Source organism: Aptenodytes patagonicus, chromosome 3 (genome assembly GCF_965638725.1).
Source record: "Aptenodytes patagonicus chromosome 3, bAptPat1.pri.cur, whole genome shotgun sequence".
Taxonomy (NCBI): domain Eukaryota; kingdom Metazoa; phylum Chordata; class Aves; order Sphenisciformes; family Spheniscidae; genus Aptenodytes; species Aptenodytes patagonicus.
Genome location: NC_134951.1, coordinates 23,743,446 through 24,786,865, shown reverse-complemented (window position 1 = coordinate 24,786,865; position 1,043,420 = coordinate 23,743,446). Strand labels below are relative to the sequence as shown.

Genomic DNA, 1,043,420 nt, shown 5'->3' with positions numbered 1-1,043,420 from the left:
ACTGCAGTTTGGGTCCGGGTCCCATTTTGTCCTGCTCTTCAAAGCTGAGACTCATCAGGGTTCCCAGAATTAGACCCGTTTCCCAGTTTCTTGAAAAAAAACCCTGATGTTACATTAGTTGTAAGCTGGGTCTGCTCCTGATGCAGTCGGTGGTACTTACCCAGCTCACATCCCACTGCAGGCTGCAATCTGACTTATACCGAGACAGCAGGCACTGACACCGCACTATCCAAGCCTTTCTAAACCATTGCTGGTGCCTGGATATATCATATTGCCGTTGCAATGTATAGTTTTCCTATGATACTGCTGTCTCAAAACACTATTCATCTGCAGCTTTTCTCTTTCCACTGACTCCAGGGTCCCGTCAGACTGGTTTTCCTGCAGCCACACAGCAAGTGGCTCCCGGCCCTGCGAGACACTCCTGAGCAGACTTGCAAAGCTACTCCCGTCTCCTCTCTCAAATTAACCTGACAATTCATTTCTTCTGCACTGGCAGTGTAACCATTGCAGCTCTGTGTTCTTCCAGCTTCGTGGTTATGATGGTTAAGAGTGGTTGGGTGTCTTCTCATTCATCTTGTCCCATTGCTCCTACTTTTTGACTTTGGTTTTGCTAAAACTCTTATGTATTGAGTTAGCCCTTAATACACTAAAGTGCTTGCATGCAGTGCTGGGTAAGTGTAACCACTTGAAACCCTTGGCTCCGCTCATGTTGTGCACTTACTTAAGTGCAGCGCTTAACCGGAAGGCTGGTTTTCAAGCTGAGGTCATGTCTCATCTCTACTGAGAGAGGCCAGCATGCTTTTTGGTGCCATAAGATAAATAAGTAATAATCATACAGTGTCACAGGGGTCTTAGAATAATTGGTAACTACATGTGGCTTTGGCATAATTGCAAATTTCCCGCTGTCCCTTGATTTGGGTCCATTACATGATTGGACTGTTTGTTAGTCTCTGTATGTGGTTTTATTCATAGCTAGCTGGAAAAAGTTTCTGTGTGATACAGCAAATCCATTAAAGCCTGCCAGAAATAACTCTTCTCTCCTGACATCAGGAACTAATCTTCCCGCTGTTTCATGTTACTTTAAATATTATATATTTCAAGATGACACTGAAATTAGACAACTGATACAGGTCTGGGAAATTATTTTCACTTTTAAAATCCCCGTTATTCTATTCCTATGTGGAGGATCGTCTCCCCTTGAGGTGCCTGACTTCTCTTCACACTGATGGGAGTTATGTGGCTGTGCTAGTAGTATCATACCCGAGATCATTTAAGATCGTTCTGACTCATGCTTTCTGACTATATGACAATTTTAAGCACTACTGGATTTGCTTAGCTCCTCTTTGGATTTAACTGCCACATTGCATTCCAGTCTATGCGTACACAGAGGTGTCTGGAGACAATTGAAAATCAGTGGTGGGTAGGAAGTAGCATATTGTGTGTTTATGGGCCATACTTGCCCCTGTGGCTGGAGCCAGCAAAAGACCTATAGAAAATCCAAGCTCCACGGAGCTCATAGCCTGAGAAGTCAGGTAGCACTTGACTGTTTCAGACTTTATCCTCTGCCCTCACCGAACGTCGCCAGAAGCAGATCGGGTAAAATGACCTCAGTTCTGCTTTTCGAAAGTTTAGCTTTGGGCAGTGATTCCCTAACTTTCTGAGCCCCAGTCTACTGTCCTCCCTTCGAGTTTCTTACTGGTCCCCCATGTACCTTTGTGATCAAACCTTTAAGTGAAAACAGAAATAAAGGAGAGTTGCTGACCTCTTAGCACAACTTTTGTGAAATACTGCTGCTCTGTGGATCATAGGCTGGGAAACTTCCCGTGGAGAGTAAGGCTGGTCATCGACTAGCCTTTCCGTTTTCAGTAGAACTGGAGATGATGCTAAAAACTGGGACACTCATTGTAGAAATCATCTTAGTTCTAGTTGTTTGATTTCCCTACTTAACTCGAGTTCCCTGAGGCTCCATTTATAATTAATGTACAGGAATAACCATGTCTGGAGGGCAATTTTTCTCACCTATCTTAGACATCTTATCTTAGGAGGAGGTGAATCATCCTTTGGTATTCCTTGTTCCTCTCCATTAGCTGTAAAGTCAGACTGCTACAGCTGTAGACAATTAGTTCTTAAACACCTAAATTACATGAGATGAATCATTGTCCCAGTGTAGAGAAGGCCCTGTCCTAAAGAAATCAGGTATCACACAGCTCATATGGTACATCATTTGGTGCCTGTCATGCATTTCTTAAGCCCAGCCAACATGACAAATATTCAGGGGGACTGAGAGCTTGCAACTGCTGCTACTAGCCATCAGGACTCACTGAGATTACTGTGTTCTGCAAGGGGCAATTAGCCTGGAGCAACAACGGTAAAGTGGTGAGCACAGCGAGGTGAGTAAAGGCAGGAAGGGAAGAGCTAGGTGTTTGCTCTGCTCTTCCCCAGAAACCTGAGCTAGTTCCTGCCCGGTCACATACAGCGGACTTCCTTCTGGACATACAGTCCATCCTTTCTGTCTCTCACATACCAGCAATAGCGCTCAATAATAAAAAGGGAAAATGGTTTGGAACAGAAGAATTTTATCAGATGTTTCTCTGGTAAAAAAAATAATAAAATCCAGATGAGGAAATAGGAATTTCTTCATCTTATATACCTTTCTGTCTGTTTAGTCCACATCGGGCAAAACAAAAGATTCTCAATTTCTTCTTCTTAGAATGTGTCAGACTGTGATGTCTCCAGTGCAGAAATGGGCAATAGAGCTGAATGCCATTCTCATGACAGGGTCACCAAATGGCATCCCGATCCAGAGAGATTTACATCTGCTCAGAGCTTATCAGGGCCCTGCTCTTCCTGGGAGAGGTACTGCAATTCTTTTCTTTCTCCCACTGGCTGCAGTAGCGGCTGCAGTAGCAGCTGCATTGCTGCGATGCCCAGCTCTGAGGCTGTCGTGCAGGACTGGGCTACCTTGGTAGACGAGCAAATGCACTGTTCATCAGTAAAATTAGCCGCCAGATCACATCAAAAATTAATCAGCCCAATCTCAGGAGGTTTGATTCTTGGCCAGCGAAGCTACAGAATTTCTCATTTAAGGAGGTTGGGAACCATTTAACAAAATCATTATTTCACCCAGATGAAATACTCAATCCATATCCTATGGACCAAGAGGCTTTAAACCTTCCAAGATAACGGGGTCGGAGTGTAGCTCACACAGGCGTACGCAGGCTAGCTTTTACAAGTAAGCAAGGTAGAATCCTGCAGGCAGCGTACCCATGGCAGCACGGAGCTGAGCATGGGGCCATGCTCAATTATTTACCCAGCATATTAGGTGGGCTGTGCAGCCTTCACTCGCTGAGTCCATTACATTGTGGGCATGTGTCCAGCATGCTAGGTAGGATTGGCATGCCTACACAGTCTAGACTTGCTACATATACCGGCACCTGTGCAGATGCAAAGCTGTTGGTAGGCTATTCTTTTGTATTTTAGATTGGTACAAGGATGTCTTGGATAAATAAACATTGCAGCATCAAAATTCTGGAACTGGCATAGGTGAAACTCAGTAATACTCCTCCTGTGCATACCGGAGTAAGTATCAGATAGGTAGCGGCAGTAGCTGATGTTGGTGGTCCCTGCAGTACCCAGAGATCTGGTTCATGGCCAGAAGCCAAAAAGTAAAAACAAAACAAAACAAACAGAAACGATAATTTATCCTGTGTTTGACAGCTGAACACTCCTGTGTGAAATGCTTCTTCGTATTATAACACAACAGCCTCGAGGATCAGTTTGATGCTATTGCTGGCACAGACAAACAGCTTATTGTATTTCTGCTGAGCAGCCAAAGATGCCTAAAATATGTTCTGTATATTTGGAATAAAAACCCCATACATGCTGTAGGCATGTTACACAGGATGGGTTGTATACAACTGATGCCGACCCAAGCTGATCTGCCTTTGCGTGTTAGTTTTCACACATCCCTGTAATACACCCAAATAGCAGAATTGAAAGGAAAGGGCTGGTTGCATCAGAAGGGTTATCAGCTTGTAGCAGAGAGAGTGGTAGTAGTCTTGAGGAAAAATAAATCATACAGATTTCTTCAGCGTTGGCTTGCATACTTTTATGCACCAAAGACAGGTCAATATTGTTTTTAATTTAAGAAAAAAAAACACATCAGGGGAGCACAACAAAAGAGAGTGTATTAGTGCAGATTTTATCACCCAAAACAATGCTCTGAATAGGTAGAACAGCTTTTAATGAGGTTGAATGCATTTGATAAGGTTAGAAGATGGAGAACATACAGCACTTATTCAGATGAACAGTTGAGAAAACGTGCATATCGTCTCCTAATTCGCTAAAAAGATAATAAAAAACAGAGGATTTGAAAAAGAATGAAAGCCTACCCTTGCTCTTTACAGTGCTTTGAGATGATCCAGTCAACATTTCTTCCCAGTCATAATCAGCCATGGATTGTCCCACCACCTGTCTCTTCAACATGTGCTCTTTGGTTTGTGAGCAAAATACCTCGTGATCAGTACATTTCTTCCAAAATACTGCTCTGTCAATGAAGCATCATCATGTATAGGTATAGGCTAAAACCAGCTTTGCTTGCCTGGACAGGAGGGTACGTGCAGGGAAGGGCCTGGCACGTGGATCCCGCCTGACACAGCCTCGGGATGTGTGTCAGTGACGTTTGAAGTGCTCTCGAGTTCAGCAGTGTAAATGCAGCTTAAGTTAACTGATGGTGTCAGTTGCTTGTGATGGGGATTAAGAGCATCACAGACGGCTCTGAGCAACATGGCAGAAAACTTCTTGCACTTACAAATCTTGGCTGAACTAGAGGTAATCGTCCTCATTAATGCCCACAGTCTGTGCTACCCAACTCTCCAGAAAAGAAATCTCTTTAGAAAAGGAACATTAAAAAAGCATTTAGCATAGTCTGACAGGCACGTTCTGCAACTTGAAGTGCACACAGAAAGAACAAAACAGAAAAGCCCACAGGAAACAACTTTTACAATTTGCTTTGGATGGCGTGAATTAGTAATTTTTTTGTGCCAACGTTCAAGGTGACCCTGATGCTCAAGGTGAAACCCATAGAATTTCTCTCCAATGTGGAATAATAGAAAGCAAAAATGAAAATTCTGTAACTCTGTAGCTAAGCTGTATCTGCTTTCTTGAATTTAAAACCTTTCTTGTTATCTGCATTTGGGCATGTAAATATACAGATTTTAGTGGAAATTAGGTACTTCAGCGCTTGAGAAAACTCTGCTGGAGGCTCACCTGAATCTTTTGATGTCAAAATACTCCTTAAATTGGATTTCCAGTGAATTCTTACAATGATTTCATCTCTCCCAAGGTCTGTCATTGTAATCCTAGGTGTTCTGGCTCATCTTCCAGGTTGGGACACACGTTAATGATAACTGTGATTATCCCTGGAGTATAACAATATGCACAACGGGAGAACTTGCAGTTCTGCTGTCAAGGCCTGTTCTGCTGGAGGAAAAAAAATTCCCTTTGAACACCTTTGAAGGTCGTGCTGTGAAAGACTAACTGCCTTTATAGCGTGGTTTATGGAGCCTGGCCAAAGCACTTGAAGTGCTTTTGGTCATGCATTGACATTGTTGCATTTCAAATGGAGTCACACAGTAAATCTTCATTTGCCTAGGAAATTTTCAGATCCTTTCATCTGAAGCTGTTTCAGTGTTGCTATTTTGATTCTTTGTCTTAGGAGGCGAAGAGTGTTTCTGGCAGTTTGGTAGCTGGGCATGCCTTTAAGGAAAATGCTGTGATCAAGTAAGCACAAGTATGAAGGAGCAGCAGATCAACTAATTCTGAGAATCTTGAGTTAGATTTCTCAAATCAAATAGCAGATAGATCTAGCAGCGTGCATGCTGCATTTGTGAGGAAAATGGGATGTAGATTCAACATATAGCTATAAAACCCCTAAATCGGAAAGGGTGAAGGAAGTAAACCAGAATCTTGAGCTGTGGCGTGGTGCAAGCAGCTGATGAACCACCACAAACAGAGACTCCTCGTACCAACCACCGGTATCTGTATGGTAGGTGTCAAGTCTATGCTAATACATATTTCTGTCTCCTGACTGTAAGAGACTGGTCTCAAGTTCTAGACTGCTAGGCGTCCATCCCATATGAAGTAGGTCGTATAGATACATGTTAGGCTGCATCAGTATCAAGAAACCAGAGACAGAGAGCCTATTCTGCAAGTGGCAGCACAGTTTACGCTCATGTAGTTAATCAGTCCCCAGAATATCCCAGGTGAGTGGCACTGTCAGTGCCGTCTAGAGCCTTGCCATGGCCAGAACTACGATCACAGGTCAGCGCTTAAGTTGTCGCCCTAGTCCTGGCCAGTTTACTAGCACAGACAGTTTCAACAGCCGCACCTACAGGATGCCTGCAAGGAGGAGGCAGTTTAAAGAGCTAATCATGGGCTTAGAAAGCAGCAATGGCTTTAATCTGTGTGCTTTTACAGACTCATCATGTGGCTTCAAGTCAGGCAAACACTTTTCAACTCAGTTTCTTCCTAGCTACAGATGATATTAATCTGTCTTCTTAACGGGACTATTATTATGTGAAGTGTTGTTACTATGAAGATATGTAAAGCAATCTAAAAATACTGTATCAACTCCATGGTATCACTCGTTCCAACACGGATTAACTCTTACAGAACCCTCCGTTATAGTTGCACCTTTCAAACCACAGATTTTTCTCACCCCAAAATGCATTTCACAAAAACTAATTTGTCTTTATGCAGTCAGAAAATTAAATAGGACAGAAGAGGGAGGAACAGTGAAGTTTAAGCACCGAACCACGGTTCAGGAAACCCTTCCCAATATTCAGTCCTCTCTCAAAGGGGCAGTATGCAATTTTTAGCCCTCAGCCTCCCACCCAGAAATAATGAGTTGTGGACAGAATCTGTCTTCAGGTGTGTGAATGTACACTATCCTGCACTCATGCGATTTGATTCTGATGTTTTTCAGAACCATATATTAGAGAGATGTGGTATAAAAACAGGAACAAAAAGGCAGGTTTTATTAGCAACCAAACAGCTCTCAATAACTCTTCTTGTTTATTTTTAATAGTGCAGGTACACACATAAAGGCTATTACCCAGTCTGATGAATACAAGTCTCAGAATTTAAACACAATCATGGGATTCTGTATACATCCTTTAGGGCAGATTAATTAGAATGAATAGCCAGTTAGCAACTGAAAATTAATTTCCTCTGTTAATACTTTTGCTCTGCAATACTCATTTTGAATATTAATGCTTCTCATTTTTATGCATCATGCATGCTGCCCGAGTGCTGATGCATACTCCATGTAGACAGCATAGTATAAACTCTACTGCTTAGACACTATTTGGGTCCATTGATACAGGGGTCAAACTTATAAGAGACTGCATCATTTTCAGAAATTGCATTTGCTGGCGTTTAAATTGTAGAAACTATAAAACTCAAAAATATACATCTTCGTTGTCCTAATCACATATCCTATTTTCCCTTTCATGAGTCCATTAATATATATATTATTCATTAATGCATGCCACAAATTCTAGCCTTCTAGTTAAAATGACAACCCGAGAAATGTTCTTCTGAAGTTAATTTTTATCACATTTTTTATTAAACATTTTTCTCAGTTTATACTTTGAACATAAATACACAAGTTTTATGGCTCATGTTATAAAAGACACTACTATGTGTTAGAAAAGATATGTAGCATATATTGTAGTGGTTACACTTGCTCCCTTTTTTCCCTAATACGTTCCATAACTTCCATTAATCTAGAAAAGCAGTATCAGAAAGCAAAATCCAGCCTACCTAGCAGCACAGTCTACAACAGCTATAAAGACTCTTTGCCAGCTGTAAGAGAAACTTTGGTTCCTGCCTGTTTTCATAGTAAGGCCACAGCCAGTTAGCTGCATATGAAAAAACAAACATTGTACCTTGTGCTCAGTTACTAAAAATCTAGTTCCTGACAATGTGTATTTTTAAAGACAGACATACAGCTTCTCTTTTGCTTTATAGCTTAGTAAGATAAATAGATATATATTTTCAAAATAGTATAATGTAAATCAGGGACCCAGATCTGTTCTTACTGAAGTCACTGGCATAACTCTGATGTACTTTCAGAAGAGCAGATTTGTACTTTGTTTCTACTGTTTTATTGATAAAACTGAAGAAAATTACATTTCGTCTGGAAGATAGAATGAATTTCACTTTAAAACTCTCATGTATTATTGCTAGCAGATCCTGTAGTAACGCTATGCATGGATGTTGAATGTGTGGTGGGCTCTGCTTACTGCTCCTAGTGATCAAGATCTGTATTGGGTTTGCGTGGCAAGGTTTTGGTAGCAGGGGGGCTACAGGGGTGGCTTCTGTGAGAAGCTGCTAGAAGCTTCCTCCATGTCTGACAGAGCCAATGCCAGCCGGCTGCAAGACGGACCCGCCGCTGGCCAAGGCCGAGCCAGTCAGCGACGGTGGTAGCACCTCTGGGATAACATTTTTAAGAAAGGGAAAAAACTGCTGCACAACAGCAGTGGAGAGAGGAGTGAGAATATGTGAGAGAAACAACTCTGCAGACACCAAGGTCGGTGAAGGAGGAGGGGGAGGAGGTGCTCCAGGCACCAGAGCAGAGGCTCCCCTGCAGCCTGTGGTGAAGACCATGGTGAGGCAGGCTGTCTCCCTGCAGCCCATGGAGGTTAACGATAGAGCAGATGTCCACCTGCAGTCCGTGCAGGACCCCATGCCAGGTGGATGTGCCTGATGGAGGCTGCCGTGCTGTAGCAGGCTCCTGGCAGGACCTGTGGACCCATGGAGAGAGGAGCCCACGCTGGAGCAGGTTTGCTGGCCGGACTTTTGACCCCGTGGGGGACCCATGCTGGAGCAGTCTGCTCCTGAAGGACTGCACTCCGTGGAAGGGACCCACGCTGGAGCAGTTCATGAAGAACTGCAGCCTGTGGGAAGAACTCACGTTGGAGAAGTTCATGGAGGACTGTCTCCTGTGGGAGGGACCCCATACTGGAGCAGGGGAAGAGTGCGAGGAGTTCTCCCCCTGAGGAAGAAGGAGCGGCAGAGATAATCTGTGATGAACTGACCGCAACCCCCATTCTCCGTCTCCCTGCGCCACTGGGTGGGAGGAGGTAGAGAAAATCGGGAGTGAAGTTAAGCCCAGGAAGAAAGGAGGGGTGGGGAGAAGGTGTTTTTAAGATTCAGTTTTATTTGTCATTACCCTACTCTGATTTGATTGGTAATAAATTAAATTAGTTTCCCCGAGTTGAGTCTGTTTTGCCCGTGATGGTACTTGGTGAGTGATCTCCCTGTCCTTATCTCGACCCAGGAGCCTTTTGTTACATTTTCTCTCCCCTGTCCAGCTGAGGAGGGGGAGTGATAGAGCGGCTTGGTGGGCACCTGGTGTCCAGCCAGGGTCAACCCACCACATGAGAGAGTGGACATGATCCTCCAGTCCCGAAGGCATGGGTGTGGAATCCCACGCCCAAGGAACATGCAGAATAAAACCTGTGGTCTTTTTACTGCAGCGTAGCAAAGGGATACTAGATTATATACGCTTTATACACCGAATAATCTTTTAACATGTTTTTCAATATACATACATACAACTGTACAATGTAGTACTTCCACACAGTGGGCAAAGAGCAGCTCCCAGGGCCATAACTATGGGAGAGTGTAGAAAATGCAACTGGCCTTGATCCCTCAGGCCAGGCAAGCCCAGGCAGTAGCCAGGGAGAAGAGGAAAAGTTTGGGAAAACGTTGCCAGCTGCCTGGCTTAGAGGCACCCTGTTTTTTTTGGTTTTTTTTGCACCAGGACTCATGCCAACACTAAGCCCATGCCAACACTGACAACACCCAACTAAAGTTGCGAGATACACAGCGAAAGACACAGAATAAAGGCACAAAACAGTAATGAAGACCCTAAGCCTACAATCCCATCTGTAACAAGTGTCCTTCATGATTCACGAAGTCCGTGCTATTATGGCTCAAGAATCCTGTTCTGATCAGGATGTTGGATGTGGGCAAAACCTCCGAAAAGAAATCGGGGTGCATATCTGATTTTTGAAATGCCTATTTTGGTGCCACCTAGCAGGCAAAGGCTGACTGCATTGGCATTCCCTCTGTCCCGCGTACTTGATGTCAGGGAAGACCTGACATTACTCTGGTGCTCTGTCAGCCCACACACTGATTTTGGGGTCACCTTGATAGAGGCTTGCTTTTTAGAGCAGACAGACTGAAAATTTAAGAGATACACAAATTTGCTGCAAAATAAAGAAAACAAATTTCAGCAACATTTAAAAAAACCCCCAAACTACTGCTATTTTGAAAAAAAAACCCAAAAAAACCCTTATATCAAACAAAATAATTCAGTCTCTAGTACTATTTACCTTGAAATGTCATGTGCTGAGAAACACTGTAATTATGGTTGATGTTGATTTAAATTAGGCAGATTGAAACAAAACATGGTGGAATCAAGGAGTTTGTATCAGAAGTAGCAGAAATAATTTCAGGGCAAACCACCCCCTTACTGGGATAATAATGGTACCAAAGTAGCCAAAAGTTTTACTTGATTCTAGTCAATGCATACATCTGACAAACGTTCTGCTTCGGATATATTTAATTTGCATTTTACTGACCTGATGGACAGTATTAGACGACTTCACATATTCAACTGAAACTTAACTGTCCTCATTTCTCTGTATCTTTCAGTCTATTGACGAGGGAAAAGGATGTTCCCAGTGACTCCATTCAACATGTTATCTGTATTAAACATATGTTGACTGAAGGATGTGTCTCATCACCATTTTTGGCAATGCCTTTCTGAGCTGAAGGCTTTGTCTTATATTTCTCATGTGCAGAGACTAGCGCAAAAAGCAATTTCAGTAGGAATCCCAAATTCAAAGTTTCCTTTGGAAATACATCAATTCATTAAGAAACGATTAGGTCTCTATTTAGAATTCCGCCCTCTAACACTACCAAAGCCACCGCTTGCCCGAGTGAATGAAGCTGCACATGCTATTTTCACAATATCCATTTACAAGACCATGCTTTGCTGAAACTCGTGGGTGAAAAGAGGTGACCGCCACTCAGGTATGACTGTATCTCTGCTGTTGCTGTTTCGCTGTGACGTTATTTGATAGGTGTTTGCCTGAGGACACAGCACAAATCAATTGATGTGGGACCTATACCCACAGTGATTACCTGCACTTCCTATAGATATTCCAATATTAGTATATCTCTCCCCAATTAATGATTTAATTAATAATTTCATTATTAATTTACTGGATGTGCACGCCTCCTTAAAAACGGCATAGTCCATGTCTAGCTTTGATACTGAGTTGCCGGGGGAGAATGCGTTGGCAGCACTACAATGCACAGCTGTCCTGCATCTGTATTTTCTATTTGCCCTAAGCCATAGCATCCTTAGAACTTTCTCTGTGTAACGAAGGCGAGTCACAGACACATTGCACCTACCAAGAAAATTAATGCACTTTTTGTACTGCAAAATTTTAATAATACTGAGCATTAGAAATAATAATAATAAAAAAATCTATTTTCTATGTTGAAATAAACAAGTACCAATCAATTAATATAACTGCTTCTGTTCAGGCCAAACTCTGGCTTGTGGAATGATGTTACAAACTATGATAGTAATTACCAAATTAATATTAGCTTGCATTAGACTATTTATTGTTTAAAAATATTTGCTAATTTGTTAAAATCTACAGTCCATGCAATATGTCACTTTGGAAAAGGAAACAACAGCTGATTTACATAAGCAAAAACCAGCATGAAACATGGCATGTGTTCCTTGCCTTCCCTAAGTGCTATAGAACATAATTATGACATTTATAAATGTGAATATAAATAAGGCAGGGATTCTAAAACCATTTGAAAGTGTCTAACAGATCCTTTTTGTTCTAAGTATCAAGGACAGCATCAACGGCTAAACGTTTTCCAATACCCTAACGCTACAGAATGTTCTAAGTATGTGAAGACTGTCTTGCAACCCTTAATCCTGTGATCAAAGTCTACTGAAACTGCTCCCGGGTGTATAAAGTCTATCCATTTGGGTCCTAACCTGGCATTTGCTGTGAAAGGATATCAGACTTTTTTTAATAGCAGAAAGTATCTTCAATTTAGTTCAGTTAGATATTTAATAGTGGGATTTGCCAGACCATCACTGAAGACACTAGTTCATCTTGTCGCTGCTGCTTGGTCTTCTTGTTCACTCTTCTGTGTCCTTGGCCGCCAGAAATGACTAATACTGAACTTGCTTTCATTTTCTTGGATCTCTGTCTTTTACTTTTAAATGAGATATTTTGATCCTTCAAAAGCTCATAAATGTTACTGTCCTCTGGCCTATGTTCTAGGGAACTTGATCCGTGAGACAAAGTAAGGGATCCAGAAGATGACGACAAGTCACTTTTTTGTGCAATGGATCCTACTGAACCCCCCAGCCAAATTGCAGTGTCGTGGGTGTTACTAAGGGAAGAGCCTGGTCTTTCGTTGTGCAGAACATTCTTTTGGTCATCGTCTTTAGGTTCTGAGCCAGGAGGCAGGCTGTTCCTCAATTTGTTTCTGTTCTTCTTGTTTATAGATGTAGCCATTACAAGAAACTTGACTGGGCCATTGTGTGCATGATACGACACCATTCCTCTTCCTGAAGCCAAAAGAAAAAAAACAATTAAAGAACATTATTTATTTTACCACAGTGTTCCACCATAATGAGTTCATGAAATCTGCTCAGAAATGTGTAACTCTTAAAACCCTATTATATGCATCCAGTCTGTCTTTCGCCTTGTGTGTACACAGTTTACAGAAAAAAATGTACCAAAAAAAAAAAAAAAATCTATTGTACCACAAGTGTTTCAGGACTGTACTACTAAATCAGCTGAAACATGGCATTACGGATTTTAGTTGACTTACTTTTGTGCTCTGTTCTCACAACAGCATGAGCACAGAAATGCTGCTAACTTCTTTTTGTTGGCATCGACACAAATGTAATGCTGTGAGTTTTCTCCAGTAATCCACAAACAAAATATGCGGTTTTCAATTAATCCTATTGCACCTCTGTACCTCTGCAGAATAGCATAAGAACATCTGTTTCACTGTAACAGACCCTTCCACACTATACAGCAGGAACTAAAACTCATCCTTCTGAATGGGTGTCTAGTTACCACGGCAGATTCATAAGGAAATGACCGAACAATTATTATTTTTTCTTTTTTTAAAAGTATTTAAAACAGTGGGATGTTGGTGGTACAAGGAAGATTTACACTGTGCAAATCATTAGAATGTATGAAAAACAAATTGCAGACGGCCAAATTCAGAAGATATAACAATATCAATATATGTGGCTTTTACAGCAAAAATGAAGAAAAAAAAAAAGTAGCATTCTACAAAATCAGCTACGATATGGAAAAGAGCTAGGCTATCAAGGGGAAAAACACACAACCCTACAAATCACTCTGTCCATCCCTAACTCCCTAATGCATTCCACGTTATGATAGAACATATTCTGCTTTTACATAAAGTGCAATGATAGAAAGATTAATTATCACTATTGGAAGCACAACTGGAAAAAGTCACAATTTTTCAGTTCAAATACCAAATATGGTATCAAAGACTATAAAAATAGATCTCTAAATGTAGTGTTGCTAGATCTGTGAAATCTGACAAATCTTGACCCAAAATAAATGCAAGAATATACAGACGACATAAACCACAATAATCAAAATAGAAAATGGAAGAATAAAATGAGAGATTTTTTGATTCTGCAACTATGCATTTTCTTGTATTGCGTTTATTTTCACCTAACGTAGGTTCCATATTTTTGAAGAAGCATTTATCCTGTGTCATACTGGATTATTGCTGCGTATTTTGCTGAACACAGAGGATTTCGTTTTCATTTTGCGAAGTTACATAAGCTTTTTTTTCCCCCCGAAGGAAGTTGCAAACAGCTTGCCTCATAAAATCTGCCAGCTTCCCTCCACAGCACAGAAGCTCAAGCAGAATTCTGAACCCAAAACGTAGCATGGCAAAGCCCCTATTAAACACACTTCTAAAATCTTGCTTCTGCTAGTAGCTTAAACATTTGCAAAGTGATACAACAGCATTCATGCATTAGTATTTCAAATGGGGTAATATGAAAGTAACTCAATAAATAAATCTCTCCAAAATGCAAAAATCTTGATCATTGTCAAAAGAATGAAATATATACTCTCATATATTCCAAGTCTTCTGTTTTGGGGAGAAAGGGCACAAAACCAATATACTGAATAACCAGTCAGACAACATACTAAATTTTCAGTACCTATGTCTCTAAACCTAATCCATCTATTTACCCCAAATCTGGAAGAAAGATTGTTTGCATTCTCTTCTCATCCCCATATATTTGACCATACTCTGACAGGATTAATGCCTATGCTATTCTTACGCCCTAAAGAAAAACAGTTGTCCTGGCTCCAACAACTGAGACAAAACTAGACAAGTATCTGGATATACTGTAAAGCTCAGGAAGAACAAATATCATTTCATCACGAAGCTCTGATACATATCTAAACAATACATATAATTTGGCTGATTGCACTCAAACTACTGACAGAAGTGAAATCTGCAGTATAAAACCATTGTACTCTATCCGTTTGAGAAATTTCACTCACCAGTTACTTTGGGAATCCCCTGCAAGCGTGGCACTGGCAATGCTACTATTATACCCAGGTTTGTTCCAACCAGCAATAAACCATGGCACACCAGGAGGCTGGTCACAGAAACACGCTGCTGCCCTGTGAAGTTTAGAAAAGTGCTCCGTTACTTAAGAGTGATGACCTCTGCCTAGATCAAAGTAACTTCAGGCAAACACGATCAGCTGTACCCTCTCATTCAGCAAAGCACTCATCGCGAAGGCAAGTATTTTGCTGGCTTGTGGTATTAAACTTTACATACATGACAATTTAAATACCATTAAACTTCTGAAACATTCTGTCCTAAATCTCTGAACCACAGTATCTAAAAGTAGACATAGATTATCTTGACAAATATGCTTTTACAAATAGACTATGTTTGTACGTTCCCAATAATAAAATTGAAAGGTGTTTCATTTCACAATACTCAATAATATTTTGCCATAACACACTGTACTCAAGACTCAAACCTGTTCATGACTACTTTTTTCTCCTAGTTTTTATTCTGTGAAACTGTATCAGAAGTGCTGTGTCCCCCTGTTGGAGTTTGGGTCCCCCCGTACAAGAATGGCATTGGCATATTGGAACAAGTCCAATGGAAGGTGACCAAGATGATCAGGAGACTGGAGCACACAGTGTACAAAGAGAGGTTAGAAGTGCTGTCTGCTCCTGTCTGACGGGAGGGTGCACAGAAGACAGAGTCAGACTCTATTCAGATGTGCACAGTGATAGAGTAAGACACAACAGATCAAATCTGGAACATGGGAAATTTGGATTATAAGTAGAGAAAAGCTGCTTCATCATAAGGGTGGTCAAACACTGCAACGGGTTGCTCAGAGGGTTTGTGGAATCTCTACCCTATCCAAAGATATTAAAAATTTGGTTGGACAAGTCCTTGAACAACCAGGTCTGATCAGGCCTGCTTCAAGAATAATGGACAAGATGAATCATAGAATCATAGAATCATTGAGGTTGGAAAAGACCTCTAAGATCATCGAGTCCAACCGTCAACCCAACACCACCATGCCCACTAAACCATGTCCCTAAGCGCCTCATCTACACGTCTTTTAAATACCTCCAGGGATGGGGACTCAACCACTTCCCTGGGCAGCCTCTTCCAATGTTTCACCACTCTTTCAGTAAAGAAATTTTTCCTTACATCCAATCTAAACCTCCCCTGGCGCAACTTGAGGCCATTTCCTCTCGTCCTATCACTTGTTACTTCGGAGAAGAGACCGACACCCACCTCGCTACAACCTCCTTTCAGGTAGTTGTAGAGAGCGATGAGGTCTCCCCTCAGCCTCCTTTTCTCCAGGCTAAACAGTCCCAGTTCCCTCAGCCGCTCCTCATAAGACTTGTTCTCCAGACCCCTCACCAGCTTCGTTGCCCTTCTCTGGACACGCTCCAGCACCTCAACGTCCTTCTTGTAGTGAGGGGCCCAAAACTGAACACAGTATTCGAGGTGCGGCCTCACCAGTGCCGAGTACAGGGGCACGATCACTTCCCTACTCCTGCTGGCCACACTATTTCTGATACAGGCCAGGATGCCATTGGCCTTCTTGGCCGCCTGGGCACACTGCCGGCTCATGTTCAGCCGGCTGTCAACCAACACCCCCAGGTCCTTCTCTGCTGGGCAGCTTTCCAGCCACTCTTCCCCAAGCCTGTAGCGCTGCATGGGGTTGTTGTGGCCGAAGTGCAGGACCCGGCACTTGTCCTTGTTGAATCTCATACAGTTGGCCTCGGCCCATCGATCCAGCCTGTCCAGGTCCCTCTGCAGAGCCTTCCTACCCTTGAGCAGATCAACACTCCCGCCCAACTTGGTGTCGTCTGCAAACTTACTGAGGGTGCACTCGATCCCCTCATCCAGATCATCGATAAAGATATTAAACAAGACCGGCCCCAGTACTGAGCCCTGGGGAACACCGCTCGTGACCGGCCGCCAACTGGATTGAACTCCATTCACCACAACTCTCTGGGCCCGTCCAGCCAGTTTTTGACCCAGCGCAGAGTAACCTCCAATCTGACCTCCTGACCTCCAGAGTAACTTCCAATCAAAATTATTCTATGATTCTATGATTTTCTACCACATATTATTTATGGGACTGCTATTTTTCAGTAAATAGCAGTATTTAAACATAGCAGTAAAAACAAAGTAGTTTTTGCTTGCAATGCTTACTAAATATGTTTGATTCAGTTTAGATGGATTTTCAAAATGGCCTTGCCAAGTTTCAGAAATGGAAACTACTGCCTGCCCAAACTTCTGCCATGGCCCAAGTTTATGTGGAGGAGCATTTAAACTGCTGGAATCTCCCAGGTTCAAAACCTACATGTCCTTGGATTTATGATTAACCTTACATGCAAGACAGCAGTCATTCCTATCTTCATCATAGCTCTCAAGTTGTTAATCACTTCATCAGTAAGTAGGGAATTTGGATTCCTCATCTGGTATAACTTGGATGAACCTGCATGTTCCACACTTTGGAAAAGGACCTTAATTATGGTGTATCACAAATGAATGCATTTTCCATCTCGTCCCTTGAAGCTGAGCCAATTTACATCCAAGGATGTATGAATCACAGACCCACTGGGAAAGCAGGGAAGGAGCAGCTTGACTGTAGCCCAAAGCACTCAGCTGGAAAGCAGGAGGTGGACCACAGTTCAAGTCTTTCCTCACAGAACATTAAAAAACCAAAGTATTAACCCAGCAATGGTGTGTTGTAAAAGGCACACGTAGGCTGCAGGGACAGATCTGGAATCCCAGCTCTGTCTACCCAAAACCACATTCTAAAATACCCTAAAGGCACGATGATTAGGTCACCCTCGGCAGGTGTAACAAGAACGAGTAAGTTGAAGAGGCTCCGTCTACTCAGGCAGACCTTCAGAGACACCGATGTTGTTTTCCATAAACTGTAGGTGTTTATGCTGGTAGGACTGCGTCATCCCTCCTCAGCTAGATAAGCATGGGTGGTCTATGCCTATTGATAAATTACAAACCTTTTGAAGCTTGGAGTTTGCTTTTTTGATGGGGTTTTTTGTTTGGTTGGTTTGGTTTTGGTGGGGGGATTTTTTGTGTGGTTTTTTTTTGTTTTGTTTTGGTTTTTTTGAGATATTAATGGGATTAATTTAGTTTCCAAAACAAAGCACACAAAGGCGCTCCTTCAGCACAAAAGAAGTTCAAACAGTGATGCCCGAACACCTCTGTGTATTGGAGTTTTCGAAAATCAGTATTTGAATTCTGTGATTTAGAGCTCAGGCTTGCTCAGGTTATGTATGACATGCGAGTCCTCTCCCACAACTGGTGCCACAGCAAGTGCAAGGTAACTAACTGCAGGTTAGTTTAACCTCATTCCATTTCACTTAAAGCTCATTTTGCAAAGTACAAACATAAATACATAAGTACAATTTTTAAACTTTTAAAGTTATCAAAAACTCCAATTGTACTTTTTCCCTCTCAAACCCCTTGCAGAAGCAAGATGCTCACATTTTTAAACAATAGATCTTTAATGCCTTTCTAAGCATTTAAAATGTAAACTACTATGCATGATTTCACCTTGAAGCAACTTCTAACCGGTAATTTTTACCAGTGAAAACTGGTAATATGCATTACTATTTCCATAGGTGAAAACAGCAAATTATCAGCCAGCAACTTAGAATCTTAAACACTGAGCACAACCTTAAGCATGAACCATCCATATATAGTGAGGTCAAAAGGAAAACCGCTTGCTTTGAAATCTTGGAAAAGCAGGAAACGTCTGCATCTGAAAATACACTTTGAGATAGCACATAACAACTCAAAAAATATTATATATAAGTAAAAAACCTATTCAATTATTAACTTAAAATATTAATTTGTTATCTGCTAGCCACGGTTTGAAATAATACTTTTCTTTGTTATTTTGTTACTTTTTATTTTGATATATTTCAAATTCAGAGAAAAAAAAGGTAAAACCAATTCTCCAGAATGTTATGCAGTAAGCATAGAAATTAACAAGAAGTGAAAATGACAAACATAAATGCCAAAAACAATCAAATGCTCTTATCTTTTTAAATGACAACTTTTAGATCACACTGTCCCAATGCAATGACAGAACTGTTAAAACCTGTAAAATAACCTGACCAAGATCTTGACTTCACGAAGAACTGAAGCCAGCAATTAAGCTTATGCATGGACAAATGTTTTTATTGCCTATGTTCTGCTCTATGTTCCCCTTTCTCAGGTCTCAGTTACAACAACCACCAGACCCAGTTAAATCCTCAGGTGTTCCCACACAGATCTTCTGAAGTCAACCCTGGGTAGGTGCAAGGGCGTACTGGTGCATATCCTCTTACACATGCTGCTCTTACTATATAAAAAATAAGCCCACTGTACAGATCTATTGGGCTGACCTAAAATTTTCCCCAATCTTTTTATTGTTTCCCAGCAGTAAAATCATAAAACAACTGCATTTTATGGTCTGGAACCTGGTGGGGTGGCAACAAAAGAAAGCTGTAAGCGTCAAAGTATAGTTTGTTTTCCGCAGAGAGGAAATGATCCATTTTTTTACTTTGCTTTTCTCATCTGTTTCCAGGAAACACACATGCCATTAGAGGATATATGGATATAAACAGAATACAGCAACTTAAGCAGAAATCACCTCTTTGTTAAACAGGTAACGTGTCATCGTCCACATGAGCAATGAAATTACATGTATCAAGGTCACAAAAACCTCTTTAAAAGGACAAACTCTTTTACAGCTGAAAGGAAAAACATGTTTAAGGATGTTCTTGAATAATGAAACATTCAATGTGACTATGAAAAAACAAGTGGACTGTCTACTCATGTACAGTATTTTTTTTGTGTGAGCTGTGATAAAGGCTGGTGAAAAGCTGCTTTTGCTGAGATTTCAAATACAGCTCACAAACGCTAAGCATAAACTTGCTCTACAAATTAAGTACATTGAACTAGTGAAGTGTGTATATTTGTCTTCAAATCTTAATAGATATTTTTTCTGCTGCTCAGTATGCCCTCTGTTGAGCTAACAGAGCTGTGGTTGGGCCACTTAAAAGCAATCCAGCTGTACTGTGGTTTACTAGATAGTGAAATAAATAGTTACCTGGACCTATAGCAATAATGATGCTCTTCCCCTCAACCATTCTTTTCCTTTCTCATATGCATTTGTGCTTTTTCGGCGTTTTGTTATAGAACACAAGCTTGTTATATATTATTAGGAAGTATTTTTGATGATATATGAAACAAAGGTACTGTGGACCACTCTGAACTAAATGTCTATCCCACGGTTGCCTCTGTGACCCTAGTTTAATTTCCAGTCCTGCATTCCTACACACAAACTTCCCACAACTCCAGAAAGCAAGAGCCCTCCCAGCTCCATTCTTCGTAAGTAGACAGCCACAGATTTAAAATGTTACATCCAGCAGGGAAAAGATTCTGCCAGACACAGTCTGCTTTTTCACGTTACTGAACTTTGCCGAATCGTAAGGACAATCGCCTCCTGTGACATTTCCCTTACACTTCATTCCTCTGTGATCCTGTCCGGCCCACTGTGCTGCAGGGTTGTCTTCCTCAAAGCAAAGGAGGCACATCCTTTACAACAAGGAGAGTAGGCAGTGATATTTAAAGCCATCTTCTCCTAAGAACAAAATTGGGAAAATCTAATGCTATGAGAACTGGTTACTAAGGTTATGAAAACCCCCTACTCCTCTATCTTAATCAGTTACTACAGCTATCCTTTAAATACAGCACTGTAACTCACGGTAACCATTCCTGACAGTGACAGTAAATTTTTCTTTCACTTCTACTGTATAACAACAAAATAATTTCATTAATGGCATGGAGTGATGTTCCTCTCATCTACATTACTTTAAATGAAGACACAGATGACATCTCCAGGTAGCCTATCGGGCCAATATTATATATTGTTGTTCCTACTAAAATCTTGGCAAAAGAAGTCCAGCTTCTTTGAAGTTATATCGAGATCCTGCCTTTTTAATCTCTCAAGACTCTTAGAAATATTTTTACACCAATTTCTTCTCTTTCATTTCAATACAAGTTGAATTTTTACTTATCTGTTACTTTTGCATATTAAGGAACTTCTATTGGATTTCAGAAAACTAACAGGGCTGTTTCCTTTAAAACTAAAAGTCCTAAAATCCTCAGTAAAGGCAAATACATATTTTGTAAATATGCAGCTATTTCACTCCTTTTCTGTTTCACTTTGTTTTTTTCTTTTTTAATCTCAGTATATACTACACAGAGCTTGATTTATTCTTTGGCTGCTTTTAGTTCCAAAAGGTCCTTATTGCTGCTTTATTATGTAAACCTCCTACTCCTCTGTCTTTTAGCCTTTGTTGTGGCAGCATTATTGGGATCATATAAACAGGCCCAAGAGCTGCTGCTAAATAACTGAAATTAATTTCATTTTTAGAATAGATTCTCCCTTGGAACATTTGCTGTAATAATGTTCTACTCCTGAAATAAATTTCCATTTCATTCACTGGCGTGCTTTTTGTGAAGACACCAAGAAAAAAAAAAAGGAACTAAAATGGGTAAGAATGACACTGAGGAGATATAATTAGCTAAAACTCTTTTAAAAAAAAAATGGTATGTTACATCAGCAGTTTTATTACCATGGCAATGAACACGAAAGCTAAATTTTTGAAGATTTTTATATGCAGAAAATACATATAAGGGAGGCCCTACTTCCCTTTTTTCCCCCTGCTATAAACAGCAGAGCATATTAAAAGTTAATCTTTTTACGACTGATCTTGATGTCTTTGCATAATTGTGATGAATTCAACCAAATGACCTATTTAAAGGCAGGCAATTTGCTGCTGTTCAGTGTTGGAGCTACAGTCAAACACCACATGTAAAAACACCCTGTCTAGAACATGATATAAATGGACACAATTTAAAATAGAGCTTTACAGCAAAGCTAACGTCATCTGAAAGAAAACATGATAAGAAGACAGGGACCGAAGAAGTGAAATGTTTTTGATGCAAGATTTATACCTAACCTTTGTAAGAATACAATCTCAGTGCAGGAAGAACTGGCTTCTGCTAGAAACAAAGCAATAAAGCTGGCGCACACACTGCCTATAAAAACCGCAGAAGCTGGGTCTACTGCAGTCTATAAACAGGGAGAGACAGAAAGAACGGTTGTCTTCTCATGGACACCTCGTGCTCAGCTATGCCAGTATCACTTTTCTGTCTGTCTCTTCTCCTAGCACTGCCACAGCTCCCACATGATGTGCTTGCTGAACCTGAGGTCCTAGCCACTCACTTGCAAAACTGATACAGGCCAGTTCAACTGTCTGTGACACTGATGATTTGGGGATGATTGAACAGCTTCTGTCTTAAAACACTTCAAGATCTGTTAAACTTTATCCTAACAACCACAGGTTCCATCTTTACTTATAAGACTAACCTTTTAATTCAACAAATTAAAGCTCCAATCAGCAAAACACTGAGCACACTCTGAAATGGCAGCATGTGAGTTGTTCAGCTGAGTTCACTGGGACTACTGATGTAACTAAAATTAAGCCAGTGGTTTTTTGGTCTGGATCCTAGGCAAATTGACTCCATCATGTACTTTTATACTAAGTTCCAGAAGCAAATGCTAAACTCTGCAAAGCAAACACATTTCCATGGCAGACTGCATTGTCCTACTGCTTCACAGTCACAAAAAAAAAAAAAAAAAAAAAACTGAACAGAAGAATCCACCTGCTTATCTATATAATTACATTTATAGCCTCTGAGGAGGAGAGCTGCTACTCAACCAGCTCGCTGCACACATTGTTCTTCTGGGCAGGCGACAGACTGTGATTTACTAAAGCAAATAGTCACGAGACAGTTATCAGACTCAAAGTCCGAGATGGACCTTCTGATTCTGGCCTAATCTACAACGCTCTGGAGAACGACAGTGATAAAGACAAAACAAAAATGTTATCGCACAGCGTGACTCAGCTACCTGGCAACATATTGTGAACAGGTGTGGCAATATTAATATCCTGGAGGTGTTTCAGTGTCTCAGTGTGGAACAGGCGAAGCGTAGATCCAGATGTGAAGGCAATCCAGATCCCCACTCCAGCAACAGCCATGTGAGAGATTACCATCCCTTCCTCTTGATGGGCTTCAAAATGGCTCTGTAAGAAAAACAAGGACTCTGTGGGGAGATGCAACTGAACAACATCATTCAACCTTCCATATCAGCTCTTCAGTGTAGGCACTGTATTTTTGTCCTCCATGTCAAGGACAAAGCTAGCTTCCTCTGCTTTGCTCAGGATATGTTCTGACTGCTGCATATGATGTGCTAATTTTCCTGTTACTTTTTTTTGAAAATACATCACCATTAGTATGGAAGGATTCTCAGCTCTTGAGCCAAAGTTCTACCTAACGACAGAGTAACTTCACAGTAACTTAGACATTGTATTTATTTAAAATATTGCATGGTAGGGGCTGGCAAGCCCGTAACAGCTCAGACTTAAAAGGATTTTGTATTTCTTTAGTGATACTCCTTTGGGAAAACTACCACAGATGAGGTTCCTGGGAGTGGGCAGATTTTTTCCTAACGTTACTTTTATCTACAGCAGAACTCCTCTTTAAAAAACAAAAAATATTTTTCTTCTGTTCTGTTAGGGGGTCTTTTCAGAACAAGGATAACAGAATCAAGGAAAAAGTAATCTTTAGAAAGTGGAGTGTTTATGAATATAAATACACAATTATTTGCTCAACTACGTACATAACAATGTGAGCCTTAACACTGTGGCTTGCTTTTCGACTCATAGACACTTCTGAATTTCACAAGTATTAGCTATTTTGTTTTCCTGTCCTTCAAAATATTGATGCTTCTCATTAGAAATGCCAAAATCCTCCTTCTGAAGATAAGTAATAAAAGACTTTGAGGATAGACCTTTTTCCTTGATCTAGTGCCTTCACAGTTACAACTTCTGCATGGCTCCAGGAGGGCTGAAACCTCTCTATATGCCCCTGTTAACGTGCAAGATAAAGCTGTAGCAAAGTTCTTTAATCATTAACAAAAAGTAGGGGTTTTTTTTTCCAGTTTTGACTTGTAAGTACACTGTCTCTGAAGTTAACCACAGCCTTTTAATGTTGTGGCAGCTATTATCAAATAGAGAGAGCTGTTCTGATAAACATAAAACTTCCTTGGCTAAATAAATGACAAACTGTTCCTTGGATACAAATGTCTCTCTGAGGGATATGGAAGTAAATATCTGCTCTAATATTCACACTACATATTATATACTCTTAATTATATTTGCAGATAAAATGCAGAAGTACCCCCTTCCTCCTTGTAAATGTATACTTAAATTTTCCATGCATTACAATTAAGAGTTACATTTTGGTCATTTTGCATCAAAATCTAAATTACATGTTTCTCAGGATAAGCTCTCAGCCTAAGACAGTTATGTTTTGAATATATGAGGGTTATAGACATATTGTTCAAATTCTCCATCTAAATTCAACAAACAGGCTAAGATCAGAGATAAAAACCAGAAGTTTAAGCTTTCACAAAGTGTAACTTTTGATATTATACTTAGTAGGCACTTAATTTTCTTTTCATATTTTATTACTCCATAAATTAGTACTTTCCACTGAGAAACCGGCTGTTTAAAAATAAGGGGAATGATTTTTTTTTTCTTCTTTTCATTTGTTAACACTATTCTTCAAATGTTCAGTTTTTAGTAGATGAACAGAGAAGTTTCTCTTCAGCTATTAGGCAGTGGTTCAGTTTTTGAGTGTTACTGTATTATCTTTTGACTCGTCGAATAACAACACTGCAGAATGAAAGGTAAGCACCTCTGGCAGGCACATTTATATTCATTTATATTGTATTTCCTCAAGTAACCTCCATTCATTCTTTACCAAATGATATACACAATTTGAAAATCATATGATTTCTTCAACAGAAGAATTAATCCATGAACAACATCTTTCAAAGCCTAAAACAGCTCTTACGACTAAATTTCCTGATATTCTCATCATGCATGTTTCATTGCAAAAAGGATTTTAGAAGAGTGACTTCTGTTACAGACTCATACATCCCTACACTGACGACCAACTGACTTTTAAAACTTCTCAGGGACAGATCCAAGGCCGCTGAAGTGAACCTGACCGGCAACTTGCACTGTTTGAAATTAGAAGAAAAATGAAGCAGATCCTAAGAAATGAATTTTCTGTGGAGTGGTCTGACCGCAGCTGACAATTCTGTTGGTGCCACTGTAAACAACTTGCACATGCATTTTTGTCACATTCCATTTTTACCAGCCAACTCATTATACTCCCACTTAGTCTGTCCTGCCTTTCCTACAGCTGTCTGCTGAACACATAGACACATTTAAAGTAAACGGTAATACAGTCAACACCACAAGAAGCATGTAAAAAGAACTATTCTTTTCATTCAAAGGGTCTTCTAACATGGAGCAGGAACATACCCTAAACCTGTACATTCTTTTACGTGCGGTTTTGTATAGAGGATAGCTTTGACATCTGTTTCAATTACACGCCTATCTGAAAACCAATAGCTGGCTTTTTTCTTCAATTTTTTTTTTTCTTCTCATAACAAGAAATACAGATACAAAGGGACAAAAATGTCTTATTCCCTTTGTTATCAAAAAACTTGAACGCCATTTTACTTTTCTCTTTAGTTTTCATACCTACATTCCTCTGTATTCAGAGCCCAGTTTTTTTCCCCTCAGGCTCTCTCATTCAAACTCTATAGCAACACGAGAGCTGCAGAAGACATTCTGGATGCCACAGCCTGCCTGCCCAGCCCGACATAGCTCACTATTGTTTCAGCAGCGCAGGGCATAGCTGGAGTCTTTCTTTTGAGGGGGTGCTCGCTCGCACCAAACAGCTGTGCCAAGAACTGAACCACGATTTCTGAAGCTTCATGAGAGATGCATAATGGGCATCATTGTCCACGAGGTAAAACAAATGACTTTTACTACTTTAAGGAAGTTACAGTACTCGGGCAACATACACTCATGGATAGGGATTTTAATTTGTTTTGTTTATTCAGCTGAACATTTCAGAGTAACTGGTGTAAATTAGCCAAGTTTTAAAAACAAGACAAAACAAACCAGGATGGAATGCCATTAAATTGGTGACTTTATTCCGTTAAATACTCTGGCATTTTTTGTTGTTTTTAAGCAAACGCATACTGCCTTTACAGAGAGTAAGGGTCTACAGGCACAGCGACCACTATGGGATCAAGGTCTATACCCGACAGCAATACAACTGTCAGATCTAGGATCGAGACTAAGGACAAATGTTGTCTTCACTGAAAGAGTATCAGAGTATGTAATTAATATATAACAGCAATTGATGTGTTTCTCACATGTCCCTTGCCAAGGAGCTTGAGGCATTGTGCCAGTTTGGGGCTCTGTGCCAATAAAAGACATTTCCTAAAACATTCTATTACACTAACATATCATTAAAACAAGTAATTGAGAGTCTTATCCATATCAGAGGGGAAAAAAGCAGAAAAAGTGAACACCATCGAAACCCAATATATAGGATGCCAAACCTGCTCATTTACTAATAGTTGTTTAAAAAAACACTTAAATAAGAATCTTAGAAAAGCAAGGAGGCATGGAATGAGATTGTTTTCAAGTATAATGTACTTTGCACTTCGCAAATGCACAGTTAAATATGAGGTACCTATGAAGCAGGGAGTGCCTCACAAGGACAAAGTTTACAAAATGGTCTTGAATATGCTCATAGGCTTGCACAGATATGGCCTTAAAAACTAGTCAGGTGCCTTTATAGGTAACGTATATGACACAGAGCATATAATATGTATGCAAGATACTAGAAAGCAGTGAACAAACGCAGCTGTAATTTGAATTATATGGAGATATAAAGGAGTTCAGCAAAGAAGGAAGAATAACAGTTGAGCCTTGTGCAACACCTGGATTCCTGTTGATAGAGCAAAGATGAATATTATGCAAAAAATCTTGAGTCAAATCATTACTGCTAATTCTCAAGAAGACAGGGCACAGAGGGAGAACAAACATTTCCTTGCTGCTGTTTTCCCTCATACAGCAAAGCTTCTGCTCTGCACAGTAAGGAAGAGGTAGCTCAGATGTATTCAGCTGCTGATACTGTTAAAATATTCCCTATGGACAGAGTCTAAATTGCCTCATGTATAATATTGAAACAATATTGTCAATGAACATGGTATGCACATCATAGCAGATCCTGGGTTTACATTTCCCAAAGTGAAGTTATCAAAACAAGTCAGGTAACTCAGCAGGCAGCAATAGCGAAAACATTAGTGAGCTGTTTAGTCTGGTGAGATGATGAAAACAAGATCAGTACTTGCATATGTCTTAGGACCAGTAAAGAGGCAACAGAAAATCATTTGTTCACAATTCTATGAGGAAGATTACATGCTATGGTATGGATATTTGTGTGGAATAAAAAAGATGACCCTCAGGCAGTCATACAAAAAATAAACAAATTCTTGAATAAAATTATCTGTGTCGAGAAAAAATTATTCAACCCATACGCACCATTTCCAGTTGCACCATTTCTTATGTGTTGTTTGCTGCAGCAATCATTACCTGTACTTTAATTATAGCTATAAAAGTCAGTGGATCTATAATAATATTAGCTCTGAATACAATGGACAGGTTAGTTTACAAAGCGCTCTGGAAATGAAAAGAAACCTCCTGTGATGCTTTTGTAGGAAAACTTGTAGTAACAGCTGAAAAATGAAACTACTCTGTCTGAGAGATATTGATAGAATATTTGTTATTTTATCTCTCTGAACTTCTGTTTTCAATACTGCGATCCATTATGCTATACTGTATTTTGATAGAGTAAGCTTTATACATTCTTTAATCCTCAAAGCTTGTCCAACTCTGGTTTTGTTCTCCTGTGCCAAAACAGCACAGCATAGCCCAAGCTGCAGCCATACCACCTGATCTAGGAAGAGCTTTGTGACAGAACTAGGTCAAAATTGCCAAAGGTATTTACAGAGGTCTGGCTGTATGTAACCAACCTCACACAGGAACAATCTGGCTGTGATCTCTTACTGTTGCTATGTATTTCTTGGTGAGAATCAGAGATTCATCATCGAAGTCTGTAGGACAGTAACCAGGTGTCCCAGAGGCTACCCTGCCCCCCAGTGAAGCTAACAGAAGTCCATTTCAAGCACCTATCCAAATCACTCTTCCAAAATCTTTCCCTCATCATACCATTCAAACTATCAACAAAACAAGCCTTAAAGAAAAACAAAGTAGGAAAATATATGATCCAAGCATCTACTTGGACGAAACAAATCACCCAGAAAGCACAGATAAAGACAGAGGAAATCGGGATGTTAGCTGTTTCCCTGTAAACCCATGACAATGACTCACAGAATCAATTGTACCAAATAGACGATTGTTGGGAGACAACACGATCATCAATGAAACAAAAAAGCAGCAACAAAGCACACACAGAAGGAGGCTGTGAGCTCATCACCACTCCTGTTTGAAAGAACTTCATGGCTGTAAACATCATGCAACTCAGTGTAACTGTATTGTAGGTTGAAGGAGAGGCTTAATTCCTAACGTTTCATCACCTCTGAACTTCAGACCACTGAGACATTCTTTTGGTGGAGGCTGCAATTTTGACAGAAAAAGGGCTTAACACTTTCTGGGAAATGTGGTCACAAATATGAGCTTGAATCCTTAACACTCTTCTCTCCTTCCAGAAAAGCTGACTTTTGTATGATTATTCATTAGAAAATGTCCTTACACAAAGCAAATTTTTGTAGTCCACTGAGAAGCAAAACTCTGAAGAAATACACTATGAAATCATCACAAGGTGCAAATAACATCTAACTATGTAGAGGCAGTCTCTTAATTAAACCTTCTTCTGGAATTAACAGGCAATTCCTATAGGCACCCACTTCTTTGCTGCCTTTCCTCAGATCTCATTTTTAAGCAAACTCTTGCCCCGAATACTCCATGAGTTCCAAGCACCTTATGGAAACCTGGGGGAAAATGGAAGCAAACCTAGGTCTAATGAGACATCAGCAGAGAATGTCACGGCAGAATTTCAAACTGCAGGGAGTGGGATTTAACAGAACTGAAACTATATTTCATGAAAAGCTTCCTGAATGGTGAAAGGATTTGTGGCGTATCCAAAGCTTCACGGCTCCTTAAACAGATTTGAATGTTTAAAATTTCACCACTTATACCCTGTAGCATAGCAGGTGAGCAATGCTTTTAAAAGTGTTTACCTCTATGGAATGTGTCACAGTGCTGATTATAAAAATTTGTCCACCACATGCAGCCCAAATGGTGTCCTCCATCACAAGCAGACTTCTAACAGGCAGAACCCCCAGTTTAACTATCTTCTGAGGTTCCGTGTTCCACGTCCCATCTTCAATAAAAAAGAAGAAAGGTTATACACAACAAAATGGTAATCTTAATTTTAAAAGTTTTGAAAACACTATCTCTCAAGCCTACTGCTCGAATCTCTGCAAGTTGCCACTTCAAGCTACACTGTGATTTATGTATGTTTAATTTTAGCTTCCAGAGTAAATTTGTAAGGGTAATACAACATTAAGGGGAAAAACCAAAACCAAACACTCATATATTTGTTAACTGAACAAATTTTATCTGGATTAATTGATAAACAAGGAATCCCACATTGCTGTTCTGATACAGCTACTTTCCTTTCCAGAGGAAACACAGTCAGAAAGCCATGGCTGATATAATTTTCTCCAACTCAGAAGGAGCTCACAACAGACCTATTTCAAGATGAATCAACTTCCGGCTAGGACAGAATCTTTCATGTGAAAAGTAGTCAGCAAGATTTTTACTGTAGGTTCTAATGAGCTCAGATGACTCTCTAAAAGCACGTTGATGGAATGGACTTCCTGCTACTACATGCTTCATTTAAGAAGGACATTTTTTTAAAAAAAGAAATTAAAACTTAATTTTGTGACATATCTTCACTTTTCCTATTTTTTCCCCCAACTATAATCCACAGTGTTTTCTGTGGACTGCATTTAGCAGATCCAAATTACATTATGCATGTGTATGTGGCACAATGAATTATTCAGAGACCTTCTGATAAAAACTGCATGCCGCCACTTACCACTCTGGTTACTCTCACTTGCCATCTCTTTGAAACAAGGATTAGCAGATTATGTCTCTCCAAATTTAAGAGCTAGCAACATGGGCTTCTTGAAATAGTTGCAGCTGTGTCTTTTATATATACAATTTGACATACTAAATATGTCAATAATCATTTTAATACTTTTATATTAGTTTATTTCTATTGTAAGCACTCATTGAACATAAAGTCTCGAAGACCGCATTTCTATCCATTATGCCTTAGTAATAATATCAAAATCTGTTAAAGTATCTGTTTTTACATTGCGATAAAATATGTCAAAAAGGCCCCATTTCCTCACTGTAAAGCCTTCTTCCTGCAGAAGCTGCAGAAAAGTTGTCCACTTTACTGACACTGGTTTCAACTCAGTAACCACTTAAATTTTGATTGATGAGACCAAGGTAAACGCATCTTTAGGCAAGCACATAAGTACAACTTTTTTTCTTTTTCCCCTGATAACAAGTGCATCTTTTATTATCTGCTTAGGTAAAGGAGTACGATATTTCCTGCTTCACAGTAACAGCAGCAACAACAATAATGAGAAGCCTCAGCTCTGGAGTACTTCTCATTGCTTCTGCCATCTGCGTGATACAACCTTCGCTGAGTCATTCTCAGGATGTGTCTCTCTTCCGAAAGCATCTTTGTAAAAAGGACATGTAGTTTCAGGCCGTCAAAATAATCTTCATGATTTTAGTTTGCAAGTAAGAAGAGTGTTTCCAGTTATTAGCCTGTAAACTCTCCCAGCGATGTCAAAGTCACTCTGTGTTCTTCGTGACTCATACGTACCATTAGTAATAAAGAAACTTCTGGAAAAGTTTTCATTTGCTAGCAACCACATTATCCTCAAATTAAATTCTTAAGTGGAGGCTGCCCATACCCTGTGAGTGCTTTACCCACTGTAGGCAGTTCAGTGCAAAGCCTTCAGAGAGCGGAGCTGCATGCATGTGCGTATCCTGACTTCCGTTGCATAAGTTATGCTGACTGCAGAAGTCATAACAGCATCCAGTAATTAGCACCCTCGTGTTTCCTTTTTAGGGATAAAACCAGCATAATTCTAGTATATTCTTACTGTCTCTTCTGAAGGATAAAGACTGTGAATTTGAGCAAAGAGCAGATATGCTGAGCAAGAAGCTATCTTTCTTTCTGTAGTTATATTTTCACACTGAACAACACATTAATGTACAGACAAAACCATTCACTGAACTCATCAGCTCTTTCTCTTAAATACATTCAAGCTATACATTGATCTATATATAAAGCATAGCTGATACTGAAGTGACAGGTGAATAGGGATTTTCAGGATCTCAGCTGTGGACTCGGATTTAAATGTTGCTTAAATTTCATTTCAAGCATCTAAATTTTTTTTTAAAAATCTGGATCTTTATGCCCTCAACTTCCATGCAACTCCTCAGATGGCTAAGCATTAAGCCATATTATTAATTTTTATCAAGTCTCATTAAAATTATTATGTTGCATTTGTAATAGTTTTGAGTGAAAATTAGTACTGGTGTCAGGTGGATGTCGATTGCAAAATAAAAATTCTAAAACAACTTACTGCAAGGTAAGAAGGTGAGTTCAATATTACCAATGTTATGAATACTACCAGTGTTATGAATATCTGATTCAACAAATACGTGTATCAAAACTCAGTTCTCACAAACCCATTTTCTGTTGGTGCTGTTAGCACAGCACTTAACAAACCAGTTAGCTTTAAGAGTTCAGTGGGATTGGATATATGAAAAAGGTGAGATAGAGACCTGATATCTTTCATGTTACCGTAACTTCATGTAAAGAAACTGCAATCCCACTTCCTATATCGGCCTAGGAAAAATCCAACGCTATCACTCTACCCAGATACCTAGCCATGTGATATGGCTATTCTCCAGTACTTTTTTATTTCTTCCTGCAAACATTGCTGTCTTCCAGATCATACAGCATCTGAGACAGATGAGGGGAAAAAAAGGGCTGGAGGAGACTCTCTAGTCTGGTAGTTAGGGCAGTATTTAAACGATGGGTCAGCTGTGTTCTGCTCCCTGCCTCAGTGAATGCTTAATAATTATACAAAGTGGAATGGCACCAGGAGGAGGAATTAAGCACTGTGCAACTCTCTCCTCTTACTTTGTGGCAGCCAGGGAAATCTCTTGAGAGTTGAAAGCATGGGTACAAATCCTCTCAAGCAAGGCAAGGGATTAAGCCTGATAATCCAACATACTTGTGTGAATGCTTTAACCACAGGCTGCTGACTAAAAGCAAGATCACGACTTCATTTTGCTGACCAAGAATTTCATTGCTCATCGCCAAAATTACTTAGCAAGTCTGTGTCTAGTTCACAAGCTGTTTCAAGACTGTCAAAATCACAGTTTTAAGAAAATGTAATACTCTCTCTGCAGATCTCAACAGACCCTATTAAATACCTGCCTGCACAGACTTCATGTTTAACGTTGGCTATTTCATGTTATCTGCCTGATCCAAAGTTCATTGCTTCTAAAATCTACGTGAAAAGAAGTATTATCTCTATTCTACTTGTGTAAACACCTGCAGATTCAACACATACTTATGTAAGCAGGTCCAACAACTGGCACTATCCACGTATTTAAAATTAGGCACAGCACTTGCAAAAGGTATGGAATGGCTTCGTTTGGTGTTATAAATCCTTGGTTAGTTACTGATCTAATAAATTGACTTTTTCCTAAGAAAAAAGAAAATAAACAAGAAATATTAGCTGAGATAAAGCTTTTGCTAACAAAATCTCAAGGCATACAACAGGAAAAAGCCAGTCCAAGGAGCCCAGCAAACTATTTTCTGAAAAGCAGGAATTGAGCAAAAGAAAAATAAGCAATGGAGATGTATATAATGCAGCTCCCAGAGATCTGGCTGGAGAATACCTACAGGAGTGCCCACAGAAGTGAAGCTTGTCTTAAAATTGTGTTCAATCGATGCCTTGTTTCTGTTCTCTAAATAAGCATTGATTTAGTTTTAGGAAGGTTTTATGGTCATCGTTGTCTCTAGAATGCTGAAAAGCCACAGACAATAAACTCTTCTACCTATGAGGTAAGTATATAGATACCGAACGAGATGCAATATGCAGTACATATATCCTATAACCAGAGGCTAGTCTGTATGCGGAAAAATCAGTTATCTGCACCCTGAGCAAATACCAGATTGAAGCCTGACACCTGTGGAAACAGGAAGGAAACAGTGGGAGAAGAGATAGGGGTTTTCCTTCTGCTTTGGGAGAAAAGTCCATACAAGTATTAACAACACATAAAGATTACTGTATTGGCAAGTTTTAGCTGACTCGGGTCTTAAACTGACCACATCAAAGCAGGTACAGACTCTTACTATAGATACACCAAATGCCTAGTACACAAGACATGACAGTCTCTGGCAGTCTCTATAACATTACTGTAATAGAATATAGGCATCTATATGAATTGCAGGTACAGCTATTTGCAGGAATGAGATGCATCTACAAAATCTGAGAACAGTGTCAAATATAAAAACAAATCTAGGGGCTTCTAGAAATAAGATGTCATAACTTCTGATATTTGCATATTAGATGAATATTTAAAACATGAGAACACAGTTTTTAAGCACTACTGTGTCTATGCACTAATAGATCTGTGTTATGCCACTATTTGTAATACCCTCTGTAAGTTATATTTCTCCAATAGCTATGTGCCATAGTTTATACACCCATGCTTGTATCAGGCTGTTTAGCTGCATCAAAGTAAGATATCTTATGCTCATAAAATATTTCTAAGACTTTAATGTATAAGGACATTATTTCCACTAGTGCATTTTGTTATTAGTCTCATGATTTTTATGAATTTTAGAATATCAGTTATCCTTCTATTCAGCCAAATTTAATCACATCGGAAAAGTTTTAAAACAATGTTCATTTTATAGAACAGAATGTTGGCTAGTTTATCTTTCTGCGGTTTGTTTCCATAAAAACCAATGAAGGAAAGTAATATTATTTTACAATAATTTATAAAAATAAGTTTCTTATTATTCATTTATAAATAATTTATTAATATTTAGTATTTTATAATTATAATTTGTGGGTTCTCTCAAGTCTTCACATGAGAATATGAACGTAATAGAATATAGTTTATCTCTTCAGACAGTCTTTTTAAAGTTTGTAGTAGTTTTCCCTTCCTTTACGCTTTCAGTCGAGCTGAACTGAACATGCTTTTTGTTGGTAGCTTCCTCTCTTGCTTAGCAGCACTATTGATGATTTCAACAGAGCAGCCAACACAGCCCTGGGAACAGCAGTTGTTGGTCAATTTGTGCAATGGAGCACAAACATTTTTTCCATCACATGGTACATAAACCAGCACTGTTGAGGAGTAAAATGGTAGCTACAGAAGTAAAAAGTTTAGCACATTTCTTATCACCTGGAAATAAGCTGAGACACTCGGGTCTGCTCTTCTAAACAAGGTGTAACTAGGAAATGTCCTGTGCTACACATGTATATAGTCATTTTTTCCCACACATGCAACAAATTCTTCATGCTAAATAGCTGACAGAGCTCTACCTAAAATTGTAGAGAGGGGTGGTGCTGGAAGTCCCAGCATGAGATATGCAAATAAGACTTATAGAAATGTCAACATATTTCTGGTAACAAGTATTAGGTGATACTGCTAACAGTGATAACATAGTCAAGACAATAGGTTTCTTTTTCAATATCACTGCTCTAGTCGCCTCTGTAACAGCTTAATACCATTCCTTACTTTTCATAGCAATACCTCTCACCATGTCTACTTTAAGTGGCTATCACATGTCAGAACCGCACTCTTCAGACATGCTGGAGCAGTGCGTGGATCCACCCAAGCTCTGAAGTTCAACATCAGTGCTTTACATTCAACATATTCCTCCTTTCCTGCATTTGTCAAAGTAGACAATTGTCTTGCCAAATTGATCAAGATATCTTGCTAATGAGCTGACCTGCTACCCCTTCACTGTTATAACTGTTTCCCCTTACTCTTATATTTCCTTTCAGTTTTGGTCCTTTTCCTTGATATTAATCCTCTGAAAATGATCACTGATTAGTGTCATAAGGCCTCTTTGGACAGGTAAGTCATCAAAACTCCTGACCACCTTCAGAGCTGCCTAAGTTTTTACCAGAGAAGTCTCTCTGAAGAATGTAAACTTCTGTTCTGTACATGGCCAGAATTGCCTCAGCTGTTGTTCTTGTTTCACATTCAATTGCAATTCTCAAAGTTGATCTTTTCTTCCTTTCGTAAACCTCAGGGCCAGAACCTAGCAGCGTACACCTACAGGAACAGGCTCCGCAAAAATCTACTAGAAAATACAGCTTTCATTAAAACATGCAAGAGGCTTCCTCTTATGGGTGTGTGGGGTCAGTTTTCTCTATGGCAAAAGAAGATTCACATCAGTATCTTCAGGCTTCCAGAAGAGACCTCTAGCCACCAAGGTGAGGGCCACTCGGAGTGGCAATGGCAGCATTCCCAATCCTTTCTTCCTGTTAAAGCTGAGCCACTCTTGAAAAGAAGAGTTAAAAAATGGGTGAGAGGCAACAGAACAAAAGTTTATGTATTAAATAATCATTTGATAGAATAGAGATCTCTTCAGCTGAGAGCCTAGTGCCTTAGCTGTGAGGATACTATATGAGAAATTACATGTCCTGTTTCTCCTATCCTGTTTTTAAAAAAAAAAAAAAAAAAAAAAGAAAAAAGAGGCATGATTCATTCTCAGCTTAAGAAACTGATCATAGGTGCAAGCTCTGCGCTGTGAATCACAAGTGGCACTTCTCTAGCTCAGCGGCACCTGGAGGTAGGATGACATTAAGAAATGCCTTGTTTCAATTTCTTACTGGTTTGTTCGGACATTTCTCTACTCATAGTCACAGAATGGTTGAGGTTGGAAGGGACCTCTAGAGGTCATCTGGTCCAAGCCCTCTGCTCAAGCAGAGTCACCTAGTGCTGGCTGCCCAGGACCGTGTCCAGATAGCTTCTGAATATCTCCAAGGATGGAGACTCTACAACCGCTCTGGGCAACCTGTGCCAGTGCTCAGTCAGCCTCACTATAAAAAAGTGTTTCCTGACGTTCAGAGGGAACCTCCTGTGTTTCAGTTTGTGCCCATTGCCTCTGGTCCTGTCACTGGGCACCACTGAAAAGAGTCTGGCTCCATCCTCTTTCCACCCTCCCTTCAAGTACTTATAGACATATAAGTCTGTAAGTAGACTCCCCTGAGCCTTCTCTTCCCTAGGCTGAACAGTCCCAGCTCTCTCAGCCTATCCTCATAGGAGAGATGCTCCTGTCCCTTCATCATCTAACGGCCCTGTGCTGGACTCTGTCCAGTATGTCCGTGTTTCTCTTGTACTAGGGAGCCCAGAAACTGGACCCACCACTCCAAGTGTGGCCTCACCAGCACTGAGCAGAGAGGAAGGATTGCTGAGCATGCCGAGCACTGTGAATTTAATTCTAGGGGTGAGTGTGCAAGGGCTCGCTGTGGGTGCTGTACACACAGTGGGGGGCTATACATACCAAACGTGCTGAAAGGATAGCCACTGCAATCAAAGCAGCACGTCTTTTTTGTGCACCTATTCTCTCATCTTAACCAAACTCCTTCTGAAACTACTAATATATTAATTCTACTCTTTGCCACAACCATTCTGAGTTTTTATTTTCTTTTTCCTGTTTCTCTCCATACTCTTTACAGGACTTTATGGAAAGGAAATGTATATCAATGTCTAGAAGAAAGGAAGTAGCTGGAACTGACTACAGTATATCAGGAACAATACACCTGTATTATATAAAGATTGTGATTTCCCTTTCCTAAGACACTTTTGTGAATGGAAGTCAAACACGCGCTGACCTTTTTTGCTATTACATCACTCAGAAAACACATCTGCTGGGCTGTCTGCAATCATATCACAAAGGGGTTTTGTTATGTTTTTTAAACAAAGACAATACAATGTACTTTTTCCTTAACCTCATCTAGAAGTGTTTTGCCTGGAAATATTCCTAATAAGTCAGCCTGAGGCAAACACTAAATATACAATATTTCAGACTGATGACTGTGTAAAAGTTAATAGCGCTGTAAACAAGTTCCCAACACACAAGGTGTCAGAAACTTTACAATCTGCATCACTACCATACCATTCCTATACATAACAGCATTTAATGCATTAGCTGTTTCACAATTCCCCAAATTAGTCTTCTCACCCACATAAAATTATGGATTATTGAGGATAATTATCAGGGCTCCTATTTTTAGGATTAACATATTAGCTGACCTACATCCTAGTCTTTCTGTGACATTTTCACAGATCACCATGTTAGCTCACATTTAAGAACCGAGTAGATTTAATATGATATCAGTGTGTCATTGACTTTGCTTTTAATTTATGTTCTAATACATTCAGGCTTCAGTACTTTTTAACTCAGAAGTGAAAATACACAGATACAGAGGTGCCTCAGTAAAACATGACTAACCTCCATAAAGGAAGAAATCTCACTGTGTACCTTCAATTCTCTCACTAACACAGCACGTGTTCCTCGTTTTAGTATACATACTTCTTAGTTTCCATTTTAAATTACTTCAAGACAAGACTTTCTGCAACCAGAGAGCACTCTGGATGCTGTCAATCTGACAAAGTTCTCTTGTGAAGAAAGTCAGAACAGAGCACTTGCTGTTTGTAAACAAGCCTGGATATTTACACGCATTGAGCCATCTGAAAACAACAGGAGAAATTAGAGCTATTTGGGTACGGAAAACAGAATGACAGAAGTCGTGGGTCTTTCACTACATACATAAAGGCATCGAGCTTCAGTGACTGAACTGATCCACTACACTTTCTGCCCAGAGAGGAAGACACAAGGATCACAACTCTAATAGAGACTGTGAGGTGGATTTTCATCCTAGAAGATGAAAGATTACCCCTTTTCATTCATGGAGTCCCACAACAGGCTGCACAACCATTTTACCTGTGCATCCCATAGCATTTGTCCTTCTCAGGCTTCAAATCAAGATGCCTTGTAATGCAGTGACCATATTTCACATTCACTTTTAAATCTTTCCTTAACCTCCTTTATGCTGATAGACCAAAACCCAAATTGAAGTGCATGGCTGGAAAGTAACCCCCTCTGTAGAACAGAAGGTGACCCTGATGAATTGCACAAAGCTCTTCAGAGGCTGCATTCCCCCTCCCACCCGTTTCATCCCTTGGATTCCTTTGTTTGGTAAAATAGGTCAGTGCTCATAAAAACACCCCTTCAGGGCTGACTGCCTCACATGACCACAGCAGCCAACTATAAGGAATACGAACACTAACATGGGAGCAGCTGATTTGCACAACTTTCATGAGGCATGGAGAACTGAAATAACACACACAGACCAAACTGTAAGGAAAGGGACTACAAGATGAGTCAGAAAAATATGAATGCGTATTTCCCATCTCGGAGCTTCAGCGATCCTGAAATAGACTGCGACAGGCTCTATGAATATCTAGCTGCACAAAACTGGTGTCTTCAGAGGAAGATAAACAGGGAACGCTATGATCCTGGTCAATGCAACATAACCTCAAGCTCATAACGTAATTCAGTCTGGTTAACAGCTCTGCCCCATCCTTAACATCCTCTGTAGATATGCAACCCATGCATCCTTTCTTACCTATACTGCCAACGATGCCACTCGTGTTTTTGAAGTGGTCTTTTCTGGAAGAAGCTGAGTGACAGCAATTGCAGTCTTAAAACAGCTTAAATACACCAGTCCCTTTCAGAGAAGGCAACAGATTCACTTTACTACGCTACCCAGGTACATAAAGAAACTGAAACATCAAAAATGATGTTATGAGACTAGGATCGAGGCCTCACTCCTGTGACCCCAAAACAAAGAAAAATTTGCTATTCAGTGGTAAAAAAAAAAAGTTTTAAAGAGAACTGAAATCCAATGTCTGGCTTCAGATCAGAGATGACAGCTCAACAGGAAACCCACTGGGTTGAAGATTACAACGGGTGAAAGGAAATCTCTTTCCCAACACTTTTTTCAGATTCTTTGTTGCTTGAAAAAGAAAGAAAATATTGCATCCTGTACCTCTCCCAAACTAAGTCTTTATATGATCTAACACTGGACATATAATTTGTTCCAAGATTCAAGATACTGAGCTTGGCTCCTCAGTTAGAGACTGGCAGGATTTAGTAGCCGAGACATAGTGCCACACAAATGCAACTGCAGTGTTTACAGGGCCCACCTCATTAGAGAAGTATGACAACCATCGTTATGCAGCTCACACTAATAAGGCGCACCAGATCTCTGCCAGCTCTGCACTTTGCAAGGTTAGGTGTCTCTGTGCTAACACCTCACTTAAAAACTCAGGTTTCAACCTCTGAGTAAAGCCTCGCTGATTTTGAACTGAATTAACTATATATGTATGCAATACTGCAGGAAAGTTAGTGAGATGTACTGGAAGTACACAGACAAGCACCCGAACCAGCTCTGGAGAAGACAGTTCTGGTTCAGAAGTATTACCTGGGGTTCTCCTTTATACAAATTATTTTAGCCAATTACTTAGCTAGATACAAAACAACCAACTGTGATGCTAATGGAAAAAGGAGTCCTACTGTGAAATACATGAGCCGCACACATAGAAAAGGCTTCTCCTATCTGTACAGTAAAAATGGAGTTGTTATTTCAAATGAGATATACAGGAATCTCTACCAATAGGGAATTTTTGTCTTCCATAAACACCAGTACTAGGTAGTTGAGTGGAATTAACATTGTGCTATAAATACCGTATACTGCCTGTTACCACATAAATTTCTTGACTCTTGTAACACTGATGACCTGAGGGTTTAAGCTACGGGGCACAAATCAGTTTTCATATGTATCGTATGGTAAAATTGGGAACAGTATCAAAGTTTCTACTATCCTTCAAAGAGGGAAAACAAGTCTTTTCAGAAGTACTGAAAACTGCAGTAACCTTAGTTCAGCAGTTTTACAGAGAATTTCCGGAAAATATAATAGTGGAAAACTACTTCTGCCAAAATATACTGACATGCAAGTTCCTCAGGATGTTATCAAATCGTATCACTACATTACCTTCTGCTTTTGTGTAGACTGAGATGTTTCCATTTACCAAGCCAGCAAACAAGTATTGAGACATATATGTTAAACTCATAACAGTTGATTTTTCAGGAGTGAAAAAGTGTTGAAGTCGAATTTTCTTTGAGCCTTGGCAACTTTTGTAAATAGAAATGCTATAAAAAGAAGTAAGAAAAAAATAAACCTGTGAAATTATGTTTTATTTAGTTCTTATTAGAATATGCACAAAAGTGGTTTAGAATAAAATACTGGGGAAAGAAAAAGATTTTCTCCTTCCATTCATAGGAAGATGAGTATGGAAAGGAGTATCTTGACCCCCCAAAATATCTATGTAGACAATTTGCAATTACTTAACATTGACATATGACAACACTTTTCATATTATTTGTCTGGAGAAACATTTATTCAACAAAGACACATAATAAAAATTCTGCTCGAAGTCCTTATTTGAGTTTATCCAAAACTTTCTATTAGTTTAAAAAAAAAAAAAAAAGGATAAAGTGTTACCTGGAGAACTAGGGAAAAGAGAAGAAAAACCTCACTGCCAGACATCAATTACACTTAAAATTCCCACCATTCCTATAGATTATTATCATGGGTATGTTAGGAATATTGTATAGTTAAATCTGGAATTAATTGCACTTCACAAGCAAAGACAATCAGTACAATTAGATGTTGGAATTTCTGGAAACATGGCATCTTCCCTGGAGAATTTTGTTCTCCTTCATTTATAACGGTTAGAAACACCTTCAAAAATCACATGTAGTTACATACTTATGTTCTCACTAGCTATAACAGGATCTGTTTGCTTACTGACCTGTACGTTTAGAAAACGTAGCTTTGTTCTTCAATCTAAATCAAGTGATGACTCAGTAAGGTCATCAGTTCAAACAGAGGAAAATAATTCATGTCGATAGTAAACAGCAATATTATTTATTCGCATGACAAATCCTGCACAATATCACAGTGTAGAAGGTTAATGGGTTCCTCATTAACACTTTGTCATTCTGAAAATTTTCCAATACCTAAAGATTATGTTGTAACATTACAAAAGTAATATTTATATTTTGGTTACATTGTAACATTACAAAAACAATATTTGTATTTTTCAGACATGATGTATGATGAATTAATCCTCTGTCAAAGATACGCATTGTTTTAATTTCGAATACTACATAGTGTATTTTAAAATCACGTAGAGTGTATTTTTTCCTTGATTTAGGTGGAAAGGATAAGTTGAGGTCACTGGGATATCACATGGATACTTTTTTAAAAAGAGAACATTTTCTTGGAAGTATCTCACATAATTTTGCTATAGAATAGTAAACCTAATGAATAAATCATACACAATACACTAAAACTGAGAATCACCTTCCTTCTTCCATGCCAAGGCAAATAGTAGGCACATTAGACGCTTTTGCAAGAACGTTTTCAGAGTCGAGAGCCTTATTTTGCTCTTTCAGTTTCTCCTCCTCTGGTATGTAGACCATGCAGAGAATCCGTGATTCCACATTGAAGCACTCAATAACCTTGGGGCTGGAGCTTTGAAATGAGACTATTGCAATCTGGCCCATCTGATTAGTACAACTGCCAATCTGAATTGGAAAGAGGAAAGAAAAAAAAAAAAGACCGAGACTGATACCTGTCTCCAGGAAGATGAGCATTAACAAGAAGGAATGACTGGAATATTAATTAAAGAGTGCATCTCAAGTTATATGCATGAATATGAGTTTTCATGCATTAAGACATAAATGAGAAAATAATTCAGCACAAATACAAGAGATTTCAAAACATTATAGACACAAAATTGCCCTGTATACTCACAAAAACAGTCCTTTCTTTTCTGAAAGTAGGAATATTATGGCCTATTCTCACATCTGACTCATATGTATATACATAATGTAATGCAATTACAATAAGTACCTGTGTAATATATTATTTTAATAACTGGTGTTCCAAGTTATCTCAGATTCTCTTAAAACAGATAATATAGCTGAAGCCTGTCCTTTGCACAGTAACAGGTCTACAAATAAATGCTCTGACCCAACAGAAAGAGGGATTATTAATATAATCCCTTTCGTAAACTTGCTGATACAGGATCCTAAACTTCTCCCTGATCCAGAACTAAGTATCACCAATATATCCACAAATCTGTACATTTTAGGGATCTGGAAAGAGTAAAAAAAAAAGTCTGCCCAAGCAGCAGTGTTTTTATATAGTAATCTTTATGTTTATATGAAATGAAAAAACAGCAAAGTGAAAGAAAGAACATTTTGTGGCAGTAGAAAGATTTTATTGGTATATATCTGTGATGACTGTTTAGAAATAGCAAAGACAAAAAGAAATTGTACGGATCATCTTGAAAAAGACCACTGACAAAAGCTATTTCTAACTTCTACTTTTGATTCACAAGGGTTCCCTTAAAATTTCAGTATTGTAGTAACAAGAAAAGCTAGTGAAATCATTAGTGCTTTTTTTTTTTTTAAAAGTATTGGCTATCTCACTTTGTCTGCTGGAATATCTGCATATTTGAGGTCATAAAAACATGCCAGAATAGTTTTTTTTTTCCCCCTATGTACAGACTTAAACAGATTATTTATGGCTAAAACATTTTTAAAATATGGAAACAGACAATAGGACAGTGTGAGTTCATACAGGTTTTAGCAGCCCTCATTATAAATTAGCACATAAGTCACTTCTGAATGTGCTCAGCACTTTGGAATTCGTTCTGTGCCACACTAACAAACCACACACACATAAGCAACACCCTACAGAGAACAGCGAGATCACACGGACAAAATTATTAGCTATCCTTTATAGAAGTCCATCTCAAAACAAACAAACAAAAAAGAGAAGAAAACAACCCAAAATTTATTTCCATATGTTGCTCAGAGTCACAAAAAATAGTGCAGAGAAACAGGAAACAACCCACTTTTTAGCTTTTAAAGATTATGCTTACCCAAAGAAAACCATGTTCCACGGCACAGGAATCTGACTCTGTTTCACCAGAGAGGTACGGTTCAGGATTATAAGCAGCACATTCAACCTTCAAACAAAGGAAAGAGAACAGCTACCACATTAAAAAGATATGCCTGTTTCTGCCTAACGTAGTCTGTAATTAATTAAAGCATTTAAGGATATCAAAGAATCACAGAAGGCAAGAAGTCAGTTTAGTCCATCCAGCTTCCCACTGGCAGGGTCAGCTGCATGTCTGTTGTTCCCAACACATTCGTAATCTACTCTTACAGACATTAAAAGCCAAAGACTACAAATTCACTAGCTGATCTGCTCAAATGCTTCATGACCTTTATTAAGTTTTTCCAAATACCCAACCTAACGTCATCCTTGCTGTAATCGTTAGTCTGTTACTTCTTGTCTCAGCCACCAGGTACTTCCCTTTTGCAGTGTCCTTTTACGTATAAGGCTGATATACGTCATGACCCTGCCTGAGTCTCCTCTTCATTAGGCTAAATTAACATTATCACTTAATTACATTTAAAAATTGTAAAAATAATTGATTTTTTTAATTCTTGTTTTTAAAATTCTTGATTATTATCACTTTTCCAACTGGCACCTCTCCAGCAGATTGTCCTGGTTTTGGCTGGGATAGAGTTAATTTTCTTCCTAGTAGCTGGTACAGTGCTGTGGTTTGGATTTAGGATGAGAATAATGTTGATAACACACCGATGTTTTAGTTGTTGCTAGGTAGTGCTTACACTAGCCAAGGACTTTTCAGCTTCCCATGCTCTACCGACTGAGAAGGCTGCAGGTGCACAAGAAGCTGGGAGGGGGCACAGCCAAACTGGCCAAAGGGACATTCCATACCATGTGACGTCATGCTCAGGACATAAACTGGGGAAAGCTGGCCGGGGGGGCCGCTGCTCGGGGACTGGCTGGGCATCGGTCGGCGGGTGGTGAGCAATTGCACTGTGCATCACTTGCTTGGTGTATTCTTTTATCATTATTATTATTTTCCTTCCTTTTCTGTCCTACTAACCTGTCTTTATCTCAACCCGCGAATTTTACTTTTTTTTTTTTTCCCGATTCTCTCCCCCATCCCACGGGGTTGGGGGGCGTGAACGAATGGCTGTGTGGTGTTTAGCTGCCTGCCGGCTTAAACCATAACACAGATGTATCGGTTTCATATATTTGAGAGTGCAGAACTTTCTCACCTGAACACGCTATTCTAGCAGAGCTGTTAGCAGCACTACATCATGATTACCTCTTCTGAAGCCTGTTTGTACACATCCCATTTATTATTTGCTCTTTGTAACAGTATTACATTCTTAACCAATCCTTAGCTTGCTGGTCTATTAAAAATTACTTTTACAGACCTTCTACTCAACCACCTCCTCAATCTGTACTCGTGAAGCTCTTTACTTCTGCCTGAGCATACCATGTGTCTGTCCTACTGACTGTCATCCCTTTTTTTTCTTTTTTCCCCTCAAATTATTTCTCCAGGTGCTATATTCATTTTGAATGCTAATGCTGTCATCCATAATACTCCTACTCCCTCCTAATTTCATGTCATCATGTTAATGTCAGTAAATTAATAACCCTACTCATGATTTTATCATGCAGGCCATTTAAGAAAAACCTGAAAGCTACACCAGACTCAAGATCTATAATTAAGTCCATCCCAACTCTGAAAATCATTCAAGCGCCAAGGCTCTGAAAACAGGCATTTTTATGAACAGTCATGGATTTCTATTTTCCCTAATTTCCCTAATATCCATAGCAGAGCTCCGTAAAGCTTATGGAATAAGCTTTATATACTTAAAATATATACAAGCAATTCATAACCGTATAGAGAACAGAAATGTTTCTGATGAGGTGTGATACTACATTTTTAGACAAGTGTCCTGGTTTTGGCTGGGATAGAGTTAATTTTCTTCCTAGTAGCTGGCACGGTGCTGTGGTTTGGATTTAGGATGAGAATAATGTTGATAGCACACTGATGTTTTAGTTGTTGCTAAGCAGTGCTTACACTAGTCAAGGACTTTTCAGCTTCCCATGCTCTACCGACTGAGAAGGCTGCAGGTGCACAAGAAGCTGGGAGGGGGCACAGCCAAACTGGCCAAAGGGACATTCCATACCATGTGACGTCATGCTCAGTACATAAACTGGGGAAAGCTGGCCGGGGGGGCCGCTGCTCGGGGACTGGCTGGGCATCGGTCGGCGGGTGGTGAGCAATTGCACTGTGCATCACTTGCTTGGTGTATTATTATTATTATCATATTATTATTATTATCATTTTATTTCAATTATTAAACTGTTTTTATCTCAACCCACGAGTTTTTCTCACTTGTGCCCTTCCAGTTCTTTCCCCCATCCCAGCGGGGGGTGGGGTGGGGAGTGAGCAAGCGGCTGTGTGGTGCTTAGTTGCCGACTGAGGTTAAACCACGACAACAAGATTCTCTATAATTCACGCTAATGTTCTCGTCTCAGACATCAATGTCATTATGATTATATTGCAGTACTAGAGACCATTTGGTTAGTATTAACTTAGACAACTTCACCACAACCTGGAAACATCACCTCGCAACAGTGAATAATTAAATAAAAAAAAAATAGGAAACGAGCAGGCATTAAGTTAGAGTTCTAAATTCCCAGTTTACTTAATTTTCAAAAGTGCAAATTTCACAGATCTCCCTGAAGTCAGCAGGCATCACCAAGCAATTAGCAGTAGTAAAAATAATGTTGTGTATTCACCAAAGCAATTCACTATAAGGATAAAAGATGGAAACCGATAGATGAGAAGAAGAAAAAAGAAAAAAAAGAGCTATCCATGCCAGTCTTTGCATGTCTCATTTAACACATGCTGAAGCTATCTACTCATAGTGGTGATTTACAGTAGCTGTGACAGCTAAATACATCACTAGTGAAAGAAAAGACAGCCTGCATGCTGGATATTTCTCAGGCTGCTTTTTACATCTCTGTGTTACTTTGCATCTCGGTCAAAACCGATGATGACGTTTTTCCATAGTTAAACCCTGGTAGTTTAGCTCTCAATCCTGACAGAAGCCCTCTGCTTGGGGCGTATAGTTGCTCTGATGGAAGAAGTTGTTACAGGCTCCCTACACCACCGGGCAGCCTGAGGAGCACGCAGAGAGATAACAAGCAGGATCAGCCAAGCAAAGGGTCTCTTCCCACCCCAAGCTGTGGCCTGACACAAAAACTGCAGCTGAGGCTGCAGAAAACCACCAATAATACTTAGATGACCTTTTCCAGTAATATCGAGGACTTAGGAGCATCAGGCATGACAGCTGGGCTCACACCCACATTGTCTTTAGGAGCTGCAAAACTGGCAAAGTTGACCCGGAGCTCAAGCGAATACTACCACACACTGTATTCTCCTGAGGTGACCAAGGCAAAGACCATCACCCAACTGTATGAGCAACAGACTCTCCTTTCCTTTCAAAACAAGCAGATCCTCTTGTAACTTGATTACAGGAGTTGAGCCTGGGCCTTCAAGGCTCCTGGCATGGACCTACAGGACTTACAAACGCATAGGCTCTAAGGAAACATAAATACTTTAAGTTTCTGCAAAAAAATTAAATTAGCTTGGTTATTTCACCAGTGGTGACTTTAGAAAGCATTCAATACAGAAAAAGCTGACTGTTCAATAAGACAAGAATGACTATGGTTGTATGAGAGACCGGAGACTTTCAGTAGACTTTGGCTGCTGTAAACCGCAGCTCTGCTCTGAAAACCAGTATCATAGAATTGGCTTGATCTAACACTGTTACATATTTCAAACGCATTTCCAGCTAGCAGCTATTTCCCTCCAACATCCAGGCCTGTATATTCACACTTGAAGCGAAGCTGCCAGCTGATCTTCCCTCCTGTGTAGGCTGTCCTAGCAGTAAGGGTCTGCAGACTTACTGATTTAAGCAGTACCCGTGCGATGATGTTAACTTAACATTGCAATTCTGGCCATACATATACAATTTTATTTCCATTAGTGTTTTTGCACAAGCCTGACTGACGGTCAATAAGAAATCCTGTTGATGCACAGGAAAAAGTAGTATCCAGCACCCTTCCCTTCCATCTGTTGGTCTGGACATGCTGTACTTCTTTTCATCATTAAAGCCAGTGGTCAATATGACTCCAAACTGACATATTACCTTAGGAAATGAACCATTAAGACGATTTCTGTATCATTGTTCAGAACAGAACTACATTTTATATAAGACCCCATGAAACTGAATTTTTAAAATTATTTTAAAACTATTGCTCTCTGTGCACTAATGAAAATCAGAAATTTGAGGAGGATTCAACACAGTTACACCAGTACAGGACAGCTATCATGGAGATCAGATTCCTGCACTTTGTAAGCTGCAGGTTACTTTGGAGCCTCAAACAAACACTTGGAAACCTCAAGACCAATTCAAAATTCCAAGCAGTTCTGTTTTCATTGACTGATGAGCTTACATCTGAAAATGAATGTCATACTATATAAAAGTAAACACTATGTTCCTTAGTGCCTCAAAGATTGCAGTATTTTGCATTCCTGTGACCCTCTTGGACCTCCCACTGCTACTGGTCTTACACCAAGGTAGTAACTCAAGAGAACTAATAGATGTGAACTAACAGATGTATTTACAATATGGTATTCTTTAGCAGTTATATCACACAAGAAACGCAATTGTAATCTCATATAAAAATTCTGTTCACCTTAAACTCCTGTTGCTTGGCCATCATCACTGGCATATGTCTAACAAGGAGAGGATGTTTCTCCTTTTTGATTTGATTCCCATCATCTTCTACACAGAACCAGCCTAACAGGTTATCCTCCGCTGTAATGGAAAGAACAAACAACAAACATCCCACAATACTTTCACTGAGTAATCACTTACACCTCTCTACAGGAATAGAAAAGAATTCTGTTAGGATTGGTTAATACTGATCAGGCTGTTCTTATGCCATATGTGCATAAATAACAACATAAAACTATGAGCAAAAATTCAGTATAGTAGACTACATACATATTGATAATGCAAAAAAAGAACACCTTACACTAGCAAAATGTTACAGGTGTTCTCATAATGATCTTGTCAGTAGGTTATTAAAAGAGGAAAAGGCACATCAAACCTCTCCTCAGACTCTAGGAAATCTGTTTTGCGAATAGCATTTTTCTCTGCCTGTATAAGTGACATCACTACCAACTACTACTTATCTTAACTATAAGGATCCTCCTCCTGGAATGGTGGAGACATCCATTCTCTCTTCTTTTGTTTTTGTTATTTTGCCTGCCTTCAGTGAGATACCATAAAAGCACTGTATTTTGAGGATGTGCTGGTGAGACTTGCTTTCCAGTAAGTGCATATCCTCAATGTTTCTCAGCTTAGGCATTCAAAATCCCAGGTATCTTTGGAAACCTATACCCCCTGTGCAAACACAGGAGACTAATAACGTCACAGGACAGCACATTCTTTATTGCTCCCACTTAGATCAGGTTTGTTTGTGATAATCACTCCAGTGAAGACTACAGATTTACGTTAAAAAAACCCCCACAAACCTCCACCCAAAAAACTTCGAGTTTTACATATCCAGCTATAGAAATACTGCATTATATTAGAACTACACCCATAAGTTTATTTCATGCTCAGAAAGCTAAACAAATGAACCCAACAGCTTTACTGATATTTCCTAGCTAAAATCACTCTGAACTAAAATGGAGAAATTTGAACCTGAATTTCAAAGTTTAAAAAGTTCATAAGATCTGAAGAAATAAGTTTATAATGGAATAACTTCCTCACCTGTCTGTCCTGTAGTGTATCTCATTCTTGTTGATTTAGATATAACGATTAGTAACGTTTACCACAGATTTCATTAAAATACTGTAGAAATTATATTCCTTCACAATGAAACCCCCATCCTACCTATAACATCATTACTTTGTAGTGATACACAATCACTGCTATTTACTGTACTGCAATTTTAACATCCGCAGATAGATTTTCACCAAAAAAATCATTTTCTAGAAAATAAAAATTACACTGTACATGGAGAGCTATCTTAACATCATAGGAAATTTAAGTAACTAAGAATTACCAAGGGCCAGTTTAGCCATTTGTAAATTGTTGATCCAAGACTGTTTGATGGCAGGGGTAAATGTGTTGAACACGGCTGTAAAGAAAGTGGGCCGCCCAGACCTGCAAGACAAAAAAAAAGCCACTCTAAATGCACTGAGTATGAGATACAGTCAAGGCCAGAAATGTTGAGCAAGATGAAATTTCATTATTTTCTAATACTTAGACAAAGACACAGCTCCGATATAAGCATGCAGGCTACGATATGCCATATGCCCATCTTCCTACACTTTACATGAAATGGTATGAGAAGAACACCCTCCTTGGTGAAGGAATACAACAGTGGCTGTTCCCTATTAGCTGTCACTGCCACGGTTCCTCTCTTGCTTCTTGCATCTGGAACGCAGGGTTGAGGAATGGGAGAAAAACTACAATCCTGCCCTGGAACATGCAAGTTCCCAGCACTGTGGCATGAGAGCAGAAGTCAGAGGCTAGCTGCGGAGACAGAAGAGGGGGAAGAGCTACAGATTCCCAAATCCTCCCTGGTACATCTATACCTAATACATAAGCCCATTTAGAAAGTTTTGTAATCAAGATTACTACTGACTTGTCCTGTTTTCCTGGGAGTTGCAGCTGAATTCTACAGCGATCTGCCGCTCTGATTTCATCTTCTTTTTTCAAAATCAGTTTTTGTAAACCTGAGGTCCAGTCATGGGCTACAGATTGGTTTAAGTTCTGAAAAATTAAAAAAGCTAAGATTCAACGCCAGCCTACTGGCCTATTTCCAACAGGCTAACTAAGGTGATCTCTGCATATAACAAACAATTCCTGGCACCTGGGCCTCATTTAGTCCACATTTTAATCATGGATAATTTAGCCATATTTGTAAACACATTTCAAAAATATCTGTAAAAAATTTGCTAACATATTTTATCTGATGACTTAATCTCACATTGCTCAGAGTTTGATGATACACAAATGACACTCCCAAGCATGTGTCAGATTAAGAAATGTAAATTTGCATCAGGTGTACACACAACCCTTTTACTTCATTTCAATGGGTAGTTATACAGAACCCACAAATTCTGTTTCTAAAGAAAATCTCATGAAAACATCTACAAATCATACTGCCAATATGTTTTTGTTCAAATCTTTGAGTCAAAATGTTTACAGAGCCATCATGAAAGCTGTCTGTGTGGTTGGAATCTGTTTAAGTAGGATGCTGAACCAATAATCCTCTGCAAGCTGAGTGTTCAGTCACAGAGGATAAAAGCACACCTGAGTGACACTTAAAGCATCAACAGTAACAAGTATTCACACACAAAAGTACACAAATTTTCCACAGTCAAAATTTTATTGAAGTCTTTTTCAAAAATAGAGAAGCTGACCTCGTTCTTCAACTAAACTGTTCTAATTATCTTACACATCTTTACCTGGAAAACACTGACTGAATTTTAAGTTTTCAAAACATAGTTGGCTCTGACTGGCAGAACAGGCAGAAAGGTTTTGTACATGTTAATGGGTGAATGTCTTATGGTATCTGTGCTATACGTATTCCCAATAGTGCAGCTGAAATTCATCTTCAAATACTTGTGAAATTTTGTCCAAAAGTACTGTTTCCATAAACTTCCTTCACAGTACTATTTTCACAAAATGTTATGTTTTATTTAACGCTGTTGACTCTGAAGGCAAGATATCCCAAGAGAAACACAGCTTTCATATACATATTCACACACACACACATATATATATTTATAGCCTATGGTGGCAGGCAGGAGTTAAAAATTGTGCCTAAGCATACATAAAGCATATAAAACAAAAGGCAAAAAAGCAATTTTTTTAAGTTTTAAGACTGTGGAGAACTCATTCTGAAATTCGGTGTTAAAGTACTGTAGCTGTTTGCCAGAATATAGGCTAAATAAAAGGGATGTGAACAAAGCCAAAGCAAATTACTTTCAAAATTCCTCTGAAAATCCTTTTATGTGATTTGCACTGTTTTAAGTACAGATCCCCCCGAAAGCCAGGATTATGAGCTCGGACGGGCACCAAGAGCTTCCTCCAAACAACCATCCTCCTACTACCTTGTCTAACTGCAAGAATCCATTTTCTTAAGATCAAAATATAATTCTGTTTCCATATAAGCTTATCAGCTACTGAGCAAATGCAGACACTTGTAGTATCCACCTATGCTTAAAAACAATAAAGAAAAACAAGATTAATCTACTGTAATCTACTTACAATGCTAAACAGTTAACAGTAAATGAATTACTAGAGGTAAAAATTATTGCAGTCTTTACAGAGAGAACTAAAGGATGTCTTGCACAGATCCTAGGGAGAGACAATTATGCTACTTTGCAACAGGAATATATTTGAAACATAAATCCAGCTTTGTTTATTACCTGATAGTTTCCTTTAAGGCTGCCTATTAATTGACTAATTTGACCAACTACATTCAAGTCATGTAAAAGGTTCTGCAGATCATGGTACAGTTGCCCTGGTCCCATATAGAGCTTGTCTAAAATGAATAAAAACATAAGGTTATATATAATAAAAAGATGTAATTCTCAGTTGAAGGAGGAAAGCATGACAAAGATAATAATACTAACATATATTGCTATTTCTTAACACTATGAAAATTAAGCTTATCAAAATTGGCGACGCTCTCTCTAGATTGCAGAAACAACTAATGCACCGATGTGCAGCTAGGGTCTTCGTTACATCTGAAAATCAGAAATTTATTTATACGTATATCATTGATATTCCACTTTGCTGCTCCAGGTGCTTTTAATGTCCCTGCAGGCAGATAATTGTGAAATGCATCCCAGGAAATTATAGGTAGCAGTATGTTATCACATATTAGCTTTGCATGTCCAGGTGTTACCATAGGCACGTCTTTTTAGCTCACCTTATCATTGCCTTTCATAGTTACAATCAAGATTCAAGTTTGTTCATCTAGTATGACGGAGAGCATTATGTGTAGTTTTAAGAAGCACACACTAGAACTGTGACAAATGTCGAAGCTTCACTGGCCCCAAAATCTCTTGCTGACATGGAAGTTTTGCTTAGCACCAAGCAGCAGACTTGCTGTCACACCTTAGTTTAAAAATCCTTCCTGAAGGTTGCTTTTGGTCATGTGACAAAGCCAAAAAATGTACCTGTAGCCTTCACTATGGTGGTTTAAAACTCAGAATTTGTTTAATCGATCACAAGACAGTTCTGGATCACATATCCACATCCCAACTCTAACACGACCCTGCAATTTCACTGAACCACTTGAAGTTTTATTGCAATCATGGTTAAGTGAAAAAAGGATCTGCACTGAGATCAGCAACAAACCTTAACAGTAGCAGAAGTATTTTGCCCTAACCATCAATAAGTACATATGTTTATAAGATAACACTAACTCAGAAAAATAGTCGGATTAGTAGGATAAGCTGTCTATTTAAATACACAAAGCTTGCAGAACCCTGCTAATACACTCTGACTCCCAGACATGATGTTAGAAGCGGGATGGCTATGTAATTCTTGAAGAAACTCTCCCTCTCCCCTAAAAGACCCCACTCCGACTCATACAGAGTCAGCATGTTTCCCTGTGGCTGAATGACAGGAACCAGGCTGGATTATCTTTCCAGGAAACCCCTGCACATTATTTAGCTCACGCAGTGTAGTATCCAAACTACGGATCCTTCACCCTTACCACAACTCTGGAAGCTAGTCTGCAGGCAGCAAACTCCCCTGGAGCAGAAGGCTTTCAACCTTGTGTTGGCAAGAACACGATCTAAATATAATGCTGGCTACCCACTCTGCAGACAGATCAGGAGCACGGACACGAGCCATGCCACCTGGTCTGGCTGCCAGAGCAGATCGGTGCTGGACACAGCGCAGCTGCCAGCCAAGATACCTCTAGCACCTTCATTCCCTAAGTCTGCTACAGGGACCAGTGTATAAACCAAAACGCAACAAACCAAACACAAAGCTATCAAAATAGCATAAGCCAGAATAAACATGAAAAATGAACATGCATGAGACAACTCTTCTATCATTAGTATATTCTCAGTTATGTATCAAAATAACTGTATTTTCTAAAGACATTTTCCTATTTGGAGGCATCATACAGATCAAGGTCATCACTGGATGTTTTTCTTTAACGCAATTCACTATATTAAGCTAGCAGTCTGCCTTAAACCTTGAGGAGTATAAAATTTCAAGGCTCAAGGAAAATGTTAAGGGCTACTTAATCTCTGAATTCTCCACTTCACTGAAGGAAAATGCAACATAAACCTGAGATATTACACATTCCCATATAATTTCAAATTATTCTCTTGCCTTTAAATCTTCTGGTGAATTGAATCAATGAAAGGATTTCTGTGTATTGCCCTTGAGCACTAAACAGGGGAATGACTGCACTTACTCCTATTTACCCAGCCGGAGAAAAGATGCAACTTTCATCCACCCTTCTTTGCTTGTTCTAAATGTTAATTAAAAGAACAATCTAGCCTTTCTTACCCTTAAAAACAAATCAGCCCGTAAGAAAAGATGGTTACATTTATTGTACACAATGAAAAGAAATGACTGCAAAGTACACCTAAGAAGAAGAGTTTTGAGATTATGGTCAATAGAGTATGTTTGCAGATTTGTTTAAAAAAAAATTAAACACTTTTCCAGAACTGCAGACTACATACTTTCATTAAGCTACATTTTCACTTTCTTCAATCCAAATACTTGAAAAATCAACATCTGAAAGTTGTAAACACTTCTCTCCCTGTACCCCTCTTCTGCTAGCTTACACCTTTTTTCCTACTAACATCTACAATAAGTGTAATCTGTTAAGCACCAGAATTGCTAATTCCTAGACACATCAAATTGTTAATTTTGATGGGGCTACTTGCAAAGAAAGGGGTGGGTCAGTGTTAATAGAAGTCTGGTGAAATCTAGCCAAAAGCCACGATAATGTGTTTGGCACTGTAAAGGACACAAATGAAATCATTCTTGCCCCAAATTTCTGTAACAAAAAGATAACTTCTGCAAAACAAAATTTAGACTGATTAGAAGTAATTGGCAGTTTAGTTGAGTTTTTCACAGAAGTCCATTCACTTACCTGTCATTTAGAAACTCCGCTACTAAACAAATCAAACTGCTGCACTGAAAAACATACTACAAGTATTTCTGAAATTTATCCTTGTGGGTTTGAACCAAGAGAAAAATTTACAACTACCAGGCTGTGAAAAGCTGAAAGTTTGAGAGGATTCCCTTGTATAGGATGGATATTTTCACTCAAGCGAATTACATTATTTTTAAGTTTTAAAAGCCAAGATCACTCTTTGCAGTTCATAAAGACAGAGTTACCAGACATTTTATTTTATTATTGAAAGCAGATCAGAGAATGGACACTAACCTGCAACATATAACAGCAAGCATTCGGGCAACTCTTAGATGCTGCAGGACTTTATACCACAGTCTTCAACTGAGGCCATAAAGAAAACTTTAACTACTCACGCAAATGGACTTGCCCTGTGCAGTATATACATCCATTGTGCCTGAAAAGAGCTGTCCTCTACAATCCTCTTCCTGGAGCTTCAAATGCTCTTACAAATATCCTTGTCCCAGCCTTGGGAATAAGGCATAGATCTTGAATTTCATTCAGTAATTGTCACCTGAGTCTATTTTGTCTGCACCATGCATATTTTATAAGCTTTTAATAAGTCAAGATAAAAAGGATGCAGTAAGAGTGTCAAAGCAAGTAAACTAACTTGGCATCTGAAATTCTGTCACACAGAAAAAACAAATGGAAGTCATTTTAGGCTCATTCATTACAGACCACGTTCTTAGCACTGGAAAGGAAGCCAAAAAGCCAATCAATAAATAATTAAAGAGAGCCTGCTTCCACCCTCTGATGTTCTAGTAAAGACAAACGGCCAAATGAAGAAGAAATCTTAATAGTCAATCAAGGACTAGATCAATAGCCACGGCTAATCTTTCATGGAGGTCCTTAGTGGGCACAAGCTGGAACACAGAAAAATAACTGGGCTTCAGAGACCAGCAATGATGGACTCATCAGAAGAGAGTTCTCTGAGAACTGACCACTTGGCTTGTGTCTGGATAACGAGCTACAAGTTATAGCAACTTCACCTCTGAACTGGGTCCTGTAAGGGTTACTCACAATGTCTTTTAAAATAGGATTACCTTCTCGGTGGTTAACGAAATGTTGACTACCAGTTGATCTGGCTGAGAATTGTCTGACAGAGCGTTTTTCCTGGGTAAAGGAGGGACGGGGGGGGCACACTAGTCTGTTCATCAGATGCGTTTTTCAGTTCACAGCCAAAGACTGGCTGCTTCAGCCCACACATGTTCCCTGACCATTCAATTGCTGGCTACTTTGGGGTGGGTGTTCAATCTTTCTTTTTTCCATAGAAAGCACTGAAAACCTCTTGGCTTCACTCCAAAGCAGATATGTGGTTGGTTTCTTTTTGTACTTCGAAATGTTTCACAAATGATAAAGCCACTTCCTTCCTATTTCTAAGCCACTCTTGCTAATTATCAAGCTCCCGAACAACTTATTTTTCCAATGTGAAAAAAACCCTCCATGAGTTTAGAGAAGGTTCTCCCCGGCTCTACACATCCTACGTGTTACAGAGGATGCTGTGCCCAGGCAGGAGAGAAGGCAGCGTGCTGTAACCGATAACCACATACGTGGCTTCGGAGGCAACGGTTTTTGCATTCCACCTACAGATCAAGGGTGAAATCTTGGCCACGTGTAAGTTAGCAGGATTTTTTTTCATCAACTCCTTTGTTGCTAAGATTTTACCAGAGAAATTCATGCCTCCCTACAACAGGCAAGTTTACTGCCAACAACCAGTAATTCATGCAAAATACCTAATTCCTTGCTCAGCATTATTATGAAATATATTCAAGGTTAAAAAAGAAAACAAAACTGCCACTTGCTTTAGAGGGAGGAAAGGACCTTAAAGTTTAAATTGATTTTTGCTGCTATGTAAAATTGGGGTGGGAAGATTCTGCTTTTTATAACAATTGCTCCTTAGCCGAGATATATTTGAGTATAATACTAAACACTTATTTTACCTGCTCATTTCCCAGTGTTACTCTCAGCACCGCAGCTTTAAATTCACCAGTTTTACCTGGTTTGAAGTAATTCTTATAATTGAAACAGAAGCAATTTTAGCCCATTTACATTCAGGCATTTTCAAAGCCTGCAGGAAACTCCCTGGGTGTGGTTAAAGTCAGTTTAACTTGGCTTGGGCAAAATTAGGATTTGGAAGGTTGTACATAAATACACAGATGCAAGAGAAGTGTCTGTGTGCTAGTGCACGGGTGTGGGCAGAGGGGAGAATTCCCACCTCTGGCAGCAGGCTGCTTTGCTAGGCAGCACAGCCAGCAGCTGCAGCTCTTTCCCTGCACGGCCAGCACAGCGGCAGCTGCTTTAATGGGCGCTGGCAGAGCAGCCGCTCCCTTGGGATCACTGTCTATCCGGTTCCTCTAAATTTTCAATTCTTATGGGCACCACAAGAATATTGGATATTATAATCCTGAACTGATCACGCCCTATTCTTCCTTTCAAAGAATTACTAAGGGACACATTTATTTACCGTGCTGATTTGTCACTTGTACACATTTTCCACTAGCTTTTGCTGTGTGTTCTGATTCTCATTTGTGAATAACTAATTTATCACAGATTTATGCTACTAAAGGGGAAAAAGAAAGTGTTGCAATGCCTAGAGTAGATGCAGTCACCCATAATTTAAACATCTATTCCTAGGTAAGCAAACATAATGGCTCAGGTGGTCCCTTCCCACACTAAACTCCTGTTTATTCCCAGTTAGGAGGATTTTTTCAAGTAATAGTATTACATAAATTCAAATGGCACGCAAGTAAAATAAAAGCCTCATTCAGTATACTCTCAATATTGCAACTATTCTTGCAAACTTTTCTGTATTGTATATCACGTTAAAGCCGAAGACTGTTAATAGATACACTCCTGGGTATCTCTTTTACTGCAAAGTAACTAATCTTGACAAGATCTGCCTTGAGCATGATTATAGTAATGACCTTTTCCCCACATGGTTCAAAACCACAATATATCAATATAAATTGCTTTGAGAAAAGCCATATTGACATGAAGTGAGAACTGATGCGTCATGGAAATTCAAGGTCCTTAGAAAGATTACTTTGCTTCTGAGAGACACAGAGCCCTGAAGTCGGACTAAGTGTTACACGAAATGGAAGCTCACGAATGCTCACATATGAAAACCACAACCAAAACTGAGAAAGGCTATTTTCCTGACTATAGTTCCAGCATTACTGAGGGGTAACACGAAATTAATGATACGCTTGAAGAACATGCCAGATTTGAAGACTACTCTGAAAGGCTGGTAGATCCCAAATTTTATTTGCCATTTGCAATCTGGTCTTCGAGGCTGAGTGCATTTGTATTGCTTCCTCCCACTGAGCCATCTGTGTGCATCCAGGCAGCACACTGAAACGTCAAGTGTTATGAAGGGAAGAGATTTGGAAAAGATTCAATCCTCATCTTGAGCATAAAAATCACCTGGGATGGGAGGAGAAGTTATATATGTGGGAGGTAACTTTTAAAGTTGCTGTGTCTGAGGAAGGCATAACAAACTGATACTTGTATAGAATTATGCACTCAGAACAAATAATAAAAAAATAGGCCCCTTCCACAACATTTAAGTCTACATTTAAACATGAGAAGCTTGTACAGCATTCTGGAAAGCAAAGCATCATGATACCAGATGAATTCTTCATCAGTTCATAATAAACTGGACAGATTTAATGAGATTGTTAACATGTTTAGGTTAAACTATGATGATGTAGCAGTAATACATTTAAAACTACTTAAGTGCAGTCAGAACTGTTCAAATGTTTTGTTTACATGTGACTTTGTCCTGGAAATGTTTCACTGATTTTTTTCATCAAGTAACAGTAGGCTGACAGCATCCCACTGCTCAGGTTAAGATGCCCACCTTTAGGAAGCACAAGAATGGAGACCGCTTGAGAGACAACATTATACCTGAAGTAAAATAGTTTCCTGTTCTCTGAAGATTTTGAGAATTAATTTGAAGAAGGAAAACCAGAAACCATTAATAAGGCTGAAGAGTCAATTACTGCAATTGAGGAATTCTTCCCCTGTACTTGGTACTGGTTCCTGCTCCTACAGGTACACTGGTACGCAACACACACAAGGACAAACACCTTACAGCTGTTCTGGGGAAGAGATCTTGCCAAACAGAGGAAAAACATTCTCCCTAAGAAGGTCTAGTGGAAGCAATTTTCTCAGTGCAAGTAGAAAAGGAGACCTTTACATGACATTTTCATATACACGCGATCTATTTCAGCAACAGATAAACAGAGCTGGCAAACAGATTATGAATATTGGGAATACCAGGAACATTGTCATTCATTTAGCAGTCGATACTGATCCCCATTGTTAAGTATTATTCCCTTTCCCTTTACAAAACCCTTTGCATCAGAACACCTAGCTTTCGCTGGAAGGCTGGTGATGAGGATCCCCTGCTGCACTGAAACCTTCTCTTGCACAGAACTTGACAAATCCAAGCACCAGCTAATACACAAGGGAGGAGCATCCGTACCTCCAATACCTTCTGCCTGGAAATTCTGTATGAGTGTTAAAGCCAGTGACAAAGCAGATGAGATTTTACTTTCAGATGCTGAACAACAAGCTTCTTGCACACTGTGTTATGTAAGCAAAGCCCTTGACAGCTCCCCCAGCACCACCCTCCTCCTATTTGTGTCTTTCCACTTGCTCACTCATGCTGCTCCTGTTTCCATAGACACCTCAGAGAAGCATGTGGGTTTTGTCATTTCTCCTTTACAGAAGCATTTTAATAACCAATTGGAATTTCAGTAAAATTAAAAAAAAAACCAAAAAAGTAGTCTTGTGAATCCAAAATCCTGGTTTAAGACCTAAACAAGCCCACAGGTCAATTTAAAGTTCATAAGAGAAAAGCAGACTTTCTGCCTTACCCCTGTTTGTTCTTTCACGCCAAATCCAACCCATGATCTCCCCAGTTGCATGCTCCTGAAAAATCTGAGCCACTGTAGCTCAACTGTAGCTCACCTGAGATTAGATCATACTCTCAGGTCCAAACTACACAAATATTTAGAGAGGGGTATCAGTCTCCAGGTTTGGAAATTGAAGCAAATGGGAAGTCAGGAATGATCTCAGAAAACAAGAGCTTAGTTGGCAGCCATCAATGAAAAGCTGAGCAGCTACTCACGTGTAGCTTTACAGCATAACCCTAAATTAGGTTTAGTAACCTAGTGCAGAAAGAAGCAACACAAACATGTACATAGTATTAAGTGATAAGCAATAAACCCCTGAGATTACTAGAACACAAACTATTAAATTCAGACATGGGGTAAGCAAGTCTAATTACCAATACAGTCAGGACCTATCATCGTAATCAACTAAAATGAAGAGCATTATCATAAACATGAAATGACATTATTCAGTCTAATCATACTTTAATCATGTAAGCACCTAAAGGTAATCTTTATGAGCTTAAATTATTGAATCTGATAATCTGAGCCTCTAAAACTCTTTAATGTATTTATTCTCACTGCCATGCAAGACAGGGGAGTTCTGCAAGTCTTAATCACAGACAAAGAACCAAGTACCACATGCCACCCAGTACACACAGAGCACAGCTGGGAAACAAACCTCCCAAGTCTGAACTCTAACAAAGTATTTTTAACATGCTTCACCTCCCTGTCAGCTGTTAATACCTTGCTCTCGACTGGTAATTACATGAATGCTGAGACCTGTCTCGCTATATGCTTGTTGTATCAGATCTGAACACCAAAGAAACAAGTTGCACAAAAACTACAGTCCAACCACAAAACTGCTTATTCACACAGCTTGCGCAATGCGAAGATAAAATCAGCAGCTTGCAACTGCAAATACTGAGTAAGGTATTAAATTCATAATGCTATACCATTTGTGAGTAAAATTATGCAAGAACACCAAGGAAACGCAAAGCCTCTTGAGAGGGTGAGAAGTAGGTCATACATTGAGAACATGGCTTCAGGATTACATTAAACTCCAGCTAATCCAGACCGTGCAGGGAATTTCAGAGACAAAATGCCATAAATCTTTTTCCTGCTGACAGAAGCAGCTGTGCTGTCCCGGAGATGAGGAAGAAAGCGAAAGCAGTAGGGAACAGGAGAGATAAACACCGAAGCCCCGATACGCTGACAAGTGTGGACCCCACAGCCCGGCTCCTCAACAACACGCTAGCCAGGACAACGGTCAGGTGTCTTCCTGGACTACGTACTGACTGCAGGTAAGAATCAGAGAAACTCCAGTTCCTGGCTCTGTTCCCACGAGGAAGGAAAATCCTGGAAGCAAAGAGACTTTAGAATGAAAGAAAAAAGGTGCCATGGCCCTTTCCTCTCACAGATCCCAAAGGGGAAGGCTGAGGGCAGCATGGACCTGGAAGCCACTACCTTCCACAGAACCTCTTGTATGCGCCTGCATGGGCACAAAGGGTGAGAGAGGAACTGGATGTGAGAAGATAAACACTGACATAAACAGGCAGTGAAAGTACACGTGTGAAGGCGTTTAAACGATTAAAGTACTGCAGGGATCTCAAGATAGGTCTGCAGGTGATTGTAAACTGGCCAAGCTGCCAAAAGTTTACACTGAAGTTCCCACCAGACTATCTGTTACAACTCAAGTGGAAATTGTACTGTGAGGAGCTTACCTTCCTCTTTCATACTCACTTGCTTATAGCTAGGTTTCTACTCATTTTACTACTCTGTGTCAAGACATGGATGAGACCCCTGGCAACACAGAAAAAGGTTTATAGGAGGTAAATGTCAAGCCCTATAACCACTATAAAGAATAGGAAAGGCAAAGAGAAGAATCTCATCCTAAGTGAGTGAGACAAACATGTAACACCTAATTTATTCTATGCCTAATCCACCACCTAGAAACTTATATCCACTTAACAAGTGAACTATTTAATGTCACCCAGTTTGCTCAGCTGAACAGGCTCTTTGGAGTTAGATTTATTTAAAATCTCTGGTCTTTTGTTTGTATATATCAATGATAGTTTACATTTATGAACATATTACATCTCCTTTAGCATACAGTACTATTTTCAACAGTTTTAAAATAAAGATTTACATTATTACTCTACACATATTTCACAGAGATGAAAGTTAGTTAATCTAGCAATTCATGCCACATCATCCTTTTTAAAACCTTATCACCAATGCTAGAGTTGATACGCCACTTAATATTTAGTCTTGCTTACTCTGGACATTGTATTACGATTGTTCAGCCTTAAAAGTAATGATAAAACTGACTTTTTTCTTCCTTCCCCAATTCTGTATTTCTCATTAGACAAACCAGCAAAAAAACAGCTTTAATGGTAATGGCTATCACAGCAACACATTTCTGTTTTTGAGAAGAGCTGTCCTTCCACTGAGCGAGATGTTGACATAAACACAAGTGCACACTGTAGCCCATCAAACATCCCTACCTGTTTCCCTGGCAACACTCAGAGACCTACACGAAGTGACTGCATCAAGCAGAAGGAAACTCAGAAGAGAAGAATCATGCCTGCACTTCAGTGTCATCACTACTACATTTGACAATAAACAAACCCCACAGAGATCAAAACCACAGGTGAGTGGAAAGGGAGTACAAATGTATCCCTGGAAGTCTGACCAGGAAAGGAGAGAAGCCATGGTTTACCAGTGCTGAGGTTTGATCTCAGTCATATGAACTGTAAACCTGTGAAACAAAAAATAACACTAAAATGCAGCCATAGACATAAACGTGCTAACCTGTTTTTTCATTTTACTGTTATCTCCTACGCTCATCACTGCGTAATATATAGTACAGATGGGTCTTGCTCATTTTCTCTTTCAGCCTTTAGCCATATGGCTCAAATTAAATGGTTCTATGCTGTGTATGGCTCCTAATCAACAAGATCAGCAGCAGAACACTGCTGACAGGCACTGGTTTCCCACGCAGAAATGGCAGGATGCTTAGCTCTCTCCCTTTGCTTCTTCAGAATCTCTGTAGTGTGGTCGTCTTAAATAAAATCGCTATGAAAAACTTTTACAGCTCACCCTTTTTATTCTTGGGAACCAGAGAACTGACAACTCAGGGTGGTCACCGTCGCTGAGGCACCAAACAGGCATTTGTCTCGGCACAGAAACTGCATTTCATGACCCATCAACAGTTTGCGGAAAGTGCTGCAAACTCGTAATAACATGTGCCAGGAGTCTGAGAAACTGAAACTCTGGCCAGTATGTTTGATTTTTGCTCCTGTATTCCGCTTTAAAGGGCAGTGAAATACATGTATCTTCAGTGATTTTATGTATAGATGGATGACTTGCAAGTGAACGTTGACTTTTGATTCTTCTAGAGGGGAATACAGTACATTTTGATATGAAGTTACAAATTTGCCTTTGACTATACTTTTTATATTTTTTGGAAGGCGTATTTAAAATATGTCATATTAATATGACATATTAAAAATCAAGTTGTATTCATTGCTCTTTCACCCACAGAATCATAGAACGGTTTGGGTTGGAAGGGACCTTTAAAGGACATCTAGTCCAACTCCCCTGCAATGAGCAGGGACATCTTCAACTAGATCAGGTTGCTCAGAGCCCCGTCCAACCTGACCTTGAATGTTTCCAGGGATGGGGCATCCACCACCTCTCTGGGGAACCTGTGCCAGTGTTTCACCACTCTCAGCGTAAACAATTTCTTCCTTATATCTAGTCTAAATCTACCCCTTTAAGTTTAAAACTATTACCCCTCGTCCTATCACTACAGGCCCTACTAAAAAGTCTGTCCCATCTCACCGATCCTCTTTTTTATCAGAAGCGTACAGGTAATATTTAACTTTCTTGGTGCTCTCTTTCCATATATTCAGTCCAACTTCTCACCCTTTTTGATTGAATGAGTATCATTCACTAGGATATAGCTATGCAGTAAACTTCCTCAAAAGCCAACGAAAAAAAAAAATCTCCAGTAAACCAAAAACCAAGGAAATAGCCAGCAGATAAATTCTTTCAACCACTAAAGATCATTCAGGATGAAGCAGCATATATTAGCAAAAAAGATAACATCAGAACAAATGCATTAATTGCTTTAGATGTTTACAGCATCTAAAATAACAAATAAAGACAGAAAATTCACAAAAAAATAGTTAGCAATAACCTAGTACTTGAATAGTCCCTGATTACTCTTTCAATTCCTCTATGAGATAACATGATTATCAAAGATACCAATTACCTCTGGGCATGTTTAAGTGATCTGTGGCCTCCATTAGACTCCCTTCAGACACATTAGACGTCTGAGGTCTCAAAGGAGTGTTTAGGGCTCCCACCCAGAGCACAGCATATTTTATACGTGGGGAAACTGAGGTGCAGAAGTAGCAAGACTCACCCATGAACATACAAGCAAACCGGTGACAGAGCAAATACTAAAATTCAGGAGCCCTTAAACCTGATGTTCATTTCCCCAGGTCCATAATAAACGGGTTACCTATAGCTATCTTGGAAAAAAACAAGAGAAAAAGAAAGGAAAAACAAACCAATATCCGAGATGTGAATGCTGAATCCATTACTCTCAGTAGTACACGAACAGAGGAGGTGAAATCAATGCATGTATCAACACAACCGCGATGAAGAACAGAATTCACTAGTTAACATTCCTTAACTACATGTCTTCCTTATGTAAAGTGTCTCTTTTTGAGCTTTTCAACCATTTATAACCTAGGGTCGTCCCAGTATTACATAGCACTTTTGCTGAGTTCTTTTCAGGTCTTGAATCACAGTTCTTGTTTCTTCCATTTAGCAACCTCATCTACCATTATAGTAGTTTTCATATCTTACCATAAAAACAAGTCAAATGCTCCCGCAACCACCTAAAATATGCTTCAAATACCTCTTACTGAACTCCATTATACAATACAATTCTTCCAGCACAAGTAAATCAAAACCAAGAATATACAACTTCCTGTTCATGCCAAAAATATTCTTCTTTTCCTATATTAATTCAACTTTTCGGTACTATGAACGTGTCTGTGCTTCTGCATACCAGAAACAGTATGTGGATTTACTAGGGAAGAACTTTATCTTGCATCTTTCTGCAAATGTTTTTACAGAAGAAAATTAACACATCAGGCCTCTTGGCACACAGAGTTAAGATACCTACTTCCACAGGAACTGTCCAGTTGGGATGCCAGAGACTCATACTCACAGACTTTCTAGCAAGACTAACTCTAATACATGAAACAGGACTTTGCCTGATTTGCTCAGAGAAATGCAATCTGATAAACATTCTATTTTTTTCTGAAGACTGAGAATGTGAAATGTTTTCTGCTTTAAATATCGTTACAGGAAGCAAACAAGTTATAATTGCACTCCACTAGGAAACAATATTAGAATCATACAAATAAAGGACTCTGCCAAACAGCTGAGACTTCAATCCTTCTCCATGTTCATAGCTAAAAGAACTCATAGTCTACTTTTGGTGCTAGGGGAGAACAACAGGGATAAGGCAAAAGCACATCAAGGACAGGAGCAGCATAGCAGAATACATTCTGGGAAAGTTTTCCTGCTTTCCCCCCTCACACCCTCAGGCCACACAGTTTCTCCTGCCAAAAGACAAAGAGCTTAAAACAAAAAGACATGAACTTAACAACCCCTAAATGTGTTCTCCTCTAGAATTCAGAGACAAAAGACTGGTATGCAAAGCAGAACCGGGCAGAAAACTGCAAATTGATGACTTTGCCAAGTGAAAACCAAGTTCACACAGCCCTTGCTTTCCACCTTAGAACAGTACTAAAGCACACCCTTGATTTATATATACTCATAAAACCTTTCAACCTTTCAGCAGTTGCATATTACAGTCTATATGAGATTAATTCAAATTCAGCTATTAATTTCTCTGTAGCACCCAAAGTAAAGTTTGCATCTTTAAACTATACTATCCTTTCTTGCAGCGTCGTAGAAAGCTGAAAGCACCGATTACATTTAGCCAATAATAAATAGTGAGATACACTTATGACAGTTGCCTCCTCATAAAAAGGATTTTGGGAGAGAAAAAAGTGCCATGATAAGAGAAGTGTAACTAATAGCCAGTAATCCTCACAAGGACACAACCAGAATCCATCAAGAATCCTTGCTAATCACAGCAGTAATGTGAGAGTATCAACCTTACAGGGGTCAAGTACTTAACCTGGTGTGCTGCAGATACAAACCAACTTTTCTCAGTCCTCCAGAAATGGAAGAGGTGACCCCCCTACTACTTAATACTTTTACAAAGAATCATCATTATTCTGTATCTCTCCACTTCCCACAAACTGGAAATGAGAGCTGAAAATAAGGTCTGACACACGGTTCTACATCATGGAAGCAGGATTTTGCCTGCAGCATCCCAAATTGTTCTTGATAATTAGATGTTATTAAAACCACATTCTGTGAGGCCACTGGGATTTCACCACAGCAGTTCCTTGGTAGACTTTGAAAACAGAGCGAAACATAACATAACTTCGTGACGACTGCGAAGTCATGCAGTTGCAGGCACAGAATGACAATATTTTGCTGGTAGTGCTTTGTAATTTGTGGTAAATACCCAATAGTCTCACCAACGATGCAATACTACCATGATAAAGATTGTGTCATCATCAACTATAAAATGCAGCACCTTGATGGGTGCAAATAAACAAGCAACAGTGAACTATTACACAAAGTCTTACCAGTCCTTTCCCTTTGCAGGAAGGCTGTACTTTCTGAGCTTCTGTAACCTTTAGCAGCCAAGAAGACTGGAACTAAGGGGGCAACTCTACAGAATAACTAACACAATTAGGTGTATATTCAAACTTGTCTATACAGGCCAATTCGGACAAGTCTGCATTGAGTAACAGCTAGCGCAGATACAGCAGTACATGCAAATAGCAAGGCTACCCCCTTCCTCTTTCATGACTGATTATATTCAATTTAGTTGGATCACTTGGCAGAAACGTTTGATTAAAGCTGAGGGAAGATTTATTCATTTGTATAACCAGTATCCTTCATATTCTTTTTAATTCTTATATTTGATCCCTTTTATTAGAAGACTGAACTAATACAATGATCAGAGCTTACCAAGAGAACAATTAGTTCAGCTCATCTTTCACCTACTGAGTACCATTTAACCTGAAGGTTGAGACTACAAATGATGTACAAAGTAATTTCATTTTTCTGTGATACTGTCACCAAACATCATGAAACTGAGAAACCTCAAAGCCAAGAGGTTCAAGTAGGTTCTACAGGACTGTTTGGGAGAGGGTTTTTCTTTCTCCCCTCATGCTCCACTTCCCTATCTGACCTTGCTGACAGGCAAGGATTTGGTCTAATCAGCTGTGAAGCTGCTGCACAAAGTCACAGCAGGAATATTCAACAAGCTGTTCCTCCCACAATCACCTACAAGAGGGACCCCCAATTCTAAGTAATATGCTCCCTTATATACACTCCTCTCAGGATCATGCATACAGCAGCTGGTAAATGATAATATAAGAGCTTTAATCTCATTGCCTAAGAGGCCATTAAGGCTTAAAAGGAGTTACAAGAATGAAGTCATCCTGGAAATTGAGACATAAGTACCTATAAAAATTTTCTGTGGCTATTTACAAAGGGAGGAGCAAGACGACCTGACAATAACCATCCTGGAGAATATGGGGGATATTAAATGCTGCAGCTGCACCTCAGACCGTTCTGAAGGATAACATTTATGTCTCCTTACAGCACAACTGTGGGAAAATTCATGAGGCCAAGGGTGCAATATTAAATAAACGTAGTGTGAAATAATGCCCAGAGCTAGCACTGAAACCCATGTAAGTTATAGTCCATTAATAGGGATCACAATCTAGATATATTAAATGCACTTAAAAATACAGTATTTAGGCAAAATACAGGATATAAAAATAACTCATGATATATGAAAGGCTAGCTACTGAGTAAACTCTTGAAATTCATACATCTCTTGAGCATAGTTGGCAGGCCTGTAGGTGCGATTAACAAGCACAGAAAAAACTTGCGAACTTCAGAGCTTGAGGTAGTTTTTGGAGAGAGGCTAGGAGGAAATTACCTATTGGCACATTGTTTCAAAAACATTAATTAAAATTAAAATGGAAGATTTTTTCTGAAGCACTTGTTACAATGTTTGAAAGGTGGGATACTATGGGCTTGAGAGAAGTAACTTCTACCCTACAGTAACCACTTGTACCCAGACTCTTATTCCACAGTAATGGGGTGGCTGGTCATTTTTATTGAGAGAAACTTCCTTGCTTTAACTATGGGATGAAGAACATATGCACAACCAGCTACCATGGGACAGCTGGCACACCACACCAAAACCACCTTTTTGCATGCCCACACACATTCATGCTTTAAAACTCTTTATGCATTCATGCATAAACCTAAACCAGGACAATTACAAGTAATTCACATTGCAAGGCAGGAGACTGGCTATCACTTTATGGATTCCCAGTTTCCAAAGAAAGAGGTTATATTACTGTTCATGTTACAGAAGTCTGCATGCACAAAATGCTTGCCTTTGTTTTCAGTAGTCTATTGAAATTCAAATACGGATTTTAACAAAAAAGTCTGTAAAAGTCAATAACTCCTGTCACTTACTTGGCTTAGAGTTAATGACGACATTTTCAGCAGAGTGCTGGGGTGGAAACCTGCAGTTCTCTCCTTGGCCCTCGCTGCTGCCATACTCTATGACTTCCACTTGTCCCAGCGGTACACTCCACTTCAATAAATACCTCTGGCCAGTTGTCACAGTGCCACTGCTTTCGTAGGAAGAGCTGTAAGATGCACAAATTATTGCTGTGACAAGCAACTATGTTTCATGGCATCCTATTTATTATTTTAGCTTCTAAAATCTGCTGTTTATCAGTCTGAGTACCATGCACAACTTTAAACAAATACATGCATCAGGCTGACTTTTGTGACTGACCTTTCCTGTGAGTGCAAAGAGCAGCTATGCAGATAATCTTGTTTACGAACAGCAAAGGACTGCCAACAACAGTCCCTACATTTCCATAACAAAACATAAATTACCATCTTTTAAGATCAATGTGCATTTTGACATATTTATACAAGTGCTTAGGATGATACCGTGGCTCCATCTTTTCCTAATTCTTTCGGATTGTGCCATCTTTCAGGACAATACTTGAAACAGTGCTAAAAAGAAGTAACCGCTACGTTTAGGGAAATACAGATGATGGGACCTTTGAATGACTACTGGCAGCAGGAAGGGCAACACAACCTCCCAAGGGCTGACAAGCTAACATTTCTGCTGAGCCCCACAGCCCAGGATGTTCTTTACAGCAGACCTTTGCAACTGCTGTGGCTTCTGAGAGCAATCCCACAGGAGTTGCTGCTGCTAAAAGAAGTATGTATCACAACAGGCATTTCAGAGGAAACAGCACACTGAGGAAGCTCACTTGGAATAGAAATGGCATTAATATTCCTTTTCCTTTGTTTCCTTCATTCCCTTATTCACATTCAAGCACATATAACAAACACTTATTAAAAAGGACAGAAGAGATGTTAAAATGAACAGAAAAGGTTTACTTCACAGAAAGCATGTCTGAAATAGAGAAGTTAAATGCTTGGGAGAAATCAGCAAAGTGTATTTATTGTGAACAGTACCTTAATGCTGATGTTCAGCTACTCAGCTACCTATTCACAACACAGCCATACTTTCGTTGCATCAAAGAGGCAAGTATGAACAAAACCCACAAGTGCCACAGCTTAAGTAAATATTTATAAACTCTCGATCTAGTTCAGAAGAAAGGAAACAAGACAAGGCAGGGCACAACTGTTCAGTCACTAGGGATAACATCCACCCTGTCCAACTCCTGCTACTTAAAAGTTAAGTCTCCGGTTAGAGACAGTCATCTAGACTACGTGTGAAGAAGGACCTTCTGAGGGTCATGTACTCTGTAGAAATATGTGTCTTTTGACAGCTATACAAAATTGGTCTGGAACCAATGGTCCCCAGGTTCCTGGAATATCTGACTTTTTCTGTAAAGGCTGGACAAAAGGTGGTTAAGAAACGTGAGCTGATATATACTGCGCAGCTAAGTGTCAAGTTCCTGAAGAAGTCTACAGCTCCAGGGTAAATCTGCAGGCATGCACCTTGAAAACCATTGCTATAACAGAAACCTAGCTTAGGTAAGATGCCTAACTTCTATACTCGCCAAGCCACTCTCCATCATTTATCAGCCGTCCTGGTTAACGGGGGAGGTCCCGGACAACTGGAGGCTTGCCAATGTGACGCCCATCTACAAGAAGGGCCAGAAGGAGGATCCGGGGAACTACAGGCCTGTCAGCCTGACCTCGGTGCTGGGCAAGATTATGGAGCGGTTCATCTTGAGGGCGCTCACAAGGCATGAGCGGGACAACCAGGGGATCCGGCCTAGCCAGCACGGGTTCATGAGAGGCAGGTCCTGCTTGACCAACCTGATCTCCTTCTATGACCAGGTGACCCGCCTAGTGGATGAGGGAAAGGCTGGGGATGTGGTCTACCTGGACTTCAGCAAGGCCTTTGACACTGTCTCCCACAGCATTCTCCTCGAGAAGCTGGCGGCTCACGGCTTAGACAGGTGGACTCTGCGCTGGGTCAAAAACTGGCTGGACGGCCGGGCCCAGAGAGTTGTGGTGAATGGAGTTACATCCAGTTGGTGGCCGGTCACGAGTGGTGTTCTCCAGGGCTCAGTACTGGGGCCGGTCTTGTTCAATAGCTTTATCGATGATCTGGATGAGGGGATCAAGTGCACCCTCAGTAAGTTTGCAGACGACACCAAGTTGGGCGGGAGTGTTGATCTGCTCGAGGGTAGGAAGGCTCTGCAGAGGGACCTGGACAGGCTGGATCGATGGGCCCAGGCCAACTGTATGAGGTTCAACAAGGCCAAGTGCCGGGTCCTGCACTTCGGCCACAACAACCCCATGCAGTGCTACAGGCTTGGGGAAGAGTGGCTGGAAAGCTGCCTGGCAGAAAAGGACCTGGGGGTGCTGGTTGACAGCCAGCTGAACATGAGCCGGCAGTGTGCCCAGGCGGCCAAGAAGGCCAATGGCATCCTGGCCTGTATCAGAACTAGTGTGGCCAGCAGGAGTAGGGAAGTGATCGTGCCCCTGTACTCGGCACTGGTGAGGCCGCACCTCGAATACTGTGTTCAGTTTTGGGCCCCTCACTACAAGAAGGACATTGAGGTGCTGGAGCGTGTCCAGAGAAGGGCAACGAAGCTGGTGAGGGGTCTGGAGAACAAGTCTTCTGAGGAGCGGCTGAGGGAACTGCGGTTGTTTAGCCTGGAGAAAAGGAGGCTCAGGGGAGACCTCATCGCTCTCTACAACTACCTGAAAGGAGGTTGTAGCGAGGTGGGTGTCGGTCTCTTCTCCGAAGTAACAAGTGATAGGACGAGAGGAAATGGCGTCAACTTGTGCCAGGGGAGGTTTAGATTGGATGTAAGGAAAAATTTCTTTACTGAAAGAGTGGTTAAACATTGGAACAGGCTGCCCAGGGAAGTGGTTGAGTCCCCATCCCTGGAAGTATTTAACAGATGTGTAGATGAGGCACTTAGGGACATGGTTTAGTGGGCATGGTGGTGTTGGGTTGACGGTTGGACTCGATGATCTTAGAGGTCTTTTCCAACCTTAATGATTCTATTCTATTCTATTCAGCTAAAATGAAGAGAAATAAAGCTTATCCTATGTGAGCCCAACAGGCAAACAGTACATTCTATAGCATACACTTATTTTGAACCAAAAATTCTAGACTGGATACAGGTATCATACATGAAATTTGGCAGTTGATTTCGTTCAGTCCATAACTATATTTTGCATGACAAAGGTAGTTCCTTCTGCACTAAAAAATCTAAGAGCAGTCCATGAATTAATGAAGGAAACCTGAATCCACACACACAGCTCGCACGTGGACCCACCTGCAACTGAACACTCCAAGGAAGTCACAAACAGTTTTTCTGCTAGTAAATAAAGCCAGAAATGCATTCAACTATTCTAAAACCCCACTGTTATATAAATAAGCAGGTTGGAAAGCAAACCTTAACTGCTAGAGAAAACCATAATTAAACTTCTTCAGAGTTAGCAAACCCCCATGACACACGCATGCCCAATTACCATACCAAAGGAGGTTGCTCAGAACCAGTTAATGCCCTCGGGAACAACAGTGCTGTTAGCGATAACCAGAACTGTTGACTTAATAAGGAACCCAGAGACTTGGCATAATCATGAACTTTTCACATGGAAAATGAAAACAGACTGCATGTTGCCACTTCAGGGACAATTAAAAAAAAAAAATCCAAGACAATGATGTAATGGAAAAGGTAAAATTATTAAAAGCAATTTTCTCCCAAACAATCCTAAGAAAATATCCAGGTGTTACTATAGAAATGAATAAACTGTAAGAGAGTAAAAAGTCACAATTCCTACGATAATTGGACATAAGCTTGTGCATTTTCTGAAGCGCAGTGGCACTTCTCACTCACTAACATGAGACCAAGCATTCACACAATTATAAAAATATGTTCTGTATTCATACTTCAGTAATGAACTAAGATATCGACTCATGTTATGCTTCAGAAAAGCTGTTCTTGGAAGATTTTAATGGTTCACGTTTTCTCTGTCAGAATGTACCATCACATAAAGCAACTTATGACACAAGCAACATTTGAACGTGAGTGTAACCTTGGCATACACAGAGGTATAGTAACAGTAATAATGACAGCCAACTAAAACACAGAAGGCACCATGAAAAAATGCTTTCTTCAAAGCACCTCAGCTTTAATCCTTCAATGTTTGGTCTCAGAGATAAAAACCCTTCCCCAGCTGGAACTTTGTTAGTGAGTTCCAAGTTTTTTCTGGCTACATGCATTAGTTTTGTGGTTTTTGTTTTTTTTTAAATTTGCAACTTGTGTCAAGTTACAGATTTGTGCGTGTGACAGTATGAATTTAAGGAAGATGAGAAAAAAAAAAAATCCTACCTTGGCATGCCTGCACTCCGCTAAAGACTAATACACAGCAATAACTAGACACTAAAGAGCTTTTCTATCTGTAATCTCCAATTGATAGAATTTTCTTACAAATTTACTCTAGAACTTCCAAACGTCAGCAGGCCATTTAGAGGACTGTAAGAAAGCTAGTTATCCATTTATTATGACTGCTGCTAGAAATCATTAGCCATAGTAAAAACAAAAATAAAAAAAAATTTCAGTAAGTATCATTTATTCCAGTTGAAGCTTGAACGATCATTTAAAAGATATGAATCAAGTCTTACCGAATATTTACTGTTGCACACATCAGCACATCATTTAACATGAAAAGTCGTCGTTCTTTGGTTTTGATAATTTCTCCTTTGTCATTGTAAACTGTCTCAACCATATCATCAGTCCGTATCAGGTATCTGTTTCCACTGCTGAGTAGCTAGATTTTAAAACCAATCAACATTGTATATTATACACGGTACATCTAACATCCAGTCCAAAAAATAAAAGAAAATACGACAGGTTATCACTTGCCATCCTAGTACAAGTGTTCGCAGGTGGATTTGTCAAGTGAATTAAGCCTCTTTACTGATTTGCTTTTCATTTACAGAACAGTAACTTCTGCTGCCAGCAATATGGCCTGCAGCGGTTTTTGGTCTTAATATGGAACACAATTGCTCTGAAAATCTTCCACGTTGATAAAGGTCCCCTAGAGAAAAAAAATCATAGCTTCCACAATTTCTGTTATTTCCTTCCCTCATCCCTTCTTTCACAGCCCATTTAAGTGCTATGCATGGTCCCAGCCGTCCCAAAGGGGGAAGTCAGGGTGGGAGGAGGAAGAGTGGTCCCGCCTGCTCTGTCCACCTGGGCCCACAGAGCTAGCTGAGGAGTGCGGCTGGCAGGTTTCCACAGGCTGCCAGGAAGATAGCATGTACAAAAGATGTATGGCATGTAAATTGCTCCTGCCATTTGCCTTCAAGGGCTGAGGATCAGCACTGTGTGCAAGCACGAACTGATTCCTCACAGGTCAAATACACCTCCGTAGTGGCCAAGAGAACAAAATGGTCTGTAACTCACCCGTTTCCTATCCATCCACCTCCTTCACCACCTGTTTCACCCTGCCTGGCATTGTTCCAAAACTATTAAGCCACAAGGCACACAGGGCCCTACGTAATTTGGAGTGACTATCCAGGTGTATCTCAATTTGTCCCCCTGGTGCAGAACATAGAAGATTTTACAATTTATATAGACTAACAAAAGGAAACCTGTACCACCTCTTAAAACGCACGTTCTGTGTCTTGAATTCCTTCAACCATTTGTAGATGATTAGTAGCTGCTTCAAGAAGCAGGAGTATGAAAACTAGAAAGTAAAATGTCTGAATCCATCTTCTAATGCACTTAGAATGGAAATACTGTTCCAGTATGACAATAAATTCAATATCCCAATTTTTATAAATAGCCTAAAACAAGTGCGTTCTGTTTGACTACTTTCTTTCCTGAAAACTATGTTTTTATGCATCACAAACAAAAATACTCCTTGCACTCCTTCAGCATGTCCCCATTATTCCATCCCAGAATGAGTCCAGTATAATCATCTGTAACTTCATGAAAGCAGTAATTGAAGTATTTATGCCCCATCTCATGGGAAAGGAGGAAACGTGTATGATGCACGTAAGACAAGCATACATATATCCAACAGTACAGATGGCTACTGACAAACTCAAGTGAAGAAGATTGTTACTTCCTTCCTGTTGAACGTCTTCTACAGTTCTTTAAAGACATTTCTATTGAATGATCCGAAAACGTGAATGAAATAGACTGGGCTGTTCCTTGAAACAAGAAAGATGTTGGACACATTCAATAGCGTACCTTGAACTGCTCCATAGTCAGAAGCACTGCAGTATAAGGAACTGGTTCCTTCCTTTATACAGAAGTAATTCCTCAGTTCCAGGATAAATTCAAAATCTAATTTTGTAAAAATTTAATTTTTGTAAATTCAAAATTTAATTTTGAATTTATCAGAAGATGTGTATGAGACTTTACTACAGGATGAGGAAACAGCTTTATCTATACACTGCCAAAGAACACTAATACTGCTGCTATTTCAGCATGTTGCCCGCTGCAGCACACAGTGGTTTAACCAGCGAGCCTATTCAGTCCTGCAGGTAGCTCATATCTCACACCTACCACTAGAATGACCCTGCAGAAAAACCTCAGGTGTCTCTTTGATGTCTGTTCTAAAGATTGCTCAAGGCCCAGAAATTAATAATATGCTAACTCTTTCATCACACATTCTTACTTCCTAACCTTGTTCAGATAACGTTCGTTCATTGCTTTTGCTATTTGTTTTATTTCACAGCGCTGATCTGCATCCCTTTTCCTTTCATTTAACTTCTCTGCCAGTGTTTCGAGTTCTGTAAGAGCCATCTGTAGAGGTAATCTGTCGGCATGTCCTTTATTAGTGTTCTTCAACATATCCTGAGGGGAAGTGATTTAAAAAAAAAAAAAAAATAAAAATCAGATTTAATTTCAAAGTCAAGTTCAAAAGATTACAGGATGTAATGTTATTGTTACATTCTTTACCCAAGTACTACTAAAGGACAAGATGAACGAACACCTAATGAATATTCAGACAGCACATAACTTATTTTCCCAAATACCTTAATAGTTCTTTAAAAAGATACTGAATGGGGTCACATACTGCTTATTTACAAGAAGAAAGTACAGCAAAGGAACTTGAAAATAAGTGTAAAAAATGCAAATGTAAAAGTAAAAGAAAAAATGCAATAATATTAAGCACAATTTGAAAATCAATATTATAGTATAATATTTAGGTGTCTGTAAACAATTATTTAAAATTAAACTTTTCTGATATTTACTATCATAATAATATTTTATTATCTTTATTACTGTTATTATTCCTCACTAAGATGCTGACAGCACGCTCATCCCAAAGTAGGAGACATTACTTCATGGAGGTTGCAAAAGCCTCTAAAAATCTTCCCCTTCTGTAGGCATGCAGTGGAACAATTCGAATGAAAATTTTGCTTCTTTCCCACAGCACTTAAAAATCCCTACGTAATCACTACGGCCTCCTGCTGCAATTAACTCCATTTCTTCTGCTAACTCAAAAACTCTCGCCACAACTAGCTACCCACATGCTCCCCGCACGACTACCTCTGCTCCTTCTCCCACAGTAATTCCTGGACCTGCATCCCAAAGCCTGTCCTCCTCTGTGGCACCTGCAAAACACAGCTAACTCAGCACTCGCTGGGATAGACCTGCCGTGGTCTGGAAGGAGATACAAACAGCATAAGTTGGTCTGGAGCAGGTCTGCGCTGGGGAACTGTGCTCTTCCTACAGCTTGACTCCCTGTTAAGAAGAGACCCAAGGACTCCCTGTCAAATCCTCACTTTCCATGGGAAGGAAAACAAGACACTGCAGGTCAGAAGGAAGCTGCAACACACCCCAGCAGGTCCTGTGAGCCAAGTAGTCAGGGAGAGAGAGCACACTTTTGCTCCACATCCCACATGTATTCTGAACTATCCAAGGCATGAATTGCATCCTCTTGTATTTTTCTTAAATGGGAAGTAATGCCACAAAGTTCCTAGTGGTGTTTTGAAGTGTTATTAGCTAATGACCTGATATGAACAAGTAGCACATTTGAACTACAGCTTTACTGCAAAGTGACTTACAAGCTACATCTAACCTAGCAAGTAATCTAGAGTAAATCTAGTTTACTAAGATTTTCCTGCAGTGTATTTACTGCCTGTCCCTGCAATCAGACTACGAGATCAGCACGTTATGATGCACTGAAATTTTTTCTTTGTTATTTCGCCATGATCCAGTGGTCACTTCCACTGCAGCGTGCTCCTCCAGCAGAAGACAGCTATCACGCAATCCCACAAGCAAACCACATAGAATACAACAAGAGCATCCCTTTGGTAAACATTATTTACCTGCAATAGTAGAATGAACTGTGGAAAGCGCTGGATAGGTTTCATCATTAAACCATACAGTGTAATTCGATCGGGGCTTGACTCCTGGCACTGCTGCAATGCAAGAAAGCCACACTGTTTACTACCATGAGCATATTTCCATCAGCTACAGAATGAAAGGAAAACATTTCCTGAAAATTCTTCTACGTCATTTACGTTAAGTGTAACAGTGGTACTGTAAAGATTGCATTTACTATAAAGATTTAATTTAAAAATATTAAATCTTTAAAAAAAAAAATCACTATTAAAATGATGGCATGCCACTGAACTGAAATCTCCTCCTTAAATAAATACAGCTGGGATAAAGCCGCACCAGCAATGCAGCACCTATGTATGTATCGATACAGCACATTCATGCTTTTTACATAAGCAGTGCACTGAAACATCTGCTTAACTTCAAGCACAACAAAGGGAATGTGCTTGTTCAAGGTCTTAAATTTGAAAAAATGTTAAGTGATCTGTTGATTTATAATCTGTAATTTACTACTGCTGCTCTATTTCTTGGGGCTAAGAGACTATAAATCTTAACTACCTATGTGTTTTTAAGAGGAAATCTAAGGAAAACATCATAATCTCAGTGCTATGCAAACAAAAAGAGATTTTCATTTTCTTTATTAAAAGAAACTAAGGAAAAGAACATTGATTTATGTTTGGAAAGAAAAACATAAGAATCCATTATTTTCGTTATCAGAACTGGCAGATAAAACCAGACAAATTTCATTTGCATGTGCAAAAAAGCCCTGTTTGTACAAGACATCTCAGTATTTGGAGATATTCTGGGCAGAATCACAGCTAACCCAAAACAAGGAGAGTAGAGGAAATACTCAATATTAAAAACAAAGCAAACCCAAACAATATTAAACTGGTGTTGTGCTTAAACCGCTATTTATTGCTACAACTATCAGCTTCACAACAATTTGTTTCCATACTTATCTCCACAAACATTTTTTTTGCCCAAACAGCAGCAGTGAAGATTCTGGTCTTCGTTGCTGGTGGGCAAACAAAAAAAGGAAGGTACAGAAATGTCTTCTGTCCTCAGAGTTTGGCTGTGAGTCCCCAGCTCTGAGCAGTACCAGTGCCAGCAATGACAAGCAGTGATGAGAGGTGTAAGTTATGCCTCTGTTGGAACAACGGGCTTTTAACAGCATGAGAGGCATGAAGCAACTATACGCTCACTAGAGAGTTTGATCTTCGTGGTGCCTAAGGCTTCCAGAATATAATCCTATGTAGCGCTGGCCACACTGTAAAAAGTTGTTAGTTAATTTTAAGATCTGAAGACAGATTAGGAATCAGCCCCCCTGCCACCTTCCTCTAGGCAACCTAAGAGCTTCACTTTTTAGTTTGCCTAGGGCACCCAATTTCAGTGTTTGGTCGACCACTGCAACAGACCTGACAGGGTGACAGCTCTGAGAGGCACAACTCAATCCAGGACTCTCGGGGAATTGGACAAGCAGAGCTTCCAGGCTCTCAGCAGTGACACAGGCAGCCTAAAAGCCTTGCAATGGGTTTTGTGTACCCTCTGTAAGGTATCATCCCTAGGGATTTGCAGCACTTCTACTGCATGTACCAGACTCTCAATGCACATCATCAGAAGCATCATACTCATCAGGGTAGTATGCATTCTGCACAAAAATTTTCAATTTCAACCCCAAATTGGAAACCTGATTTTCAAAATACTGGGAAATTGTTGTGGAACAGAAATCTAGTTACGCTACTCTGCACAATACAATAAAGAAGTTAGAAGTAAAATAAATCCCAAATAAGAAGAGGCCTCAGATGGTGAACTATTATTTGAAGCTCACCTGCTATGAAAGAATCCCAGTGTTTTGCCACATACAGTCATGCAAACACCAGTAAACTGATCTGAACAACAACAAAACCACTCTACACTTCAAAATACATCCTAGGTCTACCATTATGTTATTATTCTGAAAATACAGTAGTGGAAGTGAATTCTCTGGGGATTTTTTGTGCTAAACCCATAAAACGTAAAACCAAAGTCCTTAAAACAGTCACACAATATACAGTATCAGCAGTCAAATTTCCTCCTAACTTATAATTTATACTGTCTTATTTATATCATATGCCCAGCTGTTTTAAGATTGAACGAACTCACCTTTAAGAAGTCTAAAAAGGCAGGTTTGGTGGCACATGTTTTCTTGAGAATCCCTACTGCTGTACTGAAGTTGTTTACATATTCGCTGTACGCATCCAATACCATAGATTTAGAAAACTGAAAACATAAAAGGGTAAACCTTAACCATAAACAAAAAAGATCCCTGAAGGCATAACTATCTAAACCTCTGACCATTAAGGACTCGCCTTGCTCGGAGCTAAGGGCTTTGCTTGGCCTTGTGCTGGATCTACAGAAATAAAGGTGATGCCCAAAATAACCTTTCTGCAGAAGAGAGTTTGGAAACCTAAAGATGCAACAGCTGTGAATTACAAAATGTAAATTTACAGAAATAGCTTTATCTTGGCTACAACACTAGGGCAGAGTCTGGTGACTACGGGCAATCAAAGAGCATCCACTGAGATTCAAAGCAGCTGCTGGGATCCCCTGATCAGATGATCACTGCTGCCTATCTTCCAGATTTGGTGAACCAGTGAAGTCCCAGAGCCTTCATGCCCCATCTTCCGCTGGTAAGGGTTTACCAGGAAAGCAGACATATTGTGTGGCCTGCAAACAGCCACATGAAGGGCAAGATTGCTGCCCATTGCCTCCTTAGTAATTTTATGCCTCTCTTCTACAGAGCTGGTCTCATCAACACTACCTAACTTGCTTCAGTCAAAACAAGACAGGTTTGCTTTAAACAGCAAATCTTTAGTAACCATTTCATTTTGACTGAAATGGGGTCAAAGCACTCAGAGAGCAGATCCCAGCTCTCTCACAGCAGGCATGAAAAGGTGGTAATTTCCAGCAGCTGCATGGCAACAAAACAAAGCATTCAAACCAGCAGGTAGGCAGCCTTTTCCATCCACGCACTTGCGGTGGGAACAATGTCTTTCTGTCAACCAAGGCCACTTCTTGTTTTCTCTAATTTAAAGCAGTGGCTAGTTCAGTCCTTTACCGGGTGGACTTCCATTAAGGGTGGGATAGCGTTTTACAAATACTCTTTACTTGTGCCTCAGGCTCAGTTCAAATCCAAGAATTCAGGACATCACCTACTGTAGTTTTTTTTCTATTCTCAACAAACATACTATGTATGACTACCTACTTTTTAAGAGATGCTGAACCTTAATCTCACCTTAATTTGGTGGGTTTGTGAATCTCTATCTCCTCAGAAAAAGAAACTGTTTACTTAAATGTCTGAAAGCTTGATCAAAGCCTGAAAATTTTGCCCACAATCCTTTCACATCTGCCAACCAACCCAAAGACATGTGTTGGTGTCAGTTTCCTTACCAGGATGATACATACATACTCTGACAGTTGCCACAGGCATTGGAGAATATGGGAATAAAGTAGCCAAGTTAGACAGAGAGATATGGAGATGGAATAACAAGCCTAAAAAAAAAAACAGATTATCTGTTCAGATGCATTTGCTTACTGAAGCAACAAAGACATCACCAATCATTTCAACAGAGTCCCACTCAGATACACGACTCGCCAGCGCAATCTGAAACATTGAATGGCACTGAAGAATTTCCTTAATTCGATAAAAGACCATTTTGAGTTTTCTTTCACTCAATAATTTTGGTTCCATATCTGAAAGGGGCTTCTCATATTGCTGTGGGGAAAAAAAATACATAAATAGATTTAAACAAACAAAAAAATGGGTCTTCTACAAGCAGAAAAAAACAACTTATGTAACAGTATACACACACAAAATCTCTAAACATTTGGCATGAAGCATCTGTAGCAAAATCTATGTGAGTCATACTACAGATTCTTTAAGGATCTGACTATTTTTCAAATTTCCAAATTGTAAAATGCAAAGATCTTAAGGTACCTCCAGGATTCTTTTGAGAGCATCCACATAATTCTTCTCACTGTCAACGACAGAGCCCAAAATATACCTTCTCACAACCTGTTAAGAAACAAAGTTTTGTCTGAAGCTCTAATCAGGTAACACATTCATCATAGTTGGGAATGCTGATGATAAAATTCTCACATTAATAAAACACAAGAAACACAAAGCAATTTCAATACTGGAACTGCAATAAAATAATACTGTACCTCTTCAAAAGTAATTAAATTTACTATTACTCTACAATTATTTATTTATTTTAAAGAACACAACAGTTATTTTATTTCTATCTATAATCTTTGCTGACTGTTGCAATTCCAAGCTTTAGTTTTGAAACTTGTCTTTTAATTTTAGATGTATAAATTTAGGCATTAATATAAAAAATAATAATAGGTATAGATGATGTTGGCTACTTCAGTGAATTGCTGCAACAAAATAGGTAACCAGTTTTCAAAATCAAGATTTTCTTTTTTTTTTTTTAATATGTTTTGTGAATTTATTAGGAGTAACCTGAAGGACAAACAAGCAAACATTAATTGCCTTTTTAAGGTAAGGCCATATAAACTGTACCACTGAGAAAGTATGTGAGTAAGTCAGCTTTCTTTTTTGGGCATTACCACGCGTAAGTGAAAACCCCATCTCATCTATATTCATACCAACTGATAAGAGTTGTAAGAGCTTCAGGAAATACTACCATATTTCATTTTACAAACTACCAGCTATTTATCACACCTCTTTCTCCACCTCCTGCTTCTGCAACTCAGCTGAAACGCACATTATATGCACGTGCAGGTGACGTGACAGGAAGGACTGGGGAACCTATTTGGTTTAAAATTTAAACTTCTTACTGTTATTGATTAGATTTCTTGCTGGTTTTAAGGATTTGTTTTCACCCAAATCCATTTCCTAATCCAGCTCATTCCAGGGCTTTCAAAAGCAGGACTCTGAGGGAGAAGACAGCACAAGGGCAGGATCAAACCACTCCCCGCGACTACAAGGGAAGGCAAAACTGCTTCTTTTGCTATTTTAAGCCAGCCTAAATGACCATGAAACTGAAATCTCAGACTTGCTTCTCCCTCTCCTGATCCCCACAGCCTCTTGCCTCCTCCACCACAGCTGCCTTTAATTCTCCATACTTTTATTTTGCATTATTAAGTGCAGGTCATGCAAGGATTTTCTTTCAAGTACTGGCATTTCAAAGGAAGACTCAAAATTACCTGAGGCCTTACTTAAAGATATATACGGTAAAATTAGTTGTGCCTAATTTGTGTTTAGAATGGATTTAGCAGTGTCTTACTTGGTATAATGTATCAGCTGCTCTGGTAAAGGATACTAACTCTACTTTTAGTCACAGTTCATTCTTCTGAAAAGAGTAAACATCTGTAGAAAATGTTTTTTTTTTCAGGCTCTATAATACACAAAATAGATACTTACTAGTGCCTACAGGTTATTGCAATAGATACGCACAACTTATGAGAGGCTTGCATGTAAGTCTTACATTTATATTCACATTTTTGCTAGTGTAGTAGTTGCTTTTGTAGCTAGTAGCATACAAACATAAACAACTCACCGTAAGAATTCAGGTCCCAGTATTAAAACGAAGCAAAAGCTATCACGACTGAGACCCAACGTGGGACATAGTATTTAAACAGGCACCAGGTTTTAAACAAAAGCTATCATGCCACCTGCTGTTTAAAACAAGCACATTCATAAGGTCAGCTCATTCGTGGCAGAGCACTCCAGGTTGGAAGGGGCTTCTGGCCTTCACCCTCCCCAGCTGGGATGCCCAGGGCTGCTGTGCAGTCGGCCGGTCCCCAGCCTGTGCCATGGCACAGGGTTACTCTGTCTCGGAGCCAGGACTTGCGTTGGCCTCTGTTGAGCTGCTCGAGTTTTTCTGTCAACCTCAGCCCATCAAAGCCACACTGACCAGCAGCCACACCCTCCCACACATGGCCTGCCGCACCCCTCCAATTTGGTATCGCCTCCGAATGTGCACTGCAGCTGGTATCCAGATGATTAATAAAGGCATTAAACACCACAGGCCCCGTATCCACTCCTGAGGGACACCACTAACACTGGCCACCCACTGTACTTTGTACCGTGGACTACAACCTTCTGAGCTTGGTGTTTTCCACCCACCTTCTAGTCCACCCACACAAATGGTATCTTACCTACATGGCTACAAGGGTACTTCAGGAGGCTGCTGAAAGCCTTGCTAAAGCAGAGGTAAATGACATCCTCTGCTCTCCTCTGTCCACAAGCCAGTCATCTCAAAGGGACTCGGGCTGCTCAGGCCCTTTGTCACTAGGTCCCTGCCCCATCAAGCAGCAGACCCGTATTTTTCTTAGCCGTCCTTTTGCTGCCAATGTACATATAAGAAACCTTTCATTGTTGCCCTTCACATCTCACTAGCTCCAGCTGAGCTTTGGCTTTCGTAACTCCATTCCTGCCCACTTGGGCAGCTCCTCCTGGGTCAGTAAGCAACATACATCATGACCTACACAACAATTACTAGTTTGCTCCAAACCAAGAGCACTCTGTTTTTCCAAAAGAGGATACATTTATTTTTAATTACCTACAAAAAACCCCCCGTGTCCTGGTTTCGGCAGGGATAGAGTTAATTTCCTTCCTAGTAGCTGGTACAGTGTTTTGGATTTAGGATGAGAACAAAGTTGATAACACACTGATGTTTTAGTTGTTGCTAAGTAGTGCTTACACTAGTCAAGGACTTTTTAGTTTCCCATGCTCTACTGACTGAGGAGGCTGGGGAGGTGCACAAGAAGCTGGGAGGGGGCACAGCCAAACTGGCCAAAGGGACATTCCATACCATGTGACGTCATGTGCAGTACATAAACTGGGGAAAGCTGGCCGGGGGGGCCGCTGCTCGGGGACTGGCTGGGCATCGGTCGGTGGGTGGTGAGCAATTGTACTGTGCATCACTTGTTCTGTGTATTATTATTATTATTATCATATTATTATTATTATCATTTTATTTCAATTATTAAACTGTTTTTTATCTCAACCCACGAGTTTTTTCTCACTTGTGCTCTTCCAATTCTCTCCCCCATCCCACCGGGGTGGGGGGGAGTGAGCGAGCGGCTGCATGGTGCTCAGTTGCCGACTGAGATTAAACCACAACAGTCCTTTTTGGCGCCCAACGTGGGGCTTGAAGGGTTTGAGATAATAACAGATTAACCGGAGTGTATTAAGGAACTTACATCTGTTAATAGTTGTGGGTCACAATGTTGGTTTCTCTGTTCTCGATATTGATTTGTATAATCTGCATCGTGCTCTTTTTCCTGCTGTACCCGTTAAAGATTGGTGTTGGTTTTTGCAGTGCATATTGCTGGGGTCGGAGTAGCTGCAGTGCATGTCGCCGGGGTCTGAGATCCCTTTCTAGGGAAGGGGGCATTGACAAAGTGATTGGAAAAGGGACACGAGTCCTCAGCCTTTGGAGGTGACTCTTGTCAAGCGTGAAGGAAAGGTATCCCTTCAAGGAAGATGTCATATGTCGCCCAAGCAAGTGGGCCACCATGGAGAAGGGTATCCAGTTTCTGAGAGAATTAGCTGTGCTGGAGGTGGTTTAATCTCAGTTTGTTCTCATCCTAAATCCAAAACACTGCACCAACTACTAGGAAGGAAATTAACTCTATCCCTGCCGAAACCAGGACACCCCATAAAACTCTCAAACCTCTATTGGGAAAGAAAGAAAAGAGAGCATTCAGATTGATGCTGAGATCTTACATTATAATGAAATCTTACAGTAACGTAACACAGTTTGGTAGTTGCATTGTTACAAGATCAGCACTGTGCTAAACACATTAGAAAAATAAACCTCACCAATCAAACCAAAAAACTTATACTATTCTCCTCAACTGCCCCTTAATTTTATTTTTGCTCATTTTCTGAAGGTACTGACCAACACATGACTTGACACCACAAGAAGCTAAAAATTCTCATACAGTTATTAATTGTCATAACAATACAGTAACATGAATCCACAGGATTTTTTTTCAGCCAAAATTTCTAACTGATGCTGATTTCAGTGGTTTTTTTAAGTGGTTTCCACAGTGACTATAGCGTTGGAGGTGGAGAACAGCAAAATACGCTCTTCTGTAGACTTGACTTTATTGGGGACAAGTTTTTTTTCATCAGGAGAAACCTTAAGATTCAGAGAGCATACAGGATATTCTCTAAATTTAAAATAGAAATCCTGGAGCACCTGGAGCAATGTCATCTGACTCAATAAAAATGTTTGAACTCTTTTTCTTTTTCACTCAAAACCATCACATTTAGTTTAAGTGTTCAGATAGTGAAACAATATAATTATTATAGATAATCTTATAATGCAAAACAGCATTTTGCATCTCTGGCTGAATTCAGGACTGATGCAGCTATATGCACACATACCAATTTTCAAAAAACTACTTATTCAGTTCTGAATTTGATGTCTACTTAATTTATGTTGAACGCCAATATGTTTGAAGAGCAAGGCACCTGGGAACCATTGATGTAGAGCAGAAGGGGAGGAAAAAGAGGCAGAAGACGATATTTCCAAAAGCCTACTACCTGCTGCTGTGATAATCCTTCAGGCATAGGAGTCATAATTGCTTCTGTATGCATACAGTCCACATCAATAAATAAATTTAGCTCCTCTTCTTCCAGACATGATGATCTATGATCTACAAATAATTGAATAACAACAATGTCAACTTTTACAACATGTAGATGGAAAGAAGAAAAAAAAAAAAGCAAAGATCCTATCATCCAAGTACAGGAATTACACAGCAGTCTTATTTTCACTTACCAAACACAGAAATTTCCCAGCACTTCCGTATCACCTGTGAAATCACATAAATACCACCACTGATAGGTGCTCTAATACAGAACATCTTTCAAAGTTATCTCAAAATCCTAAAATCCACACAGCAGGAGACAGCCTATGCATCTTTTGCTCAACCTCTACTCCCTCTTCACAGCCAAGAGAACAGGGTTGTCCAGAGTGTCAGACATGACAACTAGGGTTAAAACACTACGGCTCCAGGGCCGGCAGTTTTGAAATAAATTACTTTTGGGAAGAAATTAAACACACTCATAACATGATCCAGCTTAACACATTCCCTACACCCTTCCATAACTGAACTAAAATAAGTAGCCAAATGTACCAAAATGTTGGCTTTCATCAGCAATGAGAATAAGGGATTCTGCATTGCTCTCTACGTACTAATTCTATGCAAAAAGCACCACCAAAGTGCAGTGATAGCTGGCAGTACGCAGCCAGCCAAACAAGCAGACATGAGCAAAGGAGAGATAAAGGAAAGAATAGTATGAGAAACTGTGTCTTAGAACAAAAAGGGAAGTAAGGGAAGCAGATCTGTTCGCTGGGAGGAATTCATGAGTTTATTCGACAAATTTGTCGCCAGCTCCCTGCTGATTTGGTAAGTGGCTAAGGGATTAAACCGTCCACAGATATCCTGTGTCTGCTACCTAACCTCTAGAAATGTAAGGAGGCATGCCAGGTCCACTGTAACACCGCCCGGCTGAAGCAGACCATTTTCTCCTGTGCAACAGCAAGAAGTTGAGGATACATTTTTGATCACTAAAGTTTGTGCAAATAAATTTCTATTTTCTGTCTGTGAATTAGGTAAGTTCACAAGCAGTTAGAGGCCATGACAGGGATCTAAGATGTGTCCTGGTCCTTACAGATAGGATGCAGCTTTATGTTAGCTTGCTCACTAAAAATGTCTTGTTCCTGTCTTGTGGTTTTAGCTTCCTAAAATTATAGTTTTATAAGCTCTGAAGTTACAACCATTCAATTAGTTGGGCAGAAACTTGAGCAGAAAGACATACTACCCCTCAGACTTATCCTGAAGAAGAAATAAGTTTGTATTCCGTTACTACCCCCTGCCTCTGGCAAAAATTAACTGTGGACTGCTGCTGCTGAGACTCATGACAGAGGGCTGACGTTTGTTCTTAACTAGAGAAAGAACACAAATACGTTTAGCTTTTTGATTTTAGACCACTGTTTTCCCAATCCAAACTCAGCTTTCGTCAAAAATCACCAAACTGATAAAACAGAACAGTCTCTTCCCCTACTTCCACTCTTAAGCATGGAAAGCATTTGCTATCCCTTAGCCACGACAAACTTTTTAAATAGTCAGCTATCACTCCACTGAAAACCACGTCATATCAGCAGACTTTCCTGACATTCACGAGTTACTCAGTGGAGGGAACTGGACAGACTTAGTACCTTAACATAATTTCCATACTCCCATATACCAATACATAGATAGCGTCTATGACACTGGTGGGATTTTTTGTTGTTAAGTGGACCCTTCTCTGTGGTCCTCAGGTTTTTCAGGTCACTCAGGTTCTTGCCCTAAACTTAAAACCACTCAAGATGCATTGACCATACTGTCATCTGAATTGAATATTATACCATACTTCATTGATATAAAGCTGATTTCATGCATCCAGTACTCAGCTTCCAGTACAAAAACCTGCTAGGCCATTCACTTCCTTTCTCAGAAATGGCTAGAGAGACTAACAAACACAGTATAATTGGCACTGTGCTGGTTTTAGCTGGGATAGAGTTAATTTTCTTCATAGTAGCTAGTATGGGGCTACGTTTTGGATTTGTGCTGAAAACAGTGTTGATAAAACAGGGATGTTTTAGTTACTGCTGAGCAGCGCTTACACAGAGTCAAGGCCTTTTCTGCTCCTCACACCACCCCACCAGCGAGTAGGCTGGGGGTGCACAAGAAGCTGGGAGGGGACACAGCCAGGACAGCTGACCCCAGCTGAACAAAGGGATATTCCATACCATGTGACGTCATGCTCAGCATATAAAGCTGGGGGAAGAAGGAGGAAGGGGAGGACATTTGGAGTGATGGTGTTTGTCTTCCCAAGTAACCGTTACGTGTGATGGAGCCCTGCTTTCCTGGAGATGGCTGAACACCTGCCTGCCGATGGGAAGCAGTGAATAAATTCCTTGTTTTGCTTTGCTTGCATGCGCAGCTTTTGCTTTACCTATTAAACTATCTTTATCTCAACCCACGAGTTTTCTCACTTTTACTCTTCCGATTCTCTCTCCCATCCTACCAGGGGGAGGGGAGTGACTGAGCGGCTGTGTGGTGCTTAGTTGCCAGCTGGGGTTAAACCACAACAGTCCTTTTTGGCACCCAACATGGGGCACGAAGGGTTCAAGACAACAACAGATTTGATTGGAATGTGCTAGATCGAATTTATAGCTGTTATTGCTGTTTAGCTATTAATTGGCAGGCTCCCGTCCTTGCCATGGGGCTTGCTTGCCTTACTGTGTATTAGAGTCTAGTGCTTGTTAGTAGCTGCTTTTTGCTTTCAGGGCTTGCTGCACTGCTGTGCTGCTTATCATCTTACCCTGCTGTGCCTGGGAGGATTCTGATAACAGCAGTGGCGATGCGTCTGGGCTGGCAGATGGCCAGGGCATCGCTGCTGTTTCTGTGCTGCTGTACTGGACAGGCTGGAACTCCAGTGTGAACTCAAGTCGAAGGGACTGTGACCTGTGGATAAGCCCACGACAGAGCAGGTACACCCCTGGAGGGACTGCAGCCATGGGTAAGGCCATGTTGGAGCAGGCTTACTTCTGAAGGGACTGTGGCTGTGGGTAAGACTAAGGGAATGATATCTGTGTATTGTATTAAAGGATGGGGAGGGAGGGTGGTTAATGAGGCTGTATTGGATAGTGTGGGACCTGAGCATGACGTAAATGATATGGAATAAGGGGTGGAGAACATGCTGGTTTTGGCTGGAGTAGAGTTAATTTTCTTCATAGTAGCTAGTATGGGGCTATGTTTTGGATTTGTGCTGAAAACAGTGTTGATAAAACAGGGATGTTTTTGTTACTGCTGAGCAGTGCTTACACAGAGTCAAGGCCTGTCCTGTTTCTCACACCACCCCACCAGTGAGTAGCCTGGGGGTGCACAAGAAGCTGGGAGGGGACACAGCTGGGACAGCTGACCCCAACTGGCAAAAGGGATATTCCACACCATATGATGTCATGCTCAGCATGTAAAGCTGGGGGAAGAAGGAGGAAGGGGAGGACTTTTGGAGTGATGGTGTTTGTCTTCCCAAGTAACCGTTATGCATGATGGAGTCCTGCTTTCCTGGAGATGTGGTTGTGTAGTGCCTAGTTGCTATGGTTAAACCACGACAGGCACATACCTTGAGAAATAAAAGATTTTGTTCTAATGAAAGAACGACCCTTTTTCACAGCTGCTTTTGTCTTTTCAAGCCCATCTTTGGTACCTTCTTTAGCAGCTCTCATTAGCTTTTGCATCTGTAAGAGAAAAAATACAGTCTACATGTTCAGTGAATAATAGGAACACATTTGAGCATACCATGCAGAATACTTTTGATCAAAATATCTTTAAAAAGAACACTGTCAAGTAGTTTAGGCTGTAAATATAGCCCAAAGTCAAAGGAATATATAGTAACTACACAGATCCATCAAAGCTCAGATCTGAGCACCTGTACTCTTTCTTAATAAAATCAAACCTGGAGAAAGGGATTTACTTCATGTCAATATTGTATGCAAGCCTGAAATAGCAGAAATGCTTAAGAACCCTTCTGCATCAAACATCTGAACTCAAAAGAGTTTCAAATCCTCAGCTTTACGTTATATAACAAATAAATACTACAAACAGGTCATTAACGACCAGGGTTCTTGTCTGTCTTCCAATGTCCCACTAACTGTGTCAAAGTATTTCTAACCTAAAGATTATCCCCTAGACTTAGTTCTATATTAACTATATTCTTAAATAAACACTATTTTGCAGAAAACGTTACAACTAATAATTTTAGTAATTGAAGAAATAAGTTGATTTAATTAAGAATTGAATAATTTTATAGGACACTACTACAGCAAAAAGAAATTTCATGCAAAAAAAATAAAAATGAAGTGTTGTTTTGCTAGGAAATGTTTATTTAAAAAACTGCTTTGTACTTTTGCTTTCCCAAAATGCCACCATGGCAAAAAATCCCCACTACTGTCAGAGCTGTACTGACATCATCAGCGACATCAGAACACAAACAAAGCTGTCTTGCTGCATTCAGGCAATTTCTCGGTTTGAGCCAAAGCTTTTAGTAAAAACACAGCCTTTTCATACTGGCTCTATTCAGAACAGAGAGCACCAAGATTCTGACTCTCACAATTTGATCCCGTGTGGCCAGAGAGCCACGGTCAGGCTAGCCCTGCAGAGCCCACCCAGGTCTCAAGCAGGCGCCGGGGCTGTATGCCTGGCTCATACTCTGGGATAAGGGCACCAGTCAGCAGGGAAGGACAATGCCCTATCTCATCTTCTGAAACTGTTACCATTAAAAATAAGCATGAGAAAACGTCCTTGACAAAGTACTTTTAAGACAAATGGCATAATAATCCAGCACATTTAGAACTCACTTCATACAAATTATTGTCTGCCTTTTCAAGTTATTATTAAAAGAAAAAGACAACATTGTCTGTGTTGGAAAAAGCAATCATTTAAACATAGCTAGTTACAAAAATCAACTACACTACCTTCAGCTCATGTTTTTGCTTTAGTTGCTGAATCTCTACTGCTCCCACAGTGTTTGCCATCAAATCTTTCATCTTTTTTTCATAATGCTCCTTTAAACGCATTAGGTCATGAGAAAGCTACAGTGTATAAAAAGACATAATCTTTTCAAAAAGCCTGCAGTGAAAACTTCATGCTAAAGTACTCATGTATATCATGCATGTTGCCCAGTCTGCCTACTGATACACAGACAACTGAGGGAAAATTATCATTTAGGGAAGCTCTGACCCAACGAATAGACCATCATTCCTGCACATCGCTGTACTTTTTGAAACCCAGTCAGGTGCCTTTGCGCTACGCTGGCAACTATGTAGAGAGAGGGACAAAGTTGCTTGGTCTAAGCTAACTGCGCATTAATTATGTTGTGCGCATCTCTTACAAACTATGGAAACAACGCATCAACTTTACCCACGAGCATCACTCAGTGGAGCACAAACCCTAGCGAGTGTATTTCTGACTATCCTTCAAAACAGTGCATCGGAAGAATTCTCAAAGGCTGAAGAACCTGCAGAGGTCGCTGGCACCTAAGATGGAGTTCGACAGTGCCAGCGAGTTGGGCAAGGAGACACTAACAGGGGAGGATGCACAGTCTTGTAATTCCCAAGTGCATGGGAATCAGGAAGCACGTGTTTTTCCTCAGCTCTATCATAGCCTCATTGTATGACCATGGGTGTAACCATCTCGTACATGAATATATCCATTTGCAAGGTAAGGAAACTATCCCAGAGAAATGCTCTGGAATGCGAATTAACATTTGTTAAACATTTTGAGAAAGCCAGATAAAAGAGGTTAAAATGTAACTAGAAAAAAAAAAAAAGAAAATATTTAGTGTGCCCTGTAATAGAAGTCCAACAGAAAAACCCTCAGCTGTCAACAGAGTTATTTGGCAAGAGATGAAAGCATCAGGAAAGAGAAGGCCTACTGAGTTGAAAACAAAGGGACAGATCCAGCATTTAGCTCCACTAGGCTGGGTCAGGATGCGATTACCTCCAACATGATGATTCTGGCATTACAGCAGTGTAATTAAGAACAGCATCTGGTTCACAGACTAGAAATATTTAATAGCAGAAAAACTTCCCTGTCTTAAAATAAATAAATAAAAAATAATCAAAAGTCATAATGAAAAAGTTACTTTGAGGGAAGTCATACCAGCACTTACAATTGAAAATCCCACCTCCAACCTTCCCATGCTTTTCAATGGACAGAAAAAATAATAAGCAAGGCAAGTCCCTCATAGGCTCTGAAAGACTACAGAAGGAGATGTGCTGGGAAAATCCTGTATCATCCATCACAAGACCTGAGGAGAAGTGAGTGCAGGGAATGGATACAAAGAATAGGTATAAAGTGGAGTGGTTTCTCAGCAATCCTAAAGTTTCTGTCTTTCCTCATCCTCCGCCAAACCTCTTCTCTAGTTTCCTGACTTCTCCACCTCCTAGTTAACCCATGCAGGTGCAGCAGCCCCTCTGACTTCTCCATCCACCAGCTAATGTGTTCCTAGGCTCCTCATCCCCACCCTCACAAGGCAATCCTCAAAACCTTTTGTCACAGGCCTGGAAAAGCCAGCTGCAGGGCAGTATCCCAGAGCACACCTCACTCCTCCCACCATTCCTCGGTCTCTTGCTCAGACACTCTGTACCTGATCCTGGCACCATCACTCTCCACCCACTGCCAACAGTTTCCTGTGACAGATCAAACTATACTTATAAGCATTTAAAAAATGGCCTTAAACCTTTGCACATTCCTATGACTATGGCCAAAGCTGAAGCTACAGATAATAGGAAAAGATTTTAAAAAAAGAACAAACCAGCAGCCATGTTAAGACTTACACACTCACATGGAAAATTATTTCCCAGTCTCTTCCAAAGGTATTTAAAAAAAAAAAAAAATCAAATCAAACTCAGTTTTCTTCAGTCTAGTTAAAAAACTCCCCAGAAAGAAACAGCTGCAATAGCTTAAACTTGTTCTAGTCAGGACAAAACCAAAACAAAACCAGAAGATGAGCTCTCAGCTTACAAAGTGCTGATTTGGGTGGGCTCAAGTCTTGCAGTTAATTGCTCACTCCCTGATTTCCAAAGGGCAGGCAGCAAAGATGGAGGTGGGGGGAGAGGAGATAATGTCTACTGCAGGGAAACACAGACAGTGAGGCTTTTATTCTCGTCAAGGTAAGAAACCTGAAAAATGAAGATAAGGGTCCCACAGAAGAACAACCTGGCTACTAAGCCCTACATCCTCCAGCCACAGGGTGCTGGAGCAGCTAACAATATGCAGCTGTGAAGTGGCTCTTGGGTGTCTATCCCCAGCCAGCATACACCGAGGGGCCCTGAGGATTTTGCAGTGACTCTGGGCACTGAGCCCGGCCCTGCCTGCCGCCACTCTGCCCCACATCCCCGTCCTCCAAGTGCTCAGAGCAGGGAACCAGCAGCAGGAGGCTGCCCAGGTCCCAGGCAAGACTCCCCTCTCACAGAAAGGGCACGAGGTCAGAAGGAGAGGAGCCGAAGCATCGAGAGCATGGGAGTCTGAGGCTCCTCCTGACGTGCAATCAGAAAGATGCAGCGAGGGCACGTACCCATGCTGTCAGTGTCTTCCTGCCTCCCGCGGCACAGATGTACCCAAGATACTAGACCAGAGATGTGTCACAGATGCATCGTTTTAATCATGCCACATCTCTTCTCTCCTCAATAAATGGTACAGACTTCTCTTTGATCACAAAAACCTTTTATTTTCGGGGTTTTTTTAAGCTCAGTCACCTTCAGACAACCAAAGTGATACAGATCTAAGACAGAAAGGTAGGGAACACTGGCAAACAGTTTTGTGACTTTTGAGCACCTGAAGGATCCCAAAACTTCAAGTCTTGTCAGGCTTACCCCCATTTGTTCTTCACATTATTTTCCACGCTCATTTACCACTTACACTAATCCAGCAGCTGCAAAAGAAGAAAAGGTGAGGAACTGCCCACAAGCAAAGTTAATCTCATTTTTAATTTCACTTTTAACCAATTTGAGTTTTTTCTTTTTTTAAGGAGCTTCTGTTTAATATTTTCATCTTTTCTTTTCCCTGTTACATTCGTTGTGGACTGTCACTCCCACACTGATTCACACCTCCTTTAAAAAGATGCTGTTGGCATTTGAAACTGGATTGAGGAGAAGGGAAATACAGGTGAGAAAGGCAAGTGTTGGAAATCAGGATAACCTCAATGACTGAGCAGCACTGCAGGATACATACATGTCTTTTGTGGTTGCCTCGCAAAAAGGAGCTGGGAATTCCATTTTTACACTCAGAATCACTCTGTTCTTCATAGCTTTCAAACTCACTTGAACTCCACCCATATTCCAGCGAGCTGTTTCCACCATCATCACCATTTTCAACATCATCATAAATCATTTCCTCTGCAAGAATTAAGCCAAAATAAAAAAAGCTACACTGAAATTTCTGTTTGTTTATACACCAAAAAACTTGTTCAGGATGTACTATAAAGAACTATACAGACTTTTGTATGCACATTTTTAAATGTGAATTAAATCTAATATTCAAACAGCCAAACCGGGTAGTCTTTGTTGAAACAGAGTACTAAAAGAGGACAGTGTTATGGGTACACACCACAATCCTTTTAAAAACATGCCCTGCTCAAACTACATTGTTTTGTCCAAATCCCCAACTTGTTTTAGAAGAAATTCAAAGGAAGTTCGAACTGTAGCTGTGAACACATCTGCACTGAGAAGCACCATCCTTCCATTTGCAAGCTTGCCATTTGTCCCTAGGAACATATTCATCATCAGCTCAAATGACAAATGCTAAAACGCTGCAAGAATCAAACAAAAATGTCACTACTTCAAGCAGAACAAATCAGACCAAAGTGGCAAGAAACGTGTTACACAATATTTTATGACTTGTCATTCTTGCAACTCCACCAGTCACTAGGAGTCCCCCGTATCTGCAGGTTACCTTGCCCATAATCTAGTCTAAGAGCTTGAAGTATTAACCTTTTCAAGATATAGAAAGCTATATTGCAAAGGCTGACCAAAGTATCACCTGTTAAAGACATGCGTCTTTTCGCTGGCACAGATGTCAAGTATGACAAACTGACTCAAAACAAAATGGAAAATTTTTAGTGCCAATTACTTATCAGGAAACAGGCATGCACTCTACATGCAGCATTATTTGTCATTACAAGTAGAGAAGTGTGGACACTTCTGCCAGGGATCCCTACTGTCAGAGGTTATAACGCTTCATTTAAAACCGTCTCATATTAAATTCAGTAAATAAAAGTTGTGCTTTCATTTTAAGATTGAAGTTTTATTTAAATTGAGAAAAAATATGTACTCAAAAGAAAAGCTGACATACTTTACACATCCATCTAAACCCTGGATTCTGTGATTTAAAAAATAAATTTTGACCAATAATAAAATTTTAATACTAATGTTAATTAATTTCTTTAGAATTAACACAGAAGAATCTCCTCTAATTTGGAAGAATCAAATTTTAACAATTTTTTTTTGAAACCTCCATGCACGTCAAGATCATCCTTAAAATCCACTTACTGAAGGAGATATTTTAGTGGTAATCTAGCACAATGAATAATTTAAGAGAATCATCATAGTAAGTCAAAATAAGTCAAGACTTATAGAAGTCAAACTTTTGCAATGCCAGTATTGGGGCAAGCTATACCCAGTGATTTGGTGGACGTATCTTGTCCCTGTTTTAACGTAGACTGAGCTCTGACCGCGACTTTTTTGTAACAGTTGTGTCCCCCTGACAAAATATACAATTAATAAATATCAACATCATGAATGTACAAAGACGAAATTTCCCTCACTACCTATTTTCTCAGAAACTTTCAATGTCTTTGGGGACAAACAGAAAGCCAAAATTTTAATTAATACCTTCTAGGTTAAGCTGAAAATTCTGACCAAGATGCTCAGCAGAGCTTTGCTCCATGTCCCACATCCCTCCCCAGCTCAGCCTCCTGGCCTTGGTGTATGTGCTTCCTGACTGAGCAGCCACAGCACAAAGATGTCCCTGCCCAGAGCAGCACAGTCCACTGAGGGACCTTCCAGAAATAAAAACATTCAAGTCATGAATGTAACATAATACTTTCAAATACTAAATGAAACAAATTTCAGTAATAATTTGTAAAACACCTTCCCTGAACACCACTAAGAACAAGAAATGAAAATGAAAAGAAAGCTTAAGTGTTTTCTTGAATCATTAACTTCAGTATCAAACACCTATACCCTCTGAGAGCCATGACAAGTAGATGCCGAGTTCCTAATAAGCCGATCCACTCAAACACAAAATCAGTTAGTAGCAACCAAGCTTTAAGCACAATCTTCACTATAACCAAAAACTGCAAAGCAAATCTGAGCGAGAACTCATTGAAATAAGCTTCCTGAGCCCTAGCTCCACCATTCCCACTAAAGGTAAAATCTTGGCTCCAGCAACTACTATAAAATCTATTCTGCCCCCTCCAAACATGGTCACACCATCAGGAGCTGGACCACTCCAAAGCTGAAATAAAACATTTCTGTAGAGTCACAATCAGGATGGTAAATAGCCACTCTGAATCTCCTCTTCCATTTATCAGGTACTTTTATGTAGAATGGGGACTTTCAAGAATAGAGCAGCTCTCTGTATAACCATGACAATGATGCATTATCATATACCATTTAACTATTTAAAACACCCTTTTCCTACCTACCTTGCCCTGTTTAGGTCACTATAGCTACAACACCCAACACTGTAATTCTCTAATATGCAGAATACTCAAGCATTTGGGACAGTATCTATAGAATACAGCAGAATTCAGCTTCTGAGAAGAGTGGTGTAGGAGACCTGCTGAGATAAAGTTTTTCAAGAGGTAGTTTAATTCTGAACTTTGTAAGACCTACCAATTATTGACACAGTGTTAATTCCACTTACGTATATTTTAGGTACTTAATGAATGTATCTATTCAGTATACATGCACATAATTCCATATTACATTGCTTTCAACGTGGTCTGTATTACAAAGACCTCAAACCTGGTTCAGAGTCTGAATTTTCTCTTGGCACATCATCATAAATTACTTCATCTGGGTCTAAATGCAAAACAGAAAAAAAAACAAATGAGAAACCCCGTAAAATTTGAATGGGACCAACAAACAGTGTTTAAGAGGCATTTGGACAATACCGTTAATAACATGCTTTAGCTTTTGGTCAGCCCTGAATTGGTCAGGCAGTTGGATTAGACGATTGTTGTAGGTCCCTTCCAACTGAAATATTCTATTCTAAAGAATTTTGGTTATATTAGCACATATGAATAAAATGGAGATGCGACTCATTCTCCACTAGCATTTTGCTAGTGCATCTAATCATCATTCAAATAATGCAATAATGCACAAAAACAGTATAAGGTATTTGTGAAATTTCACAGAGTTTTATCCGCATTGTTTATGATGACCTTTGGTAGCCTGAGAACAGAAATCCACTTCAACAGCCAACATTTCTCCCTCCTTTTTACAGCACTATGGTATGTTCTGTACTTGTCGAGGGCTGCTCATTGCCTTACTAAATGTCTGTAAAGAAGCTGCAATAGACATTTTTTAAAAAGAACCAAAACTAAATAATGTAATGATCATTGTAGTACATTAAGAGGCAGGACAAGGATGCAAATTCTTCAGTCACTTCAAGTGACATGTAAGACGAACCTCCAGCCCAGTGGGAGCAGCTGAGAACCGGCAGGATAACCTGTCCTCAAACAACACAGTCTCTGTTCTGGTTTAAAATGCAGCTGCCAGTCAAGAGCACACACTAAGAAAAAGTGGCAATTCCTTCCCTTCCACCTTCTCCAAGAACTTATTTGCTAATTACTGCATGAGAAGAACAATTTCATATACAGCCACAGAGCAGACCCTGAACTTGAGCAAATTGCCACTGTACACGTATTGATGGAGCCAAATGATTTCCTTAAGACAGTGACGAATGATTCCATAGGCTCCAAAAAGCACTCCAGGGAAAACTGAACGTTAACTGTATTCTAAAATACACAATTTTATTACACTGCTGAATGTTTTAACTGGTAAAACTCCATTCTGGAACATATCGGAAAAAACACAGTAAAAGTGAACATGGACATTCCTGTAAAATATATATGTGCATATAGATACACACATACTGTTGATCACAACTTAAAACTGACCTTCTTCTATAGTTGTACTTCGGTGCTCACTGATACTTACTTTCCATCCATGCTGTATTTGCAGGGTCTGCAACCCACTTGGCCAGAGCATCATCCTCTCTCTTGGCCTGGTTATCTTCACTTGAAAAAAAGGCCATAAAATAAAAGCATTAAAAGCTACACCACAATGTTTTTAAACAACTGTGAAGACAAGACAATAAATATCTTGCTGCCTTCCAGTTCCCACTCCGAGGCTGCTGATTACTCAAAACTGCTGCTTCAGTATGTAATCAGGATATTAATAATCTATTTAACAGTCTGACAATTTTAGTCAAGAAATTGAAAACACTTCCCTTCAATTTCAAGAAATATTTTGCTTTTGAATTCTTCTACCAGAATACAGAAAACTCTCTCTTAGAAAGTAGCGAAGTGAGAGTGAGAGCTGCTCTTTCACTGTAAGTAAGACTAAAGACGTTCTGGGCTACATCAGGAGTCATCAGGCTTGGCGAGGCTGTTTTCCTCCTCTGGTTGGTGCTGGTGAGGCTGAACCTGCAGCAGCAGGTTTTGGCTTCCCAACACCCCCTCTTCTAAAGAGTTGTGGAGAAATTGAAGCCACCTCTAGAGAAGCCACCTCTAGAGAGACGTGGAGAAATTGAAGTCAGGGACTAAAGCACATGGCCTATAAGGAAAGAAGTGAAAGACATGGAGCTTATTTAGTCTGGTGAAAAGGATGCTACAGGGTGATCCAACAGCAGCTACAACTATCTGAAAGAGAGCTACAGAGGTGATGGAATTGGGTTGGGTTTTTTTTGGTTTGGGTTTGTTTTGAGGTTTTTGAGGCTGGTTTCTTTTCAGTGTCAGATGATACACAAGAGGGAATGGTCAACAAACTGCATATTGGAATATTTGGTTTGGACATTAGGGAAAAAAAAATTCAAAGGGTAGTACAGCAGGGAAGACAGCCCAGGAAAGCTGCAGCATCTCCTTTCAAGGCTCAGCTACCAAAGCCATGGCTGATCTAATGGCGTGTTGGCAGTGGTCCTGCTGAAAGCAGCAGGCTAGACTACAAGATCTCCCGCAGCCTGTTGCAGCTGACGTTGCTACGATTCTATAAAAATTAAACCTAGAAACCTAGTTCCTTCAAAAATGTCATGCACAGTTATACATACGAGACCTCAACCAGTGCTGATTTTGGCACACAACCAGAGTTATGGAGTTAAGAAAATTAAAATAAACAAACATGGAAGCATCACACAACAAAAATAAAATATTTGATTTATCAAATGTAAAGTTTCTTAGGAATTAAGGTTTTACAGATCATCAAAACATGCTGAACTGGCAATCACCTATTTTGAGGCTCCTCTGAGTTTACCGAATTACAATGACATTCTTCAGTTGCTGACTGTGTACCTGCTAAGTAGAAAAAAAAAATATAATCAGCAAAACGCTTGGAATAAAATGTCAGTGTGGTTCAAATGGTACGTTTTAGCACAAGAAACTGATTTTACTAGTTCACTGCTAATGAATAAACTACTTCTATACAACATTTTTATCCTTAAACACGTCTAAAAAAATTTAGAAGTTTCTTCACACTATCTATTTTTGCAAATGAAAGCATTCAGAGACACAGCAATTTGGTATAAGAGCTGTTAAGAGGAAATTACAATGTCTGATGCATTTAATTCTAATCTCAAACATAAATTCCTCTACAGGTAATAACAACCACACAAACACATTCGCTTTTACTTGCCAATATTCCTAATGGTGGCAGACAGCAAAGGCTGCAAAAAAAAAAGTATCACAGTACATGGAATTACAGTAGAATTGCTGCCTAGCTAAAGAATAGTATATTCAAAATACAGGAAAGAAATAAAAGGCAGGATATGGGGAGCTTTCTGTTCCTCCTGCTCTCTTGACATTAAGCTGTCAGCTTTGCCAATTCTAGTTACAAAATGGGGAATTGTTCCTGTTTCTGTAATAATCCATCATTATTTCCCTTTCAAGTTTCCTCTTCTGTCTTAAAATTGTACTAAAGGACAAACAGAATTCGTCAAATTGTCAAGGAAAACATTTCACAGCGACTCTAAATCCACAAGGTTTGGAAAACAAACAAACAAACAGAAGTGCATATAGAAAAGGTAAAAGGGACAGGAACTCTGCCAGAACATAGATAAAACATGATAAGGTATGAGAAGAAACCATTTGGCTTGAACACTGAACTGTGGCTCTGGAAATTATTTCATGACATTAAAAGGGAATTAGCATTAATCACTCTTGATGGCAAGATAAGACAGGAGTCCTCCCTTGTACTGTATGTTGCAATACGGTGCCAGGAAAACAAAGGTCAAGCATCACCAACTTAAATAAGGGTTGAAAAAGAACTGACTGTGTACATTTGTTTTTTCTTATGCATCTTTAGTTAGGTATCTCAATCCTATTACGGCAAGCAGAGTCCCGTAGGAACTTTTTTTTTTTTTAAATAAAAAATAAACTGACATTTTTCTTCCAAGTCTGACAAGAAATTTTAGTTCATACTGCAGGACAGAGTTCTTTTTCTACTTTGACGCAAAATCTCCCACAGACGTCCAGGCTGAGTGCTACACAAGCATTTACAAAACGGCACAGGTACCTGAAGTTAAACAAGGATTCCGCTTCAAATAAAGTAAGGTGCGTAAATACAGTACCTTCTTCATCTACAGAAACACTGCGTATTATGACAGGACTGGAGTACGCTGGCAGTATCAAAGGTAAATTAGATGGCACAGCATAGCCACAGGGGACAGGAACAGAATATCCACCGGACAAGTTTGGACTTGCACATTCGTCTTGAGGACTTGGTTCTGGTGATGAGGATGGATCCTTGTCTTGGATTGGTGAAATATTTATGACTGAGTAGGGATTTACTTTGGCTGGAGTGCCTTCTGCAGCAGGTTCTGATGTTCGTAGCTTCTCGCTGTTTTCTAAATTATCAGCCCCTTTAGTTGAAAAATTAAACAAACAAAAAAAAGTTTTATTTTTCACACCTGTTCAAGCTGCTTAATATTGCTCTTTGCAAATATCCTAAACACTGATATGATCCTTACTATACAAGTTGCTTACAATCTATGACTCATAAAATTCCCACACAGTAGTGCTATCCTCCCCATTTTACAGATGAGGAATGCAGCAGCAGCAAAACAAGCTGGGTTAATGACGATGTTATGGAAAAACAATAACTGGATTCTAAATCCTGAATAGGAGGATTTCTGACAAGTAGCCAGGGTCCTCTTTTGCTGTCATAAGTACATGGCTGGAAACAGCCTTAAACCCTGAAGGCTAAAATCTGGATTCTAGATTAATTTGGATCTTACAAACACAAGAAACATTTTAGAAATAGCCATGAGGAAAGAAAAAGTTCACTGGAGGGACACTACTGAAAGAACAGTCCTGAAAACGTTCTGTTAAGAAAAGGGGGAAGAAAATAACTTTCCAAGTTTTCCTCTTTGAAAATAGATTATTTTCTGTTACACAAAGTTCCTGGTACTTCTAGACAAAGCTGAGGTACAGCAGAATCAAAGGCCCCTCTGAAGCGAGCTGCCAAACTGCATCACAAGCAATCAAACGTTTTTGAGCTCTAAGTACAACTTCACAAAAGGGTTAGTGAGCAACAGATTTTCAGGGAAAGATGGTGTTTAAGTTCCAGGTTGTCAAACTGCATAGTCACCTGAAGAGTTATTCGTCTTTAATTGCCATGAGCACAATGACTCCACTTACAAAAGGAAATTGGATCAAAGTCAGCAAAATCAGCTGTTGTCTGTTTCAGCTGAATACAGTGATTTCCAGACTACACCTCAGCACTGGGAACATCTGCATGTGTTGTAACAAATGTTTTAATGTTTAATAAAATAAAACTTCTGTTTATCAACAAAATCCATACATTCAGACTCCATTTATTTTTATGCACGTCATCTCAAGATCAGCAACCAGCAAGCTTAGCTGTGAAAGCAGCTTATCTCAAGCCATCCACATGCCATTAGAGCTGCAAGGGCATAAAGTTTTCCTGTAGCATGGCACTGTGACTGAGACCAATCCATTGGTTTGGATGTCACACTTGGATGGGAAACCTCACAGGAATTACATGTGATGGTCACCTGCCTTGTCAAATCTACCACGAGTGTAACTAGCAGGAATATTGAAAGCATTTGTGTGGCATTCCCATGGAACCTCTTTTTACAAGTATTTTTACTGCATTGTCAAGAAAAGGCATCCTATAATCAGTTGACTATTTAGCCTCGTGGAGGCACAGCCCAACGGGCTGACTTACCTATGGTGTTAGCCTCTTGGTGCTCTATGCTACATCCAGGATCAGGAGGAGGTGGCACAAGGGCTTGCCTATCTGCTTCTGGTATCTCATCTCCACTGTCAAAGTCAAACTGTTCTCCCTCGTCCTCCTCTTCATCGTTCGTACCCGTGGCTTTTGGTTCATGCTCTAGAACTGTGCACAAAGACACGCTTTTGGTTGTTTGCTCTTAATAATGATTTCATGGGACCAGTAAATGTTCCACATTACAAATGAAGCTTATACAATGAACCCTTAGATTTTTAGGTTACTGGAACAGAACAAAAGCTCCTTGACATGTTGATAATCTCATGCAGTTTTCAATAAATCCTTTAGTGTAAACAACGAAATTACTTGGAAAGCAATTAAGAACTGATACTGCAAATACCCTTGCTTTTGTCATAATGAACCAAAACATTTTTAGGAAAACACTTAAGCAGCCGATTCTTTAAGCAAGAAAAGTAATCACAGATTAATTTATTTGTACAGGGACTTCGGGACTTTATAACTTTTAGTCATTTTTCCTTTCTAAAACTTCTAAGTCTATTCTTTCTTAAGAGTGTCAAAATGCCAGTGACGGTAACTTTCTTCACACACGTCATGAGAGACCAGCAAATTGGTTTTCCTACTCCAATCTGAGATAGTTTTAAACCAATGACCTTATGCAACATGCTATTAGCCCTATTACCACGCACAAGGTGCACTTTGGTGGAGGTGGGGCGGTTGACTTTTCAGTCCTTACCTTTGAAGAAGTAATGACTGAAATAATTACACCCTAATACAGCTAGGAAGTGGGAGTGTGGGGGGTATTTTTGTCTTTGCTTGTGAAGACCCTGCAGCACAGATTTGGCACTGTACATGGGGCTGGGGAGGGGGGGGCAGGGAGAAGTGCCAGGCAACTTCCCTCCATGCTATTTTTCTTACCCGCAGGAGTCTCGAGAACCCACAAAGATTTAAACCCCTCACTGCCCTATCTACCGCTGGTTTTGCTGTGCATTCACATCGCAAGAAGCCTGCCCACAGCACCCAAAGCTTCTGTCAGAGACACTGCACAGAGGAGGGATAGCCAGAGCAGCTGCAGGGAGGGATGCCCAAACCCACCAGCCTCCACCCTGCTTCCAGAAACCTTCACTGCAGTTCCCCGAAACAAAAGGGCTTCATCCCTCCCTCGACCTGCCTTAGCTGCTCTCCCACCTTCTGGAGGAGAAACTCTTATCAGAGGTCCCCTTGAGGCAGAAATGTCATCTGTGGAAATTTTTCAGCCCAGCTGACCTTCCTCCCAAGCTCTTCCTCAAACCCATGATTGATACCTAACTTTCACACAGGTGTTCAACAACATACTAAAAATGTTATAAAAAACCCACTTAACTATAGCATAAAAACATATACTAAAATAGATAAATATGTAAAGACACAAATATGTCATAAAAATACACATGAAGTTGGTAGGGTTCCCCCCGCCCCCTTTTCAGGTAACACAATATGAAAAACAAAGTCTTGCAAGGACGATTGGATCTCCTGAGTCACGATGATGCTATCAGCTTTTCTACCATCCAGGACACATTTTGTATCTTTATGATAAAACCCATACAAACCACAGCTCTAGACTGCTTAGATTGTCATGGTAATCAGCATTCCTGCCAAGACTTCTGTTTCTTCAGGCAGGCTGAGCCAGCATATTTTATCACAGCCACAAATAACAAGATCTTTCATGCAGCCTCTCTGTAGGAGAAAAAGTGAACTAATTGCAAAAATAGTAAGGAACAAAAGAGGGGTTATCCTGCATTTATTGCCATGGTTTATGGCTGAGGCAGCAGGACATTTAATTTAATTTTGATGCTTCTTTAAAATCCTTCGGTAAGAAGTCAGCCTTTGGATTAAGGCTTTTCATTTTTGCTTTTGTCCATTAGCAATATTTTTTTTTCCTGAAAGATGCAAAAATCCTGCAGAGCTCTTCCACATGATTCACGACAATCACAGCATTCTTCCCGATTCAGCATCTGCCTGACTAGATTTTGTACTACTTGCTGCCTGACAGTAAGGGGGAAAAGAAGGAAAAGACAGGTGGTGGTGGTGTTTTATTTCTGTTTTTTCAGTTTCTTTATGTTTTCAGTATATCTGTGTACTTCAAATTTGGAAAACGCAAACCTGTGAAATACTAAGTAGAGTGGGTTTTGTGATTACCAGTGTGTGAAGTGTTGGTTAGTGACGCAGGCTAGGCAGATAAATAAGTAGATGGCAGTCACAAGCAGGTAACAGCCACAAAACCACAACTTTTTGTGTACATGCACTGCTATCCACAACTCCTCTCACTGTACTACAGAAATGAACCACAGCAGCAACCACTTCAAATAACATAAAGTAGCTCTGTCTGCACTTCATATGGAGGGAGGAGGAGGAAGATGAGGTTACTGTAATGAGTTGATCATTTCTGCAGGATTAGGCCACTCAGGAAACTGGGGCATTGCTGGAGTAAGGCTCAGCTGAGAGCCATGAACCCACCTGCTCACTGGAGGTCAATTCTAGACATTGGCAAAAGAAAAAGCGTGTATGCTTATGAAACGTCTGAGCTGCGCAGGGAAACATCGCGGGAGCAGCAGGCACCTCTGAGGTTTTGTGGCTGCTAGGTTAGGGAACTTCTGGATCCAGATGCTCCCTTAGGGCATATAAAGTAACTCAGGTATCAGATGCCTGATGACTCTCTACTCCAGCACTTTTACACTGATGCAATTCCCCAGGCACTGAAGTCCAGCACAGCGCCATTTGTCAGAGACAGACAAGACCTGCCACTGGCAAAAAAAGGTAATTTGAGACACTAAAAGCAAAAGGAATGACTCAGGACCCCGGAGCAAAACGTGGTCAACCAATGCACAATTCCCCTTCAACATGCCTCCCCATTCCCCCTAACAAAGCAACCATCCCATATTTTATGATTTTGGGAAGAAATCCTAACATAGGAATTGATTTTCTCAACTAGGGTAAAAAAATTGAAGGTGCCACCTAATTTTTTTTCCTGTTATGGCTGTTAATGCTGCCCTGTTTCATTTATTCAAAAACATTTACTTTGCATCAGAAATAAACAAGGCGTAGAACCCTGTAATTGGGCACTACAGACTGGAAAGATCCCCTAAATCACATCACTGATGGGACAGTGGGTTAAGATTACAAAACAGAAAAAAAAGAGAGAAATTCCCTTCTCAGATTACATGTCCTTTAGAAAGGGCACACTGGAGACAAATATCCTCACTTCAGAAAGTTTTAAAACTGTATTTCAGCTTTGCATCACTTCTGCATTTGCTTAATTCTGCAGGTATAAACTTTAACTGTTTAAATTTCCCTTCAGTCTCATACTTAATAAAAATATTCTCCTTTAAGCTTTTAATCTCAACAGCATACTATTTCATTTGATGGAAAAAGTATTTTAATAACAAAAATAAAGAGAGGGTGAGGGGCTTTTTGCTTCAACTGAAGAGCTGCTCAGCACTGCAGATAAACACAGATTATGTCATAGAAAAAAGACATCTTGAATAACTAGTTTTAAAAATACGTACTTTTTCTACAGTTGTTTGTGTAACGTCAAAACAACACACACACACACAAAAGCACTTGGGAAGCGCTACAATAAATCAGGGAGACACACAGCACAGTTACACTTAGGCTGAATGGCTACAAAAAGCCACCATGCCATATTACAAAATCTCTTGCTCATGAAGAAAGCCCCAGTTCCTCCAACCCTTTAACTGTAAATCAAAAGGATCAAACCGAAAAGTGCATTTCCAGGCAACTGTACTTGCAGAGAAAAACTGGGGGGGCGAGGGGGGATTTCCAAAGGCCCCCTCCCCAATCACATAGAGGACAACTACTTCTTTTTTTTTTTTTTTTTTAACATAATTTTAAAATGCACTTTTTTTTTGCCAAAGTAGTAATCACAGACTGCTTAGCATTACAGAGTCTGCCTGGAATTACTTCAAATAATTAAATTAGTTACTAAAAATCCAATTTGCCTTTTCACCACTACTCACACCCTTAACTTTACGCGTGCCAACCAGAGCAATGAGAATACAATAACTGATTAAACTTTTTCATCTTATGCCAATGCCATTCTTCAGGGATATTCTTGCGTTTCTAAAAATTTCTATTTGGAGTTTTAAAGCATGAAAAAAAATAAATCTGATATAATGGAAGAATTGCCTTCAAGTCAAATTAAGTGTGAAAGTGTGAATTTAGGATTAGAAAAAGGAATATATACTCTCATAATTGTTAGCACAACACACGGATTTATGACTTTTTCTGTGGTATGTTATTCGGTGAAATGACTTTTTCTTAAGCTTACTTCAAAAACAAGCTAACTTAGACTGTGTTTCCAGAGACCTGCTGGGGCATAAGCAAATGTAAACAATTTTTGGTTGCTCTGCCAATTGCAAAGCATTCTTGGCACCATCTGCTTTCCCATTCAATTTCCTTAAACTATTTATAGTTCAATGTAATACAACTAAAGAGTTACAAGTTTAAGAGTGACATAAATTTTAAAGCCGAGATTAAGCTAGTGAAGCTTCATTAATAGTTTTCTTCAACAGTTTATTTTAGAGACACAGAACTAAAACAAAATAGCTCTGCACTTACTATCAAGTGCACTTTGAATACAGTGCAAACACACAGGAAAAAAAAGCACCCCTAAACTCTGTCCTCCCTTGCAGTCACGTAAATCAGAGATGATCCTGAAGAAGTCAACTGAGTTTCTTCCATGGAAAACCATGATAAAGGAAGAAGGAAACAGAACCCCAAGCAGGAAGAGTTCAGCAGTCTGGAGCACGGTAACAACAAACCTGGAATCCCTAGACGTAAACAGGTACACTGCCATCAAGAAATACCAATATTTTATGTTACGTTTTAAGGTTTGAGAAATATCTTTAGAAACCAAAGTAAGGCTTCTGTATAATTAGGAATGTCATCCTTGCAATCAGTTGTAGCCTTTTTTTTTTTTTTTATTAAAGTTAGCAGGGAACTATGGAACAAAACGAGGAAATGCATCTATTATATTTAAAAGACTCTGTGACAAAGAATTTTCTAAAGACTGCAGGACATGGTAAATATGCATGTTCTCAGAAAGGAAAACTGTTTTTCCTTTCTCCTTCTAACAGTCACTTTTCTTCCAACAGATTAATTTTTTAAAATTTTTTGGGGGAGGGAGGAGCCTCTAGAGTGTAATCTATCTTGTATATTCACTGAATGCCAAATTTTCCTTTTTTTTTAAATGACAAACACTTTTAGTCACTTTGAACATATTACACTGACTGTTTGAACCTTACACTGACTGATGAAGAAAATAAGTGTAAAATGCTTCAGATGTAAAGTATCTAATTATTATTTAGCGAAAAAAATATTAATAAAATTGAACCTAAAGCAGACTGGCAGGAGCTGCTTGTTCTTATTCCAATGTGCAGTTTTAAAACATTTATCTTTGTTACTCATGTATTTTGGATTGCAACAAGACACTTGGGACTACATAGACCCATCTTCCTTCAAACTGAATTCCGCAAATGCTTCAACTTTCTACAAATTCTTGAGTATCTTGAAATACGCAAAACTTTTCAGTAAAAAAAAAAAGTTTACTATCTCAGAATATTTGTAGGTATTATAAAATTTGATAACTTAAAGGTTACAAATCAAAGCAAACAGCCAGGCATAACAATCTGAGTGCTTATTATTTAACCTTGATACACTCCAGAGATTTCTCAGATGAGATACGCTTGCCTTTTCAGACCCTTATTTCTAAAGGTTTAAAATCTGCCCAGCTCCTCACGTCAGTGTACAAGGCACTAGACAGAAGTAAGAAATGGAAGTGTGCAGATACCAGGAAATAACTGAATTTTTGAAGTTACATTACTTTTGTAAAACTAACCATTTGGGCCCAAACATACCATGCTGACTGTGCTCCATGATGAAATGGCTCTCAAGCTGTTCACTTTTTATTTCAGGTGAAATTTCATAGCAGAGGCTTGGCGTTTGTCAGGAAGGTGAACCTTGTGCTAGGAAACACTTGTGCCTGCAAAAGTTCCCCGATTTGGCCAACTTGTAAACCTTTGGAAAATGACAGTTGATTCATATTCAGCAGGAACTTGCAAAAAGGTTTTAAGAGACTCGGTCACCACTGGATAGCCTCTAGTTTCTCCCAGCTTTTTAGCACCGATTAGACTGCATTCCTACAGCTAGAAAGCAATACGGTATGTTCTACCTGCTCGTCTCCCACTTGTGACCACGACTTCTTCAGTATCAGGAGAGAAAACTGAAGTTAAATATTCTTTTGCGCTGGTACCCGGCTTACGCATCTCTCTTCTGCCTTCCCCAGATGACACCTCTACTGGCACCTGCGCATGGAGAGGGGCGAGATGTGCAGAGTGACTGGGCAGGGCAGGAGGGACCCCATAAGAGGAAGGCTGGCATTAAGAGCAAGTCCTCTTGCAAACACTGCCCTTCACTGACACTTCCAACTCACAGCGTGACATTTGCCAGCACACCACTGGCATCCATAAATCAGCTCCTCATACGGTCACGCAGGTGGAAAGAGTCTATTTTGCTGGGGGAAAGAAAAGTCTAAAGCAAAACCATGTATGCAAAAACACATGGGTGAGCGCTTCTTCCCATGGGAAGCAGATCGCAGCCAAGGACTTTCATTCCCCTTTCACTTGCAGTTGCACTAAGCTGGCGCTGCAGGAAACCCAGGTCCCTGCAGTACAGGCATGATGCTAATTACATGCAGCTTGTGCACGTATCCAAAGCATGACCACGATGTCACCGTTACAAGTCTCTGTGGAAAACAGTTAAAAAAAAAAACCAACAAAACTAAACAGTACACATTAATGCAAAAAGCGTTTCTAGTGATGGAAACAAAAGCAAAACCACATGAATTAACAGGCTCTCCCTGCAAATAAACAACAAAGAAATAAGTAAGAATGCCTCTTTAGTATTTCATAAATACACACATTACACACTGATTATGTTGTCAAGCATGCACAACAGATATTATTCTTCTGGATAAAAAACAAACTTAAAATTAAAGTCAAAAGAACGATGAATCTGCCTGCTCAAGTTTCAGAGAGATACTGCTAACAACAGCAGGCTTGAATACTGAAGAATTTTATTTCTTGAAATAAAGCCCAGATCTGTGGATGTTAGGAAAGATTTACAAATACCAAACCCACTGAATCTTACAAACTACTCACAATGCTAAAAATTAAGTTTAAAGTTAGCTACAATTTAAAAGAATCGAGTTGCAAAAAAACAGAAGTCTAAAATAAAAACATTAGACATGAACCAGGCTGTCCAGAGAGTAGTAGCAGCAACACCAGGAAGACCTGTACTCCTTTGTAACTCCACAAGATGCTTTTCACAGTGCTGGCTACGGTATAATCAGAAAGGCTGCTATGTAAAATCAGCATTTTGTGACCATTTACTTTAACTGCCTTCATACTCAGCACGCTGGCGACACTGATATTGCCTGCCACGGCCAGAAACATAGACCAAGCCTGGTCCCTGGACGAGCAGGTCTTTTCCACGTCAGCACCATATTAGTAGATTCTGCCATTAAAATTTCACCAAGAAATGTTGCTGATGTGCAGCAAGTGAAGTCCTTAAAAGGAGATGCTGTAAGGAAAGTATGTACAGCCATTATTTGGAAAACTGCATAAATACATGATAATCCCTATCTATGCTGAAAAACATCTATCCATATTAAAGGCTATTAGCTTTCCATCAGTATTAAAGGAATACTAATACACTTCACACTTAATAGTACCAAGGTCAATGGTCTGAATTAGTATAAATGCCACCAGGCACCTAACATGAGGTATATCAGTCAAAACACAAAAGCTACCTTGCTGTCCGACATGTCTGTTGGTAGATAGGTGCTGATGATGGCTGCGTAGCCAAGCTCAGCCTCAGCTACTGTGCATACAAACCGCTGAACTTGCTTACAACATGCTGCCAAATGGACAGTCCACGCAGGGAATGGGAAAACCAGAGAACTTTAATAAAACAGAAATCAAACAGCAGAAGGACGACAAAGTCATTGGGAAAATGAAGTATCCAGCTCTGCAAGTGCAGGGATGGAGCATGTTTACTAACCATAGGATACAAGTGTCATGTGAAGAAAAAAGGAAAAGGAAAATTTTCTAGGAAATGCAGTTTTGACCACGTAGTTGATATATTTGTGAGAAAATAACCATTTGTCCTGGTTTAAACCTCAGTTGGCAACTGAGCACCACGCAGCCGCTTGCTCACTCCCCCCACCCCACCCCTGGTGGGATGTGGGAGAGAATTGGAAGAGTAAAGTGAGAAAAATCATGGGTTGAGATAAAAACAGTTTAATAACTGAAATAAAATAAAATAAAATCCTAATAGTAATAGTAATAATAAGAAGAAGAATATACAAAGCAAGTGATGCACAATGCAATTGCTCACCACCCACCAAACGATGCCCAGCCAATCCCCGAGCAGCAGCCCCCCCGGCCAGATTTCCCCAGTTTATGTACTGAGCATGACGTCACATGGTATGGAATGTCCCTTTGGCCAGTTTGGCTGTGCCCCCTCCCAGCTTCTTGTGCACCTCCAGCCTTCTCAGTCAGTAGAGCATGGGAAGCTGAAAAGTCCTTGGCTAGTGTAAGCATTACCTAGCAACAACTAAAACATGGGTGCGTTATCAACTTTGTTCTCATCCTAAATCCAAACCACAGCACTGTGCCAGCTACTAGGAAGAAAATTAACTCTATCCCAGCTGAAACCAGGACACCATTTTTAAGGAAATTTCCACCAGTGAGAGCAGTCTGGCTTGTTCTTTATTTCTTCACATTTTTTTCTAGCGGATATAATCTATTAATATCTAGTTTTCCAAATAATTACTTTTTACATTGAAGCAATTACTGTTTAATCATTTGAGGAATATGCATTCCTCTAATACAGTCTGTTTAATTCTAACTAGTAACATGAAACTGTTGTATTGTCTGATAATACCTTGGACTGAAAGGACTTTAAGAGTAATTGGGAGTCCAGTGAAGCAGAAAGCGGCAGAAAGAGACCTTGGAGGCCTAAAACAGGGAGCATGAGATCCCACTTCTGTAGAAAGAAAACATACAGTTCGGGTACATAAACTGTGTATCATACTAAAAAGAGCTGAAACCCACCAGAGCAAAAGCTTAAGTATCCTAGGTCTTGGATCACATCTAGCAACATATTTCTACCAGGCTGACGCATTTTGGATATGAAGTAGTAAGGGATTTGACTTCATTTTTGGATCACGTTTCTTTCTCTACCTTGCCAGCAACTGTACATACTTCCTAGATTGAACCTTCAGATGACTTTGGCAAAGGGATGCCTGAATCCTGGGTCACTGGTCCAGGCTGAACAACCCTTTATCTAGCAATGTCAAAACTGAAGCACTTGCTGGCACTCCCAAAAGCAGCACTTTGAACACCTAAACGCATCTGAGTTCCTTATCAGTATCGTAGGTGTTCATACGCTCAGCCTCCTCCCGTGGTAAGGGCCCACGTGGGGCTCAGAAGATGCACGTGGCTTCGGGGATCGATTTGTCTTTTTGTAACAGTCTCCATGTAACACTCCCAGAGCACTGCGTGCACCCTGTTCACACACTTAAAAATAACTTAGATTTAACTATTTGTGTTTTCTCCTCAATGTATTCTGAACAAGGAAACAATCTAGAAATAAACTTTTACAGCAATTTACAGCATCTTTTACTACAGAAAAATTTATAGACTAGAATAGAATGGTTATGTCCTGTAAATCCAGGACAATACTGGAAATATTTTGGATTTCAGCTGGCTTCTCACCTACTCATTTCTGTTGTTACCCCTTCGCCCAGCCTACAGAGCACTATACAGATAGACTGATTTGTAAACAAAGTTTAATATATGCAAAGTTTGACAAATCCATTATCCCAGCAGCTAATGGAGAGGGAGTTTTATAGCATCCCCTTTCTTAGCATTTGTTTTAATAATTGTTTTAATGTGTCTTGCTCTTCTTTGCCCTAACATACTACGGTCCTGTTATAGCTCAAAAAAAGTATACCTGTGGAATTCAAGCAAACTCATGAAAACAGTAATTCTTACATCAAGACTCACTAACTGAACTCTCCGAAATCCTGTTTTACAATACCCTTTTAACACAGCTTCTACCAGAAATTCTATCACCTCAGTGGACACTGGCTTAAGCTGGACAACGATGGTGTTTCCTTGGGACTTTTCAGTCCATCAGCCTCAGAGTCCTTCTCACCACCTCCTTTCGTTAGCCACTGAGGGGAAAGGAAGCCCTGCCTTGGCCCCAACATGGGCCGAAGACAACTGCCATAACCAAACTTCATGATTCAGAGCTTCAGCCCGTCCACACGGAAGTGAGGAAGGAATTTCTTCCAACATGAAGAGTCTTTTTAAGCATTTGGCTGGCAAGCATTCTTCATGTGCAAACATCACCCCACACCATCAGATACGCAAGTGGGAAAGAGCAATCCCAGCCAAAGTTAATTTTACTTCCAACTTCCTTTGCAATACAGGCGACTGCTAAGATCCTCCGGACGCATTACACTGAACCAATTCACTGCTCCCGGGGCAACATTTTGCGTCAGCACCTGGATTTCCCTTTGTCTCTCCCTGTGACATACAGAACTGGGAAATACAGAGACTGGGAAGTTGCCCATCAGTGTGGGCATCCCCATGGCACAGGAGCACACACGTCCTTCTTCCAGCCCCCGGAGAAACCTGTACCAGCATGACAAAAGATTTTTCAGGAACTATCATGCTTTCACCTAACCAAAGTTACTGAGCTCAACAACAGACTATTTAACAATGAGATGTATTCCTGCAACAACCTTTCTTTGACAGACTAAATAATCTTCTGTATTCATTTTAATGAAACTATGACAAGGTCGCATCTCCTGGAAAGATTAGTTCAATGAGGGGAAAAAAAGAATATAGAATCATAGAATCATAGAATCATTGAGGTTGGAAAAGACCTTTAAGATCATCGAGTCCAACCGTCAACCCAACACCACCAGGCCCACTAAACCATGTCCCTAAGCGCCTCATCTACACGTCTTTTAAATACCTCCAGGGATGGGGACTCCACCACTTCCCTGGGCAGCCTCTTCCAATGTTTCACCACTCTTTCAGTAAAGAAATTTTTCCTTACATCCAATCTAAACCTCCCCTGCCGCAACTTGAGGCCATTTCCTCTCGTCCTATCGCTTGTTACTTCGGAGAAAAGACCAACACCCACCTCGCTACAACCTCCTTTCAGGTAGTTGTAGAGAGCGATGAGGTCTCCCCTCAGCCTCCTTTTCTCCAGGCTGAACAGTCCCAGTTCCCTCAGCCGCTCCTCATAAGAGGAGGGTAACCCCTCATATATAGAGGGTTGGAGGGTTTTTCCCTAAAAAATGTTTATCAAGTATGTTTCCCTCAGATTGTTAGGCATAGTTTCAGTTCCTCTCTGCAGCAAAAGCAAGCAGCACCTAATAAATGTTTCATTCAATAATTCAGACACTTTATTTAACTTATCATAATGCAAACAAGCTTTTACCCGTGCTCATGCACAACATAAAAGAATTTTAACAATGTATAAAAAAAGTTAATCTCTGTAAACTCTAGAGTAGAATCATTACAGAGGCTTTAAGCATGGTTAGTAAATATTTACTGGGATCAGTGAAACGGAATTAAAAAAACCCAAAACCAAAAAAATCCCTCAGTTATTCAGCAGCAATTTATCCTGACCAGTTAATGCTAGATACAAGTGCGAAAAAGGCAAAAGCAGCAAAGAAAAAAATAATTCACACCTCTCCTTATATGTTGGCTCACTGTTTGAAATTAAAATTTCAGAACTTAGCTTACAGAAATATTCATTGCAAGAATACCCAAAAATTAGTACAAATTTCTTTACAATTTGGTTGTCTTTTAGGCAAACAGTACTAGTTTCCCCAAGCCAAAGATAAAGTTTTGCTGCCACCCCTTGGAAGCCCTTTATTTCATCATCAACGGCTCTTTTCAATAAACATGTCTGGGCCTTGTCCCTGCACACAGCTAGCAAGTTAAGTCCAGCAGTAAAGTCACCTTACAGAGCAGCTGAGTGAATAGAAAAAAACAACTATAATTTATTATTCAGAAAGAAAACATCAAATACTACCAAAATTAAGTCAACCTCTCCGAAATCTATGACAGTGAATCACATTTGACCATTTAACACATTATAAACATCTAGCAAAGCTTTTACTGGATTACTTCAAAACAAAATAAGATATAATTACATCTATGTAAACTGTGTTTTCTTTGTAGAAGCTAAAACCAAAGTTTTTAATTAATCTATTTTCTTTCTATTTCTTGTTTTTCCCAACGCTCAAATACACTTGGCTAGAAGAAAAACCACGTAATTAGGAGTGGCATGTGACACCGTAGCTGCATTTTTGCAAAGGGAATTTTCTTGTTACTCTTTGTTACACAGCTTGTCTGAATTGTCACACAAAATAATTGATCCTTACCTTAAACAATGCATTTTCCTTTATTTACTGAGAGAAATGTGATCTTTAGAAATAAATAAATTGTTCTGTAACAGATGGGATGTCAGACACCAGCAAGCTACTGCCAGCTTCAAAAACAAGGGACCATTCATAACTACAATTCATATTCTGTTCTCATTCTTCTGAAATCTTGGCTCCCCTTTTACCATCATTTGTAACTGTCTGTATGCTGAAAATAGATATCTAACAAACAATGCCGTTTAGCCCAAGACCAACTCCCTTTATAGCTGCAGTTTAATTTAAGCAGTGCTCTTATTTCAATCCCCCAATCATAGTAACGTCTTTTTATTTTACTTCAGTCCAAAATACAAGCTTATGTCCACCCAGTGTTCTTCACTTCTATAAACTAAATTGTAAAACGTACAAGTGCTTTTCTTGTCAATATTATAAAAGCCCCAATTTAATGGCTTCTTTTCTCAGTCACAAATTAGCTTATGAAAACAGTTAAAACCTAAATAAACTATGAAATCATTCACTAAACAGCACAAAAGGTAACTAAATAATCTGAAAGAAATATATGTAGCACACAGAATAAAAACCAGTTCCCCTAGCAGAGGAACACAGTCATCTCTACAGCGAAACACGGCAGCCGTCCAGCAGCTCCCTACTAGGGTTGATAAAAAATTTTTCTAAGTTTGTTTTGTTAGACTATGTAAAGACATCCCAATGGGAACTGTTATGAGAGTATAGTTGTTCCTACTTCACTCTTACCCTCAGACTCAAGCCAGACTTCCTTCTCAGGGACAGAGGAACTACAACTATTTTAGTGTTCCGGCGCTGGCGGGCAAATGACAAAAAATAACCGCGGAAAGACACAATCACAGCACTCGATCACATACAGGATATCCAGATTTAAGTCCTTGGCCTCCTTGCTCTATGTCTCTCCGTATCAGGAACAAAGACATATCCGACTCACAGCCCTAGAGAGCTAATCATTTGTATAAAAAGGTGTATAAAATGCTTTTACGATTGGTGTCTAGGATATATCCTCAGTCTGTTTTCAGTCTAAAAAAACAAGTTTCATCCCACTGAAGGACATCTTAGATCCTAAACTTCACCAGAACAAGGTTTCTCACCCAGCTTTACCCACGGTACTGGGGACAGTAGTGTAGATGAGTGAACATCCAGCTCTCCACTACACCTGGTCTTTAAGGGAACCTCACGCTTCCCAAATGAAGAGTTACAAGTGATTCTCTCTCAGGTAAAGAGAGTATTTGGCAGTAATAAGACGACTATGCTATCAAATTCTTTCTTGCAGTGTCCTTGTATGAACACCGAAATTTCAGTATTTCACTTTAAAATTTTAATATAAACAATATGTTAATTTCCTATAAATAGGAAACAAAATATATCATCTGTTCACGATTCAAGAACTGTATTGCAATGCAGCCATACTCCAAATCTCATCACTATATATTAACCTACCTTGATAGACTCAACTAATTATAAAACAGAACTTTAAGTTTATTTTAGGTCTTACAACTGTTGTAAAAGGCAACTCAGTGTAGGACAACTGGGATGAATTTTTGGCAAGTATACTCAGTATGAGGAAATACACCCAACGTTTTCTAATAGTTTTCACAGAGAAATCATGAGGTATAGTGCCATGTACCAGAAACAGAGAGAGAGAGAGACAGAGAGAGAGAGACGTATTCAGAGATGAAAATGCAAAGCCAGAAGCCTACACGCTGCCCCCAGCTTCCCCTGGGCAAGAAGCTCTTTGTCAGGTATCCATCCTGCCGAGCAATCAAAGCTGGTTTTCCTTTTGAAACAGGCCCCAATAAACACCTCTGAAGTCCTCACTTAAAGAAAAGGACTTCCACTTTGCAAGATCTTAAGATGTTTTTCAAGTAAAGAAATGAAAAACAGCCAGAGACCACATCTCCTAATAAAGTAGTAATAGCACAAGCACAGGTCATCACACACAAATACCACCCTAGCATTAAACATCCGATCTCCAGTCCTAGCTGGTCAGTGTGAAGGTGACTCCTCTACAGGAGAAGCATGATGTGATTCCTGATTCTCAGAATTACCAGCTTTTTAATTCCTCGCTGCGTAGTCTGCAGTCCACAGCATATCCTTTTCTTGTCTAAATGGGTTCGGTTAAGGACACTCCATTACAGCAACCAATTAAAAACATAATTATAACTTACAGCCATGAGAAAATTTGCCATTTTCACTTAGCTTTTAAAAAAGGATTTTTTTTGTTGATAGAACACGAATCATCCTCAATTTTATTTCACAAAATAGCCATGGAAATCTTTTATGTATGAAATCTTAAATACCAGCACTTTGTGCATAAATTCATATGCACGGACACACTAAAGAAGGGAACGTGAGCTAGTACTATCATCCCAAGTGTCAATTTTGGAAGGAGTTCTTTGGATTATGCTCTTAGCCAAGGAAGCCTTTGCATCTACCCCCCTCGAACTGCTCCCTGGCTGCTAACACAAACATTCATCCAAAATATACAGAGAAAAACACTAGGGAATTTTTAATCATGGCTAGAAGAAGAATCTTTTTTTAAAGCAGTCCGGAGGAGGAAGCATACAGGCATTAATTTTTCTAAAGTTCCTCAGTATTTGAATTTGCTCTGGGGTATGGGAATTAACTAGCACAGACTTGTCACTGCCTAATTAACAATGCATGAATGGAATGTCCAAACAGCTACGAGCAGGTATGTTGCATAAGCATAATAAATGAAATAAAGGTAAAGTATGTTATCTTCCAAAGTTCTACTATTGTGATCTTAACTGAACCTTAACTTAAACAAGGGAGAGATTCAGACAGTTATTGCTAATGAAAAGACATTATTTAACATGAATTTAATCTCATAGCTTTCATATACATTCTCACAACATCCCCATGACAAAGATGAAGGTTTACCATTATTTTCCCCTTTGTACACATTAGGATTGTCACAAATAAATTTGTGGAAGTTACTTGTTGAAACCATGGAAAACCTACTTGACAAGAATAAAATTGAGATTTATAGTGCAAGGTATACACCTGTAAATGGAAAGGAACCCATGCAACTTTCAACACTACAGCTATATTTGTTAGGACAACAAATAGGTAAAAGGAAAGATTCCCATGATGTCACAAGAACTTTTAAAAAAAAAAAAAAGCAAGTGATTTCAACTGTGGCCCCAGTTCAGGATTTTTGAATCATTATGCAAAAGCTAAAAATATTTTTTTTTATGATGTTTCAAAGGGTCCTGCACCCAGCACACAGCAGGAGCCTTATTCTCACTACGAGCCACAGTAACCCACCCATGCGCCCACTATCTGAAGGCACTGGCAAGTGCTGCTTATCTCTTCTGAGCAGACACCATGGGTGGCCAGTGTATATGCATGCCAAAAACCCCCTCAACCATTACAAAAAAAATCCTGTATGTTTCCTTCCTTTAATTGTTATGTGTATTTGCAGTTGTACTTGGCCCTAAAATTCTAACTTATTTTCCCCCTGCAAAATGGCTCATGAGGATTATCTAGAAAGTGAACTAAAGTGTATTTTAGTGTAATTATTAAAATTTATCTTCACTGATATTCCTTTTATTAATATGCTTTTTAAAGAGAGTTAGCAATGGTAAAGTAAAAAAATATACAAGTTCCAATAGTTTCAGACAAAGCTTTTTGAGATGACAGGGAAAGCATCCATTGACGCAAGATCAGGTAGAGCAGAATCTCAATTTATGTTAAGTAAGCCTAATCCCATCCTATTAAGGAGTGACATGTCTGAAAATAAGGACGTGATACACGTAGTTCTACATGTCACAAAGAGCTTTGCAGAGAAAGAACCTGAATTCTGAACTACGCCACCCTGAATTTTTGTCAGAGTATCCTACACACTGACATGCTGCACAAAGTTGGAGCTGTTGCCACAATTATTAGCTGTCTTTGAAAAATGGCAGCCCCTGCTCAGTGGAAATATTGATTCCTTAGGGATGACTCTTCCCCCACAGCACTACATTGCTTTGGAGATGGACTATCCAATAGAGACAGTTTCACAGTAACTGTCATTAAACAAAACAGAGCTAAATTCAGGGTCCTGACCACATGGATTAGGACAAGGACAGGAAAAGCTTTTTTGCCAACAACAACCTCAGTGATATCTCAGAGCATAAATAAAACTGTCAACAATGCTGGCCAGAAATCTAACCCATTAAAAGCTGATTTCACAACTTTCTGCTTCTTTCACATTCCCAATTTCCTAGGCAGTATCTAAGTAACAGACCTCTATCTGTGGCAGTGTCTAAGTTAGAGAGAAAGCAGTTTTGATCTAGGATGGCAATTCCCAAATTCCTAAAGAGTTACGGCTGAACAAAAATAAGACAAATCCTCTTTCATACTTAAATGGCTTCATACAGGTGTAAGTTCTGTGTGAACAGTAATTAAAATGTCCTATAAGCAATAATGTATATTATTAATATACATACATTAATATATACATATATCAATGTATATAAGAGAGCGTAATTCCATAAGTAATAATGTCCTATATGAGGGACAGATCAAAAATTTATGGGAAAGCCTCTATCTATACAAACTATACTAGCAACTTTACCAAAATAACAACAGCTGTACTGGGTTCAACCACAGGTCCATAGCCCACGTCTCCATAAACTTGTGCTTTGGGATGATTAGAACAGGCATATCATTCTTCTCCTAAGAAACCTCCCAGCATCCAACTGTCAAAAGCCAAATCCTTTTAAGATTTAAAATACATATCAAGCACTACACAAAGGTGCCAAACAGGAAAAAAAAAAAGCCATATTCTCTTACAGAGAACATAAATGCAGAAGGCAATGACACGGTGTCTTTGTACATCCTATCTTTATGCCCTCTGAAACCTGAGCTATACAAGCGGCCATACGGCTACCAGCATACAGCAGGCAAGGGGCACCAAGTGCTAACTTCACAGAACCAGCTCCATAGTTCAGCATACATAATACTCTTCCATAAATCTCTGTGCTCTGACCACACAGAGGTTCAGCTGTGCATGCTTCCCCTCTGCTTCCCATGGGAATGCATGTTGGCTAGAGAACTGCAGCATCAGAAGGTCCCAGAGCTACAGCCCTCAGCAGACATTGCCCAGATTAAGTATGCTTGGTGGAAGCAGCACATGCCCCAACAGAAAACAACTTACTCCTCTCTGTCCTCTCAATTCAGACTCCAAATCTGTCCAGGCATTTGAGACACTGGTCCAAATATCCTGCCCATGCCACAGGCTTCACTTGTTTTTTCTCTACAGGACACCACATGCATGAACACTTGAGGCTGCCAAAGCGTGATACGGTGATACGATCCACACAATGTTGCCTTAGAAAACACATATTTGCAGATTTGGACTGTAAGGACCAATCGCTCCCCAGGTTTCTTCCCATCATGCTCTCGCAACACCAGCAAGCAAGGTCTAAGAACAAGACAGGGTAGATGACAGGAGCTCATGTTTCAGGAAAATACCACTGGGACCAAGTCTTAAGGTGATATGGGGAAAGGGAGTGTTGGGGAGGTAAAAACACTTCTGGAAATATAATCAAATTGTTACAACAAAATTGTCTTTAAACCCCAAACTCTTTCAATTACCTTCTGGTGGTGGGGGAGGGAATTCCTCTGTGTCCATCCTAGTGTATCCACCACGCCTTTAGCAGACTGAAAAACCCTGCAAAAATGAAGGGAACATGTTTTGTAGATGAACATAGTTTCCAAATATTGAGACACTCCTTTTCAATTTGGCCAAGCTCATACCTATTAGCTAATACCATTATGGAAGAGAGGAAACGTGCCTGGCTTCTTGCTTCAAAATACATCTAGTCCAAATTTTTTATGTACACAGCCCTCAGTATTGGAGCCAATTCTTGCAATGATCTCAATAAGCGAGCTGAAGAAAGATGAAGTTTTCAAACTATTTGGTACTCCACAGCTCCCACTGTGACAATCACAAGCAGATTACTAAAACATGTTATTTCAATGCCTGTTTGGAGTATATATTCTGTTTCAAAATCTCATGAAGGGGAGAGGGAGAAAAATTCTAGGAAGCTCATCAGTTTTGGTGATGCTTTTCTCCATTTGGCAATCAGAAATCACAAGTTTTAACTATACAGTTTATACACAGCTGCTTCTTTTCTTTTCTTTTTTTTTGGCAACCTTAAAAGCTCCGCTTGAGTCCCTTTACTTTCACCTCTCCTGAGGAGAGTGAAGTACCAGTGAGCAGTCTCCTGAGCACCTTCTCTTTCCTCCTCCTCTTTTCTCAAATGCCATCAGTTTCATGTTTTAAGGAAAAGAATAAACCCACAAAGCATTCCCATACTTTGGTCCTGAATACACACTGGGAGAGAGCAAAGGCCAGAACCCGCAAGAGAAATTTTCCTTCCTTCCCCGTAACAGTACTTAATAGCGATATTCCAGTATCATCTGGAAGGACGAACTGGACCTGTTGTGCTGAGCAATGCACACACACTGCCCCAAACCCATTTTCATTCTAACTCAAAAGACAGCACATGAAAAAGAAAGATTTCAGAACAAGGCTGAGGAGGAAAAGTAACTTTCCAAAAGCCACAGAAGACAGTCGAAGAGCCAATGCTAAATTTTCTGTCCTACTCTTGAGTAGCCCATAGATGTTAATCTCAAGAAGCTACTGTTTCTGCTTGCAACAGCATACAAAACAGCTCAAGCCCTTGGAAACTCTCCATAGCTGAAGTATGAAAAGAGTAAGTTGAAGGAGATAGTGAAATTCAAGGTACAGTGGAGAAATAATAAACCGAATGAAACGGGATACAGAGGTCAAATCAGTTGCCACTTACAGAAGAGGTGGCAGTGAATGGGAGGGAGTGCCTCAGAAAAGGATCCAACCTTAGGAGGTACCAGGCAATTTACCTCCCTGACATCAGGTATGCAAGGGCAAATCATCAGGACAGACGTGCCAAGAAGGATAACAACTCTGGTAGCACAGGATCCTCATATGATGAGACAATTCATAACAACTTGCATTTTCTAAGCATACAAAATTCCCTTTTAAATTTTCTTAAGCTTTGGTAATTCTTAATGAAGTCCTAGACAAAACCAAGTAGCTTCAGAGCCAAGGCTCAGAAAGGATTCATACACATATACATCTGTCTATAACACACAAAATATTCCATTATGTGCTTTCACTGTACAGCGTCCCTTCTAAAGCCTCTCTCTACAATTTATATCTGCAGAGCTCAAAGGCGTGTTCCTGTTTACAAATGTCTGGAATGCATCTTGCCACACCAAAATTGTCAGCCAAAATGAGGAAAACATATGGTTTGAAGAAAAGGCTATTTTTCTTTATTCTTTTAAAGTTGAATCATCACTGTAACATAGATTTTCAAGTGAGAAACATACAATAACCAGCAAACCTCTGAAAGTTAGTCTCAGCTCCTCTTCCAAATACATCTTTGAGAGAGTAGCTAAAAGGCCTTCAGAATATTTTTTTAATTTAAACGTATGATGCAAGTTTTTAAACACCTGTGGAAGTTAACTTCAACAAGGATTTTAAAAATCAGTTTCTTCCTCACAAGCAAATACTAACAATTAACACGCAGAGCTGAGCTTGTTTTCTGGTTTGATCTAGCTCACAGTGACACGCTTCGAATTATACAAGAATTGTGTCGAAGAAGGACACAGACCCAGTGTTAAGAGTCCTAGCCACTGACCTGCTTGCTCCCGTCTGAACAGTGCAGTTATTCACAAGAAGAAAGATACACTTTCTCACTTAAGAATGCCTTAGGGGTTGACTTTTATATTGCGTTAATTCATCTTGAAGTTCCACAGATTTTTCTCTACTTTTTAGATGCTGAGAAAAACATTGCAGCAGCAAAGAGAGCTTGTGTATTGTACATTCCAGTAATACCCTCAATAAAAATAAAATATTTGCCATTTTATGTAGTAGACTGCATGTTCATGGAACGATCTCTAACAGCACCATATTTCAAAGAGAAGTTTTTCACTCTTCTATTGAGAGGCAGGGGAACTAACTCAAGTCAAAGATGTTTAAATCAAGATTAAGCCAGATGATTTAATTCAGCTAGCAGCATACAGCACAGTTTGCGTTTGTAGCTCAAGTGGTTTCCCCATTGATTCTGCTGCTAAAAATTACGCAACACACAACTATACAGGTGCATTCAAACAATAATCATGGAAATCACAGCTCAAATTAAGCTGAAAGAGACCTCTGAATGTTCTCTCATACACTCAGGACAGGTGTCTTCAAAATTAGATCAGGTTGCTACGGGCCTTTTCCACCCAAGTTCTGAACCCCCCCCCCCCCCCCCCCCCCCGGAAAGGTGAAGGTTTCACCACCTCCCAGGGCAGCCTGCTCCTGTGCTTAACCAGCCACACCAAGAAGAGTTTTTCCCTTATGTCCAACTGGAATTACCCTCGCAGCAGCTTGCGGTCATTGCCTCTCATTCTCCTGCTGTGCACCTCTGAAAAAAGCCTGGCTCCGTCTTCTTTCCAACCCCGCCTTAGGGAACAGAGGACTGCAATTCAATCCTCCTCAGTCCTTTCTTCTCAAAACGACACAAACCCAGTTCCCACCCCCAACCACGGCAGTGGCCTTCACTGGACTCGCTCCAGTTCGCCTGTCCCTCACTTGTACTGGGCCCCACACTGAACGCTGTATTCCAGATGCAACACCGTGACCACTAGGCATATGTTATTTAGTTTAACATAAAGTTATTTAAGAAACTGAACAACTATGTGCTTTTAAGACACAGAATACCAAAATTTCATTCCAAAGGTATTTAAAAATTCCAATTGGAAAAAAATAACCTATTAAATATGAAACACATGAGCTATTATATTCATGTGTATTGCATTATGAAATTATGAATCTGCATAATTGAACAACTGCCCTGACGTACTGGACATGACACAAAGGTTATCAAAATACGGATCTTTTTTTCCCTATAAAATTGATTTCTCAAACACAGTATAACCTCTAGTTAATGACTCAAACCACTCCTTTCCAGGCTCCACAGCAATCACAGAAACACAGGGACAGAAAGCAGCTCTCTAAGTTACCTACCCCAAAGGTTTAGATCTCCCATTGGCTTCCAGCTGCCCGACAATTCACCTGACTCAGTGCTCATCACCTTCTTTCCTTCAGGTGAGGGTAAACCTGAGGGTAAAGAGCAGCGGGTAGTGTGGACCACGGTGGTGGTCTACAGATTGCCTCCTTTCCATCTCTTCCCCCACATTTCCCATGTGTACCCAACATACAGCAGATGCTGGGAGAGAGGCCAAGGAGCACCCAGACACTTTGATGAAAGGCAGGTGACCCATTCTGGCCAAAAGACTGGTCCTCACTTCCCCTGTCTGCTTCCTGATGTTTTCACCTGGTCCCTTCCTGTCAAACTGTTAGGAGGAACAGGCAGCTCTTATTCATATTTACAGACTGGAAGAGGAAAGACAGCTTTCCAACTTTGCAAGTTCCCAGTTTAATTGTCTGCTTATAACGGGTTAGTCATTGAACCAATCTATCTGAGCAAACCCACGTGAAGAAAATATTCTGAGCCTAAGAGACTACTGCTGTTAAAAAAACTGATTTGTAGCAGGGCAGCATGTTTTTATTCCAGCAGTTTAGCTAGCAACTTTGTAAGTTTGTCTTTGAAAATCAGCAATAACCATGTTAAATGCATGTATTTTGAAAGAAAAAATTCAGATCCCTTAATATATTGCAATATATTTAGCCCTCACCAAGTCTGTAATGATTTACAATTTTTAAATTAATATTTAAGAAGAAGAAAATGTAATTAAAATACCACATCAAAATCAGATGTTCCTGAGCGATGTTTCTCAGACAGAGAAGTTCCACGCAGTGGAAGCAGTCAGATCTCAAATGGCACTTGCACCAGAAAACAGAACCGTCCGAGTGTGAAATGATCCCCAAATGCAGCTCCCAGCACTTATTCCCAGAGGGCTGGAAGGCATGTCCTATGAGGAGCGGCTAAGGACTCTGGGTTTGTCTAGTTTGGAGAGAAGGAGGCTGAGGGGCAACCTCATTGCTCTCTACAGCTTCCTGAGGAGGGGAAGCAGAGAGGGAGGTGCTGATCTCTTCTCCCTGGGATCCAGCGACCGGACGCATGGGAATGGTTCAAAGCTGCACCAGGGGAGGTTTAGACTGGACATGAGGAAGCATTTCTTTACCGAGAGGGTGGTCAAGCACTGGAACAGGCTTCCTAGAGAGGTGGTCGATGCCCCAAGCCTGTCAGTATTTAAGAGGCATTTGGACCATGCCCTTAATAACATGCTTCAACTTTTGGTAAGCCCCAAAGTGGTCAAGCAGTTGGACTAGATGATTGTTGTAGGTCCCTTCCAACTGAAATACTGTATTCTATTAGTTCAAATTTTCCACCAAGAGTGCTCACCTTCAACCGTGAAAGCTGGTACGGAAGGAAGTAGGAGTCTGCAGTGTCCCACAGCAGACCTTACAATCTCAGAGCACTAACACCTCTACAATAAAGGCCAGTGGCCTGGCATCCGTGAGACTGAAATTCTGACTCCACGGCAAATGGCAGTTTTAGCAAAGAAAACAAAAGCATCTTTCTACTTGTCCAAAGACTATAGAAGAAAGCTGGTGTTCCTCTCCGTGACTCAGTTTCCCCTCTCATTACCTCTGGTAACTCCTTCTGCCTCCAGGACTAGAAGGTCTCTCAGCTACAGCTGTGCATCAAATTTCATTCAATAGTTTCCTCTAATTGTGGGATGAGCAACAGACCACCAGTTGATCACTATTTGTATCCAGGTAGCTGAGAACATCTGCATTTCCACTTCATCAAAACTATTTTCCAAAAGTCATATACTTATACAATAGTCAGAAGGCAACAGAAACAGGACTGATGCAGACTCCACCAAAACTACGAGGCAGCACAGCGTTCATACCTGGTGGCACAGTATGTATACACTGAGCTCCCAAGAGGCACATGCAGCCAAGTTTTCCAGCTCTACCACCCTAAGAACTGTAAAGGCGACGTACCTTCTCTTTAAGAAGTAGTGTGCACTATAGCTGCAGTGACATCAGGATTCTTCATTCTTAACAGTATAGAAAGAATGAGCCAATGAGCATTTTTTAAGAGAAAACAGAAAAGATGAAACGAGGAGATTGATTTCCAAGGAACTGTGACTCACGGAGAAAGCATAGGCAGGCAAGCTGCAAAGCAACTTCTCTGAGAAAGCCTGAAAGCCTAAAAATTAAATTTAAAAAAACAAAACCCAAACAAAACCCACAAAAAAACCCCTGTGAAGAGAAAGCCCATGAATGTCTAAAACCCTCTTGTGTCCACATCACTTACTGAATATTGCTGTGTAATGCCCAATTGAGTCTTCTTCCACCTATAACTACAGAACTCCTGCTGGGAAGTAAATCTTGCTGAAATTTGATATATAGACTCTTTTGAGAGTGCAGAGAAGCAAGGAGAAAAAAAGAATGCAGAAGGAAAAAAAAAAGGAAATTAACGTTCCAAGTACCTCAAGATGGCTCTGTAACACAGAAAAAATAAAAACTGATAGCACAATTTTTTCTCCATACAAGACTATTCCTAAGAAACACAGACAGTAGACTTTTTTTTTTAAAGAGATGTTTTTATACTACAGTGGGTGTAAATGAAGCAGGCATTTATATTATGACAGCTTATCATCACATACTGTAAGCCCTAGAAGAAGGCTGTATCGACTCGATCATTATTTCTTTTAATGTATATTTGTTTTTATTAATAGCTAACAGTTCTGTACTGTACTAATTTTATTCTTAAATTTATCACCTAAATCATAAGCAATGGAATAATAAAGAACTGCATAGGTTCCAGTAGAAAATAAATATGAAGCCCAGTTCTTGGCTCAGTTAAATCAGGGGAAATTCTATTACCAGCTGCAATGCAAACAAGGTCAGATCCACACAGATGCACATTTTTCAGACTGCATGCAGAATCCACTTCCCCAAAAGCTACTTCGCTTCTTTTTCTGCCACCCTTTCTTGCACCAAGCAGCATCCTGCTAAAAGCTAGAGAACAACATGGCAGCAAGCCCTGAAGAAGCAGCAGTCTACAGGGACACCCTGAGAACGTGGCTGAAGATTGGTATTCTGATCCTCCTTTTTAAAGGGTATTATTTATATTTCTTCACCTAGAGCAGATTCCTGCCCAGTACATCATCTCCTGCAGGAGAGGAAAAGAGGAAGAAAGCAAAGACTGCATTTGCAGATTTGTCTGAGGGCTCCTATCCACAATGCAAACAGAAAGCACTATGGATTTTTTGATATTTATATTCTTCCCCTCTAAGGACAGATTATTATTGCAAGGCAAAATACAGAATCACTGATTCATAGACTCAGTCAGGTTGGCACGTACTTTAGGAAGTCATGTAGTCCAACCTGCTGCTCAAAGCTAGGTCAGCTATCAGGTGAGACCAGGCTGCTTTATCTACTGGGATCCTGAAAACCTCCAAAGACAGAGACCGCACAACCTTGCCAGACAACCTGTTCTCCTGCTTGGTTGTCCTCCTAGAGAAAAGCATTGCCCTTATATCTAGTTAGAACCACCCTTACTTCAGTTTATGACCATTGCCTGATGTCCTGCCATCTTCTTGATAACCTGATGGCAGGTGGGGGCAGGCTACCATTAGGCCCCCATAAAGCATCTCATCTCCAGGCTAAACAAGCCCAGCTCCCTCAGCCTCTCCTCCAGGGGAGTGCTACAGCTCCCTGACATCGTGGTGGCCTCGTGCTGAACTTGCTCCAGTTTATTCCACATCTTTCTTGTACTGGGCCGGAGTGGGGTGTGGACATAAAGCTGGATGCAATGCTCCAGGTGTAGTCTGCCAAGTGCTGAGTGAAGGGGAACCCTTCCCTTTGAAGGAGCTCTTCCTTCCCACATGTACAACCTTGCCCTCATCCTTGCTGAATTTCACAAAGTCCCTGCCAGCTAGGTCCTCCAACCTGCTCAGGTCCTTCTGAATGACAGCCCTGACCTCAAGCACATCCACTGCTCACCCCTTCCCCCAGTTTGGCATCATCTGCTAACTTCATGAGCAATGGCTGGTCACCTTCCAAGTCATGCATAACATTAAACAGGACACGTCCTACAACAGACAGCTGGGGCACTCCACTGGTTACCAGCCTCCAGGTAAGTTATAACCAACTAGCCACCTCTAAACCCAACCATCCCACCAGTTTTTCACCCATCTAGTAGTACACCCACTCAGATCATAATGACATTCTGCAAAAGACCTCGCTGAACCCAACACGAACATATGATTTTATTAAGCTCAGTAGTACTATACTTAATTTACAGATGGGAAAGCTGAGACCTACAAATATTTAAGGAATGAGAGAGAGCATCAGTAAAAAGTTACTGAAACCAAGGAAGGGAACAGGTTCCCAAACATGCACATAGGGCACCTGACTTCTAGTAAATAAGCCTTTGCTCCTGCCTTTTGTGCTGGCAACTGTTTGAATACCCAAAGGAAGAAGAGGGGCATAATCCCGGGTTTTGGAGGCCATCCTGGCGGTCGAGTGTACCATAACAATCACAAGCATCCGAAGAATTAAAAGTGACTGCTGGAATCACATACTTTTAGTCAGGACTGATTTTTTGTTGTTGTTGTTTTGTACCACACAAACTAGAGGACTGTGTTGCTGGTTCAAGATCATGGTCTTCCACGTTACACGCACAGGCAAAATAAAAAAATATGAATACTAAGCATTTTTCTTAATTTGCTCTAAATTTGATTGCAATCAAGTAATGTCATCTGGAAAAGTAATCTTATTTCTGAAATTTCCTCTTTTAAACTTAATCCAAATTAGTCCCTTCCAATATTGGAGATCAACTATTACCTTAATTGGAAACATCCTCAGGAAGATTTCTATTTTTAAGTCAGAGAAGATGCTTGCATACTGCATAACACTTCAGTTGTGATGTAAACCTATGTATGGTTTAGTTGCATACATATTATTTTAATACATATGTAATTACAATTATTATGCAGAGACTTTATAAATGTTTTTTATAAAAAAGTGCACCAAAATAGTCACTTACTCTAGTAATTCTGATCAGCCTCACATGTAAAATACAGTATTTTTGTCACAGGGAAGATGCCCACTCCTGAAAACTATTTTGATTCCCCAGCAAATAAAGTTCTTGGCTTCCAAAAAAAAAAAAAAAAAAAAAAAAAATTACACAAGAATCTTAGCTTCCAAAAAAAGAAAAAAAAGGGGGGGCGGGGGGAAATTTTTTACGGATGAAGTCAATAAAGCATTTTTTTCCCCTCCAACTATACTTAATCTGCACATCCATCCCAAAAGCAGAAAGTCCTGGTCAAACTTGCATTAAATCCATGAGTCCTAGTTTTACAAAGCATAGGTTGTCTTTCAAGATACTAATGACAATTGATGAAAATTTCCATCAGAAGCTCTTTCCAATTGTACAAGTGAAATGATACACTGAACTGAAGATTCAGTTCTTACCGCTTTCTGCAAACCTAGTCCTGACAGAGACCCTTTTCCTAAACATTTTCAGGTTTTGGGTACTACTGTCCTTGGAAACGTAACCATACTGTTTCCCATCAAGGACAACCCATTACAGACAATGAATCACATCTGATCATTACAAAAGTGTCCAAATGAACAAATTTATTTCACCTGATGAATAAAGTTATTAAGAATATAAATACAGACTCTTATTCCTGTGTTTCTAAAAAAACTATTTGGAGTACAATATGGAAATACATTTCTAATCATAAATTAGTCATAATGCATGCTCTAGAAAAATAACACAAACTTCATTGATTTGTTTTTTATAACACCAAAATATTATTCAAATAAATCAGAAATCAGGTAATGCAGCCGTTAAAATGTCAATTAAAGTAAGAAAGAAAAATAGCAATAGTGCCTGCACGGAACAGCCCTCATCTTCAAAATATGTATAATGGAAGGCAGTTTCCCGTGGACGTGTAAGTTCTGCATCTAGTCCTAACATCAGCAGTCTTCGCTCTTTCCTTGATTTGGAAATGATCAAGTAGACCTCTTCCTTCTCCAGCTTCTATAGTTCAAAAGTGACGTTTTTAAGGCTCAAATTAGTCAGTCCATGGTTTGCAACAACAATGAATATTATGTATAAAATTCTAAAAGAACACTGAGTATGTGACACCAAATGCTTTAAAATGGTGAAAAATATAAAGTCAAGAGCTGTAAGCTCAAGCCTCACTGTGGTCCTAGCAGGAGCTCTAGATATTGCTGTTTACTTCTCAATAACTTAGGATCCCATTTTACAGATGAGGAAATAATGTTTATCCCCTTTCTTGAAATTTATGAGATGTATATTCTGTATCTCTAAGGAAAAAACAAATATTCATATGATTTCTGCAATCTTTTTGAAAGCATTTCTAGAAGAGATTACAGAACAGAGATGAGAATGAGTGTTTGACCTTGAGCTTGGATCCCCATAGTTTGTATTCATGGTTCAGTCCCAAGTAACAAGTATTGTACAGTACAGTAAGTCACTGAAACAGATTTTCCCAAGATAATGCCCCTATTCAGCACCACGTAAGTAGAACAATTTATTTTGCTCTGGTTAACTGCTTCACCCACGCATTTGACATTAAGCTTCAGGCTTCCTGACTGAGCAGCGAACATGTAGGACATGAATCAATGTTGTGCAGTTATGCATCGCTTCCCACAGTCTTGCTGATTCAGGCAATTCAGAATAAAATATGAATCAAGTTTTTGATCTAAAAACACAAGTTTGAAAACATATTTTTCAAATCTTGTTTAGCATTACTTGTCATCATTCCCTTAAAAACAAGTTGTACTTCTACATATCCCTGGTTTCAAAATAATCTGAAGTATTTTGGTGCAACTAAAACTCAGATTCTTTACTGTAAGAAAATGTCCAAGTGATTTAAATCTCAAAAGATGCTAACAATGCAGCAATTCCCTTCCACGGATATGTGACAGACCTTGAGTCCTAAGATTCTGCTCTCTGCAAACCACATATGCACACAATGACATTACTGAGAAAGATGTGAAAACAGAAAGAGTATTAAGACACAGTTGTATAGGTCCATGATAAGAATTTTGGTTTATCTTGCTCACGTACCTCGCTTCCTCATCATAAAGAGCACCTCTCCCTCATAACATGCATGCAGTCTCCCTAAGTAATTCTCAGGCTTCGGTTTATGAATCCCTGATGATTTCCAAGCACCCAGGCTTTCAGCTTTTCCACTCTTCAGACTACTTGTAGATTCAGAAACGAATTTACCAATATTAATTTTCCACTAACAGATGTAGTAACAGGAAAGACTTTGTACGAACAGGAACAGGAGTGGAAAAAAATATCCGTAATGAATGCTGATTTTAACAAAAGAAGGTCTTGGATATGAAAATGCCTTACTCATTTTGTAGAATATATACAAAATGAAAGACTAATTCATACCACTATCAACTAAGCCTCATTTATTTTATTTATAACATACAAAATGTTCAGAAAGGAAGATGCACTTGACAATTGCATTCACAGCGTTTAATTTAACACTGTAACTCCAAAGGAAGTTTCTCTAAGGGACAACTGCTGCAACAGATATTCCACAAGAAGCATCCAAGGATAGTACAGAAATGCACTCATGGCTCAAAAAGCCATCAGGAAGCTGAACTTACAGAAAAACAGTTTCAAAAAACGCCTTTAAATTTAGAGGCCATAATACAATTCCCCATGAGATCCCTTCTACAGTTCTAAACTAAAACTGTAAAATGGAAAGACATAATTAAAGAAAAAGCAAAAAGTGAAACAGAAGTCACTTTACAGCAGCAGAAAGAAAATTACTATCCCACATATGTAAAGATGAGGAAAGTAAGTTCTACACACTGCTCATTTCTCCATCACATAAAAAACTGAAAGCAGTGTAGTATTACAGATGCACAAATAAACTGACTGCAGCTCTCAGTTGAGATATATAAATTTTAATCTGAAAGTCTGAATCAAAACTACTTCTCCTCCTCCTGGATTGCAGAATTTGTTTCCTGGCTTCTTCAGACATAGACTGAAGTTTATAAATTTTCTACAACAGATTCTAAAAATAATTTCTACTTTAAATAGAAGCAGTTAATAGACTTCCTGTTTTACAAATGAGTAAAGCACTATTCCCAGTTGCATTAAATTCCACTAACAATTATGAAGTTTGACAATAGCCCTTCAGGTTTCAGACAAGTTTGATGTCTTCCTTCAAATGTTTATAAACTATGCAAGGACTCCTAAACAGCTCAGAATCAACTTAAGAACAACTCTGGTGTTTTGATTTCTTCATATCGAATGTATTAATACTGAGACTAAATACGCTCAATTGTAAAAGAAATGGAAAACAAAAGACAACACCCCGCCCAGCAGTAAGTGGTAGTGTCCTGGCAAAAAGGGAAAAAAAAAACCCAACAAAACAGTACAAGACTTTATACATATAAAATGATAACCAAGAAAACAAAGAAAGAAAGAAAAAGCTTCATTAAAAAGAGCAACTGAAATAGACTGAAAGACATTAAAAAACTCCAAAAGCATTTTAAAAAAGCTGTGATGTCTAACAATAAAAATTCAGCCTACTCAAAACTAAGGCTGTAACTTACGAAGTTCGGATTCTGGAAATCTTGAAGACATGCTATACAGCTACTAGGTTTAGGAAAATCAGAACCTTTTATATTCGACATATGACTAAAGTAAGTGTTTAGACTTAGTATTTCAATCCGGTGTAAGTCAGCACACTTCCACTGAAGTTACTGGGCTAGAAGAAAAAAAAAACAAGATGCTGAGGTACCTAGACCCTTGATTTCAATCACAATAAAAATGAGAATCTGAATACTATTTATGTAATACTGTGGGTTTTTTAAGTTAATCTCAATAAACGTTAAAGCTTGTTTCACAGTATTCTACTCTGGGAAAGGACTGTCACAGTCTACTGATGAGCAAAACCATATCCTATCTGCTGAGAGTAACCACAGCTGCTGGTCAGAAGAGGGCTGCTGTACATGGGCATGGAGGGAGGCAACTGCCTCTTCAGTACTTTGGTGTGCTCACCACTGACCTGTCAAAGCGAATAGCACAAGACTTGCACATTTGGTCTCAATGTCTCAGAGCTGCGATGCCAACCTGCACACACCCATCACGCAGCATTATGACTTCTCTCCATATCTTGTGGTGTATGGACTCCCGAATCCCAAACCCAGAGGATCCTGCCAGGTCCTGGCACTCAGCAGGAGCTGATGGACAGCACGTTCCTCAAGCATCTATCTGCCTCCACGGTCCTTTCTCCCACCACATCCACCTGTGGGTATCAGCCACAAAAGCCCCACACACTGGACACCCAGTGCCTGTTCCATCACAAGACACCTGTCGCCACTCATGTAGTAGGTCACATCTCACATACAACACCACAGGTAAGCTAAGAAATCCGTAGACTATATTATGAAAGTCTTGAAATCTCACTGTAAAGCCTTCAGAAATATCAGATTTCAAGGTGGTGTCTAAAGAACTACTGTTCATAACCAGATAAACACATGTAACTACTTCATGGGCTACTGAGCCCGAGGGTGGAAAAAAAAAAAGACAAGATGGATTAAACAAAGCAAGTCAGACAGATTATCAAGATCAAACAGATCACCCAAGTGAAAAGAATGAAGGGCCCATTGAAGAAAACAGCTGAACAGCCAGAACCCCTGCCTGAATAATGGGCTTGCAATTGTAGGCGCCCAACATGTCCCATGTTCAGGCAATAAATCTGTCTCCTGAGCACCAACAGAAAATTTAAAAAATATAACATCATTTCTACTGCAGAACAGATTGCTCATTGGGGTCCATTAAGCACAGTAAAGGCTTTGGGAAAACATTTATTTTCTTTACAATAGTCACAAACTAACATACATTGGTATATCCTCACTGTATTTATTCAGCATGAGACAGTTTTTAAACAGTCAATCTTTCTTGTTTCCTGACTCATGCAAAAAAAAAAAATCTATACCTTTTTATGGTAACAGTTAAATTGCACAACTGAAAAAAAGAAGATACTTTTTACACTGCAATTAATCAACTTCAAACCTGCTAGCACAAGATAAAAGCCATGACCTTAGTAGCTTTGGGGAAAAAAAAGAAGGATTGAACAAATACTTGAATGAAAGAGGACAGAATTTAGGATGGATAAAATCTTTTTGGTCAAAAATACAAACACCACCTTAAAGGCCTTTAAAATAAGCCTTTGCTATGGGCAAATTATTAATAGCTGTCTTTCCAAACACCTGATATTGCCTACTGACAAAGCTCACTCTCTCGCCCAGGTGAATGACTGGCCCATCTTTTAAAGCTGTTCTTGCCTTACCCTGTAAGAACAGGGTATCTTTCAAAAGTAACTACATGGTCTGGGATCACCGCAAGCAACTATGTAACTCCTCCAATAATTAAAGTGTTAACTATAAAGAAACCAAAGACAATTTTAAAACCTCCTTTGGAAAAAAAAATACAGAAATGGACAGCTGTTATTGTGCCAAAGTATTTTTTCCCTGTTTCAAGAAAGCCAATTTAATTCCACGTGCCAACTACAAAGCTGGTGTTGAACACATTTTTGAAGAAGGGGGAAGGAAGGAAGGAAACTCAAGTCCCCCTAGGAGTTTGGATTTTCAATAGCCTTGGCTGTACCTGATTAAAAGGCGAGGGAAGCTGGAGCCGGGCAGCTCCCGATGCCGAAGAACACCAAGAGGTGCACACGCGAGCAAAAACCCCAGCGAAAACCTTGAGAAAGAAACTTCACCAAAGATCAAGAGCTCGAAGTTTGGAAAAGAACTAAATGCCTTTATTAACGATCCCCTGCACCCTCGCTTCAGTAACTCGCCAAGCCGCGTTACAGTGGCAAAACGTATTTAATAACACATTTAAAAGAAAATTGGGTTTTCGTCTCCCCCACCGAGGCGGGCTCAGATTCCCAGCTGCCACCCGCGGGCTCCCCGCAGCCCCAGCGAGGCACCCCCAGCGCCCCGGGGACGGCGGCGGGAAGCAGGGGGACAGCTGCCGGATGAGGAGCGGTGTCTCCACACGGAACACCGAGCCCTGCCTCGAAGGACGAAATTTTCCGTTACTAACACCTCAGCGAGACCCCGGCGCTCCCCGCCGGCCGCAGCCGCCCGCGGCCCCGCCAGCCGCGGAGGGAACACCCACCTCCTCCGCCGCGGCCAGCGCCGCCGCCAAGAGCTCTGAGGCCGCCGCCCGGCCCGCTCCGCTCCGCTCAGCCGGGGCTCTGGCGGCTGCCCCGCTCCCCGGACACGTCACTCAACTCCCTGCCCCCCGCAACACACACACACCCCGGCCCGGGAGCTGCCGCGGAGCGCGCACTCACCGCCGAGCGGAGCTCCCGAGCGCTGGCGGGAAGCCGCCCGCCCCGCTCCGGCCCCCGCTGCCGTTACCGCCTCCCCGGGGCCGCCGCCGCCGCTCCCGGCCCGCCGCGCCCCGCCCGCTGCCGGGCCTTTCGGGCAGCTCCCGCCGCCATTGGGGCAGCGCGAGGCCCCGCCGCCTCCCAGTTGGCGCAGCCGCCCGCCGGTCGCGACGGGGCGGGGCGGGTGGTGGCGGCGGGCAGTCGTCGTGTCCCCCCCCGCGGACCCCGCCGCATTCCTGCCGCCGCACGTGATACCGCCGGCGGGGCGGGAGGCCGGCCCGCTGCCCGCCCGCCCCCCCCCCCCAAGGGGCACCTGCTGGCGGTAGGCAGCGAGAGGGAGGCCGGGCGCTGCAGTTGCCGGTTGGGGGGGATGATGTGGGGGGTCGTCGGTGTAACGGGCGAAGAGCGGGGCTGCCCGGTGCAGGAGAGCGGGAGGCCAGCCAGTCCCAGGACTGGAGAACTGGGCCTACGCGTGAGGAACCGAACTTTTTTCCCCTCAGCCTCATTCTCAGGAATAGCCCGTGAGCATGCTAGGATGCACACTAGGCCACGGTAGCTATTTTGGGGTGTAATCTCATTGATCAGTTGGAACTCTGTAATAGTTTTAAAAATTAAAGGTTTTCTAAAGGTGCTGGCACCGCACCCCTAATCTTTAGATCTGCGCTCTTTTCTCAACCTTCTCATGTGACTTTCCGCGCAGCGAGCATCACTGCAGACCAAGTGCCGACCAAGTCAACCACACAGTCACTCAAAGCCGGTGTCACACAAGCCCGTAATGCTGATCCTGAAAGTAATGTCAGCCACTCGTACGTTCACGTGAATACGATTCGGATAAATGCTTTTAAGTACATTATAAGTCCTTGATATCAATTACAACTATGTAATATTGCTAAATATTATTTAAAATCTTTGGACCACTTTTAAGTATGAAAACGTCAAGCTAAATGCTGTTCAAAGACCCATACATCACCCAGCAGTGATCCTTGCCTATTTAAGTGCATTCATGCCACAGCCAGTAATGAAATACACCCAGATATAGTAAATTCATTATCATTACATGAAAATGTTAGTAGAAAATTGTGGCATTTCAAAAGACATTTGATTAAATCTACCTTTTTTTCCTACATTTTTCATTTGTCTATAGTTTAACAACTCACATTCACAGCCATCCCATGTCTTCGTGTGGGTTCATACAACCTGTATTACAAATTAAAGATTTAAGAGTATTACTTTCAAAAATGTTTCCGTTTTCACAAAGTTGTTTCTTTTTCAATGCAATTCATCACAGTGTAAGCTTAAAAATAGTTCTCACATAGCTCTACAGGGTCTACGTAAGAAAGAAAGCGGGAAGAGAAAATCGGGCCATATGTAAAGGTTACGGACAGGAATACCATTATGGCATTCAGTTCGGCTTCCAGCAGAGAGACCACTTTATCCTGTTGTTTCTGTAATTTTTTAAATATGTTGCACTTCACTCACATCCAGCTATCATTTCAGGAGCTGAAATGGCAGGGAATCAGTCTTTGGCAAACTGTTTAACAACTGCTTATCATTAGAGGCCACGTTAAAGAACAGACACGTATCTAGACTAAGTGCAACTAGCTCAATTCCATGATTAAAAATATCATTTACTAGCAATATCTTTCTCCTTTTGGCAGCCAACTCATTATCCATGTGCATTAATTTCAACTTAACTTCAAATCCTTCCTGTAGTCCTTTTCGGAACCCTTTTGATCTTTGAGAACCACTTCTTTGATTCCGGTGACCACACTTTAATATCCTTCTCTAATTCCAATAAGAAGTCACTGGGGAAACGTTGTTGGACAAATCCAGCTGTAGCAGATCAACTTACAAAAAAGCAAAACTAACTTCCAAAATAACTTCCACTCTTCCTACTGTTTTGTAAGGCAACATCTTATTAGCAGTCATAATCTTACCATTGCAATCACCAATTCATTATTTATCCATAATTAGTTGTCGATAATTAGAGTACAGATAATGGCTGTCTCCAGAGTTAACATGATGCTTTTCATAACCAGGTCCTAAGATGATGACATTCAAATTGGTTTTACTGGCGATTCATGTACAATGAGACCTCACCAGAATTTACTTACTCTCATTGCTGCTTACTGAGGCTTCAGCAAAGATACCTCTCACCTCCAAGCTACCCTAGATGACACATCTGCTCCAGTCCATGTAATGGGCATCTTAAGGACACTGTGGACACTGAGCAGTGTCCTGGCCCCATGCGACGCAGTGCTGTGGAGAAGGGATCCCCTTTTTTCTCTCCCTGGAAATTGGGGTGGTTCAGTGTAGACTTAAATTGTACGACACCTGAGGACATACAACGTCCTTCCTATGGCTTGCTTTCCAAGAAGTTGCATGAAATTTGAACAAGATAACTAAAACTTAGGTTATCAAATTATCCAGTAAAGCCTGATTTTCTCAGTTTCTTCTTTCTGCTTACCAGCTGATGTAGCTGGCACTTTCTCTTGGGGAGTTTTCATCCACTGGAAATTCAGAAATTGTTTCTCCTGTTGTTCTCTACTATGTCTCCCACAAAGACAGTATGTCATCGGCTTACTGTAATCCTTCAGAAACCACTCAAAGCCAGGACATCCAACGGCCTTGCTTAACTTGAGCATCTGCAGAACTCATGCTGGAGCCTTGTAAAGTTACAGGTGCCCTCTACTTCCCTTACCAAACAAGGTTGAGTGACAATACTTTTTTAAATTTTTACATATATAAAAAATATTTTTTTTAAAAAGGCAAACCACACAGCTTTCTTAAATTCAGACTATTACATCAAAATAACATTTGGTTTTATAAAAGCATTGCTCATTCGTGTTCTGATATGATGCCTACTGCTGGCCTGTCTTCCAGGTCTCCCTGAAGCACCAGCACCACTACTGGGAGACAGTCTGTCAATTTTGAGCATATCAGTACAGTTAACCTGACAACTGAGTTTTATAATACTGTGATGTTTTACCAGCACCAGAACTTGTCTTATGAACGCCTTTAAAAACTCTCTGCTTACAAAGAGTCTTTGCAAGTCAAATTCTCAGATTGCCAATTCAGACAGACTAGGTACAGATTTTCCTAAATTTTAGTATTCCTCAGCACCAGAGTCCTTGTGTTACATCAGCTCCTTGTTGTCATGGGTGGCACATGAACAATAGTACAGCCGATGCCATAACTTACTGTGGTGGGTTGACCTTGGCCAGCAGCCAGACCCCCACCCAGCCACTCTCTCACTCCCTCTCCTCAACAGGACAGGGGGAGAAAATAAGATGGAAAGCTCGTGGGTCAAAATGAAGACAGGGACATCACTTAGCAACTACTGTCAGGGGGCAAACAGACTCAACTTGGGGAAATTTCATTTATTGCAAATTAAAATTAGAGTAGGATGGTGAGAAACAAAGACAAAAGTAAAAAAAAAACTCCCCACACCCCCTTCTTCCCAGGCTCAACTTCATTCCTTCATTCCTAACTCCTCTGCCTCCCCCGCCCTGAGGGGCATGGTGGGATGAGGAATGGGGGTTGTGGTCAGTCCATAACAGCTCCTCTCCGCACTCCTTCCTCCTCAGATTTCTCCCCTGCTCCAGCGTGGGTCCTTCCCACAGGCTGCAGTCCTTCAGGATAAACCTGCTCCTTCATGGGATCCTCCAGTGGCTGCAGGGGAATCTCTGCTCCGGCACCTGGAGCACCTCCTCTCCCTCCCCTCACCTCAGTGTCTGCAGAGTTGATTCTCTCACTTTTTTCCTTACTCCTCATTTTGCCTGTGTCATGTTTTTGCCCTTTCTTACATATGCTTCCCCCAAGGCGCCACCACCTTGGCTGCTGGGCTCAGCCGTGCCCTGCAGTGGGTCAGTTGGAGCCGGCTGGAACCGGTTGTGTCCAGCACGGGGCAGCCCCGGCCTCTCCTCACAGAGGCCATCCTGCAGCCACCGCTGCCAGCACTTGGGCACCTGCACCCCGTACAGTAATACACAAGTTATTTTTATAACACAAAATTGCTACTTTTGGTTATTTCACCGCGCTCTGATGGCTCTGCTTCATTCTGAAGCTGAGGAAGGGAAAAACTTGAATGAATTCACTGTCACAGGAGGACCATGAAGCACTAAGGTCACAGAATCATAGAATCATTTAGGTTGGAAAAGACCCTTAAGATCATCAAGTCCAACCATTAACCTAGCACTGCCAAGTCCACCACTAAACCATGTCCCTAAGCACCACATCTACACGTCTTTAAATACCTCCAGGGATGGTGACTCCACCACTTCCCTGGGCAGCCTCTTCCAATGCTTGACAACCCTATCAGTAAAGAAATTTTTCCTAATATCCAATCTAAACCTTCCCTGGCGCAACTTGAAGCCATTTCCTCTCGTCCTATCGCTAGTTACTTGGGAGAAGAGACCGACACCCACCTCGCTACAACCTCCTGTCAGGTAGTTGTAGAGAGCGATGAGGTCTCCCCTCAGCCTCCTTTTCTCCAGGCTAAACAACCCCAGTTCCCTCAGCCGCTCCTCATCAGACTTGTGCTCCAGACCCCTCACCAGCCTCGTTGCCCTTCTCTGGACACGCTCAAACTCCTCAATGTCTTTCTTGTAGTGAGGGGCCCAAAACTGAACACAGTATTCGAGGTGCGGCCTCACCAGTGCCGAGGACAGGGGCACGATCACTTCCCTACTACTGCTGGCCACACTATTTCTGACACAGGCCAGGATGCCATTGGCCTTCTTGGCCGCCTGGGCACACTGCCGGCTCATGTTCAGCCGGCTGTCGACCAGCACCCCCAGGTCCTTTTCCGCCAGGCAGCTTTCCAGCCACTCTTCCCCAAGCCTGTAGCGTTGCAACTGTGAAAGACAAATGCAACCTTGGGCTGAAGCAGAGCTATTTCCAGTGGCAGAAAGGAATTACTATTGTAATACAAGGTACTGAGAAGGCTTTATATGAAATACTATGTACAGCTCTACACTGCCAACATTTAAGAAAAAGGAATTAAAGTGGGAAAAGTGGCAAATAAAAAGTATTAGGATGGCTAGGAAAATAAAAGAGCAGATTGATTTGTGCTCATGAATATGCAAAAGAGCCTCCAGGGGTAAAAAATAATTATGTAAGATAAAAAGGCAATGATAATACAAGAATAAATTACTACTAATTAGAACACACTGTAGGCTCCTTCAGCCTTGGGCAATACATTGCTTGGGAACTTTCATGTCCTAAAAAAAGGTCCTCAAACTTACCCTCAACCAGTGTCGCAGTGATACTTAAAACAATATGTTGCTGAGGAAAAAAAAAAAGAAGAGTTAAAGCATCAGACAATCTACATATCCAATGTCCAACTGCAACCCGGTCAGCACTGTACAATGTAACAACCAGTCTCAGCTACCTCATCCCAAAGCCTCCTCATTTTTTTCATATTTCCTATTACTCCAAAGCAAGGCTGCTGCTGCTTTTCCAGGATACACTTTCTTCCTGTAAATATGACCCACAAGACAAGATGATCAAGCTCTTGTTAAATGCTCCATGTCTACTCTACGCAAACCACTTCTCTGTAGTTTTGTGGTTTGCCTGCATGACTTTGTTTTTCAAGATATCGTAGTTATCACCTTGATTTACTCTTAAGATCCTGACAGTAGAACTAGCACGGTCCAGAAATGCAGGAAAGTCCACCCTCTTACCTTCTACAAAATTAGTCCTTTCTCAGGTATATTTTTTCCCCCCAGTCAGCGCAAGCCCCATGCTTAAACTTCAGTGAGCACAGCATTGGTGACGAAATGCAGTGTTCACACAGTAAAGCGCTTTTGGCAGCAGAAGTAGCAAAGCAGGAGAGGAAAGCTGCAGAGCTACATAGCAATAGCAACACAGAAGTCAGGCCGAGTGAGTACCTGGAGCTGCCACAATCAATTATCAGTACTAAAACAAGGCACATCCTCACAAGTCTTTACAGTAGATGTCAGAGAACATATTGGTTAGAACAGTGTCAGCTTATACAGCACTCTAATGTGAACTAAGCATTCAAAGGAGTAGAGGCAGCTAAAAAGAGAATCATATGAGGAAATAAATATTTCAGACCAGAAGTAATATGACCTTTATCTGATAAAGCTAGCATTAAATTTCCACTCTCTCGGCTCAGGTCATATCCTTAAGGACTCAGAAGCCACCCAACCTGACTCATCAGAGCATTCACACACACAGATAGCAGCAAGCAACGGCACAGCCGATTCCCTTGCTTCTTCGTTGTGGACATGTGCGCAGGCCCCACTCCTTTCCTTTCAAGCTAGGCCTGTCTGCCACCTTGAACACTGGTACGTCCCTGCACGTTTGCTGCATCATTACCTTTGTCATTCCACCTCCCTCAGCACTGTTTCACTTAGGGGAAACAGGAAGGCACAATGTGCTGCAAGAACACTTGTTTCTGCTCTGTGGCACTACCACTAGCAGAACACACTAACTAGTCAATCAGATCCAGAGCATGCAATGTCTCTTCCAACACTGGAAACCCATCTGGAGGCTGACAACTAGAGCAACAGGCATAATTTACTTAATTGATGACCATCACTTATTTTTTGTTCCGAATTATCAACTTAAATACCAGTGCCATGACACAAGATCAAAGATTGTAATTGCTGAATAACACTGTCAGCGTAAGTATGTTCTCATACTTTTCTGGGAATATGGTAAGAACTACTAAATAAAATATATTTACCTATTAGTTGAAAACATCTAAATAGCAAAACATTAATAACATTTTAATTCCTTTTACAGATTATTTACAAAAAAAAGGACTTTATTCATACAAATACTCTAATGTATTGTTTTTCTCATCCCAGTCTGTACCCACACACATTCCATAGTTAGTGGAGCTTTACACATGAACGTCTTACTTCTGCTTCAATTAATCTTGGGGACTTCACTGCAGAGGCAGCTAGCAAAATTACGCCAGCCAGTTGCTTACACAGTGCATTCTTACAAGAATAATTAAAATGCCAGTAATGATGCTATTTTCCTTTAACTCATTAATGCTAAAAACCATCAGGAATTAATTCCTGCAAAGCGCCATGCAAGACACATTCAATGCTTAGAATTGTATTTTGTTATTTAGCAACGAGACAAATTTAAAAAAAAAAAGTAAGGTGGCTCATACTAAACCATGAAGTGTCTTCACAGTTAGAGCCTAATGCAAAAATAGACCACACACTTCAAATACACAAGCCAGAAGGGTCATTTCCAAGTGATGCTTTTTAACACATACTTACATATAGCGCAGCTTCTAGTGTTTTTGTCATGTAACTAAACATGCTCATGTTAATAACGTGTTAAATGTTGGTGAAGGGACATTAGTTTACAAGGTTTTATAGCTATTTCCATGGATATGACATTACCTTTGTCAAGTTTAACACAGTATTTCAAAATAAACAAGTCACCTTTTTAGTGCATGCACTGCAAAAACTGTTTAAGCTACAAATAGCAAGTGAAAAATAACAGGCATTATTTTCATCAGTAAATGAAACTCACGGTAGACAATTATTCAATAAAATACTTTTATTTATGTACACAGTGTAAAGGTGCTGTACCATTCAACAACCGTTATATTGTACAAGAGCAGACTTGAATTTGCTTAACACTTTTAAATTCACTTTAAGTGGGAGTCTCCCTGAGGTTAAGAAAGGTGTCTTATAATTGTACATGACATCAATATTTAATCAGTGTTATCAGGAAAAAGCAAAAAAACCTGAAAGATTTGGACATGAGTATTTAGTGGAAGAAGGGCCCAACAGTACGTGCTGAAAACTATTAGACAAAGACATCACCGTCATCATGTGACTGCTGCAAGATCATGACCAGTACTGCAAGTAAGAGTAAATATTATAGAAAAATTGGTAGGTGGGAGGGGAAACGATGACAGGTTTTGGAAAAAACATAAAGACAGGACACAAATGGAGGCAAACACAAACTGTGATTTAGGAATGCTGTTTGAAGACAGTAAGAACCAGATGCCTGGCCAGGGTGTCTTAGATCAGACATTTTTCTTTTAAAAAAAAAAAAAAAACAAAACAAACTACCAAACACCCCCACGCCCATCATAGTTTGTTGTTTGTTTTGGGTTGTAGTTTTGTTTTTTTTTTTTTTTTTAAGAAAAGCTTCAGCCAGAAAGGTGACACAAACAGCACTCCTTGAATAAGCTTGTCCAACAAGAAAGCAGGATGAAGTCTCCAATAGTCACCTAGGCAAACAAAAAATTCACCCAAAAACATATTATGCAAGAGTTTTCCAAATCACAGCAGCAGCACACCCTGTGACCTAGACCCAGCCACTACTGAAGCTGACTGTGAACTTTTCTACATCGGACTGCGGTGAGGCCTTATAAGAGAGGCCCAACAGGACTGGGATTAGTTTCACATTAACAAAATTTATAAACAAGCTATGGCTAGTCTACCTTTGGGTTGAAAAGCAGCACTTAGTTGTAAAAGTAATTAGACACCAAACCCCACACTTAGAGAGCTTTTTAAGTCATTTTCAGAGCAATGAGACAGTCATCCACAATCATAAACCAGAAAATCCTCTTGAAGGGAGCAGCCAAAAGGCAGTGAAGAAAACACTCGAGTATTTAAAAAAAAAAGAGGCTCTGTGTAACAGAACTAGTAACTCCAACTCTAGGCCATCAAGATGAAGAAGAAAGGTTGTCTGTATTTTTATGTCCTGTTATATTTCTAGCTGGACTGTAAAATCCCCTTGCCCCTCAAAACAACAGAAATAAAATGAGTGCTGTTATTTGCTTTATTGCATAGCTCTCTTGTTCTAGCAGTATCCAGGTTAACAGGTGCTTTTAGGTATTATTAATTATATAGTTAAGACATGCAAAATATTTGAGATATGCCATAACAGTCTTTGCGTGAAAAAACTCACACTAAGATGCATACTAAAAAGATTGCCTTATTATGGTAAAAAATACTTTTAATGAAAGATTTAAAATCCACTTAATAACATTACACAATACAAAATATTAAACTTTGAAGTCTGGTGCCACTGACATAACTATCTACCTGTCTGCTTGTACCACACCTAATCTCTTTTTTCAGTCTCAAATTCACTACTAACCCCAACCCTCCAAATTCTTTTATTTTAGCACATAGAAACTTCACCTCCTTTAGCCAGCCACTGTAAGAATTACACACTTGGCCCAAACTTATTCTCTTCTGATGCTTCTGTTTTCTCTTAGGATTCTTCAGAATTCTGTAGCGGGGATTTTTTATAATTATTACCTTGTCTTATCGAATCCAAACCTTTAGGTTTTAAGCTGCATAGAGCACACCATCATTTTGATATCTGGTGACTTATCCTCTGCCTTCCCCCCTGGAACTCCTGCAAGTGAGGTTTGGATTCTGCATGATATACATTTGGATCACATATTTGGGTTCTGTTTCTGAGGAATTCATCCCTCTGCTTTCTTCTAAAATACTTTTAACATTACTCTCCCCCACACAGCCCCTCAGGAGAGGTACGCAATTTCAAGCTTTAGAGAACGCTTTTTTCTATAGGATGGCATCCAGAGAGGTGACACTGCCAAAACACTGCAACCTCATTCTGGCCTGCTTAGAAGTAGGAAGGTAGCACAAAATTTAGATTTTCTCTATTGAATATCAGCAGGATAATAGATAGGATTGCTGTGTAAAATTACTATGACCCTCTCAGCCTAGTAGTGAATGGGCAATTTCAGATATTCACCACTTCATCATTATCAACAAGATCTGGCTATACATTTGTGACCTCATAGTAAGAAGTTTCCTCTCCCTCATAGAGCAGCTCTTCAACTCTGTGCTCACACAAAGTGAGTTAGGGCACACAGCAACCTGAACACTAGCTTCCTCCCTTCGCTCAGAACAAAATCAGACACTCCCACCAAAAATTAATAAAATGGGCTTGTTTACAGCAAACAGAGCTTCCCTTACACATTTAAAACAATGTGCTCCACCACCGATCAGTACACAAAGCCTGTAACACATGCCTTGACCTAAAATTCTTCACAGCTTGGGCTTTCCCAGTCTTACTACTTTGGAAAATAAATCTTTGCAGCAGTCACGTCACAATATACGACAAAGTTTCAAACGGCAGGCTTTTTATCTCAGTAGTTCAGTGCACCAAAACTAATTAATATCTTTGTGGCTCTCCTGCCACTAGGCGTCACTGTCTTCTATCGTGATCTTTATACCTTCGTCCACTGTCCAACATCTCACCCAGGAACCGTCAGACCAAGACTATTACTGGGAGAACATCCACCACAATTTGCCAAGCCCCTATCTAAAAAGCAACCCTATTCCTTACGTCAAGGAAAGATTTAGTGATGTGGCAGATAAAGTGCAAAGGATTGTTAGCGTCACTTTGTATGTTATTCTAAGTAAAATAAAAATACTAAAAGAACAACTGAACTCCTAAAGGAGGTGATATGGGCTTTCCTCCACAGAGGAGTCACCTCAGATTCTAAAACTAAGAGAATTTCCAAAAATGAGAGGAACCATAACAGGAGGACTAGTGGAACTAATTGCATGACCACTCATGTGGGACCTACAAAGAAAATAATTTTATCAACCAACCAGCAATCTTTTCAAGGATGAAACAGAGCCAAACATTCTGTCGTTGCCTCTTACATTTCATTGATTTAAAGTCCAGAAAGGACCACTATGATTACCTAGCTAGACCACGTGTCTTAACGAATACCTGCATCCCCACATGAGTTTGTGGTGGATATGAACTCCTACCATACTGAGGGCAACCTGGAAACTACAGCTCACTTCGACAGTGAACACTCAAACAATTATCTTCCTCTTCCTCAAGTGCACTTAGAAGAAAAAAGAAAAAAAAAAGAACCAAAAAACCAACCCAAACCCCAGCCATGACTGCATTCTGCCACGTGACCAATTCAGCCACTTGGAATGATTTAATGGCACACAGGAACTAGGTACCCATGCATACCTAACTTGGGTCGTAATTGATCTTAATAAGTAACTTAACATAATTTCCAGTATCAGTATCTCCACCACATGAGAAATACGATTCAAGCTAAACTTGATTCAAGCTGAGCTTAATAGACAAATTAACTGTAAAGCCACTTTGAAGCATTAGGACAAAGGATACCATTAGAGAGCATGTCACTACTAAATCATGAAATACTGTCCTACCTGACAAAACTGTTAGGGTAATTCATTACTAAGAAGTTGAAGATCTTATGTGTATGCACATATGAAACACAAACAACGCTTTTAAATACTTTTGATGCATACAGAATACTACCAGCAAGGAATCACTGTGTTAATGAGCTTCTTGCAAAAGTTTCTAGTTCATGGGCAAAGAATTACTTCGCATTGTATTCTCCCACTATCTTACTAGGAAACAGCTGTTTCAGTGTTATATGCTCTTCTTTTGATGTGTTTCACCATTTAATGTTCCATTTTCCATGGCTTTATTTTCAAAGTTCCAGTCAGTTGGGCTGAGGAGTTGCTGAGTTTTTTTGTATGTCCAGTATGGGTTAAGTATTAGTGTAACAGCAAATAATCCTGAGAATAAAACAATAAAATGAAGAAGTCCCAGATTTTCCATCACAGAATTCCAATTGAAAATGCACACCCACCACATGTGGTAAGTAAGAATCATGCGGCAGTGAAACAGGTGGATCATCACCCACTGGTTTGCCTTCCAGAAGAAGGTATTGGCACAGCCAGCCTAGAAAAACAAGAACAGAAAGTATGCAGAAGTGAGATTGTTACTTCGAGATAAGGAACTGAGGAATCTGTAGAACTAATGCAAATATCCAGCTTTCACGTACACATGCTCCCAGGCATTTTTTCCATGTAAACCTATGATATTCCACATGCATATGGCATCCCAAACTCAGAATGAATCTATACCATCTCACTATCCACATGCACACAGCATCACACAGAAACCTATATGGAGGACTATAGAGATATCATCACGACAAAAGCAGGTTATCACATGGATATCATCAGCAGGTTATCATGGATATCATCAGTTAGATGAACGCAGTTTTGCTGAAAAGCTATCTAGACAAACCACACAAGATTACCTATGGACAAGCGAGATGCATGAAAACTGTTACAAACATAATTTGAGAATTACCACGTTCTTACCTTTAGAAGCATCCAGGAAATGCATGTTGAGGGAGTACTCATCTCCAGCAACATTCCCATCAAAGGCAGATAATGTCCAGATTTCACATTAATTACTAGACCAGCCAAGCCACCAAAAGCAAGCAAGTGATGAACTACCAAGAACACATCAAATGTTCTAAAAATAACGTTGGACATGTGAACAGCTGCATTTTCAAGCAAGAAAAATCCAGCCGCTATTAAACAGTTAAACCAACTCCACTTCTGCTGTGAATACACTTTGTCAGCATGAAAAACAGGATCTATGAGCAAAGCCCATAACCCAGCAACGCAACTCTGAAGTCCAAACACACCACGTGTGACCGCCATATTCCAAAACACCTTCTCCTTTGCATACAAGGCACGATAAGTGCTACTTATCCATGAAGACAACCAGTGAGACAGAAGAAATACTCCCAAGTAGATTAAAAAACCAGCAGCTAAAAATGTCAAACGAACTTCCCATAAGAGATAGTCCCAGTCAAAAATTGTCCCAAACACTTGATCATCGTTTGTAGGATTCATTTCTTCTTTTATACAGAGCAAAGCCTTGCAAGGGGCTTGACACTTCTCACCCGCACTATAGTCTCCTTTATGCGTATTCAGCCTCTGCTATTATGCAAACCAGAAACCATGAACTCTTCCATCTGGAACAAGGAGAAAAAAATTAAGTGAGTTTTTAAGTCATCCATACGCGCAGCTTCTAAACCATAGAGAACTCACTTCCACTGCAGTTACACCTTTGGTCCCGTTGCCATTAGGCACAGTCATCCCAAAGACAAGTAGACAGACAGACAAAAAAAGCTTAAGATTAACAATTGACCTGCAAAATCTGTACTAGTACAAAGTAATATACTGAAACAAAAGCTGAAGAGGGCAAAGTAGGAAGGTAAGAAAGAGGAAGAGAAAATACAAGAAGCAAACCCTGTTTTCTTACTTATGAAACTTCTATTTCAACAGCAGTGTGCAGTTATTCTCCTACTCCATTATTCTCTGACTCCCCTGCTCTTCCCTCACTGATTTTCCACCACTTCCTACGGCTTTGTGTGCAATTCAGAACCTCAAATACAGATCCAGGACATAAAACTACAAAAACTTAATCCAGTAAGTGGGACCACTTACACAGAAAAGGGGTTTCAGGATCATATCTCAAAACAAGACTTTGCAATCAGTTTCTGAATATTAAACCACTTTCCAAAAGAAAACATATTCCAAAAATGCAAGAAGAATATGGAATGCAGACAAGCAACATTAGTGTGTATTATTAACAACATCAGCATAATTAACTGAACAGCCCAGCAGTAAGTTCCTCAAGTTAGCTGAAACTTCCTGAACACACCATACTTCAAAAACAAAGATTTGCGGGGTGGGAAAAGCCAGATAATACTGAAATATTTGAATGGCAGCTCATTTTATGAACGATTTAGGCGATAACAACATGACCACTAGACCCACGGCAGCCTGTAAATGCTCAGAACCACAATGCGTTCGGGAGTTTGGTGAGAGCTAGATGAAAAAGCCGCAACGACCACCGAGTACAGAGCCCCTGGTGGGCTCCCGCCTTACTTCACCGTGCAGCAAATGCCACGACGACAAACCAGATCCTGCAGGGACCTGCTCACCCTGGCCTCTGCTCGCAGATGCCTCCCTCCAAAGCGGGGGGGGGTGGGGGTGCGGGGGGAGGGAGGGGGGCGGAACACGGACACACGGACTGTCAGATCCGGTCCGAGGGCCCTACGCTCGCCCCACGGCCCCACGCCTAACAAGACGGACTCGAAGGTGGAGTCCCAGCAGCGTCTCCCCCCCACCCCTCCCAATCTCCCAGGGGAAAAACGGAGTAAAACACACTAATCCGATGGCACGACCAGGCCCTGAACAGCTCGACCCACTGCGGCAAGCCCCGGCTCCAGCAGGGCCGCGACAGCTTCTCCGCCCCCACACAAACACCGGCAGCGACACCCCCCCGTCCCCGTCCGTGCCCTCCCGCCCCGTCCCCGCGGCCGCCGAGCCCCTCACGCAGATCTGGAGGGCCGGCCCCGGCGCACAGACCTCGCTCACACCCGCCGCTCCTCACCCACAGCGTTGCCCGCGATGCCGGGCCGGCCCTTCCTGGCCCCGGGACTGCCCCGGGCGGCAAGCCGCCCTCACTGGCCTCCCGGGAGCGCCCGGTCCGACCCGACCCGGGAGGCCCGACCCGGCCCGGTACCCACAACAACCGCCCTCAGCTGGGCAGCCGCCATACACCCCCCCTCCGCGCATGCGCCACACGCCGCCGCCACCCCCGCCCCCTGCGCGCTGGCCCGGCGGCACGAACCACCGGGCGCCTCCGGGGGAGGGCGCGGCTACACCACTTGGGCGGGGGGGGGGGGGGGGGGGGGTGCGGAAGCAGGCGCCCCGGGAGCTCGGTCCGAGGGGGCGGGAGGCAGCGGCAGGGCGGCAGGGCCCGGTCCGTCGGCATCGCGGCGCCTCTGCAGAAGGCAGCCTTGTTTACAAGGTGTTTTTCCTCACCTAACAGCAGGCTCATCACCACCACTGAAAAGTTAATAATATTTAACAGATGCCTGTTCAACAATTAAAAAAAAAAAAAGTAGCAGTGATGCCATAGCCAGTACCTTTACCTGTAATTATCCAATTTCATTAAAGACAGCAAATTGTTAAATGGATGTCACAGAGTTCTGCTACATGATTCTCTCCATACTTGTGAAAATTGATGCTGTCATCCCGGTGACTCAGCCTGGCTGGGTCTTGCGAGCATCACCGGCGGAGGTCCACGGAAACCACACTGGGCTGTGCTTCAGCCCTGCGCCCGGGATTTAGTTTGGCTTCGACACGCGTGGCTGGCAGTGACTGCAAGTTTCACCAGGGAGAAGCTCAGTCCCATAACGGACCAAGTGATTCCACCAAAAAATGACCAAAAAATAAAATACAATCAAGCCACAACTTCTCTTACATGAAGGATTGGCCTAGAACAGCCGAAATCCTAAGCTGGGTCTACTTGTAGGGAGAGACCTGAGCTGGTAAATCGGTCCTGGAAGTCTGACAGGTGCTCGGTTTCCAGCCGGGGAGAGGGAAGTGCCGCCATTCCCTGTGGAAAACTGCATCCTGCCATAGTAGGATAACTGGGCAGGAGGGGGTTTGTGCGTGCTTTTAATTGCTAATGTGATAACCCTGTCCCTGACGGACCCCATCCAAGCTCTGTGAAAAGTAAGATCTGTTCAGTAGTTTAGATACGGGCAGCCAGCCTCAGCTCTTTATGGGAAACCTGTGGGAACAAAATCTGCTTGTGTCTCCTTTTAACGTGCTGGGTGTGAGGCATTACACCTTCCCTCCGAGCTCCTCTTACAGACAGTCCCCAGGATTTGGCTGAAGCCTTGCCCACACACCCAGATGCTACTCACACTACTGAGGTGAGTCACATGCCGGAGCACACCTGCCACTTCACTACCGGTAACCTCATCTCTGCCCAGGAGGCCCAGGCTCAGCAGTAAATGCAGGGCAAGAAATTTCAGCCAAAATACTCATTTCATGCAAAGAGCACACTCATCATCAAGTGACAGAGATCCTAATGACATGGGCTAGTAAGTTGGTCTTGTAGTCAGAAGGATTCATCTTTGCACAAAAGCGAGAGTAAGTTGTTTGCAAAGCTTTGGGATACGCTCAGAGCCGTTTACGAGCTCTGAAGGGGAAAAAGGGCTATAGGGCCTGAGAGATGCCAAATAGAAGAATAAGAGGAGCTGTCACTTGAGAAGTGCTTCCTAGCCAGTGGTGGATATTCATTTAATAACCTCTGTTCCCTAACAGATGCCGGACCCGTCCTGGGTAACATGAAAAGGATGAGAAAGGTGAATAGGCAAAAGCTGGGTGAGCTACTGCTGGAAAAAATTGCTGTCCCAAGTAACATGATGGGGCCGATGCACCAAGGGCATGTGTTTTAGCTTCCCCTAATTTTATTTTTCCCATAGCTGTCTTTAAAGAATTCCTTTAAATTGTAACACCTTGAGGAAGGAAATTTTTTTACTTACACATAAGGAACTGTGATCGTACTGTAAAAAACAAGATCACAGATAGACTGTTGTCTTTCTTGGGGATTTTCCTTCTGTTCACTGCCTTTCATGCCTTCTCAAGCAAAATCTCATTTTTTAATTGCTACCAGCCATAGCTGTGATGTAATAGTTTAGTGTTACTTTCTGAATCTACTGATACTACAACCATACTTAGTGACAACTTTTTAATAGGTGCCTCATTATGGTAATTATGATCACTTCAAGTATTTCAAAATAGTTCTTCCTGCAGTGAGGCTCATCTTCCATATTATGTCATATTCAGTTCTCCCTTTTACAGCCATTCTGGATGCTACAGCATGCCCTGTCCAAAGCTAAATTTCCTGACTATATGCACTGTCTTGATTTTGGAAGACTTTTTCGGCATCTTCAGAATGCCACGGCTGGAAAAGCAAAGAGCACCTCCAGGCAGGGAGCCCTGCCTGCAGTCTAGATGATCCGCCCCTTGTAGCTAAGAGCCTCTTTGTACTGGTTTGGTAGTGCTTGCCTGCAGTCGAGAACTGAACATCATTTTTTTGCACTTTATAATATCTGTGTTTTGTTACCTCAATGGCTATACCTGTACAGCCCCCTATGTGGGGGCTGCCTTTTACTTTGAAACAGGGTGGATACCTCCCGGCTGCCCATTGAATAGGATTTTGGCACACACTATCTCCCAAAACAAAAGAAATGTTGGCTTCAGAAGGTCATTTTGACCGGACTCCTGCTTCAAATGGGACCCAGGAATTGTCTAGAAAAGTACTAATTGGCACAGGCCAAACTTCTTCCAGGTAGCATACTAATAATTAAATACTGCACGCAGTAATGAATCAGTAGCTCCTCTGTTGTATTTACTAATATACAGATAGCTGATGATAGTTAAATATGTCTTTAGTTTTATCACCTTTATTTTCTTCATTCCCCAAAACAGAGTGCTGCGATCCCAAGTCCTTCTCCTGCTCCCTGTACTTTCAGAGGCAGACTAGCACCCTCTCAGTGGTGTGAGAGCACCTTAAAGGCAGAGGCTTGGGAGATGTGTATGGAGGACACAAGGCCAACCAGTGAGACCTTCAGTGAGAGGGGAGCCTACAGTTTGTGCAGAGGTTGCAGGATGACTGTTATAGGACATGTATGAGTGCTTGTGTGTATGTGTGGTGGGAATACAGAATACAGCCAACTAGTGCTTCTGTTGCCATTGGCAGTGAATTGAGAAATGTGTTTTAGGGGTGGGTTAAGAAAGGAGTTTCAATCCCATTATCAAATTAATCCATCCATTGCAGGCAACTGTTTATCCTGTAAAGATTTGCCTTGGACATATAGGGGCAGAAAAGTCCAGAATAAGCCACCCTGAATTCTGCCTTTTGCTATGGCAAAAGAGGGGAGTTTTCTGTCTGCAGGAGACATGACCTGATGGCGAAGTGGCCAGAAATTATCTGTGGCAGCAGCAGAGGGATGGAGACTGGAAGGAATCCTGCCTTGATGAGGCTGTTCTCTGATCATTTTATAGCTCTGTCTCAACCTCTGAGTAGCATATGAAGGAACTGAAGTTACTGCCTTAGGTTATCTTCATTCATTTTTTAATTCCAGAGTACCAAAAACTTGTAGTCAGTGGTACTATATGTTGAACTAAGTCCTATGAGTATAAATAAAACCTGAGCTGGTAATCTTCCCAACAGAGGATGAAAAGTCTATTGCTACTTTAAAAGTCAAGACCTCGGTGACTTCTCAAAAGGTTTTAGCCCTCTCTTTCCAAAGTTTTAGAAAAGCTTGCACATTTACAGACACGGATCCATGCATATATGCACAGCTTGTGCTGACCTGTCACGTAATCGTATGTTTTCAGTAACATGCTTCTTGAATTCTTTTTTAAACTGAAATTTGCTCTTTTACCACCTACTAATCTGCAGTCTGCGTTCAAGTCTATGGGAGCTTTACTACTAATTGTGGGAGCTTTGCTTCAAGTCTGTGGGAGGTTACTACATGCCCGCCTCAAGGAACTCTGTGGCAATACCAAATGTGTAATCTTGCTTTGTTAATGTTTTACACATACTCTCAAAGGTCCCCTGATTCTTGTCCAACAAGTACTTATGCAGTATTCCTACATGCAAACTACAGTTATTCCAAGGAGCACTTTGAACATGCTTGTTTAAGGCATTTTTCCTCTCAGCTAATAGGAAGCATACTCAACTTCTTTCAGAAAACCTGTATTACAAGGCTTTCATGTGTGCCAAGGATTCAGAAAGTCTTTACATTGTATAACATACTCATCTACCCAGGCTGGTTTGCTTTCCTCAATACTTGAAGATCAGCACTAGTTTCTACAAACTCTTGTTCTATTTCACTTATGGTCAATTTTAAATGAGTTAATCAACTCCTTATGCTCCAGAACAGATAGTGATAATAGTTTCCTTGAAGAAACTTGATATTGTCAAAATTTTAAAAAATTCAGATTTGCTGAGCATCCAGACTCTGAGCTACTGGTTGTGGGAAAAATAGCAGCAATGAAACTGGCTGTTTCTGCCTGCTTGAATCTTTCCAGATAATTCAAATAATGTGGAAGAACCGTAGATTCTTTGCTCAGTCCCTCTCAAGATTATCCCCCATTTCTTTTTATTATATGAACATTTTAGGAAAATGCTGGAGGTATACAACCACTGTTGAGTAGTGCCATATATCCCAGTCTCACTAAAAAAGCTCTGTTGGGTGTAGACACAGTTCAGGATGTTTATCATACCCATGCTGACCCAGTGACGTCTGGCCATTCCCTGTCCGCTGCTTAATTGGACCTCACCAAGTACAGCCTTTGGGCAATTATTCCTTCAGTATTTCCTCCCTTCTCATTCTTTTACTTCCATTCAAGGCAAGATATCCTACCCTTTTTTCTTCTAATCCTATTTTGATATAAGATGCTCTCAAGCTCTCTCCTGCTTGGTCCAACCATTTCTCTCAGCGATTTCTCTAAATCTCAACTTCTCTCTCCCATTAGCCCTTCAATTAATCTGCAATGCATAAGATGTTGCTGCTCCACCTCTTGTCTCCTTAAGTCCACACCTCACTCCAAAGCCTTCTTATTCTCTTTCCATTTTGCAAGCTTCTCTTTATGTTCCATGTACCATAAACATGTCTCTTGAATCACTGCTTAAATACATGTCATCATATAGTTTTTTTCTCCCTCTTCTCCCTAACTCTGTTAGAGCGCTGGCCAGTCAATGCCTCTTTATGCTCCTCCCTGAGGATTTTCACCTCCTAGTGCCCAGCATCACTGGTGACACTATATCCACTTCTTTTACCCCATAGGAATAATAAATAAGAATAATACCGACTGTATCCAGTCCTGAATGCAAGTTCCTTGGTTGCTTCTGGTTGGCTTCAGGTAAGCAGCATGAGGTGATGATACAAGCTTGGGTTTGCAGTTGAACCTTTTTATTCCTCCCTCACCAAGCTACATGTCTTAACAACGTTCACTGGAACAAGTTATTCTGCCTCAGTAGTTAGGCTCTTGCTTCACAGCTGTAGTCATGAAGGTTAGTCTAACTGGTGTTTCAGGTTTACCCAGAATCTCTAGTCCTTCCTTCTCCTTTCTCACACAGGTACCTCCAGTGCCTCTTCAGGAATCAAAGGAAAATCCTGTGTCTGTCTTACGGAATATATGCTTATCATTTTAGAGTTTTATTTAGCTCCAGGTAGTCTCACGTGAATAGAAACTAGGGACTTTACCAGCAGGCAAAATGATGATTGTCAAGTTAGAAACAGAGCAGTCAGTGGCTGGCTTAGGTGTGGGTCTCTGCCAAGGGTTTGGTCCCAGATTACCACCTCAGACCATCTTTCAGTTGCATTTGTAGACAGTTTCAAACAGTTCCTATGGAAACTATCTGAGATGAAGTCAAGGACCTTACAATTGCTGCTTGACAATGGTGGGCAGAAACAGGGAACATTTTTGTGGCCTCAGTCAGTAATCTAATAAGTTTACTTTTGGGGATTTCAGTAAAATGACAGCAAATCTATCATATTGACAAGGTTCTCAACAGCTTAAATGACTTTGTGAACTACGCAGTCCACAAGCAGTAAATAGCACAGAAGGTGACAAGCTATTTTCCTGTTTTCAGCTTCATCCAAGTGGAGATATTCAGGTATTTCACAAGTTGCAGTACTGCGCAATAATGACAACAGTATAAGGTGACAATTAATATTAGAAATGGAGAACAAATTAAAATAAAAAATAAGTTTGTCAAAACATATTGCTAGGGGTGGTTGGGAGATGTTTAAAACAGCAGCTGAGAATGAGCTTCTTTCATGGCAGGTTATTCTAGACTTGCAAAAGATGGAAATCCTTTTTTACGTAGTCTATTTAAATTTATTTAGAATAAGAAGATTCTAACCATTTACTTCAGGTATTCCTAAAAACACATTCTACAAACCCGTTTTAATGTAAGTAAACAGCAGTTATCCAGTTTCTTTTAAAAGTTAATACAGTTTGTAATTTAACTAAGCCTCTGGTGCTGAAAAACCTTCCTAATACCTCCTTTCTCTCCAAAGCTTGGTTCATATGCAGTGGTCAAGAGTCAAGCATTTGATGTCTGCCACAAATCTGTCAGTGTTAAATGAGCCTAGAGTTTTCATCACAGTCTGCTACGTACTGCATTATGGCAACTCTGTGGTGTGCTGAAACAGAAGGCATCATCCAGCACATGACCACTGAACTGATGTATACCAATTCATGGTCAGGCCCTGTGTGGGCTTTTTCCATTTCTTTGTATTCCATCCTTCCTGAATATTCACTTTCAGTAAAATGTAAACTGGCCTTTACACTATTTCACTAGATTCTTGCATACTACAGTGGGTTCATCAGTTAAATGTGAAGGGTAAAACTTAAGGCCTTCCATTCACAAGAGTCATATCCACAGAGGGGAAAGAATATATTTCAAGGGTGAGAAGACAAGAAAGAGAAATGTGGCAGAGAATTCTCTGCCGAGTTATTCTCTCCTATTTCTTGCAAGCTTAATCAAAACGCCACTGAAATAAATCAAAACAGGTTATGGATATAACCCATTATAGTAGCCTTTAAAGTATTTGAAGGAGATTTAAAGGAATTTTTTTTATCAAAAAATGATAAAATTTAAAGGAAATAAGGTTTTATGTAATCTTACCCCTTGCACATCAGCCCGCAGGAGATTTTCATAGTACCTTTTGAACCAGTTGGCTGGTTTCATCCAAAGTAAATATGTTCTTAAAAGTTTCATAAAAATCAGTAGAAAGGAGCTCCCAGTTAGTACCCCATGAAAAGAAAGGCTGCGCCACAAAACAACAGTTCTCTATCCTGTTTGGCTACAGGCCCATCAGTTACCACAGATAGCCCAAAACCAACAGCACCTTGCCAGATGCAGCCACAGGGGCAGCTCACTCTGCAAGTTGCCAAGGACCATGCAAGACAGACGGGAGTAATATGTTTCGGAAGTATGAGAGAACTTTATGGCAGAAAAATCACAGGAAACAAGTTTCCTTTGCCTTGCTTCTCTCAAAACAATTTGATTTTGCGATTAGTAATGGCTACTCAGAAGCACGAACAGGCTTTTCAAGCCTAGTTCTCAGAAAAGTTCACACCGAACTTTATAGAGATTTCAGTGGGATTTCTTACAGTGAAAAACATGAGTAAGTCTTTGTGGACTGAGGCTGTAATCTATTAAATCTATGTGTAAATATTTCCTCACGTTCAAAGGGTTAGGCTGCAGCATAGCCCCACTGGTGACCAGCAGGCTATGGAAGGAGCCAGTTTTTAGTGGTCTGAAGGCTAAGCTGTGCTACAGTTACATACCCACCCTCCTTTCTTTGAAAATGGTGATGCTACAGCACAACGCTTTATCTGTTTACTAGGTGCGCACAGTATGTCAGAGATGGGCGTTGGTTATTGTTTGTTGCATCCTTTTCTTTCATAAGACTTAGGCATTTGAAAATACAGCACAAGGACAATTAGAATATATTCTGCATAATTTTGCAGTTTTACGCTGATGGAGACTCCTAAATAAAGCAGGCCTCAGTGTAATGATTAACTTCTTACTAGACACTATCTTCTCACTTGCATAGAACTTGACAACTTCTCTAACTGTGAAGTCAGCCTGGTTTTCTTGTTCTTGAAAAAAGGATCCCCATTCTATAAATATTTGTTTTAACTGATTCTTAGACTTCTTATATCTTCTAAGACATTATTTTGCATTCAATTATGTTAATAAGGCAAAAGCCCCACTGAGAGTTATAGTAGAGGTCTTCACTATAACCAGAGTACATTTTTTTCTACAAAGGTGACAGTCTGGACTGAACTTTGTACTGAAGTTGCTATTTTTGTGAATTGACAGAAAGGTGATACCTGCTTACACAAGCTACAGAAACCAATGGCCCTAATTCTTTGCCAGTTATTTGAAAAAGAAAACCAAAACCCCCACGCATCAGGAATATCTTACATATAAGGAATCCAAATGAAATAAATGTCTGAAAAAAAAGAGAACAAACTGAAGGCAGAAGCAGCCAATTAATTAGTAAACACCTGTGTTATAAGGAGACAGTTTTGACAGTGGCAAGGTGCAGAGTCTCTGCTGTTCCAGCATCTCCAACAGATAGGCTATTATCAGAAACTAGCTTTTAGCTGCCAAGTAATTCTAATTCTGATTTGGTCTGGAGGCAATTCCAGGTTTCCTAGGGGACAAGTAAGAGATCCCTCAGGAAACATTTTTCTAGCTCAGGAACAGAAAGGGGTGAAATGGCTGTGCAGAATGAAACCTCCCTTCAGGTCTTAAGTGAGTGAGCTCACTTTTCCCTATAAAATGAAACCTAAATTTACCTACACTACCAGAAATCAAACTGACTACCAAGGAGGTAGCAGGTGTGCTCGTGAAATCATTTTAGAAGAGTTTGCTGAGCATTCAATCCTTCAGCACATATGAAGGGACTCTGCACTGACAAGGCAATAGGTTTCCATTTGGTAAGGTTATAGTTTCATTCTGCTGAAGTCACTGGACTTAAAACTGCATGCCAAGAGAATCAGATTAATCATTACCACTGCTGAAGAGGATAAACTCAAAGACAAAAAAATACTGTGAGTACTTCAGAATGACAGATTTCTGAGGAAATCTGATCATCAACAACATATTGTAACAGCAATAAGTAATAAAATACTAACTTCGCCTGAAGCCCAAACATAAGGATCCAGATACACACTTCTTATTTTACCCCGTTTAAGTAGTTACACATTCCCCATTCTCCATGTTGTATTCAGTACAGAGCTGGCATTGGTAGCTGGAAGCAGCATGAAAGAAGTGAATACATTGGCCATAGCAACAAATCACTTAAATGCAATCTATTAAATGAAGTTTTTGTGACCTGAGTTACTGTCACTTGCAAACTCCTCGTCTATCACAGAAGGTGAATTTTTCATTAACAGACCTGAAAAATGGAAATGAAAAAATACCGCCAGCTTCTTCCAAAGTAACAGTCAGGAATGAGTTCAAGTACTAATTAGAGTGGTACTGCTGCATAACAGAAGTCACAATATGATCAAGGCCAGTGTCTTTAGAAGTGAGTGGGGAGTGAATAAGAACAAAGAAGGGAGCTTTTAGAGTGCTCAATGGGCAAATTAAAATTCAGCATTAATGGGGAGATATGCAGATGAGATTGGGATAGGTAGAAGCTGCCAGAGGAAAATCCTACTTCCTATGGTGCTCCTTATTTTAGAGAGATGAGAAATCAAGCAAAACTAAGGCTGGGACACATGTTCACTCCAAGATCTGGCTGTGCTAGCAGAAGCTGTTGTCTTCAGCTGAACACCTCTCCTCTCCCCCACCATCCATGTTGCAGCTTATTGCCCCTTCTAATCTGCTCCTGAGCTGCTTATATGCCCATCAAAGTGAGCTGGGTTACTTTGAACAGTAACCCTTTTCTGACCTGCCATATTTAGCTCCATGTGGGTAAGGAACAATTCCGCAAGCAGTTCAGCTAACAGCCGGCAGGGAACTATAGCGTCTGGCAGGAGAGCCATGATGGCCTTCTAGCTGACAAAGCCTGGAGCTGGAGAAGGAGCTGTGTCCATTGCCTGGCTCTCCACAATTAGTGGTGACTTCCATGACTGCCATTTGGCACAATTCCATATGCAAAAGATTCATAAAGCATCAGTCCTTAATGGTAGCAAAAACAGCGTAAGAGCTTTACAAAAGAGAACTCCTCGAGCAAATCTGTACACCGTAGACCTTAAGTTAGGCCAATGTGTGATGTGGCTATAATTGGCAGGAGAAAAAACCCAACATTGCACCAAATGCAAAATAGCATGTCGTTTGGCTAAAACTAGCAGCAAATTGAAACAGTCTTCTCCCTGAAAATACAATCCTTATTACCTATATGTGCCAGATGTGAGGCCAGTAGCTGCTAGCAAGTAACTAATGAAAGAGAAATAGCAAACTGTAATAAAAGTGTTGGGTGAAATCTTACTGCTGAGAGTAGTCCATATAAACATTATGGTATGGTGGCTTACCACATAAGTGTGGTGAGCCATGCCAATGCTTTTGTCCAATTCCCAGAGCTTCAGTGTACCATTTGGTGTATAAGAACGGGGCATACCTTCACTGCTAAGAAATGTTCCTTCCTCAGACTAAAGCCGAGTTGTCTTGGATGACACACAGTCATCACCTATACAGGTGAAAGACAGGTCACTATGCTGATCTCTCTGAAATGCTGAGATATAACTTCAAGTTACAGCGCACTACATAATGCTACCTAATGCTCTCAAGCCCCCAGAAAGCAGATTATTATTGTCATTTGACACACAGCCACAGAGAGGTTAAGTGAATCACCCCCAGCCAAAAATAAGGCAAAGTGATGATTAGGCTTCAGAAATGCCTGACTGTGAGCTTAACAGGAGACACACTTAGATGTATATTATCTTGACAAATGAGCACATTGTTCCCAGGCTGCGCTGTAATGCATTTTAAAAAGTGCAACAGTAATAAAACCATCATGGGACATGTCTCAGTAGGATATAGTTACAGCCCTAAATAATGTCACCTTCTTTGTAATCCTTTTGGACAACAGTGCTAGTGAAAATGTCCCTATCTGATTCCAGTGTGACCTCCGTGAGGGCTTGTTGACAAAGGTGGCAATATGATTTAGAGGACAGGATGTGTTCCAGTGGTCAGTTTTAGGGTTGTTGCTGGCTGTGAGAGGAAGGAGATATCCTGTGCAAAGGATATCTTGATATGGTGATTAGGCTAAACAAATCAAGACATAAGCCTTGCAACACATAACCAAGCTATGAGGTTGTTATTTGCAGTGGATAAATTAAAGAACTCAGTGATTAATATAGGCTTTACAATTATTTACTCCAGCCTTTTGAGTAACACAGGTCACTGGACATCCCTTAATTAATTTGCTTCAAGCCCAATAGATGTTGCCGAATTAAAGCATGTCTATCAAATAAAAATCCAATGTTGATTTAATTCTTTTTAATGATGGGCAATCTTTGATAGATTATTTCATCAGTTAGTATGCACACAGATAACTAATGAGAGCATTATTTATGGTCTGAATTAGTTTAGCTTTATGTCCCAACCACTGAATCTCATTATACCTTCAACAGCTAGGTTTGGCATTTATAAATTGTGATCAAGGGGCCTTTAATCTTTGATCACTTAAATAGATCATGCTTTTAGGATGATTAAGCAATCTATAACATGTAGTTTTCATCTGTGGTTTTTTTGAATCTTTATTCCTTTGTTGTTTTACCAGCAACGTATAGGAAAATACTATGAAAATGTTATTTCTGTTTTCTAGCTCCCTGTTTGCACACAAAGATTACCAGAATGATCTCCAAATTTCTTTCTACATTTCTGTTTCCTGAATGCTGTTGTGGAGGTATGTCCTATATTCTTTGTGCCTGGAGTCATAGTCATACTTCTGACGAGGGTAGCTGTGCAGACATTCCCTATGTGATCAAGCTGTTGATCTCCCACTAATTCACTGTGTGCCTGCTCATGTGTCCAGTTGGCATTCCCGTTGGACACATAAGTAGGTGTTAAGCCTCTTTACCTGAGTGCAGTTTTTAACTGAGATGCTGTAGCTGAGAATTGATAGATTTTTAAACAATTCTTCAGCTGTAATTGGCTTTGTGGGTTCTGATAGTCTATTCCTGAAAGACAAGACAGTGAACTTAAAACATCTTTGAAGGACCTTTGGTCTGACACAACACGGAGGGTCTTACTTACCTACATGCAAATAGGCAGTAGAAGGTATGTATTTGTAGAGAAAAGAGTCTTTATACGTGCACATATTTTTAAATAAAGCCATTAAACTACATTTTTAAGTACTGTCAACACTTCTGGACAAGAAAACATGGTATAGCTATTTTATTAAAAAGAAAACCTTATGTTTAAAAAAGCTCGCTCTCGTAAGATAGCATTAACTGAAATCTCTTTGTTTTCAGGAAAGTAGCTCATAGACAGACATCAGACTAATGAAGCCGAAGGAACCACAGAAACAAGTGTGACGTGATATGCCAGAACCATATCAAAACAGCTGAGCTGTGATGATGTGTGAACAGCTAGGGAGGGCAGAAAAAATGTGAGGCAGACTGGTCCAAGTGTGGTATAAGTCTTGCCCAGAAGACTCCAGGCAGTAGGAATGCAGGGACATTTAGACAGAAATTACAACTAAATTTACAGAAGGCAATTTAAATAACCAGGTGGCACATGAGGGTCTTCAGCTTACCAACACCAGGCTACCACCACTAGAGTCCCATGAACAGTTAGCCATCTACAGTGCAGCAGCCACTCAACAGAAAACATTCATCCTGGAATAAACCAGTTTTCGCTGTCACTGAACAGTAATTACTCAACAGAAAGGACAGCTGACCTGCTACTGCAAACATGTTAATGTGCACCATTGCACTGTCAGTAGCTGTTTGCCCAGGAAGAAGGCGTTGGGAGTGTGCTTGTGTGTGCATGGGGAGGGCATTGACAACGATCAGTGCCATCAGGCTTGTCTAATAAATACTCCTGTCATGTCTACTCCCTTCTTCCATTTTGCAATACCCTCAGGCCCAATTCTCAAATCCCTCTCACCTCACTTCAGTGTCCACCTCCCCTCTCTTCTGCTACTGCAAAGTAACACCCTCAACATCTTTTCTCTTCCCTACCACAACAACTTCATCCCTTCCCTGTGCCCCATCCCCAAACCTCTGCTGCCAAACTACCAACCTTTTCTCTTACAAGGCCCTTTATCCAAAGCCATGTGAGTGCTCCTGGTGTCCTTCTCCCAGCATCTCCATGCCATAGTATTTCAATCCTTCCCCCTGGTATTCCTTTCCTATGTTTTGGCCTGCTCACTCCTGACAGGTCAGGTTGCATAAGACTACTTTAAAAGATGGAAAGAGAGTGGCTTAAAGATTGACTTCTCAGAGCAGGCTATGACAGCTCAGTTGGTAGCATGTTTGTCTTCCTGCTGACAGGATAACAGCTTGAGATGGTCTGAAGGGAATCTTTTGCAGCTAAATCTTAAATCTTCTAAAATTAATGCTTAAAAGAGCTCCTTCTTCACATGAAGAACAAAATTTAAGCTACACAACAAGTGAGGCCTTACTTGTGTTTCTTATTTAGCATTTCTCAACAGCTGAGTGATGTTTCTCCAGGGGCTGACAACCCTGAAGGAAGAAGTGGCTCGACGCCCTATCTGCTTTTAGCCCAGACCTCTTGCCAGATGCACAATAGGATGGGAAAAGAGATCAGAAGCTAATTCAGCAGAAATGTACTAAATTCGGAAGAAATATGGAATTGAGCCCATACAAGTCCATAGCCATAAAAACATTTGTGTCCTGTTTTATGAGATGCTGTGCAATCATTAAGCACCATCTGAGGACTGTGAAGGCTGTGCCACAGATGATTTACATCATGCTTTTCACAACTGCCTGAAGTAGAGGACAGAAAAAACGCCCTGTAAAATCCAAGGACATTTTGCATTGGAGAGTATTTAAAATACAAATATTTCTGTGTATGAAGACCAGTGCCAATATTTGAGGAGAGTATAGCTGAGAGGACAGAGGTAGTGAGCAGAGCCCAGATAATGTGGTAGAGTAATCAAACTGTCAGGCAAATGTTTAATGTGTAGTGTTGAACATCTTCTCTGTTCAGTACATTACAAGCCTCTGCAGAGGGGAAAAAAAAAAGAGAGAGGAGACAAAATTGATAGTGAAAAAAAACCCTATAAATGTATTTTGGGCACAATAAATCAAATATCAATTTTAAATATGTGAACAATGTTTATTGTGGACTACTTCATTGCAGGGATTTGTGGTATTTAATAGTTTCTGTTTCTAGGGGGGAAGAAACGCTCTGGAAAAGAATCGGAAAAACAAAAGGAAGAGTAGAAATTTTATTTTTGAGTTTGGGAAGAATTTATATATATGAAACTTATTTGTCCATATTAAACCTGACAGCTGGTAGAAAACAGGTGCAAAATTACTTTAAAACAGAGATTTCACACCCTTGTCAGTGTTGCACTTTGATGCCTTATTACTCAATTTTGCTTTCATACTATAGTTATAAATTTAGATTATGTTCATTGCTATGTCTAAAGGAGCCTTGATTTTCAGTTTCTTTGTTGTGATTTAGTAAATGTGCAAAATAAGATAATATTACAAAATATTTATTTCTGAAGGTTGAAGGTCTGCTTAGACTCTGTGAAAGCGTTGTTTGCCAACCACTTGTTTTTCTACCACAGGTTTCCCTAATACCTCTCAGCTGTTTTGTTTACTGTATGTGTTAGTTCATTTTAATAAGTATATTCTAAATTAAGCATTGATGATGTATTAGAGGGTTGTTTTAATAAGAAGGCACGGTTTGTCTCAGGTAAATGAAAAATTGTATCAGTTCTTTTCAACATTGCAGCATTTTTGTCTCATGTATGTATGCGTTTATCAATTGATATTACGGAGTTTTCCTTAAGCTAAGCTGTGAGTGTACACCTAGCACGTGCAAAAACAAGTAGACATGTGCTTGTGATTTCTCTCATTTGAATGCATGCTTCAGGCAACTTATCTATAAAATAGAACATAGAGCAGCTTGAATATATACTTTATTTAGGAAAGATTGGTTGGAGGAAAAGTCACAAATGTTCATGGGTTGGCTCTGCCTTTAGACAGTTGGTGAGCGGAGGAGAAAAGAGGTGTAATCCTAGAATAGAACAGAACAGAACAGAACAGAATAGACTATTTCAGTTGAAAGGGACCTACAATGATCATGTAGTCCAACTGCCTGACCACTTCGGGGCTGACCAAAAGTTAAAGCACGTTATTAAGGGCATGGTCCAAATGCCTCTTAAACACTGACAGGCTTGGGGCATCGACCACCTCTCTAGGAAGCCTGTTCCAGTGTTTGACCACCTTCTCTGTAAAGAAATGCTTCCTAATGTCAAGTCTAAACCTCCCCAGCACAGCATTGAACCATTCCCATGTGTCCTGTCACTGAATACCAGGGAGAGGAATTCAGCACCTCCCTCTCTGCTTCCCCTCCTCAGGAAGCTGTAGGGAGCAATGAGGTTGCTCCTCAGCCTCCTTCTCTCCAAACTAGGCAAACATAGAGGTCTTCAGAAAGGAGTAAGAGATGGTAGAAAGGGCGTTCATGGTGTCTAACTCAGTCTGATGAATCGTATCTCCCCAGTTTCCCTCTCTTGTCAATGGGGAGAAAGTGTCTTCTCTAGAGAATATTTCTCAGCAGCTGAGCTCTGTGTGATCTGGGACCCAAAAGACATCAGGGCCTTGGTCACCATCGTCTAGGACCACACCTGTCCTGATGGCTCGGCTGTTGGAAACATGGACTCAGCAGTAAGAAGATACTATTGCAGTCAGCATAGGTCAGCTTCACACAAGGCAGCAAGCAATGCTGGCTGAAGGTCGAGGCTACATGCATCCCTGTGAAGGACAAGCATGCCTTTGAGAGCGATTTGGCTCCTTGGCAATTGCACAGTGAGCTGCACAAGATCTCAGGTGAGGCAGTACCAGTGGGGCTGTGAAGACAGGGCCAGGGATCCACGTGTGCCTGTGTTGTGGTTTAACCCCAGCCGGCAGCTAAGCACCACACAGCCATTTGCTCGTTCCCCCCTGGTAGGATGGGGGAGAGAATCGAAGAGTAAAAGTGAGAAAACTCATGGGTTGAGATAAAGACAGTTTAATAAGTAAAGCAAAAGCTAGCAGGTGTTCAGCCATCTCCAGGAAAGCAGGGCTCCATCACGCATAATGGTTACTTGGGAAGACAAACGCCATCACTCCAAATGTCCCCACCTTCCTTCTTCTTCCCCCAACTTTATATGCTGAGCATGACGTCATATGGTATGGGATATCACTTTGGTCGATTGGGGTCAGCTCTCCCAGCTGTGTCCCCTCCCAACTTCTTGTGCCCCCTCACCCTACTTGCTGGTGGGGTGGTGTGAAAAGCAGAAAAGGCCTTGACTCTGTGTAAGCACTGCTCAGCAGTAACTAAAATACCCCTGTATTATCAACACTGTTTCCAGCACAAATCCAAAACATAGCCCCACACTAGCTGCTGTGAAGAAAATCACCCCAGCCACAACCAGCACAGCCTGCCAAAGCCTGAGAGCCAGTCCTCTGCCTTGGTGTCTCTCCCCATTTAAGGCAGCTGAGGACCCTGGGTTGTTTCTTTCTGGGTTAGCAGCCCCATACTTCCCCATGTCCCTCAGAAGCAGCCCAAGAAGGATTGCTGACACAGAATAAATGTGATATTGGCAGGAAGGTACAACACAGGTCACAAAATAGCGAGCACATCAGTTTGCATAGGAAACATGCTGGCTAGTACTTTGGGTGAGCTCTGGCAGCCAGGCCATTACATCAGGAGTACAATAGTATTTGCAGAGGGGAGAACCCTCTATACACCCCCCACTTCCCTACAGTGCTGCCTAGTCAGAGAAGAGAAATGATGGCAGATGTGGTCTTCTGCTTTTCCCTCATGTGTTTTCACTAGCTCTGAGAGCCACACCAGACAAGGATTCACATCAGGCCCTGTCAACCCATCTCCATACCCTTAGGTCTGAGGGTGCATTTCTCAGGTGCAGACTATTCTGCAATTTTTTTTGCTCCTCTCCCCACAAATGATCTGGCATCACATTAGGGGAAGAGATGGCACTTCACATGGGTGTTGTAGGGTACAGAGCAACCTCTGTGACAAGATGGAAGCAGCTGGGGCAGATTCATGACGGCACAGGAGCAGGGCGACTTGGAAAGGTTGAGGAAGAGAGAGAGAGGTCCCTCTCACCACCCTCTCTCAGGACTTTGGGATTTCAGCCCTTTTCTGGAACAGTTGATTGACCACCTGCTGTACTGGGACCATTTGAAAGACAGAATGAAGACAAACATCTCTTGCATCAGGCACTCCAGATAGCTGTGGACCCAGTGGAGGCAGCCCACAGTGACTGAGCACCTCCAGTAGCCCACTATGCTTGTTCAGTCTGGCTGGGAGCATAGCAGGACACATCAGCTGCAGAGCTAATGGCGTTGGCACTTCATCAACTGCCTTGAATTTTCCATCTACTTGCCAGAGACGGCTTGAAGCAGCAGGAGGTTCTTAATCTACTCAGATCAGACAATTAGAGACAGAGCAAGGAAGTAGCACAGCATTGTATCTCTGATATAGGAGCTAATTCTCTCTCACTTTTTCTATCCACGCTCCATTTTGCCTTCAGACTAATCTGCAGACCGCTGCAGAGCTGTACAGGTCACTAGTGGTGATCCAGGAGCCCCACCAGCTGCCCCAGGCTCATGGGATCTGTAGCCAATATGCCATCCTGCATGGTGCTCTTCTGCAAGCATGGTCTGGTAGATGGTCTGCCTGGGACAGGATCTGCCAAAGGATGAGCACAGCCTGAGTTACACACACACACAGCTGCTGTGTTGGAGAAGAGCATGACTGAGGAGACTGCATCGAGACAGCAGTGCAGTGACAAGATCAATAGCTCCTTAGGTAGCTCACTTGTATGGTCTTAAATAACTACTTTGTTCAACTAGTTAAATATTTTTGTTTGGTTGATGTGCTTTTTTTGTCTCCTTAGGGATTTCTGAGGCCTTTGCTATCTCATTTTTGCCCCTCCCTGGCCTGGAGCATTGTAGAGGGTAGGTGTCTCCCCTCCTGTGAATAGAGGGGCAGAGGGTCCAGGATCCAGTGCGTAGCTAGTACCAAAGGATTATCTCTGTGGAGAAGGGAGCAATGGAAACGGATATCCACCATGGCTCCATCCTGCAGGGCTTCGGCTGGAGAAGGGAGCAATGGAAACGGATATCCACCGTGGCCCCATCCTGCAAGGCTTCGGCCTCGTGGCTGTCAGGGCCCCAGGAGACCTTAACCCACCAAGGAGGGGCTCAGCTACATAGGAGATGCAGGCAGGGCCACAGCACATGTGGATGCCTTCATAGTGCTTAACATTTGTGCCCCACAGTGGAACAGGGTCCAACGTCGGCAATGTGTCAGTCAGTCTTCTGGTCAGCTGGCTTTGTAATGTGAGGAGGCTTTATATTCCCATACTGCCCATTAGTACGCCCCGAGGCACCACCATACAGAGGCAGACTCAAAGCTTTGGAATTCAGACTCCACTGGGAAGGAAGCAGCTCCAGTTAACATTTGTTTTCCACATTTCTGTTCACTTTCTTTGATTAAAATAGGAGATTGCTCACAAAAACTACTGCAGTGGCCCCAAATAAAGCAAATTAGATTCTTTCAGAAATTAAGGTGTGCAGAAAGCCAACAGTCTGACTCGTCTTACATTCACAGACTGAACTCATCCGTGGATGTATCTCGCAACTCTTCCAAAGGCTCCTCTAACAAAGCAAAGTGGTGGGTAGCACCCAGCTCCTGGAGGCAGGAGTTACTTGGGGATGACAGGGGCTGTGGTCCCCAGGGAAGGCACTACCAGGCTGGGTCACTGCAGTTTTGGTTACACAGTTCTTCCTCCACCCTGTGGCTGCATTTGGCTTTACAGACTCTTCCTGAGCAGGCAGGGACCTGCTGCAGGGTGTTCACATCCCATTGCCAGAAGTTGTAGGGCCAAAGCCCTTTTAACATTGGCCATCTGGGGCAGGAGGTGGCGGGGCACAGGGATAGGTCAGGGAATACATTTGGGCTCTCTTCCTCAACTTCAACGTCTAAGTCCACATCTGGTTTGAGGCAGGTATGAGGGATGCAGTTTTGCCTGGTGGTTGGTTCTGAGGCACAACATCCAGTAAATGGGACGGGGTCTGTGGGGCCCTAGATGGACATGGGGACAAGCAGCCTTATGTCACTCAAAAGTGTAACGCAGCATTATCTGGGAGAGGCTGATTAAATTCCTGTACAAGAACTCTACAATTTCTTGCTGTAGTTCCCGAGTAGCCAATTGTACAACTTTATGCAGTCCAAAAGCAGCCTATAAGAAATATAATAGAAAAAATTTCATAGTTGCCCTACTATTCCTATCCACTAATGGGTTAAATGCATGATTTATAATTATTACAAATAAGGTCAAGCACAGTGCAGGAGTGAGCTCTATAATAAAAGCTTCATAACAAAACAACTGTCAAGAGCTTTAAAACAGAAGTGTTGTGGCTACCCTATAAAAGTAAATGTTTTGAGACTAAAACTCTCCTGAGTTTCAGTCCTCAGAAATTAATTGCTCAGAAAGCTTTTGGGTGCTGTTTCCAACAAGTATTTTGGCTACAAAAGACATTTCTTGCTGTGTCTCACTTAATAAAGTTTAAGACATCATTTTCAAAGTGACATTATAATACACCACAGCAACAGAGGTTAAAGGGTAAATAAATGTAATGAGATGTTGTCCTCTGGATGGGAACTCGGCTGTAGTTTTCTGTTCACAAAGATCTGACCCTTTTTGTACAACTCTTCACGGGATTTTCACTTTTTGGCAAATTCTCCTTATCTGAAATTCTCACGGTAGAAACAGCGTATGGCTGTGACTTCAGAGCTGCAGGTCCCCAGCCGAGAGGACCTGGGAAGAGGCTTGTGGTGCACCCGCCAGCGGATTCCCGCCAGCCCTGGCACCCAAAAGCCGGCAGGTCGGACCCCAGATCACTTTTTGAAGGACTCACCTGCGCTCCCAGTTTTCACTATTTTCCTTTTTGTTATTATTATTTTTTGCTTTGAAACTATGCAAACAAATATAAAAATAATCATCTCCCGGGAAAACAAACAAACAAACAAACAAACAAACAAACAACCTGCAACTCTTCCCTGCCGCTTCCCGGCGGCGCTGCCGGCCCTGCCTCAGGCCGGGGCGCTGCCGCCGAGCCGCCCTGCCCACGCCCTGCCCGCCGCCCCGCGGGCAGCGCCTGCGCCCGGGGCGGAGCGGCCGCCGCCGCCGCCCGTCGCTCCTTTGCTGCCACCTGTCGCGACAGGCGCGATGGTGCGGGGACAGGCTCTGCCCCGGGCGGGGCGGGGCCACGCTGTGCCCCGGGCGGGGCGGGACGGGGACAGGCCTTGCCCCGGGCGGGGACAGGCTGTCCCCCGGGCGCGGGCAGCGGTGCCGGGGACAAGGCCGCGGAGGGTCTCGCTCTGCGGCGGGAGGCGGCTGCCGCTGCAGCGAGGCTGGGCCGGGAAGGGCACAGTCTGCTGGGCCGCGGCAGAATTGGTCTCGCCTGTTTCCCTGTCTCAGCAGCATTTAGAGTCTGCCAACAAATTACGACGGTCTTATTAGAGGACCTTAAACTACTTGGTTTAAAGCTCATCAGTCCTAAAGCTTTCACAAAGTTTTCTGCACCGACTGCTTGTCGGTATGCAGAGGGTAGAGGGGGTTGGTGGTGTATGGAGATGGCACTCTCTCTGCGTGTTTGAACATTAATCCTGGCTTGTTACAAAGAAAGAGAACGGGACACTCTCTCCCGGCGTGGGAAAGCTATTTGTTACCTGTTTCAAAATGACAACAACCCCAAATGGTGAAGTAGGAACATATTTCTTAGTGGTACACTGACTCCTAACATGGTTCACAATCATCTTTCACAGCACTGCTGGCTAACCTTTTGGTGCCTAAGTCAAAGCTCCAGACCGTGATATTTTCAGCTGCTGCACCTCCCGTCTGTCTTTCTGCTCGCGTAACCCACCTCCTCCCCAGACTTCCCCTGTGTGGTCCCTGAGCCCAGCTGGGGACAGGCCGCTGCTGCCCAGTGCCCTGCTCTCTGCCAGCACCCTAAAACAGCGGTGCAGCTGTGGCTGCCTTCTCTTCCCCCAGGTAAGCAAGAACCCGGTGCTGAGAAGGATGCACGAATGTTATCTTCTGGAAAATAGACAGCAATGCTGCTAGGTAAGATCAGGACTTACTCAGAAAGCATGATGCCAGAGATGCATATTTAGAAAGAGCCTATTGAGAAGGGACACAGCTCCTCTCCTGCAGAATGACTCCCCAGAGTAAATGGTAGCAGTGGCACTGTTTCTTTGCATCACGTCAGCACTTCAAGAACATTACTGTTAACAAATCTGTTCTCCCATTTAAACTTAACTCTGTGCTAGAAATCATTCAGGAATGGAAGATGCAGTGAGAGCTTGCTTTGCAAATAGATATGGTAATACCAGTTAAGAAGATGTAGCAGGCAGAAGGCTGGTGTGGGACATGCATGACACAAATCTGCAGAACTTAAATTCCCCTACTGTTTCAGTTAAAAAAATAAGCTTTTTAAGCAAACAGTTACTTAAACATCTTCAGTGTTTATTTGTTGGTAGAACTGAAATGAGATCTGCAGCTCCCAAGGAGTCCCTAAAATCTTGTCATTTATCCCATATTGCTACAGCATGCACAATGAGCGTCTGCCATCTTTGTGGACTTTGCTGTGATAAATATAATGGCCCCAGCTCTTGTTTGTATGAATGCCATATTAGTGCCAAGGGGTCATAAAGTGAATTCTGTTTCTTATCAAGGTTTAGGAGCATAGAAAATAGCAAAGCAATTGTAGACAGGCACATGGTTATTGTCTCCCTGTTTTCTGAAGAAAAACGTGAAATGGAGAAGAAGAAAGAGGTGGATTTGCTGAATTCTGATCATTACACTGGAAACAAGTACAATGCTGTATTTACTCAGAGCATTTAAGGGTAGATGATATCACTAGAGCATGTAATCTAACCTCCTGCACATCACAAGCCGTTAACATTCACACAGTCGTTCCTTTATCAGGCTTCATCACCTGAGTTTGACTAATGCTTATTTTCAGAAAGCCAGTTATTGTGCTTTTGAAGGCCAAAAGAAATGAAGAATTTGCTGCTTTTACTAGCAGCTTGTTCCAGTGACTAATCTCAGCCTTAAAATGCATGCCTTTTCTGCAGTTTGAAGCAGTCTAGCCTCCCTTTTTGTGCTGCACTGTTACACTTTTCCTTGGTAGATTAAGAAGCCTATTAATTCCCAGTATTTCCTCCCTGGGAAAATACTGATATATTGTAATCAGATGACATGCCAGTTCTTTGAGTTTGGGGGAGGGTGGGTTGGGTGGGGTTTTTTTATGAACTAAACAGATTATTTTTATGCTCATTCGTGGGGCATTTTCTGAAGTTTAATATAACTTGCATGACTCTCTAAATTTGCCAGTGTCTTTTAAAGACTATGTATGGACTATAAATAGTTCATCAAAAATATCAAGGAAGTTTTTTTTAAGCCTAAGTATAGCTGAACTTACTTTCCTAGCTGTTTTACATGTAAATACTTGCTTAAAGTTGTTTTTTCTTTTCATCATTCTTTTCATTCCATCAGAATATTCTGATTCGTTGGTGCTGAGATGATTTGCAAAACCTGGCTATTTTAGGGAGAAATGAGTAATGGATTGGACAATTCATTGTGGAATGGCTTTTTTTTCTTTTTGGTTTCTTAACAATTTTTTTTTTCTTTCTGGTGCAGACAGCATTTATCCAAAGAGAGTAGTAGTAATATTAATACCAGTGGAGCTACATTAATCCAACATGGTGCAAGAGAAGCCTACTTCTAGAAGGAAACTGCTGTCAAGATTTTATGGAAGATAATGTCTACAGATGGTGAGGAATATCCTTTGTCCTCTCTACTCTCAACTAGAATGTCCACTAGTACCCTGGCTACTACATTTTGACCCTCTCTGACTAGCTGTGCTCTGCCAGTTAGCATCAGACTCCAGTAAATGATCCTTTATTAGTGCTTTGAAAATCCATTTGTAGTCCATTAAAGTAAATCTTGAACTGCCCTGTGTCTTTTCTCTAGGTGGATAAACACAACAGATAATTAACGTTTCAAGAATAGGAACAGCAGATTTTTCCTACCCCAAATGTACTAAATGATGTTACTGTCCTCATTAAAGAAAAGTTAATCAGCATAGACTGAAACCAGCCAGGAGCAAAGCTGCCTTCAATGATTTTTTTGCTTGGCCATTGCCTATGTTGGTGGGCTGAAGCAGGGAAGAAGGGCCTTGGAGATTATTTTCTCATGTCAGTTTTCATGTTGTGACAGTTCATCCTGATTTTTACCACAAATTTTTATTCTCAAATTGTACTTTTTTCTTCCCATATGAAACTAATAGTGTTTTTTCCCCTCTCGGTATTCAGAAATATGTCCCGAATGCTTATGCCACAAATCCTCATGCAGTCCTTGCAAATAAACAGCAATTTGTTCTCTAGAGCAAAGCCTAAGTGACCATGTACTTTCGTAAGATCTGGTATATCTGAGATTTATGTCTTGACTTATGATCAATGAATACACTGCTGACCCTCCCTGGCATACTATGACTGATTATGCATTATTGAAATTAAATTACATCTGCAATATTTTGTAGTGGGTTTGAGCTGTTGATTTTTTTTTAAAGCATTAACAAGATCTGTGTATTACCTACGACTCTGAGTTGGGTATTTTTTGTAATTTGAATGAAAAACAACAAATAAAATGAGAAAAATGTATTCTATGATTCAGCATTCTTGATGTTTTTATTTATTCATTTATGCCTCTTTGCCTGTCTTGTACCTTGTAATGTGTCTCCTGGCCATTAATTAAAATTATTGAAGTTCCTCTGTGTTCAGATAAGAACCTTGTTTAATCTCATTATTTCATTGGGAGAAACAAGTAGAGGGAAAATCCTGGTCTCCCATCCTCCCCCGTGCTGGGCCCTACACAGTTGCTGTGCCCTGGAGATCCCAAAATCCAGCCAGCTTGAGCTGCCCATGCACAAATGGCTTTTGTTTTGTTTTCCACACATGGCTCATGCAGAGCTGAGTTTACTCCAGACATACCATGGAGTTCCTCAGCGCTACGGCGCCGGTGAAATGATTCTCACATTTTTTTAAGTACAGACAAAATACTTTTTCTTCCTAGTCCCACTTATAGAAATGAATTCTTTTGCCTAAAAATGTCCTGCCAGATAATTTCACCAGATGCTGACAATTGGCATGGAAAATTTGAGCTGGAATTGGATTAATGATAAGCACTTGTGTAAAGGGAATTTATCATCTACACACACATGTGCATGTGTGTGTGTGTGTGTATTTGTGTCTGTGCACACAGGTGCAAGCCTGATGTGCGTAGCTGTTATAGCAGATGAAGCTGAAGGGAGGAAGTTAAATTAAAACTAGAGCAAAGTGCTTTGAATGGCACAAGCATGGTGCAAGGAAACATTTGCAAAATTATATGACACCCTGAAATCCCCCAAACTCTCTGAAAAAAAGTGAAATCAACATCATTGAAGAAAATTCTTGAATTTGGTGCTTTGTATTGCACCAGCTGCTGATATGTTTTTTTGATGTCTTTTCTGCAAGCTCTGTCTACAGGAAAACATAGATCCCTTTATTACAGCAATGTACGCTGATGGTCCAGATGTACCAATGCAGTCCCAAATGTAGTTTGCTTCTCACCTCATTTTACAGGAGTCGTAGCTCCCATTGCACCTGCCCTGCAGGTGCAGTTGCTTCCAATCATGTAGTGTAATGTATCTTCTTGTCAGGCAATGGATGCTCAGCCGCAGAGGTTATGAAGACCTGAATTTTCTCCTCTGCACAACTGCAACATGCTGATAACATCTGGAACAAACCCCCTGTGGCAAAGGGACAAAGCTGGGGCCAAAGTATTCTTGGCTGAGAAGAAGCAGGCACCAAAAACAGATCCAATGACTCCACAGTCTGATCACACTTTGCCTTTGAGAAAGCATCTCCCCCCTAAGCTGTGCAGACACACTTCAGAGCCCGTTATTCCCAAATATATCTGTTTGCTGTGGTGGAGAGCTGTGACTCCAGAAAGGGAAATGTGCTAATGTGAATTAAATCTGTTCAGGAGCTTGCTATGACTTTCAGGGAAAATGTGCTCTGATACACCAATGTGTGGCAGTATAAACTTCTGAAATAGCCATGTACAGAAGTGCTGTCTGAGCCTGTTCGACACAGCAGCTGCATTCTGCCACGTGCCAAGCAGCCCCGCAGCCCAGCTGCGCGGCAGGGCACAAGGTGAGGCTGCAGCATTTCCACTGCACGCCGCCTGCCTTTGGAAAGACACCCAGGAGGGCAAGCTGGGAATGAGATGTGATGTATTCCTGTCATTCCTCACATTTACCAGACCAGGAAAGTGGGACTGCTGAATACTTCTTCCCTCCCATTTGACATAGCCAAAAAGAACTGAAGAATTTAGCACCTCCCCAGGCTGTCCCTCCACACAGTATTCAAAGGCATCCTTCGATCTATCTGTTTCTGTGTTTCCTTCTTGACCAAGAAGGGTGGGAGAACCACGTTTATACTGGTTTATTATAGTGGTTCATTTAGTTAAATGTAAGAAACAGTGAGGTTCCTTCCAGAATAAGGTAAAATGAAGCAAGAAAGGTCAAAGAAGGTTTGCTTTTAACCAGAGCTGCACAGGGAGGGAACTCCCAGGACCTCGGTAGTGTCTGTCTGTTTAGGGCAAAAGGAAATAACAGTTATACCTTTTGAGAGCTTCAGAAAGAGGGGCAGATTAGCAGAGAGAGCACAGTGGTGTGATGGGGGGTGAAAGGGCTGCCAGCCCCTTTTATGCTTTCTGAAATCCAGATCTCCCTGGGGAACTGAAAGTTAATGCAAGGAGAATTACAGCAAGTTAGATCCTGTTTTGATTGTAATCATCTTTCATTTTTAGCTACTGGAAATAAGCTTGTGACTGAAAAGCAGCTATTGTTCCCTGCTATCCATCTCTGACATCTCCCACCCACTTCCCCAGGAACGATTTCCCCCATGTATTTTACCTTGCAAACTACACCCTTCCATGAATTGACTCAGAGTTATCACTCATCTTGTCCCTGAACTTACCTAACCTTTCTTGACAGGTGAAAATACAACAGCAGCTTCACCGGAAGCCTTTAATCTTTCTCCAAAAAAGTCAAGGGTCCTAATGTAGCGTCAGACACTAGATAACAAGACAGATCATCACAGAAGATATTTACAAATATTTCATTTATGACAATAAAGACAAATATTAAGCGGCTCATGGGCCAGCAATTCCATCTGCTTTCCAGAAGAGAGAAGTTCGGTACCAGAAAGAAGCCGAGGAAGGGTCATAATGCCATCGAAGTGAAACACGTCACAGATGGTAAACATGCCCCAGAGGTTTCCTACAACAAGTCTTTCCAGTGGCCATGAAGTGCTGCTGTCCGCTCCTCAGGTCCTCCTCTGCACAAACCCCATCCTTTCATTCAAGGGAGAAGTTTGTAACCCCTGACTTACAACCCCCTGAGCGTTTTGATTACACTTATTTTACTTTGATATTTGCAGACAAGCAAGCTGGGAAATGCCACACACGGGGAACCTCCCCTCTACATGTGCTGTCACAGCTGGGACACACGTGGTCGTAAATGACCCTTCTGACTGAAGGGATAGGTTCACATTTATCTCCGGGTATTATGCTTTGTTACTACATTCAGAATGTAAAATCCAATGGAATATTACAGCTTCTTACTAATTATTACAAATGAGGAGGCTCTAGTAAATTTTGTTTATTCCATGACATTAAATAAGTCAATTGATAAAATGTATTTCGGAAAGATTATCTGAGAAGAATGGAGTGAATCTGGGTGGAGGAATAAAACATCTTGAATTTGTTATATAGCAGTTAGTCTCAAAATGATACAACTACCTGTCCTAATTCGGGCTGGAAGGTGTCAAAATGCATGAATTAGCTTGTCTCATGTACAGACTGTTTGCTTTCTGGCACAATATGTATGTGTATATTTGATTTGGTATCTGGCTTTAGAGACAGATACGTAATGTGAATTAACTAAAAAATGCTTTTTCACCCTGAAGCTGAATTATGGTAAAATCCTGTTTCAAATCAGCTAAATTAATCATATATTCCTAATAAGCAAAGAATAAAAAATATCGCATTTATGTTTGTTTTGGTCTATAGGTTTTCCCTTTGCTCAGCCCTATTCTCTTCAGCCTTCTTTTCAGCTTCCTCTTTCCGTGACTTAGACAGGCAAATGGTTTTATCCTGAGATACAGACATGCACAAACCAAACCAAATATAATTTTTTGTCATTTAAAAAAAAGTAAATGTATATAAAATTTACAGTTGATCCTCTTTTATTTCTGTATGGACAAATATATACATACATATTATATATACACATATACATATGTGTATATATGTACATACACACATACAAAGCCACATAAACTCATACAAATATATAAATATAAACATTCATAAAATTCTAAATACAAGCTTTTTTCTAAGATGTTGTCAATGCTTCATAAATTTATAAATATTTTACAAAATTTGCTTTGACATATTCAAACCCCAAAGCATAACATTCATCTGCTTCCCTTACTGTTCACTCATGATTTATTTCCTATCTGGCATAACTGATTTATCACCTCTATTATGATTGGTTTTATGTCACTTTTTAATACTTAGAATCCTTGGTTTTTACCAAAGCTAATTTCCTTTTTTAAATTTGTTTGAAGCAGTCTATTATCATCTACTCCTCAAGGATCTGCATTTAAATTGAATTGTCATTATTTTCCATTCCATTGACCTAAGCCCTGTCCTCCTCAAATAATTCAGTGCCAAGCTCTGCAGCGAGTGTGATGAGGTTCAGTTGCAAGGCGGCGAACCAAGTATGGCAGCGATGGGTGCGCAGCCCTTCTGACAAGCAAGTTCCTCTGTGTTTTTATGTATTGTCTAAATAGCTCACACCTATGCAGGTGAGTTAATGTGGGGCATGAAGAGTACAACAACCACACAACAGCCACAAGGATTTTCTAGGTGATTTTGGTTGAGCACGTTAATTACTTCTACGCCTGGTCAGGATCTGAGCTTCCATTCAGCAGTAAAGGCTGAGGTGATGTTACTCCTCATGTGGAGCAGAAACTTCCTTTTGATTTTTCCCTTAATTGCAACATCTCAAGCAGCCCAGTGCCTGCTAATAATAAAAAGGGATATGAACCTCATACTGAGGAAAGAACATTGCTGACTCAGCCACTATCACCAATTTTCTACAATTTCTTTCTTTGGTATTAAGACCTTTTATTCAAGAACAGCCCAGCTTCATTCCTTTGCGATCTGACAGACCCCTAATACACAGGAGAAGAAGTGGAGATCCAGCCATGACCCTGAGCACTCACCTCCCCGAGTGCTGAGGCCGGCTGAGGTACGTGTGAGCGGGGCGATGCTGGGGGACCAGCCATGGCCGCGGGCCAGGCTAGCCTCTCACATCCACCCACCTGGTCGCCTTCTCCTTCTGGGAAGAGCTGGGGAACAGCTCTCTGAGCAGCACTTGCGGCTTTGGCAGGTGAATACCTCTTTTACACTTGCAAGTGGCCAGTTGCTTATAAATAGGATCGTGTGTCAAGTGAGAGGAGGGGACCGGTGATCTGGGCACATCCCTTTTGGAGCGTGCGTGCAGCCCGGACGCTAGGTGATGGTTCCTGTGGCTGTCCAGGGGATTCTGACATGTGGATCACATCTGCAAGGTTGTATAGGGTATGCTTGCTAACTTGTATTACTGAGTCCTTGAGCTAAATAGTTTTTTCCAGGATTCACTACCCTTATCTAAACAAACAAATAAAAGCTAGACTTTTATGCTAATTATGATAATAACCTCCTTCCAGGGAATGGGGAAACAATTGCATTAAAGTTCATAACAACTTCTTTGTGTTGAAACAAGTCATTCTTTTCTTGATCCATTTTCTGAACTCTGTTCACTTAGGTCATGCTTTCTAAATCTCTCATAATCCTTGTTGCTTCCTTCTGAATTTTCTCCACGTGCTTCTCAATTCCTCTAAAACAGGATTTAATACTCTAACCAAAACCTTACCAGTACTGAACAGAGTGAAGTAAGAACCTCTCTGTAGCATACAGGAGATGTCCCTACATCCCCAGAATCTGGCTTGCCACTTTCTCAGTGGCATGACTGAGGACTCAGTCATTCGGTGTCACTTTTAGATATTCTGAAACGCTTCTGCCTATCTATCTCTCATTCACATTTTGTGTTTGAGCATTTGCCTGAGATTCAGAGGGTAATTCCTGCCATCTCAGAGAGGACTTGGGTGGAAGTGGCTAAGTTGAAGACAGCGAGATTCAGAGAGTCTGTATCCCACCACTGCCCAAACATGACAGTCTGGTTCCTAAACGCAGGCAGCCAAGCACACCAAAAGCATCCTGCCCTCTGCCCCAGCCCTGCTGTGGTTCAAACCTAGGACGGAGACATGCACAAACTCCACCCGAGTCCTGAAAGGGGCTCAGCCTGTTAGAAGTCCTTAGACACTTGATGTACAGCAAAATGCAGTGGCCATGGAGATTGCTACTGAGCAGCCTGGATGGAAGAGGACAAGCCATGCCTCGGATACCCAAGTTTGATTTTTATGGATCTGAAGACTTCTGCCTTCTATGGGTAATTTGTTTTAGCTTGGCTTGCAATGTCAAGTCCAATAATGCGTATGCGCCACAATTTAAGATTGTGTATACATGGATGATTACACAGCACAATAATTTGTTAAGCCACAGTAATTTAATGATATGCTAATACATTCACTATTAGATTTCCCCTTTTCTTAAGAGCATGTGATTTAGCTTGTGTTGATTTAGCATCAGGTTGACTCTTATTTAGCTTGTGATCCATCATAGCCCACATCTTCTGTGCTCTACTTTTTCTTAAACGGATATTCTGTCACATCTGAGCTTGATCACATCTTTTCAGAATAGCATTTTGCATTTTTTCTTCACTGAATTTCATCACATTGGATTTAGAGAGTGTGTCCATTTTTTTTGATCACTTTGAATTTTGATCATATCCTCTGTAGAACCTGTAACCACTCCCAGGTCTGTATCACATGATCAATGAATGTTATTTTTTTTAGTAAATCATCAAAATTGTCAGTGAAATTACTGACTAGTACTGAGACCAGATTTTTGTAAGATTCTCCCACTTCAAAAGCCCTTCAGATTTCACAATGGGTCAAGGATATTTGTATATTTAAAATAATATTTTCAGCCGCATCAGATTTAATTTTACAAAAATTTTATTTAGACAATATTTTCCTAGTTTTATATAAAAATGTTACACTGGAACTGCATCAAAAGCCTTAATGAAGTGAAGATCTATCACAGCCTGCTGTTTTTACCTAATCCATTAGGCCATTCATCCTGTCAAAGGAGAAAATTAAATTGGTTAACACGATAGGATGTTGGCAAATCAGTGTTGCCTAGTTTTTATCACCGTATTATTCTCTAGCTACTTATAAATTGATTGTTTAAAAATTCACAGCAGAATCTGTCCAGGGATTATGTTAGGGCTGCAATAGATTATGTAAGGCATTTGTCTACATTTCAAAATTTTCACACTTCAGCTGTGCTGCTACGGTTAAAATAATAACAGCCTTCCACAAACCCACTGCCAGTGTCAGTGCAGTTCAACTGGAATAAATATGCTAATTCCAGAACATGTATTCTGCACCTGGTTATGTGGTTCAGCAACTGAAATAAAATATGCCACATCTATGCTCCAGCTTTACTGACCTTACGAGTTCATCAGCAACGACTGTCCTCATTTATATGGGTATGCCTATAATACTAAGGCTGACGTGCAACTATCTGTAATACTATTGTGCAGGAAACAGCTTGTTTAGTCCTGAGATCCCTTCCAGATTGCAGGAAGGATCACCCTGTTTTAGGGAACTCATGAAGGCTAAGACAGGCTAAATGGTTATTGGAATTTCAACTAGAAGTGATCAAGGTCTTTCTTAGTTGTAAAATATCAGTACAGAACTGCTATGAGTGACGCTCTAGGTCATAACATCTACTGTTAGGAGACAGACAAAAAGAAGCGCTAAGCTGTTTTAATGACCTCTCTCTTTAAATTTCATTTTTATTAGAACTGCTGACATAGAGCTGGAAAATTTTGAGCCTTCCACAACAGGTATTAAAGATGAAAATTCCTTTATACAAATAATGAGCCAGCAGAGTACTGAATCTTTAATTTTATTGGTCTTACTGCCAAGACCTTTCACAGCTTCTTTGTATACCACCTGTCCATGGTGTACCTAGCATCATTCATTAGTTACGGAGATATCAGCTTCCACATCCAGTTGACTCATGATGCCAAAATTCATCATCTCTGTGTTAAATTTTCAAACAAACATCTTTCTTGGACTCCCTCCCTGCTTGGAAAGAGATCCCTGAGGGTATCTTCCAACCCACTTCATTATCCTCTCTTTTTCTGATGGCTATGAAACAATTGACAATTGACGGGCTGCTGGGATGCTGCAACCACCGCTTTTCATTTTAATTAATAGCATCTTACTTTTTCCCTCGGTTTCTCTCCTGTATCTTCCTATCTGTTGTTTCTCACCTAATGGTTGGGTTGTAAAGTATTTTCATTTTGTAAATGTGCAGTGTTGTCTTGGTCAATAGCTAGGGCTCTGAAGTGTTACAATAGTATATATAATAAATGAACAATAACAATCCAATGATTCAAGCAACTAAGCACTTTTCTATGCCAAATAAATTCATATTTGTCATGGTACTTCTGGTACCTCCTTTATTTAGACTCAGAGACTCCACACGTCTTCGTTTCATGCCTACCATGGCTTCTGTCTTACCAAGAATTCTGGCCAATGCAAAGTATTAATCAAATTTTCTGCTGAGATGCTAAAGCCATTTCCAGAAGGAGACTTGTCTGCCCTGGAAGGAGCTGAAAAACATATAGTGGGCTAAAATTCCTTTTTGGCTATTCTGTTGCAAACAGCAAAAAACCACACAGAGAGATGCTCCAGGATTCACCTTTCCAAAACAAATTTTTTCAGTTACTTCTGCTCAATAACAACTCCTTACAAATAATTCAATTTTGGATGTTTTACATGCAAAAGAGGCTATTGTTCTTTCTGTTAATGACACACAATGGTCTGATTCAAAATCAGTGCATGATATTCTATAATGATAGTATTAATAACCACAAATCAAAACACATCGATAGCATTCCATAGCTGATTCCGTTATTTGCCAAATTCCTTCAGATTTTAGATGTGTCTTCCTTTGAATTCAGATAAAACCCTATCAAAATTATTTTCTTGAAAATGAATTTCCTGACACTCAGAAGGCTGCATGTCTAAAGTAATAATTTAGTGTGGTCTACAAATTTTCTGATTGGAAATGGCATATTTTAACTAATGCAAAATTTAAAATGTAATAAAGAGTGTACTCTATTTTTCTCAAAAAATTTAATTGCAGAATTATTTACAGTAGATGAACATAAACAATACATAAACCAATTGAAAGAGGCAGCTTCATAAAAGAGCCATGGGGCAAAATAGTGAATCACATTTTCTTACAATCAGCTGGAGGTGAGTAGAGAATCATGAAAAAAGAATAACTCAATAATAAAACGATTCTCAAATATGTCTTCAAAGTAACAAATAACATTCTGGTAAAGAAGATATTACTGAGAAGCAAGAAATTATTGTAGCAATGAAACAACATACTGTACATTCAATTTAGGTATCCTGCATGCTACTAAATAGAATTTATCAAAAGAACCATAAAAGCATGAGAAAGAGAATTACATAAAATAGTTTAATTCTAGTGAAGTGTAGCTTTATACACATGGTGAATATTTGGCACTCAGTTCATCCTCATTGTTGATATGATTTCTTATGTATATATATATTTATATATATTTATATATACTTTTAATGATAACTAAACAGCTAGTTTCCTGGTTCTAACATTCCTTGAAATTCTATAGGAGGCATTTAATTTAGTCCTTAGGCCACACTTGATTATTTTGGCATGTCACATGGTAAATGAAAGTATGAGTTTTGTCTCTGTACAGAAAATCCTGCACAGTCATAGTGGCTTTTCTTCAGGAAAGAACAGTTCTAGAGCAGTATAAGTCAGGCTACTTGAAAGGGAAATTTTCTTAATTCAGGAAATTAATATATAAAGTGGACTAAAGAATACATACATGCTGAGCCCTTTTAAAATGAGATGGCCACACTATTAAACCTCCGAAGGGTAAATCAAAGCATGGATATGAGCATGTGGATTCCATGGGTAATTATAAACAAAGCTAGTATTTCTTTGTGAGGACTATAATCAGAGACTTGAACCTACTACCAAGCCCTCTGCTTGATTGTGACCTACCTGAAAGGAAGAACTATATCCTAAAAAGTAATTACGCACTCGCTAACTTGAATGGTAAGTCCTTCCTACCGCAGCAGGACTTGCCGAGTCAGATATTGATCTGAATTATACTAATCTGAATCTGAAATTTCTTTCTGATTTCAGTTTCTTAGCATTGATTCTAATACAACTGAGATCAGAACTTAGCCCGAAGGTCTGCAGTAATTCATGTCACAAATAAGAAACTTGTATGACAGTTCAGCTTTAGGAATGGGAAATGCTGTGCTGAATGAAAGAAGAGTAAGGGAAAGAGAAGAAAAATCCTCACTAACGGGCTGTGTTGGTGAATAATGACCATATCTTCAAATAAACCTCCCCCTCGTTTAAGCTTAGGTGAAAATATTCATGGTTTTGTACTAGAGAAGTAAAAAATCCTGTCCAACAAAAGCAATTTAGACAGATAACAATTTGGCCTTAATAAAATAGAGAGTTAAATTGCCAGCTGATGAAAACTGTTCTGTGTTTGCTCAGTTAAAGAGCAAGCCGTGTAGACATACTAATTTACATTATCTATGATCTGACTTCAAAAGCCCAGTTCTGTTTCAGCAGTGAAGGGTAATGAGAGAAACACCCATGTGTGGAAAGGTGGGACCGTGAACATTCAGTCTTCTTCTGTGATCATCATTTACAAAATGCGATATGCATTTAATGAGAAGGGATCTGGAATATGGTTTTTAGATATAACGAGTGCCATGGCCTCTTGCAGCTATTAGGATTTTATTTTGTTAAGAGGAGCTGTATCAGCCTAAATATGCTGGCCAAATTCTCTTTTGGGCAAGTTTCCATTTCAATTTCGGTTTTATACGTGCTGTCCTGAACAGCCTATTATGTAGTTAAACAGCTGCAGCATTACACCATAGACGTAGCTGCATTTCAGAGATAAATTAAGCAATTTCTGTATATACAGAGGACTTAATTCCTACCAGGAATCTGTGTATGCATGAGAGTATGGAAACAGCTGTTCCCAAAAGATGGTCCCTGGAGGTGAACACAGTGAATAGTTGCAGATGGGCTGTGGGGCTGCACTAGGCAGGGAACCTGCCACAGCCGTCACTGCTGAGGCTGAGCTGCAAGAAAGTGCCACGGCCTGCAGGAACGTGAGAGTTGACTGTGGTTCCTGGTCCAACTGTCTGGGACCACGACACTGAAAAATTGTTTTTTATATATATATATATATATATATATGTATGTATACATCCTCTTTCTGTTATCTGCAGTATGAAATGGCTGCCTTTAGTCTGCCTCTCCTGCCAATGCGGAGGGAGGCGTCCCCATTACTTTGCCATACAAAGAACCCTTAGGGTTAGAGCTGAGTCTCAGTAAAGAGCAGCTGCCTGAACCAAAGCATAATCCTTATGCCTAAGTCCTGTGCCTCACGTTATCCTGCGTGTTCGCTTGGCCGGAGGGCAGACCCGGGGAGAGAACAGGGCGCTTGGCAGTTACGCCACAGGGGAAGGCTGCTTTTGCAGCACATGCCCCAGATCAGTCTCTCCCGCTAAGAAAGCTGTGGGCTAATGCACTTGTGAAGGAGAGACTTGCCGAGATGTCCGACCGAGAGGGCTCAGCTACAGGTGCCATCAGCTCCCGCACTGGGCACCGGCCAGGGCCCTCCTGCGGCGCCCTCCCAGGGGAGCTCCTCCACTGCAGGGACCCTCACTGAATGAACAGCAAACGCAGACATTGTTCTGGAACCTTAATTTGATGCTTTTCTTTCCCTGCCTACACCCTGGAGGGACGGTATGAGCATTGCCCTCACCTCTTCTTTGCTCAGGTCTTCCTCTTGGTTCAGCAAGTCTTTGCTTCTCCTTCGGCACAGGCTCAGACCGTAAGGGTCCTCCTGGGCGCTGGGAGGGTGGTGTGGAAGGAAACTCCCCAGCAGCGTGGGGACAGGCGGGAGAGCCCTCAGCATCCCGCCGTGCCGGCTCACCAGGCTATGGGCAGGGCAAACTGCCCCAGCTGCAGCCCAGCCTGGAGTTTGTGCATCGGCTAATAAAGTGCTTGGAGATCCTTCTGGATGAAAGGCACTATATAAATGTAAGTGTCAACCTGTCATACACCAGGAAGCACCTCTCTAGACATTAAGGGGTTTGCTGATACTCCTCACCTCTACTGCAGTTTGCGGGTGGTATCACTACATAGTGAGATGCTCTGGGAACAGTAACGGGAGTAACGCTGCTTCACGGTTTCATTTAAGCTCTCTGTCTAATGCTGAGGCTCCCACTACACAGGATTTCGGAGCTTTTCAGCACACACAGCTTGACACCTGGAGCTGCCAGACCAACTTCAGATCTCAAATTAACATGCACAAACCAGCACTTGATGGGTCAGCCTCCGGTGTGCCCCCTGCCACCGGCACCAACGCTGAAAAGCCAAGGAGGACATCAAACCCACCGACCAGGCAGGGCAGGCTCAAGGCTTTGAACGCAAAGGGCTGAGACGGGCTGATCTGGAGGCACGCCGCTCCGGGCGCAGGGGGGCCGGGATCAACCTGTGTGGGAAGGACCTGGCGGCAGCACTGCCCGAGGCTGCCATGGGGCCAGGAGCCTCTCAAGGGCATCGCTCCCAGCAGGGCATGAGGAGACTGCGGGTCACGTATGGCATGTCATCACGTAGCAGTTAATTTCTTTTCCTTGCAAAACCACCCAATGACCAAACATTCCCTCACTTTATACTAGATGCAGTGCTGAAGAAGATGAAACTAGAGTACTAATTTACTGATACAGCAGAACATAGGCTTATTTTAAAAGAAATAATTTCCATTATATGAAATGTATTTTATATATATCTCTATGAAATCCACACACCTTCCTATGCATGCTTTAATTCCTTCCTGATTCATCTCAAATCTAACATAGTGACAAGGTTTAAGCATGAATTAAAATGTCATTTTTTGGTATTAAACTGTACAACATTATTAGTCTTCGCACGTTGCCAAAGGCCATTCTGATCAGGTCAACAAGAAATAATAAAACACTTCATAATGTACTTCACCAATTTACAAATAATTTCAAATCTAAAAAAATATACAAAGCAAAAATAAGTATGGCAAATATCAACGATTTTACCAGTCAGGTCTTTTTCTTTATTTAACTTTTCAGAATTCTGTTTATTATACTTGTGTTTTACAGGCAAAGAAGAAACAAACAGAGACTTTCTATAATTTTCGTCTGTTAAAATAAATATTAGTCTAATTAGTATTCAATTAAACACTAGACTATTTTGCTATATCCAGCTGTTCTGTGTGGGTCTACGCCATGAGGTCTCTAAGTAGAAAGCGTTCCACTTTCTTTCTTTATGTTTATTTACATTCCTCCTACGTTGGTTTTGTAACTGAATTTTATTTTTATGATGCGGGGTCAGATTACAATTGATCTGTTTATATGTTTATTAAGATACCACATGCTGTGTTTCTCATGTCAGGGACTTTGATTTATTTGCAACACAAGTATGATAAGCATAATGTTATTTTTCTAAACTAACCAGATGTACAATATGTAAATAGAAATGGCTTATTTGCCTTTAATGATAGAATGTTACCTGTACAAGAATTTAATATATTGCACTTTGAAATGTAACATGCACAGATAACATATTATCAGATTTTTCAGTAGGCATCTAGTTTACTTTTGAATTTTTTTTTTTTTTGAACAGAGGTGGAACAAACAGAAATCATAGATATCCAAAGCTTATATTGAACATTTTCTTGTAATGGCATGGGAAATGTAAAATACAGGGTTGGCATCATTCACACAGGCCTATTTTTGCCTGAGAACATCCAATAAAATTTTAACATATCAAAAAACTATCAAAATATGATTCTAAAATTAAAGACTTATACGGACTGCTCCAAGTCAGCATTATTAGGTCAGCTGGGATCTAAGCTTACCTGTAATCTGTTGTTTTTACAATTTGTCTTTATAAAGTCTGATTACTGGCAGGATCAAATACAATTTGTCTTAATCACATGACCTGTTGCTGCAGGTGGGGGTTTTCAAGCAAGTAAGTCAAGTGTGATTTCTCCTTGAAGTGTACAGGAAAATTAGATAAAATGTATCAGCTGCCATATATATATGTATAGGGGTGTGTGTGTCTATTTTAAATTTCTTAAATCTAGGAAAGACACACTGGCGTTAGTTTTGTGTGGATATTTCTAATGAGCAGCTCCACTTTAAATAAGATATCATTTTTTGAGACTAAAGATGCCAATGTCTGCAGGTACATTTGTATTTAAAATAGTACAACAAATATAGGAAGTAGCATCAATATTGTACACTACCCAGGATTCAGCTCTTTCCTTAATAGAAAATGCCTTGAAAATACGAGGGATGGGAAATATAATGTTTTCATCTATAGAAGAGTATTTCAGGGATTTATTCTTTTTTTTTTTTTCCCTGCATTTTTGAAGGGTATACATTCGTCTTGGTTTTTGCTTCCAAATATAGTTTAAGGCTATTTGGTAAAGTATATACCAGATATCAGGCTCAATTTACAGGGTTTTCTCCTCACAGAAACTTCTCAAAACGTCATCTCTAAGGATTCATATCTTGAAGCTAAACGTGCTTTATCAGCTGTGCTCCAAAGACAGAACTCATGCTTAATACTACACACTGTAGGAAAAAGAGAAGGAAAAAGAAAAACAAAAAAAACAAAAGAAAACAGATTTGAAGCAATGTCAGATCTGCATAACCTACGATACTTCATGTTTTCAGTCATCTGTCAGGCTGCAGGGTGCGTGGGATTCATATTTAAAGTGCTCATCAGGTGAAGAACCAAAGTGCTCGAGTATAATTAAATAGCTGTTCTGCCTATGGCTAAATACATTGCATTTGTTAAAGCAGGTAAACAGGGGATGCGGTAGTTGGGGCTGTTTGTCTCACTGGGTTCAGACTGTTTTGACCTAAAGTAGTGTTCAGTAGGATTCAAACCTTGTGATCAGGGGCTGAGGGTTACTCATCTTATTGCGTCTTCACCTGAAGACTTCTAAGTGCTGGGTTGCTCGGTTGGCTCTGGAAGGTAGGTGAAGTGGAATAATTCTGTCTTAATTTGTTTTAAATTAAAGCCTCTTGACTGTGGTAGTTACCAACTCTCTTCTGACAATGTGAGGCTTGAAAATATATTATTTTCCTTACATTCCATGGCTGGAAATCACTTATCTCGAGTCATGTTTTTTTTATGTCTGAAGCAAGCAAGAAGCTTATTCTTGCCATAAATCATACTGCATAGAAAAATAGTTCTAAAAAAAATACAACTGTAAACCACAGTTCACCTTTACCTTAACATAACCATTTAAACTTAGATATACTTACCACTCACATTCATATTTCTTAAACTGTTTACAACATCACAACTGGCATTTTAAACAAGCAAGATTTTTTTTTTCTCAAGGATACCCTGGAAACTCAATTGATATAACATTTTGAGAGTTTGAAATATTACATGTAGCACAGCTCTTGAAATGAAAGAGAGAAGGTTTAGAAAATAAATGTTAACACGTAAAAGAACTGTTAAAAATGCAATGAGTGTTCCAAAGGAGCGAGTATAACTTTTTCTTTACACATCTTGCTACAGAAGATCTAACTTTTTAAGGCTTCCGTTTTCCTTTCACCCATCACTCAAGTCCTCTTGCATTATAATTTTGCTTAGGTTTCAGAGTGTCGTTATACTGCTAACAGCAAACGTTTCTCAGTGGGCATTCCCACCACCACCAGACTCGCATGCTTCTTGGTTTCTGATGAACTTTGGAGTTTTAGTGGCTGGATATCCCTGTTCATCTCCAGAAACTTGACATGACATGAGAGGCCTAATGTTATTTTGCAGTAACAAAGATGAGAAGAGTGGCAGAGCACATGGGTAAATATGTTAGCTGGGTTCTAGGAAAAGAAACTGGAGGTCAGAGAGATAAATGGGTTCTTTCTTTCCTGCTCTTTACATTTGTAGCACCTTCTACTTGGATTAGCTAATGCCTCTAGTGAATGGTGAGATGCACCCATTTATAGTTTGTTATTCTTATCCCTAATTATCACACATTTTATAAAAATATAAATAACAAAAAAGTAAGCTGGGTTCCATCTCAAGAGGTGTTTCTTGTTGTCCTCTGAGAATATATTGGATAAGTCAGGTCTCGACAAGCCCTATCCATTGTAGCTGATTGTAAGTCAGACAATAAATACAAAAAGAAGTTGTTCTTGCGGTGAGCTCAGCAAATTCTGAGGAAATCAAAAGCATTCCACTGTGCTTATGGCACAAAGAACACAACAGCAAGGGCATATTTAGTGGAGAGAATGAGACAAAAATTACCAGGTAAGTGACAAACTGTACAAGCATTTTGTTTAAAAAAGGAACTCTGCAGCATTCTGTCTTTAAAGCCGGGTTTGAGCCTCTGGGATATATATCTCGATGCTGTCTGCACGCTCTGTGGCTGAATTCTGCCGGAAAGAGGCTGCTCTCTTAGCAGCCATTAGCCGTCTTCTAGCTTCTTGTCGCTGTCTGTCGGGTAGGTCCAGAGATTTTTCTCTCGTGATAGGGAATTTTCCTTTTGGGGGCTTCTTTGGTACAGGAGGAGGAACCTTTCTTTCTTCCTGCAATAGGGCATTAAAACTGAGGGTGAACTGCGTGCGGAAGGTACCGTCAGCAGAGCATGCAAATCGAAGACATGAAATGCAAAATACTGGTTACATACATCAAGCATGCTCAATTTGTGCTCTCCAATCAGCTGACTAATGGATTACATGAATAGCTATCCACACTAGGGACACTGACAAAACCCTGCTGTTTCAGCAACCATTACAAATTCTGCAGTCCTGTGACTTAAAAAAGATTACACGTCCTTCTCCTGTCTTTGCAGGTATCCTGCACATGCAATCTGCGTACCTCACTTTCATATGAATTTGTTTAATTTTAGCTGACACATTGTTACATTCATTATAGACAGAAACACACACTGGCTCTCCAATAAGAATTCAGCGCATCTGTGTGGTTTGATCAAGTGAAAAGACTGTCTAAGATTAGCAGGACAGGATTTTTAATTAAATTAATCATAGTGAGTTTAGCCTCAGCTGGATATGAGATAGCCGCTGTGTATACATGTCTATTAGTTTAGTCTCCTCTATGAATTGCTAAATGGAAACAAACATGCAAGCACCAACCAGAGAGAGAACATAGGGCTAATTGTTCTGCTTGCCAGCCTGGACCATTTTAAAGAAAATTATATTGAAGAATTATCAAATTATAAAGTGAGAGTCAGTAGATTTTGGTACCAAAGTAGTTGTAAATTGCTCTGCAAGTTTTAAATCAAGAATTGTTTTTAAGTATGAAATGGATATTTTGCTCCATTTAGAGACTGTGTAATATCATATAAGGGCCTTAAGAAGATATTGTAGAATCACAGGATCATACAATAGTTTAGGTTGGAAGGGACCTCTGGAGGTGATCTGATACAACCCCCATGCAAAGCCCACTTGAAATTAGATGCAACTTTGAAGCAGGTTTTTCAACATCATAGTTAATACTGAACTGAATAGCCCCAAAGATGGAGATTCCACAACTTCATACGTATAGCATGGTTATTATGATCAATCTTTCTGCTATATCACTCTTAAAGTAATAGTAATAGTCCAGAGTATGGGCTGTTCCTTATGGAGAACACAGTTAACTTGATGCACAGCAGGATTCAAATAATAAAAAAATTGAACTGATGCTGCTATGGTTTACAGACTCTTCGTTGTTTGGTCTTTTTTTTAAAACTAGTTCTGAGTCTACTACCAAAATGCATTAGCCAAGACTAAGTAACTAAGGTTATTTAAGAACATAGTTCTACATTCTCAACTCAACAGGAACAGTGCAGCAGCCTAAGATGCTATTCCCCATGACAGCCAGCTCTTCCAGTCTTTATTTTCTCTATTTCCTGTTTTCAGCCAGGAACATAAGGGCTCCATTCCTGTTGTCCCATCTTTTTTTTTTTTTTTTTTTTCCACTTTTAGTTATTTCCCTCTTAGGAACATCACTGTTGCTATCACTATAATAATTTCTTACTTCCAGTTGTCACTAGTAAGCAAGAGTTGCAAACTCACCATCCACCAACCAGTTGGCTGAAAATTAAAATCCAAGAGGAGCATGAAGAAATGAAAGAGTTGTCAAAATGCCTCCTAATTCCTCCCAAACCAAACAAGTATTCACCTGAGGCCAACAGTACTGACTCAAACCAAATGCTGTCTTCATCTGACTGATACAATAATCAGCAAGGATAGTGGGATAATCAAGGTGAGGGGGATGGAGCTCTAGAAAGGGGAAAGGCAGTTTCAGAATTACATTGCTTTTGTGGGCAATTTGCCACCTTTAGTTTGTAAGCATCGTGGCTGGGGTGTCTCACAGGCGGTGGAGTAGCAGGGCAGACGTGCAGGCATTTTGCCAGAAGTACTCTTTGTCCCCCAAACTTTCATGGGCCGAGCTTTAGTTTGACCTACGCTATGTTTTGCCACATGCTTTTATCTCACTTCTGTTCTAGTATCAGTTGTGTCGTGCAGGCAGGATTAAACACTGTAGTGCTCAGGTTTGAGCTGCCCCACATGTAGCAGAGTGCTGAGTTTACCTTGATTGAATTCTCAGGCTATTGTCTTCAGTCTGAATTAATGAGAACATATCTCAGTTCTAGCCTTTAGAATGTGAATCCAAATAATTTGAACAAAAGTGTTATGGAGTGGACTAACTTAGCAAAATTCATTTTATTTGTTATACAATTTAGCTCAACATTGTTAAAAAGAAAAAAATCCTCACATCTGATGAAGGTTTCCGTGTATAAATTGGGCCATGCCAATTAGATATTTTCTAGGGTTAGAAACATATCGTGTTTTACTATTGTATTTAACACAAGGAGACTGCAGGACTACAAATGGGGAGCAAATGGTGTTGTCCATGGTCTACTTACCTTCCTTTCAGGTGATTCTATTATTTTCCATTCATTGAGTTTCAACTGGTGCAGTTCATCAAACTTCATGCTGACGTCTTCAATTGAGAGCTGCAATAAGTCCCAGAAACCTGCTAGGTCCTGGGAAGTTGGTCTTGGCATGGCACTCGGGTCCTGTCATGCACAAAGGAAAGAATACGGATAGACCAGGAGGCTTTAAACAACGTGCTTTGAGGCAGGAAAGGTGTCATGCCAGATGACATTGCTAGAGTGCTGCTCAGTGCTAAGGCTACACGTGCTTTACAGCTGGGAGCTGTGACTGGAAAGTTGTGCCTCCTACACAATCCAAACATGAATGAGTTGGATGTCATATGCGAGCCTTCCTGAATCTGTGCGGCACGGGAAGTTCCTTAGCACCATATGCTGTGCTGACCTGCATTTCTAAAAAGGGACAAGCTGACAGCCTCTGCCTGCTGATTATTAAAGGGAAAGTGGTTCATACTCTAGCCAGGCTGAAGTCTTTCTGGTTAAACATTACATTCACGATAGCTGATTAGAAGACAAAACAACACCATGAAGAAGTCAGCTTATGCTGAATTCAATGTTTACATTATCTTACATTTTCAAATGTATACGTAAGGTACAAAATTTTGATGGGGATGCTAGGATTTTGTTCTCCAGGGAGTCGAATCACGCTCAGGAACTGGGAAGGCACTATCCCCAAGTACTGCAATTAAGTGGTGCTATGTGCACAACACTTAATGGAGCAAACATTGGTGGTAACTATTAGCAAGGTGACCCTTCATTTGACTATCAACCTGATGTCCATGCTAGATAAAAATTACATAAAAAGGTAGTATACAGACTCTTAACCCTATGTTCTATGAGCATTGGTACTGGTTCAATAAGACTTCATTGCCACTTCAACGAAATAGAGTTTAATTAATAAACACCTCTGTGAAGATGATGGAGAAATGTCTCTTCCCTTCCAGGGCATGAGGAAGCGGTTAAGATGGTCTATGCAATGGAGCTCGGAGAGATGGAGTTGAAACCAGGCCAAAGGGACTCTGGATCTCCCCCTTCCTGGGCAAAAGCTGTAATGACTAGTTTACTATGTTAGAAACACTGGTGTTATTGCTGAAGCAAGGCTCTGTGCCCCATCTTTTACAAATCTAGTGGACAAAGGCATTTTATGTATTGAACACAACCCCACATAGTTGCCTAAAAACTGGGAGATAAGTCAGCATTTCTATTTAATTCCTCCCTTAAATTGCACATTTCTAGGGGTCTTACACCAGGAATTGCTACTCAGACTTGGGTTTGCAGATGCCAGTGTGGGACCCGAGTGCCTGGAGCTGGGCATGACAACACGCAGTGTCACTCCTTTCTAAACCCCTTTGGGAATCCCGGCCAAGAACCAGCCTAAAAGCCTATCCACCTCAAAGTCTTCTTGACTAGAAAAAAGTTGCCTTTTCATAGGGAGCTTCGGGAACTTAACAGAACTGGCCATGTAGATTATAACAGACTTCGGGGAAACATGATACAACTGCAGATTAGTGTTCATTGAAAACAACTTAATTGGGTAGATCCCAATTTACTCCAAAACCATTTAAAATTTATGTCAGTGGTATTACTTACTCTACAGAGGGCAATATCTCAGGCTTCAGGAACTGACTCCCTGTGTGAAATTCGTCAGGACAGTCCCACAGCAATGTATCTTATATTGCAATCTGTTCTCTCCAGCCTGGTCTCCTCAGTCCCTCTCCCCAGTTTCCTCTAAATAACCATAAAATGATGCCACTCGTTGAAATGCCATTGCCTTCTGAATCAGGCTAATTGCTCTTCTGTACCTTTGTGCGCCCCACTGCTCATCGTGTTTGAGAAGATTGCAGCCTCCAGCGCAGCTGCTTGCAGAGGAGTGTGCGGTGCATTGACTGGACACAAGAGGGCTGCCTCCTGCTGTTATCGCTTATGGATCCGCGGATAAATGCTGGCACAAATGATTACTATTACAGCTAACTAAGTTTTGAAAGGATTGGCTTAAACCTGTTTCTTCTCAGAAGCTGTTCATTTATTTGTATCTTATTTGGAATTCAGCTTTGCAGCCCTTCTTCTGAAGGAAGCCTAAAGCAAAAAGTACCTAGCCAGTGCTCGAGCCGCTCTGTTTTTGCCTGCAACCATGACATATTAAGCGATGATCTCACGAGCTGAGCAGGATCTATGTCAACTAGAGGGTATGGAGGAGGACACTTCAAAGAAAAAACTGGGTGTTACAAGAGGAAATGTGAATAATGCAGAAGGGAGTAGTTATTAATCAGTGATTTTTTTTTTCTAGCAGTTAGTGGGAACAGTATACTGTAGGAGATAGCCAGCCAGATTCCTAAAAAAAACTTCATTGAAGCTTGCATTTCTATGAATTTACCCTAAGTGAGAGTCTTTGGTAAGAGATCTTAACCCAGACCATAATCAAATGTGTCCCTTGAAGTTCCTGTGACCCTTTAGAAAAGTCCATAGGCAATGGGTGAGTTTCCTGGTTAAATTTTAGTTTGAGGAAGTATATTCCTCTTCCTAAACCCTTGCTGCATTTTGAATTGGCAGAAGTAAAGGCCGTTGTTCTTTGTCCTACATTTATGCTTCTTGTTGTTGAACACTGGTAGAGAAACTGCTGTGTGATAGCCCTGTAAGTGCTAGATGTTTTCAAGTGGGGGAATGCACTAACTGGCTGCTATCTGGCAGCGTTCCCTTGGGGCACTGAGATGCTGCCTTAGGAGCATATGGAAAGCCTGCTGTGGATACGCACTAAGTGACTATTTGACAACAAACTCTGTCATTAGGCATAGGAAGAAAAGCCTCAAAACATGAATGAGCTAGAAGTCCAGTTCTGCAGTTGCTGCTTTCTGCAGAGCCCACTGCTGATTTAATGAAGCTGAAGAATATTCAGAGCCTAAATCTTCAGAGTGGGATAAAGCTGCTGTTACAGAGTTCAAAGGTTTATTACCCAAATAAGAAGGAAAGAGTAAAATCTTGCCAGTTTTTTGGTCATGTTGTCTGCAAAGCTGTAGATTTCTCCTTGTGCTCCTATTGCTTTTGCAGCAATGAACTGTTCGCACTTCCAAACAGCTGACGGCTGTGCTGAGCAGGAGCTGCGCTTGTTATTACAGTAATGCTCTCGAGCACAAGTGCTGGACCCACTTGAAGATAAATGAAGTGGAGTGGAGGTTAGGCTCTCCAAATCTTAGTTTGCATAGCTTAATCAATCAGGTAATGGAGGGCACTTTGAAATTTGCAGTGAGAAACTTTTAGACATTGATGAAGATTTCCTTCTTTCGCTATGAAACAAATTACTAGATGGGGAGCACACATGATATATTTGATATTACAAATGTGGTCATCTCCTGCTTGCCTGACTTTGCATATTTCCTCTGTCATTCTGTAACAGCTATTAAAATTCTTGTTTTGACAGAGTCTTTGAAGTGGATAATTGGATCCTTTCCTAATGAGGACCATATATCTTACCATTTTCTATCAGAAGATAGGACATTTTTGGCATGACTTTCTCAGTAATATTTGATTGCAGTTTCAGGAATTCTGGATGTTTAACTTTATGGATCGAAAGTAGCAAGTAGGTCTCTGCAGAATGAATGTTTTGCCTTAAAAAGTTATGTGGCAAATGCTAACAAGTAAAGAAATGTACCTAACCAGACATGTAGGTCATGTCTGCTGTCATGCATGCAGCAGAATTCAGCACTTTTAATATATGAGGTGTAAGGGCAGTCAAAAGGTGAAAGTTACACTTGATTTTCAAGTGAGCCGAAGAAAGTAGGTGCTCTACCACCAGCCATAGCTAGAAGAATTACGTTCTTCTATTGATTAGTATCATCCTGCCACAACGTTTATATCACTGATCGCTGCTGTCATATTAATGAAGATAACATTTAGAATTGAATTAGTCTCTAATGAACTTCCTGAACAATAGCAGTAACTCTCACAAGTAATATACTGCATCTGTTCCTTTAGCCCTAGGACATCTTATATATAATTGGCAATGCAAATTATGAAACCCAATTTTATGAACATTATGTATATTCCCATTTCCAAGATCAGTCCTATTTTCAGGTAGGTAGAAAGCTGGATCATGTATTCTCCGCTATTCTGCTATTTTACTATTCTTCACTTACTGTAATGTGAAAAATTTCTCCTTTCTTACCAGAAATATAGTTACTATTTTAGGGTATTATAAAAATAAGCCATAATATTATGTCTCAAAAAACTTGCATTTGTTTCCTTCTCACTTTTTTTCTCTAATAAAGACAGCAAAAAAGGAAAAGACAAAACGCAGGTAGACTGAAATTACTGAAATTACATGTTTTCTTTGACAAAAAAATGTACTAACACCATGCTTAAGGATTAAGTTAAAAAAAAGAAAAAGAAAAAGAAGAGCAATAAGACAAAATGTGAGACGTGAAAATGACATTTCAGAATGCTGCTGTTTGGGTATGCTACATTTGGTTTTGTTGTGGCCTTTGAAGTAAAAATACTAAATTCTAAAAATTAAAGTTATGTTTTGTATGAATAGCCTTAAACTCTTCAAGAATGGCCAGACATGATGACTTACCAGATTTTGCTGACAAAGCCAATAAAATTGCTGGAATTTCTGAGACATGAGGAGCTGAGCGCTTCCAACAGCACTTCGGATCTTACCTAGGACTAAGCATACAGACAGGTTATTACCAATAGATGTCTTTTGGCAGTAAATGCAAAATCCAGTTCAAAAAATATGTAGCTGAAATTACTGTTTATTTTATTCAGGAAGTAAATATTTGGTTTTGCTGTTTGTGATTATATACATAAAATATTTTTGAAAAAGATGGAGATATAGGAAAGCTCTGTGGCACCTTACCCTTTGGCAATAACAAATGATATATTAATAACTCAGAACAAGTAAGACTGTATTTGCTTAAGGAGGTAGAAAAACCCAAGGGATTATAGACTGCTTCCTGAAGTGGGCATACATACATATGTTTTTGAGAACAATCTTAAATTTCAAAGTAAGTGACAACCCCCCCTACACATTTACATTTGCTCATGTAAATTGAAAACTGTTGAAACAGTCTTGCCTCAGGAACCAGTTAGATGCCTGTTCCCTCTATTGTCAAAGAGAGCTTTACATGTACCTTAGATAATATCTTCTGGTTCTGCAATCACTAATGACTTCACTCAGTTGTGTGGATGATCCCTTTATGCTGTCTGTTCTGGGGATAAGGTTAATACATTAAACTACAACATAAGATACTCCTACCATAAGGATGAGATCCTCAGAGGAATCATGTCTCTGAGACATGTCTTGGTACCCCCTATTAGGAGTTACAGGTTGTCTACCCAGGGAAATACACAAAGACCTACGCACGGGAGCTTCAGACAAAGTGGGACACAAGCGGGTGCTCCAAGGCTTTGATCAATCACAATCAGCCCCCATGGTTCGCTGGGCTTTCCCCACTGTCAGTGTACTTGCCATTTAGTGTGCATAAGCACTGCGGAAAGAGACCAAATTCATTTTATTTGACTTTGCTTCCAAGAGTCATGTGTCTGAATCAAAATTTCTGGATGCTCTGTGATCAGTAATCTGAGCTCATCAGCTCAGCCATGTTAGGCAGTTATTTTTAGATGAGCTGAATCTCTTCCTGGAGATGCCTGTTTCTTTCTATTGACTGGAGTGCCTAAGGGGACTGGCTTATCCCTAGAAAACTAACTCCTCCTGGACTCCCACATTTGCTGGGATAAATACCATACTTCGGTAGGTAGCAATATACTTTCCTACACCTCCTTCCTACACACCCTTTCCTGCACTTCCTTTTTCCACATCCGTCTCCATGTTGAAAAAGCACCACTTCAAAAAGCTTTATAAGCTGGGGTTTCAATGGAAGATTGATTTTATCTGGAGAATTTCCAGATCTTTAAATAATGTTTAGGGTGAAGATAGAGGTAGTGGTAGGGGTGAGACAGGCATTACTCTGACATATTTTAATTCAATTTGAGGAAACCAAATTGGTAATTCAAACAGGATGCAGAGGGTGGAATGAAGCTACAATAGTACAGCAGAACTGACCTGCAGCCTATGCTATAGAAAACATTAAACTCTGGCAAGGCTTAACATTCTGTTGTTATTTAGAATAAGTAGAGGAGGGGACTGAGTACCATGTGAAAACAGTATTTTGGTAGTAGGTATTACATTTTAATTCTGCTTTCTCTAGACCAGTGAAACATCTGCTTAACCACAAGTAGCAGCAAGAGATAATTTGGAAGTTTTAGGCTCCAGTTCTGTGGAAACATACAAACTCTGTAACTTTATACGCATGTGTTAATTTGTAGAGCTGTGGTTCTCAAACTCTATTCCATTTTCTGTTAGACAAACAGTACAGCTGTGCCACAACACTAAATTAAACAGCAATATGCATAATTCATCAGTCCCATGTGGCACCCATTTGTGAAAGGGTTAAGTGGTTCAGGGCTGCATGAATAATTCACTGGGGTTTTGTTTTTGTTTTGTTGTCCAAATGAAATAAAGCATTTTAATTGGTTTGGGGTGTTTGATCACCAAGCCCCTCACTTTCCTCTGTGGAGTTACTGGCACATGGAAAGCAATGTTTTGGGTGTTAAAACCTGAACAAACATACAAAAACCTAAATAAAAAAGAAATGTTTCATTTGATCTGAAACAAATTGCTTTGATTTTGTTTTCAGCATTTTTAATAAAGGCAAAGACTTAAATGACAACCAGCCTTGTATCCTCCTTTTCCCTCAGTGCTGTGTAGCTTAGGACATGAGACAAACTCCCGGTGTGGGGTCAGAGGAGTCCCTTCTTTGCCAGGATGGGGAACTGTGCTGTAGCAGGTCCCTAACATTGCCTATTCCGCACTATGTTCAACTATTCACTGGGCAGAAAGAGACTGAAGATGATTCTGTAGGCTGATGGTTGTAGTGCTTGTCTCGTAGTTGTCTCGTAGTGAGTAAAGTTCAGTTTTAGTTTCCTCTGCTGAATTTTATAGTTCATAGCTCAAATATGTAGCCTGAGTAAGGGACATTAGTTTCGCCCTACTGCAGAAATGTAGGTCTTGACAGAATCTATAGATGACTGATATTTTCAGTGAATCTCACAGTTACCCCAACCCCCATAATTAAATAAACATTTGTTTTATCTTCATTATCCTGAGAGATCATGTCACAAGGATTGGTGATTTAAAGCCCAGTCAAACCAGACGAGATTTAGGCACTGGCAATGCAGCATTTTGGTGTGATACACATCTGTTGGGGATGTAAGACAGTGGTTCTGGGCTACTTACATGTGTCACTGAATCACAGTGGTGATTACGCATGTATCATCACAGCCCTACCATTTACTAAAGATCTAACTCTATTTCCATTTCAATAAGTAAATCAGACATAATAAAACATAGAAGTTAGAATCTCTCATATTCATGCTACTCTGCTTTGCTGTAATTAAATTAAAGTATTAAAACACTTTAATTCATAATCTTTAGCGCAATATTAATAGAGAGCCAAAGCCTTGTTATTAATTTCATGCATTGGGGAATTATTTTGATGAGTGCAGATTGATTATCTCCATGAAAGAATGATGAATGTAAGAGACTGGAAAGATTGAGATGTTTGGTGATGCCTAGGAGATTTTGCCTGTAAATAAATGATGATAAAATCTATCAACATACATAAATATATATAATTTTCATATAATCTATATACCTCCCTCCATTAAGATAATGTTATATTTACTTGAACATCAAGAAAGAGTCACACAACCTTAATCCTTCTCCCTGAAGCGTATGAAGCACTTCATTTTTGTTGTGTGGTCTGGTGTGGCTTCTACTCTGAAGACATACAAAACCCTGAACAAGGCTTCAGTAGAAGCAGACTCAGGATTTATACCCTGGGTAGAGATTGTGTAAGTTGCCTGTATACAACATGCACAACTAACACAATGGTGTCTTTTCGCCTGCAATAAGCATATTACAAAATTGCAGGTAATATATATGTGTTGTATTGCTTGAGAAATGCTACAATATCTTGTAATTGAAAATGGGTTTATATCACAAAGGTAGAGGGGAAAAAGTTAGATCTATATTGATGAAACCAAGATTATAGTCTGATGCTGTAACTCTATTTTTGACAGGTTAAAAGCTTTGCTCAATTGTGTCACTGCTGCACCAGCAATGAGAAACTACTAACAATCAATATGCTTCTGGCATTCATTACTGTTTATTTAAATGACGTGTTTTAATTTAAATTTTCATTCCATTTGATTGTTCCATTTTTTTCTATACTTGTAAATAAATTGCTCCACACACAATCTGAGAAAATATGCCCAGAAAAAATATTCAAACTGGCATTTAGTTCATCCTCCTAACTCAAAGCAGGGCAAAATATTTGTCTAATCTCTAAACCTAAATTAGTAATCTTCAGAAATATATGTCTTTTTCACTATCAACACAGCAGGTAGGCGTAATAATAAATGTATAATGTTCAGAGTGAGATGACATTTTAGGACAGCACAGCTACCAGTTGGCAGTGCTCTGGAGGATAGGTAGGGCAATGGGATCCTTGTGCACCAAGTGGGACTCGGTGCAAATTCACTTCTTACCTAAATGGAGCTGAGTTCAAAGAGGAGAAAATTTGAACAGAACAAGACAAATGCTAGGAGAAATTCTCGGATTCCACACTATGGGACTCTCTTTTATTGAATTTAAAGGCTGTTTCAGGGCAATTAAGACATTCTATAGTCATTCGCAACACTCCAAATGTAAATTTCAATAGTTCCTGAAGGATAAGTCTGTGAAAAGCATTAGGAAATTATGTCAGTAATTTCTCTTTGGTTAAAGGATAACCCATATTTGGTCAAACACCTATGAAAGCTTTTATGGATGATTAATTGATGAATCTACTAAAATAAATTGGTTGTGAGGGTTTTTTTTGTTTGGGTTTTTTTTTCCAAAGTATGGGAGATGTAACTCTATGTTTTCTGTGTTACTAAAGCCCTTGCAGTACTGTGGAAATATTAGCCAGAAGATTAGCAAGGAAAAATCCAGCGTCCATGGAATGAAGGGGTAAGGGGAGAGAAGGGCTCACTCTCTCTAATGCCTTTTTTACACTAGAGATCACTTTACTATGTAGCTATGCCAGCAGAGCTCCTGACCACGATGCAGAAGATACCAGCCAAACAACCTTTCTGCTGGCATAGTTTATACCATAGTTAATTTCTTTTGCACCAATATCTTAGGATTTTTATATGAGAGTAAACTCTGTGTGGCTGTTCTCCACTTGACTTGCGTACTGAAATATTTCAGTGGCCAAGCATGTGGCGTTCAGAAGCCCAGGATGTCTTCTGCTTCTCTCTGCCAGACCTTGCCTACAAGCTGTGGGCAGGGACTGTGGCTCCCCGCCAGGCTTGCCTGCTCTCCCTCTCCCTGCGCCGGTCTCCCAGCTCCCATCACAGAGTTTGCAGGCGGCAGAGTCCTGGCCCTCTTTGTCTTCAATAGCTTTGCGACAACTGAGAGTGTTTTTCTTGTCATCACCTACACACCAGTAATAGCCAAACACAATTTTCAGGGTGTAAAACTGAAACTCCAGTCAGCACCCTTGAGAAACACATATCTTTGCTTGAAGGCACCCTCCTAGTGCAAACGATCAGATGACTTACCCTGGGAACGGTTACAGCCACATGTATATTTTATATATATATATATATATGTTATAATAAACACTGAGAACACAAATAAATGCCCCCACAAAAAATATATGAACTTTGCAGAGACTCCAAAATACAATTCATGGCAACTGACCAAATAAACACATTCTGTGAAAAGAAAGAGAGAGAGGTTATTTTTGCTGCAATGATTATCTTCTCCTTTTCTGAGACCTGATGAGTGAAGTTCTTAAAACAACATTATGGGAGAAAAGCTACAGTGAAAGAAAAAATCAATACAGCAATCAGACAGCTTTCTGTGATCTCAGAGCTATTGTGCTAACACGGAAAATGAATTTTTTTTTCTAAAATGCAGTTCTATTTTAACTCTTCCTGTGATTAAAACAAAACAGAAATGGTATCATAAAGATAGCCTTCTCCTATGAGATGCAAAGCTATATTTGGTCTTCAGGTACAATTAATATACCCAGGCCAAAAATAAATGATTCAGCATTAACAATGACAGTTTGAATGTGCAAACTTTGCTGTGAAGTGTTTTGGGAATAGTAGCTCCTGCTGGAAGATGGAAAAACAGATTTAGTTGCTTCTGGCTCCCCCATTTGCGTGTATTTTCTCCAGGGAACTGCCAAATGCTTAAATGTCAAGATGCATTTCATGCTGGGATATCATTAAACTTTAGGTCTTGTGGATACATACCTTTCAACCTCCATAGCTCAAACTGGGGATGCAAAATGTGTCAAAGACTCAACAAGAAAAAAAATATTCACACCGAAATTTTAAAATGCCGTGAAGCTCATTCTCTCAGTGAAAATAATTCTTTGAAAACTTCCTTTTACTTGATGTAAGCTATATTAGGTGAAGGGATGCCATTTCAAAGATAATGTAATTTGGAAAGTATTTGAGGAAGACCTCTTGAAATGAGTCACATAAAATGGAAAATCGGAAGACTGGGTGTCACTTTTGACAATCAGCTGAAGACAAACATCTGACTTTGCATAAGCTATATACACCTATAATAATTTCTCTAACCTATTAGGGAGGTCAAAATGTTCCCTCAAACACAAGGAATTAACCCATTTTGGTTAGTTTAAAAAGGGGATTTCAAGGGTCCATTTCAGTTGTGTTTTAGTAACTCTGTATCTAATACAAGAAATTGCTCTTTCTTTTTCTCTTACAGAGTCGAGTCACTCTGCAAATGGGGAAACACAAAATCCTGATATTCCGTTTTGCTTTCTGACTGAAACGTTCTAGGTTAAAAGGGTGTCACTAACTCCGAATATTAATAAAAATTACTGAAGCCCAATTTGTCTTCATGTCCTCTGTACAATTTACTGAAAACCATCTTCCTAATTGCCGTTTCCCCATGCAGCAAGGTGTTTCAGAGTATTTCTGGAGTGCAAGAGCATAGCTTCACATGGTGGGAGGGAGGGTGGTTCTGCACCTGGGAATGGGTGGTCAGCTAAAATCAGCCTCTCCAAGTTTTCATAACGTAGTACACGGGCAGCTTCATATCCCAGAGAATAACACCACTAAGTCCCTATCTGTGTCTCCGAGTGGGGAAGGAGTACTGACGTGAGAGTATTTCCACTGCTCATTTCCTGTGGTTGCAGATTTGATTAGGGCTGTGCATGAGAAAGAACTTGCAGAGAGAGGAGGTAGGAAAAGTCCACCCCGTGCCTGCAGACTTCTCACTGGCCTCCTAGGGAAAGAGAGGGGCTAACTGCCTGTGTGTTTCTCCCCTTGCTCCCTAATAATTTTACTCTTTCCAAGGAGATTAAAGTCTTGGTCTTTGAACTTCTGCTTCAGATTGTGAGCACTGGTGTCCCCACATCAGTAACAGGCAACTTTGGAAGCAGGTGCTTTGGGATACTTAATGATGGCAGAGAAATGTCAGTATTCAGCAGTGCAAAGATTTGGGGAATTGAAAAATAAGACATATACAGTAAAAAGAAGTATTAAAAAAACAACCATTATGAAAGAAGGCTTGAAAATCCTCACACAAGCTAAGCAAAGCAAAATATTTTATTATTCGTACTTTAACAGCCCCTAGGAGGGTATTAAAGTCTTCACAGTATCAACGCAAAGGGAAAATTCTCAGCTCGGCTCTGCCATGATGAAAATAAGGACAAAAACCTACGCTCCAGAAAGCACTGGAGGCTGAAGCCTTATGCTGTCCCCCACCCCAAATCCTATGTTGTTACTTGGCAGACTTGTGCACAATATAGTGGTGAAATGTGACTGTAAAATAAAAAACGGAGGTAAAAACATAGACATTCTTTATTTTGAAAAGGTCAGTGCAAGAAATAGAAATTGGCCTTTTAGTCACCATGCAGGCTTGGCTCAAGACCTGAGGGTAGATCATAGCAAGAACTCATTGATGGGGAAAGAAGACCCTCAGGAAAGAGTATTCCGAGGCAATGGTGAGGTTTGTGAGAGTGCAGGAAAAGATGCTAGTAAGAAAACTTAATATGAACTAATTTGTGATCTGAGAAAATCTCAGCTGAGACAATAATTCAGATTGGCAGGGATTGAAATATTTATAAAACTGAGCCTGAAGAACAAGGATAATTGACCTCAGAGGGAATCACAGGGAGCTGGCTACTGAGTGCTAGGACCACTTTGATATATTACTATCATTAGTGCTGGCTTGGATCTTGTTCCAAAATAGTCTACATTATTTTTCACTTTATCCCATCACTTCTTTCAAGGTGTCCACAGGACGTGAGAGAATAATAATGATTCTTGACAAAATTGTAATAAGAAAATGCAGCTGAACTATCTAATAGTGCATACGCCCATGTAACTGCAGAAGTGCTTTAACAGTTGTTCTTGCCTACTTCTTTCTGTTCTTCCAACAGACCCTTTATGATAGGCAGAAGTGCCTGTAAAGGAATGAAAACATTTAAAAAATGGCTGTTCATTAATAAGAGGCAAATTCTCAGGTTTCAGGAAAACAGCAAAAAAATGTTCACGTAGGACCACCTTGTGTGCTCTGGCAAAGCACTGGATCCGTACAAGGGAGTGGGAAAAATGTGTCAGATTTCGAGCTGTGGATGGAGCTATTGCACCATTTGAGCCATATCTGATACCAGACTTTGATACTGCATTTGACTCTACAGTTGGCTTCTCAACTAATTCTACAAAACCTTACTCTGGGAAACGCCAGCTTGCAGAGTCAGTTGCAGGGCAGGGGTCTTACATCTAATGGTTCTGTAGAGTGCCTTTGGTACTACAAAATGAGTAAGGAAAAACTACAGACAACTTTATCCTAACAGATTTCTTATTTTAGCAGACATCTATAAGAAAAGATACTGAAATGTTCTTACTTTCTTCAGAAAGATCATTTTCTTCTGCTTCTCTTTCCATTTCTTTACACCATCCTTCCATTCTCTTAGTTTCAGTATGTAGCAACTTCATAAACCAAGATCCGTCCCGTCGACAAGGAGACATTCGACCAGTCTCTACTGTCTCAATGGCTGGCTCTAGCCAGGGTTCTGGTGGTGGAAGGTTTGAGGTGTCAACCGGGGTCCTATAATCTTCTCTGTAACTGAACAGTCCCTGTGTCCGTACAGTTCTCACTGCGCTGTATTGGGTGGGCGTGCTGGGTTCTGAGTGCTGCTGGAACGACGAGCCAAACTGAAGTCCCTTGTCCTCCATGGTGATGTGTCCTGGAAAGCCCTCCAGTTCCAGGTCAGCCTGGACAGCTGCTGTTACACTGTTTGAGCGCTTGAATCGTCCGTGTCTTGGTGAAGAGGGAAGAAAGAAAAGCGATTAAGACTTATAAATACATATGTGATTATACAGAGGCACAGAATAATGTTTCAGTGAATGGATTCTGGTTTTCTCCTGGACTTTATGCTAAATATTTTTTCCTTGTGCATATCTCACTAAAATAAGACAGTGAGTAACAACAGAGAGGAAAACCAAAATGCATAGTGGCATAATTGATCTGAGCAAAGATACAAAAGAAAATAATTTAAATTATCTCTGGAAGCAAATATTGATTTATTCTCATACTACAAAATACCATGTATCATTACTAAATGAACTGGAAATAGCTAGCAGAACTGCAGGGTTACATCTCCTGATAGAAGTCTGTACTTCTCCTGATAGTCTGTAGTATCTCCTGATAGAAGTACATGTATAAAAAAATTTCAAATATTAAGAATTATAATTAGATAAAATCTGAAAATCTGCTAAGTTAGAACTGTTGAGAATCCTTTAATAAAAGGAAAATAGTAGCAGCAGGTTTAAGACTGTGGTATTTTTCACTTGCCTCATAGGATGGCCATTAAATGTTGATTTTCTATTGTGATATGCCACCGAATAATGACATTTTAGAAAAGGTTTATGTTAAAAAGTTAGATAGAGAAGCAAAAATTATTCATGAAATCTTTTCACATCTGAGTCTGTTGTTTCAAATTACTTCTAGTCAAGGATGGTAAAGGCAATTAGCAGCTAGATACTGTCTGACAGCTGCCGTGAAATGAGATAATGGTCCCAGTCCAGTACTTAACAGGCAGTGCCTGCCAGGGATAACCTCTGGGTTAGTACATTGGCCAGTAGTTTTAGAAAGCTAGAGAAGGACTGAACAAGTGTAAAAGCTGATTCTGGATTAGGATGAAGGTACCTTGGGTTACATCCTAACCATTATATACCCCTGTGTGGATTGGGAAAGCCTGGATCAGCATGAGGGGTCCTATTGAAGGAAGAGTATTTCAATATACAGCTCTTCGTATTTGTTCTGCCAATAATGAAATTGTATTAATCCACTACTTTAATTTAAAACTTTCACTTCCTTCCTTCCAATTAAAAACTTGAAAGTTAACTAAATATTAAGCAACTGCTGAGGAATCTCTACAAATTTTACCAAATGACCAGCGTGCATATAAGAAATTTGGCTTTGTGAATTATTTAGGGGCAGCACTTGCCAGACGTTTGTTATTAACTCTGTTTACAAATGTGCACTGTGTTATGAAAGACTACAGATTTTTGTACATGCTTGAATTACCGTTTTTCATCTTCCACTTGTACTCCAACAGAGTGGTATTCCCGTAGGCCTCTGCTTTCAGTATCTGAATCAGTTGCTGTTTCCACCTAATTCAACACAAAAGATACATCTGCAGAGTGAGCACCGACAACTCAGCACTATTTCTACCTGCACTCATTCAAAATTAATTATATATTTCCTCTTTTACTGCTCAGAAACACCTAGCACAGTAAAATAAATGAAATAGGTATTCAGCCTGGTATCATTGTTTTGGTGCTGTGTTTTATAAAGCTTGGCACAAGTACTTCTGTTCTGCTATGTAATTCCCTATTTCAAACCTAAGCCGATGCAATTACTCAGTTCAGTGGAAGCAGGGAGTAAGCTTGGTCTGGAAGAGCTGTTCTTAAAACGAGGAATCCACAGGATAGCCCCTTTTTATATTATTATAAACCAGTCTCGTTATAGTCCTTGATTTACAAAACAAAATAAAATCTCAAGTAGCCCGATAAACTTGCAAGTGATAAAAAGAAATGCTGCAATTAAATTTTATCGACAACTGCTTTGACAAATATAGAACCATTTAAATGATGTGAGGGATACAGCAGAATGCCATATCTCACCTTTTTTAATAACATGGTCCTGAAAATGCTATATCAAGCAAGTAATTTATGCACTTTTTATAGTATTCCCATCTGAAATACACTTACCGAAATATATTCACAGTAGAGTTTTCTTCATAACTGAGACCACATTGCTTTTGCAAGTTTCTGTGGGATTTTATATAACACTCCCCACCACCCCACTGCCCCCAAGTCTTTGACATAGACATAACGAGTGCTGCAGTATGCAAATTATACTGAATCAAGGGAGAGTCAGGAAAAAAGAGAGTAGAACTGACTTTTCCTTCTGAATGATATTTTCACTGTTAAATCAAAAAAATAATATCAGCAACCAGTTTTTCAATATGCACACTCCATGTGTGAATTCAGAGTATATCCTGTGATGAAGACAAGATAACTTTTCCCCTTGCAGCAGTCACAGGCACCTCTGGAAGGAGCCCAATGGCCTTTTGCAGCTGCCTCTCAGCTGCACAGTCCCAATTCCACCAGGTTTCTGGAAGGATGCAGAGAGAAGGGGGAGGGAAGGTGGGAAGTAAAGGTACATGTGGACTATACTTCTTGAAGAAGCCAGTTGCTGGTAACTTCTCTTTCCGTCTTCAAGCCGTAGCCCCATGTACATTTGCATGGAAGGGAATTTCAGCCAGCAATCAGTACACATTCATATTTACCTGGGTGCGGGTCTTGGAGATGTTCATGAAAACAGCTAGTGCAGGAACCCTTTAGTAAATGTTAACGGCATGCTTGAACTGTACAGTGTAGCATCAGGCACAGGTTTGCCAAAAGCTCCAGATATCAGTGTGGCAACCGTCAGGGAAAGACACGTTTCCCAGCAATTCCATTTATACTGCATGAGGTCTAGGGGAAAGTGTGTGCTGCCGTCTGTTTGCACCTCAGCAATTGCATGGAAGCTGGCTATATTCACTTGGTCGGGCAGTGCACTGAGAGAACTAAGATATCATACTTGGTAACAGTATCCAGGATTTGGTGATGTCAGTATAAAAAGAAAGATACCTCTTGACATTGGCAGTGAAAAAAAGCCTCAACCACAGAAGTAGGCAGCTTGGGGAAAAAAGCCCCACAACAACCAACCAAAAAACAGGCAAGTTGGTTTCCTAGTTAAGGTGGATCTTGGCTGCAACATGAGTGAGAAGCTTAAACTGTACTTGGAGGGTCACCCTCTCCTGAAAGAACATTGCTGTAAGTCGAACAGCCATAAGGCTGTTAGAACAGCTAAGGTCTTAGCACAAGCGATATCTATCAGGAAAGACACCCTTATTTATAGCACAGAAGGGTCCAAAAGAGTCTTGAATAATAAGTTTAAGTTTAAGTGAGGGACTAGGTACTCACCTAGCCCTTTCAGGGATGTGAGAAAAGCTGCATATAACACAGCTTCATTAGATACAGGTTGGGTTTTCATTAGAGCAGAAATGAATTAACTGGGCCAAGAATGAGATACTCATCTAGCCTGTTGGGCGGGAGCAGAGAGGCAAGTTACACTTGCAGCCTTGACTACAGTGATGAGAGCTCAGTCAAATATGCAGACACATTTTGAAGAGTGAAGTCAACTTATTCTCAAAGGGAGAGGACATGGTAGGTAGTGAATAAGAGCAGATAACACAAAATGCTTAGACTGTGGCTCTTGGGTGTTCCTGTATGAGTGCTAGCAGGAAGATGATGTCCAAGGTGGGGAAACATTTTCTGGAGGAAGCCTTTTGATGCTGAAATCTATAGCAACATCTGGAGTGGCCAGGAAGTCTAAACTGTTGCTAAGAGCTATGGTATTGGGCTTCATCCCCAAAGCAACCAGAGTCAGTCTGAGTTAAAACACATAATTTAGGAACTTGCTGAGTTTAAACTACAATAAATAATGCCATCAAAGGGCACGTCTTCAACCAGGGATTTTGTCTTCTTCTGGAGATAAGAAGACTGAAAGATTTTGTTAAAGTTGCAGAGACCATGGCCTTCCAAGCCATATCTGATGCATCATGTAACACCTGTGAGAAAGCCAGAGAAGTTATCTTGATCTCAGCTAGAGTCACTATAAAGCACTTATTGGAGGAGGAGAGTGACAAAGGAGACTGTAATTTCTGTTATTAAAGAACAGAAAGCACTTGGCAGTTTGGAAAGTGGCACTGGAGGGATGCTTAAGACCACGATCTCAAAATCAAGATTTCTTCCTATGTTCAGAAGATGCAGTGGTTATTAAAGTAGGTGATAGTGATATAGGAAATCTGATCTCCTGAGCATTTTCAGTCTATTGTCTTGGTAGTGAACAGGCAGGAGACAGGTGATTATCAGGGAATATTAGTGGATTTCATCGTGGCCTTACAGGCTTAGCAAAGATATTCAGATATCTGGTAGTGTTGATGTTAGGTTATGGGAACATTGTTTCATGCATTCTCCAAGAGGATGCATGAAGGTCTGAGCACTTTGTTTCCTAAGTCATGGAAACAAACTGCTGGCTGTGACAGAAGGCAGAGGATGAATCTTCTGCAGAGTATGTGTTCAAAGTGAACACAGTGGAAGGTAACTATGTTAGCAGGTTCTACCTTCACAGTGTTCCAGTGATGAGGGTAATACCTCTCAGGGCAGAAACACAGGAAACAGAGTTTTCCTTTTATATCTCCTGCCTCAGAAGTTTGAAGTATAATGGACAAAACTGCCAACCTGGACATTATGGACAATAGGAGAAAAAGTCAAAGTGCCATGACCAGTTAGTCAAAGGTTGGAGAAGAGACTGGGTCTTTGTGCACAGCCTCACATGCTGATGCTGATGGCATGACGAAGTCAGTACATCTGGATGCTCTGGACCACAGCTAGGACTGTGTTGGACAGCCAACATGGCTTCACCAGGGGAAATTGTGCCTGACAAATTTGGTGGCCTTCTATGATGGGGTTACAGCATTGGTGGATAAGGGTCCGTATTGTGACCAATATTATTTAAAATCTTTGTCAGGGACATGGACAGTGGGATTGAGTGCACCCTCAGCAAGTTTGCAGATGACACCAAGCTGAGTGATGTGGTTGATACTCTAGAGGGAAGGGATGCCATCCAGAGGGACCTTGACAGGCTGGAGAGGTGGGCCCGTGCGAACCTCATGAAGTTCAACAAGGCCAAATGCAATGTTCTGCACCTGAATCAGGGCAATCCCAAACATGGATACAGGCTGGGCAATGAGTGGATTGAGAGCAGCCCTGTGGAGAAGGACTTGGGGGTATTGGTGGATGAAAAACTGAGTATGAGCTGGCAATGTACACTGGCAGCCCAGAAAGCCAATTGCATCCTGGGCTGCATCAAAAGAAATGTGGCTAGCAGGTTGAGGGAGGTGATTCTCCCCCTCTACTCTGCTCTGGTGAGACCCCACCTGGAGTACTGTGTTCAGCTCTGGGGCCCCCAGCATAAGAAAGACAGGGACCTGCTCGAGAGGGTCCAGAGGAGGGCCATGAAAATGATCAGGGGGCTGGAGCACCTTCCCTATGAGGACAGGCTGAGAGAGTTGGGGTTGTCTAGCCCAGAGAAGAAAAGGCTCCAGGGAGACCTTATAGTAGACTTCCAGTACTTACAAGGGGCCTACAGGAAAGATGGGGAGGGACTCTTTAACAGGCAGTGTAGTGATAGGACACGGTTTGAAACTGCAAGAGGGTAGATTTAGGTTAGATATTAGGAAGAAATTCTTTACTGTGAGTAAATTCTTTACTGTGAGACACTGGAACAGGTTGCCCAGAGAAGTTGTGGATGCCCCCTCCCTGGAAGTGTTCAAGGCCAGGTTGGATGAGGCTTTGAGCAACTTGGTCTAGTGGAAGGTGTCCCTGCCCATGGCAGGGGGGTTGGAACTAGGTGATCTTTAAGGCACCTTCCAACCCAAACCATGCTATGACTCTACTCGATTCTATGATTCTATTGGACTGGGTCTGAAGGAAAGGACCAACATCATTACTTCCACTGGTGGGATTGTTGATCGAGATCCTTGAACTTGTTCAGATGAACTGCAACTCCAGATGATGGTGTCAGTGATGCAGGCACAGGCTCCACAGCATTACAAGCCTGAAGGTTTGACAAGGGAAAAGAAGTTTGTGGGTGTCCAGGCTGAAGAAGCTGAGCAGATGGGAACACAGGATTCATCAGGGCCTCCTGCTCACTCACATGGCTCAGCATGGAGGGACAGGACATTGTGTGCTAGACCAGACCTGAGCCAAAGCCAGACAAAACAAGCCAACCTGACATCTCCCCACGTGTCAGTCTTTGCCTTCAGTTCCTTGCGGGGCTAACATACAGCTAGTAACACTGTGGAGGTGAGCAATGGTCAATGGACAGAGAAGAGACTTTTCCCTTCCACGAGGATGTCTCAGCAGCTCAGACATAGTGCTGTTGGAAACATGATGGTCTAAAGATATAAACAAGGAAAGGTCCCTACAGAGAACATCAGTTTGGCCAATTGATGTTGCTGGAACAAAGCGGGCAGGCTGGCAACACGCACTTTTCTTCCGTATTGCATATCAAAAGCATACCTGATTTTGCCAACTACATTGTTTGGTTTAGTAACAGATAGCATGTCTTCTTTTGAACTCTGCTTCTGATGTGTGGAGGCGGATTTCCCTTTTATATTTTGGATGGGCTGGTATCTTTCCATAGATGCAACACATTGAGAAAAAGTCTTTTTCATCTACCTGTTTTCAAGTGCTTTCTTATTGGTATTTCACCTAGAAGTATATCCTGAATAATTTGCCCAATATGCAACTGACATCTAGAATTTACAGGCATAAATGAAGTAACCTGCTCTAAAATTTTATTAAAAAAAAAATTATCAGGAAAATGATGGCCCAGGTATCAAAATAAAAATGACATTAGTTACCTCTAAATATAAACTCTTGCCAAATTATCCTTCCCTCCAGATTGCCAAGGCTGACACTGACTAAATGACCTGATGATTTCCTTCATATTTTAATGCTTTCATTTCCTCACTGTGCCTTGTAAAAGCAGGAGAATGCCAAATTTTTGTGTGTGTGTGTGCAATCTAGGATTGCAAATATTGTAATAACCAACAAAAAAAAAATAGATCTGGAAAATGGAGGCAAATGCCAACACAAGTAAAAGTGGGAAATAAGAAAATAATTTGCACTCACAAAGGAAAAAAATGAACAAATAAATTGCATTTCTGAATGGCAGATATTATAAAGACTCCTGCTAGAAGACAGCAGGAAACTCTTTAGATTTAATCAGATTGGCCAGGCTAGATTCAAATGAGCAGAGGAGAAAAAGTAATACATTTGGTTTGATTGTGTGGCTCCTGAAACTCAAATAAGTCTTAATAAATCTGTTGTTATTCTCCATGATTCATTATAGCTTTAATACTTGCATGGGTTCTAAAAGCCTTAATATTTGCAAATTGGCCCACAATCTCAGTAAAGCAAAATAATGTGACAAATTATATGTCTATCTGGTTATGAGGGAGTCTCATACAGAAGAGGAAACAAAAAAATAGCCAGACACTGACCAAAAGCAGAAGAAACGAGTAGATCTAATACAGCAGGTCATCTTCCTCTCTCCTTGCAAACAAAGAACTAAAACTTCTTTAAAAATTTGGCACTTTATGCCATGAAAAATGTTGTTTTATGGGCTTATAGTATGCCCATAAGGCTTCTAATATTAATCGTAAACGTAATGGAGCATTTTGAGATTATTTCTATCTTATTTGTCTCACCTTTCACAAAGGCGTAACACTCCCCTCCACGTTTTTTGCTGCCAATACAAGGAGCAGACAATACTATGAATCCTCTGTGATCAGTCACTGCTGACCAATCCAGCTCAAAATTTGAAAACTAAGTATCAGATACTGGCACTGACTCGGTAATAAACGATCCACAAGTAAATTATACTAACACAAAATTATCTGAATAGATGCAAATCACTATTGCAAATAACTGGCTTGTTATAATCAATCTTGGCTTGTTTATAGGCACTCATTCTAGAAAAGGATGCATGAACTGACTAAATTATTCCTTCAAAGTATTTGCTAAGCTTTTGTAACTACTTAAAAGCAACCTTAATTTCTGTATTGAAGTATTATTCTGCTCTTAAACATGAGCACTGCAACATGACATTGTAATGTCCTAAAAATTCCAGTCTAAGCTTCTATACATACTGTCTCTAAGGGAGGCTTGAAGTTAATACATTCAGTGTGTACGAAAACAGATTTTAACCTGGTGTCTTTCGCTTCTCTCTCATAAGCATCAGTAATAAGAGTCCTTTGGGCCACATTATCTCTCCCCATGCAACTTCACTGCCCTCAATGGGTTTTCACTGCTGTAACTGATTTGTTCTATAATTAGAATTTAATAAACAATCTCTCTGATGATGCACAGGAAGGGAAATAATTCACCTTTCCTCTCTTGCATAGGCTTCTCAGTGATAAGAGTAAAAAAGGGAAGAAAACACTACATTTGACACTAGATCAAGTACATGTAATTGTGAATGCAGATGATAACCATTCTTAGGTACAGGGAGATCGCATTTGTGTGCAGTGACTTCAAAGTAGGAAATATACTTCAAATAAAACTACAGTACTAACTGCTACTGCTTTCCTTAACTGATGGAATACTTGTATCAGCCAAAAAACATATACTCTTTCAAAATAGTTTTCAGAAACCCACCAAAATAAACCTACACTTTCATGCTTCAGTGATTTTTTGTGCCTCACCACAGGGCTCCATTTTGCTACTCCACTACTTCCCAGCAGAACATCTGGAGTACTCACAGTAAGTGCTAATTACCACAAGAATATCCTACAATGGGTTGAAAACTTCCACTGGTCTTTTAAGAAAGCACTTTTTGCTAAAAATGCATGCCAGAGTTTAGAAACGGGATTCATGTCAAGCTAATATGAAATAGTAACAACAAAATAATGCACACAGCAGTGGTTGCTCATAACTTTTTTGGTGCATTTAATGCTAAGTGGCAAATTGTTCTGAACCAACAAATATTCTGCAGGGCAGCAATCTGGGTCTTCCCCACTTTGAATGTTTCATTATGGTAGATGGCAGTTAAGAAAATGAGCAACAGTAATTTGTGAAAAGAGTAAAAAATTAGATGGCTTTAAAATAACTATAGCTTTGTTTTAACTACAGCTCCAACTGCTAAGCTTTTTGGCAAGTGAGGAAGCCAAAATGCAACCACTGGATGGGAACTCTGCTAACTGGCTAACCCTGTGGATCCTGACTTAACTCTCTCTCTCTCTATGTATAGGTCAATGTTAACTCGAAAGGCCAGGTTATAGTCTCTGTACCACGGAGGTGTTATCAAAACTTTCACTGACTTCTGCAGGCCAAGGACTTCACGCACTTCTGTCACAAAAGCACAGTCTGACAGGGATTTTAGGAGCAGAATGAACAACGCTTACCTCTAAAACTTTGGATCATTTATGATCCAAAGACCAGTGTAATCAATGCGAATATTTCTTTTGATTGCTATGTGTACACTGAAGTAGAGCACTGACAAGGATGGTATAACCTAAACAGTACAAAGAAAATGTAGATGTTCATCCAAGTAAGTATGCCATGTGGGTACAAAATGCTTTGCCTTAAAGGGAAATTCCAGTTTGAGACTGCAGAGTTTCTTGAACAAAGTGTTTACCATACGATATTAATAATTTCATTAAATATATATATAAAAGATTATGCAGAAGATCTCCTTTTGACACAAAAAATCAGGCAGGCGAGTTATTGCACTAGTCCTCCTAGTGGAGGACTAGCTGAATGCAGCTTTTGATTTATAAGAACAATTTGTTTAATTAAGATTCTAGAGATTAAAAAAAAACCTAGGTATTTTGAAGCATGATCTCCTGACGATAAATGAAGATGACAGAGTCAATTCTCTACGTTACAATTCGTGCTCGTCTCCAAAAATATCATCATGAATCAGCCTCCACACTTACAACATTTGTTTCCATCTCATCTACTTCTGGGGTTTCTGTTCATTTTGAGAAGCTTCGATGTCTTTTAAATAGAGAAGAAACAAAGGACTGCATGTTTTGAAATACTTGAAATACTTGAAATAAATAAGGAGTAATTTCTTGACGTGTTTTCTCATATATTTTACAATCCAAATGCTTTTAATATGAAATATGCTCTGGTTTATAACTAGAGCAGTTTTTGAATGTTAATCATTAGCACATATACAAGGGTGTGCCAAAGAGCAAGGAAAATCCCTGAAAATATATTAGCAATAACCTTGTTCTTGACTTAGTGGTATTTTACTCTAGACAATCTCTACCCTCCATTTTAATTCAAATATTTTGATTAGTCTTCTGCTGTCATGATAGAAGACAGATATGAAGACTATAGCTACTAGTATTACTAGAGTTTTATTCTTTGTTCTATATATATATTCTTAAGAATGCTGACTAAATTTTTAATCCCAGAATCAGTATTTTGCAATTTGTTTGAATTTAGGAATCAACATTTTTTTCCAGTGCCTACTGACATGTCTGACAATATTCCTCTTGATTTAAATATGGCAGTGAAAAAAAACCACAAAAGGCAACAGCTGTTTTCTGGAAAAGCTTTGTCTCTGAAGCTTTTTTTGTTCAAAATTCCCACCTGCGATAGGGCTAACATACCATGAGATGGGTTACCATATCTGTGTCGTTCTCTGTCCTTGCAGACTGGGTGCTACTGATCTTCATAATAAGTCCAGTGCTTCCCTAGGAGCTTGGGCTCCCTGTGCATGTGAGTACCAATCCTATGGCACATGTCTAGTATGCCAGGACTTTTTAAAAGGACTTCTATTCATTACATGTACACTACATAAATCATGTATACGAAAGACGTGGGAGCCCTAGGCTGGGTCCATAGCAGTTCCACATGCAGAGGCATCACTGGTCATTCTTTATCTTTGTGCCTCTCTGCCCCTGTATGAAGCTCCGTTGGCAAGCATTCTCACACCAATGTGTTAAAGGAATTAAACATTAAAAAATGCACAAATTAACCAACCTGCTAGCAAATTAATTCATGCAAATAAATGCAAATTCAATGCATTACCCTGGCATGGCATGCTAATGAGAAAACAAATCATTTAGTCAATCAAGGAAATATGCAAATAAAAACATCCTTTTCTAAGGTGCTTTGATGCAGAAGTCTAAAAGAAATTAAATACTTCAACCGTATTTTGGGGGCATAAATTACTATTTATGTAGTTTGCAATAAAAGTATTCTATTCTGTGTTTTTATTCCTTACAAACCTGGCAACAGAAATACAACAAAATGCATTTTCTGCTTAGAAATGCTGCAGAAAGGTATTTTTCACACTCATGTGAAGTTTGAAACTTACTGCAGAAAAAAACCCAAACAACTAAAATGTGCTCTCAGGATACTGTGTTGGGGGTAATTTTGCAATTTTAACCTTATCTAATGCCAAATGGTACAACCAAGCAGTTTGTACTTCTCAAAAGATAACAAACAGCTCATCCTTCTAAGACCTGCTGTTGCAAACAATATTTGCCTTTTTCAGTGTGTGCACCTGAGGACCAGTATTATGGGCCAAGCGTCAGATGATAAGTTGCTACAGGAAGATCCGCTGCCTCCGTGGAAATCATTGCACAGATGTTTTTGCGGATTATAAGCACATACATTATTAAACACACCACATACCAAGAAGGGTCAGAGCCCAGTGAAAAGTACTGGTCATCACCTGCAATAAGAAACAGGATCAAGTGATGTAATCAAAGTTTCAGAATTAATTGCTGAAATACCAGGACCGACTGAAGCAAGACACCGACATTGTTAAATACCACTGCGCACAGCTGCTGTAAAGAAGAGATAAGAACAACACTAGGTAATATTCCTTTCTGAAGAGTAAGTTTCAGGTTAGGGGCTAAAAGGTACCAAAAATTACTTGCTGCTCCTTTGAGCTTTTCACTGTTATCTGCTAAGCCTCTTCTCTGAACAATTTAGAATACACCAATTACTTTGTAAAACATTTGAAAAGTAGCCATCTGAATATTTTATCATTGCTGTTAAATTGCATTCTAGTCTTCTGCATCTAAAGAAGCAGAAGCAAATACTTTTATGTCGAGAAACGGACAAGCAGCTTGCTGGCAAAGCCTATGCCTTCCCATTAGTCTAATACGTTGTGGAACAGCAAAATTATACCACACTGAATTAAATAGTGAAGTTCAATCAGTAGCTGTGACATGCTTAACTCAAATACTTTTCTCTGATTGTATTTTGAAATTAACAGAAATGGAATTATTACTTTTTGAAGAAAATAATATACTTCTTAGTAGATGAACAGTCACTCACTGGGCTTTGTTACATGAACTATTACCTTCCTAAGATCTATGTTGCTGTCTCCACAATACCTGTAACTATGCCAAAATACATGGCATTTTCTCTGTAGTTGATCTAGCAAAAGTAGAGATTTTTAAGCACAGAAGTGTACCTAGTGAAGTAAAAGGGAATATTCACATACTTAAAATTATATATGTGTCTAAGTAACAGCAGAACAGAAGCCTAAATTTTCCTCTACTCCTGTGTCTCAAAGGACTTTGCATTCTTTGCAAGTTCAACTTTCTGATTTTTATTACTACCTGGTATTTCCTAGAGATTTAAACAAATGACCATTGCTATCTATAGTGCTTTCCATTTAGTAGAAGGAATAGCATTCAGAATTTGCATTCGGAATTGTCTTATTTCATTCACCTGAAACAACACAACATAACTGAGGTTCCCACAGCCTGACAGATATTTTGTCAGGTGAAATAAATAATCAATTTTTTGGTGGACAAATGGAGGAATGCTCAAAGCCTGTGCTTATTAATGTTATTTCATTACTCGCCATCTATAATTATGCTGTACCTATACCAGCACATTTCTTTCTCTTCCTTGGTACCTTCTCCCCAGCACAACTAAAAGTAAGGGTGGGGGGCGCTCTTTTTAGGTAGAATAACTGGAAGATCCAGCAGCATTACACATTTTCCAAGGTCAAAAGAGAAAGATAATGGAAAAATACAGTCAAGTATTTTAAAGCTGGCGTAATTCTATAAAAAGGACTGTGAATTCATGGAGGGAAGGAGATGAACATGCTGTTCACCTGTAGCTCTGCAGTATAATTTTCATATCAAGTGTTAATGACAGGTAACCTCCCTAGAGATTTATTCATTCATTTTCTTCCAGGTACAGCATATTAGCCGAAGACTTTTCTGCACAGCCACATTGCCATGATGTGAATTACAATTAACGCTAAGCAGCCAGGGGTTGTTTGTTAGATTATTAGAGCCAGTGAAGCTGAATGACTCATTCTATGCTATTTACAGAAAGAAGGCAAGCAATTCATCACAGAACAGATGTTAATGATAGGCTACCTGGATCCCTATAGAGGAACGTCGACTCTTAAGAAACTCCTCTGCTTTTGTCACTAAAATGGCCTTGTCACTGGTTCGTATCGAGGTGCTCTGGCTCTCGGACGCGTGGCGCTGCGCAGCTGCAGTTTCCAAGGCGAGATTCATGGCCTTGTTACTGTCCAAACTGTCAGTGGAGTTGTACATCCCTCGCCCGTCCTGCGGCCACGGGGAAATCCTCTGAGTCCGGCTGTCGTGGTACGCGTCCTGGGTGGATTCTGTGCTGCTCTGTGCCGTGACTGAGATCAGTGGCTTGGAAGTGGTACGAGGGGGTACCGGTGGCGGTGTTTTTTTGTAACTTGTGTAAGTTACAGCTATGGAAAGAATAAAAAAAAAAAAAAAAAAAGAGAAATCAAGATTAATCTGATGGAAACTTCACAACAGACATCCCCTTAACATTAATATTATGCTAGTTAAAAATGAAGATGGTGCAACATAGCGCTCTTTGTGAACCTCGCTGTTATTTGAAAGCGTCTCTCAGAGTCAGATGGGTATCCACAGCAACATTTTATTTCAACCGGGAAGCAAGGGGTGGAAATTGGAGTCCCAGATTACGGTGAAGATGAAAGAGACTTAGTGAGGATTTGTGTGTGTTAAGACTTGTGCTGGGTAGGTACACACTGGGGCTTCTGGGGTTGTTTCCGCATAGGGTAAAGCTGATAAGAGAAATAAAGGAAGATTTTTTTTTTCCCTCTTGTTATCATCTGAACTGTGGGCTCTGTATTGATACAGTGTATTAAGAAAGTAGCATCAATATACTGGAAAAAAATATTATTCAGAAACTTCTACCTTACAGTATGCCACACTTTAACCTTTAAAAATATTTCCAGGTGTACTGGCTTGAATTAGGCAAGATTGGCTACTTACACAAGAAGCATATGTTTTAAAAATATCCACAATATGGTTAATAAAAGGAAATTCCAGGCATGCAAAAAAAGTTACAATATATACAGAGCTACTAGATACTTGGACAACAGGCAAAACTACAAGTAATACCAAAAGCAGTGACTTTTTATCTATTATCCTGAAGTAAGCCTTAAATCCTTAGAACATACATTGAAGGGAGGTATACTTAAATGCAGAGAATATGGAAATACAGATATAAAAATGGGTCTAAAATACTGGGAGAACTGGATATACATGAGCAGAACTAAGACTTTTAGTCTGATGAGCAGAGCAGGTCTGAGGCTGGTTTAACATAGATTCTGTCTTGCAGCAAAAGGCTCAGTAAAACATCGAAGAAAGCTCTACAGATGCAGAATTGTGCCAATAATGCTTCCTTGCAAAATTTTAGAGATTTCATAGATATAGATATTTAGTCATTACTGTCACACAGCTGAATTTTCTAATTGTCTAAGCCCGCTATACTTTTTTGGTACTAATAAGAGCATTTCTGTTATGGAAGTGTTTTTTTCCCCAAAGCACATATAATCATAATTCATAAAATTAGCAACTGATACAAAAATGCATCATGATATAGCTTTCCATATTCCTGTACAGGAAAATCAAGTCCAATTCATTTCTTGTATAATTGCAGGAAGATAAAGAAAATTATTATGTTTCCCCATATCCATAATGCTGAAATAGCATAATGTATACATGCAGAGACCAGGATTATGAATGACTTAAGGAAAAGGTTTGCCTTTTTCTGGTGTTGTTAAGTGCATTGGACATTGCAACAGTGACTCAGGAAACCTTGGAATTGGGGTTACTTGAGTCCAAAAGGGATTCTACAAGAGTTCCTCTTCCCATTATACAAATGTGGGCTGATGAGCAATGAAGTCAGAAGGAGCGCCTCTCCCGTCGTGCTTTTTGATGTGAGGCTATGTTGCAGCTCTCTGGAGAGGAGACCAGTTTAGGAATTTGCTAATACCTGGGACTTCTGAGCTTGTATCATGAGGCTAGCCTATGGGAAAAGTGAGCCTAAAGAAGACTACTCTTAAATTTTGATTCTTGAGAATCATAAATAAAAGGGTGATCATAAATAAAAGAAAGCGAGGCAGAGCTAGGAAGTGAAAACCTTCATTTGAAGCACATTTTGAATTACTACTGATTCCTCTCAATTCTGGTAGAGATTTAAAGAGACTCTTGCTCTGAGCTAAATTGCTCTAACAGAGCAAAACATGTGAAAACATGTTCTTCAGATTCTGAGACTGTATGCTTTTTTTGACGTGCCGTTTTGTTGTCCTATCACCAATCTTATCTCTTGTCAGTTTTGTAACCAGCAGTTAAGAAGACAGAAAACCCCAATATTTTTCAGATGCTTTAGGGAATACAGAAAGTTCATGAAAGAAGGGAGAGGCTGCAAAGCTTGGAAATTAAGACAGTGCCTTATGAGTGCAAGCAGTGGCTCTAAGGAATGTTTCCGCTAAGAGAATTGCCCTAATACTGCTTCCCCGCCTTCACCCTGCAAATGTAGATGCAAGTGATCAAAGTGCTGGGAAACATTAGAAATAGAGACAATGGGGTGAAATAGGGTGAGTGAAATCTGGAACAGGTAGCTATTTCTACCTCTAACATAAGACAGGTTATCACTTATAACTAATTTACTGGTTTTTACTGTCTGTCTTCATGCAACAGAATAGCAGTGAATAATGAAACATATGGTAAATGTGATAATGAAACATCACAAGCAAGTATATCCCTACTACTCGGGCAGCAGATCACTCCTCTGTCTAATGAATATAAATGTTAAACTTCTGTTGCAACCCTTCACAGCTAACTTAATCTTCATTTACATTTCTAAAAAAGAAAAACTTTCCTTGTGGCAAAACCAAAACAGTCACTTGCTTTATTTTTTCTTTTCTTTCCCCTAGGATTGAATATTTTATTCTGAAAATTTCTGGTTGTTTTGGTGGAGTGGCATGTCTTAAAGCCACCAAGTATTACAGTTACTGCAGTATTCTGACAAGCATTTGATCATGAGCACTAAACGGGAATTAAAAAACCCACAGATGTTCAACAAGGAGAAGAAACCAGGAGAAAGATTGAAAGTTTGTGAGAAACTGGCTACATATTTACAGTGAAATATGGCAGGAAGAAATCCGATTAGTTTCTAAGCTACAGTCACAGAGATAAATATTGAGCAGGGAATAAAAAAATCCATCTCTACACAGTTAATGACTTCATATCTAGAACAACAGTTTCAGAGCCACAGAAATCTGGGACTAATTGGAGACTGTAACAAAATCAGGTAAGAGGATGGAGGCATGAATTTGCAAGGCAAATCTTGTCACCAAATTCTATTTGCTTTAATCACTCAAGCGGTTCTAGTGAAGTAAATGGGATAACTTAGATGAATAATGTGACCAAGACTTGTCTTAGATAATCTTGGTATGTCTTGCTGACTTAAGAGATGACTACATAATAGATTAGGGGCTTGTTAAAGGAGACGAGTAACCCTGTAATCCACAGTTTATCATTCACTCTTGGTCTTAGGTCTCTAATAAATAAGTATTGGTTTAAGGTCTGAAGCATGAAATTTTATGTCACTTTCAAAATTTTTTTCCATTAATTATTACATCTGTGAATGTTCCTGTTATCAGCAGTAATGTCTTTTTTTATCATGTCCAATTCTTGGCCCTAGCTGTCGTACATACCATATATTATATATGGGAAGAAACGTTTCCTTTTCCTAACAGAAAATGAACTTCCTTTTCATTTATCATCCCCTTCTTATGCTGATGGACAGGAGCTCCTGTCAGCTTTGCACCATTCACTGCTTTACAAATTTTATTGGCCACTAGGTTATTAGTTCAAAGTAAGCACATAAAACCTCCTCAGCGCTGCTTCATGTCTTCCCCATTTTTTGGTCCATCATTCTACAAACTCCAGAGCTATAGTGGGTTTTGCCGTCCCCACAGGGAGGGCTGGTGCTGGGCAATGCAGCCCTGGGGTACCGAGCACTGGCCAAGGACAGTGTGCGAGTAACTCCATCCAGGGCACTGGTGCTGAAAGCTGAGCTGGGAAAAAGAAGACTGGGATGGAGGAGCCTTGTCTTCAGTCACAGCAGGACAAGCTGGGTGTCAGAGCCAGCACAACGGCCGGGGATGAAACACAGCGTGAGGAGAGGGGCATGCAAAAGCAGAGCACCCGGAGGGCCGAGCTGTCGCAGTACGACTTTAGACTGATTCAAATTGTGGACTTCAGCAGAAGCAGAGACACGCTTCACGTTTTGACATACAAAACATCAATCCTGGATAATCTTCTATTGTTTCCGTGGCTCACAGAAGATGACCAAAGATTTGTGATTTCTTTAGTTAGTTCTGAGTAGTTTTAGTGTGCATATGCTGGGCACTCTATATTTCTCTCACCAATCCTGCTGCTGAGCAATGAGACTCAAGCAAAGTAAAAGCAACAGCCTTCTGCCATGCTGTTAATCAATTTGTAAAATCTATAGCTGCTCTGAAATGCAAAGAAAAAGAAAGTAGATGGCACAAGGTACTTAAACTAAACACAGAAGGAATTATGAAAAAGAAACTAAAAATTTCCTTCCAGTTGTATTCAAAAGCTATCTTAATATAGAAAGCTGAATTTATTTTTTGCCTTTTTTAATAAAGCGGGAAAAATATTTTTTTGAAGCTCCTAAGATGCAGTCTATCTCCATCTGTTAGCTTATGATCATCAACGAAAAATGATAAAAATGTTAAAAAAAATTCTAATTCTAAACTATATGGGTGTTTCAGGCTTCCATTTGAATCAAAGTATTAACTGTTCAGGTACTTGCCCCTCTTCAACATAAACATGTGCAATCGGCTCCACTGGATTTTCCTTTAAGGAAGGACATTGTTAGAGAACTGGAGAGAAAACAAAATGGTTCTGTGCTGCTTCATAGTGGGCTAGACTAAATGATGATGAAAACCAGGTATAAATTGTTTAGGAGAAAGGAGCAGGTAGCAATGCAGCATAACATGCATTAATTTGTCACTCAGGCAGGAAAAAGTGTAACACATCCATTTGTTTTTGTAAGGATCATTGCCTTTATGTAAAGACTACAGTGCCCATTTATGCCAGCTCCAGTTATCTTCTCCTAGCACATGACTTACATTCGATACCTTAACTGCCAGGTGACCTTCACATATACAAGAATATATACATATATGTATATATATACACATATATACACACATATATATACATATATATACACATATGTATATATAATATATACATATACATCTTCAAGAAGGAAGTCTTAAAGGCGCAGGAGCAGGCTGTCCCTGTACGCCGTAAGAAGAACGGGCGAGGAAGACGACCGGCCTGGCTGAACGGGGAGCTCTTGCTGGGACTCAGGAAAAAAAGGAGAGTTTACTGCTTGTGGAAGAAGGGGCAGGCGACTCAAGAAGAGTACAGGGATCTCGTTAGGTCGTGCAGAGAGGAAATGAGAAAGGCAAAAGCCCAGCTAGAACGCAATCTGGCCGCTGTCGTTAAAGACAACAAAAAAAGTTTTCACAAATATATTAATGACAAGAAGAGAGCCAAGGAGAATCTCCACCCCTTATTGGATGCGGGGGGGAACATTGTCACTGAGGATGAGGAAAAGGCTGAGGTACTCAATGCCTTCTTTGCCTCAGTCTTTAACAGGCAGACCAGTTACCCTCAGGGTACTCGGCCCCCCGAGCTGGAAGACAGGGACGGCGAGCAGGATGAACCCCCCATAATCCAAGAGGAAGCAGTCAATGACCTGCTACGCCACCTGGACGCTCACAAGTCTATGGGGCCGGATGGCATCCACCCGAGAGTGCTGAGGGAGCTGGCGGAGGTGCTCGCCAAGCCACTCTCCATCACTTATCAGCCGTCCTGGTTAACGGGGGAGGTCCCGGACGACTGGAGGCTTGCCAATGTGATGCCCAGCTACAAGAAGGGCCAGAAGGAGGATCCGGGGAACTACAGGCCTGTCAGCCTGACCTCGGTGCCGGGGAAGATTATGGAGCGGTTCATCTTGAGGGCGCTCACAAGGCACGTGCGGGACAACCAGGGGATCAGGCCCAGCCAGCACGGGTTCATGAGAGGCAGGTCCTGCTTGACCAACCTGATCTCCTTCTATGACCAGGTGACCCGCCTAGTGGATGAGGGAAAGGCTGTGGATGTGGTCTACCTGGACTTCAGCAAGGCCTTTGACACTGTCTCCCACGGCATTCTCCTAGAGAAGCTGGCGGCTCACGGCTTAGACAGGTGGACTCTGCGCTGGGTCAAAAACTGGCTGGACGGCCGGGCCCAGAGAGTTGTGGTGAATGGAGTTACATCCAGTTGGCGGCCGGTCACGAGCGGTGTTCCCCAGGGCTCAGTACTGGGGCCGGTCTTGTTTAATAGCTTTATTGATGATCTGGATGAGGGGATTGAGTGCTCCCTCAGTAAGTTTGCAGACGACACCAAGTTGGGCGGGAGTGTTGATCTGCTCGAGGGTAGGAAGGCTCTGCAGAGGGACCTGGACAGGCTGGATCGATGGGCCCAGGCCAACTGTATGAGGTTCAACAAGGCCAAGTGCCGGGTCCTGCACTTCGGCCACAACAACCCCATGCAGCGCTACAGGCTTGGGGAAGAGTGGCTGGAAAGCTGCCCAGAGGAAAAGGACCTGGGGGTGTTGGTCGACAGCCGGCTGAACATGAGCCAGCAGTGTGCCTAGGCGGCCAAGAAGGCCAATGGCATCCTGGCCTGTATCAGAAACAGTGTGGCCAGCAGGAGTAGGGAAGTGATCGTGCCCCTGTACTCGGCACTGGTGAGGCCGCACCTCGAATACTGTGTTCAGTTTTGGGCCCCTCACTACAAGAAGGACGTTGAGGTGCTGGAGCGTGTCCAGAGAAGGGTAACGAAGCTGGTGAAGGGTCTGGAGAACAAGTCTTATGGGGAGCGGCTGAGGGAACTGCGGTTGTTTAGCCTGGAGAAAAGGAGGCTGAGGGGAGACCTCATGGCTCTCTACAACTACCTGAAAGGAGGTTGTAGCGAGGTGGGTGTCGGTCTCTTCTCCCAAGTAACTAGCGATAGGACGAGAGGAAATGGCCTCAAGTTGCGCCAGGGGAGGTTTGGATTGGATGTAAGGAAAAATGTCTTTACTGAAAGAGTGGTTAACCATTGGAAGAGGCTGCCCAGGGAAGTGGTGGAGTCCCCATCCCTGGAGGTATTTAAAAGACGTGTAGATGAGGCGCTTAGGGACATGGTTTAGTGGGTGGTGGTGTTGGGTCAATGGTTGGACTCGATGATCTTAAAGGTCTTTTCCAACCTCAATGATTCTATGATTCTATGATTCTAAGATTGCCTATCAGTGCTGAATTTGGCACGGAGATGGCTACAAGTGACCTGTTCTGTAAACCGCATTAATTTCTCTTATGTGCTTTGTGATCCCAGCCGGGAAGCACCGGTCAGAACCAGAGTATCAGGCATTATGGCAATACTGCAGAGTAACCAGGAAGACAATCCCAGCACTGGAGAACTGGCAATTTGATGGTTTGGACAAATACAATAGAAATCCAAGGAAAGTTTCCTGATAATTCATAAGTAACAGGATTTTTTTTTTTTTTATTTAATTGATAAACCTGGAAGCAGAATATCCCTCTTAATCTACACTGCATTTAACTAAACTTGCTTAAGGTTACTGTTGCTACAGCCATAGAAAAGTCAGTTACTCTGCCCATATTTCAGTGCCAACACAGTTCGTATTAGAAATAAAATGACTAAAATAATTCAATTTAGATATAACTTCAGGTTATCTATAGAGATTCACAGACAAAAGGCAGAAGGAGAGACGTGATATATTTGATGAAATATCAGTGGCCGTAGGTGACATTCAGAACACCTTTCAAAAGGCAGCCTTTTAATAAATCACTGCTGTTGGTCCATTTGCAAGATAGAGTCACCTGAGGGGTTTTTACAAATCAATATAACCACTAAGCACTTAGTCAAAATAACATTATTTAGGCTGAGATCACAAAGTTAACTGGATGATGAATTTACGTGAAAGCACCATCAATTAAAGGAAACGGTTGTCCCTTATGACACATGGCAGGAGTCAATTGGATTTTCTGTTTTGTTAGGAGGTTTATTCAGAAGGAGGATAATTACTCTGCAGGGAGCGTGGAGCTGCCCTGGAGGCAGAGCTCCCAGGGGCACGTTGCTGCAGGCAGACAGGGCTTCTCTGAGGAACCACAGCACCGAGAGAAACACAGTGCAGACTCCCAGGCTGACGCTAGATCTTCTGCTTTGCACAGGGAAGGTGAATGTTAACCCTGAAACCATTTCAGAAGAGGAAAAAGAGACCTTATCATAAGGAAAGGCCACAATTAAATCTAATCCTGTATGAAAAGAGTACTCAGTTATTGGTATAGTCTTTTGACCATCATGAATACTGTTCTAGCCAAAGGTTTTTACAGTCCCAGCTAACATGGCTGTCCTTGAAATGCCCTGAAATCTCTTCACTATGCTCCATCATGGTCATGGGGACCTCCGAGCTACTCTTAAAATAAAAATGTACATATGGATGCATAACAGTTACTTCTCAAAACAAAGAATGATGAACACTAAAAGACCATGTCGTGGTTTAATCTCAGTTGGCAACTAAGCACCACGCAGCCGCTCGCTCACTCCCCCCCGGTGGGATGGGGGAGAGAATCGGAAGGGTAAAAGTGAGAAAAACTCGTGGGTTGAGATAAAGACAGTTTAATAGGTAAAGCAAAAGCCACGCATGCAAGCAAAGCAAAACAAGGAATTCATTCACTCCTTCCCATGGGCAGGCAGGTGTTCAGCCATCTCCAGGAAAGCAGGGCTCCATCACGCGTAACGGTTACTTGGGAATACAAACGCCATCACTCCAAACGTCCCCCCCTTCCTTCTTCTTCCCCCAGCTTTATATGCTGAGCATGACGTCACATGGTATGGAATATCCCTTTGGCCAGTTGGGGTCAGCTGTCCTGGCTGTACCCCCTCCCAGCTTCTTGTGCACCTCCAGCCTTCTCAGTCGGTAGAGCATGGGAAGCTGAAAAGTCCTTGGCTAGTGTGAGCATTACCTAGCAACAACTAAAACGTCGGTGTATTATCAACATTATTCTCATCCTAGATCCAAAACACAGCACTGTACCAGCTACTAGGAAGGAAATTAACTCTATCCCTGCCAAAACCAGGACAACCATTAAGAAATCAAAGGGGACTTTTGAGAAAAAAAATCTCAGCCACTAAAAGAGTTTATTTCCCACAAAAAGAATGAACTCTTTGATGATTTTTCTACCAAGCCATGGATGTAAAAAATAAGAATACAAGTCCCTGTTTAAAAGAGAGGATGTTGGGACACACCTTTTTATATATGCCTCTTGTCAACTTCCATTATACACTGGTCTCCAATGCCAAACATAATTAAAAGGAGCCTGTAGTGTCAAACAGGCCAGTTTAATTTTTACAAAGCAAATCTGACTTTTCCTAAAGTCAAATTCTGAAATGTTAGAAAGGGGTTTCCTTCTTGGATCAGTAATACTTTTAAAGTTCAGTCATAACAAGATGATTTAGAAATGCTTAGTTTTGACATGTGTAGCCTCTGGCTGCTTAATTAGAAAAAGTGATCAGCTAGAATGAGGGGAAAAGGTTAAGGTAAATTAGTCTGTTTGGATCCAAGTCTGCCGTTTGCAATGTGTGCCATCAGTGGCCACCTCAAACACCTACACCGGTGATTTGGGGTCTACTTTCTCTTTTCAATGCTGGAGCAGCATGTGCTCAGGTTCTGCACAGAAAAAAATATTTTGCCCCATTACCTGACCCTAGGCAGTGCTAACTGAATGTAAATGCAAGTCCTTCAAAGTACTTCTCAAACACACCCACTTTGCACTTGAAACATCGGCTGTATGTGAGTGTAGGGCAGGTGAGGAAGACATGTCACATTCTCATACAGCCCGGGCTCCTCCAGCCCTTTTCGTTGCTGCTCCCTGGAAAGGTTTGCTTGCTGCTCTGCTAGTGAAAGATCCTGTCATTTCTGAGGGCTTTCCATGTTCAAGAGTTTCTCCATTTGTAAGGTAATGAGAGCGTTTTTTTGAACTGTAAGGATATTCGAACCTTGCAAAAAAAGTCATTAAAACTTAACAATGTCATACTGTGCTTGAAATTCAAGAGAGAATTTTGTTTTAAATTAATTCTTCTAATTGAATCTTGGATATATTTCCTTCAAACACAATCAGAGAGATACTTTAGTTATTAACCTATCTTCCTGCTTCTTCCCCTTTCTCATTCAGCCCTCCACAATGAATCCTAGCCAGTAAAGGGACCAGGTAGTTTCTCAGTAGAGAGAGAGTGTTTTTGAGCTTGGATATCCGTGAAAAGAACCCTGTTTCTTGCTTTCCAGATTAAGCAGTAAGAAACAGTGATATATTCACAGTGATATTTTTGTGAGATATTTTCTTGGAAAGACTGCTTACACCCAGATTAATTTTATCAGCACAGTTTATATGATGGGCTGCATTTTATTTAAACTACATAACCCAAAGCATTGTCTGGGTGGTAGGTATCTATAACTTCCTAACCTTTTTTCCTGATGGGTCATTTTGCATGTATTATGTTTAGGTAAACCTGGATATTTGTTACACCCTAAAGTCAGATGTTAATTGATGGTCTCATGTTGCCATAGTCCATGGGGGCAAAATGCTGCATTTATCTTGTGCTAGTTTTTTAAGTAGGGTCTTTTAGTAACAATGAATTATACCATATCTTCAAGACAGTATTTGAGAACTGTACATGGGAATCCATCTCACCTCACATTTGTCACTTCAAAAACAGTCATTCAAGTCTAAGTTAGTTGTCTGATCTCTTTTAGAATTACTGGGAGAAAAATAAACAATTACGGGGGCAATTCTCACCCGTCTTAGATGCTTATTTTAGCAGGAAATGAATCATCTTATGCAGGTGCCTACTTTTCTCTGTCAACCGTAAAGAGAATCAAGGACAACCAGCTCAGATCAGGACATCTAATTTTGAAATGCCTAAAGGGGTGAGATAAACTCCAGCCAAAAGCTCTGTCCCTGTGATAGCCCTGGTAGGATTCTGGTATGCGCTGGGACATAACCTCTCCTGTCTGCCGTGTTCACCTGTGTTCATTGGAAAGGTGGGAGCTTCATCTCCTCTGCTCCTAGTAATAGCTTGGCCCAAGGTCCCTTTGCAGCTCCACGGAGGTATTAAAAACAAACCCTCTGTATTTCTGTAGTTTTTAAATTGATCGCACAGTTTTAGGCACTGGACTAGACCATGCTGTTAATCCCACTGAAGTTGTTGATATTGCAGCATCTGTTTTTGACATCTCTCTGCTAAACAGAATCTATATAGCACTGGTGAAAAAAGACTGAAATCATTAACATGACACATAACCTCAATCAGAATTTACTGGGGTAAGGCGAAATTACTGGATGAGTTGGGTTTTTTTTTTAAATCTCTGTGTGCATCAGGTTAGACTCAATATTCAAAGTAGATCTTTTTAGGCTTAAGTTCTGTACATCTATCTGATTTTGTACAGGAAACTAACAATTAAGTGGAAATGTGACCACTAAATTTGGAAAAAGCTGGAGTCTAAGTACACACTACAATCTCCCAGGAGGAGAATAGTATAAAAGGAATTACTGTAATCAAGTCATTCAGTGCGTAAGTTGTTACCTCCATATTGAGGAAACTTAGGTCTGTAGGCAGCCCATGTTACGTAAACGATAAAATCTGTTTTGACAGTATAATTAATGTTAGTCTCAAAACAGAAATGCAAATCAAACAAGTCATCAAGATCAGAAACTGTAAGCCTTTGCCAAAGTTAAAAGAGATGTGGGCAACACAAACCTCATGGATTGCTGATGGACTAGTTAGAAAGGGTTCTATTTTAGATCAGTTAATTAGCGAGAAATTATAGCCTAACCAGCATCCTGTAGATGGCAAGGCAAAGTGCTGACAGCTGTTTTGCTCTTCTAAACAGTTCTTATGTGCCTCTAAAATACTGAAGTTGCATTAAAAAACACCATCTCAGTTTTTTTGGTTGCAGGAAGGAAAAATGTACCTTTAACTATACTCTATTTCATTTATAGAATGTATGTGTGGCTTTTCAGGAATACAGATTGCATTTGTCACATCATCAAAACAGTAGGAGACAAAGAGAAAAAAGAGCTCCAAAAGCTAAGAGTCACTCTTACTGGGCTACTCTTTTCACATTGAAATAAAATAGAAAATTTGAAAATGTTTTTCAGTAGAATCAAACCAATATTGCTGTAATTCTGTACTTAAAAAAAAAAAAATCTCTTCTTGACCTCCCACATACCCTTATCACTCAAGTCAAATAATTTCCATCAGCCTCCTAAACCCACTCATAGACGTATGATGTAGGCTTATCATTGGTTTTGTTTGTATATTTTCTATTCTCATTCTTACAGTAACTATGTGCAGCTTGTTAATTTTTTTTTAACTTACAGTAAGGAATTCCAAACTGAATAGGATGAGAAAAACAGTTTGCTCAGTTAATCTTAAGGAAGTGTTGCACAATGGAATAATTTGAACAGTGCGTTATGATAACGGTCCTACATTAAAGAACTTAAATGATTGCAAAATATTTGAATTAAAGATAATTTAATACCTTTAAATCATTCTTTTAATCCACAGAGAGATACAAGTCTGGACACAATCTTAGAGCGCACTTTTGAGATTGGTAACAATACAGGCAATATCATTTTACCCAAGATGCAGATGTCATAAACAGTGCTCAGAAAGCTACTTGCAGGCTCCCAGCCCTGTATTTTGGTGCAGCAAATGATGCTGCTGGGTTTGAGCTCTCAACCCTGTAAGTAAGAGCATGGCTTTCTCACTCATCCTTGTTTTCAGTGGGATCAGGATCTTTAGTTTCATCCTATAATGCAATTTGAATAGGTCTTTTACCTCAGATTTATAAAAGTTAGCTAGCTATACTATGCCATCATTGTAGACTGTTTTTATAGGCAACAGAGAGAAATAGGGATGTCCAGGGAACAACTTCTTTCATAACAGATACCAATCCTAAAGGAGATAAATCACATTTCATTGACTATAATAGGACATTAATGTGACTGCCTTTGACAGCTACATTTTAGATTAGGTGAGATGAATTTTTATGACTGAAATTTTATGGTTTTTTTTCATTGGGGGAAGGAGACAAAGAGTGGAATTATATGTATTTTTCTAGACACAGAACTATCCCAAAAGGTTCATCTGTATTTGATACAACAAAAAAGAAATGCATATAAAACTCATGACTCATTGATATGTCCTTGATATTCTGTCCTCAGTGTCAGAAAGCCAAGTGATAGGTTACTCACTTCAAACTCAGTATCTTCCCTAAACCTGTTCGGATGTCCTCTAGTTGCCCTTGAGGACTAGTAATGAGCTGCTTGGATTGCTCTGATATTCGTGGTTTCCAGTGTGTATATTTTAATGGACTATATATTGAGACTAAACCTTGGCTTTACAGTGAGTACAGAGTTTGTTGCTAAGTATCGGGGTGCTATTAAGTGAGCGTAAGACACCTCAGTGTAGGTAGGAGTTTGTTGACTCTCTGTTGGTGCACAATAGGATCCATACACTGTATTCAGTCTGAGTCCCACTCACCTAAACATAGGTATCTAATACCTTTTTAGAGGTCCTAGGCTCTCCTGCCTAGCCTAGAGCTGCTTGTCCAGGAGGATGCAATTCTTTTGTAGGTCCCATGTGGATGTCTCAAATGTCTCAGATGGTACCAGCCAATTATCTTTGAACTGAATTTTAACTTATTGTCATGGGAACTTAGTCAACTAGTTTGCACGAAAGCATCTATGTTTAGATGACTTGATCTGGAGGCAAATCCCACACCATTTAACTAACCTGTCTGGCCAAAGGCTAATTCTCTCTGGTTATGCTCTAGGAATGTCACCAATTTTAGTATCTTTATTTTCTCTGATCCTCTGGAAAAAGTCTTTCAAGTAATGTTTTACATATCAGGTTTACCAATTGCCCTTCTAGGGTAGATCCAAGTCTGAATAAAATTCCTCACAGAAATGGAGACTTAAGTACAAGCTTGTCTTGATGAAACTCCATTTCAGGGAAGTGAAAATAGAGGATGGGAGTTGCTGAGAGTCTGGCAGAGATGTGCAAGCATCCCAAGAGGTTTTTTATATTAACAAAACAGAGAATTTGCTGGGAGTAAAACTATAAAAGTTTTTCTCTTCCTTCTGTGCCTCTCCACTCAAACATAGATACAACTTTTTTTAAATAATGCAGAACTTGCTTTGCCTCTACCTTCAGATGACTCTGTTATTCGGAAAGATTTGGGTGGCAGCTGCCCACTAGCATTCTGTTCTCCTGGAAAAGGCAATTTTGCAAGTTAAAAATAATGTCCCTTAGGAGAAGTACATTTGTAAGTGACGAGCATTAATCAAAATGTCCTTGCCATGAGGCAGAACAGTAGCAAAAGCACCTGAACTTTCCTCCCTAAATGCCTGATAATACATTTTTGGAAATAGCTTTGCTATCCAATGTACATTCTAGAAGTGGAAGGGTCCCTGTGGAAGCAATACCTGACCTGCTGTAAAGGAGTTTTTTGTTAGTTTGAAGTGCAGCTCTCTTTCTTCACACATATGCTCTATTGGCCCCTGTGCCTTTGCTAGGACCCACAGGAGAGGAATTCTCCTGTGGCTGCACACACAGTTTTTTGGAAGAAATTTTTTTTATTGTAAAGCAGCTAGAGCAGAACACAGCTCGCACCCCTGTTCTACTGAAAGCGTAACAAAGCTAAGGGCCAGTTTGTCAGCAAGCAAAACTGGGTCAACTTCAAGAGAGTTATGCTTAGTTACATTAACTGGTGGACTGAGGCCCTGATGGATGAAATATTACATGTGTGCTAGCAAAAATTAGTGTCAGAAAGCAATCAAAATGATGTCTGTATACCCAGCACAGCAAGCATTGTAGTTCCAGTGCACATGTCATCATTATGGCTCTTGATATATATGCCTTCAACAAAAACCAGGACTGAATACATGCAGAGCTTCTGAGAAGCCTCCTTAGAGGTTTTTTTCATTCACGGAGGAACACAGGAAGAGAAGCACTGGCAGGAGAGGGGTCCTGCCTTCTTTTTTACTACAAGTACAAGGAAGCAAGATGAACTGGTGCTTCCAGGGTCCCCCACCCTGTGAGCTTCCCCCAGCTGCAAAGACTCACCTGAGGACAAAACCCTCTGGCAACCTCAAGCTAAACAGCTGGGCTGAGATTTACCTCTGCCACTGTTAGCGTCTATCACATCAGGAAGGCTTCAAACACCTGAGCAGTGAATCACCTTCCTTGCATGATTTTTTTTTTCTTTCTTACACATTCTTTTTTTTTTTCCCCCTGTATAATATCATACAGAAAATGAGTCTGAGAAAACTCTGTGAAAACTGCTCCCACAGAACAGCTTTGAAGCCAAATTCTGCCAGGGGAGGGAGCATGGGTGTCCTTTTTAATAAAAAAAGAACCAGCTGTCTGGCAAATCTAATAGGTTACAGAGGAATTATGTCAAGCACAGAACATCAGGAGCAAGGGAGAAACACTCATTACACATTTTTTAAACTAACCATAGATGGAAGGCAGCGACTTCATTTTTTATCTTTGCCTCTGCAGATCATCTGTACCAAGGAGAATGAAAATTATGAAAAGCTCCTGACTAGTGCTCCAACTGTTTTCATGCCTCATCAGCCTGAAGAGGCCAGGTGCCCGGCAGCCCCAATTGGCACAGCCTTCCTCCATCTCAGGGAATCCAAGAGTTACGAACAGTTGCGATGGCCCCTTGGCTATCCTCTGTGGAACTCCTCGAACCAAAAAGCTTGTGTCACCTTCGTCCCAGTGACTCCCTGGGCCACTTCCACCACGTAGAGCTGCTATTAAACAGCAGTGTCAGCATAGCAGCAGAACTTCAATGTATTTAAAAGAATTAAAGACTAATTATTCCCCCCAGATACACCCAAAGCAATGAAAATGATGTGTGCGTATCCAAGTGTAGAACTGGGCTCATCGTTTGTTAGTGTAAGATTTATTCTCACAGTATAGGCACACAAGTTGGCACAGCATCAAAGTATTAACTCAGGATCCCCAAGTGCTCCCACAGATATATGGTATGTTTCCTGCAGAGAATTAGAGTGCCAGATAATTCCATGGGGCTCCAATAGTAATTAAGCAAAGTCAATAGGCAAATTATAATTGAGAAAACAGCCTTGTGTATCTTATTTGGACTTAAGGTTTTATGGTTTTAAACATACCTGTTGTGGATACTACTACTAGCTATTATGTAGCAATGGATACCAGTAAAAACCTCTAAAACCCGGCATTTATTTCTATTCTCAGTATAAACGGAACAGAAATTGTGGAGACGTTACTTCATGCATAGGTTTTTCCCCATTTGTTTGGGTTTTCCTAGCCATGGTGCATTGGATTAAGAAGATCCAAGCAGCCACCTGGATGAAGTATCTAATTCTTGAGAAAATAAAAGAAAATCACACATTTGTTGATCATAAAAATCTTTCTTTTAGGAACTGAGGAGTGTGTTTTTCCAATTTTTATATTTATATACATTTATAAAATCCCCTCTGAGCCGCCTCTTCTCCAGGCTGAACAGTCCCAGCTCTCATATCCTTTCCTCATGGGAGAGATACTCAAGACCCTTTGTCTTCTTAGTGACCCTTCACTGAACTCCACTAGCTCCATATGTAGTAGCACCATGACTTAAACTTTTGCCTGCCCTTGGTATCCTCATATCTTTGGGAAAAAAAAAAAAACCAACCAAAAAGAATAACTACTGTCATTAGTGTTCAGATAGCAACCAGAGAATCAGTCCTTTTGGGGTCTGCAGGGGTAGCTGTGCTATGGAACAGTACAACTTCTCAATGAAATATCATATTCTCATGCCTTTATATTTGTAGGTACATGACCATGCAATCTATTTACTGTCAATGAGAGTTTCGTGGCTAAATATCAAACATGTGCTCTAAAAATTCACCCTACGTAGCCACTTATTTCAGAAATGGAAAGCTGAAAATAGCTTTAAGTCAGGAGAAAGGAAACCTGCAATTCCTCAGGCATTCTGGCTAATCGTATGAGCTGTAATTGAAAACTCCCTCATGCAATGTGACCTTGTTTGAATTAATTGGTTTTGGAATTAGTGCTCAATAGTTCAGTAAATGCTCGTTGCCAAGCAGAGTCCTACTGGCTAAGAAAAGTAAAATGGACAAAAGACAGTTCCCTACTTCTCATCTTTTTCAGTGTACTCTTTAGTAAGCACAAGTTTAGCAGAGCTACCTACTATGAATTAGATAAAAGGAGGTGCACATACATCTGATCTGACGGGTTTGCATTATGCTAAGTTTTCTAGAAAAATGAAGTCACTGTAATGCAGTGTACTGGTTACTTAAGGCTAGTAACTATATCCCCTGAAATCAGCAGTGCTTCATGCTAAGTTTCTCTCAAGATCGACTGGAAATCCCTGAAGTGGGAGAAGTGATCTTGGACTGATACTTAACATAGGACAGAAATCCAGGATGCCTTTAGGTACCATGACCCAATCCCCATTGTGCTGAAGTCTATAGCTAGGTGGATTTTTTCTGTCATTAATCCATTCATCAAAAAATGCAGTTGTAGCCAAAAAACTTGGGTTAGAGGAAAATGTGAAGTAGTTTTAAGAAACTGAAAATTATGCTCCCTTTTATTCATCAGCCTAAAAGCTGAAGAACTTAACCGAGGCCACTCAGTCAGTGCTTGTTGCTGGAGAAGGATTTTGTACCTCTGGCTGGAGTGCTTTAGTTCCTCCTTATAGGATATTTAGTCTTTTTTGCTTTAGCTGTTTCAATTTGCATATAAAAGTAATATTCACTGAGCAGATATCCCACCTGATGGGTGAGTGTCCTGAGCAGTGGGCTAGAGTGGCAGTCTCTCTCCATAAAGGTGAAAGTGTTTTATACAATGTATAACAATGCCATCAGGAGAAACTGAGTGTGCCCCCCACATCTGAACACATGATAACCTGGTGTTCAGGATATCCTGGATGGCCAAAGGTGCAAATACCAAATTACTCTCTGTCTCAGAGGAGGGATTTCAACACGTTCTTCTGTTTCACAACAGACCATCCTAACTGCTACCTCCAGTATCATAGAATCATAGAATCATTAAGGTTGGAAAAGATCTCTAAGATCATCAAGTTCAACCGTCAACCCAACACCACCATGTCCCTAAGCGCCTCATCTACACGTCTTTTAAATACCTCCAGGGATGGGGACTCAACCACTTCCCTGGGCAGCCTCTTCCAATGATTAACCACTCTTTCAGTAAAGAAATTTTTCCTTACATCCAATCTAAACCTCCCCTGGCGCAACTTGAGGCCATTTCCTCTCGTCCTATTGCTAGTTACTTGGGAGAAGAGACCGACACCCACCTCGCTACAACCTCCTGTCAGGGAGTTGTAGAGAGCGATGAGGTCTCCCCTCAGCCTCCTTTTCTCCAGGCTAAACAACCCCAGTTCCCTCAGCCGCTCCCCATAAGACTTGTTCTCCAGACCCCTCACCAGCCTCGTTGCCCTTCTCTGGACACGCTCCAGCACCTCAATGTCTTTCTTGTAGTGAGGGGCCCAAAACTGAACACAGTATTCGAGGTGCAGCCTCACCAGGGCCGAGGACAGGGGCACGATCACTTCCCTACTCCTGCTGGCCACACTATTTCTGACACAGGCCAGGATGCCATTGGCCTTCTTGGCCGCCTGGGCACACTGCCGGCTCATGTTCAGCCGGCTGTCGACCAACACCCCCAGGTCCTTTTCCGACAGGCAGCTTTCCAGCCACTCTTCCCCAAGCCTGTAGCGTTGCATGGGGTTGTTGTGGCCGAAGTGCAGGACCCGGCACTTGGCTGGGTCATTGCAACTCAGTAAGTATTTCTGCATTCATGGTAAAATTAAACAACATCAGCAGGAAAACCTGTGAGGAAACATCCTGAAATATTCTATAACATATGGAGTAAGTCATATACAGGATTCTCTCTACATATAGGACATGTAACAAAAATAAGTTGACCTTCTTGGCAAAGGGGAAACAACCGGAGACCGGTTAAGATCTTCCAGTCCTCCTCGTTGGTTATGTTTTCATAGTACAATCCAGTGTTGTACCAGGGTACTTGAACTACTTTTCAGTAAGACAGCCCAGGTATTGCAGGTGGGATAACGTGTTACTGCGGCGCTGCTCCCAGTCAAGTGCACTCTGTTTCCCAACAGGACTATGCAGCCAGGGCCCACTACGCACTGAGCTGGTGGTGACACAGCGCCGGTACCTCAGGTGGCTTGCGTACCTCCCCGCAGTATGCTGCTACACTAGCCAGAGGTTAGCAGGAAGGAGCCTTCCAAGCTGACAGCATAGCGTATATATGTGCAGATATACTTAGAAAATAGGGAACCGAGCTGCTACTATCTGGAAAAGTGACCCAGATTTTATGCACTCTTCCTGAAAAGTGAAGCATTGCTTGCAAGAGTAGCAAAGATGTACGGCAATAGTAGTTAGGATGACTACTGCACTCTGTGACTTCCCATTCAGGAAATTACATGTTGTCTGTGACGGAGGGACAAGGTGGGAGGCAGCAGCAGCTGGAGCTGTATTTTCTCAGCTGTGCACCTGACAGCTGCAACTGGATACAGTTTAGAGACAGAAAGCATATGCTGTCATTCAGGGTTTTTAACATGAAGTATTTTTTTACTGGGTTCATTATCTCTTTACAAAATGAAACGGAATGGCTAGAAATGCCCTAACCTCGATGAAATATGAGTCTTAGCAGGGGTCACGCAGAGTCCAGGTCTAGCTTAGAGTGTGCCAGCAATGCTGGCTGCCTCCTCTGCATTGTCACTTGTCTCATTCATCCACACCTGGAGCAACAGATAGTGCCCTATGTCTTGTCTCGTTAGAGTCTCCATCAGAGGTGGAGAAGCCTGGTTCCACAAATAAACTACATGGGTCTGTGCAAATGCTATGTGTTCATTAGTACCATAGATATTACCAATGAACCATCTGGCTTTCTCTGTAAAGTTGTGTACATTTAAGAAGAGCTAGTTACTGGTAGTTCTTTTTCCATCTATTAGAAAACCCTGTTAACAGAGTCCATTAATAATGTCCCACATAATATTCATTATAGTTGCAACCTTCCTACCTTCTGAAAGCTGTTAATGCATCTAGGAACATTTTAGGAAACTTCATGCTGTAAATATATATTCCATAATTTTGTAATTGAATTCATAGATCAAATATTACATTTTTTATTTTAGATTTACATTTTTAGTTACATGAATTAATTTTTAGCTAAGCCTGTGCGTTATGATTTAATTGCTTTACAACATCGATAAGAGGCAGTCATGACCTATATCACTAAAATTTCAAGTAATAATTAAATTGCAATGCCTGTTAATTTTCTAAGAAATTGCTTTAGTTTCTTTGCCAAGAAGAGTTTGTTACATCAGAAGCAAAAAAGGAATTAATGTAATGTAATTTCCTAAGAATTCAAAAGACTGAATTGGAACTGAAGGCTGATGTGAAACTTTGACCTTTTTGACATTTATTTGAATGAAGCCCGTGCAAACGTCAAATATCTGCCAACACCATTTTCACATTTCAGGCAACTGCTTCTTTTACAATTTTCATAGAGGGCTGGAGAAGTAAGATTTTTTTTTTTTGGATTATAGTAATGATACGAAATGAAGCATCTCCCTCCAAAGTGACAGGGGCTGAAGAGAGAAATATAGAAGAGTTACCCCTAGGGTTTTAAAAATGAGAACTTATTTGGCAACTGAAATTTTCAATTAATAGTGAATCACATAATCCTTACTCTTCTTGTAAATCAGATAAATATTTCTAATTTGAATATTTATCTTACATAGAAGCTGAGACAAACTTGCTCAGTGGTACAGAGATAATATTTTGAATACAGAACCACACTTAGAACTGTATACAGTCCATAGGCTTGGAAACAGTTTTGGCTCAGGAAAACATCTCACGTCATCTTTTTTCTCCACAATGTCAGTATCACCTCACCACAACAAAGCAGAAAGATCACATATTTGGGCAAGAAAATCTACCTGATAAATCATTTCTGAGATGAGGGAGAAGCCATGTGTGAAACGAAGATTAAATTTTTCAAAACCACATTATTTAGCCCGCAGACTGCTAATCAATGCAAAAAGTTTTTCATAAGTATGAAAACACTCGGATGCAAACATATTTACTGCCTAATCTGGTTATTTTCCCAAATATATTCTATTATTCAGCTTTGTTGCTCTAGAGAAAATAAAACAAATTCCTTTCAGTGAGAATTTTGGGCTTGTCTAGCATATAAACTCAAGACAGCTTAGGTTAAAACCAACCAACTTGGTAACCAAAGTAATGCTGAAAGTATTCCAATTCAGTACCTGGAGTCAGACACTAAAATAGATATTTAGTTGTGTCTTTTGCCATGGAAGGTTTCTTCATAATAATCACACAGTACTATATGACAAAGATGAAAATTAGTCTCTGGGGTAGCAATAAAATCTCATTTTATATCATGATAGCATCTCTATTAAAGAAAGGACAGAAACATCCCTAGAGGTGGCACTGTAAGCCACAACTTCTGGTTTCACACAAAGTTATATATAGCAATTAAAATACTATGCTTAAGATAAAAGAGCATTTTATGCTACTTCTGGAATGCAAATTTATGTTATTCAACCTCAGCTTACTTCCTTTCTAAGCTCCCACTATTCTGTTATACAACAGATGTGTCAAGCAAATAATTTAAAAAGTATTTTTGCATGATACATTTTGAGCTCTATTTTTAACTTTTGTAGATGGGTAGCCTGCACTGCAATTTAATAGTATGTGGCAAGGACAATATCATAATTACGAACTGACATTAACATATTTGAAAACATAAAAGTGAATTTGGATCACTTAACAAAGGATACGTATTTGTTATAGATTTCATTTTAATTATTTAACTGCTATCTGTGCAATCTTTTCTCTACCAATACTAAACGCTAATATTCTAAAATGAATAAAGCTATAATCTTTGCTAAGCAACTAGTAAGAGAAAAGAAAGTTGCCAGAAGAATGTTAAAAGATCCTAAAAGTGAATGGTATAACAATGAATGCTAATGGTTACTGATGAGTAATAGTAGATGTGTGAAGCTTGCCGTAATGTTTATGATTCCGTGTATTGATACAACTGGTTACACTTTTTCTAAAAGTAATTAATTAATTCCCTGTTAAGTTAATTGCCTGTAAGTGTTTAGACCAAATATTTAAAATCTTGCTTCTCTTTTTCTTTTGGTACTTTAAGGACCTAAATTAAAATCAGTGCAACTGATCTCATTTAGATCAATTACTTGATAGATAAAAATACCTAAATGTCTAACAACATCTAAATGATACCATTTGCACTTGCATTTTTCTATTGGCACCTGGATAACTGTATGGGAAATGGAGGTCAAATTAAGGCTATGCTGAAGTCCAGGTCCATTATATTATGCTTGCAGGATTCTCCTCAGAAGGAGCTTATTCCAAGCTGTAGCCACAATGGTACAGTATTACAAACCTAAGAACACTGGTATAAAATATTATGACTACACAGGGAAATTGTTGCAGTGTCAAACATCGTTTTACAAAACAAGACGACATGTTTTTACATGCAGAACAGTGGAAGAGTCATCGTAGATTTGCTTACCTGTGGTTGACCTGATAGTTGAGGTGATGTTGGAAGATGCCATCGCAGGTATACATTCATCATCTTGGGAATAGCCTGCCTGAATGGCACGCAAGTAACTGTGGCTTCTTGTTCGGAAACATCCAGGGAGGTCAAGGGCATCCATTGCCTGAGCTTCAACTTCACTAAACACTGATTCACACACCGATTCAAATTGCCCATTAACCTCTGCTTCACTCATCTGAATAAACAACAACAATGCATTTGATTTTTGACTTGCTTTTTTGTGATCATCACGGCCTCAACATCTCAAATGGACACCTGTACATTGATGAAGAACTGTTTTAGCAAATAGTTAAAATGTAGTAATCCCTTCTGATCACATTCACATTTTTTTAACTTACATCAGATGTTTATATGTATATAGTAAGTACATCACACATGCCATACAATTAATTTTACATTTAATATCTTTTGGCATATTCAGAGGATTATAAATACATGATTTAATGGTAACCAACAAGATCACTCTGTGCTGACAGAAATCCATGTTCTGCCAGGATAGGAGAACAGAAATCAGTTATTCTAATATTAGCCCTCAAAAGGTGAGGGTGGATTGCCTGGACTCCTCACTTATCAGCAAAGTTACTACTCATGTGGACATTTAGCCTGTGTGGCAGGTTGTTAGCTTCCTCTCACTATAAAAGGGCTCAAGGGAGTATCTCATATTTGAAGATGTGTAAGTGCAGAGGAGGCGATGCTTCTGAAAGGTTTGAGAAATATTGTACCAAGAGTTGTATCCAGTGAAGCATGTGAAAGAATAACCATTGTCTGAAATAGGGGGAAAAGTGGTCAGACTGAAAAGTAATGCTTGGACCACCTTTAGCTGAGAAGGTCCCCGAACCAAACTCATTCCTTGGTTAACTGGGTTATCCATTCAACTACCGTGGAAAAACGAGATGCAGCCACTACTGCTGCCTTTTCTTCAGCGGCATTATTTTAAGTCCGATACTTCTGCCACCAGGTGTGCTGAGGAACCCTGCCTGTCAGAGCACCCTAGATGTGCCTACCTGCATCACCTACCAGGTTGGCCCCTTAGGGGATTTCAGCACCAACCTCCAGCGCCCTGCAGGGCTTGGGCAGGAGCCAGCATCTACCTGCTGACCCTGTCCTGCAGGTTGGGCATGATGCAAAACTAGATTTTTAGGTAGCTTTCATGATAAACAGAGTTTAGGCAGGCTGGCCAGGCTTAGGGAACCTCTCGGTAGGGAACTGTGTATTGCAGTTTTGAAGATGAGTGCCTAAATTCTACTTAGATCATTTTTAACAGGTTCTCTGAAGTCAGGCCTAACTACCTGTAAATGTACCTGAATAATTCAAAATTATGTTTATTCAAAATCAGATAGGAAGTTAACACTGGACAGACAAATGGATGACCTCCTGATATATCCTCCTGATAATAATTTTTTTAAAAAGAGAGTGCTAGAAATCAGAATCAGTGTAACTACCAAGTTAAATTCGTAGCGTCACTAAACAGCACACCCAGTTGATATTACTTTTTCTATACAGCTGCTAAGTGCATTTTTCATTATTACTGTTCCTAGTACATTATTCATTATGGAAACAGAGCGAGTGCAAATGTTTCACATGTTTTAGGATTTTGATTAAGTAAATGGAAATTTCATACAGAACTTCTGATGATAATGAATAACCAATATTTTAATTTCATGTAAGACATTTTGGCTACTAAATCTCTTCTGAAAGGAATTACATTACCCTTCATAAAATTTGCTTCTAATAAAGTTAAGTAGACTAATGCAATATCGAAAAGATTAAAAAAATCTTACTCTGAAATATTTTGCATACATCATTGATCAGGAAATTTATGGTAATGTAGTCCATAAACACTTTAAGTCCTAACCACTTCTTTCAAACTAAGGTCATTGACGAAAGAAAAATAAAAGTTCTAAACCTTAAATTAAAAATATAAACCATGGAACCCAGCATCTTTCTTGGCTCTACCCTTGGCCAAGAGTGAAAAAGGAAGGATCTCACAAAAAGAAGGCATTAAAAATACCACAAATCATACAAACTGCTATTATGTAGATGGGACAAGAAGATGATGGTGTCATGGAAAAAGAACAGGAAATAGCAAAGGTTCAGAACTTGTTATTTTAATACATTTACTTTGTGTAATATCTATTAAATGCATTTATTACTGGTCTGGAAACAGCTGGACTGTGAGGTAGGAAGTATGTGGTTGACACAAAATTATGTAGATTAGTGAAAACTGAAAAAGAAAGTAAGGAACTATATCCAGCAGGTTTAGTTAATCTGGCCAATTGAGCAATCTACCTGCAAATGAAATCTATTGTGGACATCTTTCCAGGTAATGCACATTGGAATGAAGAATTTTAACCACTGCTGAAACCAATTAGTCATTGTGGACAGCTCAGTGAAAATCTCCGTGCATAGATGTGGTCGAAGAGGCAGAAGTTGTTAAAATAGTTCTATATTATAGCATTGTTAGGTGACAGCCAACAGCACTTGCTTTGAATGCAGGATCTAATTCTTGTGAAACTTTCTCAAAACCAGAGTGTAATAAAAATACAAAATAACCAAACCAGGGTAATGAAAACCAAAGCATGAAAATGATGGAGACAGGTTTCACAAGGGAGCTATGAAAAATAATGAAAGGTTTGGAAAATGACTGACTGTCTGTTTCTAATTCTGATGTGTGCTATACAAGATTATACTTAGATTTATCCCACATAAATTAAGGAATTTGACTGAAGGGCATTAGTCAGACGACTAGTCCCTCCCAACTCTCTACAGTCAGTGGAGACTGACAAGCATTTCCAGAGGGCTCTCAGCCCACTTGGGATGTGCATTGTCCTGGAAGAAACTCTTTCACTCCATTAACTACGGAGGAAGCTTTAGTTGTTGCCTCAGTTAAAAGCCTCGAGTTAGATGAGTTGAATCCAGGCCTGAATAGCCATGCAATACAAATTGAATGTGAATGAATATAAAATTGCTTAAAAATTTTTTTTTAACATAACCGTTGTGCATAATTAGCTACTATACCCTTAGGTGCCTCACTAAACGGTCAAAGAAAAATAAAGTAACACGTGACTGAGAAGAGGGCAGGGCCCAGCTGTCATGAAGCAACACAGGGAAGAAACGTCAGGACCAATGAACGTTAGAAACAATGGAAATTTTATGTAAAGTCCTCTGTTAAACAGAACATGCACATGCTTCATAAGGCTGCTTGCACTTCAGGCCCGATTCAGATCTCACTTCAATATGAATTAGTACTAACTAACCAAAATAAAACCAGCAGGGTGGAAAAATGTCTCTTTTTAGAAGTCCCCATACATAGAATAATTGATGGGACTTATTCTTTCACCCAAGAAGAGTGAGGGATTGAGTTTAGAGATGAATCACTGCTCCTTTGGAGCATAATTATTTCAATCTATATCTTAATCTGGCAACCCACATTTACTGAAATCAGAGTAGATATGTTCAGAGGGTGAGTGTTGTAGGAGTGTGCCCCTTATGCTCAGTCTGAATCTTCTTAACATTTAAATATTTAATGTAGACTGAAAATGAAAATACCAGTATTTATATTTTTAATGAAAATTAAATGGAAAATATTATGCGCGATAGTGTCCCTTTGCTTCTAGCATTCAGTATTTTTCTTGAAATTTTGAACAAGGGTTACATTCCTTAGAACTGAATTACTTTGACAATTCACATCCTCCGTTTGATATTAATTAAAAAAAAACAAAAAACAAAACTAAAACCATCCACTAATAACAACTCTCGCATCTGTGATTAACCTATAAGAAAAGTTATAACAAGAATTTCCCACCTGACTAACACAGCTGGCCTGACTGAGCGTGCTCACTGCTCTCATATAGCTCTGATTCCTTGAGCGAAACTTTGGGGAATTGTAGTTTGCAGAGGGATCCAGGTTGTGACCCCCAGGCACGTCACTTGCAGTTTGAAGGTAGCTCTGACTACAAAGGAAAGAGGAAGAAAAAAGGAAAGGGTGTAAAACTACAGATGGAATCAATTAGGACACTAAAGACAGTAATTTGTATGAGACTCACAAATCCATTTCCCAGGGTCAAAATCTCTCTCTCTATAAAGCATCATAGATCTGTTGTAGTCAAATGCCTTAGCACAAGCGGAGAATCTGTCTGCAGTTCTGCTACCTAGATGATATGAAATTTTAAGTCTTTGCTGTATTTAAACATCATCAGTCCTCCTGGCTATTAATGTTGAACTTTACTAAAAGAGAATGTCTAGGTCAACAGGAACAAGAACCAGAGCTGAAGCATAAACCAAAGTAACTAAAAATGTTTCTTCATAGATAAAATCTGTTACTTGTCATCTGTTTTTCATCAAGGTTTTAGGCATCAAGAGACCTTTTATCTTCAAAGGATTGATATATTTTTACAAAAGATCAAAATATCCCATGTTCAGCTAAAAAAAATAGATTAATAAGAGCAACCTCATGAAGCTCTAGAAATGATTTTCTTATGACACATCTCCCAGTTTGGAGCACTGGGACCCTAACACCACACCGAGCCCCTTTCAGTATGCTTTCACTGCAAGGGTATGTTAGTCTTCATGTTTTGAGTCAAATATATTCTTTATCTATCATTCCAGGAAAATAAAAGCAGCCTAAGAGAAGAACTTAGCTTTGAATACAAAATTAAAAAAAAAAAAAAGTTGTGAACAAGGTTTACCAGAGTTCTTAGAACCTCTGAAAATCAGATTTTAAGAGCCATGTGACACTTGTCCCTAAACAGCAGTGCACAAATCAATTCATGTTTCAGAAAATGTTGGGTTTCATGATATTAATTTAAAAAAATAATAAATTAGTAAATAGGCATTTTTTATATTTATTCCTTAAAGGTAGCTTTAACAAAAACACAGGTTCCTGGAACAATAGATTTGTGCCAGTTGAACGTCTGTCAGTACTGGCAATACAGCTATTTGATGTTGAGCTGGCAGAGTTACTCAGTGCAGCCGTGGCTGTGACATGTGCCTGGGCTGTCGGGAATTTCCCTGTGAAAGGGGAAGCTTCCTCTCTGAAAGGACCAGACCACTCAGTGAAAGAGAAAACCACAGGTTCCACTCCTGGTGCAAAATGAGGCACAAACCAGGACCTTGTTTCTTAGACCACTGAAACATTGAGTGTGACAATAGGCTGGTGCTTGAGGAAGGACTCAGCCTTCCTCACTAATTGTACACAACCTGAGTTTGGGCTGGAAGCAATCCCTGAGGAGCACTCAGGGAGGAATCTCAGACCCTTTATCACAGCTCTGACTACAGTAAAAGATAGTGTTGAGCTCCATCTCCGTATGTGGCCATGTCCTTTGATGTCAGACATGTGAGACGACCCAGGGTCCCTCACATCAACAGCTGCAAGAGCAGATGGGATTTATAGACCCCCCCCCGACCTTATACTTGTGAGATCTATTCTCAAGCACTTCCATGTGTTCTCCCTGGCTTGGCTACCTCAAGGTTAACATAGACATAGCCTTGATTCCTCAGTGCATCTGCCAATGGCTGGGCTATCTGCTTCTCTAAGATGGGCTGCCTTCTTCTTCAAAAAAAAGGACCAGTTTTGTTTTCATCTTGGTGCAAGGCAGGCATTTTTTTTAACTCTTAAGAAATTTCCCTGGAGGACAAACATTTTTTTCTTCCTGTCTTTATTCAGTGCCTTCTATGGAATACCTCTGTAACCTCAAGACAGAGGTAAACTATGTAGAAACTATGCTATAACTGCTAAAACCAAAATGAAAATGTATGAGATTGATGCAGGCATGTGATCAGAGGTTAATTAAGTCATTACAGTCAAAGTGATTTGCAGATTAAGATAGCTGTCTGATAGTGTGTCTAATTTGGTTTTAGATGATGAAAACAAGGACTGTAGCAGCATTTTTTTGTTCCCATAGGTATGAAGACAAATATAAAAGATTAGGCAAAGTGGTGTAGAGCCTCCCTATCTATATTTAGTTTTTGATGTAACTAAACCTCCTTTCCTCTATAAGAAGCAGGCTGATGACTGTCGCCTGCTTTGTGTCATTCTGATTCTTTGCATATGCTTTACTAAATCTGGCTGGTATTGTTAATTTAGTATTTTTCAAACCAGTTAGATGAGTCACCTCTGGACCTTTTGCTTGTCATCAGGTGGTAAGATCTGGGATTCTGAGTTCAGAAGCAGTTTGTGAAAGAGACATTTGAGGTTTCTTCGTTAAAACATGGGCCACATTAAGAAAAGATAGAGGCAACAGAATTAAATTATAAATTATCAATTATTATATAAACTACTTAAAAATTATTTCATTTAAACTGGCTCCTAATAACTGTCTCCTTTGCTAAGTAATGCTCAACAACCTAGTATTTCATTATCATTATGAGGTATTGCTATCACTAAATACAATCAACAATTTCTACAGTAATAATTTATTAGGGAAAGAAGCCTAGTATTCCGTGGTACTGCTAACCAGCTGAGTTTTGATGGATGAGTTTGGACATCACCTGATAGTTAAATAATTTTTCATTTATCAGAGGTGAGCAATTGATTCATAGGACTGTAGCAAAATAAAGGAAATATTACATATATTAGGCTGTAAAAGCAATTTCACATCCATTTGATTAATACTTTGACATTTTCCTGATAAAAAGAAAGATTAGTTTTCATTTCTAAGATATACACTCAAAGTTATCTTCTAGGATAAATGTCTCAATGCATGGTAAAAATTATGATCTTGCTATAAACATGATCCAGAACTAAAACGCCATAGACCGAAAAGTTACATCAGGAAGTTGCTCTCAAATGTCATTATCTGTTGCTCAAGGAACTTTCATGTTTGTCAACAAAGTTACAAAGCAGACACCACATGTTGGCACTGGTAAATGCTGGCTTTTTAATGACATCCACCCCATCTATAAGCTTAGGAATAAAATCATTGACCTTCATTTCCAAAACACCACAGCTCTATCACTTTGATAAAAGAAAATAATTTTCTTTTATGCTCTGTAGTAGATAATCTTGTATCTCAGCTGATCACTGAAGAAGGGCAAGACAAGCATGAGCACATGAGATGGTTTGACAGTTAATCACCACACAAAAATACACACATTAACATCAAAGAGGTGACTCTAAAGGTTGGTACTATGGAAAAGGAGGAAGAGGATGAGACTAATAGGAAAAATTAAATTGGTATGTCAGTCCTCTACCCATTTGCTTTTCCAACCAAACAAGATCTTAGGAATGGATTCCCTTTTAAAATCTTTTTTGCCCTCAAGGGTTGCTTTCCCCTTTCCATTGGCTAGGGCATGTCCAGGGCAGCTAGGAAGAGGTCTTAAATTTAATGAGAACTATCTTAGCTGCAAGCAAGGCTCAAAGCCTACAGAAACTTTTAGGAATAAGACAGTCCCGTGTAATGACCTTGCAGCTCTTGAGAACCTCTACTCTAAAAGCAAAGCTTTAGGACTCCCAGTGAAGATAGCTAAATTTGCAACAGCACTTTCAGTGCTCAGCAGATTGCCTGAGTGTACTTGGGGAGGACAAAATACTGTATTATAACCATATAAAGTGAACTACAGTATGGCATGCTTATCTGGGACAGTATATCTGATAGCATATCTGGGATAGTATGTCATCCTGATATAGAGTGAATGGGAAAGAGGTTAGGCTGCATATTCCAACAGCAAAACATAGATAAAGAATAAGGGAAGAGGCAGCAGTCCAAAAAAGAGTTTCTGCTTAGAAGTGTCTAGGAGTCTTGCATCACAGACTCCCTTTTCTTGCATTCCTCTAGTCTGCAAAGACTCAGGCCTCTCTATCCAAACCTCATATGCCCTGCTGCTCCTGTCTGAAAGCTGCCCCTTCCTCCAGCCCCAGAACTCGCATTTACCAAAACGCCCAAGTACAGCTCTCCTTCATTCCTGACCAACCCAGATCCTAATCCTTACTGCTCCCTAGAATCCTCTTAATTCCCAGCTCATAGTTGTCCTGCTCAAGATCTTCCAAAACACCATCACAGAAGCCACTTGTGGCTTTGGCCACTTGTCCTACTTCTGTCCTCTGCAGATTTCAAAAGTACCCTTAACACCCCTATCTGTCAGCAGAGTCCAGCTTAGCCTGTTATAGCCATCTAATCCTACTCCCTCACTGGGGACATTGGCTTCTACAAAAGTACAAATTCTTCTCCTTCTTGTAGAAACTAACTATTCTTGCCCACACCTCACCAAAACTGAAATTTAAGAGCTGAATGGGGGAAAATAATTGCTGGAAAATACCTGTTACTTTAGCCCTACAAGCAACAAGTTGCGCCAAAAAAAAGAAGAGACATTTTTTACTCTTTTGACTCCAGAAAACAAATTTCCTTCTGTGTTTTGCTATGTCTTGTAGCTGACCTTAACAGGACTCAGTACAGTAAAAATGTAGGAAGAAGTTTAAGTTTACTTATATTGTAATCAAAAAGAATTAGATAACGTTTGTCATCTACATCTCTGTATCTTTTCCCCACTTATGCCATTGTAATGGAAGACTTGTAAAACTAGAGAGCTATTTAGAACATGTTTTAATGGAAGGAACAATCATGGAAGCTAATCCAATAGCTGCAATCAAGCATTAACTAATGGTAAGGGAAGGACTCTTATTTCTTCATCTTTAGCCATCTATTATTTAGCCATCTATTTCCTCCTCTATTAACTGTGTATTTTTAAAAGGCGTAAGATGCTTACTTTACCTTATAGACAGTAAATAACTAACTTTGGGGTTTTCTTCCTGCATTGCATTGTTTTATATAACTTTTGGAAAGTTTATATGACCAAGGATAGTGTCTGAAGCAACCCAGTGACTTCAGCATATAGTGCTGGGGGATCTGAGGCATTCCAGCACCTTGCACCAGTCACTTGAAGTCTATCATTTTGTGCAGCACTCAGACCATGCTTTGTCATCACCGAGTTCAGATGCTGACGAACACCCAGGCTTGTTTCCTGAAATCTCGTCATTGCTGTATGACGAGTATTACTGTAAGCTAGAATTACAACACGCAGTACTGTACCGTGACTTATGCAACCACTGCATGTTTTGCAGAAGACAAATCTTTTTGTCATTTGGTGAAAAGGTTTGCATGGTAGTAAAACAACATGGTTTCACTTTTAGGACATCTTGAAATGCCAGATTTAGAGGCTGACATGATTTTACAGCTTACAGCTAAGCCAGGGTCAAAACAAAACAAAGAAACCCCCTAACTTCTCCCTACAAATTCAGATTCCTAAGCAGTAGCACCTGACAGTCAAGATGACCCTAGTGGGAACATGGGGTGTACGAGTCCTGAGAAAGGGATCTCTGTCACACTGCCTTTTTTTTTTTTTTTTACTGTCTGTATTTTATTTTCTAGTAAGTGATTGATATCATATACTTTGTCATAAACCTAATACCTTTGCTTAAAAAAGTATGGACATGATGCCAACAATGCAGCAAATGTTGTATACTTGCCAAGGTCATTCCTTGGTCTACTCACATTCAAAATAATGATCACTCCCCAGAGTACCTGTTCTCTGTCAAATGTTCAGCCACCAGTGCACCCTGCGTCAAGAAGGTACCAAAAGTGAACGAAAATATTCCCAGGCCTCTAAAAGTTGCAGCAAGAAAGTCACCTTCTGACTCTGAATGCATCTATCAGGTTTATTAAGGGAGCATCAGATACAAAGAAAGTCCATTTTCCATCAAATTAATTTTTGGAATTGTAATATTCTAAAATAATACCTCTATTTTCATGATCATGCCTGCATTTGTCCAAAAAATCTGAGAATGAATGGGAACATTAAAGAAAGTACAATCACCTCTGTTTAAATCAGTATCTGCAATTCAGAAGTATCATTCTGGGACAAAAAGATAAAATTTGTAAAAGAATTCATCTTGGGCACCTAAAACGGAGGTGCATTAGGATTAGCAAGGTAGCATAAGTTATCAAAACCTATTTTATGAGAGATTTGCATTTCAATGGATATTCATTTCTCTATCTGGATCTATCTTAACTATGTCTTTGTAGGTACGTGAAATAACTCATTGACCAGAATCTAATGATTAAGCTTAGCTGGCAGTGCCATTGTGTAGCAGCTGCAAGGCATACTGTGTCTCCATGGATCCCTGCTGAAGTCAATAGAGCTCTGCAAAGGGGCACAGATGTGCCTGCGTGCAGCCCATTGGAGAACTCAGAGTATAGACATTAAGTCCGATTCTCCCTTCAGAATAGCACAGTTAGTCCAGTTCTTTGAAAAAACTGAATGTACACATAAATCTGGTGAATTTATCTGCAGCGAAGAATTTATTTTCTAATCTTTGCCAGACTGGAGCTTCTCTTTGATCAGTGATAGATATGAGAATTTGGGCCAAATTAAATTTTTAAGATGCCTATATTTCATCATTAACCCAACATTTGATTTATTACAGGAATATGTTAGGAAAGAGGTGGAGACTGCTGTTTCTGTCCTTATGAAATGCCTACTGGTAGGAGAGAAACTTTCCCGTCAGTCAGTATTTAGGGATTTTGTACGACACGAACCAGAAGCGAATGAGAGGAAATCATCCGGAATAGTTAAACAGTCTGGTGGTTTGATCACTCCTTGCAAAGATACAGAGGATGTAGGCTCAATCAAGCCTGTACTCCAAATCACGCAGAATGTGCGTGTAATAAAAAAAGTCTGACGTGGGAAATCTAAACTCAGAGCTATTGTTTGTAAGAGGTGGCAGATGTGCACGTATAGCTAATCCTAAAAATCTTGTTCCAATATCCTATTTTGAGCTTGCCCTGGAGAGTAGGCAGCGAACTGGTCAGCAACAACAAAACTCAGGCAGACGTTATGGCAAAAACTTAGAGGCATTTAAAGCATCACGTAGCAGTACAGTAAATGGATCTGAGGATCTAAGCAGAACTCAAATATTGGATGTGCGTTCCTACATCCCTTTATGGAATTGAAATAGTCATAATTTTCTTCAGGAAGCTATCTCACTTTTTTTTCTTTTATTTGCTTTTGGTACATATACATATACACATGCAAAAAATCATAATTAGGCAGAACAAATGTAGACTACAGACCATCAGGACTCAGTAAAGCATCTGAGCATGAGTTTAATTTAAACATACATGTAAGTCCATTAAAGCCAATAGGTCTTAAGTAAATAAGTGACCTTCTCATGCCGAAGTTGAAGATATTAATGAGACTATGTAATTTCTGGGGAAAAAATAGAGTAGAATTGGGAGAAGTGAAAACATATACATGATTTCTGCTTTTTAACCAAAAGCATCTTAATTTTCAAATCCTTGCCTGAAGAAGTGTTTCTACATACTTACTTTATAGTATCATTTAGTTTTTATTAAAAACTAAACAAATGAGAAAAGCAGCTTTTGATCCATTTCAAATGAAAAGTAAAACTAACATATTTGTTGAATGCAGGAATGGATAAGCACCAGAAACCAGAAACATATTTTCTGTTGGAGCTAAGTATTTGTGCTTGTGAGGCTGGCCTGAATCTTACTGCATTTTCACCGCAATCCATCACATAATTGCATCTTTCTGACAAAAGCCTGTTTTATTCCTGAGAAGAGTCTGCACTTTGTTCAGAGCCTTAGGATCCCCTTTCCATCCCTAATCCAGGGTAATACATTTCAGCCCTACAACATAAAGCTGGTATTTGCTACAATGAGGCAGGAGATCTGGGCTCAATTACTGCCTGGGTTTCATACTCTGCTACTTCTAAGAGAACAAGGTGCCTAACACTGCTTAAGAGCATTTCCTATTATTCTGCAAAGGAAGAAAGGATGGGGACTGTCTTCCGACCCCATAAATGGTACTTCCTAGGTAGCCAGATGACTAGCTGCCCTTCATCAGCATTCCCTCTTAACCCTGCGGACTAATCTAACCCAGATCTTATTGACTGCAACAGAGAACACTATCACTGTGCCAGTGGCCCACTGATTGCATTATGGGTTGATAAGGCTTTGTAATTAGCCCTCAAACTCTCCTCAGTAAATCTCCAATTTCACCCCTCAGAGACTCTGAGTAGATGCTACTACACTACAGGGCCTCAGAAAGCTGCTAATGAAGTGTGTAATGAGGCTTTTTAGAGTCAGAAGATTGAGGAAAAAACAAAGATAAATAAAAAGCATATAAGAGATGAGGGTTACTTTTCTAGTGTTTTTCCCCATCTCTTCTATTGAAAAGATTTCTCAGGAACGGCTTCAAAACCATTTCTAGTTTAAAATGCAGAAGAAGAGTTAATGGTAAATTGAAGTTTACCCTTAAAAATTAAAAAAGACTTGCATCACTGGTGTGCAGCAATGGATAGGATTGAAATAGGACATTAATTTCTCTAGCAAGGGAGCGGTGCTTAAACTCTCAATCTGTGACATTTTGCAGCACGCCCACTCCTCCACATGTGCACACTTACCTACAGCCTGCAATATCAAGACTTCTCTCTGTGTACTTACCAAGTGGTATTTCTCTAGGAGAAATACCCACAAATTTGTCCATCACTAAACGATATGGCGTTGGCACTGTCATGGGTAAAGATGGATGAAAAGACAGAGGTTTGGTCTCATGCAGTGCTTCCAAACTTCTCATTTGTTTTTCACTTTCTCATATTGTAAGTGTGCTATGGTTAGCACAAATGGTTACAAATGGTAGGATTTTTTTTTTTTTTAATGGAGACTTCCCACATGTCTTAGAGGACCCCGTGCTGTTCCACGATTTCTGCTGAGCCAAGGGCTCTGGCAGTTAAGTGCTGTCAGATCTTCTTGTTGCAGTTCAACCCCCTTGATGTGTGCTTTGGCAATGTTTTTGTTGCCATAATAGTCTGCCGAAGAGAACATGTGGACATGCCTTGGATCATAGTCCAGATATTCTTTAAGTCAGCATAAGTTAGTATGGAGAGATGCAATCTCTCACTCTGAAAAGGGGAAGGTCAGGGAAAGGTTATTTTTAATTCAGCTCACTGCTTTGGTCTGGTTTACCATAAGCCCAGAAAACACTTGTGTCGCAACCATTTCAGGTCATTAAGCATATTAGCTTAAACTACTGAAAAAAGTGGTTTTGCGTTGAGATACCAGACTGTGAAGTAGAGTGGCTGAAATACAGACATGCATTGTGCTCTTCAAGTGTGCTGTGGGCTTTAATAACATCCAATGCAAAGGTGTTAAACATTTGAGGGGGGCACGGCTGCTTTCTCCGTAAACATGACTCAGAGTTTGAAACACTCACTTCCATAGAGGGGCCAAAACCTGGCAGAAGTTTAGATGAAGAATATAGCAAGACAAATCAAAGCAGCACTGCTACTATACTGTGGCAGTCCACCAAATAATTTGTGCTATGGCAGATTTCCTTCCTCACTGAAACCCTACATTTTTGTACTACCTATCTGCTCACATGCCTTTCTGTCTGCTCACCCATCAGCTTAAGGTATCTGGACTACCAGCTGCCACAGTAAGGTCTGCCATTCCACTAGAGGGTCACAAAACAAAAGTACACATTGCTGTCACTGATTTTATTTTATTGTAGCTTAACCTATTTCATTCTCACGTTTGCAGCATCTAGTTTCCTGTGAGTCACTTCAGAGCATAATGGAAAACTTCAGCACAGCATGACTATTCATTTGTGTGAATGATACCAGTATGATCTTCAAATAGAGTGTGTTAACTTTGGGCTAAATGATATTGTTATCCCTTTTGACTAAATGGTTAGACAGTTTTCAGAGTCTTTTGCAACACTTCAAAAAGGAGATACTGAAAATGGAACTTGCTACTTCTACAGTGCTATCCTGTTCATTTACATAATCGGTATATTAAGTACTCTTTTCCTGAAAACAAGAAGCACCAAATAACCGGAACATTATCTTCAGTCATAGAACTGTTTTTCCATCACATAGTCCCAAAATCTTGTTTTCTTTTCAGCTTTCCTTTCTGGATCCCAGTGTCTCTGATGCTTCCATCTCTCAGCTTTGCTTGTTTTTGTCACAAATACAGAGAACTGACATTTACTAGGTTGGAAGGATATGCTTACAAATCATGTGGGTCAGTCTCTCTTCCAGGATTGCACAAAACTTATTTAGGACAGACATTCCCTTTGTTTCAGCTATCAGTTCCATAAACTGTTCAGCTGTTTTGACCTTTACCGTAAATGAAAATACCTAGCAGCATGCTACCTACCTTCTACAAGCTACCATCTGTAAACTACCTTCCAACACAGTTTACTCCATCCCCAGTAGCATCACAGCACGGCAGAAAACAATGGACTGAATTGAAAGGGCTTGCATTTCACCTCCAGAAGACCTATATTTGTTCATAGGATACCAAAACTGACATCTGAAAGATTTTGTATGTCTAATCATAATGCAAAATTAAAAAAAAATTAAAAAAGTTTAATATTTTTTTCTCCTGGGACTGCTGGGAGTCAAGATCATTTCCACAATAAATGGGATTGCTGGCACCATCCCAAGAAAGCAAAAAGTTGGAAAGGAAGCAGATTCAAGTATGTGTCCTGTCTCCACCACAGCAAGCCTTATTGCATTATATTTCACTCAAATACAATTTGATAATAATAATAAATTACACTGGCCTTCGACTTAATGTTATAGGACTAAGTAGTGCAACATACTATTTAGTCTTTTGAAACAGCATTCACAAAGAAAGAATTGAAATGCATTTATCTTCGGTGAGTAATCTAGATATTTAGGTGCATTTAATTTTTGAAAAATCCAGCAAAATTTGCGTCACTTAGGCTACCACCATACTCAGAAATAAGCTAGGTCCATCGCTTGACCCTTCGGCCAACTGACCTGTATGGTTAAACTTTTTTATCCTATAGAGAGGGTGGCTGCATCCAACAGGGTTAGTCCCTGAAACATGCCTGGGCACTATCTAGAAGAGACGCAGGTGGCCTAGGCTGCAAGCAGGCTGGGGATTGTGCCGGCTGTGCTAGCAGTTTGACAGAGGTGGTGATCAGATGGCGGTGGCTGGGCATATGCCCTGCTTTTGCCATCTGCGTAAAACAGCAGTGATCAGACCCCGCACTTCTTTTTTATTCCCACTTGGAGTAAAATATACTCCTTTCCAAGAGTAATGTAAAAGAAATTATTTCAGAATTTTAATGCTTCTGTTAAATCAGTTACATTTACCTATTTGTATGTTGTTAACTAAAATTATTTCTTCAGATACAAATATGCATTTTTGTTTATGAATTTTTAATGTTCAATTGCTGAATCTTTGAGCAACACAAACCAACAAAATAGGGGCTTACTTTTGTCAAAGTAGAAACAGAATTTAAATGAGAAAAAGCTCCTTGCAAAGATGCCTGATAAAACTCAGGGGAGAAACATGCACACATGTCAAAGGTCTGTTGAAGTTTAAGTGAAGGCTTTTCTAATTTTTATTTTACCCTATTCAGGATAGTGATAGAAAACTAGGCTTATTCTTATGAAACCCACCTACATATGTTTTGCAGCCAATGCATGTTTTTATGCCGCTGAAACTATCAATATTCAGGTTTTATTACAGGTTTTATTACTGGTGCTCTGTCAGACCCCAGTTCTGAGCTATCCTGTCTACCCAAGCAGAGGACAAAGAGTATAAGCCCCATTTTATTTCTGTGCATTAGCTCCCTCCATCCTGGTAAACAAGCTAAAAAGCCAGCTAATGCAGCTGACATCTTGAATTATGTAATTTCTCATAATACATGCCAGAAATGCGATTCAGCCCTGCTATACATGCAGGAATGCTGTCCAAAACCTTGGCTTCTGGTTCAGCAGCGTGATCAGTGGTACAAAGGGTACTCGGCGTGCAACGGGGATTACTGAGCTGTGCTGGAGGAGGAAGGAAGGCTCCATAACCATCATCCCTTGCTACATCCTTCATAGAAATCTGCCAGACATAAAAGGTAACCACAGTGACAGGGAGACAAAGACGTGCTGGGAGGAGATGGCTTGTGGTGAAAATCAGGTTTAGGATCAGCACTTTGTATTCCCGTGAGACAAGAAATTTTCCGCCTGCTTAAGGGCTGCTGAAATTTGCAGATCTTTGCAAGAAAGACATACAAGAACAAGAATAGTTGTCACATTTCTGCCTGAAGTTCACTGGAAAAAACCATGTATGTTAGGCTGGCAGATTCAAGGTGCTGCCCCTCAGTTTAAGGGAAAATTGAGGATTAAAAATATAGCAGCAGCAGCCTGGCTGCCTAATTATTCCTAGTGCAGTTTGTGACAAATTCTCAACAGACCCCCTAATAATATTTCACAGTATTACAAAAAGCTTCCTCCTTTTCCGACTGTAGTTAGTGGTAACTATGCCATTAAATCCTTTGGCACCATGACCAGGCACAGCTGTCAACTCCAGTATACTGCATCAGCATCGCACTCGTGTTTTAATCAATTATATTTTGAGTGGTGTATTTGCAATACATGGAAAACTGACAGAAGACACACCATTTGGTATTGACCTACTAGTCAGATCAGAAAGACTTTTTTTCTTGAAACATATTCTTTGAATACATATGTCTAGATGCCGTCTGGATCTGTTCATAGGCTGTGGGGGTCTAGGGCAGGCACCGAGACCTGCCACTCACTGGAAAATTTGTGCTGTTATCTACATTCACTTGGGGAAGGCCCAACCATAGCCAAAACCAAAGAACAGAATAGAATATATTTTATTTGGTCTAAGTACTTGGAAAGTTAGAACTGTCTCTGAGAAAAGATTTTAGTTTGTGGTACTAGTATGGATATGACGTACCCTCCAAAACAGGATGGCTGCATCCAAACTGCCTTCTGGAATAATCCCTGGCCTACACCAATGGCCAGAACATGGCCAGGCAGTGGCTGGGACAGTACTAATAGACCCAGGCAACAAGTCTGCTGGGGACCACTCCAAAATCTTCTCAGTGTACCTGGTCAGGTTTGTGTACTCAGGTCTGTGTTCTGGAAATGTTTAATTTACCAGCAGGAAGACAGCCGGTCAACGTGTGGAAGTCTGAGAAAGCCTATTAATCTCCTCTTTCCCTGTTGCCTTCAGAAGGGTCACTCTTAACAAGCCACAGACGTTAGATCACTCTCTCTTAGCACATCTTATCCCACGAGGATAATTGCCCTTTTGCAGGACCCACAGCTTTCAGAGCCATTTATGAGAAAATCCAGGGCTGCAGGATTCACAACATATGTCTCCACCATGGCTGAGAAATTATGGGCTCCTCATCCTGAAAGACCTCTACTCCCACTGACAGGTACTTACAAGCTGAAAATTAACCACTTTTTTTGTTTTCCGGGGACTTTCACAAATTCAGACTGAACCAGTTGATGTAGCCAGCGTGCTTCAAACCCAAAATTCAGCCCAGATACAATGACTGAGGATATAAAAAATCCAAATGTTGCTTCCAACCATTGCCATTAAGAGCTCATCTTTTCATCTTTGGAAATCAGCCAGGTACAGGTCTGCCAGCAATACTTATGTTATAGGCCATGTTTTCATCTTTGGAACTAATATTGTAGAAAATCCTTCAGATTCACATTCAGAATTTGGCTTAGTTGCCTAAACATAGGTCCCTGGCACCCTTTGAGATGCCATAAGGTATCCTGCCTGGATTTTAGTTGCCAATCGAGAGCGGAGACCTGCCAGTCTTGTTCCATGGTATCTCAGAAATCTTACAGCAGCTCATGGTACAGACGCCTTTGTTTATGCATCTGAATTGAGCCTACAGAGATGCATGAACAAGCTACACAAAACAATATAGTTGTAAACTGTTCTCTTCAGTAATAGTGAAAGTTGATTTCCAGATTGCAAGCTAAATAATTCAGTTTAATTAAGCCAAAAGGATTTTTGCCTAAGGTTTTTGTTTTGTTTTATTTTATGAAAAGGTAAGTCACTATGGTATACTATACATGGTATTACCTACAGAACAATAAACAACCTTTGATCAAAGGTTCCACTCTTAATTTCTTCATTTTATGTATTCCTCCCAGGCAAAAAGATCAATTTTCTAAGCCGTGGGAAACACTCAAGTCACATTAATAGAAGCTGCAGATTTGGAATCAGGCTACAACTTTGAAACTGTCTCCAGAAGTATACTTACACTTTAGTTATAAAATGATATATTGAAAGGATAAAAAGGAGAGAAAAATAAAGATCTATTGGAAAACATATATAACTACATATTTTCCTATAGTTTTAAAATTTGCTTTAGTTATTTAATAGGCCATATTGTAGGTAGTATGAAAAAAAAACAAACAGTCAAACAAAACCCTCCACAATGTGTTTAAATGAGTATGATACAGTACAGCTGATACATAACACATTGTACTGATAAAAAGGATGTAAGATGCCAAATATATGATACAATTACGTATTTGTTATTATACCTAGTATACAGTGTATTTTCTATTTCAGAGAAAGCAATGAAATAACAAAGAATTATAATATAAAACAATCCTTCCAGAGAAGAAATATTCAGAATTTTAAACTTTTGATAAAAATATGGATATATTTCCTTTAGTAAGCATAATAAACTCTTTCTGAAGTAGCAGGTTTGTTACATGAATGGAGGAAAATGGCAGTTTTTCATACAGTAATCACAAGAAACTGTAGCTAATTTAAAACGAAGACACAAAAGTTATCTTTTTAACTACAGTATCATATTTTCTCATGGATACTGACCACTACCAGTAGGACACAAAGAAAAATTACCCAAGTCATGACAACTTTCAGAAAGGTGTATAACATGGTATAGTGAAACTTACTTTTGATGATCTCCCAGTGGTCTTTGTCCAATGGATTTTAATAATGACTCTGGTCGAACTGTTAATTTTGGTGATGTCTTGGGACTAGTATCAGAGTCTCCACTTTCTTCATCTCCCATGGCCTTAATATAGCTCCCACTTCTCATTCTTCTGCAGGGGATCTCTTCGTCTTTCCCACCAGCTGGGTATCCTCCCCATTCATCCTGAGGTACCTAATGGAGACCATAAAACACACAGACAAAATGTGCATTATTCTTTTCATATACTTAAATACTTCCTTCAGTTTTTCATTTTACAAAGACAAGTCATGATTTTTTTTATTCTTCAGAAACAGATCACTTTGAAAGAAATTTCTAAGGTCCCTGTCGTGGTTTAACCTCAGTTGGCAATTGAGCACCACGCAGCCGCTCGCTCACTCCCCCCCACCCCGGTGGGATGGGGAAGAGAATTGGAAGAGCACAAGTGAGAAAAACTCGTGGGTTGAGATAAAAACAGTTTAATAATTGAAATAAAATGATAATAACAATGTAATAATAATAATACTAATACTACACAAAGCAAGTTATGCACAGTGCAATTGCTCACCACCCACCGACCGATGCCCAGCCAGTCCCCGAGCAGCGGCCCCCCCGGCCAGATTTCCCCAGTTTATGTACTGAGCATGACGTCATGTGGTATGGAATGTCCCTTCGGCCAGTTTGGCTGTGCCCCCTCCCAGCTTCTTGTGCACCTCCAGCCTTCTCAGTCGGTAGAGCATGGGAAGCTGAAAAGTCCTTGGCTAGTGTAAGCATTACCTAGCAACAACTAAAACATGGGTGCATTATCAACTTTGTTCTCATCCTAAATCCAAACCACAGCACTGTACCAGCTACTAGGAAGGAAATTAACTCTATCCCTGCTGAAACCAGGACAGTCCCCAAATGATTTGGCAATTTAATTCCAACTTCAAGATTGGAAATTTTCAGTTTATAAATGTTGGAACCTAAGAAACAATCAAGTCATGGTTTGTGAGCTGAGCTGCAATATCTGTTTGTAGACATGCTCTAAATTGCAGGAAGTAGCTTACCTTAACCTCTTCAGAGTTTGCACACAGCTTCTCAGCTGATAAACAGTAAGTCGATCAGGTGTCTCAGACCTAAAACTCATTGAAAGCTAAGCACTTCAGAGTCTTTTACCAGCTCTCCTTATATGGGGCTTTGGCTGCTTTTCAGGAAGGTGAATGAAATATTTAAGTTAAACTAAGCTGTGATTTTGGCATAAATGGACAGGATTCTGATTTAGGGCAAACTTCTGTGAAAAAAAAGCAAATGTGGCAATTTGTCTTTCTTCTTATTTAGAAACTGCAAAATAGTTCATAGAGGCTGTAACATATCAGGAACATAGCCAGTTAATTATTAATACATTTGGTTGAGGCTGCTTTCATGCAGTTGAGGTGGTTTTTCAAATAGTAAGATCGGTAGTCAGATAATCCACAGCTGGTGGATGAGTATCTCCCTGCACCACAAATTGGCAGAGAATTGAGCAGAAGTAGATTTTCCAATCCAAAGTGAAATCAGCCTTGTTTTAAGACTTACGGATAAACTCAGCAAGCCTGTCTCTGCCAGTATTGCTGATTCTTTGCTTTTTGTTTAATCTTCCAAGGTGCTGAGTCCTCTGGTCCTAATCCAGAAACACACTTAAGCATTTACTTAACTTAACGGATATGAGCAACTCTCTGAAATCCATTATAATGACTCATGGTTAAAAAGAAGGATGTGACGGAATACATCAGTGGACCAGGGCTGATGCACTCGGCAGCATCAAATCCTTTATAAACATAATGACTTCATATATATCAAACAGTACAATGGCATTATTTACCAATATACTATAAATCTGAACTTCCAGTTAAACATATATTAAGGAGTTTCTGCAAAGCAGGATGTCTAATAAAGACTTTCAAGTCAAACATATTTGAGTCCTTCTACAGACAGAGTTCACTGCGGAGCTGAAGCAAATGCTCCCATTGGTTTCAGCAGTCTTGGAGATTGGATTTAAATAACTAACACGATCTGCTTGTTATCTTTACTGCCCTTTCAAGGTACATGAATTAGCCACACACCAGGTGAACAGACCTGGTGCTTTGAGTCCCAAAAAAGGATTAAGGGGGAAATGAAGTTTTAAAAGGGTGTGAATAAGTAAAGATAGAGATATTAAATTAAAGAAACAAGCTCAGGAGAGCAAAAAGAGAGACTGAAGATGAGGTCAGATAAGAAGAGATGAAACAGATCGCACAGATCAGAAAAATGTTAGAGACGACTATCAGAGAAAAAAATTATGAGTTATATTCTTATATGAAGTAATAGGACAGAGCATGAATCTAAATGAAATATGGGTTAGATCATGCAAAGAAACAAACTTTTCATATTATTCAGCTTTGGATCGTGATTGGAAAGGGAGCATGAAAAATCTTCCCAAACTTGAAGCCTGTAAATGTGATACATCGTCCTCATTTCTTTTCTAAGACCTAGTAACTATGAGATTAATATTGGAGGAAAGATTTTTGAGATTCTAGGAGACCTAAGAGGTATTTACATGTAGCGATAGTTGTAATAGCCAGACTCCTAAAATGTATAAAATAAATATATTTTCTTAAGCTTTTTTTTATCTACAGCTGGCAATACTAGTAACTGTAAAAATCTGAATGAGAGCTATATTAAGAAAAATTAATTGATATCATACAAACATACTCTCACTTTTAAATCTTCTTTATTACTTGTATGTCAGCATAGCTAAAAACAAAATCCAAATGCTGAAAAAGCATTTATTGGCATTTACATGGGCCCACTGCAAGTTATACTGTTCAATTTTCTGTACTAAAGCTGAATTATTATGTTCAGTCTTAATATTCTTTTTTCAAAGAACTCATAACTTTTTCATAGAATAATTATTTTGGCTTGAAACATCTTTCCTTCATTTTAGCTCGAAGATAATTAAATAGAAAGTTTAAAAAGACATTGATCAATAACCTTTTACTTACTCAAATGCAAAAAATGATTAGTTTCTCAACTTTCTTTTGTCTGAAATTCCATGTTCAAATAACTAGATAAGGACTGGATTTAAATGAGTAAACACAGGCTTATTTGTTGATTGAAGTTGAAATCTTACTTTAAAAGATAGGAATGACTGGTTTTTTACATTAAAGTGCCTAAAAAATTAAGTTTCTTCACTGCGATAAGGAGCTTCATGACGACAAATCTTACAGTTATGTGCATTACTATTTTTGTTGATTACATTTATTTCGCTTTCTGAATTCATAAGTTAAATGAATTCACATGAAAGCTAAACCTGAAGGAGCCCTGCTCCATTTGTGCTTGTGAGGTACTCACGGTATACACAAATGCACCAAGAATCCCTTTCTAAACAGAGTAACTTGTTGACTATCACAGAAGCCTTTATGACTGAAAAAACATTATTCACAATTAAAATATGTGTATTTTTTTACTCTTGAGCCATTCAAAGGAGCAGAATACAATGAACACAGCGAAAATGCTTCTGGAGCCTGGCAAGGAAGTTTGACAATGTGTTCTTTCAGAAAGTTTCATGCAGAGCCTAGGAAAACATCTGGAGTCCTTTTGCTGTCTTCAAAAGCCAACAAAAGGGCCCTTGACATTGTTTTTCCTCATGGACTGAGAATAAAAACAAAATTTTAGTCCCAGTTTGGCCTGGTTCATCATTTAATTTAGCCTATAGGTTAAATACTTGGAAAAATCTTTCCAAATCCAGGCCATTTCAGACGCCAACATAGCTTTAAAGAAAAAGCAGAAGTATTATACTAGTGCAGGAAAGATTTTTATTTTGAAATATTAACAAAAATATTTAACAGCATGTGTGAGGGTCATTAAATGTATATTTTCCAAACCATGAAAAGGGCTTTGCAGCTTGCAGAAAGGCTTTCTTGCGATAGTTACCAGCCCCTGAAATTCCCATCTGCAGGGCTTGCAGCTGCTAATTGGGAATAATTACCCTAATTATCTACTTGCATATAGTGATGAGTGCTGATATTTATAATGTCTAAAATGGCCTTCCTCCTGTTCTAGATGTTAACATGAGTCCTTGTATATACAGTTTCTATCCACAGAGGAGTTAGACTGCATATTACCATATGAATTTCCTTTTGTAAGAACGACGAGCTGACAAGGTCTGGATCTTTTCATTTAATTTTGTCACTGGCTGATGATTTCGTTATAACTATTACAGAAAATGGAGTCTCTCTCATAAATTTCATGCACTGTTGCTGTGAGGAGCACAACCAGGTTCAGGAAATTTGGGATTTTTAAATTGTTCTGCTACTGATTCAGTGTGATATCTTACATTAGTCACCTAGGGCCAATTTTATTAAAACACCTGGTACCTAAAACTTACCACATTTTATGGACCTGATCCTGAGAGTGAACTCCAGAACCTTAGGTAGGACCCTAAAATCCCCATGAAAGGCATTTAGGAGAGTTAGCTCCTTCAGAGTAGCATCCAAAAGGAACCAAAAGGTCCCTTTAGTTAGCAGCCAAAATGCAAAGCATGAAGAAAAATCTCAAATGTTTCTCCTTTCTTGGGTTTATTGTATCTGATTACAGGCAGCAGAAAGGCCCTTCTGTCGTGTCCCATTCACAGCCTAAAACCATCTTCTGAAGAACAAATTCAGATTTTTTTTTTCAAAGAACTGAGCAGCCTTATTCTTTCCTTCCATGACAGAACAGCCGTGGAAGTGGGAGACGTTACTGATTACCTTCTAATCAATAACGGTTGGAGTACTTGGGAAGGAGAAGACTTAGGGTTGATAAATAAACTGGCATGGTCTCCTCCTCTTTTTGTAACTCATGGCCTTTTCATGAAACACTCACAGATTGCCTGGGGAGAGCTGGTTCGAAGAGAAGGACATCATGTACAAGAAAGGGTGTGTTGCAGCCTCATCATCCAGGCACTTACCTGGAATGAGGGAGCTTAGTTATAGTCCCTGGGCCAAACACTCGCATGAATTTTATGTGAAAGGGTGTTTGGATAAAACTTGTGGAGCATTTTAACAAAGGAAGAAGTGCCTTCGCTCCAAACTGCCTTACAGCCTGCTGCTCAGAATGCAGTTTGGGGAACTGAGAAGATGGGGGTTTGACCTTGTACAGGCTAAGGAAGAAACTGAACTCACATCTTCACAGTGGGTATTCTAGAAACTTTGTTACTATGAAAACAAATTTCCTTGTTTTAGAAGAAAAGTCACTATCCTTGTGTTTTCTTAGAAGTCCTTCCTGTTGGGTGTCTTGGTTGTGCTCAGATTAGACCTGTGAGAAGAAAAGGATTTTGGACCCGACTGGACTTCGGCAGTAAGTCCGCCCCCTGATTCCCAGATTGCACAGATTCTGTGTGTAAGCAACAGCATGTTGTCAGGGAAAACAGGGATGAATTCACCAAACCTCTGGAACAAACTAGGAATCATGGAATTGCTGAGGTTGGAAGGGATTCTGGAGGTCTCTAGTCCAGCCTCCCGCTCAAAGCATGGTCAGGTACAGCAGGTTGCCCAGGACTGTGTCCAGCTGGGTTTTGAATGTTTCCAAAGATGGAGACTCTACAACCTCTCTAGGCAACCTGTTCCAACGTTTGGCCACAGTTGGGGGGGAAAAAGTTTTTCCTTATATCTAATCAGAGATAGGTAATCTAGGCTCCCATTCAGGAACCTGTGCTAGCAGTGTGAATACCCAACCTTGTATCTAAGAAATACTGATGTCAAAACTGGAAGAACCAATGAAATATTAATTCTTCTGGACTTTGACCACTGTTAATTCAAGTTTTTTTATTTCAGTTTAGGATTTAGCTAAAGAAGTCAAACTGGCAACAGCCACTGGCATTTCAAAACAGATCTGCTCCTGTTGTTCCACCCACTTCTATGGCATTTGCTCCCAGCTCCCAGAATTTTAAAGGTGCTCCACCACTAAACTGCTGATCTACTTAAAGTCTGGCATATCACTTTACTATCTCAAATGAAACACTTCTAAATATATGGCTTCAGCTGAGGGACCTGACTATAACTTCTTCATATTTCTCATTCTCAAAGGTTAAAATGACGATTACCTACCTCACAGGAATCCTGTGAAATTTAATTAGCATGCAGATGTAAAATGCACTGAAATATTCATTATGACCTAAATCTTATTTTAGTAATATAAATTTCACATTTTACTACAAGCAGAAGACTTCTGTGCGTGAAATTAGACTATAGGCGATATGAAGAAGGATAAGATATGAAACACTATGTAGTAGATATGTAATTTTTGTAATTTTATGCTTTCTCAGCCTGGTCAAGAAGATGACCCCCCCCCCAAAAAAAAAAAAAAAGAAGGATACAATCTGAAATGTAGGTAACAGATTTTCTCTTAAATCATGCCTTCTTTAAGGAGCCTCTGAAAAACAGCCTTTGTGCACAGCTGCAAGTAGATGAAAGTAGATGACAATCTTGCAAGGCAGACAGAAATGCTTTTTAGCATGGTAAAAAGTTTCCTTGATATTGTAATGGGAGGTGGGAGCTGGACCTCCTGTGTTTTCAAAAATGTTGCTGAAGAAGGAACACTGACCGATTAGTAGAATTTTCTTCCGAAGCAAATGACACTAATGACATTCCCCTATTTACTGGCTGCGGACTCTATATTGGTCTAGCTTTTGGCAGGAGGGAAGAGTGCAGTATCTGAAAATAAAACTTTGTTTCCTCAATAGCTAACCTTGTGTCTACACCTCAACACCATTCTCAGTGCACATTTTTAACTAGTTTTTTTTCTGTGGGTTTTTTTAATGTGCTATTTCATTGTTCAAAGACTATGAATTATACAATGAAGCCATTCAAAAATCTCTACAAAATATGCTAGGGATTCCTCCTCACCACTAACAATGCCAATCCTTGTAATTAGCTTTAATTTTCACATGCCACCCCCTACTCCCTGAACTCCTTGACAGCTCAGAAGCACAGAGGGTTCTTGCAGCATTCCCCGAAAGTCTGTTGACACCGTCCATCAAGGCAGGAGCTAATCAGAGAAAGCAAGAGGCATCTTTGTCTTGCCAGCCATTCTCTCCAAGCTTTGCTATGAATAGCCATAGTATCACAGGAAGAGGAAGAAAATCACATAGATCCCAAACAATGTATGCTTTACACTGGGTTGAAAACAACTTGACTTCAGGAATTTGGGAGTTGGGAATGGACTGGATGCCCATGCAGATCACAGAACACAAACATAATGTTCCAGCTGGGAGATGTTCGAATAGGCAAACCAGTACCAGCATTATTTACTGCCCGATTTTAGTTTTTCATGTGTAGTTCCAAGCAAAGCTGCACTGACTGATCCTTGATGGAAAGAAGACTTCCGTCTAGTGTACTCAGGATTGCTTACTCACCACTTCTTTATTTTCTACAGAGCAGTGCTCTTTTCATTGAAATAATACTTCATAACTTTTATCTCAACAGTGATGAACTAAAAAAAAAAGAACCAGCACTATGTATCCTAGCTGGTTCTCCAGCAACAATATGAATTGTAATCCGAGGACGGTTAAATACTGTAGTGTTGTGAGGACTCCATGGCTTTTTTTATACAGTTTGGATGAATGAGGGCCAAATGCCCACCTCATGACTCACTGTGCTCATACTGCTGGCAAAGACCCTTGCAGTTCAGCCACCTGCAAATCTTCTGCTATGTTGCTAGGCGCCTCTGGGACCCTCTGGACTCTGTGCTGCTTTGATACGGTGGAGTGAGGTGCAGTCAGACGGCAGTGGTGGGCTTGTCCACACGATAAGTGATTTTTGCTTGCTAATCCTGGAGCTCCCTGAGATCTTGTGCCAGAACTTTGATATGAGATGAGCTTGGACTGAAGGGAGGGCTTGGCCTGTACTTAACTGAGAACCTATATATATATAGCCTCTCAATCTAAGACACAAAAACTGTAGGGATTCAACCAAGAAACCTGGGTTCCAGTTGGCTGCATATTTCCTTTGGTAAGTGACCCAGGATGGTCTTTTGTGGTCAGCTTAAGCCGCTTTAAAATTGTATTACCATCAGCTTAAGTGGGGCAGGTTTTCCTTAAGCCATATTCAGCTTTTCAAGAAACGCTAGGAGTGGTAAAGTGACTTAAAGTGCTGCCTGGAAAATTACCCTCATAACAATAATAAAGATAAGTAAAGATAAGTTTTCAGCTGAACTGGTGAGTTGCTCCAACTTGCTGTGCTGCTGCACAAACATCAGTACTAGTGAGAGAGAAGGATGAAAATGGTATGGTGATTACCCTAGGGCTGTGCATACATTAGTAAATGAAGACCCACTGTCTTGCCTGGAGGTCAGCTGGCCTGCAGCACTCCACACCCATGCTATTGAGCAATCTTTGCCTCCAAACCAGGGTGACTACCAGGAACAGTCCCTGGCCTGTGCTAAGTCCTGAACTGAACCCAGGAACTGTTTAGGGAAATACCGTCCGGCTTGGATGAAAACAATGCCCAAGACAGGCTGAGCCACATAACAGTATAGAGGATCAGGATGCAGTGCCAAGAAACCTTTCCTGACACTATGCAGTTTAATAGCATAGATGTAGCATAAGGTAGCAATTATTTTAATAATGGGGGTCCACTGAAGCATCAAAGACCAAAACTTGGAACTTCTCATGCTTGCCACAAATGCAGCATTTCTGCCAATTAATTTGCCATAGTCATGCACCCAGAGTTTATTTTTCTATCTCTTTGCCTTTGGGCCATGTCATAGCTGCATTTTCCTTTACATTTTTCTCTATAAATTGAATTAATTTAATTACAATGCAAATTCTGCTAAAACAAAGCATCAAAAGGCTAAAGACCTAAACTGGATTGCAGCTTGTCACTCACTACAGGTGAAGGGGAGCCAGGAATATACCTGCCAGCTGGGCTGCCTGACTGACAGGGCAACAGACGAGGCCCAGGGGACAGCCGTATCAGCAACTGAAGCTAACTACAAGTTTTCCTGGCAGATATTTTTGGGAGAGGTAGACTGAATTGCCTGAACCACATTTGTAGGGTGGATGGAGCCCAGCTATCTGCACAGCACAGTGAAGGAAAACAGCCTGGTTTTTTGATTGATGAAGTTGCGGGAGACAAGACTCCCTGAGTGCGAGGCATGTGCTCCTGCTGACGTGGGGTCACCTGCACTCCTGTGGCCTCGCTGCATCACGTCCAGCGCTCCCGCAGGCAGCTAGGGCCCTGTGCGGCACAGCGCAGGCGTTGTGGTGCCTTATTATTCTGTCCTTTTCTAGCCTTTTTGGAAATGGGAAAATAAAATATCATCAGCCCCGTCAGCCCAGACTCTCAACACTGCATGACCTATCAGCCAAAATCACCTGTAGGTCCCCCTGGAAATATCTTTGCCTTTACCACTGCAGACACTAAGGGAAATTCAGAGTTGTCACCTTATCATTACCTGTGTGAGTGGGGCAAGACCCCACAGACCATTCATGGTCACAGAAGTATAGAGTAAGAGACGAAAATACCCTTAAAGGAAGAAGAAAAGCAGAGGTGGTCCCAACATACTTACGATGCACAGCACCTCCAAAACCACAGAGACTGCAGATGTAGCAAGGACTCCAATGCTGCAGAGCTGTTATATCGCTAGAGAGGGAAAAAGAACCTAAAAGGCAGCATACCCAGAGCTGACCCAAAAGGCCTGTAGTAAACAGTGTCTTATTTAATCTAAGCAGGAAATGATATCACTTTTTTTTCTGTTTGTTATAGGGCTACTACTGAAAAAGACAGTGCAAGTCTTTAGAACATAAATAATTTCAAGGCTATATAAAATAGATATATTTGCTGCTCATCCATTTTTCTCATTTTAACTAATGATTGACAGTTTTGAATAGTTCATCTGGAGTTCCAGATGACTCCAATTATTTAGCTTACAGAGTGAAATGAGTAGTTTTTTCCTGTCTAGCTACTAGGTAATGCTTAACTATCTGCACACTTTTGAAAAGATCAGTTCCCCTACCAGAAGTACCAGGGACCTTATCCATATAAACATTCAGCCATTTAAACATATGTGCAACTCCACTTTAAAAAACAACCTTTAAGCACAGCACTGTAAGATGGCCAAAACCAGCTGGGGGGGGGGGGGGGGGGGGGAGGATCAAAGCAACATCTATGAATGCTTCACCATTTTTTACAGTCACCTCCTTGCAGGAAAAATGGTATAGACTGCTCAGGAGAGGAGCCGGGTCTGCCCTAGGCAGCAAGCCTGCAGCGTGGGAAGGTGTGCAGTCATTACAGCCCCGAGTGCGTGTTCCTGGCAGTCTTGTTTGACAGATGCAAGTGGCCTGAGTGTATAAAACAATAAGTTACTCCTGGCTGAAAACTTCTTCAGACCCAGCGACACCTTTGGGTAACTACTGCAAAGGTCAGCCTTCAGCTTCAGTGAAGTGAACGTTGAAAAACAATTTGGCAACACACTGTACTAACGTTATAAAGGAGGACAATTCCCCCTGATTAAAGGGCAGTGGGATCACAGCCTCCCTTTTCTACTCCTAGCTTTGACATTTCTACAGTAATAGGGACTTGTTTTGGCAGCTTTAAGAAAATAATAACGCTGAAACCTTTCCACTCTTGTTTGGAAAAAAGCTTCAGCAATTCATTTCAGCCAATATGAGCGCCCTAGCACATGGGCATGGAAGCGGTGCGCTGTTGTATCACTGATTAACATAGTAATTCAAGAAACCAGTAATCTGAGACAACTGTTTGGTCAGAGCTTTACACCATCATTGACTGAATGTAGTTATTTTCTGGGGTTTTTTGTTTTGTTTTGTTTTGTTTTTTCCCCCCCTTGGAAAGGATATTTAAGAAGTATTCTGTTTTTTGTGACACATAAAACCATCAGCATTCTGTAAATACAGGGAAGTGTCAGCTTTATGAAATCCTTTTTATTTAATGTTCTTAAAATCGTAAGTGCAACAGTTCAGAGATATGATGGGTAGAGAGAACATCATAAGGACCAAGTACGAGTGGTTGAGCTTGCTGCTCTGTATGGGAGGACTACACCGTTACCGACCTGGGGAGTAACTCCACAGAGCGGCCCCAGGTGCTGCACCAAGATGTTGCAGGCTGACTTTAACACTGCGAACGGACTGTGGGGCATTAACTGTCCCATCATTTCCCTTATTGTCTGGGCATTACAGGTCTCTCTTGCACATCTCCACTCCTGACTGGGAGGGCACAGGGCTAGCTGAGACATCCTTGTGGGACTGTAATGGGCTGTAGAAATCAAAATGGTACAGCACGTGCCCATGCTGATTTAGGATGCAGACTACCCTGCTACCCTACTAGCTACACTAGCTTTTCCTGCTGTGGAAACAACCTAGTTAATTCTGGAGTGGTGGCTGGTGAAGGCAGCGTGGGTGATAGTGATTTGGATGCTGTTATCAAATCTCCACTAGCTCTGGCTAACTCCACAGTATGCATCAGTTGGTAAAGTACTGGATGTAGTTTCTGTAGTTCATATATGGGTTTATGCCAAGCAAACAGATACAATCTAGTTCCACAAAGATGAAGTGCTGAGAAAGGTGCATTGAGTTCAAGTCCATCCATCCTTGCAAACCAGAGGGACAGTGCAAAGCAGTAGCATGCCTCTCGAGGGCAACAGTCTCATTTGTGGGAATCTGTCCTGTCCCCAGAAGAGTTCCTGGAAAAATGTAACTGAGGGCTTCATGCCTATTTATCCATTAGCTTGTCCTCAAAGCTTTTCTCCATGTAGGCATAATTTAAACCAGCAGAGAGCCTTGTTGAAACTGCTGCTTTTTTCTTTTTCTTTTTTTAAGAGACCAACTCTTGTGCTTTTCTTTCATTCTGTAGAGAACACAGCTGACATTACTACCCACATGCTTAGCAGTGCCAGTGCTGTAACGGATGACGCTAGTACTTAAATGCACTAGGAAGACAGGAGTGGGCTGAAGCCATTTTTAGAACAACATGCTATTTTCTCTTTTAGTGCTGACTCATTCACTGTACCTTGTGGTATGTTTACCTTGATTGCTTGCCGCTTCGCAGGCTGTTGAATGGCTGAGGGAGGAATATTAATCACTGACATGTAGCATTGGGCTTCAGAACTTCAGTGATGGTGAGTGCTATGCTCTTGCCTGTCTTTTGGCTTTATTGTAGGAATTACTTTTCTTTAACTAGCATTCACAGGTATTTCAGTCCTGGAAACTGTAAGTGACACTTATATTCATCATTTTAGCACAGCTATCTAGTTCATATCCATTTTTTCTGTTGAAAATCTTTGCTCCCCACTAGTACTCATATCAGAGTAAAATTAATCAAAGTCATTGCACTGTATATGTGTTGAACCTAATTAGCCAAAACAGCTGATGAAGACAGACAAGATCTCACAACTCATTTATCTTTTTCTTAACATATCTTATATTAAAATTAAAATGACATGGAGAGCAGTAGCAGCCGCTATAGCTAAAGCTAGACAAAAGTGCGCTTTACTGCATGTGTGATCTACTTGGGCTATTCTGCCTGCAGAGTGAGATGACAGAAGTGTTTTGTGCCCAGAAATGCATTTGTAGCTCAATTTGTCTGCATTCAAAACAGAAATTAAAGACCCATACATAAAAACTGTTGCTAATCATTCACAAGAATCTGATAAATGCTATTAGTGTACAGTTACAAACGGCTGCTCTCTGCTCCTGTGGTGCTAGTTGACCGTCTGGTTCACATTACAGCTAAGTTGATTTAACAACAAGCTGGAGCCCAAAGGGGCTTCCCGCTCTTCCCCTCTCCCCTCTCTCCGCATGTTCCCACCACCTCCACTGTAGCAGGAGTGATGTAAATCCGATCCGAGCTTTAGATGAGAAGAATAATCACTATTTTAGACAGCTTTATTTCTACTAATTTAGTTCTCTGAAAGTGTCCACTTTAGGACTAGATGACCACCCATGCTGGAACAATGCACGTTGGCTGAATCACCTCTAACTTACAACAGCACACTCCCCGTGCAAGGAGATCCCCCAGCTGCAAGGACTGTCTGTGGAGGAGCAGGGAATGTGAAACCCTAAGAGAGGAGCCAGAGGCCAAGCTTGGAGATTTACCAGGTTAAAGAAAGACCTGCTTTCAACCCTAGGACATGACTTAAGCATATAATATGCAGACACCTTCAAAACGTCTTTTCTCACTTCCTGTTTTCAGGCATCTGTGAATTTGGTAGAAGCTCACTTCTTAGAAAGAAATTTCCATTGTTCACTCTTCAGAGTTTCAGTTTTAAGGAAAAAGCAGCTCAGAAATTACTGTGGAAGACAAAATGTAAGCCCAGAAAGAACACAGAAAACATGGTCTCAAGCACAGGCCTAAGACAATGCCATGGTCTTCCATGGGGACTCTGTATACCAAAACTCTTCACTGGAAAACAGAAGTAGCAATATTTTATACAGGTGTCGAAAGAAAAAGTAACAAGAAGGAGACCGGTAGATAGAAAAGTGAGTTGGGTACAGTGAATCTTCATATAACTAGGTAGCAGAGTAAAAGCCATATATATTTTATAAATTTATAATATTAATATATAAACATAGAAAATTATTTTTTATTATTCTGGGGTATGTTTATGTATTCATATGTAAAATCCCTGAAGGACTATAATTTCACAGCTTTGCTTTAAAAATAAGTTAAAAATATATAGCTGACCACTCAGGAGAAATGTCTTTTAATATCATGTGTTGTAATGCTATAAACACAGAGATCCTGTGAAGGGCCTGGGGGTTTTCGCTAATCTGTTCACTTGTACACCTCAGGGAAATCTGCTGCTGCATAATCAGCTTCATAATCCCTTGAATTCTCATTTCCAGGTATTGTGGAGCAAGGCAGTAAACTCTCCTGGCGAGGGATGCTGACATGTTTCTTTACCTTTCTCAGTTTCTGAAACTAATGATTATTTTTATCCAATCATTATTTAGTGATGCTTCTTACACTGCCCTACGAAAAGTTAAATATCATTCCTCAGTTTTGCAGAGTAATTGAAGTGTGCAGTGATTAACAAATTACATTTCCTGGGTCAGAGAGAAGGTTCATGGAAGAGCTAATAATGGGACTTACATCTCTGGTCTTAACGATTACAGTGTGACAGCACAGCATCCCTCAAAGTAGAATTTTCAGAACTAAGCATTTAGTTATGACATTGACAGAATGGGGTCCCTTCAATTTGTTTGCTGACCTTGGGCTAGTGAATAAGCCAGCCACTCAACCTGAAGGATATCTATGCTCTGAATGGCATATTCAGATTCTACAGAACATATATTTTATTTTAATATTTTGTAATGAGAATATTCCTGTTGTAGAATTCCTGGTATTATTGCTTTGGACACAACTATAGATTCTTTATTGCAGTAACTGAGCACTCAAGTCTTAACAAATTTCCGTTACAGGATCTCTGTGAATAGGGAATGGCTACTATCCCATTTTTAAAGGGGCTTAAAAACAAAGATCACAGAGAATGTCTCTGGTGCAGCAAAATTTTAAATTCATAGAATCATAGAATAGTTTGGGTTGGAAGGGACCTTTAAAGGTCATCTAGTCCAACCCCCCTGCCGTGGGCAGGGACATCTTCAAATACATCAGGTTGCTCAGAGCCCCGTCCAACCTGACCTGGAATGTTTCCAGGGATGGGGCATCCACCACCTCTCTGGGCAACCTCTGCCAGTGTTTCATCACCTTCATTGCAAAAAATGTCTTCCTTATATCTAGTCTGAATCTACCCTCTTTTAGTTTAAAACTGTAGCCCCTTGTCCTGTCGCAACAGGCCCTGCTCAAAAGTTTGCCGCCATCTTTCTTATAAGCCCCCTTTAAGTACTGAAAGGCTGCAATAAGGTCTCCCCGAAGCCTTCTCTTCTCTAGGCTGAACAACCCCAACTCTCTCAGCCTTTCTTCACAGGAGAGGTGTTCCATTCCCCTGATCATTTTCGTGACCCTCCCCTGGACCCGCTCCAACAGGTCCGTGTCTTTCTTATGCTGAGGGCTCCAGAGCTGGACGCAGTACTCCAGGTGGGGTCTCACCAGAGTGGAGCAGAGGGGCAGAATCACCTCCCTCGACCTGCTGGCCACGCTTCTTTTGATGCAGCCCAGGATGTGGTTGGCCTTCTGGGCTGTGAGCGCACATTGCTGACAGATTTTAATCTCCTAGATTTTAAGCTGGATGAACCTATTAGTGGATGAACCTTCCTAATTACTGGATGAAAATTCCTTTCCGTAGTCATCCCCAAATTCACAAAAAGTATAAAACAATGACTCTGCAAAAAATGTGCTTTCCCACTTCCTAGGCTTGCCACTGGGCTTGATCTAAAGCTTAGCAATAACCAAGTTAGTTTCTGAACTCAGTGTTTCACATTCACTTGAGGATGCTGACATAAATTGGGAGTAAGGAAAAGACCCATGAAAGGTAAAAACTGGTGGCTTCTGCAAAGAAAAATGAGATGTAAAGAGGGGGGAAGAAGAAACAATGAAACATGATGAGAAAGAAAGCACAAAACCCAGCAGAGATGTAGAGGAACCAGAGCTGTCTGTGTAGAAGCAGGAGTATGTCACCGTAAGGAAAAAGCTAGCCATACCTAAACTTCTCTGTAATGTCGGAGCTGTACACGTGGTTTTAGAACACAGACACAAGTGCAAGTCTCTGCACAGGACATGCTTCCAGTTCTGGCTTGTTGAGTTAGATTAAAAACTTCCAGGGAAGTGCAGGCTGTTTTACATACATGAGAACTGTACTTGGATATGATAAAATATCACAGCTGTCAGTCTAAATTGAAATCAATTTGCATGGTAATGCTATGAGGGTTGCAATTTCTTTATTTTCCTTTCTCTGCAATGAGGAACTTTCCCTGTTTCAGCAGGGAAAATTGATCCTGGATGTCTGCATACGCATTTGAAAAAATCTGTCTCTTCAAGTGTGACTCATTACTATCGGTCCCCGATTGTTCAGAGGGGAGAGAACTCTGCACAGAAGTACAATGGTTGCTAGTCTGTGTTTGTTGGCTTCTGCAGAGTCCACAGGAACTGAAAATCTCTAAATATATATGTCTGGAGTGGAGATTGGCCCATGTTAATGTGAGAATCAGTTAAGTTTTGAAGAAAGAAAAGTTCTTTAAAAAGAAATAAAAGAGAAGGTACTCAGAACAACGTTGGCTTTGTAGGTTGTACTTGGTAAAAATACCTAAGGGAATATTTGTATACTACGTTTTTTCCAGTGGCAAAGCTAGCTGAAGAAGTTATCCTCACAGCTACTCCTTCCTTTCTGCTCTAGTCCCACTGCAGTTCTCTGTACACCCTGATGTGCTAATGACACTTGTCATGGGACTGTGCTGGACCTAGGCCATGTAAATGATGTAAATGTCTAAAAACATTATTTTGGAAGCTAATTTTTAAACCCATATCACTTTAACATCCAGATCATCATGCAACATCATGGCTACACATCGTGCAGCAATGGCTACACTAGTGTGACTTTGGGGTGGCAAATGGCAGCAAGCAGCAGGTATAAAAGTTTAAATGTAGGAGAAAGTGGGAGCTTCTTGGTTGCTGCTAAAGAAAACAAGTGTGCAGAATACCACCACAAACAGTCTGAGTACCAGGCCTGAAATATTTCTCTCCCTGAGGTACCCATATAACTTTCAACAAGGATTGCTTGTAGTATGGTCTCAAAAGGTTCAGTTCATTATGATTTTGGGCAACCCAGTCACAAAAAGGAGGTTTGTGAGTAATCATCATCATGACAAAACAATTGAGTACACCAGTAAATCTATTCTCCTTTTACTTAGAAAGTAAACTCCTGGAGAAAAGGAGTAAAATAACACAAAAATAGAAATTCACACAGCCTGTTTTTAAAATTACTCATTTACAGATGTATTTGACACACTTTTTCTAGCCCCTACATGGCTGGGAGAACGGCCCCTTTTTTAGTCTGATGTATGGATTTTATTGAGATGTTCAGTGTGAAGTCCAAAGATGAAAACACATCCACTGACCTTAAACTAATTTATATCACACCAATTTTATTTAGTTTTTAATCTGTGCCCTATAAACCAAGACAAAAACTAGAGTTTTCTCACTTTCATGGAATATCTGCATTAGGTGAGCCATACAGATATTCTTTATGAGAGAGACACAGATTACCCTTGTATTTTTTACAATGACTTAATTGCATAAACTGTGATGCTTTTTCCATTACAAATATTAAGAAACTCTTCCTCTTACCTGAAGGTAATGGCACGGCCTCAAGGAAGGTTTGATTTCCTGATGAACCAGAGGCTTATCTAAGTTTAGTGATGATTTGCGATAAGCTTCTTTAGCCTGACTTACTGTAAGCGTGGACCAAGAACTCCTTTTCATATATTTACCATCAGGGGTCATTGCTAGCCCTTCACAAGCTGAACATTTCACGTCATTGTTACTTTTGGAAGTCTTCAATGAGAGATCCCCAAAATGCCCCTGGAGTGCCTCAGGGTAGCAATGGGATATATGATCTGCATGGTGCCTATTTACCACACTAGGGGTTCGGTAAGTGCTATCGCTGTCCAAATTGTCATCAGAGCTCCACCAGCTGCTCATTCCAGATTTATGCTTGCTTTCTGGTTTTCGCTCCTTACTTTTACTCCTTTTGCTATGCTTGGAATGGTGCCCATGATGATGGTCGTCCCCTCGACTGTCTCCCTTTGTTCCATTAACATTGCCCTTGGATGAGCCTTCCAGAGAATGAGATTTAGTAAAAAGTTTCTGGACTGAATGAACGAGATGGCGTATTCTTCCTGGGCTCTCACTGCGTTGTTCCGCAGCTGTTGAGGTCCTCTGGTACTGTAAAGTGTGAAACCCATCCCGGTGAAGAGGAAGTTGTTTCTCAAATTGGTCCAAAAGATTTGCAGGAATACGGTTAATCTTAGGGTTACCGTGAGACATGGCGCAGTCGTCTCTCGAGTCGTAGTGTGAGCTGTAGTGCATTCTGGGGAAAGTGCTACTTGACATGTGATCGCCCATTACCATGGGCATCATCATGCATTCAGAATGTATGGAGCTGCGTGGTGAGCAACGATGGTGGTCCATCGGGCAACTCTCCGTGGGGCTGAGAAGATACGATTGCCTTGGCTCCTGCCCATGGTGGATATGGTCGTGGGTGTGTTCACAATCTTCAGGGGATGCTAAGCCACAAGTATGAGCTGAACATAACTGTGGTTGGTTGCGACTACCAGATAATCCTTTCATATTCCTCGGAGCAGGAGAGTATCTTTCTTCATTGAAGTGCTGAGAAGGCGACCATGAGTACTGCTGGTCTGTCAGGAGAACACATAAAACCTATGTTATGTGTCTGATTAAAAGATTAATTTGCAAAATCCAAGTATATTGCAAAACTAAACATTTTTTCTCTATGACCTTGATGGAAAGTCTCACCATTCATGGAATTTCATTCACCATTTAAAAACTGGTTAAAATTGCTCACTATGAGCAAATTATGGGGTGAATGCAGCCTCCTTCCTGTTTGTAAAATTGTCTGTTAGCAGTTCTAAATTTTATGAAGCTATTCATTATGCAGATTTACTCAAATAGATTTAATGGATACATTCAAGTATTCAGTTTATTATTTGATATTTGGAATTCATATGTCAAGCTTTGTGCCTAGTCATTTAAGTTACATGGGTCTAGTTTCTATTTCTATGGTTTCTCAGATGGATATCTTAACCTAAATGTATCCTTTCTCCATGGAGCCATTTTTGTATCATAAACTGAACTTCATTTTCTTAACTGAATCTCAGCTTCAGGATACCAAGTTCACTGTTCATAAACATAAATAATAAACAGCAAAGAGAAAAAGAATATGGGCATGCTGAAATGAAGCTTAATTTTTATATCACTAAACAGTTTATGAATAAACATTTCATACTATTTGAACATCTGTTATCCTTAGTCCAGAAGTATTATCGCTATTCCCATGCATGTAAAGTCTTCTCTATTAGGCAGTTTTTCCCTTTTTATGTCCAAATTACAAAATACTTATTTAACAACTCTATATTATTCCTGATAAAACAAGTATCTTTAGGTACAATCTACAGGTTTTTATATACTCGATTATTTGTTCCTATGGATCATGTGCTCCAAGTTGTGGTTATTAAACAAGCATGATTACTAAGTAAGAGTAGCTTGTAAGCGAAGATTTTGATACTCAAGCCTTTGATTTTTTTTTCTCTCATGCAATTTCATGCAGCTGTCAAATGCTACAAACAGAAAATTAAAAAACCCAGAAATGCTTCAATTTGATTTTCGCATTCACTTTCCCTCTTCAATTTCAGCTTATTTAAGCAACATTTCAAAAGCAGACAAAGATATAGGATGCAAGACAATCCTTTAGAGGCTCAGACAGATGTGTAAGTGTTTATACAACCCACTTAGCACAGTCTTTCTGCAAATTTGCTCTAAAGAATCTAAATAATCTTGCACAGGTGCCCCATACAAGGAAGTTGAAGGCCTCAACCAGAAAGGAAGCCAGAGAATAGGTACTTGTTATGCATAACAACATAACTGGACACTGGAGACCAGCCTGTAGAGATAACACAGTAGCCAACAGCACTTTGAGGGGTTTCTAAGCATATGACTAAACTCTCCTAAATCATATTTCCAGTGCTGGTGAAAACTCAGTGCCTGGATATGGTCATGAAACAGATCAATACCCATATCTCTTTAATTTTCTTCAGCTAATAAGTGTTATGTCATGATACCTTCAGTACAGAATGCAATCTGTTGCAAGTCTTCAGCATCAGCAGTCTCATAACCTAAATGCTCTAAATTTCCTATAATGGAAGATGCTTAGATAATTTTATTACATCCTAATTTCAATGGAGCTCCACATAATGTTTTAAAATGAATGTAGCATTAAACTAATAAACAATAAAGTATTCTTCATCCTAGGCACAATCCTGCCACACTAAAGTCAAAGATGGATTTAAAGGTCCAGATGTCACCTCCAGACTTTATCATGGTGTGAAACTGATGTGTGTGTGTGCGCATATAACCTTTTCTGTTTCTATTTTGTTTTTATACCAGTTTCTCTTACTTAATTCTTGTCTATTTTCACATTAAAATAAAAACTTATTACTGTTGATTACTCAGTCTGTTGTACTATTTAGGTTATAATACCCTGCATAAATGTAGTTACAAAAAGGAAGTATAACTGTTTCTCTGAAATAACATAATTTTGATTATCCAATTAAAAGTACAGCTATATATAGACAAGGTAGTAAATTATAACAGTGCATTGGGATTCAGCCACGTAAGTAGCACTGTAATTAATGGTACTTAACTCAGTATATTACCAAACATTATCAGGGGAATAATAACGGTCCATGTGTTGAACTTAGTCTATGCTTCCCATAAAGGGTTCCCAAAGCACCTGACAGAGATCGCTGCATTAGTTCTTCCAATCCCGTGAGATGTGGAAGGCACTGTTCTCCTTTTACAGAAAAGGAGACTGGAATACAGGCAACAGTTTCCAAAGTGCTTGTGGATTTTCTAATTTTCGTTTTCACAGTGGTATGAGCCAGAGGGAGATGGAAGGAGGCTCTTCTGTCAAACTGACAGCATGATGAGAGTCAACCCTGAGCCTTTTCATCACAATCTTGCACATCTATGAATGAAGGTAACTCTTGCACTACGTCTCTGAATCGCCAATTCATTTAAAAAAAAAAAAAAAGGAAGGGCATGGCAGAGATCCAGAACAAAAGAAAGAGTTAGACAGGAATAAGAAACTCATTTAAACAAGTTCCCTAGCACAGAACTGCTAGTCCTTGGTGATTTCTTTAGGCCTCACGTAGCATCAAACATAGCCCAGAAGGCTTCAAACATTTTCATCCTGTTACATCCCCAGGAATATGAGACATTATGATTTGATTGCACTGCAATGGATAATTTAACAACAGCTTTTCCATCCCTCATGACTCCCTATGATTCTAACTCAGTGCAACTATAGAAAAATACAGTTTTCTGTATGTTGCTTTCACAGCCTTATAGCATTTTATGTGCCTCACGGAATGTCTGAATTTTTTTTTTGAAACACAGTAGCTAGAAACCACAATAGGCATTTAATAAGCATAATCAAAATAACTAAAAACTGAATTAAGAAGGGGGCATTTCCCAAAAGTAATTTTCTCCTCTTAAATCTGCCATAGAGAGTAACTGATACTAGATAAAGTCCCAAACTGCTTGCATGTGCATCATCTAAATTTATCACTCCAATTAGGTTTGGGCTCTGCTTGGGACATCAAACCTGTTCTATGTCCTAGGCACCGTTACTTCTTCTTACAAACCCTCTGAAAATCTTCAAAATTTTGCATTATAATATATAAATTTATCAAGTCATCTGTGCTTTGTACTGTTCAGTCAACTTTGTTCAGGAGGCCTGTTTCAGGGCTCGAAGAAACAGTTGAGCTATGGCTGAATGAATCACTGTATGGTACCAGACCAGTGTAATTGACCATGTGCTAGCTCTTAGCCTGCCAGAAATGCAAAGAAAAATGTGCTAGCTTAAAATTCAATTAAGCTAACATACTTTTCTAGCATTTGCAAGGGGCTAAAAGTGTGTTTATGGTCAATGTCCACAGCTCTGCTGATTCATAAAAATTCATAAAGGTACAGTATTAATGTTTTTTTCTTAATTCTTCAAAAAAGAAATTTAAGATTTTGGTATAACAAAATAATGCCAGATTTATCCAATAATGCCAGATTGAACTGGAATTTTAGTCTATGTCTTGAAGATAATGATACCTAGAATAAAATATAAGCTTTTTTTTTTTGTTTTTTACAGCAGCTCCTATGTTTTCTTATGATAATCACTCTAAAAATATAAAAGTAATTGAGGATACTAATGTCTAGTCCCTTAAAGAAAGTGCCACCATCAGAACCAAAGAACTGAAGGGAAACAGAAGAACAAATAAACGTAACCCAAAGCAGACAGAGGAATAGGAACAGAGAAAAAATATATTCTATCTGAGCACAGGAATGGCTTTTTTTCAGGTTTCATCAGAGCAATGGAATTCATCAGAAAATGGAATCTTTCCATTGACTTCAGTGGATAGTCAGATAATACATACAGACTGTGGGGGGGACCTAGACCAAGACATAGGCTATTATGTCAGAGAGAATCCAGTAATTCCAAAATCCTGAAAATCCCTTAAAGCTCTTCTTCTCAGAGACTACTGTAGAGATAAAAGCCAACCTTTAACCTTGACAGATGGAAGGATTTCTGCATCCCTTCCTGTCTATTTCAACTCTTTCCTTGTTATGCCATGTCCTTTCCTGCTTTTTCCCACTGTTTTTCCCTCTGGACTTTCTGATGCTGAAAGAGTTACTCTCTTACTCCAAGCAGATGACAGTTTGCCTGTCTTCAGGGACTGGTCACAATTTTTAGAGCATTCAAGCTTCTTCCTTGTGCCAGTCATTATCAAGGGAAAAAAGAGAAGTTCAAGGACCAAGAATATTTTTTGAAATAATGAATAAGAATTAGTATTAATGTTCTAGGGCAAAAGGGCTAAAAACATCTAAGCAATGAAAAATAAGGGCTGTGCATCTCTAGAGTTCCTGGAACACTGCCCTTTGCTAAAGAGAATCAATGTAAAAACACTGGAAACCTCTCTGACATTCAAAAGAACTGCATGTCTCCACAAATCTTTTTGTACAAATCTTTTTGTGTGTTACGTATTGAAAGCAAGCTTTTGGACCATAATAATAATTCCTGGAACTATTTATTTATTTATTTATTTTATTGCAGAGCACTTCTTTTTCTATTGAGAAATTAATTGAAATTGCTTTAACCTTATAAGCCCCTTGGTAAAGTGCTTACCCATCTGAAATATTTGTGCTATTTTCACTGGAGAAGAAAAAGCTCTTTTGCACAGTGTAACCAGTAAAATGCATTGCTGAAAAGAGATACCAAATCTAGCTTTCAAAAAGATGTGGTATAGAAAACCAGACTGCTGCCTTGTGCTGTTTTACTCAGTTCAATTAGTGCTGCAATGTATTATGAAAAAAATATATTCACAGCCTAATACAAATATTAAATAGTGTAAAAACAAGTATATTCATCAAATAAGTACATATTAAATATTATAATGCATAAATAAAATGTTTTAGCTGGAAGTTTATCTGCCCAAGGACTGCAGTAAGTAGCATTAGATGAGCACTGTTTCCTCATTAACTTCTCTGTTTTATTTTAACCTTGAAAATGAATATTTCCAGGGATTGAGAAGAGTGACTAACCTGCCAAGTGCAAGGAAGAAATTCTGGAAATGCCTTAAGCTGCTATTCTGGTCTCATGAGATTTCCAACCTATTTATGCAGCACAACACTTTGTATACAATTTACATAAAATTGCAAAGATTGGGTGACTACCTGACTTTAACCTCCAGCTTTAGAAGATGACTTGTCTTTTCTGTTACACTGAGTTGATGCATTTGCACTGCATGCAGTGCATTCACCTATCTGTGAATTCCTATCTAACCTCTCAGGCTGCTTACTTGAAATATTGAACTTTGAGGGGTAGCATCCCCTCAAAATTAAGTAATATCGGCTCTCTCAGGACTATTGCAACAAGGTAATTTATGCACCCAGTCTCCCTGCGCAAAGGAGAGAAGTAAGCAGTTCTGAGGACCTAAAGCCAAACACCAAAAAGCCCAAGGCTGTCAAACAAACACTAGCCATGGGCTGCACATGTATTTCTGACACTTAAGCCTGAAAATGAAATACCTCTCTATTCAGGATCCTGAGCGGTCCTTGTGGTAGACACGTATCGCTGTGTTTATACTAGTAGACTAAACAGAGCTAGAGGGTGTGATCAGTCCATACAGTTAAACTGTTGCCGTCATAGTTTCATACTATGTAAATAGGACTCTTCCAACCAATATATAGATACGATTTCAAGAATAACATGGGCCAAAGATTGTTACAAATACGCTGTCTGGATGTGGTTTTATTTTGGAGTGTGAGAAACTGGCATGATTCATCTCAGCCTGAAGTACATATCTAAAAAATGTCAGATGAATACCACCCTTCGTGTACATATTTATCTCTGCTGACTACAGCAAAAGCTGTTGATGACAAGTTCTGATGCAGAAAACTACATAATAAATATATAAATTTAGGTCTTCTGAGGCACATGTCTAATGCTAAAACATGGAAAATTATTTGACAGCCCAAGCTAATTCAGTGGAAGCACTGAATTAACTCCCGTGTTAGATAAAAATGGACATGCAGATTCTGTTCCTAAAAGAGCATCAGTGACCAGAACACACCAATTTGGAGCAAAGTCAGAACACCCAAAAGGAGAAGTAAGGAGCACGTGGAGTGCTGCCATTTATTCAGTGCAGTCACAGTTTCAAGCACTGACGCAGATGTCTGCAGGTGGAACAAATATTTGATGGCACCCAATCATAATGTTGAGCACAACAATTGTCTGACTTCAGCTCCATCCATCTTTCAAATAGATTAGTAGACTGGCAATCCAACATCCCAAGGGATTTATTACTGAGATAAATGAGCATGATCAAAGAAAAGGGTATATAGTAAAAGGAGTGCAGAATAACTGTTGATGAAGGAGAATGGGATCTTTGAGGTGGCGGGGTGGGAGGTGGGGGTGTTGAATTTCAGGGGACACATAGTACAATATACTGGGAGGAAGAAAAGCACAGAGAACTGTGATCACTGGGGAAAGCTGTGACCAGGGACATGTTAAAGCAGGGTCACAATACCAACTGCCTGGCATGGAGAACAGGGCGTGCCATATGTGAAAGAGGAGAAATGTGGAAACAGTATTTGAGGAATGATGGCATCCCACATCTTATGAGTGGAAGAACGGGCACTTGGACCGTATGGGGAGGATGAGAGGCACAATATTGTGCTCGTGCCATGACAAAGGACAGGAAAGAAATCCACGAGAGGCAATATGGGATTTGCAAGAAGCTCCAGGGTTTGGAGTGGAGGGATGCAGGGAGTCCTCAGGATAGTGCAAAATTAATTTCCATCGGCTTGAAGTGTATGATGTCCTAGTACTAATTGGTATGTAGCACACAGACCTTCACAGTGCTTTTGAAGTTTGAAGTACATTGCCACTATTCACCTTTTCAACAGTGCTGTGACAGAGGTAAGTCCACAAAATGATTTATGAGTAGCATTTTTTCACAGAATCTGTATGATCAGTGAAGCTTTTGAAAAAAATATAAAGTATCAGGATTAGATTGACCTAAACTAACTAACATGTAAGCTTTCTTCTGGAGAAATACAACTGTATGGAGTCAACCAGGGCTTCACTATGTGAATATCATTGAACAATTGGTTATAAGAAAATTTATTATAATGCTTCCAAATACAGATCAGAAAAACTAGCCCAACACCATTAAATTTCTTTTGTTCCTTATTGTGCCTGGCTTTATGGACTTCTTTTCCTAAAGGAGAAAATTTTGCTGCTTGCAGTTACTAGGTCAAATAAAGGAGACAATGTTTCCCTTGGTGTCATTAAAACTGCAACAATTTTCTCAGCAATTATAGAAAGTCAAAGTAATTGGGTAGTACAGCTCAAAGATATACACAGGAATCTACACACGACTAGAAGTAAAAGGGAAATCCTTGTCACATTGATGGCAATGACAAATCTCAAATCAACTTCACTGGGGTCAGGGTTAGTCCTAAACATTTGCTGAGAAAAGTTCTTGGTCAGTTTACTTATGAACCCTGGTGTCACTTGAGGAGGATCACCTCTAATCCGTGCTGTATTTTACAGAAAGCACAATTCATGCTGGACTGGAATAAATGTGTTAGAAGCCTGGAAGGGTCCCCAGTCAGGAAGACGATGGCATGGAAGGGTGAAACTGGTTCTGTTGAAATACTGCCAATGATAGCACAGGGGCCAAGATTTAATCCCGAGGATCCAAACCACTTGGACCAACTATTCAGCTGAATGGAACTACCAGATCTCCAAGGTTTCTTTTCTAATAAGAAATATTTATCATTGATTCTTAAATAAAAATCGAACAAAAGATATAATGCTGATATTTATGAATTTTTTTTTGCTTAGCGTTTCTAGAATTCTTCTGAATTTGTCCTGTATTTATGATGGTATATTACAGAGGAAGTTTACCATCCTCTGTAATACTGAGGGGACTGCAAGAACTAATGTTTCTGTATCCAAGCAAAAATATTTATCATACATTCCTTCCAAATTGCCTTTTATTATTTCTTTAAAACACGGATATATTTTAAAGATTTTGCTTATTTTATAGAGTTCTCTTCTGGGAAAGAAATCATCTAAGCATTAATTCTCAAAAGCATTGATTATTGCCACAGAGCATATGACTGTTCAATTTAAAATATCTTTCTATTTCAAAATCCCCTTTACTTTTCTTCTAAACATTCAATACAGCTTTTAAATTGTCAGAACTGAAGAAAATTATTTGATTTTCTGTTTGCTTCAGCATCAGTTCTTTGCAGCCTTTTGATTCACCAAAAATTTCAGGGTTTCAGCCTTGATCTGACCCAAAACAATTATTTCTTTTACTTTTTGGAGTTCATCATTATCTGCTCAGCTGTACACCCTTGGCGCTGCCTCTTGCTGCTTTGTCATTGTATTGTGAACTTTTCTGCTCAGCTCAACCCACTGAGATGGAGAAGGTCTCATCCTGATTTTCCTATGGGGTGCAGGAAGAAACAGCAGCCTGGTGACAAGTTCCCTTTTAAACCTGTTGCTATAGTAACAGGCAGAAAATCTCCCTCTTTCCATAACCTTCAGACTGGGAATTTTTCAAATCAGGGTGCCCATCTCTTTTCTGCCTGGCTGAGTTCTGTTTTGGGTCTGTGAGAAACATTGCAAATATTAATTGCCTTTTCCCGCAACCGTTAGCACCCAGATTTTCCATGTGGCAGTGAAGGGTCAAACTGTGAACCCTGCTTCTGGGATGAGGTGGTGGTGTAAGCACCCACACCCTTGGCAAGTTTGAGACAGGGCATCTTAATATGCTGCTGTCTGATTATTTATGAAGAGAAATGACTTTGTAAAAAGATGGAAAAAATAAACGGAATTGCACAAGAAATTCACGATGAAAGGTGACAACTGAACTCACCAGTGAAAACCTGGATTGTATTAGCCATATTTGCTGGTGTTTATCCTGCTGTACTAGTTACACTAGTGCAAATCCCCTTAGGAAGACAGACTGAATCAGTGACCTATGTGGTCAGCACTGTAAGAGACAGCCGTGGTCATGTACCTCCATGCTGGAAGGACCCCCACCACCATGGTTGTGCCAATACAAATTGTCTTGCCCTCAATAGAGCCTAAGCAGCCTATAATGAACGTGGAGGTAGAGCATGGTAACTTTTTTCTGGGGAAATGGAGAGCACGTCATTTAAGCTGCACGTCACGGGAATACATTTAAAAGGCTGCACATTTTATCCTTTTGAAAGGAGACAATACAGTGAAGATACTCAGTGAAGAAGGCAGGCATGGCAAAGCAGTCAGATGAGTCAGTCTCTCATCTCCATTGCAGCCGCTGCACTCTCTAGGGGAAAGTAAATGTTGCGGATCAGCTATGCAGCCAGGTGTTACAGAGGTCAGGAGGGCCTGAGGGAGAGAAAAACATCCCTCCTTTGCTAACATCCCATGTGTGAAACTTAACTCAAGCTGTTTCACCTTCTCCCCACTTCTTCTCTCTCTCTCTTTTCCTTGGAAAGGTCTTTCATTCGTTCCAGTGCAGACACTGGAATCAGTAGTCCAGATGTGGTCTAACAATGGGGTGAATCTTCCCAATTTGGAAGAAACGTATTTCCTCTGCAACTGAACTTAGGAGCCTCCTCAGCTGGACAGCCCTGTCAGAATGTACGCATCATTTAGAACAAAAATATTTGCATCTTGGCAAAGTAACGAATGAGTAAACTCCTTTGTATTCTGTAGTAGAAATGGATGAATAATTCATAACAAACAACCTATTTGATTAATCTTACATCCTTACAAATACCTCCTCGTGTTTGTGAATTGACCTTGGGCCTAATGGGATTTTTGCAGAGTTATCTGGCATTATGAGGTGTTTAATTTTTAGAAATAGCTTCTGGTCTGCAGATTGTTAGTAAGCATTTGTTGCCAACAGCCTATAATGAAAATGCAGGATAGTCAGCATGTTTATATATGATGCTCAGGCCATATGATATGATTTTGTTCTATGACTGAAAGTAATTCACACAATAAGCTCTCAAGCATAACTAAAAGAAATTTAAAGTTCAAAATTTATTTTCTGAAAAACATTCCCCATTATTTCATTAATATTTTCTGTGGTCTTGATCATCACATCAGTAAACTTCTACACTACAGTTTCTGGGTACAGGAAAAGGGAGGATTTGAAGTGGAATTATTTAGAGGTATGATGGAACCAGAAGAAAAAAGGCTATTTTTTGCAGTATCTGCTCAGCTAGTCACAATAAGCAAATAAGACAGTGACACAGAGACATAGTGGGGCATCTTGTATTTAAAACCTCTTCCAAGTTTAAAAGACTTTTATATCTCCATACCAAACCACCTGTCTACATATTTTTATTATACGGAAGAAAGATAGTCCTGTGGTTAGAGGATTAATTTGGGAAATCTGCAGTCAAGATTTCCTGTTGATCCATGAATTTTTCATATGGTCCAGGATAAGGCCATGGGAAGTGATGACAGTGGCCACCGAGAGTCTTGACCTTGCCTCACTGGGTTAAAGTTAACCTTTGTGGATATCTCTTGTAGACTCCCTACCTCAGTTCCCTGTAGCACAAGAATAAAAGTGACTTCTGTACCTCTAAGGGTTAGTGGCAGAAAGCAGGGAAACATTCAGTCGCTGGGATAATGCCCATCTAAGAATTTAAAATAAAGTATTTGTTACTGTGCCTGCCAATTACAGGGATAAGTGTCACTGCAGCAGTTTATTCTGTGTGGCCAAGCCCTGTGTCTGACTGAAGTCCCACCAGCTCCAGTCAAAGTCTACAGCTGTTTAACCATCCCTGGATGCTCTGGGGGAAGGTGGACCAAGGCTTGATCTGGCACAGAGGAGAGCCAAGCGCCCACTGCCAACTGCTTGTCTGTCCTTGGGAAAATTTCCTATCATGCCTGTTATACAAAGCTAAAATCCATAAAAAGTGCAAAGTGTTCAGACACTGGCTGCACTGAGGAAGGCTGGATAATTAGGTAGAAAGACAGACTGGAAAGTCAGGCCTTTATTTGGTTTTTTATTTCAAGAATGGCTATATCCTTTCTTCCTTTCAACACATAAGGTCATAAAGGCATGATCATGCAATCAACAGTGATTGAATAACCATGAGTTACTGTCTGACACTTGAACCGTACCAATTAATCAAAAGCAAGACTGCATCAACTGTGAAATAAAAATACATTTTCGTAACCTGCCCTTAAACTCCCTTACAGTTTACTTTGCAGTTGGAGCAGGTTAAGAGCATTATTAGTAACTGCAACCTGTTTTATAGGTTTTAACCTTTTTCTTAACATCCACTCAGTATCCTTTCCTGAAAAGAAAACAGTAATTTACTGAAACAAAAAGCCTTTAGTGTGAGTTCTCTTTCTTTGCTTAACATTAGAAGCTGCTAAGTGTTAAACTTGTGTAAAATAGTTTTCCTTACCTATAAAAAAGAGTTAAAATAATTTTTCAATAATCTATTTTTCCCTCTTTACTCTGTGCATGAACTACCTATTAAAGTCCATATTTAAAGAAAAGTTCATCCCATCTTCGGTGTTCACATGTTTCTTTTACTATTTGAATGCCATTTGAGCATGGCACATTTTCCATATGTCTCTTGTTAAGATTGCACTATTTGTTTTTGACACCCAAAGCAAATTGTTGCTTTACTCTATACATGCCTAAACTAAATAAGACTGTGAGAAGTTTCCAGTTTGCATAGAAAAGAGTAGTTTCATAAAATGTTTATTTTCTAATACATTAACATTCTTCAGATTTTATAACCACCAGCTAGAAGAAAGCTTGGAACTGGAAGAACTCCAGTTTCCATGAGACTTAGAGTGAGCTGCTTGAGATCACGCATGTCAGATCTTTTGCTCCTACCACCATGCCCTGCTACCTTTATCAGGTTGCTTATTTGAGATATTCCTAGTGAAAAGAATAGGAATTTTTGGTGTGAGTGTGAATCTTGTAACCATGACAATACTTATCAACCTGAACTCTGTTAACAACTAAATGGTAACAGAAAAGCTATGAAATACTGTCCTTGAGAACAGACTACGAATGCTTGGGTAAGCTTTTTTTGAAGGAATCCATTGCATTTCTGCCTGTTTTAACTAATGAGGTCTTTTATAGAATCAATAATGTAAAAGAGTTGAGATCAGTCCCATCCCTTGATACCTTTTCCCAATTAAGGCAGTGGGTCATTGTATTAATATTATTTAGTGACTATTCAGCGTTTTCACTCTGGTGAGATACTGTGCAAACATTAATTAATCCCCACCAAAGCCCTGAAACCTCACTAGGAAATATTAAACCCGTTTTGCAAATAAGGGCCTGGAGCCAGAGATTTTTCAGTACCAAAGATATCGCAACTTGAAGCTCCTTGTGACAGTGAGACTCTAGAAGAATGAATGGCCCTGCAGTTAGAGCTACCTTAAAGAATATCATCTCTATTCTGCCTTGACTTGGGGCAATTATTTTACTTCTCAAGGAAAGCCCTTGCTCTATTTTTTTCAGGAATGAATGTCTCTAGCAGTCCTTCAGACTGAGGCTATTCCTATAAAATAATTACATAGTCATTGGAGTATATATACATATTTATATAGAGAGAGCCCATTTCCATAGCCCAGTGATTAGAGTATCCACCCAGATTCAGATTTCACTCCAATGAATATTTAACTTTATACATGTACAACAGCAAGAAGAAGTGGAGACTGAGAAAAATCTAACAGTTTGTAGCTTTTTCACTAATGTTATGTTCAGTTCATGGATGTGAACTCAAATCTCCAAGTAACAGAACACAACACCGGGGGACAGACAGACAGATATGTCCCAGCTGTCTGTAGAGGTGTTAATCACTAGCACAGCTGTAACTACAGAGCTTGTCTACACTGAACTTAACTGACTATCCCAAAACGTTTATAAAAGTCTTCCCAATTTCCATCTTCCATAGTATGCTCCTTCTTGTTTTACAGTGATTCTCTCTAAGGGAGAATGGGACATCATATGTTTTTACATTACTGATGGTATCCAGTCCATTTATTCTGGCCATCTACAGTTTGGCAGCTAAGTCAGGAGGACAGGATTTCCTTCTGAAAATATTAAAGGCATCCACCTGCTCAATTCATTACCTAGCGATCTTTGGTACTTACTTTCAGAGGACTCCAATAGGGACCCAGAGTTTAGGAGCAAGGACAGATCTTTCCTTGCTTTTAGTATTTTTTTTTTCAGTCTTCTGGCCATAAATAGCTGAAGTTTTTGAAAGCAACTTAGTTTCTTTGTAGTCTGGTTGCAATTTTATTCTTGTTTTTTACTTTCTTGTTCCTCATTTCTGTTGACTAATCATCCGTCTTCTTCCTAACCAGGGTGCTGGATAATTGATCAGTTTAGTTCATTCTTTGTGTTAATCTTTGAGTACCTATTTCACATGAGAGTCCTTACTCCTGTAGACACCTGACATTTAATGATATTGACTTATACATCATTTACTCTGGCTTCAGAAATCCTGCAGTTCTTTCTCAACCAAATGGGAAGGAGAAAAATTTTGACATACATCTAGGGCATGATTCATCTCACCCTACGTTAAGCTTCTAAAGCAGGCTAAATCTGCTATGTTCTAGAAAAGTCTACCACTCGTCATTGACTCTAATGAAAGTCTAGATATCTACAGTTTAGACATCTACATCTACATTCGTCACTGAGGATGAGGAAAAGGCTGAGATACTTAATGCCTTCTTTGCCTCAGTCTTTAACAGGCAGACCAGTTATCCTCAGGGTACTCAGCCCCCTGAGCTGGAAGACAGGGACGATGAGCAGGATTAACCCCCCATAATCCAAGAGGAAGCAGTCAGCGACCTGCTACGCCACCTGGATGCTCACAAGTCTATGGGGCCGGATGGCATCCACCCGAGAGTGCTGAGGGAGCTGGCGGAGGAGCTCACCAAGCCACTCTCCATCATTTATCAGCAGCCCTGGTTAATGGGGGAGGTCCCCGATGACTGGAGGCTTGCCAATGTGACGCCCAGCTACAAGAAGGGCTGGAAGGAGGATCCGGGGAACTACAGGCCTGTCAGCCTGACCTCGGTGCCGGGGAAGATTATGGAGCGGTTCATCTTGAGGGCGCTCACAAGGCATGAGCGGGACAACCAGGGGATCAGGCCCAGCCAGCACGGATTCATGAGAGGCAGGTCCTGCTTGACCAACCTGATCTCCTTCTATGACCAGGTGACCTGCCTAGTGGATGAGGGAAAGGCTGTGGATGTGGTCTACCTGGACTTCAGCAAGGCCTTTGACACCGTCTCCCACAGCATTCTCCTAGAGAAGCTGGCGGCTCACGGCTTAGACAGGTGTACTCTGCGCTGGGTCAAAAACTGGCTGGACGGCCGGGCCCAGAGAGTTGTGGTGAATGGAGTTACATCCAGTTGGCGGCCGGTCACGAGCGGTGTTCCCCAGGGCTCAGTACTGGGGCCGGTCTTGTTCAATATCTTTATCGATGATCTGGACGAGGGGATCGAGTGCTCCCTCAGTAAGTTTGCAGACAACACCAAGTTGGGCAGGAGTGTTGATCTGCTCGAGGGTAGGAAGGCTCTGCAGAGGGACCTGGACAGGCTGGATCGATGGGCCGAGGCCAACTGGATGAGGTTCAACAAGGCCAAGTGCCGGGTCCTGCACTTCGGCCACAACAACCCCATGCAGCGCTACAGGCTTGGGGAAGAGTGGCTGGAAAGCTGCCTGGAGGAAAAGGACCTGGGGGTGCTGGTCAACAGCCGGCTGAACATGAGCCGGCAGTGTGCCCAGGCGGCCAAGAAGGCCAATGGCATCCTGGCCTGTGTCAGAAATAGTGTGGCCAGCAGGAGTAGGGAAGTGATCGTGCCCCTGTACTCGGCACTGGTGAGGCCGCACCTTGAATACTGTGTTCAGTTTTGGGCCCCTCACTACAAGAAGGATGTTGAGGTGCTGGAGCGTGTCCAGAGAAGGGCAACGAAGCTGGTGAAGGGTCTGGAGAACAAGTCTTCTGAGGAGCGGCTGAGGGAACTGGGGTTGTTTAGCCTGGAGAAAAGGAGGCTGAGGGGAGACCTCATCGCTCTCTACAACTACCTGCAAGGAGGTTGTAGCGAGGTGGGTGTTGGTCTTTTCTCCGAAGTAACAAGCGATAGGACGAGAGGAAATGGCCTCAAGTTGTACCAGGGGAGGTTTGGATTGGATGTAAGGAAAAATGTCTTTACTGAAAGAGTGGTTAAACATTGGAAGAGGCTGCCCAGGGAAGTGGTTGAGTCACCATCCCTGGAAGTATTTAAAAGACGTGTAGATGTGGCACTTAGGGACATGGTTTAGTGGGCATGGTGGTGTTGGGTTGACGGTTGGACTCGATGACCTTAGAGGTCTCTTCCAACCTTAATGATTCTATGATTCTATGATCTGAATTACTTTCCAGCTGTTAGATGAGATGAATTCTACCCCTGGGCACCTGACCTCCTTCCTGTGTGCTGTGAAATGGGGCAGCAGGGCAAAAAAACCCCAAATGTCCAAGACGGCTTAGAGATGTGCTCATTCCATGACTCCTCCATAGGATTAACTTGTGAGATTCCTAGGGAGCCTCATGTTTAACCGTATCTTCCCTCTTACACTATCTTAATTAAGGCAGAAACTGCCTGAAGGTTCTTCAGTCTCTTCCTTAACACATCCTTCTGTCCTATCTTTGGAACTTATCCTGTAGCTTTTTTTCACTTGTTTTTTAATATTAAGTAGACAAACAAGTCCCATACAGATATTTTTACACTGAACGTTTATGGAACTCTCTGACTTGACTGTAACTGAGTGGCAACACTGCTTGTCTTAGAAAATCCTGTTCTAAGAGATTATTTAAACATAATGATATCCCCTGCCTGAATTCATGCTCCTTGTTCAAACGGTTTGGTTTTTTTCCTTAATATGGCAACCATGATTTATCTTCCTATCAATGTGCAACAATAAGGTCAGGGTGAGAGTTTATAATCTTCTTGTCAAATACAAAAATGTCTTAATAACACAAAATAAACTGTTGCAATGTATTAACATGAGTATATTCATAGAAGGAGAAAAATTAGTTACACTGACTTCTGAAATGTAAGTACTCACTTTGAATAAAGGGAGCTTTAACTAGCAAACACACAAAAACCACTTTCCATATTTCTCTTCCAAAAATAACCACATAAAGTAATTGCATATAAATAAAAATTTTGATGGATTTCACATAAAACAGTGACAATCTGAGTATGAAATTCTGGGAACAGAAACTCAATTTTGCACAATCTAAAAGGTATAAATCTGGCTACACTGAAGCCAGTGGGATATTTTACTACTAGCTGTGTGAGACAGAGGTATCAAGATTTCACTCATGGACTCCATGAGTTTCTGATTTCTTCTCGCTTCTGTTAGTTTTTTAACTTTAAAAGGTAACATTGAAAACTTTTTCTGCAATTATTATGTTTTCTCAGGGGTAAGAAAAAAAGAAAAAGACAAAAGAAGGAAAGTTGATCATTTCCTTGAACACCTTCTTTTGAATTCTTGGTTGCCTGGGTGTTACCCAAACCTGATGTTTTTCTGCTTTCGATTCTCTAGCCTTATATAGCAGGTGAGAAATTCCCAGAAGGATTGGACTGAGAGGTTTTTGGCCACTCTCATTAACACCACCTGGTGCCGTGCCTGCTGTAGCCTTTGTGGCTGGAGAAAGGCTGTATCACAGAGCAGCCTCCTGCCTCCTCACCCCCACGGCTGCACCCAGCCTCTGGATGTACAAGCAGTACAAATTATCTGAGAGATGATATCTGTACCTAGCTCCTCCTCTGGCGTCCCTGGAAAACTGAAGCCCGACTTGAGCAGATCGCCACCCTCTTCTTCTGAAAAGACAGAAACAAAGTAGCTATTTAATAACTCTGATGTTTTAGTATATCCAGTCATAAACTCTCCACTAGTTTTTAAATCCATTCAGTGATACCTATTACCATTCAGTATCTCTGATACCATGAAGCTGCTGAGGTACTATTATCTGCAGCATCTAGTCCTCTTTGCCAGTTGTTCTAGTGTTCTTCTATTTTATTTTTTTTAATTTTGCCAGATGTTTTCACATCACTAGTGTCATAATACTCATAAATACCTTTTTTTTAACATCTTTTACATTGTTCTTTTCAGCTTTGCTTAGTCACATGGAATTCAACTAAATACTTAACGTATTTATTCCAGGAAGAATCATTATTGTCAGTCCTCCAGTTGTACCTTTAGCACTTCCCACCTCTGATGATAATAATGCCACTCATGATTCTCAGGCCACTTTCCTTACCTTTTATTCACAACCATTTCAATTCTGCAAGTCTGAACTCTGATAATGCTGTGATGGTGACTTTCTCCAATCAATAACATTTACTTTTTTGCCAGAGACAACTTCTGTAATTCTGGAAAAGTACTTAGGCTCAGATGATATGTCTATGCTGTATGAATGCAGTGAGGTAGGCAGAAGCCTGCTGAATGGCCTGAGTGCAGCTCATAGCTACCCTGCCTACATCACTTTCAGAATTCCAGTTTGTTGCTTCTGCATTGCACTCTTGTCATGCTGGCATACAAATTAATTTGGACCTGGCACCTAGCTCAGATATTTCTAACACAGAGCTGCATATGGAAAATTGGGTCAGTAACACTTCCTTAAGGTACAAGATTGGCTTGAGAATACAGTTTAGGATACAAAATATCACGGTGACCTGTTTCATGTAAGTACGCAATACTATCTTTTTTTTTTTTTTTAAAATGTTTTTGCCCTATTATCCATATTTGCTGGTGTCTCAGCTGACTAGAAGTTGTTTGAGCATATACAGCCTTCAGCTGTACTCTTTCTTACCATCTGTGTGTGTTACAAGCACCGATACCTCAAAAGAACAGCAAAAGAATGGAGTACTCCATAGCCTCTCACTATACATTCAGCCAGAGAAAGACAAAATCAGGTATTGCAGACCATGTTTCTGTAGTGCACAACGAAGGACTGATGGCTTCTAAATAACCCACATCAGCTGTGCTGGTTTCGGCTGGGACAGAGTTAATTTCCTTCCTAGTAGCTGGTACAGTGCTGTCTTCTGGATTTAGGGTGAGAACAAGGTTGATAGCACACTGATGTTTTAGTTGTTGCTAGGTAGCGTTTACACTAGCCAAGGACTTTTCAGCTTCCCATGCTTTACCGACTGAGAAGGCTGGAGGTGCACAAGAAGCTGGGAGGGGGCACAGCCAGGACAGCTGACCCAAACTGGCCACAGGGACATTCCATACCATGTGACGTCATGCTCAGTACATAAACTGGGGAAAGCTGGCCGGGGGGGCCGCTGCTCGGGGACTGACTGGGCATCGGTTGGCGGGTGGTGAGCAATTGTACTGTGCATCACTTGCTTTGTGTATTATTATTATTATTATTATTATTATTATTACATTATTATTATTTTATTTCAATTATTAAACTGTTTTTATCTCAACCCACGACTTTTTCTCACTTTTACTCTTCCGATTCTCTCCCCCATCCCACCGGGTGGGGGGGAGTGAGCGAGCGGCTGCGTGGTGCTCAGTTGCCAACTGAGGTTAAACCATGACAGTCCTTTTTGGCGCCCAACATGGGGCACAAAGGGTTTGAGATAATAACAGGTTAACCGGAGTGTATTAAGGAACTTATATCTGTTAATAGTTGTGGGTCACAATGTTGGTTTCTCTGTTCTCAATATTGATTTGTATAATCTGCATCGTGCTCTTTTTTTTGCTGTACATGTTAGAGATTGGTGGTGTTTTTTGCAGTTTGCTGTGGTCTGCAGTGAATAGTGATGTTTCGCTTGTGAGGTTTGTTTTTAGAACATTGACCTTGGCCTTAGTGTGGTATGTAAGTTTCGCAATGAAGCCATTACTGTACCACGGAGACCATTTCGTGGAGACAACTAGCAATTACAGTGACTTTTCTGAGAGTTTTTTATGGAGGAAATACAGAATGGCAGTGTCACTACCTCCTTCTATGATGTTTCCTCCTTCATTACAGTAACTTTTCAGTATTTTGAACATCCTTGGATAGTTAAGATACTTCTATTAATACTTCTTTGGAATATTGTTTCGGTTTTGTCTAAAGTTAGTAAGCAATTTAAGAATACCATCGAGAGATCTGCCCCAAGGCTGAATAGTTATGAGTGGCAGGGTGTGTGGGACAAGATGGGCAAGTACCTAGGCCAATGGGCACCCCCGGTGTTTTGGAACTTCACCCCTGAGCAAGTGCGGAATCCTGAAAAGTTAGTAGAATATTTGGACAAAGTATGCTGTCACCCTGGCAACTCCAGAGAGATGCAGATCATTGCAACGTGCTGGGGCCTGGCCCATGCCTACCGAGCCCTGTTCAACACCATTCAGTACCCTTAAAGGGAAGAGAAGGTCTCTGGATCTGACAGTAAAATGACAGGCCCTGCGGCCACTCAGACCCCAGCGACATGCACTGCGGTCACTCAGACCCCGGCGACATGCACTGCGGCCACTCCAACCCCGGCAACAGGCCCTGCGGCCACTCAGACTCCAGTGACATACACTGTGACCACTCCAACCCCGGCAACAGGCCCTGTGGCTGAACCAAAGAACCAGCCCGTGCCGGTATCAGTCGCCCCTGTACACAAGAAGAAATTTTGGAAGTGGAAGTCGGCTCATTTAGTAAGGGAGGAAGAAGCTTCTTCTAAAAGGGAGCCGGAGGAAGAGGTGTACGAGGCAGACTACCCTGGAGAAGCGCCATCACGAGAACAGCAGGAGGAGGACTGGCAACTGCTCAGGGAGGAAGAAGAGGAAGAACTCATAAACGAGGCAGTGACCACCCGATCTCTATCCCTGAGTGAGCTGCGAGATATACGAAAAGATTTCAGCCGTCGTCCAGGTAAGCACATTGTCACCTGGCTGCTCCGATGCTGGGATAATGGGGACAGTAGCCTAGAATTAGAGGGTTGGGAAGCCAAGCAGCTGGGATCCCTTTCTAGGGAAGGGGGCATTGATAAAGCGATTGGAAAGGGGACATGAGTCCTCAGCCTTTGGAGGCGACTCTTGTCAAGTGTGAAGGAAGGTATCCCTTCAAGGAAGATGTCATACGTCGCCCAAGCAAGTGGACCACCATGGAGAAGGGTATCCAGTTTCTGAGAGAATTAGCTGTGCTTGAGGTGATTTATGGTGACCTGAGCAATGAACAGCTATCCAAAGATCCAGACGAAGTCAAGTGCACACGACCCATGGGGCTGAAGTTTGTACGGAACACACGAGCATCATATGCCAACTCATTGGCAGTAATGACCTGGAAGGATGGAGAGGGACAAACAGTGGATGAATTGGCTGGCCAACTCTGGCAATATGGAGAAAGTCTGTCTTCCTCCCTCATCTCGGCTGTGGAGAAACTGTCCCAGGAGGTCCAGCAACTCAAGAGAGGATAGGTCCTACTCCCCACCTGTACAGACCAATATCTCGGCTATTAGGAGTTAGTGTTCTTTTGCTCAAGAGAGAGAATATAAAGGGTACACACCACGGGGCACCCTATGGTTTTACCTGCATGACCATGGAGAGGACATGAGGAAGTGGGATGGAAAATCCACCTCAACCCTAGGGGCATGGGTACGTGAGTTGCAAGGGAAAACAATCACAGAAAGAGGTTCTTCCAGGAAAATTGCTGCTCCAGATTCCAGAGGGCAGTTCCCCAGACAGAGTAGAAGGGCTGATCTTGCTTCTGATCTCAATGAAGAAACTTCTGACTCGTATGTACAAGAAATGAGAAATGAGTACTGTGATGAGGATTAGAGGGGCCCTGCCTCCAGCCAGGGGGAGGAAAGGGACAACCAGGTTTACTGGACTGTGTGGATTCGGTGGCCTGGCACATCAGACCCACAGAAGTATAAGGCTCTAGTAGACACCGGTGCACAGTGTACCCTAATGCCATCAAGCTATAAAGGGGCAGAACCCATCTGTATTTCTGGGGTGACGGGGGGATCCCAACAGCTGACTGTACTGGAGGCCGAAGTGAGTCTAACTGGGAATGGGTGGCAGAATCACCCCATTGTGACTGGCCCAGATGCTCCGTGCATCCTTGGCATAGACTACCTCAGGAGAGGGTATTTCAAGGACCCAAAAGGGTACCGGTCGGCTTTTGGTATAGCAGCCTTGGAGGCAGAAGAAATTAAACAGCTGTCCACCTTGCCTGGTCTCTCGGAGGACCCCTCTGTTGTGGGGTTGCTGAAGGTCGAAGACCAACAAGTGCCAATCGCTACCACCACGGTGCACCGGCGGCAATATCGCACCAACCGAGACTCCCTGATTCCCATCCCTGAGCTGATTCGTCGACTGGAGAGCCAAAGAGTGATCAGCAAGACTCGCTCACCCTTTAACAGTCCCATATGGCCAGTGCGGAAGTCTAATGGAGAGTGGAGACTAACAGTAGACTATCATGGCCTAAATGAAGTCACGCCACCGTTGAGTGCTGCTGTGCCAGACATGCTAGAACTTCAATACGAACTGGAGTCAAAGGCAGCCAAGTGATATGCCACAATTGATATCACTAATGCGTTTTTCTCAATCCCTTTGGCAACAGGGTGCAGGCCACAATTTTCTTTCACTTGGAGGGGCGTTCAGTACACCTGGAACCGACTGCCCCAGGGGTGGAAACACAGCCCCACCATTTGCCATGGACTGATCCAGACTGCACTGGAACAGGGTGAGGCTCCAGAATACCTGCAATACATTGATGACATCATCGTGTGGGGCAACACAGCAGGAGAATTTTTTGCGAAATGGAAGAAAATAGTCCAAATCCTGCTGAAGGCCGGTTTTGCCATAAAACAAAGTAAGGTCAAGGATCCTTGACAAGGTCATCTCCTGTCTGCACAGGAGATCCAGTTTTTAGGAATAAAATGGCAAGATGGACGTCGTCAGATCCCAATGGATGTGATCAACAAAATAACAGCCATGTCTCCACCAACTAGCAAAAAGGAAACACAAGCTTTCTTAGGCGTTGTGGGTTTTTGGAGAATGCATATTCCAAATTACAGTCTGATTGTAAACCCTCTCTATCAAGTGACCCAAAAGAACAACAATTTCAAATGGGGCCCTGAGCAACGACCAGCTTTTGAACAAATTAAAGAGGAGATGGTTCATGCAGCAGCCCTGGGGCCAGTCCGGGCAGGACAAGATGTAAAAAATGTGCTCTACACCGCAGCCAGGGAGAATGGCCCTACCTGGAGCCTCTGGCAGAAAGTACCAGGGGAGACTCGAGGTCGACCCCTAGGGTTTTGGAGTCGGGGATACAGAGGATCTGAGGCCCGCTATACTCCAGCTGAAAAAGAGATATTGGCAGCCTATAAAGGGGTTCGAGCTGCTTCGGAAGTGATCGGCACTGAAGCACAGCTCCTCCTGGCACCCTGACTACCGGTGCTGGGCTGGATGTTCAAAGGGAGGATCCCCTGTACACATCATGCAACTGATGCTACATGGAGTAAGTGGGTTGCACTGATCACACAACGGGCTCGAATAGGAAACCCCAGTCGCCCAGGAATTCTGGAAGTGATTATGGACTGGCCAGAGGGCAAAGATTTTGGAATATCGCCAGAGGAGGAGGTGACGCGTGCTGAGGAGGCCCCAATGTATAATGAACTACCAGAAAATGAGAAGCAATATGCCCTGTTCACTGCTGGGTCCTGTCGTCTTGTGGGAAAGCATCGGAGGTGGAAAGCTGCTGTATGGAGTCCTATGCGACAAGTTGTAGGAACTGCTGAAGGAGAAGGTGAATTGAGCCAATTTGCAGAAGTAAAGGCCATCCAGCTAGCTTTAGACATTGCTGACCGAGAAAAGTGGCCAGTGCTCTATCTCTATACTGACTCATGGATGGTGGCAAATGCCCTGTGGGGGTGGTTGCAGCAATGGAAGCGGAGCAATTGGCTGCGCAGAGGCAAACCCATCTGGGCTGCCGCATTGTGGCAAGATATTGCTGCCCAGGTGGAGAACCTGGTTGTAAAAGTCCGTCACGTAGATGCTCACGTACCCAAGAGTCGGGCCACTGAAGAACATCAAAACAACCAGCAGGTGGATCAGGCTGCTAAGATTGAAGTGGCTCAGGTGGGTCTGGACTGGCAACATAAGGGTGAATTATTTCTAGCTCGGTGGGCCCATGACACCTCGGGTCACCAAGGAAGAGATGCAACATACAGATGGGCCCATGATCGAGGGGTGGACTTGACCATGGACACTATTGCGCAGGTTATCCATGAATGTGAAACGTGCTGCGATCAAGCAAGCCAAGCGGTTAAAGCCCCTCTGGTACGGAGGACGATGGCTGAAATATAAATATGGGGAGGCCTGGCAGGTCGATTATGTCACACTCCCTCAAACCCGCCAAGGCAAGCGCCACGTGCTTACAATGGTGGAGGCAACCACTGGATGGCTGGACACATATCCCGTGCCCCATGCCACTGCCCGGAACACTATCCTGAACCTTGAAAAGCAAGTCCTATGGCGACATGGCACCCCAGAAAGAATTGAGTCAGACAATGGGACTCATTTCCGAAACAACCTGATAGACACCTGGGCCAAAGAGCACGGCATTGAGTGGGTGTATCACATCCCCTATCATGCACCAGCCCCTGGGAAAATTGAACGATACAATGGACTGTTAAAGACTACACTGAGAGCAATGGGTGGCGGGACATTCAAACATTGGGATACACATTTAGCAAAGGCCACCTGCTTAGTCAACACGAGGGGATCTGCCAATCGAGCAGGCCCTGCCCAGTCAGAACTTTTACGTACTGTAGATGGGAATGAAGTCCCTGTAGTGCACATAAAAAATATGCTGGGGAAGACAGTTTGGGTTATTCCTGCCTCGGGCAGAGGCAAACACATCCGTGGGATTGCTTTTGCTCAAGGACCTGGGTGCACTTGGTGGATAATGCGGAAGGATGGGGAAGTCCAATGTGTACCTCAAGGGGATTTGATTTTGGGTGAGAATAGCCAATGATCTGAATTATGTGATGTTAAGTGCTACATAATATTATATGCCATACTAATGATATTACAATAAGAATCACCTAGATTAATGAAGAATGAACTTTGATGAAACCAAGCAAAGCACAGTGATGATGGTACCAGAACTGACTTCAGCATGAAACAATCCAACACCACATACCATCTCCATCTTTCCTGCCCTGGAAGATTATTACGACAGATGGAGCCCGAAGTCATGGACTAAATGAACTCACCGAACATTTTAGAGGGATGGCCCATAGACTAAGGGAATATCATCTCTGTGTGTGTATATATATATATTAAAAGAAACTCAGGAAAAGAGGTGGTGATTAATGAAAATGTACTGGAAAATATGAGACTTGAGCATGACGTAGATGGTATAGAATAAGGGGTGGATATTGTCCTGGTTTCGGCAGGGATAGAGTTAATTTCCTTTCTAGTAGCTGGTACAGTGTTTTGGATTTAGGATGAGAACAAAGTTGATAACGCACCCATGTTTTAGTTGTTGCTAGGTAATGCTTACGCTAGCCAAGGACTTTTTAGTTTCCCATGCTCTACCGACTGAGAAGGCTGGAGGTGCACAAGAAGCTGGGAGGGGGCACAGCCAAACTGGCCAAAGGGACATTCCATACCATGTGACGTCATGCTCAGTACATAAACTGGGGAAATCTGGCCGGGGGGGCCGCTGCTCGGGGACTGGCTGGGCATCGGTCGGCGGGTGGTGAGCAATTGCACTGTGCATCACTTGCTTTGTGTTGTATTATTATTATTATTATTATTATTATTATTATTATTATTACATTATTATTATCATTTTATTTCAATTATTAAACTGTTTTTATCTCAACCCATGAGTTTTTCTCACTTGTGCTCTTCCGATTCTCTCCCCCATCCCACCGGGGTCGGGGGGTGGGGAAGTGAGTGAGTGGCTGTGTGGTGCTCAGTTGCCGACTGAGGTTAAACCACAACACAGCTCATGTTCCTCATATCCTCAGGCAGACATTCCTGTAAGTTTGAACCAACTTAGACTTTTCTTAAGAGTACCTGTGTCAGACAAGCTGTTTTTTGTGGTTCGGCTTACGACAGACACACTGTTTTGCCTGTTTCAATGTTCCATTTAACAAATACATGCATTTTGTATATTTCTTGGTCTTGGTTGCACTTTTTATTTGTACTATGGTTTTTTCCCAATTATCTCACAGCAAGCAAAATTAGTGAATATACTCATGTGGATACTCTCAAACAATTGTTCCTGGTTTTGACAATTTGTGAGGTTAAGAATATACAATTGATAACAATGGGTAGTATAGCACAGATGCTGCATAGAAAATAAGTCCCGAGGATGTTAAGAATGTTGCATAAGCTGAGCTGTCAAATAAACATCTTGTTTATAAACTCAATTGTTAAATAAACTCACTCTGCTAAAATACAGCCTACTAGAGATCTCGTTAAGTGACAGATAAAAAGTCATACACAATTTAAAAAAATGACTGGCATATGAATTTAAATTAAATTTCATTTGGAGCAGTAATGGACAGCTCTAATTAAATAAAAGCACAAATTAGGCAGTTTCCATGGAGACTCTGCTCACATGATCTGCCTATATTGTATAACTCATATGCCTGTCCTCTAATTTGGCTGCACAGGAGTAACGAATCAAATGAAAGTTAGAAAAAAAATATTCTGAAGGATCCATTACATTCATGTAAGTAACTAGGAGATCTTACTGTTAACTTCATAATAAAGAAGCTTTACATTAAACAGTAGTTCTCTATTTTTGAAAAAGAAGCTATTAATTTATTCCAAAGTTATATCATGCACATACATTCAGAAACACTTATAGAACGATCCAAAGAAAATAAAATGCATGACATTATTTCTCCCTTGCAAGAAGTCAGCATTATTCTCACAAGCTCTGCCCAAAACCAGACTAAAATTTTAGGGGCAGGCTAAACTGGACTACATGTTTATGGATTTGGCGTGTTCAAGAAAAAAAGAAGAAAATAAATTTCCTTTTCAAAATGAAAGGGAAAGATCATAAGATCCATGAGTCAGATTCTGACTTTGCCATAAGAATTCCTGTGCAAATTTTAATCTCTTTCTGCCTCAATTATCCAGTAGAATTAAGATTAGTATTCATTTCTTTACTGTAGCTATCCTATATGAATACATTTGTTAGTGTCAGTGAGCCTGTTGTCTAGAAGAGCCTATAGAGAGCACAAAAAAGTTAGAATTTCCATCCTGCAAAAAAGCTGTATTCTGTTTTGAATAGGGTCAATTGCAAATGTTTCAAAGGAACTTAGAATTCCTTTGTGATTCCCTTAGGTTCATAAATCTGCATGAGGGATATGAGTAGCTCTTAGTGATTAGTTTACTTCCTAAGCATGAGGACTTCTTATTTCTTTGTATTTTATGACTATACCTATTCACATTACTAATTCATTGTTTAGACTGTCTTTTCAAAAGGCTACGTCAGTACCTTCAGCCCTTGAAGAGATTCAATTTTTGTATTCTGCACTTATGAAGCATAAATTAATCTAAAGTCTCAGTGGCTTTTGCAGCATTACAAAGACAATCTTTGTGTGAGGTTGATCTGTACCGCAAAGTCATATTATTCCTTCAGCAACAGACATACATGCTCTTTGTTTATTCAGTTTACATTTTTCCTAGAAATTACTGGTTTTATTATTGACCATAGAAATGAAAAGCATATCCTTCATTCATGAGCACAGAAGCAACCTTCATATCTCACGGTAATGAAGTCAGGCAAGATTATCACAGAATTCTCGCGCATGCTGAAATTCAAGTGTCATAAAATGTGTGCATTTATTTTATGTAATTCACCTCCTCTATCTCATAGATGCATAGTATTTCAGTTTGCCCTTTGCTCAAGGTGGGCCTACTGGTAGAACTTTCTACACCAGTGGACATAGAGGAAAATGGTAGTCTTAGCATGGAATGTTTCAATGGGCAATGAATTGCAAACAAAGATGAGATTATGAAAATAGGACGATTTACAATTTAAGGTTTAAACAATGTATGGAACATACAGTCCATGGACAAGGGACACAATTACTAGTTAAAATCCCTTGTCAATATACAAAATACTGCATCACAGACTGGTCTAAATAGAAAGCAAAAACTGAAACCGAAACCAAAACTGAAACTAAAAAACAGTGGGAGAAGTCTTCACTTTCAAAAGGGCTCAAAATAGTGACAAAAAATGATAGGCTTTAAAAGCGCAGAGATGTCTGCTTCTGTGAAAGCTGAATGTATAGTAAAATGATGCTGTGATCTGCATAAATAGGAGACCACAAACTGTCATTTACATCTAGTATCTCATTTTCTTTTCTAAAAATGTGATGGATCTGTCATGCAATCCAGTGCAACACTGCACAGACAACACTAGGAACCTTTCACAGCTGAAGTTCTCCAGACTCAAGCTTGGAAAAGTCAGGAGACATTGCTGAGCTGGAACCAGCTTGACAGATCCAGACGGCTCATTCAACCCTGAGGCTACTGCATGTACAGTGGGAAATGAAATGGGCCAGCGCCCGAGATCAAGCTGGCATGGCACAGCTGTTGTCCTCAGAACAGGCTGGATGTCTGTCAGGAGTGCGCCCTGGCTTGTGCTGTTCCTTACCCTGCTAAGGAGACTTAACCTAGGGAAGCGCTGGTTGGCATGGGCCAAATCTGGGCAAGGGCGTGCGCTGTGGCAGGGATGATTGCTGCCATTGCTCAGGCGTGTGGTGTGTTCCTGATGAGTTACAAGTACAGAGGGAGCCTTAGCTTCTTCTACTCAAGTTTTCTGTGTCCAGAGAATAAGTTACAGTCCAATGTAAATCCAAACTAGAACTGCTGAAGGCCACAGAATTACATCCGTGTAAAGCTTGGGTGAAGGAGATGCAGCTAATCTCTTGGGGGTCAATTTTGAATTGTGCCTGAGCTGCACTTGGTACTGGATTGCGAGTCAGTAGTATGTTACTTTGTGTTCTGAGTCAGGGAAGTGAAGTTTCTGTATGAGCTAATGGACACACACTCTCTTCTATCCTGTTCCTGCCTGCCTGTGGTGTAAGTGAGCATTTTGACAGTCACTGCACAGAAACCATCTGATAACGCTGCTTTTCCTCAGTTCGATAATCACTTTACCCATCCTTCAAATTTTATCATCTCAGTTTTAATCTCTCAATCTACTCTCTGAGCCTGACCTATCAGTTTAAATTCTCTTTCTTCACCCGCAGTGTCTTGCACCAAGATATGCTTCTATGTTGGCCCTCATTTTTTATGCATTCATTCTGCCCTTAATAACCAGGCATGCTGTTTCCGTCTTCTCATCGTACCTCTTCCATAACCTATCCATCCACAAAATAGGCCCCAGTCTCTGTGGACTTGTTGCTCACATACTTTAAAAGGCTCAAATCAGCAAGACTTATAATCAATTAACTGCCTTCTCCATCACAATAAGAGAGTAAGGCTGAACTACAACTGATATTGAACTTCTCAGTTCATTGGATTTTAATTTATTTATTATCGGCCTGCTCTGGACCTCCCACCGATTTTTTTCTATGCGTGCTTTTCTTTCAGCCTGTAAGCTCCCTATGGTAGCTGTTGTTCTTTTAGTTCTGTCTTATATAGCACCTGGCATATTAACTCTGACAACAGATGGAAAGAAAACACAGGCCCTAAAATGTCTGGATTAAACAGCAGGTGCAACTTCATTTGATCACATAATTACAGAGCATGAAATGTGTCCAGAGTATGAAAACAAGACTCTCACCACATCACTCCATGATCTGAGAAAACCAAACCGCCTCTTCCAGACTAGCGATACTTAGAGATCTAGAAGAGATATCTCCTGTACCTCAAAGTCCACTAGCCTGCTGTCCAGTTAAAGCATTTCTTGCAGGTGACCTTTGACCCTAGCCAAAGATATCCCCAGTCTGCTACAGGGTATATATCACTGAGAACTGTCATTAGGCAGATCCTGACCTAAGGGAAATGACCAAATGCACGCACACCTGGGTGCCATTATGGCCCCCTCACCCCTCCTGGGAGACAGCAAATTGGCTTGGTTTAGACCTTCCCCAAGTGGCCAAAATCACTTGTGGCAAACCTATTCCTTTTCTTACCCAATCTCCAAGAACTTACATCCAATCAATATTACAGTATCTATCTAGTAAATTAGGCATGGGGAAGGCCCATTCTCTGGCCATGAGGCCAACTGATGTGGTCTAGCCGTATCTTCCAGAACAGGCTGACCCCATCCAAACTGTTACTGGGAATAGTCCCTTGCCCATGCTAACTCCCTAGTCAAGCCTGGGAATTTTTTGGGACAGTGAAAATTAGTTGGCCAAGACTAAAACTAAGACAGGGACCTCTCTAACCAACATTATAAATAATCAAATTCCTATTTGTTGGGCCTTTGTCCTGGAACTGTGTAATTTACTACTACAGATGTAGACCAGGTGGCAGTATTGTCAAATACAATATTCTTGTGCATTGTTTCGATAGCATGCTGGTAAGCAACAAATACACAGAAGCAGGGTTGGGTAAATTCTGATTGAAGTAAAAATTAAATACGATAGTAGGATATTTAAGGTTACTGAGGTTTCCTTTGCAAGAGGCCTGTGTGAGAAGTATTAACAGTAAGAGGAAGTCATTGTTTAATTAAGTTGCTTTTGTCTTTCTCATCACACCCTCTCTTTTTTTGTTCTTATTTTTTCTCACACACACACATAAAAGTGTTCCTGATGGATTCGGCAAAGATTTGTTCATCCCAGTATGCTGGCTCCAGCACTGACCCGAAGTGGATGCTGCTGGAAACAGGACAAATACGTAGATTGCCTAGAATACCTTTCCAGCTTCCCACAATCAGCACTTAAGGGACTTCCTGAGATGGAAGTTTAATCTAGAACATAATTTTTAATAGCCACCAATGGATCTATCCTCTATGCATTCATCTCCTCTTCTCTGAGCCCATTTATACTGATAGACTTTACCGCATCCTGTGCCAATGCACCTCACAATTTAATTATACTTTATTTGAAAAAGAATTTCCTTTTTGTTTGTTTATCAGGATGCCTGATAATTTAATTAGGTGCCCCTAGTTCTTTGGTTGTGAAAAATAATGGATCATCGATCCCTATTCACTCTGTCTGTATCATTTATAATTGTGTAGACATCTACCATATCCCTGCCTCAGTCCTTTCTTTTCCAAACTGAGGAATCAATCTGTTTAGTATTTCATTATGGCAAAGCCATTCTAAATCTTTCATCATCCTTCTCACTCTTCTCTGTACATTTCTGTTACTCTGCTACGCCATTTTCAGACACAGCAGCCAGAAATTCAAACGGCTTTATGGTATGGGTTTTTCCAGCGGCATGATGCGGTTCTCTGCTTTTTTTTCTATTTTTTTTTTAATATTTTCATCTGCCCATTTCATAACTCAGAGAATTCATTATTCATACTAAGTTGTGCCCAAGAGAGACAATTTGTTTGGCTTTCCAAACACAAACACATTTCTCTTCTATATTACTCTAATAAATATTGAAGAACTCCAGCATTTTACTTAGCTCAGGTTACTACCAAGACTGCTAAAACCAAACAATCACCCTCCCCACCCACAGAAGGTGTGGAATTCCTCGTCTCTTGCTTTCATCCAGTCTGTCCACTTTTATATAGCATAGTTTCAGATAGCAGGACTGTGAAACCAGGCTTCAGCTATCAGAGAGAGTAGCCAGGCACACAGCCTATTAAATCAAGGAGAGGAAGCTGGCTGCGTCCCTCAGGTCCTATCTTGGAAAAAGCATAAAATGAAATATATTGCAGGGGATCACAGAAGCTGTCAGGGGTCATCTTGGTCTTGGCAGCACCAACTCCTGCCTCCCAGCTTTTGGCAGCTGAAAATCATCCACAAAACACGTGTTGCCTTAGCATATTGTGGTGATCACCCTGAAAGGCTTTGGTTCCCCACAGCAGCCTTTTCTGAGCCAGCCAGGGTCATTTTGCTCCTTGGAAGCCTTTCTGAGCTGCCTTATCCCTTTTACCCCAGAAATCTGCAAGTTCCTCTTCCCTGCTCCTCTTCAAGCAATAAATGCAAAAAGGTGTTGCATAATGCTGTGGAGTGTTAAAGCAGATTCACTTTTCAGTCTGTCCTGGTTTCTAGAATTTAAATGACTAATTCAGTTAAATAACTCTATCTCTCCTTATCAAAATTAACAAATGACTGCAAGCAAAACGAGCGAGCCAGCGATAACACATTGTGTTCTGACACGGTTCCATGTGATTGTGCGCTTCAAACAGCCTAGGAAATTCCTAAAAAATGTTTATTCCTCAATTTTTCACAGCTGAATGACTGTCAAGCTCTGAATGAGCCATTTACCTTTTACTGCTTTTCAGGATCTGTGAGAGGAATCCCAAATCATCTATATTAAAATGTGGGAATATTAAAGAATATATTAGCTAATTATTGTGAATAATGACCCTTATCCTGTGAGCCCAAGACTTCTGGATACCCCAGAAAAACCTTTAACTCTTCTCTCCTACAGCTCTTCAGAATCCATACTTTTTCCTCCCCCCCAGGTAAAATGCAACAACTGCTTTTTGTATGCATTCATCTTCCACCTGCTGGGACAGCTCTTGGAAGGACTTGTGGCTGCTTCCACAGTGGACACCTGAGGAGGTCCAAGAAGTCTGTCTTGGGCCTTGGCAGAGAGTAAACAGAAAATGCAGGTCAGGAACACAGTTAGAATGATTTTGCACAGCTGCAAAGGCTGAACTGTGATGTCAGAGAAGTAAAATGCTTACTGAGTCTATTAAAATACCTGAAGAAATTATATGAAAACATATTTAAAAGAGACCAAAGTGAGGAAGAATGCCAGGACAAAGTGTAGGACAAAGTCCAGTAGTGAGAGAGGAGTATACAAGTCAGAAAACTTTGCTTACACCTCTTCTAGAAATACACAAAAAATGTCCCTGGATTTCCCTGGTTTTTGAAGAGAAAACACAGGATCTTTGTCTTACTGGATGGGTGTAGATATTTAATGATCTTCTTTCTATGTTCTGCATATGCATGGAAAATGGAACAGACATTTGGAAAAAATAAACTGTAAATGCAATTAGTCTTTTCAACATATTTCAAATGCACTTTGAGGAAAAGCATTTCTTTAAGACTCTCCTTAAAAATGACTGAGATCTCTAATGTTAAACTATGTTTGACAGAACATGAGTTTTGTAACCTTTCCATTTTCAGGTTAAAACTAGATATGTTCACTACATTTACTTTACTGTTTGGTAAAAACCATAACCAGATCTACAACAATTATTACTAGCAGGTCATGGCATTCTGTTTTTACAGCTTTGTTTCACTGTAGGGCAAAAGATCTGAGCACTGTTCCCATCTTTCAAATGTTCAATAGGTAAGATCTTTTAACATTGGAGGACAACTGCATTTGTTACACTGATCTGGGACATATGATGAGTCATAGTGGTCACTGGTTTACCAAGGTAGGAGAAATTTAGCATGAAAAACCTTTGACCCTGCTGGGATGTGAGGGCAAAGTCAGCAGTTCCACTGAAAACTGAAATTAGCTATTAGTAGGTGCAGCAGTGAAAACCCTCAATAAGGCCTTTTCACATTCAATGATAAAGCTCTATATTACCAGAGATGGGATGCGTATCGGTTTTTTTGTATGTGAAAAGTTGAAAGGAGTGCAGAGGGAGAACTCAAATATATCCATTCCTACACAAGCCAATTTTGGTGAGGATTTCTGTGAACACTTAAATGCTGGGGTGGTATGATTGACAGGTGATTTTTTTTTTTATTTAGTAAATATGATTACATAAAATATAATACATAGCTTCCTTTTGGCAATCTAAGCAGATATGAAATGCCAGTATTTTTAAATGAGCCATTTTTCCCTCTCAAAAATAGCAATAACCAAAACAAGGTTTCTTCCTAGAAAGAATCATGGCTCGAGCAGCTGTAGCAGGCAAAGACTGATGGATCAGGATGCCTCATTTCTTTGTCCTATGTTTTCATCATCCTGTGGATACTACTGAAGTTATGCTCAGCGGCTCAGATCCATCCCTCAGACTTAATGTATTTTCCAGTGATTGGTCATTAGTTCCTACACCCCCCTTCACCCCCCCCCCCCAATGCACTTGTAATGCAAGTCTTGCCCCATATCCGTCTTTTTTCTATCTCCTTCAGAGATCTGCTTTATTTTTTCTTCTTTTTCCTTTTAACCCTCCCCCAACATTCTTTCGTTTCTTTTCTTTCTCCTCTTCTTCCAGCCTCAGCCATAATACTATTGAGGTGCAAGTAATATGTCACAGGTTAAAGCTCACCTGAAGATTTTGTGCCTGCATGTGTAGTCCCAACTATATGCTCTGCTGAATTATTTATATCACAAGGTCTTTAATGAAGGACTGCAAGTAATTAGAAGCAGCAAAGAAACTGTTTTCCCCTCCCATAGCAATTTTCAACTACAAATTAAAAAATCCCAACTTAGAATTAACTTAAAACTAATAAAATTGTTAAGCGAGAGTCTAAAATGAAAGAAACGTCTGTATTTTCAAAATAATTCCATACAGTTTTGACCTTTTTCACAGGTTAAAAGCGATCTGAAGCAACACATGTTCAAGCTGGAAAAATGAAACTTCTAAAAATGTCAAAACGGGGTGCTTCAACAATTGAAAATCTCTTTTTTTTTTCGCCGCATTTTTGCTTAAAGAAGGAATTTGTTTGGAACTGACCCATAAGCAGTTTCACCTTCAGGAAGGTTGTGTTTTACAAACAAAAGGCTTCTGCCAGCTACCTCACCACAGAGAGCTTTCTCACTAATGTATTTGTTTAGCACTCTGCACAGTGGGTGCAACCCTCCTCGGGTCCTCTCTGGTTGCTCTAGAAACCGTTTAATATATTGCACATATTTCTGTGATTGCTTAGGATACACAGACTCACTGACATGTTACATTTTAATACCAATTACAGCAGGGCTGAGGTGGACCTTTCTGTTTGTTGGTTGTGACATTCGACTGCAACCTGTGCAGCTACTGGATTATTTGGACTTTCCCTATGACACAAACAGAAATGAAGGTGAAGGAGAATCAGTTCTGTGTGTGGCCAGTGAAACTGGAAAGCAAAATGATAAATTGTGTATTGCGGGCTGGGCAGAATCAATATTTTGGATGTTGCAAAAAGGTGTGCAGATGCTCAGCCAGTTCCTAATCCTAAAGTTCACTGGATTGATCTCACCAAAAGAGATGCATTTTTCATTTCATTTCCCAAGCATAGGCTTTTCACTGAAGCACCTTGGAGCCTGGGCACCCTTGTCTTCTACTGTTAATGGAGAGGAGTGGGCAGCTCTGGACTGATCACTGTCCAGCCCATCTCTCCAGGGACTAAGGGGAGTGCTGGGTGGCTGGGCTCTTCACCTCCATTCCTCAGTTGACGGCTTAAAGCAAAATGATGTCAAGCCAGATTGTCGTGATTAGTTAAAAAGGAATTGAGAAACTGAACACAAATATTTGCTCTCTCGGCAAAGATGCTATTTGTTCAGGTCACCTCCCTATCTGCATTTATGTTTGTAGCTGCTGCACTGAGAGGGGGATGACCTAAATTTCTTCCACATTTAATGGATAATCCTACTTGAGCTACACAAGTAAAATAGTTTCCAGACCTTGCGCACTAGAAGAATTTCTCATGGAGGTCTGTATGTGGGCAAATCCCTGTACTGATACAGAGCCAAAGTCACTGACATTATGCACATGGGCTCCTTCTACTCCTGTATCTGCAATACACTAAAGGTACTTTGGACAGATGTCAGCTCGGCCTTTTCCTGCCCTGGCAACAATGCGTGGTCAGGAATACATCCAGCTTGTTTGGAGGAACTCACACAGCTGACAAATTCAGCAAAAAACCTGTTTAATAATAACGGCTTTAGATACCTGATCAAATTTTGATGGTTTAATACGCTTAAGCATATCAGCTCTGCTGGTGTAACTATCTATTTGTCTGTAAGTTAAATTAGTTAAGACATAGCCTGCGGGGAAAAGTACCTGGAATTAGCTTGCATTTGCTAATAGTATAATGGTGTAAACAAGTTCAGTTACCAAGGCTCAGCAGACACATGATCACTTGCTAAGCTACAGCAACCCAATGGTGTGGCAGGGCCCTCATTTTGATCTGGTCATCGTGGACACAAAATATACAGGGAACTAACACATCATTGAATTTACAGTTACATTTTGGGCAGTATCATTACTTTGAAGGCAGTATCTTTCAATTGCAATCTGTTTTTTGCACAATCTTACTTTAATAACTGTTTAGGACATCCATAAACATTTGCTGTTTGCTGGGATGTTACATATAGTCGTGCCACGGCTGCATTTAAAGGACTCCTTTTCAGGGGAAGGAGGTGAAAGGCTTGTATAAGAGTCTTCAAGCTCACATTACAAATGGAAAAAAAAAAAGATTACTGTTGGGCCCATTTTGCTTCTCCATACCTTTGTTTATTCAAAGCCATAAATAGGGCCACCAGAAAGGTCAGGGAGCTGCAAATGGAATATTGAGATTTTCATTTCTGAGGCACTGATTCAAATCAAGCCCAGGCTGGTAGTGACAAACTCATTGGCTGAAAATGAATTAGTGAATTCTGTCAATTCCCACAGGAGAGGTGTCCATCACTACAAAACTTTCACCTCTCTTTCGTTGTCTCAGAATCAAAGGGCAAGGGGAATAAAATTAACCTGTCAGCTTCTCAGGTTCTCACCCCATCAGAGGCAAGTCACATCAGCAAGACAGTATGGGAATCTTGCCTCCACATACCCATTATTCACCCGTGCAATTGGATATGGTTCCTAGGCTGTCATTCTGATATCTCTTAAGGACATTTGTGAGTGTTTCAGAATGCAAAGCTGGTTTTGTTCTATAGAAATCCACGAGTAAGGCCTCCACATTTTTAGCAATTTGGTCTCCCAGTAATGGGATTTAAAATGAGTTTAAATCAGTGCTTAATTTATGCTCTTTCAGGACAATGGCAGTGATTAGTAGTCATGTTTGACTTCCAGTTCCATTTTTTAATGCAGCTGTAAAGCATAAAAATGCAGTCTGCATTTGACTGCTGCTTTAATGATTACTAATGACTTTATTTTGAAAGTAATATAACTTTTTGTATTCATTCTCCGGACTCTGAGCAAAAAGCTAATTTGAGTTGAATTATGCAGTCTGTTCATACAAGACCTTCAGTTGGTTAAACTTTATTTTGAGTCAGACCAAAGGAAAATGGCAAAGGCACTGAAAACACACCATGTATTTACACATGGCAGGAAGAACACGACTGTGTGAAAATGGCAGCTACAACTAAATACAACACAAAGACGCCACCCTGATAAGCAGCATATATCATATGCCTTTCCAGCCATCAGTGTCTAGCATTGAAAGCATTTAATGGGTTAAAGTTGACTGCCACACCCTCAGTTCTTATATGTGGAATCATCTCCCACAGGACATCAGTGTGGATGATCACCTATCGGAGCACTGATGGCTATGCTCTGTGCTGTACACACAACTGCAGTTTCTTATTCAAAACATAACTTCTGAGCATGCCTTATAGCATGCATCCCAACTTCTTGGATTTCCTGAGGAATTTTTACATGACTTACCCCTTGATGGATAAATAAAGCTGGGGTTTTTTGCTGTTGTTGGGGTGGTTTTTTTTCTTTTTTTTTCCCCCTGATCTTAGAAAATATCAACTCATTGAGAACTAAGTTTTTTTTGCAGGAACGTATCAATTTTGATGAAGGCTTCCTCTTCCAGTCAAAGAGAGAAGGAAACCTGCCTTAGAAGAACTTGCTAATTTTGACATTGATTCAGCCTAGGAGAAGCAGCTGTCAGCTGTTACTTTATCTGGGTCAGGTTTGGGGTTAGAAAGCAAGTCCCTCACACTCTGATCAAGCACTTAAAGTATCTTGATGTTCTCGCCTTGATCTTTCAAAGTTTCTTCTGTTGGAACTTTTTAAATTAATTTAAATAAGTAAATATTCGTTAAGACAGAGGGAGGCTGATTCAGCACGCCAAAAGTCAAGTAATGTCAAGTGAATTATAAAAAGCAGAAGAATGTGTTTGGGTTTCTCGTATTGCCACCATTGACCACATCCCTCTTCAGCCTTTCATTAAAAAAAGAAAAAAAGAAAACCAAAAGATGAAAAGTTTCAGTTTCTGCTGGGTCTGGCTGGGATGGAGCTAACTTTCTTCATGCCAGTCCATACAGTGCTGTGCTTTGCATTTGTGGCTAAAACAGTGTTGGTGACACACAGTGTGCTGGCTACTGCTGAGCAGTGCTTGCGTGGTCTCCAGGCTTTCTCTTTCCCCGCCCTTATGGAAGGGGACGCAGCCGGGACAGCTGACCCAAACTGACCAACGGGATATTCCCTACTATATGATGTCCTGCTTAGCAATAAAAGCTCAGGGAAAGATGGAGGAAGGAGGGATGTTTGTGGTTATGGCATTTGTCTTTGCAAGCAAACTTTACGAGTGCTGAGTCCCTGCTTTCCAGCGAGTATCTGGACACCTGCCTGCCAATGGGAAGTAGTGAATGAATTCCTCTTTTTTCTTTGCTTGCACGTGCAGCTCTTGCTTTGTCAGTTTAATAAACTGTCATTATCTTGGTCCACGAGTCTTCTCACCTTCCTTCTATTTTCTCCCTGTCCTGCGGGAGAGGGGAGTGAGCAAGCAGCTGTGTGGGTGTTTGGCTGCTGGCTGGGGTCAACACACCACACAGTTTTGTTGCAGTTCTGAAAACTTGCAATCCTGAAAATTCCTGTGATAGTGAAAAACTGTTTTCTGTTCAGTCCAGTACAAAGCAAATGTTCAGTCCTCCAAATAAGACCAGTACCTGTTTGCATATCCTCTGCACTTATTTTGCATTACCATCATTTGCACCACCCAAATGCACAAATATGAGGATATTATTTTACAGCTCATTCCATAAAATGTGGGGAGAAGGGGTCTTTTCTCCAAGGACTTTTATGTGAAGTTTTAAGGTTTATGGATAAAAGGGGAATTATCAGTGACTAAAACTTGCCACCTTTTAAAGAAATGGAACCGAACATATGGAATGCTTTCACAGAAAGACAGTAAATGTTATATTCAAATTCACTTTCCCCTCCCCCCCAAAGTTTACTGCATCATATAGGTAGTGAATGCAGGGCCTCCTATGCCATTAAGCTCATTTCTGTAGTTTTCCATCTCTCACATGTTGATTAACTGCTTATGTCCATCTTCAAGCCCTCTGTTCTCACACACACACTTGCTCAATATCATATGCCTTTCTATTATGAATGATTACAGTACGTGTAACTTTAATCTGGTTTGAAATGAACAGTTGCTAAGCAATGGCAACCGAGGCTTTAGCCACCAAGAATATACACAGGGTCCTGGCAAAACCTTCACTGAAGCCTAAACAGCAGCAGCTTTGTTGCCATCAGTACTGAGCTAACTACATCAAGTAATCTGCAGAACTAATAATGGAAATCACACTTGACGGCAGTATAAATACGTTCATGGATAATGTTGTCCAGGACAACACAATGGGGCTTTCTTTGCCATTCGGTAAGTTATGCTGCTGGTGTTCTAGACACATGGAACCAGCCCCGGGCAGACCCAAGAGCCTCTGAAACATCCCTACCTGTTTTCCTTTGTTTGGTTTCTCACTTGGCAATATCTCTCTTCTCAAAACTCTAATTAAAAGTTATAAATAATGAGCAAAACTCCATTAAAAGAACTGCCAAACACAGAACTAACATGATATCTGTTAATAGCTGCTCAGTCTACGTGCTGTAGTCATTTCTCCTGTTATTTGCTCATCTTGGGATTATGGATTATAAGTGCTAGTCTTCTAAAGTTACAGCATCTCTATATGTGTGCATTGATCAGCTCATGGTTTCTTCATGCTATAATGCTAGACTTAATAAATAAGTAATGAAAAAACTAATTCATACTAGACTTATTCTACTAGTAACTCCTAGTAGTATGATAGTGATAGTGTTTCTAATACTTTGTAGAAGAATTATTAGTATTGAAAATAGTTCGTGAAGAGAGTGCACCATCTGGGAGAGCAAGGCCCTCAAATGAAAGTCAGGACAGCCTGATGTAGCCTGGAAATGCTACAGCCATAGAATTTTTCATCCTGGTCTTTTTTAATGAAAAATAATAACTTCAAGGTTGAGCAATAGCATTAGAAAAGTTAATAAAAACAACAAACAAACATTTGGGTGCCATAAGTAGGAAGATACAGATTTCTCTTGTGTAGATAATGACTCTATTCATGTAACTGGCAAGTAAATATTGTGACAATATACACATAAGACTTCTGGAAACGAACTCACTAACCTACTGTTAATAGTAAATAAATGGACATGTAAATGGAGTAGCAATGTAGGGCTGCACTGTCAATATGTATTGAATCCAAAAGCATATTGGCATATTAATTGTCATATATATATTTATTTCCACTTACAGGGATCAGTCTTCCCTGGAGATGCTTCTAAGACTAAACAGAACATGTGAAAGTATGAATAAAAGTAATTTCAATGTTTTGGTCTGTATTTTATGAAAAATGCTGTAGATTTTTTATTTTGCTGTTTATATTATGTAGTATGTTATAAACTCTCTGAAAGAGTCTCTGGGACTCTTTCACAAGTAGCCACTGATGCTTGCCTTGGTTGTTTATACTCTTCTTGCCTTTCTTCTATCCATTTGACTATAATTAGGAGGAGTATGATACATCTATAGAAAGGAAAGCATCTGGCTGAAAAATAAAACTTCCTTACATCATTATTCATCAGATTATCAGACAAATTTTACAGGTATAGTGGTAGAAACCTACTGCCTGCTTGCCAAGCGCAAACTGGAAAAATCTCTAGCCAGCGTACTAAGCAGGAGCATCACATTTAGATTACTGCAACCCTTCCTGTCTGAAATGTTTAAGACATCCCACTATAGGAGTATATATGTGACACTGTTACAGTCTCCCTGATCCTAAGAGCCTTTCCCACAACTACCAAAATGTTTTCTTAGCCTTCCCACTTAGCCCAAACTTTTTTAGCCAAGAATATATTTCTTCTATTGTTGATAATTCACATTAAGAAATTATATATTTTGCTCAGTATCTTCTCTATTTTCCATGGCCACGAAATAAAAAATAGTGGGGTAACCTCTCAGAAGATAATTCGAAGGATCTTTCATCATCTTAATTACATGTCCGGCCTACTTTCATTGCTGGGATTTCACTGCATGTACCAGTTCGCTGACTTCCTTCTTAGCTTTTTTTTTTTAAAAAAAAAAAAAGGTATAATTTTTCTTGTGGCTCCAGATTCTTCCTGGTCGTTCCTTTATGAAGTTAACTTTCTTTTCAATATGTGCCCACAATTCACCTCTACATGAAGTAATAGGCCTTATAATAGCCTTGTATGTCTCAAGCTTGGCTTTTCTCAGTATTTCAAAGCTACTAATTATCTGTTGCGAAAAGCAACAGGCATTCTTACTTTGTACTTGTGCTGTGCCTTAATTAATTTCCTCATTAAACTGTAAATAATTAACATTCCCTGGTATTTAAACTGCATTTTTTATATCAGGGATTATTTATCTAAACATGTTCAAGATTTTCTCATCAGCTATCAACACTGCGTTGTTTCTCTCCATTAATCTTACAACTATTTCATCATAATGAGTCTCCTATAACACAATGTATCAATATACCCCCAAATTCAGTATGTTTATTACAACAGTTACTTATGCACATACCACTGGTGAGAAAAATGTTAATACCAGCAAAATTAAATGGAATATTATTTTGTCTGGGTTTGTTGAAATGGGTGAAAGGCCAACATTTGTTTGAAAAGTATTTAAAACCTATAGCATGTGAGGTAAAAGACAGTTCATGAGGAGATGAAAAAGAAATAGTTCACACCAATTAAGCACTTGCATAAAGCCAAGCCTTCATGGCAAAACCGAAAAGAAATCTTGCTAACACCAATGCTGCTCAGAAAAATATCCAGCATTTTCTGGCTCCTGTTCACTGGAGTCAAGATGTTTTATGAAGATGTTTTGATCCCAACAAAGCTTCACCAGAACCCAGCAGGGGAAACGAATTTATTTTCCCTTGGATCCCTCCTTCTGTTCCTTAGGAGCATGGCTGCAGCCTGGAGACCCAGCCAGGCAGCATTTGCAGTTCTGAGACAGGCTCGCCATAGGAACTACCCAATCTGGTAGAATTCTTCTGGCTGAAGAATTTAAAATTTTGGGGGTTTTATGTTGAATTAGAATTAAAAAGAATTTCAATATACTTCATAAAGTGGATTTTAATCCCTAGGTCCAGTTACAGCTTTTACTTGTCTAAAAAATGTATTGCGTTGGGAAAAAAAAGGAAGAAAAAGCCCCTCCTGAAAAAAAAAAAAAGCGGAGTTTTTCTGAAAGGAAATAGAAAAAAAATATTCCTAGAAAAAGAAGGTGGAGAATAATGCTGAATACAAGTGAGGCTGTCTTTTAAAAGGAACTGGTATAACTTTAAGAACCAAAGAAGCTTTAAACAATTCTTTAGATACTAATCAATGGAATCTGGTGACTGATAACTCAGTGCTTGAGTGAGACATCAGTTTACCTCTTTACTCTAAATAATAATATGCCCATACCACAGAATTATGCAATGGTGTCCATCTCCTTCCCCAGAGTCAAGAACTAAATGCAAATGGACTGTCAGATATCTAGGACATGAAAGAAGTATGTGTAACTGAATCTAGTCTGATCTAAGGAACAGAGGGTCTTATTTTTGTGTTCCATTTTATTTGTCTGTTTATTTCCATTTGTCTAGATGACTACTTAAAGACTAGATATTACCCTTCCCCCTTAATTATTAGAAGTCTAACTGAAGGCAATTGGAAAGACTTTCCAATGCATAATCAGTTAAAAATCTGAAGGTAAAAAAGTAACTTTTTAAAAACTTATAGAAAAGTGGAGGTTTTTTTTCCCATTATTATTAAGTTTCAGGTATCTTTTAGTATCCATATTCCACCTGGTATATAAAATAACACTTTTGGCCAAAATGAACCTGTCATTTTTTTCAATTGGCAAAGACTTCTGCTTGCTGAATTAATGTGAATTTTGGTGGCTCTGTGTGGGTTACAAAGTTGCAGTAGGTGGTGCTACCACCTGCTTTTTGTTTTTCTGGTTTTAATCATTAGCAATAAAAATAGAATTTAGTTTACTGCATGGCTGGAGTCCTGAGACTTCTGTCTTCAGATATGCCAACTGTCTTGTTTTGTCTAGGCAAAGCCAACTTTGTGAGAAAAACAAAACAAAACAAAGCCCAGAAGACAGCTTTTCAAAACTTAAAATTTTGCTTAAATTATTTTCCAAGTAACTAATTCAATGAAAAAATATACTATGGAGATAATATTCTGCATTAGAAATTACTCACCAGACAAATAATAGGTCTTTTCTATTGCTGCTTTCTTAGATCTCAGAGTATTTTTCAGACTATCCCTTAATCTGAGTCACTTATTGGGGCCTATTTCTGCTATAACAAAATGTTTACGTCCAACTTTTCATCACTGTGCATCAAAATTAAAACCTAAATGAGATGAAATGTGGTCAATTCACAAACCTTTTTTATTCATCTCCCTTTTTCCTTTCTTCATTTTAGTACTCTCTTTTCCCTACTATTCTGGTATTCCTACTGATAACTCCTCTTCATGATTCATACAGGCTGCACTATACAAAAAACCCTGTAACTTGTTTTTTGCTTTCTGAATATCACTCTGTTTGCAGTGCATACCATCTCCCTTCTCTCTCTGGGTCTTCTATTTGGAGAGTGATATGTTTGTAACTGGGAGCTCATTTTCTGCATTTGTAGAGTGTTTAGCGCCAAAGGGACAAGATGCCAGACTTGGGGTGTTACCTCTCTACAGATAACAGCAACAAGGCAAACTAGAAAGCCTTAAAGGCAAAATGAAAAAAGGTTAATCATGCTCTGTAAGGTATAGAAATATGCGAAGGGAAACCCAAGAGAAGGAGAACATTGCTTTAGTTACTAGAAGAGAACCACATGATAAAAGACCTCTTCCGTCATGGTGAGGGAAGGAAGTTCCTAAAAACAAATATGAGTTGATGACAATGACCAAAATGCAAGGAAAGGATGGACAGGAGTCAAACACAGCATTGACTGAAAGTCTGAAATGATTGAAAAATCTGAAGGCTTAAGTTATGTATGGCTTCGGGGAGACCTTATTGCAGCCTATCAGTACTTAAAGGGGGCTTATAGAAAAGATGGCGGCAAACTTTTGAGCAGGGCCTGTTGCAACAGGACAAGGGGGAATGGCTTTAAACTAAAGGGGGGTAGATATAGACTAGATGTAAGGAAGAAACTTTTTACGCTGAGGGTGGTGAACCACTGGCACAGGTTGCCCAGAGAGGTGGTGGATGCCCCATCCCTGGAAACATTCAAGGTCAGGCTGGACAGGGCTCTGAGCAACCTGATCTAGTTGAAGATGTCCCTGCTCATTGCAGGGGAGTTGGATTAGATGACCTTTAGAGGTCCCTTCCAACCCAAACTATTCTATGATTCTATGATAAAAAATATTTTTCAGGTTTTATCCAGACCACAGGCTGCAGATAGGGCACCTGGAAGTTGCAGAAAAGTTTTAACTCTTGTCAGGTAGTAATGAGTGGAAGATTCACACATTTTTTGAAAAGGAGATCACCTGTTTACAATGAAGCAGAGAGTGGAAAAAGCTACATACCAGTTCCTTTGGCAAAGATTTTACTTCCACAGAACTGCTTTTGAGCAGGCAAAAAAAGCACACCTACAAGTGTGGAAGAATTAATGAAAGGAAAAACAGTAAGTAGAAATTGTGAAGAATTGCTCTTATAGGTGAATGTCAATGGGGCGGAGGGGTCGAATAGCAATAGGACACAGTTTGCTGAAATAAATGAAGAGTCCACATGGCAAGGTTAAGAATAAAGTAATACTTTTACCTCAGCTATTCTCTGAAGATCTGTGCTGTCCTTTCTGCTGCTAGACCATAATGGAAAATTTGACCTTTCAGCATCCTTTTCCCTAAATTTCTTGTGATAAATATTTCATTTTAACACACAAAACTGAGTTCAATATCCTAGTCCCAATTTTCAAAAGACAGGTTAGTACCACTGGCCATGCTTTCCAGTGCATGTTGAGGCTCTCATGCCCTGGTCTTTCAAAAGGAGAGGAATTAAAATTCACAATTGCAGTTAACTTTCTGAAAAAAAGAAAGAAAAAAAGAAAAAAGAATTGTGAAGTGGCAGCATCTGGGCAAATGAGGGAAGGCTGTGAATCAGGAACTCGTGGGTCCTAATTACTGGTTTTGCTGCTGGTTTGATTTGAAACCTTAGGCAAGTGACAGTCTTTCTGCCGCAGCTACTCAATCTCTTGTAACGTGAAATACAGCTGTACTCTTCAAAGATAGCTCGTGAGTTTCTATTTCTGAGTTTATTCAGGCCTTCCTTGCCAAAGTGGCTGCAATGGACCCACTGAAAGCAGCGCTGAGATGGAGTGGAGTAGAGCAGGCAACACTTGTGGAAGGGCTGTGTGTCTGTCCACCTGTTCTTGTACCGCTGCTCGCCGCCTGCACTGCAACCAGGGCAGAAGCTGCTCCCACAGACCGAGACAGCTCATGCCCTTCCACCTCCCCTGATCTCTGCCTGCCCCTCTCCAGCTTGCAGGCTCATAAATATAATGATTGCAAATATGATGGTTATAAAATATAATACAAAGCAACTATTAGTTATGAACTGTTTTCATTTTCATGTCCGAGATCCTAAAACACACATTCTAGGCATCCTAGCATACTGTGACACCTCATTCAAAACCAGAAGGGACAGAAACTTAAATCCTGTTAAATTATTTCAGATATAGAATTTTATTTTACCCATATGATGCTATTTATAGATCAGAATAGCTAGATGGAGAATTTCAAACATAGAGGAAGAGATGCGCCCAGTAATAAAGACATTGCAATGTAAAGACTAGAATCAGCACGCAGACACCAAAATCTGTTGCTAGTTGCAACACTTCAGCAACACGTGGAGAGAAAGAAGTCGTGCAAAACAAACAAAAGAATGAAATAAGGGAAACAATCTGCTTTTCATTTAAATTGAAGTAATTTTAAGAGAAGGTGGTAACACAAGTATTAAAAAAATTGTTGCTATTCACGAAATCTGTATTTTACTATAAAAGCTAGTTGTTTACCTCTGACTAGGTTATCTGCATAGGATCAATTGAATTTAATTTTTTCTTTTATCTGCTGTCATAATTCCAGTTTGCACTGAAGTCGGCGATGAGAGAGATTTTCAGCACAATTAAAGCTAACTGTATTATTCCTACAGTAAAAATAATGGGAAGAAATCTGACTTGCGATTGTATTCAAATACAGTACAAAAATACATGTGTTACCTCTAAAAGACAGTAGGCACGGAGCTATAGAATAACAATCTCATATTTCACTGTCCTGTGAGATAGATCTTTTTTTGTCTGTGTGGGGGTGTTGGAAAATAGGGAAACATAAATTTATTGAGTTAGCTTCTATTTCCATGTAAGAATTGCTTACATTTAGACTATATTTAATATAATTATTATATATGCTTTTGTTAGTCCTACACTATGGTACCATCCTGCTCAAGGCAATGTCTAAATTCTGTTTCCATGGCACCATTTACCTTCCCATGCCACTTGTTCTTTGTGCATTACTAGAAAATCCCGAGAAATGTTGCATCATTTACCAGTACTGAGTTACCATCATAAGCTGTGGGAAGGTGGAAGCAAAGCAACATGAACCTTATTTCTTGATTTCTTGGATCAGTGTGTGTTTGTGGGGGTATTTTTCTTCATCTGTAACCAAATTGCTACATTTTATTCATAGCACCGTAAGACTCTTCCAATCCAGCTGAATCCAATCACCTGGATTCAAAGGAAAAGCCTGCAAGTTATATAGATGAGAAGTACTATCTACAAGCTATAAGTACACTAATAAATTAAACAATCTCCAGGAACATTCCCAGGCTCTGGTGTGTAGTCAGATATATGGATAAATTTTTTGGTCTGTGACCTGTTTTTTGCCTGTGCCACCTTGCAAAAAAAAAAAAAAAAGTCCTAAAGCGTTTCCAGCAGTGGTATGGGATCAGAATCTTGCAGGGAGATGATCTCTGCCATTCCCAATGGACACTTGGCATGCAAGCATCCCTGCGTACAGGCAAGTTTTGGAGGTTGACAGATTTACTAACAAAAGGTAGGTCAGACCATGTCAGCTGGCTTCACTGCCCAGCACCATTCCTGGGCATGTTTAGTTTACTTGCATAGATGTAGCTACAATATCCACCCCACGCTGGAATGTTAAGGGCAGCAAACGGCTCTTAACAGCCATCTGATCATGTTATATAAAGGCATAAAACTTCTAAACATCTGGCTATAATTTGTTATTCTTTTGGAAGATATTATGGGTGAGATTTAATTCCTTACTAACTACACAATTAATGAAGGCATCTGAGCTGCCATATACGCAAAGATTTATTGAATACAGTCAACAGAGTCTGTACTGTGAGCTAAGGCTCCACTGATGAGACCTTCACTGATTATAATGGGAACTTAGACATCTAATTTGCGTGTAGACACCTGTATTTGACATTTTAATCCTGAACTGAGTTCTGCCTGACACATTTGTGCTTGCCAGCATTACCTAAGGTCATTCTAAACATATGGACACTAGAAAAGCAGAGTAATTTTCTTGATTTCAAAAGTGTAAGTGAAGCTGAAGAACCCAAAGATAAATCAAGAAAGCACAGTTTTAATTTATACGTGAAATCTCATTCCTTCTTCTCTGCTCTAGCATCTTGGCTAACTTTAAGGCCAGGCAGCTTGGGGTGCATAGCTCAGCTGAGGTGTGTCTCTCATTTAAAACTGGGACTGGAGCATCTTCCAGCTCCCATCAATGTACAGGAACAAGAGCATGGGGAAAGCAGACCTCTCGAGTATGCAGATGGATGAAGCATCCGCAACAGGGAGCTGGGAAGTACTCAAACTATTCAGTGGATACCCTCTATGTGTCTCACTCTCCTCTCTCTCTTTTGGTGAGGATGGAAACCGTTGTTTCTCTTTTTCATCCTTTTCATTTCAAATTTCTTCCTGGTCGCTAGGAAGGTAACTTGAGTAACACAGAACTCATTCACTGACAGCAGCCAAGAAGAACTTGGAGTTCTTCCCTTTCCTCTTCTTTGCTTCCTCTCTCCTCCTTTCCATCTGATCCACATCTTCCCCAGACTTTCTATTGGGGGAAATTTATTTCTGATGCATCATTTTATTTACTACATGATAATTGCATCATGTTTTTTGTAAACAACCCTAAAATTGAGAAACAGTGGATTGGTTGACTATGTTTTAGTTCTTATGGTTAGGAAATATTCCTGCTAGAGATACCAAAACCCAAGTTATTCTTAGGATACAAGTGCTGTTTTTTAAAATACCTAAATTTAATGATTTTCATAATAAATAATTTTTTAAATTCAATGTGTGAAAGCTAGCTACTTGTTACTATTAAACTGCTAAAATGATCTTAGCCAGTATTTCTTTGATGACTATCACCCGAAGCATTTAAAAGATTTATATATGAGAAGCATGTGTTTCATCAGTAAAACTAGCTGACTTCATATTTTTAACAAAGGCCCAACTTACATCGACTGATTTTCATTTCCCTTGAATTGCAAGTTAATTTATTGCTCAAATGATTTTGTAATTCCTAAAATGATATTATTACAAGTGTCTGACTGCGACTGGGCAAATAGTGGCATCCTGACCTATTTATAATACTTTTCAAATATATTGTAATGTGTGATCTCTATAGGCTATATAGCAATAAAAAAAATGACAAAAAGAATAAAATATTCCCAGTGCCCACTCTTCCAGTTACTTTACCAGTAAATGGTCTAGATATTCATAAATACATATATTTTATGCAATTTAATGACAGGAGTGCACGATTATCACATTGACAGTTTCCCTCATAATATATTTGCCTTCAGAAATTTATGCTTTCTATAATGAGAATCCTGGCCATTTTATTACATTTGGCACAAAGCACTTAGATAATATTCAGAGCCTGGAGAACAACATAAGATAAATACTCTACCATTAATGGTGTAGCTTTTCCCCATGACACTTATAAGAACTCAGCTGTGCTACAGCTGTTACCAAACCTGGGACAAAGCCCTGGAGGGAAGAGGGGCCCAAGAAAGCTGGGTAATATCCAAGGATCACCTCCTTCAACCTCAGGAGCGATGCATCCCAACAAAGAGGAAGTCAGGCAAAAACGCCAGGAGGCCTGCAGGGATGAACAAGGAGCTCCTGGACAAACTCAAACACAAAAAGGAAGCCTACAGAGTGTGGAAGCAAGGACAGGTAGCCTGGGAGGAATACAGAGAAATTGTCCAAGCAGCCAGGGATCAGGTTAGGAAAGCTAAAGCCCTGATAGAATTAAATCTGGCCAGGGACATCAAGGGCAACAAGAAAAGATTCTATAGGTACATTGGGGATAAAAGGAAGATGAGGGAAAATGTGGGCCCTCTCCGGAATGAAATGGGAGACTTGGTTACCCAGGATACAGAAAAGGCGGAGGTACTCAATGACTTTTTTGCCTCGGTCCTCACTGGCAAGTGCTCGAGCGTCACTGCCCAAGCCGCAGAAGGCAAAGGTGGGGACTGGGAGAATGAAGAGCCACCCACTGTGGGAGAACACCAGGTTCGAGACCATCTAAGGCACCTGAAGGTGCACAAGTCCATGGGACTCGATGAGATCCATCTGCGGGTCCTGAGGGAACTGGCGGATGAAGTTGCTAAGCCACTCTCCATCGTATCTAAGAAGTCGTGGCAGTCCAGTGAAGTTCCCACTGACTGGAAAAGGGGAAACATCACCCCCATTTTTAAAAAGGGAAAAAAGGAAGACCTGGGGAACTACAGGCCAGTGAGTCTCACGTCTGTGCCTGGGAAGATCATGGAACAGATCCTCCGGGAAGCTATGCTAAGGCACATGGAGGACAGGGAGGTGATTCGAGACAGCCAGCATGGCTTCACCAAGGGCAAGTCCTGCCTGACTAACCTAGTGGCCTTCTATGGTGGAGTGACTACATCAGTGGACACGGGAAGGGCTACGGATGTCGTCTGTCTGGACCTCTGTAAGGCCTTTGACACGGTCCCCCACAACATCCTTCTCTCTCAACTGGAGAGGTATGGATTTGATGGGTGGACTGCCCAGTGGGTGAGGAATTGGTTAGATAGTCGCATCCAGAGGGTAGTGGTCAACGGCTCAATGTCCAGATGGAGGTTGGTGACAAGTGGCATCCCGCAGGGGTCCGTATTGGGACCGGTACTGTCTAATATCTTCATCAATGACATAGACAGTGGGATTGAGTGCACCCTCAGCAAGTTTGCAGATGACACCAAGCTGAGTGGTGTGGTTGACACGCCAGAGGGATGGGATGCCATCCAGAGGGACCTGGACAAGCTCGAGAAGTGGGCCTGTGTGAACCTCATGAGGTTTAACAAGGCCAAGTTCAAGGTCCTGCACCTGGGTCAGGGCAACCCCTGGTATCAATACAGGCTGGGGGATGAAGGGATTGAGAGCAGCCCTGCCGAGAAGGACTTGGGGGTACTGGTGGGTGAAAAGCTGGACATGACCCAGCAATGTGTGCTTGCAGCCCAGAAGGCCAACCGTATCCTGGGCTGCATCAAAAGAAGCGTGGCCAGCAGGTCGAGGGAGGTGATTCTGCCCCTCTACTCTCCTCTGGTGAGACCCCACCTGGAGTACTGTGTCCAGCTCTGGAGCCCTCAGCATAAGAAAGACACGGACCTGTTGGAGCGGGTCCAGAAGAGGGCCACAAAAATGATCAGGGGAATGGAACACCTGTCCTCTGAAGAAAGGCTGAGAGTTGGGGTTGTTCAGCCTAGAGAAGAGAAGGCTTCGGGGAGACCTTCTTGCAGCCTCTCAGTACTTAAAGGGGGCTTATAGAAAAGATGGCAGCAAACTTTTGAGCAGGGCCTGTTGCGACAGGACAAGGGGGAATGGCTTTAAACTAAAGGGGGGTAGATATAGACTAGATCTAAGGAAGAAATTGTTTACGCTGAGGGTGGTGAAACACTGGCAGAGGTTGCCCAGAGAGGTGGTGGATGTCCCATCCCTGGAAACATTCAAGGTCAGGTTGGAGGGGGCTCTGAGCAACCTGATCTAGTTGAAGATGTCCCTGCAGGGGGGTTGGACTAGACGACCTTTAAAGGTCCCTTCCAACCCAAACTATTCTATGATTCTGTGAAACTACTGCTGAAGAAATCCAGCAGTTCTCCCTCTCCGCTTCCAATCTTCATTTATTAGATTTTTGTTCTACTTTTCACCAAAAAATAATGTTTTGGCATGTGAAGAACATTATTAACATGAAGATAAAGGCAATCTGTACTAATTTACAATCTGTTTCAAAATGCATCCTCCAATTCTTTCTTTTGGTTTTCTTTCTTGCCTTTTGTTCCCTAATAGAAATGTAAGACTGAAAGCTGAGGAGATGAAAAGGGTGTCAGAAACTTTCTGTGTGATAGTCTCCTTTTCTACAGGCATTATTTACCATCTATCTGCTTCATCTCTGTGCACAACTGTATATACACTTGTATTACTCTCGTGAAGTTCACATGTGTGCTCATAACTGACAATGTTCTGAAAAGAAATACGGTTCACATCCTTGTTCTGGCACTAGCATAGATGCGAGATACCAGAATTTAAGCAATCATTTTGACAAAGACTTCCTATTTCAAACTTAGAGAACTCACTTTCAGGGCTAGATTTACAAGGGGATCTAGCTTCTCAAATCTGGTCTGACTACATACATATAAAATATAAATGCTGCCTATATATCTAAGCAGGATCTATCCATCTGTCCACCTAAGTAAGAGTCCAAAGATTTAGATCTCAGATCCACACTATGTTACTATCTCTAATGTTCCCTCAGAACCACATATTTTGTCACTAATTTTGTTCATCTCAAACATACTGTACTAGGTATTGAGTAGGAAGAACCTAAAGCCCCTCAGGAGACACAAGGTAGGCATTTTTTCACCTATTTAATCTATTCCCTCAAACTCTGATGTTCTGCACTGAGCAGCCCTCTCAAGATATCTATAAAATTTCCTATCTTAATACGTAAATGCACTGAATATTACCCAACATTTATTGTTCAGTGAACCAAGAAATAAATAATGATTATAATAATACCTCTCTCTAATATGCACCTCTCTCTTCATCAGTACATCAGTATAGCTCAGATTTCTTGATGGAATAGTCGGTGTCATTATTCACAGTTTATGAATTGGGAAACAGTAAAGTAAGTTCTTTTTGCCTGAAGTCATGCAACAGGCTACTTTAATAACCAGGTCTCCTGAATCCCTGGTTAATGCACTATTCATATAAGCTATGAACACAAAAGAACTGTTAAAGACAGAAGCAATGAGCCAGTTGCTCTTCATAGACTAATAAACAGTCTCTAGTTATTTCTCTGTTTCAACAGACAACTCACACAAAAGGATTTACTTTTGCTTTTTTATGCCAAGTGGAAATCTGAGATTTGGGATGTTTTGCATTGAGATGAAAAAGAAGCAGAGGGCAACTCTGTTAGGGTAAGTCGGTACCCCAAATCCCTTTCACATCCAATCTCAGACACACAGTATTCAGGCTTTTATAGGAAAACCAGAGAGACAGTTGGGCTCAAGAAGTGTCTGTGTCTCACTTGCATTTCCACCACAACAATTTGGCTCATTCAATGTCTGAATAGTTATTTATAACCAGACGTGTTCACTTGTCCATCCTGCATAGCTTACATTTGTAAGATATGAAAAGTGATTAGTGTGGTGATGAGTCTGAGCTAATAAGCCTATTGCGAGGGAAGGTATATTAGCTTAGGGTCAGCATGGTGTTAGACACATTCAATCAGCTTTCATTTGCCCTGGAGCAGGACAGAGTAATCTTGTGTCTGTCTAGAAAATAGTCTTTTAGATCCAGAACCAACAACTAGCTCCCTCAGCTTCACACAAATTTTCTGATGATATTGCAGTCAGCAACAGCTCCTCTAAGCTGGTGTTTCCAGATGTATTGCTGCAGCTGCAAAACACTGAGCACAGGGTACAAATAAACAGGTGTATTGAGTAAGCTACACAAAGCTGTAGTCTACAATGGCTGCTCTGCAACCAGTACTTACAAAACTAGTTTAAAGGTGGCTCAGGATGTGTACGTGATTTGCAGAGACATTAGAACAGTATAGACATACAAAGTAAGACTCATTCTGAACATTTATTATCTGGATACAGCATCCAAATTACTACTTCAATATGTCACATCGAATTTTGATAAGGTGATTAGTCTTGGCTGACTACTTCAAAGAGTAGCTATCCTTTGAAGTGATTTTGAGCTTTTGCACACATCTCTGTAAAACACCCATTACAGCCATTTCCAGGAACCGTATGAGGATAACACACATAAAATATGTCTTGAAGGCTCAAATCCACCTTTGGACATAAAAATACAGCTCTTGCTGAAGTCAATGAGTTGCATATGGTCCTCACGCTAATCAAAGGAAAAGATTCCACACCTTGAGCCTGCTATTGCACACATCTCTAAAGCTCCACCCTGATTATGTGTTATTTATTTTGTCCCCCCAAGACCTTACGTTAGAAAAATGTTTAAGAATTATGCTATAGCACAGAGCTGTCATAGCCAGCCTGTAAAATATACAGCCTAAATAAGCCTGAAATAGCACAGCTTTCTAAAATGTCTGTATTAAGAATGACATATGTACCTGATTACGTGTAGAAAAGTACCATACAGCTATGACCTGAAACTATGAAGATATATGTTTGAATAACCCTCAGTGATAACAGGAAGACATCCAAGTACTGCCTTCAGCTGCTTCCTCTGCTTTTCCAAGCAGGCTGCCGCTTTACCCGAGTCTGCAGGAGTCCCAGAAAGGAAGAAAAGACCTTGACTGACTCAAAGTGCAGCAGATCATCCAGCAGAGAGCATCTTCCACACAAGGCATGGTAGAACAGCAGAGGTGTTCAATGTTTGCCAATAGGTAATGGGCTATAGAAAATTTGCAGCTATAAGGACGTTCCTCTAAACTGAAAAAAGAAAAATTCCAAAGCAGCTGCTGGACAGTGGCATCAGTACAGTGATGTTTCTGACTACTCTCCTCATGACATCTTTTTTTTTCCCTTTTTCCCCCCCATTCTCACAATCATACATGCACATAATTATACTTCCTTAATAAATTCAATTGACTAAATCCACCAAAGTTTGCATGCTCAGTAGAAAAACAATTACCTAAAACTGTTTCTGAACAATTAATCAGGACGTCTAGCTAGCCAGCCTGTTCTTCCTCATAAATAATATTTTTAAAATGAGGCTTGGGTCTTAGTTTTAATCTTAATTGGAGCAAAATCAAGACATTTCAAAATTTTTCATGAGGAAGATGAGATGTAAAGACTGCTATTAAAGAACAGCCAAAAGGCAAACGGTCAGATGCCCTGCCTGGTGCCTATACGCTGCTTGCTTTGATGCAGGGACTTGACTCTACATCTTTCAATGACAGCTGAGTACCCTAACCACCAGGCTAATGTTATTTTCTCTCCAGTTGGAGCTGTTCCATCTTGTTTAAATAATTAAGTATCCAGTGACCCATGAAGAGTGTGTCTCTCTAATCCAGTGACTAGGGCATTCGCCTGGCAAATTGACCCGTTGATCTGATAAGAAAGCATTCTGCAAAGACATTTATAGTCAATTCACCCCTAACAAAAAAGGAGAAAGTTGTTTCGGTTTGTTTTTTTTCTTCATCCCTGCATTAATTCTCTCAATAGCCACCTATCTCGTGATTCAGCACTGGTTGCTGACTGCCACAGTGCTGGTAAGTTAGCAATTCTCTATGTAGCACGTTCGCAAAGTGTAACAAAATGTTTGCCTGATATAAAATGGGCTTAACATTTTATATATAACATAAAATGGATTTAAAGCAATTACTTCTGAAAATCTTGTTATGATTGGGTTTGGAAATGGGCTAAGGAAGAGTGCATATATATATACAGTTGCAAAGTGCACACTTTATATGCTTATATACACTTGCTCGGTGTACACTTATAAAGTCTGTATATAGAGTTTCCATCTCTCACATGGTACCAACTACCAAAAAATTAAGCTTGAGGAGTAGAGAAGCCCATTAGACCCAGAGGGGCTCCATATGGTGGAGTCGCGGGTCACGAAATTTGTTCTCTGCTCCTGCAGGAGGCACCACCGTATTTAATCCCTTTATGAACTTTATCAAGCAGGAAAAATATCAGAAACACTGTAAGAATCACATCTCTGCAGCAAGACAAGAAGTTTTCTAAAGGACTGCCAACCTGTTCCTAGCCAAATCAATGCGCTGAATGAAAAGCAAACCTGGCCCTTCCAGCTGCTCACTCTGCCAGCCCCACTTAAATGCCTCCGCTCAAAGTGCAAAACTGTGAAAAAAGCATAGCCCACATTTATGCCATCATGATGTCTACCTGTTTCCAACATTTTTATCTGAAAACTCGTAAAGAGGTTTGGGGCAGGCATGTAAATATTTTTCCAACTTCCTCCACGGGATTTAACTGTTAGCACACTTGTTGGGATGGGCTGAAGCCTTCCCAGCTGGCCTCTCACCAGGTAACACCTGGCCATGTTTTGGGGCCCTTTCTCCGGGGCATTTTGGATGAGATAACGCCATCTTGAGAGGGGACATTTTAGCCCCTTACTGTGCTCCATTTTACTTCCTAAAATGGATTCAGAGAAAGAGCTTAAGTAGGTACAACTGACAACTTTTGCAGGGCTGAATACAGTTCAGGGATTCGTGTCACTTGTTGCCAACAGCCTGCTTTATTACCTGGCTATTGTTGCTTGGTTTCAAGTGCAGCTACGTATGTCTTTGGGAAGAACCGCTGCAGTGACCTGATGCTGACAGCTCTGGAAAGACCCAGGGGCAGCCTGTCCTTCCTCCGGCCTTCCTGCCCACAAGACCTGCAGTGGGGCAAGGCTGTCGCATGAGGCCACTGCTGGGAAGAAGGGTCTGCGTCATCCAGGCTTTAGCTCTCCTATTAGTCACCCATCTCCCATGCTACAGCGAGGACAAACTAGAACATACTACAGAACGTACTGAAACAAAGTTAAAAAAATGCAGCCCTAAAAAGTCTATACAAAGTCCACGCCTGACAGCCTGGGCAGATTTTATAAACCTCTCCCTATTATTTTCCCCGTGCTGGCTGCTGGCTTATTTTCCTGTGTGCAGTTGTTTGGGAAGTGGCACGAGGCTCAAGCGATGCAGCGGTTGCCATGGAGAGAAGCTCGAGTTTGCACTTTATTTATTTAATTTATTTCTGAATGGCAGTGTGCTGCAGTATGTAAAATCTGCGTGACTTGCTAGCACACCGGATACCACGAACCTGGGGCTGTATTTAAGCATAGCCTGTCTTTTGAAAAGCACAGTAAAAAGCTCAGCCTCATTTGCAGCTGATTCTATTTCTTTTTTGTGGTTGGATTTCCCTGGAGATTCATGTCTGAAAGCACTGAAGCAGAAGTAGCACTTACCTCAATTAAATCACAATTTTTTTACCTGATACAAAGACACCTTATGTCAGTGCTGTTAAATATGCAATTTCAATGAGACTTTCAGGATTGAGTGGCGCATGGTCTTTTCATTCCTGTTTTATTTATTTATATAGCAACTAGAATCACGTGGAATCCTTCCTGACTCCGTGAAAAGGACAAAATTTGCAGAGCAACATTTACAATTAATTAGCAATGGAAGATGCTACTGAATTTTATCCTTCAGCATTACTGTAAATCTTGTCATGCTAAAGTGACACAGGAGAAACATATAAATATGTGAAGGTCACTTTCTTTTTAGACTCACTAAATGTAATGACACCAAAGCAGTGTGCAATTGTTAGTTAAAAAAACGTGTATGGGACAATGAATCCCTTTATCCCTCTTTCACCCCCTCCCCCCAAGTTTTTGAAACCTTTAAAATGGTCATTGTTTGAAACAGAAACCCTCTGGAAAAGCAAGTATTTATTTGTAGAACTGTCATTAAACAAAAAGGGTAGAAAGACAAAGTGATTTTTTTTTTAATTATATGGATTGTGAGCAAGCTGAGGATGTGGACATGGGAGGTAGACTTTGATCTGTCTGGATATCATAATTTACAGTCTTTTATATAGAAAACAAAGATAGCTTTTCTATATCTATTCCTTCATAAAAATAAGTTAAATTAAAACTTTTACAGGAATATAGTATACTGGGCATAAGTAGCGATCTTAAAACTCTGCTTCTGTCATTTGGCAGACTCAACTATTTTACTTTATCCAGTGCTTTGTGCATTCCCTGCTACCGGGGAAAACAGGCACACAAAACAGCCATAGAGGCTCTGCAGGCCGAGCACTATGTCTTTATTCTTATTTTCCACCCATTATATACTGCCAAGTTGCTTTGACAGTGTTAGCTATCTTTTAATTGGTTTGGTAGGTATTATACAGTTTAGTCATATGCACTGATGATTAATTAAGCCAGCTCATATCTGTATTTAAATTCAAATCTAAGAAACAATATTAAATTCTGTCATTCTCTACAAGATGAAATAAAGGGATAATCAAATGATAAAATAATAGAAGATCCTTTTCTTAGTTATAAAGGGATGGAAAATAATAGATTGGCTCTGATTGGCGTCTCTGCACTATGAGAGTTATTTAATGATCCACACACTTGAACTGCATTATAGAATTAATTTTGAAGTAATACTTTTCATTAGCACAATGTATGTGTTTGCATTATGTCAAAGAAGTAATATCAAGCCTTCACTGTTATGAGATCCTTACCTAAGAAAGTCATATGGCCTGTTGTCCTTGCGTGGGAGAGTAGGCCAATAATTCAGCACTAGAAAAGTTAACATTGAACTTTCCAGAAATTTGCATAGGAAAGAAACCCACTTAAAGCATATGAATGTTTTATTGTACTGTGTGTCACTTGGTGTGACCTAGATTTTAGAAATTAGATACAAGATTCAGGCAGCCTTAAATATGGACATCAGTAGAATCAGCTGCTAAGAGAGGTCTAGAAATTATCCAGCATCTTCTGCTCTTCACTGGTAGCTTCTTGGTTGGTCAGAAAATTCCCTTCATGGTAACGTGGTAATGTTTTTGAAAAGTTACTTCTGGAGAACTAGACTTCTGAATCCCTCCTGAGCTCTACTGCCATCTAAAAATCACAGGCCAGGCAGCTGATTTCTGTTTGAATTTCCACTAGGGCTTGATCTTTTAGAGACACTCATGATAACACACAGTGACAGCATGGGGTGCAGCACAAAGCCCTGTCATGCAACAGGCGGGAATCCTAATCCTCAGCAGCTGGGAGCTGGTTGGCAGCATCACGTGCTCTTTCCATTCCCGCTCCGAGTTGCCCAACACAGCCTCTGCTCCGGAGGCAGCCACGGAGAACTGGAAGGTGACACCCGCCACCTGCGGAGCAGAGGTGGCTGGTCTCCTGCCGGGGACTGCCATTTGAGACTCTGGCCCTACATTTAGTGGCATGGAGGATATTGACAGTAAAAATCACCACCCCATGAAACAGCCCTAGCTTCAGTTTTCATTATTTACTTTAACCTTTCAGAAGTAGAGCCTAACATTTGATTTCTCTAGGCTGTGCTTACAAAGCCCAGCAGTGTGCAACCACCTGCAAAACAGTCAGCTGGTTGAACTTGCAAACAGGAGGTTTCTAGGCTTTCCCTGTACAAGTTGCTACAGCAGGTGACATATCAGCTTAAAAGAACATCAGTAGACTTGAACAGATTTATTTTTTTAAGGGTTTTTTTTTTTCCTTCTCCCTGATACCAGAGTGTCATCCGTCTGGGCATTCAGAAGGAGACTGTCATGCTGAGGTCTGTGCTGTTACTAGCAACTTGAAAAGGGTTAAATACATTAGCCACTCTATTCAAGAAAGGAACAAGAGTGAAAAATGCAACTCCTTAGACTAACCTATCCTCCGGGCAAAACACTCATATCAATCATTAAGGAAAACAGGGTCTACTTCTTAGAGGATGACAGACAGAAAAAAAAAATCCCCAAATCCAACTAGTAGTTATTTGCCAAACAAATCCAAGTGAGTTCTTTGAAAGGGTGACCAAGGAAATAAATGATAGAAAGGTGATGAAAGCAATCTGTCTGTATTTCACCCAGGCATTTGATAAGCTGTCACATCAGAAATTGGTGGGGAAACGAGAAGACAGGAACAAGTACTATATTGACATCATTGATTAAAAGCTGGCTGTCAGCCCAAACCAGAAAATGTTAAGTATTTAAGGTAACTAGTTAAAAGGTGGAGAAGCAGAGGTCTTGACGCTGGCATGTCCCAACATCTAGGTTCATCCTGAGATTTCTTTACTATATTTTACATATGATTTCTTAGGATTTATTTCAAAGGAATAAAAAAATAGATAAAGGGAAAACTTAGAAAGGAGAACTTGTAACTTCTATGATCACTACTGCAATTGAGAAAACTATCTAGACTCCACACGTATTTATTTTCTCCTTGCATTTTTATTTAATAGCATTATTCTTCCTCACAGTGCAGAAGTAATTCTCTCTGAAGACTATACAAAGAGACTAGAAAAAGGGGGGGAAAAATCTATCTTTTGAATTCAGCAAAAATAAAAAATGGGTTACTGAAAATTATTTTTATGACTTAGGATCAGGACCACGCTGTACATGGTGCACAAAACACTCAGGAGGACAAACAGTAAACTCTCCTTCACTGAAGTAAATGGAAAACCCACACATTGGTTTTAATAAAACACACACAAACAGATATTTCTTCTCCCTACCCAAAGATGTCCTAAACTAAAGCCCAGGTAGTGGGGAACCTCTGGCATGTCTGGAGAGCCAGCAGAAATCCAAGACGCAACGTGAAGACAAACATAAAAAAAATCAGGACAAACTTGGGATTTGTTCCAACTTGAAGCAGAAAGAAATTAAGTGAAGAAGCATGAGGCTCTGTTGAGATCAAACTAAAGACATGTTTCTACAAAATCTCTTTCACTTCACTCTCTTCGGATATGATTCTCCATTTAATTCTGTGCAATTACAACATTTCAGTTTTTAAGAGATGTTCATAATCCAGGATCAGATCTTGTATGACCTGTCAGTTTTTTAATAACATATCTTCAGTTTACGTTCAGACTTCAAGTAAAATGGGAAATCTAAAAAGATTAAAGCAATCGTGACAGTCTAAAGCAAAGAAGTGCACTTGCTTAAAACAAATATCTTCACTTTTTCCCATCTTATTATTAATAATACATGTATAAAGCATATTAAGAACTACAAAACACAAACATGTCACACTTCTTTCTCTACTGCGGTATTCGAAGTAACTGATGGCTCATGAATAACAGCTTCAAAAGCTGTCTGAGGATACACTTCTCACTACCTCAGCAATACAAAGAATTTTAATCTAATCTCAAGATGATACATTTACAGAGATATTACTTAAACATAAAAATCTGATCAATATCCTAAAAGACCCATGTACAATGTAATTTTTTAATGTACCTTTGTACAACTGAAAAGACGGTGGACGTGAAAGTTATATATTTCATGTTCATGATATGGAAATTTCCAAATTTGGTCTAGCTCAATACACAGAAGTCATTAGACTATGAAAAATGTGATTTTTTTTCCCCTCCCTTACTTTTTCCCCCACTGAATATGAGGAATGGTTCTCTACCAGAGTCACATGGAGCTACTGCAATCTAAACAGGTATTATCAGCAGCAACACAAATGCTATTTCAGTTTAAAAACAAAGGAATAACTGTGATAACTCTCCCATAGTAAAACTGGCAATGTTGGGCAGGTAATGGTCCTGATTATATTCCTTGGGTGTTTTGTACTACTGTTACTCAGCTTGCCTTTTCTGCCTGGCAGCAGGGAGGAAGGAGAGGGGCAGCTCTTTCTCATGACCATATAGCGCCCTCATCATCAGTTCATGACAGTCCTGACTGTTAGCCAAGCTGCTGTGTGTACATGATCCTAAATTCCCTCAACTCAGTGCCGTTACAATGACCTACATTTAATGCAGAATTTCTCCAAGAAAGCAGTACCTTCCATCATCCCTCAGCCATGACAGTGTTTCTTAGTGGGAACAATTTCAAACAATGAAGAAAGAACAACTGCAACTTTTGAAAAATCAAGGTAATACCAGAAATAAAGTAGATTATATTATTGGCCTGATCTTTCTGTGTGTGCTTATAATACTTTAAGATAAGAATATAAAAGTGTACAAACAAGTAGCTTGTATGTAATAATAATATGAAACAGATCTGAGTTATTCAGCTTGCTTTCTGGTGCAGAAAGCTGGATGGAGTTGACCAAATGAATATGAGGATTCAGCTCAAATTATTACAAAAGCTCTTTCAGAGAAATTACTTTTTTGGCCTTTCATTCGGGTGCTTCACCTTCCTGTACAAAGTGCACTAGAATTCTCATTGTTAATGAAAGGCTTTATGAAAAACAATTAAAAGTAACAATGTAAAAAAAAGCCTAAACAAATATTAAACCTGAAAAACTTTGAGGTACTTTTATTTATTATTTACCACAAAAAGGTGGCTGAATCATTTTAGTTCCAGGGCCCTTTAAAATATTTATGTTTTTTAATTATTTTTTTAATGAAGTCATTCCATCCTTAGCTTCTATCTTGGGTTTATATATATTTTAGGGTGATTCCAGCTAGAACATCTCTTCTGAAATTTGAATGCTAACCCTAAAAGAATGAATAGAAATCCTTCTCCAAAATACAGCAGGGCTTTAGGAACAGAATTATATTGGCCTTAACACATAAAGGTTAAGTGCTCGTATGTGACTCAAAACTTCCAGAACCATCTCTAATCCTATGTTACTTGAAAAGCTTCAAATTTCTAGGTGAATGCATACAAGTACACATTTTTTAAAATGCAGATAACAATGTTTTTATAGATTCTTTATGAAAGAGATTATCCTATAGGACTGAAATTTGCTGTGAGCAAGTTTCCAATTTGATGAGAAAAGGAAGAATCATTCCCCAAAACAGCTAAGGTAGCCACAGGGCAAAACTGTTGTTCTTGAATATTTCTCAAAGCACCAGAGCTTATATTTGTGTGCATGTATTTATATTTCTTTGGTGTTTTTCACTATAATATCTCAATACTAATACAACATCTACTCTGTCTGCACTAAGAGTTGGGTGGGTGTTTCAGGACAAGGACCCAAATCTACCTTGATACTTTTTATAATGCATATTTTAAATATCCCATGTATTTCCAAAATTCTTTTGAGTGTTTTGCTTGGGATCATGGCCTAAAGCATTACTGCCTCACCCCCATCTGAATTCTCTATGTGAGGAGTAGTATCATGAATATTTGTAGTGAAATCTTGTAAATTTAATAAAATGTTACAGGTTAAGGTTTAAACTACAGTTATTCATACTTAAGATGCTTCCTTAATCCTCTGCTCTGCTGCTGTTCTCACCAGTGCCTCAGTAATGTAAGTGCATTTGTTTAACATCAACTTGGGAGTTCACTGAGTCTCCTTTAAAACCTAGAAACATTGATGGGACTGTTTTCATTGATTTCAGCATTCTTGGGATCAGGCCTGTAGAAATTTAGCCATATAATACAGCTTCTAGAAATAATCGCTTATCAGTCCATCTGGAACAGTACTCAAATGCAGAATAAGATAATATCTGTATCTGAAATATCCAATTCCAAAGACACTCTGAATTGAAGTGGAAACAGCTGCATAGCCAGAAACATCCTAGTATACTGACTAAATACTAATCATGTACTGGAAACATACTGTTTTCAGTGAGAATAACGCAAATGCAATGCATTAATATTCATGAATATAACATGTATTATTAGCATAATTAACCCTATTCATATATCCATAGCGACGGGTTTGGATAGGTGGACTACCCATTCTTATGGTGTATGGAAAATCATCTGGACACCTGGGTTTGCAGTGTTGTGATCACTAATAAAAGGTTCAGCCGGTGGCTGGATACTAGTGGCATCTCCAGAGGTTGAAACTGCAGTCAGTACTGTTTAACACATTCATTAATGTCTGGATGAGGGGACAGAGTCCACCATCAGCAATAGTATCAGTTTAGGGAGAAAGGTCAGTACATGGGAGATTAGGACTGCTATTCAGAAGGACCTGACAGGCTAGAGAAACAGGCTGATAATAAACTCATGATGTTCAAGACAAACGCCAAGTCCTGCACCTGGCATGTAATGACCTCTTGCCACAGCTGAGGTTGGTGGCCAATTGATTACAAGGCAGCTTTGCAGAAAAGGACTTGGGGTTCCTGGTGGATATCAAGTTGAATGTGACTTAACAGGGCACCCTTGAAGGCTGTCAAACATCGGAGCAGGTTTTCTAGAAAGGCTGCAGATATCTCCATCCTTGGAGATGTTCAGAACTTGACTCTACAAGGCCCTGAGCAACTCCAGATTGGCGTTGCTTTGAGCAGGACCTGGACCAGATGTTCTGCAGAGGTCCCTTACAATTTGTATTATTGTGTGATTCTAGATTTTAACAACCTGCGCATAAAAATATGGAATACTACACATTTATACTGAAGATCACAAAAGTATTAGCTCTGTTGCATACTCCATCAACCTTTCTCCATCTTTTATGAGTGAATAGAGTTGTACTTTAGTATTCTTGTGTAGCATCATACCCAGTTCAGTTTTCACTTCAGAAAAATAAGACGGCGTATTTGTCATTCTTAAAGCAAGAAGTAATTTTGTAAGTCTGACACTGCAACAATGAAAGTACAGCGTGCTCATAAGCCAGGTATTTTCTAGCTAACAAGATATTTGCTAGTGTCTGTTTTATATGATTTAGTGACTACCCTCTGCATAGAGATAGCACACCATTTGTAGCATATGCTCTTTGCTCGGTGTGTTTAATAAATAGATTGCCTTCTGTTCATTTGATAACACCAATTTACTTGTCTTAAAAAATGACTTTGTATACCCTAAGAAAATATAACCTTGTAGAATTGGGTTTAGTCTATAAAACATGGCATTTTTTTGACAGTATCATGCAATTAAAGGGCATATCTCCGAGTGTACACAGCTACCTGGAACATAAAAGTTTGCTCTACTCCTTTCCTTTGCTAACTGACCTGTTTTCCAGTGTACTTCTCCATGAAACTCTGCTTACCTTGTTTTCCTTAAAACTGCTTTTTAGCACCCCATGGATTTTTATTACTTGCAGACTAAATGTGTGGCTGTGCTTTAGTTAACCTGAAGCCTTTGAAGAGAAATTAGAGACTCTACTGTGCGGTAGCTTGGAGGCAGCAAAGTTCTTTGCTATGCAGATATAATGTGTGCTTGTGTTCGTGTCACAGCATCTGTATAAATATCAAGCTTGTTCTCTGCTGTATGTTGACAATTTTCTGGCTCTGCATGGTATTCCTTCTGTCTGTCACTATGTTCTAGGTGTCATCTTTCCTGCAACTTCCTATGGTTTCCCTTTACTTTGCCTTCTTTTGTCTTTTTGACTTGCAACAGAAAACAACAAATGAATGTAAACTATTATATGACACAATGAATGTGGCTTCATATGGTCTTCATTTTTGTTTATAGTTGCTGTTGTTGTTTTACAATTAGAATTACCCATTCTAATTGTCCTTCATGCAATAAGAATATATTTTAAAAGAGAGTGTCTTGATACCTACTAGGAAGTGATGATCTTTTAATACCAGTATCTACCAATTCAGTACAGTACCACCGCTCAGCAACTGAATTTCAGACATTACCTGTATCCAAATAAAACCAATAAAAATAAATACCAGTTTGTCTCTTAAGTCATAGGATTGAAAGCAGACATTCTCTGAAGCGCTGCTACTGAAGCTCTCTACTACTGAGCCATTCTCTGAAGCTCTTCATTCTCTGAGCTCTCCTACTTTGGATGACAGTTTTTCTTTAACAAAGCTTTATATTAAAAAGCCAAATAAAGTGAGCTTTAATTCAGCTGCAGTGGTGTTTTTCCTTGATTCTGAGGAATTATAATGTCTCTGCTGAGAAATAAAGTACCAACTGAGATTAAATTTCACACAGCCATATTGATAACCATCCTTCAATGGCCTTCCTTATTTCAATTAGATTTCAAAGGCACAACAGCAACAAAGTGCTGGCTCCAGATATTCTAAATAGGATATATTTCACTGTACAGATTTTGCAAGTTGATGGAACATTAGGGTTAGTTTATTTGCAATACAGAGTTCTGAATTTCTCTCTTTCCAGAGTTTATTTTTGCTACACCAGTCATTCAAAAACATCTCATTCACATGCTGATGGTACATAAGGCAACACAATTTAATTGAGATCACAGCTTTTCCCTCCGAGCACATGTCCAAATTCTGAGGCATAAAGACTCCAAAGACAAAAATAACTTAACACATTTGAACATTCAGTTTCTATGGAGACAAATAAAAGTAAAATGTCTAATGTGAGTTCTTATTCAGCCTGATGCCTTACAGATTAGAAGCACTTCACTAAGCCTTAGGGACAGATATTATTCCATAAATAAATAAATAAAATAATAAAAAAGAACCATCCCAAATCCCAAATCCTGTGTGTCTAATATGCACTGGTGTATTCTAGTTGTGTAAGAATTACCACTGGCAGTCAGTTCCTGTTCTTCTATTCCCACCCTACATTATGGCCTTATTGATATACTTGAAGTATAGTTTGTGTCATTTTCAATAGCAAAATCTTCTTGTTGAAACATGAGAAAACTCAAAGCTCAGGACTTGGAGGCTTCTAGCCCTCGCTCCAAGGGTTTAGAGAATAATAGCTACAGAGTTAACTGCTACAGATGCCTGATGCTGCTAGGTCAAAGTAATGAATGTTACATGAACTGTCTGACCTCTTAAGACAGGATCAACAAAAAAAGGCCTGAAAAGCACAGCATCATGATTAGAGCTGTAGAAGTACTTGTGAGACTTCTCTCAGGCAGCTAGATACAGAGCCCACTTTTTAAAAGTGCGTTTTAAGTGGCACTCTACTCAGTCTTAAAGAACATATTTGAAGAGGTACTGTTCACATCTATCATCAGCTTTAATGCTGTTTTCTGAATCCTGTGCTTCTGCAAGGCTTATTAGTTAGCCTAATGTCTGTCAGCTCTTCCTTCACACAAACTGCAGGTAAAATACAACATGAGATTATCAGTACTGAGGGTCTCTCTAAAGCTTTTTGCAAAAATGCAGGCTCCGATGATTATGTCTGAGCCAACTTCTATGCAATAGCCATGTACGTTGTCATTAGCACAGCATCGGGCTTCCTCTCAGTTAAGCCCTGGCAGGGCTTTATTAGCTCCATACTGTATCACACTAATTACGGCTACATGTTTTTTTGGCCTGAAACTTGCTCACGAGTGACCAGCTCAGAGCCTGAGCAGAATGAATTCATGCATGACTAAAAATATAGACATATAGAAGAAACATGAATTACAGTGTGGGAACCAGCCTCAGGCACCTTAAGTTGACCTAACTTACTTGATTTTAATACTGTTAAGCCTATTTATCCACCCGAGGATCTGCCAAACATTTTGTGTTAGAAAGGACCATATATCTGCTTAGCTAAAATTTATTATGTACAAAGATCACAAAAAGCATGAAACAGCAGGGTAAAGCTGGGTCCAATGGACAGAAGTCCTGCTGCCTGCTGAACTAACTAATCCCAGTACAGAGACTGGCAGGAGCCACGTCGTACGTGTTCCCAAGCGGAGGGTAACAGCGGCAAGGTCCCTCGCGCCTTGCTGTGGGCAGCCTGCAAGGTCTGCCCCTGCTCACTCCCAGCTTGCGCTGCTGTCGTGCAGCTCGGAACCAACGTGAACTGTTCCTCCTGAGAGTCCGCTTTCAGTTGTGTTTCCCGTGCTCACTATCAACACTGTGTGTGTCTCAGCCTCCTTTACTGGCAACGAGTGTCCATAATAACACTTCAGACACTGGATTCTCACTTAGCAAAGCCTGCATTTTTCCAGATGAGGATTTGCTATGCTGCAGACCCACCCAAGGAAGTTCTGTACAGACTGACCCATCTTTAAATAGTATAGATGCATACCCATGGCACTGTGTTATGAAGATTTACCACTCAAATAAATTCTACTCCCTATTCCACAGCATTATTGATATTAGTTGTCCGCAACTACAGTTTCACTACATATTCTGGTAGTCTTATTTATATATGTCTTATTTGCACTTTTAGCATAGAATGTTAAGAAGATCTGACTTGTGCAATCAGGCTGTCCATCGGTCTGGCAGTTGGCAGTTTCCCCACTGACTAACTCTGAACTCAAGGGCCGATTTAAAAGAGAAAAAGAATTCCTAGAGATAATTTGTGAAAATCAGAAAACGAGCAGAGAAAGACACAATAGCGTCTCCACTGAGGCAGAACCCAGCCATGACACTGGGGCTGGCAGAAGCCAAGTGCCCAGCTGGCACATGGGTATTAGCCGGGCAACGCTCACACAGTTGCAAGGTAGCAACAGCATTGCTGCTATATGGGCTGTTACGTGGGACCGTAAAGGAACACTGGGAAGGCGGGGGATGAAAAGTCAGACAATGAACGCAATTCATAGGAAATTAGACTTCAGCATTTCCATTTGCCTAAACAGGAACTCATTTTGTGCATGTTATCCTGCTCATCAATTATCCTGATTAATTAAGACTTGCCTGTATACTTAATACATTACCAATTCTCATGAACAGTAGCTGATAGAAAAATCATTTTACTTATCATTCACTAAGACCCCCCAAAAGAGATTTATGTTACTCGACTAGAACTCTACCAAAATACCAACATACTTCCAAGTACTTTAGAAGGGCTACCTCCTGAACTTTTCTTGCATGCTTATTTGACTCAACAGGAGCAAGATTCGACTGCCTAAATGAATCTTAGCAAATAGTGTTGAGTCCATATATAGTCAACGTGGAGATAAAGTGCTATTGGGTGAATAGGGTGCTATTCATCTAATCCTAAAACAGACATCTTAAATAGGTCAGATGAATCATATCCTGAAAGTACTTGCTTCTCTCCGTTTACTGTAAAGTGAGGCTGGGGTAACTAACTTTAACATAGACACCTACAGAGTAAATACTTAGAGTCAGGTAAAATTAATGTCACCTTAGAAATTCAAATGTAGAATCAGATACTTAATATACAACTGAATCATGTCAAAGTTCCTACAGTGAAATTCCTTAAAAATAAAAAAAAAACAAATAGGCAAATCTCATTAAATCCCAGCTGAATCTTTCTTTTTTTTCCCTAGAAGTAAAGCCAAAGATTAAATCAGTTTTGCAAAACTTCTTGTTGCTTATCTCAAATACAGAAGAACGCCCCCCTGAACAGTTAGGCTAACATGAGAGGCAGACACACTAGTCCCTACTTGGAAGCAGAGGTCTTCCCTTCTGTCTCCTCTTCCAAACTGAGTTCTTCTGTGAGCCCCAAATTTGGCAGCTGACAGCACAAACTTCCACACCAGTTTGTGGCATACTGGCAAGAAATAGCCAGCCCATAGCCCCTGCCTTCCCCAGTCCTTTGCATTTCCTGCACCGGAACCTTATCAGTTTTAACCCAGTTCATTTTGCCCCAATCAAACAAGATGAATAGTTGTTTAGGATTATTTAGCAAGACTTAAAATTATCTTTCAGGAAAAAAAAAGTGAAACTGTAAGCAAAACAAATATGACAATCAATTCTAGACTGTAGTTACTAACAATAGTCTTTAGTACCTGTGCTGACTATTTCTTACCCTGAACCCTTCCAGGAGGTGACTTGTACATGTAGGGACACTAACTCACAAAGGGAAGCCTTACACCACAATGCCTAATGAGTCTATGGACCCCAGCTTTGATTTGCCATCTGACACATGCCACTGCATGCCCCTGAGACCTGGCCCACAGATCATCCAGAGCAGTAGCTGCTCAGCGTGGGCTGAGCCTCCCATATTCAGCAATAGCTGAATAACTCGAAGCTTGGGCACAAAAGGGGGGAAGGCCATTGCCCTCCCATTTCTCACACCCACACACGTGCAGGTTGTGGTGAGGCTCACATCCAGATCCGCAAACTCAGAAGTCAGAGCTTCCAGCATCCACAGTCCTGCCGCAGGCTACACTTCTCCATCACCTAACATACGGAACTCAGCTTCCAGAGCTGACCTACTTGCTCCAAGGGAGGCCCTGTGAAGTCCCCCAGCTATGCTCATACTTACTTCCATGCCAAGGTCTGGTAATGAAAACATAGGCAAACCAGCAATGTAATTTTTAGGGATTTTGAACTTAGTATCCATGTTTGAGAACAACAAGAGTTGCCATAACAATCCAGAAGAAAGCTGTACCAAGGCTGGTCCGGAGTCTCTACAGATTCATAAAACTTCTATTTCTCATACTTTTTAGAAATATTAAGAATATACAGGCTACCATGAAAACAGTTTAAGGTGGCAATAGCTTATACTTCTATCTTGTCCTAACATACACAATAACCTTATCTAGCATTCTTTGCATATCCAGCACTGATGGGAAAATAGATTAGACTTCAGCTATGTAACTATAAAAAAATACCTCAAATCTTTTAACACACGTCTATTTCAAGAAAAAATAATTTGCTGTATTGTGCAAATGAACTAAGATTTTATTATCCATTTGAGAAAGCTCCTGTTTACAAAATGTACTTTCATCTCAATAAATAAAAAAGATGCCTTCAAAGACATAAAAAGCTTGAAACGTTCACATCATCATCTCCCTAATTCTTATTGCAGACATGCCTCCTATTGCATAACATATTGCATTGTTGAGGTCATGCAAATTGTATGCAAAAAAAATACAAAACTTATTTAATGGAAAGGAATCAGATCATGCAAGAAAAAGTTGTTTATGAGACCATGCAGGAGGGACTTTAAAGACTAAGCACTAAAATACAGAAGAAGAGGTCAAAACACAGACCAGCTGTGATCTTAAACAGTAAAATAAGAACACACTTTATGTAACCTTTTAGAGTTTATGAAAAGTGAATAGTGTAACACCTATTCAAAGCATAAAGTTCACTAACATCATTAATATGTGTGATAATCAACAAACACAACTATAATCCACCTTGGCAGAAAGTGCATCAAGCAAATCCTGACCCGTGAGTCCTGCCACTTTCTTAATTGGAACAATAACTGGGTTTGTTTTAGAGAGTGAAGTTTATTCCTCATCGTAAGTGATACCAGTGGATAACAGAAAAATCAGCCAGAGCACAAAGACTGCAGTAATGACTGGAAAATAGATGCAGTTGCAGAAAAGTTCCTGGTGACAAAACTTATTTAATGGAAATGAATCAGATCATGCAAGGAAAGTTGTTTATGACACCATGCAGAAAGGGCTTTAAAGCTTTTCTTTTAAAAATACGTCAGGGTATTCTGAGTTAGATCTTGCATATATCTCCAGAAAGCTCCATAGGTATTAGAGAGTGAGGATGAATAGGGTTATCCTCCTGGGGCACAGGGGAGAGAAACAGCAGAACAGTGTATCCATTCCTCAGTCACTGTGAAGTGTCATGGCTCAATTAACTTCAAAGGCGCTACAATGATGTGTACCAGAGGAAGAACTGCCCCACAGTTTTATGCAGGCCCTAACAGGGAAAACTTGGCTATCTGATGGCCGCAGAAGAAACAAATGTAATAGTCAGAATGAGAGAGTATCTCTGCAGAAGTACAGACTGTTGCTCAGGATTATCTGTACAGGCTCTGTTTACATGTTGTGCTTGTCTTGGCTGGGATAGAGTAAATTTTCTTCATGGTAGCTAGTATGGGGCTGTTTTGGATTTGTGCTGGAAACAGCGTTGATAACACAGGGATGTTTTCATTATTGCTGAGCAGCGCTTACACAGAGTCAAGGCCTTTTCTGCTTCTCACACCACCCCACCAGTGAGAAGGCTGGAGGTGCACAAGAAGCTGGGAGGGGACACAGCCAGGACAGCTGACCCCAACTGACCAAAGGGATATTCCATACCATGTGACGTCATGCTCAGCATACAAAGCTGGGGGAAGAAAAAGGAAGTTTGGGACATTTGGAGTGATGGCGTTTTGTCTTCCCAAGTAACCGTTACGCGTGATGGAGCCCTGCTTTCCTGGAGATGGCTGAACACCTGCCGGCTGATGGGAAGTAGTGAATGAATTCCTGGTTTTGCTTTGCTTGTGTGCGCAGCTTTTGCTTTACCTATTAAACTGTCTTTATCTCAACCCACCAGTTTTCTCACTTTAACTCTTCCGATTCTCTCCCTCATCCCACCGGAGGGGAGTGAGTGAGTGGCTGTGTGGGGCTTAGTTGCTGGCTGAGGTTAAACCACGACGTGTGTAAATAAAATGGGCCTGGGCCATCCCACTGGCCTTAAGGCAGGCTGACACTACACAGCTCTTGTTTGTACTGCTGAAATCACTTCATCCCCTCCTCCACTTCCACAAATAAGATGCCTGCATCAAAACTGTCTTTTGGGAAAGATGCATGGCCAACCTTAGTTCTTGAAACATGCCCGGGCACACGCACAAGGTGTGCGCTGGCACTTAACTATGTGGATGGCCACATGCCAGTGAGGGGACTTAGACCCTGGCCCGCTTAAGTTTATTATGGCAGATGCAGTCACAGGCACTGGACAGTATGGTTCACTGAACTGGTACATTTGGGATTCAGAGCAGATGTGTAAAAAAGGGATGACCCAGTCCTACAATAGGAGAGTCTTGTGTCAGAGGGTGCCTCGCTTGCCCAAGGAATGCACTTGTTCAGGGATTTCCTTGAGATTAAGACAATACAACTGAACGTAGAAGACAAATTATCAAGGCAAATGGAAGCTAAAGAGTTTAAAGAAGATAACCACTCTGTTTAATGAGGTTATTCCACATTATGAAATGACTGAAAAATAGTATCCTGTTCAAGGGGAAAATGTTTCCTATATTTGTATCTTAAATGTGTTAGTGAGTGCATCTCCATATTCATAAAGAATTGCTCTCTTCTCATAATATTTATCTATTTTACTTGGATCACATGCTTAACATAAATACAGTGTTCCAGGGAAAATATCTTTTGCTTGGCTTGTTTCTGGTCTCTTACAGATAGATAATCCTCTGTTTATTTAGCAACTACATAATTTGATAAAATAATATCATGGGGAAAATATGAGTTTCAAATTTCAATTTGTGATTTCAAGACAAATATAGCACTTTTTTATTGAGTAAGAAATTAACAGTTACAGTGGGTGCATCTTGCATGGCGTGGAAAGTGTGTTACGAGAATGCAGGTAATTCTCTGCAGGGAAAAAACAAATGTTTGGCGAGATTCAGTGAGAATGTTTTATAAGATATAATAGGAAATCAGGTTTTGGTTAAAACTCATGAAGGCTTGGACTACATTTCCGAAGCCCATTTTAATATTGATTATTTTTTGCTACATCTCAACTTACAACAAAAAATGATGTAAAGAGGATACTGAAAGGAGGCAGGCAGAGTCTTAATTGCAACATTCAGAATAAACAATGTTTGCTTAGACTGATTTGCATTTTCCCATAACTAAATGTATTTAAACCATTGGCAATGGGGATATAAATCAGATTTAAAGGTTGATAACTTCTTGATTATGTTGCAATTCGAAAATTGCTCAGTGAATGATTATGAAAGATATTTCTATGGAACGGTGTATTATTTCAGCGTTTGCTCCTGGGGATTCCTGCCCAATACTGTCATTAAAACAAAGCAAAAACCTGATGCTGGATGAAGTATAAACATTGCTCTATTAGAATAAGATGTCATAAGAATTGTAGCTCAAGCGCTTACATAAAAACTTGTGAGCTACTGTTCCCATAGCAACAGGCAATATAATTTAGCTAACATAGCTGCTTTCCATTCTAGGGACTTCATTGTCATCGCAGTTTACAAAATACAAAAGCACTTCTAAGACTCTGACACAGTAAACAGACAAAACATTGGAAACGTTGATGAAGGTATAGCTTTCATTTCAGATGCAGGCTAGTAAGATGCTTCTTTCTCTTCTCACCTGTGTTTCAAGGGATTCTCTACCATCCTCAACCCACCATGTACTAATTTAGTTCTCCTTATGGTGCAGGAGATCCAGTGAAAGGCATCTGAAGCTGGCCTGCCTCTGTTAGTCTGATTCTTTCTGGAATGTGCAGAAGCAGTTTCTTTGCTGGCAGATTCCCTCTTTCTCTCCTTCCTCCCCTCAGTTACCAGAATAAGATTCACTTCAATGCGGAGAGTCAGCACAACATATCTGGGGCACCTGTTAAATCTCATATTGAGCCTACACACAGTTACTAATTTAACACACTGCTGACACACTCCCATAGCTGTAAGTCTTTTGCTTCCCCAATGGTTCTGTGAATCTTGTTACTAATCCGAATCACTTTAAAGTGCTTTTTTAAAACTGGCTCCACAGTTTTCAATTTAAAAAAAAGTCTGTGAAAAAGTTTTAAAATAAGAACTTAAAGAGACAGCAGAAGTAACATTCTCACTAAAGGTACCTGAAATTTCACACTTGAGTAGCTGTGGTCTAAATGGAAAGATCAGGGGAGCACCATCAATTTCTATCATCTGCTTGAAGTTTGGCATTGCCAGCCTGCAATCCTTGCCTTGCAAAGAATAATGTCTCGCACTATTTTCTCAGTGAGGCTGGAAGAATTCCTTCTGGAGGAGAGATCTAATCGATGTCAGCAAGTGAATCACCATCTGTCCATGGGTAACGGATGCTTTTGAAAGCAAGCTGTATTGGCCACTGCATTTGATAGACTCTGTAATGAAGTGCTGGCTCTGTCTCCGACGTTCTCCTGTGCTGAGCCCCTGACAGGGACCCTAAGGCACTCACCTCTTCACAGGTCTTCCTTCCTGAACAAATATATGGAAGGTAAAAACACTAAGCTGTTAACTTCACAGCTGAGAATTAATTATGCATGACATTAGGACGCAGATAATTTATCTGACTTCAAAGGTATTTTCTCATTTTGGTGAGTTGAACAGTGCACCAGAGACAGGAACTGGCGTGGGTAGTTGGAAAAGCAGCTGTGGTGCTGGAGTACAATCACCTGTCCTGTGGGTAGGTAACATGAAAATTTGACAGCGGCAATTCAGGGATCAATGTGTGAGATGCAATATATGCCACTCATGAACTTCACCTAAAAAAGATGTAAAAAGTAACCATGGCATCTAGCTGTTTTTTTCCAACCACAATGCAACGCGTGCCTTTTTCCAGACAAAGATGCTACGACACAGAGGAATAATCCTCTACCTCTACATCCATCCAAACAAATACCCAGAACCTGCCTATCATTTCATTCATACCAACTAAGTATGTATGACCTAGCACTTTGATGAAGGCTTAAGTGTGCACCTGATATTAAAAAAAAAAAGCATTACACCTACCACTGTAATTATTACAAGTCTTTTAATCCTGCAGTTGAACATACACAATAAATGAGCATTGGATTATGCTACTTAAATAGTGCATTAGCCTTATTGCCCTACAGGACAAATTCTGCAATCCCCTCTCACAGACTTCATCACAGCGATTTCAAGTTCTTGACCTGAGAGGCAGGTTGAGTGTGCCTGCCAAACTAGAAAGAATAGTAAATATCCTGTTTCTGCAAAAATTGACTGAGTGTTAACCCCCAGGATTGTAAAAAGTCATCTCCATATTAACTAGCAGAGCCTAGTCCTGCATTAAAATCAAACACACATACACAAGTCACTGATCTTGATAGATTAGTCTCACAGTACCATATCCAAAATTTCTGGTTATAGGAATCACAACCTTATTTAGTCAGAGGTAGAGACAGCTATTGAAAACACTAGCTGCTATCATCTCTGATCCTTATGATCACTACCTGGGCTGAGATCTGAATCAGGAAACAGTTCTAGAACTACGTCAAAAATGAAAATTAAATTCGATCATCAAGTTTATTTTGAAATAGTAAAGACTACGTAAGGCATTTTAACTTTGAGTAGTGTCATATAAAATTTTCAGAAAAATACATTCATATAGCAGTATTATTTATTCTTGTTAAAAACCTTGTAACAGCAATTAACACCTGACTCGTGATCTATGCAATACATTAAACTTCTGTGCAGATTTTGTTGGCTTGTAGAGAGTTATCTGAACGTCTATTCTCCTTGGCATAGCTTTTGTAATTCACAACTGAGACTGTTCATTTCAAGAGAAGTAAAAACCTTAAGGTCTGAAATAAATACAAATTTAAAAAATATAATTACAAATTTAAACAATATTCTGAGGTGATATTGTTTTAGGGAAAAGAATCTTTGAGAAAGCAATATTTAAAAAATCATTTAGAACTACAATATAGAACTATTATTTTAAAATCTTCCTTGCTGCATACACAAACAACTAAAATTCATGAAGAAGTGCTGCTTGGTCACTTAATTGGCCATTGAGGATCATAATGGTCATGATTCATATTGTGTCCTGGAAAACAGATATATGTCATAGAAAAACATGTACTAATACGAACTACTTATTTTGTAAAATATTCTAGATATAACCTTCAGCTGCTACAAGCTGGCCTAAACATGTAACTAAGGAGCAGCATTGGACAGTACGTAATCATAGTAAATAGAAACCTCATCAATGCAGTGTTTCATATTTGTCTATTTAAGTAGCTGCCCCCTGAAAATTTAAAAACATTTTCAATATTTAGCTGTGAAAAAGGCTACATTTAATCCATGTTATGAAAACGAGGAAATTAAAGGAGACAGGTTTTAAGTGAGGAGGCAAAGTTTGCAAGAAGTCAAGCTTTAACTTGTGACTGTCAGACTTCTGTCTCAACCTTAAGACAATTCTTTTTACTTCCTGACAGCATTATAGAGGAAACAGTCAGCTTATTTCCAAAGAAATGTAGGATCTTTAGATTTTAGAAATGAGAACAAGACAGTTTTCAATAGTAACTACAATGGAAAGCTCAATAGCTATACACAATACTTCACAGATATGTCAGAATCTATGAGAACTCCACACTTTGGCAGATTAATGTCAAATTTATGCCTTGAGCCAACATGGTTGTCCTCTTTTCAATTCCAAATCTAAATTATCCTCCTTAAGGATTTGCCTTTGGCTATAATTCCAATTTAATATCTTTCTTCATATGAGTTCTTGTGGACTATAGAATTAGTTTAAAACATCTGAATATATTTCTTTTAGGAGACTAACATTTCAGAGTCTTCATTTGACCTGTTTCTCTTAACATTATGACGTGTTGGGGCTATTTAAGATGTTCTGCAGCATAATAGGTTCAAAACAATTTCAGTAGCATCACAGGCTAAACATAGAGCAAGAATAGTTGAATGACAGTTAAGAAAAATCGCTGCCTTAATAGAACGTTCAGGATAATTTGACAAACCCAATATCATAATTACTGTTGCCCTCGCAGCTCTCAAATAATTATGTTTCAGATTTTTCTAAAAAGAAATGTTTAAAGAAGAATCAAGCCATGAATTCATGTATTTGCAAATCAGAGATACATCATGTAGCTCTGCAGTATCTAGTAAAGTCCAATTTTTTTTTTTTTTTTTTTAGTTTTATTTTCTTTTAATTCTGTTTGGTGGTAATGAATGAGGTATATAATTACTCTGATTCATGCTGTACCCTTAACATGAAGTACCCTAGAGCACTTAAAAACAATAATTAATAAAATATCAAAAAAAGAAAAAGCACAACTAAAAATTAAATCCTTAACTTGATATTAAACAAGAATTGTGCAGAACTCAGTGACAGTTTGTAACTCATGTTATACAAATGGCTAAGACTAGTAGTACCTGTACCTCTATACCAATAGCTATTTATACAGTTCTTGTTGAACAACTATAAATCATAGTGAAGAACCAAAGAAATGAGACCAAGTAATCCTAAAGAGTAAAATAAACCCATGTGGCAAAGCACCAGCATCATATGTCTCTGTGAAATTCCTAATTTCAAAGGAGTTGAAATAGCTCCTTCTAATTCTGAAACTACCTCATTTTCAAGAAAAGTTTGTATCCCTTTCATTTTTCTTTTTTGCATATATGTAAGTGGAAAATAAATAGGTGAAATTGAGTATACAGAAATAAATATTTAAATACAGGAATGAAATTCACACAACTGTCAGTTCCTGCATGATTAGTCATTTTTGTCGGTTTTCCCGTCTTCGTTACTCCATGACTAAGTCTGCGCTCTGGAGCAGGGATACAACACCATGCTGTGCACGCCCACCTCAGCTTCCCCAGTGCACGTGCTGTCTGCATCCCGACCCCAGGAAAGGTTTGCTCAGTGCCGTGCAATCCTCATTGCTCAATCACCCATAAGAGGCAGGCTCCAGAGCAACCCAGATGGGAAACTCATGAGCTGTTTTGGACCGGGACCCTGAAAGAGCTCGGAAATAAAAGAATTCACAAAATAAATGTCAATCAATTTGAAATAATTTTTTAATCTCCCCCCCCCTCCATGCAAATTCACATATCAGACTTTTCACTTTGGTATGTAATGCTTGGTTTTCTACCTGCAGGTTCATCTGGCAGCCTGATATTTTGAACAGCAGGACTATGCACAGTTAAATCCTAATCAAGACTCTAAAAGCAACAGACGTACAGTGTACACGCAAGCTTTCTCCCCACAGTTTTCACTTGAGACAAAAAAAGTCAAAGGGGCAAACACAGAACTGCAAGAAATTAACAGAGCTCAAAAAGTTATGAAGCCAGATAAGACCTATACCAGATGAAGTGTAATACATGAAAGAAGGCTTATTTCTTTGTGATTCTGTCCATTGAATTTTATAGAACAGGAAGCACAAAGGAGCTCAACTGTGAGTGACTTTTTTGTTTTGTTTTGCTTACTAGCTCGTCATACTCCACCCCTCTATGGTTTGATGGCTTTCATTTTATGTTTTGTTTTTTAATCAAGCTTGTATTCAGCCTAAGCTGAAATGTCTTGCTCCTTTTGAACTTGGTGTAAATCAAAAATAATGTCACTAAAGTTCAGTAGAAAGGTTAGGAAAAAAAAAAATCATTTAGCCAGACTTCAATGCCTGGGCAGGCATTTCCCTGGATAAAATCAAGAGGATAGCTAGCCAAAAGCATCTGTGAAATAATAATTTGTCCAAATTTGTTCTGTAAAGATCTGTCAACTCTAATCAAATAACATTGAACTTTGATATTCTGTTGTTGATACTCTTGGACTAAATTCCACTCAGCGCTACTTGTTCTAAAGCATCCATTCTTCATTAATATTCTACCCAACCTTACACATGCTTTGAGCAAAGGCAGAGAAAAAGGGTAAAGATGAGACTTTCTGTGCTTCTGACTCAGTGCTACAGTAACTGCAAGTAATATGGCTGAGCAGACACTTTCAGATAAACTTTGATTTCAGCCACAAAGCCCCAGTACTGGTGTAACGAATGAAATGTCCATTTAACTTTTAGACCTAGCAGATCTGTGAATAGGAAAGTGCACAGTTCAGTAGGCTATTAACTAAGCTGTGAAACGATTATATGGACAGAGTGTTATTTCATCCGGAAAATGAGCAGGTCACCAAGCAACTACCTTGATCAGATACACCCAGGAATTAGAATGGATATTTTGTGTTCACATTTGATTAGCATTTGAGACCCTCTTTCTCTAAATACTTTCCACAGGACTGCACGTGCCAAATTCCTACCATAGCTTGAGCTATTATACAAAGACCTGAGAATGCTCATTCCACTTAGCTCTATCTTAGGTCTACCAACAGTGCTGAAGACAACAGTCTTTTCCCTAGACTGTTAAATGACTTTCAGAAACAAAACCCCAAACATTTTGAAGTTGAAATCTAGCATTACATTGCCTACAATGAAGAACTGTTAGAATAAATAACCAGCCACAGCTTTGTCCCTGAGGTATTTCGTAAAACCTCAAGCTGATTTAGATGAATTGCAACAAAACAGTGTTCATCATTAACACAATGAAAAACAAAGTCTGTGGATCTTACTGAAGAGTATGGATACTTTGGGGTGCTAGTAAGGAAAGGACAAAACACTCCACGCTAAAGCAGAATTAAAAGAAAATTCCACAGAGAGGCAGAAGGTGCATTTGGATTATCTACTGTGGATTCCTAACTCAGGTGGCACCTAATTAATACATACGTGATCCAGAACAGGAATTCACAGGCATGCTTCACAGCCATTGGAAAGCAAACCAGGCAACTGCTATTAACTACCTTCTCCATGGAGCTCCTATGCGTAAAGGTGCATTCTTAAACTTCTAAGTGAGTTAATACAAGATGTTAGGTATAGGGATGCGATCTGAGGGATGCATTTGAATGGGACATAACTCAGTGTAGCAATAAGTACCTTGGTGCCTTTGCAATTCCAAGGGCCTGAGTTCACATCTGAGTATGCAAAAGTAACAGAACTGAAACAAAGACTTTTTTTTTTTTTTTTTTTAATAACAACTATTACTGCCTCTGTCTACAAGGGGACCTGGGCTAGAGCCATTCTCCATCTCTGGGCTATTGCACGGAAAAGGAACACAAGGAATGCAAGAGCTATGCTGCTACAGACATAACTTGAGTGAGCAGTCCACTCCTAAGGACACTCCCCTGGGAGTCAGGGATCCCTCAGTTTGGCCTTTATATTCACTGTAGTTTTATGCATTTATCCAAAGACTGTAATACAAAATACATAACTTATCCTTCAAGTAAGAACTACAGTCCAAAACTCCATCTCTTCCTCACTACTCAGGAAAAAATGTTATAAGGAAAGCAAATAATTGCTTTGGACAAGCTACTGCATCAGTTTGGACAAGTTACTGCCACCAAAATGTGTTTTAAAGCAAACAAATAGAAGACTGGGAACATCTGGGAACAAAGGATTTCGGTTAGAACTACAGCATGGGAGACTGTTCTGTGAGGCAAAGACCCAAGGAATGGTTCAAATTCATTATAATCTGGCCAGTTTTGCGGCACACTTATCAGTCAGATAGAAAAACTTATCCTGGAACCCAGATCTCTCAAGGTTCTGCCATGAAGGCACGGGTGGGATTATGAAGGAATGTAATTACCTGAGTAAATAAGAATAGCTTGGTTAAGAACACTGAGAAAAAGCCTTTGGTTACAGGGACTGCCAGCACCACATTTCCTGTTTAGCAGGCTCCTGAAAGTTAGGAGGAAATTTCATATCCTTACATGCTTTGAAGTTTCTGTCCTTTTTTGCATCCGGGTCCCTAGAGACACATGCTGGCTAATTCTCCTTCCTCTTTGGAATAATGATCACCCAAAACTAGGTGCCCACCCAGGTACAAGCAGATTGGAAGAAGCTAGATTTCATGTGCTGCTGTAAGAGGCGTTCTCTTCCACCTCTAATCTCACGTTAGCCACGTCAAACTAGGGGGAAACCATTCATTCCTATTCTATCAGCTAAATTTTGGGATCACCACTTGGATTGCTTGACACAGACAATCACTGCAACCTGAGCTGGCAGTTCTGAACTGTAGCTAAATGCCTAAAAAAGGGGAGTGAGAAAGGAGGTGTTATGTACAAATAAGATATTACTTTGCTTCTATATACAGCATACACAAAATTTCTACAAGAAATATATTCTCCATAGTTCTCATAGTTTTTGAAAAAATGGAGAGAGTTCCTAGGACAGCCGTCAGAAAACCAGTCTTACCATGTGAGCCTTAAAGGGTACGACATATCCAATTTGCCAGAACAAAAGTTGAAAGGTGCCTTGACTAAATAATAAAATATATTAATTTTTAGTAGTCATAGGGGTGTGAAAATTGTGATAATCTAAAGATATGGAAGATACAAGGTTCGCAGATCAAGGCAATAACTTCATTAGGCCAGGTGGCACAGCCAGAAAAGGTGCACAAGCTTCTGTGTGCATAGGCTTTTCAACAGGTCACTGCAAATAACCAGTTTTTCATAGACACTTGTTCAGAAAACATATCTGAAAAAAGGAGACTTTTCAGTCTTACTGACAAAGGCATAGCAAAAGGAAGACTGGCAGCTGAAATTAGACAAATTCAACCTTTCCACAACATTGCAATTTCCTAGCACTAAGGGTAATTAAATATTGGAACGGCTTACCAGGGGAGCTGGTGGACTCGCCATTGCTTGGAGCTTTAGGACGAGATTAGATATCATTGTAAAAGAGATGCTTTAATCCAGCTTCTGGAAGTTCTCAACATGCCCATAATACTTGCAGCTCTGCATTAAGACAATGACTATAATCAAATCTCATACTTTAGGGTTTCAGCTGATCAACTGCAAGGGTTATAAAGAATTTATTTTTTCTTTCACATAAAAAACAGACAGATACTTTGGTGTGGTTTATATCCTGATCTGCCTCTGAAGTAGCAGAGATTGCCCACATCTACAAAAAACACAGGGGGAGCCGATGCAGTCACCAGTGGTGATAGGAAAGCACTTTTTCTGAGCCTGAAATTCACCAAGCAGTCATATCCTAATGTGAACTCACTTCGAATTTGAAACCATCTGGATGCAAACCACCTCTGACCTGGGAACTGTGTGATTAGGTCAGTGCGGAACCAGGTTTGATCTGTGTGCCCAGCTAAGGGCCTGGCATTAGCACCCACTCAGCTACGTGACTTTTGGAAAGGAGCCATTTCATGCTCTGCTGCTGCAGAGCACTGGCAAAGGGTCAAATGAAAAACTATTGCATCACCATACCCTTAGAGGTCTTGTTAATGAATCCTGCTGGATTGGCAGAAAGGGAGCACTTTTCCCAAAGTGAGATAAATAGAAATCTCATTTGAGTTTGTTTTGTGTTTGTTCGGTGTGAGATCCCAATCACCTCTTAATACACTAAGATCATCTGGACATATCTAATTAACTAATTGCTATTGAAGAAGCGTAAGTAACAGCTTGATCCTTTCTGTCTCCTGAAAATTAACATGCTTTAGCCTAACTAGAGTTATCATGTTTACACACAGGTATCAGGATGGATTTAGTGTCCTGTGTTTTCCAGTATAACTAGATACATAAGCATCCCTTTTGGTGTTTACTTTAGCTACATCTGTAACTATACAATCTGCACTATTTTAGCAGAATACTGTCATGACTTAATTATCAAATGCAAGTAAAGCTGAAGACAGGACATTCTACTGCTTTTATAGTTTTGTGTGAAAAGAGTGAAAAGAGTATGTCTCAACTCTTTCAAATAAAGCATAAAATGAGAAGTTGTTCCTCTAGCAATTTCTGTGAGCTGCACAGCAGCATGTCCATACCGCGAGTCTCCAGATACAGATCTATTTAAGTCAAGTCCACGTTTCCAGGCTTTTATTCTTCTCAGCTACCTACACTATTCTCCTACATCCCTTTGACAGTGAGTTAGATTCAAAGATACTTCTGTCTGTGCTAAATAATGGGCCACTTGATGGAGTTGTGCACCGCTACACCTGGATTGTAACGCAGGCATATAATTCACCTGTCCTGCAATTCAGCACATTTTCCATGCAGAATAAGAATGGTTTATCTTCACCATAATTCTGAAGCATACATATTAATATAAGGCTCTGTTGTCAGTATTGGTCATTATCATTATGTTAAGATTGTCATATTTCACAGTAAGAATGGGACACACCATGATAGCACTATCTAGTACACAAAATATTCATGTAAAAACAAAAGCAGATGCAATTTTTAAAAAGGAGGAAAAAAAAAAAAAGATACACCTATACTGCTTGTCTCAATGTCTATCTTGGTGATACATGCATATATTTGACAGCAATTGTGAAGATCATATTTACAAGATGGCCTTATTAAGGAGTACATTATTCCATAAGTATCCTTACTCAAACAAAACCAGACTACTCAGAATAAGAGTCTCCTCATCTGGGATGAAAATGGCGAAATCTGCACTTACAGTCTTCTGACTTCTCGAACAGACATCACTTGGTCTGCTGCTGTATTTGAGTACAAATAGCTCTGACAGACTCTGTACCCAGATCTGCTCCACACTGCAGACCAATTTCATGATAATGAACTTCTAATCTTTTTTTGATCATTTGTTCTACAGAGATTCTTATAGCATACCTAATGCCCACAATACAGGAACGCTTGGAAAATATCAATAAATCTACTGTCTCATGATTTTTAAAGAATACTCTTTTAAACAAAAACTGAAGGAGGAATATTATATTATGCAATAGACACATTAGAAGCCAATTACATAATAAAGACTAATATTGTTCTAATGATAAATATCATCACAAATTTTGACTAAATCTCTTTGGGATACAAAAATTATGCCTTAGTTTTCACAACCTGTTCATTTGAAGGATTATTGAAGACAATTTTGAGTGCAGGAAGCGCCTGCACATTTGCAGCAAAGATATTTACCTTGTCTCACAGAGTGCTCATTTATATTCCTCCTGTGCCAAAATTTTCACCCGAGAAACACAGAAGTTCACATGATCACTGAGCATCAAATTCTCTTCTCTTGTATTTCTGCTAAAAAATTCCCAACTCAAAATGTTTGAATTGTTAAGTAATTATAGTTGTAAGATTCTAAAATTTTTAATTGAGTGGACTATTTTTAAAGTTAATTTCCACGCAGCATAAAAAATGGATGTGTGCAGTAGAATTCAGAAAATTAACATAATTGTGTTCTCATCCTTTCTTAATTCTCTACTGAAAATGATGTCTTACTGTTCAAAATCGGTTTCCTATACATTTCTAGTAAGAGAAATGGAAACCCAGTCTTGTATTTCTTGAATCTTAGCTTTCCTTAAACCACTCCCAGGTGGTTTTCTTTCTTCCTTACAGAATCACGTGCAAGTTTGAATTAACTTAAAATCTTTTCATTAGGATTTGGTATTTTGGATTAATGCTTCTTCGCCCTCGGTTTGTTTAATATTAAAGATACTACAGTTAACATTTAAAGGAGATTTTCAATTCTAGTCTTTTAGTGCATGTAATAGCTACCTCTTTTTCATTTATCTGAAATTTAAAAAAACCCTAACAGTACAATTTTGACATGTAACAAAATGCTGTCAGAAGCACACCAATTAAATTTTACCCCCCCCCCAAGAAAACTCAATAAACTCAATGTAAAACAAACAAATAATCTAATCTAACTGTCCACTTTACCTGGAAATGCATGCCCTGTTAGAGAATCCAAATCTGAAATTAAAACAGTGAAAAAAAATCTTTAACACTAATTTAATATTAAAAAAAACCCAAAAAACAAAAACAAACCTGGCATCAAATATCACATTATCACCAACATCAAATTTTAATCATTTATATATGAAAAGCAAAAATAGAACACTTAGCATTACATTATGGAGTTTTTCCTCTCCATAAAGATGTAAAATAGGATCTAAAGATGAAAGTCTTGAACACTATGAGAAGCTAATTTCCTTTACTGTTTAAGACAGACATACCACAATTAAATAGGAGTTTTACAATATTTTTTAATGAACGTCTGCCTTCAGAAGTTTACATCTTGAGTATAAGCATTTGTTCTGAGGTTGTACATAAGAACAATAATTAGAAATCTGCAGAATGCTTTTTAGGTTATACCATTTTAAAAAGATTTTCTTTCTTGATCATAACAAATAACAGATCTAATTTTGTCTATCCTAGTGTTCATTCTTTCTTTTTCTTTTTTTTTTTTTTTTCCCCAAAAGTTAGCTGTTTTAAAAAAGAGAAGAGAGCTGGAATTATTCCTACTGACACGAAAAAGCATAAATTAAGGCTTCACTGGTCAACTCCCATCTGAAGAGAGAGAAGGAAGGCGCACCAGTGGTGGCACCGGTATGACCCCTCCCCAGCTTGCACTGGGACCAGAATTCAGAATTTCATCTTTGAAGTGCTTTGCCCCACCTTTGGAAATTCCATGTTCTTAACAGAGACATATTTATTAACTTTGAGGAGTTATACTCAGAGATTCACTTGTAAATCTAAAGACAGAACTAAAAGAGTATTTAGCTCTGATAAAGTACGGCCACCATATCAGCTAGGATTGCTATTGCATTACCAAGGCGTAAGGGTTAATTCTCAGACATACATAGCCAAAAAAACCCCTTCGTAGGTAGTGTTCTGTCATGCAAACAGTGATGTAAGCACATCTGGAAAACGAGTCCCGTTGCTAGGAGCAGTCCACCAGTTCCCAATTAGCTCACTAAGATAGCACATGCAACCCTCAGACTGTCATCATCTCACAAGTGGGCTGGCAGAAGGATGCAGTAGCTACGTTCTCTTGGAAAAGCACAACAGGCAGATTGTGGCTGACCAATTTACCCTAATACATGTACACGAGTTCACTTGGCATTTATAGGAATTGAATGTATTTATTAGCAGTGCCTGGAAAAAGGTAGTTGGGCAATCTAGGCACTTTAGTAGAAACTTCTAGGACCATTTTTAAACTACTTCATCTTAAAAAAAGATTTTGTTTCCTGATTGCAACAATCAACAGATACAAGATTCTAGGTTAATGGTTTAGGCCACAGAAATCCTGAACTTCCTGTAATAGAGTAACTGATTCTAAAAATTATTGGGAAAATATTTACCAGTGAACTCCTGGATATACAACTTCTCCTACTGGAAGACAGAAGGAAAGCGTGCTTGGCTTTAATAATTTATAACTGTTTAAATGAGATAAGTTTCCTGAGGACTGAAAACATGCTTAATGTTGTAAATGAACACAGGAGGAAAACAACCCAAGATGTGATAAATGTACCAGAGAGAATTGCTTTCTGAAATCCAAGCTAGTGAACACAATGCATTACCTAACACTTCCAAGTATGTGGGGTCTCAAGCTTTATCATACCAAACTTTATCATAAACTACAGCAGAAAGAAAAACTAATCTCAGCATTTTTCCTTCCAGAGCCTGAGAGACTAAAGAATGTTGTTGCCCCCTACGATCCCATAAAAACCCCACCAAAAACAGATTATGCATAAATGTATATCTAGCTATGCAGTGATTGCTCTCTGAAAGCACAGAGACTGGATGCAGCCACCATGCAAATCTGGATCATCCCAAAAAGACGTGTAATATTTGAATTGCCCAAACTGTTGTCACTGTGCACGTGCTGTGGCTGCACATCCTGCCACAGCATTAATGTGTTTGAAAACATCTGTTCTATGTCATTTTATTGATGAAAGTATCCTGATGCAAATCAAGGATACTTAAAATCCAAGAAAAAGAATGGGGCGGGGGGAGGGAAGTCTTCTTCCTATAGCAGTGGAACAATATCTACTCAGACACTGGGATTTAAAAAAAACCCAACCAAACAACAACCCAAACCAAAAAAAAATGAGACTTGTTTCTGAAAAGTGCATGTACATATTGTGACTTGCAGCAGAAATCACTGTAAAATTGCTATTCTGAAAATAATGCAGATAATGCAAATTAATTAGGCACTTGTCCCAGCATAAAACAGCACTACTTTGTAATACTCCATGTTAAGCTAATGATGTAAATTGTGGATGTGTTTATTTTCTTACAAGTCGACCTACACTAACTGAAAACAAGGTAGTTTGTCACCTGAGCACATGTGTCCTGTGTGAACTGTTAAATAAAATCAGACCTACTTTGCTAGCTGAAACTAGAAGAGTTTATGGCATATTGAACCCACAAATCATGATCCACATGCCCCAATTCCATCATTACATTTCACAAAGAATGATATGAGCTGACACCACATAGGCAGGCAATGTAAAGTTTCCCATATAAAGATAAATACAGTGTGCAGCATTTCCCTGCTAGACTTCAATACATGCAATTACTGCAGTTATAATGGAACGAAACCTTTGCTGTGACTGAAACAACCAGGGTATTCAGTCTCTGCCATAAGATTTCTTCTACTCTTCTACGGACTCCAAGGGCAGGAGAAAAATCAGCATTTGCTGTTATTGTTCAGAAGACTTTGCAGTTTCTTGGACTGATTTTCAATTAAGTAAGCCTGGTCAGGTGGAATCCAATTTTCCTCCATTCCATTTGTTTAATGAATTGCCCTGATTCGGCACCATTCACTTTTATTTTCATACATAAGACTTTCTAAGCAAAGAGCAGGAATATGAGATGCAAGTGGAGTACATACAAACGAAACACATTTCCATCCCCTTTTTGAGGCAAAATAGCTAGCATGTCCACAGCAGCAATTAGCAATTAATTATATTCATGCAATCTATACCCGATTCGTACTATAAGTCATGGATTTAAGTAGAAAAACTAGTGATTTGATGATAAAGCTGACTTCCAGTTATATCCCATAGCATGATTTTTAAAAAGGGAAAGAGGATGTACTTCTCAGCAGGCAGTATCTTTGGTACGCCACATTCATTTCATTAGCTCAGTGCAAAACAGACGTTGGAGACGGTACAAGCTTTTCACGCCAATAAGCTATTTGGTTTTTCCTAGGGCTGATTAGCAAAGATGGAGTTCTGTCTGTATCTTGCCTCCAGGGCCCTGTTCCTTTTATTTCAAAAACAGTGTACACTGCCCAATCCAGTACGCAACCTTTGACTTCCACTCGCATGGTACTCCTAGTGCTGTGCGTACAGTAAAATATCAAAGCATGGTATAGCTGCCACTGACATGCGTTGACAGAGGACCAGTGCCAAACGAATGGAAGGGATGATTTTTACAGTGCACGGGAAAACATATTTAAGGTGCAGATCACATTTAAGTCATTTAACATTAAGGGCTCTCCATGGCATTGTCAGTGAGATGATGAAATACCAAACCATCTCTGGGAGCTGATACCTGCTTAGAAAGGTTAGGAGAAGCTAAATGAATGCTAAATCATGCTCTTTTGAAAACACAAGATTTCTTCCTGCTTCTAAGTGTTTAATAGATATTGCCAGCAGGAAATTAGTGTCTCTGCTTTGCTAAATTTCCACAGTTCGACACAATCTTATTTCACTAAAAGCCCATAACTGGGCAGCAGACCTCAAGAGCCATTGTGGATGTGCACAACACCTGGACCATGAATTCTGCAAAGCTCATGTCTTCTTTAAACAAGAAGAGAGGAGCGAGGTTCAGCCCCTCATAAAATTGGGAATACGAAAGGAGAGAAATAAAAAGGCTGGTCACAAAGAAGAAAGTAAAGGCTGACATATAGCTGCAGCGGCTGAAGATGTGAGATGGCTTGCATTAACCAGAAGTTACAACTGTAGCTTTGACAATCAGGTCAGTGAAAACTATTGGCATGTAACTCCTAGGAACGGATTTGGATTGTGAGTTTGGCTGTACCCAGATTTGGGGTTTAATTTGGTACCATCCAAAACTAAAGCCAGAGGCTAAGCTAGAAGTAGGTAAGCAGTTCTTTGTACTAGCCTCTTTGCCCTCTAAGGGGCAAAGTTTCCTTCAGCTTTGGAAATGATGTGCATTAGTCACTAAAAAGCTGTTTTTGCAGTAGAGGCAATTCTTACACAGTCCTGTTGCCTAGACTTGGGTCTGCACTATTTATCATTATCCTGCCACTGTGCCCCTGACCTACTGCAATAAGTCTGTTTTCAGGCTCTTTCTTATTTTCATTGATATATTGTTACATTCATTTGTTGCCAATCCTGTTAACAGCACAATTATCATTTTAATGGGAACGTAAACCTTTTCTGTGAGAATTTCCCTGATGAGAAGAAAAAAAGAGTTAGCGTAAAGGTTGCACTCAGGAATTCATAATAGTACAATCACCATCTTACAAACTCACTGCTCGCTTGCACTGGTTGTTGGAACTTATTTTTACTCTTGGTGATAATTCAAAGAAAAAAAAAAGCTGAACAGTTAGTTATGAAGACTTAACACTATGACATTACCATGCCTGTTTATTTCCCTGATTCAACTCGATACCATCAATCTATTGATAAAAAATTGCATCATATTGAGACAGGTAGATCACATCTACAGTGTTAATCAGGGTTTCATTTTGCCAGCTTTCTTTTCAGTGATATCATTAAAAACGGGATTCAAATTTACTTTTCTTCAGTAGAGGTGAGCAAGGTGTCTGAGCTTCCATTAGCTTCAATGAAGAAGTAGTTGAAATTGAGTCAATTAATTACATCAAAAAGCAGAAATCAAACTTGGTCAGATGAATAGCTAGAACAGCCCTTTCCATTGACAAGATCTCTAATAACTACAGTGGGAGCTTCGACAGCTACCTACATAACCTATAGTGTAGGTATTTGGAGCTGAATCTCACCACGAGAATATCTTTAAGGAAAATAATCTACATATATGGATGCGGATCTGAGGCAGCTGCAAGAATAATATGGGAATGATTTAGGCAAGGAATATTAGCTGTTTTGCAGTTGGTAAATCTGATAGGCTCAGATCTCTGAAATGGCTAGTTAAAATAAGTCCTGGACAAAAATAAACTTTGTCCTGTCAGCTTCATGCAATAACTCGCTAGTCATTTTCTCTACTCTTTTAAAAATTGTAGGACAATTATACAGGATGATGCTTGCAGCCTTATATTTTGTCTTCTGATTTAACGTTATTCCAGCAAGAAGTTGGACAACGGGCACAAACTGAAACACTGAAGGTTCCATTTGAACACCAGGAAACACTTTTTTTTTTACTGTGAGAGTGATTGAGCTCTGGCACAGGTTGCTGAGGGAGGTTGTGGAGTCTCCTTCCCTGGAGATAGTCAAAAGTCATCTGGACTTGGTCCTGGAGCACCCTGCTCTGAGTGGCCTTGCTTGAGCAGGGGGGTTGGACCAGATGACCTCCAGAGGTCCTTTCCAACCTCAACCATTCTGTGATTCTGTGAGATAATATCAATTGTTGAAACAACCCAAGGGCTGCATATGGCTGCAGTGTTGACAGACCAGGAGAAAGAAATGCATTTTTCCTGATGAGGGGATTAAATTGAGGGAGACAGATCACAAAAAAATATTGATTAGGAGAGCTTTTATTAATACGGCTGCTCTTATTAATAGAATCCATCTGTTACTACTAATAGCTGGTAACCATTCACACTGCCCATGCATGTCTTTGCTCACACAGCTCACTCTTGCTCTTGCACACTCACTCACAGTTACCCACTAGTGCACGGCTGGGAGGCCAACCCCAGCTGTTTGCGCAGAGGCGCAGGGTCGTAACAGCACACAGGGGCTCTTAGGTGGGTGTCCAGAAAGTCCCTCAAAGGGTCTTTCATTTCATCAGGTGTATATGTAATCCTGCAGCCTGGCCGCATGTAGCAGCAGATGTGATGTGGTCCCATTTACACAACTGGCTGTTAATGCCAGTGGGCAGGTGGCCAGGTGCAGCCAAATTTTGGTGCCCCAAGTTTATCAGCTCTTGCAGAGCCAGCCAGACTGCCAATCTCAGGAGCTTATCAGTACCTGGGAGACTGCTACACGCTGCTCTCCGCAGCCTGCTGTATCCTCATAACTTTCTCCATCCATACACCTATAGAAATTGCTCACACAGAAGGCACTTTTCTGCAATGCAGCCTCTCCCCTGCTACACGATATGCTTTAGCAGAAGCAGCTAATGGGAGACCTAAAATCCTGTATTCCAGATGCAAATTTATGCTTACATAGTAGTTGTGATAATCACAAGAGCTGGTAATACTACCAAATGTACATTATCCTTGAAAGATTCTATTCAAAACAACGTGATAAAGAAAGAAAATACACTTGCAGATTTACTAAAGCATCTTATTAAAACAAAAAGCTCTCTTAAGATACAGTTAACTTTTTGGCATCCCCTTCTCTTGGATAGCAAATATTAATTAAATGTATTGTCCTTAGTTTAGAATCATAGAATCATAGAATAGTTTGGGTTGGAAGGGACCTTTAAAGGTCGTCTAGTCCAACCCCCCTGCCGTGGGCAGGGACATCTTCAAATACATCAGGTTGCTCAGAGCCCCCTCCAACCTGACCTTGAATGTTTCCAGGGATGGGACATCCACCACCTCTCTGGGCAACCTGTGCCAGTGCTTCACCACCCTCAGCATAAAAATTGCTTCCTGATATCTAGTCTCAATCTACCCCCCTTTAGTTTAAAGCCATTCCCCCTTGTCCTGCCGCAACAGGCCCTACTCAAAAGTTTGCTGCCATCTTTTCTATAAGCCCCCTTTAAGTACTGAGAGGCTGCAAGAAGGTCTCCCTGAAGCCTTCTCTTCTCCAGGCTGAACAACCCCAACTCTCTCAGCCTTTCTTCATAGGAGAGGTGTTCCACCCCCCTGATCATTTTTGTGGCCCTCCTCTGGATGCGCTCCAACAGGTTTGTGTCTTTCTTATGCTGAGGGCTCCAGAGCTGGACACAGTACTCCAGGTGGGGTCTCCCCAGAGCAGAGCAGAGGGGCAGAATCACCTCCCTCGACCTGCTGGCCACGCTTCTTTGGATGCAGCCCAGGATGCGGTTGGCCGCCTGGGCTGCGAGTGCACATTGCTGGGTCATGTCCAGCTTTTCATCTGCCAGTACCCCGAAGTCCTTCTCGGCAGGGCTGCTCTCAATCCCTTCATCCCCCAGCCTGTATTGATACCAGGGGTTGCCCTGACCCAGGTGCAGGACCTTGAACTTGGCCTTGTTAAACCTCATGAGGTTCACACAGGCCCACTTCTCGAGCTTGTCCAGGTCCCTCTGGATGGCATCCCGTCCCTCTGGTGTGTCAACTGCACCACTTAGCTTGGTGTCATCTGCAAACTTGCTGAGGGTGCACTCGATCCCACTGTCTATGTCATTGATGAAGATATTAGACAGTACCGGTCCCAATACGGACCCCTGTGGGACGCCACTCGTCACCAATCTCCATCTGGACATTGAGCCGTTGACCACTACCCTCTGGATGCGACTATCTAACCAATTCCTCACCCACTGGACAGTCCATCCATCAAATCCATACCTCTCCAGTTTCCTTAGAATAATTTAATTTCTGTGTTCCTGAAGCTGTATTTATTAGGGCTTTTGGGTTAAAATGTCACCACCCTATATACAGAATAAAAGTTCATATTACATTCCAAAAATTTTTTTTAAAAACTTTAGATTATATAAAAAAATATTTGAGATTTTGGACAGAGTTGTTTGTAAACATATCCTCCAGGTCTAGTTTGACTTGACTGAGCTCCTTTAGTAGGTCCATAGTGGATAACATACTTCAGAGTAGAAAAAACTGGGATCTACTGACCTTGGCCAGCTTAATTAGATCATGGTCTGCTTCTATTCCTCCACAAGTTATGTTTTCCTCATTTCTTTTCTCTGTCTCATTTTAAAAAAACTAAAGAAAAACAACTACCAATTAAAAATAGAAAACCCCAAAACAGTTTCCTTACATTTTGAAAGCCATCATTAATCCATTTTCTCCTTCTGCTGATCTCAAGCAAGCTGCCTGCTTCATGCTTCCTAGTATAATCATGGCCTCAGGACTGGTTTATCCAAACTCAATACAGGGTTTTTAAATAACGTCTTAAAATATGTTGTAGAACCTACAGCTGCATACAGCCATCTCAAGATCAGAACATTAATGCTTTCCAAAGTAGCTCTCATCAGGAAATTTAAAGTACATTACAGCTGAAATCCCAGCCCCGATTTCCTGCAGTGATGGATGCTGCGCTGACAGCGGCAGCAGCACCGACTCTACTCAAGTGCAGAGAGACTTTATGTAGGCAGCATTCACTAGCACTTTGATAGCAGTGATGGAGGACACCTATCATCAGTGGTAGGTGTACTGTAATTTGGACCCCCCCCCTGCAGTTCACCACAGCCTTACTGCCCCGTATTGAGCCAGGATTTCCCAGAGGACTACCACAGGCGTACTGTCCTCACCACATGTAATAATCCCAACGCTTTGAGGAAGGCACACTGTAACTGGGAGCGCTACAGCTCCTAAATGCCACTCAAGTTCAATGCATACATATGTAAAACAAACTCACACATATAAATGAAAAAGTTTCTCAGAAATATCAGTACAAACATTATTCATACTTTCCCCAGTGACTTCCACTTGTGCAGCTGGTTTAGCCATGAAAGAGGTCAAAGAACTAATTTCCTAATTTATTTTAACTTCTTAGCATGTCTACAAACATTTTTAAGCTCAGGAGCACTTTTAAAATGATGTATGGCTGGTCATTGAACAATCAACACCTTACATCTAAAACTTTCTAGAAAGCTTAAATTCTAACATTGTTTTTTAAGGACATTTGTAAATGTATTCCAGTCCTGCCAGAACTAAAGCCTGCACATATCCAAGATCAGCGGAGCCGTGGTTAGTACAGTGCTATTCTTGAGCTAATAACCTAAAGTCTTAACTTTAGGTCAGAGCTGATTTCTATCCTGCTAGCTCGGAAGGCAAGTATAACTCTTTCCTATCTGTCTGAAAAAGACCATACAGAAACAACACAGTTTCCAAATCAAGGAGATGGCTAACACAGACAGCCATGGGCTATTTATACTTATTTAATCTCTGAAAAATTGCTATTTGTAGGTAGAATTTCAATATCTGACAGCAAATAGCTGGTAGAGTTTTGAGAGTCTAGTTGAATCTGAATCGTTCAATCACACTCTCTTCCTATATGAAAAGTTAAAACTTAAATTTCTTTTGCATTAACATGGAGCATACGCATTCCATGACTCAGAAGAAGCAGTGACATAATACACATCATGATATGGTGATATCATGACTCTCAGAAATATCAAGATAATCAAATTTTCCAGACTAGAAAACTACACAATAGATGAAGGAAAAATATGCTAAATAAAAAGCAACCTGTTTATGTAATGTTTAGACATTCATGAAATCTTCTGATGAAATTCTGGAGGTAGGCACTGGGCAAGTGAGGAGTCTCACACAGAGTTTTAACAATAATATAGCAAAAAATAAAATAAAATAAAAAAATCAGCTTCCTGAAAAGTGAACTGCAAAACAGTATATCTACTCAGATTTATTGCAGTCCCTTTCTAAATCTGCTTTCTGCATGAGAAAGGCAAGAAATCCTGTGAAATTCAACTGTTCCACTTTACACTGCTATTCACGTCAAACACTGTGACATGTCTTTTGGAAGTTGCTTCTTCATGTTGTCAGATTCTTTCAGTTTATCTCATTCTTTCTCTTGTTCTGGAAATGCCTCTTCTCTCACATTTTCCCTGGTTTTTAGTGACTTTGCTTTTTCCTTGAAGTTTATATAAATATAAGCTTTTGAATCAGCAGGCATTTCTAAACAAAAGATAATTTTCTCTCATTTTCACCTCAGCATCAACTTCCCTTCCTTTAACTCATGTCAGATTGCTTTCAGGTTTGTGCTCAGCTTGATCTGGTCTTTCATAGATAATTCATTATATTCTGCTGGCCAAGCCACAGTATTTTTTTCATATTCATTCTCCTGTCTTTTTTCCCTTTTATCAGATAAAACTGAGCACTTATTATTAAGCAATCTTTCAAGCCTTTGATGCTCTGCCTGGTTTCAGAGAGACTAAATAACTGTGTTTATACATTGACATGTAAAGGACCAAGTTGAGCTTAATATGACAAAGCTAACTCAGTAACTTACTAAATATTAGGACAATTCCTGTTACACTAAACAAGCTGAGTCTTCTAAGTACATTAGATTTGCAAAAGCTAGTGGGGGGGGAAAAAAAGCATCTACTTAAGTACTTAAAGGGGAAAAAAAAAATCATTAAAAGTGCAGGCAATGAAGCATTTCCATGAGGCAAGCCCAGGAGTTTGCTAACAGATAATGCCTTTCCAGAAGGAAAAGTTGGAAGAGATTTGGCACAGCCTATGCATACATTTTGTAATCTCCAAAACTGGTATACAACAGAGACTGATTAGGGCTAGAGGAATGTAGCACTTCTACATCCCAGAAGATATACAAAGGAGAGGAAAAAAAAAAAAAAAAGAGTTGTTAAATGTTAATTTAAAAACAAAACAAAAACACCTACAAACTGACTTTCTACATGAAAGGCAAATATATTTCCAATATAAGGACTAAAAAACTTAACAAGGGCTGAAATTGAAAACATGAGAAATTTGTTATAAATGGCACTGGACTTAAAACAGAATTCAAGAGCTATGCTAGTGAAACTACACAAATATAAGCAATGCCATTTGGTATTAATTCTGCTTCCAAGGTATTTCAAAGAATAATTGCACAGATCTCTCAGGGCTTTTAAATCATTGAAGCTAAAATGGATCATTTTGTCGCTTAACATGAGTACTGTGTAGGAGGTTTAAAGTTTATGTCAGGTCAAAAAATACTTGGATTCTATTTGTTTGAGAAAAATATCCTTTTTGGGGACCAGCTGTATTATGTACACATGGATGAAATCAGCTTCCATTGCAAAAATGTTTCTTTAGCTGTCGTGGATCTTAGTTCACAAAACTAGTGTACTCTGACAACCGCTCTGCATACTCTGAAAATCAGGACAGGTTTTTCTTAATATTTTGAAGACAAGCAGTCGACATAGAAGTTAAAACATTATGCTACAATAAAATGGTGACTGCTATTTTGTTTTTACTTTCTCATTACTGCTCACTGCCTCTTCAAACTTTATGTTTAGTTAAACCTTTTCAACCCTCTGGCAATATCTGAAGAGACTGTTAAAATTAATTAAATCTTTGAAAATGTTTAGCCACAGTCCTGCTCTTACTGAGTTTTCTTGAGAGTGACATCAATGAGAAGAGCAGCAGGTGCAGGTTTTCCTTCTGTCCTATCATATCACAGTACTCAGGATATAGATGGATTCTGGTGTAGGCTTGTGAAAGACAACTTCAAGGGGTAAAATGCTAAAGAAACTTTTAATTTTAAAATTGATAGGATTTTGTTGCAGAAAAAAAAAAGACAGAAAATGTATTTTTCTCTGCAAGGAGCATAAGGGGCCTGGAAGGAGATAAGAACCGTGTTAAGCTACATACCACAAAAGTTCAAAACATGAAATAGGGTACTCCATTTCAGTGGTTTCCATACTCCACGCAATGAAGAGAAGTATGAACTAGCCAAGTAGTTAAAGGAAGCAATGGAAATCAGGAAAGTTTATCAATTCCAGGCAATTTATGTGACATTGCACAAGAGGCATGCGTGTGCCTCTGTTTATGCATGCTAGAAACAGAAGCAAAGGAGAGCATGCTGCAGAGGCCCCTGTTGACTCCATGCATAGCGACCAGGATCACAAAGTAGCAGAGGCAGATTCACGACACATTGCATCTGAGCTAATAAGCCATTTCAAGATTAACAGCTGTAGTCCAAAGCCATTTGAATGTAGCTACTATGCTTCAGGGCCCAAGTTGACAAGTCAACATCGTGCCAAGCTGTTGCTTTCTGTGAATGTCTCTTCCTCAGAGGAAGCCTTTATCAAAACAAATAAATATAATTCACAGAACTTGCCTTCTTAACTAACTGACCTCTTCCCACAGCCAGCATGGAGACAAAGGGACAAAGGAACCTCCGCCATTTAAAAAAAGTCTATAGGAATGGGTCAACAGCCTATAACACAAGGCAGCACACAATAATAATTGCCATACTGATGTGTTGTTCATGTGTCATTCCCTGAACAATAGTCAGCTTCTGAAATGGTGATTTAAGAAAGTTGTCAATGTTTTCAGAGATAAACACCAGAGTTCTATCAGAACTGCAAGACTCCCTTTGATTTCGTAGGGGTAAGAATTGCACTGAATTCAGAACGAAAAGACCATGAACAGGAGAAGGGATTTCATGGGGAAAAGTTTGTGATAATGTAATTAAAATCTCTATGCACAAGGGAACGACGTAAAGACTGAATTGGCTTTTGCCCACAGGCATTTCCAGATTTGATTGCTTCACTCGGTTGATTTAGCATTCTTTCAGCAGAGTTTTGTGCTTTCAACATTTTTCAAGTGGAATATAACCAGAGGAGAAAAGTTATTTCATGATGTAACTCATTGGAGTCAGTGGAATTACTCCAGTATGGAATATGGTTCACCATCAAAAGTGTTTGATTTTGTAGATTTAAAATATTCAACTATTAGATGAAATAACAACTATTCAATCATAACCTAAATCCTAGGTGTGACTCTTCTGAACATTATTGTAAAATGCATGAATGCACAGGTAAAACAGAGCAAACAGTTCAGTTACCATCTTTAAATCCAAGATACATATCCATGAGCTACAAGTTAATTCTGGGCCCTGACATGCAAATAGGCAAGCAGCCAAATTGTCATGGGTCTCTTTTACTTTGACAACTTTGGCTTTGAAAAGCTTTTCCAAAGAAAATGCACTGCTTTGTTCTCTGGGATAGACTCAGTCTTGAAAACTCAGCAGTTTCAAATGGAAGGAAAAGACTTATCAGAATTTTCTAAAAATAACTGTATTTGAAGGCCAAGTCTGGTCTGCAGTGTGTAATTTGAGCTCATCTTTGCTAAATGACAAAGACCTCCTTTCATATTTTAGCATATCTACCTATTATATGTTCTGGAGTTTACTTTAACAAAATACCTAATAGGAAGGTTGCATTAATTTTTTTTTTTAAAAACCAACTTCGATATGGAAATAGATCTGCCTCCAAAATGAACTGGTTAAACTTTGTAGAAACAATGTCTTCTCATCTGGGTATATTATGAATATGAAATTCCATGCAACATTAATTTTGATATCATGAGAGCCATAAAAACAAACCCCTCAAACCCCCCCAAAAAAACCAACCTCACAACTCTGGAGATCATCCATAAACAAAATAAAATAAATCCTGAAATTTAGAAAACTCAAAAAAAAAATCTGGTAACACTTGTTTCTATTGGCAATGTTAATTTCCTTTGGTAGCACTGCTTTGTCTTCTTTTTTTTTATATGTCAGGAACTTTGGTCATAATGTAAAAAAGAAAAAAAAAAGGCAAGAAAAACAGTCCAAACAACTTTTGATTCTTGTCTTGCTGTTAAACTTAGCATTTAACCTGATACAATTGAATTTTATGAGAGGACCTGTTAAAATAATAAGACGTAATTTTTACTACTCTTGCTCAAAAAGATTCAGGAGAATCCAATTGTTTTCAGGCACTTATTATCAATGAAATTATTTTCAGGAAAGAAAGCTATGTTTTCTGTGTCCTACAAATCCTGCAGTGATTTAGTTGTTAGAAAAACTATTGCACTGACATAAAGTGGAGAGGATAATATCTATCTTTCACATTTCTTAGTTTAATTGTCTTACTGCAACTGAATATGACACACCATGTAAGAAAGATTAATGATGAGAGAAAACTGAAGTCAGCAGCCTCAGGCAAGACAGTTTCTCAGAACTGGCTTTATAGTCTCAGAAGAGATACAATTAACCTTAAATGAATTTGAATTTTTTACCTTTTTCTTTCTTTTCTGAGACAGCACTACAAGACTTGTTTTTCAAGTCCTTCTGTATTCTGAAGAAAATTTACAGCTTTCCAATTCTTGAATGGATTTTAAATAAATTCAAACAGTATTTCACCCAAGCTTATTACGTAGTGTCAAGAATTTGCTAACGTTGATAAGTTTTTAACTATGATAGAAGGTATCCCTATCATAGCTGCCCTAAGTTTCTTCAGTAGATTCAGCTCTATACTAAAACAAACAAACAAAATGGGTTCTAAGCCATTAGAGCAGCAATGGTGAAGTATTGTTTGCTCCCATCCCTAGAGGTCCTGAGGACATGCCCCATCTGTCCCCACACACTTCTACTGCTCCTCTTCCCTGCGAGGTCCTGCCTGGTCCTTGGTCTCTTCCTCTCCTTCTCACACATTATAAATATGAAATATACTTCTTCTATCATGAGAGAGATATTAGGACTTGACAACTCATCAACTTCCTCCTCTTCAAGTCTTTGCTCTGCAGGCAGCCACCCCGGGTCCTGAGAGGGCGGCAGGGTGTTAGGGCAACGTGAGTGGCAGGCTAGTTAAACCGATGGAGCAATGGCTCCTGATGTACAGCTCCAGCTGCTTCACCAGAAAACTACTCCCAGCTCCCTCAGTTCCCTTCTGCCCCTAGATTCAACTACAGGATATGCATGTGCCCTAATTCTCTTCCTCATAAGGTTTCCTAATTTGTAACAATGTCTTCAGTATTGCACGTGTACCTTCAGGTGGAAGAGACTCCATTATCAATACCATTTTATTGACAAGGCTGTTGAAGGAGGATCACACCACCCTTCTGCCAACAAGCCAGCTGTATGTGCTTGAGTTCCCAGTTAAACCTCAGATTTTCACACACAAGGACCAGCCACCAGTAGCAAAAGCACTACTGCCGCTGATTATATACAGAGGTAAAGTATATGAATGAATCTTTGCATCTGGGTTGCTGCATATTCTACATCTGATGTGCTGTCTCCTCGGAGAATAGACAAAATACTCCTCAGGCACTGCAAAACAGAGAGCCCTCAACCTTTCTGATTACTTGCTGAGGGATTCACTTCATTTAAGTAATCATTTTATTACTGTTTCCTTTAGACACAAGACCTGAAAAATTCATATGAAGAACTTGAAAATGCTGAGAGGTTGTGCAAATATTCTGCCAAACTTTATCCCTGAGCACAGGAAACAAAATGCTTCAGGGGAAAAAAAAAAAAGGAAGAAAAAAGGGAGAATAATATACTTCATCTTTTCTTTAAATTTTCTCTTCAATAACTTTGTTCCACATTGGCCAAAGGAAAAAATGTATAATCAGTAACACATAAAATACTTCAAAAAGCTGGAATCACATCAATCTCCATTAGTATAATTAATATATGCTATCTCAAACCCTAACTGTGAGGGCAGTTTTCAAAACGATACCTGATAATTTGGTGCATACTACTTTACTTAAAGTAGGTGCTGGAATTAAAAGTAGCTTTAAAAAATAAAATTGAAATATTGTATTACCTTCAGCAATACTCATGTTCTGAGAGTTCTCAGTCTCAAGGAAAAAAGGAAATAGTGGTCTATACAAAGACATAGCAAAGGTTGGCCTTTCTAGATTTTAGCTGCACATTAAAGTTCTTCTTTGTAATACAATGTACAAAGGCAACAATAAAAGATGCAGAACGGCCAGATCAAGGAATTCAGAAGCATTGGCCTATTCCCAGCTCTACTACTGGTCTGCTGAGTAACTTCAGGAAATTCCCTTTTTAATCATATCTGCATGTAGCCTATGAAAAATTAGCTATTTAGTATATGCTGTATGTTTAGTCTCCTTCTATAACCAACAGAGAAAGGCATATTTCCAGGGTGTGATTTATTCCATCTGAAGACAGGTCTGAAAACAATTAGACTAATGTGTGCGTACAACTCTGGAAAACTTGTGGAACAACTACTTATAGCACATTTATAAGTAGATGGAGGACAAAAAGATAGTTGTTAGTTATAGAACATTTTTCTTTTTAGTTCAATGATTTTTTTATGCCTTTCCATGACTGGCTTTGCACTGAGTGTGTTCATTCTGGCCTGGCTAAGCAGAGCTCAGGGTAACTAGAGACAGTTACCCAGAGCAGCGGGCTCCCAGGTTTCTGCTATGGCAGAAGCATACTGCTCCTTGGTAGCTGTGGCTTGTAGGACAAGTAGGAACATTTATTTCACACAATTAAGTTACCTCAGATCTTGTGGAGAATGGACTAGGTATGAAGAGATTACAAAGGGAAAACAGAGCTTAAACGTTTAAAGGGAAGGGGCAGGGAGCAGAGGACTAGTCATAAAGCTGTACTAATGAGAAATCCTGGAGAAAGGAGAAATTTTAGAACAAGTAATGGTTTATAAGCACTCGGAAGAACACAAGGAAATGAGTAGCAGGCAACATTTAGTCTGTTTGTCTAGAACTGAATGTCTGATTTCTTTTTGTGTTAGAATAAGCACTTATATGTGAGGAAGAGCCTTAGATGTCTCTTACATTGACTTTCTTATGGCTTTTGACACTGGCCCACATGACAATGTCATCCATGTCACAGACAATGTGAGAGACACATTCTAGATGAAATTACTTTAGATTGAATTGATGGAAAGCCAAAATCTTACATCACAGGCAGTGGTTTACAGTTAAAATGGTGTGTCCCCATTCAATACTGATGAATGGGTGATGGCAATTTGGTTTTTTTTTTTATCAGATGGGTCAGCATGTCACTGGGACGGCATGAGGACAGGTTTACAATTATCTTGAAAAACTAAAGAAATTTCTTGAGGAAAAAATAAACAAAATAGGATTGGATTCAGTATGGACATGTACAAGATACTGAACTCAGGAGGGAATAATTAATTGCAAGACACTAGATAGAGGACAAGTTGTCATGTGTCTGTTCTACACAAGTGTCTGCTATTACAGTTTAGCACAAGTTAAATATGAGTAGACAATATCATGCTATTTCTGGAAAAAATAAGCATCATAGTGGGACGTATAAACAAAAGCATAAGCTACAAGACATGGAAAGTTGTTCTCTTTCCACATCCAGTATAGGTTAGGGCCTCAGCCGTGTACAGATTCAACAGGAGAGAGAGTACAGAGGAGAGATTGATCAGAACTCTGGAAAACATGACCTATGAGAAAAGACTGAAAGAGTATTTGCTTTTAAGTCTAACAGAGATAAGACTGACAGGGTAGAGTATCAGTCTTCAATTGCATGAAAGGTTGTTGCTAAAGGGAAGGAATAATCTATTTCAACTTTCATATGCAAAAAATAATGAGCTTATTCTGAAACAGGGAAGACTCGGGTCAAACATTAGCTGAACTTTCTAACGGCAAGGATAGCGAAGCAGAGGAACAGACCTGCTGGGGATATTATGGCCTTTCCATTGTTGGAAGCATTGAAAACCAGGATAGACCAAACATCTGTTCAGCATCACTGATCCTGCGGGGCAGGGGATAGACCGGCTGGTCTGTGCAGTTCTTTTCTTGCCCTATTTTTCTGAAAGCATATATTCTGCTTATTACAGGGATCCACTAGTAATATTGTGAATGAATATTAGATTGGTCCTTGCCACTCAGTCAATGGTAGATCTATATATTTTCTACTCTGTCAACATAAGAGGAATCTCAATGCAATACAAATAACTTGAAAATAAAAGTTTAAAAGGTTCCTAAAAGCTCACATGAAGGACTATTTCATGATACTTAATGGAATACATATTCACACAGTTCCTGTGCTGATTCAGATTAGACCAAACTGAAAGAAATGAGTAAAAAAGGAAAACTGAATATCACAATTAAGAGCAATAAAGAATTGTGGTGAGCACTGTGGCAAATACTAAAACCTAAATGAAGCACTCACATAGTAAAAAAAAAAAAAAAAAAAAGGAATCTTTTACAGACTACAGTGTGATGCTTCCTTGAAGCTCCGTATTAAAGTCAAAGCAACTTGAGACCGAAAGGAACAGTGTTGGACAGAAACCTTAATACCATAGCAAAAGCAATGGACATAAAAAGGGTTTTACATATATGCAGTTTTGCATTTTCTTTTACAAGTTTATACCTGCCTTATAGGATACAATAGAAATGCAGTTTATCTCTTGCTTATAGACAGGCTGTAGAAATAAAGCCCTGGTTTGCTCTTTCATTGGCCTTAAGTGATAAGCATCTACTAACACAACCATTTTGTTTCTAAGCACATCACTATTGTTATTTTTATTCTGAAAGTTTTGCTCTTCCCAAGGAATGTAACTTTGATTTATTAGAAATCTCAAGGCTCAGTGAAGCTTGGGAATGCTACAGGTAGTCTTCACTAAGGTCAACAGAAAACCAGTTACTTAGTCCTCTGTTTGGTGTCTCAGAAATAAAGGAAGTCACTGCAAAAATCAGCAGGACAAAAGCTGTAGTAAGAACTTAGATACAATATGAGGGTTTTTTCTTGTCTGGATATTATTCCTTGGAGCTCTTAATCTGAAATATTAGAAAAAAAAGGCTAAACAAAAGTCCAAGGAATGGTAGCAGGACTGATGGAAGGGGGAAGGATTTGAAGAAATCAAGAGAATATATTTCCCCCTTCCCCCAGAATTCTGGTGTGGATGGGGGTTGGAACATCCCCTAGCACTGCATTCAGGGATGCAAACCCATAGAAGATACTAGCTTAACACCTACCTTTTATTTTCTTAAAGTGCATTAAATATAAGTAATACAAAAATAAGAAGGAGAATGAAGGACATACTCCCGAGGTCTATTTTCTGTTAAATGCAACAATCCTATTTTCCCCTCTTGTCTCAGTTAATGCAACTGAGCTAAGAATTCAGACACTGCTCATAAAGTTTACATTTCCAGTTAGCCATATTTCACCAGCCTCTTACTGCTGCTGTGAAAGCATATGAAAATTGTGATGATACTTCTGGCTGGAAAGGACTTTGAAACTGCCTCCAGCAACAATAGAAACTGTGTGAACAGCTCACACAAAACCTGTGTTCAAGTGTATCAAAAGTACAGAAATTCAATTTTTTGTAGCTAAAACATAACAACATTGGTAGGACATGGTCACTGTGAGGCTTTAGCTTTGTTTTGAAACCTAGCACAGGGCTGGCAGGAGCAGTGAATAAACGTGTTAGATTTATGATCTTGTACTATAATGGATGAAATATTGGGTGTGCAGCAATTTGTGGGGCTGCATGGTAAATCACGCCATGGAAATTTTCAAAGTTAAAAAGAAATTATTTGGGGAGGGATCACCTTGGTAATCAGTTTAACATCAGCTTTCAGACCACAGCCTAAGAACTGCAGGAGAAAGACTGAGGAGACAGTGAATGGCAGTACAGTGACAAGAATAAGCATTCATGTAAGGAGGGCTAGCTTTAATTCAAATTGGTCCCCAGAGAAAACCAAACACTGACTAGCTCCCTAATTTACACCTAGTGAATCACTCCTCTGGAATTAAGCACCATAGTGTCAACAGAGAGGAAAAATCCTTCTGATTGTCTTCAATGATACATGCTTCTCTCTGTTGCCTATATATGGGACTCAGACGCTTTGAAAAGCTAAATTTGAATCAGAAGTTGTGAATATTGTAATATATTCATAATAAGACAACCTAGGATTGTCCTAGAAATGTCAGTGTCTGGATTACAGAAAAGGAAGTGCAGTATGATTTCCAATTTCAGCGTCTGGTCCCCAAACTGTCTTCTGAACTTTCCTAAAAAAGAAAAATCTCTTCGACTGTGACAGACAATATCTATTTTATTTATCTATTTTATATGATGCTACATTCTTTCAATAGGCTATGGTTGGACAGCCGAGAGAAAGCCCCTGTTTGCCTTCTCCTGGTGGCTGCACCATCCATCTGGTGAAGTGTGCGGCGGGAGGGCAGGGCTGATCCTCCCCAGGGGAGTGCAGAAATGCACTCTACGAGAGAGGTCTCCAGCACGGGGCCAGAGGAGGAGGGACAGGTAGGGTGAGGGCAGCAAACAGAGCCGATGATGCAGGTCGGTATGCCTGTCAGAGCACAGGCACCCAGCCAGGCTCCACGGAAAGAGAGTCTCTTCCTAATGATCAAGAAGGGACTGCATGCAATTTGATGCAGCGCAGGAGTCAGCTGAAAGGTTCCTGGGCTGAGAGCAAGATGGGAAGAAAGGTCCCCTGCCACCTGCAAGGACGTGGGGGCCGGGGGGAAATCAGTGGACAAACACCATTTATTTTAGCCCAGTCATTTTGACATTTTTCTATTTTCAAGTGTTGTCTGCTCTAACATCTGCTCAAAGAAAGCTGGCTTTAGAATGCGAAGGCCCTTGATAGCATTGCTGAGGTGCCATTAAAGGTGCAGCACAGGTCATGAGGTACACAGCAAAAGGTCTGACTGATTCAAGACCCAGAATTTCCCCCCCATTTCCAGCAGATTTTGGCACAATCTTATGATTTGAAATAATCATATGAAAAATCTTATGAAAAATCGCTTAAAGGATTACAAGACTATGCATACTTAGGTAAAGCAACTGTTCTGCACCAGTAAATTTCTCTGCATGAAAGTGTAGAGCAAAAGTGATATATTCTTCAAAAAAAAATACTGTAGTCAATGTCCCTCTGTTTAAAATTCTGTTCTTATTCTTAAACCACATTTTGTTTCAGGTTTTGTGATTTATGTATATTCTTGATCTCACATGTTTTGTTTCTACTATAACTATGCTCCCTCAGTGCAAACAAAGATTTTATGTTATCATTTATTTGGTATATTCTTTATGGAAGTTCTGGGATTATCTACTCACCCTTCAGTACAGACTGAAGAATTATTTATTGGCAGCTTGGTCACCACATTCAGAAAATAAAATAAGATTCCTAGGTAGCTGTTTAACAGAATAAAGTATGGTATAGAACAACAACTCTAACAATATAAGCTTTCAAATACTGTGTCTAGAGATCAGGTTTGCAGAGAATGTAAATTGACAGAGACTTTGGAAGTCAGTAAAGCTCTTAAGATAACCTGGTCCTATGTATTTATACGTAAGACTGTTCATATATAAGAGTTCTTCAAACTCTCAAACATCTGTGGAAGGAAAATGATACTTCAGAATTTTTGAGATAAGAATTTCAAAGGCATTTACAAACACTTTACCATGCCATACAGTTATAAACTTCTCGCGTAACAAGGACTTGCAATTTCCTCGCACATGCATTAACTGCAGAATTGAGAAAGACCAGCTTAAGGACATGACCAAGACCAACCACTTGAATCCTACTAACACCAGGAACAGGCCATAAGCAAAAGCAGAAGCAATGTCTGGATTACATTTTACTGCAACCAAAGCAAGTATGCCAAAAGCTGTGAGGCAACCAAAAGAAAGGAAAGCCTTTCCATTCAAAAAAGTTAATGCCAGCAGAGCTCAAAGAACACATAGAAATGGACGCTAAGCCAGGTAAAGATTTCTTAATATATAGCAAGGCCCAGTATTGATGCAGCAATAAGAAAGAATATAACTAGCCATATTTCTTCCAGAATAAATCACCCTAAGGCAGGAAGGTTCATCTGATGACATAAAGTCTCTCGCAGCCAGTGTCAAGGTTTACTGTCGATATTAATTTTAATTTAGTACTTAAGTAACTTTACACTTTTTTCCCCCTGGCTAAAATCTAAACAGTTGGGTATCTCTCAAGAACACGGAAAAATGATTGAGTTAAAACAGGGATTTATTGTCATTTAACTTGAGGGTATTTCTAGTATCTTTTATCAATAATAACAGTAAAAAAATCAATATTTATTAATGGATATTATGGATATTAATGGACATATTCTTAGCTTTTCATATTCATATACTTTACTTAGTAAAAGTAAAAATAACATTTTATGAGTATTTACCCTCTGCCTGGTACAAGCAATTACAGAAGGGTTCTACCAGGTTGTGGTAGAACTGTAGAAACTTGGAAATCATTCTAAGCAAATTGAAGTGTGAAATTAAAACTGAGAATCCCAAGGAAATGTAAGCAGATATTTAAATCCCTTGAGGGGCTTACATAGCATAGTAATAAAAGAAAAAAATAAATAAAGTTGAAAATTGAGGCAATGATAGTAACAATTGGATATTACTAGGCAGGATATAAACTCCCTAGAAGGGAAAAGAGCATGCAATAGAGCTTTTTCTAGATGGAGTGGGTGGGAATATATTCTTCTCCTTCAGGTACCTTACTCCCTGCAGTAGGATACGAATTTAAAACAACTGTTGCTTTGATCAAGCAGAACAACTCATAGGTCCAGAAGCAACACTCCATAGATTCAACAAGAAATATCATGCGGTTTATCACTCTTGTAAAGCAAAAATGAAATCTGTCCTTTTGTCTCCTGCTGATGTTTCTTGTGTCATGAACTTGCACTGTGAACAGGCTGCATCCTTCTGGGAAATATTTGCAAGAGAGCACAGAAAGCAAGTGTGGCAGCCATAACTGAAATTGCTGAAGAAAACACGGCCATCCTGACAATAAAAGCAATAATGCATTTTCATTTTAGTAACCCTACTGCAGAAGCTTACAAGGGTGCAACAGTTCCTGAGAAATGTATTAGAAAATTGAACCTGTCCTGCCATCTTGCCACAAAAGGGGAAAGCATGCAGTACCTGTCAGAAGACATGGTAAATTAAATCATCCATTAGCTTCTACCCGATCCACCACTTGACAGGGTTCTTGCAAGCAAACACTCAAATGTTGAATAACAACGAAAAGAACAAGAGCAAGAAGAGGTCTTTTGATGTGCAAGATATTCTCGCTACCAAGTTCTAATAAAGCCTCTGACAATTTAAATTACTACAGGTGATTTCAGTTTAAATCAAGAGTTTTCAAAGTAAATGCATATAAAGCACTAATCCATCAGAATGAGGTTAAAGGGGATAAAAATCCTACAACTGCAATTTTAAATTACTAATTAGCTACTCAATAGAACTATCGCAGCTGTTCTTTTTGCTAACCATTAAACTATAAAGATATGAAGACAATGAAAGGAGAATGACCTTCTATATGTCAAAGAATATTGCTGAAGGCATCTGCAGCTAATGGGCCTGCGCTTGCTCGTGCAGAAAGAGTAAATAGGTTTATTAGCTTACTCAGCTGGAAAATGCTTAGCAGCTACTGGTCATCTGATAACAAATTTAATTCATAGTTCATTTAGCTACAAAGGGAACTGATTTTTTTTATGCTGTTATTCAAATGTCCTGAAACTTAATCTGTACCCAGAGGGGGTAAGACAGACTCATGAGCCCTAGAACAAAATGTTTTCTACTTATTCAGTCCTAGTTTGCATCCTGTACCACTGCGTGTGAGTTTCTTACAATTTAAGCATTGATTTCCCAGAAAAAGATTAGTTCCTGTAACTAGAGATAACAAATGGAAAAATTGAAAGCTTCTTGAAATCCATATCAGCCTTGTTGCAACTACACAGATTCCCTAATTGTAAGATGTGTTTAAAAAAAATATTTTTTTAAAAGTGTATTTTGTAAAAATATTCTGTTGTTTGACTTAAAACAACATATCTTCATACTACAGTTTTGTTCTCAAAACACATCTTGGATTTTATTTGGATCAGATTCTTCTGCTATGTATAAACTACCATCCTTATGGATGGTACTGTCTTGTACTAGATGTGAAATCGAGAAAGGGTCATACCTACAAATATTTGCCTGCAGCTGTCTCAGTGAACCCTTCCCAGTCACTGATCTGGGAGTTTTTCCCACCCACTGAGGAAAGAACTACAGCTGAGACTGGCAGAAAGGGGAAATGAACATTCAGGACAAGGTAGAAAACACTCTCTACTCAGAACTTCCTCAGAAATTAGTCACAAAATCAGTACAAGTTCACCTGTGTTATTTTGTTCCCTATAGAAACCCAGTCAATGTCAAAGACTAAAGCAACTGGAGAACCTCTCAATAACACAGATCAAATATAACCACATTATTGAGGTGCTAGAACAGGGAGGCAATCAAAATCTATACATAAATAGTATGATAGCAGAGTCCAGCACATATTTTTTCATGGGAAGAAGGAAGGGAGAGAAAGAGGAAAAAAGATTCTACCCTTACTGAAGCAATGACTTTCCCCTGCCCCGAGGCTTTTTTTAGACATTCATTTTTAAGCCAGGTATCATTTCCTCCAATCCAGTGGAATCTTAAACATTCACTTTTTGTTCCAGTAGTAGGTTTCTCTATTACTATTTATTTCTTACATAGCCTTTTTACTGTCAATAATAATTCCTAGAACAGGTAGAAAAAATAGAAATACTTTTCCTAAATTTCTGGAATATTTACAAAATACATTAATTAATTCTGTGGCCTGAATTGCCACCGAGGGGAGCTGCTCCGGAGCCAGCCCAATCCACAGCGGAGCAGCAGAACCTGGTGCATAGGGGGTTTTCCTGAGGCAGGGAAATGCCGGGGCAGTGGGGAGACCCGCCAGGAGCCAGCAGCTCTCGTGGGAAACGCTGTCGAGGCCTGGGCGTTGCCAGAGCAACCACGGCCACCCCCACACCTATAAAAAGCAGTCTGGGGAGCACGAACACGAGGAGTGCCATGAACAGAGCGAGCAAACAGGGCACGGTGCGGCAGTTTGCATGGAAGGGCGCACAGGAAGGGCGTAGTCAACCTACCAGCTCAAGAGGTGAGTTCAGTTGGTGGTCATCACCCTCTCAGAAGGAGCTTAGCTATGGTATCCACCCAGCAGAAAGCTATGTCCTCTGCAGTCACCAGAATGGATGTGGCAACTGTCCTGGTTTTGGCTGGGATAGAGTTAATTTCCTTCCTAGTAGCTGGTACAGTGTTGTGTTTTGGATTTAGGTTGAGAATAATGTTGATAGCACACCCATGTTTTAGTTGTTGCTAGGTAATGCTTACACTAGCCAAGGACTTTTCAGCTTCCCATGCTCTACCGACTGAGAAGGCTGCAGGTGCACAAGAAGCTGGGAGGGGGCACAGCCAAACTGGCCAAAGAAACATTCCATACCATGTGATGTCATGCTCAGTACGTAAACTGGGGAAATCTGGCCGGGGGGGCTGCTGCTCGGGGACTGGCTGGGCATTGGTCGGCAGGTGGTGAGCAATTGCACTGTGCATCACTTCCTTTGTATATTCTTCTTATTATTAGGATTTTATTCTATTTCAATTATTAAACTGTTTTTATCTCAACCCACGAGTTTTCTCACTTTTACTCTTCCAATTCTCTCCCGCATCCCACTGGGGTGGGGGGGAGTGAGCGAGTGACTGCGTGGTGCTCAGTTGCCGACTGAGGTTAAACCACGACAGCAACCCAGAGCGAGCTCCCATGAAAACATGCAGCCATATAGGTCTCAGGCTGCAGGGAGTGCCAGAGCCTTTCACTGGTAACAGATGGCAGTAGTGAGAACAGCTGTGTGAGGTGTGACCAGGTGGACGATCTGCTCAGCCTGGTGGCAGAGCTACGAGAGGAAGTAGAAAGGTTAAGGAGCATCAGGGAGTCTCAGAAAGAGATAGACTGGTGGAACCATGCTCTGCCCTCCCCGAGACAGAAACAGGAACAACCACCAGAAAAAACCCAAGATCAAGGGGATCCTGTAGCCTCCTCCCTGCCAGGCTGAAGGCAGTAGCTTAAAGGAAAGGAGTGAATGGAGGCAAGTCCACGCTCAGGGTGGCAGACGAACCTCCTCCTTGCCCACCTCGCCTTCCCAGGTGCCTCTGTACAACAGGTATGAGGCTCTGGATGTGGAAGGCCAATCAGTGGATGATGTGGACGACGGTCCATCTACACCAGAGGTGTTGCCAAGGTCAGAAAGGCCTACCCCCGTATCACAACCACCTCCACAAGGAAGAAAAGACGGGCTATAGTTGTAGGTGACTCCCTCCTGAGGGGAACAGAGGGTTCAATATGCCAGACAGACCCTCCTCTTAGGGAAGTCTGCTGCCTCCCTGGGGCCCGAGTTAAGGACATCACTAGAAAACTTCCTAGCCTGGTACGGCCCTCGGACTATTACCCATTACTGCTCTTCCATGTGGGCGGTGATGAAACTGCAATGCATAGTCCAAGGGCAATCAAAAGAGACTTCAGGGCCTTGGGACGGTTGGTAAGGGAACCTGGAGCACAGATTATTTTTTCCTCTCTCTTTCCAGTTGCGGGCAGTGACACTGGAAGAAACAGACGTACCCAGTCTATTAATACATGGCTCCATGGCTGGTGTCACTGCCGCAATTTTGTGTTTTTTGATAATGGGATGGCCTACATGGCACCAGGCTTGCTGGCATCAGATGGGATTCACCTTTGTCAAAGTGGGAAGAGGGTCTTTGCTTATGAGCTAGCAGGGCTCATTGACAGAGCTTTAAACTAGACTTGAAGGGGGAGGGGAATAATATCAGGCTTGCCTGTGACAAGCTGTGGGATGACACGCCAAGGTTAGAGGGACGGGGTGTTAGCGAGGGTCCTCAGCCTGTTGCTCTGAGACGTGCTGGCTACACTGCAGCACACTTGAAATTTTATGAAGATGAGCCAGGGACTCCTCAGGTAATAGGAGCCAACAGGGAAACACCAGTGAAATACCTCAAAGGAATTAAGGGGTGTTCTTCTAAGAACATGACATGGCCGACAGTCCAGTTGAAGTGCCTCTACACCAATGCACGCAGCATGGGCAACAAACAGGAGGAGCTGGAAGCCACCGTGCTGCGAGAAAGCTACAACCTAGTTGCCATTACTGAAACTTGGTGGGATGAATACCATGATTTGAGTGCAGCTATCGATGGCTACAGGCTGTTCAGAAGGGACAGGCAAGGAAGGAGGGGTGGAGGCATTGCCCTCTGCATCAAGAAATGGATAGAGTGTGAAGAGCTGTCTCTGAAGAATAGCCACAAACAGGTTGAAAGCTTATGGGTGAGAATTAGAGGCCAAGGCAACAAAGGGAACCTTGTGGTTGGTGTCTACTACAGGCCACCTGATCAAGGGGAGCCTATTGATGAAGTCTTCTTACCCCAGCTACAGGAGGCATTGCACTCGCAGGTTCTCGTCCTGCTTGGGGACTTCAACCACCCCAACATCTGCTGGAAAAGTAGCATGGTGAGCTGTAGGCAATCCAGGAGACTCCTGGAATGCATTGAGGATAACTTCTTAAGGCAGGTAATAGCCCTACCAGATGGGATGCGATACTGGACCTGCTGGTCACCAATGCAAGTGAGCTAATCGGTGGCATCAAGATTGGAGGCAGCCTGGGCTGCAGTGATCACGCACTGGTGGAGTTCACAGTTCTGAGGGATATGGATCAGACGAAAAGTAAAGTCAGGACCCCGAATTTTAGGAAGGCAAACTTTCAGCTCTTCAAGGAGGTGAAAAAGGGACCCCCTGGGAAACTGCCCTCAGGGACAAGGGAGCAGAACAGTGTTGGCAGATCTTTAAGGACACTTTCCATAGAGTGCAAGAGCTCTCGATCCCCAGGTGTAAGAAATCAGGCAAGGAAGGCAAAGGACCGGCATGGATGAGTCAAGACCTGCTGGTCAAACTAAAGGGCAATAAGGAAATGCACAGGCAGTGGAAGCAGGGACAGGTATCCTGGGAAGAGTACAGGGACGCTGCCCAGCTGTGTAGGGATGGGGTCAGGAAGGCCAAGGCACGGCTGGAGCTGAACTTGGCAAAGGATGCAAAGAATAATAAGAAGGGCTTCTACAGGTGTGGAAGAATGGCTGATTCAGCAAGGCTACGATCTGGTATCGCTGAGCAACCCATGTATCAAAAAGTAACTAATACAGGCTGACACAGCAGGCTGACCTCCGGGACTTCCCCGGATAGAACAAAGAACAATGGGGCCGGGTACACAACTGTAACGAAACTGTATCTAGAAGGAGGTGAAGTAAGCGGCTAACATGTCCTGCTGCCAACCGCCAATCGAGTAGAAGCAATAAGCGCGTGGACAGTAACTTTAACCCAATCATAGCTTATTATTGAGCGCGTGCACAGCTGTAATTAACCAACCATAGGTTGTTATGAAGTGCGTGCCTATAGTAGATAACTATATAAACCCTGTTATATGCATGAATAAACGAGAATGACCATACTCATATTGGGATCTGTCATTACTCCGGAATCGCACTCCCGCTCCGCTGTCGACACTGAACAAAGGGAAACTCCGACATACAGGTATGTCAGCCAGAAAAGGAAGGTCAAAAAAAGCGTTCCCCCCCTGATGAGCAAGACTGGCAAACTGGTAAGAACGGACGAGGAGAAGGCTTGAGGTACTCAACAACTTTTTTGCCCCGGTCTTCACTGGCAACCTCTCTTCCCACACCTCTCGAGTGGATGGACTGCAAGACAGGGACTAGGGGAGCAAAATCCCTCCCACTGTAAGAGAAGATCAGGTTCATGACCACCTGAGGAACCTGAACTTACATACGTCTATGGCACCCCAGAGGGAACCCTGAGGGAATTGGTTGATGTAGTTGCCAAGCCACTCCCCATGATATTTGAAAAGTCATGGCAGTCAGGTAAAGTCCCTGGTGACTGGAAAAAGGGAAACATTGCACCCATTTTTAAAAAGGGTAGATGTGGGGATAGAAACTTTAACGATGGACATTACTGAGTTTGATTTTAATGAGCAAGCACTGTACCACCTGGCACAAGAAGGCACATAAGCAGAAGATAACGGAGAAAGGAACGTGCAGCTGGAAGGAGAAAAACAAGATAAAGGCCACGAAGGCATTTCGTGTGATCAGGAAGAATGGGCCAATCCGCTAGAGCATAGATGTGCGTGAACACAAGGCTATAACCTATCTGCAAGCTGCAGGTAGCGCGTGTACACTTCTGCTTGCTATAAAAGATGCTAACAAAGAGCAATAAAGGTCTTTGGTTGCTGCCTGCCAGAGTCCGTGCTGTTAATCCCCACAGGTAGAAAGGAGGACCCTGGGAACTACCGACCCGTCAGCCTCACCTCTGTGCCTGGGAAGATCATGGAACAGATCCTCCTAGAAGCTGTGCTAAGGCACATGGAGGACAGGGAGGTGATTCGAGACAGCCAGCATGGCTTCACCAAGGGCAAGTCCTGCCTGACTAACCTAGTGGCCTTCTATGGTGGAGTGACTACATCAGTGGACACGGGAAGAGCTATGGTGTCGCCTATCTGGACCTCTGCAAGGCCTTTGACATGGTCCCCCACAACATCCTTCTTTCTCAACTGGAGAGGTATGGATTTGATATGTCTGGTGGGTGAGGAATTGGTTAGATGGTCGCATCCAGAGGGTAGTGGTCAACGGCTCAATGTCCAGATGGAGGTTGGTGATGAGTGGCATCCCATGGGGGTCTACTGGGACCAGTACTGTTTAATATCTTCATCAGTGACATAGACAGTGGGATTGAGTGCACCCTCAGCAAGTTTGCAGATGACACCAAGCTGAGTGGTGCGGTCGACACGCCAGAGGGATGGGATGCCATCCAGAGGGACTTGGACAAGTTCAAGAAGTGGGCCTGTGTGAACCTCATGAGGTTTAACAAGGCCAAGTGCAGGGTCCTTGCACCTGGGTCAGGGCAACTCCCAGTATCAATACAGGCTGGGGGATGAAGGGATTGAGAGCAGCCCTGCCAAGAAGGACTTGGGGGTACTGGTGGATGAAAAGCTGGACATGACCCAGCAATGTGCACTCGCAGCCCAGGCGGCCAATCGTATCCTGGGCTGCATCAAAAGAAGCGTGGCCAGCAGGTCGAGGGAGGGGATTCTGCCCCTCTGCTCTGCTCTGCTCTGGGGAGACCCCACCTGGAGTACTGCGTCCAGCTCTGGAGCCCTCAGCACAAGAAAGACATGGACCTGTTGGAGCGGGTCCAGAAGAGGGCCACGAAAATGATCAGGGGAATGGAACACCTCTGCTATGAAGAAAGGCTGAGAGAGTTGGGGTTGTTCAGCCTAGAGAAGAGAAGGCTTCAGGGAGACCTTCTTGCAGCCTCTCAGTACTTAAAGGGGGCTTATAAGAAAGATGGGGGCAAACTTTTGAGCAGGGCCTGTTGCGACAGAACAAGGGGCTACAGTTTTAAACTAAAAAAGGGTAGATTCAGACTAGATATAAGGAAGACATTTTTTGCAATGAAGGTGATGAAACACTGGCACAGGTTGCCCAGAGAGGTGGTGGATGCCCCATCCCTGGAAACATTCAAGGTCAGGTTGGACGGGGCTCTGAGCAACTTGATGTAGTTGAAGACGTCCCTGCCCACGGCAGGGGGGTTGGACTAGATGACCTTTAAAGGTCCCTTCCAACCCAAACTATTCTATGCTTCTATGAATTATCATTAGTATTTGTAGTTGCCTAGTATTCTGTAAGTTGAACAGTCATTCTCATACCTGTGAAACCCATCAGAAAATTTCCTGGTCTTAAAACACAGAAATGAAAATCGAGTTTGTGGAATGACACTGCTGTTGCTTATGACAAGCATTTTTAGGATAGATTTATGTCTTATTTATCATAACTTTAAAACAATTGAAGGAAAGTCCTTCAATTTTCTTTGCAAAACATTGTGAAAAATATAACACTGATAAATTAAACTGAGAAGTTGGATTAAAATCCTTGCTCAGCACTGCATCTTTAGATATCTACAGTGTTGAAACATAATGTAATAGAAAAGACAGTATTCATTTGGCATCCTGTTTGTCACAGCTTGATCGTCAAACAGGGAAAAAGAGGAGCTGTGGCATTTTCTGGTTTAGCTCAGAATAAATCTAACATTAGTTTGACAGTGTGAGCAGTTTAGACAGGTTATGAGGGTGTGAACCCCACCACTGCAGCCATATTTCCCTTGGTTAAGTCAGTTAACCCACATATCATGGTCACCTAGGATGCTCTTTACTCTTCAGTCAAGAACTGGCATGATGCTGTTCTATGGCAGTGCTCTTTTTACACATTAAATGGATGTATGCATGGGTATTTTCTTTATAAACTGTTGCAGTAGTAACTCATCAGAATAAATTAAATGTTAGGACTACAGCAGTGTCTTTTATATGCTTTTAGAGATGTCTTGTGGCTCAGGGATGTTTTGCATGCTGACTGCCAGATTTAAACACCCACATGAAAAACATCATAGTTTATATGTGAATCACACACTGCAGTAGAAAAAGCTCATCAGATTTCTAAAAGGGATTGTATTTTTGTAGAAGTAAAGATGCATTAGTCTTAAAATATCAGCAGAGGACAGTAATAAATATAACCTATTTACACACATTGCTCCAGCTACACACAGCCTGAAGTCAATCAGTGCTCTTGTGCTTGTTTTTTGTATTAACTAGGTCTAAGTAAATAGCTTCCTACCTGAGGGAAATATAGCTAAGAGGAAAGAGCAGATTCTGAGGTGTAGATACACCTTAGGTTGGTTGAATCAGGACTGCTGTGCTTATTGTAATAATATCTTTCTGCTAGGTGAGAAGTAAAGCTCTTTGTACACAGTACTATTCAGGTGTAGTGTAAGAAAAAGTCACTCTTAAAAGAAGCATTACTCTTCATAAGACATCAGAGTGAAAACATTAGAAAAATCACGAAGAATTAGCAATGAATTAGAAGTTTCCATTCTCTAGCGGAAACCTCGTCTCTTACAACCTCTGCTAAGGTAATGAAAAGTTAGGTGTAAAATGGGTACAAGCTTACAGAGGAGAGATGAATGATATAGGAATTCAAGCAGTGGAGAGGTAAGAGAAGAAAAGAGGAGAAACTTCTCTGAACATGATGAAAAGGGGAAAAGGAGAAGAACAAGCCAGCCAAAGAAAGAAGGAAGGTCATGTCATATTCTGTTTATTTTCTCTTGGAAAAAAATCAGCAAGACTCTGTGAAAAGAGAGAGGTGGAAGCTTTGAGAAGTAATTCAATAGAATAAAGGTTGCTGGAATTGTGGGTATGGCATTCATTTGTGCTGAAGATGTAGAGCTACTGCATTCACATGCATTTGATCATAAAAGTCATAGAGCAATAAAATCTTTTTCTTGCTACACCCTGCTCTTTTATCGTACCTAGAAATGTGTTTGCGTAAGGTACTCTTTTCTGGTTTGTTGCCTTTTGGTTTATATATCTTAGAAAATCTTTTTTGTGTTTTTTTTTTTTCTTCCCCCCCCCCCCCCCCATCATCCTCAAAGCCTGAAAAAGCCTAAAATGAAACTGATGTGGGAGTTTCACATATTGTAAACAAGCTAAGCATGCGGTGGTCCTTTTTAACTCCCCCACATGTTCCCTAAATATACTTTACAGAAAGAAGAAGAATTAGGCAAACAAAACAGCTGAGTAACTATGCTAGGAGAGCTACTACCAGTGACAATTTGGTTTCCCGGAATTTTTAATACATACTAGTAAAAGATAAAACCTAAAAATATTCTGTGTAGCTTGCTTGTTTTAATTTACTCTCTTCCCTGGTATGAAAGTATTAATATTTCAGTCTGCTATGAGTACGTATTGGTGGGACTCAAAGAATCAAATCTTTCTGTGAGGCTAAACACTGAGGAGCAATAATAACTACTAACTAAGTATTTTGCAATATTTTATTAATCAGAGGACTGTATTATTGCAAAAAAAATAATAATCTCTTCTAAAAAAATAAAGTGGAAAACAAAATCCCAGGTATTTTATCTTTGGCACACTGTATTTATTTACAAATCCAATGAACTGTATGATTCTGAAAATTTCAGCTCTTGTTAAAAAACTAAAGTAGAAAACAAAAGCAAGATATTTTAGCTTTGGCACTGTGTATTAACCAATAGGCTGAATTGTTCTTAGGGGTTTTCTTAAGTGTTTCATGTGAAATTTTTTTTCCTTGTGGCAAAATAATTTCCTGCCCCCATCAAAATCTCTGAAGTCCAATGCATTTCATACCAAGCTGCTGACAAGTTATAAAGCCACTGTTCAAAAAAATGGTCCATAAAAACTACAAGTAGGCAACAAAATCTTTGGTATTTAAATACAGTGAGCTGGTTTTCAGTTGATGAGAACACTTTTTTTTTGCTGGGGTAAGAAAATAAGGCTACTGATTGTGTAATATTCAGTCAACTGGGACTGACTATTTCAAATGGTATCTCACACGGCCTTCAAAACACTAAAAACCCAACTAAAACCCAAGTGGCACTTTTTTCCTGAGGATTAAGAAGTTATGAGAATAAAACCATGCGATAATACCATAAAGACAGAAACTCCCAGAATATAATAGCCATTCACAATTGGCTAGACAAATGAACACTGGAAGTTACAAAACAGCATATTGGGTTCTTATCAGTATTTTGAACATTGTGCTTGACTAATTTCACAAGTTCTGTCCTGCCAATATATTCCACCAGTTTTTGCCAAACTGAAAAAATGTTAAAGGAAAAACCCCAATATTTATGAATGTTTCATGTGTCAAAGCAGTAGAAAGTACAGGGAGTCGGTAATGTCTCACATAACAGAACTCTTCAAAGATGGACACTGAAAACATACTAATGACAGAGGTATCATTTAAAAATCCGGGTATGGTTAATCCAGTATATACTGTACCAGAGGAAAGACTAAGCAGAGCTGTGTCTAATGTTACTCTGCCATATCCTGCAAAAGCAGCCTCCTTTCACCTAAAAAGAGCTTGTGAGCTGCACAACACTGGGAGTAAGAATATCAAAAAAAACGTGAGAACATGGAGGTTTTGAAAGTTTATATGGCGTCTTATTTAATCATCTCTAAAAAATACAGTCCTCTGAATGTAATATATATAGTGACAATATAGTCAATATAGTAAGAGTCGTTACTATAAAGACCACAGAAACATGGCCACATTTTTAAGGACACAATAAAACCTGCTATACCTCTGCGCGTAACTATTGATTCATGCTACATATCATCCCTTGGATTACTGATAGGATTATTGAGGTCTATTACCAATTCTACATGTAGAAAATCAGAATGATTTTATGTGATAATCAAAGGTAATGCCCTGTTTGTGGTGTGAAAACACTTCTTAAGTTTGATGGCGGTCTGGGTATACAGTCTCATGAGTAACACAAGGAGATTAGGAAATTGTCAGGAAAAAGTATCAACTGATATTTGGAGGCTGCCTTTGGTACTTTCTCTGCATCCCAATTAATGTTAGCTCTGTTATAAATTTTCTGATTTGTGTCAGAGATGGAGAAAAATACAAAAATGCATTTTTACAATAGAACTATTCCTACTGGGGGTCCCTTCCTGATTGAGCAACCACAGGATTATAGCAGGTGCCTTTGAGAGTTAAAACACAATATGATAACAAAAGCCTTAAAAGACAAGGACAGTATGGTATGAGAGAGCCCGAGGATATGAACACAAACCACAAATGGTCAATTAATGGTCATCAAAGGAATACAACTCTGAGAACTGGGCTGAACCCATTTTAGGTCATAACAGGGGACAAGGAATATACATTCAACACACAAACAACCTAAATATAGTGAAAATACAATGGCAGTAACAAGAAGGGTTGAGAACAACAGCCTGTGCAAAAATGGGAGCAGAGGAAGAAGAGGGAGGAATAATGGATCCAGCTGTGCCTGCCCTGGTTAGGGCTGCTACACCCGATCAGCGCCCGAGGGTCTTCCCTCCCCCTTGGCAGAGAAGGCAGCGCTGCCATCCACCACATTTCACTATTCCAACTCAGCGATTGTACCTAAAATGTTATCTTTTACTAAGTAGCTGGGTTAAGCAAATCAGAATTTGGAAGAGCAGCATGTGCCTCCAAGTGTTTTCTGCTTCAATTTTCCTACATGTCAAAGTGATTGGATACAGTGCCACTGAGACACAGTAAAGTGGGATGCAACAGGTGAATAATGTTACCGTGTTACTTACGGAGTCTATTTACACATCCTACCACTCTAAATCATGACATCTGCATCATAATTATTAAAGCATATCTGAGTGACACCTACATCCTCAGTGAAAAGGTATGGAGATGTTAGTAACTGCCAATGAGGATTAGGACAATACCTGAGCCAGAAAGCTCTTTTTAAAACTTCTCAGAAATCACATCAATAGCTGGAAGTAACACAACTAATTCACTTGTTTTTGTCAAATGTTAAGTTTGCAACTGGGCCTTTGTGGAGTATTCATAATGTTTGTCTTTAGGTATCCAGACTCTCTAAACTGGTCAATGGAAAGTAAAGGTACCTAAATTAGACTCCTACTCCTAGCCTTGGGGAGACCATCTCTTTCTTGATGATATCCGAACCATAGTTAAATGAGCTGTCCAACTTAGGCACTTAGAAGTTTAATGGTAGGTCCTGGGAACAGTTCTGTATGTTTTCAGGCTAGAGTTCTTATTAATTCAATGTGTACAACATCGTAGCATTTGTTGTAGTGTATCAGCAATATTCTTTGGTGCCAATCTGTATTGTCAAATAGCTACGGGTCAATGTTTCTGGCTTTTCTGAAAACACTCTCAAAGAAAACGTGAGTGGAAAATGAAAAGCAAGTTTAATGAGCAGATTTCTCCCACATCCTTTCAAAAAGAAATGGGTCAAATCACAACACCAAAGATGGCATTTTAGTATGTATTTATTCCTGAAACAATAAATCTGTCTATAACATGTCAGCAAACAAGAGGCTGCCATTCTACTCTCACTCAATTATAACATACTGTTTCAGGGTCATTTTTTGTTACCCGAGCAAATGAGGTTTTCTGGCTCATCTAGCTGAGCGCTGAGCAGCGATATATGGGAGACAAAATCCAACAAACAGAACTTAGGAAGATTTTTAAGGATCTAAGTTTTACAGGTCTTCTTTCATAAGTTTTTATTTCTAATTTACATAGAGAACTTTTCAAGAATTAGTAAGAAAATAATCGCTACTTACTAGTAAAAACTTGTATTGAAATCTCTTTTGTAAAAGGATGGGTATCTAAACAATGAAAAATGTCATGTTGAAAAGTGGTACTGAAACATCTCCAAGTACATCGCTATAAGCCACAGTTCAGCTATGAATGTTCCTTCAAAAACCTACATGCATAATTTTCACATTCCAAATGTGGTCTTAGTATATTTTTATAATAATTAAGAGCTATCACAACAATACCTAAATCTCAAAAAAATTGCTAAGGTTATGAGATGTGACAGGGAAAAATAACCGGGCCAGGTGCTGTTATTAACATTGACTTTCAAATTATTATGAACACAGCCTTTTTGTTTTCAATAAGCATGTTTCATTGGTACTGTACAGCAAAACACAAATGATTAACCTGATCATATATAAACAAGTTTTGTCACATTCCCCTTTTAAAGCAGAACAGTACAATTTCTCTAAGATACCCTATCAGGCATCAGTAGCATGCCTCCTTTTCCACTTACATTTATCTCTCTGAGAAACATCTGTTGTGGCAAGTAAAATAAATGACTCTTAGCATTTGTATTTGAGTTCCCTCTGTCCTTGTCCAGGGCACTGGTGCAGAACAGATTCTTGTTCCGTGTCTTTTATGTAGGACTCTCTTTCAAGACTTGAGGGCCTTAGACAAAGCTGGTAGGATTTAAGAGATCTGCACCAGTGGGTCTGTCTTTTGGAAAGACATAGTGATTTTTTGTCATCTTGATGCATCAAATTGGATGGTGTCTAAAACTGTGCATTGGCTCTAGTGGCAAAGGGCACATAGGTGGATACTTCCAGGGATTGCTTTTTTCCAACTAGATGGCTGTTTTCAAGCCATTTTTCCATGTAACACAGATTCTTAGCCTGTTTTCTGCAGTAACAGGGAAAACTTTACTCTAAGTGATGGCATTACAGGAAAGAACCCATGAAGAGCATTATGTAGTTAGTAATATACCAAATCACCAGAATTTTATGGTGAAAAAATTAAAATAAAATGACAATGAACATTGTTGGCCATTTGAAAAAAAGTATTAGCTGCCAGTAGAACCATTTTAACAATTTTTCTGTCATGTCGTGTTAATATTGCATTTTCTCTTGTCATTTCCTTCTGAACGGTTGATTAATGGAAATGAATACAGCTTGCTAAGTGTCCTCAAAAGCAACAAGGTGAGTAGAAGAGGTCAAAAAAGAAGGAGAAAAAAGGCTTAGGCAGTATTCACCATGGAATAAAAGGAAGATGAGGAAGATTTGCTCTTTTCCCTGCCCAAATATGTAAAAGGTTCCATGGGTTACGGTTACACGTGTGAGAAGACAATAATTTGGACATAGTGGAATTCATATTCTACAGAAGAAAAAAGATCTCTTGCATACATGAAAATTAGGGAGGAGAGTAGAATGATACCTGTGATTTTTTGATTAATCTATATTAAAGGAAGCCTGCCACTCTACTAATTTGAATTTTTGTACTTATTTATTTATGTAGCACATGTGGTTGCATTACCCAAAACAACAACCGAATGCATTGTTCCTCCTTCTTCCATTTCTTTCTCTCAAAGGTACAGGGTTAAATTTAAACATACAGAACTCAACAAGCTATTTGTCTGAAAAAGGAAACCAATGAACAAATCGTCTTTCACTAAAAACATTTCTTAAATTATATTAAAGATTTTTTGTCAACATTTTTGATTTGTGTCAGTTACAGCTTTTGCATCTTCCGCTGGCAGTTCATTAAATGAGGAAATAACACAGTCCATCACATCAAGCGTTTGACTGAAGGAATGAAAAATGGCAGGCTGTTATCACATCTGTTTATTATTATTTTAATGCGAAATGATCAGCTGCACTGACAAAAAAAATTCATTGCTGGTTAACATGAAGAAGGCACAGCTTGTGAACAGCTTAATAGGAACATTTGAGGATCATTCTTGCTGCCATTTAAATTAATGGGAATTTTGCCATTCCATTTAAATTAATAGGAATTTTGCCATTGAGTTCAATGGAAGCAAGACCAGATCCTATGCAGTGCACTCGTAATTATACTAATATAATTTGAAATTTCAGTGATAGCAAAGAAAATAGCACAGTCAAATTGGTTTAGCATAGATAGAAACGCAATGTCCCTTCTCTTGGGCTCCTAGAACTTCTGCTAATGAAATATAACTGTACCTACCTATGTAACTATGCATATATAAAAAATTGTGAATTTATATATTATATTCCAGAGCCTTCCAAAGATTTTTTTCAGAACAGTATCACCTGAGATGTAACATTAGATGATATTTACGAACATTTGAAATTTTAACTTTTCATACTCTGTCAAAGTCCATGGAAACATACTCTTTTCCAGAGAGATGATATCACTGCCGTGAGATAGAAAACATTTTTTCCCGTCCAGAATTCAGTGTTATTTCTTTACAAGGTCTGACTTTACTTTCTCTTAAGGATTAAAATCAGAGTTAAGAACTGGCTCACTGGCGTTCCAAGGTACAGTGTTGTCTGTACAAGATCTTGTAAAAATCATGGCATATGCAATACGCATAGGAATTTCCTAATGGTCACAAAGATGTGGAGGTAGATTACAGCATTTTACAGAAACTGTTACAATGGTCACTCAGTCATGCATGTCTGTTTGGCCACTGTTTCTCTGCCTCCAAAAGCTTAGACCTTTCACTATCATCAATCTCTTTTTTCATATCATCCAAATGCTAACCTCACTCTCCCTTTTGCCTGTGTTCCTCCACATACACCCTTATTCTCTTCCTCTTCATTCCTGTTTCACACTCAGTTGTTCCTGTGAATCCAGAAGGCACCGCAGTTTTTTGATATGTTTTAGGCCCTATATATGGGTCGGTATAGTAGCTAACTACTGCTAAGTAATCACCAGAGAGTAGTGCAAGTTTGTAGGAGAAATGTCTTTCTCCACAACAGGTGAGAGATAAGGTAGTCACGAGCCACCTCATAAGGTAGGTGAGATAAGAGGAGTGAGTGGAAAATTCCACCAAGTTTTGTTTCCTCTTTTGTGAGTCCCGTATAGATTAGAGCACAGCTAGCAAACCAGTTTATTCACTAATCTGCTTACTACTTCAAAGATATAAAGGAATATGAATAAGGAGAACTACACGGAAATGCAGAACTGATATTCAAAGCAGAGCTTCATTCATCTCTTGAAATAAAATGTATTTGTAGACACAAAATAAAAGACTTTTTAGAAATAATACTTTAGTTAAACCAACCACAGCAGTTGGTAGCTCAAGCAAGAGGGAAGTTAGGTTACTTGGATTGTATGACTGTTGTCATTCAAGAGTTTTTAAATCTGTACTATTTCCATTAAATTTTTTCAAGATAAAAGTGCATTTTTCAAGTTGGATGATATGAAAGGCTTTTTTCAGTCACAGATTAAATTAAAGGAAGGAAACTGGAGGTACTGTTCTGGATACTGGTTTAACTGATGGCTGCCAGTTTTCTATTCTTGCATTTAGCATGTCACTTTCCTATCAAGTTTCACTCCCTTTCTTCCTCAACTTAATAAACTATCAGATTTTTCTTTCAGAAATATGACTGAAAGTATAGTATAGCCCGGATCCACTAATTCATTTCCTCTTTTAAGAAGGTCAATTGTTTTTTTTCTGGCTTATGATTATTCCCTAAAATATTCTAAAGCCTCTTTTAGGACAAAAAGTTTTGCCATAAACTAGTTAATTTTACTTTTAAAATGCATTTTAACTCATTTTTCTGCTACATCAAAAATAATGAGTTAAAATGCATTTTAAAAGTAAAATTAACTATTTTAATCTTTAGATTTTTATTCCTTAGATAGTTTATGATGTGATAATTCCAACAACAAGAATGGCACTCATTTAGAAGCAAACAAAAACTGTATAATTTAGAGTTGCAGTTTAAATAATGTTAATTTCCAGCTGCAAAGACCCGGTCAGTATTACTGTGCTAGGAATGGGAAGTCATAAGGAACTTATCTTTCACGAAAGAATAGCCAAATTAATGTGAGTGGAGCAGATGTCTCAGCAGATCAATAATATCCCCTTGACAGTCACTAACATATGCCAAAACATAACATCTGAAAAACAATGAGGAAGAACAAGACAATAAGCACCTGTTACACTACCCCAGTTTTATCGTTAAGGTGACACCAAGTAGTTCAAGCTGAATATAAACCATCCAACAGAGAACTTTTATATTCTGCTTAAATATTTAGCCTAAATTTAGACAAGAAAATTCAAAGACCACAACTGTAGTGCATGGAAGGCATGGGTTCAGCAGTAAGGAGAAAAATAATATAATATAATATCCTGTTTTTAAGGGTTCAAAACCATTAGTATACTTGAGAATAGATTCCATTCCAGTTGATGTGAGATTCTGTCAGTCAAATTTTTCCAAGGTCCTGATTCTGCTGCTCTTAAATTAGTTTTTCTTTTATTCCTCAAACTTACTTGTTAATATGGGGAAAATGGTAGAACCTATCTTTAAAATAAGTGATAAAATCAGACAGGAGCATGTTCCTTGATAGAGGTATAAGCATGAACAAGGACAGGTGATAAGAGGACACTATAAGAGTGACTTGCTTAGAAGACAACAGGAGAATTTTAATTTCTCCACCAGTGTCTATCACAGACACTAGCTAATTTCTCAACATCAGCAACATTGACAACTCCATCTGGACAACTATACTAGGCTTGCCAAAACTGTCCAAGACAAACAAAAGTTCTCAACATTCATTATTGCTTATTTAGCTTTAGTAAAATATTCCTAACTTCACAACTTAATTTACAAAAATCAAAATCATTTATGAACACAATGCAGAATTGCATGCTTGGAATCCAAACCCCCAGTTTCTGAAGAAAAGAGGTTGTATGATAATTACAATGCACCTCAGTGTCTATCAAGCTGAGGTTCCTCACAAAGAACGAATGGAAATCACGCGCACTCCTTTAAGACCGTTTTTGTCAGGCCCCTGAGGGCACTAACAACCCTCAATGGCCTGCCCAGCATCCCATGGGGCCTCACCCCATCTGCTGCCCAGAAGAAGGAGCCCCGTTTCAGCTAACTTCAGAGCCGTCAGTCCCTGCCTGAGCAATGCTGTAGGTGTGTGGGTGTCTCCGATCCTGTCTCCTTGATAGTCCTGAGACCTGCGCTGTTGGTAGCTCACCTCCTCAGTAGGCCCCTTGGACATAGGCTGCAGCTTGTCTGCAGTCCTGTCTTTGGACCTGGCTCCTGGATGGACTTTGGACCCATGTTATAGCCTTGTCTCCAGCCCTTTTTCTGGCCACATCTCCTTTTGCTCTGGGCTGGAGCCTCTGGGCAGACCCTGGACCTGGTTCATTGCTTGCCCTGTCTGCGTTCAGCCTCCCTGCGACTGTTCCCTATAGATGAGGGGAGAACCTGCGCTGGGTCTCCCTGGCACCCTGGCCCTGAAGAAGCAGCCAGCCCCCTACTCCCTGACTTCTTTTGTCAACCTCTATACGCAATGATCCCTGAAGAAATGTTAACCACTTATATGGTGTTTAATTCAGCTGTGATCAAAACTTTGAACTTTAATAATCACAGAATAACAGAAAAATGGGGCTTGAAGGAACCATGGGAGGTCATCTAGTTTATCTAGTTAGCCCCCAGGTAAGATAAATGAGATCTACATTGTTTCCAAGAGCTGTTTGTCTGACCAGTTCTCAAAAACCTCCAGTGGTGGAGGTCCCATCATTTACCAAGAAATCTGTGACAGTTCTTCATTGACTTTGCCATTTTAAAGTGTTTTCCAATAGCAAAATAGGTCAAATTTTACAGAACTGTAATCTATCTCATCCATTTCTTCTGGACTATCTCCACTGGACCATGTAGTTCTTGAGGTACAATGCCCCAAACTGCAGTTTTCTAGCTGGCTAGTCTATCAGAGGCCTCATTTATTCCAGAGTACAGGATTACCTCACACATCTTGCCGGCTGTACTTAAGCTTTGTGCTTGCTTTTTTCACAGCACTGTGGGCTCATGCTCAGCTTTTTCTGAAAAACTGCTACCAAAGCAGCTGTCCTCATTTTGTATCACTGCAGTAAATAATTCCTGCTTTATATTTTCACGTGCTTTGCTACTTTGTCATTATCATTTTGAATTCTGATCCCATCCTCCAGTGTATGAGCTGTCTCTCCCAGTTTTGGATCATATGAAAATACAATAAACTCACTCTCTATTCCATCATCTAGGTTGTTAATAAAAGTATCCTAGACAGTGTACTGCATCAAATATAAGGTATATGACAGCTAGTGCTTTGCTCCTCTACTCTATTTGACTTTTTGCTCTAGAATTTTTCTGAGGATTGATGTTAACTGACAACAATTGCCAGAGTGTTCTCTTTGTTCTGTTTACAGCCAAGCACTGTGATTGCCTTTTTCCAATTCTCTTGATATCTTGTCTTCTTCTGCAAGATCTCAAACATAACTGCGAAGAGTTCTGGATGCAGACATATATAGGGTAGTAACAAAGTTCATGTCATGAAACTGCATAGAAGAGTTGTACTGCTTACACAGCAGAAAACCCTGGAGTTCTCTGCTCTAAACATGAATCATGAGATACCCTGGGCTATGCCAAAGTGGCATAATGCCATGCATTTGTTGCAAAACTAATCACCAGGGAAGATCAAAATTGTTTAAATAAAAGTGGAAAAATTTGTACTGCAGCTGGCAGCCACATAGGACACAGGGCACATGCTGTGATTGGAACACCATCTACCACAAAACACGGACTGAGCAACGATGATGAAGATTCATATTTACTAAACATAAGGTTATTAGTCATCTAACAAAAGCTATTGTTTGGAACAAAAATAAGAATGGACTCTTAAAAAATAATTAAAAAAAATAAACAAACTAAACCAAGGAACGATGTTGTATTTTGAGATAAGGGCTGCATACAGCTAGCAACAAAATAGCCCATTAGTCCTCAACACTGAGATGAGAAAAATTCACTGATCAAAATCTAGCCATCTTCCACTCAACAGAAAACTCTGCAAGAGACTTGTTAACAGGACACAAGAGCAGCTGTGCAGTTCATAAACTCACTAGGGACACAGTACAGGTGTACAAAGGAATACCAGGTCTAGAAATGTCAGAACAATGAACCAGGGAATTGCCACATAGCTAGATGTTATTCCTACCAGCAATATTAGTATTTGTAATTACAAGACAGTTCACAAATCAGTACATTTCAAAATGGGGCTCAAATCCTGACAGTAACCTCTTAGCTCTCCTTCTAGTAAACTAGAAAGAGCTGGTAAGATACCTATGATCAGACTTCAGAGCTACATAAAATACTTTGCAAAATCTATGCTGAAAACTGGTATTTAATGAATGTATACAAATTTAATCCAATAACGTTAGTTAACTTTTCATTCTGTTTAATGATATTGTACCAAAATATATCTCTAATTTAAAAAGCAAGCAGCAAAAACTGGAAATTATTCACTGTGTCCTGGACAGAAGGAGTCCTGAATGTTCAAGGAAAAAATCTAGATTTTGTCTGACTCACAGGATTTTTTTCGGGTCTATATCCATATTAAAAAAAAGAAAAAAAAGAATCTCTATCTATCATATCACACATACTTCCCACCTATATGAATCAGAGCCATCCTCATTAGCAGCAAAGCACCTAACAGTAGTTCGGAAACATCAGTGAAGCCCCTTCTTCTCTCTGTCCCAAAACTGAATGCATTTAGAATGACAGCTAAAACTTGGTGTGAGGTCCTTCATCCACTTAAATTCCTGCCAAAACATGTAATGATTGCAACTCCAGCCAGGATTTCACATCTTAGCTCTTCTTATCACTTTTACATTAGAGTAGATTTCCAGCCTTACTTTTAAACTTCCTTACAAAGGTAGCTAACCAGAGTTTCACGACGTCGATACCACTAGTGGAATGATAAATGATGTAAAAACCAAAGGTCAAGCATCAGGTATTATAATGTGGTGTATTCCCCAAATGCTTACATCTGGATGCTATGCAAACAACACAGAAAGGTGACCTTGGTGAAACAGTCCTTAACAAATAAGAGTTCTTAGCTATTCAGTATACACATAGTGCCTTACAGACATATTGTAAAACTACATTCAAAGGCATTTGTTTTCCTCTCAGTCTCTCTCTCAAATATTCAGTTTTTACCTGCAACTCTCCAATTTTTGGAATGTACCCCACAATACCATTTCCTGTTTATTAAAGGTTTCAAATTTCATTTTAGAAATAAGTAGTAATTTTTTCCAGCAATTTCCTAGGTCCTACCATATTTCACTACGACGCCTTTTATATTTGCTTTAGAATTGGAAAAGGGAACACAAAGAGAAAAATTTGAAAATATATGCCAGCACAGGATGTTGCTGATGGAATACTGGGATGTTTTATCAGTCTTTATTAACATCAACTGTTTGATTTTTATTTGATGTCCTTCTGTGTTGGGCACTGCCCAAGCACAAATTAAAAGACAATTTATCCTTTGGAATTTATTGCCTCCTGTTGGTTGGATTACAATTGTGATTGTAAAACAATGAACAAAGATAAGAGAAAGGTGATCACAAGAGTGATTGCCTAATTCAATTTTGAGCCTGCAGAGTCTGTTTTAGGTAGGATATATGAAAAAGTAATCACAGGCCATACAATCTTGCTGTAAGTAGAACCTTTTAACAATTTATTAATGGCTTATTGGTTACATAAATTAAATGTCACCTTATTTTTTTGCTTTTTGTACCCCATTTCATGACTTCTCCAGTCCATCATGACAAGCAAACAATTGACAAATCTTCCAATTGCAAGAGCAATCTATAATGCACCATAAACTGCACAGACACTTGTGGAATGCCACACTGTCAAGTCAAGGTCTTGATGAATGGCCAGTTCAGTGATAACAGCCTTGTCTAGTGCAGCATTCCTGTACCACAAGAGAAAAAAAACCAAAACAAACCAAACTATCCAGACTGCTATTGAAGTCTCTTCAGAACAGGAAGTCGTAGAATGAAATTTCTGCAAAATATTATAGTGTTTGCAATGGCAGAATCTGCTATAATTGAGGTTGTAAAGTACTTTCCAATCTAGTTCCCATTTTCACATCCTCATTTTAAAATATTCACCCTCTGGGCTTGACATTTTCCGGGCTTCTTTGGTGAAAAACCTATTTGTTGATAATACACATTTGCAAATACACTTTCTACTGTTTTGAATTCTAAAAGAAACAATTTTAAGTCTTTGTTCTTCCAAGGACTATAGCACAAGTGTCCCAGCAATGCTGTGACCTTGCCAGTCTCACTGTTGCACAACTTTGATCATCTGTGCAAAAAGTAAAGAATTTTTCAAAATAGGCATTTGAGCCAACAGCAAAACTCCTATTGCCTTCAGCAAGACCACAACTTCACTCAAACTTTAGAAGCTTAAGAGTGATACGCAGGTGATCTTTAGAGAAGAGTATACCCTTGGTCAAGTTTGTAATAAAGTTTTTTTTCAGTAAAAACTGGGAGCGTCTGAGTGCTGTATTGAGCATATGCAATACATGCTTGAAAGAAGAGGTAAGCGTGGCTCGGGCAGAACACATTAACCAGAGCAGGTCCTGGTCTCCATAATATTTTTCTTTGATGGTCTCACCTTCAGTCTCTTAGTTATCGGTTCAAACTCTTTCCATGATTTATTTCTTTCTTTAAATGAGGCAGCATTAAAATGATCTAAGGTCTTGAAAGCTGCTTAAAAACTTAACCTCTCTAAAGCCTCATACATTTTACATTATCTGAAATATTAGCCTGCCTTACATTAGTTTAAAAATAAATAAATAAAAGCAACACAAATTTGGTGGCTAAGTAGCCAAGAGAGAGTTAGCATAATTTATTAATATCTTGCATTTAAGGTTATATACCAGGAGACAGGATAGCAGTCTGAAATCCAGACTCTTCAGTGTTTTCAAATCTTAATAAGTTTTAAGAATTTTTTTAAGACTAATTAATAAATACTAGGGAAAGTGACTTTGGCTGCATGTAAACTGAATTGTGACCACACTACATAATACCCTCTGAGCTCCTGATCTCTGAAGTCATCCAGAACAGTGACTTGGCCAAAGCATCCTGTGGCTTGTTACCGTGTCACAAGCCTGGGTGTCCTTGCCCTGGAAACCAGGGCACCCAGAGGGCTAGAAAAGAGAGGGAGAAAAAGGCATGACTGCATCCAAACTCTGAGCTTGAAAGTGAGACTTGAATAGGAGACTTTTGCTTATTGTCCCTACATTTCCCCTTTGGAAAGTGAGGAAAATTTCTCATGGGGATGCTAGGAGGTATTTACCTATAACAGTAATGGGGTCATTTTCATTAGACAGGTAAACAGTCACACAAGCTCAGCCTACTTGGTTCACAGTACACAGGCTCTTTTGCGCAGAGTACTTCTGCAGCTGAGTTATTTTTCACAATGCTTTTGTTTCTAAACCTGGCTTTTTGGAAATAAAATATCGCTACTTTAAGATTTTTCGTAGGAGAGACAGCTAGCTGACAAGTATGTGAACAAACTTCAAATAAATTCTTTTATGGACATGTTTGTAAAAGTTTAAAGCTGAACTGGACATTTACATTTTTCCCTGTTACTACGGCACATTGTCATAGCATTTGACCTCTTTGTGCTGTTTACGTGAGTTATGGGGCTTTCTAGGAATCAATCATACATCTCTATGGGAAAGAACATAGAGAATAATTAGAAGTCAGGGTCCACAAATCATGGGATTGTTTCAGGCTGTTGTCTTTCTTCAGACCCTGCAATGACCAGAAGCACTTCAGAGAGAGGTGTAAAGTGAACAGGGAGGGATCAAACTTAGAGCATCTGATACAACTTCTAGGCATGGCATTTGCAGACCACAGGGAATCCAGATGAACCGTTCACAACGTACATTGCTGTGGACAACTGATGTTAACGTAAAGACAAAGGGACTAAGTAACGTACATGATGAACTTGGATAAGGTCACCCACAAGCAGGGAACCAGCCCAAATCCTGTACCTCACACCATATTTTCTATTTTGACAAACTTGTTATGCCAATGAACAGTATCGATCTTTTCCTATGTAGATTTAAGCAGCAGACATACAAATAGAAAAACTGAGTCCAAATTCATCTGTTCAAGCTGTAAATAAAAGAGAGCCACTATGAACACTACTGCCTCCTTGACCTCAAGTATTTTTTCTTACTCCATCACCTTTCAACATTCTAGCATTTTGAAAAAGACAAATTCATAATGAGTTTAGTGACAAGCAATTTGGAAATAAATAGTTAACATTAAAAAATATTTGTAGTATCACACTTCATATTTGGTTTTTTTTGGGATTTAGACATTTCCTACACTGATATGCACCAACCTGGATTAAACACTTGTTTACTCATTAGTGATATTTATACCTAGTTATTCCCAATAGGCTCACGCTGGCATGTTTAAAAATACTCTTACAGAAGCTGTGCTACATTTCAAACCTCTTTGCAAAGCAGGAGGAAAAAAAGGAAAAATCAATGAAATATTTATTTTTTTTAAAATAGAAATCCATATTTTAGGGAGACACAGGTGTTATCAATTTTAAGAGAGGTACTCAAGCAAGTGATAAAATGTAACTGTGCATTTGTTTTACAGCTGAAAGACTGAACAGATGGTTCAAGGATGGTATCAAGTGAGCTTAACATTTGTGAACTAGACAGAACATGGGTAGAGGATTGTGTGATTACAACATTAACACTGAACCACTCAGAAGCCCAGTTTTGCCTTTTTTCCAATAGCATGTATTTATATTCTTCCTAAGTTCATGATCAATGGGAATCAAATTGTACAACTCCAACAGCAAAAATACATTATTAGACTAAGAAAGGTCATTCAAAAAAAGGGCCTTGCATTGGTCAGCACTTGTTAAACGCAAAGACCAATCCTGTTACCATGAAATTTTCTTCACGCTTAAGAGGGTTTTTTGCCTTCCCTCTGAAAACTAAGTGGCTGATTGGAAATAAAAGTAAGTTTTCACTCATTACAGATAAAAAAATTTCATAAGATGAAGTTGCAAGCTATCATTTTACCTGGAATTTGTAAACAAGTAAGAGTTTGAGGCACAGAAAAATTTTAACATCTCACTAAGCATCTTTAGAAGATGGACGAGAAATCAGTAACACTACACTTGACAATATACAGCTAGAGTCAGGCAGTGAGGTTGATGATAAATATTAATTTATGTTATAGTTTGTATACATAATATATGGAATGTTTGTGTCCATACTAAACACCACTGAAGTAAAAATAATTTAACCAGGTGAAATGTTAGGATAATAGAAATTTTCTTTTTACCTATACTGATGATCTTTAGATTGGGGAGGTAGAGGGGCTGAGGCATCTGAGCTAAATAATGAAAAGGAACAAATTTTTCCTGTGTTTGAAAGGTACAATTCTTATTTCTGTCCTCAGATTTCACATAGCCAAAAGCTTCCCAGTAACACAGAACTATCATCATGACTTTATGTGCAAAAAAGATTTGATAAATACGCTGGTATTTCCCAATTCACTGCAAGTGGCGAATAATCAGATATAAACTGTCAGTAATTGAATATATTTACAAACTTTCAGTTTGCCACAGTGATCAAAGGTGAATCTGTCAAGAGCATTTAAGGTGTGCATATACATTCACCCTGCCTGCTCTCTGCCAAGGCAAACCTTTCCAGTATATTGCTCTTGTGCTTTCATTGCTTTTCACAAAGTCCATCCACCCCAGCCTCTTACTTTCTTATTCCTACTTACTCTAGCAATAAATTTATCACCTTTCTAGCCTCTTACTCATCATTCCCTCCAGTCAGCACCCGAACGACACTGAACATCTCACTAAACAGGTTTGAGACAGACTCTACCACAGTCTAGCAGCGTAACTCCACACCTTTATTGCTTTATGTGACATAGTTGCCTGTGACAGCAGGGTACTGGGCTCCACAGTCAGGAGGTCCTTTCCAGTCCTTTTCCCCACATTAGGCTGTGCAGCACAAGGTGCAAGAGAGAGGGGAGAAGCCTGGCAGATGGAGCCATTTCCACCCACACTGTCCCCAGCATCTCTGCTGAATCTCAAGCTGGCCATCCCAGTAACAACACCCTAAAGTGACTATCTGTAAAAATCTTTAGTTTGACTGGGGCAGGAGGACCAGCTGTTGTCTCCATTACACTGCACCACAGTGACAGCAAAGCCACATATCCTTAAGCTAATAAGAAGAAAAAGTAGCAGCGAGGGTGCATAAGTAGGTAATATTTTTAGCATCTGGGCTTATCAAGCACAGCCACTCTTAATTCTCCACACGTTTCACTGACAGTGGTGTCACATACTCTTAAACTAACATGTGAGAAAAGAAATAATAGGAAAGAACAGCAGGAGGCAGATGTGACATAGTGAAAACAGAAAATTTGGAGATGGAAAGAGACGGGAAGTATTCTGCTCGAGAGACTGACATCCATTTCAGAAGGAAAACTAATGAAAACTACTACAAAACTTTTCAACAGCCCATCACAAATTTCAGTCTGTCTTAACACTCTTGTTGTGTAATTACATATGAATTATACAACAGGTAAAGGTCTTCAGCAAGCTGTATGCGTGGTTGAACATGTATTCATCTATAGACATTACATCCTCTTCTAGGTTGGCAAAAATACAATTAGACTTTTTTTTAGTACAGTGGAGAGGGACTGACAATCCATATCTGGTTTCTTGATTTCTTTAGGTTAGCCCTAACGCCCCATAGCAAAACAAAGCAGCTGACAGGAGCTCTAATTATTCATGTAACTGTCTCTGTGCTCCCTGCTTGAGAAATGGAAAGGAAAATGGGAAATGGTTGTGGTGCAGGTGTCTCAGCAAGGGTTCTTTTCTCACATGGGATTTGGGCCATGCATTTATGAGTAGATTATGGGTTTGCTTTCCTCCCTTCCTTTTTCTTTTTGCCTGAAGATACCAATTTTGGACACTGTAACATATGATTCAGTTTTGATACAGACTACCCTCATTAAAGAGCTGAAATGACAAGAAAATTTCAGCACCCATTCTCTTTGCCTCATATGCTTTTTCTCCTTAGGTTACAAAGATGAACTACATAAATGCAAATTAGCATAGGAAGGACAGCATGGAGAGGAATAGAGTGTTTCACTGACCAAATACAGATATCTAATATAGACATTGTATCCACCTTCATCATCTAGGTTCCCTTTAAAGTCAGTGATGACAAACAGGTAATTCTAAGGCACAATTTTACCTTATCTTAAAGCTGAGGTCAGATGAGTTACACTCTTCTCTCCCTTAGGAAGATTGCCTTGTACAACTCATTCTCATACAAAAATCCAAACTGCAAAACCTTATGTTAAATGAGATTAATTCCTTCCACCTGCTTCCCCACTGAACACCAGCACATATCCTACCTTTTGTCTCAGACCAGAATTTTTAGAGTTAATTTGGTCTTTCTGAATTTTCTCCTTTCATGTGTCTCATACACAAACCTACTAAATGGCTCCAAAGCATCGCAGAACTCATCCTTACACATTCACTCTTTATCTCTTTAACCCACTATCCACCATAGTTTTCCAGAATCCCTCCCTCCCAACTTCCTGAATGCTCAGAAATCGCTTATTCCTAAAAACAGAAGTTTATCACCTCTGACTTTACTGACTTGTTGCTTACCTCATAATCACTTCTAAAGACAAATCCTATCTCTTTACTACACATGGTCTTTTCACTATTCTTTCCTCGCTGGAGATTTATGCTTTCCCCATCCTGTAAAACTGATATAAATTCACGTTTTTTCTATAAACCAGAGCAAAATTCATCTTCATCTGCTTCAGTTTATGAATCTCTGTGTTGAGTATCTTATGATAACATTCCCTGTGAAGGATGTTTTGTAATGTAATAGTGTTGCTTTCTAGAGTAGTTATTCCTCTCCTACAAACTAAAGAAATGTTTGAAAGACACTACCACTTTTTGCATTAGTTCACAAGTCAGGTGTGAGTGCTGAATACATAGGAATAATTTACAGTAAGTATTAAAGCTTTTGATAGAAATTCGTCCATACAATGCACAAATAAAAAACCCCAAACAACCAAACAAATACTGCCCCCCTTCTTTCCCATAGATGTATTAGGTTTAGAATTCAATCACAGCAGACACAGAGAACTCGGTTCTACACGGATCTGAGGTAGCATAGCACAAGTGTGTACTAACATGCATATATAACTAACAAACATAATGCTCCCATGTCTACACTGGCCCCACTCCAACCATATTTAACTCATTGCCTCAGGAACTGCCTTTAATAGCTGAAATGTCATTGCATTATAAGGTGATACAGCTTAAATACAACTTAGGTAGCAAGAGTTAATCATGGACATTGAGTGATTCTGTGTGCTAACGAGTCAGAAATTAGGCAGAACACAATGGATTTGCCACTGGATGGAACATTAGACCACTACAGAAGACTGCAAACCAAAGGACAGATAAAAGTCTTTCACCCTTGATACTTCTAATCAACTCTTGATTGCTAAAACACTTCTGAAAAATCCTCCTTGTGCTAGAAAGCTAGTCTTTAGTACTAGATTTTAGTAAAAATCCCAATCCAGAAGTGTACTGACAACATCTTTCAAAGGATGAAAAAATATAACTTTTCCACAAAGCATTATTATTTACATGTTGTGAACAGGGTGGAGCTTTTTCCAGTGTGTTAGGTTATGTTATCAAAGGCTAGTCACCATAAACACAAAGACCCCAGTGAGGATTGGAGGAGCAATGCCAGGCAGAGGAACCCAAGTAACCTAACCGGTGAAAAGTGGCCCACTGAATCAGCTGCTCCCTAAGACCACCGAGGGGAGCGGTTAGGCCATGGTCCTGGGGTGAAACCCCCCAAGGTGACCCAATGAAAGAAACACCCTTGCATGACCACCTTCCATGCTGAAAGGGGTGGTTGTCTACGAGCATTTGAGACTCATTGTGGGATGCAGGGGGAAGAACATTTGGAACCTGTGTAAAATTTTTTGGGGGGGTGTTTTAAAGAGATTGTGGGAAGGTGTGAAATTTATTATGGGCTGTTTAATGGAAGGACTAAAGGTGGAGAAAGGGAGGTATCTAGGTGGCTCAGGGAGGAAGAGGAGTGGGAACACAGAGCATAGGTGGGATAAAAGGGGTCAACCATTGCCTGGAAACAGGCAATGGTGCAGGACACCTGTCTGACTATGCCCTGTGCTTGATCAACACAATTTATTCTATTTACACATTTAATCCTGTTTTTATCTAACTTCTGTGCGGATGCACCTCTGTTCTGAGTGGGCATGGGTGAATGCTAGTGAACATCAAGCTGGACTACGTGGCAAATAGGATGAGAGGTCTGAATACCAGCAACCAGAGCAGGGTATGCCCATGTGCCAGCGACTGGGGAGACCTGGGATACGATGGTCAACCAGTAGGTAGACTGAAAGTCTAAGGCCAGCTACTAAAGTGATCTGTAGTGCATGGATGTATAAATACATATATATATCTATATAAGTATATGTATATATGCATGCATATGAATAGTGATATACGTGTGTGTGTGTGTATGCCATACTTCATTGGGCTACCAGATTCTGCAACCTCAGGTAGCATCAACAAGAAACAATCAAAGGTTCTGAACCTAAAAATGTCTACATTCACAGACATTAACATACATGTGTTCAGCATCTGAGTTGGAAAAGAGAAACATATCCAAAAGTAGATGGCTTTGAAAAAGGAATCATCTTAGTAACTGGAGAGGTCACTGTGCTGTGGTGAGAAAGCAAAACCATAAGCAATAAAAGGAGCAAGTTAGACAGTGTTTATGGGGTATTGATGGAAAATGAGGGAGGAAAAAATGGTGAAAAGATTTACACAGAAGCAGAACTGTGAAAGGACTGATGAAGGGAAAAAAAAAAGAATGAGAAAAATCTAACAGTTGAAGAGTTTGTGATAGGTCTGGGGGAACAGGAATGTAAAACTAGATGCAACACATTTGGTATATGGGAGAGATAATACCTTATCTATCTAGAAAGGCCAATGCAAAGGTGGAAATAATCAGGCATGATGAGGACAGTGTGGAATTATCTACTGTGATGAGATAGGAGAAAGCAAAAAATATCTGAAAGGGGAAACCATCAGTCATGAGAGAGAAATGGGATCCCCTCAGGGAACATGACCTTCACAGCTAATTCTTTTCAGAGAGATTATAACTACGTGTGTCCCCTTTTCAACAATTCTTCACTTCGTGTTTCAAATTATCAGAGTTATAGTAATACAGGCAGACAATCTTAGCACTTGAACCACTTTGCACCAAAGTTGTTGGTAAATTATGCTTTTCCAACATATAGTACATATTATCCATAGCTTCTGAAGCCACAATTTCTAGCCTCTCCCCATTTGACGTATCTTAAATATTTTAAAACATATATGAAAATTGTAGTAAATATTTAAACACAGGTATGCCAACACTTCAAATCTGAAGTACCATACATAAATGTTAAAACTTATTTAAATAAAGAATAGCCAATTTTGATGAATTGCAAAGCAAGGGGTCTACTGCTGAGATTCCAGAACATTACTGTGTATCCATTCTGGGGGAAAATAGTATACAAGTGAAACACAATGAGAGCCTATTACTCATCCCTCCCACACAGTCCGGTAGGAAATGTATTTCTAACATGAAGTTTCATAAGAACTTGTTGATGGCTCTTCCGCACTTCTTTGTTGGAGGGAGCGGTTGGTTTCACTGGACCTAACTTCTGATCTGTGTTTCAGTCTTGCAGAGTATTATTTCAGGCATGGCTATGAGGAGAGTCTGTCAGAGGCAAGAGACACAATGAACTGTGCTCTCTGAAGCATATCCTTGATACTTTCCCACATGCTCTGTTCTGAGGTTCTTTGCTATTTTATGCACAACTACCTACTTGGGTTTAGGTTTGTACTACATATCATGGTGAGGTTGCTATGAGAACATTTCTTGGTCCCCCTATTTCATTTTGGCAGGTTTTCTGTAGTGCTCCTCTCCCAGCTTTCTCTCTTTTTGATTATGGTGTGCATGGTTCCCCCATAGCGTAAATAGATTCCAAGGAAACAGCCTATGCTCCTAACTGAAGTAGTAGGGAGAATCTCATCTTCCTCTACATAGTCCTGTGGTCCAGGCAGCTGTACATTGTCAACCAACTGCCAAACTTCCTAAGCTGGCACAAGCACTGGCAACAGTGCTCTTTGGAGAAGGCAACGAGGGAAGACATGCCTTTCCGTATTCAGCATTTTCTTTGGAGGAAAGTTTATATGCATTCCTAGGTTAATAAATTGGAGTGTTCAGGCTCAAGTATATGTCCACAGCCTACAGCTGCTGCTCGCAGCTCCTACTGAAATATCAGCTGTGTTGTTTTTTTTTTTCCTTTGGACAGAATCTATTGCTCACAGTGAAAATTAGGACAAGCTGCTTGATATTCTGGAAAGGTACTAAAAGATACTATTCCACGTAACAAGTAAAAATAAAAAAAATATTTCCATTGAAAAGCAGTAGGCAACATGGCAATTAATTAGACTTTCAATCACAAACAACAACCAACCAGCTGCAAATATGTATTATCCACACACACAAAAAATGCATTAAAGAGCACTATTTTCATAAGTGAGCCTTTCAGTAGTTAGGAAGTGCAAGAATTAAAGTTTCCTGGAGTACTTCAATTTGTGACCTAGCTTTATTGGCCTTAATTACATGATCTGATTCTATTTTCCACAGGGTTCTGGCTTCACTCAGAACTCATGATGGTGGGTACTCACTTACCATGCATCTATACAATATTGTGTCACCTCAATGAGCAGTCAAACAACATCTGTAGTTATTATTAGCCTCACAGATTATTCAACTCCAGAGTTTAAGAGCATTTCACAGATTGATTGCTTTTCTTTATACCCCATTTTATGCATGAAGAACTGAGGAATACTGAGAAAAAAGTCAGAAGTTTCAACTAACATTGAATGTCCATTCTGAACTGCCTAGGAGCCAATCTTTCAGAGAATTTTGTTTTATGTATCCCATCTGATACTCAAAGCAGCCTTCCCAGTGCCCTCTGTCCCAACTGAGGAGGCTCAGCATTCCTCCACAGCAGACGCCACTGCCTCACATCAGGTCTCAGAAAAGAAGAAACACTGCATTTGTCACCCTTTGTAGAAAGGATGGTAAAAACGCATCATCTAGGAACTGCAAGACGCAGGCAATTTTCCCAGAGTTTGGGGTTTTCCCAGTGTTTTTCCCAGAGTGATTTAGCAGACTCCTAATGGTTAGAACACCTTTCCTTCTTCAAGCACTGAAATCACTAACATTATTCCCTCTTGCTTTTGAAAATTATTTAGATTACGCATCTCCCTTTTCTTTGGTAAGGTTACATGTCAACTAGTGTGTGTGTGTGTGTATATATATATGAGTAGAGTCAAAGAGGTTCCTAATCTATGTAAATGAGTATGTAAAGGATTAAGGCTAGCAGAATCAAAACGTATTGAGACTTTGTTATGAAGAAACATATATGTGTTGTCTTTCATGTCCAGTGTAAACATTGTCACTTGTGGAAACAAGAGTATACTGAATGTAACAAAACTACACAATCAGAGTAGGGATACTCACACTTCTTGATTAGCTCTCAAAGAAAAGTATGAAAGAAGAAGAATAAATTCACACAAAATACTGTAGCGATGCTTTCTGACTTTACTGCATTTGCAAACAGCATCACGATAAATGGGCAGATGTTATATAAAGCTTTGGAAATCCATATAACACTATCTGGCAAAAATTCTCAAGTAAAGTGTATTGGTGTCTGCTGCTGAATGATAACATTTTTCCTATAGAGAAGAAACTGTTTCAGCTGACTGAAAAATAACTGGTGCCCACATTCTGTAGCTTTCAAATTATTGCCTGACTCAAGCAAGTTGCTGTTTGTATTTTAAAGCTCTACTAGACCCTGGTATACATACTTCTACTCTGGAATTCTTCGTGAAATCATTTTCTCTTGAGACAGAATGTTTTATCTGTCCTACTAAACAACCAAAGTTACAGAAAGATTGTTTTCACCATTTCCTTCTGAGACAAATTGCAGAATTGCAATATTGACCTGAGTGATATGGTTAATTTTGTAAGGGCAGGCAAAAAAAGGAAGTATTATACTCCATAAGAAGTATGTTTCCTCTTAATTCAGGAAGAAGGAAGAGTCCAGTTTATTCAATGTCGTAATAGGAGGTCTGAGAAGAAAATAAGGATGTACAAGGCTTTCCTTTTATTGATCCAGTGAGCAGCTATGTCAGATTTAAGTTTAATTAATAGTGAGGAATTGATTGAGAATCTAGAAGGAGAAAATTAATTGGGAAAACAGCTATTATAGTTAATATTTGAATTAATTGGAAGGTTGAGTAAAATAAATAAGGATAATGGACTTAAAAAATCTCAAGTGTCTCTGGAAAAGAAAATCTAAGTTGGAGTAAGCAAGCTAAGATAGAGATGCTGGAGACAGTAGAGGTAGATAGGTAGTGCTGTGAAGCAGGGCTAATAAAGGACCAAGAACTAGGAGTGACAGCATCATCAGGGGCATTGATGAAGGCAACATCTCCCAGCTGCTGGTTCCTACTGAATTCCAGGCTCTGCAGTTGCCAAGAGCTGCTTTCTTGCATAAAAGAAAGTTGTAACTGATGTGATTGACAGCATCTGTCTCTCTGAGAGGCAATACGTTCCAGTTCCTGCTGAGACTTAGCCTTAACCTTTGGGAAAACAAAATGCAATCCATTTGGCTGTGCCACTCTTGATACTGTCCCGACCAAAACATCAAGTGCAGAAGAGCTGACTGTTCTTGTGAACAGCTACAGAAAAGCTCAAACAATTAATAACTTGCTAATCTAAGTGACTTTGTTTGCTGAAATCTGAATCTTTTGCTGTTTCCGCTATCATCAATGCCATGAGACCTTCTTCATCTTTGTGTGTACACTTCAAAACCTGTCTGGCCTTTTCTTAGTCTGAAAAACCAAAGTAGTATATTTAGTAGCTTATTCAAAGAATACATCCTAATAAGTGCAGAAACATTTCAACTAATCTGAGCATATAGTTTGAAAATATTCCCATTAGCAAGACTGTACTTTTTGTTACCAAATGCACAAAGACAAATTATATGTATGTGAAGGAAATAGAGGAAGCAAAGTTAGACATCCTTCTGGCTGAACCAGGAGCTCTTTAATGATCTGAAAGCAGAAAATAAATCATAGAAACATATGATAACAAGCCTGTATCGCTGAGGATAAAGGAGTGGTTTATGTTCATATGAAAAGAAATCAAAAAGACTACTGTGCAAAAAAAAAAAAAAGGTCTTGTTAGAACAAGGAAGAGAAGGCAACAGAAAGGGTCCATAACTATATTTGAATGATGAAAACAAAAGAATGTAAAAGAGAACAGAGACCAAGTTACAGATTATAAAAGAGTAACCTATTCATTGCCTTCATCTTCAAATCTTCACATGAACGACAAATTGTGAAGACCCACTTAACAGAATTAATTTAACAAGGATATTAAAATGCACTGATGAAGAAAACATGCTGAAAGAAGATGTAGATCAGTTAAATGTGAGCATTGGGGCAGAGATTGAAAATATTCATTTTGGAGTTTTTAGGAAATTAGCCATTGGAATTCTGAATATTAGTACGTATTTATCAAGGACCTGTAGGAGAAGGGAAAAAAACCCACAAACCAACAAAAACTTCTCAGGGCTAACAGAGAACCACCTAGTCAAATTAATAACTTTAGAGTTAAGTGATCAACATTATATCTGTGAGTTCCTAGAAGATAAGATAGTAAAACAACCTATATGCATCTGTCAAAAAGAAATCATGTCAAGCCAGTCTAGTTTCCTTCTTTGACAAGCTAACGGGATAAAGGGGAAGTTGTAGCTATGATATATCCTGACTTTTAATTAAAGCTTCTGACACTATTCCATATAATATTCTCATAAATAAGCTAAGGCAGGAGATGTAATCACCATCAGGTGGGTGGACAACCAGTTGAGAAATTGCTCTCAGCGAACAATTATCAATGATTTGCTGTCAAACTGGAAGAAGATTTCAAGTGAGACTAGATCGGGGACTGTAAGGGCTGAGATCTACCAAGCATTTTCATCGGTTTCACTAGTAAAGGCAAAGACAAGACCAAACTTAATTGTTAGACTAAGTGCGGAGGGGTTCTAAGCACACTGGAGGCTGGAATAAAAATTATTTTTAGACTAGGGGTTGAAATTTCGGCAGCTGGCTGGAATTCAGTAGAGGCAAGCGCAAAGTGTTATACCCAGCAAACAGCAATCAAACACAGTCATAACACACGGAGTGAAAGGATAAGCAACAGCTGAGCAGAAAAAGATGCAATAATTGTGCTCAGTTCAGCACCAGTGAGCTCCAAGTAATGCAGTGTCCTCTTTTCACAACAACACTTTAAGGAAGATGGACATAAAATGAAGAAAATTGCAGGGAACAGTAAAAGGGATTAGAAAAAGAGTAGAAAATATAACCTGTGAGCAAAGGTTCAAGCAATAGAATTTGATTAGTTTAAAGATGGGAAGACTGAGAAGTGACACAGTAATATTCTTTCAACATGCACAAATGTGTTATAAACAAAAGGGTGATCTGCTTTGTTCAGTGGCCACTGTAGGGTAGAGAAGAAACCAATGTAATTTGCAAAAAACACTGTCAAAGCTGCATAGCCAGAAACTTCTCAATTGTTAGGGTGGAAGAAATTAGGAATATTAAGAATAATTTATTTGGAAGTTTTTAAGTACAGATATATCGCTGGTCCAGCTTGTTTAGGTGTAGTTGATCCTGCCAGAGCTCAGAGACTGGACTAAACTACTTGACTTTTCTTCTTGATGTCATCTATTTGAATCTGTCATTTGATATTGACCATTACTGATGACTCATGAGCATACAGATGAAATATGAACAAGTAATATATGCCACTTTGAATATCAGAGATTTCTAAACTAATAACTACAGATGACGCCACCTCAAGCTTTTAATTTATTCAAATCATTGGGATGAATCCATTATAGCTGGAGATGCCAACTTAGTAGCTGCAGACTTTTAAACGTTTAAGTAACAATATATATTTAAACAACCGGACAGTTGTTAATGACTGGGAGGAATATAATGGTAATTTTGTCTTTAAAAACCTCTGCTGACAAGGCTGATAGTGGAGGAACCATTACAATATTGAATGGACTATGAAACCCATCACATTAAACTATGAAGAGGTTGCGGATTTCACCTTTGACATTACCTATGTTGCTAAGATAATTGGGACAACAATTTTATCACAAAGAAGGTATGCTACGAAGTTGAATGAGCCTGTCCCATATGCTTCCACACCACTTCGATGTCCAGACAGTCTGGACAAGCTGAGACCTTCAGCATGATACTGATTACTCTTAACTATTATGTGGACATCCAGCCTAAGAATCAGGCTTTAAATTTTTTTCACATAAGCACACAGTATACCTTAATGAGGGAAAAATTCCTGTTGATCCAGAACCAGATTCAGAACAACCATCTCAAGCTAAAAAACTGGGACTCTCATGAGTTTCACTACATATGTAACATTTCTGCAAGAATAAATATAGTTTCACTTACCAGAGAACAACGAAGCTTAAACAAAATAGGGCATACTGGTAAATACAACACAAAACTGAAACAAAAAACTCTAAAAGATCATAAAAAGATATAGAATCTGAAAAATACTCAAAGTGCTCGAATTTATGTAGAAGTGGATTTAGTGCAGCTACAACCAAAAGGTCATCATTGCTCCCAGGGAAATCACGAGAGACATTTCTTTTAATATAAATAGAGTGGGATTTCATTTTTAAATTACGTCCTTCTGAAGAGATATTGCTACTCTTAGGGGAGTGCTTACATAAAGAGTTTTACCTTGGTTCAAAATCTGCATTGTTACCGCAATCATAGCCCTGCGTTTGAACAGATAAACAATCCGCACATCTATCAGTGCTGAAGAACACCTATAGCTTTCAGAGGCAGAACTGAGTTAAGCTGTTACTGTGCTGGAGTGAAAAAAACATATGTGCTTTGTGATTTCTAATATGGCGTTTTGAAGTAGACAAACAGGGAAACAGGATATCATCACATGTACCTTTACTGTCTTTTTATTTTTTTCTACTAAAAAGCATTAGTTTGCTCAGAGCAAAGTTCCTCTTTTTCACTTTCTGTTAACCGCATCCTCAGTGAGCTCACTCAGAAGTTGTGAGCAGGCAGTTTTTTGGAGTTGACTCTTTGGCAACCCAACAGAGAACCAAAAACCTCATCCATCTGGGTATAGCTTGTACATCATCAGGAACTTCTACAGAAGCAATTATTTCTCACATGAATGTGTGATAAAATGTCAAAATGTCACCTACAATAAATAACATTTTTTACTTGTAAACTTGATTCTTTATCTTGGAATAGCAAAGTCTTTTAGGGGAAAAATACAATAGTGTTAGTTTCTGTTCGACCTAATATTTTCATTGTTTATAAAAATTTGGCTTATTTCCATAAAGAGGCCAGACAGGTGTAGCCTCTTGCTTTAGAAGACACCTTCCACATCTCCCTGTGGTTTTCCTGCATTAATTTTGCAAAAAGACTACCTCTATTTTTTAAATAAGGTGAGACAAGGAAGTCACATTTGTCATTATGCCATTGTCAGATAAAATACCAACAAGAATTTGGCTACATTTGAAGTGGATGTTCATATATATTTACTCCATTGCCTGTTTTACCTGATTATATCTAATAGCTAAATAAAGATTAAAAATAAAATTTAATAGAAAATTAAAGAAGATCCTGACCACCACTGCTCTAAATGAGAAAACTATTACAATCCAACTGATACTCTATTTTTTCATGACGATGAGTTAGTACTCTTATACCATGGCAGAGAAAAGAAAAGGTATTGATAACATCCCAGCTTGTGCAATATGAACCATCTATCAGCAGTTACTGAATTACACAAAATAGATCTGTTTATCCAATTCAAGCTTTGAACAGTTTGTTCCAATTTAGAGAAAGGTAAAAGGACATGTAAAACCAACTGCAACAGAAAACACATCATACGTTGCAAATACACTTTATTAAGTGAACAGAAGACTCAACAGACCTACTTAGATTAAGATGTTTGGTTTCATTTAGCCAGAGTACGAAGAAAAAAAAAGTATCAGATTTTTATGTTTTATTTAAAAAAAATATGAATTACAATTAAAATACCTTCATAACTACTGATTTTGCCAAGTACATGAAATTATTCCATTGCTTACTACAGCATAAATACAGGTGACAGTCCTAGTAAAAGGTAATTAGCATATCCAATGATCCATGAAGCACATAGCTTTCAGTATAGAGTTTAATTACCACAGTCTCACATTAGGCTGGATATTACATTGAGATTTATGAGAAAAATAAAGGATTATGATCTTGAATGCACTTTTGGCACAAATATATGTTCTAGACTACTCAGGTAGACTGAGAAACATAAAAGGTCTTCACGATGATATGCAGTAAAGCAATTCAATCATATGTCCAGGCTATAGTGTCAGAGGGTTGACACTGTCACTAGCACTGCTAGTGCAATAAGAGTTATTAGTTAACAGAGAAACTCATCTAGACCAACAGATACAACTAATCCAAGCCACACTGCAGATCCTGTCTAGTAGATTTTGAGTCTTACTCATGTTCAAAGGCACATCAGTGTAAACACTGCCACTGAGCTTTATCCAGCAAGAAGACATTAAAATGAAATAACCTTGATTGATCTCATAGAGCCAGAAACAACTAAATTCATGATGGAACATATTAATGTAAACTCTAAATTACATACAAAGAAAGAATTTCAGAACATATTCTATTTACTTAGTCCAATCCATTTTTTTAAGATCCTAAGAGACTTAAATGGCAGTTACTTATCCTTCTTGTAAAGCTAAAATAAATTTTTGCTTTGTTACTTTGGTCAAACTTTCAGCTGAATTTGCAGATGAAATGATAATGGTCATGTGTAACTGAACAGAATGAAATACTGTGTTCATGTGATAAAGCCTTTGTGAAGGTAAATATAATCTAAGCTGATAGAGCAAACACATATAGAAGTATATGAAATACTGTGCGATTTCAGTAATTCAAACTGTTTTTGTACTCTGAATTTGCTCCTCTATTTCTCAATGTCAGAATCTACTGCTGTAGTAGAGTTGGAAGCAGCTAGGGTTGCATATTGGTGAACAGACTGGTCAAGTCAAAGACTGAAACGGACAGTGCAGCTTAGCAACAAGAATCTCTTGCTTCTGAAATAAATTCTTTCAGCTTCTCTAGAATTGCTTTAATTAGCCTGTGTACACAAATACCAAAATGATTAGGAAACATTTGAGAAAAAAGTTGTTATTTTCTTGCAGGTCAAGAACAAATCAAGCCAAAGTTTTAGAATCTCAAAATGAAAGTACGTGCACTAAAAAGGACAGATATCTTTTAAATGAAATTGTGCTCATTTACAACACAAGAAAAGATAGAATACAAATAGGGTAGAATTGATGAAAATTTGAGCTTTCATAAGACCACAACCTCTACTGCTAAAAACAAGCCTCCCTTGTTTGATCTACATACCACATTAGTTGGCTTTCTATAGGCTATATATCACCAGAATGGGATATATAATATACTCTAACCTATAGGAAAGTAAAGTTTCTTCTTCAGTCACACAGGTTTCAAAAATATAATAAAAACATTTTTAAAAAAAGACCACAAAAACATTCAAAAATATAAAAAATAAGGTCATACTTGAATAAATAGAAGAAATGTGACACCCATTAGAAAAACTATTGAACCAAGCATGCTGAGGATAACCAAATATTTCGATCATGAATTAAAGTCTTCCAAAATTAAGAAATGAAAATTCAAACCATTAAATACTTTTTAGCATTTCTGATTAGAGAGCCTAGAAGCATACTCCAAAGACTTCCATGACAAAAGAAAATTAATAGAAATGCATATTTGTATAGCATCATCTTTCTTTTCTCAACAGAGTATTATACCAGTTTTAACCACCTTTAGAGTCACAGTAAAGTTCAGTAATGCTTGATTTTCTGGGACTGAAATTACCATCAAAACAGAGGGAAAAACACAGAACTGTAATTTGAAGCTGACAGAACAATATTTTGCATAATAACAACCAATAAAACATTAAAATGAAACCCTGATTAGAGGAAAAAATGAAGTATTTTACAGTTGAGTTGGTATATTGACTTATCTTTTGCAGCCATCATTGGGGAAAAGAAAATTAAAAAAAACTGAAACCTAAAACAAAGTTAGATTAATGAAAGAAATTAAGATATTTAGCCAAAATACCCTTTTGATGTGAAAATTCAGATAAGGACTTCAGATCTATCAAGATCTTTGTTACCTGTATAATGCTTTCTGATAAATATCTTGTTCTAAATACCATAACACCCATGTTTCTACATCCCAATGGCAAAGCAAAAAAGGTATTTCTCAAAAATGGTTCTGCAGAAACGTAAGAGTTTTAGAAACGTACACATACTCTTACTCAAAAAAACCCTTTCTAAAGGTGCATTTCTAGAACAGCTTTGTAGCTGGGAATCTTCCGACAGTCACTGAGTTCCTTAAGCGTTGTGCTGGCCTGAACCCCCCTTTTCCTCTCCAAGTCTTTTCCAAGCAACTGCACCTACAATTGAAGGAATTCAAGGTTTGCCATTTTCTCCCCACTTTTTTCTGAAAGGCTGGTTGCAGTCTTGAGCACAGCAGTGCACCAACCACAACGTGGGTGTTTCAGGAAAAAAACTAAGCAGTTTTGTAACAAGCCTAGCAAACAAGTATGCACCAGGAGCAGCAAAGCAGCAAATGCAGTACCTCTGCTTTTCCTCTGCACTCCTCCCATGGACATGTTGTTATATCCAAAGTTCTGTGTTAAGGTCCTAGTATGCCTGTAAGTACTAACCCACCTACTTCTGCTTCCAAAAGCAGTGATGACTCTTTTCACCCAGCAATGTATAAGCAAGAATCATTTCCTCCTCTCTAAGCACAAAAATGAGAGCATTAGGAGTCTCTGTGGAGGCTCCTGAGGCAGAACCAGGCAATCCAGGCAGTATCAGGTGTTGACTGACTGCTGGATCAAATGATCCAGGCCTTCCAAGAGCACATTTCAAAGAAAACTGGAGCAGTTACTGAGGGTGGGATTCATCTGACCAAGAGCTGGTATCTGCAGTTTTCTGTGACGTCTGCTTCTGTCATTGCTTTTACAGTCAGTGAAGATTCATCTCACCTTATGGAGGTCTTTAAAAAAAAGGTCAGATGAGCAGACTTGAAGCACGGTTACTTCTCTTTGTTGCTTGTAGTGGGGAGTAAGGTGCAGGATGTTAGATTATGATTAAAGGGTATGAAAAAAGCAAAACGCCAAACAAAAAACAGAATGCATGAGCAATATGCAGAGAGAAGGAGTAGTACCAGGATGGAGTGGGAAGAAAGGATGAGAAAGAGGTTTGGAGGACAGAACTGGAAACAGAGAGAAAAATAAGGAAAGAAATAAAGAAAAGAGGCATAAGAAAGCTCCTTTGCTTGAAAAGCAAACGCATCCAAAAGGTTAATAAATTCTATTTATTCAGGTTCCTAATTGCTTGAATTATTCATTTTTTACAGAGTGCTATTGATGTTCTTGGCACTTAAGAATAAAGCTGAGGCTCTGTATATGAGAAAGTCACTACATTTTCTTTTTTTTTCTTTTAAATTGGTGAACATGATTAACCACTGGCTCACTTAGGAAAACACACTCTTCCATCTGCTAAATCTTCCCACCAGAAAGGTACTTAGATAACAGAAGACAACTCACTGGTTTTGTTCAGCCACAGCACAGGAATTAGCGTTCATATGATGAAGCTCCTTTCCTGACACTAACATAAAAATCTTAACACCACCAGGAAAAAAAGAACCCACAGATAAACAATGACTTAAAGGTTGAGCTGGGCATAAACCTTCCTAACCACAGTAGTTTATTTCTTCAGTGACTCAACTAAATTAAATTCCTGCCTGGCTAAAGAAGGTAAAAATAGGGATGTGGTAGTTAAGTCCGAGCAAGGATTCAAAAGGTGGTTTTGAAGGAGAAATTTTAGGTTGCTTGTTGTAATTGAAGAAGGAGGTTGTTCCAGGCATAGAGAGAAAGCAATGTGAAAATACTGCAGAAATTAAAGGTTCTGCAAGGCGGGCAGTCAGTAATGTGCCCAGAGTTCTGGATGGGTGCATTTTAATTAAATCAAAGTAAACAAGTCACAGCAGGGCCAAGTGTGAGCCAAGCTGGAGGCAGGCTTGACATACGAGGTTTGAAGGTGAGTCTGAGGAAGTCTGAAGTTGCTGAGGAATGAAAAAAGACAACAACAAAGAGAGAAGAGCTGGGTAATATGCTTGGAGCAGAAAGAAGGACAGTAACTGTATCTGCAAAATGATGAATAGCCTACAGCAGTGAGAGATGAAGGGTGTACAGGCCAGAGGAGAGATGGTATTACTTGTCAGTATGCGGCTGAGATATATAACCCACCCAGGATTTACTAGGAATGGTGCTCATGGTTTACATGTTTTTCCAGTCCTTATCTTTACCCCAGACATCCGGAACAAAATACACTTTTGAATTATATTTTTAAGTTTCATTTATGGGTCACTGACCATATTTTGCATTTTAAAGCAAGTTGGTCCATTTATTTCTTAATTCTGTCACTGGTGAATTGTGCAGCAGCTAAGTAATCAACAGATACGCTAATTTTTGGAAACAAGTTCAGGATTAAGTTTATGAATGTCTATAGAGATTAATAACAAAAAAAAAATTCCTCAGCCTTGCTCTACAGGAATTCTACAGATTGGGACTTGGAGTTTATTTAAAAAAAAAAAGGCATTTACCTCTTTCATGAGAGGCAGCCCATTCTTTAGAACTGCTTTATGTGACTAAAGGGACGAGGAGGACAACACAATGGATGGTTGTACAAGACGTATGCAAAATGGAAAATAAATCAAAGACCTTCATCCACAACTAATATTACAGAAGTGATCATAGAATCACAGAATCATTAAGGTTGGAAAAGACCTCTAAGATTGTCGAGTCCAACCGTCAAACCAACACCACCATGCCCACTAAACCATGTCCCTAAGTGCCGCATCTACTCGTCTTTTAAATACCTCCAGGGATGGGGACTCCACCACTTCCCTGGGCAGTTTGGGTTCCAATGTTTAACCGCTCTTTCAGTAAAGACATTTTTCCTCATGTCCAATCTAAACCTCCCCTGGCACAACTTGAGGCCATTTCCTCTCGTCCTATCGCTTGTTACTTGGGAGAAGAGACCGACACCCACCTCGCTACAACCTCCTTTCAGGGAGTTGTAGAGAGCGATGAGGTCTCCCCTCAGCCTCCTTTTCTCCAGGCTAAACAACCCCAGTTCCCTCAGACGCTCCTCAGAAGACTTGTTCTCCAGACCCCTCACCAGCTTCGTTGCCCTTCTCTGGACACGCTCCAGCACCTCAACGTCCTTCTGGTAGTGAGGGGCCCAAAACTGAACACAGTATTCGAGGTGCGGCCTCACCAGGGCCGAGGACAGGGGCACGATCACTTCCCTACTCCTGCTGGCCACACTATTTCTGACACAGGCCAGGATGCCATTGGCCTTCTTGGCCGCCTGGGCACACTGCCGGCTCATGTTCAGCCGGCTGTCGACCAACACCCCCAGGTCCTTTTCCTCCAGGCAGCTTTCCAGCCACTCTTCCCCAAGCCTGTACCGCTGCATGGGGTTGTTGTGGCCCAAGTGCAGGACCCGGCACTTGGCCTTGTTGAACCTCATACAATTGGTCTGGGCCCATTGATCCAGCCTGTCCAGGTCCCTCTGCAGAGCCTTCCTACCCTTGAGCAGATCAACACTCCCGCCCAACTTGGTGTCGTCTGCAAACTTACTGAGGGTGCACTCGATCCCCTCATCCAGATCATCGATAAAGATATTGAACAAGACCGGCCCCAGTACTGAGCCCTGGGGAACACCGCTCGTGACCAGCCGCCAACTGGATGTAACTCCATTCACCACAACTCTCTGAGCCCGGCCGTCCAGCCAGTTTTTTACCCAGCGCAGAGTACACCTGTCTAAGCCGTGAGCCGCCAGCTTCTCTAGGAGAATGCTGTGGGAGACAGTGTCAAAGGCCTTACTGAAGTCCAGGTAGACCACAGCCACAGCCTTTCCCTCATCCACTAGGAGGGTCACCTGGTCATAGAAGGAGATCAGGTTGGTCAAGCAGGACCTGCCTCTCATGAACCCGTGCTGGCTAGGCCTGATGCCCTGGTTGTCCCGCTCATGCCTTGTGAGCGCCCTCAAGATGAACCGCTCCATAATCTTGCCCAGCACCGAGGTCAGGCTGACAGGCCTGTAGTTCCCCGGATCCTCCTTCCAGCCCTTCTTGTAGATGGGCGTCACATTGGCAAGCCTCCAGTCATCCAGGACCTCCCCCGTTAACCAGGACTGCTGATAAATGATGGAGAGTGGCTTGGCGAGCTCCTCCGCCAGCTCCCTCAGCACTCTCGGGTGGATGCCATCCAGCCCCATAGACTTGTGAGTGTCAAGTTCAATCATCCTGAGCTGTTCCCCTTGCAGTGCACATGTTTCCCCCGATGTTCTCCTTGGATTGACCAAAAAATAAATAAAAAACTCGCTGAAAATCTAAGCTAATAACAGATAGCACTTGTGAGTAAGTGGTAGGACAACTGGTCAAAATATATTTCCCCAGCTATTTCACCATCATTTTACAGGAAAAAGTAAATATTCATATAGCTCAAATTTTCAAGTGATCTAATAGTTACAGCTGTGATGTGTTTTTTATCTAAAATGAGAATATAAATTTTTATACTAAAACTATTAAATCTAAGGCCATTTATCTTATGACTGCTTACACATACAGTACACTGATTCACAGTGAAAATTATGGATGCAGCTGTGGGCACAGAAGAATTTGGTGTACGTATGGAAAGAAGACTTATTAACAATTGCTAGAATATTCCCAGAATGCCAGGTTTCAAGACATAATGAATTCAATTAATTGTAAAATGCTTTTAGAATTTACAGTTACATAGAAGAGTTTTGCAGGTCATTAACGGTTCCTACTTCTCACCAAAGAGGTCTTACATTACATAGTAAATAAATTACATTAAACATATTAAGCTCAAAATTGATTACAATAATAAAAGTGCTCATTTTGAATACATACATGCTTTTGTCTGAATGTCTCTTGCAAGAAAAACAGGCTTGGGCTGTTTTTGTAACAACAGACACCTGAAAGGACACTTTGTTCAACAGCAAATTAAACTTCATTCTCTGTGTTTACAGTGGATGAGTTAGCTGCTGGAGGTATCATGGGATACCTGCATCTAGAAAATGCACTAGTTTGATAACATAGATGTAAGCATCCTGACTGTCAGTTAATAACAGCAGCAATGTTCTCATGGCAAGCAGGCTTTTAAAACGCAGGCTTGCATACAGAAAGTATTTCATAAACAGGTCCCATTTCAGATATCTCGGGTTTTTATCATTTTAAGTCATTCTTTATTTCAGCTCTATATTTTTGGTAACTTGATTATGCAAATACAGCATGGCAGAGATGCATACATGTACCCTTGAAATTCCCAATATACAGCTCTGAACCCTCACTTTTTCCATCTCATTTCACTTTGCTTCATTGTAGTAGTCAGTTTTACATTCTTGACAATTAAGGCTGACTTGACAATTACAAGCCTAGCCAATACTTACTTTTCAACAGGAATTCAATGGTAGGTGAGGCAGTCCTATTGATCTACGAAAAAAAAAAACTTCTCTTTTTCCACAGCTGTCAAACAAATACACCTAATTCAACAAAAAATGTCAGCACAGGCTTAAGCTGATTATTACTGAAATATAACGAAATACTTAAACTTGACCGCTTAAGGCAAAGCATATGCTCAATTGCCCAGCTGAGCAGACACCTAAACAAATAATGTATTAACCTTTCTTAGGTTGCTGGTTGACACTAACCAGCAACTTCACAGTTGAATTTTATACGTAAAATTGCATATGCTGTTCTTGGTCCAAGGCCCGACAACCACGTACTTCAGAATGTCTCCTGAGATCCTGCGGAGGATTGCTGCCATTGTCCTCATGGCCCAGCAGGCCAACAGTAGAATGCACAACTGCCTTGTGATAATAATCCTTTGACTAACTCACAAGCCTAGCTTCTATATAATCCTGCATCAGCAATATTTTTGCTGCTCCCATGGCGCTTCCTTCCTCTACACTGTTTTGTGTTTGGTTTTTTTTATAACCTCTCCAGTTCTGGATTTTCTCCAAGAATAGATTATTTCACCTTCTTCTAGTAAAGGTGTCAATAGGTAGCTTGCTCATGCTCAGCTACTGAAATATTTATCTTAGGGTTATATGCATTCCAGACACAGATCGTAGCAACTGCAATTCTGCAAGTGAGCTTTTTTCCATCTTCACAGCATTACTGTGCTTTGGGAACAGTCAAAGCTCTGACATGCCCATATTCTGTAACTACTGAAAGGCTCCAGTCTCACCAGAGCTTTAATAGGGATGCCACAGTTGATCAAACAATTGCCAGTCTGTTGCAGATCTTCTGAGAGCTGCAGCGGTTTTCATTCATCATCACACACCCAAGTAATTGAACCTCCAGGGCAATTCTGTTAAGCCTCACACTTACTAGCGTATGACACTTGTGGTGTTGTTATGAGTGCAGTTCCTGGACATTTAGGGAGAAGAGGCAGTGGAAGTAGAGAATGATTTGAAGGACTTTTCAAAATATTTAATACTTTTCTGTACAAGAAATAGGAACTATGTATTGGTCTTTATTATTACTCTTGTTGCAAGTTTCCTCTCTGTCCACCCATCCAGCTATATTATCCCTTAAGTATACAGCTCTGGAAAAAAAAATAGTAATCAAAACAATCATAAGTGCTAACACTCAATTATTTGATTTAGACTTTTACGAAGTCTACTTGGTAGAAATAAGACAAACAGGAAAGCACAGAGGGAAAAGAGGGAAATAATTTTCCCTTTCACTAGGGGCCCCTCACTACCAGAAGGACGTTGAGGTGCTGGAGCGTGTCCAGAGAAGGGCAACGAGGCTGGTGAGGGGTCTGGAGAACAAGTCTTCTGAGGAGCAGCTGAGGGAACTGGGGTTGTTTAGCCTGGAGAAAAGGAGGCTGAGGGGAGACCTCATCGCTCTCTACAACTCCCTGAAAGGAGGTTGTAGCGAGGTGGGTGTCGGTCTCTTCTCCCAAGTAACAAGCGATAGGACGAGAGGAAATGGCCTCAAGTTGCACCAGGGGAGGTTTAGATTGGATATTAGGAAAAATTTCTTTACTGAAAGAGTGGTTAAACATTGGAACCCAAACTGCCCAGGGAAGTGGTGGAGTCCCCATCCCTGGAGGTATTTAAAAGACGAGTAGATGAGGCACTTAGGGACATGGTTTAGTGGGCATGGTGGTGTTGGTTTGACGGTTGGACTCGATGATCTTAGAGGTCTTTTCCAACCTTAATGATTCTATGATTCTATGATTCTATGAATTTGTAGATCGTTTAGTCAGCTTTCTTTTGTGCATCAGTTTGAGAAGAGAGACAAAGGACAGCATGGATCTGGATATCAAGCTTACCTAAGAAACTGAGATATTCTGTTTCAGGATAATGTTTAATTCATGCTATATCCTTAATTACAAATTTGATTTCTTTGCATTAACACCTTTTTTTTTTCCTCATTAAAAAAACCCCAAAACTGAAAAACAACCCACTCGGTGAAGCTTTGATCTGCACTCAGACAGCAGCCCTTGAGCTCGCCTTTGTTACCTGATGTAAACATCCAAATGCGTTTGGAGGATCAAGGCTGTTTCACCACTCAGTGCAGTAAAATGGCAAGAGACAGAAATTGACTCGAGGGTTAATAAAACATGTTGAAGAACAGAGTATTATTTTGTCTTTTTGTTTCTCATATACACTGAAAACACAAAAATCACACATTAAGTGGCCAGACTTGGATTAGTCAGTCATTGTAGGAAGCCACTTGTTTTAGACTCGGTTTGAAATTAACACTTGGGAGCTGATGAAGGTAGGACAGAGCAAGACTCGCGTGGCGGTTGTCCAGGAGCCAGCAGCCCCGTTGCTTTAGCCAGGGCTGTAAATTCAAGCACCTTAGTGTGCACAGTGGATTCAGTGTCACACTCGAAAGGAAGCTGTCTGTCAATGAAGAGAATCCAAAACAGACAGGTTGACGTCAGCATCATAAACTTCATCCAGAAACCTACTGCCAACTAGCACAGTAAGCTTCTCCTTTTATTGTTCCAAATAATATTCAGTAAAATTGCCTTTGTAAATAGTGAGACTTTACGCCTAGTAATCCAGTGCATGGTCTCTCCGAAATGTGACGTTTCTACAAATGTCTCTTAAATATGTTGGGATACATACCAAGAGGCCATGCTTTAGATCTCATTATCCACATTAACATTCCTTAAACTGGAAAACTGTAAATCATAGGAAATGCTAAACAAATTGAAGCTATGAAAATGGAATAATTCACTGAACAGAGCTGTTGTCTCCGTGCACTTCGTTTCATTTTTATTCCTTATAACCAGAACCATAAGAGGTGACTGAATTTTGCCTCCATTTTTAGTTAATGTGTTCTTCTATTTCTCTTGTACCATTATGGATAAACAACCACCTACTGTCTCAAAGAAAGAATGATTACATAGACCACTGGAGACCTGTTCTACATTAGCCTGTAATCCCAACCAGGGCATTCATTTGGAAAATGGACTCTCAGCTTCAGTGTCCCTCTTCTGAACTAAGTGGAGTAGGGACTGAAGGGTCTCTCACATCTTCTGAAGGCAAGCTTGTCAATCAGCTGCTGAGTATATTTATTTTATGAAACATTAGTAAGCACATTGTCATCTGAATCCCTGCATTTCCATGAGAAGTTTTCTTTTCAACAAGTCTAACCTTTTCTTTAAAAATAAACCTCAACCTAAAATTTCAGATCACCACTTTAAAATTAGTGTTAATTATAGTCACTTCTCCTGAGGAGAGATGCTGTATCAATGTTATTCCACCAGAAATTACGGCCAGAAAGAAGCTTGCCACGAAGTTCAGTACTGCTAGGAAGCTTAACTTATCACTGTATGAGCAATTACTTCTTCAATAAATTATGCAGCATTTATTAATCAATGTATTACCTGTTCAAACAAGAAACAAAATCCTCCACTGTGCATATATTAACAGTAGATAGAGTATGATACATTATGCTGCAAGGAAACAGAAAGAAGAATGGTGTGGGGATTTAGGGCTCTAAATTCAGGGTGAGACAGGAGAGATGTTTACCACAGACTGAAAAATGTTCTATAAGGAATTGCTGAGTTGAAGAGAACATCAAAGCTGTGAATATTTACAATGCATTTATCTCTTTCTAAGCCAGTAAGAGAGGAAGATCCTGGCACTTCTTGGAATTGCCCTGCTGTGTTCCCACATTTTAGTGTGAAAACAATTATCATTCATTTCTTCAAATTACATTGAAGTGTTGCTTCTGCTAAATAGTGTCACTTTCACTTCATAAATTTCTTTTGGCTTCACTGTACATTTGATCTGTTTTTAGATCATACAGTTTATTAAGCAGGTCTCTGTGAACTCAACCCAAACATACTAGACATTATTTGGAATTTAGAATTTAGTAACCAACCGATCACTACAAAACAAGCATAAACATCCTGACCAGAGTGTACGCATTAGGTATTTAAAACTAGCTATATGTGTTAGGTTCTGCCTCAGAGCCTTCTATTACTGTGGTCACATTGCTACCTATTGAATGGCATAGCATTGTGTGAGGTGATCACAGCCAATTCACAACAGCTTAAAATGTAACACTGACTTTTTACTACATTTAAAAAAAAAAAATCTGAAAGAACCCTTGTTAATAAACCAGGCTATAAATCCACAAAAATGTTCTTATTTGGGATTCCTACATATCTTTTAGAAATAAATTGCAGTGTTTAATCGCACTGTTTACTAGCATAGCTTTTAACCCTTAAAAGTCATCCAAATGTTGATTCGTTGTTTTTTTTTAATTCTCAGGTGGAACCACTTAAGTCTCTGGCAGAAGGTTTTTCTGAAGAAAATACCCTCTGACAAAAAAGATATACTGAAAGCCATATAAAGTGACTGTAATATTTTCTTTTTTTTTAGCTACAATAACATATTATTTAATGTGATATATTATTTAATAATGGATCTATAGCAGTGTCCCAAAATACAATATGGAACATTACTATCTCTTTTTAATTATAAGTACTGAAGTTATGGCTCTAGAGTTTGTTGTTTCTGAAGATTCAACTGAAAATATAACTCATCACATGTTAATGGGTAATCTCATTTTTAGTTGTGAGGATAATGTAGGTTTGCTACAGAATGCTAGTTATTTAGACCCAAATAGTAAATGTACTTTGATCGCAAGACATTGCGATCAGTCAGCAGGGATAGTAGCTGACTACACAGTCAGCTAGGGCTGTATTTTGTTTCTGCTTCTGTCCATGTTCCAGTCTGGATCCTCCTCCAACTCTTCTGCCTGTTATCTCCATCATTCTTGGAGACAATAACAAATTGCCTATTTCTTTCCCCTGTGAGTAGGAATGACTGATTTGTCAATGTCTAGTTAAAACTTATTATAAAGTAAGCAAGATCTTGCACAAGTATTTATATGTCTTCATATTCAGAGGGTGATCTTTCTAAAAGATAACGTTAGGAATAGAGCACAGATGCAGGCACAAAGTTTTTGACCTCACCTGTCTTGTAGAAGGAACTTAGTGCAAAATTTCCTTAACCTTCCCATTTCAAACAAATGAATCATTTCAGTTTGGGATGCCTAGTCATTCAAATACAACAAATCCTGAGCTTGCTACTGTGAAGTAATTATGACAGAAAGGTACTATGTGGTTTAGCAGAGTACAAAGATTTTCCACAGACATATTAAAATGCTAAAATGGGAGCAAATTCACTGTAGGTGTTAAACCCACCATCCTTTGGAGGCTATGAGGCTGGAAAAAACTGCATCAATGGAATAGAGCAAGAATTCCAATGATGAAGTTGGACTTGGTCCCTCTTCTGTTACATCTTCTATCACATCCACAGCTGATCTTTTCTGCTAGATCATAGAACTAGCTGCTGTATTTGTATTTAGTTTCCCCAGTAAGAGAAATGGGTGTCTTTAATCTTCTTCCATGGTCTCTCTAGTATCACCTCACAGAATGAGAACTTGAAGCTCAGCTATGTTGTTTTGGGGGATCACAAACGCGTTTGTCTCTCCTCAGGTTATACGTAATCTGAGTTCACCTTCTCAAGGTTAAAGACATTGAACGCTAACAGACAAACAAGATTTATAAAGATTCTGCATATAAATCTCATTTAGCTTATTGTGACATAAGTCATGATCCAGCACAAGAAAAACAGCTTTACACTGTGTCATAAAAATAAAACACAGATAGACATCTGCCGCCTTTCATTCCTTGCTGCTCTTGACTATCCCTTGGTGGTAGTTCAGAAGTTCTTTATGTTCTCACAATTCTGCTCTTGTGCAAGTCCCACCATCTAAAACCTCACTTCTATTTCACAACCCTGGCTTCTCCTTTGTTAAGTGGAGTTTGACCCCTTTGCTACCTGAAGTCCTCCATCAGTCAGTGAGTCTGTTGCTTATTTACCAAACATCTGGAATTCAGACTTGGAAGCTGAGTTTGCCCTTGGCAATATCTCTTGGTCTGTGGGTGCTACAATTAAATCTATGGTTGCTGAAGTTTAGCATCCCTCCATTGTTAGTCTTGTGTCTAAAGCAAGAATTTCTTCTGTTACCTTTTTTAGATTTTAGATTAATATGAAGAAATGTGTACTACAGAGTATAAACAAGCCCCATATTTAAAACAGAGTGCACTCAGACTCAACTTTTACGTGCAGAGAACCTCTGGTATCAAGCAGAATTCCTGATTTGCATATTGATGCCCCCAAAGAATTTCTCATGGCAGAGACAGTCGTAACATGTTCTTTTCTATGAGCATTTTTACAGCATGAAATAAATCATTCCAAGAAACCCTCTCCCAAGCTGGGTTTAAACTCTCAGCAGCTGGCTAGCTAGAAAACATAACACACACATAAACCTTATGGTATCAAGAATTAGATTTAGCTAACAGAAGAAAAGGCCAGAATTTGAACTGCATGGACTTTTATTGATTTTAAAGTGTCTAGCATGCTAGCATAAACCAAAAGAAGTAGAATATTTTGGCTTAGCTTCAGGAATATCCTCCAGCTCCTCTGTGCTGTTTCTGTGATACAAGGCAAATATTGAAGTGGTTAAACAATCACTTAATCAGATGCTTCACCACTGCCAGAAAAGTGAAAATCACTATGACTAGCACAAAATTATTTTTAAAGTAGTTTATATACAGTAAATACAAAGGAAAACGAAGGCAAAAAGAAAACACCCACATGTTCTTCATCAGTAAGGAAATTCATTTTCTTCTATATCAATATGATGAACTGAAGATTACTGAGGAAAAGGCAAAAATAAAATCTCCATGGTGCCATTCGTGACATTAACTCAGAGCCTTATTTCAGTTCATGAAATCCATAACTTACAATAATCTACATCAGGAATGTGGTTCCATTGTTAGTTTTGGATTCTCTTGTTAAAGCACAAAGACTGTTGAGATGGAATTATCTCAACACTGTAACTATTTCATGTCAGCTGAGAAGCACTTTAAGAAGTTTCTTTTCAGAATGGACTCTGATTTGCAAACACAGACATTCAGTTCTTAAAAAGGACATTGTCATGATATACTTGGCAAACAAAAAATGTAAAGGCATAATGAAAATTCAACACAAAATAAAAACCCCAAGAGGTTACTGTCTCCACATGTGCTGAAAAAGAATAATTTCCATATTTTAATAATTAGTCCATCTCATAAGGAAGGCTGATAATGGACATTATTGAGACTGAGTTCAACATTCGAAGTTTCTAATTAAAAAATGAGTCCATTCTAAAAAGTGAAAAAAATTATCTCTTTTTCTTCCAAGTAACTCATTGTACTGTGTCCAAGCCTTATATCTGACTGAATACATTCGTCCCATTATCTTTTCAAGGGTTACGTTAAGTAAAACAAATAAAGACTGAACCGTGACCTTTGTGCTGCATTAGCATAAGTTTACTATATTCCTTTTACTAAGCATGCTGAGGCATACAGTGGAAGTCGATTTGTACCACTGAGAAAAATAAGCTGTAGGAAAAGAACCCACTGACTCAAGTTTCAGCTATATTGTATGGGGTTAAAACCTGTAAAACCAGCACTGGGGTAGGAACTGCACTGTGGAGGACATGCTGCCTCTTGATGCAGCTGGAAATCAAGGTTTCAAGTAACTGGAACAATACCATATCAAGATTTTTCAGAAATATTTTTCAGAGACAAGTGCTGAAGAGCTTGTTTAACATTCAGCTGCACAAGCTAATTGTTATTAACACAGTTGCTGCCATCATATTATTCATTTTCACAGACAGTCAGAAGACACAAAAAAGTATTCCCAACCACATATTCAAAGCTATTTCTTTGTCACATATTATTGCAGACAAATGTTGGCTTTAATATTTTATAAGGTATGTCACGATTACAGTGACTAAAATTGTGGTGAAAGCTGATGGAAAATAATCAGCAGGTACAGAAGGCTAAATCATTTTGCTTGAAGTTCTTTGCTGTGAAAGTCCTTGCTCTTTTTCTACATAATATTTCCACTGATATCAGTTATCACAAGGTAAGAGCTCAGGATTTTCATACATCGTTGAGGTGAATGTTGCCAGAAGTTATCTAAGATTTATGCAAATGTACACTCTAGGAGAAGTCAGCGTTCCTTCTGCGTGGAAATCTCTTTTAAATTAATGCAGGTTTTGGCTTCAGAAAAGAGTTCCTTTTCCTAGTACACTGTTTCTTAACCTTTTCAGATTGATGATCCAGAATCAAAGTATAAACCATTCATGATCTGCTCAGTCAGAATGAAACGCGTACATGCGTGCAATAATAATCGTATCATTTATTTGTGCGTGGGTTTCAAAAGATGGATTGGAAATATTCGATCTTGAAGGTCACAGCGTGTGGTGATAGGAAGGGAAGTTTTTCTTTGCTTTTCTGTAGCAGCTGAAATGCGTACATGCGTGCAATAATGATCGTATCATTTATTTGTGCGTGGGTTTCAAAAGATGGATTGGAAATATTCGATCTTGAAGGTCACAGCGTGTGGTGATAGGAAGGGAAGTTTTTCTTTGCTTTCTGTAGCAGCTGTGCTTCTCAAACCTTACAACCACTGATTTTTTTAAGACTTTCCCGCTACCTAGCATAATTAAACGCTGATTGAGAAACAGTAACTTAATCTTGCATACAGAAGACCCCTTGATACTATACAGCACTTTGCAACTCACTGCTGTTCAACTTTATACCTAGAATTAGCTTCACTTTTTCCTAGAAGGCGGCGAAGATATTGACAATTCCCCTGTAGCACAAGGCTCCTGCTGGATTTTGAGCTGCAGGCTAAGGCAGGCCTAGCTTTCCTGATAAACCAGTAGTCTGCAGAGGCCAGACTGACCATCTGAGCATGCCCTGAGCCTGGGACTAAGGGAAAGATCCAGGGAGTGATACGGTGAAAGTCAAATCAAGCTTGGAAACTGTCCACCCCAAGCTATACACTGCAGAACTTAAAACTGACCCATAAGATCTGCCCCTTCAACTTTACTCAGTCAAATCCCTAGTAACTTAAATAAGGAATGAATGTTGAAATGTGCCTCCTTTTAAAAGAAATAATCTGTGTGTTTTGGTAGAAATCCATCATGTTTCTTATCCTACAAAGGCACAAAAGTATCTTTCTAAAATATAAAGTAGGCTAGAAGCTGCAGGCAATATTCAGGAGACATTACTGTTCAACTTAAAGAGATCAGCTATGTATATGTACAAAGGAGTATTACAGTTGAACGAATACACAAACGCTAAGCATTGCAGAGCATGAAAATTATAAGCTAAGGGAAAGCACAGACAGTTCACACTATAAAAGAAATGTTCTCATTTATGATACATACTTCTAAAATAACATCTTTAAGAGAAACGTGTTACTGAAGAAATTAACATACAGAAAACAAATCTGACATACAAACGACAACTCAAAACCCAGGACATTTCATGTAATATAAAAATGTGCTAAACAGTTAGCAAAATAAGAAAAATGGAAAAAAGAAGTGTGTGTATGTACATACATACTTCCATTCAACAATTAGTTTAAAATATCAGCATCTTCTAGGCTGCACTGACGTTACTTACATTGGTCCCTACTCCAGCAAACGCTGAAGTCCTGACCTCTATAGGACTAAATGACATGTGTAACTTCATTCACTGTTGGCAGAGGAAATATTCACATTACCAGTGCTGCATGCAACCTTCATTGTGTGCTGACAATAACCTTTGAGGCCAACTCTTCCCCCCCAGAAATCAAATGAGCTTTTCATTTATTCATTCATACTGGAGCAAGAAAGATGAGATGGTCCTTGTGTTTGGTTTTGTTTGTTTTTTTAATCACAACAACGTAAAATGAATGTACAACTAATACCTTTTGCGTTTGGGATTACATCCTATTTGTCCAAATTAAATCAGCTTTCTTTTTTTTTGGTTTGCACAACCCAGAAGAGTGAATCAGTAGATTAAAAAAAAACGAGGACAACAATGTAGTTTTGAGTACAGCTTTTTCCTGTACATATGAGAAATAGAAACAGCTGAACATTGAATTTAATTTATTCTAAATATAAATGACAGGTGAAGGCCTGGAAAACATTTTTTTAAAGAAAATAATTTATTTTCTTAAAACACACCTGAATTTTTTTTCTTTTAAGACCTTTATCTTAAATTACCACAAGATACTCTGTAAAAGAAACATACCAAAATTGAGATCACCATATCTCACACTTAGCTTACATAGGTCCTAATCCTTTAAATATCCCATTCCTGATTTCATACAACTAAATAAAATGGGCAACTTTTTATTCCTTGTTATAGACAAAAGTATTCATTTTACTAATGCCATATATAACCTTACAAACTATACAAATACAAACTGTAGAATTCAGAAGATTTCAAAATTAAATCTTCAAATATTTCAAGTATAACTAGACACTGAGAGCTTTCTGCGCAACTAAATCTTTAGCCAGCGTACTGTAGACAACTTTTGCTGTCTGCCCAAATGCAGGCAACATGAAAATACAGTAGCAACATCATGTTCAATATTGTTTCAATAAAAACATACTGTAATTCTTTGCTAAAAATCATGATACACATCTCATCTCTTCACTCTATATAAAACCCAGCACAGTTCAAGAAAAATGCACATTATGAATATACTATAACTTGTTATCCTAAAGAAATTAATGAGTAAAATCATTAAACCACAACACCCAGTGAGAAAGAGATTTAAAAATATTTAGGTTCATACCGAATCTCCAAATTTTGCAGGTTATTTTATTTTAAAAATATCTAGTCTAACTTGCATATTTCCTTTTGATCTAAGAGTAAAAAAAGGTTCAATATATACAGACTACACAATGGAGAATGATAGCAATACATTTCTATGCAACTTGAAAAAGTTTCCATAAAGATGAAAAATCAAATCACTTCACTTTGAGAGTAGTAGCTAAAGCATTAAAAAAAAAGGAAAGGTATATTAGCAGTACTTGGATCAGGAGGAAGTTTCATACTACCAGTGATTTTACCAGAACCTATTATTTAAATGTTAGCAAGGAAGTTCACACAGGCACACAAATGTGACTATTCCTGAAAACCAAGGTGCTGGCATACAAATGGATCAAAGCAGAAAGATCAAAGACCCTGACCCTGTATTTACATAAATTTTTTCATACAGGACTGAATAAAGTCAGCATTATGTCAATCACTTCAGGTAATAATTGTGAATTATTACTATGTTGATAGCAGGAACATTATTTAACTGTTTCAGTGGTACATATACAGAACAAGAAACTTTCTAATTTGAACAACTGTGAAATTTTTACAATTAGCAGGCAAAGAAGCAATATTAAAATTAGGCAAAGTAGATTTTGTTATGTGTTATTGTTTCTTTAAAAATGTCAGGATTATGTGTTGTGAAATGCACTTTGCTTCCTTAGACAATGTCAATTTTTGATACTGATAACTGTTGGTCTAGTAAATACAGCATAAGTACAAAAAAGTTAAGACTACAGGACTCTTGAAAGTCATTGCTTGCCAGTTTTCAGTATGGATTACTAAATGTTAAGATGAACGAAATGAAGATTAGCAAAATTCTCTGGAGTGATTAATATGCCTGTAATAGTTTTCCACTAGATACCAAGGGAAATGTTTATATTCAGAGCCAGAGCTACCCAGATGGAACATCATCAATATTAAGAATATTGCCAAGTTTAAGGTATTTTTCTGAACTACCTACTGTCTGGATTCTTTATTTATTTTAACAACAAAAAACCAAACCAAACCAAAACAAAAACCAAAACAGACTTATTTCCCCCCCAAACCCCGACACGCTAGTATTAACCAGAGCACAGAGGGCACCAAAGCTGGTAGTACCCAAAATAAATCCACCACTCTCATATTCGCATATGTGAAAAAGCCATTTTTTTCCTCAAGGAAAGCAAGAGTTTTTTGTTGTTACTGTCAATTATTTATTTATATTTCTTGTATTTCCCAAATTTTACTGAATATTTTATGCATCTTATGAGCAAATACAAACAATTCAACAGTACCATTTGTTTTGATTTCAAAACATTCAAACCATTTTTAGTAAAAAAAATGTATTAAAAAATCAATTAAATCCATCCTCGACTTTTAATCATATTAAAAACCCTTCTATTTTTAATTGACATAAACTTCTGTATGGGTAAATGAGTGACATATTCTAGCATTCTTGTAACTTTGCTAAAAATTTTTCACAAACTCATTTCTTTCCAGAGAAAGACAAAATTATGTTGGCATCTTAGCTTGAAAATGTAAATCAACAGTAAAAACCAATCTTAATCTTCTGACACTTGGATTTATTGTCAGATAATATATAATTGTCAGAAGATTCTCAATCTTCTCACACTTGGAGTCATGCAGTATCCATGCATTGGCTGTTTGAACTATTAACTGTTTAACTTAATAAAAGAACAAGTGTAGGAAGAAAAACAATGTTCACTTTGAGATACATTAAGAAATATATCTCCTCTAAACTCTCCTTTTACATGGAACATTTATTTTACTTATTAACAGAAAGTCACTGTTCTAAGGTTGCTATAACAAGCTTGAACCCACCAAGTCTAACAACCACCAACCACTTCTTGTGCCAGTTACTTGCAAAAAATAATGAATGAACTTAATTCAAACTGTAGGTGCACACCACAGCCCAAAAGAGATCTGAGACGCTGAGGAAGAATCTGAACTGCCTGGACAAATTCTTAGGCAAAACTGTTGAAGGAAAGTGCATACAGGAGAAAGAAAGTAGCGAAAGCACCAGAAAGTGCATGGCAGACTTTGCCAGTACAGGTAAATTCTGTGACCTTAGGAGAGGTCTGTGAAAAAATTTTTTTGGTCTACAGTGCTAGGTGTGAGAAGATGGTTACTTGGGGCACAGAAAATTTATCCCGCTCTTTGAACCTTCTTTCACCCAGGACTTCACCATTCTTTGCAAGCATACAAAAGATCATTAAACAATCCCTAACTTCATTGCTAGTTCCTCTAAATGGGGACAATCTCTAAGACCCCGATTCTGGCTGCCACTGGTCACAAGGGATAAAAATATGAAGAATATCATAATCTCTCTGCACTGATATGACTGGCTTTTCATACATTTTATACACTGTGTGCAACACATGCAGCACAGTACTGGTCTGGTTCTGTGGTGTGTGCAAAGTCTGTCTCATTAGTGGTGGACTTGGCAGTGTTAGGTTGACGGTTGGACTCGATGACCTTGAGGGTCTTTTCCAACCTAAATGATTCTGTGATTCTATGGTTTTCTCATGTCAGAGCAAGACATTTCTGTATGCCATCTCTCTGAGTGCCCTTGTATGCTTTGGATGGAAACTTCCACACAAGTTGAGATAACTGCAGTAAGTTCTAATGCACCCCAATATGTATTTTTTTTGGATCTACAGTTGCCCCACTACATGAATATACCTAAAAAGACCCAGTCATATAGATGAGGTAGGAAAGGGGGAATATCTCCAGTTCATTCTTTGGAGGTTGACCCTTAGAAACTTATGAGGCCTTCGCAGAAGGAATACGAGGATTTCCACAGCAGACAAGGCCAAAGGTTTTCCCAGTAGGGTATTCAGTTTCTGACTACAGTAACTAAAAAGTTAATAAAAACCAAAGATGAAGAAATGATTTATAATAACCTACCCTTAGGGGACCTATCTCCTTTATCTATTAAAAGACAGGTTGTTTTTTTGTTTGTATAAAAACATATTTTGATAACAACCGGACTTCCCTCTATCCCAAATCCGTTGCAACATTCTTACTGTTCACCAAAACATCCAGTGCTAATTGAATTTGAGGTCAATCTCAGAAGTCACATTGTGGCAGCGAGTTCCACGACTTCATTTGCTTTTCTGTTATACTTGTTCTGCTTTTGAGTATTTATTTGGTCTGGATATATTATGAAACTGGAATGCATGGTTTCCATGATCCCATGGAAAACGGGACGTGTCATTTACTACAGTATTAGGAAAGTGCAGTAGATGTATTTTTTTTTTTTTAATTGATACCTTCTCTAAATTACATGGAGCAAACCATCTCAATATTCATTCATGTGGGATTGCTCCTTATGTATCTTGGCAAGTTTACTATATATCTCTAGATTCCTAAACTCTTTGCTATGTTCCTGGTGGTGGTGGTAAGCAAAAATTCAACTCAGTATTTCAGGCTAGAGTAGTTCTAGTATGCACAAGTGGTGTTTTAATGTACTGCATTGTACTCTCCATCTCATTCTTTACAAATATTCATATTTTGCCTGTTTTCTTTAACTATCATCCTAACTAGAGGTCTTCACTGAACTATTCATAATGAAACTTGAGTCTTCTTTCTATGATGTTAAAGTTAATATAGATCCCATCAAAGTAGAGAAGTATTATTACTCATAGCCTTTGTGTATATCAATATCTTTTACAATGCATGGTGAGCCAGACTTAATTACTAGATGCTGTGGAACTGAAAGGACATTTGCCACATAATATCTCTAGTAGAATGAGATATGAATACTACAGTCTGTATGTAGGCTGCAAGATCAAGAGGTACCAGATAACAGAGTGAATAATAGGTAGAACTGCCTACTATCTGCTCCACAGTCTTTGCATAATTGCTCAGCGTATTCTACCACTCTCATAACACATCAGGAGCTTCTACACAGAGAAGCTTATTTTCATCATGGAATACTTGTAAATAGATTGGAAATTACTATCAGCATCACAGTAATGGGAGAGAAAGCTTAACACCTACAGCAAAGTTAACCTGGGTTTTCTCTCCCATGAATATCCAAACAAAATTCTAGCCACTGTTTTTTATCTCAAACTGATAAGAACCCAACAAGCCCATAAGGCCATCAACAGAGGGTCAGATCAAAGGCCATTGCTCCCAGTATTCTGTCCCCCATAACCGTCAGCAGCTGATACCTGGAGAAATGCATTTTTCCATGCTCTCCCTAGTTTTAAGAGAGAAGCATCTAAGGAGAAGCAGAGCATACAATGATGCTTTACCTCGATCCAGTAATCTATAGCTTCTAGCGGCTAAAGGACTTCCTGGAAGTAGTTGTATCTTTATCATTATTTTCTTCTGTTGAAACAGACAATAGACTGAAATGCTGGACAGAGCCAGACCTTGTATTAATTCTTCTCAAACTTCACTAGAAACACCCCCAGTCAGTGGTATTGCTTTTAACACCACATTTTCAAGATCTTTGTGTTCAGATAAAGCTTGTGCTGTCAAAGAATGCATAGAGGTGTCTATTTTTACAAAAGTTGAAAAGTGCTGGTATTGTACAGGAATGCCCATTTATCTTTAAGAAGGAAAGAAAGAGAATAATCATAAAATACAGAAGCCGTGAATAGAAACAGTAAGTCACTACTGGAGTTGTGAAGGATATTAAAAAAGCTTGGAAGAAAAGCTTCCATTTGCATAGGTTTTGAGAAGACAGAGTGGTCTACTGAAATCTTAGCTGCTACCAAACTTACTAGTTTGCTGCTTTGGTAATATAGAAAATTGTATTTGTTAATATAGTCCTTTCAAAAACTTCTGTGAATAACTGCCAGGAGTTAGAAAGAACAGAAACATCTGCTTGAGGATTAATGGGGATAACTGTTCCTGAAACTTCTCATGACTACACCAGTCTTTCTAACAGAGTATGTTGGCTGTCAAAGGCTGAGCTAGACACGTGTCTATAACACGCTATCCTCACTTAGAATCTGAGCAGGAAAAAAAGAAACAAAACCAACCCAACAGTGTTTACCATGACAACATAATCTGTCAGCTGCAGATCACTTCCACAAAGGCGACTGTCATAATCTGTCTGAAAACACGTCATTGCTGCTCTTGCATTTCCAAAAGATGGAGCAGCTCGAAGTAGCTACACTAATGGGATTTATTAGACCACTAGCTCTGTCTTCTGCAACTTTAGTTTCTTCCTAGCATAAAATAGTCCTCCTGGTCTTCAAACATCTTACACTGACAGGAATGGTAGCTGACGTGCTTGTCAATAACACAGAGCAAACCCATGATTTTCTAAACAGAACACATAAGCCTTTGCAGCTCATACAAAAGACTGATTCTCAAACAGAGTCCTCTGTGTTGTCCAACTCATTCTCTTTAGATGGGCTGCAAAGGAGGACACATGACACATTTATCTACGGATCCACAAATTCCACAGGCTAAACACTGAAACGTGAAATCTGTATTCTGACAATTTGTATCTCCCTCCCATATCTGACATTTTTTCCCTCTATAAAACATGCACCAACATTGTCCCACACTTGTGCAACAATGCGTATGCAGATAAATGCACTTGCTTCCTGAAGTGCAGCACTAACTGCTAAAAACTTTGCAAAATGCCCCCCAGTGAAGAGGTCTCTTTTACACAGTCATTTCCTATTACACTTGGATATACTGGGAATCCAGGACCAAACTGCTGGTTTTGAAAGGGGAGTGATGGTTAGAGAAAGGATGAGCCACCACAAGAACAGTGAGGACTGCAGTTGACCAATCTGACAACCAGAATTTGTGGCTTGCAATACGCTTCCACTCTGCCACCTTTCTTACAGAAGGTAAAAGATGTTGTTCAGAAACTCACCACTAGCTGCCTGGAGGTTTTTCAATAAATGGCATAAACAGCTTCAGAGGAACTCAGAACCGGTAAGATGTGAAGCTGAGTCTTCCTCTCTCCCAAATCAGGGAGATTTCTCCACATCTACTATTTCATGAACAAGTCTCTGCTTACCACTTTTGAAATTAATACAGGTGGCCTACACCGTGGCACATCTGTCTTACAATTTGGCAAATTCATCTTAATGTCCTAAAGTACATTAATGTAGTTAGTGAACTTTGTTTTTTTCTGAAAAGGAGGAGGAAAAAAGGAACGTGGAGGCAAATGGTATCTACCATTAACTGATATTCTTTGAATTTGCCTCAGATACCAAAAATGTAAACTACAAGCCACAGAGTGTCTCAAATTTCTGAAGAAGGCTACCGAGAAAAGTCAGAAATCCCAATTAAAACATTGCAACAAGTTGATTTTTTAGTTCTTCCCTAGTTTTCTAAATAACTTAATTAGTTTACTATGAAACCATAGCAAAATTTATAGACTGTTCCAGAGGAAAATTGTATTTTTTGAGGTTTGAGTTGTTGGTTTTTTGGTTTCAATTTACACAACAAAGATGTGAAGTTTCTTTTAGAATGGCCTTCTAAAAACTAAAGTCATATCTATTGAGCAACCACTTCTTCATCACAAAATCACATATAAAACTTCTGTGAATGTTCAGTATAAGATTAGAAATTGTGCTAATCTGGCAAGGAAAAAACTTAGGATTCTAAGTCATGTCACTAATCTAAGATGACATTGATGTCAATATTTTTAAAATCGAGGCAGAGAATTTATAAATAGCATTCCAGTAATACTGTATTTGAGGGGAGAGTATGGTGATCCAGGAGACATTCATTCCTGGGAAAGTTCATTTCTACTCAGCTAAAAACTGAACATTATGTTCTTGAGAAACGTTCCTATAGAAATACATATAATTATCTTTTGATTCTAGATTTTTAGTCATATAAATGTTAAACATTTTTATTACCGATTTTTTCTAATTCCCTTTTTACAAAGTCCATGTACATTTATTAAAATTTGCAAAGCTGAATAGGTATGAAAGAGTAGTAATGAAAAGAAAAGAATTATTGTTATAAAACAGGCATAGCATGTAATAAAACAGAACTAATCCAATGCATAACTTTGAAGTTGGACAACCTTATCAGGAAAGGAATATTTCATGAAAGGCAAACAAACACCTGTCTTATTTTTCCTTTTCATATGTGTATCTGTGCTATTATAAATTTACCAAATAAAGGACAAAGAAAATGAACAAATCAAGAATTGTCTGTTTATTAAAGGAATGCAAAGTCAAAACAAAACTCTAAAACAATTATTTGTCAGTAGATAACAAAGGAGAAGCAGATGATTAATATTTAATTTACTGAGTTATTTCATTAGTTGCAAGGTCTCAAAGCCTTTAACTTCCAGGCTTCATGTCTTAATAACTTCTCCCTCCTAAATTTATAAAACATTAAAAGTTTAAATTGTTTTTTAGAAACTATTCAAGATATAAAGCTGAACGTCTTTGGGAACAGCCTAGAATCTATAATTTTCTTTTTTAATTAATACACTTTGGTCCAGCATTTACATTTCCTATTTCAGACTATGTTTCTTAGAAAGACTCCAGATGGTTGATTTGAAACTAAGGTCAGCTTTTCGACATTTTCTTTATAACAGCACCAATGATAATAAATAAATAAATAAGAGAGATTTTCCTCAAAAATGGCCTGCTTTAAAAATCATAATCTCATTACTTCAATGTTCGTTTAGGTAAATTGTGGTTCTCACCTTGGCATTTAATTAGTCACTTGGAAAAAAGCAAACAAACCAACCACCAAACACATTCATGTGGGCATGTATTTGCACTGCATAATGGTTATTGCTCAATTATCTTTGTTTCAGAAGCAATATTTATTCACTTCACCTGCTAAAAAATGTTAGCCTCTCACAGTTCTCTGTAAATGTAATATCAAATATAAAAACATTTTCTCATTTCCCTTTTATGTCCAATCCCTTTGTTTTCCATGCTCAAAGTGATGTCCTTAAATGTCTCTTCACACTCTCTCTTACCCCAAATTAGTTTGACAAACACACAAAAGAATAAGTAGCAAATATTTCAATTTTTGCCCTAATGGAATATTTGTCCTTCAAGGTATTTCCTGCCTGGAGCATGTACTGTGCTTTACTCAGCCTAATTCAATTCATTTTTGGAATCTAACATAGGGAAGAATATATTTCATTGGTTCTCATCATTCAGATACCATTTCCAGTCTCTTGTACATGTGTATCATTTGAGTCAAGTGTTCACCTCTAGCTGCTTTGAAAAATATCGATAGGAAAACACGCTCACCTTCAGGCTCCCCACAGAGTGTACACTGCGACTCTGCAAAGAAAAAGAGATAAATTATAATTTGTTGATTTTAAGGTCTGTCATAATTACATCCAAATAGAATAAAACTTACAGAACTCAAAGTTAGCATGAAAAATGCAATTCTATTTTCAGCACCCATTTTTTAACAGCTGCAAAATAAGTTTCAAAAAAGAATTTTTGCAGGAAGAAGTTTAAAATAGAACTATATAAATGTCTAGTTACATTTATATAACTATCACCTTCATTGACTCCAGCTGAATGCATTCATGTAGCAGGACTTTTTGCCTCCACATGACTTTTTGTATTTGTAGATATACAATACTGCAGTGACAACAGTCACTCAAATAAAACGTTTAAGCCTCCTAATATTTTATTATTGGAGGTAGCAAACAGTAATAGTGACAGAGTTGTTATATTCCTTTCTCATAAAAGACTTCCAAGTCCTCCCAAGAAAGAGGAGCAAGTCAGTCAATGTAAATGTGCAGTTATACTCTGCAAAACATTCAAGTAAAGAAATGAAGGAAATAAAACTCCATCATAACAAACAGATGGTCTCTAAATGTACAATTACTATTTTATTCACACACCACTATTTGGAAGTTAGCCGTCTTAAAAATTATTTTGCATAATGTGAAAATATATACACACATGGAGGAAATACTTTATAGTATCCTTGAGACTGAGCTGCTTCAGGTGTTAGTATCAAGCTGTAGAACAAAGCTATTCTTTAGAATCCAAATACCAGAATCAATTGACATCACAGGGATTGTAATCAAGTTGGCAGATAATTCTGATATATTGGGAGAAGTTCTACTAGAACAAGACAGCACAGTATATTTTAAATGACAAACCTCTGAAATCTCCATTTTAACACTCGGCTGAAAAATTACATCTCTAACAGCAACAAGTATGCTGAAGCAAATATATATATATATATATATATGCAGGCACACACACACACACACACACATGTGCGTGTGTATACATTTTTATATAAATTCAGTACAAAAAGCAGTTTAACATGCCTGGTTATATACAGATCCAATTCAAAAGCTTGCTGAAATTATCTCTGGCCTTGAATGACAAATAGGAGGCCGTGACATTGCCAGTTATTTAGAAGTACTTTCTCCATACAGTTAAGAGGCTGTCTCACAGTAACCCACTGTTGTAATGGTACTCAACCCTACATCTTTCGTGTATTTCAAAAACATTAATCATTGGTTTTTTACTAGTGCCAGAGGTTGTAGCATACATGAGGGAAAGGAAACTTTTAAAACAGCATAAAGTTGCATGAAAGAGAGGAATTAATTTTGATGCAGTTCAGCACCATGAACCATGTAGTTGAACCGTCTATTGATAGACTCACTAGTGTCCCCAGCAGATCTGACAAGCTGGAAACAACACCCCAATGGCAAGCTTGAGAAAAACCCCCAGTGAAAAGCATGAAAAGCCTAGTCTCAGATAACACAGGCCTATTTCTTTCACTGCTGGATGAAAAACACGCTTGCCACAATCTGAAGTGATGCAGAGGAAGCAGCTCAGAAGATTTTTTTTTTTCACTTTTAATTAAAAGACTTTCTGAGGTTTTACTGAGAGGGGCTGCCTGTCTGTGTGCAGTTTACTACCCTGATTGATAAGGAAGAGCAAGCTGAGACTTGGTTTCTGAACTTCTGACTTTTTGCTGATCCTCTATGTCCTGCTAAGAACTGCTTCACTGGTTTGTTACAACCCAAAGACTGCCTGACATTTTTTGCAGCTCTAAACACCATCTTCCAAAGGTCCCCACTCAACAGTACAAATTATTAGCTTCCCTCTTTTCCTCACTAACATAAATTAGTTCCAATATTGCAAATCTGCAGCAGGGTAGATAGTCTAACCACAAAATAAGGCTTGCAGCTATGACTGGTGCCAGAAAGTTGTCCAAAAGCTAGCTAGGTGTCAGGACTATCCCTGCCAGACTGCTGCTTTTTTGGCCTTCTTTCAGGTGTTTGTTTAAGGTCCCATGTTTATGGGCAAGCCAGGTGTTTCTTCCCCTACCTCAGCATGCCTGGGGAGAGTTCATGGGGGGATTTTGTTTTAATTCATCAATGCATGCCTTCCGGAGGCTGGGAATCATTTCAAACTGACAGCAGTGCCTCTCTTTCTACACTGGTAAGAAGCAGACTTTGTGGATGTGGATGATTCACCAGTAAGCCTCTGTTTATGAACTTCCCCACTGTAGTTTGTTACTGTGGGGGAGGACTAGATACCCTTTTTGTTGTGCTTGACACATACAGCTCAAGTGACAAATAAAAACACAACCACTTCTACTAGACACATGAACAACATGACAGGGAGGTTGTACGGAGCACTGTTTTCCACAGAGCCTCTGTGTGTGTGTGTGAGAGAGAGAGAGAGAGAGAGAAATGATGAAGTCTCCTTAGATCCGTACATTCTAGGGTTATTGTTGAAAGATTGCATGTCCTAAGTTTCCAGGACTAAAACCATATAAAACATACACATCACACTCAAATATTTGTAGGTTTACATTATACAGAAATACAGAAATCTTAAAATCCTGTAAAGAAGCTATGTCTTGAAACTTATTTTAACTTCTTTTCTCTGTAAGGAAGTTGCTGTATCTTGGTAGAAAAGATCTTTCTGGAAGATAGCTCAATACTAAATACCTGTACTAATTTGGAAATTTTCTAATTTAAATTTCAGCTCTGGGGTCAGATGACAGCAATGAAGGACAGTGTAAGAAGTTACCACTCCATCAGGTGAAATGACATTGTTTAGGCTGAGATGCACCTTACCTAAGGTTGGGTGTCTCAGCATTAATGTTCAAAATCTAAACTAGTCTTAAAAGATTTACCAATTAGTGGAAAGAAACAGCCACCTAACCTGCCTTAGAAACCTATGTTAGCATAAGATAAATCAATAAATAGCTTTTTGTAAGTACCCATTCCTTTTTTTGTGTTCTAAGAGGTCTTAGACTTAGGCTACATCTTCACAAAAACATTCACGGCAAGAGAGAAATGTTCATTGTAAGTGGCCTCTGGAGGTCTTGTAGTTCAGCCTCCCACGGAGAGCAGGGCTGTCGCCAACACAAGTTCAGCTCAGCTGGGGCTTTGATAGTCAAGTCCTGAAAGCCACCAAGGATGGAGATTCCACAACCTCAGTGGGCAGCCTGCTCCAGTGCTGCATCAGCCTCATAGGGTCCTACTTGAATCTCTCAGTCTGCAGTTTGTGGCCATTCTTCCTTGTTGTATCACCCAGCACTGCCGAAAAGACTTTGGCTCCATGCTGTCTGTAACTCTCCTTCAAATAGCTGCAGTCCGTTATGGATCTTCACCTCAACAGGCTAAATAAGCCCAGCTCCTTCAGCTTCTCTGACCAGAGGGCCCTCTGCTAGACTCCCTCCAACTTCTCCCTATGCTTCTGGAAGCAGGGAGCCCCAACCACTGAACGCAGTATTCCAGGTGCAGCCGCACCAGCACCAGAGGGAAATAATAACCTCCTCAATTTGCTGATCATACTCATCCTGGCACAGCCCAGTACACAGTTTGCCTATTTGCAACAAGAACACTCTGTTGACCCATATGCAACTTGGTATTCATGTTCCTTCAGAAAAAAATAAATGAATAAAATCAAGTCTTAGTAAGATCGGTCCCCTGATCCAAGTCTCCCGCCAATTATAACAGTGCTAATGTATGGCACAAGGGAAGAGGGAACGCATGGTCAAACGTGGGTGGACCAAGACTGCTCTTTTCAGTACTGGCCAGCCCATAGATCGGCTTAAGGGAATCGTGAAATCTCAGCCTTAGACAAGTAACTTTTGTATGCCCATGCTGGAGGGAATGACGTCTAAAGTGAAAGTGCTTAAGCTACTACACGTTGTGATGGAATAGGAGCAGGCACATTACCACATTTCAGACAAAGATATTTCTTAAGCCTCTCCTTCTCACAATTCCTAGTAATGGATTATGCCTCTACATATCTGAGTCTTCTAAAGTATTATAATGATACCTTCACAGGAGGTATTCTTTCTTTTTAATATGTTGCTAATCGGCTGCACTTAACAAAGATGCTTGTTCTTGCAAACACTCATACCTGTGAGTAACTTCTTTGTCATTGCTCTTGAAAGTAAAATGACTAAGATGGGCGAGTGTTCAGAGATTTGGGACCCAATAAATCAATAGAACAAGGAAAACCTATAGTTATATTATTAATCTCACTCTATCATTTTGAAATTGTCTAGCCAACAGAAATAATCTTCCCAGATACAAGAGCTTGCTGACAAAATAGGTCATAAGAAAGATCTTTTGAGGAAACAAATTTATCATGAAGACAGAAGCTCTTTTTCCCCCCCAAATAATATGAAATTTATTTTTATTTTGATAGTTTTTCTTGTCTAACCTAAATGATAAGTAAAACTAAAAATAATAAACCCAGACATGTAAATGCCAACATTCTTTCTCCGAAAAGCTGAGTTCAACATTCAATTTTAAATTTGAGTGAAGATAAATTATTCTACTAAACATGTTCCCCTTTCCTTGCTTTGTATACTTTTCTTGTATGGCTGGTGCAAGTACAATAAAATCTACTATAAAGAGCTACAATAAAGAAAACAATATATGGGCCAGATGAAAGATACAAAATAGCCATTACGAATAAATTACAATTCAAAATACCCATGTAAGTTATATAATGTAATAAGACTAAGACAACACAGTATTAGTAGTATTCTAAATCAGTTTAAAGAAAATACTGAATGGTATTTAATAGTTAACTATACTTTAAAGTACACTATGCTCTCAGCAGGGGTTTACCCAGATTATGGAGTAAAACCCGGATGAGTTTTCACTGAGATACATGGAAGTGACAGTATGACAAGAAATAATAGGCAAAGGTGAGAAGTAGTGCTGGGGATAACTTGTCACCTCAGCACCGCATTCAGAATATGGATACAGTCAGCCCTTCTGACTACCCCTTGAATAATACCACACATCCAGTTTTGTATCCTCACTTCATTTGTGTAACAGACTTTTCTGTCTCCTTTCATCTGATACTACCAGAGACCCTTTGCAGCTCCTCCCTGCTGCCACCCTTCTTTATATTATTTTAAATTTTAATTACAAACATATATGTTCTCTATTGCTTATATTTCTCTTTTTTTTTTCCCCACTACTGTCTAACTCTATTTACTGAGTGGCCAAAAAAAGATACCCCTGTTATATAATTACTGAATATCACTGCCTATTTGAATCCAGAATTCAGTGCATGAGAGGAAAACTGGAAATTATTTTTGTTTCACAGAGAAATATGGTTGGCCTTACAGAAAACAATTCTCGGTTTGCCTTTTTTTCATTTAATTTATGCAAAATGATAATAATAATAATTTAGAAAGCAATGAAAAAATAGATCAGTTTCCAGTGAGGAAATTTAGCAGATAGTGCTTTAGATTTTGGTTCTAATGGCAATAAATTCAACTGTTTCTGACACTATTTCATCAATGTCTCTTTACATCATTTTACTGATGTCAGTGAAACGGAACTCTGTGACACTTAAAGAGATACAGTGTAGCCATGCATTATATTGAGATTTAGTGCAGCTGAAAAGCAAGGTATAATTTAAGGATAAACTGTGAGACTTCTAATAATTTTCAGGATTTTAATCCAATATTTGTATCTAAACATGGCTATAATAGTGCCAATAAAAGCTGACTGTATTATGAGCTATGTTTTCCATTCTCTTTTCATGTCTATTTTTTCTCCTACACCTTTTGTCTTTATCTGTTGCTTTTTCCTCCTGTTGATATCTCACCATTGCACAATACCATCAGCTGAAACATCAACGTGACAGACCTATAGGATAAACTGTAAGAATTTATCATGTCCGCCAAGATTCTCCCATTCACAATCATCCTCTTTGTTCCACACCGATGCTAGAGCAACTCCTGTGGAGATCTCCCACAGAGTGTTCAGTCACCCGTGTAGGTAAGGCATTGAGAGACACCTACAAAAACCAACTAGCCTTTTCTTCTGCGAAGCACATTTGAGCTTTACCTACAGAAATTGTTCTAAAATGTTCTCTAAAACCTCTGATGACAGGGAATAAAACCCTCTTCAGGTAAATTATCTCTGTTGCTAAATTATCTTTGCAGTTGGAGAGATTTTTCCTATATAGCCCAAGCAGGCGTTGCTTTCGACTATGCAGATGGAGAATAAAATTTTTAATGCACTTAGGAAAAAATAATAATATCTAATTCAGATACATATTGTTTCCTTCACATCTTGTTTTTTTTTTCTATTCTAAGCCTTCAGTTTTTCCTCACAGTCATGGTTGCTAATACTCATCTCATCTTTGCTGTTCTCCCCTGGAGGCTTTCCAACTTAGCCATATCTTAAAGTTATAAGTGCCCCACGCTGAATACAGTACACGACCTGAACCCTTCGATTGCCAGGTAGAGCAGAATTTTGACACTCTGACATCCTTTTTATATTTCTAAGAATGCCATTGGCCTAATTTTGGGCAGCAATATTTTCTTGACTCAAATGAGTTCTCATCTCATCCTTATAGACAGGAATTTGACTAGAGGTACCTTGAGCAGTCACCATCATAAGAATGAAATAACTCAAGGATACTTTATTGGTCTGCCTTTGCAGTAAGAGCCCTATTCATGTAATCCATGTAGACCAAGTGAAATCCACAAAGCATTCCAGGTGCTTCTTACAACTTTTTGTTTGCAACTATGAAGTGGCATCAAAATGACACTACACCAAAACACTCTATTTCTTACAGTATTTTGAGTGCTGACAAATAGTACAACAGGAAGAGAAAGCAACTATATTTGGACTCAGATATTGTTTGGACCCATTTCCATGAACAGTCATAAAAGAAATAAAAATAATTTCAAGTTATGCAATCAAAAGAAAAGCATGCAATTATACATATATACATACATACACATTTATGTGTGTATGTGTGTATATATACATATCTGTCTATCTTGAAACCTTTTTTCTTCTGAACAGTAGTATTTACACATAAAAATAACTACCAGCAGTCAGTTAATCATGCAGAACGTAATAACAACAATTGTTTAGAACTGTTGTGGATATAGCCAATAAATGTATTTCATCCCTCTGAAACTATTTCTACAAGCACTTCTTGCTGAGTGTAAGAGCCTACTTTCCTGCCTGCCTGCCTGCCTCTCACTGCTGATCATTTACGGTATGACCACTCTCAAGATGAGATTCCCTTGCGTTTGCAATTTCGGCTTTCTTGAATCTTTCCTTTTAACTGGGGTATTCATAACAAAGGGCCTTTTACTTCTGAGGATCAGGCCTTGGGGTTAGGAAAAACAAATATCGACTAGAGTTTTGGAGGATAGGAAAAATACAATAGAAAAAACAGCTGCCTGTGAGAGACTAGCAGCTGGACTATATTGTGAAAGGCAGAGCAAGGGGAATGAGTAGCCCTGAGAAGGGCAGATATTGAAAGAACTTTAAATAAAAATAGAACACAGAATAGCCATTATTAAAATAGAATGAGCCTAAAGCAGAAGAAAATCAACGAACCTGGCAGCAAACTTTGCATCCTTTTGAGCAAATGAACTGACATCCAACCAAATGCATAAAGCAACCACTAAGAGCCCATTATTTTCCCCAGATAAAAATCTAAAGTTCATGCTCAAAGCAATGCCAGAACCTATTCACAGTACTTGCATATCAGATCCTTCTCCATATGGAGTTTACAAGTTACACGTGCATTAACCACGCCAAAAGAGATTTCAGAAAAGAATTATGAGACCAGACAATCAAATATTTTCATAGGAAAACAAAAATAACTGAAGCAATAAAAAGCAAAATATAAACCACTCAAGAAAGAAAAAAAAAGCTAATGTTTCTCTTGGTGATCTGAACACAAATACTTTCTTTTCAGAGGAGCAGTCATAAACACAGTAATAAAATGTATGTGCTTTAGCACACTTCTGATACACATTTCAAATGCACAGTATCAAAGTGGAGAGTCCAAATATCCTGAATGAGTCCAAAAAAGACCAGAAGATGTGTTTATAAAGAGCAAATCTACCTGTTTTTCTCCTTATTTTTACACTCGTTTTCTAGTATTTGACGTTCGAAGGTTAAAGTGAGTCATATTCCTCACAGCCGAGGGAAAGAAACTTACCACCCCCTAATCACATTGTTGCATCTTTATGAAAAACACCAAGGAGAGTAAGGCTGGTGATAAAAAATTGTGAGAGCAGGGACCCATGAAAGTGCTGTGAAATACAAAACTGAAGACAGTCTGCACCAGAGGCTTGCCCCCAAAACTCTCTGGAGCCAATGCAAGTGTCATTGGAGTTCAGCAGACTCAGGGTCAAATCTCAACAGCATACTTACGCAAAACTAGCCAGGCTATCTACCACCATTCCTCTACTTTCCGTCTTTTTTTCTCTCTCTTCTTTCACTTTGCTCATTTTAAGAGATTTCACCAATAACCTCAGAGCCTCATAAGAACAAGTAAAAACAGTACAAATCCAAGTTGGGCATGATATAACAAAGAACCAAATACAGAGATGGCAAAAAAAAAAATAGAATGGGACAGCACAGTTTTAGAGTAGATGACGTACTCTGATACGCTGGTACTCTGAAGGTTAAATTCATTTTTTCATGCCTTTCTCCTTCTTTTCTCTCATACAGGAATCAGATTTCAAAAGCATTTAAATGGAGTGGGGAGTTGACTTGACAAACAGATTTAAGGAGGTAATTTGAAACACAAAGGGTGTACAAAAAAAATGATGTAACCATTTACATGAAGGGTTAAGAGTTAAAGTCCAGGATGTATCCACATCTGGGCAAGACTTGAATGATGTCCTTCATGTAAAGCCAGTAATGTATACCAACTTAGAACAGTGCAAGTTGGAAAAGACCTCCTGAGGTCGTTAAGAGTTTATCCCTCAATTCAGAGCACTGCCAACTTCAAAGTAACATTAGGTTTCTCAGGGCCTTGCCCACTCAAGTTTTGAAAATCCACCAGGAAGGAGAATCAACAGTCGTTCTGAGCAACTGTTCCAGTGTTTGACCACCCTCACCATGAAGAGTTTTTTCCTTGTGTCTAATTGAAGTTTCCCTTGCTGCAACATCTATCTATTCCCTCTTGTCCTTTCACTGTGCATGTCCATTAAGAGTCTGGCTCCATCTGGCTGTAATGACCCATTAAGCAGCTGAGGACAGCAATTAGCTCTGTTCTCCTCTTAGCTTCCTCTTCTTCAGGCTGAACAAATCCAGCTCTCTTCAGCTCTCCTTGTGCATCATATGCTCCAGTACCCTACCCATCTTGGTGGCCATCCTGTGGGCATGCTCCAATTTGTCTATGTCTTTCTTATACTGGGGTGGGGGTGGGGCAGGGGCTAGAACTGGGCACTGCTCCAACTGCAGCATCTGAAGTGCCAAAAAGAGGGGAATAATCACTCCCTTTAACCTGCTAGCTGTACTGATGCAGCCCAGCGTGCAGCCAGCCTTCATTGCTGCAGACACACTTCTAATAAAAGGGCACTCAAACACAAAAGGACTGTGATATACAACTAAAGCTTTGAACTGGTCCAGTCCCAAACGTGTAGTGACCTCACATGCTAAGTGACTACTCGAGGAGGTTACAGCAGCAAACTCCGACGTGCCAGGCAATGTCTCCCAACAGCTAGAGACTCAAGGACTGATCTGTTGTATAAACCTTTTCTACTGTCCTGAGAAGGAATCCACTATGGATTCCTTCTCAAATACAGTCTGGGGGGAACAAGGCTTGTTTACAAGAGCACTGAGCTATCCTCTCTAGGGATTTCTGTCTTGACCAGTCTATAACAACTTTTGAGATCTAATGACATTTCTAAATGTATCTGCGTATCTCAGGAGAAGAGCTTCCATATAGTATCTGCTCTCCATCAGAAATGCTGTCTTCAAGTGGGAGCGAGCAAATACAAAAGAAACACAAATTTAGTGTGAAACATTAAACTTGATTTAAAAAATGAAACAAAAATCTGTTTATGCTATATAGCATTTGCCAACAGCAAGTGTTAATAAACCTAATCTGGAAAAATTTAAAAGTGAACTGACAAAAAATATGCTTTCCTTTCCATCTTGTACATTCTCAGAAAAAAAAAAAAGTCTGCTCTGTTGATGATTTCAAACACTTCCATCTCACTGGATATATAAATGTGACCTCTGTCATAACCATTACAAAGGCACAAAGAGCTCATTGCAGGACTCAGACCTAAGCTCAAAATAACAAGAGTGCTTAATTTTAGATTTTACAATAGGAAATAAAGATTTCTTTGGGGTAATAGAAACATTCCAATGAGTTAAACAAAAAAAAGTTTGCCATTTTCTGTAAAATAACTACTAACTTCAACTCCAAGCTGCTAACTTGTTCTGGTGAAATGAGCATCCACACCTGTACAAAGCCCCTATGCCAGAACAAGGTGCAAAATTGGGCACATCTGGAAACTTTTTGTGCATGAAGTTTTCCATAGCAAACATTGCTTATCAACATTCATAAACAAAAACCATCCAAAATTCCAGCTGCAACTAAGCAAACATTAAGCAGAACTGTAGATACATAATTTGACAAAAAGATGTAAAATTGCAATAAAGAAATAGGAGTTGAGAGTCCAAAATCATTTCATGAAGCTAAAATTGAGATATGGGATTCAATGACTAAAAAATAGTCTGATCTTTTTGCAGAAACACTCATAAATTCAACCTGAAATAGCCAAAAGCAAAGTTGAAACAGCAGATTTAAATTTACTATTTCTTTTCAACTGTGAGTCCCTTTTCTTTCTTCAGTACATCATGTACACAGCAACGTGTACCTCTTTCAGCCAACCTCACCTTTTAGATTACTGCAGCAAGCTAGCATTCTCTGTCACCGATTTGACCTTCACTTCCTTTATACTTTTGTAATGGTCTGGTGATTTCTTTAATAGTTAGCGACAAGGAAGTCCAGATCTGCAGTATTAGGAGTCTATGTACAGAGTGCAATCATCGAAAGGAGTTCTAAGGTCAAAATAAAAATTGTTAACACACACTATGCCATAGTTGTAACTGCTAAGTATCCCGGATCTCTATGTGTTGCTTAGAAACTTCAAGGAACTGGAAGTGCAAACACCCAAAACTCAGATGAGATGCTTTTGTCTGATTCTTAAACATCACTGAAATTAGAATCTCAGCACAAGCCTTGCAAGTATTTTAGACATTGTTACTAATAAATTAAAATCCTCATGAAACACTCAGGATTAAATTAATGTATAATATACTCAGCTAATTAAGTACAAATCATTGGCATTATCTTCATTGGAGCAAACTTTCCTTGACCAGTCTAGCCTAAGGGCAGGATACTGTTAATAGCCCCGTCTGAATGTTATTGCGTTTTGGAAATTAAACGTTTTGTTGTGTCAAACATAAGATGAAGTTGTATAATTACACACCACTTTCAAGACAGTAAAAAAGCAGGAGTCCAGAAAAGACACTAGTCCATATTAAGTGCCTGTAATTTCTCAGATTAGTCAACTGAGTTTAAAGCAAAATTAGTTTCTCTCCATTCTTCAGAACTACCTTTTTTTTCTTCCAAATCCATTAAATAAAATTTCTACTGTAACTGTCTCTTTCAATCTTAGAATAATAAGAACTTTTCTCTACTTCCTAACAAGATACTGGAAGCAAGTTTACATAAAAAAATGAAAAATCACAGATTAATTGAGCAGTTTCTCTTTATGATCCAGTGTTCAAAGTCTATGCCAAGAAACTGCTGCCCTCAGTTTGTTTTTCTGCCTGAATATTTAGATGGGAGAAAATTTGCTTCAATCATGAGAAGTTTGTTGTTGCATCCTTTTCTTTTAAATAACCATACTAAACTCTGCTGACTGACCCCTAAACAGTCACCTAAGTGAGGTTATCTGCAGGACTGGGCATGAATTTAGAGATTATAAACATGCATGTTATGTGATTTCCACAATTTTACTGGCCTCCTTCAAATTATTTACAAGATGTAACTAAGGGGTAAATTCCTGAAAATTTGAAAATAAGGAGATTATTATTAACAAGGAGATAATATTGAATTACTTGCAAGAGACAAGTAATGAAAAAGTTATAATCTAGCTTTCAACAGTAAAATGATAAATAATTATACACAAGTTACTCATAAATAAATGTCATAAATGACTAGTTTATAATGCTAAATTCTCTTAATCATGGAAACACCACTGAATTACTAATCAACAGAATGCAGACATACACAGGTGTGAAATTAGCTGTCTGTCAGATTTAATACCTGATCCTTAAAAAAAAAACCCAAACCAGTATTATTTACCATAGCTATTTTGCAGCACTATTTATCTAAGTTTTCTTATTTAAAATATTTCAGTTATTGGATGATGTAATTAGACAAGTACTGTTTGACTTCAAAAACTATCGCACCTTTATGTGGTTGAAAAACAGCAAAGCATAACGTTGGCTAAGATGGAGTCTAAACATAAGCAAGTTTCCCAACATACATAATTCTTCATTAATATTTCAGGCCCTTTTAATAACCATACAGTCTTCATGAACTAATTGTATGATGTACTAATAATAACACAAATCTATCTGTTAGACTTAGAAATGCTTTGGCTTACATGAAGTTTTATGGTATAAGTTGTCTAGCCTAGTTTTATGATGTCAATAATAATCCAACAAAAATTCATTTAACAGCTAAACTACCTGGGGGAATCTGAATACTTTGAGAATATTCGTAAAACATTTCTACACATGTTTTTTATCTTTCCATGTTCTGAAAGCACACAAGTTTTTTCTCTAGGGTTGTAATTTTAGTTCCATCTGGTCCCATAGCATTAAAATAAATAAATAAATAAATAAATGATTTTTCATAACAATAAAATAAAATTCTGGATGCAAAGTTACATGCTTTCACATAATTACACGGGATGCAAAACCTACAAAAGCAAACAGCTAAATATTAACACTGATTTCAGCAGAACCAAGTACTCTCTTATACATTTTCTGAAATGTGTCTGCTTTGAAATTGGCCCAGATTAGGAGATCCTTAAATGCCCACACAGCAAAAATAAAGGAAATGTAAGAATATCTATTCCCTCCTCTTTACTTTATTTTCTGTCAATTAAGAGAGATCACAATATACATATTCTGATTATGGTAATGCAATAATAAGTTGCAGCATAAATAAATTAAGAACGTTGGAAAAGACAAGTATTCATGTGAAAAAGTTAAATTACATTTGAGAGGGGAGAAGAAACAATCTCTCAAACAAAGCTTCAGGTAAATCCCCAAATCAGCATTGCCTCATGTTGCAGGCATTGAATGCAATGCTTACAATTACCATTCAACTGATATTTCTTTTTGTTAAGAAGAAAAATCAAAATCAATGGCATCTTGCTGTTGAAACAACATTTACGAACACAAAAGAACTGGTAGCCCTGAGGAAATCCAGGTGTTTTTTAAGCAGTTCTTTGGCTTGCTTGTCCAGCTAACTAGAAGCCCAAACTCTGCTTTTAAAAAGGCCTTTGAAAATATTGCTGATGCACAAGATCAAATGTTGCAATAAACCTGTGTTCCCTATGACTTCATGTCCTGGCCACGACATTTTAGTCACACTGCTCAAACTAACAACTTACAAGGGTTATGCTTATATGAAACATTTTTCCACAGCGGAAACAGTTCTGTATAGTTTGCATGGTAGGTCTCCTTACCGTAATAGCTCCAAAATCCAATTCAGCTGATTTAGAAGTAAGACAGTCTATCATGAAAGAAAGAGATTTTCCTACACAGAATCTAGCAAAAGATCTGCAAATATACAGACAGGAACAAAGGATAAGAATGGACTTTGTGAGAAAGAGCTTGGTAACAAGAATCTAGAACTAAGACCAACTCACAAAAAGAACATATTTTCCATCAAGTAAGGTAACAAGTACCAGGAGGTTACTAGCACCACAGAATCAAAGTGCAAGGCTTAAAATAATTACACCAAAATGGTATACAGAAACACTGAGAAGCTGAAAAAAAAAAATCAGTAGATCCAGAGAAAGAAGAAAAGATACATACGAGAATTTAAAGGTGGATTTTTTTTAAATGCTGTAAGCATTGGCATTGCAAAACATCTGCGGAAGTTCACATATGCATAGCCACAAATGAATGCTCAGTTCATGTTTACCGAGACATTGAAGCTCTTCAGAAGTACTACCAACTTCATATGAATTCCCTGGAGAGAGTACACTCATAGTATAGCTAAATTAAATACTCATTCACAGTAGGAGCTTGGTCTAAGTGTGGGAAACACAGCATCGATACTGCATATGAAAATTGAGAGAAGCGTGACAGACGTTTATTTTTTTGGAAGGCGGGGAACTTAAAATACACAACAGTAGGAAGTGAAAGATCAGGATCTCGGTATGTGTCACCATGGCTCAGCCAAAATCAGAGGAATCTCACTGTTTTTTATCAATTATTTGGCCCAAGATCTTCCAATCTGTGGGTAATAACACAACTGGAGACAGAGCCAGTATTTAAGAGAATGCAATCAGATTCAAAAGGTTTTCCATTATTTTTTTGTGACTGGATGAGCAGATGGCAAATGCAGCTTAACACAGAAAAAATGTGAGATAATTAGCAGGGAAACCAAACACCAAGTTAGAGAATATGTACTAAATGGAAATCTCATCTAGCAAGCTAATCAAGAGAGGAATTTGGGGGTTATTATGAAAAATAATTAAAACCATCAAATCATTTCACAGCTGCTGGAAAAAAGAAGGCAAAGATGTTAGCAGGTTACATTAATAGATAGATACACCACAAAGTAAAGCGGTATTATTAGCGTTCAAGACATTTATTAAGAACCGTCTAGAATACTCCACCTGGCTCTGGCAGGCGTGGGAGTGTGTGGCGAGGCAGTGCATTACAGATAAAAATTTGGTGTGGTAGTGGTACTCCCTGAGTACCAGGCCTCTAGCGCTATTGAGACTGAACCTCTCCCAGTCTCATTCATGACATGGCAAATTCCACCCAGACCTAGGTAGTTATTTTTGTTTCCACTGCTCTTACAATGCTGATTCAGAGCCTCAGTCTTGGATGGTTAAAGCCACCCTACTAAATTACAATGCTCATTTATTCATGGCCAGTTTATTCTTATGCTGGCAATATCATTCAGACTGTATCACTCTTCTTTCTTCCTGCTGTTTACCTCCTTGATATATTTATAGAGAGCAATCGTATCCCTTCTTGGCCTTCCCCTTTGTCCTGGTTTCGGCAGGGATAGAGTTAATTTCCTTCCTAGTAGCTGGTACAGTGCTGTGTTTTGGATTTAGGATGAGAACAAAGTTGATAACACACCGATGTTTTAGTTGTTGCTAGGTAATGCTTACACTAGCCAAGGACTTTTCAGCTTCCCATGCTCTACCGACTGGGAAGGCTGGAGGTGCACAAGAAGCTGGGAGGGGGCACAGCCAGGACAGCTGACCCCAACTGGCCAAAGGGACATTCCATACCATGTGACGTCATGCTCAGTATAAAAAGCTGGGGGAAGAAGAAGGAAGTTTGGGACGTTTGGAGTGATGGTGTTTGTCTTCCCAAGTAACCGTTACGCGTGATGGAGCCCTGCTTTCAAGGAGATGGCTGAACACCTGCCGGCCGATGGGAAGCAGTGAATGAATTCCTTGTTTTGCTTTGCTTGCATGCGCAGCTTTTGCTTTACCTATGAAACTGTCTTTATCTCAACCCACGAGTTTTCTCACTTTTACCCTTCTGATTCTCTCCCCCATCCCACTGGGGGGGAGTGAGCGAGCAGCTATGTGGTGCTTAGTTGCCGGCTGAGGTTAAACCACGACACCCTTGCTGTGTAAAACTTGTCAACCCATTATATTTTCTCTTGTAAAGTAAGCACCCCTCTTTCTTGATCACCACAGTAGCCTATAAGCTCTGGTGCTCACTTCCATTCCAGCGCAGCTTTCTGCTCTGTGAACAGGTCTCTACACTTGCAAGAATCACTTACGACATCGATATCTATGTTAGCAAGCAAAGAGCCCAAGGAAAGGGACATGCTTAGCTGTCGCAGCAGCCAACAAGTCGGTCCAAGTGACTAGTGGGAACAAATCCAGACAGTGAGGGCAATGCATCAGCTCAGACATATCGGTGTAAATCACAGTACCTGGACCTGGCTGGGGAAAGAGGCAGCTGGGTATGGGGCGCTGAGCTCAGGAGTGTCCCACGGGAGACGTGGAGGTGGAAAGGGTTGGGACGACAGGACTGGGAGGCTCTGGGTTGAACGGGGAGTCTGGTGTAGGATCTAGGACCAAGGCTGGGGGCAGGGCTTTGGAGGGAGCGGGGTCACTGTGGGAGAGGAGATCTGTGACTGTGGGGCATGGGTAGGGGGAGTCATTTGCGGGATCAGAGAGGAGTATATTGTAGGTAGCTCCAGATGGGCTGGGAGGAATGGGGTTGCTTTAGAGTAAATTCAAAAATACTGGGGAGGCTCTAGAGCAGCGTCAGTGCCGTTAATCTGGAGTCCATTTGTGGATCAGGACACACACATACAAGCTGCTCCCTTGCTCCCACTTCATTCTCCTTTTAAATTTTGCTTTGGGAAGGAGATTAAATATATGTGACCAAAATGTCTGGCCATTTGGCAGTTCTCTGACTCTCTTACGCAATATTCCCACCACCTTCACCCACTGTCCTGCATTTCAACAGGGAGCTTGACACCTAGAAGACAAGTTGCTAAAAGATCTCAGAATATTGGCATCTGGGCAGAGGAAACACAAACCCAAATTAAGACCCCCACTGGAAAGGCAGCCGTACAAGCTCAGCAACTATCAGATTTGTTCAGTTTCCCAATCAGCACAAGTATTATGTTGAAATCAGCTATTATACAAGCTGCTCCTTCCCCAGCAGCTGGGATTTAGGGGACATGGGAGAGAGCCAAGTGTACTGTGAATAGGGAGGCTTAGCAGATGTTACAGAGGAAGTGAAGATATTACTTGGGGTGGGAGGAAGGTTATTTATAAGGAACAGGAGGAGAGAGGACCAGGCTACTGTAACATAGGTCACGAATCTATAAGATACTTTCATTAGTTCCAGCATTAATCAAACAACTTGGTTGCTTTCCAAATACAATGTGGCATTGGAGAGTTCAGCATAAACGTAATTTTGAACTAGTAAATTACTACAAGTCATCAGAGCCAATATATTCAGCAGAAGAATTATAATATAATGGCTGATATATACCAGGTATTAATTACAGTTCGATCGAAGAACAGAACAGATTTATAAATGTTTTCTTTGATTGTGTCCCTTAAGTTTGCAGAGAATTAGTGATCTCAAAGTACTTTTTAATCAATATTGAAAAATCACAGTAAAATTTTTTTAACAGAACAGAGAATCTCTAAATTACTGTTCTTCAGAACATTTCCCTAGAGCTTGACTGTCCTTTGGAGTACTTTCAACCCACATCTAGAAGAACGAATAAGACCTTTACTGTACATTTTTGTATGCCAACTATTTCTTTCTTGTTCCTTTACCTGCTTCCTCTTTTCTACCTGGTAGGTGGGAAACATGCAGTCTTATCTTCATATAACCATACAACCATAAATTTACCTGTACTGAGTAAAGTGGTACTTTGCTTCTCTTGTTGTCAGTCAGCTGATTAGTACTTCACTGGAGCAATGGGAATGAAACTGCCCCTGAGACAGATTTCATCCCCAGGATGCTTCTAGGTTCATATACTTGCATAGAATTACATTGGCATTTTTCTTTGGGAATAACATATTTACCGTACAAATTAAGACCAGTTTTAACTTAACATTTTAAGGTAACATTCTAATTCATTGATACCCTATGTACTTAGCATCACTTACAAGGTAGGTTAGTGATAAGAATTTCTAACCAATGGTAAAGTTCAACATTTCAGCAATTGCTTTTATCCACAACTGGAGTAAAACTAAAACAGCAGCCCATTTTGTATGTTAAATTACACCGAACTTGGACTAAGCTGAAATGTTTATCTTTAGTTTATCAGAGAGAAAGGAAATGTCCTTTGTACTGTTTGATTTAGTTTGGTCAAAGTCTGTTTTGCTGCTCCTGTTTCTCAGGCCTCCTCTCTCCCCAAGAGGTAAGTTTCCTAGCCCCTTCTGCGATGCCATATAGTTCCTATGAAAACATATGACCACGTATACCACGGGAAAAAGCCCCGTTCAGGAAACCTGTTCCGTCAAAAGTGCATGGATACAAGGAAGGACTCTCTAAAAGGTATTCAAACCACACCAGTTCATGCAGTTCAGTGTCTATTACAAAAAAAAGCATTCCAATACAGCACAACCCAGAAATTCTTTCCCCAATCATGGAATATGTAATAAACGTCATAGCTCTTCTTCACAGAAATCAACTTTTAGTAAAGGTGTCTGTCACAGGCATGATGAAACCTGCAATATGTTAAGTATTATTAAAGCAAATTCATGCTTTCACCATCCAGCAAGAAGGTTCCTAAATACTATTGATATTTTTATTACTGTTTCTGTCGCGACCTTGTTCTGTTATTTTTGTAAAGAATTTTCACAGTTAGAAAATTAGAAGAAGCAAGAAACGGACTTGTGTCGTTTTAATAAAAAAATAAACTGCAAAAGGCTGCTGCAATCTGTTATGTCTCTCCCTTTGGTCCTTAGTCTAGATAATCAGTGCTGGCCACTTTTCTGCTAGTCATTCAAAGCTGTCACTCTTTCCCTACCAACCCAGCAGCCAGATAGACTGGCTTAATATAAAGTTTCCCCCTAAAAAGCAGCTGCATTTTCCTTTCTCTATGAAGTTGGAGAAAAGAGCACTGTGTTTGAAAGAGTTTTTACAAAACTCTGGTGCATTTAAAGTCTAATCATAAAATAATGCCTTGTGCTCAAAGGTTCTTATAAGTGCTTCCACTGTTTTGTCTCCAGTGGGTACCATCAAGTGGTTTTATTTTTTTATGTTGACAGTTTACTGTTCAACAAGTAGTTAGAGAAAGGACTGTGATTTTTCTGAATGTGAACAAGTGGCCACTGGGGGATACAAATGTTATGGTCATATGGGTCAGAATGCCCTAACATAAATTTTCATAGAGAACTAAAAAAAAAAAAAATCTTTCAGTAACTGATATTTCGCTGAAAGCCTGTACATGAGCTAGGGCATGACAACGTCTTAAGGGGAATACTGGAAAGCAAAATTCCTCCCTTAGCTTCCTGGTATCAGCAGTAGTCACTTGTTTCTAATTTCATGGATTAACAAGGTCAAAAACACAGCCAAAGGCATAAGAAATAGATACCTCCTGCACTTAACTTTACCCAGGGAAGGAAAATAATAATGATTAATAATTATATTAATGATAATTATTAAAGCTACAAAAGGGCTTCTTGCTGCTTGAGTACAGGCTAGGTCTCTCTCTATCTGCCTTGCCTCTGTCTTTAGCGTCATTTTTGCTTTTCTGAAGGGGCATGAAGAAAGCTGATGTGCTGGCTAGCAGCATATGCTTTAGGTAAGGTGGTTGGGGGGGCGCGTTCCAGAAAATTAGCTCCACAATCCTATTTGCTGGAAAATCACACCCTTCTACGAGAGTAATCTTGTTAAATTTATTTGTTTAATCTGTCATTATAAAGCTAAATGTTACAAATCAACTGAGACCATATTAATATATTGGATTGCAGTGGCTGAGGAATAAAGTAGGCATTCATAAAACAGGAATCATGATATTCAAGTTTTGTTAAAACAGCATACAGAGAGGTCATTAAATTATATTAGGCTTGTAGGAAAATTGATAGATGCTATTGTATCAATTTCACAACACCTACCTCTGATTCCTGCCAGTTATCAGAGCAATATTGGACAAGAAAAATCTACCCATTTAAAATATTCCAGCTCTAATATAACCTGCTCTCTTCCCCCTCATCTGAAGTAAAGCATACATGTAATGATCTTCCCTTCACTGCTCATGCTATCTAGAGTAATAAGGTAGTTGCTGATATGCCTAAGGCATAGGCAAGGCAAAGTTACGCTGCCCAGTGCGTGCAGTGCACACACACAAAATGATAAAGGTGGCAAGGAGCTACGCAAAGCAATCAAGTCACCCAAGCATGGACGGCATGAAGATTGCAAAGACTATGACAGCAGCCACCACTGCCTCTCTCAGGTTGCAGAGGATGCGGTATAACCAGCCTTCTTTGATGCAAGGCATCGTGCCAAACCTATCATGCCAGACAAGTGCTTTTAACAGCTGCAATTAAAAATATACCAGTGTCTCTAGAGAAATGTATTTTCCTTCCTGCAAGTGCATTCCTCTGCCATTCTCTCACTTTCATTCCTCCCCCGTATGACACAATCCTAAGGTCCAAAATGTATAAATGAACCAGTGACAGGCTTGACATTCAATATCTGGCAATTCCCACCGAGATAGCAAATGGCACTTCATGTTACTGGGAAGTGAACATTCCTCAGAGGATCCCAGCATATGTCTCACAAACCACACTTAAAATTGAGATTTTTGTCATTGCTGTACAGAAAGCTAGCTTAGATAATTTTAAATCAGATCTTAGTAATTTCAGTTATAAAGACAAAGGAATATTTAAAAAACAAAAATTCCTAATAAGTTTAATCAATATATTACAGAGAATTTCAAAGCAGGGGTTTTTTTGCATATATAGTCTACAAAGGAATGTAGCGTGATGTTTATGGTACAAGTGTTCCATACAAATATATATTAACCTTTCCACATAAAGGCTGACATGAATATTTAGATATTTTATTCACAATATAACACCTAATTTTTCTCATAGCTTTTACCATATATCATAGGAAGTTACCAGACAAAATTGAGATGATAATATAGATGGGAGGAACTGCATCTCTAAAGATATCAAAGCCATTTTTGTACATTGAAGAAACAATAGTATATGATGCTATTGTGCTCAACTGTAACGCACTCTGAGATAGCAGAGAAAAAGTAAAAAATGGTTACTGTATAAATTTAAAGATTAAAAAAGCAACTTTGTTTAAGATAAATTATGTCCTATCTTTTTCTACTTCACTAAAAATTTCAGCAATTCTTACCCGTAACAGCAGAATTTGCTCTATCAAATTGCAAAGAAAACAAGGAGAATTACTTGAATACCTACAGCTTCTCAGAACATTAATAGTGATTTAACCATGCTGATTCTTGTTTACAGACGAACAGATAAAGCAGTCTTTAAAAGGTTAAGAGAAAAGCAACTACAGTGGTGTATGTGTAGGGATGCTGAGTGTATTTTTCTTTACTTTAAGAGCTAAAAGAGAATGATTTGAAGTCCGATTGACGTTCCCTACTGTGTCAAGTTGCATGGATGGTACATTTAGGCTTTGGTCTTTTTCAGTCTTCTAATTCTAGTCTTTCTGAACTGAGGGACACATAAACCAAAAACAGCCAGGCTTCTGCTGTACCTGAGGTCACAAGAGAGAAGAGATGCAGATGGCAAGGCTACCAAGGCCAGCAGGTAAGACAGCAGGGCCAAAGGTATCAGTCATAACCACAGCAGTGTCAAAACCTTGCGAATCAAAGCCACTGGCTCCTACCTCCTTATTTGTCTGGTTTAGATGGGGTCACTAGTACTTTATCTTATGGCAGCAAGTAATCATGAAGACTAAAATTGAGTTTTCCATTTCTGAATTTTTCCCAAATTATCTACATTTATAAGATGATTTGAATTTTAAGTCAAATATGTTTGATTAGACAAGAAAATTTTATTTGGCTAATTGTTTTTATTTTTGTGAACACAGCACACTAGAGGACAGTAGAAAATTCATCTGGGATCTGCACAATAACAGCTCTAGAGCTGTGATATACACATACTACATTCTTTATCCAAATGAATGACACAAAGATTGCCTGTCATAAGTGAAGTCAGTGAACATTATATGGAAAAGACATCAGAACAAAGGAGATAATTTGCAGATGATGTTAGTTCTGTGAGAATAAGAGTGATATTTTATCAGTGCCGAGTCAGAACAATAGAAATAATTTGTAGATAAAGTTTGAAAGAAAAGCAACGAAAAAAATGGTATTTTTATCACAGTTAAAGTCTAAAGTTTGTGATTATTACTTTCCTGAAAGATTAGGATGATTCACTGCGGAAAAAGGAAGCTAAATAAACAATTCCTCTTCACCCAAAAATGTGTCAAAGGAAATCCATGCGGATTTGAAATACATTGTTCCATAAGCAGGGGCTACAAAAGCATTCTTCTTTTGTTTTTTGTTTCCAATTATGTCCTGACTCCTTACATACCTATTACTGTATTCTAGGTTCTCCCTGTGCACCCAATCCCTCATGTAGCAATTCCAGTTTCCTTCCATTCCTCTTTTCCCTGTATTTCCCTAAACTCATCCCAGTCTTTCTCCCAGGCTTCTTAATAGCTGCTGCCCAGCCATGTGCCAGTACTGTGCGCTGACTGGCCCACAGGCACACACCTATTGCTCACACAGCTGACTTCGGAGCTGAGACTGAAGTCTTTCTGTCAATCTCATGGAATTTGGGTCTCTCCCCCTTCACTAGCTGCCTAGCTGTATTTACAAAAACTACAAACCTTCACAACTTTGAGATCAGTGAGTTTACAAGGGTTTTGTTAGAAGTCCAGTCCATTCTTCTGGGAGGTCCCTCACTGGTGTTAGGGAGAGCATCCCGGTTCCCCCAGCCGCTAAAGCCAGACAGACACCAGCATGGCCACGGCAGCAACAGATATGCTGTCCTGCCACAGACTGCACTGATCACGAACAAGCTGCTCAACAAGTACCCCCAAACAGCTCCAAGCAGATGACTTGTTTCACCTTATACTCCCTTTTCCCCCCTTCCCAAGCTCTTCCCTTTTACTACCCTCAACCCCTCCCAAATAAACAGACCACTCTATTTTCCCTTTCCTCACCAGCTCTGGTTTTGCTGACTTTATACCCTTATTTGCTGATTCTGATACAGTTGCCCTGGTACTTCCTGCTTTGGTCCTCAGTTCTGTTCAACTAGTGGTTCCCTTTCATTATCTATAGTGTCCTGCTGTCTCTCATGTGGCCATCTTATGAACGTCACCAAAGGACAGAATGGGTCATCTACATGTACATTACTCCCATTTGGCTATCTGTCTGTAGCATCCTGCAGTTCCTCATGTCATTGTCTCGTCAGATGTGCAACAGCTCAGGATTAGCCACCTACACACATCCCTTAACCTTTTAAGGGGAATATTTACAGACAGACAAAATGATTGTGCATGCATATTAAGCCTAAAACCCAGGAAAAATGGCACATTGCCCTGGTAAAATCCAACAGCCAGGCAAAAACCATCTCAGTCCCAAGGGAAACTGAATCTCAAGAATCTCCCTAAAGACCAAGGAGATAACTGATAGTACCTGACGGGAAGCAGAAAGAGTTTTTAGCTGCGATATGAGGCAGTTGAATGAGGTCTTGCTATTACAGTAGAGAAGAGTAAGTGGTTGCAAGAAGCCCACAGGTACTTACAAAACACAAATTTACTCACAAAATACAAATCTAGAAATTAGACATTGCAGTAAGGCTATAAGAGAAATAAGAGTGACAATAATGGAATTTTATCTGACTCTTCTGGTAAATGCCAGATATTAGGGTACTGGTAAGGGAAACATAAAAACATCTATACACATCACAGATATCACAGAGACACAGTGAAAGAAATTGCTTCTTAACAAGCACAGGCAAGGAGGTGCTGAATTACATATCTAGAACACTTATTCTGAAATTCAGGAAGAACTATTAACCTGTTGAATGTCTCTGGGTGGATCTAGCAAGAGAAAACAGAGTCATCACCAAGGAGTAGGTAGGGGTTTGGGGGACTTTTTTTTTTTTTTAGGACACATAATTCATCAAATCTTTAATGCAAAAGTTCAGTAAGTTTCAAGAGGTGGAAAAAGCTACTGGGGAGGAGCTATTGTAGGTTTGGTTTTAACTAATAGGGGAATCAACTGGCAGTGCAGAGCTAATATGGGGTCATCATGAAATGATGTTTACTATGTGAAAAAAAGATTTTAAGTCCTTGTTCTGAGTTAAAAACAGATTGAAAGAGGAAAAAAAGCCACAGTAAGTTCTCTCAAGAAGATAATCTAAAGGATAAATGAGCACATGAGAGCCACTACCTACTGAGAGAAACTACATTGAATACACAAAAGCAAACCCCTTTTGAAGTGTAGGCAGGAAAAATAAGAAGAGACCATTATAACTGCATCAGTACTTTTTCAATGACCTGAAAATAGAAGAAGAACCATTATAAAAGTGGAAACAAGAGCACATGATTAATGATAAGCATAATGGATAGCTCACATGCCTCATATGGATAAAAATCAAACGGCTGGGGTGCAAAATGCATTTCAATTAGCTAGAGACATAAAAGGCAACGAGGAAAAAGTCTATAAATACATTAAGCAGTCATGGGAAGACAAAAGAAAGGAAGACACTATTATTTAATTGGACAGAAGACAAAAATATGGATGATACACAGAGATGGCTAAAGTGTCCAACACTTTGCTTCAGTTTTCATACATAGAAAAATTAATTATAATCAGCTATCAAACAAAATGCATTTTAACCAGCAGACCAGCAAAAGAAAAGAAGCTGAAGAATATTTAGAAAAGGCAGACATATCAAGCTTCAGAGAATGAATGACTGTAGAGAACTTTTCTAGCTAGCCAAAGCAGTCTCAACAGAGAGATCACCTTCAAGAACACAAGGAGGAAGTAGCAGAATAGCAAACACAACACCTCTATCTACTGGGAAAAAGAAAGACTGAGGAAATTAGAAACATATTAATCTAGCTTTGAAAGTCAAAATATTGCAAAATAAGCTATCAAAAAACCAAGCTATAAAAAGAACATAAACAGCCCATAAGAATTTGCCAAGCATAGTAAAGCCAATGCAATTGCCCGCTGATCAGCAAATATAAGAATGACTTTAATATGGTTGGTGATACTGCTGCAAATTTTAAGAAACCATCTTGTTAATTATAACCTGAATATAACCACTACTACAGAGAAACACAATTGTGGGAAATAACCCAAACATTCCTGCCAGTATCAACTGTCAGTTGTCAAACTTGGAGTCACCAAACTTGGAGGACATCTTCAGTGCAGGCCCAGATCTGGGACTACAGTATATTTTCAACAATGATTTACGCAATTGCAGAGGAACCACATTCATACCATTCTAGGGATAAAAAGCATTTTGCCAGACAGCATCAAAATTCAAAATGATCTTGACAAAGTTCAGTGTGTTCAAAATTCAGAAGATAAAATTCAACAGAGACCAGGCAAAGTACTACTATTGGAAAGGAGCAATCAATCATGTGCACTAATACAAAAAGGGGAATATATGGCTAGGCAAGAACTGGCTGATAGAAATCTAGGTGTTAACAGTGATCACAAAGTAAACAGAAATGCCAGTGGCATTTCAGAAAAGGATGTACCTCTTTCTGGGTTGTGTTAGTAGGCAATGCCTTGAGACAGGATGTCAATCATTTGGCTTCCTGAGATAGTAAATCCCTTGAAGACTATTATACCTTAAAAAGCATCTCCCTTTAAGAAAGCTATAAACTAGAGCAAGTCCAAGTGAAAAAAAACCAAACCAACCAACAACCAAAACCAACACATTTAAAGTGGTTTAACCAGGATGCAAGATTGAAGGAGCTGTCTTAACCACCAGTGCACTCATATTATATGTCATGGTGTTTCATGCAAACCTCTTATGGGTAACTGCACCATGGCATATTCGATAAAAAAACCTGTAATCAGCACACAGATTTTCATAACAACTCTCTTAATACAATACACAACATCCTCTGTTCTTTCTGATTCCCCATTATAGGGTAATGACCTCAAACCGAAAAAAGATGCCTAACACAGTTAAGTAGAAAAATGTAGCACCGCTAAAACAATGTTTGGATCAGGTCTATTTGGCAAACAAACTAGAAAGTACATTACAATTTATTGTAGCATTCTGTTTATCCTTTGAACGGTTATCAGCATTTATATATACTGGAGACACTAAGCAGGGCATTTGTATTGTAGAGGCTTTTTATCCCTCCAGGCCTCCTGTAGCTCTTAACAAAAGGCTTGTTCTAAATGTTTCTATGCTTCCTCCTCTTACTGCAGTAAAACAAACATTATGCTTCCTCATCAGTACAAAATGTAAAAACATTAATGATCACTGTTCACTGTAAGATAAAATGTTGAGGTGTAGACTGAGGTATGGGCGAATGTAGCGGACTCCCCTGTTACAAGAGGAGTACAAGTTGGATCTTGGCAATGACGACACCAGCTGTGGTCAGCAGCAGCCTTACAGAGTTTTGTTGAGGAACTGCTCAGTATGGTTATAATAAAGTCTGCATTCTAGAAGGGGTCCTTGAGAGTAAAAGCACAGGATGATAATAGGTGTCTTGAGAGAACAGACATGGTATAACACTGAGGCTCCAGGGGCGGAAGCACATACTGCAAATGGTCGGTTCCTGGCCACTAAAGGAGGGCAACTTGGAGAGCTCAGCAGAATTGCTTTTAGAGCACAATAAAGAAAATAAAAAGCATACACCAAACACATAAAACTGGCCACATATAATGAAAATTCAAAGGCGAAAACAAGAAGGTATGTAAGATCACAGCCCCTACATGAACAAAGGAAGAACAGGGAGAGCGTTGCTCCAGCAGTATCTCCCCTGGTTAAGGATGCTGCACCTGATTAATGCCCCACTCTCCTTCAGCAGAGGAAAAGAAGTGCTTTTTGGTTTGCTCTTCACCACATTTTGCTTCTGCAATTCAGAAATCATATATGAAGTATTATCTGTTACTATATAATTGTGTTAAGTAAATCAGAATTTGAGTGGCGTGTGTGTGTGTGTTCTGTTCACCAACACTCTCCTACATGGCAAAGTGATTGATACTGCAGCACCAAATCAGAATAAACTCAGATGCAAGAGTATATCATATTTAGACCTGAGCTGGAGAAGTTTTGCATAGAAGTGTTAAAATACGAAAAGATTTTTTTTTAGTTCCCCTATAGCATAATTAGTGCTGATAACTGGTATTCAGTTATCCTGCCATCCTTCCTACATTGTAAAAGTTCTAAGATGCCCATTCAGTTCCACATATGATTAGCTAGTCAGGTGCAGCAATGTCAGAACAAACCTCCATGGGTTGATGTCACCAAGTAAAATGTCAAGGAACTTCCACTCAAACTGGCAAGAGTCAGTCCTAGAGGTTGACAGATTCTGTTTCAGACTGATTAGGACTGAAACCCTTTGCTGTACAAAACTATAAGCTGTTTGATAAAGAAAAGTTAAATTCATGGATTGGTACAAAATTTCCAAATTATCAGTCCTGTTTTACTTGAATGACTGAGCCAAAATAAAATGCTGTTTATTTTCTCTAAGCTGCCATATCACATCTGGAGTCTTCTCTGTAAGGTTTAGTCTGTAAGTATGCACCCACACAAGAGAGAATGGAAGAACCCTGCAATTAGAGCCCTACGCAAACTACTCAAATTTTAGGCCTGAGTGTGTAGGAGTAAACCAGACTATTTACCTAGCTATATCTTCTTTGAAACAGGTGAGCAGAAGGAAAGTAGGGAGGAATGGGTGGAGACTGAAGTCTTTTTCCAGACTTGTTGGCTAGAACAGCTGTGCCACTGCAGAGAGATACTAATTTCCAGAAGTAAATTACTATTCCCTCAGAGCGAAGAAGAAGCAGAAGAGAAAATGTGATTCAGAGGAAAATCTGAGTCACCGTACTTCCCCAGGCTGGCATTACAATGATGCAGTTCACACACCACCTCTTGCTCAAGGCTGTGCCAATAGGCACAATCTTACCCTAAATAAAGAACAGGACAGTTGTGTCAGCAACTTACAGTTTCCTTAAGTAAGCTTTATATGCTGCTGTTTAAGGTGTAGGGGAAGATCAAGAATCTAGGAAGCTATGAGACAGAGCATTTGCTATGTTCTCATACTAAAATATCCCTGTCACATGCTTTGTGTCTTTTCATAGCACAGAAAGTCCCCTCTGTAGAATAAAAACCCAGATGGATCATTTTATAATGATTAGGCATCACTGTTTAAATGTAGACACCATGAATCACTCTGCAACAGCTGCCAGCGATTGGCTTTGGATATAAAAGCAATCATCTACCAAGTTTAAAGAGCTACTTTATGGGAAAGGGATAGGAAGCATGTGTTCAAAGAAAAAAAAAAAAAGACACAAAAATCCAGAAAAGGGAAATGATTTAGAAGTTTTGTCAAAATATTCTGTAGTGGCTATAGACTATCATCATTTAGGCTGCAAGGACCTCTGAAGTCATGTGGTCCAACCACCTTGGTTGAAATCAGGGCCCGTTTTGAATATTGATATTCACCACCTAAATGTGATTAACATTATTGAGGTATTCATGTTCTTTATTATCAGAAATAAAAGGAAGGTGCATTTGTATTAACTACTTGGGAACAAGGCTTTTAACAATAAAGACACTATACTTGAAAAGAAGTTTATTCTGTTTTGAGCCTAGGATTTGTAAGTATAAAGAATTCTCTTGCCATACATGAGAAAATAAGAGTGGTCCTACTTTATCAGATTTTCTGTTAGAAAAATGGAATAAGCATAGAGGAGGAAATACAACCAGTAGACAAAAAAATGAAAAATCCTACTATGTACATTGGTTGCCATTATATAAGCAGTGTGATAAAACTATTATGGAAGGAGTCAGCTATTCACATAAGAGCCTTTATTGTGCACATGCTTAAAACTGCTGCCATTTTGAGTTTCTAAAACAGTATCTCTTCACCTACATTCCTTTCAAAGGCTCAGAAGTAGACATGCCCCGCAAGACATGCTCAGAGTCCATCTAAGACACTAAAATCCGTTAATTCAGCAATAAGATCTCAGCATCAGTGGCAACTGCCATTGGTAACACAAGGTTGATGAGTGAGAAGGAAGGGAACCGTTTTCATCTTTTCTACACCAGCCTAGGGTTGCCTTTATCCAAGAAGCAGGAAAACAGGTCTCTACCAAAGCCTTCTTCAGCAGAAAGGATTTTGTTATCACACTTCTCCTTTTCCAGGAATGTAACCCAGTTATCAGGCTGGAGGAAAGGATGGAGTGGGAAAAATGGTCCCATTGTAGTTGTTGTATTGGATTGTAAAGAATGAAAAAAAATCATAGGGGTATGTAGCTAAAACACAGGAGGCAATATGATTCTGCATCTCTGTTAGAAGGACATTCAGTTGGGAACAGAAATATCTACTTTCCTGTCCCTGCAGTCAACCTTGTTTATGTATATTATCCTCTGACTAATGAAAACGCAAACACTGCTGTGGGGTTTGGAGAATTCATCTTACCACAGTACCTTACAGAAAAAGAAGTAGGAAGGATATCATAGGAGTCCTCTGCCCAAGATCACAGGCATAGCCTCAGTACTTGTTACCTGCATCAGTCACTGTAGAAACAGTGGTACTTGCCAAGTTATTTCACTGATCTCTGACATATCCCAGTGTATTCCTACAGTCACAACAGGAAACATCCAGGTTATCTTTGTTCCAGGAAAAAGTAACTGTCTGAAAATACTGACTTTCTAATGGGGTCACCTACGAGTTTCATTTTCTCTGTAAGCTTGGCTTCCAGTGTCCTTCTTATTGATGTGTCTTACTTGAGTCTTCTTGTGGACTCACTTTGCTCCTGAGTAATCCTCCATTATTTCCTTACCAAAACAATTTTAACTTCACAGTAGTGATGTGGCAAGGCAATCATCCATCCCTCTATCTAGGAAGTGCATTTACTCATCAAATGGCAGAGGGCACTGGATCTGAGACCCTTACCCAAAAGCTCTAAGGTGCCTGTTGAGAAGCTGTAGAATACATGGGGATGATATTTCTCTCAGCATACTCCCCTAGGAAACCATCTGGCCTGCTGGTTAGCTCACATCCCATGGAAAAACTGAGCCAGATGTCTCCATTCTGCACACAGCTAGAAGCATCTCATCATAGAGCTGAATGGTTTAGAAGCCACACAATCCCTGTTATCACAGAATTAATTTAAAACTGTCTTTCATTTACAATACGAAAGTCACCTATCTACTAAATTTCTTCTTTAAACATCCATGTATAGGATCTTCCTGGATGAGCCACACTCTTGCATGCAGTTTTCCTCATGCTTCTAGATAAATGAGACCCAGTGAGATGAGAGATAAAAGTTTCCCTAACCACAAATAACTGTGCTGTAGCTGTATTTATCTGACTTTTTTTGATGAAAAGAAATCACATCCATTTTGAAACCCTGCTGTGAAAATTTAGGCTCAAAATATCTGGCCCTATTAAGAATGGAACATTTTTCTATGGCTATATATTTTTGTGGACATTTTTATTATCTATGAATGTGATGTTTAATGTAAAAGGGGAAAAAGGAGAGGAGCAATGTATTCTGCAAGACTAATGGACAGCTAAACATAATTCATTAGGTGAGACGGGCAGTGTATAGAACGAGAAGTTAAATCAAGCAGCAACGACCTTGGACTGAGCAGCTTTTCTAAGCTAGTCTGGATTTTGAATTTACTTTGGGGAGGGGTCCTTTTTTACTATGCAACAAACACTATGGAGTGGGATTCATATAATCAAATGTAGATGACTACATGGAATTACATATAAGCTAGTTGCCTCACAGTGAAGAGAGAAAAATGGTCACTTTAAGGGCACAATTCATCACATCTGATGTACAGACCTGAAAGAAGGCAGACCTAAAACCACCTATTTCTCAACATTCATTATAAAAGAAGGCAGAGGTGATCAGTTCAATATACAGACATCTCTATTATACCAGTATTAGGTGAAAGGAATTCCATCCAGAAGGACTAAGAAATTCTGGTCTTTATAGCCAGCTTCAGGCATCCAGCTTAAATTCCAGCCAGGGATTTAATTTTAGAACTGGGGAATGAGGAGCATACCAGATATAATAACAAGGCTTACCTCCTACCTCCTTCTCTAAAAATATACAGTTTGTCTTCCAGTTGCAATATACCTCAAAATGAGCAGAATACTGAATCGTTTAAGGAAAATTGTTCTTCTCAGGAATTTCTTCATTTTGGGATTTTTATTCTTTTCACTCATGAAGAACATTTTTATCCATCTTGCAAAATCTTCCTCAATAGAACTCAAGGAAAATCTGTGAAGCTATATATTGTTACAATTTTTTCTTTCAAGAAAATATTAGAAAAATAGCAGAGAACACTACGTCGTCCACTTTCTGCCTTAGAGCTCTATTCTCAACTGCAGTCTCATTTGGCATCTGGCTAAACTTACTTGTGCTGGCAACATAAAGCGTGTCTAGGAAAGTAAACACAGCCACAGCACCAGGTCTGCACTGCTTGGGAATTGGACAGCACATCTCTATATAGACCCGTAGTTTTCCAGTACTGCTCACTTTGGTTTGTGTTTTAGAAACTAGCAAGGCTTGGAGTAGCTGAATACAGTTAGTAAACACAGGTGTCCAGCTGCGACCCTGTGTTGTGGGGTTTTTTGTGTTGTTGCTACAAAATGACTTAAAAATATATGAGGCATAGTTTTTAAACAACAAATATCAAATGAGAAATGAAACTATGAAAAATGAAGCTTTCAGAATGCAAGATAGTATTCATCTGTCAAAAGCATAGAAGCAGCTTCTTATTCATCCTTTTCTTCTAAGAAAGAAGCGCTACGCTACCCACAAGGTATAAGGTATAGTGTAATATTTGTTCTAGTTCAGCTACAGCAACAGAAAAAACTTTGACTAATTTATGATTCAAAAGTAACTTTCTGTAAATCAAGAAAAAAAAAATTTTGGCATACCATTTTATGTCCTATTCATAATTATTTTAATTAAGCTTATTGGTGCCTGTCTTGTCCAAGAAATATGTATAATTATTTATTTATATGATTTTTTGATATTAAGTTCGATTCCAGTGACTGTTCTTGTGCTAATCAATATACCAGTACTAAAACAGCAATGAAATGTCTGAGTCAGTGCTGAGAACTAGTGACAAAATGCTACACAAGCTTCAAGTCGTTGCCAAGACACAGTGGTATTAAAAAGAGTGTAGGCTGAGGACAGGAATACTGAGTTCTTATGCCAGCGTCCTTGCCGGTTTCCTCTTCAGTCAAGCTAATATTTTATTCTGAGTTTTCCATTTTGAAGGCTTTGAGATAATAACGATTAGGTCATTAGGTCGCCTTAATAAAGACCACTGAGATATACAGACAGCAAGCTTTAGGGAAATGCAGGTCATTTTAATAACACAGAAATAGATGCACATATCTAGAATACTGTAAGCTTCATATTCATCATATCTGTTAAAAAAAATCTATGATGGAAAAATAAAATTTCTGTTACATATTTCACCGAAATAGGAAAAGTAAGACATTTGCTGCTATAAAATCACCAGCTTAGGGGCCATTTTAAAAATGCCTTCAATGGCTTCATCTACTGCAGTGAAGTTCAATAAAGCAAATTCTCCTTATTCTTCCATTCGCCTTTTTTTTTTTTTTTTTTGAGGTTCACGATCACTACACATGAACTTGGGTCCAGCTGTCTAGCCTTTTGTTACAGAGTACTCCCATTCAGTCAGTGAGGGAAATCTACAACCTCTGGGTCCTTAACATGGATTAAAACACTAGACTATAACGCAAACAGCTTGCTTGATTTCCAGTGCCCACTAATTCAAATCCTCTGAAGTATTCTGAATTTTCTTTTTCCTCATACTGTACAATTTCTTCTTCTCCATGCAGGCACCACAACCAATATTCCACAGCTTCATAGATAACTTCACCAGAGCACAATTAAAATTGCACATTCCCAGCAAACAACAATTTGCAAAGGCATTTAGTCATAGTTCTAAAGTTAATAATTTATTGTCTCCATTAATTATAAAAAGCTGAAAATTTTGCTACAAATGTCTCCATTAAGAAGATCTAAGGAAGACAAGCTTTGGATGTGTTATATAAAAGCATGTAAAAGCAGTGTTACATTTTTAAAGGGAAAGCTGTTTTTAACACTGGAATTCATCAATATTCACCCTTTTGAGACATTTGGCTAGGAGATAACTGACCTTGAAATAGGTTATGCATCTTCAACGTAGGATGCATAACAAGTCATGGTCAATTAATACACAACAGAGCCCATAATCATGGACATTACTGCCTGATCTGGAGAAAACATACTCAAGGGCATTACAGCCTAATTTAGCTTCACAGTCAAATTGATAACTTCGGCACCTCAAGTACTCAGAAACCACAGCAATGAGCACTCTGGAAACACACACAGATCTCTAATAAACACTGACACTCTATAATGATGTTTAAAGATGAGCTGTAAAACTTTAATAAAATACATATTAGACCCATAAACCTCATTTCATAACCTTGCTAATGCATAACAACATGGTCCAGAACTCGTCCCCTACTGCTATTTCTCAACAGAAAGCAGTCAGCCAAGACAAAGAATTCAACTCTGGGCTTCCCCTGGCCAGGGGCAAAGAGATACTGTCCAAGAAAAAGGTCAACTGGCCAGTTCCTCACTGAGATGGGCCACTGCACGGCTCAGACCAGGCAACCGCTGGAAATACTCTTACAGCTCTTCAGAGCTCCAGACTAAGCAAGCATGACGCATTGCCACCACTCTTCTGCTCAGTATCCCGCTTTGATCAGCTCGACCAGAGAAAAGACCACAAGGGCCAGATAAAGAGGATGACTTAAAAACAGGAAGAAAATTTGAGGCTGCATTTATTTATAATTTAGAGTGTGTAAGAGAGCATTGTTTTTAATGTTTTATACTTTTTTTCCTGTAGAGGCCCTGAACATCAATAAAACTCTGCTTATTAATTCCCACTGTAATTTTTGTGGATGTTTTTTCAATCTAAAGATGATGCCCCCAAAAAAATCAGATTAAAAAATCGCGTCCCAAATTACAATTAATTGTTTTTTAAATTAGAAGTGAGTTTTACATATGTCCTGAAGCAGCTGAAAATAAATGAATAATAAATAAGAATGTTTTATACTTGCAGTATTTGGAGCCTTTAATCTGAGGATTTTAATAGTGCTCTGAAAAGTATTTACTAATTAACCTTCACTTTACTATGAACAAGACAAATCCCTGTAACCTTCCTTTTAGCTCAGATGAAAAATAAGAGAAGAAAAGGAAAGAAATTGTGTGATTTTTCTATTTCATGCCCCCATACTAGCTCACAATCAATAACACGCAGCATTAGCTTGAGGTATAACACCTCGTTGTCATTCTCCACACACACAAGTCTCACAATGAAGGAATATTTTAAACTCTAGCTAGCTGTCCCACCTGGAGACGAGGGTCGAAGCTCAAATACTAGTGGTACTCCTGTTAGTAAAGCAGTGAGGAACCAGTGTAAGCAGTGGGTAAACTGATTCTCTCTGTTGCACCTAAGGCTCTGAGCTACAGAAAAATGAAGAATGCCTCTTCAGACTACCACCCAGAAGAGGAGATGCTGAGGTCAGTATTTCCTTGTCCCCAAGGAAATCACCGCTGCTGGCATGGCAGGACTGGACAATCTCCATGGCTCGATGGCAGGTGCATCGAGGCACGTGAGAAGTGACCTCAAATCTTTCAGGCTGAGGAGCAAATTCCCACCACGGACCACTCTCCTAAAAGAAGGACAAGTGGGTGAATCAGATTGCTGGCACCATCATCCTCACCTCCACCAGTGGTTTTAGGGACCAAGCAAAGCAGAGAGATTTGCCAGCAAATACATTCTACTCAAATGAGTGCCTTGTTTTGAACCCTGTGAAACTGCCTTTTTCAGCAAACAGACTATTGCAGGGGAAAAAAAAACAAAAACAAAAACCAAAACCACCCAACCACCCAGCCTGACTCAGCTATTCTGTGCTGTTAATCCAATCACTTTGCTGCACTTTCTTAGTTACTTTCCGGTGTAACTTCTCTCACTCAAGGCAGGCTGAATTGACAGAAATGAACTCAAATTCTGATTTTTCAGCACTCACGTCAGTCACATTCAATAGGTATCGATTCCTCCCTTTTCCATATATGCTGCTGGCATGGGATGGGGGTCCAGGAAAGAATAAAGGAATTTTGGAGATTATCTGAGATACGGCTCCTCCTTGTCAAGCACAGCAAGGGGGAAAGTTGTCCTGATCAATGAAAATGCTGACTGAAAATTTCCATGTCAGGACTCATATTGATGACAGTGAGGATTAGGAAACAACACAGGTCGCCATGCACCCTATCATCGCAAAGTAAATCATGAAGTTGACTGAGTTTCAAAAATGATTACAGGGAAGAATAAAGGGAATTTTGTAAAAACCAAGCATAACCTGTATGAAAACCTTAAAACAGCTTTAAGGTTTAATTAACACGATCAAAACAGTAATTGGAACAACATGTATGGCTATGTATTCAAAATGTACGTGTACATGACAAGTGCAATAATGTATCTCTGATTCCAAACTAAAAATAAAATTTTCTGGAAGAAGTAGTAATCCTCATCCTATTTATTTAACAATTTACTTAGATCACAATACTAACCTAATTAAAATTCTGTGTTTGTTTATCAGTAATAGTTCTGTGTTTAATACTGAGAAGTTAAGACTGAGGGATACAAAACAATATTTTATTGGTTTTATCATTCCATACATTTGACCACAAAACTCACACATTTTGTGTAATTTATTTACTTGACTCTTGAATTTTTTATTGGCTTTCAGTCGTAGCTACCTGAAGAAAGATCTTCTTATTACAAGATCAGAAATTATATCCAAGTGTTGTTTGTTTGTTTGTTTTTAAATCTGAAGCCTAAACAATTGCCTAGCTACGCAATTTGGCCCTCATTCTAAAGTTTAACATGCCACCTTCCCCACACCCTGCCTCTCACCACCATGATCCCTAATCTCTGTCATCTCTTTTAAGATGCACACCATGCTTCCATGCCTCCCCAGTTACACCTCCGTCTCACAGCACCCTTTGCAGCACCTTGTACACTGCTCAAGTTTCACATTTCACACTGCAATCTCTCCATTTCATTCCTGTGGTCTGCACATTCCCCCCTAACAGAGCTTTTAACAATACTCTCAAGACTTTCCATCAGCATTTTTAACCTTGACATCAGGTCAAGATACTCCGTGCACTGTATTTGCCAGTACGCACATGGTGGTTATTAAGTTGAGTGCTACCATGTAGAAATGATTCTAACTCAGCGACCCTTGCCTCCCATCTTAGAATCACAGAATCATAGAATCATTGAGGTTGGAAAAGACCCTTAAGATCATCGACTCCAACCGTCAACCTAACACTGCCAAGATCACCACTAAACCATATCCTTAAGTGCCACATCTACATGTCTTTTAAATACCTCCAGGGATGATGACTCAACCACTTCCTTGGGCAGCCTGTTCCAATGCTCAATGCTCTTCAGTGAAGAAATGTTTCCTAATATCCAATCTAAACCTTCCCTGGCACAACTTGAGGCCGTTTCCTCCTGTCCTATCACTTGTTACCTGGGAGAAGAGACCGACACCCACCTCGCTACAACCTCCTTTCAGGTAGTTGTAGAGAGCGATGAGGTCTCCCCTCAGCCTCCTTTTCTCCAGGCTAAACAACCCCAGTTCCCTCAGCCACTCCTCACAAGACTTGTTCTCCAGACCCTTCACCAGCTTCGTTGCCCTTCTCTGGACATGCTCCAGCACCTCAATGTGCTCCTTGTAGTGAGGGGCCCAAAACTGAACACAGTATTCGAGGTGTGGCCTCACCAGGGCCGAGTACAGGGGCACGATCACTTCCCTACTCCTGCTGGCCACACTATTTCTGATACAGGCCAGGATGCCATTGGCCTTCTTGGCCGCCTGGGCACACTGCTGGCTCATGTTCAGCCAGCTGTCGACCAGCACCCCCAGGTCCTTTTCCGACAGGCAGCTTTCCAGCCACTCTTCCCCAAGCCTGTAGTGTTGCATGGGGTTGTTGTGACCCAAGTACAGGAGCCAGCACTTGGCCTTGTTGAACCTCATACAGTTGGCCTCAGCCCATCTTGCACTCTCTCCACTTTCTCCTGCCATGGTGAGTGAGGTATTCCTCTGTGAACTTTAGCCATGGTCCATAGTGATTAGGGAAGGGATTGTTAGACAGAGTGATCACATAAACCCAGCCTGCGCTAGGAAATAAGGACACCAAAACAAGGCTACAAAACAGAAAAGGTGAGGACAAACAGAACACATAAAGCTGAAGAACATAATTTAAGGCAACTGCATCATCAATATAAATTTACTCTGTAGACAGATTCACAGCTAGTACTATTACACAGAGCACAGTGTGACTGTATCAAAGGGAGATGTCATTAAGCCATCCTTATTAACAGTGCCTGCCAAGGACAGGTAGAGCACAACTCATCAGAACTGCAACTCGTATCACCCAGGAGCAGGAATGTAAGCGCTGGAACGGTTCACTGCATAAAAAATATGTACCAGGTAACTGGACATGACTTGGAATGTGTTAATGGGAGTGGGAGGATGGCTGACCGTCTGGTACCTGCAGCGGATGAGATTGGGCTCACACTTACCTCTGAGCAACAGCAGGATTTGCACTGTTTTTCTGCTACAAGTGCCTCAACACACGCTGTGAGTCAGGAGCCCATGCAGTCCCATGAGCAGGCTGTTTCAAAAGTGTTTGGCAGTTCGCTGTGATGCCTCCCACCTGATCTAACTCGGCTATGCTTGTGAGTCATTTAGCCTGCTAATCCAAGGAGAGGCAGGCTTTATCTCATGCATGTTCCTGTTACTCTGGTGCTTTGCATAGTTATCTTATGATGGATTCGAGTATATTACGAGATGTTGCTGATTGGATCAGACCAGCTCATTTTCTTACCCACCTTTGTATCTCCAATTTTGCGAAGACACAGGTGTTTCTGTTTCCATTATCCCACCTATTCTACATCTTGAGTTGAAATAAGCCAGTCAGCTTTGAACTGACTTCCCTCACACAACACAGGAAGTACGCAATTTAGCATAGAGGGTTTGGCCCCCATTTACATCCTTATTTATCAATCATCTCTGTATCATCTCTGCTCTGTTAACGTGTTCATATAAAGAACACTGAACATATATATCACATGATATTGGCACAAATTTTCCTGTACTTCACTCTAGAATTGCAGTGCTCTCTGGTTTTATATTAGCTAGTCTCTGTCTGTTTTGGTATCTGGAGCTACAATGAGGAAACCTTGGAAACAGAAAGATTCAGACAGAGTATGAGGCCCGCCATCAATACTGGATATGTTTTCTGTTGGCTTTTTTCTGTCTGTGAAATTCACTAGTATTTCTGAATGGTATTGGCACTTCGTTTTCCAGCATGAGTTTATATAAACCTCTGCAATCCAGTACAGACAGTCACATTGCCCTGGGGTAACAGAGTCAGGCAGACATGTCTACAGGAGTAAGGAACAATGCTACAACCCAATAAATACATTCTTCCATGCAATGTGGACTACCAGGATGGACACACTCACTAAAATGTCACCAGAACTACTTCACACATCTGGCTGGCTCATGGTGTGGGCAGAGTAAACATGACACTTTCTGCTCTGATCTACGTAGACCTAGCTTAACATTACATGTAAAACACTAAATAAGACCAACTGACAGACTGGGAGAAACAAACATTTTCCTTTAGGGAGTGCCTTTAGTCTCAGAATTTCCAAAATGTCTAAAAGCATTACATTTTGAGCTGAAAATTACCATTTCAGTTTCTACTATATAGATACTTTATGCTTTCTTTGCTAGAGTTTACTTTTAAGAGTCATACTGCAGGTAACAGAGACAGAAAAAACTACTCAGTTTGTTGTTACAACCAGTCAATAACGGATGTTGCACAAGCTGATTTTCTTCTTACTCATCACAAACACATGGCGTGTTTTATATTCAAAGTACAAGATATATGAGGACCCTTTTGCAAAAAAGAAAAGAAAAGCTCCGTCCTGTTTTGAAAAGGAACTGTGTCAAAATAGTGTGGTTTTACTTACACATATGTATTTGGGGTGTGCAAACAGAAACTGGATTATTCTTCTTCAGTTGCTCTCTTAGGACTGTTCAGTTAAGTTCTACACGCTTATACCTGTCCATGCCTCTTAAAAACATAACAGTTGGTCTGATTTCAAGCTATTCATTTGTTCATACAGCTATATTATGGAATAAGTGATCAGAATAATAAGAACACTTCAATGAACAAGGAACAACCTTTATGTCCTCAGACTTGATCACTTCCACCTACATAGAACTCAGATCAAATCAAGGAACTTTAATGTAATGTTTTTAATTTTAGCTAAGACTAATTTCTTTCAACAAAGCATAGCACAGACATTTCGGATCTAGAATACCATCCTTTCAGAATAGTGCTGTGGCAAATTATATAGCCTTCTTTGAGGACTTTAGAAAAACAAATTTGGGTAACTTTAGGTTACTTTTGAAAATAGCGTTTAGCTAAAAAGTGAAGGTTAGATCTCGAGTCCCCTCTGAGATCAGTGTGCCCCTACGCCACAAGGTCATATTAAGAAGATCTGTCAGAATAGTGTAACTTCGTTTTTTGTGACATCCTGGGATATCAGTTCACAACAGAAATGAAAATTCCCAAATGGTTGAAGATACTCGTACTGGTAAATCCATATTATTTTAAAAGAGATATTTAAATCTAACTTTAAAACATCTTTTCTTTCTGACTTCTTTGTAAGTACTTACAGGACAGTTGTCAGAGAAAGAGCAACTACAGCTTAAGCATTTTAAGATGTTTGCTTCAGAACTAAGTACTAGCTTTCTATCTCAAAACATCAGAGGTAAAATTTTAACTACCATATTAATAGCTAAATACTTTACTAGGTGAGATTGCAACTAAATATATTCAGAATATGCTCCCACTGTTCTTACATTGAAACAACCCATTATGAAAGAGACACTGCTTCCTAAGCATCTGGGAACAACGCTTTTCCTCTTGTTAATTAGAGCTAAGGTTTTAGCAGATGCCCACATGTTCCTGGCAGGCACCTCACAATCTATAGTTTAAAGCATTTTGCACTATTAATTCATTGCCTTTTTCATGCTTATAATGTGAAATACAAGCTTTAAAGACCACAAGGAAATGATAGTTAAACAAAGAGTACAATTATTAGTCTCCGTTGTATTGGCTATTTGCAAGAACACAATTTCACCCCGACGGGGCTAGATGAAATCATAACCACTTGTCTTCACCTTTAGCCTTGATGATCTTGTGATATTTATGTTCTCTTGTAACATAAACTTCTCTTAGCTGATCATGAACAACCAATAGAGAAAATATGTTTTGGATTTGCATGACAGATATTGAAGTAATATAGCAGAAGGTTGTATGGAAGACAAAAAAGAAATATTGTGTTACTTATGATCTCTCTCATGGCTGGCCAACTTTCCTCTCACTGGAACATCTATTAGCATGTTTTCTCCTAAGGACACTTCTCTCCAATGTGTCCTCTCTTAATGTGTGTTTTCTGTGCTTCAAAATATTGAGTTTACACTAGATCTTTTTCCTTTTAAGTCACGTAAATTCATTCTTCAAAGAACAAAAAAAAAGTGGTAACAGGCATGCTATCTTTCCTGGAAAAAACTTTAAAACCTGATTTGTACTTTTGATGAAAGCAGATACTTTGTGGACTCCTAGTGCACCTCTATACAATTCTTTGCTTTTTGCCTAGAAAGCAAAGAAAATATTTGCTTTTGTTGACAGTGAGATAACAAGACTTTTCTTTTAGTTTGTGCGCTTCCAGGTTCACTTTCCAGCTCAGAATGGCTTAGCCCATACTGGATAAGATCACTCCTGAATTTCCAGATCCACTGGGGTCCACTGTACCATCCTGGCAGCACAAAAGCTTTAAAATAAAGGTGAATATAACTTAAACCAGATTATTTTATATTGTTTAAGAATGGAATTAAGAAGCTGAACCTTGATCTCCAGCGATAGCTCCTATACTCTTCACACATGGAGAGCATAACAAGCCGCACATCTGAATGTTTTGAAACGTGTTAAACCCTTCTCAAGAGTAACACCTGGCAAGAGTGCAACATACCCAAAGCAGGCACTGTCAGCCACAACCAATTATTTGGTAAATATTTTATTATTCAAGCTGGATTTTGTTTGTGTGCTTCCCCTCTGCTAGTGTACCCAGTCATACTAACCACTTTTTTATTCAACTTCACCTCTCCTAAATGGTCTCCCATATCTGCTTCCTATTATCCAATTATTAAATTGTTTAATATATAGCTTTCTGTCTTACAAAGAATACTCACATTTTTGGAATTAATCAGTTTGAATCCTTCACAGTCTAAGAATACTATTTTGCTCCTGTTTGAAATAAATGAGCAATGCATCATATATATTTTATAGTACTTAGAAATGTATATTTGCTGCTCCACAAAAGACTAGTAAAAGTCAAGGCCCATGCAGAGAGATTCCCAGCACAATTTCTGCTACCACACAACAGATAGTGCTAGCCAACACATGGAGTGGTTGGAGAGCACAGAAATGAGTGCTGCAGAAGTAACCACTCAAGTTAGGAGCACACATTGGAAAGATTTGTTGTTTCTCCTTTGTTTGGTTATTATTTCTAATTTAAATTCATGTATACATTTATGAAGTCTTTGTACAGATATTACGAAACACAGTTAAGGATGGAAGAGTTCTAGATGTGATCTTGAGACTGGCTCCTTGCAGAAGCTAAATGCACTTGCTGTACAAAAGGGTTAAGCATAGGGCTAGCATAAAATATTGAAGAAACTACCAAAAGCTGCACTATTACTGGACTGCCAGCTATTACTAGTACTGACAATTACAGGCAACATAAAAATAATTCTATAGCATCTTATAATGCTAACACGTTACAGCGTTTTGCACAGTATAAATATAATGCCACAAAGTGACAAAATTTGCAATAGCCAGAAATGTTAAAATGGTAAGTATTACCAAAATGGTGAAGAACACTGGAGAGAACTCTTCATGTCTGAATTACTGTAGAAAGTACAGCCAGGGAACGGCTTAAATTACTTACCCAGTGTAAGGCTGGGCAAGAAACTGGAAACCTTGTAATTGTGTGTGTGCACATGGATAATGTCTGTAGACTCACTCCCCGAATGTGGTGAGTCCTTTCACACTTCTGTTGACTTCCGTATGAAGAGGAGGCTCTCAGCACCCAGAGGAACTGCACTGCCGTTGCCATGAACAAGCTCATGCATAGCAATGAACAATGAGCATTAGGACCTGCCTTAAGTGGTTCAATTGGATTTAATGGGACAACTCATATGCACCTGAGAATTCGGGTCTGATTCAGTAAAGGATTCCGAAGAGAAATTATCCTGCTAGAAGTAGGAAACCTGTCACAGAAGAGGTTTACATAAACCAATATACGAGGCCTACAAAAAAACAGCAGTTGGCTATAAAGCACTAGGACAACTGGTCCTTACACTGAAACAGGAATGTAAGGCTATGCCTCAAATAAAGCAATGCCTACTCCTTTTTTTTTTTAACTGACAAAATAAAATATAGTAGTAAGGATTTAAAAATCACTTATATTGATTAAACAATTGTGGCAATTCTGAGCTATTATTATTCATTTAGTTCATAAATTTCAGTAGAATTCTGCTGAGTCACACAAATGGAAAACCTGGCCAACAGGGTGGATATATGACTCGACTACTATACTGAGACAAAACAGCCTGTTATGTTTCTGCAACACAGCTTAGCTTATTGATTTGAATACATGGGTTGTGCAATTCAGATATTCAGACAGGAGAAACAAAGACAGCAGTATTACTTGGGATAGCGCACAGGGGCTAGGGGCAGTAGACAGCTGGCCTGAAAGACCAACAGCAGAGACATCCCTCAAACTATCCCTATGGAACAGAGCACTAATGCCACCTGGACCTGTTTGAAAAAACATTTCTAGTCATTTTATACCTATCCTAACTTTATTATGCTCATTTTTAAAAGGGATATATATCCCAAGGGCAGCCTGGAAGAACAACAACATGAAGGCCCCCCACCATGAAGGGCCCCAACCAGAGCAGAGGAAATGAGTAAGAAGGAAGGAGCAGCAGAAAGAAACGACGAGGCCCCGAGCCCACCCTCCTGCACGCCCGAAAGGCCTGAGTGTGCCCTGTGGTGGTAGCAAGGGGACTGGAGGCCAGGGCCACCAGGAGGGATGTCCAGGCTGGAGCTGGGCCTGAGGAGGGGGGAGGAAAGGTGTCTTCCCCAAGTGTTTGTTTAATTGGCTTCTTCATTTCTCAATGCCCAAGTCAGTAATTATGTTAATTAGAAAGAAATTAGGTGAAATTCCATGAGTCAAGAATGCTTTTCTGGGATGCACCATCATTTTAAAGGACTGTTGTTTTATCCATTAGGATATTGTGTATCTTCTGAACCTCTGCTATCCTTTAAAACATTTTTATACAGTCTAAGTGATTCACAGTATCTCCTAACAGACGATATTATGCAACATCAATATAAAAATATACACATTAATGGATTAGCATCTGTCATGGTTTAATCCCAGTCGGCAACTAAGCACCACACAGCTTCCCACTCACCAGGACAGCATCACTCTTGGATACATATAGTCATCATACATGGCAAACTTCATACACTATTTATGCATAAATACAACTAACACACTTGCTATATTGTATGATCACATGAGGGGAATCTTCATTGTCACTCTGACAATGTACATGTGTAGTGTTTGATATGCAAGCCTGCTTCTTTCCCTTTGATCAACCTGTTAAATTTGTCTGTTCTCATTCCTTTAAAAGGAGTGACAGTCTGGTGGCGTCCCCTAGGCGGTGGCAGAAGCTGCACGTTTCTTTGGGAAACGCAGCAGCCTCAGTTACTGCGGGGCAGAGACAGGAACAGGCAAAGAAAGAGAGAGTGAGCACACCCGGGTCCTGCAGCTCAAAGAGAGCCTGAATGATTGCTAAGAGCAGCAAAGGGCTACAAGCAGACCAAGAGGAGATACTGCCAAGGACCAATAAGCACTGTCAGAGTTTGCAGGAACCCAGCAGCGGGGAGATGACTGAAAGCAAAGATCATCCTGCAAGCTCACAGGGAGGAGGTCACTGATTTATAAACCTTGTTTGTATTTCCATTCTGTTTCATCTGGCCACTTGGAGTTTTCTATACCTTTTATTAATTATTCCAGTTCATAGCCTAAGAGAACCTGGCTTTTTGAACCTCAAAGCCATTTGGATCCTCTTTGGAAAGCTCTTTATAAAGGAAAAGGTTCAGGCAGCACTACCTTAAAGCTCTGGCAGTTTTGGGCTCTCTCACAGCTCTCAGTTCTCAATGAAAGCTTAATAGAAAGTACACTTTACCATAAGGAACATAATGTCTTTTACAAACTATGGAACCATTGAAAAGTACAACATAAAGGGCTCGCTTGAGTATGTCCTGTATCTCCTACAGATTTGATTTACTCAGCCATGTGATTCTCCATTCATGTTGCTACTCTCAAAAAGGAAAGAGGTGCAGTAGTATCTGTGATACAAAAAGTCCAGGCAAAGAAAGCATAGCAAGTGTCAGCAGTAAACCAACTGTGAAGCACTGAAGCTGGAGTCCAAGCTGGGATAACTAATAACACACTACCTTAAAATACCTGTAATTGTGCCAGCAATCTGTGCAGTTGCACAGCTAGAACTGTACTTTAGTGCCTTAGATGCGGCTTTCTGGTATGAATTGTCATTTACAGTATTTGGCCTTTACATATGCACTTTTCGTTTGGAGGCAAGTCAACCTGAAACCATTTGAAGTGTACCCAATAAAGGCTGTCATAGCTAGCATTAATTTCCAAACATATACTTAAAAAAAAATCAATTGCCTAAAGAATATTACTATGATCAAAGAGTTCAGGTTCCTCATCAGCTCTAGATATTATGGATTATCACAATAAATCTTAGAGAATCTAATTACTGTGACGCTGACTTGACATCCCTTCTTACTATCTGCCAGTGTAAAACATCCTGCAAATACAAAGCAGTATCTGAGAAGAATGCTGCACATGTGCAATTCCATAATGTTGGAAGCTGTCAGTTTAACACTATCATAATAGCAGGGATAACAGCAAATAGGAAAAATATCCTTTCAGAGACAAATTCTCTTGATCTCAGTCATGAAAATTCCCTGTCAGATTAATGCTGTAGAAAACAGAAAATTCCGTCCAACGTTTTAAAGATCACTTATTTTAAAAAAGGGAAATAAAGCAATTTCCTAGTACTGGGGTTTGAGATTTTCAAAGCAGATATAGCTATACTTCTTTTGTAAAGGAAGATGTGCAGGTAAGTCCCCCTGCTCAAAAAAAATTCAAATCATTTGACTAAGGAAAGATTCTCTATGAAAACTAAATAGGATATTTGGATTAATGAATATTAAGCCCCATTCAAACTTATGATACTATGAATTGGTAACTGACATATTAGTAGAACAAATAAAATATCAGGCTAGATTAATCAGTTTTCTGACTTTATTGATAAGAAACTTCTCATTTAAGGTCAAAGCTTTGAAGAGTGTTTGCAAAAATATTCAGGGTTTATTCTTCTCCAGTGGCTGTGCAATTTGGGAATGAAGTTGATGAAACTGATTCAAAGCCTTTTACAGATTTCTGGAATTCTCTCAGGAAAACTTAACAGGTATTGAAAGGTTTTACACTGTGGAATAAACGTGAATTTACTCTGCCTTTAAATGTACAGAGTCATTTAGAGTAAGGTCCAAAGTGGCATTCAATTTCAGTCACCTACAAGAAGACAGTTTTCTTCACAGCTCCTGGTGCTATTAGTATTGTTTTACCTTTCAACAGCAGGAGCAGTGGTGGTAGCTATTGAGATCCCCACCCACATGGCAAAAACCAGTTCATTTCCATGAAAGGCCAGTATTCTGTACTGTTATAGGACTGTGAAGAGGTAGAAAGCCTTCTGTGACTAATTTTTCTACTCCTGTAATACTTTTTTCTTAAAGAATAAATATTGCTTCAATAGATGACAGCAAACATGGCAAATTTTTCATTTATTGTTTGTGGTTCTGTTGGCTGTGAATGTGATCTGAATTGGTAGATTTGCAAAATGGATGACAAGCTGTTTTCCTGAGTTGACAGTGGCTGTATAAAGCAATTGATCTATTAAAGAATAAAATTAAATTAATGGAAGATATGTGGATATTCCTTCCCGCTTTTCTATAATAATCTGTCTAGATTTCCTCATACCAGTCTACCCACACTACATTAACAACAGCAAAGGTTTTGCCCCTACATCACATCTTTCAATTCCCAAATCATGAAACACATCACATTTTATTAGATAGGGAAACAGTAAGGTGAAATGCCCTCTTCTCCCCAAATTTATAACCTCTCAATACAATAGACAGCATAAGGCTTTAAGATTTTGCCTGTTTGTCCAAAACCTTATAAATAGAGAATATATTCTGCTTGTTCATTACAAAGTCTCTAAGCATCGGTACCAATGATGTGCATCACATATAAAAAATTTTGGATGTATGGTTCTTCGGAAGATACAGATGCACTTGCTTAGCAAAATTCTGAATGGAAAACTTGAGGTATTTCTGAATATTTCAGGAGTGTCTTTTTGAGAAATGCAATGTACTCAAGCAGTTGTGTGGTTATTGATTGCTACCATAAGAAAACTATATTGTAATACCATACAGTTTTTACAAAGCTCCTTTAATAGGTGAATATGTCAAAGTAACGTATAACGTAATTTAAAACAATTACAAATCCTTTAAGCATACCAAGCAAGAAAAAATTAAATAATGTTGTACTGAAGGGAGATTACTTTCAGATGGGTATTGAATTCTTCAACTTTTCAGTGAAAATCTGTGATGCAGAATGGCAGGTTCAAAAATAATACAGTCCTTGACGTCAGCAAGTGTCTTTAGAAATTACAGATGGTACTTACTTTCTATTTTATATACTTACGCAGCACCTGCAACCATGTTATCTGGGTTCTTCTCACAACAGGTGGGAGAAAAGTATAGAGAGACTAAGTCCAGTGTCATACAGACCATGGCACTTAGGATCAAACTCAGGACCTCAGATTCTATGGGCCAGCATCTTGACCACCAAGGTGCTGATCCTCACAAGGGCCCTTGCACTCAGAATCAGCTTCGTTTTCTGGTCTGAATCCTGCAAATGACTGTCTGAGAGCAAACCAGTGTTTCTGCACAGAGCCCTAGAGACTGGATGAAGTCTTCTGGAGAATCATGTTTAGAGTGCAAATGCAAAGCTATTCAAAACTCTGTTTATGGGTGGCTATGTCTTCTAGATAACATGGACAGTGCTGTGTGGTAAGTGCTGCTGATTATGTTACATACCTCAAGTGTGTGGCTTGTTCTCATAAGGGTGATTTAAAAGAGTAATAGAGATGGGTGTGAACAACAGAAATCCTGAGAAAACTTTGAAGGCAAGTGAGGATAATACATCAACAGTTTCATATTGAAGTGCTTTTGCTTCAAAAGCATGGGGAAATTCCATGTCTCCTAAACTGTATATGCACTGTCTTTGAAGCTGCATTCTCACAATATGCTGTGGTTTTCACACCATAACTTAAAATGCTATACAGTCCACGTCAACATATTTACTGAAGTCTTGCTAGCAAAGAATATTCTGTGTAGCTCATATTATAAACCAAGCTTATCCTGCCATTTACTGCCATTATGTTTTCATAATTTAATACGTTATGCCAAAAATGTATTTCTAACGGTATCTGGTTTTGAACATCCACTCTGGAACTGAAGGTGATAGCAAGTAAATTCAATTCCATTAAAATTAATGGAAGGGTGTGAAAACTGATCTAACAGCATTTGCAGCTAATTTTACCTTTTTCTTACTTCTAAAATTATCAACATAATCTTAAAAATGAAAACTTGCTTAGTTTCTAATGCAATGATATGTTCCTCATCGCTACTGCAGCAAGACTACAGTTACTCATTTCCAAAGTTGGACTTTCCTTTCCTGTTTGTTATGATGCCATCCATACGACAGCATTGCCAGTCACCAAAAAACTTGTATTAAATACCTGTGGAGATTCTTCAGCTTCCACACAGGCAAAACTCAAAATAATTGATTAGGTCTTCAATTTATTAGTTTTCACTTTCTGTTTTTCCCCGCGGAGTTAATACCTATTCAGTGAAACTTTTGAACTTTTCTCACTATTTATGTTAATGATACAGACTTTTACAATGTTCTTGACGAACTTGGTGGAAGCCACAGCTAGAACAGGATGAAAAAGAAGTAATTGTCATTCCTGGAAAAAGAGATAGAAAGAGACCAAAGAGCCAGGTAAGAAGAGCTGATACAACTAAACAAAATTTATAGCTAAACAGTGCAATCTGCATGAAGAGCTTGTTTTATTGTACACTTCCTATAAAAGTCAAATAAGGGAGCAAAGGGAGTATTCTGACTGAACAAGGAGTGTGCAGGCTGCTCTAACCCGATTATACATCTCTCATGAAGAAACTTGAAACCATCTGAATGACTGTCAAGGTTAAGATTTTAACTGAAAGGCTTCCCCTATGTTAATAGCTATGGAGCTATTTAAATACTGAAGAATTTTTTCCTAACACTAGGTCTAAAGAATAGTTATTGGAAGAGTTAAATGGACTCTTCCAGTTTGTCAACAGCTACAGGAATTGCTGGCTACCCAGAAAAAGAGTGAGCAATAAATGAAAGTATGAAGATAAATGTTTTCACTGTCTTGTACCCTTTCCTTTTACAATGATCTTGATGAATTCGGTGAACTTCTGCCTTCCTCTCAAAAAATAAACAATGAAACTGTGGTAAATAAATAAAGTCTAATAATAGAAACCATGACAGTATTTTTTGCTTTATACTTACTAAGCAAAAAAATGTTTTGAAACTTAATATCCAAATAAACTGTGACAATGTAAACAAAGGTTTCTGTAAGAACCAAACAAATTTTCTGAATTAAAATATGGCAGAAGGCTATAACACCACTCCAATTTTTAGATACTTTATACCGATGTTTTATTAGGCCCTAGAAATAAATGCTTTTCATGGCATTAAAGCAGTATAATTATTGTTCCTATCCAGCTATGTGCTGGAGGCCCATTCTGTTTCCAAAATTAACTCGGTTGGTAGGCAAAGTCATTCTGTCTGCATGAGTGTGTATGTAATAATAATAACAATGCAAAAGGGAGCTCTATAAAGTTATTAGGAAAAGAACATTTAAAAATGCTAAAGTTTCCCCAATAAATTTATTGCGAAGCCAATAAAGAGTGCAAATCTGTGAAGTATGAATTTCCCTAGTAGCTGGTCAAACCCACTAGTGTTTGGAGTCCTTTCTCTATTCAGAATGATGAAAGTTCCAGCTACGTGACACCTTAACTTTAATAAAACAAAACAGTAGAAATAGAGCAGCCAGGAATAAGCTTTCACAAGAAAAAGAATGGGTTAGATTTCCTCCTGTTTCAAAGAGCTATAATTTGACAAATGGACTCTAATAATACCCCTGGGAAAAAAATCCATGGAGGAGGAGAAAGACAACACGGACACAGGGATTTGCCTTTCATTGCTTCAGTGCAGGACGAAGGAAGGGTAGTTTTGAAGGTGTGCCCTGTGCTGTATGTAGCTTGAATAGAAGACTTGAGTAAAGAGCCCTGTCAGTCTGGCTTCCTTCAGGGGCACTACATTCATTTACACAGAAGATGACTCCTGAGACTGCATAATGTGCTAACAAGAATCATTTTTTTCCTGTCAGTGTAAGATCTGACGGTACTATTATCAACTGATCTTCTCCATTCTTTTTACAGGTGGTAAACACAAGCAAAAGGTGGATTTTTACAGTAAATGAAATATTTCACTGAAAAGTATTTTGACAATGAATGAATATATACATTTCTATGTAAGCCAAACTCATAAGGAATAAAAGGAAGAAAGCTGCTTCAATTTTCCTCACGTTATCTGGACTTCATGAATTGCTTTTATGTCATTACCAACATAATGGTTTGGGTGCCTACATGGCATGTATCTTTAAGGGGGGGGGGGGGGGGGGGGAAGACATCTCTAAACACTGTGGCAGTTATCTGAAGCTGTTTCTCAATATCTTTTAGAAAAAATGGATCCACCCAGTTCTAACAGTTTTCCACTGTCTGGGTGATACACGATATGGATCCGAAAGCACATAGCTGACTCAGTCAGAATTCATGCTTGTATATGCTCAAATTTGTTAAGTATTTAGTAAAGGAAGATATTTTTTAATCTTTCCTTTCACCTTTTTTCCCAGCCTTTCTTAAAGACAATAAGAGGTCAACTCAATGCAAGAAAAATAATCGTCTGAGAAAAAAATCTTCGGGTGACATGCCACTTCTTAGCAACTGATGAGATTTCTACTGGAATTATTTATCTCCTAAACTGATTAATATATAGAATCATAGAATCATTTAGGTTGGAAAAGACCCTTAAGATCATCGACTCCAACCGTCAACCTAACACTGCCATGTCCACCACTAAACCATGTCCCTAAGCATCACGTCTACACGCCTTTTAAATACCTCCAGGGATGGTGACTCTACCACTTCCCTGGGCAGCCTCTTCCAATGCTTGATAACCCTTTCGGTGTTATCCTAATATGATACTATTGAATATATTGAATATTGAATATTATCCTAATATTCAATCTAAACCTCCCCTGGCGCAACTTGAGGCCATTTTCTCTTGTCCTATCACTTGTTACCTGGGAAAAGCGGCTGACACATACCCTCTTTCACCAAGAAAAAAGCTAACAAAGAGTCACGTCGTATTATTTTAGTGAGCCCTTCAGTTGGAAATACTATGTCTATGTTTTAAATAATGTCAGAATAAGTCTACAATTCTAAAGTAACAAGTAAATGGGATATGTGGCTAATTTAGGTTTGTCTTAATTGTGCTTCCTCTGTAATCTAAGTATAACTTGTTTCTGTGCACAACACTAACTGTACTTCAGCAGATCAGAATTCTCATTGATTTAAGTGGGAAGATCTATAATTTGCTAAAGTTACAGCACTCAACTTACTGATAATGATTTTGTTCTCAGTTTAGGTTATTTGTCTACTGAGAAAGTTCTGCAAGACAACAATATCCACTTTTCACCAAAATAGTAATTAAGTTTCTAGTATCTAACTGTACTCCCACAATATAATCAATGGATTATTTCCCAGTGCTTCATAGTGTGGGTGATTTACAGCCTTCTAAAGTTTTGCTTACTTTTCTTTGAGATTAAATTCACACTTATCATGATAGATCCAGTTGCCATTGGGAACCAAAACATTTCTCCAATATTTAAACAAAAAAAATTCCATCTCTACAAACATGTTTTTTTCAGATTGCTCAGACTGTTTGGGAGAAGATCTTTAGCATAATATTCTATTTCATCGCCTAACAAAATATGTATTTTTTTCTGACCATTTTCTTCCCTCCAAGATGAACATAAACGCAAAAGTATGGTTCCATTTCCAAGCTGTACAGGATATCTCTGCCATTTACTCCTTTCCACTCTGCCATATAATGCCTGTATTGGTCATAAACTACCTTCACATAGATATGAAAGACTGTTCCTACCTTTACTGTGTCTTTAAGCCTCTTTTCACTTCCCGTTTTGTATTATTTTTTCTTATACTCGATAATATACTGTTACATATTTGTTAGTCTGGTAACAGCCTTGATGATACACCATTAATAAACAGTTACTATATCTAACTTTAGATCTATATATTGCATTTCATTCCAAAACAAGTACTTAAGTTGATAATCTACTAATAAATGCAATTCAAGTATTAAAAAGTAATTATGCCTATGGCACAAAAATGATGAATATAACAAACATAACCCTCCCACTTGGAAAAAAAAAAAGGCAGTATTTTTTTTTTTAAGTTCTCCAAGCCTCCAGGACCTTGTTTTTGAAGATGTGATATTTACAGCATCATAAAGTTAATTTTCTTTAGCATTCTTGTAGTTTTCTGATTATTAACACTAGCAATTTTCTTCTGAATTTTAGACTCCTCTCTTGCACCCTCTGAAATTTGCTATTTTCCTTCTGTGTTTCTGTCATCTAAGTACGAGTGTGATTTGCTTTCTAATGCTTTCCAATTAGCAAAGCATTTACTGAGCTTTCACAGTCAATATTCTGTGATGGCAGAACCAGCTCCTGAAGAACTAAAAAATTGAGACCACAGCCCACTACTCAAATAAGTAATGAGATAGGGTAAAATATATAACCACCAGCTAGCTTAACATTTTTTAATACATATTGAAAACAATTCTGTTGCAGCTGACAAGGGAGCACTAAGCAAAGCTTAATTCCATTAGAGTCAGCCAATATGAATGTATAATAGGAATGTCTTGCATTACTAAGTTGATAGAACTCTTTGAAGATAATGCTGCTGTGATAGATAAGTGAGTGATGTGGACAGTATGCATCTTTCAAGAAGCATTTGATAAGGCTACACATCAAAGATAATTGGTTATTGTAAGGAAACCTGACACAGAATATAACAAATTTTAGAGAACCGGAAAGTGCATATTGCCATTAATAAAAAAAAATCTTTGTCTTGGTAACCGTAAACCATAAGACAAATGTAAGAGTATTAGTAGCACAGACACCAGACTGGACGCATGAGAACACAAGAGCACCAACCCATGGAAGTGCGTACAGTGACATTCTGCTACACTGAAAGATACGGGTACATATTTCCCAAAATTTTAGTCAAGAAATGCATCCTTTTCTGGACCATTATTGTGAGTAAAAGTGAATCAATCTTTTCAACTTTATGTCAGTACTTCTAAGAAAAATAATGTATATGGAGGTGTAACAATGAAGTTATGCCTCCAGTTTTTTAATTGGAGGTAAGAGGTCACTTGTCTACCAGTATTTTTCATTTGCTCTTTTTTTTTGTTTGTTTGCCCCTTTTTGGAGAAGCTGAGCTAAGATTAATTTAAGATTACTAGGAAGCCATGCCTAGTAGTGACATTTATTGGACTTTAGAATAATCTCTCTATAAAATTATGGAAGTCTTTAAATGCCTTTGCATAAACTCTATAAAGCATTATGAAAACATACCAGGGTGACAATTCCTGCAGTGCAGTGAGAGAGATTAGATGGTTTAAGTGTTCTCTGAGCTGTGAATGACAAGATTCACAGCTGGTCTATCTCCTTTGAAATCAAGTTCCCCTAATCTCTGAAGCTCCACCACTGGTCAGCTCATATCTTCATGTTTTCAGCATGCACTTTTCCTTTGAGACTGATGAGTCTATCATTCTTTCAGAGCAAATATATGCAATCCTGCAGGGTCAGTTCAGTATTCAGGAAGTATCATCAATGTTTTGTAATTATTGCTTGAATTGTTACACTGATGTTTAGGAATGATAACTAATAAAAATGCCATTTATTCATAAACATTAGAAAACCTAAACATAGCCTTTGTGCTTTTGATGAATATTGAAAAGTTAATATTCTTCACTTAAACTCATATGACAAGTTTTTACATCTAACCTCTAAAATTGTTTCATAATGAGCTCTCAATAATGACAGACTCCACTGATTTACTGTCTAGAATATCCATTGACTGACTGAACCCATGATGCTGAAGCAATTGTTTTCCCAGAAGCATCTATGCTTATACAGCATATGCAGTAACACATCTTTGGTTTGATTTTATTTAAGACCTTATTCTGAATTCTTTTGCCTACTTTCCATATGTCTATATTTTTACAAGAAATCTGGAAGCATTGAACCTCAGTGCTTATTTTATCTACCGATCCTATCAATCAGCCCTGTACTACATGCTTGCAATCTCTCTTGGATATACTTGGTTTATGTCTACCATAGACCACCTTTATTTGGAGTTGTTGTAAAGAATATTTTACAATGACATTATTTTAAAGCTATACCCTGGTTATGCCAATTGTTCTAGTCAAATGCTGATAAGATTGGAAGGAAAGATGATGAATGTCAGGATTAAAAGTTGTTTACTAACCATTATATTCCAGTGGTCTTCTACTGCCATTTTTGAACCAATATACAGTAAAAATTCTAAAGAGTAGACCAGCAAGGACATGCCTAAACTGTTGAGAGAGTATGAAAAGAATGAACTCTTCATCTTATGCTTAAGAGTATACTTCATAGAGTTTTGCTGGCTTTGACAGCTTTTACTGTTCAAGTTTCTGTCACGTGACTGTTGTTGGGCTCTCACATTTGAAGCATCTACTTTTTAGCAAAATATGCTAAAATGCATTGAAAAGAAACCCAACACGTTCAACCTTCCCAGTCTCACAAATAATTCCTATTCTTTTACAGCTAGAATGAGCCCTTCATTTGTTTCCACAGTCATTTTTGTCTAGCAAAAGTCCACCTATAAAGGAACCAGTGGGAAATGTTCACCTGAGAGAAAAGCAGTTTAAGCTTTGTTAAAAGCTTTGCAGTTTAGGAAAAAAAAAGAATGATATTCATGGGGGACGGGAAGCAAAGTGTTGTTTACTATTACAGACTTAAAACATACTGTAAAACAAATTAAAAAGACCTGTCTAGTTGTGACAACCATAACTAAAAAATCACGTAAAGATACTCCTCAGAAAATCAGGAAAGGAATATGGTCTAATTTTTTAGCTTATCCTCTTAACCCATCTACTTTACCAAAGTTCAAAAGTTTCAGTAAGATGCAAGTTACCCCAGAATGAACAAGAGAAATTATAGTCCACAGAAATAAGCCTCAGTATGATATGTCAGTCCTTGACATCATGCCCTTGGGTCTTCAGCATGGGGTTTAGCATTTATTTTGACTAGAGAACATTTAACTTCCAGGCCTTTTGTATTTAATTGCATCCATAGTTGGAGTCAGTGCTTCCATATGAGTATGCAATAGCTCATAGGCTGTAGCCATCATGAACTGTTGCTCAGCGATTCCATACGACAGACAGACTCACAAAAATGTGCTCCCATACAAAGACATGCAATTCAACGTCATATTTCAGTAGATGTAGTCACAGAATTAGTTTCTGATAATTTGATCTATTCAATCATTTTACATGCTTGGCTTTGTAAAACAACTCAAAATACATTTTGCTGCCAGTTTGCAGCACTGATATAGATCAATATAGATTTGAATCAGGAAACAAGCTTTTCAGAATGGATGTGAATGAGTCAGAATACATCTGACATTAATATATGTACACCTGCAAAGATAAATACACAAAAATACAAAAAAAATTCCTTGTGATCTCAGTTATATTACCCAAATAATTTATCAGTCAAACAAAGACATACATGAAAAGGACTTCTGTTATACTCACTGGCAGTAGCACAGTGACAGAAAAATTATGTTCAGGAAAACAGGATGAACACAATTATGAAGTGTAACTTGTGCAGTGTAGTGAAAGAGATAAATTCAAGATCAAAAAAGACTCATGTCACTAAAAATCAAGCTAAATCAATACCTGTAGAGGAAGAGAGTGCCTCATCTTCCCTTACTTGTTTTATAAAGTATTAATAGTTATTAGAGAAAAATAAATTTTATCATTTGTGGTGGTAGTGGTATTGCAACAACAGATAAATCTTAAAACCTTAAACCATTTTAGTTTCCAGAGATTTCTGCCTAATAATAGCCTTACATATCTTTGCCACTCTAAATTGCTGTCAAACAGAGCAGAACACTAACTTTCCTTACACCTGATATCAGGACAGTGTTAACATTCAGTGGAATTATAACCATAGGAACAGATTTTTTTGTAGTTAAAATTGCACAACTCAACCTCACCTCTCCATTCAGAAAGTTTTGTAGAGTTACATGAGTATTTCTGTTAATGCAGTTATCAAGAATATTGGTTTCTTACAGAATTTCAGTTCTTTCCACCTAACCTTGAGCATTTCCATAAGATGGAAGCTGGAAATATGCCCTTCCTTTACAGGGAAAGACAGAGGTAAACCTCTCTCACAGACAGTAGACAACAGAAACTAGCTATTACCTCTGCCACCTTAAGCAAAGCTCTGAAAGTTACCTGGAATAAATATTGGCTATTCTCTATTTTCACCCCATTGTGTGAGCATAGGATTATGTTAAATTCTTCTTCAAAAAATAAGAAATTATTAATCTGTTAGATAAAGGAGTTTCTTACAGACAGCAATGAAACCCACTCATATATGCACTTTTATACTCACAGATCACTCGATTATGATATAATGGCTGCAAGCCATCCACATATGTCAAGTATTAGTCAGCACTAGTCTGATGAAAACACTGGCAGCTGCTAAAATGCTCACAGCAATGAAAGAAACCATGCTGGATATTTATCCCTTGCACTATATATAGCCCTGTAGAATGACCTCAGCTTGTGAATTACAGTAACAAAAACTGTTGGCTGCTTTTCATAATAGATGGTGGAGAAAGAGGTTATTGTCGAGAATAATAAATGTGATTCTGAATAGATTTCCCCAGTAAAAGATGTATTATGAATGGGCACCAGAGGACAGTCAAAATCTTCACTCATTTATAGGCACTAATATTGTGTAAATAATGCACTCTGGTGGCCTTCATGCTTTGCTCTAAATATCAACCTGGATCATGATGGGGATAACTTCTGGGGTCATGAGCCATACCTGGAGGCTTTTGCCCTAGATCTTCATCTTCCATACTTACTTCCAAGAGAGAATGAGCACTTAGCCCTCTTGCAGCACGACATATTACTGACCAAAGCATGGTGATACAGGCAATTGCTACTACTCTAACAAAGCTACTGGGACAATCCAGCTCCTGAATTATTCTGAAACAAAGGAGAAATACTGCTACAGTCCAAAATTACACAGTACCTGATTTTCAGTCCTGTAAGTTAGTTGGTTTAGAATGGCACTGAATTCAATTGAGCGACCTGGACCCATTGAACTTGTTCAGAGAGCACTTTGGAAGTGAAGGATCTATTTGACCCCTCTTTGCAAAGGCACAGAGAGGTAAGCAAATCATCAAGTTCAGATTTTTCCTCACATCTACTTTCTACTAATTCCTGTCTGCACTTCTTTTTTTAGAGACTATTGATCCAGATTTAAAATAAAGAATAGAGTAATGACAATAATGATAATTTTATTTCTTGTATGTTCCTCTGTTTCATAAGTAATACAGTTTTCTACAGTTTACAAATTAATAACTGTCCCTCTGTTATACTCTTCTCAGTGGTATCAAGTGACAGGACAAGAGGCAATGGGCACAAACTGAAATACAGGAAATTCCACTTAAAAATTAGAAAAAACTTTTTCACTGTGAGGCTGGTCAAACACTGGATTATGTTGCCCAGAGAGGTTTTTTGGAGTACCCATCCTTGGAGATACACAAAACCCGACTGACATGGACAGTGTTGTGGGCAACCCACTCAGGACCCTGCTTCAAGCAAGTAGGCTTTGACTTGAAAATCTCCAGGGGTGCCTTCCAAACTCAACTATTTGTGTGATTCTATGAAATAATTCCACTTTAAAGCATCTGCTGAACATGCACTGCCAGCATAAAAGCTCAAATCACAATTGTGTTCCCAGAAGATAACTGAACAGCTAGGAGCTCAAAGACATCTTTCACACTGGAGGTCAGTACAGTATTTCTTGCCTGATAATTTTAGACTTTACTCTATGCCAAAGTTGGTGCTATCATTGCATTTGCAAGGCAGCTTTCTGGGGCAAATGTTGGCATGGAAAAAAACTTTTCCAGTTTAGGCAATTTCTTTAAATAAAGATGGTAAAAATATGGCAAGCTTATATCCACTACCTATTTTCTTTTGAAGATGGTTATTAACTGAAGATTCAGTCCACCTTCTTTTCTTGGCTAATCCTTCTCTTACTGAATGCCACTCCGGAGTGAGGTAATTGGCCAGTGTTTGAAATAACCCAGTTCTGCACATAGAGTTTAGAGGTCACTGCATGGTCAGGAAGGTATTTCAGTAATGCTTTATTATTCCATTTACAGAAGCCTAAAATAACAGTGAATAAGCTGTTTTTGCATCAAAATATTTTTCTCCTGCTTCAGATGTTGTAAGAGAATTAAGAAGCAGAATTTCTTTCAGATCCATCCCTTCCTTGCCCATTAGTTCAGATTACAGTGCCAGTCACTTTCCTGCCCATGTATAGCTCACGAGAGCTCAGGAGAGCACTGTGTGTGAGGAAGATTCCCTTTCCTTACATCTTGAATGGCCATAAAAGTCACAATAGATGTTTGTCATTAGTCATTTAGTATTGATAGGTAAGTTAGAGTGTCTGAAACACATAAAATAACAGTACATTTCCCCAAAATCTGGAAGTCAGTGTATATCTAAATGTTTAACCCCTCTTGGATACATTAAAGCTATTATTTAAAATGCTTGTTATTTCATCTGCTGAGAAATTTGGCAAAACTTGTCTCAAATTTTGTGCTAATGCTTCTTCCTTGACTTCAGAAACATTTATTCTATAAAAATAAAAATTATTAGTAGCCTTCAAAGAGTAGTAGTAAACTGTAGTAAACAGTTTTCAGTACTTCTTGCTTCCCCTTCTACTCTAACTTTACACTCTTTCAAGGAAAAAGTCCTATAGCCAGGAAGCAAAGCAGACCCAACAGTGCAACACGTTGTGCCCGAGCACTGCCAGAACAGGGAACCATGTGTGAGATTTGGATTGAACAATGTCTCTGAATGTGCAAGGACAAGAAAAAAAATCTAGTGAGGACTGGACACTTCTAATACACTTTGTTATACAGTAACATTTAAATAAAGTCTTCAGAAATTAAAATGAACATATTAAAGGGACCTGGTTTTATTTCTGTCTGTGTTCATAGCAGTGATGAAAAGCAAGGGGATAAAGTTCACATTGGGAACTTTGTGGGTTTCTAACAGCTGCTGTGACCGCAGAGCCTGCACTCACACAGTGTCCTTGACCAGAAAGGCACTACTGGGGAAAGGGGAAGGGCTGCCTCAGGAGAGGGAGGCATTCCCCACAGAGATATAAATGATTATGGAGGATAGAGGATCTTTCCTTTTTTTTTGGGTGGAGCACCTCAGAAGGAAAAAGATAGCAAGAAATGATGCTTTACTTTCTCCAATCTACTCAGCATTTAAACCTTTCTACCTTGGGTGAAGTGTTATCTACTACTTCTTCTGCATGGCAGAGGTGGGGAGCAAATACTGGAGCCATCCTCTACCAGTCTGGATCACTTTCTGAAAGGAAAAGGATTTGCCTTCAGTCCTTTTCTCCACCATCATGCACATTTATCTATTTTCTAACCCTAGTGACCATGGAGGAATACAGTCTGTGTGGAAAGTGAAAAAATTAGGCACCTAGGGATGCTTAATGCAAGGGACAGGTCACACATAGTAAGGGGGAGAAGGTGCACTGCTGGCACGACCTGGGAGGAGGGAAAGGCAGAGACAGAATTTGGCAAAGATAGATATTGCGCAGTGAGAAAGCCTTTAGTATTTCCAGTTACCAGCAGAACTGTTGGCAAAACTCATGTCAAAGAGTCCTTAAATTGCTGACAACATTTTGTTTCCATTCAATCTGATCCAGCTGCAGCTGGGTGAACATTGTAGCGAAGGAAGTGTTGAAACATTACTAAGACGTGCCCTATGTAAGTCAGAGAGGTATTGCCTGTCTAGAGAGGGCAGTCAGAGGATATAGTAAGGCTCATAGTGACACGTGATAGAAGAGTGCATTTGTTGTTTGTTACTCCAGTTTGCCATTAGTTGGCTAGATTCACTCTGTTTGCACGTTTGGATAAATCCTCAAATTAGCAGTGTAAGAGGCAGCTTTTCTTCCTGAAGTGCTGCCAAGCATAGCTTTATTAATGCCAGCCTGAATTTCTTCATGGCACTCTACATCTTACATGCGTTGTGAAGTGAAGCTGATGCAACACGCCTGGTAAATGATATATTAATACCAACACATCAACTTGTATGGGCTGCTGCTAGTTTCCAAGCAAATGGTTCATTTTTACGTATGGAGTTTTTCGCAACCTGGATTGTGCCCCTACTTCTATTCTGTTGCATTAGCAATGAGCAAAGGCATCTGACTTTAAGAAAATGCCCAAACCAGGTAATTTTCTATATTTTTATATAGAACCTCTTTTAAACATTTTTTTTCCTTCTAGTCCCATACTAAATGGTATCAACTTAAAAGGGATCCCTTACTGTTCAAAACGTCCATGGAAGGGATAGAACAAGAACACATGCCAAGTACTGGGAAGAATATCATTATGATTAATTCCTTGGTTGGATAATTTTGTCTGGTGATGGAGTTGTGATTAAATTGCCAAATTAATTATTTATTTAAGACTCTGTTTAAAATATAGGTCATGGTTTCCAAATGTCTGAGGAAAATGCTTTCCATTAATCTATACAGAACAAAATAAAGACTGCTAGAGTCATCAGCTGTCTAGTCTGTCCTTAAGCATAATTTCTACCTTGCCCTTTATTTCTGTTGAGTCACCTCAAGGCTGAAAATTGCACAGGTGCCTTGGGATGCCAAATTCCCATTCACCTTCATAGGTGTCCAAGGCCTTTTGGATGTCTGAAGAAATTCTGACATCAGAGTATCTGACTAATGTAGTGGCACCCCCGCCACCCCTGGGGGTCCGCAGCTGCAGCTGCTGCCTGCCTGCCTGCCTGCCTGCCTGCCTGCCTACAGGGCTCTGTTCTCACCCCCCTCGCTCTTCGGCTGCCAGCCAGCTCTCCCTGCCTACTCCTCACAGCTCTTGTTGCTCAGCCATTGCCATCTTCTAGCTCTCCCCAGTCCTACAGTCGCAGCCACTAAACAATTGCGGTTACCTCTCTCCCAAGTTTCCTCTCTTACAAAAGATAAAAGATTGCGCTTCTTTATATCTAGCTTCATGCACAATTCAGAACATTTCTGAAAGCGGTGTCGAGCAGGCTCGACAGGCAGGCAGGACCAGTCCTGATCCTACAGAGTCTGGTAGGAGTTTCTGGTTTAATTCACTGGCTTTAGTGTCAGTTAGAGCAGAATTAGGCCATTTGATACTAAATTCTCAGGATGTGCCTGAATAAAAATAGTACAAATACCATGGAATTCAAGCTCTTCATCCATAATATATTCATCTTGAAGTGCACAGCTGCCATGCATATATTTATGTAACGCTATCTGTAGAAATATTTAAGCACTCACTTCAACTCTGAAAAAAATATTTAGAAAAGTTAAGGAAGGCTAAATGGTGAGTGCAAGCAAGGGGAGATAGTCATTAGACATATGTGTCTTCAGAAGGCAGCAAACCGCTAACATTTTCATCTGAATCACTGAAGAAATATAGCATAGCTAGAAAAGGTACAGAGAGGGACAAGGATGACCAGACATACGGAATAGAGGGGAATCTAAGCAGACCACAACTTTTCAGCCTATAATTAGACAGCTTAAGGTGGCAGTGATAAGCATCTCTGTGAGATACACTATTCACTTTTCACAGTAAAAACACTTGAGGCAATCCATAAAATCGCCAAACAGGAGGCTTAAAACAAAGACAATGTGATTAATTTATAAACCCATTTCCATAACATGTTTTTGAAATCAATAATGTAAACAGGTTAAAAACAAGATTGGATAAATTCATGAACAATTGAGACATCAGAAGCTTTTAAACACAGTATGACCTCCAGCCTGAGAGGACCAGACACAGCAGAAGCTGGATAAGGATCAGAGAGGAAGGCAGCAGCACTCCCTACAAACCCCCTCGCCTGTACTGTTGTTCTTCACCATCAACTGCTGAGAGCTTAGGTCTCTCCCGTTACGGCAGCTGTCACACACTTGCCCTACCCTGTTCCCAACCTTCAAAGATAAAAATGCTGCAAATAACCCGGTCTATATATGCAGTAAGTACTGAGGGCTGCAGGAACATCCCTGCCTCCCCGCTCTGCCCAGCTGATACAGCTGTGCAGAACCTCCTTACACCTGCCTCTACTTTTTCCAGATTTCTGTTCCCTTCCTTTCTAAACTCATCTGTGACAAAGTCTTTAGTATCACATGGTGTTACAACACATGCACAGTCATATTAATCAGCAATATTTTTATTCTGTTGCATCTCTGGCAGGCTCCTGGCAGTATAGCAACAAATATCCCAGTAACAAATGAGCTTTCAAGTGTACCGGACTTTACTGTTCAGCTGCTGGCATGTGGTCTCTGATCAAAACTTAACTTTTACAACCCCTGTATAGGCAGCACACCAAGTAGCAATAACAGCAACAACACTAATAAACAATGTAAGACACTGCTCTGACCTCAAGTTAAGAACGCAGGTCAACCATCTTCCTAACTATACCAAAATCTATTACTTCAGAGGCTCTTTTCCTAAGCTACACCAATACACTACTGAATTACAGTGAGGTAGGTAAGTGGGAGCACGATGCCCATTAAATCTCCATAAACAATTAACTTTCGCAGCCGAGCTCTACAACAAAACACCCTGCCTGCTGCCATGGGATGTTGCTTCACTTCATGTAGGTCATTGGTGAGGTAATAGACAGTTTTAACCAGCAACAGCAGAAAAGTAGCAAAAACCCAGCACAACACATCCTTTGATAGGTCTTAATAAAAATATAGATCAAGTTTATAGCAGAATAAATTGAAAAAAAAAGCAATTACCTCACTTTAATGTATTTTAAATGTTTTTAAAGTATACAGAATTTTACTGCTAAAAATACCCCAACAAAACATACATTCAATGTAAAAAAATGCCTTAAACTTACCTCTTAGTTTACACTGATTTAATATATTTTTTCTTCTACTTTTCAACTTTCCTTGCATCTTGGGAATATAGTGGTTTTCTCCACCCGCTTCCTTCCTCTCACCTCCTCCCCCTCCAATCTGGCCTCCTTTCCTTCCTTGGAGGTTTTTAAGCTTTAATTTGAGAGTGTAAAGCTGAAAAATATTTGATACAATTTTTTTTTTTAATTAGAGAATTGAGCTCCTCACCATGGTTGAAGCATTTCTGGGAACAGCACCAAAAAGCTGGAAGCTACTGCACTGAGTAGCCACAGCATCTTTCTTAAAATCATCATTCATTTATTTTTCCCAGACAACTAGTGTTTCAGCATTTTACTTACAGACATGACTGCAGTTTAGGAGACTAAGGCTAGAAATGAGTCCGAGCCTCTTTGTTCAGTTTTGGAACGTGAAAACTAGATTCCCAAATTCCAGCGTGGGCCCATCTCCAGCTGGAACAGGAACAAGACTCACCAAGTGGGATTTGACAATGTATGAGCTGAGGCTCGAGTTAGTCACATTTTCAATGAGCTCAGAAGGGTATTGATGATTATATGTTCTAACTGGAGGAGGTAGTTGTCAGTCTGCCTGCAGTGTGCATGTCACCACACCGGGGAAGGGGAAGTATTTTAGAACTTGTGTAGGATTGGGCTTGCTGAATGGAGCACTTGGGAAGTCTCCTCTCCTATAATTTGGATATTGTTGGGGAATTAAAAAAAAAAAAAAAGAATAGGTTAGATCTAACAATTTAGTGACTCTGCAACGCGCATTCATACTGAGGGGTGTTGAAGAGACTCGGCATTTCCATGTGCTAGTGAGCAGCAGCCTACAGCCTGTTTTAGGTTTCCATTAATTGACACTAGGTTGTGCTTTACAGCCTCTACACATTTATTTTTTAATTCTTGAAGTGATATGGTAAGAGGTTGCTTTCACCTAATAAACAACATTTTCCTGATATGATATCAAATTTGTGGTAATGCTAAATAAGTCATATTTTTTCTAAATGCTTACAGATATTTCAGGCATGCGGATTATAGTAGTCTTCCTCTCCACTCCTTGTTTGCTTGGTCATTACAATTCAGTCTTTCCTCTTAAATCAGCCTGCTTAACCACTGATTTTTATTTGCTGTTGCTTGAACAACAGCAAATTGCTCCTACAATCCACCGATTTGTGTAAAACTCAGCAATTACTTTCCTGCTCTTTTACACAATCTATCTACACATTTTTCCAAAGACAGTATTGCCCTTTCAGGTATTACACTGATCACAAACTGGACCTTTCTCAACCAGAAAAAAAAAGTTTTAGTGTAATTTAGTGTGTATATTTCTGTACACTTAATATGTATTAGCCATATAAAATCAGTTCTGAAGTAATTTATCCCAGATGCATTAGCTTCTCTTTTTTCTCAATCTGAATATGATACATCGATAACTCCTCTTGCTCATGTTTCTAATCTTTAAGTATCTTCTATTTTCTGTTTCCTGCTGTTTACATCATCTGCTGACTTCATTAACATGCTGTTCACTTGCTTTCTTTAATACTATTAATGAAACTGTTAAATAAGGCTGAAACAGAGACCAATCATTATAGTAGTACATCGGACAACAGGAATGTGTCATCAGCCAGGTTTTCTGCAGCAAGGCCTAAAAGCCTGTTTGTCAAAATCATTCCTTTTAATTGGTTTCAGTAATTCAATATTATTTGTAGAATTGACTGAAGTTTAATTGTGGCATTACCAAAAAACTGTTTGGGAAACCTTGGCATAGAAAAGCTGACTGCTTATGTATGTGTTCTTTTTTAAACCAAACCTACAGGAAAGTTTGGATTTGCTTCAGAATGGGTTTTAAACTATTTACTTCAGTTCTCCTTTCTATTTACCTCTTCATACTCACTACTTCATACCATAGTTTACCCTTACAGATTTGAGATATTTGAATTATCTCCATGCAATTGATAAAACAATTAAGTTGCTTAAAAGCTGTGAAGAAGGGTACAATGTAACAAACAAATACCATTAAATAAAAGATAATATTATATATTTAAAGATACACATATTGTGAATATATATGAATGTAAAACAGACACAAACAGTTCCAAATACATTTCCAGCATAACTAAGGGAAGCATGAGAGGTGTCTCTCTGTTAAACATCAAAACAGATAAACACAGAGAAGGAAAAGACCTATTTTACCTAAAAGTTACTGGTGACCTGCAAACAGACTAACTGAGAATAAATTAGGCTAGAAATGAGAAGGTATATAACAACCATCAGGAATGTGAGGCTTCAGATAAGTCTTCCAGTACATGTAGCCAAGGCAACGAAACTAATGCTTTTAATACAAAGCTGACTTGGTTCAAGGAAGGAGCTGTCGAGCGGTTGCTTGAAAAGGCAATGTATCCAGCCCTGATCTCAGACATGCCCGTCCCTATCTTCCTTCCAGCTCTACAAGCACAACAGTGACTATCAACGGATCTTAAACCCTAACTTTGTCTTTGACATTACTGATTGTTCTCAAGCACATTTTCTTCATACTGAAAGTCTGAAATTAATACTGCTCAGTTTTGATGCACCTAAATTGCCTCATGAATTCTAAAAATAAGAAAATGAAATTATTCTTCTTCATTACTAAGTGGACAGTAGCAGCTAAAATTTTAAGTGCCAAAATTCTGTCCTCTGAAACATTAATTATCAGTACATACACAAGGGGGAAAGCTTTACAAGCAAGGGCACTCCTGAAAACAATGGACTTTAGCACTGGCCAAGGTCTTTGCTGAAAAGCTCACTACTCCTGACATAGAGCAGCTATGTTGGGGTCTGCTGCCTTCCCAGTCATATCAACACGGACCTGGGGAGAAAGGAAATAATCTAGACCACAAGAACACACCCTTGCTATTTGTTCTCTTTTCAGTGCCAAAAAACATGGAAATCTCTCATGAGTTAGAAAAGATGGAAAATATTTGAATCCAGGTCCCCGGATCTATTTTGGATCTGTGGAGTGTCAGAGCTGATAGCAAAGACAACTGGGCATTTTAGTACTCATAACTTTTTGGGTATATAGGTAATTTCATTCTGAGGTTTTCATCTCAGAAAAAACTTCCAGACATGCAAAACATTCAGCAGATCCCTTTTTATACATAAAAAACTAGTCTCAGTTAAAAAGAGTATCAAAAGATTTGCTCATGGATGTGTATGAGATTTCATGGAATGAAGTGTTCTTGGTCCTCCTTGGAGCATTCTCCTCTAAGTTTTTAACTCTTATCAGTGGAAGAAGGAGCTTTGGTGAAAGGACCTATTTAACCTTTATAGTGTATTATTTACATAGACTACTCAAAAAAACCTAACAGGGCTGTTACTCTAGGTGTGATCTCTTTCTATGGCTGAATTGTTCTTGGCCTCTTGAAAGCACACAATTCATTGTTTTCATCAGCCTATGATCATAATGATACAAAGAAAAATCACAGTAATTATAGAGCAGTCTTCATAAGAGCTATATTTAATAAGCTATGTTCATCTCTGTTCCAACTCCACTAGCTTCTGTCAAAAGCAAGGATATATTTAACCATTATGTGCTAGCTTGCATAGCTACAATTATTATCCTTGAGAAAGCAGTAATGTTCTGGTCCATTTAGAGGTTAAACCTTGCTTTCTGTCTGTTCACAAAAATACTGAATATTTAAAATAAATTGAGAGTGCAATAAATGTTCATAGAGTTCAAACAAAGCATTCTTTCTGAAATCTCATATAAAAAAGGCTTAATTGTATTTCTGGTTTTCAGTTTGACAGCAAAAAGGGTAGCAAAAGGCAAACATACACATATATCAGTATGTATGCATGTATAAGCATATATACAAACATATTGGCTAGAAATACTAGTCAGCAGTGTATCATCAAAACTCTTTGTTTTTCATTGGATTACTAGTTGCTGTAGCATCTAAGAATTACAATTCAACTTCGAAAGTCCATAAGAAGTTGAAAAAAAATGGAAGACAAAAATATACTCTTTGTCTAGAGGAAACTGCAATCAACGTATGAGACAGCAGTAGGAGACAGACAGCTGCGTAGCACAAAGAAAAAATGAGAAAAAAGTTGCTCAGCATACATCTCAGCACGTGAGTACATAAACTGAGCATTAGATGTAATCTGTTGCCATCACCAGGTGGTTTACGTAAACATTTATCAGTTATGAGGCCTCTGCAAATGCTATTTTGAATTGTTACTGGAAATTTATTTCAATATAATATAGATAATAACAAAAAAGCTCAGGGCACCAGCATAGCCCTGAGCATAGCACCACACAGCATAGCTATTTTACCTGTTGAATTTAACTGGGGTAAAATAATTCAGACTACCTTGCAGGAAGAAAAGGCTTGTTATTGACGTCAAAGGGCTCACTAACAGTAGCATACAACTTCCAGTCTGGCGCCATTTCAGTCTCATTGATTCCTGATAATTAAAAATACTGTTTACTTCATAGTACTTTTTTAATTTTAAAAAAAAGTAATTTACATAGTTTCTTTCTTATGCTCATTGCAAACACGTTGTGTTCTGCCACACGGGTGTTTACTTTCCACTGTCCTGAAGAGGAAGCCTTGCGCCCTCAGGGGAGGAAGAATATGGCTTGGAGAATTAGATCTACAGAACCATCATGCAATAATTCACCATTCGGGCTGGGAGGGAGAAGGGGGGAAATTTCACATAAAAGTTACAAGGGGGGCCAGACAATGGGGCCAAACAATAGCTCCAATAATATTATCAGAATAAAATTCAAAGATCCCAATAATCTGCTTCAAGGCCGTGCCAGAATTCCACACGTCCTTCTTATTATTAAAAAGCATGAAGTATCATAAAACCCTCCCATCTCATCTAATGCATACAAGATATCCATCTTCTCACCCTGCCATCCAATACAGCTCAGAATTATGGTCTTATAAGCCTCAAGATAAAACGTGCTGTTCTCTAAAATAAAACTTTGAAAGCATACATTGTGTTCATAGGCTGGCTCACAGTCACAGGGATCATATGTGTCTGTGCATGTATATGTGAGTGTATGAGACAAGAGTACCGAACCTATTGATTAATTTCTAATTAAAAGAGAAGAGAGTGAAGCACTGGGAAAATTCTGAAGCAACCTTGTATTGTGATATGCAGAAGAATGCAAGCTGCAGTTCATTGGTGTCTCCATAGAAACAAGACATATTGGAGGGTGTAAGACATTGTCAGAGGACTAAAAAATTTCAGCTTCAGCAGAAAACAGAAAAGCACCTGAGGGATTTTTTTAACCAGGAAAACAAAATTAATTATTCATTTCCCATATAGGAAGCATCCGTTTTTTAGATGAGTTACTTAACATACATCAGGATTAATTTATGGACTGGCTAATCCTATGATTTTCTAATCCATAAAATCTGTAGAAAACACATGGTTACACTTCTAAGTATAATGCCAAAGAGGAATTTAAGTAGGCTCTCAATGAATAATTGAAAGCTCTATTCAACGTGCTGTTAATTCTTGGTACCATTTTCACACTTGCTTTAGACACAGTGCTTATGCATTCATATGAATATTGGCCCATATGCAGAACCCTGTCTTGGCCTGTGCCAAAGGCTTCCCCAGGAAAATTAAAGGCAGCGGGGAGATGTTGCTTCAATAAGACACTACGCTCTAAACCTGCTCAGCATCCCTCCTACTTCAAATGAACAGAGACTCACAGCGTGCAGCTGCAGCGACTATTTTTAAGAAGTTGAACCCACACACAGGATGGATTAAAAAAGGCTCATCTCCTTATGCCAGACCTGAAGCTATAGGCAGAAGGTTTTTTCATATGTGACCAAGAGACCTGTGCCAGCTGGTAGCTTCGCAAGCTGGGTTGCTGTTCCCTGATTTTCTGCCCAGACCTGGCTACTGCAGCCTCAAGGACAGTCTGCCAGCTGAACCGACCTCAGCACCCTCAGCTCCTCTCCTAAAGATATTTCTTTTCCATGGAGCTCCCCAGTGCTGGAGGTAACTCTATCATCTCCTTTTCTACTGAAACAAAAATGCTGGGGAAATTATCAGTTAGCAGTTTCCCTGTCAAGTCATTTCTGCTCCATTTCCACAAAAGAGCAGAAAGTCAGACTGTCACACTGCCTCCATGGCCTGGGGTACAGACGAGGTATATACATTCCTGCCTGTGCTATGCAAGCAAACTAAAGTTGACAACTGCCGTTAACTTTTGGCTGGAGGTCACTGCAGTTTTAGGAGCCTCTCTGAGGGCTGCATTAAGAGAGTGCATGTCAGACACCAAAAGAGAAAAGGTCCTTCAGAATAATCAGGCCTTTTCCTGGTGGCATTGCGTGCCACAATGCCGTGGTGATGTCTAACCCTTCCACAACAACTAGCCGTTTTAAGGCTGCTTCATCAGGAAGATGAGGATTAAGGAAATGGATGAAAACTATGAGACTTCCCAGCTGCAAATAAGAATTAAGGGCTCTGAAAAGACGTATCAGTGAGTGGGAAGGAAAGAAAAGGTTTAAGTTAAAGTGAAAAGAGTTATTTTGGGGCTTTTTGGTGTGCATGTCACACATAACTAAGTTCTGTACAGAGCACCCGTGTTAGTAAAAATATTCAGAGGACATACTGGAGACTAAGTATTATGCATCTTTTTTATCAGTTCTGATCTTCATAATAAATATCCAGGCATTAGAGCTCTGCCAGAGGATGCAGACTGATTCTCTAGCTCTCTACAGACTTGCATCAGTATACATCTAAGAACAGAGACAATCCTTTAATTAATAAAGCATGGCAGCCAATTGCCAAAATTCATGCAAAACACAAAAATGGGAGAAGAGTGCTTATGGCTTATTTGTGTCCAGCTGTGCTTTTTAGCATTTGTGAAAAGACGGGAATTCAGAGAAGTGTGAATGGATAGACACTCATTTACACTACAGGTTCTCCAATCTGTGCACCAGAGCTGAAAGCAGTGAACTTGCTTACAGTCACTTATCTTTCACAGACAGGATCACAAATACATTGCTGCCTGCATAGGGTCTCCAGAAAAAGTTAAAATTGATGGGTACGCATGCAAAAGGAAAATATTTTAAAAGAGATGCAGAAGACGATGAGAAATAGTTAACATTGCTATTTTTTTCTAAGGAGGATAAGAAATAAAAACACCTGGGATCTATTTTTGGTCTTATAAGGACTAATGCAATGGCTGTGTAATTGACTTCTGGGCTTCAGATAATCACCGATACCATCCTATACCTTTGCTTATATGTGCCATTCTTGCCCACATGATCAGTCTTACTGATGGTAAGGACATTTCTCATGCAAGTAAAATTTACTCGAGGAATAAGAGATACCAACAAAAGCATGTTTTTCTGAAGGACATAATGCTAGGCTGCTCCTTTAGGGAATCTCTTAAACTCTTCTTTGTTACATCTAAAGGAAAAGACAAGAGAGCTGTGTGATCTCAAATGTTCTAGCTTCACACCCTTCACTGTGATCACTTTATGCCTCCTGATTACTTATAGACACAGGTGTAAAATGAGGAAAGGCTACAATAATTTGAAGTCTCTTTTCCCCTTTCCTGTATCCCTTACCCATTTCCCAAACAAGGCAATGAGAAAGGGAAATGATTAACATTTTTCACTAGTCATGCTACTTATTAATAAAAGTCAGACCAAAGGGACACTAAGAAATAACACTCAGAAAGGAAGAGTGAACCACAACACCTGATACACAGTTGCTGATGTGTACACCATGATCATATATTACTGCAATTCCAGATTAAATTAGATGGAATGGTGTTGACATATCTCAGGAGAAAATTAGCTACAGCTTACCCAATAAAGTCTTTATTATCCGTGAAGCATGCTTGACACTTATTTTTACTAAGTATGATATTTTATAGGAGGCTATCCAAACACCCTGACTAAATGCTTTATTCTGTCACAGTTCATAGGTACGTTCTTTGATATTAGATCTATTGCATTAAAAGCACATATCTGCATCGTGCAGTGATGGAACTTCAGCATGATTTTGACATTAGTAATACACATTGAGCTCCCAGTAATGACTTAATGTGTCATGCTTACATGCATGTGTGAAGATGACTTGCGCACTGGACAAACCAGAAAAGACCCTTCCATACACTCTCACTAGTTCAGCTAAGAGGCAAATCTATCCCCAGACCTAAATGGTTCAGGTCTGTGTAGCAAACATCAGTGATCCTAACAAGTCGTTTGGTCCCGGGGCTATGTTAGACATATTGCAGAGGGATCACAGCTGAATTTTCCTAACCTCAGTTCTAGGAACAGTGAAATCAAAGATGTCTGCCAGATCTTCTGTCCCCGCAGATGCACACAGACCCAAATTTTCCAGAGATTCAAATTATCTGGGTAGCCAAGGCTGTCTGAGTCAGCACAGGATATATGAAGTTTTAGCACAATTACTGGAGAAAACACATTGGCCATGCTGGCTGTCATAGAATTTTGTCACACACAGTTATCAGGTGTGGGGAAAAAATCGTGAATAACTTTTATGAAAGACTGAAGACTACTGCAGTGTGTCCATCATTCAGGTCAGTGGTTATGGCTGTAGTGTGAGACTGGTGAATAATGGGTTTAATTTCATGCTTTGCCAAAGGCTGTTTAAGGGACATGAGGGAAGCTACAGAGCCTCTGTTTAATTCCTAAAATAAGGATAATGATCTTTCCTCACTGCAGAGGTGTGCTCGGATGAAGACTGATGCAGGTTGCTGTAGTGTGCAACAGGTTCACATTCATTTGTTCATATATATGTATGTATGTATGTATACATACACATGTGTACATATGTACATAGATTCTCAGCAATGGACCAACGTCAAGGACCTCATACAGTGAGTTTAGATAAACACCCCAAGTTCACGTGCTTTCCTAAAATTTGCAGGCAGCACATCTTACTTAGAAGGAGAAATGATTTTGTAACTATAAACTTCTTTACAATATACTTCTTAAATCCATCCAGGACAACATAGTGCAATATTCGTCCTTTAGTTATTTTACCACTTTGGCATTTAACATATTGATTGTAAGCATATTTAAGTGAGTTTGTTTGGGGTTTTGCATTTTGTATATTTAATGCAAGCTGCTTTGAACAACTTTACTACTTTCCTTAATTAAAATAAAATAAAGCAGAAAAGGGACACATTAATTTTCCTGCCAGAGTTGCATTTAGCCCTAAGCACTTTCAGAAAGGCACAGCAATGCACAATATGTTGCATAGTAATTCTGCCTGAGTAAAGCTCCTGATATTAAAGAATAACCATGCATCCAAGAGGCAGTCAGCCTCAGACACAGACAGATTGACACAGCGTGGTGCAACATTTTTGTCCAGAATCTGGAAATGCCTGCTTGTGAAACTTTGGCAAGAGTAAGTCTGCACCATGTGCATCTCCTTGTAAGTTTAATTGTCTGTATACAAGCTATTAGTCTACCTTCAGGAGTTACTTTTCTTAACATTTTCCTCCTCCTTTTGCAGCATTGTTGCTAAATGAATATGATTAAGTCAAATAAATGAAAGGCAATCCATGGTAATCTGAGGCTTTTGACCAAGCCTGAAGCCAGAGCTGATAAATAAGATTAATAAATAAATAAATAAATAAATGTGTGTGTGGCTCTAAATCAGTACTGCTATTCCACAGGCTGAATTGCTCAAGGCAGAGGTTACTTTAGTGTGGACCACAGGTCTCCAAAGCTAACATGTTGATCTCCTTCCAACATTGCACCATGGTGCAGACCTCCTTCTCTTGTATTCCTCGTTATAATCTCTTCACTGTAGTAAATAATGGAGCTATGCTTGATGAAAAAGGATATTAAAAAAAAATCTGATAAGAAGTTGCACTAAGAAACAGTGGTCAATCCCATTGAAACTGCATGACAGATCTGCAGCAAAACCAGAGATTTCTTAGAAGAATTTGTATGCTGATTACCTAGTTAGTAGCAATAATCAAAAGAATGCTATATAGATAAATCAGGACACCCACAAAGAAAAGGCATTAACTGAAAACAGGCACAATACATTTCATGTCTCCACCTTGCATTTCAGTGCCACAGCACAATGAATCGCTGTGAATAGCATGGTGACAGCTTCTTTAGAAGGCATATCTATCTCTCTGCTAAAAAGGATCAGCACACTGTATTATGTCCTGTGTAAGTCTATTCAGATAGTTTAACTGCATTACAAACTGTACAGACTATACATATCACTTGCATGTGTTGTCTACATTATCGTCGTCAGGATAGTCCCAAGATATCGCAATCACACTTTTTCCTGGTGTCTAACTTTCTTTTGGAATTGTACAGTTTTATTGGATATTTGCTTTGGGCTTGGTTTCATAGAAATCATAGTTTAAATAGGCACAATGTTCATTCTCATGTATCTATAGGCTACACAAGGCTACATGTAGGCTTCTGTGGACTTACACAGGTGTCACTGCCAGCAGAAATCTGAAAAACATGCAAGTGCATAGTTCTGCCATTGCTGTGGGACCTCTTTGAAGACGTGACCCATTTTGTTCTCTATACGTGCGCTTCTGCAGTACGGAAAGGAACTCAGCACTGTTATCAAGTTGCAGTCAAAGTGATCTGGAAGATAATCTACACCAATACATTGCAAGGCAACTCACACCCGAGGACATGGTCAAACCTCCACTTGCAAAGGAGGAGATGTGCTGCCTGCTGCTCCCTTCAAGGGAAGCTCTTAGAGGACAAAATGCTGTGCAGTGCCCCGAAAGCAATCGGACTAACTGCCTGCCAGTGAGGCATTTCTCCTCAATCTGGAAGATGTTCTCTGTGAGCAACCAGGCCTGGTCCCCTCTCTAGCACTAAGGAAAGACTCTCATCCCCTCTTTGTGGGCTGAGGTGAGGACACAGGGTGCTCTGATGCCCATTTGCTCTGATTTCTACCGTGTTGGATGCCGTACAACCTCTCATGGTCTGGACCATATCAAAGATGGACAGAAAAAAGGCATGAATCTTATTGCTTCTACAAATATTTTCCTCATATTGAAATGTTTTGGAAATAATTGATCCACATTGTCAAACTTGAGAATTTTTCTCTAAAAAAACTACAGGAGAGTAATACTTAAAAGAGCATTTTTATGAACTGAAACACTATGAAATTTATCAAAATATAGCTATTTTGATAGCTGCACCTGGAAATTTTCTGTGACACTGTTAAAAATCAGTGCAACAAAATCTCCAAAGACATCAGAATAAAATAGATTAGGTTTTAAACAGAAGAAATTCAGGACAACTTCAAAATTTCAGACCAGGGTTTCATTTTTCATCCAGGTCTGCCCTACACTCTTTCCCTTTCATGAGAAAAAGGCAGGATGCAACTGCAGAAAAAGCTTACATTACTGAATTTTCTATTTGCTTTGCCTACACATCATTACCTACACACCATCCATATTACCTAAGGCTCTTTAAATTGCTGCTCCATACTGTGATAACCAGATTTATTAAGAACTTACTTTAAACATTTTTAAACAAAAAAGCACTGTACGGGGTGCAGGTGCCCAGGTGCTGGCAGCAGTGGCTGCAGGGCAGCCTCTGTGAGGAGAGGCTGGGGCTGCCCCATGCCGGACACAGCCGGTTCCAGCCGGCTCCAACCGACCCACCGCAGGGCATGGCTGAGCCCAGCAGCCAAGATGGTGGAGCCTCGAGGAAAGTGTATTTAAGAAAGGGTAAAATGCTGCATGGCAGAGAAGAGTGAGGAAAAGAAAGTGCGGAAACAGCCCCGCAGACACCAAGGTGAGAGAAGAAGGAGGGGGAGGAGGTGCTGCAGGTGCCGGAACAGAGATTCTCCCGTAGCCCATGGAGAGGACCAAGGTGGAACAGATATCCACACTGCAGGCTGTGAAGACCCCACAAAGAAGCAAGTTTATCCGGAAGGACTGCAGCCCGTGGAAGGACCCACACAGGCAGCAGAGACGTGTGAGGAGGAAGGAGCGGCAGAGAGGAGATGTCATAGACTGACCACAACCCCCATTCCCCGTCCCCCTGCATCACTTGGGGTGGGGGAGGCAGAGGAGTCAGGTATGAAGGAGTGAAGTTGATCCTGGGAAGAAGGAGGAGACCAGTGGGAAGGTGTTTTCATTTGTCTTTGTTTCTCACTATCCAAACCTATTTTTAATTGGCAATAAATCAAATTAATTTTCCCCAAGTTGAGTCTGTTTTGCCTGTGATGGCAACTGGTAAGTGACGTCCCTGTCTTTATCTCATCCCACAAGCTGCTTCACCTTATTTTCTACTCCATCCTGCTGAGGAGGGGGAGTGAGAGAGCGGCTGGTCTGGCAGCTGGCCAAGGTCAACCCACCAAAAGCACTGAAATTAGAAATATACATTGTTCTAGAAATTAAGTACAGCATCACATCAGATATTTTGTTAATTAAATAAAAAGCACTGCTTTAAGTCATCAACACAAAAATACATCACAATTGTAAAAGTTTGTAATTATAGCTAAGAATTACATAAGAGGTTAACAGATGAATGTTTATCTGTCTTTTATAACAACAATATTTCATAAAATTGTTAAATAGCTCAGTGGAAAATACACCGCTCCTTGTTATTTCTGCATACTTGAAAACAGTGAAAGCCTTCCCCTGCTCGAGGTTATCTAGCAAGCTTTTGATAGCAGCGTAGGGAAACGGATTCCAACATTCTGCCTAGACAACTAATTTTGGTATTGGAGGAGGCATGTTTAACCCCCATAGTACATCAGTGGCAAGTGAAAGAAGAACGCCATGAGCAGACTAGGTGGGGAATGGGCCATTTTGTGCAAATAAGCAACCTAGTCCAAGCTACCACATAGGGAAATCAAATCAAATCAACTCTCCAGACTAAGCGTTAGTTACAGCAATGTAAACTTGGAATAATTTAAACTAATGCCTTAGTGATTCAAAAGATAACCTGCTTCATATAAATGCTAAATCACTAATCCCTCCACCAAACCAAATCTCAGGTTTTACAAGAAGATGATATATAAACATGTTTTTATTAATCTACATGAATCAATGTTGTCTTCCTGAAAATAAGGATCTTTCTGCTCTCAATTCAGATTTATGCTTGTCTTGGGCAAAGAGCTTACTTTTTTTCCCTTCCTCAACAGCATATGCTACTCATCTCTTATTACCACAATACATCTGTCCAATATCTTTTATTCTTGCAATATACTAAGCTCTTTTCTTCATTTAATGTTGCCATTACCAGAGCAACACCGCTTTTTGTTTTATTATTGTTTTTAATAGAGAGAAAAGAAAGCTATGAAAAAGTCTCCAGCTGATGAAAGATTGTTATAATTCTGATTTGTGCACGTCCCTTTTGATGCATAAAATGTGTGAGGAAAACCAAGTGAGTTTTAGAGCATGTATTTTAAAACTTTTCATGAGCATTCTCATTAATATTATGTCTAACCTGGTTTTGAATGTATGAAGAACAGCTAACAGATTCTCCTGGCTTCTTAGTTTACCACCTGACCCCATTAATATGATTTTTAAGAGATGCTTTTCACAAGTCAGTAAGGGCCAAGGCTGTAGCTTTAGGCAGCAATGTGTTGAGCAGAAAGAACCACATTTATGTCTTCTAGATGGACATCAGGGTACTCTTACATCAGATTTTGCCTACTAGTAAATACCCCAATGATTTGACTGAGAGGATCTAGAACTTTTTGCTAAAAAGCAAATGAAAATCACACAAACATCATTTTGAAAACAACCTATAGAATACTCAGTCAGATGTCTGAATCTATTGATTTTGTAGGTTTAGGGAAGGTTTGGTAGATCCCTGCTCCCCTTTACTAGAGCACATCTTTATTTTATTACTCTCATATTCTATGCAACTTCTCCGTAAGAGTGTCCTTCATTTGAAGAGAACAGCTGCTAGCACAGTAATCACAGTGTCCCCTTCTGTGTCGGAAACAGTAGCTAGGAATCCTGTTCTCAGTTGTTATTTTTCTGTTCATGACACATCACAGCTGCATGAATAAGGCCACTTAAATTTAAGCACGAAAACATTAATTTAAAATGTTTTGTTTGGAGGAATCTCTATTATTCAATATCCAATACTATTTTGATCTGTTCACAGATTTCAATGTCTCTGAAAAAATTTCAAGCACATCAGCTTTGTCCGAATCCCCTTGGAGATGGGGTACAGGTGCCATACCCACATGACCAGGAGCTATGCAGTCCCTCAGCCTGCAATTCCATGGAAATCTCATCTTTTCATAACCAACTGACTACCCCAAATTGGATTCTTAATGGCACACTACCTGGAAATTCAAGTGCAGCCTCTTTTATTTTCAAAGTAACCCATCTGAAGACAGACAGTTAAACTTACTTGTTATGACCACTTAACATGAATGGAAATTCTAGAAAGCAAAAAATATATTCTTTTACCCTTGGGGGATAGAGGGAAAATGTTCATATTGTCTTCAGGAAACCGGAAGTGCTGAAGAAAAAAATTATAATGGTTGATTTCTCAATATCTAACTGCTAGTAGAATTTGGAACTGAAATCAGTAAAATAGAAATTGTGCCATTAAATTAACATTATAACAATACTCTTTTGAAATACCATGTTAAATATCTGAGTTGATTTCCAGGTCTCTGTGCTACCTGTGGATATGATTTCTCCTCTTTCATTCTCATGCACAATGAAGCAGGGCACACATGGTGCCTTTCAGGCTAGCTGGTTTTCTCAGTGCTTCAAAACTAAAATACAAGTAAGCATAGAATTGTTAAAGAGTTGCACTTCCAAGTACTTCTTTACAATAGTCTTATGAAATCTCACTAGTGGCAGTGTCTTCCATGTATTTTCAATTTCAAAACCTTAATTTTGGGAAGCTAATTCAAATCCACATTCTTTATTAGGTCTTTAAGTCTGCCCTTGCTTGACTACTGCTATAATTTTAGGTTTTAAATCTAAAGAAATGGAAAAGATGGTTGAAGAAGAGATTTGAGAGTGAGCACATTAGTGGCCAGGTTCCCTAGGTGCCTTCACTGATTTTTGCATGCAGAGACTTTTTCACTGGACTTCTTCAGAATCCCAGCAAATTGACAGAATAGAATCAATGGAAATGCCTGCCCTTCTGTGAGGATAATTTCCCCTTCCTCAGCATAGACAGAAACATTTATGGACACCATCAGATGCAATTTCTATCAATTTATGTCAGTAGTGCTTCCGAAATATATCAAGTAGGCAACTCCTGCACTTTTATCTCAAAGACAGCCTTCTGCTACCTGGTAAAGTATTATCACCCCTACTTTACAGAGGAATGACCTGCAAAGAAACTGCATGACTTGTTAACAGCCAAAAATGTTTTCAGCACAGTCACATCTCCACCTTCCACCATGGTGCCTGACAAACTCATCCTGCTCTTTTTTTATCAGGAATAATGTATATATCCCATAATTTTTTTCCCAAATATCCAAGTAGTAATTTATCATTCTATTAGCTGCTGTTCATGGCATGAGCATGTAAATGAAATAAAAATACCTGAATCAGAAGGATTAATCTGGTAAAAAGCCAGTACGACTGTTTTGTTACTTTTCTGAAAAATTACGTATTGGTCCCACAGGAGCCTGGCTTGCGAAGAACAGAATAAACAGTGTCATTGCATGAAACAGTGAAGGCTGAAGTATTTATGAACTGGTTAAATTGCAGCCCTGCATAAGAGTTTGGGGGAGACTGTTAATTATTCATGTATAAATTAAGAGTGGAAATTTTAAATTTACTTATCAACAGCCTTATTCACTTCAGAATCCCATCACTATACAATGATTATTTGTCCAAAATCCATCTTTTACTGACTTGGTTATTTAAAATGTAAACGGTTACTGAAAGGGCTTATCTGAGAATTGTGTACCCACATTTAAAAGAGTTAGGACCAGAATTCGAGTCCATCGCTAGAGCTCCAGTGTCAGGCTTGGACACACTTTGCTGATTGCACTGTGTGTGCGCCCACAGAGCAGGGCAATGAGCTGCGTGAGGGAAGGCACCAGGTGGATTTTAGCGTCCTCCCTGGCTTTTGTGGCCCATGCAGTATCTCGGAGGAAGCAGACACTGCTCTTTCTGCCTCTCTAACTGAAAGTGTGTGTGTGTCTGTGCACATGAACAAGTGCCTGCCTCTGCTCACACATAACAGCATTCCTGTATGAGACCAGGTACAGGAGACATGAGATCTTAGGAGAACAAGAGAAATCAGAAGTGAATCTCAAGATTACATTATAATAAATATATATCTGTTCTTGCTTACTGAAGCACAGACATACCCATAAACCCCCGTGCTCAGATCAGGCACTGAGGGGTTTAATACAAAGCAGTTAAGTGTCTAGACAGCTTTGTCCTATCTGGGGATCATGAAAATGATAAGAAGCAGGCACTCACTGCACAACAGGCACATGAGGGATCCATCAAAGTAGTACTACAACTAGCTTCAAGGGAGACCAAACACAAAAGGCTGAGACGACGTTCACAGTCCCGGGAAAGGGAGTTTCCCATGTTAGAAAGCATTTCCCTTTTCCCACAGGGCCTTATCCCAGAGCCCACTAAAACCAAGGGGAAGCTCATACTCATTTTCATCTAGAGTGCATCCAAACTGTTACTACTACTGCTTTCTTTATAAAGCAATGTTGCATTATAAGACACAATGCTAATATTGACATGAGTATAGTAAGAACCATGCAAATTGTCTTCCATGAAGTTCCATGAAGGTCTGAACTGTACCAAAATCTGTAAGGTTTTAGAGCATGGCCATGGAACTGCCTTCCCGTGGAGCCTGTTCAGGAAACCTGAAGAACACCCGGAAGACTGCACAATGCTACTACAGACTATTGCTGAGAAGTGTCCTATGCCATCCAACTTCTCTACCACATATTACATCAAAAAAATTTGTATCTAATTCATTTTGCCGGTATCATTAGCTCACCATCCCAAATTTGGATATTATCTGTTTCACCACCCTGCTGAACCCATTTTGACAGCTGCAGTGTGAACGCTAAGGACAGGGGTTCACCTTTGCGTCCTGCTATAAAAACAAGGTCTTACTCAGACAGTGCTTAGTTCCATGAAGTCCTCATCCTTCATTTGCTTTATAGGTGCTGCTAGAATGGAAATTATACTGATAACCAAGCCGTCCTGTTCTGCAGTAATATTGAAGAGAAACACTGTATCAAAATTGGTTGCAAAAACCTTGCAGATACTTCTCCCCTCACAAGAGGTTATTAATTTGTTAATAATTCGATCTATTTTAGGAATCCAACATTTAGATCAGGTAAACTTATCAAGCTTGTTAATATTTCTTTGGCTGTAGATCTGATTTAAGAGGCTCTTACTGGAAGTTAGCATTGCTGCTAGTTCCAGATCTTTTCCTGTATCAACCTCAAAAGCCCCAAGTCGTGCTAATCAACAAGCTACCTGGTGTGCTTTAAAACGGAACTGTGAAATGGTACATTCAAAGAAAGTGGAAGTACGCACGTGCACAAAAAAAGAAAAGAATAAAAAAAAGGCCTGTTTAGCTTGTCTCTGTGTGTTTTTGAAAAAGCCAGTCTTGTCAAAGCTGTGGTTTGGACTGTGGCCACAGAAAGAGCCCAGTCAGCACAACTGGGCGCACTTCGGGCAGGGAGTGGGAAAGAACAAGTGTCTGTGGGCGGGATGTGAACCTCTTCAGATGGATCTGCTAAGGGAATAATGAAATGGTGCCACAACTTCAGTTAAAATATGGGGGAGATAAATGTTTAGAAGGCAGTTCAGAGCAATAGTGTAAATTAATTGTCTAATTGTAAGGTATAATTTAAGCTTTTACTAAGTCTATCAAGATGTATACAGACTACATATTTATGAGAAAAATACCATTGACTCCATATAATCAATAAAATCGAGAGTCCCTATGAGATTCAGCTACTTAGCCTGCCAATCTTTATGACATTACAGTATTCCTCTTGGTTTAAGATGTTTTCTCCTTTCAGCTGCTGCTAAGCCTGCACAAATGGGAAGGAGCCAAATGATTGCACTGAGGAAACAGTGAGCCTGAATAGATACAAAATGCTGTCAAACACACCGAGTGAACAGAAAAAATATGCCTTTAATTTCTTTTAGTTGTTGCCTATTACTTCTATCAGCAGTTGGGCAGGGATAAGGAAAATAAATCAGATGTGAGAATGATTGTCGTAATGACAATACCCCACTTAAAGAGCTATTGAAAAAATTTATAGGATTAAAAATGCATGAAGAAAACTGGGATTAAAAAATCACCTCTGGAGAAATGTATAGAATAGCCTCCAAATTCTGTGCCCTCTCCTAACCACGCAGCTGATATGAACAGCGAGGGATGTGAGGCTTGGGGGTGTTTAACCCAGGCCTCGTCTCTAAAAGGAGAGAGCCAGCACAAAGAAGGGCTTTCTAAGAACAAGCACCTCCCATGAAAAGCCTGATTCCTTCAAAAACATGAACACCTGAACTGGGCCCACTCCTCAAAGCGATGTCAAGCTCACTGCCACCCCCAGCCCTGCAGCAAAATTTCTATAGGAGATGAACTACCTCCGTCCAGGTTTCCTTGTCATCACGTAGAAGAGAAGCCACAGCGAGGGAGTTACCGTGGCTGTGTGCTGAATTAACATCTGATCACAAACACCTGTTTCCCTTTTTGATCCTCTGCATTCAAAGCACAGGACTCCACTGGGGTCCTGGCAGCAGGGGCCCAGTGCTACAGATAGGCACACTGCTCCCTGGCTGTGCAGCCTGAGGAGCGCTGTACGCTGGCTCCCCTAAGCCACACGCTCACCAGCTATGCCATCGTCTGTGCTGTGTTACAGGAATATTTATCTCGACGTGCCTGGCCTGCCTTTGCCCCTCCTCGCTCCATGGGTTAAGCACACGAGGTCTGGAAGAGCTCTTCCTCTTTGTGAACTGCTGTGAGATTTCTGCCCACAGGAACGGTACCTGGATCTCACAAGTGAAAAAGCAACCTGATATTTTCTGGCCTGTATCATTAAATGGTGGGTTGCCCTTATCATGATCCCAGTTAAGCCAGTAAGTGTTTTGCCATCAGCTTCAGCAGAAGCGTGTTCAAGCCCTAGATACCAAGGATTTGATGATGGCAGGTCACCTAGAAAATGAACTGAAATTTATAAAGAGCGTGTTGCTCTCGCATCAAAAGACAGATAGAGTGGTAAGAACTGGGAGGACAGACAACACATGACTGTTTTCACAACACATTACTATATAGATCAGCTAAAACTTGAACCTGATAACAAAGAATGTCTGTCTTAGAAACTGCATGGAAACGCATGGTCCTTAAGTGATTTTCTGCTTTGGATCTCTCTCTCACTTTCTTTTGATGGGCAATGGTCACCTTTAAACCTTTGACTTTGATACTGCAAGTAATTATTGCTACCACAAACGCTGCAGGAACATTTATTAATTGCACACTGTTTCTCTTAAGATGTTAATGGTGACTATGATGCAGTTTCACTTTCCTTCAGTAAAATAAATCTATGAACTACTATGTGGTTTTCTCTATGTATCACTAAATGCTCTACTGTGTGGGTTGTCCGACAGTAACAGACTTGTTACCCTATTTGTACCTTGGTAATCTACTGCTAAGTGGAATTAATAGCTTGCTAAGCAGAACCACTTTGCTGCTTTCTATATGCTTTGCTGGCATTCACACTGTCCTGTATGATTTTCAGGCTTTAATATAAATTTTGCAAGTGCATCTGTCAAAGACAATTAAATTATATGACAGATATAATTTGTATTGGACCAATCCATGCAAATCTTTCATTGTTGCAGGTATGAATATTTTATATTACACAATGAGAAACTAAAAGCAATTCAATTTGATTTAGCCATGGGGTTTCCAATCAAGGATATGTGGTTTCATACATACTCCAGCCCTTTGCATTGACCTTGGGCAGAATTTTTGAAGTATATATAAAAAGAAAAAATGTATTGCTTGTGGTATTCAAAGAAAATGAAGCTGGCACTCACAGACCCTGTGCTATACTAAACTCTTATCAGTGAACAGAACTTCCATTTAAAATGAGTGTAAAAAGCCAGCTAATTTTCCTTACTACTCTAGAATAATTTATTAGGATTTTATTTATTTTTGATAGCAACTAGGAAACATGGAAATGTGGATCCCATATTCTTCCCTTTGTGTGCACACTTAACTCCCTTTAAATTCACATCAGAGACATCTATCTGGTCTCATTTATCCCATACTCATGAAACTTGAAGTTACAGAGGTCCAGTTATTCGTGATTTTCCCTGATGTACTCCAGCTCAAATTCAAGCCTTTCTCCTCAAAGATAGAACCAAATTATTAACTATATAAACTTATTGCAACGGCGAAGCTAAGAGCATAAAATTAAGTATCTAAGAACAAAAATTCCAAGCATATAGATCAAAAAGTTTTCAGGAAAATATGGCTGAGATTTATAACATATTGGCAATAATAGAATGCAACAAATATAATAAGGAAAATTTATGGACCATAACTAATATGATGTAATCTATGTTACAGAGTTGTATGACTCCTGGATATGTAATTTAAAAACTTATTAGATAAAGCAGAAGTGGAACATTTTATGCTCTGTGCTATGGTCATTCCTCCTTCTCTATATTTGTTAAATTCATTTAAGAACTGTATAAACTGTTTTAAACATAATGGATGGAATGCTTTTATTTATATGGCCTTCAGCATGCTTATTACTCCAATTATTTTGATTATCTTTCCTATTAATTTTAAATAATTCTATTATTTTTGAAAAGCTGCTGCCAAATCTCCTTTCCTTCAGTGGGAAATTATGAGAGATGCAAAACTGGTAGAAAATTAATAATGCAATTTTTAAAAAAATAAAATTTCAAAATAGTAGGTAGACTACAAAAAGCAGTGACTACACAATCATTTCTTTATGTTTGTTCTCGAAAAGATGCACCCTGCAAACCACTCGATATTTGAAATTTGATCAGCTATGCTACATACAGTTGTATGCCTGAATTACAGAGCATGTAATTTGGCCTCTACATTCAGTATATGCCACTTTCTTTCAGCTTTTGCTTAACATGCATAAATGAAATCTGTGGAAATGTCTTAATTTTTCTAGATCACTTGAAGAGGCACTTACAGTGAAATAACTTCCATGAAACATATTAAGCAGATCTAATTATGCAATTATTAGAACAAAATAGCCTTTATTCTGTGGGTTTTTTGCAAAAGCAAAAGATAAGGTCAGGCAGAGTGCTGCTGTTTAATATGCTCATGTGCTGAAGTACCTTCACCTGCTTTCTAGCATTTTAAAATAGCATGTTTCGTTCAAAAAAGGATGCCGGTAGTCACCAACTTTGCTAAACGCACGGATTTTAAACACCTAGTAAATATTGTTTAACTAACTGTTTTCACATTTCAGAAAATACATTTTAAAATGTACCGCACTGGGCACTACATTGATCACTTGTTGCTAAATAAAAAGGATGTAGGCTGTCTCAAATGACAGGGAAACATGATAGATATGGATCCATGAACTAATTATGAGCAAATGCAAGAGCGGATATTAATGCATGCCTGTAAAATAATTACATTGGTACTACAGAAATCAAACCTTCAAACTTCTCCACAGAAGTGAAAAAGCAACAGTAATTACAACTTGTGAATTGATGACAGCCAGCCTGTACCTTTGTTCTTATTTCATACAGATCTCACTTTTTTTCCTTTTTGGCTTTGTTCCTGCATAAACTTTTAAAGAGCGAGCTATTTTACTTGAACATCAGAAACCTATACTGGCAAATATAAATTTATTGATTTTTTTGATAGGCATATCCAAAACTAGAAGGACTAATGCTCAAGGGAGGAAAAAAAAACCTCTACTGTTGAAAAGTTTAAGACATGGGAGGGAAAAAAAATACATACAGAGAATACTTCCCATATCCAAACATTTCAAGCCATCTGAACACTGTTCACTTGCTGCAAAGTTGCCAATTCTAAAACCAGGATTGAATGAGTCTTACTAAAGAAGACCCAGTAACCCAGTGATCCTCCAGACCTCTGCTTAAAGCTAGGTTTCTCTAAAAAATTCTTCTATCAAATCTTAACCCTTACTGTACAATTAACGTTGGCTATCCGAAAGAGTGCATGCTATGTGTGTGACCACAGCACTTTTTTAAAGCTCTTTAAAGAATATTTCTGTTTGATAGCATTTTTGTTAGCAACATTTCTATAATGTAAATGCTCCTATCACTGTGCAGCAAATATGTGGGGTTTTTTGCTCTTATCTCATGTAGTGCACTTGATAAGGGGTACTACTAATCTTCTGCACGCTGCATTACAAAGAAAACTGTCTTTTTGTAAGGCATTTTCTCTCCACTGCTTTCACATAAAATAAAAGCTCTTGTAACTGGATGACTGTATTAATACTCAAATGAAAACTGAAACCCTTCTACTTTATCTTAAGTATAAATCCCCGAAAAGATTCTTGCCTTTCCAATTGTGTTCGTTGTAATAAAGGTTAATATTGAACTGAACTTATCGTATTCTATCATCACATGTTAAGTTCCAAATCTGTGTGTGTGATCTATTTTCTTTTTTATTGTTGTAATTAAAGAATGGGACAAAATGTTGGCAATATTATTAAAAAGAACAGAGCAAAAGCATTTTACTTAAAGACAGTTCAAACCTATTGCTTTCATGAGAAGGAAAAAAAACATGGTGCAAAGTACTGGGGGGAGGGTAGGGAAGAGCATCTGTTGAAAATTAACTACTTCAACCTTAATTAATACATAATTTTCTACCTGATGAGATGGTGTTGTAGAAAGTATAAATTGAAGGAACAAGAGTAAGAAATGAGTCATCTTTGACTTACCGTATCAAAGACTATTGCTGTATTGCAGTCAGCATCCAAACACAGAGCATGAAGCTTCTCACAAATCAGAAAAAATATATGATCAATGAACAAATCAAATTCATTGTAAAAATAAAGGCCAGAGATTAGAGTATGTATCCAAGGGTCTGGTTAGTCACAGCTTTGACTAGCCTGCTACAGAGCTCTGCAAAACAAGTATACTGCAGCAGTGTGGCAAGCATAGGATTGCAATGCATGTCCCATATATTCAAGCTTAATAGAAAACATGGTCTGGAGCTTATTCCATGTGGAAGTGGGGTTTGTTTTATGCAAGCAGAAAAAAGAGGGTTTTTTTTCCCCACATAATAGAATTAGAAATGAAGATTTTTCTTGATTATTGTACACAATAATTCCCCAGGATATCAATTACATAAAGCAGGTGCCTCTGTCTCCTGTTTCCCAGATAAATGCCTGTAATCTCATTTCACAAATGATTCTATTTAGACAGGAGCCACCTATTGTGATGATATCATTTGCTCTAGTATCCATAAATGGGCAACTTCCTACCAAACGTCATGACCACTGACGACACAAATCTTTATAATATTGAGTGGGCAGGGTGGCTGATGGGGTCCCATCAATCTACAGCAGCTTCTGCTGATGTGATATCATGAATCCCGCATAATCATCTAAAAGGCTGAAAATGAAGAGAAGCATTAAACCTGTCTGGTGGAGCTCATTAAAAAAACCCACCTAAAACTGGAAAGAAAAAAAAAATCCTAGAGAGGTAGTAAAGGCAAATAACACATAACCACATAGCAGTGGCACCTTTTCAAATGCCTTCTGCACTCACAAGGATACTGGTAGATATGAACAAAATCACTCTCAGTTAAGAAGTGCAGCTGTCAGTTTCTTTTTAACAAATAAGAAAGACTGTATATCCTCTTCCCTTGCAAATGCAAAATATACATTGACGGCAAAAAGGACCAGTGCTTCAAGGATGCACAAATTAGCCCACTCTTACGGAATATTTTTAGAATTAGCAACTGCTTGTCACAGTAGCTTGGAATATGAACTCTGTAACAAAATATCCTTAGACTGTTTGAAATCCAGTCTGCTAGACTGGTTTGCTTTATGCTCTAGCTGCATGGATTTCATTTCTCAGATCAGTGTTTTCTTAAGAAAATTCATTCCATTAAATATACATATTTGGGAAATGTTATGATACTCACAGTTAGCTGAAATTAGTTTCCATCTGCCTGCTTTAAACACATAGAGATCTGAGGAGAGTTAAAGATGATACAGGGTTCACTTGCTTCCCCACCCTTTCCCCAAGGGACTCGATTGTGCCTAGTGGCTAAAGCAAATTGCTTAAGAACTTTGTATTTAATATTTTTCCTGGCAGAAGTTGGTAAGAACTTCAAAAGAAGGTCCCCAGTTTCAAAAAATTACCTGAGGGCATTTTTCAACAGGATCTCCACACATCTTCGTTTACATAGTCCTGCTTTGAACAGACTGAGCTGCATCTAAACAACTTCTTAATACACAGACAGAAAGGCATAACATTAGGATCTATCCACATTAGCGTTTGGACAGTGCTCACCAGAACGCCAGTCAAGCTGGGGTTTCGGGGTAGAAAACTTTAAAGCTTAAAAGCACAAACACTGAGAGGACTTTTTATACATTTCCACTGATGTAGTTCCATCGCAACGGAGTCCACTTCTCAAAATCCAGCCCCTCCATTGTAGACGGCCCTTGTTATACCTTGCATTTACTTCATAGCATCTTTGGGGCAGGGACCACCCTTTACTAAATTTCTATATTACACATAGGGTGGGTCCCAAAGGCAAGCAGTGCTAATGTTAATTTGCACTCTTTCAGAGTTGACTACTACTACAGTGACTCACATCAGGTCTAGATGGGGTGAAAGCAAAATTTGAGCACAGCATCCATAGCTCCAAGATGCAGCTATGCTGTCAAAGCAGAAAAGTCAATGGGTTTTCTAAAAGCACCCTAAAGAGAAGAACTCCTTCCTCAGAGACTGAAAACAATGGAGAAGACTATTTCAGAGCACTGAATAGCCATTTAGACATGATCAGGTGCTTTCCTTCTCCCTTCCTCCCTCCTGTGCTCATCTTCAAGATAACACTAGCTGATCTCCCTAGATATGCTGTCTGGGCAAAGACATAAGCGCAGCTTTGACTCTGGGGATCATAACCCCTTCATTTCAGTACTGGGTGGAAGTAGAAAAGCATACACTCTGTGTGTCCAGGTGGCATAAATATTTTCCATGTATTTCCATGACAAAAGATAAAGATAACACAAGAAACAGTTAGAAAGTGGAAACGTGTGTGAGTGTAACTGAGATTGATGGTCGAGAAGTTTCTCTTTTGGCTAGATAAAGGATGATGAAATGAGAATGAGGAAAACAAAATGCAGAAAATAGCTAAAAAGAATATTCATCACTGCTCCATCAAATTCAGTCCTGCCTTGGGAAACGCCAAATGTCAGATTTTCTTGGTAATGTACAAAGACTTTTAAGGCTGTTCCAGGACGTCGTAGGAAAGCGTGCATTTTCTTAAAACAATATCTTTTTCAGCATCTGAGCCAAAGGATGTCACCACTCTTCCTTAACCTAGTTTTGAGCTTACCAAGCGCTTAGAGCACAGCTTTTCCATGCAGAGGAGGATGTTAAACATGGTCCAGTGGAAGATGCCCTGATGGTTCTGATCTTTGCTTAAAGGCCTCTAGGCTTTGTAAGAGAGAGTGCTAAAGAGAATGGGCCATCATTCCCAAACGGTTCCCATTTGTGTAGGGCTATACTGTCAGAAAATACCCCAAACATGTTACTGTCTCAGGAATGGCCCAAAGGATTATACTGAAAGGACGAGTCACTCCAGTGAAAGGAAAGCTGTTCTATTGTATTTGGTCCAGGGGAGACAGGACCACAAACATCTAATGTTAAGCAAGCAAACAGTGGACATCTGACAAAACTGCAGACCACACAACAGAATATTCTACCCCTCTTAATGTCTTTGCTTTACATTTGGAATCGTAAAAAACCACCCTGATATCCTAACAAATAAGTCTAAATGTCCTTAGACCACCTTTGAAATTCCTACTGGTCTTCCTTTTATTGGGCTTATTCTTTCTAGCATACTTGGAAACTAAATCTCTCCAGGCATTAGGGCCAGTCTGTAAATCTGCACATTCCTGGGCACAGAATAAGCAGACTGGATCTTCCTTAAAATGTCTAGACTTTCCACTAATTAGAATTGAAACCTAAGTCATAAAACACCATTGGATTATTGAAACTCAATTCTGAAAGGTAGGAGACAGAAAGATGCTACCTTCTAAAACACCTACTGATATTTTAGTAGATAGTCTCTTTAAAGTAGAGACGGAAGGAACTGCTTCAGTTAAATGAGCTTGTCTGCTGATTCGAGTAGCAAGAAACCCTGCCAACTCCAATAAGTGTCACTGTAACTTATATTAATTAGTGGGGAAACACAAAACCAACAAAAAGTATACTGAAAAAAATTGCAATGCTTTCCTTTTAAACTGCAAACAACCAACAATCAGTACAAATAACAAGTGAATTTTTACATGTCATCGTTTTCCAGAAAGAGAGTAGGAAAACAGTTACTGCGCATTGTGTGATGCTTCCTTTAATCGTGTTACTCAGGTCACCCCTTGTGTCTGTCGATTAACAAGGACCACGCACACCAAGACAATGAAAAGCCCTATAAGAACTTGTACTTCCACTCATTTCTACAGCAAACAAACAGGAAAATTAAGCAAGGGTCTTGGACAAAGAAATTTTAGTCTGCTATCCTTTCTAATGTTTGCAGCCAGAAGCAGAAATGCTAAGGGCTAAAAAATGCATCTTCCTTCCTTTAGACAGGTCTACCTGTGTCTAAAATCTCTTGAGGAGCTGAACCTAACTGATAGGACACATTGGACAGATATTAGTACAAGATGCATCACACTGCTGGACTAAAGCAAAGATTCTTCCTGAAATCCCTCTGAGATTCGTCACTATTGCTTTTCAACAAGACCACAGAAAACTCCAAAGGGGGATTTCAGCCTCATAAGGCCAAATGTAATTTGTCATAATATAATAATGATGATGAAGAATAATCTGCAGTTTTTAATTACTTGTCAAAATCCTATTACCCAACAAAAAGCTAGAAATACCTACTGCCAATATCATACCTAAATAAATTCTTAAGAGTAATAATCACAATAAATTATTACTTAATGGCTAAAACAGTCAGGAAAAAGCCCTGTTCATAAGCTCATTTCTATACCACCAGCTGCAATGCTGGTATCCCAAAGAAAACATGAATGTTCATTTTAGTTTCACACTCCATCAGGAATGCAGGTGTAAAAAAAACCTACCAAATAAAAAGTGACATGTTCCAATGGGAAAACACATAATTTTCATTTACATATCAATATTAAAATAACTGAGAGCAGAAACGTTTAAAATTTTTAAGGGGGGCTTTGCTTTGTTTTCCAAAGCCTCGTTAGCCCAATTGTTGGTTGATAAGGGATGACCATGGTTTGCATCTAAAGACCCTCCTCATTTAGACCCTCCTAAATAAATCACCATTGTTTGGGAGATTGGAAGAAATGGATAAAAAGTTCTGTCTGATGTTATTCTGCCTTTGAAACTGTGCATTTTACTAAGTTATTCTCTTTTCAGTGGAACTCCCCACTGCTTTGAAAGGGAGCTGTGTTCCACATTTATGGCCCAAAAGTTTGTGCAAAACACTGTTTAATATAAGCAGCAACTAAATACTCTCTTCTACCATAGACCTCGATACAGTAGGATGCCTGGTAGAAAGAGCCAAAGGTCAGATGGTTGGCAGGCTTCATCCTCGTAGCCTATAAATCTAATTCTTAGAGCATTTCAGATCAGGATTTTCTATAAATTATAGCTATTGTGACAAAACATTCCCATTGGCAGACAGGTGATTCATAGAGAGAGTTTTCTTCACTGAAGATCAAAGCTATAAAATGATCCTAACATTGACCAGCAAAGCTATGGTATGGTCATAAACCTGTGACATGAAAAAAGAGGGTTCTTGCAGGTTAGGATGTCAGAAATTCTTTAAATTCTGATGTTACCAAGGTGGAAGATGCATCTGTGAGCAGGACAGCTCTGTGAACAATAATCCCTCGCTCATTTGGAGGCAAGACTGCAAAAACTTCTGGCTACCCTTCAATGCAAGTGTTGAACAAATGGCAGTAAAAACAACAGAGAAAGACAATCCTGAAAGACCATATACCAATAGTAACACAAAAACTGTACCATTAATGCCTTCTATTAAAGTCAATGAGATTGCTTCAAAAAGTTCACTTTTTTCTTCCTACCAGCATCTCCAGAGGGCTTAATTTAGAGGCTTTTAATAGCCTAGCCTTTCTTTCTTCCTTTTCAGAGCTTCCAGTCTTTTCTTTGCAGTAGCATTTTCAGAACGTACCCAAGAACTTGGTATCTCAAAATGGTTATTGGAAAAGAAAAATAAACAGTAAACACCTGGTCTCCCTGTGGAGGTGTGTAAGCTTACAGCAGTTAAGAAGTGTCTCAACTTTGCACTGTTAAATTTTAATGAACTTTATAACAGGAGCATTATTTTTACCAAACCGACAAATATTTTTCTCAGGTAACACTGCCTCAGAAACCACTCGTCTGAGAATGTCAAAGTAGACTTTCTGAGCCTTTCTTGTTTTGAGTAAAAATAGTTACCAATGACTTCTGATAAATGACAGGCTTTTATCTTTTTATCTTTTTGTTTTCTGATCTATGTCCCATGATAAACACGGTTCTTTCACTTGCAGTCCTGTGTTCCTTGCCTTGACTTCCCCTTTCTGTTCTCCTTCCCAATTTTCTAAGTTCAAATAGATGAAAAAGTGATGTGAGACAATCTTTTCCTATCTGGTTTTGGATTTTACACATTTTGAAAGATGACCAGTAGACTTTATGACAAAACTGAAGATGCTGCTCTAAGAAATCATTCTAGAAACTATGGAAAAAATATAACGAAGAGGAAGGTCTTGAAGATGACCAAAGGATGATCAGGTTCTGGCTAAATCTCACATCAAGAAATCTGTTCTCCCTTGAGAAGCTGAAGAACCTAGCACATCTTCAAGTAGTACAATTGTATTGGCAGTTTGTAGATGTGATCAGTAGCAGCATTTCAGAGAAAAACACTGGGACAGGACTACAGGCTTATGACATGCTCATGTCAGCTGTGTGTAAGGGGGGAAAACATTCATTTTCTCTGAAGCTAGAACCTCCATCTTCACATTTGACTTCAGTGACCATGAATGACCATAACGAAATGTGAAGATAGCAATGGCAAAGACTGGAATGCCTTGGTTTGAGGTTTTAGGTCTTAAATGCATGGCGTAAATGCTTGCATGTTTGCACAGAGCACTGTAAATAACCAAGAATAGTTTGCTCTTATGTGTTAGGGAATTCAAACACAAGCAAAACATCTTTTATGCATATGTGAGATCTGTACTGCAAGAAGCTTGCTACCATTTATGCTCAGCCACAGGTACTAAGATTAATAAGATATTGGTAAGTACTGAAACTACCAGGATCAAGCTTCTGGTTGAGCCTTACCCAGTCATACAGTTTGAAGTCAAAAATACCCCAACTAAATTGTTAAGCCTGAATTCCTGGAAATAATGGTCAATAAGATTTGCTCTACTTACCTCTGTATTGAATTTAATTATTTTTATGTCTTAAAAAAAGAAAGCAAAAGAATTGGAAAAAGGAATTCTTCACTTATAATACAAGCTGAACTGCTTGAAGAGGAAAAGAGGATGTGAGGTTTTAGCCCAGGGAATATGAAGACTATGACTTTGAGATTTGGCTTTGCGTAAGAAACTAAGGCGAAAGCTTCGGGGAAAAGCAGAAGCAGATAAACAAGATAAAAAAGGGGAGAGACACGTGTCAGCAGCTGCAGACAGCTCGAAGGCTTTCTCAGAGCTGGCGAGCCCAAAGGAGTCACCTCACACGCGTAAGGCTCCAAGTGGAAGCACTGTCTCCAAGTCACAGCCAGGAGAAGCAGACAGTCTACAAGTTCTCATTAACATTTCTTGGCTATTTGCTAATAATAACAAGTAATTTCGATTGTCCGGTGTGTAAACAAAATTCTGCTTCACATAATGTATGCTTTGTACCTCCAGTATGCAAATATGACTACTATGTAAGCCCAATATTAAATGTGTGCTGCGCTGCAACAGCTGGAGTACCGGAGTTTGGACCTTTTCAAGTCAAAACATGTTGTGGGGTTTGACATCGTGTTCAGGTCCTTGTTCTGGCTGATACAGTGATCCGAGATGACAAACTTTGTTCTGAAGGTGAAACAAAGTCAAGTTCTGTAACCTCAAACATTGCCATGAGACAAAACAGTCGTCTTCTGGCCATATCTCATCATAGGCGCTGGCAGTAATCCATTTCCAGGCATCACAGCTCATAAACTCAGAACTATTATGGACTCAATAAAGTCAATCAATACATTAGTTAAGTGAGATGGAATGATTTAGCTCGTAGGGAAAAAAATATGGGGCTCAGTATTTTCCGTTGCTGTTTTTGAGCATCTCGGAATAACAAATCTTAAGAAAACTGAGTTCAGACAGACACCCATGCCTTGGCACATTCACTTGAAACAGAATCAGGAAAACAAAGACTTTTTGTTTTGTTTAAATAAATTGAGAGGTCTTCAAAGCAAGGACTGCTTCTTACTATCTGTTTTACAAAGCCCTCTTGAAGGGCTTTTCTTCTGAGACCCTACTTCATATTGAATATGTGCAACAGCTTGACAATATATGGGACAACAGCTTTGTCCCATATAAATTTGAAAAGTCAAACTCTAAAGTATCAGCATATCACTGGCGAGTTTTTCAAAGGTGGGAAAACCTATAGTACTTAAAAGGCTTTTCCCCAGTGCCCAATCTGAGCTAGATATAAAAACATGGTACAGTAGTAATGGGAGGAAATGTGGTACACTGGATCCCACAATATGCATTAAAAATATTTTGATGCAAATTCTCTTCAATCTTACATGTTAACTTAAAGTGATAAAGGTAAACAGCTGCATGTATTTACACACATCAAAATAATCAATAATGTATGTTGACTTATCACAATCTTTACGAGATTTTATTAGTGACTGCCTTTTATTTTAGAAACTAATTGAATTATATTTAATGTTTCCTTTTTTGGAGGAAAAAAATATTCACAACATGGGATAGGGAAACTGCATTTTTGTAATGAACGAAACCCTGGAATACTTTAATGAAATTATATACAATACTCAATATTGACAATATTCAATACTCAAATATACAATAATTTCATATAATAGCAGTTAGATCTTCTTCCTCCTCTGTCAGCCTATATTTTCATTTCAGAGAACCTTGCTCCCATCCCAAAAGAAAGTTCCCAAGCTGACACATACTACAACTTTTAATTCTTTTTTTTTTTAGCTTGAATAAGTCCAGAGGCTTCTAGCATAAGCTGTGGCAGTTAAAATGTGCAATGAAAGCACTGTTTAGCTTGGCTACTAAAAATAGCGAAGTTATTTCTGACATAGCGAACAAAATAGTAGAAATATTCTTTCGGTAGATTATTTCTATTAAGTTTCGTGTTTCTTGCAGAAAGACAATGTATGCAAGACTACTCATTAACAGTGGCAAGGAAGAAGAAGTAAAATCCTCTAGCAATAGCTCAGCAAAGCATATTACAGTACATCTGTCAACTGGCTCTTCTTTAAGTGTGGCTGAGGGCCAGAGAATGATATGACAAAAATGCGGGTATCACTGATAGATTATTTAACCCTGCCAGCGCGCAAAGGAAAAGCATCAGTAGTAACATTAATATTCACAGTGGCAACCTTTGATGCTTTCATAATTTAGATTTGACCTCAGTGAGAACCTTGGCAAAAGATTGTTGTGTTCCTGTGATTCTAGTCTTTTATGAAAGGACAATAACCCCCCTGCATCGACCCTTCATCGTGATTGCCCAATAAGAACCTACAAATGTTTGATAACTAGGATTTTGCGGACTAGAACTGAAGCATGCTGGCAAAGCTGGTATGTGTAGAAGTCACTATGGTTACTGCCTGCACTTGCTTTGCCTCCAATAAAATGTTTCATTTCCATAAGCATTAAAATTCACCAAATGCACCAAAATTATTCAGACAGAAAAAAAAAATCCCTTTGGTTTACAAGACTTTTAGCTGTGTTGCTTTTATCTTTTAAAGTTTAGACTCTTAGCTGAGGCATATTATTACACATCCGTGTATAAGGACAATTATTGCAGTAGAAACCTTGTGGTGGAAATGCTTCGTTAGACCCCAGCTTCAGCAGCGTGTGCGGAACAGCTCTCTGCTCTTGGCCAGTGCAAAACCAAAACCCAGAAAATGCTGTACAGGATGCCAGACGAGAAGCACTAGCTGGGGATTAACAAGCCAAATTCAGATGAGTGCACTTAGTATTATTGTAAATCTTCCCATTTCTAAGAAAATTAAAAGTTCGTCTTCCCTGATTAGCTTCCCTGTCTGTTGTAATAAGAAACAGCTATACGTAAAAATATTTTTTTTTGTTTTGCTTTATCTTATAGTAATCAGCATGATTCTTCCTTTCACTATTCTTTCATAAATGTCAAACTGGCTAGAGCTTATGATATTTCCTGAATTCACTGTCATTTGGTATACCATAAAACTGTTCTTTACAATTGTATCCAGTGGCTGTGTCCTCTACAGTCGCTAAAAAACATTTCTCACTTTCATTCTCTTACCGCAGGTAGCTTTCTACTTAAGTTCCTCCCAGCATGCCAGGTGATTTTGCTCCCTGCTATTGCCTGTTGTTTTGAAAACCTGCCTGAACCACCGTCAGCACTCCTCCTACATCTAAGTAACCTATTCTTCCTCTTCTCACCTCAATACCTCCTTACAGCTAATTGCCTTTAGTCACCAGGTGACATAGCTAACAGAGGTAGATCAACGCACTCTTTAACAGTTCAGCTATTTGCCTTCATTTTCCCTGTACCTGATTTTGCTGATGATCCCTTTAAGTGAAAGTTCTTAATATTACTCTTCATACCCTCAATGAGGTCCTTTGAGAAGGTTTCACTGAGAACCTTTTTCCCCTTTTTCAGGAAGGGCAGAGTGCTCACTGGGAACAAGACATCCAGGTAGAATACTTGAAACCCTCAGCAGGAATTACACTGAACTATAGCTATAGTTTGTAAAGAAGCAATGCCGTCAGAGGCTTATTCCTGCCGCTGAGGCAGGATATATAGTCCCCTCCACACCCAATTGCACGTAACCTCTTCTAGCATTGCCAGCCCCAAGTACTCAAACAACAACCCCAAAAGTCACAGATGGAGCTTTCCCAAAAATCATAAACGCTTTCTTAAAAGATAGATATGCAAATTTCACTTGATGTTGACTTTTTAGTTGGTAGGGTATATTCAGATCAGATTTCCAACCTGGAAGAACTCAGAATACTGTCTGTCATACCATTACTTTCTTAACCCAATTGAAAAACAAAGCTTTTCCTGCAATCCCTCATTTTCAGAATAACAGACTTTGGCCAATGCATTAAATGTCCCATGAAACAACAAATCAGCAGTGGTCACTTTTTCACGCATAATTTCCATTTACAACAGCTAGGTACATTAAAGAGGGAGGAAAGTATTTCCTAGGAGTTCAAAGGACTCAGCTGTTGATTTAAAATAGTTTAATCCACTGCCTGAAATCTCCAGTCTTCAAGGACAAACATGTCACAAGGCAACTACTTTATGCCTTCAACAGAAGTCATCAATATCTATGTAAGTCATAGAAAGTGGTATGAATAGTATTGAACAATTCTCTGCTCAAAATTTTTCAACATAAATGAGAATATGAAAAAGGTTTTCCTTCTGATGAAGTCTTACTAAATGCACTTGTGTCCAGGTTTCGACAGAAATAGAACAGCAGTTTAGTGGGAGCTTACAAAAGCTGGATAACCGTGGAAGGATAGTACACCAAAAGGCTGGTATTTATTGGTAGAGTGCTACTCTGACTTTTAAGCTGTTTTCTGTTACTCTTGCCTACTTACTTGTGCTCCTGTCTTCTTTCCCGGGAGAAATGCCAAAAAAATAAAGTGACCTCTGTATACTAACTATTAAGTATGTCACATCATGCTACGTAAAATATGTTACAAGCTGGTTGGCACAGAAACACATTTCCTTCTGTTTGGGAACACGTATACAGTACAAAGAAAATTCACAGCCACAGCTTCTTGGGAACCGAGCAGTCAGCCCTAAATATGGCTTCATACAGGGGTTCAACAGCAGCATTACAAGATACGGCAGAGTATCTGAATCCATAAACAAGATAATTTATAATGGGACAATATTTAAGACAAATACAGACCTTGTTCAGATTAAATTAATCCAAGTTAGGGATCAAATGATCTGTAAAGCTATGAATTATGCTTTAGAAATCATTCCAAGTAAAGCTACAAGCACATAGAAGACATGCCCCCACTTTACCTAAAGCACAGACAAATACAGTGCAGATTCACAATCACAGCAATTGAGTACACAGTATAAAGAAAACATAGCTATAAAAAAGCCATTATCATATAGAACACAGCTAGCAGATAGATATAAGGAGACAGTGAAGATACTGAGGAAATGGCAACTTTTGTGGGCCTGGAAGATGCCAAAAGACAAAGTGAGCTGCAAGTGGTGAACAAGAACAGGGAATAGAGAAAACCTGCGAGAAAATAGCCAGGGATGGAAACAGGGATAAAAGTCTTTGCTCTAAACATGGAAATCTGCCCTGCAGCCTATTCCACCGTACCTACATCTGTAGCAGAGGCAGAGGAGAGTTTGTAATTGTTATCCACTGCCATGCTTGAGCCAGGCGTCTGCTGGCTGCAGTGCTCTGCTGACCAGTCTTCCAGGAGAAAGATTTCATCTTTAGTCTTTAATGCTTGTAGTAAACTCTGTTGTAACACAAGTGGACAGCTCCATCTACAGGGCAAATAATCCCTCAGCTGTTAAAATGGCATAATCGCAACTCTAATGTCTTTTATTTATCCACAGCTCAGCACGTACTCAAAATAGCAGTCCAAGCCTCTGTCCCCTTGGCAGGGATTTCCAGCAGGAGGAAGCAAGGAGGCCAACCTCAAGCCTCAGCCACCTCACCTTCTGCAAAGTCTGAGCAGATGAAAATAAAACCAAGCTTTCCCCAAAACCTACCTCTTTGTTTGAATGGTCTCCAACACCAAGCCTGCCAGACCAATTTTGCAGCATCCATAAAATGCCACAGATTGAAGGCTACTCTCATTCTGGTGAAAAGAATGGGTCCCAAAGGCAAAGGGTTCATGAACTCCTTACCACCAGTGCCTCATAAGAAATAGACAGCCAAAGTATTTCCCACTAATATCTTGATAAACACATCTATATTCAGTAGCAAACAGAGCATCAGTAGTTAATATGAAGTTAAATAAATGTTTTAAAATGCTGAGATTATCAAAGAGGATGTTTATAATCCTTTCTGCTGCAGAGGCTTTCTCTACGGAACAAAGAACAAGCTATTCTTTTCTATCAATTGATTAACAAATATCTCCAGTAACCTACTAATACTGTAAAGGAGCCTGACAATCCTGAGAGCGCCAAATCACACACTTTAAAAATGGTATGCAAGTCTAACTTCATCCTCTCCATTGCTGAGATGTGGGCTCTGTCCCGGGCTATTCTCACAGAAGAGCTCCTCTTCTGCACTGACCAGGAATAAAAAAAAGCCTTTGAGTAGATGTCTCTGAACTCCCTTTTCTCCCAGTCACAGGCCAAAACATGTATTGCAATGTAATTTTAAAAGCTTAACTCCACTGTAGCTTACTGTACTCCTATAAGGGCTTATTCAAATAGGCAACCAGTTATATCAATATTATTCTTCCCGTTCACTGTTTTTCAGGCTCACAGAGTATGTATTACCAAATATGCACTTTTTATAAATCAATATATTTAGATTCAGACAAGCTGTGTATCTGAGCAACAGCACAGCAAGGAGAGACTGTTGTTGTCTATGCATTAAATTTTCTCAGATTACTCATTTATTATACAATAGTGTTCTAAATTTTACCCATCACTTTCTTCTGGTGTTTGTTAGTGAGGAAGAAAATCTTGACTCAAACAAGTTTACCTTTTTCATAATGATGCATTCTGCAAATTAGGTATAAGCAGTTAATGTGAACCAATTTAAGATTAAAACTGCTGAGCTGATTACTGTAAGCAAGACATATTTGGGGAAAAAAAAAAAGAAAAAATGAATGCACCTTTTCCTATAAAGTTTAATTGCACAACTGGCTACTCATTTCTTAACCTATTCTTTTTCTGTGTTTTTCTCATTTAATATGTATTCTTGCAATGAGAATACAAAGCTAAATAAACAGAAGCAAAGGCAATGAATTTTACAGTTCTAGGTTTGGGTTTTTTTCAATGGTCATATATTCCATGAAGCTTTTTTTTTTTAAGGGATTCATTGCTTAAAACAAAACTAGCAAACTACACAGTCATTTCTTCCCCGACTTCTTCCTACTTTAGGAATTCAGATCCAGTTCGCTGTTATTCAAAACAAAATTAGTTGCAGTGATGAGTCATATTTTTATGGTAGCAAAGAATATAAGATGTATGTCTATTTATGTAGCACATGTATAATAGCGCATTTGAAGTTTTTTAAGGTCTCTTCCAATAGAAGTGCAAGAGCATGGATGAAGAGCAAGCTCAATGGTGGCAAAGAAAGAGCCCAGTGGACTCTCACATGTGTTTGCAAATACATACACATATTACTCAATGGCACTGAATCTGTATAAACACCCATGGTAAGAGTTGGGTATCAATCAAATGAAAACACCGCAGCTGACCTCCAAGCGGCTCTACTGATTAGCAATCACTTACACTTAAAGGCATTCCCACCTTGCAAGCTCAGCTTCGTCCCTTGGCTTCAGACCCAGAACAGACCAGTCCTCAAGCAAGTCCTGCCTCTTTGCAGTGTCCAGCTTTTCAGTGTCCGGCACTGATTTAAATCAATGTCTCAAAAACCAGTGGGCTAGGTGGCCACAGAAGTGGCACCATTAGTGTACCTCTGAAACATACCCCACAGTCCCAGTCTTTACTTGGGTGGTCCAAAACTGAGGAAGATACAGGTGAGAGATGGACAACAGACTTTATTTCAGTAAGTTTTTTGAGGCAGTCTCTTTATGAAAACCTGAATTAATCTAACTGGATAAAAGAGAAGAACAGCTTACATCAAGGCACAGTGCTCAGAAAGGTGAATAAAGTATGGAGGGCGAGGTAGCATGCTCAGAAAGATGGAGAAGATGGTCTGTTATGGTATATATCTACAGAAGTGGTATAGGCTAGAAGTAATTCCAAAAATTTAACATAGTCCTCTCTCTCTGTCAGGAACACACATGACACACAAAATCCTACCCTTTCTGTGATATTTGGAATGGTTTATCCCTTTCTTGCTCTACCTGAAAATGATAGAATATATGAACAGTGACTTCCGGCGACTGGACTACAGAAGTATCCATGAGTGTAATCCCAAAACTTCCAATGTCGAAATCGGAACAAGACTGAGACTATTTCAGTCATTGTAGATCAATGTTCCTGGTCTAAATTAGTCAGCTGCCTGTTATGCAAGATCATCCTCCCTGCTAGTCATTCTCACAGGGTATTTACAGAACACTATATGGGAATGGTGAGAATCTGAGTGAAGGTACTACCAGGAGGAGGCTACTTAAAAAAGAACATACTGCACGCATTTTCAGGCAGACATTTAAGTAGACATTGCTATAAAGTATTTGCTTTTTCACAGTTCATCATATAAGCACACACACACACGTATATACACACATGCACACACCATGTTTGCATGTCATTGCAGGTAATGTGGGAAGGAAGGAATACATAAATAAGTTTAAAAAAATCTTTCTAGGGCATGAAATATTTCTGTTACTTCTGGATAGCACAGGCTTCCAGAAATGCAGCCTTTGGAGAAAAGTATTTCACAAATCAAACTGATTCTCACAAAGCTTATTTTGCCATGATAACATTTACTAGAGTCGGAGGAAGAGGGAAGAGAGAAATCAGGGAAAATTGTTTTTATATCACCCCAGTGGATTCAAATCTTTCCTTTTCTGGATGTTTGCTTCAATATCCCGAACAAGTTGTAAACCATCTCATTAAAAAGACCACAACCAAATGCACACAAGATATTTTAGCACAATGATCTGTTGCTCTTTCACTCCCTTGCTATCCTGCACTATCACTTCCTTACCCTAGCTGGCTTGGGGTCAAGATATAGTTTCATCTGTATGGGCTAATTCCTGCCTGCTTAACTCATGCTAAAAGACTCCTTTTTGGAAAAAACATAACAAGTGAAGTGAACATAAGGTGGACTAGCTCAAAAAATCTCTCTGAATAGCCTTTTGCTGCTTGCACCGTATGACAGCATTGCTCTGTGTGCAGGCTTATCTCAATTACTGTGCTATCAATACACTCATAAAGAAGCCAGGGAAGAGAAGTCAAGTAATATTCCAATTTGTCATCATTATTTTTACTGTATGTTTTCATTTTTATTTCTTAGGAGGTATAATACATGAATTAAAAGAAGTTTGATTTATTTTATTTACACAGAATACAATCTGATCTGCACTGATTCAGGGTCCATCTTATTTGCTAAGGCATGTGACAGGGAACTGGGATTGTCGAACCAAGCCAAGAGTTAGGCTACTTTTGTTTGATAAATAGATGCATTTTTCAATAGCACTTGACCAAAAATGCAGGAGTTTCAGAAAAGCCCGCCAAACTCCAAATGGACTGTCTGATGATTTGGCACGACTTGAGATAACGCTGAAAGCAAGTATGGCCAAATTAGTATTTGCATTCAGTTAAAATGAAATGGACTATAATATAAATAGATCAAAATTGAGCCCAGATCCTGCAATTCACTATGCAGGCAGACTGTCAAGTGCAGAATCAGCACTTTGGTGAGCAGAAATCTAATGAGGGAAAGCTCTAAAAAACCCAAAAAGAATTGCTAGAAGAGAAAGTATTGAAATCCTGCACGTAACTAGAAATATTTGCTAAATACCACAGACGTTAATAAACGATCTAAGAACAATTACTTCCAGCCTGTAAATCCTTCTATTAATGTAGTGAAAAGAATTTCATGCAACAATGTGTCAAGCCGGTTCGGAAAAACCTCTAAAATAAGCCTGACGACTATGTTTACCCACAGCAAAGCGAGTGTTTTAATAAGTATTAACCAGTCCAAGAAGCGGTGCACTTCCTGAGCACAATGCAAGTGACAAAGATTTTGGAAGAAGACTAAAGATGAGAGAGAGGGAGCAAAAGGTTAAACATCCAAATCCCAGAAAGAAAGGAGCCTTTAAATGCTGGGCTTTTTTGAGAATTGCAGCCTACAATGCAGTTCCTCTGCTTCATGTTTGCTCTGAATTAAAAAAAATGAAGCAGTTCTTAACCAATTTTACAGATAAATCTATTTACGTTAAGACGATAGGTTGCATCATGTTATATAAATAAAATCTTACACTGTGACACAATGTTCTGCTAGGAAAGTCAGAAATTCAATTGAAAGAGATGCTGTGAAAAATCTGCAAACCTGAACACCAAGGAGAAAAATGAAACAAAGAAAACAGAACAGGTTTCTAGACATTTTACAGAAAAAAATATGTACAAATAATAAAGGAAAAACAACAACAACAACAAAAAGCCTTACCATGATGTTTGCACAACTGTGTGTCTGTAGCCCATGCTATAAATGTGGATACCTTCTATTCCCATCATCTCAGCCCCTCTAGTGGCCAGTACCTGAAGATCTTGCCTTCAGGAGGGACACGATCTATCAGTATGTACCATTTGCTGCTGCTCCTGTATCTTGTCAGAGATTTTTTTCTTAATTGTGTAATTTTTTCTGGAGATATAACTTGTCACCTTTTATTAGCATTTTTGTCAGTGCTGCTGCTACGTGCATACATTTAATTGCTAAGCAACAAAGAGTAAGCTCTGCACAGCACATTCAATTACTGCATTCCCTGTGCCATGCATTGTTACTAGAGCACTTACATAATATGAAATACAAAAAATGGTAAAAATATTTATTTCTGTTTCCATAGCACCTAGAAGCCACAATCTGGATTCAGGCTCCATCATGCTAGCCACCAGGCAGAGAGCTAACAACTGAAGATGAGTGCAAGTGAACCGATGCAAAGTGAAGAAAAGTCAGAAGTAGAGCCGAGTTTCACCATTGGCATAGATGAATAGGCTAAATTTAAGGCTCAGAGGTGACTATCCACCTACAGGTAGACAGTAGTGATTTTCAGGCATTAGAGAACTATCCTTGCGGCTAAAATTCCTCAAATACTTGAGGCATTTGTAAGCATGGTGGCCTCAAGGCACAAAGGAATAACGTGGCAAAAGTGTAGTAGTTTGGAAGAAGAGATGCATCTGCACTGTATCAAGAAATAATCTTTTTCCTTCTCTCTTTAAGGTGTAGAAAAAACAGGACAGGCAGTATTTTCTCACCAAAAATTATACTTCACTGTCTACTTTTCCTATCCAAATGTACATTTGCCCCTATAATTGAAGGGTGCTGCCACCGAAACCTGAGCTTGGCGTGAACGTGGATTATTTGAGTTTTTCATAAAAGAGACTGCATTTATTGAAGAACAGATATGTTTACCAAAGAGTTCTCTCTACTCCTGAAATGTAAAAGGACAGTGATCCATGCTTGCTCTTGGCAGATTACTAGCCATTATACCCATGACAGTCAGCATTGCATTTCTAAATAGTGCCTTATCCGCAATATTCAGTGGGAAGAGCAGCTTGGAAAATGAAGCCAATGTTGTTTAGGTGTACAAACTTGCACAACCACATACAACTATTCTTATTTCTGCAGTTAGATGGGAATTTAGGTATTGGGCCTGACTCTCTCTCTGTCCCTTTGACATCTCTCAAGTAGCCTAAATGGGACGCAAGCTGGCTACAATGAGCCAGTTGGGAAGACCTGATAGAATCCCCCCAAACTTTATTTCAGGATACTATATAGCAAGTATGATAGCAGGTATACTTTAAGACAGCCATCTGGGATATTAGTCCCAAGGATCAAGAGGAGTGCTAGGAAAACAGGCGGTTGCTATTAAATCATGGACAGTCATGTACACAGTCCTGCCAAACAGCACCAATATTTCCTCTGGGTTCCAACATTTTTACATACAAAGAAACTGAACTTTGCTAATAGCTAATGAGTCCTGTCTCATTTGGAGGGACTGAGACGAGGGCTGTGGTTGTGTTCTGAGCACACCGTCCTTTACACTCCCATGGGAAGACCAAACAGCATTCTTCTAAATGAATGACAGCAGGAGCCCACAAAGAACATTATCAAATTCGTAAACTAATTAATTAAAACAGTACTTAATCATACAAAGTGCTTCTGCACTAAGCTACTCAAAACATTAATTACTTAACCCCTAAAATATCTTTGTGAATATATTCTTTTTATTGTTATTTCATAAGAGAGGAGATAGATGCTCAGAGAAGCCATATATTTCCAAGAACTACAGAATCAAATTCTGTAGCCTTTTGATCAAAAACAGATGCCAGGGAACCAGCTGCCAGTTGGGAGACCCGGTTCCTGCCTCCTGGGTGACTTTGGATGAATGCCGTAGAGAACTGAGACAGAGATTTGTGAGATAAATACAGAAGAAAATTATGGACTTTCCAGCTGCTAGAAGGAGCTCAGTTGTTTTCTTCTGATCCAGATTCCTACGGCTCCTCGGACTAAGGGTTCCACAAAAGGTGGCACAGAAAACAAGTCTCACGTTGCTGGCTGTTAAGATAGAAACTTTGAAAACCCACTGAATGAGGTAAATTAATGGCATATTACATTATACTTTGTGTGCTGATAACAGTAAGAACTTAATCTTTTTCCTACCATTTAACTTTCTAGCATACAAAAACTACTAAATGAATAGGTATGCTACATTTCATAACACACAGCTCATTTCTGAATTCTCACATTGAACTTTAATGGTTTCTCCTGCTTAGCTCAAGACAGCAGGATTACCTTGTTTGATGGGATTTTCCCTAAGCATCGGTCTAAACACCAAACACATCTGGGCCTAGCGTAGCCTTCTTGAGTTCGGTGACACAGACAATCTCATAAAACTTTCAGGGTTCAATTCTTAGCGATGACTCCAGAGTGACTGTGAAGCATTCGGTGCACAACATAGTCTCCGAATTTGAGCTGCAGTGACAACATGTGCAATACAGCCAACAGGGAGGGAAAAGAAAGGTTACATACGACCATTTCAATCACACACTTTACAGCACAGAGTTCTGATAAATGCTTTGTTATTCCCACATTTTTATAATTGCCCTTTCATTCCTTCAAAGAAGATTTGTAGTCATCATCTGTTCGGCTTCGCGGATTTCAGGAGGAAAGCATACAGGTTAAGTGCTGGTTACAGCAGCCACAGACCCCAGGGCGGGCAGGGCGGTGCCCCGGTCCAGCCGCGGGGCTGGGGGTCTGCAGCGGCGATGCAAGAGCTCTCGGCTAATGGGATTCGGGAAGGGAACTTTTTTTCCCTATAGAGCCCCATTACGGAGCATGCCTACTTAAAATAGTAATTAAAGGGAAACTAAGCCTGCACTTTCCAGACTCTTAGCCCTCTTTTACCCAATAGAGCACTGACAGCAGCAGTAGCCTTTGCTCACACTTCCCACATCATGAGTGTTAATGGGGCCACCCTTCTAAATGAGGCGGCGAGACAAGCCTTACTGGGCTAAGAAAATGATCTTTTTCTGAAAATAATAAAATTGAATAGATTTCTGTCTATTACAATGGCATTTTTCAGGGACTGGATTCATCTTAAATAGACCACCAGCAATAAGATAATTTTCAGCCAGTACCAAGCTAAATATATATATATTTCTAACTCAAAACAACTTCAAAGATGCGTCACAGAAGACTGAGTCCAAGCCAAATTAGAACTGTGGATTAAAAAGACATTTTCAAAAGGTATGTGTGTAAAAGGCTCAAAGATATTTCTCAGTTCAGGAAACAAAACGTGCATTTTAGTTGCTTTTTTCCTTTGCAGGCAGATCATTCAAAGGAAGCCAAAACCACACACTCACTGAGAACAAGCATATGGAGCGCCCAATGGGGTTCTTCCCCAATTGCAGTGCTTTAGGCATACTTAACATCACCAGCTTCCACGTTTCTTCCTGAACTATTATTTTTATTTTTTCTATATCCACCATTTTTGTGAGGTATGTCTTTAAACCAATCTGTTAACATATGTAATTAGTGTGCCCTTTTTTGCCACACCACTGTGGGGAGAGAATTTTTTCCTTTTTCCAGTCTGGAAGTACTCACAGGACAGACAGCAACCAAATAAGGAGCTGAACAATAGCTGTGAATTTTATTGTTGTAATATTATTAATTTAAGCCTTCTATAAAACAGTTTGTTAGGGATGGGCATGAGGGAGCAGAACTTTATAGGCATTTCTGTAATTTAGTACCTTAGAGCCATGAACAGTAGGGGGAATCTTCAAGCACTTGTCTCCAAATCAATGCTTCCTTGCTTGTAAGGTAGAGGCAGAGAATGTTTTATTCGCAATATTTCAGAAATGGCTAAATGCAGCTCAAATGACAAAACTTTTAGAATATGTACTTTACTTAAGCTTTGAACCTGCTAGGATCTGGTAGGATTTACACATTACAGAAAAAAGGATCTTCAGCTCCTGAAATAGTGAGTAGTCAATCTCTATTATATTCTAAATTTTGCTGTCATAACAGTAAATGAAAAATCCTTCCCAATCCCAAGTGTTCAGTCAGTTGAAAGTGGGCTATGGGGTGGGGGGACATCCCACGCAATCAGCATCAGTCGTATGGGGGTGAGGGGGCACCAGTAAAATTCTAGGAATAACTCAAATCTGAGAGTAATGTCTCTCTGCATAGAGGCAACAAATACTTGATGAAATCTTATCATTCTGTAGAAAGCGCTTTGTGACGTATATCAGTGAAAGAGGTCTTTGTCTGCTGGCTTCATTTGCTCATAACAAGAAGAACAACACACCAAAACTGACAAATACAAATTTTCAGTGGTCTTTATTAAGACATACATATTTGCATATCCACGACAAAACTGAAAACAGGCTCTCATCTACATTTCCCAGAGGAAAAAGAAGGGAAGAGGTAGGAGTTAAGACTGTTTTGATCGTAGAACTGTAGTCTCCGTAGCTGTTGCCATCTACCAGCTCTTATGCCCATGCCACTAGTTGCATGGCATTTGGTAAGCTTGCTTATGTCTTGATTTAGTCCAAATTAGTTCTGCAGGGGATAAAAGACAGGAGACCTGTTGGGAAAAAAATAGTAATTAGAAACTTTCAGATATTGAAGATCAGACCGATTTTCTTCAGAAAAAATACTCACTAAGCTGAAGAAAGCCTTCACTCGTTTTCTAAAATAATGAAGGTATTGGATGAGGTACACTTTGCATTCTTGACTATAAAAAAAGTGGGAATAGTTTTCTATTGTATGTTCTAATGTGAAGAAGAAAACTGTGATGTTCTACCAGCATGCAAAAAAAGTGCATCTGAAGTTGCGTTGTATGATGTACGTTATAAAATTAAGTACAGCAGAATTATGCAGTATGCTGTCCCTCACCAGCACTGATAAACATCAAGTGTTTTCACAAATGGAACAATAGCATCCATTATGTTGTCTCAGAATACGCATGCTTCATAACTAACATTATTAGAAGAGGAAAACTCTGTTCTATAAAAGCAGTGCAGTTAAGTGACATTCATAATGCCTACCATGCAGTCCATTAACCTCAGCAATTTTAAGCAGCATCATAGTCATCCATGGCATTTCAGATTTCTCACAGCTTCAAATCTGTGGGCAGCTTCACAAGCTTTTTGTAAAGTTTCTCATGACTAGGACATCTGTAAAAATCCCTCCAGACCTTTCTTCAATTCATCTCTTGTTACGCACTCAGTAATTCACATCTCTGAATAAGGATAAAGGTACGTCCTTAAAACCATGCTCTACTGAACACAATAACTTTTTAAAAAAAATTATTGGTAATTTTAGGTGCTGTAAGATATTTAAAGCATACTGTTTCTTAATCTTACCTTTTTTTCCCATTTCAATGTGAGTTTTTGATGAGCAACGTTCCCAGTTGAGTCTCATAGTGAGGAGTCAAAACAATCAGATATCAATCTTCTGGCTTTTATCAACTAATCCACCATTTAACATAGGTGTCTTCAAAGGTTTTAGCAACTTCACTATTTAGGTGAAAAAAAAGCACATATTTTATAGTCATACGAAAGAGCGCAACAGTGCCTGATGTGTTGCTTAGAAACAACAGCTCAAAGCAGAATCCTAAAACATTCAAGACATTACAGTATTGTGTGAGTATCAGTGGCTAGTATTTTAATGTTCTGGTTTCGTATTTTGTAAACGTGATTTTCAATCTGGAAGACAGCACAGGGAATTCACTTCTCTTTAGGTAAATAGCCATTGAAAGTTCTCTCTTTTGGTTTTTAATTTCCGTTTAGTTGCTCTCGAGTTTGGCCTCTCCCGAGGATCATTTTGCTGAAAATTTTTGTTATTCAATAATTGTGAAAGAAAGAATGCTGCTTCACTGTCAAATTTTCTTCCTGGATGTGTACTCGGGAAATACGAAAGGGTAGAACTGGGATGCTAAATTTTGGCATAGCATTTTTTGTTAATTTCTTTAATCCACAGAGGGAAGAAATTGGTGCATCTTTGTTAATTGTGATCTCATGAAACTGGTATTCTTTTCCCGCAAGGAATTTATTCAGATTTCATCATCAAAATTGAAGCAGAACTGCTGTAACAATAACACCTTTAAGTTACCTCTCTTACACTGTACTCGTAGTCCTGCCTCCTTGGCATAAATACTTTTGTATTTCTGATACAGATATGTGAGAGAGGCCTATCTGAAGAAACATATGATGATGATGTTAAAGGAATTCAGAGATCAGCATGCACAGAAGAGGATGTCATCTCTTCCTCTCTGGCTGGCAGTGCTAAATAATGTTGCACTACATAACTCAATATAATACAATATGAAAAAGATATTTAGATCCTCAGAGCATACTAGTGTCTAAGAAAGAAATACAAAATACACTGGATCTTATACCCCAGGGCATACACACAATTTACATTAGTGCTAGAGGAGAAGAGGCAATATATACACTCTCTCAGAAGTCAAATCCTACCAATCTAACTTGTTATTCACCTTGTGTGCTGCAGACTCTAGATACAGAGCCTCCAAATGGCATATGAGCGGACAGCTGTGGGGATGGGAATCTCACTAACGGACATTCCTGAGTTTGATTTTAATGAGCAAACACTGTACCACCTGGCATGACAAGGCACTTAAGCAGAAAACAACGGAGAAAGGAATGTGCAGCTGGAAGGAGAAAAACAAGATAAAGACCATGAAGGCATTTCGCATGATCAGGAAGAACGGGCCAATCTGCTAGAGCATAGATGCGCGTGAACACAAGGCTATAACCTATCTGCAAGCTGCAGGTAGCGCGTGTGTACTTCTGCTTGCTATAAAAGATGCTAACAAAGAGCAATAAAGGTCTTTGGTTGCCGTGTCTGCCGGAGTCCGTGCCGCTTTTCACCCCCACAAATGGCACCCAACGTGGGGCGAAAATGCTGGAACAGAGCACCGGTGGGGAGCCAGCTGAACGAGTCATAGCCAGCGGGAGACAGAGCAGTCTCAGGAAAGAGCTGGAGCCGGAACTTTGAATCATTGCCTCGTTGGAGCAGAGGTGAGCAGCTGGGAAACTTAAAATGGGATCGCAACTAACTAAGGAGGAGGAATCTATACTATGTACTATTAAGAAGCTGTTAGAAAAGTGTGGAATTAAGTATGATGATTATACCCTCCGCCTATTGCTTTCATGGCTAAAACGAAAGGGAATTCCCCTTGATTCGGCTACTGCTTTTAACGGCGAGCGGGAGACCCGCTACGGGGCGTGGGACTTGCTCAGTTAATGGGGGAGGACCCTGTCAATACGCCGCAACTGCAGGCACGGCTGGCGCCTGAAATTTTAAGACAGTCGGCAGACCTTGCGTTTCAAGCAATGATAAAGGTCCCTGATACAGGACGACCGGTAAAATCCTTTACTAGCATTAAGCAAGGGACCAACGAACCTTATATGGATTTTATCGACAAGCTCCAAGAAGCTATTCAAAAACAAATACAAAATCCTGAAGCCAAAGAGGCATTGCTTATGAAATTGGCTATAGAAAATGCCAATGAGGACTGTAAAAGAGTCTTACAGACATTGCGAAATCCGACCATAATAGACATGCTTGACGTGTGCAATCGTGTGGGTTCAGTTACACATAAGAATGATGTTTTTGCAGCCTGTTTAGCTGCTGCCTTGCATCCCGGTAACAAAGCGTGTTTCCGCTGTGGAAACTCGGGGCATTTTAAACGGCAATGTCCTGAGAATCCTGTACAGAAGGGAGGATCGGAAGGAATTCAGCAGCCCCCTGGTATTTGCCCGTGCTGCTGCAAGGGGAGGCACTATGTTAATCAATGCCGGTCGAAATACGATCTCCGCGGTCGACCCTTGTCGGGAAACTGGAAGTCGAGCGCGAGGTGGGGGTGCGCACCGACACAAATGCCACCCCAAAATCCCCAACCCCAAAACCCCATGAGACCGCTGTCTCAGCAGACCTGGATCACCTCAAGGCCAGAACCATCGGCAGTGCCGGAGTGGATGTCTCCACAGCCACCAATCTCTCTATAAACGATCAGACTGTGCACAGGGTGCCCCTCAATGTGAGAGGCCCCCTTGGCCAGGGGCTGAGTGCCCTATTGGTGGGGAGGTCCAGTGCTACTATACAGGGTTTGTTTGTGTTACCTGGGGTTATCGACTCTGATTATACGGGACAGCTGCAAGCGTTGCTATGGACCCCCTCTCCTCCAGTATTTATTCCAGCTGGAAGTAGGATTGCACAGCTAGTTCCTTTTAAGAGTATGGTTCGTAATCGGGATCCTATTTCCCGGGGAGCTGGTGGATTTGGGTCCACAGGTGAACCAAATATTTTTTGGACTCAGCTTGTCCAAAGAACTCAGCCCACTTTGACCTGCACTCTAAAGAATAAAGGCAGCAAACCGGAACAACTGGTAGTGAAGGGAATGATAGATCCAGGGGCAGACGTTACTGTCATCAGTACTGCAAAGTGTCCTGGATCATGGGAAACCATCCCGGTCAACACGGGGCTAGTGGGAATCGGAGGCCTGTCGACGTCCAGGCAGAGTGCCAACTTAATACAGATTGTAAGCCCGGAAGGACAGGTTGCAACTCTTCGACCTTTTGTGGTTCCTGCGCTGTTAAACCTGTGGGGACGAGATGTCTTGAGCCCTTGGGGACTAGTGATTGGCACTGCTGATCCGCATCAACATTTTTAGCGGGGGTCACTGGCGCTCGGCCCACCGTTCGACTCACATGGCTCACCGATCAGCCAGTGTGGGTGGATCAGTGGCCCCTATCACAGGAAAAGGCCGACGCGTTGCAAACGTTAGTGGACGAGCAAGTGAGTCAAGGACATCTGGTTCCCACCACCAGCACCTGGAACACCCCAGTGTTTGTTATAAAAAAGAAAAGTGGTAAATGGAGACTTCTACATGATTTACGGTAAGTAAATGCCGTGATTCAAGATATGGGGACATTGCAACCAGGTATGCCTTCACCGACATTGATACCTCGTCAATGGGACATTGTGATTATCGATTTGAAAGACTGCTTTTTCACGATTCCCTTAGCGCCGGAAGATGCTCCCAGATTTGCCTTCTCTCTCCCAGTTGTAAACCATCAAGGGCCTAGGCTGCGATATCATTGGACGGTGTTGCCCCAGGGCATGAAAAACAGTCCCACAATATGTCAAATGTATGTTGCGCGTGTGTTGTCACCCATAAGAAACAAATATCCTGACTTAATTTGTTATCACTACATGGACGATATTTTTAATCGCCGGACGAGACCCAAAGGAACTCGTCACAGTTATGAAAGATATGTTGTAGGGGTTAAAGACATACGGCTTGCAAATAGCTCCTGAAAAGGTGCAAGTGCAAGCCCCGTGGAAGTACTTGGGGTGGAAGATTTTAGAACATACAATACAGCCCCAACCCATAACCTTGCAATCTAACATTAAAACACTGAATGACTTGCAAAAACTAGCAGGGACTATCAATTGGGTACGCCCATTGCTGGGAATAGATAATGACATGTTAAACCCACTGTTCAAGTTGTTAAAGGGTAATCCTGAGTTGACATCTTCACGAGCATTAACGACAGAGGCCAAACAAGCGCTACAAAAAATATCACAGGTGCTTACCGAAAGGCAAGCACAACGCGTAATTGAAGGATTGGGAATTAACTTGTATGTCCTAAATCAGTCCCGACAAGCAGTGGGCCTCTTAGGCCAATGGGACACCAAGGGTACCCAGGATCCCTTAGCCATCATTGAATGGGTATTCCTGCCGCATCAAGCACCAAAAACGATAGTGACAAGGGTGGAAATGTTTTCGATGCTTGTGCGAAAGGGACGCGCGCGATGTTTGGAATTAACGGGCACAGATCTTAAAACAATTTATCTCCCACTGACTAAAGACCACCTTAATTGGTGTGAGGCTAATAGCCTAGAACTACAGATAGCGCTGGAAAACTTTAAGGGACAAATTCTAATTCACTATCCATCTCACAAATTATTCTCCCTTAATGAGGAAATTAGTATAATTCCTGAATCGTTGAGTAAGGAGGTACCTGTCGAAGGACCCACCTTATTCACTGATGGATCAGGACGAACAGGTAAGGCAGTTATAGTGTGGTGTGAAAAAGGGGAATGGAAACATCAAGTTCACCATGTTGTAGGAAGTCCTCAGCTGGTGGAAATATACGCAGTAATTCAGGTCTTTCGCCAATGGGAGATGCCATTAAATTTGGTTACTGATTCTCAGTACGTCGCCAACGTTGTCAGGCGCTTGGAAAAGGCTTGGCTCAAAGAAGTTGATAACGAACCAGTGTTTTTAATGTTCAAACAGGTATGGGACTTGTTGAATCGCCGCGTAAACCCGTATTACGTGCTCCACGTGAGGAGTCATACCTCTCTCCCAGGGTTTATATCAGAAGGGAATGCGCGAGCTGATCGTCTCGCTGCCCCCGTATGGACAGTCCCTGTACCAGACGTTTCTACACAAGCCCGATTGTCGCACGAGTTTTTCCATCAATCTGCCCGAATGCTGCGTCGACAATTTGGGTTGACTTGGGACACGGCACGAAGTATCGTACAAATGTGTCCTGACTGTCAGCAATTAGTTCCCATACCCCAAACAGGGGTAAATCCCCGAGGAGAAAAGGCCCTACAGATTTGGCAATCCGATGTTACTCATATCGGAGAATTTGGCAAACAAAAATATGTGCATGTTTCCATCGATACATTCTCCGGAGCTCTATGGGCGACCGCAGAGACCGGAGAAAAAAGCAAAGATATTTTACGGCACTGGAAAGGGGCCTTTGCTGCTCTAGGGGTTCCACACCAGATCAAAACGGACAATGGGCCCGGGTACATAAGCGCAAAAACGCAGGCCTTTTTGGCACAATGGGGCATTCGACATATCACTGGTATCCCTTATTCCCCTCAGAGCCAGGGTATCGTTGAGCGGGCTCATCTCACTCTCAAGCAGCTACTACAAAAACAAAAAGGGGGAATGCTAGGGGAATCACCGCAAGCCCGCCTCCATAAAGCAATATATGTGTTAAATCATCTTACAATAAGGGAAGACAGGACAGCCGTTGGCAGCCCTAACACGGGAATAGCGAGACACTTTACATCTTGTAACTCAGCTTCTCCAGCAGGAGAAAGGGCTCGGGTGTGGGTCAAGTCATTGGAAAATAGCCAATGGGAAGGCCCTTATGATCTTATAACATGGGGGAGAGGATATGCTTGTGTTTCCACAGATCGTGGACCCCGGTGGATACCTGCCCGCTGCGTTCGACCGTATCTGGACAAGGAGCCCAAGGAGCCCACGGATGCATCAACGGTTTGAAGTAGATTACTGGGACTTACACAAAGTATCTTATTCGATATTTGGGGAACCACCTAGTGGGCCAGGCCGTGCCGGGGTATATAGGGGACCAAGTGGGTTGCCATTAGCTGTGGACTGGGAACACCAGGCAGCAGAGAACAGTCAACTGGATAATCGAGAGGTGACAGGAATTCCCTGCCTCCAGTGTCCCGGATCAACACATCACGCATGGACTTTGTGCAAATGTGATAATTGCAAAAAAAAAAAACCCTGGTATTGTCACTCTCAGTTCCGGGCGGGAAGGTGCACAAGGTGTAAAGGGAATACCACGGGGAACGCCGAACCACAGAATCTACAGCTAGTGTGTGGGAGATCACATTGTGTCCCCCAGCTGTGGACTGTGTGGGAAACGGACTGGGAAAGTACCAAACGACAGTGTGACAAACGACTTGGGTGGAAACGGAACAAAAAGAGAACGTAAACCATGATGCCAGTATGGGGGGGGGTGTCTTGTGGCTAGTATCACTGTGTGCGGTTGCTGCGTTATGGGCACCCTCACAGCCAAAGGAAAATGTTTGGGTAACTCTGGCCAATCAGACAGGACAGGATTCCATCTGCCTGTCGATATCTTCCCCCGGTAACCCCTTTTCTACCTGCCTAGTGGGGCTTCCTTTAGATAATTGGGACTTGGGCCTGATTAGTCCTTTCAAGGAGGCCTGCGGGGGGGGACGACACGCCACCGACAATTGGGATGGATGCCTACCACATCTTAATCACTTGCCAATAGAACCTCAGGAACTCGAGCTATTAGGGTCCATAAAAATGGATTGGTGTTTGTGTTTCAATTATTCAGGGGCCAATGTTTCCTGAGCCTGGCCTGGCATTCCCTCTCATATTAAAGGTGGGCCGTGTTCGTTGGGAAGATTAACTCTACTAATGCCAAACACATCTATGATCCTAGACCACAGAAGGAGCACCCCTAAGACGCGCAGTAAGCGCAGAGCACATGCCTACACTTCACAATGTGATGATGCTGTCGACCTATGGAACCGGAACACTATAGCTGCGGTTGCAATCTTGGCTCCAGGTGTCGCAGCAGCAAAGAGTTTGGTCACATTAAATAAATTAGGATGTTGGCTAGCGAAACAATCAAATGCAACCTCTGAAGCACTAACGGGATTATTAATGGATGTAGATTCTATACGACATGCTACTTTGCAAAATAGAGCAGCGATAGATTTTTTGCTTTTAGCGCAAGGCCATGGGTGTGAAGAGTTGGAGGGAATGTGTTGTATGAACCTATCTGATCATTCGGAATCAATTCACCGCAGCATTCAGATGTTAAAGGAAGGAGTACAGAAGCTAAGAGTGGAAGACCCCTGGGACTGGTTGGATAAATTATTCGGGAAATGGGGTCTAAGTGGCTGGTTAAAAGGACTAGCCAAGCTAGGAGGGCTATGCTTAGTAATGTTCCTTTGCATCCTGGTTTGTGTGCCATGTCTGTTACAAGGTATGCGAAAAATGATTGAAAGATCTGTTTCAGCAGTGTTTCTAGTAAAACAAAAAGGGGGAGATGTGGGGATGGGAATCTCACTAACGGACATTCCTGAGTTTGATTTTAATGAGCAAACACTGTACCACCTGGCATGACAAGGCACTTAAGCAGAAAACAACGGAGAAAGGAATGTGCAGCTAGAAGGAGAAAAACAAGATAAAGACCATGAAGGCATTTCGCATGATCAGGAAGAACGGGCCAATCTGCTAGAGCATAGATGCGCGTGAACACAAGGCTATAACCTATCTGCAAGCTGCAGGTAGCGCGTGTACACTTCTGCTTGCTATAAAAGATGCTAACAAAGAGCAATAAAGGTCTTTGGTTGCCGTGTCTGCCGGAGTCCGTGCCGCTTTTCACCCCCACAGACAGCTTTAACTGGTCTGGATTATCCATAAAAAGCCCCGTGTCTGAGCTGGTTTAGGGTTTTGAGTCTAAGGGTCAGGCTGCAAATTCCAGAATTTTTAAGGACTACATGTGCTGGTAGTCTCATGAAAAGGGAGAAAAAAGAAACAGATTTGTGATCTGAATACAACAAGGGAAAGACAGTTGCTTTAGATCTCGGTTGTACTACACAAGTAAATCTGCTAAACTAAAAACTAAATTTGCAATGGCTCATTTCTATCAGGGTAGTTATAATTTACCAACTCCTAGCGAACGCCGGCAGCAATCATACCGAATGGCTTAGCGTGCTTCGCTACAATTATGCCATGCCAAACCCCGCTATGCCCACATAAAACTCATTTTGGCCTGGCAGCTTTCCTACTCTATATATTGGCCCTAGTTGAAGCACGCTTTTTGACAGAGCAATGCCTTAAGTCTCCAGGGATTTCTGGAAAAGGGCTCTCTAGAAGCTGCTCAAGCCGCCGTGTCCCCGAAGGCTGGGGAGACAGCTGCGGCACTGCCCTCCGCTCTCTGCAGCTCCCACGGACGAACACCTTAGCTCCGCTCCCACAGCCCACGGGGACGCTCTGAGTCACAACTCGTAACATAAAACCTCTGTCTGCAAGAGGGTTCCTTCTTTGCAAGTAATGGGAGATGATACTTTGACTAGGGAAAAAAAAAGCCAGAATGCGTCTTTCATCTGAGGAATGATGCTGTAGCCAATGATGTCGCGCACCCTCAGTCAGCTCCATGTTTGATTTAAACTTGTCCAAATAGGGGGAAAAAATTTCATATTTGCTTGACATGCAAGAGATGACACTTCAAATTAAAGACAAAAAATATATAGAGAAATATATTTTTGCACTTTTTAACATAAGTTTTTAGACACAGTGCCGTCTACAAGTCACTTTTTTTTTCCAAAGAGAACCGTAAACTAACTAAACACTAAGAATATGTTTGATAAAACAGAGTATCCAAATTTGTAAGATACACTTTTTAAAGGTCATTTTCTGTAATGTTACACTGATCACCACCTGATTAAATTGCCTACTGCTCCAAATTTAATGAGAGACTGAAAATTCTCAATGGTAATTGGGACAGCCGATTCTTTAAAGAGAGAAAGTGAGTGGGTAGCTAGTTGAAGCACTGAAGGATGCTTATTAGTGTGGAGGTGGAAGAAGTCCTTACTGAGAAAAACAATTAAAGACTATTTTATTTGGAAAACATTGAATTTTTATTTGTGCTACTTCACTGGAGTCCTGGATACAGTATCAATTCCATAACGTGTGGGAAAAAAAAAAGAAGGAAAAAAAAAAAAGAAGAAAAAAAAATCCAGCAACCAATAAGCCAGCACTCTCTCCTGCCTACAATTGCATACTGCATGGTAAATTTAAGGATTTCACATTTTTCAGTACAAAAGATCTGCAAGTCTTGTCAGGAACTCTTTAAGTGATTTGTGTCTTGCCCTGTTTTTCTTAAAAGTAAAAAGTTTGTTACTCCAAACAAAGCCATTCTCAGGAAATCCAAATACACAGAAAGACATAAAGAAAAGACGGTAACGGCTACCTACTACAGAACCACTACATTAGGAAATAAAAACTAATTTCAGCTTAATTAATATAAAGTCCCATAAAGGCACTAGGTATTATTTATGCTTCTGCAATAAGATTATCAAAAAGTTTTACTGGGGATTGAAATGGCACTGCTGCTAAGTATGTGGCTCAGATGTACATTAGGAACACAACAATAAAAGGAAAAATGACTGTATTTTTTAAATCATAATCAGATTTTTTTCCGCCTAAAAGATAGAGTCCATTTCAAATAAGCATTATTTAAAGGAAATCCCATGAACTGCATTATATAAAACATCAGGCAGGCAAAGCAATTGCAATAGACCTTCTGGGTTCATAGTCAACAGAATTGCTGCTATTTTTATGTCTTTAAGCCTGCAGCTCCATCTTGATATCCACATTTTACCCCGACTGCAAAATACTTATCAAAAGTCCAGACTGATTTATTTGTAAGTTCAAATGTGTCATAAAAGCAAAATTTTAGTTTATAAAAAAAAGTTGCAAGCACTTAAGAATGTGTTTTAAAAATATCATTGAAAAATGGTAATTCAGCGGTTCTAAATTAAAGGAAAAAAATAGCGTAAGGAAAATCTTTAAGTCTGTTCTAGTTCTGTGAAATGACTAGTCCAGCTATCAGGAGCTATGACGATTCTGGGATCCTCAAGTCACAGCCAGCAGGACCGTACAAGCACCCCAGCAGAAAAGCGCTCTTTCAGAAGCTGTATTTGATGTTCCCTGTCCATTCTGTGCCAGGAGCATGTCAAAATACAGATGAATTGTGGTTCAAGACTGGGGTTAAAAATCTGTCCTTCAAGCATATGACCGCGGTTTATTGCTCGGTTGAAAGACTGACTCGTTTTCTAGTTCCCAATTTTCTTTTCTTTCAGAGCAGGTATTTTATTTAGAGTCATATCTGGCTGGGTAAAAAGGACAGACATCAACTGCTTATTCATCTGTCTGGTATAAAATGTTTAACAAGGCACTGTGAGAGTGGCAAAATGTGCAAAACAAACAGCAAGCTCAAGCTATAAGCAGCAGAAGAGATTGACGCATGAGCAACCACAAGCACGAGCAACCTGGCCTCTCCTCCAAGCAGCCAGGAGAAATGGACTTCAGTAAGACATTATTTCCTTTTTTAAGAGAAAGCAAATGCAGGTTCAGGCAATTCCCACCAGGTCTATTATTATCTACAATGGGCACAGACATCACTCTTGGCATCCTGTTCAAGGAGAACAGGGGGAGGGGGAGAACTCCAACAACTTGCAGCAGAAGAGAGGCTTAACTCTTCACAGCACAGTCATTCCTATGTGCAATGAAAAAGGACTTCATTGCTAATTATGGTTTACTAGTACTATTGCATTATAAGTTATCATAAATAATCAAACAATAAAAACAATTTAAAAAATGCCCAGGCAGAGTAGTACTTTCAGATTGCCTGCAGAAGGAGTTCAGGTTAGAAAACACATTCTTGTTTTGAAAATCTTCTGGCTTATCTTTCCCTGACGAGACTGAAATCCTTTTGCCTGTACCATGAATCAAAATTACCTTCCTCTAGCCAAATGGTATTAGTCTACCTCTGCAGGCTTGGAGCAGATACCCCAGTCCCTGGTAAGAGGTCTTCTCTGCCCTCAGACCAAGTAATTTGTAAGGCTTTTGATTGCAAATGAATAAGGAAGAAATCTTTGCAGACCCCTCTGCTCACAGGAAAGCTACCCTTGCACCAGCTCTTTCCCCCCCAGCCCCTCATTTCCTGCGATAGGTACAAGGGACGCAGCAGAACAAGATGTCTGTGTAGGTGAGAGGTTCCCAGAGCTGGCATAACCTGCATGGGAACCCAATCCACCAATAATTCAAGTCAACCCGTCAGCTCTTCTAACTTCAGGAAGGGTCATCTAGCGCTTATTCCGTTGTCAATCTCATGTGCCCATAACTGGAGGTCAGGAAGAGGGATGGCACCAGCTCGGGGCTTATTCTGATGCTTGGAACATGTAACCTCGCTCCAACAGAAAGGAAGCACGCTATATTAAATATCCCTTTACCTCACCGTATGCCCTTACCAGGGCCTTTGTGTGGGGTTTCTTTGGACCTGTTTGAATGTGGTTATGTAATTATGACTGAACTCTGTTCTGACGTAGAGGAAGTTTGGAGAGGTTCCCCCTGTCCCCCTTAAGCACAGGACAGTGAGGAGCACCCGTGGCAGAGCCCGCTTCTTCTGTTTGAGTCTTCCCTCACTTTTCAGTCTTTGAGGAAAAATAAGAACCTAACAATGTTTCTGCTCTAAATGAACTTTCAAGCCTATGTTTACCAAATGGTTTGTAATTCTGGGAAGAAAAAGGGAAAAAAAAAAAAAAAGAAAAAAAGAGACGGAAAGAAGAGAGACTGTAAAAGCTAGCTTAAATGCTCGAGCCATAATATTTCTAGGATTGTTTCCATAATGCTCAGATTCCAGTGGCATTATAAGATCACCATTCAGCGATCAAGTGTGCAAATCACTGCCTTAGAGAAAGACAATCCCTGACAGAATACAGAGAGGAGAGAAGCAGGTAAAAGCAAGACAGTTACAATTACTAAACTACACAGTGGTTATTCATTTCACCTCTAAAGAGAAAGCATATTTTATTATTCACTCCATCTGAACTCTGTTCTGTAAGCCTGATTCTTTTATACACTGAAGACTACGTTACTGAAGTACTAAATGAACATAAATAACATTTACATATTCAACTTGTAGTTCCTATGTCACAAAGCTTAAGAATGCCAAGTAGATAAATCCAAACGAATCTAATTTCACATTTCATGATAGAGAGATTCAGGGATAATAAAGCATAACAATATAATAGTGGAAAGGAAAAAAAATAAATCCCTGCATCATATTGGCTTTCATTTTATTCTCTGAGAGGTACACATTGCCATTAATTCTGCAGGCTATATACTAAGACAAGGACATGTAGTCATGAAATCACTGTCAGTGAATTGATAACTGTCAAGAATCTGTTCATCACAACACTTGTTTCTTCTTGATTCACTTTAACTTTAACAAAACTGAATATTAATGCACAACAAAAATAGTAGTCTTTGCATGCAAAACTTATGTGTTTCACTGAAGACACCCCCACTTCCTCCTACCAAACAGCTGTGTACAATAGTATATTCCAAAAAATTTTCTTTAATGCTAGAGCACCAAAGAATGGCTGAGGTAAAAGGAAGTGTTTTTGTCAAATGCCTTGTTTAGTGAAGGCACTTGAATGTATTTTTATTTTATTTACCAATTATAAAGCTGTTATCATATTACGTAACTTATTCCAGGCCAGAATTAAGCTACAATAAAGCTATGATCTGAATGAATCTTTAAAGAATTATCGGCACTTTCTACACCATCTATTGGTGAACTAGAAAGAGGCAACAAAAGAGGTCTTACTAGGAAAATAAGCATTATGGATAGACATGAATACCTGTTATTAATCAACTATTCATGTGTGCAAGGGAAGCAGAGACACATTGAGAAGTGCACTTTGGGTCCAAAATAGGAAGAGTACATCTCAGATATATGAGCCAAGAACAATAGTTCACAGTATTTATCTTGTGGCTAATTGATGCACCAAATAAAGTATGTTACATCTTGCTACGTGCAAGGGCATGGTCTGAAATGCAAGGCTTCTGATAGTTCTGTTATTGACAAAATTTATGTGATGGTGACACCTCTTGTGTGGATGTGTTAAGTTTAAGTCTACAAGCTCATGCTAATGTCTTGATTCGTTTCAGCCTGTAGGGAGTTTGTGCAAAACAGCATTAGCCAACTCAGGGTCGTCTGAATACCACAAAGGGCGGTTCTGGGATGATTTATTTCAGGACAGGTTTTTCATCCAGTGCAAATTGCAAATGCTTAGTGATGTACTGAAGAGCTTCCAGCCTGGAAGGACATGCAATCACCAGGTGTGCAGAACCAACATCAGTTTTCTTTTATACTGTAGGAAGTTAATGCATGGTGACCAGGTGGTATTCTCACAAGTTTGATCTTTTTTTACTAACAAAATATTCTTGGTGATCAACAGCTTCCTTCAGATCGTGCACTGGGCCTTGTCTTGACTAATTTGCCTGCTTGTTATGTGCTGTCCTGAGTGTGAACATACTGCTTACCCATTTAGCACTAATTTAGGCTCCCAGCAGAGAGCTGAAGAAGCCATATCCTTGGAAGGAAAATGGAGCTGTGGCTAACACCCCTGAATGAAATGGCATTGCGCTGAAGCTTTAGATCCAAGACAATTATCATTTGTCTGTACAAAACTAAAGAAAACAAAAGGATGTTTCTATTACTAATTAGGAAAAGTATTCGTCCCCAGGGCTTTACTTCAAGGAAGAGGTGGCCAAAAGCGGTGCATTGGCTTCTAAAGCTCTTGTTTCACTGAGCAATGACAGGGTTAAGTAACTTCTGTTTGGACCACCAGGCTGAAATCATCATACTTCAGCAATGTGATTCCCGATGACCCAAACTTCTCCATTCAACACAGGCAGCAGCTAGGATCTCCTAGCAAGCACTGCTCAAGGTGGCACAGAAGGTAGGTCAAGTCGGAGCTTGGGCCTGACACTAACATACAGCAGCAGCAAGAGGCAGAGACAAGAAAAGGAGAGGGTAGAGGGAATCCTTCACGTAATTTTAAGGAAAAGAGACAGCATGCTCCCTATGGACTGGACACAAACGTGACAGAGCATGCTCTGTTGCTGGCCAGAATGCAAGAAGGAGAAAGAAAGGAGAGCTTGTTGGAGATACCTGTTTATCTGACATTTGCATGGGCAAGTGGAAAACCTAAGACAAGAACTAGCCCTAAAATGAAGCTGTGGGTTTCTCCACAGAGGCTTTCCACATACTCTAAGGGAAGCACTGCTTGAACTAGTACACAAGGAAGGGAATTTTGTCATCTTTCAGGACTAAAGTTTGCAAACACGATTGTCAAATATCATAAAAGGCCACTTTTTTGCTTTCAGGAACAGCAGTCAGAATAGATGTTTTAGGTAAAAAAATACAGACTATTGGCCTCTGGTGGGGGTGGGGGGAGAAACTGAATTACAGCTAAACATCAGATTCCCAGACACTAAAGTTGATTTAACAACCTGATTTTCAAGTTGCTGAGTTCAGTCAGTTATATATAATTTCCCTATGCTTGACGTTCACTTTAACTGAGTATAGCTATGCTGATTATAACCTCACTGTACTCTCGCTCTCCATGGGGCTCCTACTTTGCATAGGGCCACATTTTAATTAAAGAGAATGTTTTCTTCTGTTCCACTGATACCCATCCAGACCTCCTTGCAGAGGCTTCCTCTGGTCCAACTGTGTACATATATAACAAATGGGTGCAAAGGGGTAGAGTAGCTGCCGCTCTAATGTGATTGAAAATAAAACTTCAGCCTCTCTTGCTCGCAGGCTGCCTCCTTTTTTTACTTCAACTTTCAGAGCATTGTGAACACTGGAATGGATAATGTTTGCTGCCTCTGCTTTTTTCTTTTTTCTAGAATCATGCTCTAATAACATGGAGACTTCTCCAGAAGTCTCCACAAAATTCAGGTGATGAGAGATACTTATACTAATTGACAAAACTAAGAATAGGAAAATGCCTTCTTCCTCAGACCGCAAGATTTCACTGAAAGAAATTTGCATTTGGTATTTTCCTTACATGGATTGAGCTTTTGGGCATAGATCCAACAGGACAGATTAAAAGTTAATTATTTCCGTTCACCTTGCAATATTCAAAATATAAGGTGCTGTCATGAAGAATGTGCATGGTACCTTAACTGGAATAACAATAATAAGCCCTTTTCTTTCTATTCCCAGGTATCAGAGAAATAATACTAGAGATAACAAGAATAATATTCTTATGTTAACATTTCATTGAAAGATTTTGTACATTCAAGAGAAATTTGAAAAACTTATTTTCTGTTTGTATCTTAATTCAAAATAATAACCTAATTAAATTTCTGTAATGGTAATCTACGTTTCTGTAAATTGCAATCAAGATAAAACAGTTCATACAATAAAAAGTTAAAATGCTGTAGGCAAATCCCTTCTGCACACAAAGGTCTCTTGTCCTAACTCTACAGTTTTGTATTTCAGGTCAAAAATATTGGTCATAGGTGATCTTGGAGGTGTGCTGCAGTATCCTCTGTGTCAAGAAGATCGGCACTAAGCTGCTCAATGATCATACAGAAACAGTTCAACTAACCCAGATGTCCCTGGCCTAGGTGACATGGTTATCATCTTCCCCCTTGCAGCAACAAATCTACTAGTGGAAAAATTACCACCTCATCAGTTCCTCCAAATTGTCTATCTACACACAATTTTGCCATTTTCCTTAGAATACAGAGGTAGCTACGTATCACCCCACTATAAAATGTGTATTTCTGCTTTACTCAAGCTCATTTGGCAGAAGCTGAGGAACAAGCTGGCAGAATTGGGAACCTCTGGAGGACACGCAACAGCGGCCACTGAGGCATGGGACACCCCTGCCTTGGCAGGGCAGTAGCAGGATCTAACCCTGTCCCTTCCCAGTCCTGCTAGTCCACCCTCAGCTCTTCTCACAGATGCTGCCAGCACATTACTACTGTCATTCTAACATTTAAGCAAAATTATTCTAAGTGAGAGCAAGCTGTAATTCACTGTAACTATTTTTCATCGGCATACACGATGTGGATGATTCAGCATCCATGCCCTTTTACAATCCCAAGTTCCCACCAGTTCCAGCAGAGGCACTATCGCTGTGCCAGGATGGCACTGCAGTGTTCGCTGTGAGTGATCAAGTATTAGGAAGAAAGATGAAAGCACTTGAACAACTTCTCCTAAGAACACACAAAAATGGTTGAGCCAAGAAAATGGCCAAAGATCAGTACAGAAAATATGGCATTAACAAAGTTACTAATTGAAAAAGACTGTTAGAATAATATACCCTCTATTCTTAAACAGAGTGGGTCACTGTCAGCTTCATTTGCCTTTTTACTGGGGTAAACATGAAGACCTCAGATGTGTGTGTGACCACTATGAAGAAACAAAGAATTCAGGGCATATGCATATTTTGTTTGTATTTTAAGAGTTTTCTTGAGAGACCTGAATGCCCACATATGAGCAATGCCCATTATTATTATTACGTGTGTATATGATTACCAAGAAGTTGTGACCTTTTCTTCCAGGGACTAAGTTTTCTACACAGATATACAACTTGTCAAACAGCCTTTCTAGGGCAATGTGAGCACCAAGGCAAGAATATATATCACCTACTGTCTTGATCTAAACCTTTGAAGCCTTACTTTGCTTTGGTTGGCTCAGATCACTAGTTGTTAGAAATCTTCCTCCAAAAAAAAGTATATTCTTACTAAGAACAGCCAAACTAAGAAACTGGGTTAAAAGTACTTCTGGTTTCCAGGGAACACCAGTATTGACTGCAATGGAAAGTTCAGAGGTGGAGACTCAGAATTCCTCAGCAAGGAGCGAACCAGGAGCGCGGAGCCTGAGGAGGAGGGACAGAGGCTAACTGAGGAAGTGAATAGCACTGAGATGGAGAACCAGAGCTAGGACAGGTTGGAAATGAGACAGAATGGATAATCCTGATCATTGCCAAGAATTTAGGATACTCAGCATTACTCTTCTAGTATCACAACAAGAACCTCTGAATCCAGCTTGCAGACAGACCCATTCCTATTCAGTCCTGGGCCACAGGCTATAAAAAACCAATATCGCCTGTTCTTTTCACAAAGGTCTGTGCCACATCAACACCAGTAAATAAAATTCACCAAGGAACATTCTCTTACTGTCAGGCCAACATGCCCAGCCTGTCTAGACAGCTCTCTGGACAACCCTCTCCTCCAAAATAGGGTGGCTACATCCAAGAAGCTGCTGATGGGTCTTGTCCTTAGCCTCAGCCACCACCTGTCTGTTTCTAGGAAATGCCTGAGAGACACATAATTTTGGCCCCAAGCAAAAAAAGTGGTGACAAAAAACTCTATGCTAACAATTTAACAATATGGAAAATAATAAAATCTGTCCATTGGAAAATAACAATACCTCTGGATCTGTGGACAATATTAAGATCTGTGCACTGCATGGTTTAATTTACTAGTATAGATGTAGCCTAAGTCCGTATTTACAGTCTGGTTGAAAACATGTCTGTTCTTTCTAATTTAAAAGAAAAAAAGGAAAGGAGAAAGGGAAATGAAAAAGGGAAAGGAAAAAAGGAAAGGAGAAAGAGCTAGAGAAAGAAAAAGGAAGAAAAAGGAAGAACAAAAAAAGAGCTCAGAGAAGCAATCTGAAAAACAAATCAACACAAAACCTGTGTTAAAAAATATACTAAGGCAGTGGAACCTGTGCGTACTCTTAGATGAAGAAGAGCTCATCTCAAACTGCTGTGAGGGACACAAATATCTAGCTACTGGCCCTGTAAAAACAAAAAAACTGAAGTTTTGCAATCCTGGATACAAACAAAATACTTCTCCTTTCAGTGTTAATAACATTGTTATTTAGACTTAAATCTGGGAGATGTGACATGAGGAGAAAAAACAGCTTTTGGAAATTTAGTGAGTAGCTACTGAAAAAATATTAACTCTTTACTTTGCAATAAATCTCTATCGACACGTAACGCTGCAGATCTTGGAGTGCTGGAAGCTGGAACCTCATGCCGTACCGCTGAGAGGCAGCTCTGCTGCCCCAACATTTGACCACTTGGTTCTTGTGGCTTCGCAATGGGACTTGCAGCTGCACAACTGGGAATTAATATAGGTTACAAGAGTGAGTATTGGTCTGGGTTGGTTCTTCGCTCCCCTTCACTACGTGCTCGCACAGATGTTTCCGTGAGCTTAGCGGTGGGGGAGTGTAGGATCCATCAGCCCAGCTCAGGACTGTTTCTTCCCATGTTGGCATTGACATAAATCACTCTTAGGACCACAGGGCAAGGACAGGCAGCCAAACCCCTCTCAACAGTGCCCTTGTGGAGGCAGCTGCACATGTAACTCCGGCAACGTGAGCCCAAGTTTGTGGTGTCATCATTGGTAAGTTTGTAGAAACTTTAATAAGAGTAATCAGAAGTTCCAGAAGACCTTTGGGAGCTACCACAGTACAAAGAAAAGCAGTATTTTGAGCTATTTCTTACTTAATTTCTCACTTTTGGATTCTAATATCACTGCTGAAATAAGATAGTATCACAGGCCAGAATTGGTACTATGGGAAATGAATTTATGACTGAACAAGAGTAATTCAAGACGTCTCCTGCTTTCAGCTTCCCCCAAAAAAAAGTGGATTGCATCCCCCAGTTGCCCTCCCCTTGCCGCACTCCCGGCGTATGTACAGAGACAGCTCAAGTTTGGCAAGGTTTGGCCCTATTCTCCAGGAGGGCAGTTTCTTACTACCTGTAGTGCCTCTGCAGCACAGATCACAGATAATTACTGCCTCATCAGGTTTCCAAAATGTTCCCCATCCATCTTACCCATTCTTTTCACCAGCTATTGTCAGGAGCTTTACATATTTGATAGCATAATCTTCTTTTGCTTAGTATTTGTTTTTATTATTATTGTACCATTATAATCTCATTATAGCCTTTTCTAGTTTCAATTATTGTATTTATTTTTTACTGAGTCACTGTAATTGCTTTTAGTTTTTAATAATGTTTAAAATTTCCACTCTCTGAAGCACACATTATCATTCCCATTATAAAATTCAGTTAAGAGGTTGTCAACAATCTTGGTTTGCGCTAGTCTTGGATTGATCTTTTTGCAATGCATGATACATGGAGCCTGCCTTGCCAATGCCTCCAGCCTACAAAGGTAGATTCACTTTTAAACAACAGGCTTATGAGCATACAGGAACTCATAGGAGAACTGGTCTTCATATTTGTATGAAAGATAAACATTTTATAAAATCCTTAAAGCCTAGGAGCATTATGAACTTCTTTTCCAATTCATCCAACTGTGGGAATTACTGGTTTTCTACTCTGGGTGTGCTTGGTAAAACTACAATTTTATGACAAGACTCTGAACTTTTGTGACTGAGTGACCATTAAGTTTACAAAACATAATCACATCAATAAAGTGTAATAAAGTAATTCCCCTCTGACAGAAAATAAGAAGACATTCTCCTCATTTTGCAATTATTTCTCTCAAGTGTGAGATTAAGTGTATATCCACCAATCACACACGCACCCCCAAAGAAAAATTAAGTAAACAAGATCTGAAAATCTGTCCTGAAATGTTTTCCTGCACAGGAATCCTGTAACTTATCGGAAACCCACTTAAAATCAGTACAGCTTTACTCGGTTGCATGGATTGTCCCTGAGAAATGTTTGCAGAAGTGCTGATTCAAATTCTAATGATGCGGTTATTTAGTTAACAGAGATACCTTTGCTATCACATCTGATTAAATTAGTTTACATGTTTCTGATTTACAAGGATTGATGTTTTCCTAGAAATAGAACTAAATGCAACTAAAATGCATTGATATTGTAATATAGTTTTGGGTTTTTTTAAAAAAAAGCTTAACTACTGTCTTGTGTAGGCAAGGCACTTATGTAGTAAAAATGCTTTTAAAAAATTAGGGCTTCCTTTTTTAAAATAACTTTGGACCTGAATTCGTCAACAACTTGGCAACGACCTGAGTCCTTCTTTACCTAGGAACATTATTTAAAGATATGCACAAGTCCCGCTGTAACAATGACAGAATTTTCATACGCAACAGGAAAAATATTGCATTACTCTGCTCAGGAAACACTTTTCAGTGTTTTGAGAAACACGCTTCAGCACTTAATCCCATGCAAGTTGCATTCATCATACACATCATAAGCTTGTAATATTGCATACTTTTAAAATTTGACTTTGAATTCAGCAATTAGATGCTTTAGGACACAGCACATGCATTTACTTGTGTGCAAAACTAGATTAGAAAAGTTTTTGAGTATTTTGTGATATAGGATCACTGGAAAGGGGGAAGATGGCTCTAGTGGACGAATGTACTTCTGAGCAAGGCACGGCTTGACATCCTGTTATTCCGTATTGCACTTAACATCCAGATTCATTCAGAGGTACTGCTATGAAACTGCTCTTCAGCTTGTTCATCTGCATAACTAATGATCACAGAAAGATCTATCCATGATAACGTTAGGATAAAAGTTAAAAACTCTGAAGTTACAGACAGCTGGGAATAAGATAGTAATTCAAGTGTAATTTTTGGGAGAATATGCAGGCTACATTGTACAGGTAACAGGGTGCAATGAAGAAAGCATTTCGGCCTGCTCCTGAAGCCCTTAATTACCAGACAAGCAACTCACACACAGTTCATACAACTCACAAAGAGCTGGAAAGGATTGTTAAATGATCTAGTCTAGTCTTCATTTCTCCACAGGCATCTACATTTTACATAAAAACTCCAGTCAACTTGGTTGTCTAAAACTTAACCTTTTAAAGAGGCACACATCAGATCTATGTAGTGGTCTAATTGGCAGCAGTATCTGCATCTTGGCCATTGAAATGCCAATGCTCAAAGCATTTGCAGAAAAATTACACACAATAAAAATGAAAAAAAAAAAGGTGTAGATGGAATAACAAAGAGAGAGGAAAGCGAATTCAGTATTTTTAAAGTTTAGTGCTTACCTCACTACAGCTAATATCTAATTTTATATTTAGCAAAATTGGCAAACAGCAATTACATTCTTAAAGGCAATCAGTGCATGCACCCAGCTACGCAAGTAAATAAGTAAAGCGGCACAGATGAAGATCTTTAGATTTATCTGAAGTGCATTGGCAAGGTATTTGAATAACAAGTATCCTGCCAGTTCCCATAAACCAAGGTCAGAAAGGCTAAGGAGCCTGGTGTTCAAAAGGGTTACCATTTAGCTAGATAACACAGTGCATGTCTCATGCATATTCTAGAAATACACCTCTGACTCGATAGGCCTGGCCTCTCTGAGCTGAAAGGGTCAACCCAAAATTCCTCACGTATGACAGATACGAGACAAAACAGACCTGAGCAGGAGCGGTTGAGATGAAGAATTTGCCATGGGAAGTGAAGTTCCACTGGCTATTTTCATCTCCATCCTCACCATGAAAAAATTTGCCTTATATGCAGTCTGTCTGCGTTCTTGTTCTAATTTTCTCAAGTAAAGTGAAGAACCTTATATTAAATGATGCTTTCACTCTGGAGTGATGCTCATCTGGTTCAACCAAAATACACCTCTGTTTCTGAAAAGCCAAAGACCAAGCTCTAAGTCTGACTGTGAGGGATTTTACCTAGATCTTAAGGTTTTTTTTTTTCTCTTTTCTGCATGCCCATATGTTTTTCCAAGATCACTTAAAAAATGGAAGCAAGAAAACTGTAATGTTTTAATACTGATTTCAAGAACATCATTTATAATACTGAAACCCTCTTCCTGTTCACTAGTCCTCTATTTAAATACCATATCAATAAGTTAGCCCTTCAACGCCCAGCACAATCTTAAAACACTGTCTTGAGTTCCTTGTCCAGCATCACAGAAGAGAAAAAGTTGAAACTTCCAAGAATATATTCTGTGCTATTCTAGTATTGTGACCTTCCTTTCTTGGTCCCAATGGGTCATTTCGTTTTCCCCTAAACCAAAATGATTTTGTTGGAAGGTGTCTAGCTTACTAGACACAAATGAGATAGATTGATTTATACAACTGTCCACTCTAATAGCTATTCGTGGTGTTCTAATTGTTTGTTTCAGATACAAATTTTAGAAGATTTTTTTCCTATTTACCTCCAGTTCAGTGCTGAATAGGGTTGAACCTGGTTCCACTTGTTGCACAGCCATTCCAGAAACAGCCCTGTTTCACTGCTGTCACAACAACCTTTTGAGATGTGTCCAGCCCATTAAGTCTGTGTTCTGCTATAATGGAGCGATAGTTTTAAAATCATCTGCATCAAGTCAAACAGTTTATAGCACTCTGTATGCATTTGGCTGAAATTAACCGAAACCTTGAAGAAAATTTCCGTTGACAAGACCTACTCTCATAAAAACATGTGAAAACCCATTACAGAGTCTAAACCTGTAACTGCTTACTAACAAAAAAGATGAGACAGGACTCAGTTTATATATCAAATGAAACTAATTTGTTTCTGGAGTCATCCTGATTGTTACTTTGAATACTGGTATAATACTGACACTTACACTTACAGAGTTTTCTCAGTTATCCTTGAATTATTCTAGTATTAACAATGAACCAGAAAACTTTCTCGAACAACCATTTCAGACTCTTTGATGTAAATGACCTGACTCTACAGATACTAACATTATTCCTAGATACCACTAGCACGGAAAGTCTAATTGACTTGCATAATACAAGGCCTTCAACCTGAAAAGTCAAATACAGAATAGAAATATTTATTGAAAACCTCTAATTTCTTTTATCATCAATACTGTAACTTTCTTCAACTACAATGGGTTTACTCCTCTGCTAAATTTTTTTTGTTCTTAATTTATTTAAAATCCTCCATTATACTTTGTTCTGCCAATTATATTTTTCACTAATGCCCTTGAGGGAACACGCTTTTAAGTGCTTTGCTGTATCAGGTCCTCATCAAGGAAGGAGTCAGGCCTACAGAAACCTTCCTGTCTGTGATGACAGAAAGCCCAGGAGCCAGTTCCATATCATTTTAATCTACACAGCCATATTTGGAAATAATCTTTGCATTTGTTAACCAACCCGAGGTGATCCTGAGCAAAGACAAACTCATTGAACTCTAAAATATTACATTAATAGATTCTCCAGAAGCATTAGTGAACTTCCCAGACAGAAGATAAAGCTACTTTTGGATTGCAAACCAATAGTCAGACCAAAAATTCAATAGAGAATTTAAAAAAAAAAAAAAAAAATTAAGTAAATGCTTCCAAAGACCTCAGGAAGTTAGAATTTGGCTATAGTTTCTTCAGGCCCCTTCATTTCAAAAAAACTAACTAGCACACACAGGCTGAAAAAAAGTTGATTAGGTTTTAATATTAAGAAATCTGCAGGGGAAAAAAAAACCTAGATGGAAGGCAATTATGCAGCCTTTACTATATGCATATCTGCCCTTTAATTCATTTCAATAAAATACTTCATGTTCAAAATCATCACTGCAGCAATATGCTCAACTGGATTTGTATATTTTGTATAGCATAAGAAAACAGAATCATTAAACTCCTACAGATTTACTTCTCAGTGTGTAATCTGAATGTGAACATATTCAATTAAAAACAGTTAAGTAATGAAAACGAGGATTATCACTTAATCAATAACAATCCATAACTGAATATATAACTGACTGCTTAAAACTGAGCTTTTAAACTAGGACTTCCTTCTTATGCTTCCAATTCACATAGCTTAAGAAGGATTAATTTGCTGGGGCTGCTGTGTTGGCCTATGTCATTTGCTTTTCTACTAATATCAGAAACAGAGGCAAATGTGTAATAAAATTTTTAAAAGTTTTAATTTGGGGTTAAAAAATAACTACAGGACAAACATTCTTGCGATCTATGAACTCTGATCACATTTTCTTCCCATAGAAAGAGGAAATTTCAATGCACTCACATCACACTTGAGGGAAGGACTTTGAAAGAAAGAGTACAAGGCAAGATTTACCTTTTCTCAAAACGTTTAGAAAAAATGGTCAAGGGCCAAGAAACTATTTCAACATTTTTTTCTTGGAAAAGAGAAATCTCAAATCAAGAGCACTAGTTTCCAGATACATAAAATGCCATTGCAAAAAGAGATAAAATCATCTATTCTCCATGTCCATGGTGGGCTGAACAATAATATTAAGTTTAAAGTTGCAACAGGATACATTGTTTGAAATATTTTGCACAATATCTAACAGTAAGTCTAATCAAACGCAGACCTACATTGCTTCAGAAAGTTGTGGAGCCTGTCATAGGCTGCCCAACCATCAGGAATGACCCCCAGGCGGGCACAAACAGAGCCTGCGTTGGACAAGGGGAAGAGACTATATGATTTGTTCAAATCCTCCTCCAGACCTAGAGGTCTTCTGTGATTATTTGAATGAGTTAAAATGGAAAAGTACATGAAAAACCTGTGGCCATTAAATCAGATAGATACAATTACAATGAAAAATGCAGTTTTGTGCTGGATTAAACATGCCTTTAGGCAGAACTCTTGTATATATCACATTCTCCAAAAAGTCAAAATTATTGTAAAATTATTTCATTAAACTATATGCAGAATTAGTCATCAATTCCATAAGAAATTGTACGTATAGGCAGATTGTATTATAAGTTAACAGTTACCGTCCGCAAGGAAGATATCAAATGTTACAATACAGACCATGCTTGTGAAGACACAGAGAGAGATACTACTCAACCGTACGAGAGAGCGTAAATTATGGACAAGCCTTATCATCATCAAAGAACTTAGGAAATGCCAATCCAGGATACTTGGAAAGGAAGAATACTTCTGAAAAACAAATCCCTGGCAATAGAAATCAATTGTGTTAGAGAAGACGTGCTGCTTGTGGGAGTCTGGAAACTCAGTCTAAAGATCAACAGCACTGTGGTATGACTGTATCAGAAATAGTGTGGCCAGCAGGAGTAGGGAAGTAATCATGCCCCTGTACTCGGCACTGGTGAGGCCGCACCTCGAATACTGTGTTCAGTTTTGGGCCCCTCACTACAAGAAGGACGTTGAGGTGCTGGAGCGTGTCCAGAGAAGGGCAACGAGGCTGGTGAGGGGTCTGGAGAACAAGTCTTATGAGGAGCAGCTGAGGGAACTGGGGTTGTTTAGCCTGGAGAAAAGGAGGCTGAGGGGAGACCTCATCGCTCTCTACAACTACCTGCAAGGAGGTTGTAGCGAGGTGGGTGTCGGTCTCTTTTCCCAAGTAACTAGCAATGGGACGAGAGGAAATGGCCTCAAGTTGCACCAGGGGAGGTTTGGATTGGATGTAAGGAAAAATTTCTTTACTGAAAGAGTGGTTAAACATTGGAAGAGGCTGCCCAGGGAAGTGGTGGAGTCCCCATCCCTGGAGGTATTTAAAAGACGAGTAGATGAGGCGCTTAGGGACATGGTTTAGTGGGCATGGTGGTGTTGGGTTGATGGTTGGACTCGATGATCTTAGAGGTCTTTTCCAACCTCAATGATTCTATGATTCTATGATTCTATGACTGTTCTGCCTTCATCCTGGCTGGCCAGGGTGCAAATAGAAAAGATAGTGAAGTTAAAAGAATGGATACAAATTCCATCCTTAACTTTACTGCCCACCCACAAAAAAAACCCCAAAAAACCCCAACAAGGAAAAAAAAACCCTATCTTTGTTTCTGTTGCAAAATGCTGACCCTTGGTGCTCCCATCCCATCCTATTCATATGGCTTGAGAAAAAAAATTCAAGAATTAATGTGTGTTGCACACATGCCCAATACCAGGAGGAAGCAGAGAGGAACAAAACACCAAAATATTTGTACTGTAAGCTAAACCTCCCAGGTTCTCCTAGAATGCTCAAGGTTAAGCTTTGGCTAACATCAGATTCCTTGAATGGGAAAAGAAATATTTATGGTACAGTATTTATACCTTAGTCACAAGATCCAACAGGAAGGCAACAAAATTCAAGTTAAATAACAACACAGTTTTGTAGGAAGCCATATGTCTTCTAAAATGCCAAGCAAAGATGACAGTGACAGTTAAGGATGCTCTGCAGTTTACTGCTGAGAGTAATTTGTCAATAACTTGCATGACGATATGCTAAAAGATTTTTTCAGAGAAATCAGCCGAGCATTACACAATGTCAAATAGTTAAGAATCTGCTAGCCCAAAAGACTACACTACATTACTCAAGTGTAGGTATAGTGAGTATCAACCTAGGAAGTGGTTCTTACACGATTAAAAAAAAGAAAGAAAGAAAAATTCAGGTAAGTTATAAAGAACAAAATTAGAAGATCAAAAATAAAGGCAGCAAAACTAGAGACAATAATAAGCGTATAAAATCCTACAGGGAACTGCAAAACATTAGACATGGAAATCAGCAAAATATCTAATAGAGTGATAAAGCTGCCAAATAAAAAAAAAAGGATGAAAAGAACTACCATCAAGGGAGAAGACTGGAGTTATTGACTATGCTGAGTTATGAAAGGCCCTAAGGAAAAGGAAAACACAAAACATCAGAGACCATATCTGTGATCTGTGATGCTCTTGAGTTACAACTCAACAAAATAAAAATAGTGAAATGGCATAGGATGCCTTCCACAAGGACTTAAACAGTAGCGTTTCAAAAGAAGAAAGATGACTACAGCTTCCCCACACATAAATTACTTGAGTAAACAAGTCAGAGACCAGCTCTAGCAGAAAACAATGAATGCAGCCCAGAAACTATTGCTTGCAATGATTTCCAACAGAGTAGTAACTTCATGGCTACGAGGTTGAGATTTTGAAGACGTCCACCTTAAGGCCAAAATCTGCCTTTCACTATGAAGGTGAATCTCACACCAATTAAAAGGACAAGCAATCAAATCTATTTCAGAGTTTACCCTTTCTTGAATTTTAATTCCAGTAACATGAAGTCCAACCAAAACCAAAAAATCATACAATCATAGAATGGTTTGGATTGGAGGAGACCTTCAAAGATCATCTAGTTCCAACCCCTCCTGCCATGGGCAGGGACATCTTTCACTAGATCACGTTGCTCAAAGCCCCATCCAGCCTGGCTTTGAACACTTCCAATGATGGGGCATCCACAACTTCTCTTCTTCCAGTGTCTCACCACTCTCATTGTAAAAAATTTCTTCCTTATGTCCAATCTAAATCTACCCTATTTCAGTTTAAAACCATTGCCCCTTGCCCTGTCACTACAGGCGTTGGTAAAAAGTCTTTCTCTGTCTTTCTTATAAGCCCCCTTTATATATTAAATGATGTATAATGCAATCTGTTTTCTTTCAAGTTAACAAGAAATGGAAAGACAATCATATTGAAGGCTTACAATCTGACTCCATGAAAAAACAAGCAAAATAAAATACTATCTCCTTCAAAACCATCTTCTCTGCCTATGCAGGCTGATGTGCCTTCATTAGCACCTTGGGTTCATAGTTATGAAGAAGCTTGTCTCAGCATGGGAGGCTCCCTCACAGACCCAATCTCTCTGAAGTGGTAGAAAGTATCTGAAGAGTCCCTGTCAAATCTGATGGCCTGCCTAAAGAAGCTGTCTTATTTGGATGACACCAAGACACTTGTTTTTGCACCAACAGAAGTCGATACCTTAAGCACCATCCAACAGCATACTTACTGGACATCAAAGCATTCTGTGCCTTTGAGGAGCACTATTCGTCACCATTGTATCCAAAATCTAAAAAGTTTCTGAATCAGATAGATTATCTCATTCCCTGTAGCAACAATGATATTCAGAATACCACTAAAGAATCTGAAAAGAAAAACCTACAAACCGGGGTTTTGGTGTCTCCCACCACCACCACCACCAGAACAGCAATGCTTCAAGTGATGATTTGTGTTTCTCCGGATCAACAACTTTCCTTCATTAGCCCCCCCATCCGTATCAATTTCTCTAGAGAATTTTTAAAAGCGACTACCATTAAATAAAGTTATCAACTGATTTTGTTAAATACTTAACACGGCAGGTCTTCAGTGAAATAAGCATCATAAATTGTCCATAGCAAAGAAAAAGAAAAGTATCTTGCTTATTGTATGGCAGTTCTTTATAAGTTGCTGAAGTGTATTTAATGTTACAAACTGAAGTAAAGGTGACTGCCTCATTGCCATCCTGCAGCCCAGAGGAAGAGTTCAGAGTAAATTCCCAATAGCCTGAGTGCCAGCAATCTCTTCACCACACCAAAACCAAACAGGCTTCCCCCATCCTAACTTTGACTGAGCTTTGACTTTTTCACTCCTCATAAACCACTCCAGAAGTACAGCATAGGCATATCATTCACTGAGCCACTTGAAAAATTTATCCATGGTTTTAATCCTTGAAAACCTGGCTACCCCTTCCAGCAGTAGTAAGTCATCTTGAAACTGGTTTCACAGAAGCAAAGTTCATTTCTAAAACAGAAGGCGAGATCAGGAATCGTGTGGGGATTTCATTGTATCATCAGTGAGTACAAAGTTTGCTTCCTCGACTCAAGCTCCCCGGTTCGGCGCACGTGCCTGCAAGACACATGGTCCTCAGCGCTGCAGGTGATGCACTGTGTGCTCCTGCCTGCAACCTGCCAGTCCTGCCAGGCAGAGCAGGGGTAGATGGAGGTCAGCCTCCTCACCGTCTCTGCAGCGTTTGGCAGTCCAGAACATACAGAGCTCTCGTTGCTGTGCAAAATACTTCAAGGACCGCAATTGTGCATTGCTCCAGAAGATGACACTCCACTTTGAGAGATGTAATTTGTTCCACGAAAGGCATATTCTCTATTCTTAGACAGCAAGCTATGCCTTTCCAGCTACGCCCCTGGAAGACCGCGCCACATAAGCATGTTCAAAAGAATCACAGGCAAAAGTTTTTATTTTCTGCATTAGCTAGCAACAAGTGTACTTTTGCACTTTAAGATTTTCCTATTTCTGAAGCACTTTATAAACATTATTAAGCACTCGCTACTCTCCTCTGAGCTAAGCAAGTATTACCAGCAGTAATATACTAACCACTGGCACATACCACCCACCACTGGGTTAGGAAAACAATTAAAGACCAAAGTAAAAGCCCTCGAAGCTAAAAGAGAAGTCTTGAGTGAAAATGACATAGACACTTTACTGTTCAGATGGTCAAATGCACAATACCTGTCACCAGACTAATTTGGACAGATACTAATAAAATTAATGTCCTGCTAAAGAGGAGGCTTATAATACAGTGCATTTGTTTACTGTGTCTTCTTGCTATTACAGTTTCCATAGAAACAGGAGAGAGTTAGAAAATTTCAGCACTGGGCAACAAATTCTAATGATCTTTTTTAAAGAATTGTTATAATATATATTTAGTACATGATTTCTATGTCTTTATGGCGTCAATAGAAAGGACACTTCCTCTAACACGCATTAGTAACAGTCCACGCCATGCTAGTCCTTCCTCTTCAGGCTTTTCGATTTCGTATCGCTTCCTCCAACTGCCCTCCAAACAAGCAGGGGAGCAAAAAGTACTGAAGCATTTTCAAAATATACTTCCCTTTCCCTGAAGCTTATGTGATATCTTATCCCTTACATTTATAATCACCTACAGCTTTACCATGATGTAATCTCTTATGCCTTGTGGGCTGATTTCTGTGACTCACAATTTCCAAATATATTTGTGAAGGTGGTTCATGAATTAAACTTCTGTCAGCTGAAGCCTCCAGCATTGTTCTGCCCATGTTCAGTATGGAGGCTCCTGGCTCACAAGAAGTTTTAATGGTACAGTACAGAGGATCAGTCCTCAGTTTATAAAGGACACTCAAGAAGCCATTATAGAAAGACTGCAAATGCCCCCATGGCTTTTTGTCATGCCGTGGTTATTCTTTGGTAAGTTTAGGTTTCCTATATATACCACTGAAAATCTTCAGATGATTCATCCCCGGGGTTTGCTGTCAGATGAGCACAGTTGTGAGTTATGCTTCTCGTAGTTTCTCTGGTACGGTACTCTTCCCCATCGCTTCTTCCCTGATTTTAGGCCATGTCCAGGTAGGACCTGGGGGACCCTGGGACAGCACCCTTGGTCAACTACAAATTCAAATTTCCTCACTTAAGCATTTAACTACCTATGTCTAGCAAACCAACATATTTTAATAAAATTAATATAATCTACAAATGACAACATGCATCTAATCTTGTAGAATTACTTTCACAGAGGTATACTGAAATATCACCTTCCTTTATGGTGAAACATCCTCACCTTCTTCTTCTCTGCCCCTTCCCTGCCCCAATGATCTTTGCCCCAAGAAGGATAAGCTAATAGGACAGTTTTTGCTATTCCTGTGCTCTTCATCTGCTTTTCCCTGCTCAACAGCATCACTCCTCTCAGCTGGCAGTTTGGGAGAGATTCTCTGGAGATACAGCTGGTGTCTTATCCAAAGCAGAGTCATACTGAGACGACTAAGGCACACGCATGGAAGCATTTGCTATGGTTTAATCTCAAGTGCAGAGGGTGCAGCACTGCCTCTGGTAATATACTTCTACAATAAGCACCACTAACAGCTTTGGGGATCATATGCATTATTGGTGCAGAAGTGTTTGATAATTCCCATCGTGACAGAAAGGAGACAAGTGGTTAAATTACTGCCTGTTGTGCACGACTGTAGATATTAGCAGCTGTTATTTATAGTGCCTATTATGTTATAGTATCCCAAAAGACAGGAGAACCACGTCATACAGCATTACTACAAATAAAATCATTCTAGCACAGAAAAAACATTTTAAGCATAGAGAATATCATTGTAGTTTATCTTTAAATGGAAAGCATGAACAGATCAGATGTTTTGATAGCAAAATGTATGTTTTAGTACTCCCACCCCCCCAGGTAATACAAGAATTCTCCTCTATCCTTCCATTTGTAGGGAATGATGAGGGAAGAAACAGGAAGAGCCAGCAGATCAATACCTGGCTCCAAGCCTGGTGTCACTGGCAAAATTTTGGGGTTTTTGATCGTGGGTTCGTCTACATGACACCAGGCCTGCTGGTGACAGACGGGGTACGCCTGTCTTAAAGCGGGAAAAGGATCTTTGTGCAGGAGTTAGCAGGGCTCATTGAAAGAGCTTTAAATTAGATTTGAAGGGGAAATGGATAAAACCAGGCATGGCACACCAATGTTTAAGGGATGGTGTGCTAGCAAGGTCCTTTGGTCCGCCATCTCAGTGGAGGTAGGGGATGGAGATCCATGTGGCAGCAAAGATGCAAAGGTTATTGGTGCGTTAGAAACCATGGAAGCACCTGAGAACGGTCACGTAGGACTTAGGACTTCTCCCCCAAAAAAGGTGGCAGGATCAATAGCCCAACTGCAGTACATCTACACCAATGCAGGCAGCATGGGCAGCAAACAGGGGGAGCTGGAAGCCATTGTGCAGCAGGAAAACTACGATATAGTTGCCATCACGGAAACATGGTGGGATGACTCACACAACTGGAGTGCTGCAATGGATGGCGATAAACTCTTCAGAAGGGATAGGCAAGGAAGGAGAGGTGGTGGGGTAGCCCTGTATGTTAGGGAGTGTCTTGATTGTCTAGAGCTTAATGATGGTGACGATAGGGTCGAGTGTTCATGGGTAAGAATTGGGGGAAGGCCAACAAGGCAGATATCATGGTGGGAGTCTGTTACAGACCGCCCAACTAGGATGAAGAGGCAGATGAAATATTCTATAAGCAGTTGGAAGAAGTCTCACAATCACTAGCCCTTGTTCTCGTGTGGGACTTCGACTTACCAGATGTCTGCTGGAAATACAATACAGCGGAGAAGAAACAGTCTAGGAGGTTCCTGGAGTGTGTGGAAGATGATAACTTCCTGACAGAGCTGGTGAGGGAGCCAACTAGGGAAGGCGCCCTGCTGGACCTGTTGTTTGTGAACAGAGAAGGATTTGCGGGTGATGTGATGGTTGGAGGCCATCTTGGGCATAGCGATCACAAAATGACAGTTTTCGATTCTCAGAGAAGTAAGGCGGGGGGTCAGCAGAACTGCTACCTTGGACTTCCGGAGGGTAGACTCTGGCCTGTTTAGGAGCCTGGTTGACAGAGTCCCTTGGGAGGCAGTCCTGAAGGGCAAAGGAGTCCAGGAAGGCTGGACATTCTTCAGGAAGGAACTCTTAAAGGCGCAGGAGCAGGCTGTCCCCATGTGCCGAAAGGTGAGCCAGCGGGGAAGACGACCGGCCTGGCTGAACAGAGACCTTTGGCTGGAACTCAGGAAAAAAAGGAGAGTTTATGACCTTTGGAAGAAGGGGCAGGCAACTCAGGAGGACTACGAGGATGTCATGAGGTTATGCAGGGAGGAAAGTAGAAGGGCCAAAGCCCAACTAGAACTTAATTTGGCTACTGCTGTAAAAAACAATAAAAAATGTTTCTATAAATACATTTGCAACAAAAGGAGGGCTAAGGACAACCTCCATCCTTCATTGGATGCGGGGGGAAACATAGTGACAAAGGATGAGGAAAAAGTTGAGGTATTTAATGCCTTCTTTGCCTCAGTCTTTAATAGTAAGACCAGTTGTTCTTAGGGTACCCAGCCCCCTGAGCTGTAAGACAGGGACGGGGAGCAGAATGAAGCCCCCATAATCCAAGGGGAAATGGTTAGCGACTTGCTACACCACTTAGATGCACACAAGTCTATGGGGCCAGATGGGATTCACCAAAGGGTATTGAGGGAGCTGGCAGAAGTGCTCACCAAGCCACTTTCAATCATTTATCAGCAGTCCTGGCTAACTGGGGAGGTCCCAGCTGACTGGAGGTTAGCAAATGTGACGCCCATTTACAAGAAGGGCCAGAAGGAGGATCCAGGGAACAACAGGCCTGTCAGTCTGACCTCGGTGCCAGGGAAGGTTATGGAGCAGATCATCTTGGTGGCACGTACAGGACAACCAGGCAATCAGGCCCAGTCAGCATGGGTTTATGAAAGGCAGGTCCTGCTTGACTAACCTGATCTCCTTCTATGACAAGGTGACCTGCTTAGTGGATGAGGGAAAGGCTGTGAATGTGGTCCACCTGGACTTTAGTAAAGCCTTTGACACCGTTTCCCACAGCATTCTCCTGGAGAAACTGGCTGCTCATGGCTTGGGATGGGCGTACTCTTCGCTGGGTAAAAAACTGGCTGGACAGCCGGGCCCAGAGAGTTGTGGTGGATGGAGTTCAATCCAGTTGGTGGCTGGTCAGAAGTGTTGTTCCCCAGGGCTCAGTATTGGGGCCAGTTCTGTTTAATATCTTTATCGATGATCTGGACGAGGGGATCAAGTGCACCCTCAGTAAGTTTGCAGACAACAGCAAGTTGGGCGTGAGTGTTGATCTGCTTGAGGGTAGGAAAGCTCTGCAGAGGGACCTGGACAGGCTGGATCGATGGGCTGAGGCCAATTGTATGAGGTTCAACAAGGCTAAGTGCCAAGTCCTGCACTTGGGTCACAAAAACCCCATGCAATGCTACAGGCTTGGGGAAGAGTGGCTGGAAAGCCGCCCGGTGGAAAAGGACCTGGGGGTGTTGGTCGACAGCTGGCTGAATATGAGCCAGCAGCGCTAGGGAAGTGATCATCCCCTTGTAGTCGGCACTGGTGAGGCCGCACCTCGAATACTGTGTTCAGTTTTGGGCCGCTCAATTACAAGAAAGACATTGATGTGCTGGAGTGTGTCCAAAGACGGGCAACGAAGCTGGTGAAGGGTCTAGAGCACAAGTCTTATGAGGAGCAGCTGAGGGAACTGGGGTTGTTCAGCCTGGAGAAAAGGAGGCTGAGGGGAGACCTTATCACTCTCTACAACTCCCTGACAGGAGGTTGTAGCGAGGTGGGTGTTGGTCTCTTCTCCCAAGTAACAAGTGACAGGAGAAGAGGAAACAGCTTCAAGTTATTCCAGGGGAGGTTTAGATTGGATATTAGGAAACATTTCTTCACCAAAGGGTTATCAAGCATTGAAACAGGCTGCCCAGGGAAGTGGTTGTGTCACCATCCCTGGAGGTATTTAAAAGACATGTAGATGTGGTGCTTAGGGACATGGTTTAGTGGTGGACGTGGCAGCATTAGGTTGACGGTTGGAGTCGATGATCTTAAGGGTCTTTTCCAACCTAAATGATTCTATGATTCTGTGATTCTAAGAAGAAACAGGAAGGACAGGAAAAATTGTACATTAATAACATCAGCTGAAAGAAAAAAGGTACATCTGGAAGAAGTCTCCACCAGTACATCAGTGGAAGTGGGATGTCTTTACTGGAAGATGCACAGCTGGAAGAAAAGAGATCTCTTATGTTTTCAGTTGTGGAGAGGCTTGTATGCTACATCTTTTTAAATCTGTTATTCAATCCTGGGGAGTGAAATACAAGTCCAAAACATGTGGCAGACTACTCCAAATTAAGCAGCATGCCTTAGAGCAAACAAGCATTGCTTGGGCATCTTATGAAAATAAAAGTTATCTAACACTGTGAGCATCTTAGATACAGAACCCAATTCCCCATACTCTCCCACTCTTCTAGTAAGAAGGGGTGGTGGGGGAGTGGGGGGTAGAGAAGGACAAAATAAAGCAAACATGAGTTTCTTGAAATAGATTTCTTTTTAGAAGTTAGCGATGTGAATTCTAGTCCTTATTTTTTCTAACTTACATTCTTTTTGCAAGAAAATTTTTATGACAAAATCCATTATTCCCACATCCCCTGAAAAAAGTGTTTTGCTCTTCAAAACCTTAAAGAGCTTCCACAAAATTGGGGATTACGATACAACTGAACTGAATCTGGGAGAAAAGATTGACTATCACTTCCAATGATGTTTCCATTGCTTACTCCTCTCAGGACTGGGAGTCTTCCGAGATCATGAAAGGATATATTTTTAGGATAACAATCTACTTAAACAGTTGAATTGTAATTTAAGCGAAAAGGAATATAATCAACATCTTAAGAAATCGGTAGCAAATAAAACATATCTATTACTTCTATACTTTACACAACTGAATTATGAATTATTACACAACGATTAATGCATACCAGCCAAGAGATCTGTCCTTGCTTCCGAGTTGCCTCAAAGTAGCTGGAGGCAAGATACTACTAAAACGGGGAACACAGATACTTCTGTGTAGGCACCCCTGAGACCTTTAAAAGGTGAGGGAATAGTTTCTTTTAGCCCACAATCAAATTCCTCTAGTGGGAATGAAATACCAGTGTGGCCTACTGTACCCATGTGAAACCAATAAATCCAAGACTCCTCCAGCATTACAGCTATATTCCTCTGAGACCTATATGAATTCCCTGTGCTCCTCGCCATTGACTGGTAGTTGCTCTAGAAAACAGTACTAACATTTTACCTTACTCACTGTATGAGTAGAAATGTCTATCTTTCGATTTCTCTGCTCAATTACACACTCTTTAACTCTACCCACACACTGCACTGTGTTGGCCAAGTTGCACATTTTGGCAGTGGACTTGAAAACTACGTTCCTCCGCAAGAGAGTGCCTGTGTATAGTACACTCACACACACATACACACCCCCTCAGTCCACGTGAATTATATACTGCCTGGGCAACCATTTCACAAATAGATGGAAGCACTAAAAAATAATTCCAAACTCTGGCATATAGAAATCAGCCATTCTATACACTGCTTTCATTTAGCAATACTTAGTCACATTACTAACATGATCAGTTATCAGAGCTGCCTGCAGTTTCTGCTGCTGCTGAGGTACGCTTCTGTCTTCCTTCAGTAGCTGAGCTGTACATTGGGAATGCTTTACAAAACGTTTCAGAAATAAAGGTCAAGTAGGCTTTCTTGTAAGAGATGCTGGTTTCTGGAGAGAATTTCCTTCCTACACACCTTCAGCCACCAGGGCTCTTATGATGTTAGGCAAAGAGACTGTAAACATACATACTCACTCACACTTCTGCCTCTAGAATTAAGCTTCACTGAGTTAGAGCCCCTTCCTTCAGCCCCTGCTCCCCCCACACATGTGAGGGTGAGTTTGTTGTGAAAGTGCTATTTTACAGCTAACGGTTTATACCCACTCCCGAGATCACAGGGGCTAGTCAGCACTCGCCTTTCAGGGGAGCATGTTTTATTGATCTTGGAACATTTAATGTGACATCTAAACATCAGTGAAGCCTCTTGCTTAGTTTTTCTGTTTTTCAGACTTTATAGTTTTGGGTGAAGCACAACCATGACTTCTCATAACAGTAACAAGAGGGGAGGAGTAACATTAACATGTCTTGGGAGGAGCTGGTTGTAGTGGAGGACCGTGAACTCTAAAAGGGACTGTGTACTATGCCAGCAGCCAGCTAGGACGCTGTGCAAAGGCTGAAGCACCAGCACACTGTGCTGTGACCATGCTTTTTACTTCATAAGCAGAATGGCACAGAGATTTGTGTCAGCTGGAGTCTTAAACCAGTTTTATGCTCACACATATCCAGAGTCTCCTGGCCTGTCCAATTATTTTAAGTGGACTAATATGTGTTAGTCTTGATAATAAAGTCTGAGGACCTATTGATCTTGAGATAATAGACCTGACCCCTTTGAAGTCTGAGTCTACCCCAAACTGCCTATATTTTTGCACCACATAGCGACCAGATTTCAGTGGATTAAGCTGGACAGTCCTGGGTAGATAGAAATCCAGTAAGACAAGGCAGTCTTCTGGCTGGTTTGAGGCTGAAAGTGCATAGTTCCTTATTCTAGCTAGACATCCAGCAGTACTAAGAAGTCTAAAATGACCTAAAGGATGCAAACTACCTTCAGAAGATAATTTCTTCCACAGCCTGCAGGTTTTCTCTTAACATCACTGCAAACTACCTGTTTTTCAGTGCCAGTTGTGCCTTATCCAGATTCCAAATCCCTGGAAGAAGTGGAACCAATGCTCTGGTCCTTTATGGCTATGCTCCCTGTGCGGCTGATCTGTAGATAGGAGAAAAGCTAGAGAAAAACACTGATGAAAACCAAAGTTTGGGTAATAAGCTTATATTCCCCTTGTGGGCTGTGGTGAGGGGAAGAGAATCAGGAAATCAAGAAGTGAAAACCCACCCACTCAGGAATATTAAAATAAAAGATTTTGGTATCTTTACTCAAACTTCCTGGTTTTTAACTATTTAAATTACATTAATTCCTACTATCAGATCACCCTTCCAGAATTGAACTAGTGCTAAAGAAAAACAAGTAAACAAAAAAAGCCCTTCTTTTTCAACTCTATAGCCAGTGTTAACATACTCATCCAAGCCAACCAAGTGTTCTGGAAGAAGAAATGTCACAGACTAAAGTATATGAGAGTTTCTGTAGTGTAAAAATGGGACATTAGACATTAGCTAATCAAAGATGATGCCATGTTTAGGGAACTGTCACATACCATGTTAAAGAACAGCTACACCCTGCATTCTCTTCTAAACAAATCCGGGGGGGTGAAAAAAAGCTCATATTTCAATGAGTTACAATCAAAACACATCAGGTTTAGATGTAGGCTAGTGCAACATACATGACAGAGGAGAGAAGTGGAATTTGTTAACCTAGATGACAAAATCTAGTGGGAGGGAAGACAGGATAAACAGTCTTCAAGTATGTAAAAGGTATCTGCAAAGAGCTGAGAAACAGGAGGCACCCATCGTCCACACAAGTTAATGAGCTTAAGCTGCAGTAAGGAAGACTCAGGTTATGTATCAGGAAAAGTTTTTGGTGGTGAGGTTGGGGAAGCTGAATAAAAGGCCTGGAAAGGCCACACAAGCATCTGTCAGGAAAGAGGTGGATATAGCTGATCCTCCTTTGGGCATGGCGTAGGCCTGCTCCCTCCCCGTTCTTGACTCCGTGCTAACTTGACTGGTCACTTCTGGCTAAAATAAAAGGAACGGAGGTCTGGCCTAGAGATCCCGAACCTCCTCTTCCCAAGGATAGGCTAACACAAAGCCATGGCTGGGGTTCAGCCACTGGGGAAAGGGCAGAAGAGTGTATATAAGAATATGCTGCATGCAATAAGTAGAAATTTTACCTCACCATACACCCATCTGTACGGCGACTGCTCCACGCTCCTGACTTTGCTGATATGGTAGTGTCAGTAATGTGGAGGAAAAAAGGAGAGCAGGAATCTCTAGGGAAACATGAGAGCCCTAAATTATGTTCTGAATGCATTAGATGATATCCTTTGTTTCACTTTCAGTCCAGAGCATTTAAATTTGATCTCCTCCGAACTGGATGTTTTCCTCCCCCAGGTTCATGTGGCGCTATTCAATTAATTACTGTCAACATTTTTCACAATCCAAGTTATGTCTGACAAGAAGTTCTGTCACAGCTTATCACCTCTGCCACTGGGTATTGCCTCACACCCTTTCATCAGTTTATCCTTGCACAGTCCAGTTCAGTGCTCCCTTCTTCATCCTTTGCTGGTGATCCCCGACACCTCTACAGGGTTAAGGTAACGGGTATTGCTCATAACAGCTGTATTGACAGGTTTTATTTATTTTTTATTTTGCAAAAGTTGGCATCATATGCCTAGCCAACTAAAAGTAAACAACCTTGATACCAAGGTATGAGAACTTCTGGATTAACTAGAAGATTAAGAAAATACTTACTCTTGCTTTATTTTCACCCCTCTAATTCCCATTTCCATGGAAACAGGGCTGGAAAGTACCAGCAGGCAGCCTGCAGCTGAACATCTGAATGAGAATGCTCATGTTGAACTCAGCAAGCAGACAGCAGGTGAAGTCTGCAGGAACTGTCTCAAAATCTATAGCTACGTCTTGAAAGTAAAAGGACAATCTCAGTTTAAGCAAAGAACTTCTAAAGAGGATGATACATAACCCTAGTGAATATTCTTGCATTGCACCAGCTTATAATCTGACTTTCTCTTCTGTTCTTTATCTCAATGGCACAAGACAAAAATTCATTACAATTAAGTAAGTACTTCAAAATACTCAGATGGAAGATGATATGCTAGTGAATATGGTAAGTTATTTTTGTAACAGTGCTTTGGCTTCTGAACATTGTCCTGTAATTCCTTCTGTGAAATGCGAAACGGGCTGCTGTACAGTTCATACATATGCATTGTGAGCCCAGTCATTTGAGCTCTTACAAACATCCATTGCATTTGAATAAATATATATACGAAAAAAATTAATTAGTAGTTAGTAACATATTTGCTAGATATAAAACACATTGGTTTTGAGCACCAGTCCACACTCCTTTTAGTTTAAAAGCTACTAAGGTGACACAGTTGTAGATATAGTCAAGAAAAAAAAAAAGCAACGTTAACTTCTTTATCCAATTTAGTAAAGTTTAATTCTTTTTAACACCATCTTAGATTTTTCTCCTGTTCAACATTTGCTCCTCAAGCAACAGGAAAAAAAGCAAACAAGCAAAGGATGAAACATTACTGTCTTGGGCTATACTTTACCCAATGAAGAGACTGGTTATTATTAAACTCCTGCTTTTGTATCCAAAGCAATTACCACTCCCTCAAGAAGATATTATTCATTCTTTGCAGAGAGCAGAATATTGGTCCCACTTTTTTTTCAATGTAATTTTAGCCAATGCAGTGGACAAACGAGAATGATTATAACGAAGGATTTAACGTCTTGTGCAAGTTCAATATCAGCATCAGAGCTGACCTGAAAATGGATGATGAAGAAACTTGAGACAGCATAAATCTTTTTTCTTTCTTTTTTTTTTTTAAAGAGTGTTGTTTAAAGTTTAAAAGAGCTATTTATCAGAATCAAGTCAGCCAGATAGGTGCTGATGCTCTTTACTGTACCTATGTCCTTCACTATCAGAGAGGAAATGCAAGCTTAAAGCACCAGAGAACGAATCAACCCAAGAAGCTGTTAGTGACTATTGATTCGTTCCTTCCTTTGGGATCTTCAGTGGAAAAAATGAGCCCAAATTTGCAGTCCACAACATATTAAACTCATGGCTATGACGGAAGAGGATAGTACAGAAGCTGTTTGTGCAGTTTCCTTGCATGACAGGAAACTAATAATTGTGTATCAAGAGCACAACAGCATCAGACAAAGCACACAGCTATCAGCATCTCTGCAGTGCAAGAATGTCCATTTAACAACTGCAGCAATGGTAAAAATCGCACAGAGTGCCTTCTGCTAATGAGTCCCATTGATAACTCAGGTTTTACTGCACCAAGTATATTTGTGCTCACCTTGAGGATCATTTACTGTGCTAGATCACGATACAGGGAGCTCTGGGATAAACAAAAATCAAACTCCAAATAATTCACTTATCTGGTCTAAGACTGCTTAAACACAGCATACACAAAAGCATAAGCTTTCAGATATATTTCCTCTTTTTATTTGTATGAAAGTATCTATAGCTAAACAACCCACATGTACTGCCTGAAGAGCTCTATTTCAAGTAAGACTGGAAATAAAAATAAATTTTAAAAAATACATACATTTAAATAAAAAGCAACCCACATCAGGGAACACTGACTTCTCTATTTCAAAGCTGCATTCCTACCCCTTATTTTTTTCTGTTTTTTAGGAATGTCAAAACATGTTGTATTTAACAGCTATCTTCATTTCGAGGGTAGAAACCGAGTGTGCTGCTCATACTGTGTGAACAGCTCAGGAGGTGGGGAAGGACAGCCTTAGCATCTGTCTAAGGTTTACAGAAGTGACTGTGCAGTAACGAGGGGGAACTTCTGACTTGGATGAAGAGTTCCTGTTGGCAGGGGCTGGATCATTGCTGGGAAATATTTATAAAGGGAACTAGAGCTGGCTGCACGTGTACTCAGAGGGTGGTGGATGTCCACCAAAAGGAGTGGGTTATTTCTCCCAGCTGGAGCGGGAGAGAGAGAGGGTTATAATTCAAGAAAATGAGCAAGCTGCTCCCCACCAGGTCATTAGTACCTTCACACTGTTTCCCCTCATGATCTTGTTAGTAACACCTGTACAGAGCATGTAACTGCTTTTCTTCCAATTAACTTTATAACTGCTAATGCATCCCAGTTGTTGTTGGCTGGTTAAGTTACAGAAGATGGAAAGGAACTGAGAAGGGACATCAATACAGCTCTTAGAGTATGCTTATGGCATATAAGAAGGAAGGGCAGAATAAAGGTCTGGGATCTTTTGCTTCTTGAGGCATGGGGTATGTGACAAGTACAGGTTCTGGATGCCAGCTAACATGATAATGAACATGCATTATGCCAGTGCATGCTATATGAACTTTCAATTTAGTAATGAAAATATATTTATGATTAATGGAAAACCACAAATAAATTAACACTTAAGAAATGAAACATCACTGTCTATTAGAAAAGCTTAATGCAAGCAACCAACTAGCAGCATTCAATGTTTTATTTAGAGATTGAGATTTTGTAAGTGTTTTACACGTTTGAAAAATTAATCGTTCTTCACCTTTGAAACACCTAATCTTGCTAAATACGTGTCTTCTTCCAAAACTGCATTGCTGTGGAATGGCTGAATTACTTTTTTTATCCTCCCTTTTGAAAGGCTCTGCAGGAGATGTTTTCATAGCCAAGTTATAAGCACCGACAATAAAAGTTCATGGTAGAAGTACTAACCCACCGTCACCAGGGGAAGGTCATCATTGCTCCCACGTACCTTTCTTTCCATGCATAGCTGTCTTCTCCAGTTTACAAATACGGAATATCAATACTGACAGTAAGTGTTGCCACTTCAAACTCTTACACAGTGTAGGAAGGGCCAGTGGGACGTGCCATTTTCTAGGGTACAGGCAATCCGGAGCCATGCTACTTTTAAGGCTAATTGCATATATTCCCCAAGAATCGAGGTTAGGCTAGGTCTGAAGGGCAGCCAGATGAAAGGATGGCCTGGCAGTACTGGCCCCATCATTCCCAAGGACTCGTTTCTTTCTCTGGGGTGCAGGTCCTGTGCTAACAGTGTGAAAGAGGCTGGTCATGGGGGCACTCTTGAATGAGGAGCCCAAGACCCCCAAGCTGGCCACTCCTGAACTGTTGAATGGATATAAACAAGTGGGGAAACTACTACTGCATCTCTCCCTTTCACCCATCCCTACTCCCTACAGCATCTGTGCTCTTCCCTAATGGTTCTGGGAAGGAGCATAAAATGAGACCTCCCTCTTTCTTCTCCCATCCCTCCCCCTAGTTCATCTCTCTTTATCCTTCTCTCCTTTTTATTAGGAACAACACCTAAGTCTGCACATTGCTAAATTCATCCAAATGTCAGCAGCTGAACACAGACATAGACCTACAGCTTGCAATCGGGCCATTTCTCTGGGCTCACTTAATGAGAATGGAGCTGGACAAGATTATATACGATGTATACATTTGAACGCAAATAGCACATTCCACATTTACACAAATGTAATGAATGTCGTCTTCTTAGTTTGGACTAGTTGATTCAGACATAATCAAACAAGAAAATGGTTCACCTATCTCTACTAGACTCAATGAATCACACTCAAAAATTCAGTCGTTCTTTTCCTCCAGAAAGGAGCTGAAAAATCCCCCATGTCCTGTCTGAACTCTTCTTCTCCTTCTCTCTGCCAAGTATTTAAACACCATAAATGGGGGAAATGGGGAAAATGGAACACAGACATCATTTACTTTGCACTTGTTGGCAACTCCCAATTATATATTAGGTAGGCATAAAAATACTTACCGCAGCAGTCACACAAAAGCAATAGAAGTTACAGTTATTTTCACACCTAAGTGTGCTTGAGTTGTACAGCAGTTGGTACGTACCAAAATCTGATGGGTTTGCTCTTCAAAGAGCTTAGTTCAAAATTTTCAAAACCAAATGTTACATTAGCAAGCTCCTCCCTTCTCTTATGTCCAAATGAAGGCACTTTTGAAGGTGACTGGGATTTTCTTGATATTTCTGGCTTTCTTGATATTGATTATAAAGGCATATTTCACCCTCTTTAGATAAATGGTCAGAGTCTTACTGCCCAACTCCAGGCCATCACTTCAGGTAACACTGGCTTTCATATCCACTTGATACACTTCTGTACAAGTCAAGAAGAGTTTGGTCATCAAAGGAATCTGGATCAAATTCTTATATTACAAATAAAAGAAAAAAAAAGATAATTGGCACAGGATATTAGCACAGGAGATTGGGCTGAGGTCATTATACCATGATTCCTTGGTCCAGCTTTCAGGAAAACTTGAAATAAATATGAAGGCCAAAGTCTGTCTGCAATCTGTTCACTAATTATAAACTTTCAAAGTAGTGGTAGAAGAGGCGTATTATTAACTTACTATAATGTACTTCTCCCGTGTTCACAGATGAAAATGGAAGTGAGATTTTAAATTTCATTTGAGCAGTTGCAGGTAACCACAAGTCACACTACAGTTCAACACAGTTGTCAAGTTCTCTATGCAATTACCCGTAGTGCAAACTGTGCCTGAAATACAAGTAAGAGCAAGCCAAGGAACAAACTGGTTTATTTTAATGGTAACTATTGGGGAAAGGGGGAATGAAGCCTTAAGAGCTGCAAGCAATCACATATGTTCTATTAAGAAGATATCAAAACTGAGCTATATTTTTCCTTCTACTTCTCTGAAATTAGTTTGTTAAATCAAACTCACAATTGCATATGCAGTCACTTTCACCCAATTTATAAAATTATAAAAGGGATTTTAAAACTTATTTTAAAAGAAATCGTTTTTCCTGCAATAAAAGAATGTAAAATTAAATCATCACTTTTTTCTCATCCATGTTATTGTTCTCATCAATTGATTTGTTCTGGTCACAAAAGTATTACTTTAAGTCTCCTCCTGCAGAACAGCAAGGCATCATTAGCAACACTCCTTCTGCCTGCTCCTTTAAGTCTACTCCTCTTTAAGTCTCTGAAAAATAAGCATAAAGCAAGCATTTATCTGCAGTCAGAGCTACACATAAGACTTACTGCTTAGCACCTTTGTGAATCAACAGGACCAGACTGCAGACTCCAGTATTAAACCCCTTTTCTTGCCAAAATTGTAACTTTATAATTAACAATAGAGATGCTTCAGAAGTTCATACAAATACCTTTATAAGCAAGACCTGATAGCAGTCTCTACAGCAGCGATAGCTCCAGAAAGTTAACAAAAGACACAAAAACTTCACATGAAAGCAGGTAATTTAAACAAAACATCCAAGTTGTCACTCCCTAGAAAGAGAACTTCAATAACTGTAAATAGCAAACAAGACTTCTCTGTATTATCCGATTTGTGTTTGCATTTCTCCGAATCATATTACAATATTAACTCATTAAGAAAAAAGTTTACCTGTGTTCCTGTCAGGTAAAATACAGCAATGCTTCTGCAGTATGCCAGGCAGAACCTGTTGCAACAAAGAAACAGACGTTAATGTACATATATATTTTAAAATCATATGAAGAAGAGCCGGTGACTCTGGAGTGCATATCTGATCAAGCTTTGTGCTCTCATACTGCACCCAAATTAGCTATCATGCAATGCAAATGTGAACCCCGCTCATTAGGAGCTGCACACAGAGACGAATCTTACAAGATCAGCTGCTTACTACCTGCCTGTAAAGCTAGTTTCACCCTCTCCCATAGACTACAATATTAAAAAGCTGAGTAAAAGAACGTAATTAATCATTCTCAACTTAGAAAGACAGTATGTTATCAGTCAATGTTGCTGTTCCTGATTTTGCATATGTGGCCCTGGGGCTATGAGATCTAGCTTTTCCTAAATCACTCAGGACCAAATTCCAAAGCACAGCATTTCCCTCCTCACACACCCCGTTCCAGCAGACAACACAAAACCCCAGAAGCTTGAGTAGGAAGCTCAAGGGAACAGGGACAGAAAAGATCCCAAGCTTATGGTTCACCACGTCCGCCATGCTGAGATGCCGCTGGCAGCCAGTGAGAAATACTGTAGAAGCCTCCCACCACCACTGGCCCCTTCTTGCAGGCTCACGCTTCTTCACAGATTTACGCATTGAAGTCACCTGTTTTGGTGCAGACAACCAGCTTTGGTGCTCCCACCAGCAGCAACCTGTACATGAAGCACCCAAGATCTTATTTTAATCTGACTTTTAAATCTATAGTTAACACCCTGTACAATGCTATCAGCATCTGTAAAACTGTACCTTAAAGTTTAATGGCTTCTCCTTTGCTATTTCTGAGAAAAGACAGTTAAAAGTCATGCTCTGAGATGGCCTCTCTAAATTTTCCCTTGGGGGTCAACGTGCACCCTTTAAAGTATGAAATTTAAAAAATAAAAACAGTTAGTTTCTACAGACAGGAGGCCAGCATAACTACTGTCTGGAAATGCTGGGCGCCTAACCGCTAAGAAAACCCCACAGCTTGAATTAAGTTTTTGAAATTCAGGAATGAAAATACTTTAGGGACTACAGATATTTGTATTTTTCACAAAGACTGCTATTGCTGTTTGGCCAAGGTTAATAGCTAGGGATGAGACCGCTAAGAGTCAGACATGTACTGCCCCTGCAGCAGCACCGTGCGTCCCAACCCTCCCTACAGGCCTTTTCCAATACACATTCCAGTAACCCCAGGGGGATGAACACCTCGGCTTGTGTGTCTTCCAGCACAACAAATTAAAGTCTTAAGAAACTTGCTGCACCGTGCTTCTTCCTGAATGCACACATGCAGAGGCAGGGCCATTGCAAAACTGTGCTTTTATTGCCGTTATGAGCTGAAAAGTCAATCTGTGGTCAGAAAGCTGCCCTGGACAAAAAGCAGTGGTAGAACTGTCAGGGATAAGAACAGTTTCCCCCTCAACTCCTCTGAACTCTACTGAAGGCAAAGCATTTAAATGTAAGCGTTTACAAAAAAAAAAAAAATCACTTATTCTGGCATAATTCTAAAGTTAAGCTTGTGGATAAAAGGGAAAACAAATTTGGTTTAAGCGGCAGATGTTAGGCACAGGGTAATCGAGTCAGATCCCCAGAGATAACGTCTCAGCAGATCCCCCCAACAGCTTATCAAGGAACTGCTTTGTTGCAAATGCAATATATCACATTTGTGACTTTATCGCATTACTGTACATACATCTTGTAAACGTGTTTGACTTGCTAAGTAGCTTTTTTTCCTCAAATTCCTTCTAGCTCACTCTTTCACACACACATGCACGCAGACTTTTGTCCTGGTGTAGGTCTGTAACTGCCGGTGCTTCTGGAGGTTGCCAGACCAGTGCTTCCTTCCCTAGACATGACATAAGACCTCACAGGTCTCCCACTGCCACTCTTGAAAGTCCACAAAATTTGAGGGAAGAAGCAAAACCTATGTTAGGTTCACGGCCACCTACTTCCAAGATGTGCGCCGGTCTTTTACTTCACTCTGTTGCAACCCCGTTTAAGCAGCTTCCACCACCCTGAAGTTAAGGTACTTGACATTACGGCTCCCTGCCTACAGAAACACCCTCACCAGGAGGCAGACCATGCTGAGGCACACGTGTGGACATCTCGTACTTCCAAATTTCTGCGTGCTCAGCTATACCAGCTAAGTACCGTCTTTTCTCATCTCTTTTGGTCTACACAAGACCTTTCAATAAGTAAATGGCCTCCTTAAGTAGAAATCCTTCTCCCTTGAAGTAGTCTCAAAACTAGCCTGTTTGCTTCAGGGAAGACTATTTGAGGGAACAAAGTAGGACTTGAACAAAAGTATCAGCTTGCCTTACCCCGATTCACAGGCAGCAGGCAGCTTGTATTTTAAGAAGAATCAATAGCATGAGTAACAATCTTCTGAAAACCATACTCATCATTCTACAGTGTCTCTTAAATTTTAAAATTAAAAAATCCAATAATTCTTAGGAGTACAACATCATACGTACCAACTATAGCATTTTCCTTATGGCTATGGATATAAATAACAGCACAGTCTTATAGGCATCGAAAGCATAAAAACCAGAAGCAGAGAACAAAGAAATCCTAAAATGAACAGAGACAGTCTTTCAAAGCAGTGTAACACAAAGACTGAATTTTAAAAAAACACTGTCTTACTCAGACATAAAGTAACATTTAGTTCCTAGTGAATCTGTCACATTTTCTTCCCCACATTCACGAACCATGGCGAAGCATTATGAATTTATTATGAGCACCCAGTTAATCAAATTAAGACTGAAATTAAAAGAAGAGACAGAAAAAGCAAGCCTGGAGTCGCAAGACAATTTCAATGGGGAAAAAAAAGCTCTAGAACATAATTTTTCCTTCCTGGTAGACTGGATATAGATAAGGGCATAGTCATACTGAAAAGCACAAGCTGGAAAAACATTATTTGTCCCTTCCCTTTGCTCTCTTAAGCGTTAAGTAGGCAAAAAGCATGGCAGAGGCTAAAACAATGCTTCCCTCTCCCCAGCCCTTTAACATGTTTACCCTGCACAAAGCCAGTTTCTGGCTGGTAGGAGTTTGACATCAACCTCCCACTTACTTATCTACAGTATACAGATTTTTACACTGCACCTATCTCCATGGTATCCAAGAGCCTCTTCACACTGCTCTCCTCCCACTTTCTCCCCACTCTGTTTCTCTCCTCCTTAGGGAAAATGACAGGAGAATTCCTCAGCAAAACTGTCACCTTTCCCTCTGCATGTCTCTCCTTTCCCCTGCTGCTTTCCTTTCATTCATTTGCATGCTGTAATCACCAGTTTATTCCTTAAAATGCCTTATGTCTCAGAGCTTTTTCTTTAATTTCACTGATAATCCCTAGATTAAATGTTTTAAGTTTTTTTTTCCTGTGGTTTGAAACTTTACTTACATAGGCAATTTGAGTGGGAATCTTCACCCAAATCAGACCTGGAGTGATTTCTGCTGTAGAAATCAAAATATGGGAGCAACTTGGGAGATTCACATGCAGGGAAAAAACCACAGAGAGGATAGAATATTGGTTTAGAATATTCTTCTTTCTCCTCAGCAAAAGAGAAACAGGTTTCAACTATATTAAACTGATGATTTAAACTCCAGTTGTTTTATAAGCTCTCAGCTGGGAGCTAAGGCATTGCAATACTAAATTAAAACTGGACGCATAGATGCAGAAACAGAATAAATAATACAGCAGGTGGTATGTCCGTAACATCAAGGTACTTCCCTAGCAGTAGCCAAATTAGCTGTGGTCCACCGTATACAGTTAGGCGGTCACATGTAGCAGGAGTGTAGCCTTTGCCCACGGTGCTGAGCTGAAAGCTTCCTCAAATTCAGTGAAAAATTCTAATTGATGTTGGTGGATATTGATCAGGACCTACTTACATTTGTTTTCACTACAGCTTGCTATGCTTAAAGATATATAAATATATAGCTGCCATAGTTAGTGTTCAAATTTTTAGTTATAGCTATACGTAATACAGGTATGCAGAAAGCTTCTCAGAGCAGCACAGGGTAGTTACATAGCTGTTTACAATTTAGTAATGCTCATATTTTTATATGTCTGTTTGGAAACTTTCCTACATTTCATAAAATTAAAACATTTGAGTCCTCTGAGTTTTCAGCATGCAATACATTTTTAGAGTGGTTTAACAAGAACTAGAATTGATTCCTACAAAATCATTTTAAGTTTGGAAAGTACTAACCCCTAAGACAATTAAAAAAAAAAAAACCCTACAGAGAAGTGGAAACATGTGAAGCAAAATAATTCTAGTATGGAAAAATGCCTCTGTGAAATGGATATCTACTCACTTAAAAGGATCTGCTGCACGAAGATGTTCAGGCCTCTCTATGGTACTAAATGATAAAGATGTTCTGCTTTCTACTCCACTTATAATTGGTCTGCTGAGATGGCCATAGAAAAGTGAGCTGGATACTATTCTCCCTTGTCCGTTTACATTTTTTTCTGCTGAAAAGTAAGTTAACTGAAAATGAATGTTTCACACCCTTTCAGCCACGCCAGCCACCCAGGCCATGTATATGGCCCTTGTGCTCATGTTCAACCACTTCCAAGGACTGTCTCTGAGATATCCCCTATCCTCCTAACCTCCCTCCCCCAGAAAACTATTACAATTAGCATGTGAAATATTTTGATTGCAAGAATATGGTAATATTCAGAAGAAAATGTGTCAAACATATAGTGGGCAAATACACCTCGATTTATAAAATTTTAGAGAAAACATATTCCAGAATTTGAGTTTCACTCATGCACCGATGGTTACAAAGAAATGGTCCTTGGGCAGAGTCATCCCATAAAGTATGCCTTGCATCTTCTGAGGGAGCAGTACAGTACTGGAGAGAAGAGAGGTTAGATATTTTGGTGTGATCCAGTGAATGAGTTCCTATCTTTTTGTCTTTCAAATGTTGTGTCACCTCTTTTGAAAAGGTAGGCACCTCCCAGATATATATAAAGATATATAAATATATAGCTGCTATCTGCAGCTATATATTGCTATCTCCACTGCTCCATGCTAAGCATGGCTGCTTACCATCCGCACAAATCTTGTGGAAGGAATTTTAATTGTTTTCACTCTAAGGATCACATTCATTATATCACTGTATTTGCTTTTCCTTATATTTGTCTCAAGGTTTTTGTTTCAGGCAAGATTTCTTCATCAGCTACTAACAGTCATGTTTTGTGATGATGTTAGTAACAATTAGACCTTAAAAACACTGGAAATCCTGCACTCGCACTTCTCTGAATGTCTTGTGTTGCCTCCTGGCATTACAGGGGCATATTATATTTTGGGTTTCCTTTTTATTATTAAGTATCCTTCTCTTTTGGACTTCATACCTGAGGATTTTAGATGTCTCTGTCCCAGTGCCACTGTTAAAAGGGGAAAGTCCTACTGCTCTGGAATCAATTCCCTGCTTCTTGTTAAGCAGAAAAGAAGCATTCAGGATTTGGCTGTTCATAGCGGCCAACTATCTAACAAGTCTGTAAAGGTGTCTGCCTTCAGACAGGGCGTGAAAAGTAGGCAAGATTTCCCGCTCACAAGCTGTTGCATGATATGAACCATCATAAATCAAAGGTTTATCATTATAGCATTGCCATATTTCTTCTTTCAGAGCAGACAGGTTCTTGCAACCAGGTGCTGAAATGCTACATCAAGCCTTCAGCTTCCTAACAATATGCAGTTGGTTCAACCTACAAGAAGCTAAATCTGATCTTCATTCCACTCTCACAAGCATAATTATATTTGGTCATGCTTTTTAAGGGGTATCTAGGGAGCATATCAACAAATATCTGTTATCATTTCAGTTCCTGTAAGTACTCAAAAGCAACCTAAGATTACCAGTGGGTCTCTTTTGTGTCTCACTTGAAGCTGTTATTGATACAACCCACACCGGCATCAGCAACAGTTCCAAGTTACTCATAAAATCAGTCCTTGAAATGTCTGGCTCTGGAGAAAGAGAGCAGCAGGACCAGAGGGACCTGCCCTCCCAGTGCTTACCCAAACCTGCACGTGTTCCCTGCCAAAGCAACACAGACCCAGCTCATATTTGCCAATGTAAATAGAAAATATTAAGACTCGATTTTTTTGTGTGCTGCTGAAAATAGTAGAGATTTTGCAAGACCTTTCAATCATTCCCTGCCTAGCTGTCAGTTCCTCTGCCCTCCCAAGGAAACAACCTTTCACCATAGCTCCTGATGAGCTGCACCCTGCTGCAAAGGCAGCCTGTGCCAAAATGTCTCCCACCCACGGCGGTGCGAGTAAGAAGCCCATCCTGTCAATTTATTTCATTGTGTTCTGATGAGATGGCCCTGACTTGTCCAATTATGTTTCTTCAAGATTTTACTATATTGCTGTTGTCCAATATCCAATTTCACATACACACCGGTGAAGCTTCATGCTAATTTAATGTCAAAAAAGAACTTGCTAATGATTTGTCTGCTTTGTGGGGTAAAAGTATTTTCTTCTCTTATCATCCTCTACCTTAGCCCACCATTCCCAATTAAATATCAAGAACATAAATAAAACATTAATATTTTGTTGAAAGGACAAGTTACACTGAAAAAAGATAAATCACATTTACCATGTATCAAATACTTTAATATTGTATCAATGTACTTATCATATCATATCAAATCACATTTAAATATGTATATTGTCTCTTTTCTTTTTGAATAAAAGGGAATTTTGGGTTAAGAACGATAAATCTCAGAAATATTCTGAAAACATTACAATACCCATAGTAATATGTATTCTTTCAGATTGTATTACATCTCAAAAAATGGAAATTTTCTAAAACCCTTTCCATGATTAAAGGAAGTATTGACACCAACAACAGAAGAAACATTTCTTTAGCTGAGTTTTCAACTAATAGTGACAGACATTTAAGTAATGAGGAACTCACTGACTGCATAATCTATTTTGTATTTCTGAATCAAAACTAAATAAGGGAAAGCAACCCTAGAAAAAAAGGTATAGTGTTATGAGGACCCTGGATAGCATAGCTCAGCTCCATACAGTGTCTTTGGCTTCATTGCTCCGTTTATCCAAGTCACCATGCCAAGTTAAGCTGAAACACGGGTTTGATCATTCTTTTGATAGCCCAGGAAAGAAAACATGATTATCACTATGACACATTTCAGATTCACGTTAGCATGAATCTGCATTAGCATGAACTAATTATAATTGTCCTATGATTAATAAGTACTTATAAACATGAATCTTTTAAAAGTTACCATCTCCTGGCCTATATCAGAAATAGTGTGGCCAGCAGAAGTAGGGAAGTGATCGTGCCCCTGTACTCGGCACTGGTGAGGCCGCACCTCGAATACTGTGTTCAGTTTTGGGCCCCTCACTACAAGAAGGACGTCGAGGTGCTGGAGCGTGTCCAGAGAAGGGCAACGAGGCTGGTGAGGGGTCTGGAGAACAAGTCTTATGAGGAGCGGCTGAGGGAACTGGGGTTGTTTAGCCTGGAGAAAAGGAGGCTGAGGGGAGACCTCATCGCTCTCTACAACTCCCTGACAGGAGGTTGTAGCGAGGTGGGTGTTGGTCTCTTCTCCCAAGTAACAAGCGATAGGACGAGAGGAAATGGCCTCCAGTTGCACCAGGGGAGGTTTGGATTGGACATGAGGAAAAATTTCTTTACTGAAAGAGTGGTTAAACATTGGAAGAGGCTGCCCAGGGAAGTGGTGGAGTCACCATCCCTGGAAGTATTTAAAAGACGTGTAGATGAGGTGCTTAGGAACATGGTTTAGTGGGCATGGTGGTGTTGGGTTGACGGTTGGACTCGATGATCTTAGAGGTCTTTTCCAACCTCAATGATTCTATGATTCTATGATTCTAAAGTATAATCCCTCCACATAGCTTTCATAAGAATATAATATGCAGACTAAATAGAGTAACTAGGCAAGCCTGTGGGGAAAAAAAAACATCTACTCTGCAAGTTAGCTGCACATCTTGCTCTGAAGTGAGCCAAAATAATACCTTAAGACAGTCTTTTCCCTATTTAATAGCCCAGGAAAATAAGTGGTGGTACTAGCAACAGCTACAAGCCCTATTTCTTTCTGACTTCCTAGTCAGTATTTAGACTCAGCAACAACAAAAACTCCTTTATGTCTTCACTTTTCAGAAGTGTACACTCCTTACTGACAGAACAAGACTTTGCTACAGTGATCCATATATTTGTGACCTCCAGGTCCAATTACCGTAATTGGCTGCACTTACAATAGAATCCACAAGTTATATAAGATGCCTCAGACTGAACACACCATGATAAATACGGATCTATTGGGAACACATCAGTTTGTTGTTCAAATAATTGCACCATTGAACCACTGTCCAAAACTAGGCCTTCAAAAATCTGGAACAAGCAATGTCAAAGTTCTCTGAACCTGAGAGATGATGATGCCCTCAAAGTTCTCTGAATCTGAGAGATTATGATGTTGCCCCTCCCAGGGTAAAATTGCTGGGAGGAAGGGACCAAGACTTTTTAGTTGATGTTGTAATTTCTTTTTCCAAAAGCAAATGAATAGGAGGATAAACTTCAGGACAAAACCAACTGTATTTCGTCAGATGTACAGTCATCGCACTACACATAAAGCAACCAACATAAAAAAATTCACTTGGTTCTGCAATTGGACCCAAGAAACAGGTTTTGGTGTAAAACAGAACTCTCAAACATTTCTTCTGCCTGTTACCACCATAAGCAGCAGTAGCATCTCCTACCTAACGGCAATACGTAGATGCAAGATAACCCTGTCTCTGGTGTAGATCATGTGGATCATGGGCAGAAATAACTGTAGCAGACCACTAATACTTCAAAGGTTGGTCCCAATTCTCCACAGACACTGCAGGGGCAAGAGTCCAAGCCTCATCTTGGGCTGAAGGAGGAATGGCCAGAGCCAGCCCTTGAAGGGAGGCTGACAAAGACCCCCACAGTAGTGGAGGGTGGCAGCTGGTGATTTCTAGGGGCTGGAAGGTGACTGAGCCTAATCCACATGTCACAAAAAGGAAGTAATGGGTAATAGCGGTTGGATATTCCCTTCTGTGGGGACAGAGACACTTATCTGCTGACCGGACCAGCTGTCTTAGGAGTTTACTGCTTGCCTGGAGCCCAGCTCATGCATGTCCTACAGCAATTGCAGAGGTTCACCCAGCCCCTGGGCTACACCCCTAAGCTGTGCATCCAGGAGGATCAAGGAAGGGATCACTTAAGCTAACTGGATATAGCAAGTCCATGGGGCTGGGTGGAATGCATCCAAGGGGTCCAAGGGTGATGACTGTGAGTCCTCACTCTGTCATTTTTGGAAGGTGGTCACCTTCTCAGGGCAGGAGGTAGGGGGATCCTGAGAAAGAGAAGAGAAGGCTGAAGAATTGCACTAAAAGCACTATGGAGAAGACAGAGCCAGACTCTCCTCATAGGTGCACAGTGAAGGGACACAAGGCAGCAATTTCAAGTTGCAGCAAAGGAAATTTTGACTGGACATCAAGAAAAAAATCCCAGAATTTTTTTTTGTGGAATCTCCAACCTTGAAGATTTTCAAAACTCAGATGGACTGAGAAACCTGCTCTAACTTTGAAAGTAGCCCTGCACTGAGCAGAGGGTTGGACTTGATGTCCTCTAGAAATTTCTTCCAACCTAAATTACTCCACAATTTTAATATATTAGACTTAATGTACTAATACAGTCAAATATCACACTAAAATATAAGATTAAAATGCAACAGTTCCTCCATCCTCCTTCAAATATATTTATAATTGACATATGTAATTTCTATTTCCACTAATGAATCTTAAATTTGAATAATGAGCACATTTACATCCACCTGCAAAACCCAAAAGCTTTATAGAAGCATAGCCTCTTTAGGAGCCAGCTAAAGACAGCTGTTCCCTCAGAAGTTACAAAGTAGTCACCCCAGGGCTGCAATTGTTTAATTAATTTAAGAGTAAGCCACGGAGAGGGATTTGGCGCAAGAAGTCACTTACGAAAAAAATCTTCAACTGAATTGTTATGATTTACTTATCTTTAAGCATCTGATTGTGTTTTGAGCAAATAAAAATTCTAGAGCTTGCTATATATATTGGAGCAGAACAAACACCTTCATTTTTGTTCTCTAAAATACAAAACATGATAATAATAGTTCCTTTTTTCCCCTGCATTAATCTATTTAGATACAAAGTATGTATGTACCTTGCAAAGCCTAGACTGTGAGGTCTCCTAGTTGGAGATCATGGTACTACAGTGGTACAGATAAAGGCAAGAAAACAGTCCTCCCGGGGAAAAGGATGCCCTGGTATTATTCTTGTTACTGCAGTACTGTGAAGGTCCATGCCGCAACGGCAGCACAGTTTGTGCAGATAAAAGTGAGTATAGAGCAAGGCTACGGCAAATCACAATGAATGTTTTCAGGCCAGGGAATTTTAAGCCCTCTAGCAGATAGGTTCTGGCTACCTCCCCGCACTCGTCACTTGCCGGAGTTGGCTGACAGGCTGTCAATGCACACACGCACAGGCACTGCAGATACCGCTGCCATCGTCCCTGCCGCAGAGATTTCTTTTCCCCTCGGTTATTTCTCCCGAGTAGGAGTCATAGTCCTCCTCATGGGTCAGCTTGGATCCTACATGCTAAACTGCTCTTTCCACAGGGCTCAGGGCTGAATTCCCAACAGGCAGAGCTGGCTGGGGCTGCGATAGCCTGCAGCATACCTATACGGAGGAAAAAAATCCTCCTGACTCAGGAACAGCCTCCAGTGGCTACGCCAAAACCAGTGCTGGAGAAGTGGAGGTGCCTGGCCACTGGGGAGAGGGCTGGACCTGGTGGCACCAACCTGCACCACATCAGTGGTGCCTCACTGGGCAGTACTTGTGCCCTCAGAGGTTTTGTTAGAGGAGAGGTGAGTTGTCTCCTTGCTTCCATCTCACCCACACACCACTGAACAAAGCCAGCCATGGCTTGGTCCCTCAGGTTTTAGTCTGGGAGGGTGTTGTGGAATATGTTTTTATTGTGGCTTGTCGCAAGAAATCTTTTTAATGCACAGCGTCAATAAATTATGTGATTCAAAAGCACAGATTATTCAGATAATAGTAATATATACAAGGTAAATGCCAGGGAATCCCAAGTGTTATTTCTCCTTGCTGCTCTGGAATTGTATTTAAGATTTATGTGTGAAGCACAAGGTTCTTAAAGATTTTGATACCTGTATTTGCACTGCAGAAGCAAGTGCACTACATTAAACACGTAAAATAGAGTAATAGTCCTTCCCTGCATCTTGGTTAGAAAGAAACTGATCTTCATTAAAAATTAAAGTTTATGGTTTTGTACTAGGACTTGGCAACAAAACTCTCCCAATGGCCTGCTTTATTCTACTGTGTAGGAGTCACAAATATACAAAGAAATTCAGTTCAAAAACTATGAGTAAAGTGAGAGAGGATGTTTTAAATATAAAAGTTACCACAACAAAATAAAAGGAAACATCCTAACTGTTTACCTGCATTTATGGTCCTGGTATCACAGACCTTTCTCACTGTGAATCAAAGAATAACTCATGTATCAGAGGTGGTTAATCATGACTTGAACTAGCAAGGAAGTCTCCTAATAATTTATAATTTATTAGTAGTTAACTATGACATATGGTTGCTTTTAGAAGCTATTTGTTATGTTCAATTTCAAGTTTATTAATAGTTAAGAAATAGAAGTCACCTGTATAAGTGGGGGAACTGAAGTCCCCACTGTGTTAGGACCAGAGTATATCAGTTAAAACTATCTGGTATTACACTTCAAAGGTAGCTTTCATACATTCGTCACTTTGGAGATGTTGAGGCTCTAGACATAAGCAGCACTCTCTGTCCTCGATGGGACAATTGCAGAGATTAATCAGATGTCTGCAATTTCATCTTGCTGTTTTTCATGGCCAGGTGAAAGATGCCCTGAAAACTGGGAAACAGGCATAGTTTTTCCAAAGACTGCTTTACTGTTCCATTGAAGTCAAGTCCATTTTATCATCTTTTGGCCCAACACACAAACTGAAGTAGCAGCACACTACAGAATTCATGCATACACAGAACTGGGACATTTCACTCCTGATGGACAACTGCAAGTGACAGCAGAAAAACAGAGAAGGAAGGGTTATTTTTATGAATACTTATTTCATAGATTTAGGTTACACAAATCTTTCACGCAAAGAGAACAAACAGAGAAGGATGCCTGCACCTTGTTCATGCCCTTAGCAATGTCTGATAGCACAGGGGGACAGAGATTTCAGAACACAAAGTGACTACCCACAACTCTTTCCCCAACAAGCAGGCATTCATAGGGAAATAATAGCTTTCTCTTTAAGACAGAAATTTGTCGTTATTACCCATGTTTCATTCAATATTGAACAATGTGATAGCTTATTGCAAGCCCCAGTCATTTTGGGAGATTTTGCTGAAGGTGGGATAAAGCAAGGACAGGTCTCAGTAAGCAGGTTATAATTTTTTCAATTCCAGTTGAACAGTTATGCTTCTGGTGAGGTTTTTTGAGGAAGGAGATTGCATAATTTGTGCAGTCAGTTTTTGAAAATACAAAATGGGAAGAGTGGCAGAGCAGTTTTAATCTGTGAGCTGATGATACCACACTTAAAACTATGTAGCTTCCATAGGTTGCTCTAATCTTTAATCAGCTTAAGGTCTATGTACTAATAGACGACCCAAAGATGCGTACACAGAAAGGGTATTTTTGATGCCTATAAAGGTGAAAATATAGATCAAAAACATGCATGAAGGTGCCTATTCCTTTGCAAGTTGATGCTCCTCCAATGCAGCGGAAGGAGACAGGGGAGCCTGGGGAATCCCCAAGAGTGCTAACAAATCTGGCAGTCATCGAAGACCTGAAACGCTCTGGGGGATAGTCTTAAACTGAGCACTGGAGATGACAGCGCTGCCTCACCTCTTGAGAAACAGGCAACAGAGGCACAACTTATCTGCAATATGGGAGATGGAGCTGCAAGTCAAACATCTACCAAATAGAGATGCTAGACTCTTATCTTTTAAAAGATTGCGATGATCAGTTATTGTGAGATGACATTCATCTTCTCTGATGAAGATTTTCTCAGTTTTGCACAGTTACCAAATGTTACTCAGATCACAAAGAGCTCTATAATTTAGCAGTCAGAGGACTTGCCAAAAAAAAAAAAAAGGCAAGTTCCTGCCTCTTTGCTAATACTCATTTAAGTATTTTGTACAATGCAGAATTACATTCACAGAGCCCAGTGAAATGTCCCCAGTGTTAGAGTAGCAGAGAGGGTTACAGCACTCTCCCAAGAACAAGGAAGACCAAAGGTGGACACCTCACTTGGAATTAATCAGAGGAGTATATGGACCTGTGCCAGCTACATCCCAGGACAGCATGCTAAGTACTCCCCTAAAAAAAAACAATTACCTTTTTCTTCAGCTCTGTACGTTTTGGGGGTTTTATAAGGCTTGCAAGGGACAATGGGGCTGCACAGAGTTAATTAGTTTTCCGACCTGGACAAATATTTTACTGTTCTTTTGTGATGCTTCTAGAGCCCTCATTTGCCATCAGAGAAATAAGTGAAAGAACTGGTGGAAGGCTAGGGGAACATTTTTTTGTTGGTAAATCTATTATGTGGAATGACAGAGCTTTTACATATGTGCTTTCTTAACTACAAGCTAAAATAAATGTAGTTTTAGAGGGATTTTTTTTCTTGCTGTCTTGGCTACCCAGTTGAAAATAGGTTGTTTTCAGGCTGTTTATTTTTAATTATTCCTTTCATGTTGCTTTCAAGGAAATGTCACCTCCTGAGAGCAAAAGGTTAAGTCACGCAATGCTGAACTATATAGTCAGTCTGCTTGACAAGCCTAGTCTACTGAAAAGATTAAAGAATGAGCACCTGACTAGTAGACAAGCTATCTCCATTGACATAAGTTCCTGTTTCAGCATTTTAATTATTGTCAGGGGTCATCCCATCTTCAGACACGTCAGCTTGAGCCTGTCCCAACTGCACTGTCCTGATAAAAGACTAAGGGGCTTTGCCACTCGCTATTCGTATTGCTTACTCTAGCCAAAATGATATTAAGAAAGCTACCAAAAATGTTGTTTAGATACTAGCCAAGATTCCAAAGTGTAAGTGGCCTGTTTATTTACACAAATATCCTGGAAAACATTTAAGCAAATCATACTGTGCAACTGAAGTGGTTTTGTGGTTCCTGAATGCATGACTAGCACTAAAAATCTTGCTATATTCCCAGATAATAATGAAATAAAAGTTTTCAAAATATTGCCCACTTGGAGTTAATGGGGAGTACACACCTGGACTCTTCTGACGGTTTCGGAAACAACTAGTGCAACATCCCACTGAATTTCAGACTTCCTTAGATCAGTTTTTACTATTCAAACACACAAAAAGCCATGAAGCAGCTAATTTGCAGTTTGGAGTGCTTGGAGTCAACTTTATAAAAAGTTGAGTGTTTCTTGCAATCAATACATATAGCACAGGAAACAGAATGCAATCACATGCTAGGAATCTTTGGATGTTTCAAAGTATCATCCTAGAATCCAGAATTTTTTTAATCCTTTTTCATTTTCCTGTTATTATTTTATACTATCTCATGGCAGTAATGGCAATTCATTTTGTTGAACTATCTCATTACAACACCAACAGGAGATATTGTGATCTATGAGCTAGAACAGAAACATTATTGTTATGTGACGTAATGTGGAAAATCTTATCAATGCAAATGTGAAAAAAAAAAGTGTTAAATAAAATAAACTACTGCTTCAATACCTATGGGTATTTCCCTTTGACCCAGCTTCAGGAAAGGATGCTCCTTTAAATACCACACTGATTTTTGTGGCAGGTAAGTAAAAATTTCCTGTCTTTCAAAGGTGACCTGTTATTTGCTGTCCGTATTTTTTCATATCTAAAATAATGAAACCAGGAGGAATAGCAAAATTATGTATATGACCACACAAGGCAATACTTAATTTTTTCTACATTGTGTTACTGATGTAAATATGTTTGGAGACCTTCTTCCTATTTACTTACATAAAAAATAATTAAATCATGCTGTAGTCTATTCAAATTCATGGATATGACATGGTCTATTCTCGATCATAAAGAAAATAGCATGCATGCTGGTCCACTCCGCAGTGCTGGATTCCTCACTGACATGTATTGTGCGCTTGTCATCCTTCCTAACAACGGATTCGAACAATTAGAAATGGGAAACAGACGCTTGGCATGCTTTGCTGGAAATCAGACATTTAAAAACATGGAAAACTGAAAGTCTGAATGTGGTTACAGATTTAACAACAGGCAGCAGGGGTGAAACAACGTAATAAGCCTTTGTTTAAGGTATTTGCACAATAATGTCAGCGCAGAGTAAGATTCACAAAAATTGACATATAACTGGAGGAAGCATGTTACAGAATAGTATTAACTAGCCTCAGAATAATACAATAAATATTCCAGGGGTCGCGTGTGTTTGCTCTTTGACTCAGCACATAGGAGCTCGTTACAGTTTAGTATTTTGTTGTGATTAATATCCATTCACAAGTCACTGACTCGAGCCCTGATTCAGCAGTATGTCCACATTTAATCATACACTTAACTTTAAAGTATATGCTTTATCGTTTTGTTGGGTTGCAGCACAGATGTTATTACTAATAAATCTATTAATAAATGAATAAATATTTAAATTAGTGAATCTAGTAACATTTTCCATGTACATGTCTGGGTCATAACTTCAAAACCAATGTGTATGAGTATTTCAGCTGAAAAATTTAACACACAAGTACGTAATGCAAAAAATAAACAATTGTCCCCATTTGCTACCATTTCATAGGGACATATAGCTATGATGCTGTCATCAGTACTCATGCAATTTATACGTTTGGCATTCCCTGCATCACACTGTAGGTGCCAGCCTACTTCATGGTGGCCCTGGGCATGGTTTGTTACATTTTTGACACTTTTGGAGCCTTTTGCTGAGAAAGAGAAATACCAGACTGGACAACAGAAGATTACAATTAATTGTCTACTGATTGGCTTATGGTATCCATATATGGGGCTTTGAGTACTGCTACTTGGAACACTCGACAAATTTCAACATGCCTTTGCAGAAGCAAATTAGGAGAATATACTTCTGATCTCTAGTTATTAGTGCCTTATATATATATACACACACAGAGCAGTATTATAAATTATGATCACCCTTTCATTTTTGCTCATATAAATAAATGAAAGTTCTGAAAGATTTGGTTGATATTTTTATGGTTTAGTGTCTAAGGGTAAGATTCATCCTTCAGGCACTGCTTTGAGAAAAGGATGAGGATAACACTCACTAAAGCAGAAGCAGTCCCCTGAGGATGCTTTGCAACTCCAGAACTGTACCAACAGCAACACCACTTCTGCTGACTCAGTTACACTGGAGCACGTGGGTTTGGAATAAGAGGACAGGCATTGCCGAGGGTACAAAGGAAAACAGGAATATATAGTGTATGTTCCCGTACATATGTTTGCCTGGCTGAGCTAAGGCAGATCACAACCGTACTTCCTCTCTTGGGAGAAAAATTAAAAGAGCTTAAACTTAAAACATCAAAACTTAACAGAAAAGGAAAATAGTTACTTTGCAAGAATTGGATACACAAGCAGAGTCTGGAGAGTTTTCAGCTGAAACTTTTTGCTTAGTGCCATGAAGAGCAGGAACGGGATCCGGCAGCATCAAACACTCCTGGGAGTAAGCCACGTCAGAGCCCTTACACGCTCAGCTACACTTTGACGAGTACAAAGGTCATTTCTCAGAGTACTGATATAGCCAATAACAATGTATTTCTAAAAATTCAAACTAAAGATCAAATTTCCAGTGAATTATCTTTGCCCAATACTAAGGCTGTCATTTTACCTTAAAACATACCTGAATTTTTTCAACCCCCCAGGACAGTGAAATTACTTTGTGTGAATGATTCTTTCACGTGAAAAACTCTCCTATGCTCTGTAAGCATAAAAGGAGTTCAGAAATTATGTCTGGTGAAGTGGATATCTCTTATGAGACTGACAAAAGAATTTATGTGCAGTTTACAAAATGTGGGTGATGTTATAAAACTGCCATATCACTGAAAGCCTTTATGTATGTGAAATCTGCTATTTCTGGTAGCATTTCTGTCATTTATCTCCCAGGCCAGAGAAAGTGAATGATTATTACACGTAGAAGACATCTACATAGGTGAGACAGTCGTGAAGCAAAAGGCAGGCTAAGGACCAGGCATGACTTGGTAAAGCAGTTCCCTACCTTTTTCTTCAGAGAGAACATCTGAGGCAGTGAAATTTCCCTGGATGGCTTCCAGATTTTGTTTGGTGACTATCTAAATAAAAATACACAAGGCAGTCCTGGAAGCAGGGATCAGAACCACATGCCTCGGCTCCCATCGGAGAGCCCTGAACAGACAGCAAAATCTTCCTTATCTTCTCCTGGAGAGTAGCTGAATTTGAAAAGAAATGCAGTGCAGTTTTTCATCTCTAAAATGACCCATAGCAGTTACAAGACTTATTATGACTCATGTTTACACCTCCAAGGGCTGAAAATTAGACTTCCTCAGCTGCTAGGAACGGAAGCTACTCCGTAATAAGCTAGGGCTTAGTTATACCCTGGGAGTTCAGCTCCCAGAGACAGGTACCTGACTTAAGATCCTTTTGGGTCTGGACCCCTAAGAGTCTTAACTGCATTTCCCTGGCTGCACTTACCTAACATTTTTCCCAAGTCAGCTGCTCCAAAGCTGGTCTTGTTCTTGTACCGCACACACAGATAATTTTTCTTTAGGCAGTTTGCTCTTGAATTTAATGTTAGATGTTGTAGCATATGGACTCATTCGCAGATAAATTCACAATATCTTATGAAATTCTGGCAATGGAATAACATTCTGCTGTCTGTACTTTGGCCTCAAGAAATCTTCTTGTTCACTAAGTGTAAGTATTATAATGTTAAAATGAATATACTTGTTCTCTCATTCTGTCATTAGAGATTATCATTATGACCTTAGGCTAATGTGCTATTTTCCACATGTCCAGTGATTTACAAGACACCCTCATGCCTTGAAACAAGCCGTTACATATACAACAAAAGCATTACAGCTCTCCATTCTCAGTCTTATCATGTATTGCGGCATCTCTGTTCTTTCCCAAGGCTTTAGGATACTGAAAGGAGCAGGAAAACACACCTGATCAACGCGTGGCTCAGGGGCTGGTGCCGTCGGAGGAATTTTGGCTTTTTTGATCATGGGGAGGTTTACATGGCACCAGGCCTGCTGGTGACAGACGGAGTCCAGCTGTCTCACAAGGGAAAAAGGATCATGGCTCATGAATTGGCAGGGCTCATTGAGAGGGCTTTAAACTAGGTTCGAAGGGGGAAGGGGATAAAACCAGGCTCGCTAGAGGTGAGCCGAGGGGTGGCGTGCCGATGCCGGGGGCGAAATCGATAGCCCAGCTCAAGTGCATATACACCAATGCACGCAGCATGGGCGACAAGCAGGAGGAGCTGGAAGCCATTGTGCAGCGGGAGAGATATGACTTAGTCGCCCTCACAGAAACATGGTGGGGTGACTCTCATGATTGGAGTGCTGCAATGGATGGCTACAGACTCTTCAGAAGGGACAGGCAAGGAAGGAGAGGCGGTGGGGTGGCCCTGTATGTTAGGGAGTGTTTTGATTGTATAGAGCTCAACGATTGTGGTGATGGTACGGTTGAGTGTCTATGGGTAAGGATGAGGGGGAAGGCCAACGAGGCAGATATCCTGCTGGGAGTCTGTTATAGACCACCCAACCAGGATGAAGGGGCGGATGAAGCGTTCTATAAGCGGCTGGCAGAAGTCTCTCAATCGCTAGCCCTTGTTCTCGTGGGGGACTTCAACTTCCCGGATGTCTGCTGGAAATACAACACGGCAGAGAGGAAGCAGTCTAGGAGGTTCCTGGAGTGTGTGGAAGACAACTTCCTGACACAGCTGGTAAGTGAGCCTACCAGGGGAGGTGCCTCGCTCGACCTGCTGTTTACAAACAGAGAAGGACTGGTGGGAGATGTGGTGGTCGGAGGCCGTCTTGGGCTTAGCGACCATGAAATGATAGAATTCTCGCTTCTTGGTGAAGTAAGGAGGGGGGACAGCAAAACCACAACCATGGACTTCCGGAGGGCGGACTTTGGCCTGTTCAGGACGCTGGTTGAGAGAGTCCCGTGGGAGACGGTCCTGAAGGGCAAAGGGGTCCAGGAAGGCTGGACGATCTTCAAGAAGGAAGTCTTAAAGGCGCAGGAGCAGGCTGTCCCTGTACGCCGTAAGAAGAATGGGCGGGGAAGACGACCGGCCTGGCTGAACGGGGAGCTCTTGCTGGGACTCAGGAAAAAAAGGAGAGTTTACCGCTTGTGGAAGAAGGGGCAGGCGACTCAAGAAGAGTACAGGGATCTTGTTAGGTCGTGCAGAGAGGAAATGAGAAAGGCAAAAGCCCAGCTAGAACGCAATCTGGCCGCTGTCGTTAAAGACAACAAAAAAAGCTTTCACAAATATATTAATGACAAGAAGAGAGCCAAGGAGAATCTCCATCCTTTATTGGATGCAAGGGGGAACATTGTCACCGAGGATGAGGAAAAGGCTGAGGTACTCAATGCCTTCTTTGCCTCAGTCTTTAACAGGCAGACCAGTTATCCTCAGGGTACTCGGCCCCCCGAGCTGGAAGACAGGGACGGCGAGCAGGATGAACCCCCCGTAATCCAAGAGGAAGCAGTCAATGACCTGCTCTGCCACCTGGACACTCACAAGTCTATGGGGCCGGATGGGATCCACCCGAGAGTGCTGAGGGAGCTGGCGGAGGTGCTCGCCAAGCCGCTCTCCATCATTTATCAGCAGTCCTGGTTAACGGGGGAGGTCCCGGATGACTGGAGGCTTGCCAATGTGACGCCCATCCACAAGAAGGGCCGGAAGGAGGATCCGGGGAACTACAGGCCTGTCAGCCTGACCTCGGTGCCGGGGAAGATTATGGAGCGGCTCATCTTGAGGGCGCTCACAAGGCATGAGCGGGACAACCAGGGGATCCGGCCCAGCCAGCACGGGTTCATGAGAGGCAGGTCCTGCTTGACCAACCTGATCTCCTTCTATGACCAGGTGACCCGCCTAGTGGATGAGGGAAAGGCTGTGGATGTGGTCTACCTGGACTTCAGCAAGGCCTTTGACACTGTCTCCCACAGCATTCTCCTCGAGAAGCTGGCGGCTCACGGCTTAGACAGGTGGACTCTGCGCTGGGTCAAAAACTGGCTGGATGGCCGGGCCCAGAGAGTTGTGGTGAATGGAGTTACATCCAGTTGGCGGCCGGTCACGAGCGGTGTTCCCCAGGGCTCAGTACTGGGGCCGGTCTTGTTCAATATCTTTATCGATGATCTGGACGAGGGGATCGAGTGTTCCCTCAGTAAGTTTGCAGACGACACCAAGTTGGGTGGGAGTGTTGATCTGCTCGAGGGTAGGAAGGCTCTGCAGAGGGACCTGGACAGGCTGGATCGATGGGCCCAGGCCACCTGTATGAGGTTCAACAAGGACAAGTGCCGGGTCCTGCACTTCGGCCACAACAACCCCATGCAGCGCTACAGGCTTGGGGAAGAGTGGCTGGAAAGCTGCCCAGCAGAGAAGGACCTGGGGGTGTTGGTCGACAGCCGGCTGAACATGAGCCGGCAGTGTGCCCAGGCGGCCAAGAAGGCCAATGGCATCCTGGCCTGTATCAGAAATAGTGTGGCCAGTAGGAGTAGGGAAGTGATCGTGCCCCTGTACTCGGCCCTGGTGAGGCCGCACCTCGAATACTGTGTTCAGTTTTGGGCCCCTCACTACAAGAAGGACGTTGAGGTGCTGGAGCGTGTCCAGAGAAGGGCAACGAGGCTGGTGAGGGGTCTGGAGAACAAGTCTTATGAGGAGCGGCTGAGGGAACTGGGACTGTTCAGCCTGGAGAAAAGGAGGCTGAGGGGAGACCTCATCGCTCTCTACAACTACCTGAAAGGAGGTTGTAGCGAGGTGGGTGTTGGTCTCTTCTCCCAAGTAACTAGCAATAGGACGAGAGGAAATGGCCTCAAGTTGCGGCAGGGGAGGTTTAGATTGGATGTAAGGAAAAATTTCTTTACTGAAAGAGTGGTGAAACATTGGAACAGGCTGCCCAGGGAAGTGGTGGAGTCCCCATCCCTGGAGGTTTTTAAAAGACGTGTAGATGAGGCGCTTAGGGACATGGTTTAGTGGGCATGGTGGTGTTGGGTTGACGGTTGGACTCGATGATCTTAGAGGTCTTTTCCAACCTCAATGATTCTATGATTCTATGATTCTATGATTCTTTGATTTCCAGAAACCCAGGGCTGTAGTTACAAAAACCTAATGTAACTGGTGACTATTTCTCTACAACGTCCCATGTAAGATGGCAGAGGACAGCAATAACACGTCATTAAAATCAGAAATACACAGACTCACTTTTAAAAATCTTTTTTTCTTTTATTAGTCAGATAGTTGTCTGGAAGAGGAAATGAGAAACAGTTCCTTAAAGCATCTTTAAGAGTTCTTTGTAGTTCAGATCTAGTCTGATACAAAGCGCTGCTGGCAGCTGCACTATTAATGTGCATCATCCACAGAGAAGAACAGAGCAGACTTCTCCTTTGCTACTCTTTTTTTTTCTCTTTTCTCTCAAAAATGCTCTGAAGCTATTATAGAAGTCCTGATCCCATGCTCCAGACGGGAGAGCAGAGAGGAACACACGATGGCTCACTCTCTACTTATGTGTTTGGGTTTCTGTCCAACAAACAGTGACGATCTGGCCTGAGTACTCAGTTGAAGGGACTGGGAAATGCTCCAAAATCCCCCAGTTCAGATGTGCCCAAAGTGGCTCTTATGGCTATATTTACTTTTAGCATCCTTTGCAGTCCCTACTGACACACACTGATTTCAAAGGGAAATTATATGAATCCATACTGACACTTTCAACACTGACACTTTCAACACACTGACCTTATGCTTTTATAAATGTAGTATCTTTAGCCCTTCCATTCCAGCATACTGGCTAGAAACAGGTACTTTGGTGACTTGTTTGTGACAGTGGCTGCTGCTTGAACTCAACTGAGTAAGTTACTCATGCAAGTCATGTGGAAAGGCTGCTGAGATAAAACACTGAGAAGAAATGAATGGGGTGGCCAGCAGGCTACTGTACAACAGCATTTGCAACTGCAGTCAAGGAACCCAGAGGAGATATCTGGTCTAGGCCGAGTAACAGGGGAATAAATTGTGATGCAAAGTAAAAAACAAAGCTGACGTGAGAGAGAGGGAGAGAAACCACTTAGGAGGTATATCCATAGTGCAATATGCTGTAGCTTATTCAGAGCTAGCTCAGGCGCAGCGCCACTTTGCTAGCAGTAGGTGGAATACAGGGCTCCAGCAGTGCTTTGGCTCTAGCCACCACCCCGAGGGTAGCTTTGGAGGAGCACAGTGGCAGCCAGCCTGCCCCTTCTCCCTGTGACATGGTGAGAAGACATGTTGCAGCATGGCGAATCCCTGACTTTCACACTAAGCAATGACTAGGCGAGGTGTGCCGAAAGGCATTGCACTCCATCAAAGCCATCAGGAGTGCACCAGAGGTGAGTGAAAATGCAGCATGGGTCTGCCCACAGAGAACTGTAAAACAGGCAGATGTTGCTGGAGGATGAGCAGATCAAGCAACAAAGCAAGATCTGAGGACAGACCCAGGGTGTGGACAAGGCTGGGAAGGGAAGGCAAATTTTGGAGTCTGTCAGGGGACCACAGTCCCAAAACAGTGCTGGCTTTGCCACATAAGCACAGCCCCAAGTCCTGATACTGGCTTCCATCTTTCCTTAAAGCCTGTTGTCTTACAAGTAAAGAAAGGAAAGGTGCAACAGAGGTGTATGTATCATCTGCTGCCCTCTAAACACCACTACCAAGAACTGAGCCACCTGGAGGTATCTTCCTGCCTGTAATGCTTGAATATCAGCTTTTGTCCAACAGAAAACTAGCTTCAGAGTTGCCCAAGCTCCACAATAACTTGTTTAAGCCACCTTAATGAGTGCTTAACTTGTGGAAATGTTAGGCTGCATGTCTTGGTGGTGATGGGCACTGGGATGACCACAACTTGCTCTAACACAAATGCCAGAAATAGAGGGACATACAAGTCTTTCAAAAAGTTGTTATTGCCAAGTACAGATGAGCCTTGCAGTACCAGGGGTTAAACAGAAGGTCTTTGGAGGTGAGTTCTAGCTAGAATTACCTACAGGGACTACTGAGGTCTCTGCTAAGGAAAAGTCAATGGGGTGGACAGAAAAGATCTGCCGGAGAACAGAGGAGAGAGAATACTCAGAAGCTGCTGGAGACTCCACTGGCTATCATCCAGGCTAGGAACAAATCTTCAGAATTTTCAGTTTTGACAAATAAAAGGTTGAAATTATGCCAAGTGGTTCAAAATATACTACTGTCATGTTTCCTTACATCTATCACAATATGACTTAAATTGGCCTGTTCGTACTGGAACACTTTTAGATATAGGTAACATGAAGGCTTGTCCATTACTAGGATAGACTGCTTTGGGTTTCTTTGCTGGCTGGGTATACTGTGCTGCAGTATCTTCAGATATCTGAGGACCTGCTCATAATTCCTGTTTCTAAACAAAAGATGAAAAAAAAAAAAAAGCCTTAGAGGGATGAAGCAAGAAGTCTGACTCAAAAACTAGCTTCAGTTAATTTCCAAGGTAGATTCAAGGAAGTACAGGAGTTACCTATTTCAAAGGTGACAATCAATCATTCTTTAAAATTCTTCAGTAGTCTACCTTCTAAAGAAAGCTGCATTGATAATAAGAAGAGAAAACTAGTTTTGAAAGCAAACACTGGCTTGGGATTAGGGGAATTTGATAAGGAAGATATCTGTGTGAGCCAAAGGATTTGGTTCAGGGTAGCCAGCAATGAGGAAGATGAAGTCTTCCACAGGATTTAAACTGTTCATCTCGAGTTTTGTGCCTTTAACCAAGCTGCACCTGGTATCGTTTATAAGGAATGTAAGATAAGTTAAACATAATATTTACTTTGCTTTCATGCAAATTTCTATTACTGTTACTTAGATTACTTGCTGTAACGGTGCCTTTGTATAGACATACTTTCTACTAGACAAAAGACCTTTATGATTTGTAATGAGCAATGCCAAAAGGTTAACGGAGTTCAGAATTGACAGCTGCCTTACAGTCATATTTAAAGGGTTTGCTTAAAGCAGACTTTGCCCTTTTGTGCTCCTCCACTATTACCCAGGTGGGGTGCTGGTGATAGAAGCAGCATCAGCAGCTTGGAGAAGTGGTGGGGAGCACGAGAAAGGAAAAAAGTGGCTACATATCCGGAAGCCCTCTGCCTGGTGCCTTCAAAACCTGAAACCTAGACACCATCTGTCTGGTGCCCTCAAACCTAGAAACCCAGAAACCCTCCGTCTGGTGCCTTCAAACCAAGGTGGGCCACGAGCCGGACAGCTAGTTCTGGTGGCAGTGAAGGTCATTTCTTCTTTGAGGACCACAGGTGCGAGAGATGTGGGTGAGAACAAGCTAGATGTCTGGTACGCAGTTGAATCCCACATCATCATCGAAAGGAGACCATGGGGAGAGGGTGGTATGAACTGTCCTGGCAAGTAATGCATGGATCACAGGTTGGTCACGCCTGATCTAGGAGAATTCTTTGGGTACATTAAAGCACAAAGATGCTTGAGTGATTTAACTGTTCAAGGATGGCAGCCCATCACTGCAAAGATTATATTTGCACATAAACAGCTGCCTTCATAGGAAAGGCTGATGACCGGTTCGTTAAGAGTGGCACAGATTTTTCTGTGGCTTGATTTATTGACCATGTGAATTAGTTAGCCTCCTATATGGACTGTTTTTTTTTCCCCCAAAGGCTGCAGGGACATCATTATGAAACTGGAGCCTAACAGTTTTTAGTGTGAAGGCTTTAAATTGTTTTAATTTAAATAAATACGGAAAATTGCTCTCTCTAATCATCTTTTTCTGGTATCCCTTATTTTTTGTGTCAAAATTTTCAGTCATTCAGTAAGATAACAGAAAGTATAGTATAGTACTGTCAACTCTTGTGTTTTTATTTTACTTTCCCTAATTTCTTCTTGAGAATCCAGATCATTAAATCAGGAGACTGCAAAATAAACATAGCTTCCTTTACTAAAAAGTGTTCTAATCCACACTTGTGAAGAAAAGCTTGAAAATGTGAAGCAAATGAAACCTAAAGGCTTAGAAGCCAAGTAAAAACCAAACTGCAAAAGTATTTTTAATAGGAAAAAACCCACATCATTTTTAAACAATCCCATGATTTTTTGAGGCTGACTCATGATTTTGTAATACTTAAAGTTGGCAATACTGATACCCTGTGATTTAGATGACTAATCACACACTGAAAAGCTAATAATCAAAGTAAGCAGTTTGTGAAGTACCCACAGACTAGAAAATATGTATCTCAACTACTCAGCAAAGGCTTATGCATAAATTGACAACAAATAGAATCAGTTTATATAACTGCTTCACAAAGAGAGAAAAGAGCTAATCAGTTAATCAGTTATTTTATTTGTATCACATAATGCTACCAGCTGCAGTAGTGAGTGTGAAGAGGGAAGAGTACGGAATAGAGAGAGTAACAGGGTAGCACTTCAGCAATGCATTCACAGAGAACAGGGGAGCATGGGTGGAGCTCAGCAAGCAAAATGCAAGAGTAAAAATTGACTGAAGGAAGGCTGCAGTTACACTGCACGCCAGATGAGAAAATACCTGGGGGAAGGAGGGAAGCAAGCACAGAAGAAAGTTGGGAGAGAAGTGGTCAGCTGGCTACAGAGTTAAATCTAGGTGCAATGTGCAGTCCGTGGAGGATGACTATGGGAAGGAACAAAAAGAATTAAAGCATCAGACGAAACGTCATTCGAAGACAGGTGGAGGCAACAGGGGTGAATCCTGGCTTCTCAGTGGGTGGTCTGATTAGATCGCTTGCTTGTGCACAGTAGTTCTCAGCTGGGCTTTTTCCAATCTTTTATCGTATCTGATATTAAGCAGACGGCAGAAGGAGGTGTGTGTAGTACGTGCTTGGCACCAACTATGTTTCCTAACAAGAAGATGGATTATTTTCTGAAACTCGGCTTACAGCAAAATGACGTTGGTAGAAGATAAACCATCTACACCTATTGATGCTGCTCAAGTAGCTTAGTTCCCTCAAAACAAAAATGGCAAGGAAGGATAATTTCTAATTTTCAGAAGTTAAAGAAGACATGAAGAAATACAGCGAATATGGTGGGACTTCATTTATTGACTTGCAAAGGCAGAAAACAAAACCATTTTGAAAAGAAACACTACACATTTATCTGAATAAGTATTTTTGTAGCTACTTCATTGCAATATATAAACAATATGTGGCATTGGCCTACAAGTTTGTATACTCTTTATATAAAATGTATATCTTCATTATATAAAATTTGTATTCTCTTTATCAAAAATTAAATAGAGCCGTTAGTAGTTTCAGAAAATTCTCCCGCAAAGGCATATTTAATTACAAGTCTGCCAAATGGGAGTTTCATTTTCATTTGAAGAACCTGATATAGACAGGATATTATATTAGTAGGATCTCTAGCCTGATCCTGTATGGAAGCTCCTAGATCTCTGGGAAGAGAAAAAAGCAGCCACACACTCTTTGAAAATGAAGGTCAAAGCAAGCAAAACCAAGAAATTGGATTGAATGGGGTAGAATGATCCATCTTGTATTAGGGCTTTCTGTAGCAGCTGTCACCGACCAGCCATCACTGTAGCGTCTAAGGTGCTGCGTAATAGGAGCAGATACCAAAATTTGAGGGGAGATTGCAGACTAAATGGGAAAGACGGAGGGACGTATTTCACAGCTGTCAGCCAGATAGGAAACACATTCCACTTCTTACTCCAGATGGAGAGCAGCTCACATTTTGATGCAGTGAGTGAGGGGGTGACTGAAATGCACGGATTCATTCATGAGCTGCACGTACAACGCAGCTTTTTGATAAATGCTGTAGTAATGCACAGAAAAAGGCGGGGGGGGGGTATCAGCATAGTTAATCCCTTAGTGTAGCAGACGTAGGGGTCACTGAAACTGAGTGCTGTCACAGGATACATGCCTCACATTCAGAGCCTGACTATTTTGCTTTTACATTTATTTTTAATAAATGCCTCAACGTTAACTATGGCACTCTAGCTGCAGGAGACCATTCTCCGGTGACAGCTTTCTACCTCTGTTGACATCATTTCTTAATTAACTGCAAGTGCGAGATTTACTCAAAAATATAAATATTTTTATAGGAAGGCACGCAAGCAGATAAGTGAAAAAAAATTTAAATAAATATGTTGAGGGTGACAACAGAAGACTCAATGACTAAAAGCCCTAACAACGTGTCATGCAGAAAAAACGGAGAGCTCTGACATTAGGTGGCCAGAAGTTGCTGTAAACATTCACAAAGAGCAACTCACCATGCAATATACTGCCAATGTACTGACAAAACAGCCTGTGTATTTTCAAGGCGTGTTTTTAACATCCAGAACATTTCAATGCATTTATTTTACTGAAATGATGCAAAACGTGTAAAAATTAAACTGAAATCAACCTTAATTATTCTACCTTGGCATATAGACTTTGAACAGCACATGCTGCATATTCTATCTTCTCTTACTATTCACACTGTTTAATACATGTTTATGTGATACTGTATAATATTGTTCCACCTAGCTCACTTCTCCCTAGGTGCCTGTAAACTAACACACTGATCTAATGGTAGACATTAAATATGACAGTTGGGGGATCTGCCTAGGGGAACTCACACAGTTCTATTTTATTTCATGAACATTTTGCAAGCTTGTACCCTTGTTCATGGTTTTTATTGCAACCTTGCATCGTTTGTTTTCTTTCAAAGAAAGGAGATACTGATATATGACGGGTGGTTTGCATGTGCTTCTTTCTCATATTTTGCCTAAGAAAAAAGTCTGATTAACGTAATAATACCTTTGCCAGGAGCCTGTCCCTAACAGTCACAGTCCCTGAAGAATGAAATGGCAGTCCAGAATAGGCAGCATGGGGGAAATATGAAGGAATTGTGCGTGAGCTGTTGGGAGAACAGTCTCAACGTGGCTCTGGAGGGCAAGAGGAACTGTACCATGGAGCTCAGACCTCAGCCCTGGCGCTTATATCCTCAGGAGTCTTTGAGTGATCATAGAATCATAGAATCGTTTAGGTTGGAAAAGACCCTTCAGATCATCAAGTCAAACCGTTAACCTAGCACTGCCAAGTCCACCACTAAACCATGTCCCTAAGCACCACATCTACACGTCTTTTAAATACCTCCAGGGATGGTGACTCCACCACTTCCCTGGCTGATGCAAAGAGTCAGGCCAGGGCATCCATGGGTTTGGGCAGAAGTCAGGGAGTCCTGAAAGACCAAGATCTTCTCAATACTAGAGGGATGGTTATGAGGGGACATCAGGACAGCAGTGGATGCCACCGCTACAGTAACAGTAGTCGAACTGCACTGCCCAGTCAGCAAGCTCTGGAGTCATCTGCAGAGGAGAGGCTCCCACTAACGCTCTGAAACTCTACCAGAACCTACTTTATCCCAAGTAAATGCTCTGTCCTTACGATCATTAGCTCGCTGTAGCTGTGTATCTCTACCTGACCGGTTTCTTTCTTCCCTCAAAAACTGCAAAATGTGGATGCAGAATGACAATAAAATCCAAAAGCTGGCAGTGCTTTATGCATGAACATGAATTATTGCATTTCAGCCTGCATGACAACCGACAAAAAGCTGCCTGATGTCCACCAGCACCTCCTCCTTGTTTCACTCCCCATGCTCGCATCTCTGCATGCTATACAGCCTCTCAAATGACCACTGAAGCCTCCGTAAGTAGAGTCCTTCACTGAAGACCTGTTAGCCTTCAACAGATCTGTGATTTTTGCTACAGAAAGAAATAACAGGCAGCCGTCGCACAGTACCGGTAGGGCACATTTGATCACTGCAAACTGCCAGTATATAACCCTTAACTCCTCCACTGATGACGATGCTGTTAGATGCCCTGATGCACAACTAACAGATTGTTTAGAAACAAGTGACCGTGCCCCCAAGGAAAGCCTAAAAGCAGACAACCAGCATTGCCACAACGCAACAGCTCTGGGCCAAGGTCTGCAATGGGCGAGCTCGTCTCATAGCAGCGGTGGACCTGGGGATGAGACCGGGCTGTGGGCGGGAGCCCGCCGGGCAGACAGCAGGGACCACCAACAGCCGCAGAGAGCTGCCAAAGAGGCTGGGAGTAGCAAAAAGCCAAACCACCACAACTGTATAGGTGCTATAGATATAGTGGATGGGATTCATATGATTCATACTCATGCTCTCCGTAGGCAACAGAAAGAAGCAGGCGCCCTAAGAAAGCGATCCAGATGGGTTTCTATGGCAGGCAGATGAGCCATCTCTGAAAGCCTGTTCTCTCCATTGACTGCAAAGGCTGACTACGCAGGATCCACAGCAGCGTACTCTGTGGCTCAAAATAAATGAAAATGATTTCACCAAAGTTAGATGAACTCTGTTTTTTAAATATACACTTCGTGCTGGACTTCTATGCCTCCTGAATTTTGAAAACCAATTGCTTATTTCTGCTGGTTTAAATACTACAGTCACCTGCCAGTCAGTTTTGTATTTTGCTTCTTTTCTATTACATGATGAAAGGCATGGAAGATTTTTTATTATAATATTTATATTTATAAATATATTTACATGTTTATTTAGCCTACAGATGCACACATGAATGTGAAATTTTTTAAAATTCCATTGCCAGCCTTCACTGTCAAGTATAATTGTTTTTTTAAAAAAGCATTCATATGAATATTTATATCGGAAAGCGTGCTACTAGAGATTTATAGTACGCTTTTAACATGCTGTGTCTCAAATGCATATAATCGTATACATCTCATTATTGTTTTTTTCAATAGACTTTAGCATAATCCATTTTATATTTTGCTAGGCTCTTCTGCAGCCTTTGAAACAGCAATCAATTTGCAGTGATTTCAATGGGCTTTGGATTGGACTTTGTATTATCCTATTAAGACAGGTAGCCAGGTTTACTTCTATTTTAAAATTCTCCCTAGGTTGGGAGCTAGAGTAGTAACACTGTCACTCTGAGAAGTGCCACACACCTCACCTGAGAGGCAAAACGCACCTCTTGGACGGACGTGTTTAGACATAACATGCACATTCGGAAAGAAAACTCTCTTATCGTCGTAGAAGTCACAGGTACTGTGAGGTTGGAAGTGAAGAGTAGTGAACATGGTGGCTAACCTCAGCCTTACTATATCTGCTTCATACTGCTGTATCATCCATTTCTACCTAGGCTGATGTTCACATTGCAAGCTCTACATGGAGAGTTGTGGCTAAATCCCCAAGTCCCACACACACCAAAGCTCATGTTAATATAACGTAATTTCCAGCCATAGGTTCTTGTTGTGCCTTTGCCTGCAAGGCAGAAAAGCATGCTCCTCTCAGACCCCTTCAAGGGTTTGTGTTCAGCGATCTGGGGACCTCTCCACCTCCCCTTCCACGGGAACAGATGTTGCTCCTGGCATGCCCCTAACAGAGCTCTGTGCCTCCGCTGCTGCGGACGGCTCCCTTGGGATCTCACCTCCAGCACCTCCACATCTGCTGGGAAATGCCACCAGCAGACCGCAGCACTCTGACGGCAGCCCTACCTGCTCGGGACAACATTTCATCTCAGCTTCTGCCCGATACTCCTCCCTCGTATGCCTTAATTCTTTGTTCTCAATTCATTATATTGCACTTAGATTAATTGAAACAAAATTTTGAACAGAAACTATTTAGCTGCATAGCATCTATGTGCCTTCCTCACACTTTACTAGCCATGTTTTCATATAGACCATTGCCAAAAGTACTGAGCAGCTTTCAGTCGATAACCAGTCTCTGCAGATCCTCTCTAGGAAAAGACACGGTCAAACCTGTAAGTTTGACAGTTGTTTAGTCCTCCTAACACAGCTGTAAGTTTTAATCAAAATACCCTGTGATACCAAGCCAAATACTTTGGAGAAATAAAATCGCTTCTGTATCCACACAGTTGTTTCCATCAACCGATCTATAATTCTGTCAAAGATAACGGATTCATTTGACAAGTCTTCCTTGCCATCAAACCATATTGACTGGCATTATTTATATTTGTTAATCTATCCTTTCTGTTGGCTCTTCCAAGCTAACTGTTCCAGTATTATACTGGAATCTGGATTCATGCAAGGGCTGGGGGCGGGGGGGAGGGTGTCTAGGTCCCATTTTCTAACCTTTTTTGATATTTGAACTGCATTAGCACTTTTCCAAGTCTCTGAAATCTTCTTAGCTCTCCAGGATTCACACTAGTCATACAGAAGCCGCCTCAGCTATTTTCTCCATAATTCTTGGGGGGGGGGAAATTATCCAGAACTGACAACCTGGAAAAGCTTGAAAGATTTCCATCATCCAAGGCAGACTCCCAGCTTTCATGGAGAGCTGTCTGCCTTTTGCTGAGACAACAAGGAGAACTCGGCCACTTTTGCCACAGAAAGAGAGAGCTGGGGCTGGAAAAACAGGGAGCGCCCTGAAGAGTCAAGGTTGTTCCCATTGCTGCTGTTCCTGTGCACCTCTCCTCAACAGGGAATGCCCACCTTTATTACCATTTTGCCATTTTCTTCTAAATACAGTTAGTTAGTGTAATTATTATTCAAAGAGATCCAAGAATTTGTGACTACCTGCCTGCCCAGGTCGAGCAGAATGTGCACACTTCCAGATGGGTTTCTCAAGGTGGAGTGCTGCTGGTAATACAAATACTAAATAATCATAAATTCAATGGGAGAAAATGAGGAAACCTAAAGAGAGCTCCAGTAGGAGAAAATGAGGAGAAAGAAGTCAGATTTTATCGTAACGACAGGGAGGAAATCAAAGGACAATGATTTGTCTTTTGTCTTTTAAATGCAGTATTTTGTCTGTCAGATTCATTCATCTTATACAAAGAAGAGTAATAGTATACATTTCCAAGATAAAATCAATTATGCATTATCTTAGAGTTGTACAATCTCATTCTCCACAGAGGCCTTAATATGACTTACATGTAACATAATTCTTATTCCAGAACAAAGCTAAATTTCAGTGACAGTTCATTGTACAAATTCTAATTTACGGTCAGTTTTTCCAGTATTCTCAGAGAGTATAAAATTGCAAAGGACAATCTCTGCTTGAACCAGAATATGAATTTTGAAATATAATGAAAATAAAGGAGCAAATTAAGAGACTCATTTGATTCAATTCATTACCTCAGAGCACTTCTGCTTAAAATACCCTCCTATATTTTATGTCAGTTTTTTAAATGAGTGAAAAAAGTCTTTGTTCCTCAAAAACTCCCAAACTGTGGCCAAGTTAGCCACACTTTAATTAGTTTCTTAATTTATCTCCATTATGAAATAAAATAAGGAAATAACTCTTGTTTCCGTATTCCATTAAAATGTTTCTGTACAATTTAAAGACTATTTTGTTATCACGGTATTCCAAGTTTTAAGCAACCTATTTTTGTAAAAGCTAAAAATAACATATCACACTTTAGATTATCTTCATTTGCCACGTTTTGGCAGAACTCACAAAGGTACAGCAGAATTTGCTGGAAAATTTGCAGGATTTACAAGGCTTAGCCCATTTTCAAAGGAAAAGATGACCCCTAATCAGTTCATTTCCATTTCCACGAAGATGCTTTCAGAAACAGCACACTTTCTTTTTTTTAGCATGAGGCATTTCAGGCAGTTGAATTTCAGCTTTTTCTTGACTATCTGAGCTGTGATCATGTTGTATTTCAAGAGTGCTCTCACTAGCAAGACCATGGCCAGCCTATAAAACATTTCACTCATTCACTCTGAACAGATCTATTCCCATTAAGTCATTCTCGTGACATCTCTTAGACAAGTTGGGAATGGAAGGACAGCTGCAAGCTACTGGGAAAGTGAGCCTCCATGCAGCAGGGCAAAAGATATTTTGAAAGTGTGAAGCACCAATAGGTAAGTCCCTAACCTGGACAAAATTTTGCTTTGAGAGCATGGACAATGTAAGATATATTCATTCAGTGTGTCCAGGGTTTTATTTTTAAAAGGAACTATCACCAAAAAAAACCCAAACATAATCATTCAGTCTACTGACAGAACAGTTGAATGGTGTGCATACAGAAGAAATGTGAAATCTTAGTCAGGAATAAGAGAGGTGTCAAACCACCTATGTGAGCTGTGCCTTCTTAACAATAAACATGAATTTCTAACTAATTAAATATTTTCCAGACAGTCCTCAGTGATAGGACTTTATGGGGGGAAATATGTCCAAAATAAAGCATAGCATGTAAGCAATGATCAGAAGAGCATTGATTGTAATGAACAGTACAGAATAACGAAGATCCTCTCAAGTCTACTTGATGTGGGAGTATCTGATGAGAAGGAGTGACATGCACCCAGCAACCCCTGCAAGATGCAAAATAGATTATTTATGCAAAAGAATATGGCAGAGACTGATATTCATAACAACCACATGAGTTCTCAGGTAGTCTGCACTGAAATCCGATTGTCCAGGTTGAAGAGCAAGACTATTATTGTGTACAGTTTGATCATGGCCATTAGAAAGGCACTACCTTAAGGTCAATATACTCAAGCCCAGCCGCTGGCTGCCAGCCCTGTGGATAACAAGAGATGCTCCCCCTCCTCTCTTCCCTAGTTTGGCTTCCAGATTCCTGGTCAGAGCCACCACCATGCCTGCACCTCCAGGGACCTGTCCCGGGCAGCCATTTGCTGCCCCTCTACCTCTAGTGTCCCTCAGTGGACATGGATCAAGCACACGTTTAGAATAATTTCCCTAATAAGCAACTCTGTACTTTGCATAACTGTGATATTATATATTTACTGCCCACTGAGTGCTATATGTTTTACTGACAGATAAGGAGACAAAATGGGAGACTCATTTATGGGCTTGGGTGCTGCAAGACTCAACGCTCCACTTGTGGCCTACTGCAACCAGGAAAACTCTGTTAGGGACCTAGGAGTGCATCTTCTCTATAAAACTTATGAAAACAGGTGCATAAAACGGGAATCACAAGACCACTGCAGTGAGCGGGGGCATTGCCTTGGCCAGGCTGTGGAAATAATTGAGACAGCAATGGGACCTGAAGCCTAGGCCTCTTAAGCACTCAATTTCAGGCTGCTGGACTTCCCCAGCTGAAATTTTCTTCCGTACATGGGTGCCTATGGCAGCTCTTTCCCACAAAATAAAGCTGGAATGCTTCAGACTCTGACAGGAGGTGAGAAAATGGGATTCAAGTTGTTGCCATAGCTGACTGGATTCAAACAACCAGCATCTTCTGTCACTGAGGTGAATGCTCTTACTATTAACTGCTTGATCCCTCTTACTACAGCTCTTCCACCTTGCATGGCCAATTATTTTTTTTCTTGAATTATCTGTTGGGTTGTTTTTGGACCAGAGAAGGACAAATACACAGAATAGGATAGTTGAAAATTGTAGTGCATATGGAGCTATTTCAGTAAGTATGGAGCACTAAGCGTTCACAATCACAGAGACAACACAGGCATTCCCTTGCTCAGACAAGTACCCCCAACAACAAGCTTTAGCATCTATTTTTTCTCTCTCTTGCCCCATTAAGATTTAATTATTTTTGCAAAAGGAGAAACTCCAAAGGTCTTCCTCCAAGAGAAAGAACTAAGACACTCAGACCAATTGCTGGTAAATTGGAAGACGGGCGGCTGAGCCCCTTCAGACAGGGGAGGGAACTGAAGGCCGCTCCATCTAGCTGGGAATGCTGCAGCTGTTTTATTGCTAGAAAAGGAGTCTGCTCTCTGGCATGCTTTCTTTGTGCAGAGTACTAGTGGGAAAGCGGTTTCTCAGAATGAACTCCACAGGTAAATGAGTGTGTATTTTATAAATTCTAGGATTTAGGTGGGAGACCTCAGCTGCTGCAAAATAACTTCCTATTTCTATCACATCTCCTTGAGGTACCGAGCAATTTGGGCTTTGATAGAAAGGAACTGTCTTTGAAGAGCACAGCTGGAGCGTAGTTTTGTGGGGATTGCTGCTCACAATACAAACAGGGGAAGGAAGAGGGTAGTGCAGAAATCAAACCCAGCAACCCCAGGAAGCAAAATGACGTAGCAGTTGTTCTCCCTTCCCCTGAGAGACTGCCTCCATCAGCAAATGAATGAAAGGAGACAGGACCTCCTGATTCCCATTGGACTTGCTCAGTGGGTTGGGGTTTTTCTGTTATTGTTGGAGGGTTTTTTTACATCCTCATGAGAGTTTTTGCTTAGTCAGTGATTAGGATAAGTACACTCCTTGTTTGACTTCACCTAGACTCTGATGAAATAGCCTAGTCTCATCGTCTGCTGTGCCTTTGTCTACACACAAACTAGTTAGCATTTCTAGTGTGGTATAATGCAGTACTCTATAAAGGAAGAGTAAGTGGCACCATTTACCGACAGCAATCAAACTGTACTTTACAAATCTTCCAGCAAATATAGCAAACATAAGTCAGAAAAAACGGGCTAAGAAATATATTTACACATACTCTAGGTTAAATCTACAATGGTAAATCCCACTCAGAACTAATTTTCTTATTTGAAGCTTAAGAAAATGGCATACAATCCACATGATAGCATACATTCATTGACTGGATAATAGCTGCGGGGAAGACAGATCACATAGAAATAGATGAGAAGTAGTGGTGAATTCTGCGACAGGTACCTTAGCATGCGTATATATACATTTATACATATATACACACTTACACAGTCTAGTAGCTGTAGCTAACTGGACTAACTAAATTATCCTGCAAAAGCTCCAGGCTACCTAGCTAGAGTTTAACAAGGGAAAGCTACCCTCTAGGGACACAGTTTAGTGGTGGACTTGGTAGTGTTTGGTTAACGATTGGACTTGATGATCTTAAAGGTCTTTTCCAACCTAAATGATTCTATGATTCTAGCTCTGCAAACATGCCATCAAATTCTGTCAGGTAAGCAACCAGGAACCACAATATTTGAGTTAGATTACATTATTTGAGCACGTGGTGCAGCCTGACCATTTACAACAAATTCAGCAAGTCACTTTTCTATTAAAACTTGCCAGACATTTACCAAAAAAAGGCTATGCTTCTTTTAAGTGTTTAAAAGGAAACTGTCATTTGAAAACTCTATTCTTTCAGGTATTTTTTGTGTCTGGTGTTTGTTTAGAATCATGTCTTTCATGTTTATTTAGAATAAACAAAAAATTATGTCACACTAGTTTGGTATAGTATATGGGACTAGTTACTTGTGAAAGAAAATGTAAGATTATAACAAGATATCAAAGGTTTATCAAAACTTTGGATCACGACACAGATTGCAAGGCAGGGTCATTGTACATATGATCCGAATTATGCACTGCTTTATAAAGCATCAGCCAGACTCAACAGAGAGTCCCATATAGCTGCAGTTATTAATTTCAATCTATTTCAACTGCACTAAAATAATACCATCAGCGTGCACTAGTTACAGCCTATGCAGGGCTTTATTTCAGAAAGTGTTACAGCAGCCAAACTGCGTGGCTCTCAGAGGCAGTTCATAGCCTGTGCAGCCCTCAGACAGCACTTGATGAAATCCACAGTAAATATAAAGTAATAGCAATTAGAGAGGATTTGGGACTCAGACTGAGTAAGACTGGCTGTAGCCAACTATTAAAGATAGATGCATTTGCTTGCTTTGCGGTGCGAAGTTCTGATTTGACCACCATAAACAGAAAGCACACTAACTGCAACAGATGGGTAACAGCAAGGCAAGCCCGAAGTGCCGGTGCCTGTCTGCTTTTATGTGCCATCCACCCGTAACTTCCATTATTCCAGGGCACGCATCTGCAGCTGATGCAGGGTGATTGCATGGAAGCTATCCACGCTCTCCTCCACGCGTACAGCAGAGTGAGACAGAATAGCAAAGAATACAGCAGAGCCCTCAAACAGCTCTGGGAATATTTGTGCCAGCCAAAATGCCATATATTAAGATCCAGGAAGCAAACTAGGGCCTGGTTCCCTGCACCTGAGCTCGCGAGGAAGGGGTGATGTTTAGAGAGCAGGTTTGGCTTCTGCGACTGACAGAGGGATCAGCCCCAGGACCACTTCAAGTGACTCGACTGCGTTAATCTCAGCCACTGACATGAGATGCACTCGAGACTTTCGGTGGGCTGCAGAGTACCAGACCTGCTCTCCCCCTCCTTGCCCGGGTCCTTCCCACCCCCCTCGCTGTGTGTCCTGCTGTGCTGCTGGAGAGGCCAGATCCCCACGTTGGTCGCCCCATGCTCGCTGCTAAAAAAATGGGTTTTCCATTCCCCCGTGGTGCCCCAAAGCGGCTCCTCAGCATGACCAAAGCCAAGGAGTCTGGCGCAGGGTGAACTGCACACTGGCAGAGCCAGCTGCAATTCACCACGGGTGCCACCCCCCTAAAAAAGGCCCATAACAGTAATGAAATTGCCATGAAAAATTGAAAAAATCTGCCCCAAGCCCACAAAGCTAGCTCATCCTAAGTAAAACATTTCAGAGATTTGACACATCCTGGCAACCCAACGGATATTTTGGAAATCAAAACCTGCGGCTTCTGTGTTCCTCCTCATTTCACTGCTCAGACACAAAACTCAATAGCTTTTCTTCAGCATGTGTCGCAAGGCAGCTCTTGCTTCATTTTAAGGCTGTTTAAATTCTTGTCCTCTACCCACTACCCGTGCTCCAGCAAAACAAGTGTTTCACCTTTCCGGTGTGCACCATGCCAGCTAGGCTGACCTGCCACATCTCATCAGAGCCGCCCAAACCCCAGCACTCGGCTTACCCCTTGCTGAGGGATGTCCATGCCCCCTGGGCTCCCAATTCTGGGTGCCCAGCGACAACCCCACTGGGCCTCCAGCTCCCTCCCCAGACACGCACAGCCCCACTGCAGATCTGGCACCAGCCCCAGTGAGATGCCGTGGGCACCCTTGAGCATCTCAAGAGCAGCCAGAAGATGCCAGCAGCTGGACTGAGCCTTTGTGTTTAACTGCCCTTCACACATCATCCTGCCCTGAATTTGCCCGATTTGAAAGCTCTGAAACTCCCAGCACCTGAAAGATCCTGCGGCAAGGAGTATCACAGTTTATCCGTGTCATGTATGCAGAGCCCTCACCTTTCATATGTCTCGAACCTGCCACCTGCAAGTTTTAGCTGATTCCCCCTTGTTCCCATGTGGGAAGAAAGAGGTTTTCCTCGCTCACCTTCTTCCTATCACTTGCGACTTTTAGACCCCTCCCAGCCGTTTCTTTCCCAGCCTGACCCATTCCAGGCTATGTAACCATTCAGAAGCTATTCCAGATCTTTCTCTATCCTCTTTCCTCTTTGCCGTGGTTTTTCCACTTCTGCTAAATCTTTTTCAGATGCCCAGCTTTAGGAAAATCAAAATGTCTGCTTGTTTTTTATCAGTGATATATTAGCTGCAGCCTTTGTTTGAGTAACTGCAAGCTTGATTACTGTTTATTTTTATTTTTAAAAGGAACGGGGGACTAATGGGCTTAGTTTTCTCTATAATTTGGATCTGTGGTGAATTTCTGTGTGACTGAATTTGAATACAACAGGAGAAGTAAATAAGCAGATCTGTAGTTGAAGTTTACAGCATGCACACCGGAGGGAAAAGGTTCTTTCTATTGGCCATGAGGATAAATAACATCCACGTCCATAGTCCTGGAAACCAGTTGCTTCTGTCTGAAATTTAGAATATCATAGTTCAGCAGCCTAACAAAAATGAGACACATATCCATGCTCCACTTCAAATGACAGCAGAGTTATCAGCTCTTGTGGAACCGTTTCTGTAAACTTTTACTTCCCTGCTCAGAAAAGGTATAATTTGACCTTGGAAGGTAACTAACACATAACCTGTATCTGCATGAAGCTATGCTGAAGAAAAAGCACTTTAGCTGCATCATGAGGTAAACTAGGCCAGGTCAACCACACCAGAGATGTCATTCAATCCTCAAGATGTTTCACCTTTTGAGAAAAACCCATGGTGTTTTTCTACAGTGACTTTATCACAGGATGGTTTGTGTCAATCAGTTACCCTGCAGCAAACACACGTTTTTCAAGCCAAAACTACATGCTGTAGTCAAGTACTAAGAGCAGAGATGAAGACAGCTATCAGCCCCCTCTTCAAGCTTTGTTGACCAGTGGAGCCTGGCTGGCGATCGGACACAAGGCAACTGTTGATGTGCAAACAGCACTTTGCACCCAGTTTTAATTTATATATTTAAATAGAGAACACAGATTCCACTAAATCTGTTATGTGCATACCCTTCCCCTGCAACAAAAAATTACTCCTACAAAGTAAATTAATTTGATCGCAATATGAAGGTTCAGTATCATGCTCACCAAAAGCAAAGCTCACTTTCCCTGTCCCCAGTTGGTGCCTTTCTTTTTAAAGAAGCATGGTGCTTTTTAAAGAAGCACCATGTTACAATGTTTTCCAGGTTTTCATCACTTTTTTTTTTTTTTAATTTCTGAGGCTGGAATTATTCCTACAGCAATTTATACCTCCCGTCCCCCACATCAGTTGCCCTTCCTTGCCCTTAACAGTAGCCTAGCAAAGACGTAACATTTATGGGGAGATTCCCTAAAACTTGCTCTGCCGTTACATGCAGTCACACACAGAGAAGGTTCAGAATCACTGGCTTGGGTACAAAATGGTTTTGGGGCAAGGGGACAATGTTGTGTTGCTTAAGCTCTGCTTAAGCCCTCAGAAAGCACAGACTAGACCCTGAGTCTTTACAAAGACATAGGCTTCTCACTTTGCTTGGTTAGCAACGGGTTCTGGGCATAGTGGGTGCATCAGGGTAACTGCATGCAGATATAGCAGATGCTAGATATTTTGTCAAGTAAGTTGCTAGAGTTGTGGTTATAAAGTATCTGATGCTGAAAATAGTAATAAGCTGAAAGATAAAACAGAACAAAATGCAGTTCAAAGGCTGCTGTACACTGGTGCCACATATACACAGACAGTGAACTGAAAGCATGATTCTAGAGGTCATCGTATGTTTGCAGTTGGTCTACTCCAGAGAAACCATAGCATTTGGTAGTTATGTAGGTAAGCATCTAAGAAAAGAACATCGAAAATACTAAGATTTTCATCTAGGTCAGCAAGAGTGGGTGCAAAAGAAATATTATAAAAGAAAACAATGGAGTAAAGAAGATAGCTTTCAAGATTATAGCTACCTTATATTCAACCAAATACATTTAAATTGCTAGGCTTGTAAAAGGTCATGCTCTTTATGAATCATTCATAATGCATTTCTTACTGGGTTACTTCACATATGACGACATGTATCTTCCTCCTTATAAGGACACGTATTTACATCTCAGGCACAGCCTGTGAATGGAAGGCTATCTAGTAACGTAATTGCTTAAGTCACTAGCCTGCTCATACTAACAGTCAACAGTTTACTTGCAAAGCAGATAAGGAACTGAGAGCCATTAAAACTAATACCCCTCAGTATTTCAAAGTTAGGGAATCTATAATATAAAGAAAACAATAAGCTTCACCCAATCTATCTGAAGCATGTATCTGGAAAGCATGGGCTTGGATTAATTTCCTTTGGTATATTCAAGTTTCTATATTCCATGCAATTCCTGTATTGTGGCCTTAATTCCTCCTGAAACACTTTTGAAGTAGAAATATATTCTTAAAGTATATGAGATAAATAACTTAAATTGCATTTTGTACTGCATCCATCACCTCTTCACTTTCACTGTTCATTTTTCACCATTGTATGATTACTGTGTGTAATTAGAAACCACAGTGAATGCCTAGAAAGCGGACAGCTTGAACAGGATTTGTAAATGATGCTGTGATGAGAGTTTGGGGATGAACTTTTCATCCACATTTTTAGATATATCTTTAATAATAATCAAAGACTGTAGAAATATTAACCAACAAAGAACAACCACACAAAGAAAATGGAATCTATACAGCTGCTCAAGATCTACTGTATGTATATTGTATAATACTTAACTTTATTTACAGCTAATATAGTTTATCATCCACTCTATCATCAGATACCATAACCCAAAATTGTATTTCAGGTCCTGCTCTCCTACTTACAGCACTGTGATTTAATTAATTGTTAACAAATAAAAAAAAAACCCTACACTTAGTTCAGTTCAAGCATTTTCTGAATTACAGTAACATATTGATTCTTTCAATGTAATAAAACTAAATCAAATCCCAACAGCACATGAACACCTAAAATGGACTTAAGGCTTAGAGTTTTTCTCTTTCTTTATTTCTTGAGTTGTAAGTTTGGGGGGAAAAAAATATTACAGTAGGAAATTATTATCATTTTGTAAAATTATTCAGTCCATTAAAAAAAAAAGAAATACAGATAACTAAACATACACGCACAGACTCATACTTTTTTTTTAGGCAAATAATTTCCTACTAGGAAAAGGTCAAACAGCCAGAACCTGATCTGTTCCTGACATGGTCTGTGTCCAGGGCTCACTCATGCAAGCAGAGACTGGAGGGTGAAGCCGCCCTCTGCACACGGGATGGGTCTCGCCGGGAGCCGCTCACACTTCAAGGAAGCCGGCACTAGAGGGCATTGCTGTAATGTTCTTAGCACGGAGCCTGACAGCTTCAGCGCGTTTCTTCCCACGAACGTTAATTGCCTCCAGTTTTAACAGCACTGCTCTGCGTGTTAGCTTGTTGCAACGGCGAAGTGTCAGCCGTAAAAACTTCACTGCGTTCAAGCAGCCGAAGAGCTTTCTGGAAAACGTGTTAATGCGCAGGGTTTCCTGCCAGCCGTCCAGGTGCGTGGTCAGGCACAAATAATTCCCCTTTGGGCCGCGACCTTCCACTTCTCCCAGCCGGCGCGGGTCCCCCCGCAGCAGCAACCCGCGGCGGCGATGGCCACGGGGGCACATGGCTGGGGCCGTTCTGGCCGTCGCTGCATGGCAGACGGGCAAAGAAGGAGAGTTTGGGGAGGTTTCGAGAGTGCCACTGCGAGCAGAGCGACAAGCATCACCCCGCAGCAATAACCTCGTCTTGGTCTCCCCACCCCAGAGGCGGTATCACACGTGGACCACACCATGGCGGTGAGGCCTGAATACCATACTGTATCGCCAGCCCACTGCCTTCCCCAGAAATACAGGCTGTTGTCCTAGGAGCTGAGAGCGGCCCCTGAGCTGTCCCTATGTCTGAGCCTTGTGCAACGCTGCAGGGACCCACACGGAGCAGCAGTGGGTGAACTTGGGGTTCTCATCCTCATGCTTCAGACGATGAGAAACCCTAAGATGAGAAATGAATAGCAATGGGGAAAATACGATAGAAGTGCAGAAGACTCCACCCCAAAAGAAAGAAAGAGAAAAAAACGGAACGGGTTTTAAGTTCTTGTGGTGTGCACATAAAGCAGAAATAAAACCATGGTCCCAAGAAGCTTTTAATTTAATTAAGCATAGCAATGTTGCATGAAACAAGCAAGCACAGAGATGCATGCTGCATGTCAACAACCTTACTATGGGAAACTTTGTTGTTGTATTCAACTTTGCCATCATATACTGCAAACGTTTATAACAATCCTTTTGATCCTTACATGCAAGATACAGGAAAAGAGAGACAATCAGTAAGTGAATCATCTAGTCATTCATTCACCACGTAGGATGGACATTATCTGTTGGAAACACATATAAGCGATTAAATTAAAGAAAGAACTGAGATTGTTTAGGGTAATCAGCATACCAATATAGGTAATCAGAAGTCCACTGAGTGGAAAATGCAACCTATTACTATACTGAACCCTCCTGTACACAACCCAAGAAATGTGATACCACAATGGAAAAAAGGAAATGTGATGTGACTAAGAAAAATGAGTTAAAATAATGATCCTAATACCCAGTGCTTCCTGGGTCAAATCAATAAGATCAGCAACGCAGTCAGACAAGTTTTGTATTGCATAAAAATAAATAAATAAAGCATCTTTTTGGAAGGTTGTTTAACTTTTGTTTGGAAATTTGTAAATGGAAACACAGGTGGTAAAACTATATAGTACATTCACAGTGAATCTGAGATACCTGAGACACATCAGACCCATAGAGCTGACCCCATATGTGTGTGCCCCACAGAGCTGACCCGTGCATGAGCAGGGATCACGTCTGGAGGACAGAGCTGTTGTTAAATTAATGCGTGTCAAAGCCCTAGGGGTATCCAAGGGACACGCTGAACAACATGGCAACTCAGCTGACAAGCAGGAACTTGTTAATCTACCATAATTCGGGCTCATTGCATTATGTACTCACACCCTGTCCTTCGTTTACTAGTTGATGAAACAACAGAAGCTGAATTTCATGGGAAAATTTGATTATCCCCAGCAGAAGCTTCACTGAGGTGGCCCTGAGGGGTTCCCTGGGCAGACGCGAGGAATAAGACATTGACATATTGGCAGCTATTTGTCCAAGTGTCTGTAAAAGGAGTTAAAAAAATAAGGAGACAGGAAGAAAAAGCTAATAACCTGGACCTGAAAGGACACAGACAAGGCCTTACATAGCACAGAAAGCTAGTTGGGAAATAGGCTGCCATTATTTGTACAGCGTTCAAGGAATTCAGGTTTTGGCTTTATTCCACAATGCTAAGCAATGCCGTACCTCTACTTCAAGTGACTGTCCAGACACCTCGAATCAACAACATCAAAGATTCACCATTTAGGCTTCCTACATCATTTCCAAAGAAATCTGAGGTACCTAAGGGTGGGTCCCACATAAGCCAGCATATTAAAGCAACCTACTGGAGATTATGGGGATGGTTGAATTTTACTACTTATTTTTTGCTGGAATTCAGGAGCTTTCCAGCAAACAGTGGCAAGGAACTTCTTTCTCTTTGGGGACTGAGGCACTAAGCCATGAGCCCTGGAGCTGCAGTAGGAAATACTTTTTTTCTTTCAAAAACTGCAGAAGTATGTCCTTTCTTTCAGAAAATGCCCAGAGAAATCCTGCTTGGTAGTGGCAAGATGTGGGTTTCAGAAAATACTCCCATGAATTCTCCCTATAAATATGGCCACTTCAACACTTAGGAGCAGGTGGAGCCTTACCAACAGAAACTCTATCTTTTAGGACTTTTTTGGATTGTACACCTATCTCCTGCCTACAGTTCTATGAAGATTTAGCTCTTTACATACATCCTTTGTAGACAGGGCTACACTAAGAAAACAGCTGCCTTATAAATCTGTAATTCCATCTACTGGGAGCACCTCAAAACACCCCAAACACACTGCAGTGCTAAACTCAGGATGCTCTGGTATTTAATTGCCATCAGCATCTTAGTGAGCCCAAAACTCTTCTCAATCTTCTGTGCCTCGACTTCCCTGCAATAGCATTCCCTCAGCTCACTGTGCTGCTGTGAAGATAGGTACCATTGGGCCTGGATGGTGCTCAGATATCACCTGAAACCCCCGCATGAAAGTACAGAAAAGCTCAGAAACCCCTGCAAGAAAGTAAATTGAGTCATCTTCTCAGCCACACCACCCCAAAGGCAAATACAACAGCTGAAGACCTGGAGCCATTCACTCTTGAGGTAAGGGCACCCTGAGGAACAGGGTCACCTCTTAATAAAAGGGGCATCTAAGTTCCCTCCCCTCAAAAAAATACAGGGCTGCATCAGAGCAGGTTTCAGGGGGTGCTGCTACAGGCAAGCACTGTGGATGTGCAGCAACGACAGTCTCGATCTACTCCTGAGAGCTGCACACAGCAGTGTAGACACAGCCAAAAACACTCGTGTTAGATATATTGGCATTTAAATCTGAGCTAAGCTCTTTGATTTACAGTAGATATAGGGCATTTTTACTTTAGCAAAATCAAATCATAACAAGTTAATTCCTATTCAGAAACCAGTAAAATATTTTTTCCGTAGCCTTTAGAAATGAAATGTTAGTTTGACTTGCCTGTCAGCACTGAACACTGAATTACAGTTCATCTTCTCTCAGCCTAATAAACACTGTTTGTAGATACCAAGTCAGCTTGTATGATGTTGGAGAATTCATCCCTGCTTCCCACCGGCTTTAGTCTATCCAGTACGGTCTACATTCTTGCTTGATGTTTATTTCCCCACTGCTTCGCTCCATGTTGGTTCACAGAGAAAAGGCACCAGCTTACCTGAGCTACCAGGATGGTCTTGCACGGGAAACAGGATTCAGCATTACAGGATTAAGCGACAATTTGGCTTTCTCATAATTTTACCCCAAACTCAGCTGAAGTGACAAAAAACATGCTAACACGTACCATAGCAGCTGATGCCTCACAGCAGAGTGCGTCCACCCGAATGGTAGATAATAATGAAACCAGCATTAACCAACTGTGCTGCCCACAGACCTACGTCTACCAGCAGTGGGGGAGGAAGCCCACCAGGCAAACTCAGAAACAAGAGCCTCAAAATTGGAGGACAAGCCAGCAGTGGGGTGAGCGCAGCCTGTCCCTACACTCGCAACACCGAGTGGAGCGACCCACAGACTTGAGGACAGGGTGGGCTCGACCCCTCTGGCAGGGTGGCAGTCACCAGCCCTTCACCTGACTTCCCCCTCCAGGCCCTGCGCGACCACTCTTCTGGGCTGAAACGCTGGGTTTTAGGTCAAATCACTGCAGGAAATGTGCCTAAGTGCAGAGAAAGAGGGACTGACAGGCAGAAGGGGTGGCGGAGAGGAGGTCAGAGGCATGACAGCTCATTTAGCACCCAGCTGCCCCAGGGCTGCAGCATCTCATTCCTCCTCCAGCCTTAGAGCCAGCATGTCACGCTCTCTCCAGGCTGCTTCTGCGCAAAGGAGTGAGGAAACCCAGCCCCAGGCTGCTGCAGTTCAAAACCACAGCTGCCACGCCGCTTCCCTGTGCAGCCTCCTACAGAAAGGGGGGTGCAGGACAAGAACAGCCTTTCCTGCTCCCCACGTCCCGGCGGGAAAGTCTCCCACCCTGTGAAAGTCTTTTCTTTCACCTCTGTCCCCCACACCTCTGGAGACATGCTTGGAGACAGCATGAGGAGCAATGTTAGCAAAACTAGTAATTCCTCATTAATATTTTAAAATGTTATTATTTATATTTATTATTGTTTATATTATTACTTTATAATATTATAAACTATTATGTTTTAAATAATAAATTGGATTTATTTGGATAGTATTGCATTAACTGGGTTAGTTTATTTAAATTGGATTTATTTAGTAGTGCTCCCCAGCTCCTCACCTGACCCTCAGGACAGAAAGTAGTTGAGACCGATCACCTATTTCAGGTAGGAGGGAAAATTAAAGACAAGATGATGCCTTTTGTGAATGCTCCAGGATTCAGAACAGGATCAAAACCACAGCAGGACGTCAGTTTTGCTTCAAAATAAAACCTCAGAATAAAATAAAGAAAGGGTGGAATCATACGTGTTTATCAGAAGTTAGTATTTTCAAATCCGGAGCAGAGGGAGGTCCCTGCCATATGTATCTAAATCTTGCAAAGGTCTAAAATGTAGGTCACATCTATTTAGGGCACTGAGCATCCCTTTTGGCTAGTTCTACATGGCTTCACACTGAGCTACTTGAAGAGCTGTCTGGTTCAACATGTCGGCCACTTAACATCCAATTCTGAAATGCTCTTCTCTCACCCCAGATGCTGTATAAAGTTTCTATGGGCTTCATCTCAGGACCGAGGACTCTGCTTTCAGGAGACAGGACCAAAAAACAGGCACTGCAGTGCTGGGAATGGGAGTGCACCTCTTCCACAGATGCTTCCCTGAGATCTCCCAAAGTGCTTCATTGGTAAAGGTGCCTTAAAGTGAGCGTGCTAATTTAAGTAATCTGAATAGCACACAGTTCCTTTGTGTAACGAAGAATCTGGCCAATTTTACCTTGACTATTAACTTACTAATATTTGGGTCAAAATTTAGGAAAATTCAACAGGATTATAAAGAATGATTTCTCATAGGCATATGCATGGCCAGTTCTTAATCCTGAACTTTCTTATTCCTCCAAACTGCCAAGACTAACTGAATTCCTCCAAACAGTTGTTATATCAAAGCTTTTGCATGAACCTATGAATCAAAGAACACATTCAGTCCTGTGTATATTCTTTGCCTGATGCTAGACCCCCTGCTGACTGAGGAAAATACAGATGTACTTTTAGAGGGTCATTTGGTTAAAGTTTCCTTTAAAGACAAAGGATATGTAGTAACTAACTCAGACAAACACAACTAATGCAGCTAAGAACTGAACACTAAAACATGCATCAACTTGATGTTTTCATGTTACTTTAAGCTAATACATTACTTCATTGCTCACTATTGTTTGAACTAACACAACACTTCGGAAATTTTGAAGTAGGAAATACAGGAGATAAAAGGGAAGGCGAAGCATCTCATCCTCAGATGGGGTTTTACAACTATCAGATTTAATGTAAAGATTATTGACATTTATAAGCTCATTTTTACATGGCAGTCTGGGGCCTTGTTTTCAAACCAGACAGTGCATTTGGGCATTATTTTAGACTTTGGCCCAAGCAGAAGCATAACTACATATCACGGGTTATTTCTGGGTGTTTTTGGTAATACGTGTCAGAAAGGACAAGTGCAAATAGGCAAGAGCAATGTTTACCTTTGTGAATTAAAGTTTTCTCCTTCCATTTGATAACTTGTGGTAACATAGGGGCTGGAAATATATGCCCTCACTGCTAATAGGGAAGGCAGAAGATACTTTTCAATTCTTTTTACAGAGCAGTTTGTCTATTTATCCATGTGTATCTACCAAAGGCTAAAGAAGTATCAGGTAGCAAAGGTTATCCAAACTCAAGAGAAGGAGCATGCTGGAGTGAGAAACGAATTGGCTATAAACTGCTAATTGTTGAAAAAATAATCTTTTTCTTAGGAATACAGTGAAACTGAGTCATTAACTTCTCATTTGCTCAAGTAACCATCTTACACTTCAACTGATTTATTGATGAAGAACTTAGAAAAAGAGCTAGTAAGCATCTTGGAAACTTTAAGGCACATTTTTATTGCTCACAATTGAGATCCCTTGAGCTTGCAACACTGCTGCAGATGAGTACTGGATGGCCACCATTTTTTGTCTGAAAATGTTTCTCTGCAACAAAGTTATTTACTGTAGAACAGATTTCCATAACAATGTAAAAATGAATAATAATAAGTACAATGTATTTCTACAATGTCAGGTCATTGCAATCTTGCCTTTCCATTAACAGAACTAGTCTTTTCATACACAATCTTTTCCATAGATGAGATGCTTGGAGAATTTGAGAATTTACAGCCTTAGGCTTTCCTTGCTTATTTGAATTTCACAAATGATCAAGACAATTATGGCAACTATTTTCTTTCATTGTGGAAGATCCCTATGCATCAGTAAAGATGCTCATGCTTGTAGCTATAAATCTGTATCTATTGTCTCAGCACACGTGTCTCAGGTCTGGAACAAAACTTTAAAATGCCTGTTTTGTTTAGGGTTCAGTATTAACTTATTTGATAGTAGTTTGTAAGGATTAGTTAGTGCTGTTTTAGGCATATGTAGAACATTTTATGGAAACCTTTAATTACATATTACTGATACAGTACGATTGCTGAGTCATATCTGGGACCATTTATTCAGGAAGGCAAATGGATGTAAATCTTCTAAAAAAAATAGAAAAAGGGAAAAAGAGAGACCTTTTCTTGTGTAGATTTCAGGCTGCACCGGGTATGGTCTCCACCCCAAAACCACAAGTTTAACACACTCTATAAAAGAATACAAAGATGCTCCCCATTTGCAATGAAAGAGAAGTGAAGCTGAGGAAGGTGGTTTTGAAATATAAACTTCTTTACACCACCTTATTTTTCTCTTCAGAGAAAAAAATGAGACCAACTTTTAAGAGGTTTAGAACTCTTAAAGCAACTGGGTTTTTAATAAGTACTTTAGAGTCTTTATCTTCTGGACCCTAAGGAGACAATGCCCTGCGTATGGTTTGGAAATGCTTCATTTAAGACAGTGTTTTAGTAACACTGAAGTGTGAGTATACGAGTAGTAGCATAACCTTGTATTTATATTTGAATCTGTTTTGGATGCAATGGCAAGCTTTTATACAGTAATTTTTTGACACTGTAATTATGAAAGTAGTAAAATGTTTCACGTATACATACAGCAAGTTCATCTGTAGAATGAGTTTGGTATTTAGCAGTAGCGATGCCTCATCTCCGCTATGGAAGACTGATGAAATGTAAGGGGTAACACTGGCAGAGGCCTGAATCAGTGCAGGAAACCTAACGATGCTCTGAGAGGTTCCTCATAAATGAAAAAACACTTTCAACTCTGTGGCATATGTATCGGCAGATTGCAAATTCATGTGTTGGAGGAGCTCCCAAAACAATCTCGCAAAGACAGCTGAACACCAATGAAAGGCCAACAGTGGCTGGTATTTGAATCTAGCCAGCCCACTAAAGTGTGGGTTTTTTCTGCCTTTCCTCTTTCTTCAAAGAGATTTGGGAAAGAAAGGACATGAATCTCTCTGAACCGAGAGAATAAAGAGCAATACTTTCAATTCCAGCCTATTAATTTCCACAAGCTACCAGGAGCCACAAGGAACAAAGAAGAGAGAACAAAACACTGAGTAACTTTATCCTTTTACCAGCATTTTTGCAATGCGATGGCACCCCTGAGACTTTAATATCATTGCTGAAAGGGATTTTAAGCATTGCACTGCAGTGCCATCTTGCTTGGAAGTCACATTATAACCTCTATTTGCTAGACCAGTTGAAGCTTGCCCTCCTGTACCTTAGTCTGTGCCTTAAGTGACAACTGAAAGATGCCACTCGCATCGGTTTCTTGTTGACTTTAAGAAACAGCCTAACAAAACTATAAAAACTAAAAAAAAAACCCAACCAAAAAAAAAAAAAAAACAAAAAAAAAAACAAAAAACCTGCATCAACTCTTCCCGGGCTGGAGGAAAGAAACCACAGCCCATAGTGAAATTTTAAAATCAATCCATTCATGAGTCAAAACAATTGGAAATGGACTCTTTCAGAAGTGCAACAACTAGTTACCACTTTTCTTCGGATCAGACGATTTCAATAATGAAATAACATTGAAACTTCCCAACCAAACAATCCGAGTCTGTGCTGTGATAGTGGACTGATCGGTGGTTAAGTGCAGGCACAGTCCAAGGTGGATGTTGACCCCTGCCCAAACCGTAGCTTTAAGTTGATGAGTTGGACCATCGGAGAGTACTAAACACTTCCAGTTATTTGTCCCACAGATGCCAAGTAGCAACCAAAAGCCTTTGATGTTAAATGGGTGTAAAGGCAAACTGCTGGGCCATCACCTTAGCGGTGCACTCTTGGGCTAACTGGTCAGCTAAGGAACAGAGACGTTTGGTACAAAATAAGGGCTTTTGCCCGAAAAACTATTGTCTGAACTGAGTTCAAGCCCAGCCGTGCCAGGAATAAAAGTGGGACGTGGAGTTTCCCAGGCTGGGCCCCAGGAGGAACAGGCAGTGGGGAGGCAGCAGCGGAGGTCTGGGGAGGGGGAAGGTGCCAGGGAAGGAGCGGGGCTGAGAGGGGCTAACCCAAACGCCAACTCCTGGCCTGGCTCCAAAGGGACCCGTGGCCGGAGGGAAGAAGGAGACAGGGTAGTGAGGGGAGAGGAGAAAGCAAAATCACTGAGAAATGCCTAAAAATGTTTGGAACTGCTACACTAAAAATATTTAGCTTTTTTAAAATGAATTGGCTTTATCCATTGAAAAAAGAAGTCACTGACTTGTCTGCACAGTGCAGCATAAGATAGCATACAACCAGATAAACACATAAATTGGCTGTGGCTTTAAAATACTTTCTTCTAATGTTTTGTCTCACTGGCTAAGTACTGTCTACATAGTAGCTTGAGAACTGCAAAATGAAGAAGCAGGAGCCTTCAAACAGACAACTTGAATAAAAGCCGAATAACTCAAGTAAGAGCTGGAACGGCACCTAGATTCTGCTCGCAATGTAGGTTAAAGGCTGAGCTTATATCCAGACACAGGACCAGGCATCAGTCCTGACACCTGGAGGACTCATTCCAGGGGGACCAGAAATGGGACAGAGATACTATTAATTCCATAACTGTGTCACCAATCTTAAGCAAGGACTCATGGCCAGAAACTTCATAGAACTATACAAACCTATCTTATTGCTACTCCTCTGTCTAGATAATATAGATATATGATTGCCTATATCTTTAAAAAAATGGCCAACCCTTTTCTGGTCTAGTAACACAGTCCTATCCATAGGAATAACAACAACAACAACAACAACAACAACAACAACGAGTCCTCTACAGAAAAAGAAATTTAAAAAAAGTATAAATTGTTCACACAAGAGACAAAGGCTTAATATTTTAATCTTCACCTCCACTGGTTACTAAGAAAAACTGTGTAATAAAAACAAAGGATTCCCAATTGTTTCTGAATACCTTCTGAGCAAAAATAAATCACTTGAACTCCAGAGATATTTTTGACAGTGAGCTAAAGGTGTATTATGAGAGAGTAGGAGGCTCGGTGGGTGAATATAATCGCTGCTTACCTATGAGGGGTGTATTAGAATCTATAAAGAGAAATGTGTGGTTGCCCCGTTTAATCGACATTAGCCAGACGAGCAGTCACACAATTAATCTTTGCTAGCAATCCTGGTGAGTGTGGTAGGGATTTTTAGAGCAGAGCCATACATCAGCATAAAACACAATTATTTTGGATGGCAAAAGCTAGTGCAGCACCTCTGCTTCTGGTAAATGCTATTGTTCACATTTTCATAAGCACAGAAGAACCAAAAGAGAGTAAAAATTTTCATTTTTGGCATTCCACTTCAGATTTCTTATCTAGATCTTCAGGTAGCTAACCATTACTGTCTTCTCAGTATTTTCTAATAACTTCAAAAGCATCTAAATGTAAACCTGCAATCAAGCACTGACAGTTTGAAAAATATGCTTTGCCCTATTGAGAGAATTCCTTTGAAATGCATCTAGTGATTTCTTTTAAAATGTTTTGTTAAATTATCATGTAATGCTAATATATATAGTGCATTATATACCATGCTCTCCACTGACTCTTGACAAAACAGCTTTAAAAGAGATAGGAACTTAGATAATGTGGTTTGGTTATGTAAGATGTTGTTAAATTCTGTTTCTGTGTGGGATCTCCTCTTCTATATGTTCATATTAGCACACTGTGTCAGGATTTGGCTTTGGCCAAATTGGGCAATACAAAGAAAATCAATCACAGTTGCAGCTCCACATTTAACATGGGCAATTTTATTCAGTTAGTGCCATTCATATAGTAAATTAAGCAACCGGTAGATTGTTTTAATATACTGAATTAGAGATGGTTTAAATATCTTTGTTAATTTTGAATTATTTCAGCCGAATCTTCATTCACAGGGCAATGTAATCCATGACTAACACCCATATTACAATTTTAGTCTGCTAAAGTCAAGCTTACCTTCAAGACTCATCTTTGCTGAATCTTAGCATCTGATTTGCAAAGCCAAGGATGCTGTCCAAAAATATGTTCCAGTTTCCGTACAGTATGTACTCCCAACAAAGCGTTTCACTTATACATTTTCAGTTAGAGCTCAGTATTCTACAATAAGCCTACTTGTCGGTTCCAGCATTCATAATTACATTGCTTAACCATACAAACAAAGCTGAGGTCTGTTTGGTTTTCACTAATTTGACCAATACAATTAGCATTTCATAAGCCTCCTATAAACAAAATATTGGGTCAAATCAGTTATTGGTATAACTCCATTGAAAACAACAGAGTGACCCCAGAGAATAATTTAGCCTATTTAGTTTTCATTTAATTTTGAATACTTAACTTGTAATTATCTGCTTATTAAAACACAGCTACATCCATCCTAGCTGATGGGTCTGCGCCACATCCAAAGGCCATCCTAACCAGTGGAAGACCGTCCACTGACCTCGGAGAGCCTTAGGTTGGGTCCAAAATACGCTACACTTGAGACTTCAAATTCAGCAGAAAATGCATTATTCAGTATCATCTTGGTCACCGAGCTGAGGGTATCGCCTTAAACTGGGACCTCTTTTGCCTGACCAAACAGCCCTATAGCAGGAGAGGCTCAACATCTATCCCTCTCCAAGATCCACAGCCAAAGCAGCAGGATAAAACAGGAAAGGCAGAGGAGGGAAGGTATAAGTGGGACTATAAAACACTGCTCGAAATGACAGCCCAGAATGAAAGGGCTGATGAATACCTGGCAATGTTTGATGCCATCCTAATACCCTGCCTTACTGCGTCCCCAGCAGAAGAAACTCTTACACAAGCACCTCCTGTCACAAGGAAATAGGCACATTTCAGACTTTATAGCAACAGTCCCATGCCCTAAATTCAAAACTTCTAATAAAGAGAAAGGAAGCACCTGAATCTCTTCTATACCATAATGAAAATACAATAGGTTTCTAAGTGGGAGCCAAATGCTGACTGCGACCTACAATGCCTTATGTGATTTGGGACCATATTACCTGAGAAATTGCTTCTGTCCCTGTGAAATCTTACTGCAGCCAAGATCCGCAGGGATGCTCAATTGTGGTTTTATGGTATAAATGAGGCGGCTTTTTTTGTGATGGGGGCTCAGTTTGGGATTCACTTACCCCCAGGGTTTCTGAAAGCTCAAGTTTGTTAACCTTCAAAGTGTGCTGTAAAACTTCTCTCTTCTCTCTTTTCTTAGGCTGCAGTACAAGGACAAGCTAAAAGCAGTGGAAAATGTTATATTCATGACCTGTCCTCTAGCATTATTTAATGTGTGTTAATGTACAGAAAAGATAAGCAGAACGCAGCTGTACTTGTTGCACTGCCTGTAATGATAGCTTATGTATGGAAAGAAGAGGGGCATGTAGAACAGGTGAAGAAAAAGCGCAAGATTGGCAAGTTATTAAACCTGCCTAATCAGCACCGGCCATGCAGTAAGCTTAGAACTGGAAATTCATCCGACTCTTCTGCTCATAACAGTATTGTCTTCTCTGTCTTACTGCTTCATTGCTATTGTCTTGTTTAATTTTTTTTGTTTGAAAACCCAAATCTTCTATATTATTTCCCTTCTCTGTTTTCCCCTATTTCATCTACTTCTATTCCTTTTCTCTCTGTAGAACAATAACTTCATTTTCTTTCAAGAGGCTGATGACTTGAGGCAGGAATTCTTGGATGAAATTTCAGGGGAGGAAGCTCCCGCTCTTTGCTGACTGATGGGCAGCAATCACTGGTAATCAGTTCTGGAAAATGCCGTATTTTGCTGTGTCAGCCTCAATTTTAGACTTCTTAATTTCAAGTTTCTACGAGCAACAACAGGCAGTCTTGAGAGCAGCATGGGTTGAGGATCATTGGTCCCTCACCAGCAACATTCAGAAGGCAAGTTCAGATATTCTCATAGCACTTTTAGCCTTAAATTCTGTGAATCAGTGAAGCTCTACTCACTACCCCACAGTGTCATCTTCTTTCTAGAGCATGTCCTATAACATAAGCATAAGAGGTCACTATACCTGCCCCACTGCAGTGCCTCAAGCAGGTGTCCAGGCCATCCCCACGCTTTTACAGGTGGTGGATGGAATGTGATACGCAGTAGAAACACCATCTGATCCAGAGCATTTATAGATAGGAAAGGATATTTCTACAAAAGGAAGAGAGGGAAAGCCAAATTATGTTGGAAACGTAAGTTCCCATGACACTACACTGAGTATGTGAGGAACAGGGATTTCTTGCTAGTGCTGCATCTTGCCCAAGAGACACGAGTGTGAACTAGACCTGCCAAATTACCAGCAAAACTGCTTGAAAAGATAAAAAGGGACAGAGGACTCTGAGGTATCAGTCATGATGTCCAGGAGAGGAATTCTGATGTGAGAAAGGCTTGGAAGGAGCTAAGAAAAAAGGTGCACTGTGAAGTTGAGGAAGCTGAAGCAGCATTTAGAGTGTGTGGTCCCAAAGCTGCAAACATGCAGCTAACTTAAACCACGAGAGTTAACTCAATTCATTTAAGTGGATAATTCCACAAATAGAAGTATTGGCTATATTGGGTGCTGTCTTTCTGTAGACTCTGAGATACACTGAACAGGGAAGAAGCAGTAACCCTTATAGTTCTATTATGTATTAATTTCCTCTATAAAATGTTTGCCATTTCCTTTGAAATGTTCTCTTCACAATTTTCTGCAGACTTCAAACTTAAGCAGGCACATAAATCATGGAGGTACTTTTTGTCTTGCCCTGGAAAAAATCCATTTTTATTTGGAGAAGATCACTGAATGCCGGCATTTCTTGTCCATGTGTCAGACAGCACCGGGCACTGTTGTCAGCTTGGTAACACTCTTCAATATTTTATTTCTACTCTGCATACATTGCTTTAGAACTAACATTGGTTAGGAACAATTTGATAACATAGATATTTTACTTGGAACAATACTCAGTTCCTGAAAACACTTCTCAAGTTAAAAGTCATATTTTAGTGAGAGTGGGGAAAACAGCTAATAGTCTTTTATCTTGAGCACTGACCAGTGATGTGGAAAAGACAAATTAAGTTAAGCCACTAAATCTATGCACAGTAAGAATTGACTATTGGTCTTCCACTTCCTAGGCAAACACCTTAAGCATCCTGATAGTATTGTGGTGAGAGAAGAAGGGAAGGGGAGTGCTGTCTGATATAGCAAAAAAAAAATTTAGTTTGCTTTAAACACTTGGAGTTGAAAGGATCTAGAACACCTTTCCAAAATATGAAGGACAAAAATAAAAATAACCAACAATAAATAAAAATGGGACTTAAATCAGTCTTATTGAGATATATGATGATGTTATCTCACTGATCCAAGTGATTCTTTTCAGTCCTAAATGCTGTATTCCTAACAGAGCCATTTTTAATGAAATTCTTGTTTATTGGGCAGGCCTATTGCAGCATCTCACTATAGCAGTCAAACAGCCACATCGGGGGGTGGGGGCGAAAAAGGAAGAAAATAATTAACAATCACCAAATGCTTCTGCTGCATCTTTTATTTATTTTTCTGTTTATCTATTTACTTGTTGATTTGCTGCTCCTCTGGCCACGAGGAAGCTGCGTGGCTCTGGGAAGCAGAGCACCATCCCTTCCAGCTTCACTTCTGTGGGTCCTCTGAATCCTGTGCGCTTCCTGGGCTGTACGACGGAGTGGAGCTGCACAACCTTGTCTGGCGTGGTGTCGTCTTGTGGAGAAGACACTTGTTTTGTAACCTCAGACAAGACACTACACTTCTCTGTGAGTGCTTTTCTTTTAGACAGTGATTGTGAGAAACAAAGGCAGTCAGGACCTTTAGACATATGCACTACTGCAATACAAATAAATAAGGATAAGAGAAATACAGCAAAACTATGCTATGTAGGTACACTGTCTCTCAAAGTCACCCAGGAATCTGTGTGTGGCTACTGCTGAAGGCATTTCCCATCATTCCCAATTATTACCCATCTTCTCCCCATGGCTGATCTAACTAGAATGAATGCCTTCTCCTCCTGTTGGATAAATGTCATTCTTAAGCATGGGTGACAGAGGTGTGTGGTATCTAGTAAGTGTGCTACTGATGCAAAGTTTATTAAAAATAAAAACTTTTTTTTTTTTAATCCAAAAGGACCTAGAAAAGTAAATGAAAATTAAATATTTTAGGTTGTGAAGTCAGGCACTTGAAAGTCAGGAAACATGAAATGCCTTTATTTGGATACTTCTGAATATCCATTAGGATACAAACTTAAATTACACAGTGACTGACTGATGACCAGAAGGACTCCCATTTCATCCATTCAGTGCAAAAAATATTTGTCACCTTGTACATAAAGTCACATTAATGATTAAGGAAACTCCGGTGTTGCTAAGGGTAATAGCAGCCATACTTCACTAAGTATACACGCAAGAGGACATTAAATTACTTCAGAGAACAAGATAAATGAAACAAAAGGAGCACATCCAACATCTAGGCCACATGCAGAATGGTTCAGAAGAGATTCACCAAGTCCTTAGTGCAAAGTGCAAGAGGGGGTTGAAACTACAAGCAAAGAAATATTTCCATGTTTCTCAGGGGAAAAAAAAAAAGACATCACTTCAGTCTCTAAAATTTAACAGAGAAACCAAATCTATGCTCCCATGAAACAACCTGAAAAGCTCAAAGCAGGGATAACCTTTTAATCTGTAAAGGGATAACAATAGGTAATTACAGATTTAGACAGCCAAAGTCTGATAGCCAAAGGCTTACATGGGATACGTTAATTAAAGTAGTCTTGATAATTTACTTTCCTTCCTGATGAGCAGTTTCCAAAGCTATTGACTGGGAAGCTGATACTCTTTTATATAAGTCATTCCTAAAGACTAGAATTAAATTCTCTAAGTCCCTATACATGGTTGATACTTTCAAAGAAATATGAGACGCTAAGACAGAAACTCAATTTATGTAAAGTGCTTTAATTTCTTTAATGCAAATATAAAGAATTTTACTAACTCAGGATTTGGCCAAATGTCCACATCCTTAAGAGATTAACCCAAGAATGGCTACACCAGCTCAGACCAGCAGCCCCTGTAACACTAGTGCCCTGCTTTCACCCACAGTTAGTAGGAGACACTTCAGAAAAGTGAAGAAACTGAATGACCCTTCTCTGGATACATACACCTGGCTTTCAACAGTCAATGGTTTGAGATCCTCCTGACTAGAAGTTGCACCTGATCACTGTGCAATAGCTGTTAAGAGCTCATTTTTCTATCTTATGGTCAAGAAAGTAGTTCTTTTTTGATCAGCAAACACATAGAAATCAATAGAACAATTATACGAACAAAATTGCTTGCATGTTTAAAAGCCTAGGCCAGTACAGTGAGCCTTTCTGAATGTACCCATGTCCACCGCTCTTCTGGCTCCTCACGCCCTTCTCAAGTCAACTTCCTAAATGCTGTCTTTTGAGTTTGAGCTGACAACAGCTGGTCATAAACAACTGAAATACAAGTCCTTAACGGTTGGGAAAGCTGTGTTTCCAATAGCAGGGACTCTGGGAGGATACACAGGCTCTTTGAAAAGCATGGCTCACAGGTAAGTTCCCAGAAGCGGAGGTAAGGCTCAGCCATGAGGACTGAGAAGCAAGGGCGTGGAGTTAAGAGCAGGGGAATACAAATGGATGATTAAGGGTGTGACTAGAGTATGATAAAGTAACACAAGTAAAAATGGAAAACAGCAGAAAGAGGAACAGAGCCACAAGCCATACAATGAAAGGCTTTGTAGACAATATAAGCTCTCATTTGATGAAGCTTAGTGTTGCATTAAGCTCTTTTAATAATCTGACCACATTTTGAACTGCTTCTCTATCTTTCCTATAATGTAGGTTTCTTTTGTCAACTCTTGATTTTTACAATAGCTATTCACACTCCTAGAGTAATATTTTTACCACAGTCATATCCATTCTGGATTTCAAAATCTGCATTTTATATTCTTATTACACTGATGTAAATTTAGAGAGAAAATCTGAATAGCAAGTGAAGAGGTTGCACTGTTAGGCTGCTTTTCATTCTCCATTTAGGACAGGAACGCCTTGATTCAAAAGCAATCACATAAAGGCACACTAAAACGTTTGATAGGACTGATCTAAAAATATTTATTGAAGAGAGACAACAGTGCTTGACAGATTTTAAGAGATAAAATAACAAACCACATTCATATATGAACTAATAAGACTCCCACTGAAATTAATACCAGGACTGTGGCTTTGAACACAACTCCCCTTTGTATTTATGGCTCATACCATCACAGCATTGTGTTGTCACACTAATGGCACGAGAAACTATTGAACTGCTACAGATGGCACACAACAGACAACTCAGTTTATCCTCTGTTTAGTTATTTACTTATGACTTTTCTAAGTGAGGGCAAGGTGACTATAATATACCACCATCCCAATCTGTTTACCATCTCACCAAGCAAAAATTTCTTCACAAATACAAGACAAAAAAGTGATCCTCCCCTACGAAAATTGAAGTGCCTGAATTGAGAAGATGGGTTAATCCAAAAAGATATTTGTATATGAAGTTTTTGTAAGCCTTGATGAGTTTACAGACACTAAAGTTTTAGCATAAATTTCAGAGTGGTGCTAAATGTAATAGAAAGCTTCCTTTCTACCCACTCAATTTGAAATATTAGTTAATTTCTTACAGTTATCTCTTAAACGCCAGTCGTCATTTCTGAATATGCACGATGAGTTGCCATTTTCCCAAGATACACCATGGCCAAGCCCTTATGGTCATCAGCAAAAGTGGCAAGAAAAATCATTAAAAACTGCAATTTAACACATTTGTTCACAGACACAGCAGGGCTTATTAGACCGTGCAGAGCGTCGTCCTCATGCAGCTTCACAGCTTTTGGATGAGAGGAGATACTCCTTTACAGTTTGCTTTCCCACCCCTCCATTTAGTTATGCCATTTACACTGCTCCTGACAGAGATGGGGAATATAAGGCTGCTGTGCAGTAGGTACAGGTAAAGCAAATACACGCTTGTCCACCGCTCCGCTTAGATACACACAGCTTCTTAACATGACTCACATTATTCTTTCTGTATCCCCCACCGTTTATAATTTGCCTTTCCTGTGGAGTCCCTGGCTGGCAGACTGCTAACACTTCTGGCCTTTTTTCTTGCCTGGCATTTTCACTAGCAAGAGTAAGGGCTCTGGAGTTGGCACTAAATCCAGATTGGTACTAATGGACTTGCCCTTCCCAATTATCGTAGCTTACGTTTGAACTTTGCTGAGTTTAAACACTAAAAATTTATGATTGATTTTAAAATATATTAAATACATGCCTTGTGGCTACAGCACTTGAGCAGGTTTCAGGATATCCGAGTTCTGTGGCTTGACTGGCCACGCTGACTTAGAATATTTATTCCTTAGGAAAAACACCACGTGAATCACTTAATACTCTTTTGCAACTGCTGTGGATATCCCACAATGCACCACTTGCGGTTTCATAGCAAACGTAGTGCTTAAATATTCATCCACTTTAATGTGAATTAGCAACATGCTGTTTCTTCTTCATATTTAAATCATCTGGTGTTTGAATACAGAATGGAATTTCAAAGAATTTCCTAGTAAATTGTGTGATCAGCATGTGAATAACATTATTTTTAAAAAAATCTGTAAGAAATTCAGCATCAAACTATCTATTGGTTTCAGTAACAATGATGCAGGTCCCATACATACAAATTTACTAAAATCTTCCACAGAGACTTTCTTAGTGTTTTAAGTTGCTTCACAATTTTTTTTTTTTTTGGGGGGTGTATTTTTGTTTATTTGTTTGTTTGTTTGGAAGTGGGGGATTTTTGCTGTATTGCTGATTACTGAGACATCCCCTACCAGTTAAAGCTGGCAGACAACTACCATCACTCATAGGTTCCCATAGACATCTGCTTTCTTCCAACATGAAGCTATCTCCAAGTCTTTTGAAAGTTGTCAAAATCCACTAAAATAATTCTTGGATTAATTTGTGAGGTACAATGTCAATATCCAGCTATTGCTGTAGAAGAAATAATTTATTACAGAGAATAACAAAAAATATACCATAAATCCTACTCACTTACTTTAAAAGACTAATGTATTTTCCCAGTAGGAAAATCAGGCATGACTGTGAAAGAAACAGGGCAGAAGGAAACTACAGATAATTAGGATGAGAATGAGAGCTCAGGTCAGGAAATGTGTGCAGTTCCAGTGTGGATGATCTGTGCTTGCTCTGAAATTCTCAGTGCGGCAAACTATTGTCTAGAACATGATTTTCTTCTAGATGAGGATAACTTTGTGTTTAAGAGATCCAGACATAGGTTTTTACACATATGTGCCTAGAGATATGCTAGGTATAAAGCCCTTCTACTCAGGTGAGATCTAGGAATTAATACAGTTGCTTAAACACAGCTGTCCAGTGCTGTTTGAGATACTTTTGGAGACAAATCTAACTTTTTGCTCTGTGGATGCCAAGTTTAGATGCCTTAGCAGCAAGGAAGGTGCAAGGTGGATGACCCTCTCCTCCATCTCCTGAGTATGCATGTTTTACTACATTAAATAATGAGTTGAATTGATCAATTGACCATGAAAACATAAACACCTAGCATACTGGCACCCTCTTACATATAGACAAATAAATTTACACACCTTAATCTTGATGCAAATCTTATCAGCTGTCCATATATGATGTCCAATGCCATTCCAAGACACTCAGGTACCAGTACCCAAGTCACCTGCACAGTGACAGGTAAGGTACAGAACCTATAGAAGACCATAACTTCCTTAAGTGCCACCTGGAGATAACCATGGTTACATGAGGGCATCTAGTATTCCATTAGATGTGTAGGGAACCTGAACAAAGTTCCAAGAGATGACATTAAGGAAGAATGTAGAAGTCCTAGAAATTTTCCTCAGTCCTCCACTGCAAAACCTTGTTCATTGCCTTGCTTGCTGCTCCAGATGACCCACGCAGACATAATGGGTATTTGCCTTGTGTTTGTGTAAAATTATGAAACAATTATTTGGTATTTTTATTTAAATGAAAATTCTGATATGACAATCTGTGGTAAATGCTTAGAACAGACTTATTCTGAGACTTCTACATCTGGTGTGCTAACTCTGGCTCAGTAAAGTTAAATGTGTATTTTTAAAGACAAAATCATAGCAGTTTTGCCCACGGAACAGGTAGGAGGAGATTCAGTTCTCCTACATCTGAACTAGTCACCCCCATGCGTCCTTTGCAGTCAGTCTGATCTATTCAGACACCTACTTTAGAACGAGATTAATTGCACTTTACACTGACTAGACCTCCATTGACTGTAAAGAAATGCAAGGGCAACAAGCTCAGATGGAGACATCTGAACTGTATGAATTCCACACATTGTGATAAATGCAAAAAAAGAAGTGTGCACTGAGTCCCTCTTTGCATTATTTTTGGCTGCAAAAACACTCCTGCACTTGCCATTTTAGACAGCAATACCCTCCCAGCTAGTATAGCCTCCCAGTTCCCCATTGAATACAGAAGCAGCCCTACTATCTAGCTAAAGTAGAAGTTAACAGTATGAATGATTTTCCCAAGGTCTCAGGAAGAGTTTATAGCTTCTTTTTTATTCAGTACTCATTCTCACAGACATGGGTATAAGCTAACAATACGCACTTCACTCTGTTGTGACATTAATTCATATTTGCAAAACACATTTAAATCCTTCAATGATCCAGAATTGAGAGGTATTGCTATTGTGGTTATTACATAGCTTGACTTTGGGCCTGACTTCTGTTCATGCTGCCTAGCTGTACTCTGATGGGAAGGCTGCCATAAACCCCAGGTTCCCACACTTCAAGCATTTGAACTTCATAAAATTGAAGCGATGTTTCAGTAGTAGAAGGTCAATAAAAGACTCAATGAAGAGCCTGTAGACATGACTTGCCAATCATGGTCCTAGGTACTTGGATGTTGGTTCATTAAAATTAGTGATGCTTGTTCACAGATTTAATCAGGCACAGAAGATGTACAAAACAGGATATTGTTTGGATTTCAAGTGAAAATCTTGAATAAGATTTATAGATCAAACAGCAGAGAAGGTTAGTTTATGGGAACAGGACTCTTCAGTTGATGGACTAGTAGTTTCTTGTATATACGTGACAATGAAGTCTTGAGTTACCACAGACAAATAGCCAAACAAGAAAACTATGTTAAATTAATATCCAGGTTCTCAGCGAGGTGGAATTCAGCTCATAGATCTACAATGCTCAAATTCAGGTGTCTACAGTTACCAAAATGCCTACGCCTCTAGTAAAGTCAACAGTGCCTATGACCGTACATTGAGGGCTCAATTCAGTTGCTCACATACTAGTGCCTAGTGTCACTGCAGGTGCCCTCAGGTATCATCCCTAACCTCCAATTGCCATTTCTAAAGAACATACACCCTCTGTAGGTCCTACAACATAGGTTCTAGCCCATGCAGATGTCTCGGATAACCTAAAGCATCTGAAATACCATAGGATGCTTAGGTTTACTGCACACACAGTGGCTGATCAGCTGAGTTTCTCGGTTGCCTTTGCTGTACCGACCAGATCTCCATGCAGTATATTGGGATCTTAGGCATATAGGGATTGAGTCAGTGCATAAATACAGGTGTCTAATGACTTCTGGGGCTGCCTATTTACTCAAGAGCTCTGCTGAGGCTGGGAGACATTACACAGGACCTAAGAAGGACCGGAGTCCTTTAGCATAGTGGCTGAGAGCCACGTGGAATAACTTAGGGCTTCTGAAAAGGCACTAGGTGTTTGAGTTGATGCAGCTGAGTTGCCTCATATATAGGCAGACAACTACATTCAGGTATCTTAATCCTGAACTGAATATCACCTTTAGATTCTGACATAAATGGTACCCCAAGAATTTGTAGCTAGATTGTAGAGCTGATTAGAGCAATAGCTCATAAAGAATGTAACTTCCAAAAGTAACCATTTACGCTCACAGAGAAGTGAAAAGGAGTCTGACGGAAGCAAAGACAGTGGTGCACACAACAGTGACATTTAATAGCTTAGTAGAAAACACCAACACGCCTTGCACATGAACTTTATACAAAAGTGCAGTGAAACGTTTTTAACTGAAGAATGTACTGCCTGAATGGTGACAATGCATACAGGCTACAGTTGTGCAGAAGAAAAGTTTACGGTCATCTTCCCTACAAAGTATTATTTATCTATGCTTAAATCTAATTTATAGATATGTACTACATCTATATATAGTTAATCTATAAACGACTTATTTCTCTTATTTTATGAATAAAAAATGTAAATGTTTTACATGTCTCTACAGTATTAGAATACAACTGATAATGACAGTGTTGATGAGGACTGGGGGGAGAATAGTCATATCTGTATTACACAGTTATCTTCTTTTTCCTCAGTGCCCTGCAGAACTAGGCTAAACTAAATATTCAATAACCAAAAGCAACAGAAAGCAGTTTAGAAGTCAGTTGGACACAAAAAATGTAACCTGCCTAATGCAGCTTAAACACAAAGCATACAGGCTCTCTGGAGGAACAAAAAATGCTGAATTTCTAATAATAAAAATATTTAGGGAGAAGGCTCTATATTTACGCATGAACATGTTCCTACTGAGGATGCTGAACTCAGTAGGAGTAGGATGACTTACAGAAGTTTCATATGGAGCAATGCTGATATCTATTAGGGCTTTTTTAGGTGTTACAAGTATCCGAATATAGAATGTTTTGCATATTTTTTTACTTTTACATATAAAAAAATTAGTGTCTTACTCTGAATCATTCCAAGCATTCCCAGATGAAACCTTCTAACATTGACTCAGTTTGAGAGAAACTTTGTATCGCTTCTAAAAATAGTTGTGCGTGCAGCTTGGTAAAACAGAACTTTACATGCTTTTAAACCCCAACAATAAGGGCTTCATTTAATTAAAATAATTTTTAAAAACCTTGAAAGTTGTCGGATATATCTGCTACTGACAAAGATAACAGGTATGTGTATAATGATGTGCATAATGTATACTGACAATTTATCCCTTTTACGTTACCAGGATTATGGAAGTAAAACTTTTGACTAAACATGCAGTTTCAATGGCAATTTTCTCTCTAACATTCTAATGGTCAGCAGCAGATCTAATTCACAACAATGCCAAAATAAGTTCAGCTGGAATTAAAATGCGCAAGAATTGTTCTTATTCTAAAAGAATGAGATTCTTCTCTTACTTTTTTTTTGTTTTGTTATTTTAACTCTGGGATAAGTTAAAGGCAGCACAGTACTGTGTTGCCACTTCTGAAACCAACAGCATATCAGCCAAGTAAATGCAGGACACATACGTTCCAAGAGCACTATGGATGGAGCCGGCATTTCCAAGTCACTATAGGGCTTTCCACTTTTTAGCATTTTGAAACCAGCACCACAACTACCTAGAAATGAAGAATCTTCATGTTAAAAGGACCAACTTAGACATCGAAGCTCTCCAGTTCAAACGCAGCTGGTGAGGGAACAGAAACACGTTTCTCACATGACCGCTGAACCTCCCTCACCAATACTTGAAGCAAAGGCAACATCCAAGTAGACACTTTTGCCTCTGCCTTATATTCCTGAACTCTTACCTGCACCCTATTTCTTTACCCATCTACTTTTTTTAATGCCAAAATATTTTATGCCTCTGATATTTTTATGTACTTAACTACAGGCAGCAATTAGAATGCTTCCTGGCTACTAACATTTCAAGCTTCTATCACAAGAGAGAAGGAGTATGTCATGTACTCGTAAGGAATAGAATTGTTAACAACAACTGCTATTATTGGCATGTTCCAAATAAGCTCCAAACCAGCCTTTTTCTATGTCTTAATCTCCTGTTGCTCAGCAAGGAATAGAATCACTAAGCGTCTCAGGAGATCAGGCAAAAATGTATTTACTGATTTAAAAAAAAGAAAAAAGAAAAAAAGAAAAAAAACATGAACCCCAACCCTGCTCCTATGTGGGACTACTCTAAATCAGACTTTTTCTGCTACAAAAAAAAGGGTGTGCATGCAGAACATACAACTCAAAGTTAATGCAACGTTATGACACAATTTTCACCCTCCTGTAGGATTCAATGCATGAGAACAGTGGGCTCAATTGCAGCCTTACACTAATGAAAAATCAGTTATTTCTGATGTCTTTATGCATAGATGCTGATTTTAAAAGCATCTTGAGCAACAGCAAGAAACTACAACTAAAAGATTCATTCCTTCAAGACCTGTTTAACTGTATGGCCAAAATTCTACTGGAATGTATTAAAAAAGAGACTACCTGTAGATTTCCCTGATGGAATTCACCATACCAATATATACGTCCTTTATGATAGGAATCTGCCTCTGAGCCAGTCATCCCAAGCTCCGGTGTTGAGATAGCTGGCACTTCTCAGGTGTGATGCAGCTAACCTGCTTTAGGGAGAAGTTGCATCACCCCTTAGGGCTGCCCATCTCACTCCACTCGCCACACAGGGAACCAAGAAGTACCAGTACCCACTAGTTACTGCTCAGATGGAGGCAGTTACAACATACACATTTAATCAGATGAATCTCATGTCCAGCAACAAAAGTCTCAAAGAAAGAACTGAGTCCATGAGTCCGCTTGACCACAATTTCTCTTTCCTTTAAAATCAGGAGCACAAAAGCATGTAAAATATATCAAATACCGTGAGAAATAACAGATGTAAGTCATGAAAAGGAACTAACATATTTCATCAAGATTCACAGAATTTGCTAGGAAACACTTCCCAGTACCATACATATGGGACCAGCATCATCCACAGATGCAAGCAATGTTCTTATTTATTTCAGAAAATGTTCAATACAGCAAATGAAAGAACCAACAACATCAGAATTATAATGGTGAGGCAAGGAGACAGCAAAGAGAGAGCGTTAGGGGGAAAAAAGCTAGCAAGGGAGAGCTGCATTAATTTTTATAAAGAACTTAAAAATGCTTCTCTGTTGGGAAAATCGATCCTAGATCTTTGTGAGAGCAGGGGCACAGGAAAGGTGATCTCCATAAGGCAAGGCAGGAGCATCACTTTACACACTCCAGCGCCCGCGGAGCTCAACCATGCAGTACCAGTACGGAGGAGTTCTTAACAGCACAGGTGAGGGAGGTGCAAATCGGGATTTTACCAGCACCTGACTTCATGGTGGGCTACACAGACCAGGCTTGGGAAGATTTCCTGATGCATACAAGGAAGCCAGGGAGAACAAGGTCCAGGACTCTGAGGAATAGGGAGCCCAGAGGGGAAAGGGAAGCCTGGAATAAAGGAGACACCACATGTGCATCTGTTACTACTCATGCCTTTGAAGACCTTAAGAGTGAGGAGGTTTTGTCGGTTTTAGTAAGCTGTCTGCTTTACAGAAAGGGGCTATTAATTAGCTAATAAAGGTTGTCATACCAGCCCTGACACATACGATAAATACTGAGGGTCACTGGATTTTTTTTTTCTCACTTAAACCTTATCTTATATTTAATACTGCTTATTCAGTTCATTTAGACCAAAAATAATTTCATCTTCTAAAGCAGTATTTAAAATAGATCACGCATTGTCAGCTCTTTCAAAGGAAATTTCTAAAAATTGTGGAAAAGCACATGCAGCCCTGTTCAGGATAAACACTAAATCTGTCCCCCTTCTCGGTCCTTACTGGAGATCAGCAGAGAGGAGGGCCGACTGCGGTCTTCCCAAACACAGCTACCTGAAGGGAGGTCGGTGTCTGTGCAGCAGGGCGAGCTTTAGAGCTTGCAGTTGTGGTTTGGTAGTGAAACGTGATATGCTGCTCAGTGTTAGTATGGCCTGAAGACATCATCTTGGACGGGGAAGGCAGCAATCTTCAGGTGCCCCCACACACACCCAGGCACCTCCTTCAGGTTTCTCTGACGCCAACAAAGGATTGGGCCCAAATACTCCAGTAATTCCCATCGTGCCAGTGACTGGGGCAGCTTGCAGCAAGTTCAGAGATGGGCAACTCACTGACACCACAGAAAAATGGACTTGCCCACTTGCAGACAATTTACCGTCAGCCACAAGCCCCAAAGGTGGTAGGTTCATCTACAGTGCAGCAGCAGGGCAAGTGCTGCTATGGCACCCTGTGTGGTGAAGTCTTGGTCTCAGGCACCTGGCACACCTTCAGTGGTCATCGATGGAAGGGGAAGCTATCAAATAAAGGGGACTGCAAAGTTTGGGGAGAATAACTTGGTGATGCTCTCTCTTCAGGCACCAGTAAACTGATACCCCAGCCCAGTGTTTTGGGGTATTTGGATACTTTTTCAACAAGAGCAAGAACAAAAATAAAACACTGTTTCCCAGTTTTCCATTACAAGAAAAACAGGAACATACATTATTTGCTCATATATGACATAGTAGAGCCAAAAATACAGCTTCTCTTGTAGGCAGTCTTAGCTCTTTACGACTTGAAAATGCCCACACTTGCTCTGTCCAAATTAGGTGATTTCTTTTTTTTTAAGCACATTTTGCTCAAAGAGTTAATATATTCAAGTCACTCCTGGGTAAGGCTACAATGAAAAGAACTGAAGTATGACACAGCCCAAATACAATGCTAAAACCAAAAGCCCTGCTCGCGGCGAGGTGTGTGCTCAGGGATGCCTTTGCCAGCTGGCGCCTAAAAATCAGGTCTGAGTTCAGTGGCAAAACCTTCCTTGTTCACCCGTAACTCAAATGGCTGAATTCAAACATTTCAAATATTTAGGATGGCTGGATTTCACCAGGAAGTAGGCTAATTTGTGAAAACTAAATACAAATAAGCTGAAGTCTGAGCAACTGACAGCTCAAATTTGCACACAAGCAGCACAATGTTCTCGAAGCATATCTGGAGAGCACTTTTATGTGTGCTCATTTATTATATCAAATAAGAAACACAAATGCATTTAAATCTCTAGGATCCGTTCGTTTTAAATTCGTTTTCCCCGTGAAGTTGTTTCCATCAAAGTCAATGCTTACAGTTAGGTACAGCCTCTTAAACAGCTCCCCTTGGTGTGATGGAAACACACGCCTAGGGCAGGATTTGGTTGCTTGCAAATCGGTGCCAGGTGTTATTTGGGAAACCTCAAGATACCTGAGGTCGGCAGATACGTACCAAGTTGGCAGATATGGCACATGGGTTACATGGGACCCTTCTGGAGCAACGGCTCAAGGGCAGAAGGATGACTACCTAGAGTCCCTAACGTGGCCCTGAGCTCCTCAGTGATGGCAGGGGAAGCCCGTCCTGGGCAGCTGGTGCTCCCCAAGAGGTGCTGGGTGCCCCCAGCCCAGACTCCAGCCACTCTTCTTTGTACTAGCCAGGTCTGCATGGGCATCTTGGAGATGCTAAGGCACCTCAAGCAACGCTGGGCCCTAATGGGAGCCCAACTGCATCTAGTCGCTAGCGCAAGCCAGTGCTATCAAAACGTTTCCTCCTGTCAAAAATGAGGATGCTGCTTTCTCCTTCACCCCTCAATTCATTCAGGTGACACAGAATCAAGCACAGGTAAAGCAAATAAACAGCCAGTGTGAAAGAGAAAGCGTGCGATTTTCATAGGGGCCAAACCACAAACGGAAACAGAGATTTCAGCCAGCCCCTTTTACTGCATCAAGAAACTAAGTGAAGGTCCAGGTTCAGGCACAAACACACGTGGAGAGTATTTTTAAGTGAACTCACAAACATACCACTTCAGTACCAGCTGAAATTTCCAAGTAGTCTGCTGTGGGGAAAAAACAATGAAAATGTTATTATCAAAGAAATTCAGAAAGATGTCATTGTTTCCTGGTGACAACAGGCAACATTCCAGGACGTTCTTTTCGTTGATTTCTGAATACAAATTTTAAGTCACATGTGAGGAAGAAAAAAATTCTATACATAACCACTAAACGATATTGTATCATATTTCAATTTTTACAGGAATCAGTTCTATTCCGTTTTAGTCTTTGAGTTCATGAGCTTTTCCATATACTTAGGAACAATTACCTGCCTCCATATGGAAAAAAGTGAAATTATTACTAGTTTCATCTTCATAATGACTATATGAATACTAATTTGCTATTGCTCAGTATTGTTAATTCTGTATTATTCTCTCACTTTCCACTTTGTTTTGGGTTATTTTATTATACTTTAGTCACTTCTTTTATGGTTTTTTTTTTTTTTCCCCTGTGGGAATATTTAAATTACTCTTAAAATTTCTGTGAAATCTAAGGATACTAAAGATGTTGCAAAGTTACTGTTAGGTCTGCAGTCTTAACTCTTTCTCCACCCTCTTTTGTGGAAGGTATATAAATGCTTGGGTATAATCGCAATTTGTTGCTTATGTATACAGTCGATTTTTCTAACAGGTTTATGGTATATAGGTTGGCACAGATTTGTGTTAAAACAATACATGAAAAATCAATCAGTTTGTTAATACCACAACACCCTCTAGATCAAACCACACGGTATTAGTAGATATAGCCAAAAAATAGCAGTACTGGATGGTAAAGTAAATTTTCATAGATACAGTTTTAAAGGGAACGCATCAAGAAGTTTTTACTGAGTAGTATTTCAGTGTATCCATCATTCTTTCATAACCGGGACATCTTGCATGCACATACATTGCTGTTTATTTTGGTACTTCTTGCAGACCTTTCAGATGAGATTTCGCCGGTGGTAGTGATTACAAAAACTGGACATATTTACGAAGGGAGGACAAGGCTGGAGAAGACGTTTTATGTTTTGTTCTGAAAAAAAATGAAGACTAATGATCACACTGATGTCTTTCAGAAGAGAATTCACATGGGAACAGCCTGGCTGCCAAGAATACTTTGTTCCTTGTGCTCCAAAATCAGAAACACGGGAAAAATTTGTTCCATTGGTCAAGAGGAACGCAGCTTACGTGGCAAGTCGTGATAATAACGAGTAAGATATTTCTTCAGGGTAACTTGGACCAGCCCCATGAAAGATGTTGAAAAAGAGAGGCAAATTTTATTCATCATTATGTGGAATTATAAAACTGAAATTAAGAGCGGTATAATGTTTTCTTGCAGTAAATGACTTCCTGGGACGGGGTTTTGACAAGTTACCCTATTTTATGGTTAATCTGTTTTCCAAGTAAAGAACACTACAAATGCAGCCTGGCAGCTACCTCACATCAGCTGAGCCCCTTTATATATTTTTACATATCAAGATGCATTATACGATGCTGGTGAGTGTTTCTATAGTCTGTGCAGTTCTATCTTGTACGCATGAAAATATTTAAGTCTGCCAATCTTTCATGGTGCAGTTTGTGAAACGTGTACGATACCTCAGGAAAGAGATGTTATGCAGCTTGTTTCTGCCCTTTACATGTAACCAGTACAAGACAACCAAAATAGTCATCCCCTGTACTGCCCTATTAGGATCTCTTCACTATTATATTCAGACACTTTCATCTATATCCTTGATCATTTGTCTCCTTTTCTTCTGGTGCCAAGCAGTATCACGATGCTTCCCTAAACCCCTCCATAATACTCTCCTCTTTTTCCAGTGTTAATCTGGGCTTGCTCTTGCATCTGCTCAGCCTTCGGCTGATACATTGCAACACGAAGAGGTGCAGGAAAACACAGATGTTAACACGACAAGCTGTACTTAGAGCACTGATCTTTCAAGCAGCAAAGCAAGATGTTATCTTTCCTTTCAACACCGTAATCAGAATGTAAGGCTTCACACATTCTCTTGATTCTCGGGCATCACACTAGTTTGCTAAGTTTCAGTGTCCATGTACATGCTGTGGAGTAACAGATGGACATTTGTCAGAACATTTTAAATGAAATTCCATCAAATCAGTAAGCATACCACAAAGTTTTTAAAATAATGGAGTTAATTATTAAAGAAATTAATAAACACATAGAAAATATTCTATTAAAGGAAGTATGGAAAAGGTGTTTGTTATCATTCTAAAAAAACTGAAAAGAAAAATAAGATGTATTACATTACTTGGGTATGCAACTAAATAGAAGGTTACCTACAAGCAGATGCCAGGAACGCTCCTGAAAGAGATTGCAGTCTGAATGTGATACAGGTATATAGGAGAAACTTCTCTATTTTATTGATCAAAGCAGCATTCTACAGCCTGGCAGACACTGCACTTCTCAGCTTTGTATTTTGCTCTTTCTGCATCATTTTTAGGACAGCAATTCATGACAATGTTGGAAAGTAAAAAGAAATAGAAAACCGCAGGGAATTGATCAGAGACTTGACACTGGTTAGCAAAGGAAGTGTGTTTTGTAATTTATCCACGACAAGGAGTATTTGAGTTACTTTCACCCTGCTCTAAATCATAAGCACAGTACATGTTAAAAATATTAATGTATCAGATGAGACATTTACTAAGGAATGTACAATCTCCAAAAGTACCATAAAATGAAAACACTATTTTGAAATACAATAATTAAGAAAAAGAAGAATGAAATGTATGTCAAAAAGAAAACTCAAAAACAAACAATACAAAAGAACATTAATTGCTCTATAAATTACCTCAAGAATGAACAGGCATTACTATAGGAGATCTTTTATTGGTGGATGTAAGAATATTTCCACTGATTTATGTAACCTTTAACAATTTATTTTACCTGTAGAGAAACATTTTTAGGGAGGAAAAAAGATAAAAACTTTGGGAAGCATCCAAAATTAATATATCACTTCTTAATTTGAAAAGAAATATATCAGACCTTCAAAATATTGCATTTAACTATTTAGATCTATTATAATGCTTTGGTCATCTGTTTCATTATTTTCAAAGGTCAGTGTATGTGCCTTTGAATTCATAAAGTAATACATAACTTTCTAAATCTCATTGCAGCTGAAATCTTGAAGTGTAGAAAGTTCAAGTTTTCCTAAGAAAGGTCAGTGCAATATAAGAATGCATCACTTTACAAAAGGAGGAATGAGGCTGAAAAATAACGTAGAGACAAGCTTTCTCTTTTAGAAGTGTCATACATGTTAAGATTTTGGAGTAGTAAATTCTAAATTACCATTTAAGAAAACTGTTATCAAATTACTTCCCATTCATATTATTATAAAAGTACAGGATATCACAACTAATTGCATCCCTCTTCAACTTCATCAAAATAATTTCTTCTGAAACACCTCACTTATACTCACCTCTTACAGAATGAATAAAAGTTGACATGCATGAAGATGGGAAACGCTGTAGAATCCAATGCATTTCAGGACTGGCAGCAAAAGTAATGCTGCATTTTCAGATGTACTGCTGCCTTTTCTGCATAGAATGCTATAAACTGCAGATACTTGTGACAAACCCCCTTTGATCTGCAAATCATAGTATATTGCCGTTTAAATAAACTGTGTGCTGTGAAGGAGCCATGCCTAGTCTGTGTGTAACATTTTGATTTCTCAGCCTACTAAAACTTACGGGAAAAAAGCAGCAGTCCTGTTTATCGATTTGAATTCCAGAAAGGAAAAGAGTAAATTTAAATTTCTGTTCAGCTACTAAGAAAACATCATTTACATTAGTTATTTTAAAATTAATCTCTTAAATATCGGAGTTATTCTCTTAAATCAAATAATTTATCTAGCTCTGAAAACTAATTTTGGACATTTGCGGTATGAATACAAACTATAGGAGCTATTCCTAAACGACACCATTTGTAAACAGACCCTCAAATGTGCGAGATCAAAATCTCAGACTGAAATAAAAATCAAATTACAGTGTATACAATGTGTAACAGGAACACTTAACAATCACATTTTAAAAATGTCTTACCTTTAAGTAAAACATTATGGCAAAGATAACCCCAAAATAGCCAAAAAACAGGCCAGATGCTGGATAACAAAGTCACAAGTCGCCATCAAAGAAAAGACCAGTTTCATGTCCTGCAGCCAGAAAGGGCTGGAAACATCAGAGGAGCTTGAATCCTCCTTCAGAGGGAAGATGAACCTTGTGTCACTCTCACCAATGGGAGCCCAAAGTCTTCCCAGCTAGAGGATATTAATACGTCTTACTCATATGCACCATCTTCTTGCTATGTGATGTCTTCATGTCCCAATTTTAAAAAAACAAATAAGCATTATTAAGTCTACACATTATTTCCTCTACACTGTGGTATCATGAGGAAGCCTGGTTAAGAGTATGATAAAGAATTCAGACAGATACATAGTCTTTTCAAGAAACTTGATTGTGCTTTTTCATTTCCTTTTCTAGCACTAAAAAAGGCCCAGATTCTTCCTGTAGATTCATCTACGCAGGATTTGAAAGGCTGCAAGACCAAGGGAAGTAAATCAAAGGAAGAAAAGCAAGCTTTGTCCTCCTTTCTGCTCATCAGGGAAGATAACTGTTGTCAATCTCTAAAACTAAAGAATATATTTGTTCATTTAAGTGAAATCTGCTGTTGCGCAGAGGATAAAGGTGGCCTTACACTGATGCTCTTTGGAAAGAATTTCACTCTGCATGAATGAAGCAGAACTGTCATTTTTTATCTCACTTGGACTCTGTTTAGACAAATTCGATAGAGTAAGAGTGTTTATGCTCTGTAGCTTTATATCCCAATGACTTATTAAGCCATAAATCAATAAGAATGTGGAAGTGGAAGATCTTCTGGGGTTTTTTCCTTCCCCTCCTATTTTTAGATTACTCTATAAGAAATAAAAGGAGTAGTAACTACTTGAGATTCTCTCTCTACTGTCTGCCATTCAGGGGAAAAAAAGAGGGTCAAAAATAACCTCACACTTGTGGTGATTGAAGCTATTTGTTCTGTGTTATTTTTATGGGCTACCTGTGAAACCAGAAGGCAGGCGTGAAAGCTGGGAAGTTCTTTCTACTCCTCACTGCCAGTAAAACACACAATAATACAATAACATACTTCTGTACCCCTGCAGCTGCATGAGCCCTAAAAATCACCATGCAAGAGTGAAACGGTTTGGACAAAGTTTCCTTAAAGGCTAAGTTGATTATCTGCATCATTAATAATACCGCACATGGTTTCTATGAAAAGTCACCAGCCTATCCAGTTGCAAAACTAGGAGAATTGTTGGAGACTTTGCTGATATTTTATGATACGTAATTTGCATAACATTATTAAGGCATTAAAAAGTTTTACAATGCAAGTCATACTGTCAAGAAGTAAAGAATCACAGGAAACTAATTCAGCTGACCTCCAATGCACAAAAATAAATCTCATGTAGGAAATCAACATATTAAAAAACCCTGGCATGCTAAGGGCAATTGGATTCCAGACAAGCTTCAACAATTAATTTGCATTCTCCCCCGCGCCTTAGGGATTATTGAAAATACAGTATCACCTAAATTAAAGAAGAAAGATAATAAGGACGCGGTACAAAAAAATGTTTTAATTGTTATTCTCAGTACTGACCTGCTACCTCTCCAGGGCAATGCAGGAGAGCTGTTCCCTCTGAAAGGCAGCACTCCAGAGGCTGAACATCGCTCGAGCAGCCTCTCTGCTTCCAAGAGGAAGTATGTATCAGAGACACCTTAAATGACCACTACACAAGAGACCGGTGTCCAATTTCTCCAAATTTGTGTTTCCTAGTTTTACGCTTTCCTGTTTTCAACTTCATTATCAAGACTTAACCTTTACACTTGCGAGAATAAACTTTGGCTTGCAACAACTTTTTGTGGTCAAACCGAGCTCAGGTCAATCTGACAAGCCTAAGATGCTCTTCTTTCCTTCGACATAACAAATTTACTTTTTAAAGAGAGTATTTAAGATGGAAGATACAAAATTGAGAGTGGTGGAAGGATTTTGGGTGGAGAAGGAACAGCTACGAAGGACCCAAGACAGGGAGCTATAGATAGATAGAAAGCTCTGGTGTATACTTCTCTTTCTATCATTTGTGTATATGTACAATCTGAATCTCTAAATTACTGATTTTTGCCTTGTTGGATTTATGTATGTATTTGACCATATTTTTGACATGTTTCATTATTGTCAATTTATCTACACACAGCGGTACCAGCATCTACTGAAGATAACAGACACTGATTCCCCTTGTGAGATAAAAGCTTTCACCTATGGTATACCTCATGCATCTCTGCTAACTGCAGGTGTATACTACATTTACTACCAAAAGTGGAAAGAAAGTCTTTTTAGATTGTAAGAATATATGGTTATAAAAGTACAAAAAAATCTAAGGGCTAAAGGCCAAGGCCATACTGGAAGCTATTTGTTGTTCATTTTCAAAACTGGCAAGGATAGAGAAATGTGACAAACGTGGAATGAAAATGCATGGAAGAGAAGTAAATTTTATGCACAAAACAAGTATTTAAGAAAGTACAGTGAAAAACAGATAAAAGCAAAGTGAGACCAAATATATATGCATGCATCGAAACACTGATTGAGAAATCTAGCTGCAGTGACTTCCATCCTCTCATCACAACTGAGCATGTACTAAATTAATAAACTGCTACTTGACATTTCCTAAATAAATATCACAGGAATAGTACTTGTTTTACTTTAATGAATCATTTTGGCCCCTACAACAGAGAGTAGCTCTGATGAACTATAATCTGTTTCGGGAAATATAATTCTATAATGGAGATATATATGGACTGAAATATGAGAAGTTTTGGTCTCCAACAGGTCTACTTTAAAAGAGATTCTGATTCATCCATGCCCACTTCTACTTATATTTGATCACAGCTGTTGACATACTGTATCTGCCATGCAGAGAGATATTTCTCTACTAGAGGTAAGAAAGCCATATGGTTCGTGGATGACTATGAATTTTTGCAAGGCAAACTGTACTACATGTACCTTTTTTTTCTGTAGTTATTCAAACAAAACTACCCATTTAGCAAACAGAATATTTTAGATTCAGGTGGGGTATTTTGGCCCATATAATACATTTCTAAGAACTGAAAGTCTCTCTTAAATACAATCATAATTGATGAGCTAACGCTAACTTTCTGCATTAGCGGTCCTCTCGTTCACCATGCATGGTTAGATAAACAAATTTACTGTAGTGATGAACTGAAGCAGCAAATAAGACTTGTCTTGTTCATGGAGTAGAACTGAAGCAGCTGTTTTTGTTTGACTGATGCAGTTTGAAAGGGCCCCCTGATGGTATACCTTAGAAAAAACAAGGGTTTATTTCAATGTTCTTTTTATTACCCAAACTACTCATAGGATTATCATAGCTATACAAGGAAATTGCTTTGACTACGTGTAATTGCAAACAGCAAAAAAAGTTCCTGCAAAGGCAGGTGCAAAACATTTTACCACCTTTGTTAAGGCACACAAAAACTATCCCAATAATTACTCCAATTTCCATAATTTAGCCAGACAAAGCTCTCAGTCAAGCTGATATTTAGTCATCCAGACTGCGTCTATGAATGCTTCCTATTAGAACATCCGCTGCCAGAAAAAACTGTCGTAGCTGTGAAGTGCTAACTTGACCAGGATGAGCAATGTCCAGGAAAGCCTGCAGAGGGTACCCTCTGGGCAGGATGCTACCTGGTGTCCAGACACAGTGGAAACCGAATCCAAGCTTTCCTCAGGATCAGTAAGAATGTCCTATTCAGGGATATATTTCTCCTATCACATCTACCAACTAATATTAAAGTAACTTGCTTCATATATTGGAATTTATTAGAATATAATTTTTAGTTAGCCATAATGGACCTTGACATTTTTGTCTTGATTTGGTAACTTTTAACAGCTTGGCAGAGCCAGCAATATCACCATTAATACTGGTGGGACTTTGCCCTACACAAATGTGAAATTCTGATCCCATTAAGTCGTTAGGAATATTACCATCGATTCAGCGAATCCTGGATTCGACTGTGCGGTTTTACGCATTACATAGACAAAACACATTCTCCTCAACACCTCTGTCAAAAGCAGTCTGTGTTTGCTGGTTGTTAAATGCTTGCTTAAAACATTTCTGGCTTCACTCTAAGTGTAACTTCAACTTGTACCAGAAATTTAAACTCATTTCAGGGGGACTAGAAATTCTAAGAAGTTAAGAAAGAGGTATGCCCTGTACTGTTCTACTGCAAACTAGATATATGTGTAACTGAATGCAAATAGCACTTCATAGTACTAAAATGAAAAGCTAAAAATAATTGAAAATAGAATCACCGAAATTATTTGACAGTCCTATAGTTTTTACTTCGTGTGTAACTGAACAATGGCATAATAAATGCATTCTTTAACTTGGGAATATTATGTCAGATCACACAGGGTCTGACTACAGCACTCAGAATTAAATTTTCAATGCATAACATTGTAATTCATAAAACTATTAAACATCATCTGAGTTCATTTTAATCACATACCAGAGGTCTTGAAAAGCATGCAAAATGATGGGGGGGGGGAACAACCGTTCAAATATATATGATAAAATCTGGTTAGCACTGTAAAAATAGCTACACGCAGTAAAATTAAAACTTGCAATTCTGAAAGAAAGTGCTTTGTGCAAACCATCTGGAAATGAAAGTATAATTGCTATATTGCTGAAAGCACAGAAATATAAAACTTCTACTCTTCCTATTTTACCTGTTTTCCAGATAAAACACGAGACAGAAATGAAACTAATCACAGATGTGAAAGGCTGATACCTCAAACACATTTGCATTATAAAACAGTATCATCCCCTGCTCTAGACCAGAGCCGCTTTTTAAAAAAAGTCCAGTACAACCAACGGGCTCCCCCGACATATCCCAAGCTGCGGTACAAAGCATTCAGCTACTAAGACCCCACACGAGATTTCTCAGTCACCTACACTTGGATTTGCACTCGGTCACATTCGGGTGACCCTTCCTCCTAGCAGGATGCCCCCTTGCAGCCATCTACTACCTACATGACTTGAGGTATTCAGTATTTAAAATTTTGCTAGTGCTCCGCTCGCGATGCTACTCCAAAGCACACAGAAATATACACAAAACACTCCAGCACCGAGAAGGGCACTTGAGTTTCGCAGCCTTCTTCTTGGGCTCACACCACCTAGAGTGATTGGAGCACTTGATCTCATTCTAAGTGCTTTGATTTGGAAGAGCTTCAAATATCACCTGCTCCCAAGACACATTAAGCCGGTGTAAGCCCGTGCCGTAACGAAGCACCATCAGAAACAAACAACAAGAGGTTCGTCGCTGCAGACTAGAAACCCTTGGAAGTTTCAGGGAAGTTGAGGCCGAAGCACTTACATATGCACGTGTCGCTAAACGCCAAGCTGTACGGCACCCGCACCGCTATCGGAACTGGGGCACCAGCAGCCTAAGAATTAGGTTACGAAGGCGACAGAAAGCGGGGCCGCGGGAGAAAGCCCCTTCGGCGCTTCCCGCCGGCTGGAGGGCTCCCCCCGCTCCCCTCCCCCGGACCGACCCGCACCGGCCCCACCGCATCGCACCGGACCGGACCGGGCCGGAGCCGCCCGCCCCGCACCCGCCCCGAGGTGGCGGCCGCCGGGCGCTTTGCCGGCTCCGCTCCGGGAGGCGCGTTTCGGGGAGGCGAGACGGGCCGGGGCGCGCTGCGGTTTTAGCGTGATGCTGGTCAATTATTTTATTTCTCCGGCAGACGGTGTTTCAAAGGACCGCGGAGGCGCTCGGCCAAGCCGGCTGCAAACACCACGCTCCCCGCGGGGAGGGCCGCCCGTGATCGCCCCGGCGACCGGGGGCAGCGCGGCAGATGCGTCCGGCCCCCGGCGCCCGCCTCCGCGCTCCGGCTGCGCGCCCGCGGACTTTTCCAGCTGCGCCGAGCCCTGCGCGCCCGCGGCGGGGCCGATGCGCGGAGCCGGCGCTGGTAACGCGCGGGACGCACCCGCCGCCCGCCCCTCCTCGGCTGCCGGGCTGCGGCCCCGCCGCCCCTCGGGGCCGGGCCGCCCCTCCAGGGGGCCGTGAGAGGCCGGGGGAGGGCAGCGCAGCCCCTCCGACGTACTCGCGCCCTCCGCGGCACGGCAAGGCATGGCGGCCGGGAAGGAAAGGGGGTGAAGCGGTGCAGGCGGCGGCGCGGCTGCAGCCCCGGCTCCCCCGGCCCCTCCTCGCGGGGCAGCCCCGAGAATCACACGCTCCCAAAATTTAAATCGCCGCCGGTACTGCGGCTCCGCGCGCAGCATCCCCCGCCCCGCCGCTCCCTCCGGCCAAACCGGCCGCACGGAGGGTCCGTCCGTGCCCCCCCCCCCCCCGCCGCCTCTCCCCGCGCTCCGCGGCCGGTGCCAGCCCGCAGCCGCCCCGCGCCGGCACACGGCACCCCGCCGCGCAACCGTCCTGCCCGGGCTGTGCCGAGGCGAGACCCCCGCCACGGCGAGACCCCGCCACGGCCAGCGCGGCGCCGGGACGCGCGGATGATGGGGGAGGACACCACAACCGACGGCGCGGCTGGCGCGCCCTCGCCCCGCTGCCCGGGCACCCGTCCCCGACGGCGGCGGTCCCCGCACGCAGCGGCCGGAGCCGCGGCACCGGCACCCCCCGTTCCCTCCGCTGCCTGGGCGGAGGCATCCCGCGAGCGGCGCGCCCGCCGCCCCGACGGCGGCCCCCTCCCCTCCCTTCCCTCCCTCCCTACCTTTCTCAGCGCTGACATTCTAGTGCATTATTAACGCGGCGGGTGCGGGCTGCGCGCGGGGCTGCCGGTCAGGTGAAGGAGACGCCCGGCCGAGAGCGGGAGCAGCGCCGTGCGCCCAGCATCACCCCGGCGCGACTCACCCCGCCGGGGCGCCGCCGCCGCCGTCCGCTCCCCGCGCGCCGCCGGGGCCGCCCGCCGCGCGCCGCCCCCCCCCCCGCGCGCACCCCCGCCCTCGCTCCCGCGCGCGCGGCGGCGGCGCCCGCCGGCTCTGCGCAGCCGCGCTCCCCCTGCCGGAGCCCGCGGGCACCGCGCCTGCCACGGTGGGCGGGGCGGGGCGGGGCCGCGCGGCGCCCAGCCGGCGGCGCGGGCACGCCCCCGCCGTCGCCTCCGCCAATGGCGCGCCTCCAGTCCCGTGACGGACAGGCGCGGCGGCGAGCAGGAAGGAGGGCGAGCGCGAAGCTGCCGGCTGTGCGGGGCAGGTCGGGCTCCTCGGAGGGGGCCGCCCGTGCGCCCGGGGCCATGGCCCTGAGCAGGAGGGAAGGTAAGGCCAGGCCGTGCCGGGTGCGGGGGTATCGAGCGGGGGCGTCACTACTGCCGTGCCTGCTCCTTGGGGCTGGCGACAGAGGGAGCCGGGGGGGCGCGGCCGCCCTCAGCTGAGGCGCGTTTCCGTCTGGGCGTACCGTGCTGCCGTGGTTCCTCGCGGCCGCGCCGCGGGACTCGCGTGTCCCTCTCCTCGGCGCCCTTCCCAGCGGGTGAGGGCGGTGGGAAGCCGGGGGTGGGCGGGGAGGGGAGCCCGGCAGCGGGGGAGGCGGGCGGCCTGGGGCCGCCTTGGGGGATAGCTCCCCGTGGGAGGGACCCTGAGGTGGAGCCGGGGAGGGGCCGGCCGGGGAAGGGCGGGGGCGGCAGGTGTGCAGGGTGAGCAGACGGTCGGCCGGCCGGCCGGCAGCAGCGCGGCCTCACGGTCTAGGCCCTTCTCGGAGCTCCGGTCCTGCACCCCTCTGGCTCGGAGGCGCCAGGGGGAGTTCCTGCTGTGTATTCCTGACTGCGGGCTAGGAGGGGGGAGTAAATAAAATTACTGCTTCGATCACAAAGTATTTTAAGACGAACGCCTTTTTTTCTCACGTGCATATGCACGTGTACTCGTTAGTGACCACACAGCTTGGCTTATTTAAAGCGAGTTAGCACAATTCTGAAATAACCATGGTACAGTGCTTGCAAAGAAAAAAAAAAAGCCTTCCCCTGTCCAAGCATAACTTCAGTACATTTGGTTTGCCTTTATGTTTTACAAGACATGGCCGTGTGCAGGAAGAATGCAATAATAAAAATACAGGTTTTCTTTAAGTGATATCTTGTTCTTAAGAGGGGTTGAGTTAGGGCTGAGCTGTAAGAGAGCTGAGTGCTTGCCTGCTGTAGTGACTTTGTGGCTGGCTCTTGAGTTTTCAAACAGTTCCAGCATCCTGAAGCTGGAATCCTTCCTGTGAGGATAACAACGTGAGGGTGAGACTGAACAGCAAGGGTTAGTGTTTAAGCTATTTGCTGGCTGACTGCAACTAGTGATAGTTTTGAAGGAAGAATAAAAACAGGTTAGTAATATCTTTGTTTTAGAAGCAGCTTCATTGTGAGAAATGGAGAAGGCTGATGGAGTAACTGTTTTGCTTCTAGTGTGACTTCGTTGAGGAAAGGCAGAGAATTACAAATTGATGTCTTTTGGGGGGAAGTTAGAGAGTTGGGAAGACTGAGTTCATTCACTTGTAAATAAATGCATGTCTCTAGAGCTGAGAGTGGGGGAAACAAATTCCAAAGCGCTCAAATTGTTTAAAACCAAAGGTCAAATAAAGAACCATTTGTTTCTGTAGGGTGGAAGAGAAAGCTAAAATGATCATGCTGAGTGTTTGTCTTTACTGTGTAAACTTAGAAATCACTTAAGTTTTCTTCAGCCACTCTAAGGAGCGATGACTTAAGATTGGGAAGAAAATACAGCGAGGAGTAAAAGGATGATGGGAAGCCACGTGGTCACCTGGGATGAAATAACAAATTTGGAAGAGTTTACAAGCTCATCTGATCAACCTCTACAGCTGATAGCATTTATGGAAACTGTTGACTTTGTATTGTGTAAAACTATATACACTTTGAAAAAGACAGGTGTCTCAGAAAAGAGCTGAAAAAGAAGGTTTAGATGCTTCTCTTTAAGGTTGGATTTGCTCCTGTGTATAGGAGTAGGTTGAAGATGCTGAAGATAGACTTTTGCCTGTATTACAAGTGAACACTGGAGCTTTTTTTTTTTGTATTGAACTGGGTCACAATACAGAATAAAGGGGATGGTCAACAGCTTGTAGGTCATGGGTCTAATTGCCAACGAAGAGAATCTAAATAGCTGAAAGACAGTAAGGCAGCAGTGCAGGTAAGTGAAATGCACTTCACTTTGCCGGGAAAGGATTGGGCAGGTGTAAGTGAGAAAGTGCAAATTTTTTTGCGTTTTGTGCGTCTTTTTGTTTTTCAGTTGCTCATGTACCAATGATTCGTAACAGGGCTAGAGGTACTAGCAGTTGTCATTATATGTATTACTGACAGGATGATTATCCTCTCTGGGACAGCTGGATTCATAATTCATAGCTGTTAAACATCACCAACTGCATCTTTAAAGCTGTAGTCATCATTCTTGAAAGTTTGTGCAGCCCCGAGGTAACACTGTCGTAAAGGGTTATAGAGTGGCATTCCAGCTGCTGAAGGGTAGAGTTAAGATATTGGTGTAGGTGTAGTATACATTAACAACCTTAACTGCTTATAAGAAGTGACACAAAAGTTAGTATGCCGTACGAAGGATGATCTAGTGGTACTGCAGGAGACTTTGTATTTGAGAGATTAAACTGAAAATCAAATGCAGCCAATTGATAGTGATCAGTAACAACAGTAACAAAAGGCTTTAAACAGTGAGAGTATTGTATCGAGGAGTGCTATTTTCATCTCTGTGTGATGAGTCAAATGACTTGGGCTTGGGGCAGGAAGCTCATACTTGTAATAGGGATTGAAATGAGATTGCAGTTCCTTAGTTTTAGGGTTTTGTTGGTTTGTTGGGGTTTTTTTAAATGACCATATCGGATATTAAACAGCTTAATTCTTGCAGAAAAAACACTAGTGTTTTTTCCTTTTTCTAATTGTTTAAGAACAACCTTCCTTCTTAAACATCTTGATTTATTTTTTATTTTTGTTTTTTAAACTCAACATAATTTTTGGAAAATACTTTGAGGGTTTTTCTGTGAAAAAAAGGATAAAACTCATTTTTTAGGGTGGATGTCTCTTCTTTCATCAATATATGTTTATCAGTAATTAGAAATGGAGTTTGATGCCTGATACTATTTTCTTTTGCTCTGGGAGAGGTATCTTGCTCCTCTCCACCCCCAAGCAATTAACAATGCATGTTGCTTTCAGTGACCAAAGATTTATTACAGCTTACCAAGATCTAAATTTTATTTGGATTGTAGTTGAATAAATCACAAATATCTGTTTTCTGTGATTAAATGTAGAAATTGCACTAAAGCAAGTGTAATTGATTCTGCCATTAAAACCTTTGCAGGGGCGGGGGGGGGGGGGAACTTAGGCCTTTTTTTGTTGCTGACTTCAACCTTGTGCCTGGATAAGAAATCTAGCCAAGGAGAAAGGCCAACTTGGTAATGAAAGAAGAGGCAGAAATGATAGATCCAATGGCTTTGTATTTAGAAAGTCTATGAGAGTAACTCATGCTCACAGATAGCTGAATATGTAGAGCCTGACATAACGTGGTCTTCGGGGTTCTGTGTTTTGTGTGGGTGGTTCTTTTTTTTTGGGGGGGGGGGGGGGTGGGGTGGTGGTTTTGTGTTGGTTTCTTTTAAGAAATTATACTTTGCAGCAATTCTTACCTACTTTGCAGTGAGATAGGATGGTCCACAAGAGATAGATAGGACTCTGTTTAAACATATTTTTAGGAACAGGTGTATGTATTTGTGTTATTTAGTAAAAGTGGTAAGTGGGGAAGGAGGTGATGTGTGCCATTTTAGTGTGTTGGTTTGGGGTTATTTTACCTTTTTAAACAATCAGTGTGTGATGCCTTTTGCTCAACCCTAGTTTTGAGCTTGTTATTGGTAAATTTCTGGAATCTATGGGCTATCTCGGAGCAATCCATAAAAACTTAAGATTGTGTTGTGGTTTAACCCTAGCCGGCAACTAAGCCCCACACAGCTGCTCGCTTGCTCCACCACCACCACCACCACCCCCCCCAGTGGGATGGGGGAGAGAATTGGAAGAGTAAAAGTGAGAAAACTCGTGGGTTGAGATAAAGGCAGTGTAATAAGTAAAGCAAAAGCCGTGTGCGCAAGCAAAGCAAAACAAGGAATTCATTCACTACTTCCCATGGGCAGGCAGGTGTTCAGCCATCTCCAGGAAAGCAGGGCTCCATCACGCGTAACGGTTACTTGGGAAGACAAACGCCATCACTCCAAATGTTCCCCCGTTCCTCCTTCTTCCCCCAGCTTTATATACTGAGCATGACGTCACATGGTATGGAATATCCCTTTGGTCAGTTGGGGTCAGCTGTCCTGGCTGTGCCCCCTCCCAACTTCTTGTGCACCCCCAGCCTACTCGCTGGTGGGGTGGGGTGAGAAGCAGAAAAGGCCTTGACTCTGTGTAAGCACTGCTCAACAGTAACAAAAACATCCCTGTTTTATCAACACTGTTTTCATCACAAATCCAAAATACAGCACTATACCAGCTACTATGAAGAAAATTAACTCTATCCCAGCCAAAACCAGCACAGAGAGTTATTTCCAGTAGGCAATATGTGGTTTCTTATGTTTTCAGTTGTCTTTAGTTCAAAAGGTTGAAAACTGTTCTTTAGAAGTTTGCATTTCTATTAAGACTTGCCTAATGGCTTAAATTAAAACTCCCTTTATGACTAGAAAGAAAAGAAAAATTCTCTCTCATTGAAACTTCCAGTACTTTTTAATGATGGGATATTTGGTATGATACTGATTTCTGTTATATGTATATGTGGGGACGCTTGCAGAAATTGCTGGATATTATGTTACAATCGAATATTGAAGTCATAGCAAAGTGTGATATATTTATTCCCTGAAGAAGGCTATGCAGACATTCAACTGTATTTTTATTTTATATGATATGAACTTATGAAGGCTCCTTTTAAATAAAACCTATATGATTCACAGTCTTGTTGAACTTTTGCCCGCCAGTTTCATGGTTTTTGTAAATACTAGTATATTGAGCTTCATTTTAGTTTCATATGAGCAGAGTGAGCAAGCTATCTCTTTAAAATTTCCAGATTTTTTTTTCTCTTCAGTAATCTGAATTCTGAATGACTTTTTTTACTGTTTTCAGCTGTTCTTATAGCAGTGCTTTAGGCCATTACAGTACTGTTTGTGCATTTTCCATGTTACCCCCGGCATCTACCATAACATTTAACTTCAGCACACATGGGTGGTATAGTTTGATGTTCACTTCAAGCCATATGCTGTTTGCATCCAGATAAGAGTCCTTTAGGATGAAGTAAGGTTTAAACTTACTGAAATTTAGAAAGTGTACACCTGTGCTGGCAGGGGAGTGGTCTTGGTGACCAGTGATGTTATAAGAGCACAGCCTTTCCCTCCCCCCCCCCCCGCCATCCCTCTCCCCCCAAAAAAAATCATCTGTCTCAGAAGAGAAAGGAAGAAAAAGTCTCTTACAGCTATGGTTTACAGTTGGCCCAATTTTGAGTAGCCAGAATTATTAATAATAATATTCAGCAAAGTTGAGCTGCTTTGGTAAGGGAGGGTGAGATCTCTTTAGATGTTTTGAGTGAGGTCTGTTTGATTGTGCCAGGTAAGATCAAGATAATGGTGCAATATGAGAAATGTATTGTGAAAGATGCTTAGAAAAATGAGTAGCGTGCACAAATTGAAATAATGGTGAAGATGCTCTGTTTTCCCAGGACTGTAGTAGGGAGTACACATCTTACAAGGTTTCACTATGAGGCAGACAGGGTTCTTATGGACACCTGGAACAAAATCCTGATGTTCTCATTGTGTTGGTTATGTAGCTTCTTATCATCTGTGTCATGTCAAGTTTATTAGATGTCTAGGAGCTTACGGTTGCAATTAAGGTGGCCTACTGAGAGACCTTTAAAGCCTTTGTTGAGACGGGATGGCACAATCTATTAGTCAGATTCTTATCGAACTACACAGTCATGCAGAATTTGCTGACAGATGTAACAACAGTCTTACTGATTTGAAACCGCAGTGTGACACAGAGATTGTGCTTCGTTTTGTCTAAGCTAAGAAGAGAAAACAAATGTCTGCTTTTTGTAGTGAATAACTTACTGTTTCGTATCTGCAATTGCTATGTACTGTGTTGGCCTAGATGCACACAGGTCAATCTGGTAAATCACTCTCCCATTGTGACTCCCTCCTTAATTTAGGTGAATACATAAATGAGGGGTATGTAATCACTATGTTCTTTACTTTCCTTCCTTTCTACCCTACTGACATGTGCTATATACTTAAATAAATTGTTCTTGTTCAAAAGTTGCCTCAAAGATAGGAGAATGGTATATTGCTGAGTTTTGGATAACAAAGTGGCTTTCCATATATTATAAAAATTAGTGCTAGGTGAAAAGATAAATGGAACCACTTTTTATGGACTACTATATTAGGCACAAAACTGGAGTTTTTTTACACTATGTGGTTCTTGAACTATAATAAAGAATAAGACAGGAGTAAAATCTAGGCAATTAGCATCCGATTTTAATGTCTGATGGGACATAGAACACTAATAGATGCTGTTTCAGTGAGAGTAATGTCAGAGGTCTTGAGATAAACCTCAATATCGTGAAGTTAGTATTACACACTAGATTTAAAACGGCAGCATCTGAGCTTTTTGTGCAGCTCCCCTTGATGTTTTGGTTAATGACCATACTGAGATGCAGACAGCTGGTACCTAGTAGTTCAAGCACAGAATTCATGTGACCTTGAATACAAGTAAATCTTTCTGTTATTTGATTCCCGAACAGTACATGTGGGTTCTCCTTTTTTCCACTAAACACGTAATAATAGCTTTAGCAGTTAAGAGTAAAATGGCCTATGTTATATGGAATGTCAATGAGATCAATTGTAAAACTGGGAAAGAGGGCCATTCCCGCCATATATATAGACATTCTGCCAAAAACTACAATTTTTCCCTTTAAGCTGTCATTCAAGTTTTATGAGGCTAATAGAACTAAAAGATTGTGTAAGGAGCTAGTCAAGTTAAAAATAATTAGTTTGTGATACCAGCATTTCACCATGGTGTTCCTACTCAGTCTTAATTCCAGAGTTTTGCAGTTCCAAAAAAATTAAAACCAAGCAATCCACCCTCCTTGACATCTTATGACCCAGATGATAACACCTCGGGGGGAAATGGGGTGAACAGCCTTTGTTCAAAAAAGTGCTTTCTTTGCGAAGGCAGATCGTTAAAAGTAAGGTATATGAGGCTGAGAGACTGTGCCTTCCAGACCAAAAGACTCTTCTTCAGAATCAAGGTTTCTAACCCGTAGGGAGATCCTCATAGGAAACAAATTACTGTGTAATATAGGATACTGATATACTAATATAGGATTACTGCATAATATAGGATACTGGGTACATCTTGGAGACCCAGTGGCTGGTCAGCAGAATTGGTGTCTTGTATACACTAGGTCTCTGGAGGGGGGTCTAATGTGTAAATGGAGTATGACGCCTTGCATGTGTCTACTATTAGGCATCATAACTGCAAACTGAATTTTGCCCCTAGTGTCTGAAATACAAACTAGGTGCCTTTGTCTTTTTGGGACTTATGGAGCCATGACCCAAGAATCACTGTATGTTAGGCCAAAGAAATACAGAGTGAAGACCTTTATTCATCAGTTTGGCCAGTTGAGCAACTCCTTCAGAAAGAACCCAGAAGACCTAGAACATGAAACTCCATCCTGTATGGTTAAAGGGCAAGTAAGCTTTGTGGGGAATGGTTTAAGGGAATGGATAGTAGCTCCTAGCCAGAAGTTATCATCAGCCTTCCACCTGCTAGCTGGTAAGAATGGCAGTCTGACTAACATTTTCTGTAAGTAGCGGTCTCTTAAAATGCTTTTACACCCTGTTGCTTTGGGTCCTAATGAAATCCAGGTATCTCTTTTTCAGGTGGTCCCCTTGAGCATCTCCCATCAAGAGTTGACTGTCCAGCCGTGATTAGAGAAGAGGAGATTATCCAGGCAATGGGGTTGTTATACCCAACTAGGCAAGGCCCTAAGCAATCTGCTCTAATTGATCCTACTCTGAGCATTAGGATTAGAGTAGATGATGTCTGGAGGTGCCTTCCAACCTTAATGGTTCTTTGATTTTTATGACCATTCTGTAAAGTAACTGTCCTGTCATGGCCTTCGTAGGAGATGTGATACATAATAAAAGAGACTTCAATGATTTAAATCCTTTTGAATATCTGAGAGTAATTCTGCGCTAACAGGGATGAACTGAACATTTTAATGAAGCCTTGTCCATATGTTCTGCATGTGGATTATCATTCTGTGTGCTCTTTCCATGCTCTTCTGTTCTGCTGTACTATCTTTTCTTCTCCTTTAGCAGAAATAGCACGTTAACACATCTTACATATGGGATGGTTTCAGAAGAAATTCCTGACTCTTCCCTTTTTGGGAAACTCTTCTGTTTGTAGGAGAGAGAGACCAAGTAGGGCAACTTGCAAGCTTCACTGAGTTCTAATGTGTTCAGTGCTCTTGATGCCACTTATTTTATTCTTGCTGCCCAAGTTGCATTTGAGTAGGCAGAAGGCAACCAGTTGAGAAATGTGGTGGGGGTGCTTACAGTATGTATGGCAAGTAACCAGAAGTACGTGGCAAGCATTCTCCACAGAAATGTTTTTGAGGAAAGTGTTGCCTCCTACACTCATCTGGACAGGAACACTTCTGATGTTGTTCAGAACTTTATTTGGTTAGTTATTCAGCATGCTTTTGTTACAGTCTCTAGTCTTAACTGAGTTGTAAGTCATGCTGTCAACCCCAGGAGAACCTTTATAAATCTGCAGTGCTATTCCAGTGTTGGCACGTGTGTGTATGTGGGTAATCTGCTTATGCACATAAGAAACTTAAAGTGGTGTCAATTTAATACACAGATGCCAAACAATGCATTTATTTGAAGGAGGCTTTTTACTCGTCTCGCAAAATTGTGGTAGAAAGATCCTGGATGTTCACAATTTGTATCACTAGCCAGCATGTGTTCTGCACTCTATTTCTTGGAGTTATGCTTTGCTTTGTTTATGTAATGTCAAACTGTAGAGACCTGGTGCTTTTTCAGTTTTCTGATGTATTTGTACTTCACTGTTTCCATACATGAGTTGTCAAGAATTAGCCATGCAACTAGTTTGGTACCTATGACAACTTGGTCTCATTTCTGAAAACAGTGGCTCCTTTTCGTCACTGAAGAATTCCTGGAAAGGTATGTCTTCTGGTGTTCCTACTGTCCAATGAGCTAAAGCAACATTCAGTGCTTTCAATTACAGGCTGGGTATTTTGATAGTGTTGCCTGTTTTCAGCTGGAAAGTGAATTTGTTTCACTTTTGAAATCTAAATAGGAAACTTACTCAGAAGGCAAGACTAGAGTATGTAAGCTTTTCACATTTGTTAGTCCATTAGAATTGAAGTTTTCTACTGAAAACTTGCAGGCAGTTGGACTAGATGATTGTTGTAGGTCCCTTCCAACTGAAATATTGTAACTGCAGAAATACACCAACTTCTGTCTTCATCTTGTGTTTACAACTGTCTACATCTCAGACACACCACCACAGTGTTTTTTGAAGCTATAGAAGTACACAGAAGCCATGTACTTCACTGTGAAATGGCATAGGCTCTTAACAATCCTGTGAGGAAAGTTCCTATGTTTAAATATATTTTGAATGAAAGTACAGTGGCTCTACAGATTAAAAGCTTCCACTGTTGGCTTTTTAAACTGTTATTTGCCACTACTACAAGCCAAATTACACTTCCTTGTCTTTGAGTGGAAAACTTGATGTCAGTGGGATTTCTGTGAGGAAGCTGAGCAAAATCTCATCCTAATGCTCTAAATTAGTTGTATATATGCATTTTTATGTACTGCCCTTAAATGTGAGTGTGCCTTAGGTACTGCTGAAGTAGTAAGCCAAGTTCAGCATCTTGGTTACTGCACTAAGATGTTAGGTGGCTTCTACCCCTTTAAAAAAGCAACAGACATGCAGTGGATATAACTAGTAACTTACTCTTTCTTTATGAATGTCTGTCTTGTACACCATGTACCTAATGAAAGGCAACTTATCTTGTATTGTTTGACATGTGATGACTCCTTTTTGCTAGCTTTAACTTCAGAGACCTGTTTTAGACCTCTTATTGGTCTAAATTTCTCATACAGTGGTCTAAATCTATCATACATATAATAAATCCAGAATATGTTTTGTGTAATAGATCAACCATTATGTTAGAAAAACTCTTCCACTGTTATGTTAGGAAAACTTTTCTTTCCCTGGTGACCTTCGTAATAACTAAGATAAACTTTGTCTACTTCCTTTTAACAAATAAAAGGATCCAGTGTGATCATGTACTGATCCAGTGTGATCTCTGGCTTAGTTTGCGTACATGTCAGTAACCAAATGTAAGGAACCCTGGAGTGATCTATGAAGAATATAGTATTAAAAGCAGTCTTCAGTGCAATTGGTTCTAGTCCTTTCTGTTTGCAGTCAGCCCTGTAGTGTTTGTAGGAGTTAGACCTCAATGTAAGAGACTTCTCTAACTACAGTTTTATTTTCTCCTGTTAGTTTACTAGAAGAATGTTGCAATACTTCTAGATGCTCATCAGTGTGTTGAGATTGGCAATTCTCATCCATCATTGGTCTCTAATATTTTTTGTGGCATGATCTAATGCAATCTTATCCTTGAGCTACATAACACTTCTCACTAGCTTAAAATTCTTTTGGCATTTGTTTGCTTATGCTAAACATCCCAAGCTCTCCTTCTATGTCTTGTTGGTTATTGTAAAAACTCTTCTCTGTGTCTGCTCAGGTTTGAGTTCAGCTGGTTTGTACACAGCAGACTTAAGGCTGTACAAGGTTTTCGGTGAGCTCTCTCTAGAGTTATATATCAATGTAGTTCATTTTCCTGTCTCAGATTAAAAAATACTTGGCCCAATAGGGTCTTGGATCACATTGTCATTGTACGTGACCTCCATCACACTAGTGGCTCAATCTCTCTCATGATTGATTAAACACACAGGTTTTCACCTGTAGTCACCTCCAGTTTAGTAATCTCCCTTTAGGAATGTTTGCTTGTCCCCCGAAGTGTGGAGCCGCCCCACCCCCGGCGGGGGGGGGAGTCTGTAAGGTTTTATTTCTCTCTTTAATCTTTACAACCTTGTTAACAGAGGCAATGTCAGTGTAGCCTGGTCTTCCCCTACAGCAAAAGAGCGAAGACTCTCTTTAAACCTTTAGGATTTGGGCCAGGTATTCCTGTTAATGTTATTACTGTGCAGTACCTCCTTTTGGCCATATGCCTAGCTCTAACTTTGTGAAGTTTCCTTTGTATAATCTAGAACTGTGTTCAATCTATTCCACAACACTGATGTGGCATGCACAGCTCTTGCCCTCACCACCACGTGTGCACACACATAGTCTGATGTCTGGCAAATCCAGGTAGATTCAGAACACAGTCACCTTTAGTTGATGACTATAAAAAGTCTAATGCTTCACTCACCTTCAGTGTCTTGTTTTCAACACTATACATCCCACAGCATAAAGAATCTATCCATTGTAGTATTAAAATCCTGTCAGATTCCTGGAGGTGAAAGGGCACACAAAATGTGGCAAGCACTTCTTCACAGTTCTGTTTGCACTTGGACTGTTGGACTGTTTGAACTCTGGAGACATCACCAATGGAAAAATCTTTCCACACGCTACTCAGAACTAAAAGGGCAACTAAGTCTGCTATGATAACACAGAACTCCAAAATATGGTGGACCCTGGGCCATGCTCATCTAACCTAGAGGCTTAGAGCTTCTTCCAGTTGTCACTGTGTGACCAGGTGTTCAGAACTATGTCTTCCTTCAGTAAGGAATAGCTATGGGGAATTTTTTTTTCACATTGCAGAATACATTCCCTATAGAACTCAGAAAGCATCTTTAGTCTTCAGTAGGTTGGGAGTAATGAGCTATCAATTATACCTCAGAGAAATAGAGCCATGATAAGCTACAGTGGTAGTTTTCAAAGACTTACCGTGGATTGGGTGAACTGAAGTCTTCCTTTCATTAATTCTTGCCTGGTCTATGCCCTATAAAACTTCTTGGATTACTATCTGCTGTCTCAGACTTTGTAGGGAAGTAAGGACAGTAGAAAGCAATGCAGAGCTAATGCTAACAAACATTTTATGTTGTTTTCAGCTGCATCCACATCGCTGCCATTTCTGGCCCCTAAACCTCTTAGCTTATCTGGTTTCCTCTCTCATTTCCAATTTCTCATCTGTTAGTTCCGGAGACTGCTTTGTTCTAAGAGGAGAGATGTATTTGCAGTAGTCTGTACAACAAGGCTTCCCTTTTTTTCCTTGTAATTGGCTTCTTATTGCTGTTCACATTTCTTTCCTGTTCGATTACAGGCTCGGTTCCAGAGATAATTCCCCTCAAACTGTTCTTTCTCTTCCAGACTGGAACACCAGGTTTTGTAATATGTGAATACAATTTTCAAGAATGTTCTCAAAAACATACCCAGTAGAATATATTAAATTCACTCCCTTGTACCTTGTGCATTAATGCTGTATGTAAATGTGGCAATTTTCATTGGTTCTGACTCCAAATAGCGTATCCCTCATCTTTCTATGGTCTCCCTTGTCTTTTCTTGAGGTCTTCTTAAAAACACATCTCAAAATTGTATATGCTTGTTTAGAGACATCAGCCTGCTTTGAAAAGTGGAAAAGTGTTCCCAGATTGGTCTATTGAAAGACCACATCAATCTGTACAGCTCCTCCATCAGTTATGTTGACTGGAAAACAACAGCAACAAATAACCATATGTACTTGGCTATGTTATGGATATGGTGAGAGCCAGTCTTATTCCATTTTGGAACTCTGATAGGTTAGATATGTCGCTGGTGGTAGATATTTTTCCTTGAATTTTCTTTATTGCTAATATGCTGTTAAGAGGTAGTTATTTTTAAGGGTTTGAACAGTTCTTACCAGATGGACTGATCTCTGGTGCTGCATACTGCCAAATACATCAGGTTAAGGAGAGTTTTGAATAAGGGAGAAAAGCTGCTCTGTAGCATCAGGCAAGACCAACCTCCTGTGGTTAAGCCAATGCTCATGGATATCACAGGATATCTTTTTTTAAGTAATTGCAGCAATAAAACCCTGAGGAAAGAGCATCCTCTGTCATCTGAAAAATGTTGTGGTAGCTCAGCTCTGAGACTCTTTAACTACAAAGCAGAGTGCGTCTTTGGAGCATGTAAAGCTGCTGAGTATGGCAGGATAGATATTCCTCAGAGCCTAATTTCCTTGTTCATTGGTACGCAGGACAAACTTGTTTGTGTTTTTTATTTTTTTTTTCAGGCTAGAATATACTTAAGATTCCAAATAGTTCAGACTAAACTTGTCAGTTTTTTCAGCTGCTCACTGGTGATACCACCTTCTTCATTCTCCCAAGGAAGGTGTACTGCTGGGATACATTGCTTCCTGCTGTCTTCAGAAGACTTGAAATACATCAGGTTCCAAACAGGGATGTAGTCATGCCTCGGTGTCACTGCTGCTCATTTCCATTCTGTTGTGGTTATTGGGAATTACTAGTCATTTTAAGAGATGACTTTGCAGTGCTGAGACGCACTGACACAGGTGTGAAAGCTTTGCAGGCAATGAACTCCCCCCACTCTGCACCCAGCTGCTTCTTCCTGTGTCTGCTGAAAACCCCAGCCTGTAAGATTGGATGCTGCTTTGGTGTTGGCAGCTAAACCACATTTTTGCTGAAGTAAATCTATAGCTGCTACTGATCTAGATATTTCTTTCTAAGCAAGAGAGACTTTTGTGAAAGAATACTTTCCTCAGTATTCACACCCTCCCAAGGCAGGCATTGTTTCAGCTTGCTTTCTCAAGCATAAGTATTAGAGATGGGGAGAGCCCATGTGAATGCGAAGGAATGAATGTATCAGAACTGGTCTCATGTTGCTTTTCTGAAGCAATGCTAATGTGCGTTTGAGTATAGTCCCTATATGTTAAAAAGGAAAGAAAAAGTGAAGTTTTGGGGTTTTTTTGTGGGGGTAACTGAACAGATGACTAGAGAAATCAGATTTCAAGATGGGGAGCATAAAATCGACTGTAGCTATGAGGAGGCTGGCCCTCCTCAGCAGATTTGGAGAAAATGTATTTCCATATATAGATTCATCAGTATCTCAATGAAGAATAGCTTCCTCAATACAAGTGCTTGAATGTTAGTTTTATGTACTGGTTTTGGCTGTGCTAGAGTTAATCTTCTTCATAACAGCTCCTGTGGTGCCATGTTTTTTTGATTTTTGGTGAAAACAGTGTTAATAACACACCAATGTCTTGTTTATGGCTGAGCAGTGCTTACACAGAGTCAAGGCCTTCTCTTTCTCACACCACCAAGAAGTTGGGAGGGGACACAGCTGGGACAGCTGACCCCAACTGACCAAAGGGATATTCCACACCATAGGACGTCATGCTCAGCATATAAAGCTGGGGGAAGGGGGGGGGGGGGGGGGGGGGGGGAGGGGCGTTTGGAGTGATGGCGTTTGTCTTCCCAAATAACCATTACGTGTGATGGAGCCCTGCTTTCCTGGAGATGGCTGAACACCTGCCTGCCGATGGGAAGCAGTGAATGAATTCCTTGTTTTGCTTTGCTTGCGCACACGGCTTTTGCTTTACTTATTAAACTGTCTTTATTTCAAGCCATGAGTTCTCTCGTTTTTAGTGTTCCGATTCTCTTTTCCCATCTCACCCGGCGGGGGAGTGAGTGAGTGGCTGTGTGGTGTGTAGCTGCTGGCTGGGGTTAAATCATGACATTTAGTAACGGCTCTACTGGAGTTCATTAAAATGCTGCAGTGTTAGTAGCAGTACTCAGGGAAAGGATCCAGGATAAACCTCTTAGGTAACTTGCTTTAGAGTCAGAGATCTGCAAAGGGTAGTTAACTTTGTCTTACTACACTGCTTATTTCTGTCTACTTTCTCTCGTTGTCCTCTGAGGAGAGTAATTGTGGATTTTGTCTTTCTAGCTGTAGAATATCCTGGCAAGGGAACCTTATGAAAAGAAAATACACGGTCACTTGTTGATGTCTGTCTTTCTGGGAACGGTGGTCTTAACTTATAACTTGCAAAATGGTTTGTACTTACTTGATGGGGACATTGCTGGCACCTTGTCACAGGTTTTTTCATGTCACTGAATGATGGATAAGTGTAGAAAAACTAAAATTCGGGCTTCGTAAGCAAAGCTTTCTGCACAAGTATCTCCTCAGGCTTACATCTTGTCATAGGCCTTTCATAAGGTCACCGATTATTCAAGAGACTGGGCACAAGCAAAGAGTAAGTGATCATGTATAAACTAGTAAGAGCTCAAAAAAAGTCTAACGACATTCTCCCCCATAGTTAGTCATTTACATGACAATTGAAGCATGCTGCCAAGGTACATGTGGAGATAAAGTTTGTCTATCAAGGACTGGTGGTTCAAGGATTTCCCAGCTCGATGAAGGTCATTTTTTTTTCACTTGTGAAGGAAAGTAATTTATTGAAGAGAGTTATGTGGTGATAGTATGTTCTTCTGTTAAGCTGCAGTAGGAGCCATTCTTCTTATAACAACGTAAGTCCTTTTCTCTTAGCAGAAATATCTTTTTAGGAATCTGCACCAGGTTGCTTGTATAGTGTCTATATACTGTATATTAAATTTAAAACTGGAGTTTAGATAGCAACATGTTTTTCTCCAAATCTCTCTTTTCCCTCCTCCCCCCATCCCACAATACCTGCTTGACTGTGTAGAATCCATGAAACTGGGGATGTTGTTTTGCAATAGATAAAAGATTTCTTAGTATTACTTTATATTTTTATGTAATACGCAATTTCAAGTGATTGAAATATGCATGCATCCATATAAAGATGATAGTTTTGTTGATGAGTAGATTATTTGCATATATTTCTTTTCTTTAATCAAATGATGCTTGCATTTGAGTAACTAGTAGCAGATTGCCAGTGTCGTCAGAAAGGGGCCCGTCAGAGGAAGAGGCGTAGAAGAATACTGCTAATTCTGTAGAAATAATTGGGTTACCATGTGTTTCTGCTACTGTCTACTTCTAGTTTTTCTATGTGATTAAATAGTTGTAGCTTACTGATTTTAATGAGTGATTCAATTGCAGTGCCTCTGTGCCAGAAGAGACCTGCATTTTGAGCAGCCTTATAACACTTGTGTAGGAACATACTTGTTTTAAAAGAAATATAAAAAATAATGTATTTAGTCTGTGAATGTACTGTATTAACTTATTGCCAAAATGTAGTCAAATAGAAGATTTTAAATGTAACCTTGCTAGTGAATTCTGGGGTTTTAAAGCTGCTTTTCTGACTCAAGTTTAGGACTTTAATATATTATATTCAGCTTTACCTGTGAGAGGTAGGGACTACTGAAGACAGACTTGCATGGAATATGAGGGAAACTGTCTTGTATCAATTAGTTGTTGGTTTTTTAAAGTCTTAAAATACCTTTAAAACACTGCATTTCTTTCTGTTTAAAAAAGTTTTCTTACCCCACAGTGTTCATAAGGAAAGTACTGAAACGACTCTATGCTGAAACTTCATCATCTTCTCTTGCACATACTTCAAGTAGAGAAGAGGAGGCGGTTCTCAGAAATCTGGGCTCAAAATCCAAAGAAAAGAATTTGGATAATGTACAGACTTCATCAGCAGATGCTAGTACATCAACAGATACACCCTGCGAATCATTTCAAGGTGAGACTGCACAGTCCTTTTTCTGATAATATGCTTTTAAATATAGTTACTTTACTTGAGAACAGTATAGTATCTACTTTTTTCATCTATTGATACCAACAGACAAATTTGAATACAAGTGCTAGTGGTACTTAATACCTAGAACACTTGAGGTCAGTGCATAAGTCCTGTGAAAGCCAAGAAAATAGTCTTGGTGTATATGCATGAACGCAGTGTTTAACAGTATCTAATATGAAACTGCAGTGTAAGCTATAATTGTCTTTGGTGTAATGTCTGTTGAACAGTGAGAAAATGACTTACACTGGTACAACTCTGCTCAGCTGTTAGAGATACACCTAAAGATTGGTGGGAATACATGATCCAGCACTTCCTCCTGCTCTCATGTTGCAACAGAAACGCCATGGGGAACGTAAACCCAACAGAAGGCAAATATCAATTCAGGCACTTAGTACCCTGCTAAAGAGCATTATTTTGTGTGTGTTTGTGCAATGAAAGTGAATATTTTGACAGGTAAGTAAAAGACCTTTTTCAAATGGGTTGTAGAATGTGGATGCTATGCCGAGAGATGAAGGAGTTGCAAAATGAGGTAGCTGTGGGATTACTTGTGGGTAAAAGGCTCTATGCATAAGCGTAGAAGAAGTGTGAATTGCTTTGTATTGTAGCTCATCTAAAACCAAATTTTGCCATAACTGAAAGAGGTTGTTAAACTGACTTGAAATAAAAAGGCATGTTTCCTGAGAGTATAAAAAGCTTTCTCTAGGGGAGGTACTCAGCTAGACCTGTTACTCACAAACAAGGAAGAACTGATTGTGGATGTGGTCCGGGGCAGGAGACTAAAGTCCTGAAAGAAGTGAGCAAAATGAGTAGTAGGATTAGAACCCTGTACTACAGAAGAACAGATGTTTGTCTTGTTTGGGGGCCTGCTTGGTAGGATCAAATGGAAGGCTGGTCTGAATTGCAAGGGAGCTCTGGAGAGCTGGTTGATCTTCAAGAATAACCTTCTCAAAGCACAAGAATGGCTCATTTTGACATGCAGAAAACTGAGCAAGTGTGGCAGGATGCCTGACTGAGCTCAGATGTGTCAGGGAGCAGCAAGGGGAAGGTGAGGGAAGGCTAGCTGGGACGAGGCAGGCACAGGAGCTGTCATCACTGTGGAAGCAGTCCCACAGTACCTGAAAAAGGAGAGCAGAGCATGTCCGGTAACAGTAACCAGGTTCAACCAACAATCCAGTGACACAAGGCAGGTCTGAGGTCAAGCCAGTATGTAAAGTCTGTCAAGTCAGGGTGTGCATCAACTGGGGTATGTGCCCAGGCACAGGCATGGCTGCAATCTAGCTGAGGCTTGGAGCTGCTTAGAAACCTCAGCTTAAAAAGCAGCTCCTGAGTGATGTGAGGGCAGCCCCTGCTGAGGTGGCTTCTTACAGGTCTTTCATAAGTAGCTCTTTCTTCACAACAATCTGGCTCAACAGCTGTGTCCTATCAGAGAGCTGCCCGTAAGTGCAGGCAGCTAAGCTCCTAAGACGGAGCTCTGGGCCCTTACAACACAAAAAGGAAGTACAGAGGAGATGGAAGCAGGTACTAGCTACCCAAGAGAAATATAGAGATGTTGCCTGAGTGTGCTGGGATGGAGTTAGGAAGGCCAAAGCTCAGCTGGAGTTGAAACTCATGAGGGATGTGGGAAGAAACAAGAAGGGGTGGGGGCAACAACTGGAAGGCTAAAGAAAATGTGGGCCCACTGCTCAATGCGCAAGGGACTAGCGATAGAAGACAAGTAAAAGGCTGAGGTACTTAGTGCCTTTTTTGCCTGTTTTTTCTGGTAAGATTTGTCCTCAGGCCTCCCAGTCTATGGGAGTGAAGCATTACCCACAGTAGATGATGATAAATGGGGAGTAGTTAAGCCAGTTGTGCAATTGCATGTCAGTAGGACAAGATGTTGTGCATCCAGGCGTGCTGGCTGATGTCATTGTGAGGCTGGTTTCTATCCTCTTTGAGAAGTCATCGCAATTGGGAGGTTCTTTGGTGACTGGAAAAGGCAATCATCATACCCACTTTCAAGAAGGGCAAGAAGGAGGGTCTGGAGAACTGTGAACATGTTACAGAGTAAATCCTGGAAGCTCTTTCAAAGCACGTGAAGGACAAAAAGGGAATTGGGAACAGTAAATCTTGATTTACCAAAGGCAGGCTGTGCAACCCAGTTGCCTTCTATGATGACATGACTGGCTTGTAGATAGGTAGGTCACAGTGCATGTTCTTTAATTTATTTTGCAGGGCCTTCAGTGTAGTCTCCTGTAGTATTCTTATAGCCAAGAAGGTGAGATATCAACTGGGTAAATGAATGGTCAGATAGACTGTCAGGGTCAAAGGATGGTAATCAGCAGTACAAAGTTTGATAGATAGGCCATGTGCTAGTGGTGTACCTTAGGGATTAATACTGGAGTGCAGAGTCCTGTGTCTGACATGGAATAACCAACAATACAGGCTGGGGGTAACCTGGCTGGAAGCAGCTCCACAGAAAAGGACCTAGGGGTTCTGGTGCATGCCCAGTTGAACATGAGTCAGCATTGCATCCTTGCCACAAAGGTGGCTGATGACATACTGTGCTGTATTAGCAATGTAGCCAGCAGTTTGAAGGAAGTGATTGTTTTTTTTGAGACCACACTGGAGCAGCATTTGTGAGTCCACACTGGAAGTACTGTGACCAGTGGGGTCCTTAGTAAAAGAAAGGTAGTGACACAGTAGAGTGAGTCCAATGGAGGGCACCGTAATGGCCAGAGAGCCAGATGACCTTATGTATAAGGAGAGACTGCGAGAATTGAGTTTAAGTCATAAGAAAAGAAGGTTAAGAGGAAATCTCATTACTTCAACTACCAAATGGGAAGGAGGAGTATAGAGAAGACTGAGCCGCGCACTTTTTGGAGGTGCTCAGCAACGGGAGAAGGGGCAACAAACAAGTTGTGGCAAGAGTAATTCCAACTAGATGGGGGAGGGAATTCCACCTTGGAGATGATCAAACATTGGGAATGGGCTGTCCAGAGAGAGTTTTGGTATCTCCATCCTTGGAGGAGCTGAAAACTGAACAGTGTACTAGAAAACTTGATCTAAAATTTTAATGGGGTTTGGGCTAATGACCTCCAAAAGTCCTTTCCAACATAATTACTGTAGAAATCTGTGTTACTGGGAGTTTTTGGGTTTTTTTTAATTTTAAAAAAAGAAAGCCACCCCCCAATCTGTAACAAGGATGGCTAGTAACAGGTTGGCTATAGGGCTTTCTTACATGTGTCTGTGGTAGAATTTGCTTTTGAAGGATTCTGTGGCTGTTGTCCTGAATTGCATCCCATTACTGTGACAGATCACCTGGAAATCTCAACTTGTTGCAGTTCCATTTGTTTGACACCCATTTTGTTTTTCTAGATCAGTACTTCTAGTACTTCTTTTGTGTAGTCAGTAATGAGAGGCACATTTTCAAAAGGCTGAAAAAGCATTAAGCTTATTCTATGAAATGATACTTGATAGCATTGGGAAACAATTGTCCTTTTGAAATAGGTAACAGGCTGTTTATTGGCTCTATGATGAAGACGTGCTAAATAAGCATGACTATGGAGTAATTTCTTAAGCTAAAAACGCCTTCATTTGTAGTGAGTCTATACCATTCCTTATAAATTAGGGCCTGCCCAAACTCCCACTGAAGTGGGAGGTGAGGGGGAGAATTTAGTTGACCTTGTGATGTATAACTCCTCTGATTGTTTATACCTGATTCCTAATACAATGTTCTTCAAGTTAATGAAACAAAAGCTTTTGATCCAGAATCCTAATACAGGTAAAATGTAGCTCATGGGAAAGGGAACATGGAGCAAAAACAACAGTTCCGTATTTATGATTTTCACAGCAAAGCAACTAAGGCTGTTCTTGAAATTAACAGCAAACTAACTGAGCTTGTTTTCTGTTGGAGGAAAGCAAATGCTATGGTAGTACAGAAAGGGTTCTGCCTTGATTGATATTCTACAAATGTGTACTTAAAAAAAAAAAAAGCCTCAAAGAGGCTTGCGGTGATAAACTCAGGAAAAAGAGAAATCAGTTACCCATCTGTGAAACCAAAAGATAACTTCACCATTCTTCTCTGGTTGTGATTTCATTTAAATTTAAGGAGCTCTTGTATGAATAGTCATTTACATGTTGTGATTTTTATGGCATTGGACACTGAAAGTACATGTTTAGTGATAGGCTATTAGATTTGGAGCTATAATGTGTGGCCTTGGAAAAGGAAAAACATAGTCATTGTTGGTTTTTTTATCATATACTATTTTAAGTAACTTTTCTTGTAGACCAAAGGTTATGGGCATGCCTACGAATCAGCTGATCATTTAAGTAGCAGTAATCTAAGATGGACAATAGAAAATGAGAGGGATTTTTTTTTTGTGTAGATACAAACTCCTTCCTAGTTTGGAAATTATTATTTCAGTCCTACAAAATCTACTGAAAAATTTAATTTAGTGTCAATAAGAAATCGAGGATTTCTTTAAAGAGAAGCTGACTTAAAGTCTAAGTATTTTCTAGCATTAAATAACAGTTTTTACTACAAAACTCATCACAATGTTATACTTGCCTTTAACAGTTATTTTCAAATTGTGAAAATACCATTACTGATATGCACAACCTAACCCCCCCTAGATTCTTATATTATTGGAATGCAGTTTGCAGCATTGCCTTAAATGTCTGCATCTTGAAGCATAACAGGGACTTATGCCCATAAAATTTTAAGATCATACTTTTATATCCTGTAAATATTTGCATTTATATGCCTCTTTTGAGATCAAGTTGAAGTTGAGATGCTTAAGTATATAGAAGATCAAGACCCATATTAATGACTGGTTCTCATTTAATTTTGGAAGATTAGTAATTTAGTATCAGAAAGTGTTGTCCCGTAAAGCTCCCCACACAGTTCTGGAACTAAAGCTTACTATAAAACCCAGAATAACTGGAAATGGAAGAAAAATTAAGGGATGCTGTCCTTTGTGACTACAGAGTAATCTTCTGAATGGTATTTGCATTTTCTTTAGGAAGGTTGTAGTTCTGTTAGGGATGGAGAAAACACATGGAGGTGCCACGCTTCTTCTGAACCCCAAAGAAGGAGGGTAGTTGCTTATATTTTATCTCTTGAAAAAATATTTTTTTTTAAAGTGACTTAAAAAAACCCCAACAAAGCCAACGACCTGCCTGTGACCAAAATTTCCATTTGAGGGCATACTAAGACGTACCTTCCCTTGGGATTCTGGTTGTCCTAAATCAGATTCCCCCCCCCCCCCCCCCCCCCCCTTCTACCAAAATACTCAGAAAATGGATGTAACCAAAATAGGGGTACCCCCCTCCCCAGGACAATTAGATAAGGCTTTCTAAACATTTCTCCCATTGAGAAACCTGATTCTTCCATTGCAAGAGCTATAGTTCTTAATTTCAGAAGATGTAAGAAAGGAGTTTTTTCTTGCTTCAACATAAAATTAAAGAGGATCTAGATAACCAGCTTTATTACCTTAAACCATTTAGAAGTTACGCATACATGTAGTAAACCTGAGCCTTCTTGGCAGGCAAAGTATTAAAGAGAGCAAATAGAAAACTACAAATAAGAGGACTTAATTTCTTTTTCCCTAAGCTTGCAAATATGCTTCCAAGTGCAGTATTATAAATGCTTAAAAACTTGCTGTACCGCAAAAAAAAAAGTGGCAAAAGACTGAGAAAGCATTTCTAAGTATGAATGACTTGCTTGGATATGGCCTTTGACTAAATTTTTCTGAGGATTGGTTTTGTTTGTTTCTGACCCTTGTTAGGGCAGGATCTACTTGCAACAAGCACTAATTTAATGGAGAATGTTTCTCTTGAGGTCTGCAGTTCTGTGATTTCTTTACTTTTGTTGATACTTTAAAACCTCACTAATTATTTTTAATACCTTTATAGTATATAGTCAAAGTAGACATGCATGCTTCTGACTAGAAACTTGCTAATTGTAGAACTGACTTTTTTAATGGCCTCCTTAGTCTGAGGCCTTTTTCTTGGTCAGAATTATAACCACTTTTTAAAGGACTTGGGATTTACTGATAGCTGTTTAGCACCTTCCTTATAAAAATTAAAATTTAAGAGTTGCTGAAGAAGGATAACTGTATACAAGCTAAATGTATCATATTCAATTTTTTTGTATAAAGCATGCTGTTCCACTTTTGGTTTTTGTGTTTTCCCTGATTCTGAAAAAGGAAATTGAAATGCAGAGAGCCTAGGCAGAGTGTTAGATCTTGTGGAGACAACCTATTTGATCATTTTTGTCTCCTTCATTTATTTAAGAGGTAATGAAGAAAAATACTAAGCTATTATTACTCCTAAGTTTTAGGGTTTTTTTTAAGAAAAGGAATCTATATTGTGCTATATAAATAGACAAAATGCAATTTACTCCATATTCATTAAATAAAAATGTGAATGTCTATCAACTGTGAAATATCCCAGCATTGTTATCCTGTATAAGGAATTCCTGTTGAAATTCAGTACAGCTGTGGGATTTTTTTTTTTGTGTGTTCTCCTTACTTTTTCCATTGAAATTATTAATGCTCACAGTATACTGTGTTTAAGAAATCATCGCTGGGACATCTGGACTGTGTCCTTACTCATCCTAATCCCATCTTCCTGCAGCCATTCTATTATAGAAAACTTAAATTTGTGACGGAAATGCCTAGAAGACAAAATTTGTCTAAAAAATATGCATGGGCAGCCCTGGCTTTTAGTAGATGAAATTGATGAAGTGCATATGCTTGAGAAACTAAACTCTAGCAGTACCCAATGCAGTAAACAGCTTTAGAGACTTCATTTTAGTTAATTACTCTGAAGAGCTGTCTATTGTGAATAAGCTAAAGAGCAATGGAGATTATTATACAACAAAGTGTTGTCACACATTCTTATGTTCTTCTCTCAAGGGTTTAAAAATTCTCTCATTACATGCAATATTACAGTGGCATTATACTGTGAAAATGGGACAGATATAACCAGAAGTGAGTATTTGACTGAAGACACCAACCTCTGGTGACTATGGTAGAAATGGTGCCCAACCAGATTTACAAGCTGGTAGCTATATGCTTGGGGGGAATATAGAGATGTGGGGTTTGGGGGAGGAGGGGGGGTGGAACGAAACAAAAAAAAACAAAACACAAACAAAAAAAACCTGTCTCTGTTCAGACTGAGTGGGCTGCATGTATAATATCTCTAACTTCTGTAGTTAGAGATACAAGTCTAGCCTTGTAGTTCAGTCTCCGGTTCCTGTAGCAATGCCTTTTTTTTTTTTTTCTTTTTGCTGCTGGTTAGCAGATTCTTTCCTTTTCCAGTGTTCTTATGTATATACATTCACTCATTCTTCTCCCCTCTCTCCTCTATTCTTCGTTTCAAACAGCTTAGCTGTCATAGAGAAATCTGCTGGCTTCTGTGACAACTGAAAGCAATTTAACAAGTAGCTTGTCTAATAGTATGTAGCAGTTGCCTAATTGGAGTAGAAAATGCCAGCTTTAGCTGTAAGTGTAAACAAGCTCTAAACCTAAATGTAGCCAGCTGCAGGAAAACTAATTATCTTGAGAAAGGAAGCAGAAAAATGGGTTGTGTAAGAACTCGATAAAATGGACTTGTTTCATCTAGAGAAGGGCTGATAGACAGTCCTGAGGTGACTCTAACTGTAGCATAGTAATTGTGTGTGTTAGTGTTCTCACTGTCCACCTTGTCTCCCTGTTTGAAATTATTTTTAATGTATTGATGACAAAACAGGTTGTGTGAAATGCCTCCCCTGCTCCCGTGTACACTGGGGAGTTCATTACTTTAAGCTGCCACTGTCAAAATCGTAGTTATTCAGGGTCAAATTTCACGTTTTCTGCTGTTACGTATGCTTACTTCCTACTTGTCTTTCCTACCCACTGTACCCTCTAACCATTATTTGAGAAGAGGAAATGCTTATAATGTGAACTTGGTACTGAACAGGGCAAATGATTTTCCGTAATTTTTTGTGCTTCTGTGGTTGCAATATTTTTTGTACACAAACAGGAATGGACTGTTACTGATGACTTCCAATTATGGAATAAAAAAATGTGTGTTGGGGGGAGGGGGAGTGTTTAGAACTTTAAACTTTGTTTACTTTTATTCTGATGAGCACATCTGTTTATTTCCTGGTCTAGTTTCAGGTAAGTCCCAGTAATGATATAATCACTTAATCAGTGAGGGTAATTAACTAATTGCAACTTAGGCATGGCCTTTTAGATTCAGTGTTGTTGCATTTATTTTAAAAAAATATATTGATTGACAGGGATGTATGTGGCTTTTGAAAAGTGTGTTGGACAAATAAGATCTGCAGCACTAGAGAAATAATTGGGCTGAGTACTAACTTAACATTTTTAAAATAGCTTTATTCTCCTGTTTATACAGTAGAATTCTTAGTCATCTAATCAAAATATTGACTATAATCATATGCCAGGACATATATGAGACACTGAAGCTTTTAAGTTAAATAAATAACTAATAATAACTAATAAATATTTAATAAATAAAAATAGGGGAATGTAGATGATTTAAAGCATCATAGGTAAAAATTCTTCCTCAGACAATGAGTGAGAACAAGAGGAAGAAAGATTTCTACTTTTTTTTAATCTGGGTTTTTTTCTCTGTGACAAAGAATGTCTGCCACTTCTGATTTAATGAAACTAAGGATGAGTTATAATGATAAGTCCTGTCTCCAATAAAATGGGCTATAATACAGCCTTTCTAGGTGTCTTAAAAAAAAAAAAAAATCTAAGAGTTAGTGTACGTGTGATAGGTGGTGAGGGAAATAAATTTGAGCTCTCTTGTTCCTTGTTTTTTATGAATTTCCCATCCCAACTTTGAGCCTTGTAAAATGGGTGTATCTTTATTGACCTCAATTTCCTTCTGAAGTTTTTGGGTTCCATCAAGTTGAAGGAAAAGACAATAATGAGGAAGTACTTCCGAACATTTTCGCAAGTTGTTTTTCTTTTAATGCTCTAGTCTTCTGAGCATCAAACCTCCTCTCTTCCCTCAAAACTTTACTGATGTAATGAGGTCTGTAAATTCCAAGTTTGACTATGTCACTTTCATAGATAACTTTTGCAATTATTCCACTGGAAATATTATCAGAAAACAGGACAGTTTAAAAGCGTGTTTTAAACCAAACTTAGATGGTGATGTAATTTTTACTAACCACAAAAAAAAATGCTTGTAAGGAACGAAAAGCAAGAGAAAATGGTGGTTGGTTTGTTTGTTTTTTCCTTTATATAGGTATATAATGACCTATGTTTAAAATAGGAAAAAAAAACTTTGTATTTGTTTTTAGGTCATCTTACACCTGTTTCAGCTCTTAAGAAAGAAATTGGATTCCTGCTGTTAATACATATGAGAATATGATAAGGCCTAGTATTCAGTGGAAGAGAATGTTAATTTTATACTAAAGAAGCTGCAATCTACATTGAAATAAATACATAGCTATAAGAAGTGTAAGAAGTGCAAATGTGTTGGTGGATATAAACTACTAGCCATTAGAATGAGAGAAATCCTAAGACAGTGTGGGGAAAATGCTATTGTATGGGAAAGACTTCACTAAGCCTGCAGAGTAGATAACGAGGCAACTTTGAAAAATAATTCTGGGCAAATAATTGCCACAAAAAAGCCCCACCCTATTCTAAAGCCCTCGAGAAGGGGGCTTTGATTGCCCTTCATTGCAAATAAACCCTAACAGCAGTTTTAGGAGTTACAGAAGATCTCAGCGCTGCTGGGTAACAAAACTGTAGTTACATGCTTCTCAGTTGGATGACGAATATGAATAAGGAAGTGTTAAGATAACCTGTGACAGGTGTTTGAACCTTAGTACAGTAGATTTTAATAAAATTGAAAGTTAATTTAAAACACAAAACAGAATTTAAAACCGGAATAAATAAAATCCAAAGTAGACAGCTTTTCCAAAGTGCAGAGGGCTTAACAAAAAGGTAACTAAGTTGGCAATATTTGTAGAAGTATTTGAGTCATTTAATGCAAGATGAGTGCATGGATCATCATTCATTTGGATGCTGTCATTATTCCTCTTTCCATTCCCCCTCCCTTCTCATCATACTTATGCTTGAACAGGAAGGCTGAAATGTAGCTTGTCAAATATTAAGTAGACCCTTCTTTCAAAAAATATTACAATGTGCTTATTTGAAAAGGGTTGGGAATCCATCCCACCAAACTCATGGGTACCACTGAATGATTGTATCTGGCTTCACTGAAAATCTAGTCATTATCTTAGTATGTTGGAAAGGACAAACTGTAAGGCTGGCCATCAGCTACCCTTTTCCTTTTCCATTCTCTTCAATTTGCATGCTCTCCACAGGGGAGAGAGCTGGGAGGGGAGCTGCTGTAGGAGCTGGTTCCAGACCCTTCATCTGTGCTAAGCCCTAGGCAAGTGTTAGCTCCCTAGGGATTTACCTAGTGAAATCTTGTACTCATCTGAGCTCCTAAGAAGCCTGATGGTCATGAGGACCCAGCAGAGATTGTCATATGCTAGTCTTATTTCTTACATGTGGAAAAGGTGGGATGAAAGAGAAACTACTTGTGCTCATCCATCTTGGTGGCTTTCCATCAGTGTGATAACTGGCACAAGTCATTACAGGCCAAGGAGCCACGGGCTATGGGTAGAAAAAGGAATTTTCATTCAAAAATAAACCTCAAAGACCTAGTTTTATTTATCTAATCAAGTATACTGAGTCACCAGGTCACAAAAAGGATGCTTAGGAAAGACTCCCATAACTACAGACTTCACTTACATTATAGTAATTTCCATTATTTGAGAAGAGGGAACAACCTCTGTAATCTAGACTTTTTTTTTAATTAAGTGAAGCACTTCTGGTGATGTGAAGTGTCAGGAGGGAGGTTGGAATGAACTGACTTGAGTGACAACATGTTACCAGACACAAATAGTATACACCCTAAGAATCGGGAGCAGTCTTCTGTAACATGGCTAGGCTTCTACAAAAAAAATCTGGGAATGCGGTGAAAACATGCTATTTCTTGAACATCAAAGGATAGTGGACTCTTTCTGTTTAAAGATAGCTGAGTAAAGTAGCAGAAATTAAGGTTAATCCAAAAAATTCAGTACTGCTGTCTACACTAGTATGTAGTGACCAGTAATATTGCCAAAAAGAGTACTGAAATAAAATGAGCATATTGTACTACTTCCCTACGATGTTCTCCAACAGTTTGCTGCTTGAGGATTTTCTGAGCCAGAGGACGATATGTATCTGTTTAATTATCTGTTTTTTTTCTTTCATTAAATTGTTGTTTGAATCTATGTAACTGTGCAATTTGGAATAGAGCTATACACTTTGAAGTTTTACCTGGCAAGCAGGGAAATTTATCATTCAAAACAGATAGCAGACATCTTCAAAATTTTAAAGCTGAAGTGAACTCTGCAGAAGAAACTACTTTTTCAGTATTCTGTTACAGGTATTGGTACCAATAAAATATGTGACAGTAGCAGATAACGTAACATGAGATAATTAGATGTCCAAAAGACATTCAGTAAACTTTTTTATTTAGAAAGAGATGAATAATCTTTGGAAGGAGTATATCTTCAGCCAAAAACTGGCTTGAGTGACTCTCCTTGTTTGTTCCAATGAAGTACAGATAATGAGGGGGGATGGATTGGACACTAATATTTGCAGATGAGAGAAATTTTTCTATTAGTTAAATTAGTAAGATTTGGCACTAGAGGTGTTAAAACAAGCTAAAGGAATTAGACTGTAATAGTAAACTATATTTATTAGCTCTCCTTAAAGGGAGTTCCATAATTCTGTGAGAGGCAAGTTCCTACCTGCAGGAGTGAATTTGTACAGAAATAATTCATCAACTACTCCAATCACCCAGCAAAGTAGCACACTTCCATTATTGTGTGATGATTATCATTTGAGTAAAACAAGTGACCAGCAGTAAGTGACTGTCCGTTCTTTGCTGGGTTGCTTATTATCATAATCATTTTTCCTCTCTACCCAGTGTGAATTATCTAGTATTGAGGGAGAGAGTCCTGCTGAAGGCTGAGGTCAAGCAGCAGGAATTCTGCAGCACTCTAAGGAAAAGGTTTGTACTTTCTGATTGCACAGAAGACTACTTGAGCTAAAAGGTTCTGCCTTTGTGGAAAGCACTCTAGTGTGTGTGTGTTGACTTGAGACTGGAAAACAATCCTGTGAAAGTCAACCTGTGAACAGAGGATGACTGTACACAATATAACACCTCATGTCCACTGAGGTGACATGAGGTGTCACCATGACATCATGTCATGAAACCATGACGGACTAAAGTCACTGTAGCTTTGGATTTCATCTGAACAAAAATGTGTATACATTGGGGGATGGGGGTGTGTTTAGGATCACCAGGTTTGTTTTATAATGTTCATGCTGATGAAGAACAATTTGATGTCTTTACATTGATCAACTGGAAAAGTACCTATTTTTCGGTACCATAGCTCAGGAGGACCCTCAAGGTGTGTATATTAACTGTAGACTAACTGTCTACAGTTAGTCACTGATATAACCTTTGCTATGCTTCAGTTTATGAAGGTGTTTTTGAGGAGACAAAACTCTTGCCCAGGATTTGCATATGCACTGTCTTTAAAGATGCTTGTCTTGCTAGTCAATGAAGGGGAAAGTGATAGTGCATCTATATTGTGTAGAGATAAAGAGGAGTTGTATATGTGCATTGGGGATTGTCATAGTTTTTGGGTTGTAGTCTCAATCTCACTTATGTAATAAAAATGAGGAATAGCTAGAACGTGGTCATATTCTAGCTTACGTAACAAGTAAAAACATATTTTAATACAAACTTTTTAAAGGAGATAACAGACCTTCTTCAAGCCTTATTTTTGTCCAGATCATATCTACTGTAACACCACACAGTAAGTGCTTAGTAAGAATAACGACTTTTGTAGAAGGTATGGCACTGAACTAGTCAGACCTTGGATTTGATCCAGCATCAATCCCTCTCTTCCTGTGCTTTTCTGTAAAGACCTCTTTTTGGGGATGAACTCTTTTCTTCTATTTGGAGAAGTGATAGCCGGGTGTTTCCAAGGGATAATTTTGTGGAAAAGATCACAGTCTTGGTCAGATTGGGCTAACTTGACAGTTGTTTGCGGGAGGCTGCAAGATGTTCTAGCTGACCTCTGGACTTGGGTCCTCTATTTGCTCTGTGAGTCCTGCCCTATGGGAACACAGCAGTAGGTTACCAAGGCTTTCTGAGTTGCAGGGAAGCAATTCATGGGAAAGACAAAATTTCTGTGTAAGATTGTGAAACTGTACTGGGTGCAGGTGCCCAGGCGCTGGCAGCGGTCACTGCAGGGTGGCCTCTGTGAGGAGAGGCTGGGGCTGCCCCATGCCGGACACAGCTGGTTCCAGCCAGCTCCAACTGACCCACTGCAGGGCACGGCTGAGCCCAGCAGCCAAGGTGGTGGCGCCTTGGAGGAAACGCATTTAAGAAAGGAGAGAACAACACTCCTGAGAGAAGAGGGAACTAAAAGGAGTGACAAACAACAGTGGGAACACCAGGGTCAGAGGAGGAGGAGGAGGTCCTCTGTGGTTGAGCAAGTGTTCCTGAAGGACTGCAGCCCATGGAGAACCCCCACTGGCATAGGCAAAGAGTGAGAAGGAAGGAGCAGCAGAGAGAAACCATTGTATACGGATGGCATAGTTTAGATGCACTTCCCTACTCTGTGCACAAGGTTGATTTACATGCAAAGGAGCTCTTCCTGTGGGGAATGTTGTGGAGAAGAACATGAATAGGAGACAACTAGATTCAAAATATTTATTCTGTATTCTTAGTTTGCCTTTGAGTAATGCTTGTTCTTCTTTTGGTTTTGTAAACATCCTTTAGATGCCTCCCTCCCCCCCCCCCCCAACCAAAACTTCAGAAATGGGATTCATAACTTTTAACTAGTAGAAAGAAGAGCATTCTTGAATATCTTCAGTATCTGATTACTTTTGTTAGTCAAAAAACCCTTTTAATGTCACATTTTTATAAGCTTAGCTATTTGCTTTGCAGCAATGTTTATGACTTCATAAACAACCCATCTCTTCTTAGTCCAAGGAGACTATGGCCCCAGGCTGGAAAAATCCAGACTTAATGGTTTGAGACTGGGAGATTTGTTGATACACTGAGATTATATAGTTGTGTGTATACTTTTTTTAATGAAATGGTAATAGTTTGGTTTTACATACTTGCACAGGATTAGCAAAGACTAATGCTTGATTTATGGTTTGTAAACTACTTGAAAATGCATATGGGGTGAATAAATATGTAATTTGGGGACTCCTATTTAAACAGGTCGACTTAAAATAGTTTTGAGTCATCACTCATTTACATAGTATAAGTTATTACTGTTCTTCTTTGTAAGATAGGTGTTAGCGATAGTCCCCCAAATTCTGTCATGAGTAACTGTTTTGTCCTGGGAAGTTAATATCCCAATATATCTACTCCTTTTATGATTAAAGGGTTTGAGTTAGTCAGGACTGCTGCAAATTGAGTTTAATGTTTTCATCGTCATCTTTGTTCTACAAAACCTAAATATAAAGGGAAAAAAAGGGGAAACTTGAAATTGTTCAGAAAGGAGTAACTCAAGAAACACTTCTACATTTAAAACTATCACCAATTAGCACTTCATCATTAAACAACCTGGGGGGTGGGGGCAGCAATCAATGCAAGTACTGGCAGTTCAGGGATTTGGCATCATCTTCATAGAAAGGATCTGTTGAAGAATTATTCCAAATTAATTTTTAGTGGATCTTTATCCAAATCACATAATTGCTCTTCATCTTTCTGAATTATTTATTTCTTTTCCTTTATTACCCTTTAAAGTAAGCATCATCAATATCAGTTTGAAATTTTCTGGCTTGTTCAAGGGAAAACAGTAACTTTCTAATGTGTTCTAAAAACAAAATTATTACATCCTGATGATGAAAACAACTGAGATGCAGCTTTTCAAAAGTGCCTTGAATGTTCTGAAATGTACTTTATCATAATATCTAAGATGATCAGTCATGCTGAACTCTTCGAAGTGTGTTATCTGAAAAAAGTCAGTGTATAGTTAAATTACGTATTTGCATACAATGTCTATAGTTAAATTACATATAGAATCATAGAATAGTTTAGGTTGGAAGGGACCTTTTAAAGGTCATCTAGTCCAACCCCCCTGCCGTGGGCAGGGACATCTTCAACTAGACCAGGTTGCTCAGAGCCCCGCCCAACCTGACCTTGAATGTTTCCAGGGATGGGACATCCACCACCTCTCTGGGCAACCTGTGCCAATGCTTCACCACCCTCAGCATAAAAAATTTCTTCCTTACATCTAGTCTCAATCTACCCCCCTTTAGTTTAAAGCCATTCCCCCTTGTCCTGTCACAACAGGCCCTGCTCAAAAGTTTGCTGCCATCTTTTCTATAAGCCCCCCTTAAGTACTGAAAGGCTGCAATAAGGTCTCCTCGAAGCCTTCTCTTCTCTAGGCTGAACAACCCCAACTCTCTCAGCCTTTCTTCAGAGGAGAGGTGTTCCATCCCCCTGATCATTTTCATGGCCCTCCTCTGAACATGCTCCAACAGGTCCCTGTCTTTCTTATGCTGAGGGCTCCAGAGCTGGACACAGGACTCCAGGTGGGGTCTCACCAGAGCAGAGCAGAGGGGCAGAATCCCCTCCCTCGACCTGCTGGCCACGCTTCTTTTGATGCAGCCCAGGATGCGGTTGGCCTTCTGGGCTGCAAGCGCACATTGCTGGGTCATGTCCAGCTTTTCACCCACCAGTACCCCCAAGTCCTTCTCGGCAGGGCTGCTCTCAATCCCTTCATCCCCCAGCCTGTATTGATACCAGGGGTTGCCCCGACCCAGGTGCAGGACCCTGCACTTGGCCTTGTTAAACCTCATGAGGTTCACACAGGCCCACTTCTCGAGCTTGTCCAGGTCCCTCTGGATGGCATCCCATCCCTCTGGCGTGTCGACCGCACCACTCAGCTTGGTGTCATCTGCAAACTTGCTGAGGGTGCACTCAATCCCACTGTCTATGTCATTGGTGAAGATATAGAATCATAGAATCATAGAATCATTGAGGTTGGAAAAGACCTCTAAGATCATCAAGTCCAACCGTCGACCCAACACCACCACCCACTAAACCATGTCCCTAAGTGCCGCATCTACTCATCTTTTAAATACCTCCAGGGATGGGGACTCCACCACTTCCCTGGGCAGCCTGTTCCAATGTTTCACCACTCTTTCAGTAAAGAAATTTTTCCTTACATCCAATCTAAACCTCCCCTGGCGCAACTTGAGGCCATTTCCTCTCGGAAATTCCTCTCGGATCATAGAATCATATTAAACAGTACCGGTCCCGGTACGGACCCCTGCAGGATGCCACTTGTCACCAACCTCCATCTGGACATTAAGCCATTGACCACTACTCTCTGGTAGTGGTGTATATATATAGCGGTGTGTATATATATATAGTGATCTATATTAGAAACATAGAAATAATTCTTGTTAGGGATCTATCAGACACAACTGTGTTTTAAATGTTTAGGTATTAGTCCAAGCATAGCTGCAGCTTGGTAATAGACTCGGATCATCTGGGATCTTCTAGCAAGTTTGGGGCGTAAAGAAGTTAATTGTGTCCGCCTGCCAAAGATGTTTTTACTTTTTATTAGATATTTTATTTTAACAGTTCTGTCTGTGTGTTTTAAAGGGGCAAATTGCCCCCAAGAAGGGAAGGCTAGTGCTGTGTATGTACTGGCTTATGGAGCTGGCTGAGTGTAAAAAGAACACACTGAACCATCAAAAATTATATTGTAGCACCTGGAGACACCCTGAACATCCTGGCCTTCTGGAAAGGCTTTTGTCTCCCTGTGGTTGATCTCTACTATTGTCACTACTGAGAAAAAAAAAAAATAGTGTGCTATTTGGACTGGTTTCATGTAATTGGAGCAGAGGTGAGTCTCTGTCATTCCTACAGAGTTACTTCTTGTTTGGTGAGCAAATGAAAAGTTTATACTGCCACTCTTGCATGTATTTTCAAATACCTTTTAAAGGGGAAAGAAATCCTGCAACAACAGTCTACTGCCATCATCACAAATAGTTTCCTGTACAATGAAATAGTTAGAAAGCTGGCCCTTAGCACTCTTCCCCCCCAGCCCCCCAGAAAGAAGCAGAGAAAGGATGAGGAGATAAGCTCTCTTGGGCAGGCACTGCTGAGGCTTAGTCAAGTGTGGCTTTCAAACTCCCTTTATCTTTGTGACCTTCAGAACAGCATATGCTATGTTTAAAAGGTCGACAAATGGACAAACCACAGTTCTGTGATTCTTTTTCTATTGTTTCCATCACTTCGTAATCAGCTTGTATCTCTCCATCCATCTTTTATGAAAAAGTTCTTAAAGAAATAGCATCTGCTCATGCTGAATGGGGAAAAATGTACAGAGTGTCTCCTAAAAATCACTCTAAGTGGAAGCTTCTTCTGAAGTTAAGACAGAAGAGTTGTCTGATGCAAGGAAAAAAAAGTGTTTCTGATGGAAAGAACTAACCTGTGGAGTATTTGTTTATTTGTAGCTGCTACCGAATTCGGTGCAATTTTGTTGGTCGTAGGATAATTTCAGTGTTCCACACCTGACTTTCTCTCACTTCCTTTTTCTCTATAAGGATTTTTGAGACCACTTACTATCATTGCTGTAGTTGGGAAAACATTTGAAAAAATCTATACTGAGATCAATAGCCAGACACTTTGTTTTTTCTGTTTTGTAGGTAGTGACAATACAATTCTGTCTCCAAGGAGAATGTACACAGTGAATCTTCCTCCGGAGGGTTGCGTTGCAGTTACTCCAGATGCTATTAGTATTGCAGTTTCTGAAAACTCAGACAGTAGTGCTGACTCAACAGGTAAGTCTGTATGGTTGTTACTATGATGAATTTTTCTCAAGAGAAACTTCTTAGCAACTCTTATCAAGTAGATCCTAATTGCAACAATTAAGTATTTAAACTGTTGCTGCCAGTGGGTGTCACTGTTTTGCAACATAAGCAAAACGAGGATGTACATCCCTATGGGTTCATTTCCATTGTTAGAGGTTGAAGAGCAGATTCAATATTTGGTTACAGCCATACAGGGCCGCTGATCTTACTGCAAGTCACGTGAAGTGTAACTGAAGATAGTCTTCAGCTCCTCCCACTCAAGTGCCAAATGTATGTTCATATTATGCCTGCTTACAGTCATATTATTTTTAAGAGTAAATGTTAAATAAAGCTGTTTTAATAGGTCTTACTCCTGATGTTCTGAGGAATTCGGCAAAGACTTAATGACCTTTCAGATTTACCTCTCCCAATTAGAACAGACGTTCACCTGACTGGAGTTGATGGGGGGAGATACCAATCCTTTAGTGTTGAGAGGCTTTCTGATGAGAAACTGTGACCAGGTAACTTCAGAAACAATATTTAGTGTTGTCAAAGGATACAAGAGAAGCAGCACAGCATCTGTTAAAGAAGTGGGCTCTAAGTTGACCTGAGTTAAAAACACGGTTTTCTGAATGGTGTTGCCAGAATTAAATTGGTTCTGTCTGTCTTAAAAAGAAGTCCTAAACTTAGATAAGACAAATTCGTTTAGCTTTTTCAATTGCTATGTTCCTGTGGATATATGTTTGTCCAAAATTGTGTATCACTGTCACGTGCTGCTAGGGGCAGTCTACAGCAAAGAAAATATCCAGGTGAGCCTGCTGAAGTAAAACACTTGATAAGCAGTGTTTATTAAACTACTGTATCTATTTCAGCCCGGAGACTGCCTAAATATAAGGAAAACCTGAGATACAACCTGCAGATACAGAAAGGCAAACGTTTCTTACCTTTGAAAACAGCACCCACAGGGGTGAATTTATGGCTTGGAAGTTGGGTCTGCACTCTATTCTGAGCTCCATTCAGAATCTGAATACAAGTAAAACATCAAAGTAGCCCAAAATACTGAAGCAAAGTACAGCATGACTAGTGGCACATCAAGAATGTTCTTTCTTGGTGTGAAATGGTTTAAAGATGTTTTTTTTGATTAGGGAAGAAGTAACTTTATCAGAATAACATAACAGTACATCTTGATACTGTTGGGATTATGGATAGGAAGGTGTTCTAATGCACAGCTTCCAGGTTGTGCTTTTCTCTTTATGTTAGATAGGTTTCATGTTCAGAATCCAGAGTCAGTTTCTAGACTATCCTTAAATTTGTTTAGTTACACAGTTCTCTTTGGACAGTTCATTGGGTTTCTGTTTCCCAGCACGTCGGGTTCAAGCTGCTTGTTCTGATATCGAAGTACCCTTTCTCTCCCTCCATGCAGTATAATCTCTGTTTATTCTTTGATATGATCTCCTTTCAGATATTAGAGGGACGCTCTCCTTCTTCTGTAACTTGCTAATAAGACTAAATGAAGTTTTATAAAACTTTGTAGGTAAATAGATCTATAACATTCACTCTTATACAGGGACTTAAGTGACTTCTAAATAAAATACTAGAATGCAGGCCTCTGAACACTACTGCAACTGAGAGATATCCTTATTAAGGTATCAGCTTAGAACTTTTGTGGCGAATTTACTCAGCTTCTGTTTAAAATCTATGAATAAATCAATATGCAGTGCATATTAGATGTTGATATATTGCATAGTAGTAAAGTAGAATAGAATTTAGGATTGCATTATATTGTCCCTTTTTAGGGTCATATAAATTTTTGCCTGGTTTTACAATGGGTAGATTATTGAACAATGGCTTTACTTGCTCATTTTTTAGATTTTATCTTTTCCTCTAGTATTTCAAAACAAACATACTCAACCATGATAGCAATAAGTAGTGTTCTGGTGTTGCTTAGTGACAGTGACTGTTTGGATGGTGATCTCTTTTAGCTGATCCCAGTCTCAGTGTGCAGGAAGAGTAGGTTTTGGACTTTAGCCTTTTTTTTTTTTTTTTAACAGTTAACAAATGCATCTGGAATTTTGGGAGACTTGTTTTTGAATTGGTTTGTTATTTGACTTTACAGTTTACCACAGAATCCAGAAAAATTAAGTTTGAAGTGATCTTTGGAGGTTTTTAATCTGTGTTCTCTTTGCAAGGTAGGTTTGACTATAAATGTCATTCTTGCCAGGTATTTGCCTAATTTGTTCTTAAAAAAACTCCCCGTAGGGAGACTTTTCTTACATGCTCTTTTCCATTTGCTCTAGTGTTTCACTACCCTTTAATGCTAGATCTTTCTTGCTGCAGCTTAAGGCCCTTATTTGTTCTGTCTAAATATGGATTGCAGAATTAGAGATCTGTGCTAATCCTGCAAGGTTGAGGGACATGGTTAACTTTACTCATGTATGTCTTTTACAGTAGTTAATTTAGGCATATACATAAAATCTATTGCAGGATGAAGGCTGTGATTTCAGGCAGTGATCATAAAATACAAAAGGAACAGTTTAGACAATCGCACCATGGATTACTTAGTTTGCTCATCTAGATTTAGTTGTATATGCCTTTAGATCTTTTTTTGAAAGGATAAAAGAAAGCTCCAATGAGAGCCTTTGACACTGAAGAAAAAAGGAGTATGCATGTCTGTACATATGAACATTCTATACATATAAAATAAATCTGTTTTGTTTAGAAGTGTCTCAGGTTTTCCCAAAGAACCAGCTCCATAAGGCAGAAATACAGATCTAGTGTTTGCATTGTTTTACTCCTAATACTATCTATAGGATATATTTTTGAAGGGCAACAGGCTATCTTCTGCTGTGTTTCCAAAAAAACAGAGCATGTTGTATATATGCTGGGTAACAAAAGACTGCCTTGCTATCCTTTTCTAGCCTTTGGACCTAGAAGTAAGGGAATAGGTTTCTGTTTGTTTGAATTTCCACAGAATTGGACTCAGAAAATAATTTTGTTTTTTATCAAACCTGTTTCAAGAAAATAATCTGACCATATTTTGGGATTAAATTTTTTCAGTTGTAACTTAGTTATATCAATGTGATTTGCTATGTCTTTTCAATAAATTAAGAAAACCAAATCCATGTCTATCAATTAATATAACAAGATTATCAAGGGGAATAGATATGCCATGGCTGATATTTTAGTGTGTTAAATTCATCTGTGGAAGAATGAAATATTCAGTCACTAGAATATGAATTTAGACATCAGCTGTTTTTGAGAAGTTATTTAAAAGTTGGAGTTAATTATAAATTAAAATAATTTCTTGTCAGCTCTAAAATATGTTTGGGTTTGTCCACTATTATTCTTCTTTAAACTAGTAGTTACATTATGGCTGATACTGTCAGAATGAAATGAATCATGTTGTCCAGACTAGCTTCTGAACAAGAAAAAAAAAAAGGCAAAGCAGGTCTGTGTGAATATTTCCGTATGTCTTTCTCCATCTGTCTCTGCATGTTGTTTTTAGCACTTCAAATAATTTTTCAAATACTTTTAAATACTTTTTATCCATGTCAAATAAATTGTGTTCAGTTATGCCCTTACCATTACGCAGTCACCTTGTGATGCATGCATAAATGACTAATGGTACTGGGATTTAAGGTTTTGTGAAGTGTCTTGGCTTCCTTGTGTAATTCTCTTACACGTTTCCCATAAGGGGGGGAATAAAGCTGCTCTTTCAGATTTGTTTTCTTCATGTAAGCAGGTGATTGATGAACCTGTAGTAATGAGAAGAAAAATCTAAGACTGCCTTGTCTTTCAAGAAAATAATGAAAATTTAAATTTATCCAACATTTTTAGAATAATAAGTTACTTAGGTGTCTAATTTTTTTAAAACTCCCTTGACTGTTTTGGAGGAATTGAGTCACTATGATGGTGTGATCATGTCAACCTTCTGTTGACTGAATTGAGTAACAGGAACTAGACAGTCAAGGGAGGAAATAATGCAGAGAATTTCTTTTGTTTTTCATGTGATTTTTGAATTGACTTTGGTACATGTTAATGCATTGCTAACTTTCTTTTAGCAATAGACTTTATACTTTTGACAAGGGCATTAAAAATGTGTAATGTTCACGCTACAGATAAGTTATCATCCATCAAATTCTAGTCGTAAACTCAATATCCTCCTAGCTTAAAGCTCTTAAATTAATTTTGATCCCTGATTTATTTTTATTATCTATTTATTGAGAAATATTTCTTCAGGAGTAGTCACTTGAGAGATACACCATCATGTTTAAAAGGGTGTTCTGTATGAAAGGAGAATCCAGGAAACTCCAATTATGTGTTCCTTAACTTACTAGGAAGCAGTAGCTTAGTTTTGGTTTGTTTTGGCGTTTAGTTTCATAAGATGAAGTTAAATTGTGGAGTTCTTGCTTCTTATTTTCAGACAGGTGAAACAATAGGAAATACTATATCTTGCATTAAAATATGAATGCTAAAAATGTAACCTTATTCCTTCCAAAAGATAAACTATTTAATTTTACTTCTCTAGCAATGTTTCTTCTTGGATACTCTAAGCTATGATAATAGAATATAACTTATAAAATTATTTTATTTGTGCACAGTGTGCTGGATTATAATTTCTCTCTGAAGTGCTTTAATATTAAATCCATATTTTTATGTAGAGTCCCAAAGTGGTATTTGGTGTTTCTTAGAGTCATAGCAGAGCTAATTCCTGACCCAGAGACTGTGGAAAATAAGATGACTGTGCACGTAGGAGTTCAGGGATATGCAGTAGTTGAGGGCACCTGAAAGAATAGATAAAGAGAATTCAAAGAAAAGTGTTCTTAGGGTATCTTTTTTATTTTTAATTTCATAACCCATTCTTCTTGTTCTTGCCAAGTCTCACTCACTTTTCCTTCCTATTTTTGAACCGCAATGCAGTATTCATCTGGTAATATCCTGTTCTTACTATCTTGATAACAACCTACCCAGTTTTGGTGAAACCCTTCATATAGACAAAAGGAGCGAGACCTAACTGCTTTATCCTACCTCCTAATGGGTATGTTATGAGACAGAGTTTAGCTATGAGGAAGAGTCCGGTCTGGATGCTCCATTCCCATGCTGAGAAGTCACGTTAGGGAAATAGAAGCAAACAACCCAATTTTTTCTACCTTTTGGCAGCTGGCAAGTCTGAAATAATGTGGAAGGTGGTACTTCTGTGGGACACTTACTCACCTAGTTAAATTTGCTTGTTGGCCTGAGGCAGTGCAATTGTACATGATAGATGTATACAAGTTAGTTGTTAATGTAGCTGGCCTTTGGACTTCTGGGTTTTTTTATTTGTTACTGTCAGGGCAATACTGAAGAGAATCGCTACTGCTGCAGCAAGAGGTTCAAGCTGAGGGAATGAATTTGGAGATCTCTGTCATGTATATACAAGTAAATGAAGCTATTCAAATGAGATGCATCCCAAGAAATTATTAGCTATGTCAGCGAAGGATATTGGCACTGGGGAGGGGTCCTTAGCAGACCGCCTAAAAGCTACTGCATTTCCTGAGTTTGGTTCTGCTGGCAAAAATGTTTGGACTTACTAATCAGCAAAAGATAAATTTGTTGAAGGCATAATCAGTTAGTCTCTTATCTGTCTGTAGTGTCTTGACTCACTTAAGGTTTAAGGCAGCCATTTTAGGAAGACTTAATGCTTAAGCCTGTGTTTGTTGCTAAGGAGACGCTAGTATGAATCATGTGTTGATACATTGCAGAACTTATATACTCAGCACACCAAGGGAACAATGTGTTTTAAACAGCTAAGGCCGGCAGCAAACCTTTTTCACTGGTGGGTAGCACCAGTTGTGAAACTCGAGCATTATGAATCTTTTTGTAGCCTTCAAACCAGAGGGATCATTAGACCGTGTAATTTAATCTTCTGTACCTGTTTACAGAGGTCTTACCCCATATTGAGCTCAGTAGTTTATGTTTGCAAAAAAAATAAAAAAATACCATGCACGTTTCAAAGATGTCACAGAGGCTCCACTATTTTCTGGTAATTTGTTCTAATAGTTAATTAGCCTCACTCTATTTTTTTTAAAAAAAAGACAATTTGAAAATGGCTTTTTTCTGTCTTCCTCCATTTGAGTAAAGAGCCTTTATTAAGCAGTATTTTCTTACCACAAAGAAGCACAGTAATCAAGTCGCCATCAATCTTTTTTGATTAGATAAACAGATCTAATCAAAATATAGGGCCCAATATGCCAACTGGCCCCATCCCACAGGGAGGTCTGCTGCCTCCCTGGGGCCCGGGTCAGAGACATCACTAGGAAGCTCCCTGGTCTGGTACGGCCTTCCGACTACTACCCGCTGTTGGTTATACAGGCTGGCAGTGATCAAAAGGGACTTCAGGGCACTGGGGCGACTGGTTGAAGGATCGGGAGCACAGGTAGTGTTTTCCGCAATCCCTGCAGTGGCAGGGAAGAATACTGAAAGGAACAGAAAAACACACCTGATCAACACGTGGCTCAGGGGCTGGTGCCATCGGAGGAATTTTGGCTTTTTTGATCATGGGGAGGATTACACGGCACCGGGCCTGCTGGTGACAGATGGAGTCCAACTATCTCACAGGGGGAAAAGGATCATGGCTCATGAATTGGCAGGGCTCATTGAGAGGGCTTTAAACTAGGTTTGAAGGGGGAAGGGGATAAAACCAGGCTCACTAGAGATGAGCCTAGGGGTGGCATGCCGATGCTGGGGGTGAAATCGGTAGCCCAGCTCAAGTGCATCTACACCAATGCACGCAGCATGGGCAGCAAACAGGAGGAGCTGGAAGCCATTGTGCAGCAGGAGAGATACGACTTAGTCGCCATCACAGAAACATGGTGGGGTGACTCTCATGATTGGAGTGCTGCAATGGATGGCTATAGACTCTTCAGAAGGGACAGGTGAGGAAGGAGAGGTGGTGGGGTGGCCCTGTATGTTAGGGAGTGTTTTGATTGTCTAGAGCTCAACGACTGTGATGATGGTACGGTTGAGTGTTTATGGGTAAGGATGAGGGGGAAGGCCACCGAGGCAGATATCCTGCTGGGAGTCTGTTATAGACCACCCAACCAGGATGAAGGGGCGGATACAGCGTTCTACAAGCAGCTGGCAGAAGTCTTACAATCGCTAGCCCTTGTTCTCGTGGGGGACTTCAACTTCCCAGACGTCTGCTGGAAATACAACACGGCAGAGAGGAAGCAGTCTAGGAGGTTCCTGGAGTGTGCGGAAGACAACTTCCTGACACAGCTGGTAAGTGAGCCTACCAGGGGAGGTGCCTCGCTCAACCTGCTGTTTACAAACAGAGAAGGACTGGTGGGAGATGTGGTGGTCGGAGGCCATCTTGGGCTTAGTGACCATGAAATGGTAGAATTCTCGCTTCTTGGTGAAGTAAGGAGGGGGGGCAGCAAAACCACAACCATGGACTTCCGGAGGGCAGACTTTGGCCTGTTCAGGACGCTGGTTGAGAGAGTCCCTTGGGAGACAGTCCTGAAGGGCAAAGGGGTCCAGGAAGGCTGGACGATCTTCAAGAAGGAAGTCTTAAAGGCGCAGGAGCAGGCTGTCCCTGTACGCCGTAAGAAGAATGGGCGGGGAAGACGACCGGCCTGGCTGAACGGGGAGCTCTTGCTGGGACTCGGGGGGAAAAAAAGGAGAGTTTACCACTTGTGGAAGAAGGGGCAGGCGACTCAAGAAGAGTACAGGGATCTCGTTAGGTCGTGCAGAGAGGAAATGAGAAAGGCAAAAGCCCAGCTAGAACGCAATCTGGCTGCTGTCGTTAGAGACAACAAAAAAAGTTTTTACAAATATATTAATGACAAGAAGAGAGCCAAGGAGAATCTCCATCCTTTATTGGATGCAGGGGGGAATATTGTCACCGAGGATGAGGAAAAGGCTGAGGTACTTAATGCCTTCTTTGCCTCAGTCTTTAACAGGCAGACCAGTTATCCTCAGGGTACTCGGCCCCCCAAGCTGGAAGACAGGGACGGCGAGCAGGATGAACCCCCCGTAATCCAAGAGGAAGCAGTCAATGACCTGCTACGCCACCTGGACGCTCACAAGTCTATGGGGCCGGATGGGATCCACCCGAGAGTGCTGAGGGAGCTGGCGGAGGTACTCGCCAAGCCACTCTCCATCATTTATCAGCAGTCCTGGTTAATGGGGGAGGTCCCAGACGACTGGAGGGTTGCCAATGTGACGCCCATCTACAAGAAGGGCCGGAAGGAGGATCCGGGGAACTACAGGCCTGTCAGCCTGACCTCGGTGCCGGGGAAGATTATGGAGCGGTTCCTCTTGAGGGCGCTCACAAGGCATGAGCGGGACAACCAGGGGATCAGGCCCAGCCAGCACGGGTTCATGAGAGGCAGGTCCTGCTTGACCAACCTGATCTCCTTCTATGACCAGGTGACCCGCCTAGTGGATGAGGGAAAGGCTGTGGATGTGGTCTACCTGGACTTCAGCAAGGCCTTTGACACTGTCTCCCACAGCATTCTCCTAGAGAAGCTGGCGGCTCACGGCTTAGACAGGTGTACTCTGCGCTGGGTCAAAAACTGGCTGGACGGCCGGGCCCAGAGAGTTGTGGTGAATGGAGTTACATCCAGTTGGCGGCCGGTCACGAGCGGTGTTCCCCAGGGCTCAGTACTGGGGCCGGTCTTGTTCAATATCTTTATCGATGATCTGGATGAGGGGATCGAGTGCTCCCTCAGTCAGTTTGCAGACGACACCAAGTTGGGCGGGAGTGTTGATCTGCTCGAGGGTAGGAAGGCTCTGCAGAGGGACCTGGACAGGCTGGATCGATGGGCCCAGGCCACCTGTATGAGGTTCAACAAGGCCAAGTGCCGGGTCCTGCACTTCGGCCACAACAACCCCATGCAGCGCTACAGGCTTGGGGAAGAGTGGCTGGAAAGCCGCCCGGCAGAAAAGGACCTAGGGGTGCTGGTCGACAGCCGGCTGAACATGAGCCGGCAGTGTGCCCAGGCGGCCAAGAAGGCCAATGGCATCCTGGCCTGTATCAGAAATAGTGTGGCCAGCAGGAGTAGGGAAGTGATCGTGCCCCTGTACTCGGCACTGGTGAGGCCGCACCTCCAATACTGTGTTCAGTTTTGGGCCCCTCACTACAAGAAGGACGTTGAGGTGCTGGAGCGTGTCCAGAGAAGGGCAACGAGGCTGGTGAGGGGTCTGGAGAACAAGTCTTATGAGGAGCGGCTGAGGGAACTGGGACTGTTCAGCCTGGAGAAAAGGAGGCTGAGGGGAGACCTCATTGCTCTCTACAACTCCCTGAAAGGAGGTTGTAGTGAGGTGGGTGTCGGTCTCTTCTCCCAAGTAATTAGCGATAGGACGAGAGGAAATGGCCTCCAGTTGCGCCAGGGGAGGTTTAGATTGGACATGAGGAAAAACTTCTTTACTGAAAGAGTGGTTAAACATTGGAACCCAAACTGCCCAGGGAAGTGGTTGTGTCACCATCCCTGGAGGTATTTAAAAGACGTGTAGATGAGGTGCTTAGGGACATGGTTTAGAGGGCATGGTGGTGTTGGGTTGACCGTTGGACTCGATGATCTTAGAGGTCTTTTCCAACCTTAATGTTTATGATTCTATGATTCACTTGTGTATTGCTCATACATATTTACTTCATTCTCAAGTCACTTTTGTAGCTCTCATGTATCTCCCTTTTCACAACATCCTTTTAAGAATATAAACTCCAGTACTGCCTGTAGTATTTGTGGTTTCAACAAGGCCATGTGTTGAAATAAAATAGTCTTTTTTATTTCTATCCACTACTCTGTTTTTTTAATATGTCAAGAAATTGCATCAACACTCTTCTGCCACAGCATTCCAACAAGATCTCCTGTTATTTGATACATTGATACCTTTGCCATTGCCAAAAGTCAGTCTCTTGGAAAATGTTTTCTGATAAAAAACTGCGTTCGACCATGTTTAAGATTTGCGTGGTTTAGCGTCTAGTATTTTTGGTTGGTTGGTTTTGATTTTGTTTGGGGTTTGTTTTGTGTTTTTTTTTTTTTTTTTTTAGAACTAGGTTATCAAGTAGTGCTTATGTATAACTTCCCTGTTCTCATTGCTTTTTTTTATATCAACAGTAATTTTAATGTTAGTCACTGATGAAAAAGCCAAGTGGCTGCAATCTTCCTACCAGCCCCTGCAGAACTGGGCTTTTTTAATTTGACAGGTTTTTTGGTTTTTGTTTTTTTTAAGTCATCTCAAACCATGTCTCAAAATCTCAGTTCTATGAGTTCATAGGCTGTATGTGTTGCAAGAAAAGACTATCTAAATCTGTAAATATTTTTATTTTCCCTATATATTAATATAGCACATGTACAATTGCTTTTCTGAACCTGGTATCTGAGAGAAAGAGCTGTGAAAAAAGAATGCTGGGAATCAGGCTGTCATGTAGTATGTTCTGTCAGCTGCTTCTAGACTAACTGTCCTGCATCTTGTGGCAACTTCTTGCATTCTGAATATTTAAAGCTTTTAGCAAGACAAACGGAGGGAACTGTGGTGATTTGGGGGTGAGGATTCTGCCTTTGCAAACAAAAATAATAAAGTTCTTTCCATCTAGTTTTATTCCATTAAAAAAAAATTGAACAACAAACCTATTAAAGGATGCTTACAGATAAAAATCCTATCTTAATGTAGGACTTCATTAAGTACTCCCGAATAATGAAAGATACTAAATAATCATCTCCAAATAGTGAGATGCTAAAGTACAGCTTTTAACTTAGTATTATAGTCAGTGTTTTGCAACACAGATGCACCAAATCACATTTCAAATGATAGCGTTAATAAGTGAATAAGATTGTTGTGCAGATGTCCAGATTTTTCTTACAACTTGCTGAAAAAAAGAGAGATTTCCTGTCCTGCATTCAGCTACTTCCAAAACTATTGTTGTAAGGTTTGTTTCTCTCTTCTCCTTTCCTCAGACTTGTTAGCATGGGTCTTTCTTCTTCTAGAAAGGATAGTATGGACTTACAAATAAGTTTTCAACCTGCAAAAGAGTTACTGCTTTAAAAACTGGTTTTCAATAATTCAGCGAGGAAGAAGCAGTGATTTTGTGGTGCTTCTGGCTCTTGTATTTCTGATGGTCAGGCTAAGTCTTTTTAAATTTCTATTAATGAATTCCCCTAGTTAGTTTTGGATGTTCTGGTCTTAATTCTCTGCCAGTTTGGATGTCACTGTTTATTATTAAAACAATATCCTTGTGCATGATAAAATTATAGGTGATAGCATTCTGTAATTTAGCTCTGTCCTTGCAGAAATTAACATATGACTCCCAGTTTGTGAATGGCAGATTTTCCTGAGCTCCCAACAGCTTCAGGCATTCTCATGTGTATGTCATCCTCGGAAAGCAAGCTGTAGCAACAATGATACCTCTGTTAAGGCTGTTAATCTAAGTCTTTCCATAACGTTGCTGGTGTTTATAGATTAATCAATAACTTGGAAGGGGAGATGTCTGTGAAGTTAAGCAACTTTCTCTACAGCCAGTTTCGTCTTCAGCTTAAGCGTACTTGACATTTTGGAACCAGTTACAGCGAAATATGCCACAAACAAGTAGAGATACGGGACAGCTATAGCTGAAGAATTCTGTACTTCAGATGTTTTCTCCTTCGATATCCTTTCTGCAGACCTTGTATTTGTTGATAGATGCAATGACATCCCTAATAGATAAAATTGCCACAGGTTTCTTTCTGAAATTGAATAAGATTAAATAAGCATTTTTATTTTCGGAGTTCAGATAAAGTATTCAACCATTTGTTATCTCAGACTTAATTTAAAAAAAAAAAAAAATCTAGATCCAGTAGTGCCCATACTTACACTGACGCTGTTATGAGTTGACTTACATTACTGGAATTAAACTGCAAGGTTAAGAAAGACCTAAATCAACTTCTCTAATTTAATATTGCTTTAGAAAGTTTTTAAATCCTGTTCTATCTGAACAGGAGAAGGTTTCCTTTTTAAAGTGACACAACTTAAGAGTTGTCCAGAATTCTAGTCATGTGTTTAACTTTTATCGTATTGACTTCCAAGGAGTTAAATGTATGCTTAAAAGGAGATTCTTGCTGATGCACCATGCTGCAAAAGCTAGCTGAATAGTGTGATCACTTCTTTTTGGAAATCTTTCTTTAGTGTACCACATGTGATACAGATCATAAACACTTGAGGTAGGTATAGCTTGGGCAGTCACTTACAGGAAACATCTCCAGACTACTGGTACCCTGTAGCAGTATTATAAGCAATTTCAGTGATCTGTCAAGCAGCCAGCTAGAATTGAGTAATCACCTCTCTTGACTTCACAACAAACAAGTCTGAACCTCCTGAAGGTGAGTGTGAAATTCACCAAGAAATTCACTGCTGCCCACTGAGGATTTTTAAACACAGGATTGGGCTATCAATTTAAACTTGTAGGTATGGATCACTAGTTCAGGTTAATATACAATGTAGAAACCAGTCATTTCTAACTACCACTGTCTGTAACTATTTACATCTAAATGCCAATATATCCACAAGCATATGGGACTTCTACAGAACTCGTGCATCATGGTACAGATTAGGAGTTGTTTAATGTTATTGAAGTCTTCAGTAGTTCTCGTGTGATAGTTTCTAACATTAAGACATTGATAGACACCGCAGTTAAAAAAAAAAAAAAAACCCACAACACTCTGGAAAATGTCTTTGGAAGTAGAATGGCAAAGAATTCTGCCCCAGATTTTTAGCCCAAATTTGTGTGTGGTGTTAGGAAAGGCTGTAAATGCTGAAAATGTATTAAGGAAAAAATAAACTTTGTAGTAACGTGATACACTGGTAATGCTTTACTTTAGCCATGGCTGCATGTTAATGGTTTATTAAAGACCTTTGATTTATATTTCTATAACTGTAAATAAGTACGCTTACAGATGCTATAAGTATTAGTTAACTTTCAACATGCTTTTGAGAAAGCCTTGAATACTTGAATAACAAAAATGTACCTTTGAAATGAGATCTCATTCCTGTGTGTTTCTGTAGTGTAGAAAACAATGTACCCCTAATCCTGGTTTATGCCTTTACATTTCAACAAAGTAAAGAGAACACTCGGTTGGAACCTAGAGGGCAAACGTGTGCTTACGCAGAGCAGGAACTCACCAACAAGTGCATTTTTAATGAGACGTATTTACTCTGGCAGTTACCTTCACCTTCTGTGGTGGTTCTTGTCCTTCATCTTATCTTTGTTTCTTATTCCTCCATGATACAATCAGTGTTTCAAACTGAATCTCCTCTTGTTTACATGTCCGTGAGTCTGAAAGTAATTCGGTTAAAGTAGGTTCAGCTAGTCAGGGGCAGTACGTGAAGCAGGAGGAGGGGGAATTAGGGCCTTTATCTCTGTGGCATTTTTTTTCCTTGCTTTTTGTTTTATTTCAAATTACAGTGATGACAAACATTTTGGTTGAGCATTCTCTCCTCTAATAGATGAGCCTCACAGAATGAAGAGGCACTGTGGCCTTCTGTTTTTCTCTTCTTTCCTGACTTTCTTGACTGCATCCCTTTAGCTTCCCGTATCATTTTTGTATTCTTGCCCCCCACCCACTGACACACTTCTCCCCTCTCAGCTGGAGCGTGCTCCCCCTTTCTCCCTCCTTGCAGCTGTGTTGCAGGCTTCCCGTTGTCATAGTGACAGTGGGCAACTGATCAGAAAGGAAAAGAAAAGAAATAGAGAACAGCACCAACAACTGCCTTCGATCCCAGCAAAAAGCCAGCGCTGTTATAATTGCTGCCTCACTTGAGCAGACACCCAACACTTTGGAAATCTGACACTGCTTGACTACTTTCACCTCCTTATTTCATAACGAAAACATAATCAAGACCTAAGCTTTTGTACTTAAACTGTCATGGAGCAGCAGGGTAAAGTCAGTAGGGTGCTGGATTAAGGGGAAAGGCATGTTGGTAAACTTAGAGCTTGGTCTCTGGCTGCTCAAGTGCTTCATCATTCTGTATCTCAGTTCATCACCTGTAGAAGCAGGAGATTCGATTGTTTTGTAGATCTCGGAGAGGTTTCTGATCACTATTAACATACATGATATTTTCATTTTGGCTATCAGTTCTATAGTTGGTTGCATGTAAAATTACAACCTCCACTGCTCTGCTATTGCTTATGAACCTGTTAGTATTGAACCAAAGCAACATGTTGCTGTCCTACATGTCAAGACTCAAATATCCACTGACAGACAACACACTTGTGAATACTAAGCATGAGAATGTGACCCTGGCTCATCCTCTCGCTGTTAGGGCTCATGTTGCTCTTTCTCTCTAACAAGACTTTTTTCAATGCAGTATTTTCAATTCTCACGTTCAAAAAAAAAAAAAAAAATAGGGAGCAGGGGAGGAGGAAAGCAGTTTGAATGCAGAATACCTATTGTTATATATTACCCTTCTGTTTAAATACTCTGAACGCTGTAAAAACAGAGTAGAAAGCTCATTGCTAACGCAAAGGGGCTTACAATCAGTATGGCTGAGCGGACAAGGAAAATGAAGACAGCAGGAAAAAAAAAAGTGTGAGTAGTAGTAACCATGTCTTTTTTTTCTTAAACAGTTTTATGTAAGTGTTTTGTATAACATACAGGAAATGCTGCTGTCTCATGTTGGAAGTCAGAATCAGGCCTACCCAATGATTTAATTTCATTGTTATTCTGTTATAGCAGCTGTTTTAATTTATGGCAGTTTTGTAGGCTTACAACCACACATTGATATAGCTGTCTCCATTCAGTCTCCACTTGGGAAATTTCTTGATCTCATATCCTTTGTCTTTGGTTACTGCCCTCTGCAAAATTTACAAGTAGCAGTCTCTTAAAGTACTGAACAACCCTCTGTACAACTGTAACCTGTGCCAAGGAAGCTTTGAAAATGGTCCTCCATCCATCTCCCTTTCCCAATACTTTCGTTAAATAATTTTGTTTGCTACTTTCATGCTATCTTTCTTCCATTTTATCCCTGCAAGTGGAAATTGGTTCATAATTGGAGTATGCCCTGTTAGTGATTTGAACTCTATCAGAGCCTTCTGTATATTAGACTAATGGAGAGAAAGGAAGTCCCATACTTCACTGTAGAATCATGATTGCTCCGTATCACAGGATTTGCATTGCATATGCCATACATCAGCCTCACTCACTCTCTCTCTTCCAGCGATCTGTGGAGGGCTGAAAAGAATGGAAGTTATGTTGATATAGCAAAAGACAGAAATACCAGTGCAAACAAATTTATTGCTGTAATCTAGCCAAAATGCACTACAAGCAATCCCAAGTTGCTTCGAACAGCATGTTTTGGGTGACCCAAGCTACTGCAGTTTTTCTTATTGCTACCAAAGTTGTGTATTCCTTTGCTGCATCTATGTACCATTAGTTTAATTTCCCAGCTGCTTTGGCAGTATGCAACTGCACGAGTAGGCATTCGGGCAAATATGCAGTCTCTCCTGATAAAGAGTGAATCACTTCAACAGCTGCATCACTGGTTCACAGTACTAGATGCTTTGTATCCAGCTGATCATGCTCCACCTCACAAACTCCTCTGCATGAAATCTGAGTGTTCTCAGGCTCTCAGCTGGTATAACCAGCACAGCTGTACTGACGTCAATGAATCTGCTAGTTTACAGTAGCTGAGCACCTAGCTCTGTATGGTTGTAGTGGGGAACACGACCTTCACTGACCTGTGGGCCACTGCCAACATTTCCTCCTTTTCTTGATGCAGATATTATAAACAGTAGTCTTGAGCCTCCAGTCTTTGTCCAGCTCGTCTAATGACAGGTGAAGTTTTGTGTGAATTCACACGAAATTCTGTACTTTTCCATAAGAAATGAGTTACCTTACTTTCTTAGAGCTATTTATTTCTGGGTAGGTTGATGATATTTGACAAGGACTTCCATATATCTCACTCTACAAACTATCTCTCTGCACCTTGCTGCTGAGGGTAGTAGGAGAGAACTCAGAACCAGTTTTACTGAACTAGTTTTGCTTCATTAGGCCGATGATACCAATTTTTTACCAATCTAATTTAATAAGCATGAATGAAAGGTTTCTTAAGTTGCTTTTTTACAAGGGATTATTTAAAAGCTGAATTCATAAATGTTAGAAACATTGAGAGAATGCAACATAAGCCTAATTCACTGATAAGTCCAACTTTAAGGTGTGTAGAAGAGGATGTGAAATGCCATGTGACCTGAAGTCCTGACTGCTAGAAACAGATTCTGCCAATTCAAATTTGTGTAGTACATTAGTCTCAGTGGGTGATGTGGTGGTGGGATTTTTGGAACCAGGACCGAGGTGTGAGTGTAACACTGACCTGGATATCAGCATCCTTGCACAGCTAACCACAAAAATAAATTTATTTTGTTACTTTGCTTTTTACTGGCAAATAGAAAATGCACTGTCAAAATGCCAGATATAATATTAGATAAAAACTTTGTTTTGGTAGCTTGAATAATAGACTAACTAGATGGAAAAATATTAAGTATAATGGAACTGTAATGGTTGCAACACCTTAAAGAGAACCTAACAACCATTTAATAAAAGCAACACCTTAAAGAGAAGCTAACAAACATTTAATAAAAAAGACGTATCCTTAATGCACAATGAGCTTAATTCCTTTCATGCTTCTGTCTTAAATCCATTAAATCCAACTTTCTCATCTGGATGGCTTAGGTTTGCAGTATGTTCACAGGCCATTCCATTCTGTTTACATTTCTAGTATGCACTCAACTCCATTAGTATATCAGCATTTCTTGAGTATTTACAAATGGAAACATCTTTTCTCAGTCTGGACAAATAAATAGCTCTAATTTTTTGGTCATTGTCTCTCTAAAGATGAGGAGTTAGAAGCTCTTTATTACATGTGTCTTTTTTTTTTTTTATAGAATGCTTTGTTATCCTGATTATAAAACAAAGTATAAGATATGATTTCCAAAAATGACAAAGGCATGCAGCTGTTTAGTTGATAGGAGAGTGATTTGCTGTGAAACTTCATGAAAAGTGACTATCATTAAATATAGGAATTATATCTGTAGTTACTCAGCTAGCATTTTAGAGGAAGCAGCAAATAAAGTGAAAATGTCTCAAGTAGTTCATAGTGCTCAAGTGTAGCACCTATTCTTTTGCAGCCTTCATTCAATATACTAAAAAGCCTTAGTTCTTTTATACTTAACTAACAAATTTAGGTTAGTTTTCCATTAACTTTTAAGTCCGTTACTTGTCTGTTTTCAGTCTTAGCTATTCCCATGTGTCTTTATATCTCTGTCCATCATCTATACTGATGCTGACACAGTAAGCTCAAACATCTTTGGGTGCTGTTTTAATAAACAATTGTGTTGGGTTTAAAGACAAGATAGCTGAATTAAGTATGCACATTTATTAAGAGTCATTCCCCAGAGAACTTGACTTCACTGAATGCTCAGATCGATGCACTTTTCATATTACAAGCTATGTAAAATAGTAAAGATTCTGCTGTGGAAGCCCAGATGTATAAAGACGAGCAAAAATATGCATATAGGAATGTGGTTGAAATTGAGACAGTATTGATAGATCCGCATGGAGAGGCAGCAACTGCTGAAGGCTTTGGGGCTGGTCTGCAGGTCTATAACACTTCATACCGTGAACTGCTACAGTAGAACAGGTTTGTGCAAGGACCTGATTTTATTCCACCTCTTCACTGAAGCATATGAGAATACTCTACTGAACTGCTCATATAATTAGAGTGAAGCATCTAGTGATATTATAGCAAGTGATGATAATAAAGTCTAGCTAGATCAGACTTACCGTTTGGAGGAGCCTGCCTCTTTTTATGTGACCACAGAAAGGGGAGTGAATATTATGGTAGCTTATACATCTCAGTTAAACACCTTAGCTGAACTGTAGCATTTTTACTGAAAAGAACATGGTGTCCATCCTTCCTGTTCTTCTGCCAAAGAAAAGAATTGATTGATTCTTTGTTCAGTGCTTCTTTATTTGGTATATAGGTGAACACTGTAGAGGAGAGAAAAGTTAATTGTGCTTGTTACAGCTCCTTAAGAAATGGAAATACATAGCCTTAGGATAAATGGGAAGACTTAAAGTAATAAAATAGTGATACAGCTCTCTTGCTTTCATCTCAGGATCCAGGTTTAATCTTGTCCTTTTTTGCCAGCTTTTCTCCTCCTGCAAAAAAATGCCAGATTTTCTTGGCATCTCCTTTGTAGCACTTGCCAATGGAAATCTCCCATTTACCTCCACTACGAACTCACTGTCTCTTGGGCTTTTTGTGTTTATTTTGGGCCACACACACGTTTTCTGATGCCCCTTTTGTTTTTTCTGCTCTTCAGTGATTCTTTAACTACATTTGCCTATGATTGTTTTAAGGTATATAGGTGCCTGGTGAAGTAAGTACTCATAGTCAGTTCTGAAATGCTGCTCAGCTGAACTTTGGTACCATAATCTTGAATATACTATCGATGAATAGACTGTTTAATGCTAAATATTATACAGCTTTGGATGGAGATATTTTTGTTTTTTCTCTGAAATGGAAGAAGAATATATCAAGGAAGAATGAAAGATTATCAAATATAATATGCAGTGTTTCCTTACTTCATATGTATTACACACATGTATGTATCTGTGTTTCTAATTTCAAGCAGATTGTAAGATATTTTAGTGATTGCATGGAATTTAGATGTATGTTTAAGTAATCTCAGAAATTACTTCTCCCAAGAAAAAAATTCTGTTACAGTATTTTCTTTGACATACCTTTAGAAATTGTAATGGTATAGAGCATCTACTAATAATCAGAAATGTTTGCATTTGAAAATAAGCATCACACTTTTAGTGCAAAACCATATGTATATGCATAGAGAACTTCAGCAAAAGCTTTATAGATGATGTAGTAACTTTTGCACATATGCAGAAAAATATCTAAAAATGCAATGGTTAAATTACTTGAATGTGTTCTGTAGTGATCATCTACAGTGCTTTTCCTTTTCACTCTGTAACTGGCATTTTTGTTTTATTAAATACATTCTTGGTTAAATATGTGTATTAAAGTGAAATGCCTCTAGCAGTTATATTACAAGCTGTATAAACTTTCATTGTGTATTATATATCCATTAGTTCAAATGTATTTACAAGGTTTTTATACTTCCCTTTTTTATATCTTCCCTTTTAATGGCAGTAATTCTGTACACTTAAACTTGTTTGCAGTGAAATGCTTATTTTAAAAGCCAAGTAAATGGAAAGCCCTGAATTATTTTGAGCTGTTCGCAGTCTATTTTCTGGTGAACTTCTGCCAGCTTTTTGTGTCACTGTACTTGTTAGTACAGTAGAAGTTCTCTCTACCTGCTGCAGTATAAGGTAATGGCAGAAGTGGATCTTGTGTGAAGTCCTGGTTAGCATGTATCTCCTTCAGAGGATGAACGAGTAGTAAAATTTAGGCAGCAGTCTCCCTTGATGTTGCTCAGACAGAGAAGTAGCCAACACCACAGAGCTAGGCACCTGCTATCTCCATCCAGACGGCCACCATTCCCAGTTCTGCTTTCACAGTGGTCAGTTGCTCTGGCCCTTATCTCCAGAGAACCTAAAGCCATTGCTGCGGTTTGTTGGTCATGTCACTTGCTGCAAGATTTTTGTGAACTCTTTAGTATTCCAGAATGAAAAAAGTCCTGTGACTCCCAAACTGCCAATTCTTTGAGAAGACAGAAACCTGTACTGTGTGGCCTCTTGTCCAGCTTGACTACAGATAGCTTTTATGAAGGGGGCAGGAGGGGGACTTAACAACCATTGCTTGTGGTGGTTTCAAACTCAAGCATTCCAGTGAAGCCTTAAGAAACTTGGTTTTGCTAATGAGATGTGCAGGTAGCTTGTAACCTTACTACAGATTTCTTGGACTTTGTTTTTGGTTTAAAGCAGCTAATTTTGTAGAGTTTCTGTCCTACTTTCTCTTTGTTCATCAGTGTATAAGTAAATGACCCACTTTCTCATGGTTCATTTTGCATCTCTTTTAGTTGTCCTTTGGAAAGAATTGAAACAGAGCTGATCTGTGCATAAAACCCTGTATCTTTAGGACCTGTAAAAACATAGTACATTGGTGGTGTGGTTTGGTATCTTTTTAAAAGTACTTTTTCATAAAGTAAACAGCCATCCAGGTTTCTTTATACAAAAAAATAAAACCTTACTTTCCAAGAAAGCAATTTTGATCTCCTGTATCCCCACAGAAAATGCTCAGGTACATATGCAATAATTTTTCATGTGCTTCATGAGTAGCATGTGATGCAGCCATGAAAGTAATGGCAGTATAGTGTAAAAGCACTTGGGTAGTTTGTACAGATAGGAACAGCAACAGTCACGTAAGATATATAATTATTACAGAAGCACACATCTTTTTAAATGTATGATACCTACTTAGCCAGCCTGCATTGTCTAATCAGCTGCAAAAATTTGTGTGTTCTCAAAGTGAAAAAGAAAAGGCCAAATGAAGCTATAGTCTTTGACTTCAGCAAAACATTTGCATTTGCAATGAGCCTTTTTTTTCCACCAGACTTGCATTTGTTAATTAATTAAAGTTAAGGAAACTGTTACTGCTTAAACAAATTGAAAAATTGTTCTCAGACCTACGTTCCTTGCATCGATGTGTGTGTGGATTGAGGTATGTATCATTAAAGCAAAGCAAGCTTAGCATCTGTTTCTTTACATATCCAGCTGGGATCATGAATACTCATGGCTGTATGCTGAAAGATCAGAGAAGCAGCAGAGAGAGTAGTAATGGCATCTTCAGTTTCTCCCCATTCAGATGACGTGACCGTCACATCAGGATGTTGTGAAAAGTCTGTTTTTAGACACAATCAATAACTAAGGCATTGGTTGGTGGGGCTGTGAGAAGAAATGTGACTCTTGACTTTGTCCGGGGTGGAGTTTGGTTCACAAGAGGCACGTTGCAACAGCAACCATTAGGTTCAACATCCTACTGAAACAACAACAACAACAACAAAAAATGCCAAAAGATCCACAACAGTTGTGATCCACTTCAAGAAGGGACACTACACAAAAATAAAGATACTTACTAAAAAGAACCTAAAAAAGGTCAGCTAAGAGAAGGAAGTTGTACCAGGTGGTGTGGAAGCTACTTAAGGACATCATATGTGTCCTTATGACCATATGTGATATTCAAGGCCAGCGCCCACCACTTGTCATGAAAGGCTTGAGGAAAAAGCGAAAGGAATACAGCAGAGAGAACTAAAAGAAGTTGTTAGAAAGAAGTAGGTGTCCTTTAAAAAGCTGAATTCGCACCCAAATGATGTTTTAAACCGGTTTAAATGTAAAAACATGGTAAGACAGGCTAAGGAGTATTTGAGCAAATGGTACAAAGAACTAAAACTGGTAATAGGTCTTACTTCTGATGCATCAGGAGCAATGCGCCTGCCAGTCTTTTTCGCCAATGATCATGGTTTAGAAGGAATACTTAGGGAGGCCTGTTTCAGAGAAGTTAAATAAATTCTTTGCATTGATGTTATCTGTGGAAAAAACCATGGAGAATCCCATGCTGGAACATTCTTTCTTGGGTTTTCTCAAAGGATATGTGAAATGGATGTGATTTAATGGTCATGCAACAAAATAAATGATAAAATAAAATCACTAGTACCAGATTTTATTCACCTAAAATTTCTGAAAGAATTTAAGGGGGAAAATTGCCTGTGTTATTGATAGTGATGCATAACCACTTCCTTTTCAAATTGCCTTGTTAACAGAGACTTTGAGGCTGGATAGTGTGATGCCAGTTTTTTAAAACAGTTCTTAAATCATCCAGGGAACTGCAAGCCTGTAATCCTTGTGTTGGCCCTAGGCAGTTCAGCGCAAATTATAATGCAAAACAAGATTTGTGGATGCCGGAAAACCTGTCATCTGCATGGGAAAGATCAACATGAGGTTTGCAAAGAGGAAATCTACACATATCTTGGAATTCTATGTATGTGGATAAGGGTGTTAGAGTTGATGTGGTTTCCTTGAATTTCCACAAAGTTTTTGAAAAAGCCCCTCACCAAAGGGGCACACAGACATAGTGTGAAAGGGAAAGTTCCAGAATAGATAAGCAGATGAAGAGAATGCAGCAGTTCTCAAAACCGGGAGGTCACAACTGAAGGCTTGTGTTCGTTAGATGGTCAAGTAAAAAGAGTGAACAGTGAAGTCAGAAGGTTTCCTGATGGCTACACAGATATTGACTGCACTAGAGGAACAGCTGGGTGCACCGTAACCTCAGATTGAGTGATTTGTCAAAAATGGCAGGTGAAACACATTTTAGATAGTTGTCAAGTGATGCACTTAGGAAAAAAACAACCAGTCAAAATTCACCTGCAAAATGGTGGGCTCGGAGCTGGCTGTTACAAAGCAAGAGTAAGATTTTACAGTATGATAAATAACTCTGTGAAAACATTTCAGCACTCAGCAGTAGTCAAAAAACAGATAAAATTATGGCAATTATTAGGGTAAGAAGTACAAAAGAAGGAACATCGTTATACCACTGTATAAATCCAAAGTTTACCTTATCTTGAATGCAGTGTATGGCTACTGTTTGATACAGGTTATGGTACTAGGTAGATGTTTGTTGTGACCAAGTGCGGTTCCTCTTATGGCAGAAATTTGACATAGCTTATGAGTAAGAGAAATTTGTCTGTATATACAGTCAGATAAACATTGAGGATTGAAGACTCTGGCAGACCATGATATCTGCTTTTACTACTTATTGTCACTACTGTTAATTGGATTTGCTTTAAATCCAAGAGGGTAGTACTCTGTTGTGGTAGGCAGCATATATGCAACATTTGCCAGTTTTATATGAATTCTTCATCTGTGAGTATACAAACATAGTATGAATGAACAAACGAAAGATGGTCCCTATCCTAAACAGCTTCCTGTCTTTTGCAATTTTCTCCAGCATCAAAAGTGTTGTAGATTACTAAAACCTTTGAAGTGGGTTTTTTTCTGATTTCAAATGATGATTTGAAACAATTTCTAAAAAAAAGAGTGTAAAAATATTACTGTCATCTTGTGCTCCTGAGATCTTTTCAGTATTGCTTTTATTCTAATGAACCATTACATTTTACTGCATTTGTTAGCCACAGCTTTTCACTCGTGGCCAAATTGTAGCTGCTGATATCTTAATTGGCACTAAAAATAACATTTTTTTCCCTTGCAAGATCCTAAACCAAAATTAGATTCCTCTGCATTGACTGCTTGGTACACCATGGAAAATCCATCCAGTATATCAGGGAGAAGAAGAGAGTTTAAACTGGATGAAAAATCAGGAGAGGCACATGTCCTGTTTCATCTGAGCAAAAGAACAAAATTACCATGAACAACATCCGGAAGGCCTACTGTGGGACTTGGTCCTTGAGCAGGAGAGCCAGCTGCCATACTTGAGTCATGATGAGCACATTTTAGAGGAGATTTCTAAAGCTCAGAGGATATTCTTTGACTTTCTTTTCCTCAGTTTGCTTTATCTCTTCATCTCTTTTTTTTTTTTTTTTTATGTGCTGTTCTAAAGGTTGGTTCTAATAATATTTAGGGACCTGGTTTTTAAAAATCCCTAGTACGTCAGCTTATTCTCAGATACTCAAAGCCAAACTGCAGTTTGGCATGCTGTGGAACTTTGTATGCCTTAGACTTGCAGACACCTAAGTAAATAGCCTCTCATTTTTCATTGTCTTATATGATGCTTTCCCGGAGTGTTTCCATCTGCCATTGTCTGAAGGAACTGAAATAATAGAGATAAACTTGAGGAAGCTCATCTTTTCAATCACGGAGTTGCCAGCAATGTGTTCATGCTGATGGTTAGTCCGGATGGCAGGAACATTCAGCTGTTGCTGTTAGCCTATGTTAAGCTTTGTATTTAATCTCTTCATGTCTCCTGCTGCCCTGATGATGAATACAAAATAACTTGCTAATATAATAGAAGTTAATAAATAAAAGTCACCTTATTTGGAATCTTGATGTAAATCATCTTTTTTATTATTTTCTGCTTTTCCTTGAAGATATAAACTGGATGTGCTGACTTTCCATTATCAAAATTCAATAAGCGGTATCTATTAACTGAGTTCTCGATTTCATTTTAAGTCTGTTTTTTGACCGATTTTTGCCTCTGTTCTGTTAAGGAGACATGCAGTTTGCATGGAGAAACCTTTTTGATGTTTCAGACCAGGTCAGATAGGCTGTTGGAAGATGACTTTTTCTTTTGGTGCTGACTTTCCTTTTCAGGCTGCTCATTCCCACTTCCATATCATTCTGTCAGTCAGGCTAGCGTGACTGTGCAGCTGCATGGTAAACTGCATCAGGAAAGTAATCTAGACTAAAAATAATCGGGGGGGGACGGGACGGACACAAACAAAGAAAACCCCAAAGAAAGCAGTTATTTTTAACTCTGAACAGTTCCTGAGGAGGGTGTTCTTATTAAGGCTGAAAGAAATGCTTATGAAATTACAACCGTGGCCGGAAAAACGTATGTGAGCATTCTGTCTGGAAGCCACTTTTCTCAGTCTGAGAGGGCACCAAGTCCAAACTAAACAAGTTAAAGACAATTGCTTCTGGATAATTGGATTATGTGATAAATTAAGCCACTTGTGGAGCAGAGATGCGTCTCAGGAGGGAGAAAGGTGACAGGCCATTATGGAACAGAAGGAGAAGAGTCATCAGCTCTTGTGGAATTAGGACAAGCTGTAGCTACAGTTGTGGCTATAGTTAGTATGGTCCAAAAGCTGATATTCCTATCGACATTGCTTAAGTTTGTATTAAACAACTTACTAAGATTGCTTGTGTAGTATATATTCCCTGCATTTGTTATAATTATGGTGCTTTGACATAACAAACCTCTTCAGTCAGTGGAAAAAATTATTAGAACCAAATTCATATCTATTGAAATTTATCAGGCCTCCCTACTGGTTTGAAATTGTAGAGAATCAGTCAAAAGGGTTTTTTTTAATAAAACAGTGGATTTTGTTAACTAGTAAAAATCAGTCTGATGAGCAGACTCATGTTAAGAAGCACCTTCCTCCATACTGTTAATTTTTGTAAAAGAGACTAATTCTTCTCAATTGTTGCAAGCATCTAGTCCAAATTCATTGTCTACATTTCCTTTGTAGTTAATGGAAGGGGAGAGAGAGAGATGAAGACCTTCAGGGTGCATTTCCATCCCAGCTGGTTTAGGATGAGGTAAATTGCTTTCTGAACATGCTAGCATCTCTTGGTTTATCAGAGGGAGCATAGGTCTAAGTATGCACTAAGTATTTTCTTTTCAGACAGCTAAAGTTGTGGGAGGTGAATCCCTCTGAACATTTCATTTGTTAAGATCATTGTGTGGGCTGTGACCTAAACATTATGGTTTATATTTCTTGTACAACTCTTACTTATGTTTTAGCATAGGTGTTATAATCGGGTAGCCTTGCTGGCTATATAAACAATCAGTTCTTGAATCCCATTAAGAACTTGGCTCCTATGCATACCACACACACGTGAATTCAATAAGCTAACTGTACCATTTGTAAAACAAGTATTTACTTTCTTCTATTTGCTTGTGAAGCTGCTCAGTTTAATTATATGTCACCTTGTTCTTGCATGAGGAGGAAGAAACAGAGCCCATTTTATTACTCCTTCTTGCAAGTCAAATCGTACGAATCTTTTTGGAGTTTCTTTCTCTGGTAACTTCTGTGAGAGTCCTCCTCTTGTCTGCCAAAGTCTTACCGTGCTGGGACTATGCTAAGAAACATAGTGTTACAGGCTTGAAGAGTACAACAGATTTGTATAATAGCTTTTAAATTTTTCCTGTTATTTTCGATCCTCTTTCTTATGTATGCAAACAAGGTGTTTGCTGTTCTGATCACTGATACCCACTGAGAAAATGTTTTCATTGAGCTTTCCATACTGATGCACAGGTCTGGCTTTTCTTTTGTTTTTCCTCAGCTGATAATAGTTCGCTCTAACCCTAGCAGTGAGTTGTTCAAATTAATCCCTTTTGTGTCCATTGGTTTGCATTTGTCAACATCTAATTTCATCTGTTCCTGATGTTGCATCGCTAGTAGCTCCCACACATGGAGCAGTAGATACTAAAAAGACATTAAAATATGAGGCAAAGAATAACAAAAACTGCTAGAGAACTGCCAGTTTAACTCCTCAAGAGAACTAGGTAAAGTCTTGCATTTGACTTGTTTTCTGTGTTGGAGGAAACTCAGCACAGTTCTGATTTCCTTTCAGTTGGGTATTTATCTTAATAACATACACATAGGAAGACTTCGTTCATTCTGTGTTTTGACAGCTTCACCCTGGTCTCTTCAGACCTTCTGCTGTCCTGAGCTACCAAGGATAAGCAAACTTTTGGATTTGACTCAAAACATCAATTTTCTTAAGCCCTGTTCCGCCTTCTGCACCATTTTTTTTCAAGTGGCTTCAAACCAATTGAGGGTGCTTGGCTGCACAACATGCTGTAGATGTGCTGAGATTTAGTGATTCTTGGATGCTTAAAGAGCATGCTGGGCCACTTTGCTGAGAGCACAGATTAGAGTAGCTTTATTAGCAAACACTGTGGTTCAGGTTAACAGAGGGCTGAGAAATTTTACAGAACAATGTATCTATGTTTACAGTGAAATTCACCTATTATAACACAAATACTCCCATGAAAATCCAAATTAGATCTTAAGAGGAAACATTGATATTTTGTTTATAGTATCTTTCACCATTCATATCTGCCTTCAGTTCTGATATTTTATTCCTACAGGACGACACAGACGTTATTTTTCCCACATCCCATATGTCCAAATCACGTATAAAGATATTTAGCTCAAATACCATGCGTGCGAAACATTCCACACTGTGGGTATGAGGTGACGTTTGGTGTGTCTTTAACATGCCATGGTGTTCAATTACAATACAGCAAATTTATTTTTATGCAGCCTTCTTCATAGAAAGTATGGAAAATTGCTTTGCAGTGAGTCATGTGTCAGCTAAAGAACTAAAAGTCTTGTAGTGATATTTAAAGAGAGAAAGTGGCTCAGAGCTGACAGAGTTCAAGACAGAAAAAGAAACAGAAATGAAAGAGAGGGCCTCCAATCATGGATAAAATAGAGGCAAAGACAGGTAGGGGGAGGAGTGATGAGAAAGCCAAACAAGCTGAGAATGTCAGTGGCAGTTCAGGAGATGATGCAGATCATTTGGAAACAACCATTGGGCTTCAGGTGTCTCTCCTGCATTACACCAGCATTAGCCAAGCAAAGATTCTTTGACCCTAAGACAATGGCGTAAAGCCAGATAAATAAGAACACTGGGCTCAGTGCACTGTGAGGAATTTAGAAACATGCAGGTAGAGGTTGAAGGAAGGATAAATGGCTTAACTTTCTAGAGCAAGACATTAGAAGAACACTGGCATTCTGCACTCCATGATGTTTAAAAGTGTGAGGATTTTGTTAGACCATGGAAGAGGGATTTTCAGTTAATTAGACAGGAATTACTATAGGCATGAATATGGACTTCAGCAGCAGTGCAGTCAAAGGGAGGATGGATTCTGGCAGTCTTCCCTCATTAGTGCCAGGAGGGCTTACACGCAGGAGTGTGTAGGAGAGGCAGTCAGTTCAGGGTCAGCGATGACTTTAGAACTCTGGCTTTGTGTACAGGGATAAGATCTGAGTAAAGAAGCATGAAAGCGGTCTTGGAGAGCAAGAGGGACTTCTTTCCCTCAACATTTGAGCCTTTTGAAGAATTCACTAGTAAGGAAATTATTATGTAGCAAGGGAATGACAGAACCAAGACAGGCTGTTAAAGAGATCAGCGATTATTTGCCAAGGTCACTGATGCCTTGCATGCTTTCCCTATAAAGTTGATGTCCAAGGCTGAGCTAGCAGTAAGATATCCCAAAGGAGGAGAATGTTTAAGGAGGAGAAAGTAGAAGAATCAGAAACAGATGCCTGGTGTTTTTAAGGCACAGCACTATCATGGAGGGATATCGTTGATATAAACGCTATCATCTTTTATTGTGAATTACATGCATTCTTCTTGCATTCTTGGTCAAGTCTACCAACTGGTGGTGTGGGGCTCCTGGGGGAGCTCTCTCATCCCGTGTCCCCCAGCCTGCCCATACTGTTTTTTTCCCTGGCGATCCTTTTGACCTCACTCTGTATAGAACCCTATTATCTGCCTTAAGAAAGTAAATGTGATGTCAAATATGTCGCATGAAGGAGAGTACAGTCTTTATTGAAAGCAGAAGGGAAAAGAACTTGTCTTCTTACTCAGTGCCTTCAGAAAAGTTGGCTTTGACATAGTACTGAAAGGCATTCTAAGCATAAAAGTAATGTTAGAGCCACTCAGAGATCCCAGAATTTGAAGGGAGTAATATTTCATTGTATGCAGTTCCAAAATGCTTATTACAGATCTTATTTACAACTATCATGTCTCTTTTGAATCTGCAGAGGAGGAATATCAAGGACAAACCAAGAGAAAGCGCATTCGAAGGAAGAAACAAAAGAACAGTTTGCAAAACTCTAATAATTTACATGGAGAACAAACAGAATCTGGAATGCAAGAGACTCTTGTTCAAGATAATTTACAGCTGCAGCAGATAGACAGTCCCAAAATAAGCAAAAACAAAAAGAGGAAAATGAAGAAGAAGCGACAGAAAGAAAAAATGAGAGCAGCTGGCTTGGTAACAAAAACTACCGGTGTGGATTTTACGTATCAGCCTGACAAAAACAACAGAGAAGAAGCAGCAGGCTTAAAAGACATAGATGAAAAGGCAGATAGCATTCTGGACTTCCTGCAGGCAACACAACAAATTTATTTTGCTGACAGTATGTACTACTCTTTCTCCTTTATTTTCATGAGTATTACCGCATAGGGGAAAATAGATATGCACTTATTATTGCTGTAGAATGGGCCAAATCTATTGGAGAAGTGTCTCTTTTGAACTCAGTAAGACATGCGAGTACGTAGTATTTGTCCCGTTTTCTGGTGTGTACATGAATATGTAAGAATCCACACCAATATAAAAAACTGTGGTTCTAATATCTTTGTTTCTCTGTCTTTGAAAATATACATAATATTCCTTGCTCTTTTTTAAAACATTCCAATGCACTTGGGGTAAAGGTAGTGGTTAAATTGGACCAAAATCTTCTTTCCTCTGCAAGCAAACATCCAGAAGGATTACTTGCATTCAGAGAGCTTCAAATGAGGGCAATAATTGCTATCCTAAACTACTTTCATGCTTACTATCTCTGAACCAACCTACTTTTCAGAAAGTTCTCCTCCCCAGGAGGAGATTTATTTGTGATATATAAGGAAATCTAGACAGACAGCATTCAAGAGGAAAGGGGAAGATACTGTAGACACTGGGAAAGTGTATTGGCATAAAGCACTTGTGAACAAGATGGATGTGAACTGATGCTCAATGCACATTCCGTAGCACTTTAAAAAGGGTTGCATGGCTGTTATCCCTAATGGCCTATTGAATGTTCATCTGGCCGCTAAAATCAGAGAAATTCCTGCTATATGTTTCATCCGTTGCCTTCCTAAAAAGCTGCTTGTATGGTGCTTATGTCATAAATGCCTTTCAGAGAGAATGAAGTTTTAATGGTAAGTATAGTAATTATGTGTACATACACCAGATTATGTTGGTATCATCTAGAATTAAATATGTTTTCTTAAGGGCAAGGTGGTGTGTTCTTTAGTTGCTTAGCTCAGAACATAGCTTTAAAACGATAACTGTCTTGTAAAACTGGAAAAAAGCAGTGAAATTTTTTTTTCAAAGTGCATGGCCTTGACTGTCTTTGTGGAGCTGAATGAAGAATATTAAACAGCTTACCTACCTGTATGAGTCCATCTTAACTCAGAGCTGTCACCTCCTAGTCTCATAAAATTCGTCTTTGACTACAGAATTACTTAAAAACCCCTGTTAAGATGACATCAGGGATTTCATGTTAATTTTTTTTTCAAGATTTATATATAGAATATTCTTTGCTTACTGTTAAAATATTTCTGCCGTGTCAGGTCTTCATACTAAGCCTAGCATTCGAAATCCATCCTACTTTCTGGCTACTGTATTTCCATCACCAAAAATAAGAACTTTACTACTTTAGTGTACGGCTAAGTAAGCTAGAATATGTGCATTTGCTGTAGTGTAACTCCAGAGTAGCTGAGCAAGATTGTAAACTCAGTTAACAGTTCTGCTGTTACTACATGACCCAGAACAGAAACCTGGTCAGTTATCCACAGCTGTGTTGAATGTTGAATTTTAAGAGAAAGTGTTGAGCTTCCAGCTTTCCTGGAAGTCAAGTTCAGGTTTTAGCAGTGGTTGACAGACTGACTGGCCCTGCTGTCAAACCTGCAGATTGGACCATTGAGCCAGTGAGGACCTTGGAATCCACAGAGAGAAATTCTCAGGTAGAAGAAAGTTCATCTGCAGATAAGATGTCACATCCATAAATCAGAATGTGACTAACTTTCTTGTTAGGCAAATCCCAGTTTATATATAGATCTGACATTATGCTGTTTGCCTTTTATAGTTGAGTGACTTTAACACTCCCCATTTTTTTTTAGAAAAAATTGGAAGCCATTGCTTTTAGCAGCATTTTCAAATGGTCACATTGGATTATACTTCTTGTACTTATGTCAGAAAGCTGAATCAGGAAAATCTGTTCTTCTCAGTTGGCTTGCTGGTAAAAACAGAAGAAATAAAGGGAGTCTGGTTAAAGGGACAGACTATACATTGTTACTGGAATGGAAGAATGAATTTATGCCTTAGTGCTGTAGAAACAATGTATGTCCTTCTCTGCTGCCTTGCATGCTGTAATACCCTCTTTTTAAGTAAAAACGTAAAAGTACAGTAACAAGATAATTGGATGCCTCCAGAAGTGCTTTGCAGTAGTTCCACAGAGTTGTTCCCTGTCTCCACGTGTGTGCATTTTTATAATACATAGTGTGTAGGAAGCAAAACCACAGTGCTTTGGCCACAGTACAGTTTCTTCATCACACCTTCTTCTGTGCTAATTTTGAAAACTTAGATTCCTCTTGCATTTCTGTCACTATGAATCCTTTTGTCCTTTTTAATTTTTGACTTTGATACTTTCCCCTCTTACCATTGTTTTAACATTTAACGAAAAATGGGAGGAGCAAGCTGCTCTTTAGTACCTGATATTTGGTTGTAAGTTATACTAAAAAGGAAGATGGGGTCTTTGAAAAGAAAGTATAATTAGGAAAATTCTCTGCGCTCACTGAGTATTTTTAATGTGCTTTTGCAATTGTTTTTCCAGATAAATCAGAAGGCACAGATTCTGCTGTAAATTCAGCAGCTGCCCAAGAGCTTTTACAATATCTTGAATCTCGCACCATCTGTTCCTCAGATGTGACTCTCCTGCATCAGCTGAAATCCCTTGTATTGCTACAGGATATTGAGAGATTGAAGGATGCTTTGAAACAATTCCAAGAACAATCCATGATGCCTCCTGGTAGGTTCCATTCACTCACGTTCATTCACTGATGTTCTTTTTTGTGTGGATTAAAATTCAGATTTGTCACAGGTTTTTTGTGTTAGGAAGCTGTAAATAATTATATAGTGGTAAATATATGCTTATACAAGATTTGAAAGCATAATTCCCACTGAAAATACAGTGATTTTCCCTGTTTCTTGTTTGATTATGATCAATACAGAAACTTTTCATACTTTGCAGCAACTATAGAGTACAAGATGATTCACGTTCTTAAAACAATATTTTTTAAATCTTAACTGTTTTAAGATTTTATCATGTTTAAAGCATATTTTTAATACATTCTCTTTGTAGACTTTTTAAATCACAGGAATTAACTTGTTTATCTTGGAGATTTCACTCATCCAGTTAAGGATTAATTTTACATGCATAATAATCAATAAAGCCCATTATTTAATTTCTCCTTGGTTACCTATGTGGCTTCTTTACATGTAGATTTTGCATGCCAAAGTTTGATTTACAGCTTTGTTTTTGTTTAAATATAAACATCTGGTTTAAGTTTTTTAAAAATACCATTGATTATGTAAAAAGGTAAAGTCACTCTTTATAAAAAATGATGCTATAAAGTCATTCATAAAAAGAAAAATTATTCTGTTACTAAATCTTTTATCCCTGAGGTACAAGTCTGATTTCATTCATGCTCCTTTTGTTCTCTATTATAAACCCTATAATTTTAGTAGAATTTCTTCTTGGACAGTTAATAGTTCCTCAAGTGAATGTGGGATCAGCATGTAGTCCATAGAAGCTATAATAATTCATTTTCCAAGTAGTCTTCATTTAAACAGTCATTGTTACTTGTCATTAGTACATTTGTTGCAGCATCAGCCAAATCTACAAGATGTGCTGAATTTTCTTGCCTCCCAAAGAATTTAATCAGATTTGAGAGCGCTTGCCATGGCACGAGAGAATCTCAACCATTTTAGATAGTGCTCTAAGTCCTTTGAAGAGTAATGACTGAGCTGGTAGTAGTGTGGTAACAGAGTAATTAAGGTCATAGCCATCAGAGGCTTAGCAATAACATTCAAAGAAGGGACTACTGCTTGTAATGTCATTAAATAATTTACGGCATGATAGTGGCTAAAGATTCTAGTCAAGACTGGAGCCTACTGCATGCATTCTACATGCATGCTACATGTAGAAACACAGAAAAGAGAGAATTCTTGCCTGTAGAGTTCATAGCTGATACATTTTGAAAAGGACACTCTTACATAGGTATTCTTTAAAGTGTACATATGGAGTATGACAGCCTTTAAGGTTCTGATAGATCTGAAGTATCCACATATGCATGGAACAAAATCCTTCTGTGCATTCAATAATTAATTTCAAGCCTAGATTCTATGATCTTAATTATAATCAGATAGTCTCATTGGATGTAATACACATTTGCAAACTAAGTAGGACTCAGCAGGAATAGTGGTAATGGTATTGGCCCTTTATTAAATGACCTAATTCAGCTTCTGTTGATTAAATCAAAATGGAACTGTTGAAGTGACCACATTCAGGATATTCCTTACAGGCTTTATCCAAATTCTACTCAATACAGTAGGAATTTGTTGGGTTTTGCAGCCTTGAGGCAAGCTGCTCTCTTTACTTTTATATAGCAGAAATGTCAAACTGAAGGGAGAAGAGAAAACAGAAGCAAATTAGAAACAAATCCATGCAACTACCCTAATTTTCTGATGTACGTATTTGTCACTTGAAAAAGCAGAAAACAATTTTCTGAGTGATTTTTAAAATTAGTTTATGTTTCTGCTGATACAGCCTGAAATTGTTTACTCTTCCAGTTGATTTTTTTTCCTAGTAACTGTTGCCACTCCGGGCTCAATTCTAATCTCATTCCAAGTTCGCAGTGGTGTAACCGTAGTAGTTGATTTGATATTCATGAGGTACAACAAGATAAGAAAGAGGAAAATACATTGTTATAAATTATTAAAGGATAATTAAACACCTGCTAGATATTAATTTGCCTCAGCAGAGTTTAGCAATACATTCTATTCGTAATTCAGGAATTTCAGTGAATGAGAATATAGTGCTTTGAAATTTTACCTTGAATTAGGCTTTTAATTATGCTTTTTTTCCTACTTTTGGCTGAAAAATAGGTCATCTTGCCCAGGTTTTTTTTAAATTTTAGATTTCATTCCCAATGAACAGGTGATAAAAGTTAAGAGTTACTACAAAAACTTGTTGTCTCAGCAAACTCAAGTTCTTGTTATAGAAATACAGGTTAGGGCTGTTTATGAAGATAAAAATGTACAGTACATCGTAATCTCAATTTTTTTTACAAGTTTGATTATCTCTCCTTTTTTCTGTTTTGTTTATTTTTACTGGGGCATGATGTACTGGAAGAAAAGGTCATTCCTTATTAACATGATGAAAAGAAAACAATTTTTCTTAATTTTAGCAAGGTGTATTATTTTTACAAAATAAACCTATTTTTAGTTCACGAAGCTATATGTTAACCCTTTTTCCCATGGTTATGATTCTACTTAAGATGCCAGCAGCAAAGGAATAATAATGGGTGCTATGTTTTGTTCAGTTTTGTCTTTAATTCAAGGAAGGAAAGAGTAGGGAAAAAATGAGAAGTGATCCATCTCTTTCATATAAGTGCACATTCTCCATTAGTAAACTTTACAAAGTAAACATACCATTATATCTCTTTTATTTCTTCATATATGTATGTTATGGTTTAATCTAATTTTCCACTGGGGCTACCAAGTCCCACTTGGCAAGTTTATGCCTACTGATGATAAATTTGCTTTTCTTAGTAACTTTTTACAGACCCTTTAGAGTAAAGCTATGGACTGCCCAAGGTCTGCAGACCACAAATTGAAAACCTCTGGTTCAAGACCATGTTTTGGTATTTCCTTCACATCTCTTAACATGTTATTCAGATTGGGAATCATGGTTCAACCAAAAGAAAAAAGAAACAATGAAGAAGAAAGGTTCTGTTTTATCTTGAGCTCTTAGATCCCAATATTTGCAGTTATATCAAAGAAAGGTCTAACAGGGTTGGTGGTGGGGACTGAAATATTTTGCAGGAAGAGGAAATTGCTAAGGAGATTGAAACAGAAAAATTATCAACATGAAGGTATTATCTTTAACCCTTCATTTAAATGAGAAAACATACTTGAACAAGAAAATCCTCCATGGTTAAGAGATACTGGTTGTTCTGTCTAGTTGTCATCCTCCACCAACTTACCTTGTACGTTGTGCTTCAAGTTACTCCATCAAGTTACCTTTGACCTTGTACTTCAGCAACCATACAAAGTTGAGGTTGGTCAAGAGTTTTTGTTTGAACATGGCTATTTAAAGTGTCATTGTTCTCAGACTGTAAAAAAGAACAAAATGTCCTATTATTATTTCCATTTATTTGGTAGTCTTTAACAAAAAGTACTTACCTCTACCTAAATCCCTAAAATGCAGGGAAGAATATGTTTAGAAGTCAAATAGACACACAGTTCTCGTGATGGGGGCTCGGCTGAACTTTGTCACAAAGTCAGCGGCCATTTGCAAAAGGAAGCCAGACACCTTCATGATCCTGCACAGTGCAGTGGGCAAAGGAGAAGAGCTGTGACTGGAAGTAATGCTCCATTTGCTGGTTGGAAACTGTAACTTTTTAAATGAGGGCTACTTAATTTTCATTTCACATCAATTACTAAAGCATAGGTGATCGCCTAATTAAAAAAAAAAGTCATTATCTCCTAATTTATGAACTCATTCAGCTTCCACTCATCAACTTCATTCCATTATCTATTAACATTTTCCCTTTGTTGGTTAGTATCAAGCCTCAAATATACTCTTCCCTTGTTGCCTAGGAAATTATCACTCACAGAAGAGCTGGAAGCTTCTTTTAACTGCCTTTTTTTGGAGAGTTGTCGTTTATATATGTCTCCATTGCTGGGGGTGGAAGGGGTACAGCTTGCAGACCAGAAGTAATACAGTTACTGTGTGCCAACAATGCACAGGCTGGATACACAGAGGCCCCAAAATGATTAAATTCAACTTTTTTTTTTTTTGAATGAACATTCAAAGAAAAGGAAATTAAATGTGAAACCTATATTAGCATAACATTATAGAATCATCTTAAATGTGATAAGTACTGTAGAAAGTCCTGTTGTTAAAAATAAAGTCACATAGATAATCTCTGAATTAAGACAGAAGCCATGGCATTTTGAGGCTTTAATGCAGCTGTCTGTACAAGATGACTCATTCTCAACTGGGGCTTCTAGGTGCTACTGTAAGTTAAATAATAATGTGTGAAATTACTCTCCGGACAGAAAGAAGTGGAGAAGATTGTACTCTTTTAGCCTTACCCATATGATCATGTCATTTCAATCTCCTTTTTTTCTGAATTATTGAATCATAACAAATAGGATATTCCAAAATATAGAACCAAAATTGTTTCTCATACAAATAACTGACTTCCTAAAAGAAAATGCACCTGTTCAGCTAGAAATACATATGTATTAGTCTTCAAGCTCCAGTATCAGCACTGGTTTTACTGAAATGCTAATATTGAATGGGAACAGATGTTCGCACAAGTCTTTTTCTTTAAAGTTCAGAAATGTCATAGAGGTATTTCAGGAGGAATGTGTTTTCTTTGTTTCAGATCATACCAAGATAGTCACGTGTCTGTTTCACTACTGGATTACAGATATCCTTCCTGTGAAGAACAGGAAATAAAGCCTTGCCTGTGTCCATATGCGCGGGGTTAAAATTTCATATACAAACTCTTAACAAAGTAGCAATTGTTCAGGAAGAGCAGTGTCAATGCACATTCTACACCTTCAGGTAAATGAATTATTTTTCTGTGTTACAAACTCCAGAAGACAATAAACAGGGTATAACTGCATGTGATTTTTGTGTTTGGTTGGTCATGAATATGCATATGCTGTGTGGCCTGAGTCTTCAGCTGGATTAGTATGTACATTTCACTTTAGGACTTACCTGGAATGATAAAGTCTGTATCAAGTATTTTGTTTAAGAAGCGTAGTATTTATTTTTTGTTTATAAATTGATCGTTTCTTTCTGGAAGTTTTATTTCTTGACTTTTCTTGTTTATCTGATATATCTGTTTACCTTAAAAACAGAAATATATTTTTATATTTAAATCTAAGCAACAGTACATCTGAGGAATGTATTTTTGCTGAATAAACTGCTAAACTATGGAAATAGATAAATTTCTACATGTGGGTCATGTAGGTACTGTTTGGAGTTATGCAGAAACTTGGATGGCATTTTCAGAACTCTTCCATGGCCCAGCCTGTTACAATCTGATGGGCTTCACTGACTGCAGAATTATGGGACTGGGTTGTCTCACTGATTACTGTGTAGTCTTTCTGCAGCTGAATTTATCCATGTGTAGATGATACAGTAAATAATATCTGTGGTTGTGAAGTGTTTTGGAATCCTGAAGAAAAAAATGCTTCGTGAGAGGCTCTTCCCTCAGCTGAGTCATTCACCTGATAGGTGATACAGAGCAAACCATTTCTCATATCTTAGTATGTTAGCTTCCTCATCAGTAGGATAGGGGCAACATACTTATCTCCTCCAACATGTGCTTGGAGATATATTACTGACAAGACTATATAAACATTGTGTGGGGTTTTTGCTTTGTTTTTTTTATTATATTGCCTGATATATCCTATTGTGAGGCATTGTTTTTAGTGACACTCAAAAATGTGTAATAAAAATACAATCATACCTCTTTCTCGTTAATTGAAGAAGTTAAAAGGGGTTCCGTATCATGCCAAAGGATTGCAGGTGCAGAAAAAATGGTCTTATGGAGAAGGCAGCTGTGTGCAGCTCTGGAGAACTTGAGTTAGGTCTGTATCTGCTAGGAAAGACATTTAAACCAGACTTTGCAGAGGGGAAACTAATAGTGTGTTCCCTGTTTTAATGCTCCTGACTTGCTAACACACAGGCACTGAACTGTAGCTGTGACTTCACTGAGATGCTGTGTGCCTCAGTCACACATCTGGAGAATGAAAATATCACTTGAATGTGAAACACCTAGATACTCAATTGACAGACCCCACAGGAAATTAATCACTTCATCCTCAGATTAAGGTTTGAATGTTGTGCAGTAAATGAGGCCTAGGAACCGCACAAAAAGGATATGTAGCAACTCATTAGGTAAGCATCATCTGGCCTATACACTGAATATGAAAAAATAAATGAGATCATGTAATTAAAGACAGTATTTTGAAACACAAATACAAACCAGGTCAAATTAGGACCATACAAACAACTGTAGTGCCTGCATTTCCTGATACTCGAGTGACTGTGCTGAGGGATGTTATAAGGCTGCTGCCTTGGGTGGACCCCAGGACCTGGGGATTCCTCCTCCTTGTCCTCTGGATCCCAGGCTGGTGCACCTGGAGACCTGGTCTCTCTGTCCCACGCCGGTGGAATTGACTGCAGCTTTCATGTTTCCAGGTTCAGCTGGTAGCGAGGCTTAGCACATACCTCAGGGACACACACACGCGCACGCACACACATGACACACGGCTGACTACACAGGCTGCCACAGACAGGGCACTGCCTTTAACAACACCCATGAGTAACCCTGCCAGGACTCACATAAAACACAAATACAGTCACCTTCTCTGACTGATTGGAATTGAAGTTCATGAGTGAAAACACACATGCCTTCACTTCCTACATTCACAAGCATACCCCCATTCGCAGATCCCTCCAATACCAGCACAGGCCCCCAGCCTCTCTCATATCCCTGCCTGGATCCTGGGCCCTCTTACCTGCTCTGCGGGTCTCCTACTCACTGGCTAGTCCAGCCTGACGCATGCTATCACACATTCACACACTCACCTCACAAGCACTCACACACTTGTCTCACAGCTTTGTTTATTGCTTTAATTTCTCTTCTTTATTATTTCTGTTTCAGTGCTTAGCCATTTCTCATAATATTAAAAGTGATTTTTAAAATTACGCTGAATTTTAAATAGCTGCATACAGAGGAGCAGATATGGGTATCTTCGCCAAACAGAAATATTTTGTACCATCAGTAGTCTAATCCCAGAATGTGAGTAAAATTTCTCAGGTCAAAAAAGTACTTTGCTTTGGGGTAATAATGGGGAAGAGATTGCTTTCAGTCTCTCTTTTTTCCTTTCACTTTAACCACTGTAAGAGCCTTATATTCTGCACAGAAATCAGCGGGTCCTCACAAAGCAAGCCTGGGAACAGTTTCAGAACGTAGCTAGTTAGTCAGTGATATCTGATGTCTTTGTAAATGACCTGCGACAGGAGCTGAATCTTACACTTATCAAACCTGCCACTATTACACTAACAGGGATTATAAAGAGTAGAGGATAAAGTAAAATCTGAGATGTTGGAGAGTTTAGAAAATTGGACCAAATTCAGGCAGATAAATTGTAGATTGTCATTGTAGATAAATGCAATCGCGTAAGAGTGTATTTGTTTCTGAAACAAACGTGCCAAACAATGGTGTGCTGAACTGCAACATGCGTAAGGGCACTTAAGAGCAATACATGAAAGAACACAGCAGAAAGATCTAGTTTAAAAGCAAAAGAAATGGACATTACCCATCCTATAGTAATATCAATTAGGCAATGTACTGAAAATGGTGGGGGGGGAGGATTGTTTGGTTCCATGTTTAACATCCCGTTTGCAGTCAAAAAGATTTCATGCACCAGAATTTTAATACCTGGTCACTTTCTCTGCTTCTTGTCTAAAAGAAATGGTGCTGAATCTCCCTACACCTTTTATGGTTTATTTGAGCAGTGGTATAACCAACATGGCTGGGGTATGAAAACTGAAAAATTTAAATTAATACCCATCAGTGAACACAGCGTGTTTTACATTTCACTGTACATGGCTCCTTCAACATAGCAGTGAAACATTTATCGCTTTGGATTTTCATACTAAACTCATAAATGGCAAAGGAGATGGCCTTGAATTTTTGCTTCTTCCACATCATTCAGTCTAATGAATATGCAGTATTGTGGAATTTCTGAGGCATGGAAGAGTTTTTTTAGTGGACTTTGCATCAGAGAACTTCAGACTGAACTGTACACACACTATTATCAGCATATTTCAAACTTCTGGGAAGATAGAACTTTAAAATTTTGTTTTTAAAACCTACATGGACTCCAACAGTAGGAAGAATTTAAGGATCAGCTAGAAAGTAGCCTGCATGTGGCTTCAAGAGTTAACTTTCTAGTTTGCATAATTAAACTTTACACAGTAAGGAAGGAACAGCAGCACAGTGGGAGAGAAATCGGGCTCTGAGTAGGTGGTGGTCCTTTCCTTAGGCTCCGTGTACAAGGAAGACCACAGAGGCTGAAGTAGTTTCAGGCATCTGTAGTAGTGAATAGCTGGTCACTATGCTTGCATGCAAGGGTATGAGTTCAAAGCCGTTATCTCTATATATGGGTACGTTTTATGCTCAAAATCGCCTGTAAGACCTTAATTCTTCTTTTTTGTGGATATGTAATGTGGAAATCAGTCTCGAATGTTACAGATTTTTACTGCTTCATAAGTGGTGCAATATTTTATATAGTACTTTGCAATCATGTAGAGTTATAAATTCTTTAATGCATTTTCTATGACAGCTGGCTTTTCTCCCCTGCACCAGTGCAGGGGGGTACTATTCAGTAGACTGAATCTCTGAAATTACATCGGGGAAAAAAAGACTTTAAAAAAAAAAAAGACATGGAAGGAAGAAAATGGTGAGTGGCAGCATGAAGGCAGAAAATTGTTAGGCTGCCTTTGACTGGAGAAAACATATTTCACCCAGTAATATCTGGTATATCATAAAACCAGTCCACAAAAGTGGAGTGGAAAGTGATGTATGTTATGCTTGTACAGTATGCTACACAGTAAGTCTAATAACAAAGAGTGGTAGTGAAAATAACCAGCAAACTGTAAGATTGGAAAAATGCATTGTATTTAATATTTAGGCCAACCTCAGGTTATAGCTATGTAGATTTTGTGATTAATTGCTTCAGCCCTAGATTGCACCTAAGGACGGCTGCATTGCGTATGTTTATGCAGCTAATTTGGCTTCACTGTTAACTACTTTATCTTCTGCATTGCATCTAAGTAAATTTTGTTGAATAGGATAATTATAATGTCTGAGTATTTCACAATTTTTAATATATGTTTTTCTTAGATGAACAAAATGTATATTTTTAAACTGCTAGGTATATGCTGAACTAAGCCATGGGGGAAAAGCACTACATAAGCATAAAGAAAAAGCAGAAATTTACAAATGCTGTATGTTTCCTACATCTAAAGATCTAGGAAAAAACTCTATTATTTGATTATTTGAAAACAGTGTATATGCACCACAGTCACTCAAGGTCAAATATTTAGCTTTAATAAGGACGTTCTCCAAGTTGAGTGCTTATCTTTGTAGAATAGTCTGTAGTCATTTTAATGAACTGTATACATTTGTAAAATGTATAAGCAAGCTGTAGTTCTCTTTTACATTATTACTGCAATGCTACATCCTGGTTTAGGATACATAATGCAAAAAAAATGTGTTATCTAAGATTGACGAGGACTACAGAAAAATCGAGAAGGAATGAATCTGTGGTTCAGTACCTTCTTTTCTTTTGCATCAACTCTAGGCTGCTATAGGTTGCACCAACTAGAGGCTGCTTTTCTTCACTTTCAAGATGTTTACCAGTCTTCTCAGTCCCTCAGTCAGTGCATAGATGATTCCTCCATCCTCTCAGCCTCTGGTACTAGCTTCCATCACCCATTTGCTACATTTTCAGATTAACACATTTGTGCTTTTTCCCACAATGCCTTCCACAGCTCTCTACAGAGCAGTCTTTCTGTCGTCTTCCTTTCCTTCTTTAAAACTCTCCTTTGCCATGATGCTGCCCAAAAGCTTGGCAACAGCTAGGTCAGTAGTGTGCTAAGACAACTGCCTACTGTGCTGACTAATGTTGCCTTATTGTATCTGTGTACTCCCCCGCATCAATCTGCCTGTTTTCTCATTTCTTTTCTCCTTTCTTAAACTAGTAGCAATTTGGTGCAGGGTTTGACTTGCTGCACAGCACCCAGCACAGCAAATTTCTATTACATCTGAGGTGCCAATGTGCTAGGGGAATGTAATACACGTAACTACAATCAAGAATATGCTAGAACATGTAAACAAGGCTGCTGATAGTTAAAAAATGGCATAATAATTTTACATCGCACACATGATAAGGCTAGTAAAACGGAGACCTGGTTCTCCCTAGTAGACACTTTGGAGGCAGTGTTCATCTGCAGCTTGCTAAGGAGAGCTTGGAAGCATGCAGCATGGGATTCATTTCTCCTAACTTCAGATGTCTACAGTGTAGATGTTTCCATCTGAGCTGCCTATCCTAAAGACCTTTGTAATCACTGGGATGAAATAGATACTTGTACAGCCCAATATAACATTGCTTCTAGACATCTATTTTAGGATAAGAACAATGGTACAAATAGGAGCACTTATGTCTTTACGTTGACTGATATGGGAGCATAAACAGGTAGGTCAGATGGAAACATCTGCATTGCAGGCATCTGGATCTTGTAAAAAAAATTTCATTTACTGCATCTGAGACAGGGACAGGAATGTACATGTTGCATTACCAAAACGTCACCTACTCCTGGCGCTGGTCTGGCAGCGGCAAGCTCCTTCAACTTGGACCCCCCCTCCTTGCTGCTTTCATGTCTTCTGTTGGGAAATCATTGCCTGGGAGTGGTAAAAGGGTGAAGGAGAAGAAGAGCAAGGATCTATTGTACAGCTGTGCTTGGAACTCACCCAACACAAGCTGAGGAGGTGCTTCTGCTCTTCCTCTTGTTCCCTTTATGCGATCATGCACAAAGTGGCCTCCACCACTTCTCAGATCGGCTTAGTAAAAGATTGCTGTGTGATTTATTCCTCCTCCCAGTAACAATAATGAAGTGGAAGTCAATATAAATGCACAGAGAAGGAGTAACCATTGCTAGGAATATCAAACTGATTACCCATTACCTGTGTTCTAGAGAGTGAATCAATAGAAAATATATTTTTTTCAGAATCACAGGAGTAATCACCAAACTCTGTAGACATAATGATAGCTGTTTGCTCTCCGTCTGGCATGTTGGAGCTTAAAATGAAGGTCATGTTCAAATCTGATTGGAATTCAGGGAAAGCATCTTAGGTTATTACCATTACTATAGTGCTGGATTCTATTTACATTGGTAAACAGTTTAAAATACTTGACATGTTATTCAATTAAATCCGTGATTGCTAACTGACAGACCAAAGTGCATTGATTTTTCCAACCACATTAAGCTGAGCGTTTCATTAGCCTGTCTGCATAACCCTTTCACATTAATTCAATTACCCAGTATAAAATTAATGTGTAAAATATTAAATAATTCTAAATTTCTAAATTAGAAGGCATTGCAAGAACATATTCATCTCAATAGTTTCTGACATATATTTATTACTGGATAATTTACAATCTGCTACAGATCCCATTGTTATCCAGATGGCAAAAGTCACTCAGAAAGTTTTTTCTCTGTGCTCACTCAGTAAATTGATAGATTAATAGAGGGTAAGACTAAAAAGGACATGAGATTATCTTCTTTGACCCCATCTAGATCCCTGGTCATAAATTTTCCTTTTACTTCAGGGTGAAGACCAGTAACTTGAGTCTGACAAAAGCACAATTTGTGGTTTTTGCTAAAGCAAGTCTTCTGCAGAGACAGGCAAGCTTGATTTAAGGACATCAAGAAATGAAGACTTAGCCCCTTCTCTGGTCATTTATTCCAGTACTCAGTCACTCTCACGGTTAGAAACATGTGCCTTATTTTAAATTTGAATTTGTCTAGATTTAACTTTCAGCCATTAGTTCTTGGTATGCTTTTCTTCACTAGATTAAGTAGTCCCTCGCTAGCCACTATTTTCTGTCTGTGAAGGTTTTTGAACACTGTAATCAAGCTACAATGCAACCTCCTTTTTGCTACCCTAAACATTATCTCTTTAAATTATTTGTTTTAAGGCATATTCTACAGCCTTCAAATTGTTTTTGTGGCTCTCTTGTACATTCTCTCCATTTTTTTCCCACAATTTAGAAAATAAGTGTGCTGGAACTGCATATAGAACTTCATTTAAACTAAAGGGGGGTAGATATAAGGAAGAAATTTTTTACGCTGAGGGTGGTGAAGCACTGGCACAGGTTGCCCAGAGAGGTGGTGGATGCCCCATCCCTGGAAACATTCAAGGTCAGGCTGGACGGGGCTCTGAGCAACCTGATCTAGTTGAAGATGTCCCTGCCCACAGCAGGGGGGTTGGACTAGATGACCTTTAACAGTCCCTTCCAACCCACACTATTCTGTGATTCTATTTAAAATCTCAGCAGTGCCGACTTTTGTACTCACTACTCCATTGTTTGTGGGTCCACTTTTTGCCATAGGGTTGTATAGGGAATCCATGTTGAATTGTTTGTCATAGTAGAGGAGTACTCTTGACATTTATTGCTTTCCAGGATTTAGTCCCTGGTTTCATACTTCTTGTTCTTAAATGTCTGACTTTCTGTTTGGCCATATTAACGTTAATTTTCTTTGACTATGTCTAGATTAGTAAATGATGGATTGTTTTGTGTGCCTGTACTGCTTTCATTAGTATCGACTATCTGTTAATCTTGGTGTCATCTGCAAATTTTACCACCGACGATTCTATGTTTACTTACAGATCATTAATAAAAATGCTGAATGGTGCTGAGTACTAGTACTAATTTTTATGGGATTCAAAGAGAAATAACATCATTCAGTCACAATTCCCTATTTATACCTTCTTTTTGAAAACAGAAAACTGAGATCGTCTAGTGGATTTCTAATGTATTTAACATGTACTTTATTGTCTTACATCGTTTTTTTGTTTTGATCAGAAAGTCATGTGGCACTATGTAACTGCACAGGAGTCTAAATAGCACAAAGTGTAATGGTTGTCTGCTGCTGTCAACAAGTATTTCTTCAGTTTTCTACAAGAACAAGCTTTAATGTTTTTTAGGTAAGAATAAGAGTCCAAACTAAAGACACTGTACAAAAAGCTATAGAATGTGTTTTAGAGTATGTTTAAGGGGAAGCAGAATAATTGAAAAGTATTCAAAGTAAATACCCTCTCAAATTTATCTTATGTGTTCTCAATTTGTTGCTCTGCAGGGAATGATTTACATTAGTTAAGAATGAGTGTTGTGAAAGATTCCTTATTTTTAAACATCAAAGGAAAATTCATACTTCTTGCTTTTCCTGCGAGATGTGATCTGTAACTTGAGTTATGAAGGTGTCTAGTGTGTGCATTATCTGTTGTGTTGCATTTCTTCCAGCTGGTAATTGAAGAAAGATCCTTGCAATAAGTTCATTAACTATTGATGAAAAAAACAGGTTTGAGACTTAGAAGTTTGCTTAGGAAGTTGCACGCACAGTTTTATAGTGAGATATGCAAATTCTCAATTTTTTACAGAAGCAATTCTCTGAGCAGATTTTGAGGCCACAGCACAGGCATGTTAACTGTCGGTATCAGCATTAACTAACCCCTAAGTTAATGTTGGAGACTAGTATAAGGATTCATCAGAGAGATTAATTGAACTTCAGCTTAATCTCCCAACTTCTGCTGCTCATGGAGTGCCAAGTTGCAGTTGGTATCATGAATCAAAATGCAGGCAGCATTAACATTTTCTGTTGGAGCTAGAAATGGCAGAGAAAAGTCCCGGTCACTCTCTGCCCAGAGCTGTCACAGTCTGGAGAGAAGCAGGAGCAGATTCTCAGGAGGACCCTTGTATGAGACGGAACCGCCAGTGGGATTCCCACTTCACTGCAGTGCTTCCCTTTAGTCAAGGCTGTGTCACAGGCTGGCCCTAAAGCTACGCAATTGAAAAACAAAGGAGTAATAACAGCATAGCAGCGCAGTAACCAGCAAAGTCACAGTAGGGCCAGTGAGTGCAGGGGTGAAACGTGAAAGGAAAAGGATTTTAAAAAAACTTGCAACTGGAAGTACCACTCTTGCACCAGCTGCAGGAGCTCACAGTTCAAAGGCAGAAGAGAAAACTGAAGTGTTTTGCACCAGAAATTGCAAAAGAATCATAGAATAGTTTGGGTTGGAAGGGACCTCTAAAGGTCATCTAGTCCAACCCCCCTGCCGTGGGCAGGGACATCTTCAACTTTATCAGGTTGCTCAGAGCCCCCTCCAACCTGACCTTGAATGTTTCCAGGGATGGGACATCCACCACATCTCTGGGCAACCTGTGCCAGTGCTTCACCACCCTCAGCATAAAAAATTTCTTCCTTACATCTAGTCTCAATCTACCCCCCTTTAGTTTAAAGCCATTCCCCCTTGTCCTGTCGCAACAGGCCCTGCTCAAAAGTTTGCTGCCATCTTTTCTATAAGCCCCCCTTAAGTACTGAAAGGCTGCAAGAAGGTGTCCCCGAAGCCTTCTCTTCTCTAGGCTGAACAACCCCAACTCTCTCAGCCTTTCTTCATAGGAGAGGTGTTCCATCCCCCTGATCATTTTCATGGCCCTCCTCTGAACATGCTCCAACAGGTCCCTGTCTTTCTTATGCTGAGGGCTCCAGAGCTGGACACAGTACTCCAGGTGGGGTCTCACCAGAGCAGAGCAGAGCAGAGGGGCAGAATCCCCTCCCTCGACCTGCTGGCCACACTTCTTTTGATGCAGCCCAGGATGCGGTTGGCCGCCTGGGCTGCAAGTGCACATTGCTGGGTCATGTCCAGCTTTTCACCCACCAGGACCCCCAAGTCCTTCTCGGCAGGGCTGCTCTCAATCCCTTCATCCGCCAGCCTGTATTGATACCAGGGGTTGCCCTGACCCAGGTGCAGGACCTTGAACTTGGCCTTGTTAAACCTCATGAGGTTCACACAGGCCCACTTCTCGAGCTTGTCCAGGTCCCTCTGGATGGCATCCCGTCCCTCTGGCGTGTCGACCGCACCGCTCAGCTTGGTGTCATCTGCAAACTTGCTGAGGTTGCACTCGATCCCACTGTCTATGTCATTGATGAAGATATTAAACAGTACTGGTCCCAGTACAGACCCCCATGGGATGCCACTCGTCACCAACCTCCATCTGGACATTGAGCCGTTGACCACTACCCTCTGGATGCAACCATCTAACCGATTCCTCACCCACTGGACAGTCCACCCATCAAATCCATACCTGTCCAGTGTAGAGAGAAGGATGTTGTGGGGGACTGTGTCAAAGGCCTTACAGAGGTCCAGATAGACGACATCCGTAGCCCTTCCCATGTCCACTGATGTAGTCACTCCACCATAGAAGGCCACTAGGTTAGTCAGGCAGGACTTGCCCTTGGTGAAGCCGTGCTGGCTGTCTCGAATCACCTCCCTGTCCTCCATGTGCCTTAGCATAGCTTCCAGGAGGATCTGCTCCATGATCTTGCCAGGCACAGACGTGACACTGACTGGCCTGTAGTTCCCCGGGTCTTCCTTTTTTCCCTTTTTAAAAATGGGGGTGATGTTTCCCCTTTTCCAGTCAGTGGGAACTTCACTGGACTGCCACGACTTCTCAAATACGATGGAGAGTGGCTTAGGAACTTCATCTGCCAGTTCCTTCAGAACCCGCGGATGGATCTCATCGAGTCCCATGGACTTGTGCACCTTCAGGTGCCTTAGATGGTCTCGATCCTGGTGTTCTCCCACAGTGGGTGGCTCTTCATTCTCCCAGTCCCCACCTTTGCCTTCTGCAGCTTGGGCAGTGAGGCTCGAGCACTTGCCGGTGAAGACCGAGGCAAAAAAGTAATTGAGTACCTCCGCCTTCTCCGTGTCCCGGGTAACCAAGTCTTCCATTTCATTCCGGAGAGGGCCCACATTTTCCCTTCTCTTCCTTTTATCCCCGATGTACCTATAGAGTCTTTTCTTGTTGCCCTTGATGTCCCTGGCCAGATTTAATTCTATCAGAGCTTTAGCTTTCCTAACCTGATTCCTGGCTGCTCAGACAATTTCTCTGTATTCCTCCCAGGCTACCTGTCCTTGCTTCCACCCTCTGTAGGCTTCCTTTTTGTGTTTGAGTTTGTCCAGGAGCTCCTTGTTCATCCCTGCAGGCCTCCTGGTGTTTTTGCCTGACTTCCTCTTTGTTGGGATGCATCGCTCCTGAGCTTGGAGGAGGTGATCCTTGGATATTACCCAGCTTTCTTGGGCCCCTCTTCCCTCCAGGGCTTTGTCCCATGGCACTCTACCAAGCAGATCCCTGAAGAGGCCAAAGTCTGCTCTCCTGAAGTCCAGGGTAGTGAGCTTGCTGTACGCCCTCCTCACTGCCCTAAGGATCTTGAACTCCACCATTTCATGGTCACTGCAGCCCAGGCTGCCCTTGAGCTTCACATTCCCCACCAGCCCCTCCTTGTTGGTACGAACAAGGTCCCAGCATAGCACCTCTCTTCGTTGGCTCCTCTACCACTTGGAGAAGGAAGTTATCATCGATGCGTTCCAGGAACCTCCCGGATTGCTTACGCCCTGCCGTGTTGTCCCTCCAACAGATATTGGGGTGGTTGAAGTCCCCCATGAGGACCAGGGCTTGTGAGCGTGAGGCTGCTCCTGTCTGTCTATAGAGGGCCTCATCCACTCGGTCTTCCTGGTCGGGTGGCCTGTAGCAGACCCCCACCGTAATGTCACCTGTCCCTGCCTTCCCTTTAATTCTGACCCACAAGCTCTCAGTTGGCTCCTCACCCATCCCCAGGCAGAGCTCCCTGCACTCCAGCTGGTCATTGACATAGAGGGCAACACCCCCTCCTCGTCTCCCCTGTCTGTCCTTCCTAAAGAGCTTGTATCCCTCCATCCCAACACTCCAATCGTAGGAGCCATCCCACCATGTCTCCGTGATGCCAATAAGGTCATAGCCCTGCAGGCGTGCACACGTCTCTAATTCCTCTTGTTTAATCCCCATGCTACGTGCGTTTGCATAGAGGCATTTAAGTTGAGCCCCCGATGAAGCTGTCTTAATGCCTGGAGTTCCTTTGTGCTGCTCTTCAGGCGCTCTCCTGCTGACCTGTGTTCCTTCTCCAGGCTCTGGGCATCTCTTGCTGGCCCTGGCATCAAACTGGTAGGAGTGGGATGGATTGAGGTTCCCCTCCCCCGGCATCTCTAGTTTAAAGCCCTCTTCACCAGCTTGGCAAACCTATGACTGAAGATGCTCTTCCCCTTCTCTGACAGATGGACCCCATCAGCCCCCAGTAGACCAGGTTTCTCAAAGCGAGTCCCATGGACTTGCCAAAGATAAGAGCCAAAGACAAGAGATATTCAGAGTGATACATTGATTTGTTTTCTCAGTGTGAATAAAGCTGGTGAATGCAGTTCTGCTGCTTTATTTGAGGAAAGTCTAATTGCCCTAGCCAGAATCTGACCTGTGGCTGTATAAACCCCTTGCATACAAACAGCATAGAGCCTCCAGCTCCCAGGTTCTGGCTCTGTGCTAACACAGAACATGCCTTGCAGGATTCCAAAAGGTTCCTTAACTCTCCCCTGCACTGGAAGCCTTAGGGAAAAAAGCAGCGTTTCTGTCAAAGTGCCCTGGCAACATCCTTTCTTTCAGTCTGATTCCCTTATGCATAAGCAAAAAATCTCAAAGTTCAATATCAAGCCAAAAACATTTCAGGTGTCCTTGTCAGGGTACCTGAGAAACAAAAACTTAGCTGAGTGTTGTGTTTCTAGAAGTCCCATGGCCATCCACTTTCTCCATAATTTGCAAGGCCTTGCCCTGTTTCACAGAGTGAAAAGCAGTCTCAAACTACCTTGCAGGTACCATAGGATGAGAATGTGAACATGGGCAGATCCTGGGAAGCAACTGGCAGCAGTGACTTACCAAGGTGATGTGAACAGGAGGGAAGGAGAGATGGGGCTATGTGAGTGTAGCTTTTCCCTTGTAGGTTGTGGTGGTGATTTGCAGACTCGTTCTGCGCTGTGCTTAACAACATTCTCATGGATAACCTGAGACTTGCACTTTCAAATGAGAGTGGTGGGAAACTTGGGAGGTAAAAGTCACAAAGGTGAGATGTCATTGAGCAAGTATCTCTAAGAGGGTAATTAGTCTTTTGAATAATAACTAAGGGTCTTCTCTATCAACCTTGATGCAGCTCCGGTTGTCCAAGGCTGATCCAAATCATAGGAATTACTGGTATCCAGAAATCATGGATGCTTTGTACAGCAGTTTCTTGCATGGTATTTTGTTTGAAGTCAACCAAAGAAGTCTGAAAAGAACCCTATAATACTACAAAAACCATGAAACTATCTGTTGGAAATCCAAAATAGGCCAGTCTTTACCACCTTTTTTTCTTTTTTGATGAGCCCCTAAATTGTTGTTGTTATTCTTTGTGAATATCCAAGATAAGCAAGTCATCTGAAAAACCTACCCAATAAAAGCATTCTACCCACAGTTCCTGTTCCTTCTCTTCTCCTTCTCTTCTCCTTCTCCTTCTCCTTCTCCTTCTCCTTCTCCTTCTCCTTCTCCTTCTCCTTCTCCTTCTCCTTCTCCTTCTCCTTCTCCTTCCCCTTCCCCTTCCCCTTCCCCTTCCCTTCCCTCCCCTTCCCTTCCTTCCCCTCCCCTCCCCTCCCCTCCCCTCGGTTCAAATCTGAGTCCGTGGACCTGAATATTATCTCAGTGCACGGAATGGTGTGCTCGCATTGCCATTGTGCCCTGCAGGGATATTTATTCCCTTTCCCAATCTGGCAGCCTGTGCTTGTGAGCAAGAGTCATTACAACTGAGCGTGCTGTTCTGTGGTATGCCCTAAGGCGGCGGAAATGGCTGCAGTCCAGCTCTCAGCTCAAGAGTATTGTGCACCAGGATATTAACTATAAAATTGGCAATATTGCTTTGGTGCAGAGGTTTCCTCCAGGCACCCACAAGACAGATGGCTTTATCAGTGCACAGCCATTCACCTCTGCATTGCAATTGGGAAGAAATGCAAACAAATTTCCAACTGTCTTTGCTAAGCAATTTTACAGCTGTCTATCCGAAATTAAAGTACCCTCCCTTGGTTGTGCTTTGCATTTTTATAGTGACTGGCAACCTTTTTTCCACAATGCTACACTCAACCTTCCACAGAGTTTTTAACGCTCACAAAAATACGTGACACTAAGTTAACGAAGATGAGTGCTTCAGACTGTAGGGAACCAAGCAAAGGAGGATTCTGCATAATCTGTATAATTGGGCACTTCCTATAGACCAGTGTAAAAACCAAATCGTCTCTGGCAGGCAAAGGCTTTTGCATAGAAGCTCATAGGAATGAATTGATAGGCACCTCATGGGAAGTCTTTGTAGAGCCTATACAAACGGCAGCTTCCAGCCCACAGCCGGTCAGTCCTGAAACTGAACTGAACTGTGCGTTGGTCTTTGAAGTGGTATGAGCCAAGGATTGAAGCAGTGCGTTTCTCAGTAACTGAATATCTGTCTTTAGCTCAAATGAATGGGAATCCATGAACATGTCTTTCAAGTTGGAGTAGTTTTCCATCAGAGTCAAAAGCTGGTCAGAGCTAAATTTTAAGATGAAGCAGCCAGGGCATTTGCACCCCCTGGCTATTGTAGTACTTGTGCTCGTTTCCAAATAAAGTTGACACAAAGTTCCCATAAGTGAGACGTAAGACTGAACCATGCTTAACTAGTAGTACCACCTTGCCATCAGGGAAAAGCAGTTGACTGAGATTTCTATAAGCTGTGAAATGGGAGGAGTTTACAATCAGCTCTGAAAGTAACTTCAAGGTGGGACAATCTGTCACAGCAGTTCCTAATTCACAGAGAAGTCATGCGCTGAAAGCAGTCTTTCTGCCTCCGAAACGGAGAAGTCAATGTCTGATAATCAGTCAGTAAAAATCTTGTTGACAAGGCTATGATGCGGGAAGGAGGTAAAAAACTCAAAGGCGGGTTTTTTTTCCTTTGTGTATTGGGGCAGGGGGGCAGTGAATCCTTATGCATTTCCTGCCTTGGAGAAGGAGTATGGGAAGATCAGAGGAAGCCCTCCCTCTAACTCTGAGTGAGGAAAGAAAATCCCAACAGCTTGTATTTCAAACCCTCCATTTGCCTGCAGGTCTGGGAAGACTATGGAAGTGTTGGTAAGAACACGGTAACATGAGAGGGAGAGGAAGACATATAGAGGAGGTAAGGAAGCAGGGAAGAAGAGTAAAAGGACACATCCACCTTGAAGGGTCCTGTTTGCTCATTCTTCATAAAGAAACTTTTCCTACTTTTCTTTATACCCTTTTTGCCCTTTCCTGTATCTTTTCCAAGTCTGCTTCATCCTTTCAGAGATGGGAGGACCAAAACTGCCCATGTTACTAAAAATGCAGGTTCACCATGCATTTTTTGAAGTGTGCTTTGATTTGTTCTCTAGTCCTTTCCAAATAATTCAGTTGCTTTTTTGACCCCTTACTGGGTACTGAGCTGACATCTTCACAGAACTGTTATTTCATTCCTGAACGGTCCTTATCAGTTTAAGTAATTATGTGCACCACTTTGCAATACGCTACACGGAATTTCATCTGCCATTTTATCACAAGTTGTTCGTGATCGTAGTGCTCTTCTGCAGCACTGCACAGTCAGCTTTCAATTTTAGTCCCTGTGATAACTGTAGTGGAATCAGCAGTCTCTGCTTCCCTGTTATTCATCACCTTTTCCAGGTCATTTAGGACTTTGCTGAGCAGCACAGATCCTGGCACAAAGTCCCAGAGGATTGTGTTGGTGACTTCCTTCCAGTGGGAAAACTCTGCATTCCTGCTTTTTCTTTTGTATCTTTTAATTGCTTATTCATTCAAATGAGGATCTTCTTAGCCCATGAGACTTCCTTTTTAAGAGCTTTTTTTTTCCCAATGAATTTTAAAAATGCACTTTAGTACACCTTGTCCGCTTATTTGTCGATTCCTCAAAAAAAATGCCAATAGGCTTGTGAGGTATGTCTTCCTTTTACAGAAGCTTAATGGAGTGCTTCCCAATATATTTTTCCATGTGTCTGCTCATTCTCTTCCTTGCAATGTTTCCTACTGATACTGCCATAAAAGACAATAAAAAATGTTTTTATAAATACATTATCAACAAAAGGAGGGCTAAGGAGAATCTCCATCCTTCATTGGATGCGGGGGGAAACATAGTGACAAAGGATGAGGAAAAGGATGAGGTACTTAATGCCTTCTTTGCCTAAGTCTTTAATAGTAAGACCAGTTGTTCTCAGGGTCTACCCAGCCCCCTGAGCTGGAAGACAGGGATGGGGAGCAGAATGAAGCCCCCATAATCCAAGGGGAAATGGTTAGCGACCTGATACACCACTTAGATGCACACAAGTCTATGGGGCCAGATGAGATCCACCCAAGGGTAGTGAGGGTGCTGGCAGAAGTGGTCACCAAGCCTCTTTCAATCATTTATCAGCAGTCCTGGCTAACCAGGGAGGTCCCAGCTGACTGGGACTGCTAACCAGCTGGAGGTTAGCAAATGTGATGCCCATTTACAAGAAGGGCCAGAAGGAGGATCCAGGGAACGACAGGCCTGTCAGTCTGACCTCGGTGCCAGGGAAGGTTATGAAGCAGATCATCTTGAGTGCCATCACACGGCATGTACAGGACAACCAGGCGATCAGGTCCAGTCGGCATGGGTTTATGAAAGGCAGGTCCTGCTTGACTAACCTGATCTCCTTCTATGACAAGGTGACCTGCTTAGTGGATGAGGGAAAGGCTGTGGATGTGGTCTACCTGGACTTTAGTAAGGCCTTTGACACTGCCTCCCACAGCATTCTCCTGGAGAAACTGGCTGCTTACGGCTTAGACAGGTGGACTCTGCGCTGGGTCAAAAACTGGCTGGATGGCCGGGCCCAGAGAGTTGTGGTGAATGGAGTTAAATCCGGTTGGTGGACAGTCAGAAGTGTTGTTCCCGAGGCTCAGTATTGGGGCCAGTTCTGTTTAATATCTTTATCGATGATCTGGACGAGGGGATCGAATGCTCCCTCAGTCAGTTTGCAGACGACACCAAGTTGGGCGGGAGTGTTGATCTGCTCGAGGGTAGGAAGGCTCTGCAGAGGGACCTGGACAGGCTGGATCAATGGGCCCAGGCCACCTGTATGAGGTTCAACAAGGACAAGTGCCGGGTCCTGCACTTTGGCCACAACAACCCCATGCAGCGCTACAGGCTTGGGGAAGAGTGGCTGGAAAGCTGCCTGGAGGAAAAGGACCTGGGGGTGTTGGTCGACAGCCGGCTGAACATGAGCTGGCAGTGTGCCCAGGTGGCCAAGAAGGCCAATGGCATCCTGGCCTGTATCAGAAATAGTGTGGCCAGTAGGAGTAGGGAAGTGATCGTGCCCCTGTCCTCAGCACTGGTGAGGCCGCACCTCGAATACTGTGTTCAGTTTTGGGCCCCTCACTACAAGAAGGATGTTGAGGTGCTGGAGCGTGTCCAGAGAAGGGCAACGAGGCTGGTGAGGGGTCTAGAGCACAAGTCTTATGAGGAGTCGCTGAGGGAACTGGGACTGTTTAGCCTGGAGAAAAGGAGGCTGAGGGGAGACCTCATCGCTCTCTACAACTACCTGACAGGAGGTTGTAGTGAGGTGGGTGTCGGTCTCTTCTCCCAAGTAACTAGTGATACGATGAGAGGAAATGGCCTCCAGTTGCGCCAGGGGAGGTTTAGATTGGATATTGGGAAAAATTTCTTCACTGAAGGGGTTATCAAGCATTGGAACAGGCTGCCCAGGGAAGTGGTTGAGTCACCGTCCCTGGAGGTATTTAAAAGACGTGTAGAGGTGGTGCTTAGGAACATGGTTTAGTGGTGGACTTGGCAGTGCTAGGTTAACAGTTGGGCTTGATGATCTCAAAGGTCTTTTCCAACCTAAACAATTCTATGATTCTATGATTTGCTGAACAAGGACATCAGGTTCGCTGGTCTGTAGTTCCTCAGATCACCCCTGGAATCCTTTGTAAAAATTAGCCATTTCACCACCTTCCCATCCCCTGACACTGAGACAATTCCCAGTGAGAGGTTACACTCCACGGCTCGCAGTTGTGTTATTTCATCCTTCGGTTGGTTTAGAGCTCTTAGGTGAATACCATCTGGTCCTAGTGAGCTGTTAGTGTTGTGCCATGGGAAATATGATCTCTGAAGAGAGAACTCCATGCTAAGTCCTAAAGTGCAAATGTTCACTACTGTTCCCCTCTTGTTTTGTTTTCCACTTCTAGGTAATTTGAATTCTGTTTTAATCATTTCTGGTTGGCCTCACAGTCAGACAGCCACAACGCTTAATCAGAATAAAGACTACCTAATGAAAAAATAAACATTATAGAAATGCTACTCTCTTGATTAATGTATTTTTCATGCTTTATTTCCTGCATAGATTGTTCTACCCTCTTCTTAAGTTGATGAAAGAATCTTCTAGTGTTCAGCTGGAGAGTTCACAACAGAAGACATGTACCTTTACACAGGATTATGCCTGAAAGTAGATTATCAGTCGTGCTAAATAGCCACAACTGTGCTGGCACAATGGCACGCCAGAAATAATAGATGTGTCTTTAAGGGATTAGAACATTTAAATAGGAATACAGATAGTAAGGGACGGGAACCTTGTGTGATCAGCAATGTGAAGGCAATTACAAGGAAACAAAACAAGGGGACATGTCAGAAAGTGTGCGAGAACAGAAATTCAACTAGCAAGGTTCCCACTAAAGCTATGTAATTTAATTTAAAGCTTTGAAGCGTTTTCTATCATACTTGAAAGGCTCCAGTAATTTATATCTTCTTATATTGCGGTTTAAAGTCTTATAAGAGAATTTACAGACATTTTGTGTTTTGGGTGGACTAATTCATAAGCCTGTTGCATTGGAAATACACAGCATACAGCAATATATATTCAGGCCTTTTTATCTGCAAGGATGGATCAAAGCATTTACAGTTTCTAAATTAGAAACCGTTTTTGTATGTTACAGATGTAGATATCCATTACCACTAAATGTAAGTAACTTTCCTAGCAGACCACTAAGGAAGACTTCAGAACTTCTCAATGTTCAGATACATTTGCTTATGCAGGAATGGTAAATTTCAATAAAATTCTACATTTTGATAATAGCTCCACATTCATTTCAGCTGTCATCACATGTAGAAGAAGTTCCAGCCCTTCCAAAAAGAAGATTCTACAGGTTTGTTTAGAAGGTGGATCAGGTGCTTTGAAGTGTAGACCTTGAAGTTTGGGTTTTAAAAAAAGGAGGAAAAAAAAATCATTGTAGGATTCATGACTCACAATTTATAAAGCCATATGGAATATAGTAACCCACACATTTTGAGTATCTGAAAATTTTGTTTGAAACGAACAGAGGTACCAGTGAAATGATTGACTGAAGTTGTGTGCTTCTGTTGTAAATCAGTGCTTTAGAATTAGAACCAAAATGGTGGTCATGCTTTGAATGTACCTCTGTTATCTTCTTAGAATGAATCCTTTTCCGTTCCAGAGTCCTGATATCCCAAACATCCCTACTGTGGCTATTTTTTCACACTGTGGCTGTGCTCTGAAACAAATTAAAAATGTCCCTAGCTACAGAAAAGCACAGCATACTGTATGTTAGGGTCTTTCTCATACATAAAATATGGCAGGCCTTTGCAAGCCTCCCAGTCATTTGCAGGCATCACAGGAGATCTCATGGCCGCCTATCCTCAGCTGCAATATGCAAATACCTGCATTTCTGGAATTACATGTCAGAAGGCTGCTTCTTAAGCTCTCTCATTTGTGTGATTCACTGTGAAGATTTGGCATGTGTGTAACAGGGTTGCAATGTGGGATGTAGAGGAGGAGGAGGAAGAACCCGGCTCAATAGTTGCATATGCACCTGCTCATGTGCACAGTTTTACTGATGAGAAAATTTCCCAGCAGCAGTACAGAACTGCTGGGAATGATCTGTCCAGCTTTTTACAAACAAGTGGTTCAAATTCAAAACTTCATATTCATTCTGGGCTGTGTGTATATGTGCATTGGACAGGTTACAACTCTATGCAGGTTGCAAGCTGCAGAAGATATTTGGGATGCTGTGATGGAGCCTCTCATGATCTGGGACCCTCTGCAGATGGAGTGAGGGACCCATGAGGACATGGAGTCTGACAGTCCAGCTTTTTGTCTCATCAGCCACAGAAGCAGCAAAGGACACAACGTGAAGAGTTCTTATCACAGATTGTAATATAATTTCTCATATCAACTGTCACAGTGAAAAACACCCACTGAGGACTGGCTAGCCAGGAACACATGTTCAGCCTGGCACAGGAGCCAATATCTGGTGGGTGTCTTGAAGTAGATACCCATTTTAGTGGACTTTGGGGAGCAGAGCAGAGTGAGAGGACATGCCTTGCTCCTTAAGAAGCTCATCCGTCTTTGCTCCACCTCTTCTAAACGGAAAGGAAATTGCAGGTTCTTCACAGGAAAGAGCCTAATGCCTTGTTTCTTTGCAAAATAGCAGCTATTGTATGTCACTCCTTTAGAGCAACAAACAATGTATTGTCTTGGATTAACAGCAGCTAATTGGCACACGTAATAACAGGAGTGGATGTGCTCTTGAGTAATGATGTGTCTTGTGAGTCTTAATGTATCCAGATCTATCCACAGGTGTGCCATAGGCTTCCCTAGTCAGATCAGCAGTGCCTTGGTAGCTGAAAAAAATGGCATTATGTTAAATGATGATACCCACCTTCTTCACAAACTGTCAGGATTGCATTGTGTGCCCTTCCAGTGCGCTACCTTGCTGAAGTGGTTGGCGCGTGCTCTGAATACTGGGATCATTGCAAGACAGTGCATTACACTTGTGAGAAAAATGGAACTCTATTACCAACTGTTTCCAGGGTTAACTGGGACTCAGGACCTCTACTGGAAGCCTGTCCACTGTCTGCCAGATGTGGACAGAATTTTCTGCTTCCCAGAAAAATAGCTATAGATAAATCTTTTTACTAATATGCACCCAGATAACTCTCAGGCCAATGAGAACAGCCCATAGTGTTCCAGCTTCTCTGGTAGCGTGTTGTGCTCCTTGATTTCTGAACCCGCCTCAGAAGCAGCAATGTATAAAGGTGTTGCTCAAGAAAAACAGCTATTATTCTGCTATATGTTTTAAACACTCCAGGAGTGGGTATTAAGCAAAAGACACAACAGGGAGGTGCTTGTGATGCAATGTCACTTGCACAGCAGAGGCAGACAAGCTTCATCCTGCCTATATCTGCTAGACCAGTTTTCTGTCGCAGTCCAACCAACAGATTCTGCAAAGTTGTATGAATTATTAAGGTGGACCCAAACATTAGAGTTGCCAGTGGTTGGCTTGAGTGTAGCAGGACCTTTTTGAAAGGTGCTAGCTTCCATTAAGTTCTTCAGACCTGCAAGACCCCAAGTCTCTCTATTAATGCCCATTGTTTATATTCTTGGTTTGGGGTCGGGTTTTTTTCATTTTGGTTGGGTCTTTTCAGTTTTCAGTTGTAAAATGAATAAATACATCTGTACTAGTACACACCTTAGCTACAGAAAAACTGACAGTGAGTTTATTCACCCAACTGATCGCTCACGGATCAGTAGCAGTCAGGACTGGCAATGTTCTGTAGGGCAATGACCATCTACTGGGACATTGCAGGTGGTCCACCCAAAGATGCTGTACTTGCACATCAGGTCGGATAGCACCTGTTCATGCAGGGCCTTAAATGCAGTCCTTCTCATGTGTTGGCTTTTCCATGTGTAGTGGGCCATTCAATTTTATCAGTGTTGCTTTTCCTCTATGAAGACCTCCCCTGAGCAAGGGGAGATGATGCTACGCTATTGACCGCATCCAATAGTTGGGAATGAGGCAAAAATCCGTATTCAAGGACATCATCACTGCTCATCAGTATCTAAGAGGAGAGGAAGGGTTTGATGATCCTTTTGTGAGGTTAAACATTTTTTTATAGGTTCTTCTTGTAATACATACTTTTTATTTGCTATGGTCATCTTAGTAGCTGTTCTTCATACCAGCTTCACTTTGAATTCTCCTGCTGTAATCAGTGGGGTGCAGTTCCTGTGACTGGCTGTATTTACACTATTGATATCTGTGTCTGCACTAGCTGTATTAGCTCACTGTACTATCAAGCATCACTTCTTTTCCTGATCTTAACATGAACATCTAAAATAGGTAAATTATAGTGGGAGTTTAGAGCAACTAGATCCGAGGCATCTGCGCTAGCCATGTCTGGAGTTAGGAGAGGGGGAACCAGCGCTGCTTGACCAGAACTGGGCTCCAGATGAGCCGTGCTAGTGCCTTTGTGCTACACCTATGCTGCTGCCAGTGACAGTAGCGCTTACCTGCCTTTGCTTTGGAAATACTTCAAAAAAACATTCCAGGATTCTTTTTTTTTCCTGTAGTTCCTAACAGATACAAACTGCAGCAATTTCTAACATAAAATTTTATTTCATGGCAGAAGTTGTCCTTTCTCTGTAGCAGAAATTAACTTGATTTTCTGCTGTTAAGTCTTTTGCTGTTAAATTTTTCTGTTTCTATTATTTCGTCCCTCAATGGCATCAAAGCAGTATGGGTAGGCAGGCTGCAAATACAGGAGTAACTGCTTGGCAGTGGAGCTGTGGGATGTGAATGAGTCAATTCTCAGCAGGAAATAAATGAGTAGTTTAAACTACTTCAATGGCAACTCCATAAGACTCACCAACACAATCTCTTGCTGCTGTCTATCTGCAACCTTAGATGACTTTGAGGACTGAACTATCTGCAATTGTCTGTCTGTGCCTCAGCTCATCTACACAGTATTGCAGTCTTCTTTTATTGACAGTGTTTCCTACTTCTGTCATCAACATATTCCAATACATCTCCCTAATTCTGTGCTCCACAAAGATACTGCTGTGTAATGCAACAATATGACTAACATTGTTCCTGTTCCTTGCCTGCCTGATCATCTTAAAATTCATTAACCACCTTCACATCCCTCCTTAACGCTGTGCTTTGCTGCAACGCCTACAGAAATTTGGAAACAATCTGACTGTGAGCGAGCTGAGAACATTGCCTCACATGCCAAGCAATAGATTCTCTTTGTTTCCCTGTGCTCCTCCATCTGTTGGCATCCATCTGCCTCCCCACGGACTGTAGGCTCTTTGTGGCAGGACCATCTCTTTCTTCTATGAGCTGACGGTGCCCAGTCCTGTTACCCCTACAGAGCTGGTGTTTTAGTTACCTTTGGTTTAGGCAAAATTCCTTTTAGATTAGCTCTAATTTTTAAGTACTGCACAGAATGATTTGAGAGGATGTACTCTCAGATCCAGTAACTGTTTAAGTCAAAAAGCCCAGGATTAGTCATACGGTTGTGTGTAGAAGAAGATCTGCTGGTTTGTTTTCTTTATATGGTTTTGTTCATTTATTTGACTACACTGACAGCACTTGGTGTTTACTCCTATCCCACACAAAGAGCCTCAGTGGAAGCCATGGGTAGGTTCAGAATCCTGCCCGTATTCTTCCATCCTGGCCTATGTACGAATGATTAATTTTGGAAGGTACTTCTTTAGTTAAATATCTGAATTATTTTCAAAATTTTGACTTCAAAATAATACATTTAGCTATTGCTGTCCAGGTATAGACTTAAAATTGTGTGTGCTTTACGGGAAATCCTCTTTTAACATGCTGCCCCTATATCAGTTTGGAAGGCCTAGAATAAATCAAGCTGATGACCCTCGAAGCCAGTGGAGAGTCTTGCTTTAAACCAGTTTATTGTTCAGAAATGCGACCGCACATAGGCAATGCCCTGCAGTGTTCTGTCTGCAATCTTTATCCGTCAGGTAGGAGCAAGAACTGTTGGGAGACGTCAGCTCCAACCACTTGAGCAGATAGTGGTTGCCTGTAAGCATGTACATTTACCACCGCGTTGCCTTAGGTGCCTTAGCCTTCGTGCTGCCGAGAGCCTCCTGTCTGCAGGTGTGCAGCCTGCCTTCCCCTGACAGTGGGGGGTGCCCATCACCCCAGCTGCCCGTGGGCCAGGATTTTCCCCTCCTTGGTCTCGTGTTCTTGCTCTTGCACTGTCGTTCTCGTGACCTTGCCCCAGCAAAGCCAGTCATGTGGCTGTGGCGGGTTCTGATAGGAAGTGACTGTGGCAGCAGGAGAATCACCTGCCTTTCCCCCGATTCTCCCGCCGTCGCTTGGGGCCCAAATAATACACGTGCACGGAGTGTAGCAGTAGGTCAGCACACACCAGTCAGCGATAACAGCATCGCAAGCAGGAACCACCAACAGCAGTTTGAGCAGGTCCCAGTGAGACTTGTGTACTTTCTGCAAGGGACTTTATGCGGCAACTCTGCTACACTGGAGGGGAGCCTTGGGGAGGCTGCTTGCCTGGGGACTCCCATCACCTCTTTCCGGCTGGCCACTGAGTTTCCCTTTTTTCCCCTTTTTTATTTTATCTCTCTCACCTTCCCTCACCTCTCCCTTCCTCTGTCATTTCCATTTTTCACCAAAAGCAACTCCATGCATGCTGTGAGCTGCAGACCCCACTGATGGATCCTTGTGCGTGTGAACCTGTCTGGACATCCTTTGCGTAACAACCATCTGTTGGCTGCAACTCCATAGTCTGGGCTTCCACACAGGTGTAAGAGAAACTGCTCTCCCCAGCTGCTGTTGCCTGTGGTTTAACTCACACACCCTACCAGCTTGCCTCACTCCTCCCTCCCTCTGCTTCAGGTTGGCTACAAAATTTTTTAGAAATAGGGTTGTTTGAGGAATAAGAAAGCAGAGGGAAAATAGCATGTCTAAATGTATGCAATGGACTGCCATAGGGGTGAGAGTCAGGACCCACTAGCATCCAGAGTCTCTCAAGTGCCACATGCCATCACTATTCTGGCAGCTGCAAGGGTCCATGATGGCAAGAACTGATTGGCAGAAGAGAGCAGTACGGATCCCTTTTCTGAAGAGACATTTGCAACTTTTATTGGGATTTAATCAACTGGACAATACTTCTCACATCTTTTTCTGATGAGGCTACTGACCCTGTCTCTGGCACCTTTGCGGTGTACTATAATCACTAATCTCTAATGCAAAAATCAGTCATTTCCTATGGAAAGGGCAAATGACTGTTTGAGTACAACACTCAGTTGCAGTGAGTAGTATCAGAAGAGTGTCCAAACCAACAAGCAGTAACTCATTCTGGAAAGATGTTGGTGAGATAACTTTTCTTTTTTTCCCCGTTGCAGCTTGTCATCCAAGAATGTGAAAGACATGGGGTCAGTTCAAGACCAAAGCTTGAAAGGCTTGTATCTTGTATATCTTGCAAGCACAGAGCTTTGTTTACAACATTCACCCGAGAAAGAGTGTGCTGGAGGTCTCCTGCCAATGTGCTTAATTGTGGTTACTCAGTAAATATCTTGTTTGACCTGGAGGTAATTGAAAAGATAAGAAATAAATTCAAGCTTAGGGACATGGTTTAGTGGTGGACTTGGCAGTGTTAGGTTTACAGTTGGAGTCGATGATCTTAAGGGTCTTTTCCAACCTAAATGATTCTAGGATTCTATGATTACAGTGTAGTTTCAGCCTAAAGGCATCTGTATTGGAGTGGTCAACAGCATGGACTTGGTGTGGGCCACAAAACCTACTGAAAGAGCAGGGGCCTGAGCCCCATGCTGCTATGCTTGCCCTGCTGCTTGCCACCGAGCTGTGGCGGGCAATGCTAACATGAGTGACCCTGCACCGTGCTCCGGAAAGGCAGGGACGCACTCATGGGCAGCACAGGCAGCACAAATTGCTTTTCGGGGAGTGCCAGTCAAGGAGGGGCTTCTAATGCTGTGAAAATAAGTTGTTCCTGTTGGTTGATTCCTGCTGCATTTGGGGAAACAGCCCTTGCTGCTTCCAAAGGCACAGGATTACAGCAAAGGAACGTTTAAGTTAGTTATTGATTTCTCCTCTTAATGGAAATAGAGCATAAGGTGGTAATATTGACAACTGGGTTCAAAGTGTCCCTCGCCTTTATTTTTGGGATGGGGAGGATGTCAGCATATCATTTGCATTCTTATCTGCTTGATGCCTGTTAGAAAACAGTGTCTCCATCAAGCAGTGAAGGCATCAGCAGATGAATGAGGCGAGTAGTCTGCACTGCACATGGGATCCCTGTGTATTTGCCAAGAGAGCCCTTTGCTGCTTGTGCTTTTCCTCCTCCGTTAGCCGGTCCCCTGCCCAGGAGAGGCACGTTCATCTCTGCGTTGTGGCAGTCAGGACTCAATTCTCAGAGGCTTCAACTTCGAAAGGAACAGAGGCAGCCCCTTGTTTGTTCAAAGTTCTCCTGAAGCAGCCTGGGAGGGTTATTCTTTCAGAGTCCTCGGGAAAGTAGTACAGATTTTGGTAACACCTACAATTACAGAAAACGTTGTACAATTCAGCTGTGTTGAGCATGGCCAGGAAATAATTTTTAAAGACAGCTGTGGCATTCAAGGCATACTCTTTCCCTTCCCTTTTAAATTTAAAGGAAATTTAAAGGAAAAACTCAGAGTTCTGTGTATTTCCAGAGGAACACGGACTCTGCAGCGTTAGCCTTGTCCTGCTCTGGGCAGCAAGCCCAGGCGCGCTCCTGTTTGTGCAGGAAAGTTAGCATGGGGCATACAGTGAGAAACAAGAACAAGAAAAAAGCCTTTGCCTTTTTATAGTCTAGATTTTCATTCCAAATGCTTTTGGGCAGGTACGGTGACTTGTATTTACCGATACGCTTTCCATTAACTTCAGTCAGCTCCCAATTTTAAGTTGACTGTTTCCTGTTAATACAGTATTTCCTATAGCTAAGGTATACAGCATTTAAGGTTTAGCATGGGGTCACTGTGCGAGTTGCATATTTTTTTAAAAAAACCCAACAACAGATTGGCAGGTTCCCAGTCTCTTGCTTTTAGTATTTAGATTGGCGCTCTAGGACTAGTTCAACTCAAGTTACCTTTTTTGTGAATGAGACATAGCTCCACTGGTGCCGATGGGATTCACGTGGTATAAATGTGGTACGGCAAGAGGAACATGAGATCTGCCCACTGCGTGCTATGTAAGCCAGAGCCTCAGAAGAAAACAGCATCGTTCCTTTATAAAGCATTAATTAAGCATCTGCTGAAAAGTAAATGAGTTATGAAAATTCTTGATAAGTGGTATCGTTGTGGAATACCTAATGTAGTGTAGAGTATTTCTCCAAGTAGAAACATTTCATGTTTCTGCTCTTTTACAGCAGGAATATTTCTCAGAGAGCTTTAGGCTGCTGTAGCAGAGACTACAGGGGTGTCAATCAGCGCTGTTCTATGAAGTACTTGTGATGAAAAGCAATGTGGGCTCACTGTACACACTGGTGCTATACTGACTTACACCACCTGAAGATTTTTACCCTGTATGTTTAGAAGTATGACTGCAACTGGAGCCAAATTCAGCTCTGCTATCCTTATTCAAGGTTGCATGTATTGATAACGGGAAAAAGGAGCTTTCTCAGCACAGTCTATCCATGGACACTCCTAAAAGAAAGAGAAATTAATTTTGTAGATTAGAATTTACCACTGTTTCTCACATTGTGAACTATATGACCCCAGGAGCAGAACAGAATCCAAGCTCACTACAGTGAAAAGAAATCACTGTTAACAGAAAATAGTAATGACAGTAATAAGGAGTATTAGATTAAGTATTTTTTAGTGGTAAACCTTTAGCAGTAGAAAAAGGGGCAAGAACATGCATAATGCTGAGTAAAAGAGAATGTTATCAGAAAAGAAAGAAGTTATTTTTAAATGTGCCTCCAAACAACCCTGTTATGTTAGCACATCCTTTCAACTCGGGTCATGGCTGCATTAAGCTTCCTACCCAGTCAGGTCGTCCTATGGGTATAAATATATGCTCTAAGTTACATAAAAGCCATCCAATCCTATTTGCATTGTCACTCTACGATACCAAATGCTATAATGACCTCCTTTTTTTAAGTCCAGGGCTATCTATAAAGCAGGCTTAGGCCCTTTTGTTCTTAAGGAGGTCAGCTGTCGCATTGCTCTCTTAATGAGCTTCAGGCATTCCCAGAGAGTCTTCCAATATCGCAAGACACACCTGGCCCCAGGCAGGACAGTTACGGCTCTGCCAACACCGAAGCGGTGCAGACAGATCCCATGTGACAGGTTATGCAACTGAGCTGGGCTTTATATTCCCCTGGGACCTGAAGCATGTAAAGGGCTCCAGGGAAAAGAGCGTCAGGTGAGGAAAAAACGTTTGCATACCGTGCTTCTTGGAGCGCTTTTGGCATTGTAGCAAACCATACTAGAATAAATCTTCTGTTTCATTAGGCGGTCCACTTGTAAAAAATCCCTGGGATTTAGTAATGTTTTGTGTCTTCTAAAATTGTAGGGGCTGAAATTCTATGAAGACTCAGAAATCATGGTTATTCCTCTCCGGAGAATGACACCTGGCTATATAAGGTTGTTGCAGGTATGAAAATTCTGTCTTTTTTTCCGCTTCTAATTAGGTCTTTGAAATACCAGTATTTCCCTTGATCACACTGATTTTATTTCAAATTATTGCATGACCAACCCAATGGAACACTGGCTTCTGGTGGGTTTAACTTCATAACAACTCAAAGAAGTCTTAATTAAGCCTCTGCTGAAAAGTAAATGAATTGTGATAATTCTTGATAATCAGTATCATGCTGGAATACCGAATGCAGAATACTTGGAAGGAGTTTATGTTTCTGCAGTGCTTAAACAGAAACTACTTCTCCATCATTTTCTCTTGCAATGGCTTTGTGTGTTTGGGGCAGCAGGAAAATGTTAATGGGAAGAAGGACACTGGGTTCCTAAGCAACTCAGATGAGCTGTCAGTGAAAGACTTCAGCCAGCTTCTATGGTTATGATAAAGAAACCTCAATCAGTGTTGACCTCTGGAACATTGGGGGACCAGAGTATCAATCATTATATGAAGAAAAAAATAAAAGCATGCATAGAAAATGTTTTAAATCAGCTAAATAGTTGAGAATAAAACAGCCCAAAAATACATATACCAAAGTAGAGCATCTTCCTTATTTACAGAGTATATATCCTTTTGTTGGAAAATCTCACAGTTTTTAGCAATGTGATCTGCATCCAAAATCATAGACTGTAGTAGCTGAGAGGTGATAGTTGAGTAGTTGAGAGGCTGAGCTAAGGATACTGTGTTTCAGTCCTAGCAGTGAATTTCTTTCACGCCTCCCTGCATATCTTTTGATATCACCTTACATAGTAATTTTATTTGACATTTCTTTTGTCTTTATTTATTCTGCTGCTGAAGTAGCCACACTGGCAGCCACGTTTATCAAGGTTGGAGCACTTAGCTCTGATTATTTAAGCTCACATAAAAAACCTAGAATCTGGAAGTGAAAATCAGGCTCCTTGGAATCTGTCACTCCTGTCAGTGGTGCCATGCTTTCTGTCCATGGACTGCAAGGGAAAGCATAAAAAAAATCACTATTTGAGGCCTAGTCATCATTTCATATAAGAAATGCTGCAACTGGAAAGACACGTGATATGTTTTAACTCACAGCGCCAATATGTATAGGAATTTGTGTTTTGCTCTCTAGGGAGTCCTTGCAACTGTGTTTCTGCTTCTTGGTCAGTGTATCATACGTACTAGGCAAGCAAGAGTAATTTAATTTCTTTTCTGATTGTTATTCAGATAATCAGTAAATAAGTAATTTTTTGTCTTTACTTTGGCATTTCCTGCTTCTTTGTTGGACTTGACAAAGAGACTGTGTTAAGACTGTCTGCTTGGTCTAGTCCTACCTGTGGAGCTAGGATCCCTTTTAGCCTTGCTTTCCTGAATTAATAACTAACATTCAAGGGAACATCACTGTGTTAGTAGCTAATCTGTGGGAAGGAGAGATCTTTGTACTTCACAGAACAAGAAATTCCCTTCTTTATGCCTAAGCCTCCACGCCTGATTCAGCTCTCCCTCTCAGCCAAGTAGCCAGAGGGAACCCCATTAAAGTCACTGAAATCAATGAGTTACAAATGAAAGAAAAATCATATCAGGAATGTGTCCTTTCTTTTACAAAGTGATAAAAAGGGGGCCCTTCCAAAATGTGCAATAGTTTGTGCCGAATACTCTTCAGCAGAAAGCAGAGTCATACTATATTAAATGAGACGGAGAAGAAAAAAGTGCTTTGTAGGTTCCGAAGACCCGCTTTTGTGTTGCACTCAGCTGAATCACCGTGTAACTTGCCCTGTTTCTCCCATAGACTCAAGCTGCAGGAAAAATCGTTATCAACTCATCGGACACACTGCTGCAACGGGCGGCGTTGCTGCTGGGAATGTTTGGGATCAGTATATCCAGCTACAGCACACGCCAGCTAACTCAAAAGAAGAGACTTCCCTTGACCCGTTAAGCTGCATTTGGATGTGACCCGAGAAGTGAAGGCTTATGTCAGTAGTGCTGATGAGCGGCTTTTCTGCCTCAGTTACCAGTGTGGAGGTAATGACACACTTTGCAGCCGTGATTTCTACATGCAAAGTTAAAAAGATGGAAGAATTACAGACTTCTTCAAGAAAGAAAAAAAGAATAATGCCTAGCAGAGGCATCAGATTTCCAAATAAGATGGACTGTCTGTAAATACAATGGACTTCTTTTGTTATCCAATGTATACACAGAGAGAGATCTAAAGGTATAAAATACAGTTACAGTCGGAGTAGGTGTAAACAGATCAATGGGGGTGCCATGCTTCGTCAGTGTCACCTTGTTGCAGCTTTTGCAAATTGAATCCTGTGCAAAGACTGGTTTTGAAAAGGAAAAGTTAGAAGCAATATATTCCTCATGACAAGAGTTAGACCAAACAAAAATCATCTCTCGTAGACTCTTTGTACCGTTATATCTAACTAGATATGTACATTTGTGTGTATTACCGAATTTGTGCACTCTAACCTTTCCTATTGAATCTTAAACATTTCTTGATGCCTTTTGTGTAGAAATGTTTGTGTATTTTAACACAAGCTGGTAGCCTTCTGCAACAGCAGAGATGGCCGCAGGCTACACCATCCATATGGTGTTGGGAAGGAACCAAGGCACCAGACCAGATAACTTTGTAATTCTGTACAGAAACTCTCTACTCTAGAAAGTATCAGTAAAAATATTGGGTTGGGTTTCGTTGCAGAGTTCAATATCTGAGCGTATTCCTCTGCAAAGCCCACTCATCCCATAACATACATCCTGATTAAAATAAAAATAGAGATTGACCTTTTTCCCCCTCCTTTTCCCTTGTTTTCTTGTTCTTCTCACTTGATGCAATAGCTTATTCAGGAATGTGGTTACTATTGGTTTGCATTTTTCCACCTGTTTCTGATGCTTTATGTAAACATGGCTTTGTAGGCTCTTCTGTGCATACGTTAGGGTTTAAAATCCTTTGTTCTCAATTACTAAATACAAATATTATTTTTGTGGTTTTTTCCATGTTTAAAATTATTTCTTCTGTCAACAGTGTTTATATTCAACCACTAAGGGGCATCCTGCACAGCTGAATATTTTGAAGTCTTCAGATGGCTCATTGCAACATTACAAACCACAAATTGGATCAGGTTGAAATTTTTACCCTTTTTTTATTTTTAAATTGTTCTTGCCCCTGTTTCCCTTTCTCACACCCTCCAAGAAATGTCTCTTCTCCCCCCACAACTGTTGTTAAATTGAAGAAGATGAGAAAATCAGTGTTTACAAAGTCATTTTTTACAACGTACCAGGTCACAAATTACCTCCATCTTGTATAGCCTTCTGTTTATATTTAAAATAACAAATCATATAATGGAATATTCCATCTTCTGCCTTCACCTACAAGAAATGAAACAAAATACTTGATCCCTTTGACAAAAGTAAGCATGATATCTCTGGAAAGCATTTATTCACATTGATTGAAGATATACAGTGTGACCCCCCCACACCACCCTCAATATGCCACATTTATGGCTTTTTAATCAATGCATATGATTTTGGGCAGCTGCATTTTTGTTAACTTATTTCCTGCCCCCATGCAACATGAATGTAAGATTGTTAGCTGTTTTCAGTGCCATTACTATGCTAATATGAACTCTTCCGTTAGATAAAAGCTAAGTGTAATAACAATATCATTTTAAGAAGATATACTAGAATAAAATAAATGATAACTTGACCAGTGAGATGTTCCCATTTTACTGTATCATGGAAATGATGCTCGTGAGGAATATGTATTTTTTCCATGAGAATTGCTTTGAATAGTTTTGAAAGTTTCATCTGGTACCACTGAAAATGACAGGAGGACAACACAGGCAATAGGCAAATTGAGTGTGGAGAGACTCAGTAAAGGTACGGGCCTTAGGAGCCTCAGGAACATACATTGAAGCACCAGGAAAGTGTAATTGAAATTAATTACAAAACGGATACGTTTAAACTTGCTGATGATGATCTGGGCCTGGGCTGAAGATCACCTTTAGGTGAAAAGTTGGGACTGCATCCAGCAGAAGATGTAGGCATCTGTAGCTAACCTATCCGCTCCTGTAAAAATCTAAATCCAAAATTTCAGTTTTCTAAAGTACAGCTGCCACCTCCTGCTGGTCACGACAGAAGGCCACATGCCCGTCCCTTTCACTGCTGCGGCTCCCTGGAAGATCTGCTTTCAGGTTTCCCCTCAGCCAGGTGAAGCTGGGGCGTACTGAGCACCAAGACATTGAAACCTTGGGGGGGTGCGCAACAACATGCCCATCTTCTCATCCTCCCTGTGGCTGGAAGCACAGAGGTGGACTGGGGGCTGCCCAAAATATGACTGGAAGTTAATATCCCCTAGCCCCTTATGTCCTGCTGTTTGTTAGAGCAAACGCTCTTCGGCAGAGGAAGGAAAGGCACCTGCACAGCGACTCTCACAAAGGAGCCCGTGGCGCTGTACCCTCCCTCTGCATGTTCTTCTGAAGAACCAGCACGGTCCCATGGGGTCCTGACTCCTAAAGGAGGCTGGCCGTATCAACCTGTCCCAGCTCTCATCCTCTACAGCAAGGGGCCCAAATTCACAGTTAGGACAAGCTAAAGACTTTTTCCTCCTAATTGCCTATTAGCTAAGTTTGCCCCCCTCCCTGCACTCAGTGTGCCATATGTTTGGACCCTACCGAAGTTTGCCATGTTTATAGACATCTAACTCCAGCCTGCAGGCTCAGTACGTGGCTGGGCTCCCAAAATCTGGGCAGGATACCGCTCCGTGCTGCAATTCCCAAACCTGCCTGTGAATTTAGTCTTCAAAGCTCTGAGCATGCCAAAATTCAAGCATATGTTTATGCCCTATTGAAGTCCAAGGGGGGGTTTAAGGAACATCCTTATATCCTTTGCCAGACTGAGGTATTTAATCTCTTCCTTGATCTCCCCCAAAAAGCATTTACATTTTAAACATATTTGTACTTTTGTTTATGTGGCTTTTACTTCAAAAATGTTGGCAATTCAACAATTGAATGCTGATGAAAGTCAGGAGCCTGGTGAGCTTGGGGAGGTTAATGCTGCTTTACCCCGGGGAAGGGTGTAAGAGAATCAGAAAAAGAGTAAAACCCGTGGGTTGAGATAAAGACAGTTTAATAGGACAGCAAAGGAAGAGAAAATAATAATAATAATAATAATAATAATAATAATAATAATAATGATAATGATAAAAGAATATACAAAACAAGTGATGCACAATGCAATTGCTCACCACCCGCCGACTGATGCCCAGCCAGTTCCTGAGCAGCGGTCACCCCTCCCCCGGCCAACTCCCCCCAGTTTATGTACTGAGCATGACGTCACATGGTATGGAATATCCCTTTGGCCAGTTTGGGTCAGCTGTCCTGGCTGTGCCCCCTCCCAGCTTCTTGTGCACCTGCCAGAGCATGGGAAGCTGAAAAGTCCTTGACTTAGTATAAGCACTGCTTAGCAACAACTGAAACATCAGTGCATTATCAATGTTATTCTCATACTAAATCCAAAACACAGCACTGTACCAGCTACCAGGAAGAAAATTAACTCTATCCCAGGCGAAAGCAGGACAGTATGTTTGAGGAATTACGCTCCAGGAATTACTTTTTACCTTCCCTAGCTTGTAAAAATATTTAAATAGAAGTACTGTTTAAGCTAGTAAATGTTACACCTTCTTTACAAATACATTTTAAAAGCCATTTCATAAAATCTATCAGATTGGTTTTACTTCTAATATCAGGCAAATAAAGGTTAATATCTCCTGATGCCAAACAATTTAAATTAAACTAATTCACTTCTAACAGCAGTAACTTCTTTAGTTTGAATTACGTCTTGATACATCAAGTTCATTATTTTATTTGAGAAGGAATCCTAAGAGCATTTGTAGCTGTTTGGTTTGTATGTCTGAGTCCACCTCCTAAAGGCAAGTGAAATGAAAGTATTAAATAATCAGAAAATCAAACACGGTTGGTATTCTCTTCAAACAGATGTAGCATAGACTGGAGAGTTGTTTGACATAAATGGCATTGCTAGCGAATATCAGAGAGCATTCAAGCTTGATCTCTTGTGCTAAATAAAGTCGATTAAATTCACTTGAATGTTTTATGAAAAACTCTTTCACATATATATATGCTCAGTTTTCTAAAGCAGAATTTCTGTCTTCTTCCATCAGGACAGACAGCCTAGGACAATTACGCAAGCTAACACTCATTTACTAATAAGGGAACTATAAAACGAAGGCAACGTCTCTGACATCTTTTCATGCATCTTCTGGAAATTATGTTTCTGCATCAAAATTCACTCTAGAGCTTTATTTATCTCTAAAGCTTATAGAGATTATAGAGTTGCAGATTGTACATCTCCAAATATGCCATGGACCAAGAAGGCGAACTTGAGTAGTTACCAATCGGTGGATGCTCCATCACTTACTAGGCAGTGGTAATGTCATCGTGATGCTGAGCCTTTAATTTGTGTATTAAACTAAGAACAGAAATAAGAAAATTAATTTTTCTGCCCCTAAATTATGTGCATGTCTTTTTATACAGCAGATGTGCTGCAGGCTGAAGAATCAGATCACTTGAGCGGGCTCGCTTCCCTCCTCCAGCTACCCTGAGGTTTCATGTCGTGCAGAGCTGGTATCTAGTTTATAAAGTATCCGCCACGGCCCTCGATGGAGGTGCCGCACGGCTTGGGGGTTGTTCTTGCAGCATAACCCCTCATGCCACCGGTACCTTGCTGAGAAGCCCTTCATTTTAGACCATGCGTTTTTACTAGTATTAGATGAATGGAAGTCAGGCCTCAGCTGAGGTTTCAGGTGCTGCTGTAGTGGTAATTAATACCACCAATAAAACTGGGGCACCGATGCTGCGTGGGAGCTTTCTTCTTAAAATGTTCTGTGTCTGTATTGCCTTTTCAACCGCAAGCTGTACAATGGGTTTATCAGTGGCAGAGCTGTGTGTCAGCGGTAATTCACCTCCCTGGCTTCAGTCAAACGGGGCCACAGGGATTTAACTGAGAAATGGTTTTACCTGTGCAGCGCAATGGCACTTCCTATGAATATATTAGTGATAAAACAAACAAAAAAAAATATTAATGCTTGTCATGTCTTTTCCTACCTTGGATAAAATGCTTTTTCCCCTCTTAGTTATGAGTAGTCAATGACAACACAAAATAACCCCCTAAATCAGTCTTGTCTTTCGTATGACTTTGTTGTTACTCTTCTACAACTATCGCAATTTAATAAGGTAGCTGAAAGGTAGTTTAATCAAATGGTAGATTAATACTGTTCCTGGGGCTATGTTCACTTCAGGTTTTAACTAAGCGTGTAATCATGAGCTACATGTGTGTCGCTGACTTTTAATCAGCGTGCCCCCTGTCTCTGTAGTGAGTGTGTTTGTAAGCATAAAAACAGCCCAAAAGGGCCCAGAAAGAGATGTTTCTTCACCTCCTTAGCAGTATTTTTGCAACTGACCTTTTTTAAGAGCACAAAGTGCTTTAAAACCAATAATCCACACCTTTTCGAAAGCTTTTGGGAACTTCATGTGATCCACAGCACCCCACTGACAAAGTCCATCCTGAAAGGGAGACATTGGAGGCAGGGTGGTCAAAGGAGGCGTCTAGCGGAGCGAGGGCTTGAATTAACTCTCAGTGGGTGCTTCCGTGTGTTTCCATTCAGAAACGACGGGTGAGATTCAGCTCAGCTGACACAAGCGATGCAAAGGTTGACCAAGTCTGCCAGTGCCCTTAGCTCCCTCTACAGACAGCAGAGACGGGTCCCGGGGAGGCCACCTCCACCCTGCCACCTGCCAGCGGCCTGAAGGTGCTTTAAGAGGAGCTGAAGGAATGTGGATGGTTTCCTTACATGTGAAAGCGCTTAATGTTTGGGGTTTCTTCTATTTTTCTGTAATTTTCCTGACTGGGGGAAGGGGCTGATTTAAACCAGAGTAAGGAAGAAATAGCAAGGCAGAGCGACCCTGCTGCTGATAAAGGTTTTTAATCTTAAAAAAAAAAATCAAATAACAAATTGGTTTGTCCTTCACTCTGTGTTCTTCAGTAATGAATTACAGGAACTTGAAACTCTCAGCCCAACAGGGATGGTGGCACGTAAAGCCAAAATGCATGAAAGCTTGAACAGAATCATCACTGCCCGGGAATAACTCAAACACCACATGCCTTCCCTGTCATAGTTGAGCCATATTTCCTTTTAAAAAGCAAGCTTTGCCCTAAGGGAAAAGAAAGCACATAGGACTGTGCTCTGCTCCCCCAGGCGCTCTTCAGCTGCACCGTGGTAGGTCCTCACTGTAGGCGAGGAGAGGAAGGGTGGAGGAATGGCACCGAAACCTTTGCTTCACCGTGACCCTCTGATGGCGCAAGAGCCCCTCAGCTGCTGCTTCGGGCCAACACAACCAGAGTATCGCTGAACCTTTGGTGAGGCTCCACTTCTCTATCCCAACTCCTGTCTCCTGCTCCCAGAGCTGCTTTCTGGCTTCTCTGAAGCATGTGGAGCTGTGACTCACCCTCTGCGTGTGTGTGTGTGTGTCTGTCTGTCTGTCTGTGCAAGTAAGGGAGAGAGGGCAAGAGCAGCCGCTGGCCCTCAGGCTGCAGGAGGTGATGAATACCAGAGGCCTGAGAAGGGATGCCATTGCAGGATCAATGATTTGTGCAAATCCCTGGCTCTTCCCTGAGTAACGTGCAGTCTCCCGCTGGGTCTTAGCTTTCATCTGCAGCACAGCTCTGGCAAGAGCTCTTTCATCAGGCAACTCAGAGTCCCCTTTTCACTCACTTGCCAGTTGCATCCCATTCATTAGCCCCGGAGCTCACCTAAGGCATTATTTGTAATGTTTCATCCCCAGCTGAATTTGATTGTTAATTTGATAGCATAGTATCAAGAGGAGAAACTAAAGAAACACTGGGACCATTTGCCATGAAAAGATACCTGCAATGTTTTTTGCCACTTTACTCCTTACTGGCAATTTTTCAACAACAATTCTGCCCTTCTATGCGTGTCCCTGCACCTCCCTGCCTTTTCCTTGCCAAGCAGAAAGGCCCCGCGGCCTCAGCTGACCTCATCTTGCAGAATGGCCTGCGATGGGAGGAGAGGCATCACTCAGCGAAGAACAAGAGAAGCAGAACAAGCATCCCTCCCACCAGGTGAGAGGAGTTGTAAATCTCAACTCCCGGCCACGCAGTGAGCCTGGGATCACACTGGGCCCAGGGTGGCTTTAATGAGCTAATGCTCCTGCAACCATTTAGCAAAGCTGGGGACTCACTCAAGCTCTGGGTAGTTTTAGCTGTGGTTTAACTATGCAACAGTCTCAATACAAGTTTGTGCCAAAGTGACAGAAGGATGAATGTAAAGCAACCACTTTATACTGGGTCACTAACAGGCTTTTTGGTTGTGTTTTTTTTTTTTAAATCATACAGTCTGAATTCCACTTCATAATCACTCTCCCACATTAAAGCAAAATTAGTTCCTCACTGAGCAGCACATTAAAAAGCCCAGAGTTTGCTCAAGGATATCAACATTGGAGTATGATGCTACACCTTTATCTCACTAAACCTTAGCTACTGCACATTAACTATTCAGCCTGAGCTATTTCCATAGGTTCTCCTCATAGTGCAAAAAATGAGCACCTCCAGAGAGCAATTTATCCCCTTCAGGAGGTGTCTAGAAGAGGTGGGCCAACTCCCCCTCTGAATGTGTGCCTCTCTCTTTACTGAATATGGGCTGGAGACCTCACTTTTAAAAAGCTCAAGGTAGCAGAGACAAATCATCCCTATCTCTACAAAAACATCTTATTCCAATACCAATTTACCATTGAAGACAGACACTGAGATAATCAGTTACCGAATTCAGAGGCACGATTGCCAGGCTCTGGGCAGCTTTCAGAGGGAGCCACTGAGCTGCGGGACGCTGTCTCTGGGTCCAAGAAAGCGGAGTCTGGTCACTGACCAGCACAGGCAGCCCCACTGCGGCTCAACTCCCGCACAGAGGCACCTGGAAACCTCAGAGAGCTGAAGCAGCACTGAGTAAGAGCATGCTTGCGTTGAGAGGTGAATGCAGCAGCGTGTAGCACAGTAGCAGGGCTGACTAGCATTAAGAAAGGCTGCAATGAAGATGCACAGGTTCGGGCATCCGCATGGGAAGTAAAAGCCCACAAAGGACGTTTCGTATTTCCTTGGGAGCTGAATCCCTTGACACCGTGTGTGCTGTCATTGCGCTACAATGGGAGCCGCTAGACGGGTGGTTGGCATGTGTCTACTGATCAGCCTCCCCGAAAGCGGCAGGATGCCCTCTGCAGAAGGTATGGCTTCCAGGCACCCAGAAAACTGCAACAGCACTGAAGGATCCACGACGAAGCACATTCACAACCCCACCAGCTACTGCCCTCCATCTTCCCACCGTGGGAACAGTGACCCCCAGTCTGGTCACTCTCGTCCCTTCCAGTACCACCTCTCTTGGTGGTCCTTTCAGGGAAACGACCCTCATCAGCAATGAGGTCATGAGAACCGGCTCGCCTCCCGGCCCCCCCCCCGAAGCAGAGGCACAGCCACTGCCTGCAGGCTGGAGGCCAGAGGTGGACTGAGGGCCAGCGTGAAGCCCAGTGGCCACCAGAACCTTCTGCAGGCCTCAGGGCATGAAGCACAGCCAAAGCAGGAGGTGCCCATGTGCTGCAGCAGCTCCACGGAGGCCACTTAATTAATTAACTTCAATTGGCATGCAAATACAATTTAACAAGTTGCCCAATCTTTTATGGATGCTATGAGGGAGCAGCAGAAAATTAATAATTTCTGGGTGAGAAATATAATCTGCAAACAAAAAACAAAAAGAAGAAAGTGCAGCTCAAAACTCTGCAGCTGTATGTTAAAATATGCTTCAAATACTGTCTTGAATCTTATTTAGCACATCATTATTTTGCTATCTGAGCAACTTGTATATGAAGACCCAGATTCAACTGACATAACATAAAATATCTGAGGTATTTCAATTAGGAATGCAATTACTTTAGGTTCTTCCCACTGTCACTGGCGAGAAATAAATGCTTCTCAGTTCTTGGGTGAGCCAGTCCACCCTCCAGAGGCACCTATTTCTTTCCACTGATTATGGAGGGAGCCTACTGTGTCTGTGCTTCTAACTTAGGCATCTCATTTAGGTTCCCATAGCTAGCTAGGATGAATCCAAGCCAAAATCACTCTGTTTAAGTGTCAAATCTCCCACCACCAAAGGCCAAGCTGAACTTGCTGTTATAGCAAACAAAAACCACAGCGCTCAACACTTGGTTTTCCCAAGCAACAAAGCCACAGTCATGAACAGGGGTGTGAAGCAGCACAGCAAATGATCTCGCATGTGTCAGCACTGAACTCCCTCCAGCCTTGGGTCATCTCGTGTTGCTCGTGAGCTTCACTGTCATCCCTGAGATTTGATTAAAAAGTGAGTTGTGCTCTCCCTCGATTTTCATGGTTCCTTTAAAGCTGGACTTCATGTACTTCTTGTAGTCTAACAGCCCTTTAAATGAAGTATTCTTTTGTCAATACCTATACTATAGTATTCTTTCTGTTAACACAATGTTTGGCATAAAATGTTACTGGTTATTATATTCTTTAATCCCAGGGACTGCTGAGAAGTTCTCAATAAATAATAATTTTCATTTATTTTCAACACAGGCATCTATAAGTAATTGTGTAATATTGCTGAGGGTGACTTATCTGCAGGTCCGTGCTGTGCTGTAAATAAAATGCTGTGTGTGCTTTGTCCTATGTGAGCTGAGGTGGTGCCAAGAACCTGAAATCATCCACTTTACTGAGGGCGAGCGAGAAAAAGAGAGGGTATATGGAGAACACAGCTCAAATTCTACGTTTCGGTCTGATTAGGGACTCCAGTAGTTGTTTCAGTTCCTCACCTGCAACAGGTAGGTAATAATGTTTCCCTCTTCTCATGCTTCTGCTCTGCCGACGGCAGCGGGAGGGGGGGCGGTGGCAGCAGGCAGCGTGTGCTCCAGGTGCCGGTTCCCCCAGGCAGAGACCTGTTCTGCACTTGGGCAGCACTTCGGGCTGCATGGGTTACCCTGGTTGACCGCAGCCCCCTCAGTTGCCTGATACCATCAGGCACTTGCGCTGAAGAGCTTTGGTCTTTGCATGGAAGAATATGAGCTGCTGCCGCAGGTAAGGATGCAGCAGTAAAAAACCTGGCCTGTGGCTTTAAAAAAAAAAAATCTCTTGAATAGAAATGATGGCCTCCTGGGTGCTTAAAATCCTCTCCTCCTGAGAAAAAATCAAAACCTGCCAAGATCTTAAGTCATCTGGCTCTGTATCTATCTGCAACTGACTCAGCAGTCTTCCTCCAGCTGCATAAGTAGTGTGTTAAGCGTCCTAAAGATGGTATCAGTCCTTGATGAATGAACATGTACTACTTCTGTTGCAGATGCTCCAAGAGGCCCCCAGGATGTCCCTGCTGCGCTAGGCACGGACCAACACTAAACACAATTTCCTGCCCCAATTTACTTTCCATGCAAATGAGCAAGATGTAAAGTTTGACAGGTCACTCTGGTAACATGTTAGCGTTTCTGAAAAGTCAAAGGTGAGCAACAGAATTTTTTTCCTGCCTTTTTTGCCAGTGGCTCCTAATAAAAGGAGTGGGAAAAATATCAATATGCTTGCACAGTGAGAACAAGGAAACAACTAAATCACTCAGACCATCAACCTTGCTGAAAATGTCTGTACTGTATTAGATAATGTTGAAAGGCAGTTCAGATGCCCAATGCCTCAGATGCTTTGTAGATACCAAGTCTGAAACAGTGATATCTAATAATTGTGATATCTAATTAATAGAATCAGTACATGGTTAATATTTTAGTATCAGAATCCATTTGCTTCCATTACCTGAGAGGTGCTGCAGCCAGAGAGCAAGCATTCACCTAATAACTATGCTGTTATCAGGTGGACCTGAGGAAATTCACTTTGCTTTGGGATCTGGCTGAAGGAGTCTCAGAGCCATTAGTGGTTATAGCTGAGGTTCATGAAGGGTGGGGGAGGTCCCAGAAGACTGAAAAAAGGGTAAATATCTTTCAGATGGAAAAGCCTAGGATCAGCTTGCCACTCAATGGTGCTCAACAAACACTCAACAGTCCTCGACAAAGAATCAGAGCTATCTGCAAACCCACAGAAAAATAAGAGGATAAAAAGCAGCTAACGTGTTTACCAGGAATAAATCGTGTGCAACCAACCCAGCTTCCTTCTTAGACAACATTACCAGCAAGTGGGCAAGCATTGTAACGCATGACTTCAGCAAGATGGTCGCAAATGACATTCTCATACGCAAGCACTCTTAAATGAACCGCAGTAATGAGATTACAGGTCTTGTCTGAAAACCTACAAAGAATGGACAGTATTCTTTGAGTGTCTGCAAAAAAAAGTACAGAATGGGCTGCTGCACGCTGCTGTGAATGGGAGCTGCCTGGTATTTTTACTAATGACTCATGTTATGAGAGTGGGTATGCATAAAACATCAACCCCGGAAGGTCTGCAGGCACCAAAAAGACAGGAGCAGAATTCACAATGATCTAAAATCTGCAAAGTGCTCTCAGATCAGCAGTGGGATTCAAGGACAAGCACAAAAAGCTTGATGCTTTGGCAAAAGCATCAGCTGTGCGAACACAGGGTGAGGAGCAGGGCAAGATCGATGGAGTGAATCACAGCACCAGGCAGCAGCATCAAATTCTTGCAGGGGTGGGAAGCAATCTCGTGGGGATGTGAAGAGTGGGGGTGCAGGCTGGAAGGCACATGGAGGGGTCCTCCTGCTTTGCCCAGTGCTGGTGAAGGCCCAGCAAGACCACTGTGTCTCATTTTGGGCACTGCCCTTCAAGGAAGATGTGGACCAGTTAATTAGAGAGCTCAGAGGTAAGCAACAACAATAAGAAGTGCAGAAAACGCGACCGGCACAGAAAGACTGAACAAACTGGTAGCCTGGAGAGGGGAAGGCTGATAAATGCCACAGACCCGATCATCTCCCCACCAGCCCTGACCGTGGACATCGTGCCCGCAGCGTGCACCTCTGCTGACTCACAAAAAGCAAGCGTTTTTTTTCACTGACCTACCATATGCTTTGTGTTACAGCACTCTTGCAAAGAAAGCTAAGGCCGCCCTGCTTGGCGATGCTTTGGTGGATACGTAATACACGCTGCTGCACCACGAAGTTAATGCTGGATAAAGCTGGTTCAGACAGGAGGCTCAGGGGTGGTTGGTTATCCTGGAACCAGCCAACATGCTGACCAACACTCGATACTGCAGAATCACCGGCGGAAAGATGCCACCTAACATGCAAGCAGGGATGAGCCATCCCAGACCTTTTCCATGCGCAGGTTGGCATCCAGGGACATCGATGAGCACGGCTGCATTGCCAAGTGCTACCAAGGGTTGTCCGGTACAAGGGCAGTGCTGGAAATGGGCGTTTTCTTCCAGCAAAGTTGATCTCTTGCTGTTCTGTCCACTCGGCCTCGGAAAGGGTCCATAATATTGGGAGGGGGAAAAAAAAAGCTTGGCTTGGATTTGTAAAGGCACTGAAGCCAAAATCATGACTTCCTACTTCAGGTGCCTTTCTTTAGGTACCACAAAGCTCGACCTCACCGAAATGAGCTGTACCATGCCAGGAGGGTGCCAGGGCTCCCCACGGGGGCAGGGGAAAGAAGAGAGACTGCAGAGCAGCTCAGCAGACTTGCAGGATGCTAGCCCCTGCTGAGGCAGCTACTCCAAAATATCTGAGCCTCCATCAGTGCTTGGACACTTCTGGTCACTTGGGACCCACCAGCCAGTGGAAACCTCTTCCCAACGTATGTATCCATGGACAGCTGGTTCCTCTGGACACGCAGCTGGAGGGGAACAGATGGTGCCACTCGCTCTTCCCCAAGAACCCAGCAGTCAAAGCACCCATCTCAGGATGACAAAGGCTGGAGGCGGCACCAGGCTCATCGCCAGGAGCGCTGTGTCCCCAGCCCTGGCCACCTCCCAGCCCCACAAGGTGTCCCCGGCAGCAGGCCTGGGGAGGAGGCAGGTCCCCGCTGCGGGAGAGCTGGGCACGGGGACATGAGGGAGCATGGCTGTAGGCAAACAGCTAGAGTGGGAAAGGAGGCCAAAAAATTTGAACCACAGATCTCCTAGCACCTGCCCTGCTTTTCCCGTGGCTCCCCAAACAAATGTAATTAAACACTGAGAACAGACTGACTGAATTTCAGCATAAGTAATCTATTAAATTTCATTAATTCTCCTTTCCATTATAAACTCTGAGACAGAGCCATGATCTTGTCTGTGCTCTGTTTGTGCTCTTCAAACAAGAAGATTGTTTGCAAGTGGTAAAAAACCATAATTATCTCCAGTGCAATACCCCGTCGAATGCCCAGATGAGTCACACATGGCAAGACTGCTCAGTTCGGCAAGTCTGCCATTGCACACGTAGGTGGATGGAGGCAACTGTCTCATGTCTACACTTGCCTCCCCCTTCCCCAATGATGTGGGGTGGTTGGACCCACTGCAAGCCTTCAGCATTGGACATCTGGTCTCACCAGTCACAGCTGCACATCCACAGGGCAAGCCCTCTTCTGAGGCACTTCAGGTAGATCTCCTCTGTACGAGCCACCGCTTTGCCCCATTGACCAGAGGTGAGGTTGTGTCCAGCTTTGGTGCAGGAGCCCAATTTCAGGTACGTAGGATATAGGCAAAAATATTCATACTTCTGACATATTTAACACACTGACTGGGAGCAGGAAAGCTATCTGTGACTTGTAATGTAACCACTGTTCTATGAAACATCATAAACTGTACAGCCAGATGTCCTTTTTTAGGTAACAGCATCATAATTTTATGCAAATATCTGCTCTTTTCAGTACTGCTTTTCTTCCCAGCCCGGAGTTTTCACTCTTTCCACACATCCATCTTATGCCCAGGTCTAGTGTTTGACTTCAAATACATGTGATTTCTTTTGTTATTCTCGTTGTCACACATGGTCCAATTCACTAGCCTGATTTTTTTTTTTTTTTAATCAACTATTCAATGTCATGTAACCCAAATAATAGTTTATTTGCCTGAGGTAAAGTAAGGTTAATGTGATAGCAGAAATCCCTAGTTTATTTTTAGGAATGGAGCTTTTATTTCATATGCTATTGATCATCAAGAGACAAAATGTTATCGCAGGTTTCCTCTGAACTGTTCCTATAGCACCAGCGTGGGGGAAGTATGAAGATCGAAAGAGCAGAGAAATTATATTTCTTTCAGAAATTTAGATGCAAGTAGAACTGGTCAAAAAAAAAAAAAAAGGATAAAAATATTTAGTGAAAAGTTCCACCTCTCTGTTAATCTCCTGTTGAAATCTAGCTCTTCTGTTGACCATCTCTAGGACAACTCAAAGGACTTGGGCAAACACCAGACCAAAACTATTTTTGACAGTGCTCTGAAAATTTTGGCCGCCTTTTGCAGTCGGACATGCAGAGGGGTTTAAATTTAAACATTCGCTGTTAAAATTGGCATCATTTTATCGTAGTTGCAAAAGCCAGTCAACGCCCTTGCCCTGGTGAAGGTGATTACCTCTGTGCAAGCCCTCACCGAAATGTCAAGTCAGTATAAATGAGCCCTCTGAGCGAGCACGGCCATCCCGCAGCCAGCAGCACGCTGGGAGAGAAAGCGGGTCCGGAGCTCAGTGTACCCTCAGGATCTGTTTTGATTCACTGTACATCATTTTTCCATGTTGCCTACCGAGGCTTTTCTATAAAAATTATGTACATGTTTCATTTTAAGTAATCTCTGGTGCCTCGTAGCCTTGCTTTCTGAAATAACCAAATCTGAATATCCATTACTGCAAGGTATTTGACGGCAGATTTCCAGAAAAGATCCTTAAACCATCCCTGTAACATGCATGTGTTCACAAATCCACCTATGAAAATTCTTGTATTTACAAAAATTATGGGGTTTTTATGCATAATTATTTTTGCCAAATCAGGAAACTTTCACAAGGCAGAGGAACAAGTAAGGATTCGGTCAACCCCTTGCGTATGTGCTTAAAAGATAAAGGAAGACATGGAAGAGAACAGAGTCTTGAAAATGAGAGTAAATCAACTCCTAGCCCCAGCTGCTTATTATTTTAAGTGCCATGAAAATTGTAATGTTAGAAAATTTAACTTTTCCTCCTTTCTATGAGCGATGAGGTATTTTCTTCTTTGGGATTCTGTCTGGGTGCAACTACCATTTACCAGCTGAGCATACAACGAGGTTGAGCAGTTTAGACAAATGAATCATCTTCCTCATCCCTGCCAAAAAACTGCCTCACCCGTCGAACACCTTATGGGGAATAAGGTAATCTCTGTCACTTTGAAACAACTCTAAATATCTTAAAAGAAGGCAGAGGTTATAAACTTGATGCAGAAGCTCCTGGGCAAGGCTCTTTCTGGTGTGCTGTGGTCTCCCACTCTGATTTCACACATAACACATCCTTCTGCCTGCTAATGTGCTTGCAGAGAGCATGCGGTGAAATATGCAGAGTTATTACCGCCGTAGGAAATGCTGGAGGCTGCATGCGAGGGCCAGGCTTTTTGTAGTGGTCCGGTTTGCTCCTTTTGCAATATATAGAAACAGAAATTACATCAGGACTAAAGGTGTGTTGGGCAGCTTTGTAAATCCCATCCATATGCAAGCGCCATAGAGCAAAGCCTACTCCATACAATGGGCATGAGAGGGGATTTCTGGGGTGGATTTGCACTTGGAAGTACTTCTGTGTACAAAGGGGGGGATTATTGGTTTTTTCCTTCACTCTGGGCCCTCATTCCAATTTTGGACATTTAGATTTAGTATATCTAGCTCAGTCCTGATTTAAGTGCGCATGCTTATGCCACCAATATGTTTCTTTAACTGCTTTAAATATTTCTAACAGTTCAAATACCTCCCTCTGTAACATCCCCCATGGAAGCAGAAGTCTCATGAAATTCCTCTGTGTTGAAACAACCCACGAACTAGGAAGAGATGAGTTGAGATAACGTAAAAAGTCTTAGGTCCTGCAGTGGGGCACCATCTCTCCATTCAAGTTTTTCCCGAGAGGAAGAGTTAAAAACAATTGCTCCTTTTGTCAGAAACACCCTATACACCATCCATAGGAATGACGGTCCCCAGTAAGACTCACTGGCACCTCCGTGCACCAAACTCGTGCTATCAAAAAGCCAGGTGAGAGATGTTATTTGCCACGTTATGGCTGGGACTGCCTGCAAATGCCACGCGTACACTCCCTGTGCGCCCTGGGTGCTGCAGCCCCACCACGGGGTCAGCCACACGCCCACCTGCACCGCTCCTGCCGCCAGAAAAGTGTTCTTGTTTCATAGACATCCTACAAAATCGTTGGGAGGTTTCGGTGTATGTTCAGGGGGAAGAGCCGGCATCACACCCACCGCCGCCGCACAGCTGTAACGACACCACCACTTACTGAGATGGTCCCAGAGCAGCGCGACGAGTCAGGTTCCCCCCTATGTAATAAACATACCGTCACGAGGTCAAACCTACTGGCAAAATACAGATGGGTGGTTATTATAGGAAGGCTTCAGGGTAACAAAACTTAAACCCATTAACAAGTTTTTCTATATACTTAGTGGTATGCTAAGTATATAACTATATATATAACCCATTAAGAAGGGCTTTTTTACACTTAGTGGTATACCCCAGGGGACAGGGCAGGGGAATACTCTGTAATTAGTCTATGAGCAGATGAAAACTTGCTCTTTAGTAGCAGTTTGTCAGGGAGAAACACTAAAGTGAAGTGTGACTCCATGAGACATCGTAATTTTTGGGGGTCTGTTAAAAAATAAAATCCCTTCAAAGGAATAGCTGACCGACATGATAGAATATAAAGCGGGAGGCAGTTCAGCTTGTGGGACAAACGCTACAAGGTATCTCAAAACACCCCAATCCTAAATAGCTCCAGCATTGCTCTATTACTTTGGAAAAATTCGAATTTTACTCACATTGATTCAACCCCACTGAATTTGGTAGCACCCTGCAGCGTTACCAGAGGGAATGATTTGACAAGGCAGTCCTTCAGCATCAAAACTGATTTAATTTTTTTCCTTGCTTGCACCTCATTTATAGCCCATGCTGTCTGCTCAGTCTTGACTCTGCAAGTTTCTGTTGCTCTCTGACTTCATTTATTGGTAAGATGCCTTTTGACTACTAGGTCCTGTGGATGTACTTAAATGTGCTAAGAGAGAGCAAGTGCTCACTGGTCATAACACATTGACCCACCACGACAACACTCCACGGGCAGCAGAGAAGGCATGCTGACCATGATTGATAGTCCTGGTGTTGGCTTCACTGGATTTGGAATAGGATCTAAATTCACGCAAATCTGCTATCGAATGAACAACACAAAAACCATAATTTTGTGTTTAACTCTCAAATTCTCCAGACTGATTTTTTCTTATGTTCTAGAGTTGTTTCTGAATATCAAGAAAGAAAAAATTAGAGAAGTTATTTAGCAATCCGTATTTTACACTCTGTTATTGCCTTACCCTTGTAAGAGTATGAACTTTCAAAATATTTTCTCAAAAATAAAATAAGAAAAGACTCCTGCCAATTTAAATGAAGAAACTGGAAGTTCTGTCATAAAATTCAGCTGAAAGCAGTTCTGTGGAAAAGCACAGAGGAAAACACACACACACACACAAAAAAAAAAAAAGACTGGTGCGATCAGATGAGTGTCAGTGTGGTTGGAGACTGGGAAATCAATCACTGCTCTTGGCTGTCTCTACACGTTTCTTCCCATGCCCATTGCCCAGAGCTATTTCTCAAAATTCCCATCTGAAGTGTCTGCCACCGCGACAGTGTCCTTCACGTAATAACTATCACTCTCTTTTTTTCTAGATAATTCTGAATATTTGGTTCCTGTAAGAAGCAAATGCAATGGTAGGTATTATCTTGAAAGTACAAAACAGCACATTCTGCCCAAGAAATACTTTCCGAGTACTTCAGATAATCAGCTCTTCAGATGTTTGTACCAAGGCAGCTTCACGGCTCTGAAGAGTGCCGTGTGTCGTCTTTATCCCAGGACATAAATCTCACCACTCCCAGGGAAATCTCCTACCAGCCACCGCTCTCAGGGAAGGAGCCATCTTCAGAACTCTTTATTCAATATTTAATTTTTTCTGAGCTATTTCCTGGGAATTAAACACAATCCATAAAAAGAAAATAATAAGCATCTGGGCAAATGTGTCAGGGCAGGGATGTCCTGCAGCAGTGGGGTAACGTTAAAAGAGCTGCTATATAGCCCTCTTATTGCCACCAATATATTTAGCTTGAAAATGCTATCAGTGGGAAAACAGTATTAAAGTGAAAAGAAGCAAGAGCTGGACACCAGTGTTATTTCTCATTTAGAAATTTTATAAGAAGGCATGTTAAGGCACCTCTGCTCTCCTTGTGCCTCCTCTTCAGGAGATGCTCTGCACTCTTTCCAGTCGGTAACAAAACTACCCGTCACCGCAAAGGCGCAAGCCAAACCTGACAGATCCACTCACATATTTCAGCTAAGGTTTTTATGTATACATATAGCATTATGTATAATAATAATAATAATAATACATATTATAATATGTACGTATAATACATATACTGTGTATTATATGCATACGTTATTATGTATATTATAATGTGTAAGTATAAAATATGGTAATATAAATCTGTTATATTACATATATATTATATAAACATTATATATGCGTATGTTACATATATTATATAAACATACATATTACATATATGGTGTATATTATATACTACAGCATATCTGTATACATGTATATATAATTATGTATCTATTATTATACAAATGCATTCTATTATTTACATAATACAATATATAAATATATCTATTATTATATGCTTTATATAATTAATATATATAAATTTATAGGTGTATTTATTATATCTGATTGTATATGTTTTGTATTCTTAACCAATTTATTTATATAATTTATAAATGTGTAATTTTTAAACTATATTATATATTATTATTACTATCCTCATCACTGTGTATTTATGTATTCCCGCTAAGGCACGCCCCACTGCGTTTCCTCCGGGCGCGGGGGTGGCAGGAGGAAGGCGCACGCCAGCTCCCCGTCGCCGTTCCTCAGGGCCCCGTCTGCTCCCACGCCACGGCGGCGGTGGCAGCAGCTGTGCTTCTGCAGGGCCCTCGCTCCCCCAGCCAGACCGAGCCCCCCTGCCCTCCGGCCATCAGCCGGCTGGGGCTGTATTCCCCCACCGGCACCACCAGTGTCAGTTTGTCATTTCACCAGTGACTACAGCGGGAAGCAAGCCAACACCGCACAGCCGATCACAAACACAGGGACAACAACCGCAGCCTGCGCGAGTTCGACCTACAGCTCATTAAGTCAAAGAGGGCGTAGGAGCGGGCTCCAGAGCCCCTGGTCCTCTTGCCCCATTCCACCCTGGGGAGCGCACGGAGACCTGCCGCTGCCTCACTGCCTTCTTCAGCGATCTCTCCTCCTGCTTGTCCATTTAGCAGAGCAGCCCCTGTTTTGATCCCCACACCTGTGCTGCCGCGCTCAGGCAGCAGATAGTCGCCCAGCCTGGACCAAGGCCCAGGCACGAGCAGTCTGTCACGACACGGCACGGCACGGCACGGCACGCAGGACCTCCCCGCCTGCCTGCACCGCGCAAGAGCACCGGGGACCAGCAAAGCCTCGTCAGCCACCTGGGTCCCGGGGCCTCTCTAGAGGCCGGTCACCACAGCCCTGTCTTTGCTCTGTGGTGGACAGAGCCAGAGGCAGCCTGGATACAGGGCCAAATTTTGAAGCAAAAAGCACACTTCCTTATTTTTATGTACTATTGTGTAATAAAAAAATACCCTTTCAATGATTTGCAACAGATTTTGTCACAGTGTTTAACACCACGGTCTTCAAGCTCCCATCGTCATGCTGGAGGAATCAGGACCACCTACGTTTAAAGCTTTGGAAATAGTCTTTCACTAGTGATACTCATTATGTTTCGTACTATTCACCTCAGGTTAACTTTTGCTTTTGGACATTTACTACCTACTACAAAAAATAGCAATGCAGTTGGTGTAACTCAGTGTAATGAAACCAGTATTTTTTTCTTCCGACCAACATTAAATAAAAATCCTTTCAAGTGTAACTTCCTCACCAGTTATTTCACCTTATAGTGCTTCTTTTTCACCTGGTAGTACTTCTGTAAAAAGCAGCTGAAAAGCAGATAGGAACTTGCAACTTAATTTTACCCAGGACTTCACAAATATTGCATCCTTTCTCAGGGCACTCCGAGGAAGGAGCCACCGAGCTGAGCCAGAATGACAGCGAGCCCAAGTGCTCCAAGGTCACGGGTTTTTTGGATCCCCTTCCTGCGCACTGTCCATGTGCTATTTATCCAGAACCTCAGGTCGTCAACAGCAGCTCTGATATACAGCTCCTGGAAGTCATATACACATGCAAACACATCCCTATATAAATACACAATTTTTTTTATATCTGTATGTAAAAACCTCAAAATGGAAGCCCATTTTCTTGCTAACACTGTCAACAGAAATGCAAGTGAACTGCCACGTGATGGGAATTTGGAGCTACCAATAAAAACAGAAAACCAAACACCCCCCCCCAAAATGCAACGAAACCCCCCTGTCGTGGTTTAATTTCAGCATCTCTTGTGTTTAAAAGTAGTCATGAGACACAGCAAAGGCATTTTACGGGCTGCTGCGGCAGAAACAAGAGCACCCTCAGCATGAGCCCACAACACCAAGGCACAGGCAGGGCAGGCACAGGTGGAGGGAGTCTGTGAGCTGCTGTTTTCCAAAGGGAAACAGGAAAAAACACCAGTACGCAGAGCCTAGAGAAACTGAAGTCAAAACAGGAACTAGAGTATGACTCAAGATGAGGAAATAAAAGCAGCTTTTCAGGCACACCCCAACAGGAAAGGAAGCGGGAAACCCCCAGCACAGACCTTGCCATCCGCTCTGTAATTCCTGCCCTCATCAGGAAAACAGTTGCATCAAAGAGCCACCTGGGTCCATCTATCTAGTAAAAAAGTCTTTCAAGGTATGGCTTTTCTTAAATTAACTAGTTCAGGGAAGTGAGCATAACCTCACCTGACACAGCTGCAGAGGTTTTCTAGATATAAAAACAAATGCAAACTTAATTATCCTGATTATTTAGCATAAGATTATTAGCTGTTTATTTCCTTTGTTCCACTCTGATTGGAATCCTAATTAAATTTAATTATTGAATAACCTATTCCTATTATTTCCTCAGGCCTTTGAGCTCGATGCTGCTCTCAGGATTATGGACCTGTAGGCATAGCGTCCTCAGAATTTACTGTGTGTTGGCTACGGCACAGCGACTGCTAATCTGAACAATTTTCCTCCATGGCAAATACAAGACTGTCTAAGTCTCAGCAGAAAGCAAGCAACCTATCTGGAGCTACCCTGTATTTCCCATTGGTAAGAGAAATGTATTTGGGCAATTACTGTTCAGCAGTTGAATGAAAGTAGCTTGTTAATCCCGGGTGTGTCGATGTCCTCAGTTACATCGCTGTGAATCAGGACTAGTTCCCTTGAGGACGACAGGTGAAAGCTGTCTTTCAGTAGCACAGTCTGACCTGAGGGGAAGCACTTGTAGCTCCCTGCCTTCAAGAATATTGTTGTTATTGCCTTGGGCTGAAGTATTCAGCCATGCCTTGCTGTTGCTGTGATGTGAATTGGGAACGTCTTTGGTGCTGTCCTTTCCATTTCCAGCGAGCAGACACAAGAGGAGGGCCGTGCGCTATCTACACGAGGGGTCCCTTTCCTTGACTTTTGCGATCAAGAAGGAGAAAGTGACTTAGTGCAAGAGTGTAACTCAGTAGCTAAATTAGGTGCTGTGACCATTATGAATTCTTATTTTTCTGATTACAGTAGGACTAAATAAATGATTTCTAAATACATCTCCTCTCTTCCTGCGCTACCCCCTGAGGCCATACTGTCCGTGCTCTCCCAGCCTCCTTGATGCTTTTTGCTTCTGGCACATTGACATGAACAGCTGCGCTACACTTAAATACCCAAACTCCTACATTTGGGATTAGATCCAAATACTATTCTACCTAAATTAATTCCTGCTTAAGCCTTCCTATGTGGCCCAGTGTTTTGGCCTGCACTCTACTTCAGTTGTTGCACTCCATAAAGAAGTATCACACTGGAGGGTAATTTGCTAAAATACCTGCAACTATAGACCTGCATAAACCCCAAGAAATTCTAAGATCAGAACATAACATGGGATATTTGACATATGAAACCTCCCCAAGTCACATTTGCGTTGAATGGCCAAGGCTGAAATTCTCTTCCAGTTGGAGAAATAAGTCATAGTTCCCACCTCGCAATAGGTCTCTTTCTGGGGAAGATTTCTGTAGGTGCTCTCCCCTGAGCCAACACTGGGCTCTCTACTGGAAGACCATCAGATCTGGATGAAGACCCTGACCCTCCTTCTGCAGCATAGTTCCTTGAGAGTCCAGGAGGGAGGCACAGGTTAGATCAGACACCTAGAAGAGCTGTGTTAACCAGTGTCACCTCCTCTAACAAGGAACTATTAAGATCAGATTGGCTACATCCCCTGATTGCACCTATGTGCCTCTGGGGAAGAAAGAAGGTCAGTGAAAAGGCGTAGGCTTCAACTACTGGTCCAGCATGATGGGAAAGCTGCTTTAAGACAGCCTGTGCTGGGACTGCTTTTTGAACAAAAGGCTTGACATTGTAAAGTGCCCTGGAATAAACTCTGGATGTTTCCTTCTATCAATGCAATAGGTATGCTGAACCAGTGAAATATCGTTTTGAGGATGGAGGGCTTAGGAGAACATGCGAATTATCTGTCAGTGGGCCTGTCATCGCTGTTGACTTGTGGTGATGGGAAAGCAGACTATATCTGTATTTCTGTCCGTAATGCAATGGCCTTTTGAACCAATATCAGGAGACTATGATAAATAAGCATTGCCTTCCTTGACTGCACAGTAGACTGAAGATGTTTTTATTTGAATACATATAAATTCCTCCTATTATGGAATTCTGTATAGCAGCCTGGGCTGCCTTGCAATCTAATGTGACATGTGACAAATTAAACTTGTTGCTCAGGGCTCAAGAACTCAGAATAGATGATCATACCCTTCTGAGACCCATTTCTTACAGCTGGAAGTGATTGAGGAGTGTTTACTGATTCCAAAAAATCTGATCGTGGTATGAACTGGTAAGGGCAGAGAAATGTCTAATGACTTGCATGGAACTGATAAAATGCACATGTTCTTTTTGCACGTTTAATTGACAGCACAGCGCATGTAGGTGCAGCCTGGCCAACTCATGCGTGCTCGCTTGCCTGGAAACCCTGCAGTCTCTCCAACAGGTTTGGTTTGATTCCTACAGATGCTGATTGAAAGAGGTCACCTCTGGGCTAGAAAATCAAGTTTCTGTGGGTGAATTCCACCCCCAACCAGCTCATAGTGGGGCCAGCTCACAGGAGTGTAGGGTATAGTTTGGGGCAAAATCTACCCTTAACCTGCAAATTATCTAGGTGAAAGTAGGATTGTCTTCCCTGTGGTGCTCGGCATTCTCTGAAGATCCAGTGTGTTGCGTAGAGACACAAAAATACTGTGAGCTTGCCATGAGCAGCAGACGGCAAAAAAAAGTCATTTAGATTAAAAGCTGCAAAAAAAATCCAGGTTTGCTGAATCCCATCTTTCTTGAGGTAAAAGGAAAAAGAATCTCTACTTTAAATTACAGAAGGGGAATATCAGGTAATGAAGTTCCTTCCCTATTGTGGGTGTATCTCCCTTGCAGCTCCCGGGCCATACCAGGCGTAGTAGGAGAGCTCTTCTTGACTCCTATTTCACACTCAAATTTTTTTTATACTGTTTGATGCTTTGATAATTTTTTTCCTCAAATGACAATGCTTTTTCTTTTTTTGTGACTAACTTTACACATTCTCTCTTCTTTTTTTTTTTTTTTTTTTGGAGAAGTTGTTTCTGATCACTTGAGTGATTGCTATTGCTGAGTACTGTATTCCATAATTAGTAACTGCGGTGGGACAAGGTGTTCCTCGGATATAGCCTCATACAATTTTTGATCAGTAAGATTGTTTTCACTTGCAGAAAAACTACTCATTTGAGGCTTATATTACTGCTTTTTTCTTTTCTTTCCTGACACCAGGAACACAGACATATATTAACACTGGGACCTTCTCTATAGATTTTACCTCTTCCATTGTGGCAGTTCATCTACATTTCGTTGTCAGCGGGGCATTATGAATGCAAGGAATAATCTGTGAAGCTGATTAGGGGGTCTGGGTTTTAGCAAAGCAATAAACACGTGAAAACAATTTGTAAACTTTTGTAGCTTCACTACTGAGTTCTCCCCTTTACTATTTGTATTAATTAGAATGTGTGTAGATCAAACAAATACAAATGTCAGTGACAACACTAGTTAGCAGAAATTTAAGCGTGCTTCTATTTCCTTCTCTGCTGTATTTTCTCCTGATTTCGCTACGCAGGAGCAGTAAGATGAAGGACCACAGGATTTCCTTCCCCTTTGTTGAAAAGAAATGTGCAAAGAAGCAGAAAGTTTTAAGCAGGAATGAGAATGATAGAGAGGAAACAGAGTAGGAATTGGGAAAAAGAAGGGAGGAAAATTTAGAAAAATGTAATTAGATTTGGAAATATAAAAGAGAAAAGGAAAGCCTCTGCATGGTAATACTTATTCCAGGGATTCCTTTAGGATTTACTGCTTATTTATTCCTCGTTAAAACGCATCCTCTGTGTTTATTACATTTCAGCAGAAACAATTCAGCCATCATTACTACTTAATGTTAATGTCATACGTTGATAATAATCGGTGGTCACTTGCTCCAGAAAACACTCAGGCACCTGTACCATTCTGAAGCTGAGAAACGGTAGCTACCAGTAGCTATTTAACCCACTGAAACCTGTTTATTACTCAATACACTGAAAACTGGTAATTAATCTCAGGCTAGTCCTGCGGGAAAGAAATCGTTGCAAGGAGAGTCGTCATTTTATGAGATCAAGATGGCTGTGGATGATAGAGGCAAGGACACTCGAAGTCTTTGCTAATGAGCATCCTTCGCATACAAGCATAGCAAAATATAGTAACCTGTTAGTGGTTTGGTATCTCACACTGATGATTAACACATCTACTCCTGGATCAAACAAGCCACAGGTTGGGTGTCATTCCTCTGGGTGAGGAGATGGGATCTTGATGGATGGTTCTTCAGTTGTCCTTCGGGAGGTGGGAGGGGCTCCTGTCTCTTATAGCCAGCAAAGTCCTGTGCTACGTACACTTTAATTCCCATTAGCTTCTATATGCACATGGCTAATGCGTTACAGGTGTTGCCAGGATATCTGGTAAGACAGTGAGATCGTCCTATTTTCAAGTTACCTCATCCCAGTTTCATATGAAAGCTTTTTGTATGAACTACAGTTTCATTTCAGCAAGCAAGAAACACACCTAAAAATCCCACGTAGCAGCAAAAGATTCTTCACTGCTGCAGCTCTTAGCAAAAGAAGAGCTTAAGAGTTTCTGCTGGACACAGCTGAGTGATTAGTAAGTCTGTGCCGTGGCCTGGGCTGAAGCGAGGGCTGTGTCAGTGCTGCAGGGCTACAGATGGTTTCAGCAGAGCTCAAGATAGCTGGGATATCAAAATTTTCCAATTTCAAGCTAATGGGCAACTTTTAAGTACCCAGGCAGAGTCCTCAAATGCAACAGATCAGATATCATACTCTCATTCTTTCACTGCAAGCATTTGCCTTTGTGTGCAGCGACTTGTGCACCCTTCTCGATAGGAGAAAATGATGACTGTCAGCTATTTCTTGGATACAATTATGTTTATTGGCAAATAACGTTCTTATAAGCACAAAGATCATACGGAGCCAATTTCCTTTTTCATATTTCCAAACCTGGCCTTCGACTAGCATTCTGTCTGAAAAGTGGTCTTCTGGTTTTCTTTCTGACTTATAAATGTGACTTTTCCTGTCTGCACAGCTTTCTGCTGAAATTCTGCCTGTTCTATAATGCAGACACATACACATCAGCCCTGACCTAATTAACTCCCCATGTTAGTGTTTATGTTCAGTCTTGTCCTTGGCAGCCACTACCATTGTTTTAGGTCTGACTGAGCAGTGGGATATTTAATTGTTTGCTCATTTATTCTGAAGAGAGAGCAGCCAGCATAACCATAAAACCCAGTGAGGATTGTATGTGACCAGCTTGAAAAACAAAGATATATTTGCTGGATTTCACCCAACCTCCTGCAAAACAATGCTTCAGCAGTGCATTCAGAGAAGGGCCGCTGTTTCATGTGCTAAGGGGAAGACTCAACGAGTCTCTCATGTGGAGAGCACAGCTCCTCTGCACCACCTCTGCAGCCTACAGCAGCTGGGGGGCTCACGCTGTTCCCAGCCCCTTTGCTGCTGCTTGCTCCTGCCACCACGCATTCCCACCAAGGAAACTGTGTAATTAAAAAAAAAAAAAAAAAAGAAGGAAAAACTCTGCAAAAGTAAGCTATTTTTTAAAACGTTATTTAATACACCTTTTTAAAAAAATTGGGTGATTCTCCTGTGTGGAAGTGGTCCTATGAGCAATTGTCCAGACATAGCTGAGGAGCACAGCAAGGTTAGGGGCAATGGATAGCTTAGGCTGGGGTGATGAGCACAGGAACGCGTTAAGCCAAGCATTGCCACCAGCGGTGAAACGGGCACATGAAACTTAACAGGAGGAAAACCCTGGATCTTCCTTTCCTTGCCAGTTCTGTGCCTCAGACTGCCCGTTCCTATATTTCTGAGGACCACCTTAAGACGTTATTTAACATCAGGAGAAGCTCTGAGGTTCCTGAAAGGAAGACAATGCCATTTATAACAGAAGTTTGTTTACTTCTAATGCTTACAGGTTATACATCAATAGGACCATTTCTGCCACCACTGTCACTCTGTAAAGATACTGTATAAGTGTTTCCACTAAATAAATGATTGGATGAAGGAATATAATTTGCATAATTATTTCATATCTATAATTTATACATTTTCAACACCCATTAACTCATAATTCACAACAGCAATTTATTCCTCTGTACTCACCCAGTATTTATCTCTCTGCTACAAATAGCAGTGACCTATTTTTGACCAGCTCTAGTAAAGAAATTAATATACTGACTTTATGGTTATTTATTACCCGTTGGTCTTCTAGCAATAACTATGAGACTCCCGACAGCCTGACATCTGTCTCTTGACAGGTGTAGCATCTTACCTTTTGGTCTCGAGCGCAGATTTAGGGGAAGTTCAGCCTTCCCACTGTTGCTGTTATGCTATAATTTTATTACAGACCTAAACGTTTGGAGAGCTGTTAACATCACACGCTGTGAGAGGCCTGTCTGAGAGCTAGGTAATCTTACTTTACAGGCAATGGAGAGACTCTTCTAGAGAGCACTTCAGAGCACCTCAGCTCGGTGGCTGCTCTGACCTGTCCTTCAAGGGACTACTGACTATGAGGAAGGGTAGCTGCCCAAGTACCTTAAGCTCATGGCACTGATGCCTTTCCTCCCGTGCTTTCTGACACCCATCTTTATATTTTATTACTAGAAAATGTATTAAATTGATAGTGGTCCTTACTGGGATATATACAACAAACAACTCCTTCGGTCCAGCGGTGTTTCTGTTCCAGTTGGCATCTCACTGCGGAGCTGCGTGGGGCAAACATGGAAAACAAAAGCTACAAAGGGCCCCCCCGGGCAGTTTCCTTCAGGCACAAGGGCACAGAGCCGACTCTGTCTGCTCTGCACTGCCTGGAGACTGTTTAGAAATTCAGCAAATTGTGCCCGAGCACGGGGACAGGAGCTGTGCAGTGTGGTTTAAACTGGTTGTATCCATGCTGCCTTGCTGGGAGCCCGGGTTTGAGCCAACGCCTACCTGCAGCCTGAGTTTCCCCACCTGGCAAGCCTCCTGGCTCGCACCAGGGTGTTTGAACAATCAAGTAATTTTGGTTTAAATGAGATCTTGAGACCCAGGTACAACCTTGAGATTACCCCTTGAGTACCACAGCCCAGCACCTGTTGTCGGTACCTGTAAAACCCAACTGGAATAACAATGTCAAAGAAATAAACTGCTGTATTATTTCAGCATCCTAAATGGCATTTCTCTTCCTTGCCATTAATTGCCCATGAATCATCTTCAGTTAAGTTTAAGGCAATGAGTAACTCAATGACGCAACAGAAGCTACAGCAGAGAATTCATCTCTTCAGGCACCAGAAATAAAGTGTGATAGCTTTGATTGATCTATTGTCAAAATAACTGCAGTTTAGAGCAGCATTTTATTTTAAATGGTTTTCATTTTATTTCCCAGGACTTCGGCAAAAGGATTTTTCTTCACCTGATTGAGGAAAACACAGGTGGTAGAACGCTCAGGGCTCACCTCCATGTGGAAATACACTGGAAGAGGTATTCCTGAGCAACTGTGTCCGATGCAGAAATGAGAGCTGTGATTATTATTCCAGAATAATTATTTTTGAATAGCTATTTTGGTTTAAGTCTCCGTGCAGCCACACTGTTTCTGAATTAGCTCTGAATATGGATTACAGTCAGTCCAAAAAAGCACTCCTATTCTGAAATAGGAGCATCCAGAGAGGATGTACGCCCAAATAATGTTCTGGAATAGCTATTTCAGAGACTTTCCAAGCGCTGAGGAGCCCTGAGGGCAGGCAATCTGAGGTCTTCCAGCAGCATCAGGGTGGCCAAGTTTTGCATTGCCAAAGTGCAAAGTGCTGTTGAATCTAGGGCGGAGCAGGGAAAGCTGCCGCTACCAGCCCTTCATGGAGCTCCTGGAGGGGTTTGGTGTGCGGGTTTCTTGCAGGGAAACAGATCCTGTCCTTGAACACACATCTCCCAGCTCGCAGGTCTGAGTACGCATGACGCGGAATGGGCCTACGTCCGTCGGTCCTGCCCGGATATTTAGCTTGACCTCCTCTCTCTCTCGTTTTGGCAGACCTGCAGTTATTTTTATAGACATAGCCCAAACACATACCGAATATACTGAAAATATACGTTTTAATTTCTGCTTCTCATTTGCCCTATAATGCCTTACATACAAAGAACTCTTCTGCATCCCTTTTTATAAGGCCAAAATTCAGTATGGGATCTTATCCTCACTATTCACTCGAGAACTGTTTATCTTAATGTTTTAGATTTGCTTTTTTTTTTTTTGATAGAACACTAAGGGCAAGGGTGTCCCAGAGAGACCTGTGAGTCTGGAAAAAGAGGTACATTCTCAGAGAAAAATTGCTCTTCTTTTCCCATTCCTATTCTCTTTCCTCACCTGCCACAGAGATCTGAAGAAAAACTGAAATAAAAACTGCCATGTGAAACATTTTTTCTCGGACTGAACAGTGAGATAATTATCGGAGTTTTATTTACAGTATAATGAATGTATAAATGAAAGTATAAAACATTTGCATATTCATTTTCCTAGCTTCTTCTATAGAAATACAATTTTTCCCTCTATTGCATTGCAACCTATTTACATATACAATTATAGCTTTCCTTTTTTGCCAGTGAGTCAACAGCCATGCCTTGTTTTCAGTGTTTCTATTATTTTCCTATTATTGCAGACATATGTTAACAAGTACAGTATATATGTAAGTAACTTTACATTCCTTACAGCTATGAATGCAATACAAATTGTATCTGTCATAACCCAAAATAAAAATATATTTATTTCTTAAAGATGTACAGAAGTTTTTTTGATCTACACAATATACAAGATATCATTTCTGAAGATAATCATTCTATCATTTCTGAAGAAATTAATAAAGTGCTGTTTTGGTAAGCATGTAGCTACTTCAGATATTTCTAATTTTCCCATATTTCCATCGTTCTGGAAGATATTTCTGGGAAATTTTGTATTTCTACACAGTTTCTTCTAGAAATTGTACCTCTCTTGCCTTGGTAGGAGTCCAGTAGCCCCCTTGCATCCCTGAATGCAGGCAGGCAGAACTGACCTGAGTGAATGGCTGATGGCGTATGATGCTGTTGGAGTGTCGTTCGGGCAGGCGAGCCGACACTGGCCCCACGCGAGCGGGTGGCTAGCTTCAGTCCAGCTCTGCTCTCCAAGCAGCCCTGTGGCATGTGCTCCCAGCAGGGCCTGACCGATTCCCAGTCAAACAAAAACATCTCAGGAGCTCCTGAGCAAATGCGACCAAAACCTAGCTAAACATTTGGAGCTTGAAGTGAAGGAGTGGGATTGTTTGCTGACGGTAGGTAAGGCTGATATCAGCAAAAAGCAGCTGCAAAGCGTGGGGAGAGAATGTGCTGAGGCTGCGGGTCCCTGATGCAATAGCGCTGAGGGCACCACCAGTGTCATACGGGGCTGTCTGTGGGTACATGCCGAAAGCCAGACTAGGGCACTAATTAAGAAAACAGGCTATTAATACAGGTTGTTCTGCTGTTGTTCTTTAGGTAGGTGAGTTCCTTGATCCACTTCTCAGCACAGACATGCAAAAGGTTAAGTAGTAAAAGGAGGTAATGGAGCCCCAGGGGTCACTGTAGGTAATGGTAATGAAATATCAGGCAGAAACACAAAATTAGGGTTTGCTAGGAAACAACTAGAGAAAAAACCAGAAAACATTATGTTGTTACAGAAATTCACGGTGTAGCTGCATCTTGAATACCACGTGCTCTTTTCTTTTCCCATTTTATATAGCGAAACAGAACCTGGTACAGAAGATTATGCGTGTCTCTGATGACAACATCTGACCATGGTCATGGTGATGCCATAGAAAGCAAGAATGGAAGACAAATCATATGAAGAGACTATGGCTCATTACCTTGGAAGAGGCAAGAGTGATGCCAGATTTGAGGGAAGTCTTTAAAACCATGAATGGCATGGGTACAAGAATTAGGGAGCATCCACTGAAATCATCAGGCCAAGTTTTGAAATAAAAAAGAAAACGCTTTTTTTGTGCACTGGAAAACTGAAATGTAAGCATGTATTGCCGCAGGATGTGAAGGGCTGCGTTTTGTCAAGGGTTAATAGTTTCATTAAGTAGGAGATTGCTGGAAGCTAAAGGGAAGGTGTACTTGGAGAAACACCATTCTATATTGTAATACTTTTCCCCCGAGGAACAGCTACCGGCTGTTGTCAGCCAGCAGCAGGATAGACCTTTGGTCCGACTCGCTGCAGCTGCCGTTATCTTTGTGATGAAAAACTGCTTTTCATCGGTGGCTGCACGAATCTTTCCTGCAGAAAAGTTTCTTTAGATGTTGTCATATTCTGTAATGTAGGATCACTAAAGGGAAACAGATGCTTCAGAATAATTTTAAAATAATAAATCATTTATTTGATGATGCCTCGTTTGAGGCATCTACAGAAAGCTCAACTATATTAAAGATGGTGGGGAAAAAAACAGATTTTTTCTTTAGTAAGTTTACCCAAAGTGGCCCCAGGTGATTCTATGGGACACCAATTGCCCTACTGTTGTTCTTGCATGAATTATTATCTGTAAAAAGGGAATGTCAGTGCCTATGGTACAAACCATTCATTTCAAGTTTAATAAAAAAACCTGCAAGAGGTCTTCTTCAAAGTTTATGCTTATATATCCTAATTCTCCGAGTCCCTCTACCTGATCCTGAGGCTGGCAGTTATTAGAAATAGTGGGGGGGATGGTACACCAGCTAACAAAGAGACGTAAACCCTCAAGCACCTCCAACATCGCCGAACCGTGGCACTCCTCCCCTCGCTGCTTTCTCCTCCATGGTCCATTGCTCTTGCACGTATCCGTCTTTTCAAAGGGATTTCACACCACATTTCACACGAGGCATAACTTAAGTGCTAATTTTGAAAAACACAAGATGGTAACACCGTTGCAGGGGTGGGGTTTCCCTTGCACTCAGTGCACTTACCAAAGCAATATAATGATAGTGCAGAGATAAAACTGTACAGAAACAATACAAACCTTGATAAAGTGCGTCTAAGTGTGTGTGTATGTGTTGAAATATGGCCCAATTATTACCAGAAATTGCGAAGAGAGCCAGCCATTGTGTTTCATGCAATCTGTCTTGGAGATGAGGGATAGCAAAGGTTGTGTGGATGTTTGCTTTTTTAATCACTGTTTTCAGAAGAATAAAAGGTATCTGCCCAGTCACAAAAGCACTTTTTTTATATATGGTGGGGGAGTGGGAAAGGAAAGAGTCCTGTGAAGTAGATGGGATGATGAGTACTTCCTTTCAGTTCAGGGTGAGGGCTCTAATCACTGGGGTTTGGAGTCCAGTTCAGTGACCTTGACTATTCAAACCGCACAGAGCCGCCCCGTCAGCAGAGAGCCACCCCGTCCCAGCCAGGCTGGTGGTCAGGCCACCACCTTGGATGGGGGAGAAATTGCTCTTTTGGTCTCGCCTGCTCAGAAATGTCATCCCAGAGCCGTGGGTGATTTCCCCTCTCTACTGGAAGAGGTCTTTTTGGTCCTTCAGGGACAGGGACAGTTTTTGATGGTGGAGGGAGACTTCATGAGCTCTGGTAGAACAGGAATGCAAATACAGATTGGATTTTGTTTCTTTAAAAAAAAAAACCCACCTCTAGTTCTGCTATTTTCTATCCAGCACTAATGATCAGTATGCTCTGAATGTATCTTTTTCTTTTCCTCTTCCTGCTGTAAAACCATACTCACTGCTCTGCTCACTCCTATAGCTCTGGTTTTGATTTTCCCTGGAGGATATCCTGTAGACCTTTACCAAAAAAAAAAACCCCAAGAAAAACATTTTACTCTGTAAAAAAAACCCTTGTGTTTTCTTTTGTTCCTGGATGTAACCAAACCTTTTGTACCAAAGTAGGGTGCTCGTTCAGGCTTTAATGCAATTCAAATACAAAGTACTTACCTACTTATATACCTCCACTGAAATTTTTACTAGCTTCATGTAATGAAGCAATGAACATGCCTGGTTGGTTTGTGTCATCAAACATACTCACTTTGGAGGTTTTAATCCCCTTTTTGCATATCTTGAAAGGCACCAGAACTGCTCTGTTGGCTGACACTGCAAGAGGAAGGATGTCCTGTTCCCGCGGGAACACCTGAGGTGGAGCAGCAGAAATGGCAACGTGACCAAAGCCACTATTGTTTCTCAGTTGCCTACAAAAGGCTAAACCTGAACATGGAAAATGCTGTGCTACGGTAATATTGGCTAGGAGTGCTATTTTTAAGACTTAAACAATTATATCAACAAATTATACTGACAAAAAACATGATACTTTTTTTTTGTTTTCACCTTCTTGCAGTTTGGGAAATGATATTAAGCTCTACCAGCAAACCCCACAAAACCAGGGAAAGGCTAAAACCAAGAGGATCTGACGGCACAAGGAGAAAACATTGTACTGGTGTTCAGGTTAATTTGGTGATCCATTTGGCTTGGCTTGCTATGGTATTTTAATCTACAACAAATGCATATCCTTTCCTCATTGAGTTGGCAGGAAATGAATGCGTGTGATGTATTATTAATGCTGTTAATTCAGTCATCTGCATACAGAGGTATAATATGCTCACTTAGGGGGTGTCATCTACTTCAATCACCAGCTATCAGGCACTAAAGAGAAAGCAAAAAGCATTTCACCGGCTCTTTTGTTCTCCATAGACTATTAAGACTATTCCCTTCCTTGAAGGGAAGGACCAAATCTCAGACATACCTGTGAGGCAGAAGGGTATTTTCTGTTTATTGGTATATAAATCTCAGGGATTGTCTGTTCTGATCTCTGTACTAGCTGGATGCCTCCTGTACACAAGTTTTGCTGAAAGCTAATTCGAGCACCTCTGCCTGACCCATCATGGATGCGTCCCTAAGCTCAGGCTGTCTCTGCGGTGGTTCAAAAGGTGGTATAGGGTCTCTTTAGGGCAGGAAAAACCTCCACCTTGCATAAGCATCCTCACTCAGCCATACTCTGGGCAGCACAAACACAGATCTTATTTAATGCCCACCCCACGGACTGTGGCTAAAGGTACCTTTTAAACTATTTGATAGCAAAGCAAATGGAGTCACCTGCTCTGCTCCACTTCTAGCATTGCTACACAGCCTCTGACGGCGCTTTGCTTTACGTTCAGCTGCTTACAACTGTGCAGAAGGGCAGAAAGCCCCTAGAAGTATGCAGAAGGGAGTAAAAGGTCAATCCCATGCTGCATTTTTTTCCATGAACTTCAATATTTACAGTGTGCTGGGTCTGCTGACTCTGGCCCAACATTTTTACGTTGGCCATTAGTATTTCTGCCAGAGTGTTGCCAACTGTTGATCCGAAAGAATGAGATTTAGGGAGTTATTTCATCATGTAGAAAAGAAAAAACCTGTTTTCCTCATGGTTTTACTAGTGTTTACTGAAAGCTGTCCCATAGATCTTCCAAAGTTTGGAAAAGGCTAACTGCTACTAATAGAGGATTTGGGGTTTTTGGTGTTTCAGATATCCAGAGGTTTCAGACAGCACCTTCAAAACTGAATGTCTGAAGTTACTTGAATCCATGGTTAAGTATCAGGCCAGTTCTCTCCTGGTGCTGAGGGGCTGCAGTATTCCCAGCATCCTTTGACATCTGGTGACATCTGGATTTGTTCAGCAGCTTTAAATTCCACCGCCTTTAGGTGTTTAAGCATGAATTTAAAAAAAAAAATTTAGATCTTAGGGTAAGCATTATGCTTCTTTACCTCCTTAAATATGCTAACACAGTCCTCCCTTGTGATCACATTTACGGATAAACCCTGGAAGTTCTCAGTCAAAACTCTTCCCACATGAGAAATACAGAATTTGATCGAAGTGGGTCACTGTCGTTATTTTCATTATGTCAGGTCCCTAATACATGACCTCACCAAAGCTCAGAGTAATAACAACAATATGTTATAGTTCTCTCGTGCCTGTTACTCGGGAATCTCAAAAAGCACTTCTGAAACATTGAGCCAAGTAGAACCAGAGGTGAAGGTAACCCACCTATTTATATTTGGAGGGCTTCTGCTAGGTAAGTAGTATAACAGTTTTGCAAGTGAATGAACTGACATTTGGTAAGAGTCACAGAACAGAAACAAAATTTTAACTGTCGATAAATGACTGCAGTAATAACAACAAATAAATAAACACTTCATATTCCGGTTTTGTCATCTGAACTTTTCATTCTCTGATGTTTATTTGATCTGCTTTCGTCCCTCTTCCCAGTACTAAGGCAAGTATTCTAGATTTGATTAGATTTAGATCTTTCTCTTGCTCCAGCTTTGTAGGGGAGCAGAATGAGGTGCTTTATAATACTGAGGATCTGGTTGCGCTGCTTTTCTCTAGCTTTGATTTCAATTGCCCTTTTTTTCCCAGCCTCTTTTTCCCTTTCCCACTCGTCTTGCACTTCTGCTGTGTCTCTGGAAGGCTGTGTCTCGATGTGCTGCTAGGTGTACTCATACTCAGGGGCACATCGTAGGGAATTTGCCTGGGGCATGGTGTCACTGCCTTACAGCCTGCAGGTTTGGGGATGCTTTCTGTGAAACCGAAGCCCAGGTAAAGTGAGCCTGGTGCACACTCTGGGATGAGCAGCTCAGGTCCACTACAAAATCTTGGAGGTCAGGAGCTCTGCCTTGCAGACCTAGCCCAGCAGACCTTTAGAAAAGCCAGAGTCTCCATCCTTCTAGTATTTGCAAGGAGGAAAACAAAACAGACTAATGAAGTAGCTTTTATCACCAGAAAAATCTTTTTTTACTTATTGAGTGATTCCGTAGAAAAAAAATACCTAGAAGAATGGCTCATCTGTGTGGGGTTTTTTAATGATTTTTTTCCCCTATAATCCCACGCCATTCCATACCCAGATCAACATTTAAGGAAAAATGGGGCCACACAAAGCACTAGGATCTACAAACTTGACATTTCTACCTTGCTCTGTTACACTCTATTAGGACATAACAAAATTTTTAGCTCAGTGAGTAATGCTGGCCACTTTGTATGTCACATTGTACACCATAAACAGCAATTTTAGACTGAATATAAAATTTACCTTTCCACTTTTTTTGCTTTATACAGCTTATGTCATAACCTTAATAACACTTGCACATATTTTTTCTGTATTACTACACTATAGGTTAAATTATTATCAGCCAAAATCTTTTCAGCAATGCCAGTTCAAAAAGAACTCACTGAGCTTCAATGCAGTTTTCATCCATGATGCAATAGCTTCAAGCCACAACTTGCAAACCTCCCCAAAGGACTCACATGTTATGTTGCAGCAGCCTGGTAACATCCCCATAGCCACTGGCAGTGCTAAGTCGTAAGCTTTAGTTTTATATACAATAGCTTAAAATTAAATAGCTACTGACCATTGCAATGGGCAAGAGAAATAACTTTACTGTAGGGTCATGTTTCATGGAACACCTCCAACCACACGAGATTCATTAGCTGAAGAGCGAATGCTACAGAAGAGTAGCATTCTGCTACGGCTTGCACTGCTTTCACTAAATAACCACGAAGGGCTCTGCTGTTTCTGATGGCATAGCATACGCGCTGTGCTCTCAGGCTTTTGGTCGAGACATAAGCGCAGTGTTATCTTAAAGTGTTCTTTTCTTACATTATAACTAACAAAGAAGCATTACTGATCACATAAAAATCAAAAATATCAGCAAGGAAGTTTTGAATACCAACGTCTCTCTGTGATGAAGAGCACCTACGTTCTGTTAGAAATTGCATTTTTTAAGGCACTGTAAATGATTCTTCCAGGCCAAAGTTAAAACACTCACTTCCATTTTCTAGGAGATGAATACTACAGTAAGACACAGTACAAAATTATTTTCTTGGAATGTTTATGCATTTTATAACATTACTTACTCATAGATGTCTTAATCATTCACAGATGGGAATTATAAGATAGCAGATAACAAAAAGGGTGATAGATAGTAATGAGCATGACAGATTTCTTATAGAATATTTTAAACTTAACAGCATACAGATTTATAGCACAATACCACACTAACAGTAATTTTGACACATGCATAAAAAAGGAATAAATGTTCCATTAAATAGAAAATGTGACTTCTTTTCTTTTACTATGGACAGTAGTTTTGCTCATTCTGAGGTTGAAATTATAGATCACTGCAACAATGGCTCTCCTCCATTATCCTGCAGTTGCAGAACTGGAGTCGGAAGCGAAACTGAAGTGTCTTACCCTGGTACTACACATTGGTGCTACAGGTGGTACTCTGTCCTATTAGACTAGGCTGCTATGTATCACTTTATCAATGTAAGGAAATTTACTGGCAAAGCCACTGTTTTTTACTAGTTAAAACTGGTAAAAATTGACATTTACCCTGCAATCAAGATATTTTCTACTGCTGATCTAATGAATGTTGCTTCAGGAGCAATGTCTGTCTGCAGAGAAAGGCCAGTATACCTGGAGGGATGTAATTCTACTGGAATAACGAGGAACTCCCCCATACAGACATCATGTGGTCTGTGGGACCAAAAGGAGCCAATATTCATTTAGGCTATATTGCATTTCTAGAGTGTAATTCATCGGATAATTTGCATCTCTAACAAGCATATCTAGGAATAAGCTGTTAGAAATGCAGCTACCCCACCAATATGGGTGGGTAAGGAGTATTCACCATCCAAGTCACTCTCCGGCTGTGTTTGCACAATTTAGACATGGTGCTTCGCATCTAAAACTGTGCAACATTATTAACTTCTCCTGCCTTCAGAAAGCAAGAAAAAAAACCCAAACAAAAAAAAAGCCCAAATATCTTTTGGGCATGAGGTCTCTGTGAGCTATTCCCTGACTCACGTCATGCATTATAACCCCTGCTTGGGACTCTACTGAAAGGCAAAAGCTAGACTTTATTAATGTTATATTAATTTTTCCACAGACCCTCAGGAGAAACATCAGTGACTTTTTTCATAGAGGGTGGTCAGCACTAGGATGGGTATTTTTATTGACTAAATCTATTGATTCATATGCTAGTGTAATTCAGTTGTTTACTCAGGCATTTCCCCGCAGGCTAGTTTAATGGAGAAAATCTCTGCATATATGTATGACTAGCAGAGTTTCTTTGGACTTTTATGTAATTAGGTTAGGAACTTTTGTTTTGCTTGCCTAGTTATTGTTATACTTATTGTCAGAGATAATGTAATAGCCAAGTTTTCAAAAATTACACAATAAAATTATGCTTCCAGATGTCTGCAGAACACAACGTTCAAGTAACTAAAGAAAAATATGCAACATTTTATATATTCAAGTACATGTCCTCTAAAACCTTCTCATTCTTTCTTGCAGTGGTGGTTAAGACAGAGGCAGCGTGACCTCTGCTAGACAGCAGCCAGAGGTTTATCGAAGACTCACAAGAGGAATCCCTCATTTTTGTGGACTCAGGTCCTGCCTGTTGGGGGGCTGTCTTCAGTGGCATGAGGAATACTGGCAGTGGGTTAAGATGGGCACACTGGTCACTGAACAAACTGGGAATTGATGTACCACCATTGGGTCTCCATGTTGAGTCACCCATCAGATGGCATCGCCCTCGCTGCATCCATGCAGCCTGAAAAGACCTACTGTGGGCCAGACAACCAAAACCTACTTGAGGGAGCTTAGCAGAAATAAGATGGTTTCCTTCTTACCACCAGGCTGCAGGCAGGCGCCAGCATCCTATCTCCCCTCAACTGGGTGCTGCTAAACCCGGGATGCTGCAGTACAGGGAACTTCCAGGCCCTGTACTCTGGGAGTTTGCTGCTTCGTTTAAACAGTGCTGGAAAGCAGACTTTCTGGATTGCAAATTAGGATTTAGCTGGACAACAGGTACCCAGCTACCAATCTAGGTCAATGGGATGTGCTGCCTTCCCACTGAGATGACCTCACTGCTGGGTTTTCATCAGCTTACACAAGAAAGATGTGGTGCAATATTGTATTAAGATGCCAAACCTTTCTTTGCAAAGAAACAAAAGAGGAGCATTAACATCTATCAGTATAAATTGATTAATTTGGTGGCTTGATAGCTGAGTTATCCTACACCATCTGAACCAATCCAATATTTGCCTTTAAAGGCAGTAGCAAACTGATCAACTGCAGGCTCCTGTGCTGCTGAACTCATCCAGAAACCTTGCAGAGGATGACTAAACCAAATGTTATTTGCTTTGAAATTCAGAGGAAACTTTACTTACTAGGTATTTCTTAAGAGCAAAATGTAGGATGACTGACTTCGTGTGCACACACACGTAATATCTGCTTACCTTCAAGATCAACAGGCCAATTGCCAAATCTAACATGAAGATTTAAAAACAGTTTTGCAGAAGCAGGATTATGAGATTACAGCACTATACTACAATAAAACAGAAATGGGGAGTTATTTGCAATGGCATTTGTAAATCTAAACATTTGTCCTCATACGAAATGTAAGCTTACTAGTTTTCATATGGATCTACACCTTTCCTGCAGCATATGAATTTCTTGGTCCCAAGTAACTGATAGGGTTTTTTTTGCTTTTTGTTGCTAACAATAGATGTAAGTTCTTGACCAAATGCAAAACTACACTAGAGAGTAAATTATCATGATATTAAAAGCAAAAGGATTTATGCAAAGTACATATTGAGACTACTAAAGCCAGGAGGAGGATACAGTGGAATTTCAAAGAAGCTAGTGATTTTATAGTATAACTGTAATATGTGAACATGTAAACTCATCAACAGTGGATGAAATAAAGGAAGGGAAAGCTATGAAAAAAATTAAATTACGTTATTTTAAATCTAAATAAAACTAGACAAATTTATGTTACAAAATTCTTACGAGAAATAAGTACTGGTATGCAAAGTTCCCCACAGAAGATAAACTCTTCTAATTGAAGCCTTTGCTAAAATCTCTGAATGCTCGAAATCAAAGTAAGCTTCGCAAAGCGTAAGCATATTCTCAGTCAGTATAAATCTCTCCAGCTTTAGCCTAAACTGAATTCCTAGACTGGAATAAACCCCTTGTGGCTGAAGCAAGCTTTATATTCCCGTACTCCCAAACATAAGGGACGTAGTCTCTTTTACCTGACCTACATTAAGCATAACACCCACAAAGCACTATAAGCTTTTAGAAAGTAACTATCATCTCACCTGTGTTTGTTTTACAGTAGACCTTTCTGTCAAGTATGACTGAGCATATTACTAGTGAACACCTGGGGAAAAATTTATTCGGAGCTAAAATTTTAAGTGCTGTAAAAAAGTGGAAAATCTAGATTATTGTAGATTTATGTCTCACTGGAGATATGCTAAGAAAATTGTAAGGTAGCAAGCTGCCAGTTTCCTTGGTGATCCGCACTGGATTTACATGCTAGTGTATTGAGTACAGCGACAAGCAGCAACCGATTGTTGAAAACCTGATGATTTTGGAAGTACTTTGTATTTGAGTTCTGGGTTTGGAATAATTAAATGCTGAGAAAACTATTGTTAATGAAGGTGAAGTTAGAGACAAGCAAATCTGTAAAGACTCAGCCACATAAACTGCTATCTAGGTTTCCTAAATTTAGATTATCTACACAATTGGATAAAGTATGTAGAAAATTGGTTGAATTGCTTGTAGGAGCTAGTCTCCAAGGACTAACTTTAACAAAAATGTCATGATTAGGAGATGCTTCTGCTTTGAACTCTAATCCTGATTACTTTTATGTCTACAACACTATACAGAAAACTCAAACATCCCTGGAAGACTGGACCAGCATTGTCAGAGGGAAGGAGCTCCAGTTTTGGAGCTCAGTTTGTCATCAAGTGAGAGGTGCCTCAGTGTTTGGACAGGCTTTTTAAATTTTTTTTTGCAGTTGGAGAGTTGTTTGAACTGTTCAGGTCAAATAATTTTAAAAAAATTCAAATAACCTGAATTTTACCAAAATAGAATTTAAGAGCCTGGTCCAACATCCACTAAAATCTACGTGCCTCATTTCAAGCATTCATTCAGAAACATTTTAGGTAAGTCTCTGCCAGAAGAAACGGGGCAAGCGCAAGGTCTCCTTTCATGTTATGTATCTGGTGTTACTGCTATGATCAAGAGGGAACAGAGAAGAAAAAAAAATCACTCCTTTAACTAGTTTTTGAAGCAACTGAAGCAAATCTTTCCCTTGTGAAATTTAACTGGGTAACAAAATCTCATTTTTAATATCAATCTCAAAGGCATAAGAGAGAATAAAACTACTTGGATGGATTATTAGTGTTTTTATTAACAGATTAGGAAACCTCAAATTACAAACGTCTTGATCTATCCATAGAGAAAAGTCTTTACCAAGAGCTAATCTGCTAAAATACCTGTTTAGATTGCATTGATATTCCTACAGTGTACGTATGCAGTTTTCTTCTCTCCCTTCCCTATCAAGTTATTTTGAATTAAAATACACTTCTGCTAAAATCAGTGAAAACTTTTATCAACTATGTCAATGAGGCCAAGATTTCAGCAAGTTGGTCTAAGCATAGAAATAAAAAGCAACTCAGTCTTGCATCATTAGTCTGTGCATGGGAACATATTCTTTCATGCTAAAGAAAATTAATAGGAATGGCAAATACTCTAGGCAAATTTAGGCAAATGCCGACTCCTGCATACTTTATTAGAAAACTAATTAATAATCAAAACTGAGTAACGACCTCTGTAGAAATATTTATAGCTCTTTTCCTTACTCTGTCATTATCCAAGGCTACAGCAGAGTTTCCCATATTTGGTGCATCACACTAGCCTTGATTATGTAGAGGCATTCAGGAAAATGATCTGAGTTAACTACAGGTGTGACTTTGAAGTGTATTAATAAAACTCCCTTTAATCCTGTGTGGACACTGGTTCAGAATTAAAGCACTTTTAATTTAATTTTGCATACTTTACTTCAGAAGCAAAGTGAACGAAGTGAAATCAAGGCCAATTCAATAGTAAGACTACTGAGGAGTAAATATAATTTAATCTACTTTTTAAAGACTTCCAAAGTATAGCAAAGAAAATTCTTAATTGCAGAATACTTCATTCTGAATAAGAGATTCACAGGCAGTTTTATTGAGGTGACAATAACTTGCTTTAAAATTATTTTGAATTTTCAACTTCCATGAATCACAAGTCTTATGCTACAGAATTCTATGGAAAATATATGGGTATAATTTCATGAGGCATAACTCTAACTCCATACGTCACACAATTGGCTCAGTTTTATTGCGTAGCTAGTATTTTGTTTCTTTTTCCAATTTCCTTCAAACTTTTAATTTCTCAGTGCATTTGATTGCATTCTTTTAACTAAAATTCTATGCCTCCATAGTATGCTTCTATACTACGTATAATTCTATACTTCTGTAAATTAGAAACCAAGCATATTTCTCAGATTCTGGACTCTGTATCCCAGCGGCATTCTCATATTCACAGATTATAGACTGCTGAATGTTTAAAAGGACAAGAGATTATGTGTCTCTATCTTATAATGACAATAAGACTTGAGATGCTTAGTAGTTTGGGCTAGACCTTTATCTTCTGCCAGCAATAGAAAGTTCAATTACTAAGTCCCATCATCCTCTGAAAGTCTTTGCTAGAGCAAACGCACACCCAGGTGTTGGGCACCCTGGCTGTATGCAGAGGTGGGTGGAAACTAGAGGGCTGTTCAGATGGGCATGGGGCTGTCCTGTGGCAATATACAGGGGGACTTTTTGCAGCGGATGGCATTGTTCCACCAATAGGATTATGACTAGATTTTTTGGGGTAACCTTGTCCCATATTATCTTTCCCATCATGCTATTAACATTCCTAACTTTTGTTCTGTTGCTTAAAAGCAAAGTTCTATGTGTGGTTTTTTCCATTGATTTTTTTTTAAAAAGGGAATACTTTTTATGCAGCACTGTAAGAAGTTGAATCTGTAGTGAAAACTCATGGAAGAAAAGTCCATCAGGTTTCATTAAAACGAAAGATGCGTCTAGAATAGGAAGCTGATGCTGGCAGGATGTGCCAGGGGAAGTACCACCCTGAACTTGCTCTGTGCCTTGTTTCTTTTCTTAAACACCATTGGCAGAGGCAGGATGCTGGTGCAAATGGACTTTTGGCCTGATTCAGCCATACTAAAGCAAGTGTCCCTTTACTGTTCCAGAACGATGTTTGTCTTTTAGCAATATTACCTCTTACTTCTTGGGTTTGCATCTCTTCTGTTTTCCTCATAAACACGGCTATTCCTACAGTTGCACCATAAATAGCCTTACACATTCCCGTCTCTCTGGGGTGAGAAGATTCATACTCTTTCTTTCTGTCCAGACAGAAGCATGGTATTTAAGTGTCTTCCCAATTTATGTGAAGCAACGTCTGCAATGTCCATCTGCCTGCAATCTGGGCTAGCAGTGGAGAAAATAAAAAGTATTTCTCAAATATGAAGGTTTCATATCACAGTGATCCTATAGCAATAGAAATCAAAACCCCAATGGGACAGTTGCTTTGAGGGAACAAGGCATTGTGGAACTGGAAGACTGTTAGGAAAAATATAAATGAGACAACATCTACGCTCCTGTACTGCTGTAGGCCCGATAAAAGCTCCTGTGGCTTTGGGGAGGTTGTATCACTCAGATGAGAATGATTTCAGGTTTTGATCTCTTAAAAAGATGTATTTGTAGATATACAATCCGTGCCTACTTGTTGACAGTTCTGCAACAATACTTGCTAGTGTAGATGTGGTATTGGAAAAGAAAGTGGGCTAGTGGATAGACAGCAAGAATGCGAAGTCAGGAAATTGCTGCTTACTTAGTAACGGATTTGACAAAGCTTGCTAGAAAAATCTGTGTATTTTGGCTTCCAGCATATATAGCACTTTATTATTAATCATGATTTGTTGTTTGATTCCAGTAATAGCAAACTTTGAAAAAGAGGCAAAAAAGATAAGATGCAGTTTCCAGCTATGAGGATGTTATTTGAGAAATATGTTGTCACGATTAATTCGCTAATACATAAGTGAGTACTTTCAGATCATTGCACTGAAGCTGCACTATAAAGGAAGTATGTAATTTGTTTTCTCACATCTGAAGCCCATTATTAATATAGCAAATAACAAACATTTTAAATGTCAGGAAAGAGTAGAAGTTACAAATAAACAAAATTCTGTCTTAAATCACACATGACATATAAAAAAGTAGGCTTTCTCACTGCAGAACAGTATTCCAGTCTTGCCCAGATTAAAGAATATTTATTCTTCAAACACATTTTCATTAATGATCACTTGAGATGTTTGTAACACAATGGGCAGTAAGCACAGGACCTATTCATCAGTCTCCTCCCGGTCATGGCCAAAGTGGCCTTTCATGCCACTGGGGGAAGCAAACTCAAGGCGGGGGGACCCTGCCAACTGCACCATCTGCTTCCAGTCCCTCATCTTCTCATGTCAACAAAGACAGCACTGGCGGGCAGCATCCATTGCTTCCCTGGGCACATTCCAGGAGCGATTAACGATGTTGGGGGCTGCCCTCCCGCAGTGCCCCTCAATCTATTTTTGAGTCTGTGACACTCACACACCTTCCCTTTAACCTTTCTTGGCCCCTAGAATAACTTCCTGTCCTTCTTGTATTTCTTTTTCCCTCTAGCCCTTTCTCTGCTCAGAGGGCTTGAAGGTTTGGTTACAGTTGGGCTAGCACCAGGCTCTAAAAGGGAGAATGACAGCTAACATGGTTTAAACAGGACTTAATTAAAACTTCTTAGCTCCTTCCTGCATGGTCTAGTGAGAGCTTATGTGCTCACTGCATCACTGAGAAATACTTGCAGAATAATTGGCCCCAAGAGAGCCATATGCCAGTGCCTTGAGATTCTCCCTCCACATTGAGTAGTTTCTTTTGTTATCTTTCTACTGCTGAAGTCAACCAGCAGAAGCAGCGTTGAACTGGAATGTTTCTGGAGTATTTTTCTTTGCCAATCACTGGCTTCTGTCTTTTCGGAGATATTTTGTGAGAACCGGCCTCACAATGCTCTGAGCAAGGAAAGAACGTGGATGTGAGCTTTGCGTTCTTCAGAGTCCTTGTGCTGTAGATTTGGACCAAAAACTGTAGGTAAGAGTTGGCCCTCCAAAGAAAACTGAGGCCATCTCTGCTACAGCCTGGCATACCCCCATAGTGCAGAGATGTCATTCATGGCCAGCCGCACTGGTAGATAGCTGTGTGTAGGCAAATCAGTCCCCTTTTTTCCCCCAATATACTTTGTTTTGCTCAGATAACAGTGGAACTACAAAACAAAAGGCCCTATTGGGAGTAAAAGTGCTTTGTCTGTTTGGAGCGCTGGTATATCCATGAAAATATTTCAGGCTGAGATCACTAGTTCACCAGGCAGAGAAGGCCTGAATCTGCAACCAAAGTTTTATTGTTGACTTAAATAAAATGCTGGGGAGGTTTCTTTAGGTTTAACTCTTTAGTACTTCTCCTGCAAAGCAGATCACTGAGTAGTCTAGAGGATGATGCATGTTTGATTACATTTACTGTTCTTGTGTGAGTCTGGGCAATCTCTATCATGAGCACTGTACCCTGTGGTTTCAAAATTCGAAAGTTAGTCTTGTAATTTTTCATTTTCATTAGCTTCTGGTAATTCAAATTATAAGTGCACTAGATTTCTTGAAAACTGTTTCTGACCAACATAATACAAAATACAGCATACCTCAAAAAATGGAGAAGCACCCACTTCAGATTATGACATTTGTTTCCTGCAAACAATGAAATCTTAGTACTTGCAATCTTCTGAGTGCACTTCTATCCAATGTACATACTGCAGAGAACAGCACTGTTTCGGATCATTGTATTTTAACTCTTTTGTGCCTAGGAAAAATTTTGGAAGAGACTTGTGGAAAAGAAAAGGAATGTAAGACCAGAGAGGTTAGGTAGTGGTATGCTTTATCTAATATTCTATTTCCAGTAGGGGTCACTGCCAATTTGATTTATATTACATCAGGAAATCCTGCAGTAGAAAATAATGGAATATATTCTCATAAAGCTTTGTTATTAACATCTAGCTTGTGAAAATTAACATATTCCCTGAAATCTGAGCCTTATACATCATATTAGCTTTTTGGTTTTACTTGTGTTACCTGATGTCATTGTTATCCTCACAAATTTCCTGTTCCTTCAATCCTGCTTCAATGACATTCTTTGGAAATGAGTTCACACCGTGTGCAATTACACAGTTGAAAAATATCTATTTCCTTTTATCAGTTATAAATGCATTATTTTTCGACTAAATGGATGCCTCCTTGTTTATATCTGATGAGAAGAGGCAATTCTATTAGGTCTATCTACCCTTCCAGTCTTTTTCTGTGTACGTTTATTCCATTTCCTCTTATTTATTTCTGGTTTAAAGCACAGTATTAATCTATCTTCATAAGAGTATTTTTCCATGTCTAACAGTCTTTGTCATCAGTTCTGGCCTTCTTCTATTTTTGCTATGTCATCCCTGGGGACACAAAAGCTCTATAATAAATCGTAATGACAGAGTATAAATTAATTTAGCATGCATTTGCACGCACCAAATCTGCTTCCTCTAAGACTCTTGGTATTTCTTGAACTGACTTGCAGTTGATTCAACCAGCTGTCAATTTTTTTAATAAGTGTATTTTTCAGAAGTATTTTGCTTTTCTCTCACACATTTTCTTTGGACAAAGGGCCATGCTGAATAAGTTATATGCCAAGCCACAAACAGGTTTCCTATAGATGTCAGTGTTTTAAATCAAATTGTTTTTATTATCAATACGAATGGAGTTTGGCCAGAGACAGAAGATTTCCTTCCCCTTGCAGGGTTGGACCTCACTTTTTTATTGGTAAGGCTTAAAATAGTCATATAGGAGTTTAGAAAATAAGGTTAGGCCGTTTTGGGGTGTTTTCTGGCTCCTAAAACTGCTATATTTTACAATCTGCTTTAATCAGGATTTACACTTAAGTTTCAAAAAAGTAAAATGCAAGGTTCTTCAAATTGCTCTAGAACCGCTTTTCTGTAATAAATGTGACTTATGCATGTGTATAGAAGGGTGAAATATAAGTATTTTATTTGAATGAGCTCGGACATTGTGATGACTTGCAGAACTCACGTACTGTAGTCATCCAGAATTCATATTCATAAAAACTGCATATCGTATCACACAATATGTATTCTCTTATACATATTACACGTTTTAGCTTAAAGTATTGCTAGGGAACTGCTAGAAAGTATGGGGGAAAACACGACGAAGAAAGTCTTGCTGTCCCTGGACTCTGTTATTGATAGTTGCTGAACCTTCCTTCCCTTCTGCAGTTCCGAAGATGTAGCCCTGGCATTGCTTATTTTTGTGAACTTTGGTATGGTTATAGCTAGATGCCTACAGTAAACACCTAAGAAAGCCAAGATGAAAAAGGCAAAAACTCACAGTATTTCTCTCCACCAATTACAAAGGGAGAATAACTGAGATTAGATATCTAGGCATTTAAAATTTCATTACGTGAATTCCAGCCTAGGACTCTGGCACTATCAGCTTCTAGAAAGTGAAAAACACTTGCTTCTAAACTGGGGTGGGAATCCAGGAAAGGATATATGGCTACTCCAGTGCCTGTGCCATATTCTGGCACAGGGCCATAAAGGCAGTTTTCACCATAAAATGGCTAACAATGGGCCACCGCAGGAGGAGAAGGATGTCTCTCTAACGCTCGTGGTGTGTGTCTAACACTTCTGGGAAGTGGTGAACCTCGTCTTGCTGGCAATAGTCTCCAACAGCTTGGTTAAACACTCTGAGTGCCAAGTTCAGCTGAGATGATTGCCGGTGGTGGCAGCAGTGGTGGATGTGTGGTCTCCAATGCAACGTGGCTCACTGTCCCTGGGCTTCTTTTTGCTTCTTTCTTAAGAGCAGCAGCAATTCTGCACAGCTTGCAAGTTTTTCAGAACAGGCAGCCATGGCAAGTTTAGTTTGCCAAGTGAAGGGTGATAGACCCCTCACGTAAGATACTGATTGCGGCACAGATGAGTGAGAGATGCCATGAATAGTAACAGGGATTTGAAAGGCAAGCCCTGAGAGCTATTGGGGTAGATACAGTACCTGAAACCCCTGTGTGTGTACCTGAAAGCATGGCAATATCCAAAGGGCCTGCAGCCTGGAGTCACTGAAGTTTGCTAAAGCCACTAAATGTCATGCAGTTACTTGGTATGACACAGGGGATCATCTCTTCACTGCTCTTTCCTACCTTTCCCGTTTTTGCTTTCTGTCTCCTGAGAGCCTGGTTTAGCCCGCCAAAAGAACTCCACCCTTCTCTGCCCTGGGTGAAAGCCTGGAGTAAAAGAGCAAAGGAGAAACAAGTTTTTCAGTAGCGTAATGTTTTGCCAGGTTATGAAGTGGCTGCTAAAACCATGTTGTCTGGCTTTGCTTTCAAAACAGCTCAGTCTTCCATGGGAGTCCGAGACAAAGGCTGCATTTTCTGTTACTTCTCTCACTTTTTTCCCCCTGCTCTGTTTGTGCATGTCCCTTAAGGGAGACGGGATCAGCATTCAGAAGCAAAATCATCAATTTTTCCTCATAATGATATTTATAAAGATGTTCGTAACATTTTAAATACCATCCAAGAAGTTTCTCAAACAGAATTTCACAGCCTTCCCCTGCATATAACTTAGGAAAACATGACAATGCAGTTACTTAGAGGAAGAGACTTTGTATTTAAGTGTTTTGTATTCTTTTTCATCCTAGGCAGTTCCAGTCTGTGGATGTCAGCTTCTTACTCTGGAAAATTCTTTTGATTAGATGCATATAATTAATTTTAAAAAGAAATAATAAATTTGTAAGCACAAAATCTGTAGAACAGATCAGCAGAAAATAATATTCTTTTTAGAAGAACAAGAGATAGTGCTCAACCATGCCTTGGGGTCTTGAAGACAAATAGAAAATCTGGACTGAAATTCTCACCTCTCTGAAGTCAACTGGACTGATCTTCAGTGACCGAAGTAAAGCCAGGATTTCACACCAAAGTCCAAAATCTTAAGAGAAAACCTAAGGAAAAAAAAATTTAAAACTTAATAAAACTAAAAAAGACCAAAGGCATGTAGTTAATTTTACTTGTGTGTATTGGGAATGCTGTGTGCAATTCTTCATGAGAGCAAAACTGAGCAGAATCATAAGTACTTGCAGGATTTAAGCCTAATGGTAGAGCTGGTGTTTCAGATAACCGTAAGAAAAATAGCATAGGGAAGGCACTGGATTCAAATAGTAGGGTCACGTGGTGACTAATAACTTACTTGATCTTTTCAAGGGTCTAAATACAGAACTCAAATCGAATGAAATGGTTGTTTACTACTTAAAGTTACCTAAACATGCATCAATGTAAATTAGAAACATTCAGCTCTGCCTACTGAATATTTTTGTTTATAAATTTGAAGAAGGAGTGAGAGGTTAAAGAACTAGTTATAAATTGACCCGGCCTTCTAGAGGAAACCCATGCTAAACCTGATCTGTCTTAATAACTGAGAATGTGTTTTGTCTCCTGCCCTCTTGAGATTTGGTTAATATTAACGCAAGATGTGAAAGGGAATTCTGTGCTTCACTTTTTCGTAGTTTTTAGTCTTATAAGAGAAGGGATTGAAAATGAGATAAAGAAGATCTTGTTTGTAAAGTTATTGTAAAACTAAAGGCTTTTCCAGTCCTTCAAACACTTGCACACTTGCTTTATGCACATCAATATAATTTTGCTAAGTTCATTTTCAAGACAGAAGCCTAAAACTGCTCTGGTGTAAATTCTGTGATTTCAGGTTCAAGTGAAGTGAATGTGTCCTTTGTGCAGTTAGGTAATAAATTATAGTTAGCTACACGACATTCCTAAGTCATTATAGAAATCCTTAATCAGTACAAAAGTGAGATTATAGTTAAAACCATGATGCCTCTGAAGTTAGCTGTTATGGATAAGGATGTTTTACGACAGAAGAAGTAGTGTTTTTTCGTTGATTTGTAAACCTTGACTCTGTGGGTGTTCATATGCCACTGATGGGGAATTAAAGCAACTCCCCTTATGCATGGACAGTGCATGGAGCAACCAGCCCGCAGGAGCCAGCGTCCCAGCCCCGGGGTGAGCTCTTTTCCGGCTGAGCAGGTAAAGAGCGCATTGCAGCCGAAAACACCCTAAGCAAAGCATTGCTGCTGCCTAATTGCTGCTGCTTGGCCCCGGAAGAGATCAGGCAGTCAAAGCAAGACTTGCAAATCTTTCCATGATACGTGAAGGTTCCTTGAGGGTTATGGCCTTTCACTAGAGAAATCACAGTAACATTAAGCAAGCAGAACAACCAAAAATGGCTTTTTAGAATACTTTCACGGTTCTTTGGACATCTGACCCTAACTCACAGTTCAAAATAATGGATAAATGAGTGCCTGGGTGGGGATTTTTATGGAAAAGTATGCTAGCACGTCTGTTTGAAAACAAGAACCACCGAAAATACCAGCTGGTACTTAGGGTGTTATATCTGGACATTCAGCCACCGAACTGGGAGCTACTGGGACTCACTGGTCTCCAGCCGGACACACCAGGCTTTTCCGCCCTGGCTGCAGGGCTCAGCCAGGCGAGGGAGGCGGGAAGGGGAAGGCATGTGGCGTCTGGCTTGGCCCAGGCTGTGGCACATGGCTGGGGAGCCTGCCCTTCCCGAGATGCACCCAGGTGATCCGTGGGGGAGAGGGGCCGGTGGGTACATCTACGGGTACACGGGTGGGTATGCCAGGGCCTTTTGAGGTGGTGTCAGGGCCGTCTATGGCGCTGTGTGGGTGCCGTTACCCCCAGCACCACGGACGGGCCCGACTCCACCTCAAAGTGCCCCGCGTCGCCAAGACGGACATTTTGCGGTCACCGCTGCCTGGGCAGCGCCATCCTCACCCTGCACAACACCCGCCGGCCCCTCTTCTGGGGGAGCTGGGTGGGCCCTCGGCGGGGCCTTGTCCCTGACGGCCCCTCCTCTGCCAGCGGAAGGCTGTGGGGGCTCCTTCCCGCCGGGCGAGGCCGGGGGTGCTGCCAGGCGCCCGGCGGCCGTGCGGGAAGGCCGACCCCCGCCCCGAGGGCCCGGCCGGGCGGGCGGCGGCCCGGCGCTGTCAGAGCGCGGCCGGTGCCGTGCCGGTTGCCGTGGTGACGGGAAAGCCCCCCCCCCCCCCCCCCCGGTGCCCCCGCCTCCGCAAACATGGCAGCGGCGGCGCGGCGGCTGCGGGCGGTGGCGGCTCCGGCGGGAAGAGGTGGCAGGTGAGGAGCGGCACAGCGGGGAGGCGTCGCCTCCGCCCCCGCCCGCCTTGCCGGCGCGGGCGGGAGCCTCCTTACGCCCGGCTCCCCTCAGCCGCCAGGCGGGGCGGCGGGGCCGGGGCAGCGTCTCGGCGGGCCGGGGCCGCCAGCAGGCCGGCGGGTGAGGCGAGGCGAGGCGGTCGCGGGGGGCGGGCTCCCAGCACCGCCAGGTCAGCGCTCCTCCCTCCCGCCCCGGGAGCCCCCGGCGGGGTGACAGCCCTGCCGAGCCGAGCCGTGCCCAGCCGAGCCGAGCCGCCCCGGCCGGGGCTGCGGAGGCAGCGCCCGCTCTCGCCTCGGCCCTCTCGCTGCCGGGACGAAGAGGGGCGGGAGCCGCCACCTCCGCGCCCGCCATGTGGAAGCTCAACAAGAGCAGTAAAGTTCTGCTGGACGACTCGCCCGAGGAGGAGGAGACGCGTCCCCGCGGCCCGCCGCCGGCCGCCGCCTGCGCCGCTGCCGCCTTCGCGGCCCCCCAGGTAGGAAGGAGCGCGGAGCCCGGCGGCGAGCGGGGGCGGCGGGCGGCGGCGGGGGAGCCCCGCGGGGCCCGGGGAGGGGTCGTGAGGCTTGGCCCCGCGCCCTGCTCCAGCTCCCCTCCTCTCCGGCGGCATGAGTAATCACTTTTCCCACCCCTGGATGTGCCGGCAGGCTGGCCGTGGTCAGAGAAGGGGGTGTTTGCGCCGGGCGTGCAACTGTCACCCGATTTTTTGGGGTGCTGACTGGTCTATCCTCCCCTGTTTTCTTCCAGCAGCCGGCCTCCGGCATTGCTGGGACTTGCTGTCCTTCATTCCAGTGGCTTCATACCGCAGGGTACTTTCTCTTCCAGCCCTAGGCAGGGGCACTGAAACCTATCTGTTAAGCACAACACATTAAACAGTGATTTGTAAGAACATAATCTTCATTTGCAGATGTGTGCGCGTTTGTGTAGAGCACTGACATTTTGGCAGGATTGCTTTTTCTATAGTTTCAGTAATGGTAGTTGTCTGTCTTTAATTAGCTGCAATCTTATTTGAAAGCTTTCATTGTTAAATGGTAAGTTAAATACCAGCAGTGACCTTCTCAAAGTACTGGTCGCCTAACGAATACAACCTGAAAGGAAAGGTATCAGTTGAGTATCAAGCAAAACAACTAAAAGAATGTTTGTTGACTTGCTTTCAAAAACTTGATAACAATTAGGCATCAATCCAGCTCAGAAGCCTGTTACGCTGTCCGATACTGCTTTGTTGCTGGACTGATCTTCTGTTGCCACAGAGTATCTTTCAACGTTGTATGAGAGGTTGCAGGAGACGTGCATATCTAAAGCAAGCAGTTGCCCAGGGCTGCAAACTGGTGAGGTTTGTATTCAAAAGAAGGTACAAAAACCCACCCAACTTCCCGCTCTATGGCTGTCGTGCCTACCTTGCTGGAAGAGCTGGAGTTTATCTGGATAATCTACCTTCTGCTTGAGTTTCTGGTTGATGACTGCTGTGGGTTGTCAACATGCATGGCTACTGCTGAAGAGCAGCCTCTCCCAATCACAGCAGTTATTCTCTCCATCTTCCAGTAACCAAAATCATCAGTCTACTCCTCAGTTCAGCCTTGCCTTGTCCTTTCCCCTGCACAGTGAACAGAAGAGCCCTAGCCCTTGCTACTCGTTTGACAGCAGCTGTGAAGATTCATATGGATGAACAGAATCTTCTCCTGTGGGAGAGGAGGAACAGATACTCATTTTGGAGACCCCCTTCAGGGGATGAAGGGGGATTGTGGGATTGGAGGTGACCTGAATTATCTCCCACAACCTCTCATACAACATCTGACCTCTCCCTCCTACAGTTCCTATCCTCAGGTGCTTGGAAACTTCCACTGTTTTTGCGAAGCTGCTGGCTTGTGCTATCCATAGCCCTCCTAGACTTGCTTACCTCCTGAAACCTTCCTTGAACACCAAAGGTCGCCAAAAGCTTCCAGTAAATCCCACTGACTATTCCCTGCTTCTCTTCCCTACCACAAATGCTCCAAACCCCCTCTGAGCCTCCTGACCTTAGTCTCCCAGTCAGAAGATGATTCTTCAGACTTGTGTCCTGACAATTCTCCCAATCCTTTACTTTAGCAACAGAGGTTGGGGTTTTTTTGTATGTTTATTTGGTGTTTTTTTGTCCTGTCCAATTGTCTTTACTATCCTGGACTTCTGTTCCATTAGTGGCAGCCTCAAGTTATAATGGTGATGACAATGATTTCTGGTGCAAATGGTTTGCCATTTTAATCAATTTTAAGAAAACTCCTTGCCAACTCCCACAGTGTCTATTACCAATGGCACTGGAATAAAAGATGCTTTTTTGGTATTGGAGGTGTCAGGGGAAAAATAAATTATTCTAGGGCACTAAATGAAATATTGTTGAAGATAAAGGATTCAGAAAAGTTAGCAAGGCTGTAGTGTAGCTTGGCACAGAAACTGGAGTGAAGACCATAAGCTATTAGTTGTTTTGCCTGTTAAAATCAAGAAGGTTTGACAACTGGGGGAAATAAAACAACCCCCAAAAAACATGTAAATGTAGTTATTTTAGAGTTTATGTACACTGTAAGGAAGGATAGACTATATGGAAAACTATGACCACCTGATTAACAAGGGAGTGAAATCCAGTAATGTGTAGGGGGATTTGGTAATGATTTGCACTTCGCTACTGCTGTGTCCTGATCTGCATCACCCAAACACCTGACTTTGGAGAACAGTAGCACTACCAGAGCTTGGAAGAGTTACAGGGGCAGTTCTTTTGGTACCTTAGCTGTGCATGATAAAGTCTCGGTCTTCCTTAGCCTCTGCTCTGTTTAAGTTGTCACGGTACAGTCTCCTTAAGCTGTGAATGAAGGGTTACCTCATCAAGAAGAAGAGAATCCAGGACTTCCCTAATTTTCTGTCTTGAGGGCCACAATCCAGATAATTTTTCTGAGTGCTTTTTAGTAAATTAAGAAAGCCCAGCATTTGATTTCATGCAGAAGTTTACTGTTAGATTTCATTTACTCTAGGTTCTTTTCTGATACGTCGTTTGGTAAAAGAGAAGATGAACCGTAATCATCACATTTTGACTTTGATTTATGATATGTTGTTTTCCCCAACAACTATCTTTTGTCTTTATTTTCATTTTTAATGGGCAAGTGGGAAGAAAATTCTTAAGCTTCTACCATTCATGCTATAAATAATGCTGAAACTTTTTACTTCAAAGAAAAGAAATGGGTAGTCACATCGGTGTAATTAAAATAGACCAGGTTGAAAGTGTTCCAGTGTAGTGAAATGTTGTTGCTTCAAAGCTGAGAAAGAGTTGAAGGAGTTCTTACTGTGCAACCTAGTAATTAGGACATTGCAGTAGCAGACAGCAACAAAGAATTAGGCTACTATAAGTTTAAAAAAAAAAACAACAACAAAAGAACCCCCTTTGTTACTCTACGGAAATTTTAATCCTCCTATTTAGATATGGAAGCCTGATCTGGGCTTACTCAAGCAGACATCTGAATTTGTAGAAGTTTGTAGTTCTTAAATAGAAAAGCTTAGTTTGATCTAAAAAGAGAAGTTTTGACAGTTCTGGTTTTGTGGAATACAGAATGGTTTGATTTTGTTCCAGGGGAGAACAAAAACAAATTTTAGAACATGAAAACTGCAATGGGAAGGAATTGTCAGCCTCTGGCCACTTTTTAGCAAAAGTTTCTGCATACATTCAAGTACTTTGAATTGTTAACACTTATTTAAAATAGTAAGGTGTTTCCTGAGATAAGAAAGACAAATAAATTTTGAAACAGTACTTGTGTAAATAAATGTGTGGATTATTGTATATTTTTTTTAGACCAGACAGTTTTAGACTGAATCTTAGAAGTTAATTTTAATTTATGCTTTGAAGCATAAATATTTTTGATTTATGCAATGAAGGTGCTTTATTGGCTAAAGTTACAATTAGTACATTAAGGCAACTTAACACATGTAAATAGTACACATGTATAAAATGAAATTAATGTGCTTTTTGTGTGTCTCTGAAAATATGCTAGAAATGTACAGTGATGCATGCCAAACTTGCATTCAGTTTGTATTATAGTCATTATGTTTCAAACTGTAGTTATATTTTTGGAAAGGGAAAAATGTTGGGTTTTGACTTCTGCAAGGCAATGTTTTGGCAGTCATGCTAAGTTCTCCTTGATTCAAGCCTGCTATCATCTAATCCGTCCTCACAGATGTCAATGCTGTGTCAATATTGCGTGTAACTCTGACGTAAAATGGCGCTCGACTTCAAAATACATCTATATATTAGGGTAGTGGATGGGTGTCAGGCTGACCTATATTATCTTCTGCAACTTGATCCTTCATGTAAAAATATTTCAGATCCTTAGCCTTGATCTGTTCTTCCTAATTGTATTTTTTTGTTACGTTCAAAGAGAATATGTGCAAAAACATGTTTTATGTTTAATTTTGTTCAGACTTGCTCACTGGATGTTTTAAAGTTGGCTATACAGAATTTTGGTTATCTATTATAATGGAGATGTTTCAGACTCTGGTACAATTTTAATACCGGCTTTCATCTTGGAATGAGTTGAACTCAGACGGGCCCTGCAGGAATGGGTGGGAGCTGAGCAGCGTTTCTTATGTTCTACTAATACATTGAATAAGGGTATTTTTTAATTAAAAATAAAGCAGTCAGTGTTAATCCAGCTAATGCCTTTCCTTCACTTTCTAACCATTTCAGTGTGTCTCAGGCTTTGCCTGCAGTGCTCTTATAATTCCTTCATACCTTCTCTCTGCTAGCCTGTTTTTTTCCTTTCATCAGAGTTGTTCTTGTGACATTTCAGTGACATTTTCCTGGCTAAAATCCATCACCTGTATTCTGTCATCATTCTTGAACATTAGATTGTGGGACTGACACTGAAGGCTTTCCTGAGCCCTTCCTTGGCCTGCCTTTCTCGCTTTTCCTCCTTCTTGTCACATTCATCTTTCAGCAGCTTCTTGAGTGGATCCTGTTTCTTTCTCGCAGTCTTCCTGGAGCTCTATAGAGCTGACGGTGTCTTTTGGGGCTTTAGGCTTTCTTTTTTTTAATCTCTTTCATTTCTGAGGTGCTTCACCTTCTGATTTATACTGTAATCTTTACATAGTTGACCCAGATCAGATCTGCTTCTCACCTCTTAGCCCCTCTCTGTTGGTTTATTCTTACTCTTAGAAGTCATACAAAGCACGTATTGTCTGGTTGGTCTCCTACTACGGACAACATCAATATCTATCTTTTTCTTTCAGTCAAGCCTGTAAGCTGAAGGTTGTCAGTGGGTTTTTTATCTGTTGTACAAAAGAGAATTTGTGTTCAGTACTTTACTGCTGTTTCTTCTATAAAGCCCAGGTCTGCTTTTTTTTTTTTAAATTATTGTTATTTTTCTTTCTGTCTAGACAGCTGAAATTCTTGTGCAGACCCTCACTTCCCATCCTGATGGTGATTACTTCCTCTGCAGCTTCTAATACCTACGCTGCATTTCCCCATCCCCTAGTCCCTGCAAAACCCATTGCTGATACTAATGTTGTTGCTTATGGCATAAAGTTTAAGTCCTCCTCATCCTTCAGTTTCCATTTCTTCAGCTTGGCCTCCCTTTGGTTCAGGACATTTACGTTTAAATCTCTGTCCTTGCTTTCAAGGTTTTTCTTAGTACATCCCCTTCCTCTCCCCCATTTGTCATTTCTATCACTTCTTGTAGCTTTCCTCGAGCCAGTTCTGCTTTACCGGCTCTGATTATGTCGGTTTGCCAGCAGCCTTGTCTGTCTTCCTCCCCTCTAGCCTAATACAGAATTACCTCTTTTCAGTGATCCACAAAACCGCTATCTTCTCGTCCACGTGACTGCTTGAGATCCACTTTCCCTAAGCTATTTGTTGTATCTTCATGGGGTTTTGCAAGGTTTCTGGAGCCATACTCTCCTAGTAGTGCTGGATTTGCTACCATTAACATACAAACTAAAATATACTGCTTTTTCAGAAAGAATTAATCGTTTTAATCTATTTCATGCTTTCCTGGTAAAATAGGTTTATAATTTTTTTCCTCGCTTTTATAGAAACCATTTGCCAGATTGCATGAGGACATCCATAACATAAGTAGAGTTATTAGAAGTTACTGAACACTTTACCAGGTAGACTATCTTTCAGTTCTGTCATCATCAGAGGTACATTTCCACCAAGTTTCACTGCTGGTTCTTTGTGAGGAGCTCCAGGACGGGTCTTTGTGAACACCACAAGTGCTGATAAAAGCCACGTGTCAAAAGGAAGCAGTGCATGTGCTGGTGAACACTATAACCAAAAATAATGTGTTCAACCTGTTTTGCAGAAACTATACTATGGAAATATTGCCATTACTCATGCAAGAGCTTTTTTAAAGATATGTATTATAATAGCATATGCCATGACTTAATAAAAATTGTATGTCAGCTACTGTCTTTTGAATTAGCATCCGTTGGTTTGTTTTCTGGATCAGAAAAAAGCAAATATGAACTTCTAGTATGGATAAGTTGTTAAAAATAATTGACAGATTTTCAGTCAGAAATTTCACAAAAATTGAAAACTTCACTGGGATATTTGAATTGTCGCAGCAGTTGAAGTCAAATTGATTATTTGACCTTCTTACTTTGTTTCAGCTTTGACACTGATGATATTTTGATCTTAATACAGCTGTTTCCATTTCTTGAAGCATATTTGAAATATAAATTGAGCAAAACTAAATTCTTAATGAGCTGAGCTTTTTTTAATATTTTAAGGTGCTTAATCTTTAATAACATTCTTCCAAAAATATTTCAGAGAAGCAAAGTCTGAGTAAGATGTAGTATAACCACTTACTGTGGAGATGCACAATAATGTGAACAATTAATAGAATAACCTCGTGTATTGATGTAAAAACACAGAGCATAGGAATCTGGTGTTCTGATGTTTCTCTTTGTAATGCCAATAAAATGCAGAACTACAAAAGTATTCTTATGTAAATACTTTCATTCTGAAATTAATCTTCTCCAGTATGTTTGGCCATTTATATCAATTGACAGTAAAATATGGAAATAATTTAGATTTAGGACATTGAGGTGCTGGAGCGTGGCCAGAGAAGGGCAATGAAGCTGGTGAAGGGTCTGAAGAACAGGTCTTATGAGGAGCGGCTGAGGGAACTGGGGTTGTTTAGCCTGGAGAAAAGGAGTCTGAGGGGAGACCTCATCGCTCTCTACAACTACCTGAAAGGAGGTTGTAGCAAGGTGGGTGTCGGTCTCTTCTCCCAAGTAACTGGCGATAGCAAATGGCCTCAAGTTGCGCCAGGGGAGGTTTAGATTGGATATTAGGAAAAATTTCTTCACCGAAAGGGTTGTGAAGCATTGGAACAGGCTGCCCAGGGAAGTGGTTGAGTCACCATCCCTGGAGGTATTTAGAAGACATGTAGATGAGGTGCTTATGGACATGGTTTAGTGGGCATGGTGGTGTTGGGTCAACGGTTGGACTCGATGATCTTAGAGGTCTTTTCCAACCTTAATGATCCTATGATTCTATGAAAGGTGAAAACATAGGAAAACTGTTTTTCATCTTCCAGTCGGTCTGGTGAATAATAGGTAGTTACAAAAGACTGGGGCCTAGAAGATGGAAGCGTTTTTAAATACATTGGATGGGTTGTATGCTTTATCTGAAATAGTCACCTGGACTTTTTAAAGTCAGCGGAATGAAATAAGCTCTAGAAATGGTCTGATGAGTTATATTTTGGAAGCATGTTTAGTGTTGTCTACTAAATATATCCCAAGATGGAAGTATAATTCTTTAACATACTTAGATTTTTTTACATTTTCCTTTTCTCTATGGACAAAGTATTTTCAGTTTTGCCAAAGACTGGCAGAGGACACTTGCAGGAGAGGAGTCACTGTCACTGTTTAGTTGCAGTGGCATTTAAAATGGTCTATTGTCATAATGTAGATGTTTTTCTAAGTGTAGTGAGCAATCTGGAATGGAAAAATATTTTTTTATAGAAGAGAAAAATGAGTTCAAAATACCGCATTACTCTTGAGCATGAACAGACTTTAGAAATGCCTAGGTTAATATTTTTCATTGGTGGTATTAATAGGAAATTTTCAATTTACACCACCTGCCCAGATGGCTAGTTTGGTTCACTTACTTGCTTTAGGGACATACAAATGGAAGATTGAGATCTAGCAGTAGATTAAATATGGACAAGACTAATGAAATGATCTTGATCTCAAGCTAGGCTACCCCTGCCAGAAACAAGCAGAGGCAATTCACAGTTCAGCATGGGAGTTATGTCTGCTGAACACATAGCCTCGTGTTCCAGAAGAAAGCTATGTACGACTGAGTAATGCATCCTTTATTTGTTAAAATTGCAAACCTTGTTTTTCCTTAAAGGGTATGTTTGGTTTTGTGTGAGTGTTCAGGTACAGTTTAGCTTTATTTTCAGCTGTGTTAAAACAATATGTTGAAAATAGTATAGTTGTTTCAGTGCCCATTTACATTTGATCACTGTTGCCTCAATTTCCTGACTCAGAAAGCATGTATCCACACATTGAATTTTTCCAGGTGTATATTATAGGTGCAGCAAAGAAAATGAGGCCAAATGCCACTGATCTTCTGCTGATAACTTTCTTTTTACCCATGTTTGAGTGCATTTTGCATTGTTTTTGATTCAGTTCTAAAATTAGATTAGCAGAGTGACTTTTGCATGAATAATCTGCTTCAGTCTTGTTTGTTTTATTTGACGTTATAGCAAGATCCTGCTCAAACCCAAGGAAACAGTTTCTTTTGTTAGCTGTATTTTAAGATGGTGATCTGGCAGTGTGATCTCCTCTTCCAAATCTGTGCTGACTGTTTTGGTCAGGCCGTGTATATATAGTTGTTCAACTGTTTGGTTTGTAATCAGTGTTTTGGGAATCTTTCCAACTTCAGAGGTTAACTTTCAGGTTTGTGATTTCCTGAGTGATTTTTTTAATTTTTTTTTTTTTTTAGCCTTCCCCTCTTCTATCACTAAATTATTTAGTGGGGTTTGTGGAATATGGGAATTGTGTTAAATTCTACCCTGGAGTGTGTCTCTTGAGGTGGTATTTGTTTTGTTTTTTTTTTCCACTTAAACTATACATTTGTGATTCATAATCTAATTTGCACTTACAGGCATGATAACCTAGACTTTAAATTACACTCAGTCCTTGATGAGACATGATGATAGGCAGAAAGGATGTAATAGGCCAGTCGAAGGGCGAGAATTTGCACCAAAAGGACCTACTCTTTTAATAATAGCTTGTTTACTCTTAACATGTGTTCAGCTTTGACAGCTAGTGTGTGTACGATAGGAACGTTCCACAACCACGTAGAGAAAATCGATAATATACCATTTTATGTACTAGAGCAAAAGAAGGGCATGCAGGGTGAGATGATGCTATTATTTGTCTTAACTCTTTGATGTCCAGCGTTCCTCATCTTGGCCTGAATTATGAAAGTGAATGATCTAAAGAGACTAATTAATTACTTTACCACAAAGGAAGTTGAGGGAAGTAGATTACAATTTTGATCTCTGTACAAAAAGGTTTGTGTGCTAGTTGAATTAATCCCCTGAGTACCTTATGGTTTGCAGTATGTCCAACAAAAGAGCACTTGTTTCCTTATGAAAACACACTGCGCATACCAGCCTTCCCCTGCCAGAACTGGAAGGCTATTCAAGTTGCTGATCAGCATTTCCCACTAGCATTAGCATTTAGTCACCTATTAGTTACTAAATACTGTAATGTGGTCTGCGTTTTTCTTTTAAATTGAAGGAAAAAGTGAATTGTTGTAACTGTAAACCACCCAGATTAAAATACACAGAAATAATTTGTAAGTGTTCAGTGACAGCATGTGTTATGCAGCATGATAAAGAAGGCTCATCTTCACTCTTTACATGTAGCTGTACAGTAGATCGTCCCCTAAGGAAAATTTGAAAAACCGAATTGTAGGCTCCCTGATCTCTGAACGGTAACAAAAGTAGAGAATATGTATCAGAAGAGGGTGTACTAACGTGTATCATTGAAAAATGCAAATTATTCTGTGGGTAACAAGTGAAGACGGGTTGTATATGACTTCTCATCTTTTCTCCTCAGCTCTTCCCAGGGCTGGCACTGGTCCCCGCTCTCCCTCTCCTCTTTCCCTCTGTCATTTTTTTGGGGGTTAGTACATATCTTACCGCATAGGTAGGTATGTACTGGTAGGTACCCTTCCCTACTGCACAGTGGTCAGGTCCCTCCCCACGATGTGGGCCATGGCTGGCTCTGAACCCCTCCATGTGCTTCTCCCGCGCTCTCTTCCTGCCGTGGGGCATTAGTCTGCTTCTCTCTGCTTTCCCCAGCGATGGATTTTCCACAAAACATTTCGAAATCTAGTCTCTCTGAGACTGCTGAATTCAAACCTACTGGCCAGTTTCAATCAAGAGTTACTGTGAGCACATGGGATGTATGGATGGACATCACAATCACACCGCAGTTGTCCAAGTCTCTTTTTCTTAGGCAGTGTATCTTAAAAGGATTCTATGGATACTTGGTAGGTCTTCCACCCCCAAAAATGTATTTTAGGTATTGGATTCTCACCAGTTGCTTTCTTGAGGGTTTCATATCTTTTAATCTTTGCATTTCGTATCTTTTAACTTTGTGTTGTCTTCTTACCATCGGCCTCCGCTGCGTGAGCATAGTTACTGCAAACTACTGTCTCATTCCTTATGAGGTAGCACCTTGTATATCTGTGAGTAGTAGCACTGTATTAACACAGAAACACAGCACTAGTTGTCACACTTTTAAAAAAGCAAATAAATACCCCTTTTTGTCTACTATTTATTGTGAATTACATCTTTTATCAACAGTGGTATTCACATTTTGTTACGCTGACCCCCTAGCCGCATGAGGTGCTCATTGCATCTCTTGGTTTTCCCCTAAAAGCTTTCACTGTGAAAGCTGCTTCGCGCTTTTGCTTCCTTGTGCTCTGGCTTGCTAGAGTATGCCTTCACACTTCCATCTTTTCTCTTCTCTGTAGTAGAGCATGAAGTCTCTTTATGCACTTTCATATTTTTATTATCCTTCTGAAGATATGTGGAGAGCTGGAAGAATTAAAATGAGAGGTGTTATTTCTTTGGAAGGTACTAACAGTGTCTTGTTTGTTGTGGAGACTATATTGTTGGTCCTTGAAACTGGTAGCTCTGCCAGCTCTGGATGTCTGAGATAATTTCTCCTCTGACCCTACTTCCCCTTGAGGCTTTTCTAGTTCTTGTTAATTTTTTTCTTCTTGGGGAAAAATTTGGACAAATCAGATGAAGTATTCGCTAGCTCTTACCCTGTGTCCAAGCAGAGATGCCATCATGTTAAGTCTAAGGCTTTGCAGCATCATCCAAAAGTTTAGAGAGCTGAGAGTGTTGAGGAGAAACAAGGAAACTTCTGAAATGGTATGTGTGGCATTTCCGTTTAAAACCTTGCCAATGACTCCCTTAAAAGGAAAGGGGAAAAAAAGGGAAAAAAGTAATTGAATTTCATTTTAGAGTACTACACAAATCTTAACTTTGTCATTTTTGGTATCCCATCTACAATAATATCCTCCTGTGTTAAAGACAGCTAACTGAAATCCAGAAGTTAAATAACTTGTTAAGATCCACAGGAAGTAATATTCTCATTTTGGATGATAATAGGAGTTCCTGACTTTGTGTTCTGCCCCAACAAGTAAAGCTATCTATCTAGAAATCACTCTGTTTCAACATGGAGTTATTATTGAACTATAGTGCAATGGTCTTCATATTCGTTCTAGAAATGCTCCTAACTCCATCCTTGTCCCTTGTATAATATAAATTATGGCCTATAAAGTAAATGGAAACATTAGTAGGCAAATAAAGAAATACAAATATTAAAAATATATTTATAAAAAATAAATAAAGATGCATGGGATTTGAAGCTGGTCTCTTAAAATGAAGCTGATACATCTGAGCCCCCACATGACTAGAAATACCTAACGCTTACCATGCCGGCTTCTCACCTCTTTCTGATGCTGTTAGCAAAGTGAAGGTCATCTTTGGTAATTCATAGGAGCTGGGATACTGTGTGTTTTGGGTGTCTTGGGATATGTGTGCGTGGAGTTACCCTAAAACAAAAATTAAGCTTATGGAGCAAAGAGCATAACAACTCCTTAGCATTTACTTTAGTTGAAAAGGAAGGAGTTTGATAAATTTGATTTTTTTGAAACAGTAAGTGGCTGGCATAAACAAAAAATGGACCAAAGTGAACACGGGGGATTCTGTGAAACTGCCACTTCAAAGACAGTTTCCGTGAACCATTCTGTTGTAATTCTGTGTTTTCTTGCAACTGGAGTTAAATATTTTCAGTTATAGGTAGCTATTTTTGTTTTGTACTTGGGGACTGTTGGTATTTGGAGTTATATGTAGAGAAAAAAAAAGAAACATTTTTTGCTTTAAAACACAGACTGAAGAAAGTGAAAATTACATCATTCCTGTATGCTATGCCCCACTTTCTTTATCTTTCCTTGGCCTCCCGACACTGATCTTGCCCCATCTTGAAGAGAACGTTGATAGTAACAGGATGGCCTGAGGGTAGTAAGACATCAGCTTAATTCAGAGACGGACAGAAATGCTACCCTACTGAGTTACCTTCACTAGCATCTTCAGTACTCTGGTTTTCTTCAGAAGTCTACGGTTATAAATGGAGGGGAAAGGAATGTGGGCAAAAATCTGTCCTTGAGTTAAGGAAATGTAATGCTTTTTAATGTGAAGGAGGAAATAATCTTGGGATATTCCTCTCCCCCCAGCCTACAGACACTGCATAGACCATCATCTAGTACGGTATTCAGAAAATCAGTGTAGATGAAAAAAATACAGACACAATTATTAAGATCAAATCAAATTTTTAATTCTAATTATACTAAAATTGTTATGATGCAAGGGTTTTCTTGATCTCTCTCTGGGGTGTGGGGTTTTTGGTTTTGTAAGGGTTTGATTTTGTTTTTTACATCTGGTGCAGCATTTTTCATGATTCTAAGTGCAGTTTTGTTCACGTTTCTTATATTAGTAGTGGTGTTCGCCTAGTTTTGCATTGTGATCATATTTTGTCAATTTTCTTTTATGATGGGCTGAATAGAATAAAAGCATTTATGAATACTCTGAAATGTGTCACTGCTAATTGTCAAACCAAAACTGACCATGGGCCTTTTTTATCTTTATCCTTTTTTTGAGAATAAAGACCAGTTTCTTCATGATGAAGTTTCATCTTCAGTGTCACAACTTGCAACAAAGGTAAATACCTGTTCTTTGGAAGTGTTATGTTTTATATCATATATATATATATATATATATGTCAATGTATGTTAGGAAGTTACCTGTTTTTCATTAACAGCCTGATTAAGGAGGATATTTATGTACTTCACTGATTTTATAATTACATATGATCCTTGGTCATGGGGTTCTCATTGAAGTAATACTAGCAGTGCAGTGTTAGTTAGAAAGCTGCCTTATTTCCTTTCATTAATGGGGAGGGGAAGGTCTCTTAATTGTTTTTTCTTCCACATGACAGATATTAAAACACAAAATGAAAATAAGAAGCCACAGGAATAACTGAAGTGAAGTCTAAGGAAGCGCTAAATTCTAGCTGTAACCGGTGATGAAAACATGAGAAGTAGAAGGGATTTGGGTTATTTATTCCATTATATGTAGCTCATCTGGCTCTCTGACCACAAGAGGTTAAGGACTTTGTCTCTTATCTCTTTCAGAAAAGAAAAGTAGGCATACAAGTTAATTTTTTTTTTTACCTTGATTTGTGTCCAAGAATCTTTTTTAATATTCTTTAAAATACATTGGTAGAAGATGAAAGAACTGGAAGTTGTTATGATATGCTAGAGCTTGTTTTGAAATTCCATAGGTATAGAGAAAAGCATTTAAAAATAGGTTCATTAGTGTAATAGGATACTTTACATTAATATGTATAAACTGAACATCTGTCTCTGTTACTTCTTTTTGTTCTACATCAGATGCAGCATGATTTTCACTGAAAACAGAAGTCAGATCGTACTATACCTTTTTCTACTTTTTAGGAAAAATTTATTCTTTTTTATGAAAACATAAATTACTGTTTATTTCATGCCAGATGATGAAAGTTTAGGAAAAGAATCTTAAAATTAATCTATTTTATATTGAAACTTTTTTCCCCTTAGTCATTCAGGAAGGCTTGTTAAGTGTGTGTTTTGACTTAAAAAAAGAAGGGGGGAAAAAAAGTCACCAGGCAAACTACTGAGTTGCAGTATTTTTGTGTTTTAAAGTAAAACCCCCTTCTCTTAAAAATGTATTCACAAAAAAGCACCTTATCTTTCTCATCTTCTTTATTGTTGTTTCTGAAAGCACTTCTGTATTTTATCTGGTCATTCTGTCATCTTAGAAGCTGTCAGTACAGTGATATTCCAGAAGTTTGAAAATCTTTAATATGTTAATAAAAGGCTGATGAATTATATGTGTGGCCTTTTCAGTATGCACGTCATGAATAAAACAGTCTCCATGTTGAAGCAGTGTGGTGAAGAACAACAAAGTTCTTGAAGAGAAGGGCAGTGGATGAAGGGTATGTCTGCCCTTTAGGGAGACAGCCTTCCTGGTCTCTTAAAGCCTGAGTTTTAAGACAGTCCTGATGCCCATTTGCAGAGGAAAGCCTTTCACCTAGGTTTGGAGGTGCAAAAGTGGAAGCTAGTCCTAATGGCTGGAGATGGAAGTCGGAAAATGATCTTAGTTTGTGCGCATGCAGGAAGCTCCCCACTTAGCAGTGAGGACAGGCTAACTGCAGTGCTGATTTTTTTCTAGTTCCCTCTTCACAGCTCTCCTGAAAGGCAGGTATAACTGGTTAAAAAGCCTCGTGACATCTCAAAGTGAGGAACTGTGAACCCTCTAGTGGTGCTCTAAGAAATGCAGAAATCTGGAACCTATGTTCACGCTGCGCCTGGCCCTTCGGCCTCTGCAAAGCTAACCTTGGGGGTCTCATCTACGTGCTGAGCTTCTGAGTTAAAAGTACAGTTGTTATTAGGCCAGCTTTTGAAAAGAGAGTTTTGAGAAACAAAATAAATCGTTTTAATAAAGAAATTGGAGATGTGAAAAGAGTTGGTCTGCACACCAGCAGTTGGTTGAGTTGAGAAGTCGTGTGTGTGTGTCCCCTTCCCCCCAGTGCTTTGATATCTGGAAGACAAATTTGGAGGGGGGGTGTTTTTTCACTTTCTGTTACTTGAGTTCTTGCATGTTATGAATAGTTTTCCTATAATGTGGGAACAATGCTTCTTTAATTAAAGCTGATTGGCATAAAACACTTAGTTGTAACTTTATTGAACTGTAAGGTACTTATATGGAAAATTCCATCTCTAGCTTTCTATTTTAGGTTCATTTTTTTCAGGGCTAGGAGGGAGGGAGGCTGTAGAACAAATGATTGTTTCTTCTCAGTCAAGGTTGAGAGGAAAATCTGTTCTTTTTGTTTATGTTTATAAGAAATTTCTGCAAGTGTTTTGTGGAGTGCCTCTACTTTGCTGGAGGGTTTTGATTCACCAGTTGTCAATCCTCTGAAAACATTTGTGAAGGTGTCATGGTTTAACCTCAGTCGGCAACTGAGCACCACCCAGCCGCTCGCTCACCCCACACCCCACACCCCCCCACACCCCCGGTGGGATGGGGGAGAGAATTGGAAGAGCACAAGTTAGAAAAACTCGTGGGTTGAGATAGAAACAGTTTAATAATTGAAATAAAATGATAATAATATGATAATAATAATACTACACAAAGCAAGTGATGCACAGTGCAATTGCTCACCACCCACCAAACGATGCCCAGCCAGTCCCCGAGCAGCGGCCCCCCCGGGCAGCTTTCCCCAGTTTATGTACTGAGCATGACGTCACATGGTATGGAATGTCCCTTTGGCCAGTTTGGCTGTGCCCCCTCCCAGCTTCTTGTGCACCTGCAGCCTTCTCAGTCAGTAGAGCATGGGAAACTAAAAAGTCCTTGGCTAGTGTAAGCATTACCTAGCAACAACTAAAACATGGGTGCGTTATCAACTTTGTTCTCATCCTAAATCCAAACCACAGCACTGTACCAGCTACTAGGAAGGAAATTAACTCTATCCCTGACGAAACCAGGACAGAAGGTCTGCTGAAACTTGGCCAAAATATAAATTTCTGGAAATCTCATTTCATACATGCTGAGCAGTGACTTTTTAGGGATTAGCTGCTTAACTACACAGTGGCATTGAACATGCTGATTCTCACTGCAGGTATACAGCAAGAATCCCCTGTAATTGCTCTTTTTGGTTCCTAAGACTCTTGTCATGTGGCTTCTTGTGGCCTGCAGAGAGTGACTTCCTGGTCCAGAGCCCTGCTGGCCAGGCAGTCGGGAAGTAGAAAAGTCTAACCGGAATATATTGAAAGTACTGGTACCCACTCATAAAGCAGTACCATTTTAGAGTCAGAGTAATATTCGAACGTACTTGAATCTCTTGCTTTGAAATGTAAACTGTTTGTCTTGTACCTCTAACATAGTGTCCCAAATCCTTGCTATTATTATTTGACTCAATTGAATTCTGTGCTTTTTTTCCCTCCCATAATAAGGTGTTCATATACATTAATTGCATCCATCTGATGGATGGATTTAACTGGTTTCAGTTATATTTACACAGTCTTCCTCTTTAGTATATGTTCATCTATATCTACATACTCTTTTTGCAATGTACTTTTTTAATTTGCTTTTAGGACTGATGTACTTCTTTAGTTTATACCCAACTGATAGTATTCCTGTTGCCTTTTAGCCTAATTTTTCATGAACCTTCTTGCCCTCTAGTAGAGCTCTAATGATGAACTATGTACCTTTGGCAGTAAAATTAACTGAAAAGTCTTCTTAGTGATGCCTTACTGTTTCCCAGTAGACTCTGATTGTTCATTTATTACTTATTGCCTGTTTACCTAGTGTGGGAAGCTGAGTCATGTAAATCATCAGAATTTGTTGGTGTGGTGAAAAATGGTATATTTAAAGTCATTTTTTTTGTAATAATATCTCTCAATTTTGTAGACTTCCAATTTGAGGGGAGCTGTCCCTTTTTGGGGCACTTTATAAAGTTAACTGTCAGTAGACATTTGTTCCCTGTTTTATCTAAAGAAAGAAAAATTGTAGTCAACGTATGCAATTTATATACAGTTGATTAACTTGATTCATTTGAGTCAATATAGGTAACAAAGCAGAAGACCCTTACTGTAAGGACTGAGTTTACAGAGTGAAGCTTAGGGGGTGAGTTTGGGGAAGCCATACTGTATGTACAAAGCTGTATGTATGGAAGAAAGTGGATAGATGACTGCAACTTTCAGAGGGTGCTTGAGCTGATATAGTAGTTGCTGCTACAAAAAAGGTGCTGTTGCTCCTAACTTCCACGTTCTTTGGTGACTGTCTTTGACATCTTTTAATGAGCTGATTCTTATCACTAACCCAAGAAAAAATGAGTGCATTAGATTTCTGCTGGCTTAGTGAGTTGAACTGTTTTTCCATGGCATCACACAGGTACAAAACCATAATGTAAGTGAGGCAGTATAAATGTGAGCAGGCAATGGACCGGGTTGACCCTTTTCAGCAGCAGTGTCTGAATAAACCAGATCTGCCACCTTGTGAGACTTCTGTCTGGGAATCTGTCTGACAGATGGGCACCGATACTGAAGCATCGCCAAAGCAGAGGGGAGGGGAGCGAAGGGGAGAAACAGCAGGCAGTTTGACTAGGGATACAGACTGCATCCTTTACATGATGTTCTAGAAGTGACTATTTGTACTCCCAGTTTCAGAAGGTACACTAATTAAATGGCAGCTTTTTCATGGCAGAGAAAGAGTACTTCATAAGCTTGAATTTCCTCTACTGAAGGGGAAGAATCTGTGCTCCTGGCTTTAGCTCTTTAGATGCCTGTTGGGACAGACAATGATGATGGTTTTTCAGTAGCCTGCCAGTTGATGGATTAATATGTATGTGTAACTTCACTTCTACTGATCCTTTTAGGTGATTGCACAGGGCATTGTGCTGCACAGATTTTCACAATCTAAGATAGAAGATACGGGAGAAACTTTATTAATGGCTGTTCTGATAAGCATACTCCATGCTCCCATAGTCAAACTGGTATGAGACCAGTCTGTAATCCTACTTCAAAGAATACTGAAATTGGCATCTTGAGAAGTTTCTGCTTTGTTTCTCATTGGTATTTTTGATAAATAGTAGACTGCAGCATCTGACCTGGTCCTCTAAAGGTTTTGACTTTCTAACATCTGATGTTACAATTCTAGGCTTTCTTAATAGGGCTCTCTTTTTCTTAGCAGTCCCTTACAGGCATTTCACTTGATTTTTTTTTTTTTTAATTTTAAACCTGGAGTTTTGACTGTACACCTGATTCTATTCTAGTAGTATCAATCAGCTTTGATTTTTCAAAGATCACCTCCTCCAAGCTCAAGAATAGCCCATCCCATCAAGCAGAGCAGGAAGCAAAGGTGGCAGGAGGCCTGTCTGGATGAACAAGATGTTCCTGAAAAACCTCAAACATAAAAAGGAAGCATACAGGATGTGGAAGCAGGGTCAAGTGACCTGGGGGGAATATAGAGACACTCTCTGAGCATGCAGGGATGGGGTTAGGAAAGACAAAGCCCACCTAGAGTTAAATCTGGTGAGGACAATGAAGAGCATCAAGAAAGGTTTCTGCATGTACACCAGCAGCAGGGAGGGTGTGAAGAAGATGGAGCTTGTCTCTTCTTGGTTGTGCTCAGTGAATAGGCAAGAGGCAATAGGCACAAATTGAAACAGAAGAAATACCATTTAAACATACGAAAAATGTTTTCGCTGTAAGGGTGGTCAAGCTCTGGAACAGGTTGCCCAGAGAGTTAGATTCTCCAGCTGTGGAGATATTCAAAACCCGGCTGTACATGATTCTTGGCAGTCTGTTCAAGCTGACCTTGCTTTGAGCAGTGTGGTTGGACTAGATGGTCTCCAGAGGTCCCTTCCAGCTGTAAAGGCTGTGTGATTCTGTGAACTTTGGAAGGTGAATTATTTCTTTTTCCACTGACACATGGAAAAATACTTTAAAGGTTTGAGAATACAAGCTAGTCAGTTATGTATATAAACTTTTCTGAAAATTTTAGGAGCAGTACTTTTGAGTTTTGTGTAGACAATTATATCATAAAAATGAAATAGAGAACTTCTGCAAGTGGCTTGATGCTTTATGACCATATCAGTACTGTATTTTCATACTTTGCATAACTTTAATCTTTGTGTGGTGAGGAGTCAGCTTACCACAGTGTCATCTCTTCTTTACTTATTGACCTTCCTTTGACATCCGTTTCAAGGAAGCTAATTGTTCTGGGATCTTGGTGCTCTGTAAGAATGTGCTCTGTAAGAATGTAAGAAATTTCCAGCTGACTCAGAGACTGGCCCATCTAGTCTGACTGTCTTTGTGGCAATGGGAGATGCTGGTCAGGGAGAGCATAGTGTGGCCAGTTTCCAGGGCCTCTTCCCCTAACATCAAGAATCGTTGTTTTGAGATATTAGAGGGTGCATCCCTCTAATTAGAGGGTATCCATTTATGGACCCGCTCTCTGAATTTGTCTAATCCTTTTATTGATGGTTGCCAGCATTTTTTGGCTTTGCAGCTGCTGTATGTCAAACTGATGGTTTCAGAGAATGGTAACTTCAAGATCTCCTTCCTGAGCTATACCTACCAGCAGATGTAGTTGTAACTGTTCCAGCTGCATTGGTGGTGGTGCTGCATACATAGGTGGTGCTTGTCTGTAGGTTAAAAATCTTTAAAGAACATTGAAAAGAAATACAGAAAGGCAGCGGGCTGTCTTGAGGGATTTTTTTAGTATGTGACAGAGTTACATGACAGCCATAGTAAAAAAGAAAGATTGTTGTCTTAACAAACAATTCAGTAGTTAGAAAAAAGCTTCTGGAAGTGGGAAATAAGTATTTGACCTCCTCCTTTGCTAAGGTTTATATTCTTAAGTATGATACTATGGAGAAGACTATTAAGAGTGAGCTGTTCACTCCTTTTCAGTTGAGTGAAAAGATGCTTCAGAGGATCAGCACTGGTGCAGGCGGGTGTAGAAGAGGAGGCTTAAGCATGGTAGGCAGAGGTTCTGGTTTTAATCCTGCACTTCGGGGGTTTCTTTCATCCTAGTCCATTTAATATCCACTAGACTTTGTGCAATGAGTTTTATCGCATATTAGCAAAATATGGTCTACTTGGACATTGATGCTGTTATGTAGATTATCCTGGCAGTGTTTCCTCTGGAAACCCCAAATAAATAAGTGGTGGAAGTATGTCTTAAAGGTTTAGTGTACATTTCTCCTAAGGGCTAGCTGAGAGAAGAATAGGTCCGTTAGTTAGAATCTGCTACATCATTATTACCTTTGTATGTACCTACTAAATGGCATGGATCCATTGTGGGAGTACTTATTTATGAAAAATATTGAAGGAATGGTACAATGTGTACATAGGTACTGATCTACATCCAGGTAGACAGAGTGCAGAGTTTGTAAATTTTTATCTGGAGACCAGCACACGCTATATGCTTGACACTGAGTAGAAATTTTCTAATAATTTTTCTTAAAGGTATCTGTAAATCAGAATTGGGCTTAATGAAATTAAATTTAAAACTATCCAAAGTTAAAAATGTGGAAAGCCTGGGGCTAGATATCAACAGGATTTTATTATGAAATGGTTCTGGGGGTTTTTTTTGTCTTTGTTTTTTTTTTTTGGCTGGAGGATTGCTTGGGTATCCAAAACAATGCAGCAAAGGTTGGAGTTGTATCGGTGAAGTATGTATGGTGTTCTAGATTAAAAGAAGGTGTATGTGTAGGTATATCCTTTTTTACATGGACGTAAGTGTGTGTATAAATAATTATCTCCAATAGTCTTTTGTTAATGCTGTTCTTTCAAGGCACATATAATTTAAGTTAAGCTAGTTGTGTGTCTGTGTATTAAATTGCTATCTGAAAGCCAGTAACAAGGTGGGTTGTTGTTTGTTTGCTTTTTTTAATCTGCAGATTTATTATGTGTCAATGGCTTGATGAAACATCATTAGTGAAGAAAGACAAGCTTATATATAAATTAGATTCCTGAGGTATATTTGGTTTTCTCCAGTTTAAAGGCCTAAAGGATTAAGGCAGTAAGAGTTGTTATGTGCTGCTTTTAATTGTGCATTTGCTTATGGTAGCAAAGGTTCTTTCCAAAAAGACCTGAAATAGTAGAGTTTGAGTAAGTTAACAGAAGATGATGAATTTTTTTAACATATGAAAGGCTAAGTGCTTTCTAGAGTTTCTCTCTTTTTTTTTTTCTTTTTTTTTTTTTTTCCTTTCTTTCTTTAAACAGACTACTTCCTTCAGCAGCTAACTTCTTGGAGAGTCATCCTTTTTTTTGGAAGTTTGTTGTGGAGTAACTACTTTGCAGTGAGAGGAAGCCAAAAGAGTAACAAATCCTCATGTTAAACTTGTTACAGAATTTAACTGAGCAACAGAAACAGATAACAGGATTAGGCCTTTATAGACTAAAATTGAGGGTTTAGACCATTATTTATACCACAGAAGCATTAAATGTTGAGTACTGCTTGGAGAGGCTGACAGTTTAAACACAAGGATTTTGTATAGCAAGGTATCTGTTTGAAGGTATCGTCTGCAGTTTCTCTGGTTTTGCTTTATACTATCAACAGTACCAGTCTTCTATGAGATGGGTATGGTGAGTCTGCCACAGGGATGCAAAGTTGAAGTTAGCTGTCTACATATTTTTAACATAATTAAAAATAGAAAGCGTATTTGAATTAAACATGAGGATTTGCTTATTATAATCTGTAGTCACTTTATTCTCACAGTGGAAAAAAATATACATAGAAGCTGTTGCTTTTCTTGTGAAGCCATGAGGAATGCTGTGGTTTATGGTAAGATTAGGTGTGGGTTTAGGAAGAGGTGAGCAGAGCAGTTGCAGAGGCCTGGGTTGTGGTGAACCTGGCTCTCATGTACCTAGTCTGTCCATATCCCATGAACGAGAGCTGGGAATTGCTCTGGGCTTACTCAGCCTTCCCTCTTCGGAGTTCTCCAGAGGCTTTGCTCAAAGCTGGATCCATGTTTGTATCTAACTAAAGTGAAACTGAGTCTAGGTTAGACCTTCCTCCTGATCCTAAAATGGACCTGCTATGCCTCCTGACTCGGAGTAGCTGAGGCGGTTCAGATGGGAGTAGGGAAGGTGGGTGAGAAGTGAAAGTGTAGGACATAGTGAAACGGGAGAACAAGAGATGGAAATACTCTGTGACTAACGTGATAACAAGGGTGCTGTTTTACTCGTGTAAATGGTAGAGGTTGTGGGTTTCTGAAAGGTGAGGAGGTGGCAGTATTTTTCTATCTGGTGTTTGTGCTCAATCCGTAGGTGATGTTTCACATGTTTTAAGGTCTGCGTGGACGTACCAGTTATAAACTGTAATCAATTAAAACCTAAATGTCAAATTGATATTAATTTGCACCGATGAGTTCTGCAAAAAGGATGAAGCATAATAATAGGTGATGAATTAGCCTTTGCTCATGCTGACAACTACAGTTTTGTTTTGATTGTTTATTATACTTCATAATGTATTGTTGTATTTTTTAATGTAATCAAGTAATGCTGATAGACTGTCACTCTGCCATTCTTACTAGACCCTGCAAGAAAGAACAACAACTTTCATATTCTGTGCTCGACACGCATGCGTGCATTTCTGTTAGAGTCCCTAAGCATGCTATCAAAATAAAAATAACCAATACTTATTTTTTTTGCTTTGGGGGAGAGAGAATCAAACCTTTTAATAATGTTGAAAAAATAATTTTATGCTACATGTTTAATGGTCGCAGTAAATTTAGAGAGCACACTGTAGTGCACCAGTGCCACGTGTTACATTTCACTGGTGCGCCAATGCTCTTACCCTTTTTGCTTGTAGGGCCACAAGAAGTAGTTTTGGTGAGTTAAAAATAGGAACAATGAGTGCAAAGCAGGTTAAATCTTAAGAGTTTCATAATTCAGCTGGCTGTCCTGTCTGTTGTGGCCCCTTCTAGCAATGACTGTTCATTTCATTTCTGTCTACTGAAGCCCCTTAGACTGTTTCCTAAGCTGCCTAGATTCCCTTCATACTGTGATACGCTAAAATGGAGCCAGCAGCTCCTGCCTGCAGAAGAGCATCCAGGAGCCCAGCTGTACTCACTGACATCACTTGCCAGCCTCTGCAAACCGGCAAGGTTTTGTACTCTTTGCTCAGCAGGAAAGAGCTCTTGCTGCAGTAACCCAACCTGCTCTTTTTCCAAACATGGCCATCCTCTGCAGGCTGCATGGAGCCGCTGCGCTCCCAGCTGCACAGCACAGGAGAGGTAGAGCTGTTGCTGCCTATCAGCCACCCAGAGTCAGCACTGGCAGCCATACTCTTGTGCTTGTAAGTCTGTAATTCACATTTATGAGGATGTTTACTTCTCTGTATAGGTTCAAGGTGCAAGTTTCCGGGGTTGGAAGGAAGTGACGTCTATGTTCAATAAAGATGATGAACAGCAATTGCTAGCAGGATGCAAGTCTCCAAAATCCAAAGGGTGAGTAAAACCAATTGGTCTATCTGCTATTAAAATACACAAACTAGAACAGAAAATAGCTGTGCAAAGTAGTGAAGGTAGACACTGAGAAACAGTAGTGTTCAACTCCTGGAAGTTAAATCACAGAGAAAGGTTTATGTGCATTTCAAAGTTATGTATATGTTAAGCTTACAATGAGTAAGGCATGCTGTATTAGGAAAGGACGGATATCGTTGATAACCTTTTCAGGTCTGTCAGGAAGAAAAGGGAATTTAGCTGCATAATAATTTTTTACTGTAGAAAAGGAGTAAAGGTTTCTGAGTGAAAGGGTCATTCCCACCCTCCCCCTTTCCTCTTAAGGATTAATTATGGTTGAGTTTACAAATTCCTGTTTTTTACATGCTTTACTTTCTCTTTTGAAGTCTTGTCTACACCTAAAAAGGTTAAGTGGAGTAGCTATATATCAGGATCTGCAAATCTTCCCTGTTGGAGCTGAGGTGTTTACCTGGAACAGTTCTGCTGCCGGTATGGTTAGAGCCATCCTCTGAAAAGAACAGACCTCTTCCCAGGACAGACTATTTTGCTGTTACAAGTATCTGTAGGCTTTACCTACATGTGCTACCTCACTACCTTGGTTGCAAACAGGAAAAAATGCCACCTATCAGTATAGCTGTTCCAGCCAAGTATGAGCTTTGATAAGACGCTTGCTGTAGTATGTTTTGTTTCCAGTTTACTTTGAAACAGATCTATTTCAGTATGCAAGTGTATATATGTGCATGTAGGAGGGGTGTGTGTGTGTGTATATATATAAGCGCAATTTAGAATATAAATACATATATTTCCATTTCCATTTGAGCCTGTTCAATAAAACTTCCCAGAAGTTCCCAGCTACTGTCCCTGTACAATTTTATGGGTGTTATTAAGATGCTAGGGTGCTTCAAGGATCCTTTGCAATTGAAGCTGAATATAAGAATCAAGTAACCCAGTGAAGAGAGCGGAAGTATGAAAACCGAGTTACCACAAATGTGGAAAGCTATTTTAGCATTGCTATGAAAACTGTCTGTATTTTAAGTTTGGGGGTACTTTCCTGTAACTGTATACCACGACTTTTACTTTACTTTACTTTTAAAGAAAAATGCAACTTTCCAAGTGCGCTATTGACGAAATATGAGAAAAGTGTTCAGAGTCTGTGACTGGCTTTAGCAAGATGAAAAGTCTGAAAAATCTAATCATAAATTCAAAATTCATTAAGGAAAAGTCAGTTTTAAAGGTATTGGTTCAGTTGCTTCTATTTAAATACAATACTGTCACGTTTTCATTAATGGAAAAAAGCTCTTTTAATAGAAATACTAAAAAAATTTCAATGGTGGTTTTATTTGTGGCTAAGGAATTTGTATGCTACTAGCAGATAATGTTTTCAATTTGCTATTTAGCTCATTGAACCCTGAAGGTGGTGTGTTTCACCACGGGTATTCAGCCTTTCCTTGTGGTCCATTACTTGATTACATACATAACCCTGCATATAAACTTATGGATAAACATTTGACATTCTGTATTTTAAATACTCCACACTGCAAATACGAAGTAATTCAGATAGAAGGTTCTTGATGGGATAAGAAATGTAATAATGAGAGTAGCCTTTGGAATGTCTCTTTGAGAGAGAAATTATAACAAAGGTTGTTTTTTCTTGGTTTTGGGAGGGGGAATTTTGGGAGTTCTTACCACAAATACAAAACAGCTGTTTTCAAAATATTGTGCAGATCTTTATGAAAAAAACGCTGATACCTTTAAAGTCCTGATACTGTGTACATCAGCTATTTTAGGGTAGAAGGTTTAACTGGCAAGGTGATAACAGGTATATGAAACTGAGGAACATAGTGATTGTTAAAGCTGGTGGTAGACAAAACATTTTCATATTCCTTCTACTATCCTACCTCTGGGTTTGTTTTTTGTTTTTTTTTTTTGTTAAAGTCCTAAATTGTTCTAATGCATGCTAAAATACTTCATACATTTCCAAATGCAGTTCTCTGTAATTCACTGGGGAGGGGGGGGCGGGGAGAGGAGAGGGGGCGTGAGTCCTTTTATAATAGGAAATGGCCATACTCAGTCCACTTCTGATTTATCACTGCAAAATTCTACTGTGCTTAGGCTTATGTGTATACGAGGGTGTTTTTCCTGAAGTTGACAGTAATGGATGTGCTGTCATAGGCTGATGACTGATTAGCATTCCTCACTATAAAACATAATAAATTAATTGAATGTTTATTAGTAACTATTACATGTTAGATGAAGGAATTAATCACCTCATCATTGTTATTTTCTAGAACAAACCTAAAGTTAAAGGAAGAGATGAAGTCTGAAAAGAAGCCAGGTTTTTGGGACAGTTTGGTGATAAAACAGAATGTCCCACCTAGGAAACCAGATGAGATTGAGGGATGGGAACCACCACAGATTACCGCTGCTGACTCTACCAGTGATGCAGCAACTACTTTAAGTGACTATACAGCCTGGTCAGGCTGGGAAGATGAAACCAAAGGCTCCACAAAATACACAAACCTGGCCAGCTCAGGAAACAGTTCCAGGTGGAGTATCAAATCAGCTGGAAAGCTGGTTAGTATTAGACGTCAAAGCAAAGGTAACCTTACTGACAACTGGGAAGAATTAGAATGATACTGGTAATGTGAAATACCTTATAGATAAGAAGAGAAAGGTTCCATGATTTACTTATATGTTTAAACCAAAATCAGATCTGCTCAATATTGCACCTTTATACAGTACTTTGTTTTATTCAGATTGTTACAAATTTTTGCTCACCTGATAGTAAATTTTCTTATTACATTGTTAAATAGCTATGTTTTCCACACTGAAAAAAAGTAGAGAATCTATTTTGTGCCTATATTTCACATTCAGACTCTGCAGTATGTTGGATTGTTGGTTTTACCAAAAAAATGTAATTCCTTAGTGAATGTATACACTGGTTGTAAATTTGACTGCCTTATGTAGGAACTTCCACTAGCTTGAGGTCCTGGGGTTTTTTTTTCTGGTATTTGAGGGCCACTCAAAATTTTAGTTTTGATGCTGTCCCTTTTCAACTAAGAATACTGATCTGTCGCTTGCAGGGAGAATGCTTATACCTAGTAGACTGTTTTCCAAATCTTCAGCTTCAGCTTGTGCAGACCAGATGCTCAACTGTCACAACGTGCTACACTGTGTATGAAATGGGAAAATATTATTCTAATGTAATTCCTTCCATCACAGGATCTTCACCAATAGTCAGGTCAAATGGGTCTTCCAGAGGTGGGTTTTTTTATATATTGAACGTTGTTTGACAAAGCTAAGCTTCTCAGTTTTTAAGATGCATGTTACGCCAAAAATAAAAATGATTGAAAATTTGGAAAGCAGCAGTGAGTAGAGTATAAGAAGATCTTGATATTCAGTATCTGTAGTCCTGAATCTAGGGATAAATTGCTTCTTATGGAAGGGCATACGTTTTCATTTTTACAATAGCTGATCCTTGTCCTACAAACAGCTTTTTTGTTTTGTACTGTGTTGTTCCTTCCCCCTCTGCCCCATAAGCAGTGATTGAATTATACTCTGGCATTTTCAGGGTAGCTGAGTAACTGAGCCATTGCAAGTACGTGCACGCACACAACTTCTGAAGCATTTTTGTTATAAAGCTCCGTCTTATTAGCTACTGATGTTTTAATTTTTTGGTAAAAGAAGGTGAAGTGTTAAACTTGAGATTTGAAATGTATATAAGAATACTAAAAGTGCCTCTTTCTAGCATATTGTCTCATTAGCAGTGCGGCTGATGTCAGATCCAAAGTTGGTTTCCATTTTGTTTATATGACCTATATAAATACTACTTTAACATTCATGGAAAAAAAATCAAACCAAAAGTTTCATAAAAAATGAACAGTAGGCCTTTTCTCTCCTGATTGTTAAACTGGTATAACAGAACTGAAAACTTGTTGACTGCCTAGCAATATGGCCAGTGCAGTCAGAACATCAAGTTAGCATTTCAGAGAAAATCAGCATTTTTACAAGAAAGCATATACCTTTATATAAAGGATGTCTTGTAAACGTATTTTTGCAAGAAGCTTATGCTGATGAAAAGGGATGCATGCAATTTTCTTCTAAGCTTGTACCTTGTTCCTGTTACTGCCACATTACTCCTTTCTTAGCTCTCTCTTTCTCCTCTCTCTTCCAATTCATGTATAATTTTCTGGCTTACAGTTCCTGCATAGCTGTTTTTTGGAGGTTCCTGTTGAGATGTGTCTGGAGGGAAACTGTAGCAAAATGTTTTTGGTTTTGTTTTTTTTTTTCTGGTATTAATAGGATGCTAAAAGACATTGTTCTTATGTTCATATAAAAGAACATCAATGTTTTGTGCTACAAAACAGGATCTTGTAACTGGCAAATGTATTTGTAAAATTGGCATTATATATTAAAAAAAAATACTAGTAGAGGAGAAAGGGTTAGCATTTGTATTGCATCATTTAGTCTGTGAGTAAACTCTGTATTTGCCTTTGGCAAGTACGTATGCTGAGGTTAATTATAGGAAAGAATTAGTATTCTTGGGTGAAGTATGCTGCATTTTACAGTTTATGGAATACCCTCTAAGGCTTGAGCTAGTATTTAGTTTGGTTGTTGGTGCTGACCTAAAAGAACGGAAAAAGATCTGCTAACAGCCCTCAATATTTTGCTGTCAAAGATGGGCTGAGAACTTTTAATTTCCCTCCTGAAGAAACTATTTATACTGTGACCAGTAAAGGTTTTGCCTTGCACATTATACTGTCAAGTGCCTGTTTCTCACCTTGATGATGTGTTTGATGCACAGCTTTACTGCAACATTTTTCAATTTGTTTTTGAAAGTATGATAAAGAATATGCTCACAAACATGAAGCCTATTACAAAACGAAATTGCATCCAAGTGGGAAATTGAGATATGTAAACTTACAGTTTAAGTCCTAGTGATGAAAGTTTTGGTGTGCTTTTTAAGTGATATTTCCTCAGAAATAACCATTCTAAGGATGAACATTATTAAATTTAATATAATTTATTGTTATGCTTTGTTAATGTATTTGTCTTTTAAGAACTCACTGGTGTGAGCTTTTCTCTTACATTTATAAACTTGTCTGAATTTTCAGAACGGGATCCTCTTTTCTTTTACCTTCTTTAGATGCTTAACTACATTATACATTTATGGGCTTAAGCTATACACAGCTCCATATGTGGAATAAGTGTAGAATATGTCCCTTAATATTTGTTTTGAAATTGCATTTCGATCTATGTGAAATGGTTTAGAAGAAGGTAGCATTAAGATTGTATGATAAGATTGCACAAAATAAAGTATAGTTTATATTGCTTTCTCGTAGCCAATCTGCATGATTGTTGGCGTGGTTTTAACGGGAATTAAAAGCTTCATGTGGCTGTAACTAGTCACTTAACTCTAAGCAAAGTTCTTTCTGAGTATTTTTATTTATTAGCATCATTTGCAAAAAGAATAGTAGTATTTTCCATATGAATAAAGATTTAGTTTGAACTGAAATGCCTTATTCTTTGATATGTTTTTTGTCCCATTTTATTTGTCATGTGAGTTTGTTTCCATCTGCGTGGACGTTACTTGCATCATTGCAGAATACAGCCAAGGAAGTAATAGCTATGTTTGTCCAAACTCAGTGAATCATGCCGTCTCAGAAGCCGCAGCATCCTAGATTTAAAGCATCACCCGTTGCTTTCACAGTGGGAAGAATTCATTGGTTTTGACAAACTGCAAATATTTTGTTTTACTGGTATTTATTGGTTTAAACATTTTTTTTTTTTTAATTTATTGGCTGTTACGAAAGCTTGGGCAGAGCAGCATTCTTTACCTGAAGATTTCACCAGCTACACGTAAACTGGAGGACCTGGAATGCTTTTGCGTACACTGGCCCCATAACGAGGTGAGACCTGCACGTCCTGGCCTGTGACAAAAGTGAGATGCAGCCGCTGTTACCAGTAGGTCGGCTACAGAAAGAAGCGTATTGTCAGCTTCTCATTCTTGCACTCTAGTCTGTTGGCTTTGTTGTCTAAATAGACTTAGCAGGGAACATTTAGGCAAAACGTTTCTTATCAGAGTGTGTGAACTAGCTGAAACTTGTATGAAATTTTATTCATATAAGTTACATTCTTAGGGGAGAAAACCTGTATCGAGATGCCTCTGGCTATACCCAGGTGGGTGAGGCGCACATCTGGGCAGGTGAAAGGGAGTGGAGGGACCTTCATTTCCAGACCCTGGGTAGACAAGGACCCTGCCAAATTTTGAGCATAGCTGTTCCCACAGCCCAGGTGAATTCGGCCTGGCATCTGTCTCAATTTCCAAAACTTTTTGAAATGCTTGTTAATGTGTATGAATGTCAGATGACAAAACTGTAGGTCCTATCTGTTTCTTGCATATCTAAACTGTTCTTACTGATTGTTTTTTTTTCCTGAGTGCCTGCTAGTTGGTTTCTGACGTGTCTGGGAAACAAAACCAGCACTACGAAGAAGAAAAATAAGTTCCTAAAAGGCTTAGTCACTGGTGATAGTCTGCAAAGGTGTGTATCATTAGATGTCTCAAAAATTTCTTGTAGCATGACTGCTTTGTACTACACAAGACAGGGAATCAGACAGATCGGCAAAGAATCCAGTTTAGAATCATAGAATCATTTAGGTTGGAAAGGACCTTTAAGATCATCGAGTCTAACCGTTAACCTAGCACTGCCAAGTCCAGAAATTGAAAGGAGAGAGTTGCATTTTTTGTAAGTGCAACCAACATAATAGCAGAAAAAAATGCTTATTCTATAGTTACAAAGTAATGAAGAGTATGAAAACAAGCAGAAAATAGGGATATAAATAATAGAAAATTATATGAAATATGTAATAGTAAACAAAGTGTAGGGAGGAGATGGTTTTTCATATGATATTTACCAACTCTTATCACTGGTACTGAATAAAGAAATACCTGCTCTGTATTTGGGAAGAAAATGTTCCTATTCTGTGTCTAGTATTTACTAAAAGATGCAAGAAAGTGACTATCATCTCTTCAAGTCATAATAATCTGGTAAAACCTTGGCTGGCGCTTAAATTTTTATGCTCTTGAGACCCAAATAACACTAGTGAAAGCTTAGTAACACGTTTTGAACTGTGAGTTTGCTATTGGAAAAGAAAAAGCATTACTCTGCAGAGAAAAAACACACAGCTGTATTTTGTAAGACTAGTTTGTCCACTGCTGAAAAGAATCATGTGATATTTTGCTTTCTAGTTGCTCTAACCCCTTGTACTGAGAAGACTAACTGAACAGTTGAGTTATTTAAATAATTTTTCAGAAAATTGGCTGGTTTAGTTATTTGAAGTTGTATAGTAAAGCAGCTCAGATTTGATACAGAACCATTCCTTTAAGTTAGCTATGTCTTCTGGCCTTTCTTATCTTGTACCTCTTTCCCTGAAACCCCCAAATGCTGTTGTCTTGAACATCTTGTTTGTCCAGGAGTCTTGCGATTCTCCACAAGATTGCACTGCTAAATGCTTCTGGTATTGGAGAAAGAGAAAATACTGTGGTGCATGTGTTTGTGCTGGAGCAAGGAAGGGAGACTCATGTATCCAGAGTCCAAGTACTGTACTTGGTATATTATTATTTTTTTGCTGCTAAAGCTTTCTTATGTGCAAGATAATTATTCTTTGCTTTGTTTTATTTTTGTACTTGTCCCTTATTAGCTTTTTTTTGGATCACATATGCAAAGACATCCTCTCCGATTACATAAAGACCTAATCTTTGCTGTTTCTCTCATGACGGACACCCACTTTCAGGCAGACTTGCCTTCAGTTTAATGCCTGTAACAGTTCATCTTTTGAACATTTGGACAGAAACTTGGCAACCAGCATTTGACAGGACAAACAAAAGAAAACAAATGAAGCATCATTTCCCATTAGGAAGTAAACTATTGTTTGGTATGATGGAGCACAAGATTCCCGTAAGTCATGCTACATGTACAGTAATGCTGCATATAGGGTTATTTTGAAAATTAGAGACTTAATGAAATGTCATAGAATCATAGAATGGTTTTGGTTGGAAGGGACCTTAAAGATCATCTAGTCCCAGCCCCCCTGCCATGGGCAGGAACATCTTTCACTAGACCAGGTTGCTCAAAGCCCCATCCAGCCTGGCCTTGAACACTTCCAGGGATGGGACATCCATGTCTTCTCTGGGCAACCTGTTCCAGTGTCTCACCACCCTCGTAGTGAAGAATGTCTTCCTTCTATCTAATCTAAATCTACCCTCTTTCAGTTTAAAGCCATTCCCCCTTGTCCTATCACTAGATGCCCTTGTAAAAAGTCCCTCTCCAGCTTTCTTGTAGGCCTCCTTCAGGTACTGATAGGCTGCCATAAGGTCTCCCCGGAGCCTTCTCTTCTCCAGGCTGAACAACCCCAACTCTGTCAGCCTGTCTTCATAGGGGAGGTGCTCCAGCCTCCAGCCATCTTCATGGCCCTCCCCTGGACCCGCTCCAACAGGTCCATGTGCTGAGGGCTCCAGAGCTGGACACAGTACTCCAGGTGGGGTCTCACCAGAGCGGAGTAGAGGGGCAGAATCACCTCCCTCGACCTGCTGGCCATGCTTCTTTTGATGCAGCCCAGGATACGGTTGTCCTTCTGGGCTGCAAGCACATATTGCTGGGTCATGTTGAGCTTCTCATCAACCAACACCCCCAAGTCCTTCTCCTCAGGGCTGCTCTCAATCCATTCTCCGTCCAGCCTGTATTGATACCGGAGGTTGCTCCGACCCAGGTGCAGGACCTTGCACTTGACCTTGTTGAATTCCATGAGGTTCACAGAGGCCCGCTTCTTGAGCTCGTCCAGGTCCCTCTGGATGGCATCCCTTCCCTCCAGTGTGTCGACCACACCACACAGCTTGGAGTCATCTGCAAACTTGCTGAGGGTGCACTCCATCCCACTTTCCATGTCGTTGACAGAGATGTTAAACAGCGCCGGTCCCAATACAAACCCCTGAGGAACGCCACTCGTCACGGGTCTCCACTTAGACATCGAGCTGTTGACCGCAACTCTTTGAGTGCGACCATCCAGCCAATTCCTTATCCACCAAGTGGTCCATCTGTCAAATCCATGTCTCTGATTTAGAGACAAGGATGTTGTGCGGGACAGTGTCAAATGCTTTGCACAAGTCTAGATAGATGACCTCAGTTGCTTTTCCTGTATCCACCAACACTGTAACTCTGTCATAGAAGGCCACCAAATTTGTCAGGCACTATTTACCCTTAGTGAAGCCATGTTGGCTGTCGCCAGTCGCCTCCTTATTTTCCATGTGCCTTAGCATAGCTTCCAGGAGGATCTGCTCCATGATCTTGCCAGGCACAGAGGTGAGACTGACTGGCCTGTAGTTCCCCAGGTCTTCCTTTTTTCCCTTTTTAAAAATGGGGGTGATGTTTCCCCTTTTCCAGTCAGTGGGAACTTCACCAGACTGCCACGACTTCTCAGATACGATGGATAGTGGCTTAGGAACTTCATCCGCCAGTTCCCTCAGGACCCACGGATGGATCTCATTGAGTCCCATGGACTTGTGCACCTTCAGGTGCCTTAGATGGTCTCAAACCTGGTGTTCTCCCACAGTGGGCGGCTCTTCATTCTCCCAGTCCCCGCCTTTGCCTTCTGCGGCTTGGGCGGTGAGGCTCGAGCACTTGCCAGTGAGGACTGCGGCAAAAAAGTCATTGAGTACCTATGCCTTCTCCATATCCTGGGTAACCAAGTCTCCCATTTCATTCTGGAGAGGGCCCACATTTTCCCTTCTCTTCCTTTTATCCCCAGTGTACCTATAGAATCTTTTCTTGTTGCCCTTGATGTCCCTGGCCAGATTTAATTCTATCAGGACTTTAGCTTTCCTAACCTGATTCCTGGCTGCTCAGACAATTTCTCTGTATTCCTCCCAGGCTACCTGTCCTTGCTTCCACCCTCTGTAGGCTTCCTTTTTGAGTTTGAGTTTGTCCAGGAGCTCCTTGTTCATCTATATACTTGCTCTTTTTGTCATTTTATAAACTTGCACGTCTCCTGAAGCGCGTTAACCTGTCTGCATAGCGTGGCTGTCATGCTGCTGCCTGCAAGAGAGCACGTGCATGTTGAACCAAACCGTTGTGGCCGAGGTGGACAGCCTGTTGGCAGCTTAAGCTGCGGTGGAAGATCTGAGCTCCTGACCTAAGCAGTGAGAACTGGCTGCACTGGGGACAGGGGGAAGGTTTTCAAGACAAGTGGAGGAGCAGATGTTATGGCATCAAGGAATGAAGCACAGCATAAAGAGAAGAAAGAAGTTTAGAACATCTCAGAATGTTCCAAGGGGGGGTAGTATTAATACTTACTATTAGGCCAGGGGTTTAGTATTAGAGAATCAGAACTACCACACAGCTAGTCCTCTTTCCTAGTGTTTTTTTTTCTTGGTTATCCTATTCAAGAACAGGATTTTTGGCTGTGATGAGCATTTGGTAAGAATGTCTCCTCTGCACAGGTACACAATGAAGGTTTCGGATGCCTTCAACACTGGTGCTCAGTAACTCACAGCAAGCACTTCTCCAGATCTACTCCATACTACTATGCCTATACATTAGACTTAATTGATCAAAAATGTACAAGGTGAGTGGAGGTGGTAGAAAACTGTGCCTTTAAACGTAGGATTAGTAGAAGGCATATGGTCAGCTTGCAGCAAGAACTTAAGTGGTGGTGGGATTAAACTACTGAGGTTTTAACTGAACTGAACAGCTCCATGCAGTATCCTGCTTCTTCAAATACTGCACTTTCAGCCTCCTCCCCTTCTCTGCTCTCTTACCAGATTCCTGAGATCTCAAAGAGCTTTCTCCATACTTCCCTCTCTTCCCTGAGATCCCTGATGATTCTCCATTAGTGTCAGGGTATTTTTTTTCCCCCTCTTAGTGGATGAATTGCATGATAGAGGTTGGGTTTTTTTGTTTGTTTGTTTTATTGCCTCTAAGCCTGTGAATCTGGAAATTTATGAAGCATCATGTGGAACTTGCCCGTTTTGGAATGGGTGAGACCGTGGTTCGAGTGCTCTGCACCTGGCTTCCACCGCTTGCCCCAGGCATGCTGTTTCGAGCAATCAGAAGCTGCGCAAAAGGTGCTTGCAGACTTACTGGTGGGGCCAGATCCTCAAACTACATGTGTGTGAGCCTCCTTGGCAGAAGTGCGTGAGGTGGGTGACCTGGAGTCTCCTCCTGTGGCTACGATGCACGTACCTGCAGTGGGCTGAAGGCCTCACTCAGCCTTAATTGGGGCAGAGACTTGTTCACAGGGAGTGCACCAGCTGCTGGCGTTTTGGGTCGGGGTGCTCTCCACCTCACGTGTTAAAGTTGTTGCATTTGATGTGAGGTGGCTAACTAGGCAGTGGAGCAACACCATCCTGGTTAGTGGTGGTCTCACTTTTGCCCAGTGGCTGTTTAAACATGGTCATGCTTCAGTGTAAGGGGAGGGGAAGGGTTGCAGACGAAGGTGCAGGATCAGGCCACGCACCGTGCAGCTGAATAAGGAAAACCAGCAGAGTTGCAGTCTGGGACATGCTACTGCAGGAGCTGCTGCATTATAGTCAAGCATATCTAGTTTTAGTGATTGTGGAAAATACTGCCGAAGTATTGCTTTTAAATTAGCCAAGGCATACCATCGCGTTACGAAGGGGACTACAGGTTTACAGCTTTGAAAGTCTTCAGTAGGAAAAAGTCTAAAAATAACTGCTGCGTCTGAGAGAATAATGGGGACTGAAACGTGGGGGAGAGGGGCTCCAAGCACGCAGAACTTTGTTCTGTAATCTAAGCATTGTGTGGGAATGACAACTGACTTTAGCAAATGAATTATTCTTCCATTATTATTTTGTTATAAATACTGTAGAAAACCAGCATTGACGTGGAAAGAGCATACAAAAAATTAAACAAGTAAATTTAGAATTAAGTGGTGGCTGTTTGTGTATGCCTTGAAAATTGTAAGAAAGGCTTTCAGCTGAAGGCACAATGACACCCAAAAAGTGCAACAAATATAAAGCTGAACATGTTTTATTCATATCTGTAGCAGAATGTACACATAAACCTGAGGAAAATAAGCATGACAGCCTGTCTGAAAGGCAGTGGGACAGGTCTGTGTGTTGCACAGAGAACAGCCCATGGGAATCAAAAGAAAAGAAACCCAGCTTTAGTGGCACTCTCACTTCTGCCATGTTCTGAATCCACTTAACTGTCATGTCCTTGGGTACAGACGTTACAAGCTTAAAGGTAACCTTCATCCTCCTGAACGTTGCAGGAGTTGGGAATTATGTTCCAGTGTCGTTTAAGGGGTCGGACCTGGGCCTTGCAGCCAAAAGCTTAGAAGCAGTGCAAATGAATAGAATCATAGAATCATTAAGGTTGGAAAAGACCTCTAAGATCATCGAATCCAACCGTCGACCCAACACCACCATGCCCACTAAACCATGTCCATAAGCACCTCATCTACATGTCTTTTAAATACCTCCAGGGATGGGGACTCAACCACTTCCCTGGGCAGCCTCTTCCAATGATTAACCACTCTTTCAGTAAAGAAATTTTTCCCGATATCCAATCTAAACCTCCCCTGGCGCAACTTGAGGCCATTTCCTCTCGTCCTATCGCCAGTTACTTGGGAGAAGAGACCGACACCCACCTCGCTACAACCTCCTGTCAGGTAGTTGTAGAGAGCGATGAGGTCTCCCCTCAGCCTCCTTTTCTCCAGGCTAAACAACCCCAGTTCCCTCAGCCGCTCCTCATGAGACTTGTTCTCCAGACCTCTCACCAGCCTCGTTGCCCTTCTCTGGACACGCTCCAGCACCTCAACGTCCTTCTTGTAGTGAGGGGCCCAAAACTGAACACAGTATTTGAGGTGCGGCCTCACCAGTGCCGAGTACAGGGGCACAATCACTTCCCTACTCCTGCTGGCCACACTATTTCTGATACAGGCCAGGATGCCATTGGCCTTCTTGGCCGCCTGGGCACACTGCCGGCTCATGTTCAGCCGGCTGTCGACCAACACCCCCAGGTCCTTTTCTGACAGGCAGCTTTCCAGCCACTCTTCCCCAAGCCTGTAGCGCTGCATGGGGTTGTTGTGGCCGAAGTGCAGGACCCGGCACTTGGCCTTGTTGAACCTCATACAGTTGGCCTGGGCCCATCGACCCAGCCTGTCCAGGTCCCTCTGCAGAGCCTTCCTACCCTCGAGCAGATCAACACTCCCGCCCAACTTGGTGTCGTCTGCAAACTTACTGAGGGTGCACTCGATCCCCTCATCCAGATCATTGATAAAGCTATTGAACAAGACCGGCCCCAGTACTGAGCCCTGGGGAACACCGCTCGTGACCGGCCGCCAACTGGATGTAACTCCATTCACCACAACTCTCTGGGCCCGTCCGTCCAGCCAGTTTTTGACCCAGCGCAGAGTCCACCTGTCTAAGCCGTGAGCCGCCAGCTTCTCGAGGAGAATGCTGTGGGAGACGGTGTCAAAGGCCTTGCTGAAGTCCAGGTAGACCACAGCCACAGCCTTTCCCTCATCCACTCGGCGGGTCACCTGGTCATAGAAGGAGATCAGGTTGGTCAAGCAGGACCTGCCTCTCATGAATCCGTGCTGGCTGGGCCTGATCCCCTGGTTGTCCCGCTCATGCCTTGTGAGCGCCCTCAAGATGAACCGCTCCATAACCTTCCCTGGCACCAAGGTCAGGCTGACAGGCCTGTAGTTCCCCGGATCCTCCTTCTGGCCCTTCTTGTAGCTGGGCGTCACATTGGCAAGCCTCCAGTCATCCGGGACCTCCCCCATTAACCAGGACTGCTGATAAATGATGGAGAGTGGCTTGGCGAGTACCTCCGCCAGCTCCCTCAGCACTCTCGGGTGGATCCCATCCGGCCCCATAGACTTGTGAGCATCCAGGTGGCAGAGCAGGTCATTGACTGCTTCCTCTTGGATTACGGGGGGTTCATCCTGCTCGCCATCCCTGTCTTCCAGCTCGGGGGGCCGAGTACCCTGAGGATAACTGGTCTGCCTGTTAAAGACTGAGGCAAAGAAGGCATTGAGTACCTCAGCCTTTTCCTCATCCTCAGTGACAATGTTCCCCCCTGCATCCAATAAAGGATGGAGATTCTCCTTTGCTCTCTTTTTGTCATTAATATATTTGTAAAAACATTTTTTGTTGTCTCTAACGACAGCGGCCAGATTGCGTTCTAGCTGGGCTTTGGCCTTTCTCATTTCCTCTCTGCATGACCTAACGAAATCCCTGTACTCTTCTTGAGTCGCCTGCCCCTTCTTCCACAAGTGGTAAACTCCCCTTTTTTTCCTGAGTCCCAGCAAGAGCTCCCCGTTCAGCCAGGCCGGTCGTCTTCCCCGCCCGTTCTTCTTACGGCGTATGGGGACAGCCTGCTCCTGCGCCTTTAAGACTTCCTTCTTGAAGATTGTCCAGCCTTCCTGGACCCCTTTGCCCTTCAGGACTGTCTCCCAAGGGACTCTCTCAACCAGCGTCCTGAACAGGCCAAAGTCTGCCCTCCGGAAGTCCATGGTTGTGGTTTTGCTGGCCCCCCTCCTTACTTCACCAAGAATCGAGAATTCTACCATTTCATGGTCGCTAAGCCCTAGACGGCCTCCGACCACCACATCTCCCACCAGTCCTTCTCTGTTTGTAAACAGCAGGTTGAGCGAGGCACCTCCCCTGGTAGGCTCCCTTACCAGCTGTGTCAGGAAGTTGTCTTCCACACACTCCAGGAACCTCCTAGACTGCTTCCTCTCTGCCGTGTTGTATTTCCAGCAGACATCCGGGAAGTTGAAGTCCCCCACGAGAACAAGGGCTAGCGATTGAGAGACTTCTGCCAGCCGCTTGTAGAACGCTTCATCCGCCCCTTCATCCTGGTTGGGTGGTCTGTAACAGACTCCCAGCAGGATATCTGCCTCGTTGGCCTTCCCCCTCATCCTTACCCATAAACACTCGACCGTATCATCATCACAATCGTTGAGCTCTAGACAATCAAAACACTCCCTAACATACAGGGCCACCCCACCGCCTCTCCTTCCTCGCCTGTCCCTTCTGAAGAGTCTATAGCCATCCATTGCAGCACTCCAATCATGAGAGTCACCCCACCATGTTTCTGTGATGGCAACTAAGTCATATCTCTCCCGCTGCACAATGGCTTCCAGCTCCTCCTGCTTGCCGCCCATGCTGCGTGCATTGGTGTATATGCACTTGAGCTGGGCTACCGATTTCACCCCCAGCATCGGCACGCCACCCCTAGGCTCATCTCTAGTGAGCCTGGTTTTATCCCCTTCCCCCTTCGAACCTAGTTTAAAGCCCTCTCAATGAGCCCTGCCAATTCATGAGCCATGATCCTTTTCCCCCTGTGAGACAGCTGGACTCCATCTGCCGCTAGCAGGCCCGGTGCCATGTAAACCTCCCCATGATCAAAAAAGCCAAAATTCCTCCGATGGCACCAGCCCCTGAGCCACGCGTTGATCAGGTGTGTTTTCCTGCTCCTTTCAGTATCCTTCCCTGCCACTGTAGGGATTGAGGAAAACACTACCTGTGCTCCCGATCCTTCAACCAGTCGCCCCAGTGCCCTGAAGTCCCTTTTGATCACTGCAGGACTTCTCTCTGCAACCTCATCGCTGCCAGCCTGTATAACCAACAGCGGGTAGTAGTCAGAAGACCGTACCAGGCCAGGGAGCTTCCTAGTGATGTCTCTGACCCGGGCCCCAGGGAGGCAGCAGACTTCCCTGTGGGATGGGTCCGGTCGGCATATCGGGCCCTCTGTTCCCCTCAGAAGGGAATCGCCTACGACAATTCCCCTCCTTTTTTTCTTAGCAGCGGCAGTCATAATGCGTGGGGCTGACTGCCTCACCCTAGGCGACCCCCTGGATGGACCTTCGTCTACATCCTCGTTTGCCTCGCCCTCAAGTTCCAGGGCCCCATATCTGTTGTGTACGGGCAACCGGGAAGGTGAGGGAGGCATTCGGCTGGCACCCCGAGCAGGGACCTTTTTCCATTCCCCCCGTCACTTACGTCCCCTCCTTCTGCCTGGTGGCATAGGATGATTAGCTAATACTTTAATATTCTGAACCGTAATTTAAAACTGTTCCCAAACATTTGATATTGTTTGCTTTATTTAATGTTGGCATCTTTGTATTGAATTGGCAACCTTAATTGGATATTAAGGGTCTAGCCTTACTCTGACGCCCAGCATACAGAAAGAAAAAAATTTCTCTTGACCAGGACGACTGACTGGGAAAACAGGAGGTCAGACTGTAGTCCCCTCTCCTAGCGACATGTGCTGGGGTATGTACGATGCCACACAGCCAGGCAGCTGCTGCCTGCACTGGCCGTGATGCTTTGACCCTTTCTTAGGTGAGTACCTGAGTATCTAGCCCCATGATTAAATATTGACTGGGGGCTAGAGAAAATTAATTACTATAAGGGAGTGGAGTAGGTTCAGCTGAAAAGATTGAAGAAGAATGGTTCCATGAAAACTACCCCTAGAAATAATAATTTCTCATTTTGGTTGGATCGACAACTTGAACTGACTGGCTGACTCTGCAACTGCATCAATGCCCGCCACGGCACAGGGGAGAAGAGGGTGAATGTGACACTGGACACAACACAATCTCAAATGTAGCTTTTGGGACAGGGAGTCCCCAAAATTCATGTTCTAACAACTGTGAAGATTTGGGGTGAAATGGGACCTCTCATGGACTTTGAAAGAGGTGAGCTCTCCTCAGCTTTTCAAAGTAAGAGTGCAGGTGACAAGTTCCCAGAAGAAGATTCATGTGCTTGACCTTGCTGGAGGGAAGTCTCGCTCGCTCTCTGGTCCAAAGTTAAGCACCTGAGGCCATTTTCAGTATGCTGCTTGACTTAGTGTCCTGTTTCTCTCTAGCCATTGCAGAGTGACTTCTTCGGCACTTCCCCCCATCTTCTGTAAGAAGCCATGAAGTACTTGGTTTGTTAAATTTAGGTTACAGGACTTCTAAGTATCAGATGCTGAAGTATCTGTGACCGATTTTGTGAAGTTTGAAGGTTTTTGATGAAATCAGCTTCTGGTGCAATTGTCTGACTTCAAGTGATGAGGCTTAAGAAATATGTACACTGTCTCGCTCTCTTTCTATATGTACATATGTATATGTATGACGACTTGGAAGTTGAGAGCAGTAGCATAAACAAAAAGTTAATAAATTTTTCCTCTTATTCATTCAAGTGTATGAATTACTTTCGTACTTATTACTAGCTCAAAAATGCACTTGTATACAAGACTATTTAGCTAATACAATTCTTTCTTTGCCAGTGATGGAGCTGTAAATATGCTACTTCATGCACCAGGCAAATCCAAAACGTTCTCCATTCCACCCTCTGCTTTCTGCCAGCCCGCATTGCTTCTGCCTTCTAGACCACAAAATGCCACTAGTCTTTCAATCCTAATCCTAGTGCATATTTCTTTGTTTGAGCTAGGGTTTTTTTCCTCACATTTCAACTTCTTCCTTCTCCAAAAGTGAGTTTATGCATTTCCCAGGGAGGGGAGCAGGGGAAAGGAAAAGAGCAGGGTTCTACTCCTCTGCTTCTTCCAGATAAGCACCTCAGTCCTGTCTGATACCCAAATACAAAGGCTCGCTCAGTGCTCTCTGAACAGGTCCATGTCTACTGTCTTTACAAGTCAGAGTGTCTTTTCCCAGAAACAGGAAAACAGAACTGTTGGGAAAGAATTTAATAGAGCAGGGCTGGAGTCTCTCAGAGATGGGTTTTGGAGTTAATGACTGGGGATGGGGCAGGTGTTGGGGAGGTGGAAGGAAGAGCCTATTTTTCAAAACTGTAATTTCAAGCTCCTTGTGGACTGTGGCAGAGAATGTCGATTGCCTTTGAATCAGTGTTGTTTTTCAGGACCAGAATTCAATGAAACCCAGATCACCTGAGATTGTGAAGTGATCATGTAGGGGCCACAGCTAGAACATGGTTTCCTATCATTGCCGCTGCAAAATCTGTATTTTTTGTCCAGGTCTTGGGACAAAAGCTGTGGAGCAAAAGAAACCTGTAGAGATTTGGTACACATTTCAAGGCACGCTTTCTGCTTTAGGAGAGAGCGCCTGCCTGCCTTTGCATAAGGCAGCCAGCACACAGGAGGTTTTACTTTAAGGCATAACCCTTCTCATGGGTTACAACACTTTGGGTTACATGAGTAAGTGCTGGTGTAAAGGGCAATGAGGTTAATTCAGGTTGCCAAAATAAGTTCTTTACTACAGGTGAGGTATTAACAAGATTGTTATCCTGAAGGTGAAATCCTCTCCCCTTTCCATCTCATGAAGGGATTTAAAAAAAACCCAAACAACATGACATAAACCCTATTGATCAAAATCACTGCCTTAGCTTTTTGCTTAGGTGACACAATTAAAATCTATCTTCTTATGCATCTGATGACTTACACCATGTAGTCACTTTTAATCAAGCTCTATTATTTGCCTACTTTAAGACATATGTTCACTAAATGTTTAACTAGCTTATGGAACTACTCCCAAAGCTCAGTTTTGCCAAGTGTTAAAAGCTTGTAATACTGCTGGTGACAGTGTGATTCTGCACACAAAGTCTTTAAGATTTAAAAAAAAAGAAATTGTAATAGCCCTCCTGCACTGACATGCTTCTCAGGGCATGCGTGTACACATCTTTGCTACTTTTTTTTTTTAAACCGGGAAGAAGGGTTTAAAAAGCCACCTTACTGGCTTTTGGACCTGGGGGTCCTGGTGGACACCAAGTTGAACATGAGCCAAGCAATGTGCCCTTGCCACAAATAAGGTTAATGGTATCCTGGGCTGCATCAGGAGTGTTGCCAGCAGGTGGAGGAAGGTGATCCTTCCCCTCTACTGGTGAGGCCTCACCTGCAGTACTGTGTCCAGTTTTGGGCTCCTCAGTACAAAAGAGACACAGACTTACTTACTGGAGGGAGTCCAGTGAAGGGCCATGAAGATGATGAAAGGACTGGAGCATCTCTCCTGTGAGGAAAGGCTGAGAGCGCCTGGAGAAGAGAAGGCTTCTTATCAATGTGTATGAATACCTAAAGCAAGGGTGGAAAGAGGATAGAGCCAGGCTCTTGTCACTGAGCACCACTGAAAGGTCCAGAGGCAATGGGCACAAACTGAAAACACAGAATGCTCTGTCTGAACATCAGGAAACACTTTTTGTTACTGTGAGGGTGACCAAGCACTGGCACAGGTTGCCCGGAGAGGTTGTAGAGTCTCCTTCCTTGGAGATTCTAAAAAGCTCTCTGGACATGGTCCTGGACAACTAGCTCTAGCTAGCCCTGCTCGAGCAGGGAGGCCCCTGCAGAGATCCCTTCTACCCTCAGCCATTCTGTGAAGGTAGAATGAAGCCTCTAGAGTACAGGACTACAAGCTAGAGTCCTGCTTCTTGTCATCTTAGCTACTGCCACCCTCAGACCAGTGGGAGGGCCTTGTTACCCTTAATGGCCTGCACAGGAAAATGCTCAGAACCTATCCTTCAGCCTGTCAAAGGCTTTTTGCTACAGAAGAAAGAGCAAGACAGCAAGTGGTGAAAGAGAAAGGAAGATTAAGCCTGACTCCTGTCACCTGACATTTGTAAGAGAACTGAAAATAACTAGTTATTACAGATACCGATTTTTCCAAACCTTTTTTTAACTTCTTACAAGCCATTTTAAGTCACCTCTCTCCCTCCTCAATTTAGAGGCTAGGGGAGGTCCCTCTCAGTTCTCTTAATACCCTTCCCTGATTCTCATGTTATTTGCTTCCTAGGTAATGGTGTGTCCCTTAAGAGCTTGCATTCTGTCTGCAGGAGCGATGGTTCCTTGCAGTTCCTGATCAGAGACCTTCAGTGAGTATGATGGGTGAAGAGCTCACCACGGTATTAAACCAAATGCTGACTTTAGAACCTGTCTTTAAAGCTCTCAAAGAAAGCAGGTAGCATCCACGTAGATATTTACAGGAAGTTTCATGAAGGGTAGCAAAACTGTAACCATGTTAAACAAGTGATTAATGGATGCCAGCCATCACCAACCACTGTCAAGGTTACCTCGGTCACATAGGGTCACTAGACAGGAAAGCAAGTCTGCAACCATTACATTAGTTAAATAAACGGGGTGCAAATCGTGTTAAAGAAGAACTGCTGGTTCCTTAACAAATCCAGTGGCTACAGCAGTGCTTGGGCCAGGAAAGTGAGGCTTGCAGCAATGTTCTGAATGAACAGGAATAAGAATGGATGTAATCGGCTCCACACCTGATCATTATTACCATAGCCATAGCAGACACCCTAATTGAAAGAAAAAACACACCACAAAACCCTGTATTGAAAAATCCACCTACCATCAAATTCAATGGATAAAGCTGGTATATCACTGAAATTTATGTTAAAGCAAATAAAACTATCTCCTGAGGAAATAAATATTCTCCTCTTCTTGTGCAGCCTATTAACAGTCCAGCTATCCTTTCAAAAAAGTGCTAATACAACCAATTACTGAAAAGCAGTGTCACTTGGACTGCTCACATGCTTCTCATTCCATTACCAATTACTACAGAGAACAGGTTATAGAAAGATCTTATAAAATTCAAACTGATTCATCTCTACACACAAGAGACTTCTAGGAATAATAGATAAAAACATGATTTATTACACTGTACAAAACTAGATTCAGAACAAACAAGTGCAGAATATAGTACATGATTTATTTTTTCTGTACATTACATATTATTTGTTAAATTTCATTGACGAACTGAAAACTTCCCTAATTTTTCCTTTACCTGCCTAAGCCAAGCAATTAATTTTGTTCTACAGGACGGAGGAAAATAGCTTCCTGGAGAATTTATCGTCTGATTAACTTGGCAGGAGGTGCTTCAGCTCAGACTGACTTTCAGTGTTTCCCATAGCTTGTAAAGACTTGTCAGGTTAGAACCTCAGTTGGTAGTATAATGTCCTGCCACTGTACCAGTCTAGAAACAAGCAACTCCGTTCTCATTAAATTCCAATAATGTCTTCTTCTTAGAAGATGAATTAATGCAGTTGCATTTGTAGACATACCAAACAGTATAAATGAAGGCTGTAGCCTCCATCAAAAAAAAAAAATCACTTTCCAGTAGCAGTAGCCCCAGATCTGTCTCTTGAGTTATGCAGGATGTGCTGAGATAGGTTATATGTTTAATAAAGTCCTTAAGAAAAATAAATATTTTTGCATAATGTATGTACAAAGATTGGTTGATTTCCTTCATTCACAGGTTCAACAGATATAACCACAGCTATATTTTATTCACTAGCTCACAATGATTAATGCCACCTTGGTAACTGATGTATTAAGAGTCCAAGAGAATATTGGCCTGTTCTTTAAAATAGTGCAAATTATACAGAGGAGTTTTGAAAACAGTGGCTTAAAGAAAGAAGGATTAACAAAAAAACCCTCCTTTGGTCCCTGTAAAAGTAGTTTAACTCTTCCATAAAATTTTCAAAACTCCCCCACATAATTTTAACCAACTATTAAGGCGTCAAAAGAATGGATTTAAAGTTGAGATTAAAATGGTCTTTCTTGGACTTGAAAAGAAGTCCCTGCAGATTTCCTGACAAAGAAATTTTCTTAATGAGTCTCCTCCTCAGCTCTTTTCTGCACAAAACAATACGCCAAATAAACCTGTCTGATAATCTCCCCCATATTTTTTTTTTTTAAACTACAACAAAACATTACACTTAAATATATTGCACAAAAAGCATAACGTATCCTGCCTGACTCTTCACAAAAATGGCCACAAACACAGGAGAACAGCTACTGAACATCTCAAAATTTGAAGAGGTCAATGAAATGCTGAGGAGATACTGGCATGAGACAGGTGTTTGGATCACTGGCTGTGCAAGGGTGTCCTGTATCCTGCAAAATGAAGGAGAAGAAAAAGTGAGTTCTCTTTCCATACCCACAATCTCCCTCCACCCCCAATTAAAAAAAAAAGGCAAAAATTCACATACAGGCACACGTAACTACTTCCACTGAAAACAAACTGATAGGAACTTGCTCTTTTTAAGAATTCACCATATTTTTCTTTAACTGTTTTAGACTAAGTTGTTAATAAAATAGGCCTTTCCAGTTTGACTGTGGTAGAGCAGGGTCACTTCAGATTTCAGAAAACAACAAACAAAAAAACAACCCATCTCCTCCTACCAAAACCAGAACCTGAGTCAGAGCTCTTGAAAAGTTTCATATTCCTTATCCATTATTTTTTGGTAAGTGTAATTAAAAAAAAAACACAACTGCTTTGTTGAACCTGAATTATCTGTTTAATGAAAATCTGAAATCAATGAAAATCTGAAATCAACTACTACTTCAGTGGGGAAAATGAGCTCCTTGCTTTCAAAGCAAAGGGCAGCAGACACTTCCCCCCAAAAAACCTGAACAGCATGTTTGAACTCCCAGTCATAAAAGTTTTTCTACCTTGCTTGTTTTTCTTTCCCCCCCCAACATCTTTTTCTCCTCCTTCACTCTTACCTTTTCCCCACCTGAAAGCACTGCCTTAAAACAGAAGTTTGCACCCAGGCAAGTTAGGAATATAGAAGACGGACAGGATGGAAAGGCTTTGTCATTACAAAGTCACTAAGCCTGCAGTGCTTTTGTTAATATTACAGAAACTTGAACTCAGCACAATTGTCTGATTATTTAAGATTCAAATTCCTCTTCAAATGAAAAGTTCAGTTTTGCACCTTATTAGAACCCTCTAAGGGAAGGGAGTGCCAGAGGTGTAATGAGGAGGTCCCAGACAGTTCAATGGAGAGGTTAAACACCTTGATCAATAATGTAAGGCTCAGAAACTGTCCTCCCCAGGTTTTAAGGGGTTTCGCTCCCTTTTCCAGCAGCGTTGATGAATTCACCATGTGGGGCAAGAAAACTAGAGTAAATACATGGTAAGTAGATCACAGACCACTGCAGTCTTCATTTCTTTTGTTTCCACAGGAAATGAAGTTACATGTAGTTCATTTAATAAAAGGAAAAAACCTGTAAGTGAAATTTTTTTCTCACTTGGAAACTTAAATAAGGAAAGTGCTGTCAAAGATGTCACATTGCTGTCCAAAGCCTTTGCAACACTACAGTGCACTAGGTGAAACACATTCTAAATACCACTCAGCTTTTCCAATGAAAATTGCTACTCTATAGATATATTATCTGTATTTTTCCATTAAGTCTATAGATGACTACATGAAAATATCACGTGGTATCGCCTCCTCATCCTCCCACTTTTTTTAATAATTGCTTTAACATCACCCGAGAACCAGTTGTTACATTCATGACACAGAGGGAAAAACACACAAAAAAGAACGGACAAAGATTAGACCCCAGGTAGAACTGCCTATTTGGGGAAGTTGCAGATGAGAAAGAACGGAAGACTAAGACCAGAAGCGTTAAACCTAACACCTTCATCTTGAGATGACATCTGCAAGGAAGAAATGCACCACAGCAGAAAACACTCTCAAAGGCAGTTGCTAATGAACTATCATCTTCTCTACCCATTGCCATGTCAATGTAATTACTTTCCTAGTTTCCAGGAAAAAACACCATCAGAATTAGGATGCTGGGGAAGAAGCTAGGGTTTATCCACTTTTAGTGCTTATTTATACTCCTAAATATTTTAGAGAGAATTTGTAACATGCTGTCTGCTTTGCTGTGCACATCATCATAAAAATGTTTTTGAAAGCTCTGCTCAGTCAGGAATTACAGGTCCAATAAAAACCTCAGTAAGATCAGTTCTTGGGGTTTTTAGTTATTAAAAACAACACAAACAGCAATTTTACAGTGAAAAAAGTGATGAGGACTGAAAAGAAGAATAACTTTCCTGTAATTACGAGTATTCCTCCTTCCAAGAAAAATGTATCTCCCTTGAAATTACATTTAATAAATACATTGAAAATCAATATGATTTGAATGCTATCTACTTAAAGCGAAAACCGAATTCTTTTAAATTAACAAGAGAATTCACCAGGAGGAGTGTTTACTGGCAAATGTAGTTGTTTTCCTCCTCAAATTTTGTCATAACTGGACATGAAGAAGCTCCCATAACAACTTTGGAGCTACAGTCCTTTTCTGTATAATTATTTCCACCATTTCTTCATTCAGAAAGCAACTTTATAATTGTCTCCCCCCACTCTCCCAAGTCATATGCAGCCTGTTTTGGGAATTTCTTTTCAGAGACACTCTTTCATAAAAGTATGTATAACCACAGCATTCCAAGTGGAGTAAAATAAGTTTTAGTACCTTTGCATTAAAGAACGTTATCTGAGGTTCATGTTACCCTTTTCAGATTTAAGTCCTGAATTAAAATACATCAGGGAATGCAGAAACAGTTTATAACACTGAGTGCAGAGAAACCTATTTCTTAGCGAAATCTAGCTGATCTCACTGACACCATGCACCTATGTTCATTAGAAGTTGAATTATGGTTCCTAGTTTAAATGGCATTAACAGGGAATATGGCAATAATAAACAAATCTCATGAAAAACTGAGATGGAAAGTCATCACTACCTTATCTGACAGGGAAACAAGAAACAAAGTACTCCTGCTGCTAAACTGATGTGGGGAAACAAAACAAAGAGTATCAAACAATCAGAAATTAACACGTTATTCACTTTGACATTACAGAACAGTCAGCAATGAAAACGGATGAGACACACAGGAAATACCTTGAGTAACAAAGCAAGGTGGTAGTCCTTTGAGATCGTGAAGAAGGAAGCAGGAAGGAGAGCCATAAAGTAAAAGAAGCAGAGTTAAGGTTTATTGAAGCTAAGGTTCATATGCCATTTAGGAAAATAGTCTTTTATTCTTGTGGCAAATCACAAGCAGCTGGAGAACCAAAACCAGCACAAGCCCCAAGATGACTAAAACCAAGTGTGAATCATATCACTTATGCAAAAGAATTACACTAGTTTACATAAAGCCCTGGACATTGAAAGAAGAAAAGGTATTTCAACTTCTGTGGCCATCTCTGGGATAACCAAAATGTGCTACTGAGTGAGCTAAGAAAATAAAAGAACTGCCCACAAGTGCAATGTCACCTAGTGGAATGGAAGAAATAGCATACACAAAAAGCATTCACAGAGGCATCAGTCAATAATTAGTTTGCCATTATTTTTACACTACTGAAATTACGCATTTTTCTCACTTTCATCATGGACAAATCCTTTACCAAGTCACTTCTGAAAGACAGTCATTCAATATGAAGAGTTTCTTATAATCATTCCCTCCTTTAGCACGGAAGAGTACAAGATGTTCTATTATATCACTGTACTTCCTACAAAGAATTTAGGAGTGTCCTTATTGCATTTAACATTACTACGGTCACAGGTTTTAAACAAATACAGGAATACCAATGCCGCTTCCTGAAAAGCTCTTAAAGACTTGTTAAAAGTAACACTAAGATTATTACAGCATACTGAAAAATGAAAAGTAATTTCCCTACTTCAACTGTTTGCTAATTCAGTTCAGTAAGCTATCAGTCCCTTCTTTTGCAGGCTTTCTTTAAAAGGACACAAAATGCAGGACTGAAAGAATTTCCTATGTGTAGCCTTCTCATGTTGCCAGCAATTACATTATATTATCAATTTTATAAACTGATGAAAATTCTTCTCATCACTAGCTAGGCCTGTGCCTTGTGGCTATTTCAGAACCTTGCTGCTTTGGTTCTTAGAAACTCTTAACTCTCAGTATAAGTTTACCCACAACTAGCTTCTACAACTTATTTGCATCAAGGATGTCCCTTAGCTTAAATAATTTCCCCCAGCAGTCTCACGTTTATTCATCCCTCTCTGGCTCATGGAGAGATTCATGGATTCATGCTCAAAAATTCATGGAGAGCGGTCACATTCCTTATTAGCTTTAACACAGCTAAGTTAAAAGAAATTAACCTCTGCTAGTCTTCTTCATGCCCTGATCACTTACATACTTTTTCCTCTGCAACTATTCCAATGTTTTGCTTTGTTCTTGAATGAGGGGATAAAAAAGGTGCAATACCAAGAAGCGTTCAGCTCTGCCTGAAGTTCTTCTGACTGCCCCTGAAAGCAAAAGCTGCCCGATTTTTGAAGTGTACCATTAAAAGAAACTAAATTTTTATATATTATAAACTATCTGGAGAATCCAGTGCTTCCATTTGTTTAAAGACTCAAACACTTGCTACTTTTCCTCTGTAAAGTAACCGTGACTTCTCATTTAAAGTTTGGTTTTGGTGTGGGTTTTTTGTTGTTGTTTTTTTTTCCTATACGCCCCCCCAATGGAATGAGGCAGAATAAAAGCTTCAGTTGAGAACAAAAATCTGTACATTATAGATACAATTATATGTCAACCACTCATATACATATTTAATTTAATAATCTGTCTAATCACATATGATACTGAAGCTTGAATGAATTGTCAAAGTCTGATAAAAGTTCTGATTAAGAAATATTTTTACCTAGCACAGAATTTTTCTAGAACTGATAAAGTACCTCCTGTCCCGCTGCCCCCCACCCCAGCTTTGCTTCTCATCTCTCTTTAGAAAGCTTGGGAAAGAATATAGATAAAAGTGCCTGAAAAAGCAGAACTATTTTCCCCCCCATATAACTCAGAGTGACTAGCACTACTTTACTCACATTGCCCTGTAAACAGAGGGACTGTTTTTCAGACCAATGATTAACCGCTTAGTGTCCCTGCCAATAAGGGTGCCAGTTGTGCAGAAATCAATCTGTTTAACAATCTATTTCAGCCTGATCAAACATTTGTTTTAAGACGGGGACAAGGCTTAGATTCCACGACCTAGAGAAGGAAAACTGCAATGCAGGCTCGCAGAATAATCAGGTTGGGAAGCACCTCAGGAGGTCTCTAGTCCAGCCTTCTGCTCAAAGCAGGGTAAGCTATGAGATCAGACCAGGTTGCTCTGAGCTTTGTCCAGTCAGGTCTTGAAAACATTCAAGGATGGAAACTGCACAACCTCTATGGTCAAACCGTTCCCTTGCTTGGTTGTCCTCATGGCAGGCTCTTAGGTTCCCCTGAAGTGGTCTTCTCCAGCCTCTCCTCACAGGGCAAGTCCTCAAGCCTCCCTGATTATTTGGCCCTCACCTGAACTCCATCCAGTTTATCAGAGTCTTTTTTGTATTGGGGACCCCCAGCTGGATGCAGTATCCCAGATGCAGTCTAATATTAGAGTGCCAAGTGAAAAGGGATAATCACTTCCCTCAGCCTGCTGACTCTGCTCTTGTTAAAACAGTTGATCCCAAACACCTGCTACAGAATTTTAGTGCAGAAGCATGCAATTAATCTATAACCACACTACCACTTTAAGACCTGCCCAAATCTCCAGGATGAGGCAGTCAGCACTGGAATGGTGATCTAGTAGGTACTGCTCACCAATCCAAAGTACCTTTAGAACTTACTGTGTTGTTTCACTAAAAATATAAAACTACAAAGTGAGTGCTGTTATACCAGTCGTAGATTAGTCAAGGTAACAAGACATCTGCCTGCACAGGTTCACTGCCTCTTACTGTCACACGCAATCTCTGAAGTTAAACATTTAATTCTAAACACATTTTAGTCATTCCTAATATTAAGTGCTATACTTTCAATTATACCAAGATCAGAATGACAGAAATTTACTGTAGAAAGCATTAACCGTTTACACAGCAAAGCCAGACAAGCCAAACAAATCCGATACCAAAAACGCCCACCTGCATGCATGCTGTGTGCTTACCTTTAAAATTTCCACTTTCAAAGAGAAAACTTTACCCTACATACTGGGCAACATGATAAAAGACTTATTCCACTGCAATGAACAGTTCTTAGTCATTCTTGACACAGGTTCTTCAGCAAATGCCCAGGCTTTTCACAGCAGAGGCCAATTCTGACTACCTGCTTTCCTTCTATTAATTTAGCAAAACATGTTAGTACCTGGAAGGACTCCTGTGGTATCAAGAATACTCAACTTTAAAATAACATCATTCAGTAACATGCTACTTCTATGAAAACTAGCTTATCCTGTTAAACAGCCTCGTTTTTTCTATGGAAAATAAAAAAGCCTCACACTGACATGCAACTCCTCTTAAAATCACAGAAAGATGACCCAAGAGCAACTCATTTCTGTGAATTAGAATATGATTATTTTCCAAGATTCCTCAAACATTTCTTGCTCTTTGCTGTCCACTTAGCACTACCCATATCTGGTCTGTGAATGCAAAATTAAAGAAGTCTCATTAACCAGAAGGTTAGGTTATGGTGCAACACAAAGTAAAAGCAGGACTATGTGTTCACACACAAGTTAAACATGAAAATGCCCTACAGAAATTAAAATCATCCTGCAAGACAGAATATGCTTCATGGTAAACATCAAAATCGACATAAAATGCATTTTGAATGAAGTTTCAAACATTCCTCCAAGCTTCATATGGGACAGAAGGAAGACTATAAAAATACAGTTTTACACCAATGTGGTAGGAATACTACAGTAGTAAGTTCTCATTCGAGATGTACTGATTGCCATGCCATCATTAGAAAAGGGATGTCATAAAACAGTTAACTTCATACAAGTTCCTAACAACTTTGGATAAGATTAAATAGATACAAGAAGACACAGAGTACAACTCTTTCCACATGGCGCTTTTCCTTGCAATTCTAAGTATTGAGGTTATCAGATATCAAGGGATAAGAATGCTAGATAAAGAACAACTTTGGAATCTAATACTGATTTTATATGGAAGTTTTATATATTATTTAAAAGTTAGATATTAGTTGTCCGATCACATTTCACATGAGAAAGCTGACAAGATGATCTTAGTATTTTTCCTTTCAGATGATCACCAGTAGCTGTTTGAACTTAGTTCTGATTATCTATTTCAAGGCTCTTACCTTCCAAAACAGAATACTACAGTGTCGACAGAAATGCAAGGTGTCCCCGTACTGTTCCTTTATTGGGTAATATTTCTGAAGTGCAAAGTACATCAGCTTCCAGTCAATGTGACCTTTCTCTGATGGGATCAAATGCCTACAAAACTGGACATAAAATTAATATCTTCCTTTAATTGTTAAAGAACTAGTCAAATCAGGTAAAGGACGGGGGGGGGGGGGGGGGGAGGGAGAGAAGGTAGTTAAACTGAAGTTTTGTAACTGGAACTCTCTGAAGTCGATAATCTGACATCATACATCCCTGCAAAACAGTGAGAGAGATCTAGCCACAAAAAAATGGAAAGTAAAACACTAAAAACAGGAGGGTGCATATTTGCCAAGAAAAAGTAGGCCATACACAGCTGATCCAACTCTACTGTCTTGAAATTATTCTAATTATAGTTAAGAACCATGTAACAAAAACAGTATTTAGAAACTTAAGTAATTAATTTTATACTTTTTAAAAACCACTCAGGAATGAGATTAAAAAAATCATTGTGCATTACAAATAGTGGTTTTCTGTTAAGACAGTAACTATGGATTTAAATAATGCTTTTTCTTTCATTTTAAAAGAACATACATGATTATTTTTCATTTACTTATGATCTTTCTAGAAGGATAACAATAATCAGCAGTTGATGTACTTCTTGAGGACATAATCTGCGTGTAAAGATTAGCTGATGCACAATGGCTATTTCTCCCCAGCTTAATACACAGCCAAGGTTTATTAAATATGGATTTGTAAAAGGCTTCTGTTCCACTCAGTGTGGATTAATGCTAATACATTAAGGGCTTTCTTCATTCAGAAGCCAACTCCTAGACGGGGAGCTGCCTTTCTGATTTCTGCTACACTTCACTTCGTTTCATAATAGCTTCCCTGTGCAGAGTTCTCATTTTTTCCAAAAGTGCTCTTCAGATATCAAGTATGTTTTTGTGGTTGTTTCAATGGTTCAACAAATACACTGCAGAGAACAGGAAAAACAACCTAACATGATTCTGTAGCTTATTAAGGTAGTACACTTTTAAACAGAAAAAACAGAATTTGATATTGGAAAATAAATAAAATCATTAGATTTCTATCATTAATAACCTAATAAGAAATTGAATGTGAACATTTAAGAACACATTGGAAACACTGTACAAATGTCCTTTAAAAGGCACAGGGCTAGCTAATTCTACTGAAATACTTCAGTGATCTTTTTCCCAGTATTACCTTAGTATAACAGCTTCCTCTCCAACCAGTTTTATCTCTGTTCAATAGAGTTTACCTCATCTAGCCTCAAAATCCACTCAACTGCTATGTTAAGCTTAAACTTCTTATCCTCATAACTTCACCTTGCATTCTTCTGAGCTGCTTCTGAAGGAGGGTTTTTCAGTTTGCCTTTGTCTGTCTATATTCTCCATGAAGTTAATCCTAAAGCCTTTCATCTCACCAAAATTCTTATTTGGGTCAACCGCACACGAGTTAATTGATCTTCACTTCTACCTTTCCTGTTATGATAATACTTAATCTGGTAGTCACTGACCAAATAGTACCACTTTCAACCTGTCAGATTTAAGAATGCGTATTTTCACTTCCTCCAGTCTGGAATATACTACGTTTTTAGAGTTCTTCCTCCAGGTCTGATGAGGTAACTTCTATTTTCATAGCTTCATTTTCACCTAGTCTGATTTTGTCCCAGCATATATTACTGTCAGAAAATGAAGACAGTTCTGGAGGCATTCCTAGATTACTTTAATGCTTTTTATGAGATTACTTTAATGCTTTTTATGAGGAAGTGACAGAAAAGTACCATTTCTCTTTTTGTTCTTTCAAAATCTCAAGCATTTGTTCCATTCTTTTTTGCAAAAATCCAATTTTGGCTTCACCAGTCTGTTCATGTAGCCTAAAAGTCTGAGCAATCTGTTTGCCTACCTTGGTTAGTAAAACAAGTTCTGCTTTAGGTACTAAAATTAGAAACACCTTAGAGGTATCCTCTACCACACTTGTTGGGGATTGTGTAGTTTAAAAAAAAAATCATCTTACAGTAGACATTTTTTAAAATAATGCAAGGAAACAGCCTGATAGTTATCCTAAACTCAGACATGCTGAATACAATTTTTAGTATGAACCAAGCCCCAAAAGAGAGAACATTTTCACTATTGCTACACACTGTCACATTTTTATGTCAAAAAGGGCTAGTTCACACTTCATTATTAGTATACCATATTGCAAAGATAAGGGCCACATTTATGCAAATGATAGAGTTTATTACCTGCTTTTCCGCAAAATGGTACTGGCAGAGTTTTTTCCACAACTGTCTGTCTTCACTGAGCATGTACAAAGTTGGGGTCACTTGACCCAGAGTAATAATGTCCCAGCCATCAGAGAACCTGTATAAGATGTTATTCAGCATATGGAGAGGGAGATCGCTAAGCGTAAGACCATTGTTGACTTGCTGGAAATAAGAGTTGAAGACTTTTAACTACAAAAACTTGACAGTACAAGGTACAAATAAGATTCTTACTTTAGAGGTATCTCAGGTCTTAGTTTAGTTTGTACAAAACCATTGTGTAATATCTATGGTTAATTCTGTGATACTTCGACTATTTTATTCTCCAACTGCTGTTGCTGAAAACTTAAATGACTACAGGTACAGAAGGAGCTACAGACTGTAGCTTTATAGCTTACAGCTTTCCTACTGTTAAAATAAACATATCCTAAATTCGTTTAAATTTCAAATAATTTTAAAACACTTCTGTTCTCAGAAAAATAATTCAAGAGTATACAGTCTTGAAAACTACAATACATTCATTTCCACCTTTGAGAGAAGTGTGCTAACTATAATAAAGGCATGAACCAATTATTTATAATTTGTAGGATAACTACAGTTTCTCAATTTTTATTAAGAAACATAGCACACCTTTATTTGCCTTAAGACAAATAGAGTACAGAATATAGGACTGAAGAGCAGAAATACAAAATGAAAACATTATGGAAGTCAGGGGCAGAAGAGAGTAGGTTCAGTTCTGAAGTCTGGAGAGAGTTCCCCTCATGCATCAATGAGGAATTCTGCAGGGGGTGACAGATCAGAGCACTGAGAAAGCTGTCATTGAGAGTATACACCTCTGCTGAACTGTCTCTAACGCGGTAACCTACGGCACACCTCATACGTGACTGAATCTGGAGCCTATACTGCCAGGTGGCACAAGGCCTGAGTCCCAGCTGGCGAGGAAGGGAGTGTGGGCAGCTGCCGGCCCCACCTAGCACAGCTGCCCAGCCGCAAGGCGCCAGCAGCACAGCAGCTGTACTCTAGCAGGCTCTCACTTCTGTCAGTTTATTTCACAACCATTCATCTCACTTATAGACTAGACTTTCCATCATGTCATCTGTTATAAACATCTCTGGGACTATTGTTCTGTTCAGGAATATGTGAGCATTACTGATGCAAGGTTTCTCATCAGTTATTTCAACCAACATAAAACAGCTCAGATGGAAGTGGCACACTAGAAAGAAACACAGCAACTGCAGTGTCTCAAAACTGTCTATGGTGTGGTTGCTTGGCATATGAAGACTACCAAGATTGGGTTTGCCATTTCTCCTTTCTATTCCAAAATTAGCTGTTTTATTCAGATACGCGGCACACACTGAAAGGACAATTTCAAAATTTCATAGCTGAAAGCAAACAGATGAAACAGTTGTATGACTTTAATGTGAGCAACATCTTGCAGCATTTCTTCCTCCAGGAGTAACCCAGACAGGTTAAAAGAATTGCCTGCTTATCATCAGAAGTTTCCACTATAAAAACCTGGAACAGTGCATACCACATGCTTTGAACAAAGTCGCATGATCAGAATCCAGATGTTGAAGTCATCATCCTTTTTTTACAAAAAGCAACTATGCTAATGCATAAAGCTGTAAAATTGCTACTTGAATGTTTTATTTCTGTTTTCTTGATACACCTCTAAAATTCCTTTTAGATTTTTATTTCTTCAGTAGTAGAACATTTACTTTGGAATTAAAAATCAGTACTTTTTCCATCTCTATCTGACAATCTAGAGACAAACATTTTGAAATTTATTTGGGTGAGAAAAACAATTACATCTATACATCTCTACCACAAACCAGAAGTACAGGCACTGTAGCAGCCCTCATTAGAAAAGAGCTATTAAAACACCAGAAAATTACATTGATTCCATTTCATTAATTTCATATTACTTCTCTAAAAACAAAGAAAACAAGCAAAACTATTTAAGATGTATTTGAAACTTTGTTCACTTACAAATCATAAACCAATGTTCAATATAATTCCCCTCCCCCAATTACTTTTTTAACATGATTTAATAATATACCTTGTTCATCTGAAGGTTTTTTAGTTGTTGCTGCCACAGAAGGATAGTTTCTAATCGGCAAATCCAAATATTGATGTTCCCTACCAACACAGATTTTCCTACTCCCCTAATCAGTATACAGAGAGTAGAACTCAGATCCTGTAGAAGATCTTTGATTAATCGTGGATTATATTGGTCTTCCATGACTGGAAAACAAAACAAACCAAATAAAATTTTGGTTAACTGAGTTAACCAAGCTAATACAGTTAGCTCAAGATAATCAGCACTTTTTTAAATGAACTAATTACAACTCAACTGTTTGTGTACAAATAACTGCCCTAATTCCCACCATGACATTCATTAATGCTGTTCCATAAGTGCAAGATCAATAATTAACAATTTCACAGGCAAATTTGATATAACATTTCATGCTATGCATTTAATAAACTTAATGCTGAACAACTAGTTATAAATCCAATTTCTTCTGTTCAAAGCTGATAGTATTACACCTCCATTTAGTGTGGTTACCAGAAAAAAAAAAATTCAGTATTATGTAATAGCTTTTTTTAAAAATAAACAATAAAGAAGTTATGTACTTTAAATCTCAGTACATCATGCAAACTGAAAAACAAACGTTACTAATCTAAAAGCTTTCACATTTCATAAAGAGTATAATTTAATAGTAACCAATAGTTTCTGAATAGAATCTAATTATCATTTAACTTCACCCATCTGTTTCAACAGACATGATTCAATAATCAAGAGGAAACAACTTATTGCAACTGTGGGATGGGAAGTATGAAACCTTTCACTAATTAAATATGCTATTGCTTTGCCTTACAATGTAAAAACAGTAATAAAGCTAAAAAAAAAAGTCAACTGATAACTTAGTCACAGAGATTAAATCTGAACAAGCAGATTACAAAACCTTAGGTCTTACCCTTCCGCACAATTTTGTCCAAAATGTTAAAGTAGTTCTTCTGTGCTGCACCACTCAGTGAAGTTAATTGAGATTTTGCAATTAACTGCAAAAGCTAGGACAAAGAATTAAAACTCAGAAGAATGACAGAAGTAAAGGATGGTTTCAAATACACACTTTCAGTACGTAGATTTACCTACAACAGCCTAGAGCACTGCAACTGTATTTCGTGAAAACATCACTACAGAGTTCAGAAAACGAAGCAAGACAAGGCATCCCATGAACAACTCATGAAGAAATGTATATTTTCAAAATACTATACAAATACCAGTGTTTATCTCTGCGAGAGGGCACATGACACGTGGTCTTTATAAGCTGTAGTGAAACAATGGAGGGAGTCTGTTTTGCAGGCTCACAAATAGAAATGTGGTCTTTGATGTGGCTGGGTCCTAAACCCCCTGACAGATTTGGTGGCCAGGAACATCACTCTGAACTGATACCAACTACCAGACTTCCACCTTCTGAGTTAAAGTATCATACTGGTCAAACTGAGGTGTGATGGACTTAGTGCACGACTTTCTGCTCATGGAGACGAAATGCCATATTTTACCTAAACTGGGGAAAAAAATTCTGTATTACTCCCACATTCAGGTCCCTGGCAGAAGAAACCACAGTAATCTAATAATGAGCAGTATACATACTGTATTAGTAACTTTCCCTTAACTACATAGTAAGGATCTCCTAACTGTCCAGACGTTTCTCTCTGGAACCACTGTGAACAGAAGAGTGACAAGAACAGTGGGAATGGTCTAGGGGAAAGTCACCAGAATAGCTTAAGTTCTTGCTGTACATGAATGCCAAGCTATAGCTACTAGAGGCAGCCCTTGCTCCATTCTGACACCTTTGCTTTTACATTTTAGATTCAGTTTTGTAGCTGATAAGGACCGTTGCCTCTTCAACAAAAAATGGTCTCTTAGTATGAAATATAAGAGAGACTTTGATGTTATGACAGTATTGCAATGTTTAGAAGTGTGGCACTGAGCTTTACAATTGCAATTCATAATGCTGAGTTCAGAACAAGTGTTCTCAATACATCAGAAAGGGAAAGCAGGGAGCAGAAACAGCATCCCCTACAGAGTGCTTGAAACATTAACCTGCAGAGCCCTGCTTTGTAGGACAGCATCAACTATTGGCACAGAGGGTGAACAAAGACTAAGCCTGCCAAAAATTATTTTGTATCTTCATTTCTAAAACACTGATTTGACACTACACTCAATGTTAATTTTCCTTTGGAGGAAGAGAGAATACACCTGTTCTCTCCCTGATTTAATAATGTTCCTTCTGGCTTCTCTGCATGATCCCTGACAAAACATTATGTGCTATGAAAGGAGGAAATCATTCTCCTGATGTATTTAAATACAAGCAAGCTATTTATACAGTTTTTCAGACTAGATATCAGGACTTCTTTCTTGGCATTTTCAAAGCCTTTTAGTTTGATTAATAATTTAGAGCACACCTAGAGGTCTCCAGCAGTTTGCCAATTCAAGCAAGTACGTACATTTCTCTTGATTAATTTAAAAAAAATCAGTTATGTCACTCAGACTAAAGATCAAATCAAAGAAACAAATTCCACCTGTCTGATTTTAATGAAGATTCCAATTTCAGTGCAGGTTAATATGCAAACATTTTGAAAAAAGACCATCCATATCAAACTCAACGTGTCAGACATTTAACAGCTAAGAAATGATCACTATACTACAGCACAAACAAGTACAGGAAAACAGTTGATCCTGCCTCCTCCCCGCACTGCCCACCCTAAAAGGGTCCTGGGCAGACATCTATATTAACTTTTAATAATGATTGGGAGGGTTTTAGTTAGTTGGAGAATCAAAATGGATCATCTTGGTGGTCTGGGATCAAAGAAGAGCTATCCAATAGGGCTTGGTATTTCAAAAAAGTCTTCTTGATTTATATCTTGCTATCTTAAATGCAACAAGCAGAACAGCACACAAAAGTAATCATCATTGTGTTCATGTATAACTAGGAATAATTCTTAGAGGAAAAGAAATAGGAACTGCTGCACTGCAGTAAATGAGATCTACACGAAACATCCACCATTAGAAACTCCAGGGAAGTGAATAAGAATTTGTATAAAGCAGACAGGTATGGGATGACCTGCTTCTTACATTAGGTCTCAGTTGCAGACTGGCTTAAAACCTGATAAAGCAGATTAAACATCCTTTCTAAAAATCTGTTGCAACTTCACATATTACTGACATCCACACAGATGTTTTAATTTGTTAGATACACCACCACAAACCAACAAGTTCTACAGCTACAGAATGAGCAGCAACTGTCATTCATATTGATCATGTTTATTAGCAGCTCAGTAACTTTTAAGGTCTTAGATGTACAGTTTCTGTTGATAAAAGCCAGTTTGCCTCCATCACCTCAGAGGAACTAATGCAAAGAGAGAATTAAATTTTTGTAATTGTAAAACAATTCTAAAATTTTAAAAATTTCAAATAAATTCTAAAATGTTAAAAGAATTTTAGAAGTCTGTCTGCTATTCTAAATCCATCCTAATTTCTCAGGGTTTACCATTACTCTAGTAACTGTTTGGATCACAAAGCCAAATCTCTGAATTTTAAAGTATTGCTCCTTTCTCAACAATCTTAAGCCTGGCTAACTAAACCAGCCATTTTGTATTCTTTGGCGAACAGAAGAGAAACTGGCCAATGTGCTTATGTTAGACTTTGCACTTTGTTCTGATCAACTGTTTTGAGCAACCCAGCTTAGGTACTGCAGCATCTAAAAAACATGTAAAATTCTAGTTCTGGATTCGTTCTTCCTGTTTACCATTCAAGTGAGGCACTCAAAGGTTGACACCATTTATAACACAAATCACCTTTTTAGGTGCCTTTTTTTTTCCTTCCTACTGTTCGAGGCTGAAAAGTTTTGGGAAAGATCAACGTTCTTGTTTCTGCTCCCAAAACAGCATTAAAAAGCAATGTTCTAAATGACAATGCATACATATACCAAAAAATCTGCAAGGGGAATAAAACAGGCAAGTACCCTAACCATGAGCCTGGAAGCAAATCCTTTTTGCTTTGTTTCCTTTGGTCCCACATCTCTTGTTTTTCTGGAAGTATAATACACTGTCTCAGCTTCACAAGGATGGGTAGAATGTGTTTTCTCTCCAAATACTCCATGGCTTAATGGCAAGGGTGTTCTCCTGGTATGTTTATTTAATTTCCATTTGTGTCTTTTCACATTCTGGATGCATTCCAACTACTACATTATTTGTGAACAGCCTCACCACTGAACTGAACTCTAGTCCCGCTACGTCTCACGTTTTGAGCTTCTCTAGGAGTTGGGACAAGCACTTTACTACCTCAAGTTAGATGACAAAAAAACTTGGGGCTAGAGAAAGATCACTATCTCCCAGAACAGGTATTTCCAAGTGGGCAGCTGGTTAGACATTGAGGAAATTAAGGCATAGCATTGTGTGGCTCCCTAAAGTACAAGTTACATAGTTTTGGAAAACAGGCAGATAGCACTGTTGTCCAGACTTACAGGTTCCATGCACTTAATTCTCAACTTAAGACTAGACCTGACCCAGAGAAGCTAACATAGTGAGAAAGGGAATTTCCAAGGAATCATGAGTTAGTATATCATAATTGTTTCTATAAACTTCATGTCACTGTTAGTTGTAAAAGACAACTTGGAATAAAACTCATTTCTGGAAGACAAAAAAAAAGGAAGACTGAAAAAGCTGGAGTCTCAAGTTTCAAGGGATGTTATCAAAGGTAAATGCATATATATCTTGTCCTAGATAAAAAAACCTGTGCAATGAATCACAGGACTGTTAAGAAGCTGCAGAAGAAACAGAAACTGCAGAATATTTACACATCAAATATTCTTCTGGAAATTGCTATTTTAAGCATATTTTAGATGTAGTAAAGTATATTTAAGATGTATTACACTTTGCTATTTTTGGTTTTTTAGGAATTATTTTGCCTTTAAAGAGAGTTCACTACCTAGACTGATGAACAACAACTGAAACTACCATCAGTATTTCCCTGTAAATACATAGCATACTGGCCACCACCATCCTCCTCAAGCTATAGGCTTTCATAGAGTAATATAACGAGTTTTCACCAAAGAAAAATTACTCAGTTTAAAATTGGTTCATGCAGTATAAATTACATATGAACTGGATATTTACACAGTCACAAATCAGCTGATCAGTGCAAAATTATTTTGTACACATAGGCACATCAGCAAATGCATTTTTAAAATATGCATATAAAATAAAGAGCTTACTTTGACCACGTAATTGAACCTTCTGATGTCCTGAATTGCACTTGAAAAGTCTAAGCGGTTAAAAGCCTCTCCCAAAGTGCAATAGCCATGTCTCTGAGAAGAAGAATAAACACACTTTAAGTGGAAAGAAACAAAAGATAAAAATTGAGGAAAATACTCAGAAAAGCACTCTGCCATGTAACTGATGCTTATGTATGCCAAGCTCCCAGGAAATATAATGTATCTGGACTGAAGATTTATTTAATTTCTTGTAGAACAAATGAAACCAGATATGCTATCTGGAACTAACAGGCAGGTAGGCAGTATTACTCGACAGCAAGGCTTTTAAATTCATACTAATCATGCAATCTGTAATCACTGGTATTTGAGCATCCTGGGAATCTACTCAGATGACCTTTAGAGGTCCCTTCCAACCCAAACTATTCTAGGATTCCATGATTCTACTCCACTGTTGCATGGCCACAATGCTGGCACTCTCTCATGGCTATCACACTCCCCATTTGCCTCAGCACAAGGTAGAGCTTTTCTGTACAGCAGTCTGAGCTTACAACCATAAGTATTAACTGACTGAGTTTATGTTCACATTTGAGGGTAAGAACACAGCTACTTGCTCCTGGGATTGGAAGAACAAATGGTCTCAACATCTAGAATTTATTTTCTGGGTGCTAGACATTTAGGCACAATTTTTCTTAGGTACCAAGAGCAAGAGCAATTGTATTTTCTTTCGGTACTTCTGCATAGGGGGTCTTTAAGGTGAAAATGGAAGTTTCAGAGGCTGTTGTGGAACTACTTAAGGTGGTATTAGCAGCCCGAAATGACATGGGATCACATAAGCTGAGTAAAGTTTAGAGCCACAAACCCACACAGGAGCCTTGGAGCAAATATAATGAGGCTAGAAAAACCCTACAGCTGGTGAAAGAGACACTTGCAGAGCAGTGTGCTAGTATGGCTTGTCAGCCCAGGGAATGAGGGGGATAAATAATTATTTGAAGTTCATTCCTAGACAGCCTTCCTCATGGTGAAAAGATGACAGTACAACTTAACGTTCCTTTTTGCAACCCAAAGAAAGCTTACCCTGGACGTACCCCAGCGGGACAGGAGACAGTTAACTATTCACTGCAGAGTAGTGGTAATTACTGCCTGTTGGTTAATGACTGAATTCAGGATTGTACTGCTTGCTCATCCAACTAATATACCTGAGATCCAAGTGTGCTGCACACTTCATAATACGCACAACTTGGTTGGCTAATAGCAGTGAATTAACACTTACAGACAACAAAACTTTCGTTGAAGTTTAAATATTTGTGGCTGTTCTCTGGCTAAACAGTTATTAAAAGGCCATGCTTAAATACATTAACATGAGGTACATTTCCTTGAACAGCTGGAAGTAGATTTCTATGAAACTTCAGCTCTACCTTTCCCAATGTACCATCATGACAAAACTACTCAAAGAGCATCTCCTACTTTGTTTCAGCTATATACCTGCACTTGTTTTGGTTTTCTTTATTTTCAGTGCTCTCCCATAGCATGTTTCACATGTTTCTTATCAAGACCTTCCTACTCTTGTCATTTTGCCCTAAAATTCAGTATCCAGTTTGGAAAAAAAGTTTCCTAGTTGCGAGACAGCCATTTTGAAATCAAGTAAGATTACAACCTGTAAGGAAAACTAGAGCCTCTGTAAATTATGTTTTAGATTAGCTTAAATTGCCGCTCTGAATTTTTTGGTTCAAGTATGCTTATTCCTTGCTACTTTTTCATTCTGCTACGTAACTTTTAACTTTTTACTCTAAGCTTCTGAATTTATACAAGGAATTACTTGAAAAAGATTAGCGATTAATTGTAGCCATCCCTGTTTTGTTTTTTATATTTAAAAAAACAGGAAAGGTGAATGGTTAATTATTAGAAGACAACAGCAGTGACAAAAATAAGCTAATTTGTACACCAAAATATTTTGTCCACTCTCTGAAGAAACACAAGCAAATAATCACACATCACTAGTACACCAACTTCTGCACAAGTAGAGGAAAAACAATCCCAACATACAGGTTATGAAGGACAGCAATGAGTGATTTTAGGCAATTTGTGTTTTGGCCTCAATGTAGTTTGAAAACTCAGCTTAACCACCTTATCATTCAAAACACCATAATGATTTGTGACAGCCTGTTGTCCCCCCTTCCTTCTTACCCTAAATTTGACATGGCACAAAGGGAAAGAGCATGCTTGAGACTTTGGCAGACCAATATAAGTAACTACATCTATCACAGATGAAGATAAAACTGGGAAAGAGGGCTATGAATCTGGTGAAAGGCTTTGTAATACCCTTCAGATGTAGAAGGGCAGCCTCCAGGTCACTGGCCTGCAAGGTGAAGTCTTCCAGCGTCTCCTCTACATAAGCTCTCTCCACACCACCATGCTCTTCCTGAGTACAGAGCTCTTTATGATCTCTCTCAGCTCTAAAATGCAAGTCAATTTTTGCCTACATGGCTAGGGTCATCACACTCACCTCCCTCCTTCTCTCCTGGCTGGCATTACTGTGTGGATAAGAGACATCCTTACAGGTGTCCAGGAACCCATCCCAGATAACCATAGGAATCAACACAGGAATGACACTCAAACTTCAAGACAGTTTATCTCTACATACAATGGATGTATTTTAACTCTTGGCTTTCCAAGAGGTCATTCCAAGATCTTTCATGTTCCCTTTACAGTTGCATGATACAGTTTGTATCCCAAACTGAAAGCATCTGGACTTTGTGGAATACAAACGTCCTCTTTGTAAAGCTTGAAACTGAAGTTTTACTTACTTATATTTGAAGTCACACCAAGACTCCAAAATATCAGGTAGCTGCCTGCAGACACCTTCTTTGGAGAGATTACTCTGGTTTTGCAAATACTTTCAATTTTAGTTCAAAGATACACAGTACAGAAACAGACAGATGGCTGTGGAGAACTATATGTCCATCCTTGCAAGTTCCCACATCTCTGCCACAATGACCCACATAAAAGTCACTTTACTAGCTGCTTTTGCCTCACCACATGCAGGTGTAGTATGTTGCCAATGAAGAGAGAGATGAATATAACCCCTAAGACCACACGGCACAAATGCATTTTTTTAATATATTATTTGTCGATTGAGAAGCACAAAGATTGTAGGAATTGACCCACAGCATGCAGGACTTACTTCCCTGGTGCTTTCTTTATGAACATAAATCCACTTTTCACGATAAAAACCTAAAATAAAATCAAAATATAAGCATTTTTAGGCTTCCACTTTAGGCAATGCCTTCTAGAAAGAAACTGAACAAAACAGACCATCCTCAATAAAATGCTTCATAAGATAGGAGAGATGGTAGAACAGTTTTAATGAAGGAAGTTTACAAAGGCTGAAAAGGATGACTACAAATTTTCAGAAGTTATGTACTTCAAAAAAATAAAGGAAAAGTTAAATAATTTTGTAAATCAAACACAAGAGTTGGCACACAACTGGCAGATGTAGCACAACTTCTGTCAACTGTGTACCAACAACAGTCAATTTATCCTACAAAACCCCTGATCTTTTTTAATCCAACAGGCTCCTTAGCACTTAACACAGGAAAGTACAGAAACGAGCAACCTTTTTGTTCCTGAACACTCCACCCCTCTAATCTATTTTCTTCTGTAAAGGTGCCTGCTCTGCATCCACTTGGTTCAACTAGTTGCAGAACGCCGCAGGGAAGTCAACTATACAAGACTAATAAAGACAACTAGGCAGACCTTTAACTTTCAGAAGTCTGGTATGTTGTCAAATGAAAGCATGCTCTTACATACAGCCACTTGAATCTTTTGAAATACTTTACACCCAGAGAAGCCTGGGGAAGCTCGCAGCTTTCTGCAAGACCATCTCTGTTACAATTTTGGGAATATACAAATAATGGAGATCATTTCAAGAGCAAAGCATTAGAAACACCAAAAAGATGCTTATCAACTTACCTTTTTTTACCTACTCTACCAAATTCTCTACTTCAATAAGTTTACTTGCTGTCATACACATATTTGCAGTCTAAGGAACAGGTGATGTTTTAAAAATGAGAACTGACAAAAATGGCTTTGATATTTTAATTTAAAAAAAGGGACTATTTTCAAGAAATTCAATACAGATAAAGTCTTTACCAAGAGCTATAGGTATTATGACAAAATAGATTTATTTATGAAGTGATTCTAGAACTGTAACACTAATCAGAATTTGAATTAAGCAAAAATAAAACAGTTGCTTTGGTAAGCAGAAGCTTCCATAAGCTTCCAGAAGAATTTAATCTAAAACTAGTCCACAAAACAAAACAGTGGTTATTATCAGAAGGCATTTATTATTCAGGAATTACTATTCTTAAATTAATTACCTTTGGATCTTTGAAAAATCACACAACAGATGATCCATGCCACAATTCAATTAAGATGTATCATCACTTCTGACACCAGAATTTGTTGCCAATACAAAAGTAAACATAACTCAGAAGACTACTCTATAGGTGAACATAAATGAATGGCTATTATAAAATTTTGCTGAACCTACAAGAGTCTTCTAAAATAAATGAAGAAAAAAACCCCAACAAACCACAAAAACCAAACCAGCCTTACATTGTGAATCTGTGTTATTCCTAAAATGATCTTTTTTTCTTTTCTTGGCTGCAAACTCACAATCTTCAGTACTGTATATTTCTTCATCATCACCAGTTAAGATGCTGAAATAAACACATCTAATTAGAACAGCAGTGATTAAATATTTGATGCATACAGCTTGTAATTCTCTGCATTAAAGTCTACCAGCTGGAAAAAAAAATCCTATGTTTAATGATGTTCCTCTACCTGATTGTCTAGAGCAACACATATCTTGAGAGAATCTGTCTTGCTCTTTTTCCCAGTTGGGTTGAATTTTGTGTCAAAGTGATTAAATACAAAAGTATCTTCCTAATAGGTATCTTGTAAGTCATTGCTGACATTTAGGAAGGACTGAGGAGACAGTAGTAACTGGACAGCTGGCTGTCCGCAAAGCTCTAGTGTACAAAAATTCATTGTTTGAAATGGACCAAGCCTTGAAAAACTGTGCACACAGGTGAAAGTCAGTGCAGAATTACTGCACATCCTCGTATAGGCAGAAAGACAGCAAAGAAAGACATCTCTTTTATTACTGTCAATTTTGGGGCAAAGAAAGTCTTTCTGTCAATAAATGCCTGGATCACAACACTGTACATAATTTAGGTGTCACAATTGTTTTACCAATGATTTGTACAGCATTGAGAACCACGTGGTCTACCCTCCTCTCTCCCAGAGAGAGTCAACTATACCTATGTTACTTCTGACAATTAACTATGTAACCTAACACTGAGGACTATACTTTTTATATATATATATATATATATATAAAAAATATAAAATACATAGATAGTGTGAGTGTATACACATATATATAAAAACATAAAGAAACTATTAAAAAAGTTTTGTTGGATAAACTAACCTTTCTAAAATGCATATAAGATTTAAAACTGCCTGTGCTACATGAAGTCTACACAGTTTCATAAAGTTTTGCTTTCCATTTTTGCAGATAATTAAAGGAACAGCAATACAGATAAGAATGGGTGTTCATTTTTCTAGCACAGAAAAGGAAGATACTTCATATGAAGGCCACAGTCTTGCACAGAGAAGCAGAATAACTAAGGATACACGGTAGTGAAGCTTAACTGTAGGAATATTTTATTTCTCCATTATTATTCTTTGAGAAGAAAGTTGTATACAAAACCCTTCCCATTCATGACTATTTTTTAATCTGAATTTGCCAGATGAATCTATCAATGTCAGTTTGAACTTCAAATTGCACCAGCAACAGCTGAACATTGTAAAACTGAAGGACACCAGTTTATTCAAAAATAGCCTGTACTTGGGCATTAAGTTGCAAAAATCAGGGTTTTTTTTTAGTTTATTGCTACTAGTTTATACAGTTAAAATTTTCAGGCTTGAACCATCTGTTAAAGAGGATGACTAAACAACACTGTAGAAAAGCTTTGGTTTTTTAATTGCTCTAATCAGTAAATGCTAGCTCAGCTTAAAGATACACAAGCTGAGAAGACTCAGAAATAGAAAGTTGTTTTCATCTTAGGTTTAAATCCTGAAAAAAGCTAACATACCTCTGCATTCAGATAGAGCTCAATCCAAGGTGAGAGCCTTAGTTCATGTCTTACCATTTTTAAAGCAGAGGATAAAGACTCAACAACTTCAGTATTCTATGCAACATTGCCAGGTATCATATCTGGTCAAACAGCAAAAGAGTTTGGAGAAAAGGAATTGGCAACTGACAAAAGCAGAACATCAACACTGACTAGTTACTTAGATTATGTACCATTCCAATCCATCAGGGTTTTTTTCCAAAGCTATCACAAAGATAATCTTTTTAAGCTCACTAAAATCATTAAATTAATTATGTTTTAGCATATTAACTGCATCGCCACAACACATGAGAAGTTATTACAGAATCAGAAAAGTTGCTACAGAATCAGAAATAGAGTCCAAAGCTCCCAGACCTAGCTTTATTATCCTAACAACAGATACAAGACTAGAGAGATAGGCCTGATACTCTGCAATATAATTCAGGCAGAACAGAAACACGACCATTCCCATTGACCCAGTGCAATGGGGAGAGGAGGGGAGGCAGCATTCCTGAAGGCCAGTTTTAGAAGAGGAGGGTTAGTCTGGCACAATTCCTTCTTCTGTTCCTGGAGAGGAAGTGTCCCTAGAAGGCAGTTTAGACCGGTAATGTACCTGAAATGATTTAAAGCCCACCCCTGCCCCCCAATAATATACACTTCCTCCAGCATCAGATAAGCAAGCAAGACAGCTTAAGGACAGTCAATTAATACAAGGAATTGTGAAGATGAAGAGGGCTATTTCAAACACCTTTTCTGACATTCAACTTCGCCTGTGACATTCAGAGACATGCTAAGTGTTTTAGAAGAGACTCAAAGCCATTTACAGCTTGACCATGCATGGAAAATCCTGAGGTAAGTGCCTGCACCAAATAACATTACAATACATTTGTCAAATGCCAAAATTATCTAACACTAGATTCAAATTCAAGAGAAGATGAATTTGACTGTTCTCTCTGAGGATCTTCTCATATGAGGCTTTATTTCCTCACGTTCTGTCCCACTTCATGTGGAGAGTCTTTCCCTGCTTACCTGTAACCATCACCGTTCTTCCTGACAAACTTTGTCTCCTACCAAGAATGAAAGCAAGGGTCCCACAGACATCAGAAGAATGGGACAGAAATACAGGCACTTCCCCAGGGACTGTTAGCCTGCCTTCCAGAAATCTGGAAAGCTGGCTGATGATTAACAAAGCTGCTCCACCATGTCCAAAAGCAACGTCTGCCCCCGCCAAACACCAAGCTAAGATACAAGAAACGAAATCAAGTGCTGCACGTGCCATATGGTGTAACAGAAGCCTTAATTTAATGTTTTTACCATAATACTGCACATGACATCTGAGTGCACCTGGAAGGATTTAAATACATATATAATACTGCCAATTTACAGCTATTCTTACTTTCTTGTCTTGATGATGCACTTCTTCATATTCTAAAGCTTCTAAAAGCAAGGTACCTGGTGTCCTTAGAATTACAATACCCTACATAAAGCATGCAAGAATTTCAGCTTTTTCAAAAAAGTAATTTCATAACAGTGTTTAAATAACCTCTTGGGTATGACACTTAAGATGCTGGAAAACTTGACAGGGCTATCTGAACTCCAACTGTTCTTCCTCATCCCCTTGCTTCTTTTCTCATGGAGGAAGGAATGCCCTCAAGTCATGCAATTACCTGCAGAGACATGCTAAGTGTTTTAGAAGAGACTCAAAGCCATTTACAGCTTGACCACGCATGGAAAATCCTGAGGTAAGTGCCTGCACCAAATAACATTACAATACATTTGTCAAATGCCAAAATTATCTAACACTAGATTCAAATCCAAGGACTTCTATCCAGTACCAAAAACACATTTGTGAACACCGTATCTCACTTACAGAATTAGAGAAGAGACACCACAGACTCAAATGACTACCCTGCCAGCCCGAGTAGTTCATATGAGCCCAACCCACAAAAAAAGGCATATCACCATCATGAAAATCTTATTAGATTAGTCTGATTCTCTTTTTCTTTTACCTTAGAAGGAAAGCATAAAACAGCTTTACTCCTAAGTTGCAGGCTATTCAGAGGTATTACATACAGTTCTGTAAGGCAGTGCTGTTCTCTCTCCCCCACCAAGCTTCAATGACACAGTGCTGTGGCACTGGATATATGTATCTGTGCTAGAATTTATAGGTACAAATTGCAGGTAGTCATGGCCAGCATTCAGCCCACAGAGCTTGAACGAGCACTGCCTCAACGACACTTCCAGCTACTGTATACCTTGAATACAAGGCACTCTTCACTTATATAGTAATATTCATTATCCAAATAAGTAACAGCTACAGAACTGAGGGTCTCATTTCTTCCATCTCAGTTCCCATAAATGGAACTAATTTAAAGTGCAACTATTCAAACATTATTCCAAATAATTTAAATTGTTCCTGCACAAGTGATTGTTTGTTCAAGGATGGTTATCATTAGGTCCACTATTTTTGACTAATTTATCAACTGGATTTACCAAGGCACTGGATGACTAATTGAATAAGGTAAAAAGTTCTATTTTAATAAAAACATGTTCTTCAATTTATGTAAATTATTTACATGTCTTGAAGGTTTATTTCTGAATCTGTTTGTGAGTAGATCTTTTTAATTTCTGAAGGGAAAGTATTTGTAATTGGTAAAAAGACAAAGTTTGGCAAGTAACTCTATCCATACTTTCTCTCACAGAAGAGAACACAAGTAATAGTAGACAGGGTTTCAGTCAACTACATAGCTTGAAGGCAGTCTTTTTAAAGGAAAACTGCCATAACTGCTCCCTGGAATACAATAGTCAAGTACTACCTTTAGCATAGATTTCTACAGAATATTTTGGTGAAAAATATTATTTCATTTAATGAGTGAAAATAAATAAAATCCTGTTAGGACAGCCAGACTGGCATACACCATCATCCCTATTCATAGGGCAGTTTAAAAAGAGACATATAAGTACTTATGTATTGTTCACTATATGCTTCTTCCACAAGGAAGGAAGCATTTTATCAAGCCTCATCCTTACTTGGTACTATATCGTGTTAACAGATATCCTAAGCTGGGCTGTCTATTCAATATACACAGATAATTGTTTCCAAATAGCTTAAGATGGTACAGAGAACCAGCCAGCAAGACACAATACACTGCTGTACTTCAATACGAAGCCCTGCACACGGGATAGAAGAACCCCATGCCTGGGTATATGCTGGGTACAGGCTGGATGGGAATCAGTTTTGCAGAAAAGGAGCTAGGGGTCTCATGGATAAAAAGCTGAACACAGGTCAGCAGTGTGCCCTGGTGTTGTAAAAAGTCAACTGCACCCTGATCTGAGTTAACAAAAGCGTATCCTGCAGACTGAAGGAAGTAATCATCCCTCTTTATTTGGCATGAGAAACTGCATCTGGAGTACTGTGTCTAGTCTGGGGCTTCCCAATACAATAAAAACATTGGCATACTGGAACAAGTCCAGTGGGGAGTTCCCAAGGTGATTAGGTACTGGAGCACACGATACATGAGGGTAAAAGAACTGAGCTTGTTCAGTGTTAAGAGGTGGTGGTGGAAGGAAATCTGATTACTGTCAATATCTAATATGAGGGTATAAAGAAGATAGAGCTAGACTGTAAGGTTAGAGGAGGTGGGCAGTAGTAAGTCAAGTGGTAATGGACACAATCTGTGATAAGAGAAATTTTTATTAGTTGGGGGGGGGAAACAAAAAAAAAAAAATCAGTGAGGATAATGGAACCTGGAACAGGAACCCAGAGAGGAATCTCCGCTCTTGGAAATGCACAAAGCTCAACTGGGCAAGGCCCTATACAACCTGACCTCAGCTGGCCCTGCTTTGAACATGCGTTTGGGCCAGATGACCCCCAGAGGTACTTTCCGCCCCAAATTGTTCTATAATATTGTGCAAATAGACATTAATTGCTGCTTAGCAGCAAAGGTTAACTCATAGATCCAAAGTTCAAACTGTAGTGAAATTACTCCCAAGCAGTGCTACTTTGTCAAGAAGTACCAACTTGAATTCTGTAGTCTAAGTTTGGACAATATATATTTTTAACTGAATAGACAGAAGCAGAATTTAAAAAAAAAAATGGGTCTACAGAATATGATGTGGTTTGGCTTCGCTAAGTAGGAGATGCACAAGATGAAGGTGGTGAACTGGGAACCTCTACAGATGAGGGCATCTGCTGCAGACTAGGTTGGTCCCCGAGTTTGGGATTCTGACAAATTGGCAAGCTAGCCTAAGAAACCCAAATCATGAAACACCTCAGATTTAATGAAAACTTTTTTCCCCAGAGCATGTCATGGCCAGTCCCTTCAAATACATGTACTTATTTTAGTCCTGAACTTTAATACTCTTATATGTTTCCAAAAACAGTTGATTTAAATCTGTTTCTAGCAAGACAACTCCAGGAGTTCAGTACTAAGTTCTTTCAAGACTAAGCTGGGGGGTGGGGAATCTAGCATTTTTGCTTGAAGCAGCAATAAAAATACCTCACCTTGGTCTCTGGAGAAAAGATAAACATATCTCAACATATAATTAGGATCAGAAGAGCAAAAGTCTTAATGATATTCACAAAAACAATGATCATTTATGTCATACTTGCCAAACAATATTCATTAAAGCAACCTACAAAATTTAATTATTTAGTAACTGTGCAAATAGCGATCAAAATTAAATTAGATTTCCTTTCATTTGCCAACTATATTATTAAAAATATATGAAAGAGGGAAGAAAAGATTTTTTCAAAGGTATTTAAGACAACTTTTATGTTGAAGCCTTACTGGACACTCTTCCAGACAAGCATAGTCTTTTGTATCCACAGTGGCCAGACTGTGTGGAAAAAGAAGCCCAGATAATATCAGTGACAGATGAACACAAGAAGAAAAAAAGGCATGAAGAAAACAGTAGGTCAAGATAAGCTTAATAATAATTCTTCACTGCTTGATAACTCTCTTGAGGTTTATTTCACAAATTTAGAAAACACAGGTATATGAGTACCGCAAGTCCTAGCTTGCCAGTAAATTCCCTCTAAATCAGACCAGTTACTGTATCATTTACTGGACTAACAACAAAACACTGAGTGTTCCCTTTTCTCATTATGAACACATTATGCTGGAATTTATTACCAAGAATGCTTATCTCTGAGAATTACTTCTTGGTGGAGAAACCAAGTAGAAATTTGTTTGGACAAAGCTATATCACACCAGTCTGTGGGCATCTGCCACAAGTATTACTCTATTTAACTAATATCTTTCTCACCTGTTCTACAGGAGCATATACAGTCATATATTGTGTTAGAGAATTACCGTAAAACTACCATTAATTGTGTATTTGGAGCAAAGGCATTATATGACTGCCATAAACAGTCCTAATTCAACACCCAATCAGCAGAAAGTCTTTATTCACTTCCAGGTAACATTTCAATATGCCTGCTGAACTCACAATTTGTAAGTATCACTTTTATCTTTAAATAGTACTTGACAGTTGTGGGGGGTTTTTTAATTTTTTTTTTATTTTTAAAGACATACAAGATAAGATGGGATCTGTCTGCCTAAAATAAGCAACTCACGAAGCAGTGACAAAAGACAGACAATCTCCATAGGGGTCTCCTGTCTGCCTAACTAAACAAAACACATGGTTGCATTTGTATACTTCTAGCATACATAGATGATAACATTTACCACAAACACTTGCAGTCCGAATGGAAATTAAGTCAATCTTTGCCATCCCACCTGCTATTAACTTATGCAGAATCACTTTTTTTTTTAAACTTACACAGTGTGACTGATACCATTCAGCTGATTATTCCCATCCTCAAGTGCAGCACTGAAGGGTTCACACCGTTTCCATCCATCTTCTGTTTTAACCCATCTCCATCCAGGGGATCTCCAGTCTTGGCCCAAAAATGGCATGGTTTCTCTATAAGCAGCAAGAAGATTGTTTGTGTATTATTTAATTATTAAGAAAAGTTGCAAAACATCTTGTCATTATTTCAGTTCTCTTCAATGTTAAAAAAATATAACGATTACCTTGAGGAAAGAAAGGTGTCTGCAGAGCGTCCTTTTAAGAAAAAAATTCAGTGGCTTCTTAAGTACATTTTTGATTCTGTAACCTAATTTTTCTTGTTGTTCAACATTTATTAGATCAAGCTAGGTTTCCTAGTTCTTTAGAGAACAAGGAAAATAATCATGGTAGTCCAGGAAAGGGATGATACCAAAACGAGCAAAATTGTATCCTGTGTAATCTGCTCCGCCATGATGAAACAGATTACTGATTTTGAGACCTGACTAATAAATGGCTGTTAAAGAGTTTGACAGGCTACAAAAATCAATGTTGCTCCTTTTATTTTTTCTAAGGCTTATAAATACTGAGTTTGTGCTACACTGTATAGTGATGCTTAGTAAAGGAATTTTCATTTTCCCAAATATTTTTTCAGTTGTTGTTGAGGGTCACCTCCCACACTAGGCTATTAACTGGATACCAGGACAAATGGAGACTGCAACATAAAGTCAACTGTGAAATGTCTCCTGAAATTCCTACAAACAGATGCGAGTCATCACAGGTATACCATTCAAACAGTGTTCTGCTGTCCTTTTTCAAAAGGGAGATTTGCTTCTGACACATTAAGTAAGAATTTGAACAAAGCAGTTTTCTACACTTTGAAGACTCTGACCTTGCTAGCTTTTGCCCTCTTCGTCCCATTCATCATGCATACATGTTGCTCCTTATTTTAACTAGAGATTTCATATGCAAGCTATACAGGGAAAATAGCATTATCATATTTGAAACATATGTTAATATATAACACCAACAGCTTTGTTCCTAACAAGTATGCATTTTCTAACATCTTCTCAACTTGAAAAAAATATTAGGCCACATCAGTCAAACATCACTATGAATTTATTTATCCATTTGCACCCTTGACCAGCATCTGCCCAATATCCTGGTTAGAACAGGAGAAGACACAGATGCATACAAAGCCTGAAGAAATACAAGTTGAGTGAGCCAGTTTTTTTTTTTTTTAATTAAAAAACCGCACACCAAACGAAGTGCATTGTCTAGCCCTCAGCATTGACTAAAGTCCCCTTCTTACTCATAACTCAGCCTTCCTCTGCATCTAACGGGAATCTTTTCCAAAATTTACCACATCCTTTCCTCCAGCCACCACAAACTCTATTCATGCCTATCTGCTTTTCCTATTGTTTTACTGCTTCCTAGGAGTAATATGAACCATAACACACTGTTTTTCCAAGTTATTTAGAACTCCTCTCATTTTGACTGAAATTAAGGCCTCTTGTCTTTATCATACAACTGTTTAAATAGTTGGTGCTCATGAGTGCATTTCGTAATAACATAGGCTAAAGTACTTTTACTCCTGCCAAGATAAGCAGAATTCACTTGAAAATTTGTAAAAATCACTGAAAGAGACTCAGAAAACAGCAAACAGCAAGTCAAAAACATCGTCTTAGACAAACATAAACCAAAAGTTTTTGAACCCTATCTAGACATACAGAACTCACAATCTACTCCTGGTCAGCAGCTCTGATATAAAGATAAAACACTATTGTAGGTGCATGCCATTACTCAAAAATTAAGATCTAGAGATTTTATCAGAAACCACAGAGATCATTATAGGCTGAATAGGATAACTCGGAAAAAAAGATTTAAAATATTTCAAGAATACTTACATTGATAAAGAATTGTTGGGAAAAGGAAGTGAAAAAAACCTTACTTGCATACATACTTGCAGCAAGGTGGGAATGTGTATTGTTAGAAGTTAACAGGGTAAATTACAAAAAAAATGATGAAGAAAAAAACCTTCCTGAAAACAATACAAGAAAAGATAGAGTATTTTGTTCAAGTGGATGGAAGTAGCTGAAGTCCAAAGCTAATCATAATTTACAGCATAGGATGCTTAGTATGCTTTATAAATTCTTAAACTTTGGAAAAAAACCCTGTGTTTTCAAGGTATCAGGCCACCAGTGTAAGTGCTCTGTATAACTTCCTCCTTGGGAGCTGTACTGGCATTTAAAGTGACATGCTTCAATAGTTACATGCTCTAAACCAGACTACTTTCCAGATCTTTACAGCCTGAAAAGTGATGGTCTTTCATTGCAAGGTTTCAGCACAGAATAAATGTTCAGTCATCCCTCCTCAAAAATATTACATTAAGTGTTTTCAAAATAACAACAACAGTATCAGGAAGTGCATGAACACACATCGAAGCCTACTGATGTCTGCTCCAGAAATCCTGGAAAACCATACTTAAGACAAAAAGCTCAGAGACATGAATGATATATTCAGCACATTATCTTTCTAAGAGAAAAAAAATAAAAAGCTATTAGAAAAATGACAGATTACTTTAACTTCTTTAAAATTACTTAAGCATTTGTGGAAGATTACAAAAAGTCAGTATTCTGTGAGGTTCGTACACGTTGACCTATTTTTTTTCCCCAAAGAAACAGATATTCTTAGTCCAAGACATAGTTTCACTATTGCACCAGCTAAGAGTGCATCCATCAGTAGCAACTCCACAAAATGACCTGTACTCGTGCTCAAAAGTTGGAGCTCATGGAGGCAGAAATGTAAAAGTATTCTTTTAGTAACAGCGCATATGCAACTAGAAAAAAAAAATCCCATTGTTTCTCAATGCCTGTAGGACTGAAGTGTAGATTTGATTGTTGTTCAGAAGAAAGTGACCAAATTTTAAAAAGCTGCAGTGTATCATAAACATCTCTCCTATGCATCTCTTTCACACGAGAAGTGATCATAAGAGTATGACTGCCTGGACAAGGTAAGAAAATTCATGCTTTTGCTCTGCCTCCACTCAGACTTTGCTTCCCAGTACAGCATTGCACTAAAGCATCCCTGTGGCTTCCAGACCAGAGCTTGCTTTCAAGAGTTCCAGCATACTTTATGTAGTATACCTTCAGTAATAGCAAGCAGCTGTTTACTTGTTAAAACTTTCACCACAACAAAAGATGAGCTCCCTAGACTTGGATTTTGGGGAAAATGCAGTGGGACAGGGTTCTTTAAAGCAAAAAAAGGATTGGGAAAGGAATGTGGTCATTAGCTAACAACAAGGGTTCAAGACAAGACATTGATCGCATTTAACTTTTTCCTAAAACCAAATAAGAACAAGAGTTCTTCACTTTGCACCATACACCTTTTCCTCAGGAGAGGGGGAAAAAAGACTGAGGAAACAAGAACCACCAGAAAGAAGCACAGAAGAGGAGGGCTGTGTATGCCAGCTTCGTACAGTTTGAGATTACAGTAAGTGCTCCAGCCATCCTTGCACTTGTAAGGGAGTTCTGCTTTCCATGAGGTAGATAACTCACCATGTGAGCAAAAAATCACTGCAATGCCATTCAGAACTGCAGCAAGTCATCCTACCACTCTGTCACTGTACTGGAGATCTGTCTGTATATTCCTATACCTGAGAACATGTCATTATGACCCAAACCATTCTTGTTGTTCAGTAGCAAGACTGTTGCCAACTTGATGGGAACAGGCAAGGTCCTCCTGTTTCCTAACAATCCAACAGCACACCCATCTCTTCCTTTAGCATGCTAACAAAATCTCTTCAGCAGCTCAGTTTTCGATAGAAACTGCTCCTTTACACCCTCACTACAGCCATCTAGACTGCCGCCTTCTAGGAGCTAGCCCAGCTAGCCCCTCTGTGACTCAGAGGTCCGAGTCTGCTTACAGACTGCATCCTACCCCATGTTTTTTCATATCAAACAACTGTCTCAAATCAAGTCTCAAACTTCAGCAAGACCATGATTCATCAACTCCTCAGTTTTTCTCTTGCCCACTCCTATTGTGACTGTTATTTCCCCATACAACTATTTTAGTGCATCCAGGCCATGCAGCTCTCAGTTCCCAACAGGCACAAACGCTCCTCCTCTCCAACTGAACTGCCTACCCTAGGCTTCTTCCCTCCAGCCTGCTGCTGTCCCAGCCCTTGCATCTCCCAGTTCTCCCATACTCATGCAGCCTATTGATATCCCAACACCCCACTCCTCCAGGCAGGCTCCAGACACCTCCCCCCAGCCCCCTCTATGCTGCACCTCATGCCTAGCCCCAGGCCCTTCCATCTGCCCATCCTGACCCTAACACCTTATCCCAAACTAGTCCAGCTCCACACGCCCCTAAGACCCAGTCCCAAGCCTCTCGAGCCTGCCCATTCTGTCCACACTCAGCCCCAAACCCCCGGGCCCGTGGGCCTCACACACACAGTCCCAACACCCTACCCCTCCCCGCCTCGTTTGTACACCCGGGCCGTCATCACCCGGGCCGTCATCACCCGGGCCCTCATCGCCCCGGCCACGCCGCCGCCCTCACCTCACGACAGCGGTAGCGCCGCTCCCCACAGCGCGCGACCGGCCCGACACCCCCTCGCGCGCTCGGCCCGGGCCGCGGGGCTATTGACGGAAGTAACATGAGGCTGCGCTCCCCCCGCCCCCCGCCCCGCTGATTGGCCGCCGGCCGCGGCGCTTGTTGCTACCCGGCAGCGCCCTTCTCCATTGGCGGAAGGGGGCGGTGGCGTCACCGGCAGGCGCGGGCCAGGCGCGTCACGTGAGGGGGGAGCGAAGCGCACGTGTCAATGTTTTGGTCGGCTGGGGGCGGGGCGTGTGGCGCGAGCGGGGCTGGGCAACGGCCGCCCGCGCGGCGGTGGGGCGGCGTGTCGGCGCTGCGCTCCCGGAGCCGCCCCCGGAGCCGCCGCCGCGGGCCTGGCGCTGACGGGGCTTTCTTACCGCCGGCGCAGACATCCGCGGGCAGTCTGGCAGTGTCGTGGTGCGGCCGGCCGGGGAGCGTTTCAGCCTCGGTAGGGCCCTCGGGGAAGAGCAGGTTGTGCTGCCTGCCCGTCCCTCGCTTCGGTTTCTAAACCCGTTGGCTGGTTTCGGCCGGATTCGAAGCAGAAGTGGTTGTCTCGGAGACACTCGGGTTCCCGCAGGGTGTGTGAAAATAGGCAGCTGGGGGAATACACCAGTTCGGGGCTGCCTTGGGGAGAGCAGGAGGAATGCGGGTGCCTGGGAGCGGCTGAGGAGCCTGGGTCAGTCAATACCTTGGCCAGCTGCGGTCCTTGTGTGCATCCTCCCTGGGCAGGCCACGTTTTCTTTTGGTGGCTTAGAGGTGGTGTATGAGGGTTGGAGCTACACTGGGCTTATTTTTGTAAAAGGAGAATTTGGGGGAAATGGGAAACAAGTCCGTAGGAAACCAAACTTATGGAGCTCCTTGTTTAATATTAAAGCTTTAAGTCATGTATATATGATTGTATGAACATTTCAGCTTTCACTTAAAAATTGGTAATTTCCCCCTGTATGAATGTGGAGAAAGATATACAAAGAGAAAGTCAAGGAGCTAAAGATAAAATTGGAAATGTGCTTTAAAACATTTAAATCGGTCTTAAATATTTTGTGCTGTAGAACAAGGGGTTGACCTTTAATTATTTGAATGCTTGGGATTGACACTACTGCAATTGCTGCAACTTGTCCCGATCTGGAAGCATTCCCTAATCCTTTTGCAGCTCTTTCCCATTTGAAACTGGAGGTTATGATCCTACAAAATAACCTCAGTGCTATAAGAGCACAGAATTCAGCGTAGGCTCAGATGTCTTAAAAGGGCTTCTTTTCTGTCTTTGGGCTTGAAAAAGTTGCATGAGTAGTTCTTTTTGACCCGACATTGATTGAATATGTTCTCGGTATGTCACTTTTAGTAATTAAACTACTGTCTTAGAGGTAGGATTCATCTCTTTTCATGAAGAGAGAAAAAAAAAAAAGACTATACCCTAGTCTTTTTCAAGACCCTGTAGTCCTGACATAAATACAGCCATGGCAAAGGTGCTGCCTTTGCAGGGTAAAAGGCTGTAGGCCACCCCGTCTGCCAGCCTGATTGTCACGTTGGAGAATACGGTGATTGAAAAGAGTTTCCCAGCCTCACATTGGAAAAGGATGTGAGTCAATATTGATGGTTTATGCTGGTCTGGAACTTCTTGTGGGGCAGCGTGCTCTGTTGTAATGGTTTTAGCCTTGCTAGCCCCCCTCTCTCACTTGCTCAACTTGTCTAGATTCTTGCTGACATCGCTGGCTGCTGTGGGCAGCCTTCAACCAAATGCAGCTAGCAAGACACCTGCAGTTATCCTCACATTCACTGGCCTGAATGATTCTGTCATAAATGTATGTCTCAACCACAGTACTCTGCCAGGAACGTGTAACACTCCTTGCCCAGTGCATGAAAGGGTCTTTCTTGCTCTTTTGGATCTAGAGCTAGAAAATTTCTTCATAATGTGGCAAAAATTCTTTTGTTTGTAGGTTCCTTCTATATTTCTCGCCACCTCTTGAGGTATCCTGTGGCATGTGGACATAAAACAAGTACACAGTTACCTCACAGCTCAGGTGGGTCTTTTAGGGTAGGTGGGATTTGACTAGTAGAGCATCATGAGCTAAACATCTAATCCAAAAGTGATGCAGTTCAGAAAACGTGATGTTTTCACGTTATCCGCAGACCAGTTATCCTCAGGGTACTCGGCCCCCCGAGCTGGAAGACGGGGATGGCGAGCAGGATGAACCCCCCGTAATCCAGGAGGAAGCAGTCAATGACCTGCTATGCCACCTGGACACTCACAAGTCTATGGGGCCGGATGGGATCCACCCGAGAGTGCTGAGGGAGCTGGCGGAGGTGCTCGCCAAGCCGCTCTCCATCATTTATCAGCGGTCCTGGTTAATGGGGGAGGTCCCGGAAGACTGGAGGCTTGCCAATGTGACGCCCATCCACAAGAAGGGCTGGAAGGAGGATCCGGGGAACTACAGGCCTGTCAGCCTGACCTCGGTGCCGGGGAAGATTATGGAGCGGCTCATCTTGAGGGTGCTCACAAGGCATGAGCGGGACAACCAGGGGATCCGGCCTAGCCAGCACGGGTTCATGAGAGGCAGGTCCTGCTTGACCAACCTGATCTCCTTCTATGACCAGGTGACCCGCCTAGTGGATGAGGGAAAGGCTGTGGATGTGGTCTACCTGGACTTCAGCAAGGCCTTTGACACTGTCTCCCACAGCATTCTCCTCGAGAAGCTGGCGGCTCACGGCTTAGACAGGTGTACTCTGCGCTGGGTCAAAAACTGGCTGGACGGCCGGGCCCAGAGAGTTGTGGTGAATGGAGTTACATCCAGTTGGCGGCCGGTCACGCGCGGTGTTCCCCAGGGCTCAGTACTGGGGCCGGTCTTGTTCAATATCTTTATCAATGATCTGGATGAGGGGATTGAGTGCACCCTCAGTAAGTTTGCAGACGACACCAAGTTGGGTGGGAGTGTTGATCTGCTCGAGGGTAGGAAGGCTCTGCAGAGGGACCTGGACAGGCTGGATGGATGGGCCCAGGCCAACTGTATGAGGTTCAACAAGGACAAGTGCCGGGTCCTGCACTTCGGCCACAACAACCCCATGCAGCGCTACAGGCTTGGGGAAGAGTGGCTGGAAAGCTGCCTGGCGGAAAAGGACCTGGGGGTGTTGGTTGACAGCCGGCTGAACATGAGCCGGCAGTGTGCCCAGGCGGCCAAGAAGGCCAATGGCATCCTGGCCTGTATCAGAAATAGTGTGGCCAGTAGGAGTAGGGAAGTGATCGTGCCCCTGTACTCGGCACTGGTGAGGCCGCACCTCGAATACTGTGTTCAGTTTTGGGCCCCTCACTACAAGAAGGACGTTGAGGTGCTGGAGCGTGTCCAGAGAAGGGCAACGAGGCTGGTGAGGGGTCTGGAGAAATGTCTTATGAGGAGCGGCTGAGGGAACTGGGACTGTTCAGCCTGGAGAAAAGGAGGCTGAGGGGAGACCTCATCGCTCTCTACAACTACCTGAAAGGAGGTTGTAGCGAGGTGGGTGTTGGTCTTTTCTCCGAAGTAACAAGTGATAGGACGAGAGGAAATGGCCTCAAGTTGCGGCAGGGGAGGTTTAGATTGGATGTAAGGAAAAATTTCTTTACTGAAAGAGTGGTGAAACATTGGAACAGGCTGCCCAGGGAAGTGGTGGAGTCCCCATCCCTGGAGGTTTTTAAAAGACGTGTAGATGAGGCACTTAGGGACATGGTTTAGTGGGCCTGGTGGTGTTGGGTTGACGGTTGGACTCGATGATCTTAGAGGTCTTTTCCAACCTCAATGATTCTATGATTCTATGATTCTATGTAGTACTCCTGTGTTTCCCTGAGGACTAGGCAGCACTAAAACACTGAGAGAGAGTGAGCTGGAGCTTACTTCTTGAAGTGCAGCCTTGTGGGAAGGACCCACATTGGAGCGGTTTGTGATGGACTGTGTCCTCTGAGAGGCACTCCACGCTGGAGCAGGGGAACAGCGTGAGGAGGAAGGAGTAGCAGAGACAAAGCGTTACGAACTGACCCCAACCCCTGTTCCCCATCCCCCTGCGGCACTCATGGAGGGGAGGAGGCAGCAGAAGAGTCAGGAGCGAAAGAGCGGAGTTGAGTCTGGGGAGAAGAGGGGGTTGGGGAGAAGGTCTTTTTACTTTTGTTTTTGTTTCTCATGATCCTATTTTAATAATCCACTATTTTTAATTCACAACAAATTAAATTAATCTTCCCCAAGTTGAGTCTGTTTTACCTGTGATGGTAATTGGTGAGTGCTCTCCCTATCCTTATCTGGACCCATGAGCTTTTTCACCTTATTTTCTCCCTCTGTCCTGCTGAGGAGAGGAAGTGAGAGAGTGGCTGGGTGGGCACCTGGCAGCCAACCAAGGTGAACCCACCACACTCCCTTAATTGGAAGCCCACCTGGTGGATGGTACCCTGAGTGAATACCTCACACCTTAGGAAGAATGCAATATGGAAGGAGGAAGCAGAGGAAGCAATGTGTTTCTTGTACCTTTTTTCTCTTTTATGGTATAGGTTCTAGAAGGGTGAGGACAAGTGTGCCTTCCCAGCTTGGGCAGTCACGCTTTCTGACTTGTGCTGCAAATTTAATACAGTCATTAGTAGCTGAGGTACATAAGTAACTGGGTTTTCCATGACAACTCTCTTTCCTGAATATTCACTGCCACTCATATCCAGCTATTGTAGTATTTTACCTGCTGGCTTCAGCGTATTTATATTAATTATACATTAGAGGGAGCTGCAACAATGTGATTTTTCTTTTCTTTAGTACAGAGCCACCTGGTATAAGACTTTGTGTATATGTGGTTTCATTCCAAATGTATAAACATCTTGTGCTAATTCAACAAGCAGATGTAAATTGATTATTGCCCATAGTTATGTTGAGCCATCCTCTCTTTTGCAAGTGTAATTTTAGCTCACTGTACTCCTAACAGAAGCCTTTTTACTATTTAGTATTTATGATTTCTGTCCCTCTGCCCTTTTTTTTTTTTTTAACTAAAGCTGATAAATTTTCAAACAAGCAAATCTAGAGATATTTCCCATGGAAAGAACAGTTGTTATCTTGAGAGTCCAAGTTCCTACCTATAAAAAAATTCATCTGGGGGGATTCAGGTTCTAAGACTGAGAAATTTATTTTAAAATATTTTTATGTGTAGTGCATATCTGTGTTAAAAATGTACAAAAAATACATTCTTTTTGGGGGATTTGAAGCAAAAATAGCATAATGGAATGTGGAAACTTTTAAGGCAATTCTAATCAACATTGAGCAATTCACACAATTCTTGAGAATTTTAATAATGTTTGACACTATTCTGCTTCAGACATTCTTCATAAAGTTCTGTGTGAATTTTTCTATTCTGGTGTCAACAGTCCTCATCTGGACCTTCTCTATTATGTTTTATTTAACACTGAAACAGTTTAAACCTTCGCAGTGGAAATTGAACAAACTGGTCTGCGGTGTGACTGTTACTGGTTTTGATTATTTCAGAGGAATGTAAAGTGAAGATTGCATTAAACCCGGATCATCTCCTGTTTGCAATTGGGATGGTTACCCTTGTTGATAGTAGGCCCATGTGAGTAGTACAGATGAGACACTCTAGATCATTGCCGTGTTAACATGAAATTAGGAGAGCTAAATAAAACGGCAAATTCGATCTTTCCTATAAAATTACTTAAATTATTATTTCTATTTAATAAGTCATAGCAAAAGTGAATTCTTTAAATGAGCTTGTGCTGATAGAAAGCCAAGCTATTTTGCTTTTAAATTATTTTGCTTGTAAGAGCTGAGACACATGATTGAAAGCAAAATAAATGGTGTTATTTAGGGTGGCTTAGGCCACCAGAAGGTGAAGCAATTTTTCATCAATATTCATATTTCCTGAACTGCCTGGTTTGGAAATACGCATCACTTCTTAGGATTCCCTTTCAATTTTTCCTAGAAATCATCTGAAAATTAGTGTTGTGGTAGATGCAAATGGCCTTCTTTCCCTTGGGAGAGTAATTTTCATTTTGCTGAGTAATGTCTATACATATATTAAAGAATAGAATAGTTACGCCAAATAATACCACAGCCTGATTCAGTTACTTAGCAACATTTAATGCTAACAAAAAGAAACAGGAAAGTGTTGCAGCAGCAATAAAACCGTTAGACAGCAGAAGGGAGCTCATGACAATAATGAAGACAGAAGTCACAGTATTTTATAGGTAAAACAAAACTGTAAAAGAACAGGTAATCCAAGCAGTTGTCATTTTTTCAAGGAGTCAGTTGCTTATAGTTTCATTTTTCAGGAAAGCTTCCAACCTGTAAAAAAAAGCAAAGCTCAGACAAAAGCCTCGTTGTCCTAAATATTACTTAATGTGTGATTCCCAGTGCATTACATAGTTCTTCAGAAGTTTCTTTTGTGGTTGGCATAATTTTTTTCTAAATCTTTATCATCAGTACTGCCAAAGCAAGAGGTAATGCTGCTGCTCTTCCTTCGTGACATTTATTACTCTCCCCAAATTACGAGAAGATAATATTTAAGTGTGTTAGGATAACTGTAGATGCATAAGAGAGCTTCCCCCTTCCTGGAGGCTTTCTGCTGGGGCTCAGGGCCGACTCAGAGGTGGTGCAGCCCAGGGCAGCCCCCTTCCCTCCGGGGACGGTGGAGAGAGGCTCCCGACAGCGCTGTGGGGAACCAGCCTGGCCTGGCCATGTAACCTGCTGGGCTGGGCCCCAACCTAGACCTGCAGACTGACTTCCCATCTTGACCTTGGACCTGCCTCACCACGTGCCTGATGATCTGGACGCTTGGTTGAAGCTGGCCACCATCTGTGAGCCTGCCCTCATCTGCTTGCCTCGTGCAGACAGGCCCTGGCTGGCGAGGCCCCGGCCTTGCCGGCCCCGGGATCCCTCTCGGCTCCCCAGTCCGCAGGGAGGTGATGTAATCGGACAAATTGCTCTCCGAAGACCGTGGGGAATGGAAAGCCTTTATGAAAAGAAACATCTTGTATGAGCTTTGTGAAAAAATGAATTCACAGATATACAGTAGGTTATTAACAATTACATTCAAAGATGTAATTATTTTCAGCAAAGATTCACAAATCAATGTTGGATGTAGAATTTTAATATGAAAGATGTTTTATTATATTATAATTCGCTGTTGAGTGTAAAAACAGGTTTATTTTGGTTGAAAGAAACACTACATAGTATAGGGCAAAGATTTTGAAAACTGGTAATTATTCTAGGGAAAAAAAATGGTTAACAGTTTGCTGGGAAATAACTTTAAGGGAGAAATAAAAGAAGTTTCAGTGTTGCAGTGAAAAACATGACTTTATAAACTCCAGAGAAACAATCTGAAAAACAGCATGTACCATATCTTGAGACAAATCTTAAATTGAAAGCACTGGAACACCAACAGAAATTGCACTGTTTGATCGATGACAGGTTGGATACTGCAACTAACTCATTCGCAGTGGGGGAAATGTGAGGTCAAAACTAAGTTTTGGAGAAGAAGTTTTCATTTTTCAAAAAATATGAGCTTGGCCTGCATAAGAGAGAGATAACTAAGAAAGGAAATTAACTAGTTTAGGAGTTTGCTGTATGAGGTGGAATTTCGTGGCAGTTCAAGCTATAGAAGTCGGTAAGAAATTATTTATAAAAGTGAGGTTCATTGCTTTTAAGCTAATGAAGGATGGCCAGAGATTTTCTAACCTTCTACTTGAAACCTTTAATCAGAAAAAAAACAATTTTTAGACGCAGACTTCCCGTATTGGTAAGTTACCAGCTGTTTCCACCATATTTGTATGCATCCATACAACCAATAAATTGTTTTAGATCAGTGGTTTCAAATATGTTCATAAGAGAAAGTGATCGCTGCAGCAAAAGCTAGGGATGTACAGCTCGAGGAGCAAATGGATCAAAACTGAAGACAATATTGTAATAATTAAAATAGATATAAAATTAATCTATAAATGAGGAGATACCTAACTGTTATAGGCGAGAGATTCTCTCTCCTTTTCCTCTCTCTTTCTCTCAGCTTTTCCCATAGGAAGAATTGGAACAAAGAAATCTAATTAATTTTAAAGAGAAGCTTAATCAGTATATGAAGGGGGCTATATGATGTAGTTGAATCTGACTGCAGGGAACTGAATGAAAATTACTAGAGGTACTGGGAAGGCTAAGAAGAGTATTAGACTATTAGTCTACTGTTCTACAAATTGATATGCGTTGGTGTTTACTCAAGGAGATGGCTAACAAACAGAACTGCTAGCTGCAAAGGGTAGGTTTCCAGAGGAAGACAGAGATAGAGAAAAATAGGGTTTTCCAGAGAAAGATAGCTAGAGAGTATTTAGAGAAATTAGATGTTCATCAGTTTGGCTGGACCTGATAAATTGGGTTAATTAGACAGTAAGCAATCTTAAAAATACTAGCAGTTACACAGAAAACATATGGAGGATTGGAGAAGTACGGCAGAACTGCAAAAGGGCACATACAGTGTCTGTCTAAAAAAAAAAAAAAGAAAAAATGGAAATAAGAAATTATAATTTGTAAATTTAACTTCTGGTGGAAAAATCCGGAACTAACATGATCTCTTTAGTGAGCTGGAATACAGAATAGAGTGTATGCATGGTAAATTGGTAGGTGGTAGGAAACTGGCAGGATCTCTAAGAATGCGGAAAGATACGCTAAGAATTAAAAATGACCTTGGAGAAGTGGTCTGGAAAACAGAATGAAATTCCCTGCAGATGTTCTTTTATACATCTACTCATAATTAAAGCGTCTGTCCATAGTATGCTTCTATCCCATCTAGCTATGCCTGTATTATAACTGTTTAATGGAATTTCATAAAACCAAAAACTAAATTACTAGTGCTATCAGTAACTGTCTTTATCTCAACAGCAGAAGCTGTATCTGATATAACAGTAACATTATTTGGATAAACCTAAACATTCAGGAAATAATAGAAAAGAAAGCATTCTGATGAAAAAAAATACTGAACTGAACTTAGCTTTTGCTTACACAGGTGAAGCACCCTTAAATAATAGTTGTGTTAGTCAATTTATGTTGTCTTGCTTATGGTAGTGTGAGAACAGAATCAGGCTCTCTGATTTATCAAAAGTTTTAATGGAAGCCAACAAACACATTTTAATCTAAGTGTTTCATCTACATGAGATGCAGAATCCTAACTTACAGTAATTCAAGGTAAAAATAAATGTGTTCTTGGTTTACACGTACACTCGGTTATTGCACTTCAGCTCACTGGTGTCAAAGAAGTGTCGTTCTGGCTTCCTAAATGTCCTGTTTCATGTTTGCTTTCTGAAGTGAACTGCAGATGCATAGCAGGGAAAGAGAAAAGGTCTTGTACAACAAGAAATCTGATTGAAGACCCTTAAAGCCAGCATGTCTTTCCACTGACATAGCAGACTCCAGAGTAATTTCTAAAACAAGCTAACCAATTTCTTACTTCAACTACTTTGATACTATACCTATGTTATTTTTCAGAACTGGAAAAGCTTCCACTCTTACTGGAAAATTTTCTCTGGTAAATTTTTGAATGTTGAACTGAATGGCTTAATTTCTTGAGGTTTTGGTAGTTTTCAGTTTCCATGTCTTATGTTCTTGCAATTTTGACAATGTAAAGGAGGGAAGAAGGCTAGAATGAGGTAGGAGCACAAGGAAGAAGGGGAGATGCTGAAATAAAAACAATTATTTCCGTAAAGGTAGATAGCAGAATTAGGGTTTTAGGATAATCACATGGTGAACACTGGAGCATTGTAAATTCTGCTGGCGTGTGTGTCTGCTTCTGTGGGATGCAGGCTTTGCCCTGATGCTCATTTTTTATTACAAATGTAGTTAGTACCATGGGTTATGTTTATTACCTCATTCTAAGATTGAAAACAAGAACAAAATTGTGTGACTTTTTGACAAGAAGTGATGTTTTAGCGGCTTTGGGGCAATGAGTCATCATAGACATTTGGGTATCAGATTGGTTTTTAATGGCTACTTTCTCTGAGATGTGTTATGGCTGCCATTAATAGTGACAGATAAATGGATAGATACAGTTTATGCTTTCATCCCTTTCAGGTGTCCTGTAACGACTTTGAAACCTCGCATTTTCACTCTCTCCTTTCTCAGGAGGTTCTGAGTTATGGTGGCTTTCTCTTCAAAGCCATTGTTCATTCTTGAGCTCAGGCTGCTCATGGCTTTGGTCAGAGGGAGTCACTGTCATATTTGAAATGCACCACCTCCTCACAGCAGCTGGAAATCAGTGGTTTTATCTAGTCTTTGTGCACATATAAGCCTGCCTATTAGGCTTTTTTTGAGAAATAAATTATGGTTATAAATAACATAATGTTGTTTGTTTTTAATAGAGTAATTTGCAGTGCTGCTGAAGGAGAGTGGCACCAAGGGATTATCAATCTGACCCAGAGATGAAACAGCAAGCAAGCTGACAAAGCTTTTAGTTGGTAAGGTATGATGGGGTTCAGAATAATTTTATCCTTTCTTGGAAAGATACGAAGATAAGTGATTCTAATGAATGAAACCAAAACCTGAAGGTTGACTATTATGAAGGTTGCTCTATAATATATGCTCTATATATTATATATTTACAGCTAGTTTAACTACTCAAAAGTCTACCAGAGATTAGTACACGATCAGTAATTCTATACCTCATCATCAGTAGTCCTCATGATTAGTAATCCTGTGTGATCTGTGGTTGTAGAGTTCCCTTTGGAAGCACTAAACAGAGGAAGTCTTAAAAAGTAATATATTTTGTGAAATAGGAGCACAATATACTTTTATGGTCCTTATTCATAGTCTTGATCACCATGTAATTGCAATCCCTAAATTCACATTTCCTACTGAAGAATCTGAAATGCTAGCTTTTTATTGTTATTGTGAGTTTGTCCAACAAAGCTTTATGGGTTGAACTTCCTGCTTTCGGTTATTTGTTCTTTGCTTACTGTATTAATATGAACACCACTTTGTATGACAGCTTTCCTTAAGTGCCATCCAAGCCCCAAGGGAGTCAAGGAGGATTTTGACCTTTATTTCACAGGAAATGAATCAGGCTTGTTTATACAGAAGAAAAGCAACTGCATATATGCAACTACAGTTCTAAACTTTATAGTTGAATTCAGTGCCAGTCTAGTACTAAAAACGGTCATGAAAGATCCGGGCAAATTTCAAGTTTGTTTTCTTGGTAGTTTTATTTTTTTCTTTTTTTGCCTCGTAAGAAGGAAGAAACAAAAGCTGCATTTTATTCAGATGCATAGCTCTTGGGACTATTCTGCTACGCAGAGCAGGACTCCTTGGCAGACCATTTATCCAGTTCTCAGCAAGGTTTAGAACTATTGATTCTGAGTGTACATTTCTTCACATGTTTATTGGAAATTTTGATTATGATTTTATAGATATCTTAAATATAAAATCTATGGAAATGGATAGGAATTTTTAGGAAACAGTTAAAGGCCTTGTGCGTAGCAAAATTCTTTTTCCTGGCGCATTTTGATAGAAAAAGGAGGATTATAATTAAACTGAACATAGTCATTTTCAGAAGCACATAGGGCTGGAAGACGTAGATTTCATTCATTCATTATTTGAACACAAACAACATGCAGAGAATTAAATTATTTTTAAAACCTGTTAAGATAAAACTGACTCATTAACACCAATATTAGACTAGAGAAACAGCAGGAAGTGAGCAATGTGCCTTTCAAGTTGGAAATTTATGCTAGCAAATACCAATAAACAATGTGAATAGTCTTGCTGATAGCACTGGGAATGCTATTTAGACTGACATTGCATAGCTAGGTGTACAATTATCCCACCATCTAGAGGCAAGAATCACTTGCATATTTTTCTCCTGCAAGCATCCTAGTTAAATGAACATAACATTTACTGCAGCAATGATTGCCTGTCTGTTCCCAAAGGATAAATAAATGGCTTTAAAACTCTGAGAATGGAACAGGAACCACATTTCCTTGATTCTCATTTTTTTCTTCCCTTTCTTCTGCTTCTTTCTTCCTACCTTGACTTTCTAGGTTTCAGACAGTGTACGTCTCACACTGCTCCTCAGTAAAAAACAAAGGACTTGCACACACACAGCAGACAGCTGTGTGCTGGTGGCCTATCTCCTTTCAGTTGGTTTCTGGGTTCTGTGGAGGTTTTTGTTCTTCCCATTTCTGACCTGAGAAAAAGGCTGCCCTGGACCAATATTGTCTCTCCAGACTGTGGTCTTTCTCTGCTCTTTTGGAGATACGGTGTTTAGCATCTAGATCATCCTGTGTGCCCTTTGAGAAAACAAAATGGTACCCAATGACTGCATCCACACTGTCATATTAAACAGCTGGGCATTTAGGGCAAAATGGCATTCTTTTACATCTGACGTAACATAACAGGCATCTTGGATCTCTCTGATGTATGCCACTAGTATCCCCCAAAGGAAACTTTGGGTGTGTACAGTGCTTAAAACATCCTGCAAGGCGCATCACCTGCTGTGTGGATCTGGCACTCTGCAGGCTTTGGATGTTCCTCCTAAGGATCCTTCATAGAAAAAAACCAGAATGCAGGCTGACTGTGAGGGCAGTATGTAAATCAGAAAGATGTGCTGTCTCTAATGGTCTATATGTAATTGTTTCACTTTCCCAAAACTGAAGGATTCATATAATGGGGGAGATCAGCAGTCATTCCTAATCACTAGCAGTAGGTCTTTGGGATGAACTGGAATTTGGAGCACTCTATAGAGTGCAGTAAAGATGTAGCCAATTTGTTTAAAGATATAGCTGACTTGGTTAAAGGTGGCCCAGTCAGATCCTTTATATTTTATAATTGTTATAAAGGTCTGGTTCTGTGATGCCACCAGTTGTGAAAAATACTGAAACGAATTTTGCCTAGGTAACAGCAGCAGGATTGCACCCCATGGAATTCTGTTCTATGGGATCTTCATCACATTTAAATCAATACGCTTAACAGAACGTATTTATGATTGTACTAATAATTAATTGTTGCTGTTAACCGCTACCCTTATATTAATTCTTCAACTTTGGGAGGATGCAGAAGTTACCTATTGATCATTAGAGTTAGCACATCATTCTGATTTACCTGTCTGAAAGATATTACAATTTGTTGTTGCTAAATTAAAAACAGTTAATTGCTTTCCTGTATTCATTTATATTAAGGAGATAATTTCCTGATTAAATTTGCTGGCAGTTCTAAAATGTAAATGCATGCCATGTACTATTTTTGTGTCTCTATTTTATAGCATAGTTATATTTTATCCATTTAATTAAATAAAAAATATGAACAAAGAAGTAATTTATAACTTAGATACTTGATCTTTCAGCTCCAGAGTTGGGATCTGTACAAATTGTATTTGGCATAGTAGAGGTAGGAGGGTCAGGGGAAAAGTGTTTTTTCAATCCTTAAAGCTGTGCTAGGTTGAGGTTCTATAGTGACAGATGAAGTTTCATCTGGCTATAACTACCATTTTGGATGCTTATTCCTTTGGTAGTCACTTGCATGCTTGTTATATGATACTACCTGTGTTAGGGAGTGTTAATCCCATGACAGTAACTGGAATTAAGTCGTGCTGTAGAGATTACATCTTTGAGATGAACTGGGCTCAGTAACTTCAGTCAGAATTTGGCAGGGTGAAGACTGGCCCCAAGATGCTGTTGTGTAAGAAGTTAAGTAGGAGCTGCATCATCTCTTGAATACAGGCTATGTTATTCCATAACGTTATGGTTCTGTCACACTGGAAAAGCTATTTGCCAAAATATCTGCTCCCAGAATCAGTGGAACCCCCACGTTATGGAGCCCAATGCTTGTGGATGTGGATACAAGATTTAGGCTATGTACTTTTAAAAAAGCTCCCATTTATTTCTCAGCGCAGCCTCAGTCACATCTCACGGCTCTTGCAGCAACTGCACATCTAGAACATCCAGCTCCTAGTACTTTTCATCTGATCGCAGAAGGTAAATTGGCACTGACAACACCATCTTAAGTCCAGTGCCTTTCCCATGAGGATGCTGAAGGCAGTTTCCACCCATAATTTTGCCCTAACTGATGAGTCAACGTGGCTAGCAATGTGGCATGATTTTCACGGGACCTGGTTCAAAGCCTTGTACTTGGCATGTTCTGGTCTTGCAGTCTTCTTCGGTGCCAATGGAGTTGAACTGCCTGGACATTTGCTCGTAACACGAATCCAGAAGTTGGCAGAATCTTCCTGTGGGTGAAGAAGGAGGAATGAGACAGGTGACAGAGCGCTCTGTATGGTTTTTATCCTCCTTACCTAAGACCAGTGCATCCTTATCCTCACCTTTTATTGTATCCTAGCGGATATAAATGTGGTAGAAAGAGAGGCAGCACGTTAATTGTAGACATAAAGAGATAAAGACAGGATTTTTCAAATAAGTCTGTGCCAGTCTGGAGAATTTATTTTATTTTCGTGTTAGAAAAGTTACTGAATTAAAACCAATCTGAAATTATTTACCGTTACTTGAGGTCATCCACTTAATTTAATGCAGTACCAGCCACTGATCTGATTTTTTTTTTAAATTTTATGTAGTATGTAGATGCTTTGAGCATAAAGTCCATCAAGAGATAGATGTTAGCACAAACTTCACAGCTTCCAACACTGCAAGAATGTAATGGGCCCCGCAAACTGGCAGTCCAGGTGGTGGGAGGAATAGCCTGATGAATTCTAGTGGCGGCAGCAGCTCAGTGGCTGTAAAGCACTGAGTTCAGAGGATGAAAATGCATTAGGCAAGTGCTATATACTTTCACTAATCTATCACGGCACAACCTATCATGCATCTCCTTTTCCTTGGATGAAATAGCCTTCTAGCAACATCAGCACAAATATTTGGAAGAAGATAGAGAAACATATGGCTTGCAGTACTTCACTGACAAATTGCTTCAGCAGAAAGCATGCCTTTTCATTTACCTTCCCAGCCAATGCTTAGAGTTAATCACAGCAACTAAGTGCCGCTGCTGTGCCATATGGAAGCAGAGCTAACTGTGTTAACAGAAATTTAAACACGTGTGGGGAGAGTCATAGGAATTATGAGACCTGGGAGTGTACATTTAATCGTCAGACAGGAACACTTGACAGAAAAGAGAGGAAAAAGTGGCACATTTCTTGAATCTTACTCTTTCCAAGACACCCTCTCTTTTGGCTTAAGCTTTCACCTCATATGCTCCCTCATATATCACTGTGCTCCATAAGTTTTAGCTACTTGATAGAGTAGGCAGCAGTAACACTGCAGTCCTGATCTCACTGAAATCAGTGGCAAGACTAGAGTGAGCCAAAATTTCTCTTTTAATGTAGATTCAATTCTATGAAAAATGTTGGCTTAAAAAAAAAAAAACAAAACCAAAAACCTTTCTGCTGTCTTTCTAAATATTACAGGAAAATGCCACAACTGGATCCCTCTTCTGCAGTTACTTGCCATTAGGATGAATTATTGGGTTGTATTGTGCTTTGGGGTTCCAGGTCTGAAGGGATTGTCTTGGCAGCTTTGCTGTATCTTCACTTTAATCAATTATGTAATCAAATTGTCCTTCCTCCTCCAGTGTTCTGTAGACCTCTCTTGAAATTATTAGAAAAGATTTAGAGGATACTAGATGCCTTCAGTGAGCACATAACTCAAAAATCTCATTACCACTCAGAGGAATATTCAGAACAGGCCTATTTAAATTACAGGCTCAAGTCCAAATTTGGACAGTTAGTAAATTCTTTCCAGACCTCATGAGAATGAGTTAAGGTAGGATTAATCTCATCTGACTTTAGCCATCTCTAGTTTAGATATCTCTACCTGAGCTTGCTACCTGATGCTGTCTATATACTTGGGGCAGGGAGGGGGGAATAGGCAGTTTTAAGGCACATCAGTAATTTGACCTGTTTTACGCTTCTGCTTTAGGATGAGTTTAATTGTTCCCTGAGAGTGCCTGTGTCTTTCCAATGACTGGAGAGGGAGCCTAAAAGGTAAATGTCTACATTGTAAATATGTCTCGTTAGGTGAGATTCACTCCTTCTGTGATCACCCTTGATTTTCCTGCAGGACATCCCATATGCCTCCCAGCTCCTGGGGAACAATTTCAGTTTCTGCCATAGTTCCCAACTGTACCATGACTAGGTGGCCCAACAGAATTGAAACCAAAGCACTGATTCCTACTAGCTGACCTTGGAGAAGTTATGCAGTAGACTTGGTAGAAGCTGGGTGGCCTTTACCACAAATGGTCGATAAGGTGAAAAGAATGGATACAGAAGAGAATCAAACTAATTTAAAGATTAGTGGAGACATACAAATACGTGCTTAACCTCATAAAAATGGAAAATAGAACTTTAAATACACCGCTGTTTTTTTGACACTAGATGGCAACAGTATACATTAGAAATAGTGGATTCTCAACCAGTAAAAATAAACATTATTCAAGGAATTGAATGAAGGAGAATCACAGAGATTATTTTTTAGAATAGATTTTGCATGAAATTAGAAAAAAATAAAGCATGTTTAGAGTACCATATGTTTCTGCTATCAAGATATAGAACGTAGACAATCTGATCTAAATCTACTAGAAAAGCTTATAGCTATGCCCTCCCATGAAAGAATATTTATTAGAGGTTCCTCAGTCTAAACAAAGGCTAAATGCAGCTTTTACTGACTGGATGATTACAGAGGGTCTGAAGGTCAAAGGCTCCACGCCGTTGCTCCTCAACTTCAAAACAAATCCATGTATGCGTAGAGCTTGAGAGCAGTTTTACAATGATCAAATACATTTGTAGAATTTACAGATCAAATTTTCATTTCTATCTCTGCAACATACTAGTAGACACTATGTTGTATGACTCATCTAATTAAAAAAAAAAAGACTGAAAGACTGCAGAGAGATGAAATTGTAGCATTGGTTCAAGGAGAAGAGATCACAGCTGCACTTCTTCTTTCACAATGGTCTAAACCTTTTGGTTTGGTCGGTGTCATTAGCCAGTGCAGAGGAACAGAAGGATGTGAATTTCTGATGCTGGCAGTTCCTTTTCCTTTCCTGATGCACTTGAGATACCATGTTGGGGCAGTAGCATGGATATATCTGTAAAGGACTTCCCAGCCACTCAGGGAAACTTCCCTAATCCTCACTGCTCATTGGTTTAGGATAATTTTTCTGAATACATCTTTCTCACTGTGGTGATTTTTAGGATAAAGTTCTCCATCCCAGCCAGACCCAGTACACTCTCATTTGAACTTGCCAGGTTCCCAATGGTGTCATTTATGGAGCATCCTATAACTGTCAATGTCCCATGAGTGCTAATGAGTCATTAGTTCTGTGGTACCATAATGCGATTTCTGCAGTAAATGGGAACATTGGACCTTTAAAGAATAGAAGAATGGACTATTTAAGGATTAACAAAATGTGGAGTAAAATTCCTAGACTATTCACAAATATATCCTTTTAATATTGCTACCATTTTGAAAGAAAAAAATCTCATTTCTTTTGTAGAATATTCTTCTGGGCTATGGAGCTATCCTTTTAATATTGCTACTATTTTGAAAGAAAAAAAGATCCTATTTCTTTTGTAGAATATTATTCTGGGCTATGAATGATTTTCCTGTAAAACAAAGTGGGCATTGACTGAATTAGCAGGCTGCAGAGTTTTCTGCAGGACTAAAACCACAGCAGTGCTCATGGCTTCACAATAAAAGACTATAAAGAGATCTTTTGGGGGGACAGGGTGAGAATTACCTGCTTTCTTGGTATAAAATCATACAGTAGAGTAGAGATTTGGAATGTAGGCACGGAAGCCATCTTCCCAACTGCAAGAGCTGCATCTATATTGTCTTTTAAGTGGACTCTTCCTTCCACCTTCAAGCAGCAGCTCACTAAGCATCCACATTATCTATATTCAGGTCTGCTATGGCCAGATAATGTGTGTATCCAGGATTCAGGTTCCGAGCTTGCCAGTACGTATTTCCGTGGAGAGAAATTCTGTAGTATCAAGCACAGGCAAATTTTTAACCCAGTCTCAAAGGTTCACAATCCACACGATAACTTTCAGTTCTCATGTGACTTTGAGGTGAGGTATGTCCTAAGGGAAATATTTTTGGAGGAGAGAAACAATGACCTTTCTTTACTGTTGGGTGAATATGGTAACTTCATATTTCACAGATGTGGAGTATGAGGCAGAAAGATTAAGTGAACTGCTCAAGGCTATAAAGAAATTTTGTATCGGAGCCCAGATCAGAAGGGAGGAACTGCTGACTCCCAATGCTATGCGAAGATACCGCTCTGTTAAAATAGGCCTATGAATCATCCTAAAAGCCAACAGTAATGCTTTATGAGTCTCAGCACTGCAAATGCTATTAGTACTGTTGAGAAGGAAGGGACTTCCTTATGAATGTGCAGCAATAATCATTCTTAACTCTTATAAGCATTTATTAATATTCAAAGCATTCACAATCTAAATCCAGCAAAACACGTGGTGTGTCAACCCTGCCTTCCCAGGACTGTCCTTGGATTTGCTTTTATCTAAAAAAATCCTATTATTATTATTATTATTATTATTATTATTATTATTATTATTATTAATGTAGTTTATGTATTATGTAGTTTTCAAAGCCTGTAAAAATGACTTTGCAGTCATGTCTGCTTCCTGACACTGCCTTACTTTTCCAGCCTTAGGAGGTATTTATAAGATATTGTAAGCTTCTTCGTGGCAACAGTGCACAGAGAGAGAAAAAAAAATCCTAATGTGAGCCTTTGTATTTCAGGACATATCTCCAATTCTGAATGATAATATCTGCTTATTTTCTGTCCTCTTTCAGATATGAACAATTTTATTGTCCCTGTCTGGTGAATAATGTGTCTGCATATGAGACAGATTCTGTGCACTCGCCTTTCCTGACACAGCCAGCAAGAGCAGAAGACAGCTCAAATGATCCTTTTACTAGGGGAAGGAAGAGAATCTAGGATGTCTGGGAATAGCAGGAAGACTCTCCTGGGCACTGCAAAGCTATGTTCTAGAAACTCTGTGTTTCTACAGAAGGAGATTTTCAGGTTGAACAAGAGCAGACCTGTTGAATACATGTCTACATGAGCTACCCTCTTCTTTGGTGTAGGCAGTACATTAACTCAGGCTAGTACATCTCAAAGGACAAAGATTCAACAAAAACATGCCTGACATAAAACACATGCAAATCCCTCAGAAGTCAGTGGGATTTTAGCATATACTAATGTCCATGCCTTATTTGAAGCCTTTAGTTGCATAGCAGTATGAGGCATTTTATTGTTGCTCTACAACTTGCAGAGAATATTCCAGTTCCCAAACCTTGCAGGATATAACTGGCTTCCAAGTCTGTGTTGGGACCTAAGGACTTGGACTATAATATTTATGGTGAAACAAAATATTTTGGCAGTATCACAGGTATTTTTTTACACATCTGACTAAAGCTTACAATGTGATGATTTGAAAGTAAAACAGAGGTAAAACCAAGTATCTCATGCTTGAACTGTTGAAGTATGTTAAGGCACAAGGAGATTAAGACACTGTCTTAATGTCAAATTGTGTAATTAGATATATCGTGGAACCAAATATACTGCAGTGCATCAGAGAACCAATCCTGGAGGTTAAACTCCAAACTGAGGAGGTAGGAGATAAAGAGCATTTGTGTTGTGGAAGTTTTGCTGGTGTTCCTCAAAGGGCTCTTTCTATGGACAGATTCAACTGGTTCATAATAGAGAGTTTGCCATTGAGAGTGCAGGTCTGTGCAGAGGGGACAAAACGCAACATCTGCTCTCAAGCTGTACCACTGTTGCCCCTTGCAGGATAAAAAGTGCTGAAGAGCATCTGCTTCCAATGTATATTTGAAACTGAACAATTTCACTTACGCTCTAATTGCTTCTGAGGACAGCTATAAAGTAATTCTCAGCTGGACAGCCCGTGAAACTCCTTTTCCTTCAGTTCCTCTCTCATCGGTTAAGATCAGCTGGATCACCTTGGTTAACAGTACCTAAAACATGAATTTGGAGTCAAAAGGCACGCTTCTCTAGATCACCGCTGCAGCGAGTCAGGAGTAACTCCACTTAATGGTGGTGTGTGAGGAGGAAGCAGGCCAGAAATGTCATGGAGGAGGTTCTCTCAGCAATCAAACTCACCTGGCTGAGGTGATGATTTTTGCTGAGTTTCAGAAAATAGTGTCACTTATTCTACCGAATAACTTGGTCTTCTGTCTCCCTCTGAACATGATAAGCTTCTTGGCAATTCTAGATTAGAAGGCAAATTTCCAATGTGTATGGGATGTGATGGAAGCCCTTTGCCTTCTGGTAATCGCCAAGTAATCAATAGTCCCCAGAAGTCAAGATCAGAGAGCACAGGTGGGCTTGGAGAGGTATCAGTGTCTGGCATAGCATAGAAAGGGCGCTAAGTCCGTGGTGTCATCTGTTATTTTCTCTCAGCCATAAAGTGAATTACTGCTATAAAGGTGCAAGGCCTTGAAGAATCAGGCCTGAAGTTGTATAGGTTATGGAGGACATTTGCAAACTTGAGTGTGAAATGAACTAAAGTAACTTGAAGAGAGAAACAATATAATATGTTGCACACAGCCTCACTCACAAGTAAGCATTAAACATGAAAGAGATCTAGTAAGATGTCATCCAGATTCAGTGAACTCTGAAATGACGCTGTTAATTGTTGTGGTGTCTGATGTCTCAGACAAATGTCCCGCCATGTTCTCTCATCTGGAAACAAAAATGACTTTTCTGTGGTGTTAGTAGGTTTTCACTTGACTTGCAGACATGAGCTCATGCAGATACTTAGCAAGAAAATCTGCACAGGCTTGTTTATGTACAAATACCGTAGCTCATTAGCTTGATGTCCTCAGAAAATAACTTTTAATTAATTGTGATTTTTTTAAAATCATAAATGTAATCCCAGATTTTTCATTAAAATTAAATGCTGCATCCCAGGTCTACTTTTACAACAGAGAGATATATAATACTGTTTTTCCTTAATCAATTATTTGATTTAGCCACCTGCATAACTAGCCTCTTTGAAGCTATCACTGTTCACATTTATCATATATACAATGTCCTATTTTCTTCTTCATTTAGCTGTTCTCATTGATTGTCCTTGGTTAAGGTACTTAAACTTCTGTGGGCCACCATTGCATGGCTTGATCTAGCATAGGTATTCTGCTTTAAAGCTGCCTTTTTTCTGTGCTTTCTTAGTAATGTCACTTCCCATATGCATTATGAAATCTGTCCATAAACATGTTAGCATAAGGGAATGTAAGTATCAAGCATTTTATACCATTTAGGAATCGTCATTAAAAGGTTTTAATTCTAATTATAAAAGAAAACCAAACCCACATTTCTCTAAAGTAATATTAGCCATCTTTTTCAGTAACTTTGTTTTGTGGCTGCTGCAAGTCACCTCAGACTGTTATTAACAACTCCCAGCGACCACATTGTTTACATCCATACAGCCCATTGAGAAGAAACCAGAGTCTTGTAGATAGTGCTGGTGATTGTGCAAGTCTGATCCTGCTGTCATTCAGATGAATCAGACAACAGTGCAGCTCCAGTAGCCACTTGTTCAGGTTTTAGGTGTGAGTACTGTCCAACCCAGAAGTGATAAGGTAGCCCAGAAATTAACAATTAATGAGACCCTCAAAATGAGAGGATGGCTGTTGTGCCAGTGAAGAGGAATGGCTGATAAAAAGTGTGGTCCTAAATAATTTTACTTGTGAAATAATCCATGCCCTTTTCTGAAAGTGCTGAAATACTAGTTCAAGAGACTGCTTTGGAGTCTAATTCAGGTAACTTTATCCTGGATATGTAAACTGTTGCCCATTTTGAGTAGTATGATATTATTTCATGACTCAGACTGACTCGAGCTGTTACTGTTAATCAAATGCCAGAGGCAATTCCAGAAAGCCTTTATATCTGTAGTGAAGAATGATGGATAGTTTGTAAAATGTTTAGGCATCCTTCACAGAGAAAACTGCTGTTTAGGTGTGTGATATTTTTATTATGGTAGGTTGGTACAGTTTGTGTATTAAGAACAGCAACAGGGAAATTACAATGCTTAAACAATGTTAAAATCTGCTATCCTGTTATTACCATGTCTAAACACCAAATGTTTCAGAAGGAGATTTAATCAAGTACTTAACACAAATATAGCTTTACTGTCATTTCATGGAATAAATCCTTCTAATTATACTGGTATTGAACTACAAATGCGGAATCAGTGTAAATCATACACGGCTCTTCAGATGATATTGTCATAGGAAGGCAGACTTCAAACTATTTTACTTACACAAATTCAGATATGTTTCCTTTTTTTAATACCTGAATGAAATAGCAATAATGAATTACTTGATCCCAGAGTGCTTCAATTAAAAGTTATAAAACTCATATGGCAACTTCATGAAGAGAATATGAAACTGCCATTTGAAAAAGGCCGCCAAAGAAGAAGTAACTTAGGGCAGGATGATCAGTACTTGCATCTCTGCCTGTTATTACAGATGTATCATACTTCCATGATCAGATGCTATTCTCAGTTGTTCATAATGTTGGTACTTACACCCATCACAGCTGAAACTTGGAGACCATGAGGCTAAATACAGCCAGGGCACTTGATTGCCTCACTGCTAATTGTTAGTCTGCATCCCGGCAAAATTTTGTCCCATGCAGACCAGCAGCCTCCCAGCTGATGCCTGGGCATAGTTTGGCCAGCGCAAGCCAGGGAGACGGTCAGGCTGTGGCCATTCTGTTTTGGGACGTAAGAAAATGTAGCGGTATGCCTGCAAGCCATATTGTGATACTTGGCTACGCGGTGCTACAGAACCATCTCCGGAGTATTTTATTTACTAATACAGCCATAGCATAAGCGGCAGGTGTCAGCCTCCTCCTAATTTTTGTTTGTTTGGAAATTTTCAGTGAAGACAAAGAATTTTTTTACTAAGAATAAAGTAAAAGACAAATACAGTTGTCTTCTCAAGGTAAAACATACTGACAGCCTTTTTTTTCTGTTCAGGTATAAAGTTCTCATGCCTTTGAGGCAGGTCTTCCAAATTGGTTGGCTTGGGATGGGACAAAGGGGCATTTAGCACTTTTGTCAAGCCTCCAGCTCTTAAGAAAGACAGAAAACAAGAACATAGTGATGTCTATAAAATACTTAGCTAAGAGGGAGCCTGGCATCACACAGGAACTCTGTGGAAGAAACAAAGACAGGAAGCAATTGCTGGAAGGCTGGAAGCAAAATGGGTGAGCAAAAGATTCAGTTGCCTTAGGCTTGAGATCAGTTTTTTTGTTCCAGAAGTACCTTGCCTCATTCACTAGAGACCTTCTTATTCCCTCGGGAAATGAGACTGCTACAGATAAGACCCTCCTTCAGTATTCTGCCTTGATTTGATCCTCAGCACAGCTTGGGAAGAACTGTATGTGGTATGTAATTAAACATTGTACTAAAGCAGGCATACAAGAGAGGTCAATAATGTTATCCACACGATGTGGAAACAGATAGTCACTTTGTTCTTGTTACTCTAGGCAACATTTGCTATGGCTAGCACTCTTTCCCATGAGAGTCCCAGCACTAAAGTAGCTTGATTTTTGCAGGATTTTTATCATACACTCTGGATTGCTCTGATGCTCAATCTATGGTTTCATCTTGGTGCACCCAAGCTGTTCCATTAAGGAAAAATCCTAAATCTCCCTTAAAAGAAGCTTTACTCCCTTCCTTGCTCTCTCAGCCTCAGATATGTCACAAAAACATGGGGGCATGGTTTTTTCGTGCTATTTGCACTGCTGAACTATTGCTTACTGTAACTGTCAGCATGTAGTAGAGTATTTTCAGAGCATTTTTCTAAATCTCCTTGTGATTCGATTCAAACAGAGAAGCCAAAAGAGATTAGACACAACCATGGTGAGATTTCCTTTGGAGCAGACTGCAAGACCCACCTGCTTGCTAAAGGCTTCCTACTATTACGAATAAAGATGAGGAAAGCAAAAACCAAGCAGTATTTCTTAGAATAAGAGATGGTTCAGGAGCCAAGTCTCTGGTGAGTTTGATTTACAGAAGTCACAGTGAAAATCTGTCAGCTTGTACCTTAGAGGAAAGTGTAGAAAAATATAGGACAACAGAAATAACATTGACTATGGAATATATGAATTACCAATCTTAAATTTTACAATGTCTACTGTCATAGTCTTGATTCATTTCCTTGTATAAACTCTGGGTTTTTCTCTTGACTTTTAAATGAAATTTCAAATTAACAAAAATTTTTGCTTCTCTTAGCATATCTGTGAGGGGGTTGAGACCTGCATTTTTTTTACCTAGTTCTGAGACATCTGAACACAGGATAGTGCAAGTCCTCCATTATTAGTGACAATTTTCATATTTTGCTGTTTTGTTTTGTTTTTTTTATATGACAGTGATAGATGAAAATGAGAGGTAAATTCACACCACATGGAGATTTTATATAGTTGTGAAGCAGGTTATCAACCAAACTTTTCACCATTACCCGTTAAGCCATTAAACATCACCCATTTAATTTCTGCAATCGTAAGTCCAAGTGAAGGATCCCATCTGAATGTGCCTGTATAAAAATTCAGGAACTGCAAAACCCCAGTTCTGGTCAATACCTTCTACCTTTTTCCAAAAGTTAAAAAAAAAAAAAAGAGACAGAAGCAGGTAATATTCAATACAGAACCTTCTACGAATGCTGGCAGTCAGGTTAGGGCAGAGGGGAGGGGAAGAGGGCATTTCTGGAATAAAAGGCACGTTCTTACAATTGATACAGCTACATGGTATCTTGTTTACTGAAGGCTGCGAAATAAGGAAATAATTAGTTTCAGCATCTTTTGGATGCTCTGGTGGATGTTAAGAACTGCATTCATTACAGAGTAGTTTAGACCTAGCGAAGGATAAAGGCATCTTCCCACGGTCTTTCATCTTTACCTTCACTTTTCTGTACTTTGTCTTCCCAAAGGGTGTCACTGAGTTCCAGCTGAGGGGTATCCCTTAGCAATGGAGTTATGGGGTTACATTTTTCAGCTTCTTGTTGGTGGCTTTATAAGTCTCCTTTGTGCGCTGCAACTTGTTTTATTACAGCCTTTGACAAATAGAGCTCGGTTACACTTGACTCACATGCAGCAGCACAGGCACTGCAGGTAGCGAAACATACCTTAACTGCCTGCCAGTTGTCGAGTTAACTCAGGAAAATAAATTCCTTGCCAGGTCTGCGCTTCCTGCAAATTCAGTGTTCAGAAAAAGGTAATACTTTCCTCAGAAGCAGAAAAGAACTTCACTAAAACAACTTTTCCTTTGTTCATATCAGTCACCTTTTCTTGGCTGAGCTACTATACGGTATTGAGTATGTAAACGCAGAGACAGAATGTGGAATTTAAACTGTTTCTCTAAGTCTCTGGTTGCTAGGTTGTTATCTCGCTTGTTGACAAATATTCTGTTGCTGACAACTGAGCTATTAAACATTAGTTGAAGGGAAGAAAATAAATGCAAATTCTCTTTTAATTACTTGAAGAATTTTGCACATCACTCAGTACCATAATAGCCTTCTTCACCAATAGGCATATCCTCATTAATACTCTTATAAAGTAAGGAAATACTATTATTCCCTTTTTACCAATGAAATGTGACTAGAAAAGATAAAGTGACTTGCTGAAAGGTACATCAAGATAGTAACAGAAACAAGTTCAAAATTCTTAATTCTTGAGTCTCAATCCAGTTCCTTAACAGTTAATATCCTTTCCTGTAACCAGTTTTTATTCCTCTAACCTGTACTTTTCTCTCACAGTTTCAGTGTTTTAGCCAGTTGTAACTGATATTTCTGGTGATTGCACATTGGCTTATAATTTATTTTTCAAACAAAATTTAAAAAAATATAATATTTTTATAACAGAAAATCACAATTAAAATGGAAAATAACATTGTAATGGATATGCTGTTATTTTTACCTGACGTAAGTTTTTCTTGAAAATATGCAGGGGCAGACAGATGTATATCAGAACATATTTTGCATTCCAGTTATGAATATAATAGTTTAAGAGAAACTGACTATCTTCTCATTGTTCTAAAAAAAGTATATCCAGTACTGATATTTTCACACTGAGAGACAGATACAATATCATTAAATGATCATCAAACTTCAATATCCCAGGGAAAAAAACACATTAGTTCATCAGTGATTGAGGTCTTTCTGTGAAGGGCCTGCAATGGTTTCTTTCAAAGCCACCTTCACTCAGTGCTCTGTGAGAAAAACAGCAGTTCCTTTTTCCTGCATAGCGGAATATAGGACTTTCCCCAATGCTTAGCTTTAAGTCTAAATCAAAGTCTTAGGTTTGGTATTTTGAATGTTTTCACAAATAACTTGAGGGATGGAGTAACATTTGTGGATGATAATTAGCTGCAAGGTCCACAGAAGAGTAGAAAGATACCATGTAGCTATATATATCGTGATAAGTCTCTCTTGATTCCAGCATAGAAAAAGACATGTCCTCCACCTTTGATGAAGAGTCAATATGACATGGAAATCTCTTGAATTAACTGTTGGGACGGTTTGTGTTGAGACACATAGGCTCGATCTACATTAAATTAATGCTTCTGGGTGAAACTAGCTAAAAATACATATTTTTAAAATTTTTCTCCGTAGAGAGTAGCTTCCTCCCCAGAATTGGAAATGGCTTTCTTAGCCACATAATCATGAACATGTTCTTTAGTCAGTGATTAAGGCACTTGGCATAAGGGAGTGTGAGTCCTGGGTTTAAGTCCTTCCTGCTAGCACTGGTTCTCCACTACACGTAGGAATGGGTGAACTCTGCTTGCTCTCTTGGGAGTTGGGCTCCGAGGAGGCTTTTAGATCCAAGTACTTTAATCACTAGGCTGTATACCTGACTAGAAATACTACATTACATATCGTATGCATTGTATATCTTCCTGCTTATGTTTCCGCCTACTCATGTATATAAATATGCATGAGCTATGTTCCTGCTGTCTTGTTTTTTTATTCTGTGTTTTCGTCAGTGCCCTTTTTGCTGAATAATGGCACAACTTCAACAGAGAATAGTAGGAAGTGCAGCCTCCTTCCTACAGCACTCCACCAGGAAGGAACTGAATTCAGGTTTCCTGCTTTCTGGACCCTTCCTACTTTGGCCTTGTTTTGAAAGAAAAGAGTGACTCCTGCTTAGTATTTGAAAAATAATTATGTTTGGCTTAGGAGATGGTACTGAGCTGTGGATCCCTGGTACTACGTGCCTGTGGTCCCCAGTCAAGGATCCAACTCCAGAAAAAGGGAGACTTCCGTAAAGATCTACCCCGATGGAGTCCTACTGATGAGTTATCATAGAATCATAGAATCAATAAGGTTGGAAAAGACCTTAAAGACCATCGAGTCCAACCGTCAACCCAACACCACCATGCCCACTAAACCATGTCCCTAAGTGCCGCATCTACATGTCTTTAAAATACCTCCAGGGATGGGGACTCCACCACTTCCCTGGGCAGTCTGGGTTCCAATGTTTAACCACTCTTTCAGTAAAGAAATTTTTCTTTACATCCAATCTAAACTTCCCCTGGCGCAACTTGAGGCCATTTCCTCTCGTCCTATCGCTTGTTACTTGGGAGAAGAGACCAACACCCACCTCGCTACAACCTCCTTTCAGGTAGTTGTAGAGAGCCATGAGGTCTCCCCTCAGCCTCCTTTTCTCCAGGCTAAACAACCCCAGCTCCCTCAGCCGCGCCTCATAAGACTTGTTCTCCAGACCCCTCACCAGCCTCGTTGCCCTTCTCTGGACACGCTCCAGCACCTCAACGTCCTTCTTGTAGTGAGGGGCCCAAAACTGAACACAGCATTCGAGGTGCGGCCTCACCAGTGCCGAGTAGAGGGGCACGATCACTTCCCTCCTCCTGCTGGCCACACTATTTCTGATACAGGCCAGGATGCTATTGGCCTTCTTGGCCGCCTGGGCACACTGCCGGCTCATGTTCAGCCGGCTGTCAACCAACACCCCCAGGTCCTTTTCCGCCAGGCAGCTTTCCAGCCACTCTTCCCCAAGCCTGTAGCGCTGCATGGGGTTGTTGTGGCCGAAGTGCAGGACCCGGCACTTGTCCTTGTTGAACCTCATACAGTTGGCCTGGGCCCATCCATCCAGCCTGTCCAGGTCCCTCTGCAGAGCCTTCCTACCCTCGAGCAGATCAACACTCCCACCCAACTTGGTGTCGTCTGCAAACTTACTGAGGGTGCACTCAATCCCCTCATCCAGATCATTGATAAAGATATTGAACAAGACCGGCCCCAGTACTGAGCCCTGGGGAACACCGCTCGTGACCGGCCGCCAACTGGATGTAACTCCATTCACCACAACTCTCTGGGCCCGTCCGTCCAGCCAGTTTTTGACCCAGCGCAGAGTCCACCTGTCTAAGCCGTGAGCCGCCAGCTTCTCGAGGAGAATGCTGTGGGAGACAGTGTCAAAGGCCTTACTGAAGTCCAGGTAGACCACGTCCACAGCCTTTCCCTCATCCACTAGGCGGGTCACCTGGTCATAGAAGGAGATCAGGTTGGTCAAGCAGGACCTGCCTCTCATGAACCCGTGCTGGCTGGGCCTGATCCCCTGGTTGTCCCGCTCATGCCTTGTGAGCGCCCTCAAGATGAGCCGCTCCATAATCTTCCCCGGCACCGAGGTCAGGCTGACAGGCCTGTAGTTCCCCGGATCCTCCTTCTGGCCCTTCTTGTAGATGGGCGTCACATTGGCAAGCCTCCAGTCATCCGGGACCTCCCCCGTTAACCAGGACTGCTTATAAATGATGGAGAGTGGCTTGGCGAGCTCCTCCGCCAGCTCCCTCAGCACTCTCGGGTGGATCCCATCCGGCCCCATAGACTTGTGAGCATCCAGGTGGCGTAGCAGGTCATTGACTGCTTCCTCTTGGATTATGGGGGGTTCATCCTGCTCGCCGTCCCTGTCTTCCAGAAGGCAATGGCATTTAATTTTAAATACCTTTTATAAACATTTAGCGCTCTGCATAGAGATTATAAATTTAAAATGTGGGTTCCCATTTCCAGAACCTGGTATCAAATGTTTAGGTTCTAGTATCCTTCAACAGGTCTAGCCCATGGGCCTTAGACAAAAGTGTGAAAGTCTGTGAACTTTCCAGATAACGGGTTTCTTTTCCTGCTCACTAAATCCAGCGAGTCAGTAAAATTAGGAAGCCCATTTACATGAAGTCTGACTCACCTTTTTAATTAAAAAGTTGGCAAAAATAATAGAGGACATGTCTTTTTGTAACATTCATTTTGCAAATTGTGTTCAACTGCTGCCAAAATTTCTGTCATTACCATTGGTTATTTAGTCCCATTAACAATAGTTCTTTTGGTCTACCAGATCCTAAGGGCTTGTTCTTCTAGTCACATGGGAGTGATGTGTTCAGGTAACTCCTTTTCTTATGAACTGGAATAAAGGGCCTAAGCCAGGTGTGGAGTCCTCTAAATTTCATTTGGAGCTGTAGTGATTGTGGCCAGCAAGATCGAGGGAGGTGATTCTGCCCCTCTACTCCGCTCTGGTGAGACCCCACCTGGAGTACTGTGTCCAGCTCTGGAGTCCTCAGCACGGGAAAGACATGGACCTGTTGGAGCAGATCCAGAGGAGGGCCACGAAAACGGTCAGAGGGCTGGAACACCTCTCACATGAAGAAAGGCTGAGAGAGTTGGGGTTGTTCAGCCTGGAGAAGAGAAGGCTCTGGGGAGACCTTACTGTTGCTTTTCAATATATAAAGGGGGCTTTAGCGATAGCGCAAGGGTCAACAGTTTTAAACTGAAAGAGGGTAGATTTAGATTGTACATAAGGAAGTGATTTTTTACAATAAGGGTGTTGAGACACTGGAACAGGTTGCCCAGAGAAGTTGTGGATGCCCCACCTCTGGAAGTGTTCAAGGTCAGGTTGGAGCCCCATCTCTGGAAGTGTTCAAGGTCAGGTTGGAGCCCCATCTCTGGAAGTGTTCAAGGTCAGGTTGGAGCCCCATCTCTGGAAGTGTTCAAGGTCAGGTTGGACGGGGCTTTGAGCAACCTGATCTAGTGAAAGACATCCCTGCCCATGGCAGGGTGGTTGGACTAGATGATTTTTAAAGGTCCCTTCCAACCCAAACCGTTCTGTGATTCTGTGATTCTATGATTTAGTACCTTCCCAGCAGAACTGCCTGCATGTAGTTCTCACATAGCCAGAAGAGAACAGGCACCTTTAAAACTCAAGTTTCATATGTTTTTAAACCAAAAATTCCAGTTATGGATGTGTCTTTGTAACTCAGACCTCTCTGTGTCTCCTCAGTATTGGCTTTAGAATAGCCTCTGACAATTGTCTTAATGTTGAGTGCTACAGTTTGTCTCATCTTCACTGGAATTTGTCCAGGGCTTCACTCTGTGTTTTTCTTTCATAATTCAAATGCTGGAATGCTAGACAAACCTGAGGCTAAGAAAGAGCTAATGAAAGAAAACCAATGGAAGTGACTTGTTATTCTGCTACTTGCGTGCACACACAGATGACACCTACATACTTAATACACCTCATTTAGATGAATATGCCCAGATGAAGAGAAGTGCAGCTTGCAAGACATATGAAGTAATCCTTAGTCTTTACGCCACATTAGTGAGGTTTCTGCAGAAGCAGAGGCTTCCAGTTTGTGGAAGAAGAAAAGGAGAAATTCAGGAGGAGATTGAAAAAAAGGACCAGAGGTCTGGAAAACATGACCTACAAGGAAAGACGGAAGAAACAAGGGTTGCTTAGATGAAAGAAGAGAGGATTATCAGGGGAAAAAGACAAGGAAAGGAGTGTCAAATTTCAAATAAGTAAAGGGCTTCAACAAAGATCAAGGAAATAATTTGTTTTCTATGTCTGTGATATATGTATGCAATGAGATGTAAGGGCTTAAATTACATCAGAAAATTCAGGTTAGACACCATGAAAGTTTTCTAACAGTAAGAATAGTAAAGGGATGGAAAAGCTGCCTGGGGAAGGTCATGGCATCTCTGTCTTTGAAGAACTTTAAGAATAGAGAGATGTCTACCGGGAATAATCCAGGTACAGGTGATCCTGCTTTGGTGTAGGATGGTGGAATAGAGGAACTTAAGGTCTTTTGTAGTTGCTGTGATTCTATAAGACTAGTAACTATAATAATTGATTTTTGTAGACTTCACTTGTGCTTCCCAGACAGTCTCTGATGCTAAGAGCACAAAATTCTCAAAGGGATAAGCAGAGATTTTTATGGTACTGGCAAACAATTTAAATTTGATGATGTCATTGCTCAGGAACCGGGAGAGAAACTCAGAAGGCTGAGTGACATGGGTATTGAGATCACTGTGTTTGTTTTGTAGGGAAGGAGGTCAAAGAATAGCTCCAGCCTCTGGCTACAGGGGAACCTGACTGGGTACAGGAAAGGCAGTTACTCCCACGGAGAAGGGCAAGTGTCCCTTTGAAAAGGGACTTGTTGAAAGGAGGTTAGAGTGTAGGGTGAGTCATTCACTGGGTCCTGGCCATTTGCTTTGGGTTCTGATCTTAGAAACTGCAAGTGCTCTTGCAAATAAATGTGGATATCAGGATTCCAACATAACAGTACCCCAGAATGATAACATGCTAGCACTGAGAAAAAGCAGTGGCCCGAAGGAAACATGAGTGAAAAATTGTTTTGTACAAAAGACGTTGATTTCAGTTGATGAGAAACTTAACAATTAAAAGCTAACTTTTAATTGCACTGCTGCAGACTTTCTTTTAGTTAATGAATATCGTGTTGACATATGGGAAGCCCAGAAGGAAAAGCAGCAGCAGCACCAATGTGCAGTGTTCCCAGTGGAGGGAGGGCTTCTGGCGCAGTTTCAGCTGACTGCTGAGATTCATGGTGGGGCTGGAAGCCCTGCCGCACTGGCTTGTTGTCAACACACTCCTGCCTGACATGGAGGCAAGATACTTCAGACAGCTGATGAATGGTCTTGCACAGTTGTGACAGGCAGGGACCCTAGAACCAGTGTGTTCTCTGGTATGTGAAGAAACTCATTGGGAGCACTGGCTCCCACTATGAACGCAGACTTCTCCCCTCCCCGATCAGTAGTATACCTACCTTCAAGATGAAGAATGGTGGTATGCTATACAGCTCCGTGGGGCAGTAACAACAATAATAGTAATCAGTAGAGTGGAGCTCTAAGTAGCCAGGAAGCGACAAACTAGTTCTCCTATGTGCTAAAACATAGAAGACTTGGTTCAGTTTGTGAACTTTGTTAAAAGAAAATGATACAAAAGCTGTTGCTAAAATGCCAGCAGAGACTTCAAGCAGTTCTTAGCTCATTACCCATATGCTCACCGATACTGGTGATAACTTCACCTCAGGGTAGGAAGCATTGCTTTATTTTTATGGCAGGAGTTCTGCAGAGACCCAAACTAACGAATTTTCATTTTTCAGGATGTCTTGGGAGGATGCTGTCACTGATTTCATAACATCTAGAAACCATCCCTAGAGATAGGAGTTTGGGCCTGTTTCATGGAAATTCATAGCATGCACAAATTTCAGGGATGTCCATAAAAAGTGAAGGTGCTTTACATGTTGGAAAACCAGATTCAGGTACCAGCTGATTATGAAAATCTTCATATAGTATGGAGGGCAGAAGGAGCTTCCTACCATTAGGAATGATACTGCTAACGTATGTGAAATGTCCTTTGACGAGTGTAGGGGATGCGGTAAGAGTCACATTTCCAACCAGTGCCAGAGCTGGTGCTCAGCATTTAATCTATTGGTATTAAGTATAGCTATTGATGGAGCGTTTCCAATTTCTGGGGAAGCTTATATAACATTGTTGAAGTTGTTGTAAAATAAGTTGAGAAATCTGTGACAGCTGGTTAAATTATCCTATGTGTACTTCACTGAAATGAATCTGGCCCAGATAGCATTTTCAATTTCTTTTGAAGTGTGACCACAATGCACAAGCTGGAATGGAGAATAAAAGTCAAGATGTCAATCGGTTTCTAATATTATCGTGAATAGGTCTGACCTGTGAAATACCACTGTAAACGTGGAAGGCATGATAGTAAGGAATTTAGGAATCTTGTCAAAATTAGATGTAATAGCTTGATTTATTACTAAGCAGTAGGAAAGTTTGTTTAATCGAATCACACTTTGTTGTTATTTTTTTTGATAAGAAATATATTTCACCTTGTGCTGCATTGTGGAAAATGGTCTTCAGAGTCACCAAGCGTTTTTTTTTTCTTAATATGATTTGATAATTACAGACTGGGGCCACATAGCTTTAGACAAGATGTACCTTTAAAGCATGAATTTGTCAGGGCTCTGAGAGCACTAATAGGCTTTAATGGCCCTTACCTGGAGCCTCCAGCCCCACCACTGCCTGAGGGCTCCATTTCAGCTCAGGTCTGGGCATCCAATCCTGGCCCCAGCTGTGCTGTGGATGGGCCTGTCCCCAGCCATGTCTCTGGTCCTGCCTCCTGGATGGATCTTGGACCTTTGCTACAGCCTTGTCTCCAGTACTGTCTTTGTCCTTAATCTGCTGATGGTCCCTGGATGGACCATGGACCTGATTCATGTCCTCACTATGTCTGGGACTGTCCTTGGACCCTGTTACCAGCACTGCTGCAGAGTGTTGTGTGTGGGCGAGGCTGCAACTTGCCATCATATCCATCCATCTGCCAATTTATTTATTTATTTTTTTTTAAGAAATAGGGAGTATATAGGCAAACCTCTCTGCTTATTACTTTGAAACTCTGCCCTTCACATTCGTCATTCTGCAGAATGTGCAAACGATGGCCATTCTATGTACTTGCAAGCTCAATGGATTATCAGCTTGCTGTGAAAAGCCCTACACTTTGCTAGGGCTTTTAATAACAAGTGTTTAGTAACGATTTCCTCTGACTCCAGTGAGAACAGTTTACATAAGACAGTGGTGAGGGTCTGGCCAGTATCAATAGGAACATTCAGGTCATTGCACTGTCAGATATGTTAGCATCTTGTGAGCAGAAAAGCTACTTGGCCCAAAATATCCCAGGGTTTCAGCCTCCATACTTGGCATACTGCCAAGCCCATCTTTTTGAAAAGGCGCACAGGAGCAGAGGGGCTTTGGAGAATTTTAGGGCAGAATTTGGTTTTGTTTTGAATATGTTTGGCTGGAGATGGTTACCTGTAAAAGACATATGGAGAGAAAAGAATTACTATTGTGAGTTTATAGCTGCTAATGTATTAGCAAAAGTACTACAGTGCAGGGAGAATCTGTCCTTTTAGTATGTTGATTTAAATACCGAGGAAGAGAGAAAGGGAAAAGGAATATACATGGAACTGTATTTCATTGTGTTACAGTCTGCCATTACAGAGGTCACTGATTCCATGGTATGCAATATTCAGCCACGAAGCAGAGATGTGTGCATGGTGCTGAACAGTATTTACACTTTTCGTGCTACTACTGGGCAAAACCCTGAAAAATGCTAAGCATCTATAAACTTCCAAGAGAGAGACAGCAGCTGAGGGAAATAATCTTCCTCTTCACCTGAAGAGAACTTAACACCCCTCTGTATTTACATCTCAAACACACAGTGAATGTGTGTTTCCTTTTCAGTACTTAAGCTGGCCTTTATTGAAGTACTTGGCTGTTGTTGAGTGAAATTTATGACATTACTGAAGTTTTGAAGCCACAAATATTTGTGCCCGTATAACAACACGGTGTGGTTCTGTCCTTTTTACAAATCCGTATGCTGCAGCATGGAGAACTGAAATGGCTCGTTCAAGACAGTACAACGGAGAGAGATGCTCCCTGCGCTGACACGTGCTTTTCATTGTAACTGCCTCTCTCTGCAAGCTGTCAAAGGTCTACACAACAGAAAGAATGTGGAGTCTCTTGTCACTGCCCCAGGGATCAAGAGTGCTTCAGAGCCCTGAACAAAGGAAAACCCATCAGAAACCTGCTCATTTTGCAAGCAGAATGATAAATCTGTCTCATGTCAGAAATAGGATTGAAAGGAACTGCATTATTTCTTTATTTATGGCTATTTTTAATATAAATACCAATGGAAAAAAATTAAAGTGAACAGTGAGTTCAGCTGAGGAGAAGAACTTGCAACCTAGTTTATATTGACTTTTCTAACAGAAGTTTTTTGAGGGTTTGGGGTTTCTGGGCTAATGAAAGCAATTTTGGGGTCTGCTTCATTTTTAGCTCTAGCCTTATCCTGTTGAAGGCAGTACATTGGCTACTCAGTTCAAGTCTGGAGAAGTACTTAAGACAGGGAGCAGTGTTTATATGTTTATACAATTTATCTCACTCATAAAAAGCAGTGGCCAGAAGAAGAAGATATTACTGATGCAGTGAGTGTTCTTCACATCCTCTTCAGCTTCCATGCAAACATCTCTGAAATTAAGGCCATAAAAATAGTTAAATATCACACTCAAAAAGGCATCCCAGTAGAGCAACTGTAGTGGGTAGCTTTTATACTGTATGCTTTTGTCATACTTTTACTGTGATGCTGGCACCCAAATTAGGTACAGTTGTCCAACTGAAGTCTTACCAAAGCAGAGCAGAACAGAAATATCACTTCCTTATGTCTTTAGAAGCGTATTTCTGTTTATATATGCCACTATGGCTTTCCTCCACTAGCATGGCACTTCTGATTTTTCATCTTAATATTGGCTTCAGTGCTAAACCTTTTTTTGAAAGAGTATGTACTCAGTTATCCCCATACCTGTATTTTTGCAAATGATTATTACTCCTGAAAAGTAATATTCTGCACTTGTACCTATGTTTTGAGACCACTTCTCCAATTTGTCAAATTCTTTTTGGATTATAACTCCATCCTGCAATAAAATTCTCCAGCTTTATGAAGTCTGCACATCTAGGAAGCATATTCCGTCCCTTGAAGAGAGCTAGAGCCAGGAAAGACTGCTTCAAAGTTTTACTCAATACATCCTCTTATTTTGAAAGTGGACTACTGATTACTACCCCCTTAGTGGTTACACAGTGTTTGAAATAATAGTCTGTAGTATATTATAATCTTGTTTATGGTAGATTATAGGAGTGACCTTTACAATGCTGCAGTTGTGCAATACAATTTCGTCTCTTAATTTTGTAAATTCTCACCTGTTTTATACTACTGGTCAGATGATCTGATTACTCTTTCAGGACCCTTTCTCAGTCCGCAGTGTTTATTACATAAAATTTCTAAATGTGCCAATCAGAATCTATAATTTATATCTTTATTTTTTTTCCTCTTGGCTGATACGATATGGTGTATATAAAAGGCTTGGCCTAAAACCTGTGTATTTTTAGTATTAAAATTATTAAGAAACTCAAGACAAAATTGGATATGCCAAAACCAAAGGCAATGTATATTGCTCTTATACTCAGGGTATATAATATTTTAAACAAATGTCAATAATAATGGTAGGAAATTCCTGTATCTTGATTCTTTTCATGCCAGGTATTTTGGCACGATTATAAAAATATTTTTAAAAGTACTTTGGACTGAATTTGGCTCTCAGACACATTTCTGCAAATCTGGAGGAATTCCCACTTAGCTAATAGAGTTACTGGAAATTTAACATTGCTGGAACTATGAGCTTGCGCCTGCATTTACTGAAGTATGTAGCAATCTTCCCACAGATTTCATTAGACTTTGATTTGCAGCCTCCAAATCTTAAAGATGTTCTTTTTGTATGTTAGTGTATTCAAAATATTTTATTGTGATAGGTGTCATGTACACCATCTATTTTTTTAATGTCCAAGCAAATATTTAGCTTTAAAAAAGACAAATTATGTCATTTTGTTGTTGGTAATAAAAAGTCCTGGGTAGAGAAAGATCCATGTATAGAAAAATACTATGTTATCTGTTTTTTTAAAATATAATTAGTTCTTGAACGGAGTTGTTTTGTAGAAATTGAACATAGGGACCAAGATCACTGAAGGAAGGTCTGCCTTGTGTAGTGTTTGACTGCCTGTAGCTAGTACTGGCATATACGTATGGATAAAAGCAGCCTCGCCGGCTACATCTATATTCATAAATTAAGCCATACCAGAGTATATCCCTGGGTATGGGAACTAGATCCTCTCTATTGTTACATTCTTAGAATTTTTTTTGGCAAGATTTGACCCAGGCCAAGTAGCACTTGGCAATTCCTGGGCACAATTTCAGAGTTAGCACAGGCCATTCCAGATGAGAAATTTGTATGGGGATGTTGCGTTTTGCAGGGTGAGAGAGTTTGGTATTATGGGCATAGGCTGGAGATACTGATGGCCACAGAATAGTCTTGGACACATGCTTCTCAGCATAAAACACCTTAACATAGCAAAGCCCTGAACACGTACCGTGGCTCTGTAGAAACACTATCAACAGATGGATTCAATTAAAAATATGGCTTCCTGAAGTTAGATACATAAACTACATAAACTCTACAAGGACTGGACGCAGTCCCATGGTGACACTTCTAATGCTTTCCCAAACAGCATTTGGGTATAGTTCAGGGAACATCACAGGCCATCCCATCACATCCCAGCAGCTAAGACCCTATTTTGGACTGAAGAGCAGTTCTCCATGTGGGCGTGAGGCTCACTGTATGGTTTTGTCTCTGGACTAACTTTGTTTACTAGCACAGACGTCTTCTTTTGTTTCAGGCATGCTAATTCATGCTTAAGCATCTAACATAAGCTCTTAGCTACCTTGCAACAGAAACTGTCATTGAACTTGAGGTTGAATTAGAATATTTGGGCTCATTAAACCTGTTTAATTATCGTAATGCAATATTTGGTGCGCTTCCCCAGTATACAGCGGGCTTCTGCTTCTCACTGAACAGTTCAATCACTCTTCAGGGAAGCGGACTTCCAAACCTGGGAATGACTTCATTTTGAGCAGGTTTATCTGTATGTCCGGGTTTAATTAAAATTGACTTATCTGTATGTAGAAATGGAAATTATTCTAGTAAGACAAGCACTGCATTAAGACATCAGCCAGAGGTGATGTAGCTGCTAAAAGAATTTCATACAGTCACAGTAAGATTTGCAGAAGGACTTGGTTATCATTTCCCTGGTCTGTAGCTTTGGGGACTTGTTCTCTGCAGTCCTTACCTGTAGACAAAGCGCCTTCCACACTATATTTATGAGTATTCATGTTGATAAGGAACTTACACAAAAATGTAAGTGTTTGTGGACTGCATTTTTGTTGTTATGGCACCTTGGGAGTGTTGGTCCTGCATTCCTTTTGCATGTTGCACTGTAGCTCAAGTATTAGCCACAGCCGCAACCAGGTGTCAGAGGGAGGATCAGAGAGACAACCTCTCGTGGGAAATACTGCGAGCACAGATTAACTCCTGGCATTTCAGCAAGCATTTCTGTATCTTATTTCTATTTTTAACTCAGTTTTGTGAGGGTGTAAACTTACTAAGGCAGGAGACTTCAGGAAAGAGAGAGCTAATTGCAAACTATAGAGATAAGAAACCTTTCTTTTATACATCCATGTGCACTAAAGCTTTCTGAGGCATTGGATTAGCTGCACAAGAACAGTTAGCTAGAAGAATGCTCTAGATGCTGATTTGAGCAGTTGCATGAAATATTTCTGCCCTCATGCTGAATTCCCTTACTTGTACCATTACCATTGCAATTCCTTCAAAAATGCAACAAGATTTGACCTGGCCTAGTCTGCAAAATGTGTTCCAAATCTGAGGCCTCTGGGGACTTTTTCAAGCCATTGGACCATTCTATAAAGGTAGAGAACTTCTGTAAAGGCCACTGCAGGTAACACACTTTCATTGTTAAAAAAAAAAAAGAGAGTTTTGCTTACCCAGCAAGCCCCTAAAGGAATGGCATTGAAGTTCTGAACCCCTCTGGTCATCTAAACTTATTTTGGGGTAATTTTCCTGATTTAACGAAATGGAAGTGGTATGTTTTGTCTTCATTCTTTTTCAGCTTGCAGAAATAATCACAGGTGGGCTGGTAGGGATTCAAAGAAAATCTGGAGGTGTTTAATTTCCTACCTTAGGTATTTCCTTTTGCAGACAGGTGTGGTTTGCTGTCACTGGTGCATAGTTATGTATTTTAGAGAGTGTCATGCAAAGCACATAGGAAGCCAACCTGACATTTGTCATCACTAAGTAATACCTATACTTAGAAGAGGGAACATAGCAGCAAGAATCATAATTTTTGTTCTGTATCTGTACAAAAAGGGCCCTGATTTATGACTGTGATGTCTGTTGCTGGCACTTTAAAGGCAAATACAATAGATTTGCTTGTTACTCTTACCAAAGTTTACAGCTGAAGTTGAAATGATTATTTTATTGGTCATAGTCAGTGATTGCACTGATTTCAGCTATGGGAGATGAAAATGTCCCTTTTACCCTGAAAACTTTTGTAATAATTTCACGCTAGTGCTATTTCCACTATAACATTGAGGCTGAATTATGTGGCAAATAGTGATACATACTGATGTGAGGGCAACTGCAAGGAGCAGCTGTAATACTACCAATTTTCTAAGTTACTTGTTTGTAACATTTTATGATGGTAGGAAAGAAAGAATCATTATGATAATATGGTCACCGATCAGGAAAATGCAGCACAGTGCTACTTTTCTTGCTGAGCAGAAAAGAAAGTGGGGAGTTTGGCAAAGAACAGGGAAGATATACCTTTTCTGCAAGCTCGCTCTCTCATATTAATAGGAATTTTCCATTGTTTTGTTTAACGTAAACCCAGTTTGTTTATTTGCTTTTAATTTCAGAGAGTTTTTGGTGCATTGCAGTTGCAGTGCACCCCATTGAGATAACCTAGAAGGGCATTATGTTTTCATGCGCAAGGAACAAATCATGCTCTTGCAGGCTATAGCTTCTTTAATTTCGATTAAGGAAAGCGACAAGAAAGAACAGAAAATAAAACTCCATGAGAGAATATAGGAAGAATGTGTCTTTTATTACATATTACAGAAAGCAAAACTTGGCATAAAGAAAAAAACAGCAATTTAGAGGTGGAAACATAGATGTGTTTAGTATTCCTTATGTTTAAACTGCATGTAAGAACTCCCATCAAAAGGAAGGGTTAGGAGTCCACAGGACTCCCACAACGTTTCATGGCACCATTGATCAACACTAATTTTAGGTAGGCATTCATTCAGGGATAGGATATGGAACAGGGAGAAGATTTATCACTCAGAATCTGCTAAAAGCTTTCAAAACAAAGAAAAAACCCTCCTCACTACTTCTATTTTAATGGCATATCCTTAAATGCACCAACTTAAAACTTGTATCCACATGATTACATGACATTAAAGGAAGCTCTTGCAGGGAAAAAGTTTCAACTATATGTCCCAAGTCTTAAAATTCACATAGCAAATATAAAAAAGGCAAGAAACAAAGTACTATTTTGAAAATACCATGATTTTAAGGTACTCACCCAAGCGCTTTATCATACTTCTTATGACTTTGAGTAGCTGGGGATAAACAGCCTGAATCAGGGTTTAATGCCTGTTAAAATTTAAAGGAGATCTATAGAGTTTTTCCTAAAATTCTTACCAGTGTGAAGGGTGCACTGGTCAGCAAATGTCCCATGGGAAAAGTCATTCCCATCTGACAGTCTCTGTTGTTAGCTCCAAAAGGTCTCTGCCTTGTCCAAAGTACCCTGAGCTTGTCCTGGCACCCTGCGCACTGCAGGGGTGAACCAGTCACCCTGTTTGGGGCTGCCACCCCTGTGTGAATGCAATCTCTGTGGCCCATCAGGTGCTTGGATACTGCTTTGAAGAATGGGGAGACCATAAGTAAAAGCAAAATGAACCGATTATCATGCTAAAATGTAAGACTTGACAAATAGTGTATTTGTAGCAAGCATACAAAAGAAAACCCCAGCTGTTTCTAGCTACTGATGCTTTGCTTAGTAACTTCAAGGTGTTCTCTAGTCCATCGGCCAAAGAGCTATTGACAGTCATGCAGCTCTGCCAGCTAGGACCCAGACATTTTAAAACATCTGCCTTCACGATTGCATTTGAAGGATCAGAATGTCATCTGAGATCATGCATTTACTTTTTGGCCCTTTTCTCTGGGGACTCCATTCAAAATCAAATGTATTCACCTGGTTGTCTTCTAATAAGCAAATCAACAGTTTTAAACCATATTCCAAAGAGCTGTGGATTTAGAAATGCTGATGTCCCCAGGGCATATCAGACAGAGTTAGCACTTGGCCAGACAGTAAACAAAACATTCATTAGAGGCAACATCTAATGACTAGCTTGATACTTGACAATAAACAGATCATTTACCTGTTGAGAATTAAGTGTTCTTTGCAGACTGTTAAGGAGTGTTATAAACCTTAGTGCACAGCCCTTTATATCATATACATCAGAAATATGTTTTACATAAACATGGAAAGGAGAATTGTGAAAGCACCTTATTACTAGTTATTGACAGAGTCTGGAAGTGATGACAACCAAGCAGGTTTGCACTGATGGTATGTTTGGGATGAGAGCCCTCCCCCAGATTTGGCTTTCGGGGAGTAGAGACACCATGGCAACCTTACATAAGTGTGGTGAGATTCAGACACATCATTTTTTTCCCCCTTGTCAGAGTGAATTAATTAACCACTGCCACGGGTAACTGCTTAAATTGGCCTGTATTCATCATCATTGCCAAAAACAAATTTGTGTTTATAAGGTTTGTTTTAGTAACCTTTTAAAAAAATCATTTGAAATCTGAAGATGATGGTATACTAGGCAGAGTGGGAAAAGGGGATTAACAAATTCTAGAAATGTTCAAATTCACCTGAAAAGCTTCAACTATGTACGTTAAAGTGTTGATTAAAAACCACCATGCCAAGTAACTATGTTACTCTGAAGCAGTAGTCTACGTATTATCTTTCTTCATCAGTCCTTTTTCATACCTGACTCCTGTTGACATCCAGCTGTCTGGAATTTCTCCAGAGTTCTAAGATTTCTTGGAAAAATAACATCAGAAAGATTAAGACTTCTTTAGACAAGTCTTCCAGATTTTTAGGTAGGGATTATGAAGTTTGCGGATTTTAATTTGTCCCTCATAGGTACCCCTAGTAACTAAAAGGGGAGAAAGTTCTTCAGTTCCTCATGTGTACACCATCCTGCTTCATCCCAAATCCATCCATTAAGCCTGTCATTGAAATAACTCAAGATTTTCCTTTAAACATTACTTTCAGATCAACTTTGGTCATAATTTTCTGCAGTGAAGCAATAAGTTATATACTTGTCAGAGTGGTCCCCCAAAGTGCCAAATTCCAATCTCTATATTCTTTTTATTTGTCACAAGGAGGTCTTTAGAAAAGTTATTTGATGTTGTGTGAAATCCCTTGGGAAATTACCATTTATAATTTTAGGAACTCCAGCTACATTTGCTAACTGACCCTATAAGATCTCCTGTACATGCCTGTCAGACTTGCACACTTTTGAAAATTTTACTCTTATCCTGTATTTGCTTAAACGCAATGTGATACGTCCCTGGTGTTCTTGCTGGTATGCTAAATGCTTTACTTAATTGTGTCTTTTTAATAAATTAGTATATTGACTAATTCTGATGTTGCTTATTTCTGATTAATTAATAATGACAAAATATAAAGAAAAAAGAGGATGGAAACTGTATTACTCAATGCCTTTCTTGAGCTTATTCCCCAAACATTTTAAATTGCAGTGCACTGAATCTTACCTTTGACCTTGTTGTTATCCTTAGGTTGGCAGTTGGTTCCAAAATCGAGTGTACCTCACTGGAACATAGTTTACCTGTTCAGCCACAGGGTTTTTGTAGGACTTAGGGCACCTTTCCTGTGCACATCTGACACGTGCTGCCCCGCTGCTCCTGTGTGATGTGCAGAGATCGCAGCAGCAGGTGCCGTGGCTGCAGGCTGTGGAGCTGAAGCCTCTTGCCCTGGGAGTTTTCTGCTTCACACCTTGGCTTCTGAGACTGAAATTCAAGGTCTGCTTACAAATCAGTCCCATTTATGGAATGCTGAAGTGCTAAAAGTTTTCTTTGTATCTTGTTTGTTTGGATACTCGGCTTTAAAACTATCCCTCAAGATTAAAAAGGAGAAATGTTTACTTATGTGAGACAGCAGTACGTGAAGTGCTTGTACATGAAATGAGAACATGCCTGCACCAGCTGTCAACAGTTATACAACCACACACCCATTTTTCCACTTATTAGACCTACATTTTACACAAATTTGAGCTGATCCTTTGATATCTTGTAAGCCTACCAGAAAATCTTATGTACCATGCAAGTTACGTTCCAACACCTTAATTTCCAGAAACCTTGTGGTAATGCAAAGGTGTATGAGTCAGATAATGCATTAAGCAGCAAATGTGGGAGCCTTTTATAATATTCAGTTGTTGCTTACTATGTATTTTTTTTTTCTGTAGATCAGCAGGATGGTGTTAGACACATGGAATGGTAATAAATGAACCTTGGACTAGTTGCAAAAAGCCAGAAGGGACTGGGGATATAGCTTACACACTGCTAAGTAGCACATGTAAAGTGTTTGTGGTTAGGGCTTTGGTTTTATTTACAGTGGAACAAATCTTAAGTGAATCATGATTCCTTTGATCAACTTACATAAGGAAAGGAGATACAAATTCCCAGAAGAGAATCGTCCTGCCATGGGAAGCTTTCTGCCAGACTGGTCAGATCTGAACACATATGTGTGGGCTCTGCTTCCCTAGGCATATGTGGTAGGCAAGGGCTGGCTCCACTGGCATCACCCTCTGGACTCTACACATAAACATAAATGGCACCAGGGCTAAAGGCTAGCCCTCTTGGCCAGCCCACAGCAGCTGCAGTTCCTGCCCAAATAGAGCCAAACCTTTTATTTTGGGTTTCACTGACAAGCTGGGACTTGGTCTTTAAATTGGCTTCATCAGGAAAGAACTAAGGCAGAGAGTATGTAAGACGCAGTCTGACTTGCTGATGCTATCCCAGGCGGCATTTGGAAGGGAGGGCCAGAGGAGGTTACAGATCATTCACATTTTAGCCTCCTGAAGGTACCTTGATCAGCTGCAGCAAGGACAAGGAACAATACCTCCCGTCAGGGGAGGCGCTCAGGTGTTCACAGCTGACCTCCTACAACTTGTCCCAGGGAGGATGGGAAACCTGGCCATTTTCTGCTAGCTGTTCTTTGCCACAAAATATATTGTGGTTTATTTTCTCAGCACGGCTGCCTTACAAAGGTAGGGTGAACCCTTTACTTTTGGCCTGGATCTTAATTTCTTTTCTTAGTTTTGCAGCTTGTTTCCTAACAATAAGAGCAAGAAGTATTCTGCCTTCAAAATATTTCAAAACACATTACAAAAATATAGTCATTAAAGCTGAATTCTGCTTTTGTCAGTGGCCTCAGTGGTATGAGTTAATGATGAGACTACTTTATCTCAAAGCTTTACACCTAAGTATACACACTAGGATTCAATTCAGAAGTTAAGACACTTACATATAGGTGTCTACTTGTAGGTATGTACAAACTCACTAAATAGCTAAAGTTTCCACTATAGTGAATGGAAATCTAGTTAATGCAGAGCAAAAGGATGGCTTGTCTAGCCCTCAAGGCAGTTCAAGGAGAATTCAGTTGCCTAAGCGTAAATATCTAGTGCCACTGTTGAGCGCTGTCCACCTGTAACCTGAGCAGGAGGCAGTATGAGTGTAGGCATGTATGGAGAGGGGTGGCTAAACCGGAGGCTCTCAGAGGGGGTGGCGGAGACACGTATCATATCCTGAGGTGTGGGTGAGCGATGGAAGGATGTGAGAACTGCTGCAGTGGGTGCTTGCCTAGGAAATACCAGGTGTGCACTTCCCTTTGGTGAGGCATTATGAAATACCAGGTTCAGAAGGGAGGTTCCCTTTTCGGGGAGGTATTATGAAGTTCAAAGTGTTTCATGAATTTTGCTCAAAGCTGTAGAAGAAAACAATGTGTCGGGTCCATTCCCCTCTGTTGTTAGAGCAGGCTTTTCTTTTTATTATTTTTACCGTTTGTTCTCATTCTTAAGTGATAGGATATTTATGCTCCCTTTGGCAGGATCAAGCAGGCTTATATGTGGATAGATGGAGATACATTTTGTCCTGGCACATTGACTAATGAAAACCCGCACAACATGAACAAAAATGTAATTAGATCAGTGGTTTTTGTAAGGTTAAACCCACCGAAATAGTTTTGGTGTAATGATCTAGTAGTCCAAGTGTTTCTGTACACTTCTACTGTCCTGAAAGATAAAAGGTGTCTCATTAACATTTTGATTTTTTACTCTGTGCATGAGTAGCTAAATACTGTTGTTAAATAGGCAGAAACCAATACTGATTTCTTTGAGTAGAGCTTGGCATCATAAATAAAGCAGAAATGCTGCTGGAATATCCCCTTTTACATAATGACTCTCACTAATTGGCTTGCTAGAGACCTCTGCAGCTTTGCACTTTGGTTTAAAGCTCTGTGCTGTAAACAGATCATTGATTATGACCAAGCTTAAAAATATTCTCCAAAAGATATGTCAAGAAACTATATTCTAAACTCCAGGGAAGATCCAGAGCATATTCCCCATGCTGTAGATATATTTTGCCTGTTTATCTGTAGAGATGTGATGCAGCTGAAAGCTTTAGTATCAGCACCCTGATCTACAGGGTCAATATTCTTAAAAGAATTCCAGTTTCTCAGTCAGGGAGCCAAGTAATATTATAATATGAGTTGTGGAAATGATCTTTTAACATGAATAATATCTAATAAATAGCCAAAGTACCTTGCTAGTGAATGGCCAATAGATTAGAAGTTCTTTTAATTTTTTTTTTTTTAAGGCAAATACTTGTGGACAAGAAACAGCTTTTGAAATTGATATGAGCTTATGAACAGATTGTTAAAAATCAATGAGATTAACAAAAATATAATTGTATGATTATGACTATATGATATATTAATTATATTATAAAATATAATATTATACACAATTGGTAAATTATATTATGGTCCTTATTATATATTCTATAATTATTTATAATATATAAAATAATATAATAATTAATATATCATTTCCAATAAATAATTTAAGACAACATTAACAGTTGTGGATTTCTTACATGATACAGGATTAGCTGAGTGAAGTTAAATGAAGTGGTGATATGGTAGCTGAGATGTGAAGCAACAGGCCAAGAAATTTATTGGCTTTGATAAGAAAGAAGACATGTTTGTTTGATTTTATTATGGGGAATTTGAACAATGGGCAAAAATAATAACTAGAAAGGAACAAAATGTGGGACTAAGAACGAAATATTTGGAATTATATTATATTATATGACAGCTGGTCACAATACACATAACTAATGTCAGCTCTTGAAGCTCTGGGTTTGTTTCAGCATGTCACTCATGCTGGAATCTTTTGGATTTTTTCAGTGTTTCTGGGCAATATGTATTGTAGACTCTGCAGTTCAGGGCAGAACTTTGTGAACCAGAAAAATCACTTTTTTCTCATGGAATACTTCTGTGTATGAACAGTAGTTTAAACAATGTTCCAGTGAACTGGTTTTGCTTAAGCATATGAAATTCACCAGCAGGATTTTGTACAAATAAGCAGACTTCAGAATCTTGTGTTTGGTGGTCCACAGATGGCTCAGCACCTCGTAAGCTGGACTTCCATTAAGTAGCCTTTCTTACCATTGGAGATGAGAAGACAAAACGATTCCTTCTATCTCATTTGCTTTAACTAAAGCATCTGCTAACTAGCACTCACCAGGAGATGGCTAAGCATAGAGTATACTGACCTTTTAAAGACATTTTGAAAAACATTCTTGAAAGAGAAGCTTGCCTTGCTGGTGGAAAGGTACAATTGTTGGTGACACAGAAAATTGCATTATACCTTTTCTGAACCAGTGATCCCTTTAAATCCTTTGTGAACTACTGGGGCCTGATTTTCCTCTCTCATGTTGTTCAGCGTTATTGATGTCATAGTTTCTCCAGGTTGATACTACAATAAATGGGAGAAAAATAGTTCTCTTGTCACTCTAAAAATGAGTTTTCTTTCTCGTCAATAAAAGGGCAGTCAGTAAAGAGAAACAGGAGAGTGGTGGTCTAGTCGAAGTGGTAAGAAAATCGTTTTGGGTGAGATTTGACCTCTTCTGTGCACAGTGGATAGCAGCCGACTCTTAAAGTCACAGGCTTCATAGAAATGGCAATTATGGGGTAAGCTGACATTCGGTGGTGGGGAGAAACAGTACACATTTAACTACATGTTAACAGCGCTGCTTTGTGCTGGTTTGGCTGACAGCTGGAAAGTTCACAGAACAGCAGTGTCCTACTGTTGTACTGAGTCTTGAAGGAGACCGCCAGCACTGCATTTCCGAGTGACTCTGGTGCCAGCCATCACGGGGGCAGAATGAAGACTGAAATTACTAGATGTCCTTACAGAGTACCAGGACCTGTGGGTGCTTTGCTCTGCACCTCTAACCTTTCCACATGTGCTCATCCCAAACCTCGGAAGAGAAGCGTCCCAGGAGGTATATAGGTCACCAAGCTCTCCCTTGCCTGGGCAGGTGCTCCTCTGGCCATGGTTTGGTGCATGGCTGAACATCCCAGTAGTTTCTGGATGATACCTCTGCTCTCCACAAGCACTATCAACATGTGCACCCAATTCATGGTATCCTTATTTCTGAAAAGGGGCAAGTGAACTCAGCGTGTGGACTTTGCCGTCTTGTGTGTGTATTCACCAAAGGGTGTGCGGGGAATACTAAGCAGAGGTGGATCTAATCTTAGAAAGTGACTGGTTTCCTCTCCATGGAGATAGGGCTCACAGAGCCAAGCAGATGAAATGCTGTCTTCTGCTATTTCTGCCACATGCTCCTGAAAGGGCTGCTGCTGCTCTCTGCCGGTCTGCTCAATGTCACTGAGCTGTCCCGTCTTCTAGCAAAGACATTTTTCTTCAGACAAAAGCCACTGTTCGCAGGCAGCAGAGCTGCTAGCTTGGATCAGGAGGCTTCTGACTGCAAGAAAGAGGCTGACCTAAAAGCATTCATTATTCAGGAATTTGACTCTCTGCCCACCTACCAGGGCTGTGATTTCTGCATCCCTCTTCTCATTCTCTGCTACGTTTGGTTTCAATTCTCACAATCGCACTACAGGCCTTCCAGTCATACTGCTCTTTGCAATGCAGGGAAATAATGAAAACACAAATTTCCCTTTTAAAAATACAAGAAAATAAAAGGGACTTCCCAAACTCATCCTCAAGAAGTCTGCAAGGCCTCAGTTGGAGGCCTACGGATAATCCTCAGAACAGCATTACCTTAATGCATTTTCCATTAAGTTTCAGCTAAAGGTGGAAAAATGTTGGGAGGTGATGGCAGTACAAGTGTTTTAGAAACTCTGAATGATGTAGCAGTCAAAAATGCCACTCATCATGGGCAAAGGATAGAGAAACCACTAGAAAGGGCTATTCTGGAATACAAATGGGGTATACATATTTAGTGCTAGAAAATCTGATCAGGAAACACTTTTGCGCTGGGAAGTCTACAGATCATGGCTAAATACTTTTACTCAGTGAACAGTCTTCAGCCAAAAGTAGACCTGAACTCTAAAATGATCAGCATGTAGCTAGTGTTTGGCAGCCACCAAAAGCCACCTCCCTGGGTCTGCATGAGCAGACAGGGACCTGAAATGGATGCCAGGGAAGGTGACTCAGTAGGATCCTCAAAGTGTTCCTGGGTAGAGGAATCAGTCTGTGATCTCTGGACTATTTGAATCAATGGATATGTCTAATGTCAACATTTCTGTTCGGCCACCATCTATTTTTCACAAACCACCAAGCATTTTTATCATGCAATATGGAGATGGATACCAGCTGTAGACCACCTTCTGTGGCCTCACAGGCCTCTCATGGACTTCAGACCATAATCCATGAACCATAAATGCCTATGTGCAACATAGATAGGGAAAAGAAGTGCATCCAATTTTTGGCATCCTTATCTTTGAAAAGGGGCAAGTGAAATCAGTACCTGGAGCTGAAAAATTTGTTCCAGAATGGATCTCTTACTTTTATTTAGCTCTTGAATTGATGCATATTTAAAAAATGATTAGTTAAATATAATAGGTTAATACTTCATCAAATATTTATATACTATTTAATAATCATGATATTACTAATGATCAGTGTTTAACATTAAATTAATTTGGCAGCTGGCTTCTCAAAAGAACTTACAGGGCAGTACTTGAGTCCAAAACGTAAAGGATCACAACCCTACACTACTGCTACCCTCATTACCCCTCACACATTGCTGTACACTGTGGAAAAGGTCCTCATCCCTTACTAATGAGCACCTAATATGGTCTGCAGCAGCATGGGAAAAGTACAATCCCAGTCTTCACCTAGACCCCGTGTGTTCGATGCCTTGGCTGCCTGTGTGATCGGTGTAGAGAGAGGAGCTCCTCTGGGAAAGGCTCTGGGCAGCTGCTATGGCCAGCAGAAAACCAGCAAAAATCACAGGCCCAATGGTGCTTCCACTCTGCTTCTACGGAGAGCCTGGGTGCTGGATGCATGTGGGGCTGCTGCAGGGACAAGAGCTAGACAGTGAAGGCCTCTTGGGGGAAGTACATGCCTACAGGGTTGAGGGTCCCTCTTGTTGAAAAGTAGCTGCTGAGAGAGGTGGTGGGTTTTGCACTGTACTCAGGGACTGAGAAATGTGCTTCTGAGGCATTTCTGAGCTGTGCTTCCTCTTCCCCAGACAGTGCCCTAACTTCCAGCCTAGGAGTATTCAGAGGAGATGATGCTGGGAGGTGGAGCCAGGTGGGAGAGGAGATCAAGGAAGAGTAGCCTCCATCCGTATGATGAAGGTAGTACACAGGCAGGAGCACAATCAGGCAGAAAAGATAAAGCAAGAATCTGAAGCCTAGTGATTTGGACTCATACAGAGACCATGCAGGAGTAGAGCTGCATTTGGTTCCCAGCTTCTGCATGTGTGCGTGGACCATTGTCTGCCGCTGTCTTGGTGCATATATCTCGGGGGAGCTGTGTGCACCTCTCAGCCCCGCTGGTATTAGCAATGAGGCAGTACTAAAAAGCAGACATTCTGGATTGTGCTCCTGGACACTGGGACACTGGAGCCGAATTTTGCCAAGTTTTATTTCTTTCCAGCTAATCTTTTTCCTTTGTGTTCCAAAATAGAGTGCTATGTGGCTTTCACAGTTCTGATGTGATCTTTCATAGTGTTTCCCACCATATTTCTATTATTTCTTTTACTCCAAAATGTGAGAAACACATTACTCATAAAAAATTCCCTGCCTCCCCCTTTCAGTTTTCAGTGAAATAATAAAAGGCCTGCCACAACTCGTGTGCTTTAGTCCTCATTATTTCTGCCCTGTTTTCAACAGCCACTTCTATCAGGGAGCATAAAACCTCCAGATTCAGCTTGCATGCCAAAGAAAACAACTGCAGTTCACAGAAATCCCTTAATAATGTCAGCAAAATGCTGAAGGAGGAATTTTGTAATTAAAGATTTCATATTTTCTTACTTGATGTTCATGCTGGGCTGGGAGGATTTTTTCTACTGATTCCATGACACCACACTGGGGGGAAAAATGGTTGCATAACTGGCAAGTTTTTAATTGGAATAACTTTGTCATATTGTTATCACTTAGATTCATGGAATAAATATTTACATGTATCCTTTTTCCGGGCAACCTTCAAATCAACATTTTCCTCATTAAATTGTTGCAGCATTTAGATTAACTGCTTTGGCAGAAGAAATTAATTCTATCCCAAGTTTGTGGGTTAGTGTTTGGCAAACCTTAATACATAACAAATCAATGTGATTTTATCAGGATTCTGTGCCATGCATCCTGTGAGCTACTATGCTGAGTGTGGAGGATGGAAAGAAGCAAAGCTTTTGTCATAGCGGAAGCTCATATGAATCTGATACCTTAAGAACAACTGCTCTTGCTCCGTCTATGATGTGCATGGTTGTCCTTTTCACTAAACCTCTGGGGCTCAGCCCGGAGGAACTTCCTGATGTCTATACTCCTATTCCTGTGTTTCAGGGTCATAATTGTGTTTTCTCTCACAGGAATTAAAATGGGACTGAAATTTATCCGATACCAAGTTCAGCAAATGATCTTTTGAAATCATGCAGGATATTAAACTTCTTCCTGGCTGACATGTAGGTATGGCTGGACAACATGCAGCTAGCTTCTAGTGAAGCACACTCAGATGTCTCCTGTACAATTGCTCCTTGTCTTCTAGGACATCATTCCTTTTCCTCTTCTTGATGAAGAAAATGTATTTAGCAGTCTGAGCTGGAGAACCTGCATACTCCTTCTTTGTGAGTTTTACACAATAATTTTTTCTTGTGCCCCAGACTAACCTGTTTTGCCCACAGAAGTTGGTCTGACATTAAAAGATAACTCAGTCCCTCATTTTCTGAGCCTTTTCTGGTAGGAACGCTTACTGCTGAAAGTGCTGAAAGCTCAGTCTTTGGAAAACCGAGAGCTCTACAAGCCTTACGAAGTCAAACTGAAAAAAAGAGAAAATCCCTACCTCTCCATTCATTTGTATGCACATGTATAATGATAGCTAATAACTACTGTCATTGATAAAGTATACGAATTAATAACAGGAAAGGTTCAATATATTATTGCAGCAGATTAATGAATGCCTGAGCGTATGATGAAACAGTAAATTTAAAGATAACTTCTACATATTATAGTTTTGTCCTCTTGTCTCTCTATTATTTTTATTAGAACCTTGGTTTATTAGTCTATTTCTAAAACTCTTATTAAAATGTTGCTGTGAAGTGATATATTCCGTTGCATAATATTGAATTTTAGGACTTGCAGCCTAGCCATGCTGAAATCTCTGCTGAGTCAGCAGAATGGCAAGTGCAGAGTTTCTGCAGAGAAAGGCATTGCCTCCCCTGACTCACACTGCCATAGACTTGGAGTATAGGCTCAGCCCCAAGCCAGAGAGAGGGAAGGCTTTGAGGCAGACTTAACTAAGGGGGAGAAAAAGGAGAAAGCATAGAAAGAGGACATTAAAGCTGACTTTAATTTGCTTGATTATCATTTGGGGGAGCATAAAAATTTGATCCAATGTGGAAGATTTTTTGGAGAGCAAGGTTGGAATGTTTATGGTTATAAATACTGAACTTTTTGAAAAAGAAAAAGATAGCAGAAAACTGTGATGTAAACTCTACCTGAAAAAACTAGAGTATTCCAATAAGAATACATAGATGTACATTGATGCAGCTCGCACCCATATGGATTACAAGAACAAAATTATAGCAGAAAAAGTGCCCAAGACATAAAGTAGACTTTGCTCCATCAGGCCAGATTTCTACATCTATCTCCTTCCATCTTTTAAATTATTTTTTTACTTGCAACTCTGCACTTTCATGACATCAGCTGACACCAGATTGTGCTTACTTATTTGGATTTGCATAATTTCTAATGAAGGTTATATATCTCTATTCATTGTCCATATATAGCTGAATAGATCAATATCACAGTCACAAATGTACACACACACATGTTCATGCAGAATATTGTAATCCTAAAAGCAAAAGTACACAGCTTTATTTCTTATTTGGCCAACTGAGGAATTTAGGCAGTTAGTCTATGAGAAATAATATATTATGCTTCCTTGGTTTTCTTTTTTTTCTCTTGCTATTTTTTCAGTCTAAGATAGAGAAACCCACTCTGTTCAACAGCACAACTTCTAGATGCTTCAAAAGGAATGCAGCAAAAATAAATGTTTAGGTTGAGTGCACTGTAGTCTGTTTAAAATAATTCATGGCTGTGTCACTGTGGGAGTAGTAATTATTGATCAACCTCTTTTTTTTTCTTCTTTTTTTAAAGTGTTGAAGTACTGTAACCAGCTGCATTTGTAGAGGGCTTTGTGAACTTGGCTTATTCACTACAGCTCAGCCACTGCAAAGCTAATGAGGCTGCTGACCTTGATGACAGGAAGGTTACAGGCCTCACAAAGTGAATATAGGACACTGAAAGATGTTTATTCTCTGCCATTTTATTAAAATGCATTTTTTAAGTTTAGTTGCTGGTACAAATAGCAACAGATCAGAGCAATGAGTCAGAGAAGCAGCCACATTCTGTGGCTATGCGTGGATTAATGAGTCTTTCATGGCAGAGCTGTACTGCTGTCTTGGTCATTGAAGATGCATTCTGTTAGTGTGGAGAAATTCCTTCAGTTGTCATGAAATGTAACTCTAAGCCTCCTTTGACTCTCCAGTCCTTTACCTTGGGATCAGCCATTGGACAGGTCAGAAATCCTGCCTCCAAAACCAGAAAATTCCCATCTGTGCCTGCCATAATCTAAATCAAACACTGTATTCAAACCAGACTATGTTTAACAATTAGGCATTAGATATCATACTCGTATGGAACATCTTTGGTTTTAATAAATAAATCTTTGGCCCTGCATCATAGGGTTTGTTAAAGTGTTTGTCTTGGCAATGTAAATTTGCTAATATTTCTTCTTATCTGTCTCTCTTTTGCAGCCGTAAGAGGATCAGGCATTATTTCCTTTCCTCTCTTTTTCAGCCCATATGAAATATACTCCAGCATGATTTTTTTTTATTATATTATACTTTGAACGGAAATTACAAACCCCTCCAGTGATACTCATTTGTCCTAGTATTTAATTCTTCATGGTTCTTTCAAATCTTGGCCTTCTTGCTGAGACGACCAGTCAGGGTGATAAGGAAATCTATCTGTTCAGGATATAAATACATAATCAGTAGGAATTATGCACAGTGTTTCAATTCATAAAGAAGATTAAATATTCTCAACATGACAGTGACCACTTGTCATCTGCATTTTATCTAATGGTGCTAAAATTAAAGACTCTCTTGCCATCATCATGATTATATTTAATTGTAATAGAAAAGTTATGCAATAAGCACTTTCTGGACACTGTTTTGAAGAGCTTACAGGATGGTGCAGGCTTCCTGCTCATTACTGGCATCCTATGAAGCATTTCTCACACTTCCTTTGAAAAATGTCATCACTGCTCTTCAGTCCTAATAGATGTCTCCCACCCTGCTGTTCCTCTTCAATTCTACAATCCATGTTGGAATGAAGCCTGCAAGAAACTGATGAAAAAAGCTGAAGTCTAGAGCTGTCTTGCACTCTAGCTGTGCAGAAAGTGCAGAATGAGAGTGCGTTTGCTAACAATATGTCAGTGGCTTTCTTGCAAAATCTGTAGGCAACTTTTTTCCCCCTTTTAAAATTGAGAGAGGGGAGAGTCTCACATAAATATTCTGCTTTTAATTCTAATTTTGTCTGTCCCTGTGTCTTATGCCTCATGCTTGTCAGGGTGAAGATTCACCAGTAGGAGCAATTCACCCTAGCTGCCATGGCTTCCAACTCCTTTTACGTGGCTGCTTGAGGTGCCTGTGGGTCATCTCAACCACTGCAGCAGTGTATTTCATGCCGCTGTCCACAGCACATTGTCAGCTGCAATGGACACACTTCAACCAGGCTGAGGGGGGCTGTTCTGCTGATATTCCTCATAGGAAGTTACAGAAGAGAGGATAATACAAAAATAAAGCTGGAGGTGACCTCAGGTGTTTGTCTAGTTCAACTGGCTGCCCCATTGTAGCTTTTTTCTCTTTTTCAAAGATTTCCGGGAATGGATATTCAACAATGTCCTTGGGCAATCCATCCAGTGCTTAATTATCCCTGTCATCAAAAAATTTGCCCTAATGCCTAACCTGAATCTTTCTCACTGCCATTTAATTTCATCACAGTGGGGTTAGCCTTGCTCAGTAGAAGTCCCAACAAAAATGATAGCTATTTCCCCCTGGGAAAAGTTGCATGTGAAAGTTTAATGCATTTTGCAAGCCTGCCTGTGCATTCTGCATTTCTAAAGTACTTTAAAGTATGTCAAGAGAAGTTGCATTTCTGCATTTAGTGTCAAAAGGGCTCCATATCTTTTAAGTATAATGGGTAGCATCCAAATGCAAGGTCTTATGTGCCCAGTGCTTATAATCAGGCTGTGCATCGCCATCTCTCAGTTCACTGGAATGGATCAGGCATTCCAGTGTCTTCTTGTACCTGTCAGGCTGGGGGGTACCAGGAGTCATTTAACTTCTGCAAAAGGGAAAACAAAGGGGGTTATATCACCATTGTCAGCAAGGAAATTTGGAAAGCTGCCTACACACTACACACCCTCCCTTGAAAGAAAATTGTCCAGGGACGAAGACAAAAACCATGGGATGTTCTTTTATAGAGATGGGAAATGGGAACTACCTAGTTTTAGTAGAGTTGGTCAAACTGCCTGTCAAAATTTCCGTATAAATTCTTTGCTAGAAAAGGAACTGGAAAAGCAGACTGATCAACAGGACAATAGTAAAATGTTAACCTCAATGCAGATACGACAACTGACTGATAACTAACTGATAACTTCTGTCAGCTTCTTGTCATCTTGTCAGTTGACATAGTTAATTTTCATTTGGATCTGTGAGCGTAGCTATGATTACAAGGATAAAATGATAAAATATGTAAGGGTTGTAATACATTTAATCTTTTAAAAGTGGATTTTGTTTTGCTTATTATCTCATATCCAAACACGATTCTGAACCCGAGTGAGCATAAACTTTCTGAAGATAAAATGCCAGATTCTGTCATTGGTTATATATGGCTTGTACTTGTTTCAACAGCAGAAAATGCACATAGCTGACCTAAAAACATGTCTGCGTGGTACACAGAATTTTGCCCCTACTTAACAAAAGAATATTGCTGCTTAGATTGCAAAAAGAGAGCAAAACTCTACAGATACGCACCATGCTGTGAGCTTTTATTGTCTGACTGTGTCTAATAGTTGAACTGCCAAAACTAGCAGTGGGACTAGAATAAATTATGAACAGATGAAGAACTCTCTCATTCTTGTGTGATAATCCAGAGTTCCCTTATCTATAAATAATGATGGCAGGGTTTGCAAATGAGAAGCACAGATGTTATGTGAACAAATGGTAGGAAGGTTTTACATCCTTGTTGGAATGATCTTCTCTGACAAATCAAACACCAGATACCTAATCTAAACAGAATGGAAACCCTGTAAGTTAAATGTCTGTGGTACATATATAACATGCTTTACATACTGAAATTTGGTGTACGCTTCTGTCTCTGCGTCTGTGTAACATAGTGTTTTGTATTAATGAAATCTATTTCTTGTATCCAAATGTAACAGAAATACCCTGAGATATACTAGAGATATTCTCTTTAGTGGCATGGAATTTACTAGTACTTCCATTTTGGTTTATTTCACATGCAGGGGTATTGTCCATGGTATTGGGTACCAGGAAATCTTTATTATCATAAGCTACTACTTCTAATACTTCTGGAAATACAAATATTTCTTACAACAACTGAAGTCCAGATTAATTTGATTTTTTTTTTCTTTTCCAAAGTAACTATTTTTACTCACTTTAATCACATAGTTTCTAAGTGAACTGTGCTGACTTCTGCTAGGAACACCAGAACGTGTAGCTGTTGTGCAGGATGCAACTCTATTAATTTAGAATTAGAATCATAGAATCATAGAATCATTAAGGTTGGAAAAGACCTCTAAGATCATTGAGTCCAACCGTCAACCCAACACCACCATGCCCACTAAACTATGTCCCTAAGCATCATATCTACACGTCTTTTAAAAACCTCCAGGGATGGGGACTCAACCACTTCCCTGGGCAGTTTGGGTTCCAATGTTTAACCACTCTTTCAGTAAAGAAATTTTTCCTCATGTCCAATCTAAACCTCCCCTGGCGCAACTGGAGGCCATTTCCTCTCGTCCTATCGCTTGTTACTTGGGAGAAGAGACCGACACCCACCTCACTACAACCTCCTTTCAGGGAGTTGTAGAGAGCGATGAGGTCTCCCCTCAGCCTCCTTTTCTCCAGGCTGAACAGTCCCAGTTCCCTCAGCCGCTCCTCAGAAGACTTGTTCTCCAGACCCTTCACCAGCCTCGTTGCCCTTCTCTGGACACGCTCCAGCACCTCGACATCCTTCTTGTAGTGAGGGGCCCAAAACTGAACACAGTATTTGAGGTGCGGCCTCACCAGGGCCAAGGACAGGGGCACGATCACTTCCCTACTCCTGCTGGCCACACTATCTTTGATACAGGCCAGGATGCCATTGGCCTTCTTGGCCACCCGGGCACACTGCCGACTCATGTTCAGCCGGCTGTTGACCAACACCCCCAGGTCCTTTTCCTCCAGGCAGCTTTCCAGCCACTCTTCCCCAAGCCTGTAGCGCTGCATGGGGTTGTTGTGGCCGAAGTGCAGGACCCGGCACTTGGCCTTGTTGAATCTCATACAGTTGGCCTCGGCCCATCCATCCAGCCTGTCCAGGTCCCTCTGCAGAGCCTTCCTACCCTCGAGCAGATCAACACTCCCGCCCAACTTGGTGTCGTCTGCAAACTTACTGAGGGTGCACTCAATCCCCTCATCCAGATCATTGATAAAGATATTGAACAAGACCGGCCCCAGTACTGAGCCCTGGGGAACACCGCTCGTGACTGGCCGCCAACTGGATGTAACTCCATTCACCACAACTCTCTGGGCCCAGCCATCCAGCCAGTTTTTGACCCAGCGCAGAGTCCACCTGTCTAAGCCGTGAGCTGCCAGCTTCTCTAGGAGAATGCTGTGGGAGACGGTGTCAAAGGCCTTACTGAAGTCCAGGTAGACCACATCCACAGCCTTTCCCTCATCCACTAGGAGGGTCACCTGGTCATAGAAGGAGATCAGGTTGGTCAAGCAGGACCTGCCTCTCATGAACCCGTGCTGGCTGGGCCTGATGCCCTGGTTGTCCCGCTCATGCCTTGTGAGCGCCCTCAAGATGAACCGCTCCATAATCTTCCCTGGCACCGAGGTCAGGCTGACAGGCCTGTAGTTCCCCGGATCCTCCTTCTGGCCCTTCTTGTAGATGGGCGTCACATTGGCAAGCCTCCAGTCGTCCGGGACCTCCCCGGAATTGGAAGTGATAAGAGTACAGCAGGAAAACATAATCAGATGTTTGTCCTGTTGTATTTTGCAAAGGAGTACTGGTGGATTTTCTTTTAAAAACTGCATTATTAGTAAGGACAGTCCAGTGAGATCTTAAAAATTAGGGCAGCTCATGAATATGATGACTCTGTGACTCACGGTCAGCATTCTCTTTTTAGTCAAGAGGAAGCAGGTCCATTTTGCACAACAGATTGCTCAGTCTAGCAGCTTATTCACGTAAGCAATACCATTGAAATCAATAGTTTTCCTCACATTAGTTTTGTTTTCTTACAGTAATTTTGTCCACATAAAGACTGGCATGCTTATTTAAAACTGCTTATACCAACATCACTAATGCTAATTCTTCCTTACGTGGATTTATACTGGTATAGTTGTTGTTTCCATGAGGAATTCACACTCCTAAATCAGGCAGTTATCCTCATACAAATTAGGACTAATAAAATGCATATTTGCACATTTTCTGTATTTGATGAGCAGAAGTTGAAATGGGACCTATGCTTCAAGCTGAATTTGATGGGGAAAGAAAGAGAAAGAGAAAAAGAATATCAATGAAAAGAGGGGAATAACAAACGAGAGGGTAGGAAAGATAGAAGGACCTTTAAGATGTCCATCTTCTCTTTAAATTTTGAAATGTTCTGGCCACTTGAAATCATTATTTGGAAGAATATATCAACTGAGACTTATTTTGACCATCGCCTCAGGTACTTGCCCTCCTCTAGTTACTATGGTCTCCTTTTTTTCCCCTCTCTTCCCACCCTTGTTCAAGCTTTTAAATCTAATCAAGCCCATTTTTTTAATCCAGTTCTACCTACAGGGAGATTCTGCTGCTGTGGAACCCCAATGTGGCATAGGGTAAACATCATGATGTCTTTTTAATTGGCAAGAATTCCCCTACCATGGCTGAATGCTGATGAATTATTTAAAGCAGAATAATTAAGGTATGTTACGATATGAATTATTCTTTATATACTTACATCCATTTGTTGCTTTGGCCCATCAACTGTACCGTCTGCAGAAATGTCAGTCCATATGAGCATACATATGATTAGGACATATAGCAAGAAGCTGAATGCAGACCAGGAGCTAAAATATACAAATAACATTAACACTTCTGCATATGTCCGATGATAAAGAAAAGTAATCCAGAAGTTTCATATAGGAAAGACTGATAGGATCAAATAGGAAGATTGATAGATTTCCTAGAACAAAGTTTTTATGCCAGAAGATACCTTTAGTTATGGGTCAACACATGGATCCTGAATTTTGCAAATTTTTTCATTTACTTATTGTGTTACTATAGCTTGACCATATAGCTTGTAAACAATTTGCACAATATGTTAGATTGCTAAGCATGTAACTACTCACATCCTGCATAATGACAAGAATCCAAATTCAGTTCACGTATGGAGGGCTCTAGAAATGCGAAGAACATGGGATTTAAACCCTGGCTGAAATATAAAATCCTTGTCTTTGCCTGGTTCTGAAAATAGGCCCAGAAATCATAATTTCCTAGACTCTCTCAGCATGGAAGCTAATTGAATCAATCTGTTTTAATAACTTTGCAATAATTTTGGGGCTTTCAAAAAATAATTTTTTTTTTACAAAATGAAGGCTGCCTAAAGAAGTTGTATGAAATATCTATTTGATATGTACAAAATAACAGGCCTGGAAGCTCATGCTGCTTTGAGACTCGTTTTGCATATGCTGTGGTCCTGTTAATCTAACAGTTGAATTGTAGGGAAGACATGATAAGTTGTAAAGAAGCTTGAATCAAATATTGTCTCCAGACAAATGTTACATCTCAGGCAGATTTCATTTTTTGACTTTGTGAACAGGTTCCTCTGATGATATGTATGTGCTGTCTGAAGTTTCTTACTTGAGTGAGAAGTCATTTTGGCTAACAAAATAAGTTTATCATTCTTAAGTCTGTATGTTTTCTGCTAAACTAAACATGGGTAAAATAGTAAGATTAAAGAACACAGCAGAAATAACTGGTTAATTGTAATTAACTATCTAGCTACATGAAGATCTTCTCTAGATGAGAGTGTATGAAAATATGTAGTGCTTTCAATGCATATCCAGACAAGTAGAGTCTTCAATTGGAAAAGAAATGCTTCTATGTGGCCTTATAAGGCCCAATTTTGTTTGGACTGTGAATGGACCTTTGGCATGATTTTAAGTTGTGTTTAAACTGGTTTAAATTACAGTGACCTCAGTAGTCACAGAATATCTACAGTATGAGCTATGGGTCAGACTTACTATCCTAACCCTGACATGCTCTATGTCATTCTTTGAGCTGACGGGACGCTCTTTTGCCAGCTTGTGCTTCTGAACAAGCAGATTAATAACACTGAATATAGGCAAATGTAACGCCTCTGATGCTAATAAATGTGTGCGGATACTGAAATGAAGAGACTTTTGGATTCACAAGCAATTACTGCAGAGTTTCCTATAACCAGCATTGCAGGAAACTGCACTTTTTCCTCAAGATGGTTCTGTATTTTTTCCAAATATGTAGCACAAACAGGATGAGCATAGAGAAAGGAGGAACCGTTACTGGATGCACGTACATTTACTTTTGCATTATTAGAAAATTTAGAAGTGTAGCAAGTCTGGTAACATAAGTAAAAGTGATTGATAACATAGTTTGTAGAGGGGGCTTGAAGGAGGCAAAAACCATAAAAAAGACCAAATTAATAAAGGATGTGTATGGAGTCTTCGCGATTGTCATACACCCAAACCTGAGGTTTAGGAGAGATCTGCAATACAGATTCTGTGTGAGCTCCCACATTTCCAGTGACTACAGGATCTTAAAACCTGTCAAATCAGCATCTTTATTTCACAGCATATACTCATGGGATATTTCAGTTCCAGCCTAGCAAAAAGACAGCTGCCATCTCTGCTTTCATGTTTGCAAAAAAGTGAAGTGGTCAAGAATTTCTGAAAGGAGATTAGTAAAATCACATATACTCAAGCGAAGCCTTGCCAGGCTACATTTACTATGCAGGATAAATTTGATTTGCAAAAATGTGGAATATAGATTACTAGATTAATGAATTAAAAGAACAGAGCTTGTTGTCTGTCTTCTCCTCATTTTCTGTCTCACAGGAAGAATAAATTATATTCTGTCTACTCACTGGAATAATTAAAATTTTGAAGAGCATGCAAGTACAGTATTGAATAGTCACTCATCAGTTTGCTATTTTGCTGAACTTTCCTTATCACAAAGTCAACATCAGACTCTGCACCTAGTCATTAAGAAGAAATAAATGCCCCACTCAAGCCATCATTTTTGCTACCTTTCCCTCTGATTTAGAGAGTAGGTCCAAACTGGGATTTTTGAATGATTTTTTTTTTTTTTTTCATTTCTTGCTTCATCACAATTATTTTTTCACTGACTTTGGGTCCTGAATCAGTTTTGCAGCTGCCAGTGAGTGTTTAGAATTTTGTCTGTGAAATCTGTGGGAGGAAGGCATCTCACACAAAGGAAGAATCTGGTGAGAGGTCTTCACCCAGGGAACAGCAAAGCCTGTGAGAACCTTTCTTATGATTTCTGTGGGCACACAAGTGGGGACCGAACAGCCACTGCTCATTTCAGGTAACAGTTAACTATACTTTGAGTGGAGATAGTAGTGGAAACAATCAGCCTCCAGAAAAAAGGTACATGCTGAGGCATATTTGATCGTGTGAGAAAGAAGCAGGACAATCAGCAAAAAAAATTAAAAAGACAAAAAAAAAGTGTATGTTGCATGATACTAAGAAAAAGAGAGATTTGGGGCTTACGGGCAGGCAGAAAAGGGCTTGGTGACAAGGACAAAGAAACTTTATTGCACTGTTTGATTCCAGATATGGGGCTCCAAAGCAGACGTACTCTTGGTGGAGGGGAAGGAGCAGTTCCTCCTTTCCAGTCACAGGAAGGTCATGTTTTACTGGATGGGCTACTGGAAAGAGGAGTGCAGGTCTACTAGTTTCCCTGCTAAATCAATGTTGTGAAGGGAACGTGAATGCTTGCATTTTTGCTGTTACTGTTGTGAATAAAGGGGACTACATATAAGAAATACCTGACTACTTTATCAATTTCTCTCTCTGGTGGAAACAACCTATAGAACTGCAAACCCTGGCTGATAGTCCAGGACAGGTAACAATCTCTCTATATATAGATTCAGTGTGTATTCATATAAAATATTTGTCCTCTGAGATGGTCCGTCTGCAAAACTCCTATTTCTGTCAGTTTAGATTAGCCTTCTAAACTTTAGAGCCAGCAGCTAACAAGCTTAACAGCACAGCCTTGTAAATCATCTGTCTTGCAAAGGCACTTACATGGAGGAGCTGAGCATCTCTGAAAATCAGGCCATTTCATTTTACTGTCTATATATGGATGCAGCAACTTAAATTAGGCATACGGAAATGTTAGCAGTGGGATTTTCTAAAGATTGATTGCTGCTTGGTTATTAGAGCATGCTCTGAACACTCGTTTTGTGCCAGGAAAGATATGATGGCAATACTTCACTAGCCAAATGGACAGAATAACCTTTTTGAAATGGCTCCGGCACGGGATGGGGCTGACGCAGCAGTAGCAGTGCAGGCAGGTAGATACTCAGAAACTCAGGGGTTCAGCTGATGCAGAGGATAATTTTCAGCTAAGAAGGTGAACTCTAGATTTGGTAAGCTCATGTGGCCACCCCACAGCCCTGAAGGAGAAGTGTGGGGAGCTGGCTTGGGCAGGTCGATGGTGATGAGAGTATATGGCTGAGAGTAGGGGGCAGGCAACAGTAAGTGTGTGCTGAGCCAGTCGTTGGCAACCTTTAAATGCTAGAGCATGTAGCTTTCCAATTCGAGGATAATATGCTCGAGGTAGTTGGGATCCTTTGCCTTTCAAGAATAGTTCTCTCGAGCTACTGTTTTCGAAGTTTGCAGCCCAGTGCCAGCTTGGCAGTGTGGCAAGCGAACTCTGCGTCCTCTGTGCCGCGGGCTGCTGGCTCTGCCACCAGGCCACTTGCCCAGGGATGAATATTTAAGCTCTGCCCCTAAAGTTGGCACGGTTGCTGCCCACGGGCATGGTCTTGTGTTGAGCAGCTGGTGAGACGGTCCACAGCAGTCACAGATACTCGGTCAGCTTCCTGCAGAGCTCTGAACATCACTGAAATACCTTCTTTTTCAGTGAATGGGACAAGATCATATGGGCACAGGCTGGCGCGTGCTGGGGACTGTGTCTGCATTTGCAGACAGGAAAAACAAACCTATTGAATCTTTGCTGTGCAGCATGGAGCCTACCCAGTGTGTTCTGACCAGGTCCCATGAACAAAGGGCAGCTGCTGTGCTCGGGATTCTGCAAATGAGACCCATCTGCCCTGCTCCCTCCAGGCTCATCTCTGGCTGGTGGTACAAGTTACTTCCATCGAGTGGTTGTGCTGTACTAACTGCAGACACTGCTAACTGGTGTGAGCTTCCCGGGGCAAAAGGAGGAACAATGCCCGTCTTTTTGCAGTTCTAAACTAATTGCTGTGACAAGCTACTATGAGGAGAAGAGAAGTGTGATCCCCCCATTTAAGTAATTGCAGTCTGAAATAATTAAACCTTAATTAGTGGGTTGTTCTAACTTGCTCCGGCTCACGGTCTTGGGTGCTTGAGAAATACCAGCCAAGCTGTGGTTTGATTTGGACAATTAACAGATGGCTTATTTACCTAACAAGGGCTTGTGCCTTACTTGAGGGGTGGCATGCTGCTTTCAGTGAAATCAGTGAAAGTTTTGTTGTTTTTTTTTCTCTGAAAGTTTTGATTTTAAATAGTGAGGGTTCAGTGGTAGAATAGTTGCTTTGTGTTAACATTGCTATAACAGCTACAAGCCCCAGATAGTCCCACTGTATTGACTCCTTCACTGTCACCACTCTGCCTAAGTTTTTGCAGAAAATAAACATCTGAAGGGGAAGGTACTTTGAAATTACTTCCAGAAATTCATGGCTGCCCCTCTCTGATGAGCAGACTTGGAACCAGACAACTCAGCTCCGCACCTTGGTGGCTGTGTTACAGCTGAGGCCACGGGTGCCTGCTTCTGCTTTTGGACATCATGCCCGCTCCTCCCTGCCATTGACTTATGATCTGCTATTAGTTTAGTTTAGTCACAGCACTGGCATGGTACTCTGTGATCTCTGTTTTCCGTCTGCTAAAGGGTTCATTCCATTTAGAGGAGAGAACAGCATCCACAGTCATTGGGCTGGCAGTGAGAAACAGAGGCTAAGGCAGTAACAATAAATAAAACAGGGCTAGGGCACAGGTTCCAGCACTGGCACACGATTGTCCAAACTGGCTGTTAGCATAATCCCTGGTACGGGTTTTGGCATGCACCAACTACCTCTCCCCTGAGGAATGCCCAGGCACAGCCTGGATGACAGTGTCTGTCAGGGACTGTTCCTAAAAAATCAGTGCGAGTGAGGGAGGAAGCTGTACGGATGCAAGGTGTGCTCTGCCAGTTAGCCTCAGGGCCCATGGTCCCTGGCCCGTTTTACTCGCTGATATAGACAAAGCTGGAGATGCCAAACATCTGATCCCTTTTTCCTGAGTCTGAGAAGCAAGAGCATCTGTAGGATACCTTAGCCTTGGTACTCTAACGACAGAGCTGCCCAGGAGCTTTCGTAGCCTCAGATTTTAGAGATTTCTTTTGTAATAAATGCTTAGGCTATGTACAGTTTTATGCTGGAACTGGATGATGCCCTTTCTTCCAGGGCTCTGTAGAAAGTCTGCACCATTTTAAAAAACTGCATGCCATGCTTTGTGTGCCGCAGGTACAGTATATCCCGGGTAAAGCAATAACAGCTGGCAAACGTGTACACCTCCTGAGAACCATCCTTGCAATCTGAGTCAGTCTGCAGCTTTGCCATAAATTACCTAGCAATAAAAGCTATAAGACATTGTTTTATTTTTTGGAAAAACTGCCTCTTAGGCTGGCTGGACTATCTTTAATGCCTTTGAAATTTAGCAGAGTGATTTTCTGTGTGCTTTGGGAATTCACAGTGAGGGATGGGCACAGCTAATGAACCACTTTCAAGGAGTCTAAACTTAGCTAAAACCTGTTCATGTATCCCTTTGATAATCAAGAACATCAGCAGAAGAACAAGCTTGAAAAGACAAAAGCCTACAGCTTGACTTTACACCATGTACAAATTAGGGAACCGACTCTTGCATTTGATCTTTTAAGTAAAAAGGTAAAGTATGGTTACATTTGCACTTCCCTTTGCCTCTCATGACCTCATTCTGTCAGTACAATTTGAATGTTGCTGATTTGTGATGCCACTGCTTTATACATCAGCCTGGCTGGATTTCAGGTACATTTCCACATGTTGCCGTTGCCATGTCCTGTCTTTCAACTGAAATGTTTGCAATTTGTCCTGCTGTGGCGTCTCCTCTTGACTGTGAATGCACAACCCAGCAGATATTCTTCCATTTCTTCCTGGTTACTGGAGAATGAAATATGTTTTGGCTCTTCTCCTCAGCAGACTGAGTGCCTGTATTTGTTTGCGGTTAACAGGAACTTGAAGCCATGCTGCTCCATGAGCCCCATCCTGATTTCATTGAAAACTGGGGATGGGCAGCACTCCACAAAGCTGAGCCTTATAAGCTGGCAATACCTACTTGCAATGAACAGACTATAAAAGGGCTCTACTTAAAGGGAAGCAAAACTCCTGAGCAGATTGTCTTTAATGTGTCTTCTTTATAGAAAGAGTTACAACTGCTTTGTTGTTGTTGCTTTTTTTTTTTTTTGAGGGATTGCTCCACTGCTATAGTGATTAAATTTGTCCATTTGTTAAGCAATCTAAATTGCCTTCATTCCCAGCTGCTGCACAATGTAACTGTAATAGTACAGATTGTTTTACAGAGATGGCTTGATTTTTGTGGTAGGTTATGTGGCAATGAATTGTTTGTCAGAGAAATTTAACTGTAAATGCAACGATATATGCACAGATTGAAGTAATTAAATTTGTGATCATGATAATACTGCTTTTCTATTTTATGATGTAGTCAATCTGTCCTTCTCTTAAAGATAAAAAGCCAGGTTTGACGACTACTAAACAAAAGAACAGATGTTCCCTGCTCAAAGTTGAGCGTACAGAGTGTGAAACTGTTTTATATGACCTAGTGAGAGCCCTCTGGAAAGGATGTATTCATAAAATATTTTGGATCTGGAAAAGCAGAAGGTAATTATAAGACCGATTATTTTAAGTTTCAGCACTTAAGCACAATCCAATATTTGGCTGTAAACTGTTTAATCACCTCTCTGAAATGTTTCAGTCTCTTGCTAACAGGAAGACTGTTTCCTTGAGCAATTTTAGCAAGAGCAGGATAGCTGCCTTAAAATGGCCGCAAGCCGGGATGTGGTACAGAAGAGAAATCTACAGGAAACTTTCTTCCTAGAACTAGGAAAGGCTATCTGGGAATCAGGACTGAAAATTACACAAAAAGAACCATTTGGGCAAATACCAGTAAACTTTCCTATGGTGTCGTAATACTTTTTCAGTAAATGGCTTGTGTATTAGAGGAAGGATATCATCAGATCATTCTTAGAGAGCTGTTGCCGGTCAGTCACACAGCTCTGGTGTGAGGCATAGAGGACAAGGCTCACATGGAAAGATGAAACTTCATGTGGTGCAGCCATCCGCATCTCAGCTTGTTCTCTAAGCTCTCTTTACTGTCAATGGAGAGAAATATACACTCTGGAAAAGCAGGCATCCTTTAAAGTCAGCACGGAAGAATAAGAACCTCCAGAAAACGATGATCTCATCTTGCCTAATGTAGGTGAAGGATGAGTGTTTATCACCTCCCGCTAGAGCAAGACTTTATCTCTCTGGTCACTAGAAGAGAAACCTCAGGTGGCTAAGGTAGATGACTGATGAGATAACTAAGACCAGGTGAAATAATTCCTATTCAAGCATTGGTGGAATTGTGTCGATGTACAGAGTACAGTACATCTTATTTCCCTTCCAAGCATATATAAGCACTTTTAGCCATTTATGCTACATCCAAATGAAAGGGTGCCATGTGACACCATATTTTTAGAAATATTAGCATTATTAAAGTTCTCCAGCATTTGAAACACTTTTAAAGCTTCCCTGCACCTGTTTTTCCAGCTTAATCTCTCAAGAGCAAGCAGTTTCCCCTTACACTATTACCTTTTCTCTTCATCTCTCCACTCTTCTCTCTGATGGTAACTTTAGACTGTAGTTTAATTACTGCCTGACCAGCATTGCATTGATGCCAGGTTTTGGAATGAAGTGTTAATATTGTTTTATTTCACTGAGAATGGCTGACTAATAACAAGTTAGTGTTTGTAACTTAGGGTGGATGAACTTATTTTTTGGTCAAAAATGTCATTTTAGAAGCCTTTACCCTTTACACATTTTCAAATCAGCCAAGGTTGCAGCGTTTGAAAAAATCCAAAGAAGACAAAAGCAAACAAAAATAAAACAAACCCCAAAGAGCTTTCTCCATGAAGGAAAAATTAAAGTAGTTTTTTGCATCTCAGAACTCCATATGAGTATTATTAGCATAGCTGATGAAAGCAGTCCTCACAGAAATTACTTAAACAGTGTAAAATGAATTCTGATAAATGTTAAATGACCTCAGAAATGCTTTTTTGATCTGTGAAGAAACCTGAGTCCATTTTTGTCCCTGATTTGCCGATTTGTGGTCCAGAAGACATGGAGCGTGGAGGAGAGCAGCAGACTCGGGCACAGGGGATGGGGGTGTCTAACCGCGAAAGTGGAAGCCATTCCACATACGGTGCTGACATGTGCCCATTGGTAGTCTACATATTTAAAAAATACTCACCTGGGTTGGTGATATGTTGTAGATACACACCTGATACATGCGGTTCCAAGTTATATGAATCCTGTGCAGCAGCCTTCATCAGTGTCCTCCAGTACCTGCTTTCTCTCCCAGCTAAATTAAGTCCCACTAATGCTTGGATTTGTCAAAATACAGTGACTTTGGATAAAAGTGATGGAGTAGGGAAGAAAAACAAAACCTCAAATATTTCATTTTCTTATGTCGCCAAAAACACTTAAGGCAATTTTTCATTTAAGTACTGAATTTGAAAAAAGGCCACTTTCTGTCAACTTGGAAAATGTATCTAATGCCCAGTTCCTTTAGAAAGAGGTATGGGAAAGAGTATGTATGATTGCATACTTGCCTACATAAGGCTTCTCCCTTGAGTAAAATGTTGCTGATGTCTGCCTCCTAAAGCGAACCATCACCTCTTGTTTGCTTTAGGCATTGCCGAATGTTTCCTTCTGCCTCTCGCCTATTTCATCAATGCTGGATCTGAACTCTGGGAGTTAAGTGGAAGGTTTTGGTTTGCTTGTGGAGGCACAGAAAGCCTGATCCTAACTGCGGTCACAGGCACTGAAGTTCAGCCTCCTTCGGTAGTGAGCCCTGAGTTAATTTTCTGTAGAGGAGAAAATCGTTCCATGCTTTTGGCCTCCAGGTCTGAAATCACCTTCGTCCCCATAATATCATATACTACAGGTTTTAGATGGCACAAAATGTCTTCCCTTGCAGTTAGAACAACTCGGCCCCAATGTCGAGTATACAGCTTTTTCCACAGTTACCTAGAGGCTGAGTGAAAAGAAAGATGTGCCCTTTACTGAGCATACCTGAGAAGATAAATGCTTTTCAGCAGTCAATGAACCTTAAACAGACAAAGTAATAAGGAGCTGCACCTCTAATGGAAGACAAAAAAGAATCGTCATTTCCATTTGATGGTATCTGTTTCTTCCAAAGCTGACAAAGAGAGGAATTGGACTCTTGCATTGTTTGGTACTAACTGATGGATGATGCTCATTCTTACCTTTCATTTATTTCTAAAACAATAAGGTTAACTTTGATTTGTGCAGTTTACATATTATTAGCATTTTATATTTGTTTATCCAACTGATAATAATATCCAAAATAAATACACCAAATGCATAAAATGCGGAGGAAATCTCACATTTCATATTAATTTTATTTGTAAGTCCATTTACACACCACCAAAATGAAACAATAGACATAATCAGGTATGTGTCTTGTAGTAAGAAAAAATCTTTTCTGACAAATTGCTGACGACCTTTTTTTTGGGGGGGGCCAGCATGTAACAGTTATTTAAAACCACATAGTCTATAACTCCCATCAAAGTGCCTATCTACAAACATCATGCTGTGTATTTACTGAAAATTCAAGAGAACTTGACAACCTGTCATTTACTTCTAACACAAATGCCCCAAACAATTTAATCACTCGGTGAATGGACTCCTGTAAAATATATGTGATGAAGCCTGTAGGTATTATTTGACAAGTTTTGTTTTCTTTCTTTGATTTTACTCTCTTATCTTCCCCAACTCAACCTTTGAGTAATAGACCAATGTATTTGTATTATCAGTCTTCAGTAGTAGCCTTGATGGTCTAAGGTTATGAGCATGCCAAGGTTCATAGGGAGAGACAATATCTTCTGTCTGACTGATTTAATGAGAAAACTAGACTGGCTTTCAGTGGCACAGACTGTATCTGAACAGTCAGGTACCTGAATGTTTGTCTGGTTTTCTTCCAGCAGTTCTCTACCTTGAATTCCCTGTGTCCTGTTGATTCTTGTTCTAGATGCACAGTCATCACAAACAAAGGTTTGTTTTCAACTTTTGCCTTTGTCTCAAAAATATTTACTGGAAGAAGTAACCACAGAAAGGTTACTATGGATGGGGTATTACATGTTACATATAACTTTTGTACTGCAAATGATTTTTTAAAAAAATGAAATTCAATATGTTCTCTTTTAAGAACGAAACCCCAATTTTCCAAATAAAATCCTGGCCATCCTGACACCACTTTTGGCATTTGCTGCAGTACAGCTAGGATTTCACCTTTCATCCGGGAGGTTTGTTTGGTTAATTACCAGTCCCTGAAGACCAGGATCTTACCAGGTTCAGAAGAAGAACTGCTTGCTGGTGTCACGGCAATTGTACCTATAGTCATTTACACATACAGCTTTGCGAGTTTATGAAGGATATATGACTACAGCTCTGATTTTGAAACACTAACCCTATAGTTAATTACACATGGCAAGTCATATAACCGTTGTACAAGTAGTATAATACCCAAGGCTGTGCTCTAGCAAGTTCTAATTTGTACAGATCCCCTTGACCTCCCTCTGATTATAGATGTATATTAAGGTATAAAAGATAAATGTGACCTGCAGACCTACAGCTTGAATTTAGAGTAATTGTACATAGTGTTCACCTTAATGTGCACTGATTTAGGATGTTTAATGCTGATTTTAGGATTATTAATTAAAATATGAATGAATGAGTTTTTCTGGAAGAGATGAGTATCCTGGACTGTTGATAGGGAGTTGTGTTTTCTATGAAACACTCCTCACATTTCTGCATCAAGCTGAATTCTTATCCATCCATCCTGCATCTTAGCATTTTTAGCTGTAAGAACAAGAAAATAAAGTACCTAAAAGTGAGAAGAAAATGGCAAGAAAACATTCTATCTCCAAACTATAAGGCTGTTATCCTTTATAAGTAATCTTTCATCAATTTTTGAGCAAGTAGCACTGTAAAAGGAATCCTGGAAATAAGAAATAGCTTGATTGACAGACTGTGCAGACTATTTACATTATGGGGAAGGACTAGAAGTCCTGGAACTGTATGTGTTTATTTCTTGAATGATATAATATGGTAATCCACAGTGGAGAATAAAAAGTCTCCTTTACAGTACTTAAAGGTAACTCAAACCTTTTGCTGTGTTTCTCTAGATAGTAGTCATGAATTTCTGAAATTGTGGCTGTCTGCAGCAAATTTCCCAATGATTTCAAAGACAGAATTTTCAAACAAAAATCTCAACATAGAGCCAGAATAGACAGACACTCAACTAGATAATCCAGTGGGTGCACAGCAAGTTACTTATGCAGGTGTGTTAATTCAGCAAAAACTTCAGCACATGCCTTAATCTCATTATGGTTACTACATAGCAAAATGAAGGTGATGATCTGGATTAAAATTAATCTACACTGATGTTTATCTTACTAGCAGAAGAGAGGGTACCTGTAAAAATGTGATATGGGCTAGCACGCAGAATGCAAGCCATCTGTGGACTTTGACATATAGCATATTTTCATCCTTAATTCCTCTGATGGCTGTATTACTGGGGGTAGGTGGTAGGGTTTGGGGATTTATTCTTGACTTTTTTGTTCTGTTATGGTTCTTCTGAAGATGCAACTTCTTAAAGAGAGATCTAATTTCCATCTAACACAGGGCGAGCAACACAGCTATAAAAGGGCACTGTGTTTTATACTGTGCCTCAGATCCATAACCAAAGGTTTTTGCAGTGCAGTGTGGCAACCAGTATGTCTTTCTCCTCTCTGATTAATGGGTCTAGCTCCAGTGTTGGCTTGTGTAGAGTTGACGAAGCTGTCTCTGGACCTGTGGCAGAAATTGTCCCAAGATGTCCCCAAGTACCTGCTAGAAGAGTATATTAGCCATGGTAGCGGTGCACTGTGCAGAGCTCCCATCTGTCAGTGCGAAGCTTGGCTGGTGGATTTGGCCACCCATGGAGGGCAGGCAGATCCCATCCGGAGCTGGCTGTGTGGTAGATGAGGAGCGATGGTGTCCTTCCAAGATAGATGCAGCACTTTGTATGTATGAAAGTATTACTTAATGCCTCACCAAAAATTTTGGACTGTGTTTTGGAGTATGGCTCTCTGGTGTTTAAAAGCCTGGTTCTATGTAGGTTCTTCTTTAGGCACTTTTGTAGATCTGGACCATAATCTTTTACCCATTTATGACAGTCATGCAGCTTAAGATGAAGCAGTTTTACCTGCAAGTATTTGATTAGGGGCCACTGGGGCAATCTACTCTTCATATCGTAAAATCTAAATTTAATCCACTTGTAAAGAAACACGGATCACTTGCAATTTACATTTGAGGAGGACCCGTATTTGCAACGACAGCGAGCTGTCACTGTAAAAAAAAAAATCAGATCTCCAAAATAGGTTTTAAAAAAGCAAAGAGGAAGGTGTTACGGTTCTTTTGTGATGGGTGAAAGGGAGAAGTCAGTCGGTATGTTATGTGAAGTAACAGCTGGATTAAATATGGAAGGACACTTTGTGCTGTTTACATCTAGGTGGTATAATGTTCACGTGAAACCCTCGAGTAAAATTTGTCCCCCAAAAGCTGAGAATCATAAATTACTCATTGAAAGCTTAGATTTGCTTTCACTGCATCAGAGACAGAAAAATCTAAAGCCAGTCCCTGAAGAATTAAAGTGTTAAACCAGCCAAGTCCCTCAAATATGCAGCATATCCATGTGCTGGTTTAAAATGTCACACTTAGTAGCATAGATGTGAAACCTTCCTCTGAAGTCAGTGGAGTTATTCTCAGTTACAGCAATGGAAAAGAAAGCACAATATAACTCACTGTCTGGGGGAAAAAAAAAAATACTTGCTATGACTGAAGCATAGAAAGTGTTTTATTATTTTGTCTAAGTAATATCTTGACATTGCATTGTTATTTGAAAATTGCTCCAAAACTTGCTGTTTCTTGAGTCTGTGACAGCACCTGCAGGGCTGACATATGTGCAGTGAATGAGACATCTGGTCTGGAACAAAGCTGTCTTTTAGCCCAGAATAAACATCACTTGTTCTTCAACCACAAACAGCAGACAGAGGTAGGGATGAAAGCCAGGTGAATGTTTCACAGTGCATATCAAAAGTGATTATAATAATAAGAGCTTACCGGGCATGCGATTTAATTGCCTCCCCAGAATTGAAGGTGTTTGTCTGCTTTTTGTTTTTACAGAGCCCTCACTGTGGTTAACCAGGTTTGTTTTACTAGCTGAAGATGATGTTGCAGCTCACCTCATGAAGCTCTGCAGGGCAGTATTTGTGTAAAGCCTCTTTTCTCTTTGCCCAGCTGCCCACGTTCAGCAGGTGGGACTGGGAAAATGCGGTGTGGTCTCGGAAGGACTCCTGCTCTCCTGCCAGTGGAGTGCTAGCATTGCCTGCTGTTTGTGTTGAGTATTGGTGATGAAGCCTGCTGAATCTCTCACCATGAAGGCAGCTCTCTCTGGTGACTTTGCCTCTGACCTGTGAGAAGGTGCTGGATGCCAGGGGAGAGACTGTGGGGCCAGGCTGGGAATATGCCTTCTGGCAGGGATAGCTCGAATGTGGTACCCACCGGGTGCCGGTGCATCCCCATGATGCTCCTCTCCCGCTGGCATCCTGGCCAGGCTGGCCAACTCCGTTGAGTGTGTGGGACTGCAGAGCAGGAGAGGTGCCACAGTGACAGGGGAGCTTTAGCCTTGTCTCTGCAAAATGATTAGGGGGGAATGAACTGCGTGAGCCTCTCAGTTTATGGGGTTTGACAGGACTGTTGAGAGTTGAAGGGAATAAAATCAGACAACTCTTGATATTCTAGTCCTTGGCACCCTTTGTGAGGGCACAATATGAATAAACTGGGATATGGCAAAGTCAGTATTCAGCCCGGGCCTGCCAGACATTTTCACTGCCCCTAAAATCTATAAAAGTGACAGGGTTTGAGTGTAAAAATTTGAAATAGGTCCAGTAGTTGAAACATTTTTGGATGCTTTGCAAATTAGAAACAATTGGCAACCTGCTGGCAAAAATGTGGTTGCTGACTTTGTGAACTGTGTCATTTCTGATAATACAGGCAAGAAATACCATTTTATATCCTGGAGGACTGTTCTTGAAAAAGAAAGCATCCCCTTCCCCACCCCCCGCTTTTCTTCTGGCATGGCAACATGATCACTATATGGCAGAGCTGGGTGCACCACAGAGAAGAGACACTTAGTGCTCCACCAGTTACTTGCCTGCGCTGGGAGAAGGAGGGTGATGACTCATTTGGGACTGAATTTGAGTTCCGTTCAGGGTTTGGGCTTCTGACTTCATACAGCCTCTTAGAAAGGTAGTAAAAATTTAATTCCTTTTCACACGCTGTCTCTTGGGAAGATCATTTCCGGGCCTGGTGTGATAGATGGATTTTCCTCACAGAAATATTTTTGCAGGCTTCAGTGCAGTTTGTACCTAATGGGCTTAATACATCTGGGAAGTATCAAACCTACTGCGCATGCATTGATTTTTCATAGTAAGTTAGACATCCTGAGCATGTCAAACACAGCAGAAACACAGATCATCTATGAAGTCCATGAACTAAAATCAAGTCCGCCCCATTCCCAAAGAATCAGACTTTTGAATGTGTACTGAAGAGCAACCTTCCTCCCCCGCAAACATCTCCATGGTTTCTGGATGCTGGGCAAGCCAGAAGTCATGGACAAAAGCAGAGAATCCTCATGTTCTGCCCAGGTGGCATTTCTGAGTTGGAGAAATAAGCGTTACAAATGAGACCCTCTTGGAAAGAATCATTGTGGGAGAGAGGCAGGAGGTGGGACCAAAGGGATGCCATGAGAGGCTGCCTGCAGATCTTAAGAGGAAGAAATTCTGTGGAAGAGGACTTTTTTTCATGTTATTTCAAGCTAGTCCTGATAATTGCTTGGACAAATTTACCCAGACACAGCCTGCCTTTTTCAGGGATGGCAAATCCAGGTAGAAGTCCCATGTTTCGCTTTCAAAGAGCTCAGTAGATATATTGGCCTGCTGCAGGGACAGCATATGCACAACTGAGCAGGAGATAACAGGATTTCTGCTTGAATTTCCACTACAAACCACAGCAGGTTTTCAGCACAAATATTTCACTGATCTGCAAATATACTATGGTTCATTATTAAAGCTGACTTCTCTATTAAATTCTCTAAGTACTTTTCACAAGGTTGCCACTAGCATCACCTAAGACACCCATTAAAGGTAGTTGAGACCTGCCTAGAATAAATGTCTTTATGTAAGACCAAAGGGAAAGGGTTGAAAAGAACAGGAAATCCTTAGAACAGATTAGCATCACTAGCGTGACTTTCTGCTTCAGAAGGTCAACAATGTTGACTTCATGTTATTTATGCCTAAATTTTACAGGATTTTAGGAGAGTGTGAAAGGTCCTCCCCACACAACCATATGCCATTTTTCATTAGTCTAATTTTGAGCCTTGTGATATGGCTTTCATTCCCTGATGATCTTCTGTTGTCACCTACTGTTGGAGCTGGCATGGTTTTAAGAAAACAAAACTCCGCAGTAGCATGCCCATGTAGAACGAATTTAATAACTGCTCTTACCTTTGGAGTTCTTCTAAATATAGGTAGTTCTCAAAGCAGCCCCGAGGGGCATTTTTCTCATGGTACCAGTTGTGGAAGACAGCTGTCAATACATATCTCAGACTTGTTAAACACAAATAACCTTCTAAGTTACTAACCAGCAGTTTAACACCGAGTGAAAGATTTCTGCCTCCTTTTCCACGTATCCCGGGTACCAGAAAATAAGAGCTCCTAAGGCTGTAATGTGAGTCACAGAGAAGCCAGTTTGGCCACAGTAAATTAAGCCTCATAATGGGCGCGTTGAACTGTGATGACAGCTACTGCTGGGTGATGTTAAATGTGTGAAAAGTGCTGCGGGAGAGGGCTGGAGGAAACAAAGGGAAAACATGTTAAAATTTGCAGAGTCAAGTCAGGTAAGGACTGGAGAAAAATGTAGCGCAGAGGAAAAGGTTTGCAATAAATTCTGGTAAAAGGTAGGTCATTTCTGCGGTCATACCTCTCTGTGTGGATGAAAGGTTTGAAACTGAAGGCAGAATCTCTACCAGGGAAACTGGCAAAAGGGCGCAGGAGAGAACAGCTGCCGAAAAAGCTGTACTCAGCCCAGATGTGTCCCTACTGCCTTTTTTTATGGTCACTCTCCCCTCATCCAGGCTTCCCTATAAAAAGACACAGAGCTAGAAAAACGTTCCTGTCTCCACCAAAACGAAGTACCCGTGCAGAGCAAGAATGAATGTTTTTCAAAAGTGGAAATAGTCTTAAATTGCAAAAGGCCTTTTCAGGATAAAAAAGGGATTTGGGCAGAGATTAAAGCGCCCATGAATGTTTTGAGAACAAAGTCTAAATAAATCCAGAAATGAAACTGATTTTTGAAGTGTAAGAATGAAAAAGAAAATAAAACATTAAACATTTTGGTGGATATTGGTTTTTCCAATGAGCAACACCTCACCCCTTTATAAACAGTAGCAAATACCAGTGTAAGAATACATGTGACACTCTTACTAGTTTGCAATCAAAAGAGAACAGTGTTTATGTTTTTAGGGACAGGCACCAATGCATTTCAAGAGGGTTCTTTAAAAATTAAAGAAAGTACAAATAAAAATAGGGTGTGCATTTTTATTACGGAAATTTGGGTCTCGTTTTATATTTTTTGAAAAAGCACAAACTAGTCTGAATTATTTTTATTTCATGGTTTGTGAGTTTTTGGATACTCATTTTCAAGCCTTCTTCCACAGCAGTGAGGGCTGACAAAGCTAATATTTGTTATTTTAATGAGCTGAGATTTCCACATAATCACTTAACTTGAGGATCAGGTTTTTAAGCACAGCAGTAAATGTTATGATACAGCTCATGTTATCAGATAACACTATTTCCTTCACAAAACTTACCAGAGAGCTATTGCATGCTCCAGCGAGTCAAGTGAAGTGGCCTTACATGAGAGGGTCTTAACTAGCAAAGAGAAAAATTAGCTAAAAAATGACCTGTTTTCCCATGGTTTCACAGCAGCAACGTATCGATATCTCAACAGGAAAGGCAAACCCACTGACTAGATGGTCTTATCTCATTTAGAGTACAGTCTTGTGACTTAGAGAAAGAGATATGGTAACAGCTTTTTCCAAACAGGAAAATCTACCAATTTAATTGGCCGCCTTGTCTGATTTGAGCAAAGACTATTTCCTTCCATGCTGGTGCAGCAGCTCAGTGATTTAGATAAAGAGCTGTTGCTTGTTCACTTCCTATCAGTCCAGCCCTGCTATGAGAGAAAACAGAAGCAAACTCCTGTCTGGAAACCCCTAAGGAACCGGGGACTAATTTCATGAGGAGCCTGGCACGGGACTTAATGTCTACCAGATCCCGATGACTACTTGATGAATCCTGCATTTACTTATAGAGGGCTTAATTGAGTTGACACAAGAATATTCCATTTGCAGTGCAAACAAAGTTAAAAAAGGCTTAGTTAGACATTCTTAGTGGAGCCAGATTAAACCTCGATCCTAGCAAAATGCAGATGTTCTCCTTCTGGTTTGTGTGATGGATAGGCAGCCTGTTTTACTGAACAGCATGCCTTTTCTTATGCTTAGCAACAAAAAGCTACACTATTCTTGCAGCAGAGTTCAATATTATAGACATGGGGAGAACGGTTTTAACTGCACTCTAGTAATGTTAACATACACCTTGTTCTGCATCCAAAGTGCTTTCCTCAGAGCTACTGAGATAAATTAGTCAAATGGTCTTACAGCAAAGCTTTGAAAGTCGTAGACCCTTAAAATTAAGGAAGAAAGAAGCCTTTAATAACTATTCAATTTTAAGACAATGATCAAACAGCTATTGTAATCAGTAATAAGCCACAGAATTTAAAGTAGTTGTCTCTCCTTTTACATCTTCTGACAGGTTATTCATGGGCATTACTACTACGGATTAGGTCATGAAAACAGAAACATCTCACCTGAGACAGCTGCCAGTTTTCAACTTTACAGATTTAAATATGTAGCTTAATACTGAGACATTGTTCCAATGCACTTACTAACAAATATTATCAGTGTGAACCCTGGCACCCTGCTTATTCTACGGATGTGGATCGACAGAGAGGGCTGAAGGACCTATCATGTTGTTTGCCCCAAATAACACCTTCCAGAAGGGTATTTACCCTCATCAGATGATTCAGTCTTTGTCATACATGGGTACAGTTTATCTACCCCCCCATCACGGTCTTGAGGGCCATCCCTGCCCCTGCCCTATGACAACCGCATCCGAGCTGCTGGCTATCAGGTAATGCCCCAGAGGAGCTGGACAATGCCAGACCTAGTCACCGAGGAGCTTTGCAGAGCCCCAGCCCCAGTGTGCAGAAGTCACCATGTCCATATATCTTTGCAGGACCAAATCTTTCAGTGTAACTCTACCCTTACCATCCTCCCTGCCTTTCAATTCTGTTTCATTTGTGGCTGATTTGTTCCTGCAAGCTCTTTGGGAGGCATATTCCTCTGCACCCACCAGGCTTCTGTTTTTCAAGGTCATTTTACCCACAGAAAGTGATGTTTCTGCTGTTTTTCCCAAGGGACTTTTACCAAAAAAAAGCATCATTACACTACATTCAGACCACTGTCCAGATTTATGGTCATGGAAACGTGTTTTGACACTGTTGTTTCTGAGTGAGGCTGTGTTATCAGCCTGTAGAGGGGGGAATACAGTGTTTGCTATCTTACCTCACTGTCAGCTCACTACTTCACATATCAATGTTATGACTGCAGTTCAGTTCATATTTGTGAAGTCCTGGTAAAATGTTAAGCACTCTAGAAGTGCTGAAGATTAATATTATTTTGCCCTGCAGAGCCCATGGCTACTTCAATAAGACAGGGCAGTCCAAACAGGTCTCAACAGTGCCTGGATAAGCAAACAACTAACATCAAGCAACCCCTCGTTGCATTTGTTTCCGCAAGCAAAGGACTGAGTGGTGTCTGGCTGAAGGTCATCCTTCTTTCTGCGTGTGTTTCTCTAAAATACCTTGGATCATGATATAACTTGCAGGAAGAAAGCTAAAGAAGCTGTCTTTATTCACATTTCTTTACAGCCCTGATACCTCTCCATGTTTATAGTAAGTGCAGAAAAGCTATGCTTGCTGTGATTTCTTTTGATCTTGGACTGGCACCTGCTGGTATGGGGACCTGGAGGCACTGAATGAATGGTGGTACAGCAGCAGTCAGCTACAGTAAGGTTAGAGATCATGGCATTGATGGGCAAAGGTAGGTCCGTACTTCCCATTGCGCTTTCTTCAATCCCGTCTCTAATCCTTGTAGTGTCTGATTTGAGAATTAACAGCTGTGAAAGATGAATAGCAGTTCCAGGATCACCTTTCTTGCCTGCCAGAATGCCTTGTGCAAGTGCACTGCAATCACCATTTGAAGAAATGCATGTATTTTCCTTTGAGGAGTCCTGGACGTGCTCGCACCTGGAATGCCCCACCTCATCACACTGCTAAAATGGGGTTGTGCACTGTGTGCTCCCTAAACTGCATCTCTCCTGGCAAGCCACAGGCACTTAGCCTGATTAGTGGTCTTTGAAATACAATCTAATGAGTAATACAGTCAGAAAGGAAGAAAGTAATTTGGAAAATAACAGAGAGAACAGTGCTTTTTAAAGACTTTACTGCTGCATTTGCTTCTGCTTGGCCATATTAATCAAGTTTAATAACCAAAGACAGAAACAATCCAGATTTTCTCAACAGTTTCAGAGTAAACTACAATGCATGGAGGATTTTTTTCTGTTTGATTGCTTACTTGAAAAATTTACAAAAAATGGCTACCACATTTTTTCGCACCCACTACAAGACATGTGTAGGCAATGCAACTCATGGTGCCTGAATTCAGTGGAGGGGTGAGAATTTTGCCCAGACTGCCAGGCCCCAGCTCCATGTGCAGTCACTGGAGACAAGTAATTAAGGCATCTACTATAAGATTGGATTAATTTGCCCTAACTAAAGCATCTAGAATTCAGCTCATGTTTAAGGATTTTTCAAGGCTGTGATATATACGCTGCTAACCTATGGCGGATTTACCTTCCCAAGCTATCTTCTTCCCTACTTGCCTGTGCCCAAAGCCAGTTCTGAGTCATGGTGTTGGTATTTCTTTGAGAAGGGTAGTTTAAATTTCCCCTATCAGCTTGACATTTTTAATTGCATAGCATGGTACAGAATTACTAGACTGAGCTTAATATGCCAAGTCAATAAGCCATGTATTACATTTTTAACCTGAGGCTTCAGAAATCCATATATTTTTGTAGGTGTGTTTCCTGTATGTGCTTTGAAGCCCAGGACACGTATAGCTTAAGGGAACTGTACAACCTTCTTCGTTTTATACAGGCAGCCTTCTGAGTGAATAGAACTTACCGCTTTGGTCCACACCTACAATAATTTTCTTGTGGTTGGGAAATGTTCCTTTTTTCAAGTACATGTGAGCATGAAATATCTTGGAGGAACAGAAATAATGACTCTACTTAATGGCTCGACTCCAAAGGGGAGACTTCTGACAACAGAGAGACTCTGCCCTGCATTTACACCTGCAGAAGAGGCGCCCACATCTACTCTTTCTGTTTTAGGGGTCACTGACAATTTGTGACACAAAGTGAATATGAAGCCAAGTAAATTTATTCTCTGCCCAAGAAAAAGAACGATCTATGTTTTATTCCCTTGACTATCGATGAAAAAAACATTATATTTTTACCAAGATATTTTCAGCCTGGCAGCTAACGTGCCCCTCCCTGGGGCTCAGGCGCACGGGATGGAGAGGCTGCCATCTCCAGCGTCATTGCCAAGACACAAGTTACCATCCTTCTAAACCTTTTGGCTCAGTGCAGACTCCTTGGCCTCCATGACTCAAAGCGAGCTGGCTTAGCAAGGCCCAGTCTGTATTTAAACCCTTCACTCATTTCAGCTGGGATGAGCAGGAGGTGAGAGGGCAGTAACCCGCACAGGCAGCCCCACGCGAGGACGTGCTTCAGCAGTGATGTGCCGGGATGTGTGTGCATGGAGTCTCCCAAGCCGGAGTGCAGCTCAGGAGGCAGACTTTGCCTGAGAGGAGGATAGGGTGCATCATTTGTTCAGCACTTTGGGTAATTAGCAAGTAAAAGCATCTGGGAGATCTCAGTCTAGCAAAGAACTCAAGTACCTGTTAAATTTTAATCAAGTCAATAGCTTGTTGACTTTGGTGGGACTAATGATGTGCCTCAATTTAAGGCTGTGTTTAAGTGCTTGGCTGGATTCAGGTTTGAAATATGAATTGCTGCCCAGTTTTGTGTATTCTAACACAGGTAATTGTGGAGAAAATGGAAGGCAATACCACCCCTAACATGAATGCTACTAAACTTGTTTTGGAAGAAACAGGTAATTGCTGTTCAAGGTGGAAAACTAACCATCTGTTTTGAGTAAGAACATGTTTTACAGTTTCCTCTCCTTGCACACTTTAAGACACTCTGCCGTTACTGTATTTTATTTGCCTTGCCCACCTCCAAGTCTATTCTACTTGTTTTTCTTCCTTGTTTCACTGTTCTGGGAACTGGAGTGAAAAGAAAAGCAGAGCCCCTTTGAATCTGCAGCAGTCTGGATCAACTGGGACAAGCAGCCCTCCCTCCCCTCCCCTGCCCTGCTGTTTGCAGCTGAGTGATAACATCAACCGGCCCTTGTTCCTTGCTCTGTCCCATGAGTTTTCTCTTCTTTTTTTTTTAACCCGTCACTGGCTTTAATTCCACATGCACCAGTGAACAGCAGCCACTGATGCTTGATCTAACCACTACACAAGAAAAGCTTTTACACAGGCTGCAACCTGAGCTCCTGCAAACACATTTCAAACCTCCAGCTGGTCAAGGTGCACCTCTGCTCACATTTCCTTTTATCAGAGGGCTGCAGGGGACTGTGCTGAGCAGACTATTTACTCTGTATGCAGCCTTGCATTTTATATTGGAGGTTACCACCCAGTAACTAAACATGAGATAAGTAGTCATCGGTAAAAAATACTTGTTCTTTGCAGAATATAGTAAGATCATTAGGGGATCACACACTTCTTTTACCCAAATAAGCAGGCAGGAGCCAAGTAGTGGAAGATTGTCTGCACCGATACTGTCTCCCTGTTCATTTTTAACCCTTTTCAGCAGCATAGCTGGGAATCCAACATGGGTAAAAAATAAGAGTGCCAGGATCCAGCTCCTCAAAAAAGGACATCACAGGGTATGGTGGTAAGGCATAATAGTCGATGTGGCTTGCTTACTGCCTGGTGTTATTTAAAAGGACTTTGAAAAGGAGTCTGATCCTCAGCAGAGGCTGGCACTGAACGTTACTTCTCTATCCAGAGCAGGAAGGTAAGAAAGACCAAACACCATGAAAAGGCCAAAAGGAGTGGAGGAAAACCACATGTAAATATGCAGGAGGAACATGAAAAGGCTGTCAGGGCTGTTCCTTCAGGGTTTCTTCACTGCTGTTATTGGCTGCAAGGAGAAGTCACTTTTGCAATGAGGTGGCTGGGACTTGGGCTGTGTCTCACCGGCAGGCTGGGGAGACGCTGCTCCTCCTTCCCCAGTGACTGCAGAGGAGGGCAGTGAAGCTCCGTCTTAGCCTCCGCTGTGAGGCACGAGTCCAAGCCTCTGCCTCTTTTGTTGACACCCTTTATATTTAGCAAAAAACCCAAAATGTCCCTGCAATGTGTGGACATGATAGGCACTTGCTTGCTCTGGGTCTCCCCAGGGAGTTCTCATCTAGTATGCATCCTTCTGCATTGCACCACTTTGGGGAAAATTATAGAGCTCCCTCTTGCATTGTAACCATGTTATGTAAAGCATCTGAATATGCCACCTTCTGAGAAGATGTGCCAGCTCCAAGAACCTCATTCAGATATTTCAGATATGATAATGACCCATTTAAAGTACTAATTAAAATTGGATGAGTTTCATATCTCCCCCAGCTTTAGAAAAGAAAAATCACAGGCCAAATATAAATTTCATAAATGCTTGATAAAACCTCTGCAGGAAGGAATTTGCAGAGGGCATCGAGACCAGGCACTTTTGAGCAAATGAAAGAACCTAAAGCAAGACTTTGAAGTCTGACCTTCAGAATGTATAATAATGCACTGGATGACAAAGGTAATAAATACCACGGAGTGGGACAAAATGTGTCTAATTAAGCAGTTTTAGCCACGCTTTGGCATTCTTTTCAAATACGCTTCTTACCAGAAGGATTTTCAATCTTATCATCACAGCTTTTCAGTGATGTTAGTTCTGAAAATACTTTATTTTTCTCTGTGCAAAGCAGCACATCATCAGTTATTTTATAGTCACATTCACTTCAGCAGTGTCATTTCCATTACAGCAGTGGAAAGGCCTGAAAGAGCTGTGGCTAGTGATAGTCATCACTTCACTGAGAACCATAGGCCAAGCATGTTCTTCTGAGCTTTATGTTAAAATCAATGGATAAGCTAATTGGATAGACACTGCCATGTGAACTGGAACCCCAATTTCTTCTTCTCCGGGTGGACAGACTAAAAAGTATGCTTTCTTACTCTTGCTGTCTTCCCAGAATCACAGAACAGATGAGTTGGAAGGGACCTCTGGAGGTCTCTAGTCTGACCCCCCTACACTTTTTTACACCTCTGTTGGTTATTTATACACAGTGATAAGAGCCCCCTGAACCTTCCCTTCTCCAGGCTGAACAGTCCCATCTGTCTCAGCCTCTCCTTGTAGGACACATGCTTCAGTCCCTTCATCATCCCCATGGCCCTTTGCTGGACTCTCTCCAGTATGCCCATGTCTCTCTTGTACTGGGGGGCCCAGAATTGGACACAGTATTCAGATGTGGTGTCACCAGTGCTGAGTAGAGGGCAGGGTCACCGCCTTTGACCTGCTGGCAACACCGCCTTTAATGCAGCTCAGGAGGTTCTTGACCTTCTTTGCTACAATTGCATATTGCTGGCTCATGGTCAGCTTGTTGTCCACCAGTTTCCCCTACTGTCCTTCTCTGCAGATCTGCTTTTCAGTTGGTTGGCTCCCAGAGTCTGCTGGTGCATGGAGCTTTTCCTCATGAGATTCCTGTCAGCCCATTTCTCCAGCCTGTTCAGGTCAGGTCCCTCTGAATGGCAGCACAACCTGCCCCCCCCCCCCCCCCCCCCCCCCCCCCCGGTGTATCAACCACTCCTCCCAACTTTGTATTGTCTGCAGTCTTGCTGAGACTTCACTCTGTCCCAACATCTAGGTCATTAATGTTATGGGATGTCAGTGTGAAAAGCCCTGCCAAAGTCAAGGTAAACATCCACTGCTCCCCCCTCACCCACTGAGCCATTCATTTCATTGTAGAAGGCTATCAGGTCAAGCATGATTTCCCCTTTGCAAATCCTTGCTGACTACTCCCAGCCACTTTCTTGCCCTTCATGTGTTTGGAAAGGTTTTCCATGATTATTTCCCCTGTCACCTTCGCTGTGACTGAGGTGAGGCTGCCTGGGCTGTAGTTCCCCGTACCCTCCTTTTCACCCTTCTTGAAGATAGTGACATTTGCTCTCTGCCAGCCCTCATGAACCTTTCCCAATTGCCATGACTTTTGGAAGATAATGGAAAGTAGCCTTGCAGTGACATTGGTCAGCTCCTTCAGCACTCGTGGGTGCATCCCATCAGGGCCCATGGACTTGTGTCCATCCAGTGTGTTCACATGTTCCCTAAATGATCCTCCTCCAGCAAGGCAGTCTCTTTTGTTCCAGTCTTCCCCACTGGTCTCAGGGCCCTGGGATTGCAGAAGGCCAATACCAGTAAAGACCAAAGTGAAGAAGGTATTCAGTACCTCAGCCCATTGACTACTTTGTCCTTTGTCACCGGATCCCCTGCCCCATTCAGCAGCAGGCCCACATCTCTCCAGTCTTCCTTTTGCTGCTGATATACCTGTTGAAGACCTTCTTGTTGCCTTGCGTGTCCCGCACCAGATTTAACTCTAGGTGGGTTTTGCCTTTCCTAACCCCATCCCTGCATGTTCAGGCAGTGTCCCTGTATTTCTCCTGAGTTACCTGTCCCTGCTTCCACCTCCTGTTTGTTTCCTTTTTATGCTTGGATTTAGTGAGGAGTGGCAGTCCTCCTGCCACCTTTGCTTTTTTTCCTGCTCATCAGGATGGACCATTCTTGAGCTCAGAGGAGGTGATCTTTGAAAATAAACAGCTCTGCTGGACCTCTCTTCCCTCCAGGACTGTATCCCACATAGTTCTTCTAAGCAACTCTCTGAACAGGCCAAAGTCTGCGCTCCTGAAGTGCAGGGTTGTGATCCTGCTGGTAAAGCCCAGAAGTGGATGATGAGGAAAACCTTACAGGCATTGATCACAGACAGGGAGGCATGGCAGAGGCAAGGTGAATTCCTCCACATTCCTTATTCCCTGCCTGGGCTCCTGGTTCAAGGATCCAGCACAGATGTGCAAAGTGATCTTGCATAATTTGTGCTGCCAATGCGTGGCATGAAACCTTTTCCCAAAAGGCATGTGCAGCAAAGCTGTTCTGGCGCTGGCCCTGTGCCCCAGGTGCTTGCTTCACAAACTGTCCTATGTAACAGGAACTTGCAAGGCTGGGGAAGGGTGAGACAAAACACAGATGGCTTCAGGAGCTTTAGGTAAGGGAACAGACAAATCCGGTATCCCAAGGAGCTTTACAATGCTTATGTCAGGGACTAATACTAATACACGGAGAGCACATTTGAAATTCTGGAGGCTTTAACTTGTGAGATCAATTCAGTCATTTTATGTAGATCTGTGTGTGCTCTGGATGAGCACCTGCTGGAGGAAAAGTGGAGGGCTGCTGAACTATAAGATGCAAAATGCCACTTTCCACAAATAAAGTCATGCTGGTTGCTGGGATTGGCTGAGGAAGAGGATGCAGACTTGCATCTGGTTCATGGCCCAGTCCAGAGTATATGCATCATGCTCTGCAATTGAGAAAAACTCTCTGAGGACACCAGAGAGGCTTTCCAAACTAAGTGCTGTAAGAGGTGGACACTGAATGGTCCATTACAAGTTACGACCAACACTATCTGGATTATATATCGCAGAAGTTACTTCCCTCATACTCCAAGGTAGAAAATACCATGCTAAAACCTGTTAACATAGTACTTCTGCCTGGTCTTGAGACTCACTCCTTCTTTCTTTTCCCACTTCCAAGCCACTTTTCCCAACTATAAAACAGTTATCTTCTTTTCTATCCTCTCTTCATATTTGAAGACAGTGGATTTCCTCATCTAATGCCCTAACAGCACACAGCAGAGAGGACATACTTTTCAGTCTTTGCCTAATATTACTTCTTATTGAAAACATCTGCCTATGTGGAAATTAGTTTCTGACTGCAAACAGTTTGCCTAACCTAGGTTCCTGAACTGTACTTAAGCACCCAATGCTTGGTGAAGCAATCCTGCTGAAATGAGGACTTCACAGGGGCACTAGTTCTCACTAATTTTTCACTCTTCTCACAGAGGCACTCAGACACAGACCCGCATGCCCTGCTCAATCACTTACCCTCTGGGGGATGTCCTCTGTGCCCTGGCTGAAATCACCTTTGACTCCGTGTGCCATCGCAACAAGGTGACACGCTTTCTGCAGACTGATGTGTCACTGGGGCAGTAATGGAAGATGGTCCTTCCAGTCCTCAGGCTTTGAATTCTGTGGAAGAAAAAGCTTTTATTTCTTGCTGAGCTGGGTGACATGTGCTTCTTGCAGACTCATAGAGATATCTCTGGGGCAGGTGTGGTTTTCCTGCATGGGGACCTAGTGCAACAGGCACCTAAGCTGGTGGCCCGGCAGTATGGGGTGCCAGTGTGGGGCACGCCAGTGATGTCCATGGGAGCTAAGCTGAGAGATCCGTGCAGGTGTATAAACATGGTAATAATTTTTACATGTATCTATGCAACTTTATCTAAGATATGAAAGATGATTAACAGTGCAATTTGTGAATAGTTTTGCACTCCATGTGTTGTTCAAGGCTCTCTGTTGTTGCTCCCAGACTTTGCAAAACTTCCCAAAAAATCACTGATCTCCTTGGAATGCCTTGTATTTTATTGCTTAATTATTTTACATGCCTCCTATTAATTAGCCATGGCTGGTATGTACATGTTTGTGCACTGCACTGACTGCACCGTAACATGCTGTCCTGGTTTCGGCTGGGATAGAGTTAATTTTCTTCCTAGTAGCTGGCACAGTGCTGTGTTTTGGATTTAGGGTGAGAACAATGTTGATAACGCACCGATGTTTTAGTTGTTGCTAAGTAGTGCTTACACTAGTCAAGGACTTTTCAGCTCCTCATACCCTGCCAGTGAGAAGCTGGGAGGGGGCACAGCCAGGACAGCTGACCCAAACTGGCCAAAGGGACATTCCATACCATGTGACGTCATGCTCAGTACATAAACTGGGGGGAGTTGGCTGGGGGGCAGTGACCGCTGCTCGGGAACTGCCTGGGCATCGGTCAGCGGGTGGTGAGCAATTGCATTGTGCATCACTTATTTTGTCTATTCTTTTATCATCATTATTATTATTATTTTCCTTTCCTTTTCTGTCCTATTAAACTGTTTTTACCTCAACCCACAAATTTTACTTTTTTTTTCCCAATTCTTTCCCCCATCCCACAGGGCGGGGGAAGAGTGGGCGAATGGCTGTGTGGTGTTTAGCTGCCTGCCGGGTTAAACCACAACACATGCACATACCTGAATATTATATAGCATGATTAATGGTGAGTTCTTCTTAAACACCAGCTTGGCTGGTAGAGAGATTGAGTGCAGTTATCTGGGTGACCTAAATTGCTTCATGAGCTGGGGCTGCTAAGAGACAGTGAATAAATGACGGCATTATGAAATCATGTTTCTCTTGTGTAGCTAAAAATGGCTCCAGCCAAATAACACAGGCTCTAAATTTGCTTTGGGGTGTGGTGAACTTGTATATTTGCAGTTTCTCACAGGAAAGGGATAAAAAAATCCCTTCTTTGAAGGGTTACTTCACTGAATTTTAAGAGGATTGGGCAAGAACTCCATCTTCTTGCTGAAGGAAACATTTGCTAGTTGTGTTTGCCCTCTGCCAATGGACATTTTCTTAACTGTTTCATACTAAAGGGTTTACAACAAGCATTACAAACCAGGTACATGCAGCTGCAGCTAACCTACTGTGCCATGAGCGATGCCTGGCAGCTCCCAACAGCCCCTGGCCTGCAGCAGCAGCACCAGCAGAACAGCTGCATTGAAAGACCGGCCTGGAAGGTGCTGGATGGTCTAAATTTTCACTGATAACATAAAGGGCCAGCATGTTTCAGGTTTTCAGGAGAATTTTCTGCATCCAAGGGATACAAAAAATAGTGACTGTTCCAGTAAGATCAGGATAAATCACCTCTTAGTTAGAAAAGAAAGGAAAATGAGATTGCTTCTAACATAGCAAGCAAGCACTATATGGCTTTGCACCTAGGTTTTGTACAGCTCGTTTTCCTTGTTTACAGTGAATATGCATACGAGGCCTTTAATTGGTTAAGCAAAGTACCGATGAGTAAAGGGAATGTTAAAAGCATCATGTTGACATACTGTGGAGGGGATTCTTGAATATCCCAGAGAAAATCAAACCAAACTCCTCAAAGACATTTAGATGCATTTCCTGTTGTGCCATGGAAATGATGATTTTTTACTGTGATAAGGGCACATCAAATCCTACATTCCTTTGGAAGAGCAAAAAAGAATTTGAAAACATCTTGCAGGGTCAGGGAAGTTGTCAACTGAGTAACTGTGGAGTTTAAAGGCCATATTCCCATTTCACATTTCCTGCCCTAAGCAAAGACTAAGGATTGGATAAACTCTTTATACTGGGAATCATGGAACAAATGGAGGGACAAACTGACAAGGTACATTTATTAGTAACTATAAAAGAAAAATTTTTTTTTTTGAGACAGCACCCATTTGTGTTGCTGCATGTTCTTAGGGTCATGGTAGCTCAATTGCAGCAAAACCAGTTGTCCTCAGAAGAGCACTATTAGGTAGGTCTATGGCTTATGTGACTCTAGAGAAGAGCATTCAACATTATGTTTCCAGCATCTCGACTGATGAGTGTGTAAAGTTCATTTTGATTCATAGGACACTGAGGGAATCCCTACAATGCCAAATCCAATATTCTGCCATCTAGTCCTAGTCATCACTGTCCCCTACAGAGAACAGGTTTTACATGTGTTTCTATTTCTCTTGAAAAAATCAAACTGCAGTCCTAATTCTCCTTTCACTGAAGTGATAGTGAGGTTAGAAGCCTCAGTGGCCATAGATTGTGCTGCTGCTTTTCAGAAGAAAGCTCTCAAAATTGTCAGCTTAAACCTTTCAAAATCATTGAAACCAAATGTTTCAGTGGTTCCAGCATTTTGGTCTTGTACAAAATTAAAATAAAACCCATTCATATTCAGGATTGCCTGAATTTCCATAGTAAAAATTTTCTTTTCCTAAGATGAAAATTTCATTTTTTGATAGTTTTGAGATAAAAGCTTTGATTGTCTTGCCAGTGTGATGTATTCCATACCAATACTTAGTAATCCCATGATTAGTTAGTATTTAAGGGGTATATGAATACTGTGAAGAGCTTATCAATTTGCCCTTTCTCTTTGGCTTATTGCCTAGTTAGGAACATGACTTTGATCATCTTCCACTTCAGCAGGTTTTGGTGCTTCTGTTATGTAAACACATGTGGAAGTGGCTATACATATCACAATGATTATTAAATCATTATTGTCTGCAAACTCCAGAAATGTTTGTGTTGTGATACTCATTTTAATTGCTAACCAGACAGTGTTAATTAGGGGAAATCTATGATATTGTAATTGGTCTGTCAGCTCTTCTTTCACAGTGGTGAAACTCTCTTAGGAAAGTCACTGAGGAATTCTGAAGAGAAATTGCTCCTAATGGGCAAAGCATACAACTGAATGGAAAGAGGTATGATAAAGTCATGATAAAATCATCATTTAATGATTTAGAACATTAATCATGTTTTAAAATTATTTATGTGTCTGCCTCTCTTTCTGCCTATTCATCTATTACTTCATGGCTCCATATTGCTCTCCAAAAAGTGACAGGCATTTCTAATTCTAGAGAAGGAAAGAGAGTCTGTATGTAGCTCTGTTTTATGTTTCAGGTTGCTGGTAGTGACAGGTATTTCTAATTCTGGAGAAGAGTCCATATGTAGCCCTGTTTTATGTTTCAGGTTGTTTCTAGTATATTCAGATTTTATTAACTTTTTATTGGTTGATAGATCAGAAATTGGATGAGGGATGTGTGTTTACAAACAGGTCTGCCAAAAATAACAAAATAAAAGGCGATAAAAGAAGAGAGGAGAAATGTTGATGTATTTCATAATTCTGTTGTGTGCTTGTATCTCTTAGAAGAATGAATCTTTATCAAAAAGGGACTGGAAACATTTGTCATTGTGAACTGTGCTCTTATTGATTTTTTTTAAAGCTAGGTTCAAATACGATCATTTGGTGATATAATGTACTTTCCCTCCAGCACTGCTAATATTGAAGCGTTGAAAGAATAGTGAAAGCCTACTGTGAAATCTAAATATTGAGTGCATGTTGAGCCTATATTTTCAAATGTGGTATTTATAATCAGGAATCTAAACCAAAATTCTCAACATTTTGAATTACTAACTACAGGAGACACATTGCCAAGAAGGGGTGGGTTCCTAGCCGGCATTTCTGCAAAACTGGACTGTCAGACATGTCTGAAGTTGGCCTTTCTGAATCATATCTATTAAAAATCCCTGCTTACTTTTGCAAAGCTCGGTCTTACACTTGTAGTCAGGCAAAAAAAAGTGACCTCTCCTTTGGTTTTTTTTTCTGAATTGGAGAACTTTCACAACCGTTAATGCCTTTAATGAGGACTGTGGTTGAGTAATTAAGTTGCCCAACTATAGATTAAGATATCTAGCAGTATTTTGAAAATGTTGGCTTTGTTTTAACTTGTGCTTGTTGTCTTTACTGTAGCTGTCTGTCATTTCTTTACATCTCTTAGAATGTAAACTGCTTTTGCCGCAAATATATTTTTGGTTTGTGTTTGTGCCGTGTCAAGCAGCGTGGGCACTTACGGACGCGGCGTTTGAAGGCACTCCTGTGCTGGTGCAGAGAGCACCATCCGACAGCTTTGGGTGGGATCCGAGCTGTGTGGATGCATTTCCCACGGCACAAAGCCTGGTGCAAAGTAGGCGGCTTCCTGGTGGATTCACACAAATACTGAAAGTTGTCCCAGTTACGTGTTTTGCCCTTCACAGCTTTTAATCTTTGTCCATTTAGTCAATTTTTCTTCCTCGGAACGTGTGTGGATTTTCTAAAGCCAATAAAATAAAAACACTGATCCATTCAGTCCAGTGTCTTATCTTCAAAAGTAACCAGTTCAAGAGACTTCAGAGAAAGAATTAAATGTATACCAAAGAGAAAAGAGCCCATAGGTCTGAAGAGCTGCGGAAAGGAGCTGAAAAACTATCAGAAAGTGACTGGTTAATTTTTATTAGACAATAATAAGAGATATTAAAGTCTTTTTAAATAACCTATTATTACAAGACTTTATTTTAATAATAAAATAGACCGTTATTCCCTCTCTACTAATCCTCCCATGACATAACATCACATATCTCTGGTCAAAATGTTTTTTCCATTCCTTTGATCAGCAATTCCCTTTTAAACTATCTCCTCTCAGGTCCTTCTTTGATCACCTTTGACAGACTGCTAGAGTATGGAGGACTAGTGTATTTAGAAGAGCAAGGAAAATCTCAGGATACAAAACATATTTATATGAAATACAGCACAGACATGTCTCCAAAGCAGAAAGTCAAAATGAAAGATATATGTGCTAGTGCAAGCAAATGGCAGAAGCAAGAAAAATTGGCTGGTGTCTCTCTGGTGCTGCAATTCATACTTTGCCTTGGGGTTTCAGCAAACAGCATCTGCATGAACCTTGATGGCTAGAAATCAATAATATAGATTTCATCTGCAAACAGATGCAATCTCTGCCCCTTTATGGGAGGAGCAGCTAATACCTCAGGCAAACACAGTGCATGACTTTCAGGTACGCCTAGCGTATGCCATGGGGAGTGTTGTGTAACCTTGCAAGCAGCCTTATTTTCATAATAAGCACAGTGACAAACCAAAGGGTCAGATATGAGGGGGGAAGACTGCTGGGGAAGGACAAATTTAGGAGTGAAGTGTAAAATAATGAGTTCATAAACAGTTTATGAAAATCATGTAAGAAAAACTTTAAGCAATATTAGCAGAGGAGTATCATTTCTCAGGGAGGAGAGCTGGGTGTATGACACCCTTGAGCTACCAACAGGTCATAGGAGGCTTTGCTTTAAGGTATTTTACAGATTTCTATTTCCTAGCCACTTTTATTTCAGCCTGATGTTGCCTGCAATTCCTTCCTTCCTTTTTTTTTATTTTTTCCCTGTTTTTCCTTTATAGTTCTCTTTCAGAGATAAAAAATTTTCCCTTTAGCATCAGCATGTGATTTCTCCATTTTGATGGAATTTTCATTTCTTTTTGCTTCAGTTTTCTACTTGGAAATAAAGATAGCATTGCTTAATAATTTGAGAGGATGTTACAAGGGTTCCTGGATGATTTAAGAGCGTTTCACGACAGACTTGCCTTTCATAAAAGTAGGGATAAAGAGATAGCTAGGGAGGGGACTTACACCTTTTAGAAAAAAAGATAGCTAAAAGTGAAATTACCTTTACTTCCTTCTCTGCTGCAAACTGTATTTAAGATGTTTTATCACAGCACATGTAAATCACAAGTTTTTGACTGTAGCACAACTGTGAAAACTGCAAACAGACTCAAACTATTGTTCCAAAGTATCTTTCACTTAGTTACACATTAACAGCTGCAGTAGTTGTACATTCACATATTAAGATATTATCCAATTTTAGAGTTCAAATGAAAGCTTCCTTTTCAGTGCATTACCACTGAAATAAGTGTATACAATTTTTCTGGAGAAAGTAATGAATCTTTATATAGCACTCTAATGGCCTATAACATATTTGGCTGACTGGAATGCTAACAAATATTAAACTTTAATTTTAATAGACTACAGAAAGTATATGTATATATTGAAATTTTAAGATTAAGGAGGTACAGTGCCTACAGTCAGTAGTGCTAGTACAGAATGTTTTGCATTAATGGTTTCATGAGAGCTCTCTAAAACTCTTGTCACAGGAGTTCTGGCCCTTACCGGTAACAAAAAAAAAAGTTGTTACACATTGGATGCACTTTCAATCTATTTCTTCCTCCTTACAGTTCAGCAGAACAAGTAATAATTAATTATATTCAACTTTTCCATGATTCCCCCCCACCTCCCAAAAAAAACCCCACCCTGAAAATGAGCCTATTTCTGTGTGCGCCAGATACTCTGGGCATACTGCTTCCTCTACTACGCGCTTCCTCTACTATGTATGTAATGTTTTGCTTTGACCTGTGAGTTGTTCTTCCTGGCAAAAAAATGTTGATTTTCACAGATTTGTAATTTTGTTGGAGAGCAAAAAAAATTTTTTTTTTTTTTGGGGGGGGCAGATTTTATTCAGTACTTTTGTGAAAAACATGAACTCAATAAAACTCAAGTTTCATTATGAAATAGTTTTGCTGGAAATTTTTTGACCAGCCTTATCATTTAGATATCTAGATTTATGTACACTAATGACTCATATGTCCTTCCCCCACTGATTTTCAACACCTTTGCTATTGTTTTCACAAACTGCTCTTTCCTCTTTCATTCTGAAAACATACAAAGGTGGTTGTAATCAATCCTTGCCTTGCTTTTCCTTGCCTTTCTAGCAATTGCTTCATTTTCTTGGCTTAAGACCCAGCTCTTTTCTGAGATAGGAGCACACCTCTTGATTGTTCAGATTTGTCTTCTCTGTTGTGCTCTATCAAAGGGATATACCAAATGTCACCACGGCTCAGTTAGCACCACTTTAAACTGCGGATTGAGAGTTTAAAATAACCTCAAGAAAAGAGACTGAAGGGAGCAGACAATGCAGAACTTGTTCTAGACAGCCGCACTCATGGAAGTTAATTAATATGCCAAATGTTAAGTTTATCTTTAACTAAGTTGCCTATTCCTAAAGAAGTAAGCACACATTTTGCACTTCCTCTCGACGTTAGGGTACCGCTGTGATGCCACATTTCCCGCGCCCCACTTAGCCTGGAGGCACCCGATGTCCTTTGACACGTTGGGACTTTCTGCCAATGAGCATGCTGGCTCTGCAGCGTTTCTTCTGGGGAACTTCCGTTTCGACAAATGTTGGGTTCACTAAACTGAAGCTTCTTCCAGCCACACCTTGGTGGGGATTTTCAGAAACAGTAGCCACTCTGACCGAAATGTTTTATCTCAATAAAGGACTGAAAAAAATGACAGCCCCTCTCTGAAAATCCCAGTAGGCTTTATGGCTTCAGACAGACACTGCATTCACAGTGTTACAAGTTACAAACATCAGTTGAGGGTGGGATTGCTCTTGTCTAAGTTTAACCAGCCAAAGGTTAGTAGTCTAGCCTAAACTAGTCATCTAGTCCCCCTCTGTAATCAGCGGTGAAATACAGGTAGCTCCAGAAGTGATTCATGCCTCATACCCAAATCTGTGTAAAGGCGGGATGAGTCACTGACTGCAGAGGGAGCTGCTAGGGGGTTAAAGTTAGGTGAGATGTATTGTGCTGCTGGACATTGTTTGTGTCAGCCTGCCCTCATAATGAAGCAACACGCCTTAGCTGTAAACTACATACAGACTAGGCTGCATCACCTCTCCTTTGGAGCAGGGTAGGAGCATGCACCTGGACAGTCACGGCAGCTCGCAGGACAAGTGCTGGCAGGTTCAGCTGCCATAGCCGAGTCATGTGGCTGAACCCTTAGTACCAGCATCTGTTTGTAAAACTGGCTCTGAGATACTTCTGATAAGGAGAATTATGACTCTGAAAGGTTGTGAGTGCTTTTGAAATGTTACACCATTTCAAATAGCTCAAGCTATTACCAAATATCTTAGCACCCCTCTACTTAACTGCAGTATCACGTGGCTCTTTCTATCTGCAGGTACTACCAATAATTAATTAGTTACTTCGTTAAGCACACTGAGAATCTTTGAGCCTGAAAAGCAAAATGTCGTATAAAATCAGTATCTAGTCCCTATGACTTCATTAAAATGATTCTCACATCAGCCATCCTGACTATTTATAATTAATCCAAATAGTCCATGTGACCTTTCACTTTATTCCTGATGAATTTTTCTTACATCCTCCACACAGTTGAAAACCCCCATCATCACAGCTACACCTTATTCCTTCCACAGTCCGGGAGCTTTCCAGTTCACCTCATTCCTTGTGGTTTTTATTTTTTGAGAGTCTTTCTTGAACTGATTTCATTTTCACCTCCTCGTTCAGCTACTGGTTTGGCTCTTACTTCTGATGGATTTGTTTCTATGCAGCACACTTCTCCTTATGGAATACATCCATTTATGTTTGAGTATTTTGTGTTTCCACTGCACCATCCCATTTGATTTCACTCAGAACCACCCGTGTTTACTTCCTGCTCTGATGGAATTTGTTGTCTTTGCTTTATGTTTCATCCTTGGTCATAGTGGCAAAGGTGTAATCCGGACTGTTCAGACACCGTCAGTTTGTCTCCAGCTATGTCTCTGAGGTTAGTCACAACAAACAGAAGTGCTAGGGAAGGCTGTGAAGGCTGCAGGAGATGAACATCATGGGGTTCTTAATAATGGGAATACTTGCACCAGGCAATGTTTATGTTTTGCAGTTATGCACAGGACCTTATCATGCTACATCCTATACACCTACCACAAAACACAGCACTTACCCGTGGCCAGACACACCACATACCGTAAGTTCCTTGCGGCACTCCTGCCTCCTCCACTGAACTGTGAACTTGGATGAAGAACAGGCTTGAAGCAAAAGGTAAAGTGGAAAACTGGTGTCCTTCTGTTTCTTGTCCAGATTCAATATCTGAACAGTCCTAAATGTTTGGATGTCTTTGATCTGGATCATAACTTTGTTTATAGAACCATGAAAAGGTTTTCTTTGAAAATAAATACACCTAGATAAGATATATACCTAGGTATACCTTGAAAAGATATATACCTAGAAGAATGTTGAGTAAAATCAATAGAGAACAAGCACAGGAGTCCTTGGTCAGCATTTGTTTTAATTTAGGAATGAGCTAAATAATTTTAAGCTGGACTCAAGCTGGAAATGTATATTTGCAATCTGTTTAGAAGGACAAATACAGGATTGTTTGAAATGGCAGAGCATTCATTTAGATGAAAAGAAACCTTGTCCTCTTCCTTTAACTTACTGGTATGTATTCTACTTACGCAGTGGACACGGGCCTTGAAGCTGATACAGCTACTGTTGAGAGGATGAGCGGTTTTAGAGTCTAGGTCAACCACCGCCTCTTCCTAGCAGGCCTCCTTTCACAGCAGTCCCCACTCCTTCATCACCTCCTGCCACACAGACAATAACCTGAGAAGATGCCCAGGGAAGCGCTAAATCACTAAAGCAGGACTGGAGGTGGCCAAGGTGTTTCATTTTGCACTTCGGCACACTTCAGGGGCTGGATCTGCAGCTGACAGACGGTAACTAGCTCAACTGCAAGGCCATCGCATTTGATAGCAGGATCTCATTCCGTGGCCACATCTCAGCTAAATGAAAGTTTCAGAGTTTCAAACCTTTTCAGCTGGCTTTCTGTTCAGCTGAAACCTGTGGCAAGTTGACTTGAACTAAACAGAGAGAGGATTGCCGAAGTACAATTGTGCACATGGAGGTTTGCAACCCGTTTTTAATAAATTTTATTTTACAATTAAAGTAATATAAATAGATTTAAATCCATACTTGTAATTAAAATAACAGTTTCCTGTGCCTCCCAACTGCAGGCAGAATCTGAGTTTTATTCTGGATAAATAAGGAATAATAAAGGAATCATCCCTTTTGCAATTTACTGCAATCTCCCCAGATCTTGCCAGCTCTGCTAAACCATTAGATATGCTGTAAATGCATTTCTTAGGGTACTCTGAAGAAAGTCAGCTCATAACTTTGGAAGCCCTTTTTCATGTTTGGTTTATTTGAATCTATGGGTAAGTATTCAGAGTGTGGGATTTACATGTTATGCACATGACGAAAGAAAGACAGAAAATACATCAAATTATGTAACTTTGGGAATTAAACATTCCCCCAAATTCTTTTTCCTTGTTTCCTTGAATTTTGCAGAACACAATTTTTTATTGCACCATATTATTTTTTTCCATAAGAAATCTGCCAGATTATCCTATGTACTGTGGATTAATCAGCAGAGTTAGATTTTTATGTACTCCAGCATTTGTACAAATGTTTTACATATGAGGACTGTTGCTAATATTGGACTCTGTCCTCAGGTAAGACAAGATGCTAACGTAATACAAAACACACTGATTTATTTTGTAAATATTTTAACAAAAGGAGAATTTATTTGTGATAGTTTGAGATCAGGCACAGGTAGCTGTGAATGGGGATTTTAGACAAAGTGGCCATGGAAGGAAAACGATCCTGTTGGATAGTGCACGGTGAGACTTTGTATCAGCGGGCAGAGAAGGAGTCCTCTTACCATCCCATCACTTCGTTTCCACAATGGTTTTAGAGCGATATAAGATGATCCATGAATGTCTCATGCTCTGGAGGAATGAGATGAGTCTTTCTTCCAACAACTGTAGGGTAGCAAAGTTATATGATCTAAATAGCTGAAAATTCAAGAAAATTGGAGCCTCCAGACTATTAGTCTGTTTTGGAAGGTTACATTGAAGGCCTATTCTCAGAAATTACACAATTTTCAGCCTCTTTATAGTAATTGACATCAAGGAATTGAATCCTTTTCTATAACAGGGAGAAAGAATGGAGACCTATTCTTGCTGCTGCCACAGCAGATGGAGGCAGCTCTGGGGGAGCTCTTCTTAAACCCAGTAGATGCCCGGAGAGTCACCTCAGCTTGTGTTTGCAGGTGAACCCAATAGACTACATCACTGTTTGATGTTGGTTGATTTTTGTGTGTGGTAGACTGCTTCTTAAATTTACTTTCCTGCGGAAAATAAATTTTGAGAGAGGGCTAGTCCTCAAGAAATGAGGGGCAAGCTGCATCTTTCCAACAAGTTCAAGAGATACCTTGCTGTGCTGGGTCCCACACAGAACTGCTTCAGGTGCGTTTCTTTTTTCAGTCCTGTTGCTGCAATCTTGCCCAATTTCCTTTCACTGGCCTGATGTTCTTTTTATTTGGAACTGAAATTTCTAGAAGGTTTAAACTATACTTCACCATGAAAAGATTTGTGATTTGGCATTTGATTTTGCAGTAGCTGTGCTCAGAGCTCTTTGCAGACAAATAAAGTGTCACACCACAGCTCTGAGAAACTTATCATCTAAAAGACCTAAACCCAAGCCAACGATGATGTTACAAACTGGTATCAAAGAGGAAAATAATGAAAAATGGTATGCTAAGTTATGCAGGAAGAGCTATGTACATGAAAAAGGACTGGAGAGTTGGTCTCTAATCTAGTAAGCCTCTGCTTAACTATGCAACTCATTCATTTCTTGACTGTTTTCATGTTTAGTTTTTAGTTTCCTTGGGGTAGGGACAGATAAAGATTGACCAGAAGGATGTAAAACCTAACTGGAAACATTATTAAAAAAAAAAAGACTGTACAAGAATGAGGATAGATAGAATAGTGCCTTGTGTAACATGATTGGCACATGAATAAGTTCACTGGAAATGTAAACACAGAAAGGGACTGTCAGAGAGGGCATAAGATGAGCAATTCAAGCCAATGACTAACCGTGGAAGTGGTTAAGACTTCCTACTTACCAATGAGAAAAACAGTGATGTAAGAAGAGGTTGGGTTGACAGGAAGGAGTAAGAGCAGCATTCCCCTTAGCGTGCTCAGCTGTGCCTGCCTCTTTGTGCATGAGTCTAAATCTTGGCTCTGGTTGGTTCGGCACTGTCTTATGTTGATCATCACCGGATGAATAATCATGTGTTTTTGTGGGTAACTGTCGATGATTGCTACCCTCTGGTTCTTGCTACAGCCTATGAAAAAGAACATAAAATCGGTGCTCCCGTGGGGCTCTTGATTTTTGAGGCGGACTGTGAAACCCAAACAATCAAAGCTCTTAGATGTTTTTAATCATATTAATTGTCAAGGCAACCCAGCTCCCCTACAAATGTGCAAACTAATTTTACAGGATTTTATGTTCTTTCGGGAGCTAGACTGATTTCTGGAGATGGATATATGTAACTCACTTTGATCCGGAGGTTGATTTTCTTTGATACTGTTTGTTTTTCTTGTATATCACCAGCTTTTTTGGCAAGTGTAAATAACGAAAATTCTCAACATCTTTTGTCATGGAGACCTCCCTGGACTAAGCTGCCTGTTACATCGTTGCCTGCAAATGAGCTGAGTGGTCCTTTCTAAGCCCATTTGGGCACCATCCCATGCAGGGATGGTGCATCTACCACGTCTCTCTGCAACATTCCACTTAAGTGAATTGATAGAGTCCCCTTTAGTCCCACAGGATAAATCCAGGATAAATACGGCCCAATCACTAAACCTCCCCAAAATTTGGAGGCATCTCTTTGCAGGGTAAAGCTAAGCCCTGTACTTGCTTATTTGTCTGCTGTTGACATAGATTGTTCTTTGTCAAAAGCTCTTGGAGATACTAAGTACTTTTGCAGTTCTGTGTTCAGAATGCACCAACATCTACAAAACACCTGAAAAGGCCTTTTTCCAGTTATTATATCTTTGCGGAGTTTCTTTCCAACACCTATTTTATTAGCCAGAGATGAATCAGAAGAGAAGCAGTGAATCAGTAAACTATGGACTTCAAGAGGTCGCTTGCACCAGACAGTCCAAGAACGTAAGCTTGCAAACCCTTATTTCTGGAAGAAATCCACTGGACTTCATAAAATGTGGGACAAAGGTGCTATGTGAAAAATGACGTAAGAATGATGTTCTTAAATGCTAAGCTGGGCTGTAGCTCAAGGATATTCACAGGCTATGATGGCTCCTTCCTCTCTAAGGCAGCAATACTAGCAAAGGCTTGCTATGGGAGACTAACCTCCATAGAATGGGGGACGCACAAATTGTCACCCTTTTCCAGACTTGCTTTGTATCTTGCACTGACACAGGTCAACCAGGGCTTGTGTGGGGAAGGCTACATGTCAATGATGATAAAGTTGCTCTTGGGTTTTTGTGGAAGAGCCTAATCTGCACAGCGAGCATCAGTTAGCTCTACCTCCCGTTGCATTCAAATGCTGGCCGGTGAAACACTTGTGTCTGAGCAGGTTAGACCATACCAAAATGATAATTATGCAACTGGAGTGCGTTGGTCTCTGGTAAAAGCTCACTGTACGCAACCCTTATTTCTGCTGCTTTCTTCACAAAATACACGCACAGGGAGTTAGCATCTTTTGATTCTTCATTGAATTCTTCCTATGGAATCCAGTCAAACAACAGCTTGTTAATAAGATTCTGGAGATACGTTTTTTCCAAGAAGAACTTCAAACTCCCTGCCGCTTTGGACACGGGCTGTGATGAATGTGGTATTGCCTGCAGCACACTGTAGTTTTTGACAGTGAGTAAACCCAAATATAATCCTGAAGTCTGGAAAAAAATAACTACTCTGTCTACCTTTTCAGCCATATTCTGAAATGAGAACTATTAAAATACTGTGGAACAGCCCTAGCCTCATATATTTCAAATTTACTGATACCGAGTGCTAACAGTTATCGTGAGTGCCATCTCCTTACAAGATTCCCTGCCTAAGCTTGCAGCCAGGGGTCTGAGTATGGCCCAGGGAAGCATCATGCTTTCGGATGCTCACAGTCTAATATCAGCCTTCCTCACAGAGAAATTAATTCCCTAACAGGATTCTAGCTTTAAAATAATAGTACCCTAATGGAGACAGCAAAATAAAAGTATACTTTTTCAAAAAAACATTAACTTTCAGAGTGGTATTTTTATTTGTATGCATTCAATAGTACACAGGTTTTTTCACAGGAATATAAACATAGCAACTTAGAAACGTCCATACCAGATCTGACCAGTACTCCATTTCAAAGGATTCAAAAGCAGACGCAAGAAACTTCACAGGAGGCAATGACAGGACAACCTGCTCCCAGGAGAAAGTTTCTGCTTAATCCCCATCAGTGTAATGTTTGGCTGATTTCACAAAACATGAAGGCTTATATCCCTTAGAAAAGTAATATACGTATTATAGAACAATCTGTATTTCTTACTTATAGATTTCTGTACAGTAATATTTACAATATATTGCAAGGATTACAGTCTCTCTCTCATGCCTTTATTGCAAATACTTGCTTCCAGGCCATAAAACCCAGACTTTGTACCTTTCTCCTGTTAACACTACAGCCGCAGACATTGCCCCTTGTCACAGCATTGGAGCACCTTGAAACACTTGGGTGTAAATAGCAGTTAGCACTGCACGCTTGCACTACATTTGACTATTTTAGTTTACATAGTTCTAGCCAAACAAAATCATTCAATTTATGACTTGCCTTTGCCCTCAGCCCCAGTTTTAGGCTTCCCAAAAGACTGGAAACCCAACTCTGTTGCTAAAACTTCTGTTCATACTGCAATTGCCTGCTTTACTGCAGTTTATAACTAAAGCTGAAAAAATCCCACCCCTTCCAAAGCACGTCTTTTATAATCAAATAGTAAAAAAAACTCTTGAGAATTTTTTGGGGAAAAAGATAGGTAGTGAGTAACATTAGCAAGTTTTTTCATTTTGAGGGATATGACTGAAAGACCCAGCAGAAGGAAGGAAAAGCCTTTACATGTAACAGTAACAGGAGCTGAGAGAAGCCCAGAGCTCCCACTCTTTGGAAAAAGCACTGAATTACCCATTCCCAAGATGTATGGAGAAAGAAGGATTGTCATCTACTGTTGTCTGGCATACTGGGAAAGGTAGGTTATTAGCTTACTCAGAAGGTATTATTAAATAAAGGGAATCTATAGCTTATCAGGGAAAGATCTTAGATAGGTCCACATCGTCTCTGAAGTAAACGATACCTGGGAGAGCTTGGGGTTCCTATCAGAGTTTGAACAAAGCCACAGAAATTTTTCCACATATCAGTGTGGAAAGTCACCACAACGCCGCTGAACTGTTCATAAAGACAAAAAGGGGGATTAAAAACATATTCAGAATGGGGCCAGTTCTGATTTCACTAACCTGCCATAAAACCTTCATTGATTTTGAGAAAGGCTGATGTTCAGTACTTTCAAGCAAATTAAACATATTCCTTCCTAACATTGAAAACTCACAACCAACGCATCTTTCATCTTAACTTTCGAGAGCTGCTCAACTAAAAAAGCAAAACCAAACAGAAGTTTGAAAACGAAACCAAAAATTTCCTTGGAAACAAAACAAAATAATTCTGTTCTCCTGTGGCGGGGCACTGATTTGTAACACAGAAGATTCTTCCTGCACTCTGAGCTGTCTACAGTCATCCGTATTTTCAAAGAAAAGCAGTCCTTAGCTCTGACAAATGCATATAAATATTTATGTGGTACAGCACCTTGCAAAGTGAGCATGAAAAGAACAGATACGGCAGGTTGTGTTCCTGACTAATAAACCTAGACTGCTTCCCTTAAAACCCTGCACCTTAAATGCATAAATCTTACCGTATTAGCAGCATCTTGGGTTAGAGTTTTCTGAGAATTACCCTTTAATAATAATGTAACAAATACACATGGAAATTTCATTATTTAATGAAAATATCCCCATGTACTACCTTCCCTCTAAGTTTGCAGAAGCTCACTCATGCAAACTATTTAGTTTTCTCCCAAGTGGAAAGGGGTTCAATGATTATTTTATCTGGAATTGTTATCTATCTATCTCAACAGCTTCAGACATGTAGACCTTAGTACATAACACTAGAAAACAAAGACAAATGCCCTGCATTCCCAAACCGTTGCTGTAATTGAGAACTAACCATCCAGGGACTGACAAGCACATTTAAAACATATGGAAATGCAAACTGGATGATCTTGCTGTGAATTTAACTGATGTCAACTAAACCGCTTGATGAGCGCTTCAAGGGCAACTCTTCCAGTGTGCAACGTTGGTGTAGGTTAAAATAGGCAACCGTTCCTCCTACCACCAGTGTTTTATTGAATCATCGCCTCTCACTCTCGCCCTTTCCGCTCCTCCAGATGTATTTACCGACAGCAGCAAACACTCGAGAAACGCAGCTTGAGTGCTCACTTGAGCTCGGCATCAACCCGGCTGCGCTGGCAGCTGTTTTGGGCCAGGAGAGGCAGCGGCGGGAGCTGCCGCAGTGCGGGCAGGAGGAATGCGGAGAATGAAAGCTGGTGTTTCTGGACTCCTCACAGTGCAGGTCTGGCAGCCAGGTAAGCCGGACACCACATCCATGGTAACACAAAGTAAACTCTTAACATCTACAGGACCCTTGGGTTGAGTCACCGTTACGCCAGAGGGGCAGCTCTCACAGATGGGCACTGGTGCGACTGAAAGGGGAACTGGCTTTGGCTTTGATTGGGGGTTTCTTGCATTTTTTTGTGGTTTGCAATGTCCACAAAGAAATGCTTTGATACAGGACATTTTCTAGCAAGCAATGACAGATTGGGGTAAGTGTTTGAGGCACAGCCAGCAAATTCCATGAGTTATTGTAGAGGCCCCATTCACTACACTGATCATCTAAAGTACTTTTTATCAGCTTTTAAAACACGTTTAGCTCGGCCAGTCCAAATGAAGCATTTTATTGATGATATTGAGTAAGGTGCTGCCTATACTGGGTGTCTCACCCCATCAGAATATTTACCTGACTCGGCTGTGCCCCAACATGCCTTCTTGCTTTGCAGCACAGGGATGCTGTCCTGAACATCCCAAGCACAGCCATCTACTCCAGACCCACACTAGGGAAGTGTGGCCTTACACAGCCTGGGATACAGTTTCCTAACGTGATTCTGTAAGCCCACTGCTCACTCACAGTGCATAAAATTAAAAGTGTTAAACCACAAGCTGCCAAACACTGCCATGTTTGCAATGTCAGAGTTGGAGACATATTGCAAACAAGTGGACATATGAATTGTACCGTTCTGCAGCGGGGCAGTAACAACGCAAAACCCTCTCTCATTTTTGACTACCTGTTTCTTGGAACTGTGCTTCTGACAAGATTTCGGGCAGGGTCTTAAAGGCTATTCCTCCCCACTGGCTGAGCAAGCTGTGTGACTGAGCAAACTAGATGGATACAAGGTACTCCAATTTGGCTTGAATACTCTCAGAGAAAGAGAAGCTTGGCAGGGATTCAGCTTACAACATGTTTGCCAAATATCCCAGATACGGCTGCCACAGTTAGTCCTCACCAGCCAAGCAAATAACATCTAATGATGTCAGGATGAGCCCTGGTCAAACAGCCCTGGTAAGACAGAGCCTTTGAAAGTCCAGGTGGAGCCTGTCTGCCTGCAAGGAAATGCCTGACCCCGAGGCCATTGCCACTTCATTCCCACTTTCTCCCCCCATCCCTGCTGACAAATTCATTGCTAGAAAGAGATGGTGCACGACACAGACCTTCTGTCACAGCCCGGAACAGCATCCTGGGGTGGTGAGCTGATGCTGAATACTATCGCGGATGGCAGCTGCTGCCACGCTTCACTTTTCCAGGAGCTTTCGTTTCCTGCTGCCTCTCTGGGGCACAGTTCACAATCTCCGCTTGTCATTGCGCTCTTGGACACCTCTGTGCTTGTGACAAGAGTGAGGCTGCCAGGGGGTGGGGGCAAGGGTAGGAGTCTTAAATAATAAAATACTAGACTTGGACAAAGTAGTCATGAGCCAGATGAGGGAAGAGTTTCTTCCTGTGTCTGGTTTTGTTCAACTTCCAAGTCAAGTGTTCTGAAGAAAGAGGAAAAAAAAGTGTCATTTATTATTTATCATGTCAGACAAGCATAAGGTGATACTCTAAAGCTTTTATTCAGCTGCTTATGGCTATTGCCAACATAGTAAATTCCCCTTCCAGGAGATTTCCACTTGAATAATGAATATCCATTTAAGAATGGTGCTGAAACTCAAGGCTGAATAATCTTGATTCAAACTAAGAAAGAGGATGCAGAGTGAACCCCCTTCTTAGAGTCAAGCAGGACTGACAGCGAGAGGAGCTGAACTGCAGAGGTGAATCTAGGCAACATCCCAACATGAAGCAGCAATGCCCATCTCGCTGAGGACCTCAGTTTTCTGAAGCTCACAACCCATGCTCAGACTCTGCAGTCATCACTCTGATGAAACATGGTAGGGAATCTGATCCTTCAAATGACTGTTTTATTTAACTGGTGCCCCACCAGGTCCCGGAGAGCTCATGAAAAATTAACCGTCCCATAAAAGCCCTGCAGGTCTTGAAAGGTGTTTTACGTGTAATGAATGCTGGATTTTAGAAAACATGTTTCTGCCTCTTTTTCCAAAGAAGGTGCAACAATTTTCAAGCCTCTGTGTAAAACGAGGAGCCTTCAAGGATGTGCCTGGGAGTGCCAGGGACAGCACATCGCTCCCCCGTGCAGCAGGTTTCCCTTAGCACACAGGAGTTCACTGCCCATTAATAACCAGTATGCAAACTAAACAGAGCCAAATACGTGGATTTAGTGAAAATACATAGATATCTAACTTGATGCTGCATTGTCAGAGAAAGCGTAGGACTGAAAGATGAACATTTGATCAGAACTACAGGACTCATCTTGTGATCACGTGGTGATAACAACTCTTAGCTTAAATTCTGCCCGGTAAATGTAATATTTAACTTATGGTAGCTCTTGATGACTCTTGTCGTTTATTCTGGGTGCTGTGTACAGGTATTTTTAGATGACCTTTCTGAACCTTCTGGGTCTGTGGCCTAAATGGTAAGTACATTCTCAGTTTTCAGAAATTACCCTGGAAACAATCACAGCCCTACTGCTGAGGTCTATCAGCTGAGAGTCAGCCCTAGTATGTTTAAAATTAGGTTTGTAATAGGGACCCTATGGATTAGTGTTTCCTAGACTGCCAAAAATTTTGATGCCAAAGGAAATTGCTGCCAGTGCAAATCACTCCCTTGTTCTAGGTATTAAAATTATTGCAGAATGACCATATACTTGAATAAACTTGCTATTTACTTCATGGAGGTCTTTTCACGACCCTGTTAGGCTATGTGCTATGAACTGCCATTTTGTCTCAGATGTTCAAAAAAAAAAGCCATTGACCAAGCCCATGTGAGGTTACACCGGCTCAGCCCCTGGAAAAGAGCGTCCCCCCCTCCTGCCCTTGCCTTTGCCCTGGTAAAGCACCTCCTGCCCTTCGCCTCTGCAGACTGCATGTCCCCTGGGGTGGTCACCAGCATCTCCTGGCTCAGCTGTGGCACTGGACACACTTAGCACCAACAGCTCCCTCCTGAGAGGTGACGACCGCAGTTCCGGCTCTGGACCCTACCCCCAGCAAGGGCATTTGGGAGCAAACAGGCCTTTATTTCATTTTCCTTCATGGAAATGTGGTTGGTTTTGTTATGTGGCTCCTGCTTGCGGTGAAATCTGCCTCCCATCCTCTGCATTTAGCAAGGCCAGCAGCTGCAACAAGCTTCACGAACCGCCACCTGCGTCATTTTGTTTTGTGTATCTCCCTTGCCTTTTATCACAGAAGGATGAGCAAGGAGAAATGATTAGCTCAGGAGAGCCTGTTCTTCTCTCTAAGGTAATTTGGGAAAGGATCTGTCACATAACAACACTTCTTTAAGTTGTCAGCCGGATACCTGACAACCATTCTTATCTACAAGGGCTTGAAATGTTTGTGTGAAAATGGCTCTGTCTCCCTTCCTCCTCCCTCAACTCGCAGGAAGAAAATAGGCTTTTGAGAAAACCCCAAATTTTAAAAGTGATCCAAATTTCACATAATTAAAACCGATTTCAAGTAAGTAAATGGATTTTTTCATTATATAGATTAAAGGAATCGGGAGTGACAGCCCCACATCTACGTTGGAAAGAGGCTCAAGCACTACATTTCTCCACGTTCATAAGGCCCACACTCTATCAACAGCTGTATCTACACTAAATGATGTTCTTCTCACGCACCAATTATGAACTGTCAGAAAAATATACACGTAATCCTTCATATCAAGATCTGCTCATGCAATTTTTAAATACCACACTGTAAGCTGCGGTACTTATCCTAAGGGCTTCATGTATTGGAAGGAGAAAAAACTGTTATCTACTAGATCATCAATAGCAAAGGCCCCACAAATATAGTTCTTTTTCAGGAGATCAGATGCAAAATAAACACAGCTTTTATTAAAACCAGGCTATCTGCTTTTACCAGGGCTAAATTTGTTCTGCTTCTGTCTGTGAACTAATTGATTTCCAAGCCTAGATGCCACAATTGATTTCCAAGCCTAGATGCCACACATTTGTATTAAGTATCTTTAGTTTAAAACAATGAAGTATCCCTCTAACCAAGGCAAACCGTACCACTGATTTCCATCTACCGGTGCCAAACGGCACGGCAAAACCCACTTCAGAAGAGCCAAATCCACTACAGTCAAACAGGACAGAAAACTTCAAGCCTGTGAAATGCTAGGGGGTCACCTGGAGCAAACTGTTATGGTCCCAACAGAAAGCTGTGGGGGAAATAAGATTGCTAGCAGGAGCGCTGACTCAGCTTTGCTTTCCTGATACTTGGGGGTGCCTATGTATAAGGGGAAGGGAGAGAGAGTGAGGGAGAGTAAGGAGGGGAAAACTGTAGCAGTATAGTATAAATACAGTGTACTCCTAATTAGTAATAGTTTCAGTTCAGTCTGTTATCTAAGCAACTGTAATTAAGGGTTGAATACTTTTCTAAGTTTTTTTCTAGCATTTAATAGAGCAGAAATTAGAGAAGACAAGCTATTTACAAAGCAGGAATCTGCAAAGGACAGACATCCCTCACAGACACTGACTCTTTAATTTCATGTGGGGGGTCTGATCTAAATCTGGCAAGCTGCACGCATTTATTTGTTTGTATTTTGTTTTTTATAACGACACAGATTTCTGCTTTGCAAAAAGGCCATACCGGAACACGTAGTATATGAAATACATTTTCCTTCAGCCCTTCATGAAAAGACTAAAATAAACTAAGAAAAGTCAACGGCTTGCTAAAGAGGAAAGAGAAATATATAAAACAACAGGGCGAGGCTTTGCACACACCTTGAGTTCACCAGGCTGCAATGCACGCTGAAAGAAGCCATCATGCCAGTTCCTGGATCACCTTGTTAGTCTCCTTGGCTTTCTTACACGTGTACAGCCATTTGATTATCCGAGCATTGCGCTCGATCACGGAGGTGCTGCTCGGGACCTGCTCTGTGAGTTCATCCTCCAGCAGCCCCTCGTCCCCACTGTGCCTAGTGAAGTCACTCTCGGACGTTGCCACGCTGATGCTGCGGATCTTGAAGGAGACGTTGTCGGACATCACGGAGAAGTTCTCTCTCCCAAGATCCTCGATGACCTCCTGCTCCAGGCCACAGTACTTGAAAAATGTATCAAACTCGGAGAAGGACTTGGAGTAGCGAGAGCTGATGTCCGACTGGGAGCGATGGAGACCTCTCCTCTTCACCTCCTTGACCTCCTCAGGAGGTATACTTGGTTTTGAGGGTCTCTCATGCCCTTTGGTACATACCCCTGGGGCTTCGGTGCTCCCAGCGACGGTATGCTCCGCTCCATGGTTGCTCGGCTGATGGTCACAGTGTTTTGCTGAGAGAGGCTCATTGCTCTCGGTGGCTGCGGTGTACTCCATGACTCTGGGCATCTCAGGGGAAGCCAACTGCTTCTCCTTCACAGGCCCTTGGAAGATCCTCCTCACCAAGCTCCCCCGTGAGCTGTCCTGGCTTTGACCTCTCCCAAACTCGCATTTCTGCCGGTAAATCACCAGGGAATCTGGCCGCATCTGCCTCTTGGGGGTGCTGCGCCTGGCTATGGGGGGGCCGTGCTGCAGGGGGGCACGGCAGGAGTACACCGCCTTAGCCAGCTCCAGGGGCTTCGCGCCCTTCCCTCTGCCAAAGTCCCTGCTGATTTTTTTGCTCTCCACCGAACAGGTCTCGCTGCTGCTCTCCGAGGCTGAGCTAAGCACGATGACGGGTTCCTGCTTGGTGCCGATTACCTGTTGGCTTTTTACGTACTTGGCCTTATCGGCCGCCAGCCTCTCCACGGCACTTTTCCTGCCCGGGTTGCCTGCCTCCATCTGCCTGCGGAGGTACTCGGGCCCCTTGTTGAGGAGTCGCAGGGTGAGGGAGGAGTGGAGGTCGGAGATGGCGTGCATTCTCACGGCCCGGGAGAGTTCAGTTGGCATAGCAGTTTCAGGGACGCGGATCCCACTTCCAGTCCTGGGAGGGAAGGAAAAAGAAGGCAAAAAGAAACGGCGAAAGGCAAAAAAAGGCAGGGAAAAAAAGGCAGAGGAAAGCCCGGGCGCTGGAGGCGGCAGCTGCGCCCGCCCGAGGGCCGAGCTCCCCCCCGCGCGTACTCGCCGCTGCCGTCGGGGCGCCGCGTGTGCGTGCTGCCGGCCGGCCGCGCGCGCCCCCCGCCCCGCCGCCGCCGCCCCGCGCTCCCGCCGCGGCTGCGCCGGCCCCGCCGGCCGGGGACAGCCAATCCCGCCGCCGCGCGCCGGGCCCGTCACGGCAGGCAGCGCGCGGCCCCGCCGCCCGCCCCGGCCCCGGAGCCCCGCGGGGCGGCCGCCGGCGGCGGCAGGGAGCCGGCCTGACGGCGGCAGCGGCTCGGGGAGCGCCGGGCTCCGGGGGCGATCGGGGGCTCCGGGGGCGCCGCCGTGCAGGGGGGAGCGCAGGGCGCCCGCACCGGCCCCGCGGTGCTCCGAGCGCTTCCTCCCCTCTGAAGCACCTTCTCCCGGGCCGCCTCCTGGGGACAGGGCGCTGATTTAGGGCCCGACCCGGCAGACCGCAGCGCATCCTTCCCTGGGGGGCCAACACCTTCCGCCTCGCCCTTAGCAGCCTCTGCAGGACGCAGTGCCCCGCAGGTTTTAAGTACCTGGGCGCACCGGGTGCTGTGCTAAAAAGCATTTCTGCCGCGGTAATTTTTAGGAAGGGAAGTGGCTGGGGCTTCCGACGTCCAGCGGTGGAGCGCGGCGCGGGGCGGCTGAGGCCCACAGCGTGCTCACCGCTGCGGGCACGCGGGGTAGAGAGCAGCCGCTGTGCCTCCAGCTGCTGCCAGCAGCACCCTACCCTTCCCGGGACACCGGCAACACCAGGAAGACGTTTGTTCGTGGCCCACAGCTGTGCTGCGGCGGTGCACGTGTAAAGTGTCGTGGCATGGCATAAATCTGATTGCGTATTAGAAATCTTTGCCCTTCAGAAACACAGGGCAGATTTCCAGAGGGGCAGAATTCCCGTCTGCGGCTGGCAATTCTGAACAGGCAGGACAGAGCCATTGGCTGTAATTGAAACACCTGAAAATTGGACATGTAAGTCATAGGTAATCACCTGGGGCAGTCTGAGCGTCCAACTTTTACTCACGATCTCATGTGAGATGCACCTCCTCTGTGGTCACTAATAACTGAATTATAGGTAACTTTTCTCCTTACATAGAAAGCAAAAGCCAGTTTCTATCTGCAAGGTTTTTTGCGCAAAGTTGTTTTTTTTTAATTTATCTATTACTTCTGTGGGATTATAATACCAGAATGCTTTTTTGGTGATTGACTCATACTTGATCTTTACAATCACTAAATTGTGGCAAACAAGTTTACAAAGGGGGAGATGGGCTACGGGCCTCCCTGTCCTTCTTATGAAGTTTCAGGGTACACCACTTTGCCAGGAGGAACAATTTGCTTATAGCTGTGTGGCTGGAGAAAAAACATACTAGGCATCACTAGTGTCGAGAAAGTGTAGGTCAAATGTTGGGTATGCATCCCTCTCTGCACCCCCTGGGAGCAGGTGGTGGGGGCCTGGGCACCTCTGGTGCATGGAGCTGCTTTGCTTTGGGGTGGGAAAGCAACAGCTTTTGTGCTTATAACCCCTGCCAAGAGTGGGGCTACCCAGACTGAGCCCTGCTATGATGGCTGCACCCAGACGCTGTGTCGTCACCAAAGGGTTGAGCCATGTGAGTGGCACCAACGTTATCCTCATTCAGGCATAAGAGGGTACAAAGTACTGAAGTATGACCTGAACAGCTGGGTTCTCAGTGGAGCCGCACTCTTCTGGGCACATGCCTGCCTTTTGTGGGGATATTTCCATGGTTTCTGTGTGCTATCAGGACCATGCTATGGTTCATAGAATCGTAGAGTCATAGAATGGTTTGGGTTGGAAGCGACCTTTAAAGGTCATCTAGTCCAACCCTGCCTGCAATGAGCAGGGACATCTTCAACTAGATCAGGCTGCTCAGAGCCCCGTCCAATCTGACCTTGAATGTTTCCATTCTCTTTTAGTTTAAAACCACTGGGTTTTAATAACCTTGGGTTATTGCCCAAGGAACCATGGAAAACACGTCCAGCTTCCCGAACACATTGCAGGGCACTGTATGCTCATTTTTGAGTGTTATGAGCGTGGAGCGATTCAGTCTTTGCCCTCAATGCAAACCAGAGTCTCCAGTCATGCTGAAAGTATTGGCCACATTTTAGCCTACTGCCTTGGATAAGCCCAGCAGACTTGGGTGAGAGGTTCTCACTGTAACAAGGGAAGGGTTAAGAGCAACCCTGGGATAAGAGTTTGGGCTAGCTCTTCAGTGAAGACCTGCTTAGAAAAACACAGAACAGAAATACTCTCTTGCCAACATGGTTCTACCGCTGGTTTGCCCCTTAATTTTACATCCTCTTTGTTCCTGGACATGTAGGTTTGAACTCCAGAAGACCCTTAACACATGCTTCTGCCTGTTCGCAGCGAGGATCCCAGATGGGACGCTTGCCTGAATCAGGACTGAAGCTTGTGACATACTTTGAGATCCCTTAGAGTGAAATTCTTGTGGATATGTAGAATGGGCATATTTTTTGAGAAAGAACTTTTTTTCTCCTACAGGTGTACAAGTAGAGCTGGTTCACATAACAGCTTACCTGAAAATTAATGTCCTCAAAAACTGAGAGATAGTAATAAAAGTATAAGCACAGTTAAACACCAGGGAGCCCTTCCCTGTTAAAGCAGCTCATACACAGATGTGTAGGAGTGTAGTTAATATCATTCCATATTTAAATGCTTCATGGAAGGCTGGGCTTATAGAGAAGGCTAATTTCTTCTGACAATGAATCTTAGCAATAAGCCAATAGATATGATGGATTTAGTCATGAGATTAAGGTTTCATTCCCATGCCCATATTGACAAATTTGTCTTAATTTTTTCCTTCAACTTTCTTCTTGGAGTTCTATGACACTGTATAATGTAACAATATATATCCATATTCCTCCACGCATTTTAATTTGTGTTTGTTCCAACTTCTTGTACCTTGTATCTCTAAGCTTTAAGAACTTACAAAAAAATCTCAGACATGATTTGTTTGCATTCATTGGAAATAATGAGAAGAATGAATATACATGAGTATTAGTAAGAGTGGTCTTATGAAGCAACTCCAATTCATTTCTTTATCAAAGCTGTTTATTCACTCCTTGCCACATGCAAAAGCCACGAGCAAGAGCAGATATTATATAGTTTTGTCACTGGACAATAGCTTTGCGCTTAGAGTTGATATACAAAAACAATTGAAAAATATTGATTGTTTTGGATAAAAAAAAGGTTTTTAAACATAAAAAAAAGGAGACATTTTCCTTTCACTTAAAATTTCCTAGGTTTTGAAGGCATGCCTGAAAGACAAACCTGGACACTTTTGATGGAACATTTTTCATTTTCAACCAATTTCCTCCCCCTCTCACTGACAAAGGAAAATGTGAGTTTTGATTTTCCACAAAGTGCATGTCACAAGAAATTTCTCATGAAAAATCACAACAGCTCTTTTCAGCTGACTTTCTTGATATGTGAGATACTTCTCCCTGCGAATCCTTGGTGATGACAATGACATTCAAAGTGGGAGAAGAGTCTTCCCAGGGTCAGAAAACATTGTGAGCAACAAATTTTTTCAACTTTGTCTCCCCTTTGATAAGGTACATTAATATAGCAGCTGCACAGTTATGTGATATTTTAAATATATTTAGGTCACATATTTAAGAACTTAAATACACTTAAGTTTAAAATATGTTTATATTATTTGAAATATTTGTATTTATACATCTTGGAATTAGCTCTTATATTAATGGATACACTCTTACAACGTTCAAAGAAGAGAGAGCCATTGCATTTCTTCTTTCTGGAAAGCAGAGTGAAATACAGTGTATTATGAGAGCCCCAAGCAAACCAGCTTTGCCCCTGGCCCAGCACAGGCTTGCAGACAATAAAATGGAAATAAAAATGGGCACAGCAGCACCTATCCCTCAGCCTGTCAGTTGGCATCAGTCTCTCTCTGGCACCAATGCATTAGACAAAGGTAAGAGAAGCAAATCCTGCACACAGTAAGCCTTAGCTGACACCATGAGTTTTCCCACGGAAGGGGAGTTTTACAAAACACCTCTGAGACAGCTGGCATTTAAAGTCAGCTGGCATTTAAACGTCGGTAAATACAAAGCAGTTGAATTTTATGTGGGGTAAGACAAACCACGTCTCGCTCTGTTTGTATTAATGAGATGTGTCCCGGGCACATTTTCCTGCTGCTGGAGGCTGGAAAGCCAGTAAATGACAGCTGCTGCAGCGTGACTGCAGGTAAAAAGATTAATGTGTGCAAAGCTTTGGTCATTGCTGTCTACTGCTCCTACCTCATTCCCAGTGTCAGTGACACTCCTTTGATTTGTAGTGGTCAAAGGGCAAAAATGAAGCATTGGCAGTGGGAGGCAAAAGGTAAGGAGAAGAGAGGAGAAGAAGGGGGAGCTCAAGCCCTAGCAGAAATCGGGCGCTCCCATTTTGGAGACCCCCAACACAGCTGTGTCCCAGGACTGAGGTCTCTCCCCCATAGCAGCTCTTGGTGCTGGGTTCGGGTGTTGCCTGAACAGCAGGAGCAGCCCGGATCAGAGGGTGGTTCATGCTCGCTGTGACATACTGAGTGGTGCCACTGGGTGTCCTGTTTGCTGCATTTGGGTGACGTATAGCAGCCACAAAGTGGAAATTAACAGTTTCAAACCAGCTGTCTCCAGTGGGGGAATTTCAGGACCTTCGACATGAAATCGGTGAGGGTCACGATTCACCCTCAGGTTCATACAACAGAAGATATATGCACACCTGCACATCTTCAGGCAGAATTTTAAGACTCAGGGCTTGAGCAATGTACAGCAAAGATTTTGGTAGAGGCAGACCCGCATCACTTCTGTGTCCTCTTTTAGCCTCTCCCACCACTGCCAGATTGCTTAGCATCCTTTCCCACCCCCGTAATTCTGGGTTGTTTACTTCATTAAACAGCTTAGCATCTTAGTCAGAAAACATCTTCCTCCTAAAATCAATCCAGCTTTTTCACAGTTGTCATCAGTGGCCTTTATTTTTTAGTAGAATTATTTCGGAAACCCCAGGGGTACTACCTTCCAGGTTGAAGAACTATCATGGATCTCAACAGGGCTGTGTAATTTACATCACAGTGATTCATGTCAACATATGGGGAGCCTTATTAGAACAAAGAGCAGAAGAAAAGTGATGAAATAACACAATGAGAGCAAGAGATGAAAGGGAGGACAAATGCAACATGCATTACACCAGGCAGTGCCGATGGAGAAGGTGCAAGCCATGGCAAGCTCCCTTCCCCTCTTACGCCCTTTCATCCCTGCAGTACATCTGAGCCTACACTAACTCCTTTTTCCATACACCTCTGACATGCCTAAAAAAATCCAACCCAAGTTTGGTACCTAACATATTTAAGTGTGTGTTAAAATATTGAGATTGAATATTTTGATTTAAAAAGACTGATCTATTTAACATGTTGTCTGAGGGATCAAATTCATTGAATAATGTATAAAAGGATGGGGAAGAGTCAGAGTTTTCACAGTAAAATACAGCTATGACGCTGCAGAGGAAATAAATGAGTTAACTCCCAGAACAACTCTGCTTGATCCAGAAAGGGATCCTTTGAATTTTGAATTGAAATCCTTTATGAATGAATGTATGTTACATGTGTGAAAATAAATGTTGCACTCAGTAGAAGGTTCTTACTGTTGCTTTTGTTGTGTATAAGTTGGATAAACGTTCCCACAGTCTTCCCCCGTAACCACAGTCATAGCTTGCAGTTGTAAAACTGCATCCCTCAGTGCTTGCAAAACCCTTTACAAACCAACCAAGCTCATACACAGTCACTTCACCCAACACAGGGACGGGTCAGGGTGCTTCTTTAAGTACTTTATGCATTTATAGGCAGCATTACCGCCATCCCCTTCACTCATCACCATATTTATCCACACAGTTTTCCTCTGGGGAAGTACTGTTAGCCTAGTCTCGTATATAGCTAGCTTTGGTTGTGGAAAAGCCCTTTCACCTAATCTAAGGCTAAAACCCATAAAGGGTTTAAAGCTGTACAGATCCCTGTTGTTTTAGGATACTTCCAGCATCTGTGTGTCACTGGGATCCTCAAAACTCTCTCTGCTGTCTCCTTGCTCTGTAGATGCCTAAAAAAATCAGTGCAAAGTTTTTGCTGTTGCGGTGCCAAGGCATTGCATGTCTACCCATGGGCACAAACACCATCATACATCTGTTGTGGTGAAGAAGCTGAGACACTTAGCACATGTTTATGTCCCATGAATTCCTCTGCTTATTCTCACACATGGGCTCTCAGAGTGCACGTGCCAGATTAGGAAGCATATGAAAGCTCACTGATTACTGGACTGCTGACACAGGATTGCCCGTTGTTTGTCATATATAATTCATATCCTGCTAGTTGGGGTACTCACCTGGCAAGTGCGTGAGGCCATTTTCTCCTCCCAGATTTGGAGCAAAGGTTTGAAATCAGTTTTCTTGCTTCCCAACACAGTAGTCGTAATGTGGGTGCTGTAGTTCATTGTCACTCAGATTCTGCTGCTGAAGACGGTTTTATTTTGCTTGCCTAATTAGAAATATACTGAAGATAGTAGGCAGAAGATACTAATTCTATAACCTAGGGTCCATGTACCTAGGAAGTGGGGGATCCCCTGTGAATTTTTTGTTACCCTTGGACAGTGGAAGGATTTAAACTGGGAAGGTTGAAAAAGTCTCACCTTCAATGCTGGTCATGGTGTTCTCTGGAGATGTGGGTTCAAATCACAACATGATACCCAAAAACTTCATCTCTTCTACCATGCAGGCTGTTATAATCTTTCCCAGTCTCATTTTCCATGATATAGACTCAAATTTAGAAATCAAACAACAGGATAATATTCATATTTGAAAATCCTAGTGATACATAGGAACTGAGCTAGCTTCAGTTCAGTCTTCAGACATTTGAACATCCTACAAGCTTATGCAGGTTTTGCCTCACTCAGACACTGACTGCTAGAAATCCTGTTCCCTATTTATCTCATTCATTTTCTATAGAATATATTAAATGCTTTATAGCAAGTGGTGATTCACTAAGCCCAAAATGTTTATATTAAGGCAAAATTTTTGACACATTTTCCTTGAGGGAATGGTCATGGGTGTCTTGGCACTGCAGCATTTCCCACCACAGCTGAGCATAGGTCTGCTTCCTTGTTATGATAGGAGAAACCCATAAAAGACTGTAGTGATCTCTGAGATGGCAGCAGACATGCTCTACATTTTCAGTATTGGTTAAGCTCCAGCAGTGTTTTGAGCTGGGCAGCTTCTCAAAATCTGGCTGGTTGCAAGGAAGATGGCAACACACACAAAAAATCACGGCTCATCATAGAGCTCCTTCTAAATGCAACTGAATAAATTTGTCTAACACCATCTATCATGGACACAGCTCCTAATGTTTAAAGAAATGCATCTATCAGTCAAACACCAAAACACTGCAGATACCACCTGCAGAGCACAGTGCCAGAACTTGTAACATATGGACACATGTAACATACAGAGCCTGTCATCTTCTGTCTAAGGTTTTAACAATAAATCAGATGAGATCATAATTGCTTCCTTCCTGTGGATTTCTTGTGTCTATGAAATACTCCGTCTGAAGATACAGCTAGCAGTTGCTCAATCTTCCTTATCAGTGGTTGCAAATTTTAGCCTCTTTCCTTATATAATCTATGAAGAACTGACTGAAGACAACGTTTTGTCTGTACTTCCTATATATTAATTTAGATCTGGAAGAGATCTTCCATGGTCTCTCTAGCAGAGTTACTGGCAAGTGAAGTCTGCACGTCACCTTTCCACAGAAGGAGCCAGTGCTCCTCGCTGCTGAGATGCCTGGTGGTTTTCTATGATTTTGAGGAGCTTAAAGTCTTTCCCATATCGCTTAGCACGCGGGTCTGCAGTTCAGTTCTTGATGGACATGTAATAATTAAAGGAGACTGCTGGAGTACAGGCTATCTAAGGGCTCCAAAGGGTGATTGCTTTTTACTGTTGTAGGCACAAGAAATATGCAAGTCTAGGAAAACTGATAAATGTGCTTATATGTATTACTGCAGCTTGTTTGCTTCCCCCTTCTAGGTATTTTCAGGTCTCCTTCAGTTCTCTGATGCAAGAGCTCCTTTTGGAGTTTAGATGGGAAAATGAACTAATTTATCAAGACAGGTCCCCTGCCAAGGACAAACCTTTACATTTAATGGTCATCAGCCACTATATCTCTGAAGGTGTGGTGGTTTGTCCTGTCACTTTCTAAAGGGCTTTTGTTCAGTTCAGACATAAAAGGCAAATATCTTCCAAGCTTAAAAGGCAGCCTGCAGTCTGCTCTGTATGTATGTACAGAGGGGATATATGGGCTACGTTTCCTTTGCCTAACTTTGGGAGTTAGCACAGGCTATTGGCTATTCCCAACTATTTCATTTGGCTAACAAGAGAGTTAAATAGTGTGGATGTGGTTAAATCACATCTGTTTTAGTCTACGGGCCACAGAATAAGTCTGAGCCCTTAGATGCAACTCTGAGTCCTCAGTATAAATTTAATTCATTGTCTGTTTGACCTTCTCTAGATATTCACCATAACATGCAACAGTTTTATACATATACTAATTCTGAGTTTCACTGAGTCTATTTGATAATTTTCAGCTTTGGTTTAGGGAGATGAATAAGCTTCTCTTACACTACAGAGTTGTTTTTTAACTAAGCTTGGGAACATCTGTGTTGTATGTGGGTTCCCTGACACAGTTGTTTACATTGTGAAATCGGGCCATGTCCAACAAAACTCATGAATGCCCTGCCCTTTGCATTTCAGAGTCCTTCTAAATGCACCCCAACATCACCTGAGCTCTGCATAACAACAGAAGAGCGTTCCTGATACTCTTGGGATGACCTGACTACAAATTCTTGATTTACAGGAATTTATCTTGAAAGTGATAACAGATTTCTTCTAATCTGATTGACTCTGAAGATTAAATAACATCTTGGATAATGAGAGTAAAATGGCTTAGCTGTTCTGTATAATTATATCAATTCCAAAGCTAAACAAAACAAATAAACATAAGCCCCAGTATTCAAGCCTCGTTAGGTTTATGTTGCAACAGCTACATTAAACAAAATTACAGATTCAGTCAGATCTTATCATGCTGGTGTTGTGGCAGCTGCTCTGGACAGGATCACACAGTTATTCGTATCGCAGGGCGTTTCTGGGAATCAATGGTCCAGATTTCTTCAACGAACAGCTCCAGCCCTGCCCTGCAAACATTAACTCAGGTGCTAGCAAGATGTTCAGCCCCAGCTTAAGCTGGGATATGTCCACTTCTGGCTGCTGCACTGCAAGGATTCTCGTGCCACTCCTGTTTCCTTCCCTGAGAAAGAAGAATCAATGAGCAGAAAAGAGCTGGAAGTGTTGGAGATTTTAATCATTTATCCCATATGACTATTTGGTGTCCAACCAGGAATTTACCTGTCAGAAAATATTCTTCTACCTATTTCTTGTTATTTTCTATCTTTGCAAGTAGAGCTGGTACAGAAGCCTTATTTATGGCATCCTCTCTATAAACCAACCTATATGTTTAAGGCTTTCTAAGATATCTTTTATAGAGAAAAATAAAAAGGGAAAAACTTCCTGTTTTTCTAAAGTAGATGCCCAAGGCTTTTGGGGTTTTACTAGAGTCTGAGTTGCATGGTGGTGAGCTAAACCAAGGGATGGGTTGTGACCTGATGGGTTCGAGGGGGCCAGGGAACGAAGGCGAGCACTCGTCCTCTCATTCCACACTGGCTCCGCTTTGGGGGCCTCCAGCCACCCTTCTCCGGGACAGGCAAGTCCCCTGGGTGGTGCTTGGAGAGATTTCACCCCCAGAGCCCCTCTGGAGGGCTGCATGGACAGGGCTGCCCCAGGTCTGGCTCTTTCTGCCCTCTGTCTCCTGTACCCTACACCCTCGGGCAGGCGACGTGCAGTCTCCAGTGTGGGTCGTTCACCCTGGTGGACCAAGTACGACCCTCACTTTTCAGATGTTTTGGACAAAATGACCCCTCTCCCGCTCACACAGATGGTAATTATGTCTCAGGAGTAACACAGGAGTCTGGAGCAGAGGGGCATGGGGTGGGTGTAGACTGGCTGTAGGTGTAGTGTGGGTACAGGTGGTCTGCTTTCACTCACTGGTGCCCCTCTCCACTTTGGGCACCGAGGGATTCGACAGTGTAGATGTAGCCCATGAGCATGCTTCGGCTCAGAGAGGGGGATAAGTGGAGTCAGCACAGATCATGGGATCACAGGGAAATTCAGGTTGGAAGCAACCTCAGGAGGTCTCTAGTCCAACCTCCTGCTCCAAGCAGGGTCAGCTGTGAGACCAGAGAAGGTTATGGCCTAGAAATAAAAATAGTGTTGTGAGGAAGGATTATATAGAGATCAATCAGATTTTGCAGAACGAGGAACAAGGCAAAAAAAATTAATAGCTGATGATTTGATATTCTTGAACACCTATTTCATTTCCATTTTTACCATGATCCATTTGTTTAATTTTTCTATATAGATTTTAGGCTTCTGGTTTGTGTATTAAATTGGTCTGTAAATTACCTAGAACATCTTTAGGCATAAAATAAAGAAATTATAGCAATATTAAAATCAACCCACATACAAAGAAAAGTGATATGCTATTTGTTTACAGTCTAAAGTAATTATTTATCCCCACTGAAAGTCAGCCTTCACTGGAGAGCAAAATAACCTCAGTTTATTGTTCTTTGGCTTTGAATAGAAAGTCTCTATTATTTTAGTACCAGCTGAACTTAGAGGGAGACCTGTAATGTAGGCCTAATAGAACTAATTTCTTGTTATTAAAAGTTAAAGAGTAACTGCAGATAGTAATTAAAAAATGACTTTAAATTTCTCCTTAGAAAATGGCTTCCATTACCACATTTGCTAACCTCCCCCCAAAAAACTCACCCCCTAACAAAACCACTTTTAAAATATTTTAATGATTAAACTGTATTTTTTTCCTTTCACATCACAAGAAAATGTTTAATTATTCCATTGATTGTTCAGGACCTGTGTCCAACATCTTACAAAAGTGAAGAAAATAAGAATTAGTACACAAACTCAAGTCATGCAGTATGTTGTAGAAAAAAGGTTAGCTGAAATCCTTAATCCTTTGGTTTAAGACTGGCACTAAGTAATGAATGAACAGATAGTTTTCATTACTAGCATTCTGGATTACCAGGAAAAAAATATTCCCAAACCCCCATAATTATTAAGTTTTCTAATACAGGGGTTTGCGCACCATGTGTGTGGTTCTCCCAATGACCCCGATTATAGAGCAAATTTGATCCTTCCAATTTTGTAGCAGTGAGCATCCTGTCCAGACTGAACTAAAGCACTTTCCCAGAAGGGGAAGATGGTGCGCAAACGGGCACTGACACACCCAGTCATGCAAAATTTAAGTCTCCTCTTGAGTCTCCTGGTGTCTCTCTGCACTGTGGACATTCAGCACCTTGCACGGTCAGCCCTGATGCACGGTGGTGGGGAGACGGGGTAGCGCTTGGATTAGCACCGTCTCTTTTCTTGAGCTAAACCCCTCTGAGGCTGAAAGAGCAAAGTCCAACCGTTGCAGACGTTTTGCTGAATGCGGGCAGCTCTCCAGGGGGAAGAGTGGGGCCCTGAGGAGTGTGCACCTGCCAGGGCCCCCTGCAAATCCAGCACTGGCTCTGGCTTCATGTGCTTCCTTGTGGCACTTGGAACTGCCCTTCATCTGATTTCAGCAGAGCCAACATTTGCTGAACCATTTGTGAATCACTTGACACTTGCACAGACTTGTTGAGAACACCAAAGTCATCTGCCAGACCACAATGTTCCCGGCTTTTCTTTCCTTCCTTCCTTCTTGAGCCTGCTGCTTCAGCCAACTGAAATTATATGAGCATGGCAGGGGTGAAGAGATAGGCTATAGATGGTGAAACATAACAGTGTGTCCTCCTCATAGGTTTTCATGCAAAAATGAAGACTTTCTGTGTGATGTATCATTGAATGCTGTTATAAACAGTTATGAACAGCACCAGTCCCCACTGGCTTCAGTCAGAGATAAGGACACACAGCACCACGCAAGTTTGTTTGCTCAGAGATACAATCACTCAAGAAATAAAAATAACTTGCATCCTGTCAAGCTAGCCAAAGACGCCAGTGCTCATTGAACCTTTAGAAAGGTTTTTGGAAGGAGATGAATACTGTAAAGAGTAAATGAATTTTTAAAGTATAATTTAATCTTTATTTAACCTTTTTAGAAGCTTGAAAGTACTGTAGACAAAGTATGCACACATTGGATTACAATTGTCTTATTTGACTGATTATTTATTTTTTTCTAATATTATCTAGGCATTTCTAACACTGAATATGTAAACGGATATGACATATAAAGAGTTAAGTTGCATCTCTGAGCTTTAATGTCAACACTCTGCCTTTTATGCTTCTATACGATGCTTTGAAAAGGCTGAGATTATACATTGGTCACTAAGTTGCCCTATAATGTTTTAAAGGATTTTAGAGATTGAAGAGGGGTGATCGGCAAGAATGTCAGCTGGCAAAATCAACTTTCAATTCCATACTGCTGCACAGAGCATGGAAAAAAAAAAGACACAAAATGTTTCCTTTTCCAGACAAAGAAGACAGATAATAGGCAATGTTTTTAATGAACACTTAAATAATTTTACACGTAATTTGAAGTGGTGACACTTTCAAATCCTTCTGCTAGCAGAGCTGTTACCTAGTGTGGGTCTCGTGTTTCTAGTCGGTGAGTATAAATACAGCATTACTGAAACTCACCCCTTGGGGAGGGCACTGCACGAAGGCTGTGATCCACATCAGTCCCCCCTCACTTTCCAAATGAGGCTTATGACCCTCCAAAGCCAGCGCTGGCCTCTGCAGTGAAGAATGCATTTTCTTCCACATGGATTTTCCTTCCATTTTAAACTGGACTGACCCTTTATATGAAGTATTTCTGTTCTGCCTGGCACTGAGGGTCTAATCGACAGCCCTGGTGTACACTGCACAGGTTTGAAGCCTGGCCCATGACCACTGTTTACACAGCACCAAGGTCTTTGTGGCTCAACATGAGAAATGATGGCAATGCCTGTGGAAATGGGGGCCGTGTTCGCTAGCACAACAGCAGCAAGGTTTTGCTTTCTTTGCCAGCAGGACACAGCTATTCATCCCCAGTTTAGCACTGTGTGGCTTGAGGTAAGGAGTACTAGATTATTGGCAAAGTCATTGGACTAAAGCTTTGTGCTGGGGAAGGCTGAAATGCATTTACCAATATGCATGGTTGGTATTTTGTTTTATCTCAGTCAGAGCACATAAGCCCCGCTGTCCATCATTTCCCCTCCCTTCTCCTTCTCAGCTCTCCCTCTCCGTTATCGCTCTCCCTCTCTTCGCGCTGTCGCTCCCTTGCCGCTGTCTTTGGCCAAGCCTTCAGCACCCTGCAGGGGAAGCAGCTTCCCCCATCATGCTTGTGCTAATTGGGGCCTGATGAGAGGCATTTGCTTTCCCCTCTGTGCTTATGGCTCCCCAGCTGGGGCCCTGGCTCGCTCTCCCCTTTCCGTGTCTCTCAGCTGTTCCAGGAGGAGAGCAGATGCTCCCCTGCTCCCCCGTGGAGAACAGCTGGCTGCTATTGCTGCCATGTCATGTACCGGCATGTGCTCCGTGCCACCTGGCCGGGACACTTGGAATCCTCCACCGGGATCCTGCTCCGCAGGGGGAGTGTCATGCTGCAACAGAAATCATCGTTTTCTCTCTCAGAACAAAAATAACCAATTGTGTCCCAGTCACAGTGTTTAAAACAGGAACCCTCCAAGAACAGATAGCATCTATATTGAAATATACACACAGGTTAGTGCAAAGATGGCTGTGAAAATGGCTTTTTCATTTTTAAATAGTAACATGGAGTCTGAAAAGAGCCATATCTGATGGCTAAGGGCAAGAAGGGCCCTCATGCACACAGAGCTCAGTTATAGGGGTAGTCCATTGGTGTGTCTACATCAATTTTAATTCAGTTCATGTGTGGGTTTTTCAACCCAATCTCCTGATCATCTCCTTTTACTGCACTTTGATTTGCACTTTAGAGTGATCTCAGATTTCCTGGACTGGATCCTAGTTGATAAAAGTAGACCAGAGCACCATACATCCCAGCTACTAACAGGCAGTCGATGAGACCTGGTCCAGTCTGGGTGGCAGGTTGGTGGGTGTGCTCCACTTACGCTGTGCTATCTGCTGACCACGTGTCCCCCAGAGCAGCAGATTCTGGCCTGACTGTCCCCAAGATGGTAGCAAGAAACTGAGCTCCAGCCTCTAATTTCAGGCTGCCTGACAGAGCTGGTTGTCCTTCTCCAAACATGTGGTTGTGGACACGTGTGTTTATGCGTGTGCGCTGTGCTGAAGGGAGAGCGTCTTCAGAGCCTTTCCAGAGACCACAGCAGCTTCGTTCCCGCTCTGCCCCTGGAAGCAGGATGCTGCCAGGGACTCCCCACTCAGTACAGCTGCAATCCAGTTCATCCTCCAGGTGGTTTCTTCACTCCTTTCAATTAGATCATTCATTCCTGGGAACAGATCTAGTTTAAAAACATGATACGGGAAATTTTAACTTCATTGTAAGAAGTCACTGAAGTTTTGTTTTGCTTGCAAGCAGAGGAATGCTAAGTTGGTCATCTTTAGCCTTTAATGCACTGTTTGTAGAGCAGGTTGTGGCCATTTGGTCTGTGGTCACTGAGGACACATACACAGGCTCCCTGACAACTCCACCTTAATTAGGGCCTGATCCCAGCTTTCTCACCAGCCAGCAGAAACAATGCGTTTTTGTCAAGTACGAGGAGTTCTCCCAAGCGTGTGGGTTGGAAAGGAATAAGGGTAAAAGAGGGAAAATTCTGTTGTCACTTAGATTTTTTTTATCTTGAAATATTGCAATTGGCTTTAATCATTTTATCACTTAACTGTATCAAAGTAGCTGAGGTTAGTAGAACTCCTTTTGAACAATGCTTCCTTTGAGCTGTTTATCCATGCAGTGCTCTGCTGGAATGCAACCAGAAGAAATAATATCTGATGGGCCTGTGCAAAGCCCACTTAAGGTATATTATGTTGTCAAGGCAGATCTGTAAACTAGGTCTTTCTGAACAGGGGCTGTGTGTTTGATCTTAAATCTTCAAAACTTGGCATGTAAGCTGAGGGGAAAAACCATCACTTAGTCTTTGTCCACATCTCCATTGTGTTGCAGTGAGCCTTCAGACCAGGAGAGTCTGAAATCCTATGATTAATACATTTTAAATAATTTATTATGTATCCGTATACACTGACTCCATGGCTGGATTCATCTCACCTAACGGTACCGGTGGGGTTCAGCATAAGACTAAATGTTAAGTGTCTGCATGTAGGTGCAATGAGTCTAAACTGCACCCATGGTCAATGGAGGTCTAGTCAACGCAATCACTAGAGAATCGTGTAGGTCACTCTAAAGTCCACCTGAGTCTAGCTGCTTAGATGTAGGCCTCCTGCGCCATTTAAGATGCTTCAGAGTTAACCCATGGGATCTCCAGCTGCTGATCTGGAAGGACATTGGTGCACTATAGGATATGTGCCATATTTGATGGCTCCATGAGGCCACTTTATACATCCTGTTGTGACTCAAATGGCACCAGATGCCTATGCTTAGGGAACTCGGTCCCAGTGTAACATCAACACTATAGACTTCTACATTTGAAGTAGAAGGACATGAGTCCTCCCGTGTCGTTCCCCTCTGCTCCCCTGTTGCTTGCTGGTGACATCTGTTTTATGTGTCTTGTAATACCTCTTTTACTACATCAGGACTGCCCAGGTGATGGACTTCTATGCAAATATCTGCAGCTTTTTCTGGGAATATGCCTGCTTTAGGAGGATGTGTGGAGGAGTCTGCGGAGGATGATACTGGGTGTAGCCCTGGTGTGCTGGGAAGGCTCTCGAGTCACACCCTGCTTCCACACAACTGCTCTTGTCGTGTAACTACACTTCGCCCTTCGGTCAGGACTTCTGGCAATTTTGTAATACGTCCTTGGCTGATACTGCTGCCAAGTTCACCCAGGGTGTGGCACAGGCATGATTAGCACACTCCTGCCCTGAATTTCTAAAAAAAAAAGTTCAGAGAAGATAAGTTTCAGCAAATAACCGTAACAACAGAATAATGATTGTTGATGTTTTTTGGTTTGTTTTGTCCTGGATTATCCTGAGTTTGAAACAGAAGAACTGACAATTTTCAGTTCTTATGCAGTCTTGCAGCCTGTGGACAGTGTCAGTATTAAAAAAATAATAATAATACTGTTTAGCTGAGGGCTTTCAAATCTACTGCCTACACCCTTCTCTGTCTCATGTTTTCAGCCATGGCTGACCAGCTTGGAAGTCCTCTCGAGTGTTTTTTGCTCTGTCTGAGGGTATGCCTGCATGGAAAAAGCACTCTATAGAAAACCGAGGTGTGAATTTGCAGTGCAAATAGCAAAATAAGGGTCTCTCCGTTTGGACAGTCTTGTTCCCTATCCTGAGCATGTCTGAACTGATGTGGTCAGTGGCACCTTGTTCTCCCTGTCCGTGCTTAGTTTGGGCAGACATGGACTAGCTCTACTCTGGAAGTCGTGTAAGCACATTATTGCAGCACTGAGCATGAGCTAAGGTGCTGGTCTGTGCTGACATACCGTGTGAGCTTTGTGCATATTGACTTCATTCATTTCCAAAATTCGCTAAGCTAAATGAGACAAAGAACTTTTTGAACGAATTGTCCACCTGGGAATCAGCATAACTTGTCATTCTGGACCACCTCCTCATAAAGAGAGGTCCTAAGAGAAGATCTTCAGGCTTTGTGTTTTTGGAAGATACCCTGTGACTCTGCTTAGTTGTCAGCAAGATACAGAACTACTTGCAGAATAAGACGAGCTGCGTTTGGGTATTTAAAAGGATCACACTTGTTTCCTAGGAACACCAAGAAGACACTTTGTTCCGTGGCTGTGTCACAAAAATGAAGGGGGTTGAGGGCTGCTCCTGCGTAACCTTTCTCTATAACCAACTGATCCACAGCCAACTGTTTTGCGGATGCGAAAAAGGACTTGAGATATTTCTTCTTTTTCTTCATGAGGGCCTGACAGCGGATCTAACAGAGCAATTTGTGCTCCTGTGCCTTGACTTGCAGCAGGCTTAGAAGAATCAGAATCTTGGTGTTTATTCTGGTTATATGTATTTTTAGATAATGTTGCCCTGGCAGTGAGCATGGGACTCTCTCTCCCTTCCGTCTGTTGTCTCCACCGTCAAGGCTTAAATTTCTGTCTCTTTGCTGAAAGGGCTTTTTTGCACCTGCTTACTCAGTTTCATCATGAGATGGGTTCAAGAGGAGGAACCACCTGGGATGCAGCAGGGCTGCTCATGCAGTGAGCAATGTTTTGTCCATTTTGGTTTGCTCCTGTATCTAATAGGGCTCGGTGGATAGATCATAGCTGCCTGATTATACTAAGTGCATGTACAGTCAATGATGATTTTACATTTGGCCTTAAGCTCAGCCTTTTCTCTCCAGGCTGGTGTGGTCCTGGATTCCTCATACCACCAAAACTCTTTCAGAAGTCCACATCATACAGACTATAATACCTCGTATATTATGTAAAATGCATGACATCTTGCTTCCTTGAGCTAATATTTATGTTTCTGTCTTCACAATTTCTCTCATATATTTTGTTCATCCTGAGAAATTGTATTTTTTAACAACAACCACCCTGCCCCCTCCAAAAAAAAATAGCTGATGCTTTATGTTTGGCTATTTGTTTAGCTGGTTTCATAATGATGTGCTAATGGTCCTAAAGTGCTGTCAGCATAGTGTGGTTTTTTTCCCATACCATTCCATTTTCAGCTCTCCATAATTCTTTGAATTTAGGTCTGTTAACTGAGAAAATCCTGTGGCAAACAGAAGACCTTTAGATGGTAAAAGACACAGGTAATTAATGTCTTTAAAGACATTCTGAGTGAGTATACACCACAAGAAAGTAAAGAAGAATGCCAGGAGCTGTCAGTTTGCTGATCATGGTTTATTTGACCAGGGTTATTAATGACATTCTTTGTATAGTTAATTGCTCACTTTTCTTTAGCTGAAGCCTAACTAGAAGCTATGACTACCTAGACTCCATTTATTCTTTTTTTACATACAAAGGCAATATGCACCTTTAAGTAGGTGCATGCAGACACATACAAACCATGTTTCTCCTAGAAGATGCTGAAAAATTGATGTATAATACAGACCGTAATGAAGTAGGATGACAACCAGGCTGTTTTCTCAGCCAAATTCATAGGTGACATATATAATGGTGGTATAAGTTACACATAAGTGATCTGCTGTGTGAAAGTAGCAGGCTTAATTTAATGAACACGGGAGAAGGATGGATTGTAGGAGAAGAAGCAGACAAAAACGGGTGTAATGAAACCATATGAAGGACAATACTTGATCAGACCAAAGATCCAAGTAGCCCAGTATTCTGCTGCTGGTTACGGGCCAGTAATGGATGCTTAGAGAGCACACTCGGGAACCTGTCAGGGATACTGCCATACGTCTGTCTCCCTCTGGTATAACCATGCTTGTTTTCATTAAGTTATAGATTGCCCACATTGTGCTTCTCCTTAACTGGCTCATCCCATGCTGACCATGCAGCTTTCTCTGGACTACCTGGAGAATTTTTTTTTTAATGAAACTTTCAGAAATTCTCCTGAGCAACACTCCTGAGCAAAATTAAAATAAAATAGAAGAGGGGAAAATCCCACTGTAAGTACAGATGAGAAACGTATGTGATGATAACTTATGAAAGACAGGTTTTAGGGAAAGTCTCAAAGAATGGACATAAAGATTGCAGAAGGCAAGGTCTTCACGCACTAGAGCGCAGGATGGCAGGGGTTTGACATTAACATAGAATTCCACCATAATCTGGCACTTAAGATGTGATCTCTTAGCCTTGGGCTTTAATGAAATGCGTATTAGTAGAGCATGAAATTCCTACAGCAAAAGTGACATCTGTGTTTACTGGCTGTTGTCTATTGCTACCACTTCCAAGTCTGTAGTATCCTGACCTAACCCAACACCCTTTTCTGGGATGTGACTGAGTACCTCTCAGGGGGGTTTGATGTAGAAGTTTAAAAACAGTTCATAGGAAAGGAGCAACACAGGAAAAGGACCACCTAACTGCTCTTTATTTCATATAGCTAGAAATAATGCATAATAGAAAATATCAGTGTGTTACTTCTACAATGGCAGCAGGGTCATAAAAGTTGAATGATTATATAAAACTGGAAATCATTTTGTGGATGGTAAATGGAGCAATAGCAGTATCTAGCAGATACAGTCATTTTACTCTTGCCACTTTAAAAAATGCCTACAATACTCAATTTCTACACCATTTAGATGAAAAGCTAGCCTGGATAACTCAAACTATATTTACATGACATACAGTAGATCTGGGAAAAGGTGTATGACAACAAAAAGTACCACTGCAGCTTGCTCCAGTGTCTCTCAGACCTTATACAGAGTACCAAATTGTGCCAATATACAATGATGTGGAGGTTGAGGAGCCAATGTATTTGTGCTATTGTCTTGCACTTGTCACCAGTAGCACTTCTTCACTCTTCTGGATGTGATACCATTACACAGGGAGAAAAAGGTATTTGTTTTAGAACATTTGGAAGGGCTCGCAGCCCAGGGTTCCTACTGTTAGTAAATATATATCCACTGAATTGAACTAACCTATTCTAAATTGTATGGGATTTTTTTAGAGGCTACAGGAACAATTATAATCTCTGCACTCATCTGAGTATGGAAAATGTCCCCAGGCCCACCTCTCTGGGTCGTGGTGACTCCAAAGTGAGTCATGGTAGAAAGGCCACGGTTGTCTTCTGGTTCTTTACCTAGTGTGGTATAACTTGCTGCCACCCATTTTGGGCTTTGGTGTTATATTGAACAACCAGCCTTAAGGATCAACTGAAAATACGCACTGCAAAGAGTATTTTTTTTGCACATGGGCACACCAGGTACTTTGCTCTACCGCACAAAAAAAAAAAAAAGTAGTTCTCTCATCTAAATGAGTGTGCATGCTCCGGATGTAGTAGCTATCCCTGAAATAACAGGTGCACTTAAATATGCCCAGAGTGTAGTCTCATTGACTTCAGCAGGACAGTTCACGTGGTTAAAATTGAACAAGTATAGGCACTTTCACAGGTTGCAGTCATCAGGATGTCATTACACGCCCCCATGAACTCTACAGCTCAGTGAGATCAGCTTTCTTTTGTATAAATAAATAACAGCTTCAGGATTAAAAAAAATTTGTGAACAGCTGTGAAGGGAGAGTGACATGGCAGGAAACAGATTTACCAACTTCAGTGACAGATGCTGGAGTGCGGGGAGAGAGGCAGTGCTGGCACGGGGGTATTACTGGGGCACAGGGGTCTGCAGTGCTGGCACAGGGGAGCTACTGGTATAGTTCTGTTTCAGAGGGTCTTGCGGACCTGTGCGAGCACAACCAGCGTTCCTGGGTCCAGTGCTTGGTGTGACAAGGCAGCCCGCACAGCTGGGTAACACACTGGTAACCAGAGAGAGCTGGGGCTGCAGCTGTCCTGTGGTGGCTGCTGCTTCATCGGCACCTTTCCTTTTGACTAGAGGTGTCAAAAACCTGGGGTTTAGCTCCCGCCTGGCTTACGACATGAAGCATCCTTTCCTTTGATGGCTTCTCCATTCTGGATTGTGCATTCCTCAATGCACCGAGTTGTAAGAAAGATTAAAGGAAGAGTCCTCCTTCTTCTCAATTATCTTTGTATGAATTGATAATGGATTCATTCAAGTTTAGGGCCAAAATCACAGTCTGTGTCGGCAATTAATTTGGTTCAGCACAGAGTGATGCTATGAAGTTGTTTTTATAGCCATTGATGCTGGGAGTTGACTAACCTACGAGGCAAAGTAGAACAGCCACAGAATATTTTGGAGGCTGACGCTAACACGTTTTTGGTGTGCAACTTCCAGGGTACTGGGTCTAACTCCTTCCTGGCAGAGAGACACTGGTGTTGCTCCAGAGGGCTGGAAGGATCTGAACTTTCCCTGTGTTATAACATAATCTCATATGCCAAATTATACAGGTATAAAACCAGAGAGAAGATATTTGAACCCACAGGCTTCATCTATTCGAGTAAATTAAATGTGCTGGAGTTGCCCAGCATTGGGGCTGACCAGCTAAGGCAGCTTATGCACATGGCATTGAACTTGCCCATTGTTGTGGTTTAACCTCAGTCGGCAACTGAGCACCACACAGCCGCTTGCTCACTCCCCACACCCCCCGTGGGATGGGGGAGAGAATCAGAAGAGTAAAAGTGAGAAAACTCATGGGTTGAGATAAGAACAGTTTAATAATTGAAATAAAATAAAATCCTAATAATAGTAATAATAATAATAATAATAATAATAATAATAATACACAAAGCAAGTGATGCACAGTGCAATTGCTCACCACCCGCCGACCGATGCCCAGCCAGTCCCCGAGCAGCGGCCCCCCCGGCCAGATTTCCCCAGTTTATGTACTGAG

General features: G+C 40.4%; 7 protein-coding genes and 1 long non-coding RNA gene across 35 annotated transcripts; 3 read left to right on the top strand and 5 right to left on the bottom strand.

The window, feature by feature from the left end:
- Positions 1–7,017: 7,017 nt before the first annotated feature.
- ARHGEF10 (Rho guanine nucleotide exchange factor 10) lies at positions 7,018–134,054 on the bottom strand. Of its 7 annotated transcripts, none has more exons than XM_076332892.1 (29): positions 134,001–134,054; positions 119,208–119,283; positions 101,030–101,200; positions 99,411–99,701; positions 98,073–98,139; positions 96,788–96,867; positions 95,591–95,647; positions 92,796–92,959; positions 89,537–89,653; positions 88,186–88,300; positions 84,553–84,665; positions 79,966–80,043; positions 79,564–79,743; positions 78,132–78,248; positions 75,977–76,069; positions 74,325–74,495; positions 72,311–72,456; positions 67,642–67,817; positions 51,339–51,454; positions 49,547–49,674; positions 48,962–49,062; positions 47,582–47,703; positions 42,864–42,950; positions 41,276–41,499; positions 39,902–40,059; positions 28,952–29,094; positions 22,667–22,841; positions 14,682–14,804; positions 7,018–12,679 (listed from the first exon to the last, which is right to left on the bottom strand). In XM_076332892.1, exons 2-29 carry the CDS (start codon positions 119,242–119,244, stop codon positions 12,165–12,167), a joined length of 4,065 nt encoding a protein of 1,354 aa, XP_076189007.1. In that variant the 5' UTR covers positions 119,245–119,283; positions 134,001–134,054; the 3' UTR covers positions 7,018–12,164. The 7 variants fall into 7 exon arrangements, with proteins under 7 accessions (XP_076189007.1, XP_076189009.1, XP_076189008.1 ...); XM_076332894.1 differs by having other exon boundaries at positions 75,977–76,066; XM_076332893.1 differs by having other exon boundaries at positions 98,073–98,136.
- Positions 134,055–141,566: 7,512 nt separating this feature from the next.
- On the bottom strand, positions 141,567–148,431 carry CLN8 (CLN8 transmembrane ER and ERGIC protein). 4 transcript variants are annotated; one of them, XM_076332888.1, is made up of 3 exons: positions 148,256–148,431; positions 146,189–146,853; positions 141,567–145,760 (listed from the first exon to the last, which is right to left on the bottom strand). In XM_076332888.1, exons 2-3 carry the CDS (start codon positions 146,729–146,731, stop codon positions 145,446–145,448), a joined length of 858 nt encoding a protein of 285 aa, XP_076189003.1. In that variant the 5' UTR covers positions 146,732–146,853; positions 148,256–148,431; the 3' UTR covers positions 141,567–145,445. The 4 variants fall into 4 exon arrangements, with proteins under 4 accessions (XP_076189003.1, XP_076189004.1, XP_076189005.1 ...); XM_076332889.1 differs by having other exon boundaries at positions 148,281–148,431; XM_076332890.1 differs by lacking the exon at positions 148,256–148,431 and adding an exon at positions 147,773–147,823.
- Positions 148,432–186,292: 37,861 nt separating this feature from the next.
- Positions 186,293–681,014, bottom strand: DLGAP2 (DLG associated protein 2). 12 transcript variants are annotated; one of them, XM_076332874.1, is made up of 17 exons: positions 680,901–681,014; positions 600,662–600,716; positions 448,447–448,479; positions 360,599–360,631; positions 357,575–357,607; positions 294,052–294,117; positions 276,249–277,318; positions 258,998–259,209; positions 244,061–244,208; positions 240,211–240,430; positions 217,480–217,829; positions 205,524–205,609; positions 203,839–204,254; positions 195,414–195,505; positions 190,820–190,972; positions 189,966–189,983; positions 186,293–188,474 (listed from the first exon to the last, which is right to left on the bottom strand). In XM_076332874.1, the coding sequence occupies exons 1-17, from the start codon at positions 680,916–680,918 to the stop codon at positions 188,256–188,258; spliced, it is 3,222 nt and encodes a 1,073-aa protein (XP_076188989.1). In that variant the 5' UTR covers positions 680,919–681,014; the 3' UTR covers positions 186,293–188,255. The 12 variants fall into 12 exon arrangements, with proteins under 12 accessions (XP_076188989.1, XP_076188990.1, XP_076188998.1 ...); XM_076332875.1 differs by lacking the exon at positions 189,966–189,983; XM_076332883.1 differs by lacking the exons at positions 600,662–600,716; positions 680,901–681,014 and adding an exon at positions 551,002–551,043.
- A 366-nt stretch (positions 681,015–681,380) lies between these two features.
- Positions 681,381–784,416, top strand: ERICH1 (glutamate rich 1). Of its 3 annotated transcripts, XR_012994856.1 has the most exons (8): positions 681,381–681,441; positions 697,699–697,893; positions 715,710–715,844; positions 744,295–744,672; positions 747,130–747,324; positions 751,973–752,154; positions 780,681–780,761; positions 782,542–784,416. XR_012994856.1 is itself a non-coding variant. In XM_076332873.1 (6 exons), the coding sequence occupies exons 1-6, from the start codon at positions 681,420–681,422 to the stop codon at positions 752,044–752,046; spliced, it is 999 nt and encodes a 332-aa protein (XP_076188988.1). In that variant the 5' UTR covers positions 681,381–681,419; the 3' UTR covers positions 752,047–752,220. The 3 variants fall into 3 exon arrangements, 1 of the variants encoding a protein (XP_076188988.1); XR_012994857.1 differs by lacking the exon at positions 751,973–752,154; XM_076332873.1 differs by lacking the exons at positions 780,681–780,761; positions 782,542–784,416 and having other exon boundaries at positions 751,973–752,220.
- Positions 784,417–834,216: 49,800 nt separating this feature from the next.
- Positions 834,217–863,132, top strand: TDRP (testis development related protein). Of its 2 annotated transcripts, XM_076332871.1 has the most exons (4): positions 834,217–834,473; positions 847,207–847,266; positions 857,499–857,602; positions 859,906–863,132. In XM_076332871.1, the coding sequence occupies exons 1-4, from the start codon at positions 834,351–834,353 to the stop codon at positions 860,249–860,251; spliced, it is 633 nt and encodes a 210-aa protein (XP_076188986.1). In that variant the 5' UTR covers positions 834,217–834,350; the 3' UTR covers positions 860,252–863,132. The 2 variants fall into 2 exon arrangements, with proteins under 2 accessions (XP_076188986.1, XP_076188987.1); XM_076332872.1 differs by lacking the exon at positions 847,207–847,266.
- A 15,107-nt stretch (positions 863,133–878,239) lies between these two features.
- Positions 878,240–912,682, bottom strand: FBXO25 (F-box protein 25). Of its 5 annotated transcripts, XM_076332866.1 has the most exons (11): positions 912,608–912,682; positions 908,039–908,182; positions 900,693–900,796; positions 899,260–899,309; positions 896,079–896,171; positions 891,774–891,867; positions 890,855–891,039; positions 888,778–888,960; positions 886,487–886,630; positions 882,301–882,327; positions 878,240–879,504 (listed from the first exon to the last, which is right to left on the bottom strand). In XM_076332866.1, the coding sequence occupies exons 2-11, from the start codon at positions 908,173–908,175 to the stop codon at positions 879,415–879,417; spliced, it is 1,107 nt and encodes a 368-aa protein (XP_076188981.1). In that variant the 5' UTR covers positions 908,176–908,182; positions 912,608–912,682; the 3' UTR covers positions 878,240–879,414. The 5 variants fall into 5 exon arrangements, with proteins under 5 accessions (XP_076188981.1, XP_076188982.1, XP_076188983.1 ...); XM_076332867.1 differs by lacking the exon at positions 882,301–882,327; XM_076332868.1 differs by lacking the exon at positions 896,079–896,171.
- A 280-nt stretch (positions 912,683–912,962) lies between these two features.
- Positions 912,963–934,836, top strand: LOC143157821 (uncharacterized). Its single transcript, XR_012994855.1, has 4 exons — positions 912,963–913,091; positions 922,986–923,081; positions 928,539–928,603; positions 931,437–934,836. It is a non-coding gene; the product is annotated as an uncharacterized LOC143157821 (long non-coding RNA).
- A 78,459-nt stretch (positions 934,837–1,013,295) lies between these two features.
- Positions 1,013,296–1,021,836, bottom strand: FAM110C (family with sequence similarity 110 member C). Its single transcript, XM_076332865.1, has 2 exons — positions 1,020,533–1,021,836; positions 1,013,296–1,017,230 (listed from the first exon to the last, which is right to left on the bottom strand). The coding sequence occupies exon 1, from the start codon at positions 1,021,668–1,021,670 to the stop codon at positions 1,020,573–1,020,575; it is 1,098 nt and encodes a 365-aa protein (XP_076188980.1). The 5' UTR covers positions 1,021,671–1,021,836; the 3' UTR covers positions 1,013,296–1,017,230; positions 1,020,533–1,020,572.
- Positions 1,021,837–1,043,420: the final 21,584 nt, after the last annotated feature.

Excerpts from the sequence above, each read along its gene's own strand:
- ARHGEF10 (XM_076332892.1), bottom strand. The coding sequence starts at position 119,244 with ATGGACACAGAGGAATTCCCTCCCCCACCACCAGAAG. Across the intron at positions 79,744-79,965 it reads CTCTCAAAAGAATCCTGGAG|CAATATGAGAAGCCCCTTTC; the intron begins GTACCTTAAGAT and ends TTTTCCCCACAG. Across the intron at positions 76,070-78,131 it reads CCTTTTTAGACTTCTTAAAG|CAGTGCCAGGAGTCAAGCCC; the intron begins GTGAGTTCGTTC and ends CTTGCATTGCAG.
- CLN8 (XM_076332888.1), bottom strand. The coding sequence starts at position 146,731 with ATGAATCCTACAAACGATGATCAAGTGTTTGGGACAATTTTTGACTGG. Across the intron at positions 145,761-146,188 it reads TTTCCTGGATGCTTCTAAAG|GCTGGCTGTGCCAATACCTT; the intron begins GTAAGAACGTGG and ends TTGTTTTTCTAG.
- DLGAP2 (XM_076332874.1), bottom strand. Across the intron at positions 448,480-600,661 it reads TTTACCTGACAGGAACACAG|AGTCGCAGTGTACACTCTGT; the intron begins GTAAACTTTTTT and ends TTTTCTTTGCAG. Across the intron at positions 190,973-195,413 it reads GGCTTTGTCAGCAAAATCTG|GACCCGAGTGCCATGCCAAG; the intron begins GTAAGTCATCAT and ends TGTGCATGACAG.
- ERICH1 (XM_076332873.1), top strand. The coding sequence starts at position 681,420 with ATGGCCCTGAGCAGGAGGGAAG. Across the intron at positions 681,442-697,698 it reads GGCCCTGAGCAGGAGGGAAG|TGTTCATAAGGAAAGTACTG; the intron begins GTAAGGCCAGGC and ends CTTACCCCACAG. Across the intron at positions 715,845-744,294 it reads CAGTAGTGCTGACTCAACAG|AGGAGGAATATCAAGGACAA; the intron begins GTAAGTCTGTAT and ends TTGAATCTGCAG.
- TDRP (XM_076332871.1), top strand. The coding sequence starts at position 834,351 with ATGTGGAAGCTCAACAAGAGCAGTAAAGTTCTGCTGGACGACTCGCCC. Across the intron at positions 847,267-857,498 it reads TGTCACAACTTGCAACAAAG|GTTCAAGGTGCAAGTTTCCG; the intron begins GTAAATACCTGT and ends TTCTCTGTATAG. Across the intron at positions 857,603-859,905 it reads AAGTCTCCAAAATCCAAAGG|AACAAACCTAAAGTTAAAGG; the intron begins GTGAGTAAAACC and ends GTTATTTTCTAG.
- FBXO25 (XM_076332866.1), bottom strand. The coding sequence starts at position 908,175 with ATGCCATTTTTGGGCCAAGACTGGAGATCCCCTGGATGGAGATGGGTT. Across the intron at positions 891,868-896,078 it reads GGTTCAATTACGTGGTCAAA|CTTTTGCAGTTAATTGCAAA; the intron begins GTAAGCTCTTTA and ends TCTTTGTCCTAG. Across the intron at positions 879,505-882,300 it reads ACCTTGCTTTGTTACTCAAG|GATACAGGACACCCTTGCAC; the intron begins GTATTTCCTGTG and ends TTCATTTTGCAG.
- FAM110C (XM_076332865.1), bottom strand. The coding sequence starts at position 1,021,670 with ATGCCAACTGAACTCTCCCGGGCCGTGAGAATGCACGCCATCTCCGAC.